Below are 942,430 nucleotides of genomic sequence, written 5' to 3'. Positions count from 1 at the left end.
AAAAAAATTGTGCTTTTGGGCTTAGCGCAGTGGCTCATACCTGTCATCCCAGCACTTTGGGTGGCTGAGGCAGGTGGATCACCTGAGGTCAGGAGTTACAGAGCAGCCTGGCCAACTTGGTAAAATTCCATCTCTACGAAAAATACCGAAAAAAAAAAAAAAAATTAGCCAGGCATGGTGGCGCACGCCTGTAATCCTAGCTACTTGGGAAGCTGAGGGAGGAGAATTGCTTAAACCTGGGAGGTGGAGGTTGCAGTGAACTGAGATCGTGCCACTGCACTCCATCCTGGGTGACAGAGCAAGACTCCGGCTCAAACAAAACAAAACAAGACAATGCAAAACAAAAATTGTGCTATTGGAATACAGGAAAAAACGAAAGTTCTAGGACTCTCATGGAGAGCTGATGTGTTAAATATTGCTAATCCTTTTGTTTTCAGAGTCAAGAGAACTTATTTCTTCAGAGCTATTTGAAACTTTTAACAAGTGAGTAAAATATACTCCTATGAACAAAATTTGGAGCATATTTGTTTCTCTCTACCTGATTTTTCCAGAATTTGGAAACTGAGTATTCTCAATTTATGGCATTATAGTTATTTGCGTAAGTGCAATAAGAATCTGTTTTCTGCTGGGCACGGTGGCTCACGCCTATAATCCTAGCACTTTGGGAGGCTGAGGCGGGCGGATCACCTGAGGTCAGGAGTTCAAGACCAGCCTGACCAACATGAAGAAATCCCGTCTCTACTAAAAATACAAAATTAGCTTGGTGTGGAGGCGTATGCCTATAATCCCAGCTTCTCAGGAGGCTGAGGCAGGAGAATCGCTTGAACCCGGGAGGCGGAGGTTGCGGTGAGCCGAGGTCGCGCCATTGCACTCCAGCCTGGGCAACAAGAGCAAAAACTGCGTCTCAAAGAAAAAAAAGCATCTGTTTTCTTTTGTAACAGGACACAATTGGGGAAACTGGTTGTTCTACCCAGGCTTTGACTTGAATGTCATGCTTTCTTTAACAAATCAAAGTTGACTTAAAGAGCCAACAAAAACCCCTTGGGAAATCTGGCCTCACCTTGTCTACACAGTCCCTGTACAAGGTTCCTGACTGGTGGTAAGTAAAGAATGTCACTTTCTAACAGGCCCAGGAACACCGAGTTATCTTGGGACCTCAAGAGGACAGGAACTTACCCAACTCACAGGTATTTAGGGTACAAACCCATGGCTGGGATAGGCTTTATTTTATTTTATTTTATTTTATTTATTTTTTGAGATGGAGTCTTGCTCTGTTGCTCAGGCTGGAGTGCAGTGGCACGATCTTGGGTCACTGCAACTCCCACCTCCTGGGTTCAAACGATTCTCATACCTTGGCCTCTCAAATAGCTGGGATTACAGGCATGTGCCACCAAAAAAAAAAAACATTGTTTTTGGATTTTTAGTAGAGATGGGGTTTCACCATGTTGGCCACGCTGGTCCCCAACTCCTGACTTCAGGTGATCTGCCCGCCTTAGCCTCCCAAATTGCTGAGATTACAGGCATGAGCCACCATGCCCGGCCTGGGATTGGCTTTAAAAATGTTTTATCGGCCTAGTGAGATGGCTCACGCCTGTAATCCCAGCACTTTGGGAGGCCGAGGCAGGCGGATCACGAGGTCAGGAGATTGAGACCATCTTGGCTAACACGGTGAAACACCGTCTCTACTAAAAATACAAAACATTAGCCAGGTGTGGTGGCGGGCGCCTGTAGTCCCAGCTACTCAGGAGGCTGAGGCAGGAGAACGGTGTGAACCTGGGAGGCGGAGCTTGCAGTGAGCTGAGATCGTGCCACTGCACTGCAGCCTGGGTGACAGAGCAAGACTCTGTCTCAAAAAAAAAAAAATGTTTTATCTGAGATTCCTTATGGAACAGAGTTCCATCAAAACCAATTTAAAAAACCTACGTGAAAAATAACTATTCTTGCTGCACTTTATGCAAATAATCAGGCCAAGTACAGTAAGACTAAAGTTTATTTTATAAACAAATCAGTTCTATCATGATTTGTTTTTAATAAAAATGGGGACTGGAGAGTGAAAAATTATGCTTCAAAAGAAAAACTATAGTGCACCTGTTGTTAGTTGTTCTTGAGTTTTTTTCTGAAGTTTGGACTAAATCCTAGATTCTTTGTGGCCTGCAAGTCCCCAATCTAATACTTTCAAATCTTTACTTTTAAATCTGGGAATTGCCCTCCTTACCGTAGTACTCATTATTTACCATTATAGTACGTTGTTGCCTTAAATATGTTACCACAAGTATAGATGACAATGCTAACGCCTTTGCCATGCCAGCCTTGGAACCCCAGCCAGTACTGCATGAGTACACTCAGTTACAAAGAGGTTCCACTCCTTTCACCTTGGGGTCAACACCTACCCCACTACGCCCTGATCAGCAGGAAGAAGTTAGAGCAAGCTTCACCCTTTTTCCATCTTCATTAGCCAACTCCTTAAGATTAACATGTTATAAAACCCAAAGGGAGGGATTGAAACCACCATTGCAAAATTGTAATTGAGACAAGTGAAAGAGATCTGACCTCTAACCAACTCCATCTTGCTTCTAACCACCAAGCTGTCCTTGCTCACTCCTGGATGTAGGCCAGACTACCTTTGGGAGGAACTTAGTTTATAGTTTAGTTTTCAAACAAAGATGATAAGACAGCCCTTTCCCAAAACAAACCCCCTTCCTGTCTGGGGACTAGACTGCCTTTGCAGGACTAACAAATTAGCCACAAGATTAGAAATAATGGTTTAGGAGTTATGCGGCTGAAGGCTACAAGATTCTAAACCTCCCCAAATTGCTCCTGGGGATGACATCACTATTGTAAAAACTAAGATCAATGCTTGAGATATTTTGCAGACCCTGCACTCAGTGGATCACCTGGCACCACCCAGATCAATAAACTGGCTCATCTGATCTTGTGGCCCCCACCCAGGAACTTACTCAGAACAACAAGACAGCTTCGACTCCCTATGATTTCATCTCTGACCTGATCAGTCAGCACTCTCGGCTCACTGGCTTCCCCCCACCCACCAAGCTGTCCTTAAAAACTCTGATCCCCGAATGCTCGGGGAGACTGATTTGAGTAATAATAAAATTCTGGTCTTCCACACAGCCAATTCTGTGTGAATTACTCTTTCTCTATTGTAATTTCCCTGTGTTGATAAATGGGCTGTCTAGGCAGCGGGCAAGGTGAACCCACTGGATGGGTACATGGTGGTGAGATATATATACGGTAAATATCTCCACTCATCCTGACTTATCTTTTCACCCTCCTAATGTGCCCTTTGAGAAACGCAGTACTTAGTTTTAATGTAGTCCAATTTATCCACTATTTTTTCTTTTTTCTTTTATTTTGGTTTAGTTTTTTCTTTTTGTCTTTTTACCTGTAATGACATATTTTTTCTTTTATGGTCCGCACTTTATGTGTCAAGATTAAGAAATCTTTGCCTACCCCAAGGTTTTGTATTTTCCTAAGCTTTTCTCTTAGAAAAATTTAGTGTCATTTGATTTATATTTAGGTCTATGATGATCTATATGGAATTCTTTTCTTCTTTTTTTTCTATGTGTCTTTTGTTTTTTCCTTTTTGTGAAGAATGAAGTGGAATTGTTTTTCTCTTAGCCAAAGTTCATGTATTTATTTAGTTACTTATTTTGCGGAGACAGGGACCTATTATGTTGCCCATGGTGATCTCAAACTCATGCTCAAGCAATCCTCCCGTCTCGGCTTCACAGCCCACAGTCAGCTTTGGCTTTCGCTACACCAGTAATTGTCAAACTTGAATGTGCAGGAATCACCTGTAAGAATCTTGCTAAAATATAGATTTTGATTTAGAAGTTCTGGGGTGGGACCTGAACTGCATTTTGTGTGTGTGTGTTTTTCAGACAGGGTCTCCCTGTGTCACCCAGGCTGGAGCGCAGTAGCGCGATCACAGCTCACGGTAACCTTGACTTTCTGGGCTCAAGTGATCCTCCCACCTCAGCTACCCAAGTAGCTGGGACTACAAGCACATGCCACCATGACCAGCTAACTTTTTGTGTTTTTTTTTTGTAGAGACGGGGTCTCCCTATGTTGCCCAGGCTGGTCTCCAACCCCTGGACTCAAGCAATCCGCCTGCCTTGGGCTCCCAAAATGCTGGGATTACAGGCATGAGCCACTGTGCCGGCCTGAGCTTCATTTCTTATAAATTCCCAGATGATGCCATGGCTCCTGGTTTGCAGATCACATTTTGAGTAGCAAAGGGTTGGAAACAGCTGTTAAAAATCACAGCATTCGTCGGGCATGGTGACTCACGCCTGTAATCCCAGCACTTTGGGAGGCCTAGGCAGGCGGATCACCTGAGGTTGGGAGTTCAAGACCAGCCTGACCAACGTGGAAACACCCCGTCTCTAGTAAAAATACAAAATTAGCCAGGCGTGGTGGCGCATACCTATAGTCCCAGCTACTCAGGAGGCTGAGGCAGGAGAATCGCTTGAACCCAGGAGGTGGAGGTTGCGGTAAGCCAAGATCGTGCCACTGGACTCCAGCCTGGGCAACAAGGCAAGACTCCGTCTTAAAAAAACAAACAAAAAAACCCCCAAAAAAACAGCATTTGGTCCGGCGCGGTGGCTCATGCCTGTAATCTTAGCACTTTGGGAGGCTGAGGCGGACAGATCACTTGAGGTCAGGAGTTTGAGACCAGCCTGGCCAACATGGCAAAACCCCGCCTCTACTAAAAATACAAAAATTAACCGGGCGCGGTGGTTCACACCTGTAATCCCAGCTACTTGGGAGGCCGAGGCAGGAGACTCGCTTGAACCCGGGAAGTGGAGGTTGCAGTCAACTGAGATTGTGCTGCTGCACTCCAGTGTGGGCGACAGAGTGAGACTCCCTCTAAAAAACAAAAAACAAAAAAACACTGCATTCAGTTTTGATTCCTTCTCAGCAAGTTCTGCTATAAGTAAATGGTTCTTATTTTGCAATGTATCAAGATCTTCATTCTCAAAGAAATCAGTAAATAAAATTTCTACTAAAAGCTCCTGTTCAATGACACAGATGAAATGAAACCTCTTTCAACTCAGGACCTCCCCTCTCCATTGCCTTTTACCTAGGATTGTGCCAGAGTTCCAGGGTGCTCACGTGCTCGTGTAGTGCTCTCCCATATTGCATCAGAATTGGCCTGTGTAACTAATAGAATACAGGGGATGTGACTGTGTTGTGAATGTTTTGGGAGAGGGTAATGAAAATGTTCTAAAATTGTGGCAATGGTTGCACAACTCTGTGAAAATACTAAAGACTTTTGAATTATGTACTTTAGATAGGTGAATTATAACACGCAAGTATATACAAAATATATAAATTATAGCACATTACTTGAATTTAATAAAGATGTTATTAAAAAACAAATTCATTTATGTTGTTAAAGATGAGAATAGGGGCTGGGCGTGGTGGCTTATGCCTGTAATCCCAGCATTTTGGGAGGGCGAGCCTGGTGGACCATCTGAGGTCAAGAGTTCGAGACCAGCCCGGCCAACATGGTGAAACACTGTCTCTACTAAAAATACAAAAATTAACCCGGATGTGGTGGCAGGCACCTGTAATCTCAGCTCCTCAGGAGGCTCAGATATGAGAATCGCTGGCACCCAGGAGGTGGAGGTTGCAGTGAGCCGAGATCCCGCCACTGTACTCCAGCCTGTGTGGTAGAGCCAGACTCTGTCTCCCCCACCAAAAAAAAAAAAAAAAAAAGAGAAATCAGAATAGGAATTTTCTCTGGAGTAAGGGGTGATTGGTTCAGAAAGGCTACAAGAGAAACTTTGGGGTGCTGGAAATGTTTTATAACTTGATTTTGGTGGTGATTACATAGTTATATACCTATGAGAAAATAATCAAGATGTACACTTAAGATTTGTTCACTTTTATATAGGAATACTATGCCTCAATCCTTTTTTGTTTTTTGAGACAGGGTTTCACTCCCGTCTCCCAGGCTGGAGTGCAATGGTGCTATCTCGGCTTACTGTAATTTCTGCTTCCCGGGATCAAGCGATTCTCCTGCCTCAGCCTCCCAAGTAGCTGGGACTAAAGGCGCACACCACGGTGCCCGGCTAATTTTTTTTTTTTTTTTTTTCGTAGAGACAGGTTTTTGTCATGTTGTCATGGCTGGTCTCAAACTCCTGGGCTCAAGCAATCTGCCCACCTTAGCCTCCCAGAGTGTTGAGATTACAGCCTGGGCGACAGAGTGAGACTCCATCTCAAAAAAAAAAAAAAAAAAAAAGAAGAAGAAGACAAAGATGTTTTTTGCCCAAAACAAACCCGAGAGAATTAGTTACCCGCAGTCTTGAACCATAAGAATTATTTACAGGGGTTGTCCAGGCTGAAGGAAACTGATAGGAAGCATGCAACTACAAAAAGGAATGAAGAGTGTAAGAATGGATAAGTAATGTGGAGGAAAAGAAACAAATATTAGGCTGGGCATGGTGGCTCACACCTGTAATCCCAGCACTTTGGGAGGCCGAGGCAGGCAGATCACTTGAGGCCGGGAGTTTGAGACCAGCCTGGCCAAGATGGTGAAACCCTGTCTCCACTAAAAATACAAAAATTAGCTGGGTGTGGTGGTGTGCACCTGTAATCCCAGCTACAGGGGAGGTTGAGGCCAGAGAATCGCTTCAACCCAGGAGGTGGAGGTTGCAGTGAGCCAAGATTGGGCCACTGCACTCCAGCCTGTTGGCAGAGTGAGACATTATCTCAAAAAAAAAATTATATATATATATATATATATATATATATATATATATATATATATATATAAAAGCTGGGCATGGTGGCTCACGCCTATAATCCCTAGCACTTTGGGAGGTTAAGGTGGGAGAATTGCTTGAGTCCAGGAGTTTGAGATCAGCTGGGCAACAAAATGAGACTCCATCTCTACAAAAAATTTAAAAATTAGCTGGGTGTGGTGGTGCATGCCTGTGGTCCCAGGTATTCCAGAGGCTGAGGAAGGAGTGAGGTAGGAGGCAGGACTCCACTCCAAAGGTGGGGACTTGGACACCGGACCAATTTGAGGACACCTAAAACAGGGACAGGATGGAAGCGGCTTTCCAAAAGACATGCCTACCAGTGTGCCATGTCAGTTTACCATTGCCATGGCAACACCTGGGAGTTACTGCCCCTTTCCATAGCAATGACCTGATTACCCCAAAGTTACTATCCCTTCGCTAGAAATTTCTGCATAAACTTCCCCTTATTTTCTATGTAATTGAAAATAGGTATGAATGTTACCACAGAACTTCCCTGAGCTTCTGCTTCCAGCACACGGCCTATGGGGTAGCCCTGCTCTGCAGGAGCCGTTGTGGAGCTACAACACTGCCCAAGTTGCAACACTGCTGCTTCGATAAAGCTGTTTTCTTCTACCCTAGCACTGGCTCGCCCCAGAGAAGCCAAGAGCCCTGCGGGCTAAGCCTGACTTTGGGGCTCACTTTTCCTGCATCAGCAGGATTGCTTGAGCCCAGGAGTTTGAGACCAGCCTGGGCAACAAAGCGAGATCTTCCTTCTCTACAAAAAAAACTTTTTGTTAATTGGCTGGGACTACTTGGCAAAATAAAACCACAATGAAATAACACTTCACAATTACTAGAATGGTTAAAATTAAAAAGGCAATACTAAATGTTGCCAAGGAAGTACAACAACTGGAACTCTCACACGCTGCTGGAGGATGTTAACAATACCTTTGGAGAACTGTTTATAACATTAAATGAACATCTACCCTGTGACTCAGCAATTTTGTTCCTAGATATTTATACAAGAGAAATGAAGGCTGGGTGTGGTGGCTCACACCTGTAATCCCAGCAATTTAGGAGGCCGAGGCAGGCAGATCACCTGAGGTCAGGAGTTCCAGACCAGCCTGGCCAGCATGGTGAAAACCCATCTCTTAAAAATACAAAAATTAGCCAGGCGTGGTGGTGTGCACTTGTAATCTCAGCTACTTGGGAGGCTGAGGCAGGAGAATCGCTTGAACCTGGGAGGCAGAGGTTGCAGTAGACCAAGATTGCACCACTGCACTTTAGCCTGGGTGACAGAGCGAGACTCCATCTCAAAATAAAAAAAAAAAAAAAAAAAAGAGAAAGTATATGTCCACATCCACACAATGATGTATACAAAAATGTTTATGGCAACTTTATTTAAAAAGCCCCAAATGGGAAAAGAAAAAGAAAAAAATAAATAAAATTTTTAAAAAGCCCCAAATGGGAAATAACCCAAATGTTCATCAAAAGGAGAATGGGTAAACAAACAAATCATGGTATATGCATACAATTTAATATCACCTAACAATCAAAAAGAATGAGCTACTGATACACTCATCCACATTTTTAAAAGAACCCATTACGTTAATGAAAGAAGAAGGCCTAATGAGTACTTACTGTGTGTCTCCATTTATATGAAACTCAAAGACAGACAAAATTGTTCTATGGTGATGGAAATCAGAAAGTGGAGACAGAAGAGGGAAATTAGCCCAGAAAATAAATGATACACTGTTTATAAGAGCACATTCTAAATATATACACTGAAAAGTTGAAAATAAAAGTTTAGGTAAAGATACACCATGTAGATACTAACCAAAAGGAAGCTGATGTGGTTATATTAACACAAGAAGTATTGCAAGAGATAGAAGAGGGATGTTTCTGTTAGGAGTGGTGGCTCAAGCCTGTAATCCCAGTACTTTAGGAGGCTGATGTTGCAGATAGCTTGAGATCAGGAATTTGAGACCAGTCAAATACAGACCTTTTTCAGGCATTTTGCTTCCCAAAATAAAATTGTAGTTCTATTCCTGAAAAGTAGATACTGTAGGAGAATGGGTATTGTGCAGGCAATTATCATTCACTGTTAGAAAGTTCAGAATGCAAAGAAATAGACACCAGATACTGTACACCTCCTGACACAATGCAATAGAATTCATAGTACCACCTATTAAACAGTCTTTTAAAAATTAAATCTCAATTTAATTAAGACTTCAGATATTTCTTTCATACCACAGAAATATGGGGATAGAGGAACAAGTTAAATGACACCGTGAGGAAACAGCCAGCCAAATCCTCTAGAGAGTAGGACATTTTACCAGACAACTGATCTCATTTCTTCAACAAATCAATGACAAGATAAAAAAGAGGAGGCAGGGCTGGTTGTGGTGGTTCATGCCTATAATTCTAGCACTTTGGGAGGTCGAGGCAGGTAGATGACTTGAGGTCAGGAGTTCGAGACCAGCCTGGCCAACATGGCAAAACCCTGTCTCTACTAATAATACAAAAATTAGCTGGGCATGATGGCATGCACCTGTAGTCCCAGCTACTCAGGAGGCTGAGAGAGAAGAATCGCTTGAACCCAGGAGGTGGGGGCTGTAGTGAGCTGAGATTGTGCCACTGCACTCTGGTGTGGGTGACAGAGTGAGACTGTCTCAAAAAAAGAAAAAAAAAAAAAGGAGGAGGCTATACTTTAAATTGAAAGGGACTTAAAATATGCTTCAATGGTAGAACAACCTAATATAATAAGACCTATTTAAATTCTGATTTGAACAAACTAACTATAGAAATATACTTTCTACTATCTCAGGGGCATTAGAATATGGACTAGGTTTTATGAATGACATTAAGGAATTTAATTTTGCTAGACTGCTAAATAATAGTTGTTTATCAAATGTTCTTATTTTAAAGATGCAGCCTTAGGTTTTGTGGGGAGGAGTGAAAAGATATACTGTCTGGGATTTATTTTAAAATACTCTAGCCAAGAAAAAGTGGGGGAGAGGCATAGGGAGTGTTAGATGAAACAAGTATAGTGAAATATTGATGGTTGTTTAAGCTGGATGATAGATATTGTTTTCCCAATAAGTTGAAAGAAAAATAATAAAAGGAGGGTTTGTAACTATATGTTCTTGTTTTGTTTTTTAGAGACAAGATCTCACTATGTTGCCCAGGCTATTCTTGAACTCCTGGGCTCAAGTGATACTCCTGCCTCAGCTTACTGAGTATTTGGACTACAGGCATGCGCCACCATGCCCAGCTAATTTTAAAAAAACCTTTTCTTTGTGTGGAAACAGGGTCTTACTATGTTATTCGGACTGATCTCAAACTCCTGACCTCAAGTGATCCTCCTGCCTCAGCCTCCCAAAGTGCTGGGACTACAGGCATGAGCCATTGTGCCCAGCCGCTATATAGTCTTTATCTTCTACTCAGGATCACCATTATGTAATAACCAGATGTCACCCCTACTGGAGTCTCAGCTGTCCATTTGGTGAGGTCTGCTCTGTGAGTCATCTTACAGTCTGAGCTGAACCTGACACTCTCCCATCTTTTCAGGAGATGTATTCATTTGTGAGGGCTGCCATAACAAAGTCTTGCAAACTGAGAGGCTCAGAACAACAGAAATTTATTTGTCTCAAAATTCTGGAGCCTAGAAGTTCAAAATCAAGGTGTTGGCAGGGCCATGCTCCCTCTGTAACTGTAGGGAGAGGATCCTTTCTTGCCTCTCCCTGGCTTCAGGTGGTTTGCTGGGAATCTTGGGATTCCTTAGCTTGTGAGTGCTTTGCTCCAATCCCTTCTTCACATCATAGCTGTCTTCCTTCTATGTGTCTGCCCCGTATCCAAATTTCTGTTTGTTTTTTTTTGTTTTGCTTCTGAGACCATGCATTCTGAATTCAGTCGAATTCAGAATGCATTCATAAGGACCTATGTAATAATCTCATTTTAACTTGATTATCTCTGTAAAGACCCTATTACCAAATAAGGTCACATTGCAGGTTCAGGCTCTTTAATATATCTTTTTTTGGGAAGTTGGGGGAGGACACAATTCAACTGAGAAAAGAAAAACAGCTCAGGCTGGTTTGAGCTTTATGAGGTTTGCAACATTCATCAGGCCCAGAGAGACCTGAGTACTGGACTTCAGCCGGGATCCTCCCCTCCTCCCTTCCTCTCACTAATGCCCGGGGGCAGTTGTTTAAAGGCATTCTGTTCCTGAGCAGCTGCCTCGTGCATTATCTTCATTCATATTCCTGAGGTTTGAGATACAAAGAACAAGGAATAGGCAGTGGATAGTTTATGTTGGCTGGCCCCGGTGGCTCACACCTGTAATCTCTGCACTTTGGAAGCTGAAGCGGGAGGATTGCTTGAGGCCAAGAGTTTGAGACCAGCCCAGGCAACATGGTGAAACCACGTCTCTACAAAAAATACAAAAAATTAGCTGGGCGTGGTGGCACTCACCTGTAATCCCAGCTACTCAGAAGGCTGAGATGGGAGGATTGCTTGAGCCCAGGAAATCAAGGCTGCAGTGAGCCGTGATTGCATCACTGCACTCCAGCCTAGGCAACAGAGCAAGACCCTGTCTTTAAAAAAAAGTTTGTCATTTTAATGTTTTGTTTTGTTTTGTTTTTTTGAGACGGAGTCTCGCTCTGTTGCCCAGGCTGGAGTGCAGTGGCGCGATCTCGGCTCACTGCAAGCTCCGCCACCCGGGTTCATGCCATTCTCCTGCCTCAGCCTCCCAAGTAGCTGGGACTACAGGCGCCCGCCACCATGCCTGGCTAATTTTTTTTGTATTTTTTTTAGTAGAGACGGGGTTTCACCGTGTTAGCCAGGATGGTCTCGATCTCCTGACCTCGTGATCCGCCTGCCTCAGCCTCCCAAAGTACTGGGATTACAGGCGTGAGCCACCGCACCTGGCCAGTTTGTCATTTTAATGTAAATTATTGGTAAACAACTTAGGAACTGACCCTCTTTTCCTTCAAACACCTACTTGTAGGCCCAGCATGGTGGCTGACACCTGTAATCCCAGCACTTTGGGAGGTCGAGGTGGGTTGATCACTTGAGGTCAGGCGTTCGAGACCAGCCTGGCCAACATGGTGAAACCCCATCTCTACCTGAAAATACGAAAATTAGCCAGGTGTGGTGGCACGTGTCTGTAATCCCAGGTACTAGTTACCTGGAAGGCTGAGGCAGGAGAATCACTTGAATCTGGGAGGCGGAGATTGCAGTGAGCTGAGATCACGCCACTGCACTCCAGCCTGGGCAACAGAGTGAGACTCCATCTCAAACAAACAAACAAACAAACAAACAAACAAAAAAGCAATGCCTACTTGTAACTGCTGCTAATCAGAGTGAATGTTCAGGGCAGCGTGAATCTACGCTTCCAGGTTACAGCCCTCAAACTTGACCCAAATAACCTTTCTACTTATACTGATTTTGCTTTTTTTCCTTTAGGTTGACAGCACAAAAGTTTATCCTCATTGCACTCTGTGGATGCTTCTCCCATTTGACATGTTCACTTCCTCTTATAACCCAAGAGGACTGACAAGGATGGTGTTTAGTTCTGACTTTCCTTTCTCCTTTGGGGCACTGAGCTGTAAACTCCTTCTATTTTCTAACGAAATGTTATGAAGACGCGACCAAACAAATTTTTCTTTTTTTTTTGAGACAGAGTCTTGCTCTGTTGCCCAGGCTGGAGTGTGGTGGCATGATCTTGGCTCACTGCAACCTCCACCTCCTGGGTTCATGCAATTCTCATGCCTAAGCCTCCAAAGTAGCTAGGACTACAGGCATGCACCACCATGCCTGGATAATTTTTTGTATTTTTTGGTAGAGATGGCGTTTCACCATGTTACCCAGGCTGGTCTCAAACTTCTGGACTCAAGTTATCTGCCCCCCTCAGCCTCCCAAACTACTGGGATTACAGGCATGAGCCACCGTGCCCAGCCACAAACAAAAATTCTAACAACACAGAGAAAAAAGGAGACAGAAGGGTACGTCATGCTTTTGCACCTGCCTTTTATAACTTAGGTTATTTCCTGGGGATGGAACATCTTGAGCTAGCAGTGCCGTGCTCTTCTGGTGGCAGCTTGTGGAGTCTGTCTGCCCCTACGATAAGGAAGCAAATGGCCAAGGAGTCCCCTCTCCTGCTCTGCAGGTTAAGACTCCCCTGACTCCATATGCCTTGGTCACATGTATCAGCCAAAGTCCCTGTAGGAAGTGGACAGCATGTTTAAATTTGGATGAATGGGCTGGGTGCAGTGCCTCACACCTGTAATCCCAGCACTTTGGGAGGCTGAGGTGGGTGGATTACGAGGTCAAGAGATCGAGACCATCCTGGCCAACATGGTGAAACCCCGTCTCTACTAAAAATACAAAAATTAGCTTGTCATGGTGGCGTGTGCCTATAGTCCCAGCTACTCGCGAGGCTGAGGCAGGAGAATCACTTGAAGCCGGAAGGCAGAGGTTGCAGTGAGCCGAGATTGCACCACTGCACTCCAGCCTAGCGACAGAGCGAGACTCTGTCTCAAATAATAATAATAATAATAATAATAATAATAATAATAATAATTTGAATGAATGGAAGAAAACCTGATAAGGGGACTAGCTACAAAGGTGTGAGTCAGGTGTAGGGAAAACAGAAGTGTGATGCCTGTGACTAGTGACAGAAGCAGTTGACGCAGGATTTTTTTTGGTGCTGCTTTGCCAGCCAGAGACCTCTGCAGCCAGCGACACTTCTACACGGGTGGGAGGCACCCCGCCCACTCAGCTTTGTGGGCTGCACTTGACTTGCACCCCAGCCTGGATCCCGCACTCACTGTGGGATCTGTGCTTAGCCTGCAGCTGGACTGGGTGTCCCATGACCCTGCTTCTGCCTTGGGCATCAGTATTTGGATGAGGGGAACACAGTGGCACCCGAAAGCTTTGGTGATGCCAGCAACTGTGGAACCCCAAAGAGGCTGTTACAGCAAGTTACAGCTCTGGCTTGGGGAAACCCCAAGGTCTGGGGCCCCAGAAGGGTCCTGGCTCTTCTCTCCTTCCTACCACCTGCAGCACAGCGCATGAGGTTGGGGACAGAGCATGTCTGAGCCCATTTGTGTTACAGCTCGTTCAGTCCCACCGACCCACACTGGACTGCAGCTCCTGGGCTGACCCAGCACTGCTTCTGCTTCCCATCATGTGAGGTGGCCTTCCGGCACCAGCAGAAGGCAGAGAGCTACAGTGTTACAACTCTTTTTGTACTTGCATTTGGTGGGTCCCAGGTTCTTGTCCTGCATCCAAGAAGAATGAGGTTATGCTGACAACTGGAGGGTGAGTAAGATGGAGATGAATTTTATTGAGCAATGACACAGCTCTCAGCAGAGAGGGGACCCAAAGTGGGCAGCCCCTACCCAAAAGTGAGTAGTCCCCCACCCAAAGGTGAATAGTCCCAAAGTGTGGCTGAGTCTGGGGTTTTTATGGGCTCAGAATTGGGGGGGTGTGTGCTGATTGGGTTGTGAGTATGCAAAAAAGACTAAAAAAAAGGCACCACTCAAAGATGGGCATGACAGTGTAAAAAACCAATTAGGGAAGAGTAGGTATATATAAAATGGGTGAAGGATGGGGACAATGAGGGGAAAGTGCACCAAACGGGAAGAGAGTTTCTCAATTCAGTTCGTGGATTTATCAGAGACTTGTAGGTTGGTTTTCAGGCTTTAAACTCTCTTTGGCTTGAAGTTTGGGTTTCACCAGGGACCCGCCCCTATCTACCTAAGAATCTGTCACCCTTCTGCCACTATCACTGTTACCATTCCCATAGCTAAGGGCATGCAGTGAACAGTTATGTGAGTCATGTAGAGAGGAAGCCTTGATGGGTCAAGACCCAGCCAGCTCAAGGTGACCTGGGGAGGAAACTGGGGAGATAGATACCCCCACCTTAATCTCATTCCTCCCTCCACTCCCCTCTCAGTTCTTACCTTCGACTGAACACCACTGGAAGGCAGAGGGCATGGAAGTCTTTAATGAGGACCATGGAGGTCAGTCTCCAAGGGCTGCAGAGAGTAGCAGGGGAGGGTGGAGAGTGGATCTGCGGGGGAAGATGGAAGACATTAGGCCCATCTTCTCTCTCCTGGAAAACTGCAGTCCCCTCCTCTGTGCTCTTTCTAACTCCATAGCTGACTCCCCCTTCCCAAGCCATCTTCTACTCAGGCACCAGAGTGTTCTTTCTGAAAAGCAGATCACATCAAATCACAGCCTCTTTAAAAAGAGCACTCCACCACCTGTTTTTGGATGAAGACTCCTTAGCCTACCATCAAGGCTCTTTCCAACATGGGCCTGCTAACCTTTGGAGAGGCCATGTGCTTCCTAGGAGGCAGGCGCTGGGCCCAGCACCAAGGAGTGGATAAAGATCATTCCAAACTAGTCATGGTGGTTTGATTCCCTCAATTATGACTCAGGCATGGGCAGATAACACACTCCTGGCCAATGGAACACAAGGGGAAGTCTGCTGGGGGCTTCTGAGAAAGGTTTCCTTGTTGGTAGAAAAAGATGCCATTTCTTCTTCATTTGGAAGTTATCACACATGGAATTGAAGGAGGTATCTTACAACCATGAGGACAGCTAAGACATGTGGCAGTGGACAGAGTAAAGACATGAAGAGAACCTGAGTCCTTAATGGTATCACAGAGTTGCTAACTTAACCAGTCTGGACACCATCTACCTCTCCTTATCTTGTTATGAGATCTACTAAATTGTCTTTACTGTTTAATCCAGTTCAGTTGAAAATATCCTAATTTAATCAGTATGCCAGGCACTTTCAATTTTTGTGCCTTTGGATAGACTGGTGTCCTTTGACTAGAATGCCTTTATTGTGCTTAATGCACGAACTCCTATGCATCCATCAGAACCCCTCTCCATTGTCATCTTGCCTGTAGAACCGTATTTTCTTCCTTTGGGGGTTTAATTACTGCCTCCTTTGTAACTCCTATGTGCACCTGTGACACTAGAAATTGGCTTTTTCTAGTTTTCTTTTTTCCCTTTTTCCTACTTCAAGAGAGCAACCAAGTCACTGCAATCTGAAGGCTGGGGTTTATCTTGTCCCAAGGACAATTAACTGGCTTAAAAAAAGTTTTTATGGAGGAAATTTTGAACATATACAAAAGTAAAGAGAATAGTAAAATGACTATTGGATCTATCACCCAGCCTTAATAATGATCAATATTTTGTCAGTCTTATTTCCTCTATCCCCACACTTTAAAAAAAAATATAGAGTATTTTAAAGCATATCTTAGGCTTCATATAATTTCACCTATTAATACTTCAGAATACATTTTTAAATAATAAGTTGAGGTTAAAAACAAACCTTGATGATTGGAGCTTTTGCTTTTTAAGGCTTAACGTAATGGTTTATTAACGTATTTAAAAAATATTTACAAGCTCCCACTGGGTGCCAGGCCCTTTCTTGGCTCTGCTGGTATTGTGGCAAACAAGGAAGAGAAAACCCACATTTTCTTGGAGCTATACAAGGAAACACACTATGAACAAGATAATTTCAGAGAGTGATCAACAAAATGAGGAAATAAGACAGGGTCAGTCATGTGCCCATGACTGGGGCACGGAGGATATTTGTCTTTCTGTGCTTGGCTTATTTCACTTAGCGTAATGTCCTCCAGTTACTTGCTTCTTCCGTGCTAAAAAGTACCTGCTTCCAAGGGCCCTGGGAAGGAAGAAATGGTTGAACAGATCTGGAGTACTGGTTACGGATCCAGGCACCCAGTAAGAGCTACATGTGGGAAGGAAAAAGCAAAACCTTTCTGAGGAGGCAACTTTTGAGCTGAAACCTGAATGAGGAGAAGGAATAGCTCTTTGAAGATCTGCAAAGAGCCTTGGAGTAGCGAAACGCAGGAGAAAAGGCCCTGAGGCAGAGCTGAAGAGACCAGAATGAGAAGAACCAAGCCACAGTTTTTTTTTTTTCCTTTTTTCCACAGGTTCTAAAAAGCCACAGTTGTTTTTGTTTTTGTTTTTGTTTGAGGAAGGGTCTCACTCAGTTGCCTGCGCTGGAGTGCAATGGCACGAACTTGGCTCAATGCAACCTCTGCCTCCCGGGTTCAAGCGATTCTCCTGCCTTAGCCTCCTGAGTAGCTGGGATTACAGGCACACACCATCACACCCAGCTAATTTTTCATAGTTTTAGTAGAGATGCGGTTTCACTACGTTGGCCAGGCTGGTCTTGAACTCCTGCTCTCAAGTGATCTGCCTGCCTCAGTCTCCCAAAGTGCTGGGATTGCAGGCATGAGCCACCACGCCCGGCCCAAGCCACAGTTTTATATGACTGAAAGTCAACACAGTCTTAAAGATGACTGAAGTTAATTATTGTGAATTGTCTGTCTCAGGGTTTTGTTCATAGAGTTGTCATTTTCGAAGATTAAAATGATACATAATGTATAAATAATTGAGTATTTATTCTATTAAATTTATTTTTCTTGCTATCTTGTCAGAAACATTATTATGTTAAGTCAAGTTATTCACCTAATTTGTGTCCTATTGACAGTAATGATCATAGAGTTAAAAATTATATTTAAAGTACGTAAAATGTGAATCTATTTTCATTAAGTGTAATTAAAGTAAATGTGAAATATTAAAATTTAAAAGTTGTTTATTTGTTTTCCCAAAAGTTATTTCTCTTCTAAAATATGCAAAATTAGCTGGGCTACAAAAACAACTTAAAATATGCAAAATTATTAAAATTAAAAGGCAAATAGAATTATAATAAATGAATGTTAAATTTCAAAATTAAAGTTTAAAAAACAAATCTGAATTTATTTTTTGAAAGTTTAATTAAATATCATTAGTGCTTTTTCTTTTTGCTTTTGAGACAGGGTCTTGCTCTGTCACCCAGGCTGGGGTGCAGTGGTACAAACACAGTTCGCTGCAGCCTCAAACTCGTCGACTCAAGAGATCCTCCTGCCTCAGCCTCCCAAGTAGCTGAGACCACAGGTACATGCCACCACATTCAGCTAATTTTTAATTTTTTTGTAGAGATAGGGTCTCTCTGTGTTGCTGAGGCTGGCCTCAAACTCCTGGCCCCAAGCGATCCTCCTGCCTTGGCCTCCCAAAGAGCTGGGATTACAAGCATGAGTTACTGCACCTGGCCTTCCTTTCTCTTTTTTTAGAGAACGGAATCTCACTAAATTGCTCAGTCTGGAGTGCAGTGGCTATTTATAGGCACAATCATAGCACACTGCTGCTTCTAAGTCCTGGATTCAGGGGATCCTCTCGCCTCAGCCTCCTGTGAGTAGCTGGGACTATGGGCATGCACCACTGCACCCAGCTAAATAGTTTTAGAAACCTAAAACCATTTGCAATTATACTTGCAATGCCAGTGCCCATCTAGCTGCCAATGTAAATAACCGGTATCACGTTTCACTCACATTATATCTAGACGAACTGGTACGCAAAGTTAAGAGTAATAACATTCTCAATATTGCAAAATATTCCTCAGTTACCATGTGTAATGCTTGTGAGTATAGAGCTAATTTGTGAGTACTTCTGGAACCACAAATTGGAATATAGAGAGCAGTGAGAATTGTACTTCTGACACAACTGGGGAAAATGCTTCATTGTGCAAGAGTCTACTCGAAGAACAGAAAACCAAATACCACATGTCCGCACTTACACTGAGCACACATGGTCACAAAGAAGAGAACAACAGGCTGGGCATGGTGGCTCACACCTGTAATCCCAGCACTTTGGGAGACTGAGGTGGGTGGATCACCTGAGGCCAGGAGTTTGAGACCAGCCTGGCCAACATGGTGAAACCCCCATCTCTACTAAAAATACAAAAAAATTAGCCAGGCATGGTGGCCTGCACCTGTAGTCTCAGCTACTCGGGAGGCTGAGGCAGGAGAATTGCTGAAACCCGGGATGCGGAGGTTGCACTCCAGCCTGGGTGACAGAGTGAGACTTCGTCTCAAAAAAATAAATAAATAAAATAAAAAGAAAAGAAAAAAGAAAAAATAAGAGAACAATAGATATTGGGGCCTATTTGAGGGTGGAGGGTGGGAGGAGGGTGAGGATTGAAAAATTACCAATGGATATTATTATGCTGATTACCTGGGTGACAAAATTACCTGTACACCAAACCGCTGTGACATGCAATTTACTTGTGTAACAAATGTGCACCTGTACCCCTTGAACCTAAAAATGAAAGTTGGAAAGAAATAAACTTATTGCGTTTATTCTTTCTGAAGGGATGGATTTGGCAAATTTTTAATTCATATGTCTTCTCTCTTATCCAAGTGATTCCACCACTCAAATCCTCCCCATACCCTAAAACAGTGTCTGTCTTGAATGTAAGCAATGGCACAACCAACTGAAAGGCATTTGAATGCAGTCATCTTTTCCTTTTCTTTCTTTCTTTCTTTTTTTTTTTTTTTTGTTGTTGTTTTTTAGAGACAGGGTCTCACTCTGTTCCCCAGTCTGGAGTGTAGTGGCACAATCATGGCTTGCTGGGACATCAACCTCCTGGACTCAAGCAAGCCCCCCACCTCAGCCCCCCTCGTAGCTGGGACTACATGTGTGCACCACCACACCTGGCTAGTTTTTGTATTTTCGTAGAGATGGGGATTCACCATGTTGCCCAGGCTGGTCTCAAACTCCTGGGCTCAAGCCATCTGCCTGCCTCGATCTCCCAAAGTACCAGGATTACAGGTGTGAGCCACCATCCCCAACCTTGTCTTTAGAGATGTAGATAAGCATTTCCCTGGGGCCTGAATGGGGTTGGTCCTGAGAGTGGATATTTAGGGTTATGGGTTGAATGGTGCCAGTGCTGAGCACCAGATCACAAATGACAGAAGTGGCTTTACATAAATTTCACATATGTGTTTGTGAGATATGGAGCCCTCTAGAGCAGGAGCCAAGAGCAAGGGTCCCTCTCTCCTTGTTCTAAGGAGGTACTGCCATGTAGGAGTACCAGGCAAAGGCTGGAAGGAAGGAAGGCAGCCCAGAGTCTAGTGTAAGGAGCAGCGATTAGTCCACAACCTCAGATCTGGGGTACAGGAAGGCCGTATGTAGCAGAAGTCACTGCTCCTGGGAAACCCTCAAAGACCAGCAGGTGTCATTGAGGCATGTTTTCCTCATGAGTACTAATCCTACCATTGGGAGATTTCAACACAGTAAACACACACATTTCAACATAATTTGGGAGCAACTGAATGCTGGCGTTGTCAACGGTTTGTTAATCAATCGACTAATTAAGCAAGCACGTATGCAGTGCCTCTATGCGCACTATTCGCACTATGTAGGGCCTGGAAGGGAGCATTGCACAAGGTTAGGGAGTTCCTTGTTCATAGTCCTGCAGGCAAGGCACACAACAAATCCAGTGGGTAGACTTCCCAGGAAGAGCAGTTTGAGTCATATAGGAATGGATGGTTCTTCTGAAATCTCATCCACAGCAAATGTGGAGTAGGAGGCTGAGTTCCCCAGTGGATATCTCTCTCAGGACAGCTTCCTGAATCAGGGAGGGAATTAACTCTCCAGCCAGATTGATTTATGTTCTCAAGTTAATATTGCTAAATGGCATCCCCAGAGACAGTCTGCTGGAATTTCATTTGTATTGCTAATCAAGGGACTGTCTGGTGTACTACTTAATAACAAGCTCCACTCTGATAATTTCTGACCTCAAGATGGATGTTTTAGGCCCAGTTGATGCCCAGAAAATTACTTTCCTGATCCTCAAGTCCAATCCTTACAAATAACTGGGATGAGGAGAATGGAGGCAGAATGGCTCAAAGAAAAGAGCAGGGACTTTAGAGTCAGGCAGACCTGGAAGTGCTGGGCTTCTAGGCTGTGTGACCTTGAACAAGGCACTTCTATTCTCTGAGCTTCAGTTTCCTCATCTGTAAAATGGGGACCTTGGCATCTGTATCAGGCCATTCTTGCATTGCTATAAATACCTGAGACTGGTAATCTATAAAGAAAAGAGGTTTACTTGGCTCACAGTTCTGCAGGCTTTATAGGAAGCAGGTGCTGGTACCTGCTTAGCTTCTAGGGAAGCCTCAGGAAGCTTACAATCATGGAGAAGGCAAAGGGGGAGCAGGCACGTCACATGGTAAAAGCAGGAGAGATAGAGAGAGAGAGAGAGTGTGTTGGGGGCAGGGGGGGGTGCCACCCACTTTTAAATGACCAGATCTTTATCTGGTCACTATTATGAAGACAGCACCAACCCATGATGCATGTGCCTCCATGATCCAAACACCTCCCACCAGGCCCCACCTCCAGGATTGAGGATTACAATTCAACATGAGATTTGGGTAGGGACAAATATCCAGACTAAATCAGCATCTATTTCACTGGGTCAGTGAAAGGACTAAAGGCAACAATGCATTGTAAAGACCCAACATGAGGCAGGCAAAAACAGATGTTTCAGCCTGGCGTGCTGGCTCACACTTGTGATCGCAGCACTTTGAGAGGCCAAGGCAGGCGGATCATCTGAGGTAAGGAGTTTGAGACCAGTCTGGCCATTATGGTGAAACCTTGTCTCTACTAAAAATACAAAAATTAGCCGGGCGTAGTGGCAGGTGCCTATAATTCCAGCGAGTCGGGAGGCTGAGGTGGAAGAATCTCTTGAACCCGGGAGGCAGAGGTTGCAGTGAGCTGAGAGCACGCCATTGCACTCCATCCTGGGTGACAGAGTAAGACTCTGTTTCAAAACAAAACACCCCCCATCCCCCCCCCCCACACAAATGTTATTTTGTTCTTTCCTTCTGGCACAAAATGACAAAAAGAGTTAGGCTTTCTAAATAGGTTGGGTTTCTTGCTAGAGGTAATGCCTGGAATGTTAGTTAGAAAGGCAGGGATTCTTGAGACAGATTTGTTAAAAATAAATGAGGCCGGGCGTGGTGGCTCATGCCTGTAATCCCAGCACTTTGGGAGGCCGAGGCGGGAGGATCATGAGGTCAGGAGATCGAGGCCATCCTGGCTAACACGGTGAAACCCCGTCTCTACTAAAAATACAAAAAAACAATTAGCTGGGCGTGGTGGCAGGCACCTGTAGTCCCAGCTACTCGGGAGTCTGAGGCAGGAGAATTGCTTGAACCCGGGAGACAGAGCTTGCAGTGAGCCGAGATTGCACCACTGCACTCCAGCCTGGGTGACAGAGCGAGACTCCGTCTCAAAAAAAAAAAAAAAAAAACAGTCCTGTTTTATTTTAATTACAAAGGTAATACTGGGTGGGCACAGTGGCTCACTCCTGCAATACCAGTGCTTTGAGAGGTTGAGGTGGGAGGATCGCTTGAGGCCAGAAGTTACAGACCAGCCTGGGCAACATAGCAAGACCTTGTCTCTACAAAATAAATAAATAAAATTAGCAGGGTGTGGTGGTGTGCACCTGTAGTCTCAGCTACTAAGGAGGCTGAGGTGGGAGGATCACTTGAGCCCAGGAGTCGAAGGCCGCAGTGAGCTATGATGGCCCACTGCACTTCAGTCTGGGTGACACCCTGTCTCTAAGAAAAGAAAAAAAAATCTAATACTGAATTTCAGTCAGTATGGTGGACTGAATTGGTGACAAAATATCCTTTCTTTAGGTTTATACTCACAAAAATGTTTGGAAATATTACAAATGTTACTTGCAAAGTCATTTCCACCTCCTACCTGTCCTTTCTTTACACTGGGAGGGCTCACCCCCTCTATAGAGATGGGAAAATGCCAGGACTCACTTTCCCAGCACCTCTTGGGATCCCATCTGGAGGGGATGTAGGCAGCTTCCCCCATTCTGGCCATTGAGACCTCACGGAAAGTTTGCAAAGGGACTTCTGGGAAAAGTTTCCCTCAGTAATAAAAGAGATACATGGGAAGAAATGCCCCCCTCCTTTTCCCTCAGGTTGGCCATATCTGCCACAGCCATCTTGTGACCACGATGAAGAATATTGCAGGTAGACTGCAGAGTGAAAGATGGAAAGTTCTTGGGTCCTTGAGGTCATGATTGAGTCACAAAGTTAACCTGAGAATCCTAAATCTTTGCTACACGTACAGATACAAGGACAGTCAGAATCCATTACCCCACATTAGGATAAGCATCCCAAGTGAAGAAATAATCTTAAAAGATGTTCTAGAATTGGTGATACCCATCAGGTCCTGATAGATAAATTGTGAAATATCTCTGCAGAATATTTCTATAATCCAGGGCACATAGATTCCTGTGGGAAGGAGGCTTTGCTGAAGATAATCTTACAGTCAAAATTATTAAGCACACAAGGAAAGGAATGATTATTGGGGACATTCTACAAATGTCACAGATGAGCACATTTTTATCCCAACAACTAGAAATTTAAAATCTGAGAGAGGCTTTATAAATATGTTTAGAATGTTCAAAGAGCTAAAGGAGGTCAGGCGTGCTGGCTCACACCTATAATCCCAGCACTTTGGGAGGCTGAGGCAGGTGGATCACGTAAGGTCAGGAGTTGGAGACCAGCCTAGCCAACATGGTGAAATCCTGTCTCTACTAAAAATACAAAAAATTAGCCGGGCGTGTTGGCAGGCACCTGTAGTCCCAGCTACTCGGGAGGCTGAGGCAGGAGAATCGTTTGAACCTGGGAGGCGGAGGTTGCAGTGAGCCAAGATTTTGCCACTGTACTCCAGCCTGGGTGACAAGAGCAAGGCTCTGTCTCGAAAAAAAAAAAAAAATTAAATTAAGAGCTAAAGAAGACATAGAAATCATGGGCTAAAACAGAATGACATGAAAGAAAAACAGGTGGGAGAGACAACCAAATACAGTTAACCCACGAACAGTGCAGGGGTTGGGGCATTGACATAGCAACACAGTCAAAAATCTGCCTATAACTTTTTTTTTTTTTTTAAGAGACAGGGCCTCACTCTGTCACCCAGGCTAGAGTGTAGTGACATCATCATAGTTCTCTGCAGCCTTGAACTCCTGAGCTTAATAGACCCTCCTGCACCAGCCTCCTGAGTAGCTACGACTACAGGTGCACACCACCATGCCCAGCGAATTATTTTTAAAAGTCTTTTGTAGAGATGGGGGGTCTCACTATGTTGTCCAGGCTGGTCTTAAACTCCTGGCCTCAAGCGAATCTCCCATCTCAGCTTTCCAAAGCACTGGGATTATAGGCATGAGCCACTGTGCCCAGGCTGTTATGCTTATTATGTACTGTATTCTTACAATAAAGTAAGCTAGAGAAGAGAAAATGTTATTAAGAAAATCATAAGGAAGAGAAAATATATTTACTATTCATTAAGTGGAAGTGGATCATTGATATGGTTTGGCTGTGCCCCCACCCAAATCTCATGTTGAATTGTAGCTCCCATAATTCCCACGTGTTGTGGGAGGGACCCGGTGGGAGATAATTGAATCATGGGGTCAGTTTCCCCCATACTGTTCTCATGGTAGTGAATACGTCTCACAGGATCTGATGATTTTATAAGGGGAAACTCCTTTAGCTTGGCTCTCATTCTCTCTTGTCTGCCGCCATGTAAGACATGCCTTTCGCCTTCTGCCATGATTGTGAGGCCTCCCCAGCCACATGGAACTGTGAGTCTATTAAACCTCTTTTTCTTTTATTTTCTTTTTTTTTTTTTTGAGATGGAGTCTAGCTCTGTCGCCCAGGCTGGAGTGCAGTGGCACAATCTCGGCTCACTGCAACCTCCACCTCCTGGCTTCAAGCGATTCCTGGTTTAGCCTCCCGAGTAGCTGGGATTACAGGCGCCCACAACCATGCCCAGCTATTTTTTTTTTTTTTGTATTTTTAGTAGAGGCAGGGATTCACTGTGTTGGCCAGGCTGGTCTTGAACTCCTGACCTCATGATCCGCCCACCTTAGCCTCCCAAAGTGCTGAGATTACAAGCGTCAGCCACCATGCCCGGCCTTTTTTTTTTTTTTTTTTTTTTTTGAGACAGAGTCTCACTCTGTCACCCAGGCTGGAGTGCAATGGCGTGGTCTCGGCTCACTGCAACCTCCTGGGTTCAAGTGATTCTCCCACCTCAGCCTCCCGAGTAGCTGGGACTACAGGTGCATGCCACCACACGCTGCTAATTTTTGTATTTTTGGTAGAGATAGGGTTTCACTATGTTGGCCAGGCTAGTCTTGAACTCCTGACCTCGTGATCTACCTGCCTTGGCCTCCCAAAGTGCTGGGATTACAGGCGTGAGCCACTGCGCCTGGCCTAAACCTCTTTTTCTTTATAAATTACCCCAGTCCTGGCTGGGCGCGGTGGCTCACACCCATAATCCCAGCACTTTGGGAGGCTGAGGCGGGTGGATCACGAGGTCAGGAGTTCAAGACCAGCCTGGCCAAGATGGTGAAACCTCGTGTCTACTAAAAATACAAAAATTAGCCGAGCATGGAGGCAGGCGCCTGTAATCCCAACTACTCAGGAGGCTGAGGCAGAGAATTTCTTGAACCCCAGAGGCAGAGGTTGCAGTGAACCGAGATCCTGCCACTGCACTCCAGCCTGGGCAACAGAGTGATACCCCATCTCTAAATAAATAAATAACTCAGTCCTGGCTATGTCTTTACCAGCAGTGTGAAAACGGACTAATACAATCATCATAAAGATCTTCATCCTTTTTTTTTTTTTGAGACAGAGTCTCGCTCTGTCCCCCAGGCTGGAGTGCAGTGGCGCCATCTCGGCTCACTGCAAGCTCCGCCTCCCAGGTTAAAGCCATTCTCCTGCCTCAGCCTCCCGAGTAACTGGGATTACAGGCAGCTGCCAACATGCCCTGCTAATTCTTCGTATTTTTAGTAGAGAAGGGGTTTAGCTGTGTTAGCCAGGATGGTCTAGATCTCCTGACCTCGTGATCTGCCCGCCTCGGCCTCCCAAAGTGCTGAGATTACAGGCGTGAGCCACCGCACCCAGCCTCATCCTTGTTGTTTTTTTATTGAGAAGGCTAAGGAGGAGGAGGAAGAAGAAGGATTGGTCTTGATGTCTCAGAAGTGGCAGAGGCAGAAGAAAATCCACATATAAGTGGACTCACACAGTTCAAATTTGTCTTGTTCAAAGGTCAACTGTAGAAATTCTACAAGTGAAAAAATGTAATCACTGAAGTAAAATTTCATTGACCTAGGCATGATGCTGTACACTTGTAGTCCCAGCCACTCAGGAGGCTGAGGGAGGAGGATCACTGGAGCCCAGGAGTTTGAGGCAACAGTGTGTTATGATTGTGTCTGTGAATAGCCACTGCACTCCAGACTGGGCAACACAGTGAGACCCCGTCTTTATAATAAAATAAATAAATAAAATAATTAACATACCCGGACATGGTGGTGCATGCCTGTAATCCCAGCACTTTGGGAGGCTGAGGCGGGTGGGTCACCTGAGGTCAGGAGTTTGAGACCAGCCTTGCTGACATGTTGAAACCCTGTCTCTACTAAAAATACAAAAATTAATCGGGCATGGTAGCACATGCCTGTAATTCCAGATATTTGGGAGGCTGAGGCAGGAGAATGGCTTGAATCTGGGAGGGGGAGGTTGTAGTGAGCTGAGATTGCACCATTGTACTGCAGCCTGGGTGACAGAGCGAAACTCTTGTCTCAAAAAAAAAAGTCAATAGAACAATGAAAACAAAAGTTCACCGAATGAGTTATACAGACTAAATGTAGCTGATGAAGGCCAAGCATGGTGGCTCACGCCTGTAATCCCAGCACTTTGGGAGGCTGAGGTGGGAGAATCACTTGCGCCCATGATTTTGAGACTAGCCTGGGCCACAGAGTGAGATCTCATCTCTATTTTTATTTTATGTATGTATGTATGTATTTATTTATTTTTTGAGATGGCGTCTCACTCTGTTGCCCAGGTTGGAGTGCAGTGGCAAGATCTCGGCTCACTGCAATCTCTGCCTCCTGGGTTCAAGTGATTCTCCTGCCTTAGTCTCCCGAGTAGCTGGGATTACAGGCATATACCACCATATCTGGCCAATTGTTTTTTCTTTTTTTTTTTTAAAGACGGAGTTTCGCTCTTGTTGCCCAGGCTGGAGTGCAATGGCATGATCTCGGCTCACTGCGACCTCTGCCTCCTGGGTTCAAGCGATTCTCCTGTCTCAGGCTCCCGAGTAGTTGGGATTACAGGCATGCACCACCACACACAGCTAATTTTGCATTTTTAGTAGAGATGGGGTTTCTCCATGTTGGTTGGGCTGGTCTCAAACTCCCAACCTCAGGTGATCCACCTGCCTCAGCCTCCCAAAGTACTGGGATTACAGGCGTGAGCCACTGCGCTCAGCATTTTTTTTGGTATTTTTAGTAGAGACAGGGTCTCACCATGTCGGCCAGCCTGGTCTAACTCCTGACCTCAGGTGATCTGCCTGTCTCGGCCTCCCAAAATGCTGGGATTACCGGCATGAGCCACTGCTCCTGGCCCCATCTCTATATTTAAAAATAAATTTTAAGAACTATAGGTAAAGGAAACAATAATCAATTTGAAGATGGGTCTGAACGAATTATCTAGAATGTAGCCTAGAGAGATATAGAACAGAGTTAGTAGTTAGGAGATGTGAAGAACTGAATAAGAAGGTCCATTATGCATATAATAGGAGCTCTAGAAGGAAAGAATAAAAAGAATGAGGGAGGAGAAGAAGCCAAGAGGGTTAACTATTTAAAGGTCCTTGCTGAAAGACATACTTCAAAATTAAGAAAGAAGAAAATTTAAACCCAAGTGATGAGTAGAATATGAGAATAAAAAATTAATAAATATTTTGTAAATCTAGCCAGGTGTGGTGGCTCATGTCTGTAATACCAGTGCTTTGGAAGGCCATGGCAGGAGGATCGCTTGAGCCCAGGAGTTTGAGACCAGCCTGGCCAACATAGCAAGACCCCATCCCTGAAAAAAATACATTTTAACTTATAGAATTCAGCCCTGGCAACATAGTGAGAGCTTGTCACTACTAAAAATTATAAAAATTAGCTAGGCAGGCATGGTGGTACATGCCTGTAGTCCAAGCTACTCAGGAGGCTGAGGTGGGAGGATCGCTTGGCCCTGGGAGGTTTAGGCTTCAGTGAGCAGACACAAATGCCATAAGTTGTATGACATAATTTATAAGAAATATCTAGAATACGTAAATCCATAGAAACAGAAAGAAAATTTTTAAGTTGCTAATCCTGGGGGGAGAAAGAAATGAGGATTGACTGTTTAATAGGTATGGGTTTTTGGGAGGGTGGTGATGAAAATACTTTGGAACTAGATTTAGGTGGTGGTTGCACATTTTGTATGTGATTGAAATTGCATGTGCAATGACTATGACAGTGAGAGAAGCCTAGCATGGCTAACTCCATCTCACGTCTAGCCTCACAGGATTTGTGACTTCCCCAGTTGTGCTTATAGATAACATCACTATTATAGAACCTAAGATTGGTCTTTTGAGATGTTTTTCAGATTTTTATATTCTGGCAACTAACTGACCCCATCTAGACCTGTGACTCATGACTCAGTTGGTCCTATGGACCCACCCACCAGAGGCAGACTCAGCACATGGGGACTGTTTTCCACATCCCTATGATTTTATCCCCAACCAGTCAGCAGCACCCATTCCCTAGCCCCCGCCTGCCAAATTATCCATAAAAATCCTAGCTTCTGAGTTCTCTGGAAGACTGATTTGAGTGATAACTTTAGTCCTTTTGCTCAGCTGTCTTGCATTAATTAATCTCTTTCTCTACTGCAATACCAGGGTCTCAGTGAATTGGTTTTGTCTGTGCAGCAGGCAGGAAGAAATCATTGGGCGATTACATGCTGAATACCCCTGAATTGTACACTTTAAATTGTTGATTTTGCTATGTGATATAATCTAAATTTTTTAAAAGATAAAGAACCAAAAAGGGGACACCCCTACACATCCTAAAAGCATTAAAAGGAAAATAAGGGAATATTACCAAGAAACATATGGCTGTAAACTTGACAACTTAGATAAAGCAGACAAATTCCTTAAAAGACACAAACTGCCAAGCTCATTTAAGAAGAGATAACCTGAATTGTCCAATATCTGTAAAAGAAATTGGATTTTTTGTTGTTGAGATGGAGGTCTCACTCTGTCTCCCAGGCTGGAGTGCAGAGGCTTACTGCAGTCTCAACCTCCCTGGGCTGAGATGATCCTCCCACCTCAGCCTCCTGAGTAGCTGGGATTACAGGCATGTGCCATCATACCTGGCTAATTTTTGTGTTTTTTGTAGAGATGGGCTTTCCCCATGTTGCCCAGGCTGATCTTGAATTACTGGGCTCAAGTGATCCACCTGCCTCAGCCTCCCAAAGTGCTTGTATTACAGGCATAAGTTACTGTGCCCAGCCAGAAATTGGATTTCTAGTTTTAAAAATTCTAACTAAATAGGGTTGGGCGTGGTGGCTCACGCCTGTAATCCCAGCACTTTGGGAGGCCAAAGTGGGCAGATCACGAGGTCAGGAGATCGAGACCATCCTGGCTAACACGGTGAAACTCCATTTCTACTAAAAATAGAAAAAATTAGGTGGGCGTGGTGGCAGGCGCCTGTAGTCCTAGCTATTCGGGAGGCTGAGGCAGGAGAATGGCATGAACCCGGGAGGCGGAGCTTGCAGTGAGCCGAGATTGCGCCACTGCACTCCAGCCTGGGGGACAGAGCGAGAATCCATCTCAAAAAAAAAAAAATTCAAACAAAATAAACTGCAGGGCTAGATAGCTTCACTGCTAAATTGGTTCAGATATTTGTTTATTTCCTTTTACTATTTTTTTGCACCATAAAAAAAAAAACCAACAACCAGTCACATACTTCTTTTCCTCACATTCATATGGGTTTTAGAAAATTATTGCCTTTTCCCCTGCAGAAATAACCCACAGACAAAAAAAAAAAAGTAGTACCACATTGCAAAATCTACAAATCCCAGAAATGAGTAGTTTGAAGACAACCCTCAGGGTCAGGGAGGGAAACAACTGTAGTAAGAGACCAAGCATATAGGACAGCAAGCTGAGGAAACCATTGTGTTCAACACCACTGACCTAGAACACACAGCAGGTACCCCCTCCCTCCTGGCACCCACTGCCGCCGCCTGAAAGGTATAAGTTTTTTGTTTATGATCTGAAAAACACTTTTCCCAAAGAGTTGCTTCATTTGAGAAAAGGGGTAAAGAGAAGAGAAGAGGTGTAATGAGACGTGTTGTAAAGTATGAATAAGAATCATGCCAGGCCGGGCATGGTGGCTCATGCCTGTAATCCCAGCACTTTGGGAGGCCGAGGCGGGCGGATCACCTGAGGTTGGGAGTTTGAAACCAGCCTGACCAACATGGAGAATCCCCGTCTCTACTAAAAATACAAAATTAGTGGGCTTGGTGGTGCATGCCTGTAGTCCCAGCTACTCGAGAGGCTGGGAGAATCGCTTGAACCCGGGAGGTGGAGGTTGTGGTGAGCCGAGATTGCACCATTGCACTCCAGCCTGGGCAACAAGAGCGAAACTCCGTCTCAAAATAAATAAATAAATAAATAAAGAATCATGCCAAACTCAAAGGTCAGGGAATAACCCATGATGAAAAAGAAACCCAGGAAAGCCAACGCCTTGCTACTTTAACCAACTGCCTCCATTGGACCCAAGAAAGAATCTTAAAAACATGTCAGGGTTTAAATCAGTGCATATATCATGCCCCTACAAACCCTGCAGGGTTACCTTCCTGGCTACATGGTGATCAGCTTATGCCCTGAAGCAACAGAGACAGACAGTGAGACTGCCAAAGTTCAGAAAAGAAGGTGGAAATTGTGCTTCCTTCCAAATGAATTGGTTTCCCAACTGCCTTTTCTCCTTGTCCAGCAACTTATTTCTCCCATGCTGCTGCAGGGTATTTATTGCCTTACGCTTTAAATGAAAAGGCGAACTTTGAGGTGCAAGGACTGGGCAGTCCTGAGAGGGCAGGGGGTCTGGATGCACAGTAGTCAGCACATGCTGTGCTCCCATAATGGCTTGGCCCTCCTTTGGTGTTTTGAGAACCTACCCTGAGGTCAGCCTGAAGTTCATTTGCAAGCCTGGTGAGCACTCACTATCTCACTGGGGCAGTGTGACAGAGTGAGGTCTTCAGTATTGCACTGGGATGAAGTGTCCACGAGTCTTAGAAACAAAAGTCACAGTTGCTCTTGGGGTTGGGCTGGTTCCTCCATCCCAGTTTTAGCAGGATGTGGCTGTGGCCACAGGGATCCTGCTGAACTCTTAGACTGTCCGGTGGGTGGGCACCAGTGCCAGCACCGGGGAAGGGAATGTGCAGTAGGCATCCTGCAGGCCTGGGCTCAGTATCTGCAAATGACCTTCAGTGAAGAGCCTGCTGCCTCGCTTGGCAAGAGGGAGGCTGGGGGTGGGCGTGGAGGGTGGGATCTCAGATTCCTTCTGTAGGAGCTGGTCCATGAAGCCAAAATTGGACCAGATCATGCTCCTCCTCTGCTTGATGTAATTGAAGGTCTCCTTCAGGCAGAGCTGTCTGGTCTTCATGGGGGAAGACTTGCAGCTGGTGGGTGAATGGGAGATTCCAGCCTCACAGTGGACCAGGACCTTGCCTCCTTTTCCCCTGACACAGCCAATGAAGTCCATTGCATATATATATATATATATATATATATTTTTTTTTTTTTTTTTTTTTTTTTTTTTTTTTTTTTTTTGAGACGGAGTTTTACTCTTGTTCCCCAGGCTGGAGTGCAGTGCCGTGATTGCAGTCTCTGCCTCCCGGGTTCAAGTGATTCTTGTGCCTCAGCCTCCCCAGTAGCTGGGATTACAGGCACTCACCACCACAGCTGGCTAATTTTTGTACTTTTGTAGAGATGAGGTTTCACTACTTGGCCAGGCTGGTCTCGAACTCTTGACCTCAAGTGATCAGCCCGGCTCGGACTCCCAAACTGCTGGGATTATAGGCATGAGCCATGGTGCCCGGCCTGTCTATTCTTGAAAGTGGGAGTTAGTGTCAGCCATATGGCTGTCTTCCATGGGGATCCATTTGTAGTGAAGATGGGTCCTTTGGGTCTTGGAGGTTGGCCTGGAGACCTGTGATATGCAGGTTGGGGAGGAACTCTCCCTTGGATGCATGGTTGACCCTGCCAAAGTAGAGGGAGGGAAAATTTCAACTGGGCCACCCTGGTCATAAGCTGGCCCATAGCTGATGTACAGCACTGGTTTTCCAGACTGGCTGATGAGGGTCACTTCTTTCCTTCTTTTTTGAGACAATGTCTCACTCTGTTGCCCAGGCTGGAGTGCAGTGGCCCGATCATGGCTTCCTGCAGCCTTGAACCCCTGGGCTCAAGTGATGTCCCCGTTTCAACCTCCCGAGTAGCTGGGCCCACCAGCGCACTCTACCACACCTGGCTAAATTTTCTATTTTTTGTAGAGACAGGATCTCTCTATGTTGCCCGGGTTGGTTTCAAACTCCTGGGCTCAAGCTATCCTCCCTCCTCAGCCTCCCAAAGTGCTGGGATCACAGGCGTGAGCCAACGCGCTGGGCCGGCTCTCCTACTTCCTTTTTTTTTGAGACTGAGTCTGGCTCTCTCATCCAGGCTGGAGCGCAATGGTGCAATCTCGGCTCACTGCAACCCGCGCCTCCAGGGTTGAAGCGATTCTTCTGCCTCAGCCTCCTGAGTAGCTGGGATTACAGGCACCCTCCACCACGCCCGGCTAATTTTTGTAGTTTTAGTAGAGAGGGGGTTTCACCACGTTGGCCAGGCTGGTCTCGACCTCTGACCTCAGGTGATCCGCCCGCCTCGGCCTCTCAAAGTGCTGAGATTACAGGTCTGAGCCAATGTGCCAGGCCGGCTCTCCCACTGTCGATCTTGTGGAATAGTTTTACTTCCACGCAGCACTCGGGATATTCTGAGTAGAAGGTCCCCCTTTGAGGAAGGAGACCCGCGGGCCACGGGCAGGCTGGCAGGCAGGCGAGCAGGAGTCGAGTATGGGGCTCGCAGCTTGGGCGGGTGGCGACTGCCCTAGCCTAGATCCATCGCGGCCGCCGCCGCTGCCGCCCTTCTGCCGCAGCCCGGCGCTTTGCCCCGGGCCCGCCGTGGCGCCACCGAGTCGAAGGTGACGTTGAGCGCGCCGCGCACTCTCGGGCGGCGAAGGGCAGGCAGGTCGGGCGGGCAGTGGAGCACGCCGCCGCCTCCTTGCCAGGCATCTAGCCAGCTGGCGCCCGTCGGGCACGTGACCTTCATTCCACCGCCCAGCGCCCCAGCGCCCCCGCCCCCCGGCCCCAACAGAAGCCCTGATTCACATATTTAGAGAAGAAATAATCTCAATCCTACACCAACTCTCCCAGAACATGAAGGAGGAGGGATACTTCCCAACTCATTTTAATTTATATTTGACTTACCCTGATGCTAAAGCCAGTCTAAGACATTACAAGGTGGGTGGAGAGAGAACCTATAGAACAATATATCCTTTATTAACCAATATCCTTCATATCACAAAGTGAATTTAGCAATATATAAGAACCGTAGGCCCTGCAGTGGCTCACACCTGTAGTCCCAACACTTTGGGAGGCCCCAGGTGGGAGGATTGCTTGAGCCTGGGATTTTGAGACCAATAATAAAGAGGATAATAATTCTTAACTTGTTCCTGCTGCTACAACAAAATATCATTGAAACTGAAACCACCTTTGCAAAATTATGACTGAGACAGTGAAAGAGATCTAACTTAACTGACTCCATCTTGCTGCTAACCTCCAAGCTGTCCGTGTTCATTCCTGGACGTAGGCTGAACTAACTTTGGGAGAAACTTTTTTTTTTTTTTTTTTTTGAGACGGATCGTTGCTCGCTCTGTCGCCCAGGCTGGAGTGCAGTGGCGCGATCTCGGCTCACTGCAAGCTCCGCCTCCCGGGTTTACGCCATTCTCCTGCCTCAGCCTCCCGAGGCAGGAGACTAGAGTAGCTGGGACTACAGGCGCCCGCCACCAAGCCCGGCTAATTTTTTGTGTTTCTAGTAGAGACGGGATTTCACCATGGTCTGGATCTCCTGACCTCGTGATCCGCCCGCCTCGGCCTCCCAAAGTGCTGAGATTACAGGCGTGAGCCACCGCGCCTGCCCAGGAGAAACTTAAGTTTATAGTTTGTAGTTTAAACAAAGATGGTAACAGCCTTTTCCCAAAGCAGACCTCCTTCTCGCCTGGAGACTATATTGCCTTTGTAGGACTAACAGTAGCCACAAGATTGGAAATTATGGTTTAAGGGTCATGCAGCTGGAGGTTATAAGATTCTGACCCTCCCTGAACTGCTCCTAAGATCAGTGCTTGATTTTGCAGAGCCTGCACATGATGGATCAGCTGGCCCCACCCAGATCAATGAACTGGCTCATCTGATCTCGTGCCCCTCCTCCCCAACCCAGTAACTGACTGCGTAAGAAGACGGCTTCTACTCCCTATGATTTCATCTCTGACCAATCAGCACTCCTGATTGGCTTCCCCTCTTCCACCAAGTTATCCTTAAAAATTCTGCTCCCTGAATGCTCAAATGCTCAGAGAGGCTGATTTGAGTAATAATAAAACTCTGGTCTCCCACACAGCCGGCTCTGAGTGAATTAGTCTTTCTCTATTGCAATTGCCCTGTCTTGACGAATCTGCTCTGTCTAGGCAGCGGGCAAGGTCAGGTCAACCCCTTGGGCGGTTACAAAACCGCCTTTGCAAAAATTATAACTGAGGAAATTATGGCAGTGAAAGAGATCAGATCTAACTGACTCCATCTTGCTTCTGACCTTCAAGCTGTCCTTGTACATTCTTGGGTGGATGCCAAACTAACTTTGGGAAGGAATTCAGTTCATGATTTGACTCTGAAACAAAATTGGTAATAGCCCTTTCCCAAAAAGACACAGAGAAATTTAATATAGCAGGCTCCAACTTCCTTGTAAACTCATAAGCTAACTGCCCTTGCCAATTCCTGGGCAGGAACTCCTGGGAGGAATTTAGTTAATAATTTAACCTTAAAGCAAGGATGATAGCAGTCCCTTCCCAAATTACCCTCTCCTTGTTTGGGTACTGACATTGCCTTTGTAAAACTTATGAAAGGCCATAAGATTAGAATTATAGGTGGGTCCTGAATTCTGCGACGACCTATGCAGAGTTTAATAATAACTAGCCATTGTTTTCTAATTTGCTTACTGCTCAGAATTCATACAGCTAGTGGTCACGAGATTTATAATTTCTCTAGTTGCCCCTATAGGTAACATCACTATTGTAAAACCTAACATTGGTATTTGTGATATTTTTCAGGCATTGCATTCTGGTGGAACAACTGATGCCACCCAGACTTGTGACCCCCACCCAGGAACTGACAGAGGCACAGAGACAGTTTTGATAACCCTGTGGTTTCATCCCTGACCAAACCAATCAGTATTTCCCATTCCCTAGCTCCCTGCCTGCCAAACTATCCTTAAAACCCTAGCCTCCGCATTCTCTGGGAGGCAGATTTGAGAATTGTCTCATCTTCTCGCTTGGCTGGCCTTGCAATTAAACATGTTCTTTGCTGCAAAACCTGCTGTTCTCAGTGCATTGGCTTTTCTGGGCAGTGGGCAAGAAGAACCTCTTGGGCTGTTACAAAACCATATGATGATCTCAAAAAATGCACCCACAAGAAAGGCATTTGAAAAGAAAGTCTAGGTCAGGCGCAGTGGCTCACACCTGTAATCCCAGCACTTCGGGAGGCTGAGGTGGGTGGATCACGAGGTCAAGAGATCGAGACCATACTGGCCAACTTGGTGAAACCCCGTCTCTACTAAAAATACAAAAAAAAAATAGCCAGGTATGGTGGCGAGCACCTGTAATCCCAGCTACTCAGGAGGCTGAGGCAGGAGAATCACTTGAACCCGGGAGGTGGAGGTTGCAGTGAGCCGAGATTGCGCCACTGCACTCCAGCCTGGTGACGGAGCGAGACTCCGTCTAAAAAAGAAAAAGAAAAGAAAAGGAAGTCTAACATCATTTATGATAAAAACTGTCAGTATACTAGTAACAGAAGAGAATATCCTCAACCTGATAATTGATATCAGTAAAATACCTACATCTAATATCATATTTAATGGTAAGAGACTCAGTGCTTTTCCACTGAGAAAGAGAACAAGGTAAGGATATCTGTCCTTGTCACTCCTATTCAACATTGTAATGGAACATTACATTAAGATTATAAAAAAGCATATAGATTGAAAAGGAAGAAATAAAACTATACTAACAGATTACATAATCGTCTATATAGAAAATCTCAAAGAATCTACAAAAATGTCCTACTATAAGTAATAAGCAACTTAGCAAGGTCACAGGATATGTGGTCAATAAAAAACCAATTTTAATTCTGTACAGTGAAAATTGGGGCAAGGAGTGGTGGCTCACGCCTGCAATCCCAGCACTTTGGGAGGCCAAGACAGGCAGATCATGAGGTCAGGAGATGGAGACCATCTTGGCTAACATGGTGAAACCCTGTCTCTACTAAAAATACAAAAAAATTAGCTGGGCGTGGTGGTGGGCGCCTGTAGTCCCAGCTACTAGGGAGGCTGAGGCAGGAGAATGGTGTGAACCTGGGAAGCAGAGTTTGCAGTGAGCTGAGGTCACGCCACTGCACTCCAGCCTGGGCAACAGAGTGAGACTGTCTCAAAAAAAAAAAAAAAAAAAAAAAGAAAAGAAAAAGAAAGTTGGAACTTGAAATGTTAAAAACCGTCTGGGTATGGTGGCTCATGCCTGTAGTCCTAGCACTTTGGGAGGCCGAGGTGGGTGGATCATGAGGTTGGGAGTTCGAGACCAGCCTGGCCAACATGGTGAAACCTTGTCTCTACTAAACATACAAAAAAATTAGCTGGGTATAGTGGCGTGAGCCTGTAGTTCCAGCTACTCGGGAGGCTGAGGCAGGAGAATCACTTGAACCTGGGAGGTGGAAGTCACAGTGAGCAGAGATCGCAGTGAGCCGAGATCGTGCCACTGCACTCCAGCCTGGGCAACAGAGCAAGACTCTGTCTCAAAAAAAAAAAAAAAAAAAGACGAAGAAATGTAAAAATCATTGTGGCCAGGCGCAGTGGCTCACGCCTGTAATCCCAATCCCAGCATTTTGGGAGGCCGAGGTGGGTGGATCACGAGGTCGGGAGATCGAGACCATCCTGGCTAACACGGTGAACCCCATCTCTACTAAAAATACAAAAAATTAGCCGGACATGGTGGCGGGCGCCTGTAGTCCCAGCTATTCGGGAGGCTGAGGCAGGAGAATGGCATGAACCCGGGAGGTGGAGTGTGCCACTGCACTCCAGCCTGGGCAACAGAGCGAGACTCTGTCTCAAAAACAAAAACAAAAACAAAAAACAAACAAACAAAAAAACCATTGTAATGTGAAGTACCATTGAAATGTAAAGTACCATTGCCAGTTGCAGTGGCTCATGCCTGTAATCCTGGCACTTTGGGAGGCTGAGGTGGGTGGATTGCTTGACCCTAGGAGTTCAAGACCAGCCTGGGCAACATGGGAAAACTCAGTCTCTACAGAAAAAAATACAAAAAATATCTGGGTGTGGTGGTGCATGCCTGTAGTCCTAGCTACTTGGAGGCTTAGCTGGGAGGACCACTTGAGCCCCAGGAGGTTGAGGCTGCAGTGAGCTGTGATGGTGCTGTTGCTGGGCTTTTCCTTAGTTCAGCTAAAGATGGAGTCCTTGTCACATGGCCATGAGAATCTAGGCTTGCAGACAATTTGAAGAATGAGAAAAATGGGATTTATTGGGCCAAATGGGAAACAGAGGGAAACAGGGACTCTCAGCAGAGTGAAAGTACTGTTAGTATGTGCTTCCTGCCTCATGGATTGAATTGCAGGTTCCACCCAGGTAAAGGAGGGGCCAGGCTCCTCCCCACTGCAAACAGCAGGAACTTCTGTGTCTCCATCCCAATGTGCACTCCTCCCAGTGCACAGGCTGGTTGAAGTTTCTCTGGGGACCCCTTCCCATCTGGCTGTCTCAGTGCCATTGCACTCCAGCCTGGGTGACAGAGTGAAACTTTGTTTAAAAAAAAAAGTATCCTTTATGATAACACCAAAAGATGTGAAATAGGTATAAATCTAACAAAATGTGTGCAGCAGATTTACACAGAAAACTACAAAACCCTGATGAGAAAAATCAAAGGAGACTAAAACAAACGACAAGATATATCATGTTCATGGATAAGAAGACTCAATATTATTAAGGTGTCTTAAATTGATCTGTACATTCAGTGCAATTGGTTTTAAAGTTCTAGCAATATTTTGGTAGTCTACAAGCTGATTCTAAGAATTACGTGGAAAAGAAAAGGAACTAGAATGGTCAAAACAATTTTGAAAAAGAAGAAGAAGTCTAGGTGCGGTGGCTCATGCCTGTAATCTGAGCACTTTGGGAGCCAAGATGCATCACTTGTGGCCAGGAGTTCAAGACCAGCCTGGGTAACATAGAGACACCCCATCTCCAGAAAAACATTTTTCAAATTAGCTGGAGGCTGGGTGCGGTGGCTCACGCCTGTAATCCCAGCACTTTGGGAGGCCAAGGCGGGCAGATCACAATGTCAGGAGATCGAGACCATCCTGGCCAACACAGAGAAACTCTGTCTCTACTAAAAATACAAAAAATTAGCCAGATGTGGTGGTATGCACCTGTAGTCCCAGCTACTCAGGAGGCTGAGGCAGGAGAATCGCTTGAACCTGGGAGGTGGAGATTGCAGTGAGGAAAACAAAAGAAAATTAGCTGGGTGTGATAGTGCACACCTGTGGCCCTAGCTACTAGAGAGGCTGAGGTGAGAGAATTGCTTGAGCCCAAGAGTTAGAGACTGAAGTGAGCTAAAAACAAACAAACAACAAAAACAAACAAACAAACAAAGTTGGAGGACTCATAGTACCTGATTTCAAGTCTTACTACAAAGATAGATAATCAGGGTAAAGTAATATTGGCAAAAGGATGGACACATACATCAGTGGAACAAAACAGAGTCCAGAGAATGATCCACACACAAATACCAATTAATTTCTTTTTCTTTTGAGACAGAGTCTTGCTCTGTCACCCAGGCTGGAGTGCAGTGGTGCGATCTCAGCTCACTGCAACCTCTGCCTCCTGGGTTCAAGCGATTCTCCTGCCTCAGCCTCCCAAGTAGCTGGGATTACAGGTGTGCGCCACCACGCCTGGCTCATTTTTTGTATTTTTAATAGAGACGGGGTTTCACCATGTTGGTCAGGCTGGTCTCGAACTCCTGACCTCAGTTGATCCACCTGCCTTGGCCTTCCAAAGTACTGGGATCACAGGCGCGAGCCACCAAGCCGGCCCACCAATTGATTTTTGAAAACATTTTTATTGAGATATAATTCACATATTATAAAAATTCACCCATTTAAAGTGTACATTTCAGTGCTTTTATTATGTTCACAGAGTTGTACAACCATCATCAAAATGTAAGTTTAGAACATTTCAATTCTTCAAAAAGAAACCCCATATCCATTAGCAGTCTACTCACTCTCCTGTTCCCTCAACCCTAGGAAATCACTAATCTACTTTCTATCTGTATATATTTGCCTAATCTAGACATTTTATATGAATGGAATTATACAATATGTGGTCTTTTGTGACTGGCTTCTTCTACTTAGCATAATGTTTTCAAGGTTTATCCACATTGTAGCATGTATCAATATTTAATTCCTTTTTATTATGAAATAATATTTCATTGTATGGCTATACTACATTTTAGGTATCTAGTCAGCAGTTGAGGTGTTGGAGCTCAGGATACCCCACCTCAAAATATGACTGTAGGAGACCAGAATATGCTGCCCCAAAATATACTTCCTTGGCATATTTCAAGCTGGTTATTCTGAGAAACTGCAGACAGGAGCAGCTCTAAAAAGCTGTCCTTTTGTACAAGAAATTTGCATCTATAGAGGAAGCCTATACTAGTAAAAGTATCTGTATCAGGAAGAGGGCTGCTCAGAGACAATTTTTATTACCTGAGAGCAGGAAATGCCATAGCGAAACATGATGTTTTGGGATGCTGATTACTTTGAACCGAGGGTACTTGTGGAACGGCAGATTCAGGCAGAGGCTTTCTCTGAATTCCCCCTTATTTGCCTAAAGATGGATCCTCCAAAAGGAACTCAAAAGTCATGAAGATTAACTCCGTATCAGGAGGAGAGACTAGAGCTCTGTCTTCTCTCTATCCCACCCAGATTATCACCTGTTCTTCTGAGGGCCCATTCATCTTCCCAAAATTCATTTACTACTCCTACTCCCTAAATTGCCTACATTCCCTTTGACCTCTCCTCTAGGAAGAGGGTATATTAGCTTCTAGATCACCCTGGGTTATCGCGTATTCACTTTTCTTTCATGGGATGCCCTTTGGCATGTAATAAATTTGTATACCTTTTCTTTTATTAATCTGTCGTATGTCAACTGAATTTGTAGCCTAGCCAAAGAACAGAGCAGGGTAAAGGGAAGCCATTTTCCCCTCTTGTAACCACCCAATGGGTTCACCTTGCCTGCTGCTTAGACATAGCTTATTTGTCAAGACAAGGCAATTGCAATAGAGGAAGAGTAATTCACACAGGGCTGGCTGTACAGGAGAATGGAGTTTTATATTACTCAAATCAGTCTCCCTGAAAATTTGCAGATCAGAATTTTAATATCTTTTTAAATTTTTTAATAGTTTCTTTTTTTTTCTTTTTTTTTTTTTGATACAAGGTCTGGTTTTATTGCCCAAGCTGGAGTGCAGTGGAGCAATCTTGGCTCACTGTAACCTCTGTCTCCTGGGCTTAAACCATCCTCCCACCCTATCCTCCCGAGTAGCTGGGATTACAGTCATGCACCACCAGCTAATTTTTGTATTTTTGGTAGAGACAGGGTTTCTCCTTGTTGCCCAGGCTGGTTTCGAACTTGTGAGCTCAAGCGATCCACCTGCCTCAGCCTCCCGAAGTGCTAAGATTACAGGTGTGAGCCATTGCACTCAGCCAGGATCAGAATTTTTAAGAATAATTTTGTGGGTAGGGGGGCAGTGAGCCGGGAGTGCTGATTGGTCAAGTCAGAGATGAAATCGTAGGGAGTCAAAACTGTTCTCTTGTGCTGAGTCTGTTCCTGGGTGGGGGCCACATGACCAGATGAGCCAGTTTATCTGGGTGGTGCCAGCTGATCCACCCAGTGTAGGGTCTGCAAAATATCTCAAGCACTGATCTTAGGTTTTACAATAGTGATGTCATCCCCAGGAGCAATTTGGGGAGGGTCAGAATCTTGCAGCCTCCAGCCGCATGACTCCAAAACCATAATTTCTAATCTTTTTTTTTTTTTTTTTTTTAGGTTTACAAATAACTTTTTATTATGGAAGTTTCAAACATACTCAAAAGTAGGGAGAACAGCATAATGAGCCCTATATACCCATCACTCAGCTTCAACAATTACCAACTCTTTTTCCATCTTTTTCATGTACATTTCCTCCACCCTTCACCCCCAACATTTTACAAGTTCTAACTGTATTTTTCTTTTTCTTTTTTTTTTCCCAAGGCAGAAGAATTTTTCTTAGTACAGAACAAAATGAAAAGTCTCCCATGTCTACCTCTTTCTACACAGACACGGCAACCATCCGATTTCTCAATCTTTTCCCCACCTTTCCCCCCTTTCTATTCCACAAAACTGCCATTGTCGTCATGGCCCGTTCTCAATGAGCTGTTGGGTACACCTCCCAGACGGGGTGGTGGCCGGGCAGAGGGGCTCCTCACTTCCCAGTAGGGGCGGCCGGGCAGAGGCGCCCCTCACCTCCCGGACGGGGCGGCTGGCCAGGCGGGGGCTGACCCCCACCTCCCTCCCGGACGTGGTGGCTGCCGGGCGGAGACGCTCCTCACTTCCCAGATGGGGTGGCTGCTGGGCGGAGGGGCTCCTCACTTCTCAGACAGGGCGGCTGCCGGGCGGAGGGGCTCCTCACTTCTCAGACGGGGTGGCTGGGCAGAGACGCTTCTCACTTCCTAGATGGGATGGTGGCCGGGCAGAGACGCTCCTCACTTTCCAGACTGGGCAGCCAGGCAGAGGCGCTCCTCACATCCCAGACGGGGCGACGGGGCAGAGGCGCTCCCCACATCTCAGACGATGGGCGGCCGGGCAGAGACGCTCCTCACTTTCCAGACTGGGCAGCCGGGCAGAGGGGCTCCTCACATCCCAGAGGATAGGCGGCCAGGCAGAGACGCTCCTCACTTCCCAGACGGGGTGGCGGCCGGGCAGAGGCTGCAATCTCGGCACTTTGGGAGGCCAAGGCAGGCGGCTGGGAGATGGAGGTTGTAGCGGAGCTGAGATCACGCCACTGCACTCCAGCCTGGGCAACATTGAGTACTGAGTGAACGAGACTCCGTCTGCAATCCCGGCACCTCGGGAGGCCGAGGCTGGTGGATCACTCGCGGTTAGGAGCTGGAGACCAGCCCGGCCAACACAGCGAAACCCCGTCTCCAACCAAAAAATACGAAAACCAGTCAGGCGTGGCGGCGCGCGCCTGCAATTGCAGGCACTTGGCAGGCTGAGGCAGGAGAATCAGGCAGGGAGGTTGGGTGAGCCGAGATGGCAGCAGTACAGTCCAGCTTCGGCTGGGCATCAGAGGGAGACCGTGGAAAGAGGGGAGAGGGAGAGGGGGAGGGGGAGGGGGAGGGGGAGGGAGAGCCATAATTTCTAATCTTATGGCAAATTTGTTAGTCTTGCAAAGGCAGTCTAGTCCCCAGGCAGGAAGGAGGTTTGTTTTGGGAAAGGGCTGTTATGGTCTTTGTTTGAAAGCTAAACTATAAACTAAGTTTCTCCCAAAGATAGTTTGGCCTATGCCCAGGAATGAACAAGGACAGTTTGGAGGTTAGAAGCAAGATGGAGTGAGTTAGGTGGATCTCTTTTGCTGTAATAGTTTTCTCAGTTATGGTTTTTGCAAAGGCAGTTTCATTCTCCTACAATGAACATTTGTGTTGTTTCCACTTTTTGGCTATCATGAATAATGTTATGACCACCCATACATAAGTTTGTGCAAAGATATGTTTTTATTTCTCTTCAGGCAACCCCCAAGAGAATAGGCATTCAGTTGTCTCCAAATTAAGTTGAATTTTGTGTGCTCAGGGTGTTCAAAACTCCAAATGGTTAAGTTAGAACCAATCAGAGAATCTATCTCTGTCATCTGCTGGCTTTTGAGGGCTTCCCAGGAACAATGACTTCTGCTTCTTATTGCTTTCCTGTGCTCCAGATCTGAGGTTGTGGCCTAACCACTGTTCCAATATGCCAGGAGTAGAATTGCTGGGTCATGTTGTAGCAGGACGAGCCGTGGACAAAACCCCACAGACACCGAGATAGTGAAGGAAGTGGCTTTAATCAGCTGGAAGCATTGGCAGACTAACGTCTTAAAATCCGAGCTTGTCAGGTGCCCAATTTCTGTCCCTTTTAAGGGCTCACAACTCTGAGGGGGTCCGCGTGAGAGGGTCGTGATTGATTGAGCAAGCCAGGGGGTATGTGACAGGGGCTGCAAGCACTGGTGGTCAGAGTGAAACAGAACAGAAAGGGAGGTTTCACAATGTCCTTCCATACAACATCTGGAATCTATAGATAACATCAGTTGCTAGGTCAGGGGTGGAATTTTAACTACCAGGCTTAGGTCAGGCAGGCCCAGGCCTGGTTTTGGGTCTGGTTCCTTGGTTTCGGGTCTGGTTCCTAGGCGCCGGGCTACCTGCCTTTTGTGTCACTTTTCTTTCCTTTTCTGAGTATAAATCAATATAAAACAATATGAGAGAGTCTGCCTCTCTTCTCTCAATGTTGTAACATTATGTTTAACATTTTTAGAAACTTCCAAATTTTCCAAATTGTTTTTCATTTCTTTTTCTTTTCTTTTCTTTTTTTTCTTTTTTCTTTTTTTTTTTTTTTTGACACAACATCACGTTCTGTCACCCAGGCTGGAGTATAGTGGTGTGATCTTGACTCACTGCAACCTCTGTCCCCCAGGCTCAAGCAATCCTCCTACCTCAACCTCTCAAGTAGCTGGGACTACAGGCATGTAGGCATGGCTGGATAATTTTTTGTATTTTTTTGTAGAGAAGGAGTTTTGCCATGTTGCCCAGGCTGGTCTCGAACTCCTGGACTCAAGCAATCTGCCTGCCTCAGCCTTCCAAAGTGCTGGGATTACAGGTGTGAGCCATCATGCCTAGCCCAAATTGTTTTTCAGGGCAGCAACTTCATTTTACATTCTCACCAGCAATATACGAAGGTTCTGATTTCTCCACATCCTTACTAACAGTTGGTATTATCTGTCTTTTTTATGTTATCCACTAATAGTTGTGAAGAGGTATCTCAATGTGATTTTTGACAAAGATGCAAAGGCTATTCCATGGAAAAAGGATCGTTTTTCAACAAAGGGTGCTAGAATAATCAGATATCTATGCACATTAATTGACCCTTGATCCTAACCTTTCATCACAAACAGAAATTAACTCAAAATAGATAATAGATTTACATGTAAAGGGTAAACCTATAAAACTTCTGAAGGAAAACATAAAGAAAAAGCTTTGTCATCTAGGTCAAGCAAAAAATTCTTGGCTATTATATTAAAAATATAACAAAAGAAAAAATGGGCTGGGTGCAGTGGCTCACAACTGTAATCCCAACACTTTGGGTGGCTGAGGCAGGCAGATTGCTTCAGCCGAGGAGTTCGACACCAGCCTGGGCAACATGGCAAAACCCTGTCTCTTTAAAAAATATACAAAAAATTAGCTGGGCATGGTGGCACACACCAGTCCCAGCTACTTGGGAAGCTGAAGTGGGAGAATCACCTGAGCCCAGGAAGTCAATGCTGCAGTGAGCTATGGTTGAGCCACTGCACTCTAGCCTGGGTGACAGAGTGAGATCCTATCTCAAAAAAAAAAAAAAAAAACCAAAAAAAAAAAAAAAAACAGAGAAAGAAAGAAACAAAAAATGATAAATTGGACTTTATCAAAAATAAGAACTTTCACTCTTCAAAAGACACTGTTAATAGAGTGAAAAGGGCTGGGCGCGGTGGCTCATGCCTGTAATCCCAGCACTTTGGGAGGCCAAGGCAGGCGGATCACGAGGTCAGGAGATCGAGACCATCCTGGCTAACACGGTGAAACCCCATTTCTACTAAAAATACAAAAAAATTAGCCGGGCATGGTGGCGGGAGCCTGTAGTCCCAGCTACTCGGGAGGCTGAGGCAGGAGAATGGCGTGAACCCAGGAGGCGGAGCTTGCTGTGAGCCAAGACTGAGCCACTGCACCCCGGCCTGGGTGAAAGTGAGACTCCATCTCAAAAAAAAAAAAAAAAAAAAATAGAGTGAAAAGATGAGCCACAAATTTGGACAAAATATTTGCAAAACACATATAAGGCAAAGGGAAAACTTCCCCTTTGCTTTCTGAATGCTCACTGAAATCAACTGATTGATTCCTTTCCTTCTTTCTTTCACAGAGTTCCGCTCTTGATGCCCAGGCTGGACTGCAATGGTGCAATCTTGGCTCACTGCAACCTCTGCCTCCTGGGTTCAAGTGATTCTCCTGCCTCAGCCTTCCAAGTAGCTGGGATTACAGGCAAGTACACAATGCCCGGCTAATTTTGTACTTTTAGTAGAGATGGGGTTTTGCCATGTTGGTCAGGCTGGTCTCGAACTCCTGACCTCAGGTGATCTGCCCACCTCGGCCTCCCAAAATGATGGGATTATAGGCACAAGCCACTGTGCCTGGCCCCACATGTTTTTAATCTATTGGGAGACTGCCTTTCCTTGGCACTGGTCGCAACCAATTATTATTTTAGAGAGAGAGTTTAACAATCACCTGTCCATCATCTGATGGTCACTTGATATGCCTGTAATCCCTGCACTTCAGGAGTCCATGATGGGAGGATTGCTTGAGGACAGGAGTTCGAGACCAGCTTGGTCAACATAGCAAGACCCGATCTTTAAAAAAAAGAATTGAAGGCTGGGTGCTGTGGCTCACGACTGTAATCCCAGCACTCTGGGAGGCCGAGGCGGGCGGATCACGACGTCAGGAGTTCGAGACCATCCTCGCTAACACGGTGAAACCCCGTCTCTATTAAAAAATACAAAAAATTAGCGGGGCGTGGTGGTGGGCACCTGTAGTCCCAGCTACTCCGGAGGCTGAGGCAGGAGAATGTCGTGAACCTGGGAGGCGGAGCTTGCAGTGAGCCAAGATCATGCCACTGCACTCCAGCCTGGGTGACAGGGCGAGACTCCGTCTCAAAAAAAAAAAAAAAAAAAAAAAAGAATTGAAATAAAATAAAATAAAAAGAAATACATCTCACGCTCATGGATTGGGAGAATCAGTATCATGAAAATGATCATACGGCCCAAAGCAACCTATATGTTCAATGCAATTCCTATCAAACTACCAACATTGCTTTTCACAAAATTGGAAAAAAAAATCCTAAATTTTATGTGGAACTGAAAAAGAGCCCAAATAACCAAAGCAATCCTAAGCAAAAAAACAGATCTGGAGGCATCACATAACCTGAGTTCAACTTATACTACAAGGCTATAGTAACCAAAACAGCATGATATTGATATAAAAGTAGATACATAGACCAATAGAACAGAACAGGAAGGAACCCAGAAATAAAGCCAAATACTCACAACTAACTGATCTTTGACAAAGCATACAAAAACATAAACTGGGGGAAAGGATACACCGCTTAATAAATGGTGCTGAAAAAACTGGATAGACACCTGTAGAAGAATGAAACTAGACCCCTATCTCTCATTATATACAAAAATCAACTCGAGATGGATTAAAGACTTAAATCTAAAACGTGAAACCATAAAAGTTCTAAAAGAAAATGTAGGAAAAATTCTTCTGGACTTTGGTCTAGGCAAATAACTTATAAATAAGACCCTGAAAGCAAATGCAGCAAAAACAAATGTAAATAAATGGGGGCTGGGCACGGTGGCTCACGCCTGTACTCCCAGCACTTTGGGAGGCCAAGGCAGGCTGATCAGTTGAGGACAGGAGTTCAAGACCAACCTGGCAAACATGGTGAAACCCTGTCTCTACTAAAAATACAAAAATTAGCTGGGCATGGTGGCATGCACCTGTAGTCCCAGCTACTCGGGAGGCTGAGCCAGTATAATCGCTTGAACCCAGGAGGTGGAGGTTACAGTGAGCTGAGATTGCACCATTGCACTCAAACCTGGGCAACAGAGTGAGTTAGACTCCATCTTAAATAAATAAATATATAAATAAATGGGACCTAATTAGACACTTCTGTGCAGCAAAATAAATAATCATCAGAGTAAACAGACAACCCATAGGATGGGAGAAAATATTTTCAAACTATACATCCAGCAAAGAACTAATATCCAGAATCTACAAGGAACTCAAGCAAATCAGCAAGAAAAGGACGAATAATCCCATCAAATGTGGCAAATGACTTGAATAGACATTTCTCAAAAGAAAATATACAAATGGCCAACAAATATGAAAAAATGCTCAACACCACTAATCATCAGGGAAATGTAAATTAAAACCATCATGAGATACCATGTTACCCCAGCCAGAATGGTCATTACTAAAAAGTCAGAAAACAATAGATATTGGCATGGATGTGGTGAAAAGGAAACATTTATACACTATTGGTGGGAATGTAAATTAGTACAACCTCTGTGGAAAAAAGTATGGAGATTTCCCAATAATTCTCTCTCTCTTTTTCTTTTTTTGAGATGGAGTCTTGCTCTGTTGCCCAGGCTGGAGTGCAGTGGCATGTTTTCAGCTCACTGCAACCTCTGCCTCCCCGGTTCAAGCAATTCTCCTGCCTCAGCCTCCCAAGTAGCTGGGATACACGCGCCCACCCCCATGCCTGGCTGATTTTTGTATTTTTTTAGTAGAGATGGGATTTCACCATGTTGGCCAGGCTGGTCTCAAACTCCTGACCTCAAGTGATCCGCCTGCGTCGGCCTCCCAAAGTGCTGGGATTACAGGCATGAGCCACTGCACCTGCAGTGCTTATTCTCAGAGAATGAAAAGTAGGTTTACCATTCAATCCAGCAATCCGAATACTAGGTATTTCCCAAAGGAAAAAAGTCATTAAGCCAAAAAACACCAGCACTTTGGCCAGGCGTGGTGGCTCATGCCTGTAATCCCAGCACTTTGAGAGGCCAAGGCAGGCAAATCACATGAGGCCAGGAGTTTGAGACCAGCCTGGCCAACATGGTGAAACCCCGTCTCTACTAAAAATGCAAAAATTAACCAGGTGTGGTGGCGCATGTCGGTAATCCCAACTACTGGAGAGGCTGAGGCAGGAGAATTACTTGAACCCCTAGAGACAGAGGTTGCAATGAGCCAAGATCGCACCACAGCCTGGTGACAGAGTGAGACTGTCTCAAAAAAATAATAAAAATAAAAAGGAAATAATGTATTTTGCAGAAACCTGGATGGAGCTGGAGGCCATTATTCTAAGTGAATTAACTGAAGAATGGAAAACCAAATACTGTATGTCCTCACTTATAAGTGAAAGCTAAACTATGGGTACACAAAAGCATACAGAGGGGTATAGTGGACACTGCATACTCAGAAGGGGGAGGCTGAGAGGTGGATGTGTGATTAAAAACTACATATTGGGCCGGGCACGGTGGCTCACGCCTGTAATCCCAGCACTTTGGGAGGCTGAGGCAGGCGGATCACCTGAGGTCAGGAGTTCAAGACCAGCCTGACCAACATGGAGAAACCCTATCTCTACTAAAAATACAAAATTAACCGGTCATGGTGGCACATGCCTGTAATCCCAGCTACTCAGGAGGCTGAGGCAGGAGAATTGCTTGAACCCGGGAGGTGGATTGCAGTGAGCTGAAATCGGGCCATTGCACTCCAGCCTGGGCAACAAGAGCGAAACTCTGTCTCAAAACAAACAAACAAACAAACAAACAAACAAACAAAATACATATTGGGTACAATGTACATTACTTAGGTGACAGGTGTGCTAAAATCTCAGACTTCATCACTATACAATTCATTGATGTAACCAAAAACCACTTGTACTCCTAAAGCTATTGAAATTTTTAAAAAGTCAAGTTCTCTCACAGTACAAAGTAATCCCTGGTACCCTCTGAGAAAAGAAAAATAGCACAGAGTACTTTGAGCTATGTGAGGTATGCAAAATTTATTAGTCCCGGAGAGATATGAGTAAGGGACTTCAGTCATGCCCTCTGCACCCATGTAATTATTTACAGTCATTTTGTTCCTGACTAGGTGTCTTACCTATTATCTTCATGTTCCTGGAATTTTTAGTACAATGAACAATGTATAGCAAATCAATGGCTTCAGTTATTTTCACGTAAATTCTTTTTTTTTTTTTTTTTTTTTTGAGACGGAGTGTTGCTCTGTCTCCCAGACTGGAGTGCAGTGGCAGGATCTCGGCTCACTGCAACCTCCGCCTCCTGGGTTCCAGCAATTCTCCTGCCTCAGCCTCCCGAGTACCTAGGATTACAGGCACATGCCACCACGCCCAGCTAATTTTTTGTATTTTTAGTAGAGATGGGTTTCACCATGTTGGCCAGACTGATCTTGAACTCCTGACCTCAAGTGATCCACCCGCCTTGGCCTCCTCCCAAAGGGCTGGGATTACAGGTGTGAGCCACCTGGCCTGGCCTTCATGTAAATTCTTGATAAATGACTTAGGAACTGCCTCTTCTTTTTCCCTTTAACATCCACTTGTAACTGCTGCTGATTGGAGCATAGATTCAGGGTACTTGGAGTTGCAATCCTCAGACTTGCTCCAAATAAACTCTGTACTTATATTAATATTGTATCTGTTTTTTTTTTTCCTGTAGGTCCACACCCAGAAAGCCAAATAGATGAGAGTGAAACCATCCTTATAAACCTTATAAAATTAGCCAGGGAAGAAGGAAGAGGGAGAAAGGAAAATAAGTCAAGCTTGCAGCACACTCAGCATTAATCATTAGGTCACTTTGCTCTCTGACCTTCTTCCTGGTAGTTGTGTAGTTGAGCTAGAATCATGTCAACCCTAATAGTTCCTCTCAACTGTTTACAGGTAACAACTTGAACACTATGAAACATTAAGTTTTACCTTTGAGACATTCCTTAAGATCCTGCTTACTGATGAAACTACTGGCTCAGCTGGTCTGAAAGATCCTACCGACTCAAGCTGATCTGAAGGACTCCATGGATGCCAGCTGGTCTGAAGGACCCCACAAGGAGCTAACTCATGAAAGAATGCAGTTTCCACATCCTGGTGATTTCCTCTCCCTTGCCCCGATCAACCAACAACCCCAATTTTCCAACCCTTTACCTTCCACGATCCCCTTAAAAGCCCCAGCCCAGAACTCCTTGGTGAGATGGATTTGAGGGTCTCCTCTTGTGTCCTCACTTGGTGTGCTGTGATTATGAAACTTTCTCTGCTGCAAATCCTGCTGTCTCACAGTAATTGGTATGTTATTGCACAGTGGGGATACAAACCAGTTGGTCCTATAACAAATGTTGGCAATCCAGCCAGGAGCCCCTTGTGGGCCTGCACCTTGGTGACCCCTCGTTATTGGTTTGGAACCAGAGACAAGCCCAAGTGGCCGTTCAGTTTCACTGAATGAAGGGCTGTCTCCAGTGCCTTGCATGTTGAAAGGGCAGTGTCAACCTGTGGTGCACAAATTTCTTGCAGCAAATGAACGGTTTTTTTTCTGTTTGTTTTGTTTTTTTGAGACGGAGTCTTGCTCTGTCACCCAGGCTAGAGTGCAGTGGCACGATCTTGGCTCACTGCAAGCTCCGCCTCCCGGGTTCACACCAATTCTTCTGTCTCAGCCTCCTGAGTAGCTGGGACTACAGGCGCACGCCGCCACGCCCGGCTAATTTTTTTGTATTTTTAGTAGGGACGGGGTTTCACTGTGTTAGCCAGGATGGTCTCGATCTCCTGACCTTGTGATCCACCCGCCTCGGCCTCCCAAAGTGCTGGGATTACAGGCGTGAGCCACCATGCCCGGCCTGGTTTTTGGTTTTGAAAGATGTCTTTGGTAACTTTTCTCTGTGCAACTGGCACCACTTTTCCCGTCTCCTGATTTGCTGTCCTCCTTGGAGGTCTTATGACCTCTTTGGAAGTTGTGTTGAACCTCTCTAGTAATAGGAAAGGCCTTGTTTGAAGGAATTTCTCCTAAATTGGAAATTGAATAAAAGGCATGGCTAGGGAAAAATACTCTTGATTTCTAAAATTTGAAACTTTATTTTGGAAGGCCTTCTTGTTTGTCTTTGTCCTGTTATATATGTTTATGTTTGTGGAAGGGATCCCCTGGAGGAAATACTAGTGGAAGCTCAGCAGCCCTAACTCAGGAAACTCTTTGTTTGTCTGGCTAGTTGCAATCAGTGAACCCTGAAGGAATTGCTAATGAAATCTCAGCAGGCCTAACTCAGTGTGACTGGCCACTTTTCCACCTTTCCCAGAGACCGTCTGCTGCACTCCTGGTTGAAAATTAGTCCTCTCCACCTTGAGTGAATCAAAGGCACCAAGGGCCAACAGGGGCAATTTTGAGCTTTGCCAGGTCAAACTTGGGCACGGAGCAGAGCGATTAGTGTCTGTATTTTGGTGTATGTGCATCATCTCAGCTGGAGTTGGAAATGTTAATTTGGTTTCCTCAAGCACCCCGGTGGGCTGTATCCTGTAAAATTAAGATGCTTTGTCTATGATTCCATGAAGCAAAAAAAATAATTTTCATTTATACTTCAGCCTGGCCCCAACACTTGCTGGATTCAGGAAAATAGTGACCATCAAATGGCTCCCTTAATTATAATACTCTCCTGCAGCTAGACTTGTTCTGAAACAGGAAGGGAAATGAGATGAGATCCCCTATGTACAATGTTGTATGCAGCTTTGGCAAAACACATCAATGCAAAAGAAATGCAAAATCATGGTTCAACAAGGGAAAAGGCCTGTTTTGACTGACCCCCAACAAAAAGGTGTTTATGTTTTGGTGGTTCCACTAAGTGAGCCTATGGCTCCCCCAGCACCTTAAAGGGGAGCTGCAGCTGCTCTGCTGGCCTCTGAGCTGGAGTTCTCACCCTGAGAAGTAAGGAGTCAGGGGCAACAGGAATGGTCTCTCCTTCTCATACCTGACAGGGAACTCAATTCGTTAGGGTGCCATTTGGCTCTGGGAGGGCAATTGCTCTTATGCCAACTACCCAGAGGAAGCGTTAATGCTGCCACAGGCCAACCTATGGGATTTGCTGGGTCCACTCTCCATTTTCCATCTCTGACTTGTTTAACTAGAAAAATAAGCCCACCTATTAGGAAGATCCAAAGTGGATGGAAAATCTGTTCTCCTCTATGTTAGCTACCCACAACCCCATCTGGGCAGACATCCAAAATTTGCTCAGCACTGTATTAATTTCAGAGGAGTGGAGAATGGTTTTAAATAAAGGCAAGGAGAAAGCTGATCAAATGCATGCAGACTTTTCTGGCAACCCATACGAGCAGTTCCTCAAGTTGCAGTGCCCACCATTGACCCAGGATGAAATATAAACACTGGAGATAGACATAAGTTTGAACACTACCAGGATTGCACTTTGGCTGGTCTCTGCAAGGGAGTGTCCAAGCAAAGAAGCCTCAATCAGGTCTAGGAAGTTAGACAGAAACCTAATGAGATCCCCTCAGAGTTCTTAGAGTGGATTTTCAAGGCCTTCAGACAGTACATGAACAATAATTCAGAAGCCCCACACAATTTAATGTCATCTCAATTTGTAGAGACTTTCTTTCTCTGTTTCTTTCTTTTTTTTTTTTTTTTTTGAGACAGAGTCTCGCTCTGCCACCCAGGCTGAAGACATTCCTAAAGGCCCATCCACCTTTTGCAGATTTTCCCAAATATCTGGAGCACTTTAACTAATAAACATCATGTTTACTATTTTGAATGGGAAGACCCAGATACCAAAGCCCAACTACAGTACTGTTGGACAGTGCTCCCTCAGGGTTTCAAATACTCTCCAGCTATCTTTAGGGAAATACTTGCCAAAGTCCACCAGGACCTCCAACTAAAAGGCAAGACTTTGTTATAATATGTCAGTGGCATATTAGTAGCCAGTACCGCTGTGACAGGCTCTGACCAGAATACTATACTGACTTCAAATTTCCTGGCAGAATAGGGATACAGTGTATCCAGGAAAGAGGCATAGATCTCACAGCCCTCAGTCAAATAAATATGCTCCTGAACCAGAGGGAAGCTCTTGCCAGGGTGTCCAGACCCACCACACAGCAGAAGCTGCAAGGGTTTTTGGGTTTGGCTGGGTTTTGCTGCATTTGGATTAGTAATTTTCGACTTACAGCCAAACTTCTATATAAATCTTTAAAATGAATAGATATCAAGCCCCTAAAATGGACTGGGGATTGTCAAAAAGCCTTTCTGACCATTAAAGAAAGGTTATTAACAGCTCCAGCCTTGGGACTTTCAGATATAAGAAAGCTAGTCAGTTTGTTCCTGCGTGGGAGACAAGGGATGGCTCAAGGGGTGCTAACCCAAGACCTGGCAAGCATGAGACCTGCAGCCCACTTTTCAAAACAGCTAGACATTGTCACAAGGGGTTGGCCCTTTTGCCTCCAAGCAGTTGCTGCCACCTGCGGCCTTCTCCAGGAGGCAGAAAAGTTCACTTTGGGACAACCTACCACAGTGCACACCCCTCACTGTGTGCTCTCTCTATTAGAACAGAAAGGGGGGTACTGATTGAGTTCTGGAAGATTAGGTAGACATCAGGACATCCTCCTAGATTGCCAAAATGTAGCTTTGAAAGCAGTCTCCACTCTAAAACCTGCCACCTTGCTTCCTCAAAGCACAGCTGACCCTGTACACGAATGCTTACAAGTTACTGAACAAGTTTACTCTAGCTGACCAGGCTTGGCTAATATCCCCATGGCAGATCCAGACTTAAAAGTGTTCACTGAGGGGAGCAGCTTTATAGATCAAAGACAACGGAAAGCTGGGCATGCCGTGGTAACACTCTGACAGATTCTGGAAGCAGAGGCACTCCCTTCTGGTACATTGGCACAAAAGGCAGAACTCATAGCCCTATCTGGGACATTCCAACTAGGTAAAGACTCCTGGATAACCATTTATACAGATTCCAGATTTTCCTTTTCTTTTGTTCACGCTTACAAGGCCATCTGGAGAGAAAGGGGGACTCTTAACCTCTGGTAATGAACAAATGAAACATTCTATAGAAATCCTAGCCTTACTATTAGTAACATTGGTCTTAGAGCCCAAAGAAATAGCTATAATACATTGCCCTGGACACCAATGGACAGATAACTTGGAGGCAAAAGGTAATTTTTTTTTTTCTGAGACAGAATCTCACACTCTCCTCCAGGCTGGAGTGCAGTGGTGCAGTCATAGCTCACTGCAGCCTCAACTTCCTGGCCCCAAGTGATCCTCCTCTCTCAGCCTCCTGAGTAGCTGGGACCACAGGCATGTGCCACTGTGCCTAGCTAATTAAAACTTTTTTTGTAGAGATAAGGTCTCACTATGTTGCCCAGGCTAGTCTCAAACTCCTGAGCTCAAGCAATCCTTCCGTCTTGGCCTCCCACAGTGCTGGAATTATAGGCATGAGCTACCACACTTGGTAAAAGGCAATATTTGAGCAGACCAGGCTGCTAGGGAAATGGCATTAAAAAAATACCCCAAAAGTTCTGCTAATGCCATTAGTATCTGAAACAGACCTCATCATAGAATCCCTTAAACAGTCAGAAGATTTAAAAATAACACTTAATTGAGGCTTTGACCTCAGTCAAAAAACCCAGGACAGATGAATCTATAATAAAGAAGAAAAAAATCCTGGCACCTAAACATCTTATGATAGATGTTATCAAACATGTACATGACACCACGTACTATGGCAGAGATGTCGCTCTCCAATGGATCCAAAATTACATCATTGGGCCATAATTAAAGAGGACTATCCAAAAGGTAATAGATTGCTACTTGGTAATAACGAATACATTTTTTTTTTGAGATGGTGTCTTGCACTGTCGCCTGGGCCGGAGTGCAATGGTGCAATCTCTGCTCACTGCAACCTCTGCCTCCGGGGTTCAAGCGATTCTCCTGCCTCAGCCTCCCGAGTAGCTGGGATTACAGGCTTGTGCCACCAGGCCCGGCTAATTTTTTGTATTTTTAGTAGAGACGGGGTTTCACCATGTTGGCCAGGCTGGTCTCAAACTCCTGACCTCGTGATCTGCTCGTCTTGGCCTCCCAAAGTGCTGGGATTACAGGCTTGAGCCACCGTGCCCGGCCCACAGATTTTTTTAAAAAAGAAAAATGTAATAGAAAAATGGCTTCTCTGCACCAAAAATGATCCTAAGACTGGTCCTCCACCCCCCACTATTAGGGGTTCAAGCAAGAGGTGAAGGGCCAATGGGGGACTGGCAAATTGACTTCACCATGATGCTGAGGGCAGCAAGACATTTTAAATATTTGCTTGTTTTCATAAATACTTTTTCAGGACGAGTTGAAGCATATTACGGCAAGACCGAATGGACATCTAAAGTTGTTAAGGCTCTGTTAAAGGAAATCATCCTGCGGTTCAGATTGCCCGTCTGCATTCAGAGTGACAATGGTGCACCCTTTGTGACAATGGTGCAGCCAAGTTACAGAGGATGTGTCCCAGGCCCTCGGCATAACCTGGAATCTCCATATGGCCTGTAGACCACAGTCTACTGGAAAAAACTGAAAAGATAAATACTGTAAAAAGAACCATAGTTGGCCCGGCGCAGTGGCTCACGCCTGTAATCCCAGCACTTTGGGAGACCGAGGCAGGTGGATCACGAGGTCAGGAATTCGAGACCAGCCTGGCAAACATGGTGAAACCCTGTCTCTACTAAAAATACAAAAATTAGCCGGGCGTGTTGCGCACCTGTAATCCCAGCTACTCAGGAGGCTGAGGCAGGAGAATTGCTTGAACCCAGGAGGCGGAGCTTACACTGAGCTGAGATTGCGCCATTGCACTCCAGCCTGGGTGACAGAGCAAGCCTGCGTCTCAAAAAAAGAAAAAAAAAACATACTATAAAAAGAACATTAGCTAAAATTTGTCAGGAAATTAACCTGACCTGGGATAAAGCTTTGCCTATTGCCTTACTCACAGTAAAAGTAGCCTGTAGAAGTGGGCTTAAGTCAAGGACTTCTGAAATCTTATATGGGAGACCAATTCTCTGTCTGCCTTCTAAACTAAAAGATCCCCATTATATCCATATAAAAATTAGATATTATATTTATTTATTTATTTGAGACTGGGTCTCACTCTGTCCCCCAGGCTGGCGTGCAGTGGCGTGATCATGGCTCACTGTAGCCTTGACCTCCCAGCCTAAGTGATCCTTCCACCTCAGTCACCCAAGTAGCTGGGACTACAGGCGTGTGCCACCACTCCCAGCTAACTTTTTGTATTTTCTACGGAGATAGGGGTTAACCCTATGTTGCCCAGGCTGGTCCTGAACTCCTGGACTCAAGTAATCCACTGCATCTTGGCCACCTAAAGTGCTGGCATTACAGGAGTGAGCCACCATGCCTGGCCAAGAATTAGATATTATTAAATATGTACAATCCTTAGGTCTGGCTTTAATTACTATTCATGAGTTTACTTCCAGCAGGTTGTGGTTTCCAACAGACATTCCTTTACATTGCATTTGACTTGGAGACTACTCCAAACCCCAAAGAATCTGCATTCTAATGACCAGCTGAAACCCCAATGGAAGGGGCCATATGAAGTACTACTGATGACCCTTCTTCTATTAGATTTTCAGGAACAAGGTCTTGGTTTCTCCATAGCCGTATAAAACCAGTCCTACCAGACTTTTAGCCTAGCAAAAAACATCAGGAGGCCATTTCAACTCCAGAGCCCATCTTGACCCTGCCTGAATGGACAAGTGAGCCTTTGAGCAACCTTAAATACTTCTTTAAGAAAAAACTAGATAAGTAACTGTTTTAACAGAATTAAATAAAAATTCGTGTCCTTTTGACCATAATTCATTATTGCTGTTGCTTTATGCAAAAAGGTGGGATATCCTTCTACTGTTTTCTTTTCTTTTTTTTTTTTTTTTTGAGACAGTCTTGCTCTGTCACCCAGGCTGGAGTGCAGTGGCATGATCTCTGCTCACTGCAAACTCTGCCTCCTGGGTTCAAGAGATTCTCATGCCTCAGCCTCGTGAGTACAGGCATGCGCTACCACACCTGGCTAATTTTTGTATCTTTAGTAGAGATGGGGTTTCTCCATGTTGGCCAAGCCGGTCTCAAATTCCTGACCTCAGGTGATCTACCTGCCTCAGTCTCCTAAAGTGCTGGCATTACAGGGATGAGCCACGGTGCCCGGTCCCTCCTACTGTTTTCTACCTTATTAGATGCTTAATCCATGTTAAGGAGGAGGAAGGATCACAAGAGCCCAGGGGGTTCATAGTTGCTTTGGTCATTGCTATTCCTGGAATTATATGTATTTTCTTTTTTCCTTCTTTTTTCTTTTTTTGGAGACGGAGTCTTGCTCTGTCGCCTAGGCTGGAGTGCAGTGGCATGATCTTGGCTCACTGAAACCTCTGCCTCCCGAGTTCAAGCGATTCTCCTGCTTCAGCCTCCCAAGCAGCTGGGGTTACAGGCACTCGCCACCACACCCAGCTACATTTTGTATTTTTAGTAGAGATGGGATTTTGCCATGTTGGTCAGGCTGGTATCGAACTCCTGACCTTAGGTGATCCACCCACCTCGGCCTCCCAAAGTGCTGGGATTACAGGCATGAGCCACTGCGCCTGGCCAGAATTATATGTATTTTCAAAATCCTGTGCCATATTAAAGTAGTTCCTTGCGTCCCTTTTATTTAGACAGTCCTGAATTTGTAAAATGCCCTCCCTTACTCTTTAAACTCCAGTCGTCCTTTTGTTCCTATTTTCATTATTGCAATTTTTAGGATAGCACAATACTGTAGTTAAACTGTCTAAGAGTGTTGCTACGGGAGGAAACCTATCAGATTGTTGGACCCCAAGACCATTCAATGTAAACATTTTTCATTAGTGCTACCCGTCACTGACTTTTCAGATGTCCCAAATGCTACTACATATCTGGACCAACCACTGTCCATGTTCACCTTCTGGGTCCAGTTGATTGTACACCAGGAAATTCCTACCCCTTTTTACAACTTGTCTCAGCCTATCATAATTAAAAAATCATTCTACAGCACAGGTCCTCCCAGGTCCATGACTTACTGAGTAGATAAATGTAGCCAATACATGAGAAATCAAGTTAAAAACCTGTCCCTGCTGGGCCAGCAGTATCTATAGCTGGGGTACTACATAAGTGGATTCTGGGGAGCTTATTTAAAAAAAAGACCCATGGCTCAATCCATCTTGTCAATGCTCCCCATGAGTAAGTCCATCAATGAATGCACCATTGGGGGTGTCACTTATGTGCACCCAGGGTACATATTTGTTTGTGGCATAGGATCAGACCCTCCACTGTTGGGATGGGCCCACTGATGTCTTGATAGCTTACATATCAAAGGCTTCTATTTGCTAGGACATTTGGTGACTCCCTTTTCAATCCATCCTACCTGTGAAAGATTCTGTCCTTTATCCCATAAGTTAAAGAGAGGCTGGGTGCAGTCGCTAACACCTGTAATCCCAGCACTTTGGGAGGCTGAGGAGGAAGGATCACTTGAGCCCACGGGGTTGAGACCAGCCTGGGCAACATAGGAAGACCTCATCTCTTAAAAAAATTTAAAAATTAGCTAGGCATGGTGCCATGAACCTGTAGTCCCAGCTACTTGGGAGGCTGAGATGGAAGGATTGCTTGACCCCAGGAAGTCGAAGTCGCAGTGAGCTATGATCATGCCACTGCTCTCCAGCCTGGGCGATGGAGTGAGACTCTGTCTCAAAAAAGCAAAAACAAAAAACAAAACAAAACAAAAAACCTGCTGGGTAGATATCGGGGCTCCTGATGGCAGTCTTTTGGGTGTCATCGTTTCTAATTATGGAGTCTATGCTAACAGGGATACGATCAAAAACTTATCTGCTACCATAGAGACCATTACAAAAGAGACAACTAAAAACCTTAAAACACAACACAAATCTCAAAATTCCCTTGCTCAGGTAGTTCTTGATAATTGGGCTGTGCTTTATTTCCTTTTGGCCAAACAGGGAGGGGTCTGTGCTTAGAGCTACTTGTTGCAGCTATATGGATACTTTGGGTGAAACAGAGACCTGAATAGAAAAGATCATCCAACAAGCTATCTGGCTACAACACGCTCCTACTACAGATGCTATGTCTGACTGGTTCTCTGAGCTTTTCACATGGATACTTCAAGGTTTTCAGTCCGTTTTATAAGGACTTTTGAAATTTGGGCTTGCATTTCTGACAATAGGACTTATAATTTATCTTATGGTCTGGTGTACCATTAAATGTTATGCTAAGATGGTAGACAGGTGCACTAATGTGTGCATGCTGCTCCCTCGAAATTCCTGACCTGCAACTTGTAAGTACTTAGGGTTTACTCTCAGGCAGTTTCATTACTCTAATACTGACTCTTACCCCAGCTACACCTCTTGCCAACAGGAAGAAGCTGGAGTGGTCTTTGACTGATATCGCCATATTAGCTGTCACCTCAGGATTCAGAGGTGATCAAGCCCAGGGAGACTGAAACTGTCCTTATAAGCTTTATAAAATTAATCCGGGAGGAAGAGAGGGGGGCGGAAATGAAACTAAACCAGGCTCGCAGCACTCTCAGCATTAATCGTTAGGTCAGCTTGCTCTCTGACCTGCTTCGTCATAGGTGTTTGGTGCCTATTGTCCTAACATCACATAGACCCTAGATTATGGTTCCCTCTAACTCTTCTATAGATAACAACTTGAACATTATGAAACATTAAGTTTTACCTTTGAGATATTCCTTCAGGTCCTGCATACTGATGAAACTACTGACTCACCTGGTCTGAAGGACCTCACTAATGCCAGCACATCTGAAGGACCCTATGAGGAGCTGACTCACCAAAGAATTCAGTTTCCACGTCCTCATGATTTCATCCTTCTTGTTCTGACCAATCAATGACCCCAATTTTCTGGCCCCCTCATCCTCCACAATCCCCTTAAACATTTCAGCCCAGAACACCTTGGGGAGATGGATTTGAGGGTTTCTTTCTATCTCCTTGTTCAACGCCCTGTGATTATTAAACTCTTTCTCTGCTGCAGACCCTGCTGTCTCTGTGTAATTCGTCTGTTACTGTACAGTGGGCTTAGGAACCTGTTGACTATAATAAGGGTACTCAATGCAAAAGAGTGCAGAGCTTTAGACCTGGGAGGAATCTGCCCATGACTCTTGGGGCTCCGTGAGGAAGACAGGGCACCCAAAAAGAGGTCAGTGACACCTTGATTGTATTCCTCAAGGGGTCTTAGAGTTGCTAGAAGTCTCCTCTAGGTATCTTCCTGTGGAATCTAAGGTGGCAAAAAGGAAGGTGGAGTAGAAGTGAATAGGAATGGAAGATTAAGTCTTAAAGGAGCCAGTTTGGAGATATGTTTAGCTTTCCAAAAGGCCAATGAAATTTTACAATTCTCTCGCAAAAATCATGCCAACAAGAAAGGAAGCAAACAGAGAGACAAAACCTGTAATTAAAAAGAGGCTTCAGTCAACTGAAAAAAATTCCCACAAACAAGATCCACAAGAGAAAAAGCAGAAAGGTCTTTCCCCCTACAAAATTGTAGGCTGAATATTAGCTTTTTTTTTTCGAGATGGAGTCTTGCTCTGTCACCCAGGCTGGAGGGCAGTGGCATGATCTTGGCTCACTGCAACCTCTGCCTCCCAGGTTCAAGCAATTCTCTGCCTCAGCCTCTCAAGTAGCTGGGATTACAGGTGCCTGCCACCACGCCTGGATAATTTTTTTGTATTTTTAGTAGAGAAGGGGTTTCACCATCTTGGCCAGGCTGGTCTTGAACCCCTGACCTTGTGATCTACCTGCCTCGGCCTCCCAAAGTGCTGGGATTACAGGCGTGAGCCACCGCGCCCATCCAAGAATATCAGCTTTTAATTAAGCTGACTTCTGACTGTAGAGCTCTTTAAAAAATCCTTTCAAGTCTCATATTATCAGATTTTAGCCAGGACAAACAGCCAATATTCCTGGCTTCTGAAGTTTTCTCAATCCAAAGGTATTTTCCAAATGACTCACCAAAACCAATAAGCCTTAACTAAGGTTATGACTTAATCAAGGACACATAAGACATCTCCCAAGAGGTGCAAAGCAGTCCTCACAAATTCCAGAATCACCTCAAAAAACAGCTCAAAGAAAGGAAAGTTTCACTACCTGCAAATGGGGTACAACCCATGTATTTTTTTTTTTTTTTTTTGAAACGGAGTCTCGCTCCATTGCCAAGGCTAGAATGCAGTGCAATCTCAGCTAACTGCAGGCTCCACCTCCTGGGTTCACGCCATTCTCCTGCCTCAGCCTCCTGAGTAGCTGGGACTACAGGGGACTGCCACCACACCCAGCTAATTTTTTGTATTTTTAGTAGAGACGGGGTTTCACTGTGTTAGCCAGGATGGTCTCAATCTCCCGACCTCGTGATCCATCTGCCTTGGCCTCCCAAAGTGCTGGGATTACAGGCTTAAGCCACCGGGTACCACCCATATTTTTATCCAGCCATATTTCCTAGAGTCTTAGCTTCTCATCTGACCATCTGCACATAAGGACCCAAAAGCCCTATGTGCAGACAGAGAGAAGAAGACAGGAAATCCAAAGCTGTCTATGGAAGGGAAAAGTATCAATAACATATGAATATCCCCCGAAGTCAAAAGTCACACACATATCAAACCAATTTTTTAATAAATGTTTCTTCTCCTGAGTTAAATAACTTACATTTCCAAAGAATTGTTTTCCTGACCAGGAATTGATTCCAGATTGCAGTGGTGAAAGCATAGATATCCTAAACACTAGACTACAGGATGAAGCACTTTTTAAAAAAAATAAATCCTGTAAGGGAATCCAAAAGAGGTACTTGAGTATTTAAAAGATTTTAACTTTAATTTTGTCAAGAGAATTTCTAAGGCTAGCTATGACACTATTATGTGTCTTTTTTTTTTCAAATAGATCTTTCCGTGAGTAAAAATCAGGCAATTGTTTAGAATGAGAGACCCTAAAATCCTTTTCAAATATAAGAGCCTTTTTAATTTAAATGATGCATCTTTTAGATACTGACAATTAAAATTTCCAATACTGTACTTGGTCCGATAGCAGCTTGATCCAATAAGCCTCTTCATGGAAAGCCCAGGAGATAACTTTCCAGATTTAGAATAAGTTTTTACCATTTAAGCAAGAGATGTTCCTGGAGAGGGCAGAGAAAAAGCATTCTCCGTGATCCCCAAGAAATTTACTCCTGGGAATGGGCTAAGATACTGGAATACTGTTGTTGCCACTGACAGTTAAGAATGGTGTTTGAGGCCAGGAGTGGTGGCTCACGCCTGTAATCCCTTCCCACTTTGGGAGTCTGAGGCAGATGGATCACCCAAGGTCAGGAGTTCAAGACCAGCCTGGCCAAGATGCTGAAACTCTGTCTCTACTAAAAATACAAAAATTAGCTGGGCATGGTGGCATATGCCTATAGTCCCAGGTACTCGGGAGGCTGAGGCATGAGAATCTCTTGAACCCGGGAGGCAGAGGCTGCAGGGAGCCGAGATCATGCTGCTGCACTCCAGCCTGGGTAACAGAGCAAGACTCTGTCTCAAAAAAAAAAAAAAAAAAAAAAGAATTTCTTACCCTTCTGCTGGCTTGTTAGGTCCTAGGCTTCCTTGACTATGACCCCCAGAAGAGCAGAATGGCTTTGGTAACCGGCTCACAGTGCCAAAACTGGGATTCTCCTTAACCCCCTGCATGTTAATAAATTTGTATGCCTTTCCTCCTATTAATCTGTCTTTTGTCAGTTGATTTTCAGTGAACCTTCAGAGAATGAAGAGTTTGCCCTTTGCTCCTGTGCACATATCTGATAAAGGACGTGTGTCCATAATATACAAAGAACTCTTAAAACTTCACAATAAGATAACCAAGAAACCAATATGAAATGAGCAAAAAATTTGAACAGACACTTCACCAACGAAGCAAATAAACACTTGAAAAGAGACTCAGCATCATTAGTCATCAGGGAAATGCAAATTAAAACCTGAGGGAGAGACCCACTCAAATGACTCCAGTTTATTTATTTATTTATTTATTTATTTATTCATTTTTTTTATTGATCATTCTTGGGTGTTTCTCGCATAGGGGGATTTGGCAGGGTCATAGGACAATAGTGGAGGGAAGGTCAGCAGATAAACAAGTGAACAAAGGTCTCTGGTTTTCCTAGGCAGAGGACCCTGCGGCCTTCCTCAGTGTTTGTGTCCCTGGGTACTTGAGATTAGGGAGTGGTGATGATTCTTAACAAGCATGCTGCCTTCAAGCATCTGTTTAACAAAGCACATCTTGCACCGCCCTTAATCCATTTAACCCTGAGTGGACACAGCACATGTTTCAGAGAGCACCGGGTTGGGGGTAAGGTCATAGATCAACAGCATCCCAAGGCAGAAGAATTTTTCTTAGTACAGAACAAAATGGAGTCTCCTATGTCTACTTCTTTCTACACAGACACAGCAACAATCTGATTTCTCTATCTTTTCACCACATTTCCCCCTTTTCTATTCCACAAAACTGCCATCGTCATCATGGCCCATTCTCAATGAGCTGTTGGGTACACCTCCCAGATGGGGTGGCGGCCGGGCAGAGGGGCTCCTCACTTCCCAGAAGGGGCGGCCGGGCAGAGGGGCCCCCCACCTCCCTCCCGGACGGGGCGGCTGCGGGGCAGAGGGGCTCCTCACTTCTCAGACGGGGCGGCTGGGCAGAGACGCTCCTCACATCCCAGACGGGGCGGCCGGGCAGAGGCGCTCCCCACATCTCAGACGATGGGCGGCCGGGCAGAGATGCTCCTCAATTCCTAGACGGGATGGCGGCCGGGAAGAGGCGCTCCTCACTTTCTAGACTGGGCAGCCAGGCAGAGAGGCTCCTCACATCCCAGACGATGGGCGGCCAGGCAGAGACTCTCCTCACTTCCCAGACGGGGTGGCGGCCGGGCAGAGGCTGCAATCTCAGCACTTTGGGAGGCCAAGGCAGGCGGCTGGGAGGTGGAGGTTGTAGCGAGCCGAGATCACGCCACTGCACTCCAGCCTGGGCACCATTGAGCACTGAGTGAACCAGACTCCGTCTGCAATCCCGGCACCTCAGGAGGCCGAGGCTGGCGGATCACTCGCGGTTAGGAGCTGGAGACCAGCCCGGCCAACACAGCGAAACCCCGTCTCCACCAAAAAAATACGAAAACCAGGCACTCGGCAGGCTGAGGCAGGAGAATCAGGCAGGGAGGTTGCAGTGAGCCGAGATGGCCCCAGTACAGTCCAGCTTCAGCTCGGCATCAGAGGGAGACCGTGGAAAGAGAGGGAGAGGGAGACCGTGGGGAGCGGGAGCGGGAGCGGGAGCGGGAGAGGTATTTATTTATTTTTTTTAAAGACCGAGTCCCAGTGAGGATGTGGAGCAACTGGAACACTTATACATTGTTGGTGGGAATGCAAAATGGCACAACCACTCTGGAAAACTATTTGGCAGTTTCTCCTAAAGTTAAATATATGCTTACCACATGACTCAGCAATCTCACTCCTGGGTATTTACCCCAGAGAAATGACAACTTACATTTTTACAAAAACCTATAGAGGGTTTACAGTAGCTTTATTTATACTTGTCAAAAGCTGGAAACAACCCAAATACCCCCAAGTGTCTCCCTCAGATGGTGAATGGACAAGCAAACTGTGGTTCATCCATACAATGAATTACTATTCAGCAATTAAAAGAGACCAACTACTGATACCAACAACATGGTTGAATTACAAATGTGTTATGCCAAGTGAAAGAAGCCAGATTCAAGAGGGTACATGTTGTATGATTCTATTTATGTGCCATTGTTGAAAAGGCAAAACCCACAGGGATAGAAAAGAAGCAAACGGTTGCCCAGGGCTTTAGGTAGGGTGAGTAGCCAACAAGAAAGGGACAGCAGGAAATTTGGGGGATGATGGACCTCTTCTGTATCTTAATTTTGGTAGTGGTTTATACTGGTGGTAATACTGAGCCATTTGGTGATGGTTCAGCTTGTCAGTACTGAAAAGGGTGAATTTTTCTCTGCATAAATTATACCTCAATGAACCTGACTTTAAAAAGTTACACTTTGGGGGACTTTAAATAGAAGATGGAACTAAAAATGCATAGGCAACAATAACAATGAAAATAGAAGAGTACGATTCTAAGTTAAAATATTCTAAGATCCATTTCTGTGCAGGAGGAGTATAGAGACCTTGATTTACTTTAAGGGTAAAGTAAATAAGGGTAAGGGTAAAGGCCAGGCAGAGTGGCTCACACCTGTAATCCCAGTGCTTTGGCAGGCTGAGATGGGAGGATCGCTTGAGGAATTTAAGACTAGCTTGGGCAACAAAGGCAAGGCTTGGTCTCTACAAAGAATTTTTTAAAAAGTAAAATAAGTAAAATGTAAGGCTAACTAATAAGGTGTAGAAATACAATACAGATATCTCTTGCTTAACATCAGTAATCTGTGTTAGAAATCAGAAGTTTTGTGTGAAAACATACAACAGGCAGAAGCCTAGTCCCCATTATTTTAAATTAGCTGGGTGTGGTGGCAGCACCTGTGGTCCCAGCTACTTGGGAGGCCAAGGCACGAGAATTGCTTGAACCCGGGAGGCGGATGTTGCATTGAGCCGAGATTGCACCACTGCACTTCAGCCTGGGTAACAGAGTGAGATTCCATCCAAAAAAAAAAAAAAAAGTAGATTCCAGAAATAAACCCTCATGGATATGGTCAGTTGGTTTTCGACAAGAGAGCCAAGACCATTCATTAAGGAAATGACAGTCTTTTCATTCATGGTGCTGGGAAACCTGGATATCCATTTGGAAAAGAATGAAGTTGGACCCTTACCTTATACCATGTACAAAAATTAATTTATATGGATCATAGATTTAAATGTAAGAGCTAAAAGTATAAAACTCTTACAAGAAAAGATAAGGGGAAAAGTATTATGACAACTGGATTTGGCAATGATTTCTTGGATACAACACCAAAAGCACAGACAACAAAAGAAAAAGCAGATAAATTATACTTCATTCAAAATTAAAAATATTTGTGTATCGAAGGACACTATTAAGAGAATGAAGGGAAAAGAATGAGAATAGACGTTTCTTAGACTTTTTTTTTTTTTTTTTGAGAAGGAGTCTCCCTTTGTCACCCAGGCTGGGTGCAACCTCAGCTCACTGCAACCTCTGTCTCCCAGGTTCAAGCAATTCTCCTACCTCAGCCTCCTGATTAGCTGGGATTACAGGTGCCTGTCACCATGCCTGGCTAATTTTTGTATTTTTAGTTGAGACAGGGTTTTGCCATGTTGGCCAGGCTGGCCTCAAACTCCTGACCTCAAGTGATCCACCCACCTCGGCCTCCCAAAGTGTTGGGATTACAGGCGTGAGCCACCGAGCCCGGCTGAGAAGAGACATTTCTCCAAAGAAGGCATACAAATGGTCAATAAATACATGAAAAGATGTACATCTCTAGTTATTAGGAAAATCAAAACCACAATGAAATACCACTTCATACCAAATTGATGCCTATTGTAAAAAACAAACAAGTAAAAAACTGGAAAATAACAAGTGTTGACAAAGACATGGAGAAACTTGTACATTGCTGGTAGGAATGTAAAATGTGGCAGCTACTGTGGAAAACAATTTTGCAGTTCCTCAAAAAGTTAAACATAAAATTACCATATAATCCAGCATTTAATTTCTAGGTATATACCTAAAATAATTGAAAGCAGGAACTCAAACAAATATTTGTACACCAGTGTTCATAACAGTGTTATTCACAATAGCCAAAAGGTGGAAACAACACAAATGTCCATCAATGGATGAGGATAGGCAAAATGTGGTATATACATACAATAGAATATCATTCAGCCTTAACAAGAATGAAATTCTAATACACGCTACAAAGGGATGAACCCTGAAGAAATTATGCTAAGTGAATAAGCCAGATACAAAAGGACAAATACTCTATGATTCCACCAACATGAGGGGCTTGGAATAGGCAAATTCATAGAGAAAAAGTAGAATAGAGGTTATCTGGGGCTGAGGGAGAGGGAAATAGGAAGTTATTTTTTAATGAGTACACAGTTTCTGCTTAGGATAAAAACATTTTGGAAATGAACAGTGGTGATGGTCACTCAACATTGTGAATGTACTTAATGCTAATGAATTGTATATTTAATAATGGTTAAAAGGGTAAATTTTATGTTATGTATATTTTACCATGCACACACAAATCAAAACCAAAAATCATTGTTTCCCAATCCCAAATGAATAATACAGCTGTTAGCGAACAATTGCTTTATATGCAATAACATGATATTGCGATGACTCTCTTAGTATCAACAGTGACTGAGGTTCATACCCTCTTTGTTGACTTGGGAGAATGCTTTTTAAAAAAAATTTTTATAGAGGGAGTCGCCCTCTGTCACTCAGACTGGAGTGCAGTGGCTCAATCATAGCTCGCTGCAATCTCGAATTCCTGGACTCAAGTGACTCTCCTGCCTTGGCCTCCCAAAATGCTGCGATTACAGGTATGAGCCACGTTGCCTGGCCCGGGAACCCTTTTCAAAGAATACTTGATTCTGATATTCTACCAATAGTAGTTGGAATGTATCTTAAGATATGTTGGCCGGGCGCGGTGGCTCATGCCTGTAATCCCAGCATTTTGGGAGGCCAAGGCGGGCGGATCACGAGGTCAGGAGATCGAGACCATCCTGGCTAACATGGTGAAACCCCGTCTCTACTAAAAATACAAAAACAAAAAAAAAATTAGCCAGGTGTGGTGGCGGGCGCCTGTAGTCCCAGCTACTCGGGAGGCTGAGGCAGGAGAATGGCATGAACCTGGGAGGTGGAGCTTGCAGTAAGCCGAGATCGCGCCACTGCACTCCAGCCTGGGCAACAGAGCAAGACTCTGTCTCAAAAAAAAAAAAAAAGATATTTCATGCACTGAGTTTTGTTTAAAATGTTTTACTGAGTTTTGGGGACATAAGTATAAAATTTTGTCATATAAATATTGGTCAAAAAACATTGTGTTGAAAGATAGGCAGTTTGTGTAAAGCTCTGGTCTTGAAAACCAGGAGAAAAATGCTAAATGGGGAAAGGTCCCACAAGGTATAAATTACAGATTTCCAAACAAGCAGATGGAAAACCAAGAATAAAGAAAATGTGAACAATGAAATGAAGGCTGAAAAGGTGGGAAAAATGCATAGAAAAAACATAGTAAATGTAAAACACAAAATCAGATGGTAGAAATAAATTTCAATTGATCGATAATCACAATAAATGTAAACAGATTAATTTTACCTATTATAAGACAGAGACTTTTATATTGGATTTCTCTATTTCATTTTTACAAAAAGCATGTCAAAAACACATGACACAGAAAGGTTAAAGGTGAAGGAATATACACCGGAGAAATACTAGCCAAAATAATCCTATTTTGAAGCTAACAACTTAGTCTAAACATATGTAGCAAAATTTGATAGACTCACTGGAGAAACTGGAAAATCAGCAATCACAATGGGAGATTTTTTTCCCCAACATTTTAAAATGAAAAATTTCAAATATATCGGAAGTTGAAATAATTTTACAGTGTAAAAGAAAAAGTGAAAAAAAAGAAAAAATAAGTTAAATAAGAAAGAATCTTACAGTGTACAGCCATGTACTCATTGCCTAAATTCTACCAATAACATTTTGCCATATCTTTATCACATATCTCTTCATCTCTTCATCTTTCTATGTATTAATTCATTTTATTTTTTATGCATTTCAAAGTAAATTGAAGAATCAGAACTCTTCTCCTTTAGGCTTCACTAACAAAGTTGAATATCTGATTGCAATTTTTTCTTTTGAAATAAATTTTATAGAAAGTGAAATGCACAAATATTATGTACATATTTGCTAAGTTTTGACAAATGTATATGCCCACATAACCTAAATCCTTGTTAAGATATAGGACATTACCATAACCCCATAAAATTCCTTCATATCAATTCTCTATTGTCCAGTCAATCATAATGGGAGATCTTAATACATCTTTCTTAGAAACTGATGGATCAAGCAGACAAAAAAATTAGTAATGATCTACAAAATGTAAACAACAAATTAACAGGCTTGAGCTAATAGACATACAAAAAACTTTCTTCCATTAACAGAGAATGCACATTATTTTGTTTTATTTTACTTTTATGTATTTATTTAGATAGGGTCTCACTCTGTCACCTGGGTTAGAGTGTAGTTGGCTCGATCACAGCTCATTGCAGCCTCAAACTTCTGGGCTCAAGTGATCCTCCTGTCTCAGCCTCCCAAGTAGCTGGGACTACAGGTGGGAGCCACTGTGCCCAAATCATTTTTTTTCTTTTTTCTTTTCTTTTCTTTTCTTTGTAGAGATGAGGTCTCACTATGTTGCTCAGGCTGGTTTCAAACTCCTGGCCTCAAGTGATGCTACAGCCTTGGCCTCCCAAAGTGTTGAGATTATAGGTATGAGCCACTGGGCCTGGCTCACATTATTTTGAAGCACACAAGGAACATTTGTGAGGATAGACCATATACTAGGCCTCAAAGGGATACTCACAAATTCCGAAATATGAATATCACACAGCCAACATTCTCTGACCACGATGCTAGCAAAGCCCTATTGCCATGGCTTGGGAGGATCTTGCCTGAGCAAGCAGAGAACCATGGACAGGAAAGCAGGATCCATGGGAAGAGAATAATTTCACAACCCTATCACGTGAGCAACTGGATCCTGCAGGAACCTATTTCTGCTAATGTCAGTTTTCATCAGGTCTGTGTCACCTGCACCCCAAGAGTCCCGAATGAGGCAGATGCTTACAAGTAAAGACATGGTACAGTTGTGCAGGCATCTTGCTAGTGTATGACTAATTCCTGACATTTTCCTTTTTCTTAAAGTATAAAGCACTTAGCTCGGCATGGTGGTGTGCACCTATGGTCCCAGCTACTCAGGAGCCTGAGGTGGGAGGATCACTTGAGCCAAGGAGGCAGAGATTGCAGTGAGCCAAGATCGCACCACTGCACTCCAGCTTGGGCAACAGAACGAGACCTTGTCTCAAAAGAAAAGAAAAAAAAAGTACCCTGTCTCAACAAAAAATTTTTTAAATTAAAAAAGTATAAAGCACATTGTTTTATTTAATCATCCATAAAATAGTATTTTTTTTGCAATAGCCTCTTTGCAGATGAAGCAACTGAGATTCAGAAAGTAAGTTTAGGTGATTCATTTAAGATCTCAGCTCCAGTTGGCCCATTCAAATGGTGCTCAAAATCTCGGAGTCACCCTCTGACATTCTAACTATGCTCCATCTGTTCCCTTGTTCTTCTATTATACAGTATGCTCCTCAAAGGCACGGACTAGGTCTTATTCATCTTTGTGTCCCCAGTGCCTGGCATAGGGCCTGTTACACATAAGGTAGCACTGACATTTATTGATGTAGGCATAAAATAGTGTCTACCTGTATTAGTCTGCTGGGGCTGCCATAACTACAGACCATGTGGCTTTACACAACAGAACTAATTTTCTTTTCTTTTTTATTTTCTTTTTTTCTTTTTTTTAATTTTTGAGACAGAGTGTCTCTGTCGCCCAGGCTAGAGTGCAGTAGTGCGATCTCGGCTCACTGCAGGCTCTGCCTCCTGGGTTCACGCCATTCTCCTGCCTCAGCCTCCCAAAGTGCTGGAATTATAGGCGTAAGCCACCACGCCTGGCCAGAAATTAATTTTCTCACAGTTCTGGAGGCTAGAAGTTCAAGTATTGGCAAATTGTGTTTCTTCTGAGGGCTCTCTTCTTGGCTTGTGACTGAAGGAATAAATGACTTGGTCCCCAAGTCAAAGAGAAAGAGATAATGTGTGGGATTGAGGGAGGAAAGAGAAAAATACAGCACTAGCTAGGACTGCCAGGAACATGACCCAGAAAGCTAATTCAAACCATTATTTGAAAGGGCGGTTTCAAATTAAAAAGAGAGATCTAAGCAAATCATTGAAAGCCAGGGGTAATTTTGGAAAGCCAGGTACAGTTTTGACCACAGTATCTCAAACAGCATTAAGAATCTCTCCATCAGCTGGGCACAGTGGCTTGCACCTATAGTTCCAACTTCTCAGGAGGCTGAGGTGGGAGGATTGCTTGAGCCCGGGAGTCCAAGACCAGCCTGGGCAACACAGCAAGACCCCGTCTCAAAAATTAAAAAAAAAAAAATCTTCCATCTGTCAACCCAGCTTCTGAACACATGTTGACCTTATTCTCTTACTCTCAGGCTCTGCCACAGAATTGTGGGCATGACCATCTGCAACCTAAAGTCAGCATCTTTACAATGTATGATTTAAGGAATGAAAAACTGAGCCCATCTCTCTCTCTCTCTCTCTCTCTCTTTCTCTCTTTCTCTCTCTCTCTCTGTCTTTCCTCTTCCCCCAGGGAAGATGCTGATTGATTAGGATGGGCTCAGTTGTCCATCCTGAGGCCAAAGTATTAAAGCCAGGTGGGGCAGGGCAGTATGATTAGCTGAACTGGAACACACATCTACTGCTATGACCCCAAGAGGGCAAGAGGGGCTATTATCAGAAAAAAAGGAGAGAGTACTGGGTAGAAGAAATCCAGCCAGGCGTGGTGACTCATGCCTGTAATCCCAGCAATTTGGGAAGCTGAGGCAAGAGGATTTCTTTAGCCCTGGAGCTCGAGGCCAGCCTAGGCAACATATGGAGGCCCAGTCTCTAAAATAATAATAACGGCCGGGCGCGGTGGCTCATGCCTGTAATCCCAGCACTTTGGGAGGCCGAGGCGGGCGGATCACGAGGTCAGGAGATCGAGACCATCCTGGCTAACATGGTGAAACCCTGTCTCTACTAAAAATACAAAAAAATTAGCCGGGCATGGGAGTGGGCGCCTGTAGTCCCAGCTACTTGGGAGGCTGAGGCAGGAAAATGGTGTGAACCTGGGAGGCAGAGCTTGCAGTGAGCTGAGATCACGCCCCTGCACTCCAGCCTGGGAGCCTGAGAGCGAGACTCCGCCTCAAAAAAAAAAAAAAGTAATAATCATAATAACAATAGACAAATCCTACAGGTTTTCCATTTCAGCATATACTGATGGTTTCATACACACATTTAATTTAAAGACTGATACCTTGAGAGATGACTATCCTGTTTATCTTTATCTTCACAAGCACTAATTTATCTATTTTATGTATTAATGCTTTGTAGACTTTATAAAGAACCTATAAAGAGCAAATTCTATAGGTAAATATGAATCGTTTAGAATTTTCCATCTCTCCCATATTTTCAGAGGAATAATGATATTTTAAAGGCAGAATAGTTGAATGTTTCCACATCCTCAAATAGACGTTCTTGTTTCTTTCTTTAGTCTCTCTCAGTTTTCTCCAACTTTAGTACCTATGAAGTACAAGATGGGATAATATACATGAAACCTTGGTTATTGTATTTTTGGGCAATTAAGGAATTTTTCAAGGATAATTTATATGATACACCTCCCCAGTTGCATTTGTCTTTAGGACCTAACCTCCTACAGAAGATAAAATCCTCTGTGCTAGTGTTAACTAGAGCATCTACTGTGTGACCAGCTCCTTATGTATTTTACCATGTGAGGTTAAGCAGTTGTAGGTTCAATTTTGTAAGTAAGAAGAATGAGGTTCAGATAATTTACATAAACTGATACAAGAGGAATGATAGACAATGAAGAGTCAGAAGGGCGAGGGGGTGGGAGGGGGAGGATGATGAGAAATTACTTAATGGGTACAATGTACATTATTTGGGTGAGGAGTACCCTAAAAACTCTGACTTTACCACAACACAATCTATGCATGAAACAAAATTGCACTTGTACTCCATACGTTTAATTTTTTTTTTTTTTTTTTTTGAGGCAGAATCTCACTGTGTTGCCCAGGCTGGAGTGCAGTGGTGTGATCTCGGCTCACCACAACCTCTGCCTCCCGGATTCAAGCGATTCTCATGACTCAGCCTCCTGATTAGCTGGGAATACAGGTGCACACCACCATGCCTGGGTAATTTTTTTTGAATTTTTTAGTAGAGACAGAGTTTCACCATGTTGGTCAGGCTGGTCTTGAACTCCTGACCTCAATTGATCCACCTACCTCGGCCTCCCAAAGTGCTGAGATTACAGGTGTGAGCCACCACACCTGGCCTGTACGCCATAAATTTATACATTTTTTTTAAACAACAACAACAAGCCAAGCTCACAAAAACTCTTAGGTATCAGGGTTAGAATACAAATATCTGTTTATCTGACTTTAGGATAGCTCTGATTCCTACCCTTAGGGGCTTAGGAACTTCGGAAAGTTTGATGTAAGGGATGCATGCATGAGGTGTGGGTGAAAACACACACAGGTTTCAATCCTGGAATGCCCACTTTCTAGCTATACAATATATATATATTTTTTTCTCACCTCCCGGACGGGGCGGCTGGCCGGGCAGAGGGGCTCCTCACTTCCCAGTAGGGGCGGCCGGGCAGAGGCGCCCCTCACCTCCCAGACGGGGCAGCTGGCCGGGCGGGGGGCTGACCCCCACCTCCCTCCCGGACGGGCTGGCTGCCGGGCAGAGGCGCTCCTCACTTCCCAGACGGGGCGACGGGGCAGAGGCGCTCCCCACATCTCAGACGATGGGTGGCCGGGCAGAGACGCTCCTCACTTTCCAGACTGGGCAGCCAGGCAGAGGGGCTCCTCACGTCCCAGAGGATGGGCGGCCAGGCAGAGACGCTCCTCACTTCCCAGATGGGATGGCGGCCGGGAAGAGGTGCTCCTCACTTCCTAGATGGGATGGCGGCCGGGCAGAGGCGCTCCTCACTTCCCAGACGGGGTGACGGGGCAGAGGCGCTCCCCACATCTCAGACGATGGGCGGCCGGGCAGAGACGCTCCTCACTTTCCAGACTGGGCAGCCAGGCAGAGGGGCTCCTCACATCCCAGAGGATGGGCGGCCAGGCAGAGACGCTCCTCACTTCCCAGACAGGGTGGCGGCCGGGCAGAGGCTGCAATCTCGGCACTTTGGGAGGCCAAGGCAGGCGGCTGGGAGGTGGAGGTTGTAGCGAGCCGAGATCACGCCACTGCACTCCAGCCTGGGCACCATTGAGCACTGAGTGAACCAGACTCCGTCTGCAATCCCGGCACCTCGGGAGGCCGAGGCTGGCGGATCACTAGCGGTTAGGAGCTGGAGACCAGCCCGGCCAACACAGCGAAACCCCGTCTCCAACCAAAAAATACGAAAACCAGTCAGGCGTGGCGGCACGCGCCTGCAATCGCAGGCACTCGGCAGGCTGAGGCAGGAGAATCAGGCAGGGAGGTTGCAGTGAGCCGAGATGGCAGCAGTACAGTCCAGCTTCGGCTCAGCATGAGAGGGAGACCGTGGAAAGAGAGGGAGAGGGAGACCGTGGGGAGAGGGAGAGGGGGGGAGAGGGAGAGGGAGAGGGAGAGCTATACAATATTAATGGCAAACAGCTTTTGAATGTTTTCTAAGTGCTCAGCACTTTGCATGCACAATATCTCATTCAATCTTCTTGAAAACTTTTGGAAGAAGACACTACTATTGTTATTCCCACTTTAAAGATGAGGAAACTGACACTTAAAAGCAGTTAATAAGGTGCAGAAATGGAACTCAGATGGTCTGATGCCAGTGCATGTATTTGTAACCAAATGATATGGATATAAAAAGGAAATGAGCAGTTGTAAAGAATTGAATCATAGGCCGGGCGGGCCTGGTGGTTCATGCCTGTAATCCCAACACTTTGGGAGGTTGAAGCTGGTGGATCACTTGAGGCCAGGAATTCGAGACCAGCTTGGCCAACACGGTGAAACCCCCATCTCTAGTAAAAATAGAAAAATTAGGCATGGTAGCACGCACCTGTAATTCCAGCTACTTGGGAGGCTGAGGCAGGAGAAACGCTTGAACCCGGGAGGCAGAGTTTGCAGTGAGCCAAGATCACGCCATTGCACTGCAGCCTGGGTGACAGAGCAAGACAGCGTTTCAAAAAAAAAAAAAAAAAAAAAAGAATCCACTCTTGAGAATGGTTTATATGACATGGCAATTAAGAATGTGGGCTTTGGAGCAGATTGCTTGGGGACGAACCCCAGCTCTTCTACTTGCTAGAGGTGTGACTTTGGGTAAATCAAAGAACCTCAGTGTCCTCATCTGTAAAATGGGCATACAGTAGTGCCTACCTATATTAGTTTGCTAGGGCTGCCATAACAAAATATTACAGCCTGTGTGACTTGAACAACAGAAATTAATTTTCTCACAGTTTTGGAGGCTAGAAGTCTAAACATTGGCAAATGTTTCTTCTGAGGCTTCTTTCCTTGGCTTATAAGTGGCTGCCTTCTTGCCGTGTCCTCGCACAGTTATCCTTGGTCTCTGTGTTGTCCATGTCTTAATCTCTTTTTATAAAGATTCCAGGCATTTTGGATTAGGGCCCACCCGTATGACCTCTTCTTATCTTCATCATCTCTTTAAAGGTCCTATCTCAAAATACAGTCACATTCTAAGGTACTGGGCAATTGGACTTTAACATATGAATTTTGTAGGGGACAGAATTCAGCCATAACACTACCTCACAGAGTTATTGTGAAGATTAAATGAGACAATACATGTAAGGCAATGAACAGGGGACCTAGAATGCAGTGAGAGCTACCAGCAAGTTGCAAATCATTCCTCAGCAGGATACTGGCTGGAAGTACCCAGGGCTTCTCTTCTTATCCAAATGCAGTCCAGCATCATCCTTGCTTAAGATCTACAGTCCCCATTTGAATCGCACAAGTCTTCCATTCTGGTCTGGCCCCTCCCTGGGGTCGATAAGATGTTCTTCCTGTAGAGAACTCTCAGATTTTCTTTCCGTAACTGCTCCAAGTTTAGTCTTTAAAATGAGAACACGTCCTGTCCCAGCTCCTCATGGCTCAGCAAGGGCATTTCCAATACTACTGCTCTTTCAACTCTTTGGACAAGTCATTTATTATTAAACTTTAATGATAATCACTTACATTTATAGCCTCTTTCAGTTTACAAAGCTCTTTTCCTATCCATTATCTCTTTTAATCCTTACAACATCTGTGGGAAGGAATTACGTTCTTCTCCATTTGACAAATGAAGAAAACACGGCTCTGAAGAGTACCATCGTCTTCCCAGGTTACACAGTTAACATGTGGCAGAGATGGGCTTCAAATTCTGGTCTTTTACTTTCAGTCTATCAGGAGTAGCTCACCCATCAAGGCATCTTTCTTTCTTTTCTTCCTTCCTTTCTTTCTTTCTTTCTTTCTTTCTTTCTTTCTTTCTTTCTTTCTTTCTTTCTCTTTCTCTCTTCCTCTCTCTCTTTCTTTCTTTCTTTCTTTCTTTCTTTCTTTCTTTCTTTCTTTCTTTCTTTCCTTCTTTCTCCGTCCTTCCTTCCTTCCTCTCTTGCTCTCTCTTTCTTTCTTTCTCTCTTTTTTTTTTTTTTCAGAGTTTCACTGTTGTCACCCAGGCTGGAGTGCAATGGTGCAATCTCGGCTCACTGCAACCTCCGCCCCCATGTTCAAGCACTTCTCTTGCCTCAGACTCCCGAGTATCTGGGATTACAGGCACAAGCCACCACACCTGGCTGATTTTTGTATTTTTAGTAGAGACAGGTTTCGCCATGTTGGCCAGGCTGGTCTTGAACTCCTGACCTCAGGTGATCCACCCGCCTTGGCCTCCCAAAGTGCTAGGATTACAGGTGTGAGCCACCATGCTTGGCCCAGGCACTTTTCTACAAAAGTGATATACTAGACAAATAATGCCCCTGCTCTCTCTCTTTCAGAGGAATGTAGGTAAGTTATTAAGGTTAGTTATTTTGATTGGAAGTGATTAAAAACTAACTCAAACTGACTTAAGCAAAAATTGAATTTATTGGGTAACCTTAAGAAAACAATTCAGAAGTAGATTTTCAGGCACAGATGGATGCAGATGCTCTAACTATGTCACCAGAATGCTCTCTCCATTTCTTCTTTCTTTCTTTCTTTCTTTCTTTCTTTCTTTCTTTCTTTCTTTCTCTCTCTCTCTTTCTTTCTTTCTCTCTCTCTCTCCCTCTTTCTTTCTTTTCTTTTCTTTCTTTTTCTTTTTGAGAGGAGTCTCATTCTGTTGCCCAGGCTGCAGTGCAGTGGTGGGATCTCAGCTCACTGCAACCTCTGCCTCCTGGGTTGAAGTGATTCTCCTGCCTCAGCCTCCCAAGTAGCTGGGATTACAGGTGCCCACTACCATGCCCAGCTAATTTTTGTATTTTTAGTAGAGATGGGGTTTTGCCATGTTGGCCAGGCTGGACTCAAACTCCTGATCTCAAGTGATCCGCCTGCCTCGGCCTCCCGAACTGCTGGGATTACAGGTGTGAGCCACCGTGCCTGGCCTCCCTCTCCATTTCATAGCTTCCCTTTGTGTCGACCTTATTCTTAGACAAGCTCTCTGCTGAAGCTCTGTCTCCACTAGCTTCAGCTCACAATTCCCTCAGTTCAACACACTCAATAGAAAGAGAACACCCCTTTTCTGTAAACGGCAATGCATGAGCTGGATATCATTCTCAACTCTTTGACTTGGGTTATGGGCCCACTCATGAACCAGTCACTGTGTCCAGGACAATGGAGTATTCTCATTGTCCAGGCCTGATCATTTGCCCCCTCTGGAGTGAAGTATGGAGTGTGTGTGTGTGTGTGTGTGTGTGACAGAGAGAGAGAGAAAGAGAGAGAGAGAGAGACCCACTAAGGGATCAAGTGAGGAGAAAGAAGATTCTTCAAATAAAAAGCACTGTTGTCAGAAGTGAGTGGGTGGTAGGTGGATCTCTACAGGGTGTCTTTGCTCTGCAGAGCAACCACAGAGGAACTGGGGGTCCATCTTAGCAAGAAGTCTCACTTCTTGCCTTGAGGAAGAGTAATAAGTGGACTTTTATGATTTTTTCCCAGGACTGCTTAGCTTGGCTCAGCAGGCTAGACAATAAGGCAATAATTCAAGCAGAGTATGGAGTAAAGAGTAATGAATAACCTGGTATGTTCAGGGCAGGACCCAAACCAGGAGCAGCCCCAGAGGGGACTCTGAGATGCTCTTTGATGATGGCCACCTCCCTGCTCCCTGCCCTCAGCATCTTCCATCTCCCTGTGAAGCTGTGAGCTCCATGAGAGCTCACCGGCAGGGACCACGTCTGTTTTACTGACCACCTTCTCCCCAGTGCTTAGCCTGGTAACTGTGCCTGGCACATGACAGGGGCCTCACACATTTATAGGATGATTGAATAAATTAATGAACCAGGTTGATCAGTCTGACTGGCAGGATCTATCTACCTCTCTGGATAAGTCAACCCCCTTCTTTGACCTCTGTTCCCCATCTGTAAAGTGGGAGAAGGTATAGAAAGAAACACTCTCCACAGACCCTGCAGCTCATGATTCCAGGATCACAGGGTTCTCAGGAAACAGCCAAGATGCGTCTCAAGAAGCCAAATGGAAGGGGAAATCAAATTTATTGAGCACCTCATGTTCAAGCGCTGAATGAGACTAATTCACGTGGTTCCCAGGTCTCCAAATTGTGGGATTTTATGGATCCATAACTTTAATAAAATTTGGGATTGAAATAGGCTATCTACTTTTTATTTTGGCAAATAAAGACATTTAAAAAACCTCCCGTTAACTATCACCACTATTTCTTAAAAGAAGTGAATTTTTTTTTTGCAAGAAGCAAGTAGGAAATACATAATCTCAAAACAAAAAGAGCAGTCCGACTTCCCCACTGGAAAAAAGACAGTTGGCAATCTTACATGATTTTTTTTTTTTTTTTTTTTTGCAGATAAAATTGCATTTCTTGTTGAAATTTCTTTTAGAGACGAGGTCTGTCTCTGTAGCGCAGGCTGGAGTGCAGTGGCACGATCATAGCCCACAGCAGCCTTGAACTCCTGGCCTCAAATGGTCCCCCCACCTTACCCTCCCTAGTAGCTGGGATGACAGGCACAAGACACTGTGCCCAGCTCCAGATACACATTTTGAGATTGACCCGTGTATGGGGTCCAGTATTTGAGACCTGCTAACATGGATTGCTTTTTGCCACCCCACCCCACTTACATGCCTGTGAAGTGTGACTTAAGCTGCCCACTTTACAGATGAGGAAACAGAGGTTTAGACAGAGTGGTAGTGCAAGGTCACAGAGACAGTTTTAGACTCAGTTTGTCTGGGTTCAAACCCACATCATCTTGACAGATCCTAAGCCAAAGGCTATTTTCCAGCAGGGAAAGAAATGAACCACGCCGGCTCCCCCTTGGGGTGCGCCTGGGGTGTTCTGTGACCTAACCCTGTGCCTGGCCTTTGATGCTTTTTCCTTAACACATCTTTATGGTGTGCCTACTTCATGCCAGGCGCTGAGCTGGGGGCAGGGGAGAGTGTAGGGAGGGAAACCAAAAATGTCCCAGCCCCTTTCTCTCCTGTCCCCTAGTACTCACTCCGGGTCTGGTTCCCCAGGCCTCGCTCCTTGCCCTGGCAGCCAACGAATCCCCATCGCAGGCGTGGGCTGCTACCAGTTTAAGGGGTTCCCTCTCCCAGGGGTGTTGGCAGTTTCCTAGGAGACTCTGGGAACCTTCAACGCCTCCAAGACCCAAAGGACTGAAAGCGTAATGGTGCAACTTCAGGCACTGTGATAGGTTCCAGGGGAGGTAATTGGGAGTAAGAGATCCGTTCAAATCCTGTCAAATAATACCCCCTCCAGCTCCTTCCCCACTCCCATAGGCTTTGTGGGGCCTCACAGCCCCTTAGCTCAGGCTGGAAGAAGGGAGTCCCCTACATCGGGGGCCCTACTGTGGAGGTGTGCTTGCTGCCCCGGCTGGGGGACCCCAGGTATCGTGGCCACCCTTCCCCCCAACTGCCAGAACCAGGAGCACCCTTCCCCGGTTCCGCCCCGCCCCGTCCCGCACGCCCGCTCGGGAGCGCGCCTCCGCCGGGCCGCGCCGGTGCACGAGAGCGCGCGCCTCGGCGCGGGAGCGCGCCCCGGGGAGAACCCGAGCAAGATGGAGGCCGCGCAGAGGCCGCCGCCTGGGCCGAGGCAGCCGCTGCTGGGAGCGCCGAGCCGCGGCGCCTAGGCCGTGCCAGTCCCGGATCCGCTGCCTCCGGCCGTGCCCAGGTTGGTCTCCCCGCACCCTTTCCCCGCGGCCGCAGCCTCGCGCGCGTCCGGCCTGGGCGCGGGGCAGCCGCCCCCCCAACCCCGGCCCTACTCGGGCCCGGCCGCTCCCCAGCCCCCCGGGGACAGCCCCTGCCCACCGCCTGCTCCTCGCGGGCCCCGCTGCTCACCGGCCCCGGTCTTTCGTTCCTTTGGCCTGGAAACCCCCTCTCTCCAACCCTGGCCCGCCAATCCTAGGCTCCCTCCAGCCTACCTCCAGCCCTGGCTTCTGAGGACAGCCCCCCCTTCCTCGCCCCGTGTCCAGCAGTCCCAGCCCCCGATCCCGCTCTAGCTGTATCCTAATTCTGCCACTTTGCCCTCTTAGACCCTCATACCAGCCCCCATTCCCCGTCCCAGCCCCCATATTACCTTCCCAACCACCCAGTCCCAGCCTCTTAAATTCCCTCTTCCCCCATCCTAGAAGCGCCCACCACCGCCTCATAGTCCCTTGCTAGACACCCAATACCAGACCTCCTTCTACCCCTTAATACCAGTCCCCAAATTCCCTTCTGAGCTCCCTAAATTCAGCCCCTCTGCTAGTCCTCCAACACCAGTCTCCAGCCTCCATTCCACCTCCCCTTGTCCCCTCCTACTCCCGTAATACCAGCTCTCAAACCCCCTCCCCAACTCCCCCATGGCCACTTTCAAGCACCTCCCCCCGCACTTCCAGGTCTCATATCCCCATCCTAGGCGCCCCCCAACTTTCTCATGGCCCCCTCCTAGGCCCCCCAGTAGGAGACCTTTGCCAGTCCCCCTAGACACGGCCTCAACACTCTCATGACCCCTTCCTCTCTCCCTTAGCAGCTCCCAGACGCCCCCAGCTCTGCCCCAGGCCCCGCCCTCGCGGGTTCCTTGACTCAGGGCCGCTTCTCGCGTGCGTCCCCAGCTCCCGCCCGGCAGCCCGGCGCTCCGTCCCGGGCCGGCGGCCCCCGCCAGCCGCCGCCGCCGCCGGCCCCGCCTCCGGGCACCATGCTGCCCTCGCAGGAGGCCTCCAAGCTCTACCACGAGCACTACATGCGGAACTCGCGGGCCATCGGCGTGCTGTGGGCCATCTTCACCATCTGCTTCGCCATCATCAACGTGGTGGTCTTCATCCAGCCCTACTGGGTGGGCGACAGCGTGAGCACCCCCAAGCCTGGCTACTTCGGCCTCTTCCACTACTGCGTGGGCAGCGGGCTGGCGGGCCGCGAGCTCACCTGCCGGGGCTCCTTCACCGACTTCAGCACCATCCCGTCCAGCGCCTTCAAGGCGGCCGCCTTCTTCGTGCTGCTCTCCATGGTGCTGATCCTCGGCTGCATCACCTGCTTTTCGCTTTTCTTCTTCTGCAACACGGCTACGGTCTACAAGATCTGCGCCTGGATGCAGCTCTTGGCAGGTAGGGGAGGGGGTGGACGGAACTCCCAGAACAAGCGCCAGGGACGGGGCTCCTTCCTGCCAGGTCCCCTTCCTGAAGGAGTCGGATAGATTCTGCTTCTCTGTGTTAAGACACTCACCTCTTTGGCTGACGGACCCTCAGTGGGTATTGGGGAGGGGGTACGCTGCAGAGAGACACCTTAGGGCAGGGGACAGAGCCTTGGGACTGGGTGGGTGGGTCTGTATGCTTGGGTATGGGTACGCTGCATTTATTGCTCGGTTAGCATTAAGTTAGTGTCTCTAAGGGTCTCTGTTGGCTGTCTTGGGGGAAATATTTATCTGAGTGAGGGGTTACTGTAGGTATGATCAATTTCTGTTATGTTGAAAAAAAGCATGAAATGGTGAATCAAGAGATCTGGCTTGGACTTTTAATTTGTTGACACTATCAACTTGGGTGTTTCACTTTACTTCTCTGAGGCTCGGTTTCCTCATCTGTAAAACAGGGGAGAAGATTCCAAAAGGACAAATGAAAGAGTGTTTTGTAACCTTTAAAATGCTGTGATAAGGGGGAGAGGCTGTCTATTGTGCTTATCCACTGTTTGAGATGTGAGTGGTTGAAAGCATTGGGTGATATGGGTCTCTGGAGGGCAGGTCTCCATCCCCACTCCCACCCCTGCACCATGCAAGAAAGTTCTGGTGCCATGCCCAATGGGAGTGAGTCCCTGAGACCCTCCGAAATGTTTGACCAAGACAGTCATCTTACCCTAAGAACCAGAGAAGGGCTTTTTGGGAATGAGAAATGCTGAGACAGTTTTCCAGGATCCATTAGAGTCCCCCACTTCCACCCACCTTTCGATCAGAGATAGATTTTGAAGACTCAGCAACTTGGGCTTTTGCCTAATTGCTGGCAGGGAAGAGAGTTGGACTGGGGAAAGTGGGGCCAGGGGATGGGAGGGGTGGGGGAGGAGAGCTAGTGAAGGGAAAAGTTTGGAGTCTTCCAGGGATGAGAAAGAGAAGGGGGAAATGTGATTATCATGCAGCAGAGATGGTTTTTTAAAATAAGCACCTCAGGACATTCAACAAGTGACTGCCATTCCAAAAGAGACCCCCTGGAGGAGGCATTATATCACTTGCTGATGATTCCATTGTTCAGAGCATTGCAGGGAATTAGCTTTGGAGCATGGGGTGTAATCACTTGAATATCTTCATTGAGGAGAAACCTCTATCTTTTAAAGGAGGAATGTAACTTTTGGAAATGGCTGGAAGTCACTCCAGATCAAGTATAGAGAATACGATGGGTCATCAAATTGATAATTGTCACTTGGAATGACAGCCAAGGTGTGAGGACAAAGTCATGAGGCTGGTCTGTTTCCACAAGAGGACTTTTACAAATCCAGGGAGGAATTACTGCCTCATTGGAAGAATTGCCCAAACTCCTAAAAGGACTATTTTGAAGAAGGCAGATGTGGACATTCTAATGGGCTTGTTTCAAATTCATCTCACCCAACTCAATTTAGATGTGGATCTTTGAAGAGGGTGGGAAAGGTGAACTATAGGATATGGGGGATATGGCTCCATACTTCTCTGTGGTACCCAGGGAGGTGATATTATGTATTTCTATTCTATTTCTCCTGCAAAGGCAAGCTGGAATCCTCAACTCATCAACCTTAATTTGGAGTCTGCAGATGGGTTGCTGACCTCTTGGCTTTCAAATTCTCTGTAATCTGTGTGGGTTTAATCCTGGGGATTTGATGAATTGTCCAACAACCCCCATATAATAATAGAATTTCAGGCACCTTAGAGATCAGCTCCTTCAAATCCCACCTTCCCCTCCCCCTGTTTTAGAGAGAGGAAACTGAGTATAGAGATGGGAAGGGCTTACTTGAGGTCACACAGCTGTTAAGGGAGGAAGCTAGTTCTACAGCCGGGGGTCCTTGACTTCTGGCCCAGGGCACTTTTGCTTGCATTACTGCCCCACCCATGTGGGCTGAGGGGGCAGTTGGCAGAGTTGAGCAGTTTATTCCATTTTGTTCAGAGATTTCTGAGTTCTCTGGGTGAGTGACTGATTCACTTTGCTTAATAAAGTGACACCAGGCCAGAAGCCAGACCACTGGACTACGAGTCTTGGGGTGGGGGTTCTTGGCTGACTTGGGTCTGTGACTCACCATGCAGTGTTAAGTAAGCCTTTTAGTTTAAATCTCAATTTCCCATTTGTACAATAGGGGACTGGGAGCAGGTAGATAAGGTGATTTAAAGTATCTCTTGGCCAGGCATGGTGGCTCATGCCTATAATCCCAGCACTTTGGGAGGCTGAGGTGGGAAGATTGCTTGAGGCCAGGAGTTGGAGATTAGCCTGGCCAACATAGCAAGACCCTGTCTCTGCAAAAAATAACATAAAATAAGTAAAAAATAAAGTATCTCTTTCAGCCCTGTGGGGATCCTGGGACAACTCTTTCATCAAGATCATTCCATTCAGAAAGTGATAAATCAGTCATCCTCAGAGGAACTGTGGAGAATCAAAGGGCTCTGTTTTTGTCAGATAAGAATTAAAGTGCCTCTCATATGATTTTGTACCTGTTAACTTTTTTTTTAAATTTTGAGACGGAGTTTCACTCTTGTTGCCCAGGCTGGAGTGCAATGGCATGATCTTGGCTCACTGCAAGCTCCGCCTTCTGGGTTCAAGTGATTCTCCTGCCTCAGCCTCCTGAGTAGCTGGGATCACAGGTGCCTGCCACAACGCCTGGCTAATTTTTTGTATTTTTAGTAGAGATGGGGTTTCGCCATGTTGGCCAGGCTAGTCTCAAACTCCTGACCTCAGGTGATCCACCCGCCTCAGCCTCCCAAAATGCTGGGATTACAGGCATGAGCCACCATGCCTGGCCTGTTCCTGTTAACTTTTATTCAAGTATTTTAGGGTCTTCTGAGTGCAGAGCATGGGGGCATTGGGAAAATACAAAAAGATATTTATTCTTTTGTTTGTTCTTCACCAGCTCTATAACCATCCCTATGCTTAGTCCTGTAATACTGAGATGCATAAGACATCATCCCTGTCTCCAAGGATCTTAGGTCTATAAAATGCAATTCCTGCTCTCAGGGAGCATACTGTCTAGTTACGTCACTATATTAGTCAGCAGTTTTTCAGTGGCAAATGACAGAAACCCAACTCGAGCTGGCTTAAATAAATTAGAAAAAAATAAAGAGGCTAGGGTTTATCGGCTCACTTAATTTGAAAGTCAGGAGTATTTGGCTTCGGGCATGGACAGATCCAGATGTTCAAATCACGCCATGAAGAATCTGTCTCTCTCCATTTCTTGGTTCCTCTGTGCTCGCTCATTTTAAATCCACTTCTGTCTTCAAGGTGACAAATAAGGCTACTAGTAGATCTAATTTACATTGTTTCAGCTTAGCAGTGCTTGTGGAAAAAGAATAATTCCAGCAAACGTTCCAGGGCTGAGCCAGATTGGCCCAGCTTGGTCAAGTGTCCACCTCTTAATTAATCATGGTGACTCTGTCTAAGGCCCGAGCCACATGCCTATCCCTGGAACCACACATGGACTGATAGTGGAGAAAGGCCAATTCCCTCAAAGATAAATCAAGTGTGAGCACTGGAAGAGGGGTAGCATGGGCAAGACAAGCGCCAACAGAAGTTTTCCCCTGGGCAGTCTGAGCACTAATATGTGCGGGCTGGAAATGCCATGGAAACCCGGAGCAGCAGAGGGGGCTGCCAGCTTAGTTGGGAAGCGAGGCTTGAGCTGGGCAGGGTGTTACCAGGTGGGAGGTATGAGAGAGCATCCTGAATGGAGAGGAAGATCATGGGCAAAGACACAGCGGTGAGAAAGACACATCTGGCTTGAGTGTGGCATCCACATAGGGGAGCAGCATGAGGAGAGGAGAGGAAGGAATTATGGGGGCCACAGTATGCTGGGTCAAAGAATTTCGACTTTAATCAGCAGCAGTTGGATACTGCTATGACTGTTATCATTATTACAGAAAAATAGCTAACATTTTACATGCATTATATAATTTGATACTCACAACAATCTTGTGGAGTAGGTACCATTATTCATATTGTATAGGTGAGATCAAGCTGAGCTTCAAAGAGGAAAAAGTCATTTGTCCAAGGTCATACAGTTGGTAAGTGGTGGAGCCCGAATTGTAACTCCATATGTCTGACTCTAAAACCGGAGATCAGCCAGGCTCGGTGGCTCATGCCTGTAATCTCAGCACTTTGGGAGGCTGAAGCAGGCTGATCACTTGAGCTCAGGAGTACAAGACAAGCCTGGGCAACATGGTGAAACCCTGTCTCTACAAATAATACAAAAATTAGCCAGTTGTGATGGCATGTGCCTGTAGTCCCAGCTACTCAGGAGGGTGAGGCGGGAGGATCGCTTGAGCCTGGGAGGCGGAGGTTGCAGTGAGCCATGATCATGCCACTGCACTCCAGCCTGGATGACAGAGTGAGACCCTGTCTCAATAAAAGAAAACAAAACAAAACAAAACAAAACAAAGAACAAAAATCTCCGAGATCTTGGTTAAAGGAGGATTAATTGTGGGGATAGCAACAGCATGTTTTTGCCAGAAGAGTCAACTGCTAACTAAGTAGAGAGGCAGGATATCTCTGCTACGTTTTTTACCCGGTTGTTCCCATTTACTAAGAATATCCAATGTGCCAGCTTCTATGCTAGACGTTTTCACACTCGTTGTCATTTAATCCTCATCTGTTGAAATAACTTGCTCCAAGGTCACACATTTAGTGAAAGGTGGAGCTAAAACTCAACGCAAGTCTAATACAGATCTAGAACCTGTTTGTATCACTGAACTGGAACCCAGGAAGTGAATACACAAATTACAGAGCTATAATCTCCATGGACTAAATGTTACCTGTGGGCCCGGTGTAGTTAGCCGGGGGACACTCCCAACTGGGTTTGAGATTCAAGGTGAAGTGTGGTTAAGGGTCGGGGGTGCCAGGATAAGTATGTGCTAGTCGTGTAAGACCACAGGACTTATGGCCAGGCACAGTGGCCCAGGCCTGTAATCTCAGCATTTTCGAAGGCTGAGGCAGAAGGGTTGCTTGAGTCTAGGAGTTTGAGACCAGCCTGGGCAACATAGTGAGACCCCATCTCTACAAATAATTTAAAAATTAGCCGGATGTGGTGGCACTCGCCTGTGGTCCCGGCTACTCAGGAGGCTGAGGTGGGAGGATTACTTGAGCTCAGGAGGTTGAGGCTGCAGTGAGCCATGATCATGCCGCTGCACTCTAGCCTGGGCAACAGAGCCAGACCGTGTCTCAAAAATAAAACAAAACGAACCAAGAATAGAGGACTTAGAATCCCTGCTCTTCCACTTTCCAACTGTGGGCCTTGGAGAAATGGGTTTGCCTCTCTGAATCTCAGTTTCTCCATCTATAAAAATAGAAATTATCATTGCACCTGCTTTGGAAATGAAGGTAGTAAAATGCTGAGTGTGGTCCTGGTGTATGAGAAGCATTCAATACATAGTCGCTGTTACTCTTGTGACATAGTCCGAGGGAAGAGCAGTTTGTGAGGGATCTTTGACACTTAGAGTTTGGACTTGCTGGGATGACCAAAGGGCTTAAGAAGGCATAAACTGTCAGCTGGAAAGAGTCTTATCAATCCACTTCCCCAACTCCCTCATTTTAAAGATGTAAGGACTGGGTCTGAGTCTCAGAGAGAAGGGACAAGTTCATGGTGACAGAGTGAGACTTGTACCCAGACCTATCCTCATTCCATGGAAGGGAGGTGGTTCTGACCACATTCATTCAATACTAAGTGCTTATTGTGTGCCAGGCACCACCCTGGTACCTGGACCGCAGCAGAGAATAGAATGTGTAGAATGGAATGGAAGCTGGTGGACCCTGGAGGTGGGAGGAGGCAGGTAGAGGGGTTTGGGGGATCTAGAAGTGAGTACCTTTCAGCCTTCCAGTTGTGTGTTCTTTTTTTCTTTTTCTTTTTTTTTTTTTTCAGACCGAGTCTCCCTCTGTCACCTAGGCTGGAGTGCAGTGGTGCGATCTCAGCTCACTGCAATCTCTGTCTCCCGGGTTCAAGCGATTCTTCTGTCTCAGCCTACTGAGTAGCTGGGATTACAGGCACGTGCCACCACACCTGGCTAATTTTTTGTATTTTTAGTAGAGACAGGGTTTCACCATGTTGGCCAGGCTGGTCTCGAACTGCTGACCTCAAGTGATCCGCTGGCCTCGGCCTCCCAAAGTACTGGGATTACAGGTGTGAGCCACTGCACCTGGCCCAGATGTGTGTTCTTAATTATCAGGGTCTCTGGGCTAGGAACCTCAACCAGGAACTCCCATCACTATGGCATAGAATATTCATCTACATTTCTCTCCATTTCTTTCTTTCTTTTCTTTTATTTGAAACTGAGTCTGGCTCTGTTGTCCAGGCTGGAGTGCAGTGGTGCGATCATGGCTTACTGTAACCCTGGGCTCCCGGGCTTAAGAAATCCTCCCACCTCAGCTCCCTCAGTAGCTAGAACTACAGGCACACACCACCATGCCTTGTTAATTATTTTATTTTATTTTATTTTATCTTATTTATTTATTTATTTTGAGATGGAGTCTCACTCTGTTGCCCAGGCTGGAGTGCAATGGCATGATCTTGGCTCACTGCAACCTCCACCTCCTGGGTTCAAACAATTTCTAGCTAATTTTTGTATTTTTTAGTAGAGATGGGGTTTCACCATGTTGGCCAGGCTGGTCTTGAACTCCTGACCTCAGGTGATCTGCTCACCTTGGCCTTTATTCTATTTTTTGTAGAGACAGGGTCTCACTATGTTTCCCAGACTGTTCAACTCTTGGCCTTAAGTGATCCTCCCACCTTGGCCTCCCAAAGTGCTGGAATTACCGGCCTGAGCCACCATGCCCAGCACATTGCCCTGGGTCTTGTTTCAGATTTGATTTGGAATTTTATTCTTCCACTGTCTTTGTTGTATGTGCGTGATACTGATAAACACATTGAGAGAATTTCTTTCCGCTTTCCCTCCTCCTCTCCCTCTTTCCTCTGTTCCTCCCTCATTTCTTTCTTCCTCCCCCAATTCTCCCTTCCTTCCTCTCTCTTTTTTAGTACTTTTGAGTCACTGTTTTACCTTCTTTCCTCTCTTCTGTTCTCCTTTCCTTCCCTCCCTTTACTTTTGCCTCACTTCCCTCTCCCCACCCCTCTTCTTGTGTTTCTCACATCAACCCTTTACTGACCGTGTCGTGTGTGTGTGTCAGGCACTGTGCTAGCCTCTAGAAATCCTGAGTAAGAATCCTTGCTCCCAGGGAGCTCATAGTCTGATGGGAGAGGCAGGAACAAAAACAGATCATCACAATATGGTACAATACATGAAATGGGAGATTCATGTACAGGGTATTCTGAGGGCAGGGAGGGGACTTCCAACACAGTTAAAGAGAGCCAGGGAAGTCTTCCCAAAAGGGTAACATTTGAGCTGAGTCTTAAAGGATGGGTAGGAAAGAGGAACAGGATGATCACAGGCATGGAGGTGGGAATAGTAGCTGTATCTGGGGACTCTAAGCAACTAGGCCAGGAAAGGTAAGAGTTGAGACTGGGGAAGTGGGCCAGAGCTGGATTGTAGAGACCTTCTAAGTCATGGTAAGGAGTTTAGACTTTATTTGTTTTTGTTTGTTTGTTTGTTTGTTTTGAGATAGAGTCTCACTCTATGGCCTGGTCTGGAGTGCAGTGGTCTGATCTCGGCTCACTGCAACCTCTGCCTCCCGGGTTCACGCAATTCTCCTGCTTCAGCCTCCCGAGTAGCTGGGAGTACAGGTGCCCACCACCATGCCTAGCTAATTTTTGTATTTTTAGTAGAGACGGGGTTTCACCATGTTGGCCAGGCTGGTCTTGAACTCCTGACCTTGGGTGATCCACCTACCTCGACCTCCCAAAGTACTGGGATACAGGCATGAGCCACCATGCCTGACCCCAGACTTTACTTGTAGACAGCAGTTCATTGTTAAAGGGTTTTTTTTTTTTAATTTTTATTGTAATTATTTCCAGACTTTTGACTCTTTGGAAAAGTAATACATGTACAAGAGACAAAATTTGGAAGGTAAAAAGGGTACACAGGCAGACATAAGTCTCCTTTCCATCCTCTCCCCCACCTGTTTCTCCCAGAGACAACCCCCATTACCAGTTTCTTGAGTACCCTTTCCAAGAAATTTCTTAAATATGCAAGCAAATGCAAATGGTGTTTTTACATAATTAGAGTATTATTTATCTATAGCTGCATAACAAATTACCCCAGGCTGGGTGCACTGGCACTCATCTGTAATCCTAGCACTTTGGGAGGCTGAGGTGGGCTGATCACTTGAGCCCAGGAGTTTGAGACCAGCCTGGGCAACATGGTGAAACCCCATCTCTACAAAAACTAGCTGGGCATGGTGGCACACGCCTGTAATTCCACCTACTCAGGAGATTGAGATGGAAGGGTCACCTGAGCCCAGAGAGGTCAAGGCCGCACTGAGCCGTGATTGTGCCACTGCACTCCAGCCTGGGTGACAGAGTGAGATGTTGACTCAAAAAAAAAAAAAAAAAAACCAAAACCAAAAACAAACAAATCACCCCAAAACGTAGTCGCCTGAGTCAACAAGCATTTATGATATTTGTTTCTATAAAGTCAGAGTACTTTGGGAGCAGCTTAGATGGGCAGGTAGCTATGACTCAGGGTCTCTCATGAAGTTGCAACCAAGACCTCAGCTGGGGCTACAGTCATCCTAAGGATAACTGGGCTAGAGGACCCACTTTTTTTTTCTTTTTTTTTTGTTTTGAGACAGAATCTCATTCTGTTGCCCAGGCTGGAGTGCAGTGGTGCGATCTCGGCTCACTGCAAGCTCCGCCTCCTGGGTTCTGCGATTCTCCTTCCTCAGCCTCCCGAGTAGCTAGGTCTACAGGCGCCCGCCACCACGCCCAGCTAATTTTTTGTATTTTTAGTAGAGACGGGGTTTCACCATGTTAGCCAGGATGGTCTCGATCTCCTGACCTCGTGATCCGCCCACCTCGGCCTCCCACAGTGCTGGGATTACAGGCGTGAGCCACCATGCCCGGCCGAGGACCCACTTTTAAGTTCATTCATGTGGGTGCCGGCAGGAGACCTGAGAATGAGTGCTCCGAGAGAGAAAAAGGAAGAAGCCACACTGCCCACCCCCTTTTTGTGGTATCAGTTGTATTGAGATATAATTCATATGTCATATAATTCACCCATATCAAGTGAACTATTACATGGTTTTTAATACATTCATGGAGTTATGCAACCATGACCACAACCAGTTTTAGGATATTTTTCATTATCTCAGAAAGAAACCTCATGCACTTTAGCTATCACCCATTAACCCCTGACCCTCCTTCCTTCTCAGCCCTAAGCAACCACTAATTTATTTTCTGTCTCTATGTATTAGCCTATTCTAGACACTTCATATAAATGGGATCATATAACATGTGACTTTTTTTTTTTTTTTTTTTTGAGATAGGGCCTTGCTCTGTTACCCAGGCTGGAGTACAGTGTTGCAATCATAGCTCACTGCAGCCTCAGTCTCGGGCTCAAGCGATCCTTTCATCTCAGCCTCCCAAGTAGCTGGGACTACTGGCACGTGTCACCATGCCCGGCTAATTTTTTTAAAACTTTGGTAGAAACGAGGTCTCTCTATGTTGCCCAGGCTGGTCTTGAACTCTTGAACTCAAGCAATCCTTCCACCTCGATCTCCCAAAGTGATGGGATTACAGGTGTGAGCCACCATGTCAGGGCACTATATAGTCTTTTGTGACTGACTTTTTTCACTTAGCATAACATTTTCAAAGTTCATTCATGTTAGAGCACATATCAATATTTCATTTCTTTTTATGGCTGAATAATATCCCCTTGAATGGGCATACCATGTTTTGTTTATCCATTCATCAGCTGATGGACATTTGGGTTGTTCCACCTTTTGGCTATTATGAAGAATGCTATAAACATTTGTATACAAATTTCTTTTTTTTCTTTTTGAGACAGAGTCTCGCTCTGGTGCCCAGGCTGGAGTGCAGTGGTGGGATCTCAGCTCACTGTAAGCTCCACCACCTGGGTTCAAGCGATTCTTGTGCCTCAGCCTCCCAAGTAGCTGGGATTACAGGCAGATGCCACCACACTTGGCTAATTTTTGTAGTTTTAGTAGAGATGGGGTTTCACCATGTTGGCCAGGCTGGTCTCGATCTCTCGACCTCAGGTGATCCTCCCTCCTTGGCCTCCCAAAATGCTGGGATTACAGGCATGAGTCACCACGCCTGGCCTTGTGTACAAGTTTCTAGGTAGACACATGCCTTCATTTCTCTTGGGTACTTACCTAGAAGTAGAATTGCCTGGACAAATGAGAACTCTGTATTTAAAATTTTGAGAAACTGACAGATGTTCCCAAAGTGGCTTGCCAAATCCAAGATTGCAAAGATTTACCCCTGTTTTCCTCTAAAGGTTTTGTCGTTTTGGCTCTTACATTTAGGTCTTTGATCCATTTTTTTTTTCTTTGAGGCGAAATTTTGCTCTGTCACCCACGCTGGAGTGCAGTGGTGCGATCTCGACTCATTGCAACCTCTGCCCTCCAGGTTCAAGTGATTATCCTGCCCCGGCCTCCCTATTAGATGGGATTACAGGCACACGCCACCACACTTGGCTAATTTCTGCATTATTAGTAGAGACAGGTTTTCACCATGTTGGCCAGGCTGGTCTCAAACTCCTGACCTCATGTGATCCACCCGCCTTGGCCTCCCAAAGTGCTGGGATTACAGGCGCGAGCCATGGTGCCCAGCCTTTGATCCACTTTGAGTTAATATTTGTATACGGTGTGACATACAGGGTCCAACATCATTCTTTTGCATGTGGCTATTCAGTTTCCCAGCACCAAGGTTGTTCTTTTTCCACTGAATGGTTCTGGTACCCTTGTCAAATGTCAATTGACTATAGATACATAGATTGCTTTCTAGACTCTCAATTCTATTCCATTGGTCTATATGTCTATCCTTATGCCAGACCAGACTGTCTTTTAAAAATTTTTATTTTGCCGGGTGCGGTGGCTCACGCCTGTAACCCCAGCACTTTGGGAGGCCAAGGTGGGTGGATCATGAGGCCAGGAGTTCGAGACCAGCCTAACCAACATGGTGAAACCCCGTCTCTACTAAAAATACAAAAAATATTAGCTGGGTGTGCTGGCACACACCTGTAATCCCAGCTACTCAGGGAGGCTGAGGCAGGAGAATCGCTTGAACCCAGGAGGCAGAGGTTGCAGTGAGCTGAGATCATGCCATTGCACTCCAGCCTGGGTGACAGAGTGAGACTCCATCTCAAAAAAAAAAATTATTTTATTTTTAAAATTTATTTTCATTTCTTATTTTTTATTATTATTTTTTTTTGAGACAGGGTCCCACTCTGTCGCCCAGGCTGGAGTGCAGTGGTGTGATCACGGCTCACTGTAGCCTTACTCAACTGATCCTCCCACCTCAGCCTCCCCAGTAGCTGGGACCACAGGCATACACCACCATGCCTCATTAATTTTTTTTTTTTTTAAATTTTTGAAAAGACAGATTCTTGCTATGTTGCCCAGGCTGGTCTCAACTTCCTGAGCTCAAGCAGTCCTCCCTCTTAGCCTCTCAAATTGCTGGGATGACAGGCATGAGCCACTATGACCAACCCAGGCTGTCTTGATTACTGTCACTTTCTAGTCAGTTTGAAATCAGAAAGTGTGAGTCCTCCAACTTTGTTCTTCATTTTCAAGGTTGTTCTGGCTATCACACTGCCTTTTATGTCCTGATAGCAGACATCACACACCATCACTTCTGCCACACTCTATTACAAGAAGTAAGTTCCTAAATCCAGCCCACATTCTAGAAGAGGAGAATTAGGATCCTTCTCTTGAAGGGAGGAATATCAAAGAATTTGTGGACATATTTCCAAGCCACTGCTAATGGTAATATACTAAACATTTGGTTCTGTGGCTTGCTTTTTCACTCAACAATACATCTTGGAGATAGTTCCATATCAGTGTATAAAGAGCCACCTTTTTCTTAACAGCCACGTAATAAACTTTTCTATAGGTGCATCACAATTTAAATAATATTTATTTACAATATTTTGCTATAATAATGCTTCAGTTAATAATGTTATATGTAAATAATCTAATACATATGTAAGTATAAGGATAAAGCCCTAGAAGGGGAATTGCTGGTTAAGTGGTATATACATTTACAATTTGACAGATCTATCAACAGTGTCCTTCACAGACGTTGTACAAAGTTACACTCCCACCAGCGATGTATGATAGTACCTGTTCCTCCATGTCCTTGTTAACTGAGTGTGTTATCAAATATTTCATTTTTTTCCACCCTGATAGAAAACACTCTCTTATTGTGGTAATTTGCCTTTCTATTATTATGAATGAGATTGAATACCTCTTTTATATATGTAATTGTTATATTATATATATATTTTTAAACTGTCATTTCTTAAATTTTGAAAATCAATGTAATGGCATTTTTCCACTTTGATTTGTAAGAGCTCTTTATCTACTAAGAAAGGTAGCCTTCTGTGTGTGAGATGAGTTACAAATATTGCTTCTCAGTTTATCTTTTGACTTTGTCTATGGATTTTTCCCCCATGGGGAAATTATTTTCTTTTTACTATAAGCAAATTCCCTCTTTTATGGTTGCTGGGTTTAGTGTTATACCTAGAAAGGCTCTGAAGTGTTTCAAGTCTGAGGGGAACATGATCGGATCTGGTTGTTGGTGGAGAGGATGGATTGGAGGTATCAGGAGGACAAGGGTTGAACTATTCCTTTTTTTTTTTTTTTTTTGAGACGAAGTTTCACTCTATTGCCCAGGCTGGGGTGCAGTGGTGCAATCTCGGCTCATTGCAAGCTCCACCTCCTGGGTTCAAACAATTCTCCTGCCTCAGCCTCCCAAGTAGCTGGGACTACAGGCGCCCACCACCGTGCCCAGCTAATTTTTGTATTTTTTAGTCGAGATGGAGTTTTGCCATGTTGACCAGGCTGGTCTGGAATTCCTGACCTCAAGTGATCCACTCACCTCAGCCTCCCAAAGTGCTGGATTACAGGTGTGAGCCACCATGCCCAGCCCCAGAGGAATTTAATGCATTATGAGTGCCCTGGATCAGGAATCTGTACCTGGCATATAGGTGCTTAATTAATGTCTATTGAATGAATTAATGATGATATCTGATTTAAGTCTCAGCTCTGCCACCCATTCCTTTGGAGGCAGCACAGTTTAGTGGTCAGAAAACCTGAATTTGGGCCAGGTGTGGTGGCTCACATCTATAATCCCAGCACTTTGAGAGGCCAAGGTGGGCAGATCACCTGAGGTCAGGGGTTCAAGACCAGCCTGGCCAATGTGGTGAAATCCCATCTCCACCAAAAATACAAAAAATTAGCCGGGCGTGGTGGTGCATGCCTGTAATCCCAGCTACTCAGGAGGCTGAGACAGGAGAATCCCTTGAACCAGGGAGGCGGAGGTTGCAGTGAGCCAAGATTGCGCCATTGCACTCCAGCCTGGGTGACAGAGCAAGACTCTGTCTAAAAAAAAAAAAAAAGAAAGAAAACCTGAATTTAAATTCTGACTGTGGTGTTACCAACTAAGTGCTCTCAGGAATATTACCTGATTTCTGAGTCTCGGTTTACTCACCTATAAAATGGGGACAATAATAATAACTGCCTCATGGCGCTGTTGAAGGATTGATTGTGAATTTGCGTGCACACCATGGCACAAACAAAACACTTAATAAACGTTAGCAATTATTATTTGTTGTTGTGTGACCGGAATCAAATCACTTTGGCTTCAGCTTTCCAACATTCCATGGCCTGTGCTAGAACAAGGGAGAAAGGGTTGAAAAGTGGGAACAGTTGGGAGAGGAGCCTGGAGAAGTAGTTAGGGCTGGCTTATGGAGGGCCTTGACAGTGGCTTTGGAGTTCGGGTCTTATTCCTAGATGATGGACAATCACTTTCAGGCATGGGAGTGACCAGGGTCAGATGTGGGTTTAGAAAGATGACTTGGGAGGCTGCTGCGGAGAATGGACCAGTTGGAGGCTTGATGGGAGGAGGGAGCCCGGGAAGAAGGCGATCCAGGTGAGAGATGCCAAGGATGGCGGATGGAGAGGAGGAGAAAGATTGGAGACCTATTTAGAAGACCAATGGGTGTGTTGGTTTTGAGGACAAGGCAGTTGTTACAATGACTCCAAGTTTCTTACAGATAATTGGGTCTGTGGAGTGACATTCACAAAGGACATAGGATGAAGATCAGACCTAGGGTGGAGGAAGAGAAGGTCTATTTGGGAAACACTGATTTTGAGGTTCTTATGGGATGTGCAAGGGGAAAGGTCCAATGAGTGTTACTGAGGTCTGGGGATGAGGAGAAGGTCTCAGCTGTGGATGGCGATTTGAGGCATCATTGTATGAATCTGAGCATAGATGAAATTGCCCAAGGAGAACGTATGGAGGGAGAAGAGACAGCCTAGGGAACAGCAACCTTAAGGGGCGGGCGGAGGAGGAAGAGCCAGAAAAACTAACTGTGAGACAGGAGTCAGAGCAGGAGGAGGCAAATTAGCAATTGAGGGGCTGAGGAAGATAGGCTCGAGGAAGGCCACATGTCTGCAGGAGAAGGTGGACTTGGAAGGGATGGAGAGAGCAGTGGGAGGCTTTTCACCAAATCCTAGAGGTGGATGTGGCAGAGCCAGCCTAGGACAATAGGGGTACCCTGAGGAGGGACAGATGCCAAGGTTATTAACAGGCTGTGGACTCCTTGCAGGCTGGGCCTAGGGTGGCAGATGAGAGTAAATGCTGTTACCAAATAATTACTGCACAAAGTGATGGGGTTCCATCTCTCCACAAGTCATCTGTGATGCCAGATGCCATTATTTGTGTTCCCAACAGTACCCCCCTCCAAAACTGTGAGCCCCTCAAGGTCTGGAACCACGAGTTGAGACTGAATGACTTAGAGAAAGAGTGTCCCAGGAAGAGAGGATGAATTTGACACGTTTTCAGGAACAGAAAGGAGGGCAGTGTGGCCAGAGTGCAAGCGAGAAGCTGAATGGCACCAGAGGAAATGGAGGGAGGCTGGGGCCTGGAAGCCACGGTCAGCTGTTGGCAGGATTTTATTCTGAATGCCATGAAGAGAGAGTTAAGTAGGAGAGCTGGTTTCTTTCTTTTTTTTGAGACAGGGTCTTGCTCTGTTGCCCAGGCTGCAGTACAGTGGCACGATCATAGCTCACTGTAGCCTCAAATTCCTGGGCTCAAGTGATCCTCCCATCTCAGCCTCCTGAGTAGCTGGGACTGCAGGCGCGCACTACCACACCCGGCTGAATTTTTTTTTTTTTTTTTGAGACAGAGTCTCGCTCTGTCACCCAGGCTGGAATGCAGTGGCGCGATCTCAGCTCACTGCAAGCTCTGCCTCTCAGGTTCACGCCATTCTCCTGCCTCAGCCTCCTGCTAATTTTTTTTTTAGAGATAGGGTCTCACTATGTTGCACAGGCTGATCTCGAACTCCTGGCCTCAAGCAATCCTCCCATTTCACTCTTCCAAAGTGCTAGGATTACAGGCATGAGCCACTGTGCCCAGCCATGATACCATTTGTTTTTGAATGTTCATTCTGGATGCTGAATGTGGAACAGGTGATGGTGGAGCAAGGGTAGAAGCAGAGAAACTAGTTTGAAGGTGACTGTGGTAATCAGGGAGGAAGGTCATGGGGCTTGGAGCAAGGTGGTAGCTAGCAGTGGAGATGGAGAGAAGGGGTCTGGTGCTGGACATTTTTTGGAGGTTGAGTTAGTCAGCCTTGCAAATGGATTGGGTGTAGGAGGTGAGAGAAAGGGAGGATCTAGGATACCTCCCAGGCTGGCCTCAGCATCTAGGTTGTTGGATGGGACAGGAGTCACCTCCTAGGAGCTGATAGGGGCATTAAGATTGGGCCTGGATGTCTCAGATTTTAAAAGGAGAAGCTCAGTCTCCCTTGTAAGATAAGCCCCTGCCCTGGATGGGCAGGAACAGAGCTGAGTGCTCAGACCTGGTAGGGAGGGCCTGTGGACAGGCATCTCCAACCCACTTCCCGAACTTCCTTCTCCTGGGGGATCTCCCTGTGAGACAGTTGTCACCACGGCCCCCTTGTGTCCTGGGGAAGCCATTCCCTTTGAAAGCTGTGGCCCCCCTGGCCAGACCTGGTGGCTCACGCTTGTAATCCCAGCACTTTGGGTGAGGTGGGCAGATCACCTGAAGTCAGGAGTTCAAAACCAGCCTGGGCAACATGATGAAACCCCCTCTCTAAAAAAATACAAAAATTAGCTGAGCGTGGTGGTGCGTGGCTGTAGTCTCAGCTATTCAGGAGGCTGAGGCAGGAGAATCGCTTGAACCTGGTAGGCAGAGGTTGCAGTGAGCCAAGATCATGCTACTGCACTCCAGCCTGGGCAACAAGAGTGAGACCCTATCTCAAAAAGAAATTATAATGAAAATAAAAATATAGGAAAGCAAGCAAGCGAGCAAGCAAGCTGTGGCCCCAATGTGGACAGAAATCATTCACTGGACTCCCCTCAGTCTCAAACCTAGCCAGGTCCTTCTGGAAAAACCTTCCTAAATTGAAGGAGGGACTGTCAGCGGACACAAACAGCTGGCTGTGTATTCTGTGCTACAGTGATTCTTTGTATATCTCACCTTTTCTAAGAGTTTTATTGCTTTTTAAAAATTATCATTGTTCTTTGTGGAAAAATTGGAGAATATATTTTGAGCAGAATTACACCCGTAGTCTTAGTGTCTCAGCAATAGTCATTCTTCACTGCATAGTCTATACTCATAACAGTATAGAGTGCTGGTTAGAAGCAGGCTGTCTGGGTCCAAATCCTGCAACTTACCAGTTGTGTGACCCTGGATAACTTGGATAACCTCAAACGTCTTGCACCTCAGTGTCCTCATCTGTAAAAAGAAGATAATAACAGTATCTATTCCATAGAGTTGTAGAGATTAAATGAACTAGCATGTGTAAAGTACTTATTATAGTGCCTGGCATGGTAAATTCTATATAACTATTTGCTGTCACTGTGTGAACATTTTTCCCAAAAAGAAATTATGTTGTGTGTTATTTTTAAAAGCCTTTTGAGACCTAACACATCATGAGTATTTCTTATATATCATTAAACCTTCCTCAGTATACTTTTAGTAGCTGAGTAGTACTCTGTGGTATGAAAGAGCTATATTCCTGTATCGATATAGTAGGAGTTTTTGTCTTTCCTCCCTTCCTTCATTATTTCTCCTCCTTCTCCTCCCCTTGCTCTTATACTCTTCCTCCTCATCTTTTTCGTCTTCCCCTCCCTCTTTCTTTTATAAACAGCAACGTGATGAACATCCTCACAGTTAAATCTTAGAGGACATCTGTGAACATTTTCTTCGATAAATTCCTGTAAATTGGCAAGCTCAGTCAAAAGAGGTTTAAACGTTTCATTTTTCTGTTTTTGAGATTAATCCATGATTTCTATAAGTTACATTTGACCTCTGCATTGCCTTTCTTTGCTGCTTTAATTATTTCATTCCAAGTGAATGAAAATCTCTGGTAATAGTCATTTACTAGCAGTCAAACCCCACCCACTTTATGGTTTCTGTCGGTAATTTATTTACCCGGCTTCAAATTCAAAAGGTGCAACAGGTTATCAGAGAAAAATCTGCTCCTCCAGCTACCCAATGCCCCTCTTTAGAAGGAGCCAAGGTTGTCAGTGTCTTATAAATATGTCTGAAAATATTTTATGTACCTGCAAGAAAATATACCCCCACATACATATGATTTCCTGCCTCTTTGCAATGGGAACATTGTGCAGTATTTGTTACCATGAGCCTTGCCTTTCACTTAGCAGGGTATCCAGAGATCATTCCACACCAGCACATAAGGAGCTTCCTCATTCTCTTTAATGACTGATTATATTATTGAATGCTACTGCAAAGGGGCACTATACCTAATCAGTTACCTATCGGTGGGCATTTAAGTTATTTCCAATGTTTACTTATTACACATCATGGTATGCAACCCCCCTACTTTTTTTTTTTTTAAGAAAAGGTCTTGCTCTGTCACCCAGGCTGGAGTGCAGTGGGACAATCTCAGGTCACTGCAACCTCTGCATCCCAGGTTCAAATGATTCTCCTGCCTCCCAAATAGCGGGGACTACTGCATGGTGGCATGCACCACCATGCCTGGCTAATTTTTTGGTATTTTTTGTAGAGACGGGGTTTCGCCACGTTGCCCAGGCTGGTCTCAAACCCCTGGACTCCAGCAATCCACCTGCCTCAGCCTCCCAGAGTGCTGGAATTACAGGCATGAGCCACTGTGTCCGACCCTATGCAACCTTTTTTTTTTTAAAGTCATAAATCTACAGCCCAAAGAAAATCACAAAGTGAACATGACTATGAAAAAAGCACCTAGGTCATAAACCTCATTCCCCCTTCCAGTCACTCCTCCAAAGGTAATCCTGACTTTATTTTTTTTTGAGACAGAGTCTTGCTCTGTTGCCCAGGCTGGAGTGCAGTGGCACAATCTCAGCTCACTGCAAGCTCCGCTTCCCAGGTTCATGCCATTCTCCCGACTCAGCCTCCTGAGCAGCTGGGACTACAGGCGCCCGCCACCACACCCAGCTAATTTTGTGTATTTTTAGTAGAGACGGGGTTTCATCATGTTAGCCAGGATGGTCTCGATCTCCTGACCTCGTGATCCGCCCACCTTGGCCTCGCAAAGTGTTGGGATTACAGGCGTGAGCCACCGCACCCGGCCTGACTTTTAATCCTATAGACTGATTTTGCCTGTTTTTGAAATGTATATAAATGGAATCACACTTTTGCTTCACATGAAGATTCATCCAGGTTGTTGCAGGTAACCACAGTTTGTCCGTCTTCACTGCTGTATACTATTTTGTTGGAGTAAACTGCACAATTTATTTATCCATTACATTGTTAATAGACATTTGTGTTGTTTCCAATTTGGGATTGTGAGTAAAGCTCCTACGAACCTTCTAGCACATATGTTTTGGTGAACTCATCTACACAGTTCAGCTGGGGACAGCCTGAAAAGAGGGGTCTGGGTCTAGGGGATGGTTCAGTGGGTTCAGCCCCAGCAGATGCTACAGCAAGCAGCTTTTGGAGACTGTAATACCTGGTGCTGGATCACCTTCCAGTGCCTGCCCCCTTTGAACTTGTAGACATTTTCCTTCTCTTGCTGAGGAGGGTCCTAGCACACAGGGGACATGTGGCGTGGGGTGGGCAGGTGAAAGCTCCTTTGGCAGCTTCTGCAGCCCCGCACTGTCCTCCAGGGCCCCTGCAGCAGCAGAATCTTCTGCCCCCACTGAGGCCTGTTTCTTCCCTATAGCTGAACTTCCATCTGCAGGGCCTGGGGGACAGGGACCCAGGTGAAAAAGTGGTAGGTGGCAGATCAGAGAGGCCACATCAAGGGAGAAGGGAGTGGGGCCTCTGGAGAGTCTGTTCAAGGACAGAAGACCCTGAGCACACCCAGCCTGATCCCCTATAACAGGTGGCAGCTGTGTTGAGTCATGCACAGAGGGGCAACTGAACACAAAAAAGGCCTCCCTAAAAGAGGATGGTGTAACCGTGTTCTAATGAAACCCTATTAAAAAGATAAGCATAGGCCAGGCGCGGTGCCTCATGCATGTAACCCCAGCACTTTGGGAGGCCAAGGAGGGAGGCTTGAGGCCAAGAGTTTGAGACAAGCCCAGAAAGAGAGTGAGACTCCATTTCTACAAAAAAATAAAAATTAGCTGGGTGTGGTGGCTTGTGCCTCTAGTCCCAGCTACTGGGGAGGCTGAGGCAGGAGGATCACTTGAGACCAGTTGTTTGAGGCTGCAGTGAGCTATGATCACACCACTGTACTCCGGCCTGGGTGACAGAGCAAGACCTTATCTCTAAAGTATAATAATAATAACAATAACTCAAGGCCGGGCACGGTGGCTCATGCCTGTAATCCCAGCACTTTGTGAGGCCAAGGCGGGCAGATCACCTAAGGTCAGGAGTTCGAGACCAGCCTGGCCAACATGGTGAAATCCCGTCTCTATTAAAAATATTTAGAAAATTAGCTGGGTGTAGTGGTGCACACCTGTAATCCCAGCTACTCGGGAGGCTGTGGAGCAAGAATTGCTTGAACCTGGGAGGCAGAGGTTGCAGTGAGCCGCGATTGTGCCACTGTACTCCAGCCTGGGTGACAGAGTGAGACTCCATCTCAAAACCACAACAACTAAAAAGCAATAGCTCAGCATAAAATGCATTATGAAAAGGCTTTACATAAAAGTACATCGATAGCACAAGCTTTAAAGAAAACAAGCACCTGAGTATAAAGTATATGTTCTCTTATTCTTTACCTCTTCTTAGGCTCATCCTAATTTTATTCCCTAAACTCAAGTAATCTTCCTTTGAACTCTCCTTTAGTTTTTTAGTCTTTTCTTTTCTTTTCTTTTCTTTTCTTTCTGAGATGGAGTCTCGCTCTGTTACCCAGGCTGGAGTGCAGTGGCCCATCTTGGCTCACTGCAGCCTCCCGTTCCCGGGTTCAAACAATTCTCCTGCCTCAGTCTCCCAAGTAGCTGTGATTACAGGTGCGCACCACACACCTGGCTAATGTTTGTATTTTTAGTAGAGACGGGGTTTCACCACGTTGGCCAGGCTGGTCTCGAATTGTTATTTCAGATGATCCACCCGCCTCGGCCTCCCAAATGCTGGGATTACAGGCATGATCCACCATGCCCAGCTGAGTTTCTTATTTCTTAAAAGCTCTCCTTCCCTGCCTCCTTCCCTCTCTCCCCCAGGCTACTTCTCAGAGGTAACCGTCATTAAGCTGCTTCTGTATCCTTCCAGACATGCTTATAGATACTCAAGCGTATATGCAGGCATACCTCGTTTTATTGTGCTTTGCTTTATTGTGCTTTACAGATATTGTATTTTTAATATATTGAAGGTTTGTGGCACCCTGAGTCAATCAAGTCTGTCGGAACTATTTTCCCTGCAGCACGTGCCCACTTCGTGGCTCTGTGTCACATTTTTGAAATTTTCACAATATCTCAAACCTTTCTATTATGATTATATCTTTTATGGTGATCTGTGATCAGTGATCTTTGATGTTACTATTGTCATTGTTTTGGGGCACCATGAACTGCGCCCATGTAAGACAGCAAGCTTCATAAATAAATGTGCGTATTTTGATTGCTACACCTGCTGGCTGTTCCCCTGTCTCTCTCCCTCCTTTGGCTTTCCTATTCCCTGAGACACAACAGTTTTGAAATTAGGCCAGTTAATAACCCTGTTATGGCCTCTAAGTGTTCAAGTGAAAGGAAGAATCATACATCTCTCACGTTAAATCAAAAGATTGAAATGTGGGCTGGGCCTGGTGGCTCACGCTTGTTATCCCAGCACTTTGCAGGAGGCTGAGGCAGGAGGATTTCTTGAGATCAGAAGTTCAAGACCAGCCTGGGCAACATAGTAAGACTCTGTCTCTAAAAAATAAGTAAATAAATAAATATTTAAAAACAAAAGCTGTTAATGATGAAGTAGTGAGGAAGGTGTGTCAAAACTGAGATAAGCCAAAAGTGAGGGCTCTTGTGCAAGTTGGCCAAGTTGTGAATGCAAAGGAAAAGTTCTTGAATGAAATAAAGTGCTGCTCCGGTGAGCACATGAATGATGAGAAAGAAAACAGCCTTATTTCAGATATGGAGAAAGCTTTAGCAGTCTGGATAGAAGATCAAACCAGCACAGCATTCCTTTAAGCCAAAGCCTAATCCAGAGCAAGGCCCTAACTCTGTTCCATTCTGTGAAGATTGAGAGAGGTGAGGAAGCTGCAGAAGAAAAGTTGGAAGCTAGCAGAGGTTGGTTCATGTGGTTTAATAAAATAAGCCATTTCCATAGCATAAAAGTGCAAAGTAAAGCAGCAGGTGGTGATGTAGAAGCTACAGCAAGTCACTAGAAGATCTGGCTAAGGTCATTGATGAAGATGGGTAGACTAAACAACAGATTTTCAGTGTAGATGAAACAGCCTTCTGTTGGAAGAAGATGCCATCTAGGTCTTTTATAGCTAGAGAGGAGAAGTCAATGCCTGGCTTTAAAGCTTCGAAGGACAGGCTGACTCTCACATTAGGGACCCATGCAGCTGGTGACTTTAAGTTGAAGCCAGTGCTCATTTACCACGTGAAAATTCTAGGGCCCTTAAGAATTATGCTAACTCTATTCCACCTATGCTCTATAAATGGAAAAAGCCTGAATGACAGCACATGTGTTTACAGCATGGTTTACTCAATATTTTAAGTCCACTGTTGAGACCTATTGCTCAGGATAGGAAAAAAAAAAAAAGAGCCAGGCACAGTGGCTCATGCCTGTAATCCCAGCACTTTGGGAGGCTGAGGTGGGTGGATCAGAAGGTCAGGAGTTCAAGACCAGCATGGCCAAGATGGTGAAACCCCATCTCTACTAAAAATACAAAAATTAGCCAGGTGTGGTGGCAGGCGCCTGTAATCCCAGCTGTCAGGAGCCTGAGGCAGAGACTTGCTTGAACCCGGGAGGTAGAAGTTGCAGTAAGCCGAGATCACGCCACTGCACTCCAGCCTGGGTGAAAGAATGAGCCTCCATCTCAAAAAAAAATAAATAAATAAAATAAAAGATTCCTTTCAAAATATTAGTGCTCATTTATAATGCACCTGGTCACACAAGCGCTCTCAGGAAGATGTACAAGGAGGTTAATGCTGTTTTCATGCCTGCTAACACAATATCCATTCTGTAGCCCATGAGTCAAGGAGTAATTTTGACTTTCAAGTCTTAATATTTAAGAAATACATTTTGAAAGGCTATAGCTGCCATAGATAAGTTGTTCCTCTGTTGGATCTGGGCAATGCAAATTGAAAGCCTTCTGGAAAGAATTTACCACTCTAGATATGCCATTAAGAACATTGGTGATTCATGGCCGGGCGCGGTGGCTCGCATCTGTAATCCCAGCACTTTGGGAGGCCAAGGTGGGTGGATCACAAGATCAGGAGTTCGAGACCAGCCTGGCCAACATGGTGAAACCCCGTCTCTACTAAAAATACAAAAATTAGCTGGGTGTGGTGGCACGCACCTGTAGTCCCAGCTACTTGGGAGGCTGAGGCAGAAGAATCGCTTGAACCTGGGAGGCAGAGGTTGTAGTGAGCTGAGATAGTGCCACTGCACTCCAGCCTGGGTGACAGAGTGAGACTCCATCTAAAAAAAAAAAAGAACATTGGTGATTTTCCTAAACCCGGGAGGTGGAGGTTGCAGTGAGCCAAGATCGTGCTACTGCACTCCAGCCTGGGCCACACAGTGAGATTCCATCTCAAAAAAAAAAAAAAGTTGGGGGGCTGGGTGCAGTGGCTTATGCCTGTAATCCCAGCACTTTGGGAGGTCAAGGTGAGCAGATCACCTGAGGTCAGGAGTTCAAGACGAGCCTGGCTAACACGGTGAAACCCCATCTCTACTAAAAATACAAAAATTAGCCAGTGTGGTGGCACACGCCTGTAATCCCAGCTACTTGGGAGGTAGAGGCAGGAGAATTGCTTGAACCCGGGAGACAGAGGTTGCAGTGAGCTGAGATTGCGCCACTGCATTACAGCCTGGGCGACAGAGCAAGACTCCGTCTCAAAAAATAATAATAATAATAAATGGAACATTGGTGATTCATGAGAGAAGGTCAAAATGTCAACATGAACAGGAGTTTGAAAGAGGTTAATTCCAGCCCTCATGGATGACTTTGAGGAGCTGAATACTTCAGTGGAGGAAGTAACTGAAGGTGTGGCGAAAATAGAAAGAGAACTAGCATTAGAAGTGGAGCCTGAAGATGGGACTGAATTGCTGCAATCTCATGATCAGACTTGAATGGATGAGGAGTTGCTTCTTATGGATGAGCAGACAGTGGTTTCTTGAGATGGAATCTACTCCTGGTGAAGATGCTGTGAGCACTGTTGAAATGCCCACAAAAGATTTAAAATATTACATAAACTTAGTTGATAAAGCAGGAGTAGCATTTAAGAGGATTGATTCCAATGTTGAAAGAAGTTCTGTAGATAAAATGCTATCAAATAGCATCATATGCTACTGAGTAAACTTTTGTGAAAGAAAAGTCAATCGATGTGGCAAACTTCGTTGTTATCTTATTTTCAGAAATTGCTACAGCTACTCAAACCTTCATTGCAACTTGCTGAAGGCTGGCTCAGATGATAATTTAGCAATAAAGTATTTTAAAACTAAGGTATACACATTGGGTTTTTTTTAGACATATGCTATTGCACACTATTAGTATATAGTGTAAACATGACTTTATATGCATTGGGAAACCAAATAATTTGTGTGACTTGCTTTATTGCAATATTTGTTTTATTACGGTGGTCTGGAACCAAACTCGCAATATCCCCAGGGTATGCCTCTGTGTGTGTGTGTGTGTGTGTGTGTGTGTGTGTGTGTGTGTTTGTATTTGAAAAATTAATTTGTACAATTATTGGTTTTCTGGGTTTTTAAAAAAATTATTCCGCCACACTAGTCTACTGTATATGGGTTTTGTTTTTGTTTTTCAGACAACATCTGGCTCTGTTGCCCAGGCTGCAGTGCAGTGGCATGATCTTGGCTCACTGCAACCTCTGCCTTCTGACCTCAAGCAATCCTCCCACCTCAGCCTTCCAAATAGCTGAGACTACAGGCGCTTGTACCATGCCTGACTAATTTTTTGTAGAGATGGGGTTTCACCATGTTGCCCAGGCTGATTTTGACTCCTGGGCTCAAGCAATCGTCCCACCTCAGCACTCCCAAATAAGTGAGACTACAGGCATGCACCACGATGCCCACTAACTTTTTGTATTATTATTATTTTTTTTAGTAGTGTCAGAGTTTTGCCATGTTGCCCAGGCTAGTCTCAAACTCCTGAGCTCAAGTGGTCCACCTGCCTTGGCCTCCCAAAGTGTTGGGATTACAGGCATGAGCCACGATGCCTGGTCAAAATTATGTTTTTAAATTTCACAAGTAATATATGAATATACCCACTCTGTAAAAAGCTGAAATATTACAAAAAGACTAAAGTCCCCACCCAAGCCCCACCCAGAGGCCACCACTCTTATAAACTTCATTTCTATCTTCCCTGATCTTTTTCTGCACATTTACATATATATCCATAAGGAAACTATATCATGTCATCTTCTGTGTACCCCTGCTTACTTCTTTCTCCCTTCCCTTTCCTTTCCTTCCTTCTGTCTCCTTCCCTCCCTCCTTCTCTTCCTTCCTTCCTTTCAGTGAAATACATGTACATGAAATTTACCATTTTAACCTTTTTTTTTCTTTTTTTCTTAAAACAACAAAAATTTATTCTTGTTCTGGAGGCTAAGAAGTCCAATATCAAAGTGTGGGCAGGGCCTCATGCCCCCTGCAGACTCTGGGAGGGAAGCTTCCCTGATCTCATCTCCCTTCTTTTGGCTGTCAGCCTTCCTTTGTGTTCTTGACTTACAGCAGCATCACTCCAATCTCTGGTCTTCACGTGTGTGTGTGTTTCTCTTCTCTTCCTATAAGGACACCAGTGATTGGACTTAGAGCCCACCCTAATGACCTTATTTTGTCTTGTGTCTTAATTATATCTGCAGGTACCCTGTTTCCAAATGAGATCACATTCACAGGTACCAGGGATTAGGACTTGAACATATCTTTTTGAGGGAACGCAATTAAACTCATTACATTCACCATCATTTTAAGAGATGCTTGAAGGAGGGAGATGATATGAGGGATGTTAGACCACAGCCGACTACAATTGTGAGCAAAATAAAGACAGTTATTCAAACTATTGTCAGATTTGTACGGGGACATTCTTTTTTCCCGCATTTTCTTATTGTGGTAAAATACACATGACATAAAATTTATCATTTTTACTGTCTTTTGGTGCACAATTCTCTAGCATCAAGTACATTCACATTATTGCTCAGTCATTACCACCATCCATCTCCAGAACTCTTTTAATCTTGCAAAACTGAAACTTTGTGCCCATTAAACACTAACTCCGCATTCCTCCCTCCCCCGAGCCCTGGCAGCTACCATTTCACCTTCTGTCTCTGTGAATTTGATTACTCTAGGTAGCTCATATAAATGGAATCATACAGTGTTTGTCCTTTCATGACTGGCTTATTTATATACCTAGCAAAGTGTCTTCAGGATTCCTCCATGTTGTATCATGTGTCAGAATTTCTTTCCTTTTTAAGGTTCAATATATTTCATTGTATGTATATACCATCCCCTACTTTTTTTAAAACTAAAGGGATCATGCCTACGTATGGTCTTTCTACCTGCTCAATATGTCAGAAAAAGAGAGGTAGTTAAGAGCATGGACTCAGGCCCCAGGAAGGCTAGGTCAGACTCATCATTTAACCTTTCTGTGCCTGTTTCATAACATATAAAAATGAGGTAACAATGAATTAATACACATAAAACAGTTAAAACAGTGTCTGGCATGTTTCCCATTTTTTCCCATTTTTTCAAACGTATAAGCACGTTGGATTTTTTTTAAAATTATGATTGCTTTTTTTCAGATGACGTTGTGTCAAAGAAATCTTGCTCTTTCAGTCCTTAAAGTGCTACCCATTCTTTCTCATTGTTGCAATGCATTTCATAGTATGCATATCCTTTTTATAAAAAACACAGATGAGTGGACTTCTGGTTTCTGGTCAGGGATGTAAGAAGCTTGGAAGCTGCTACTCCATCCTAACAGCAAGTAAAAAGCCAAACAAACTGAAAAATAAACACTCTTGCTAGATCCATGAGAGACGTAAGGTCACAGGGCAAACTGCTGCCCCCAAAATTGGAGCGACAGACAGGTGAGTGCAGAGAATCACAACTTACAGGAGCAGAAGGAACCCATGAGCAGAAACCTTTATGGGAACCAATGCCCAGGCAAGGGAAAACTGAATTGTAATTGACAAATTGCTGGAGGCTGTGTGGACAAGTGTGAGACATTAAAAACTCCCAGGGGACCCAGTCATTAGGGGGGCTCCCACACTTTTGTAAGTTTTACTTCCTGAAGCTCTACCAAGTTCTTACGGTGAATATTGAAGAAAAATCCCCTCATGGTTCTGGCAAGAGCAGGGAAAAAGGAACAATTCTGATGTATGCCAGGCCTGTCCTTGGGAGAAACTAGGTGACTAGAGCCTAACCTGCTGGGATTATCAGAGAGAGGCTAACTGATCTTGGGGGAAGGAAACTCCATCTGCCTCTAGCCATGCTGTCCCACCTAAGGAGGGCAAGAAAAAAACAGCAACAACTTAGAAGCATTTGTGAAATTAACAGTCCAGGGCAAAGGCTCACTAAAAGACGGAGACCTCTTTGTAGGACTATAGAATGCTTCCCCTCTTCCCACATCTTACCACCACATCACTAAAAGCCTACTTACAGCAGTTTCTTTTACCCAGTACATTATTTCCAGCTATCAAGAAAAAAATTACAAGGGATACTAAAAGGCAAAAACACAGTTTGAAGAGACAGAGCAAATATGTGAACCCGGCTCAATTATGGCAGGCATGTTGGAATTATCAGACCAGGAATTTACACATATAACTATAATTAATATTGCAATGGCTCTGACAAATAAATTAGCATGCAAGAACAGATGGGCAACGTAAGCAGAGAGATGGAAATACTAAGAGAGGACCAAAAATAAATGCTAGAGATAAAAAACACTGTAACAGAAAGGAAGAATGCCTTTGACGGGCTTTTAGTAGACTGGCCATGGCTGAGGAAAGAATCTCTGAATTCAAAGATATGTCAGTAGAAACCTCTAAAAACAAAAAGTAAAGGGAAAAAGACTAAAACAAACTAACAAACAAACTTGAATATCCAAGAACTATATGATGGCTACAAAAGTTGTAACATTTACATATTTAGAATAACAGAAAGAGAAAAAAGAAAGGAACAGAAGAACTTTTGGAATAATAATGACTGAAAATGTCCCCAAATTATTGTTAGACACCAAACCATACATCCAAGAAGCTCAGAGAACACCATGCAGGATATGCCAAAAAAAAAAAGCAAACAAACAAACAAACAAAAAACCCTACACCTAGACATATACTCAAACTAGAAAAAATCAAGCATAATGAAAAAATTCTGAAACAAGCCAGAAGGAAAACAAGAAACAAACCAACAAAAAACAACAAAAAACAAACATCTTACCTATAGAAAAGCAAAGATAAGAATTACATCTGACTCAAAAACTGTGCAAGCAAGAAGAGAATGGAGTGAAATATTTAAAGTGTTGGGGGGGGGGGAAATACTAGCCTAGAATTGTGTACTCTCTGAAATTATCTTTCAAAAGTGAAGGAGAAATAAAGACTTTCTCAGACAAACAAAAGTTGAGAGAATTTGTTACCAGTAGACCTGCTTTGCAAGAAGTGTTCAAAGAAGTTCTTTAGAGAAAAAAATGGGAAACAGTATAGGTTAGAAGCTCAGATGTATACAAGTAAGGGAAGAATATTGAAGAAGGAATAAGTTAAGGTAAAATAAAAACTTTTCTCACTTTGGGAGGCTGAGGTGGGTAGATTACCTGAGGTCAGGAGTTCGAGATCAGCCTGGCCAACATGGTAAAACCCCGTCTATACTAAAAATACAAAAATTAGCTGGGCATGGTGGCACACGCCTGTAATCCCAGCTACTCGGGAGGCTGGGGCAGGAGAATTGCTTGAGCCAGGGAGGCGGAGGTTGCAGTGAGCTGAAATCGCACCACTGCATTCCAGCCTGGCGGACAGAGTGAGACTCTGTCTCAAAATAAATAAATAAATAAATAAATAAATAAATAAATAAAGACTCTGTCTCAAAACAAACAAACAGACTTTTCTTTTTCTTTTTCTTTTTTTTTTTCTTTTTCTTTTTTTGAGACGAAGTCTCACTCTGTCTCCCAAGCTACAGTCCAGTGGCGCGATCTCCACTCACTGCAACCTCCGCCTCCCAGGTTCAAGCGATTCTCCTGCCTCAGCCTCCCGAGTAGCTGGGACTACAGCCATGCCCACCACGCCCGGCTAATTTTTGTATTTTTAGTAGAGACTCTTGACCTTGTGATCTACCCGCCTCAGCCTCCCAAAGTGCTGGGATTACAGGCATGAGCCACCATGCCTGGCTCGCTTGCTTGCTTGCTTGCTTGCTTGCTTTCTCTCTCTCTCTCTCTTTCTTTCTTTCTTCCTTTTCTTTCTTTCTTTCTTTTTTTTTTTTTTTTTTGAGACGGAGTCTCGCTCTGTTGCCCAGGCTGAAGTGCAGTGGCACGATCTCGGCTCACTGCAAGCTCCGCCTCCCTGGTTCACACCATTCTCCTGCCTCAGCCTCCCTAGTAGCTGGGACTACATGCACCCACCACCACGCCAGGCTAATTTTTTGTATTTTTAGTAGAGACGGGGTTTCACTGTGTTAGCCAGGATGGTCTCAATCTCCTGACCTCGTGATCCACCCACCTTGTCCTCCCAAAGTGCTGGGATTACAGGGGTGAGCCACCATGCCTGGCCTTTTTCTTTTTTTTTTGAGACAGAGTTCCTCTCTTGTTGCTCAGGCTGGAGTGCAATGGCACAATCTCGGCTCACTGCAGCCTCCACCTCCTGGGTTCAAGCGGTTCTCCTGCCTCTCAGCCTCCCGAGTAGCTGGGATTACAGGCGCGCGCCACCATGCCTGGCTAATTTTTGCTTTTTTTAGTAGAAACAAGGCTTCATCATGTTGGCCAGCCTGGTCTCGAACTCCTGACCTTAGGTGATCTGCCCGCCTTGGCCTCCCAAAGTGCTGGGATTACAGGCATGAGCCACCACGCCCAGCCAAAAACTTTTCTTATGCATAATTGATCTAACAGATAACAGTTTGTTTAAAATAGAGCAACAGTGTTTTCAATTATACACATACACACACGCACGCTTATTTATGCTTAAAGTGAATGAATGACAACAGTCATACATAGGATTATTCTGTTATTATAAGGTACTTGGCCGGGCACAGTGGCTCACGCCTGTAATCCCAACACTTTGGGAGGCCAAGGCGGGCAGATCACGAGGTCAAGAGATCGAGACCATCCTGGCCAACATGGTGAAAACCTTTCTCTACTAAAAAATAATAACAATAATAATAAGGTACTTGTACTGCCTGTGAAGTGGTATAGTGTTATTTGAAAATGGATTTGCATTAGTTGGAAATGTATATTGCAAACTTTAGGGCAACTACTTAAAAATTTTTTTAAGTATAACTGATATTCTAAGAAAGGAGAGAAAAATGGAATCATTTAAAATGTTCAATTAAAACCACAAAAGACAGGAAAATAGAAAATAAAAAAGAGATAGGTCAACAAATATAAAATAGTAACAAATATGGTAGATGTTAATCCACCTATAGCAATAATCATTTTGAATATAATGGTCTAAATCCACCAATTAAAAGAGATTATCAGAATAGATTTTAAAAAAAGACTCAGTTATATGTTGTCTTTTAAGAAACCCACTTAAATATAAAGACACATATTGATTAAAAGTAAATGAATGGAGAAAGTTATACCATGTTAATACTAATAAAAAAAAAAGTGGAGGCTGGGCGTGGTGGCTCATGCCTGTAATCCCAGCACTTTGGGAGGCCAAGGCAGGCAGATCACAAAGTCAGGAGATCGAGATCATCCTGGCTAACATGGCGAAACCCTGTCTTTACTAAAAAAGTACAAAAAAATTAGCCGGGCGTGGTGGCGGGCCCCTGTAGTCCCAACTACTTGGGAGGCTGAGGCAGGAGAATGGCGTGAAGCTGGAGGTGGAGCTTGCAGTGAGCTGAGATCGTGCCACTGCACTCCAGCCCCAGCAGCAGAGTGAGACTCCGTCTAATAAAAAAAAAAAAAAGTAGAAAAAAAATTAGCCAAGCATGGTGGTGCACACCAGTAGTTCCAGCTACTCAGGAGGCTGAAGTGGGAGGATCACTTGACCCCAAGAAGTCAAGGCTGCAGTGAGCTATGATCGTACCACTGCACTCCAGCCTGGGCAACAGAGCCACACTGTCAAAAAAAAAAAAAAGAAGAAGAAGAAAAGGAAAAGGAAATGAGAGTGGCTATATTAATTTAAGACAAAGCAAACTTCATGGCAAAGAAAGTTATCAAGGATAAAGAGAGTCATTACCAAATGATAAGACATAATGATTCTTAACATGCACGTGCCTAACAACAGAGCATCAAAATACATGAGGCAAACTGATAGAAGTGCAAAGAGAAATAGATGCATCTACTCTTGTAGTTGGAGACTTCGAGACCTCTCTATCAGAAATGGAAAAATCCAGGCAGAAAAATCAGTAAGGACATAGCTGAACTCAACACCACCATTAATTAAATGCATATAATGGATATCTGTAAACTACTTCATGTGACAGCAGCAGGATACACATTCTTCTCAAGTTCACATGGGACATTCACCAAGACAGGGTCTGGACCAAAAAACACACCTTAACAAATGTAAGAACCAGAAATTATACAATGTCTGCTTTCAGAACACATTGGAGTTAAAATATAAATCAATAACAGAACGATAGCTGGAAAATACCAAAATACTTGGAGATTAAACAACACACTTCTCAATAACACATGGATCAAATAAAAAATCTCAAGATAGAGGCCGGGCAGGGTGGCTCACACCTGTAATTTCAGCACTTTGAGTGGCCGAGGCAGGCGGATCAGGAGTTCAAGACAAACCTGGCTAGCATGGTGAAACCTCACCTCTACTAAAAATACAAAAATTAGCTGGGCGTGGTGGCACGTGCCTGTAATCCCAGCTACTTGGGAGGCTGAGACAGGAGAATCTCTTGAACTCGGGAAGCAGAGGTTGTAGTGAGCCGAGATTGCACCACTGCACTCCAGCCTGGGTAACAGAGCAAGACTCCATCTCAAAACAAACAAACAACAACAACAACAACAAAAAACCTCAAGATAAACTTTAAAATATTCTACTTATTTATTTATTTAAATTAGTGATGGAGTCACACTATGTTGCCCAGTCTTGCGTCAAATTCCTAGGCTCAAGTGAACTTTCTGCCTCAGCCTCTCAAAGTGCCAGGGTTACAATTGTGAGCCCTACCATGCAGCCAAATATTTTGAATTAAATGAAAATGAAAACACAACTTACAAAAACTTGAGGGATGACATGATAGCAGTGTTCAGAGGGAAATTTATAGCATAGAATGCATATATTAGAAAAGAAGAAAGATCTAAACTCAATCATTTAAGCTTCCAAATTAGGAAGCTAGAAAAAGAAGAGCAAATTAAATTCAAAGTAAACAGAAGAAAATAAATAATAAAAATCAACCAGGATGGTGACTCACACCTACAATCTCAGCACTTTGGGAGGCCAAAGTAGGAGGATCACTTGAGCCCAGGAGTTCAAGACCAGCCTGGGCAATATAGTGAAGCCCTTCTCTGCAAAGAAATAAAAAATTAGCCAGCTTATACTCAGGCTGAGGCAGAAGGATTCCTTGAGCTCAGGAATTGAGAACAACCTGGGCACCATAGGGAGACCTCATCTCTAACGAAAAAAATTAGCCAGGCATGGTGGCACATGCCTGTAGTCCTAGCTGCTCAGGAGGATGAGGTGGAAGGATTGCTTGAGCCCAGGAGTCTGAAGCTGCAGTAAGCCATGATCATGCCACTGCACTACAACCTGTTGATGAAGTAAGATTCTGTCTCAAAAAAAGAGAGAAAGAACGAGAGAGAAAGCAGAGAAACAAAAGTTAGAGCATCAGGTGAATTGAAAACAAGAAATCAATAAAGAAAATCGACAAAACCAAAGTTATTTTTTTGAAAAGATCAACAAAATCAATAGTCCTCTACCCAGGTTAACTATGAGAGAGAGAGAAACTCAAATTGGTAACATCAGAAATGAATAAAGAGGCCAGGTGTGGTGGCTCATGCCTGTAATTCCAGTAATTTGGGAGGCTGAGGCGGGTGGATCACCTAAGGTCAGGAGTTGGAGACCAGCCTGGCCAATATGGTGAAACCCCATCTCTAGTAAAAATACAAAAATTAGGTTGGGTGCGGTGGCTCATGCCTGTAATCCCAGCACTTTGGGAGGCTGAGGCAGGAGGATTGCCTGAGGTCAGGAGTTCGAGACCAGCCTGGGCAACATGGAGAAGCCCCATCTCTACTAAAAATACAAAGAATTAGACGGGCATGGTGGCATGCGCCTGTAATCCCAGCTACTCAGGAGGCTGAGACACGAGAATTGCTTGAACCCAGGAGGCAGAGGTTGTAGTGAGCTGACATCGTGCCACTGAACTCCAGCTTGGGCAACAGAGAGAGAGACTCTGTCTCTAAATAAATAAATAAATAAATAAATAAACAAAAATTAGCCAATGTGGTGGTGCACGCCTGTAATCCCACCTACTTGGGAGGCTGAGGTATGAGAATCACTTGAACCCAAGAGGCAGAGGTTGCAGTGAGCCATTGTACTCCAGCCTAGGTGACAGAGTGAGACTCTGTTTCAAAGAAAAAAAAAAAAAAAGAAATGAACAAAAAAACATCACTACAGATCTTGTGGACATAAAAGGGATAATAAAGAAATGCTTTTTTAAACAACTCTGTGAACACAAATTTGATAACCTAGATGAAATGGACCAATTCCTAGAAAGACATAATCTGCCAAAATTCACACAAGAAGAAATAGGCAACATAAATAAACCTATATCTATTGAATTAGTAATCAATAACCTTCCAAAAGAGAAAGCACCAGGCCCTGATGGGTTCACTGGTGAATTCTGCCAAACATTAAAGGAAGAAATTACAAGAATTCTCTACATTCTCTTTCAGAAAATAGGAACAGAGAGAAAACTTCCTAACTCATTTTTATGAGGCCAGCATTACACTAATACTATAACTAGAGAAAGACATTACAAGGAAAAATAACCTATAGACCAATATCTCTCATGAACATAGATCCAAAATCATCAACAAATTATTAGCAAGTCAAATCAATAATCTATAAAAAGAATGGTACACCATGACCAATTGGGATTTATTCCAAGTATGCCAACCTGGTTTAGCATTAAAAAACAATTAATGTAATCGATCACATAAACAGACTAAGGAAGGAAAATCACATGATTTTATCAGTAATCACAGAAGAAAAGCATTTGTTGAAATTTAACACCTATTCACAATAAAAACTCTCAATGAACTAGGAATGGGGGAAATTTTCTCAAGTTGCCAAAAAAACCTACAACAGACATTATATTTAATGGTAAGAAACTAGATGTTTTCCCACTAAGATCAAGAACAAGGCAAGGGTGTCCCCTCACTACTGCTTTTTGAAATCATGCTGAAAGTCCTTAATGCAATAAGAAAAGAAAAGGAAATAAAAGGAATACAGATTGGGAAGGAAGAAGTAAAACTATCTTTGTTTGTAGATGATATGATCATCTATGTAGAAAATCCCAGAGAATCAAGCAAAAAAAAAAAAACAAAAAACAAAAAAACCCAACCTCCTATAGCAAGATTGCAGAATATAACGTCAATATAGAAAAGTTAATCATTTTCCTATGTACCAGAAATGAACAAGTGGATTTTTTTTTTTTTTTTTTTTGAGACAGAGTCTAGCTCTGTCGCCCTGTCTGGAGTGTAACGGCTCAATCATAGCTTACTGTGGCCTGGGCTCAACCAATCTTCCCACCTTAGCCCCCTGAGTAGCTGGGAACATGCCACCACACCTGGCTAAATTTTTTCATTTTTGGTACAGACAGGGTCTCTGTCTGTTTCTCAGACTGGAAAAAGTGAAATGAAAAACACAATATTATTCTAATTACCACCCCCAAAATGAAATATTTAGGTATAAATCTAATAAAATATTTACAAGATTTATATGAAAAAAAATACCAAACTCTAGTGAAAGAAATAGAAGAAGAGCTAAAATAAAGGGAAATATATACCATGTTCATGGGTAGGAAGACTCATTATTTTCAAGATGTTTGTTCTTGCCAACATGATCTTTAGATTCAATGCAATCTCAATCACAATCCTGGCAAGTTATTCTGTCCATATTAGCAAACTGATTTTAAAGTTTATATGGAGAGGCAAAAGACCCAGAATAGCCATACAATATTCAAGGAGAACAAAATCAGAGGATTGATACTACCCCCACTTCAAGACTTACCAAGACTTACTATAAAGCTATAGTAATTAAAAGTGTGTGAGCTGGGCATGGTGCCTCATGCCTGTAATCCCAGCACTTTGGGAGGGTGAGGCAGGCGGATCACCTGAGGTCAGGAGTTCAAGACCAACCTGGGCAACATGGCGAAACCCTGTCTCTACTAAAAATATAAAAAATCAGCCCGGCGTGGTGGCGGGCTCCCCTAATCCCAGCTACTCGGGAGGCTGAGGCAGGAGAATCACTTGAACCCAGGTGGTGGAGGTGGAAGTAAGCCAAGATTGAGCTACTGCACTCCAGCCTGGGAGCAAGACTCCCATCTCAAAAAAAAAAAAAAAAAAAAAGATTGTGTGGCTGGGCGCAATGGCTCACGCCTGTAATCCCAGCACTTTGAGAGGCCGAGGTGGGTGGATCACCTGAGGTCAGGAGTTCGAGACCAGCCTAGCCAACATGGTGAAACCCCGTCTCTACTAAAATTACAAAAATTAGCCAGGCTTGGTGGTGTGTGCCTGTAGTCTCAGCTACTCAGGAGGCTGAGGCTGGAGAACTGCTTGAACCTGGGAGGTAGGGGTTGCAGTGAGCCTAGATCGTGCCACTGTACTCTAACCTGGGCAACAGAGTGAGACTCCAACGTCTCAAGAGAAAAAAAAAAAGACAGTGTGGTACTGGTGAAAGAACGGGCAAATTGATTGATAGGACAGAATGGAGAGCCCAGAAACAGACCCACATAAATACAGTCAGTTGATCTTTGACAAAGGCTCAAAGGCAACACAATGGGGAAGAGATGGTCTCTCCAACAAATGCTGCTGGAACAACTGAATATCCACATGCAAGATAATAATAATAATAATATGGACATAGACCTTACACTCTTCAAAATGTTTCACAGACATAAATGTGAAACCTGTGAAACTCATAGAAAATAATATAGGCTAAAAAAAGCTAGATTACCTTGGGTTTGGCAATGACTTTTTAGATACAACACTGAAGGCCCAATTGTTGGTAAGCTGGACTTCATTAAAGTTAAAAAGTTCTGCTGTCAGAGACACAGTCAAGAGAATGAAAAGACAAGCCACATACTGGGAGAAAATCTTTGCAAAAGACATATCTGGGCCGGGTGCCATGGTTCACGCCTATAGTCCCTGCACTTTGGGAGGCTGAGGTGGGTGGATCACTTGAGGCCAGGAGTTTGAGAGTAGCCTGGCCAACATGGCAAAACCCCATCTTTACTAAAAATACAAAAATTAGCCAGGTCTGGTGGCATGTGCCTGTAGTCCCAGCTACATGGGAGGCTGAGGCAGAGAATTGCTTGAACCCAGGAGGTAGAGGTTGCAGTGAGCCGAGATCATCCCACTCCAGCCTGGGTGACAGAGGGAGACTCCCTCTCAAAAGAAAAAAAAAAAAAGACATATCTGATAAAGGACTGTTATCTAAAATATACAAATAACTCTTGAGGCGGGATGTGGTAATTCACACCTGTAATCCCAGCACTTTGGGAGGCCGAGGCAGTCAGATCACCTGTGGTCAAGTTCGAGACCAGCCTGGCCAACATGGTAAAACCCCATCTCTACTAAAAATACAGAAATGAGCCAGGTGTGGTAGAGCATGCCTGTAGTCCCAGTTACTTGGGAAGCTGAGGCAGGAGAATTGCTTGAACCCGAAAGGCAGAGGTTGCAGTGAGCTGAGACTGCACCCCTGAACTTCAGCCTGGGCAACAGAGCGAGACTCCGTCTCAAAAAAATTAAAAAAAGAACTCTTAAAACTCAAAAATAAGAAAAGAAACAACCTAATTAAACATTGGGCAAAAGACCTTAGCAGACACCCCAAGGAAGATATACAGATGGCATGTTAGCATATGAGAAGACGTTCCACATCATATGCATCTGGGAAATACAGTTTCAAACAACAATGAGATAGCACTACATACTTATTAGAATGGCCAACATCCAGAACACTGACACCAAATGCTGGTAGGACGTGGAGCAACAGTAACTCTCATTCCTTGCTGGTGGGAATGCAAAATGCTATAGTCATTTGGAAGGCATGTTGGCAGTTTCTTATAAAAATAAATGTACTCTTACTATATGACCCAGCAATCATACACCTTGGTATTTACCCAAAGGAATAAAAAACTCATGTCTACACCAAAACCTCCACATAGATATTTACATCAGCTTTATTCATAACTGCCAAAATTTGGAAGCAAACAAGATATTCTTCAGTAGGTGAATGTATAAATAAACTATGGCATATCCAGAATATAGAATATTATTGAGCACTAAAAAGAAATGAACTATGAAGCCATGAGGAGATATGGAGGAACCTTAAATGCATATTACTAAGTCCAAGTCTGAAAAGGCTACATACAGTATGATTACAATTACATGACATTCTGGAAAAGGCAAAAGTATGGAGGTAGTGAAACAATCAGTGTGGTTGCCCACGGTTGGGAGGAGGAAGGGATGAATAGGCAGAGCACAGAGGATTTTTTAGGGCAGTGAAAATACTCTGTATGATATGCTACAATGGTACATAAACGTCATTACACATTTGTCAAAACTCATAGAACGTACAACACCAGGAGTAATCCTTAATGTGAGCTATGATCTTTGGGTGATAATGTGTCAATGTTGTCTCATCTGTTGTAGCAAATATGCCACCCTGGTGGGGGATGTCGATAGTGAGGGAGGCTGTGCATGTGTAGGGTCAGGGAGTGGATGGGAAATCTTTGAATATTTTACTCAATTTTGCTGTGAACCTAAAACTACTCTTAAAAAAAGCCTATTTAAAAATTGATGGGATTATACTATATACAGTATTCTGTACCTTGACTGCCTTTATTTTTTAATTTTTTTGTGGAAACAAGAGTCTTGCTATGCTGGTCTTGAACTTCTGGGCTCAAGTGCTTCTCCCACCTCATCCTCCCAAAGTACTGGGATTACAGGCATGAGCCACCACTACTAACCTTCTTTTTATTTATTAATATATCTTAGAAGATCATGACAACATATACAACTGTACCCTATTCAATCAAATGGATTAATACTATGCCATGGCATAGATACCACCGTAAGTTATATAGCCAGATGCCTCTTAGTAGACATGTTTTTGGTCCCTTGTTATAGATGGTGGTGCAGCGAACACCCTTGTATTCATCCTTTGTGTATAATCAAGGATATAGCCATAGGATAAAGTTGAGTCAAGGAGTAAGTACATTTACAAGAGTGCACGTGCCACCCTCACACCCCAAAACCAATGGAGATGTCCTACCATTACAGTCGATGATGGTGACCACTCAGTCTACCTTGTGACCTTGAGAAGCAGGTATCACCAAGAGGTGAAGGGACTTGCCCAGTGACGCACAGTTAAATGATTTTTCCCAATAAATACACATGATACAAAATTCAAAAAGAATACAACATTATGCCAGTTAGGACTAGGTTCGACTGCATGTGAAATGAAAAACCAAAATAATTGCAGTTTAATGACCCAAGGCTGGGTGCAATAATTTACATCTGTAATCCCAGCAATTTGGGAGGCCAAGGTGGGAGGATCATTTGAGGCCAGGAGTTCGAGACCAGCCTGGGCAACATAGCAAGACCCTGTCTTTACCAAAATAATTTTTAATTAGCTGAGCATGGTGGCACATACCTGTGGTCCCAGCTACTTGGGAAGCTGAGGTGGGAGAAGCACCTGAACCCAGGAGTTCGAGGACGCAGTGAGCCATGATCCCACCACTGCACTCCAGCCTTGGTGACAGAGCAAGACAAAACAAGTGACAGAGCAAGACCTGTCGCAAAAACAAAACAAAATAAAATAAAATAAATGACCCAAGGTTATTATCTCTTATATAAAACAAATGTCCAGGCCGGGCGCGGTGGCTCACGCCTCTAATCCCAGCACTTTCGGAGGCCGAGACAGGCGGATCACGAGGTCAAGAGATCGAGACCATCCTGGTTAACACGGTGAAACCCCGTCTCTACTAAAAATACAAAAAAATTAGCCGGGAGTAGTGGCGGGCGCCTGTAATCCCAGCTACTCGGGAGGCTGAGGCAGGAGAATGGCGTGAATCCAGGAGGCGGAGCTTGCAGTGAGCCGAGATCGCGGCCACTGCACTCCAGCCTGGGCGACTGAGTGAGACTCCGTCTCCAAAAAACAAACAAACAAACAAACAAACAAAAAAATGTCCTAGAGTGAGGCAGTCCAGAGCTGGTATGCTAGCCCCTGAAGTCATTAGAAACTTCCTGCTTTATGCTCACCACTCCTGGGGTATAGCCCCTATCTTTATTGTCAGAGATGCCTGCTGGATTCCTGACCATCACATCTGCATTCCAGGCAGCTGAATGGAGAGATGGATGAAGACAAATGGGACAAAGAGTACCCGGTAGCATCCTTATGAATCTGTTTATATAAAGTTGTTTCCTTAACGCCACAGAACACATCTACATGTATTTTGCTTAGTCATATGGTCACATCTGACTGCAAGAGAGGTTGGAAAATGCAGTCTTTATTCTCTACAGTCAAGGTCTTAGCTAAAAATTGAGGGTTCTAAATACTAAGGAAGAAGGGATGAATAGATATTGTGGCAAGATATTTGTCTCTGTCATGGTTAAATTGCAAAAAAATAAACTTACCTCCTTCCCCAGGCAGCCATTGTTAACATTTTTTGAATATCTAGAAAAAGTCCTTTGTTCAGGATTATTTTCCCACTCTGCCAAGAGTCACCATGACCTGCTCACACGCCACCCTTATGAAACTGCCGCGCCACTTCTCAGCTCCCATTTGATTCTCACAGAAGCTCTACGAAATGGGTTGGGCAAATGTCATGATCCTCATTTCACAGGGGAAGAAACTGAGGCCCAGAGGGGGAAACTGACTACCTAAAATTGCCATGTAGGCCGGCGCGGTGGCTCACGCCTGTAATCCCAGCACTGTGGGAGGCCAAGGCGGGTGGATCACGAGGTCAGGAGATCGAGACCATCCTGGCTAACACTTGAAACCCCGTCTCTACTAAAAATACAAATAATTAGCCAGGTGTGGTGGCGGGCGCCTGTAGTCCCAGCTATTCGGCAGGCTGAGGAAGGCGAATGGTGTGAACCTGGGAGGCGGAACTTGCGGTGAGCCGAGATTGCGCCACTGCACTCCAGCCTGGGCGACAGAGCCAGATTCCGTCTAAAAAAAAAAAAAAAAACAGTCGCCATGTAAAGGATGCAGCCAAGCCTCCTGTGGAGGCAGGACAAATTGGGGTGTGTTTCCCAAACACCAGACACATGCAAGATGCATCCGGCAGCCAGTGGCGAGCACATGGTTCCATTTCCAATTTCTTCCATAACTTTAAGGAGAAAGTTTCAGTTTGGTGCTAATGCATCTTTAACTCCTCTCACACTTACTAATAGGTCTTTTAAACAAAGAGAAATCGGCCCTCAGGCTCAGAGCACTAGGCAGGCAAAAGTATCTAGCTAGATTCTAAGAACATTGTTTTGATTTCATTATACCTACATTTATAGTGTTTTTCTATTTATGGCAAATGATCCTGGTTTCCTTCTCTTTGAAAGTAATTTAAGTTTACTTTTCAAGTAAATGCATCGAAGTTAAAATGTGAGTTTATTCAAAGAAAAACATGCAGTAAGGAACTATCTGTGCTTGAATACAGATTCCCCCACTTACAAGCTATGTGACATTGGATAAGACACCTGGTGCCTCTGAGCCTCAGTTTCCTCATTCGTATAATGAGGGTGGTATTTTTTCCCACCTCATGGCATTTTTTTTTTTTTTGAGATGGAGTCTAGCTCTGTCGCCCAGGCTGGAGTGCAGTGGCATGATCCCCGCTCACTGCAAGCTCCATCTCCTGGGTTCACACCATTCTCCTGCCTCAGCCTCCCGAGTAGCTGGGACTACAGGCACCCGCCACCACGCGTGGCTAATTTTTTGTATTTTTAGTAGAGATGGGTTTTCACTGTGTTAGACAAGATGGTCTCGAACTCCTGACCTCGTGATCCACCTGCCTCGGCCTCCCAAAGTCCTGGGATTACAAGTGTGAACCACCATGCCAGGCTGAATTTTTTAAATTAATAATAGGATTAAATGAGATAATGAAAGTCAGAAACTTAGCACTCTGGCACATAGTTAAGCACTCATCACTGCTTATTTATTTATTTATTTATTTATTTATTTATTTATTTATTTTTGAGATGGAGTCTTGCTCTGTCACCCAGGGTGGAGTGCAGTGGTGCAATCTTGGCTCACTGCAACCTCCGCCTCCTGGGTTCAAGGAATTCTCCTGCCTCAGCCTCCTGAGTAGCTGGGATTACAGGCATGTGCCACCAAGCCCAGCTAATTTTTGTATTTTTAGTAGAGATGGGGTTTCACCATGTTGACCAGGCTGGTCTCGAACTCCTGACCTCAGGTGATCCACTCGTCTTGGCCTCACAGAGTGCTGGGATTACAGGCATGAGCCATCGCGCCGGGCCACTCAACACTATTTTTAACAATAGTATCACAATATTAAAAATATTAACATTGTTCATCTTAATTTTGTCATAACACCTCCTGGCTGCTTGGAGCAGAGAAAGTCAGTAGGACCATGGGGTAGCTGGATAGAGATATCCCATCCTAGAGCCTCTGCCCCTACACCAGTGGTTTTCAGCCAGGGATAATCCCCTACATTAGGGCCTTTTTTTTTTTTTTTTGAAACCATGTCTTGCTCTGATGCCTAGGCTGTAGTGCAATGGTGCAATTTTGGCTCACAGCAGCCTTGATCTTCCGGCTCAAGCGATCCTCCCACCTCAGCCTCCTGAGGAGCTGGGACTACGAGTACATGCCACCATGTACTTGTGCTTTTCACCGTGTTTTCACCATGTTGCCCCAGGCTGGTCTTAAACTCCTGGCCTCAAGTGATCCTCCCACCTCGGCCTCCCAAAGTACTGGGACTACAGGCATGAGCCACCCATGCCCAACTGACATTTTTTAATCAGTATGACTGGGTTTGGTGGTGCCCCTGGCATCTGGTGGGTAGAGGCCACCGATGATGCTAAGTATCCCACAGTGCATTGGTTGGCCCCTCATGAAGAATCATCTAGCTTGAATGTCAAAAGCATTGAGGCTGAGAAAGCTTGTGCCATCCTGCACCCGTGTATGTGCCTAGCAGCAGCTGGGTCTTCAGCCAGCCCATTATTCCAAAAGAGACTCGAGCTTGGAGCACAAAAGCCTCAGCCTCAGTTTCTTCATCCAGCAAATGGGAACACTGAACCCTGCCTTATCTGCAGTCATTCCATCTCCTGATGGTTGGCCCTCTTGGGCACTTCCTTGGCCTAGGCTATCTCTACTGGTCCCTTTCTATCTTTCCCCTAGGTGCAAGGAACCCATCTAATTGGCTTTTCATTTGTTTGACTTCTGATATTTCCCATTCCCGGAGTGGCCTCTGGGGCCCCACAGCCACCATCTGAAACCCTGCAGCGTGAGTGCCCCAGCCATCTCTGAGTACCCCTGTTATTGTGGGTGGCAGCTGCTAGTCTTTTTCCTTTGAAGCACACCTTGACATGTGTAACTCTTCTATTTATGTGTTGACTTGTTGGCTGTATTCCTTCCCACACGCCTCTGCCCTGAAGACAGACACCCAGCCTGCTGTCCCCGGCACACTGCACAGTGCCTGGCACATAGTGGGCATGCAGGACTGTATTTGTGGGATCTATGAAGTGAGAGGCAAAAAGAGAGGATAAGGGGAGGGGATAGATATAGAGAAGCGAGAAAAGAAATAGAGAGGAGGAGGGAGTTGAATGAATGTTAAGTGCTGAAAGATCTAAATAAAGGGGAAAGCGGGAGGGGCGGGGGTCCAGACTGAGACTTGAGCACTAGGTAGACAAGCCAGAGAGAGAGAGAGGGGGGTGCGAAGAAAGATGAAAAGGGTGGGGAAGAGAAAGGAATGGAGACACAGAATGAAAGAGAGAGACAGAGGCAGAAAAAACGTGCAGGCGGAAAGCAAAAGGAAGAAAACCTCCCTGAGGCCTCAGTGCTCAGGTTGCGGAGGGGAGGAGGACCGCCCGCAGGAGCCAGCGCTGCGCAGCTGGGAGCGCCGGGATGCAGGCCCGGTTTCCACGGAGACGGGGATGCTCCTGGCGGGAGCCACCGACTACTGCAGGACCCGCGCCTCTGGCACCACGGGAATGGACGACCAGAGAGGTGGCAAAGGGACGGTGTGGGTTTGCCCCCTTCTTGGGCTCGTTCCCACTCCTGCCTCTTGCTGGAGATTTAGAGTCCGGGAATAGGGAGGCAGGAGCGCACCCGCCTGGGAAAGGGCTCTGGGGACTCCGAGGGCGGGGGAAGGACTGGGGCTGAGACCACTCCTCCCCCTGCCCCGTTGCCTTCCTTGGCGTTTGACCCTCCTTTCCTTTCAGATAGGGTCCTGGAGGGTCTGGCAAAGTGCAGCGCTATGTGGAGAGATGACGGCCAGGCCTTCTCCGCAGGCCCCTCTTCCTCCTCCTGCCCTGTTAATGCTGGAGCACCAGGGCTCAGTCCTAAGCCTTCTCTTCAGTTTCCACCATGTCCAGTCCTCGAGATTTAAATACCTAAAGTGCCCAGAGTCCCCAGATTTGCATGTCTAGCCCCGGTTTTCCCCTGAGCTCTGGCCTGTTCAAAGTTGCTAATTCTTTAACTCATCCAGCTTGTTCCCGCCGCAGGACTTTGCTTTTGCCATTCCCTTTGGCTGCAACTCTTTTCCCAGCCCTTAGGTGGTGAGTTCCACTGGAGTGGATAATTGACTTGGAGGAGGAGCATTGGTGGGGGGAGGAGCCCTGCTGCAGTGTCTGTTCGATCATAGTATTGTGGGGGGAGCCTGCATCTGGAAGAGGAGCACGTGTTGGGGAGAGGAGGAGGACTGGCTGGAATCTGGCAGTGCCACGATGAGAAGGAGGGCCCACTCCGTTGGAAGCCGGAAGAGGCTGGGGCCTGGGAGCATTCCCTCCATGGTAGATGTGGGAGGGAGCTGGCACAGCCAAGGGCCCCTTCCCACCCTGGGGACTAGATGGGCCAGGTGGACAGTGGGCAGAGCTGACCATCACCCCCACTTTACATTGCTGTCATCTAAAACCCAGGCTAAGCACCCTGTGGACCTGGTGCAGGCTCAAGGTCCCCACGGTTCCAAACAGAGCCCTCTGGAACCTTTGGGTCTCAGATACAGTAACCCAAATGTTGGCAGGACTGGCAATACGAGGGCCCCATCAAGCCGGTGATGCAGAGCTGGTGGAGGGGAAGACCCCATCTCTACAGTGGCCTGCTGAATCTGGGGGTTCTGACTGCCCTGTGACGCAGGAGGTGCCACTCTCCAAGCCAGTCACTCTTACCAGAGGAGTGCAATGTGCTGATCAGCTCAGGCTTGGGTCTCATCCACTAGGCTAAGTGCTGGCCAAGGGCCCACCTGGGCGGGGATTGGGACAGGTGGGTTGCTAAATCCAAAGCAGGTGGATGCTAGCTAGGGAACCATTGCCAAGGCCCTTCTGAGCCTGCCCCTTCTCTTCCTCTTTGCCTTTGTCCTCCTCACCTGAAACCAACTCTCCGAATTACTTTCTTATTTGTGTAATTATTACTTTTGGCATTATGACTGGTTTTGATAACAGCTAAGATTTACCCAGAACTTACTGTGCCAGGCACTTTACACTTTGCTGCCTTCCATAATCTTTACAACCACTTGAGGATACCATCATTATCCCCATTGTACAGATGAAGAAACTGAGGCTTAAAGATGAAGGAACTTGCTCAGTGTGGCATATCTAGAAAATAGCTGAGCCAGGATTTGAGACCCAGCCTTCTTAATCGCTTTGCTATTACGTACCTCTCTCCACACTACATTGCAAGCTCCATGCAGCTAAAATCCAAGTCTCCCCACCCCGCAGGCCTGGTCTAGTGCCTGGCATATGGTAGGCCCTGGATAAATGCTACCTGAGTGCCTGGCACCGTGCTAAGTGTTTTGCACGCATTACTTCATTTAATCCTCCTAATCGCCCTTGAGGTAAGTACAATGGTATTGACTGAAACAGGCCTGTTCAGGTTCAGCGGCATCTGCCAAGGTCATACAGCCAAGTTAGGGGAAGAACTAGGCTAAGTCCTATCATTGGCACTCCATAGTCTGTGCTCTTAGCAAAGTGCTCAACTGCATGAATGAAAGTATATTCTAGCATCGTGAATAAAAGGAAAATGGTGCCCAATAAACATTTGATGGGTGAAGGACAAGAATTTAAAAAATAACAATGAGGGCGGGTGTGGTGGCTCACTCCTATAATCCCAACACTTTGGGAGGCTGAGGTGGGCAGATCACTTGAGGTTAGGAGTTCGAGACCAGCCTGGCCAACATGGTGAAACCTCATCTCTACTAAAAATACAAAAATGAGCCGGACATGGTGGGAGGCACCTGTAGTCTCAGCTACTCAGGAGGCTGAGGCAGGAGAATTGCTTGAGCCCGGGAGGTGGAGGTTACAGTGAGCCGAGATCACGCCATTGCACTCCACCCTGGGCAACAGAGCGAGACTCCGTCTCAAACAACAACAACGACAACAATAATAATAATAATGAGGATGGGAGAGATGGGAGAGGGAGTTGGTCCCGATGCTAGAGGAAGTTGAAGGAGGTGGCTGTGGGTGGCTATGTTCTCATATTCCCAGAATGCTTCCTGGAGGAGGAGTTGATCTCATGGGGAAGGGAGAGGGCATTGCGGGTTCCAGAAAGTTTCTGCTACCCATCGTAGACCTCTTTCTCTCTCTCTTTTCCCTGCCCCTGCCCTCTCTTTCTCCCTCTGTGGAAGTGGGTAACAAGCACGTGGTTGGGTTGATGTGCCCTCAATAGGGTGGGGCCCAGACTGCGGACACTAGCGAGTAATGGTCTTTTCTCTTCCTTCCTGACCGTGGTGGTGGGCCCGGTGCTCTGCCCCTCAGCTCTGTGCCTCGTCCTGGGCTGCATGATCTTTCCTGATGGCTGGGATGCCGAGACCATCCGGGACATGTGTGGGGCCAAGACGGGGAAGTACTCCCTGGGGGACTGTTCAGTGCGCTGGGCATACATCCTGGCCATCATCGGCATCCTCAACGCCCTCATCCTCTCCTTCCTCGCCTTCGTGCTGGGCAACCGGCAAACAGACCTGCTGCAGGAGGAGCTCAAGCCGGAGAACAAAGGCGAGTGTGCTGTGGGCTGGGGGGCAGCGGCGGGAGCCAGGCCTGGTCCTGGGAGGCAGGATAATTTCAAATAAAAGGAGTAAGAGGGTTGCATGAATTGGAAACCCTGGCTGGGCGTGGTGGCTCACGCCTATAATCCCAGCACTTTGGGAAGCCAAGGCAGGTAGATCGCTTGAGCCCAGGAGTTCAAGAGTAGCCTGGTCAACATGGTGAAATCCCCTCCCTAAAAAAATACAAAAACTGGGCTGGGCACGGTGGCTCACGCCTGTAATCCCAGCACTTTGGGAGGCCGAGGCGGGTGGATCCTGAGGTCAGAAGATCCAGACCATCCTGGCTAACACGGTGAAACCCTGTCTCTACTAAAAATACAAAAAAATTAGCCGGACTTGGGAGGCTGAGGCAGGAGAATGGCATGAACCCGGGAGGTGGAGCTTGCAGTGAGCTGAGATTGCGCCACTGCACTCCAGCCTGGGAGACAGCGAGACTCTGTCTCAAAAACAAAAAAACAAAAAAACAAAAAAAAACAAAAACTAGCTGGATGTGGTGGCAAGTGCCTGTGGTCCCAGCTACTCAGGAGGCTGAGGTGGGAGGATCACCTGAGCCTGAGAAGGTTGAGGCTGCAGTGAGCTGTGATTGTGCCACTGCACTCCAGCCTGGACTACAGAGTGAGAGCCTATCTCAAAAAAAAAAAAGAAAGAAAAGAAAAGAAAAAAAGAAACCTGCCTGACAGTACAACCACCTTTTAAATGATTTGATGTTCTGCCTCAGATCTGATCATTTGCCTGTGACCCAGCAAACCCACCTCGGGTACAAACCCATGAGAAGCGTTCAAGGGCGCTGGTGGCTGCAGCTTCACTGTAGCAAACAGCTATAAACAGCCCAATGGCCATGGACAGGAGGCCGGATAAATACACGTGACATGTTCACATCACAGAGCAGCTCACAGCTGTGAAAATGTCACACTTCAGTTATATGTACCACAGTGGATGTATCTCAGTAATATAATGTTGAGAGAGGGGGAAAAAAAAAAACAAGTTCCAGAAGATGACAGAGTGATATATTTATTGAGCTCGAAAGTAAGCAAAACTAAGCAATGTATTGTTTAAACACACATGTATTTGTGGCAGTATTTTTTTTTTTTTGAGATGGAGTCTCACTCAGTCACCCAGGCTGGAGTGCAGTGGCGCGATCTCCACTCACTGCAAGCTCCACCTCCCGGGTTCACACCATTCTACTGCCTCAGCCTCCTGAGTAGCTAGGACTACAGGCACCCGCCACCACGCCCGGCTAAGTTTTTGTATTTTTAGTGGAGATGGGGTTTCACCGTGTTAGCCAGGATGGTCTCGATCTTCTGACCTCGTGATCCGCCTGCCTTGGCCTCCCAAAGTGCTGGGATTACAGGTGTGAGCCACCGTGCCCAGCTGTGGCAGTATATTTTTTTAAAAAGCAAAGAAATAATAAATATGAAAGGTAGGATGATGGTCATCTGTGGTTATGATGGAAGGGGAGGAAGTCAAGTATATGAGCTGGAGCGTGGAGGTATATGCAAATTATGGGTAGCGTTAGAGTCCTTTTTTTTTTTTTTCCTTGAGACAGTGTCTTGCTCAGTTGCCCAGGGTGGAGTGCAGTGGCACGGTCTCGGCTCACTGCAGCCTCCAGCTCCTGGGTTCAAGTAATCCTCGTGCCTCAGCCTCTTGCTCTTGAGTACCTGGGATTACAGGCATGTTGCCACCACACCCAGCTAACTGTTGTATTCTTAGTAGAGATGGGGTTTCACCATGTTGGCCAGGCTGGTCTCAAACTCCTGGCCTCAAGTGATCTGCCTGCCTCAGCTTCCCAAAGTGTTGGGATTACAGGCATGAGCCAGCACACCCGGCTGAGTTATAGTTATTGAATGGTGAGCTCACCAGTGTTGATTATTGTATTTTTTTAAGAGATTGGGGGAGGGGGCCTCACTCTGCTGCTCAGGCTGGAGTGCAGTGGTGCAATCATAGCTCACTGCAGCCTCAAACTCCTGGGCTTAAGCGATTCTCCTGCCTCAGCCTCCTGAGTGGCTGGGACTACAGGCATGCGCCACCACGCCTGACTAATTTTTGTATTTTTTGTAGAGACGAGGTTTCCCCATGTTGCCCAGGCTGGTCTTGAACTCCTGGCTTCAAGCAATCCTTCCGCCTTGGCCTCCCAAAGTGCTGAGATTACAGGTGTGAGCCACCTTACCTGGCACATTGTATGCTTTATAATTAGTGTATTGCATATAAACTTTCATATATATCAAGTAGCATTAAAATACAATAAAGAAAAAAGGCCAGGTTCAGAGAACTCCAGAGCTCCAGTAATTTGCCCAAAGTCACTTAAGTGGTGAAGGCAGAATCTGAACCCAGGTCCAAGTCCAAAGTCCAAGCTCTTCCCCCCTGTCTCAACCTGGTGAAGCCAGAGATTTCCTGCACGGCTTTGGGAGCTCTCCTGGGATGCTGATCTGCTAACCTGTACTCAGAGGCAGGTTCTAAATACCTGATGCAGTCCCTCAGACCCCGGGATTACTGTGGTTTTGGTGTGAAGTCAAGGCCTGCCCTCTGGCGGCAGCTTTCAGAAGTGCAAGACAGACTGAGATCTGGCCTTTCTCAAGAAGGGGTGTGGGGATGTGACTGATGTGAAGTGGGCCCCCTCGGTGTCCTTCTCCTCCCTTCCCAAAGCCCCCTAACAACTCAGTGTTAAAAATCAATGTAAAGGAGCCCCAGTTTTCCTCCCTTCAGTGTCCAGGGAGTCTCCGTCCCTCACTGGGAGTTCAAGATGAGTGAGCCTCCCACTTCAGTTTTAACCCAAAGACCTCCGAGCCAAAAGCCATGGCGCGCACCTGTGGTCCCAGCTACAGGCTGAGGCAGGAGGATCGCTTGAGCCCACACGTTCAAGACCAGTCTGGGCGATGTAACAAAACCCAGTTTCTATTAAAAAGAAAGAAATATATATATATATTTAAAGAAGACCTCTGGAACCAAAGAAAAAATAGATAAATAAATTGCTTCCATTTCCAGCATATTCTATGACCAAACACTGCCAAGTCCTTGGCTGTCATTATTTGTCTCTTTTTGACCCTTCGGAATTACCCTGTGAGGTAGGCTATGATCCTTATTTTGCAGATGAGAAAATCGGGGCTCAGAGAGGTTAAATGGCTTGCTCAAGGCCATCCTGCTGGTCAGGTGAGGCTAGGATTTCAGCGCTTGTGCAGTCTGCCCCTCTGCCCCTCTGACCTTTTTTTTTTTTTTGAGATGGAGTTTCACACTTTTTGCCTAGGCTGGAGTGCAGTGGTGCAATTTTGGCTCACTGCAATCTCTGCCTCCTGGGTTCAAGCGATTCTCCTGCCTCAGCCTCCCAAGTAGCTGGAATTACAGGCATGCACCACCATGCCCGGCTAATTTTTTGTATTTTTGGTAAAGACAGGGTTGTGCCATGTTGATCAGGCTGGTCTTGAACTCCTGACCTCAAGTGATCCACCCGCCTCAGCCTCCCAAAGTGCTGGGATTACAGGCGTCAGCCACCGCGCCCGGCCCCTCTGCCCACTTGTGCCCTGGGGAATGTGCAAGGAAAGCCTGAATGCCCAGGCAGCCTCTGACTTTCTCTAATTCTCTCTCCTTCTCTCTCTCTCTCTCTCTCTTAGATTTTGTGGGCTCTACAGTAAGCTCCGTGTTGCGGCCCGGGGGTGATGTCTCTGGATGGGGAGTCCTTCCCTGCCCCGTGGCTCACTCACAGGGACCCTGAAAGGCCAGGATCACAGCCCAGTAATTGGCCTGACCTCAGCTTGTCCTGCCTTCTGCCCTCTCGTCACTCCATTCAAGCTCTGAGGGAAGACCCTGATCTCAGACTTACTTCTCACCGACTACCCTGCAAGCTCCAGGCTTTGAGGAGAGGAAAGCCTGGATGTGGCCTGGGGGAGAGGAGAGGCCCTCCAAACCTTGGGAGGGTCTAATTCTTGCTCCTCCCTCAATTTGACCTAAGGGAGCCTGCATCTGCGTAGGCCCTTGGGCTTCTCCTCTCCTCTCTAGACTGGCCTGGAGGTCCCTGCAGATCCCCAGGGAGAGCGGAGCTGTAGTTCCAGCTCCCCAGGCCCCCTCAGTCTGGAGGGCTGCCGCCTGGCTGTATCCGCACCTCTTCTGGTCCCTGCCTCTTCAAGAAATTTATTCTAGATACTGCTCCAGGGTGGGCTGGACTCTTTCCTACTTTTTTTTTTTTTCTTTTTTGGCTGATGTTGGTTCCACCACATCTGCCACAAAGCTCCAGGTGCCACCAGTCTCCCCTGGGACCTCCTCTGCTCCATTCCGGCCTGCTCCCAGCTCACCCTGAGGGAGAGCTGCACCGAGGGATGCACAGGGCCCTGCTGTCAGCTGCAGACCGGGGCCCTGATCAGCCCAGAGTCAGAAAAGACTTTCAGGCTCTGGAGGTAGCGGGAGGGGGTACGTGGCCTCGGCAGTTGGAGCTTAGAAGCTGCTCAGCCCGGGCTGGCCTGGCCTCCTCTTCCTCTCTGCTGGAACATCTCACTGATGACTGAGCCCTTGACCTTGGCCTCTTTTGCCCAGGCCTCCTCTCTGCTGGGATGTCTCACCAATGACTGGACCCTTGACCCTGGCCTGTTTTGTACAGCACAGACTTCTTGGCCCTGTTGTCAGGGTTGGGGGTGTGGAGGGGACCCCAGAGGTGGGGAGTTGGGGGATGCATTACCCCTTCTGCCCCTTTTCATGCCCTCCATACCCCAGGCGTCTACCAAGGGCAGAGACTGTCTTGTCTCTTTGATACTTTTCTGCATAACTTGAACTTGCAGGTCATCTCTGAACAGGGTACCCCTGTCCCCCTTCCTAAGCCTTGTTACCCTGTCCCAGCCTCTTCCTCCTCCTGGCCCACCTCTCGCCTTGCGATATGCCCAGGGTCTGCACCTATGGGCAGTGCTTGGAGCCGAGGCATGAGTGTATGTGTATGTGGGTGAAATGTGTGTGCGTGTGTGTGCGCGTGTGAGCGTGTGTGTGTGTGTGTGTGTTGGGGGACAGGTGAGAAGTTTCTCCCCCCTCCACCCACTGTGGGGGCGTCTCCCTTCCCCTTGGCAGGGAGCAGGTGAGGGAGACTCCTGGTATTTTTTGAACACCCGTCATTCCCCTGTGGGTCTGGCGGCAGAGCCATCTCTCCCGGGGAGCCTCCCTGCCCTGGGGCCTGGACAGCTCCCTCAGCACTAGTTGCTGGTGCAGACCGGCTTCGTCCAGCGCCCCCTCCTGGCGGCCTGGACCTGCAGGGAAGGGGCGGTGCCCTGCAGGATGCCAGGGGAAGCCGCCTCGGGCCTCGGCGGAGGGGAGAGGGTCGCTTGAGCGCCATGTGTTTGCCAACCTTGTGTTCATTTCCACAGGACTTGGACCTGAGAGTTAGGGTTTCCAAGAAAGACCCTAGAAGTCCCCTGCCTGTCTCCCCACTCTGGACCCTAGCCGGAATCAGATGTTGGGACCTAGTGGGTTCCTGCCACCTGGAACTTACCAAGTCCCGACTTCACTCCTCCACTTACTCCTCCCGGGCAAAGCCTCCCCGCAGTGCTCTGGTCCCAGCGCTGGGCTCCCCTTCCCCGCCGGCGCCTTCCCGGACAGTCCAGTCGGCCTGGGGTAGGGGCGCTGCGGGACAGAGGGTCCGAGTTAAATGCGGGAGGATGCGGGAGCCCCGTGGGAGGGAGTTGGGGTAGGAGGGAGTTCCTCAAAGATGCAAACCAAGCCCAGCGTTGGAGGGGGAGAGCAGAGTTAGGAGAGAGTGAGGGGAGGGGCGCAGCAAGCGACTGGGAATGGGAGAAGACACTGGGGTGAGGAGAAGAGGGGTGCAGAGACAGGGAGATGAGAGATGATTGGAGAAGGAGCGAGGGGGACGCACAGGCACAGAGAAACAGCGCGAGGAGGAGAGATCGAGAGAGACGGGGCAGAGGTGGAGAGAGATGAGAGACCAGCTGAGAGGCTGCCCGAGAGCTTGGGGTGGGGGAGGGGAAATGGATGAAAAGGCGGAAAAAGGACTCGGGAGCGGGGAAGAGGTAAATGGAGATGTGGGTTGGGGGCAAGAATGGGATGCAGAGGAAGGAGAGGAGGATGAAGGAGCCAGGATGCGGGGCAGTGGGGAGGGGGTTGCTATCTGGGCACTGGGTGAGGGGAGAGCTTGTTCCCCCAAGGACGCCTGCCACCAGGTGTCCTTGCCACACCTTGTTCCCCAAGGACACCCACCAAACCTGTGCCCTGGTGCGGGGGATAGAACTGACCTTTCAGAGGCTGGAGGCCCGGGGCACAGGCAGCCAAGGCCGCATCCTTTTGGGAAGAACTGGAGTGAAGGAAGCCACTTCAGAGGACGTAGTGGGTCCAGCTGACTTAGGAGTGGGTCAGCGCCGGGTGGAGAGGAGGGAGGCTAGTTCCCTGGTGGGGTAGCCTGGCAACATTCCCATTCCACCGCACCTGGCCAGCTGCCATCTTGGCAGAGCCAGGGGGAGATGCACCAGGGAGTTTGGAGTCAGGAAGGCAGAGTTGTGTGGGCTGAAGTCTGCGGGAACCCCAGGGTGACACAGGCAAGGGGTAGAAGTCAGAGTGGGGACCAAACCATAGACTGGGGCCCTGGGTTCTGCAGAGGTGTGGATGGGGCAGGTGGCAGGTGCTCCAGTGGGGGCCCCAGGTGAGGCCCTGATGGCCCTCCTGGGGCAATAAAGACATCATGGGAAGGGGGCTTTGTGGTTTGCCTCTGCTCTCGTCGGGCGATCTGGCTTTAGCCTTCAGGAGGAGGTAAGCAGAGGAGATCAGTGCCTGTTTCTGACCCCAGGAGGGCCTTGTTGGGCTCCAACCTAGAGCCTTCCGGCTTCAGGTCCCAAGAGAAGTCCCCCCCTAACTGTGACCCCCCTAACTGTGATCAGGGGTCTGCCATTGCCCGCTTTTCTCTGCCTGATCTGGGGACTCAGGAGAGGCCACGGCAGCCACAGCCTAGGGGTGGTTCAGTCCCTGGCCCACAGTCTGGTCAGTTGAGTCCTTCTGGGAACCGGGGCTATGAAAACTTTCGTCTTTGGGGACCGGTACCCATGAAGGAAAACTTTCCTGAGGGGGTGAGGACCAAAGAATCAAGATCCTTTTCAGGCCTGATAGCCAAGATGATGAGAACTTTTAGATAAGGCTGTGGGGAGAGTCCCTGGCCTTTTGAGCATCCTGCTTGGGCACACGGGGAATAACCTTTCTCCAGCTTCCAGTGTGAACTGAGAAAGAGAAAGGGAAACCCTGTCTTTGGAGAAGCTGGGATGTTCCCAGCACCAGAAACTTCTGCAGGCCCCTGCCTGGCCCACGGCTAACCTTTGGGTGGGACTGGAGTTTCCTGAACAGGGAACAAGGGAGCCTTCCGCAGAGCTCTGATGGGCAGGCCTCCGAGGGCCTGTGCTGTGTGCTGTTAGGATAGCTTGGTGTTGTCTATACCCCATTAGTAAGTTTTGTCTGAGTGTGTCCTCGCTGTTCATTGTCTAATTTGGTAACATTTATTTTGGTCCTGACCCCTTCTGCTGCTGCTGGGTTTAAGCTTCAGTGCAGGTGGAATGACATTCAAATAAAGAAACACTTTCTATCACCCACGCTGGCTGCCACTTCTCTGAGTCACTGGGATCAAGAGGGGTAAGATTCCAACCCTATGGATCAGGTTTGTCTGGTATTAACAGAACCCTACTACTGTGGCTTAACAAGATAGTTTATTTTACCATCACATTAAAAAAAAAAAAAAAAAAAAAAAAAGCCTGGAGGTGGGTAGATCACGGCTGATATGGCTCTCAGTGTTATCCAGAACCCAGGCTCCTATCTTTCTGCACTGCCATTTTCAATCCTGGCTACATCCTCAAGAACACCTCATGGCCCAACGTGGGCTGCTGGAGCTCCAGTCACCTGGTCCACATTTCATTTGAAGACTTCTGGAAATTCCATAGGACTGTGTCACTTGGGCCACATAACAGTAAAGGAGGCTGAAAAAGTGTGGTCTGTTATCTCGGCGCATTGCCAGCCCAAATAAAACTGGGGTTCTTGGCCGGGCAAGGTGGCTCATGCCTGTAATCCCAGCATTTTCAGAGGCTGAGGTGGGTGGATCACCTGAGGTCAGGAGTTTGAGACCAGCCTGGTCAACATGGCAAAACCCTGTCTCTACTAAAAATACAAAAATTAGCCAGGCATGGTGGTGCGTGCCTGTAATCCCAGATACTCAGGAGGCTGAGGCAGGAGAATTGCTTGAACCCAGGAGGCGGAGGTCGCAGGGAGGTGGGATGGCGCCATTGCACTCCAGCCTGGGCAACAGAGCAAGACTCCGTCTCAAAAAAAAAAAAAAATAGGGTTCTGATACAAAGGAGAAAGGAGTGAATAGAGAGAGGGATACAGTAATCTCTGCACACCTCTGACAGCACAGGCACGACTTGTCCAAGTCCATACAGGCAGAAAAGAGTAGAGCCTCATCTGCTCTAGCCAGAGTGCTCAGTCCAGTCACTTTGCCTCTCTCTAAAGCCCCATTGAATAAATAGAGAAAACAATAGTGACTCCCCCAAGGGAAGCTGTAAGCAACATACCAGGGAATATATGCACTTTGCTCTGCAGGGTATCTGGCACGCTGTAATGTGCGCAGTACCAGGTAGCTACATTGAAGACTTGGAAATGGAGTCCTCTTCCAACACATTTTAAGCACTTAGTGTATGCTAAGCACTTAAGCTAGAAAAAAAATGAGCAAAACAGAGATGCTGTCTTAAGCATAATTCTGGTTGGGGAGATGAACATGTGAAAATAACGCATGACTTGCCACATGCAGGGTATTGTGGGTATCCTAGGCAGGAATACTTTAAATGGCTTTTGGTGACGTGGGCAGCGTAGGAGGAGGTCTTGCTGTAGGATGAGAAGTTAGGCAGGAGGGGTCAGGAAGGTCAAAGAGAAGGCAGCTTGAGGAAAAAGACTGAGGTAGGCAGCAGAACTGTGTATGGAGGACGAAAAGCAACTTAGTTTGAAATGTGAAGTACGAGGCAGGGAGGAGTCAGAGATGAGTCTAGAGAGACAGGCGAGGGCCAGACCATGAGAAAGCTTGGGGGCCATGGACAGGAGTTTGGACTTAAGAGCAATGGGGAACCACTGAAGGATTTGAAGCAGAAGGAAAAATGACTCAATTTGCATTTTAGAAAGAGCACTCTGGTGGTAGCATTAGGGGGCTGGATTAGGGGTAGACTGTTAGCCCATTTCTGCATTGTTATAAAGCCATACCTGAGACTGCATCATTTGTTTTATTTATTTATTTTGAGATGGAGTCTCCCTCTGTTGCCCAGGCTGCAGTGCAGTGGCACAATCTCAGCTCACTGCAACCTCAGCCTCCCTGATTCAAGTGATTCTCCTGCCTCAGCCTCCTGAGTAGCTGAGATTACAGGTGTGCACCACCACACCCGGCTAATTTTTGTATTTTTAGTAGACATGGGATTTCACCATGTTGGCCAGGCTGGTCTCAAACTCCGGGTCTCAAGTGATCCACCCGCCTCAGCCTCCCAAAGTGCTGGGATTGCAGGCATAAGCCACTGCACCTGGCCTGCATAATTTATTTTTATTTTTTTGAGACAGGGTCTTGCTCTGTCACCCAGGCTGGAGTGCAGTGGTGAGATCACAGTTCACTGTAGCCTCAACTCCCAGGCTCAAGCAATCCTCCCACCTCATTCTCCCAGGTAGCTGGGACCATAGGCACCACCATGCCTGGCTATCTCTTTTTTTTTTTGAGATGGAGTCTCACTCTGTTGCCAGGCTGGAGTGCAGTGGCATGATCTCAGCTCACTGCAACCTTTGTCTCCCGGGTTCATGCAATTCTCCTGTCTCAGCCTCCCAAGTAGCTGAGACTACACACGTGCACCACCACGCCCAGCTAATTTTTGTATTTTTAGTAGAGATGGGGTTTCACCATGTTGGCCAAGATGGTCTCGATCTCTTGACCTCGTGATCCACCCACCTTGGCCTCCCAAAGTGCTGGGATTATAGGCGTGAGCCACTGCTCCCGGCCTTATTATTATAATTTTTTATAGAAACGGGGTCTTGTTATGTTACCCAGGCTGGTCTCAAACTCCTGGGCTCAAGCAATCTTCCTGTCTCAGTCTCCCAAAGTGCTGGGATTGCAGGCATGAGCCACTGCACCTGGCCAAACTGGGCAATTTATAAAGAAAAGAGATTTATTTTGGCGCATGGCTCTGCAAACTGTACAGGTAGCATGTTGCTGGCATTTGCTTCTAGTGAGGCTTCAGGAAGCTTACAATCATGGTGCAAGGTTAGGGGAAGCCAGCGTGTCACACGGCAAGGGCAGGAGCAAGACAGAGAGAAGAGGGCAGTCCCAGGCTCTTAAACAACCAGATCTCATGTGTGTGAATTAACTGTGCGAGAACTCACCCATCACCAAGGGGATGACACTAAACCATTCATGAGGGACCCACCCCCATGATCCACTCACCTCCCACCAGGCCCCACCGCCAACACTGGGGATGACATTTCAACATGAGGTTTGGTGGGGACAAACAGCGAAACCATATCAGAGACCACTTCAGTAAAAGAGAAACCAGAAGCCTGGCCTGAAACAAGGAGGTCGCAGTGGGTCTAAGAGAAGTAAGAAGTTCCATCTTCAGGAAGTAGAAGGGAACCAACTGACTATGGGAATAACACACAGGCTGGCAAAAAGAGGGTTAAAGTTTTTGCTTGGGGACTAGAAAGATCTGCCAGTATAGCAGGGGAGCAAGATGATCAGTTCCGTTTGAGATGTGCTAAGTTTAAGATGCATGTGAGATGCCTTGGTGGAGTTGTCCAGCAGTCAGCTGACATATGGATTTGGGAGCTCAAGAGAAAAATCTGGGTCAGAAGCATCGGTATCCAGGTAGTGGTGGAAACTGGAAGCATAGAGGAGCCTGCTCTGGGCGACTGTGTGGTGTGGAGAGAGCATGGAGCTCTGGAATGCTGGAGAGCACTGCAGGATAAAGCACTGTCAGAGGAACAGATGTCCACAAAGGAGAGGGGTCAGGAGGAGAATCATGAGTGTGGCTTTATAGAAACCAAGGATGTAGAGTTTAAGGGGAAAGTCAGCTGGTCAAGTCGAGCACAGAGGTCCTGTATAAGAGACTGAAAAATGTGTCCATTGGATTTGGGGACAAGGAGGCCACCCCTGAAACTTGATAAGAGCATGTTCAGGAGTGTGGGGAGAGCCAAACTGAGGTCTGTTCAGGGAGAGAGTGGGAGGCGACGGGTTGAAGATTACTATTTAGAGAAGTGTGGATAAGAAGGGGAAATGAGTGACTGGAATTCATTCAGGCAGGAGCAATTACACTCCGTGAACCAGCAGTGGGCAAGGAACAGCATTACCTGGAGCGGGTGTGGAACCTCTCTTTACTTATGTGGCATTCCCAATGCTCACTGGTCATGGCAAGTAAGAGGATAATGATAAAGAAGAGAGGATGACTAAAGGAACAGGGTCTCCAGGGAGGTGAACGTAAGGCAGCCCAGGGTATGGAAGTTGGTCTTGAAGATAAAAGAGATATCCTATTCAGAAACACTGGAGAAGAGGTGAGGGACTGAAAAGACGTACGTCTCTTTCGGGGTGGAGGGCAGGGCAAAAGTTCAGTGCGTTCTTGCCCGATAGCATCCATCTTCTCAGTGAAGCAGGAAACAAGGTTGTTTACTGAAAGAGAAAAGGGGGCTCGGCTGGGCGCGGTGGCTCACGCCTGTAATCCCAGCACTTAGGGAGGCTGAGGTGGGCCGATCACTTGAGGTCAGGAGTTACCAGCCTGGCCAACATGATGAAACCCCGTCTCTACAAAAAATACAAAAATTAGCCGGGCGTGGTGGCATGTGCCTGTAATCCCAGCAACTAGGGAGTCCAAGGCAAGAGAATCGCTTGAGCCCGGGAGGCAGAGGTTGCAGTGAGCCAGGATCACCAAGATCACACCACTGTGCTCCAGCCTAGGTGACAGAACAAGACTCCGTCTCAAAAAAAAAAAAAAAAAAAAAAAAAAAAAGAAGAGGGGTTTTGAGAAGGGTGGTGAAATCTTGGAACTGTTCCTAAAGGAGCTAAGGCTAAATAAAAGGAATGACAGACAATCATGAATCTGTCATGGCATGAGAAGACAGGAGGGTACACACAGAGAAGGTAGATTGTAGAAAACAGATGCAAGGTGAGTTGAGTGTCCTGAGTGTTTGAGATCCACCATGAGATCTAGGCTGGGTGTTGAACATGGGGAGCTCTGGATGGAGTCAGTAAGTGGAGAATATATTAGGATCAAGGGACTGAAGTTTCTGTGAAAGAGCTGGGAGGACAGGTGATTGTGGGTAGAGAGCTGAGTGTTTGATTTGAATATTCCAAGTAGATCTTGAAGAAGACTTCGAGATGACAGGAACCCTGGTTAGGATGTCCATCCAAATGGTGGGGAAAATGTCAGAAATTAGGGTGGAGGGGCAGACTAGTCAAAGTTATCTAAGAATCAGAGAGGGGTTGGAAGATTAAAAGATAATAGCAATGAAGAGATATAGGCTGGGCACGGTGGCTCACGCCTGTAATCCCAGCACTTTGGGAGGCTGAGGTGGGCAGATCACTTGGGGTCAGAAGTTTGAGGCCAGCCTGGCCAACATGGGGCAACCACATCTCTACTAAAAATATAAAAATCAGCTGGGCATGGTGGCATACGCCTGTAATCCCAGCTACTCAGGAGGCTGAGGCAGGAGAATTGCTGGAACCCAGGAGGCAGAAGTTGCAGTGACATTGCGCCATTGTACTCCAGGCTGGGGGTCAGAGCGAGACTCCATCTCAAAAAAAAAAAAAAAAAAAAAAAAAGGATAAAATCACTGATGGTGGGAGCATTGGTAGAGGAGGAGTTTTTAATCTGAGGGACAAGATGTATGTGTCTGGACAAACGTAGGGAGAACCTCTGTGCAACAAGGTATAAAAGATCCAGCAGCCTCCACTTCAATGGGCTACAAGGTAGGCAATGTCCTAAGGAAAGGCCACAATTCAGCAAGGGCCAAGAGATTAGATGGAGGGAAGTAGTGTTTTCTGCCAAGGAAAAGCGAAGATGTCCTGAATACACAGCAGAGAGCTTGGGAGAGAAAGACGGACAGGGAGAAGAGAACTGCTTTGTAGGAGTAGAGTGTCAGGAGGCCAGAGGACACAGAACACGCTCTTGTTGAAAGGGATGGGGGACAGAGGGTGAGGTTGGTGGAGTTTACCAGACGCACTTCCAAACAGAGCCCTAGTTTGAAACTCCCTTCCAGTCCACTTAGGCAGAGCTTAAGTGTGTGGGGTGCCCACACAGATCCATCCAGCGGCACTGGAAAGCTCCGTGAGGTGCCAAAACGGGTGTGGGAATGGGTTGGAGGCTTCTTCAAACTCATGTACTCACCCCACAAAACATTTATTGAATAACTTACCCTGGTCAGGTACTGCTAGGCTCTAGGCATATAGAAATAAATCAGACATGAGCTCAACAAATTACCTCCGGCCTCTTAGTAGCAGAGCTGTTCGCCAGTTTATAGTGGCCAGGTCAGATTCTGTTTGTTTTCTTAAACATAACACACAGAGAATAAAACAAATGTACAGCTTAATTATAACATACCCTTCTAACTGCTACCAAGGAGATGGGACTCTGCCAGCTACTCCAGAGCCCTTCATGTTTCCTATAAACTCCATCTCTTCCCTCCCTCCTAAGAATAACCGTTATCTTTTTACTGTAATCATTCCCCAACTTTTATTTTTTCACCCAAGTGAGCATCTTTAAACAATACAGCTTAACCTTAATTTTTTAGTTTTTTTTTTTTTGAGATGGAGCCTTGCTCTTTCTCCTAGGATGGAGTGCAGTGGCAGGATCTCAGCTCACTGCAACCTCCACCTCCCAGGTTCCAGTGATTCTCCCGCCTCAGCCTCCTAAGTAGCTGGGATTACAGGGATGCACTACCACACCCAGCTATTTTTTTTCTTTTAGTAGAGTCAGGTTTTTACCACGTTAGCCAGGCAGGTCTCTAACTCCTGACCTCAAGTGATCCACCCCCATCAGCCTCCCAAAGTGTTGGATTACAGACGTGAGCCACCGTGCCTGGCCAGATTTTTTTTTTTTTAGAGGTGAGGTCTTGCTATGTTGCCCAGGCAGGCTGGCCTCAGCCTCCCAAGAAGCTGGCACTACAGGTGCATGCCACTGTGCTGGGTTGCCACTTCTTTTTTCTTCATGTCTTTCCCCACTTAATCTCTTTTTCTCCTTTGCAATTTACTGCTGAAGAAACCAGACCATTTGTTACGTAGTGTTCTGCCACTGGAATTTTGCTGGCTTCATTCTTGTGGGATAGTTCAGTAAGTTCTTCTGTTCTCCTCTGTATTTTCAGCAAATTGATAATTGGATCTAGATACTTAACCAGATTCAGGAGTGTATGTTCTCACATTTTAATAACTTTTTTTTTTTTGGTCAAGAGACACTTAACATCGAGTTGTTTTTGTTTTTGTGTTGCTAGTTGCTGTTAATCTTCAATGCTTACATCTTTAATTCATTAGGAGCTGCAAAATAGTGATGTTCCAATTCTATCACTCTTTATTTACTTGTGGAAATACTTCTATAAAGAGAAACTTACCATCATTTGCTATGTAGTTACTCAGTGGTACAACTCAAACAGGAAAGGCAAGATAAATGCTGCGGCCTTTCAAAATATATAAATATATATATTTTTCAAAAATACAAAGTTAGTTCCTTAACATCCTTCAGAATGAACAATTTTATTTTGGTACCACTATGAACTCATGGATTTAAATATGTTCGATTTGATTATGTTGTAATGTATTATCATAATTAATGCTCAAATGTTCCATCTTTGGTCAGGAGAATTCTCTTTAAGTTGCAACACAATTCTCTTTAAAGCTAACCCTAATTATCTTTGATAGTATCCTTGATGACTGGTATGACAAGATGATCCAGGCTAATCTTAGACATTTCTTCTCCTAAACCTGGAATCAGCCATTTCTCTAAGAAGCCCTGTTTCTATGCCTTTCCAGTTGACAGGGCAAAGATACATACACGATAGATGATACATAGATAGACACATGGGATCTCTCTGTACCTATGGTAAAATGCCTCATGAGTTAATATTAATACTTAGGGTTTTGGCTAAACTTCTTTAACAGCTATACCTCCTTTCCCCCAACACTGGGAAATATTGGTTCTGAAGGACGCTGTATTTATTTATCACACGTTAAAGCACTCAGATAGACTACTGCCAGTATGATTATTTAACACATTCTCTCCTGCTTATTTATCTAAAGTTGTACTCTATCTATATTGTGCAGGTCACGTAAACCATTTTGTAGTATATACTCTCCTTATATCTCTCATTCAGTCTATTCTGCATGTAAGTATATATAAGTAATACTATCAGGCTTTTTGTTGTTTGAAGCTCAGTTTTTTTTTTTTTTTTTTTTTTTTTGTTGAGATGGAGTCTCGCTCTGTCGCCCAGGCTGGAGTGTAGTGGCCTGATCTCACCTCACGGCAACCTCCGTCTCCCAGGTTCAAGAAATTCTCTGCCTCAGCCTCCCGAGTAGCTGGAATTACAGGCACCTGCCTCCATGCTCAGTAATTTTTGTATGTTTGGTAGAGATAGGGTTTCACCATCTTGGCCAGGCTGGTCTTGAACTCCTGACCTCGTGATCCACCCACCTCGGCCTCCCAAAGTGCTGGGATTACAGGCGTGAGCCACCGTGCCCGGCCTTGAAGCTCAGTTTCCAATAGATCCCTAAGGAAGAATTCATGAAAATAAAATTCCCAAAGTTTTTGCATGATAATGATGACAATTTGTGGCTACTACCCTGGAAAGTAAGTTCAGTTCGTACAAAATTCTTGGCTTGTCTCTTTCCTTATCTTAAATTATCCCATTAGCTTTTGCCTTTTTTTTTGTTTTGAGACGCAATCTCACTCTGTCGCCCAGGCTGGAGTGCAGTAGCGTGATCTTGGCTCACTGCAAACTCCGCCCTACAAGTTCAAGCGATTCTCCTGCCTCAGCCTCCCGAGTAGCTGGAATTACAGGCGCCCGCCTCCACATTCACTTATTTTTGTATTTTTAGTAGAGACGGGGTTTCACCATCTTGGCCAGGCTGGTCTTCAACTCCTGACCTCGTGATCCACCCGCCTCATCCTCCCAAAGTGCTGGGATTACAGGTGTGAGCCACTGCACCTGGCCTCTTTTGCCATTTAAGTGTTGCTGTCAAAAAGTCTGATACAGCCTAATTTTCTTTGCCTTATAAGTAACAAATACACACACACACACACCCACACATGTCATGAACTGCATGCTTCCCTCCATGATGGACTGCATAGTGGTCCCATAAGATTATAATGCGGTATTTTTACTGTACCTCTTCCATGTTTTGATATGTTTAGAAACACAAATACTTATATTGTGTTACAATTGCCTACAGTATTCAGGACAGTAACATGCTGTACAGGTTTGAGCCTAGAAGCAATAGGCTATGCCGTATAGCCTAGGTGTGAGGTAGGCTACACCATCTAGATTTGTGTAAGTGCACTCCATGATATTCATATAGCAATGAAATCACCTAAAGATGTACTTTCTAGAATGTATTCCTATTGACATGATTGTGTGTGTGTAAATATGTGTGTGTATTTGCCTAAGATTTTTTTGTTTTTAAAATCTAACAATTTTACTGTAATATCTCATTATTTATCATTCTGGATTGAATTTACTAGGTATGCAATATGCTCTTTCACTTTGTAGTTTAAAATATTTCAGGAAACTTTCCTTAAATTATAGCTTTTATTTTTATTTTGAGACAGGGTCTTGCTCTGTCACCCAGGCTGCAGTGGTGCAAACTTGGCTCACTGCAACCTCCGCCTCCTGGGTTCAATAGATTCTCCCACTTCAGCCTCCCGAGTGTCTGGGACTACAGGTGCACACCACCATGCCTAGGTAATTTTTGTATTTTTTGGTAGAGATGGGGTTCAACCATCTTGGCCAGGCTGGTCTTCAACTCCTGATCTCAAGTGATCCATATCTGCCTTGGCCTTCCAAAGTGCTGGTATTAAGGGTATGAGCCACTGCACCTTGCCAAATTATAGCTTTTGATATTTGTTCTGTTACCTTACTTTTACTTTTTTGGGAACTCCTATTATACATATGGTGCCTCTTCTTTGCCTGTCTTCTGTTTGTCCCTTTTTTTAGACTTTACTTTTCCTTCTTTTTAAACAATTAAATTAAAATTAAAAAAAAATAGAGACAGGGTCTCATGTTGCCTAGGCTGGTCTTGAACTCCTGGTCTCAGCCGGGCATGGTGGCTCACGCCTGTAATCCCAGCACTTTGGGAGGCTGAGGTGGGTGGATCACGAGGTCAGGAGATCGAGACCATCCTGGCTAACATGGTGAAACTCCATCTCTACTAAAAAAAAATACAAAACATTAGCCGGGCGTGGTGGTGGGTGCCTGTAGTCCCAGCTACTCAGGAGGCTGAGGCAGGAGAATGGTGTGAACCTGGGAGGCGGAGCTGGCAGTGAGCCAAGATCGTGCCACTGCACTCTAGCCTGGGTGACAGAGTGAGATTCCATCTCAAAAAAAAAAAAAAAAAAAATGAACTCCTGGTCTCAAGTGATCCTCCAGCCTTGGCCTGCCAAAGTTTAGAGATTACAGGTGGGAACTACTGCACCTGGCCTTAAATAGACTTCATTTTTTCGAACAGTTTTTTTGGTTTTTTTTTGAGATGAAGTCTCACTCTGTCACCCAGACTGGAATGCAATGGCGCCATCTTGGTTCACTGCAACCTCTGCCTCTCAGGTTCAAGTGATTCTCCTGCCTCAGCCTCTCAAGTAGCTGGGATTACAGGCATGCACCACCACGCCTGGCTAATTTTGTATTTTTAGTAGAGGCAGGGTTTCACCATGTTGGTCAGGCTGGTCTCGAACCTAAGGTCAGGAGACCTCAGGTGATCCACCCGCCTCGGCCTCCCAAAGTGTTGGGATTACAGGTGTGAACCACTGCTCCCACCCAAGAACAGTTTTAAGTTAACAGCAAAATTTAGTGGAAAGTACAGAGTCCCAATATATCTCTTTCCTCCCACACACCCACAGCCTCCCCCTACATCAATATTCCCCACCAGAGTGGTACATTTTTACAACTGATGAACCTGCATTAGCATATCATTTTCACTCAAAGTCCATAGTTTACATTATGGTTCACTCTTGTTGTACATTCTGAGTTTTGACAAATGTATAATGGCATGTTTAGCCACCATTATAGTACCATACCGAACAGTTTCACTGCCCTAAAATCCATTGGTGCTCTACCTGTTCATCCTTCCCTCTCCCCTAACCTCAGGCAAGCACTGATCTTTTTGCTGCATCCTTATCTTTGCCTTTTCCGTAATGTCATGTAGTTGGAATAATATAGTATGTAGCCTTTTCAGATTGGCTTCTTTCATATAGTAATATGCATGTTAGGTTCCTCCATGTTTTTTTCATGGCTTGATAGCTCATTTCTCCGTCCCATTCCAGCTTTATTGAGGTACAGTTGATAACAAAAAAACGGTATATCAAGGTGTACAATATGATGTTTTGACATATATATACATTGTGAAACGATTACAATTGTGAAATGATTACAATTAAGTTTACATATCTGTCACCTAACATTGTTACCTTTTTTTCTGGTGAGAATGCTTTTTATTTTTAATTTTTTGAGACAGAGACTTGCTCTGTTGCCCAGGCTGGAGTGCAGTGGCATGATCACAGCGCACTGCAACCTCACCTCTCTGGCTCAAGAAATCCTCCTGCTTCAACCCCCCAAGGAGCTGAGACTACAGGCACATGCCACCATGCCCAGCTCATTGTTTTGTATTTTTTGTAGAGAGGGGATTTTGCCATGTTGCCCATGCTGGTCTTGAACTCCTGAGCTCAAGTGATCTGCCCACCTTGGCCTCCCAGAATGCTGGGATTACAGGTGTGAGCCATCACGGTCAGCCGAGAATACTTAAGATCTATTCTTCCAGCAAATTTCAAGTATACAACATATTTTATTAACTACAATTACCATACTGCACATTGGTTCTCCAGAATGCACCCATAACGGTAAGCTTGTACTATTTGACCAACATATCCCTGTTAATCCCCATCCCTTGACCCGTGGTAATTACTCTTCTACTCTGTTTCTATGAGTCTGACTTTTTTAGGTTCCACATACAAGTGAGATGCAGTATTTGTTTTTCAGTGTCTGGCTTGTTTCACTTAGTATAATGTCCTCCAGGCTCATCCATGTTGTTGTTGCAAATGGCAAGATTTTCTCTTTAAAGGCCAAATAATGTTACTGTGTGTGTGCATATATATATAATACATATATATGTGCAGTGGAATAAAATAATGTACTATGTGTGGGCATATATATACCTATATATAGATAGGCATGCACACACATATCTAACAGGTATGAGGTGATATCTCATTGTGGTTTTTGGCTTGCATTCCCCTGATAATTGGTGATAGTGATGGTGAGCACCTTTACATTTTTGTATATATAATGCATCTCCAACATTTTCTTTATCCATTCATCCATCGATGGACAGTTAGGTTGTTTTCATATCTTGACTACTGTGAATAATACTGCAATGAAAATGGTAGATGGCTCATTGAGATAGTGAGACAGCGAGATAGCCTATAGTTGGGATTTGTTTTTTATCCATTTAGCCACTCTGTCTTCTGATTGGAGAATTCAGTCCATTTACATTCAAGGGAATTATTGACAGGCAAGGACTTACTATTGTCATTTTGTTCAGTGTTTTCTGTTTTTGTAAATTTTTTGTTCCCTTCTTCCCCTTTTGCTGTCTTCCTTTGTGAAGTGATGAATTTTTACAGTGGAATGGTTTGATTCCTTACCCGTTATCTTTTGTGTATCTAGTATAGACTTTTGCCCTGTGGTTACCATGAGGCTTACATAAAACATCTTAAAACAGTCATCTATTTTAAGCTAATCACTTCCATACAAAAACTGTATACTTTTACTTTCTCCCATTTATATCTTTAAAGTAATGACTTACATATTTTTATACTGTATATCCATTAACAGATTATTGTAGTATAGTTAAATATTTGTCTTTTAACCTTCATACTAGAGTTTATATTAAGTGATTTATACACCATTATAGTATAGGATAGCTCATTTCTTTTTAACACTGAATAATATTCCATTGGATGTATCACCATTTACTTATCCATTCACCTACTGAAGGACATCTTGGTTGCTTCCAAGTTTTTGCAATTATGAATAAAGCTGTGATAAATGTTCACATGCTGGTTTTTATGTGGACCTGTTTTCAATTCTGGGGAAATACGCAAGAGTGCAACAGCCAAATTGTATGTTTACTTTTTAAAGAAACTGCTGAAGTGTATTCCAAAGTGACTGTACCATCTTGCATTCCCACCAACAATGAATGAAGAGTACCTGTTACACATCCTTGTCAGCATTTGGTTTCATTAAGTGTTTTAGATTTACCATTCTAGTAGGTGTATGATGGTATCTCATTGTAGCACTAATCTGCAATTACTGGATGATTTATGATGTTGGGAGTCTTTTCATACAATTACTTGTCATTTGTATATGAGGTGTCTGTTTAGATCTTTTGCCCATTTTTAAATTGGGTTTTTATTTTTCTTTTGTTGAGTTTTCAGAGTTCTTTGTATTGAATAGTCCTTTATCAGGTATGTTTTTTACAAATCTTTTCTCCTACTCTGTGGCTTATCTTCTCAATCTCTTGACAGTGTCTTTTGCAGAGCGATGTTTTAACTTTAATGAAGTCCAGCTTACCAATTGCTTTTTTCATGGATCATCCTTTTGGTGTTGTACCTAAAAAGTCAGTCAATTCCAAGGTTATCTGGATTTTCTCCAATGTTCATTATTTTAGGAATTTAATAGTTTTACATTTAGGTCTGTGTTCCATTTTAATTTTTATGAAGGATGTAAGATGTGTATAGATTCATATATATACACACACACACACACACACACACACACACACACACACATATATATATATAGCACGTGGATGTCTGGTTGTTCCTGCACCATCCATTACGGACTCTATCGTTTTGCTTTTGCTTCTTTGCCAAAGATCAGATGATTCTATTTGTGTGGGTCTACTTCTGGACTCTTTATTGTGTTCCAGTAATCTATTTGCCTAATCTTTTGCTGATATCACACTGTCTTGATTACTGCAGCTTTATGATGTGTTGAGGTAGTGTTAGTTTAAAACTTTAGAATTAGCCGGACACAGTGGCTCATGTCTGTAATCCCAGCAATTTGGGAGGCTGAGGCAGGCAGATCACTTGAGGTCAGGAGTTCGAGACCAGCCTGGCCAATGTGGTGAGACCATCTCTACTAAAACTACAAAAATTAGCCGGGCATAGGGGTGCACACCTGTAATCCCAGCTACTCAGAAGGCTGAGGCAGGAGAATCACTTCAACCTGGGAGGTAGGGATTGCAATGAGCTAAGATCATGCCACTGCACTCCAGCCTACATAACAGCACAAGACCCTGCCTTAAAAAACAAAACAAAACAGACAAACCCCCTTTAGAATCAGCTTGTTGATATCTACAAAATAACTAGCTGGTATTTGGGTTGGGATTGCATTGAATTTATAGATCATGTTTAGAAGAACTGATATCTTCACAATACTAGTCTTCCTATTCATGAACACCTCTATTTATTTAGATCTTTGATTTTTTTCATTAGTTTTATAGTTTTCGTCATGCAGGTCTTATACGTATCTTGTTGGAATTACACCTAAGTATTTCATTTTAGGGTACTAATTTATTTTAATTTTATTTATTTATTTATTTATTTATTTATTTATGCATTTATTTATTTATTTTTGAGACGGAGTCTCGCTCTGTTGCCCAGGCTGGAGTGTAGTGGCGTGATCTCAGCTCACTGCAATCTCTGTCTGCTGGGTTCAAGTGATTCTCCTGCTTCGGCCTCCTGAGTAGTTGGGATTACAGGCGTCCTCCACCACGCCCGGCTAATTTTTGTATTTTTAGTAGAGACGGAGTTTCACCATGTTGGCCAGGCTGGTCTCGAACTCCTGACCTCAGGTGCTCTGCCTGCCTCAGCCTCTTGAAGTGCTGGGATTATAGGCGTGAGCCACTGCGCCTGGCCTTTGGGCACTAATTTAAATGGTCTTGTGTTTATTTTTTAGTATCAGAGTGTTGCTCTGTCATCCAGGCTGGAGTGCAGTGGTACGATCATGGCTTACTGCAGCCTTGAACTCCTGGGCTCAAGTGATCCTCCCACCTCAGCCTTCCAAGTAGCTGGGACTACAGGTGTGCACTACCATGCCTGGCTTTGTTTTAAATTTCAAATTCCATTTTTCATTGCTAATATACAGAAATGTGATTAACTTCTGCACAACAATCTTGTATCCTATAGTCTTGCTATAATTGCTTAATTAGTTCCAGAGGTCTTGGAGGGCTATTTAGGGTTCTTTTGGATTTTCTACATCAACAATCATGTCATCTGTGAATATGAAGTTTTATTTCTTCCTTCTCAATATATACCCCTTTTAGTTCCCTTTCTTGTCCTATTGCATTGGTTAGGACTTCCAGTACAATATTAAAAAGGAGTGATAAGAGGGGACATCCTTGCCTTGTTCCTGACCTTATCAAGAAAAGCATCTAGGTTTTTGTAAATGTTCTAATTGAGTAAGTTCCTCTCTACTTCTGGTTTCCTGAGATATTTGTTACTTTTGAAAATAAAGAATTTTTTTTTTTGAGATGGGTCTCACTCTGTTGCCCAGGCTGGAGTGCAGTGGTGTGATCTCAGCTCACTGCAACCTCTACCTCCCAGGTTCAAACGATTCTCATGCCCCAGCCTCCCGAATAGCTGCGATTATAGACGTGCACCACCATGCCTGGCTAATTCCATGCCGGGCTAATTTTTGTATTTTTAGTAGAGATGGGGTTTCACCATGTTGGCCAAGCTGGTCTCAAACTACTGACCTCAAGTGATCCAACTACCTTGGCCTCTCAAAGTGCTGGGATTATAGGTGTGAGCCACCATGCCCTGCCATTTGTTACTTTTTAATGTTTTACCTGCATGTCTTTGGCATACTTTGATTGTCTCTATAGATGTTATTCTGCTCATTTTTACTTGTAGCTTTTTAAGACTTGCGTTTTTCTGTTATCCATTTTTATATGAAATTAGTGATTTTGCACTTTTAAAAAACAGGCATGACTTATGATAGTTTTTCATTTCATGGTTGTATTCTCATTTTTGGTGTGTATGTGAAATATTGAAATATGGACTGTGTGAACCATAGCTATTTAAATTCAACAATTCAACACAGAATATGCTTGCAACTTTATGAACAATTGTTTCTCTCAGGAGTTAAAGAACAAGTTATTTAATATCTTTATATTATTTCTGTAAGGATAGTACATTCTGAATTTTATGGGATAATCATAATTTTATTTTTCAAAATACTTCATTTAATCTAATAAATTTAATCCCTCCACACCCCCTTCCTTCATTTTGCATGTCCTGTTCAGTTTGGATTCTAACAAGGAATTTTGGTGTGGGGCATTGTCCTGTAAGGGCTTTGAATTAAGTTTCTTAGGTCCAGACCACTCCAGCCCTTTCAGGCCTAATCAAGCATCCTTTGTACTCACTGCAAACGCCACCTAGTTTCAGCTGCTGTTCTCAAATTGGCTTGGTGAGCTTTCAAGTGAGTTTTTTTTTTTTTTTTGAGACAGAGTCTCGCTCTGTCACCCAGGCTGGAGTGCAGTGGCGCAATCTTGGCTCACTGCAAGCTCCGCCTCCCGGGTTCACGCCATTCTCCTGCCTCAGCCTCCTGCCACCACGCCCGGCTAATTTTTTGTATTTTTAGTAGAGATGGGGTTTCACCGTGTTAGCCAGGATGGTCTTGATCTCCTGACCTCGTGATCCGCCCGCCTTGGCCTCCCAAAGTGCTGGGATTACAGGCGTGAGCCACCACTCCCGGCCTCAAGTGAGTACTTGTTATTTTGAAGTTCTGAGATCCATCAGATGTGCCATTGCTTCCACTAGAACAGATGGTGATACCATGCTGGTCTTGTGGCTATTAGTGGTTTATCTCTACCCGTTTTTTGTTTGGGGGTTTCTGGGGATACCTAGTTTTGCTGTCAAGTTGTCCAAGGTTTCCAGGTTTCCTATCATGGCTGCTTTGTGGTGCTTTAACGGGTAATTTGAGAAATAGTAAAACCATGATTTCAGAATCCCTGCCAGTTAATTTTTTAATGCAGGAGCAGGTAAAAGTTACAAGAGCACCATCTCCTTCAATGACTATGCTCTCCTCCAAACTGTTTCCATCATCTATCTTTAGAACTGACCATTTTAAGAACCCCTGGCAGGCCAGGTGTGGCGGCTCATGCCTGTAATCCCAGCACTTTAGAGGCTGAGGCAGGAGGATCGTTTGAGCCCAGCCTGGGCAATATGGCAAGACCCTGTCTTTACAAAAAAATAATTAGCTGGGCGTGGTGGTGCAGGAGAATTGCTTGAGCCCTGGAGGGTTAAGGCTGCAGTGAGCTACGATTATGCCACTGCGTTCCAGCCCGGGTGACAGAGTGAGACCCTGTCTCTTAAAATAAAAACAGAACGAACCCTCGGTCAACTCCTTTCTCTGAGCCTCACAGCAGATTATGCGGGTTGTCATCAGTGCAGTTTAAAAGCAAAGGGCCTGCTTCGTTTGGACAACTGCATTTTTTTTTTTTCTTCATGGTAACCTCTGCTAAACAGAGAACCCTACACTGTCAAACTGACACCTGGGGGGCAAAAGGGCCAGACTGCTGTTTTTAAGACAGTAAAGGGTACCATATACTTTTTCAGCTAGGTAAGTGATTTCTGGTCATAGTGTCACAGCATCTCTAGCTGTTTCTATTTGTTTTCTGGGTTAACTGCAAAATTTCCAAAACTGTTGGTTTGGGTCTGCCACTTAAAAGAGAGAAATCTTGAATAAGTTGTATCTTCTGAACTTATACCTACCTTGCACATTGTTACATGTAAATGAGGTAGCTGATGACTTAAGTGGAGTCCAGGAAAGTGTAAAGTGACATAGAAGGTGCCACTGTTGCACTGGCCTCTTTAATTAATATTGTCTAGCTTCTATTTACACCAAGCTTGTCCAACCCACAGACCACGGGCTGCACGTGGCCCAGGATGGCTTTGAATGCGGCCTAACACAATCATAACTTTCTTAAAATATATATATATTTTTAAGCTCATTAGCTATTGTTAGTGTATTTTACATGTTGAATAATTCTTCCAGTGTGGCCCCGGGAAGCCAAGAAGATTGGACACCTCTGATTTACACCATATCAAAAGCAAAGTCCCTAGCAACACAGTAAGTACTTGAAAAGAATAGCAAATAGGTTAACTCTGAATGGGCAGTTGACTGTCTTACCTTGATATTCTCAGCACCTCAGATATAGCCTAGCACACAGTAGGTGTTCAGCCAATGGTCATGGAACAGAACCTTCCAATTATGGCAGAAATCAGTTAGTTTTATTCATTATCAGAAGCCCAGTGCTATAGCTGAAACACTGTACTAGGTCTCAATTTCTCATCTTTAACTTCTGGCATTTGGCTTGCTTTCTTCACAGAATTATGAGTCAAAATAAGACACTGTATATGGAAACACTTTCTAAAGATCATGCACACTATTCTCTTCCTAACCCAGGTAGAATCAGGTTGTGGTTGGTGGTAGGTTACCTAGGTATTCCTAGGGCATTTTGGAGGGATCTTCTAATAAAACAAGTGGTTTTGTTATGTTTCCACTTTCTATTTTCTTTTGAGACGGAGTCTCGCTCTGTCGCCCAGGCTGGAGTGTAGTGGCACGATCTCGGCTCACTGCAACCTCTGCCTCCTGGGTTCAAGCGATTCTCCTGCCCCAGCCTCCCAAGGAGCTGGGATTACAGGCACGCACCACCACGCCCGGCTAATTTTTGTATTTTTAGTAGAGACAGGGTTTCACCATGTTGTTCAGGCTGGTCTCAAACTCCTGATCTTGTGATCCGCCTGCCTTGGCCCCCCAAAGTGCTGGGATTACAGGCATGAGCCACCACGCCCAGCCTTCCATTTCTAAACTCCTTCAACTAATAAATAGCATCTTCATCTTTGAATCCCTTATGTGCTTTGCAAACTGCAGTCTACCTTAGTTACTCAGTAAACATTTGTCAAACAAATGTTAGAATACTGCCAATTCAATCCATTGGCAAGTTCTGCTGTGTACTTGCAAAACATATCCTGACTCCAATCACTTCTTATCCCCATCATTACCGTCTTAATAGAAGCCACCACTGCATTGTTGCTTGCCTGAACAACTGCTCTACCTTCCACACCAGTTTCTCAGCTCCTATTCATCTCTTCACCAACAGGATCAAAACAATCAGAGTAATTTTTAAAAATCAACCAAATATAAATTAGACAATGTCACTTCTCTCCTTAAAATCCTGCAATGACTCCTCCACTGTACTTACTGAATGCAGATTATTTAAATTATACCTACAAGGTTCTACATTAGAGACCAGCAAACTACAGCCTGCAAACCAAATCCAACTTGCCACTTGTTTCCTGTAAATAAAGTTTTATTGGAACATAGCCACATACTGTCTATGCCTGCTTTTGCACTGCAATGGAAGAGCTGAATAGTTGTTTTTTTTTTTTTTTTTTTTTTTTTTTTTGAGACAGAGTCTCGCTCCATCACCCAGGCTGGAGTGCAGTGGAGTGACCTTGGTTCACTATAACCTCCTCCTCCCAGGTTCAAGAGATTCTCCTGCCTCAGCCTCCTGAGTAGCTGGGATTACAGGTGCGCACCACCACACCTGGTTAATTTTTGTATTTTTAGTAGACAGGGTTTTGCCATGTTGGCCAGGCTGGTCTCGAACTTCTGACCTCAAGTGATCTGCTCTCTTGGGCCTCCCAAAGTGCTGGAATTACAGGCATGATTCGCACCCAGCCAAAGGGCTGAATAGTTATGACAGAGACCATACATGGCTTGCAAAGTCTAAATATTTACTATCTGGCCCTTTATAGAAAGAGTTTGCCGACTCCTGCTCTACATGATCTGTCCCCTATCTCCCTCTTACAGGATCTTCTATCCTCTTTCCCAGCCCCATCCATTTATTACATCTTAACCAAGCTTTTTCTACCACAGAGTCTGCAACGTTCAAGAATGAATTTCACTCACATCGTCCCAGGACTGCCTCCTTGTCACTGAAGTCTCAGTTTAAATGTCAACTCCTCAGAGACTTTTCTTGACCAACCAATCTAGAGTGGCTCCTTCAACTGTCTTAGTCACATATCTGCTATGAAACAATTAACATGGCAATGACTATTTAAAATTATATACTAGTTTAGTTCTCTCCTCCACTAGAATGTAAACTCCATGAAAGAAGAGACCTTACTTTGCCCACCCCCAATCAGCATTCTAATCACCATAAGCCCAGCACCAAAAACAATGTCCAGCATTGTTTTTGAATGAAAAAGACCAATAAATAGTTGCTGAATGAATGAGGCCAAGGTCAGGAACACCACTCAAGTTCAAGGCAGTTTTTAATGTTCACTTGCCCTGCTGCAGGTTTGCCTTCACACTGTCCTGACTGCAATCATAAAAAGCGAAGGAAGATCAGACAGTATTCCTGGCCCCATTATCATGGGCAAAACAACTCCACCAAGGGCACATTCTCCTCAGATAAAAATGGCATTAGGAAAACCAGGCAAGGCAGGGCCACAAAATTGGACAAAGAAGTTCTCAACTTTATGATTATTATGGTTAAGAATTTTATTATCAAAATTATTACATCTCTTGTGAAAGTTCAAATGTTACAGCAAGGTGTAAACACTCCACTTGAGAAAGAAGTGATACTTCTTCCCTTCCAAGAGTTCCCCCCACCCCCCCGCCCCTACCCCCCCAAGAGGTCTGGTCTTGACAGCACCCTGCCCACACAGAGTGGCTGGGGTCTCTGCACGTGCCAGGCAGGGTGAGGGCCGCCTGCCCGCTGGCCTCTCCCCTTGGTTAAATAGCCAAGGGGAGAATGCAAACCCCAGCCCAAATGGAGAGACATTTACATACGTTTTATATAATATACAAAGAAACCAGCATCCCAGGCAACATGATTTCCACTCCCAATGCTCTCCCAGACTGATGGGTTTGTGGGGGAAACAACAAAAAGAAAAGTACTCTGCTGAGGTCTCAGCATTTAAAAAAAAAAAAAAAAAAAAAATCTCCCCTCATTTGAGCAAACACCTGATTTCGATTTTGAAAAGTGAAATTTTGTAACAGTCACACACAAAGAGAGAAGACTGTGCATATGATAGTTGTAGGACAGGGTAGAAAAGAAGGGGATGCAAGAGGCTGGGGAAAAAAGGAAAACAAATTAGAGGGAAGGAAGGAGGGAAACTCACAGTATTATCTTGTCCAAAAGAAAAGAAGGTCCACTGCAGCACCAGGGATTACACCTGTCATATATTCACTACCCCTACCATGGTTATAACTGAATACAAAATTAGATAAATAAAAACACGCCAGATATTACAGTAAACAAGTGAAAGAAATAAGCTGGCAACCATATGGAATTTAAAAAGATTGTGTACCCCACCTGGGCTGGCTCCAGGGCTCCTCCAGGGGTGTACAACAGGCACAATGCACTGATGGGGAGAAGCCGGTCTGCTCTCATCTCTCATCCAGAACAGTGTTAGGGGTGTGGGTGGCTTGGTAACTCTTTCACTGGGCCCACTCTCACATAAGCATCCCCCAGAGAAATGTGGGGCAGGCCCACACACAATCACAGTCCTGTCGGTGCCACTCCACAAACCTATCTTCCCACTCTTACCCTGCAGTCACAAGTGCATGCTCCCCAATCATGGAGGCGGTCCTGCTCATGGGATCATCAACTCCTGATTAATTGGGAGTAGAAAAAATAAAATTCGAAGCATTCCCAAACCACTCGGTATCCTTCCTAATGAAATTTATTGCCAAAAGCTGGTAAGTAGCAATGCAATTGGCCTATATCATGTCTCATTCCTCCTTTTCTTGTCTACTTACTTCATGGGTTACTGAGCTGTGAAATAGCTTGGGAAGGGGGAGTAGGATGGTAACAGTTGGAGGCTCAGACAATCTACTCAAATAATCTGCTCCCGAATAATCAAGAGCTGACCATGAGCTTTTCTTCAAAGAGCCAGGCACCCTCCAGTTGGTGCAGGTTCCAAGCTTTACTATCCTTGCCTATTTCTTGGTGATCTTAAGACAAAGATAAACAGTATTCTTGGTGGACACACATTGGCCAGATACCTGCTTTTGGAATGGTTGTCTTAGGATGAACATTTACATACCTACCTTTTTTCTTAAGTGCATAAAACCCTAACAGTACTCAGATGGCTTGGGGCTTTGAGATTGGCTCTTTTAACTTTTTTTCCTTTGAAAACTTTTTTTTTTTTTTTTTTTAAATTTAAAAAGATGTCCTCACTGCACAAGTGACTACGGGCTACAGGCAAGGATGGGAGACGGAGGCTTCAACACAACTCATTGCACTTAGAACCGTTACTAACCGAAACACCATTTGCTTGTCAACAATGTACCCTTGACAGCAGGGAGAAACTTCTTTATAGTCTCTGCTTCAGACAAGATTTACAGCTTTCTCCAAGGCCAGAGGCCAATTGTGACCACAAGTCTTGTTTCTTGTCCACCAGACCCAATCCTCTGGCACCTTGTACCCCCCGTTCCTCAGCAATATGCTCGGCCTAGGTTCCAGAGGCAGCTGGAAGGAAGCAGCTATGGGCTCATTCAGTTCTGTTTGCCCAAATCCAGAAGCCCTAGGAAAGTCCCGTCTGAGTCTTGACTCCTGACCCTTGCAGTGGCTGGAGTCGGTACTGGTGCACACCCCCACTCCCACGGTGTGGGTAGTGCTGTGAATTGGAAACCGCAGATACCCTGGAGGCCTGGTAGACAGCTGACTGCCCAGCACTGGGCAGACTGATAGTCCGTAAGTCTGATGGCAATGACGACCTAGAGTTCTGAGGAAAGGAGGTGGAACTCAGAGTTCCTGTGCTGGACTGAGAAACTGAATCTGAGGTTGGCGAGTCTGAGGGTCCCTGCAGGGTAGGGCTAGCAGCACTAGAAGGGCAGCTCCTCCTTGGAAGATTGCTGCCAGTGCTGTTTCCAGAATGTGGCTGGCTGCTAAAATACCCTGGTGTCCCCGTAAATGGGGCCAACGAGTCTGTGGACACAGGGTGGGCGGGGCTGGAATAGGACGTGGAAGAGAGGGATGATTCTGAAGAACCGTGAGAGGGGGGGTTTCCAGGTCTCAGTGCAGTAGTTCGATAACTGTATCCTGGAGACTGTGTAGGATGTCCTCTGAAGGGGGAGGAACTCTGCTGAAGGAGGCTTTGTGATTCTGTCCGAGGACTATCACACTGCAGGAGCTAGACAAAGTTGGGAGGAAACGAATAAGGACGCGAACAAGTCCCTTAAATGGCTGGTGAACATTTATAATACCCTACATTCTTTTTTCTTCATCTTTTAACCATGTATTCTTTTTAGGAAACCAAAGGCAGTAAAATGTCTGTCTTTGATCACCGTATTCATCTTCTGGCATAATTTATTACCTGAGGACAAGCAGATGATGACTTATTTCCAAGGCTGCTGAAACTATATGCAAAGACAGCATCTCAATGGCAAAGGATGACCAGGACAATTTGGGACCCAGAACACACTCCTATGGCTAGAGACCAGCAATTTCTCATCTCACCTGGTAGCTGTATCTGGAAGGGCTGTAAACTGTTGCTCCTTTAGAGAGTGCTGAGCTTAATGTCTCTGGGCCTTCTCCATCTGCAGGGTCTGGAAGGTAACATATATAAAAAAAAATCAACTTGGCTTCTTAGAATAAGTAAGAAAGAGCCATTTTTCATTTAAATCACCAGTGCCATCACCAACCCGTACTGCTCTCTTTGTGACAAATTGGGTGAGTGCAGCATGCCAGAAGGGCAAAATGAGTGGTTAATTATGGGCTATGTTCTAAATGCCTGATGTGATTCCCGTCTTCTTTCTCTTCATCCTTCATCGAGGTAGATTTCCAGGACTTTGGAGAGATGAGAGTTACAGAAAGGTATTCCTTGGGGAAAAAAGAGCAGACAGAGAGCAAGCAATGCTAGATCTTACAAATGTGGTAGCCCAAATGAGCATAAGTGGGCTGGAACCTAGCATGCGGTGGAGCCCAACTGCATCAGAAACTGACTCACCTCAACTCAGCACTAGGCATGAACTGTACAGGACTCGGCTCATGTGTCCCTGAATGTGGTGGCAGCAGAAGGCCATGGGCTCACCTGAGTCTTTCTCTGTGATGTTACTCTCCCATGTGGGAGAGGGCTCTCCCTTTTGGGCCACCCTCACGCTGCTTCGGAGGACCTTGGGGATGCTCCCTCCTTCTCGGAGTCGTTCTACTGATGTGGGAACCATCCTGTAAAGGCAACAGGGTGCAAGTTCAAGCCACAGGACTTAACCAAAACAAATGAAGCCCTAACCAGTGCACAGTGTATTTTCTTAAAACATCCTCTTAAACATTACTTTCTTCAGAACCAATTTAAAACAACGTATTTCCTCTGCCTCCAACTATGTCAGGCACAAAAGAGAAACATCAACAACAACCACTTTTAAAGAAAAAGAAATCAAGGAAAAAGTGGGTTAAAGATGTTAACTTCCCTTAACCCCCATTTAAAATGTTAAAATTTCTCCTTTAGGAAATCATGTGCCTGATACACAGTACTGGTTTAATAAAGGTTTCATAGATTAATGAACATGAAACATTTGAGCCAGGACTGTTCTTTCCCAGACTTATTTTTTTCAGTTCAAGATCCCTGAACTCCTGTGCTTCATTCTCTATTTCACACATTTGATCCTCAGTATTTGCCACCAGTATTATTCATTTTTAAATTTGTGGTCTCCCCTAAACCAGACAAATCCTTTCAGAATGTCTTTTTGCTCTGTATATGCTAGCTGTGTGGAAGAGAGACATCTGTTGTTAATTCATGTGGAACTTGGCTGGATTCTTGACTCACCTTTCATGTGAAATGAGAAATAGGAAAGGCAGTGTTAGTGCCCACCAAATGAAAGAGCTCATCTGCATCCATAACTACATGTCATCCAAAGCACTGCTCCACAGGCATGTTGGTAATTCTTAATTCTGCAAAGCTGGGGGGTTGCAGCTGACATTATTAAATCAGCTGAACAGGACAGATGGTACTGTTGGCTGGCTGTCTCAGATGTTCCCATCAAGTGTTCCCATAGATTTTAGGTAAAACTGGGAATGATCTTAGATATATACTCCCCCCCACCCCCAATTTAACTATAAAACATCAAATATAAACTTACCACCTACTGCTGATATTCTCTTGAGGTCTGCAGTGAGATGAAGAAGTGCCTCTGGAATCTGATGGGCTTACCGCCTCCAAATGGGACATAGAGGAATGAGATGGGGAGAATTTTTTGTGAGGGGAAGATGGAGTTCGGGCTGAGGATCCCTGCACACCATGGGCACCAGTGTCGGAAACGGAGTTACTGCTGCCTTGCCCAGCTCCTGCAGACTTGCTTTTGCTCTGTGCAGAGTCACCTCCCCCACCAGCAGAATTTTCCTTAGCTTCTTGTTTCCGTTTTCGGTACTCCAGCAGGGATACCTAGAAAGGAAAAAACAAACAAACAAAAAACGGTACTCTATCTGGATATCATTAGTGGATCACCAGCAACAGGGAAAGAAGGAAAGATGGTACCTTAGTAAACCACTAGCCAAGCCACGCAAACAAAGCAGACACCAACCCTGATAACTTTTTTTGGGGAGTATGAAAGAGATCTGAGCACAGCTACATATTTAAGGCAGCTGGAAATTGGTAAGAGGAAGATAATAAACTAGGAGGCAAGTCTCTAAAGAATGTTTGCCAATTAGACCACCATCTTTTTTTCTGCCTTCAGAAAAACTTGTGAGGTTACCATTACACAGTAACAGAAGCATGCTATCACAGTTATTTGCAACAATGGAAGTACCTAGAGAAGGGAGAATTGGAAGCTTGTATAGTTTAAAAAGCCTCCCAGGTGACTGATGGCTGTTCTGTACTCCTTGGGAACCCCTAGAGTTAGCTGTTTGAGAGAAAGAAGCAGGGAGAGGAGAAGGAGATGGAGGAGAGGGAGGTGGGGAGAGGTAGGTGGAGAGAGAGAGGGAGAGAGAGAAGGAAAAACAAAACAAAACAGAAGAAAAACCCAATGCTCCAGGATACTTAAATATGTTCAAATTTTCAAGATATAAATAGGAATTTATTACTGTTTCTGTCTTACACATAGATGTAATTAATGTAAAAAGAGAGGAAATTATTATTTCCAGTTTATAATTTTAGCAAGCTAGCTCTAGAAAACAACTTGGTAACTTCTCCCTAACTTCCCCTTCATCTCCCTAATGCTTGCTCATTCTTTCCTGACAGCAGACCTCCCATCCCACCCTGCCCACCATAATCCGTGCCCTGCCTAGTACACCTTCTCTTTGTTGTTCTGGCACATTGCTTACACAGGCCGTAGAACCTATTACCATGCCTTGATTGCTCCCTGACTAAACTATAAGTTCTAGGAAGGCAAAGGCCAAGTTTATCTGGCTTTTTATCTTTAACATCCAGCACAGAATTTGGCATATGCTTAAATTTATGCTTAAATGTGCCCAATAAATTTCAGAAGTGTTTCTGAAATAAAATATCATAATTTCTATGACTTTTGCACATAGTAAATATTATAAAACCAGAAATCCAAAGATTGTTTTCATGTTTGTTTCTGGTAGTCAATGCTGTTCACGCAACAATCTTCGAAATCAATTATTATCTTAATCCAAATTATCTGCCAATGTTTCCTCCTCCTTCTATCCCCTTAGGGTTCTCATTTTTCTGTCCAAATGGAACAAAAATATAGACAGTTTTGCATATGCATTTTCTAGAAATAATTTTGGAAAGAAGTTAATAAATTCTGGTAATATCATTATAATGAAAATATAAAAAAACCACTAGGTTTCATTTCAATGAGGATACTACAGATGTTTGGCCATTACATGGGACTGTCCCCTATACAGGACATTCAGCATCCCTGGCCCTGCTCAATAAATGCAAGTCACTGGGACAATTCAAAACACTCCTACTCATTCTCAAACACCCCTAGTTGAGAACCACTTATACAAAAGCATATTTTTGGCTTTGTGACTTCTTGATCAGGCATTACTTGGAAGTGGAGTCCCAACCCATTAGCAAGCTCTCTATGGCCTGGCCCAGCCCAGCACTCTCTGCACTTTCCTCCTGGCTCCCCCGGCCTTCCACCTGATACAACAACATCCAACTGTTTGCACCATACTGCATGCCTGCTGCCTGGCCAATGGAGTGCCACCTAATTACCTGTTCTACTCCCTCTACTGTAACATACCTCACCCTCAATTGTTGGTTGGCTGACTCCTACTTATTGTTTGAGATTCAGTTAAATCAGTAACCTGCTGCCTCTCACTCCAGCCTTCTCTCTCAAACTGGGTAGTATCCTGGTCCTTCCATTTACTAGCTGTGTGACCACGGGAAAGTTACTCAACTTGCCTTAGTTTCCTCATGTGCAAAATAGAAAATTGCCTATCTTATAGGCTTACTGTGAGGATAAAACACATTTAAAGAGCTTAATACAGTGCCTCGAACTTGGGACACACTAAATAATAGGTAAAATTTCTTTTTCACTGTTCTAACCTCTCAATTGCCTAGCAAGTATATGGCACATACAGGCATTTACATTTGCTGAATATTTACAACATTCACCAAGTTGTACTAAAACAGCCTGTCTTTCACTGGATTTGGCAGAGACTATGTCTCACTTGTCTGAGAGTAGTGCGGAACACATAGCAGAAACTTATGAATATCTACTAAACTACTTGGTTAACATTCTTGAAAAGTTCGCCGATATAACATGAAACACTTACTTTTTTCCTCTGTGGTGGGTTCTGGGGGGCAGATGGGACTCCTTCACAGGCCCTTTCACCACCAGGTGACAAGGATCCACGAGAGAGGTCTTTCATTAAGCCATGTTCATATCTGCTGGAAAATCCTTCTGCAGGGGAACAATATCCCCCATCCAAATGTAAAGGCTTCCTATCCCCCACTAGAGGAGATCCTCGATACAGTCCATCTGCTCGAGGCATAGCATTCAAAGGGGAGTAGGCATACATCAAGTTGAACTCTGTCCGAAATGCCTGGTCTGAGTTTCTCACGAGGGTCTGATGTCCATCTCCACTTCTGCTTGGGAAACCAGTCTCAGAAGTGGGTCCGAGGGAGGGATGAGGAGCCAGGTCAGAATGACCTGAGTTGAGTAGGGAAGGTCTATCAGCACAGCTGTTAGTGTTGGAGTCAAGGTATCCTACTTTTGCCAAATCCAGGTCTTTTCGGTGACAAAGCTGAAAGAATAAAAATCAACGGAGACATGGGGTAGGGGAGAAAGGAAAAAGTCAAAGGGCAGAAAGGAGGGGAGAGGGACACAGGTGAACAGGGAAAGATAAGAGGGACGGAAGTAGAGCAGATAAAGCCATTATATTCTGTAAAAGTCCCACGTAGCAACAGTGTACATGGGCCAGAGTACTAAAGAATCCTGGCCTTTCCAAAATTGCTTTCAAGTCTTTCTGGATGGGAAATACTGGGAAAGTTAGAATTAGGTAATTGGCTAAATGTGACTATTTTGCCTGCTTAGCCTTTCATCAGGTTGCTGAGTCACCTTGTACTACACTAAGGGACAAGTGGTATAATTAGGAATTTACCTTAGCCCCATGCACAAAACAAAGATGAGACTGGTGTCTTAAGATAACTGGCTTCCGGGGTTATCAATTTCTAAATTAATATTGATGGAAGGTGGGGGGAAGGGAAAAAGGTGGAGGAAGGAGAAGGTAGACGGAAAGGCAAGTACTTAAGTTACTGGTTCAGTAAAGGAGGATGGCATTAAAGACATCAACCAACCAGTTCTTCACTCACTTTCACTGTTAAAGAAGCTGTGTTTCTCATACAACTTTCTGGCCACTCAATTCTTCTTTATCCTCTAATGTACGTCAACATACCACAAGACCACTAATGCTCATCACTGCAGATTCTGAAATGCTGAAATGTACCAAAAATAAACCCCACCTACTATTTGGTTATCATAACCTCCAAACTTCCAACACTAGGTCAACTACAGCTAACCGACAAAGAATGGTACCAGAAAACCAGATACCATACCATATCAGTCTTCAAATTACGTTATCTTAGAATCTTTAACAACTGAGGAGAGAGAGCTTTACTTTCCTAACAAGCTAGAGTCAAAACACCAAGAAAATCTCTAATATACTAGTGGAATAAAACCTTTTTCAGTTTCATATTAACCTGTGAACTACTACTGATTCAGAACTTAGTAGACTGTCACTGAATTATGCCCTAATTTTTTATTGGAAGGGGATAGGGTTAAAGTTCAGTTGACTATTTCTGAGAGACTCTAACTTTCTCTTCAAGAGAAAAAAGGTCCCATGTATTAATAGATTCAGAGTTAATGTTACTAAATCTGAAAGCTTATAATAGAAACTCTAGCACTAAAATCTGAGTTTGACATATCCACAGCAGTAGGGTTTGTGAGAAAACCACTCTACTGATATCCTAAAGAGATAACACTTGTATAGCAACCATATCCTAACCATTGCAGAATGGTGGCCTGTGACAGAAAGCCAGGGACTCACTTGGTTTCCTTGTGCACCCAGTAAGGAGCTGCAGAGAAAATGTAGGAAAGCTGAAAGACAGAATGACTTTCCCTTCCTGAAGAAGCTGCTCAATCTATCAACCAAAGGTCAAAACATCTGGTTTACAGAGCTGTTAGATTAACCCTAGAACAAGGCATAAGTCACCACCCAACTCAAAAAACAGCTCTTACAACTTTTGACTCAACTTTCCTGATTTATTAGCCTTTCTTTAACAAGGCTCCTACCACATATCAGCATCTTGACTTCTAGATTCTATTCTTTAATAGAACTCCAGCCACCCCCTCCCCCAAACGGCAAAAACCAACCCCACCAAACACACACACAACACACACACACACAAACACACACGCTCCTACCTTCATTTTCCTCCATCTACATTGACAGTCCTGTGTAGTCACAGTCACACAGGAAGACTCATTCAACTTACTGTGACTGAGTGGCCGCCCTCCAGCCCATCACCCCACTGACTCAGATCCCCAGCCCTCCCCACACACTCAGGAACACATTCATGAACACTCACTCTCAGCCTCCAAGTGTGATTGAGATGGTGTGATAACTACCTCGGGTGACAGGGACTCGGGCCTATGCGCAGGGGAACTCTCAGGGGAGGATATGTTCTAGAGGAGGGAAAAGCATCTTGTTATTATTCATCTACTCGAAGTCAAGAAGCAAAACAAAACAAAAAATAAAAGCAAGCATAGATGTTAGCCATAACTTTTTTCGGGGGCGGGGAAGTTGAATAAGAATGCATAGGGGAAATATTTAACTGCAGAACTCATCTCAATGGACAGAATGACTTGTTAAAATGCTTCCTGGTATCTCTGAAAGCATTTAAGGATAAATTGGTTATAATGTTTCATGCTGTAAGTAAACATCTCAAGCACATACAAGGAAAGAGTTAGACTGGTGAAATTTTAGTGTTATACGTCTTTGTATTTTAGATGAGAGTTTAGCAACCTACAGTATTTGTTATTGAGGGGCACCCTACCCCTTATTCCTCCTTACATGGACCTTGTTCCTTCATCCAATGCCTCTTCTGCTTGTCACATTTCTTTATTCTCTTATATGCCTCAGGCCCTCCCAGTGCTATCCAGGGGGAGACATTAGTGTGCTGGGGGCTGACATGGTTAGGGAGATGGCCAGTTCCTCTTGAATGACAGTTACAGGAAATGTGATTGATGGAATCCCTAGCTCACAGGCTAGAGTTGGTTCTTGGCATAATCTAATTAGACCTGAGCCACCCCTATTAATGTTATTTTGTAAAATCCATTGTACTTTTGGCAACAGAGCAGAAAAAGCATGTATGTGTATACTTAGGTCCCTGTATCCTACAGAGGGTAGGACTTTACCTTGGGACTTTCAGGTGAGGCAGCAGTCCCATAACAGAGACTGAGCAGTGAGTGCTTAATGGAAAGATGTAAATGGGAACACGTGAAGAGAGTGAAGGTGGTAGTGTGACAATGACTCAGGGGTGCTAGGGCTGAGGTAAGGAGAGGGTGCCTAATGTAGACTCTGAATAACTGTGGCCTAGGTGGCAGGCACATGCTGAGGTAGGGGAAATGAGGCTGCTTCAGCAAAGCAGGGTTTTGGCTGTGAATTTTACTTGGCATGGACAGTGGGTGGTGTACATCTAGGTGCACGTATGTGTGAAATGGCGGGTGGAGTATGGCTCTCAGGGCAAGAATAGGAGGGGAGGGTTATTCTGGTAGAAAGGAGAGGCTAACTAAGCTTGTCCTCCCAATGTTGCTTCCACTCTTCTTTCTAGATGCTTTCCCCTCCTGAAGATCTTGTTCTCTTCCACTGTTTATCTTCTTACCTTCTTCCCCTTAGCACTTAAGACTTCTCACCATTTTCCTGAATGCTTTTTTCCTTCTCAAAAATATCCTTCCCCAAACTAATCTAGTAAGGTTGTTTTTTTTTTTTTTTTTTTTTTTTTGAGAGAGAGTCTCCCTCTGTTGCCCAGGCTGGAATGTGGAATGCAGTGGCGCAGTCTTGGCTCCCTGCAACCTCCCAGGCTCAAGCAATTCCTTTGCCTTGGCCTCCCGAGTAGCTGGGATTACAGGTGTGTGCCACTGTACCTGGCCTAAGCTGGTCTTTAAATTATTTTTAGAGATGGGATCTCACTGTTGCCCAGGCTGGCATGTAGTGGCACAATAATGGCTCACTGCAGTCTTAAACTCCTGGTCTTAAGTGATCTTCCTGCTTCAGCCTCCCAAGTAGCTGGGACTACAGGTATATGCCACTACACCTGGCTAAGTTTTGTATTTTATTTTTGCAGAAATGTGGTCTCACGATGTTACCCAGGCTGGTCTCAAACCCCTGGCCTCAAGCAATCCTCCTGCCTCAGCCTTCCAAAGCACTGTGATTACAGGTGTGAGCCACCATGCCCAGCCTAAGCTGGTCTTTATACGTGACACCTTTTTGATATTTCACAATGTGTCACAGCCTTTGCTACAAAAAAGGCTCCCCACCTCTCTGTACTAGAATACAGCAAAGAGTATGGCCATTAAAATGGTGATTAGAATGGGTCAGGGTGGTGAAATCTGTTCTATTATTGATGAGAAAGGTAAAATTTCCTTAAATTGCAAGTGAAACCATGCCTTGGACCTTTTACTATTTAATATTTTCCTTCCCTCCTGGTATTCTAACATTATGCATGGACTGTATTATTAAAATGATCACCAATTAAAAAAAACAAAACAAAACAAAACCAAAACCACTTTATATTTGCAGTGTTTAATAGTTATCCCAAATGCTACAAGGGATAAGGAACACACTGAGTACTGAACCCGCTTGTTTTGCAAAGTGACTTACCTTCTGATTTTCTTTTTTTTTTTTTTTTTTTTTTGAGACGGAGTCTTGCTCTGTTGCCCAGGCTGGAGTGCAATGGCGCGATCTCGGCTCACTGCAAGCTCCGCCTCCCGGGTTCACGCCATTCTCCTGCCTCAGCCTCCCGAGTAGCTGGGACTACAGGCGCCCACTACCACGCCCGGCTAATATTTTGTATTTTTAGTAGAGACGGGGTTTCACCACGTTAGCCAGGATGGTCTTGATCTACTGACCTCGTGATCCGCCTGCCTCAGCCTCCCAAAGTGATGGGATTATAGGTGTGAGCCACTGCGCCCGGCCTCCTTCTAATTTTCATAATTCCACATTTATAATAAAACCTGTATTGATAAAGTATGACACTCTATTCCTATAATCTTATGCCCTCCAGGGAGAATTCCTCTCATGATACCTTACTATAAAGCTCTAGGTGCAAACTGCAAAGTCAATTGCAAGTAGACAAAGTCAAGTTAGAAAGGCCTGAATCAGCTGCTTTATTATCTGGCTGAAAGAATTTCATAAATAATCTGGTAAAGAGTAATTTCCCTAGATAACTGATATGTAACCAGGAGGTTTTTTCCCTCACCCAGAAAGAGGTCTGCTCCAAAAGTAGAGGTCTAGGGTAAGAAAGAATACAGTTCTGCTTTCAATGTTGCTAGCTGCCTCTTAGTTACTCATAAAAGCTAAGTATTCTGAATCCTCATACTTGGAAAAGCTGAATAGGAAACGTAAGATTGGTTAAAATGTTCACCTTTCTCAAAAAACACATCTGGAGAAGTGCAAACAAGGGGGCAGAGCAGCAGAGTGTGTTTAGTGGTCAGAACAAATTTTTCTGAGAAGGAAAAAAGAGACAGTGTCCATTTTAATTACAAATCAAAGTAACATGCAATAGATGAAGTGTTTTAAAAAAGTATACATGGATTCTATTGAAACCTGCTGTCACCCAAACCTGAACACTAAAGTGATTCAAGATTACTTTTTGAAACAGCTGAGGCAGACATTTCTAACTTAATCCAACAGTGAAGGTAATAAATTTGTCTCATGAATACATGTTGCTAGCCTCTTGTCTACTTCTGATTCCTAAGACATTATAACAAAGAGGGAAAGTAACCTGGAGTGGAAAAAACCCACATTCGCCATAAGCCATACCCCAATGTTTTCTAAATCTCTGCTAAGGCCACAATGAAAATACCAAACAACCTGGGAAAGACACTTCACTTATTTAAAGGCCTAGAAACGAAGACACAATCAATCAATATCATCTGTGCTCTCAGGCTAGTGTTACTAACAGATACTACAGGCAGCTAGAGGCCTATTTTGACCAAAGTATACAGTAAAGATAACGATGGAGATCTAGCATGCTTACTACCTAAACTTATGGAGATTGATGGACTGCATGCAAAAGATACATGAATGGGATTTGTGGTAGCAGTATGCCTATTTTGGGAAGCATAGGGGCTGCCAAGATGAGAGGCTACCAGGTAACAGGCCACAATGACCCTGAGGTTTCCCATTCTCTTACTGAGATGGGGAAGAAAGATAGTAAAGAAACATTTGGAATGGTATTATATTTGAAATGAGAAGGTACAAATGATGATTTTCATATCCAGCACTCCCAGCAACCAAACCCAAATCACCTCAAACTGTAGAGGAGTGTTGCAGCGACTAGCAGTAGTAAGAGATGTGACTGGTGAAAACATGAGGCTGTATCCATTTCGACACTCCTCTTCTCCTGGGTGAGATGAGCCAGGTGTGGCCAGCTGGGGACTCTTTGAGCCTGAATTGGGAGGGGGTGGTGTGACTGGAGACAGAGGCCGAAGTAACTTGGTGACATTCTGCTCCATCAGATAGCGAGACTTCCATTTCTTTAATGGGCTCAACAAGTCTGTGAAACACAAAGCTTGGATGAGAGTTTGAAACCACAGATTAATTTAAGGCTCTACAGTAAAGCCATTAATCTGTAATCTACAATGGCTCTTAACTGTTTTCTGCCTCATCCCATTAAGTTATCTCCTCCAATCCAACCAAAATCCCAAAGAAACTCTTTAATTACCATGCTTAAAATAACTCTGAAAACATTCTATCTCCCAAACTCCAGGTAAATCAAATGTGACTGATCTCTAATTTAATTTCTACCAGTGCAAAATATAAAATTCTTTCATTTATTCATTTATTTATTTATGAGACAGAGCCTTGCTCTGTCGCTAAGGCTGGAGTGCAATGGCATTTACTTAGCTCACTGCAACCTCCGTCTCCCGGGTTCAAGTGATTCACCTGCCTCAGCCTCCCGAGTAGCTGGGATTACAGGCATGCACCACTACACCTGGCTAATTTTTGTATTTTTAGTAGAGATGGCATTTCACCACGTTTGCCAGGCTGGTCTTCAACTCCTGACTTCAGGTGATCTGCCCGCCTTAGACGCCCCAAGTGTTGGGATTACAGGCGTGAGCCACTGCTACAGTTCTTTCTTTTACATTGAGTTTCTGAAAAGTCTTTGTTACTGTGTTACAGTTACCCTCTACTAAACTGCTATATCACCAACTAAAGGTACTGGGATGCTAAATCCAAATTCCTTTCACCATCTCTTATATATGTGTGTCCCTTTTCAGAAGCTCTTTCTATTCTTATATGATTCCTTGATCCATGTCTAGCCCCTTTTCTACCTAAAAAGCATGAAATGATTTCTACAAAAACTTCTCCCAACCATTAAAAAATTAGGTTCACATTCTTTTTGACTAGAATAATCCTATTTTCTGTACTTCTTAGATCCACTTAAAAAGCAAGTCACTACACTAAATATTTTAGTGACCATTTAGGTCAAAGCACCTTTCTCACTTGATTCTCAGAATAAAAATACAGTTTTATTCATTTACAGTTAAAAGTATATATATTTAATACCTACTGATTACTGAACTAGGTATGAAGGGAAAAATGGTCATCATACATTCTATTTTCAAGAGGCTTAAAATTTGTAAGAAATAGAAACAGGGCCAGGTGTGGTGGCTCATGCCTATAATCCCAGCACTTTGGGAGGCTGAGGCAGGCAGATCACTTAAGCCAGGAGTTTGAGACCAGCCTGGCCAATATGGCAAAACCCTGTCTCTACTAAATACACAAAAAAGATTAAGCAGGAGTGGTGGTGCATGCCTGCAGTTCCAGTTACTCAGGAGGTGGAGGCACAAGAATCACTTGAACCCAGGAGGCAGAGGTTGCAGCGAGTTGAGACTGCACCACTGTACTCTAGCCTGGGTGACAGAGGGAGGAGACTGTCTCAAAACAAAACAAAACGACACAACAAAAAAAGTGAACACATTAGTATTAGCATGATCAAGAAAGGTGATCATATTGCTATGTGTTAGTTAAAAAAAAAAAAAAGCTGTATTTTCTAAATGATGATTATATACCACAGACTATGCCATGTGCTTTATTGTGAAATATCTAATTTTAACAACTCTATAAATCAAGCACTATTATTATCATCCCCATATTAAAGGTGAGAAACTTGATGTGTGGAGAGAGACAAAACAGGTATTCTTGCTCCCATATATCTACATTCTTAATTTTTGTATTTTTAGTAGAGACAGGGTTTCACCATGTTGGCCTTGAATTCCTGACCTCAAGTGATCCACCCACCTGAGCCTCCCAAAGTGTTGGGATTACAGCCATGAGCCACCACGCCTGGCCCCATCTATCTATATTCTTTTTTTCTTTTTTTTTTTTTTTGAGACGGACTCTTGCTCTGTCACCTAGGCTGGAGTGCAGCGGCACGATCTCGGCTCACTGCAAGGTCCGCCTCCCAGGTTCACACCATTCTCCTGCCTCAGCCTCCCGAGTAGCTGGGACTACAGGTGCTCGCTACCACACCCGGCTAATTTTTTGTATTTTTAGTAGAGACGGGGTTTCACCATGTTGGCCAGGATGGTCTTGATCTCTTGACCTCGTGATCCACCCGCCTCGGCCTCCCAAAGTGCTGGGATTACAGGCGTGAGCCACCGCGCCTGGCTCCATCTATCTATATTCTTAATCAATAGGTTAAAGTATATCCCCAAGGCTTGGTGGATGGAAGGAGTGACATTTATTCCAGGCCTTCAAGGAAAATTTTTGGGCCAGGAAGATTATCTGGAAGCAATGGTCAGTATGAGACTAGTAACTGGGAAACCATCTGGAGTTAACACAGTAGTTAGCAAAGAATTATGAGGCACTAAACTAGGGTAGGAGATGTTTAGATGAAGAGGGAAGAATAAATGCAAAAAATTATTGAAGATGCATATTTTTCCTTTCTGATATCTCAGGATTTTTAATATTCCTAGATTGGAAGTATATTCACATCTTCCTTTTGTTCCAGATACTAAATTTTCTTTCCTCCTTTTAAAAAGTGCCTAGGTATAAAACAGAAACAAACATGTAATTCATGGCTTATATTCGGAATAACTTTTATATATTTAATATTTCAAGGGTCTTAAACAATGGAATCTTACAGATCTCTGTACTGCTAGGTCCAACACTATAACTATCAAAGTCAATTATGTTAAGTGATGAAGTTAGTTGTAGAAAGGAGTTATAAGATACAGGTGAAATCTGCCACGTGCAAATCAATGTACAAGGCATTCATTCAACATATATTTACTGAGTACTTATTATGATACTGTATTCAACAAGAGACCTGATGTCTGCCCTTAAGAAGTTTACAGGCCAAAGAAAGCCAAGTCATTTGCCTACTTTTTCTCTTTTTCCTGCATATATAGTTTCCAAATTTTATGTGGTCAAATCTATCCATCTTTTATTATTATTATTTTTCACCTTTACTCAAAAAATTACCAAGGTTATACAGCACATACACAACCTGAAAATCATATCCACAAATAAACGCATGCTAATATCCTGGTAAATTTTTATCGAGACATTGCTTCACTGACTCTTGCCTTACCTAAACTACTCAGTAACTATTTTCACTCAGAAATACATGGTCAACATTTTATGACAATGAATAGAAATCTACAGTTCAGGTTTAATGACTGCACAACATTAGTATTATCAAAATTTAACCAACTTTTTTTTCATTTTTTGCTATTAGAACAAATGGCTACATGTAGGATTATTAAATCAAAAGAATATCTATATATGTGTAGTTTATATTTAGTCCTGTGAGAACTGCTGGCTCATGTTCTTCAGCCTGCATTCTACTGAGGTGTTGGGGTCTTTTTCTTCATCTGTAAGGGCTCTTTAAATAGTAAGAATGTTGACCCCTTGTCAATAAAATTACAAATGTATTTTCCCAGTTTACTGATTGCCTTCAATTTTATTTACAAGTCTCTGCTATATGTTTTGTTTCTATTTAGTCAAACGGATCACTTTATTTTCTGCTTCTGATATCATGTCTTTGCTAACCCACCCTGACACTGTAAAAATGCCAGCCTATTTTCCTTTTGTCTCCATGTTTAATTTTTAATTTAGATTTTAATTAAAAAAGAACATTTTATTTCACACTGACAAACTGCCATTACAAAAAAGGAAAAAAGAACATACTTAAATATGGGGTAGCAATTAATCCATCCTTTCCCCATAACAAATAGCCAGCACCTTCTTCCAAAATCTTCTGTAAATGTAGAATAACTATAATTTCCCTATTAATTTGAAATATATTTATCTTATTAGATTCTTACATATACTGGGCTTATCTTCTGAATGTTTATTTCCGAATGTTATTCTTTCCACTTATTGTCCAATACTGAATCAACACCAGCATACTTTTTATTAAAATTGTTAGGGAAATTCCAGTTATTCTGTTCTAGTTCTCCAAAATATTTTAGCTATTCTAGCAATGAACTATAGAAGTCATTCAATGACCATGCTCATACTATTAAAAAAAAAAAAAAAAGTTAGGATTTTGATTGGTGTTAGATGAAATTCAGGAGTAATTTGAGAAGCATTCTTACCCAGGAACATGGCATAATCTTTGTTATTCACATATTATGTCCCTCTTCATCTATATATACCACATGTCTAATTAAGTTTACTCTCCAGAGTTCTTTAGTTTTTTTTTTTTACTACTATGAATAAAACGTATCTCTCCCTTTGTTATCTAAATGTTATTAACATTTAAAAAGTTTACATACTTATTTTTTATCCAGTTACCCTATTAATCTCTACCAGTTTTTCAATTAACTCTCTAGGTAGATAATAGTATTTGTACATGATAACACATTAACCCTCTTTACCAGTACTTATATCTCTTATGTTGATTTTTTTTGTGGGGGGGAGGGGGTTGGTGTAATTACTTTGGCTAACAATTACTTAGACTATATTAAATAATAATGGTAATAGTGGGATAATTTGATAGCCTATTTTGATGTTTAACTAGTTTTCATGATGCATGACAACTGGCAATTTTTCAGCTAGATATTAAAAGATCATAGTATGTTATTTTATCATTAAATTGATAAAAGTCACTGTGTTATGACTTCTCCTCCCCCATTTGACCTGCTAACAAATGACGATTATTAAATTTTCAAATATTAACTCATCCTTACATTCCTAGAAGGAACCTTAGTCATCGTATATTCTTCTTTTAATATTCTTTTTTTTTTTTTTTTTTGATGGAGTCTCGCTGTCGCCCAGGCTGGAGTGCAGTGGCGAGTAGCTGGGATTACAGGCGCCTGCCACTATGCCCGGTTTTTTTTTTTGTTGTTGTTGTTGTATTTTTAGTAGAGACGGGGTTTCGCCGTGTTAGCCAGGATGGTCTGGATCTCCTGACCTCGTGATCCGCCTGCCTCGGCCTCCCAAAGTGCTGGGATTACAGGCGTGAGCCACCACACCTGGCTATTCTTTTAATATTCTTACAAATTCAAGGTGCTAGGTAAGATCACAAATCTAATTCAAAAGTGGTACTACGCTGTTTTTGGGGGTAGAGGGAGTTAATTTGATAAAATGAATCAAAAATAAGATTTTCAATAAATAGTATATGATACTCCATTACAAGTATGTGCACAAGCAGATAAAATTACAAATTCTACCATTCCTGGGGTTGGAATTCAGATTATTTTTAACCTATAGTTTTTGCAATTGTTAATAACTAAGAATTAATTATTCTAATAAACAATTCATTCAACTTCTGAAGCTGCTGAACAAATTTGACTACAGAGTTTCGTCTCACCCGCCATGTTCACCTGACCTCTCGCCAACCAGGTACCACTTCAAGCATCTGACAACTTTTTACAGGGAAGGTGCTTCCACAACCAGCAGGATGCAGAAAATATTTTCCAAGAGTTTGTCGAATCCTGAAGCATAGATTTTTAGGCTACAGGAATAAACAAACTTATTTCTCAGTGGCAAAAATGTGTTGATTGCAGTGGTTCCTATTTTGATTAATAAAGATGTGTCTGAGTCTAGTTACAGTGATTTAAAATTAATGGTCCAAAAACGCAATTACTTTTGCACCAACCTTATATATAAATTTTGGTTTCTTTGTCTATTTCTGTAGGAAAGATACCAAGCAGAACAAATGAACGACTACTAGGTTAAGGATTATGAATATTTTTAATGCACATGATAAATTTTATCAGATTGCTAGCAGGGATATTACTCCCCGGCAGTTTTACTGCAAATCCTTTCCCCAATGTACTAATCCTCTATTAATACAGAGGCAGTATAGACACAAAAACATGGTTAATACAGTTTGAATTATTTATTTTATTATTTTTAGAGACAGATGTCTTGCTGTCATTCAGGCTGGAACGCAGTGGCATTATCACAGCTCACTGCAGCCTCAAATTCTTGGGCTCAAGTCATCCTCCTACTTCAGCCTCCTTAAGGCTACAGGCAACCCACCATCATGCCTGGCTAATTTTTATTTTTTGTAGAGATGTGGGTCTCTCTCTGCTGCCCAGGCTGGTCTCAAATTCCTGGCCTCAAGTGATCCTTCTGCCTTGGCATCCCAAAGAGCTGGAAATTGCAGGTGAGAGTCACCATGCCAGGCCCAAGTTTGAATTAAAAAAATATATATATTTGAATGTGCCTAGAATTTTCTTTGGCAAAGGACCTAGTAGTTCTTTTGAAGACAAGGTCTTGCTGTGTTGCGCAGGTTGAACTTGACTCCTGGGCTTGAGTGATCCTCCTACCTCAGCCTCCCAAGTAGTTGAGAGTTACAGGCACGTGCCACCGTGTCCAGCTAGATTCTAATTCTTTTTCAATCTCCTAACTAAAAATTCCATGACAATTTACCAACTTTTACATTTATATTTAGGCCTATTCTGACTATTTTGTTCCATATATACATCCATTCTTGCATCAATATTATACTAAATTTAACTATTAGCTTCATACTAGAAGCTCGTCTTACACCTCAAGAGAAAGTACTTCATTATTATTTTTTCAATTTTTTTCTTATTTTTTTAAAGGTAGACTTCAGAATCATTTAATCAAATTCCAAAAACAAGGCAGTTTCATGGGAACTATATAAAGACAGAGAGAAAGAGAAAGAAATATATATATACACATATATATATTCTTTCCATAATGAACATGAAATTTATCAAAGGCTCACGTATGATTCATGAAAAAAAAAAAAAGAAAAAGAAATTTCCATTTCCTCAGACTTTAAAAATATTTCTCAGTAACAGTTTACTCCATATACCCAACTAAGGTTATTCCTAGGCAGTTTCTTAGTTTTGTTAAGTTTGGGAACAAAAAAAATTGGTATTCATTTACTTTCTTGGTATATAAATGATTTTTTAAAATATATTTACACTTTTTATATATTTATCCTTCTATCCAGTGATATTAATAAACTCTTATTATTATTATTAGTATATATATATATTTTTTGAGACAGAGTCTCACTCTATTGCCCAGGCAGGAGTGCAGTGGCGCGATCTCAGCTCACTGCAACCTCCGCCTCCTGGGTTCATGCTATTTTCCTGCCTCAGCCCCCCGAGTAGCGGGACTACAAGTGCCCACCACCACGCACAGCTAATTTTTTGTATTTTTAGTAGAGATGGGGTTTCACTGTGTTAGCAAGGATGGTCTCGATCTCCTGACCTTGTGATCCACCCATCTCGGCCTCCCAAAGTGCTGGGATTACAGGCGTGAGCCACCACGCCTGGCCTAAACTCTTATTATTAATTCTAAGTTTTTCAGCTGATTACTTAGGCTCTTCTAAGAATAGACCCACATCATTTACAAATAATGAACATCATGCCCCTGCCCTACTTTGATAATAACTTTTATTTCTATAAAGTTTCAGCTTTTAGGAACTTAAAATATTTAGTGTATTTCTTTCTTCTTTTCTTTTCTCTTTTCTTTCTTCCCTCCCTCTCTTTCTTTCTTTCTTTCTTTTTGAGACGGAGTCTCACTCTATTGCCAGGCTGGAGTGCAGTGGCGTGACCTTGGCTCACTGCAACTTCTGCCTCCCAGGTTCAAGCAATCCTCCTGCCTCAGCCTCCTGAGTAGCTGGGACTACAGGTGCATGCCACCATGCCCAGCTAATTTTTTTTGTATTTTTAGTAGAGATGGGATTTCACCATGTTGGCCAGGATGGTCTCAATCTTTTCACCTCGTGATCTGCCCGCCTCAGCCTCCCAAAGTGCTGGGATTACAGGCGTGAGCCATCACACCCAGCCAGAATCTTTAATGTATTTATTAATCCACAAATACTCTACAAGAAAGAGTATTCTGTGTAGAATAATGACCGTATAATAATTACTCTTATGGGCCTGATACTATATTGAGAACTTTATATACATTATTCATTCTAATGTTAGCTCTATAAAGCAGGTATTGCTATTCCCATTTTACAAATGAGGCTCAGAGACTTGTTTTTTTTTTTTTTTTTAAGTTTTAAAGACAGAATCTCCCTCCGTCACCCAGGCTGGAGTGGAGTGGCGCAATCTCGTCTCACTGCAACCTCCACCTCCAGGTTCAAGCAATTCTCCTGCCTCAGCCTCCCAAATAGCTGGGATTACAGGTACGTGACCAGGCCCAGCTAATTTTTGTATTTTTAGTAGAGACAGGGTTTCACCATGTTGGCCAGGCTGGTCTTGAACTCCTGACCTCAGATGATCCGCCCACCTTGGCCTCCCAAAGTGCTGGGATTACAGGTGTGAGCCACCAACGCCTAGCCTCAGAGACTTCTAGTAACATCATATAGTTAGTAAAGGGGACAGCTGGTTTTCAAGTAAAGGTCTGTTTGATTTTTTCTATTATAGAAATCCTTTCCCCTTTCTTAATGTCTCTTTGGTATTCTTGAAAAAAACAAAAGAGAGCCAACAAATAAAAGTAATTCCTCAGAATTTATGCTAATTTTGTAGCAATATAACTTGCGCATTTGACTGCTGCTTGATTTTTAAAATCAAATATTTTCCTACATTGCTTTTTAAGGGCAAGGTGTGTCCTGTGAGTGTTTCTCACTGTTAGACTAGGGCAGAAGCTCAACAATAACAAAAAAGGCTGGTGACTAGGAATCCTAATTTCCTTCCAACCAGGGCATGTGATAACAAAGACACTTTTCCTATAATCCTTTGCTAGTCAGGATGTGAACTGCTATGCAATCTCCTGTTCCCAACCTTAACTATACACATGCATTAACACACACACCAGATAGATACACAAACATGATAGTCTATTTCAGCTAAGTTATATTCTTACTAACACCTTAAAAGCTGTTAAAAAAGAAATAATACAAATGGAAATCTGGTACCAAGATTTCTTTATACTATTCATATTTGACTAAATATCCCTAATTTTTGGTGAATACTAGAAGAAAATATTTTAAATAAACAGTATAATTTATCTTTCAGATAACTGGAATTTTATTATCCTGAGGTATATAGGTGGTAACTTATGAGGTATAATCTAATCTAGAGACAAAAGAATAAACTAAATCCATAATTTAAAAAATGGCAATTCACAGCCAGGCATGGTGGCTCATGCCTGTAATCCCAGCACTTTGGGAAGCCGAGGTGGGCGGATCTCCTGAGGTCAGGAGTTCGAGACTAGCCTGGCCAACATGGTGAAACCCCGTCTCTACTCAAAATATAAAAATTTGCCGGGTGAGGTGGCGGGCGCCTGTAATCCCAGTTACTCGGGAGGCTGAGGCAGGGAGAATCGCTTGATTCTCCATTTCAAAAAAAAAAAAAAAAAAAAAAGAAAAAAAGAAAAAAAGGCAATTCACGTTTTCTGAAATAAAATCTAAAAAGAAGTAAAATCCAAATGAAGTAAGAACTTTAAGAAAAGTTCTGATTTTAGTTGCAATATCTGCTACTAAAAATTTATCTAATTAAATTCAAGTTCATTACATTTATTCAGCAAGTTGGTAAACAGGAACAATGAAGTGGGTTTTTTATGAAAATGTGAAATATTCTGTTTGTTGCAACCTGAAAGGTTGCTTTAGCATCTAATTTACTTTGGTATTTTGATTGTCTAATATTTAAAAAACTGATTTAGAGAAAAGTTATGAAAATCACAAAGAACTTTTCAATTAAGCTGATATTTGCAGGAGAAACTGGTAAAAAGATTGTCACAAAATACATTAAGATATCACAAGTGCTTTCAATTACATCCTTTGCAAGTCACTGTCAAAACCAATGGAACAGATGATTTTTCATTGACATCTAGTTTAAAAATGCACAAAGACTTTAGATTTAAAGCTGTCTTAAAAAATTTGTTTTTTTTTTTTTTTTTTTTTTTTTTTTGAGACGGAGTTTCATTCTTGTCGCCCAGGCTGGAGTGCAGTGGCGTGATCTTGGCTCACTGTAACCTCCACCTCCCGGGTTCAAGTGATTCTCCACTGCCTCAGCCTCCTGTTTAGGGAGGGATTACAGGCACCTGCCACCACACCCAGCTAATTTTTGCATTTTTGGTAGAGACAGGGTTTCACCATGTTGGCCACGTTGGTCTCGAACTCCTGACCTCAGGTGATCCACCCACCTTGGCTTCCCAAAGTGCTGGGATTACAGGTGCGAGCCACAGCGCCCGGCTGTTCTTTTAAAAATTGTATGCTAATTATACAAGCCCCTTTGAAAACAATCAATTGATAATAATTTTTCACTTATTTCATTCATCCCCTGCTCCCTCAACCATGTCCCACCCAACTTAATCACTCAGAATTTTAATTCTTTCCTGAATATTAGTGTTCCACCACTTTCTTGCCCTTGCCCCATCTTATAAATATGAATATAAATTTCCTAAACTTACTACTTTAAATGTATCTAACCTTTTTTATAACCATTTCTGCTGTTATCTGTACACTGTCTAGTCCTTCTTTGTCGTCCTGGGAAAACTGATCCCTGACTTGAGATCTCTCTCTTCCTCTGTAAAGACAGATGTAAAGTAACTATTTAGAAAACACGCCATTTCTTTTTGTATCAGAAATACTCATACTTAAATTTTTTATGCAGACCTGAAACAATCATTGGTCATATAATCAGAAAGGTTTTAGATACGTACCTGCATTGTCTTTGCAGATACTAGAAGAGCTACTATTCTCATTGCTTTGGTATAGGTGCTGAGTTCTAGTCTCTTGGGGTACAGATGATGTTTGAGTCATCCCTTCTTCTAAGGCTTGTTTTATCCAGCGCTATAATTGAAAAGAACCAGAGAATTATCAATAATTATCTAAAACTATTTAGTGCACCTGTTTTAAATGTACATCAACTGGTGAGTGATACAATTCAACACACTAATTCAGTTACACAGTCAAGCATTTTATTGTCTTGTGTCTCAGCATATTGGAACATTGTCCTATCAATTCCTTTTAACTGAAAAACTTGAGGAAATCTGGATTACATATAATGAGATCCCATCAAAAGACAAAAACCAATAAAAAATGACTGCTATTCAACTTTTCATACCATTTGGGATGGTGTAAAATGGCAAGACTGAGGAAGAAATCTTAACATTTATTTAGGAGAGACTGTGATCGTATAGAATAAAACTAATATATAAAATAAGCGCCTAGAAGGAAGATAAAGATCTCTTAAAAGTTGTCTGCCCCGTGCTAGAGACGTGTGAAGAGGTAATAAAAAAGATTCATTGGAAGATTTTGGATGAGGATTAATAGCTCTTCACTACAGGTACCAAAAGCGTTTCCAAAAGGTTTATTTCAAATGAAATAACCTATGGGACTCCCCCCTCCAACAAGTAGTTTGGTTAAATTATGCATGAGTAATGCAAATCACGAAATGAGCTTCAGTAGAAATCAAAAAAAAGGGAAAAAGTCAAAAAGAAGACCTATCAGTCACAAGTTTTTGGTAGTAAAGATTAGAATAATAAACTGACAAGAAATAAATTTAGGCCAGATAGTAAACCTGCAAAGATTAGGATAATAAGATTATGTATCCTGTGGAAGACAGAAAATTTCTTACCTGTAATTGTGTTCTCTTAAGATATACAGTTGTAGGTTGCTCACCACTCTGTGGCTCTCCTGCCCTGACATAAGACAGATCGAATTTTGATAAACATCAATTTCTGAGTAAGACCCTCCCCCAATAGGAAGAGCAAAGGTGAATTATTATAATTTATACCTTTAGAGAACATGTATTACAGGTAAGTAAATACTCTCTTCACCAGAGAGCAATTCTCATAGATTTTCCCTCTTAGAAACCTAGGAAACAATCCACAAAAATTTTACCAAAAAAAAAAAAAAAAAAAAAAAAATCTTACATCATACAAATGTCATTGTGGCTGGCCAAATGAAAGCAAAACTGAAACTGTAAACCTGTAAACACTTGGAAGGAAGAGTGAACAAGGATATAAAAAAGAGCTCTCAATGGTAATTTGAATCACGTAAACATTTTAGGATACAACCAGGTCTCTGAAAAGCAAACACAAAAACAAAATAAAAAATCCGAAGAATGAACTATCTTAGATACAGAATAATGATGTAAAGATGAATTGTCAGAACCATACATATAGCCTTAAAGCTTAGAAGAGAACTTAGAAGTCATCTTGTCCAAAGCACTCATTTTATAAATGGAAAAATTAGGCTCAGGAGTGAAAAATCTTTTGTTATGGCCACCTTTAAGTTTTTCTTTTCAAAGCAGAAAACACTCATTTGGGGTCACTAAGCTTTCCTATCTGAGTAATTTTTTAATATTTCCAGGGTCTAGTAGATGTACTTGTAAAATAATTTACATTCTGGATCTGATGACTACAAAAAGGGAACATAAAATCAGAACAGGAGTATTCTAGAAGAAAGATGCTACCATGGTTAGCTATGAGGTGAAACACAGCAAATACAATCAAACCTACTCCTCCAGGTTCTGTTGTATAATTTTACAATATTTCAGGACTCATATAAAAAAGGAACATGGACATTTGTTTGTATCTAACAAGATACAATTAACCTCATGGATAATAAGTTAATTTTAGATGCACCTACTCAGCAAGTTGTTAAAATCAAAAGAACATTTCTCCCTTCTCTGAACCTCTATTAAAATATATTGCAAAGGAGTTTTCTGGGAGGCTCAAAGATGGATAAATATTTTAAAGGTCTCGCTATTATGGCGAAAGAGCAAGGAAGCAATACAGGTTTTGGAGTCCAGAAGCCCTGGCTTGACACTTGGCTGTGAGGCTGGGCTCAGTAGCTCGTATCTGTAATCCCAGCAGAATGTGAGGCCAAGGTGGGCAGACTCCTTGCACTCAGGAGTTTGAGATCAGCCTAGGAAACACAGCAAAACCCTGTCGCTACAAAAAATATGAATATTAGCCAGGCGTGGTGGTGTGCCTGTGGTCCCAGCTACACGAGAGGTTGAGGTAGGAGGACCATTTGAGCCCAGGAGGTCAAGGCTGCAGTGAGCCTGTGATGATGCCACTGCACTCCAGCCTGGACAACAGTGAGACCCTGTGAACCCCTACTATCCCCCACCAGAAGAAATCTGGCTGTGTCACTTATTAGCTGCTTCACTTTGGACAAGTTACCAAACATTTCTGAGACAAAGCTTCTGGATATATAAATTTAGGACAATGATCCCAATTTCATGCATGGTAAGTGAGATAATGTATGTGAAGAAAGCTTATAGTACAGTACTGAACACTGAGCAGATTTTCACCGAGTCCCGGTTCAACTAAATTTCAATGCTATGTTTGGAGATTTACAGATAATGCTCCAGTGTATAAAATGAAATATTAATTATCAATGCAAAGCACACTGTTTCATTATCAGTCAGACTGGTTTTTCTAAGAAGTCTGGAGACCAAATGCCCTATACACATTGTGTTTAGAAGAGGAGTTTAGAGAGAACAAGGTGAAACACTACTGAGAGCCTTGTTGGCCACTTATAAATGTTTTTAAAATACCAACTGAGGAACTAAAAAATGCAAAATGCTTCTTAAAAACTATGATTCAATTTAGAAACTCTAGGGATATCATAAAATGTTCTGTCAAATACCTGAACTCCTCTTCTTTTCAGAAGTTGCAGAATAATAATGATAAAAATAAAAATAAATAGCATAAGAATCTGAGTACAACTATACAGATACAACTTTAATTTGTCCTATACTGGTAAGTTTTTAACTTACAAGGCCAGGCCCTTACCTCTTTAGTGAGATATGAAACAGTGAGCCTATTAGAAATATACATTGTTCTAAATAATCCCATGGAGGGTTTTCTTATCTATCTGATTAACTTATACTCTGAGGGATTTTCAGAATTTTATTACAATTTTGTTGAATAATGAAAATGTTCTTAGGTTCTGCATTAGGTAAGTCCTTTCTAACCAATATTAGGAGATATTAGAAGAAGACCAATATTAGAAGAAGAACTCTTCTTCACTGCTATAAAGCCAAATTCTATTCTAGCTAAAACATTCCATTTCATTTTATTTTGCCTCATAAAAAGCTGTATTTTAAAAAATAGAATCTTGATATGTGAACAGCACACAATAAAGCAATGACTTAAACAGTTTTTAAAGATCCTATTTAAATAGTCTTGTTATGATAATCCTGTGTATGCAGCCTAAACTCTTCCTAAAGACTAACCATGACACATAGATAAAAGTGCTTGAGTAGAGCCTGTATAAATGAGATTAAGGATAGTCAGATACACTTGGAGAATATAACAGGGACTTGTGTTAAATGGAATTTCTATCTGTTGCCCGTAGAAATTTAAGGATGTGCTATAGATACAAGTATAAAAGCAGAACCAAGTTAAAAAAGCTTAAAGAAATGCATTTTCTACCAGATCTGAAGTTACAGTCCTAGACACGTTTTTGGTTTTCGTTAAGTCTCTGCTAGTTGGAAAAGATGGAAACAGAAAGACTGCAACCCAGCATTAGAATTATCAAGAAGGAATTTCAATTCAAGAGCCTAGTTCATATTATTTGCAGCTCAGACTTCATTACTTATCTGTAATAAATAATTGCCTACACTCCTTAAAGGACCAAAATAGGAGATTGTACGACCTGGCTTGATAAGATGCTTCAACAGTTAACATCCTTAGAAATGGTCAAATTTCTCTTTAGGAATTCTACGAGCGTTTCCCCGAACAAACCAATGAGTGATTCCAATGTTTAGGTAAGATGTGCAATTAGGAAAAGACTTTCTGCAATGTGCTGCTCATTCAGCAGTAGTGTCCTTCCTTTTTGCAGATTCCTATTGCCCTCCTCCCCTCCATATCCCACACCACTTTGGCTCATCTTTCATGCCCCCCTCCCCCGGAGAAATAACTTCTGTTCTTTGGGGAAAGAGAAAAGCTTTTAAGTTTGGAGGAGTCAGGGAAGACCTGCCTGGAGTTGGAGACTTCATCACATCAAATAATCTACATGCAGCATCCTCATGTACGTGATGCCAGTGGAGGAGGGCAATGGCAGACACTGAGGAAGGCAGCCTGAATCCAGATCTGAGGATAAGAGAAAAGGGTGTTCCAGGGAACAGACTCTACCTCAAAGGAAGACCAAATGAAAGGGTGTCCTATACTTCTAGAAACATGGAAAACGACATCATAGATCTGAGGGAGTGATCTATTCCTAAGAGACACCTTTGGAAAATATGCAGGGCTTCTGGGAATTAAGAAAGAGCATTCCAAAAACACCACCAAACGCTACTGCCACTAGATCCAAAAACAGTAAGTAACTGGAAAGAGGAGAAAGAGGCAGAAACAGAGAGGGAAAGAGAGTCTTTTAGGGTAGATTCTGTATTCTCTTGGAATAAACAGTCCGACTTGTCATTTGATCAAGGAACAGGAATTATGCCAATTACAATAGGATTTTTCCTCTAATTTCCTTCAAGTGATGATAGTGGATAATAACGGTTGAATTGATTCAAAACAATTTAATTTTTTTCATTTATGCAACAGTGTTCTAGAGGACCCAGGGCCTAATCTCACACAATAATCATAAATGGACATGTTAACCCATATCACAAGAGCACACACAAAACATATCCGTCTCTACCCAGTCATCCACTGCTGTGTGCTCTCACTCAGGAACCTCAAGGGTTCTCAGAAGAGACATCAGTGACCAGTCACAAATCTGAGCACTAAAAATGCAGTACATTCATTCCACCACAGTCTCACAGACTCTTGATGAATCAGTATTTATGGCTGAACAACTAACTCATTATAAACTCACATGGGCAGAGTGGCTATCTAGAGAACATTTTATTTATGTCATGATGATAGGAATCTTAGGCTTAAAAAAATAAAGCACACACACATAAACACAACACACACACAAAAACACAGACATACCTTCTTACAGGAGCTGAATGTGCCATCAGGCAGAAGGGGCCTTCGACGTCTCTCAGGGATAAAGGGTGAGCCAAAGCGAATGTAGTGTTTGGGGGTGGTGCAAATTAACGGGGAATGGATAAGACCTGGTAACATGTTTAGGGTCGTTGCCAGTACAGTTGGATCCGTTGTGATACGTAAAGGGCACTCAACAGGGCACTCTTGCTTCTCTGCTTTGTCATTCAACCATTCTGTAACTAGATACTAAGGTAAAAAAGAGATCATTAGTTTATAAATCAAGAGGTAGCAGTGTAGTTCATAAAGACAAACGTCATCTAGAAACTAGGACAGGAGGAGATGCAGCAGCTGCAGTAAGAATGAATTGAGCAACTAGAACACAAGGATATCTTCCTTCACCCTCTCCACGCCCACTAAGAGAGGAATAATTTCAGCTATCAGTGATTTAAGCTGACTAAAAATAAGGAAACAGGTAGCAGGATGACTCCAGCCTTTTGTGTCAAAGCATTTTAGAACTTTCAATCTAGTAATATTGAGATTAGTTTCTTCTAGGGATTATAGGTCCTCTCATTTCACTAAGACAGCCCTTGCCAGACTGGACTTATAAAGGATGCATTTGTGACTTACCTTTTTGGTTTTGGGGTATTTAGATGCAGCACGGTTGACATGGGATCCAGTAATTGACACCACAGTTGGGTCAGACCCTGTTAATGGCCTGTTTTCTCCTGAACTGTCTAGACTTCCAGCTTCAGTAGGAGTTACTAAACTGTTACTTCCTCCCTCTTCCAAGGCAGCTTGTGACAATTCTGCCTGCTGTGCATTGGCCTGCTTCTGACGCTTTAGTCTTTGGGCTGAACTGGTCCTGTACCGAGAAATTCGACTCTTCGGCCGGGGCCTAGAAGGCTTTGCTGGAGGTGGCTTGGGGACTAGTTTTTCTGCAGCAATATCCTGTAGCAATAGTAGGGTCAGATGCTTACCAGAAATGTTTTATCAGCAAACAGTCTAATTTCCTATTCACTTTAAGCATTCAGAATGTCTACTGATGAAAAATATAAGGATTAGAAACACTAATTTAAAATCTAATTTTTAAATACAAAAATGTATACACTTAAATGAGCTAAAGAGGCTAGCGACAAATGTTTGCGTTATTTCTAATAAGCATTTATAAAATAGGCCAATGAAATGGTTCCAGTTAAACAGTTAATGGCCTTATTTATTGTGATATGGAGCAAAGCTGAAAACACTGATTTTAAAAATTCCAAAAGTTAGGTATTGACATTAGCAAAGGTGAGGATGTCTAAGTGCTGAAGTCTTTTCAACTCTTACCCCTGCTTGGGAAGACCTCCGGGTATTCACACCAACACTCTGTGGGGTGCTTGGGATGGTAACATTTGAAACAGAGTTGCTAACTTCAGATTCAGGGGCTTCAGTTTTTGTCTCTTCACCAACAGGAGTCTCTGAGGTGGTTGTAGTAATCTCTACATCAGAGTTGCTCTGTTCCAAGGGCTGATCCCGCCGCTTCTTTCTTTTCTCTAAGTTTTCAAAAGCATGCATGATGGCTTCTACCTTTCTATCTTCCCTGGTCTAGAAAGAGATAGTACTGGTGTAGAAGGAAGCTTCAAATGAGGACGAGTGGATAGCTTTTATAAAAGTATTTTTAATGGAAATTTACAGAAATTCATTTAACTACCAGTAAGATGACACATATAACTTGGAAAACAGAAGATTAAAAATAAAATATTTCATTTTAAATGTGGGGAATAGTTGTAAATAAAGGCAAGGTCAAACATAAACTTTTCAAAAAGGGTCAGTTATTTTGAAACTTTAATATGAAAGAAAAACAGGATGGGTGCAGTGGCTCACGCCTGTAATCCCAGTACTTTGGGAGGCTGAGGTGGGAAGATCATGAGGTCGGGAGATTGAGACCGTCGTGGCCAACATGGTGAAACTCCGTCTCTACTAAAATACAAAAAATTACCCAGGCATGGTGGCGCATGCTTGTAATGCCAGCTACTTGGGAGGCTAAGGAAGGGGAATTGCTTGAACCCGGGAGGCAGAGATTGTGGTGAGTTGAGATTGCGCCACTGCACTCCAGCCTGGTGACAGAGCAAGAGTCGGTCTCAAAAAGAAAAAAAAAAAAGTCATCAAATCAGGGTCATAAACACACAGGATTGGTTTCAGCATAAAAGTAGAAAATTTTAGTTCATATGACTAAAAGGGTTTAAAAAAACTTCAGAACTCACAAAAACCTAGAAAATTCCTAATTCAGAGCAAACCAACTATAATACATTTTGATTCTGACCAGCCAGTTTTTCGGAAACCAGATTTTTTTTTTTTTTTTTTTTTTGAGATGGAGTCTCGCTCTTTTGCCCAGGCCGGAGTGCAGTGGCGCTATCTCCACTCACTGCAAGCTCTGCCTCCCAGGTTCATGCCATTCTCCTGCCTTAGCCTCCCGAGTAGCTGGGACTACAGGCACCCGCCACCGCGCCCGGCTAATTTTTTGTATTTTTAGTAGAGACAAGGTTTCACCGTGTTAGCGAGGATGGTCTCGATCTCCTGACCTCGTGATCCGCCCACCTCGCCCTCCCAAAGTGCTGGGATTACAGGCGTGAGCCACCGCGCCCAGCGGAAACCAGATTGTTAGTAAAAAAAAAAAAAAAAAAAAAAACAACCTCTTCAAACCATCACTAGATAATAATCACTACAAAACTACTGTGTGTATAGAGAAAAATAAATAAAAAAATTATAATAAAATCTTTATTACGGAAAAAGCCCAAATTATAACCTTCAGGTCAAATCAATGAGATGATACAAAGTCAAGAGAACAGAAGAGGTTCACATGATGGAGGTAGCAGGAATGAGAAGGAGCAAAGTAATGTCAGACAGTACTCACCCTCCTGCTATGAGCTAGGTTCTCCTGGTCATCTATAACCTCTTCTTTCTCTTCTTCTGGTTTTTCTTCTGGATTGTCTACTTCCTTTAAGATAGAGGCAATATTCAGCTGTACTCAAGCTCTGAGAAAAAATCAATCTGTTTTATTCTGGTAGCTTAAAACTCTCTATAACAATCTCTAGTGCTTTAAACTGTTAACTCATGTGAGGCCACATGGTAAACACAGATGATAACTAACCCCTATTCTCTGGTGCAAAACCAGCAAAGGATGTTTTTGACTTTGTAAAACAGAAAGAAATGTATGAACACAATAAACCCACATTGATATAAAGGGCACTAAGTGTTACTATAGCTCCCCTACTTAAACCATGCGGCAACCCGGGTTCCTCTTCCTTTGGAGGATTGATGCCATAGCATCATCATTTGACCAGGGGCGATTACCTCATGATCACTGGATACAGTTACTTTTTCTGGAACTTCTTGTGATTGCTGGTCATTATTCTCCTCTGAAGCCTCATTCTGCTGCTCCATCTCTAGCTCTTTCCGTCGTGCTTTTCTACGTCTAGTCTCTGCTCCAATGGTGGGTAGGCTTGGAGGAGGTGGTAGGAGTGGCAGTTCTGTAGCATTAGGATTCCTTTTTTGTATAGGACAATTCCGGTTTCCCTTGTGACAGGCACAGTCCACTTTATAATTACTGCTCCAAAGAAACAACCAAAATGCCTGTCTCAGTACCCTTGAAATTCAGTTACATTATCCATTCACCCTCTTAAAATATCAGTACAGTAACTTCCTCTGATATTGTCTCTGAATAAGTTAAACAGAGACATTAGAGAGTCCTATAAATACTTTTGTTTTTCTTTTTATTGGAGACGGAATCTCGCTCTGTCATCTAGGCTGGAGTGCAGTGGTGCATCACAGCTCTCGGTAATCTCTGTTTCCTGGGCTCAAGTGATCCTCCTACCTCAGCCTCCTGAGTAGCTGGGACTACACGCCCAGCTAATTTTTTTATTTTCGGCAGAGACGGGGTTTTGCCATGTTGTCTAGGCTGGTCTTGAACTCCTGGGCTCAAGTGATCCTCCAGCCTTAGCCTCCCAAAGTGCTGGGATTACAGGCGTCAGTCACCGCGCCTGACGTAACACTTTCAATATTCTGTCTTTCTTTGTGTAACCCCAATTCTACTCCATGGTCAGTGGGAAAAAAAAAAGAAAGCCCTCCCTAAATTCAATCCCCCCAGTGGTTTATTGGCTATTTAGCAGGCAGTTTATCAATGATAAAGTCTGATGTGGCCATACTCATCTTGTGCCCACGATTACCATGTCCTCACTTTTACCTACTAATTCCCTACTTCTTAAAACCTTTTATAACCTTCTTAAAACCTTTTTTATTTTCCTTGATGAATTAAGCAGAACATCTTTTTTCCTTATACCTGGGCCAAACATCACTTTACCACATAACCTCTATTTTGCCCCAAATGACCAAAGAACAAAAAGCATATACTTTAAAAAATCCCACATATTCATCTATGAATTGCCCTTTATGGTTTTCTGCACTGTCATATACAGCTAGATAACATGGTTTCTGTGGACAGGGTGGATCTTTAAATCTCACCCCTAGCTTTATAAGGGTATAATTGACAAATTAAAAGTAGAGGTAACATATTAAATTCTCTCTCTTTTTTTTTAAGACAGAGTCTCCCTCTGTTGCCAGGCTGGAGTGCAGTGGCGTGATCTTGGCTTACTGCAGCCTCAGCCTCTCAGGTTCGAGTGATTCTCCTGCCTCAGCCTCTCAAGTGGCTGGGACTACAGGCGTGTGCCGCCACGCCCAGCTAATTTTTGTGTTTTTAGTAGAGACAGGGTTTCATCATTGGCCAGGATGGTCTCGATCTCCTGACCTCGTGATCCGCCCGCCTCAGCCTTCCAAAGTGTTGAGATTACAGGCCTGTGAGCCACTGCGCCTGGCCTAAATTCTCATTCTATATGGTCCCTGACATAAGTACTCTGTGCATAACAACAGGATGCTATTGTAATTTCCAGGAGTGTCTCATACATACATATATATCCATTTTGCTATTCTTGCTAAAAAGGCATAAGCGAAAACACTTCTGTCAGGAAATTTGTGAGCAGTATCATACAAGGTATCCGTATCTCTAAAAAAAATCTTGCCTGTCTTTTCCTTTACAATTTCTAGGCAGAAAATTCATTAGTCATGAAAAGATTAAGTAAACAAAGGAAAAGGCAAGAAACAAGAGCAGACTTTAAATAGAGTGAATAGCTTAATATGTAAGACATGGATATTCCTGTTAGGAAAGGTTTCTGAGGTCTTACCAGTTACTATACTCATAATCAAATGCTATGGTGACCTCAGCATCCTTGGTGATGGCAGACACAGCATAGATGCACAGGTGAATCATCCCATCTGCAATCATGTGTCGCACCTGTGTGAAAAGGCTTCTGGTTGGATTTTTCATAAAGACCATGAACTTTCCGTAAGAGAGAAAAAAACCATACTTTCTCTCCATTTGGAGTTATGGTAATCTATTATTTATTTAAGGAGTTATGGTAATCTGTTATTTAACCCCTTCATTTCATCTGAAACTATTATACTGCACTGGCTTGAAAATTTATAATACTTTCTTAAATATGTGGAGAAACCTTGAGATGTTAGAAATCAGGGTAAAATCTCTACTTTCACATCTTTTTTTTGAGATACAGTCTTGCTCTGTCGCTCAGGCTGGAGTGGAGTGGCGTGATCTCGGCTCACGGCAACCTCTGCCTCCCGGGTTCAAGCAATTCTCCTGTCTCAGCCTCCTGAGTACCTGGGAATACAGGCACACGCCACAATGCCTGGCTAAGTTTTCTATTTTTTTTTAGTAGAGACGGGGTTTCACCATGTTGGCCAGGCTGGTCTCGAACTCCTGACCTTGTTATCTGCCCACCTCAGCCTTCCGAAGTGCTGGGATTACAGGCATGAGCCACTGCGCCCAGCCGCTTTCACATCTTATAGCTGTTTCCAGCTCCACCAGAGAATTAAAATTCCTTAGCCAGTAAGTAAAGCTCTGTGGATTTTCTTGCTTTATTTGATGTGGTTGCTCTGAGTAATGAATTCTAGAAATGTCTAGATCCTCTCATAAAACATTACTCACTAAAATCTAAAAAAACTGCAACCAAATAGCTTAGTTAGGCCTAACAACATCTACTTCCACCGTATGGCAATCTCTTTAATATAACTACACTTGATTTTCTTATCCAGTCTAGCTTTTTCTCCTTAGCAAATGCTAACTTGCTCTTTTCTATTTCTGCCTTCTCTAAAGAAAACTCTTTCCTTGCGCCCATTTTGTCGTATAAAAGCACCATTACTTTTGTTTTTCACCTCCCACGATGAAATATCACGACTATTATCTACAGACCTTTATCTGAGTGAAGTTTTCACACTGCTTCTTCAGTAAGCTTGTCATTTGATGGTTCCAGTCAAAGGGAAGTTGCTACAGATATCTTACCTCTGCATTTGGTGTACATGATCTTCTGATGAACCGAGCATCATTACCGAAAGTACGGGCATCCACACACATCTCTACACCATTGAATTTTGAGTAGAAGAGCACAAAGGGGTATGGTCTAGGGATACAATTAAAATTCCTGTAATTCTCAACACAAATAAGAAGGCCACCCCATGACTCCAAATATGAAGCATATGCTGAGAGAAGCAGCAGCAGTCTTTTGCAACGCCTAAACTTGGGAAAGCATCACGTTTGTCTGCTTTTGATTAAAGAACAAGCACAAAGCAAGGAATGCTTGGCTTGGAAAGGAGGTGTCACCATTTTATACATTGAACAATTTGAAGATTTACTTGCACTTCTCTACAAATAGCAGACAGGTGTGAGCTTATCTGAGTTGTGATTTTTTTCTCCCAAGAGCGTCTTATCAAACAGAATGATTTTTACAACAACACTGGTCAACCAGGTCCACCTTAGCCCTCACTGCTCAATGAATGACGTTCTTACTTTTTGAAGAAATGCCCATTGACCTCAAATTGCTGTCGTAACATGACTTTCCCACGATACTCTATTATAAGAGTGTCCAAAGCCAAATCTCTTGCAGCCCTCAGGATCTTCCGGTGCTTTTGAACACGAGTGACTCTTCCCAGCTGTAACTGAATAAAACCAGAGCAATAACATTAAACAACAGCAAGAACACCTTAGTAGACACTCAAATTACTTCATAATTAAGGAAAACATGCTAATATTTTCAGGTTTTATCTGTACATGTTATTTAGATCAATGATGAGAAATTTTAAAATGTGATGAAAGCTCAATTTTTCTAAGAGACATGCTACATCTAGTGAAATTGCCTCCCCAGAAACGGCAAGAAAATATTAAAAAAAAAAAAAAAATACATGATTAAGACTTCAGTGACTCTATCTCTAAAATAAAGATGAGAAAGAACATGCTTAACTTTCTATAAATATTACATAATTCCTACCTAGGGTATATAGAATTTCCCATACTAAGTCATCTCTCTCTCTGTTTTTTAAATAGAGCCAGGGTCTCACTCTTTCATTCAGGCTGGAGTGCAGTGGTGCAATCATAGCTTACTATAACCTCAAATTCATTCAAGTGATCCTTCCACCTCAGCCTCCCCAGTAGCTGGGACTTACAGGTGTGTATCATCACAACGGCTTTTAATTTTTTTTTTTTGTAAAGAGAGGGTCTCACTATGTTGTACAGGCTGGTCTTGAACTGCTGGCCTCAAGCAATCCTTCCACCTTGGCTTCTTGCCAAAGTGTTGTATTATAGGAGTGAGCCACTGCACTGCACACAGCCTCAATTCATCTATTTTTTTATTAATAAAGGTAGTTTAAAAATATGTATCCAGGTAGTTTCCAGTTAATATAACCTACTTTTGGTTACATATGATCAACACCTGGCTAATCTGTTATTCCATGGCCTTGTACATTTGGAAGGAACAGTAATTCCAATCCATTACCCTCTTCCTGGGTTCTTAAAATTTCAGCTACTTAGAGAGTCCTCAACCCTTTGGTGCTTACCTGCATTTGGGAACCAATAACTGTGTTATTACAGGCCAATTCAGTCTTATTAATAGTGTCTAAAATAGTAGGTTTGCCCACAAATTCCTTGCTAGAATGTAGGTGTTGTTCAAGCGCGTTCTGTACATCTGCACTGTACTGATTAGTGAAAGCTTCTTCATACTGGTCAGTCCATAGTCTTATCCGATTTTCCCAGCCCTCAGTTGTATTCTCATCTAAATTCTGTGCTTCAGAGGGAGAATTCTGTAGAAAACAAATTCAGGGAGGTTAGTAAAGTCCATGCATAAATAGAGGGTTGGGAATGGGGGTGGGACAAGCTGGGGTTCCAGAGAAAATTTATCACTTGGCAATTGATGTGGCATAAAAGAGTAATGGACTGGGAGTCAGAGGATCTGGTTTCTATCATGCTTTTGTTACCAATGAGAGGTGAGACCTTGAATAACTTCTTTAAATGGGGAAGCTCAGTTTCTCCATTTATAAAGTAAGAAATTAATCTGGATCATAGTTTCATCCCATCACTGTGATTTTATGACCATTTTAAAGTCATAAAAATCAATTTTCTAATCAAAGGACTGACATCAAGTTCATAAGAAAATCTTCATACAAATGAACAGTAGAGACCTCAAATTTATCACTGCTTAAATTTTTCATACTCACTGAATATCTGTGTTAAGTGTTAGCCCAAACTGGTTTTTTGACTATTCTCCAGGAGAATGCATGTTTTTGTATCACTTATTATTTTCATAATACATGTTCATTCTAAACCTAGATGTGATCTTAATCAATCAATCTCATTAATCCAATCCCAATCTTACTACCCATATAAAAAGTTATTATTTGAGTATATCTTTCTAACACTCTATTTTCAACAATTTAAATTACCACATTCTAAATAATCTGAAGAGGTGAAGTGAGGGGAGAGGAGTAGGTAGGGAGAATATAGAAAATGTCTAGGAGGTACTTTGCTATACTCCTCTAGGAAAACCATTGCCCTCTATGGTGACAGTATTGAGAAAAGATTACTACAACTCAGGAACAGCTTCCTAGGCAGACAGTGCCTGAGCTACAGAGACAAAGCATAAGCCCAATACATGTTCTCCTCCACGGTGTTCAAGACTTAAGTGCCATCAGAAAACAAAACAAACACTGACAGTGATGATGTCATGCTAGTGATGATTAGAAGGAAAAGACACTGTAGTACCAAAGCTACTTGAAAATCCATGTCCACATTAAACTTGCAAACAGGTACAATAAAATTAAATATACTTTCTATGAATGGCACAGAAAACACTGATGCTTATCATAACACTTTCTTTTACCACTTTTGCATCACTGTTGCTGACTGATTATTGTCTACTATCCTTTCTGCAAGGAACAGGAGTATAGAAGAAAAAAAATCAACACTATTGTCTCCACATTTCTTACTAGAGTCCAAAAGACTGAACAATAAACAAAGGGATCTAAAGAAACACCTAAAGCCAACATACTGACAATCAGAGTATCGCCTGCTTGACATCAGTAGCAGTTGCGCAAAAGAATAGTGCAAAACCTTAGGCTTAATGGAGCTTACAGACTAGGGGGACTGGCAGTGTCCAAACAATATTCCCAGCTTTAAGTGGCAATTGTTAAACTTACACTTGATAAGTGTACTGTATTCTGGAAGCCTCTGTCACAGTATTAGCCATTGTTCGCTAATCTCACTGTGTGTTTACTCTGCTGTCCCATCCTTCAAGGCATTAGAGACTCTACCTCAGTTGGGTTTAGAGTAGTGGTTCTCAATTGAGGGAAATTTTGCACCCAGGTGACATTTGGTAATATCTGAAGACATTTTTGATAATCTCAACTGAGTGTATGAGTGTTACCGGCATCTAGTGGGTAGACACCAGGGATCCTGTTCACATCTTGAAAGCACAGAACAGTCCCTTCCACAACAAAGAATTATCTGGTCCAAACTGTCAACAGTGTCAAGACTGAGAAACCCTGATTTACAATTAAGTCTTCAGTAGGGAAGCTGCTCTTGACACTGGGATTAAAAATCCAAATGATAATTTTTTCTAATTCTTATGGCTCCCACCTGGATCACTGGAGGAGTTTTAAACTAGTAATTCTGAGCATAAAATTTATAACTCAATTTAGAATTAAAAGAATCAAAATGACTAGTAATTTTTTTTTCTAAATTTTAACACACCTGTGAGGCTGTCAACCTCCCAAAACTGTAAGCAAAATATGGGGTTTATGTGCAGTTTTCTGGTAGAGCCAGTTTATAGCTTTTGAAAGGTTTCGAGCTTCTGGAGATAAGTTATGATAGTTGCTTGATAAGAGAAAAGCATTTAGTAGCCAGGATTAGGGCTATTATCTGCCTCCAAAGTCTATTTAAAAGGCCCCTCTCTAAGCAAATGAGACAAAAATAAAGGGGAAGCTAAAGCAAACTTGGCCACTTGCAAGAGACGGATCCAGCAAAGGCATGATTGATTTGTCTTCCAAGACACATCCCAGGCCTCTGATGCTCTGTAGCTCTGAGTCCTCTCCCAACTCTTTCACAGGTATGTGCAAGTCTGTTTAAAGATAGATACTAAGTGGGGCCTTCAAACTTTAGGTAAAGTGCTACCTGTAATCTTTGCTAACACCAGTCACACTGGTGCTGCACATAAAGCAATCCTAAAAAGCTTATCCTTACTGAATTTTTTTTTTTTTTTGAGATGGAGTCTTGCTCTGTTGCCCAGGCTGGAGTGCAGTGGCGTGATCTCGGCTCACTACAACCACTGCCTCCTGGGTTCAAGCGATTCTCCTGCCTCAGCCTCCCAAGCAGCTGGGACTACAGGTGCCTGCCACCACGCCTGGCTAATTTTGGTATTTTTAGTAGAGATGGGGTTTCACCATGTTGGCCAGGCTGGTCTTGAATTCCTGACCTCAGGTGATCCACTTGCCTTGGTCTTCCAAAGTGCTAGGATTACAGGCGTGAGCTACTGCGCCTGGCCTTACTAAAGATTTTAATATTTATGCCCTATAACTCTCAATAGGAAAGATCCTGCTTTTGTATCATTTAGGAATATGAATACTCATAAACTTGAATTTAATTCTATTTAAATGCTTTGAAGCCCCCAGTAATAATTTGAGAGGCATGTTTTCCTCATATATATATATTTATACACACACACACACACACACACACACACGTAAAGGAGGATACCAGACAGCATAATCAAATCTCCTTTTGGCAAGCTATTTTTAATCAACCAGCACCTTACACTTCTTTTAAACCATTCCACATACTTGCTCTATTCTCCAAGTTCTTTACAAAATCATACTTCATAAACTCTTTTATTTGATATCTTAAGAAACATGCTAGCATTACCTAAGTTTTTTCCACCAAACAGATATGCTAAGAGAAAACAGTAATTCTTATCAATAATACAAGCGTCCTGCAATTAAAGCCCACACAGTGCTAGGGTAGATGCACAAGAGATCCTGTATCATTACCAGAAAAACTCCACTCCTAAGGTTGAGTTCAATCACAGTGACAGAACACACTAGCCTCATTTTGTTTGGAAAAATGTCACTTACCCCCTAGGAAAGCAATGAATGAAAAACCAATCAATGAAGGCTGATTACAGAAAGGGAAAATATTTCAGAAAATGGCCAAGAAAATCTACTTTGGAGAAAAGCTCTATGAAAACTGAATGGCAACAACTACAAACTAATGAAAAGCAGAGTCCAAGATTCCCAGACCATCAATGTCAGGAAAGAAGCTGACCAAAATGCAAGATCACAGTGAAGTAAAACACAGCATCAGCGAAGATTACCCCTTACCTTCATCCGCAAGGACTTCCGGGATCCCTCTCGAAATGCCTATCCCAAGGAGGAAAACAAGTAGAACAAACAAAACTTGGTACCAAGAATGACAGTTATACCTATCTGAGACTAAAACTAAGGCACAAACTAGTGTTCTATTCTGTCCCCCTTTCTCTAGGTAAAAAATACAATGGAATTCCCCAAACTATTACCAAGAATAGGGGTAGCTCAAGGCCAATGAACTCTGAGACTAATTTTAATACTTTCTACTGTGAAGCTAGGTAATTAACAGGGAAGAGCATGCATCTCTTAAATCCTATATGCACCTCTGATACTAAGAGAAAAAGTAAATAAAAAAAAACTTTAAAGTTGCAGATTTACCAGTTTTGAAACTAAGAAGGAAACAAAGACCAATCCCCTTAACAAGGGATGAACAAGTCACCTAGAAGCAACAAAGTTGCTGTGATGGGGAAGAAAGAACACAAACCAGAAGAAGTTTCTCCCGTAGACATTTTAGCTGAGAATACAGGAAAGTGACCATGACACTGAGGAAACCTAGACCATACAAGAGATGTTTCCTGATTTTTATTTTTTTTGAAACAAGGAAAAACAATCAACCCAAAGACATGAGGCATGTAACCAGGACAAGAATTTCAGACTGTACTTTGGGGTTGAGAGGTGGGGAGATACTGTAAGGATAGTGGAAGCCTAGACTTGAGGCTGCAACACATACGGGATTGTGCCAGGTAGGGCTGGAATTTCATACCTGGGATGGGGACTGGAGTAGAAGAAACTTTGAGCCAGTGGTGATGATATGGTGTGGCAGAAGAGAGGTTGGTCTACATGTACATAACACAGATTAGCTGATTTTTGCAAGTAGAACAAAAGTGGCCCTTCAAACACCTGGATCAAACTTCTTAAAAGAATTTTGGTGCATTCTTGCTCCAAAATTTAAGCTATTTCAGACAATTTCTATTTAAGATATTTTTACCCTGCATACCTTGATTTTCTTCGTCTTTGGTGCTGCACGACCCTTTTCTGGACTCTTTTTCCGCTTCTTGGGTTTGGTTCTTCTAACAGTTAAGGTGATGCTTGTAGGTGTGTGCTGTGTTGCTGTATACAACACAGTGGAAGGAGAAAGCTCCTCATCCCAGCTTTCTGTTGCACTGCTATCCCCACCTGAAAAATGATGATTTCATAGTTCAGGTACTAATAGCCTCAAAAGTACATTAAAAGTAGCTTATTCTTTTAGGTGTGCCCCACATGCAGTAAGCCATTACTTCCACTATTAACTCTTATCATCTGTAAAGCAACGTTAAATACTCATCTTCCTTAAGAAAACAAGATTCTATGTCATTGGCATTAAGCATATAAACCCTGTTCCTCATGGTATTTATTTCTCCCCTTGTATTCAGTCCCTAAGCTTCGCTGACTCAATCTATAACAATTTGAGACTGGCTAATTTTTAAAACAGGAATCCATATTTTTTGTGTTCACAAGGAATACTTTGCTACAGGACTAAACTGTTCTCAACACATTTCGTTTACAATGAGAGAACTATACAGTGGTCTTGAGAGGACTTCTATCTCTTTCTGTGAAAAGAGCTGGCTGGGGGACCATGGGAACTTGTAAGAGGGGTTCTTTTTTTTTTTTTTTTTTTTTTGAGAGGGAGTTTTGCTCTTGTTGCCCAGGCTGGAGTGCACTGGCGCAATCTCAGCTCATGGCAACTTCCGCCTCCCGGGTTCAAGCGATTCTCCTGCCTCAGCCTCCCAAGTAGCTGGGATTACAGGCATGCGCCACCACACCTGGCTATTTTGGATTTTCAGTAGAGATGGGGTTTCTCCATGTTGGTCAGGCTGGTCTCAAACTCCCGACCTCAGGTGATCCGCCCGCTTTGGCCTCCCTAAGTGGTGAGATTACAGGCGTAAGCCACTGCGCCTGGCCAAGAGGGGTTCTTAAAATGAACATTCAGATCACAGAATATTTTTATGTCAAATTGTGGACCTAACCCATCTTCCGCTCACCTGATATGTTGTCCTGCTTCCGCCGATGAAGTCTAATAACCTTCCCCCTGCTCATTCCCCTAAAGAGGGAAAATAAACTTAAAGTAGTCCTTCCAACAGCATGCATCACATCATAGCACACATGGGCGAAGTGTCTCTGCATATGCTACCCCCTCCCTCCCACCTACCAAATGTTTCCAGGACATTAAATTTCATATCAAATTCAATAGCTTTAACATCAATCTCTCATTCCTTGTTGTCAGCAATTCTCACCTAGTGCAGAGAATTCGAGCCAAGGAGCACTAAGGAATCATCTACATTAACAAACACAAGAAAGAATACTTTGAGCTTTTCCCTACTTGTAAGAAACCCTAATCCCAGCAACCCAGACTTAAATTTAGATGGAACAGGATCTTACCTGCACTTGTCACAGTTGAGAAGGAAGCCATCCTGAGAAAGACCACAAGGACACCAGGTAGGTACAGTTTCTCCTTCAGAGTTCGGGCTGTCTCCACAGCGTTCCTCTACAGGCGACGGCAGGCCATTCAGGTCAGAACGAGGGATGATCGTCTGGACAGGGGGAGAAGCAGGAGGTGTCGGAGGAGGAGGGGCTCCGTAATTATGATCCTGAAAATAAGATTTTTTAAATCAACAGTGTCCAAACACTGGCCCCTCTCTCCCCTAAAGTATGGTACATATGGAAAGAAAGAAGAAAGTAGTACCCTTTGTTTTTTGGCTTCAACCAGGAAAGTGATAAAACAAAATGCCAAGGTCAACTGGGACATAAAAACAAGAACAATGATGCAGGGCTAGACGTCCGCTGGAGTCAGGGAAGTGCAAAAGGGGCAACTTCGTCATGCTGCATATAAACATTTCAAGAAAGTCACAATGTATAAGAATGGATTACACTCCAGGAAGATCACTGTTCTGGAGAGAAACAAATGCATACTCACAGCATAAGGCAGTCCTCGACACCCATGCCTCTGAGTGGTCCCATAATTATGAGTGGAATACACGCTCTTCTCATTAACTGCTGGACTAGCCTCCACAGATTCAGGGCTGCACAAAGGCGAAAAGCAATGCATGATAGCATAACACCTAATCTTCCCTTAAACTAACACTTCATTTCCCATTCTAACCCCTCCTCTTTCCACAACCACTAGCCACTAGGATAAGAGAAAGAACTCGGTGAAACAATCTTATTAACATAACTAAGCCTATAAATAACAGTAGGAGTGTTATTAAATGTGGATTTGTGTGTAACATGAAGCCAGTACAGGCAGATGTCTGAAGGCAGGCACCTGAGATACAAGGTGTCCCTAATGACAAACACAAACGTACCAGCTGAGCGGGGAGTTTCCCCTAGAGAAGCCACTCTGGGCTGGTTTAGACTCAGAACTATTCTTCTTAATTGGATCTCTTAATACTTCCATGAAACCTCACATGACATTTGCAGTGAGTGAGATGATCAAAGTGCCTTCTGCACTGCCCCAGGGACCAGGCCCTCTTCCATTCACTACCAAGACAGGATACCCTGAAGAAAGTACAGGTAAAAACAATGGCATCTTATATTTATCATACCTCTCATCTTGATGAACCCCCAACACCTTTCAAATATTAGAGTAATAATTTCTCATCCACCAATGACATGCAAGCATATTAAGGACAAAATTATTTATCAGCTGCATGATAATACCATAGAACTTCAAAATAAAAACTAAACTGTAAAGTTATGTTAGTCTACTGACAAATAATAACAACAGTAATGGCTACCATTGTGAACTGCCCAATATTTGTTAGGTGCTTTAAATACATATTAATTCATTTAATTTCAGCAACCACTAAACATGGTATATACTCCATTTTTACAGAGTGGGAAGATGTGGTGGTGAGATTACATGACTTCCCCAAGGTTACACACTGACACAGCTAAGATTTGAAACAAAGTCTGTCTGACTCCAAAGTCTATGCTCTTTCCACTACAGAAATGAGAATGACATTCAGTCCTTTAAAGAAAATTATTTGAGACCTTTATTAACCAGGCTTAGTGAGAAGCTTGGTTTAGTATCTTTTTGTACCCTTTGTGAGTAGAAAATAAACTATTCAAGCGCAATGTATTATTGTAGAATTATACATGTATTCAAACTTAGAAAATTAATATAAGCCTTTACAATAAAAAGGCTTTGATGGCAAAGGATAAAAATCAGGTTTATGGGAAGAAAGAACTTCAACTCTGATTGTTACCTGGTTAGGTTTTAGGGAATACTGAAGGGTAATTCAAAAATATAAAGTTTGTATGGCTTTGCAGAATAGAATAGTAATTTGTAATTTATATTAATTAGAACACAGATTCACAAATTAGAAACTCCGATGATTGGTATAACTCTAACTTAGAGATTAATGGGTCTTTCAGGGAGTCAAATAATGCATATTGTTCGCTTGAAATAACAAGTCATTTTTTCCTGCTTAAAGATATACAATATATAGTACAGCAGGAATAAGTGTGCAGTTCAATGTGGTGCAATGTCAATTGAGAAGTGAGGGATCAAAGAAAATTCTGAGATATGTATCCAACTCACCCAGTTATATGCTCCAAAACTGTGAGAAAGGATCTTATTAATAACAGCAAAGGAAATTTCTAAGTGAAGAACTTTAGACAGAGGAAAGTATTCTCTGTTAGTGAGGTGCATGCATTTTATTACTTAAAAGTGTCTGCAAGATGGGAACGGGGGAGGGGTACATCAAGAATGCAGGTCAGTATTCTTGAGAAAAAGATGATCTGAACATGGCTCACTGAGAGGCAATCATCTCTGAGTATTAGGAAACAGGTGGGGTTTCCTAAATGAAACCAAAGGCAGACAAGCATTAATAAAATGAAGGTATAATTTAGTTTCTATGATGGACAGTTAAAAGAAAGTAATAAATTTATACAACATTGTTAATTTACTAGGTACATTACTAGATAAACAAGTATTCCAAAGAGCTGTACATATTTTATATAGGTTTTGTACCACTGAACACATGGAGTGAAACATGATAGCTGTTTATTAGGAATGGATTTTTTTTTGGTGGGAGGGGGACAGGAAAAAGGAAAGTTGCATGAAATCAAAGATGGCCATGGAGATGGAGCTATGCTGGTTGTATCTTACCCATCTCCAAACGGGTAAATATGAACATATGCACTTCATGTGCAAGTCTAGGGAATAAAAATAAAATGTATATTGTGGAGGTTAAAAGGCCATCACACTGCACAATACTTTCTAGTTAAGCACAGCATTTAATATATTGCTGTGCATGCCAAATATAAAATTTAAACTCATATCTTCTGATGAAGAAACTCTGCAATTTCCATATTGGTTACTGATTGAATACACAGTTAGACACTTACAGGTAACTACAAGATTTCCTAAAATATTCCTTGATATATATACTAGTTTTTATATTTTAAAATATGAATTAAAAGTTTGGAATAATGGAATTACATCTCTTTAGCAGCCAACCACTTTATGCAAATGTAATTACAGGCTTTCTTCTCCTATCACTGAATTGGACACATACACAGAAACCAGGCTCACAACAGATATACTCCATCAACAGTGTTCTAAGTACAACATGCAACCCAGCTGCTATCATGCCATTTCTTGGAAAATGCCTGAAATTCTGTTATGGTAGAGTTGGAAATTCAGAAAAATCTTTGTTTTGCTTGTTACATCTACAAATTTTCCTACAAACACACACAAAAATAAATGCGTATTGCATATAGTTGCCATCAGATTTAAAATTCTATGAAGTGAAGTCTACATCTAGTTGAGTATGCTGCACTTAATACCAGGTTTAATCTTAAAGTGCCCAGAACAGCGAAATAGGCATGATGAAACATTAATAAATATCATTAATAATTTAACAGAATGGTATGTAGCTAGTTACTGACATTCTTTCCCTTTGCAGAAATGCATAACTATGTAGCTAGTTATGACCACAGTATCACAAATCTGTCTGGAGATCATGAATGAAAATGTTTCAGGAAATCCTAGGATATGTTGGTGTTAACAGAGACAGCGCAGTCACATTTGTAGACCAGAAGTATTTTTATTTCTGGAATTAGTCCTAGACTCCCCAGCAGTATTTACGGGCAGTCATGTCTATACTTTGGGGAAAACACCAATTGTAAGATTAACTGCTCTGGGTCTTTTATCCAGCAATTCCAAACGTATTGGTTTAACCTCTTTGTTGAAATTTCTCACAAATGTTAATGCTATCTATCTATACAGTTAGACAATCTACATAGTACCAGGTTAGTAGCTGACTTTATAAAAACCTATAAACACAATACAAACTGGCTACCTACTAATGCAGGGAGAGTTTTAAGTACTTTATTTGGGGAAAGAGTTGTAAAATGGTTAAGTAAGTCTCAGTTACTGACATAACTAAATACCTTTTGCATGCAAACAAAACAAAACAAACAAAAACAAAAGAAGAAAAAAGCTCTAGAAGAAACAAAATCAACCCTTCCCCACCCCCAACCCTCCTTTCTCCTTTTTATATGGGAATAAGCCCAAACACTGCTTTTCATTTTAGACTACCCCAGAATATTATATACTATTTCTCAGGGTAGCTTTAAGTCTTCCTCTTTAAGGAACTCAGTAAACAGGTAAGTTATATTAGGTGGCTTTATGAAGAAATATACATGCTCTTTAATAATATTCTGTTTTAAGGAAGAAAACCACTTATTAATCAGGGATGTCATTCAACCCAGAAATCTGGTACAGTTGCTTTGCTTTGCTGAAGGGGGAAGAATCCCCAGGGACTGTGAAAATGGCAAGAGAAACAGGGGAATTAGAGCAACACCCACCTCACTCAAGAAGTGGCTGTGGGATCAAGAGTCTGAACTGGACCTGAACATATTCAAAACACCAGGATTTTTCCAGCCCAGACCCTAATCCCTGGTACTGCCTGGAATAGACTTGGCTTCTGGGGGTGTGCTGCCCCCTAGGCCCCTTGGGTCTCTTTCGCTGGACTTTCACATCCTGGTGTAGTGCCACTTCGTCTTGAAAGGTAGGGGGCTTCCACTTCCTTTCTGTAAGCAAGGAAGATTGGGTACAAGGGAGGTAAAAGGACAAGAGGGGGAATCTGTGAGCAGGGGGAATCTCGGACAACTTAAAAGAGAAGGGATACAAAAGACTAAAAATTTTAAAACTGTGAATAATATATATAAAGTTGTATAATGAAGGCCTACCTTCATTGTCATTTGGCATTTACATTCTTCAAGAATTGAGAGTATAATTTTAGGGATTGGGCCTTTGGACAAACTCTGAATTCCTAAAGCTGCTCTTAGCTGAAAAAAAAGTTTGGTACCACTGATTTTGAAGGTCCTCTTTCTAGGCAACGAATATTATAAAAAAACAGATGACGCTGTTCTCCATGTTTTCTACCCCAGATGTCAGAAGGTCTAGGCAACCTGCCCATATAGTTTCGGCCCCTTTACTCTAGAACAATGGGAAGTACATAGGAAGAGGACTTCAAGGAAAATCAGTTGGAAAGAACACCTTCTTATCTCCCTCCATCAGAATCATTAACTCTACAGAAGCAGGTAGTAACACCTACTTTATTCCAATTTTCTCCACCCATTAAAACAAATGAAAATGAATTCCTACTTTGCAACTTTGGTTCTATTAATTATTTGCCCAGAAATACCCCTCTGAAAACTCTTCCTTCCCCTTCTAATTCCTTTTTTCCACCACCTTCAATGGGGGTAAAGGGAAAGGTCTAATGTTAATTACAGTGGAATAGGATCTGGTTAAGAAAATACTACATATTATCCTATTAGCTATCCATAAGAAGGCTGTCTCCACACAGACTGATAATGTACCTACTACCTAGAAAGTAGCACTTACTCTGATCCAGCAGCCATATCTGAGTAGGATGTATCTGATGTGGTGACTCCCAGAGGGATTGCAATGCTCATGACGTCCAACACAGCAGAGATTGGAAATCACGGGGTCCAATTAATGGAGACTGACCACTCTGAGAGTGGGGGTGAGCTGCAGAGCCTCATCCAACATGTTATGGACATGAGGAATCCTGTAACAGAAAAGGAAAATATCTAGTAAAATAAATACCTAGTTATCAGATAGTTCTTCAAGTTTATCTTAAATGTTACTGAATATTTTTCTGCATTCTTGAATAAGGCTTTTAAGGGATAATTATAAAATAAATACAGCCACAGTGTCCCATGTTTACTATGCATTTCATTAATGTTTCACAAAGTAGGGGGCAAAAAGTTATGTTTACTTTTGTTTTTCTTTTCAGTTGAAGGGAAAGGAAGAGTCTGCCTATCTCACTAACCAACACATTCTCCCCATTCTAAAACTGCCCAAACAAAATTTTCTGGCAGCCTAGGATATAGCAAACAAGTTTTAAGATAAAGGATGGTTATTAAAAATATCCCAGTTTACCTAAACTCTTTAAAAATTCAAGATCTTCATTTAAGTTTTTTTCCTAGGCCACAAATAAATGCAGTTTCACAAGCAGTCAATAATGTTATTTCTTCCAAATTAAAAGAGATCAATTTGTTGTTTATACTTGATTGGAAACAGCTGTTTCTTAGTGCCTTCTTTTGTCATTGAACACTCTCTTCCTTCTTTTAAATCATCTTAACTATAATTTTGGGAGAAGATGCAATCATCTTAGCAACTTTATTTGTGGGGTAATAATACGCTGCTAGATATGAACAAAAATATAAACCAGGAGGAGGCTATGCATGCGTGGGTGCAGAGGGTGCATGGGAAATCTCTGTATCTCCTGATGAATTTTCCTGTGAACCTAAAACTGCTCTAAAAAAGTTGACTACTTTTTAAAAACAACAAAAAAACCCCCGAAATCACGAAGAGTACAGTTTCATGATAAAGACTAAACAACTGTGTATGAAAAAGCGGTGAGGATAGCTTGACATGGTGACCATAAACCAGTGAAAGCTGGGAACAGAAAGACTCAGAAATTACTGAAGTATAAAAAAATGCAAAAATAGATTAAGAGATTTGGAGGTATGGTGCAGAGGGAAACAAGTGTTCTTTGTGTGACTTTACATTAGTAGTTTTACAGTAGTGTAAAAAACATTGAAAGGATGAAACAAAAAGCATTTTATTTGGGGGGGAATAAAGTCAATGTGAATGTCAAAGACCCATGTTAACAAGGACTTTTGCAAAAAAGACTACAAAGAGAGTCATGACTGATACACTGATTCATAATAAGACATTAGAACAATTATTAATACTAAAAAAACTAAAGGAATGAAAAGTACATGATACCGACTGAGTCAACCCAGGGGGTTAATGTAAATTTTATTTTTATTTTTTGAGACAGTTTCACTTTTGTTGCCCAGACTGAAGTGTAATGGCGCAATCTTGGCTCACTACAACCTCCGCCTCCTGGCTTCAAGAGATTCTCCTGCCTCAGCTTCCCAAGTAGTTAGGATTACAGGCGCCTGCCACCATGTCTGGCTAATTTTTGTACTTTTAGTAGAGATGAAGTTTCACTATGTTGGCCAGGCGGTCTTGAACTCCTGACCTCCGGTGATCCACTCACACCTCAGCCTCTCAAAGTGCTAGGACTATAGGCGTGAGCCACCGTGCCTGGCCGGTTAATGTAAATTGTAAATGGTAGATGGTCTGAGATGCTCCAATCTTACTTTGATATTAATGCAAATAAAAAAAATTGTGGGCTGGGTGCAGTGGTTCACAACTGTAATACCAACACTTTAGGAGGCCAAGGTGGAAGGATCACTTGAGTCCAGGAATTTGAGACCAGCTGAGACAACATAGTGAGACCCCAACTCTACAAAAATAGTAAAAAAATATCAGCCAGCCATGGTGATGTGTGCCTGTGGTCCCAGCTACTTGGGAGCTGAGGTGGGAGGATCACCTGAGCACAGGAGGTAGAGGCTGAGGTGAGCCATAATCATGCACTGCACTCCAGCCTAGATGATGAAGTGAGACCTCTGGGTATGACAATACGCCTGTTCCTACACCCAATTGGAGGTGACATATAGCTGGGCTGGGAAATGACTGGGCCAGATGAAGTGGCTCATTCCTGTCATCCCAGCACTTTGGGAGGCTGAGGCAGGTGGATTGCTTGAGCTTGGGAGTTCGAGACCAGCCTGGGAAACATGGCGAGATCCTGTCTCTACTAAAAATACAAAATTTACCTGGTGTGCGCCAGGCGCGGTGGCTCACACCTGTAATCCCAGCATTTTGGGAGGCCAAGGTGGGTGGATCACTTGAGGTCAGGAATTCGAGACCAGCCTGGCCAATGTGGTGAAACCCCTTCTCTACTAAAAACACAAAAATTAGCTGTAGTGGCACACGCTGGTAATCCCAGCTACTCAGGAGGCTGAGGCAGGAGAATCTCTTGAACCCAGGAGGTGGAGGTTGCAGTGAGCCGAGATCACGCCACTGCACTCCAGCTTGGGCGACAGAGTGAGACTCCATCTCAAAAAAAAAAAATAAATCTGGTGTGGTGGCATGCACCTGTAGTCCCAGCTAACTCAAGAGGCTGAGGTGGGAGGATTGCTTGAGCCTGGGAGGTGGAGGTTGCAGTGAGCTGAGATCATGCCACTGCACTCAGCCTGGGCAACAAAGTGAGTCCCTGTTGCCAAAAAAAAAAAAAAAAAAAAAAAAAAAAAAAAAAAAAAAGGGACTGATGAACTTTTTTGCCTTTAGGCCAGTCTTACACATGTATGTTTCCTTTCCCTAACAGTATATCCAAACAGAGACCTTGGCAGTACATCTTCTAAGCCTTTGGGAAATTGAAGTAAAATCTGTAAATGATAAAACAAGAACACTCATCAAGTAAACCCAAAAGACAGTTAAATACTGGGGGCTGTTGGTCACTACTCTTTCTATTAGTCTTACTGTATAATTCAGATTAAAAGAAAAGCCCCAAAGCTGTCTGACCAGATAATCATATGAAAGTCTGATTATCACCGTACCTCCCCTGATCAGCAAAGGGAATCTGAATTGTTTTATATTTTCAGTAAAAGACTTAAACCAAAAACCGTACTTAATATCATTAAAAACCCTTTGTTGTAGCCATTACGACTGTACACCCATTTAAAAAATGCATGGTTTCACGGTGAAACCCTATCTCTACTAAAAATACAAAAATTAGCTGGGCATGTTGGCATATGCCTGTGATCCCAGCTACTTGGGAGGCTGAGGCACGAGAATCGTTTGAATCTGGGAAGCAGAGACTGCAGTGAGCTGAGACAGGGCCACTGCACTCCAGCCTGAGCAAAAGTGAAACTCTTTCTCCAAAAAAAAAAAAAAAAAAAGTACAGTTTCTAGATAAAAGACAAGTTATAAACCCAAGATGATAGTTGATATTTTTCCTAGAGCAATTTTTAAAAGATATACTAAAAGGAAAAGATGGAAAAGTTACTTCAGATAACATCTTAATGAGTGAATAAATGATTGCTACATTCACTAATGAAACACCAACCCAGCTATTTTGGATAGTTGATGAATCCTTAAGAAACATTAAGTCAGCCCGGTGCAGTGGCTCACGCTTGTAATTCCAACACTTTGGGAGGCTGAGGTGGGCGGATCACCTGAGGTCAGGAGTTTAAGACCAGCCTGGCTAACACGGTGAAACCCTGTCTCTACTAAAAATACAAAAAAATTAGCCGGGCACGATGGCGGACGCCTGTAATCCCAGCTACTTGGGAGGCTGAGGCAAGAGAATCGCTTGAACCCGGGAGCCGGAGGTTGCAGTGAGTCAAGACTGTACCATTGCACTTCAACATGGACAACAAGAATGATACTCTGTCTCAAAAAAAAAAAAAAAAAAAAAAAGAAACATTGTCGGTAACTATAAATTTCTATTTCATAAAAATTATTCCATTTTCCTTGTGTCTAGTTTAACATGACTGTTTCATTCTTCTGATGAAAGCAACCATAATAGGTTAGCTTGACCATCTCATTCTAACTAATGCTTTAATAATGATGAGGCTTCTTAATTCAAATTCTGTTAATAATCCCAAATTTCTCAAATATTACCCTAAGAATAGTTCCTTCCCTAAGTAACTCTGTAAAATGTAGCTATTAAAATGTTAACCGAGGAACATTTAACAGATCATCTAAATGCAGTATTTTCTTATTATAATTTGTTTGTTTTTTCCTACCAGAATATAAACTCTATGAGAACAGGGATTTTTATCCACTGCTGTAGTTTCAATGGCCAAAACAATAACTGACACGTAGAGAAGTTCCAGAAATATCTGCTAAGTAAATTATAATCACAATTTACTACAACATGATTCCAGCAGTCATTAAAATGCAAAAAATAAAACAGAAATTAAAAGGATTTACTTGGGTCAGTCACCTTTATATAGACTTCTGAATATGAAGTCCCCCCAAATTATCTGCTAGTAGTTCTGAAGACCTAGAAAAAGTTGAGACAAAAATTAGTACAGAAAGAAATAACATTGATGAACACACAGAATGGAATTCTACAGCTATATTATGTTTCTGTATACTGTCTTGTTTATCATCCTACATCTATACTATCTCGTTTACCACCCTACGTCCATCCGGCACTGAATTTTTTGCCCTTTAATTTTTTATTTTTCCATAAAGCCAGAAACGAGATGGTAGAGAAGGAAATTATTTGACTTAAATGGTAAATACTTATGTCACTGGCTAATTTTTCCTCTTCCTTCAAATTAGAATTATCTCATTTTCCAAGGGATCCCTTCTTTTTCTCTCTCCTAAAAGGTGCTTCCCTTCTTCACTGAACACTTCTCAAATTCAGAGTTCTTTCTTTAACCCGATGTCCGACAACTGTCCAGCCAGACAAGGGGCCATCATCACCCATTAAATTACAAGTCCATATTTATTACTCCTTTCTTTCCCTTCATTCCACACCATCTAGTTTCTTGTCCTACTATAAAAAAGAGTGATAAAAAGGAGTCAGTTCTATTTGCGGTCAAATGGAAACATGCTTAAAAAATGGCGCTTAAATTAATTTTCTACCTTCCAAAAAGGAAGGGAAAATGATCAGTATCCTTTAAGTCTCTGGTGTTTTTTCCTAAAAGTCAAATTTAACGCTAGCCAGAGTTATTAACACCTTAAAGATTAACATATCATAAACATGAAAAGAGCTATTCATAGGATTCCAGTTACCAAGCATTAGAACGCATGCATTTCATTTATGTTGATGTTTTATGATTTCTAATTTTAAAAAACTGGAAAATAAACTATTTTTTAGAAACGATTTAAAATAGTACACCCAGAATTAGAGAAATAAAAGTATCAAAGTAACAGTAAAAGGAAGGAAGAAATAAAGTAAATCAAGGAAGAAGCAATAGCAAATAAGAAAGAAAAAAAGGAAAGGAGGAAAACAGCGAAATAGATGTGAGTGTACAGTAGGGGGTAAATGAATGCATCACAGTTTCAATTTATTATTAATTTAACTATTTCCAGAACAATCCATCAGAATCCACAGGAACACTAGTAAGTTCTTGGATTCAGAAACAGACACAGCCTGTATCTTCCAGTAGTACCGAGTACTCTCTTTAGGAGGTGCCATTTACATACAGTTTCTAGGGAAAAGGATGTTAAATAGAACATGCCAGAAATGTTTCTTAATTACCCCATCTTTTTAATTGGTTTCAGAAATGGCCAACAGTCTCTGTATCATCATTCTGACAGTCTCTTCTCTATATGACTTGCTGAAAGCACAAGACCTGTATGATCTCCCTGGTCACTCACAGAGAAGACAAACAAAAAGTGTTTTATGAACAATTCCAACAGATTTCAGAAGAAGAAATTGCATCAGACAGGTGAGGCGGAAGCAGCTGGCAGACAAAAGTCCAATAAACAACCAATCCAACGAAAGAAATTCAGAACAAGTCTGCTTCAGTAATCCTGTGAAGAGGACTGGCAGGAAGAGGAGTGCCGCTTCAGAAAGAGAACAGGCCTCATATGCTTCAGACAGTCTTTGTATTGAGGCTGTGGACCTTGGCCATTCTCCCAGAAATGATGCAATCCTGATGAACAAGATCTGCTGCCAGAGAAACAATTGTTAACAGCCTATGCAGACAGCAACTCAGCCAAGGAGCAATCTCTGATCAACTCTCTCCATAAACCAACAGAACGCCAAAATCTCTCTTCCTCAATTTCAGTGTCTGACAAAACATAAAGTGAACACAGTATATATTAAGATACATAAGAACAAGCCATTTTCTCAAAGGGTCCTTTTTCTTTTAATTCCTTAGGCTGTACAATATCCATTATTAAATTTCAGATAAAATACTGAACATTTTTTACTTTTATAAATACAATTATCCAAGCACATCAATAGTAATAACATAAATATGAAAATTTATACTTATTTTCCTCATTCTCATAAGAAAACCTTTTTGGGAGGCAGTGGCTTCCCTAAGCATAAAAACTGCTCTGAAATCTATCATCCAGCTATAACATTTCAAGTAAACACAAATATACATACACTCTAATTCAGAGACAGAAAGTATATTTCATAGATATTTTTGAAAGTAGATAAAAGTCAATGTTAAATATTGGCATCTATCAGAGAAAAGAGAAAATCTAATCTTGCTTAGGCTGACATATAAGGTATGCTGATAACAACCACTTTTTTGCAGGGCAACAATATTACTTCAGATCTTACTAAAGGATCAGATTATTTTCATCTTATTAGCCACGATTTACTAATTTAGAATCTAACTTAAAAATATCCTCAATTTAATAATCTTCCCTAGAATCCTCATCTCCTAGGCCTGGTTTCTTTTTCAGAAGTTTTGGTATCAGGTTTTTCACACAGTATTATAAAATTATAAAAAGTTATTTTTTTCTCACTAAATAAAAGATCCTGTATAAAGCACTTCTCTAAACTTCAACTAGCCAAAAGTCATGACTAACCAAATTTCTTCCTTTTGAAAGCAATAACCCTTAAACTGGGATTCATGAAAAAACACAAATATCTAAGATATATCCTGAAATAAATCTATTCAGCCCAATCTATTACTTCTATATACTACTAAATAACGAAAATGAACAGATATACAGAATAGCTCTGAAGCACTAAAAAAATCTTTAATAGGTCAATAAATGAATAAATTTAACTCAGGAAGAGAAAACACTTTTTGGGAATATTTCAAAAGGGTTAAAGTAGCTAATAAGTTTTTAAAAATCCAATTTCTGAACTTGATTATTCAAAATTTTGTTGTTACATATAGGCTGAATTTCTTCTTAAATACATCTATAGTTCTTCGATTTATCTTTTGAATGACTTTACCTTGTATGAGAATGAATGTGGCAGCTGCATTATATACTTATCTTCATCTCCATCTCAAAGTCAAATATCTCAAGTAAAATCACCGTAGCTGTACCATGACAAACAGCCTTTTACCTTAGGAGAAGAAAAGTATGCTAGGAAAAAGCACTCTTAGAGGCCAGGTGCGGTGGCTTGCACCTGTAATCCTAGCACTTTGGGAGGCTGAGGCAGGAGGATTGCTTGAGCCCAGGAGTTTAAGACCAGCCTGGGCAACATAGTGAGACCCATCTCCTAAAAAAATAAAAAAAGAAAAGAAAAAAAAGGCACTATATTAGGAGTTAGGAGACTTGAGTTCTAGCCTACAACATAATTAGTGACCTCAGAAAAATCACTTTACATAGATGAACCCTAAATTCCTCAAAGTAAAATCTTCATTGTGTTGTCTTCCTGCTCCAAATTTCTATGAATCCTGGCACTGCTGCCAACTAGCTCAGGCAATTCATAGAATGTCTCAAAGTCTCAGTTTTCTCATCTGTACAATAAAAAAAAAAAAAATACCTGTTGTGCTGACTCATAGGAGCACATGGAACAGCATTTGTAGCAAGTAAGAGCTTAAATAACTTTCTGGTCCCTTTAAGTATATGTGAAGAAAGAGGAGCTGCTGCTAATAACCTGAATATGGCTAAACACTGTTTTTACTCTTCTCCAAAAGCATATATTTCAAGTTTGCTACAGCAGATAATGTGGAAAGAAAAAATGTGAGAAACATGAAAAAAAAAAATGAGAGAGAAGTGTTAAGCATAAGAAGAAACAAATATGAGTTACTGGAAAACAAAGAGATGAACTCTAAAAGAGCACTTGGAGATACAGTGAAAAGTTCATGTATTTGGAACAGTAAAATTAGGCTTATAATCTGAAGCAAGTTAATGCAAGCAAAGAATTTTAGGGGTTCGGGACTGAAAGGAAAAAAGAAAAGAGAGAAACACTGATTGGGGTAAGCACTGAGAGACAGGAAACATCATGATTTAGTAATTTAAAGCAAAAATAAAAATTTCCTTTTCTCCCATCTCTTCTACAATACCAGTTTATTCCTTGATTCCTTTGCCTAAATTTATACTCCCTCTAGGAGCTACTGAGCTCGGCACAATAAACCGATGTCTATAAGAAATCTAAGTTTACTAGAATAAAAGGCCATTAAAAGACAACTGAAAAAAAATCCTAGTCTATATTAAGAATTTCCTTCTCCGTAAAAAACTTCATAATTAGTGCGTATTATAGAGACCAAGTCATACTTAGTAGTATGTGGAGCAGAAGAGGGGAGTGGCAGTAGGATAAGACTACATATCATAAATAACAGAATTATTATTATTATTATCTAAATATTGTGATCATAAATTATTTTAACACTGAAGAAAAATATTTTATTTACAACCCATTTAACAATGATAAAAAGGTATTTACTGCTCAACTAACCAACAATACACAGACTCTTTGTAACCTTAACAACAATCAGGAAGATTTTAGACTTCTAAGTACCAAATAAAGATGATGCCCTCAAATAATTTAGACTGACTAAACCTCTTTAAAGAGTTATACTCTCAACACTTTCTGAAGGTTCTGTTCTACTGTGTTCTGAGGCTCAGAACATGTGTTAGAGACCAATGTACCAAAGTAGAGTAGGAAAAGAACTTCTCATATCTCTACACGTGCCTCCTCTCTGTGAATTCAGATCTTCTTCATTTTCAAACCCCAAAATGGGAGCCACTTTTACTTACTATAGATGAAGTGGGTTGTGCACATTTATGAGCCATTAATATCTGTATTTTTACTTTCATTAATTTAAGCAAAATTTCTCCAACCGATGAACAAACAGAAATGAAGAAATAGAGCTACAAAAAGATTAACTTGTATGAAGTTCACTACACACCTACAGTAGTAAAGTTCAGAGGAAAGAAAATTAAGATGTTAATATATAGCTTGTTTATTATAGTAATTACTACTTACCTTAGATAGCAACATCTGAGTTATAACTAATTGTTTTTATTTTTATTTTTGAGACAGGGTCTGTCACTCAGGTTGGAGTGCTTTGGTGCAATCACAGCTCACCGCAACCTCAACCTCCTGGGCTCAAGCGATCCTCTCACCTTAGCCTCCCAAGTAGCTGGGACCACAGACGCATACTGCCATGCCCAGCCTTGTTTTTATTAAGTACCAATTGGTGCTATGTAAGACAATTAGGTCCAGATAAAATTCCTGGCTGTCTTGGGATTTATATTATGTAGATTTGCTACTTTTTTCATTCATTCATTCAACAAACATGAAGTAACTACTATTAATATACATATATTACTATGTTAAGTGCTATTTTAAGAGGTTTATTTTATCCAAAGTAGAAAAGGGTAGGCAACTTGCAAACTGTTCAGGTTTGCCTATGTGCCAAGTACTGCATTTATACAACCATGAAGGGGGAGAAAAATCCTGTAAGTGGGCCGGGTGTGGTGGCTCATGCCTGCAATCCCAGCACTTTGGGAGGCCAAGGCGGGTGGATCACCTGAGGTCAGGAGTTTGAGACCAGCCTGGCCAAGATGATGAAACCCCGTCTCTACTAAAAATACAAAAATCAGCCAGGCATAGTGGTGGACACCTGTAATCCCAGCTACTTGGGAGGCTGAGGCAGGAGAATCGCTTGAATCCAGGAGGTGGAGGTTGCAGTGAGCCAAGATTACACCACTGCGCTCTAGAAACCCTAAAATGAAAGTTATCTGCAAATTCCCAATGTTTATGTATGTGATTCACATTTTTTTTTTTTTGAGACGGAGTTTCGCTCTTGTTGCTCAGGCTGGAGTGCAATGGCAGGATCTCAGCTCACTGCAACCTCCACCTCCCGGGTTCAAGCAATTCTCTTGTCTCAGCCTCCTGAGTAGCTGGGATTATAGGTGCCCACCACCACACCCAGCTGATTATTGTATTTTTAGTAGAGACGGGGTTTCACCATGTTGGCCAGGGTGGTCTTGAACTCCTGGGCTCAGGTGATCTGCCTGCTTCAGCCTATGTGATTCACTTTTAAGACTACTACTGACTGGATGTCCTGTAAAGTTCTTACACACTAAATATTAGATCTTAGTTGCATTTCTACAAATTTGGGCTAGGAGCTTCAAAATAAACCCTAGCTGAAGCAATATTCAGAACCAAAGTACTTTCTTATAGTTGTCCTTTGACATAACCTTTAATTCTTTTAATAGACCGCACTAAGCTCTAAATTTCTTCTTTCTGTAATGAAAAAAACTTATGCTAGCCATCTGTAATCTAGCTGGCATCTGTAGAGGTCTGACTGCAAATGCAAATAAACTAGAAGATTTGAGTGCTTCGTTTCAAACAAATTATCAAAACTCTGTTCTAGCACTTTGGGAAGCCGAGGCGGGAGGATCACAAGGTCAGGAGATCGAGACCATCGTGGCTAACACGGTGAAACTCCGTCTCTACTAAAAATACAAAAAAAAAAAAAATTAGCCGGGAGCGGTGGCAGGCGCCTGTAGTCCCAGCTATTCGGGAGGCTGAGGCAGGAGAATGGCGTGAACCCGGGAGGCGGAGCCTGCAGTGAGCCGAGATCGCGCCACTGCACTCCAGCCTGTGCGACAGAGCAAGACTCCGTCTCAAAAAAAAAAAAAAAACAAAACTCTTGTTCTAGCAGTTCTGCCTCAGAAGTTTAAAATATGATGCTTCATTTTTAATCACCTTTGGAAAGAAACCTAGACACTGTAAGAGACTTATTTTAGAATATGTGGGGAAAAAAATAAAGAATAAAATAATTAAAAAAAAAAAAAGACTTGGCCAGGCGCAGTGGATCCCGCCTATAATCCCAGCACTTTGGGAGGCCGAGGCGGGCGGATCACGAGGTCAGGAGATCGAGACCATCCTGGCTAACATGGTGAAACCCCGTCTCTACTAAAAATACGAAAAATTAGCTGGGCATGGTGGTGGGCGCCTGTAGTCTCAGCTACTTGGGAGGCTGAGGCAGGAGAATGGCGTGAACCCGGGAGGCGGAGCTCGCAGTGAGTGGAGATCACGCCACTGCACTCCAGCCTGGGCGATAGAGCGAGACTCCGTCTCGGGGGGAAAAAAAAAAAAAAGACTTATCTATACTGATTTACTAAAAGACAGGAGACAAAATATGGACTTCACTTTCATCATAGGAACAAAATCACTTGGTATACTCCATTATGACACCCACATGGTCCAAATCCATGCCCTGGCCAAATGAGGGAAAAAACCCTCTTTTTTGTTGTGCTGGCACTAGCACCTGACTGAAGAGCTATTCTCCTTTGAAATTTTTGGAGACTTTTAGCAAACCACATCAGTCGCCTCCCTATGATTTCAAGGTAGCATTATATAATAGCAGTGAACTGGTCTCACTACCTCTGGGGTGTGAACCCTCCAATCTACTCTATATTCTTCCATGATGTTATCCCTTCTAGAGCATAACTTTGGTTACTATCATTGCATTATCTGAAATCTACAAATAATGGTTTCCTTAATGCTTATTGGGCTAGTCCAAACTCCTGTGCCTGAATGGAACAAGAACATTTTTGTTAATTAGCTACTAACCTGTTTCCTTCTCCTTCAAAACTTTGTTTACACTATTCATGCTTTTATTTTTTATCTTAAAAAAAAAAAACTTTATGGTGAAAAACTTCAAATAAATATAAAACCAGAGAAAACCCAATGTTCCCTACCCAGCTTTAATCAACAATCAATTCATGGCCAATCTTATTTTATCTATAACCTCTCTTCCTTCCAGGATTAGTCTACAGCAAAATCCCCAAAATACCAGTTGTGTCTATGACATCTGGTGGGTGGAGCTATCCCTTGTTTATCCTTATAATGGGTATAAGGATACATAAGAGGGGCATGTTTATCATAATGATAGGTCATGGTGATAAGAAATCAAAGGTCATAATTCTTTAGCAAAAGTTCCAATGAACAAGAAGCTTATGCAATTCAACAATTGCTAGATTTGCTGAGTAATGCTTAGGTTTTACAATTATACACTTGTGGTTATTAAAAAAAGTCTTAATCATTGAAATATTTTAAGAAAAAAATCACTGTAAACTATTTTTATGACACGAGTTTGTTGATAAATTTCTTGCATTCTTGGGAGCAAGAGCTAACTGCAAGTACATACATGACCCACAGCTGCGACACAGCATTCCTATATTTGCTATATGCCAATATACAAAAATGAATGACACAGGAGAAACACCCCAAAGCAGGCAGACAGTGAGTGTGATATTCCATAAATCTGTGTACTAAAGATAAGGACTGATTATATCACAAAAGTGACGGCTCACATTTGAGGTAGATGGCCAGCTGTTCTTATTTTTAGTGAGCAATCTCTTAGAGTACTTGGAGTCTTAGAGTGCTGACAGAAGACTGAGGGCAAAAAGGCTCACCCACTCTGAGGCACACCTTCCAATGGAAAAATGAGTCAATAATAACACTGAGTGTCACAAACCAAAAATATTTTGGATGCACGTGGAAGATTCCTATTTGAACCACAAAAAAATTACAAAGAAAGTAGCCAGGCATGGTGGTGCACACCTATAGTCCCAGCTACTCAGGAGGCTGAGGTGGGAGGATGGCTTGAGCTCGGTGGGTGGCTTGCAGTGAACTGAGATTGCGCTGCTGCACTCCAGCCTGGGCAACAGAACCAGAGCCTGTCTTTAAAAAAAAAAAAAAGTTCAACAGCAATGGGGCTGGGCAGGGTGGCTCACACCTGTATCCTAGCGCTTTGGGAGGCTGACTTAGGAGAATCACTTGAGGCCAGGAGTTTTGAGGCCACCCTGGGCAACACAATAAGACAGCCAGGAGTGGTGGTGCATACCTGTAGTCCAAGCTATTTAAGAGGCTGAGGTGGGAGGATCCCGATCCCTTGAGCCTAATTAAGAGTTGAGACTGCAGTGAGCTATGACTGTGCCACTGCACTCCAGCCTGGGTGACAAGGAGATCCTGTCTCTAAAATTAAAAAAATAATAATAATAAAATAACAGCAATGGAAGACAACGACCAACTCAAACAAACACTAATATATGTCTAGTAGGTTACTGAGCAAAATAAAATCTTTGAAATGGTAAGCACATTTGTCTTCCTAGAAGCCCATGGGGCCAAATGTCTTTGGATCAGCTAGCTAGTGGCTTGTTATGAGATCCAGGACCTTCAACAGTTCCTGTCATCTAAAGCATTAAAAATATTTAACTTATATATTACAAAAACTTTCTCTGGAAATCTTAATATGAAAAATGATTTTAAAGCCTTGACACATATGCTCATCTTTGATCCAGTTTCAATGAACATTTCAACTGTATTTGGGCCAAAATGCTCATGTCATTAATTAACTTATAATAAATTAGTCCCAGGAAACTGATAAAATAGTACTTTTTAGTTAGGAATACAACTGGTATAAACTGCTTTCTTATACAAAATATAATTAAAACCATATACCATATTTAAACTTTCCCATTTATGTTACTGTCTCTTTTAATCATCTGTTAGTTTTCCTGTCATATCAGAGTTTGACCCCAAACAAAGTCCAGAATTCTAGCACTAAACAGAGTGAAGCAAAACACAGACTATCTCAGATTTCCATAAATTTGCTATTTTCCTTTTCATTAAAATGTCTATTTATAAACTTATTTTTTCCTGAGTAAAATAGTTCCAAATCCTGAACATTACTGTTTTTGAATACTGTATTTCCTTTTCCAATACTCAGTAACCAATAACAAAAAAATTAAAAAAAAAAAATCCATGCTCCAGATTTTTAACAAATCCATTGAAGACCTCCATTAATAACTTAAAAGCAGTGGTTCTCAATCTTTTGGAGAAAAACACTTGTTTTTTCTTCTAAGTTTAAAAATTTTCCATCTGTTGATGAGGAGAATACAGTAAAAAAATACACTACGGAGAACTAGTAATTCTTCTGCACAATATCCTTCCATTTTATGTCCTTAAGGACCATTACCTATTTAGCCAAGACAGGACTAAACAATGTATATCCTGGTAAATACATGGAATGATACTACTAGGTGGGAAAAAGGGAAACCAAGATCCCTGCTCTAGAAAGGCCCTTTCACCTGTTGTGCCAAGCAGCAAACTATCATTAAGTTGCCTTGTAGAAGCAATGATAGCCTCATACTCATCCCCGAATTCTTAACAACAACAACACACACACACACTCCCCAAAAAACACACACGACCAATGGCTCTTCAATGAATTAAGAATTTCTTAAGAATTTACTGAGATTCAAGACTGCTTTTCACATTTTGAATTCCAACTCTTCCTACATCTGAATATGAAAGTAAAAAGGAAATCTAGTAGGAATCCATTTGTTCTAGTACCAATATTCAAAAACATCCTAGGCATAACTACTTTGTGACTGTTTTTCTAGAATATTTCAGACTTAATACTTAGCTATTATTTGAGCACATATACTCATTCCTCAGAAAACTGCAGAGACAAAATTTGACGTAAAACTTCTAGGTCTTGGCCAGGAGCCGTGGCTCACACCTGTAATTCCAGCACTTTGGGAGGCCAAGGTGGCAGATCACGAGGTCAAGAGTTGGAAACCATCCTGGCCAAAATGGTGAAACCCCATCTCTACTAAAAATACAAAAATTAGCTGGGCGTGGTGGCGCGCGCCTGCAGTCCCAGCTACTTGGGAGGCTGAGGTAGGAAAATTGCTTGAACCCGGGAGGCAGAGGTTGCAGTGAGAAGAGATCACACCATTGCACTCCAGCCTGGGTGACAGAGCCAGACTCCGTCTCAAAAACAAAACAAAACAAAACAAAAACAAACAAAAAATGAAACTTCTAGGTCTCTGCTGTATACTCTTTGCTGGAAGAGGCCAATTAACTTAAAAAAATAAATAAATAATACACACACACACACACACACACACACACACACACACCCCGCCTCCCCCCACCCGAAGAAGCTAGAATTTACAAATTACTCCCATAAGGGATAACATCTGAAAAACATTCATCCTCTTCCTTCATCCGTGTTCCAGATCCAGAAGGCCCATGGCAATTCTAGGCAAAGAATCCTAGAGAAAAAAGATCAAAACTACAGATGGGCAGCAATAAAGTCAGGGGGAGAGAGAAGGGCAGATTTTATCAGTAGAGGTGGAAGTCTCCTTAAATATGGTCTGATATTTATAAGATACCTTTTCAGAAATTCAACCATATCATAAAATGTTACCTATTGCACACTGAACACACTATTACATTAATTAATCCATTTGCTTCCTCAATCTTCTCTTCAGGAATGCTCTCCAGAATCTGTATAGACTTCTTTATAATATTAAAATTTCCCTCTTAGTATAAACTCATTATATATGTAGGCTACTCTATTTTTTCTGTTGATTGGAAATAGCAGGCGATGATCAGGAGAGGAAATGGGCTCAGAGGGCAAGCAGTATCAACAGGGAAAGACTGAAACATCTGATTATGTTCACTAGTCTACTTTACCAGGATCCATGATAGCCAAGTCTATGAATACTTTTATTTTAAAATTTAAAACTTTCTATTATGGGCTGGGCATGGTGGTTCATGCCTGTAATCCCAAAGCTCTGGGAGGCTGAGGCATGAGAATCTCTTGAGGCCAGGAGTTCAAGGCCAGCTGGGCAACATAGCAAGACCTTGTTTCAAATAAAGTATGAAAGTAAAATGGTATAAAGAAGTCCATTTATTCATTATCTAGTATCGACAATGACCAACTAATAAGTTGATTGTTTCATCTATTATCTCCTCTCTATCTAAAGCAAACCCCAGATAACATTTCATTTCATCCATAAATATTTCAGCATGTATCTCCAAAAGATAAAGACTTGTTTAAAAAACAAAATGTGGGCTGGGCCTGATGGCTTATGCCTGTAAACCCAGAGCTTTGGGAGGCTGAGGTATGAGACCACTTGAGGCCAGGAGTTCAATCAAGACCAGCCTGGGCAACACAGTGAGACCCCCACCTGTACAAGATATTTTTTAAAAAATTAGCTGGGTGTGGTAGCACATACCTGTAGTCCTAGCTACACTGGAGGTTGAGGTGGGAGGACTGCTTGAGCCCAGTGGTTCAAGGTTACAATGAACAATGATTGTGCTACTGCACTCTAGCCTGGGCGACAGAGTAGGACCTTGTCTCTTTAAAAAAAAAAAAAAAAAAAAAAAAAAAAAACCCAAAACTGTGCACTGTAGTTTGCTCCTTATTTTTTTGGTGGTGGGGGAAAAGGGAAGATAACTTTAGTGTACCATTTTGTCCTTTCCTAGAATGCCCATATCTAAAATACTATCTTCTAATAGGAATTCCTTATAGCACTCTACAACCTCACTCCAACCCCAGAGTATTAAAAAGAAAAACAAAAAACAACAACAAAAAAATCAAACCTGAACTAATGAACAATCTGGTGTTATATAACTTACTTTGAGGGCATGTAAAGACAAATGTATCTCAAAATTCTAGTGTTAAACAAACAAAAAAACCACCTGTGACTCTGGTCAGCATACACAATACCCTAAAGCCACAACAAATAATACAATTTCAGGATCCAGTGTTTGTAAAGGACCCTGGATCCTGAAAAGGAGACTTACTTCCTTAAAACTTTCTTTATTAAATTTTTAAATGTGATTATATTTATATAGTAAGCACTGGTATACTTGTGAAGTCAGAGGCCTCAAATTTTAACTAGATACCAATTATTCCTTTGTTAACAGTTGGTTCTTTTCATATAACCAATGAAGTATTGAAAATCAGGTGTTATTTACAGCATATGAACATTACTAATTCTAAGTAAAGTTCAGACAGAGTTTAGAGAACTGATCAAATACTCGTAACAATAACCACTTCCAAAATAAAGGCAGCATTTACTGGATGCTTATGTTGCACCAGCCACTGTTCCTTTAACCACTTTTCATGCATTAACTCAAATAATGCTCATAATGTTTAGGAGAAAAGTATTATTCCTATTAGACCAAAGAATTAAACTCATCTTGGCCAAAGCCAAAGCAAGAAAACCACAGCTAGAATCCTCACATTCTTAATCACTATTTCTTCACCTTTGGTATATCTTGATTTAGTATTTTTAAAGACTATATTAGTCATTAGAAAGTGACGTATTGCTGAAATGTGATAACTTTAAGATACTGTAATTAGGAAGGATAAAACATTTAACAGGTACAAGACTTTTAAAGTTTTAATATTTTATTTAAAACACATAAAATCAAATAACTTGGATTTTAAATGACAAAGTTAAAAAATATATGACATCCTTTCTAAATAACATACATTTCAGGTCTAAGGGCAAACCATTCAAGAAATGTTAACTGATGAGCTCTCTACACTTCAAGTAGCACCAGTGTCCCAAGTGTACCTGAAATTCCCAGAGACAAACATGGTCTGGCATTTCAAGAGAGAGAATTTTGGCCAGGTGCGGTGGCTCACCTGAAGTTAGGAGTTCAAGACCAGCCTGAACAACAAGGTGAAACCCTGTCTCTACTAAAAATATAAAAATTAGCTGGGCGTGGTGGCAGGCACCTGTAGTCCCAGCTACTTGGGAGGCTGAGACAGGAGAATTGCTTCAACCTGGGACGCCTAGGTTGCAGTGAGCTGAGATCATGCCACTGCACTCCAGCCTGCGAAACAGAGCGAGACTCCATCTCAAAAAAAAGAAAAAAAAGAAAAAAAAAAAGAGAATTTTTACTGGAGAAAGTTTCTTATCTCAAACTGCTTGTATTAAGCCAAGAAATTCTGGTTCCAAAAAAGAAAGAACAGAAATTTCCACATTCCTCTTCTACAGTGTAAAAATATTAGTTAGTGAAAAATCTAGAAGGAAATAGTTTTAGTAAATGAACTAACCTAAATGCTTCTTCTGCTAAAAGGGGAAGTATCGACAAAACATCACTCTGAAAATTCATGATGACTCTGTTGAGTCTAACATACAGGGACAGGGAGAGAACCAGCTGGAAGACACTAGGATAGAAGCTCAATTTTTCTGATTATACCCAGCTTCGTAAATTTCACTTATTAACCATTTAAGTATTTTACATAATCATAAAACAAAACCTAATCCCTGAAAAATCTGAAAGTAAAATGTAACAAATTAACCTCACTGTGTATCAAACTGGTGGCACAACCATAGAGAACTATTCTAAGGGGGATTTCAAAATACTGTAATCTGACTATATATGGTCATGTGCCACATAACGACATTTCAGTCAAGGATGGACCACATATGATAATGATCCCATAAGACTGTAATGGAGCTGCCCTACAAAGGTGTACCATTTTTTATCTTTTATACCGTATGTTTACTTTATCTTTTCCATTTTCAGATACACAAATGCTTACCACTGTGTTACAACTGCGTATAGTATCCAGTGGTCACATGCTGCACAGATTTGTAGCCTAAGAGCAATGGGCTATACCATATAGCTTAGGTGTACCATCTAGGTTTATGTTAGTACATTCTAGATGTTCACACAATGACGAAATCACCTGACAACACATTTCTCAGAAAATATCCTCATCAAGTGAGGCATGACTATCTCTATCTCTAAAGGGATATACCCTAAGGGCAAAAAGACATGAGAAAACAAAACAAAAAGCCACTTTCCAGTAATCATATTGTTCTGTCACACTAAAACTGTAGTGTGTGTATTGTGGCACAAAACAAAGAGAAATTACATTGGTGTTAGTGAAAACTGAGATTTTGGGCATGGGGAAAGGGAGAAAGATTAGGTTTACGTAAACATCATGTAGCACTGAGTTTGAAATGCAGCTTTTAAAATACCAAGTGATATTTTTAAAAAGAAATAAAATACTTTTAAACTTTGTTCATTGAAAAATCTAGAAACAAGGCCCAAACCAAGAGCAATGAACACTCCTACCATCCATACTGTGGTTTCTAAGTACCATTTTTCATTAAAAGAATGAAGAGGTTTCTGCAGAAATGGCTGATTCCAGGTTTGGGGCAAAAAATGTACAAAATTATCCTAGAACATCTAGTAATAGTAGGAAGCAAGGAAACAAGTGAGGAAAGTATTAAGAATGAATCAAAAGAATTTAGTAGCCAACAGACAAAGGTAGGACAACCTGAATGTCAAAAATAGTAACTGCCAGAGACTGTAACATATCAAACATGTTTAAAACCATGAGTACACAATAATAATACTTCATTCACGTCTTTAGATGTTGCTAAGTTACCAACCCATTATTTTGAAAACTAGTAAATAAGGGGGTAAAAAACCCAAGTGCTTATCTTACCTTCTGTATATAAACTATCTTAGTATAGCCAAATAAAAATAAGGGTGAGTATTCCGGACAATAAATGAAGAAGTAAGAAAATATCATCTAATATGAAGTAAATCATGAATATAGGCCAGTGATTCTCAAAAAGGGTGGTGTGAGAATGCCTGAAGTCCTCTAGATTCTGTCAGAGGGTTATATGAGGTCTTCCATTTTCCAACCAATTATCTGTACAAGGCCAGATTTTCTTCAGTCTTCAACCAAAACAACTTATCACAAGAAATTAAATGCAGAAGGAGTTATGAGAAAGCAGCTGTCTTCTATTAAGTCAGACATTAAAGAGATTTGCAAAAATGTCAAACGACACTTATAAAATTAAAAATGTTATTTTTATTAAAAAATCACATTACTTGTATTAGCAGGCTTTATTACTGTTATTTTAATATTAATAAATAACTTAAAATTTTTCTCAGTTTTAGTTTCTAATATGGTAAATCTTGACATAATTCACACAAACAAAAGCTCTTCCAGGTCTTCAATTTTTAAGACCACAAAGTTTGATCTAGGCAATGAATAACAACAGCTGCTTAACATTACACAGACAAGCAGAAATTATGTAACTCTTAATGGAAATACACAGTACTATTATAAAATATGCTTACAATCTATCTAAGCAGTAATTTACATGAAATACAGGTGGGGGGAGGTTGTTTAATAGAGGAATGTGTTAAATGATTATCCAACCTTCAAAATCCAGAGTACGAACTCCACAAAATAATGAATTTCTTTAACAAGAATCCTACATGGAAAAAACAGAATCTATAAAGACTCAAACTTACCAATCAAGGTATGGACCTTATCCTGATCAAATGGAACCTTTTAAACTAACAGTTTAATAAACTCCAAAGTATTTTTCTATTTTGTAGTAATTGGAGTTTTTAATAATAAAAAATTAAAAAATTAATCAAATCTATACCTACTCCTTCCCTTACTACCACCTAATGGGAAAAGAAAAAAGACATTCGAAAAACTGCTCATTTGGAAATGGGGGTTCAGAGAGGTCAACAGATAAATCGCAGCACAGGAGACTCCAGAATAAGAAGAGCTCTATCAAGAAAAACTAGGTTGCTAGGTAGCGACTAAAAGTCTCACAATCCTCTACAATTATGGTAAGCGTATAATTTATGATCCAAATTGAGACATTTTTGAGAGTGAAACGGGTGCTATTACTAATTACGCTAGGATAGCAGGTATAAACCAGGACTGTCCCAAGGAAAGTAAAACGTGGTCACTATCTACACAAGATTAATTTTTTTTTTTTGAGACATAGTTTTGCTCTTGTTGCCCAGGCTGGAATACAATGGCGCAATCTCAGCTCACTGCAATTTCTGCCACCTGGGTTCGAGCGATTCTCCTGCCTCAGCCTCCCGAGTAGCTGGGATTATAGGCATGCGCCACCACGCCCAGCTAATTTTCTATTTTCAGTAGAGATGGGGTTTCTCCATGTTGGTCAGGCTGCTCTCGAACTCCAGACCTCAGGTGATCTGCCCACCTTGGCATCCCAAAGTGTTGGGTTTACAGGCATGAGCCACCGCACCCAGCCAAAAGATTAATTTTAAAATTAATTTTCACAAGAGATATTTGACATAATCCTTTGGGGGTAACTATTTGCCACAGAAACATATTCCTAGTATTAAAGTGTTTTTAAAAAAATGAGGTGTACTATAAAAAAAATTGTTTTTCATCTCCCTTGGCTGGCATAGTCATTTCATGAAGTGGGATATGTTTATTTCTCTTGTTGCTCGGTGTACTACTGCAAACTTCCAGCCATTCCTTTTCATACTAACTGTTCATGATAAACTGTAAGAGGAAGGTTACACCTACCTAGAGCCTTCCTTCTCTAAAAATACATGTCTTCCCCTGGGACTCCACACATGGCCTAGGGTTTAAGTAAGAGTGGCATCTACAGTAACTTCTTTATTTTTTATTTATTTGAGACACAGTCTTGCTCTGTCTCCCAGGCTGGAATGCAGTGGCACGATCTTGGCTCACTGCAACCTCTGCCTCCCAGGGTCAAGCAATTCTTATGCCTCAGCCTCCCAAGTAGCTGGGATTACAAGCTCGCACCACCATGCCCGGGTAATTTTTGTATTTTTAGTAGAAATGGCATTTCACCATGTTGGTCAGGCTGGTCTCAAACACCTGACCTAAGGTGATCCACCCGCCTTGGCCTCACAAAGTGCTGGGATTACAAGTGTGAGCCGCCACGCCTGGCTGGCTACAGCAACTTCTGAGATCTGTATATGATGTTAGCATAATTTTCATATTTTTGGATTAACACTAAATATCTGGCTTTAGTACACTTACATAATATGCCACCAATAAGGTGACTACCTGATTTATCTGTGAATATTTTATGTCACTTTGTTTTTAAAGGTTTCTAAATATTGGGTAAACTTTTTCAATAAAAGCCCCAATATTAAAATGTGTAACAATTTGGTATGCAGACATTATAATTTTTAGCTCCATCCTAAAATGTGCAGGGACATGTAAACCCACCCTTATTTTGTTCTATTACTAAATTACGACATTAAAGTTCTATTTGCCACAAATAACACTAAATTTGTCTAGGAAAAAATAGCATTTCAAAAAGGACTTCAAAATTTTAGACTTGCTCTTACATTTTCCTCAGATCTATTCTTTTTTTTTTTTTTGAGACAGAGTCTCGCTCTGTCGCCCAGGCTGGAGTGCAGTGGCGGGATCTCGGCTCACTGCAGGCTCCGCCTCCCGGGTTCACGCCATTCTCCTGCCTCAGCCTCCCAAGTAGCTGGGATTACAGGCGTGAGCCACCGCGCCCGGCCAGATTTATTCTTTTTTAAGGCATTCCACCGAATATATTTCAGGCTGTGGGCATAAACACATACTTCCATGGGCATAGTAGTTTGTACCATAGAAATTGAGAAAATAAAAATTTATGCTTTCATACAACATTCTAATGCTACATTCAGCATATAATCAATCATACTGCTTCAAAGGCCCTTCTCTTTGTTCTGTTTTAGGTTAAACTCTTTTGTCTTTAGAACTAAAAGTTTTTTTAAAAATATGCCCTTTAGATTCTACCCCAAATGTTACCATAATAAACACATTTATTTTTAAAATAACTCTATCTGATTGGGGGTCTTCTCTGTCAATCTGGTTTCTCTTATAAAACAAGTCAACTCTCAACAGCCTACGTTAATAAGGGAAAATGTAAAATAAACGCAGAAGTAGTCTAATTGCCAACAGGTCCTTCCAGGTTCTTCCTTCTAAGTAAAACCTTCCTTGGATACCAAGAATGCCCAAACAGTTGATTATTAACTGCAGATCATCCTACTTCACAGAAACTGTGAAAGTACAAATTGTATGTGTTGTGGCATGTACAGAGGTTGGTGGTAGGAAACAGAATTTTTGAAACATAAGCCAAAGAACATAACAGGACACAGAGATGGGGAAGAAAATCCAACAACAAAAACCCCCTTCATACAAAACGACAAACAAGGGGCACAAATAGAAAGCAAGGAGATCCACCTGGGCATGTATTAAAATTAACATATCAACAGTATTAAATATGCTAACATGATACTGGAAACCAGATTCAAACTAGATCATAATATCTAAGAATGATGAAACAATCATCTTACTACATTCAGCAACGCATATACCTTATTAGATTACTCAGTTTTATTTGAGTCTTCACATTTCAGGAGTGGGGTGGCGAAAATCTCACCATTGAAAGACAATAAAAATGATAAAAAATAAAATTTCCCCCTTTGTGGGGGTGGTATGGGATAAAAATGGCTTGAAGAACATAAATTATGCAGCTTGAAAAAAGAACTCTAAGACATGAAAAATTTATGTTCAAAGAGCTAATTAATTTCACCCCCACTAAGGTAATAGGGTAAACATACATAGAGGTCTAATTTTTAACCTTATTTTAGTCATAAATCAGATTTATACAAATTAGTATTTTCCAAAACAAATTGCAGATATTATGTACAGAAGAGAGCCCACCTTTCTTCAAGCTAATAATACAGTGGCATCTGGTGGTAATAATGACTGTGAACGGCCAACGAAAATTAAGTATGCTTAAAACCTTTCTTTCTGTAAGGCTGAGAATCTGAAATGGTTTATCAAGAAAGAAAGTAGAAGATACAGAAGTTACAAAATCTCTATCACTAAAGACTTTTAAGAATGGGGCAAATTAGCTTTGTATTTAAGTACATATAAACAAGCCCACAACCTAGCATAATAAAAATCACATTAGCCCATCCAATTTTCCCCCTTTGTCCTAGTTTCTTTTTGATGGGAGGAGGCGTTGTGAGATAATAATAGCAGGAAATAAGGTGGAGCAGCTGCACAGGCAAGATGAGGTACAGTGCTTGTGTTTCACCTCCATTCCAGCCCTCTGCTGGCTAAGTCTTGGTGAAAATGAGATTAGCTGTTTGGGGAGCCCTAACAGTTATCAAAACCTTTGGAATCAAAATGTGGTCCCTTACTGTCTCACTTTTACCAGGAACTTCTTAGAGCCTCTAGCAAGATCCAGGTAATAGGAGCAATGGAAGCTACCCTGAAGAGATTTCTAATTATCTGGGAAGGGGGAGGGTGTAAAGGATGTTTAATACTGGCAATGTGGGTCATAGCACATGCAGAGAAAACTGTCTGGTATGGAGACTGGTGCTTGACTAGATGGCTTCTATTTTAGTCCCACAAATTTATGGAAATAATCCATGTGAATAAATTATAAAGAAAGAAATGACTACCCTAAATTTCTGTAGTAATATAAAATATAGCTCACTAGATTTTGTGTTAATGCTGTTGCTATTTTACTGATGAGAAACTTCCAACTAATTACAATAATAATTAATTACTCAAAATTTCTTTTGGTCGAAATATTATATCATTACTGCCAAGACCATTAAATAACAATATAATGTTAAGTAGTAACACATCCAGTTTTCTTTAACAGAGAGAAATAACACAAAACTTGGTCAGGCTTGCTTAATATTACGTGTACGAAAGGCAGTTTTTTGGTTATTAATCGGTTAAAACATCTCCTCTGCTAATCCATAAATGGAAATTAACATTCCAGTTCCCTTTATTGTTGCATGCAGTATAGACAGAAGGGAAAACTTTAAGGCTAGTTTAGTAACATTGCAATATAGGTGGTACCTCAACCCAAGCAACAAATGTGCTCTTGGAAAACTGTTCAAACCAATTATTTCTAAAAATTAAAGTCTTTTAAAATATATTAAGCATTTTGAAAAACCTTGTCATATATTCCTTCATAAAAGAGAAATCCTATCACAATTCAAATAATTGCCAGCTAATTTGCCTATAAATGAAATTCTTTATTTTTAAAAAAAGAACTGACGCAAAACATTTATTTTAAAAGTAACTAAAAATGTTGTTCAGAACACCGATCCTTTAACATTTTAATGAAAACTTCAATAGGGACCCAAATTTCAAAATATTTCATTATGATTTTGGTTTAAAGGACCAGATAACCAACAGATCTTTTCCAACTCTATGATTCATACTAAGTCTTAATAAACTGGATGCAACTATCCCACTTGTATGCGAGCTGAACACAAATGTATCAAAAGAGGTTGCCTAAACTAAAAGGTGGGGGAGGGAGTAATCTCCAGGAAATATCAGGTTCTCCAGGAACTAAGGATGAGGCTGAAATTAAAAAGTAGCCTTTCTTCAGTTAGCATTTTACATATGGCAACCCAACACATGAAAGCTGTAATGTGCTACCTATCTTAATGAAATAAAATTGTAGACAACTACGAGCAACTATTTCATAAAGGGAAACAAATTATTCTACATGTTCAGGTCCAATCCCAACCCAAATAAACACATTGTATTACAATGTGTTTTTATTCAGATAGAGTATTCTTTTCCATTTCTTAATGAGAATTCAGCTCTAGAACGGGTCTCCTCGGGAGGTGACTTGCACCTAGGAGGGTGCAGAGTGTGGGATTTATTTTATTTTAACCTATACAGAGCTTTATTTATTTTTTTATTTTTCCTTGGCGAGAATGGATCCCTACAAGATATTCTGAAATGTATCAAATTTGGGGTTAATAGTATGTGGTTGGCAAAAATTCAATGCTTGAGTGGGAACTAAAAATGATTTCTTTAATTGTATGCCAAACTGAATAATCTCCCAGGGAAAAGAACCTCCTCCTCTTGCCTTTCCTACCTCCTGCCCCTCCCCCACCAACATTGCCTCCCTGCTGTGCAAAGAGCCCTTTGTCCTGCCCCGCACTTATCTAGCTGTTTGGCCATATTGACAGGCCTACTGGAGGCATAATAAGGGAGTCAGTCTGACATAAGCAGCTGGCAATTTGAAACAAAAATCTTCCTTTTCTACTTAGACCAAATCCTGCTGCAGAGGTCTCTGGCTCCTCCCATGCTTCCATCTATTTCTCAAACAGAGCAGCAAGAAATTCAGCATTTTCCCCTCCATTAGGTAGCACAAATCAAAAACTTGATTCCCCAGACAGAAATCTATTTTGTATACATTCCTATAGCTACCGCTTTTTGTGATTCATAACATAGGCCAAAAGTATACATGTAACTAACATGGCTAAGGCAATGCTTCTCATTACTTCATACTGCCATGAAAGCTGTGGGAATCCTTATACCACAACGAACCCATAAGAACACAGAAGAGAAAGCAGCAGCCCAACCAAAGCAACAGACATGAGCATCAGGCAAAACTGGCCTGATGTAAAAACTTAAGTGTTTTAAAAATACTAAGACATTACTCCAAGAAGCAGAAAATTCCTTTCCCTGTCTTCATATCAAACATACTTAATGTGACCTTACATTAAGTAAGGTATTCCCTCAGGTACTCAGCAAACAAAATCAATATGATGGTATAAACGAATGAGGCACGATGCGATTACAAATTCCTTGCTCAGTGAGGGCACATATAAAGCAGACTGAGCTTACCTTCATTGTTTATTTTATCCCATAGTTCCCTTCGCTAAGTATTAAAGACAGAATGCATTTTGTCCCAGGGTAGGGGAATTCTCTCCAATGTAATGCTTTCTAACAGCACCTCCCCCCAAAGTTACTGGGTATCTTTTACGCAATTCATAATTAAAGATACAATAAAACAGTTTTCCTAAGACTTATTTAACAAAATGTATATAGACAAGTGAAGGAAACTATATTCTCTCCACCTTTCATGAACTTCCCAGAATCCCACCCACAAGATAAATCAATCATTTTGCCACATATTTTGGAATTTTTGGCAGTAAGGAATGGTACCAATCCCTGCCCATCACGGGTACACTACATTACTTTCTAAAGAGTGCCTTTGAAAGAATACTTTAAATTACAAATGACTACCAGTTATATCACTAAATATACGATGCACATTTTGCAAAGTTTGATGCCTCAAACAAAATATACTGGTCAAGAAGTTTCAGTTTTCAACACTTGAAATACAATTTTTATAAATAAAATTCACTGCTAGACCTTCTGACTTCAAATTAAACTGATGAATCACCAGAGTTCAGCCAAAAATTATTTTTAAAATTTTATTTTATTCATGATCCAGTTCCCCTCTGATAAAATGTATCCAATAGTCATTGACTGCTGTTAACTATGGCCTAATTTTTCATAAGTTATTTCAACATGGAGAGGATAAAGCAAAAGTAATTATCTGCAAATCTGTACTTTGCACTTTATTATTTCCCCATTCAAAGGTAAAAATGAAATAGTCATTCTCCCCAGAAAAGCCAGAATAATTTCAGAAAGTCAGTTCCTGGACACAAAACAGTATCAAAAGATATAAAAAAGTTTTCAAGGGTATAACTTAAGTAAATCCTTCTATGAAAAGGGCCTGTATGATCCTCTAAAAAATGATAATATCAAGAGCACAAAAGGTTCCAAACAACAGGAAATTCGAGTGTAAAAGCAATTATTTTATATAGCAACTTAAGCCACAGAGTAAAAAACTACAAACATTTTTATCTTAAACCCTAAGTATGTCAAACAGCCAGTATACATGAAATCATATTTATCTGCTATTGCATCTTATCTATGTGATAGTAATAAGAATTGGAACCTCCTAAAATAGTATCCATTAAAGGTTCTGTTTCATTGGTCTGCTTTTATTACTGGGAAAACAATGTGAGCCACATTTGTGAATGACAAAACTCATTTCCATTCTTTTTGGTTCTCTGCCACAAATGCCAGAGTGATACTACAAATTATAGATGTTTGTGAGATTTAAGTACATTTACACGAAAATGAACAAATCAAAATTCTGAGAGAAAAAAGTATAGGATACACGAGTCTTGGGGAAGAAAAACAGCACACAGGAATATGTCCAGTATTGCATATAATTGGTGGTGGTGGTTCTCCTTCAAGTTTTTCCACGCTCAGACTGTTTTGCTTAATCAGAGATCATCCTAATGTTCAGGAGTTGTGGGGGAGGGGAGATCACCTAAGGGGCTCAGAGGCCATCTTCTCAGTATCCTGAACTAGACTTATTCGATTTCTGCATATTTCTTCTGGTCTGTCCTACATTTCAGATGGATTATGGCCAAAGACATATATTTGTGATGTCAGAAGGCTATATCCAACATGTATATAATGAATCAATCTTATAAGTCAAACTCCAAAGAAAATATCTAATCTGGAGAAGTTTATTACTAATATACAAATTAAAAATATTTATTTAGAAACCACTCCAAAATGGCACCTTTTTAGAGTTTAAGAGTTCAAGCTTAGTAAAATGTTTAGCAAATCGTCTATAAGGTAAATGTGGTCTAATCGAAAGGATGGAGACACATAACAAAATAATAAGAATTGATTCTATGATTAAAGAGATGGAGGAAGGCATGATATGTGAGCTGCAGGAAAAAATTCCTGTTATTTTCTTCCTATTGTGGTTATCAGAAAGATTCTTAAAATTATTACTTGGGTTTTTAAACTGATTGAAAAATTAAAACTCTAATGGAACTTTTAGTCCTATCCAAGCACAAATGTCTAGATAAAAAACAAAAATCTGCCAAAAAACAAAAATCAAATCAAACAAACAAAAAAAGAAAGGCTTTAACCATGATCCAGTTTCCAGATGCCAATATCCATAAATGGGTAGGAGATTATGAATTACTAATTCCCATCTCCCCACCAATAAAAAGCAAACCAGCTCAGCAGTGAAAATTCCCAGAAAAGCAAGGTTTCTTCTTAGTCCTGAAGCAGCCATCGCCTAAGTGCTGCTCCCTGCAGCCAGCAGCATTAATGGACGCTGCACTGCTGTCCTTCCCTGGAGACAGCAGCCAGCACTACTCAAGCTTCTCACGTAGCAACCAGAGCTCCAGAGCCAGCAGCTGCTGCTGCCTTGTATACTCACCCCTGTGATCCAACCCAAAGGAACAACCTTCTCTTTACCCCACCCCCACTCCTTACACACACTTTTTTTTTTTTTTTTTGGACCAGTGCTCCATGCCAGAAGGGCTGGAATTATGCTTTTAAGAAAGAAACAATCCTAAGGTCACCCTTTTAAACCAAGGCCTTTTATTAGAAAAATCAACATTTACCAAATTCTAAATATCCATTTTAATTAAGCCAGCAGTTTAGGAGTGAAGATTAAGCTTTGGTCTTTTGAAAGCCAATTTCCCAAGCACTCTACAATCTAATTTAAATTTGCAGCTAGAAACAGAGCCTTGTGTCATGTCCTACCAAAGGGCATAATTCATTTTTCTACACATAATGACAGTCTGAGTAAACCTTAAAGACTCTAATCCCATAACAGGCCAGAATTTTTGGCTACAGAAGAGAACTAATGATCCTGAGAAAACTGGAAGAAATCCAATAGAAAAAAAAAAGCCCTACGTCCTCTATGGAGCCCAGAAACCTCTGATTACGTGGGTATTCTCTGCTTTAGTCCTAGCTCAGATCCCACACATCTAAAATTACCACTTAGAACTTTCTGTGACCTAAAAACATTAATAATATAAAATTAACAACCAAAAAATAATTTCAAATAGGGAGTACACACTCTCCTAAAAAGCTCAGCACACTCCACTCAGCTGGATCCTCCCCAATCACAAGTATAGCTATGTAACATCTGTCCAACAAAGAAATGTAAATATGACCTTGGTCACAAATATGTCATCTAAAAACTTGTTTAGTCAACTGATGAAGGTAATTAGCACAGAACTTGGGGATTCGTTCAGTACCTATGTGCAGGAAGGAAACTGGAGAAATGAACTTAAATATAGACAAAGCCCAGTGGAACCCAGAGGTCTGGGAAAGAAATGAGTTACCGGTGAATACATTGCACAAGTAACATGAGAAAGCAGAAAATGCAGGTCATACACGCACCCCTGACCCAGACCAGCAGAGCTGACTGCAGCATCCATATCCAAGAGAAAGACCACTGACGCCCAAGAAGTGAGACAAGCAAGGACTCTATAGAATCAATTAGCATAGAAGGGGCTTTCCCAACAGTTTAACTTTCCCTCTCATGCGATTTACCTACTTGAACCAGGGCTCTTTCCTACACTCCTCTTCACATTCCCGACTTACACGCAGAGGGAAAGAGAATTCATAAAGGGAATATTTTTCTGCCTTTGAAGATATTCTCACAAGATCGTTCTCCACGCCCAAGGCAAGTAAAACGACACAATCTGGCTCAACTCCAGGCTCGAACCCTACACATTCAACGAGGCTATCTCAGACACGCTGTGGCACACGCCACGGGGAGCCAGAGAACGTGTGGTGGGGGTGGCGAAGGTAATGCCTTTGGGAAGCAGCCATCTGAGGTGGGAAGCCAGAAAACGAGAGGGAAGGCGTCCAGGAAGATTACGGAGGGGAGATCGCGGCCCCCAGAGCGATCAGAGTTGTCTGTCACAAGGCCGCGAGAACGGGGGTAGGGAGTGGGGGATCGGGGAGAGAAAAAAAGTATGCCTGTGTATTTCGAGCGGAGGGCAGCAAGAGGCCTCTCCTCAAGGGAAAGGTAAACGTGGAGTAGGCAGTTCCCAGGAAAGGGGGTGAAGAGGCGTTGGGGGAGGGGAAGCGTCCTGACCCAGGAAAAACATGAAAGGGGGAGTTGGGTCGCCTAGATTAGAGGGGGATCTCTCTCCCTGGGAAAATGGGGTGTTGCAACGGTGTGTGCAAGGCGGCGAGGGGGGTGAGAAGTGGCAGCATCCTCCTAAGAGCTTGGGGAGGGCCAGGCCCACGACCCAAGGAGAGCGAGCGCGGGGAGACGGAGGAGGTGACCCTTCCCTCCCCTGGGGCCCGATCGTGAGGTTCGGTCTCTTTTCTGTCGGACCCTTACCTTGTCCCAGGCGCTGCCGGGGCCTGGGCCCGGGCTGCGGCGCACGGCACTCCCGGGAGGCGGCAGGACTCGAGTTAGGCCCAACGCGGCGCCACGGCGTTTCCTGGCCGGGAATGGCCCGTACCCGTGAGGTGGGGGTGGGGGGCAGAAAGGCGGAGCGAGCCAAAGGCGGGGAGGGGGGGCAGGGCCAGGGAAAGAGGGGGGCCGGCACTACTGTGTTGGCGGACTGGCGGGACTGGGGCTGCGTGAGTCTCTGAGCGCAGGCGGGCGGCGGCCGCCCCTCCCCCGGCAGCGGCGGCGGCGGCGGCGGCGGCGGCGGCGGCGGCAGCTCACTCAGCCCGCTGCCCGAGCGGAAACGCCACTGACCGCACGGGGATTCCCAGCGCCGGCGCCAGGGGCACCCGGGACACGCCCCCTCCCGCCGCGCCATTGGCCTCTCCGCCCACCGCCCCGCACCCATTGGCCCACTCGCCGCCAATCAGCGGAAGCCGCCGGGGCCGCCTAGAGAAGAGGCTGTGCTTCGGCGCTCCGGCTCCTCAGAGAGCCTCGGCTAGGTAGGGGAGCGGAACTCTGGTGGGAGGGGAGGTGCGGTACACTGGGGGGATGGGTGGCTAGGGGGGCCGTCTGGTGGCTTGCGGGGGTTGCCTTTCCCGTGGGAAGTCGGGAACATAATGTTTGTTACGTTGGGAGGGAAAGGGGTGGCTGGATGCAGGCGGGAGGGAGGCCCGCCCTGCGGCAACCGGAGGGGGAGGGAGAAGGGAGCGGAAAATGCTCGAAACCGGACGGAGCCATTGCTCTCGCAGAGGGAGGAGCGCTTCCGGCTAGCCTCTTGTCGCCGATTGGCCGTTTCTCCTCCCGCCGTGTGTGAAAACACAAATGGCGTATTCTGGTTGGAGTAAAGCTCCTGTCAGTTACGCCGTCGGGAGTACGCAGCCGCTTAGCGACTCTCGCGTTGCCCCCTGGGTGGGGCGGGTAGGTAGGTGGGGTGTAGAGATGCTGGGTGTGCGGGCGCGGCCGGCCTCCTGCGGCGGGAGGGGAGGGTCAGTGAAATCGGCTCTGGCGCGGGCGTCCTCCCACCCTCCCCTTCCTTCGGGGGAGTCGGTTTACCCGCCGCCTGCTTGTCTTCGACACCTGATTGGCTGTCGAAGCTGTGGGACCGGGCCCTTGCTACTGGCTCGAGTCTCACATGAGCGAAACCACTGCGCGGGGCGCGGGGGTGGCGGGGAGGCGGGCGTTGGTACGGTCCTCCCCGAGGCCGAGCGCCGCAGTGTCTGGCCCCGCGCCCCTGCGCAACGTGGCAGGAAGCGCGCGCTGGAGGCGGGGGCGGGCTGCCGGCCGAGACTTCTGGATGGCGGCGGCCGCGGCTCCGCCCCGGGTTCCCACCGCCTGAAGGGCGAGACAAGCCCGACCTGCTACAGGCACTCGTGGGGGTGGGGGAGGAGCGGGGGTCGGTCCGGCTGGTTTGTGGGTGGGAGGCGCTTGTTCTCCAAAAACCGGCGCGAGCTGCAATCCTGAGGGAGCTGCGGTGGAGGAGGTGGAGAGAAGGCCGCACCCTTCTGGGCAGGGGGAGGGGAGTGCCGCAATACCTTTATGGGAGTTCTCTGCTGCCTCCCGTCTTGTAAGGACCGCCCTGGGCCTGGAAGAAGCCCTCCCTCCTTTCCTCCTCGCGTGATCTCGTCATCGCCTCCATGTCGAGTCGCTTCTCGATTATGGGCGGGATTCTTTTGCCTAGGCTTAAGGGGCTAACTTGGTCCCTGGGCGTTGCCCTGCAGGGGAGTGAGCAGCTGTAAGATTTGAGGGGCGACTCCGATTAGTTTATCTTCCCACGGACTAGAGTTGGTGTCGAGGTTATTGTAATAAGGGTGGGGTAGGGAAATGGAGCTTAGTCATTCACCTGGGGCTGATTTTATGCAACGAGACTGCGGATTATCACTACTTATCATTTTTGGAGCATTTTTCTAGAGACAGACATAAAGCATGATCACCTGAGTTTTATACCATTTGAGACCCTTGCTGCACCACCAAAGTGTAGCATCAGGTTAAATCTTAATAGAAAAATTTTAGCTTTTGCTTGAGAAACCAGTGCTTCCCTCCCTCACCCTCTCTCCCCAGGCTCTCTACCCCTTTGCATCCCTACCAGGCATCTTAGCAACTCTCACTCATACTTGATCCCATTTTCCATTTGTTGTACTTGCTCCTCTAGTATTCAGACATAGCACTAGCTTTCTCCCTCTCTTGATCTTGGGTAGCCTGGTGTCTCGCGAAACCAGACAGATTGGTTCCACCACAAATTAAGGCTTGAGCTGGGGCTTGACTCTTACCCAGCAGTGCTTTTATTCCTCCCTAGTTCACGTTCTTAAATGTTTATCTTGATTTTCATTTTATCCTTTTTCCTTAGCTGGGATTCTGTCCCTGACCGTCTTCACAGTCCAGGTGATCTTGACTACTGCTTTACAGAGAATTGGATCTGAGGTTAGGCAACATCTCCCTTTTTCTTCCTCTAAATACCTCTCATTTCTGTTCTTACCAGTTAGTAACTGATCTCAGATGCCTGTGTGATAGCTTCCAAATTGCTGTCTCTGTCTTTAGTGTTATCTTTTGATCCATCTTACATCTTGTTAGGATGATTGTCCTAAAGGAAGATAGAGCATGAAAATGACAGGTGAAACTCCATTACTGGCTTGTACTGTTTACAGCAAGTTGTCTAACCCGCGGGCCGCATGGGACCCAGGACAGCTTTGAATGCGACCCAACACAAATTCGTAAACTTTCTTAAAGTTTTAGGAGTTTTTTTTGCGGGGTGTTTTTTTTGTTGTTGTTGTCTGTTTTTTTTTTTTGCTCATCAGCTGTCCTTTATATGTGGCCCAAGACAGTTCTTGCAGTGTGGCCCAGGGAAGCCGAAAGATTGGACACCCCTGGTTTACAGGATGAATTCTGTTCTCGTGAATGTGATGCATAAGGTCCCTGGATAGACTTTCCTCAATTTAACAGCTTTTTCATTTTTCACTATTTTCCACATACTACACACACAAATATGACCTCTCTCCTGAAGTCACATGGAATGAATTGCAGTTACCCAAATCATAGAGACGTCATATATCTTTGTGGGGTGGTTCTTTTTGGAATGCTACCCTTGCTGCTTTTAATCCTGCAGATTCAAATGTCATCTCCCCTTTGGTCATGCCTTCCATGGTCTGTTGTTCTATGACCCAAACTGCCCTTTTAAAAAAGCAGTTTTCTTCTGACTCCTGAGCAGTTTGTACTGCGTGGGTCATAGTAATTCTGGGGTTGTTGTCATTGCTGATTTAAATTACCTTAACTATTCTGAGCTTTTTGAAGGAATAGTGTCTTGTACTCCTGAGCTCCTAGTATACTCTGATGTCTAGCCAACTTTAAGTAAATGGAGTGAGCGACATGTAAATGTCTTTATGGTTTGACATTTTATTAATCTTGAGCATTGGAAAAGTGGCTGGTATGACTAAAGAACTGAATTTTTATTTTTTATCTAATTTGAATTGCAACTGTGGACAGTATAGCTGTAGCCCCGGACTTGTTCTGTGGATTACAGAATACGTGGACATTGATGGTTTTCTCTTTTTACTGAGCAGTAAGGAAATAAAAGCTGAAGCTCTCTGGCCCATTACATTTCATTTAACTGCTTGTTTTGTTTTATTTATTATATATTTAGCTGAAAGCTAAGTCCAACAAACCATTTTTAAAGATGTGCCTGCCTTGGACAACAGTGAAAGCAAGCGTTAATGAGTTTGGATTTCAAAAAAAAATGCATAATGAATTTTAGGGAGGTGAGATTCCATTAAACTGTTACAGGAGCTACATAGTTAAATATATCAGAACTTGAATGAAGAATAGGTCTGTGTGATACAAATGAACCCAGCCTAAATTTCTGTCCTACAAGTTTTCACTTCCTGGAAACACTTGATTGGAGGAGCTCTAAGCATCATATCTTGAGTTATAGAAAACAATCACAAAGTAAGTTTTATCCTGAGGAATTATAATACCAACATTTTAACACCAAATGCTTTTTATATTGCTAATACAGTATCTTACACATTTTAATTATCTTTTTTTTTTTTTTGAGACGGAGTCTTAGTGTCACATACTGGATTGCAATGGCATGATCATGGCTCACGCAGCCTTGACTTCCTGGGCTCAAGTGATCCTCCTGCCTCAGCCTCCTGAGTAGCTGGAACTACAGGCACACGCTTCCATGCCCAGCTAATTTTTTTGTGTTTTTTTTTTTGTAGAGATGGGTTTTTGCTGTGCTGCACAGGTTAGAACTCCTGGGCTCAAGTGATCTTCCTGCCCTAAGCTTCCCAAAGTCCTGGGATTACAGGTGTGAGCCACCGCCCTAGGCCATTAAATATACTTTTTAAAAAGACCCTTATGTCAGCGATCTTCAGGCCTCCTGTGTGTGGAGACAGTTGTCTTAATGTAGATTCTCAGATCACCCAAAAATTCTGAATTCTTTTGGGGAAGGTGGAACCCCACAGGGCAGGCAGTATAACTCAGTATCTTCAAGTTCATTTGCTGACTCGGATATGCCTATTTACCTGCCAAAAATGATTACAGTTTCAGAGAAACTCTTCTCAATTGTATAGTATGTGACCCTCAATTTTTCCTCAAATGAACTGTTTTTTCCTCCTCCTAAAAAATAACAGAATGGGAATTTTGAGAGGCAAAGAGGAATAGTAATTAATATTTTTGGAAACTTGCAGGTCAGGTTTTCCTTTTAAAAGGAATGTTGAAATATATTCTTTCGAACAAGAGAAGTTCACCTTATTTGTGTTTCTCCTGCTTAATTGCAATCCTTAAGGAAAGTGATTTTTCAGTGCCTAAGCACAGAGCTGGAAGCTCAATAAATGTTAGTTTTGTTGGTTTATACGTGAAATTGATTCTCAAGTAATAGTTAAGCTCAGAAAACATATAAACAAGGCTTTTTGGGAGAGACTTCAGGGTCCCATTTAACCTACATCTCCTAATATTCTATTCATAGAGGAAACTGATGCCTCATGGTCTCTGAGTACATCTATCCCACCATTCAGTTCTTCTTTGGGTTTCCTGTACTAATCATTGCAGTTATCCTTTTCCTGCACCTTACTTCCTTGGGCTTTTTGTTTAAATTAACCAGCTACCTATCTCCTTTTCAAGTAGTTACATACTATTTCTTACCCTTATAAGACAAATTTATTAAGTATATTACACGCTTGTACTTGGATGAGAAAGCTGGTGAAACTTTTGTCAGGGCTAGTGTGTGTGTGAGATTTGCAAAATGTAAACTTAGGTTACTTCCATATATTTTTTGTGAGTGGAGGTTTGGCATAATTACATAATTCTCTTTTACAACACTCTGGTTTGACTGTTAGGTTAATTGTAGAGCACCTTGTTAGGTCACAAATCCAGAAGTCTGGTACTGGACTTTGCAGGTTGCTTTCTTAGTGGCATATTAGTTTATATTAGAGCACATACTTCTCAAGAAGCCTTTTTTTTCTTATCTGTGACTCTCTCTTCTTGAGATGGGATAATGTATTGGATTATTAGAGAAGTGTGAGTATTGAATCAGATAGTTTTATTTTATCTAGAGCAGGGTTAAACCTGATGAATTGTTTCTGCTCTCTCATGGAGTATATCTTCTTGGTGACAAAGACTTTTCTGTCTCTGATTTTTATCTTAGTCGTGGTTACATTTAATAATCCTGCTTTCCAGCTTTTCCTAGAGATCAGTCATCAGTGACCTTTTGTCTTGATACTTTGTCACCTTTTGTTTTCTGGTTTTGGGTTTTTTTTTTCTTTTTTAAACATATGTAACATTGGCTTTTCCTGCTGACAACAGTAACAGAGTTTCAGATCATGTTTATAGAATGGTTATTTCATCACCTAACTAATCTCACCTCTAGTGTATGGATTCTGGTAAAGTCAGTCAACAGTCTTCACAGCCTTTTCTATTTTTACTGACCTTGATTTAAAATCTAATCTTAGACCTTGAGGTATTGCTTACGAATAGTGTAATAATGAGGTACTACTTATAACAAATAATGGTAACATACTCTAGTGCGTACTATAGGCAAAAGCTAATGGAAACATAGGTAGAAGAAATGAAGTAATAGTTATTGAATGCTTTTTGTGTACTGCAGGTGTGGAAACAGGAAGAGAACTAGAACTGGAAGTAAAGCATTGAAGATGTGACTGAATTGCTGCAATCTCATGATCAAATTTGAATGGATGAGGAGTTGCTTTTTAGGGATGAGCAAAGAAAGTGGTTTCTCGAGATGGAATCTACTGGTGAAGTTGCTGTGAACATTGTTAAAATGCCAATAAAGGATTTAGGAATTACAGAAACCTGGTTGATAAAGCAGTGCCAGGGTGTGAGAGAGTTGACTTCAATTTTGAAATAAGTTCCACTGGCTGGGTGTGGTGGCTCACACCTGCAATCCCAGTACTTTAGGAGGCCGAGACTGGTAGATCATTTGAGGTCAGGAGTTCAAGACCAGCCTTGCCAACATGGTGAAACCCCACCTCTACCAAATTAGCCAGGTGTGGTGCACACCTGTAGTCCCAGCTACTTGGGAAGCTGAGGCAGGAGAATCTCTTGAACCAGGGAGGAGGAGGTTGCAGTAAGCCGAGATGGCGCCCCTGCACTCCAGCCTGGGTGACAGAGTGAGACCTTGCGTTTAAAAAAAAAAAAAAAGGAAAAGGAAAAAAAAGTTCTACTGTGGGTAAAATGCTATCATGCTATCAAACAGCATCACATGCTACAGAGAAGTCTTGTGAAAGGATGTCAGTGTGGCAAACTTCATTGTCTTTTAAGAAATTGCCACAGCTATCGTAATCTTCAACCACCACCACCCTGATGAGTCAGTAGCCATCGTTAACGTTGGCGTAAGACCCTCCACCAGCAAAAAGATTGTTAGCATTTTTTTAGCAGTGATGTATTTATCAATTATACATAATGCTATTGTACACTTCTTAATAGACTATGGTATAGTGTAACCATAATTTATGCACTGGGAAACCAACAAATTCATGAGATTCGCTTTATTGTAGTGCTCTGGAATTGAGCCTGCCGTGTTTCTGAGGTATACCTGTGTATTTAGTATGTTCCTTGTATATAAAACCCCATTTTATAGGGTAGGAAACTAAGGCTTAGAGTTTGAGCAATTTTCCCATAGATAACACCAATAAATTGAGGGCTGCAGAGACCACTTAAGTGGTTCTCTTAACAGTAGTCTAGACATGACGTAATGAGATTTGGCTTAGGAGTGACAATGGTAAGGAAGTTAAAGGATTCAGGAACCAAATACCAGTTATTGAGAAGAAAGAATGGCCTCAAAACATCACTTCTCAAGGAAGCCTTGATACCCTCACCCTTACTACACTGTATCCTCCATTTGAATGTTGTCAAGAGCTCTTCTCACAATTGTAAATAATAATTGTGTAATTTTGTTTTTTTTTTCCTACTTTAGGTTGCTCCTTGAGGGCAGGACAGTTCTTATGGCTTTATCCGTTGCGTAAGCACAGAGAGGTCTGCGAGGTCAAAACTATTGTCATGATAGCAAGATGCCTGTCTTTTTCATTTATTCTCACGGTGTGCAGAGGCTACATGATGTGTGATGACATCCTCATTGATGTTAATGAATGGTGCTATACTTGAATTTTCTAAGGTGTCATTAGGTAGGTTTAGGTATGCATACTTGTTTTTAGAAATTATTTTTTTCCTTTTTCCCATTTTTAGAAATCAACTCATTTTTTAGGTTATGCCTTCAGTAATCTTTGCAACCTCAATATTGTGTAATGGTTACTTTAAAATACTGTAGTTTTCTTTGTGCCTAAGTATAAACATAAGTACATTTTGTTGTTTTGTTTGCAATAGTGGTTTAAATATTTTCCCAAAATATCCAAATTTAAAAATTCTACAACTTTAGAATTTAATAAATTTATTCTAAAATATTTATATATTTTTTCATTTAAGAATGGATCGGCTTAAAAAGACTGCTTCTCATTTACTTACTGGCTATACCATCTGTATACTAATAAAAAACAAGATTTGATTTGGAAGGACTGACTCAAACTAACGAAAATATGAAACCTGTCTTTCTGCTTTGGAGATATTTACCTAATCATGTTCTGCAGTAGAATAATTTAGTTCTTTTGTCTTTTTTTGGAGATGAGGTCTTGCTGTGTTGCCCAGGCTATTCACAGCTGCCATCATAGTGAACTACAGCCTGAAACTCCTGGGTTCAAGAGATCCTTCTGCCTCAGCCTCCTGAGTAGCTGGAACTATAGGCATGCGCCACCAAGCCTGGGCTTTTAAAAAAATTTTAAAAAGAATTTTGAGACAGGATCTTGCCATGTTGCTCAGGCTAGTCTTCAACTCCTAGCCCTGAGTGATCTTGCTTTGGGCCTCTCAAAATGTTGAGTTAATAGGCGTGAGCCACCATACCCAGCCAAAAATTTTTTTAGAGATGGGAATGGAATGATCTTGAATAGTGTTGGTGCCACCTATGTTGTGGCATCATTTTGAAACCAATCATTCAGAGTGCTTTTTTTGGTAAGGCATTATTTTTTAATGCAGGTATGCCACTACTGGGAAAAAAAAAAAAACAGGTTTTAAAGCTAGAAATGAAAAGCTACTTAAGTATCTTAAAGGATAAGTTACTTTATTATACACTAGAAACATACACAATAGCTGAAAAACTTAAAAAATCTCACACTGCTGAATGTCTCTGCTGGCTGAAGTGTAAGTAAAAGATCATAGTAGTGCCGCTGTTGAGTGATAAAGCAACTTGTCATTAAAGATGTGTGTGCAGACATGGATTCTGAGTTAATATCTCATCTGTAGAAGTATATATTTGTCCCTTGCTTTGGGATTGGTTTCTGGACAGCACTCCCCCACCCTTGCTGGCCATTTGCCAAGGACACCAAAACCCAAGGATGTTGAATTCCCTTTTATAAAATGGCGCTGTATCTGCATACAACTTACACACATCCTCCCATATACTTTAAATCATTTCCAGATTTCTTATACTTCATACAATGTGAATGCTATATAAATAGTTGTTACATTGTGTACTTATATTTGTACTATTGTATTAAATATTCTCAAATATTTTCAAGCACATTTGGTTGAATCTGCAGATGCAGAACCTGAGGATATGGAGGGCTGACTGTGCTAATACGTTATCAATGGATGCGTGCATAAACATGGCTGGACTTGTTACTTGGCTTGTATTTGCCAGGCATCAGCACCAACTAGTTAAAGATACTCTTACGTGAAAGCTTGGCAACAAACACATGTCCTGAAATAATGCAAGTGTAGAATAACTTTTTAAAATCTCATGGTTTATGCTAAACTATATGTTGACATAAGAGTGGTGATAAGGCAACAGTAGGTAAAAGTAAAATTTCAGGCACCTTGGCACAAACTGTGGCAGTGGCATCAAACTCTAAGTTATTTTTCACTGCCATGCATTTGTGGTGTGAACCCCCACAAAAGAAAAAAACCAGTTTCACTCAAGAATGTCCTTGTGAAAGCAGTGACATTTTGTTAAATCTTAAACCCTACAGTACATAACTTTTTGAAATGGTTGTCTCAAGAAAAAGCACTCATGTAAGCTGAATTATCTGCTATTTCCTTGGAGCCTAACAACTGACAGCAATTGTTTTCAATGATAAAATCCAAACGTTGAGTCAAAATCAGAATTTCGGGAAAACTTGTGTCTAATATCAGGAACTTGACAGCTTCCCAATACTTCATGAGATAGTGATATTGAAAATAATTTTTTTTTTTTTTTGGGACATCTGGCTGACTGCAACCTCTGTCTCCTGGGTTCAAGCAATTCTCCTGCCTCAGCCTCCTGCATAACTGGGACTACAGGTGTGTACCACTGTACCCGGCTAATTTTTGTATTTTTAGTAGAGATGGGGTTTCACCATGTTGGCCAGGGTGGTCTTGAACTCCTGACCTCAGGTGATCCACCTTGGCCTCCCAAAGTGCTAGGATTACAGGTTTAAGCCACTGTGCCCGGCCAATGATATTTTAGGTAGTATACAGTAAAATGGGCCAACATTTGGGAGATTGACATAACTCAGTGAAGCTATATTTTCCTAATGACTAATACGTGAGATTATAGAAAACTGCTAGTAACATTGTAACCAATTGAATGCAAAAGAAACAATTCAGTTGTCTTCTATTTAAGTCAGACATTTAGGGAAACAATTGCCAAAATGTAAAACAATGCACCTATTTTTTTAAAAATATGCATTTGTTGCTATAATATTTAAATATTTTACTTTCTAATATGGTAAGATACTAGTAAAGTGATTTGGGGCCCTCAATCTTTAAGAATGTGAAGGGATTCTCTGAGGCCACAAAGTTTAAGAAATGGCTACTCTAGCACAAACGCACATAGTAAATACTCAAGTACCTGTTGAATGACTTCATGGAGTTAAAGTGACTCCTGGTATTAAATCTGTATGGCTGGGATAATGGGCATGCTAGGACAGGAAGCAGATTTCCTTAACTTCACCACTGTAACTCATTAACAAACATGTTAGCCTGAGACAGAAGTATTAAGGGGCGACAGGAAAGCCTTTCATAAGCAATGTGATGCTTTTTTTCACATTATTCAACATGGTTTAAAATTTGGTATACAGGCCTATGGTGTTTGTCCTGAACTTTTGCCAGAGTAGAATGGTTCATGTTTTTCCTCATAGATTTTCACTCCTCACTAAACTTCATGACATCTAACATGAACTTATTAGAAAAGGCTATGCTTGAGAATAAGGATATCTTTTTTCTATGCCTATGTTGTTAATGAGTATGAAGCACTTACAGGCTTTTATGTACTTGAGGTTCCAAAGACATTTCCAAATTTTCCCATTTTCAGTCTTCAACTTAACATTTTGGTCCTTGCAGTGGAGACCTGAGTCCTATCTGACATTGGGACTACAGTTAGGGCAGAATTTCCTAAACTGCCATTTTTTAAAGAAATAAGGGTAACCAAATGTTCCCCTTAAAAGCACTCTGGTACCCTCTAGTATTGGGAGATAACTATCTTCCCCTAATTAGATTTGTAAAATCTTTCTCAATATTTATTTACATTTTTTTCCCCTCAAATATATTGACTTTTTCATTCCCAGTAACAATATGTCTGGTCTGTAACTAAGTCATTCCATGTTCAGATTACAGATTTATTTCCCCATCTTTTCACATTCTTTTAGTCCAGGAGACCCACTTTGAAGGTTAAAACCAAGGTCACACAATGAATAGGTGGCAGTGTCACATATAACTCAGCTCCAGGCCTTATGAATCCTGCTTATAGCCCACTGCCTATTCTAGTCACCAGATTGAAAAACACCATACTAGGGAAGAAGACGGCAAACTATTGCCCACTACATATTTGTATCAGTCTTGTCAAATTTTTATTGTAGTATGTAATAGAATTAAAGCTATGATGAATCAAGTAAAAAATGATTTCCTTAAAAACTAAGCTAATAGGCGAAAATACTCGCTTGTTCAACAAATACCCAGTCTGGCAGATACAATACCCTGCCCTTAGTGGGGGGTGGAGTGGGGGGTGGGGGGGTGGGGAAAGACATCGTGGTGAAAACAGACATGGTCCTTGAACTTCCTGGTTCTGTGGGTTGCTTAATTTGAGGTTTAAATGGTTTCTCCCATCAGGTGAAAAGTTTTGTGTTCGGCCCATAAACAAAGCAGCTGTGAATTCTGATAGTGGTAAAAAGGCCAGTCTAGGATATAAAACCTTCATAAACATCTTATTTCCCATTCATTATGAAGTGTGGGGTAGGAGATCAGAGAAACCAGATGAGGATTGCTGGCTGTGCTGCTAATGTGAACTCTTCTTTCAAAAGTATTGTGTCCTTTTATTCTCAATGGAGACATCAGAAAGTATTAAGAGGAGTACTATTATAATACTAATAGGATACTGAAAATCTATACTGATTGCAGCCAGAGGCTCCAAAATAAACAATACTATGATGAGTTCCACAAAAAAACCTCAACTACTCTTTGTTCCAGGGAAGCACCATTTTCCACAAAACTCTCAAGAAGGACTTGTTGCAACTGGAAAAGCAATTAAATGTGAATCGTGATCCAGGAGAAAGTAACAACTCACATAACTCCCAAATTAAAAGTTTTCCAAAGATATATCATTTTTTTTCTCTTGGCCTTTTAAGAAACTAGCCAACAAATACTCTTGACAGGTTTGTGTTTGGTTTTGAAAACACACACCTTAGTGTACTGAAAGAAAAACAATTTCTTTTAATTTGGTTTGTTGGTCCCACACCCCATCTATCAATGTATGTGCTATTTACAAATAAGTTCTATACAGTATTTTTGCAGTACCTTTGATAATTCCTAGACCTCTATTTTCATTCTGTGTATTAATGTGAATAACAGATGGATATTTTAATATTTAAGGCAGATGGTAAACTTTCCTATAGGTCTTGTGAGACTTCGTCTTATAGGCTGAACACCATTCACAAAATGTAATAATGCTTCATTCCTTCAGGTTGAGGTAAAGAACTTGAGCAACTGGATTAGCAAAGCTGCAAAGAATGAAATGTGGCCTAAGATGTAATTATGTTCTCTGCCCTTCCTTTGGGCCAGGGTAGTTTTGCACTTGACACAATGGAAAATAGGCCATAAAGCCTGAAAATAAAATGTTCTAAACCCCAATCTCACAGCACTTTAGTAGGCTTTTCACTAGGCATCTTTAAAGTATTTTCAACAAAATACTAATTAAGCTACCACTTCAAAAGAGCTTCAAGGAAAAGCTCTGCTTTCTTATAAAATCTTTTTGAGACAGAGTTTCGCTCTTGTCGCACAGGCTGGAGTGCAATGGCGTGATCTCGACTCACCGCAACCTCCGCCTGCTGGGTTCAAGTGATTCTCTAGCCTCAGCCTCCTGAGTAGTTGGGATTACAGGCGCCCGCCACCACACCTGGCTAATTTTTGTATTTCTAGTAGAGACAGGGTTTCACCATGTTGGCCAGGCTGGTCTCCGGACCTCAGGTGATCTGCACACTTCGGCTTCCTAAACTGCTGGAATTACAGTCGTGAGCCACTGTGCCTGGTCTCATAAAACTTTTAAATTCCATCACATTACATTCACACCTTTTGCTAACCAGGATGAAGAGCCTTAAACAGGTTTAAAGAGTGCAGACTGCAGTTTTGTTAATACTTTTTTCCTCTCCAAGTTCTTTTATGCTAACATTTCCAGTGGTGGGAAGTACAAGTACTATTAGTCATCTTCATTCTTTGCATTGCCAAAGAGTTCCTCTTTCTCCGTCTTGTTCTGAAGGATGAACAAAAGCTTGAGGTGTACGTATCAGAACGTAAACTGCAGCACGAAGACCACCAACGTTCACCCAGACTGTATCCACCTTTCGCCATACGTGTCGCATTCCAGATAACGCCTGTGTACACACAAAAAAAATAACAATTAGGTTGACAATCTACTTTTACATCAACTAGGATTCTTAACTGCCAAGATAGGAAACCTCAGGGGAAGAGAAAACAAATCTTATCCAAACAAACATCCCCAAATCTCAAAAAGATCCCAAAGTTGCCACAGGCTGCGATTTTGAGCTAATGTGTATAGCACCTTGGTAAAGCATTTTGTGTCTTGAGTAAGTAGTACAGCTCGGCCTGTGGTAGGTGTGCAGACACGGCTCATCTCCCGTAGGCAAGCTGGATAAAGGTTCCAGTTTCTCTTCTTGGATCCCATCCTATAATAGAAGGTCTCATGAGTCAAACACTTGCAAAAGATACAAAATAGAAGGACTATATGAAACAAAAACAGTTTCATGCATCCTGAGGCATGAAAAATAGCTGTAGTTTTAGAAACCAGACCTTTGCCATTACATGTCTATGAAATAAGTTGAGTTAGTAAACTGCTTAGAATTCTGAATCAAAAAAATTTTTTTTAGACAACTGTGTTAGTTATATGACTTGTCCTCTTAGTATAATAAGCAGTCAAACTGTATAAACCAAACAAGTGATTAGAAATCATTTAGGCCAGGTGTTTTGGTGGCTCATGCCTGTAATCCCAGCAGTTTGGGAGGCTGAGGCGGGCAGATCACCTGAAGTCAGGAGTTTGAGACCAGCCTGGCCAATATGGTGAAACCCTGTCTTTTAAAAATACAAAAATAAGCTGGGCATGATGGCATGTGCCTGAAATCCGAGCTACTCAGGAGGGTGAGGCAGGAGAATCGCTTGAACCCGGGAGGCAGAGGTTACAGTGAGCCGAGATCATACCACTGCACTCCAGCCTGGGCAACAGAGCAGGGCTCTGTCTCCAAAAAAAAAAAAAGAATCATTTATGCTGAGAAACAGAATGAGAACCAAGTCTTCTACCACCTTTTTGTGTAGGATATATAATTCAAGAATGGGCTAGAAAGTGAATTACAGGTAATTTAAAAATGAACCTCCCATGATGGTCAGGATTCCAAATGTAGTTAATACATTCCTGAGTTCTCGGAAGAAACATAATGGGTGAATCCATCATGTTGTTAAGTGAAAAACAGCTCTGCTAAGTCTGCTAAAATTCAAGATTTTTTTCCTGACTTAGAATAAACGCAAGGAAAATAATGACATATTTAGAAGACAAGCAGGTACTAGTATTTCTCACCTTTTTCCAAATGGCAAATCTGTTACAATAATATCCACAGAGCCAGTTCTCAATGGCAGATTGCAGATATCCCACTGAACAGCATCTATGGGCAAGCCCCAGGAGGGTTTGCTGTGGGGACAAAGGAAAGGTGCTTCAACATACTGTGAAGCATAAAGTTATTACAACAATTTTTGTTTCTGAAGAGAGACTGCTACAGCAAAACATAAACTGCTAAGGATATCAGTGATAATATCAACCTATTCAAAATTTAAGAAATGGCACAAAGGTAAAAAATAGGTCAGGCTGGGCATGGTAGCTTGTGCCTATAATCAGCACTTTCAGGGGCTGAGGTGGGAGGATCACTGGACTCCAGGAATTTGAGACCAGCTGAGCAACACTGTGAGACCTTGTCTCTAAAATACTTTTTTAAGAAGTTAGCAGGGCATGATGGCACACACCTATAGTCCCAGCTACTCAGGAGGCTGAGGTGGGAGGATCACTTGAGTCCAGGAGTTGAAAGATGCAGTGAGCTAGGATTGTGCCGCTTTACTCCAGCCTGGGTGACAGAGCAAGACCCCCGTCTCAGAAAAAAGGGAAACAAACTGAAAACATGATTGTAATGCAGAGAACTGCAAAAGACAACTTTAAAAACAATGCTGAAGCAGTAAATTACATAACCGATGATACAAAAATTTAAGTTGCTGATAAAACATACACTGGAGAAAAACAATACTAAAGAATAGATAATGGGGTGATGTATCTGAAGAATAAAGTTTGTAAAACTAGTAATAACAGGAGGCCTAAAAGAAAAACAGATAGTAAAATTGGCAAATATATAGGTAATTGTTTCAAGATGAAAAACCAAAAGGAAAATATGTGCCATGCTATATAAAACAAGACTAAGAAAAAAGTTAAGATAAAAAATATAGATGACAGAAGACAGAATGAATAATAATAAATACAAAGGATTTAAATCCTCCTCATTAAGGCAAAGCAACTGGTTTAAGAAACAAAATAATGCACAGGCTAAGAACTGAAGATAAGTCAAAGGTTATCAGCAGAAATTAAGGATTTAATTGACATTTAATGAAGAATTTAAGAAAAAAATGCAATAAAAGCAATCATTACATAATTTTTAAAAGTACACATAAAATATGTATTATAACCGCATACCAATAACTGCACAAAACAAAAGGCAAAAAATATTAAAAACCAAAGTAAAATGGATAGAAATGTACAGGTTGAGGCCGGGCACAGTGGCTCATGCCTGTAATCCCAGCACTTTGGGAGGCCAAGGTGGGCAGATCATGAGGTCAGGAGATTGAGACCATCCTGGCTAACATGGTGAAAACCCGTCTCTACTAAAAATACAAAAAAAAAATAAGCCGGGCATGGTGGCGGGTGCCTGTAGTCCCAGCTACTTGGGAGGCTGAGGCAGGAGAATGGCGTGAACCCGGGAGGCGGAGCTTGCAGTGAGCCGAGATCAAGCCACTGCACTCCAGCCTGGGCGACAGAGTGAGACTCCGTCTCAAAAAAAAAAAAAAAAAAAAAAAAAAAAAAAAAAAAAAAAAGTACGGGTTGAACAGACAGTGTAGGTACAAACAAGATAAAATATTCAGAAGCTAGAAAGGTACGTTTGTTTAAATGTTTATCAGTTTTAATTAAAAAAAAAAAAGACTGGCCATATACTAGGCTCATTAAAAAAAACCCTCAATAAATATGAAACAACCATTCAAAATTAATTCATCACAATAAATCAGTATTTAAGAAAATTGAAGCCTTCCAACTACTTGTCTTAATACACGTAAAAGGATTTAATGTTGATACATAGACCAGCAGCATCAGCATTGTCCTGGAGTTTCCTGGAAAATGCAGACTCTTAGGTCCCATCCCAAACTACTAAATCAGATCTGTGTTAACAGTACTCCTAGGTGATTCACATGTACATTAATGTTTGAGAAGCACTGTCCTAAAAAATTAGATCAGAGAGACAATGAAATATATAACCAATGACTTAGTAATAAAATAGAGGCGAGGCTATATAAACTGCAGTATTTCTATACGATGGAATTTATGTAGTGACTTTAAAGACTATGGTCCAGGTGTGGTGACTCGTCTCTAATCCCAGCAATTTGGAAGGCTGAAGCGGCAGAATCTCTTGAGGCCAGGAGTTTGACACCAGCCTGGACAAAACAGCAAGACCCCCATCTCTACGAAGATTTTAAAAAATTAGCTGGGCATGGTGGCACATGCCTGTATTCCTAGCTACTAGGGAGGCCAAGGCAGGAGGATTGCTTGAGCTCAGTAGGTTGAGGCTACAGTGAGCCATGATCATGTCACTGCACTCCAGCCTGGGTGACAAAATGAGACCCTGTACCCAAAGCAAAAAAGAAGCCTATGTAAAAATATACTGTTTAAAATTTTGTGAAATTAAAATGAGTCTATAAAATATTCTTCCAATATGTAGGGGAAAAGACATATGAATAAGACAAATGAAAAATTGCATATGGTGGGGAAATTATCGCTAAAATAATATTTTAAAAATATAACTTATTTTCAATAAACTTTAAAAATGTAAATGGAGTCTCATAGTATATTCATTTTGGTTACAATGACGTCACAATGCACTGGGAGTTTTAATTCATAAAGTCAATATAAAAAGTGATTCTCTAACTCTAAAAGATGCTAAGAAATCTTTTAAATTTTTACCCTTCTTTAATTTGGCTCTTGGTCAATAAAGATGCAATGTTATTTGCTGCTCTATTCACAGCCAGTGGATTATTATCACCAGCAATATGGAAACAGTCAGACCATTCAGTGGCCCCCTAAAAGATAAGAGTGTATGTTAAAACAAAAGTAGCAAACTGTAAAATATGATTAAATTGTCAACAAACAAAGAAAATCCAGTGCTTTTCTAGAGTGGCAAAACATTGCATGTTGTCAACTGTGCTATTTCCCTGGCTGAAAATGCCCTCTTATTCTTTCTCTGCTTGCTGAACCTCTACCCATCTCTTAAGACCCAGCTCAAACCTCATGCCCTTTCAACATCAACCTTAACTCTCCAAGCAGTCTTATGTGCCCCTCCCAAAAACACTTTGTATGTACGTACCTCTGCCACTGCACTTGTCCCACGGTTAATTATTTCTTCCCCTTTATGCCTCTCAACTAACCTGGGAGCTCTCTGAGGTCAGGTCTAGTATTTTATTCAGTTCCTCATCCAGCAGTGTCTGGCACACTAAATTCTAAGTTAATGCGGTTTGAAAATATTTGAGATTTGTGGTTGTGGGAGTTTACATAATCTGATATATTTGAAAATTGCAAAATAAAATGCTATTTCCGGCCGGGCATGGTGGCTCACACCTGAAATCCCAGCACTTTGGGAAGCTGAGGCAGGAGGATTTCTTGAGCCCAGGAGTTTGAGACCAGCCTGGGAACATGGTGAAAGCCCATCTCTACAAAAACACAAAAATCAGCTGGGTGTGATGGTGTGCACCTGAGTCTCAGCTACTCGAGAGGCTGAGGTGGGAGAATGGCTTAAGACAGGGAGGCAGAGGTTGCAGGGAGCTGAGATTACACCACTGCACTCCAGCCTGGCTGACAGAGCAAGACCCCAGGTCAAAAAAATAATAGTAAAATGCAATTTCCTTTGTATGATAGGCTTTTGAATGGTAACCACCATATCACTGGAAGGATTTTGTAATTATAAATAAAAAACCTGTCAGCAGAACATAAATACCAAGCTGTCACATGTCATTTGTGGAATGAGGTGACGTGACCCTAGGCCTGAACAATGTTCTATGCAGATTAACAGAAGGTTTCTGACACGAAAGCCGGGAAAGGTCTGCCTCTGCTTAGGGGTGAGTAGCAAACACCTTTGTGTTCCTTTGTGAACAGTAACATACTTCTCATCCATGAGTGCAGTGTTTCATAACTTTTTCTTTTGCCCAGACACTTGAGGGTGATAACATACCCTGTCTACAATCCTACGATGACATCAAACAAAAGGGAAGTTGAAGTATCCCAGAATTTTGGGTGGGTGGGGATGTAGAGGGGACCTAGAGTTTGAGGAAGGCTCTCAGTGATTCCGATTCCCAAATATTCTTTTTTTTTTTTCCTAAACCTATTTGGATTTTCAGCATTGGAAAGAATTGGGTTTTATAGCATAACACTTCTAAATTAAAAAAAAAAATTATTCTAGATCAAGTATTTTATACTTTGGTGAACAAATCTTTATATATACCTTGTCAATTTATTCATAATTTTATTCATTTTGATCATATATCGGCTTAGGTTTTTCTACATTGACATCTGCATGTCTACTCTTACATGGAAATGGCTCAAACTTCATGTTTTAATTTTTTTCGGCCTTTATTTTTACTCGGAGCTCTGTTGTGTATTTCTTGACATGCGGTGACCTTACCTGCTATTTCATACACATATCATGATTTCATACTAGAAAACAACACTCTGCTTTCTTCCCAGAATCCTTCTTGGCCACAAGAAGGACTGGGTTTTTACTGTGCAGTCTCTTTAAGCCACAGTAATTTCTCTAGCTTTCACGGAACACAGTCACATGTAGACTTCTATGATTTCAGTCTTGGATTTTAACTCCCAGAACAGATACCATTTTCTAATTACAGTTTGGATTATTTCTCCCCTTGTGGGCTTGCTTTGGACTTGCTCATCTGTCCAGTTTCTACCCAATCATATAATCTGCTGTGTCTCCCTGCAGTTTATTCAAATTGGCTGTCAGTATACTATATGGAAGAACTACTATGTTTCACACAAACTTCAGTGATTTTACTGGGAGCTCCCTCTTCTAAATTCTTTAAAAACATATAGATGATACTGATTATTCAAGGGGAATCTACTGTGAAATATTCTCCATTTAGAAAATGCCTTTCCATTTCTTGCTTTGCTTTACACAGTTTTTATGAGTCCTCTCAATATCATGGTAATTTTGAAAACTAAGAGCATTTGGTATTAAGCTTGTTAGACTTCCTAAAAAATCCAAGTAATGTTCATAAGTTTCCCCTTTTTACAACTATACTTATTCCCTCTAGGAACTTAAGTGGATTACAGAGAAGAAAATTGCCTTCCTCCAGTTTATGCTTATGCCTTCAATTATCTTTTCCCATTCAAGTCTACCAGCTTGTCTGTTACACAAAGAGGACTCATCGGCAGTTTGTAATTCTCAGCTTCCTCTGTAATCTAGTGAATAGATGTCACTAACAATGTATCTAGGCCAGTGGCACATGGCTCTTTGAAATAAGTAGTTACATTCTTTACAAAAAAGTTCCACTTTCTATTGTTAATTGTTTTAAAACTCTTGGGTCCACTGATCCAACCATGGAGATTTCATTATGTCTAATTTGCCCATTAGGTCTAGAATATTCTGGATGTATCACTCTTATCTAAAAGCTAAAGAAATATGATTACCTCTATTGGTATTGCCCCAGTTCCACACATTGGATCGACTATTATATCATAAGGTAGAGGATCACAGAGCCTAGAGAAAAGAAAACAGCCTATGTGAAGACTCACTCAAAAGCTGAGGCTTCTATACTGATGATTCCTGAAGCTTTAAGATTGAGGACCTACCACACTAGCCCGAAGGAACACCAATCTACACATATTTTAGAAATCAATTTGTGGCCGCGCACGGTGACTCACGCCTGTAATCCCAGCACTTTGGGAGGCTGAGATGGGTGGATCGCTTGAGGTCAGGAATTCAAGACCAGCCTGGCCAACATGGCGAAACCCCGTCTCCACTAAAAATACAAAAAATTAGCTGGGCGTGGTGGTGGGTGCCTGTAATCCCAGCTAGTACAAAGGCTGAGACTCGAGAATTGCTTGAACCCAGAAGGCGGGGATTGCAGTGAGCCAAGATCATGTAAGATGCAGCCTGGGTGACAGAGCAAGACTCCGTCTCAAAAATAAATAAATAAATAAATAAAATCAATTTATAATGATATGTTGACTGTATATTCCATTACTTGGGGAAAAAAAATCCTTATAACTAAATCTCCTTTGACTATCTTCCAAAATCCCATTTCACTCTCAGATGAAATTTAGTTTGCAGACATCTTAAAGTACACATGTGTACACACACACACACACACACGCTCATGCATACTTTTTGACAACAGTGTTGTTTTCAACAGAAACCTGTATTACATTAAAAAGACTCAAAAATGTCTCAAGTCAAACATGCATCAATATAAGGTTACTGGCAATGAGACATTCAGTATTCCTTTCCTTCTGAATTTAAAGCTAATCTTGATATAAAAAAATTGCTCTGTGGGACTAGGTAATAAAAAAAGGAAAAAAAAATGCTTTACTTTGAGCACTTAGTATTTCCTGGGCATGGACTTAAGCTCTTTCCATGCATTATCTCACAGAATCCTCAGTAAGGACCCTGTTAGATAATTATCATTATTCTCATTTTAAAGGTAAGCTGATGCAAGGAAACATGAAGTTACCTGCCCAGGGACACAAAACTAGTAGGTAACAGATTCAAGATTAGAGGCATTACTGTTAGTGGCTTAACTGTTATCCTCTTTATGAAGCATCCCACCCTGAAACAGGTCAGTAGGTTTCTTCCCTTCTCTTGTTCTTCTAATCTTTTCATGTGCTGGTGTGGGACTTATCGCATGTATGATAACTATTTATCTCCCTCACAAGACAGATTCTTGGGGGTTAATAGTGGGTTCTTATTGTAACATTGGTCCTGCTCTATCTCCTTGCTCCTACTCCTCAACACATGGCAATAGAATCCTTGGCAACCCTCTTGAGGGGGTAAGCACCCTGTACTCCAAGCCATTCCTGATGGTCAGGGGTGAATATCTGACCAAAACAATGTCCATCAGATCCTCTCTTCCAGGAATTTGGAACAAAGAGCTAAAAGCCCTAGGCAGTGTGGGTTGGTCGTTTGGAATTGGAAATACATAAATTTAGATGAGAAAGCATGTAGATGAGAAGAGACAAGAGTCCACAGGCTCTAAGGGGAGATAAAAATGGCTGCCTACATTTCTGGTGGTTTTCCAAGATGTGGTTCCTACCCTTCTTGAGAACCAACATTCAGTTTTTCTGTAGAATCCCCAAGATTTCTCTTTATCTTTCCAATAAACCCCTCTCTGGCACAATTATCACTTTTTTATCCTAAACTTGATTACTTAGGTTTTAAATATTTGCACCCAAAATAACACCCTCTCTGTATCCCTGGTTTCTACCATATGCCTGGCAGTAGATAATGCATATTTGTTAAATTAATGAAGACTAGAAGATTTTCCTTTATCAAATGGGCCCAATTTTCTATTATCGTCATTGAATTAATATGTTAGGAAGATAAAAGATTGGAAGAGAAGGAATACAGTCGTGTACTGCATGACAATCTTCCAATCAATGGTGGACCAAATATATGAATGCAGTAATTATAATACCATATTTTGCCCTATCCTTTCTATGTTTAGATACACAAATACCACTGCGTTACAACTGACTACAATATTCAGTACAATAACATGCTGTACAGGTTTGTAGCCTAGGAGCAATAGGAGATACCACATAGCCCAGGTGTGTAGTAGGCTACACCATCTAGATTTGTGTAGGTACACTCCATGAGGTTCGCACAATGATGAAATTGCGTGATGACACATTTTTCAGAATGTATCCCTGTCATTAAGTGATGCATGACTGGACTTAACTACCAGGACATACCAGGCACTGTATATAATAGGTATTTTGCATATGCTTCAGCATTTAATCCTCACTAATAATCCTTTAAGTCTCACATCAAATCCATTTTGCCATCTGGAAAACAGAAGCTTTAGAGAAAATAAACATTTTCAAGTGGTGGAAAGAAGCACCCAATAAAAGAGAGAAGGGCAAAGGAGAAGGAAAGATAGGTCGTGTACTCTGAAAAGCAAAAAATTCTAGGATGATTCCTGAGTTGCTGTGAGTATAAAGCTTAAAAATATAAGTAAAAGCTCTTTCTGTTCATTTACACGTTATACACATAAAAATCTCTGCTTTCATCTTTTTCACTGCACAGAAATGAAACAGCAAAATTTACTCTTATCTCCCAACACACATATCCTTGCTAAACAGAAATGTGGTAACCTCATTCAAGAGGCAGGTGAAAACTATTACTCTCATTTTAAAATCAAGAAAACCGGGCGCGGTGGCTTACACCTGTAATCCCAGCACTTTGGGAGGCCGAGGCGGGTGGATCACCTGAGGTCAGGTATTTGAGACCAGCCTCGCCAACATAGTGAAATGTCGTCTCTATTAAAAAAATACAAAAATTATCTGGGCGTGGTGGCAGGCACCTGTAATCCCAGCTATTCGGCTGAGACAGGAGAATCGCTTGAACCCGGGAGGCAGAGGTTACAGTGAGCTGAGATCTCGCCACTGCAGTCCAGTCTGGGCGACAGAGTGAGACTTTGTCTCAAAAAAAGAAATAAAGAAAACTGAGCCACCTATTAAGCAGTATTTTCAGATCACAAGGAGTCAATATTGGATAGAAGGGAAAGAAATAGATCATTAGCTTTCCATTCTATTCTTTATCCACTCTATTCCAACACAGTACCTCAAACACACATACACACAAATCAGTATTTTGAAGGGAACATTCAAACCAAGGTGCCACTTTAAGCTGGATGGCAAACTCATTTTCTTACCTGAGCATCCCATAGGCAAGAGTTGATCTAAGAGTTGTAGGTCCAAAATGTGTTATATTTCTTCGGTGGAGACTCTCTTCAGTCAATGCAATGCCCACAATGACTTCATTATCATGGATGTTCAAAAGAACCTATAGCAAAGTGGAACAAGACAAAATAGTTTTAGGATTGTTCAAACTGCGCTTAGTAATAAGACTTTTCTGACCTGGGCCGGTTCACCCCTCCTTAGGCAACCTGTTGGTCCCCTACTCCTGGGAGGTCACCATATTGATGCCAAACTTAGTGCAGACACCTGATTGGCATAGCGCACCACAGCCCAGAACTGTCTAAAAAGTTAAGACATTTAAAAAATACATATTAAAAAACCTCTAAGCCTTCAAAATATGTTTGTGTTATAAAAATTGGGGTGAAATCTGGTTGTAGCCAATAAACATAGTGAATTAAAAGAAAATAATAGATATTAAAATGAACGAAAAAAACTATATACTATATGATTTCATTTATATGAAGTTCAAAAATTGGCAAAACGAATTTTTGGTGGTAGCAGTCAGATTAGTGATTGCCTTGAGTGGGTACTGACTGGGAAAGGGCAAGGGGAGCCCGAGGTACTGGAAATAGTTTGTATCTCTATCTGGATGCTGTTTACACATCGTGTATATAAGTAAAAACTTACTGAAAACTTAAGATTTGTGTACTTAAGGGGTGCAAAGTGTATCTCAACAAAAAAGTTTTAAAAATTGGTAAAGTCTCAAATAAAAAGTCTTATTACACTGAGTGCAGTGGCACAGGCCCACAGTCCCAGCTACTCGGGAGGCTGAGGTGGGAGGACAGCCTGAGCCTGGGAGGTCAAGGCTTTAGTGAGCCATGATTGCACCACTGCACTCCAGTCTGGGTGATACAGCGAGACCCTGTCTCAAAAGTGAACTAAACTAAACCAAAATGTTCCCCAATCTTTCACTGAAAGACTTCCTGAGCTTAACCACAGCAGAAGCACAGCTGATACTCATACAGCACTTCCTAATGCAAAGCACTATTCTACACATTTTACATACATGGCCTCATCTCATATTCACATCCCCTAAGCTAGGTATTATTCCCTTTATAAATGAGGATACTGAGGCACAAAGACAGCTCCTCAGGAATTCCCTTTTTGAGACAGGGTCTCACTCTGTCGCCCAGGATTGAGTGCAGTGGCATGATCACAGATCACTGTGGCCTGGACTTCCTGGGCTCAAGCAATCTCTTACTTCAGCCTCCCAAGTACCTGGGACTATAGGTGTCTGTCATCATACTCAGCTAATTTTTTTTTTATTTTTTGTAGAGACAGGGTCTCCCTATGTCGCCTAGGCTGGTCTAGAACTCCTGGCCTGAAACAATCCTCCAATCTTGACCTCCCAAAGTGCTGGGATTACAGGTGTGTGTCACCACACCCAGCCTCCTCTGGGATTTAAACCAATGCAGCACGGCTCCAGAAACTCCTCTGAATCACCTTGCTAACTTTTAGACATCACTGTTCTGGTTAACCTATTCATTTTATTTTTTAAAATATTTATTTTATTTTTAGTGGAGACAGGGTCTCACTATTTTGCCCAGGCTGGTCTCAAATTCTTGGGCTCAAGCGATCTGCCTGCCAAGGCCTCCCAAAGTACTGGAATTACAGGTGTGAGCCACGTATTCATTTGCAAGGCAGTGTATGAGGAAAAAAAGGAATGGGGAATTAGACTCCTGATTTGACATGCACAAAAAAGTTAGAATCAGTGACTTGCCCCAGATTCAAGTGTCCCAAAAGCAACGGAAATTGACTCTTTGGTAAATATATCAGCTGCTAGAGATGTTTTAAGGTGTCAGAGACTTAAATACTTTAGTTCCTATGGTTCACATGTCAATCACCCAGATAAAAGAGGATTAAGACCAAGGAAAGTAAATATACTAAAATGAGGTACCTGGCTTTGGAAATCTAGCAGAATTTAAGAAAGAGGAGAGCTGACTCTAGGATGAGTATTAGCAATGATGTCCTGGTTTGAGAAGGTCAGGGTTTGTTTAAAAAATGCACTTTTTTTTTTTTTGGAGATGGAGTCTTGCTCTGTCACCCACGCTGAAGTGCAGTGGCATGATCTTGGCTCACTGCAACCTCCACCTCCCTGGTTCAAGTGATTCTCCTGCCTCAGCCTCCCCAGTAGCTGGGACCACAGGAGTGTGCCATCATGACGGGCCAATTTTTGTATTTTTAGTAGAGACAGGGTTTCACCATATTGGCCACGCTGGTCTCAAATTCCTGACCTCAAGTGATCCACCTGCCTCGGCCTCCCTCCCAAAGTGCTGGGATTACAGGCGTGAGCCACTGCGCCCAGCCTTATTTTATTTTTTCAGTAGCAAAGCTCTGCAACCAAGACACACAAAAACAAAATAACTATTTTAATTCTGGTTGAATTTTATAATATGAAAGTCCATATAATATAGTAAAAGAGTAGTCTATTAGAAATCAGGCCAGGTGCAGCTATAATCCCAGCACTTTGGGAGGCCAAGACAGGCAGATCACTACAGGAGTTTGAGACCAGCCTGGCCAACAGGGTGAAACCCCATGTCTATTAAAAAATACAAAAATTAGCCAGGTGTGGTGGCATGTGCCTGTAGCCCCAGCTACTTGGGAGGCTGAGCACAAGAATCACTTGAACCAGGAAGGTGGAGGCTGCAGTGAGCTGAGATCGTACCACTGCACTCTAGCCTGGGTGACAGAGCAAGACTCTGTCTCGAAAAAGAAAAAGAAAACAGACAACTCAACCTTGATGGCTTCCATCTATGGAGCACTTAGTGTATGCAAGGTATTGCACCAAATATTTTAAATGTACCTCATTTATCCTTCAGGATAACCTTAAAGGTACATAATATTATTGGCTCCATTTGAAACAGAGGCTCAGAGACTATCTAGTCCAAAGTTATACAGTTGTGGAGTTAAAATTTGGATCTAAATCTGTCTCCATAGCCTATGCTCTTCTTAACCACACCCTACTATTTCCTCAGTTTAATTGTGCATAACATTGGGTTAGTCTGGAAATTCTACAAATCTGTGACAGCATTCTTCAATCACCACAGTCAGAGCCTATACCTACCTCCACATCAAAGTTGGTCATGTCGGCCTTCCACTTAAAATAATCTTGAACAGCACCCCCAAAATCTCTTGCAGCCTCATTTGAGGTAAAGCAATGTTTCTCTCCTGCCCTGTTGCATGTGACTCTAAACTTCAGCACTTGAGGCTCAGTTTCTTCTTTTGAGCTTTCATCAGTCTCATCTTTGCAAGATGCCAAATCATCACCTATTAATGTTGATACATCCTCTTTGATGGCTGGATTTTCATAATAATCTAAGATATGAGAATCTAAAGCATGGCTAGTGAACTCTTTTTTAACATTTCTCTGATCGATTTTGACTTCTTGTCCATTATTAATCTTCTCTTTACTTGAATTCTGATTTATCTTTTTGCGCTTTGCTTTTTTCTTTTTAAAACTGGCATTAATTTTCCACACTTTTAAGGGGTTTGACCATGGGAGTTTTCCAGCCAAGTCTTCAAAATCCTTTAGAACTTCTTCCTGTAAAGGACAGAGAAAGAAATTCATTCATTTCTCACCACTATAATCAAACAAATAAACCTCTACTTTGCTTATGGACAGTTGGTATCCGTGGGGGACACTGGTTCCAGGACCGCCAAAGACACCAAAACCCAAAGATGCTCAAAAGTCCCTCATATAAAATGGTATAGTGTCTACATATGACCTACACACATCCTCTCAAGAGTAACTTAAATCATCTCTATCTTACCTATGATACCTGATACAATGTAAATGCTATGGAAATAGTTGTTATACTGTATTGTTTGGGAAATAATGACAAGAAAAAAAGTCTGGGCTGGATATGGTGGCTCATGCCTGTAATCCCAGCACTTTAGGAAGCTGAAGCAAGTGGATCACTTGAACTTAGGAGTTTGAGACCAGACTGGGCAACATGGCAAAACTCTGTCTCCACAAAAAAATACAAAAATTAACTGGGCATGGTGGCACGTGCCTGTAGTCCCAGCTACTCAGGAAGCTGAGATGGGAGGACTGCTTGAGCCTGGGAGGTCAAGGCTCCAATGAGCTATGATCACGCCAATGCACTCCAGCTTAGACAACAGAGCAAGATCTTGTCTAAAAAAATAAATCTTTTACAAAAGAGAATGAACACTGACTACAATATTCTTAAGGAAAGAAAGCCTAACTCCAAATTTTATACCCAAACTATCAGCCAAATATAAAGGTGAAAGACAAACATTTCTGAACTCATGCCATTCAACAGATACAAATTATAACAAAAGGACAAATAATGTGCCTATAATCTATTTAATTATATCACTAAAATGAAAACAAGTGTAGGGATTGTGATTATAAAGCAGAAGGTAAATGTTACAAACTGGCATGTAAATGGGCATACTGATACCCTCATCTCTTACACCCAGAGGTCAAAGGATAGAAGTTAAAGCTGATAAATAAAATGTAAGTATATTTAAAAGTTTAAGGGTGAACACTAAGAAAAATAACTGAAAAATAAAGGAAAAAAGTATAAATATGCCAATTTCATCATTGCTTTTAGCAGGGATTCAAAAAATACCGTGTATATATGGTAGATAAGGTAGATAATATCAAATTGTAGTTATAAAGGTAACAGCTAGAACACACACACATAAACCTTCCAAACTATTAGAAAACACAGGCATATGAAAAAAGTAAAGACATAATGTAAAGATTTTTCAAATTAAGAAAAAACAAAAAGTATGAGCATGACAAAACTAAGACTAAACAGTTGTCATTATCAATAAGTATCAATGGGATAAACACAAAGATGACACTCAGTTTGAATATGTACAAGAATTTACATAGTGTATTTGTTGCACCACTGTAATAGCAAAAGAATGTGAAAAACCCTCATGCCCTAAAATGGGACTGGTTAAATTATTATACAGCCAAACAATGGAGTATACGCAGCCAATTCCAGCAATGATACTGCCAGGATCTCCAACATATAGGTTGAACATTCCTAATCTCAAAGTCCAAAATCCAAAACCTAAAATTTTTTTGAAGTGCCAACATGATGCCACACAGGTAGCTGAGATAGTGACACCTTTGCTTTCTGATGGTTCAGTGTACACAAACTTTGTTTCATGTATAAATTATTTTAAAAATCATATAAAATTACCGTCAAGCTATACGTATAACGTATATATGAAACAAATGAATCTTGGATTTATTTATACATAGGTTCCACCCTCAGAGTATTTCTTTCTTTTTTTTTTTTTTTTTTTTTTTTGAGACGGAGTCTTGCTCTGTTGCCCAGACTAGAGTGCAGTGGCGTGATCTCGGCTCACTGCAACTTCTGCCTCCCGGGTTCAAGTGATTCTCCTGCCTCAGCCTCCCGAGTAGCTGGAATTACAGAAGCCCGCCACCGCACCCGGCTAATTTTTGTATTTTTAGTAGAGATGGTGTTTCACCACCTTGGCCATGCTGCTCTCAAACTCCTGACCTCATGATTCACCTGCTTTGGCTTCCCAAAGTGCTGGGATTACAGGTGTGAGCCACCATGCCCAACCCAGAATATTTCAAAAAACAAACAAACAAAAATCCAAAACATTTCTGGTCCCGAGTATTTCAGATAAGGGATACTCAACTTGTATATGAAAAAAAAGCATAGCGCAGAAAAGTATGTATGCTATGCTTTCATTTGTGTAAATAAAATACATTTATTCGTAAAATATCTCCAGAATAATACCCAAGAAATTGCTAACAGTTGTTGCCTCCAGGGAGGGAGCTGCATAGCATGAGGATATAGGAACAAAGACTTACTTTTCACTCTATATCCATTCAGTCTTTACAAGTTTGCTCCAAATACATGTATTAACTAGTCTTTAAAAACCCATATAAATCACAGATTTGTTCATACTTTTAAAAAGGCAGATGGAGGCCAGGCGCGGTGGCTTACGCCTGTAACCCCAGCACTTTGAGAGGCCAAGACAGGTGGATCACGAGGTCAGGAGTTCAAGACCAGCCTGGCCAAGATGCTGAAACCCCGTCTCTACTAAAAATACAAAAATTAGCCGGGCATGGTGGCATATGCCTATAGTCCCAGCTACTCGGGAGGCTGAGGCAGGAGAATCGCTTGAACCCAGGTGGCAGAGGTTGCAGTAGGCTGAGATTGTGCCACTGCACTCCAGCCTAGGCAACAGAGCAAGACTCTGTCTCAAAAAAAAAAAAAAAAAAAATATGCGCGGGTGGAGGTGGGGAATGGGGGCCAGGTGCAATGGCTTACACCTGTAATCCCAGCACTTTGGGAGGCTTAAGTGGGAGGATCACTTGAGCCCAGAAGTTTGAGACCAGCCTGGGCAACATAGTGAGACCCCATCTCAATATTTTTTAAAAGAGGGGGGTGGGGACTAATAAATTCATGATTATCATCTGAATACTTAAGAGAACTCATTAGAATTGCTTTAAGCTTTTCTAAAAGTTAGATTTTTACTTAATACAATTTTTATCTATTTTCAGTCTGACTTTTTTTTTTGAGATGGAGTCTCGCTCTGTCGCCCAGGCTGGAGTGCAGTGGTGTGATCTCTGCTCACTGCCAGCTCCGCCTCCCGGGTTCACGCCATTCTCCTGCCTCAGCCTCCTGAGTAGCTGGGACTACAGGCGCCCACCACTACGCCCGGCTAATTTTTTATATTTTTAGTAGAGACGGGGTTTCACCGTGTTAGCCAGGATGGTCTCGATCTCCTGACCTCATGATCCACCCGCCTCGGCCTCCCAAAGTGCTGGGATTACAGGTGTGAGCCACCACGCCAGGCCCTTAAGTCTGACTTCTTTTAGGTCTGGTCTTATTGTTTTCTAGGCTGAGGGTTCATACAACTTTGACTCGTTTTTGAATAACGTTTTGGAAATCAACATGCTTGCCAATAAATAAAAGTTAGACAATTAGGTAGCGTATCACAGTTGTTTTTAAAAAGATTATTTCTAAGATACGTAAAACTGATAGAAAAATGTTTTTAAGCGGTTAACTCTAGAAACCTAACCAAAAAGCAGTGTGGAAAAAACCTAAAGCCTTGCTGCAATCTATTTTCAACCTTCAGCTTAGGCAGCAGCTGAATATTTAGGATTCAGATGCTAAATACATATTGGAGACAAAGCTGTTGTCCTAACAACTGAAGGAGTATTTAGATGTTATTTTGGCTTTATTTCAAAAAATGAAGAAAGAGAAGAAAGCAGAGCAAAAGCAGGATGGTGAGGAAGTGTTATTTGTAGAAGACACAAACTGTCACTTGTTCTTTGGTTCATGTTCTGGAAGCAATTCTCTTTTGGAACTAAATATATGTAAAAGCAAAGCAAATCTAAGGTTTATATCTCTTACAAGTAAAACAAGGTGTTTTCTTCTTTCTTATAAACTTTAATGGTTTTCAATACTAATTTTCAAAAAACATCTTTTGGGATAGACTGTCAGCAAAACTCTAGATTTTACTGTAAAAGCCTCCCAGTATTCTCTATTACAAAGACTACAGTAATGCTAAACTTTCACAGACTATGAAAAATGGAAATAATCTCTTTGTGGAAGACAGCCAAAAATCAGCCACCATGTTTAGGATAGCTCACCTTTGTTTGTTTGAACTGGTAATCTTGAAACTCCTGAACCACCACAAATAAGTTATCAACTGATCTCAGACAATGAACCTGGGTGAAAAAAAAAGAAACACATTTCTGAGAAAGCTTTTGAACAGCACAAGCTATCAACAATTAAGTATTTAAAAAATTAGGAATGATAGTTTTAAAGCAGCTACTAACTATATTTTGTATTTTTAAAATGTCCCATCTCCCTAGTTTCTCATCTCTTTGGTTACTAATCAGCTTTCCCCTAGAGAAAGGGAAAAAGGGCAGATGGAAAGAGAGAAGCATGAAGTGTTTTGTGGGCAACACGTCTTTTGTGGGAGAAGAGAAAGGTGAAGCCACTCAGGTGGGCTGTATCATATTTCCTCGATGACTTTCTAGGGTACACTGTATGCTGCAATGGTTAAAAGCAGGGGATTTGAGCTCCAGTTCTGTGATTACTAGCTGAGTGGCCCTGGGGAAATTATTTATGTGTCCTAAGCCTAATGATTAATGAGGATAATAATAGTGCCTATCTTCACAAAGCTGCTGAGGGTATTGGCTAAAATATTGGATGGAAAACATTTGCTTACCAATTCATCCCACAGATATTTTCTGGGTACCTACTATATGCCAGACACTAAGAGCGTGGGATATATTGGTGGAAAAAAAAATAGACAACAATCCTTGCCCTCTCACTGCTTATGTGGTAATGAGATATATCAGCTTTATGATAGTGAGATTGCAGTTTTCTGACCTTCACTTTTTACCTTGAGTGAGTCCTAATTACTTCTGAGCAAGAATTTTTGATGCAAATTAAAAGGAAAATCTCTTTTATGTTTCATCACCAAAGGTTAAACATCTGCTATATGCTGAAGTAAATAAATACTGAGATACTTAGAGAATTTCTTAAGTTGAACAGTATTCTTTCTGGTGAATTCAATCCTCAAGAAATACTAGATCACCTCTAAAAATGTAGCAATCCTACTACAGGTTGAGCAGCCCACATCTAAAAATCTGAAACTTTTTGAGCCCCAACACAATGCTGAAAGGAAATGCTCAGTGCAGCATTTCGGATTTTCAGATTAGAAATGCTCAACTGGCAGGCCGAGCGCAGTGGCTCAGGCCTGTAATCCCAGCACTTTGGGAGGTCGAGGCGGGTGGATCACGGGGTTAGGAGTTCGAGACCAGCCTGGCCAGGATGGTGAAACCCCGTTTCTACTAAATATACAAAAATTAGCCAGATGCGGTGGCGGGCGCCTGTAGTCCCAGCTACTGGGGAGGCTGAGGCAGGAGAATTGCTTGAACCTGGGAGGCGGAGGTTGCAGTGAGCCAAGATCGCGCCATTGCACTCCAGCCTGATGACAGAGCAAGACTCTGTCTCAAAGAAAAAGAAAAAAAAAAGAAATGCTCAACTGGCAAGTATAATGCAAATATTCCAAAACTCCCCCCACCCCCCTCCAAAAATCTGAAACACTTTTGGTCCTAAGGGATACTGAAACTACAGTCAAAATTACAAATCAGTACTCAATAGAAAATGCAGTAACTTTAAAATCACCTGATTTGGGGCAGAGCAATGAAAATCAGAAAGGATTCCAGAAGGGTCTATAAAATGAAAAGTAACCATAAAATGATCAACTTAGAAAACTATTTTAAATATTGCTCCATTCAAACCTGTGCCAGACTTTCCACTGAAATGACAAAATATATCTTGCCACGGTCTCTGCTGATTTTGCATGATGACCCAAGTTTCTCTCTGACTTCATCTGCAGCTGTTTGCTCAAAGCCAGTAGGTACAGTGGCTCCAATAGTGACTAGAAGCTCAGATTCACTTCCGAGGTCACTTTCTGTCACTTGTACAGACTTCTGGTTCTCATGAAGGTTCACATCTAGGAGTTGGTTAGTGGCTTCTTCAATGTCACACATGTTGGCTGTGCTTCCAAGATCCCTAACACTGTCTCTTTAAAAGCAGTACTGTCCTTTAAAAGAAAAAGAAATAAAGCCCAAATATTATCATCTCATATTTCAGTTATAATTAAAAACATGGGCTCTGGAGGGCAGGAAGAACAAGGCAACACATCTGATAAACAGTCACCAAAGTAAAAAGGGTTGAATAAACATGGGCACAGAGTGCAGGCTGTAAAACATGATGTTATTATTAAAGAAGCAATACAGATACCATGGGAGAAAAAGAGACAAGAAGTATTTCCATAGCATGCAATGTTTGCTTTGGGGTAACCCATGTTGACAAAAGCCATTTCATAACTACGACAGAAACTGCAGATCACATTCAAATCCATTTCTGCATCTAGATGTTAAGAACATGGTTAGTTAAGAATATAGGGCTTGGCTGGGCGTGGTGGCTCACACCTGTAATCCCAGCACTTTGGGAGGCCGAGGCGGGCAGATTGCCTGAGGTCAGGAGTTCAAGACCAGCCTGGCCCACATGGTGAAACCCCGTCTCTACTAAAAATACAAACATTAGCCAGGTGTGGTGGTGGGAGCCTGTAATCCCAGCTACTTGGGAGGCTGAGGGAGGAGAATTGCTTGAATCCGGGAGGTGGAGATTGCAGTGAGCTGAGATCATGCCACTGCACTCCGGCTGGGGTAACAGAACAAGACTCTGTCTCAAAAAAATAAATAAATAAATAAAATAAATAATAATAATAATAATAATATGGGGCTTTTGGAGTTTCAGATAGATACAGGTTTGAATTCTTGCCTCCACCATCATAGGTTGAATGACTTATGGCAAATTAATTCTCCCAAACCTTCAAATGTAATTAAGTAATTAGTAATACCTCTTTCCTAGAGTCGTTAGGAGACAAGTGAGAGTAGTACCTGGTTAGGCCAATAATTAAAACTTATTAATAGGCTATCTATCTTCTTCCCTCCTGTGAAATAGCATTTCATGCATTTAAAAATGATTAACTGGGCTGGGCACACTGGCTCATGCCTGTAATCCCAGCACTTTAGGGAGCTGAGGTGAGTAGATTGCTTGAGGCCAAGAGTTCGAGACCAATCTGCGTAAGATGGCAAAATCTCATCTCTACCAAAAACACAAAAAATAGCTGGGCGTGGTGGTGGGCGCCTGGAGTCCAGCTACTTGGGAGGCTGAGGTGGGAGGACTGCACTCCAGCCTGGGTGACACAGTGAGGCCCTGTCTCAAAAAAAAAAAAAAAAAAAAAGAAAAAATTAAAAATAAAAATGGTTAACTGAATACTTACTATCTAATGATTACAAATGTTCAAACGCCTACTACTTGCCAGACTCTGGGATCCATAGATGGGCATCAGGAGAGAGATCTTGGAAGTAATCCGAAATAGTAAAACAAATTTCCTATGCATAAGCTTTTGTGTGTGCTTGGGGTGGGGGCCGGGGGAAGTATTAGAGAGGTGGAGGGGCCATAGCTTACACGAGATTTTCAAAAGGTCTGTGACTCAAAATAACTTAATTGAGTACAGAATACCTATAATGTCCTTGTGCTGTGCCAGCGATACACGACAGTGTTTAACACTACGTCAGTTCCCGCCGTTAAAAAGCTGACAGTCACTGTGAATACAATCTCCATCTTCTAAAAAATGCAGCTGAGGTCAGCTAAAGGACGCGTTCCGCACAAGGTCAGAGAGCCAATGAGAGGCGCAGAATGAAAGAGAACTCACGTCTCCCAACTCCCACCTACAGGGCCCGGGAATCCTAGGGAGCGGGTAAAGGCCTGGGAGAGGGAGCAAGATGGGCTCCGCCACGAGATCCGCCTGAAGTCCGGCTCGGCGCCGGCCTCAACTGCAAGAGGAAGGCCACCCCTCTCTCCCCAAGCTGAAACACCAGAAGAGCCACACTCGGCCGTTCCCAACCGCCGCCAGTTACCGGCCGCCAGCGAAGACCCTTTCAGCTCCCACACTCCATTGGCCTCTTGCGGTCAGGTCACGCCGCCGGAAGCCGCCCCCGGAAACGGAAGTCAGGCTACGAGTCACGGTGGCTCCGCGCTGGCGGCGGGTTCCCCCACAAGGTCTTGGGGAAAGGAGCATGCGCTGGAAGCTGTGTGCTGTTGGTTTTGAGGATCTTCAGTAAGCTGAAAGCGGAGAGTCAGGGGCCTTGTGTCCTACCATGGTATTTGCTAACGTTTAGAGAGTGCTTCCCCTTGCCGAGCACTGGGTAAGCGCTTCACATGCGTCATCTCATTTGGAACAAGTCTCTTTTGTTCTAGCACCTATGAAGTGGCAGAGACTGATTTCTGTTTTAAAGCTGGAGACACCGAGTCTCTCCAGCTTATTTAAATATCTTTCTCAAAATGTCATGCCACTAGTTCCTGATTTCTGTATTGCCATCACTATTTTAGCACTGTTTACTTCATATTTTTCTTTAGTTTAAAAAAAATAGAAATAGTGGGGCTCACTATGTTGCCTAAGCTGGTCTCGAACATCTGGGTTCAAGTGATTCTTCTGTCTAGCCCTCCTAAAGTGCTGGGATTACAGGCATGAGCCACTGTGCCCAATCAGATGAACTTTATTTCTCATAAAGGGTTGAACCTGGCCGGGCACAGTGGCTCATGCCTGTAATCCCAGCACTTTGGGAGGCTGAGGCGGGTGGATCACTTGAGGTCAGGAGTTTGAGGCCAGGCTGGCCAACATGGTGAAACTCCATCTCTACTAAAAATACAAAAGTTAGCTGGATGTGGTGGCCTGCACCTGTAGTCCTAGCTACTTGGGAAGATGAAGCAGAAGAGTTGCTTACCCAGGAGGCAGAGGTTGCAGAGAGCCAAGATTGTGCCACTGCACTCCAGTCTGGGAGCAAGACATCATCTCAAAAAAAAAAAAAAAAAAAAAAAAAAAGAGTTGAACCTGCATGGTAGCCATTTTGACAGACTGGGAAGCCTAGCTTCCAGTCAGAAGCCAAAAACAGGCACTTCCAGGGTTGGAAGAATAAGACAGGGATTTATGCTAAACACAGTGGCCAAATATACATGTTAAATAAACTGTAAGAGGGGTCACGAATATTTATGAAAGGAGCAATTTGTGCATGTGCAGTTGAGCTTCATGCCTCTCTGTGGATCCCATGTTTAAAAAATGGTGGCCTTAGCATGATCCAAGGGTAGAGTTTTCTACCGCTTGACTTCAAAAGGTGAAGCAGGGGATGTGAAAACCCTCACTGCACGTCCTCTGTCGACTGGCCAGAACCACTCCCTGGATGGTGGGTGATCTCTTATCAGGAAGGAATGCTAGTCGGTTGTTCTATTGAAACTGCAAATGGGAGGGTCAGCATCAGGCTGGTGGAGTGAGTCTTTCAAAAGGGCTGGTTTCTGTTTAACCCTTAGGAAAGAAAATCTAATGGCGATTATAGAGGGAGGGGTTATAAAGAGGTGTGTCCGACTTCCCATCCTGTCATGAGTAGGAACTCAGCTTCCAAGTTTTTTCTAGGGTCTCCTTGGCCAAGAGAGGGCCTGTTCAGTCAGTTGGGGGGCATAGAATTTTATTTTTATTTTTCAGTTGACAAAAGTTAACTTATTGTGAAAGGAACCCAACAACAAAAAGATAAACCGAATTTAAAACAAAACAAAACCAAAAAGAACACAATTTATAAATGTGCAAAGGGGCTGGGAGTGGTGGTTCATGCCTGTAGTCCCAGCGCTTTGGGAGGCTGAGGTGAGTGGCTCGCTTGAGCTCAGAGTTTGAGACTAGCTCTGGCAACATGGCAAAACTCTGTCGCTACAAAAAAATGACAAAAATTAGCTAGGCATGGTGACACTCACCTGTAGTCCCAGCTACTCGGGAGGCTGAGACAGGAGAATAGCTTGAGCTGGGGAGGTTGAGGCTGTAATGAGTTATGATCACATCACTGCACTTCAGCCCAGGTGACAGAGTGAGACCTTGTCTCAAAAATAAAATGAAAAATATGTAAAGGGCTTGAATAGATATTTCTCCAAAAGATGGACAAATGGCCAATAAGCACATGAAAAGATGCTGAACATCATTAGTCATTAGGGAATTGCAAATTAATCACAATGGGATACTCATCAAAATGACTAAAAGTAAAAAACAAAAAATCAACAGTTCCAAGTTCTAATGAGTATGTGGGGCAATGGAGCACTTATACATTGCTGATGAAAATACAAAATGATATATGCCCTGGTATGTTTTAGCTCTGTGACTCCACCTAAATTTCATCTTGAAGTATACTCCCATAATTCCCATATATTGTGGGAGGGACCCAGTGGGAGATGATTGAATCATGGGGGTGATTCCCTGCATACTGTTCTTGTGGTAGTGAATAAGTCTCACAAGATCTGATGGTTTGATAAGAGGTTTCCACTTCCGCTTCTCCCATTCTCTTTCTTGCTGCCGCCATGTAAGAAGTGCCTTTCACCTTCCACCATGATTGTGAGGCCTCCGTAGCCACATGGAACTGTAAATCCATTAAACCTCTTTCTTTTGCAAATTGCCCAGTCTTGGGTATGTCTCTATCAGCAGTGTGAAAATGGACTAATACACGTCCATTGGAAAACAATTTAGCCTTTCGTCAAAAAATTAAACATAGAACACATTACTCACCAATTCCACTACAGATGCTTTCTGACTTAGGATGGTTTGACTTACAATTTTTTGACTTTACAATGGGCTGATGGGTTATAATGCATTTTTAACTTACACTATTTTCTGCGTATGGTGGGTTTATTGGGATATAATCCCATTGTAAGTCAAGGAACATCTGTAATAGCTTTATACCCAAGAAGACTGAAAACAAGTGTTCAAACAAAAACTTGTACACAAACTGGGCATGCTGGCTCATGCCTGTAATTCTAGCAATTTGGGAGGCAGAGGCGGGAAGATTGCTTGAGCCCAAGAGTTTGAGACCAGCCTGGACAACATAGGGAGACCTGTCTCTACAAAAAATTTAGAAAGTAGCTGGGTGTGGTGGCACTCATCTGTGGTACCAGACACTGAAGAGGCTGACATGGGAGGATTGCTTGGGCCCAGGAGTTCGAGTCTGTAGTGAACTATGATTGCACCACTGTACTCCAGCCTGGGCAACAGAGAGCGTTCCCATCTCTAAACAACAAAAACAACAACTTGTACACAAATGTGCCTAGCGGCCTTATTGATTTAGTCAAAAAGTAGAAACAACCCAAATGTTCATCAGCTAATGAATAGACAAACAAGTGTGTTATATCTATAGAGTAGAATATTATTTGGTCATAAAAAGGAATGGAATACTGTGATATGATACATTGGTTTTCATCCACAGTTCCTAGCTCATAACTTTCCTAGCCCATTTTGCAGTAAACAGAATCTCTTTCTCTGACCTTCTCTTGCCCTCCTTTCACCTGCCTACTTGGCAAGACTCTAATCTGATTGTGGTCGTAAGGCATCTATTCCAGAGAGGGCCCTACCCCATATCCTGGAGGAAGGAATGCTGCACAGAGAGGCCAAGAGGCATCTGAATAGACAGACCTTGCTGGGTTTAGAGCATGTATTTTTTTGTCCAATCACTTTTTGATATGGTTGTCCATGCCTCAATCATGAGCATGGTTGTCCATGCTTCAATCATGAGCAACCAATGAAGTCTTCATGAAAGGTCAGAGGGAGTGCAGGGAATTTTATCCCAAAATATGGCTCCCTGGTATAATGAGGATTTTGAGTTAAAAACTCTTAGGTATCAAGTTGGAAGAGACTTTTTCCCTATCTACATAAAGATAGTATGGACCCTCCAAGGAGAACAGTTGCTCCCCTCCTTGTCTCATTATCCATTACAGGAAAGAAGACCAAGAATGTACCTGAACGGACCCTTTTATAAGATCATGACTGTCCCTGAGGATCATTTAAGTTCCAAAGAGAACTATTAATGAATTAATTTCTGTTCCCCATCCAATCATTCTCCCTAGTAACCATTTATTGCCCCTAAATAGAATTTATATCCCCCCACCATAATCTGTTTTGCCAGGATCCAAGTCCGTGTTCTTTCTGTAACCTCAAGATGGTGTTAAGCTTCTGAACCCCATTGGGATATTGGGCAATCACTCTGTGATTCTCCCTGTGTACATGGTTTAATAAATTTGTATACCTCTTCTTTTATTAATCTGCCTTCTTGTGAGTAGATTTTTCAGTAAACCTTCAGAGGGCCAAGGGCCCTCTGATGGGTGTCCTTTCCCCTATCCCTTGCCCTATGCATCTCTTCATCTGTATCCTTTGTAATATCTTTTGTAATAAACCAGAAAATATGTGTTACACTGGGTTCTGTGAGCCGCTCCAGCAAATCAATTGAACCCAAAGAGGGGGTCATGGAAACCCCAACTTAAAGCCTGTTGGTCAGAAGTTCTGGAGACCCAAACTTGCAACTGATATCTGAGGTGGGGATAGTCTTGGAGACTGAACCCTTAACCTGTAGGATCTGACATTATGTCTAGGTAGATAGTGTTGAAATTGAGTTGGAGAACACACAGCTGGTGTCCGCTGCAGAACTGATTGCTTGCCTGCTGGCTGATGAGGAGAAATCCCCACATATTTTGGGGTCCCAGAAGTCTTGACTGTTTTTGTGTTGGTGTGAGAGCAGAGGAGAAGCATGGTTTGAGAGTTTTTCCAAAGTACAGATATATTCTACAATATGGATGGACTTTTGAAACACTATGCTGAGATGCCAGACACAAAAGACCATGTGTTATACAGGCATACATGATTTTATTCATATGAAATATTCAAAATAGGTAAATATATAGAGACAGAAAGCAGGTTAATGGTTGCTTAGGGCTGGGGGAAGTAGGGGGTTGGCAGGTGATAGCTAAAGGGGGTAGAGTTTCTTATGGAAGTGATGAGAATGTTCTGGAATTAGGTAGTAAAGATGGTCACACATTGTTATGAATATACTAAGAAACACTGAATTTTACAGTTTAAAATATTTCAGAGTTTGAGACCAGCCTGGCCAACATGGTGAAAGCCCGTCTCTACTAAAAATACAAAAACTAGCTGGGTGTGGTGGCGTGCATCTCTAATCCCAGCTACTCGAGTGGCTGAGGCAGGAGAATCATTTGAACCTGGGAAGCAGAGGTTGCAATGAGCCGGGATTGTGCCACTGCATTCCAGTCTGGGAGACAGAGTGAGACTCCATCTCAAAAAAGAAAAAAAAAAAAATTTCAAATGGGGAATTTTGTGTTATGTGAACTTTTATAAAGGAAAAAGGAAACTTTGGTCATATGGGTAACTCATCATTTCCCTCCTAGACTTATATTGGGAGACTTAAATGTGATTAACACATTACCAGGCAAATAATGAAAATAAATAGTATCCTTAAGAATAAATACAATGAAAACAAAGCAAAGTTATTAAATTCTGGTCAGACACTGTTCCTTGCAAAGGCTCTTAGGCTCTAATGTAAGGCCCATTTTATACTCTTTTTTTTTTTTTTTCTTTTACATACTCCCCAGAAGAGTAACATTCTCTATTCCTTAAGGATAAATTATCAAGCCAGGTATGGTGGTGTGTGCCTGTAATCTCAGCTAATTGGGAGGCAGAAGTGGGAGGATCACTTGAGCCTAGGAGTTTAAGACCATCAGATGCATGCTACAATATGGATGGACTTTTGAAATATTATGCTAAGATGCCAGACACGAAAGACCACATGTCTTTCGTTGTTGAGAAATACCTACATGAAATACCTACATGATTTCATTTACATGAAATACCCAGAATAGGCAAATATATAGAGACAGAAAGCATAGTGAGATCCCATTATCAATTAAAAAAAATGTATATATATTTTGAGATGAGGTCTCACTCTGTTGCCCAGGCTGGAGTGCAGTGGTGCGATCTCAGCTCACTGCAGCCTCTGGCTCCCAGGCTCAAGCGACTCTCCCACCTCAGCCTCTGGCTCACACCACCATGCTTGGCTAATTTTTGTACTTTTAGTAGAGATGGGGTTTTGCCATGTTGCCCAGGCTGGTCTTGAACTCCTGAGCTCAAGTGATCTGCCTGCCTTGGCCTTGCAAAGTGCTGGAATTACAGGCATGAGCCACCACACCCACCCCCCAAAATAAAATAATATAAAAAAATACAAATTACAAATATTAGAGACAAACTAGCAATAATGAGATTTTCTTGACATAATGAGAGAGATTAAGTCATCAAAAGAAAATATTCTCTTGACCTGATTTGGTGTTATTTAATGCCTATCTTTGTACTATCTAAAATCATGTCCCAGGCTGGGCACAGTGGCTCATGGCTGTAATCCCAGCACTTTAGGAGGCCGAGGCAGGTGGGTTGCTTGAGCTCAGGAGTTTGAGACCAACCTGGGCAACATGGCAAAACCTCATCTCTACAAAAAATACAAAAATTGGCTGAGCGTGGTGGCTCACGCCTGTAATCCTAGCACTGTGGGAGGCTGAGGCGGGCGGATCACGAGGTCAGGAGATCGAGACCATCCTGGCTAACACGGTGAAACCCCATCTCTACTAAAAATACAAAAAAATTAGCCGGATGTGGTGGCGGGCGCCTGTAGTCCCAGCTACGCAGGAGGCTGAGGCAGGAGGATGGCATGAACCCGGGAGGCAGCACTTTCAGTGAGCCCAGTTTGCGCCACTGCACTCCAGCCTGGGCGATAGAGCGGGACTCTGTCTCAAAAAAAAAAAAAAAAAAAAAAAAAAAAAAAATTAGCTGGCCATGATAGTGCATACCTGTGGTCCCAGCTACTTAGGAGGGTGAGGTGGGAGGATTGCTTGAGCCTGGGAGGTGGAGGTTGCAGTGAGCCAAGATCGTGCCATGGTATTCCAGCCTGGGTGACAGTGAGATCCTGTCTCAAAAAAAAAAAAAAAAAAAGAAAAAAAAGTCCCATAAACAGGTCTCACGGTTCAGGAAATATCTCTCTATCCCATGTTGTTCACCGGTAGTATGTTACTGTGGTTTGAATGTGTGCCACCAAAGTTCATGTGTTTGAAACTTAAGCCCCATTGGAACAGTGTTGAGAAGTGGGATCTTTAAGCTGTGATTAGATCATGAGGGCTCTACCTAGATGAATGAATTAATGCTGTTATCATGGAAGTAGGTTAATTATTGCAGGAGTGGATTCCAGATAAAAGGATGAGTTTTGCTCCCTTCTCCCTCTCATGTGTGTTCTCTTTCCCTTCTGCCTTCTGCCGTGGGGTGACATAGCAAGAAGGCCCTCACCAGATGCCAGCACCTTGACATTGGACTTTCCAGCCTCCAGAAATGTGAGAAATAAATGTCTTTACTTTATAAATTACTTGTGTTCTAATGGAAGAAACAGATAATACAGAAAATATATACATCACATTTCTGTGGTAATAAGCATTAGGGAGAAAAATTAAGCAAGGTGGTTGGTGGACGGTGCTGGAGAGGTGGAGGAATATGTCTATTGTATGTCAGGTGGTCAGGTAAAGCCTCTTTGATAAGGTGACAAAGTAGACCCTGAATGAAACAACAGAGCAAGCTATTTAGATAGCCAGGAGGGGAGCATCCCAGGCAGAAGGCCTCAGCATATTCAGCAGGGCCTAGGAATAGCCAGGTGGCCAGTGAGGCTGCAGAGGAGTGAGCAGGATAGAGGTGGAAGAGAGATGGGATGGATACATCGTAGAAGTCAGTGTCTCACAAATTATCACCGTGCCTGACCAAAACAAACGAACAAACAGACAATCACTCTGGCTGCTGCCTGGACAATGTTAGGGAGCAGGAATGGAAGCAGTTACTAGGTGATTTCATTGGTCCAAGTGAGAGATGATGATATCTCAAACTAGGATATTAGGGGTGGGTGTGGTGAGAACTGTCAAATTCTGGGGTGTTTTGAAGGATGGGCTGTCATTGCTGGTGTTTTAGATTTGGGTTTGAAAAGAAAGGAGAGGAAGTTTGAGGGTCAGACTTAGCAGATTTGCTGGTTTAGAGTAACCATGTCCTGCTGACAGATGCATGGCCAAGAACGAGGCTAAACTGTCACAAAGTAAGTACAAGTGGGCACATATGCTCTTTATGGTTCTGGTTTATTACAAAGAAAAATGGTATGTTCGTTTATATCAGAAAGAACCAGATGACCTCCTTGGAAAATATTGACTAAAATGGATCTTGCTAGAAAATGCCAGTTTGAGACAGGTAACATTACATGTAGAAATTGAAGCCACTCATTTCTTTCTAACTGGAAGTAGTGGTTATATTAAACTAAAGAGTAAACAAGCATATGATTAAGTGTGATGATTCATATCAGATATAGTGACACAAATGAGGAGGAGCTCAGTGGTGCTTGTTCCCACAAACCTGGATATCTTTTTTACCTTAATGTCTTCCTATCCTTGCCTATTCTTTTTTTTTTTTTTTTTTTTGAGATGGAGTCTCGCTCTGTCACCCCGGCTGGAGTGCAGTGGCGCAATCTCGGCTCACTGCAAGCTCCGCCTCCCGGGTTCACACCATTCTTCTGCCTCAGCCTCCTCAGTAGCTGGGAGTACAGGCGCCTGCCACCATGTCCGGCTAATTTTTTTTGTGTTTTTTAGTAGAGACCGGGTTTCACCGTGTTAGCCAGGATGGTTTCGATCTCCTAACCTCGTGATCCACCCGCCTCGGCCTCCCAAAGTGCTGGGATTACAGGCATGAGCCACCGCGCCCGGCCTCCTTGCCTATTCTTAAAGTAAAACAAGGTCCTGGGTAGAAAGTCAGATAGCACAGCCACTCCCTTGCCCACCTTCTTCCTCTCCTGCAGAGAGAGGCAAGGACTGTTAGCCACTTCTGCTTTTCGTTTCTATGGTGATTACCTTCATGGCTCTAAAAGACACGTTTGTAGTGCCATTTCTTGCTTTTTCAATTTTTGCTATTATCTGCGGACTTTGTTATGGTACTTGAAGTTTAGCCTATTAACATTACCACCATCCTGTCGCCCCCTTCCTTCTTCTGCCATTATAGCTACAACCCAATGTAGTTTGTTCCTCTACATTAAATTTACCTTTTAAGTGTAAGGGATATATTAGTATTAAACATCTTCTTGTTCTGTCAGTTATGCACAGCATCTCTTGATCCCCCGCACTGTGAGACAAGGGTTTCATTGGCACTCCTGGCCTTTACCTCTCCTCCCTTCCTTGTACTCCCCAATCTATTTTGTTAAAAGAAGATCCCACTTGGCCAGTTGGATTCCTGTGGGGATGTAATTGAAAGAAGGATGCCCCTACACCTGCTTTTCATTCAGTACACTACTGAAATTCCATCTCCCCCAAGAAAACCTTTTGGGACCTCATTGAGAGATAAGAGATGTATCTATTAATATAATCTTATTAATGAAATAATAGCCTAGGAGTCCATGAACCTTTAACCCGAAGGACCTTTGTCCTGTCAGGTGTTAACAACTAGAGGGAAATACAATCAGCTTTGGCTGTGCTCTAAGCAAGCAGAGGCTTATTTACTTTTCCCGTGCCCTTTCAAGCCAAGGGCTATAAAACCGCTTTAGTAACATAACCCCTGTGAGAGCTTGTTGGTGGACTTAGTGCCATCACAGTAAATTTTCAAGAGAATGTATATGAAATTTATTCTTCTCCTTGAATTTCATGTTGATAAGTAAGTTGATTTAAAAGCAGCTCATTCGTTTGGAAAGGAACTGTATCCTTATAACTGAGATTACTGGAAGAAGGTCATGAGCTGGGGAATGCAGCACCCCTGCCACCTAGTGGTTCCTCCTGCTGAAACACTGCTTTTGCAAAGCACAGAAAACACAAATTGAGTTAGTATAGGAGTCAAATACAGCGAATGTCCTGAATCTGGGAAACTTCCATTCTCTCCTCCCTGTGTGATATCAGAGGAACGAAAAGAGCACTGACAAGGGAGAATGTTGTAGGTAAACATGGATAGCCATCAGGTCTCCTGCACAAAGGGGCAGCTGCAGGAAGCAGGAAGTGCAACAAATGAGCAAAGAAAGGGACAGGATCCCTCAGCAGTGGTCACTGCAGCAGCAACACGGTGCCAAAGGCAAAGCAGAATCACCAGCAAGATCAGCAGGGACAATGATGATAAAGCCACATAGGCTCAGCATCAACAACAGCCCTAGAGACTGTGGCCTTGGGACTGTAGTACTGCTTGATTCATGGTAAACCAATCAGGACACTCAGGGAACAACAACAGAAATCAGCATTTACAGAGCACATACTCAGTTGAGGCAGAGTTTTACCTGTATATCACATAATAGTCTATGGGGGTAGATATTCTTATTAGCCGTGTTATACAGGTGATGAAATTGAGGCTAACTAACTGGCCTAAAGTCACAGAGTTGATGAGACTTAGAGCCAAGATTCAAACGCACACCAAGGTGGCCTGACCCCAGCTGCAGAGCTCTTAACTACAGACATGCATTGCTAAAAGAAGGGGATATGATCCGAGAAATGTGCTGTTAGGTGATTTTGTCATTGTGTGAACCCATAGCCAGCTACACACTGTTAACAAAAGACCATGAGGCCAGGCATGGTGGCTCACGCCAGTAATCCCAGCACTTTGGGAGGCCGAGGTGGGTGGATCACCTGAGGTCAGGAGTTTGAGACCAGCCTGGTCAACATGGTGAAACCCTATCTCTACTAATAATACAAAAATTAGCCAGGCGTAGTGATGCGTGCCTGTAATCCCAGCAACTCAGGAGGCTGAGGCAGGAGAATCACTTGAAGCTGGGAGGTGGAGGCAGCAGTGAGCTGAGATCGTGCCACTGTGCTTCAGCCTGGGTGACAGAGTGAGACTCCATCTCAAAAAAAAAAAAAAAAAAAATGTCCATAACATCTGTGGAGGAAAAGGGGAGAGTTTTATTTTCTGTAAAAAACAATCTGCAGATTGGGGAAATGCAGCTTCAGGTGTAAAACAGAAGTGGGCTCTAAGCAGGGTGGAAAGTTAGAGATTATAAAGGCAAAAACTGCAGGACAGGGGAGGGTAATCAGGGGAGTCAGAAACAGAGTGTCGATTAGATGGCCTTAAAGCCCCAAATCACCAGTCTCTCTTAATTGGCTGGTTCCAGGTTGTCTGTTGGCAGGAGGTGGTCTTGTGGTGGTCAACTGGGGAATTCCCAGCTGCCGTTGTTTCCAGGAACTCTTCTTTGACTTGGTTGCAGAAAAACAGGTTTTGCAGCATTCTCTAAGGACACGAAGAGCTTGACTGCTCCCTCACCCTTCCATGGCCCCTTGGGTCTGTTTTTACTTTTGAGCCACAGAGAATCCATTTTGTCTGTTAACTGGGGGTATAATTTGACAACACCTAGGCTGTTTGATACAGCCTGTTGCTCCTAGGCTACAAACCTGACAGTATGTTACTGTATTGGATACTGTAGGCAATTGTAACACAATGGTAAGTATATGTGTATCTAAACATAAAAAAGGTACAGGAAAAATAGAGTATTATAATCTTATGGGACCACTTTTGTATATGCGGTCCATGCATTCACTAAAACTTTGTTACGCAGCACATGACTGTTCCAGGCTCTTCTTCTTCCCTCAGGGAGGAGGGAATATGGGGTTCAATCCCTCTAACTCTACTGACCTTATTGAGGGATGCTTGTGAATTGGGATCCCTTATTGAAGGATGCTTGTGAATTGGAACTCTAACGCGATTAAGATTGGTCCTAGATCTTCCACCAACTTGCAAAAGGATATTTAGCCTTTCAGGAACATTTTCTTTGACTGGAAAATAGGGATACAATGGTGACTATCTCATAAATTGCTGGGAAGTTTCACTGAGATAAGGTAAAATTTCTGGCACATGGCAAATGAAGTAGATTGCCTACAAAGGTTTTTCAACAATTCTTCTCATGGTTATAAGTACCACTATTGCTTTCTAGAAAAGGTGGTATCTCGGCTGGGTTTATGATTTACTTTGACCCCCTAGAATGTGGCAGATGTGTCACTGGCTAATTCCAAGTCTAGGTTGCAAGAGCCTCCTTTTTTCCTCTCTTGGACTGCTCTTGCCTCTATGTAAAGAAGCCCAGCCTGAACTCTTGCATGTTGAAAGACCACATGAAAAAAGAGGCATGAGGGAGCCAGCATCCTAGCAGAGCCCACCATCTGACTACAGTCACATGAGCAAGCCTAGGTGAGCCCAGAACTCACCTGCCAACCCCCGGGATGACAAGAAATAATAAATCACTGTGGTAAACTACTAAGTTTTGGGGTAGTTTGTTATGTAGCAAATAATAAGTTCTCAGTTAATGGTATCTATTAATATTATGGTTGGTGCTGGTGAGAAATTCAGCCAGCTAGCTGGCTCATCATTAGGCCACTGATTTTTTTTCCCTTTCACCAGAGTAGCTGGAAGAAAGAAGAGTTACATGTGCAAGTGAACACTGCTTATTACAGATGTGTCTGATCTCTTTATTAAAACAGAAAGACTATTCAGAAAGTCTATTCAGAAAGACTTTGTTAGCACCTCAAATTACCATCTACATTTGAAATAATGTGGAAGCATATTTCTTCAAACATAGTTACAACTCAGACTTTTCACTAAACCCATTGTACTGGGACCCTCCTAGCCATCATGTTGAAGAGTCTGAGGCATGGACAGGGACTTATCCATTTCATCCAGCATCTCAAAGCCCTGAAGATGATGCTTTACTCTAACCTTCTTCTCCTTTGCATTCCCCTCCCTAAATTATCTTTTTCTGTCCATACATATCCTTTCCCTCTCTCCTTGCCTTTCCTATCTCTTTTCTTTGTTGTGATGATTAAATAAGACCTTCCCTACTGAAATGTAAGCTCCAAGAAGGAGATTTTCATCTGTTTTGTTCTCTACAAAAATATTCTTTGCTTAGAAAAGTGCCTGGCACACACAAGGTGTGCAGTGAATATGTGTTGACTGAATTAAATTGTGCACGTAAAGCACTTAGGACAGTGTCTGACATAGAGTAGATGGCACTCAATAAATATAACCTATGGCAACTCAGGACTATAATAAATGAAATTATTCACATTTGTCTTTTTTTTTTTACAGATCACTCCTTTATTGTACAGATCAGGAAAAAGGATTTAGTACTGCTATGCTCAAATGAACACTGGGCCCATGTGTCAGGGCCAAGCAACTAGAACATGATTCAGAAATCAGTCAGAGAGAGACACACTTGGACAAGACCAAGAGGCATTTCATTGTCACGAAACAAGGTGGGGGAGGGATTCCAAAACACACAGCAGGAAGTACTTCTAACCCTCAGAGGTCAAGGAGCTTATTCCATGTTGGTATGAGGAATGGCTTATTTTCTGATGACCACATGTGGGACTATTTCAACTGCCACGAGAAATCCCAGAAGGATTATTGTTTTGTATTATTTATATATACTATACCTTTTTAAAAAAATAAAATAAATGTAACACATAAACTAAATTCAGGATTGATCCCAACCTTCTGGAGCCAGCTTCTCTGGGGTCAGGGAAGAAACAGTTGTCATATCACCATAGAGGTTATATTCATCTTCCACTGGAATGAATAGAGCCCCCAGGCAGTGGCTTAACAGGCTGTCTTGCTTCATTGGTCATGGCTTGGCATGGTTCCTCCCCACAAATCCTTAGTAAACAAAGCACTTGTGAAAACCCAGGTCACTACCTTTAAACTCTGTTGGACAAGAGGAGCTTTCCACAGCTTGGGCTGAGAAGCCTTGCCCTAGAAGTGCTGTTCTGACTAGATTGTATGAAGGGAGTGGGTGCAGGAGACAAAATGGCTAAAATGAAAATGGGAGCCACTGGTGCCCATCTGCAGCTACAGCTCAAGATGCCTACAGATGTGGTCAGTGTGACATGTGCAGGAGGGAGGGGCAGGGGGACGCGATGGGCAGGGAGGGTGCTCCTGGGGACAGTAGCCTGCCCGCTGGCCTTTACTTCTTGGCCTTACCCTGGGCAGCCACAGCTTCCATGGCTTTACGCATGGTCTCTTCATCCCCCAGGAACTGTATGGGTTTCAAGTTCTTGTCCAATTCATAGACAACGGGAATACCAGTGGGCAGGTTCAGCTCCATGATAGCCTCTTCAGAGAGGCCCTCCAGATGCTTGACAATGCCCGGGGGGCTGTTGCCATGGGCTGCAATTAGTACCTGCTTCCCCTCCTTGATCTGGGGAACTATTTCTTCATTCCAAAAGGGCAGAGCCTTGGCAATAGTGTCCTTCAGACTCTCACAGGAGGGTAGCTGATCTTCAGTGAGGTTTGCAAACCTGCGATCCTTACTGATGTTGTAGAAAGGATGGTCGGGCTCCATTAGAGGTGGTGGGACATCATAGGAGTGCCTCCAGATCTTCACCTGGGCCTCACCATGCTTTGCAGCAGTTTCTGCTTTATTGAGACCGATCAGACCCCCAGAGTGCTGCTCATTGAGGCACCAATCCTCACTACTGGCAGCCACGTCTGATCAATGGCATCTAGCACTGTCCAGAGGGTCTGGATCACTCTCTTCTGCACTGAGGTGAAGCAGATGTCAAACTCAGCCGGCTTCTCACAGCACCTGCCTGCCACACTTCGCCTCCTTATGGCCCGCTGGGCTCAGGTCGGTGTTGTACCAGCTGCTGAAGCGGTTCTCCGGATTCCACATGCTCTCGCCATGCTGGATCAACACCAATTTGTAGGCAGCCATGGTGGCGGGCTGGGGATGCGACGCTGACTGGGGTTCGCGGATTCTGGAGGCACATTTGTCTTTTTAAATGTTTGATTACTTTTAGTCTTTCTCCCTTTTCTTTCCACTCTTCTTTTCACTCTTTGTCTCTTTCTTGTTTTCTCTCTTCCTTAGTCATTGCATATTCTCTGCTACCCTTACTGTGGTCTGCCAGGGACTCTCATAGATGTCATTTCACCTACCACAGAGAATGTGCAGAGAAAAGGTTTTGGAGCTTTGTCTTGGATGAAATGTAACTATTTGTGATTCATAGCTGACTTAGTACTGCACATAAAATTCTACTGTTGCGGTGAACCCAATTTTGGTGCTACTGAATAATGAGGAGCCTAGATGATTGAAAATGGCAAGCTCATTAGGTTGTAGCCTAACAAATGCCTGGCAGTACATGTCTGTGAGTGTGTGGGTGTTTCTAGTGCCTGTTGGTGAGTAACCATGCTACTCTTGGCAGTAGAAATGTGAGCAAAATCAAGTTGTACTGATTTAGCCAATTTTCTCTTCTCTTCCTCCATACGGGAATGGAAATGTATTACTCAGTAGATCAGTTCTTTCTCAGGCTGGTAACATTACAGAATCCCTGTCGAAGTGCAAGTTGGGCTGGTGGAAATCAGATTTCCACATCCTTTTGTAAGCTTTGTTTGTCAAGGTAAATCCCATACATTTTAAAAGCATGACTTCCTAGGGCTAGATGGGAAAATAAGAAGCTTTGAACCTGTCACCAGAATCAATTGTACAGATGTCTCCATTTCCTTGGATAGTAACTTATATAGGAAGATCTGTCTCCTCTTTTCTGCTAGTCTTTCATATTCTAATAAAGAGTATGAATCTGCAGGTCAGTGGCTGAGTAGCTTGGGCCGAGCACAGAGCAGTGTTAATGTAGTTCTCAACACAGCCTTGTTTATGCTTAGATTAGGCTCATCGGTAGCTCAGACCTCGTAGCCCTGCTGATATTTAACAGAGTCCTGCATATATTCTTCTGTAATGTAAGATCAGTGTTTGAAAAACTGAAAGTTGCCCTGTCTCTACAAATTAAAAAAAATTATCATTTAAAAAATTATACATAGATGTATGCCTACTCACCAGCCAGGCATGGTGGTGCATGCCTGTGGTCCCAGCAACTTTGGAGGCTGAATCTCTCGCCTAAATCCGAAAGATTGAGGTTGCAGTGAGCCATGATCACGCCACTGCACTCCTGCCTGGGCAGCAGAGCAATACCCTGTCTCAAAAACAAAGAAACAAAAAAAGCAACAGAGTTGGGAGGGGAGTGAGTCTTTGAGCCTCCCTGTCATCTTTCCTCAAAATTGCTTTTAGTTGGCTGGGCACGGTGGCTCATGCCTATAATCCCAGCACTTTGGGAGGGCGAGGTGGGCGGATCACCTGAGGTAAGGAGTTCGAGACTAGCCTGGGCGGATCACCTGAGGTAAGGAGTTCGAGACTAGCCTGGCCAACATGGTAAAACCCCATCTCTACTAAAAATACAAAAACTAGCCAGGTGTGGTGGCAGGCGCCTGTAATCCCAGCTACTTGGGAGGCTGAGGCAGGAGAATTGCTTGAACCCAGGAGGCAGAGGTTGCAGTGAGCCAGGATCGCGCCATTGCACTTCAGCCTCAGGGGAGAAGAGTGAGACTTTGTCTCAAAAAAAAAAAAAAAAAAGAAAAAATTGCTTTTAGTTGCTCTATTCTTGTTCCTCCCTTGAAACATCTGATCATCTTATAGTCAGTAACTTACCAGCTCTCCTTAGGAGTTAGCCAATGTAGTAAATCTAGGAAACAAACCTAGACTCAGGGTGGGGAGATTTGGAGGCATCTAGACCATCAGTTCTTGAACATGCTCACTTAATTGGGTCAAAAGACCCCAAGATATACCTACCCTAAATTCATTTCACTTCTGGTGGGGAGTAATTTGGTGAAATTAAAAATGAAAGAGGAACAAAATAACAACCAAAAATGGCAACATCATAGCATGTTTAATGAACAAAATGATTAAAAATAGAAAAACAAGTCTGGCATGCTGGCAAGTGCCTATAGTCCTAGCTACTTGGGAGGCTGAGATGGCGGAACACTTGAGCCCAGGAGTTCAAGGTGCAGTGAGCTATGATTTCACCACTGCACTCCAGCCTGGGTGACAGAGCAAGACCCAATCTCTAAAAAATATAAAAAATAAAAAAATTTAAAGATAGAAAAACAACATTACACTTTAACATACTAAAAAAAAAAATCCTTGAAAATTGTGGAAACTCCAGCAACCTGTGTTTTCACATGTGCAGTAAGAAATTTGCATCATTGCCAAACTTTCTGTGAAGAGCAAAGTTTTCAATACTTGGCACTACTGCACGTTTTTTGTGAATATAAAATTTTAATTACAGTTAATAATGAACAAAGGAAGCTATTAAGGACTTAAGTCATATGTAAAAATGAAAGTCCTTGGGCTGGCATTTGCTGTAAGAATTAAAGAACTTGGATTTAAAAATCTCTTCTTGGTTCATCCAGAAGACTAATGGGCCATACTGTGCTTGGAGGCACTATGGCCTAGATTACTATGACAGTCTTGTTTCTGGGCCTTCTCTGCTCTTCTGTTCTCTCTCTCTTTCTTTTTTCTTTTCTTTTTTTTTTTTTTTTTTTGAGTTGGAGTCTTGCTCTGTCACCCAGGCTGGAGTGCAGTGGTGCAATGTTGGCTTACTGCAACCTCCATCTCCCGTGTTCAAGTGATTCTCCTGCCTCAGCCTCCCAGGTAGCTGGGATTACAGGTGCCTGCCACCATGCCCGGCTAATTTTTTTGCATTTTTAGTAGAGACGGGGTTTCACCATGTTGGCTATGGCTGGTTTTAAACTCCTGGCCTCAAGTGATCCACCTTCCTCGGCCTCCCAAAGTGCTAGGATTACAAGCGTTAGCCACCGCACCTGGCCTCTTTTTTCTTTTTTTTTTGAGATGGGGTCTTGCTCTGTTACCCAGGCTGGAGTGCAGTGGTGTGTTTATGGCTCACTGTAGCCTTCACTTCCTGGTGGGCTCAAGCAATACCCTCACCTCAGCCTCCAGAGTAGCTGGGACTACCACCCCTGGCTGTTTATTTTTATTTTTGCAGGGACAGGTGTCTCCCTGTTTTGTCCAGGCTGGTCTCAAACTCCTGGCCTCAGGCAATTTTCCTGCCTGGGCCTCCCGAATTGCTGAGATTACATGTGTGAGCCATCATGCCTGGCCTGCTTTTCTGTTCTTGAACCTGCAACAGTTCTCCCAGTCTTTGAGTCACAATCTGGCTTGTACATTAAAATGATCATTCTACTGGTAGAAGTATTGGATAAGACCTTTCTGGGAGAGTATTTGGCAACAGGTTTAGAGTCTTAAATATGTAGCCTCCTTGGCTTTTTTTTTTTGAGACGGAGTCTCGCTCTGTCACCAGGCTGGAGTGCAGTGGTGCAATCTCAGCTCACTGCAACCTCTGTCTCCCAGGTTCAAGTGATTCTCCTGCCTCAGCCTCCTGAGTAGCTGGGACTACAGGCGCACGCCACCACACCCAGCTAATTTTTGTATTTTTAGTAGAGACAGGGTTTTTCACCATGTTGGCCAGGATGGTCTTGATTTCCTGACCTCGTGATCCACCCGCCTAGGCCTCCCAAAGTGCTGGGATTACAGGCATGAGCCACCACGCTTGGCCAATATTTTTTTAATATTAGGAAATATAGAAAGGTAGTAGGGGGTTGGTTAAACAAATGATGCTATTTCCATTGGATAAAATCTCCTGTTTTCTTTCTTTCTTTTTTTTTGTTTTTTGTTTTTGAGACGGAGTCTGACTTTGTCACCTAGGCTGGAGTGCAGTGGTGTGATCTCGGCTCACTGCAACCTCCGCCTCCCGGCTCCAAGCAATTCTCCTGCCTCAGTCTTCTGAGTAACTGGGGATTATAGGTGCCTGCCGTCACACCTGGCTAATTTTTGTATTGTTTTTATTTTTGGTTTTTTTTGAGACGGAGTCTCTGTTGCCCAGGCTAGAGTCCGGTGGCACGATCTCAGCTCATTGCAACCTCTGCCTCCCAGGTTCAAGCGATTCTCCTGCCTCAGCCTCCTGAATAGCTGGAATTACAGGCACCCACCACAATGCCCAGCTAATTTTTGTATTTTTAGTAGAGACGGATTTTCACCATGTTGGCCAGGCTGATCTCCAACTTCTGACCTCAGGTGATCCGCCCGCCTCGGCCTCCCAAAGTTCTGGGATTACAGGCGTGAGCCACCGTGCCCAGCCAATTTTTGTATTTTTAGTAGAGATCGGCTTTCACCACGTTGGCCAGGCTGGTCTCCAACTCCTGACCTCAGGTGATCTGCCCGTCTTGGCCTCCCAAAGTGCTGGGATTACAGGTGTGAGACACCGTGCCCACGCTATTTTCATTATAAAAATGATAATGAGTGTTACTGATACAGAAAAATTGTTCCCAAGACTAATTTTTAATTATAATTTTTAAAAGTAGGGCAGGCTGTGTGTGGTGGCTCATGCCTGTAATCCTAGAACTTTAGGCAGATTAGAAGTTCGAGGCCAGCCTGGGCAACATGGCAAAACCCTGTCCCTACAAAAAATACAAAAATTAGCTGGGCATGATACTGTGCGCTGTAGTCCTGCTCCTCGGGATGCTGAGGTCGGAGGATAGCTTGAGACTGGGAGGTCAAGGCTGCAGTGAGCCATTATTGTGTGTCTGCACTCTAGCCTGGGTGACAGAGAAAGACCCTGTCTCAAAAAATTTAAAAGTAGAGCATATAAGAGTATGCATAATATAATCTTTTTAATATAAAGATGTATGCCTATTCATAGAAAATGGCTAGAAGTATATATAATACAATGCTACTAGTAATTGTGTTTTTGTACTATTAAGGATTTTTCTGAAATGTCTACAATAAACATATATGACTTCTATAAAAAAGAAAAAAGTATTTACAAATACTTGAAACAAAAGATTACTTTGGCAGCATTTATGAGAATGTGAATGAGAGAGACTGGATGAGAGATTGTTGTAGTAGTTCGGGAAAAAGGCAATGTAAGTAAGAACCAAGGTCATGGTGTGGATGGAGAAGGAAAAGCTGATTTAAGACATATTCAACAGCCCTACGAGGACTATAAACACATACCACACCTTCAAGTCAATAATAAAATTGGTCTTTCAAAGAGCCAGCATGATTCTTCCATATCCTTAAAGTATCTTCAAATACGCATTTGAAGAAACTTGGGGTTTTGGCTTTCCAGCTTGTTTAGCTACGTTAATGGACATACAGTTGAGCAAAAAGGAGAATATGAGAGGAGGATCAGACTGTGGAAGAAGACAATAAATTTAATTTTGCATGTGTGCAGTTTGAAGGGCTTGTGGGAGATGTACTAAGAGCTGAGCAGGGGATGCCAGGGGACAAGGAGTCCAGTGAGAAGATCGAAGAGGCATGGTGGGCCCGGACAGCCCAGAATGGGCTAGTCTGGGTTGAAAGCCTGGCAAGAATGACCAGTTGGACAAGTTCGAGGTTGCTTTCATTTCAGCTTTCTGTGAAACCTGCAAGTAATCAGAACAGGCACAGGAAATGAGAATAATAAAAGCGAATGAGTACACTCTGGAGGTTCTTCTGCCTCCTCATGGAGTTGTAACCAAAGTTCAAGGGTGAGTGAAGCCATTCTCAAATCTGATCTTCAATTCACTGTTTTTCAGGTAGGGAAAGCCCTCAAGAGTCTAAGTAAAGGCACTGAAGGCCACTTTATTCCTTGCTGTGCCATAGGCACATGTTGATGTGTTTTCTTTTCTTACTACCTCTTCACTGGCATCAGGCCCACCCATGGTATAACAAGATGGTCAGAGAGACCAGAGGAAGAAGTCAAAGGAAGAGAGAATATCAGGGAAGAAATTGTCAACAATGGCAGCTGCCAGAGAAGTCAAGAAATATAAGTACTGAAAAGTTCCGGTGACACTTGGCAAGGTGCAGGCTATTTGCAGCCATGTATGTAGAGTACCACCAAGCTCAGATTCCCGTGAAAGTCATTTTGATTCTCATGAAATACAATCAAAATGATTTTTTGCTTTCCTTTTTTTTTTTTTGAGATGGAGTCTTGATTTGTCTCCCAGGCTGGAGTACAGTGGCGCAATCTCAGCTCACTGCAACCTCTGCCTCCCGGGTTCAAGCGATTCTTCTGCCTCAGCCTCCCGATTAGCTGGGACTATAGGCATGCGCCACCACGCCCAGGTAATTTTTGTATTTTTAGTAGAGATGGGGTTTTGCCATGTTGGCCAGACTCGTCTCCAACTCCTGGCCTCAGGTGATTCGCCTGCCTCGGCTTCCCGAAGTGCTGGGATTACAGGTGTGAGCCATCACCCCCGGCCTGATTTTTAGCTTTCCTATTTGACTTTTAATTGAAACTTCGGCAAAAGTTACTGTTGTTAGCAAAGTGTTAGTAAAGCCTGTATCTAGATTCTCAAGCAGTTTGGGATAAGATGATTCTATGAGTCAGTGATCTGTAGGGTGTTAGGAGAACGCCGGTAGCACAAATGTCTCTTGGCCTTACCGACTGGTGAAGACAAATGTGACATTTACAGCCATACTTCAATCCATGTCTACCAGAAAGCCTAGTCAGTCTAGAAATCAGTGGCCCAGGCCCGGTGCGGTGGCTCACACCTGTAATCTCAACACTTTGGGAGGCCGAGGTGGGTGGATTGCTTGAGGTCAGGAGTTCAAGACCAGCCTGGCCAACATGGTGAAGCCCCATCTCTATAACGCAAACAAACAAACAAACAAATGTAGCAATCAGTGGCCCAAGTAGTTGACCAAGTTGTCTGCCAGCCTCCTTTGGGTGCTGACCTGCACCCTGCTCAGGTAGGGACCACAGCACAGCCTGTGTTGCTGCTGACCTCTTCTCCCAACACTTTCCCCCCAGAATACTGATCTCCAGTATTCTTCCACAGCTGTAAGCAGCTGGGAAATATTTTCCTTCTCCTGGGTATTTATTTCAGGGGAGGCTCCTATAGCTGAGCTCTTGAGCCCTAGGGACACATTCTTTTCTTCGTGCTTTAAGCATCTCTTTCCCAGAGCAAAGGAGCACTTGAGTGTGGAGGGTAGGGAAGAAAATCCTACTGGACTGGGGGATAATCAGGCAACTGTTCTAGGAACCTTCAGTGTCCACATCGTGCTGCTCTCTCTAGCCCACTGCTATGGACTGAATTGTGTTCCTCTCCCCTCCTCAAATTAATATGCCGAAGCCCTAACCTGCTATGTGACTCTATCTGGAGCGAGGGTGTTTAGGAAGTAATTAGGGTTATATGAGGTATTAAGAGTGGTGTCCTAATCACATAGGACTCTGGCTTTATAAGAAGAGGAAGATTCCCATTCTCTCTTTCTGTCTCAATCTGTTATGTGAGGACACTTTCTGCGAGACAGGAAGAAGGCCCTCACCAAAACCCAGCCATACTGGCTCCTTGATCTTGGACTTCCAGCCTCTAGAATTGTGAGAAAATAAATTTCTGTTGCTTAAATTACTTAGTCTATGGCATTTCGTTATAGCAGCCCAGGATGCCAGACTCCTTCATTCACGGTGATTTTCTTTTAGTGGCCCCATTGTCTCTTCTAATAGTCTAGCCTTTTCTTAGAGCAACTCCCAGTCCGTCATACAGGGTTGTATATCTCAATTGTGGGCAGAGTCCAACATCTCTTCCACAGGGCTCTTGTACACATCAAGAAATGGGGCTGGGTACTCATTTTATTGTTTCTAGATCTTCCCAGCAAGTAAAAAAACTACTGGATGTTGGTTTTCCCAGAGCATATGATGGACTTCTGGGATGACTCAGGTCTATCAGGGTCATCTCTGACTCATGGAATCCTGTTACCCTTCTATGGCTGGACAAGAGAAACACATTAAAGGAGGGCATGTGAGTCTCTAGCACAATTATAATTACTGGGGTTTATAAAGCCAGGTGAATGTCAGAGTTAATAATGCTTAGACTCTTCTGGAAGGGGTGAGGCAGCTCCATTCTAGTAGTCTATTGGAGAAGCTTCATTTGGGGCCTTAAACCAAAGTAATACAAATCTTTTTACATCTGTCACTGTTTATTATTTAGTTTTCCATCTGGCCTGCTCTGAAGCAGGAGGGGGAAGAGAGCACAGAGGGAAATCATGAGCTCTTTGGAGGAATAGTGCCAGATATTAAATCTATAAACAAAATAGATTGAACTGGAAAGAATGAGTCAGAGACAAAGGAAGCAGTAGAAGCAGTGAATATCACCTTGGGAAATATCACCTGAAAGTGCTGGCAGAATCTTTCTGGTGTATTTGTGATCGTCCCTGTGGTAGATACCTTTAAATCCAATCAGCACAATTTGGTGCCTGAACTGCTTGTGCTTCACTCCTCTCTGTTGGGGTCCCTTTTCATTGTTTCCTCCTGTCTAGCCCTATATTCATTTCTATAATGCAAGCTGATGACCCATGGTGAGATTTTTCTTTCCTCTGGTGATAATGATCCTGTCACTCCAGGTTCCTGTTTCAGCAGAGCATGAAGAGAGTTATGCTGATTGATTGAGACCAAGCTGGAGTGAAATAAGGATTTTACCTGAGGGTCCATTAGCCTTCCTGCATCATGCCCCAGAGAGTACTGAAAACTGGGAGTTATCCAAGTGCCTTGCCTTCTTGGGGTTAGCTTGTATAGAGGTTGCAAACTGGCAGCCCCTAGGTTAGGTGTATTTTATTTGGCCCACCCAGGGTTTGAAATTAGTTGTCAACATTTAAATATAGGGATATTTCCTGCTTCTCTTTAAAGACTGGGAGAACACTTAATCTGCATCCCCTTCTGGAAACAATCAGCCGATGCTGACTGGGTCTCTACCCTTTAATGAAGTCGTGAGCTCTCCATATCACATTGCCACAGTCACATATCACATTGCCACTGCTGCACATGTTTATGTTGGCCACCATAGGCACTTGAGTTTGTGTCCTCTGATCTATAGGAAAGAAAGGAACTAGTGTTTATTGAGTCCCTTTTATGCATGAACCACTGTACCTTGTAATTTGCATACATCATTTGATTTTTTTAAAAACCCAGTAAGATTTAAGCTCCCTGCCTTTAGGGACCATGCCTGCTTCTTTTGCCACTGTGAGAGTGCTCAAGACTTGGTATAGTCGTAAGTGGGAGCTGAACAGTATTTGCTGAATGAAGGTATGTATGAATGCATAAACAAATGAATAAGGTATTTTTTATCACATTTTTGTAGGTGAGAAAACCAAGGCCCAGGGCAGTTAAGTAACCGGTTCAGAATCATAATCATATGGCCCATAGGGCTGACAGGATTCAAATATGGGACTGTGCAACTCCAGAGGTCCAGTGTGGAGAAGGGAAAAGACCATGGGTCATTTCAGGGCTAAGTACACGAAGACTCTTTGTAAGTCCCTGCAGAATTGATTGACAGTGCACAAACATATTTTCGTAAGTACTAGCTTCCAGAAGAATGCACGTTTTTTAGCTTATGAAATTTGTCTAAAACCTACTGTGTATGGATACCTTCAGCTTTGGGATTGTATAATATTGAGGCTCTGCAGTAGAGGGTACGTGCCATTGGTTTGGCATGTAATGAGAGCAGAATATTTCTGTCTACAGTTGACTTGTGTTCTGTAAATGTGGTAACATTCCAAAGTTAATTTTCCTTGTATATCTAAGGAACTCCTTCCAGGGCTTATTTTCGTTAACTTCTTGCTGATGGTGCATGGTTAACACTATTCAGTGCAGAGCTGCATTCAGGAATGACTATAATTAAAAGTGCTTCTTTGTGAGGCTTATCAAGAAGACCTGAGGCTGATTGAGGAAGCATGCCTCTGAAAATGAAGCCACTTGCAAAGAGAAGGGATTGGTCTGGCTGAGGGAAATGGGAAGGAGAGTAAGAGTTTAATCCTATGACTTAGTTTCCATCCCAATGCTGGTGATTTCCAAATTCATCTATAATTTTGACATCCTTCACACAAGCCTCATAATTCCAAAATTGGCTAGATATTTCTTACAGACCTCTTTCTACCATGATTCTAAACCGAACATATCAATAACTGAACACATCACATTTTGCCCCTGAACCAGCCTTTCCTTTGGTGGCTATTTAGTCTTTCACCTACCAAGCTCCAAACTGTGGAGGTTTCTACTACTCTTTTTTTATTTAGAATCTATATATGCAAGCACTTTTCCATAAAATGGCTCATTATCTTCCTTTTCTGCCCCATTCCCCCCCAAGTGCAAGCCTCTATCACTTCAGACCTGGATTGCTAAAGTAGCTTCCTAGCAGGGCTCTAGCTTCTAGGCTGTTTCTGCTTTAATATCACTGCACACGACTTCAAATTTATCTTACTAAAATCCTGTTTTCATGTCCCTTTCCACATTCCAAATCCATATTATCTTCTACTGGCTTAGAGTAGCTTTTCCCAAAGTATGTTATGTGAAACTTTAGTTCCATGGGAGATTAATAGGTGTTAAGTAAAAACTGGCATTGTAATCAAATGCCAGAATTGACAAAATTATAAACCATTTCTTTCCTGCAGGATGATTCATAACTTTGATGTGTTAATATGCCTTAGTATGTATTGTTTTCCAAGACATGTATTTTCACAGAGCCTCTTTTGGTGGAGTATTTAATTGGCCTAGGTCTTCATAAACTACATTTTGTGTCTTAGTCTATTTTGGGTTGCTGTAACAGAATACCACAAACTGGGTAACTTGTAAATAATTGAAATTTATTTGACTCAACAGTTCTTGAGGCTGGAAAGTCCAAGAGCATGGCACTGGCATCTGGTGAGGGCCTTCCTGTTGCATTATCCCATGGCAGAAGGGGGAATGGTAAGCAAGCCTGCAAGACACAGAGAGAAAATTGGGCCAAACTTATCCTTTTTTATCAGGAACCCAATCCAGTAGTAACAGCATTAATCTATTCATGAGGGATTCTCTAATCACCTGTTTATCATCCTACCTCTTAATCTCATCAAAATGGCAATTAAATTTCAACATGACTTTTGGAGGGGACATTTGAATCATAGCATTTGGGAAATGCTAGTCCACAGATAATAAGTCCATATTTCCTGTGATGATAAATTTTGTGTGTCAAATTGACTAGGCCATGGTTACCCAGATATTTGGTCAAACATTATTCTGGGTGTTTTTGTGAAGGTATTTTTCAGATGATATTAGCATTTAAATTGGTAGACTGAGTAAAGCATGTTGCTCTTTTCATGTGGGTGGGCCTCATAAAACCAGTTGAAGGCCTGAGTAGAACACAAAGGCTAAGAGTAACTTTGCCTGCCTGACTGACTTTGAACTGGGACATCAGCTTTTTCCTGCCTTTTTGCAAGGGCTCACCTGGGTCTCCAGCTTGCCAGTTTACCTTGCAGATCTTAGAAATTGTCAGCCAGCCAGACTCATGCCTGTAATCCTAGCACCTTGGGAGTGAAAGGTGGGAGGATTGCTTGAGGCCAGGAGTTCGAGACCAGCCTAGGCAACATAGTGAGACTCCATCTATATTAAAAAATAAAAGAGAGAGAGAGAAATTGGCAGCCTCTATAATTACATGAGCCCATTCATGTATAGATATATCTCCATTTTATTGGTTCTGTTTCTCTGGAGAACTCTAACATACTCTCTGTTGTCTTCTTCAAGGCTGTTTAAAGTAAGACTCTTATTCCACCTATCTGAGTTTATTTACTTCCATTTCTCAACACATATCTTCTGCCCCAGCTAAGATGGTCTCCTCACTCTCTAAATACCCCTTGCAGAATTCACCTCCAGGCTTTGCTCAAGTTGTTTCTTTTGTTCAGAATGTGGCCCTCCCTTTTCTTATATATTCACATTCTACCCATCGTGCTCTCTTTTTCTCCTTCCCTCTCCCAACAACATTTCTTTAAAATTAGAAAATAAACTTCAGCCAGGCATGGTGTCTCATGCCTGTAATCCTAACAACTTGAGAGTCTGAGGTGGGATGATGACTTGAGGCCAGGAGTTTGAGACCAACCTGTGCAATATAGCAAGACCCCATCTCTACAAAAAATAAAAATTTAATCAGGCACAGTGGTGTGTGCATATAGTCCCAGCTACTCAGGAGGCTGAGGAAGGAGGATCCTTCTCTCCAGGAGTTTGAGGTTACAGTGAGCTATGATCACACCACTGAACTATAGTCTGGGTTACAGAATGAGACTCGAGAGGGAGAGGGAGAGAGAAGAGAGGGAGGGGGAGGGGGAGAGGGCTTCCAAAAGACAAGTTCTGAAAAGCATTGAATTACATTCATTCCTGTGCACTGTGCTTTGTGGGGATGACCAAAATACTGGTATATTTGAAGTTCAAGGAAGGAAGACCTAGGGGAAGCCTCCGTTACAAATGAATAGAGAAAAAAGTGAGTTTATTTCCTAATGTTCTAATTCCCCAGTGTTTTTCCCCAGAGATAGGTAGAGTCTCAACCATCTTCTTTTTTCCCCTAGTTTCAAGGTCCAAGTGAAGTCCCATGGCTGCAAATTAGAGTCATTTAAAAATTCTAAAGGCTGGATAAGCAAGAGACTGACTAAAAAAAATAATAATAAGAAAACGAAGAAAAATCCTAAAGTCCAGGCTGCATCCCAGACCATTTAAATCTTAATCTCTGTGGCTGGTACCTTGGCATTGATATTTTATAAACTTCTCCAGGTGATTTCAGTGCATAGCTAGGATTGAGAACCAGTGTGAAGTCTTCCCGATACCTGAGTTTCATCCACAGAGTATAAGAATCAGTAGGTCTGGGGTGGGGCTCAATAATGTGCATTTCTAACAAATTCAGAGGTGATGCTGATGCTACTGGTGTGGGGAACCTCACTTTGAGAACTACTGTCCAAAAGGACCAGGACTAAGGAAGAGAGCCCAAATGAGCCTGATATGGCTCCCTGTGATTGAGGAAAACCTAATAGAATGGACAGAAAAGTAAGGACCAGCTGGAAACATTACTTGGAGGTTACTAATTGATGGCCCAAGCCCCAAATCTCCTAGTCCATAGATATGTTTTGTAGAGTCACATGATGTTTTCCATTTAAAAAAATTAGTTAATATTTCAAAATCAAAGATTTATACACACATATAAATTCACTCACACGTACAAATCTTTTGACTTTTCAAGAAAAATAGGCTGGCAACAAGGAGCCCAATTTCCTACATGGCAACATTCAACATTAGCAACAAGTACTAGCGGCCCTGCTATCCCAAATGAGCCCAGCCCCCAGGCAATCTTTCAAATCAATGGGACCATATGAGTGAGCCCAGGCAAAACCAGCAGAAAAACTGCTGAGAAAACCCACAAAATAGTGAAAAGTAATATACATTGTTAATGTAAGCCACTAAGTTGTGGGATGATTTGTTATGCAAGAATAGCTAACTGATACAATTGGCAGAGTTCCCATAGGCCTGCTTTGCTCAGTTTTGTTACCTCCCTGGCCCCTGTAGGCAGGTACATTTCCAGCCTGGCTCTTACCCTGAAGACACTGGACAGATTTCAAAGCCTTTTCCACACCCGTTATCCCAACAACCTTGCATGGTCAGCTGGTATTAAATCCCCATTTTGCAGATGAGGAATCTAAGAACCAGAGGGCTAAGGGACATTCCTAGAGCCACGTAGTAGCAGAGCACGATTTCTCATCCTATCACTTTTCACTTTTGGTTCAGTGCTTTTTTCTTTCCATTTGGGTAGTTGACTGTCAGTCTCCTGAGGCCATTAGACCTGGCAGTCACCAAGGCCAAACTCTGTAAACTAATGGAGTGGGATGTTTTCAAGAAGGGGGACCCTCCATCTTGTCTTTGTTTATGAGAATATTATCTGCAAAGTGCCTAATATAGTGACTAGTACATAAAGGGCCTTAATGAGAGATGATTACTCATGTTATTACCCACTCTGTTTCCATAGTATCCATTGATGTTTCTTTCCTTCTTTCCCTCCCTCCATACCCTGGTTGGATTAGTTAATCTCTTATCTAAGATTGGATACATTTTCTGTATATCTAGTACAACACATATCACATTGTATTATATTTTTCGTGTGTCTCTCTACTGCCTCAGCCCTTGGGTGCTCTAGTTTCAGGAATCATGGATTTCCTGTTTATTTCCAATCTCTCTAGCACAGGACCTGGCTGAATAAATGATGATTGAATACCATTGAAATTGAATTACACAGTTGCAAGATACGTTCAATCACATTCTTGTTTAAATTTTTTTAAAAAAACTTTATTTTGAAATAATTATATATTCATAGGAAGTTGCAAAAACAAAATAAATCAACATTCACACACACATTCTAGTTTGACTCTTACAGCAATCATCCTGTGAAGTATTATTGTTAATATCATGTTAAATGATATTAATATTAATATTAAAATATTAAAATATGAGGAAACAGAGGCTCAGTATCCTGAGAATTTCTTTGCAGTTGGTGATGCTAAAGGGGTGTTTATGAGGTGATTGCTATTCCTTGCATTTCTTTACCATTTCTGCCATGTTTTCTTCTTGATGGCAGAGCCCAAGTCTTATGTTGACCTCTATCCCCAGCATGAGGCATAGCAGGTGGGAGACTCTCAGTAATTGTTGATTTGAATTTAATTTTCACTTGTATATGTTAGAAGTTATGTCTAGTACCACTCTAGGGAAATGTTTAAAAATTGCCTATGATTAAGTCTACCAAATTGTACCCTCATTCTTTTATCGCAGATCAGATGCTTACAGAGAGAGAGGGAGAGAGACTGGGAGAAAGAAAGAAAGGGAAAGAGAGAAATCTTTGAGAAAAGAAAGACATGGGAAATTGCTAGGTAACCCAACCCTGTCTGAAGAAATAATTGTTTCTTTGTGCCACCACCGGAGAAATGCAGGACTGTTATGTGAGGAACAATTTTGCTTTTTGTGTATCAGGTAAGGCAGAAAGGAGCGGAGTAAGGTTCAAGACAAGGAGGAATTAGAAGGGGCCAAGCGATTGAAATCAACAAAGGGAACAGACCAAGAAATATGAGAAATGGAGAGGAAGGAAAGGCTGAGTGGGTGTAATGTTGATAGCATTTAAAAGGGAGTAGGGAATGCAAAGTGACCTGCTGTGAAGGAGCCCTAAGATATCATCTGAATTATTTTTCCTGTGAGATACTTTCTCTTGAAAAGAATTCTTGTCATCCAACCCTAAACACCACTACAGTATTTTTTGGGTGTAGTTGCTTTTAACAAGTTACATAGCTTTATACCAGTGAGTCTGATGGCTTTATTATTGTTTGCATTCTTCCTTTCCGAGAGTAATAACAAGCTTTAAAAAGTAGACTATAATTTTAATTTAATAATTTGATTAATCTGTGATAATATTCTGGTTTTTATAAAACTAAAATATGCTAAGTCATTCTGTCAAGAAGCTAGCGTATTTTTTCCCCCTGCCATTGTGGTTGCGAATGTTGTTAAGGAATGACCTATATGCAAGAAACATCTCTTGGTATAGTGGGTTCCATATCATGCTTTGAGCTAATATGATTTTCTAGTGTGGAGCCATTTGAGTCTGAATAAAAGTGACAGCTACGGGAACAAATTGTCATATTCTCCTTGCAGCAAGTTCCGTTGCTCACGAGTCTATTATTATTGAAGAAGCATTTAGTTGTAGGTAAATGACCCTTGCCTTCTGTCTTTAATTGAAACTCAGCCTGCCACAGTTAATATGTTTTATGAGTCAGTAAAGCTTGGAAGAAAATCCTAATGTGTTTTTAAAAGCAAAGGAAAAAAATTAATTGGTTTCAGCACACGTTTTCCTATGCAAACAATTCTTTTCTTTTATATAGAAAAAAACTCTCTTGACATTCTTTTTTTTGCGTAATCTTCTGCACTGTCTCATCAGTATCTGTTCAGTTGCACATAGTTGTGTTTTGAAAAGAAGAAACCTTTGGTCCATTTGGAAGGGAGTGTGAGACCTATAATCACTCTCTGACCATGGAATTTGGGCTTGATCTGTGAACTAGGAGAGGAGATACAAGATAACCTCACTGGGCTGGGTGTGGTGGCTCATGCCTGTAACCCCAGCACTTTGGAAGGCCAAGGCAGGTGGATCACTTGAGGTTGGGAGTTCAAGATCAGCCTGGCCAACATGGTGAAACCCTGTCCCTACTAAAAATACAAAAATTAGTTGGGTGTGGTGGTGCACACCTGTAATCCCAGCTATTCAGGAGGCTGAGGCATGAAAATTGTTTGAACCTGGGAGGCGAGTTTGCAGTGAGCCAAGATGGCACCACTGCACTCCAGCCTGTGTGACAGAGTGAGACTCCATCTCAAAATAATAATAATAATAATAACCTCAATGAAAGGGCTTGTACCACATTGAATAACTTTAATATTTCTTCGTAGCATTGGCCCAGCATAGGCACCTCAATGACTTGAGATCTTCTTTCACTTTGTAAATTGAAGTTGTATCAGTTAGCTATTGCTCTATAACAAATAATCCCACAACTTAGTGGCTTAATTAACAACAGTATATTACTTTTCACTATTTTATGGGTTTTCTGGGTAGTTTTTCTGCTAATTTTGTCTGGGCTCACTTATATGGGTTAATTCATTTGGAAGGTTGTTGGCTGGAGGCTGGGTTCGTTTGTTATAACAGGAATGTCTAGGCCTCTCTCCATGTGGTATTTCATTTTAGGCTTGTTTACACCATGGTGGTCTTGGACAGGGGTTCTGAGAATATGAGAGTGAAATCTGCAAGTCCTCTGCAACTTATGCAATGTCATTTCTGCCCTATTCTGTCAGTCAAAGCAAGTCTCAAGGCCAACTCAGATTTGAGGAATGGGGAATATACCTCTTGAAAGAAGGAGCTCCAAAACCTTGTGGCCAAGTCTTTTTAGTCTACCATGTGGCTAGTTATCGAGGAGAGAATTATTAGGACATATGGGGCTGGGGTGGGTGGTCATATCTGGGTTTTGAGTCTCACATAGTTGCCATCTGAGCCAGCCAGCTCAGCTGAGTCTTTATGTATTTATGAGGGTAGCTGGTTCTGTGCATGCATGCATGCATATGTAATTGCATTCCAAAGTCAGTCCCCATCATATGGCCCCAAGCTTCATCTCTTCATCTTTAAAGTAGGAATAATAATAGTGCCTCTTACATAAATTGTGAGGATTAAATGAGAGAGGGAATGTGTGGAAAGTGCTTTGCAGTTCCTGGCACGTGGTAGGTATTCAAATGAATGATAGCTAATTTTACTTTTAAATTTTCTTATTTTAAATTCTTAGCTATTTGTGTGTGTTTGTTTTATAAGCAATCCACATTCTTTGCAGAAAAATTGGAAAATATGGAAAAGCAAAAAGAGAAAAAAAGCTAATTTCAAGTTACTCAGTATCTTACTGCCCAGATTTAGTTACTGTCAATCTTTTGGTGAAATCCATTTATAGTTGTTAAAGCAAACTAAATATGGTCTGAGAAGGACTCTGTACTTCTATATTTGAGTCCTTTTGGATGAACTGTAACCTAGTTTAATAGTCAGACAAAAACCTAACTTAGTAGTATGCGTCTGTAATAATAGCTGAGTGTTGGCCAATCCCAGCAGCCATAATTTAACCACTCATTGACTGCTGAATCTTCAAACTCCATTCAAATAAGGCAAATGCTGAGCTGTAATCAATCTCACTGTTTCTGTACCTCACTTCTGATTCCTGTACGTCACTTTACCTTTTTTGTCTATAAATTTGTTCTGACCACAAGCTACCCATGGAGTCTCTGTGGGTCTGCTGTGATTCTGGGGGCTGCCTGATTCACAAATCATTCATTGCTCAATTAAACTCCTTTAAATTTAATTTGACTGAAGTTTTTCTTTTATCAGATGATGTCAGAAGTGGGATCCGAAGTGGAGCTTCTGGTGACGCCCAGGAGTGCTGAGTGAACACGCAAGGTACCTGCAGGACCCGTTTGTGTCCATTGATCTCTCAGAGTGGCTGGGGATCGTGGGTGCTAAGCTCCCTTTCGGATTTTGGAGCTCTACGGATTTGTGTTTTAAGCTCTCCAAGTTTCTTTGAGCAAATTTCTGATCCAAACTGGGTTTGGAGTTGCAACAGAAACTGGACTGGGTCCAGGGATGGATTTGATCTGGGAATTAACTGGCTTGGATCCAGTTAGAGGACTCTCATATCTGACTGGGTCATAAAGGAACTGGTAGTAAGCAGTAATATTGCAGGGATTATAAAATATGGCTTTTGGAAATTCACAGGGATTATTGTGTTCTGCCTCTTTGTTTCATTTTTCTTGCACACTTAGGAAAAATCATTGGCTAAGTTATTCAGGAAAACCTGAATAAAGTCAATATTTTAGGTAGAAATGTGATCCTTAATTTCTGGAAAACTGAGTTCCTTCTGGCTTATGCATTAGGCCTGGGAGGCAGCGAAGTCTTATAGAAATGGCAAAATCTTACTAAAGATAACTTGCAGTGGAACATTCCAAATGAACAATAATGCATTGAAGTACTTTTAAAAATGAGGGCTCTTGGTAAAGTCCCTTTTGGCTAAGAACGGGTTTGGCACTGTGGGATGTCAACTGCTCTTCTGTTTGGAATAATCTGCCTTGCACTCTTTGCTGATGGCTGTGGGTGACAGGATTAGGCATGTACAGGATCGTGGGACATGGGGAGCTTTTTCCTCCCACCCAAAAAAGGGGAAACTTGAGAGCTGATGGGACTGCTGGAAAAGATCCCTTTGCTGCTAACAAGTGGCCACCTGAACTTTTCAGTGTTGCTGAAACGAATGGGTCTTGCTCTGGCCTCCCTGAGCTCTTCACCTTCCGCACCCTGCCATAGGCAATACTTGCTCTTTTCTTCTTTTCCTTTCCTATCTTTTCTGTTATTCAGGGTGACCATCTTACCCAGACACCATGTGTTGAAATTTCTAGTCGGAGGTTGGGTTAAAGATGAGGGGCCCATCTGAGGGCAAATGTAAGCCTTGCTGGTTTGATATTGGGTGCTAAGCAGAGTAGCTAATGTCTGTGTTTTATCACACGTATTTTGCTATGGCCAGAACAAAAAAAGATCATTTTTCCTTTATGATGCAGCTTGGCCCCCAGTGTGATGGTGCAGCAAGCTGGGTCACTGGGGCCCCTCAGGGAAAGGAAACCCAGAAGCCTGGCATGCCGGCAAAAGGGCAAGAATTTCTTACCAGTCAGATTTCTGGCTTCTCTCTTTCTGTGCGAATGGTTGAATGAATGGTAAAAATCACTGTTTTTCTCCTCTGTAAAGTTTTGATTATGCAAAAGAAGAATTCTGAGGCTAGTCTTAAGCTGATGTATTTTGTGCGATGAATTCATTTTTCTGTGTCGCGGAGTACCTTAGGATAAAACGTGGGGTTAGGACCCCATAAACTCGTGCTCAGGATGGCCCAACAAGCTGTTCCATAACAAACTGCTGCAGGTCCCTGAAACAAACAAAAAAAACTGGATGGGGTCTCCATCTTGTTTTATGTCCTTGGGAGCTTGACCTTGTAAGCTTGTGGCAGTACTTTCTCTTGGTCTCCGCCTTCCAGAGAACAGGAATTTTAGGGTTTATGTCATAGTTAGCTCTAAAAATTATCTTGAGTAGTTAAAAGCCTTTGCAAGTTCAAAATTAACTACTCTAGATTCCTTCTGGGAAGAGCAGTGGAGACTACCCCACGCTGTAGCTCGGTAGCTAAGGTTCTGCCCTTTCACACTGGTGGTTGGGGTTGGAGTCCCTGGTTGGGAAGTAAGTCCTTTCTGGTTTAACATCTGCATGACCTTGTCTATTCTCTTCTCTTCCACAGACTATTTTAAATTTTCCTTTCTCTGAGCAACTATTTTAAATTTTCCTTTCTCTGAGCACCTGGGAGGTTACCTTTGGTAAAGTTCAGAAGCCAGAAATATCAGCCGTTTGGCCTGGCTAAAATTGGATAATAAGAAGTTTTAAAAGGACTTTATTAAAGAGTGCTATGGTTAAAAAGTCAGCTTAATTAAAAGTGGATATTCAAGCTCCAACAGCCTGGACTCCTTGGGAAAAACAGGAGGCACTACAGACCCCTTTCCTGGCCCTGCTCTTCCAAGGACTCCACCATAAAGCCTATAACCAATTAAGAAACTTAAAATGTGGCAAATGAAAAATCGTACAACTACTGTAGTAATCTTCTTCTGTCTGTCTGTGTAATTATATATGTGTTGTGTGTAATGTTTATATAAAAGAGCTCTAATTAATTGGCTTAAAAGTAAGTGCTTAAATCAAGTATTTTGAAAGCAAAATAAAAACTGTAATGCCTTTAGTTCATGTAACTTTAGTAACCTTTGGGAAATAAAAACAGCTTTAAAGATTATTGATAAAATAAAGACATTTTATCTAAATTATGCAGGGCAGATATTAGGTTTTTTAAATGCTTTAAGGTCATAAACTGCTTTGACTTTTGAAAATTGTTCAATTTATTTTGGAGACCTTAAATTCTAAATAAGGTCTGGGGATATATGGAATTAACCATACCCAGTAACTATGCAAAGAAGGTTATGAAGAAAAGAGATCTTATATAAAAAGGATGTTGTATGGTAAATTCCTGTCCCGAAGTAAAATGACTGGTTGTTTGAATTTAGGGCAAGTCAGAAAGTCTAAACATGTCATACATGGTCTGTGTAAGTCATGAAAGAATTTATGAAATGGAATTTATGCCAGAAATATACAACTGAAAGGTAATTAGGCCTCCTAAATGCTTCATAAAATGCTACTATGACTTTTAACTGTACAGCTTGCCTGCTTTACAGCTAGGTAAGGCCTGGGACATGTGGAGTTAGATGCTGGAAAGAGTCAGACCTTATCTGCATTTCTGTCTGGGTCCTAGGCTTCACACCTAGTGCATAATTAAAATCCTATACTTACCAAGATTTTCACCAAAAGTAAAAGTTGCTAAGAGTTAACATTGTAATATGTAGTTGAGACTACTGAAAAAATAGGTTTACATGCAAGGTGTGTAAAGAGAATGAAATGTGTTATTTGTAAGGGATTATAAGAAGGTATGGAAATGTAAATTTTTGCCTAGGTTAGAGGGTTAAAGGATTGTTAAATAAAGCTAAAGATTTGAACAAGTTACGGAAGGTTTATAGAACATTAATTGTAAGAGATTCTGTGTGTGAACATGTTGGCTAAAGTTAAAATGGTGTTATTCAGTTTTTTCCATAAATTGCACATTGGAATAAAAGTACAACAGAGTTTTCTTAGAACATTGTTCTACTCAGAGAAAAAAATTGTAAAGGGTTATAAGAGGTTTATAAAAATCTTACCTTACGGTAAAACTGATTAAAACTGAATAGATTATAAAATGTTATTAAAAACTAGCTTTAACATTAAAAATACACTAATGGAAACATAAAATTTGGTTTTCTCTTTTAAAAATGATTTTTATGTAATATTAAACAATAATGAAAGGTTTTTATTTACCTTTTAAGTAAACTACAAAAGAAAAAGCGGGGAAGGGAAAGAAAGGAGACAGAGTCAGTTGGCCTCATGCTATCTTCATTGGGTCTTGTTTGGAGAGCTGAGTCTCCTCTGTATCAGACTAATGTTTCTTCCTTTAGAAAATTTTTGACTTATCATTTTGGTGAAATGAATGACTTATGGTAACGTGAGATTCTATTTTGTAATATCCAATGTTTTAAACCTTTGGTATTTTAACAGATTTTTCAAAATCAAGCTCTAGATTATCATGCTAAACCAGCCAATACTAAAATTGTTTAAATATACAATTTAAATGAACTCCATGGTCTTAAGTCAAATTACCTGTGATAACTCAGTAGTTATCACTGCTGTGCACCTAAATTGGAGAAGCAACTGGCATTCGAGAGGACATAAGTTCAGTGTTAAGCATGGACTCATGAAGAACCAGGACAGCCACCTTATCCTTCCCAAGTCCTTAAAGCTTTTGTTATTAAAGGTTCTGCATTCCATGACTCGCCATGGAAAAGATAAAATAATCCAAACTGAATATATTGATGTGGTGACTTATACATTGTGGAAATAGTTTAAAACCAATGTTTGGTTCCATATACCTGGGAAGACAGTCAAAACTTTAGGTACATTTGAGTACCTGATGGTCCATTTAAACATTTATAAAGGGATTTCATTCAATTGTCATTTTCAGTGCATGTTTTCTGGTTGTATAAAAGCTTTCCCATGCAAGAGGGCTGTTGTTATAACAGTAGATTATTATGCTATAGTGTATTTTCACCAGGTAAATAAAGCTTTTTATGGTTCACTGATAACAATCCCTTTACAATCTAGAACCCAAAGATTGGATCTTCTGAGAACATCAGAGAAAGACTGTCCTTACCATCCACACCACAGCAAAACTTTGGAGCCTTGAACATTGGGTTCATAATCTCACAGCTGAGAAAGGTCCCTCCACACTCCTGGAACTGTACACCTATTGGAACCCTTAAGGTAAAACTAACCAGGAAAGTTTCTCCCCAGAAGGAGATGGCATCCTTGTTGTGAACAGCTTTTCCCCACAAGAATGGATCAAGACTTCTGCTATCATGAGATTCTTATCCTTGAATATTTTTTCTCTGTTTATGCCTCTATGAACAATAGAAATGAAAAAGGGGTCTATTATGTACACTTATAGGGTATAGTTTTATTTGTGAATGATTTTGCAGCCAGCCTTATACATGAATAACTTTATACTTTAATAGATAAAAGATGAAGGCCCAATGTAGGTGAGAAACCTTAGTGGTACATACGTTGCCTCATAATCAGTCAAAACACCTCTTAACCCACATCATGGATTAAAGAGAATATTGCCAGGAGGCCTTCACTCGTCTAGAAGGACATCATTTGTTAGGCCCTTTTCCCAGGATTTAGGATGAAAGAGGCAATAATTAGAAATGTCTCCTTCATAATAGCCTCCACAGCAAATTCTACTTTAAAGGCCATCATACATAACAGACTTTAAATTCTTATGTGAAAGTTATGCTAAATAATAGAATTGACTAAACAGAAAAGTACATGTGCAGCTGCTGACACTTGTGGCCTATGGAGAAATACATCAAATGTAGATTATAAAAATTCAGTTTTATGGGATTAATGAAAAGACCACTCAGTCAAGTGAATAGACTCTTTATCTAGCTCATTCTTTAATCTATTTAACTTTATGTGGTTTGGTTTATGGGGACCCTGGGTAAGGAGCATACTCCAAACTCTTGGTATTATCCTCCCGATAGTCATAACAATAGCCTCCTTAGTGCTCTCTGTTCTCTAAAAGGTTTTAAATGTTTGCATGCAGCCATCTCTAGAACGTCAAGTAGTCTCTCTTCAAGTGGAATGACAAAAACTGAAAGAAATGTGCGACCATGAGGACATTGTACCCTATGAATGACATGCTGGGACTGGAAACCCAAAATGACGGTAACTGAGAGTGGTGCTAAGGCCCTAAGTTTTGGTTACACTCTCACCTAAGTGAGAACCTGGCCAAAAAGGGGGAATTTTTTTTTTTTTGAGATGGAGTCTGGCTCTGTCGCCCAGGCTGGAGTGCAGTGGCGCGATCTCGGCTCACTGCAAGCTCCGCCTCCCGGGTTCATGCCATTTTCCTGCCTCAGCCTCCCAAGTAGCTGGGACTACAGGTGCCTGCCACCTCGCCCAGTTAATTTTTTGTATTTTTAGTAGACACGGAGTTTCACCGTGTTAGCCAGGATGGTCTCGATCTCCTGACCTCGTGATCTGCCCACCTTGGCCTCTCAAAGTGCTGGAGATGACAGGCGTGAGCCACTGCACCCAGCCCAAAAGGGGGAATTTTTCTAAACAAAATTATGAGAGGCCATTATTTTGCACTGAGCTCATGCACTAGGCCCCGACAAACGAAACCAAACTAAAATGAAGTCACTCGTGTTAAATGTGACATAATCAAACTAAGGCTTTAAAGAAACATAGATCCTAGAACAGATCAGGTTTTGTTTTTGTCCTGTAAACAGGATGTTCCAGCATAGGGAGGTAGCTTCTACTCAGTCTTTATTCTTTCCTTGGAAAACCCACTGCTCTTCTGTTTCCCAGTGGGTTTCAAAACCATGTAAGTACATTTACAATAGTGATAGTAGTTATCAATTAATGAGGTTTTGGTCAATCTCTCAAAATTGAGAAAATGACCAAAAGGGGGGAATTGTTAAAGCAAACTAAATGTGGCCTTAGAAGGACTCTGTATTTCTATGTTTGAGTCCTTGTGGATGAACTGTAACCTAGCTTAATAGTCAGACAAAATTGAAAACCTAACTTAGTAGTATGCGCCTGAAACAATAGCTGAGTGTTGGCCAATCCCAGTGACCATACTTCAACCACTCATAGACTGCTGAATGTTCAAACTCCATTCAAATAAGGCAAACTCTGAGCTGTAACCAACCTCACTGTTTCAGTACCTCACTTCTGATTCCTGTACGTCACTTTACCTTTTTTGTCTATAAATTTATTCTGACCATGAGGCACCCCTGGAGTCTTTGTGAATCTGTTGTGATTCTGGGGGCTGCCCAATTCGCAAATCGTTCATTGCTCAAACTCTTTTAAATTTAATTCCGCTGAAGTTTTTCTTTTATCATAATTTAAACCTTTTTTTCAGTGGTATGCATATATGAATAAGTGTGTGTGTGTGTGTGTGTGTGTGTGTGTTAGATACACAGGGAGAGACATTTGTGTGTATTTGTACTTAGATACATTATTCATAAAATTTAATAAAGAAGAAAACCAGAACTGGTCATTACTTTTTATCATCTGTACCTTCTCATCCCAGAATTTGTTTAGGGCACAGAGACTGCATTGTTAAGTAGTATCTGATTCACAGCCTACCATTTTAGTTTTCCTTGGATCCCAGAGATCAAGACACCAGCTCATACCTGCTACTAGACCTGAATCTTCCAGAGTGAGTCTAGAAAACTCTAGGCCTTCGAGATGTTCTGAGAAAGAAGAGTTCCTTGTCAAATAAATTAGAGAAACGCTGCATATTCCCTGCCAGTCTTTGAGAATCATAGATACCAAATGGTATATTCAAGGCTCTGATATGTCCTGTGATAAAGATTCTTATTTCACTTTAACACAGTATTTTCCAAATTTACATGAAGTCTTCCTTTTATTTTGAAAAGTAATACACAGTAAAATTAACTTTTTTTGGTATATAGTTCCATAAAATTGCACACATACACAGATTCATGTAATCATCACCACAGTCAAGATACAGAACAGTTTCATCCCACCCCAAAACTCCCTGTGCTGTCCCTTTATAGTCAGCACCCCTCCCTGTCCACCTCTGGCAACTATGAATCTGTTTTCCACCACAGTAGTTTTCTTTTTTTCCAAGAATGTCATATTTTGGACATACAGATGGAATCATACACCATGTAGCCTTTGTAACTGTCTTTTTTCACTCAGGGAATGCCTCTGGGACATATCTGTGTTATATGTATGAATAGTTAGGTCTTTTTTGTTGCTGAGTCATATTCCATAGTGTGAATATACCAAAATTTGCTTATCCTGTTGAAGGATATTTCTAGGCTTTGGTGAGTATGAATAGAGCTGCTAGAAACATTCACGTACAGGTGTTTGTGTGAACTTAAATTTTCACTTTCTTGAGGAATGGGATTGCTGGGCCGTATGGTAAGTGTATGTAAACAATTTTTTACTTGTTTTAATCTATTAAGATGGCAGTCCCCAACCTTTTTGGTACCAGGGACTCGTTTTGTGGAAGACAATTTCCATGGACGGTGGGGGGTGATGGGGGGATGGTCTCAGGATGAAGCTGTTCCACCCCAGATCATCAGGCATTGGATTCTCATAAGGAGCATGCAACCTACATCCCTTGCATGTGCAGTTCACAATAGGGTTCACAGTCCTGTGAGAATCTAATGCCACGCCGATGCAACAGGAGGTGGAGCTCAGGTGGTAATGCTCCCTTGCCCACCACTCACCTCCTGCTGTGCAGCCCTGTTCCTAATAGGCCACGGGGACTGGCACCAGTCCACGGCCCAGGGGTTGGGGACCCCTGTATTAAGATCCCACATCACCAGGGTTTCATAGAACATGCTATTAACATCCTACAGACCTAGTCTTTCATGGAACCCACTTTGGGAAGGCCTTGTGTGCTGCCACTTAACGCACTTGGAAAGTCCAATCCACCTTAAATCCATCTCACGTACCCAAATCTTGCTGAGGTTCGGCCACAACTCCCACCACACTCCCCTTTGTTGAGTGCCTACTGCCAGACATTGGTATCATTATCTCATTTAATTGAACTCACACCACAATCTACGATTTTACAGCTGAGGAAACTGAGGCCCAGAGAGGCTAAATGAGTAGCCTAAGTTTCCATAGCTGGTAAGTAGCTAAGATTTGAACCCTGGTATCTTATCTCCAAGATCAGTGCTTCCTCTCCTATCCTACTTACTTGCCTTTTTCTTCCTTTCCTTCTTTAAACATTTATTATTATTATTATTATTATTTTTTAAGTTGTATTTCAGGTTCAGTGGTATGTGTGCAGTTTTGTTACATAGGTAAGCTTGTGTTACAGAGGTTTGTTGTGCAGATTATTTTGTCACCTAGGTACTAAGCCTAGTACCCAAAAATTTTTTCTGATCCTCTCCCTCCTCTCACCCTCCACCCTCTGATAGGCCCCAGTGGGTATTATTCCCCTCTATGTGTCCATGTGTTCTCCTCATTTAGCTCCCACTTATAAGGTATTGGGTTTTCTGTTCCTGTGTTAGTTTGCTGAGGATAATGGCCACCAGCTCCATCCGTGTTCCCGTAAAAGACATGATCTGATTCTTTTTCGTGGCTGCATAGTATCTTTGAACATTTTTATCTGGGTTTGTGGTTGGTTGTAGACCAGCACCAACAAATGACAAACCCGACTGCTGTCACTTCCCACTTCTATGCTCATGGCAGACATCATTAACTGAATTTCATCTTCTCTTTTTCACTCAGTCCTGATGCATCCTTCTCCAGACAACTATCGGTTGGTCAGAGTTAGCACTTGAGCTAATTACCATTCACTGTTTTGTCCTTGTATTAGTTATCTATTGCTATATAACAAACTACCTCAAAACACAGTGGCTTAAAAATAGTAAAAATCACTTATGATCACTCATGATTTCTATGGGTCAGGAATTCAGACAGCAGAGCAGAATGGCCATCCCTGTTCCACCATGCCTGGGGTCATGTTCACTGGAAGACTTGAAGGCTGGGGCTGAAGTCCTCTGAAGGCTTGTCCACTCTCTTGTCTGGTGGCTGATTCTGACTGTTGGCTGAGGGCTAGCTGGGGCTGTTGTCTGAACACCCACATGTGTTTTCTCCATGTGACTTGGGCTTCCTTGTCATATGACACCTTGGTTCCAAAAGCTGGCATCTCAGGAGAGTGAGAGGCAAGTAGAAGTAACAAAGCATTACTTCCACCACGTTCTATTTTTTAGAAGTAAGTCACTAAGTCTGGCTCATTTTCAAAGGGCAGTAATTAGATTCTACTTTAAAAAATGTATATATTACATATACTGTCTGTATATACACACTATATATATATAATGTGAACATATTTTCATTATTCAGAGTAAATTTTTATGTATAGTGCATTAGCAAGGTCTCTTTCAGAAAGTGACAGATACTCAAAAAGGGAATTTATTGGTTTACTTAACTGAGAAGTTCAAGGTGATCAATTTGTCATGACTGGATCCAGGGCCTCAAGGAGTGTTGTTAGGATACAGTCTCTCACTCTCGGTCTCTGTATTAGTCTGTTCTTGCACTGCTATAAAGAAATACCTAAGACTGTGTAATTTGTAAATAAAAGAGGTTTAATTGGCTCATGGTTCTGCAGGCTGTACAGGAAGCATAGCAGCTTCTGCTGCTGAGGAGACCTCAGGAAGCTTCCAATCATGGCGGAAAGCAAAGGGGGAGCGAGTCGTCTCACATGGCAGGAGCAGGAGCAAGAGAGAGAGGTGGGGGAGGTGCTGCACACTTTTAAACAGCCAGATCTCAGAATAACTCACTCACTATCACAAGAACCAGCACCAAGGGGATAGTGTTAAACCATTCATGAGAAATCCACCTCCATGATCCAACCACCTCCCACCAGGCCCCACCTCCAACATTGGGTACTGCAGTTTGACATTGAGATTTGGTGGGGAACACAGATCCAAACCATATATATCAGTTTTCCTCTATATTTTAGCCCTACTTCCTTCTCTGTTGGCTTTATTCTCAGGGAAGCTCTACCTGGGAGATGGTCCGGATGGACATGCCAGCTCCAAGTTTACTTACCAGGTTAACAAGCCCAGAGGGCCATGTCTCCTCTTTTTCCATAGCTCCAGGAAAGCACCAAGATTGGCACTGATTAGCCTGCATTGGGTCACACACTCACCCCTGAGCCAATCCATGTGACAGGGAATCCAGACCCAGCCAGTTGGCATGAACTAGGTTGGGGGAATTTGTTCCTCAAAAGGATGAGACCAGCTTTGTTCTCAGAAGAAGGCTGCTAGACAAAAACAAAAGATGTTCCCTGTGCACGGTGACATGCTTTTGACTCGGGGCTTTCTCTGCTCCCTGCTCCCCTGAGCCTGTCCTGGCTTTGCACTTCTTACTCTCACAGTCATGTTCCTGCTCAACCGCAGACACTCTGAGTCTCTGCCCCAGGAGGACAACTAAAGGGCAAACACACCCTTTCTAGTATAAGGTCTAGCTCTTGACTGCCAATACTTTGATTTACTTCCATAACTCCCTGGATTCCTGACTCCTAATCTAGTGAGAATTTGAGGGATTCAGATCGCTTTGGTTTTGGAGTTAATTTTCTGCACTCCTTACCTGTCTCTCATAGTCAGGAAATGATTACTCCTTGACCTGCGACCTTGACTTTGAACCTCTTGACTTCTTAGTCCCTGGTGTTTACATACCTGTTAACTTTTACTTTCCTTGAATCCCGTCTCTTGGTTTTTTTCCTCTGCCTGTTACCACCCATTCTGGCCCTTGCTGTCATCTGCTGTGCAGTTGTCAGTTGAGGACTGATTTCTATGCCTTGTGTCCACATCTTGAATTAATAGTATCTCTTGGCCCAAATGATTTCCTAACACACATCCCCTGATGAGTATTCTGGGTCATACCTTCTGCACTGACAGGCCTCCCTCTGTCCCTTTCTCTTTTGGAGGACAAGCTAAGGTACAAAGGAATGAGCCTTGAATTCAGAACCAGCATCGCTGGGTTTGGCATTATGTGACTTTAGGCAAGGCTTTTTAATCTCTCTGAGCCTGTTTTCTTATTTGTAAAATGGAGTGAATGACATCTACTTCACAGGATTGCCTTGAAGATTAAACAGGAGAATGCAGGCATTGCAAGATAATAATTCTAAAATACTAATATGTGTGTGTATGTATTTAAAATGAATGTATTTTTTCCCCTTTTAAGCATCTCCCTTTATTCAGTTTTGTCCCCTCAAGCAGGCAAGCCATTCTGTGCTTATTGACTCAGGGAAGAAAATGGCAGATCAGAAAAAACAAAATAAGGATCTTCCTGGCTTTGATTTTCTTTCTTTCTTTTCTTTTCTTTCTTTTTTTTCTTGAGATGCGGTCTCAGTCTGTCACCCAGGCTGGAGTGCAGGTGTGTGATCACAGGTCACTGCAGCCTCGACCTCCCAGGCTCAAGCGATCCCCCCATCTCAGCCTCCTAAGTAGCTACAACTACAGGCACATGCTGCTATGCCTGGCTATTTAAATTTTTTTTTTTTTTGTACAGATGGGGTCTTGCTATGTTACTGAGGCTTGTCTTAAACTCCTGGGCTCAAGTGATCCTCTGCCTCAGCCTCTCAAAGTGCTGGGATTACAGGTATGAGCCACGGCACCTGGCCCTGGCTTGATTTTCAAAAGCTTTAAGTTCTCAGGGGACTATTGAGGGCACCTGCATGTGGCCAAAATAAGTGAGGGCAAGGGGGTTGAAGAGAGTCCCCCTCAGACTAGCAAACATTCCACTGCTCTGGGCAGAGAAGCGGGGTAGGTAGCAGGGGGAAGGAGGAAAGAGGAGGTGTGATGAAAGCAGATATACAGCCAGCCCCAGAGAGAGGGGCCCTGTGCCCTGCTTTCTGTGTGGAGCCCTGTGGAGCAGAAAGGACATGGCTGGGTAGTAAGCCGGTAGATTCTGGGTTCCCAGTGTGGCCCAGAAAGGGTGCTGGGCTGGAGGTGAGGGACATGTCGGTGGTGATGAGTGAGGACTGGTGCCTATGGGCCAGACAAGGTGATGAAATTGTCTGACAATTTCAACAGACAACTGCATGGATAGACAACAGCAAGGACCAGAATGCACCACTCTCCCTCCCATGATTCTCCATAAACACCGAGAACCTGGAGGCATTCCCTGAAAGTGGGAAGAAGATTTCAAATTAGCGGAGGTTATATATTTGCCACTCTAGTCGGATAGGGGCTAAAAATGAAATTGAAATGTTATATTTTGTGTACAACTGTGCAGTAGATTAAGAACCATAACCAGCACCTGTAGAAAGCATGTAGCCTGTATCCATAGGTGGGTACCACAATATGTTTACTGAGTCTGAATCCAGATGTTGTTGAGCCTTTGAATATGTCCAATGTCTTGCTTGATGTGTGAGGCCTGATGGAGTCACTCCCCGTATCAGTGGTTTTCAAGTGTGGTCCCTGGACCAGCAGCATCAGCATCAGAGGGCACTTGTTAGAAATGCACATTCTCAGGCCTTGTCCTGGAGTGACTGAATTGGAAAGTCTCTCAGGTCTTTCTGATGCATACTAGAGTTTGAGAACCTCCCTTCTACATCACTTCTGTTTTCTCTTCTTACACTCTCAGTTTCTCAGACTTATTCTTAGATTTAAATAGCCAACTTACTGATTGACACTTGACCAGCTTTAGCTTTGGGCCAGCCACACATTTTAAGCTTTTACTCTGAAGACAGGAGAGAGCTTCTGATTTTACCCAGAGCTTTTGGCATAGCTATCCCAGTTTCATTGAGGATCTAGTTTCTGGAAGGAAAACAGTGAGATGGGGAGAAGACCCTTTAGTAAATGAGAAGGAATTGCAGGCAAACATGATCTTAAAAACCTTTACCAAATCTTCATGGAGCCGGTGAACTTCACAGGGAACGATTTTGTAGCCAGGCCAGCTCCTAGGGAAATTTACGGCCGAAATATTTCCCTGTTTCTGGGTCAGGAAGTGATAGCACACAGATGGAATTTACAATGGGAGCGTGAATGGAGTCTACGTTAGCTGGTGGCCCCTCCAAGGCTGCAGAGCAAAGGCGCTTTTCACTGGCTCTATTCACATATAATGAGTGCTCCCCAGGCTCTCGGAAGAACGCGGCTGCTGGCTGGCCCCTTTTTCTTTTTCCTCGACTGCTTTCACTTTTCAGAGGGTTGCCCTGTTGCGGTCCACTTGGGATTGGTGTGAGCCTTGATTTGGCAGGAGAAAGGAAGAAGTACACGGTGGCCTACAGAATTGAATTCTCTGCCTCTCTGGCCCCTTTCCTTGAATAATAGGCCTTTGTGCTTTGAAATGCAGGGAAGTCCCAGTTTCTCAGGCTTTAAAAAAACTCAGACCTTCCTCTAACCTCCTCTCCCGCCTTCAGATGCTTAGCAGGGAGTAGTTAAGGGGGCAGAACAATTATCAAATCAAGTATTTCTTTAATGTTAGAAATTGCTTGGATAGTTGATTTCTAAACAATATATGTGATGCATTCCTTCAGATGGACAAAAATATTGGCTTAACTTAAAAATTCAGCTTAAAAAATTATATGAGATTGCTATATTAATTTTTTTTTGTTTTTGAGATGGAGTCTCTGTCACCAGGCTGGAGTGCAGTGGTGCGATCTCAGCTCACTGCAACCTCCGCCTCCTGGGTTCAAGCCATTCTCCTGCCTCAGCCTCCCGAGTAGCTGGGACTGCAAGGCATGCGCCACCATGCCCAGCTAATTTTTTTGTATTTTTAGTAGAGACGGGGTTTCACCATGTTGGCCAGGATGGTCTCAATCTCCTGACATTGGGATCCACCCGCCTCGGCCTCCCAAAGTGCTGGGATTACAGGCGTGAGCCACCGCGCCTGGCCTATTAATTTTTTTTTTTTTAACCAAGAAGGCTGAGTGTGGTGGCTCACACCTGTAATCCCAGCACTTTGGGAGGCCAAGGCAGGTGGTTCTCTTGAGGCCAGCAGTTCAAGACCAGCCTGGACAACATGGTGAAACCCGGTCTCCACTGAAAATACAAAAATTAGCCAGGTGTGGTGGTGTGTGCCTGTTATCCCAGCAACTTGGATGGCTGAGGCATAAGAACCTCTTGAATCCAAGAGGCGGAGGTTGCAATGAGCTGAGATCGTGCCACTGCACTCCAGCCTGGGTGACAGAGGGACACTCTGTCTCAAAAAAAATAAATACAATAAAATATTAAAATATTCAACAAAACCAAGCACTGTTTGACTCTAACCTGTGATCCACTTTCGTGAAGTATTTGACAGAGCAAAATTACATTGCCAAAGAGGAATTCAGCCTTTGCAGTCTATTGAGATGGGTTTTTATAATAAATATAGTTTAAGTAATTCATCTCTGTTTTCCCTTCCCTAATTTTATGCTGCAGTTTCTTTTAAAGGTGTGTGTTAATAGCATTGCATTCTTTTTTTTAATCTTGAAAGCAAATTTTGTAGAAAAATCATTATCATCATTTAGGCGCTCACATTTTCAGTGGTTTAAGCATATTTTGTACATCTTTAATTTTTATTTCACTGTAAAACATATGATTTCACTACATGTATTTGAATTTTGTACAGTGTGGCAGAAGATGGAAAACATTCTTCCATCAAGGACTATTATTGAACTGTTTGGCTGAGTTACTCAAGGTCTTGCTTTAGAACTATAAACTTCACGTAAGAGGTTATTGTCTCCCATCCCCAGCAGCCATTACCCTTCCTTTCGTTTCAAGCCCAGATTTGTGTTTTCTCCTTGTCTCAGTCCACGTGCTCTCTGTGAGGTTCCACTCACAGCTCCAGGACTGGAAGACATGACCCTCACCTGGCCAATCAAATGATCAAATCCTCTTCCCAGGATGGGGAAGGGAGGCTAGAGTGATTGGTTTAAGGAGGGGGTTGTGGTCCAGCCATAGCCTGTGAAATGCAGTGGGACTTTTCTGGGATTGGTGGGAGAGAGGCAGGGGCCCTCTTTCCACCCAAGCTTCAATCTGGGAAAAGGTTGGGTGGGAGGTGCAGCAGCCCAGTTGAAAGCCTTAAGCTGCTGGCAGAGGTTGGGAGCCTTGGAAGAGCCTGGGGCTGAATGAAGCCAACCCAGCTGAAGATAGACTGGAGAGGTGGAAACATAGTCCCGATGATGTCATTTGAACCCTGGTGTGAGGCCAGCCCTACCAGACCAGCCTGACCAGTATAGTTTTTTGAGCCAATAAATCTTCATAGTGCTTATGCCAGTTTAGTTGGGTTTCCTGTTACTTTCAATGGAAGAGGCTTTTTGATAACACTGGTCATGCCAAGGCTGGTCTGGAGTTCAAATGTGCTGGGAATTTGCCAAGATGAGGCTCCAGGCACTGAGAATGAAGCTGAAGTCTGGTTATCAGAACCCGGGCTCCAGTGCCAGGTCCCCTCCCTGGCCTCTGCCCAGAGAAGGAGAATCCCTATGCTGGTTTCTGTAGAGGGGCACTGAAGCTACCTACAGCCTTACTTTCCCGGGTCAAGTCTGTTCTGAGAGCTGAGAGCAGGACTGGACTTGGAGGTGGGGGATCACAGCCCTCCAGCACTGGGGAGAGGAGGGCAGGGTGGAGAGAGGAGGGCAGGGTGGGGAGAGGAGGGCAGGCTGGACACATATTGTGAGGGGGCTATAGTAAGACAAAAAACTCACCCAGTATTACATCTCTTTCATTGCAGGGACTTTTCCCTGCTCTGTTTCTCAGTGTGCCCATGAGAGCAGGGAATGTGTCTACTTTGGGTCTCTGTCCCGAACATTCTTTTCTTCTTCTTCCCCTTCTCCTTCTCCTTCCTTCTTTCTTCTTTCTTCTTCCTCCTGTCTCCCTTCTGTCTTCTCTCTTCTTTATTCTTCGAGATAGGGTCTCCCTGTGTTGCCCAGGCTGGTCTCGAACTCCCAGGCTCAAGTGATACTCTCAGCTTGGCTTCCCAAAGTGTTGGAATTACAGGCATGAGCCACCACACCTGCCCTGGAACATCTTCTCACCCTGTTGTGGTCTGCCTAACTTCCACAACTGGATTAGACATCTCTCCTCAGTATTCTCCTACATGCCTTTACTTAATGATCATCACATTTCTTGTCCCGTATTTTTATTCATTCATTCAATAGCTATTTATCAAGTGCTATTCCAGGCACTGGTGGTACAGCAGTGAACAAGACAGACAAAAGTTCTGCCCTGAAGGAGTTATGTTCTAATAGGCAGAGATATACAAAAAACAAAATAAATTATAAGCTATTTTCTTTTTCTTTTTAGACGGAGTCTCACTCTGTCATCTAGCCTGGAGTGCAGTGGCACGATCTCGGCTCACTGCAACCTCTGCCTCCGGGTTCAAGCGATTCTCCCACCTCAACCTTCCAAGTAGCTGGGACTGCAGGCGCATGCCACCACACCCGGCTAATTTTTGTATTTTAGTAGAGATGGGGTTTCGCCCTATTGGCCAGGCTGGTCTCGAACTCCTGATCTCAGGTGATCTGTCCATCTCGGCCTCCCAGAATGCTGGGATTACAGGCGTGAGCCACCATACTGGCCAATTATGAGCTATTTTCTTTTTTCTTTTTTTTTTTAAGACATAGAGTCTTGCTCTGTCACCCAGGCTGGAGTGCAGTGGTGCAATCTTGGCTCACTGCAACCTCTGCCTCCCAGGTTCAAGCAATTCTCCTGCCTCAGTCTCTTAAGTACCTGGGATTACAGGTGTGGCTGATTTTTTGTATTTTTTAGTAGAGATGGAGTTTCGCTATGTTGGCCAGGCTGGTCTCGAACTCCTGACCTCAAGTCATCTGCCTGTCTCAGCCTCCCAAAGTGCTGGGATTACAGGTGTGGGCCACCATGCCTGGCCAATTATGAGCTACCTTTCAAAGTAGATAAATGTGAAGGGGAAAAACAGAGAGGATAGGAACTGACAGGGAAAGGGCTTGTAATTTTTAATGGACTTGGAAGTGAAGACTTCATTGAGAAAGTGGCAGTTGAGCAAGACTTGAAGAAGCTGAGTGAACGTGCCATGTGGGTATCTAGGGAGGGAGAAAGCTTTCCAGGTGAATGCAACAGCAAGTGCAAAGGCTCTTAGGCGGGGGCTTAGTGTTTGAGCAAGGAAGCCAGTTTGGGAGGAGTGGAGTAAGCACTTGGGAGAGGAGTGTGGCTGGGAACATGGGTAGATTGCAGATCACCCCCAGCCTTGTAGATGGGGAGCAATGGGGGCTTTTCAGGAGAGGAGGAAGATGACGTTTGTTTTTTGTTTTATTTATTTATTTTTAGAGACAAAGTCTCGCTCTGTCACCCAGGCCGTAGTGCAGTGGCACAAACATAGCTCACTGTAACCTTGAACTCCCGGGCTCAAGTGATCCCCCTGCCTCAGTCTCCTTAATAGCTAGGACTGCATGTGGGCACCACCACACCTGGCTAATTTTTTAAATTTTAATTTTTTGAAGAGACAGGGTCTCGCTATGTTGCCCAGGCTGGTCTCCAACTTCCAGCCTCCAGCATTCCCCCCAACTCAGCCTCCCAAAAGGCTGGGATTACAGGTGTGAATCACTGCGCCCAGCCTTGTCTATTTTAAAAGAACCTTTGGCTACTCAGCTGAGGATGGACTGTTAAATAACCTCTCTCCCATGCTCATCAGTTCATTTCATAACAGCAGAGACTCTAATTGTGTCGTTCATGACTGCTTCCAGTGACCTACCCAATGTCTGGCTCTTTGAGCTTGTTGAATGAACAAAAGAAGGCCTGAGCATGTGGCTAGACAGAGATATTCGCTGTTCATTGCATGACACATGTCAAAAATTGAATCTCGGCCAGGTGCGGTGGCTCACGCCTGTAATCCCAGCACTTTGGGTGGCCGAGGCGGGCAGATCACTTGAGGTCAGGAGTTTGAGACCAGCCTGGCCAACATGGTGAAACTCCGTCTCTACTAAAAATACAAAAAAATTAGCCGGGCGTGGTGGTGGGTGCCTGTAGTCCCAGCTACCTGGGAGGCTGAGGTGGGAGAATCACTTGAACCCAGGAGGCAGAGGTTGCACTGAGCCAAGATTGCACCATTGCACTCCAGGCTGGGCGACAGAGCAAGACTCCATCTCAAAAAACAACAACAATAACAACAACAACAAAAAACAACATAAACAAAAATTGAATCTCAGCTAATTGTCAGTTTTTCAGAGTAATGAAAGAAAACTGTGGTTCCTGTGGCCCACATGCACAGACGATTGTGCAGATTAGATATAAAAATTATAACATTTGCTCAACTTTCATTTACTAGTCCAGCTGAACTCTATGCATTGGCAAGTGGATGCATTAGCACTCATGTAAATTACTTTAGAAATAGTGGAGTGTTACAGTTACTTTCTGTTCAATCCTATCAGCAGAGATTTGACACAGAAAATATTTCTAGTATTACAGCAGGGTAAGTAATGGCAATGCATGAGTGCTCCCTGACCCTACCCCCACCTCCTCCAACCCCAGCATCATTAATTTTAGGAAACCCTTTATAGCAGAGGAAGACAACCTGTGGTCTGCAGGCCAAACGCAGCCTGTGGCCTGTTTTCATACAGCCTGTAAGTTCTAAGAAGGGCTTTTACATATTTGAATAGTTGAAAAAAAGTCGAAGGAAGAATAACATTTTGTGACATGTGAAAATGATACAGAATTCAGATTTTAGTGTCCATAAATACAGTTGTATTTGGGTGCAGCCACACGCATTCATTGGTATATTGATGTGGCTGCTTTTGTACTGCACCTGCAGAGCTGAGTGGTTGCGACAGACTTGATGGATTGTAAAGCTCAAAATATTTACTAGCTGGCTCTTTGCAGAAAAAGTTGGCTGACCTCTATTTTACAGTAATGCCAAAGTTTCCTTCCCAAGTTGTCCTGAATAGTTTGTATTTTATGAGTGTGCACTTTTTCCTGAAGTACGTTACCTTGCACTTTACGTGTATTGAAATGTATCAGCCTCTTTTCTGCATATTCTTGCCTCTTCGCGATTATCTTCCTAGAGTTTATTACAATTAACTATTAACCATCTGGAAATTCAGGTGTCCTTTGTAAACCTGGAAGTGTCGGTGTATGTATCTTTTTTTTTTTTTTGAGCTGGAGTCTTGCTCTATCGCCCAGGCTGGAGTGCAGTGACGCAACCTGGGCTCACTGCAACCTCCACCTCCTGGGTTCAAGAGATTCTCCCACCTCAGCCTTCCGAGTAGCTGGGATTACAGGCACCCACCACCACACCCAGCTAATTTTTGTATTTTTAGTAGAGATGGGGTTTCACTATGTTGGCCAGGTTGGTCTTAAACTCCTGACTTCAAGTGATCTGCCCACCTCAGCCTCCCAAAGTGCTGGGATTACAGGTGTGAGCCACAGCACCTGGCCGACTGTATATATTATTCAGGAATCTTTAGATTGCAGGTAACAAAAACCTCATTCAAGCAGCTTAAAGAGTCAAGGGAATTATCACCTTCTATAATTGAAAAGTTAGGTTTAGGACTAGTTTCAGGTGAGGTTTGAGTTGACCTCTCAAATAATGTCCCTAAAGACCTAGTTTGATCCTTCTTTCTTCTCAGCAGTCAGCTGGTTTTCACTCTCTGGCCCTGCATGATGATTCCAGGTTCTTTTCTTGAGGTATCAACTGGTTATAGCAGTTCCAGACCTTGTAACCTTATATCACACCTTAGTGAAGAGGGGAATGTCTCTTTCACTAGCTCATGCAGAAGCACCTCTTCCCAGAAGCACTGGCAAACATCTCCTGGAGTGCCATTGGCCCTGATCGGGTTGCAGGCCCACACCTAAGCCAGTCTCTGTGGTCAAAGATGGGATACACTGATGAGCTTATGGTAACCAAGATCCACCTCTGCAGCTAGAGGTGGGTTATTCCTACCCAAACTGTGTGGCTGAAGACAACAGATAGGGATACTGTTGGCAGGAGAAGAGAGGAGTGGATGCTAGGAAAAGCACCAATAAGCATCCACTAGATTGGACATTCTACCTTTGTGCTTATACACAGCTCTGACCTTGGGGCCACTCCAATATTTACCCATGTTCATCCTGGGAAGTGTCTGTTTATTTCTACCTGTTCTTTGTGATGAAAAGGAAACCTGGTCCTGACTTGGCTCTGCTACCGATTAGCTTAATGAGCTCAGAGAAGTAACTTACTTTTCTCGTCCTCGGTTTTCTTTTCTGTATAACAAGAAAGGGATCAAACATGCTATGGTGAGTATTAATTCCACCAGTTTGTTAGGTGAGACTCAATGAGTAGATGTCAGGGTCCTCTCTAGGATGTTCTTAATGACTGTAACACCTTGTGCCCAGTACTTATTAGATGCTCAGTAAATATTTATTGCATGAATAAGTGAATGATCATGTTGGTGGACTAGCAGTTCCTTGTGGTTTTATCTCTTTTTTTTGAGACAGGGTCTCACTCTGTCACCCAGGCTGGAGTGCAGTGGTGATCATGGCTCCCTGCAGCCTCGACCTCCCATGTTCAAGCAGTCCTCCCACCACAGCCTTCTGAGTAGCTGGGACTACAGGTCTGTGCCCTCACATCTGTCTGATTTTCAAATTTTTGTAGAGATGGGGTCTCACTATGTTGCCAGGCTGGTCTGGAATGCCTAGGCTCAAGTGATCCTCCTGCCTTGGCCTCCCAAAGTGTTGGGATTACAGCCCTGAGCCACCACACCTGGCTAGCCTGTGGCTTTATCTTGATTCCTTTCAAATTTAGGTGAATGACATTGATCCTAATTTCCTGGATTCTCCCTGAAAGCGCAGGGTTGGAGGCTACTCTCTAAAGCAGTGTAATGTTAAGGAGGTGTCCTGGGTATGGCAATCAAACCGAGCAGGAAGGGGTATTATTGTCAAGGTTAACTAAAGTGCATAGAGGAAAGGAGGAAAGAGGGTAGTGAAGGTTACAGGGAAATAGGGATCAGAGGCTACTTCAGTATTAACTGCTGCCTAAGGAGACACTCCAAAAGTTAGTAGCTTAATACAACACTCTGTTGTTCCTCTTAGTTCTGTCATTTGACTAGGCAATTCTGCTGGTCTCACCCAAGGTCCCTCATGGGGTGCTCAGCCAGGATGCTAGGAGGGCTGGGTCTCACCCCACATGGTTTCTCATCATTCAGTTGTCTTGCCTGGTCTTACACAGCAAGTGAGTCCCCAAAAGGAGCATCCTGAGGGGACAAGCCTGAATGTGGAAGCACTTATCTAGCCTCTGTTTGAACCATACTTGGTAATGTTCCATTGGCCAAAGCAAAGTCATATGGCCAAGCCCAGAATCAGTGTGGGAGAGAACGACATATGAGGATGTGAATATCAGGATGCCTGGTTCACTGGGAAGCATCCAGAGAGGCTCAGGGATCCTGGTTTCTAAACCCATTGAAAGAGTGGGGCAAGGGTGTACATGATCGATGGGCTGTGGGGTTGGGATGGGGTGGAGGAGAGGCCAGGTCAAGAATGTTGACCACATTCCTGTTGACTAGCTTCATCCCTTGGTAGAGCCAAGGAATCACCGAGGAGACTATAATTCCCCATCATTTCCATCAGCCTCTGCTTCCTTTTATAGAAATACTTGGTGTCATTGCAGTCTTATTTAAGGTGCTGTGCAAACATGGCTTCAGCATAAGTTCCCAAGCTGAATATCCAACTAGACTGCTGCCTGTAAGTTCCACCTATATACACATTTTGGAATTACCACTGACCCTGTAAACAAGAGGAAATGAGATTTAGTGAATCACATGGGCCCTCAGTGATAATTGCTACCTTTGTTAAATGCTCATAAAAAGATCTGGCAGGCCCTCTTCTCTGAACTGCAGTTCTCCTTCTAGCTCTTTATTGTCCTTGGCCTTGGGAGTCATTTCAGTGCCCTTCTGATTATTTTGTTTTTCAAAGTGAAAACTTTACACACTGTTTTTCTTGGCTTTATAAATGTTATATGCTTTTTAAAACACCCAAACAACACAGACCAATATAAAGAAGAGTGTAAAATCCTCTTGAAAGTTCACCACCCAGAGGGTACCACTGTTGATGTGTTCATGAACATGCTTCAGTTGTCCCTCAGTGAACATACGTGCACACATGCAACAAATGGGATGGTGCTGTGGCCTGTTTTTTGAGACAGAGTCTAGCTCTGTCGACCAAACTGGAGTGCAGTGGCATGATCTCAGCTCACTGTAACTTATGCCTCCCGGGTTCAAGTGATTCTCCTGCCTCAGCCTCCCAAGTAGCTGGGATTACAGGCATGCACCACCACGTCCAGCTAATTTTTGTATTTTTAGTAGAGACGGGGTTTCGCCATATTGGCCAGGCTTGTCTCGAACTCCTGACCTTAAGTGATCCGCCCGCTTTGGCCTCCCAAAGTGCTGGGATTACAGGTGTGAGCTGCCACGCCCAGCCTGTGGCCTAACTTTTTAAACCCCATTTTATGAATGTGCAAATTTGTTCAATCCCACATTTATGGATACATGGGTTGTTTCTAACTTTTGCAATTCTGATTAAGTAATTTTTGATTCTCTGATTTTAAATATGCCCCTGAGGTTTTCCTTTCTCTGTCTGGAATCTATTCCTATTTTGCCAAAGATGCCATCTGTGTAGGCTTTCTTTTCTTTTGTCTCAGCAGCTTTCATCATGGACATACATTTTGTTTAGGACCTTTAATAGTACTCCTTTTATAAATGGTTTTCAAGTAATGTGTAATAGACTTTTAAAAGCTTGTTTTAATCTTCTCTTTAAATAGAGTATGCATTTTGGTTGACTAAACATTCACCTGTATAGCTGGGTCGTAGGTTCATGGGCTGCTCTCCCTCCCATTGTTCAGTCACATTGTGTGTAACCACGGTTACCAGGCTTGGTGTCATTACTTCCTTAAGGTGATTTCATGCCATCAGCATTTCCAGCCCCCAGGACCCCTGGCTGTTCACAGGCTAAACTCCTTCCAGAGGTTTGATGCCCTGGCGGTGCTGGAGTGGGGCAGGCAGTGACAGATCCTAACTGGGGGCTGGGCACAGTGGCTCATGCCTGTAATCCCAGCACTTTGGGAGGCTGAGGTGGGTGGATTGCTTGAGGCCAGGAGTTCAAGACCAGCCTGGCCAACATGGTGAAACCCCATCTCTACTAAAAACACAAAAAATAAGCCAGGCGTGATGGCACGTGCCTCTAGTCCCAACTACTCGGGAGGCTGTGGCAGGAGGACTGCTTGAGCCTGGGAGGCTGAGGCTACAGTAAGCCATGATTGCACCACTGTACTTCAGCCTGGGTAACAGAGCAAGACCCTATCTCAAAAAAGAAAAAAAAGTCATACAAGTGTGTAAAGAGCCGTGTATAATGATTACACATAAATATTTGAAAAACAAACATCTCGCTTATGAACGTATTTGAAAAACAAACATCTCTCTTAAGTCTCTAAGTTAAAAAAATACTTTATAGAATGACATGTATAATAGGTTGTCATTTTTGTGACTTTTTTTTGTGGCAGCCAGGAGATTGTGCTGCTCAGGTCAGGTTTAAGAGAGGACCTCCTCCTCAGAAATAGCACCACACATCTACAACCATCTGATCTTTGACAAACCTGACAAAAACAAGAAATGGGGAAGGGATTTCCTATTTAATAAATGGTGCTGGGAAAACTGGCTAGCCATAGGTAGAAAGCTGAAACTGGATCCCTTCCTTAACACCTTATACAAAAATTAATTCAAGATGGATTAAAGACTTAAATGTTATACCTAAAACCATAAAAACCCTAGAAGAAAACCTAGGCAATACCATTCAGGACATAGGCATGGGCAAGGACTTCAATGACTAAAACACCAAAAGCAAGGGCAACAAAAGCCAAAATAGACAAATGGGATCTAATTAAACTAAAGAGCTTCTGCATGGCAAAAGAAAGTACCATCAGAGTGAACAGGCAACCTACAGAATGGGAGAAAATTTTTGCAATCTACCCATCTGACAAAGGGCTAATATCCAGAGTCTACAAAGAACTTAAACAAATTTACAGAAAAAAATCAAACAACCCCATCAAAAAGTGGGCAAAGGATATGAACAGACGCTTCTCAAAAGAAGACATTTATGCAGCCAAAAAACACATGAAAAAATGCTCGTCATCACTGGTCATCAGAGAAATGCAGATCAAAACCACAATGAGATGCCATCTCACGCCATTTGGAATGGAGATCATTAAAAATTCAAGAAACAACAGATGATGGAGAGGATGTGGAGAAGAAATAGGAACACTTTTACATTGTTGGTGGGAGTGTAAATTAGTTCAACCATTGTGGAAGACAGTGTGGTGATTCCTCAAGGATCTAGAACTGGAAATACCATTTGACTTAGCAAACCCATTGCTGGGTATATACCCAAAGGATTATAAATCATGCCACTATAAAGACACATGCACACGTATGTTTATTGCGGCACTATTCACAATAGCAAAGACTTGGAACCAGCCCAAATGTCTATCAATGATAGACTGGATTAAGGAAATGTGGCACATATACACCATGGAATACTATGCAGCCCTAAAAACGGATGAGTTCATGTCCTTTGCAGGGACATGGATGAAACTGGAAACCATCATTCTCAGCAAACTATCACAAGGACAGAAAACCAAACACTGCATGTTCTCACTTATAGGTGGGAATTGAACAATGAGAACACCTGGACACAGGGTGGGGAACATCACACACTGGGGCCTGTCGGGGGGTGGGAGACTGGGGGACGGATAGCATTAGGAGAAATATCTAATGTAAATGACAAGTTGATGGGTGCAGCAAACCAACATGGCACATGTATACCTATGTACCAAACCTGCACATTGTGCACATGTACCCTAGAACTTAAAGTATAATAAAAAAATAAAAATAAAAAACAGCAACAAAAAAAATCTAAAAAAAAAAAAAAAAAAAAAGAGAGGACCTCCTGTGAGGGCTGTGGGTAGCTTCAGCCCCTCCCTGTTACACCGCAGCGTTCGCGTGGAGGTCACACTCTTCTTGAGCTGCCCTCACCAGTGACTGAGCACCAGGAGGACACTACAGTCCCGAAGCCTGAGGCTCTTCCTGCCCAATCCTTCCTCCCCTTCTCTCTTCTTTGGTGGCAGACCTGCAGCAGGGTCTGAGACTTTCTGGGCCTGCTCCTATTCCCTCACTCCTTTATCCTTCTTAGATGTTTCTTCCAATTAGTCTTTTGTATGTCTAATTTTGTCTTAGCGTCAGCTTCCTGGAAGGCCCAACCTGACATTTCTTTGTTCTCAGGACCCTGACATAATGGAGATGGAACAACCTCTGAAGGTTGTTGTGAGGATTAAATGAGGTATTGTTGAGAAAGGCTTAGCAGAAGGCCAGCACAGAGGAGGAGCTTAGTGATATTATTCCCCAGGTGAGCAGGTGGAGAATGGTATCTGTCAGATGTCAGTTTCATTAGCTGTTGCAACCCAGTGGACTGTCCCTGAATACCTGTCCCCTGGGAGTTTCTTCAGGAATAAGGGACTCAAAATTGGAAATGGGAAGCCCTGGGAAGATGCATCCCAGGCCCTCAGGGAGTGAGCATACGACCTCTGGAAGAAACTCCTGGTTTTGGGGAGGTCCTAGTGCGGAGGGGGAGAAGCCCAAATGGGAGGCTTTGAGCTTTATCCCTCACTGACAACAGCACCGGCCACTCGCTGTAGCTTGGAGGAGAGAGCCAAGGGCAGCAGAACATGGTGAACCTGGGCGTCAGAGTAAAATCCCAGCTCTGCCATTTACTACCTACCCACCAGGGCTGCTGTTAGATTTAAGATGCTAAAGATAGAATGCTGAGCACAGAGTGAATGTCTAAGACCTACTAGTTCCACTCCCCTCCCCGATACCATTTTCATTCTACCGTTCTTGTAACTACTCTGGGTTTGAGAATTATGGCAGGAGACTGTGCTAAGGAGCCAAAGTCTAATCTCTGGATTGCTGAGAATAAAAGGAAGGTCTGGGGAAAGAAAGGAGGGAGGGCAAGTGGGCATGAAGAAGAACAGAGCTTTCATTAGGCAAGTGTTTATGGGCAACCCCCACGTGCCAGGCTCTCTGCTGGGTGTTGGGTTATGCAGGTGATTAGGACACAGGCACTGTTCTTAAGGAGCTCAGGTGCTGAAGGGGAAGTTACTGTTGTGGACTAACTGGTCTGTAAGTCGTACATGGGGTCCCGTACCACAGGCAGGCACAGAGCTTGGCAGCAGTGCGACCCTGGACAGAATTGTTTGTGAAACGTCTCCCCTTCCAGACGAAGTTATTATAGCTCTTGTGATTTTGTGTGGTGCCTAGATTTCCCCCGTTGTACACTCAGTTCAGGAGTACTTACTCAAGTCTCACTCAAGGGCATGGGGACCCCAAACACCTTGTTCATGTGCACCCCAGGGCCCAGCACACTGTAGGCAGATGTGTGTTGACTGAGTGGTCTTCAGTTTCCTTATTTTAAGATGAAGATAATGTTGATCTTAACAGGCTGTTGTGTGGATTAAATGAAGTAATGTTTATCAAGTGTAAATCGCCTTCCAAATGTTATTATTGTAGACTTTTCAAATTGGTGCAGTCTCTTGTGGATTAAGCCAGTGACTTGAGCAGTCATTCTATACCTTCCTCATGGCTATTTTGAAGATTAAATAAATTAATATAAATAAAATGCTTAGAACAAGGCTTATCACATCACAAACACTCAAAAAGTGTTAGCTAAATCAACAAGGATAAAATTTCAGGTATGCAAGATGATTAAGTTTTAGAGATCTCTATATAGGTGTAGTATATAGTTAATACTGCTGTATTGTGTACTGGAAAATCCATTAAGAGGGTAGGTCTTATGTTAAGTGTTCTTTTTTTTTTTTTTTTGAGATGGAGTCTCACTCTGTCGCCCAGGCTGGAGTGCAGTGGTGCGATCTCAGCTTGCTGCAACCTCCACCTCCCGGGTTCAAGCAATTCTCCTGCTTCAGCCTCCTCAGTAGCTGGGACTACAGGCATGCGCCACCATGCCCAGCTAATTTGCGTACTTTTAGTAGAGATGGGGTTTTACCATGTTGGCCAGGCTGGTCTTGAACTCCTGGCCTCAAGTAATCTGCCCGCCTAGGCCTCCCAAAGTGCTGGGATTACAGACATGAGCCACCGCGCCTGGCACGTGTTCTTGCCACAATTAAAAACAAACAAACAAACAAACAAACAAATGTAAAGGAAAAAATATAAGTAAGAAAAAATCGAGGCAGTGTTACAGCTTGTCAGAGTGCTCAGAACAAATGCTGTATAACTTCTAGAATTTATCATCTACATTGGTTTATAACCATTTACTATTTCAAAAGTGGTGACAAAAGGTGGTGGTGGGAGATATTAGGTACTTTAAGTATTATCTTCGTTGCCATTCTTCGGTGTCATTTTACCCATTCGAATTCTGAGGTTCAGAGAACTGAAGCCCCTTGCTCGGATTGCAGAGCCTCTCCCCCTTGTACCCGGGAGACTGTTCCTAGTGGCTGTTCTGGGACATTCTCAGAGCGGTTCGCCAGGTGGCGCTCTTCCCCCGGGATAGGATCCGGCCAAGACCCACCCCGCGGCAGACGCTAGCCCTTCCTCACTGCAAGAACCTGGCGTTCTACAGCCAGCAGGGGTTTTGAGCGTGTCTAAGCTCTCATTTTAGAGGGAGAGAAATAAAGCTCTGCGAGAGTATGTCCCTGGGCTCAGAGCCACCCACAGGCTCCAGGTGGTGCTGGGGCGGAGTCCCAGTTTATCCAGTGACGAATCCCATTTGCCTCTTACCTCCCTGCGGCATCCTGACCTAGCTCCCCACGCCCACCTGAGCCCCTTCCTTGCAGACACCATGTCATGCCTGGCTGCAGCTGGGCAGAGCGAAGTGCTTCTCTGCCGAGCTGTCGCAAAGCTCCACTATCTAGGAGTAGAGCGAGTGTTTGGGAGCAGGGCAAGCGTTTAGGCAGGCTGGGGAGGGGTGAGGGGGATACCCAGGGACGCACCCTCCCGTTTCTCATTCGTCTCTAGCTGCAGTCAGAAGCAGTGTATGCACTGCTAAGGCCAGGGCCCCTGGAGTCAAACTGCCTTCGCGGAAACCCTTGGCCTCCCCTTACCCAGCAGTGGGCCCTGGGGGCTCACTAAGTTTCCCATCTCTAAAATGGGAATAGTAATACTTACCTCATTGGGTCACCGTGGGGACTCGGTGAACGTACATAAGGCACTGAGGACGGTTGTAAGCACATGATAAGCACAATAAAAATGTTAGCTCTCGGCAAGACGACTCACCAGCACCCTACCTGGATAGAAGAGTTTAGGTGAGAATTTCAGGATGATTCATCATACTCCTCGCCTATTCACTCACCCCACAATATCCTTTCAGAGTAACAACTGCCGTTTATTGGCAGTTATGCCAGGCAGTATGCGAAACCTGTGATTTCCATGATCTCAATTAATCCGCAGATCAACCCTGTGAAGTAGGTACTATTATTGTTCCTCTCTCATGGTTGAGGCTTACACAAGATTAAGTCATTTATCCCAGGTCACGCAGTTAATGACAGAAGTGCGTCCCACGCTCATTCCTGTCTGGTGCCAAAGATGAAGCTTTTTACTACTACTCAATATTCTACCTCCTCTTGAAGCCAGTTAAAAACAACAAACACAGCCCCTCAACAAACACAGGCTCCCAAAGGAGCCACAGGCATCAGCCGTGCTCACTGTAATTCTACAGGACCCACCCCTTACAGAAACCATGGTCTGTAGAGTGAGATTTCTTTCTGCTCTTACGTGGCACAAAAGAGAGAATTTTACAGATGTCTCCCTGCTCCCCTGCAAAGTGCTTTGACTGACACAGAGGCCTCTACACATTAAAGCTAAGTTAGCCATGGAGCCTTTAAGGGCCACCTTCCCCTCTTCCTGTTTCTTCTGAACCTCAAGGCCACCCATCTGGGCAGGCGGGGGACCTGCATCTCAGGCATGTGCGTTAACTTAACTTCTGGGCCATCCCGGATGTAATGCAAGGGCTCAGTGACTCAGGCCAGTCTATCTGGGATTTGTCCTCTCTTGGCATGTGAGAGTCTGTGCAGCATTGACATCTTTTGGCCATGAATGAAACAACAGGAACCAACCTACAAATGCAGAATCCCAGAAAGTCAGGGCCGGAAGAGGCTGTAGGAAGTTAAAAAACGAAACTTCACCAAGGGAAGGGTCTTGATGAGGATCACATTGAGAGGAAGGAAGGTGACCAGATTTAAGCCCTTTTTTAACTTCCATACCTTCCTGGTACCCTCTGCTCCCAGAGGTGCTGAGCTGGGAGGGGTGGGAGTGGGCAGCCAGGTTGCTAAGCTTGTGCATTCAGTCAGGTGTCTCTTTCTTCCCCTCCCCAGCATGTGATTATCCTCTAAAACAAGACTTCTCAACCTCAGCATAGCCCAGACATTTAGGGTTGGATCATTCCTTGTTGTGGCAGCGGTCCTGTGCATTGTCTGATGCTGAGCACAATATTTGTCCACTACCCACCACCCACTGGTTTCCAGTAACACTTCCTTCTCCCACTCTGTTGCATGACAACCAAAAATGTCTTCAAACATCATGAAATATCTCCTGGGGGACAAAATTTCTCCCCTCTCTCCCTTCTGTTGAGAACCACTACTCCAAAAGCAGACTCCTTCCTCCTTCCCTTCCTGGAACACATCTTAAGAGCTTGGTATATGCCATGCTTTGCTGGCTCATGAATCAAGCCCTGGCTCTGTCCTTAAACAATTCAGAGTCTAGCTGAGGAGACAAGGCCCACACAGGTGGCAAAGATGGGAAGCCTCTCCACAGAGACAAGGGCGAGGTGCCCAAAGGAGCACAGGGGCAGATGCCTCACTGTCTGGGGAGATGTGAGGAAGCGTCACAGAAGGACAGATGGCAATTTCTCAGGCAGGCAAGGTGGGTAAAGGACATTCCAGGCAGAAGAAATGGAATGTACAAAGGTAAAGAGTTGTGAAGTGTGAAGTTTTGGGGAAAAATATTTTAGTATGACTGTACTCCAGAGTGCACATGAGGAGAGATTAAGGAAAGGGGCTGGAGAGTCAGGCAGCACAAGTTGATGATAGTGTTGTTGGTGGTGGTGATGATGGTGGTGATGATGAAGATGATGATGGTGGTGGTGACGATGGTGGCTAACACATATAGAGCACTTAGCGTATGCCAGACATTGTTCCAAGTATTTCTCATACATTATCTCTTAATTTTCATGGCAATCCTTTGAGGAAGGTGCTATCATTACCTCAGTTTACATATGGGAAAAATGTTGCAGAGAGATGAAGTAACATGCCAAAGTCACATAGCTTGTGAAGGTTCCTTGTGAGCCCTGAGAAATTTGGCTATGGAGAGCTAAGGGTGTTTGTTTGTTTTTGAGATAGAGTCTCACTCTGTCGCCCAGGCTAGAGTGCACTGGTGTGATGTTGGCTCACCGCAACCTCCGCCTCCCAGGTTCAATCTCCTGCCTCAGCCTCCTGAGTAGCAGGGATTACAGGTGTGTGCCACCATGCCTGGCTAATTTTTGTATTTTTAGTGGAGATGGGGTTTCACCATGTTGGCCAGGCTGGTCTCGAACTCCTAAGCTCAGATGATCCACCTGCCTCAGCCTCCCAAAGTGCTGGGATTACAGGCGTGAGCCACCTCACCTGGCCGAGCCAAGGATCTTAAGTAGAGCAGCAACATGATCAGTGTTTCAGTTATTTTTAGCTGTATAATAAACCACCAAAAACGTACTTGCCTACCACCAGCGTTTTATGATAGCTCATGATTCTGTGGGTTGGCTGGGGCTCAGCTGGGTTGTTCTTCCACTAGTCTGGCTTTTGCAGTGGCAGTAACATGGTGGATGGGGATGCTAGTTGGGGCTGGATGTCTACTATCTTGAAGTTTCTTTTCTTTTCTTTTCTTTTTTTTTTTTTTTTTGGGACGGAGTCTCGCTCTGCCACCAGGCTGGAGTGCAGTGGCGCGATCTTGGCTCACTGCAGTCTCCGCCTCTCGAGTTCAAGCAATTCTCCTGCCTCAGACTCCCGTGTAGCTGGGACTACAGGCATGCACCAGCATGCCCAGCTAATTTTTTGTATTTTAGTAGAGACAGGGTTTCACTGTGTTGGCCAGGATGATCTTGATCTCCTGACCTCGTGATCCATCCGGCTCGGCCTCCCAAAGTGCTGTGATTACAGGTGTGAGCCACCATGCCCAGCCATCTATTTTCTTTTTTTTTTTTTTTTTTTGAGATGGAGTCTCACTCTGTCACCCAGGCTGGAGTGCAGTGGCATGATCTCAGCTTACTGCAACTTCTGCCTCCCTGGTTCAAGCGATTCTCCCACTTCAGCCTCCCGAGTAGCCAGGATTACAGGTACCCACCACCACGCCCGGCTAATTTTTCTATTTTTAGTAGAGATGGGGTTTCACCATGTTGGCCAGGCTGGTCTCAAACTCCTGGCCTCAAGTGATCTGCCTGCCTCGGCCTCCCAAAATGCTGAGATTACAGGCATGAGCCATGCCACCTGGCCTTAATGTTTTTTCATGTGGCTGCTATTTCTCTCTCTATCTAAATCCTTCTAGGTCTTTCCCTGTGACCACTCTCTCCAGCAGAGTAGCCCGTCCTTGGTGGCTCAAGCTGCCAGGCCTTCTTAATGCCTAAACCTGAAAGTCCCAGGACATCATTTCCTCTGCATTGTACTGGTCAAATGGTTACAAGATTTATGGAAAGGGTACATAGGATCCATTTCTGGTAGAAGGAGGGGCATGTGCATACAGGGAGGGGTGGAATTGTTTGGCCATCTTTGGATACTAGCTATCACAGCCAGATTTTTATAGGGAAGAATGTTCTGGCAGCATTATGTAGGGTGTTTTGAAGAGAGCAAGACTAAAGACATGATGATGAATTATGAAGTCATGGATAATTCTAGTTGAGTTAGTCAGCTAGCTTCTCTTTTTCCTTCTGTTACTGTGGAAAGACCAGAGTAATTATGTTTTAATAGTAATAATAATAAAACAATAATCCTACTAACCTACATTTCTTGAGCACATACTGTGTGCCAAGCACTATGGTAAGTACATTTCTCCACAATTTAATACAGTTATCTCACGAGATATATATATTCCTATTTTATCTTTCAGAAAACTGAGGTCAAGTGTATTAGTGTGCTAAGGCTGCCATAACTGTAAGTACTACTGACTAGGTGGTGTAAGCAACAGACATTAATTTTCTCACAATTCTGGATGCTAAAAGTCCAAGATCAAGGTGTCAGCAGGGTTGGTGTCTTCTGAGGCTTATCTCCTTGGCGTGTAGGTGGCCTTCTTATTCCTTGGTCTTCACATAGTCTTCCTTCAATGCACATCTATGTCCTAATTTTCATACTCTCTTTCTCTTTTTTTTTTTTTGAGACTGAGTCTCACTCTGTTGCCCAGGCTAGAGTGCAGTAGTGCCATCTTGGCTCACTGCAACCTCTGCCTCCTGGGTTCTAGCGATTCTCGTGCCTCAGCCTCCTGAGTAGCTGGGACTACAGGCACACGCCACAATGCCCAGCTAATTTTTGCATTTTTAGTAGAGATGGGGTTTCACCACGTTGGCCAGGCTGGTCTCGAACTCCTGACCTCAAGTGATCCATCTGCCTCGGGCTCCCAAAGTGCTGGGATTATAGGCGTGGGTCACCGTGCCTGGCCCTAATTTTCTCTTTTTTTTAAGGAAACAGGTCATGTTGGATTAGGGTCCACCTGAATGACCTTATTTTAATTATCTTGTTAAAAGACTCTGTCTCCAAATTTAGTCACATTCTGAGGTACTAGGAGTTAGGATTTCAACATGTGCATTTTGGAGACACACAATTCAGCCTATAATATTATGTAATTAGTTTATCCTCATGTAGATAATAGGTGGGAAGTCAGACTTTAACCCAAATTTGCCTGACTTCAAGCTCCTGCTATTAACTACCCTGTATATTATTCTTACCCACAAGTGTCTTTAGTTTTTGCCCCAAGCAGGAAAATAGCAAGGTGGAGGAGGACACTGGGCCTGCATAGCTTTGTATTTAGGACATAGCTCTTTCTAACCTGAGGAACAGGGCTTGGATTCCAGTTATGTGTTCTGTGTCTGTTAACCCGTAACTCAATCATAATGATCTTTTTGGAAGGACAGTGAAAGGCAGCAGGGATTTGCTTGAACCCAGGAGTTCAAGACCACCCTGGGAAACATAGTGAGACCTTGTTTCTACAAAAAATAAAGAAATTAGCTGGGTGCGGTGGTGCACACCTGTAGTCCCAGCTACCTTGGAGGCTGAGGTAGGAGGATCACTTGAGTCTGGGAGGTTGAGTCTGCAGTAAGCTGTGATTGCACCACTGTACGCTAGCCTGGGTGACAGAGCAAGACCCTGTCTCAAAAAACAAAAACAAAAACAAAACTAAAGGTGGTAGAGGTGGCATATCCTGATGGATATGGTTCCATAATAGGGGATGATAATAATCACTAATACTTCAGGGATGTGTGCTGTGTGCTAGGCACAATGTTAAGTGCTTTACACATGTTATTCTCACAATAAATCTATTTGGTAGTATTATGTTTCCTATTTTACATATGGGGAAACTGAGGCAGGGTGGTGAGTTAACCTGCCCAAATTCATTCTGCTGATAAGAAGTGGCAGAGCCAAGCTGAGCATTCAGGCAATCTGAATCCAGAACCTGTACTCTTAACTATTATGCTTCCACACTGCCTCTGGGGACCCAGTGAAGAATGAATATGTACCATTTCTACAAAAAGAATCTAAGTCAGAGAAGACTCATTAGGCTTCCCTTACTCTGCCAAGATGGCTACCATTCCTCCATCTGTTTTCCATCTTCTAGAAATGAATGGGATAAATGGCCAATAAGCACATGAAAAGATGTTCAACATTACTAATCCCTAGGGAAATGCAAACTGAAGACACAGTGAGACACCACCAACATCCATTAGGATGACTATTATCAAAAACAGAAAACAATAAGCATTGGCCTGTGTGTGGAGAAACTGGAACCCTTGCGCATTGCTGTTGGGGATGTAAAATGGTACAGCCATTATGGAAAACAGTATGATTGTTCCTCAAAAAATTAGATATAAAATCACCACATGATCCAGTAATTTGACTTCTGGGTATGTACACAAAAGAACTGAAAGTATGAACTTGAACAAATATTTAGATACTAATGTTCATAGCAGCATTCTTTGCAATAACCAAAAAGTGGAAACAGCACCAGACATCCATCAGTGGATGAATGGATAAAGAAAATGTGCTCTAAGTATACAATGAATATTATTCAGCCTCAAAAGGAAGGAATTCTGATAAATACAGCAAGTTGGATGAACCTTGAAGACATGATGTTAATTGAAATAAGCCAGGTACAAAAGGGTATATGTATATGATTCCTCTTACATGAAGTGTCTAGATTAGTCAAATACATAGAGAAAGTGGAATAGAGGTTACCAGAGGCTGGGGAAGAGGAGAATGGGGAGTTCGTGTTTAATGGGTACAGAGTTTCAGTTTGGGATGATGAAAATCTCCATTCTGGAGATGGATGGTAGTGATAGTTGCACAATGATATGAATATACTTAATGTCATTGAACTGTACACTTAAAAATGGTTAAAATGGTAAAATTTATGTTATGTGTATTTTACCACGATAGAAAAAAAGAGCTAAAAAATGGAAATCTCTTGCCCATTGTGACATTATTTTCCATTTTCCTTGTCTGTATGTCTTTTTATGCCTTTGCTGTCATTTTAGTGGGCTCTCAGGATGAAGAAATAAATGTGTGTGGTTAATCCACCAATCACAACGAATTCCCCTGAAATGTATTTTGCATGCCTGCTACCTGGATGGCACGATGCTAGAGTGTAGAGATATGGTAGGTTTTCATGTTGAGGAGAGGAAGAAAAACAGCAGGCACAACACTTCTTCAAAACTTCCATGCTGTAAAACAGTTTTGGTTCTGAGGTCACTAAAGAATGAAGAGAATAGATTTGCAGCAATATTTAATATATTTGCTGTCATCTTGTACTACAGTCCTAAGTTGCCATAGCAACAGACCAGAGCAGAAACTTCATTAGAGGAAGAGCTCCTTGGATTTTAACCCTGTTATTCAATCAGGCATGAGTGATGGGGAAGGCCATCAGATGGCACCCATAAGATCTTTTACTTTGATAAGCTGTATAATTAGCTAAATCTAATAAGCCTTTGTAACAAGTAAAACAACAACCCCAAACCTCACTTTTTGCATCTTTTCCAGAGTCAACAAGTAGCCAAAAGATTTCCTAGGAGTTTCCTTCGTGGAACTATTCAAAGCAATGCTAGCAATAATATTGGAGCATCCCATTCATCAACGAAGGGCAGGAAGGAACACTAACAGATTGATGATAGATAATAGCTTATTTTATTGGCATTTGGCATTTGGAAGAAGATGCCTGGCATAAGCAGGTCATCAAATAAAGAGATTACTGTGTAATAGTCAAGTCTGTGTCACAGGTGGGGGGAGCTGTTTCTTTGGAGAGGAGAAGGATGCCCTCCCAAACACACACACACACACACACACACACACACACACACACACACACACGAAAGCTTCAATAGCAATTTCAATGCAACATGCAGTGAGTTCATATTGCTAAGGGAATTTAGAATAAAATGTGGTCCGAATCAAGCAGGTGTGGGTGGTGGTCATTCCCACCAAGGATGGCTTGCAAGAATTGGTGTTTTTTTTTGTTTGTTTGTTTGTTTTTTTACTTTTATTTTAAGTTCCAGGATACATGTGCAGGTTTGCTACATAGGTAAATGTGTGTCATGGGAGTTTGTTTTATGGTTATTTCATCACTCAAGTATTAAGCCTAGTACCTATTAGTTATTTTTCTTGATCCTCTCCCTCCTCCCACCATCCACCATCTGATAGGCCCCAGTGTGTGCTGTTTCCCTCTATGTGACCATGTGTTCTCATCATTTAGCTCCCACTTGTAAGTGAGAACATGCAGTATTTGGTTTTCTGTTTCTGCACTAGTTTGCTAAGGATAATGGCCTCCAGCTCCATCCATGTCCCTGCAAAGGACATGATCTCATTCTTTTTTTGGCTGCATAGTATTCTATGGTGTGTATGGATCTCATTCTTTTTTATGGCTGCATAGTATTCCATGGTGTATACCACATTTTCTTTACCCAGTCTATCATTGATGGGCATTTACGTTGATTCCATGTCTTTGCTATTGGAATAATGCTGCAACAAATGTATGTGTGCATGTGTATTTATAAGAGAATGATTTATATTCCTTTGGGTATATAACCGGTAATGGGATTGTTGGGTTGAATGGTGTTTCTTTCTTTAGGTCTTTGAGGAATTGCTACACTGTCTTCTACAATGGTTGGGCTAATTTACATTCCCACCAACAGTGTGTGTTTCTTTTTCTCCATAACCTCTCCAGCATCTGTTATTTTTTGAATTTTTAATAGTAGCCATTCTGACTGATGTGAGATGATATCTCATTGTGGTTTTGATTTGCATTTCTCTAATGATCAATGCTGCTGAGATTTTTTTTCGTATGTTTGTTGGCTGCATGTATGTCTTCTTTTGAGAAGTGTCTGTTCATGTCCTTTGCCCACTTTTTAATGGGGTTGTTTGTTTTTTCTTGTAAATTTGTTACGTTCCTTATAGATGCTGGATATTAAACCTTTGTCGGATGCATGGTTTGCAAAAATTTTCTTCCATTCTTTAAGTCTGTTTACTCTGTTGATAGTTTCTTTTGTTGTGCAGAAGGTCTTTAGTTTAATTAGATCAGGACAGCAGTTTTAAGCAGAGTTTTGGAAAAAGAAAGAGTCACGTATTCTCGAGGAAGACAGATATTTCTGAGTCATTAAGATCTTACCATCAGTCCACATCCTCAGTTTGTCCGTTTGTGATTAAGTTGTACTCATTTCAAACATTTCCCCTTTACCAGCCTTCCAGGAGGCACCAGTCAGAGCAATCAAATGGAATCATCTCCTGGTGAAGTTACCCAGGCAAGTGGATATTTTCAGGTCTCTTTACCAACCCTGGAAAGGCCATTGTTTTGTTGACTCATTTTCCTCCCACAAAGGGTAACTTTGGAATTTAACTCTCCTATTTACAATACAGGTCTGTTTTACTGCAAATATTCTTTTATTGTGTTGCTCTCCCCTGGATGCAATTGTGATATAGTCAAACATATTTGAAATCAGCAGTGGGTGGGTTTTTTTTTTCATTTTCTTTTTTCTTTCTTTCTTTCTTTCTTTTTTTTTTCAGCTGCTAAATCTAAAGCCCTGAGCAAGGTACTGTACAGTTTACAAAGAAGAGTCAGATGCAGCCCCATTGTACTCTTAAGGGACAACAATAGAAGAAATGACAGAAGACAATCAGAGATTAATGACCAGATGAATGATATATACCAGGTGGTCCCAACCTGAGCTCCCAGGCTCCCAAGGGTCTTAGAGAGCAGTAATGGGGGGAGAAGGAAGGGGTGCTTATGAGCTATTTGCAGTACTTCAAAAAGACTAATCCAAAGAGCTCATATTTGCTAGATATTAGATGCACAGGCTAATTAAAAGAAAACATCAGGTTTCTTTGCTCGGGGCTAGAAACACCAGTTACCCCATGCTGACTGGAAGATCTGATTGGCAGTTACCGTTGTCTTTGATTAATAAAACATGAGAAAATGAATTAATTATTACTTGATAAATGTCTTTTATTTGATAGACAAAAAACATTTCAAAGCATGGGATTTGTGAAATGAGAATAATAAAATGTTTGCTTTGAGTGAAAAGAATAGGAATCAATGAGATGGACAATAAGTGACTATTTTGGAAGTGTAAGGTGGATAGAGAAGGCAGAGAAGGCTTCATGGAGGGCAGAAAAGGAAGGACTCACCCAAGCAGGGTTTTGAACGATGTATAGGATTGATCTATGCAGTGGTTCTCAACGTGTGGTCTCAATCAACAGCATCAGCCCCATCTGGGAACTCGTTAGAAATACAAATTCTTGGGCTTTGCCTACTGAGTCAGAAACTCAAAGGATGAGGCACAGCCATCTGTGTTCTAACGGGCCCTCTGGGGGATTCTGATGCACGCTACAGTTTGAGAACCAAAGATCTATGTCATTGTTTCTCAAAGTCTGAGATGCGAATGCAACAGTAGGTGATTCCAAGAGGTATCTGTTCAGCCTAAAAACAAAACAGAATCACTACCAAGAAAGTTATTTCCTTTTCCAATCTCTTATGCCTTCTGTTAACATCATGGGAAAACACTCAGTTTGATCCTAGTAGGGCTTTAATGAGAAACAGCCACATCTCTTTTTCTTTTGGACAAAGAGAAGAGGCTCTATTTAGTTTCTGGGCTTTGGCTGGCAATAGAACTTAAGTTGAGTGTGATAATTTGGCTCACTCTGTCTTACATTTATTTTTACAGTTGCCTTCTTTTTTTTGGCAAGTGAAACTAATTTTCCATTTGCTGAAAGGGTATAAACTATTTTTTATGAAAATCTTATTTATATAAAAATCTGATTCGATTTAAAGAAGAAAGGTAAATAGTAGTGCCAGAGGTATGTAGAAATGGAAAACATAATAAAGACACTGAGTGAATGAAATTTGTGAAATATATTTAAGACAACAAATGTGTGTGCGTGTGTGTGTGTGTGTGTGTGTGTGTGTGTGTGGTGTTGATGCATGAATGGATGCATTTGTATTTGTCCTTGCTTATTGATTGTTTTTTGGGAGAATAGACCATAGATATATACACCATTGCAGCAAATACAAGAGCAAGGAAAAAAGTATCCAAATAAAATGTATTCCAGGCTACAACCTGTGACCCGTTGGTGGAAGCAGTGCTCAGTATAACGAAATCCTGTACAGCAAAGGGACTCACATGGTACTTTGTGCCAGTTGTGCCAGGATTTTGTGATACCTTATCTCCTTAAATACAGGGCTGCTGAGATGTAATGAGAGCGGGAACACAGGTTTTGTAATCTCTTCAGGCAAATAAGAAAACGCTTGTGGAATAGGTGACAATTCGCAGCATGCTTTCACCATACCATGTTCATTGAGATGCTTTTCATCACTTTACTTTGAGTCAGAAAGTGCCGAGATGAATTGATCATGTATACACATCAATGTGAGCCTGCATGCTACAGGAAGGAGTTATTCAGGGGGGAATTTTATTGCACTCCTTTTCCTCTTAATATTTTATTTATCGGTAAAGTGTGATTAAAAAGAATATAAAGGGCATCCTCCAAGGCAATGCCTCTCTTTTTTGACCTCAGCACATAAAACACATTTTATAGCTTAGCCCAGAACACACGTACACACACACACCATCACCACTACCACCACAACAAAAGTTTTGTGAAATAATACACATCCTTATAGCAAGATATATACTCTGAGAGTTTTCATTCTATTTTAGCTCATTAAAAATGATTTCCCATCTTGCTAGTGGTCTCATTAGCTGTTAGGAAAGCATTGCTCTGACTCACGGCTCTGGGAGTTTAGTGTGCATAAGGTTTACTTGCAAGCTTGTTAAAATTGTGGGTCTTGAGAATTCCCCCCTTCTAACACTCACTCCCTAGGGATACTGATTCAGTAGGTTTGGGGTATAGCTTGGATCTGCAAGTTTTGATAAGTGAGTTAGAGGATTCTGAAGAGGGTAGAGCTTGGACCACACTTTGAGAAACACTACTTGAAAGGAAACAATAATATAAAAAACTTTATGAACCTTGTGATCTGAATTTGGAAGTCCCTCCATTACCTACTGGATAAGGTTCGAATGTCAAATGACATTTAGGGCCCCTCATTGCCTAGTCCCTACTGAGCTTTTCAGGTGCATCTCCAGCTCCAATCTTGCTGTCCCCCCACACACCTGTCCTATGTAACCAAACAACATCAGACCATTCATCATTTACATAGCACATACTTTGATGTGGACTTTCATTTCTTGCAGTATGGCAGAAAAGATACCTTGACTTATCCTCCTGTTGTAAACAACTAAAAATTCTGGATAACATTTAAAACCATTAAAAATATGTTAGTGAGCTAGCAAGTTATGAAGAAATACTCAGAGGCCAAAAATGAAGAAAGGTAAGCAGGGCCCCAAACTGGCTTGTGTTTGCTTCATAGACACTTGCTGAACTGGGTGATGGTGGTTTTTTTTTTAAGACCGAGTCTTGCTCTGTCGCCCAGGCTGGAGTGCAGTGGCACAATCTCAGCTCGCTGCAACCCCTGCCTCCTGAGTTCAAGCGATTCTCCTGTCTCAGCCTCCTGAGTAGCTGGGACTACAGTTGTTTACCATGACACCCGGCTAATTTTTGTATTTTTAGTAGAGACAGGGTTTCTTCACCATGTTGGCCAGGCTGGTCTCAAACTCCTGACCTCAAGTGATCTGCCTGCCTCAGCCTCCCAAAGTGCTGGTATTACAGGCATGAGCCACCATTCCCAGCCTGAACTGGGTGAGTTTTGAGCTTTGGTTTTTTTCATTGTCTCAGTTACGGGAGACAGAAGATGAAGCCCAGAACCTGTCCAAGGTAAGGGTCTAATAGGACCCCTCCCATAAAGTTATGTCCTTAAATAGCCAAGTGTAATGGTAATTTAGTGTGAGGGTGATTTGGAAATAAATCTGTCACCTAAAGGATAAAAACAATTGTCTGTCTTGAACATCGGGGCTGGTTGTAGGGCCCCCCCAAAAAAAATCTCTGAGAATTTGTAACTACAAGTAAACTGTTACGAGGATCTATAACATGAATTCACACAACCAAAGTGATGTTAGACTAGTAGTGTTCTTAAGATGCCTAGCAGAAACAAATGCATATCCCATAGAAGAACTTGTCTTTTCCCAGATCTCAAGGAATTCATTTTGATGAAGTTTTAAGAGATTTCAATTCATGGTGAAAAATTACAGGGAAGCAAGGCAACAAGTATTGAGCCAGCAGAAACAACAGATAGCAGAATCAGATCCATGGAGACTGCAGATGGTATAATTATCAGTCACAGAATATAAAAGAAGTATTCGAATATGTTAAAAGAAATCAGAAATAAAATTGTGAATAAAGAATTAAACTAGGTAAACTAGGCCAGGCATGCTGGCTCACGCCTGTAATCCCAGCGCTTTGGGAGGCTGAGGTGGGTGGATCACTTGAGGTCAGGGGTTCTAGACTACCATGATCAACGTGGTAAAACCCCATCTCTACTAAAAAATACAAAAAATTAGCCAGGCTTGATGGCGCATGCCTGTAGTCCCGGCTACTTGGGAGGCTGAGGCAGGAGAATCGCTTGAATCCAGGAGGTGGAGGTTGCAGTTAGCCAAGATCACGCCACTGAACTCCACCTTGGGTGACAGAGCGAGACTCCATCTGAAAAAAAGAAAGAATTAAACTGGAAAAATGACAATGTGTGGCCAGGCATAGTGGCTCATACCTGTAATCCCAGCACTTTGGGAGGCTGAGGTAAGAGAATCACTTGAGCCCAGGAGTTCAAGACCAGCCTGGGCAAAATAGTGGAACCCCTGTCTCTACAAAAAATTTAAAAAATTAGCTGGGTGTGGTGACATGCACTATAGTCCCAACTACTTGGGAGGCTGAGACAGGAGGATTACTTGAGCCCAGGAGTTGGAGGCTGCAGTAAGCTCTGATCACACACTGTACTCCAGCCTGGGTGACAGAGTGAGAACTTGTCTAAAAAAAAAAAAAAGACAAAGTGAATTTTATAAAAATAACTTCTACAAATGAAAAATTATAGATTCCACAGTTAATTAGACAAGTTGAGAAGAGAATTAGTAACCTAGGGGAGAGTTCTGGAACAATATCTAGAGCTCTGGAAGATAGAATGAAACAAGGCTGGATGTGGTGGCTCATGCCTGCAATCCCAGCACTTTGGGAGGCTGAGGTGGGCAGATCATCCGAGATCAGGAGTTTGAGACTAGACTGGCTAACATGGTGAAACCCGTCTCTACTAAAAATATGAAAATTAGCCAGGTGTGGTGGTGTGTGCCTGTAATCCTAGCTACTTGGGAGGCTGAGGCAGGATAATCACTTGAACCTGGGAGGCAGAGGTTGCAGTGAGCCGAGGCTGCGCTATTGCACTCCAGTCTAGGCAACAAGAAGTGAAACTCTGTCTCCAAAGAAAAAAAAAAAAAAAAAACAAAGATAGAATGAAACAATTCAATATTGCTTTATTGAATATTGAAATGTATAATTAGTATTCCATAAGAAGAGGAGACAAAGAATGTGGAGATAATATTTGAACAGGTAGTGGTTAAGAATTTTTCAGTACTGGTGAAAGATACCTGTCCATACATTCAGGAAGCCCAGTAAATCTCAAGTAAGATAGATTAAAAAAAAATTCACACCTACATACATCACAAATGAAACTTCAGAACATCAAGACAAAGAAAAGATCTTAAAGCAATCAGAGTGAAAGACAGATGACCTCTAAAGAACGATGATTATTCTGACAGTTGTCTTCTCAATGGCAATAATACAAACCACTAATGAGTCTTAAAAAAATTAAAATTTTCATGTATTTAGGGGGTACAAGTGCAGGTTTCTTGCATATATGTATTGTATAATGTTGAAGTCTGGGCTTTTAGTGTACCCATCACTCGAATAGTGAACATTGTACCCAATACACAGTTTTTCAACGCTTACTGCACCTCACCCTCCTGCCTTTTATAGGCTCCACTGCCTATTATTTCACTCTGTGAGTTCATGTGTGGCCATTGTTTAGCTCCCACTTCTAAGTGAGAACATGGGAGAAACCACTAAAATATCTTACATATGCTAAGGGAAAATCACTGTGAATGTAGGATTATATATGCAACAAAAATATTATTCACCAGGAAGTGGAAAAACATTTTCAGGCAAAATCTGAGAGAACTCGTCACCAGTAGACTCTTTCCAAGGGAAATTCTAAAGAATATACTTTAAGCAGAAGGAGGACTAAAATGCAAGAAGAAATGAGGATCAAAAGAGTGTTAATGTGCTGGGGTGTGGTGGTTCACGCCTGTCATCCCAGCAGTTCACGAGGGTGAGGTGGGAGGATCGCTTGAGCCAAGGTGTTCAAGACCAGCCTGGGCAACATGGTGAAACCCTGTCTCTACTAAAACTACAAAAATTAGCCAGGCATGGTGGCACCTGCCTGTAGTCCCAACTAATCAGGAGGCTGAGGTAGGAAGATTGCTTGAGCCCAGGAGGTCGAGGCTGCAGTGAGCCATAAATGCAGTACTCCAATCCAGCCTGGGTGACAGAGCTAGACCCTGTCCCAAAAAAAAAAAAAAAAAAAAAAAGAGTGTCAGTGTGTGGACAAGGCAAACGAGTATTACCTCTAGAAGATAATAACGATGTCCTGAAAGATTAAAAAAACACAAGATAGCCTAGGGGCGGTGGCTCACGCCTGTAATCCCAGCACTTTGGGAGGCTGAGGCAGGCAGATCATGAGGTCAGGAGATCGAGACCATCCTGGCTAACACAGTGAGACCCCGTCTCTACTAAAAATACGAAAAATTAGCCGGGTGTGGTGGCGGGCGCCTGTAGTCCCAGCTACTCAGGAGGCTGAGGCAGGAGAATGGCGGGAACCCGGGAGGCGAAGCTTGTAGTGAGCCGAGATCGCGCCACTGCACTCCAGCCTGGGCGACAGAGCGAGACTCCGTCTCAAAAACAACAACAACAACAACGACAAAAACAAAATAAATAAAGTGACTAAAGTTAGGAGTCATAGTCTTTATTTTTCATGGGGTTATTTTTAAGGTACTGATCAATCTTGGATTTAAAAAAAAATAGAGATGGGGTCTTGCTGTGTTGCCCAGGCTGGTCTGGAACTCCTGGTCTCAAGTGATCCTCCCACCTCAGCCTCCCAAAGTTCAGGGATTATAGGTGTGAGCCACCGTGCCCAGCCAACCTTGGATTTTGGTATGTATCCATGTTAACATTTCTAAAATAGTGTGTGTTGGGGGGCATGCTGGAAGAAATCTTTCCTCACCCATTACCAGGTTCAAGGTTGAGGCCTCTATAACAAAAGACAGATAAACGAGAAGAAAGTATACAGATCTATTCATTATAAGTGTTGTGTGACACAGGAGCCTTCAGAAATGAAGACCAAGACACAGATAAATGTGTGTGTGTGTGTGTGTGTGTGTGTGTGTGTGTGTGTGTGTGTGTGTTTGAGATAGGGTCTCGCTTTGTCACCCAGGCTGGAGTGCAGTGGCATGATCACAGCTCACTGCAGCCATGATCTCCCAGGCTCAGGCAGTCTACTCACTTCAGCCTCCCAGCAGCTGGGACTACAGGTGCACGTCACTAAGCTGAGCTAATTTTTAAACTTTGTTTTTAGTAGAGAAGAGATCTCACTGTATTGCCCAGGCTGGTCTCTTGGGATTGAGTTTAATCGATCCTCCCACCTCAGCCTCCCAAAATGCTGGGATTACAGGAGTGAGCTATTGCACCTGGCCAACTTCTGTATTTTAATGCTTAGGTTTGTTTTTCATTTAACTTTTTTTTTTTTTTTTGAGGTGGGGCGTCACTATGTTGCCCAGGCTGGACTTTGAATAACTCCTAGGCTCAAGTAATCTGCCTGCCTCAGCTTCCTGAGTAGTTGGGACTACAGGCACATGCCACCACAACTGGTTTTATGCTTAGGTTTGATGAAGAGTGGACAGATACGGACAAGTATGGTTGTGGAACAAGTAAGTGTGAGATCTAATGGTAATAAACTGGGGGAAACTTAGCAAGGCCTGTTTGTTCAGATTCTTTTCTGCATCCCTGTGTCTTCAGAGATGAGGACATTTTTTTTCCTCCAGGTATAGGGAGGATACCTCTCAAATATGAGTCTCCTCACAGGTAGGTTGGAGAATTCTTTTATGGCCTGCTTTAGAAGAGAAAAGCGGGGTCAGAGAGACCTTCCTGCTTCTGCTGTTTTCTCAAATGCCAAGGTGTCATATTTTAGAGCAGCAAGTTCTGAGCCCCATCATTAATCACTAAAACAATAGAATGGTGGCCATCTCTTCGCTACACAGCCTGCCACTCTAACGTCAGTGGACCCTGGTGCTTCGGTCTGTGCTTCTGGACAGTAGGATGGTCTGCCCACATAGGGAGAAGTATTTTAGCCCTGGTTTTGTTGGGAATTGCCAGTATGTGATAACAATGAAAGCATATAAACTTCTAGTGGATTTTGTCCTCTTCACTCCCCTAACTCTTGCACTGTTCCTAGATTTTCACTGATTACTTTTCCCTTTCCAAGTAGTGATCCCTGTGAGGTCTGGTTATTCAGTTTGCAGATATCTGGCTCTTAGCTTCTTTTGCTTAATCTTCTTCAGGTCATTTCCTTAATCAACAGCATTACCTTAGGGCAGTGGTTCTAAAAGTATGTGCCACAGACCCCTGGAGTTCCCCAAGGTCCTGTCGAGGTCCTCAAGATCAGACCCATTTTTTTTTTTTTTTTTTTTGAGGCAGACTCTCATTCTATTGCCCAGGCTGGAGTGCAGTGGTGTGATCTTGGCTCACTGCAGCCTCAACTTCTCAGGCTCAAGTGATCCTCCTGTGTCAGTCTCCCGAGTAGCTGGGACTACTACAGGTGCATGACACCATGCCCAGATAATTTTTGTATTTTTTGTAGTGATGGGATTTTATCACGTTGTTCAGGCTGGTCTCAAACTCCTGAGCTCAAATAATCCATCCGATCAGCCTTCTAAAATGTTGGGATTACAGGCATGTACCACCACACCCAGCCCAGAACTATTTTTATATTAATACTAAGACCATTACTTGCCATTTCACTGTGTTGACTTTCGCACGAATGGTGCAAAAGCAATGGTAGCTAAAGCTTCTGGCACCTTAGACAGCAAGGTGGTGACACCAAACTTTACTAGTAGTCATTGTATTCTTTGCCACACACACGTGGTAAAACAAAACAAAAACCTAGTTTCACCTAAGAATGTCCTTGACAAAGCAGTACACATTATTAATTTATTAAATCTCAACTTTTAGGCACACATCTTTTACACATCTTTTTGGTATTTTATGTCATGAGATAAGAAATACACATAAAGCACTTGTGTGGCATACCGAAGTAGGATGGTTGTTTCAGGAAGAGCACTTGTGTGACTGTTGAGTTGTGAGCTCAACTACCAGCTTTTTTTTTTTATTAAACACCATTTTTTTTTAACTCGGGAGAATGAGTGACATACAACTCTAAGAGAAGATTTGTGCTTCGAAGGAAAACTGCATTGTTTGTTGCACATCCTTAGTTGATTCTGATTCTATGGGAGCTATTTTACAACTCTGTTAAGTTGTAGATAACTGATGGCAATGCAAAATAATTCTTGTCTATAAATGTTAGGCAAATGAATTCTGCCTGGTGGAGGGACAGCCCTTCTCCATCCAGTAAAAAAGCCAGTCTTGTGTCCATGTGTACTATCGTTTTAACATTTCAAAATTCCTTAAGAATTTGTGCTTGTTTGGTTTCTCCTTTGAACTGGTTTAAATATCTGCCTGGTTCCCTCATTATGAGTTTTAAAAAACTTTAACATGTGTTCATTTTGTGTCAGTATAAGAGTCATGGTTTTACCTTTTTTTCTTTTTTTTAAAAAAATTATCTTTTAACAAAGACCGTAATTGCTCTAGCTTGGGTATTTAGCAGAAAATTTCTCAAAAATAATTAAAATGAGCCTGTCAAGGAAAACAACTGACAGTATTTGTTACCAAAGATCCCATTCAAGCTTTCAAATGAAAATTAGAATATCTGCTGCCCTGAGCCTGACAGCTTCCCAATACTTAAAGACTTAAATTATGAGATTGGTGGTGATGTTAGTGAATGTGATGTTGGATAATAAAATGTGACAGTGTTTGGAAGATCTGCATAATTCAGTGAGCCAATATTTTCCAATATCATCCAATGCATGATGTTACAAAATCATGCATAAGAAAAAATCCATTCAAAGTACATGATAGGCCAATAGATTTTAATGTTAACGGAGTATGAAAAGTTCACTGATATGGTTTCAGATTCTACATGCAACTAGTCTTTAAGAAACTACCAGCCTGGTGCGGTGGCTCATGCCTGTAATCCCAGCACTTTGGGAGGCCGAGGGGGGGTGGATCACCTGAGGTCAGGGGTTCAAGACCAGCCTGGGCAACATGGAGAAACCCCGTCTCTACAACAATAGAAAAAACTAGCCAGGTATAATGGCGGGTGCCTCTAATCCCAGCTACTTGGGAGGCTGAGGCGGGAGAATCGCTTGAACCCAGGAGGCAGACAGAGATTGCAGTGAACCGAGATCCTGCCATTGCACTCCAGCCTGAGTGACAGGGTGAGACTCCTTCTCAAAACAAACAAAAAAAAGAAACTACCACTTGCTGAATTTTGGCATAGTGTCAAAGTAGAAAATTCACAATTATCTGAAAAGACTATTACAATATTCCTTCCCTTTCCAACTATATTTATCTGTGTGAGATCATATTTTCTTCATACCCTTATTCAATCAAAACAATATATCATGGCTGGGCACAGTGACTCACTCCTGTAATCCCAGCACTTTGGGAGGCTGAGGTGGGCGAATCACTTGAGGTCAGGAGTTCGAGACCAGCTTGGCCAAACCCTGTCTCTACTAAAAATACAAAAATTAGCCAGGCATGGTAGTGGGCACCTGTAATCCCAGCTACTTGGGAGGCTGAGGCAGGAGAATCGCTTGAACCTGGGAGGCAGAGGTTGCAGTGAGCTGAGATCTCACCACTGCACTCCAGCCTGGGCGACAGAGTAAGACTCTGTCCCAAAAGAAAACAAAAACAAAAACAAAAACAAATATATCATAACAGCTTGAATGGAGAAGCAGAAATGAGAATAAAGCTCTCCTCTATTAAGCCAGACATTAAAGAGATTTGCATAAATGTAAAACAATGCTATGCTTCTTATTAAATATACATTTCCTTAAATTTTGGAAGATACTTATATTTTATAAAATATGTAATGTTCACATGTAATGAGTTAATTGTTATCTTAAAGTAAACTAATAAGTAGTTTTAAAAGTCTTAGTTTTAATTTTTAATTTGGTAACTATTGATAGATAAAACCTCATAAACAAAATCTTTTTGGGAGTCTTCAATAATATTTAAGTGTTGAAGTCCTGAGATCAAAATGTTTGAGAACCATGACCTTAGTGGAAAAGATTGTTAAATTTGAGCTGGTTGAATGGTCGGTTTATGTCAGAAGACAGGGTTTGGAAAGAGGTAGGATTATGGATTAAGGTAAAGTTGAATTCCCTTCTGTATTGTGCAGAAGTCATTGGCTTTGCCATTAATAATAATAACATTATCAGGTTGAGCACAGTGGCTCATGCCTGTAGTCCCAGCACTTTGGGAGGTTGAGGTGGGCGGGTCACTTGAGGTTTGAGACCAGCCTGGCCAACATAGCGAAACCCTGTCTCTACTAAAAATACAAAAACTAGCCAGGCGTGGTGGTGCATGCCTGTAGTCCCAACTACTTGGGAGACTGAGGCATGAGAATCGCTTGAACCCGGATGGTGGAGGTTGCAGTGAGCCCAGATCATGCCACTGCTCTCCAGCCTGGGCAACAGAGCAAGACCCTGTCTCAAACAAACAAACAAACAAACAAAAGTATCTACTAATTGGGGCGCGTATTGTGCGCTAATTACACTACATAAATTACTTTGTTTATTCTTACACCAACATTAAAAGGTTTGCCTTTTCATAATAATAGTAATAATAATAATAATAATAAAAGTAAGTACATCTAGGTCCAAAATAAACCCAGATTCAAAGAAGTTGAGTGACTTGCCCAGAGTCTAACAACCAAGAGGGGATCCTTATTTTGTTCTTCTCCATAGCCAGTAGCCTTAACCAGGAGTCCACATTATCTCCTGATTCTGAGTGGCCATGGTCAAGTCTAATTTTCATGAGTCTGTTTTCCGATCTGTAAAACAAATGGGATCAGAGAGAGTTTCACCTACCACGGGCCAAGTCCTCAGCCCTGTATGCAGAGCATATTGCACATTCCCTTGCCTTCAGGAAGCTCCCAGTAGGATGTTCTTTAAAAGCTGGCCATGCTGCCTGATACTGTAATTTTCATAACCCATATTCTTAATGCTATCACTGTGAGTCCTGGGATTTCAGTGGCTTTGTGGTTGGAGAGTGAAGAAACCTAAGTAGAGAATGCAGAGGCTGCCAGTTTATTAGTGTGGAGAGGCGAGATAGCAATCCAGTAATTTATTTATTTTGCCACTGAATCCTAGAGGCCGGGAACTAGAAACCTAAGCATAAAGCCTCCACTGCTGGAAGACTCCCACCACCCCCAACAATTCAGGAATTGCTTTCAGCCAACATTACCTCTGCTTTCTGAGCACAAGCCAGGCTATTGTGCTGGAAATAATCGGTGTTAGTCTTATTGGAGTGGCTTGCGTTGCCATAGTTACTATTTGGGTTCTGTGCACCTAAAATTTCAAGTATTTAACAGGCAAAAAGAGTTAGCTTATTTTTTTCTTTTTGCCTTTGGAAAATCAGATTGGAGAGAAAGCAGATTCTGCATCCTATTAAATGTCTGTGTCGAGTGGGTACTGTCATATCCGGCATTGCAGAGTCATAGTTAACTCTCAAGCAGTGAAAAGCAGCTTGGCCGTGGCCTTGAAAAAAGGGGTTATCAGCATCCTGCTGAGGACCCACCGTTACTGCCTCCTGATGGATGGAAATGCAGATTGTCATTGCTGGTTGTGCAGCTAAAGAAATTGGGCGAGGCAGCTGGTTATTTATGACGGAGCAACACAGAGCTGGTCAGTAGTTTCCCCAGTTGCCACCACGCTGTACATGGCAACCTGCCCCCCAGCTCTGAAGGCTGGGACAGAAGTTTGCAAAGAGATGGGAAGGGGAGGTGGGCACAAACTGGTGTGTGCGTGGGGGCGGCAGCACAGCAGTAGCAGAAAGGGAGCAAACTTGGCCACTCAGCACCTTGAGTGTGCAACACATGAAGACTCTGCTTTCGAAGCTATCATGTTTATTCGTGCTGTCTGTTTGCCTGTCTGGTTCACAGGCTCTGAATCGGCCCACAGTGGTGCCTAGAAATAGTCCCCTTTGCTTGGTCGCCATGAGTCAGACTGGTCTTTATGTGGCTGTCTCCTAGGAACCCAAAGCTATGCCACATGGCTGGAAGCTGTGTTTACAAGCTTTTCATCCGTCTTCCTTAACTTGTGGTCGCTATGGTTTCCTTTGCCTGCTGGGCTGGCCCTTTAAGGGGGACAAGCTGTCCACTCAACCAAATGCCAGAGGCACTGGCTCCAATAGCTTGGGTCTTTTGGCTATGGGCTTAACCATATCTCATCACCTGCTCATTCTGAGCCCCAAACTTCTCCCCTGGTGAGGCTGACCTTGACCTTTGCCCTGTCATGTGTCCATTGTGGGGTCTGCCACCTTACTGCCTGTCCTGGCACCCTCTGCATTTGCCACGATCAGGGTGTTTGTGGTCGGGTGCAGTGGCTCACCCCTGTAATCCCAGCACTTTGGGAGGCCGAGGCGGGTGGATCATGAGGTCAGGAGTTTGAGACCAGCTTGGTCAAGATGGTGAAACCCCGTCTCTACTAAAAACAAAGAAAATTAGCTGGGTGTGGTGGTGGGCACCTGTAATCCCAGGTACTCGGGAGGCTGAGGCAGGAGAATTGCTTGAACCCGGGAGGTTGAGGTGGCTGTGAGCCGAGATTGCGCCACTGCACTCCAGCCTGGGCAACAGAGTGAGACTCCATCTCAAAAAAAAAAAAAAAAAAAAAATCAGGGTATTCGTTTTGCTTCCCGTTGGACTGACTTCTTAGTAGCTTGGATTTTGCTCAGACAGAGAGCCCTGTCTCCTCTGCCATGGTCATAATGACTTACTTAGACACAGGGCTCATGTTCACTTGGAGGTGCCATCCTATCCTCTGTCACTTTGTCATGGACACCTGTTTATCCCCTTTTCAGGTAATAGCACTTTGTGTTTTGGGGATCTGCCCCATTCTCAGCTTATAGGTGTTTCTAGAGGGGCTTATCCCACCCCTCTTCGATGACTGATGCAGGGATGAACACATAATGCAAGCCAGGCCAATGACAATTAATCCTGGAACTTTTGCTAGGAGAAAGAAGTTTTTTTCTCTGTGGTTGTTTAGGGTATTGGATATATCCCCCCCTTTTTTTTTCCCTGTTGCCCAGGTTGGAGTGCAATGGCGCAGTCTTGGCCTCCCAGGCTCAAGCGATTCTTGTGTCTCAGCCTCCCAAGTAGTTAGGATTACAGATGTGCACCACCACGCCCGGCCAGGGTATTGGATGTAATCCTGATGTGCTGGGTGATGTGGAGGTGGGGGCTACTATTTAAAAGAGAATCAATCAACACACAGGAGAACAGAGCTAAGAGATCAAAAGACAGCCTGTGACTTGACATTGTTCACATGCCTCAACTATAGTCCAGATACCTGAGTCAGAACAAACTCCCTTTTAATGCCAATGCCTATTCAGGTTGGGCTTTCTGTCACTTGCAACTGAAAGAGTCTGGTACATCCCCATTCACGAGGACACCAAGGTTCAGAGAAGTGAGGTAATCTACCCAGGATACCCGGCTGCTGTGATTTGACCCTGTTTCTCTTGGCTCCCATGACTGTGTCTCTCCCACTATGCCTACTTTAAATAGTAATCTTACGTTTGTGACACATTTCACAAGACACAAAGCACTTTCTCGTGACATACACCACCACAACAAATTCTACTGCTTTCATTGTGTGCTTCCAGCACAGGGCTGTTATTATTATTACTAGACACACAATATTATCAATCTCATTTTCCAGATGAGGGCATTGAGAGTTGGTCACATGCACACTTGGCTGGTGAGTGGCAAGTGGGACTCTCTGCTTCAAGGTTGACTTAATATTCTTGCCATTTCCCTACATCACTTCCTGGGTATGCCATGGAGAGTAATTGCCTCAGCTGGTGGCCTCTTGTCCCTTGCTTTTCCCCCAGGGAGTCTTGACCCGTGCATATCTTGGAGGTAGTTGCTTTTGGAGGAGGCCTGACACAATGGAAAGGGCCTGAGGCCTGGTGATCAAACAGACTCAAGTTTAGATCTTGCTTCCCCCACTTACTGGCTTTGTAACTGACTTAGTCCACTCAGACTGCTATAAGAAAATACCATAAACTGGGTGGCTAATAAACAACAACCATGTATTTCTCATAGCTCCTTAGGCTGGGAAGTCCAAGACCAAGATGCCTGCAGATTCCGTGTCTGGTGAGGGTCTGCTTTCCGGTTCATAGATGGCATCTTCCAGCTGTGTCCTCACATGGTGGAAGGGACAAGACAGCTTGGGCCTCTTTTATAAAGGCACTAATCCCATTCATGAGGGCTTCACCCCCTTGAGCTAATCTTTTCCCCAAAGGTCCTATCTCCTAATACTATCATCTTATTAGGAGTGTTGGGATTTCAACATACACATTTTGGAGGGGACACAAATATTTATTTATTTTTATTTTTATGTTTGACACAGAGTCTTACTCTGTCACCCAGGCTGCAGTGTAGTGGCGCCATCTCAACTCACTGCAACCTTCACATTCCCAGGCTCAAGCAATTCTCCTGCCTTGGCCTTTCAAGTAGCTGGGATTACAGGTGTGTGCCACCACACCTGGCTAATTTTTTTTTTTTTTTTTTTTTTTGAGATGGCTTCTCACTCTGTCATCCAGGCTAGAGTGCAGTGGTGTGATCTCGGTTCACTGCAACCTCCGCCTCCCGGGTTCAAGCAATTCTCCTGCCTCAGCCTCCCAAGTAGCTGGGATTACAGTAGCATACCACTATGCCCAGCTAATTTTTGTATTTTTTTTTTTTTAGTAGAGATGGGGACTTGCCATGTTGGCCAAGCTGGTCTCCAACTCCTGACCTCAAGTGATCTGCTCGCCTTGGCCTCCCAAACTGCTGGGATTACAGGCGTAAGCCACCATGCCCGGCCTGGTATACAAATATTTAGAACATAGCAGTAACCGTGGGCAAATCACTTGCTTTATCTGAACTCTTATTTCCTCTTCTGTAAAACCTATGAGTCAGAGAGAATAATGTCTTGCAAGGTTTTTGTGAGCATTAAATGAAGACAATGCATGTGAGTTGGAATAACATCCACAATTAATATTAGTTGAGCATTTATGACATGTATTGACTCACTTAACCCTCAAGATAATCTTTTATAATAGGTATTATTCTTATCTCCATATGCTATATGAGAAAATGAGGCACACAGAGGTTAAGTGACTTGCCCAAGGCCACATTTCTTGTGAATGGCTGAGCAGTATTCAACCCAAACGTGCTGGTTAAGAGCTCTGAATCACAGCATTGTGACGCACCTAGCTCAGTGCTGAGCGCAGGGTAAGTGCTCAGATAATGGGAGACCCTTTCTCCATTCCAATTCCATTTCTTTGGAGACCTTAGCATCCAGTATTTAGGATAGAATTGAAGCAGTGGAACTAGTGTTGAAGAGGGCCACATTTGATGGTACAGATTAGAGCAGGGCTGGAAGCCCAATCAGGGAGGTAATAATGGTAAAAATTCGGCTGGATGCGGTGGCTTACGCCTGTAATTCTAGCACTTTGGGAGGCCAAGGTGGGCGGATCACAAAGTCAGGAGTTCAAGACCAGTCTGGTCAACATAGTGAAACCCTGTCTCTACTAAAAATACAAAAAATTAGCCAGGTGTGGTGGTGTGTGCCTATAATCCCAGCTACTCAGGAGGCTGAGGCAGGAGAATCGAGTGAACCTTGGAGGCAGAGGTTGCAGTGAGCCGAGATTGCGCCATTGCACTTCAGCCTGGGCGACAGTGGGAGACTCCATCTCAAAAAAAAAAAAAAACAAACAGTCAAAAATCTATGTAGATCAGAGATCAGGAAGACAGTCAGGGTCTGGATGCCAATGAAGGAGGGTCCAGCAAGACAGGTGGGCTCAGGAATTAAAGACTCACAGGAACAGGAAAAGCTAACTAGGGGACCCCTTAGTCACCAGAGGCTTTTTATCTCAGCCCCAGAGCTTTGCTGTGGTTTCTGTTAAGCCAGGAACCCATTAAAGAGTGGCTGACCTGGGCTCTGCAGAAGAAGGGGTTAGGATTAAGGGAGGCTATGGCTTCTGGTGAGCATCTGTGTTTTGACATTGACTAAGTCTTGATGGTGATAATCTTGATTCATTCATTCAATACATGTTTATAACCCAGTGGAGATCCTTCCTTCCTTCCTTCCGACTTTTTTTTTGTACAGACAGGGTCTTGCTATGTTGCCCAGGCTTGTCTCAAACTCCTGGCTCCAGGTGATCCCCCTGCCTCAGCCTCTGGTAGTGTTGGGATTACAGGTGTGAGCCACCATGACTGGCTGAGAAACTTATTTTTTTAGCAGTAGATTCTACCCTCCCTTAGTATCTGCCTCACCTTTCAGGAGACCTGTGGAGGTGGGTTGTATTAGTTTGTTTTCATGCTGCTGATAAAGACATACCTGAAACTGGGTAATTTTTAAAGAAAAAGAGGTTGAATGGACTCACAGTTCCACGTGATGGGGTAGGCCTCACAATCATGACAGAGGGCAAAAGGCACATCTTACATGGCAGCAGGTAAGAGAGAATGAGAGCCAAGTGAAAGGGGAAAGAAACCCCTTATAAAACCATCACATGTCGTGAGCCTTATTTACTACCAGGAGGACAGTATGGGGGAAACTGCCCCCATGATTCAATTATCTCCCACCACATCCCTCCCACAACATATGGGAATTATGGGAGCTACAATTCAAGGTGAGATTTGGGTGGGGACACAGCCAAACCATATCATGGGTGAACATTTGGATCTACTGCTTGGGTAAGAATGAGTGTGAGCATTAGGTTTGAAGAGCAGTGGATAGATGGTTGTACTCCATTAACCAGACACCAGGCTCTTATTTGGCTGAGTGGGTTGGCACTCTGAGGCTGAAAATGGAATAGTTTTGAGACAGTAGAACATATTTTTTAGAGGCTGAGATAGAGAGACAGGAAGAGAAGGAGGAAAAACAAAGTAGCTGGCAGAGAGAGGACTTTGAGGGAAAAGAAGATAAATATTTAAAGGAAGTTTTATGAAGTTTTCCCATGTTATGCACAATGTAAACTTTCTTTCTTGTCTCCCCAAGAATTTTTCAGTAAAATAGACATTTCTTGTTAATGTTGATAGGGAGAAGAGGCAGGGAAACTCTGGGCAGAAGAGGGCAGGTCCCTGGTGAGGGTTCCACCCTCAAGCCTGGAACCTTGGCTCAAAGTGAGAACTTACATCCCTGTTTTCCTGCTTGAATGTTGCCTTTTCCAAAACCACCCATGGCCTGTCTCACCCCTCCATCCTGTGCCCATAAAATCCCCAGGCTCAGCTGGCAGAGAGAGGAGAAGCAGCTGGATGTCAGAGACTATGGCTGGACATTGGAGAGAAGTGGCTTGACTTCAGAGGGACAGCTTGATGATGTAGCTTTGGAGAAAAGTTCAGCTGGGAATGGCCAGATTTCAGGGGAAGATTACCTTCCCACTCTGTCACCTTTTCAGCTCCCCTTCCCATTGAAAGCCACTTTCATCAGCAATAAAATCCCCCTCATTTACTACCTTCAATTTGTTTGTGCAACCTCATTCCTCCTGGATGCCAGACAAGAAATTGGGTGCAGGTGTAAAAGGCTGTCACACTGACCCTCCACCGAGCTGTTAACACTTAAGCTGTCCTCAGACGACAAAGCTAAAAGGGCACTGTAACGCTCCTTCTGGGGCTTCAGGGGTCACAGGCACTTCCCCCTAGATGCTGCTGTGGGGCCACATGAAGTTTTGCTTCTGCTGGTGCCCAAAAGTACTCGCCCTGGCTCCTGCACCCACTCACCTGCATGCTCCCCCTCCCATGATGGGTGAAGCCCAGCAGGTCTGAGTGAGTGGAATTCACTCCTGTCAGTGCTGAAGCAGCTGGCTAGTTCCACTGCCCCTGAACTCCAGTTCCCACTTGTGAAGGGGTCAGGGAAATATTCTGCTTCAATGTGTTGTAGAGTTTAATTTCTTTTGAGGACACCTTGAAATACTTAGTGGGATTGGAATGAACACAAAGTCACCCACCAGGATTTTGCCACATTGGGTCACATATTTTTGGGGCACCTCCTATGTACCAGACATGATGCCAGGTACTGAGGTGACAAAGATAGCTAGGACATGGTCTCTGCTCTCAAGAAGTGTAAAGTCTTTTGGGAGAGCAGGTGTGGAAACAGATTAGAGTGGAAGACCTTTAATCTAGAAGGCTGAACATCAGAGTTATTCTAAAAGGATATTAAAAATGATCACTTGCATAAAGACAGACATATAGACCAATGGAATACAATTGAGAGCCCAGAAATAAGCACACACGTATATGGTCTAATGATTTTTAACAAGGGTGCCAAGAACATTCAGTGGAGACAGAATAATCTTTTAACAAATGGTTTTGGAAAAACTGGACATCCACATGCAAAAAAAAAAAAAATGAAGTTGAACCCTTACCTTACACTATATACAAAAATTAACTCCAAATAGTTCAAAGACTTCAATGTAAGACCTAAAACGATAAAGCTCTTAGAGAAAAGTAGGGGAAGCCTTCATGACATTGGATTTTGCAGTGATTTCTTGGCTATGACACCAAAAGCACAGACAGCAAAAGAAAAAATAAATCGGACTACATCAAAATTTAAAACTTTTGTGCATCAAAGGACATAATCAGAGTGAAAAGGCAATCATGGAGTGGGGAAGATATTTGCAAATCTTATGTCTGAGAGGGGTTAATATCTGGCTTATATAAAGAACTCCTAAAACTCAGCAATGACAAAAACAAACGACTGGATCAAAAATTTGGCAAAGGACTTGGATAGACATTTTTTGAAAGAAGATACATAAATGTCCAATAAGCACATGAAAAGATGCTCAACATCACAAATTAATAGGGAAATGAAAATTAAAACCACAATAAGACAGGGTTCTCTAACCCCTGTTAGGAACTGGGCCGCAGAGCAGAAGGTGACTGGCTGGTGAGTGAGCATTACCACCCAAGCTCCACCTCCTATCAGATCAGCCATGGCATCAGATTCTCATAGGAGCGCAAACCCTATTGTGAACTGCACATGTGAGGGATCCAGGTTGCGTGCCCCTTATCAGAATCTAACTAATACCTGATGATCTGAGGTGGAACAGTTTAATCCCAAAACCATCTCCTTGCAACCTCGTCCTTGGAAAAGTTGTCTTCCGTGAAACCCGTCCCTGGTGCCAAAAAGGTTGGGAACCACTGCAATAAGATACAACCTTACACCCATTAGGATGGGTACTATCCAAAACAAACAAATAGACACTCCCCTGCCCCCAAAATAATAAGTGTTAGTGAGGAAGTGGAGAAATTGAAACTCTTGTGTATTGTTAGTGTGAATATAAAATGGAGCAGCTACTGTGGAAAAAAGTACTTAAGTTCCTAAAAAAAAAATAAACAGAATTATTATATGATCCAGTAATTTCACTTCTAGGTATATACAAAAAATAATTAAAAGCAGAGACTCCAACAAATAGTTATACCAATATTCATAGCAGTATTACTCATAATAGCCAAAAGGTAAAAGCAACTCAAGTGTCCATTGATGTATCAAATTTTGTTTTAAAACTTGATACATATATACATTAGAATATTATTCATCCTTAAAGAGGAAGGAAACTCTGACCCATGCTACCACATGGATGAACCTTATGAACATTGTGCTGAGTGAAATAAGCGAGTCACAAAAAGACGAATACTGTAAGATTCCATACTTGTATGAAATACCTAGAGTAGTCAAATTCATGGAAACAGAAAGTAGAATGGAGGCTACCAGGAGCTGGGGTAGGAAGGATGGGAAGTTTAGGGGATCCAGAGTTTCAGTTTGGGATGATGAAAAAGTTCCTGAGATGGATGGTGGTGCTGGCTGCACAACAATGTGAATGGCTTAATGCCAAAGACCTGTACACTTAAAAATGATTGAGATGGTAGATCTTGTGTGTATTTTACCACAAGTTTTAGAAATTTAAAAAACTTTAAAAAGTGATTACTCACTTAAAAATCACACCACCGTAACGACTGACAACATTTTCTACTACGAAGGGATGGTGCAATCCAGGGGGCTGTGAATGACCTGTGGGTAAGGTCCTAGCTGCCCAGTAAAGGCAGGTTGTAGTGGACAATGTCCAAACATTGCAACAGATTTGTAGCAACTGAAGTTGTAACCGGTTTTGGACATTCATCTGTTTTGGCAGGTCATATGACTTTAGTTTGATCGTTGTGGTCTTTTGTTATTAAGATAGCCATATTCCAGAACGACTATAATTCCAGAATGGAGCAGGTCTCAGACCTTCCATGCACATTATCTTCTGTTGTGATGACAATGTGAGAAATGCCATAAAAGATAGAGATAGGTGCAGGGTACCTATTTGTTCATTCATTCTTGAGACAGGACAGAGGTGTAAATTACTGCTTCTTTGCTACATCCTCTGCCACGCTGTGCTTTTTTCTTAGTGCATCATGCTTTGGCTGTAGGGTTTTTCATCTTATTAATGGGGCACTTTATGTTCAATGGGGAAGCTAATTTTCCTAAGTTGGGTTCCCTGGAGAACAGACCCCAAAGTGGAGATCTGTGCACAGGTTTATGAGACACCTCTCAGCAACAACAACTGTGAGGGAGTGAGGGTGGCAGGCTTGGAAGAGGCCTCAGCCAATCCCATGGGAAGTTCTGAAACCGGGAGGGTCCTTCTGAATTATCCACAGGGAGGTAAGGGGGTGGGATCCTCTGCCCCATGGTCTCGGACATAGGCTGTCCTGGGGAGGGAGAATGATCTGGGGTGAGATAATGCTCCTTGGCTCAGGACAGTGCTTGAGGAGTGTTTTAGCCATGAGACCTCAATAGCCAACACTTTATTTATTTATTTTTTTGAGACAGGGTCTCGCTCTATTGCCCAGGCTGGAGTGCGGTGGTGTGATCTTGGCTCACTGCAACCTCTGCCTCCCTGGTTCAAGCGATTCTTGTGCCTCAGCCTCCCAGGTAGCTGGGATTACAGGCGCATGCCACCAGGCCTGGCTAAGTTTTGTACTTTCAGGTAGAAACGGGGTTTTGCCATGTTTTCCAGGCTGTCTTGAACTCCTGGCCTCAAGTGATCTGCCCGCCTTGGCCTCCCAAAGTGTTGGGATTACAGTCACGAGCCACTGGGCCCGGCTGATAGCCAACACTTTAGGCATTTGAGGGAGTGTGAGCCTTAGTCCAAAAGCCCAGGCAATGAAAGAAAAACAAAACAAAAATCCTCTGCAGGGGGATCTGGGCAGCACAGCATACACATACATGCTGTACCAGTCTTCTGCTTTTGTCTTCAGCGGTTATTGGTACCAGAGGTAAGGCATTTCCGGGAAAGGCAGCACAGAACAGTACCAGAAGCATAAACAGGAATTGACTTAAAAAAAAAAATCTCTTGCTTAAATAATAACAGTAAAAATGGAAAAAAGAAGGATGAAACTCCCACCTCCCTTCTGAATTACTTGTTTTCACTTGCTGTGTTATTGTCTGGTCAATATCCATCTGTACTCATCAATTTTACACACTTATGATTATAGGTATTGTGTATATGTGTGTATATAATATTTGTATTATGTGTATGTATATAAAAGTGATACTTCTTTTGCTGATCACAGTGAGTTTTTTTAAATGAGTTAAATTTGATAGAGAGAAACAGGGATATTAAATGCACAAGTCGATTAGTTTTGATAAGCGTATGCACTTGGGTAACTACCACCCCAGTCAAGGTAAACATTTCCATTACTCCAGATGGTTCCCTTGGGACCCTTTCTGGTCAATCTCCACCCCCATAGGCCACTATTGTTCTGATTTCTATCGCCATGGATTAGTGTTGTCTGTTTTTGAATTTTACATTAAAGGAAGCAGAGAGGATTGACTCTTTTGATACACATATATGTAAAGATTGACTTTTTTCTTTCCATAATACTACTAATGTGTTTTTTCTAATTATAAAATATGTATACTTTTATTATCAATATTACACAATACAGATTAATATTATGCAGCCTTCAAAACAACTGTGCTCAGACCCATTTCCTATAGGTGTCCACTGAATTTTGGTATATTTTCTTACAGTGGTTCTCAAAGTCTAGTCTCCAGACTAGCAATGTCAGCAGAACCCAGAAAGCAAAATTTTCAGCCCCACCCCAGATCTACTAAATCAGAAACTCTGGGGGTGTAGACTAGCCATGTGGTTTAAGAAGCCCTCCAGATGTTCCTGACACATCAGTATTTGAGAACCGTTTCCTTATGATTTCCTCCCTCCCTCCCTTCCTCCTTCCTTCCTTCCTTCCTTTTCCCTTCCTCCCTCTGTCCCTCCCTTTCTTCCTTCCTTGCCACATTTTTGTATTCTACTTTTTCATATGACACCTTATTAGAAACATTACTATGCCATGACAGGTAATGAGTTAATTTATTCAGACTAGGAAAAACTGGTGTGGTATTTAAGTGTAGAAATCAGGGTAGATATGGCCTGATTGGCCTTTTGCCCTCTCTTGGGATAACTGTTTCCCAGCCTGACCACATTTGTGAAAGGCCTCCTTACTCCCTCTCATCCCCACACAGCATGAGGATGCTGGAAATGTTTCTGGGTGGAGAGGTTCAATTGTATCTGGGAAGACTTACAAATAAACCTTGTCTCATTTATAGCAGGTGAATAAGAACTTTGTCCAGGCAAATAACACAGAAGGCTGGCACTTGTGGTTCCCAAATAAGAATTGGTCTTGAGGAGTCTAGGTGGGTGGACATGGATGTGCCAGTTTCAGGGGAGACATCCTGAAGGAAAGATCACTATGTGGCTCTGCAGGAGACACTGTCTGGGTCCTTGGTTGTGGTAGAACAAGGACCCCTTCTCTTGCCTCATAATACAGCACTGCCGGGGAGCACTGTGTCCACTAGTGGACTCCAGACTGGCAGGCCTGACTTTGGTCCTCCTTGGGAAGTGCCTATTGACTCTTCTTGTTTTCAGATGACATTTGTTAGGCTGAAAGAGGAGAAGGGACTTTATCCACAATCATCCCCAGAGTATAGCCTTCCACACAAAGGCTTTCTATTCATCCTGCAAGAAATGACCTTTCAAGATATGACCTGTGAGCACCCAGAGATTGGGGAAGTGACTTGCCCAAGGTCACACAGTGGGCGTGTTCCGGCCAACACTGAGATTCCAATCCTAATCACCTAACTCCAAATTCTGCCGTCTTTCCACTCTGTGGTGCTGCCTCCTGGAGCAGGCAAGGTTTTGTTCTTCTTCACAGTGGACAGGGCAGTAGGAAAAGGGACAGCGTTGGATGTCTCAGGGAGCAAGAGGCACCTATATCAGAACTTCTGGGGAAAAGGAAGGAAGAGAACATGAAATGCAGTGTGACGTAGTGCAAAAATGAGTGGGTTCTGGGGCCAGTGTGACCTGATTTACAATCAGAGCTGAGGTTCTTACGGGTCGTGTGATGTATCAGTTATTGATTGCTGTGTACCAAATTACCCTTAAACTTAGCAGCTTGAAAAAACCCACACATTTGTTATCTCAGAGTTTTTGTGGATCAGGAATCCAGGTTTGCCTTACCTGGGTCCTCGGCTTGTGGGTCTCTTACAAGACTGCTTTTGATGTGTTGGCTGGTGCCTGGTGCTGAGGTCTCATATGAAGGCTTAACTAGAATGATGCTGTCTTAGTCTCCCCAGGCTTCTAAAACAAGATGCCATAGACTGGGTGGCTTAAACAGCAGACATTTCTTTTGTTACAACTTTGGAGCCTCTCAGTCGGAATTTAGAGGCCAGCTAGGTTCTGGTGAAGGCTGTCTCTTCCTGGTTTATAGACAATTGCCTCCTTACTGTGTCCTCATATGGCAGAGAGAAGAGAGAGGGGGGAAGAGAGAGAGAGAAAGAGAGAGAGAGAGAGAGAGAGAGAGACTCTTCTCTCTGGTCTCTTCTTATAAGGGCACTAATCCCATCCTGAGGCTCCAACCTCATGACCTCATCTAACCCTAATTATCTCCCAGAGGCCCTATCTCCAAATACCATCACATTGGGGGTTATGGCTTCAACATGTGAATCTGGGGAGGACACAGCTCTGTCCATGGCAGATCTGCTTCCAGGCTGACTCACATGGTTGGTGGCAGGATTCAGTTTCTCCTGGGTTGTTGGATGAGGGCCTCGGGTCCTTGCTTCCTGTTGGTCTGAGGCCATCCTTGCTTCCTTCCACAGGGGTCTCCCCAGCATGGCAGATGATTTAACTCTTCTGAATCCCTTCAACCCTTTTAACATGTAAAACAGCAATAGCTGTAGCTATCTTAGAGTTGTCATAGGGATTCCCTGAGATAATGTAGAAAATGGCCTTGCACAGAAAACGGCACCTTGTTGGGGCTTCCTAAATTGCAACTGTTATTCCCATTATTATAATTTTTAGGGTACCTGATACTCAGAAGCTTGGCTGTTGTCCAGACAGCATATGGAGATATACCCCTGTCCCCTGCTATAACACAAAGACTTCCCCAGGTGAAGGACAATTTCTAAGTACCAGAGAAAATACATCTGAGACTACGTGACTGGCAGTTCCCAGAGGTGTGACCTGGGAAATACAATGGTCGCATTTATTGTCCCTTCATGATAAAAACAGGACTCAGCTTCTCAGAGTAGGCCCCAGAGTGTTCTTCACATCCTTGGGAACAAACCCAACTGCAACCGCTGCCTGCGGAACAGCCTCAACTGCACCCACAACATCCAGAACAGACCCCAGCTGCCCCCACGGCATCCAGAACAGACCCCAACTGAAACCACTGCATGTGGCACAGCATGAACTCTCTAGGAAGTTTAACTTGAGCCACTTTTGTAGTTGATCTCATCTCTCAACCATCATTTCTGGTTTTTATCCCATATTTGTTAATATCTGAAAGCATCTCTGTCTGCTGTTTTCCCAGCCAATCCTGGGCACAATTAACAAGGTGTTTTCCAGAGGCCTTGGGAGCTATATCTTTCTCAGTCATCATTTGGGGCCATTACAGGGGGAAGTAGAAGTCTTATTGCTGTGGGATACCATAGATGTCCTAAATCCTCGCTGGGTAGAAACAAGACCAGACTGAATGTCTGTTCTGAATTATCTTTCTCTGCTTAAATGGAGTCCAGGAGGAACCCTTACTTGCAAAATATATATTATTCAGCCCGATGCTGCGTTCATTTCCTAAAAGAGATTGGGTCCAAATAACACTTTAATTGAATTCAGTTTCTTGACCTAACACTGACTTGGTTCTCCCTCCTGTGTCTTCCAACATTAGACAGAGGAGGAGGAGGAGGAGGAATAGACAAAGCGATTCACATGGATTTATAGGCCAAGCCACTCACTTCCACATTCCATAAAGCCCAAATGACTGTATAGGAAACAGCTGCAGTATTTATTGGGGCCTGGTAAGGCCTCATTACCATCCCACCTCCTCACAGGGGGTATTGCCTCCAAATGGAGTGCAGTGGAGGGAGTAATTGACTCTGCTGCCCTGGCACCTGGTGTTTCTGCCAAATGCCTAAGGTCAGTGCTGCAAAAAAAAACCCAAAAACCAAAACCAAACCAAAACAAAACAAAAAAACCGGATGGAAGGAGGCCTCCAGTGAGAGTGGGGAGTGGAGCCGAGAGATGATCAGAAGGGATTTCATTTGTTTGTATTTTTCTTCCCTCACATAAGGAATGTTTATTGATCACCTATTATATGTCAGGCATAGTTGTAGGCACTGGGGATACAAGAACAGACATGGCTCCTGCTGTCTTAGAACAGACACTCTAGGTGGCTCTGCCTAAACAATGATCCCCTGCCACATGTGGCTATTTAGATTTTTTTTTTTTAATTATTATACTTTAAGTTCTGGGATACATGTGCAGAACATGCAGGTTTGTTATGTAGGTACACATGTGCCATGGTGGTTTGCTGCACCTGTCAACCTGTCATCTACATTAGGTATTTCTCCTAATGCTATCCCTTTCCTTGCCCCCCATGCCATGACAGGCCCCAGCATGTGATGTTCCTCTCCCTGTGTCCATATGTTCTCATTGTTCAACTCCCACTTATGAGTGAGAACATGTGGTGTTTGCTTTTCTGTTCCTGTGTTAGTTTGCTGAGAATGATGGTTTCCAGCTTCATCCATGTCCCTGCAAAGGACATGAACTCATTCTTTTTTATGGCTGCATAGTATTCTGTGGTGTATATGTGCTACATTTTCTTTATCCAGTCTATCATTGATGAGCATTTGGGTTGGTTCCAAGTCTTTGCTATCGTGAATAGTGCCTCAATAAATATACGTGTGCATGTGTCTTTATCGTGGAATGATTTATAATCCTTTGGGTATATACCCAGTAATGAGATTGCTGGGTTAAATGGTATTTCTGGATCTAGATCCTTGAGGAATCGCCACACTGTCTTCCACAATGGTTGAACTAATTTACACTCCCACCAACAGTGTAAAAGTGTTCTTATTTCTCCACATCCTCTCCAGCATCTGTTGTTTCCTGACTTTTTAATGATCCCCATTCTAACTGGTGTGAGATGGTATCTCATTGTGGTTTTGATTTGCATTTCTCTAATGACCAGTGATGATGAGTTTTTTTTTTCATATGTTTGTAGGCCGCATAAATGTCTTCTTTTGAGAAGTGTCTGTTCATATCCTTCGCCCACTTTTTGATGGGGTTTTTTTTTCTTGTAAATTTGCTTAAGTTCCTTGTAGATTCTGGATATTAGCCCTTTGTCAGATGAGTAGATTGCAAACATTTTCTCCCATTCTGTAGGTTGCCTGTTCACTCTGATGGTAGTCTCTTTTGCCGTGCAGAAGCTCTTTAGTTTAATTAGACCCCATTTGTCAATTTTGGCTTTTGTTGTAATTGCTTTTGGTGTTTTAGTCATGAAGTCTTTGCCCATGCCTATGTCCTGAATAGTATTGCCTAGGTTTTCTTGTAGAGTTTTTATGGTTTTATGTCTTACATTTAAGTCTTTAATCCATCTTGAGTTAATTTTTGTATAAGGTGTAAGGAAGGGGTCCAGTTTCCGTTTTCTGCATATGGCTAGCCAGTTTTTCCAACACCATTTATTAAATAGGGAATCCTTTCCCCATTTCTTGTTTTTGTCAGGTTTGTCAAAGATCAGATGGTTGTAGATGTGTGGTGTTATTTCTGAGGCCTCTGTTCTGTTCCATTGGTCTATATATCTGTTTTGATACCAGTACCATGCTGTTTTGGTTACTGTAGCCTTGTAGTATAATTTGAAGTCAGGTAGCGTGATGCCTCCAGCTTTGTTCTTTTTGCTTAGGATTGTCTTGGCTATACCAGCTCTTTTTTTGGTTTCATATGAAATTTAAAGTAGTTTTTTTCTAATTCTGTGAAGAAAGTCAATGGTAGCTTGATGGGAATAGCACTGAATCTATAAATTACTTTGGGCAGTATGGCCATTTTCATGATATTCATTCTTCCTATCCATGAGCATGGAATGTTTTTTCATTTGTTTGTGTCCTCTCTTATTTCCTTGAGCAGTGCTCTGTAGTTCTCCTTGAAGAGGTCTTTCACACCCCTCGTAAGTTGTATTTTTAGGTATTTTATTCCCTTTGTAGCAATTGTGAATGGGAGTTCACTCATGATTTGGTTCTTTGTTTGTCTGTTATTGGTGTATAGGAATGCTTGTGATTTTTGCACATGGATTTTGTAACCTGAGACTTTGCTGAAGTTGCTTATCAGCTTACAGAGTTTTTGGGCTGAGATGATGGGATTTTCTAAATATACAATCATGTCATCTGCAAACAGAGACAATTTGACTTCCTCTCTTCCTATTTGAATACTTTTTATTTCTTTCTCTTGCCTGATTGCCCTGGCCAGATTTTCCAATACTATGTTTAATAGGAGTGGTGAGAGAGGGCATCCTTGTCTTGTGCCAGTTTTCAAAGGGAATGCTTCCGGCTTTTGCCCATTCAGTATGATACTGGCTGTGGGTTTGTCATAAATAGCTCTTATTATTTTGAGATATGGTCCATCAATACCTAGTTTATTGAGTGTTTTTAGCATGAAGGGGTGTTGAATTTTATCGAAGACCTTTTCTGCATCTATTGAGATAATCATGTGGTTTTTGTCATTGGTTCTGTTTATGTGATGGATTATGTTTATTGATTTGCTTATGTTGAACCAGCCTTGCATCCCAGGAATGAAGCCATCTTGATTGTGGTGGATAAGCTTTAGAACGTGCTGCTGGATTCGGTTTGCCAATATTTTATTGAGGATTTTTGCATCTATATTCATCAGGGATATTGGCCTGAAATTTTCTCTTTTTGTTGTGTCTCTGCCAGGTTTTAGTATCAGGATGATGCTGGCTTCATAACATGAGTTAGGGAGGAGTCCCTCTTTTTCTATTGTTTGGAATAGTTTCAGAAGAAATGGTACCAGCTCCTCTTTGTACCTCTGGTAGAATTCAGCTGTGAATCTCTCTGGTCCTGGGCTTTTTTTGTTGGTAGGTTATTAATTATGCTTCAATTTCAGAACTTGTTATTGGTCTCTTCAGGGATTCAAGTTTTTCCTGGTTGAGGCTTGGGAGGGTGTATGTGTCCAGGAATGTATCCATTACTTCTAGATTTTCTAGTTTATTTGCATAGAGGTGTTTATAGTATTCTCTGATGGTAGTTTGTATTTCTGTGGGATCAGTGGTGATATCCCCGTTATCATTTTTTCTTGTGTCTATTTGATTCATCTCTCTTTTCTTGTTTATTAGCCTGGCTAGCAGTCTATCTATTTTGTTAATTTTTTCAAAAAAGCTAGCTCCTGGATTCATTGATTTTTTTTTGAAGGGTTTTTCATGTCTCTGTCTCCTTCTGTTCTGCTCTGATCTTAGTTATTTCTCGTCTTCTGGTAGCTTTTGAATTTGTTTGTTCTTGCTTCTCTAGTTCTTTTAATTGTGATGTTAGGGTATCGATTTTAGATCTTTCCTGCTTTCTTCTGAGGGCATTTAGTGCTATAAATTTCCCTTTAAGCACTGCTTTAGCTGTGTCCCAGAGATTCTGGTACTTCGTATCTTTGTTCTCATTGGTTTCAAAGAACTTATTTATTTTTGCCTTAATTTCGTTATTTACCCAATAATCATTCAGGAGCAGGTTGTTCAGTTTCCATGTAGTTGTGTGGTTTTGAATGAACTTCTTAATCCTGAGTTCTAATTTGATTGCACTGTGGTCTGAGAGACTGTTATGATTTCCATTCTTTTGCATTTGCTGAGGAGTGTTTTACTTCCAATTATGTGGTCAATTTTAGAATAAGTGCTATTTGGTGCAGAGAAGAATGTATACTCTGTTGATTTGGGGTGGAGAGTTCTGTAGATGTCTATTAGGCCCACTTGGTCCAAAGCTGAGTTCAAGTCCTGAATATCCTTGTTAATTTTCTGTTTTGTTGATCTGTCTAATATTGACAGTGGGGTGTTAAAGTCTCCCACTATTATTGTGTGGGAGTCTAAGTCTCTTTGTAGGTCTCTAAGAACTTGCTTTATGAATCTGGGTTCTCCTGTATTGGGTGCATATATATTTAGGATAATTAGCTCTTCTTGTGCATTGATCCCTTTACCATTATGTAATGCCCTTCTTTTTCTTTTTTGATATTTGTTGGTTTGAAGTCTATTTTATCAGAGACTAGGATTGCAACCACTGCTTTTTTTTTTTTTTTTTTTTTTGCTTTCCATTTGCTTGGTAAATCTTCCTCCATCCCTTTATTTTGAGCCTATGTGTGTCTTTGCACGTGAGATGGGTCTCCTGAATACAGCACACCGATGGGTCTTGACTTTATTCAATTTGCCAGTCTATGTCTTTTAATTGGGGCATTTAATCCATTTACATTTAAAGTTAATATTGTTATGTGTGAATTTGATCCTGTCATTATGATGCTAGCTGGTTATTTTGCGTATTAGTTGATGCAGTTTCTTCATAGTGTTGTGGTCTTTACATTTTGGTATGTTTTTGCAGTGGCTGGTACCAGTTTTTCCTTTCCATATTTAGTGTTTTCTTCAGGAACTCTTGTAAGGCAGCCCTGGTGGTGACAAAATCTCTCAGCATTTGCTTGTCTGTAAAGGATTTTATTTCTCCTTCTCTTATGAAGCTTAGTTTGGCTGGATATGAAATTCTGGGTTGAAAATTCTTTTCTTTAAAAATGTTGAATATGGGCCCCCACTCTGTTCTGGCTTGTAGGGTTTCTGCAGAGAGATCCACTGTTAGTCTGATGGGCTTCCCTTTGTAGGTAACCCGACCTTTCTCTCTGGCTGCCCTAAACATTTTTTCCTGCATTTCAACCTTGGTGAATCTGAGGATTATGTGTCTTTTTTTTTTTTTTTTTTTAAATATATGAGGAGTATCTTTGTGGTGTTCTCTGTATTTCCTGAATTTGAATGTTGACCTGTCTTGCTAGGTTGGGGAAGTTCTCCTGGATAATATCCTGAAGTGTGTTTTCCAGCTTGGTTCCATTCTCCCTGTCACTTTCAGGTACACCAATCAAACGTAGGTTTGGTCTTTTCACATAGTCTCATATTTCTTGGGGGCTTTATTCGTTCCTTTTCATTCTTTTTTCTCTAATCTTGTCTTCATGCTTATTTCATTAAGTTCATCTTCAATGTCTGATATCCTTTCTTCTGCTTGATTGATTTGGCTATTGATACTTGTGTATGCTTCACGAAGTTCTTGTGCTGTGTTTTTCAGTTCCATCAGGTCATTTATGTTCTTTTCTAAACTGGTTATTCTAGTTAGCAGTTCCTGTAACCTTTTATCAAGGTTCTTAGTTTCCTTGCATTTAGTTAGAACATGCTTCTTTAGCTCAGAGGAGTTTGTTATTACCCACCTTCTGAAGCCTACTTCTGTTAATTTGTCAAACTCATTCCCCATCCAGCTTTGTTCCCTTGCTTGTGAGGAGTTTTGATCCTTTGGAGGAGAAGAGGCATTCTGGTTTTTGGAATTTTCAGCCTTTTTGCTTCGGTTTTTCCTCATCTTCATGGCTTTATCTACCTTTGGCCTTTGATGTTGGTGACCTTTGGATGGAGCTTTTGCGTGGACGTCCTTTTTGTTGATGTTGATGCTATTGCTTTCTGTTTGTTAGCTTTCCTTCTAACAGGCCCCTCTTCTGCAGGTCTGCTGGAGTTTGCTGGAGGTCCACTCCAGATCCTGTTTGCCTGGGTATCACCAGTGGAGACTGCAGAACAGCAAAGATTGCTGCCTGCTTCTTCCTCTGGAAGCTTTGTCCCAGAGGGGCACCCGCCAGATGCCAGCTGGAGCACTCCTGTATAAGGTGTCTGTCAACCCCTGCTGGGAGGTGTCTCCCCGTCAGGAGGCACGGGGGTCAGGGATCCGCTTGAGGATGCAGTCTGTCCCTTAGCAGAGCTCAAGCACTGTGCTGGGAGAACCACTGCTCTCTTCAGAGAGATTTCTCTGTGATTTCTTCACTTCAGAGCTGTGAATCTTCACTTCAGAGCTGGCAGGCAGGAACGTTTAAGTCTGTTGAAGCTGCGCCCACAGTTGCCCCTTCCCCCAGGTTCTCTGTCCCAGGGAGATGGGAATTGTATCTATAAGCCGCTGACTGGGGCTGCTGCCTTTCTTTCAGAGATGCCCTGCCCAGAGAGGAGGAATCTAGAGAGGCAGTCTGGCTACAGTGGCGATGCCACGCCGCAGTGGGTTCCGCATCGTTTGAACTTCCCAGTGGCTTTATTTACATTATAAGGGGAAAACAACCTACTCAAGCCTCCTTAATGGCGGACGCCCCTCCCCACACCAAGCTCAGCATCGCAGGTCGACTTTAGAGTGCTGTGCTGGCAGCGATAATTTCAAGACAGTGAATCTTAGCTTGCTGGACTCCATGGGGGTGGGGTCCACTTAGCACAATCACTCGGCTCCCTGTCTTCAGCCCCCTTTCCATGGGAGTGAACGGTTCTATCTCTCTGGCATTCCAGGCACCACTGGGGTACGAAAAAAACTCCTGCAGCTAGCTCAGTGTCTGCCCAAATTGCCACCCATTTTTGTGCTTGAAACCCAGGGCCCTGGTGGTGTAGGCACCCGAGGGAATCTCCTGGTCGGTGGGTTGCGAAGACAATGGGAAAAGCATAGTATCTGGGCTGGATAGCACTGTCCCTCACGGCACAGTTCCTCACGACTTCCCTTGGCTAGGGAAGGGGGTTCCCTGACTCCTTGTGCTTCCCAGGTAAGGCGACGCCCCACCCTGCTTCTGCTTGCCCTCTGTGGGCTGTACCCACTGTCTAACCAGGCCCAATGAGATGAGGTGGGTACCTCAGTTGGAAATGCAGAAGTCACCCGTCTTCTTGGTCTCGCTGGGAGCTGCAGATCAGAGCTGTTCCTGTTTGGCCATCTTGCCAGCCCCACCCCTGGCCCCCAGCTATTTAGATTTAAACTCATTAAATGAAGCCAACCTAAAAATTGAATTCTGCAGTCACACTTGCCACATTTTAAGTGCTCAATGGCCACCTGGGACTAGTGACAATCGTATTGGACAGTGCAGGTACAGAAAATTTTCACCGATGCAGAATATTCTCTTAGACATGTTGGTCTAGTGGAGGTGGGGTGTGGAGAGTCCAGAAATAGTCATTAAGTGAACAAACAAATATGTAGCTGGGTGCAGTGGCTCATGCCTGTAATCCCAACATTTTGGAGGCCGAGGCAGGAAGATCCTTTGAGCCCAGGTCTTTGAGGCCAGCCTCAGCAATACAGTGAGACCACCACCATCTCTACAAAAAAATAAAAAAATTAGCTGGGCACCTGGTGTTTCAGGTCACACCTGGTGTTTCAGTATGATCTGTAGTCCCAGCTACTTGGGAGGCTGAAAGGGGAGGATCGCTTGAGCCCAGGAAGTCCAGGCTGCAGAAGTCTGTGATCATGTCATTTCACTCTAGCCTGGGTGACAGGGCATGACCCTCTCTCTAAAAAAAAAGAAAAAATTACCCACTCCCCACCAAAGTAGGTAAATAAGATAACTTCAAATGTGGTAGCCATATGAAAAAAAAGAAACAGGGAAATGTGCTGGAGTAGTCGTTTGGTTAGGGTGGTCTGGGTGGGCCTGTGTGAGAAGGCGACGCAGGAGCCAGGACCCGGGGAGGATCTGAATGAATAGCAAGTGCTGGGAGCACTGCAGAAATATAAGAAGGCCAAGCATGGCCCGGAGTAGGGAGCAAGAGGGAGAGAAGCAAGAGATGGGCTTAGGAGCGAGGCGGATGCCCAATCCCGTGGGCTCATGGGGAGGAGCGTGCATTCAACTCTTAAGTGCGAGGAGGACATCGCAGGCTGCCCACGGGAAATTATTATGATCTGATTCACACGTGAAAAGCTCACTCGGGTTCCAGGGTTGATCGCAAATAGGAGGGAGGCACGATCAGAGACAGAGGGACCAGCAGGGAGCTCTAAAGCTGTTCAGGTGGGAGAAATTGAGGCCTTGGGATCACGGAGAAAGGGCAGTAGCTAACCCTAGAGGGAGGCAGTATTCGTGTTGTAGCTCAATTCTGCATCCGAAAATACAGGGGGCAATGATAGCACCTGGTATGTGGTGCCACTGATAAGAGGATGCAGAGAGCTAGTGTCTATAAAGTCGCCAGTATTTTCAGTATGATGGTACGTGGCATCATCTTGTCTAACCCATCTTTGTCTCTCAAAATATTTTCTAGCTCCTTGTCTTGCCTGTTCTAGTCTGGTTTCCACACTGCCACTAGAGTCACCTTCCTCAAAGGCCAATCTGATGTCAGTTCCCTTCAGGGCTCCTGGGGGAACCCAGATGAAACTCCGAGCTTGTTAATACAGCCTAGGAAGCTTCTCACACTCCAGCCCATGTCTCTGTCCAGCATCACCTCTCCCACTCTCTGCCTGGCACTCTGCTCCAGCTATACCAATTGTCCCCTTGGCTCATGCAGTTCCCTTAGCTGGGAATACTTTCCCTCCCCTACTTGGGTGGGTTCTCTCCAGCTGTTTGTCTTTCTAAGCTCAGCTTAGAAATTTTCGCCTCCAAGAAACCGCTTCTGTGTTTCCAAGTCTAGGTCAAGTGCCCTTACATGAGATCCCATGGGACCCTGTGCTTCTCCATAATGTTGAATTACAATTGCCTGTTTACCAGTCTCTTCCATTAAACTGAGGTCTTCACAACAGTAGGAACTATCTCTGTCCAGTTCATGATTGTGCATATCTCAATGCCTAGACTATATCGAGTGCTTAAGATATATTTTGTTTAGGCCAAGTGTGGTGGCTTATGCCTATAATCCCAGCACTTTGGGAGACCAAGGCAGGTGGATCACAAGGTCAGGAGTTCGAGACCAGCCTCACCAAGATGGTGAAACCCCGTCTCTACTAAAAATACAAAAATTAGCCAGGCGCGGTCGTGGGTGCCTGTAATCCCAGCTACTCAGGAGGCTGAGGCAGGAGAATTGCTTGAACCTAGGAGGCAGAGGTTGCAGTGAGCCAAGATCATGCTACTGTGCTCCAGCCTGGACGACAGAGTGAGACTGTCTCAAAAAAAAAAAAAAAAAAAAAAAAAAGGAGCTATTTTGTTTAATGAGTGAGTAAATGAATTCGTAAAAATCATCTATTTATAGCATTTGGTAGACCACTCTCTTTTCCTATGCCCTTCTTTTGCACATTGTTATTATTATTTTTTTCAAACAACCATTATTTAGGCTTCCTAACCTGAATGTGTTAGCTTAGGGTGCCATAAAGAAATACCATATACTTGGGGGCTTAAAAATCAGACATGTATTTTCTCACAGTTCTGGAGGGTGGAAATCTGAGATTAGGGTGCCAGCATGGTCAGGTTCTGGAGCAGTCTCTTTTCCTGGCTTTCAGATGACCATCTTCTCAATGTGTCCTCATAGGGCAGAGAGAAAGAGAGAGAGTTCGCTTTGGTGTCTTCCTTCAAAGGGCACTAATCCCATCATAAGGGCCCCATCCTCATGACCTCATTTAACCCTAATTACCTCCCACAAAACCATTTCCAAATAGCATCACATCGAGAGTAAGAATTTCAACCCATGAATTTTAAGGGGACACAAGCATTCAATCCATTGCATACCCCATGCTTTAGAATTAAAAAAATATAAGGTGTAAATTATTTTGTGTTGGGCTTTCATAGGGGCAATATATAACACCTTTCTTTCCCATTTAGGTTCTGAACTAACTGAGGAATAGATAAAGAATGTAGACAGATGGAGATTTTAACAGATGCTTATGTGGCACTTACTGGGTGCCAGCTAACAACTTGCCCAAGGTCACACAGCTTATCAGTGGTGGAGCCAGGGTTTAAACTCAGCTCTAGAATCTATTCTTGTTATTCTGTTTCTTAAAGTGTAAGCTTTAAGCTAGATTGCAGGACATGGTAGGTATGTGTCCACCAGGCCAGTTAACTCTCCATCACCGACTTAGACTCTCCCAGGCAGTTGCAGAACCAGAGGTCTCCTCCACAGGGGCAGAATGCAGGCGGAGCTGAAAAGAGAAGATTAATGTGTGAACTTAGTCTCTCTCAAATTCACCAATCAGCTAAGTCACTTTTCCTCCCCTGGGGAGGAGTGGATGAGGGATGGGGAGTGGATGGCTGGAAATGTGCATCAGACTAAGGTCTCATCAAGGGAACAAGCATTCCCTCAAACCCAGTGGAAGCCATGCTGCAAATATCAGCTCTAGAAACTGTTCTTGTTACTCTGCTTCTCAAAGTGTAAGCTTTAAGCTAGATTGCAGGACATGGTTTAGGTGCATATCCACAGGGCCAGCTAACTCTCCATCAGGGACCTAGACTCTCCTAGGCAGTTGCAGAGCCAGAGGTCTCCTCTACAGTGGGAGATATTTAAAGCCTTTCCTGTCATCACTGGAAATGAGCAAACTTTGCTAGCAATGTAGTCAAGGGCTTGGGTGTTTGAAGTCTTTACTTCTGTTCTTCCAGAATTAGGATCTGGGGCTCAGCTGTGAATTGCTGTCACTGAAGCTGTCCAGTCCTTGGACACACACGCAGACATGTGGGCTGAGTAATGGGAATGTTCTTAGAAAGCCAGAGGACCTTGGCAGCATTGCCCAGCAGCTCCGTGACAGGTCCTGATGGCTGAGAGACTGATTTCCCATCCTTTCCTAAGGAAGCGGGGACTGGTGAACAGAGCATGTGTGAGGCCTGTGAGGTTCCTGTGTGCATTGCAGGGTCTCTCGGTAGAGCCTGGTACCTGGGTGGATGGGAGAACAAACACCAGATGCAGGGTCAGGTGACTTGATTTCTTGCCCAGCTCTCCCATTTGTTGTGAGCCATGGGATGCTGGGAAAGTCATTCAGCCTCCCTGTGCCTTCATTTGCTCAACTGTAAAATGGGAAAAATATAACCTATCTCAAAGGACTGTGTGAGGATCATGATACTAAATGAGAAGATGCTTTATAAGTATCAAGGCTGGATAATTTCAAGCTATTACTCCATCTTCCTTCTTTCCTGCATTGTTTTCGTTAGCAGACACACGTTGACTTTGCCCAACCTCCTCTTTCTGGAATAGCACCCTGATCCTCCTTTGGGAGCTCCTGGGGCTCACCTCTTGGGGCCATGTGGATTGTTCGGGACTGACTCCATCCCAAAGTGCCAGGGCAAGCCCACTCTACAGGCCTGGCCAAGCAGAACACCCCTGGCTCCAGCGATTGGTTCAGGGATAGCCAGGGGCCCCAGCAGGGGCCAGCTGACCATTCCAAAACTTTTGCTGGAACTCCTGGGAGAGACTTTGCCTTCCTTGCCAGGATTGCCAACCTGTGAGAATGTAAGCTTGGGGGTTTTGGGGGCCATCTTTGCCATCTTACAGGGAGAGCCTGCCACCATACAGAGGCAGAATGGAGAGCAGGAGGAAGACACAGTGTCCTGTGGGCATTGTTAGAGCCCGTGTTTCCAGTCATGCCTGACTTGTGTTCATTATGAGTGAGGTGGGCTAACATTTCATGTGTATTTCCCTTTCTGTGAGCTGCTGTTTATATCTATATCTTTAATTGACTTTTCTACTGGGTGGTTGGCATTATTCTCATAGATTTGTGGAAACTTTCTTTTCTTTTAGTAGTTATTCTTTGTTGAGGTCAAATTCACATAACATAAAATTTACCATTTTAAAGTGTACAATTCAGTGGCATTTAGCCCATTCACAATGTTGTACAACTGTCACCTCTGTCTAGTTCCAAAATCTACCTTTCTTTCTTCCTTTCTTTCTCTTTCTTTTTCCTTCCTTCCTTCCCCTTTCTTTCTTTTTCTTTTTCTTTCCCCTTTCTTTCTTTTCTCTTTCTTTCTTTCTTTCTTTTTCTTTCTCTCTCTCTTTCCCCTCCCTTCCTTCCTTCCTTTCTTTTCTTTCTCTCTCTCTTTCTCTCTCTCTCTTTCCTTCCCTCCCTCCCTCCCTTCGTTCCTCTCTCTCTCTCTCTTTTTCTTTCTTTCTTTTTTTCAGAGCCTTGCTCTGTTGCCCAGGCTGGAGTGCAGTGGTGCAATTGCAGTCACAGCTCACTGCACCCTCCACCTCTTGGGTGCAAGTGATTCTCCCACCTCAACCTCCCAAGTAGCTGGGACCACAAGCATGGACCACCACGCTTGGCTAATTTTTGTTTATTTTTTGTAGAGAAGAGGTCTCTCTATGATGCCTAGACTGGTCTCGAACTCCTGAGCTCAAGCGATCCTCCTGCCTTTGCCCCACAAAATACTGGGATTACAGGCATGAGCCACTGCTCCTGTCCCAAAACATTTTAATGATCACCAAAGAAACTTGGTACTTCCTATTAAGCAGCTACTGCCTGTCCTCGCTCTTTCTAGCCCCTGACAACCACTCTTCTGTGACCATAGAGATGGAATTTCCTATGGATATATCTATTCTGGATATTTCATATAAATGGACTCATATAATCTGTGTATTTCTTTGACTTAGCATAATATTTTTAAGGTTCCTCCATACTGTAGCATGTATTGGTACTTCATTTCTCTTTATGGCTGAGTAATATTCCATCATATGGATATGCCATTTTTTGTTTATCCATTCATTCAAACAACATTTGGGTTGTTTCTATCTTTTGGTTGTTGTGAATTGGGCTCCTACGAATATTCATGTATGAGTATTTGTTTGAATTGATATTAGAAAAATTATTCTTTGGCCTATGATAGGTGTTGCAACTATTGTTTCTGAGCTTGCCATTGGTCTTTGACTTTGCTTTTGTCAAGCAGAATTTTGTAAGTATTGTTCTGTGGTTGAATTTGTCAGCTTTTCCAGCTAATGGGTTTTGTGACACAGTTGGAAAGGTCATCCTTATAACTTGAGGTTATAAAACAACTGTACCATCAAAACCTCTGCTTATCCACGTATTTCCTTACCAATGAAACAGGTATTGAAAACAGCCCTACTTGCCATTCCGTCCCCTCCCAGGGTTATTGTGAGGACCACATACGACAAATGATATGAAAGAGCCTTACAAAATATAAAGCAATATATACACATTAGGCATGTTGTCATCATCACTATTAATTCTATTAAAATCTGCCATCAACTAGCTGAGTTCTGCTTGTTGCTTTCATTTTGCAGAGCAGGGCTTGAAGGGCAGAATTATTCACTGAGCTGCCCAAGGATGTATTTGCTGGTAGCAACGTGGAGAATGTTACAAAATTAGTCATCTCGGCGAGGGGGAGGTGTTCATATTCGACCAGAAAAATAAAAGTACTTTCAACCAAAAACTATTCTGGCCACTTTTCCTTCAGATGAAGCCTTTTTTCTTTCTACCAGGAAAAGAAACCGGTTCAGTGAGTTTTGCATTGTTTAGCTGTTATTGTAATTTATGCCTCACTAGTGGTCACTTGTGACATGTTTTCCTTATATTTTTAACCCCAAATTCTTTTTTTAAATGGAAAACTTTACGTTGAACTCCGTATTGAAACAATGTAATTATAGGGAATGAAAAAATGGGTTATTACTTGATAGCAATTATTCCTATGCTGATTCCTCCGGGATAGAATCGTGCACTGTTTAAGTCCTTGGGCTCCGCTATGAGCCATACCTGGGCTTCAGTGCAATTAAGTTACTAGCTAGCTTTGTGATCTTGGGTAACTTGCTTCACTGCTCTTGGCCTCCGTTTACCCAACTTCAAAACAAGGATGATTTACATCACTGGACTCATGGGGCTGTAGCAAAAAATCAGTGATAAAATCTACATAGAGTGCTTGGCCCTGTGCTTGTGTGCAGGGAGAACTTGGTAAATACTAGCTATCAGTATAATTTAGGAAAATCTAAAAGAATTCAGGAGATGAGCCCCAAGGAAATGGAATAAACACTTCCAGGGGCTTTTCTGGTCCTTAGTGGGTGGCATAGATCAAATCACATGGTAGAGGCCCTCCCCTCACACCTACCACATTTATTTGGAGACAAATCTGGTTTCTGTTACTACCATGTGAAGGGTAAACATTGGGAATAGCAGTTGGTTCTCAGACAGCAAGGAAAAAGTGGGCTCACAGAGGAGGAGTCACAGGAGGGCAGCGGGAGGGCTGGGGTGGGCTGTGGGGAGGACTGGAAGGGTGAGGACCTGGTGCTGGGGGCCTGCCCAGGTCACACCCACATCTTCTTGGGGATAGAAGATTCCAGATGATGTGGGTTTATTGTGTGTGGTGATGGATTTTTCAGGGGACACAGACCTTTTCCTCTTTTTTTTCCTCTCTTCCTTTTCCCAATCTGGGTATCTGTGGAGACCAAGCTCTAGTCCTAGGTCTGGCTTGGCTGGGCCCTGTATTAGTCCATTTTGCATTGCTGTAAAGGAATACCTGGGGCTGGGTAATTAAAGAAAAAAGTTTTATTTGGTTGGGTGTGGTGGCTCACTCTGCAATCCCAGTACTTCGGGAGGCTGAGGTGGGAGAATTGCTTGAGACCAGCCTGCCCAACATGGTGAGACCCCCATCTTGAGAAAAAAAAAAGTTTTATTTGGCTCATGGTTCTGCAGGCTATACCAGCATAACACCAGCATCTGCTTGGCTTCTGATGAGGCCTCAGGAAGCTTCCAATCATGGTGGAAGGTGCAGGCATATCACATGGTGAGTGAGGAAGCAAGGAAGAGGAGCGAGGTCCCAGACTCTTCATCAACCAGATCTCTTGTGAACCCATTACCGTGGGGTGGACACCAAGCCATTCCTGAGGGATCCATCCCCATGATCCAAACACTGCCCACCAGATCCCACCTCCAACGTTGAAGAACACATTTCCACAGCTCTAAAAAAGAAATTATGTCTGTGAGACTTCTGCTCTATGCCAGGCACTTTAAATCCATGATCGTGTTGGATCCTGTGCCATGGGTGGATCACTACCCTATGACAGATGAGGAAACCAAGACTCAGAGAAGGTGTATTCCTCCATGAGCCCCACACACAGCTGGTGCACAGCAGAGCCAGAAGGTAAACCACCATCTGACTTACTCCAAAACCCAGCCTCTGCCAGGTGTCAGCTCAGAGCGCTATACCATCTTTGGCCTTGGTTTTGTATGGCTTTTTGTGACATTTTTGTGACATTTCCATGGCTCAGCACCCTACACATAGGTCTCCTAGAACTATTTGTGGATTTAAAATTTTAATAATGGTGAAAATAGCTGACATTTACTGAGTTCCTGCCACCAGTGGGCACACAAGCAGGTTGAGCCACTTGCTCAAGTTCTCATGAGCTCAAGGCTCGTGGCAGAGCCAGGAGAGGATCCAGTCTGTCGTACTCCAAGGTGTATGGTTTTAACTTTCATTTTTCTTGAAGAATCTAGACTTGCAGCAGGGATGTTAATCTCTGTGCCCATCTTTCTCAGGTAACGTGGGGCTTTTGTGGGTTTGAACTAGTTAGAAGAGGACAGCAAAGGGCCTGAACATGTCCAGGGGAGGCGTGAGGCAGTGGGGTGATGGCAAGGGCTGCGGGCCAGTGGCATCTATTTCTGAACTGGTGACCTCCTGCCTCCGGGTACAAGGCTATAATAAGCCCCATGATTCACCAGTTGGACTTCTCCCTGTCGTTGCTCCAAGCAGGTCTTGTGCTTTGCCACCTGTGGGCCCCAGCTCATGCTGTGTGCTCCAGGAGAACATCCTGCCCCGCCTCACTCCCTTTGCCATACTTGCCTGGGGACGCCCACTGCAGCTGCCATGTCCTCTAGGAAGCCTTGATGGACTAGCATGGATAACCTATTCATTTCTGAGTCCAAACAGAATCATTTATTATAGACTCAGAAAAAGGCAAATGGAAGACTATACCTATTTTGAGAAATTTGGGAACATTTATCTCAGGGGACAGTCAGGGGCCAATACACATTAGTGACAATCTTAGCATATGAAATTCCAGTGATCAGCGACTCTTTAGTGCTTGACTCAGTTTTTACAGAATGAATCTTATTCTACCTTAATTCCACATGAAATGGGTTTGGTCTCCCTTGTAGAATGCAGGAGACTTTGAGCCTGGGTTGGAAGGCTGGTGACCTTGGGTAAGTCACTTCCCATATCTGAGCCTCTGCTCCTTTGTCTGTGAAAGAGTGGTGCTTATACCTATGTTGTTAGGTTGTTGGGGGATATAAAAGGGTAATAACAGTTGCTACTGTTTATTGAGTGCTTGCTATGCACCAGAGACTGTGCTAAGCTTAGCTTTGCATTTTTCTTTGATCTTTTCAAGAGCTCCTCTCATTCCCGATGTTCCTTACCCTGCAATATTTTTTCCCATAGCACTTTACATTTTGTATGATATTATATAATATACTTACTGTGCTTATTTTTGGTCTTCCTCTCCCAGGGCCTCTTGCCTCGTACAACTCCAGGGGGCACCATTCACAATGCTTTCTACTCCAGGGGTGCTTTTTACTAAGAATATTAGCATGAATGGTGGAAACTGCTGGAGTTGTGTGATGTGGAGCCCCGGGAGCTTCAGAAGGTCAGGGATTTTTGTGTGTGCCAGTTCTGATCATTGCTGTATCCCTGTACCCAGAACGGTGCTAGACCTATAGTAAGCATTCAGTAAATATCTGTTGAAAGAATGAATAACATAGCCTCCAAAGAGAGCTGATTTTACTATCTAGGAAACTGAGGCTCAGTCTGACTTATGAATTTGCCCAGAGCCCCACAAGCCAATGACCCACCCAGCTGTTCTGCCTCCAGTGTGCCTGCTCTGCGTGGCTTTGCTAAGCTGCATGCCTTTAACTCCTCGCATCGTCTCTGCCACCAAGTAACTGCTCAACAAATATTGATGCTTTTCCCTACATGGGTCAGGCCCTCTGCTAGACTATCCCAGTAGAGTGACAAACCATCATATAGCTGTTGATTCCAGAAACTGAATTAAATTGCACAGTGCAAAAAAAGGGAGGATCTTAAGTTTTTGGAAGAAAAATCCCTAACCCAAGTGCTAATGTTTGGAGTTTGCAGAAGCCTCTCAAGACTTACCAACCCGATTACTTTTCCTGCTGCCTTCCCTTTTGTGAGCGTTTCTTCCCCTTTTTGCTTGCAGTGAGTTCTGCTCTCCTGTAGGCTACAATGTGTCAGTTGTTATAAAATCCGGGAGGCGGAGTCTAGTGACGTGAGCAGTGGGGGAGAGCTCAGCCAGCCCTGCAGGGCGAGCAGTCCAGCCTTGTGTTCACCGGAGCTTAAGCGTTGCAGCAGGAAAACTTCCATCTCGCTCTCCTGGCTTTGATCCTCACTGGACATCAGACCAGAGGCACCGAAGGGAGGGAGGATGCGAGATGACCGGCCCTTTGGCAACCTGACCATCGACTTAGCAGAGCCTTCAAAAGCAAGCCAGGGGCTGGCTGCACGACCAAAGAGGCGCCGCGCCTCTCGTGGATGTGTGTGTGTGAGTGATCCAGCGAGTGTGTGTGCGTGTGAGGGTGTGTGTGTGTATGCCTGTGTGCACAGCACAACTGTGTGCGTGTCCCGGTGAGTGTGCCTGTGCATGCGTGAGTGTGTGTACGTGTGCATGTGTGTGTGAGTGCGCTTGGTTATTACTATTATTATTATTTTTGGAAGAAAAATCTTTGAAAATCTGGGGCAGGTTACTGTGCTCCTAGGGTGATTCTTCTTTTGCAAGAGGAGCTGACCAGGGCAAGCTACTAGAGCCATTTCTCGGCAAGTAAAGAGATTTTTCCTTCCAGAAGGAGAAGGATTTTTCTCCCTGCTCTGCAGCCAAGTGAAAGAGATTAGTCCCTAAACCTGTGAAATCGACCAGAGCTGTGTGATTACCAGGGCTTGAGAGAGGACTCGAAAAGAAAAGGAGAAATAAATCAAACAGCCTGTCAGTTCCTTTGGCCACGTCAGAAGATGTCATCTCAAACTAAGTTCAAGAAAGACAAAGAGATCATTGCTGAATATGAAGCCCAAATAAAAGGTGAGATGCGGGCTGGGAGAGTTTTCCTTCTCCTCCCCTTTCGTTTTTCTCTTGTTCTGGTTCCCATCCCCCGCTGCCCCCCGTTTTCCTCTCTGCCATTATGAAATGTTATGCATCAATAATCTTTTTGTGAGGAGTAACAGTGGCAGCCGCACAAGTCCGGACTGGTTTCAACTGCAGATAGCGCTGGGGCTGGGAGTGTGGATTATGGAATGGGCAGCAGTCTCTGCATTGCAGGTGTGTGAGGAGGATCCTATGCCTGACTTTAGGAGTGTCGCTGATACCCCATCATCTTGGCGGTGACATGTCACTCTAAGGCCATTTTGATAGTCACTACCTCCACCCCTTCCCTGCCATGGTAAAAGCCCTTTAATATTGGGGTATTTTTTTACCATCTGCTCTTTTTTTCCTCCCCCTTTTTGGTTTCTGTTGGTGGTGGTGGTTTTGCCTCCGCCTCTTTCTCTGGGCCGGAATTCACATGCATGTGCACAGCGAGGCAGCATCCCTGGGCGGCACTTCTTTGTCGGTGTCTCTGGGCTGGCCTGGGTTGCCATGGATTAACTGTTATGGGGCATATTGATCCAGACTAATGCAGGCATTTGGGCATAAAAAGGGAGCTTGGTGCAGAAAATGTATTATCTCGCAGTGTGCAGCCCAATCACTCTGTGCCCTGGCGTTTAGGTTCATCAGCTTTCATTCAAAGCCAACACCTCGGCATGCCGTTTGGGCTGGTCAGCGCTGCCTGGCTTCCGGGGTTCCAGGAGAAGCCTGCCGGGAGGGCGAGATGACCTCTGGCTGCTGGTTGCACCTTCTGTGCCACCGGGTGTATACTTCTTTCAGAAGCCGCTCCCTAAATCCACGCTAGCCAGGCGAAATAGGAAAGGGAACACAATTGCATGGCTAAATGCGGGCTTGCCGCATCCTCATTCAGGCCAGACTGGGGCTTCTCCCACCCCTACACGTTCTAGGCTCAGCTTTGGCAAGGAAAATCTAAAAGCTCCATCCAGCAGGCTCCTCCTTTCTCTGAGGATGTGCCCTGTGGGAAGCCTGGGCTCGTGCCTCTTGGCGTCCGCTTTCTTTCTGGTCATGGTTCTCCTTGCTGCGACACAGGGTGTGTTGTGGCCTCTCCTAGAAAGAGTAAAGACAAAATGCATCTTCAGCGGACCTTGAGGCCTATCTTTGAGGTTATGCACAGGCTGTTGAGCAAGTTGGGTATTTGGGGCTCAAGCAACCTGAGGTTGCCACACCTGCTTCTGGGCGCTGCTGCAACTGAAGACCCAATGACCCAGGGAGCTGGGTGGCCTCCTTAAAAGCAGCGGGAAGGCTGGGCACCGCAGCTGCCATACACGCTTCAGATGCTTGGGAAACTTTGGGAGTGGAGCAGCCACGGGGGGAGGGATCTGTTTTTTTTCCAGTCTCACCAACAGTCTTTTTGCCTTTTAGTCCTGGTCAAAAGCCCAGCGTGCTCATCACCTCTGGGCATATCCTAGGGCAAGAGGAGCAGAAAACCCTGCTCTTCCCTGGTCTCCTGTCTTTGGTTTTTCAGTTCAATGTGGAAAACAGTGACTTACGATGTCTCAGCCTTGCTGAAAATTTAGAAATAAGCGCTTTATTGGTCAGAGATTTTAATTCACCCAACTGCTCAATACAAAAGCCTAGTTTCAATCTTTGAATAGACTCTTTTTAGGGAGTTTATGTTTTATAAAATGAATTTGGCCAATTATTATTATTTTATAAAAATTAAGGTTGCCATGAAAATGCCTTGAGAGAGAAGGGGATGTTGAGTTTTGGACAGTTCAGGTTTTATGATATTTTCTTGGTAGGAAATGTGCTTATCTCATTTTGGAAGGATTGCTACTACTGGGCCAGTGAACTTTTCTTCAGGGCCAGTTAGGCATTAATTGCCCTGGCTGATCCTTTTGCTTTTTACCTTTCATCTTTTATTTTAACAACTAAGCAGCGAGTACCCTGAGTTTTATCAGAAATACACCAATTACCAGGCATTCATCAGGAAATGTGTCCAAATGATCTTGTCTCTTCCAAATACTAAATTTCCTTGCATTCTGGCTAAAGGAGTTACATCTTATTCCTTTAGAATTGACACCCACAAGGTCAGGTCAGGATATGGCTGTCCCTGAAACCCTCTGGAATCTTTTCTTTTAAAATTCTGTGTGTTAATCACCATCATAATTATTGATGTGTGTCTAGGGCCCTGCATTTTCTATGGCTAACTCCCAGACATCACTTACTCTTGGCCCACACAATGTACAGTAGGGTTAGTGTGAACTCAGTTTCAGAGACAAGGAAACTGAGGCCCAGTTAATGTTAAATGACTTGCCCAAGGTCACAAGGCCGATTTTCTCCCAGGCTTGTGTTCCCTGACACATTGTTTGCCCGAAGCTGCCCCTTGAAGGATTGATGTCAGCAGCAGATGGCAGTTTTGTGGGGGGACTGGCAGCCTCTTGATGGAGTTCCATTGTTTACCCTCTTACTTTCATCCCGTTGCCTTTGTTGCATGCCTCTGAAGAACATTTGACCAGTCACCAAAAACAGTGCCCGAGGCCAATTACCTTTCTCCCTGGGAATCATCTGGCCAGTGGGATGCAAAAAGTCCACCTAGTCAGACAGATTTTGTGCTTTGTGAATTTTGTGAAGGGAACTTTTGATTTTTAAAAACAGTGCTGAGTTCTTTGTTGACTTGTTCCCTTTTATGTCTTTTTCAAGAATTTATAGACCTAACACAAAGGAATGTTTTAGAACAGTATTTTTTCTATTGTAAAATAGAAGGATTCATGCCTTCTCTTGCCTCATCAGATACTTGAAGCCTTTTGATTATGAAGCAGTAGTAAACCATATGCTTGCACATTTCTAGTGATGGGGAACTCACTACCTCCCAAGCCCACGTAGTCTATCATCTTTGGACAGCTCTGGCTCTTGTAAGCATTTTTTCTTTTTTCTTTTGTGACAGAGTCTCTCTGTGTCGTCCAGGCTGGAATGTAGTGATGTCATCTTGACTCACTGCAATCTCCGCCTCTTGGGTTCAAGAGATTCTCCTCCCTCAGCCTCCCGAGTAGCTGGCATTACAGGCACGTGCCACCACATGTGGCCAATTTTTGTATTTTTAGTAGAGACGGGGTTTCACCATGTTGGCCAGGCTGATCTCAAACTCCTAGCTTCAAGTGATCCACCCGCCTTGGCCTCCCAAAGTGCTACGATCATAGGTGTGAGCCACCGTGCCTGACCCTTGTAAGCATTTTTTCTTATGTTGCATTGAATATGTCTCTCATCTACTTATTGGTTCTATAGTTCCTTTCCCTTTGGACTTCACAAAATAAGACAGATGTGTCTTCCCTTGGACTGCCCACTGGGTGTGTGGAGCCTGGGAATATAACCCCTGACAATGATTATCCTCATATAATAGGATGGTTCGCTACCACTTACCATCTCCACTCTCCTCTGTCTCTACTGCATCCTGGGTTGCAAACCTCAGTGTCATTGGGTGCTTGGCAGATAGAATAAATGGATAAAGTTGGCCACGTGAAACAATTTGTGGCAGCTGGCCTACCACCTCAGTGCAGGCAGTAGAAGGGTGGTGGTGGTGATTGTGACGGACTTCAGAGTACATGTTCTGTCTAAATGGGCAGTCACTACTTAGGTTCAACCAATTATTGCTGTTTAGGAATGTAGGCCCAGACAGATTTTTCAATTTTTCAACAGATGCCAGAAATCTGGATGAGAGCTTTATGTTTTTAAAGAGATTTTGCCAAAAGGACCTCCAAAAGATTATATTATCAGTATCCTATTTCAAGAGTGGCACTGAGTTCTAAATGTGGTTCTCTAGATGTGGCCAAAGACAGAAAACAACTATCACCTCCTTTCTGCTGTCTGCAATACTACTATTAACATAGCCCAAGGATTGAATTAGCCTTTGGTGCTGCTCACCCCCTCAGTGCACCATGTATATTAAGTCTGCTGTGTTTCTCCAATACACTAGCCTAGGAGCCTTGTCAGAGAGAAGAAAATGAAATGCATTTAACATGACTTGTTCTTGGTGACCCCATGCTGGTGCCAAATGGACATTACTTCCTGTCCTAGGTGCTCATAAGTGTCCTTAACAAATCTGTTTAAGAACCTTGCCGGGAGTGATATCATATTATCTAGTCTGGAACTGGCAAACCATAACATTTTTCCCCTTTTGAAAATCAGAACATTTGCCAGGCTCCAGCTTTTTGGCACCTATCCTATTCTCTACAATTCCCTCAAAGATCACTGATGATATTTGGTGATCTTATCTGCAGGCTTTCTCAGTATCCTGGGGCTCTAATTCATCTTGCTGCCAGACATGATGGTTAGTTCTGCATCTATTCAGAGTTCCTATTTCCATTGCAACCTGATAGAAAATTGAAATAGAAATGCAATGATTGACTTTGGTGCTTTTTTTTTTGTTACATATTCATCCATCTTCTTAGTAGCAAAAGTCTAGAGGTTTGAGGAAGAAGGGCAGGTATGGAGGATGACCACAGAGGGGCATGTATTTATTCATTCATTTCTGCACTAATTCAACAAAAGTTGATTATCTACATTGTACCTAGTCTTGTGCTGAGTGTTGTGAGAGACACAAAGTATATGATACATTCTTTGCTTTCTAAGAGTTTTCTTGGAATATGGTGATAAAAATGAGAGAAAGAAATAAAAAAATCCCAAACACAAAAACTTCGAGAGCCAGAACGAACTGAATCTTAGAGCGTATATCATGCAGTGATTAGAAGATCACCTTAGGAATGCTCGCTGGTTTCAACAGGATAAAATGAAGAAAGCAGGCTGGGCTGGGCAAACAGAGGGGAGTAGTGGGGGCTGTGGCCAAGTGGGGAGTTCCTCTAGAGAAGGCAGATGCTGCTCCAGCCTGCTCTTCCTAGGCAGGAATGTGAGCCCAGAAAGGTCAGTTCCTTCAGTGTTTCAAGGGAATCTGGATTTTTAAGCAAAATCTCTTGATTTTTAAATGGTGGCTTAAAAATTTAAAAACACTATGCTTCCTGAACAAACATGTCGGTAGAACAGTTTTAGCCTGTTGGGCCACCAGTTTGCAAAATCTGGTCTACAAGTTGAAGTCCGCACGAAGCCTTGGTGAGGGGCCTCAGCCAATTTTCCTATTTCATCTTCAGTCATTTTCTCTGTGATAGGCTTGTGCTCTTATAAACGCAAAAAACCAGTCCCTTTTCTCTCTCTCTCTCTCTCTTTTTTTTTTTTTTTAAGACAGAGTCTCTCTCTGTCACCCAGGCTGGAGTGCAGTGGCACAATCTTGGCTCACTATAACCTCTGCCTCCCGAGTTCAAGCAATTCTTGTGCCTCAGCCTCCCAAGTAGCTGAGATTACAGGCATGCGCCACTATGCCTGGCTAATTTTTGTATTTTCAGTAGAGACGGGGTTTCACCATGTTGGCCAGACTGGTCTTGAACTCCTGACCTCAAGTGATCCGCCTGCCTCGGCCTCCCAAAATGCTGGGATTACAGACGTGAGCCACCATGCCTGGCGACCAATCCCTTTTCTCTAAATCCTCCATACCCTTCCCCTCCTCCAGGTCTTTCCCATTTGTGCCTTTACTCTCCTTACCCCCTGCCTCCCACTCCTATTTGCCTCAAATACTTCTGATCGCCCTTCAATGTCTACTCAAATGATGCCTTCTTCCACGATGCCTTCCAAACTCTTCTAGGCAGAATTAGTGGTCCCCTCATATCTCCCCCTCTGTTCCAAACCTTATAATCCTTAATTGAAATTTTATGTTTAGGTCTTTGGCCACGAACTCTTGAGGGCAGAGAGGCTTATGGTCATCTTTGTTTCTCCAAAGTGCTTGGCATGTGATTGGTTGAAGGAGTGGCTGATAAGTTACTAAAATAAGTTTAGGCTGGGCTCAGTGGTTCATGTCTGTAGTCCCAGCACTTTGGGAGGCCAAGATGGGTGGATCACTTGAGCCCAGGAGTTTGAGACTAGCCTGGGCAACATGGCAAAATCCTGTCTCTACAAAAAATACAAAAATTAGCCAGGTGTGGTGATACATGCCTGTAATCCCAGCTACTCAGGAAGTTGAGGTGGGAGGATTGCTTGAGCCCAGGAGTTCAAGGCTGCAGTCAGCCATGATCATACCACTGTACTCCGGCTTGGGTGACAGAATGAGGCTGTCTCAAAAAAAGAAAAAGTTTTAATCTTATAACTCATAGCTCAGTGTTTTTGTTTTGTTTTGTTTTGTTTTGTTTAGATGGAGTCTTGCTCTGTCTTCCAGCCTGGAGTGCAGTGGCACGATCTTGGCTCACTGCAACCTCCACCTTCTGGGTTCAAGCAATTCTCCCGCCTCAGCCTACCGAGTAGCTGGGACTACAGGCACTCGCCACCATGCCCAGCTAATTTTTGTATTTTCGGTAGAGATGGAGTTTCACCATGTTGCCCAGGCTGGTCTCAAACTCCTAACCTCAGGTGATCCACCCGCCTCGGCCTCCCAAAATGCTGGGATTTCAGGCGTGAGCCGCTGTGCGGCTTCAGCTTTTTTCTTTGATATCCTTCTTAGTTGGCTTGGGCTGCTATAACAAAACACCATAGCCCGGATGGCTTTTATTTACTTCTCAGAATTCTGGAGGCTGGGAAGTCCAAGATCAAGGTGTTGGCAAGTTCAGTTCCTGGTGACGGCCTGCTTCCTGGCTTGTAGACAGCTGCCTTTAGCCATGTGCTCATCTGGCCTTTCCTTAGTGTATGCTTATGGAGAGAGAGAAATCTCTCCCTTTCGCTCCTTCCTCTTTTTTTTTTTTTTTTTTTTTTGAATTAGGGTGTCATTCTGTCAGCCAGGCTGGAGTGCAGTGGTGTGATCTCAGCTCACTGTAACCTCCACCCCCTGGGCTCAAGTGATCCTCCCACCTCAGCCTCCCGAGTAGCTGGGACTATAGGCGCACACCACCATGCCTGGCTCTTTTTTTGTATTTTTGGTAGGGATGGGGTCTCACCATGTTACCCAGGCTTGTCTTGAACTCCTGAGCTCAAGCAATCCACCCGTCTTGGCCTCCCAAAGAGCATTATTACAGGAGTGAGCCACTTTGCCTGGTTGGCTTTCTTCCTCTTCTTATAAGGGCACTAATACCATCAGGAGGGACCCATCTTCATGATCTTATCTAACCTTAATCACCTCCCCAAGGCTCCACCTGCAAATACCATCACACTGGGGGTTAGGGCTTCAACATATGCATTTTTGGGGGACATAAACATTCAACTCATAATAACATCCACGCTTCCTATTCTATTGAAAGTAGAGGTTTCACTGGGAGAGGAAATATTCTTAATGGTTTGCTCGATTTCCTTGCATTTCCTTGGTAGATGAGATGTTTCTTAGTGGAGATTTGGTGAAGGCTGTTATGTTGACAGCCGTCTCAGTGGGGTGTGGTCTAGGGAGCACTTCCTTCCAGGCCCCTCCCAGTCTGGGGAAATTAATGGATCTGAGAGTTCATATTAGCCATTTCTGGAGTTTTTACTACTAGAGTTTATATGTTGGAGATGACATTTCCTTTCCAGAAACTCCTATTATTCATTCATTCAGTGACTTTGTAAGCCATGCTTCAGGCTGTATAGCTTTATTTAGCAGTGGGAGGTAATTCATTTTTTTTTTAGCTTCTATGTCTCAGTCATATATGGAGTATCTAATTTTGTGATCCCTGTAACTCTGTGAGGTAGTCATTATTATTTTCATTTTATAGATTAAAGTCTGAAGTTCAGAGAAATAAAACAAATTGCACTGGATTGCACAGTGAACAGTGGCAGAGCTAGGTTTAATTCAGCATCTTCCTCACTTTCCGGGGTGCACGAAAGCAACATGCATGCCAAGGCAACAAGGGGTTCCTTCAGTGGGGGAAGTGTGGGGTGGGTCTTAACCTTTGACTTCCTTCCCTTCCTGACACTTCCACACTCCTGCTAATCCAGCCTCTCCTAGTTTGCACTTGATGCCACCGCGGTGTGTCAGATCCCTTCAATCCCACCCCAGGAAGTCACCTTTGGGAAAGTGTCCACTGCAAAACTGCCCGCACGGCTGTGATGCAGGCTGCCAGAGCTACCTCTCACCAGCCAGCCCAGTCCACCACCAACCTGGAAATACGGAACCAGAAATTTTAGGTGTCTTCTAGTCCAACTCTATTTGTTTTTCAGATGTGGAAATTGATGATTGGAGAGGGGCTGTGGCTTTCAGATTACTTTTAGACTGTCTCTCCATGACGGTGGAAGGTTTATCTGCTTGGTTCATTGCTGTAGCGTAGTGCCCACCATCTAGTTGGTGATCAATACATATTACTGAGTTGAATTGTTCTGGTGTGTGATGGTTGCCTGGGGAGGCAGAGCTGAGTAGTACCTTGGAAAGAAAGATGAGGCAAGGGTGTCTAGCCGGGTAAGGATTGGTGAGGTCAGGAGGGGGTGAGTTTGGGCTGCCTCCTGAAATTGAGTCCTTTCCTTCACAGCTATTAGGAAGGGACGGGGTTGACTTTTTAAAGGTGCTGAGCTTGAGAACTTCTGGCTTAATACAGGGCCCAGGAAGCTGTCTTGGGCTTGATTTCACTTGGAAAATATTCATTCCTGATGGCTTGTTGGTGTTCATAAAACATCTTGGCTGGCAAATAATGGCACTTTAACTCTATTCCCTCAGTTTGTTGAATCATTATGCTAGTTTATGTTTGGGATAATGTTCCCTAAGAGTATTCCTTTAAATTGGTTGTAAAGAGGTGTTGGGTGAAAAAAAAGTAGTTGTGTGCTCTAATAGATTTTGGAAGTTCTAGAATAAACAGTGTGAAATAGGCCTGCTTCCCCCAGGACTTCTGGGAATCTTGCTTGTGTTAAGTGTGAATCGCTCAGTAGGGCCCATGGAGTTTCCTCAAACTTACTTGATTGTGTAGATATTTTTCATGGACTGGGTCACAAGACTCTGTTTTCTGAGTTACATTTTAGAATATGTCAGGCTGCACAATTCATGGATCATCTGGGTGCTTTTTCTTTTTGCCTCTGGCTCAGTTCCCTAATGTTTTATACTTGTCTCAGAGAGCAGTTTGAAGAGGGAAAGAAGTAAAACAAATGCACATCTAGTTGAGCTGAGTGATATCAATGTAGTGCTTTGAGTTCACCTAGGAAATGTGGATTTTGACATTTCCAATTACAGAGTGCTCAACCATTGATTTAAATGGTAATTTGGAAACAGTGCAGCCCTAATCAATATGCATTGCGTGTGCCCATCTGTGCGTGATGGTAATGGGGTGCACACTGCTGCAGCAGAGTGTTCCAGGTTCCTTGAATGGACCTGGCTCTTCCCCCTGGGATTGCATAGCCAGTGCTAGGTGATAATGGCACAGATGAACACAGAGAAGCCCATGTTCCCTTGTGCCTCAGAGTGAACAAATCTCAGCTACAAACCCAGGTGCACAAGAAATATATTTTTCTTTCTTTCTTGGTGACTCAGTCTCCATTTCACATCTCTATCTTTTGTTTTTTTGAGACAGAGTCTTGCTCTGTTGCCCAGACTGGAATGCAGTGGTGCAACCTTGGCTCACTGCAACCTATGCCTGTTGGATTTAAGTGATTCTTCTGCCTCAGCCTCCCAAGTAGCTGGGATTACAGGTGCCAGCCACTACGTCCAGCTAATTTTTGTATTTTTAGTAGAGACAGGGTATCACCATGTTGGCCAGGCTGGTTTAGAACTCCTGACCTCAAGTGATCCTCCCACCTTGGCCTCCCAAAATGCTGGGATTATAGGTGTGAGCCACTGCGGCCGGCCTCACATCTTTATTCTGCTGGGGGTGACAGAAATAAGTATAAGTCAATTTGGGGTTTCCCTCCAGGGTTGTGCTCCAAGATCCAGGGGGACTTAGGCAGCACCAAGGCCCTTGTGAGGACATCTGTTGTGGTTTATCATCAATCTACTTTGGCAGCTACTGGGACATCCTCTTTCTTATTGAGTCTTTGGTGGTTGGTCTGTGTCAGCAATCCTTCTTTGTTCCTCATGTGTCCCCCTCTCCTTGGTTCCTTCCATGCAATTTGCTGGCACCAGAGGCGATTCTGCTGCTCACACACCACACTGGGCCATGAGGGACCCTGGATATTTGCCTCAGGCCTGTCTTGGCCACACTCAACACTTGCTTCTCCCCTGGTGCCTCCCTAGGGCTCTGCCTGGGGAAGGGATCCGGCTTCTCTCCACTCTTAGATTCTGTGAATCTGTTTGGTGGTTGCCTCATCATCTCCCTCCCCGGGCTTGTTCGGGATGAGTTGGGCAGGGTGCAGATTTTTTTCTTATAGATCCCTGTACCTACATATACTTTGCTTTACTGATTTACTCTCCACTTTGGTCTAGGAAATCTTTACCCATATGCTCGTGTGGTGGGGCGGGGAACAAGGGTGGTATCCTGGCTTTGTCATCAGACATTCTGTCAAAGCTGTTTTCCATAAATCTCACGTTCTTTCTCTCCTCCCTAAGGACTTTTGAAAAAATGCCAAGAATTGACTCTTTTTCTGCATTATCCCTGAGGCAATGAACACAGAATGCCCTCCCTGACTGAGGAGGGACCAAGGGGGTCAAGAAAATTTGGAGAAAAGCATTCAATATTTCAAAGTATTAACTACAGTGAATTTCCTTCCTTCTCCATCTCCTCCATCCTGGCCTAGCCTGCCATTACCTCTTGCTGGGACCAGTGCAACCCAAAGTTTCTCAGGGTCTCCTGACTCAGAGCTTCTCACCCACAGTTGGCATTTTGGGCTGGATCATTTGTGGTTGAAGGTGCTGTTCTGTATAACATAGGATGTTTAGCAGCATTCCTGACCTGTACCCACTAGATGCCAGTAGCATCCCTGCTCCCAGTTGTGACAATCAAAAATGTCTCCAGACATAGCCAAATGTCCCCTGGGGACAAAATCACTCCTAGTTGAGAACCACAGTTCTAAGCGGTCTCCCTGCTTCTTTTCTTGTCCCATAGTCTACTCTCCCCACAGCAGCCAGCAGTAATCTGTACACCATTTAAATCTGGCCATGTCACTTCCCTGTTTAAAACCCTTCAGTAGCATCTCATTGCATGAGACTAGAATCCAAGCCCCTCAACTGCACTTAGAAAGCCACGCTGTGCTCACCTCTTTCCCTCCCCTGGTCACTCTCCCCTTGTCATTCTATCCAGTCATGCTGGCCTGTACTGGTTTCTGGACTTCTCCAAGCTTGTACTTGCTTTGGGCCTTTGCACTTAGATTTTCCATCTTTCTGGAATGCTCTTGCCCTGGATTGCCACTTGATTGGCTCCTTCTTGGTATTCTGCTTTGAGGTTGCATGCCACCTGCAGACTAACCCATCTTAAGTAGCCGAACAGCAACTCTCTATTGGATCAGCTGACCTGAATTCTTAGCAGAGCACTAAAAGCTATATGATATTTTTCACGCTTTCTTTGTTTCTTCTCTTCACCAGGACTGAAACTCAATAAGAGCTTTGATTTCTCTTGTTCATTAGTGTTTTTTGGCACCTAGAACACAGTGTAGGATGTTTAGCAGCATTCCTGACCTGTACTCACTAGATGCCAGTAGCATCCCCGCTCCCAGTTGTGACAATCAAAAATGTCTCCAGACATAGCCAAATGTCCCCTGGGGGCAATGGGTGTTCTAGGTGCCAATGGTCACAATTTTTGTTGAACGAATGAATGATTATAGGTGTTCTTGTGATGGACTTTGCATACAAGAACACATAGATATTACGTTTTGGGGTGCATACTGAAGCAGATCCAGTCTTTCCCCAAACCCTGATTGAGACGTAATGCAGGAAGATGAAAAATCCAGAGATGGGATAATTGTATCCATGCAGAGCCACCCAATGGATGACTTAGAAGGAAGTGAAGTGAACAGGTGGCCGATTGCAGGAATACTGCAGGGAATCTGGCATATATTCTATTAATTGAGTTCCTAGTATGTGTCTGAGATGGGGACACAAAAATAGTTTCATAGTTTTATGAAACTTAAGTCTTATCAAAGATAAGAATGGGAACTATATTTCACCAATTTTTGCATCCCCATCTCAGACACATAGTTCTATGAAAAGACAGTGTTAATCTCTTCTTTCACTGCTATAAAGAAACACCTGAGACTGGGTACTTTATAAAGAAAAGAGGTTTAATTGGCTCACAGTTCCACAGGCTGTACGGGAAGCATGATGCTGACATCTACTTGGGTTCTGGGGAGACCTCAGGATACTTACAATCATGGCAGAAGGTGAAGGGGAAGCAGGCACATCTTACATGGCAGGAGTAGGAAGAAGAGGGGGGGGGAAGTGCCACACACTTTTAAACAACCAGATCTCCTGAGAACTCACTCACCATCATGAGAACAGCACCAAAGTGATGGTGCTAAACCATTCATGAAGGATCCATCCCCCTGATCCAATCACCTCCCACCAGCCCCCACCTCCAACACTGGGGATTACAATTTGACATGAGATTTGGGCGGGGACACAACCAAACTATCAGACCGTTATAAAAATAGGTTAATAAATTATGACACAGTGTAGTAAGTACTGGGACAGTGGTAGAACCAGGCACTGTGGAAACTTACAATGAAGTTTCAACTTTACCAGGGAGAGCTGGAGAAACTCTTATAGAAGAAGGATCTTTTAAGCAGGATTTTGAAGGATGAATAGAAGCTCTCCAGGTGGTGAAAGGCATTACCTGAAGAGAAGACAGCATGTGCAAAGGTATGGGGGTCACAAAAGGGTCAGGGTACTTGAGAAATGGTGAGGAGTTTGAGGTGGCTAAAATCCTGAGTAGGTGGAACAAAATGGTGGTGGGAGATGAGGCTGGAAAGGAGAAGAGCTTGAAGTTCCTGTCTGATCATCAGATCCTGTAAGTCTTTGACCTTGAAGATGGTATGGATGAGAGTCGTATTTATTTGTTGTGGTAAAATACACAAACACAAAGTTTACCGTCTTACCCATTTTTAATTGTGCAGCTTAGTGGTATTAAATGCATTCACATTAAATGCCACCCATCTTCATAACTTTTTTCATCTTGTGAAATGCAACTCTGTACCCATTAAACAATAGCTCCTTGGCCGGGCGCGGTGGCTCGTGCTTGTAATCCCAGCACTTTGGGAGGCTGAGGCGGGCAGATCACGGGGTCAGGAGATCGAGACCATCCTGGCTAACACGGTGAAACACTGTCTCTACTGAAAATACAAAAAAATTAGCCAGCTGCAGTGGCGGGCGCCTGTAGTCCCAGCTAATCGGGAGGCTGAGGCAGGAGAATGGCGTGAATCCGGCAGGTGGAGCTTGCAGTGAGCCGAGATCATGCCACTGCACTCCAGCCTGGGTGACAGAGCGAGACTCCATCTCAAAAAAAAAAAAAAAAAAGAAAAAGAAAAAAAATAGCTACTCGTTTCCTCCTCGTTCCCAACCCCTGGCAGCCACCATGCTACTCTTTGTGTGAATTTGACTCCTTTAAGGAAAATATAAGAATCTAGAAGCCCCTACCTGAAATAACCACTATAAACATTCAATGTATTTCCTTCCAGACTTCACGTCTCTATCAATCACATTTGTTTTATATCTGTGTATAATAAAAATGGGATCATAGATCTTTAAGGCAGAGTTATAAAAATAAAGCTGATAGGAAAATAATCATAGGCCTATAGGCTGAGGACTTGAAATAGAGTATGGCCTAAAAATAAACAGTTTGTCAAGTAAGAACATCAATATGCGTGACCTCCTACGTCCGTTTTAATGGTCCTTTAGGGAGGGGACACCACTCTCTTGTGGCGCCTGGCTTGTGTTGGTCACTTCTGTCTCAGGTCTTTGTGATTTGGGTAAAACTGGGGGGAACTGAGCTAACTCATCAAGAACTTCCCTCACTGCCACATTTGTCCCAGCCACTTTCAGCTAGAATTTCCCCCTTCCCATCCCTGACAGTCTTATTTCCCTGTTGGTCCTAGGCAGCAGTTTCTGTCTTTGGCAGCAAGTGCTAAAGGGAGAGGCTTGTCTAGGGCAAAGGATTCATCTTCAGCAGCTGGAGACCCTCCCTGCTGGTACCTGTTCCCTGGTCTACCTTTCCTTTCCTCCTTGTTGCTCTCTGCTGGATTTCCTGGCCATTGTGATACTTTTTGGATTCCGGATTGCTTGTCTGCTCCTGGCAGATGTAGCCTGCCATCCCCTTGCTTCCGATTGCTGGTGAGAGCATTTTCAAAATACAGTTAATGTAGATCAGTAAGTTTTCCAACCATTTGTCAAATAGAAAGACCTGGATTTCTGTAGGCGGGTAGAGTTCTCGCTGAGAGATTCAAGCTTGGCAGGATGAGACAGTTCCTTAGGGGACCTTCTATAGCTTATAGTGCCTTAAGAGGGTCAGAGAAATGACATGAGAAGACTCTTACCAATGAAACATCTCAGCCACCTTCAGGGACACAAAAGAATGGATGTCATGTCTGTGATTTAATTTGTACTAAAGAATGTGAACTGGCCAAGCGACATGGCTGTTCTCCAACTCAGTGTCTCGGTAGGACACTTCCAAGCAGAGTTGGCAGTCACAATGTCTTTACTTTGATCAGTGGCCTCTCCAGACAGGATGTTTTGGGTCTCCCAAAGATCTATTACCTTGGGGAAACTGAGGCAGAACAACAGTCACTCTCTGGCTTCTGACGTCTTATAGTTGATTACTCCTTGACCTCTTGCTCCGATCTTCTGGACCCTTGATCATTTGCCTGGTTGTGGTTGTTTGAATTTATTTGTCCCGTGACCCTCAGCTAATCTAGGGCTCCATCCTTGGCCTGATCCTCCAGGTTCAGGCCCCACCCTGAGCATCTCTGTCTTGCTGGATCTCGTACTTGGCATAATATCACCATTGAAACTCTGCTCCAAAAATGGCAGAGGCTCTACTGCTGTCTGCCAGAAACATAGAATTATGTTACTGGGAATTGTGTGAAAGAAATGCTGAGAATGTGGTGGGCCAGTTCACATAGATTTAGCTTAACAAATATTTATTGAGCTCCTACTATGTTCCCTGCCCGCACAGACTTTATAATTCTGTGGGGAAGACAAAGGATAATTTGTAATTACAAAAGTGTTGAGTGTTATGGAAGGAGTGGTGCAGTGTGCATGGGGGAATCTATAGCAAATGGATCTAAAGGGCTGAAAATGCTGTGGGTGATTTACTGATACTGATTTGTAAAGCTGAGTTGTATTGACTAAGCTTACCTCACCATCATTGTTTCCTGAGCTCTTTAGGATCTAGACAGAACCATCTTTCCATTTAGAGAAGGGTCAGAAGTCATCAAAATATTTAAGGGGTCAGAAAGATCAGTGCTTCTAAGAGAAACACACAACTCCAGGTGTAAAAGATAAAAGTGGTTCCAGAAAGGGGATTTTATAATAGCTCTATTCAGGATGGTAAATACCATCGTGGGATGAGTGCTTTTAAGGTGAAATTAAAGCCAGGAATCAGCTGAAGAAGATTGAAACCCACCTTCTCTTGATAGAATTAAGCTAAAGTCACAGAGATAGATGAGACAAGAAAGTGGAATGTAACGTGGAAGGAGGCAGCTGTGATGCCCTGGGTGGAGTCACCCAGACCGGGGTTCAATCACGGCTCATGGTGAATCAGCTGAATGACCTTGGATGAAAGTCATTAACTTTTCTGAGTTCCAGTTTCCTCATGTGAAAGAGGGACATAATAACACCTCACTGTGTGTGTGGGTAATTAATTGAAATAACATAAGTCAGAATTTCCAGCACAGTGCTTGGCACACAGTAGCATTAATTAAACACTAGAAATGTCGGCTAAGCCAGTAAGTGGGGCACCAGCATTCAGAGTCCTGGACAGTGATTCTGAACCAACAGCTGAAGCCATTAGTAAGTGCACCTGGTTGGGAAGGAGAGTAAGGTGGGGCAGTACTAAAAGACATCAGGAGACGTGGAGTTGGCAGCATGGGTAGCTGGGAAAAGAAAATACTAGTAAGTTGTAGACAGGCATGACACTTTCTTTGCCTGTTATGTGTGTGTTTCTCCCAGTGTGGTTCCTGGACCACCTGCAGCAGAATCACCTTGGAGGAACTTGTAACAAATTCAAGGAACTTGAATTCTAGGAACCACCCCAGACCTACTGAATCAGAATCTCTGTTGGGGGGCAGTGGGTGGACCCTGGGAATCTGCATTTTACAAGTGCCTCAGATTTCATGAACTTAACATAATTGGCCCTGGTCTATAGTAAACTCACCAGTTTGGCTGTGTATCTTTTTTTTGAAAGCAAAAGAACATTTAATAATTAGGTAGACTATTGCTGAGTGAGGTGGGAAAAATAACACCCAAAGTGTGTGTGTGTATGTGTGTCTGTGTGTGTATGTATTACAGTTTTAAAAATAAAAACCCTATGTCCTTATATATTTAGATATGTATAAAAAGAGTCTTTGGTTTTTGACGATTGGTAATGAGGTTTACCCTTGGGGACGAGGGGTGGAATAGGGTGGTAGTGTCAGGGGACAGGGGAAAGAAGACCTTTTCATCTTTATACTGTTCAATTTTGATTGGCTTCTGAAAAAAATGAGCATGTATTCCTTTTCTGATTTAAAATTCCACGAAGTTGACAGTAAGTAAGGACTTTGTTGGCAAAATTCCTGCTAGAGAGGATGCTCAGACATCAGCTGAACTGTAAAAGAAAGAAAGTGACACCTGCAAGAGCTATTTAAATTATGCTGAACTTACTGTGGTGCTCATTATGTAGTGTAAGGATGATTGCTGAAATGAAACGTAATATTTTACCGAATTATTCCCCCACGCAGTGAGGAAGTTTTTCCATACTCTTTCAAAACTTTGAAATATGGGTAGAAGAGTGGAAAAGTTCAGCTTAACCTTTTAATTTACCGAGTTTCAGTCAGGAGCCATCGTGATGCAGTGGCCAGAGTCTGGGGTTTAGACTCATAAGACCCGATTTTCCATCTCTGGTCTGTCTTTTGAGCGAGTCACGTCTGCATTCTTCATTCTGCATCTTGGCTTCCTCATCTGTGAAATGAGGGCATTATCAACCTTAAAGGGTGGTTGCTGTGAGGATCAAATGAGGTGGTGTGTGAGAAAGTAAACTCTCGAGTGCTGCGGAAATGTTCATTATTTCTATTTTTTGTCCCACTCCTACCCTGGACATGCTGCTATTACAGTGGGGTTGTTTATGTGTCTGTCCCTCTGTGAGCTCATTGAGTGCAGAAGCCTTGTTTTATTCATTCCCGAATTCTTGTGCTTAGGGCCTGCCACACAGGAGGCATTCAAAGCAACTTCTGGAATAGCTATCAAGGAGAGAAAAATACACACACAGTTCGGTGTTGGCCTATAAAAATATTAAGATAGTCTTCCAGAAAACATTATCTTCCATTTCTATTTAAAGGAATTAAAAAACATTTATCCAAATCCACAACAGAAATTATATTGCTAGGAGAAAATAAAGAACTTCATTAAAGAAAATTTAATTGCCCAGTTTTCTAAAGAGACAGAACCGCATCCTTCCATCCTCATTACTGCCAAATGGGTGACGGCCGTTTCCAAGGGAGGCAAGATGAATGACAAGGGATTGTGAGAAGGCAAATCCTGATACTCTAGGAGAAAAGTCTCCCAAGAAACGGGAATGCCCCCCCAGATCACCAGTTACACTATTGTTTGTCAGAGCTGTGGAAGAAGCCTTCTCTGAGCTCCTTGGACAAAAGCCCTTTTTGGCTTCCACCCCAGACCTTGGCCGATAAACCACAAAGTCCCTATTTCCCCTGGAAGTGGGAAAACTTCCAGTGGCTCGACAAAGCTGGAAGGATTATCTGAGATTCAATTTGGGGGCTGTGGTACCTCCAAGACCCTGATAATTATCATCTGAATGGGCAGGGGGAGGATTGAAGCCAAATCTAGTAACAGAGCCCTGGGGTAGACCTGCAGTTAGAAGACAGGGGACCGATCTCAGCTTTGGCCCCTTTTCATGTCCTGCTACGAGTCTGCTCTTTTTTCTTTTCTTTTCTTTTCTTTTTTTTTTTTTTTGAGATAGGGTCTTACTCAGGCTGGAATGCAGTGGCGCCATCATAACTCACCGCAGCCTTGAACTGCTTAAGCAATCCTGCCTCAGACTCCTGCGTAGCTGGGACTATAGGTGCATGCCACCATGCCTGGCTAATTTTAAAAAAAAATTTTGTAGAGACAGCGTCTTGCTATTTTGCCCAGGCTATCTTAAACTCCTAGGCACAAGCGATCCTCCTGCCTTATCCTTCCAAAGTGCTGCGATTCCAGGCATGAGCCACTGTGCCTGCCCAAATCCATGCTTTCTTTTTCCCTCTCCCACACCAGTTCCCAAGCACAGACCAATCAGGTAGCACCATTAGATGAGTTCATAACTGTTTGAAGATGTGATTCTGGCATGGGGGTACGATTGTCATCCTAGGTGAAGTCTCCAGTGGCATGCCAAAAGGCTGTCTCCTGTTCAGTGTTTTAATTACCTGGATGAGGATGTGAGCATGCCCATCCAGTTTGAGAATGTCAGGAAACCAAGGAAGGCAGGCTTAGTAATTGGGAACACAGTTGTTGGTATTGAACTGACCAGGGTTTGCAACCTTTTAGCCACTTTCTAGCCGTGTGACTTTGGGCAAGTGTTTTCATCTCTTTGAGCCTCACTGTCATCATCTGTAATAATAATAATCCAACCTCAAACAGTTATTGAGCCAGTTAGATGAGATAATGTGTGTAAAACCCTTAGCACAGTGCCTGGCACTCAGTCAGCGTCACCGATTGTTATTAATAAATCACAACTGTAAGAGCCGCGCTGCAGGCTCTGGAGTCTGGGTTTAAATTCTAGTGCTGTCAGTGAATGAGTTGCTTAACTTCTCTGAGGCTCAGCTTCTTCCTCTGTAAAATAAGGACAGTAATACTTACCTTGGGAGTTGCTGTAAATAAAGCATTCAGGCCAGAATAGACACATAGCAGATACTCAATAAACCGAGGTTACCATTCAGAGAAACAGCGAATCCTGTGGCAGAGAGAACCAGGAAGCAGAGCGCTTAGCAGGAGGGGATGAGGAATTGACTCTAAAAATGCGAAGTTTAATAGTATCTTTAAGAGAAAAACCACCCACTCATTGAAAGAAGCTACATTGTTTTGGATCTTGAGCCCTGAGAAGAATTTATCCTATAAATAGATAGAAATATGAATGGGGTAGGGACCAACTGGCATTTGGTTAGGATGCCAGACCTCAGGCCCTGACCCCATCCTGTCCCTTGTCCAGTGGCTTTTGGCCCCTCCCCAAGAGATTCTAGCGAGATATGTGTGACACAGGCCGCTGGCTAGGAAATGAAATCTTATCTCAAAGCTGTGGCTGAACACAGAATTCTGGTGAGCTGTTCTCCACGTGGAGAACGCCTTTGGCCTAGGGAGGTTGCCATGCCGGCCTCTGTCCGGGCCCACACCTGAATCTCAGCTCTATTGCTCCAGGGTAGAGGAAGCTGATCTGGAGTGGGTCAGCCTTGGGGGACAGCTGGAGTATCTGACCCCTTTCCTATAGGGACCAGCTAGACGACTGCTCCTGCTTCTCTCCCAGATGTGACCAGGCCTACCTAGCCACAGAAAGAAGAATGTCAAAAGTCTGGACCCACCCAGACTGAACCTTTGAGCTTCTTAGAAGTGCAATGTCTGGGAATTTTGGTTCATGACTGTATCGTAGAACCTAGCTAGTCCATAATATCACCTTTCCTTCCAGTGGGTGGACTACTATGCCCTTAATAATAACCCTGATTTGGGGAGGAGTAAGTAGAGTTGACTTTTTTTTTTTTTTTTTTTTTTGAGACGGAGTCTCGCTCTGTCGCCCAGGCCGGACTGCGGACTGCAGTGGCGCAATCTCGGCTCACTGCAAGCTCCGCTTCCCGGGTTCACGCCATTCTCCTGCCTCAGCCTCCCGAGTAGCTGGGACTACAGGCGCCCGCCACCGCGCCCGGCTAATTTTTTGTATTTTTAGTAGAGACGGGGTTTCACCATGTTAGCCAGGATGGTCTCGATCTCCTGACCTCATGATCCACCCGCCTCGGCCTCCCAAAGTGCTGGGATTACAGGCGTGAGCCCACCGCGCCCGGCCTAGAGTTGACTTTTAGCTTGCTAGGTGTCAACATCACCCTCCTTCTTCTACCTTGTTGATCTTTCTTCTGTTGCCCCCAAGAACTTAGCAGCCAAACCTATGATCAACTTAGGATGTGGCTGTTAGCTGTCTCCTACTGCAGAAGAAATCAATGAAGTCCAGGCTGCATCCCCAGCACCCCTCCATAGGGTGCCTGCCGTGCATCCAGGAGCTGGCTAGTGTAACCCCCAAGGATTTAGGAAGGCCTCTCTGGCTTCCCTCCTCTTCTCTGGATGTTTGAAGCAGTTCAGGACTCAACAGGAGAAAAATTCAACTTACTTTTTTTTCTGGACCAACCCTGAGCACTAGGCAGGAAGTGGTCTGGCTGTGCATTTGCTAGCATTGGCCAGTGGTGCATTTACTTGAGATGCACAACAAAATTGGGCAACTTCATTTAAATATCTGCATTTCTGACTTTTTAAAAGCAAATTGCATGATCTGGCGGCACTGGGTGCCTGTTCTCATGCAGTAACCAATCAGCCAGAGCTGACTGGCGGCTGCCTTTTTTAGACAAGGTATGTGCTCTTGAGCCCCTACACCTCCCTATCCCAGAAGCTCTTGGGTCCCCACGACACCCTTCTCTTACACCTGCTGCTGCTTGTCATTGGCCTAACCTGCCTGGTTTCTACATGTGTTTGAGTTTGCCACCTTTGGATTAGGCCAAGAAGTTATGCTTTATTTTCTGTCTCAAACTATGATCATCAGATTGGGTTGTACAATGAGAATTGCATGACAGCATAACAAACCATTCTATGTCTGTGATGGAAAACTGCCTCCGACTTACCATCATCCTTTCAAACTTCACCATGGAGACTCCCTGTCATTACTTCCAGTAAAACCTTTGTCATCTCCTTAAGGATGAGTTTGAAGTTTTACTCAAGGGCAGGATACTCTCCCCCAACAAGAAGTGCTGCTGTATTTGTCTCTGACTGCCCCCCAACCCCTGAGGGGAATGAGGGAGGGGCATTCAGGTGCTAGAGGCCACTGAAGACCCAGTGATGCATTAGATGGTGTCCTTAGTCATTCCTATCGTAGCCACCGTAATGCATTTTTAGTAGTTAAAAACATCGCAATGTAATTTGATAATTTTAACACCAAAGCACAATTCACAAGAAGTAATTCTGCCCAAACAGTGTGGTCCAAGGACTCTGCATTGGACTGGGAAGCCAGACAGATCTAGGACTGAATCCCAACATTGTCACTTACTAATTGCTTGACCTTGGGCAAGGCATCTCCCCTCTCTATGCCTCAGTTTCTTCCTCTTTCAAATGGGCACCCATTGGACTCTTGCAAGGATTAAATGACATAACCCATGCTTACCCAATGTCTGGAATGTGGGCCACACTCAATAAGTGCGCTCTGTTATTACTCTTACCCAGATTTTGAGGGGTCGATTCAATCCAAGAGTGAAATTTACAACATTCATGGCAGAACGGATGGCTTGCAGGCAAAGTTAGACCCACTAGCATGTTTTGTTTGGCCTTTGCAGGATTTACAAAAATGAATTCATCATTTCCAACACTTAAAAATGAAGAGAGTTAAAAAAAATCAGGGGAGTTCATGTAAAAATCCAGACTTCTGGCAGCTCTTAGAAAATGGGAAGATCTAGGAACACTGGGCCCTCATTCTCAGAGGCAAAAATTGGCTGTTCCCTTCCAATGGGACAGGGGCTCGGACTTGTGCCAGTGCCCACCTGGCCCACTTTGCTCATTTCTGTTGCCTGCTTGGCTCCTGTGGGCAGGTGGGTTTTTTTGACCTGGAGGAATGGATCCACCTTGAGCCAATCCTCCATAAATATCATTTCCTGCAGACGGGGTTTGGAGAAGGTGAATAGCAGGTTGCATTTCCTGGCAGGTGCTCATGGTGCCATCTGTGTTATCGATGAAATGAAGAGCCATCAGCTTCAACAATTTGAGGGGCAGAGATGGGGTCATGGTCCTCTGAAAACAATCTGAGAAATTAACAGATTTGTAGCTGTGAATGGATGGCCATCTCATCACCCCATGTAGGTGGGCTGAAATTTAATGAGGAAAAAGTGTAAAGTCTTGCCCTTATGTCTGAAAACCAGTCTGTAGACTGGGGAGAGGTGTGCTTAGCAGCAGCACTTGTGAAAAAGACTTAAGGTTCTCGTTGACAGTGAGTTTTGCTGTGAGTCACTGTGAGGCAGTTGCCAAAAAACCTAATCTGATTCTGGGCTGCGTTTATAGAAGTCTAGTGTCTGGAAGACCTTTCTAACAATTAGAGCTGTCTTGAAGGAACAGGCAGGCAGTCTCCTAAGCCTTGATCTCCCAGGCGTAGGAGGTGCTCGAGGCTGGGTGATGAATCCCTGGAAGAGATTGTCAAGAGTGGGGATTTAGGCATCAGAGGGAGATTTGTTCTAGGTGACTTAGAAGGTCTCTGCCAATCTGAGATTTTCTGCTTTCTGCAGCCCAGTAGAGGAAAATAATTTCCATAACAAAAGTAAAACTCTTTCTGATAGAGGAAAGCAGGACTCCCTGAAGAGGCTCAAAATGGAAATGTAAACTTCCAGTTCTTACCAAGTAATGTGGGCAAAAGATATCACTGCCTCTACCCCACCCCTGACCCCCTGCCTTATTTCTCAGAGATAGGGGTCGGGGGTTGGGGTTGCGGGGCAGGATCTGCTCTGCACATTACTGGTAATTTTTTTTTAAAGCTGAACTTTTATGCAGAGCTTGCAGACTGACAGCACATGGGCCCGATCCAGCCTCAGGTGTGTTTTATTTGGCCTGTACTGTGTCTTTTAAAAATGTGAGTTAGATGCCAACTTGTAAAAATGAGGAGATTTTGTATAAAATATGGACTTCCCAGCAGCTTTTATAAAAGTCAGAAGGTCTGGCAGCGCTGGGCTTTTGTTCTGGGGATGAGCACCGATTGCCCTTCTGTGGCAGGACTTGAGCTCTCCCTTGGTCATGGTCCTAAACTCCCTACCTGGCCTGCGTCACCTGTTTACCCGGCCTGCCTGGCCCCAATAGGTGTTGGAGTTTGCCATCCCTGGTGTCATGGCTTGTTTTAAAGGCCCTGCGCTGTTGTGACCTTAAGGTGCCATTGTGGACTCTGCTTGGTCATCCCCTAGCAGAAGGGCGGGCAGCTGGGAGTTTGCCAGGGGATGGGGTTGGGGTAGAGGGAGTGGGAGCAGAAATGCTTTTATAGCTGCTTTTAAAAAGTACCTGTGGCTCACACACAGTCAGCCTCCAATTCTTTCATCTCAGTAAACACCCCCAGCTGTTCTATTGTATGGCTCCAAGGCCCCCAGTGGTTTTCCTTATAATGACCCAAGTCTTCAACCTGGTAACTTCCACACTGTGGGCCTGTTCTGGAGCTGTTCAGGACAGTGGCTTCCTCTTCCTCAGCAAAGCCTGCTAGACATTTGCAGACAGTAGTCTCCTCTCTCCTGGAAGCTGCTGACCATCCTTGCCCTGAGAAGGTGGTGTTGGGTGCAGAGAGACCAGATGGATTTCCTGGAAGTGGCTGAGACAGAGCTGCTTTCAGGTGGGTCCTGAGCTGGGCAGTTTCTGCTTGGAAGCCCTGAGTGTCACGTGAAGCACTGTTCTCTCCAAAGGCCCCTCACTCCAGGCTCAGAACCTCTCTGTCATCTGCTGGTGAGAGACAGAGAACTGAATCTTTTTATGAAGTTTGGGGATTTGGTGGTAGAAACTGCAGGCACTTTACCCAGAAGCAGGAATCTTCAAGGACTGTTAGCTCTAATCTGTTGGCTGCTACGAGTTGAGGGGAGTGAGGCCTGCCTGTAGACCTCTTGATTGCCCTGCTCTGCAATAGAATTTGCTAGACTTCCACGCTGTTTGACTCTGTCTCTCTGCTTTTTGGTTCTCAGGCTGAAATTGTCCATCCTAGACCTTCACAACCTATAGGACACCCTCCAACACCACTTCCCTGCACAGCCAGCCCCTCCCTGTGTGGTTCTGCAGGCTTCTCACTTAGGAGATGCCCTGCTGTTCTGAGTTATTTCTAGTGTAGACATAGGAGCTTGTCTGGCCATCCATGGTACAGCCATCTGGTGGCAGTTTCGTGTTTTCACTGTGGTTGCCTCAGTGTATTCTTTTATTGAGTCATCCTTTGAGTTTCCCTTTTACTTTTCCCTTATCTCTCTGTTTAAGGACTCGCCCTTTCTTGGGGCCTTTCTCCCACAGATATGAAGGTATTTGTGAATTGTGGCAATTTTGGGAAGGCGGTATTTCTTGGGAATGGCAGGGTGCTCCACGATTACTCGACATTTGGAAGATGCTGGAGTCTGCATGGGGGGAGAAGATGGGCAGGCACCCTCTGACCTGCCTGAACAGGGTTAAGTGTGCAGGGTGGAGGAGGGGTGCGTGGTGTTCCCACACGTCCATCTCCCTTCACACTTTCCTCCCTCTATTCCCTTTTCCACACCACTTGTAAATGGCATGACATTTCAACACGAATGTCATGGCTGCTACCTAGTTTGGGGTCCTGACCGGCTCAGCCTTCCCTGGGGGCTTCCAGAGGTCTGAGTCAGAAACAGCCAAGTCTCATGTCTAAATGAGTTGTTCTATTAACTTGGCTTGGGTAGCACTCGGTGACGAAACCTGACTGTTGCTGTAGGTATCATGTGGAAGGGCTGCGGGCATGGTGTATGCATGTGTTTGTTGCAGGCGTGTTTGGAGAGGAGGGTCAGGCCTTCTCTTCTGCAGGGGCGTCTGTTTTCCTTCAGAGCCCCGTGGCTTGTGAAATGGCATTGCACAAGGAAATGATCTATCTGGAGCCGATTTCACTCCTGTGTAGTGCTGGGAGCTAATTGAAACTTCGAGAGGAGAAGTGCCTGTCTTCCATCCAGAATCAAGATTAATTGATGTTCTTTAATGGAAACAAATCGAATCTCACAGCAACCCTTCCCATTAACCTTACAGTCATGCACTTTTCTATGAAGGCTGGGATGGTTCTTCAGAATCAGCAGGTTCTTGGAAACAGTTGATGCCTTGAAGCCATTTGTGTCTGTCCTCATAATGGCTGGTGGGAAACGGGGATAAAATGCCTTTGGAACACCTGATGAGTGGCTGGGATGAAGGGGTGATTCTTGTTTGCCTTGTGGCTTGCATGGCACACTCATGTTGCATTGCATTTGATCTCCCTAGCAACCCCGTGATGCAGGTGGAGTTGGACTGAGTATCTTTAATGTATCATGAGGAACTCCTCCTGACTTTGGAGCACCAGTCCCTCAAGATGTGTGCTGAGCAAAGGGCTCTGTGTTCAAATAAGTGTAGAAAACATTCTACTGCATCCCCTTCCTAAAGATTCATAGCTCACTTCTATGTATTAAAGACTCTGATAAGTCCTGTAGAAAAATCTATTTAATTCATTATTTCCTGAACTTATTAACCTAGGTACTCTTTTTCTTTACAGTGTAATTATTGGCATCTTCTAGACCTACTGACATGTCCTGTAAAAACCAGGTGATAAACATTTTAGGCTTTGTGGGCCATATGGTCTTTGTTGTAACCAATCAGCCCTCCCTTTGTAGTGCAAAAACATCCACAGACAATAGAGAAATAAGTGGATGTGGCTATGTTCCAATAACACTTTATTTCCAAACATAGGCTGTAGGCCAGATTTGACTCATGGGCTGTAGTTTGCTGACCTCTGTTCTGGAAAAGCATCCTGCGGTATATCTTTTTGGGAGATGATTCTTTAAGTGTCCAGTGAGTCTCACACAAGGACTGCACTCTCAGCCCCTAGCACTGGTGGCATAGTGGCAATGTCTTGTGGAGTGTGGCTCAGAGGCTGAATATCTTGCTCAGGGTATGTGACTGTTAAGTGCTATCACAGAGATATCACCCAAGCTGTTGACTATAAAATTGATTTATTTTTCATTATTCTCTTCTCTTTTGGAGTACAAGAAGCGGAAGGGGCAAAATGCTCTTGGGAAGGGGGCAAAATGCTCTGAGTGTCTGCTATGTAGAATCACAGTGATATGCATGCTAGGTGCACGTGGGCATTTATGTACAAGTTGGTATCAGTGCGACCATGATATTTGTGTTAGGAAACACAAATGTGGTTGATGGATAAGTTAGCCAGTTAGAGGCCTTTGTTTCAAAGCACTTAACAGAAGATGCTAAAAAGAAGATTCAAAGTGCAATTTGAATTGAGATCTGTGGTGATAAATCATTAATAGAATCAGCAACGTGCAGGAGTTTACTAAACACCTAACATGTTCCCTTGCTTTAATCAGAACTTTGAATTGTAAGCAACAGAAATCACCTAAAGCTGGTGGTAGTAGAAATACATGGATTTTATTATAAAGATGCAGGGTGTCTTGTGGAATCCAGGTGGGGAAATGCAGTTGGCCCCAGGCTGGCCTGGGACCAGGAAGGAGGGCCAGGGAGCCCTGGTTTGTTCTACGAATCGGTAGTACACTTCCTCTCATTTTGTCTTCTCACTGCACATCTGCTTCATCCTTCCTTCTCAGGAAGCCAGTCATTTCTGGTACTTCAACTACATGACAGGTACACAGTGGTTGCCCATTGCTCCCAGCTGTGTGTTTCAGGTGGAGGTAAACATATGGAAAGACTGTTGGCTGTCTCTCTCACTCATATTCTCTCTCTCATTTGTCTGTGATGCCTCCTCCCTAACTCTGAAGGGATCAACCTAGGCCATTCCTGAACCAGTCACTGTGGCCAGTGGGATGGGATTGACAAGAGATCTAGGTCAGCCAGACCCTACTCCTGTGGATGGGGCAGGCGGTTTCCAAAGGAGAGGGGCTACTACAGTCCTGCCCTGGCCAGGCGCTGAGCAGGCACAGAGTTAAGAAGAATCCTTTGATCCCCCGACATTTATAAATGAGTTGGGAAATAAAACCAATACATAGTAGTAATGACAATGTCACATGTGCTAAGTTGTTTCATTAGACAGTGGAAAAGATACTAAATAAGGCGCCAGTTTGGCTGCATAGACGTTGAGCACCAAAAGATGGAGTCAGGAGAGGGTGTGTGGACTGACCTTGTCAGGAAGGGCTGGCTTTCTGCAGCACATAGACATTCTCTGAGGGTGAGTGGGAAGCAGAGTTCTGACTGGGAGATCAGCATGGACAGAGCCAGAATTGTAATGTAAATGCAGTCTGGGTGGGAGTGTTAAACTGGGAGGCTCTTTACCAAGAGCAGGGAAATAACTTTATTTAAAAAATTTTTTCATATTAAAATTTTGTCTTTAAAAGATAGGGCCTTGCTCTGTTGCCCAGGCTGGAGTATGGTGGTGCCCTCATAGCTCACTGCAGTCTTGAACTCCAAGGGTCAAGCATTCCTCCTGTCTCAGCCTCCTGAGTAGCTGGGACTACAGGCGTGCACCACCACCAGGCCTGGCTAACTTTTAAAAATGTTTTTGTAGAAACAGGGTCGTGCTCTGCTGCCCAGGTTGGTCTCAAATACCTGGCCTCAAGTGATCCTCCTGCCTCAGCCTCCCAAAGGGCTGGAATGACAAGCATGAGCATGCCTGGCCGGAGATAACTTTAGAAAGCAGTGGGAAATGTGTTGAGGGAAAGCAGGAAGCTTTGCTGAAGACCCAGTCCCCAGTGGTCTCTTAATTGTACCAGGAGGGGCTGGAAGTTGGAACTGCTGTTCCTGGGGGAAGGGGCAGTGCTGGGGAAAGACCCTCAGCTCTACACAGGCAAGAGGAAGTCCAGGCTGGCAGATGCATGTCCTGGCCATGGGGCTGGGATACTCAGGAATAAGACTCAGGCACTGGGGACTAAGGCAGATGCTGTCACCAGCGGGGTGGGACAGAGGTGGGACCTGAGAGGATGGGAGGTGGGGTCTGCCCTGGGCTGTGAGGCAGCAGCAGGACTAGCAATGTGGATGGAGTTGCTTTGCCTTTCCTCAAGCCATCCTCTTCCCTGTCCTCTCATTAAAACTTTCCTGTGTGTGTCCCATTTGCTTGGGACCTCAAGGCCAATGATGAGCTAATCATCTAGGGAGCCAGTGATCAATGTGGCTTTAGGTGCTACCCAATTTTAGTGACATTTGCATTGGGACAGATGCCTTAAATGCCTTGATCCAAAAGAATGATAGTGCCTGAGATTTGGGGACAAAGACACTAAGCCCAATGTCAAGGATCCCATCTGTGTCCCTTTGTGGAGAGTACTCTTGTTTGGAGATATAATGATCAAACAAGATGCCTGCTGTCCAGCAGTATGGAAGCTGAGCCCTGTGCCTGAAACTTTTGGAGCAGCAGCTGTTGGGCCATTGCATGATAATCTGGGCAGCATTTTTAGGGAGGAAAGAGCAGGCAGCAGAGGCACATCTGAGGACCCAGGAGCTGCAGAGGAGGCTTCATCTTGATGTTTGCAGCCTCTCCTGGAGGTGAGTGGACTACATGCAGGACTTCGAATGATCTGGATATGAATTCTTTTTTAAAAAATTGCTTTAATTGATGCATAATAATTGCACATGTTTATGGGGTACATGTGGTATTCTGATACATGCATACAATATGGAGTGATCAAATCAGGATGTTGAGGATTCCTATGACGTCAAACTTTTATAATTTCTTTGTGTTGGGAACATTTGAAATCTTCTCTCCTAGCTACTATGAAATAGCCAATATCTTGTTTTGAACCATAGTCACCCTATTGTGCTTTTGAACACCAGAACTTACTCCTTCTATCTAAATATATGTTTGTACCCATTAACCAACCTCTCTTCCTCCCCGCCCCACCCTACCTTCCCAGCCTCTGGTAATGATCAGTCTACCTTCTACCTCCATGAGATCAACATTTTTAGCTCCCACATATGAATGAGAACATGTAATATTTATCTTTTTGTGCCTGGCTTATTTCACTTAACATAATGACCTCCAGTTCCATCCATGTTGCTGCAAATGACAGGATTTCATTCTTTCTTTCTTTATTTTTTTGTACTCTGTCGCCCAGGCTGGAGTTCAGTGGTGCGATCTTGGCTCACTGCAAGCTCCACCTCCCGGGTTCACACCATTCTCCTGCCTCAACCTCATGAGTAGCTGGGACTACAGGTGCCCACCACCATGCCTGGCTAATTTTTTTGTGTTTTTAGTAGAGACGGGGTTTCACCATGCTAGCCAGGATGCTCTTGATCTCCTGACCCCGTGATCCACCCGCCTTGGCCTCCCAAAGTGCTGGGATACAGGTGTGAGCCACTGCCCCTGGCCAGGATTTCATTCTTTTTAAATGGTTGGATGGTATTCCATTCTGTAGATAGGAATTCTTGATCTTCTGCTTCCTCATGGGGTAAAGTTACTCAAGCCCCCTCATCTGTAAATAGAGGTGATAACCTGTGTGCCTGTTCCTGCCACATGTTATGGCTTAGTACATACCTGATTACACTGAACCTCAAGAATCACAGCATACGTCCTAACTCTCACCTGATGCAGAGTCCTCGACAACCATGAGGCTTCTGATTGGAACTTCCTGCAGTAAGGGGCTGACCACCTCAGAAATGAGACTATTTGCATTGTTGGAAAGTCTTGCTAGGAAAGTCTTTCTTGAGTGGAACTGCAAGATGCCTCTCTCCTTTAGAACAATACAGACTAAAATCTAAGCTGGCTGCCTCATGGTAGCTGTTTCGTCATTTGAAGACAGCTTTTGGCCAGGCATGATGGTTCACACCTGTGATCCCAGCACTTTGGGAGGCCTAGGTGGGAGGACCACTTGAGGCCAGGAATTCAAGACCAGCCTGGGGAACATAGTGAGACCCTGTCTCTATTTAAATAAAATAAAATAAAAATAAAATAAGATAAGATAAAATAGGCTGGGCGCAGTGGCTCACGCCTGTAATCCCAACACTTTGGGAGGCCGAGGTGGGTGGATCACCTGAGGTCAGGAGTTTGAGACCAGCCTGGCCAACATGGTGAAACCCCATCTCTACTAAAAATACAAAAATTAGCCAGGTGTGGTGGTTCACACCTGTATTCCCAGCTACTAGAGAGGCTGAGGTGGGAGGATCACTTGAATCCGGGAGGTTGAGGTTGCAGTGAGCCAAGCAGAGATTACAACACTACACTCCAGCCTGGGCAACAGAGTGAGACTCCATCTCAAAAAGTAAATAAATAAATAAAAATAATAAATAATAAAAAGTAAAATTAAAAGATAAAAAATTCAATAAAATGAAATAAAATAAAGACAGCTTTTATGTACTCCTAAATCAGCGGTGGGAAATAGTTTCTACCTGATGTGCCAACTGTGCTGGATTGCAGTGACAGCTGGCGGTCTGTGTTGAGAAGTATTCTGAGGCTGTGTCAGGGTCAGCAGGAGAGTATCAGATCTGCCCTGGGCTTGGGGCTGGGCATGGTGTATATGGACGGTGTGTTTATTTTCTCTGCTAAGCGTTTATGCTTAGATTCTGCCATCATGCTTTAGGTGACTTATTCCCTCATTCTCTGGTCTCTTTTTCTGGCCACACTTCAGCTTATCAACATTTAAAAAGCCATCTGGCTGCCATCTCTTCTCCCTAATTCATTTCTAGGGTGGATTTGACCAATCTGGCTGGCCCAGCTGTGGTCTCTCCTAGAGCATTGTTTCCTGCAATATCTTCCCAAATAGAGGAGGACCATTTTTGGATCTGCAGTCTGCTAATAAACCTTCCAAATTATTAACGGGTCTCTTAAAATCTGGAGCCCAAGCTAAGTAAGCACTGTCTTTCAGAAGTACTCTCAATGGTTCGGAGGCTAGCAGGACTAATAATACATCCCTTGATCCTGTTAATGCGGCTTAAAGGTTGTGTTAGCTTTTTCCCTGTGTTTGTAAAGCCGAAGCTGTAGTGTACCCCCTGCTGCGGATGGTGAGGGCAGGAGAGCCAGATGCAGTGGGGGCAAGATCTCCTCCTGTCCCCTCCCTGCCTCTGTGACTCTTGGTGGCTTGGGGGGCCTGGGGCCTGCAGGGGTGACATATGGCCCCACCGAGGTCCAAAGGCCACAGGTCTCATTCTGTCACAATGAAGTTGTCTGCCCTAAAGGTCCCTGGATCACTGTCAGTCTTGACACTGGAGCAACCTGAAAAAAATAAGGACAATGTAGACATTTTCTCATAAACCTAATGGCACACAATTCAAGACCTGCTCTTTATTACACAAATGATGGTCTTCATTTCCTGCGTGTGGTGTGGTGTGGTGTGTGTGTATGTGTGTGTCAGAAATTATCCTTTCTTAAACAATTGAGGTAGTTCTTCTCCCTGCCCCGAATACCCTTTGAAAAGTTGGCCACCCTCTGTAGATCCCCTTCCTTTTGCGGGGAGGAGGGAGTCTTACCAGGCTGTGAAAGCTGGTCTAAAAACCCCAGCCTTGTCCAAGGTGAGGCCCATCAGAATTTGACGTGCCCCCTTGGAGGGTCTTGAAGAAGCAATCTGGCATCTCAATGAGGCCCCTGTGGCACAGGATTGGGCCATTAATAGTTAAAGTAGTTAAATTTCTCACAGCCCAATGTATTGGAAAGGCAGCAATGTTTTCATTTAGACCTTAGGGCTGGGGTATAATTTAAGGAGAGTGGATTTTGATTTAGGAACTCAGTTAACGAGTGCCAGCCTTGTCAATTTTTTTTTATTGTGTCGAAAAGCACATCACATAAAATTTACTATCTTAACCGTTTTAAATGCACAGTTCAATGACGTTAAATACATTGATAATGTTGTGCAACCGTCACCACCATCCATCTCCAGAACACTTTTCATCTTGTAGGACTGGAACTGCACCCAGTGAACAGGAACTCCCTGTTCCTCCCCCATTCCCTGGCAATCACCAGTCTACTTTCTGTTTCCGTGGTTTTGGCTCCTCTAGGCATCTCGTGTGAGCGGACTCATACAATATTTGTCCTCTGTGTCTGCTGTAGTTTAGTTAGCGTAATGCTTCAGGGTTCATCCGTGTTGAGGCGTGTGTCAGAATTCCCTTCCTTTTTAAGGCGGAGTAATATCCCATTGTATGCGTAGAGGCCGCATCACGTTCATCCGCTCCTCTGGGGAGGGACACTTGGGTGGCTTCCGTGGTGTGGCTCATGTGCTGCGGTCTTGTCAGTTTTTAGCCATGGCTCGGGAAAGTGACTTGGCCCCTCAGTACCTCCGTTTCCTCATCCATTACATCGGAGCCTGTCCTCTACGTGGGACTGAAGTAAGAATCGTTGTTTGTGACAGTGCGTAACTGCAACAGTCCATCGAGTTGAAGTTATTTCTGAGAGCACTGGGCTAGCATTTCTTAGGGTATCTGCTCTGTGGCCATTCAGCTTTGCCAGCCTGAAGTGTAGGAGGAAGGTGGGAGACGGTTCAGAGAAACGATACGGAGAGGACCGGGCTGTGGCTGCTCCACAGGGTGTTTTGGGTGGGGCAGTTCTTCACTGTGGGGACTGTCCCTTATATTGCAGATGCTTAGTACCTTGACCCCTGCCCGTTAAATGCTGGTAGTACTCTCCAGTCATTGTGTTGACTTAAAACGTATGCCCATAATTTTGTATTCCCCTTGTGGGGGATGGTCCTGCCTCCAGGTGAGAGGCAGGGCCTGAGTGTTCTAGAAGGGTCTGTGGAAGTAAGAAGATGAAGCACAGAAGAGGGAAAGCATAAGAGAATGACCTGGTGGGCTGATACATCTGCAGTGTGCATACTAACAGTTGGTGCTCAGGCCCTCTGAGTGTGCATTAGTCAGGGGCCTCCAGATAGAACCAGCTGGAGAGTATATATACATATATATATGTATACATGTGTGTATGTGTATGTGTGTATATGCCTATCTATCTGTGTGTCTATCTGTCTGAGGGGAGTTATTAGGGGGATTGGCTCACATCATAATGGAGGTTGGGAAGTCCCATGCTAGGCCATCTACAAGCTGGAGATCCAGGGAATCCAGGAGCGTTGGCCAGTGTAAGTCTGAAAGTCTCAGAACCAGAGAAGCCAATGGTGCAGCTTTCAGTCTAAGGCCAAAGGCCTGAAAACTGAGGGGAGGCCGCTGGTTCAAGTCCTAGAGTCCAAAGGCTGGGGGACCTGAGTTCTGATGTCTAAGGGCAGGAGAAGAAGGATGCCCCAGCTCCAGGAAAGAGAGAGAAGCAGTGTGCCTTTCCTCTGCCTTTGTGTTCTATTCAGGGCCTCAGCTGATTGGCTGGTGCCAACCCACATGAGTGATCTTCCTTACTGGGTCCACTGGTTCACATGCCAGTGCCTTCCAGAAGCACCCTCACAGACAGACCTAGAAATAATGCTTTACCAGAGATCTGGGTGTCCCTGATTCCAGTCAAGTTGATACCTAAAATGAAGCATCAGCATTGAGCAGAGAGGAGCTTGGGTCACAGAAGGACCACAGCTCTGGGAGGGAGGCAGAGGTCTGTGTTCAAATACCAAGCTTCCTCCTAACTAGTGAGGGAGGCTTGAGAAAATCTCCCACCTCTGGGCCCCATCTGTAAAGTGAGGGCTTTGGAAAAGGTGGTCTTTTTCAACTCTGTGGCTCCAGGATTTGAAGGCCGAACAGCGTAGATTTCAGTGAGCCGAAAGTAAGGGCTGCTCGCCTTTGGGATTGGGTGGAAAAAGGTAAAATCTAACAAGGAGGCTGGAGTGGGAAGAGCTGACCTGCTGAAATTGCTTCCTAGACCTTCTCATTCTCTTTCTTTTGATCGTTTGTTGAAATACAGTTCATTTTTGAATATGTAAAATAGACACACAGTATCATATTCAAAACATAAAAGATATTATAAGTAGAGTAAAAAGTAAATTTCCCCCTCCACCACTTAGCTCTCCTTCCTCAAAGGCCACCTCACTTTATCCTCCCAGGAATACTGGACTCTCATTTTCTTTGAACCAGGACTCAGAAGATTGTTTCAAATGCAGCTTGCTTGTTGTGCCTTTGACTTTCTGGTCTGAAGGGTGAGAAATTTGATCCATCCTCCTGTAGCGTGTGGTTAGTTTCCTACAATGAATTTTCCTTATTAGTCATAGTTTCTTTTTGCAACTCTTGGATAGAGATACTGCCTTTTTCATCACTCTTTTTATTTCTCTTACCCCCAAATTCCTGGTCCTTCATCTGAATCAAAGGATGCCATAAGCACAGATCAAAACCGAGATAGGACATCTGGATGCCTTCCAGCTTCTCCATCCATGGATTTCAGAGGGGCTCATTTTACATAATTGTCTATTTCAGTGATTTCTAAAATGGTTTCATAGCTTCCTATTTTCTTTTGTCTTGGAGTTTAACTTAGTCCTGCAAGTAACTGCTTTGCTGTTTATCTGGTGTTTAAAAGTTTTTGTTCAGTGACTGGGAAGCACTGTTGGATGTTAACAGTAAACCGAGGGAGGAACCCTGGACTCGGAGGCAGAAAGCCTGGGTTTGTGCAAAGCAGGCTTCTTTATTACTGTGTGACCTTCGGCAAGCTCCTTGGGCTTTCTGAATCACTGCTTCCTCATCTGTAAATAAGGGTTATGCTACCTGCCCCATATGACTGTTTCTATTGTTAAATAAGGCAATGAATATGAGTATTCTTTGCAAACTGTTAAGGGTCTTGCAATTATAATTATTGTAATTCCTTCAGAAAATATTTATTAAGCTTCTGTTGTGTTCTGGTTACCAGTGATCGTGTGGGAAATGAGCTTATATTCTTGTGTGTGTGTGTGCATGTGTGTGTGTGTGTGTGTGTGTGTTGGAGGTGGGTAGGGGTGACAGAAGACAGGGAGGCTGTCAATAAAAGGGTTAAGTAACAAATAGGACGGATTCAGATAATGGTAACCATTACAAAGAAAATAAAACAGAGCAATGAAATAGAGAATGAGTGGAGGGGAATGGTTCCTGATGAGAAATCAGGAAACGTCTGTAAGCTGATATTGAAATGTCATGTGAAAAGCAGGTAAAGAGAATCCAGGCCTGGGAAGCAGCAAGTGCAAAGTCCCTGGGGTGGGAACAACAAGCTTAGGGAATTGGAAAAGAGAAAGGGCAGAGGAAACTACAAGAAAGTATGTGCATCGGGAATGAACTGAGAACGAGGCAGAGAATGTCACAAGAAGTGGGAGAGGTTGGCCAGATCATGGTCATGGAGGGCCTTGTGGGCCCTGTTAAGAGTTCGTATTTTATTCTATGTGCAATTGGAGATTTTAACAGGGAGGTGATGGGACCAATTTTCTGGTTTAGAAAGATCTCTCCTCCTAGAGTGTGGAGAACAGCTTGTTAGGCAAGGGGAAGCGTGAAACCAGTTGGGGGCTATTGCAGTAGCCTAAGCAAGGGAAGATGCCTGCACACCAGAAACAGCACAGATGAAACCACTCTTAGGGCATGTGGCGTGAAGCTCAGGGAGCTGCTTTTGTATGAAAAGGGCAGTCTTCTGGTGTAAAGGAGGATGCCTTGTGTTTCCCCTTTGCTCTTCTGGTTTCTTGCTCTGAGGAGTGTGGAGGGAGTTGAGGAAGTGGGCAGGGGCAAATGTTGCATTTTTTTTTTTTCAGATGATGCAGGTTTTGGACTGCAGGTGCCTATGATGAATCAACAAGCATTTATTGACTAGAGAAGGGTTTTTATAGGCCTTTGGTTTCCACTTCAGACCAGTCTTTTCTGTGGACAAACTGGGCATCCTTCCAGAAGCCCAACAGGGAATAGACTCCATTATTTGTGTCTCCAGTGTGCACAGGAGCAGCCGTGATCCCAGAGAGGGCTACCCGTGTGGCTATGGAGGTTGTCCCCTACAGAAGGACACCAGGTCGAGAAGTGGGGCCCCAAATCCAGGGGAAGTTTTTCTCACCAAGCAATTTGCCCCGGCATGGAGCTGCATCAGCAGGGGGAAATGGGAATCTTTTCCAGTGGGCTCCAAGTCACCATCTGGGCTGGCAGTAGCCCTTCCCAGGCCCTGGAGATTTCTGCTTTGTAGCCTGGTTTCCCGGGAGGCTCTGTCTTCACCTACTTTATTCCAGTCAGTCAACATTTATTTTAGCAAATATTTATTGAGTAGCCACTGTATGCCCAGCAGTGGATTTACACTGATGAACAGGAGGACACACGTTCTGCCCTCATGAACTTATAGTCTAGCAGAAGTCATTCCAGCTTTCTTTCTTTCTTTTTTTGAGACGGAGTCTCTCTCTGTCACCAGGTGGGAGTGCAGTGGCTTGATCTTGGCTCACTGCAACCTCTGACTCCCTGGTTCAAGTGATTCTCCTGCCTTAGCCTCCCGAGTAGCTGGGATTACAGGCACCCGCCACCACACCCAGCTAATTTTTGTATTTTTAGTAGAGGTTTCACCATGTTGGCCAGGATGGTATCGATCTCCTGACCTCGTGATCCGCCTGCCTCAGCCTCCCAAAGTGCTGGGATTACAGGCATGAGCCACTGTGCCTGGCCCCAGCTTGCTTTCTTCATGGCAACTGGAGGGAGATGTCTTTCTAGGGAAGCCTGAGCTGATCTCAGCCCCTGTTCTTTGAGACATTAGCTATTACCACCTGACTTGTGAGCACCTCTTGGGGTTGGGAAACAATGACCATCATCCACTATGCACACATATACCTTTGTCTAGAGTTTAGGGGAGCTGGGACCAGCGTGGTTTATGGACTGTTAATAGCTTAACTCCTTCATCCTCTACTTGGGAGCAGCATAAACTCACACGCAAAGTGACACTGAGGTTTCCATTGGAAAAGGGGAAAATTAATTATTGTGCCTTGAGTCTTCATAAAAACCCTCCTTTAACTAAGTATACTTTTCTGTATACCTAGTTTTCTATATTGCACTTCAACAAAAAGTTAAGAAAACACCACTTAAGTTTGTCGAACTGCCAGGGTCTGAGCTCAGAGAAATTAAGACAGAGCTGAGGCCGGGAGTGGTGGCTCACACCTATAATCTCAGCACTTGGGGAGACTGAGGTAGGAAAATCACTTGAGGCCAGGAGTTTGAGACCAGCCAGGGCAACATAGCGAGACCTTATCTCTACAAAGAATAAAAAAATTAGCTGGGCATGTTGATGAGCACCTGTAGTCCCAGCTACTCAGGATGCTGATGTGAGAGGAAGGCTTAAGCCCAGGAGGTTGAGGCTGTGAGGCTGCAGTGAGTCATGACTGTGCCACTGCACTCCAGCCTGGGTGACAGAGCAAGAACTTGTCTCAAAAAAAAAAAAAAAAAAAAGAAAAGAAAGATGGGTCAGGCACATCCATCAGGTCTTCCTGTTGTCTCTGCATCTTGATGGGATCCTCAGGTCCTTGGCCTATTTTTCAGCTTAACTGAGTAATCAGATTATTTTATCAGACTTTGAGGAATCCATAAGAAATTGCATTATAAACTGTGATGTCCCTAGATACAACAAACACTGAGGTTAACACTGGGGGATATCCCTCTCTAGGGCCCTCTTTCTCCCCAGCTTCAAGGTGGTTGGGGAATAGAATTAGTCATAGCTTGTTTGGGAAGCTTGGAATGAGAGAAAGAAAGACAGAACTTGGTGGTTTTCAGATGTTTTTTTTCCAGGCTGCGGTGGAGCTGGGAGAATGAGAGATTCCATACATCTTGTGACCAGATGTGGTATCTTCAGCTGGGACTAGGCTGTATCAACAAAACAGAGTCAATTTTCAACCTTCCCTCTTTATTTACCTGTTTATTTTACTATTACATTCTGTGTGTGTATCTTTAATTATAAAAATAATGCCCACTTCTCCCCCCTCAACACCTTACTAAGAAAATGTTCAAACGTGTAGCAAAAATACCTAATTAAGAAAATCAGACCTACTGGAAGGGAACCACAAAGAAAGTGAAAGTTTCTGATAACCCTATCTTCTGGAGAGAACATTGTCATTACTTGTTTGTTATATAATCCTCCGGATTTTTTTGTTTTTAGTACGTACTAATGTATACTATTATGATTGCTTTAACAATCAGATATTATTTATACTATTTTGCTTCTTTAAAAAAATTTAACAGTTTATCCTGGACACCTTTGCATGTGAGAATTTATTTATTATTATTTTTTTGAGACAGAGTCTCGCTCTGTGACCCAGGCTGGAGTGCAGTGGCTCCATCTCGGCTCACTGCAACCTCTACCTCTTGTGTTCAAGAGATTCTCCTGGCTCTGCTTCCCAAGTAGTTGGGACTATAGGCATGCGCCACCACCCCTGGCTAATTTATTTTTTGTATTTTTAGAAGAGATGGGGTTTCACCATGTTGGCCAGGATGGTCTCCAGCTCCTGACCTCATGTGATCTGCCCGCCTCAGCCTCCCAAAGTGCTGGGATTATAGGTGTCAGCCATTGTGCCCAGCCCATCATGTGAGAATTTATTGATCTACATTATTCTATTTTTTAAATTTTTATTGTTAGAGACAGAGTCTCACTGTGTCACCTAGGCTGGAGTGCAGTGGTACGATTATAGCTCACTGCAGCCTCAAATTCCTCGGCTCAAGCGATACTCCAGCCTTGGCCTTCCAAATGCTGGGATTGTAGGCATGAGCCACCACACCTGGCTATTCTATTTTTAAAAGTTGTTCTACTGAAATGTGAATTATGTACCACAAAATTCACCCATTTTAAGTGTACTGTTCATTGACTTTGGTAAATATTCAGAATTGTGCAGCTAACACCATAGTCCAATTTTAGAACATCTCCATCACCCCTAAAAGATTCCTTCTGCTCATTTGCAGTCACTCCGTGTTCTCATCCTTATCTCTAGGCAACCACAGTCTATTTTCTGCCTCTATAGATTTGCCTTTTATGGGCATTGCATATAAATGGAATCACACAACGTCTGTTTTTTTTTTTTGTGTGTCTAGCTTCTTTTAATAAGCATAATGTTTTTTGAAGTTCATCTATGTGGTAACATAGATCCATACTTTGTTCCTTTTCATTGCTGACTAATATTCCATTTTAGGATATAGCACATTTGGTTTATCGCACATTTGTCAGTTGGTAGACATTTGGATTGTTTCCAGTTTTTGGCTATTGTGAATAATGCTGCTGTGGACATTTATGTGCAAATCTCTATGTGTACATAGGCTTCATTCTTTTTGAGTGCCTAGCTACAGTTCCAGTGTATGGCTCTACCATTATGCATTTAGCCAAACTCCATTGGTGGCAATTTACTTGGTTTTCAACTTTTTGGGATGATATAAATAATGCTTTATCAGCCATCTTTGTACATACATCTTTGTATATATGAGGGACTGTTTTTGAAGGATATGTATTTAGAAGGGAAGGTTCTGCATCAGTGGCTATAAACCTTTGAAATTTCAATAGCTAGCATCAAAGTGGTCTTCTAAGAGAAGTTGCCCCTAATTTATGCCACCACTGTCCTCACACACTTGTCAATATGGGCCGGAATTAATAGTCTAATCTCATAAGTGAAAAATCTCTCATAGTCATTTGAATGGGAATGTCTCTCATTATTAGAAAGGTTATTGACCATTTGTAAGTCCTTTTCTTAATTTTGTATTGGGTTGTTGATCTTTTCCTATGGCTTTGAAATAACTATATTTTAGGAAATTGGCTCTTTGCTTATAAGATGTACTGTGAATTTTTTTATTTGTCAGTTTATCTTTTATTCCTCCAAAACCGTGTTCATGGCTGTTGTGCTGTACAGATGTTTTACATTTTTAAGTAATCATATGTGTTAGGAGAGAAACCCCTGTGAACATTTTACAGTATCACTTAGCTATTTATAATATCCCCAGAAGGAGGTGAGGAAGGTAAAATATTGGTGGGGAGAAACCTGAGGAATGTTATATGTGCTCCATCTACCAAACATCTGGATGATTAGGAGACATTTTTTAACCTCTTATTTAGTCATTTTTGTGTCCTATAAGCCCAGTCTCCATGTATTAGTGTGAAATCTGAGAAGTGAGTCTGGATTTTTTGGGGCCTTCTGGCCCCTTGCTGGTAATAATACTGACAGACATTGATTGAATGCATGCTGTAGGCCATTTGCTCCAGTTAATGCTTGCAATAACGCTGGAGATAGGCAGTTCTTTCCCCATGGAAAATGACACTGGACTTTGACAGCAACTTGCTCAACATCATACAGCAGATGCTGGAGATGGGATTCAAACTCACATTAGCCTGACACCCGAGCCCTGTGCTGAACTAGGACTCCCTCCATCCTCCCTTCCTGAAGCATTGGATGAGTTGGCCTAGCACTGACCAATAAGGGGATATTTCAACAGGGCTTTAGAAAAGGACAAGATCCCCAGCAAGGTACATGTATGGTGAGAAGGCCACTGACTTGAGCATGGCTGGCAAGATCTGTGGGTCCTAGTCTTACCTGCTGCCCAAACTCTTTTCTTGTAATGAGAGACAAGGCATGTGATTGCAACAGAGTCCGGGGAGTGAAAGCAGGAAAAGTGGATGGGTTCCTAAGACCTTTGTGGGTTTTCTGTTTGCTACATGGCAGGAATTAGCTGACTCTTGGCAGTTGGATCTCGGTCTGGTGGAGAGACAACTGGGGCAGTGGGAGAAGAGAGGGGTTTCAGGCTCCAGCTCCAAAGTCAAAGTGGTTTCTAGATTCATATTGCTCTGCCTGCGATGTTTTGACACTGGGAGATGCTGTAGGGGGGTTGGCTAGACTGACTAGGACTGGAGATATGGAAGGCCTAGAAAGGATATGGTCAAAACCCATAAACATCTCGGGGGTCTGGGAAAGGGTGGACATACTCTTGCTCATTCACTGCTTCCTCAGGAAGGCTACGGTGCCCAGTGCAACTGTGGGAGGGGGCCACACAAAGATGAATCATTTGCGGGCCCTGCACTCAAAGGACTCACTGTCTGGATAGGGAGATGGGATCTGTTCAGACGTTGCTGGAAGTAAGGTTGAAGTGATAACACAAGAGGTTCAGGTAACAGAGCAGAAGGAGCTCAGACTCCGCAGTGAGACAGGCCTGGCCTGGAATTATGTTCCATAAGAGCAACAACAACAATATCCCTCATGTGTTGCATGGTGTGGTGGACACAGAGTTCCCTCGTCAGGATTGAAGGACATATCCCCAGGTCCGGGAAGTTACTGTGAGATGATAGCTCTCAGCCGCCTGCCCTCTTGGAGAATTGCTTCTGCTGAAGAGAGCTGCCTCACCCAAGATCACATCCCCTTCCCAAAGGCCCGGCTACCTCACCACAACCTGGGACAACTCCAAAGGGCCAACCTCAGCTTCAGTGCTTCCCCGTGGAGTCTGCTGAGGCCTTTACTGGACCTGTAGTGTGGCCTGGCTTCTTGCTCAGCTCAATCCTTCTTCCTTCTCCTCCCTCCCGCGGGTTTTGAAACTAACAGCACATCCTAATACACTTCCTGTATGGTAGTCTACATCTCCGAGTTTGCTTCCCAGGGAGCCCAATCTATAATACATAGATGATCATGATAGACCTCTGAGTTGGGATTACTTGCTTGATTTTGCAGCTAAAGCACTTGAGATTTAGGACTCAATGGCTTGCCCAGAGTCAGTGGATAGCAGATCTCAGGTTCAACCCAAATCTAGTTCTTCCCAAAGCACTCTCTTTCTTTGTTGCCACTGTCTAGGTGTGTGACTCTAAACAGTAGAAACCATGGGGTTATAAAACCGGCTTGCAGGAACTGAACTCAAAGTTCATTTGGTTACAGCTCCTGTTCTTTAATCTCTGGATCTGAGTTTCCTCCTCTGCAAAATAGGGACAACGGTACTTAAAGCAAGGTGTTAGAAGGATGGAGTGCCCAACTCATCCTGATTTGCCTGGGACTTTCCTAATTTCCCCACTGAAAACCTTATATCCTAGGAACCCCCTCCATCCCTGAGCCTTGATGGTTGGTCACCCTATGTGAAGATCAGCTGAAGTTGATCCATTGAGTCATTCATTCAGCAAATCTTTACTGAGCATCTACTATGTGCCAGGTGCCATTTTAGGGTCTAGGGATACTGCATGAACAAAGCAAAGTCCCTGCCCTCCTGGAGTTACCTCAGGAGCGGGAGGCAGACTGTCATGAAATAGACAAATAAGGACATACTATGATGTTAAGCACTGATAGGTGCGATGAAGGAGACTGAAGAGACTAGGGGGATGCGGTGTGCTGGGCTGGAGGCTGGAGAGAATGTCCTGTTTTAGGGAGAGGGGACAAAGGAGGCCTCTGGGGTGAGGGGATCTTTGTGCTAAGACCTGAATGAAGGGTGAGCTGGCCATGCAGATCTCAGTGGAAGTGTTTTGCAGGTGGGAGAAACAGCATGTGCCATGGCCCTGGGCATTTTTAGCAGGTTTAAGAAAGATTCAGGAGGCTGCTGTGGCAGGAGCACCATCAGCCAAGGGAGAGAAATAGAAGATGAGGTCAGAGAGGCATCGAGGGGCCATAACCATGCAGGACAGTGGCACAGTCAGGGGGATTTGTGACTGTTGTGCTGAGAATAGATGATGAGTCTATTTGAGGATCAGAGAAGTTTCATGTGGGAAGCCATATTGAAAACATGGGCTCGGGAATCAGACTCCCTGAGCTTCCGCACCAGTCAGCTGTGGAACCATGAATTATTCGCTTACTGTGTTTAAGCCTTGGCTTCCTCAGTAGTAAAGCAGGGATAATACAGTACCTGTTTTATGGAGTAGGTTTGTTGTGAGGGTTAAATGCAATAATGCACGTAGAGGTTAGCACAGAGCCTGCATTTTTTTTACAGCTTTTCTTTTTGTTGTGATAAAATTTACTTCATTTTAAATATTTATTTACAATATACTGAAGATAAAATGTACAGTTTTCACCATTTTTAAGTGTATGTTCATTGGGATTGAGTTCATTCACATTGTCATGCAACCGTCACCACTATTCATCTCAGAACTTTTTCATCTTCCCCAAATGAAACTCTGCACCCATTAAATACTAGTTCCCCTTCTCCTCCCCAACCCCCTAGCAACTCCTATTCTACTTCTGTCTTTGTGAATCTGACTACTCTAGGTACCCCGTATGAGTAGAATCATACACTGTTTGACCTTTCGTGACTGGTTTATTTCACTTGCATAATGTCCTCGAGGTTCATCCACGTTATAGAATGTGTCAGAATTTCCTTTCTTTTTAAGGTTGAATAATATCCTATTGTATGGCTAGACCACATTTGTTTATCTGTTTATCTATGATGGGCATTTGGGTTGCTTCCATCTCTTGGCTATCTGTTGAATAATGCACCTGCATTCTGTAAGCACTGGACTTACTTTTGCCATAGTTTTTATCCTGGTTTGCTTGAGCACAGGGAAATGATAGGCACATAGGACCAGGAGGCAGGAGATGTAGGTTCTAGATTTGGGTGGGGCTGACTCATTTATTGAGTCTCAGCTCTGTCCTCTGTGTGGTGATGCAAATGCTTACTTCAGGAGGCTTGTTTTAAAGACCAATTAGATATATTCTGTAAACGTGATAGTTGTACCATCCAACATGGTAGCCACCAAGCCACATGTGGCTATTGAGCATTTGAAATGTGGTTAGTCCCGTGTGAGACGTGCTGCAAGGGCAAAATCCACGATGGATTCTGAGAACTTAATACAAATAAAAAGAATAGAAAATATCTTGTTAATAATTTTTTATATTGATTACACGTTAAAGTAATACTATTTTGGACATATTGTATTAAAGAAAATATATCTTAACATTAATTTTACCCCTTTTTAATTTTTTAGTGTGGCTACTAGGAAATTTAAAATTACACTTGTGACTTTGTGTTTTGATTGGACAGCGCTGGTGTAGTGTTCACTGCGCATTTTCGAATCATAATCAGCAACTTTCTGGGTGCCCCTTCCTGGGTCTGGGATCCGAAGGGAGATTGTCTCTCCCAGAGCTCCAGGCTGACAAGTGATTTACATCACCAAGGTGCTGTAGTCTAAATGGTGATCAATGTTTATGGCCCATGGAAGCTTAAACAAGCCAAGAGTAGAATAGGCCTGGGCATTGCTGCCAGTAACGTCCAGCCTTTAACGTGCAGTTCTTGGCTGCCTCCACAAAGGGCGGTTTTCAGCGTCACCGCTCTGCTGGGATTTGTGATTTAGCTCCGTGCTCCCCAGCGACAATAGATTTCTTCATTTCAAAGCCTAACTCCTACGAAGGCTGGGGCTGGGGGTAGGGAGGGCCTGTGATTGCCCGGCTTACGCCTTCTGTGTATCGCTAATTGTATTACCACAGTTTCTTTAGGGAAAAATCATGCATTCACTTAGGACTTAAAAAAAAAAAAGACCTTAGGGAGAGTTGGTACCTCGTTTGGGTGTAGAATGTTTTCCCCCTCTGGGGCAGAGGAGAAAAGAATTTCTGTTTTGCAGCTAGGAGAAAGCTGTTGTGTACACACCCTCCCTCCTCCATTTTATCTCCCAACGGATAAGATCTGCAGGGAGCTGAGACAGCCAGTGTTTGTCACAGAAACAGAGATCAGTTCAGAGCCCAAGGCCGTGGGGGCAAAGGCATGTCTAGCCCAGGCCCAGGAGTGAGCGGGGTGGCAGTCAGGGAGGCCTGGGGAGTGGCCTGGTGACCTCCGAACTCTCTTCATGCTCTGTCAACGCCACTGCTTCCTGGCTAAGGCTCTGTCCAGGGCTGTGTGTCCAGGCCCTGAGGCTGTCACTTCTGTGGCCTTTCTGGCAGGCCCTCTGCCTTCTCCAGCTTTTCTGAGGGTCACACAGGGCCCTACTCCCTTGGAATTTTGTCACAAGAAGTATTCTAACTTGGGGTCTAAGTAGTTTCCAAGATGGGTTCCCGGTGTTTGATGGTTTCATTCATTCACTGCTGAGGTGTTGGTCCCTGAATAATGGAAGCCACAGGGCTAGGGGTGGTGGTGGTGGAGACAAGTGCTTCCTAGGGTGTCAAACTGTAGCGGTAATATCTACATCCTCCTCTCATGTTTTGGTGGGGCGTGGGGGAATGGGCCAGAGATGCTGCCTTAGCAGGCCAGAGACCAGGCCCCATCAGTGAGTGAACCACTTAGGGCAGGGAAAATGGTTCCTGCCCTGCCTACTCTACAAGGTTGTTATGAGGATCAAATGAAATCCCGGGTATGAAAGCCATTTGCACGTTGTAAAGGGCTATGTGAACACAGTATTACCTTTGCTTTTTCTGTAGCACCTAGCTTTATTACTTAATTAGTTCCCAAATAGTTTTGAACCTTTACCATGTTCCAGGCTCTGAGGTGGGCACAGGGGCATACAATATTGAATAAACACATTCCATCCCCTTATAGCTCAGGGGCCAATATAAGGGAAAGACAAAAAGCAGACAATTGCAATTTAGAGGGTAGCAGCTGCAGTAAGGGTGTGGGCAGAGGGTGCAGGAGCACAGAAGAGTTCTCGATCTCTCCTTTGAGGGCTGTAGAGGGCTTCCTGGAGGAAGTGACATCTAGGCTAGGGTCTGAGGGATGGAAACAAACATGTGGTCGGTTCTCAGTTAATATTTGATAAATGAACAAGATAGTTGTAAATGTCTGTGAACTCTCAGGATAACTGTCCCAGTGTTTAGTTATCAATGTATAGATAGGAAATTGATTCAGAGAGGTTAAGTGGTTTCCCAGGGTGCCCAGCACCTAAGTGGCAGAGTTAGCACTAGAATCCAAGTTCAAGGCTCAGGGTGATTCTCCTGAGCTTGGGAGAGGGGGTGATTGTTTTGGTCATAGTGACAAGCTGCAGCTGCAGGGACATAGCTGGTGGGGGCATGGGATATGGTGCCCTCCAGTTTGAAGAGGACAAAAATGTCTTTATGAGACCCGATTCCCGAGAAACAGACTGGGAGTCAGAGACTTCTGTGCAATAAGTTCCCTGAGGATTACTCTCAGGATCGGTGTCTATGGAGGAGGGCAGAGGAGAAGATGAACTGGGCTGGAAAGCCTCAGCTGATCCCACAAGGGTTGCTGAAGCTAGGGTGACTTTTGGAGTTGGCCTGGCTTGGGGAGAAGTGGCTGAATTTTATGCCCTCCCATCAACCAGTCACTGCAGTTGGTTTTCCCACAAAAGGAAAGGAAGGAGGCTTACTTCAGCCTAGAGCATGTTCTGGAGAGGGGCTCCGCTGGGAGCTGTCAGCCACTGTGGGCAGCTGGGGAAATGGTCTTGCCCTCCTGGCATGGGGCATGGACTCCAGCAGGGACAACACTAGAAGCCTCAGCTGCGAGGCACAGAGTCCCAGGCCTGCGGGAGATTCAGGCCCAGCATCAGCTCAGGGGTTCCCACAGAGTGGACAGAGGGTTTCCAGGGGGTGAGCAGAGATGGGGCAGGAATCCAGGAGGGGGCTCGAGGGTGGGGCAGGCAGGCAGTTTCCATGTGGAGGTCTGTGCCTTGGCAGGGAAACCTCTGCTCCAGACAAGAGTTCACTTTAGAGTGCAGGTCTTTGCTGGAGCAGGGCAGGCTAGTGAACATCAGAGTGGTATCCTGTGCAGGAGCTGCCCCAGGAGGGTTTTCAGCTCCCTGGAGTTGGGGCTTAGAGGGTGACGAAGGCTTAGCTTCATGGAAAGCTTGGTGTCTGGATAGGCTGTGTCTTGGGAGGGGGCTGAGCTTTCAGCTGGTCCAGCTATGGGGACAGAAGAGGCCAAGGCTGGCAGATAACGTGGGCACTAATACCACTCTTCCTTCATCAAGGAAGAGTCTCCAGAGTCCCCAGTCCAACTGCCTCAAGGGCGAGCTAATTTGGCTGCTGCTCCCGCCATAGCTGTTTCTATGGATACATTTCAAGACTTAGTCTGGTCATCTTCAAAAGCATCAAAGGCAGCAAACCCCATCCATGCATAATCTTTTGTTATAGCCCCACAAATAGCTTTTGTTATAACCCTTCCCCCGCCTCCCTTCCCCCCATCCTCCAAACCAAAGAAACCGGCTTCACTGTGGCACAGTCCTCTAGCAAAAGAAGCATTCGACTTTTTTCTGGAAGTTGAAAGGCCTGAGTTTGAAGCCTATCCTTGCCATTCGTAAAATGCAAATAGTAACACCCAACGCACAGAGTTGTTGTAAGGATTCAATGAGATACATGGATCTGAAAATGCACAGCACATTGCCTGGCCCATAGTAGGTCTTCATGAAATGTTGGTGTCTTTCCTTTCTCTTTATTTATCAGTTAGGCAACTTAAGAATTACATCCCTCCAGTAGCACTCAAGTCTCTGTAACGTGTCTCCTTGAGTGTTACATGCACTTGATACAGAATAAGCTCTCCTTGATGTCAGTGTACTCTCCCTGATGACAAACGCCAAGTCATTGGTGATTGGAGCCTCATAAGGCGTCTCTTGACTGTTCTTCCTGCTGACTCCCTAGTTAGGAAGGAACCGGTTATAGGGTCCTGAAGGCAAGTGGACTGGTCTTTTCCTCTCTTGTCAAGGCCAAGCCTTTGCTGGGAGCAGGCAGAGGCACACAGGGCGGGGACGCTCCTTGCCTCTGGAGAGTCTGTTCCAGCAGATGGCTCTGCTGCAGTTCTGCTTAGGAGGTTAATGGACACCAGATGTCTCAGCAGGCAAGTTTTCATTTTCTCCTGGAACCACTTAATTTGGCTGAACATCTGCCTTGGCTTCCAGGCTTTTCTATCACCTGGGCTTCAACACTGGGTCAGTGGCCAGTGGATGTCGGAGGAGCTTACAGTCCCTTTTCCTCACCTGAGGTCTTGGGGGCTGGGGGTGCCAGCCTGATTTGTGGGTTAAAGGTGGTGGTTGAGAGGGCAAGTGTGGGGCATGGTTGGCTTCCGTCACCGTCCTTCATGTCTGGTCTGTTGTCACCGAGCCTTCCTATTAGAAAACCAATATTAAGCCAACAAAATGGTGTGTGCCTGAATGGGGAATATATCCATCTGGACCAGGATTGGCTGATTGTCAAGAGCAGAGGGAGGCCTCTGGAATTGGCTTGAGGGAGGTGCCAACATGCTGACCCTCCTCTGCTCCAGGGCCTCCCTCGGTGCATTTCCAAACCACTGGCAGCTGATCATCTCTGGGTAGTCATGACTTGAGTTTTGTTTGGAAAGTGCCATTCTGTTACTGGTACTGCTGGTTTTTAAATGAGAGTGTGTGTCAGCCTGGCCTAAGGACCTTAGTAAGCTGTAGATTGCTGGGCCCCACCACGGGATTCAATACGTCTATGGTGGAGCCCGGGAATCTGCATTTGAAGCAAGCACCCCAGGTAATATTGATGTACGTGGTCTTTGGACTGCGCAGAACAATTCTGCCTGGAACCCTGTCTTTTTGGGATCTGGAAATTTCTTCTGCTTTCTATCCCAGGGAGGCACACACTCCTTCATGGTCTTCCTTCTTTGCCTGGGAAACTACTCATCCAGTAAGACCCAGGTCAAAACTGGCTTCAGCTGTGAGACCTTTTCAGCCCACGCCTTTTTGGGGGCAGAATTACTTGCTTTCTCCTTATTGCTTCCATAACATTTTGCAGGTGCTTTTGTAGGATGGCACTACTCACATTTACTATGGTCTTTTGTGTGTTCCTTTTTGGCTGGGAGCTTGTCTTTTTCATCTTTCTATTTGTGCTAGAATATAGCAAAATAGCATGTCATAGGCACCAACAAATACATATTGAGTGAATGAAAGAATCCTTGTCCAACCCCCTAAATATTAATAACATATTCTTACTGTATATAGGTTCTTTCTAAAGTTTATACAAATGAAACAATTTTAGTTTTGATAATATAGCTTATTTATCTTAAAAACAAAGTATATTGGTGACATATAAAGGACACATACTTTTTCTTTTTACAGCTCATGGTATGAGTCCTCATGGGACACAGTTTACCTTCTTGGCTGTAGCTATGCTCCCCTCCAAGCACACAGGCGATGCCTTGCATACAGCCACCATATTGTCAGCCTCTCCTTTAATCAACTTGCATTTAAATGCCATTTTCCTGGTTACTAGCCAACCTACGGCCTGACAGTGTGACTTGCAATTCATAAGGCCTTTCTGAAGGCTTGATTTTTTTCTTAAGCATTTATACTGGTTTTTCATTTCTTTTTTGTCATTGTTCCTTTATTTAAGAGCTCAATGGTGTCTGTCTCAATGGCACATTTCCAGGGGACAGAGACCATGTGTTTGTAAATCTTTTTGGATGGGGCTTGGTATGTCGAGAAAGAATGAATAATTGTAGAGTGCTCATATAGTTTATAAAGCACTTTCCCATCAGCCATGCTTTGAGTTAGAGAATACGATTGCTTCCCCTTTAGGGACTCAATAACTAGGAAGAGACACAGCCAAAAACTGAATGCAGTTCTTTAAATCCCATGCTCTCGAAAATGATCATTGTAGCACTATTTATAATAAAAAACAAACAAAAGCAGAACCTATTTAATAATGTTACAACTCTTTGATGGAATATTATACAGCCATTAGAAATGAGGCCTCTGGAGGTGATAGAGCCACATGGAAAGTATTGTCACAGCAGTCATATAAAGTGAACAAAGAAAAAAACAAAGGACATTGGAAACCATTTGATTGGTGGTGGGAGGTAAAATGCCATGGCTTAAAAAAAAATCTCAGTCAGCGTTGCTAGCACATTGGTGTGATTGAAAAACGGGAAAACAAAACCGAACCCTCCACCCTGACTTCTGCCGGTACACATTTGCATTTATGAATGCTTCTGAGGTGCTGATGAAGTGAGAAGAACTTTCAGCTGGAGCAGAGAGGTAGCGCGTGTGAGTGAGTCGCGGGAGTGTGCTCTGATGCAGATGATTAAGCCCATTGCAAATGCAGAATTAAGTAACTCTGATAACGGAGCCCTTGAGCATCCTTCTTGGAGATTAAACCTTTCAGGCTTTTAGCAGCTGAGAGGTGCTGGGGATTGGAGATAGCTGGCTTAAAAAGGATGGGAAGGGGGGGCAGATATTGGATGGGGACAGGAAGGAAAATGCGCCACATTCAGGTCAGGATTCTGTTCTGAAATTGGCTGTCGCTGCGAGAAGTGCTGGAAAATGTCCCATTATCTGGAGAGAGAGGACAGTGTGTCTGCTTGCTGCCCGTCTTTTCTTGCTTGTCTTTCTACAGGCTGGGGTTTTAATTTTCTGTGCTGGCCGATTCCTCCAGTTTGTGTATGAGTTTTCATTCTTGTTTGGTGCCTGGGCCTGTTTTACATGTGAATGCCCTTTAGAAGAAAGGACAGTCCTAGCCCCGTTTGCTGGGGAGAGAAAGGACAAGGCCTCTGGGCCCTGCAACCTCTTCCTTGCACCTATTGACGTATTCATCCTGTGCTAGACACAATGCCAGGTGCTGGGAGTAGACAGACATGGTCTTTGCCTTCATGGAGCTTACAATTAAACAGTGGTTGCTCAGGACTGGATACCTAATTTGGAGGGCCCTGTACAAATGAAAAGGTAAAGCCCCTTTTCAAAAATTAAGAGTTTCAAGACAGTACTGGCACAGCACCAAACCAAGCACTGGCTACTGAATGCTAGGTAGATTGTAAGTCCAGGAAGCTGGCCCCGTGGTTTCTTCCCAGAACCTTGTATAAGGAGAGGGAGTTATTCCTTCCTTATTACCCCAGTCTTCCTCATCACTGCATGTGGGAATTGAACAGCCTCTGAAGAAGAAGATGTCTTCCTTGACTCAGTGGGCCTATGTAGAGAAATAATAAAACACAGATAAAAGGCACGACAAACATTAAATAAATACTGGTTGCCCGAGACATGTAGCTAAGGCCATGTAGACATATAAAGAATGTTCAACTTTTTTGGAAACATCTGAACATAAATCAGATGTAATGACAGAAAGCCTTGTCATCCAGTGTTCCTTGGAGCAAATAGGCTGTGACCAGTCTAATTGTTACAGACTTGAAAGACAGTCTCTATAGAAAGGCCTGTGCCCTGTATGATAACACAGTTTACTAGTTTCTATAAAGCAACAGACAACCTACCTGCAAGTCATAATATAATGAAGAATAACTACAATAGGATAGTTTTTGTATTTCCCAAATATTCTCTGGAATATTATTTTTAAGAAAGAGATTCTACCTAAATTGGGTAATTTGACAAATAAGTTTTGGAAAGGCTCATATTCTATTCCCTCTTGGAGATACACAATTCATATTAAAGTCCCATGGCTGTGAAGGAAGCCCTTTAAACTTTTAACACAATGTTATTTGATTATGACACCTCTTTTAGAAAGTAATAACTAATAACAATGTAGTTAGAGAACAGGGATTCTGAAGCATATGCTTTGGAAAATGCCGGTGATGTACTTCTAAACTTCTGAGATGCATGATCTGGGATCACAGGATCTGGGTTTCAGAGCCACTCACAACTATAGACAAGTTACATGGTCTTCTGGAGTCTGTCACCCAATCTGTTAAATAATAATACCCATATGACACAGTTGTGTGGTTTAAATGAGACACTACAAAATGAGAAGAAACATTTTGCAAACTGTGAAGTTGTCAAGCGTTTAGTGATTATTTAACTGATATTGAAATAAACAGGAACTATTATCTCTGTTTGAAAGTGGGTAAACCGAGACCTGGAGCGATTAAGAAAGGAGGCTGGAGATCCACAGCCATTTCATGGCAGAGCCAATCTCCCAATTCACAGTTCTCAGCAGGATGACTTTTAAACCAACTTTGCTTGTAGATTTTAGTTTGGAAAACGGGCCACCTCTTTGACAGGCATGTCCTGTGGAACAGCTAGAGGCAGAGGCTGGCATGAAAATGCCAACTTTTCTTTCCTTTCTAGCATTGACATCTGATGTTAGCAGAATGATGAATTCAGGGGTGACAGATTTCTAGAGGATTTGTGTCCTCTTTAGGCCAGTACACCCTGTCATCTATACGAATCCCTTTTCTACCCTGAAAACCATCGTTGAGGCTGATTTAAAAGGGAAGGTGGCTTTTCTTGTCGTGAGTGAAAAAGAACCTGGTATGTTCTCTGTTGTGCATCTTTGAATGGGGAGGACGAAAACTTTGGAGAGGTGTGTTTTAGAAAAGAATATGTTGTTTTTCTTCCTTCTTTAAAATGGAAATCATGCCAGAGTGGAAAATGTAGAAACGGGAATTAGAAGACCTGGGTTTTAATCCTGTTTCTGCACCTAACTGGCTGCCTGACCTTTGGCTGTTCCCTTACTTTATCTGGGTGCAACTTTGCTATCTTAAAATAAGAGTATTGGACTAGTTTGCAAAATTTAGGGTTTTTGTCTCTTATCTTTGCATTTTTCCATGTTTATGTCACCTTTATTATTTTCTGCATATTTTTCTTGAAACTGATCCATCTATTCTGTACAAATTGTTTTGGAGGGAAATGTTACAAACTTCTGCAAATAAAAAGTCAGCATTGATGCTGTATATTGGAGGTAACTCTAAGACAAAAGATAGGCTGGTTCAGAGGGCACATTTTTTGTTATGTATATTTTGTCTCAATTAAAAAATTAAAAACAAAGAAAAAGCAAAAATAAGAGCAAAGAAAACATAAAACACAACTATTAAAACAAATATACTGTATTTACTCTTTTACAACTGAAAGCTTTCATCCATCAGTGGCAGTAAATGATCCAAAGACGACCTTCTGGCTCCAAAGGTTTTGGTACAGATGATGTTTCTAGTGCAAACTAGCACACCATACTGCCCTTGCCAGAGAGCCACACATCTTTCTTAATCACACCGTAGCCATGGAAACGCCCCCTCCTCCAACTTTGGCAGTCCTTAATGGGTGGTCCCCAGGGCTCATGGCTTGTCTCTAGGAAAACCCCGCCCCGCTGGGCAGACGGACTTGTCAAATGCATGGTTGTTGGTTTCACCTGGATTAAACTGCTCTCTCCGTCTGGAGGGTTCCTGGCTTTCATTTCCAAATCAAAATCCTACCCACTCTTTGGATCCCACCTCCTGCAGAAAGCTTCCTGGGATTCCTCCAAAGCCACAATGATCTTTTCTAAATTTTCTCCCTAAATTTTCACTCTGTACAAGTATTTTCGATTGGGTTCTTTTCTTTTTTGTTGTTTTTTTTGGAGACAGGGTCTTGCTCTATCACCCAGGTTGGAGTGCAATGGTGTGATCATGGCTCACTGTAGCCTCAAACTCTTGGGCTCAAGTGATCCTCCTGCCTCAGCCTCATGATTAGCGAGGACTGCAGGCGCACACCAGCACTCCTGGCTAATTTTTTTATTTTTTGTAGAGATGGCGTCTTGCTGTGTTGCTTGGGCTGGTCTTGAACTCCTGGGCTCAAGTGATCCTCCCACCTTGACCTTCCAACGTGCTGAGATTACAGGTGTGAGCCAGTGTGCATGGCTTAGGTTGAGTTTTTTAGAAATAGAGCCTGAGACGGGGCCTTGGGTGCATGCTGTTTATTGGTGTGCCTTTCTGGAAATACCTGTAAGGAGGTGGCAACAGAAGGATGGGGAGGGGGAGGAGCTGAGGGAGGAAGTGGCTTCAGGTAATCCTAGTCTGGGCCTGATCCATGGGAGCTCTGCTATTAATCACACCACAAGTTGTTCCTCACCCCTAGATGAGATGAACAGCCAGCTTTTTGTATCCTCATGTCATCAGTCACTGGCCTCAGGCTGGCAGGGTGGGAGTGGGGGTAAACCAGTGTTGTGTTGGACCTGACCCTTACGAGCTTGTGGTGGTCACGTTTTTAGGAACGTTGTGAGCCACTATTAACAATTAAATCATGTAAAGTTATAATTAAGTAAATAATGCTGAAACAATGGAAATACATATTCAAAAGTCATCACTTCCTAATTATTTTACTACAGTTTTAAAAATCTGTGCACTTGCAGTTATTTTTGGTTATTGGATCTTTATGGTGGAAACACTATGTGATGGAGAGCTATGTGCATCTCTCCACAACTCCACCTTCGGTGATGTCTTGCTGGGAGCTTGGAGTCGGCCATGGTGGGAATATTTACACCAGGGAAAGTGGCAAATACTCAAGCCAGGGCTCCTCCTACCCCACCAGAAAGTGGCTGCTAAACATTTGCCAACACAGCACTGGGTATAATCTCCCTCATCAGCTGGGTGTGGGGACGGTGGGGGTGGCAATTCTCCAGAGGACAGGGCAGCTGTGAGCCACTGGTAGCCACCACCCAAAGCAGCCAAGGGATGGTACATGGCCTGGGAACAGGGATCTGGACAGGGCACAGTGTTCTCTATGGCAAGTTATTTGAAATTTTATTCACGTCCTGACTTGTGGCATCCTGTCATTAGGTTTTTATTGGAGGGGAAAGAACAATAGAAGCCTGGAGCCCTGGGTTCTAGTGTTGACTTTGGCACTATCTTGCTGTTGACTTTGGGAGAAGGTTGTTTTACATCTCTGTTTTCTCACCCATGAAAATAGGGGATCAGATGACCTCTCAGGAGGCTTTCAGCCCTGCACAGCCTCAGACTATCCTCTCAGCTGTTGCCACCTAAGTTAGGAGCATGAGTACAGAAACCATGTCTCACTGTATTACCTGCAGAACCCAGCATGTGAAACTTTCCTCCTTAATCTCCAGACTTAGAGACTCAATCGTAAAAATAGATAACATTTATTGAGCACCTACTGAATAGAAGACATTTTAGATCTTAGCTCATCTAATCTGTTTATCAACGTTATGACATAGGTTTTTTTTTTTCTATTTTACAGATGAGAAAAATCGAGGCCCAGAAATATGAAATTACTTGTCCAGTCACACAGCTAGTAAATGGCCCATTTGGGATTCCAGCCCCACTTGGCTTGTGCTTTCAACTATTTTCCATATTACCCTATTGGAAAAGGATTTAAAAGAGGCTCTTGCTACATCAGGGTCCCCATTTGGGATCTAGAGATTGCTTGGTTTCATCTCCCCTTCCACCTATTCTCTGTCTTGCTCAGTCTCAGTTCTCTTTCTTCTGGGTGGAATGGGTTGTAAGCCCCTTTGCAACTCAGGCCTTTGTAACTGTTGAATAGGCAAATGAAGGAGGAAGGCTCCGAGGATGGAAGCCAGCTGTGCACTTCGCTGATGATCTGGGATGCACAGAGGTGGGATGGGGCGGGTGAGCAATGGAAGGCTGCTAATGAGCGTTTCCCAGTGTTGCCTCCGAGGGCGGCTGCAGCCTCTGCGCTGCTGTTTGGGGTTGTTGGAGCCATCACAGCACAGCCAGGATTTGCCCTTAGGCTTGGTGACAGGTTGGATCACCTTCACTCAGAAGGCCTGGCCACTCTTTGCCATGTCTGATCTGTGGTGTGGATGACGGCAGCTGACATGGACTCCTCGCCACCTGGAAATGCATAAAGTGCAGCTTAGCCCCAGGCCAAGGGGAGACGTTCTGTGCAGCCCCCAGAGCCTTTGTTTCTCATGATTTCCTTCAACCCTGCCCCCAACTCCAACCCAGTGTCACAGGGATCTTAGTCCCACCTCCCCAGGGTCTGGCCCAGGATCCCCATCTCCCGCCAGCACTTGGTGTTTGAAACCTCCTCGCATAGCTGTGGTTTATTTAGGCCCCTGCCACCCACCTGGGCACCTCCTCTGCATGGCTCCCCATTTCACAGAAGGTGCTGATGCCTTTCTTGTGATTCTGCCAGCAGAGAAATTGAGGTCAGGGAGATCAGCCAAGCACACTTTTCGGTGGCTTTTAAGGAGGAGCAATCAGTTAGTGATCACTGTGGGCAGAGGGCTAAGGGGATGGCTTCAAGGAGAGAAAAAAGAGCAATCGGATGGTTCCTGAATTGTAGAAATGAACACAGTGAAAGTACCAGGCTGGGCTTGGGGGTCAGAACCTCCCTCAAGCCCCTGAACATCAGCTTCCCCACTCAGGATTTCTCACTTCAGTGACTGACTTCATCATCCCTCCAATTGCCCAGGCCAGAAATCTGGGAGTCGTCCTTGACTTGTCTCCCTCACCCCACAGTCTAATTGGCTGGCAAGTCTTGTTGTATCTATTTTCTGTCTCTTGAGTTTAGTCCTTTGCCGTGGCCACTGCCCACTACCAAGGGCCCACCAGCTCTTACCTGGACTGGTTCAGCCATCTCTTTCCAGGCCATGGTCTTCCTGCTTCAGCTCTCCTCCCTCAGCTCCCCCATCCATTCCCCTCTGCAGTCGGAAGTCTTCTAGAGGTGTACATTTGACCTTATCATGTCAGCTCCAGGTTAGAGCCTGGAGTTACTATAACGATTACCTCCAGGGCGAAGTTCAGACTCATTAGCCTTCCAGGAAAAGCAGCTCTTCTTGCCCTGCCCCTGTTTGACTCTCTGTGATGGGGGTCCCAAAACTACCTTAGGTTTGATAATTCACTTGAGGGACTCACAAAAATTAGAAAAGCTGATATACTCATGGTTATGGTTCATTGCAGCAAAAGGAGACAGGTTAAAATCATCCAAGGAAAAAGGTGCATAGGTCGGAGTCCAGGAAGACACCAGGCATAAATTTCCAGTTGTCCTCTCCCGGGGGAGTCACTTGGATAGCACTGAACTCTCCCAGCAATGATGTGTGACAAAACATAGCAGGGAAACCCAACTGCCCCTTGGTGTCCAGGGTTTTTGTTAGGAGAAGGGAGTCAGTCACGGAGGTATGAGTCACCCACGTGACTGACCTTGGCTACTCAGTCTCTATGCAACCCCTGCATGCCTGGAATCAAACCGATACAGCATGGGCTGGGACTCCAGGTAAACAAAAACAGGCCTTTATCATGAATTACACTGTTAGCATAAACTATGTGGGGTGGCCCAAAGCCCCAGCGATACAAAGATACTCTATTCCATCAGGCACGATATTCCAAGGGCTCAGAGGTTATTTCCCGGGGGCTGGTCAAGGGCCAGTTCTTTCTTTGGAAGGTGCAGAGTTTGAGGACCCCAAGCTAGTGGAGTTAACCTTTTATTGCATACCTCACATCCACGATTCTCTCCAGTATTAGGCCATTCTTGCATTGCTATAAAGGAATACCTGAGACTGGGTGATTTATAAAGAAAAGAGATTTAATTCGCTCATGGTTCTGCAGGCTTTACAGGAAATGAGGTGCCAACATCTTCTGGGGAGGCCTCAGGAAACTTACGATCATGGTGGAACCTGAAAGGGGAGTAGGCATATCACATGGCAAAAACAGGAGTGAGAGAAAGTGAGGGGGGAGATGCTACACACTTTTAAATAACCAGAACTCACAAGAACTCACTGTGGTGAAAACAGTACCAAGGGGGATGGTGCTAATCATTCATGAGAAATCTGCCCCCATGATCCAGTCACCTCTTACCAGGGCTCACCTCCAACACTGTGGATTATCGTTCAATGTGAGATTTGAACGGGGACACCCATCCAAATGATATCATCTCCCATATCTCCCACATTCCAGCCATATTATTTAGCTTGCACATTCATGACTCTGCCTTTGACCATACTGTTCCTTCTGCCTTGAATTCCCTTCTGCCTCATCTTCCCTAGTCTAACTGGAGAGCTCTCACTCATCCTGTCCTGTGTGGAGCCTTCCCTGATGCCCCAGGCAGGCTGAGTTTCCTCCTTCCCATGTACATAGGCACTGTCAATGCGTGCCGTAATTTGTGGATTCTTCAGCATCCTGTGGATGGGTTCAGGTCTGTTTTCCACACAATAGGAAACACCATTAGCTCCTTTAGCGTGAGAAATGTGCAGTCCATTAAAATGTTTATTTTATGTTTTTCCAATGATAAAAGCAATACTTGCTCATGGTAGAGAAATTTGGGCAGCATATTCCTTTTCAGCTTTTTCTCTCCAATGTTTTCCGTGTGTGAATCATTATAATCCGGGAGACCATAGTGCCTGGGCCTGGGCTTGCCTCCACAGGGCTGCTGATGTTGTTCCAGTCTCTCTAAAGTGGTGAATGAGGGCGACTCCACACCTATGCTCTCCCAGTCTCCAGAGACTTGTGGGATGGGCTGGGAACTGAGGACAGAGTGTGGAGGAGGGGGACGAGAAACTTCTTTTTTTTTCTGTAGGAAGAAGAGGTGGGGTAGGGATGGAGTAAGGGAAGACTTCCCAAAGAAGTCGACACTTGGGCCAGAACTTGAAGGAACTTTAGGATTTTGCTCAGGGATGGGAGGGAAGAACTTTGCAGGCCAAGGTCGTGGAACAAAGGGGTGACTGGCTGAGCTCAAGGCAGTGGGGCTCCCCTCCCCTAAGGGTCCCCAGCCCTGGGATGTGACATACCACTTGACTTTCCTTTGATCCTACACAGGAGTTGTTTCCAGGGGGCCACCCTTACTGAGCTGCTGACCCCAAGTTCTGTTTTAGTCACAGGGCTTCTTTTGTTTGTTTTGTCATTTGGCTCTGGATGTGTGTGAAATCCTAATTCAGGCCCCAGATAGCTGACCGACTAAAACCTAATGAAACAAAAAGATGGAGGAAATGTGCCCTAAAACAGTTGTTGAGTAACCCCAGGTAGCTTCAGTGCATGCCAGCTTTAAGCCTATAAATACATCGATGGGCGCCTCTTTCTCTTCTGAAACAGCAAGCCCCGAGGATTGGAGCCAGCCAGTGATATTCCGTTATACTACATTTTCAGTTTCAGGGAATCTTTTGAGCAAAACTGGACCTTTTGGGACCAACCTGTCATACTCGAGACCATGGCGAAACCTATCTGTTCATGCCAAGAGCTCAGCGTCCTACCTGAGTCCTGCTGAATTGCCTGTTCTCATCTCCTGCCTTCTAAATCACTCACTGGTGCTTCCTGTCATGGTAACTAGGACTTTCCACTCCTTATTCTGCAGCCTTTGACATCACCAGGGCTGAAAAGATCACTGGGCCTTCATGGGGTATTTTTCCAATGCGAATTGACTTTGTATGTGTTGGTGTAATTACCAGAATCTTCCACCGATTGTGTGAGGATGTTTCTAGACCCAGTTCTGTTCTATTCTTGCCGTGTGTCAATCCCTACTTTGTCACTTACTGGTCCTGGGATATTGGATGGGTTACTTGACCACTCTTGTGTGTCAATTTCACCCGTTAAGCGGGGATGATTATTTCTCAGTGTTCTGGCAGGATTAAATGCGAATATACATGAAAAGCACTTAGGATAGTACTTGGCACATAGTAAGCATTTAGAAATGGTTATAGTATTATGACTGTACTCTTAGATCCATCTCCTGTCTTAAACTCTGGATTATAGGAAAATAAGAGATTCAGGGAGAGCTGGGTTCTTTTTATCAATTTACTCTGTGATGCTGGGTGTCAGTTCTTCCTTTAAGGCCTTAATTTGGCCACAGTGAAAATGACAGGGGTGGACTCAATCAGGAATGACAGAGATGTGAAGGACATGAAACTTCTGGATTTTCTCACCCATTTCCTACTGATCCCAGACATGCTCTCAGACTATTCTGAATATAGCCCTCCTGGCAGCCATTGTAAATGGATTAGAAGGCACTTGAGCTGAAATCTGTTTTCTGTCCCTGGATTACAGGAAGTGTAGGGAATATGGGGTGCATGGGAGATGATACAGTTTGGATGTGTGTCCCTGCCCAAATCTTGTATTGATCTAATAATCTATGATCTTGAATAAAGGGATTGGAGGAGTCCAATTTTCAGGCTCCACAGATACTTCATCCCCTTCCCATACAGCTCTGCCCATTAAATATGACAATAGATAAAAACTGACTTCCAGAAGGGACTCGGGACAAACGATTTGATGGAGAATAAGCAGGGGCTTGCCTTACCAGCTGAAACATTTCCTAACCTTCAGTTTGTCCAGTTCTCTCTGCATAATATTCAAGACAGTTTTACGGAAGGTCTGAACACATCTCATCCCCGGCTTTGGATTTGTTTTTAATTTGATTTAGCCAAGGAGCAGAAAGGAGACAAGATTGACTGGAGCTCAGGGTTTGTAGGATAAAATCCTGAGTGGACAGGACCAAATTATGGTGGCTCCTTCTTGACTGTGATGATATGTCCTCCTCTGAATGGCAGAAATCTAGACAAGTGTTTTGTCTTCAGTGGAACCTACAAAAAAAGGACAAAGACCCTGTAGCAGTCACTGGTCTGATTCTTTTAGCTTCTGTTCTTTCTTTCTACCATCCTTCAATGAATCCAGTGCTCTGCTTAGGAATACCACCCTTTCTCAAGTTTACTCAAATTCTTTCTTTAATAATGTAAAGAGAATTCCCAATGTGGAGAGAATGGGCAGGGGAGCAGGGAGCAGTAGTTCTTAGGCCAACTTTGCATCTTTCCCTATTTGCATTTATTATCATGCACTAATTATTCACAGAGAGCCTTGCCCTTTGTGGGTTCGCATTAATTTAGATTGCTTTTGAAAAGCAATCAAGGAGGGAATGAAGTGATCACACATCAAAGGGAAAAAGATATGGCACCAAAGAGAGGCAATATGCTTTGCACAACTGGCCATGTCAGGTTGCTCTGAGCTTTCTCCAGCACAAGAAATATCAGAAAGTCCATCTGAGCTCTCCTAGCCCTGGTGTGGCCCCATTCATCTTTCTTCGTGTCCATTCTGTCAGTGGATAAGAAGGTGGAGAAGGCATATGTGGCAGATGATTGCTGGGTGGAGACAGGACTCTTCCTCACTCAGCCTCAGTTTCCTCATCTAGAAAATGAAAAGGTGGATTAGATTATCTTTCATGCCCTTCTCTCTAGGTCTACAACTCTCTGCCAAAGTTGTTTTGAAGACCTATAATTGTGTAACATAACAAATGGACACACTAATTACCTGCTTCTAATCCATAAGGTTCTCCTTGCTCAGTCTTCCCTTGGGTATTATTAGGAACAGAAAGGTGAACTAATATTTCTGTATCTCTCTCCTGCTTCAATTATCCGTGCTATTAATTTTGGTCATGGATTTTTCAGTTGTCAGCCTTTTGTTTTATTTGGGTTCTTACAAAAATCTGTGTTATTGAAGTATAATGTACACATAGAAAAATGCACGTTTGGTAAGGGTACAGCTAGATCCTTGCTTTTTGTGATCACTGTCTTGTATTCTTTCTCCCCTCACCCCCTCATCCTACTTCCTTCTAATTTGGGATGGGCACAGAAAGGGTCTAGGACCAGAGTCCCATTCCAAATCTATTGTTCCCATAGGCTTCTGGCAGAGGGTTGTTTGCTAAATGAGTTTGGGGGATTTGTTGTGAACCTGGTTTCTGTTTCTGTAGTCACTGTCAAGGGTGAATATGAAGGATTGCAGGTGTTCTGAGGGCGTCTCTGACGGGTATAAGTCACGTCGTACACGGCCTTGCATGGGACATCCAGTGAGCGAGCGTTCGGTGAAATGAGATCGAGCCTGAGGGTAAGACCCTGGTGGATTGAAGAGGTTGTGAGGGAAAAAGGAGGCAGGGCAGGAGAGAGAGGCAGAGCATGCCCTGTCAGCAAGAAGCAACACAGATGAAGCTGTGGCAGGGTCTAGATTTATATAAGCCAAGGGGGCTGGTGGTGTGCACAAAGGGGCAGCCAGTAAGAGACAGTGGCTGACTTCTTAAGCTATTCTTCCCGGGGGAAGAGGCCCAGGGCTGGGTAAGACTGCTCGATTTGTGATTAGGAGGTTGGTGAAGACTGTGCTTCCTTGAAGAGGTGAAAGGTGCTGTGTGGAGAGAGAAAGGATGTGGAGCACTCAGCACAGCGTCTGGGCGTGGGCTGGTACAGTTCTCCCCGACTTGCCCTCAATCACTGGACAGCAGTGATGAAATACCACTCTGCCCCTTCCTCAGTTAGTCCACTGACTGTACCCCCTCTCTGCAACTTTTCACCTTGGAGGCACATTGCCTTTTAGAAAGATCGCCATTAAAACTTTTTGCTGAGGGACAAACTAACACAAGAACAGAAAACCAAACACCGCATGTTCTCACTCATAAGAGGGAGTTGAACGATGAGAACACATGGACACAGGGAGGGGAACATCACACACCAGGGCCTGTCGGGGGGTGGGGGGCTGGGGGAGGGATAGCATTAGGAGAAATACCTAATGTAGATGACGGGTTGACGGGTGCAGCAACGCATCATGGCACGTGTATACCTATGTAACAAACCTGCATGTTCTGCACATGTGTCCCAGAATTTAAAGTATAATAAAAAAAATTTTAAAAACAAAAAACTTTTTGCTGAAGGAAAAGTAAGAACGTGGGGAGACTTCAGTGCCCACTGGCTATAGAAAGGGCTAATTAACCTTGCTTTGGTGCTGCTGAAATGACAAGCTGTTCCTCTGTAGAATAGCAGATGCCCCCGATGTTTATTCAAGAGCAGCTTATTGATTGGTGGACTCAAATTGAGTAGATTTCAATAACTGGAAATAAACATCCACCTTAGACCGCCTAAGGACACAGCATGATTATTCCTGGGGTCAGTCGTACATGGCAGGGTTTGGGGAGGGCGGGAGTTGACCTGCTCAAGCTGGTTCATTCCTTCATCTCACGGTTAGCTGAGGTTCTCTGAAGGTCAGGTTCCCTATCTACAAGATGGGCGAAGTAATACTTCACTGGTGAATTACATGAGGATTAAACAAGTTTCTGTTTCTCAAGTACTTATGGTAGTCCTTAGCATGTGGTAGGTATTTCATAAGAGATGATATTGATAATACTACCAGCAAGCATTTATTGAGCGTCCCAGGTGCTGTTATAGAATAAATAATACAGAACCCCTATTCTTAAGGAGCCGACAATGTAACAATAAAGAAAGATTTATATTACTCAGGAAGTAGTCACAAGACAGTGTGATAAATATTGTAATAGAGAGACACTCAGGGTACTATGAGAACATAGAACGTCAGATTCTCTTTGGGAGAGAAGGACAAGGCTTCCCTGGAGGTTAAGTTAGATCTTGAAGGCAGAAGGGCAGAGAAAAGCCTTCCAGGCCCACAAGACTCCAGGTTCAAAGGCGACAAGGTTTGAGACAATGTGGTGCTCTTTAAGCTAGCATAACTAGTGTGATGTACCATGAGCAAAAAGGGCTTTAGCAAGTATTTATAACAGTTTGTGGGTTTGAAGGGGTGACACGGTTGGAGAATGCTGAGTTGCTGGGTTTGGTTGGAAAGTGGAACTTTCCCAACACTTAGCTAGGTTATCCTTGCTAACCCTGTGTGCCTGCCCACTCCTGGCCGCTCAACTGAATCCTCCTGGGAGCATTTGGGGAACAATCAATCTTGGCATCCAAAGCTCATTACAGTCTGTTTCTAATCTTTCTTTCCTCTAATCTCGTACATCAAGACATCTCAATCAGGTGCAGTGGCTCATGCCTGTAATCACAGCACTTTGGGAAGCCGAGGTGGGAGGATCACTTACGCCCAGGAGTTTGAGACCAGCCTGAGCAACATAGTAAGACCCTGTCTCAAAAAAAAAATTAGTCAGGCCTTAGTGCTACTTGAGTGACACACGCCTATAGTCCCAGCTACTTAGGGAGCTGAAGAAGGAGGATTGATTGAGTCTGGGAGATTGAGGCTGCCATGTGCTATAATCTTGCCACTGCACTCCAGCCTGGGTGACAGAGTGAGACCTTGTCTCTAAAAAAAAAAAGAAATAAGGAAGGAAAGAAAAAAACGACTTCTCAACATTTATCCAGTGCAGTGCCCCCCCACCCCAACAAAGGGGTGCCATTGATATGCCTCCCTTCCACAGTCAGCCCAGTTCACAGATGGCTCCTTCTTCCTCTGAAACCCCTCTTTGACCACTCCAGTCATGATCCTCCCTGCCCCGTCTTGGTGCTCAGGGTAGCTAGTGTGAGGGGCTGGAATCTGGCCTCGCCAGGTAGGTAAGGGATAGAGAGGCTCAGTGTGGAAGAGGCCTTGCATGGTGTCCAAGGGCATGCAGCCTGTCCATGGGAGGTTGGAATCCAGGCAGGCAAAGAGGTCAGTAGTGATTGTGAAACCACAAATGCCCCAGTCAGTGGATGGAATACTGCCAAGGGGACTCTAGGGCCTATGACCCTTGGGAATCATGTGGGAAGACCGAAGACTCTAATAATGTGGGAAGACCCTAATTTTTTATAGTTTTAGAGATGGGGTTTCACCATGTTGGCCAGGCTGGTCTTGAACTAGTCTGGGGAGGGAGGATGGGAAGAACAAGGTATACTAGGGAGATGACCAATACAACAGCCAGCCCAGGGCTTGGGAACAAGGTGGGATCCTTGCTGTTGCACTGAGGTTTACATTGTGGAAGCCACAGGGTGGGGTCCAAGCTGATTTATACCTTCTGAGCTGATTTATACCTGAAAGGGATGGTTCTGGAGCTGGGGGAGGGAGGCTCTTGGGAGGAGGGGTGCAAGGATAAGGAGCCAGGCTGGACTGGATAACCTCCCTCTTCTCATCTCTCCTGTAAAGCACCTAGTTCGTTCTTTACCATTTGTTTGACCCTTAGCCTCCGAATGCCTTTTACACTGTGGCCATGTCCTCATGGAACTTCCGAGTGGCTCTGCCTAATTCCCATTCTAGGCTATAAATACCTTGAAGGCAGGATCTGTGTCTGCATTTCTAATAATAATAATGACATTAACAACACCCATTTACTGAGCATTTCCTTTGGATGCTAAGAGATTACGTGGATGGTTGATTCCATCCTCCTGTTAAAACCTTGAGGTCTACTTATCCCTGTTTTAAAACCTTGAGGTCTACTTATCCCTGTTTGACAGATGAAGAAACTGACGCTCAAAAGACCTTAACACCTGGTGTTGAAGGTCCCACAGCTAGTAGCTGTGGCAGTTCAGATTCAAATTCAGTCTGATGCAAAGTCTCTATGTCTAATCCCCTTGCTGTGCTGTGAAACAAAATCATTCTAACTCACTGAAGCAGGTTTTGTTAAAGGTCATGACTGTGCCGGGCAGCACCATGCTCCTTCCTTGCCATGGCCTCTGGCTTCACCTTGCCCAATATTAATTAATTGATTGAAATGGGAGGAAGTCGAGGGTGTGGGCAATGCAGAGACACCTGGCTTGGTGCCCTTTGCTTCCTTAAGCCCCTTTACAGAGGGGACTCCTGAGAGCAGATGGAAATGTCTGCAGGGAGTATTTTTTTCAAAGGGCCCCCGAAAGCATTCTGCCTAGCAACAAAGAGCCTTTCAGAATGCAGCTCCAAGAGGAGGCGAGGAGCTTGCAAGCTGAGAACCGGGAAGGGCTGGAGTCGCTGCTACAACTGGCTCCACAAAAGAGGCAAGCCGCAGAGGATTGAGTTTCATCTCGGGGTACAGCTGTGGGGGCTGAGGGGCCGGGGCTGGGGGTTAAGGCTAGGGAGACTGAGAAGGTCTTTAGGTGAACATTACAGTGTGTGTGTGTGTGTGTGTGTGTGTGTGTGTTAGCAAATTTGTGTTTTAGTACTATATATAACACAACCATGTGGAAGGACATGTTCAACTAGTTTCCTAGGGAGCCGTGTGTTCTTAATTAAGAATAGTTTTAATTATAAAAGCAATGCATGCTTGTTATAAAATTAAAATATTCTAGAGGTATGTAAAGTAAAAATTGAAAGCCTTTGCCATCTGCCCCAAGTAAGCACTGTTAACATTGTGCTGTGTATTCTCCCAGACTTGTGTGTGTGTGTACAATGTTTTATACGTACATAATTAAACATCTGTATAATAGATATGCAATTATAATGACTAGGTTTTCTTGAATGCTTACTATATGCCAGGCTCTCTAGTAAGTAAGTGCCAGGTATTCCATGTTTTCATGACCTCATTTAATTCTTGCATCTCTGTGAAGTTAGATATTGTATACATTTATAATCTGCTTTCAAGGGAGAGGGATGTGAGACTCAGTAAGGTGCAAAGAGGTAGAAGCAGAGTTTGACCCAGGCGCCGTGGCTGCACTGTGCACACTCTTCCCTGCCAGCACTGTGCCTGCTATTTAAAACAATGTGGCATCAGTTCAGCTGTTTTTGCAACTTGGCCATTTTCCTGGTCCCTTCCTGGGCCTCCTCCTCTCTCAGATTCCCAGTTGATGGCTCTTTCCTCTGTTCAATGGGTCTGAGAATGCCAAAGCATCGGGGACTGATAGTCACTGGGTGAGTTTGGGTGACAGAAGAATGTTTCCCCAGAGATCCTGTGAACCTGTGAATGTTATTTCACACAACAAAAAGGACTTTGCAGATATAATTAAAATCTTTGGGCTGGTCACGGTGGCTCTCGCCTGTACTCCCAGCACTTTGGGAGGCTGAGGTGGGAGGATCACTTGAGGCCAGGAGTTCAAGACCAGCCTGGGCAACACAGTGAGACCTCCATCTCTATAAAATTTTTTAAAAAAATTAACCAGGCATGGTGGCACATGGCTGTAGTCCCAGCTACTTGGGAGGCTGAGGCAGGAGCATCACTTGAGCCCAAGAGTTCACGGCTGCAGTGAGCTGTGATTGTGCCACTGTACTCCAGCCTGGGTGATAGAGCAAGACCCTGTCTCTATAAAACAAACAAATAAATAAAAATTAAAAAAATTTTAAAATAAATATTTGTATTAGTGTCCCAGGAGTGCTGTAACACAGCATCAAAAACTGGGTGGCTTAACACCCACAGAAATGTATTGTCTCATGGTTTTGGAGGGTGGATGTCTGAAATCACTCTATCAGGAAGGCCTCGCTCTCCCTGTTGGCTCTGGGGGAAAATCCTTCCTGGTCTTTTCTGGCTTCTGGTGTGCCTTGGCTTGTAGATGCCTCGCTTTGGTTCCATGGCTGTGTCCCCACTGTGTATCTTCCCGTCACCTTCCCTCTGTGCCTCTGTCCAAATTTCCCCTTTTTACAAGGATATCAGTCATATTGGATCAGGACATGCCCTGATGACCTCATTTTAACTCTATGACCTCTATAAGAGCCTTTTCATTTTTTATTTTATTTAATTAATTTATGCCCCCAAATTAGTAGATGCTTTTTTGTGTTTTTTTTTTTTTTTTTTTTTTTTTTGAGACAGAGTCTTGCTCTGTCATCCAGGCTGGAGTACAATGGCACAATCTTGGGTCACTGCAACCTCTGCCTCCTGGGTTCAAGTGATTCTTGTGCCTCAGCCTCCCGAGTAGATGGGACTAGAGGCATGTGCCACCACATGCAGCTAATTTTTTCTATTTTTAGTAGAGATGGGATTTCACCATGTTGGTCAGGCTGGTCTTGAACTCCTGGCCTCAAGTAATCCACCCACCTTGGCCTCCCAAAGTGTTGGGATTACAGGCGTGAGCCACCGTCCCCAGCCCATGTAAGACCCTTTTTAAAATTAAGGTCACATTTCGAGTTATTGGGATGAGGACTCCAGTCCACCTCTTTGGAGAGTTAGAGTTCAACCTGTAACAATTTTAAAAGATGGAGATTATCCTGGATTATCTAGCGGTCCCTATCTAATCACGTGGGCCTTTAAAAAATGATAACTTTCTCTGGCTGGAGCCAGAAGAGCGGGGGCACCAGAAGGGAAAATCAGAAGGTTATGATGCGTTGTACCCTCCCTGGCTCTGAGATGTTTGGGCCCAGGCACAGAGACCGGAGAGGCCTGAGGAGCAGAGGGCATCCCTTGCGGGCAGCTAGCCAGGAAACCTCAGTCCTACAACTGCAAGGAATTTGATTCTGCCACAGCCACCATTCATGAAGAAGCAGATTTTTCCGAGAATCTTCCAATAAGAGCTCAGCCTGATAAGACTCTAAGCAAAAAACCCCCTGAGTCAACCTGGACTTCTGAGCTACAGAACGGTGAGATAATAAACTTGTGTTGTGTTAAGTAGCTAAGTTTGTGGAAATTTGTTTCACCAGCAAGAGAAAACGATTACCATTACCTTCCCATTTGGCTGGCCCTTCAATGCCTTAAACCAAAGAAATGGCCTATGCTGGAAATTTCTTTGGGTCTCAAGTTTACCTTCTTGAGTCTTTGAATAATGCCACCCACCTGTGCAGCACGTGACACTTCCCGGTACATTTCACACATAATTTCATTCAATTCTCTCAGCAGCCCTGAGAAGTATAGGTATATTATGCTTCTTATTTTACAAAGGAGGAAACTGAAATTTAAAGAAGTGATTTTGCTTGAGGCTTCACAGAACTGGGGTTGCAAGCCAGGTTTCCTGCTTCCAAATCACATGCACTTTTTTGCCACTGCCCCCGGCTGCCTCCGTGTCTCCAGACATCTGTTGTCTGAACACAGTTTCTCCTATCCAGTGGGCTGGACTTTCTGGTGAGACTGTGAGCTTCCTGTTGCTGAGAAATGACTGAGTGAAGCCGGCGGATGGTGTACTTGGGATGCTGAGGAGAGACTCGCTGGCATTTGCAGGAGGTGCTGGCGGGTGCCTCCTGATGCCATGTTCAACTCAGGATCTACAGTGGGAACTGGGATCTGCTCTCGGGGCTGCATTCAGACAGGGTAAAGCTCTCTGGGAATTGCCCTGGCCAGGAGACAGATTCGCGGAGCAGATGAGGTCTGAGTGAGGGTTTGAAGAACACGTAGGACTTAGAGAGGATGCTTGTGTTTGGGTTTCTCGTGTGATTGCAGGGTATGGCTTTTGCCCACGCCTTCCACTCCAGTTGCTTTGGTGAAACTTGCCTGTAGGAACTGGACCAGACTTGAAGTCAGCCTCTGGGCCTGTCCTCCCCGCCCTGCTCCCCGAGTTCATCTTGGTGGTTGAGGGTACACGATGTGGTCGCCTGCTTCTGCAGCCAAAAGAAAAGTGGTGGGACAAGAGAGGGTAAGGGGAATACACAGGCTGAGAATAACTTCCTCCTAGCCTCACTTCCTGTGGCTTCCCGCTCACCCTGCTGTAACTCTTATTAACTCTCCGTGTCTTTCTGTGGGTGGGAACCAAACAGCCTGTCTTGAGGGCAGCTGTCTGCCTACTAAAAGTTCCCTAGCAATGGCCACTTGTCCTTCCTGAGCCTTGGGTGTTCCCTCCTCAATCTTGTTCCCTGCACTGCCGAGGTGACTGACAATGTGTCCTCCCCAGGCCACACCTCTCTTGGCAGCTGTGAAAGGTGGTAGAAGCCATTCTGTCCCTCCCTTTCTCTTGAATGTCTTGGAGTGCTGTTCAATTCAGGAGTTCCTTCTAACACATCATGTGTTCCTGCACTGTGCCGAGTGCAATGGGGATGCCCCAGAAGTGTTGGCCTCGCAGGCTGCAGCCTGGAAGGCAGTGTGGCTCTGTAGAGAAAGAGAACTTGAGTATTGACCGGGCATCTGGCCCTGTGCTGGACCTCAGGGACACAACACTGAACAGGACAGCCCAAAGTGGGTGTGCAAGCCTTGATTCTCCCACTTGGTAGCTATGTGGCCTTGGGCTAGTCGCTTGACCTCTACGTCTTCACAGTCAGGTCTTATGAAGGCCAACATGGCACCTTGGAAGTGTGTTGCAAACTGTAACACTCTGTGGAGATGACGTTGTTAGTTATTATGCCCTCGGTTGATTCTCTCAGTTTCCTTGTGACAGAGGCCTGGAAGAGCTGTTATACCCATTGTACAGATGAGAAAGCAAAGCCTTCAGGAGAGTGAAGAGCAGGAGCAGGAATGAGAACTAAATAGTTGACTTCTTGTTGTGACCTTACTCTTATTTTATCATGTGGCTATAGCCACCAGGCATCCATTGGTGATGGCATCTGATGACATTTTCAACATCAGCAGCATCAATAACTAACATTTGCCAGGTGCTTACTAAGTGCCAAGAACTAAGTTAAACCTTTTGATGCCTATTATTACCTCTACTTTCCAGATGAAAAAAATGGAGACTCAGCAAGGATAAGTAACTTGCCCAAGGTTGCTTTTCTAGGAAGAGGCAGAGCCAGGCTTCAAACTTAGGTATGCCTGATTCCAGAGCCTAGACTGGTAGCCTTGATGGTACCTGCGCATCTCATCCAGTTGTGCATCTCGACCTAACATATTGAAACAACTAGAAATTACACAAGGCAGTAGGAAGGGGATACGCTGGCAGGAGTCAGTCCTCCTCCCAACCCCCAGAGGAGTGATCCAGGCAGCTGGGACTGTGTGCATCAAGAAGAGATGGTGTCCTGAAGCCTTGGTGTATGGTGTCCTGAAGTTACTGGGTGGATGGATCTTGTTCGATGGGCAGGATCGGAAACTCAGAAGGACAGAGGCTGGTATGAACAGGGGACATGGGGGAGAATGGGGTCAGGTAAGATGGGCAGGGCCTCAGAGGGCTGTCAGTACAGCAAAGGAGGTGAAGTTGGTTTGGGCAACCGTTGCAGCTGTGGCCTGAGGGTTAGCTGAGCTGCCCACGTCCTGGCCACAGAAGGAAATTAGTACCCAGAGACATCTCCGGGTCTAGGGCGGAACAAAGATCCTGCCCTATTTGTTTTTCTTTCTGGGGCCTTGAGGTTAGAAGAGGGGCACAGCTTCTCCCTAGGGACTGGGAGGAGGAGGTAGGAGAAGGGAGGGATCCAGGCCATGGGAGGCATTGGGAGCATCCGTCATGCCGTCAGCCTGCTGCAGGAGCACTGGCCTGGGAGTCTACAGGCCCAGGTGCTGTGCTGCTGTCTGGCTTTGTGAAGTTGGATGATTGATTCCTCTCTGGATCTCAGTTTTTTAAACTGTGACTGGAGAGATCTATCAGTGAAAACTGTTGGTTGCAAGTGTCAAAAACACAATTCAGACTGGCTGGAATCAGGCATTTATTGGCTCATGTGATTGGAAAATCCAGGGAGAGTTGTGATTATAGGAAGGCCTAGGTCCAGAGGTTCACACGGTACCATCAGGGGTCTGTCTCTTTCCATTTCTCAGTGCCAGTTTCCTCAGTGATGCCTTCTGTCACAGGTAGCCTCAGTCTTTGAAATCTCAAGGTGACTGCCAGCTGCCCCAGGCTTATCTTATTTATTTTTATTTTTATTTTTTTTGAGACAGGGTCTGGCTCGTTACCCAGGCTGGAGTGCAGTGGCATGATCTCAGCTCACTGCAACCTGTGCCTCCCAGGCTCAAGTGATCCTCCCACCGCATCCTCCCTAGTAGCTGAGACTACAGGCATGCGCCACCATGCCCTGCTTATTTTTGCATTTTTAGTAGAGACAGGGTTTCACCATGTTTCCTAGGCTGATCTCGAACTCCTGGGCTCAAGCAATCTGCCCATCTTGGCCTCCCAAAGTGCTAGGATTACAGGTGTGAGCCACCACGCCCAGCCCCAGGCTTACCTTCTTCAGGCATATCAACCTGCAGAAGGAAAGCAGCTCCTAGTAGTTCCTGCAGAGGTCCTGGGGCAGGTGCTTGCTGGTCCTGCTTGGTTGTGTGTCCATCTCTGGGTCTATCCCTATGGCCAGGAGATGCCCTTCTTCTCTTGGCCAGACCAGGGTCACATGGTCTTCCCTAGAGTAGGAGTTAAAGTTAATTCCACAGAACCCACAAGGAGTAAGAATGGGAGGTGGTGATTTCCCCTAAAGAAACACTCAAGTGTTGATGCCAGAAAAGAGAGAGTAAATATTGTACAGACAAAAACCACAGATGCTGTCCTTGGCACCCAGTGGCTGGTCTGACTGTCTTCAAATGAAGCCAGGGACTTGGGCCCCTGACAGTGGAGCTCCTCTCAACTGTATTAAGATCATGGAGACCTTTGAGTATACATGAAAGCCACGGACCTCCTTCCTAGAAAGGCACATGGGTCAGACTCCGTGGCATGGTCTCTGAGGGGCTGCACCATCTCTCCTGCCTCCTCCAGGTCCCCCAGCCAGTTCCACCGGCCTCCTCGCTGCTCCTTGTACTCACCATTCCTCCTTCCAAAGGGCCTTGAACTTGCTGCTCCCTCTGACCTAGTTAATGCCTCCTTTACATATGGTCAAATTGCACCGTAAACCTCTTCATCGCAATTTCAACTGAAGTTGTAAATTTCTTATAGGATTATTTGGTCAGTATCTGTCTCTCTCACCAGAATGGAGACTCCGTAACAGGAGGGACCTGGCTTTGCTTCCTTTTGTGTCCACATCACCCAGTAGAGTGTCTGGCACATAGCTGGTGCCCAGTAGTTGGTGAGTGAATGTGTGCCCTTGAACACACGATTTTTCCTGAAGTTTTAGTTGCATACACTTCCCTAGAGCCAGTCTCTGAACTTCAGGTTAAGAACCTCAGGATAGAAAAAATAGGAAAATCAAGGCATTAGCAGCAAGGTCATGCAAATGAGGACCTCCCAGGCCAGCTCTCCTGATAACCTTGCTGCTATTGACTTAGGTTTCTGTCTTTTAAGTGGAGTTGATACAGTCTGGATATTTGTCCCTGCCCAAATCTCATGTTGAAATGTGATCCCCACTGTTGGGGTAGGGCCTGGTGGGAGGAGTTTGGGTCAGGGTAGAGGAGGAATCCCTCTTGAATGGCTTAGCCCATCTCCTTGGTGATGAGTGAGTGAGTTCTTGAGAGATACAGCTGTTTAAAAGTGTGTGGTTCCTCCCCGCCCCCCACTTGCTTCTGCTTTTACAGTGTGATGCACCTGCTCCTACTTTGACTTCCACCATGATTGGAAGCCTCCTGAGGCCTCCCCAGAAGCAGGTGCCACCATGCTTCCTGTACAGCCTGCAGAACCATGAGCCAATTAAACCTCTTTTCTTATATATTACCCAACCTCAGACATTTCTTTATAGCAGTGCAATAATGGACTAACACAGGAGTCCCATGGATGATTACTTGTGGGTAAAATCTGTGGTCAAATAAATCTGAGGAACACTGTCTAATCTGTGCTCCTTTTGGAGAGTCACAACATATACTAATAACAGTAATATTTATTTCTTATGATCATTAGTGTAACTGCCATTTATGAAGGGCTTCCTACATGGTAGGTACCCTATGAGGCCCTTCATATGCATTTTCATGCCATCTCATCATAGCCTTGTGTGACAGATGCCATCATCACCCTGTGTTACAGAAGAGAAATGAACATGTGGAGGGATTAAGAATCCCAAGCTAGGCTGGTTGTGGTTGCTCACGCCTGTAATCCCAGCACTTTAGGAGGCCGAGGCGGGTGGATTATGAGGTCTGGAGTTTGAGACCAGCCTGGCCAACATAACGAAACCCTATCTCTACTAAAAATACAAAAATTAGCCGGGCATGGTGGCACGTGCCTGTAGTCCCAGCTACTCTGGAGGCTGAGGTGGGAGAATCGCTTGAACCCAGGAGGCGGAGTTTGCAGTGAGCCGAGACTGCGCCATCGCACTCCAGCCTGGGTGACAGAGTGAGGCTCCATATCAAAAGAAAAAAAGAATCCCAAGCTACCTTCTAGGAAACAGAAGATTTGGTGCTCAACCCCTGCCAGTCTGATATGTGTCTATGCACTTTAATCCCTCAAGAGGTGGGAAATCACCTTTGCTGATAACGGAGCCCTTTTTCTCTCTAAACATGTAGAAGCATCCCAAGGACCACACCTGGTTTGGGACATGCTGGTAAAGTGTTGATTTCCGTTGATGGTCTAGAACAGAAAGAATGTAGACCTGGCACAGGCTCAACTCCACAAATATTTCCTGTACCAGGCGTGGTGCTAGGAGTGCCAGGAATGCGGCACAAAGCTGCATCCTCATTGCCTGGGGGTACCCAGAGTCCCAGCTTTTCCCCATAGCAGACCAGCCTTTCCCTGAGCTGCCCCACCTTGAGGGCTCCCCGTGCTGGGTCCTTCTGGGACCATCCAGCTGTGTCTTCCCTCAGGGGAATAGGGCTCTGTGTCATGTTCATGATGAGTTCACAGCAAAATGCACATTCATTCTGTAAATGTTTATCCAGGACTTTCTGTGGCCCTGGCTTGTGCTAGGAATTGGGGATACAGAGGCAAACAAAATGCTCTCTTTTCGTAGGACACCCGTCGTCTAGTAGGGGAGACAGAGCAGTGCAGAAGAAACCATAAGAAACCAAAGTATAAGACAGGTGAAGTGCCCTGTTAGAGATAGAAACCAGCCTGCTGTGGGAGTTCTGAGATATGGATGAGTTCTTTCTTTCTTTTTTTAATTAACGGAATTATTTTGGCTTGGGATTTAAGCTCATGCTTAAATGATGTTGGAACATCTGGCTGACAAACAAACCATTGTCAGCCTCCTAGGTGTTTGGCTGACAGGGCCTGTGTTCCTAAGCATCCCGGGGAGTTTCGGATGTAGGGGGACTGTGGGAATGAGGCCCAGCAGTGCCTGCATGCACTGAGTGCTATCACCCCCACTCCTGCACACAGTCCTCCCAGTCCACGGAATGACGCCTCCCTGGTGTCTTCCTTTGCTGAGCTGCTCCCATTTCTCACATGGGCCTCAGTCACTCCCATGAGCCTCAGGAACAAGCCTACACTTGCTTTCTGCTGCCCTCAGTTTCCTCCTCTGTCAGCTGCGAGTACTGATTCCTCCTCGGGAGGATCAAATGAGATGAAAAACATGGGGAGAACTTTGCAAATGGGAGTCCCCCTGGAGGAGAAGTAGCAGATTCCAGCCCCCTCACTCCCGTCTGGGTGCGACTTCCCTCTGGTGAGAACGGGCAAGGTCAGGCGAGGCTGGAATTCTTTCATGGGTCCTGAAACCTTAGGTGAACTCCCGCCTGTGCGTCTTTGCTGGTACATTCAGTGAGATGATCAATATGACGCCTTCAGTGCAGCACCTGCCATGAAGTCGGTGCTTACTAAGTAGTGGTGGTGGTGGTTTTTCTCCCTTCATTCTGCCCGCAGTCTCCTGCTCTCCTTCCCTACTCCCTCCACCTTGCTTTCTCCCTCCGTTTCCTTTCTTCCTTCCTCCCATCTTCACTTCCTCATTTACTCATTTGTTAAACACTTCCACCCTTTAAAAATTATTTTAATTGTGATAAAAAACACATAGCAGAAAATGTACCATCTTAACCATTTTACAACGTACAGTTCAGTGGCATTAGATATATCACATTGCTGTGCAGCCATCACCACCATCTGTCTCCAGAACTCTTTTCAACCTGAAAAACTGAAACTGTACAAACTAAACAATAACTCCTCATTCCCTCCTTCCTCTAGTCCCTGTCTGTGAATCTGACTCCTCTAGGTACCTCATATAAGTGGATTCTTACACGATTTGTCCTTTTGTGACTGGCTTATTTCACTTAGCATACTGTCCCCAAGGTCCATCCATTCTCTTCCTTTTGAAGGCTGAGTTGTGCCCCACTGTGTGCCTAGACCGCATCTGGTTGACCCATCCATCCGTCGATGGACACATTATGAATGGTGCTCCTGTGAACACTGTGTACCAATAAGTGCTTTTTGAGCATGATCACGTGCCTGGCATTGTGCTGGGCTGCAGTGGGAAATGAACTTGGTTCCCATGCTCTGGGGGTAATGTTAAGAAGCAAACACCAATAGATGTTTACTAAGAGACTGCAATATGTCCCGTGATGGGAAAGAGCAGTGTTCGGGGAGAGAATTATGGCAGGGGTGGAGGTGGGTGGCTGGGACAATGGTCAGGTCTCAGGAAGTGGCCTGAAGAATGGGGAGGAGAGGTGGGCAGGGGTGGGGAGGGTCCAGGCAGAAGTAACAACATGTGTGAAGCCACTGGATTGCGACAGAGTTGCCCGTTGGAGGGATTGATGCTTAGATTTCTGCTTCAGTGTCTTCTCCAGCAAGCATCCTATCAGCCTCCAGGCCCACCTCTCCCCATCATCTTCTCCTCTCTGCTCTTATTCTAGTTCATTCAAACTGCCTCTTTGCTCAGCTATTTCTCCCACTGTCCAGTGAGCGGCTTGAGTGCAGGAACTGTTTTATTTTATGTTTGCGCCTTCTTTTCATATCTTAGTAGGTGTCAGTGACTCTCAAACAGATACTCTCCTGAAGGAGGGTAGTGCTTTCACTGGCAATGACCCAAGACCATCATCTGGGGCCTGCCAGAGTCAGGCACAGCCCCGGCATTAGAACTTTGGGCTGTAAGCCTGTCCTCTGTGCTTATGTGGGTGGTGCACAAAGCACTTGCAAACATCTGTGTGCAGTGCTGCTCCATTCGGCCTGCTGAAGCTTTCCTGCCCTGTTGCCGCTGAAGCAGGGAGTGTGGGAAGCGCCCAGCTCAGAGCTGGGCCAGATGTGGCCATACCTCCCAGCAGTGCAAGCAGCATCACTGCGCCAGGCCAGCTGACTCGGCTGGCCCTGGTGCACAGTGCTTAGGGGCTTGTGGCCACGAGCCATGCCCCACCACCTCTCCTGTTTGCCTTGGTAGCTTCCCAGCTTCCTCTCACATGACTGTTTCTGTTTACTTCTCCCTCTGGCCTTCCTGCCTGCGGCGTCCCTGTGCCACCTAGAGTCTCATCTACCGCACTAGACATAGCCTCTGCAATGGCCCCGCACCAGGGCCTCCTTCCAGGGCATATCCCGTCTCTGTCTCACCCTTCTAGTCTGCGCTTGCCCTTCTCACTCCCCAGCTCTCTCTGTTACTGTCAGTGGAGGGTCTGTGCACTTTGTCGTTTTGATCCTATGACGTTGTATCTGTGGCTCTTCCTTCAAGTGCCCAGGAGAGGCCCAGCTCCTGGGGCCAGAAAGGGGTTAGTCTTGAAGTCTTGGGTTGGACATTTCACCATGGCCAGCCCAGAGCTCGGCTGGAAACAGATGAGAGACAACATGTGAGGAGGCAGACAGGAGCTGGGGATCCAGGCTCTGAGCACCTGAGAGGTTTGGGGGAAGGTATTGGTAATGGATTGGATTGTGTCCCCCAACAAAAGATTTTCAAGTCCTAACCCCTGTACAGGTGAATGTGACCTTATTTGGAAATAGCGTCTTTACAGAGGTAATCAAGTTAAAATGAGGTCATTTGGGCAGGTGCAGTGGTTCATGCCTGTAATCCCAGCACTTTAGGAGGCTGAGGTGGGTAGATCACTTGAGTCCAGGAGTTCAAGACCAGCCTGGGAAACATGGTAAGACCCTGTCTCTACAAAAAATACAAAAAAATTAGCCATTAGCTGGGCATGGTGGCATGTGCCTGTAGTCCCAGTTACTCAGGAGGCCGAAGTGGGAGGACTGCTTGAGCCCAGGAGGTGGAGGTTGCAGTGAGTGGAGACTGCACCACTGCATTCCAGCCTAGGCAACAGAGCGAGACCCTGTCTCAAAAAAAAAAAAAAAAAAGAAAAGAAAAAGTCATTTGGAAAGGCCCTAATCCATTCTAACTAATAAAAAGGGAGAATTGGGACATAGAGACAGACATACACAAGGAGAAGGCCATGGGAGCATGAATCCAGAGATACGGCAGGAGACGAGAAATGCCACATTGCAGGCAGCCCCCAGAAGCCAGGACAGAGGCATAGAACAGATTCACCCTCACAGCCTTGGAAGGAACCAACCCCACCGACAAGCACCGTGTCCTCTTCCGGCCCCCAGAACCGAGGCAATACATTTCGGCTGCTTAAGTCACTCAGTCCGAGATGCTATTGGGCCAGCTCCCAGAAATGAATATAGTATTTGGATCCCATCAGAGCCTCTCACCTCTGAGTATGGGTTGGTGTACTTTAGCTATCTGGTTCCTTCACATCATATTTAGTTTGGGCACACAGGGGCTATTTTGAAGCATCCAGGCAAAGATTTTAATAATAATAAAAAAACTTTTAATAAGACTTTAATAAGAATTTTAATAAGGTTCTGATGAGAAACTCTTGGATGTCCTTCCAAGTCATGTAGAACCATGCGAGGGATAATAAGACTCATAATCCCACTTATTTTTATAGGGCTTCAGTTCACAAAAAAAGTCCTTCTCATTTATTATCCCACTTGACCCTCAGGGCAATCCTGTGCTGTTAGCACTGTGGGCATTCCCATTTTGGAGAGGAGAGAACTGAGGCGCACAGATGTTCCAGAATTGTCTTAAGTGGCAGAGTGGGGATTTAAATGCAGGGCTCTGACCCAGCCTCACCCTCTTCCCATGCGCTGGAGGCTGCCTCTGAACTTGGAGCAGATTGGATGTTTCGAGGGCAGCTTGGCCTCTGCCTGGGGCCCAAGGAGTAACACGTTGTCTTAATTCTTTTCCAGTAGTGAGGGAGAGGGGACCTCAGGTTTCCAGGACTTTTTCAGGTTCTCATGGGGCTCTGTGGAGGCTGCTGGGGCCTCAGGGGTTCTTGGGTTTCTCTTCCACAATATTCTGTTGTGGGGCCCAGGCCCTGAAGGGTCAGGCCATCTATAGCAGGGCACAGCTGGCGGAAGCTGACTGCCCAAGGCCAGGATCAGCACTCCTCAGATGCGTGCGCTGTCCTGCTGCTGAGGGACAGAACAGGCCTGAATCCCATGGCCTTGCTCTGCCAGCAGGCTGGAGCGTGAGGACACTGTGTGACCCAGGCCTCTTCATGGCTCCCCCAGCGCTGAGACAGTGCTCATTACACACCAGCAAGTGAAGGGCTTGGGGGAGAGGAGCAGTGCTGAGCTGTGGCGTCCGAGGCCTGAGGGCAGGTATCTGTGGTGTGTGACCTGGGCATGTGCCCTCACCTCCTTGGGCCTCAGACCCACGCTTGTGAAGTAGCTCCATAAGAGCATCTGCCTCGCTGGGCGAAGGTGCAGAGGAAAGGGTATGCTGGGAGTATTTTGCAATGGTTGATTTCAGCATCATTCACAATCAGAACCACCGGGAATGTCCATGAGTCTTCAGGGACTGTGTGCTAAAACCTTCTCCCCATTTGGAGCCATGAAGACCATTTGAGTGCGACTTCCTAAAAAGCAGCCCACCTCTGCTCAGGTCGCCTCTCTTCTGTTGTGTGAGAGTGTGAGTCACATTCTTTTGCTGCTGGAGAGTTTCTTTCCCCTGGAACCCTCTTGCCCCCACCCCGCTGCTCCCCGCACTACTACTCCGAGGCTGTCATGTGAGTGTTTTCCACGTAAAAAAACACAGAAAGTTCATTCAAGCCAAATACTAAGACAATGTTACCAAGTCTCAAGTGTATGGAGTTCATTGCACTGACGTGATGCAGGGCTTCGGCAGGCTCAAAAACTTCCCAAGTGTCAAAGAGTTTTGGTTTGTAGATTTGAGAGGTGTGAGACTGGGGGCGGTTTCTTCTACGGACATTCACCCACACATCCCACACACCAGCACTGTCTAAACGGCAGTGATCAAATCTTCTATCATTTCATCTGTGCTTCCTGTGGGGCGGTGTCAGGTGCTTTACATAGATTAAATCTTCATTTTGTCCTCTTAACAAATGTCAACACAGGCTTGTCTGACTTTAAAGTCCAGGCTGTAAGCAGTTAGGTGTACTGTCTCCCAGTTGGAAGAAACTCCAACCCAGCCCCCTTCATTTTACAGGAGAGGAAACTGAGGCTCAGGAAAGGGGACCATGACTTGCCTAGAAAGTGGGGCAGGAACCCAGGAACCCTGACTTCCAAGGCTTTTCCCCCCTAACCCATCCTCCCCTTCAGAAAGCACTGATCCCCTTCCTTCTGTACCAGAGGGAACTCCAATTTAGTGATTCTCTAGCAAGCAATAACATTCCAGGTCCTGGAGTAACCTGAGAAATGTGGTATTGGTTAATTCAAAGCCATTGTCAACTTCACAAGGTGTTGGCCTAATTGATGCCAAGTATGGCTACTTTGAGTTTCCCAAGTGTTGAGACTCATAAGTTTGGCACTGGAGGGAATTATTTACTCACTTATTGTGCATTTCAGCTTAGCAGAAATTCATAATTAGTAGTTAATAGTGTGGGAACTTCTCACTGTTCCTGGAACATGCAATGACATGTAACTCCTCTACCTTTGTACATACTGTTCTCAAAGCCTTGAATAGTCTTCCTCCCACGCCCACCTTTTCTTTGCTGCTTGAATTCCTACTCACCCATCAAGAGCAGTTTTCTCACTCATGTCCTGCTACCCCACCTCCAACCCTGGACATAAACAGATATAATGTTTTTACAATCTGCCTCTCCCACCAGACTGTCAACTCCACAAGGGCAGGGGCTATGTCTCATATATAATGATTATAATCATACTTACAAAGTGCTTCTTTGCAGTCAGGTTCTGTGCTAAGCACTTCCTGTGCATTATTTTATTTCATGCTCCCCAATATTGTAAGATAGATACTATTACTATCCTCATTTCCTAGATGAACAGATAGATCCACAGAGAGGCTCAGAAACTTGCCCAGGGTTACACAATAGCTGAACGAGCCGGGATTGAAATCAGTGCTACCATGTACAGTTGTGCTGGCCATGCACTGCACAAGGGTCCACAAGGGTGGAAGGATCAGTTGAGTCTGAAATCTTGCTCTCACCTGGGTGCAGAGCTGTGACTGTTGGGAGGAAGGGACACCTTTCTCTAACTCCTGGAGAGGCACCACAGGGTCTGGCTCCAGGGTTCATGCTCCTAACCACTGTAACATATCAGAATATAAATATGCATATTCATGTTGCCACTCTGTGCCAGTCTGGCTGAGTAGGGGCCCAAAAAATGAATGAATGAGAGATTATGAATCAATAGGTTTTTCCTTTTTCTCCCTTCTCTCTTTCCTCATATCTGCAGGACCAGTTTGTTACTTAACAGCTTACTTGGTTTAAGAAACACATCTTTTAGTTGGCTTGCCTCCAAGCACGTACGAAAAGATGGCTGAAAACCCAGAAAGAGGTCTCCATTTGGAATGTCTTTTATTCTAAGTAATTTCATTCTGCCACCTTTGGGCTTTTGAAAGTTGTTAAGCGGATGTTAAAAAGCGCAGGTGAATGGAAACAAAGGATTCATTCTGAAACCAGCTGCAGGAACTGCACATCCTGCTCATGCGTGATGTGCTGGGCCTTGGTTTCAGTGAGGGAGGGCACACGTGCACTAGATTCTCCTGCAGGGCCTCAGCTCCAGTCCTGAGCGGGGTGGGGTTGCTTCTGACCAATCAGGTGACTTCTGAGCACACTTGGAGCAGTTGCTAACAGCAGAGACGATGGTTGGGCTCCTGCCACTGGCAAAAATGGGGCTTTAGGATGAAATGTCTGAGTTTGTCCAGATCCAAGCAAAGGACTGGAGAGGGCCTGGGGCCAGGCTGTCTTTGATGGGCTATTGGGCTAAGTCAAGACTGCATTTTAGACCTCACTTCTGACTTCGTTGCACTCCTGTTGACAAAGACATGCTGCCACTTGCTAGTTATACCCTTGGATGTGTCTCTTAACCTCTCCGGGTTTCCTTTTACTGCCCTGCAGAAGTGGGGAGAGTGTCACCTACCGCATAGACTTGTGGTGGGGAATCAAGGAGCTAATGTCTGTGAAAAAAGCACTTTGTGAATTGGAAATGGCTGTACAAATGCTATAGCTACCATTATTTGTCATTAGGTGGATTTAGTTCCCTGGAGGTATTTTCTGCTTCTGCATGCACCATGGAGTGCGCTTGGAGGCAGTCTTGAGGGAGGAGTAGGGTGGGAAGAAAACAGCGAGGCATGCTGAGGACTGAAAGATATCTAGGCTGGGCTCTTGTGTAGAAGTAGAGAAAATAGCTTTTGCTTTCAATCTGAAGTGGGATGAGTTGATGGCCTTCAGCAGATGCTGCAGAGTAGAGTTTAGGAGCTGGATTCTCCTCCTTCCTGAAGTTGCACCCTGGACATCTGGGGATGTTTCTTAAAACCAGCACATCCCAAGGACAGAGCTGGCCAAAAGCTAGGGGCTTGGGAAAGGAATGCGGTCCCAACTTCCTGCTCCCCCCCTAGGCGTTGACAGCAGGGAATTCAGCTCCCAGAATTTAGGAGCAAGGTCAGTGGATGGGCCATGGATGTGGGCATGTCAGCATGTGTGCAAAGTGAGGCATAGGCCTGGGGAGGGTTGCTGCAGGGGAACATAGGTAGAGAAGAGGAAGATAAATGACTCCTGGGAAGCAGCAAATGTCAAATGTGTAAGTACAGAAGGGAACTAGCAATGGAGAATGAGAGAGAGAGTGAAGAGGCAGTGAGGGGAAACCAGCAGGATGAGTCAGGGCCTCTGTGTCTTGATCCAAATTGGAATTGTGGGGAGAGTGAGCAGTCAAGGCAAGGCTATAGTGAGGGCAGGTAGGATGGAGGCTGAAAAAGCCACTGCAGGACCACCCTCAGCCCTGGAGGATCAATCCTCCCCCTTTCTCCTGCCCAGGAGAATTGCTGTCACAGGTGAGCTTCTGCTGATGGTGGGAGAGCATCATGTCTCTCAAGGCTGCTGGTTCGCAGAAGGATTAAGAGCCCGAGGACTAGGGGTCTCCAGGAGGCTGAAGAACAGGGATAGTTGAGTCAGGTAGAAACAGAGGGATGAGAAGTTGTAGCTAGAAAGAGGGGGTTTCTAGTTGAGGATTTCAGAGGTAGGGCAGTTCCTGGGAGTTGACAAGGTCAGGGTGGGGCCATATGAGTAAGTTCTAAGAAGGGATGGAATGGAAGACAGTTTGATTAGTGAGGATGAAGAAATGAAGTCAGGGTGATAACTGGTCATCAGCATGGATATTTCTGTGGCCCTGGATGACTGCAAGAGTGGAAGTCATGAGGAAGGCTGTGTGCTGGCAGCCAAGTTTACATTTGCTGTGGCTTGGAGGTCTGTAAATAACGAGGTGTTAGTTAGAATAGAGACACCCCAAAGTACTATGCTTGAATAAGATAGAAGTCAATTTCTCTCTGGCTTAAGCTGTCTTGGAGGCTCTGCTCCATGAGGTCATTCAGGGTCCTCGTTCCTTCTACATTGTTGCTCTGCCATTTTCTAGGATGTTTCATTCATCTGCATGTTGAGGCTGGGTCACCGTCACATCCACTCACATTCCACTGGAAAACTCTTAGTCACATGGGCATCCTTAGTTGCAAGGGAAGCTGGGAAATTTTTTTCCTGGGGGCAGTGGTGAGCCCAGCTAAAATTCTATCTTTGTGAACAAAGAGGATAACCAAATTTGTGGGACCATCTAGCAGTGTGGCCCAGATAGCTTTAAAGATGAGAAGTCATTCATTCAATAAACATTCACAGAACACTTCTATGTTAGGTACTGGGGTTACAGAGGTGAAGGAAATGGGCATGATGCCTGCCTTCCTGGAGCTCAGACCTAGTGGGGAAGGATTAACTGAAGGATGTGGTCTTCCAAGGAGGAAGAAAGGTTATAGACTAGACACATGAGAGCAGGCAGATGGAGATTCTTCACAGGCAAAGGCTGTGATGGGAATGGTGGTGTCAGGGAAGGCTTGGGTTTGGGGAGTAGGGTAGAAGATTCATTCATTCACTACTCACTCATTATTGTGTATTCAACAAGTATTGATTGATGGCGATACAGTGATAAGTGAAAACAGATACAGTGCCCCCTCACATGGGGTTTTCTTCCTCATTAATCAGATAATCACATATATAAGATGTATGATTACAACCTGAGATAAGGCTCTGAAGGAGCAGAATTCAGATCTGTGAAAGCATTTCACAAGGCATCTGACCTAGCTGAGGGTTCAAGGAAGGACAAATGGTGATAGGGAGCTGAATGGGTGTTAGCCAGGTTAAAGGAGCGCTGCAGACCAAGGCAACCGTGCATGCAAAGGCTCTGGGGATGGAAAGACTGAAGAACACAGGTGTGGCTGAGCAGGGTGGAGGTGGCAAGGAGGAGGAGGATTGAGAGGTAATCGGGACAAGCATGCAGGCCTTGTGGGTTCTGCTGAGGATTTTGGCATTTATCCTAAGAACTAAGAGAATTCACAGATGGGTTTTAAGCAGGAGGGGTGACGTGATCAGAACCCTGGAAAGAGCTAAGCCTGTGAGGCAGTATCTTTGCAGTAGAGCAGAAGAAACAGAAAGATCAGAAAGGAATCGGAAAGTCTGAGAGAACCAGGAGGAAGGAATGATGCCTTGGTGGGGTTTGTGGCTCACAGGGATGATGAAGGAGGGGGTTAGGAGCAGAGAAGAGGGACAGGGAAGGGACTCATGCACTTCAGGTTTCTCTCCAGAGCAGGACATGAGGCTTGTGCTGGGGCCTTCCCTGGGAAGGGCCCCATGGCTGCCTGACTTGCTGGCCAACATGGTGGGCATCTCGCTCCAGCATGGCTCTTTCCCAGACCCAGGTAGCATGACCCTCCCTTCCTGGTAGGAGAAGATGGCAGGAAGATAGGCCTCCACTGGGGGGCCCCCTTTTTTCCTCTGAATGTGGCACTGGAGACTGCCAGCAGACCCAGGCCCTGGGGCATCCTCCTGGCTCAAAGGCCTGACCTTCGACCCTAGCTAAGCCCAGCCTGCCTCTGCATCCCCCAAGGGGAACCACAGGGCAGGTGCTGGCTCCAAAATGTATGGGATCATGGGACTCCACTCACCTGGAGACCCAGAGACGGAGCAGGGAAACAGACTGGGCTGGCACTGGGTTGGTAGCCACAGGAACCTTCCTACTGGCTTATTTACCAAGCATGACTTTACCTGTTTTCTTATCTGTAAAAGGAGGATTTCTCTGTGGATCAAAGGGAAGATCACCTAACCTCAAGGTGTGGTATGAACACTGTAGACGCCGACAGTAGTAGAGGCTATCTGAAGTACTGAGTGGCCATGATATTTACCTGAAATACCTATATTGTTTGGCAAGGAAGATGATATGTGTTCAACCAGCAAGGAGATGCTTAGCATGTGATATCAGATGCCTCTGAGCTGTTTTTCAGAAAAACTGTGTGCATCTGTGAGTGTGTGTAAATTTTGTAAAATAGTCTGGGTGGGGCTGGGTGCGGTGGCTCACACCTATAATCCCAGCACTTTGGGAGGCTGAGGTGAGTAGATCACTTGAGGTCAGGAGTTCGAGACCAGCCTGGCAAACATGGTGAAACCCTGTCTCTCCCAAAAGTACAAAAATTAGCGGGACATGGTTGTACATGCCTGTAGTCCCAGCTACTCTGGAGGCTGAGGCACAAGAATCGCTTGAACCCAGGAGGTGGAGTTGCAGTGAGCTGAGATCACACCATTGCACTCCTGCCTGGGGAATGGAGTGAGACTCCATCTCAAAATAAATAAATAAATAAATAAATAAATAAAATAGTCTGGGTGTCAGGAGATTTGGGGTCCAAGCTCAGCATCAGCAGTAGTTGCTGAGTGACATTGAGCCTGACCAACATGGAGAAACCCCGTCTATACTGAAAATACAGAATTAGCCAGGCGTGGTTGCACATGCCTGTAATCCCAGCTACTTGGGAGGCTGAGGCAGGAGAATTGCTTGAACCTGGGAGGCGGAGGTTGCAGTGAGCCGAAATTGCGCCATTGCACTCCAGCCTGGGCAACAAGAGTGAAACTCTGTCTCAAAAAAAAAAAAAAAAAAAAAAAAAAAAGAATAGTAGTTGCTGGGAGCATTAAAGGAGATGCTACATCTGAGGAGCTTCATACGGTGCCTGGAATAGTGGGTGCGCATTCAATGGAAACAATGGGTACTAAGTCCCAACTTCCTCATCTGCAAGGAGTTGAGCTGAGTCTACCCCAGTGGTGACAATGACAAGGGTTTCCACTGGGAGTGTCAGTGTTTCCTATAGGGATGTTTCCCACCGGTGGGATCCCAGGGTCTCTGACTCACCCCAGCCCTGACTGTGCAGAGGCCTTATTTCTACAACCTGTTGCAGCTAGGAGTATGGAGCAGAGATCCTTGCAGTGGTTCAGGCCAGGCCGATCCCAACATCTGGAAGCCCTTTGGGGTCTGCCACCTTTTTCCTGTGTACCCCACCTCCCCTGCCCCCTCTGCTTTGACAGCGGCAGCCTTCTAGCTGGGCCTGAGTGGCCGCATGGCTTAAATTTAGCCCCACTTCAGTGATGAGCCACAGGCCAAGACCTAGGGGAAGGCCAAGGGGCAGCCACATTCAAAACGCCTTCGGTCAATACCAAAAGCCGAGCAAATGTCAGGCCGGTGAAGGGAGCCGCACCGTCTGCTTGTTTTTGAGGGAAGACTGGAAAACAGTCTTATTTCCTTCTTTTCTGCTTCCTTCGCTGGTTGAACCGCCCTGGAGGAGGCCCCAGGCCCTGCCGCCTTAGCTTGGAGCCGCAGGTTGGAAGTGATCTCTCCCACGAGAGTGGGCGCTGATGCCTGTGTTGGGTTTGGCCCGGACAGACTGGCTCCTCTCATGTGGCTCCATCCCTCTTGATCTCAGCCAGGGCAGCCTGGACAGACTGAGGCCTGGGCCAGATGATGTTAACAGCGATTGTTCATGTTTATTGAACACTGACTGTGTCCCAGGAATTGTTCTACCTGTATCAGCCCACATAGTCTTCATAATCACCTAAGAAGCAGGTACGGTGACCTCCCTCTTTTTATGGATGCAGAAAGTGAAGCACAGACAGGGTAAATAACTTTCTCAAAATCACAGAGCTGATAAGTGGCAGAGCTGAGACTGAAATTCAGCCTGCCTCCAAATCCCGACCTTCATCCACTGCCAGACACTGCCTCTGCTGTACTGGCTTGCCCCTTTTGGAGTCATTTACACTATTTCAACTAAACCTCAAAACACCCTACAAGGTAAGTACTCCCATTGTTGTTTCCATTTCACAGATGTGGAAGCTGAGACTCAGTGAGGTTAATCACTTGCCCAGGGTCCAGCCATGCTGCTGGGCTCTAAGAGCTCATGCTCCTTAGCCTTGCCCACCCTTGGTGCTTCACCCATGGCCAGCTCCCCACGCTGTGTGTGCCCCCACCTGCCAGGTCATCCTTTTCCCTGTGTTGGAGGTGTTGCCCTCACTGTGGTTTATCTGGCGGGGCTTAATCCCAGGGGCCTGCAAGTGGACCAGAAGGAGCAGGGATCACTCAGGATTCAAAATTGTTGGCAGCAAGTTCCACAGGCAGATGTTGCTCCCAGAGCCCCAAATATTAGGATTGAAATCGCCCATGTACTCCTCAGGGAGGAGGATTCTTTGCAGTTATCTTGGGGGGAGGTGTGTAAAGGGGGCATCTTAATATCCCATTCCCTATTTTTGCTTCATCTTTGCATATACTGAGGTTATTTTTATTTGCTGAATTGTGGCAAAATAGACATAACATAAAATTTGGCATTTTAACCATTTTTAAGTGTGTAGTTCAGTGGCATTAAGTACATTCAAATTCTTGTGCAACTGTCACCTACATCCATCTCCAGAACTTTTTTTTCTTCCGCAACTGAAACCCACTCCCCATTTCTCTCAGTCCCTGGCACCCAGCACTCCTCTCTCTGTCTCTATGAACTTGACAACTCTAGGTCTCTCATGTAAGTAGAGTCATACAGTATTTGTCTTTTGTGACTGGCTTATTTCACTTAGCATGTCTTCAAGTTCATTCATGTTGTGGCATATGACAGGATTTCCTGTCTCTGAAGGATGAAGACTATTCCACTATGTGGATATAGCACACCTTGTTCATCCAGTCCATCTACCCATGGACACTTGGATTGCTTCTACCTTTTGGCTGTTGTGAATGATGCTACATTGAGGTTTTGACAAAGGTTTGCTTGAAAAAAAATTTGGCTGCTTAAAAGAAGTTTGAAAGCTACTGGCCTGGTCTAAAGTTGGGGCAGATGGAGACCCAGCCAGCATGAGTGAGATCCCTGTGCATGAGGAGCAAAGCTGAAACTGCAACCTTTGGATTCGACATCTAGCACTTTTCTCCCTCCTATTGTTGGTACTGATATTTATCAAAGGAAAGGAGAATGCAACTCTGTCCTGGGCAACTACCCTGGTTTCCGAGAAACCTCCTGGAGCTGCAGAAAGGACTCAATTCAGCATTTATTGAGTGCCCAAGGGAGCCAGTCCAATGTGGAGATAGAGCAGGGTTTATATCCTATCTCTGCCTCTTCCAGCCCACGTGACCTTGGGCAAGTTGTTTCACTTCTCAGAGCTTAGAGGCAATGTGAAGATCCAATGAGATGACACGTGTCTTGTGCTTTTTGGTGCAGTGTCTGGCACACAGCACCCAGGAACCAGGAGCTGCCCCTGCATATGAACCACTGTTGGGGATAAAGCGATGAGCAAGAGAGGCACTGGCCCATGGGAGTTCTTTTCAGTGGAGCATATCAGCAGTCATGTGATGTTGATTTGTCCCATTACTGGTGATACTGACATTTATCAGTTGATTAAGGTGGTATCTGCCAGGTTTCTCCGTTGCAAAGTTAATTAACAAGTATTTTGTTCTCATTAATTAATTAGTATTTAATAAGCATTTTGTAGGCACTCCTTTGAGACTGCATAAATATTCAATTCCTCGTCAAACATTCACCCTCTAGTTTTAGCATGTTTTGTCAAATGGTGATTTTTATAATTCCATCATTCCTTCTACCATTATATTTGGAATTCTGCTGCAAGATAGAGCTTTTACCTCTCCTTTATGTGTTTGTTTATTCTTTCATTTATTCATTTATATCAGCATGGACTCATTATTTTCTATTTTATTCAATGGTTTATATCCATTACAATCATTATTTATTTTGGTGCTCAAGTTGTATTTTTCTAAATTTTAAAATGTGTGATAAACTTGGGGAATAGTACATAGCCTAGTATTATTATTATAAAATAATATTAAGCACTTTGTGTAAGCCAGAAACTGTTCCAAGTCTCTATTAACCCTTTACGTATATCAATTCTTCACATATGTAATATTTATTGCTGTGAAATAAATTATTCCAAAATGTACCAGTTTAAAACAAACACTTCTCATATGACACAGTTTCCATGGGTCAAGAATCAGGAATGGCTTAGTTGGATGGTTCTGGCTCAGGGTTTCCCATGAGCTTACAGTCAAGATCTTGCTAGTGCTGCAGTCAGCTAAAGGCTTAACTGGGACTGGAGGATCAGCTTCCACAGTGGCCGACTACATGGCTGTTGGCTGGAGGCCTGAGTTCCTCGCCACGTGGACCTCTCTATAGGGCTGCTTGAGCATCCTCAGCATGGCAGCTGGCTTCCAGGTTGAATGCTCCCTCAGAGAAAAAATAAGGAGGAGTCCACAATGCCTTGTATGACCTAGGCTTGGAAGTCATACACCATCAACTCTGCCATATTCTATTCATTTGGAAGCAAGTCACTAAATATGTCCCACACTTAGGGGGAGGTGAAGGATGCTCTTAGGTCTCTTTTAAAGAGAGAAGGTCAAAGAATTTATGGTAGTATTATAAAACCACCACAACATATATTAACTCTTATTCACTCTTTAATCTGCACCATAACCCTGTGAGGTAGGTATTACTCTGAGCAATTAAATGACTTGCCCAAGGCCACAGGTAGCCAGTGGTAACACTGGGATTTGAACCCAGGCAGCCTGGCTCCAGAGCTTACATTCTCAACCACTACCTGATCTGACAGGGCCTTGAATAGTTTTTTGGAAAGCATCCTGAGGCAGGCTGGATGATGATGGGAGAGATGAGTGTCCATTCCTTCTCAGGTGGGCCTTACAGGCAGACTCCCTCTTCCTTCTTCCATCTTCTGCTTTCCATATTCTCATTTTGCAGTGTATATCATCATTTAAAAAAATAACGGGCAGGGTGACAGTATTGGCCTCTTCTGGCAAGCACTGGGGAAAGGCTCCATGTGGCGCACTTATAGTTGGGGGAGGCAAAGTGGGACAAGTGTGAGATGTGGTTCTTACTCTCAGGGGCATATTGTCTACTTGGAAGGCAAGAATATAAACACAACATTATTATGATTTTAACTTTTATTTTAGGATCAGGGGTATACGTGCAGGTTTGTTATATGGGTAAACTGTGTGTCATGGGATAAACACAAAATTGTTTAAAACCCAGGTTATGTGTCTTTAACTGTTGAGTGGTTATGTAGCCCAGGATCGTGTCTTTGTTGCCCTTATCTCTCTCACTGATGTGGCGGCAGGGGGCCCTGTCACGCTTGCTGATTATTTGTTAAGTGAAAGACAAATAGATCCAATGATGGTGTCCTACAGTGGCCCAGGTGGCAGAGATAAGAAGGAGGTGGGTGGTGAGGCCAGGCGAGCTGGCCGGGGGAGGTAAGTGATTTGAAGCATTGGCCCCAGAAGGCAGGTCCCGTCAGGACAGTCAGCAGATGTGAAAAGCGAGAGGACATATCATCAGGGATCTACACAGACTGACAAGCACCAAGAAATGGGCCGAGGCTGGGAATATACCAACAGGAGTCTGGTGGGATGGTGGGTGGTGGGGAGGGTTCTTGGGATAGGCAGGTGTTAGCACCTTGGTTCTAGGTGGGCAGGCAAAGAGAGTGATGGCCCGAGGACCCCAGTACAGAACACGAGTTGGAACCTGGAACAGAGGCCCTTTGACCTTTGGTGCCCTTTGACCTTGTTTGGGCCAGAACTGGTATCAGAGGAGCTCCATCTCAGGCATGTGAGCAGCGCAGAGACTAGGGTGAGTAGGGGAGACTCTTCCTCCTCTGGCTGCCGATGGGCTCTGTCAGAGAGGCTTGGAGAGTGGGAGGGCATTTCATTTGGGTCAGCCCACGGCTATGTTTCCTGCAGGCAGCTGAGGCCTTCCCATGCCTGAGTTGTGGGTCATGGTGCAGGTTAGAGTGAGAGCTTACCTGTTGTCAAGGGATTTGTAGTGTTGAGTCCCACAGGAGAGACTCAGACCTGCACTGCAAATGGGATCTGAGGAACGGAACAACTGCGTTAGTCTGTCTGAGATTCTGTGCTTTCCCTACTGTGCAAAGAGAGAGAATAGCTTCTTAAATTTCTCTGCAGAGGTGGTTTAAGTGAGTGATTTGAGCCCCAGCTTTGCCACTTTCTGCCTGTGGGACCTGCAGGTGATATGGGATAATTTCCCACCTGGAACATGGGGATAATGAATGAATACCGGGGGTATTTTTGAGAATCAGTTCAATCACACAATCGAACATGATTGTTCAAACAGCAAAGTGCTATGTGAACCTCAGGGAATATGACTGTGAAATAAACTCCACTGGTGACAGCTGAAAGGCCTTAATATTGACAGTGGACCTATATGTCTAGTCACATTAACAGGGGGCTGCATGTGAATGAGCAACTGCCCTTCTCTGGCGTTTGAGCAAAACCTCAAGGAGAACCTGGCTAATAAGACCTCCAATCTGACTAGAATCCCTCCCCACCCCACCTCCTTGTAAAGAACCAGCTTCTGTAATAGTATCCTACAGAACCCTCCCAGGTTTGAGCGGACAGGAGAGCCGGAGAGAAGCCCTGATTTGGTCACATGGTCCTACCTCAGTAGGAAGCAGCTTTGCTCTTTTACAATTTGTTACAGGCCCGAGCAGGCTCCTGGAGCACAGCCTTGGGGTTGTCCTGACAGTCCTGGTGGGCTCAGCCAGGGGCAGTACTTCTTGATAATACCTGGAAGGGTTATTTTAGGTGGACTTTCAGAGACTACAAAAAGGATTAGGTGAAAATAACAACAGCTGTTATTCACTGAGTAGTAAAAGAGAAACTTGTGGGTCTGAGTCTCCCCTTGAAGAATCTTCCCTCGAGCTGAAAACTTTTCCTGTAGGATTACTTCCTGTGTCACATCATTAGTTGTCCCCCTGACTGTAGCAGTTTGTATTTTAACAGTGTGACATATACATATGTGTGGGTTATAGATGTATAAGTTGTCCTCAACTGTTTAGCCTGGGTTTCATTTTCCTCTTAGGATTCTCTTTAATTCCTGGTATCCCCCAGCATAATTTAGAGAAGGTCAGTGGTATAGTGGCCAAGAGTAGGGACTCTGGGGACAGACTCTATCATTACTCTGCCGTTACCAACTGTGGGCCTTGGGCAAGCTACCATTTCCTTTCCATAAAATAAGGACAACAGCATCCTGTTTTAAGGCTAAAACTTGCTAATGTGTGTAAAGTGCTTAGACAGTACCTAGTGTATAGTGAACACTCAACAAATACATGTTATTGTTATTATCTTTAAGTTGCTCTTATGGTATTTGATATGGTTTGGCTCTGTGTCCCCACCCTAATCTCACGTGGAATTGTAATTCCCAGTGTTGGAGGGGGACCTGGTGGGAGGTGATTGGATCATGGGGGTGGATTTCCCCCTTGCTGTTCTTGTGATAGTGAGTTCTCATGAGATCTGGGATGTTTGGAAGAGTGTAGCACATCCCCCTTTACTCTTTCTCTGCTGCCACCATGTGAAGACGTGCTTGCTTCCCCTTCGCCCTTCTGCCGTGATTATAAGTTTCTGGAGGCCTCCCAGTCACGCCTCCTGTATAGCCTGTGCAACTGCGAGTCAATTATAAATTTTCTTTATAAATTACCCAGTCTCAGGTTGTTCTTTTTAGCGGTGTGAGAACAGACTAATACAGTATTCATTATGCTCAAGAAACATACCCCACTACAAATAGAAACATCTTGAAAGGTTCAGATCAACCCATGGATCTATACTTGGAATATTAAAGAAAACTAGGGTGCTTAGGGGCACAGAGTAGGGTCTTAATAAATATTTTTACTTATTTGGGAATGAAGGGTACAGGGGATGCCCCTTTGAGGTCTAGGCCCTGCTCTGCTTGGCTGCCTCCTGTCTGTTGAAATACACACTCAGGCTTTTCCTCACTGCTGTCACCCTCCCAGAACTAGTCCAAGTCCCTTGGGAAATACGTTACTAGATCTTGCTTCCCTGCCAGTGCAGTTCTTCCCTACTCCTGGGCCAAAGCCTCAATGCTTTAGTGACAAGACCAAATGATAGCTTCCCTGGAATACATTAAGGGAAAGCAAATGGGTCTTAAAGTGCCCCTTGACAGGCAGAGTCCCAAACCAGGCTTATTACTTGAAATTTGGGGTGAGACTTGGGCTCCCTGACCTGGGAAAGGAGGTTAGAAAGAAAGCTTCTCTGGATTGATGTCTAAGGCTATGGCAGAGTAATATACCAACACATCCTTGTAGACAGTACCTGGCTAAGCCACCCAGCAGCTCATTGTCAAGACCTGCAATGTCCCCAATATCACCATGGGATTTAAGCCCGGAGCTGCCACAGGGTCTGGTTCTGCACTGGGAACTCTGCTGGGCCAAGACAAGCCAATTGCAAAATGGCAGAGGGCAAGAGAGCAGAGAGTGAGATTGAGAGAGAATGCAACAAACACAAAACAAACCTCCCATTCAACAGAGCAAGACCCTGTCTCAAAACAAACAAAACACACACAAAAACCCTCCTGACACCCTCCCAAACTCACTTCTGATGATAAGAAATAAGCAAAAGCTAATAATGACTTCAAAGCCTGTATACTGAGGATCCTGCAGGGGCTGAAGAAAGGAATAGCATTGGCCAGGCGTGGTGGCTCACGCCTGTAATCCCAGCACTTTGGGAGGCCGAGGCGGGTGGATCACGAGGTCAGGAGATGGAGACCATCCTGGCTAACATGGTGAAACCCCATCTCTACTAAAAATACAAAAAATTAGCGGGGCGTGGTGGCGGGTGCCTGTAGTCCCAGCTACTCGGGAGGCTGAGGCAGGAGAATGGCGTGAACCCGGGAGGTGGAGCTTGCAGTGAGCCAAGATCGCACCACTGCACTCCAGCCTGGGCGACAGAGCGAGACTCCGTCTCAAGAAAAAGAAAGCAATAGCATCTATAAAAAAGAATAAGTAATAATAAAATAAAAAGCAGGCAGAAACCAAACAAGAACACCGGATATAAAAAGAATCAACTAGAAATCAGGAAATACAGAATATAGTTTTAGATTTATTACTAAAACCTCAATAGATGACATTGACTTGATACTGGACATAATTGAAGAATTAGTGAATTAAAAGCCAGTGCTGAGGAATTCATGAGAGACCCAACCCGGGGCAATGAATAAAAATTATGAAAGATTAGTTAAGAGACACAGGAAGTAGATGGAAAGATTCCAGTATATGCCAAGCAGAGTTCCAGAAGAAGAGAATGGAGGGAATGAAGGAGAAGCAATATTTGCTAAGATATTGAATGCAGATTTTCCCATAATTGAAGAAAGACATGAGTTCTGGGATTGAAAAATCACCATGAGTGACAAAAATAAATCCACACCCAGACAGATTGTAGTGCAACTTCAAAATGCAAACCTCCAAAGAGAGACTCTCAAAGCCTCCAGAGAGAAAAGACAAATTACCTACAAAGGGACAACGGCTAGCCTGACATTCCCATCAGCAACAGCCAGCTGCCAAAAGGCCATTAGGAAGAATCCTGAAAATGCTGAGGGAGTCTAACTGTCAGCCAGAACTCCACGCTCAGCTAAACTAGCACTCGGGAGTGAGGATGCTATAAAGGCACTTTCAAATATACAAAAAGAAGACACTTTAATACACACCGAGGCCTGCTGAAAGAAATACTAAAGGATCAACTTCATCTAGAAGAAAAGTGAATATTGAGATTAAAAAACAGGATGCAAAAAAAAAACAAAAAACAAAAAACATAAAACAAACCACCTCTGAGCCTGGAGATTGATGAAATATGTTGGTTGCAAATTTATATAACCATTGATTATAAAGAGAACAAAGCAAAAAAGCAAAGCTAAACCTTTGTGCAAAAAAAAAAAAAAGTTCTAGAGAGGGCAGTTTCTACTCCCTTTCATTGTTGCATTGTGGGAAGGAAGTTTGGTGTTTCTAGATCACTGGTTTTTTCAAGATAATCCAGAAAGCCAGTTTTATGTGGAATGTCCTGACTTTTGAGAGCTTGCAACAAAAAATTTTAGCACCCTGAGCTCTGCAACACTTGATATGTTAAATAAAACTTCAGTTGGCCGCTCAGCCCGCAGTTGGTGATACTTCATGTTCCTTGGGCTCTCTGGTTTCTATCACGTGAACAGGAAAGTCTTCACGGAGGAGTTGGTGCTTATACTGGGAATTGAAGGAAGGATGGAATTTAAGTAACTGGAGAGGAGTGGGGTGGGGCCTTGAGACGTAGAGGTAGGAATGAAGCTGCAATGTCTTGGGAAATGGTGAACTTGATGGGGGGTGGGGCTGAGCAGGGGGAGGCGAGGTGGACTGGGGCTGAGATATTTGAGTCTCATCCTGTATCCTCAGGCCCTCTCTCCTGTAAGAGCTGGAAGCCAGTCTATTTTGAGTTACGTTGTTTAGCGTCTTACCTCATTCCCCAGGGGCGGCGGTGGTGAAGAAATGAACACTGTTTGGTGATGAGGGTGAGAATGCCAATGAAAAAGGCAAGGAGGAGAAACCCAGGGACATCTGGGAGAGTGTGTGGTGTGATGGGATGCTTCCCAAGGAGCTACGTCATGTGTCAGCCAGGGCTTTAATTAGAAACAGTGATCTGGAAAGCGGGGCTGCAGTGGGGTAATTCACGTGGATTTCTCAAGAGCTTGGGTCTCAGCTCTTGAATTTTCCTAAATGGCAGTGCTTCAGTGCTCAGAGCTGGCTTGGTTTTGTTGAACTCAAACCAGATAAACAAGTGGAGGGGACGTGGGTGGGAGTGGTGGGGGGAAGCTGGATCGTGAGTCAGGAGCCCCGGACTGCTGCCCTGTTCTTGCTGTCAGCTTCTTCAGAGGCAGATCCCATCTTACAGGGGTTTCAATTCCAAAGTCAGCCTGTCGGGCCACAGTCCCTAAAATTGCCCTTAGAATATAATGCACATGATTTAGTGCATACAACACTATACGATAACATATGTATATGTATAATGTATACAATAATATGTCATAATTAGAGTACATATAGCAAGATGTATTATTTAAAAGATCTTTTTGTCACTCTCTTTCCCTCCATGTGTATATTTTGATTATGTCTGTGTTAAATGTTCCTATGTTACCACTGCATTGCATGACTTTGAACATTAAATTAAAAAGTCATCCCTTTGGGTCTTAACAAAATAAAATGACTAACCTAGATGAATACAGGCCCCCATCCAGCTCAAAATCATTGACTCTTTCTTTGGCATTGTAGTTGAGTGTCCTTGTTGGAGGAGATGGGGTAGAATGTGGGTAAGGATATGTTGAGTGGATTGGGTTTTCATAACTGTGTGACTCTGAGACGGTATGCCTCAGGTTTTTTTCTCTATAAATCTGTAAAATGGAGATAATAGTATTTGCCTCTCAAGGATGCTGTGAGGATTAAATGATCCTTGTAAAATGCTAGGCAAATGCCTAGCACATAGTATTTGCTCAGTAAATGTTACCTATTATTATTATTGTTATTATTTGCAAAGCACTGTAGTAAGTGCTCTTGGGAAATGCAAAAGAAGGAGTCATTGCAATTAAAATGGATTTTGCAAAAACTGTACCATCAGTCCAATCAAGACTCACTCATACTGGGTGAGGTAACAAGAGTTTATTGTAAGGATATAAAACGCAACGTTACAGCTGTCACAGGTGGGGTTCCATGCTCCCTGGAAGGTGCTAAGATAGAAATGAGCATGTGGGGCATTTACTGGAGAGTTTGATTGGGATCAACGACTGTGGAAGCCAGGCAAAGGCAGCAGGACTGGGCAGAGCGAGAAGCTGAGCTCTGATATAGTCCTAATGAAGGCCTCAGCTGACTCCACGGGGCACTGTGGGACTTGGAGAGGCCCTTCAGAGTTGTCCCAAGTTATACCCTCATGTTGATCAGTCGTGGATGTGGGCTGCCTCTGGAAGGCAATCTTTATAGAAGGCTGACAGCCAAGGACAGTCTTCTAGTACCTGTCCCAGCAACTGAGGAATAAGGCCTTCCTTCCTGAAGGGGAATCTGGTGGCCCATCACAGAGACCACCACAATGTCCAGGGACTGAGAACAAAGTTCGGCCTCTCCTCCTGGTGATGGAACTGGAAGCTTGGGAATGGAGGCCACACTGCTCGTCTCTCAGGGGCTATGCCAGGTTTGTCTCTGCTTCTGTCTGCTCCACTCTCCAGCCTCTGTCTCTGCAGACTGGCTTCCTCCCCCTGCTCACTTTGCACTTGGCCCAAGGTGGCCGTCAGCTGGGCCTGCGTGGCTTTAGGGCTTGTACCTATCATAACTGCCCTCAACTCTTGTGTCTTGGTTCAAATGTTAGAGAGACAGAGAGAGAGAGACACAGAGAGAGAGAGAAATATTGGCTGGCTGAGGCCAGCCTATGAGTGGACACCCTCTCCCATCTCCACCTTGGATCACTATCCATTCCTGGTCCAGTCGCTGGAGGGAGAGGGCTGGATCATGTTATGCCAACATGGCTGGCTACCCATACTTCCCCTTTCTAGAGGTTGTGGCCAAGTCAGGCACATGTGGATGGGACATTTAATAAGGATTTAACAAGGACATTTAACAAGGATTGAGCACCTATGATGAGCCAGGCAATGTTCTAGGTACAGGGGATACAGCAGTGAATCAAACAGACAATGATCCCTGCCCTCATGGAGAGTACATTCTACTCAGGGAGGCCCAGCTGTGCAGAAATAAATAAGACACCATTAAGGCAGAGGTTGGGGATCTAGAACAGCATTTCCATAGGACACATGGATGATGTGGGGAGGAGCAGGAGGGGCTCTGCCCAGGAACCCGGTTCTATCCTTGTCTTCTCTCTCCCTTGCAGCTTCGACAGTTCCTTTCCAACTGGATTCCCGTTGCCTGCTTCTGCTTATCTCTGACCCTGTCCTGGGCTCTCTGGGCTTTCAAAGGCAGCAATACCTTTCCTTACTTCGGCTCTCCCTTGAGCTCCTTGCTGGCCACCCCTAGACAATTCAACCCTACCATGTCTGACAGCCACTTCCCTCCAACCTGCTGACCCTGTTGCTGGGAACTTCACAGTCATCCTTGCAGACTTGAAATGTTGGGATGCCCCTTGGCTCTGCTGTTTCCATCCAGCCAGTTATCCAGTTGTTTAGAGTGTGTTCCTCACATCTGTCTCTTCTTCTCTGACCAGTTCTGGCAGGTCTTCTTAATTGCTCCTCTTGGCTTCATTCTCTCCTTTCCAACCCATCTCGTTAGTCGGCCAGATTAATATTCCTAAAATGCATCCCTGATGTCACATCCTCTGACTCATCATTGTCTTCAGGACAAAGTTCAACCTCTTCTCTGGGCATCTCGGGACCTTCTTGGTCTGGCTCCAGGCTGCCTCTCCAGCTGCCCTTCCACGTTCTCCACATTGTTGATGGCTGCATGCCAAACATCCCGAACGAGCCTCCAGTAAGTTCTGGGCTCCCCACCTCCGTGCCCTTGGGCTGCTTCCTTCCCCCGTATGCTCTTCCCCCATTCTCCTCAGTCCTTGACTCATCTTTCTAGAAGCCTTGCCTGATGTGCTCAGCCAGATATGGCCCATCTTGCCTTCTTCTGGACCCCCTGGACTCCATTTGAATCTCTTTGCCACCCCACCACTAGCTGACTGTACTGCATGGCATTCTGTACCCTCACCTCCTCAAGCCATCCCAGGTAAAGACATAATCTAAGTGGAAATAGAGTCTCATTCTTCTCAACCAGCCTCAAGACAATTTCCCTAGTGTCTGCTTCCAAAAGATTGCCACCTCTAAGCTCTGCTTATGTAGAAAGTCTGGAGTTGACCCAGTTTCTTCTAGACTGGAAGGTCTTTGAGGAAAGGACTGAGGTTCAGCCATCATTCAGTCCTCCATAGCATGTGATCTGGGGCTTGCAAGATGTGGTCCATTAGGGAGTTCTTGGCTGAATGAATGAATGGATAAATGAATGAATGCCACAACACACAGCCTCCGTTGAGATGTTCTTTTTCCCTTTTTTTTTCCTTCATAGAGGCGGAGCATACTTTTGTTTGCCTCTGATGGGCTGCTGTAGCCCAGGGCTGTAGATTTTAGTAGTAAACCTTCAATTCCTGTCTCAGTCCCTGTATGAGAAACAGCAGAGAACCTGCAGCTTTAGGTGGGTGGCAGATGTTCCTTACAGTGGGGCCCACTGTCTAGGGCTTCTCTTGCTGCCCTCAGAGGCTGTCCTGGGCCCTGCCCTTCTGAGTGTACACTGAAAGTGTTCTGTGGCCTTTGCCTTCCTTTCTCCATCTGTGCATGGAAGAAGTTTCTATGATCTCTTCCGGGTTTAACTTGGCCTTGAAAATAAACATGGAAAAAGTGCCTGGGATGAAGATTGGGTCTTCTCGGTGCTGGCCTCTCCAGGCTCCCTTTTCCTCTCCCACCTTCTTACTTCTGGGCTCCAGCCAGATGGTCACTTGCCTCCTCCAGCCTTTGCCCAGGGTGTCTTCTGCTGGGGACATTCTCCCTGACCCTCCTCTCCTCACCCCATAGCTCTTTCCCTGGCCCACTCCTCTTCAGCCTTTAGATTTCAGCTGAGATGCCATTACTTTCGGGACCCCCTCTTGATCTCCCTGGCACCCCCTCATCTCATTAGGCTCACCTCCCTGTATCCACCCTGTGCCCTGCACTTGCCCTATCCCAGTGTTCATCTCACTGGATTACAGTTGCTTGTCAGTCCTCCTTCGTGGTCTGTTTACTCCATGAAGAAAGGGGCAGGTGTGTTCTTTGCCCACCACTGTTTCCCCAGCACCTGCACGGTATTGGACACGTCGGGGGCACTCAACAAACCCATGGTGAATGAATGGATGGAGCCATGGCTGGCTGGATGGGGTGCATGAATAGATGGGGGAAACAGGTGCTAGGTGGTTTGAGCCTGTTAGCTACTGCCGTAGAATTGTGCGTGACAACCATATCACCTTGGTGACATCAGTAACAGGTATTTATTGCTCACATGTCTGGAGTTATCTGGAGGTCAGCTAGGCAGTTCTGTTGAACTTGGCTGGGATTACTTGCATGTCTGAGGTTGGCTGTTTGGCTAAGGTGACTAGGGCAGTGCAGCGCCACTGCTTTTTCCCTCACCCTCCTGCAGGCCAGCCCAGACATGTGCTGCTGGTGATGGCAGGGGTGCAAGAGCAAACAGAGACACTCAAGGCATCTTGGAGCCCGACTGTAGCTGGAGTAGCACATTCTACTGGGCAAAGCAAGTCACAGGGCAGCTCTGTTTCAAGGAGTGGGGAACTAGATTTTGCCCCTTTAGTGAGAAAGGAATTGTAGACACATGGCAACGATTATGGATACAAGGAGAGACTGAAGAAGTGGGGCTATTAATGCAATTAACCTGCCTCATGGGACATCAAAAGTCCTGGGTCATAGCTTAGGATTAGGAAACTGAGGTGCAGTTAATGAACTTGGCCAGCTCTCAACTAACTGGGACCTAGGGGAAGACACATGTGCCAGATGGGCTCTCTAGCTTCAGGTTTCTTTTTTTCTTTTCTTTTTTTTTTTTTTTTTTGAGACGGAGTCTTGCACTGTCACCTGGGCTGGAGTGCAGTGGCGCGATCTCGGCTCACTGCAACCTCCGCCTCCCGGCTTCAAGCGATTCTCCTGCATCAGCCTCCTGAGTAGCTGGGATTACAGGCGCCTGCCACCACGCTCGGCTAATTTTTTGTATTTTAGTAGAGATGGGGTTTTACTATGTTGGCCAGGCTCGTCTCGAACTCCCGACCTTGTGATCTGCCTGCCTCAGCCTCCCAAAGTGCTGGTATTACAGGAGTGAGCCCCCATACCCAGTCTCCAGTTTCATTCCCTAGAAATAAGGGAATGATGTTGATGCTGCTCAACTCACATAATTCCAAGGAATCCATTCTTTCTTCAGCCCACTCTCAGGTTTGGGGAAGGATTACAAACTGTAAAGTGCTGTGTCATGGGAAGCAGAATTGCTCTTCCAGAAGCACTTGGCCCCCAGAACTGGGGAGGAGCATGGGGTAGTGGAGAAAGGATGGACTATGAGATGAGGAACCTGTCTGTAGGCCCCATGTCCCAGGCCCCACGTCCCAGGCTTCTGATATCTCAGGTTCTCCATTGTAAATTGGAGGCCCCGTGGGGTCAAATAAATAATGGATGCAAATGGATTTCAAAAAAATATCAAACACTCTGTGGTTGTAAGGTATTATTGGAAATGGGGGTACCCTGTTTCAAATAATTGCCAAAGTAGCTATTTGACAAGTCTGGCTTCACCCCATGGCACTTCCTCTGTCTCCCCAGATGAGATGGTTGGGAGTAAACTGTTCTGAAAAGATGCTTCCAGAGTCCAAGAAAATGACAAACAAGACTTCCTAGATGTTCTTTTCCTGCATGACACCATGAGGCACTGCCCCCAAAATTGCTGGTGCTTGTAGCACACATTCCTCTGCTTGTTTTCTGCCTAGCACAGAGAAATGCTGGGGTTGATGGTTTTTCTAGGGCGTTTTCTTCTTCCAGTCCCTGAAATAAAAGCCGGCGTTTCTGGAGGAGAGGCAGGCATCTCCGCCCTCATCCCTTTATCCTCCTCCTCCTCCTGCTCCTCCTTCTCCCTCCCTGAAGTTGATGCCCTTGGTGATTAGCGTTGTCCTCCCTGAGATGCTAATGGAGGTTCTCTTGGACACTTAAGCTAAACTGGATCCGTGGGTATTTCTCTCACTGGCTTTGGAGGAAGAAAACCAACAAAACAGCCCCTCCCTGGCTCTGGAGACAATCTCAGGCGTGGGAGGTGAGGCTTAATGCCTTTTATTCCCAAACTTTGCAGAGGGGCTTCTGAAAGATGGGAGGGAGAGGCCAGAGTGTGGTGACACCATCTGAGGGTCTGGGCCCCATCACAGCCCTGGTGGACCCTGGCCTGCCCATGTCATCTGCTTTAGTGGCTCTGGCACAGGCTGCATTCCTTTCTCCTGGAGGCTTCACCTCTCTCCAGAGGCCACCACTCTGGACGGCTGTGTGGAAACACCTGGGCCAGAATGCATCCAATTCCCGCAGAGCAAAAGGAAGCGCTTGGATGCTTCTTGCTGCGAGCACATTGTTATTTTTCTTTCCTCTCTCATGAATCATTCTGCCTGGAATCTTCCCTGGAAGGGCTCATCTGGCTAATGATTCTGTGCCCAGAATCAGGGATTTTGATGCACTGATGAGTGACAAGCTGAGGTGGCTGAGATTTAGGGGCAGGGAGCCTTCAGTCTGGGCTCACCTAGTCCGGGGCTCAGGTTGTGGCTACAGCACCTGACAGCCGAGTTCATTAACTCAACCACCGTTTCCCAGTCCTAGGCTGCTGTAGGTTTGTGGTCAGTGTTAAATGAGATCAGGTGTGTGAAACTGCCTCGCACAGATGGGTTTTGAATCTGACTGGAGTATGATCAACCCTTGAGCCTACTGACCCCTTACCCCACTTCTCTGGTGGCTGCCACAACCCCATATTCTTGTCCTCTACAGTAGAAGAAATCAAGGTGGGGGCCTGGCAGGCTCTGACTTCCAGAAAGCATTCCTCTTGTTTTGTGTTTACTTCTGCAAAAGTAAGAAGTAAAAATGGGGGTGTGTCCTTGGGCAAGTTATTTAATCTCCCTGAACTTCAGCCTCCTCATCTTGACAATGGGAATGGTATTGTCTGTGTTGTAGGGAAAGTTTTAGAAGTAACAGATGTAGAGTTGGGTATAGATTCAGTACTTGGTAAGTGCTAGCTGGATTAATTTCACATCCCACACGTCTCTGGTCTTACCAAACTGCAGGTGTGCGTGGAGGGGGTCCATTTCTGCCACTCATAGCCTACATTGCATCACAGCAGGCTGCCACCGCTGGGCGTCAGGTCTCCAGAGGCATCTCACGTGTACATGAACAATTCTGCTCATGCTGTGGTTGACCTCTGCTTCCTGCCAAGCACCCAAGAGGGACGCATCGTCCTCGCGCCCTGCAGGGTGTACCTTGTGGGGTTCCCGCTCCTCTTCTAGCACCTGGTCCTGGTGCTCTCTGTCTGCATACCTTCAGATGCCCCTGTGTTCCCATCAGTCTGTGTTGCTCTAGAACCATCCCTGTGCTAAGCCAAGGTGTGGAAGAAGCCCTTCCCTTAACTCTGCCAAGCTTTCTCATGAAATCTCATCATCTCCCATGAGACATCTGAATTGGGCCTTGAAGTATGAGTAGGAGTTCACCAGGTGAGGGGTAAATGTAAACTTATATTTCACTTAGAGGCCACTTCTTCTCCCAGACTGGCTTCCTTTTCATTAATTTTTGAAATCAGTTATAGAAATTGATGCTGGGGTTACCTGTCTGCACCTCTGGTTTCGCTTGGGGCTATAAAGTCCCTGCTATTATAGCAGCAGCTTCACATCACTGCCACTCTTATCACCAACTACAGGTGGAGCGGGACTCTAAACTGGGCAGTCTAAGGGAAATGCTGTGTGTGAACTCTACTACAAGAACCTTTGCATTTGAGATGGGCCCTGTGGCACTCCACGCATGGGGTTCTTGTACAAGTTAGCAAACCAGGATTTGTCAGTCAACACGTGGAATACCTGCTTGATGGAAGGAGCTCGATTGATAAGTCTTAGTTGAGTCTCCCTGTCCCTAATTGTAGTATGGCAGTAGCCTTCTAACTAGTCTCTTCTACCGATTCACTTGCCTCTATGCTGCCACCAGGTTTTCTGTAACATTGACTGTGGGGTAAGGCCTAAGCCCCTGAACATGGCCTTCAAGGCTATTCACCATATGGCTACAAGGAGCCCTTTCTGCCTGAGCTTCTTCCATGCCCTGCTAAACTTCTTAACTTTTAGCCTTGTTGAACCCCTCGCCAGTCCCTGAACAGGTCACATACTTCCAGACCTCAGGGCCTTTGCCCACTCACCATATCCCTCATGCCTTCTCTCTCCTCACCTGGTGAACTCCTATCCAACCTTTGAGGCCAGGCATGCATGCCCAGTGAAACCTCCCTGGCCCTTTTAGTTCCTACCATCTCCCCTACTTCCTGAGTTCCTTTCCTTCTTGATGTTCTTCTTTTGTGTGTACCCCTGTTTTAGCTCATTGTAATGTTGTGATTTTTTGTATTTGTTAGTGTCTGCCGAATTCCTCAAGGGAAGCTCCTGAGTCTCTCCCAGGGTTGTACATTCTTTTCCTAGCACAGAGCCTGGCAGATGCTAATAAATGTTGTATGAATCTGTAAATGAATGATTGAATATGGAAATAGGGAGTTCAATATGAACTAGGTTAGCCATGTCTTAGGAGGAAAGGGGATTTTGAGTATTTGAGTCAAACATAAAAACTTATATTAAAAACTTACATAAAACAGAGAGAAAGGAAAGAGAAAGAGAAAGCCAGGCGCAGTGGCTCGTGCCTATAATCCCAGCACTTTGGGAGGCCAAGGTAAGTGGACCACCTGAGGTCAGGAGTTCGAGAACAGCCTGGCCAACATGGCGAAACCCCGTCTCTACCACAACTACAAAAATTAGCTGGGCATGGTGGCATGCGCCTGTAATCCCAGCTACTTGGGAGGCTGAGGTAGGAGAATCGCTTGAACCTGGGAGGTGGAGGTTGCAGTGAGCCAAGATCACGCCACTGCACTCCATCCTGGATGACGGAGTGAGACCTTGTCTGAAAATAAATAAATAAATAAATAAACAACAGAGAGAAAGGAAAGTATCCCTGAGATTTTACTTGCTAGAGTAGAAGATAAAGTTACTAACTTAGAGAAAAGAGAGAGAAAGATTATATGGGCATGAATAACAATGAATTTTCAGATTTAAACATTTATAATGCACATGTAACCTTCATTGAATACTCAGGCACTGTGCCAAGCACTTTACATGCATTATCTCATTTAATGCTCTTAGCAAAACCATAGGGTAGTTACTCAATTTCCCCAAACGTGAGTATACCACAGTTGAGATAAATAGGAGTTAGACAGGTGTATTAGTCTGTTTTCACGCTGCTGAAAAGACATACCTGAGACTGGGAAGAAAAAGATGTTTGATTGAACTTACAGTTCCACATGGCTGGGGAGGCCTCAGAATCATGGTGGGAGGTGAAAGGCACTTCTTACATGGTGGCGGCAAGAGAAAATGAGGAAGAAGCAAAAAGCAGAAAACCCTGATAAACCCATCAGACCTCATGGGACTCACGTACCATTACGAGAACAGCATGGGAAAGATAGGCCCCCATGATTCAACTACCTCCTCCTGGGTCCCTCCCACAACATGTGGGAATTCTGGGAGATACAATCTAAGTTGAGATTTGGGTGGAGACACAGCCAAACCATATCAATAGGAGAGGGGCTGAGGTGGAGAGGAGAAGGGCATTCCAGGCAGAGGAATCTGCATCAGTACAAAGGCCCTGAGGCAGAAAAGAACTTGGTATGTTGAAGGGGAAGAGAGAAGGCTAGGGGACTGAAAGATAGGGCACAAAGAGCAAATGGGACAAGATGGAGCTATGGAGAGAGGTGGAGACCACACCACGTAGGTCTTACAGGCCACATAAAGGACTTGATCTGTTATCCTAAAAGCACATTAAGGTTTTGGTCTTTATCCTAAAAGCAACCATGATCCATTGAAGAGGTTTAGGCTAGAGGTAGAGAGGGAGGAGAATAGGAACTTGCTAGTGGTAGCATGAATTTGATTTTTGCGTTCTAAAGAAGAATTGATCTGAAAATATTGGAAGGGGGGAAAAGTGATGTGGGGGCTAGTTTAGGAGGAGGCTGTTGTGGTTGTTCAAGTCAGAGACAATGAGGATTTTTAACTAGGATGATGGCAGTGGAGATGGAGAGGAATTTGTGAATTTAGAAGAAGTGTTGGGCTGGTAGAACGGATAGGACACAGTGATGGGGAGGGATGGAGCATGGGGGAAGGCAAGGTCAGGGTGATGGCCAGTTTCTAGCTTGAATAGCAGGAAAATCAAGGTGTTGTCTCCTCAGGGAAAACTGGGGCAGTGGTGGAGTTTCACCGTGGGAATGGGGGTAACTCATGGGGACAGGGCTCTGTAGAAGCCTGCCATCATGTACACTTCCTATGGGGGAGGGTGCTGTGGGCTCACACCTTGTCATGATCATGGTTTTGACAGTGCACCCCAACCTTTCAAACACAGACAATGAAAGGAATCAGCATCACTGGCATTTGTGCCTCTCTTATATTCCTTGTTGATATTTTTATATATTCTATTATGGAGTACTTTCAGGATCCAAAAGGCTTGGTCCTGGAAACTGCAATGCAAAATTCAGTGGCATTTTATCCATTTGTTTCCCTGATAAGCCAATCTACATCAGCCTCCTTCATTCAGAAGGGAGAACATAAGAGAGTCAAAGCGAAGGGAACAGGCAGTGCAGTGGAAGTTAGAATCTGTTAAGTTGTGTTCTTGCCAGAGCAGACTGCACTAGGCAACCCACTTTGGTGCTGGGGAGAAATGTCTGGAGGTTGAGGGAAGAGGAATGCGGAAGGCCTGAAGGCTGGAGTTCATCTCCCTGTGATCTGGATAGGTAGTGGGCACCTTGGCCCAGAGGTGATTCCTATGGGACTGTTGAGCATATAACCTGATTTTTGGCAAAACAGGGAACAGAGGTATGTTAGATTAAGCTATTGAGGCTAAGCATGGTGGCTCATGACTGTAATCCCAGCAGTTTGGGAGACTGAGGCAGGAGGATCGCTTGAGCCCTGGAGTTCTCGACCAGCCTGGGCCACATAGTGAGACTGCATCTCTACCAAAAAATGAACAAAATTAGCCGGGTGTGGTGGTGCATGCCTATAGTCCCAGCTACTTGAAAGGCTGAAGTGGGAGGATCACTTGAGCCTGAAAGGTCAAGGCTGCAGTGAGCCGAGATCACGCCACTATACTCCAGGCTGGGTGACAGAGAGAGACCCTGTCTTATCAAAAAAAAAAAAAAAAAAAAAAAGGAAATTGCCCACCAACTTGGTTGACACGCAGTAGGCTCTTAGTCCTGGAATGGACCTCGATCCAACTACCTTGCTTTCTGCAGAATTTAAGTCCCAGGGCTTGGCCCATAGTGGGACCACAAAGGCAATCCACTGACCGACTGACCTAGAGTAGTGAAGAGACTTGCCCCACGTCTCACAAAGAATTATTGCCAGAGCAGGGAACAGAAAGAACCCACTACATTATGCTGCCAAGTGACAAGCTAATAAACATGAGGTGTTTTTCCTCTTTGGTAACAGGACCCAAGACATGAAATATGAGCTTGGCAGAGAGTTTCACATTGCATTAAAAGGACAAATAGATTTATATAGGGGTAGTAAGTGCTCACTCTGAGCCGAAGTGTGAATGATTGGATTCCAGCCTGACTATTGAAATTTGCTACGACATTGGGAGATGTGTCTACAAAGGGAGATATAAGCTTTTTCATGTTTGGTTGATCTTGTGTGAATATTACAGTTAGTGAATGTGTGAGCAAGATTTTTTGCTAATTCTCAGGCAGCAGAGTCTTATATAGTAATAATAATCATACCAAGGAAAAAAATCATGCCCATTTGCGTAACTTTTTACTGCTTACAGAGCTCTTTCATATGTATGTATTAATATTACCTAATTTGAATTTACCACAATTCTTAGGTAGGTTCCATTAATCCCAGTTTACGAATGAGGAAACAGATGAGGTTAATGCCTTGAGGCAGGGCTGGAACTAACCCAGAACTCGTTTTTTCAAGTTGGAATTTGAGTATGAAATAGCCTTACTGGATCGAGGGTATGTGCATATTCCAACATTATCTGCTTTCAGGCTTGCAATCCATTATTAAGCCATTAGGCAACGATAATGATTTTGTATTTTTTTCTGAGGCTTTTCCTAAAAGTTTGCTGGACTCAGCATTTGAGAAGGTACTTGGCTGGAGCCCTTTTCTTATGTCTTGCCAGCCTCCATCTATCCTCAAAGGCAGAGAGGGTCTCCTGAAGAGTTTATTTGGAAACTTGACCAGCTGACAACAGGAATTGATAGTGATGACCGAAAGGGGTTGCTTGATGTGCACCATAAAAATGAAGCTCATTCAAACAACCAGGCCCTGCTGGCTGACCTCCTGGAAAATCTAATCTCAGTCCCTGTTGTGGAATGGATTGAAATTTGCTTTGAAAATCTTTGCAGAGTCTTACAAGGTTAAAAAGAAAAGAACACACACACACACACACACACACACACACACACACACACACACACACACCCCTGAAGTCAGATCCTTCTTGTTTCTTTCTCTCTTTTCCAAAAATCAATTGGCAAGAATTTGCAAAGTTGCCAGGATGAGGTCATGGGTAATAACTTACGTGGTTTTCAGAAACATAAATCACTCAGCCTGATGTAGTGGCTTTCCATCCCATGCAGTAGCCGCAATGTGCATAAAATATTTGGGCGGCATGGTGGCCTTAGATATTCTTCCATGTGGCATTCTCATCAGAAGGTCAAGGGAATTCATCCTGCACCCTATTAATGTCAGGTGAATGCACACATGGCCAGAGGCACCCTCTCAATGAAGATTAGTGGCTCTGTCCCTGGCTGGTCATTTCAGTGTGAGTTAATGGGGTCAAAGTGGAGACAGCTATGGCAGAGTGGGGGCTGGCCTGCTCTGGGTTTGAATCCAGCAGGGCCAGCAGTAACTAAAGTGAGATTTTCTGGGAAGGTTTCCAGAGTCATAAGCTGGAGGCGATATGGTTATTATTTAGTATTAACATGAAAAAATGAATCTGGATATATTTTGTCAGATCTTGTGTTCTTCATATTGTTTTACACTGGGTCTCTAATCACATTTTTGCAACCTTCCTATGCCTGCCTAACCCCTGGGGAGAAATGGGATTGCCACAACTAGAGGACATCTCACTGTGGTATGATCCAATAATTACTTTCCCAGGGCCAATAGATATTGAGTGTCTTAAAAAAGTTTACTGCCTCTCCCCTTATTAGAGGAGTAATGCCTATTATGTAGAGTATTTGGAAAATATAGAAAAACACAGTGATTACTTAGTAGAGGAGTTGGCAACCTATGGCCCACAGGCCAACCTAGCCCATTACCTGTTTTTGTAAAGTTTTATTGGAACAGTTGTGTGCATTCCTCTGTATATGTATTCTATGACTACTCTTGTTGGGTAACGATAGGGTTGAGTAGTTGTAATAGAGATGATATGGCCTGCAAATGCTAAAATATTTACTATCTGGCCCCTTGTGGAAAAAGTCTGCTAAGCCTTGGCTTAGCACATAGGTGTTCAGTGGATATTTACTGATGAAATTAATTTATCTGTAATCCTACCACCTCAAAATAACCATGATTAACATTTTGGTGTATATTCTTCTATCTTTTCTCTGTGTGTAGGTAGCTATAATTATGTTTTGGGAGGACTAAACCCTACATCCTATTTTTGTAACCTACTTTTGTCATTTAACAATATATTATGGGCATTTTCCAAGGCTATTTGTATGCAACGTGAATCTTACACCACATAGGAGTTTATTGCGTGAATGTGCCAGAATTATTTAACCAATCCTCTGCTGCTCCATAGTTATGCCGTATCCAAGTTTTCACTTCTATAGACAATGCTGTGATAAGTCTCCCTGCACATACATTTGTGTATGTATGTGTGTGTGTGTGTGTGTGTGTGTGTGTATGCCTCTGAGCCTAGAAGGAGAATTATTCCATTTCATACTGCTAATTATTTTTTCACTTAAGCATGCCGTACCATTGCACTACATTGGGATTTCCTTGAGGGAAAGTATGCTGTTGCATATGTATTTTTATCACTCTTGCTGCCCTCTAACACAGACATAGTAGGTGATCATTAAATGCTTGATGTGGTGGTGTATGATAGAATACCCCTGTCCTTCTCTCTGCTGGTCTAGATCATGCAAATCTTGCTTCATGAGGCCTCAGCTGACTCCTCTACAACACATTGTCCTTCCTTCTTCTGGTCATCTTATATTCAATACCATTCCCCTTTTAGACGATACTCTATATTCTTCAGAGCTTTAGACTGTACTCTGTAATTCTTCAGAGATTTCAGAGTGGCGCAATGCACATTATACTAGTTTCCGATAGCTGCTGTAGCAAATTGCCACATACTTGCTGACTTAAAACAACACGCATTTATTCTCTCACAGTTCTGGAAGCAAGGAGTCTGCAATCAGCTTCACCAATCCAAAATCAAGGTGTGGCCAGAGCCACACTCCCTCCAGCGGCTCTAGGGGAGAACCTGTCCCTTGTCTCTTCCAGTTTCTGGTGGCTACCAGCATTCCTTGGCTTGTGGTTGCATCACTGCAATCTCTGCCTCTATGGTCACACTGCCTCCTCCTCTTCTGTGACAAATCTTCTTTTTTTTCCCCTCTCTCTCCTGTAAGGACACTTGTAATTGCATTAGGGTCCACCCAGATGATCCAGGATAATCTCCTCAAGATCCTTAATTTTAATCACATCTGCAACGTCCTTTTTTGCCATTGAAGGTAACATTCCCAGGTTCCAGGGATTAGGAACTGGATGTCTCTTGGGGGTCATTATTCAGCCTAACACATACAACATTTCATTTATTCATTTAAAAAGATTTGTGAGGAACCAACTTGGTGGCAGGCACTGGTGCTGTGCTAGCTGCCTTTTGTAACAACAGGGCAGAAAGGATTTGCAAATGAAGAACTATGGACAAAAGGGTTGAGCACTGGCCAAGCAGCTGGGAGACACAGGTGCTGGTACAGCTTTGGGGTGTGGGTCTCTGTTCCTCAGTTTCTCCTCTTGTGAATTAAGAGGTTGGGCCAATCACTGTTTCTTGAAGATGAGGCATGAGCACTACTGTTGGTACAGGTTGAGTATTCCTTATCTGAAATGCTTGGGACCAGAAGTGTTTCAAATTTTGGAGTTTTTGGATTTTGTAATATTTGCCCATTCATAATAAGACATCTTGGAGATGGGGCCCAAGTCTAAACATGAAATTCATTTGTTTCATATACACCTTTTACACATAGCCTGAAGGTAATTTCATGCAATCTTTTAAATAAACTGTGCGTTGTGTATCTAAGTTTTGACCGTGACCTGTCCTGTGAGGTCACGTGTGGGATTTTCCACTTGTGGCATCATGTGAGTGCTCAAAAAGTTTGGATTTTGGATTTCAGATTTTCGGATCAGGGATGTTCAATCTGTATATATACAGGATGATTTTAGGTGGTCCGCAGAGACAGAACTAAGTAACATAACTCATGACAACAGATAGTTATTTTCTTTTTAGTCCTCCTTCAACCCTTCCTGCCTTCAACCTTTTTGATTACCTCAATGAGAAAGTTGCTCTTAGGTGCTAGCATGTCTTCAACCCTTGCTTGAATACTTACTTGCTAAACTCCTTTTATATTAAAAAATCAGGTCTCAGACTACAGAATCTAGGTATAATTTAATAACATTATTTTGTGTTCATTGTGTTTATTTTTATAGTTACATTCCATTAGTGGCACATTTTTTGTGTGGGGGGGGTTCCATTTATGGTGGTACCATAAAGCATCCCAGGTAAAAAGTAAGATGATTTAAAGAAATATATTAGACAAATATACAGCAGGTAGTTTTTAGAAGGGGCACATTGTAAAGATGGCTGTGAAGTTTGGGAAAGATTTAGATGTTTCCAGCAGGCCCCCAGTTCTCTGACTTCTATTTTAGCTCTGGGAGGAAAGTATGATTAAAAACATAAAGATAAACATCATCAGTCAGAGGACGCAGCTGGAAATTCAGCATTAATGAATCCTGATCTCTTCTCATTTAAATGGATCTGATTCTTCAGGGACCATTGGGCAGCAAAACCGTGAATATTAATCTCGTGTTGAAATTGATCACACCCAGCCAGCTTTAACTCAGTCTCTGGTAGGAGGAGGCGTGGCCTCACTCTGGCTGTTCTTTGCATTTCACTGAACATCTGGAAGGTGTGGAGGCAGCTTCTGTCTGACTTCTTCATGGGAAGGAATGGCTATTATTTGGACACAGCACAGATGCTATGGGAAAACCCTCTCTCCCTCCCATTCTGCTTTCTGCTGCCTGCTTCCTATTCAGGGGCACTGGTTTAGCACTCTAGGTAGGGGTGGTCAGGGGGCTGCAGAGCTGGATTTCTGCTTTCAGACCACTGTGGGAAGTGGGACTCCTTTCTTTAATTTCTTCAGCCGTGCATGTATATCCAATGCTAATTCCCTAGTGTGTTGGGGACCTTATCATTTCCTCTTACATAGAAGAAAATTTTCCTGGTTGATAGCATCATCATTATTAAATAACTCTTATTTTTTTCAAAGTACTAGCCAATATACTGTGCTTCCTTTTTGGAGGAGCTGGTAGTGGTGAGAATCAGTGTGGGAGATGCCAGTCACTTCACCCAGCACTGCCTTCCCAGCATATGTGTTCCCCCATCCCCTAGAAAGCTGCAAGCAGATAAAATTTGCTTCAGGGAAGCCTTCGGAGTTGATATGCTTTGATTCTCTGTTCTAAGCCTGGCCTTTACTACCCTGAATAATCGTGAGGTGGCGAAAGACAGAGCGTAAAAACCTGGCTCACTTGGTATAGTACATATGGCAGGCACTCATCTCTCTGGCAACGTGGTATAAGATTTGGGGCCAACAGATTTCTTAATATTTACATGAAATTAGGCATGTCATTTCACCTCTCTGTGGCTCAGTCTCCTCCTCTGCAAAACGGGATAATAGTAGTAACTTCCTCCTAAGGCTGTAGCATAGGTTCAAGGAGACAATTCGGGGAAGCACACAGCTCCAAAATGTCTGCTCTTACTTCCTCCATCCTGCAGATGGGAAAACCAAGGCCCAGAGAGGTTGACTGACTTGCTGAAGGTCACACAGCTAGCCAGCGTCAAGGTCAGGCTCTGAACTCAGCCAAGTCTGATCCCAGATCCAGCTTTTGGCACTGCAGAACCCAAAAGGCCTATTGATGAGGGGCAGACTCCGCAGGAACCGTGGGGATCAGGGATAGACCCAGGAAGCTCCTGGCGGAGTCTCCGGTGGACTCTGGCATCAGGCAGGCCCAGGTTCCAATCCTGTGATTCAGGCAGCCCCTTTCCCTTCTCTTGGGCCTCAATTTCCTCATCTGTAAAAGGGCGGGACACCCACTGCCTCCTCTAACGTGGTATTATTTAATAATTGAGGATGGCCGCTGACCGGCCTGGCTTGATAAAGGTTAATAAAGAATGGCCTGATGTCGGTCGTTGGCCGAATACAGGAAGGGGAGAGGGAGAGACTACAGGGTGCCAGGAGCTTGCTCGCGTCTGCGAAGAAGGAATCCGAAGAGATGGCTTAGGAGCCCGCTTTCAGCCACCCCGGCTGCTGCACGTGGCGCGCGGGGCGGGGCGGGGCGGTCGGGGGGGGGGGGGGTCCCAGCGACGGTTGCCGTGGCAACGGCGCGCGGCGGCTGACCCCGGCCCGGCATCTGCTGCCTCCAGCCCCGGCGCTGGGCGCACGGATCCTGCGGACCCTCGGGGCCGTCCCGGAAGCCGCCTCTCGGTGTACAGGAGGCTAGGAGAAGGGCGGCAATGGGGAGCCCGTGTCCGGGCAGCGCACGAGTCTTTTGTGCAGGGCCTAGAGAAGGAGCGAAACGTGGGCCAGGCCTGCGAGGAGGGCGGGCGGGGAAGGGGAACCAGCACAGAGAGGCTGGAAGAAGGTGGCTGGTGACACAGCCCTCCTTGTGGGACTGTGGACGCGGGGCGCGAGATGGCGCCTGGGAAACACTTAGCTCGGTGCCCAGCGTGCCTGGTGCTCACGGTCCATGACTACAGCAGCCGCCATGGCTCATTTCTTGCGTCCCTGCAGTGCCCCAGGCACCACGCGCATACCACCCCTCACCCTTTTAACAACCCCAGGGGGGAAGGTATTATTCCCTATTTTACAGATGAGAAAACAGAGACCAGGCTGAAGCCACTTCCCCAAAGTGGAGAAAACCAGATTTGGAGCCTAGGCTGACTGTCCTCAGAACTTGTGAGCTTGTGAGTGCATGCCCTTCCGCTGCGCCATGCCACCTCTGTATAGATGCTATTCGCCGAGGGTCCACCAGGTGCCTGGCACATCATGTGCATTATTTCCAGTCTGATCCTGGCAACAACCCTGCAAGATAAGAATACTTACTTGCCTTTTACAAATCCGAAGACAGCTCAGAGAAGATACTGAGTTGACTGCCCAAGGCTTCACAGTGCAGATCCGGCAGAGACAATAATCAACCCTGTGAGAGTGGCTCCAGAGTCCAGGCTCTGCTGGGTCTATCCACTGGGCCACATCATCTCCGCTAGGGCTGGAGTTGGAGGGCAAGGGACCCCACCAGGATGCTGGGTTTTGGGCTGGGAGCAAGGAGAGTGAGTCTCCATCATCATGTTTTCTTGAGGGGAGGGTTTGGAAGACTCCATTACACTGCTCTTGTTGGAGAGGTCGTGCGCAAATTCGGAGTAATAAAACATAGTGCCATCCCTGCCTTTCAGGACCATATTTTCCATTTAAGGAGATGAGAAATGGCCACAGAAAGAAGTTATAATAAATGATAATCATAGCTTAACTTTATAAAGCCTCTGACGCAGTGCTGTCCAATGGAAGTTTCTGCAATGATGGAAATATTCTGCACTGTCCAGGATGGTTTAACACGTGAAATGTGGCAAGTGCAACAGAGGAATGAGTTTTTTATTTTAATTAAATGCAAATAGCCACATGTGGCTAGTGGCGACTGTGTTGGACAATATGGTACCAATATATGGAAAGCACTATGCCAGGAACTTCCTTTGCATTAACACATACCATTCTCACAACAATATGAGGTAGAGATTATTATCATCCCCATTTGACAGAGGAAACTGAGTCTCAGGTTGCCCACCTGAGCATGTGGCAGGGCCAGGATTTGAACCACCGGGCAGGTGAACCCAGAGCCCGCTACATTGTGCTATGAAGCTGAGATTTCTCTCCTCAGAGGAGGGCCTGAGGTCAGGGTCAGGATGCACTGGGATGCATATAATGACAGCCAGACTGGTGCTCTGTGTGGATGGCACAAAGATGACCACTGAGAGTGGAGACAGGAGGTACAACAGGACATGATCCTTGAAAGAGGAGGCAGCAGGACTGCCACAGAAAGTTCCCTGACCTGGGCATTGGGTGATGTTAGTTCCTGTCTGCCCTTTACTCTCGGTTTCAGCCCTGGCTTTGCCACTTTCTTGGTGGTCTTGGGCAAGCCATTTCCCCTCCCTGAATCTCAATTGCTTCATCCGTAGAAGAGGAGTGGCAATACTACCAGCCTCATAGGATGTCATGATAATCAGATGTGATTGTGCGTAGATGTGATGAGATGTTGTTGGCTGTAACATACCAGGTGGTTCATCTTTATCGGCTCCTAAAAATTTACACTGGGAAGGTACCAGCTGCCCCTGTGGAGCAGAGGGGGCAAGTGCTCCCTTGATCTTGGTTTTCAGGATGTATGCAGACTGTGAGTGGTGCCTCTCCATCCCAGGAGGTGCCAGAACAGTTACTGTGTTTTCAGGACAGGGTCCAAAGATTGGAATTGGGTGGGGTCTGGGAAGCTACATTTAAAATTGCTCTTTGCTGTCATACTCTGGCCCCTCTTACTAACCCAGGAAAGCCATCTGCAGGCAAGGGGCAGAGGCCTCCAAGGGTGCAGGCAAGGGGCAGAGGCCTCCAAGGGCAAGTTGCTGGCGTTCCTAATGGGTCAGACCTGTTAACCAGAGGTGCAGGATTTGCATTGGCTTTATCTGCTTTTTCTCCCTTTTTTATGATGAAAAATTTCAAACATTCCAAAAGTAGAGAGAATAGTATAATAAGCCCCTTCCTGATACCTAGCGCTAAACTAAACTTTAATGATTAACTCAAGGCCAGTCTTATTTTACTTAAAACCCTACCACTCCCCGTCTCCAAACCTAAGGCTATTTTGGAGCAAATCCCAGCATGTCTGCTTCTAAATAGTTCCTGCTTTGTCCTAAAGTTTTCATCGTAGTATAAACTGGTAAAATTTCAGGAGAGGGCAGTTTAGCAGTCTTGATATCCTTATGTGATGTTGCTTTAAGAACTTATTATATAGATGATATTCCTGCACATGTGCAGAATGAAGCCTGTGTATGATTATTCATTCCAGCATTGTTGATGATAGTAAAAGATTATAAACAACCTAAATGTTCAGCAAAAGAGACTGGCTAAAAAAAACTTACAGTGGAATTCTAGTGTGCTGTAAAAGGAATGAGGAAGTTCTTTATATAATGATTTGGACTGATCTCCATGATGTATTATTATTACTTTTTTTTAGATAGAGTCTTGCTCTGTTGCCCAGGCTGGAGTGCAGTGGCACAATCTCAGCTCACTGCAACCTCCACCTCCCAGATTCAAGCAATTCTCCCGCTTCAGCCTAACAGTTAGCTGGGATTACAGGTGTGCGCCACCATGCCCAGATAAGTTTTTGTATTTTCTAGTAGAGACAGGGTATCGCTGTGTTGGCCAGGCTGGTCTCAAACTCCTGACCTCAAGTGATCCACCTGCTTCGGCCTCCCAAAGTGTTGGGATTACAGGCATGAGCCACTGTGCCCGGCCTCCAGGATGTATTATTAAAAGAAAAAGATAAGGTACAGAACACTGTGAATGATATGCTCTAACATGTATAAAAACAGAGGAAATAATATATTTAACATTCTATATATGTAAATTCTATATATAGATATTCTCTCTTATATATAGATCTATATAATATATCATATAATATAAATAATATGATCTATATAACATATATGTTTTATATATATGCCATTATTTCTGGAATGATGCACACGATCATGGTAGTTTGGTTGTTTTGCGAGAGGGGAACTAGGTGGTTGATAGAGGTGGGAGTAAAACTTTATATACCCTTTCTACCTTTTCAGTTGTGTATGTAATATTAAAAAAAACCCTATATTTCCTATTTAAAAATGTAATTCCTTTTTTTCAGTAAGCCTAAAACTGCTATAAAAATAAAGTCTATTGATTTCAAAAAGGATATTTACCCAAATGAGTTGAAAACATGTCCACACAAAAACCTGCATACAGATGTTCATAACAGCTTTATTCATAATTAGCAACCAACATGTCTTTAAATAGGGGAATGAATAAACAGTCTGTCAACATTATTCCGTAGCACAGAATATTATTTGGTGATAAAAAGGAGCTACAAAGCCACAAAAAGACATGGAAGAACCCTACATGCATATTGCTAGGTGAAAGAAGCCACTCTAAAAAGTCTATATACTTTATGATTCCAGCTGTATAACATGCTGGGAAAGGCAAAACTATAGAGACAGTAAGAAGATTAGGGTTTGCCAAGGGTTGGGGTAAGTGAGAGGGAAGAATAAGGGGCGAAATAGGTGGAGCACGAGGATTTTTAGGGTGGCAACACTATTCTGTATGATACTGTAATGGTGGACACATGACATTAGACGTTTGTCAAAACCCAGAGAATGTACAACACAAAGGGTGAGCCGTAATGTAAGTGACAGACTTTGGTGTGTCAGTATTGGCTCTTCAATTGCAATAAATGCACGATGGAATGCAAGATGTTAATAATCGGAGAAACTGTGCAGTGGAGAGGGGATATATGGGAACTCTCTGTACTTTCTGGTCAATTTTTTGGTAAACCTAAAATGGCTCTAAAAATAGCCCATTAATTAAAAAAAAAGACTGATCTGAAGAATCTTCCTACTATTGCTGGTGAGGTTGTGGTTGTGAGGAGCAGTGGGGAGTATGAGGAATCTTGCTCTCCATACGGTGGGTCACACGGGCTGTTTGCCATAGGTGGCAGCCTGGGTGCATGCAAAGTGATCTTTAGTAAGACTGTTGCTTGGAGAGTGAGCAGGAGTGTTATGGGGATGGGTAGGCAGGCTGTGCATTCTTGGACTTTGAATGTCAGAGGAGTTTGGCTTTGATCCTATAAGCAATGGGGAACCATGGAGAATTTTATCAGGAGGGTGACACAGGGAGATTGGTGCTTTAGGAGACCTGGATTGAAGAATTAGTTCTTACGGCCGGGTGCAGTGGCTTATGCCTGTAATCCCAGCACTTTGGGAGGCCGAGGCGGGTGGATTACTTGAGGTCAGGGGTTCAAGACCATCCTGGCCAACATGGTGAAACCCCGTTTCTACTAAAAATACAAAAATATTAGCTGGGCGTGGTGGTGTGCACCTGTAGTCCCCAGCTACTTGGGAAGCTGAGGTGGGAGAATCACTTGAACTGGGAAGGCAGAGGTTGCAGTGAGCTGAGATCGCACCACTGCACTCCAGCCTGGGTGACAGAGTGAGACTCCATCTCAAAAAAAAAAAAAAAAAAAAAAAGAATTAGATCTTCCCCTTCTCTGGGCCTCATGCCCCTGTCTATAAAACCAAGAGACTGCACCATGCAGTGAGGTCATCTTCAGCTTTCAGGTGTTGAGTTCAAAGCCTGTCCCTCTTTCCAACCCCTTTCCCTCCTTGCCACATCCCCCTTTTAATTTTTCTGCCACTCAGCTCTGTGTTATGGCTGGAACTGTCCCCCGGGGGGGAAACGTCTGCTGAATGAAGTCTGTGCCTTGGGAACAATTCTGTTTTATTTTATTTTATTTTTCTCTCTTTGAAATCTTCAAGGAGAAAACCCAAATCTGTGCCAGCTCGTAGGCTCCTAGCAGCAACTTGGATGGGAATTAGAAATAATGAGATGGGTAATCAAATGCCCTCAGGGTTCCAGATCAGGGCAGGCTGCAGAGGATGCTCTGCCAGGGCCATTTCCTGCAAGAAGGACTTGATTTTGAGCCCGGCAAACTGCTGGAGGGTTCCATGCACAGCCCAGCCTGGGAGGCTCCAGCTGGTTGTGTGAACTGGGGGAGGTTGCTCTGCTCTTTCCAAATCGTCTGCTGTCATCACGATGTGATTTATGAGCTTTTCCTCTAAAATATGAGAATGTCATCTCCTGATAATGCTCTGTAATGAGGAAGGCTGTGGCTGCAGCTTTTCTAATAAATAATATCTCTTTAGATCACCATCTTGCTACAAAAAGAATGCAAGAGGTTGAATACAGAGGGATTAAAAGTGTCTTTTGTGTTTGTTTTGTTTTAATATGGAAAACAAGGATAATTCATGGAATGCAGACCAAGAAGTTCCTGTAGGGGCCTCGGTCTAGCATCATGTCAAGGGCATTATGGTAAGCTTCTGAGGGACCTGGGTTTGATTGCTGGCTCTGCTCTGAACCAGCTGTTAGGAGCACAGGCTAGCGACTTCCTCCTGAGCTGCTACTTCCTTGTCTATGGGGAAAAAGTGGAGAAACACTAGTAGCACTCACTGCATAGTTATATTTTTATGACTGTGTGTTGATATGACAAGGTTTGGTCTTGTGGGAGTGAGGCACCTCAATACAGTTCAGTTCAACAGGTAGACCATCTAAGAGGGGACCTGTGTAGTTTGTTAGAGTTCAGAGAACGACGTGTGACCTTGGATGAGTCCCTGATCTTGGTTTACGTAAAGCCTTGGTTTCTTCATTATTATACATCCACGTTGAATGTATGTATGTGTGGGGGGTGAGTGGTGTTGTGTGTGGTATGTGTTGTGTGTTTTGTATGTATTTGTGGCGTGAATGTGTGTGCCATATGTTTGTTTGTGTGTGTGTGAGCTGAGGCTTCCATAATCACAACACTTAATGTACTTGGTAAAAAGCGCTTGCTAAAGGGAAATAGTAGGCTGGGCGTGGTGGCTCATGCTTGTAATCCCAGCACTTTGGGAGGCCGAGGTGGGCAGATCACCTGAGGTCGGGAGTTCGACACCAGCCTGGCTAACATGGTAAAACCCTGTCTCTACTAAAAATACAAAAATTATTCAGGTGTGGTGGCCGGTGCCTATAATCCCAGCTACTTGGGAGGCTGAAGAAGGACAATCCCTTGAACCTGGGAGATGGAGGTTGCAGTGAGTTGAGATGGCGCCACTGCACTCCAGCCTGGGCGACAGAGCAAGACTCTGTCTCAAAAAAAAAAAAGGGAAATAGTAATTTGCTATACAGATATTGATATCCTGATGACCTATTATGTGCTGGGAGAATCTGCCCTCAGAGCTTAAATTTCATTTGAGGAGATGAGGCAGAGATGGCATGCATGAAAGAATGAAAACTAACAAACAAAAAAACCCAAACAGCGCTAGGCAATCTGAGATTTGCTGTACGTGCCATGGGAGTTCAAAAGAGGGTCACCAGGCTGGCAGCCCAGGCCTTCCTGGGAGGAGCAGTGCTTTATGTGGGCTCTGAAGCAGTGGTTTTCAACTTTTTTTTTTTTTTTTTTTGCTTACCTACCCTCTACATGAACTTTGGAAAGAAAAATATCTCTTCTGCTTCACACATTTTAAGTTGACATCTAAAATGTCTCATTCTTTAATTTGCACTAAATAAAATAAAATATTTTATTCTAAGTTTGATTAGTTACAAAGGATATAATTTTGGCCATGTTTTAAATATTCACATTTTAGAGTAACATTATGTATAATACCACTCTCTTAAAACTGTATCAAAATGTTGTGGGGAGGGATGGGTGGGGTGGCTTACCTCTTTAGTCCCAGCTACTTAGAAGGCCAAGGCAGGAGGATTGCTTGAGCCCAAGAGTTGAAGACCAGCCTGGGTAACATAAAGAGGCCTGTCTCTACAAAAAATTTTTAAAAATGTGTCAAATAGAAACTAACATAGCAATTTTAAATTTTGTCTTTTTATTGAAGCCTCACTTTGATGTAGTAGAATGCACAGATCTTAAGTGAGCAGCTCAGTTAATTTTTATCAGTGTCCCTTCCACCCTCACCAAGGTGTGGAACATCTCCAGTATTCAGAAGCCATGCTTGTTCCCTCTCTCCATCAATACCCGTCAAACGTGACCACTTTTCCGACCTCTATCACCATAAACTAGTTTTGCACAACCTCATTCGTTCTGGCTTCTTTCAATAAACACAAGATCTGTGGATTTCAAACATGTTGCTGTTGGGAGCAGTAGCATTCCTTTTTCATTATTGTATATCATTCCACTCAATGAATATCTCACATTCAAAAAATCCATTCTATTCTTACTAGACATTTTGGGTTATTTCTAATATTTGGCTATAAAGATACTAAAAGTATTCTTGTATATATTTTTTGGTGATCATAAGCACTGATTTCTTTTGTGTATGTATCCATCAGTGAAATTGCCCGGTCATAGGATAAATACCATAATACATTGGTTTCTACAATCATCCATCAAAGTTACCTGAACAAGTCAAATGTTTTACACTGCTCCTTTCTTTACCTTCTTGAACTCCTAATTCCCTTTCACTTGCTTCATAAAATTTAATCTTAACATATTTTATGCTTGAAAGTTTTTTAAGATTATCATCTTTTTTAAAACTCTACTTATGTAAGCTGAAATGGACATTTTAATTTTTTCCTTTGAACTCTAAGGATCTTCCTTTTATATTGATTTATGTATCATTGCAGTGATCAGTAATACACAATTTATCAAAATAACATTATTTTACACATTTGATAAATCATTAAAGCATAACTTTGTATGGGAAATGCTTCTCATAATGAGATGGGCGGGATGGTTGATGGCAGTGCTTATCAAACTTTAAGGTGTACAAGGGCCACCTTGGGAGATCTTGATAAAATGCAGATTCTGATTTGGATGGTATGGGCTGGGGCCTGAGACTTTATTCTGAATTTTTTTTTTTTAGCTTTTTTAAGGTATAATTGAAATGCCCCAAAAATGAGCACATTTAATTTATGCATCTTGATGAGTTTGGATGATTCTGTATTTCTTCTCCTTCCCCTCCCCTCCCCTCCCCTCCTCTCTCCTCACCTGTTCTTTTCTTTTCTTTTCTTTTCATTACAGGAGTTCCCTCTAAGCATCATGGTATGGTCATGGCTCACTGAAGCTTTGAACTCCTGGGCTAAAGCAATCCTCCCACCTCAGCCTCCCAAGTAGCTGGGACTAGAGGCATGTGCCACCATGCCCAGCTAATTACTTTTTAAAATTTTTACTAGGCCGGGTGCAGTGGCTCACACCTGTAATCCCAGCACTTTGGGAGGCCAAGGCGGGTGGATCACGAGGTCAAGAGATCAAGACCATCCTGGCCAACATAATGAAACCTCGTCTCTACTAAAAATACAAAAAACTAGCTGGGTGTGGTGGTGCGCACCTGTCGTCCCAGCTACTCTAGAGACCGAGGCAGGAGGATCGCTTGAACCCAGGAGGCGGAGGTTGCAGTGAGTGGAGATCGGGCCGCTGCACTCCAGCCTGGCGACAGAGCGAGACTCCGTCTCAAAACACAAAACAAACAATAAAATTTTACTAGGCATGAGGTCTTGTTATATTGCCTAGGCCTCTGTATTTCTAACAAGCCCATTGGTGGTGCTGATGCTGCTGGTCTGTGGACCACATTTTAATGTTTTTGAGACAGAGTCTTGCTTTGTCATATAGGCTGGAGTGCAGTTTCACAATCATAGCTCACTGCAGCCTGGACCTCCTGGGCTCAAGCAATACTTCTGCCTCAGCCTCCTGAGTAGCTGGGAACACAAGCCCATGCCACCACACCTGGCTAATTTAAAACTTTTTTTTTTTTTAAGTTTTTATGGAGACGAGGTCTCCCTATGTTTCCCAGGCTGGTCTTGAGCCCCTGGCCTCAAGTGATTCTCCTGCCTCAGCCTCTCAAAGTGCTGTGATGACAGACGTGGTCTCATGGACCACACTTTGAGTAGCAAGGGTTTGTGATCCCTTGATTAGAGGAAGATTTCCAAATATCAACTTTTTAAAAACACTTTTTATTATTTGAAGAGAATATAACTTTGTACATGTATTTATTTACGTATAAATTTATGGAGTACAAGTGTAATTTTGTTACATGCATAGATTGTGTGGTGGTGAAGCCAGGGCTTCTTGGGTACCCATGACACAAATAATGTACATTACACCCATTAAGTAATTTCTCATTATCCACCTCCCTCCCACCCCCTCACCCTTCTGAGTCTCTGTTCTCTAGCATTCCACACTGTACATCCAAGTGCACACATTATTTAGGTCCCACTTATAACTGAGAACATGTGTAACATGAACATTTTACATTATTTATTTATTTATTTATTTAGTTAGTTAGTTAGTTAGTTAGTTAGTTTTTGAGACAGGGTCTTGCTCTGTCGCCCAGGCTGGAGTGCAATGGCGTGCAACCTCCACCTTCTGGGTTCAAGTGATTCTCCTGCCCCAGCCTCCAGAGTAGCTGGGACTCCAGGCGCCTGCCACTATGCCTGGCTAATTTTTGTATTTTTAGTAGAGACAGGGTTTCACTGTGTCAGCCAGGATGGTCTCCACCTCCTGACCTCGTGATCCACCCGCCTCGGCCTCCCAAAGTGCTGGGATTAAAGGCATGAGCCACCATGCCTGGCCAACATGAACATTTTAAATGGTCTATTTTTCCTTTTGACACCCAGATGTCTCGACATTTTGGGACACTGCATCATAGATTCTGGACGAGTGAGCAGTTGCTCTTTTTCCTGTAAAGAGAGAACAGGACCATTGTGAGGAGGGGAGGTAGGAAAGGAGAGGGGCCGTGCATCTAGACTGAGGCACGTTGTCAGGCAGTGGGAATGGATGTGGAGGATCTCAGGTTGATTCCCTTCTACCTCAGCTTGCATACCCTGTGGGGTGTCTTTGTGTACCCCAGAGTAGTTCTGCCCCAGTTTGAAGTCCACTTCTCTGAAGGATGCTGAAATGACGCTGGCCACCATTTCAGACGGGGCACACATTTAGGCAGGTGAGATCTGATATTCCAAGGACTGGCTTGAATGGTTTGGAGAGTCCATTGGGGTAAAGTCCTGAGAAATGAAATTTGGGACTGCTTGGTGGATGGTCTTGAATGTCATGCTGAGGAGTTGGACCTAATACTCAGGCAGAGGGGAGCCGTGGGGTATTTCTGAGCACGTTGCTGGTGTGAGCAGAGTGCTTTGGAGGCTGATCTGTTGAGCAGCTCTTGGGATGGCCTGGAAAGAATCTATGCCTGGGGGCAGTGGCGGTGACAACCCTACAGGCTTGAAGACAAGAATGGATGTGGTTATTGGCATTCAGCTGTGATTTTTAACTCCAGCTTCCAGCTTTTGAATTGTTGCCCTGGTTGCGTAGATCTGGTTTGAGCAATCAGTATTTTCTGAAGTGTGATATCTGAGAGGTTCATACATGGAATTCAAGGTGATTTAAAGCAGGACACAGATGTGGCCTTAAATAACACTGAAACCCACGAGGGAAAAGCATGCCCTTCTCAGCCCTCTCTCAGTCCTGACTACACATGGAGAAAGTCACACTGCCGTTTTCCTTTGGTTGATAAAGAGCCAGCAGCTTAGGCTTAGAGCCTTTGGTAAACAATTGTCTCTAGATAGAATTTTACAATACTTTTGTTTTCATTGAATTATTTCCTACGTCCCAGGCTGCAAGGGGTCCTAGTGTTTCACTTTACTGTATTGATAGAAACCTTTGCATTTTAAGCAAGATCATCTCCGTAAGAAAGGTGAGTCAATTTACTAGATCATGTGGAAGAAATAAGAATGCTTGGGGCCTGTGAATATGGCAAAAATCGTGGTGGTGACATGCAGTGATTCAAGTTTTGGAAACTTTTGGTTAGATCAATGGCAAAAACGAGCAAGAGAGAAATCTTTGTGCCAATGCTCTGCCAAGCAAGGTCTGAGCTCTGGCTGGGCTCAGAGAGGCTCTGGATGGTGTTAGGAGGGAGCTGCCTGAATTGCAGGGCCCAGGCCAGCAGCAGAGCGGGCCCCAGTGCCCCCGTCCCCACCACCAGTCTCATGCTCCTACCCTTGTGTGCCCGCAGAGATCCGCACGCAGCTGGTGGAGCAGTTCAAATGTCTGGAGCAGCAATCAGAGTCGCGACTGCAGCTGCTTCAAGACCTCCAGGAGTTTTTCCGCCGGAAAGCTGAGATTGAGCTCGAGTACTCCCGCAGCCTGGAGAAGCTGGCTGAGCGCTTCTCCTCCAAAATCCGCAGCTCCCGGGAGCACCAGTTCAAGTAAGAAGTTGGGTATGGGTGCACAGAGATGGGAGGCAGCACTGGGGTGGGCGGACAGTTGGTGGCAAAGCAGAAAGGAGGCCAGCCAGCTTCATTGGAGGCAGAGGGTGTGCCTTCAGGGCCCTGGCTCTGCAGGTTACTTACACCTCCAAGCCTCAGTCTTCCTCATGTGTAAAGGGAAGCTAGAAAGAGTTCCTCTGCAGAAGTTTCCTGAAGGGAATAAATGAACAACCCAAGAAGAGTGTTTGTCACAGACAATAGGTGCTCAATCAATTGTTGCTGTTATTATTATGCTACCAAGCACCGGCACTGAGCTAGCCTCCATTTGTGCCCTGGTGAGACCCCTACCTCCCTTCAGGACATCCTGTCCCGATCCAGTTGTCCTTTATTTGGGTGTCAGCCAGCCTTCTTCTGAATTTTGTTAGCTCAGTGAATTTCTTCTCCATGGAATTGATGCTCAAACATTCCTCTTCCTTGCTCTCCTGGAGGACCTCAGTGCCCCGGCTCTTTCCCTGCCTTATTTACTTATTTTCGATGCACAAACTGTCATGTGTCCTGATTTCTCATATCCCAAGCTCTGAGATCATGGAGGCTCCATCTGCTTGGGCATTGACTTGGCAGGTCCTGAATCCTCCAGCTACAAAACCTTCTGTGCTTAGAACTCCCTGGCTTCAGCTCATTAAATACAGGCAGGCAGGAAGCAGCAAATCTCACTTGGACTGTGTCAACCATGCAGGGCTCCACTTGGCAGGTCCCCCGGCCAGCACTGTCTCTCCTTCAGCCATGCTTCCTGGACTCTCCCTTCTCCTTGGGTCATCTCTCCAGCTGGTGGCCCTCAACACCAGGAGATCAGCGACTTGCTTTATCTCACCTGACCTGATCCTGATCCCCCTTCCCCTGGGTCCTGTCCTGTTTCTCTCTCTCTCTCTCTCTCTCTGTGTATACACACACATACATATATACACACATACACACACACACACACACACACATATATACATATATATATATATATATTTTGAGACAGAGTCTCACTCTGTCACCCAGGTTGGAGTGCAGTGGCATGATCTCAGCTCACTGCAATCTCCAACTCCCGGGTTCAAGAGATTCTCCTGCCTCAGCCTCCTGAGTAGCTGAGATTCCACGTGCACCACCACGCCCAACTAATCTTTGTATTTTTAGTAGAGATGGGGTTTCACCATGTTGGCCAGGCTGGTCTTGAACTCCTGACATCAAGTGATCCACCTGCTTCAGCCTCCCAAAGTGCTGGGATTACAGATGTGAGCCACCATACCCGGCCTCTCCATGTATGTGTATGTATGTGTATTGTGTATGTATATATATATATATATTTTTTAATTGTGACAAAGCACACATAATATAAAATTTACCATTTTCATCATTTTTAAATGAACAGTTCAGTGGCACTAAACACATTCACAATGTTATGCAACCATCGCCACCATCCAACTCCAGTGCTTTTTACATCTTCCTCCACTGAAATTCTATCCCCATTAAACACTAACTCCCCATTCCCTGCCACGCCTTCCAGCTGCCGGCAACTACCATTCTACTTTATGTCTTTATGAATTCGACTGCTGTAGATATGTCATATAAGTGCAATTATACAATATTTGTCTCTTTGTGACTGGCTAGTTTCACTTAGCATAATGCCTCAAAGTTCATCCCTGTGGTAGCATGTGTCAGAATGTTCTTCCTTTTTCAGGCTGAATAATATGGTGCAGATAGACCACATTTTGTTTGTTTGGTCATCTGTTGGTGGACACTTGGGTCGCGTCCACCTTCCTGTCCACATTTTTTGCATTCCACTCTGGCCAGGGAGCTCTCTGCCTTTAAACTCCTCTAAACACTTCCTTGAGTCTGTGCCACAGCATTTGAACACTCACTTATGTGCCTTCTCTTGGCATTTGGGGATAAGAAATTGGTGCATTACACATTTGCAAATACCGTGCTTCTTTTTCTACCCTATCTTCTCCCTTTTTTTTTTTTTTTTTTGAGACGGAGTCTTGCTCTGCCACCCAGGCTGGAATGCAGTGGTGCGATCTCGGCTCACTGCAAGCTCCGCCTCCCAGGTTCAAGCAATTCTCCTGCCTCAGCCTCCCAAGTAGCTGGGACTACAGGTGCCCGCCACGATGCCCAGCTAATTTTTTGTATTTTTAGTAGAGACGGGGTTTCACCATGTTAGCCAGGATGGTCTCCATCTCCTGACCTCATGATCCGCCCGCCTCGGCCTCCCAAAGTGCTGGGATTAAAGGTGTGAGCCACCGCGCCCAGCCACCCAGTCTCTTCTCTTCAAACTTCTGCTGCAGGAGGAAGCCTCTATTAATAACATTCACTCAGGCACAGTCTAGACCCTTTCACACATATAATCTCATATTTTTTTGGAGAAAAATTGTGTTTTTTCAAACAACAAAGGTAAAATGCTCATTGTATACAATTTAGAAAGTACAGAAAAGAGAAAAATATCATTCATAGTCCCACTGCTCACAACCACTGCTCACATTTTGGAATCATTTCTCCCTTGTCTTTTAAGAATAAAAACAAAGATAATGTATCGAACCGAGCACTTACTTTGGTGCCAGGTGGGTATTACTACCCCATCGTAAAGATGAGGATGGTGAAGCTCTGAGAAAGCAGCTTGTCCAAACATGTCTGTGAACCCGCAATTGGAAAGAGACAGAATTGAACCTTTGTCTCTTCTCTGCCTCCTTGGCCTGGGATAAGAAAGGGCCTAGGTGCAGCTTGAGAGTAGCCATGACATCTGGACCCTCCCTGGAACCACAGGCACAGCAGACATAGGCTCAGAACCCCACAACTCTGGCTGAATGGCCACTGGAGCCAGCAAGTCTTGGGCTCTCCCTAGCTGCAGACAGGGCCATGTGGTAGGGCTGGAGCATCTCTCCTGTCCGCTCCTTCCCCTTGATTAGGAATCAGCTCTCTTCCCATTCTCAGTGTGCACATAGGGAGAGGAGAAAGGCAGGGATTGTGGATATGGGGGGGCACCCTATTCCCTTGTATCACCTATAATGAGCTCGGCCAGCCCCTCATGGGTTCATTAACTGAGGCCACCAGACGGAACGGGAGCCCCAGCTGGCAGCCCGGCCATGCAGGCTGCCTGACGCACTATGAAAGTCTAATTAGGGTGCCGGCCCAGGCCAGTGCAGCTGGAGGGGGCCCTCTGCACGATGCTAATGTGATGGCAGAGCCGTCTCCGCTTCTGGAAGTGGAGTCTCTAGGGGCAGGCTGGACTCACCCTTTGACCCCAGGGCACTGACTGGCCTCGGGCTGCCTATTCCTTGGAGCCCAGCACACAGGACCTGTGTTGCTCTCTGCTCCCTTCATCTGGGCTGTTCCGAGAAGCCTTGTCTCACCGTCGTAAAGATTCTTGGTTTAATAATGTCCATCTACCTGCCAAGTAGCCCCTCAGTGCCTTAAGGGCAGAGCCCAGGACTTGTCATTTTATTCCCATTGCAGTGGGTCAGGTGCTTGGCAGAGCTGGGGTGCGTGTGCATGGGTGGGAGGGAGGAAGGAGGGAAGAAGACAGGAAGGAAGGAAGGGAGAGGATTGACTTGGTCTATCTAGTCCACTTTGGCTGAGAGATTTGCCTCAGAGATGGAACTGATTTGCCCAAGATTTTACAGTAAATTAGGAGCAGAACTGGGATGGAGACTCAGTTCCCTTGGCTCCGAGTCTATTGCTCCTCCTTGTGCTCCATGGGCCGTGTCTCCCTAAGGCCCCAGCCATTCCCTCCCCACCTGGGCAATTGAAGAATGTGCTGCTGCCCAGGAATACGCACTGTGCTGTGTTCAGGGCTAGACTCACCTGGGCTGAGTTCCCTGTGACACGTGATCCAAAGAAAGGCCCACGTGATGGTTCTGAAGGTTTCCCTGGGACAGGTTAACATTTAGAGAAAAATATCATCATATTTCTTTTCTACAACACATATCCAATTCTAACAAACCTCTTTCAAAGCACTCTGACATCCTTGCTCTCTTATAAACCTGATGACAACCCAGGGAAGTGGAGAGGGAATCAGTGGTTTTATGTCAAGCAAACTGAGCAACAGAAAAGCTGAGCTGCTTACTTTAACGAGGACCCAATGAGCTGTCGAGCATGAAAACCCAGGGTTCTTGACTTCCAACTCAGGCTTCTCTCTCCAAGAAGCCATGTGGGACTTCATTTGTTTGAAATGTGTGCATTGAAGACCTCATATTTTCCTGGACTGTGCTCAGTGCCGAAGACACAAAGATAAATGAGGTGCGATTTCTGCTGCCAGATACTGAGAGACAAGAACATGGCTTGGGGAGGCCTGGTAGTTGGTATGGCTGAGGAGGCCCCAATCCCATGGCTGTGCCCTTTGAGCCCTGCACCTGCGTGCCATCAGCCTGCAGCACTGAGATGTCACTTCTATTGAAAAGCTTCCTTGATTCCCACCTGGTGCCTCCCTCTGTGTGCCCGTCGTACTCTGATGTACTTATTTGCTTATTCCACCAATATTTATTGAGCACCTACCATGTGCCAGACCCTGGGTTTACAGTGGTGAACAAGATAGACTTGGTTCCTGCTGTGGTGAAATTTACCATGAAGAATAAAACATTAAAAAGCAGCTAAAAGAAAGACCAGCTATAATCCAATGATTGCTATGATGGAAATAAATACACTATGGAGTATTCTGATTATCTCTCCCGTATAACTGCAATGCCCCCAAAGTTAGTGTACCTTGTGATTTAATGGATCAAAGATTTGGACAGGGCTCAGCTGGGTGATTTTTCTGCTGTATGTGGCATTGATGGCTCAGTGATATTCAGCTAGCAGAGGGCCTGGTCTGGACAGTCCCAGAGAGCTTTACTCGCATGCCTGGTTCCTCCATGGGGACGGCTAGTAGGCCGGGCCCTGCTGGGCTGTCTCCCTCTCCATGTAGTGTCAGGGCCTCCTGCTTCAGCCGGGCATCAGACTTCTGACAGTAGCTCGGGGCTTCTAGAGAGCAGGACAGCAGCTGCAGTCCTCTTAACTGCTAGGCCTGGAGCTGGAATAGCATCACTCCCCACCCAGATGCTATTTGCCAAAGCTGTCTCAGCCCTAGCTCAGCTTCAGGAAAGGGGAAATAAAGCCCTCCTATCATTGGAGGAGTGTCAAAGGGTTGGCAGCCCACACCAAGCTAGGACCACGATCAGGAAGGTGTCTGGAGGAAGCGTGGTTTAAGCTGAGGCCTGAGAAATGAGAAGGAGCAACGTGCAGCAGTGGAGGGGGATGGAAGCCAAGTGGCTGGAACTGGTGAGTGTGGGAGTGGGAAGAAGGGAGTTGCATGATGTGATTTATATGTTTAAAAGACCACCTGGGTTGGAGGGTGGAGCCGAGGAGCCCACTCATGGGCATGTGGGTATAGCTCTCCAGGCAGGGACAGTGATGGCCTGGGTGGGAACAGAGCAGATGAGAGAAGCCATCAGATGCCAGGAAACCTCTCAGAGAGGAATGGAGGAAAAGAGAGGCAACAAGGATGTCTCCTGTTTCTGCCTTGAGATGGGAAGGACTTGGGGAAGAGGGTGAGGTAAGAGCTACAGCCCTGTATTGTCATCGTCTGTTTACTTGTCTGTCCTCCTTTGGACAACCACTGGGCTGCAAGCTCCGAGATGGCAGAGAGGGTGACTCTTGACCCGGGGTCCCTAGCACCTCTCACAGGGCTGGCACCTGGTTGTTACTGAATGTCATTGATTAATGAACTAATGAATGAAAGGCAAGTGATAATTAGATTTGCATAGGGAGGACAGGGAAAGGGGGCATGTTTGTCTTCTGGCTGCCTTAGCTCAGTGAGGCCATCTGGGTGAAGTGTCACTCGCTCATGTGCCTGTCACGGGTCCTGTATTGCTGAAAGGACAGAGTGTGGACTGTGCCATGGTCTCCCTGTTTGGGGAATGGGAGCAGCGGCATTGGCATCACATGAGGACCTGCTAGAAATGCAAGATCTGGGGTATTTCCTGAGACCTGCTGGATCAGAACTTCTTGGGGGGGGGGCCTGGCAATCTGCATTTAACAAGCCCCCTGGGGGAGTCTGTTGGCAGTTCACTTTGAAGAGCCAGTCTGATGTTTTTCTGGGGAATAAATGGTTTTCAACTCACTTTTGGGCTGTGCTGGCCTTCCCTCCTCTTCACCAGCGTCAAATCCATAATCCACTGCCCTCTCCAAGCTAGGCCTAACCTGAGTTTGGCTTTTCCTTTGGAAGGCCTGGAGCTGAGCCCTTCCTGAGCAGGACTCTGGTGTAGCAGGCAGCACATATGGGGCCCCCAAACCTGCCTCTTGGGGTAGGTGGATGGTCTTGTCCAAATGAATTTGGCAGCTCCATGAACACAGATGTTTCCTGGGAATGAGACTTTTTCTTCCTCCAGGAAAATGTCTCTAAAACACCAATACTTTGAGATGTTTGAATGGGAGAGAGAGAGAGGAAGAGGAGGAGGAGAAGGAGGATACGAAAGACTGATTTTTGTAATAATTAAGCCTGTTGACTTCTTTCTGAAAGCTATTTGACCACAGGATTCCCTCTCCCTATTTATTTATTTACATATTTACTTATTTTTGAGACAGAGTCTCACCCTGTCGCCCAAGCTGGAATGTAGTGGTGTGATCACAGCTCACTGCAGTCTCAAACTTCTGGGCTCAAGTGATCCTCCTGCCTCAGCCTCCCAAGTAACCGGGACTACAGGTACATGCCACCACATCTGAAATTTAAAAAAAAAAATGAATTATTTTTTTGTAGAGGCAGGGGTCTTGCTATGTTGTCCAGGCTGGACTTAAACTTCTGGACTCAAGCAATTCTCTTACCTTAGCCACCCAAAACACTGCGATTATAGGCAGAACCACCGCACCTGGCTCTCCCCATGATATTTACTAGTATTTCACAAACTAGCACTTCTTGAGACCTAGTTTGAAAATCTCTGTTCTAGACAAATGCTGGGGTTACCCTCTGTAGTAGTGACACTCCATGCAAGTAGTGCCCTGTGTTTGGGGTGACAGAGTCCCCTTCTATTCTAGCTTTCTCAGTTTTTGATACCCCTCACCTTCCAGGAGCTGTACCTGATGAAAATGCTCCATGCAGAGGGTTAAGTGCTGGTTGCTGCTAGTTTAACTGCTGTGAAAAAAAGCAGCAGGGAGTTCTATTTAAATATGATTTAAACATTTGGGAAAAGCCAGAATTTGGGAAGTGCTGGGAGGCACTTGGCTAGTTAGGGAATAATATTCTATGCAGATATCCTGTGCAAAGGAGGTTTGGAGCATCTTTCAGCTTCACAGAGCAGTTGGGAGAGAGGATTCCTGTGAACAACTAACTTCATTTCCAAGAAAACACTTCTTAGCGGGGATAAAGCATCACAGGATTTTTTTCACAGATGTAGCAATTCTCTAAAGAGATGCTATAATTTAGACTTAGCCTTCCAGGCTATTCCTAAACAGAGAATCACTTTTGTAGCATATAAATTGAGCATATAAATGTGAAAAGGAGTCAGAATTAAAATGTTTGCTTAGAATGAGATGGAGATGGAGAAAGCCCTCCAGTAGGGCTTGTGTCTCCATTCACAGCTATTACTATTACTGCGATTGGTATCAAGCTAGTAATGGCTTTCTGGGGTCCTACTTTCCAGACCTGCTGTTCTCTCAGCACCGTGTGCCAGCTGGATCTTTCCTGATTGTTTGGTGCCTGTGCTGTGCAGGTCGTTTACTCTTCCAAGCACCCCACACATCCACATCACCGTGGACCAAGTGCTGTACTGGATGTCTGATAGGCATCATCTCATTGCACCTTCATGGGAAATGTGGTCTGTGAAGAAGGGGCTGTCTTTATCTTTCTAGGTGAAGACACTGAGTTTTCGAGAAATTAAGTAATTTGCCCAGAGGGACATAGCTAGCACAGGTGAGTGGCAGAGCTAGGATTCCAATCTTTGTTTACCTGACTCCAAAATGCAAAACTGCATCTAGCTGCTGACTTTGTTCCCTCATCTTTCTGGGCTGGCTTTGAGCTTCTTGAGAATTACCCATGCATGTCGACCATATCCTCCTTGGATGAGCATCAGGGGTTTGCTATTATCCTCCTGGTCAACTCCTACACAGAGGCCAGCTTAGGGCTTGCCTTCTTGGTGAAGCCCCTGCTGTTGGTTGATCCCAAGTCTACAGTCAGCTGCTCCTCTCGCCTCCCATGTGAGTTGTGTGGGGCTTGCATCAGATTATCAAGGAGTGATCCAGTTCCTATATCTGGTTCTCTCACTTCAGTCGGCCAGCTGCCTGAAGGCAAGGGACCATTTCTAGTCTCCCTCTCTCTGGTATATAATTGATGCTTTATCAAAGTTTTTTCAGTGAATGGCTGAATTAACCAAGACACTACCAAATGCTTTCTTTAAATATATTTAACAAATAGACTTATTTTGTGTGGCTGCGAAAGGAGATAAATGATGTCCGAGGATAGCATTTTCAGAGAAGCAAACTTCAATTCAACCTTAAGGACGTTCCAGTAGCCACAGCTGTCCATCAGTGAAAGGGCTGCCTGGGGAGGTAGTGAGTTCTCAATGCACAGAGGTATACACACAAAGGCTGGGTATTTTAAGGGTGTCATTTCGGTAATATGGATGATCAAAATGAAAGGGGATTCTTGATAACACAGGAACCATAAATATTGAATTATCTTCTCAATTCTCTTTCAAGGTTTCTGGTAGCCTGGAGGAGAAAGTCTCAGTTTGGTCCTAGTGTATTGTTAATGTCCTCCAATCTCCTTTTTAGCAAATAGAGAACAGACCTCAAGATTGAATATACTGTTTGGTTTTTGTTGAATTTAGTTTTTTGGTTACCTTCTATTTATAACAAACCATCCTGTTTTTTTTAAAGCTGAAACTAGGGAAGTTCTTTGTAAATAAATTTAAGTTAAAAAAAGACATCAACAGGGAGATATTAAGTGTGGTGGTGTGCAGGAATGGCAAAAATCCTGAAGCCAGCATCAAATCACTCTAAGTCCCATTCCAGTTTCTCCTGCAAAGTGAGCATCTTTCATCTTTACCTTCTTTATCCTCCACAATTTTTTTTTTAAATGAGGGGAAAGGATTTTAACATAGGAGGCTCAGCCTGAAGAGTGGATTTTGCAATGGCTGTAGCTCCTTTATCTCTTTCCAATGTTTCCATCTGGCTCTTTCCCAGGTCCCACACCAAATTCCCTGGAATCCTCAGAGACTCTAATCAGCAACTACCAAAGCATTAACTAGGACGTGATTTCTTTATGCATGCATATACTTTGATATGCATATATACATTTCTATCATTTAATTTTTATACTAGAAATGAAAAATAGATGTAAAAATTAGATTTTCACAAACAGTAATATGTACGGGTTTAGTTTTGATGCTATTCTATTAGGCAAATAGGATAATAATAACCTTCAAAGACTATATAGCACCTTACACTTTGCAAACTCCTTCCTCAGCCCTTAGCTGCTTAAATCCTCCCAAGAACCCTGGTGAGAGTTGAAGGAGTCAAGGAAGGTGTTGTCATCCCCAACTGATAGGCAAGGGACCAACTGATAGGCAAGGCAGGGTGAACCCTAACTTCAGACCCACAGCTGACCCGTGAAAGAACTGACCCAGTTTTGCATTTTGGAGTCAGGTAAACCCAGATTGGAATGCTAGTCTGCCACTTACCTGTGCTAGCCGTGTCCATCTGGGCAAATGACTTAATTTCTTGAAAACTCAGTGTCTTCACCTAGAAAGATAAAGACAGCCCCTTCTTCACAGACCACATTTCCCATGAAGGTGCAATGAGATGATGCCTATCAGACATCCAGTAGAGCACTTGGTTCACGGTGATGTGGATGTGTGGGGTGCTTAGAAGATTAAATGACCTGCACAGCACAGGCACCAAACAATCAGGAAGCCATGGATCGGGGTCTTTTCCTCTGCCTAGTGCTACACATGCCACACGGTGCCACCCATTCTGTGGGCAGATAAACCAAGGCAAAGGGGCTTGCAAGGAAAGAGTTGAGGTTGACCAGGCATTGCCTATGAGGCAGAGTTTTTTGCTCTGATACCAAGAATCCATCCAGAAAGTCAAAGGGGAGCTCAGAGGTGCTGCTGGACACCAGACACCAACGTGTACCCTCATGCTGCAGTGTGAGGAATGGGATCACAGAGGAAGCAGTGAGCCCGTGAATCATTCTGCCCTGGGATGAAGGGGGAGTCACAGGGACATTTGCACTGAGCATTGAAGTTCACATAACAGTCTGCAGAAGGAGAAAGTAGTAATGGAGGAGAAAAACCAATAGTTTTAGAACACTTATCATAGGCTGTTTGTCTATGTACATCAGGCCTTAGATCTTCCCAACAACTTATTGAGGTGCTAGTGGTAATAATGGTAATGACAATAAAAAGTACTATTATGTGCAGGGTTTGACACCAAGAGAATAGCATGGGTTGTGTCATTTAGTCCTCCAGGCACCACTATGAGGTAGTCGTCACTTCGTTTCACAGATAAGGAAAGAGAAGGTTTAACTATAATAACTTTCCAAGTTCACTTTGTTGGTGAGGGACAGAATTGGCATTTGAACCCCAGCCTCTTGACTCAATAGCACCCCAACTGATAAGCAAAGCCTGCTTTGGCCAGGGGACTCAATGGATGGAATTAGTCCCCTTCAGGATGACTCTGTCTCCGGGCTGCCAAATAGTGCCAGAGCTAGGCCCTGAACTGCGCTCTCTGGCTCCCAGCATGGCAGCCTCACACTCCTCGGGGGACTCCTGGTGGGTGGGGGATAATAAAGTAAATATTTATAAAGTAATTTATAAAGAAAAGGGGTTTAATGGACTCACAATTTCGCATGGCTGGGGAGGCCTCAGGAAACTTACAATCATGATGGGAGGCACCTCTTCACAGGGCAGCAGGGGAGAGAAAGAGTGCCCAGTGAAGGGGGAACCCCCTTATAAAACCATCAGATCTTGTGAGAACTCATTCACTATCATGAGAACAGCATGGGGGAACCGTCCCCCATGATTCAGTTATCTCCACCTGGTCCCACCCATGACACGTGGGGATTATACTACAATTCAAGATGAGATTTGGGTGGGGACACAGCCAAACCATATCAGGGTGGAACTGTGTCCCCTCAAAATTCCTATGCTGATGTCCTAAACTCCAGTACCTCAAAATGTGACCTTATTTGGAAACAGGGTCTTTATAGAAGTAATCAGATAAAAATGAGGTCATTGGGAAGGGCCCTAATCCGACATGACTGGTGTGTATCTTTACAAAAAAAGGAACTTTGGGCACAGAGACCAACACACAGGGAGAATGCCTTGGAAAGGTGAAGGCAAAGATTGGGGTGCTGTGTCTACACCAAGGACACCAAAGATCTCCAGCAACCTACCAGGAGCCAGGAGAGAGGCCTGGGACAGATCCTCCTTCACAGTCCTTGGAAGGAACCAACCCTGCCGACACCTTGATCTCGGACTTCCAGCCTCCAGGACTGTGAGACAACACATACCTGTTGTCTGAGCCACTCTATGGTCCTGTGTGACAGCACCTACAAAACTAGTACGCAGCCCCATGCACGTCTTGTCCTTCAGGGCCCTGGCTGTGCTACATGTTCAGTCTTGTCTGACCCTCATCCAGTCCCTGTCTGCCCTCTGGCCACACTCACTTTCTGTCAGTTCTAGATGATGCCCGTGCCCATGAGGGCTTCATGCTTATTTCTGGGAATGCTCTTCTTTATCACTGTGCTGTGTTAAAACCTACCCATCCTTCTAGTCTGAGCTCAGGGGGCACTTTTCACCTACTCACAAATATTTTCTGAGAGTGCCTGTGTGCCCAGGTTGGCCTGGGCACCAGAGAAGCACTGATGAGTAGGACAGACATAAGCTAGAGAGGGGACAAAGACCAGAAGCAAAAAGGAAAAGAACACAACAAGCATCAGGTGTGGAGTGCTGTAATGACAATGACATAGTGTGACATAGGGTGTGTGGGTGGCCAGGGAGGCATCCAGGAGGAGAAATAGCTCAGCTCAGGTCTCAGTGATGAGAAGGACCCCAGGGTCCCCTGATGCTCCCTCCCCTCCGCCTTCCCCAGGAGAGGGCAGCCCCCTGTTAAAGACTCTCCAGGCTCCATGTATTTCTCCTTCAGAGCCCTTCTTCCCGCTGCCATTTTCTATTGATTTTTGTGATTATCTGATTGTTATCTGAGACCCCCACTAGACTGTAAGCTCCACGAAGTGGGAAGTGTGGCTCATTTTGCTTACCATTGCCTGGCACAGAACAGGCACACACTTACTATTGGCTGAATTAATGATTCATGCTACAAGCAAGTGCAATGAATGCTGAATCCTGCTTGGGGCAGCTTAGGTAGCAGGAGGTTAAATGCACCTTTCTGGCCACAGAACTGATTGAGTTAGCATTTCTCGGACGCAAGCCCAGTGTGAGGCCTGAGAAGGTCCTGGAACGGGGCAGGAAGCCCAAGCAGGAGCTTGCCTTCCTCCCAGAGGGACCCTGATCCCAGGGCAGTGGCTTTGGATTCATCTGGAACATGGGACTCTGCAAGCTTGGAAATGGGTTTTGTTTGCTAAGCGGAATTTTCCGGCCCTCAGCCGAGAAGCTGGAGAAACTGGCTCACTGCTAATTTCATTTTCCCAACTCACTAGCTTGGCAAGGCCTGGCTCCCCTAGCTGCAGTCTCCTGGAACCTCATATCCAGATCCCCTAGCCAAAGAAAGAAAGCTGTGACTCACCAGAAATGTTCATTGCTATTTTCTGGCCATAAAAAAAGAAAATAGATACATACATATGCAAAATTTCTAACGTGATGTCTTAGTTCAGCAGCTTCTGCTTGCTGGGTCGACGCTTGCATGAAAGATTGGAGAAGCGGAAGGGTCACTCTGAGTGCCTTGGCCGAGGGCACTGGCCCTCATTCATTCTGATGTCTTCCAAAAATGAGGCTGCAGAAGACAAAAGTGGCTGCTGGCACAGAGAGCTGGATCTCAGGTCAAAGGGGTTCCACTTTCCAAAGGGGCAAACAACCCCAGGAACAGGGAAGGCAGAGGCTCAAGTTTTCTGCAGCCTGGCGTCTGGCTCTGCGGTCTGCGGCCCTCGTGCTTCCTCCCTCCTGCAGTCCCATTGTGAGCCAGATGGGGGCAGGATGGAGTGTGTGAGACCCTGCAGGCCCCTCCAGCCTCACTCTTCACCCTCTTCCTCCTCTGCCTTGCCTCCCACTCCAGCCAGGCTGTTCTTTACTTAGTTCCTTAAATGCACCAGGCTCTCCGCCCTGAGGCGCCTTTGCCCATTCTGTTCCCTCTGCCTAGAGCCTTCTCCCGCCAGCCCACCTGCCCAGCCCCTTTCACTAGCGCCCTCCAACTCTTCCTTTGGAGCACAGCTTAATGACCTCTTCCTTGGGGACACTTTAGTGACCCACAAATCAGGCCAGCCCCCTTATTACAGGCACTCATGGCACAGGCTCCCCTCTGTTCCAGCACATTCTGCACTTCTAACTCTACCCACATTCGTGGGCTCATGGTAGGTGTCTGTCTCTTCACCAGACTGTCTGCTCCATGAAGGCAGGAACTGTGTCTGTTGGGCTCAAGGTTGTGTCCCTGGGGTCTGATCTATACAAAATATTCAACAAAAATGTATGGAATGCATGAACTGCTGAAGAATGACTGCAGAGCTCTCTTCTGGCATTTAAGCCCAGAGTGACTCCATGGTGTGAGTGGCCAGGCTACAGGGAATAGGTGGCCTGCCCGGAGTCCACAGCTAGCATGGCAGACGCCGGTGAACACCCATGCCCACGTCCAGGTGGCTTTCTGTTCTCTACTGCTGTGCTGAGTCCCACCTGTGGGCCTTCTTCTTTCAGATGTGGTAGAGCCTGCCTGGTACCATTGTGGCCAAGGCCACACATGCTAGCTTTCTACAGAGCAGCTCTTGACCCTGGCTGTGGACAGTTCACCCCAGCCTTTTAGACTACAAATGACCTGCCCCACAGGAGGGAGCCAGGGCTGGGAGAAGGTGGGGGTGCAGACCCAGCAGTTTCCCATGCTGGGATGGACCTAGAGAATGGGCCGCTGATCGGACGGCAGGCCTGGGACAGCATCTCAGAGGAGGCCAGGCTGCACATTGCCCCATCTTGCCCTCTTTTAGGGAAGCAGGAGGGGAGGCGCCACCGCGGCTTGGCCCTGCCCCAGCCCTCCGGCCACAGCCTTGCCATGCTTCCCGGGGATTGACCTCTTCTGCCATGTGGCCACAGCATTTGTAAAGCCTTCCTTGTTGTTCTGTGGTTTTAAATAGCATCCAACTCCTTGCTGCTGGCTTCCATGTTTGTCTCTCCAGCCCAGATAGCTCCATCTGGATGCCCCACAGCCTTTTAGACTCGTCGTGTTCGACTCGAACTCATCATCCTCCCTCCCCGCCCCACCCTTGACCTGCTCCTCTTCATCTCCACAGAGGCTCCTTCTACTCCCCCAGGTGCCCAAACCAAAAACTGGAGAGTCATCCTGGACATCTTTTGCTCTCTCTCAACTTCCAGCCCTAACTCCATCCCGTCAATCTCCCTGTCCAGTCAATTTCCTACCTAAGCCTTTCTTGAATCCCTCAGTTTCTCTCCCGGCCCCTGGCTCTGTACAGCAGCCAGAGTGAGAGTTTGAAAGTGCAGTTTTACCCTTTCACTCCCCTTCTGTAAACCCTTCAAGGTCTGCCTGCTGACCTCAGGACGGAGCTTGAACTCTAATGAGAGTTAAAGGCCCTTTCCCAAGTGGCCCCTGCCTCAGTCTCCATGTTCACCTGCTGTCCTCACTCTCCTACCCCAAAACACCATGCTTGGGCCCCCTCCCTACCTGCTCCTCCCTCTCCTGCTCCTCCCTGGGCCTTTGCTCATCACATTTCTCCCCTTTGAAGGCTCCTCCCTGTGAAACTCCAGTCCGGCTTTTAGTTCTCAGTCTAGAAAGCGTTTCCTCCAGGAAGCCATGCATGACCAACCTCACCACCAGATCTGGGGAAGGAGGCTCCTCTCTGCTCCATAGCCTCCTTCCCATGACTGCACTGATGAGGCTGCCTCATCACTTTCTGTTCCTTGTGAATCTCCTTACTCAAGTGGAAGACTTGCAGGGCAGGGTCTTGCAGCCTTGGTTGCTCCTGCACTCGCAGCACCTAGTCCTGCCCAGCACAGACACACAAACGCAAGGAGTGAACGAGGGCTGGAAGGAATCTTCACAGCAGCTGCTCACTTCAACTTGAGTCTTTGGCTGCTTTCGGGTAACATCCTCCTCCTTGCCTTGGCTCGCTCTGCCTCCTGCAATTCTGTCTTATACCGCACTGCCTCCTGGCTTGCAGCTTCTGATAAGGACAGCGCTGTGCTCTCTGCCCTTCCTCTCATCTCATCTCTCTGGCTAGATGACCTAGTTAATGGTCCCCAAACTGTCCCAGCAATTCCCCATCAGTTCCAGATCAGTTGTCTTTTTCCTTCCCTCTGAAACTCACCTTCTGGCTGTGGCTTCCATAATTTTGCACAATTTAATTCCCTGGTGCTGTTCACTTCTTGCCTCCCAGGTTCAGCTAAGCCCCTGAAGTAATTTAGGTAACAGCTCAATTATCTCATCTCTCCTTTAATCTTTCCATTTCCATCACCACCTAGGAAGCAGTGAAAATGAGATAAGCAATGCATTTTCTGTCCAAACCTACTGCTCCCCTTGCAGTTCTTATCTCAGTTCATGTCATCAGCATCTACCCAGTCGCCTAAGATCTGAGCCTCGGAATCACTGTCTGCTCCTTCCTCCTCTTTCTGCTGTTTTCCAGGAAGTTTCCAAGAGGATCTGCTCTCCTGTTGAGAAATCTCTCAAGTCCATCCTTCGCTGGCTACAAGACCACACCCAGGCCTCACTATTTCTCTTTTGAACTAAGATTACCTCCTGCCTGGTCCTCTTACCAAAAGCCCCATATCCCTGCTCATCCACCCACCCACCTACCCATCCATCCCTTCATCCTCCAATCTGCCTTCCATGATCATGCCAAAACACATGTTGGTTATATCCTACCTCTGCTGAAATAACTTCCATGACTCCCCACTGCCCATAGCAGACATTCTTATTTATTTTAGAAACTGGGTCTTGCCTATTACTCAGGCTGGAGTGCAGTGGCATGATCATAGCTCACTGCAGCTTCCACCTCCCGGGCTCCAGTGATCCTCCCACCTCAGTCTCCCAAGTAACTAGGACTACGGGTGTGTGCCACTATGCCCAGCTAATTTTTAAATTTTTTGTAGAGACGGAGTCTTGCTATGTTGCCCAGGCTGGTCTTGAACTCCTGGACTCAAGTGATCCTCCTACCTCAGCCTCCCAAAGCCCTGGGACTCAGGCACGAGCCACTGCACCCGGCCTAAAGCAGGCATTCTTAACCCTGGCTGCACATTAGAATCTTCTAGAGAGTATAAAAATATGAGTACCACGCGCTACCCCCAGAGATTCTGATTTTGTCTTGGATGGGTCCTGGGTCTTGGTGTTTTTTTAAAAGCTCCCCAGTTGATTCTAGTGTACAGGACAGGTTGAGAACTATGTGGTCTAGAAGATAAGGGGTCCCACCCCCTTAGTCTGGCAGTCTCCCCCAACATTGGGCCTTTAATCTGTATCCCCAGCCTCATGTCCTACAGTCCTCCACTAACACACTCAGAATTCCAGCTCTTCTGAGCTACTTCACTATATTTGTACCCACTGGTCCTTCTACCCACAATTCCATCCTCTCTCTGACTTCTGACCATTTGGAAAACTCCTACCCATCCTTCAAGACCCAGCACAAATGCAGTCTTTTTTCATGGGTCTCTCTTCCATAGCATCTGCTACATGGCAGGCACATTGCTGGGTGCTGGACGTGATGACACAATAGAAGTGATCCCTGCTCTCAAAGAGCTCACAGTAGGGTGAGGGGGAGGGATGGAAACTCCTTAAGGTAGAAGTTCTGTAACTTGAGTATGCATCCAAATCACCTTGAGAGTTTGTTAAAACACAGATTCTGGGCCCAGCCCTAGGGCTTCTGAGTACACGTAGTCTGGGGCTGCCCTGAGAACTTGTATTTTCAAGTTCCTAAGTGATGCTGCTGCTGCTGGTTCAGGGGCCACACTGAGAACCACTGCCTTAGCGTGTGGTCAACGGGGTGTTCTCTAGGGAGGTATCATCTAAGCTGAACCTACAGTAATAGAAACAGGCATTCATGAGAAGAGCAGGGACTGTGGTATTCCAGGCAGAGGGAAAAGCGTCCAGGCCCCAGTGGGAATAGAAGAGGCCGCGTGCCTGGTACCCAGAACACACTGGAGGAGAACGATGCCTTCTGCAGCTTCTCCAGCAGAACTGATGCTCTGCGTATGTCTCTGTTATAGACTGGAACCACCTTCCTCTCTAATTCTTTTTTTCTGATGCAGCCACTCAGCAGTGAGCCCCTCCAAGGCAGAGTGTGCATCACGGCCACCTTTGGGTGCCCAGAACCCACCCAAGACCTGACACAGTAGATGCTGAGGGATTCTAGTTGGGGTCTAATTGTAGTGTCCTGGCTTTTACTCTAGGCTATAAGCCAAGGAGAAATCTGGTTGTTTCACAGCAGTGTTGTAAATGCTTCATCATCCTCCCTTTTCCTTAGATAGTTCCCATCCTTTATCTAAATCTAATTATCTTCTCACAAATTTCTGCTGCCTAGATAGATTTTTAGCACATTTGGTGAGAGAAAGAAAAATTCCTTGAAGTCAAGGTAGCCCTGCCCCACCTACCTTCCCAAGCCCCAGGAGATAGGGAGAGGTGGGGTGGTGGGGGTGGGGTGGGGACAGCAGTTCAGGGGTCCTTCTGCTTGGCTTTGGGGAGGTGGATGTGGTCATAGTGGGAGTCAGCAGAATTGCTGTATTAGTCCATTTTCACACTGCTGATAAACACATACCCAAGAGTGGGAAGAAAAAGAAGTTTAATTGGACTCACTGTCCCACATGGCTAGGGAAGCCTCAGAATCATGGTGGGAGGTGAAAGGCACTTCTTATATGGTGGTGGCAAGAGAAAATGAGGAGGAAGCAAAAGCAGAAACCCCTGATAAGCCCATCAGATCTTATGAAACGTATTCACTATCACGAGAATAGCACGGGAAAGACTGGCCCCCAAGACCATTCCCACAACATGTGGGAATTCTGGGAGATACAATTCAAGTTGAGATTTGGGTGGGGACAAAACCAAACTATATCAATTGCCTTCCTCAAAAAACGCTAATAGTGGGAGGCTGTGTTTTCTAAGAACAGAACCTTGGCCAGCTCCTGGAGGTGGTCCACACTCAGGACAGGGGTGGGACAAGGCAGGCCTGGGGGAACCCTGGAGCTGCCACCTCAGGTGGTGGAAGGGCCTCTCCCCTCACATCCTGCCTTTCCAACATCTCTCTCCACACTGGAAAGGAGTCAGGGAGATACCCTGGGTCAGAGGGCAAGAGCTTTAGCATAGGTGCCCTGCGTGGCAGGAAAGGGTTATTGGTTTGGTTTTGCTTTTGAATTGACCTTTCTCTTCCTTCCTGGATAACAGGGTGTATCCACCCTTTCCTGAGGCTCACAGAGGGGTCTTTGGCAAATACAGATGGTCCTTAATTTAACTATGGGTTGACTTATAATTTTGAGAATTTACAGTGTTGTGAAAGTGATACACATTCAGTATAAACCGTATTTCAAGTACACATAAAACCATTCTGTTTTTCACTTTCAGGATAGCATTCAACTAATTACATGAGATATTCAACAGTTTATTAGAAAATAGGCTTTGTGTGCAATGATTTTGCCCATCCGTAGGCTAATGTGTTCTGAGCACGTTTAAGGTAGGGTAGGCTAAACTATGATGTTCCGTAGTTTGGGCTTACTAAATGCATTTTCAACTTAGGATATCTTCAACTTGTGAGGGGTTTATTGGGATGTAGCCCTGTAGTAAGTTGAGGAGCATCTGCAGAGCCAAGAGACAGATTTTCTCTGGTCTCATTAGCATCCTGAGCTTTGGGAAACAATAGTATAAGGATCTGTGGTTCTCAGACTTGAGTGAGTATCCGAATCCCCTGGAGGGCTTGGTAAAGCCCAGATTGCAGGCCCACCCCCAGAGTGTGTGACTCAGCAGGTCTGGAGTGGGACTGGAGAGTCTGCATTTCTAACCAGTCCCCAGGTCATGCTCTTGCTGCTGGTCTGGGAGCACACTTTAAGAACCCCTGCTTCAGCATCACACCCAGCTAGAGAGTGCTAATAACCTATCAGTCATTGCAGGACAAAGGGTTATTTGTCTTGTAGGTACTTGCATTTTCCTTAACCCTTCCTCCTGAACACAGAATCTGAGCCCTCCTAGCCCCTTTCCCAACAGCTCCGTGGAGGGGCAAAGGCATGTGTTTCCAAGAGGCCAAGAGACAGAAGCCAATCCCTGGGGAAGAACAAAGAAGTTAAGAGCCCAAGAAAATTACAGGGGTTGAGGCAGGCAGAATGGGGGAGTGGAAGTATCTACTTTTTGTTCTTTCTATTGCATAGTTCCAGAAATCATACAAGTATAATATTTAAAAAACAATTGGTTTAGTATTTCTTAGCCCCAGGGGAGGTAGCTTCTTCCCAGAAGGTAGAGGTACCTGGAGCAAGCACCACATTCAGTGCTAGAGTAGAACCGCATAGGCGTCAAAGACCTGGGTTCTGGCCCCAGTGCTGGTCTGTGACCTTGGAGGATCCCTTCAGCTGTTGTAGCCTGTTTCCCCAACTGTATAAGGTGTAACAACAAGACTGACCTTGAAGGGGCACCGTGGAGGTTAAAAGAGCTGAAGTGGGTGACAGCATAAACCACTGTTGGATGACAGTTCCAATGTAGCCAACCTGAGCTTTCTTGGTTTCCACAGGAAGGACCAGTACCTCCTCTCGCCTGTGAACTGTTGGTATCTGGTTCTGCATCAGACCCGGCGGGAGAGCCGAGACCATGCCACCCTCAATGACATCTTCATGAACAATGTCATCGTCCGCCTCTCCCAGATCAGTGAGGATGTCATCAGACTCTTCAAAAAGGTAGGCAAGTGGGCTGCTCTACGTGTCCCAGGTCTTTGCCCCAAGCTGGCCCATGGTAACAGTATACCAGCCAGGGTGGGATGTGGTTTGGAGACAAGGGACCAGGAGGGGCAGGTGCATTGAAGGATGCAAGTGGCTGAGGGCTGGACTTGGGACCCCAGCCCATTTGAACCCTGGATGTGCCTTTTAAAGAGTGTGTAGTCTTAGCCACTTTAGCAACCACTGCCACAAAAATGAAAACCTTTGCATGGCTAGGTAAGTAGTACATATTCATTGTAGAAAATTTTAAAGAATGACGATGAGCACACACACAAAAATTAAAATCACCTGAAATGGCATTGTTTGGAGATAATCACTTTGATATCCTAGGAATTTCTCGTGTACAAACGCAAATGCATTTTCTGAGAGTGCTTAGATTTGTATATTTTCTAGTGTACACATGCATTTTTTCTAAATCAGATCATAATGCATATATGATTTTACTACCTGCTTATGTCACCTAACAAATTACGTAACACTCTATTACATTTTCCCACATCAATAGTATATTTCTATAACATTTTGAATGATTACACAGTATTTCATTATATAGATGTACTCTATTTAATCTCTTATTGTTGAGCACTTAGTTTATTTCTGTTATTTTACTCTTATAAATAACACTGCCGTGAGCTTCTTTGTCACATTCGCTGTTACTTTCTTAGGATCAGTTTCTGCAGTGGGAATTTTAGAGTCGAAAGTATGCTCATTTTTAATGCTTTTGACAGTGTACCTTATTGCCTTCAGAAAGGTTTTACCCATATAAACATCCAGAAGCTGAGTGTGGAAGGAGCACTGAGGTCTCTGTATCCCACGTTCCTTGCACAGTGCCTGGCATGTACAAGGTGCTGTGCAAATGTTTGTAGAACTAAACTCACTTTTGTGAATTTCAGTTTCCTTGTCTGTAAAATGGGTAAGTTATTTAGCCTCTGTGAAACTCATCCTCTTTGTCTATCCTGCAGGGTTAAGATCAGCTACTTCCCAGGAGGGTGAGCGTTAAACAAATGGTGTGCGGGGAGAGTGGCATTATTGCAAAGTGGTTTGGGATGTGGCCTCTGGGTCCAGAATTCTTAAATTCTTGGGTTCATAATCCTGGTTCCATGATTTATTAGCTGTGTATCTTCGGGCTTGTTACTTCAATGCTCTGTGCCTCAGTTTCCTCATTTGTGAAATGGTGATGGAGATAAATACCCATGGGCAGATGGAAGGATTAACAGGCTTGTTGTTCCTGTGTACAGCATGGAGAGCATCACTTGGCACTTAGTAGGTGCTCATGAAAGCTGACTATTATTATGCGAATTTAAGAGACTATTATTACCAAAAGAATCTAGCTCATCTCTTCTTGCCAGGTGCCAGTTTCAGGGGTTTGGTGATCTGAGATTGCTAGAAGCACAAAGAAGGGGACAAGTTGATTGAAAATATAATCATCTCTCCATGGTCTGTGTTTGGATTGTCCACTTTGAGGATTACTTCTATAGCAAAAGTGTAATCGCAGGCTAATTTTCTCCTGCCACACAATATGCTTCTGGTCTCCTTCTGGGGTTGTGTTTATGAAATGTGGGCTAAGTTTCATATTGCATAAGCAAACACAATTAGGAAGGTAAATACGGTGCAAAGAAAAAAAAATTACACAGTGCTTTGCAAAGCCAAACTGAAGTGATCCAGACGTCTGCAAGTTTGGACTGTTGGTCCCATTCCCAGCCCCCGCCTGCTGCTGCTGTCACATCTTTTTTCCTTGGTGGGAGTGACTCACAGAGAAAGGGTCATCAAGGCCTTTAGGAAATGAAGGGTCTTTTTTCCTGAGCTGAGCCCTGGGACAAGTGAGATAAATCTTTTCAGTTCTCATTTAGGCTGACAGCAGCCTGACTTGTGATGGAGGTTAACAGGGTGGAAAATAATGAAAAAAATGTCTACAGCTGAGCTCCTGGCTGCCTTGTTACCAGGCCTGTGCCTGTGGAACAAAGGAAACAACCCAGCCCACAGGGGCTTTGGAGAGAGGCGCGGACGGAGCCTGGCTGGCTGACTTTGCACAGCACGGCCCCTTTGTGTTGCATCAGTTACACCTAATTTCGGAATGGAGGCCGGCACTCTTTACATAATAATAGTTCCCGCAGACCTCAAAGCAACTATGGAGGCTGCTCTCTGGTCAGACTGGGGATCCTCACTCACCTCATTTTACAGGTGAGGAAGTAAAGCGTTGGGAGGCTGCAAGGAGAACCCAGACTTGGTTGCTTTGGGCCCCTTGTCATTACCAGCAGGAGGCGGAGTGGCTGGGCTTTTGGAGTTTGTCTCAGAACTGCCTATCACTGCACCCTGGGCAAGTCTCTCTGAGTCTCAGTTTTGTCATCTGGGAAATGGAGCTGGTAACAATGCCAACTTCACAGGGGGCCGCTTTAATATGCAGAGGTGAGCCAAGTGTCCAGCCCAGGCCTGGTATCCAGTAGGTGCTTATTAAATGGTAGCTTGCCAGTGATCCCTAAGAATAGAAACCACTCCCCATGTCTGAGCTGGGGTCCTAGGGCTCTACCAAGCCACAGTCTGGCAGTGAGGCTGCGGGAGATGGGAGCGGCTTCTAGGCCAGGTGTCTGTCCTGTGCCTATCTTCTGGCTTGGGCCTGGGCAGCTGCCCTGCCTGCCAGCTTCTCACTGATGCGGGAGGTGGTTTGACTTAATAACTTACCTTTTCATGATTCTCCATTTCCCCTTTTGCAGTGGAGTCTGTTCTTATGACTAGAGGAGCACTTCAAATTCCAGAAGCCCCTGCACGTGGCCCTTGCTTTAAGTGTGAGATGTGGATCAGCCCTAGCAAAATTAAACTGAATGAGATCCAGGAGGCCATCGTTAGTGATCAGGACTCTTATGGTGGCAGACAGCAGAAATGCAGCTTGCCCCTCTTTAAGAGAAAAAGGGACCTTACTAGTTATAAGCCTGGCTTCGGGCATGCGGGGCTTCAGAGGAACAAAGGATGTTACTAGAACTCTGTCTTTCTGCAACTCTTTCGGCAACTCTGCTCCAGTTTTCTCTGTTTCCCGTTTTTTGTGGGGAGGCGAGGGGCTCTTTTACAGTCAGCCCCACCCGCTGGCCGTGTGATAACCAGAGGGCCCCTGGCATCTCCAGACCTACATCCTCTCTGCTTCAAGTCCCTTTTCCCAGAATGGGATATTTTGGTCTGTGATTGGTCCAGCACGGGTCACGTGAGCACACCGGGTGCTGCGTCTGTGGCTGGGGCGCTGCAGGGCTCTGCCTCGCCAGGCCGGGACACATACCCATCCCTGAAGCCAGATGCACACTCAGTTCCACCTGACCCATGGGACTGAGAATGGGTGAGGGGTGGTTCCCCAAGAAAAGTAGGGGTGCCTTTACAAGAAGAAGGGAGAAATAAAACAGGAGATGGCCACTGGACTCTCTTTTCCAGCCCTTTTATCATCCTCTACAGCAGCTGTACGCCTCTGCTAGATGTCCCTCAATAAAGAACGCTCCTTACCTCTCAGGATAGCTCATTCCATGTGGGAACATCCGTGATCAATAGAAAATTCTCCCGAATGCCGAAATGGAATCTTGTAGTGTTTTCACTCACAGGTCCTGATCATCCCTAGAGGGCCAAACAGATCAAACCTGTCACATGGAAACCTGTCAGTTGCTTGAAGGCAGAAATCGTGACCATCCACTGGTCCTTCCTGCCTATGGGCAGATGTCCCAGGTTCCTTCCATCGTCCTCCTGGAATTTGGCTTTGTGTTTCTGTCCCCATATCAGTCGCCCTGCCTGGGTCATGCTTCAGGTCTTCTCTGACCTACAGAAGTTACTATTCAGAACCAGTCGGAATACTCTAGGAAGGTCTGAGCAGCTCAGGGCAGAGCAGGGCTGTCCAGACACTTTATTTCTCATAAGACCCGTGATGGTGTTTGCCGCTTTGATGATTGTTTTACCACATGATTGACACAGTGAACTCTCAGTCAGCAAAAAGTCCCTTGTATTTTTGTACCAATTGTTTTTTAATGCAGCCTTTGACTTCTGCTTTTGTGTTTCTTCATATTTACCCTTCTAAAACTTCATTTTGTTAGATTCTGGTCAAATGGGATCGGTGTCCTTATTTGAGTGATTTTTCAAGCAGCAGGAGGGTAACTGCCAAGAGGTCCTAATTCCTCCTCTGTGGGAAAAGGCTGTTTTGTAACTTCTCCATGTCTTCCTCCTCGGTGTCACCTTCTGTGTGTCAATTCTTTGGCCTCCTGTTTGCTTCTTCTCTGTCTTCTTAGTGAGAGGTGGAAAGTGGGGCAAAGAGTTGAGAATAAATTCACAGTGGAAGTGCCCCTGGAGTTGGGTGTTGACGGATGAATAAGAGCCTGCTGAATGGGGAAAGGAGGTTGGGAGTTCAGGGTCTGGAGAAAGGTAAGAGCCAGTGGGTAGAGTTTATGGTGATGGAGGTCGAAGGAAAAAACTCAGAACAGAGGCTGAAAAATGGCAGTGCACAACTGAGTTTGGCTCTGACGTATAATCTTCTTGGCCCTTACTATGTTAAGAAAGATTAAGTTGACATTTAAACATTTAAAGATTTCTCCCAAAATCACGATTTTGTGTTTCTCTTGCAAAATCAGAAGCTTTGACTATACCAGCCCCACATGGACTCACACGTGGCATCAGCTAGCGGTAGCTGAGTGGCTGCCAGCCCCGTCAGCCTAGGCACGCTGTCTCTGCCACTCCACTGACCCTGCTGGCGTATTTTACCTTACTTGGCTCCTTGATTTTGCCTCTCTGGCCCTTTGTGCATTTGAGTATTTGGCCTTGTCTTTAAACATTACCTCACTGCGGTTCTTAAAATCTAGCATGCATCAGGATCACCTGGAGGCTTTATTAAATGCAGACTGCTGGGCCCCAGCCCCACAGTTTCCGATTCAGTAGGTTTAAGGTGGGGCCTGAGAACCTGCATTTCTAGCATATTCCCAGGTGATACTCATGCTTCTGGTCTGGGGACCATACATGGAGAATGACTCCTAGTCCAACCTCCTCATTTCACAGATGAGGAAACTGAGGCTCATGTTTGGCAAATGCAGAGTCTGGCTCCAAACTCAGGTTTTCACCTCCAGCTCCAGGACTAAAGCCACTATCCCATGTGCTGCACCAGGTGGGAGGGTCAGTCTGCATCCCACTTGCTCTCCTGCTCCCCGCTAACCGTTTCTGAAACTGGGTATTGAAGCCCATTCCATTTCCAGCCTCATTCTGTTTTCTTCAGCTTCCTTAACAATAGCCATCCATTATTCTATGCTCTGATGCCTGTGGAATTTAATTACTTGCCCCGGCCGTGATGTGAATTTGATGGTTGGAAGCTGTGGTGTTGGGAGGAAGCACTAATGAGGAAAGACTCTTTGCAGAGAAGCGAGGCCATGTGGGGGGCTTGTGTTTGAAAGCAGCCATTCACTGTGTGGCAACAAGGACTTGGTCTTGAGTGAGTTTTCTCGTTCCCGCCTCGAAGATGTCCATCGCATTTTATAAATAAATCAGGGCTTTTTGTGTTCAATAATTGCCTTGCTTTGTAACCGAGATCAAAAGCACCCACTGGCCTTGGATTCAAAGCCAAGTTTATTTTTTATTTTTTGGTTGCATGAGAGAGTGGAGTGAGTGTTTGCATGCTGGAGGGTCCAGCTATGAGGCCTGCATGGGGAAGGAGGAGGGAGAGAGCAGAGTGGGCACCCTGCCAAGGGATGAGGCGCCTTCAGCCAATCTCCACCGTCTCCCAGGGAGATGAAGTCGCGAACGGTCACTCTGCCAGTAGAGCCTGCTAAGCCGGTCATCATCAGGCACTCCCAACTCATTTAATAAACATATATTAGCACTAGCATGACAGTAGGTAAACAATAATTATAGATAACAAACAGTGAGCAAACGCCTGCAGTGTGCCAGGCTCTGGGCTAAGCATTCTATACACATTTAACTCTTCAAACCTAAGATGAAGATGCTGCCATTATCCCATTTTACAGATGAGGAAACTGATGCCAAGAAAGGTGAGGTTAGGGTTTGAATCCAGATGTGTCCAATCCCAGAGCCCATACTCAGTGGTAAAGGCAGGTGCCAAAGAAGATAGAGTCAGGTGCAGTGGCTCACACCTGTGATCCCAGCACTTTGGGAGGTTGAGGGGGAGGATCGCTTGAGCTCAGATGTTTGAGACCAGCCTGGAAAACAGGGACACCTTGTCTCTACAAAAGGTAAATTATCCAGGCGTGGTGGCATTTGCCTGTGGTCCCAGCTACTCGGGAGGTTGAGGCAGGAGGATCATTTGAGTCCAGGAAGTTGAAGCTGCTGTGAGCTGTGATCACTGCATTGCACTGGGTGACAGAGTGAGACCTTGTCTCAAAAAAATTAATTAAAACAAAGTGAAGTAGTTAGATAAACGACTCAGACACAATGTCCTCCTCTCCCTCAAGGAGCTTCCAGTGCAGTCTGAAAGCAGAGACAGGTGTGAAGCGGTAACTCATTCAGATACAGCAGAGAGGGATGGTTATCACCACAGAAGTTTGTTCAGAGGGAGAACTTCTAACCTGGGAGGGGGAGGTTTGGGTAAGGTTAGAGGTGGGGGAAGCAGCATTTGAAGCGAGCCTCAAATAATTAGGATCTATCACCAGGGTTCCCTGGGAAGCCAGCTCTGAGACTGTATTTCGGTGCAGGGGTGTATCAGGGAGGATACTTGGGATTCCCTCCTGCAGAAAAAAAGGGAGGAAAGTAGGAGTTAGCAAACCGAGAAGTCGGACTGTGGTGCAGTCTTAAGGATGCTGGGGAGCTGGGATGGCCCTTCAGAGTTGTCCTGAGCTACAGCGAGGAGGCTGAGCCTTTAAACCCTCCTGTTGGGTAGTCATTGGATGTGGGCTCCCTCTAAAAGAGGCTGTGGGCTTGAGCAGATGATGCCTGTGCAGCCAAGGCAGTTCCAAAGCAGCTGACATCTGAGGGAGTCCATTGGCAGCACTTTCCTGCAGCTGGGGGAATACGTTCCCCAGGCCCGAAGGGGATCTGAGTGGTGCGTCACAGCGTCCACAACAGATGTGCAGAGATTTGGGGAAGGTGGGAGACGGAATCCACACCAAAGCAGAGGCCAGTGGGAGGAAAGTCTGGGTCCTGGATCACGAAGAGGTGGGTAGTCTAGTGCAGTGGCCAAGGCTGGGGCCGGACTCTGATTTCATCTCTGTTTTGCCACTTTCCTGCTGTGTGAGCTCCACCTAATCCCTTAAACTCTCTCAGTTTTGTCATTTTCAAAGTGGAGCTAATAATAGCCTCCATCAAAAGGTTGTTGTAAGGACTAAAAAATGATATGAAATGTCTACCTGGTACACAATAAACAATCTATAAATAATATTATAGCGATTAGGCCAGGCATGGTGGCTCACATCTGTAACCCCAGAGCTTTGGGAGGCCAAGGTGGAAGGATTGCTTGAGGCCAGGAGCTTGAGACCAGCTTGGGCAGCATAGCAATACCGCATCTCTACAGAAAAATTAAAAATTAGCCAGGTGTGGTGGTTCATGCCTGTAGTCCAAGCTACTTGCAAGGCTGAGGCTGGAGGATTGCTTAAGCCTGGGATTTTGGGGCTGCAGTGCGCCAAGATTGTACCACTGTACTCCAGCCTGGACAATAGAGAGAGACCCTGTCTCTAATATATATATATGTGTGTGTATGTGTATATATATATATATATATATATATATATATATATATATATATACAAAATAATGTAAAAAATATATAATTAGCTATTATATATAATATATAATAATATATTATATATTAGCTATTATTAGGATGATTATTTGGACTTTGAGAAGAAATTTAATGAGAATGAGATTGGAGATGGGATGAAGGAAGAATTTTTTCAGGGCATACAGGTTAAACAAAGGATCAGAAATAAGAAAATATGCTCAGGAACCACTCACTGATTAGTTCTAAATGATGGTGGTCTTGTCTCTTCTTTTATAACCTCTAATTTCTTTTTCTTGCCTTATTGTCTTGGCTAGGACCTTCATCCAGTGCCGTGTGGAGGGAAGTGGCACCCTTGACTCTTAAAAGGCATGCTTCTGATTTTTCATCATTTAAGACAAAAACTCTTAGCAAATTAGGAATAAATAGGAACTCCGCCTGATAAAAGGTATTATCAAAGCCAAGAGCAAGTCACACTTGCTGCTGAAGAGAGTTCAGCAAGATGGCTGCTTAAAGATTAATATACAGAAGTTAATAATGCTTCTGTGTGCCAGCCACATCCAATTAGAAAATGTCATTGAAATGCATACATTAGAAAACGAGAATAATTGAAAATTGATGCCATTGAGGCTACAAATTAGCTGCATCCCAGAAGTTTTGATAAGTGATGCTGTCATTGTCATTCATATATAAATATTTCATAATTTTCATTATGATTTCTTTGACTACAAATTATTCAGAATTAGGTTTGGGTTTTTAAAAAAATAATTTCAAAGGTTTTTTTCTAAAGCCTTCTTATTTTTAGTTTCTGAATTTATTGGATCATAATAAGAAAATTAAGACAATAAAGATTTATTTTTGTTTTTTGTGTTTTGTTTTGTTTGTTTGTTTTTTTGAGATGGGTTTCACTCTGTTGCCCAGGCTGGAGTGCAGTGGTGTGATCATAGCTCACTGCAGCCTCGAACTCCTGGGCTCAAGAAATCCTCTTGCCTTAGCCTGCTGAGTAGCTGGGACTGCAGGAGTATGCCACCACACCCTGCAATTTTTTTTTTCCAGTTTTTGTACAGACAGGGTCTCACTTTGTTGCCCAGGCTGGTTTTGAACTCCTGGCCTCAAGCAATCCTCCCATCTCAGCCTCCCAAAGTGCTGGAATTATAGGCATGAGCCACTGTACCTCGCAAGGTTATACATTTTTTGGTATTTGTTGGAGGATTGGCCTTATCAGATATCAAGGCTTCCTCTGGAGTGATAGTCAGACATTACTAGAGCAGGGCTAGACAAACTGATCAATTGGACAGAAGAGAGCCCAGAAAGAGAGCCCTCCATAAATGGAAACTTGGTAAACGACAGTGGTGCATTACAGATCAAAGGGAAAAGGATGACTACTTAGTAAATGGGGCTGATTCAACTGATTGTCCTTTTCTTATTATTTGTAAGAGCTAATTTTATATATACATAAACATATACTTTCCTCATATGGAAAAATATAAGGCCTTTACCTTAGTTTACAGAAATTTATTCTGGAAAGCTTAAGGTGCTAAAGGTAAAAAGCAACACTTCAAGACTTTGGAAAGACAATGTAGATTACATTTAATATTTAAAACCTTGGTGTAGGAAAAGGCTGCTTAAAGAAAACATTAGAAAGCACAAACCATAAAAGAAAATATTGATTAATTTCATATATAAAAATAAAAAATCTTCCATACAACAATAAATAAATAGAAAATATGGCCAAGACAAGGAGAAGATATTTGGCATACACAGAATCAATAAAAGGTTAACACCCAGAATATAAAATCAGCTCTTACAAATTAATAAGAAAAGGAAAAACAACCCAGTAGAAACAGGTAAGTGATAAAAATTGATAAGCCACAGAAAGTGAAATTTAGGCCGGATATGGTCTGGGATTACAGGTGCGGCTCACACCTGTAATCTCAGCACTTCGGGAGGCTGAGGTGGGAGGATTGCTTGAGGCCAGGAGTTGAAGACAAGCCTGGGCAATATAGGGAGACCCCAACTCTACAGATAATAATGTTAAAAAAATTAGCCAGGTGTGGTGGTGTGTGCTTGTGGTCTCAGCTACTCAGGAGGCTGAGGTGGGAGGATCTCCTGAGCCCAGGAGGTTGAGGCTGCAGTGAGCTATGATTACACTACTGCACTCCAGCCTGGGCAACCGAGCAAGACCCTGCCTAAGAAAAAAAATTAAAAAGTGAAACTTCAATGGTCAGTGATATAAGAAAAGATGCTCACAATTACTGGTAATCAGGAAAAGGTAAAATAAAACAAAATGAGATACAATCTGACTCCCAGTTGGTAGGTAAAACAATCCTAAGTGCTGGCAAGAATGTGGAGCCTCAGGACCCTCATGCGTTCCCAGGAAACATGTAAATAAGTCCAGCTCCTTGAGAGAACAATCAGGCAGTATCTAGTAACAGTGCTGGAAGGGGTATGGACCTTTTGACCCAACAATTTTACTTCTAAATATAACCCAAAGATATTCTAGCGTATCTGCTCACACACAAAACTGTATGAGAATGTTTGCTGCAGTGGTGTTTCTAATAGAGAAACAGAGAAATAACCTAAATGTCCATCGCTAGGGAAATGGTTAAATAGGTTGTGGGTAGTTGCACCATGGAATCTTATACAATAGTGAAGAGGAGCTAGATCTACAAGTATCAATGTGAATAAAGCTTGAAAACTTAATGTTGGGTGAAAAAAGTAAGGTACAGTATGATATTTTTATAAAACTTGGAACACAGATGAATAGTTTATATGGTTCATATGGTTAGACACCTGGCTGAAATAAAGCTATGCAAATGTAGAATGTGTAAGAATACACAGCAGTGTCAGAATTATAATTGAGGAAAGAGGGAGGAAGGAAGGAGACCAAGAACATTTCTAGTGTATCTATAACATTTTGCTTCCTAAAAATAATTTTGAAGCAAAAATAACAAAATTTTGTTATCTAATTTGAGTGATGTGTTCCTGGGTGTTTGTTATTGTTCGCTCTCCTTTTCTGCATGTTTTAGATGTTGGAAAATGGAAATTAAAGGTAAAAATAAGGAAAGTCAGGTTGGAGACAGGTCAAGGAAGCCTTTGGGTGTCAGAGTGAGAAGCTGGGATTTATTTTCTAGACATTAGAGATCCATTGAAGGTTCTTGAATGGGGAGTGAAATGAGCAGAGACAAGTTGAAGGATGATTAATTTGATATGGTATGTTTAATGGCTTTGAAAAGAGATTTTGGATGGACGGTGCATGTTATTATACATATACACTTGTATACATATTAGTGGTGAAAGATAATGGGGACTGGATCAGGGAGATTGATAAAGGAATGGGAAGGAAGGAAAGGAAAGATGGATGAATGGATGAGTGGGTTGATGGATGGATGGATGGATGAATGGATGGATGAGTGGATGAGTGGGTTGATGGGTATATGGATGGATGAATGAACGGATGGATGAGTGGATGAGTGGGTTGATGGGTAGATGGATGGATGAAAGAAAGGATGGATGAATGCATGGGTAGGTTGATGGATAGATGGGTGGATGGATAAATGGATGGGTGGGTGAGTATATGAGTGGATGGGCAAATGGGTGGAGAGGTGGATAGATGGGTGAATACATAGGTAGAGACATTTTTGAAATGCCAATGCAAACCTCATTTACATCCTGTCCACAAATAATTCAAGTGAAACAGAAGATCAGGTTATAAAATGACAAAGAGGTTAAAGTGATGTCTCAAGTCAGTGATTCAGCAGTAATAAGTGATCAATAATGTTTTGAAACCAACAAATAAGCCTAACAACATCCATAGTCATCCTGAAGATAATGTAGAGAGGGAGAAAGCCTCTCAAAACTGAGCAGCTTCAGGTTTTCATAGATACTGGCTTTTCAGGAAGACAGCCCTGTCACTTCCCATGACATGCATGCAGGCTCTCATCTTACCCTCAACCATAGTTCCTGATCTGTGAGTGACTCTTAGAGAGAGAGAGAGAGAGAGAATATGTATATAAAACATCGACATCAGGGACACAATCAAGAAAGATTACTCCTGAGTATGTGAATATGTTCTGGGCCCACAGAGATTCAGCCCAACTTTCCACACCATCCCCAGCTACCTCGACTTGGAAGCCAGGGTGGGACAGGATTGAGTAACAGATGACAGGAGATTCTGCAAAATGGCACGGGGCACTGTATGTTATCTGACATTTATGATGATCTAAAGCAGAGCCTTGTAAATATCAATATGCTTTCTATACTAAGGCAGAAGAGTTTTCATGTTTTAGAATTATTTTTAGATGTTTAGGGAAAGAAGACCTTAAAGGTGCTTAGAGAGCTAACTTTCCCAGTGGAGGCAGCTTGGTTGAGAATATCACATTCACTAGCTCTATGGCCTTGGGCAAATTACTCACCCTTCCTGAGCCTCTGTGTTCTAATCTTCAAAATAGGTTCAACAATAGTGCCTCGAATAAAGGGCTGATCTTAGGCTTACATGAGGTATTGTCTCATAAAGCAGTTAGCATTGTGCTTGGCACGTGCTAAGACATCAAGAAACAATAACTATTATTGTTATTATCCACAATGGTATGTATTATAAGCACATAGTATTAGTAGTAATTGTACTAAGACTTATTATTAATAAGTATTACCATTATTAATAATATTTAGTATTATCCGTAGAGATCCAGAAACTCCTAGCCTGACCATGTCAGGTCACTTTTCATAACCATTCCGAGGTATCCTTGGACTTCCTCAGGCCTGTTACGTAAAGCAGTTCTGAAAGTGAAGCTTTCAGCATAAACAGGGTCCCAAAGTAAGCCTGGGAGTAATTGCAGGGAAAGGAAATGCTGGCCACGGTGCTAGACTCACTGCCTCCGTGCATGCCTGGGCTCCCGGGTGTGCATGAGTGAGGCTCACCACTGCCAAGAACGTCCAGGTGGTTCCAAGGCCTTCCTGCTTCTTTGCAGTCCAATATACCAGCCCTGGCAACAGTAGGAAGACCTAAGGACTCGAATCTGCATTCTTGAAAAATGAGTAGATGACAACATTTGGAGTTCAGCAACAGGAGGCATAAATTAGTGTGGGAAGGGAAAGAGAACAGGGATGAGTTCAGGAGCAGGGAAAGGAAGAAAATGGGAGGCAGAGGGGAAGAATAACAAGGATCAGGATAGAGGGTGGGCAGGAACCCGGCTAAGGAGGATGTTTGAAAGCAGAGGTTGGCGCCGGGATGGAGAGCCGATAGCCCGGTTATTGGCAACCAAAGTCCTGGCTAGGAATGGGAGTGAGCCGTTAACTGTTGGAGCTGCTGTGTTCAGGGGTACGTGGACCTTCCAGCACAGGCTGGAGAAGCCTGATCCTCTGAGACATGCCTTTTAAGCCTTTGTTTTGGAAATAAAAACACAATCACTTTGGGAGATGGCCCGTGCTTACATACATCATGTATTTAAATAGGGAACATCTGTGGGTCTCAAGTTTTGTGATTTGATGAGAAAACAAGCCAGAGTGTGGAGAAGAAGTGGGTAGGATCTGTCGGCATTTAGGACTGAAAGAGACAAAGGATTTTGTTGTTGTTGTTGTTGTTGTTGAGTTGTATTTGTTTCCTGTTGTTGTTTTTGAATCCCAGAATTAGGAAAATCATGAAATGTCCCTAAGAGTAACCCAACATGAGAACATCTACTCAAGCAAAGAGTGAGAAAAGAGAGACAGGGGGCTGGCTGACGCAGGGTTTGATGAGACAGGAGAAGAGAGGCCCAGCACGGATAACTGAGAGTTAACAAAGGCCACCTGTCTTACTCCTGCATTACAATTTTCTAAAAGATTGTTTAGGATGGTGTCATTGGGAGAAATGAAAGGGCGTATGTGTGTGTGTATGTGTGTGTGTGTGAGAGGTCTTGTTCTTAAAACTCAACATTTTAAGATGGTATTTTTTTTTTAGACATAGAGAATGACATTAGCTCTGGAAATGACCCGTCTTTGAGTTATTTTGAGGGAGATAGACACACGCCCTTTAAAAACAGAGCTTTTCAGGCTGGGCATGGTGGCTCATGCCTGTAATCCCAGCTCTTTGGGAGGTTGAGGCGGGTGGATCACCTGAGGTCAGGAGTTCAAGACCAGCCTGGCCAACATGGTGAAAACCTGTCTCTACTAAAAATACAAAAATTAGCTAGGTGTGGTGGTGCATGCCAGTAATCCCAGCTACTTGGGAGGCTGAGGCAGGAGAATCCCTTGAACCCAAGAGATGGAGGTTGCAGTGAGCTGAGATTGCACCACTGCACTCCAGCCTGGGTGACAAAGCAAGACACCATCTCACAAAAACAACAACAAAAGAAATAGAGCTTTTCAAATGTAACTCATAAAGTCTTAGGACCTACTGTGAGGTTTTTGAGAGTTTTCCCTAAAAAGCATGATGATCCCTGCATTGAAAACAAAATCAAATCATACAGAGCAAGATTTTCATGGCAAAGGAAATGATTTAATTCAGAGCTGTGTATGTCAAGAACTTCATCAGCTGATTTCATCTTGACATGAATTAATGTTCACTTGATTTTTTTTTTTTGTGCAAAGAAATAAGGGTTATGGGTGACCATCCTTTACTCCTCTCTAGTTTCCTACTGCTCTGCACAATGCTGAGCTCATCCACAGGCATTTACAGAGCTCCTTTTGTATGCAGGTCTTCGTAATCGGCATTGTGGGAAACTCTTTAAAGCCAGGGATCTGGTCTTTAGGGTGCGTGTGCTCTAATTGTTGGGAAATTAGTCCTTTTGCAGGAACTCTTTGAAAGCTGATGCTTGGTGGAGCGTTTTCAGAAGGCCGTCTCATTCAGTGGTCATTTCGGTATCTACAGACTGACATAAGCATGGATTACGTTAGTATTTTTTCAAATAAGCAAAAATGAAAATGTATGGGATCCTGTAAACTGATGAAGTCCAGAGGTGAATCTTGTTTAGGCACCACTAGATCTAGGGACGGAAAGGCTCTGGCTGTCTGCCGTAGTGGGCCTGGTACTGCAGGCAGTGCAAGACTCCTGAAGACCCTTTTAGCAACCCCCGGGGAGAAATGATCTGAGAGTGTGGTTATGAGAAACGTCCCAAAGAAGATTCTTCATTGGCTTAGCCTGGAACACGTGTTTGTCTCTGATCTGATCACTGAAGGCAAGGAGCTGGAGCCTGGTCAGACCCTGCCCCTGCCTGATGATCTTGTGTGGCCAGGCAAACAGGAGCCTGTTCCACCAACATCTCATCTTCTGTTAGTAGAAGGAGGAAGGGAGAAGCAAGACATGACCATGTCTGGTTTATTCCTAGCAGAGCAGGTGTAGCTAAAGAGGATGAGATCTGCTTGTAAGTTGGGGCAAGGCCCAGAGATGCAGATTTCTGCACAGGTGATAAGAAAGTGCATTGGACAGGTAGGTGGTGTCTGGAGGGCAGGGCCTCCTTTGTACTTTCCTTGTGGTCTGGACTCATCTCCATTACAGCATTGTGATGACTTTTTTTCACTGTGTGTCTGCATCTTGAACTAGGTCCTAAGGAAGCAGATTATAGTAAGTTGCTATGAGTGCCAACTTTGGAGTCAGACCAATCAAAAAGATGAATCTTGGCTCTGCCACTTTCTAGCTGTGCAACCTTGGGGAAGTTGCTCAGCCATTCTGAGCCTCCAGCCCCCCCCCCCCCCCCGCCCACCCCACTTATCTGTCAAGTGGGAATACTTATAGCAGTTCCTGTAAATATTTAAATTAGATAACACATGGGAGTGACTTTGGATAGTATTCAACAAATGGGGCCAGGCACCGTGACTCATACCTGTAATCCCAGCACTTTGGGAGGCTTGAGAGCAGGGACCGTGTCTCATTCAGCTTTGTGTCGTTAGTGCCTAGTTTAGGCTGGTATATACTGGGTAGTCAATAAACACCCGTGTAAATGGAATCAAAGCTAGTGAAACATGGACCACAGAGGGATAAGAGGCCACCCCTTTCCTGAGAGACCTCACCAGTGTCTGGTCATAAACTAAAATACATCTGTGGGCTGTACGGAGGACATGGCTGGGTGGAGGGAGAAGCTGGGCACTGTGGTCACCTGGACCAGCAGTAGCACAAGCCCGTACCGAAGGGGCCACCGTACTTGAAACAGGGGCTCGGCATTGCTGGATCTTCTAGAATTACCAGAGACGCTGAAAATCAGGACTTGTGCAGGAAATTTCCTGAGTTTTCAACACTGGGAAAGCATCCAGATGCTCTGAAAGCACTGAATGGCCAAACAAAACATGTCTGCAGGCCAGAGAAGCTGCCACTTGGAAGCCTTGTTCCAAGGTACTATTTCTCAATTGGGCAGGAGAGGGGGAGTTTTATCCCCCAGGGAACACCTGGCAATGTCTGGAGGTAATTTTGGTTGTCACACTGGGGGTTGGGGGTAGGGAATGCTACTGGCCTCTCACGGGTGGAGGCCAGTGATGCTCCTAAACATCCTATACACAGGACAGAGAATGCCTGGCCCTAAGGGAGCTGAACTGGCTTTAGCTACAGGCAAAGAGGCAAAGGAACCAGGCAGGGCTGGGGTTCCCTGCATTCATGATGGCTGGCTCTTGAGATTGGTCAGCCTCATTTTACTGGCTTATTTGAGCGTGAAAGACAGGGCTGTGCTCCGTCAATCTGGAGGAGCCATAGCTGCCATGGCTGAGCCCTCCTTGGCCCCATGTCACCGTTTTCCACTGTCCACACACTCCCTGTGCATGAAGGAAGCAGCCTGCCACCCTGACCCCTGCAGGCATGAAAGTAGTGTGGAAAATGTGGGCAGTGAGAGCGAATACATTATCACTTAGGTTCCTAAGGGCTGGGTATGGTGTCGCTGGAGATCACAGGGTTTGGGTTTCCTGTTCCTGGTGAAAAGTTTGGTTTGAGTTCCTCATTCAGTAGTTTCTGGAACCATAGTTGAGAATATTTCCCTTCCCAATCAACCCCAGCCAAAAATAGAAAGAACGCCTTTGAGTCTTGTGCAATTGAGTATTTGCTGAGCATTTACTCTGTGGCCAGTCCAGGGCTTGATACTGGGGAGTTGGTGAGCAGAGAGGCCTGGGCTGGTTCCCTCTGGCGGCTTACAGTCCTGGGGAAGAGATACAAGAACCCGATCTCCAGCTCCTCCCATTCATCCCACCCTCCATTCACTGGTGTCTTCACCTTCCTGAAGCGTAGCCCTGGTCATCTTAAACTTCTGCTCAACAACCCTCAGTAGTTCCCAGTCCTGCTCTGAAGGAAGCCTGTACTCTATCCGCCTCTGTGATCTGACCCAACCTCTGTCTCAGGCTTATCTCCTGCTCACCTGTGGCCGAGCTTCTCTCTTCATGAACCAGTCTTTTCACCATCCCCAGTCTCCGTGCCTCCTGCCTAGAAGGCTGTCTCCAGCCATTCATGCAAGCTAAGAAGGCCTTGGAAGTATCCCCTTAATCCTCTTCATCACTTCATCTCACATCACACCATCCTTTACTCTTGTATGGCCCTTTCCGCCTCCTGCCTTAGAATTGTGTTCTTGACTCTACCCCAGCAAACTGGGAGATTCTTAAGGGAAAAGTTACTAAAAAATTTGATTTTATATTCCCTTCTCTGGGCAACTTCCTAGCCTTGTCCTTGGCATCTCGTGGGTGTTGATTCAGCCTGTACTGCTATTTCCCCGGGACTTCATCTGTGCCTCATATGGTGCTAGGTGCTGCCATGTGTGTTATCTCTTTTCATGCTCACAGGGACTCCATGAGACCCATGACATCATCTCACTTTTACAGATAAGGAAACTAAGTCTTAGAGGAACTGTCACTTCATTCGTTCATAGATTCATTCAGCAAACACATATATATACACACACACATATAAATATATATACACACATATATACACATATACATATAATGTGTATTTTATATGTATATGTATGTTACATATGCATACATAATATACGTATATGTATATTTACTCTTGTATGGCCCTTTCCGCCTCCTGCCTTAGAATTGTGTTCTTGACTCTACCCCAGCAAACTGGGAGATTCTTAAGGGAAGAGTTACTAAAAAATTCAATTTTATATTCCCTTCTCTGGGCAACTTCCTAGCCTTGTCCATAATATACATATGTGTATAGTATGTATACATATGTACTATACCTATATGTATATGTATATTATATGTATATGTAATACATATATACATATAAAATACATATTATATGTATATGTAATACATATATACATATAAAATACATATTATATGTATATGTGTAGATGTGTGTGTATATATGTATACATATATAATATACAGATACATATAATATGTATTTCATATATGTATATGTGGGTGTATATATGTGTATATTTATGTAGATATGTGTGTACCTATATATATACACACACACATATACACACCCACATATATACACACATACGTATATATGGTTTTTTTTTTTTTTTTTTTTTGAAACAGTCTCATTCTGTCACCCAGGCTGGAATGCAGTGGCACAATCTCAGCTCCCTGCAACCCCTACCTACCAGGCTTAAATGATCTTCCCAACTCAGCCTCCCTTGGGACTACAGGTGTGTGCCACCACACTTGGCTAATTTTTTGTATGTTTGATAGAGACAGGGTTTCACCATGTTGCCCAGGCTGGTCTCGAATCCTGGGCTCAGGTCATCTGCCTGCCTCAGTCTCTCAAAGTGCTGGGATTACAGGTGCGAGCCACCATGCCTGGCCAAGCAAACATATTTAATGAGCACGTACTCTGTGGCAGACTCTGTTGCATTGCAGAAATGCAGGAATAGGGAAATAAGATATTGCAGATTGGGTCCCCCAGGAAGCAGACCCTGGGACATCTGAATTTAGCTTCTAGGGGAACGATGAAGGAGTGTTCTCTGGATCAGCCACTTGGGAAGGCAGGTGAGGCAGCAGGGTAAGGTCGAGCTGTGATGCAGGCTGCCTTACTAGAAGTCCTAGCCAGCCTGGTGGGGAGCTTTTTTAAAATTTTTATTTTCAGTTCAGAGGTACATGTACAGGATGTACAGGTTTGTTACATAGGTAAACGTGTGTCATGGGAGTTTGTTATACCAATTATTTTATCATCTAGGTTTTTAGCCTTGTATCCATTAGTTATATTTCCTGATCCTCTCCCTCCTCCCACCATCCATCCTCCGATAGGCCCCAGTGTGTGTTTTTCCCTGTATGTATCAATGTGTTTTCATTATTTAGCTCCCACTTATAAGTAAGAATATGTGGTATTTGGTTTTCTGTTACTGTGTTAGTTTGCTAAGTATAATGGCTTCCAGCTTCATTCATATCTGTAAAGGACATGATTTCATTCTTTTTTATGGCTGCATAGTATTCCATGGTATATATGTACCATATTTTCTTTTTCTAATCTATCATTGATCGGTATTTGGGTTGATTCCAAGTCTTTGCTATTGTGAATAGTGATGCAATGAACATACACATGCATGTGTCTTTATAGTAGAACAATTTATATTTCCTTTGGGTATATACCCAGTAATGGGATTGCTGGGTCAAATGGTATTTTTCACTTTAGATCTTTGAGGAATTGCCACACTGTCTTCCACAATGGTTGAACTAATTTACACTCCCACCAACAGTGTAGAAGCAGGGAGTTCTGAAGATGGAATGACTCCTCAGAGCTGTCTGAGTTGAGACAGGAAGAGGCTGACCTCTCTGCCCCACAATGATCAGTCTTTGGGCAAGGACTACACTGAGAAGGAGGTGTATACTTGGTGTCATTGTGTCCTCTGAGGCCATCCCTGTAGGGTGCTCTCAGCTGAGGGCTGTCTGCCTGAGCATTCATTGCCAGAGAGAAAGTCTCTTTGCCCTCATGGGGCTGACATTGAAGCAAGGGAAGCAAATGATAAATGAATGAACAAATAAACAAACAAGATCATTTACAAGTGCAGAGAAGACATAACAAGGTGCTCATTTTACAGTCAGGAAAGCTAAGATGCCAATAGGTTGAATGACTGAAAGCCCTGCCTCCAAACCAGGTCTCTGTGGCCCCCAAAGTCATCCCCTCTGCTGCCCAACAGGCCTGTGCTAGTCGTGTAGAGTTAGCTTGACTCAAAATTCAAGCTAAGGAACTGGGGCTTGATTCTGTAGACAATGAGGAGGCTTTGGAGGAATAGGATAAGTCCATTTCCAGGAAATTTCACTGGCACAGGCCTGCAGAATGGACTGTAAACTCAAAGACACAAGAGCTAAGGATTTTGGTAAGAGGTGCCTCTTAACAAAGTGAATCTGGGTCTGTGGTGATGATATGCTTGCTACGGGAACTGGTAGTGGAAAATAGGACTGAATCCCTTAGGATGCTTTTGGCTGCAAGTAACAGAAAACCCCAGCTGAAAGTGACTTGATCAATAAAGCTACAGAAGTGGAAGTTCACTGGGAGGCAGGCTGTGGGTCTTCAGTCCAATCAATTGTCCAGAAGGTCATTAATCCTAAGTCTGCTTCCTCTTTTGGTTCTAAGATGCCTGCTGGTAGCAACTGGGCTACATGCATTTCTTTCTTTTTTCTTTTTTTGCCAGCACTCAGTAGAAAAGCTAAAACTTTCCATTTGACCACAGAAGTCTTTCTCTTCCATCCAGTTAAGTCACATACTCACCTCTGGACTAATAACACACACCAGAATCCACCGTCTTGAGTTGGGATGGCCTCCAGCTTCCCTTGAAGAACTCTCCTGGAGGAATGAATTCCTGGGCAAATTCATGGCTCTCTTAGGAAATAGGAAGGGCAAGAATGGATATTGGGAGGTGGGGGAGGCCAGCTTGCCTGCTACTCACAACAAATAATTGGAAAGTTTGCAGGCAGGACCCAGTAACAGATTGGATTGAGAAAGACAGATTAAACAAAGTATCAAATAGAACTCCTAGGTATCCAGTTGACAAGCCCAGGAAGATACTATCGCATTGACCAAAATTGAAGGGATGGGGGAACAGTTCACCTTTGGATAATTTGAGTTTGCGGGGATGAGGGGACATCTAGACCATACTGTTTTGCAGCAGCTAAGGATACAGGTCTTTGAGCTTGGGCTGAAGGTCTCCTGGGCAGGACAGAACCCAGGAGAGAGGCCTGGGAGATGATGACATGGCTTCTGGTCACCAAGAAGTGGGAACTGGAGTCAGGAGCGTGTGAGGGAGCCAGCTGCAGCAGGGACCAAGAAGGGAAGGCTGGAGGGAATTCTGAAGACAGGACTCTTCCCAGCAGAACTGCCTCTAGGATGGGGTCCCTGCCCATATGCACAGTGACAGCACACAAGGATGTTCACAGCATCAATGTTTGAGATAATAAGATGCTGGAGGCAATGTAAATATCCATCCCTAAGGAGCTGGCTAAATTAATTATGATGCCTCTGGTATATGGAATCCCAAGCAGCTGTGCAAAAAAGGGGATATAAAAGTTACATGATGGAAAAATTTCTCAGAGATATCGTTAAGTGAAAAGATGCAAAGGTGTGTATGATATGCTCCCATTTGTGTTAAGAGAGAACATATGATATGCAAATATATGTTTGTTTATTCATAGATTATTTCTGGAAAGTATCAGAAGAAATTTTTTGTAGCAGTTGCCTCTGGACAAGGAGGAGCCTTGGGAGACTTATTCTTTCCATTTTACCTGCTGGCTGTTAGAATTTCTTTAACCATGTGCCTTTATTACCTATGTAAAAAGATCATAAAAATAAACACATAAGAAATAGGGTCTTGGGTGTCAAAGGTGTTGGGGAGTTTGAGGACCAAGAGGAGGCCACTGGAGAGTGTCAGAGAATCTGGAGTCAGCAGTGATGGGGAAACATCAGGGGGAGGGGCCACAGGGGAAACTGAGGCACTGATTGTTCACTTGAGAGAGTCATGGAGAATAGGAAATGGGGATAGCTAATTGGGTTCATAGAGCACCAGTACAGAAATCACAGGACACTGTTGAAGGTCCCCAGTGAGCTCTGCACAGAAGGTTCTCCACACCCTCTCGAAGCTGGAGGGAGGTGTAAATAGGTCTCTGGAATTGCCTCCGAGGTTTCTGCTGTCTGTTAAGGGGTCTGGCACAAGCAGAGACCACCTTCAGAGGGGTGATTCTTGGCAAGCCAGGCCCGGAAGCTGAGAGAAAGGGCTGTGGGGGGTGAGGAGAAGGAGCCTGAGAAGGCATCATTCTGATATTAAGCCTTCATGAGCTACCACTGGATTCAGAGGCTTCTCACCTCTGCAAGGGTGAGAGGAAGGCTGTTCTTTGCCCATTAGCAGCTGGTCCAGCTATGAGGCTGAAGGAACTGGGAGGAAGAGCAGGAGGCTGCAGCTGCTCAGGGAGCCAAGATCACGGCTCCCATTTTCGATACAGAAACTCAACACGATGGTCTTGGCAAACAGGGAGAATGTCTTGGTCCTTTTAGGTGTCTATAACAAAATACCGTAGACTGGGTGACTTATAAACAACAGAAATGTATTTCTCACAGTTCTAGAGGCTGGGAAGTCTAAGAGCAAGACACTGACAGATTTGATGTCTGGTGAGAGCTTGCTTCCTGGTTCATAGAGGGCAATCTCTTGCTGTGTCTTCACATGGTGGAAGGGGCAAGGTAGCTGTCTTGGGTCTCTTTAAGGGCATTGTATTAGTCTGTTCTTACATTGCTGTAAAGGAATACCTGAGGCCGGGTAATTTGTAAAGAAAAGAGGTTTAATTGGCTCACAGTTCTGCAGGCTGTACAGGAAGCATAGCACAGGCATCTGCTCCTGGTGAGATCTCAGGAAGCTTCCAATCATGGTAGAAGGTGAGGGTGGAGCAGGCATTTCACAAGGCAGGAGTGGGAGCAACAGAGAGAGAGTGAGAGGCGCAGGTGCCACACACTTCAGAATACACCAAGGGGATGTCACTGAGCCGTTCACCCCCATGATGCAAACATCTCCTGCCAGGCTCTGCCTCCAATGCTGAGAATTACATTTCAGCATGAGATTTGGCAGGAACAGAGGTTCAAACCATATCAGGCACTAATCCCATTCCTGAGGGCTCCACCCTTATGACCTAATCACCTCCCAAAGACGTCACCTCCTAATACCATCACATTGGGGGTTAGGATTTCAAAATAGGAATTTTGAGGGAGACACAAACATTCAGATTATAGCAGAGAATATTTACCAAAATCATAATCACAATCATAAATAAAATAACAAAGAATTCTAGACTCTTCAAGCTGCATGGAACCTAGAGATAATTTTCTCATTGTTTTCTGAATTGTGTCCTTAAATATCATGAAAGCCACTTCATGGAAATAGGACTGTGGTCAATGAAACTACAGACTATACCTCCTTCTTAGAAAGTCTCCATGCAAGGAAGGACATGAAAGGCACTGAGAAGTCCTGCATTAAGAAAACTTGTCTACCTTTGTTCAATTAGCTTTTTCTCAAATGCATGTAGTCTTAGAAGCCCCTGCTCCCCCTTTTTAGCATAGCATCTAGCAGTGATCTTCAGACCATGCTTTGGAAAGTATTGTTTTAGTTTAAGCTTTTTATTTGATAGGTGAGGTAGCTGAGGCTCAAAGGGGGAAGTGATTCTCCAAGGCCACACAGCCAACAGTGGAAATGAGAAGCTAGATCTTTTGCCTTGTGCCCCAGAGGCCTTTCTGCCAACCTGTACTTCTCCTGTTCCTCATTGGAAGAGACATCTTGAGAGTGTGGACTTGCGACTGTGTCAGGATCTAGGCAATGGTAAGATGAGATTAGGCAGACCAGGGGACCAGCACTGGGGAGGGCTGAGCTGAAATTTGGAGTCAAACTAAGGTTAGGGCATCTGTTGTAACCAGTCCTTGAAAGCTAGGAAGGCGATGTCCAAGTGGGTGCCAGCTGCTGATTCTCAGTCAAGGAAGACAAGCCTTCAGGAAACATCTTCTGGAGCAGTGGTCCCCAACCTTTTTTGCACCAGGGACCAGTTTTGTGGAAGACAATTTTTCCATGGACCAGGGTGGGGCGATGGTTTCGGGATGATTGAAGCACATTATATTTATTGTGTATTTCATTTCTGTATTATTGCATTGTAATATATAATGAAATAATTATGCAACTCACTGTAATGTAGAATCAGTTTGAGCCCTGAGCCCTGAGCTTGTTTTCCTGCAACTACATGGTTTCATCTGGGGGTGATGGGAGACAGTGACAGATCATCCTGCATTAGATTTTCATAAGGAGCGTGCAACCTAGATCCCCCACATGCGCAGTTCACACCAGGGTTCGAGGACGTATGAGAATCTAATGCCACCACTGATCTGACAGGAGCTCAGATGGTAATGCCCGCTCACCCACCGCTCACCTCCTGCTGTGTGGCCTGGTTCTTAGTGGGCCATGGACTGATCTGTGGCCTGGAGGCTGGGGACTCATATTCTGGAGGACCTGAGATTTTTCCTGGAGGACTTGAGAATTATCATTTACTCTCAAGAGGAATTGGGATGCCAAATCATTGTTTCTCAAAGTGTGTTCTATGGAACCCCACTCTGTAGCCATTCATGAGGATTGTGCAAGGAGCTCAGACCCTGGTCATACCAGCTTAGTACACGTAGAATTAAAGAAAAATTCTGTGGGGCTTCCCCACATCTTTAATATGCTACTGTCACTGTGAGTCACTGTGGTAGGGAAATGATGTGTAGGGTTCTCCAACTCATATGATCAGGGAATCCCATCTGCAAGGAACCTCTCTCTGTGGGTTTGTTTCATGGACATAGTTGAGGAATTTATGTTGTTGTAGATCAATGAAATTTATGCTGATTTCTGTACCCCTTCTGACCCCACCCGAAACATTCCTGACCTTTCGCTTTTGAAAAGAGATTGGTAAATGTAGCCAGCAAACTTCTCCCCCGCTGACATTTGTTCTTCCACATTCCAGAGCAAGGAGATTGGCCTGCAGATGCACGAGGAGCTCCTGAAGGTGACCAATGAGCTCTACACAGTAAGTTCTGCCCAGGCTCACTGCTGTTTTGGGATTGGGTCTCTGTCTTCATCACCAGAGCTGGAGGGAAGCAAAACAGAGGTCTGGAATGACCCCAGGCCTTTTTTGCTGCGTTTTATGCTGAGTGACAGTGGGTCATCGTGTCAGGATGTAATGACTCACAGCCCCAGCTTCTGATTCTGTACATCTGGGGCAGGGCCTGGGCTTGTCTAGTTTGTCAAAATTCACGAGAGATTCAAACGACCTGCCGCTGTGGGGCGTGTTACCTGCAAGAACAGAGGGCACAAAGTCAAGGCCGGGGGAGTGTGAGTGTGAAGGCTCCTGAAGGCAGGGATGTGAGTTTTGGAGTGAGGCAGCACAGGCTCCAGCAGAGGCCCCTCCTTACCAACTGTAGGACCATAGGCAGGTGGGCAGTTTGTCTGGGTCTCAGTCTGTGCATCTGCAAAATGGAGCACGGTTCCGAGGATCACGGGAGGTCATGGGGTGAGCCTGCATTGCCATCTCCAAGGCATAGTTTCATAACATCACAGTGTGGTCCACGGCTGACTTTGTTACCTGCTTGGAGTCAACATCTAACTGTGCTTGAGATGAGTTTTAGAATCCAAGAAGGTGAGCAAATGGGGACACAAACACATGAGGTGATGATGCAGGAACTTTCAGACTGTGCTTTGAGGAGCCTACGGCTTCCTCAAGAGGAATGTGGGGACCCCATGGAGAGATATGGGGAGTGGGGTGGGTAGACCCAGCAGGTAGAGCTCCAGGCCCCTCAATCCTACCCAATCAGAACAGAGAAGAATGGTTATGTTTTAAATAGATAGGTGCCCTATATAGCATTTCATGAAAAGTGTGTTTGTTTGTGTGTTGGGGAGAATCTGCTGGTAAAATTGTATTTGAAAATCCCTGGTATGAGGGGAAAGAACAGCAGTCTGTGAGAAGCCCCTTCTGTTTGGTTTTATTATCTTTCTGTGTTTATATCCTGTGTGGCCAGCAGGTGGTAAATTCCTCAGAGGCACTGAGAGCCTTTGCGGGAGGGCCTGGACCTCAGGTCAGAAAGCCTGCCTCAGATCCCAACAAGCTACGGAACTCTAGGCAAGGCATTTTTTTTCCTGGGCCTCAGTCTCCCAATCAGTAAAACGGGGCTGAGAGTTCTTAGATAAAAGTTGAAACTTTTAATTCTGTGATTCCAAATTAAGAAGCAAAACTTGAGTTGTGGGTAGTTTTTAGTTGAGTCATTCTTAGGGTAAAGGAAGAATTGCTGCTTGAGAATGCATATTGCTTTGCATCAGCTGGTCACTGGGGGGCAGAACAGCCTGCTGGGTTAAGGCACAGATTTTGAAGCCAGAGATCTGGGTTCAAATCCAGGTGTTAAGTAGAAATACTAGTACCTGCTTAGTGCACGTCCCTGTGAGAATTCGAGGAGATCCTGTATGCAATGGATGCTTAGAACATAGAGAAAAAAAGAGCATTCTGTACCAGAAGTTCTGAGTGTCACTATCATCATCATCACTATCATTGGCTCCTCCTTGATGGGTGTGAGGTAGGCTGTTGTACATACTCACGGTGGGGGGAAGGGTGGTGATAAATAATGCAAGCCTGGTAAACCGAATGGGATTGTCGTGCTCAGAATTCTGCAGCGAGTTTGGCTAGACCAGGTGCTCCCCAGTCTAGGTCCTTTTTATGTTCCTCAGGCTCCACTTTGAATGGATCACTTTCCTCCACAGTGTCAAAACAACTTAGCCCCAATGTCCTGGGACCCCCCCATTCATTCCCACCTAGGTCTCTTACTTTTGCTGTGACCTCCAGCGGGGCTCCTCTTCTTGGTGCCCTCTATTTACACCAAATACCTTCCCCCTCTGCTGCTTTTTCCCTGCAATCCCTGCTGTCTATACCTACCTGTTAGTGTCATGCTCATTTTTCAAACTCAGACCAAACCTCGCCACCTTCAGAATGTTATTACCTCTCGGCTTCAAGTTCCTATGGCAGATGTACCAAAATCTCTTGTATCTTTATTGTCTATATCCCGTCTCCCAACATGTTGGAGTATAAACTCCCTGGGAGTCAGGTCTTGGCTGAGAAACACTGCATGAAAGGCCCAAAGGCTCCATTTGAACCCAGCTGTGTGGCCTTGGGCAAGTCCCTTCACTTGTCAGTTTCACCTGTGACAAACAGGGATGGTCACCTTTCTGTGGTTTGTAGACTGGACAAGGCCAGGTGATGGTCAGAGATCAGGAGGACAGTGGCATCTCTCTGTGTCCTTCAAGGTCCCAGTGCCCAGCACAGTGGCCTGAATCCAGCAGGTGCTCCATGCACACCTCCCTGTGCTGGCTGCAGGGCAGGATGGCTGGACAGAAATGCCGCTGGTATTGGAGACACAGGCCAGGCAGGGTGGCTGAGGCCCCAACAGGACAAGCCATGCCTTGCCATTTCCACAGCAGCCTGGTGAGGGTCACCAGAAGCTAGTGGAGGAAGAAGGGTCCTAGCTCTCTCCTTTGGAAGAGTGGGATCCTCATGGTGCCAGCACACCCCTTGTGAAGATCATTTGTTGACTGCACACTGAGTCTTCAGTAGTTACTCAGAAACTCAGTTAAATTCGATCATTTGTTGCCTGCACACTGAGTCTTTAGTAGTTACTCAGAAACTCAGTTAAATTCAAGCATTTGGGGCCACATGCTGTGGGCCCAGAGCTGCAGTAGGGCACAGTGGGGGATCATGAATATTCAGAGTCTGTCTCTGTCAGAGTCTTGTACATCCTTGGTGCTTCCAGGGTGCTCACTGAAGCAAAGGAGGGAGGAGGGAGGGATGAATACATGAAAGAAACTGGTCTTACTCCTAAGGAGTTTGGAATCTGGGCAGAGAGATAAGAGTAGTGTGTGAACCACTGGGGCTTGTCGGAGGGGGAGGGGGTGGGGGACTGGGGGAGCGATAGCATTACGAGATATACCTAATGTAAATGACGAGTTGATGGGTGCAGCAAACCAACATGGCACATGTATACCTACGTAACAAACCTGCACGTTGTGCATATGTACCCTAGAATTTAAAGTATAATAATAATAATAATATAAAAAGAGTAGTGTGTGAACTGTTGCTACAACACAAGTCAGAGCCTAGTATGTGCTGGACATGTGGGCTCACAGAGGAGGTACCTCTGGGCTTGGCTGTGTAACTCGCCTGTGAGCTCTGTGGGGCTGGACTTTGTTCCCCACAGTGTGCCCAGAGCCCCTGGCCAACCATGCACACACATAGGAGGAGATGGGTGTGTATTAGTTGAGGGAGATGCACATGTGTGAGAGATGGGTTGAGAGGAGGAGGGAGGGAGGGAGGGAGAACAAGAAGGAAAAAGATTCAGAAAAGTGGGCTACTGTGTTCCAGGGTGAGCTTTGAGCTTGGTGCCTTTGGATGGGTAGGAATTAAAGAAGCAGAGGGAATGAGAGGAAGAGAGAAGGAGTTCTCAACAGGGAAGGCAATGCAGGATCACAGCAGTGCACACTGATCACAGACAGATCTGGATTTGAATTCCTGCTGCACCACTTACGAGCTTGGCCAAATCAATTAACCTCGTTGGCTCTCCTCTTTGTTGCCAAACAGGGATGATCCTAACATCTGTAGCCACTTCATGAGTGCTTATGATGCATCTCACTCTGTATTAGGTATTTTATATATATTATTTAATTAACACTCTTACATTTTTACAGATAAAGAAATGGAGGCACAGAGAAGTGACTTATTTAAAGCCTTTGTTTCAGCTATCAGTTGCTGTGTAACAAACTACCTCGAAACTCTGTGACTTAGAACAACCACAATTTTCTGTGCTCGTGATTCTGTGGGTCAGCAATTTGGGCAGGGTTCAACTGGGGCCACTCCTGTGGCTGCAGTTTTCTGGTCAATTAAAAAAAGAAAAAGAGCCCAAAGTGAGCAAATCCCAATGTGCAAGCACTTTTCAAGCTTCTGCTTGTGTCATATTTGCTAATATCCCATTGGCCAAAGCAAGTTACACAGCCAAGCCCAGAGTCCTGGGTTAGAAAAGCAAGGCCCCCTCCCCTTACAGAGTCACAATGCAAAGGGCCATGCCTGCAGCCATGCCAGTAATGATCACAATCCTCTTTGCAAACAGTTCACTCCAGCCACCCAGCTGCTGGCGGCACTATGTGCCCCAAATTCATGCTTCATTGCTAGGGATTTCTTTTGAGCACTTTCTAGTTACCATGCCTGGTTATACAAGTCTACAGTCCCCCTCCTCCCTCAGCCCTAGGGTCATTACCACAGTCACTGAGGAACAAATAATGCAGAGAAAGGATTTTCCAGTAAACTCCACTTTTTTTCTTCTTAAAGTTCTGTAAGGGAGGTGGTGGTGGTCTGTTCCGGGGGTCCTACAGGGTATAATGATGGTGGAGATAAATGCTAAAGGCCACCCATCACTTGCTTTAGAGAAAAGGCTTGTCTCTATCTGGGGCTAGGAAGGATGCAGAGGAGACTGCAAGGCCAGGCATTTTGTTCATTCATTTATTCATTCACTCACTCAATAAGCCTAGTCCTTATCACCCAGTCCTTATCTGCTCAGCCCTTAGCACCTTGAGGCACCCTCCTCTTTAAAACATGCTAGCATGGGTGTTTATGCACATATGTGCGCGCGCACACACACACACACACTTGCATACATGCATGTGCAGTTTGACATGCACCACACACTAGCACATATGCACATTCACGTGCTTGTATGTACATACACATATATGCAAGCGTGCGCACACATATATCCCACTCCACTTCTTTTCCCTCGAACTCCCATCAGCCCAACACAATATAGTTCTTGTTCATGTATTGGCCTGGGAGAAAAAAAGGGCAGAGGTAAAGAACGTGGACCAGTATGGCAATCCTTCTAGAAGAGGCAAATCAAAACAAAACAACTCACAAACTGTAAGCCCCACTGTGTTTTCACTGTTCGGCTAAAAATGTGTTCAGATTTTCAATATATTTCTATATTATGAAATGCATGTGTGTCAGTAACTAGTGAACGTCCAGTGTCCCCCCACCTGTCTCTTCCTCTGTGTTCAGCAGCTCTGCTCCAAACTGTGGGCTGGCCTTCCAAGCCCAGGGCTGCAGGAGAGGCCCAGTGACTTTGTTCTTTGCCATGTGGGGAGGGCCTGAGGAGTGTCCATTCATACCCAGTAGCAGCTGGTCACAGGTAGACCCTAACTGGAGCCATGAATCACTCTACCTTTGACTTGTTCAAGCCTTGATTGATTGTGTATGGGCTCAGGGATGTGACATCAACTCTGGGCCAACAGGCAAATCTTGGCAAAGGTGTCTCCCTCCTCATGACTTCCCTCAGAGATGGGGATGGTGGAGAGAGCTGAGACTGGGAGCCCAGGAGCCTGAGTTCTGGTCCCAGCTCCACCCTGGGCTCACTGCGTGTCTTTCTAGGATGACATTCAGGTACAGCCCCACAGCTTCATCCTATCTTTGGGCCCTCTGTCATTTACTGAATATTTTTCTTTAAGTTGACCTCCCCTCCCTTTTTAAGTTCCCCCAGTGTTAGTTAATTAGTGGAAAGCAGCCCTGCGTGCTGGAAGAGCACAGGTTTTAGAGTCAGCTGGACCTAACTTGAAGGCCCTGCCACACAAACTCCCTGAGCCCAGTCCCTCCCTGGAACATGGGGCTGCTGCCAGTTCATTTGTCTGGATTATTCTGGGGAGAGTGATTGTCATAGAGTATAGCCCAGTGCCTAGCAAACCTGAGTCCTGAGTCATTGTGTCTTTTATGAAAGAATGAGGCATAAATATTTTTCCTACATAGTTTGGAATCTTTCTTCTCCATTCCCCATCTCCACTGGGCCAGCCAGAGCCCTAAGAATGTTTCGCTGGAAAACGTGCAGCCACCTCCTCCTTCGTTTCCCATTCTCCGGGCCTGCTCTCTGTGATGCTGGCTCCATACTTGAGCTGGATGACTTTCCTTTAAAAAAATTGTTTAATATTTAAATTTAGAAATAGAAGATACATACACTTGGTTAAAAAAATAAGACAGTAATTAAACAATAAAAGAAGGTACCCAGGAAGAAGCATGTCTCCTGACTCTTTCTCCATCCCCGTATAATCTCAGTTACTAGGTTATTAGTGTCCAGTTAGCCATGTCTCCTTCCAGAGACCTTTTAGCCATCAATCAGCACACACGTTTGGGCATATCCCACACATTCCTGTTTTATGCAAGTGGTGACAACTGTACTTACTATTCTGCATCTTGCTTTGCGTTCATAGGTATATTTTGGAGATTGTTTCATCTCAAGAATAACTAGAGCCTCCAATCATGTACAGTGCTTGTTGAAGGCCAGGGGCTGGTCTAAATGCTTTACATGTACCGATCCATTTCATCCTCATCGTAACCCTTTGAGGTAGGTGGCATTATGACCACGCCCGTCTTAGGGATGAGAAATCTGAGGCACAGAGAGCCCAGGTGGCCAGCTCAGGGTTGCCCAGAGGGGAAACAGCAGAACCTGCTCCAGACTCCGAGTGCTTAAGCGCTCCCCTACACTAGTGATATAAATACATTAAACTATTTATATGACTATATAGAAACTACTTATCTGGGCTGGGCTTGGCTCACGCCTGTAATCCCGGCACTTTGGGAGGCCAAGTCAGGCAGATCGCTTGAGCCTAGGAGTTCAAGACCAGCCTGGGCAACGTGGCAAAACCCTCTCTCTACAAAAAATACAAAAAATTAGCAAGGCATGTTAGCGGGTACCTATAGTCGCAGCTACCCGGGAGGTTGAGGTGGGAGGATTACCTGAGCTTGGGAGGTGAAGACTGCAGTGAGCTGTGATTGCACCACTGCACTCCAGCCTGGGGGACAGAGTAAGACCCCGTCTTAAAAAGAATTAAAATTTAAAGTTAAAAAATAAACTACGAACCTGCATTTATTGTGGAAGGAAATGATACTTCACATTAGCAGATGAAACACAGTTTGGTATAAATAGAAGCGTTCTGTTAGTTAAGTGAAAATCAAGCAGTGTTGTATATTCAAGCTTGTGCCTGCCAGAGCAGCAGGCGAGAAGCTTTGAAGATGTGTGGGCACGACTGTTTTTTCCTCCTGATGTAATCAAAGGATCCTCAGAGAGCTGAAAGGGGTGAAGAACAGTACAGTAAACAATGCAAGAAGATACACAGAGAGAAGCATATCTCCTGACTCTTCCTCCAGCCCTATGTCACCTCGGTTGCTGTGTTACTAGTGTCCAGTTTGGCAGTGTTTCCTTCCCATGACACCGAAAGTCACCTTGCTAACACAAGTGGCAACACTGACCCAGTGCCAGATAGTGGGGCTCTGACACTCGGTTTCCCCCGTCTGTGGGATGAAGGTGTGGAGTTTGAGGAATACTGAGGCTCCTGCCGGGCATTGATCTTCATGCCACTGTGCCCTGGAAGGGAGACCAGGGTCCTGGCTCAGACTTAGGGCAGGGCAGCTCTGCGGGGCTGTCACAGCCTGCCAGCCAGGGTGTGTGCACAGTGTCATCCAGGGACGGAACTGGTCCTAAGCAGAATGGAAGAGGTTTCCCTCTAGGTAACCTTCCCTTCTCTTTCTGCTGTCCTGCCCAGACACCCATTCACTAAGAATACATGTATTGATCATCAGCATATCCAGACCACGAGATGTGGCTGCACACTATGACAGGTGCCTTAGTGGGGATATGACAGTGTGTGGGAACATGGAAGAGGGGGTGATGAAATCTACTGAGTATCAGGAAGGTGCCAGAGAAGAGATGGTATCTGATCGACAGTGGACAGTTCCTGGGTGCAGAGAGGGGCAGAAGGAGCAGCACTTAGCGCGGTGGGAAGCAGCACCCGGGATGCTGGAGGGAGCCTCCGCCCAGTCAGCACTGCTCCTGAGTCACTGCACTGAGCCTGGCCGGTTGGGATCAGGACTGATATGGGTAGTTGGGGAGGCTGAAAGGGAAGGAAGTCTGCCTTTTGCAATTTGTTTAGTGGCAAGGGACTGGAATCTGGTGCAAACTGGCTTAGATAAAAATGACACTCTGTTGAATCACATGAACATGTAGCTCAGGTCTAACTGGATCCAGGGGCTCACACACTGATTTGTCTGTCTCACCAGTACGGCGTGTACTCTGTGAGGCCAGAGACCCCAACTGTCTTCTATACTGTATTTTGACTGTAGTGCATTTGGTATAGTACCTGACACATAAATAAATATTTGATAATTGAAGGTGTAGCTGTTCTCCCCGCCAATATACTCACTAGATCAGAGGCAGTAGAACTATGCCTCCCCCATTTTACCCTTTTCCCTCCTTCCTTCTCTTCCTACCTTCCTTCCCCACTCTTTCCAATCCATCCATCCATCCATCCATCCATCCATCCATCCATCCATCCATCCATCCACCTTTGAGAATCAGTCTCTCTCCCACTTCTGGTTTGTTTTCCTCTGTGTGGACTTCATGATCTGGCAGGCTTCTCCCATGTGGTGACAAAAATGGTCCCTAGCACTGCAAATTCTCCTCCCATTAGCCTCTCCCCACCCTCCAGTGGAAAGAAAACACTCCCTTCCCAGTGTTTCCAGTGAAGCCCTAGGGTAGCATCTAATTGGCCTAGCTGAGCTTCCTATGGCCAGATGAACATAAGTTTACGGATTGGCCAGGCCAGGGTCTCATGCCCACCCCAGGATTGTGGGGTGATGTCAAACTCCCATGAACCACGTGTACTGAGAATAGTGGAGGGGAATTTGGGGGATTTCCTCAAAATAAAATTAGGGGGCTATTCCCAAAGAAAGAAGACTGGATGAGTCTGGGCAGAGAAAAACAACAGGTGTCCACTGAGGAGGAGTCCCTTGGGGAGAATGAGGAAGTGGTTCCATTGGCTGGTGCTCCTGATGTTCATACCTGACATACCTGATGTTCTTCCACCTTTCAGCTGCTCCCCAGTCCTGTTTGCCTCCTGCTCCCCTGGGCTAATGCTCACTCTGCTCCCTTTGTCTGGGACACTCCACCCCCATCCCAAGCCCTGCTCACCCAGCTAACAGCTACTCTTCCTGCAGTGTTCAGTTTAGATGTCACTTCCTCCGGGAAGCCTTCCTATGGTGCCTAGTACGTCCTTCATCATTGTACTTATCCCACCATGTGATCATCACTTGTGTAATTGCCTGTATCTCTACTACAGTTTGGATCCTATGAGGGCGGCGACCTGCATGTCTTCCACACTGTAGTATTGCCTAGCATAGTACCTGGCACATAATGAACTGCTCAATAAATATTTAATGATTGATGGTACAGCAATCTCCCTACTTCCAAGTATGCTCAGCAGAACACAGGCAATAGAACTGTACCTCCCTCATTTTACCCTCTCTCCCTGCCTTCTTCTCTTCCTTTCTCCCATCTATCTACCCATCCCTGCATTTATCCACCCACCCACCCATCTGTTCATCTGTCCATCCATCCATCTACCCATCCATTCAGCCATATTCACTGATCCACTGATCTTTTGATCTGTTGATCCAGCCAGCCCAGCCAGTCATTCATTCATGCAAATATGTGTTGATACTTGCTGGGTACCAGGCTCTGCTCTGGTACAGAGAATACTATCACGAACAAGACCCTGGCCTCAGGACTTTGCTTCTCTTTTCCTTCAAGGAGGTCTCAGTCATGCACTGGCCTAGGGTTTCACCCATACACAAATGCTGGAAGCAGTGAGCCACTGTGCCCAGGGACAGCCCTGTCTGCAGGGTGGAGGAAGCACACAGGGACTGCATCATTGAGAAGCTGTTTTCTAACAACTGATCCTTATCCTGCTTCAGGTGTCCCTTTATGGATGCTGTCAACTTCCAGATTCTGTTTGCCTTCTTTTGCATTTAAATGAGGGGCTGAAAGATGGTACAGATAACACTTTGCTGTTTTCAGAATCTGAGGATCAGGGAAGAGGCAAAAGGCAATGTGTGCAAAGCAAAAGGCAGTGTGATGACCAGAAGAGGCAATGCTTAGCGGTAAACAGACCTGGCCTGCAGTCCCAGCTCTGCCTGGCTTTTTGTGTGACATTGGACAGCACTCTTGCTATTTCTTTTCTTTCTTTCTTTCTTTTTTTTTGAGATGGAGTCTCGCTCTGTCGCCCAGGCTGGAGTGCAGTGGCACAATCTCGGCTCACTGCAACCTCTGCCTCCTGGGTTCAAGCTATTCTCCTGCCTCAGCCTCCTGAGTAGCTAGGAGTACAGGGGCCCACCACCACGCCTGGCTGATTTTTGTATTTTTAGTAGAGACAGGGTTTCACTATGTTGGCCAGGCTGGTCTCAAACTCCTGATCTTGTGATCTGCCCGCCTTGGCCTCCCAAAGGGCTGGGATTACAGGCATGAGCCACCGCGCCCAGCCCGCTCTTGCTACTTTTGAGCCTCCATCTCCTCAAGTGAGGGGCTAGGACACCAAGATTTATGGAGGACCTTTTATTCTGAGAACACATGCAACTGAACTTGGTCCAAGAACAGTGGTCTTAACTGACACATCCCTACGAAGTCCTTCCCTAGACTCCCTGAATAGAGTCTGGAGGGCTGGAAAGTGAATCCCTTCCCTGGCATCAAGTGGATGGGTACCTCTGAGGGGCCCTTCAGACATCCCCAGTTCAGGAACTTGGCCTCAGCTGAGCTCCTGCATCCACCTCTGCCCCTTCCCAGCCCTGGGCACACTGCTGCTGGCAGTTGGTCACTTGATAATTTGCAGTTGACAGCACTTTCCCCATCTACCCCCTTCTGATCTTCACCAGGCGGACACGGAGAGGACACACCTCTCCACAGCTACCCAGCAAGTAGTGGGAGGGCTGAGTCTCAAAACCAAGTCTCCCGAATTCCAGTGGGCTGGAGGAGCCTTTCACCCCTGTTTTACAGTTGAGAAAGGGGTACAAGGAAAGCAAAACAACCATGTGTTCAGTAGGCCCAGGCTCTGGGGTCAGCCACCTTGGCTTTGAACCCTGACTCCACTTACCAGCTTTTCACCTAGAGAAACTTACTGACCTATTCTGGGCCATGGTTTTCTCATCTGTAAAGCAGGGATCATAGGATGCCTATCTCATAGGGTTTTTTTGAGAAATAAATGAGTTAATATAGGTAAAGTGCATAAAGCAAGGCCTGGCAAGTAGTAAGTGCTCAATAGATGCTAGCTGCTATCATTGTTGTTACTGTCATCACACTACCTCCCAGGATTAGGGAAAGGACTCATTGAAATGCTCCTTTACTAGAAGGGCTCCTGGAAGGAGGTTTGCAAACTTTGAAGCAATAGATAAGGTTAAATATTATTTAATGCATCCTGGACTAGCAATATTGAGCTAACTGTTCTAGTCTATTGAGCTAAGGACCATTCATGCTGAAGCCCATGTATCAGGTAATTAAATAAAAGAAACATCTAGAGGATTCTGGGTACAAATAGAGTCATTTTGGAGAAACTTCCAGGTGAACTCTTTGGTGGCAGCTGTCTGTCATAAGTCACCCTCGGCAGTGGAGTTCACTGTTATTCTTGGAATCAGGAATCGAGTAGATCACAGGGAGTTTGGCCCCAGGGTACTTGGGTTGTCTTCTCCAAGCATGGGATTTTTGGAATGAAGTTTAGAGGCTGTCTGGGAAGTTTGGCCTGTCGGAGGGCAGGAAGAGTACTCTGTGGCTCAAGAAGAGTAGAAAATGATGTAAAGGGAGAGAAAATAAAAAAAGAAAACTAGGCAAAGGATATGTGGGAATTGAGAACACCCAGCTGGGCTGTTGACCTTGAGAGAGTGGATGGATGCATGGTGATTGGACAGGAAGATCTAGCTGTAAATAGAAAGGCTCTCTTTTCCCCTGAACTACCCAGCACAGATGACAGATTCGTGGCGAGGCAAGCAGACTCAGAAGCCAAAATAGAAAAAGGAGATGTAGCAGGAATCATTGAACGCAGACGGGGATGGGATCCAGACATGAAAAACACCAGCAATATGGTGGTGAGGCAAAGAACCCAGGGTTGTCTGTGGATGTGGAGGGACATGTCGAGAAGGGGGAAGGTGGGGTCCTGGAGACAGCCGCAGCAGGCGTTCTCACACTTTAGCCACACCTATTTTATTTTATTTCTTCTTTACATTCCATCCATTTTTGCTCATTTGTAATCTCCCTAAAACTCCTAGAAACCCCCTTCTTGCTGATTTCATCCTCTCTGTATGCCAGTTCCACCAAGACCATATCCAAATAACTCAATGGACTCATTTATTTTATTTTTATTTTAAGTTCCAGGATACATGTGCAGGACACGCAGGTTTGTTACATAGGTAAACGTGTGCCATCGTGGTTTGCTGCACCTATAGGCCCATCACCTAGGCATTAAGCCCCACATGCGTTAGCTATTTATCCTGATGCTCTCCCTCCCGCCGCCTCCCCTGACAGGCCCCAGTGTCCTTTTAACCAAGGCATGAAGATCATCAAAATAGGCGCCTGCTTTGATTATCTGCAAGTCTGCAGTCACCCCTTTTGGCCACTAGATGTCGAGAACGCATCAATATGGCACATATTCTGGTCCATTGAGTTATTTGGATGTGATCTTGGTGGAACTGGCATACACAGAGGATGAAATCAGCAAGAAGGGGGTTTTTTGGAGTCTTAGGGAGATCGCAAATGAGCAAAAATGGACGGAACGCAGAGAAGCCGTCTTTCCACCAAGACCCATGAAGAAAAGTTGACTGCATTTTAAATCCATGTATTGTTTTCCAAGTTTGGGGGATTTTTAGGATGAAGGAAGAAGGGAGAAACATGGCATAAAAATATATTTTTTTTCACATTAGTTAATGTTCTCCAGAGCTTGTAAGCATTTCCAAGTGAGCATGTTTCAGGTTCTTAAACCCTGAGCCCAAATCAGGGATAATAATGATGATGATGGTGGTGGTGGTGGTGGTAGCATCTGATAGATACCTCCATGGCTCTTACTATGTGGAAGGTATTGTTCTCAGCACTTTACAGAAATTAACTCATTTAGTGCTCATAACAAGCATAGGAAGTAAATTTTTATCCCATTTTTACAGACGAGGAAGCAGAGGTCAGAGAGGTTGTGTGACTTGTCCAAGGTCACACAGCTAAGGAGTGGGACCATCAGGATTCAGCCCAGACACTTGTCCATATTCTTACCTTCCATGATCTACAATATATGTTGCCACATTGACTCCTGGCCAGTGGCAAAGGCAACTTTCTGAACAATGAATCAATGCTGTGATTTAATGATAAAAGTCACAGAGCCTGGGCGTGGTGGCTCACGCCTGTAATCTTAACACTTTGGGAGGTCAAGGCGGGAGGATCACCTGAGGTCAGGAGATCAAGACCAGATTGACCAACACGGTGAAACCCCATCTCTACTAAAATATAAACATTAGCCGGGCATTGTGGCGGGTGCCTGTAATCTCAGCTACTCAGGAGGCTGAGGCAGGAGAATCACTTGAACCCAGGAGGTGGAGGTTGCAGTGAGCCAAGATCATGCTACTGCACTCCAGCCTGGGCAACAAGAGTGAAACTCTGTCTCAAAAAGAAAAAATAAAGTCACAGAATTCCTCATTCTAATAAACGCACTTCACAGCACTTCAAATGACAAGGAATAAGATTTTAGGGTTGGCCAGGAATTCATTCTGAGTTCTCTGACTTACAGGGCTTGGTTAGATAGGAGCACGTTTCATTCCTGGGGGAAGCCTTGGCTCTGTTAGCTGTTACAGTAATCCAAGCCACAGAAGAGAATGAACAAGGCCCAGGAGCCATGGATTCCAGAAGTTTCTTTGTTTCTTAGCATAGAAAGATGATCATACACTTGGCATTGCAGAAGAAAAGTACATTTCTGGTTGGGGACCAGTAAAAATGCTGTTGGTATGGAGCAGCCCAGCCAGTGTTCAGGCTACTAAAAGTATGCCTGCTCAGAAAATGGTAATGAATTAAAAAAATTCATTAAGGGCTGGGTGTGGTGGTTCACACCTATAATACCAGCACTTTGGGAGGCTGAGGCAGGAGGATCACTTGAGCCCAGGAGTTTGAGACGAGCTTGGACAACATGGCAAAACCCCGTCTCTATTTATGAAAAAATGATACAGACAATCTAGGATGATCTGGTAGAAAAAGTGGTGGATTAAAAGTGAGAGGCCAGATTTCCAATATGATTAAATATATATTTACCATATGACCCTCCATCCCACGCCTGGGTATTTACCTAAGAAAAATCAAAATACATGTCCACACAAAGAAATGTACATAAGTATTCATAGCAGCCTTATTCAAAAATAGCTAAAAACTATAAACATCTCAAGTAGCTGTGGACATATGACTAAGTAAACAGATTGTGGCATAGCCATACAATGGAATACTTAGCCATAAAAAAGAAGTTCTGATATGTACGGCACCATCAGTGAATCTCAGAAAAGTTATGCTGAATGAAAAGAGGGCTGATCCAAAGGAGTTTATATTGTATGATTCCATGGAACTGGATTCTAGAACACACAAAACCAATCTACAGTGACAGAAGGCAAATCTATGATTGGGGCTGGGGTGGGGTCAGGGATTGGCTGCAAAGGGCCATGAGGGATCTTTCTGGTGCAGTGGAAGTTCTATATTTTGCTTGTGGTCCTGGATACATGGATGTAAAGTCTGGCATCTCTGCACTGATACTTTGCACCTCCGAGCCTCAGTTTCCCTGTTTGTCAAACTAGAAGGTTGTTGGATTAGATGATGTCTAGAATTTCTTCTGGCTCAGAAATTTCCCCTGTAATAACAATATCCATTTTTTTTATTATGGAAGTAGAGTAGCAAAGTGCAATTTGCTTTATAGGAATTGTTTTTATAGGCAAGGATGAATTTATTCCAGAGAGCATAGAATATCTATTGGGTTACTTAATATTACTCATTTTGGGTACAGAGCCATTTGCAGCCCATTGTACTTCAGGAAACAGCTGAGAAAATGATTTGTGTGTAAGAAGGATGTTTCCCATTCAATTCCCATGGGTGTGGGAGGAGGGGCTTTCCCCGCGGCACTGGGAGGAGACGGAGGGATGCCACAGTCACTACTGGCAGGGCTAGAGAGGACAGCTGAGCAAGGGCCAGGCTTGCCTTGTCACGTCTGACAGTCCCCAGATGCTTGGAGCTACGGTTACCCTTTTAAATTTCCTCCTTATTTATTTATTTATTTATTTATTTATTATTATTTTTTAATTTCCTCTTTACTAGCCCATGCCTGGCTCTTAGTTAGGGCTTAATGATGTTGTTGTTGATGATGATGGTGATGGTAATGACCATCATCATCATATCCAGTCCTCAGAGAGTCTGTGCAAAAGTAAAGGAAGGCAGGTGCCCAGAGTGTGTTTTGGGACCAGGGCAGTGGCCAGCTAGAGTGTAGAACTTGGTATGGAGCCAGGAGTAACAGGGAGGGCCGTGCTGGGCCATAGCTGGCTGCTGATTTCCCCTACTTGTGCACCCCCAGGTCATGAAAACCTACCACATGTACCATGCAGAGAGCATCAGTGCGGAAAGCAAGCTGAAGGAGGCTGAGAAGCAGGAGGAGAAGCAGTTCAATAAGTCAGGAGACCTCAGCATGAACCTGCTCCGGCACGAGGACCGGCCCCAGCGCCGCAGCTCTGTGAAGAAGATTGAGAAGATGAAGGAGAAGGTGAGTGGGGGCCCTGGGCTGGGAGCGATTGGGGACAGGGCACAAAGGGGAGGGCCATGGTCTTGGCGGACAGCCTTAGCCTTCCCCCTTATTCCCCTGCATCCCAGTGGGGTGGTGGTGGGTAGGGGGGATGGGACAATGTAGCCAGCATCTCCTCTTTTGGAGATCGGTGTCCTAGTGGAAGCGGAGCCAGGCATGCCCGTGCTAACACTGGTTAGGCCTGGCTTAGTGCTAAGGTCAGCAGGCAGACGAGGTGCTCAACTCACAAGAAAGCTGAACTGTGACGAGATTCACACCCAGCAAGCACCTTCTCAGATGAGCTGGAATCACAAGGCATTAGCGGGAGCAGGGGCTTGTTCCAGAGGCCAATTTGATGGCCAAGGGTAGGGGCGGGGGGTGAGGTGGGAACTGATTGCTGAATGTGTCTCAACAAGAGGGACCAGCACCTGGAAAGCTGGTGAAGGGCTCATTCCAAAATTGCCATTGCCAATTCAAAGATGAGAGAGTTAGAATCCCTGTGTATTGATTCTGGAAAAGTCCTTTAGTAGGGTGTGGTGGGAGGAATTCTAGCTTTGGAGTCAAATGAGCTGGGTTTTGAAAATGCCACGTTTACAACACCTCTCTGAGCTGCAGTTTTCAAATCTGATAGGAGTGGCAAATTCGTCTCATCTCTCATGTCAACTCTGATCAATTGCCCAGAGCACTGGGCTGAGAATTGTGAAACTCGAAACAGATTTAGTTAAAAACAGTGCTGTAGGGCTGGCCACAGTGGCTCATGCCTGTAATATCAGCACTTTGGGAGGCCAAGGCGGGAGGATCGTTTGAGCCCAGGAGTTCGAGACCAGCCTGGGTAAAATGGCAAAATTCCATCTCTATTTATGAAAAAAAAAAGGCAAAGAATTTGAATAGATGTTGCTCTTAAAAAAACATGTATGAGTGGCCAATAAGTACATGAAAAGATTGTCTGGGCCAGGCATGGTGGTTCACACCTGTAATCCTAACACTTTGGGAGGCCAAGGTGGTCAGATAGTTTGAGCCCAGGAGTTCGAGACCAGGTTGGGCAACATGGCAGAACCCTATCTCTACAAAAAATAGAAAAATTAGGCAGGTGTGGTGGCATGTGCCTGTAGTCCCAGCCACTTGGGAGGCTGAGGTAGGAGGATTACCTGAGGGAGGTCAAGGCTGCAGTGAGCCATGATCACATCACTGCACTCCAGCCTGGGCAACAGAGTAAGACCCTGTCTCAAAAAAAAAAAAAAAAAAAAAAAAAAGATTGTCTCTATTATTAGTGATTAAAGAAATGCAAATCAAACTCAGTGAACTATCACTTCATACCCACAGGGATAGCTAGAATTAAAAAGGCAGACTATAGGAAGTATTGGTGAGAATGTGGATAAATTGGAATCTTCACACACTACTAAAGGGAATGTACAGTGATTCTATCACTTTGGAAAGCAGTCTAAATGTTAAACATAGACTAAGTTACCATGTGACTCAACAATTTTATTCCTAGGTATCCACCCAAGAAAAATAAAAACATATGTCCATTCAAAGACTTGTACATGAATAGCAGCATTATTCTTAATAGCCAAAAGATGGAAATGACTCAGATGTTCATCTGCTGATGGATGGTTGAATAAAATGTGGTATATCCATGTGATGGAATATTATTCAGCCATGAAAAGGAATGAAGTACTGACAAATGCTGCAACATGGATGAACCTTGAAAACAGTATGCTAAATGAAAGAAGTCAGTCACGGAAGACCACATATTGTGCAACTACATTTATGAAATGTCCAGCATAGACAAATCTATGGAAATAGAAAATAGATGATTGGTTTCCAGGGGCTAAAGAAGAGGAAAATGGGGAGTGACTGTGAATGGGTGCAGCATTTCTTTCTGGGGTGATGAAAATATTCTAAAGTTAGATAATGATGATGGTTGTGTGACTCTGTGAATACAGTAAAAATAAATAAAAATAAAATAAAATAACCAAGCAGGGAATGATAGGACTACAACATAGGGAGAAGGAGAGAGGTAGAGTGAGTGCTGACTGGAAGTCCAGAGGCCGATTTTTAGTTCAGAGTTGTATTTTTGGTTCGATTAGCTACTTGGCTCTTGGGCAAGCCACTTCTCTCCAGTTCTCATTTCCTCATCTATAAAATAGATGAGTTTAATGAAAATACCTTTAACATCCTTTCTAGGTATAACATTTTATGAGTCTATGAAGGGCTAAAAAATGGTCTCAGGGTCATGGTCATAGTTGTCCACTGGAAATAGGCCAAGAATATCAAAACTCTCTGTGGGGGGTCAGGTGCATGGCTGGCGTAGGATGTAACTGCCAGGACCCTGGGGAAAAGTTAGAGATCTCTGAAGAGAATTAAAAGGATGAGAACTCACTGTGGAATAGGAAGGTGTAAGAATGTCTAGGCAAAGGAGAAAAACCATTTATTTACAGAGACCTGACTTTTTACACAGCAATGGGACTCATCAGTCTGAAAGGAGCAGGGGACAGCTCTCCAGCCCACTTCCTCTTTCCTGCTCCATTCCCAGGCTGGCTTAGCCAGGAGCAGCTCCCTGGGGGGCAATTGGGTCCCTGCTGAGATGGGCGGCTCTGGCTGCCCCACCCCACCTCTCCCATCCAGTCATCCTCCCTCCCTCCTGTCCTCCAGTCACTGAAAATGACTGAAAATGACCTTGTGCAGGGACAGTTCTGGGCGCTCCAGACCTAGCAATGAACAAAGCAGATCAAGTCCCTAACCCCACTTATTTTCTAATGGGAGATCACTGACAATCAACAAGTAAATAAAAGGGTAGAAAAAAATACAGTTTCAGGTGGTGGAAGTGCTTATTAAGAAAAGAGCCGGGCAGGGGTGGGCAGAGGGAGTGGGAGAGGTAGATGAGCTTGTCATCGAAAGCCAATCTGGCCTTGAGACCTTGGGCCAAGGCTGAGGGAACCATGAGTTTGAGGGCCTTGAGACAGGAATGAATTTTGCCTCTTAAAGGATGGACCAAGGAGGCTGAGCAAATGAGGGGGAGCCTGGGGGAAGGTGGAGCTTGAGAAGTGGATGGGACAAGGCCATGGAGGGCTTCTCAGGTGCGAGCAGCAGTTTGAGACATCACTGGAGGGTGCTGGGTAGGGGTCTTATTGATTGATTGATTGAGACGGAGTCTCCCTCTGTCACCTAGACCTGGAGTGCAGTGGTGCAATCTCTGCTTACTGCAACCTCTGCCTCCTGGGTTCAAATGATTCTCCCATCTCAGCCTTCCAAGTAGCTGGGACTATAGGTGCATGCCACCACACCCAGCTAATTTTTGTATTTTTAGTAGAGATGGGGTTTTGCCCTGTTGGCCAGGCTGGTCTTGCTCTCCTAACCTCAGGTGATATGCCTGCCTCAGCCTCCCAAAGTGTTGGGATTACAGGCCAACGCTCCTGGCCAGGGATCTTATTTACACCCCACCCTAGCAAGGACCGTCAGAGGCTGCTGCTCATCTAGTGTCCTCATCGGCTGTGCAGGTGCAAGGTGCAGGTGTAAGGGGAGCTGCCTGAGTCCAGGTCCAGCCCTTACTCATCTAGCAGATGGAGGTCTTCCATAGGTGTGGCTGTGCAGGGCTTGGGTGGCAGGCAGCTACTATAAAGAAAAAAAAAACCACTGGGCCGGGCATGGTGGCTCACGCCTATAATCCCAACACTTGGGAGGCTAAGGTGGGAGGATGGCTTGAGGCCAGGAGTTCCAGATCAGCCTGGGCAACATAGTGAGACCCCACCATCTCTAAAAAACTTGAAAAACAAAAACAAAAACTAGCCAGGTGTGATGGCATGCATCTATAGTCCCAGCTACTCGGGAGGCTGAGGTGGGAGGATTGCTTGAGTCCAGGAGTTAAGGCTGAAGTGAGCTATGATCACACCACTGCACTCTCACCTGGGTGACAGAGCAACACCCTGTCTCAAAAAAAAAAAAAAAAGGAATAGAAAATCACAAACCCCGTCCTCTTAAATGGCTTGCTCTTACATCTACTCTTTTCTTCTTCCAGAGGCAGGCCAAGTACTCTGAGAACAAGCTGAAATGCACAAAGGCCCGGAATGACTACTTGCTCAATCTGGCAGCCACCAACGCAGCTATAAGCAAATACTACATCCATGATGTCTCTGATCTGATCGATGTGAGCTCCCTGGGGAGTCTGGGACTGAGCAGGGCCCACACCAGGGCTGGCACATGTCACTGGCTGAAGGAGGGGCTGGTCTTTGTCTTTACCTGACATTCTCGGGTAGCCACAGCTCTTTTGAGCCCTGCTGGAGGGGAAGGGCAGTGATTTGGGGAGGTGGAAAATGAATGTTACCTCGTGGTGTCTATTTTCACGAGTGGGACATGGGCCTCTGGTGGCCCCAGTGCAGTTGGCTTGGGCAGTTGTATATCCAATGGCAACTTCCCAAGTACCCTCCTGGACACCAGGTCCTTTGCTGGGTTTGAGGGGTTCAGGGGGGAACCATACACAGTTCATGCCTTGGGGGATTTCCCAGTGTGGTAAAGGAGATGTTATTAGTAAAATGTTTGGCGCCCCTAGGGCCACTCAGCCAGACACGTGTACATGCGAAAGAAAGTAGCGAATGAGACAGACTTAATTATACAGATCAGCTTTGTGTGGGGAAGTTATCTCGGGAGAAATCGGGCAGCTTAAGCAAATGGAGAACGGAACACTGACTCCCGAGTACCCGCTGTGCAGGACACGCCACAGGGACAAGCAGACTGGGAGAAAGAACACTGTGAGCGGTGGTGCTGGGGAGGGCTTCTGTGTCATCTAAGTAGGAGCCAGGACTGTTTCTCTCATGTCCTCCTTCCTGCACCGATGGGGGAGCTGGCCCTGTCCATGTTTAGTAAAGGCTTGGTATGGTCGATGGACTCTTTTCCTGGTGTATCCTGTCGGGAAGTCAGGGGGCTCCTGCTTTTCCCGTGGCTCCAGAGGGGGCCCCATTGTCAGCATCGCAAGGAGAGGGAGCTCCCAAATGGCCCAAGGCCAGACCTTCCTCTTTCCTGCTTTTCGCTTTCTTTTTTTGCCCTTTCAGCCCCTTTATTCATTCATTTACCATATATTAATTGAGCACCTGCTGTTGTCTGGAACTTGAGGAGCAGGAGCAGTGGGTTGGCCCTCGGGGAGCTTACCTCGCCAAGGACATGTTGATAGGTGATTTTAATACTAAGTGGCAGGGGTCACAGTGAGAGAGGTAGAGGGAAATGTGGACCCCTGGAGGAGGATCACCTGACCAGCTCTGAGTGGGGAGAACATCAAGGAAGCTTTCCTGGAGGAAGTGACCTCTAAACTGAATTCCGAAAGAAGGGTATTCCAGGCAGAGGGGATGCATGCACACCACCCTAAAGAAGAGAAAGATGGGCTCACGCTTGTAATCTGAGCACTTTGGGAGGCCGAGGCGGGTAGATCACAATGTCACGAGTTCGAGACCAGTCTGGCCAACACAGTAAATCCCTGTCTCTGTTAAAAATACAAAAATTAGCTGGGCTTGGTGGTGGGCACCTGTAATCTCAGCTACTCGGGAGGCTGAGGCAGGAGAATCGATTGAACCCGGGAGGCGGAGGTAGCAGTGAGCCGAGATCGTGCCACTGCACTCCAGCCTAAGTGACAGAGCTAGACTCCGTCTCAAAAAAAAAAAAAAAAAAAAAAAGAGAGAGAGAAAGATGGTGAATATAGGGAACCTAGTTCTGCTATTGCCCAAATCTCAACCGCAACTCCCCTTGAGGGGCGCCGTGAGGTTTGTGCAGTAGGATTCCAAAGTGCCTTGGGGCCTCCGGGATGGAAGATTCGGCTGTGGAAAGGGAGGTAATTGTAAGTCACTGTGGTGGCCAGTGACCGCCCCTCCACATCCTGGCTGTCACCCATAACCTTCCGTTGTTGCCTCTCCCCAAGTGCTGTGATTTGGGCTTCCATGCCAGCCTGGCCCGCACCTTCCGGACCTATCTCTCAGCTGAATACAACCTGGAGACCTCTCGCCACGAAGGGCTGGATGTCATTGAGAATGCAGTGGACAACCTGGATTCCCGAAGTGACAAGCACACAGTCATGGACATGTGCAATCAAGTCTTCTGCCCTCCACTCAAGTTCGAGTTCCAGCCCCACATGGGGGATGAGGTAGGCTTCCTCCTGGAGCCCGGGCTTGGGGCTGCTTCCCTCTGTTCCCCCATGTGCTCCAGTACATCATCCCTGGTTGCACGTACAGAAAGTTTCTATCCGACGCCTGGGGTCAAGCTCCTGGTTCATGGGCTTCCCCAGCTGAGGAGTTTACCACTAATACCCTCATCTTGCTGTCTCAGGTGCCCCCCGTGCAGAATTACAGGACCTTGGCTTCCCTTATAACCCCTCCCAGCTATGTCTAGAAGACTCCAAGGGAGCCCCAGTCTGCACACAGGCTCATGTTCTAACCCCACATGTGCGGGTGAGGTCCACGGGAAGCCTGGGCCTCACTGTAGCCTCAACACAGCCATTCAGGCTGGTGCATTCCACCAGGGCGCTCCCTTCCTCCAACACTGCAAGCCTTTGATACACCAGACGATCGAGTTTCCTTCAGTGCTTGTGCTGCTCAGATCCTTGTTATATTCTGAATAAAACAAACGAAAAACAAATGGAAAGAAGGCCCTTGTCACTGGCCCCAACACAGCCCTACTCGTTACCCAAGGCTTACAAAATCCCTTATGCAAATAGTTCCCTGAGCTTGTCTGTGTCACTGCTCCCTCGGGGCATTGGGGGAACCCACTCCAACAGTGTCCCAGACCCAGCCAGCCTCTGGGTCCCAGTGAGGCTCAGCTGGGCCACCCGTGGCACCTGCTGGGAGGGGAGGGGCAAGGAGGCATCCGAGAAGATGGCATTTGCTAGACCCTCTGCATGGCTCTGCCCACTTACTTCTGCAGGGCTGCACTGCTGTGTCTGCCCCATCCCTCTCAGTCCTCCCGATCCATCACCTGGACCTGAAAATGCTGGCCTCATGGTGACCACTGGTGACCGTAAACTTTGGGTTGTGCAATTAGTAGCAAATAACTAGTACAGTCCACAGAGCGCTACTGTCCCTTGTGATCCTAGCTGTGTTCCTGGAAGGGGTGAGGTGCACATGCCTGCCAGCAGCCCAGCCCACAGGTAATACTGGAGTCCCACATGAAAGGTGGAAGGCGGTGGCTCACGTCTGTAATCCCAGCACTTGGGAGGCCGAGATGGGTGGATCACTTGAGGTCAGGAGTTCAAGACCAGCCTGGCCAACATGGTGAAACCCTGTCTCTGTTAAAAAACAACGACAACAACAACAACAAAAAACAAACAAACAAACAGCAAATAAACAAAAAATAGCTGGGCATGGTGGCAGGTGCCTGTAGTCCCAGCTACTCGGGAGACTGAGGCAGGAAAATTGCTTGAACCTGGGAGGTGGAGGTTGCAGTGAGCCGTGATGGCACCACTGCATTCCAGCCTGGGTGACAGAGTGAGACCCTGTCTCAAAAAAAGAAGGCAGAGGGAGAACAGCATTTCTCTGGGTGCTTCCCCTCCTCCAGCCCTCGGCCCAGTCAATTGCTGGGGGACGAAGAGCTATGAGCTGTGAGAGCACATTGTCTCACAGCTGCCCTGCTGCAGTGTCATTCTGCGGCACAATGGGAGTGCGCCCCTGATTGTTTCCCATTCAGGTTTTTTCCCATTGGCTTCTCTTAGGTGGTTGCTTTCTTGCCACAATTTCTTGCCTTGAAATTAACCAGTTAGTTTTGCTTAATAAGATTAAATTAAGGCTCTTTGTAAACCTTCACATGCTTCCCAAATGTAGATCATGACTGAAAGGCCACACCTGGCAGTGGCAAGAGTGCGGACTTTGAGTAGGAAGACCCCGGTTCTCATCTGGCATTGGTTGCCACGGCCACTTATGAGCTCTGTGACCTTGAGCAGGTCACTCAACCTTTCCGAGCCCCTGTTTCCTGGACTGTGATTGGGATGTTAATGGTAGCCCCTGCCCTAGCTCCACACAGGTGAGGAGGGCACAGGGCAACCACAGATGGTGGCTGTTATTCCTGCAGGTCTGCCAGGTCAGCGCTCAGCAGCCCGTCCAGACAGAACTGCTCATGCGTTATCACCAGCTGCAGTCCAGACTGGCCACCCTCAAGATAGAGAATGAGGAGGTGAGTGAGCCCCTCTGCCCTATAAGGGATTTTCTTTGGAAGGCCTGGCTTGTCCCAGGGAGTCCACTTGTGCCACGAAGTGCATAAGAAATGATAGTTCCACTTATAAGATGGAATAGTACACGATCATTAAAACCACACACACCAAGAATCATTAATAGCCTGGAGGAACATTTATAAGATGTTAAATTGAAGAAAAACAAAAGGTGGGAGGCTGAGGTAAGAGAATTGCTTGAACCTGGGAGGCAGACGTTTCAGTGAGCTGAGATCACGCCACTGCACTCTAGCCTGGATGACAGAGTGAGGTTCCATCTCAAAACAAACAAACAAACAAACAAACAAACAAAACACAAAAGGAAATAGGACTCTATGTTCAGTATTGCCATAACTGGAGTAAACTAAAGCATATGTATATTCCTAGGCATAGAAAAAAGACTGGAGGGAAATGCTTAAATGTTATTAGTTGCTATGTTTGGGTTGTGGGGTGATAGGTGCTTTCTGTTTACTTCTTTGTGCTTTCTTCTATTTTCTGCAATGAATTTCTGTTTTATCATTAGAAATAACAGTAGGTATTTTAAATTACACAATGAAATAAACAACCTAGGGCACACTAAATTTGTCATGGATTCTGAGCTCCAAGGAACAGGTCAGCCTTACCAGGCCCAGCCTCCCTCCCCTGCAGCTGTGGGGCATAGGATTCTCAGCAAGTGGGTACAGATGGAAATACCAGTGCAGTGGCTCTATTCTGATGTGGACTGAAGAGGCCAGATGGGAAACATCCTATTCCAACCTGGACTCTTCCTGCAAGGAGGATGCCAACCAACTGGAGGCCCCTGGAGAAAGGACACCAGGATGGAGGGAGTGACACTCGAGGTCATGGGCAGGTTTATTCTTTAAAGTGCAGTCATGGGGGAGGTGGGAAGACACAGTCTTGATCTTCAAATCTCAAGAGTTCTATCCTGGGCAGAGACAGCAACTTTGCTTTTCATCTCCACAAAGGACAGACCTAGGACAAATGTGAGACAGATTGGAGCTCAGGATGATAGCAAATCAGTGCAGTCCCCAGGGGGAGGTTGTATGGAGACAAATTATATATTTGTTTTTCAAACCTGGAAAGAGACAGGAGATGAACAGAGTGTTTTCTTTATTTATTTATGCCCTACATCTTCCCCCAAAGGATTTTAAATTGTTTACACGGAATAGTATGTGGATCATAATGTTAATGGAATTTAAATTGGAAATCAGGGCCAAAGAAAGGAGAATGAAGCCAATGTTCTTCTGTATGAGCTGCTAACGGGCTTGAATGTGCTTAATTTTGAACCTGAGCTTCCTGTCATGCTGCGTTAGAAAGAAGAATTGATTTGTGTATTCATTCAACAATATTTATTCAAGTATTTATAGAGCACATACTATGTGCCAAACATTGTTCTAGATATAGAGTAAAGTGACCAAACACAACGCACCATAGCACCTCCTCTCCGGGAGGGAATATTCTAGTGAGAAAAGACAAATAATACTTGAAACTGTTGACAAAGAGAGTCAAACTCTGTAAAATACTTGAAGAGATTTATTCTGAGCCAAATATGAGTGAACAATGGCCTGTAATACAGCCCTCAGGAGATCCTGAAAACATGTACCCAAGGTGGTTGGGCCACAACTTGGTTTTATACATTTTAGGGAGATGTAAGGCATCAGTCAATACATGTAAGTTGTATTTGGTTTGGTCTGGAAAGGTGGGACAACTGGAAGCAGGGGCTTTCAGGTCATAGGCAGATTCAAAGATTTTCTGATTGACAGTTGGTTGAAAGAGTTAAGTTATTGTCTAAAGAAAGGAATGTCTGGGTTAAGATAAGGGGTTGTGCAGACTAAGGTTTTATCATAGAGATGAAGCCTCCCGGTTGTAGGCTTCAGAGGATAGGCTGTAAATGTTTCTATCAGACTTAAAGAGTCTGTTCTAACAGTAATTCCAAAAAGGAGGAGGGTATAATGAAGTAGGTTTGCCGCCCCCTTCCCATCATGGCCTGAACTAGTTTTTCAGGTTAACTTTGGAATGCCCCTGACTGAGAGGAGAGGTCCATTCAGATGGCTGGGGGCTTAGAATTTTATTTTTCATTTATGAAACACAAAAAGAAGCCAAGAAATGAATGAGCTTGGAAAATATTAGACAGTAATAGGCACTGAGTGAAGATATCGGGGGGACCAATGTCACCAGGAGGTGACATTTAAGCTGAGGTCTGAGTGAAAAGAAACAGACTTTGAGTGACAATAATTTTATAACAAACACTGGAGGCAGTTTTTCCAGGGACTGTTTTTGGAACCAGCCTCCAGAGCAAAGAATCTGCCTTTTAGGCACAGTTCAGCAAAGGGGTGTTGTAAGGTCAGGGCCCGTGGGCCCTGCTTGTGCAGGCTTCTGGTGGTCCCACGAAATTCCAGAAGAAAAAACTGGAGTCCTAGCTGAACAATGTGTGCCTCAGCAACTGTCTTCCTGGAGTTTTCCTTTTCTCAGCTGGGCTTTTGATAGGAGTCCAGTAGCAGATACCTGGAGAGTTTGTTGCACGAAGAATGGCTGCCCACCATTGTCAACTTTGTCTCTATCCTTCTCTGAATGAAGAGAACTAGAGCACATCTAATGTTGTCCCTACTCAACTGACCACCTTGCATTGGAGGAACTTGTTTTGAGTTACATAATTAGGCTAAGAGAAACAAACCTAGAAACCTGGGTTCCTCATTTGTTGCAACATTCCTCAAGGTTCTCTCTGGCAGAAGCCATACGATAAAATATCTTTAAATTGGGCAACCTGGCTTTTCATCCCAGCCAGCTGTGTGATTTTGGGTTGGTGACTAATTTGTGTTTTCCACATTAATACAGTGAGAAGGATTATTTTTGTTCTGCCTATATCCTAGGGACTTCATATGGAAGAAGTAAAGTGACAGCTGGGAAAGGGACTTTAGGTGTCAACGGCAGTATGAGAATACAGGATTTTTGTCAATCTGCTGTGTTTCCCCAGGTTAGGAAAACCCTGGATGCCACCATGCAGACATTACAGGACATGCTGACTGTGGAGGACTTTGATGTCTCCGATGCCTTCCAACACAGTCGATCGACAGAGTCCGTCAAGTCGGCTGCCTCTGAGACCTACATGAGCAAGATCAACATTGCCAAGAGGAGAGCCAACCAGCAGGAAACAGAAATGTTTTATTTTACAGTAAGTGGCATCCTGGGCCCAGAACCACACTGTCGGCCAAGCCACTGGCAGTGACTTTTCAGGAGCAACCCAAGCTACTGAGAACCAGAGAAACCACATGGGTCAATTGGATCTAAGACTCCATCACCATGCTTTTAAAATTAAGTTGCCTGGCTTGGTTTTCTGAAATGCAGAAAGTGAATTCCCAATGGGTAGCATTGGCATTGATCTTGGGTGATGATTATTGAAATTTTCTTGCTCTAGAAAAAAACCAGAGACAGTTTTATTCAGTGGGGTGATAAGAAAATGGCTGACAGAGTCAGGTACAAGTCCCAAGGAACAACCTTGAAATTATGTATATAGATTATCATGTTGAATTGTCTTAAATTTAGGTGTGAGCTTTGGAAAAAATGCCCTCAAAAATCCAAGCAAATTGCTCTTGAGTTGCTAGCCCTTCATGTAAAATCCCATGTTAATTATCTTTCATTTGGACAGGGACTGGGAGGAGAAAGGAGACGGGGACTGGGGCTTTAGTTCAACATGTGTTTACTGAACATAGAATATTAGGTTTGTAAGGGACCTTAAATCTTCCATGGGATGCTTGAGTCAGTTCAGCCACATCCCTGACCAGGGGCCATCCTGACTCTGCCTGATTGCTCCCAAGATTAAAATCTCCCTTTTTCCCCAGACAGCCCTTTTGTTTGCATTGTGCCTGGCTTTTGGTATTACCATGTTTTCCTTTATCTTTGCTATCTTCAAAAACCTACCTCACTAGGATTTCTTGGTTCTGTTCTCTGGGGCCACCCAGAGTGGAGGCTAATTCTACATGGCAGTGTTTCACATGGTTGCAGGGAGCTGGGATTTCATTTCTCTAGGCTAAATGTATTTGATTCTTTCAGTCTTGCCTTATAAGCTTTTGTTTTGAGTAGCCTCAGTATCCTAGTGACTCTCTCCTGAACATGTTCCATGTGCTGATGCCTCTTCTAAGGTGAGACTCCGAGCAGTGGTATGCCCAACACAGAACTGAGCAAAATTGGCCGGGCACCGTGGCTTACGCCTGTAATCCGAGCACTTTGGGAGGCCAAGGCAGGCAGATTGCCTGAGCTCAGGAGTTCTAGACCAGCCTGGGCAACACGGTGAAAACCCGTCTCTACTAAAATACAAAAAATTAGCTGGGTGTGGTGGCGTGCACCTGTAGTCCCAGCTACTTGGGAGGCTGAGGCAGGAGAATTGCTTGAACCTGGGAAGTGGAGGTTGCAGTGAGCCAAGATCGTGCCACTGCCTCCAGCCTGGGTGACAGAGCGAGACTTCATCTCAAAAAAAAAAAAAAAAAAAAAGAATTGAGCAAAATTTTCACCCCTTCTATACCGGGTACTATGCTCCTATTCATATGTTCTAAGATCATATTCTTTTATTATTATTTTAAGGCTAAGTTATTATCAGTTATAGCTGTCTTCCCTACATGCTGCCATTAACCAGGCCTCACTCTTCCTAAGGCTTTGTAGGGGATATCTTGGGCAGGTCTTCTGTTTATCACCAGTTAGTTTTCCTCTTGATGAATTCAATTCATGGTTTTAGTCAACATCCTGATCCAGTTACTCAGCATACGTGCTGTCTCCTCAAACCTGTGTCACCTGCAGATTCAGTAAGCATGGCTTCCAAACTTTAATCAATTTAAAGACTAATGGGTATACCAAGGCCAAGGCCAAAGACAGAGTTGTTAAAAATATGCAGCTAGGGCCAGGTGCCATGGCTCATGCCTAAAATCCTAGCACTTTGGGAGGCCGAGTAGGAGGATCCCTTTAGCCCAGGAGTTTGAGACCAGCTTCGGCAACATAGGACGACTCCATTTCTACAAAGAAAAATACAAGTGCATATCTATGGTCCCAGCTATTCAGGAGGGTGAGGTGGAAGGATTACTTGAGCCTGGGAGGTTGAGACTGCAGTGAACTGTGATTGTACCACTGCACTCCAGGCTGGGTGACAGAGTGAGACTGTCTCAAAAAAAAAAAAAAAAAAAAAAAAAAAAAGCAATGAGGCTAATATTGATTGGATTGTAGTCATTTAACCCATCACAAACCCACCCAATTCTAACTTCCACCTCCATCTTATAACTGCCTTTGTCAAATCCCTTGTCAAAAACCAGTAGTCGATACACACTACATTTTCTCCAACACTCTTTGACCCTGTCAAGGAAGAAAACAAAGCGGAGCTTAGCAAAGCAGCCCACGCTGATTGCTGGTATTCACCACTTCCATGGAGCCTACGGTGTTCACAAAGAGAATTTGTGGTTACAACATGCACATGAAGATTAATTCACTTTGGCAGTAGAAGCAAAGAATTCTGGGGAACAGAATTCAAGAAGGGAGTTTGGCCTACTCGAAGTTAGGAGAATTCTCCAGTATCTATGACTAATGGTCATCAGATGTTATAGTTTATTCTTAATACTTAGTTTGCTAACCTGGTTTCCTAGTATACCTTCTCATGACTCATTATTTTAGGTCTTTTTAAGGACATCGTAATCCTTTCAATGCAAACATCAATGCAATTTGATGGCATTCTTTATTTTGCGGACATTCGTTGTTCTTCAGGTGGTTGAAGCTTAAATGAGGCGGACAGAGATGAGCTACAGAGCCCCAGGCTGTAATTTGCGCTAACCAGTGGATGACCTGCCAAGGCATGAGTTAGGCATTTGGGATTACATCTTCAACTTCTTGGAGCAGTGAGACACGGTGGACAGAATATCAGCTTACCCCTCAGCTCTGCTTTTTTGGGGAATTCTTGGACAGGAGATAAAATGAGAGGACATTATTGCTGGAAGCATCTATAGAGAGCCTCTAGGACAGTAGTTACCAAACTGAAGTGTGCATTTGAACCATCTGGGAAGCTTGTTAAAAATGCAGGTTCTCAGCCAGGCGCAGTGGCTCATGCCTGTAATCCCAACACTTTGGGAACCGAGGTGTGCAGATTGCTTGAGCTCGTGAGTTCATGACCAGCGTGGGCAACATGGCAAAACCCCATCTCTACAAGAAATACAAAAATTAGCTGGCCATGGTGGTGTGTGGCTGTAGTCCCAGCTACTTGGGAGGCTGAGGTCCCAGCTACTTGGGAGGCTGAGGTCCCAGCTACTTGGCTGGCGTGTGCCTGTAGTCCCAGCTACTTGGGAGCATGGCTTGAGCCTGGGAGGCAGAGATTGCAGTGAGCCAACATCGTACTACTGCACTCCAGCCTGGGCAATAGAGCCAGACCTTACCTAAAAAAAAAAAAAAAGTAGGTTCTCAGACCACCACTCTCCCAAGATGGGCAACTGGAATTGTGAACACTTCTGGGCCTCACTGGTTCCTCCTCCAGTGTCAAATGAAGGGTTAGACTCGAGTTATTCTAGAACAGGAATTTGCGTGTTGACAGTCTCCCCAGCTGGTTACAAGCCCCTGGCCCTCTGCCCCACACTTGGAGAAACACTGAGTCTACTCTCAGTTTACACTGGGGAGGACAGGGAGGCTCAGAAATGCTCGGTAATCTGCCCGAGGTACCCAGTGAGTGACCACAGTTCTGAGCTTCTGTTTCCTTCTGGGTAGAAGGGGCCTGATGATGTTTTCCCCATTTGCCATCCAAGACTCTGATGAGGCTTAAACGTACGTGTGTGAAAACTGTCAAGTGCTCTGTGGATACAAGTCGAGTGACTCTTAATGGCCAATAGGCCAGGTCCTGGGAGCCTAGGACCATGGAAAAGGAGAGAGGACACCACAACCTCCCACCAGCCCAGTCGTTCCAGAAACCCATCAAGGTGGGCCAGTGTGAGGTGACCCCAGTCTTATTTGTGTATGTGTCAGCCCCTACCCCAGTGGGTCTTTCCCCCATAGCTGTCAATGGGAAGGTGGTGATGTTAGAGGCCCTCCTCTATAGTTGACTTGGGGGTGTCTGAGCCTCTGCAGCTCACTTTTCTCTGCCCCCTTTTTAGTGTGCTGGCTGGGACAATAGAGTGGGTTTCTCTTTGAGAAACTAGCAGGTGGATTTGGGGCAGGCACATCTACCTCCTTCACTTTATTCTCAGGGCTGTTGCAATTACTGTACCCCTTGCTTGTAAACCTCCTTCCCGCAGGTCCCCATGTGGCCCCCTTTCTACCTCCTTCAGGCCTTGGCTCAAATGTCCACTTTGCAGTGAGGTCTTCTAGACTTCCAGTCCACTGTTCCCACTTTATTTGATTTATTTATTTTTTTGTGGAGATAGGGTCTCACTCTGTTGCTTAGGATGGAGTGCAGTGGCATGAACATAGCTCACTACAGCCTCAACCTCCTGGGCTCAAGTGATTCTCTCACCTTGGCCTCCTGAGTAGCTGGCACCACAGCACACACCCCCAGGCCTAGCTAGTTTTTTAAACTTATTTTTTTAGAGACTTGGTCTTGCTATGTTGCCCAGGCTTGTCTTGAACTTCAGGCCTTCAGCAATCCTCTCACCTCAGCCTCCTGAGCAGCTGGAATTACAGGTGTGAGTCACCGTGCTCAGCTCTGCTTTCTTTTTATCCGTAGCATTCACCACCGCCTGACTGAGTGGTATTTTATTTACCTTTTTTGTTCGTTTATTGTCTCCCTCCCCAGCCCACCACGTAAGCTTCAAGAGGGAGGGATCCAGTGAAATTTCTCAGCACCTACTCTAAGCCAGTCACAGCTTTAGGCACTGGGGAGCTGGAGATGAGCTGGGCTTGGAGCCCACCCTCTAGCAGCTGGCCATGCAGCAGAGGCATGCCCAGTGGGGCTCTGTGACAGTGCAGGTGGGGGAAGCTGGCACCTGTGTAGAGGTGGCTAAGGCCCACTGAGTTCCAGGCAGGTAGGTGTGTTTCTGTCCTGGCCTATTCTCTGTCCCTCAGTACTGCTCTGAGGTGCACTGCTCTGGGCCAGAGCCCTGAACTAGGAAGCAGGCTGGGGTTAGGCCTGGCCCATGGCTGACTTTCCGTGGGACCTTGGACAAATCACTTCCTGGTGCAAGCTTCATTTTTCTCATCTGTACAAAGAAGAAAATCTTATCACCCCCTGCAGTTTGGGTTATTTTAATGGGAAAGCCTCTCAGGGGCCTGCAAGCCCCTCCTCCTTCAAAGTGGGGCCAGATGAAAGGAAGACTCGTTCCGAGGCTCCTCTCTGACAGATCCGATAAAGCTCCCTAGCTTCGGCTGCGTGGCCCCTGGGACGGCTCCCATTTTTATTGCTCTTGGCGCAGAAGCACAGTGGAGCTTTGATGACTAAAGAGGCCCTTTGCTTTGTCTCCCCGTGGCCCTTACCTGACAAAGGCAGCTTTCACTGCTGCCATTCTCCCCTGGTTTGCTTTGTGTTCCTAACCCCCGACCTGAAAGGCCTGGAGCCCTCCAAGGGCCTGGCCTCCGCCTGTCAGCGCTGGGGTTCTAGATGGAGGAAAGCAAAGACGCAGATGCAGAGGCCTCTCTGTTCCCTGCGCCGGGGTCCCTGCGGGTGACGTGATCTCTGTTCGGCTTCCGTGTCCCAGAGGTCAGTTGCAGAGGCAGAGATCCCATTACTCGGCCTTGCAATCTATAACTTCCTTGTGCCTTGTGTCTTACAGAAATTTAAAGAGTATGTGAATGGCAGTAACCTCATCACCAAGCTGCAGGCCAAGCACGATTTACTCAAGCAGACCCTGGGCGAAGGTGAGTGGGCTGGTGGAGGCCCTCTGGGAGGTGCTGCGTTCCCCACTGGCTCTCACTGTGGCCCCCTGACGTGTTGAGCTGTTCAGGCTTGAGACAGCAGGCACCTGGCAGAATGAACCTGGACTTACCAGGACTGGGCAGGCTGGGAAAATCACCTTGGTACAGATGCCTTGTGGGGTCCAATCTGGCTATAGAAAATAGAGGGTGTGAGTTGCTTTTTGATTAATAGAAAGAAAAAAAATAAAATAAAGAAAATAGAGGCTGGGCACGGTGGCTCACGCCTGTAATCCCAGCACTTTGGGATGCTGAGGTGGGCGGATCACGAGGTCAGGAGATCGAGACCATCCTGGCTAATACGGTGAAACCCCGTCTCTACTAAAAAAATACAAAAAATTAGCCGGGCGTGGTGGCGGGCGCCTGTAGTCCCAGCTACTCGGGAGGCTGAGGCAGGAGAATGGCGTGAACCCAGGAGGCAGAGCTTGCAGTGAGCCGAGATCATGCCACTGCACTCCAGCCTGGGCGACAGAGCGAGACTCCATCTCCAAAAAAAAAAAGAAAAGAAAAGAAAATAGAGGCCAACCACAAGTCTTAGTTTAGGTTGGCAGGGACAGTCCAAGGCAAAGTGATAGAGGGGCATCCATCAGGTAGGGAGTGGGAATCCAGGGCCTCAGAGGCTGGCACTGACATTTTTCAGCAGACACTATTTGCAAGGAATACTACTGGAGTGTCTGGCTAGGGTTCTAGGTCCAGAGAAGGAAAATCCATACATGTAAGTCAGGGTTTGGCCCTCGAGGGACCTGACAACTAGGCTTAAAGCCACTCAATGCATTCCAGTGGCAGTTGGAATAAAATCCCAGCTGCTGTCACGGCACATGAGGCCTTATACCACTTAGCTTCTGCCTGCTTCCCTGACCTCATCAGTCATTCTCCCTTTCCTTACTGTGCCGCAGCCATGCTGAGCAAATTTCTGCCCTTCAGGACTCACCAAGCTTATTCCTGCCCCAGGGCCTTTGCATCTGCATGGGCAACCACCACCCAAATCAGGGGGTAGAGCATTTCAGTCACCCTCAAAAATTCCCTCGTGCTCCTTTGCAGTCAGCACCCCACACTCTACTCTGATCTGATTTCTGTCACTGCAGATTAGTTTTGTGTGTTCTAGGTAGTAAGGGCTGGGGAACTTTGGGGGCTGACGGAAATAAAAGCTCCATATCCTGCTTTGAGTGGTGGTTATACTTGGGGGTAGACATTTGTTAAAACTCATTGACTAGGGGGTAGGAGGGGGGAAGACTCAGTTGCAGTGAGCTTTTTCTTCATTCTTTCCCTCTAAATTTTACCCATCCCGACATTTCAGTATTGGGCCAGCGGGTAAAGGGGGTGTGGAGGAGTTTGGGTAGCAAAGAGGGAAGAAAAACAGTGAGAATGGAGGAGAAAGGGAGAGAGTCCAAGAGTGGAGCTCAGGGTGTGGGTGCCATGGGGGCAGCTTCTAAGACTAGCATTAAAGAGGAGGGTTGGTATTTATAGGCACAGGGCAGGGGGCTATTCCTCATGAGCCAGTTAACCAAAAGGTAGGACCATATGAGTTGGTGGCTACTTGCATTTTTGAAATTAGATGCTGAATTTGGAAAACTAGATCTTCTTTTAAAAAATACGATCCTGGGCCTGGTGCAGTGGCCTGCCCACGCCTTCTTGGTGCAGAAGCATAGTGGAGCTTTGATGAATAAAGAGGCCCTTTGCTTTGTCTTCCTGCGGCCCTTATCTGACAAAGGCAGCTTTCATTGCCGCCATTCTCCGGGGGGGCTTGCTTTGTGTTCCCAACTCAAATGATGATGATTGATGATGACGGTCATCATCAATCATCATCATCATCATCATCATCATCATTATCACCATACTTAGTTTTGGCATAACTCCTGGTCCATTTGGTCCTCCAAGTTTATTTAGCCTTCAACTACGCCTTGCTCTAAGATTGCTCTACCAGTCTCTCTTCTGAGTTTTGAGCTGATTAGCAATAAAAAAAAACCTCCCGGAAAATGCATTTTCAGAAGTAGAGGGGCAGCTAAGAAAAAGCCAACTGGAAGAGTCTCCGTAATCCTGTGTTTCAGTAAGCTGGCCGTGGAGAGGCTCACTGCGCTTCCTTTGACAAATGGATGGTTCTTGATAGACTGGTCAGTTCTACAGAAGTTTTTTTTTTTTTTTTTTAAAGTAAACTTTCTCTTTTAAAACAGTTTTAGAGCTACAGAAAAGTTGGGAAGATAGTATAAAGTTTTCATATACTCCACATCTAGTTTGTCCTGTTATTAACATTTTACATTAGTATGCTATATTTGTCAGCATTAATGAATATGGTACATTATTATTAACTGAAGTTAACAAATTACTGAATAACTGAAAAAGATGGACCCTGAATAAATTGAGACCAAATCTCCAGTCATTTTTATATAGCCACTACACGATAAAGATACAGGTAGATTCTTAGGGCACTGGGTGAAAAGGGAGAATTTCCACTGACCTAATTGATAAATTGATCAATTGGAAATTGCCCATTGGGTGAAGGAAGAAGGGAAAAAATTCAGCAGGCCAAAGAGAGCTCAGAATCTTAGCAAATTCATCCTTCTTAGTGTCAACTGGTGATTCACCTTTTCCTGAGCGTTTTGGTTCTTCTATTCAGTAGGATTCTCTTCTAAGAGTAGGGTAGCGTTACAGCTGCGTCAGTGGCCTTTTTATGCCGTATGAGGGCTATTTTGTAGTATCATGTCTAGTGCCTCAGTTTCTGTAAAGTACAGTAGCCCTTCTTTATTTGTGGTTTCGCTTTCCATGGTTTCAGTTTCTTGTGGTTATCTGTGGCCTGAAAATATGAAATGGAAAATTCCCGAAATAAACAATTCATACGTTTTAAATTTCTCGCTGTTCTGAGTAGCATGATGAGCACGCTGAGCAAATTTCTTTGCTGAGCAAAAATCTTACGCCATCGCGGCTCCATCTCTGCCAGGATGTGATTCCTCCCTTTGTCCTGCATATCCACTCTGGATATGGTACCCGCCCACTGGCCACTTAGTAGCTGCCTTGGTTATCAGATTGAAAAAACAGAGGACATGTAGGATTTGGTACTATCCACAGTTTCAGGCATCCACTGGGGGTCTTGGAACATATTCCCCACAGATAAGCGTGGACTGCTGTACTCTTTTGACAGGATGGCTCAAGGAAACTACAAGTTAGATGAAACCCAAGGTCTTTTGGGTCAGCTTTACTTAAAAGTGGATTTGAGAACATGATTGACCCCAGACATGCAAGTCAAAAAGCTTCCAGGTGCTTGGCAAATGGCATTCCCTGTTACAAAGGATGTCACTGGCGCTTCTCGGGAGCAAGAGCACATACCTTGGCTGTTGCTATGCCATTTTATTGGCCAGAGAATTCTCAGTTTATCATCATCTCTGAGTCTTAGACTTATAACCTTTTTATTGCTCTGGGGTGTGGGTATTCTGTAAGCTCCAGGGTTTACACTCAAGATGCGGTTGGTTTTTGAATTTTTGAAAGTCCCTCAAGCATGAATGAACAGTGTGCCACCTATAAAAGGGAAGGAGCATGACCTTTTCATGCCAACTTTAATTGCCCATCACAGAGCAAAATGGCCACCAGGACCAGGCCATCTGACTTTCTAGAAAATTACTGAACCACCAACTATAAAATATATTTTTAAAATCCCAACAGGTCTCAGAAGGTAAAGGATAGGCAAGTTTTGATTTCCCATATTTGTGAGACAGTCACCCTGTTTCTAAAGATGCTGGTTGTGGGATTCTTGAGAGCTGGAATGTGAGTCTGAAGCTGAAAGACAGCATATTAGATTCCACGTCAGAGAAAAGTTTTCCTTCAGTGTGTTCTGACATTCCACTCCACATCCTAAAACCTTTGATTTCTACCTGCCCCCTTCTGTTCACCCATCTATCCAAGAGCGCAGGCATTTTGTTTGGCCAGGCCTGGGGAGATAGTGGTACACGAGAAAGGTAAGGTCCCTGCCCTCATGGAAAAGAGAGACCTCAAACGGTAAACAAACTACTAAGTAAACAATGATAATTGAGCCCGGTGTGGTGGTGGCCCTGTAATCCCAGCTACTCAGGAGGCTGAGGCAGGAGAATCACTTGAGGCCAGGCAGTGGAGGCTGCAGTGAGCCAAGATCACGCCACTGCTTTCCAGCCTGGGCGACAGAGCAAGTCTCTGTCTCTTAAAAAACAGCTGGGGGTGGGAATTATAATTGTGTTAAGTGCCATGAATGAAAACTTTGGGCTGAGATAGAGAACAATGGTGTGTGTGTTTGGGAGAGATGGGGGGGACCTGCTTTAGATAGGGTGATCAGAGAGGCTTCCTAGGGGAGTTGCTGTTTCAGCTGAAACTAAAGGATGAGAAGACATCAGCCAAGTGAAAAACCAGGGAAAGAGTTTTTGGGGAAGAGGGGACAACATTTGCAAATGCGGGAAAGGATGTGGTGAGTCAGAAGAATTGAGAGAAGGGTATTGTAACTTGTTGAGTACACAGAAGAGTGGACGGTTTGGGAACCCAGAGGAGGGGGAACAGGAAATCAACACTCCTTGTTCACTACAATCCCAGGCCATCGCCTGACCACTTTCATGGGCTGCCATCAGCTCTAACAGGAGGGCTTGTGTCTACCTGAAAATTTTATCCAAACTGGTGTCTGGTAGGAATTTGCCCTTGACTCCAGACACACAGTCAAATCAAACAGGACAAATTTGCCTGTTTTACCGAACTTTTCTCCTTTCCTGCTTTGGTCTTTGGTTCCAATTCCACCAACTGCAGCCACCCATGTAACTGCTTGTGGCTTTGCTCAGGAATTAAGGAGTTGCCTGTTGATTTGCCCCAAGTTCTATTTTCAGACCCAGATTACTCTCTTCCTCTCCTTATTTCCCTCCCTGGCCCTATTCTGCCTTTTTTTTTTTTTTCTGTAAATAAAATGCTCGATTCTTTCTTCTAAAAGTCTTTTAATGTTAGTGCTAGGTGGGATTCCAGAGTTGAGAGCTGTGCTGTCCAGTATGGTGGCCACTAGCCATGTGTGCCTGATGAACACTTGAAACATGGCTAGTCTGAATTGGGATGTGCAAAATGAACACCAGATTTTGAAGAGTTAGTACACACATACACACAAAATAGAAAATATCTTATTGATTTTCTATATTGACACATATCAAAATTATAATCTTTTTGATATTAGGTCAAATGTAATATGTCATGAAAATTAATCTCACTTATTTCTCTCTCTCTCTTTTTTTTTTTTTTTTGAGATGGCGTCTAGCTCTGGGGGTCCCAGGCTGGAGTGCAGTGGCACAATCTCAGCTTATTGTAACCTCCAACTCCTGGGTTCAAGCGATTCTTGTGTCTTAGCCTCCCGAGTAGCCGGGATTACAGGTGTCCGCCACCACGCCCAGCTGATTTTTCTGTTTTTAGTAGAGATGGGGTTTCACCATGTTGGCCAGGCTGGTCTCAAACTCCTGACCTCAAGTGATTCACCCACGTCGGCCTCCGAAAGTGCTGGGATTACGGGCACGAGTCACCACTCCCAGCCTCATCTGTTTCTCTTAACGTTTTGTAATGTGGCTACCAGAAATTGTGGCTTGTATAAATTTCTACTAGATGGCACTGGTTTCAGAGATTCTGAACTGGAAGCAGTTCTTGAGAATATTAGGAAACGGAGAGCATTTTTGGAGCCATGACTGGGGACAGTACTGCTGGTAGTTGGTGAGTGAGATCTAGGGATGTCAGCATCTGCAAAGTACTAGACAGGCAATGAAGAATTTAAACTGAGGATATGGAGGCCCAAAGAAAGGAAGTGGCTTGTCCAAGCTCACGCAGTGAGTTGATAAAAGAGTTAAACAGTAGGACTCAGACCTCTTTGTTTTCAGTACAGTTTTGGTAGGAGAAGGAAAAGATATTATTTAATCTCTTCATTTTGAGTGCCATACCCTTGCCAAGGCAGCTGTCCTCTAATGTGTGGCATCCCTGAAGAGGGGATATTATAAGAAGCCAAATGCTGCCTTCAGGGAGTCCCTGGGTCGGAGGCATATACTGCTGGGGACATCTGTTCTCCCTCACCTTGTGTTTGTGGAGGTGGAACCAGCTTCCCTGGGTAAACTTAGACTTGAAGTTAGGCAACCTGGATTGGAATCCAGACTCTACACTTAGCAGGGACTTGGGAAAGTCACTCCATATCTCCAAGTCCATTTGCTCATCTGTTGTGACAGGAATGACACCCTGTGTACAATTGTGCTGCAGCACTTATTACACTATCGTGTAATCTGCTTATTGACTCATTTGGTACTAAGCTTCTTGCAGATAGAGCACTTGTTCATTCATTCACTCATTCTACAAATATTTGTTGAGCATATACTTTGTGCCAAACACTGCCCAAGACCTTGGTGTCAGCGCAGTTTTAAGAACTGACAAGATTCCTTCTCTCACAGAACACAGTATTTTCCAATGGAGATAGACTGGCAGTGGACAAGTAAACAAATAATAAGTAAGAAAAATATTAATGATAAGCTACATGTATTGATAATTTAAATAGAGAAACGTGATATAAAGAGACAAGTGTGTGCTTTAGATAGAGGAAGAAGCCTGGGCAACATAGTAAGACCTCATCTCTACTAGAAAAAAATAGCTGGGTGTGGTGGTATGTGCCTGTGGTCCCAGCTACTCAAGAGGCTGAGGCAGGAGGATTGCTTGAGCCCAGGAGACTGAGGTTGCAGTGAGCTGTGATTGCACCACTGCACTCCAGCCTGAGCGGACAACAGAGTCTAAAATAAATAAAATAATATAAAATAGAATAGAATAGAATAAAAATAAAATAAATAATAAAGATAGAGGAAGCTTGTCTCTGGACACAGCTTTTAAGTTGAGACCCAAAAGACAAGGTGAAATGAGCCATGCAAGTGTTGGGAGCAAGAGAATTCCAGGCAGCAAATGCAAACGCCTACTTGAGGACCACACAGAGGCCTCTGCATCTGTAGCAGAGCACACAAAGGAGAAAGCAGCCTGAGGAGATGGAGTAGCATTTTGAAGGGTCTACTCTGACCTCAAAGGGTTTATAAAACAGAGTAAGAGGTCTGGATTTTGTCCCTTGTGCGATGAGAGGTTATTGGAGGGTTCTAAGCAAGGGAAGGACATGATCTGATTTACAGTTTAAAGAGATTGCTTGGCTGCTGAGGCAAGAATGGATGGTAGTGGAATAGGAGACCCAGTTAAAAAGAAAGTCGTCCAGGTAAGAGACAAGCATGGCATGGACTAAGAAGATAGTGTTAAGTGGAGAGAAGTGGACAAATTTAATTTATGAAGGAAAGACAGTTTTCAAGGAGAGCACCTGTTAGACTTCTGGCTTAAAGAAGAGGGGAGGTGGATATCCACTTATTGAGATATTGAAGACTTGGGTGAAAGTAGGTTTGGGGCATAGAAAGAAAGAGTGCTATGGGAAACATTTAAGGTTTGAGATAAAAGAAGGCAATTTGTGTTGAGTGGATAAAGAAAATGTGGTCTGTGCATATGATGGAATATTACCAAGTCATATGAAGAAATGAATTACTAAACCGTACTATATGGATAGACCTCAAAAGCTTTATGCTAAGTGAAAGAAGCCAGATGCAGAAGACCACATCTTGTATAATTCCATCTATATAAAATGTCTCGACTACGCAAATCTGTAGAGACAGAGAGTAGATTAGGGTTGCCAGGGGCCGGAGGCAGGAACAGGGAGTGACTATTAGTGGGCATGAAAGATCTTTTTCTGGGGATGGAAATATTTTCAAACTGAATTCTGGTGAGGGTTGCATAACTTTGAATAGTCACTAAAAATCACTGAATTATACACTCCAAATGGGTAAATTTTATGATATATAAATTATACCTCAGTTATGCTATTTTTATAAAAGATTGCAGTGCATCTGAGTTTGGAATTCTAGGGAAGCGTAAGATCTGGACATAGAGTAGGGAGTCCTTGGTAAGCACTTGCGGTCACTTAGAGAGGATGTGTAGAAAAGGAAAGCAGCCCTGGGTCTGTGTCCTGATGGCACTCCAACATTTTGAGGTTTGAGGTTGGGCAGAATGAGGAGGAGACAGGAGAAACTGAGGAACTTGTAGGGCAGGAAGAACACCTGGAAAGTGTGGAGTCATGAAAGTGAAGAGTAGAGAGCTTTGTAAGAAGGGAGTCGTGAACTGAGCAGCATGGTGCGGAGAGGTCAGGTACGATAAGGACAGAGAAGACCATTGGATTCAGCCTCAAGGAGATCCTTGTTGCCCTTAAGTGTTGACCTTGACAAGAGCAGTGTCAGCCCAGGGATGAGGACAGAAGCCTAGCTGCAAAGAGGTGAGGAGGGAATAGCAGGGGAGGAAGCAGTAGTGCCTCCAGACATCTCCTTCAGGGAATTGTGCTGTAAAGAAGAGCAGAGAAATGAGGATGTAGCTGGAAGGAGAAATGGGGTCAACAGAAGGGTTAAAAGCTAGGTCATGCATATCCAGAACATGTTGATATGCTGTTGGAAATGGTCCAGAAGAGAGGAGATTGGTGATGCTAGCGAGAGGGGAGATACCTGCAGAAACTAAGGCCCCCAGAAGGACAGAGGGGATGGAACCAGGGCATAAGGAGAAGGTCTGGGCTTTGTCTGGCAGGTAGGTGGGAGGGCCTCGTGGAGGCATGCACATGGAGAACCCATAGTACTTGATTTTCTTTTCCAGTAAAGAAAATGAGAAGATCTTCAGCTGGGAATGAAGGCAGAGGCAGGGCAGCAGGGTGGAGGAGCACCAGCCTTACGGCTGGTATCCTTCAGTGCCAGGCATACAACAGGGGCTCGGTCAATCTTTGTTGCCATTAAACATTGCAGGAGTTTTTGAACTTTGGGAGGCATAGAAGTGATCACCAGGGGTGGTAGTTAAAATGCAGATTTCTGGGTTTTTATCTCAGAGATTCTGATTCAGAAGACCCATGAGACAGCCAAGAAATCTGCATCTTTAACAAGACCCCCAGATGTTTCTGATGCAAGTGGTCAGCGGGCTGTAGTTTGAGAATCACTGAAAATATGTCTGTGAACAATAATGTGTGTGTGAACACAGCCCTACAAACAGGAGGCTTTTAATGAAGAATTAATAAGACGCAGTTCTTTTCAACAGACCGCACCTTAGGCATAATTAGATTTCATATTTCATAAATAATTAAGACTCATTGTATTTTGTTTTTAGAAAAAGATGAATGTTCTTTGGATTAAAAAGAAAAGGCAATTAAACATTCATGTATACTTTTCTTTGCAGGGGAAAGAGCAGAATGCGGCACCACCAGGTGAGAGTGGGAGAGTTGTGTTTTCTTTCATCTGCTGCCCGAGGTGGGAGTGGGATGGGGCTGGGGAGGCACTGCCAGGAGCTGGAGAAGCAGGGATGGCTTCTTCACCAATGTCCCCAAGGGCCGGTGTGGGTGTGCCCAGGTGAGGCACAGTTGCTGCTTTGCTTGTTCTAGCATTAGACTGACAAAGCCACGCCCCTCCAGGCTGGCGATGGAAGGGGCGCTTTTGGGGCTGCTGTGTGGCAGTGGGGCACCCTCCCTTTGCGCTGGCCATCGGGTGAGACAGTATTGTCTACTCAGAGTGGCTGAGGGCAGCCTGTAGGGGCCAGAGGCTGTGGGGTGGCTGTTGACCTCTCTTCCCACCTGCTACACCATGCTGAGCAAACTGCCCAGCCATGCTGCGAGGCCCAGCCTGAGGTCCCCATGTACCAAGGCTTTGGGCCAGGCTCAGATTGCGCGCAGCTGGGCACACGCATGTGCATAGGCGTGCACAGACTCTCCTGCCGTCCACACCCTAGCTTGGACCTCACGGGCACTTGGATGAGCTGACGGAAAGTAACACACGGGCAACTTCTGCTTTCTCTTCAGCTTGTTCAACATTCCCTTTTGCGCTTTTTCCTGAGCAGACCAGAGCCAGTGAACACTTTCCACTCAGCAGCTGATAGCCCAGGGGCTGACTTTACTTCCCTTTCAGAGAGCTTAGATCCATAAGTGGCTCTGTCACTGGCCAGGTTGTTTGCTTAGAGCCTATTTCATTTCTATGTTCCTATTAAGAGATATTGCACTGCCTAGCTGGAATTCAGCCAGTGGCCCAGAGGCCTGCACTTTTCCATCACACGGCAGTAGAGCGCTACTTTTTGCCTCACTTTCTGGGCCCAGGGACCTGAGGGCATTCTTTCTTTTCCCACAAATGCTTTCCAGTGGCCCCAAATCCTGGGAAGCCCTCATGTTTGGCAAGAGCAAAGATGAACTCCCAACTCTCTCCTGCTCCTTGGGAAGGGAGTTGGGCAAAGTCTTGGCAACCTCTGGGGTTTTCAGTTTCCTGGGCTCAGGATGGGGAGACGGAGGGCTTGGCAGAAGTTCAGCCCGTACAGCTGTTCCTCTGGGCTCTGGCAATTTGGAAACATCAGGATGATTCACACCAGGCAAGGCCCTTCCAGCACACGGGGCGGCAGATGTGCAGGGTCACTTTCGAAGAACCTTTTAGAAACGAACCCATTATAATTTTTTTTTCTTTTCTGGCGAGAGAATGTTGTCATAGTCTCAAAACAACAGAAGCTGTATTTTACACCAAATTCTGCAAATAGTGAAACAGATGGGGGATGAATTGAGCTGTCCCTCACTTCCTCCTAATTCCTAGAACTCACGCAGAGAAGTTTGTTCCAGCAGAGTGTGGGAGAGGAGATCTGTAATCAAACACTTGGCCAGGTCTCAGGGTCTTCCCTCAGGGGAAAGTTGAGGGTTTGTGTGTTTTGTTTTGTTTTGTTTTGTTTTGTTTTGTGTTTTAAATAAAGCCCTCTGAAGTGTTGTCTTCCACACCCTCCTTGACCTAGGGCCTGGGAAATCCAAGCTGAGTTTATCAGACCTCCCACTTAGACACCCTGCATTCAACTGCAGCTACCCTGCGTTCAATTGCAGACATAGCCCTGTGTACTCTGGTTCCTGGTCAAGGTCAAAGACAACTTTGTTAGTAAACTAAAAGTCTCCCCTTACCTCCAAAATCATGATTTAACTTGTGGAAATTGTTGCTAACAATGTCTCTGTCCTATGGCTCTCTCTGTATCTTCCATGGACTCCCACACGAGGTGGATATCATTTCTGGATGGTTATTTGAGCAGGATCCCCTCAGCTAAGTTGCTGTTGACCTTGTATAGAGGAACTGGTGTTGCATATGGGCTGCAGCATGTTATATTTTTCTCACACTTCAGAACCTTATCTTAGAATAGACCAAATTCATAATAACCCTGTAATTCAGGATGGCCAGATGTGATAATGCACTTAAGTTTAAAAGCGTATTGCAAATGTCAAAGCAAGATGCAAATATAAGGTTTGATTATTGTGATTCAAATGAATGTCTGGCTCCCCTTACCCAGGTTGACATGCCCTCGTGGTCTGGATTAGAGGTGAAATCACTTGAGATCTTGTTCAGGCAGATGCAACGCAGTACACAGCCCATGAATAGCCTCCAAGGGCCCGACTGGCATTGCCCTACAGCATTGCCACCATTTGGGATGTTGACCTCCAAGTCTATTAGGTTATCTAGGGGAATTTTTCATCACATCCCTTTAGTTGCAGGATAATTTTGAGGCTATTTCCTGTGTTGCCAACGTGTGTTAATTTTCATCTTGATTAAAAGGCAGAAAGGGGACATTGGTCTCTGGTTTCTCTTTCTTCCTCTCTGTGGCTTTCTCTGTTCCTGTTTTCCCTGCCTCTCTTTCTTTCTTTCTTTCCTTTTTGCTCTGCATCTGAGCAGCAGAAGAGATGGAAGGCTTAGGCTGCCCCACTTTCCTTGGCCGAGCTGCCCCCCTGCTCCCCACTTTGTGCCCCACCCAGCACTTCAGTAAGTCGATATAGATTTGATATTGTGCAAAGTTGGGATAGCTACGTTTCCTTGTCAGAGATTCCAGACAGTGCACAGAGCACCACACAAAGAAAGAAATCCTCGTGTGATTCACACAGTCCTTTGCTTTCTGGATTGGGCAGGAAAAATGGGAAAACATATGCTATTTCCCCTTTTTTCCACTTTGTAGAATTTAAGAAAAAACAAAAAACACTTAGGACTTTCTTTTAAGGAAACCCTCCAGTTGGGCACCGTAGGTTTTTTGATATTGAGTGTCCAACACCTGCTTTTAGAGTCTCCGCTCTTCCTGGCCATGAGAATTTAACAGATAATTTAATGTTACTTCTGGATGTTCTATGATAAAATCACTTTCATACTCACACTAGATCCTTGAGAGTAGGAAGAGCTGAATTTTACCACCAGCCTCAATCACATTTTATTTGTGTGACCTTAGGCAAGTTTCTTCATCTTTTGTGGGCTCACTGGCCTTGTATGTAAAGTGAATTGAATATTCTTTCCCAGCCTCACAGGGTTGTTGTGAGGTTGTCATGCAATGTGATAAGGAAATGATCTGGGAATGTTCAAAAACAAGCCAAACACTATGAAAACAGGGTGACAATGTTGCTATCATCAAGTTATTTCTAATCCCCAAACTTAAAACCTTTGGCCTTGTGTCACATTTTTGACACTCTCTTTTGCCTTTGGTATTTGAAAATTTAAGAGCAGCTCTTGTAAGAAATCCCACCCCACATACATACATCCTCAAAAAAAAATAAGTAATTTTTGAAAAATAAATGACATGGACTTAGCTAACCAAATTGACATAGATCCAAGATGGGCTTGAAAGAATCTTGCCTGTTGTTTCTTTTCAAAATTTTGATCTGTGCTGTTATTTTGTTTCCATTGTTTGGGTGGCATGATATTTGGATTCACCTGGTTTTTGCCCATGCATGTACTGGAGCTAGCAGCATTTGCTCAATACTCAAACACCTAGGAGAAGTTGGTTAGAGGTCCCTGGGGATGGCTGGCTTACCGAAGGAGACAGGTACCACAAGCCCAGTCAGCAGAGGCAGCATGAATCTCATTAATCCTGATTGGCTGCATAGTCTGGAAGATTTCTTGCCCGCTCACAGAAATCAATCAAGACTTGGGGGACCAGGTCTTTGCTTGTCATGTGTGGACATTATCTGTGCCTGGCTGAGTCCCCACTTGTTGCTACCCAAATTTTGAACCAAGCCATTTGAAAATGAACTGCCTCTCTTGGTTAGGGGCCCTCTTCTTAACCTTCAAAAGGCCTTTGCCCCAGAAGGCTGGCACCATTGAGTCAGGCCAACTTGTGTGGTGAAATGAGCAAATAAGCCAACACAGGTATATGCATGGTGAGCAATTCTGGAAACGGGTCCAGTGTTTGTGGCTGTTTCTCTGGTGAACTGTGGTGTGGTTACCCCTCCCTGTGGCCAAGAGTGGAGCACACTTTAGGAATGGAAATCCTAAAGTAAAGCAAGACACTTTCAACCTGATCCCATGGCAAAGGTTACTGGGGTAGATGAGTCCTTGGCTGGAAATAAAAAAGTGCCCTAAGGCTCCATGATGGTGGCCTGGTAGGAAAAGCCCTGAACTTGGAGCCAAAGAGTCCTGGGTTTGGGCTCCAGCTCTGTCAGTTCTCCTTCACAGGAGGCTTCAGTCTCTGCCTCTGTAAAATGGGGCCACATGCACAGGGTTGAGATGGTATTAAGTATAATAATGGATTTGAAAGTGCTTTAATTGAAAATGTACTTGAGGCTGGGTAAGGAGGCTCATGCCTGTAATCTCAGCACTTTGGGAGGCCAAGGCGGGCAGATCACGACGTCAGGAGTTCAAGACCAGCCTGGCCAACATGGTGAAACCCTGTCTCTACTAAAGATACAAAAAATTAGCTGGGTGTCGTGGTACATGCCTGTAATCCCAGCTACTCGGGAGGCTGAGGCAGGAGAATCGCTTGAACCTGGGAGGCAGAGGTTGCGGTCAGCTGAGATCATGCCATTGCACCCCAGCCTGGGCGACAGGGCAAGACTCCGTCTCAAAGAAAAAGGAAAAAAAAAAAAAAGAAAGAAAAGAAAGTGTACTTGACTAAAGAGCAGGATATTACCATTATCCTGGGGTCACCCAGGGACCCCAAAGAAGTTGCAGCCTCCCTCATGGCATCAGTTTCTTCATCTCTGAAATGAGAATAGTAATTGCCTGGCTCTTAGATCAATGAAGTAAAGATCAGTCAAGTGCATTTGAAATGCCAAGAGGCATTAGGAAGATCAGTGCCCTGGTACATTGGGAGTTGAGACTTGGTGATAAATTTAAACCAAAATAATGAAAATTAACCCTCACAATCATTTTTGAAAGTCTCTTGCTTTCTCGGGCTACAGATTACATCTCTCTCCCCTGATTCCCCCTCCATCTGGTCAGCTTTGCAGGATGACAGCCTCTGATTGGAGTTTCAGTGGTTTCTTGCACATGTACTATATTCCCCCTAAGATTTAGAATGCATTTGAGTTATGTAAGAGTTGCTCCTGCTTGGCATTGTGGGTAAATTAAGGTCCCCTAAAACATCCAAAGGCCTTCAGATGGAACATTGGAAACCAATGTCTTGGCGGGGGGTCAGGGGCTTCCATTTACATTTTGTGTTCCCCTTTAGTCGTGGGTTTTAAGAGCATCTTTCCCAGTTGTATGTTTATGTTGGTTGCTTTCTTGATTTCTTTTGTTCCGTTTTCCCCTAGGCCCCCCTGTCTTCCCCCTAAACCACAGAAAATGAGGAGACCTAGGCCTCTCTCAGTGTATAGCCATAAACTCTTTAACGGCAGTATGGAAGCATTCATTAAGGTACTTGCTGGGGAGCCGTGGAGTCCGCGAATGCACCCAATGTAATGGCAGCCTCTGTCCGCCCGCCTCCCTGCCAGCAGACAGCCCTGTCCTTGGCCAGGCCCTGTGGAGCTAGTTCCTCACTGCAGCCTGCTCTTAGCTTCAGCAAGGACTTTTCACGGGAGCTGCCGTGGCTTCTAACCATTTGCTCCTAAGTGCCCTGCGCAATTCTCAGCCCTGGGGGTAGGGATTCAGATCATGAAAGAACTCAGGGAAGTCCAAGTATGGCTGAAATGCCACACTTCATTCACGCTTCATTGCTTCAGCAACTGCAGTCCTAACACCTGAGGGACAGTCAGAGAAACCCCATTCCCTCACTTCACACCTACATCTCCCAAGAGGAGCTAGATTGAAAGCAACACAGAGGAAATCCCTGTGGGTATCAGTGTGTTTTTATACACGTGAATTTTTTTTTTAGTTGCATATATACCAGCAAAGGAAACACATACATTTTTTATAAGAGAAAATCCTCCCACCTAGTTTTGCTTCCTGTTAGGTGGTCTGGGAGAAGGGAGAAAAGTTGAGGTTGTCCCTTTTGAATTCTAGGTTAATCCTTTGTACCTTAAACTAAAAATTGAAGTAGTTTAGCTAGGCGAGTTTCTCTTTTCTTTTCTCTTTGGTGTAAAGGGTATGAGATTAAGCCATATCAGATATAATGGCTCAAGGGAAATTAAGAAGATGGAGAAGCGAAGAGCAGCAGCTGGGGAGATACTTGAGGAAGGGGAGAAGCACTCTTAACATTACTTAGAGGAAGCAGGGAAGTCCCTGCAACTGATTTGAGAGCCCACTACCTTCTAATGAAGACACTTTCTTCAGAGAAGATGATAGATATCAATCAGGAGAAAAAACAAAGGCTCCTGGGCTTTGCCAATGATTTGGGGGTTTTGGAGGCTGCTCGTGCTCCAGCTGTCTACTTGTGATCCTCAGACAGGGTCCAGCACAAGACTTGCAGGACAGCAAAAGACTGGATATATGAGTTTGGCCTTAGGCAGGGGAGGGGGTAAGCAGGACCAGCCTGGGTCCCAGGACTGTCTCTGCCTGTGGGCTGAGTTCTGGGGAAGGGAGAGTGGGGAAAAGGGCAAGTGGAAGACCAGGGCCCAAGTTGGGACTGCCCAGGGTCGAAGGATGTCAGGGGCTGCTGTAGGATGCCTAAGAAGACCAAAGCGTAGAGGATTCCCAAAAGGAAGGGCCCATGGATGCATCAGGAAGGAAGATCAGGAGGTGACCCAGAGGGAGTGGTTTACTGGGTCATGGGAGGGCAGGGCTGTACCAAAGGAATCCTCTGTCTCCATCCTCCCTCCTCTCTCCTCCAAGACTTTCTTCTTTCATCCTTGCCCATAAAAGAGCCATGGTCCATGGCCAAGAAGGGGCTAGTTACTCTCCCTTCCCTCAAGGAGTCAGTAGTGGAGCTTGGGCAATTTTAAACACAAAAGGCAGAAAGTGGAAGGTGATTTAGGATGAGCACCTGGTGAGTTATCCCCACAGAAACAAGTTTAGGATAGGCGCAGTGGCTCACACTTGTAATCCTAGAACTTTGGGAGGCTGAGGTGGGAGGATGGCTTGAGCCTGGTAGATCAAGGCTGCAGTGATCTACAGTCATGCCACTCCAGCCTCGGTGACAGAGCAAGATCCTGTCTCAAAAATAAACAACAAAAAAAAAGAAGTTCAGAGCAAGAAGAGCTATGAGCTCAAGCACAGTAGGCTTCTGGAGGGGCTTTGAGAGAAAGATGGGAATACAGAGGAGAATGAAAGGACAGAAGGAATTATTGAAAGGAAGAACAGAAGGAATGAAGGCTCAGAGACAGGGACATCCTCAGTTTGCTTAGGTCTTTGGAAATGGGTGATCAGTCAGGATACTTGGAAGGAATCAACTCTTATCTGACAGTACTTGACAAGTAGATATTCTGTTGAGTTAAGTATTTTCGTAATAGAGGGGTCCTATATATAAGATGTGACTATAAAGTTATCTGACTTTATTCCTTCTGACCAACACATCATAACCTAGTCAACCACATGAGTGTTTGCCCCTTTGAGACAGTCACCTTGGGAAGCCACCTTCTTACCTGAATGTGTTGGCATTGCTGCAGCTGCTTTGGTCAATCTTCTTTAGAGCCTGGAGCATGGCCTTTACCAGTGGGGCCAAGACTATGTATTCAAATGGACACCTTGTCTTTGGAATAGAAAGCTCCGTTTGAAGCTGAGCTTTGCGATGCCATTGGAGGTGCAAAATGGCAAGAGGAATATGCTACAGTGGGGCTGTTCCACTGGCTCTGAAAAGAGCACCCCAGCAGCGACAGCCCAGAGCACTTGAGCAGTGGCAGCGCTGTTGGAATAAGTGCATCACCTCCTAAGGGGAAAAGTTGGAGGAATAATACTCATTTGACTGGGAAAAAAGGTGTGTTTGTTAAATACTATTTCATTCATTCATTCATTCATTCATTCATTCATTCATTCATTTATTGAGGCAGTCTTGCTGTGTCGCCCAGGCTGGAGTACAGTGGCACAATCACGGCTCACTGCAGCCTTGACCTCTTGGGCTCAAGTGATCCTCCCACCTCAGCCTCCCGAGTAGCTGGGGCTATACGCATGCACCACCATGCTTGGCTGATTAAAAAATAATTTTTTTTTTTTTTGTAGAGACAGGATCTTACCATGTTGTTCAGGCTGGTCTTGAACTCCTGGGCCCAAGGGATCCTTCCCAAGGGCCTCCCAAAGTCCTGGGATTACAGGCATGCGCCACTGCACTTGGCCTTACTATTGCGTTGCTTTATAGTCACACTGTACTCATCACATACCATCAGCACAGTTCAATAAACTCATACTGTGCACCTACTATGAGCTAAGTGGTCAATGTTTTACAGCACAGTTTTACTGTGAAAGATTATTAACTTTCAGAGAATGAAAAGGCAGTATAATGTATTCAATCCTTCAACTATTGAGAATGGAATTTAATTTTCTATTATAATTCACATGCCTTCTGAAAGAACATTGAACTAAGAGTCCCCAGCTTTGAAAAACCACACCTGTGAAAAGTTTTTTTAATAAAATAACATCACTGGGACTTCACAATTATGGTGGTCTAGAGGGACAAGGAAGCATCCCCTGGGTTCATAATCATAAGTAAATGTTGCTGGAGTTTGTTTTATACATTTCTTGGACCCTACCTGAATAAACAAACCCCTTTCAAAATCCTTGATGTTTTTTCCTCCTCCTCTCAGGCAAAAGGAGAACTCATTTTTATAAGAGCCAATTTTGAAGCCCAGGAGGTTCACCTCTGGGACAAGGGGAGAATCCTCTTCTTGTTTCTGTAAAATAAGCATGACAATTACCTACTTCATGAGTTTGTGAGGAAGATTAAATGAGCCACTATATGTTATGTTTCTAGAGCACTGGATGGCACATAGTAAGCACTATGTATTACCTATGATTATTAGCATTAATGTTAGCATATTGCTCATACAGCCTGTTCGACCAGGCTGTTTGCTCAGTTCTGGGATTCTGGTAGATTTAGTCAGCATGTCAGGTAGCAGACAATTCCAGCTGTCGAGATGCTGAGAACTGGACAGATGACTCTAGCTAGAAGGCACACATCCTCCAGGAGCCTGGATGGGACAAGTGCTCACCCCAGAGATGGACCTGCTGCACAGGTGGAAAGAGCCGATGGCGCTCCCCTGAAAATGGGCATCATCAGTGGCTTTTAGTGAAAGTAAAGGCCCCAGTTCTGCCCCCAAGCTCATGAAGGCATTCTGACTCAACTTCCCTTTCTCCTCCAGGCCTTCCTCAGCTTTTGTATTCCTTAATGCCAGTGTAAGGGTCAAGAGGGGAGGAAGGAGAGCAAAGCCAAGTGGATACCCAAGAAAAGCAACTTAGGGTGTACGGCAGGGAAACATGGGAAGCTGTTTGGAATTTGGCATCAGGTGGAAACCTATGGGCATCTATCCAGAGGGTACCTTGTAGACATGATCTTGTTAGAACTGAACTTTTCACCAAGAATGTTTCTTGAGCTGAATTCCAGAGACATTGTTCCAGTGGACATAAAGGTGTATTTCTCTCCTTTTTGTGGGCAGCTGGGAATAACTTATGGGGTCGTAGGTAGCTTTTGTCCATGGGTGCATAAACAGTCCCTTTTGTTGAAGAGAAGCTAGGTACAGGGATGGGAATGGGTCCAGTCCACACAGTTGCTGCTCTTTCACAAGGACTGAAAGAGGCCCCCATGTCAGCTGGTGTCTGGGAGGGCAGCTAAGGCAGCCACATGGGAAGGCTGGCTGGGTGGCTTCCAGAAGTCCCATGAAGCTTCCAGGCTTGAGGGTGGCTCTCCCCACAGGCCGGCTGTTTGGCAGGCTCCCCAGGACCTTGGCTGGCTGCCATTGCATTTCGGCGTTCACGGACTCTGAAGGATCTGCTTACTCTAACTGATCTTATTCCTGCATAATCTTTTCTTTTTCTCCTGCTCTGCTGCCTGTTTATTTTTTGTTATCAGAGGAAGAAGAAATGCTCGAACCAGGAACCAGGTATTTACTAGAAAGGCCCATTAGCCCCATTCACCGTGATGGAAACTGTCTTTAGTGCTGACTTCCAGAACAGAGCCCACCTTGCCTGTTGCTGATGGGTCCATATTCTTGTCCTGTCCCTGGGCACAGTCAATCAAGGAAAGAATTCACAGGTGGGGTGTGGAGGAGCCAAGAACATATCCAAATCCATGCTGTCTTCACAAGAGCATATTACATGTGCCTCATGGTTTACTCACGTTGTGAGGAGGCTAGGCCTTTGATTTGGCCCCTTTTAAAGAAAGTTTAAAAGAATTTGATGCTCTTTAAGTGACCTGGAATAACAGAGAGGTCAACAAATAATGGAATCCAAAAGAAAATGTTTCCCCTCCGCCATAATCATTTGTGGCTGTAGACCAGTCTAGGAAGATGTCATTGAAAATACATTCACATCCCAGGTGCCTGTGTTGAGAATTGCATCTTTTTCAGCCTTTTAGAGTAAGGTTGGCCCCTGGATGGCCAATGGCTGACATCGGCTGCCTCTAGAGCTTTTCCCTGTGACATGTTTACTGTTAAATGCAGTATGCATCTGGGTGTTTACTTGTGACTTCATGAGTAGAACTGGTCTTCTTTTCTTAGAGCTCAAAATTTCCACCAGGGGCCAGCCTTGCTTCCCCCCTGGTGTGCCCTTAATTCTGACATCAGGTACTGCAGTAATAGGATGAGGACTTGATCCTTGAGCACTGAGAAAATAGTGTTGAGTTGGGACAAAATGGAGGGGGAGGCAGAGAACTCTTCAAGGCCAGACTCCAGCACCCCCCCGAGGTGGTTCCCTCTCCACTGCCCAAGTGGGCCTGCCAGGCCTCCTGAGCCCAGGTTCCTTTCCAGTTGGGTAAGAAGAAGAGCATTTCTTTAAAATAATCATAGCTATGCCTTTTTGTGCATACAGTTGAAGACTCTCTATTGTAACTGTCCGTGGAGACTTTAGGATTAGCAGTTCCTTGCTTGTTTTCCTACTAATCTGATGGTACTAATATTCTGGCTTGAGTCTGTAATCGGTGTTTGCAATGTCTTTTTCCTGTGGTGGTTGTCAAGCCCCATAAAACTCACAATTTTTCTTTTCTCAAGGATTCAGGACAAGCTATACCGCTTGTAGTCGAGAGCTGCATCCGTTACATCAATTTATATGGTAAGCTGGATCTTGGGCCAGTGTTTTCAGCAATCTGCAGAACAGGTGCTAGGCTGTTCTGATAGGAAATGAGATTCTAATTTGTCCTGGAAGACTTCCCGTCACAGCTCTGCTTTGGAGGGGGAAAGTACTGCACACAGCAGCTGCTCTTCTGAGTGCTGCTTTTGAGCCTGTGTGTTGAGGGATGGAGATCATGGTGAGAGGATCCAAGACCTAGGAAAACTGGAGAGTAGAAAGGGCATGGACAAGAGAACTCAACCCTATAGCTCTGTGCTTTGAGCACTGAATGGAGTTTGCCAGTAAATCAGCTAATACGGCTAGATTATAAGCTCCATGAAGGTATTAGGTTGATGCCAAAGTAATTGTGGCTTTTGCTATTACTTTTGAATGGCAAAAACCGCAATTACTTTTGCACCAACCTAATAATGATGTCTGGGATTTGTTAACCATGGTGTCACCAGAACATAACTGGTGCTTATCCACTCGTTCATTCCTCCAAAACTATATTTATTGAGTGCATAATAGGCACTGCTTTGGAGAGTGGGAATACAGGCATGAACAAGACAGGTGCAATGCCTGCCCTGCATAGCTTACACTTCCAATGAAAAGGGCAAGGAAATTATCAAGTGGAAAAATAAATAATATCATTTGAGATAGTGCAAATGCCATGAAACTAATTTAAAGAGGATAGAGAATGGCTGGAAAGGAGAGGAGGTGCTTTGGCTAAGGCGGTGAGGAGAGATTTCTCCGAGGGGGTGATGTTTGAACTAAGTAATACCGAGTAGAAGCAGCCAGCTATGCAGTCCAGGTGGAGAGAATGGAGGATGGCGAGTGGAAAGGCCTAGCATGGGGAGGAAGGTCAGTGTGGCTGGGTGGTAAGGAGCCAGGAAGATGGGATCAGAGACTTGGGTGGCAGAAGTTCAATATTGTTTAAGTAAAGAGATGAAGAAGCATTTATTGAGGATATACTATATACAAACCAAACTTTGACCAAAGCCTGCCTTTTGAGAGTAAATACTTCCTAAATTATAATGTGGAAAATTGTTTTATATAGAAAAACAGAGATAGGGAAAGGATCACAGGCTCCCCCATTAATTCTCATTAAGATGAAACAGACCTTTTAATTCCTTCAGTTGTACAGGCTGCTGTTATGTCATTACTGTCATGTCATGTATAAGGGTCTCCTCTTTGTTAAGGTCTTGTAGAAACATGTAAAAAAAAGGGATAGTTTTACTTTAATGATTTAACTTCTCTCAAGTCCCAGCCAGAATATACTCTGGAGTCTAGCTCTTCTTGAAGGCAGAACATGTCTGTGTACAGGGAAGGAAAGGTATTGATACAAACTTCTTGAGGCCTTTTCCTTTAAGCTCAAACAGAAGATCACAAGTGTTTGAAGCAGATGTGTCCAAGGATTTTGGCCAGCTGTACTTTACCGTGAAGGCCATTTCTGGAGACATTCATAGGGAACGACTCTGTTATAAAGGATCGGGGGAGAAAGAGACAAGCAATGGGGAGAGTCACTGATATTCCCGGTAGTCTAATGAACTCAAGGTCTCGTGGATTTACTATTTCTTTTTCTGTATGTTTCTTTTTTAGGACTCCAGCAGCAGGGGATCTTCAGAGTGCCAGGATCTCAGGTGGAAGTCAATGACATCAAAAATTCCTTTGAGAGAGGTGGGTGCAGAGCGACCATCTTAGGCTTGTGGCCAGGGGAAGCCAGGGTGAATATTCACGTGTGTCTCAGAGCCAGTGGTGTGCAGAAGCCAGCCTGCAGTGGTTTGCAGGAGCTGATTGTGCACATCTCTTCCCAACTTCACATGCAGTGCCTTTGTCCTGGTACTTGGAATAAGCCATGGCTGGCGTGTTTACACCAGAGAAATTGGCTAACACTAAGTTCTAATTGTTACCTGCCAAAGAGTTAACTGTTCAACATTTACCTACCACCAGCACCAGCACCAGCACCAGCACCACCACCACTGTTACTACTACTATGACTACTACTGCTATTACTACTATTACTGCTTTTGGGTGGTTTCTCCAGGGGACTGCACAGTGGTTGCTGGGAAAGGGCACCTTGTAAAGAGCTCTGGAATATTCATATGAATCTGTAAATGATGCTACATTTTAGAATTGGAAGAACATAGAAAATACTGAGTGGCTTTTAGGATATCCTAATTTTTAATTTTTTATGCAGTGTTTTTGGCAAGCCACACATTGCGGGGAAGAGATTATACACTCCCTCCAACCCTGGAGAGGTGACCTAGTTCCCATTTTGATTTAAACAAGGATATGAAAGCTTATTAGAAATGAGGTGGACCACTAGACCAGGACACATATGATACATTTGGTGTAGCCTCTCTGGGCCTCAGAATCCCTGATAGGAACAGATGGCCAGTGACAGTGTCCAAGCCAAGTAAGGACTCACTGGGTCAGGAAACACTCAATTTTTCTTACACCTCTGCTTTTGAATATTCAGTGCTTATCTCACTGCTGCACTGAAATGGAAAATCCATGCAGTTTCATTCGAGGAAATATTTTCAATCCTGCTCCCTGATTCTAGAACAAAACCTAGCATTAACAAGACCATAACCTCATCCCAGGGGAGGAAAGAAGAGTTGGAATATCAGTATCCCAAATAATATCTCTGCCTGCAGTTTTCCAATATTTGAAAAGGTCATGTCTCCATAGTCCATGCCTTCTCAACTCTGATTTACTGCCTTCTTCTCTGAGTGGTTCTGGTGCTGAAGACCCCAACCCCATACCCCTTTACTTGCAGTACATAACATCCCAAAAGGTATGGTTTACCCCTGTTGGCTGTACTCTGAGCAGACCTCTCTGTGTGTTTCCACCCATAGAATTCTTCCTACTTATTACCTAGCTCCCCTACCACCCCAAAGGAGCTGCCTCTTGAGCAAATTCTCTGCCTCTCGGTCATCTCCATTCCATCCTGCGGTGGAGGAAGCATTCTGCAGCCCCAAGCAGTACTGCCACGGCCCCCAGGCACAGACCCTCTGTGGATGTAGGTGCTCTGGCTTGGAACCATCTGTAGACAATGAGATTTGGCTGCATGTCATGCTCAGTGGCCTTCTGGGGTCTAGGGGAGCTTCGTTTCTGGAGCCTCCTCAAGGATCTCGGGTGCTTAGAACCAGGGAGCCCCAGGACCTCCTTGCTCCAAGCTCCTACTTAGTCATGTATTCATTCACTAAACAAGCATGCACTGAGCCCTATACCATACAAGGTAATGGACAAGGGCCTGGAAATGCAATATGAACAAAACACAGTCACTACTAGTGGGGGAGCCAGTTTAGTCAACAGCCAGTATAATCAGTGCAATGATAGAGTAGGCATTGGGGAGCATAGGAGGCCCTAGCCCAGCCTGGATGGAGTGGGGAGGAACAGCAAAGCCAGGGAAGGTTTCCTTGGGAAAAAATGCCTAAGCTGAGGCTTGAAGAGTAAGAGCCAGGGGAAACAGGGGCAAAGAAAGGGCATTCCAAGCCAAGAGAACAGCATGTGCAAAGGTCAGAAAGCAAGAGGTCTCTCCCATCTGCGTCCATGATGCAAGTATCATTTGTCATTGCTCTGAGCCTCTCTTGGCAGCACTGGACAGTCCAACCCATAATGTTGTTTCTTCATTTTCCCCAGCTCCTTACATCCCTGCTGCCTTGTCTTCATTTACAATGAACAGAACCATAGTCTGGAACCTTTGCTGGTTGCCTCCTCCTGGGCTCATCCCATTATACAGAATGCCTTGTCACCCTGCCTTGAATCTCGTGGGCAAACTCACTGCATGGTGCCTCCAGCCTGGCAACCACTTTGCCTGGCATTTCCCTGCCTCTCCATATTCTGTATGTAACCTTGTTGCCACGGGCAACCCCACCCTTTCCCTACTCTGGTAGCACTGCTTTTTACCTTCTTGAATGTGATTTTCTAAGGTCAGCACCTCCTGTCACTTGCTTTGGTGCTTTGCAGGGGTGATGTGCAATTTAAAAGAATTCTCTGCTCCTAACAAGCCTTGGGTTGCCTCAGGCAGAGCCCAGCTGGGCAGAGAATGTCTGAACTAAATCTCAGCTGCAAAAAATATTTTTTCCTTTTTCTTTTCCTCACGGATGCAGTTGGCCTCACTCCCTCTTCCCATCGTTCCAAAACGAATCTCATTCTCTCGCCAGCCTGGTCCTTCTGCTCCACCTGAGTTGACAATGGAGCATGCTTTCTTCTGAAAGAATCGTTCTAGTATGTCTCTTTTATAAAAATCCTTTCCTGGATTTTCTGGGTTGGCCGCTGCCAGATTTCTCACTTACTCTTTTCTGTTCCTTGATATTCACCAAGCATATGCCCTGGGTTTGGCTCCTAACCTGGCTGACACTCAGGGCCGCTTCCTCCCACCCCTCCCCAGACTAAGGTCTTCCCTCTTCCTGGCCGTCAGCCTGCTTATCTCTGTGTTTCCCTGGCGACGGGGTGGCCCAAATCTGGGCCCAGCTCAATATTTCTCTTCTCGCCCACTCTTCACATCCCACATGGTTTAACTCGTGACTAAATTTCCTCTCCAAACCAGTATGCCATGTTTTTCCTTTCTTCCTGTATTTTATTTATTTATTTAGTTAGTTAGTTGGGATGGAGTCTCGCTCTGTCACCAGGCTGGAGTGCGGTGGCGGAATCTCGGCTCACTGCAACCTCCGCCTCCCAGGTTCAAGTGATTCTCCTGCCTCAGCCTCCTGAGTAGCTGGGACTACAGGCGTGTGCCACCTTGCCCGGCTAATTTTTTACATTTTTGGTAGAGACAGGGTTTCACCATGTTGGCCAGGATGGTCTCCATCTCCTGACCTCGTGATCCACCCACCTCAGCCTCCGAAAGTGCTGGGATTATAGGCGTGAGCCACTGCGCCTGGCCAGTTTATTTAGTTTTTGAGACAGGGTCTCTGCCTCCTCCGGTTCAGGTGATCCTCCCACTTCAGCACCCTTCCATCCACCAAGTAGCTGGGATTACAGGTGTGTGCCATCATGCCTGGATAATTTTTGTGTTTTCTGTAGAGATGGGCTTTCGCCATTGAACTCCTGGGCTCAAAGCGACGCACCCGCCTCAACCTCCAGAATTGCTGGGATTCCAGGCGTGAGCCACTGCCCCCAGCCTTTTCCTTTTATTTTTAAAATTTAAATCCTCTAATTCCTGCAGGGTGCCCATTCTTCACCAGTTGTTAAAAGGGATTTGGGTCTTGTTCTTCCTTGGCTCTGTTTTTCCCTTCTCCTGAGTAGAGGTCTTCCCAGAGTTCCTTGCTTAAGGCTGTTGAAAGGAGCATGGTTTTCTTTTCCTTGAGCTCCTGAAAAGTGATAACATGTTGGAAATCCACTCCTGGCTTATTATTCCTAAATCTACTTTTTTTTTTCCTTCTCATATGAGTCAACCAGAGTTTTAGTTGGAATTCTTTTTGTTGTTGTCGTCAGTAAATCTTAAACTCACTGCTCAAGTTTTGAGCTCTCCCTATAAATCTTCTGGCAAAATGAAGGAGAGAGAGAAAAAAAAACACATCATGAAAAGGCAAGAATTAGCTACTGAGCTGTGGTTTGCTCTTGTCTCCCAGAGGGTCCCCCACAAACCTCTCTAGGTGCCCTCTTTGTATGCACAGATGGGAGTGCTGAGGTCTCTCCTTATGTGGAGGGGGTGCCTTGCCAAGGAGGCAATGGCTCTCTCCCGCTGTGCATATCTACGCAGGGTTTGGATGTGGGGCTAAAGCCATGCCACGTAGGCTCTAGCACACTCTTGACTCTGGATCTGCCCCTTCTGAGACCTGTGTCCTGCCTCAAGAAGAGGGATGGAACCTGGAGATGCTGGGCGGGGTTGTCATGTCGAGGGGCTCGAGGACCTGTGGCCAGAGAGAACTGCCCTCATGAGAGAGACTGACTCCAAGCTTCCAGCAGCAGGTCTGACAGAGCCTTTAAGCACACACTGTGTGCTCAGTCTCTGCCCTGGGCACAGCCCTGTCTTAAAGCCTTTGGCAACGCCCAGGTGATCTGGGTAAAAGTAAGCTCCAGGCAGGGCAATTCAGTAACAATGCCACCTCCCCAGGACATTAGCTAGCTAAGTGTGAACATGTCTTTCCTTCAGATTTGCCTGGAATTTTAGCTCTAATTCTCCTCCTGGAGAAAGCCGTCATTCACAGGAACCATCCAGCTCGTCTCCAGCTCTGGGATTCCATTCTCAGAGCCAAAACTGACTAGCTTGCAGAGAGCCAAAGGCCTGGGCTAATTGAAAAGAATGTTTGGGCAGTTCAATTTATGGACTGAGAGCCTTGCAGGAGGAATGGCAAGAACTAATGGCGTGTGTATGTGTATGTGTGCGTATGTAAAGTCAATATGCGAATCATGCTTAACAACGGGAACTAGTACTAGGCAACATGGAGGAAAATATCCATGTGTTTTTGAATTATGAGACCACAGGAATGATGTGTGGAGCTAATAGGGAAACAGCTTAATATGGTACAGTTTTTGAATTCCTTAGGCTGCTACAGGGATAGAGAGGGAGGCTGAGGAGGTAAGGCTTGGACATCCCCCACCCCAGTTCAACTAAGACAGCCTTGTTCTATAAGTTGGGATTTCACAGGAATTTTTTACTGAGAAAAAAAAAAGGTTGAGATTCTACTGTAAAGGATGAAAGGAAGGAAGGAAGGAAAGTAGGTAAATATATACCTACCTACATAAGCAGGCATAGATGCAGACAGACAGATCAAAAAATCACAGGTAGAAGAAAGTGTATCTCTCAGGGATTATGAGACCTTGGAGCTGCCAGTATCTGTTGTTGACTTTGTGATTATGGGCACACTGCTTCATCTGCCAGGGCCTCAGCTCTCTCACAGGAGAGAATGGTGGTATTGGAACCATGTCTCCCTTAGTGACATGCAATGCTGTTGTAAGGGTTAGGAGAGTTCGTATGTACAAATGTGCTTCTCACTTGAGAAGTGCTGTGTGAATACAGGTGATTTTTTTGGTGTGTTTATTTTCTCTCTTCCTTCCCTACAAAGAAGTCTTATGGAGGCAGCATTCTCACGTCCTCCAGTGGGAACATTTGAGAGATTGACCTATTTGATACCTGTGTCTGGGCCACCATGCATGATTGTTCACTCTGGGCACTGCACAAGGCTGCCCAGCCAAGAGAACAGATGGGAACTGAACTCTGGCTCATGCTCTGTACACTGCAAGCCTTGGTGCAGGAAGGCAGGGGGACCGTTCTCTAATTCATACTGAAGCATGTTGGGGCTAGGGAGGCTCTGGCAGTGACATGTATTCACTTTCCACAGAAGCAGAGTAAAAAGATCCAAGGATGAGTTTCCAGTTCTGCTTTTCATTGCTTGCCAGCTCTAGAGGTGCTCTTCGCTGTTCAGGAGGAGGAGCAGCCCATTGTGTGGATGTCTCTGAACATCAAAACAGCAGAAGGCTCGCTGCTGCCTTTCACCTCCCCCATGGAAATTCACAGTGGTGAACCTGCCCAGCAGCTCTGATTAAATTGAAAAGTGCTACTCCCCTGAGATAACATTTTCCCTTGTCCAACTGGCAAAAATTCAAAACACTGATGATATGCCAGGGGCAGGGCTGTGGAAAACAACATTCTTGAGATGGTGTTGCTGGTAGGAATATAAAATGGCATAGCCCCAGTGAAGAATTCGACTATGTCTGAAAAAACTGCATATATGTCTACCCTATGACCCAGCCATCCCTCTTCTGGGAACTGATCACAGAAATCTGCCTCTGTGCATACAAAAACACAAGACTATTCACTGTGGCAATATTTATAATAACAAAATAGTGGAAAGAAGTCAAATGTTGACCCCTAAGAGATTGATTGTATAAATTACGGTCTGTCCATGAAGTAGAGTACTTTGCAGCCTTTAAAAAAATAATAAATAGAGGAAGATCTCTGTGAACTAATGTGGAGGGATTTCCAGGATTTCTTGTTAAGTGAAGAAAGAAGTTTATTTAGAAGTATACTACATTCTGTGTAAGAAATAAGAAGATATTAAAAATAGGCCTATGTATTTGCTCACACAGCAAGACAAACCAGAAACGAATGAAAATGGTTAAAAGGTGTGGAGGAGAGAAGGATAAGAGTAGGGCTTTTCTGAGTGCAACTTTTGACTTTTGGACCCTATAAATGCTTTGTGCATTCAAAACTGTAAATTTAAAAAAAGTATTTCTAAAAAAAATTACTACCTAAAATACGAAGAAAACCAAGTGTGCCACTTACCAAATTGATAACTACAGAGAGTAACTTTTGAACATGTACTCCGATCATACATTTTTAGCAGCTTTATTGAGTTGCACACCATAAGGTTCACCCATTTTTTGAAGTATACATTTCATGCAAATCAAAACCACAAATATCATGTCACCCCAGTTAGAATGGCTATTATTAAAAAGGCAGACAATAACAGATGCTGACGAGGATGCAGGGAAAAGGGAACTCTTATATACTGTGGGTGGGAATGTAAATTAATACAGCCACTATGGAAAACAGCATGGAGATTTCTCAAAAAACTAAAAATAGAACTACCATACCATTCAGCAATCCCACTACTGGGTATTTATCTAGAGGAGAATAAATTAATGTATCAAAAGGATACCTGCACTCCCACGTTTACTGCAGCACTATTCACAATAGCAAAGATACGGAAGCAACCTACGTGGCCACCAATGCATGAATGGAAAAAGAAAATGTAGTGTATAATATATAGTAGAATACTATCCAGCCATAAAGAAGAATGAAATCATGTCATTTGCAGCAACATGTATGGAACTGGAGGACATTATGTTAAGTGAAATAAGCCAGCCTCAGAAAGAAGATTTCTGAATGTTCTCACTCCTGTGTGGGAACTAGAACACTTTATCTCATGGACACAGAGGATAGAGTGATAGGTGCCAGAAGGAAGGGTGAGTGGGAGTGGAGAATGAAAAGAGGTTGGTTAGTGGGTACAGACATAGAATTAGATAGAAGAAATAAGTTCTAGGGTTTGGTAGTAGAATAGGGTGACGATACTTAGCAACACTATTTCGTATATTTCAAAGTAACTAGAAGAGAGGACTTGAAATGATACCAACACATAGAAATGACAGATATTCAAGGTGATGGATACCTCAAATACCCTGACTTGATCATTATACATTCTATGCATCTAACAGTTACATGTACACCATAAATATTTAAAATGTTATATATCAGTAAAAGAAAAAATGCATTTCAATGGTTTCTATTATATTTACAGAGTTAGGCAATCATCATCATAACGTTACTTCAGAACTTTTTCATCCTCCCCAAAAGGAATCTTGTACCCATTTGCAAGTCCCTCCCAATATCCTCCATACCCTGGCCACCAGCCCTAGGCAACCACTGATCTACTTTCTGTCTTCTGACCATATATCTCTTGAGTGGGATACATTTTGAAGATAAAAATACTAAACAATAACATAAACAAAAGCCCTGGAAAGAAATCTCAAGTTGTGTGTAGCAGGTTTATTGTTAGTGGTAATATTGCTATTAAAACTGTTACACCATTGATTGTGTATTATAGGATAAAGCAGATGAATGTAATTATTACTAATATTATTCAGAACCAATATTTTTATGGTAAGAAAAAAATGTACAAATACAAAATAAGTGAAGGTAATGAAAACCTTATTGTATGAATAAGAAACATCAGTATGAACTCATGAAAAAAAATTCTAGTTCTATCCACTGAAAGGATCTGGAAGGTCTTTATGACTCTTCTGTAGCAATGAGCACACCTAATACCTAGATCTTGGTGTCTCGATATGAGACACCATATTTGTTTCCTACAAAAAGCAAACAGAGCCCGCTGGAGAAATGTTTGATTCAAGATCTGGATCAAGGAAAGTAAAAAGTAATTGGGGATTTTTTTTGGTCCAGAAAACAAGGAAGTGCTCAATGGAGGTCACATTAAAAGGACACAAGAAAGTATGCTCCCTGGCCAAATTTGGGACAATTTAAGTATTCTAAAAAATAGTGATGGTAATGGGTAATCACAATTCAGTTAAAAATTACAAAAACAAGTTCGTATAAATGTTAATAAAGGGTGAGAGTGGGGGACAGGAAGACAGCTCTTCTTTACAAAAGAATGCCTGCTGATACACAGAGAAGAAATGACATAATTAGAAAGTCACCGTTTTGCAACCCCAGTGGAACAATTAATTTGGGCAAAAATCATCACTGGATGCTAAAACCATTGGGTGAAACATGTTGGGCACTACATGCACACGGTCGTCTCAGAGTATCATCTTGACACTTCGAGTATCATTTCACAGATCATACTTATTACAAAGTAGGGGGAAAATACCTTTATAATGTAGAGATCTGGAGGCCAACACCTTGACCCAGTGATCAAGGTTGGCATCACCAGCAGCAGGACAGCCTGACGTACGTGCCTTCTAATGGGATGCATTAAGGTGTCCATAACATCACCCATGTAGTGTTCTTGCCAAAAATATTTAATTGGAGTCTAATCATGAGAAAACAGACAAATCCAGAGTGTGAGGCATTCTACAAGACAACTGGCCAGGGCTCTTCAGAAAGAGCCGAGATTGTAAAAAACAAACTAGCAAACAAAAATATCGGGGCATATTTTACATTTAAAGGACTCAAGAAAAATAACCACCAAATGAATTGTGTGAATGTTGATTAGATCTTGGCTTTTGAAAAAAAGTCTATAAAAGACACCATGGGACAACTGGGGATGTCTGAATGTGGGCTGTATATGAGATGTTCTTTTTGAATGGTTAATTTTCTTAGGTGTAATAATGTTGTGGTTACATACAAGAATATCCTTATTCTTAGGAGAAGTGTGTTGAAGTAGTTAGCGGTGGTGTGTTTTGATGTCTACAAAATAATCTCAAATAGTGGAGCAACAATAAATATAAATACAGAAAGAGCGAGAAATCAAATGTGGCAAGATGAGTTGTAAGCGAAGGGTGATGGGCGTTCATTATTTTATTTTTACAACTTTTCTATAGATTTAAACATTTTCAAATAAGTTGCAGGGAGAACTTTAAACTTGCTGAAGTGGGGGGCCTCATATGTGGGGGAGACTTTTCCCATCTGCCTTTCCTGTGGTTCAGGCTGGACCAGGTCATCTCTTCGGCCATCTGCACGTTCTCTGACTCCTTCCCAAGCTGAAATATCATCTCGTCTCTTGTTTCCACTCAGGTGAAGACCCCCTTGTGGACGATCAAAATGAACGAGATATCAATTCAGTCGCTGGTGTTTTAAAACTGTATTTCCGAGGACTGGAAAACCCACTCTTTCCTAAGGAAAGGTTTCAAGATTTGATATCTACTATTAGTAAGTATTTCCCAGGTGAAATGATCAGTTTTTTGACAAATCATTGTTGGAGTTGAGCTACAGGCTTACTGCTGTGCTAGGCATAGAGGAGGGACATTATGAAAGGCGAAGTGTGACGTGCATCCTCGTAGAACTGAAAGCGGAAATAACAAGATGGTTTATAATGAAAGGGCTAATGGGCATGTCACACCCCCTGGGTAGAGAAGGAGCTCAGAGGAGAACCAGAGGAAGACTTGGTTTCGCAGATCAGAGCCAAGAGAGAGTGCTGGGAGCAGAGTGTTCCAGGAGGAATGAGCACGGGGGATCCTGGGAAGCGCAAGGGACATAGACCCAGTGGGACCAGCCAAGAGGGTGTCCCAGCCTGTGCATGGTGCAAGAGGTTGGAAGGGGAAAATGGAGCAAAAGGGGGAAGACCTTGAATGCCTTGCAGACATTCCAGAGCTTTTCCCCTTGGGTGATGGGGAGACGTGGAAGGTCTAGAGGTCAGGTCAGCAGCATGACCAGCAAGGGAAATGCTGAAAGTAAGTTGTCTGGGGATTTTTCTCTGACATTGCTAGTTAGTTGTGAGAAACTATTATGTTTCTGTGGATAAAATCAGGAGGAACCCAGTCTAGGGAGCTGATGTCATGGCACCCTGACTCTGAGGTACCCAAATCCAAGGTAACCTTTTGGAAATTTTTTTAAAAAATAAGCTTTCAACTTTAGAATATTAGAATTTTAGTCATTTAGAATAAACTTTTAAATTTGATTCACAGAAAAGTTGCCCCATACCCAGTTTCATTTGGGGTGTTTCTCACAGTACTCTGAGAGATATTTGCAGCCAGGAAAGTGTCCCAGGAGATGGCAAGAGAAGAGGGAGGTTTGAGCTCTTTTTTATTGTGTGTGTAAAAGACCCTTCTGTTCCTCTCTTCCCTCCACACTATTCCCTGCTCATCTTTCCAGACCTCCATACTACAAGCTGTATTCTAGACTGCAGAGGTCTGACCCTGTCTGAGCCCTGTATCACTTGCTCAGCCAGTGTTTCCAGAACCCCAAAAATCCTGTTCCTGTACAGGGCCCTGAGCCAATTTCAGGTCTAGGATGACCTGGAAACAGGGGTCAGAGATGAGATCCCAAGCATCTGCCAGACTTTGGCTGATAGGTAGCTTGAGAAGTGGTGATTTATTCGATGTTCATTTCCTGAGCAACCACTATGTGTCAGGCCTGTGCTGCAGCTGGTGTTTGTAAAGAGTTTAATAAAACATCGTCCCTGCCTGTGTCTGTCAGGACTCATAAGTAACAGAAACCCAGCTTAAACCTGCTTACTTCATAAAAGGGAATGCACTGTTCGGGAACCTGGAAAACTTAGGTCCAGCTGGACTCAGACCTTCACACGGCATCAGCAGATATATGCCCCGTCCGGCTCTATGCCAGCTTCACTCTTAGGTGGGATCCTCCTCTCAGGGGCCCCCACTGTGCTCCAGGCTTCCCTCTACCCAGGTCCAAGAGGGCATCTCCCTGTGGGTTTCTCACAACCAAGTCCGGAGAGTCGACTCTGATTGGTTCTTGATTAGGCCACACCTCCAGCCCCTCCCTGTAGCTAGGGAGATGGATGCTCTGATTGGCCAGGCCAGGATCACCTGTGATCCCTGGAATCAAGAGTAGAGCTGGCTCCCCCATCCACGTGGGTTGATATAGGAGATGTGGCGAGCGAATGTTTGTTGCTTTGCTCTCTGAGGATGAAAGGCACGCTGAAAGGCCCCTTTATGTTACAGAACTGGAGAACCCAGCCGAGAGGGTGCACCAGATCCAACAAATCCTCGTCACCCTTCCCCGCGTGGTCATTGTGGTCATGAGATACCTCTTCGCTTTCCTCAACCAGTGAGTGTCTGGCCAAGGGGCCCCTTTTTGACTCAGGCCTGGCCTCTTTTGGGAGGGGGTATCTTGAGGCTTTTGCAGATGCTGTTTTTAAAGGAGAACATGGAACCCTCCTGGATTTGAATAGGGTCCCCCAAAAGAAAAAAAACACAGGGGGAGGACTTGCCTTTCCCAGATGACTTGTGGGTAACTCCTCTCTCCTAGCCTCTCCCAGTATAGCGACGAGAACATGATGGATCCCTACAACCTGGCCATCTGCTTCGGGCCTACCCTCATGCACATCCCTGATGGGCAGGACCCTGTGTCCTGCCAGGCACACATCAATGAAGTCATCAAAACCATCATCATCCATCATGAAGCCATCTTCCCCAGCCCCCGGGAGCTAGAGGGACCTGTGTATGAAAAATGCATGGCTGGAGGGGAAGAATATTGGTAAGATGCCATTCCTCTTAATATTATTATCATCGTCATTGTTATTGCCATTGAATAGGAACAATAAGAAACCCTTCAGTTTTCTTACTGCTTGATAGTCGGTGCTTCCATATACATTTTCTCATCTGAGCTTCACAGCAGCTTCACATGAGAGATAGGTACATCAGTTAGGATTCTCTTGGTTACAAGGGACAGACATACAACTCAAATGGCCTTTAACCAAATGGGACTTTATTGATTTACTTAAGTAAAAAGTCTGGGGATATATCTTCAGGTATAGCTTGATCCAGGGGCTCAACTATTACCACAAGGACTTGGTCCTGCAGTCTCCATTCCTTGGCCCTGCTTGATTCTGTGTTGGCTTCATTCTTGGATAGCCATTTCCTTGGTGGTCGCAAGCAGGCAACCAGCAACTCAAGATCTGTAACTCACTCTCTTAGCATCTTCAATAGAAAAAGACCCTTTCCTTCCCAAATGTTCCAACACAAGCTCAAGAATTGTGTTTCATTGCTGAGGTTTGGGCCTGGTGAAGTAATCACCTTGGTAAGGAGATGCAATGCTTTAACTGGCCATGTGAGTCACAAGCCCATCTCAGGAAGCAGGGGAGTGACTAGTCCCCACCTCAACTTCATGAACTGACTGTGACACTTCCTACCCTTGTCTCCTCTCACCTAGGAGTTCTCTTTTCCAGACAAAGTGAGCTCAGTTTCTTTGCGTGTCCAACACCATGTCAACAATCACTAGTTTGGGACCTCTGTGTGCCTGGTATACCTGGTACTACACTAGGTCTTAGGAGAAAGATTTTAGAACCTTTTCAAAGTCAGGGCTTTAAAAGCTTCCCCAGGCTAAGACCTTAAAATGTGAAGACAGGAAAAAAATCTTTAAATGTGGTGAAGACAGGAAATTCAGGACACTCAATGACAGAGACCAAAGCATTTCTACTATTTCTTTATTTCCAATTCAGGAGAGCACACAGCTATATATTTAGGTATTACCCACACTGCCTTCAGCCAGGTGCCTACAGGGGAGTTTGTTTTTTGATTGTCAAAGCATTCCTGGACTTTTGAATTGCCTTAGTACTGTGAGCATATTTGGGCAGCTGCTTCAAAGAAGGAAGGTGTTCCAGCCTTTGTGTTTCCTTCCCACATGCCTCCCTGCATAGAAATACTGGGTCATAGTGGTGTCTGATCACAGCTCTCTAATCTCGTTTGAGGCACTAGGGAGCAAGTCCATCCCTGTTCTGTAACAGAAACATTAAACAGCTGGCAAGCATAATTTCTGGACAAAGAGAATTTTCACACAGTTTTTGCAACCATTACCAGTTCTCTTTTCTTGCTGCAATATATGTAATTAGTGTTCTGGGAAGGGACCCACAGATCTTCGTGTACTTATCAAAGAACAATATACAATAACCACACTTTTCTTAATCCTATTTGTTTCCCACGAGACTGTAAAACTATTAATTACATGGTAATTTTGGAGTCTTCAAAACCAAAAAAGGAGACTTGGCTGAGGGTCTCAGCACAGTAGACAACATTCATTCATTCAACAAATGGTTACCAATCATCTGTTGTGGGCTGGATTCTGTGCTGGGAGTCAGAGATGTAACCAAACAAGGTTGACCCCTGGTGCAGGAGCTCTGATGGAACAGGAAACAAATGGCTCCAGAAGTGGGGCTCCCTGAGCCGATCTAGGGAAATCAGGAAGGGCTTCCTGGGGGAAGTGCAGACTGAGCTGAGACTGCAGAATGAACAGGAGCCAACCCAGTGAGGAGTGGGAAGACCTGGAGCATTCAGTAGAATGAAAAGCAGTTCAGTGTGGTCAGAGCATAGCATGTGTGACAGGGGAATGGTGAAGGATGAGGCTCCACAGGTTGGGTAGAGCCAGGCTGTGAAAAATCTTGGAAGCCATTGAGTTTGGTCCTGATTCAGGTGACAGTGGAGAATTTTTCGTAATAAAATGCATATTCCTTTAAATGGCATTGCAAATGTCAACTCCTTTGAGAAGCCTTCTCTGTCCACTCTTTATAGGTCCCCTCTGCTCTTCTTGTCTCTGCCCATTTATTTCCTGCATAACACTACATAACATAACTTGCAACTGTCTTATTTAATGGCCTATTTACTTCGGTTTTTTTTCTTGTCCCTCTCCCTACAATGTAAGCAACATGAAGCCAGGAACCTTGTCCGCCTTATCTATCATTGCATCCCTCCTACCAGCACACTGCCTGGCATATTAGAACTCACTCAATGGCTCTATAAAAAAAAAACTGGCTGATTATGTGAATTAACCCTTGCCTCAAGAAGCTTATAATCTAGTGAGGGGGTAGTAGCTGGTGAAATTATACCAGCACATTAACAATTAAATCTGATGGACTGGATTACTCAGCCACTATGCCCATCATGGTTGCCAGTCTACTCTCAGTGCCTGCATCAGTCGGGGCTTTTGCATGCAGAAAGACAGGGCAGCCCTTGTTAGCTTCATCTTACCTCCTGGGATATGTCACCTCAGCTATAAGACAAGAGAGTCAGGCCAGATGAAATAACTCATGGTACTTCAAAGGGTTCTTTTTGTTCTGGCCTGTGGTCCTTCTGATTATAAATGCTGGGGTTTTACCACTGCCCTCTGGATCTTACAGAACACGTAAGCATTGACAGACTTCACCAAGAAGACAGCTCAGCAAATTCCAGGGCTAGGAGGGCACTGGGGGAGATATTTGGGAAGCTTCGCAAGGAGGAGGCTGGGAGTAGTTTTCTGATTAGGAAGGTCCCCGGAGTGGTCACATGGAAAAGATAGGATGGTATAGGCCTGCATCTGAGCTGCGGGAGGGCCCAGAGGCCAACTGGACTGGCATGAGAGGCTGAAGGTGCTGTGAGGGTAGATAACCCCCCGCAGTGAGTCCCATTCCCGTGTTTCCTTGCAGTGACAGCCCACACAGCGAGCCAGGGGCCATCGATGAAGTTGACCATGACAATGGCACTGAGCCTCATACCAGCGATGAAGGTGAGTGAGGGGGATCCTGGGGACAAGGGATTCTTCCTGGGGCCTCTCACACTGACTTTTGTCAGCCCAACCACAGGGCTGGCCCACATAGACCTCTTCAGCTTTCCAAGTCAGCCATCTGTCCTTCAGAATAGACGAAGACCCCGAAAAACCTTCATGGCATGCCCCAAGTCCTGGCATGGGCCTGACACAGAGCAGATCCTCATAGGCTCACGCTGTGTTCACGACACCCCACACCTAGCCCACTTCATTCCTTAATGTGTCCTGCCTGGCCCAGGTACAAATCCTAAGAGACATGAGTTCCCTAAGTAGAAAGCAAGCTCTGTTCCTCCATCCTTCCCCTTTGAGGGTCTGCTCTGTGCCAAGCCTGTGCTGGGACTTGGGCACAGGGATGAACAAGACGTCGGTCCTTGAGGAACTCCCAGTCTGTCACCAGATCTTGACAGGTTGGAAGTAGCTTCTCATGGTGCAAAGCGATAATGCCAGATTACAGGTGTGTCTGGTGCATTGGGCACCCTGGAGATGAAATCAAAGGGTGATGATCCTGGGAAATGTGTGGTGAGAGAGAGAGAGAGAAAGGCCAGTCAAGACCTTTCTCCAGATTCCTCCACCCCTTCCAGACAAGGAGAAGAGAGTCGGACTAGTCTCTAGGGAAACTGGACTGTGTAGACAAGCAATCTGAACCATATGCCAACTTATCCGTCAGGCAGAGTAGGCATAGTGCCAAGGGCCCATGGTACTTGTAGAGGTCCACTAAAATGTTTTAATTTCTTTTAAAATCAGAAAAAAAATGAACACAATATCCAGTCTGGATTATATTTGTCTTTATACTAATGCAGTTGTAAAATATAATTTTTAACTTTTTTTTTGAATGGAGGAAGGGACCCATGCAGGCAAAAGGGCCTAGGACCCTTGAAAGTTAGAATACGGCCCAGGATGCACCAAGCACCTGGGATAGTTTTCCTTTTTAAACATCATGGCTTAGCAGTTCTCTTACTTGTCCTTTGTGTTTCTTTTGTGGGACCAGGACACGTTGGCCACCACATTTGTCAGGAGAGCAGGGCAGGCATTCAGGTGACAGTTCTGGGAACTGGTAAAAGAGACAAGACTGACAGATGGGTTTTCACATTCTAGTAGGACTATTTCAGTTGCTAATGACAGAACCCCCAACTCAAATCAACTTAAGCTTAAGAGAGAGTAAGTTCCTATACCTGAAAAGTCCCAGGGTTGGGATGGCTTCAGGCACAGCTGGATCCAGGAGCAAGGGTGATTTTTGTCAGCACTTTGTCTCTGTCTTCTTGTTCTGCTTCCCTCTGTGCTGGTTTCATTCTCGTGTAGGATCTTCCGGTGCAGTGGTCTCTGGCAATTCCAGGCTTTCACCATCATCTTACCCAAACTCTCAGTGGAAAAGGGCTTCCTTTCTATAATGGTTCCAAGAGAGGTCCTGGGGTGGAGTCTCATTGGACTGCCTTGAGTCATGCACCCAGTCATGATCCAGTCCCCATGGCCTGAGAGGGAGCTAATGGGTCAGACCCGGGTCACAGGAACAGAAAAGCAAATCCAGATGTCACGTTCAGCTTGATCAGACTCCTGAGAGGCTAAAGTCATCCTGAACTGAGGAATGTGTCCTGCAGAGGCTTTGTTTGGAGATGTGAAGGCCGCCACCTTCTGCTTATTCCTGGTGATTTGCTTTTCTCTTTCCTCCTTTTTTTCTTCTGCCGACCACCTCCAGTTCTCCCCTCCCTCTATCCCTTTTAACAGCCCTCACCCTGTCCTCTCCATCTGTTGCTCTTTTTATTTCTGGATCTCCTTCTGTCCATCTCTTTATCTCTCCCTGTAGCTTGCTCTCTCTCTCTCTCTCTCTCCTACTCCTGTCATTTCCTCTCCTTTGTCTTGACCGAAGCACCTGCCTTCCTGGGGGCTGAGGTCCCTGTCAGTCCCTTTGCTGGTTTTTCCACAGCTCCTCGGGCTGATGGGCAGAAGGCTTCTCTGGACACCAGGACTGAAGATGAGGAGGGACAGAGAGAATAGGGCTTGCTGGGTCAGCGAAGAAGCAGCCATGGGACTCACCCAGTGGGGCTTCCTCCCCATAAGAACCACCCCCCAGAAAGTGCTGCCTCCCACTTCTCAGGGTAAAGGTTCACAGTGGCCCCCAGAATGCATGAGTCAGAGCTTTGGGTCCCCCTCCGAGATGATCCTTCTTCTTTTTGTTCTTTGTAAGGCTGCTGGTTTCTGGGAATGACAAAGGCAGGAAAAATCATTCTGGGAAGGAAGAAGCCACAGTCTGGGAGAGCCAGTTTCATGTTCCCTGAAGGCTCTCAAAGTATCCTGTGTGTATTAGTGGGGGGTATTGAATCAGGGGCACTCTTTGGTGGAAAATCAATTGCATTTTCTAAATGTTACATTCTTGCCATCCCTGGCCAAACAGTGGCAGAATAGTGAGCTGCAGAGACAGTCAAGGGGTCACTGTGCTCAGAAAAAAGAGACCTGGAGTTGAAGCACAGAGGGAGTCCTTATGGTCATGTAATCTGAGGCAAGCCACATCACCTCTGGCCTCTATTTCCTTATCTATAAAATGGGAATGACAGCACCAAGCAAATTATGGCATGGGTTAAAATGAGGTGACATATGTGAAGGAGCCTAGCACAGTGCCTGGGACAGGGAGGTGGATAAGAAACATCAATGGACTCTGTATCAAACAGACATCCTTCCTAATCCTGATAGAAAAACTGAGTCCTGGAGAATTTTCTTGACCTAACTGGCATTGGCAGTTACTGGTCATTGGCAACCAGAACCTCCTGATTTGTTTACCTGTTTCCTCTTAGACATTTCATTTAGGGGATCATCAATATCTGTCTTCTTTGCTCTTGACAGCACCCGGTATGAATGGAATCCAGCAGGCCTCAAAGGTCAAATCAGGCAGAGAACCATGAGTCCAGGTCTTTGCCATGCATGAATCAGCCAATGAATGCCAAATTGCAGGAACAATTTAGTTGTTTGTGTATCTGTTGCCTTTCTTGTCTCAAAGATTCTGTACCAACTGGGCGTGGTGGCTCACACCTGTAACCCCAACACTTTGGGAAGTTGAGGTGGGCAGATCACTTGAGCCCAGGAATTCGAGACCAGCCTGGGCAACATGGTGAAACTCCGTCTCTACAAAAAAAACCAAAATACAAAAATTAGCCAGGCATGGTGGCATATGCCTGTGGTCCCAGCAACTCAGGAGGCTGAAGTGGGAGAATTACTTAAGCCCAGGGAGGTTGAGGCTGCAGTGAGCCATGATTGTGCCACTGTACTCCAGCCTGAGTGACAGAACAAGGTCCTGTCTCAAAAAAAAAAAAAAAAAAAAAAAAGATTCTATACCCAACTGATGCCTAGTCTCCTGTCTTGAGTCTGATAAGTCTGGAAATTCCATAGTGCTTGCTCTTTGGTCTCCAAGAGTTATATAAAGAAACCATGGTTAGGCCAAGGATCCTTGACTAAATGAAAAAATGAAGGCAGCCTGTCACTAACAACTTTATTAATTGGAAGCTAAATGAGAAACAAGATTATTAGATTATAAAACCACTAAAATCAGTGACAGAGGCATGTTCATATGGGTGATATGTCCATTTTCAATTATAATTGTGCCACCATTCTCTTACTGATATTTTCCTGAAATTTTTGAGGTTACCTTTGACTCCTCCCCCTGTTGGTCTGTTTACAATTTCATATAAATGGTATTGTACAGAATACAGTTGTTTGGCTCTGTCCTCTTTCACTCTGCATAATATTCTGAGATTCATCCATGTCGTTGTGTATTAAGGTGAGGTTTTTGATGGTATTAAAATGACATTAGTTGATTTATGCACAAACACCCCAGTTGTGGAGTCATAGCCACTCCTTTTCTTTTCTTTTTTTTTTTTTTTTGAGACAGAGTCTCGCTCTGTTGCCAGGCTGTAGTAAAGTGGTGTGATCTCGGCTCACTGCAGCCTCCGACTCCCTGGTTCAAGCGATTCTCCTGCCTCAGCCTCCGGAGTAGCTGGGATTAGAGGCATGTACCACCATGCCCGGCTAATTTTTGTATTTTTTAGTAGAGACGGGGTTTCACCATGTTGGCCAGGCAGGTCTCAATCTCCTGACCTCGTGATCTGCTTGCCTCAGCCTCCCAAAGTGCTGGGATTACAGGTGTGAGACACCACGCCCAGCCCACTCCTTTTCATAAGAAATTAAGAACAATAGAAAAAAAGAACAGTGGCCAATTTCTTATACTTGGTGTATGCTCCTAATCCCTAGTAATAAACATGGTAAACTGGCTTGCGGCATTTGGCTCAGGCCTTATACCTACGAAGGACCCTGCCTTCTTCTTAAAACCACTTTATTGAGTTATAGATCACACACCACACAATTTACCCTTTTAAAGTGTTCAGCTGAGTGATTTTTTTGTGTATTCACAGATATGTGCAACCATCACCATGGTCAATTTGAGAACATTTTCATCATCTTGAAAAGAAGCCCTGTACCCTTTAGCTATCACTCCTTACGCCCTCCCATCCCTACCCCCCACATTTCTCCCAGCCCTAGTCAATGCAACTGTAAGTCTACCCACTGTCTCTATGGATTTGTCTATTCTGGACATTTTATATAAATGGAATTATATAACATGTGGCCTTTCTCTTAGCACAGTTTTCTAGGTTCAGCCATGCTGTAGCATGAATTAGTACTTAATTTTTGATGGCTGAATAATATTCCATCACATGAAAATGCCAGACTTTGTTTATCCATTTGTCAATTGATGGACATTTGGGTTGTTTCTACTTTTCAGCTATGATATAATACTGCTGCAAACATGTGTGTGCAAGTTTTTGTATAGACAGAATTTTTCATTTCTCTTGAGTATATACCCAGGAGTGGAATTGCTGGGTCATATGCTAACTCTATGTCAGTCATTTAAGGAACTGCCAGACTGTTTTCCAAAATGACCGCACCATTTTGCAATATCATCATCAGTGTATGAGGATTCCAATTTATCCATATCCTTGCTAGCACTTGTTACTATCTGACTTTTTGATTCTTGCCATCCTAGTGGATGTGAAGTTGCATCTTATTGAGGTTTGGATTTGAATTTCTCTGATGACTGATAATGTTCATCATCTTTTCATGTGCTTTTTGGTCACTTGTATATTTTTCTTCAGATCCTTTGCCCATTTTTAAATTTGGTTATTTGTGTTTTTATTATTGAGTTGTAACAGCTCTTTATGTATTCTAGATCATAACAGCTCTTTATATATTCTAGATCTAAGTCCCTTATCAGATATACAATTTCCAAATATTTTCTCCCATTCTGTGGCTTGCCTTTTTATTGGTGATACCCTTTGAAGCACAAAAGTATTTCATTTTGACTGAGTTCCATTCATCTATTTTTTCTTTTGTTGCGCATGCTTTTGGTGTTATATCTAAGAGGCCTTTGCCGAATCCAAGTTCATGAGGATGTATTCCTGTATTTTCTTTTAAGAGTTTTAGAGTTTTAGGTCTTACATTTAGATCTTTGATCTATTTTGAGTTAATTTTGGCATAAGGTAATGGTCAAACTTTATTCCTTTGTATGTGGCTCTCCAGTTGTCCCAGCACGATTAGTTGAACAAAATTATTCTTTTCCACATTGAATGGTCTTAGCACCCTTGTTAAAAAAAGTCCTTTGACTACAGGTGTATGGGTTTATTTTTGAACTTGCAATGCTATTCCACTGACCAATATGTCTATCTCTGTGTTGGTACTATACTGTCTTCATTACTGTTGCTTTGTAGTAAGCTTTGAAATTGGGATGTTTAAGTCCTCCAACTTTGTCCTTCGTTTTCAAGATTGTTTTGGCTATTCTGGGTTTCTTGTGATTACATATGAATTTTAGAATCAGCTTGTCAATTTCTACAAAGAAGTTAGGCAGGATTCTGATAGGGATTGCATTAAATCTATAGGTCAGTTGGAAATATCACCCTCTTAGTAGTGTTAAGTCTTCTGATCCATAAACACAGGATGTTTTGCCAATTATTTAGATCTTTAATTTTTTTCAACAATGATTTGTAGTTGCCAGAGTGGCAACTACAGAGTGCCTTTTATCCTTTTGTCTTGAAAGGATATTAGATTTTGTCAGTGCTTTATTCCTCTGTATTTTATTCTTTTTATGCTAATGTAAGTGAAATTGTTTCCTTAATTTCACTTTTGAATTGTTCATTATGAGTGTATGGAAATATAATTGATTTTACTATACTGCTCTTGTATCCTGCAACCTTGCTGAACTTATTCATGCAGTCAAATAGTTTTTAGTGATTTCCTTATTTTTTTAATATATAAGATTATATTGTCTATGAATAGATATATTTTTACTTCTTTTCCAGTTTGGATACCTTTTATTTCTTTTTCTTGCCCAATTGGCCCAGCTAGAATCTCCAGTACAACACTGAAGTGATGAGAGTGAACATCCTTGTCTAAGTCCTGATCTTATGGGGAAAGCATCCAGTATTTCACTGTTACGTATGATGTTAGCTGTGGGTTTTTCATAGATGCCATTTGTCAGGTTGAGGAAGTTCCCTTCTATTCCTAGTTTGTTGAGTGTTTTATCTTGAAAGGATATTAGATTTTGTCAGTGCTTTTTCTTCATCTATTAAGATGATTGTGTGATTTTTGTTTTTTATTTTACTGATAAGATGCATTACATTAATTATTTTTAGATGTTAAACCAATTTGGCAGTCCTGGGATAAATTCCACTTGTGCATGGAGGATAGTTCTTTTTATGCTACTGCATTTGGCTCGCTAGTGATTTTTTTGTTTGTTTGTTTGTTTGTTTGTTTTGAGATGGAATCTCACTCTGTCACCCAGGCTGTAGTGCAGTGGCACAATCTTGGCTCACTGCAACCTCTGCCTCCTGGGTTCAAGTGATTCTCCTGCCTCAGCCTCCAGAGTAACTGATATTACAGGTGCCCGATACCATACCAGGCTAATTTTTTGTATTTTCAGTAGAGACAGGATTTTGCCATATTGCAGGCTGATCTCAAACTCCTGACCTCAAGTTATCCGCCCAGCTCTGCCTCCCAAAGTGCTGAGATTACAGGCATGAGCCACCGTGCCTGGCCGGGTTTGCTGGCATTTTGTAGAGGATATTTGTATCCATATTCATAAGAAATACTGGTCTGTAGTTTTCTTGTGATACCTTTGTCTGGTTTTGGTATCAGGGTAATACTTGCCTGGTGAAATTAGTTGAGCAGTGTTCCCTTCTCTTCTAGTTTTTGGAAGACTTTATAAGGAATTATTACTAATTCTTTTTTAAATGTTTGGTAGAATTCAACAATGTAGCCATCTGGGCCTGGGCATTTATTTGTGGGTAGTTTTTTGATGATTGATTCAATCTCTTGTTATAAGTGTATTCATTTTTTTTTCTTCTTAAGTCAGTTTCAATAGTTTGTTTCTTTCTAGGAATTTATTAATTTCATCTAAGATATCCAACTTGTTGGCATATAATTGTTCATAGTACTTCTTTATGATCCTTTTTCTCCTGTAAAATAATGGTAGTAACGTCCCCTCTTTCATATCTGATTCTAATCATTTGAATCCTCTCTCATGTTTTCTTGGTTTATTTAGCTAATGGCTTGTCAATTTCATTGATCTTTTCAAAGAACCAGCTTTTGGTTTCATGATTTTCTCTATTGTTTTTCTGTTCTCTATTTTATTAATTTCTGCTCTAATCTTTATTATTTCCTTCCTTCTGCTAGCTCTAGGTTTAGTTTGCACTTTTTTTTCCAGTGTCTTAAGGTGGAAGTTTAGGTTATTGATTTGAGGTTTGGGTTTTTTTCCCTAATATAGGCATTTACAGTCATACATTTCCTTCTAAGCACTGCTTTAGCTGCATCCCATAAGTTTTGATATGTTGTATCTTCATTTTCATTCATCTCAAAGATTTCTCTTTTGATTTTTTTCTTCAACCACTAGTTATTTAGCAGTATGCTGTATAATTTTTGCCTATTTGTCAGTTTCCCAGTTTTTTTCCTGCTATTGATTCCTACTTTAGAAGAAACTTCTTCTATAGAAGAAATCAATAATTTTATCCTACTGTGGTAGAAGAACACATTTTGTATTATTTGTATGATTTTGAATTATTGAGGTTTGTTTTATGGACTAGCATAGGGCATACCCAAGAGAACGTTCCATGTGCAGTTAGAAAGAATGTATAGTCTCTTGCTGAGTGGTGTGTTCTATACATGCCTGTTAGGTCTAGTTGGTTTATAGTGTTGTTTAAGTCTTCTATTTCCTCTTTGATCTTCTGTCTAGTTGTTCTTTCCGTTATTGAGAATGGGGTATTGAAGTCTCTAACAATTATTTTTGAATTTTCTATTTCTTTCTTTGTTTTTGTCCATTTTTGCTTCATGTATTTTGCTGCTCTTTTATTAGGTACATTTTGTTTATAATTGTTTTTATCTTGATAGATCAAAATTTTTATCATTATGAAATGCTGCCATTTATCTCTAGCAGTATTTTTAGTTTTAAAGTCTATTTTATCGATATTAGTATAGTCATTCTAGCTTTCCTGTGGTTCCAGTTTGTATAATACATTTTTCCATCCTTTCACTTTCACTCTAATTGTATCTTTGAATCTAAAGTGTGTCTTTTAAATTATTTTATTTTATCCAGTCTGTTAATCTCTGCATTTTAATTGGATTGTTTAATCCATTCACATTTGATATTACCACTTATATAGTTGGATTTTTGTCTGCCATTTTACTTCTTGTTTTCTGTGTGTCTCATATCTTTTTTGTTCCTCTATTCCTTCTTTACCGATTTCTTTTGCATATTTTCTAACATAGCATTTAGTGGATATTTTCTAATATAGCATTTAAACTTCTTTAATGATGTTTTCACTATATTTTTGAGTTATTTTTAGAAGTTTTATTTAATTTTTGATGGACAGATAATTGGACATATTTATTGGATACAATGTGATATTGCAATACATGCATACGTTGTGTAATGATTAGATCCGGGTAAGCAGTATATTCATCATGTTGTAAATATATTGTTTCTTTGTGGTGTGAACATTCAACATCTCCTCTATTCCAGCTATTTTGGAACATACAATACATTATTGTTAACTATAGTCAACCTACTGTAAAATAGAACACCAGAACTTATTTATCCTAACTAACTCTAACATTGTACCTGTTGAGCAATTGCTCCCCATATCCCCTCCCCTTCCTTCCTAGCCTCTGACAAGCAGTATTCTGCTCTTACTATTTTTGAGTTATTTTTTAGCAGTTTCTCTAAGGTTTACCATATACATCTTATTTGAATGAGCTTCTATTTATACTAGCTTAATTTCAGTGACATATGGAAATACTGCTCTGTGGGATGACAGTGGTTTTGGTAGGGTTCTCCTTCCCTGAGATGCCAGTGGGTTTGGTAGAAGTCTCTTTCCCGGATCCTTTCCGGCTGTTAATCTCTACTAATTGCTGGATGATTGCTATTCTTTCAGCAGTGCCCTTGGTCCTAAATTGCTCTACAGATTAATGCAGTCAAATTCTGTCCCCATTATAGGGATAGTTTCTGAAGTCAATGTTTGATATTTGTTCTGATCCCAGGAGTTCTCCTGGCTGTCTTATTCCCTGGTTCTCCTCTGCTAACTATCTGGGTTATAGTCTAGCTTCTATATTCGTTAAATTCATGAACCATCACTGGATTGCCCTTCAACACGACCTCCACTGTTCTTGAGAGTCCCCTTCGACTTGAACTTCTCCAAGCTCTGTTGCAACTGAAGTCAATTCCTTTGGGATAAGATTAGGATCTGTCTGTTTTACGGGATGGTTCTCCCCCATGGGAAAATCTCTGAGCCAGGACTCTGAGACTGGGGATGGAGACAATGGCATCTTCTGAGTGATGTCCCCACTGAGTGCTTTGTGGAGGGGCAGCCAGAGATCCTCTTAACTTCCCTCTCCTGCCATGCAACCACCACCTCACAAGCTGGGGCAAGGTTGATAGAACCCCCACATTTTCAGTGGTGCCATGCCCAAAGTACAGCCACCATTCCATGAGTAGGGGTTGTGTGAAAGAATGAAGCCCTGGTCTCTCCACTCCACTCACCTGGGACTTAGCCTCAGCAACAGGTAGTGGGAGCAGGATGAGAATCACTGAGCTCCTGCTCCTTCCAGGAAGAAAGCCCTGTGACTAGAAGATGGTAAAGGGAGAGGAAGCCCTGTGTGCTTGACTGCAGTCATCTGGGTTGGAGCCTCCATCTCCCCAAGCTTGGAGCAGGAGTAGAGGGAGGGAGCAGTCTTGGTTCAAGTAACAGAGATTTTCACCTTTCTCACTAAATTTTTATAGATTTTCTTGAATAGATGTTTCTTCATTTGCTTTTTGCCCTTAGGACCATTTCCAGGGGCTTGAAATATTTCTTTTTCTTTTTCTTTTTATATTTTTTCTCGAGTTTCCCTGGGGAGCTCTTCATGCTGTCATCCCAGAAGTCGGTCTCACTCCTTTCCTTTTAAATTAAATCTAAATCTCAATATCAGCTGGTGCCACCACCGAATGCAAAGAAAGAACCCAAGGTCATGAGTGAGAAGGGGAGAAAAGAGGGACCCTGTAAACAGGCCCTGGCTTCTGTCATTACTCTCATCACAGGGAAGATGACGGAGAAGAGAAGGTACACCCACATTCTCAGCCTTTGATACAGTGACTTGGCCTCTAGTAAACTGGTTGCATGAGATTAGTGTTCTCACTTCTGGGGATGAAGTAGGGGGTGGGGTAGGCAGAGGGACATAAGTGGTATTGAGAGGAATGGAGCCATCCCCTCTTTCATGCAGGCAGGACTCATGACCTATAACAGAGTTCTCTGGAATGGCATGGCTAGAGGGAGGGATTTGATGGGTAGAGAAGCATAAATGTCCAACCTTCAGATTCTGAAATAAAAGCAAAGCTTCAACATGTCTTTTCATCTCCGGAAAAGCCCATGTCTAGCCCATGCTAGTTCAGAGGCCGCACCAGTGTAGCCGTCTCTGAACCACTGCTGCCTCCAGCCTCTCCCCTCCAATCCCTCCACTGCTCTGCTTTGCCACTGGAGTGATTTTCCTAAAATGTGACTCCAGCCAGGCCCCTACTGAGACAGTCTCAACCTCTCCTGTAGCTCAGGGGCTGGGCTGTTCATCTCTTCCCTCACTGTAGAGCCCACAGGGTTTTTACCTGGTACAATTAGCCTCTCAATACACAGGAGTTGAATTGCATCAAACACAGAGCATTGTATATCTATATAGTCAATTTACACTGTACAGATGCAAAGACCTTGTGGCAGGAATAAGCTTAGCACAATTCAAAAACATCTAGAAGCCTCTATTAATGATGTCTGGGACCTGAGCTCAGATGTTAGCTCATCACTGTATCTACTGGTGTGACCCAACCCTAGGCCCATCATTCAACCCAGCTTCAGTTCCCTCATCTATGAAATGAGGGTAGTGCCTCAAATGTTGTTATGGGATTAAATGTGATAATGTAAGTAGAACACCTGGTACCAGTAAAAGCTTAATTTGTTCATGCAAGCAATAAATATGTATTGAGTGCCTGTTTGTCCTAGGGTCTGTTCTAGGAGTCAGAATACAGTAGGAAAGAAAAGAAAATCTCTGTCCTAATGGTACCCACACTTTGGTAGGAAAGATTGATAGTAAAGTTTCAAAATTATATGTGTGTATATATACACATATGTGTATGTATATGTGTGTGTATATATACATATATATAGTATATATATACACACACACCCATACCACAAACACATAAATACACACATCATACACACACACATAAATTTCAGGTTGTGATAAGTGCCATGAAGAGAAATAAAGCAAGAGAAGGTGTTAGAAAGTGATTTGGCAGTTGGGGCTCTTGCAGTTGGGAGCGGCTGGGAAAGGCCTTGGTAAGGCAATGACATTTGAGTACAGACCTGAATGAAATTAGCAAACGGCACATAGCATTAATACATATTTGTTGAGTGTGGATGAATGCAAAGATCTGGGAGAAAGGCATCCCAGGGAGAAGCAATAGGAAGTACAAAGGCCCTGTAAAGGGAAGACACTTGTCTGTTTTAAAAGCATCAAGAAGGCTCTGTAGCTGGGGGTGGTGGCTCACGCCTGTAATCCCAGCACTTTGGGAGGCCAAGGCAGGAGGATCACTCGAGTCCAGAAGTTCGAGACCAGCCTGGTCCCCCAGGCTGTAGTGAGACCCCCGTTGCTACAAAAACTTAAAAAATTAGCTGGGCATGGCGGCATGTGCCTGTGGTCCCAGCTACTCAGGAGGCTGAGGTGGAAGAATTGCTTGATCCTCAGGAGGTTCAAGTTGCAGTGAGTCATGATTGCACCACTGCACTCCAGCCTGGGTGACAGAGTGAGACCCTGTCTCAAGAAAAAGAAAAAAAAAAACCTCTATGAATATTTATGCTGAAGTGTTTAGAGATAAAGTATACTGATGTTTATAACTTAATTTAAAAATCATTAAAAAATAAGACGGATAGAAGGGTGGATAGATATATGATAAATCTAGCATCGTAAAATGTGCATAGCGGAATTTAGTTGTGTTCCATGCATGTTCACTGTGAAATTCTTTCAATTTTACTTTGTGTTTAAAAAATGTCATACTAGGATGTTGGAGGAAAAACATCAAGAAGCTTAGTGAGGCAAGAGCAGATTGAGCTAGTGAAGGAGAGAGAGAGACAGAGAAGATGAGGTCTCAGAGGTCTCTGCGATTGGGATCCTGGAGGGCCTTATGAGCAGTGGGAAGACACTGGGATTTTGTTCCAGCCTCCATGGGAAGCCTTCTGAGGATTTTGAACAGGGGAGTTTCATGATGTGATTGTATGATTGTAAAGGACCCTCTAGGCTGCTGTGGGGAGAAGCGGCTCTACCTAAGCAAGTATGGAAGTGAAGAGGGTGGCATGGGAGGTGGTGAGCCATGGTCAGATCCAGGGGACACTCTGAAGGAGTCGCTAATGGATGAGGTGTGCAGAGCCATGCCAGGGCATTGGCCTGGGTGAGCAGGTAGACAGCAGTTCTGTTTCCTGAGATGGGGAAGATGAGGGAATGAAGTAAGCTTGGGTAACAGAGTGTGGGAGAGTGATGAGGGGGAGAAACATATTCTGTTTCAGGCACGAGAAGCCCAAATAACAGACTTAGTAATCAATGGGAGCTGTTATTACTGTTTCCACCACACACACTTATGTAACGACGTCTGCAAACACACGTGCTTTCTCTGAGCTGGAGGTTCGCCCTGTTCCTCCTGTTTTCTTTCCCTCACATTGTCTGCTCCCCCTGCTGCCCCACTCTTTCAACTTCAGGCTGCTGTCCAGTGACTGCTGGAGGCTCTGGTGATGGTAAAGGCAGAAACCGGAGGCAGCCCCTCTGTGCCCCTCTGAGTATCAGAAAACCTCTGCTTAGGTCAGCGCCTTTCTTAGTTTGGGGAATCTGGGTCAGAGGAAGTCCCTGGGCGAACCCAGGAGCACGCAGCTGTCTGGGCTCAGCTCCTGCCCTTGCAAACCCTCCGGCCTTTCTGACTCTTGTAACGAGGCAGGCAGATGGGCTAGCAGGCAGTTCCAGCACACGGCCGGATGTGAGATTCAAAGATGCTGCAGAGAGAGGGACCAAGATCTCTGTTTGTTTTACTGAGAATGTGACTCTGAGTCAAGATCTGAGTTAGTCTGACCCATTTAGTGGTGCTGTCATTTCCCCACCTCCTTCCCTCCTTCCTTCTCTCCCAACACCCAGGTTAGAATAGCATTTAAAGACATTTGTCGGGTAGCTAGCTGGGGAAGCTGACTTGACTGTTTGAGGCCTGCTCCCTGCAGAAGGCTGCCTCAGTCACTAAGAGCTAAATACATCCCAAAGCCACTGCATCTCATGGGGACACAAGCATGGTCTTCTTGAGCCAGTTGCTTCCAGAGGGGAGCCCTGGTGCATGTGTGTGGTGGGGAGTGATGGGGAGTGAACAAGGGAGTTTCCTCCTCCTGCTCTTTGATTTTTCCATGCCATCCGTGGCCCTTAGAAGTGCACCAGCCTCTGGTAACAACATGTGTGTAACTCTTATAGGGTACTATGTGCCAGACACTGTTGCAAGCACTTCATGTATATTCACTCACTTAATCCTTCTAATAACCCTGTAAGATAGGTTCTATTTATTACCATTTCCATTTAACAGATGAGGAAACTGAGGCACAGAAAGAAAAACTAAGTATCCCAAGGTCACACAACTAAAAAATGGTAAAGCCAAATGTTCTGAGCTTAACTGTGTGATGGACAGGTGGATGAATAGATCGATGAAGACGAGATTGTCCACAGTGAATGGAGCAGATAGAGAGCCCCAAGAAAGCTCAGCATGGAGAAGCTATCTACAGGCTAGAGAGAGGGCAGGGGTTGCTTTTGTTACTCTTCTGTTCTATTAAAATAAAAAAAAGTAAGAATTATAATGTTAAACCTCTTTGTGCTTACTTTAAAATATTAAAACATTAATACCTATACAAAATCAGTTTTCTACCACATATGGACACTTCTTAGGGTAGAAACTATAAAACAGGTGGAATAAACTGTAGGCACAATCCCCTGCTCCCCAAAACGTCTCTTCCCCAAATATCACTAGTTGTATGGTCCTTAAACCATGCAGTTTAAAACACTTAAACTCTCTGCAGTTCAACGTCTCTTCTCTGGACGCATCCCATAGGCCAAATCCATTAATAATTATAATCACAGTCATGACAGCTGCTGTCAACCGAATACCTCATGAGTATCTGTACTAAGCTATGCCCTTTTGTACAAGAACTTTTGTTTGTTTGTTTTGAGACAGGGTCTTGCTCTGTCACCCAAGCTGGAGTACAGTGGCATGATCATGGCTCACTGCAGCCTCAACCTCCCAGGCTCAAGTGATCTTCCTGCCTCGGGCCCTAGAGTAGCTGGCACCACAGGCACGTGCTACCACGCCCAGCTAATTAAAAAAAAATTTTTTTTTGGAAATGAGGTCTCACTATATTGCCCAGGCTGGTCTCAAACTCCTGGACTCAAGCGATCCTCCTGCCTCAGCCTCCCGAAGTGTTGGGCTTATAGGCATAAGCTACCACGCCCAGCCTCTGCTCCTCTTATAAAGACACCAGCACTAGGATTATGACCCCACCATTATGACCTCATTTAACTTTAATCACCTCATTTACATTAATTAAAGCCTCTAAAATACAGTCACGTTGTGGGTGAGGGCTTCAACATATAGATTTGAGGCAGACACAGTTCAGTCCTTAACAATGAGCTTTGAAGGGTCTGGGTACCCTTAAAATCCTGTATCGGATTTTGCAGATTAGAGTCTGCATACATGATGTGGCCTCTCAAAAGATTAAAAATTACTAAAAGTATTATAAATGACAAAGAGGAAAAGGGTGCATAGAAAAATAGAAATATTAATAGAACTTGTGTTAAGGGGTGGAAGAAAACGAAAATTCTACAATATTGTCTTAATGAGCATTAAAAAGTAGAGAACAAGAAGGGCAGTGGAAAAGGAGCATGTATCAGCTCCCTCTTTACATTTTGAGGGTTTGATGGTTTTCCTGAGGTTGCAGGGTGGAGAGTGGATCTGAGGCTAGGACCCCAGGGTCCTGAGCCCCAGCCCACCAGGCGTTCTGTCCATGTTCTCACCAGCTGTGCAGTCTATCCTTCCCCAGAGAAGCCAGGGCCATCTGAGTGAGGCTCCTGAGCTGCCACTTTGCTGACCTCAGAGACGCTTTTTCCCTTGATTTCCTTCCAGAAGTGGAGCAGATCGAGGCTATTGCCAAGTTTGACTACATGGGGCGGTCCCCGCGTGAGCTATCCTTCAAGAAGGGGGCCTCGCTGCTCCTGTACCACCGCGCCTCGGAGGACTGGTGGGAGGGCCGGCACAACGGCGTGGATGGACTCATCCCCCATCAGTACATAGTTGTACAGGACATGTGAGTGGAGTCGAGAATTCTGTGAAGAATGCCGAAATAGATTAGTGATGTCTGGGATGGGCACCGTAGGGGAGTGCTAGCTTGTATGCCAGCAATTTGCTCTCCTTGATATCATACGCTTGTTCTTCTCTAACAATGGGTAATATCTAACTTCCCTTTAAATGGTGATCCACTTAACGGATATCCAAATTCCTCCTTCTGAGCACACAGAAACGGTGTTGGGTGCCTCTGGCCTACATCCTGATGCAGCTGACAGCCCCCAGGGAGTGCCATCACCCACCAGGGCTCTCAGTATCCAGGGGATCCTGCCATGTGCCTCCACCTCCTAGGCCTCCCCTGCCTACGGTTCTACACTCCAGAGGTAGCTCTCTTAGGGGATGGGCAGAAACATGCCCTTGTTTCTGATTAATAGGGTACTATTTTTTAAAAAATAATTTCAGGGGTTAATGAAAAAGAGCCCTGCATCCCAAATGCCTAGTCCTACCACAAAAAGTCTGCACTTTCCATTCCTTTGAAAGCCATGGAAGCTTCCAGTGCACACCTTCCTTGGGAGCTCTGGTCAGGCTCGGCAGAACAGATTTACCATAGAGGCAGCCACCAAGCTGAGCCTCAAGGGAAGGGGATCAACAGCCCACATTGTGATGGGAGAGAGGGGGTCTCAGCCAGAGAAAAGGCCAGGGCCAAGCAGACTGCCAGAGGAATGCCATAGTGGAGGGCCCTTGGCAGCCTCCCGAAGTCCCCAGACCTCTGAGATCAGGGACAAGTCACCACAGCAGAGGGCCGTGGAAGGAGGCCGGCAGGGCACCCCAACAAGCTTGGGAGCCACCTCACAGTAGCCCAAGCCCTGGGTGGGGAGGTGAGGGGCAGAGGCAGCTTCTTCCTCCCTTGCTTAGCCAGAAGCCATTTCTCATGAAGTCACACAGAGACTCAGCACTCAGCCCTCGGTGCTCAGCCTGCGGACTCCATCCCCCCATTTCTCCAACACACCCTGCAGCATTTAGCTTGTCCTAGCCTGGAGCTGCCTGGGAATGAACAAGCTAGAAGAGAAAAAAGGAGGAGGTAGGTGTGGGACAGAAGAGGGTCCCAGCTGCGGAAACTGACCAGGAGTGTTGCAATGGGCATGCGTGGTGGGAAGGCACCCAGTGGGCAGTGGCCTAGCAAGCGCTGTGGGCACAAAGTAACCATAAGTTGTGTTAATTCAGCCCCTCAGACACATATCAGGGAGCTCTGTATATGCTGGGTTCTTTGGGGGAAGGTGCCTCCAATTCATGTCTGTCTTCTCCCCAGGGATGATGCCTTCTCCGACAGCCTGAGCCAGAAGGCTGACAGCGAGGCCAGCAGTGGGCCATTGCTGGATGACAAGGCCTCTTCCAAAAACGACCTCCAGTCCCCCACGGAGCACATCTCGGATTACGGCTTTGGGGGGGTGATGGGCCGGTAGGATATGCGGATTCATTTTTTCCCTGCTGGTGTCAATCCTGTTCATGTCTGATTTGGGAGAAGCACAAGGGCAGAGAGGAGAGAAGGAGCCTACTGCAGCCCCTTGTTCCCCACAAAATGAAATGGGCACACTGGGCGGGCTGGCTGGCATTGGCCCAAGAAGGCCAGGTATAGAACCATCCAGCCTGTGTTGCAGGGAGGAGGAGGAGGAAAGACATGTGTTGGGAACCCAGTGCTTTTTTATTTAAAATAATAATAATGTGTGAGAGAGATACAAATTGGCAAGTATTTTTCCTACCTGTGTCCAGTTCCTGCACCTCCTTCCAGCTTTCTGTTGTAGAACTGAGTTGTTATATTTAAAAATGTAAAGCTCACATATTCCCTGAAACGCGCTACATAAACAGAAAACTCACACCTACTCATGTGTTGAAGGAAATTGACACTCGACTCCACCCACTTATTTGGAGGGAGCAGTATTACCAATTTCTTCGCTCCCTATGTGTGGGCCAGGCTGTGTCACATAACCTTTCTACCAGGCAAGGAGCTGTGCATGTCCTTCTGAGAACAGGTATAATCCAAAGTATGTGGTTATTTTTTAAAAAATTAATGAGGAAATAAGAAGAAAAGAAAAGAAAAGCTGACAGTTTCTCACTGCCTTTTTAGTCACACTCTCAAAATGTCATATTCTATGTTTTTTCCAGTGGAGGGGTCATGTGGTCAGCCCACACATGTAGGTATTTGCAGATAGACCCCAAAAAAATCAGTCACAGTGGGAACACACAATTTATGAATTTATTTCAGCAAAAATCCTGATGCCTCTTTTCTGCAAATTCCATTCAGTTCAGCAGATAGCTCGGGGCACTGTGGTGGAATTGAGAAGGTCAGGGAAGTGGAAGGCTGGCGTAGGTAGACAAAGAAGTTATGGTCCCCTGACTTCTAGGAGGACCATATCTTCTGCCTCTCTTTTCCTCTCCCTTGTCCCCCGCCCTCACCTCCTTTGTTCTTGTTCTTTCTTTCTAAGTACTGCTTCCTTTCCAATACCTATGCTTTGGTCCTGCTGGGGCACCCACAAGCACTGCTTAGCTTGGCTGGTGGCACTAGGATCTGAATCACTGGTGGTCCCTAGTCATAATCCATTCCCAACACACGGTCCCTCTCCCTCTCCCCTCACCACTTCTAGCCCTTCAGACTCTTGGTGACCTCTGTAGGATGCAGCCAAATCTCCTGTGTATAGAACCTCTTATCTTCAAGGTGCTTTCAAACCCACTTGAAGCAAAGGTAAAGGGTGGGCAAAGGATCTTGCTTAAACCCGCTTCACAGATTAATAAAGTGGGCTTGAGAGAGGACACAGGAAAGCACGCGGCAGACACAGGGCAAGAACTCACCTTCCTGAAACACAACCTAATCCCCTTTTCACCACACCAGAGCCTCCCTGAAGTGGGAAAGGTACCAAATGCACAAAAGGGCTGTCCAGCCATGCAGTGTTTACTCTTGAATGACTAGTTTTCCAAGATCCAAAAAAGCCTCGCAGAAGGAGCCCTCTTCTGGGGAGATTGGGGGTTGGGTGGCAACGTTAGAGTGTCTTCAGTTCCCAGGGGACCCCAACTGTGCTTGCAGGGTGCTGGTAACTTTGGTACAGTCAAGCCTCAAAGCTTCAGACCAATTAGAAGCCCCTCAGAATCATGGAAAAGTCTGAACTGCTTCAGAGGGTATCATGAGCCCAACTAACCATCACCAAAGCGTTTCCAGGGTTGGAATCCTGTAGGCCTTGACTTAGCATGTAGACCAGATGCATTTTGCGGTTGGCGGCACAGCTGTCTGTGGCCTGGAAGCACCGTGCTCCAAATGCTTTCATGTTTACAGATTAGACCTCCCCCTGCTGCTGAGCTGTGTGCTGAGCCAGCTCTTTCATTATGGAATTGTAGGGTCTGGCTGAATGAGGCTTTACTGTACCCGCTCCTTAGACTAGCGTGTAGTGTGTGGCATGGGGTTGACTCACCCATTCTGAGACTTGCCAGGCTTGACCTCTGCCCCATGCCCCTCGCCCCCTGGCTCCTTTGCAGAGTGCGGTTACGATCTGATGGAGCAGCCATCCCCAGACGCCGAAGCGGGGGCGACACACACAGCCCGCCCCGGGGCCTGGGCCCCAGCATAGACACACCACCCCGGGCTGCTGCCTGCCCCAGCAGCCCCCACAAAATCCCCCTCACCCGGGGGAGGATCGAGAGCCCTGAGAAGCGGAGGATGGCGACGTTCGGGAGCGCTGGCAGCATCAACTACCCTGACAAGAAGGCGCTCTCCGAAGGGCACTCGATGAGGTCGACCTGCGGTTCCACCAGGCACAGCAGCCTAGGGGACCACAAGTCCCTGGAGGCCGAGGCCCTGGCAGAAGTAAGGGCCAGCGGGAAGGCAGGCTGGGCAGCCAAAAGCCCCAGAGGGCAGCGGGTGGGAATCCGTGGAGCGGGGAGCCACCTTGGCCTTTATGCCAGGCTCATGGCTAAGCCAGAGAACAGGAGAGTGAGTGGCCTCCCCGTCCCTTGCTGGGCTTCCCGTGGGAGTGGAGACTGGTTGGGAGCAGCCACTGCTAGGGTTCCGATAGAGGCTGAACACCCCCAGTGTCCAGGGCTGGAGAGGGCATTGGCCAGATTATGGGGCTGGGGTAATGGCAGGTCACTACACAAAATGATACGATTCAGTTTTTGACTCATTCATTCACTCATTCATTCATTTCTCTCTTCATTCATCAATTCATTCACTGGCAAATATTGATTGAGCATCTATCATGTGGCCGTCACCATGCTAGCCACCAACAGTAAAATGGAGATCTAAAATGGACTCAGGCCCTGCCCACATGGAGCTTACAGTTTAGAGAAGAAAGAGACATCAACAAACACACACACACAGTTGTGAAATAGTTGTTTGGTTGGGTGCCTTTAAGGAATGGTCCAAAGTATTTTGAGAGCCTAAAATGTGAGGATTGCACCTAGGCAGGGAGAGACTTCTCTGGAGAGGACTTGACCTGAGACCCAAAGGGTGGGCAGAGCTAAATAGCCGAAGCTGCAAGAGAAGAATGTTCCAGGTTCTTCTCAAGTGCTTAGAGGGTTGGCTTTTGTTTGTTTGTTTTGTATTTGGATGAAAAATCTATATGATTTTTACATTTGCCAAATGAATAGAACTGTGATTTGTTTAACAGTTTGCATAGCCGGTTTCATGGGTTTTTTGACAGTTCTATCATATTTTGAGAAGTTTCCATTTTTTTTGTCTCTGGAATTTGGTGTGGGGGCCCATTATGTACCCTCTCCCTAGTGTTCTCTCCCACATAAGGTAACAGAGACAATCAGAACCTTCTGGTCTGTGAGAATTTTACTGTGGAGAGTAGCCTTTGAATCGCTGTTCAAAAGGAGAAGGAAGAAGGGCAGGGAGTCATGAGCTGTGTTCTAGAGGAGGCCAGGCAGGGTTCCCAGGGAATACACAACACAGAAACAGCTCACCTAGCAATGAGTACTCCTGTTCACACCAGCAGGCTCTAGTTTGGCCCCATGCCCATTCCCAGGGGTCCCTGAAGATCAGTGCCTTCCGAGGAGGCATGCCAGCTGCTGGTCCCCCCCATACTTGAGGAAACATCACCCTAGCACCCACCATCATCTGGAAACTCTACCAGTCTAGAAAGTTCTACCAGTTATGATAGAGGATGGCCTGAGGCCTGCCCCAGGGCCCTTTACATTTATAAAGAATCAAATGCAGTCTAGAAAACTGTTTCTAAAAGTAGCTCTCACAGCAGATTAGTCCCACAGGATGCTAGGGAGTGGGTAGGGAATACATGTTCTGTGGTCAGCAAGGTTTGGGGAATGCTGCTCTGACAAAGTTGAGTGGCTTCTCTGTAAGACTTATAAAACCTTTAAAGCAGGCACCCCCAGCCCCCGGGCCATGGATGGATCTGTGGCCTGTTAGGAACCAGGCTGCACAGTAGGAGGTGAGCAGCGGGAGCCAGCATTATTGCGTGAGCTCTGCCTCCTGTCAGATCAGCGGGGGCATTAGATCTTCACAGGCCGTGAACCCTGTTGTGAACTGCGCATGTGAGGGATCTAGGTAGTGCTCTCCTGAGGAGAATCTAATGCCTGATCTGAAGTGGAGCAGTTTCATCCGAAAGCATCCTCCTGACCCCCCATCTGTGGAAAAATTGTCTTCCACGTAAACGGTCCCTGGTGCCAAAAAGGTTGGGGACTGCTGCTTTAAAAGATGTGCACTGTGAATCTCCAAGAAAGAAAACAGGGCATGCCCCATATCCCAGACTTCTGTGACCTTTATTCATGGAGCGTTTTGCACGACCTGCCCCTGGAATGCACTTGGGGCCTGCTGCATGTGTTCTCAGTTTGCAGATGGATCTGCACCCTGTCTAGTTTGACAGCTGCCATCCAAGACCCCCTTTCACTAACAGAGGTCAAATAGGGAATTGTAGTAAATGATATGTAAGTAACCCACTGCCACTGGAGAGTTTCCAGCCTCAGCATTGGCTCTGATGAGCCCTTGACTTTGCAGGCTGCAAAGGGGAGTGGCAGCTGAAGAACCCCAGGTAGTAGGCCGAGTGACCCAAATTTCTTTGGTCTCAAAATGTCCCTTAGGATTTAGATGTGAACCCACTTAAAGAGGCTGTTTGGGGAACTTGCAACATGACCATCCAAAGTGGGAAGATCGAATTGGGGAGGAGATGAAAAGCAATCACGGTCCCCACTCTGTCTCCCAGGGCCTCTCTGCCGCTCAGCTCTGGAGACTCACAGCGCCACCTCTCGGACTAATGCAAGGCTGCAGCCTAAACAACTCAGCTGATCTTTCTCTGAACTTCCTGTCTTTCTGCTTACTCTGCTGGGGTAGAGTGGTGGGGCGGGTGGGGATGGTGGTAGAGGGGCAGTAATTACATTTTATGTGTTAAAGTTTCACCATGCAGCTCATGCTGGACTAGAGCAAATAGAGAGTAGTGAGGTCAATAGGGGGCTTCCTTCAAGCGGAGTGGTTGATGATAGGGCGGCTCGGCTCCAGGAAAGCCGGCTGTGTCACTGCAGGGCTGGCACATGGCAGAGATGGGGAGAGGTCTGCCTTCCCTCCCTTCCTGCAGAAAATTGCCCCCACAGCGCCTCCTTTTGGATAAGGCACAAAACACCCTTTCTTAAAGTTGCCGGTGTTCTGGGGCAACGGATGAAACATCCTGGAGAAGCGTACAAGCTAATATTAGCCATTAGCCAGACATCCATAGTCCCCTAACAAAAAGGACAGGCTGTGACAATGCGGGGAGCAAGAGCTCTGGGCCCTGACCCCAGCCAGATTGAAGCCTGCCATGTGGCCTAGGGCAGGCAGGAAGCCACCTGCAGACAGGGGAGGGAGAGAATGTAAAAGACCAGGGTGCAGAAAGGGGCCGGCCCCAGCATCTCCAGGCTCCAACCCCACCATCTGTTTCACCAGACTCATACTTTTTATTTATTTTTTTTAGGATTTGCAATAAAGCAAGCCTGTCTTAATAGTCATCATTCCTCCATGAGGTTATGCACGGCACCTACCAGTGGTGGCTTAGGCAGTATCCCTCATGGTGCCCTCGATGGCCAAGCCAGCTGGGCTGTGGCTCAGCTGAGCCTGAGCAGGTCCTCTCATGTCTGTCGGATGCGGAGGCATCCCAGTCAACAGTCATGGGAACCCATGGGGCTCTTGGGCTAGAAGGATTTTGAAAACCACCACCTGGCAGTTTACAAAGCTTCATCACATCCATTATCTCACCCCATATTCACAGTAAATGTCTGGGATTGTAATAGATGAACAAAATATGGTGCAGAGTGATTGAGATTTGCTCAGGGTCACACGGCCAGCAACTGGCCACAGATTCTTTTTACTCAAAAGTCCGGGGCCCTGTGGCCTGTCCCAGGGCTCTTGGGTTAAATGCTGCCTTCCAGCTACAGCACCACCTTGGGCATGAGGGGACGGGAGCTGAGGGAAGCTGCCCTGTGGCATGGTGAGCCCGGGCTGCCCTGGGTGGCAGGGGGCTCGCTCTCTCTGAGTCCTTCAGAGTGCTCAATCAGAGTGCTCTCCTCCTGATGAGCTCTCAGATATTATAACATCCTCGGGAATTATGTAGGCAGAAGAAGATTTTTCTGGCCTGTTAAAATTTCCACTTTTTAAAAAAATTTTCTGATTATAATACAGAGAAGAGAGTAGCAGTCCCTCTATTCTGGGATGTGCGCTGTGAACATTCTGATACATAATCTCCAAGAAATTTTTCTGTGAGCAAGGATTTTTAAAAAAATACTGAACTGACTGGGTTCAGACTTGGGCTATGCTGCTAATTAGCTGTGTGACCTTGGGCAAGTTACTTAACCAGTCTGAGCTTCAGTTTCCTCCTGTGTGACATGAGCATAAAGGTAGTTCCTACCTTAGAAGTGTGAGGATTAAATGAATTATTAGGGGGCAGGGTTTGGATTGGTGCTCAGTGTTAGCTATTATTGCTATTGCTATTGTCATTCGTATTTTTGAGTGCTTACTCTGTGCCAGGGGTCAGGCCAGGCTCTTCACAGGGACTGTATCATTTAATGCACTCATCAACTCCCTGAGGTCCATATTATAATTATCTGCCATTTACAAATGAGGATTCTGGGGGCTCAGAGGGATGAGGGAACTTGCATAAGGTCACATAGCAAGGAAGTGGCAGAGCCAGGATTTGAATCCGTGTCTGTCTGACTCCAGAGCCTGCCCTCTTTATCAGTAGTCTGACCTGCCCTTATGAAATCTATTTCCTGTGCAAGGCAGCATGCAGGGGATATCCACATTGGTTCTCCCATGTGGTTATAAGACATCCTGAGGACTTAATCTCCATCCCTGCCGCGAGGCTTCTGGGGAACCTGCCTACGAAGGGAAGCTGCTTAGCAGACAGGAAGGACCTGACTCCAGGTCTCCAGACTGTGCTGACCCCAGCTCCCTCTGTCCCCAGGACATCGAGAAGACCATGAGCACGGCTCTGCACGAGTTGCGGGAACTCGAGAGGCAGAACACGGTCAAGCAGGCGCCAGATGTGGTGCTGGACACCCTGGAGCCCCTGAAGAACCCGCCAGGCCCCGTCAGCTCGGAGCCCGCCAGTCCCCTTCACACCATCGTCATCCGCGACCCCGATGCCGCCATGCGCCGCAGCAGCAGCTCCTCCACCGAGATGATGACCACCTTCAAGCCAGCCCTGTCCGCCCGCCTGGCTGGCGCCCAGCTCCGCCCGCCCCCCATGCGGCCCGTGCGGCCGGTGGTCCAGCACCGGTCCAGCAGCAGCAGCAGCTCGGGCGTGGGCAGCCCGGCCGTGACGCCCACCGAGAAGATGTTCCCCAACAGCTCAGCGGACAAGTCGGGCACCATGTGACCTGCAGGATGGGCCGCGCCGCCGTGGCCCGCTGTGGCTCACCACGGCCCAGGGTGGCCTTGGTGGCTTCCACGTGCTTCCCAGTGACCCTGGCCTTGGAGGGCAGAGGTCCGTCTGGGAGGGTGTGTCTGTGCAGAGCTGAGGCCCGGGCGCTGGCTGCAGCTCACGTCCAGCCATGGGAATCCCACGGACCTCTCGCGTGTCAACAGACGACCAGAGGAGTGCTGGAGCTCCAGCAGCCCCAACCACAGCATTCCCTAACATGGAGGCAAAATACCACATGGCTTCTCCCGCATATCGTCACTGGAAACTTCCTCTCTCGACATTCTCTCTACATACGTATATGTGTGTGTATATCGATGTGTGCATATATACACATGTATACGTATGTACGTGTCTGTAGGTGTGTGTATATATATATATATTTATGCATCTATATACATATACTAGATCTGGACACACGCATACTAAGTGTATATAGTATCTCCTTTTTCTTTTTATGAAACTTAGATTTACCTCAGATCCATGCCACCAAACATCTCCCACCGAGTTATTTGGTGGGATTTGCAGGGACTTTTCTGGGAGAACTTAAAGGCCCATAGTAACTGCGAATGAAGCAATATACCACTAACCTGCAGAAAAACACAAACAAAAACAGACTCCCACTGTCTCCAGAAGTCGTGGCCTTCCAGAACAGTCTGCCCCTCAAGGAAGGGTGGGGCAGGCAGTACCCCCAAGCAGGCTGCTCCCAGAGGTGGGGAACCCTTCATAGGAAATCCCCACCCCCGTCCACCCCAGAGACCCTGCCCTTCCACCCGGAGGCCAAAGGCCAACTGTACTCCCAAAGGCATGGGAGAAGGTTGGCGAGAAGACCCCTGACTACCACATCCTTGTGTTTGTGTGTAGAGACGGGGGATAGTGAGAACCTAAGCCCCATCGTAGCACAGTATTACATGTGGTTGGGAAAAATAAAAATACAGTGGTGTGGAATACTCCAAAACCTAGAAATGCTGTAGGAATAAATCTGTGGTAACTATAGAGGTTTAACTTATATCATTTTCAAACTATTTAATTTTTTCTTTTCCTGGTTCTACTAATTATACTGTGTCAGATTTGGAACTAAACAGGCAAGGAGGCTTTGAGTCACATCGTTTTCATTTTAAATCAGGCTGTGATGCACTGTGGCTGGTGCCGTCTTGCATGAAACGCATGAGCCGTGAGCGCCCAGTTCAGACTGGGGCCAGGGAGGGGCAGTCCTTGGCACTTTCTGTCCTAGAGGACACTGTCAGTTGAGTTAATACAAGTGACATAGCTTCCCTTCCCTCCCCCTTCACCCACTCCCTCCAGAACATTTAGTGTAGATGAAAATGTGGTGATAGAAATGGGTGCATGATCTTCACGTGTGACAGCCAGGCCTTTGCCTCTTGGCCAAGTAAAGCCCTTCCGGGTCGCTCTCCTTCGATTCCATTTTACCTCCTCTTCTGATCACTTCCAGAGATGAGCTGTTTCTGGATAATGGCACACGGGCAAATCTGTGTGCCCTGTGGGCCGCTGTTACTTACCCTCTCCTGCGAGACCCAGGGGCTTTTCCCTACTGTTCCCACGCTTCCTCTCTCTCGAGGCCACTGAAGTTTGGAGTCAAAAGGCCCAGAGTCTGAGTCCCAGCCCTGAGCACTTAGGAGCCTTCTGACTTAGGGTTTGTCACTCCACCTCATTGAGCCTGACTGTTCTGCTCCATAAAATAGGGTAATAAAGGTCAAACATCAGTGAGCAAGCTGTGTACACTGGAAAACACTGAATCAATACAATGCGTTTGTGATTATCATTAGTAAGGTAAGTCTTAGATCAGAGCCCTCCAGCCCTTCTTTTTGAAACCTCCCAATGGCATTTCAGAAGTGAGCAGTGGAATTTTCCTGCCATCCTAATAAGAGCCCTGGATTCCATCATTAACATTTCAGCCCATTGGATGAAGTGGTGCCCTCTCCTCTGGTCCCCCGCGAAAAGGTAAATACACCCAAAGGGAGGGACCTAGTTAAGTCACTGGCACCTAGATAAGTTAGGAGGGTAAAGCCACTACCTCGTCTGAAGGACTGGACTTGACACCCCACAGTGGAAGGGAGCATCAGGAGAGGAACAAAAAAAGGGATCTCAGGGAGAGGCCAGTGTCAAACTTGACCTCCCTTGTTTGGCCTAGAATGAACCCTTCTCTTTAGCTCCTGGATATGAAAGGCCATCTGCTTGGAGCACAGAAAGATATTGCCATTTTACAGCTTAAGAGAGTAAGGCCTTGGGCTGTGCTGTGACCTGCCCAAGATTTGACACTGGCTAGGAGCAGAGGCTGCGTCAGGCTCTTAAAGTCATGTGTTTGCATGCTGGATGCTATACTGTCCAGCCAGGACACAAGACTTCTGATTTCTACCCTCAAGATACTCCCAGATCCTAAATCCAGTAGCCTCCCAGGCAAAATATAGCAATCTGCCACAACTGCCAGATGAAAAGCAACAATCAGAGTAGAAAAATCTGTTGCCTGATATACATAACACCAATCAGACCGTGTGGATTTTTCTCTGAATTGACTGATTTTGTTTTTTTCTTACTGAAAATGGACCTGCCTTTCACTGAATTTTCTGAGGGCAGAGTCTTAGCTGTTTTCTTTAAGCACCTTTTTTTTTTTTTTCCATTGGGAAATGGCTGATGAGTTCACATTTAGGGATGTACACACACAGATGGCAGACGTCTCCCCACTCATCCAGCCCCAGATCTGAGCCTTGACGCAGGCCAAGTGGAAAAATACTTTCCCGCCCCCCTCCCCTGTTCCCACTTCCTCATCTGGCACTATGCATGTCTCACTCACCCTCCACAGCACTCAGTCCCATCGACGTTCACTGAACATTGGCTTTCTCTTTCTGACTCCTGCCTGTTTTAGTCCACTATATATTGCTGTATTTGCTTAAATGCTGGAAAGTAACTGTTAAAATGTGAAATTGTAATTTTTAAAAAGGCTACAATTAAATTTTAGCCAATGCCACTCACCAAATCTTTGCACCTAGTAGATAGATCAATGTAAAAACAAATACCTAACTGTACAGTGAGTGTGGGGGAAATGTAGTAACCTAGTTAGTAGTCTTCAATATAACCAATTGTACAAGGGGAAGTGGTGTTTACCTACTTGTTCATCACCATTATTGAAAGCCGTACTGATCAGTTAGTTGACAACGGGCATTTTTTTTTCTTTGCTTCATGGAATGATTTCTTTTCTTAACCTTCGACTTATCCTGAGGTCAAGCCTTTTGTCTTTATGTGTAACCGACGTTCAGTCTATTCTAGGAATGAACCAGCAAGTTGTTCATTTAAAACTGACCAAAGACAATTAATTCCTGGTCTAGTTTCCTGGGCCTTGTGGCTCAGCTGCCACTAAAGAGCTTTTTGGATAAAATTGAGAACAAGCTGTGCTTCCTACCCCACTCTCCCCGTCCCCTTTTATTCCCTTTTCCTCTTAAAGAGCTGCTCTGAGCTGTGGGATTCTATGAAAAATTCTTGCCTTTCCTTGTTTCAGTGCTAACGATTTCTCACCTCGAAGCGCCTTTTGAACCCCGGACAGAGTGCACAATCGGAGGGAATTGCGAGCTTGGGAATTAGACTTTGGAGTCTTTTCTCTGAAGTCACCAGGCCAGGGGTCAGGAGAGAGATGGATTCCCAAGGGATGAAAGGTTTCTATTCAATGAAGAAATCGGAGTGGGAAGAGACACAGGGAAATTGAGCCATATTTTGGCTATCGGCTGGAACCAGCAGTTCAGAGATCTGCCTTATAAACATTTAAAACCGGTTTGTGGTACACAAAGAGGAACCAGTGTGGGAAGGGGCCTTTATGTGGGGCTTTCTTCTCTGTTGGAGTCCCTTGGAGTGCCTTGTTGGGTATATTTCTCTGTCATTCAGGAGGCACGAATGTGGAGGACTTCTCGTGACCTGGTCGTGATGTGGCATTCAGTGCATGTCCACAGCTAATGGAAAAACACGAGGACTCGGGTAATGGTTCTTCCTCTCAGTCTTTCTATTCCTAACTTTTCACACATCCAGATGGTTCCACACTAGTGCAAATGCCTCACTCTCCTGAGAAACCCAGAAAGAAGAGTGGCTGGCTCACAACCATGGGGTTAGCCCCTGCTGGGCTGGGAGTCGGGGTGGCGGCCAGGAGGAAAGGCAGAAAGGGGTGAGCCGAGGTGTTGCCTAGCTGATTTTCTGCTGTGCAGAGCTAATGCTGACATTTCATGTCAACTTCCCCGGTTCTCTGGGGTCTCCTCTCCTCTGAGCAGCCACATAGAACATTCCCCACATATCCAAAGCTGCCCAGGGGAGCCGAGAGAAGGGACTTTGCTGTCAGGTCCAAGCCCTCCTGACCTCCCTGAGATTGATCTGCCAGTGTCCTGCTGTCCCTCTGGGACTGGCCACATGGCCATCGCTGCCCCTTGTTGACACCTCCTTTCTGTGTGAGTTGTCCCCGGCCAATAACAAAGCTGTTCCTTGAACCAGAACAACCAGAGTGCACTTTTCCTTCCTTAGACGGAAGTAGATCCTGGCTAGGGTTTCTGCCCAGGCCCTTGTTCCCGGCAGTGTGACTGTTTACATGGTTTGGCAATAGGTTTGATTCTGATTGCTTCAGAGTGGCTGGTCTATTTTGTTTCCTTTGGTTTCCTTCCTCCCCAAATTGTGACAGGAAAAACAGACCAAAACCACCCTAGGAAATTGCTGGTTGCCTGTCCCCACGTGATGATAAATGTTGCCCTCTTCTGGATATCGTTTCTCTACCTTACGACCAAACGCCCGTCCTATAGAGTGTCTGATTGGATCCTCTGTCGCGTATTCTGATGGTGCCTGCTGGTTTGACGTGGAGCTATCCTGTGAAATAAAACAGCTTAACTTTTCTCAAACATGCTCCAGTGGTTTTTGAAAGGGCGAGGTGGCACATCAGGGGTGGAGAGGTCCTGGGGGGAGTCCCCATCCTCCAGTCCACACTGTCTGCCTGCTTCCCCCAGGAAACACCTTTGAAATGTCCATTAGCTCAGATCCAACAAGATGAAGGTAAGGTTACAAGGAGGACCACTTCCATTGTAGAGCTAACTGAAGAAGGTAACTAACTGTAGGATGACTGCTGGGGAAAGAGGGTTTGGAAATGTCAAAGCAAAGGCAAGTTGGGAGTAGTAGCTGTCATCTGCAGAAAGTGTCTTCAAAAGTTTAAGATAAATTATCAGAGGCCACTGGGTACTGATACATCAAGGCACATGCAACATTTTGATGTTCATTGTCTACAAACGTCATATAACCTCTTGGACTTTTGTTTTTACCTGTGTGTGTTTGTGAACTGTTTATTGACCACTTATTTCTGTCCCAGCCACTAGATTAAACCCTTTACCTGTATTTTCTCATTTAATTCTCAATACACCATTGAAGGTAAGTATCATTATTATACTCTGTCCTGCAGATGAGGAAACTGAGGCTCTGAGAGGCTAAACAGCTTGCCCAAGGTTAGGCTAGGAAGTAGAGAAGCCAGAATTTGAATTCAGTCCGCCTAACTCCAAACCCATGCTCTTTATAAGTTTGTCATACTGCCTCTGATTTGAGCATTGTACTCATTACAGCAGGATTAGGGGCAGGATTTCATGATGAAGGTAGCTTGCTGCTTGCTGCAGTCAAGAAATACTCCAGGGCCTTTATATCCCACCAAGACTTTGTATCAGGGAAGAATACAAGTTGCCCAAAGGAGATTGTGGGGCTGCCCATGAAAAATAATAAATGGTGATGATTTTCAGTCTCTCTTTCTGATTAAACCTCTGCTGGATCTTCATGGAAGGGCCTCCTTGCAGCCTCAGTGACTCATTCCCACCAAAAATGCTCATCACTCAATGATGGTCTCTTGCGAATTCCAGACTCCTCTGCTATGAAAATGTCTTAGTCTATTTTCTGTTGCTGTAACAGAATAGAACAGACTGGGTAATTCATAAAGAAAAACAGCTTATTTGGCTCATGGTTCTGGAGGCTGGAAAGTCCAAGAACATGACACTAGCATCTGGCTAGGGCCATCTCATGGTGGAAGGCAGAAGGGCAAAAGAGACAGTGTGAGGGGCAGACTCTTTTATAACCTTCTGTCATGATAACAATCCCATGCCCATGGCAATGACATTAATTGATTCATGAGGGTGGAGCCCTCATGAACCAGTCACCTCTTATTAGGTGCCCTCTCCCAAGATTATTGCATTGGGTATTAAGTTTCCAACACATAAATTTGGGGGACACATTCAAACTACTAACCTTCTAAGAGGCTAAACTTTGTATGTGTTCCATAATCTGTTTACTTGCTCATAGCAACAGTACACATTTGAAAGCTTCAAATCAGGAGCCTCTCATTCATTCAACAAGCGTGTATGAAGCACCTTAGCACCTTTTTATGCAACTTGCCTCAAGTTAGCTGCTGGGGACACAGAATGATGAGCCCCAGTTCCTTTCCTCAAGTTGCATACAGTCTAATTGCACAAAATGATCACTCTAGAATTCTAAGATCGACTTTTACTCAATGATAAATAGAACAGTGTCTCTAACCCACAGAGGCACAAAGGGCAGATTTTAGCAACTTGACTATTTTGTCAGCCACAAAGCATAGACCATTGCTGGATTGTCCATTGCACATCTGTTTAGGAATTTTTTGTTTGCAAACGACAAACTATTCAACCCAAACAGCCCTAAGCAAAAGAGAATTTATTGGCTCACATGGGTGGAAACTCCAGTCTAGAAATGGCTTCAAACCCAGGATGATGTGACGATGTGAGTGTTGTCTCCGGGGTGCAGTTCTCTTCTTTCAGGTTGGCTCTGCTCAGCTCTCTGGGTTGACTTTATGCTCAGACAGCTTGTCTGATATTTTGTGGTTGCCCAGTGGCTGCTGAAGCTTCCACTACCTGCACCTCCTCAGCTTCAGTAGTCTTGGGTCTGATTCTCACTGACCAGAATTAAGCCACAGGTTTATCCCAAAAGCAGACCAAGGGGATGGAATAGAAAAATGGCCTTAAGCAACCTGTATTTTGAAGGGTGGTGTCAACCCCACCAAGACTTTGCATCAGGGAAGAATACAAGTTGCCCAAAGGAGATTTTGGGGCTGCCCATGAAAAATAATAAATGGTGATGGTTTTCAGTCTCTCAGTTTTAGGGTAGTTAGCTATGCAGCAATAGCTAACTGATACACTAGAAAAATGCTCACGCAAATATGTAGAATTTTGTCCTTGTCCATGGACTGTACATTGACTTCACAATAATAAAGTTAACATCCATCAAGTGCATTCTGTATGTTGACACATTACCAAGCACTTCACATGCCTTGCCTCATTGAATTCTTACAAACAACTTGTGGGAGTAGATTCTGCTAGCACCCCCAGTTAATAAATGAGAAGACTGATCCTCAGGGAGTTCAAAATGCAGGGACTTAAAGCACTTTCAGGCCAGCAAGAATTCCATGGCCCCCAAATGCCTAGCTGCAGGGAGGTCTGCTTGCCTTGACAACCACCTTAGGAGTAAGGTCTATCTCAGCTTCTCTCAGGAACCTATGATAGCTCTGTTACTCATCCATTTCTTTTAAGCCCTAACATTGAGAATACTTACTATCGATTCCTTGCATTAGTGCCACATGTGTCTTTACTGTTGTTGAGAACATTTTCTATTTTCCCCTTTTTCTACTCCAACTCTCCCAAGAACATATAAATTATATTAGATGGGATGTTCATTTTACAGATGGGGAAACTGAGGAACAGAGAAGATCCAGGGCTTGTCCCAAGTCCCAGGATCACATTGAGGGAGAGAAAGGGTCTCTGGCTTTCCTGGACCCTGGCCCATGCTCCCTAGACCCCAGCCACTCTCCCTCCACCCACCCCAAGCATCTCCCACTCCCATGCTTCACACTGGCTGGGTGATTTGGACGAGCTTCAGTCATGGGTGTAAGTGCAAAGGCTCTGGATTCAGACAGATCTGAGTGTGGATCCCAGCACCGGCTTGTATCAGCTGGTTGACTTTAGCAAGTGACAAAACCTCCTGGAGCCTCCATTTCCTCAGGAACACAGGGCTAAGAAGGCTCTGCTCCACAGGGTTGTTTGCGGTCTGGAGTGGATGATCTACGTAACATCCCTGGACCATCCAGGCAATCAGCAAAGGCTGCTGTGTTCATCCATGGTTGCTTCTGCTCCTTAAAGAGTTTCTGCTTCATCTCCATGCTCTGCAGACAGAAAGAGCAGGTTGTTGGGCATCTGATGAGTGACTGAACCGAAGGAGCTCTAAGGAAAAAGCTTCAGTGGGATTCTGCCATTCATTGGCTACCAGATTTGGGGAATGTCTCTTCCCCTGTCTGGGCCTCAGTATCCTCATCTGTAAAACAAGGGGGTTGGGGAAGCTGACCTTGATTATTTCCTCCAGCTCTGAGGGCTCACTCAGTGCCTTGGCTGAAGGCTGCAGAAGCACACATAGGGGAGGGCCACCAGCCCCACCACATCCCCTCTGCTTTCTAAAGGGAACTCCCTTAACGACCATGTTTGATATTGTGCTACCCTACCCCCTGACTCCATTGGATTGAGCCAAGGATGGCAGCTGATGCAACAGCAGTTGATGGTAGATTGGTTAGTCACCATGGCCCTTGGCAAAGCTGGACCTGCAGATGACCTTTCTTGGGAAGCTTGACCCAGAAGTAACAAAATGACAGGCCCTGTAAGCAGGAGACCAGAAGATGAGAGCCCACAACAACGAGGAGGTCGGAGGCAGAGAGGTGGCCCTTCTGCACCATAGGGAGGCTGACGTCACTAGGGATGAGACTCTGAGAGCACAGTGACAAAACCAATGGGCAAAGCCAATGGCAGAGATCACAGGCTTCGAGAGCAAAGCCATCCAGTCCCTAGAGAGAGCCAGAACCCCCGGTTGAGTACCTGCCCCAGTGCCTATTCCTCACTGGGAGACCTTACATTCAAGCCCTCCTTACCTGGTGTAACTTGAGTGCGATTTCTGCTTCTTGCAATTAAAACAAAAAAGGGGCTCACGCCTGTAATCCCAGCACTTTGGGAGGCTGAGGCAGGGGGATTGTTTGAGGTCAGGAGCTCAAGACCAGCCTGGCCAACATGGAGAAACCCCGTCTCTACAAAAAATAGAAAACTTAGCTAGGTGTGGTGGTGCATGCCTGTAGTCCCAGCTACTTAGGAGACTGAGGCAGGAGAATCACTTGAACCAAGTGGGTGGAGGTTGCAGTGAGCTGAGATTGTGCCACTGCACTCCAGCCTGGGCAACAGGGCGAGACTCTGTCTCAAAAAAAAAAGGAAAAAGTAGACAGAATGATAATAGCCAACCTGTTAGAGCACTTACTGTGTTCTAAGCCCCTTCACATATAAAGGCCAACTCATTAGTCCTCTCAACCACCCTTTAAAGCAGATACTAATGTTACTCCAGCTTAACCTACGAGGAAATAGTACAGACAGGCTAAGTAACTTGCCATGGGACACACTACTTAGGCATCACGGAGTTGGGGTTCAGAACTAGGCAGTCTCACTCTGGAGCTGGGTCTCCATTCTCTCTCTTAGGCCTGAGGATGAGGCAGGACACTGGGTGTGATCTGAAACAGACAGCTTCACCAAACTGGGAGTGTTTGACCCAAGATACCTCACCCAGAGGGAGTTTGCGCCCCCTTGGCATGGGGGGTGCTGTGGTGGGGTGGGTGGTCATCGGCTGCTCACACAGCCCCCAAAGAAGGAGCAAGGATGGATACAGGGTTTCACCAGGCCATCCTGCCCCAGGCTGCAGCCAAGGGTCAGATCCTGCCTCTAACACGAGGGAGCATTTTATGTTGGGAAATTCCCTAGAGAAAGAGCTGTGCGGGGGTTGGGGAAAGGCCTCCTAGGAACAGCCTGCCAGACAATTGCCTCCACACCTAAGCAGGGAAGTCTAGAAAGGACCCCACTGCTGCCTCAGTGCAAGCAGCGAGGCATGGCCTTGGAGTAGCCTGAAGAGGAGCTTTTGCAGTGGAGGGTTGTGGAGAAGGATGGGGGTGAGGCGGGAGTAAGAGACCCCCCCGCCCAGAACCCCCCAACCCCCAACACCTTACATCCTCCTCAACACGCCCCCACTGCTGCCCCTGGAAGCAGCAGAAGTGGCAGTTTTCTTTTGGGCAGTGAGTGGAGGTTTGTGTTTAAATAAAGGGATGCCAAGAAGAGGCAGAGAGAGGACAAGAACTTCCCAGGCCTTTTCAGCCACCCCAGAAAGCAGGTCAGCCTCACACTGGAGGCCCGGGGCCGGCTCCATACTGGACTCCAGGCTGGGATTTGTGGGGTGGCTAAAAAGGCCTGGGACCTTCCTCTGATACCCAGAGAACCTAGTATCAGGTCTCCCAACCACTCCTCACTGCCTCAGAGACACCTCCCCTGACCTCCTTGCTTAAAGCAGTCACCATGAGGTTAATATGTTTTATTTTCTTCATTGCCCTTATCATCATTGGAATTGATTTGTTTCTTTATGTGTAGTCTGTCTCCCTCAATCCAGAATGTAAGCTCCAGAAAATCTGGGGTTTTGTCTATCTTGTCCATACTGTCTCGAGATGGTAGTAGGGTGTCTAGCACATAGTAGGTACTCAATAATTATTTATGGATGAAATGAATCTTCACCTACAACTGGGGGGAAAGTGCCATTTCTGAGTGAGGTGGGCTTGGTAGCTAAACAAAGTCATATCTTTGGTGGTCATTCCCTCATTTAACAAACAGTTCTTGAAACTTACTGTGTGCCAAGTGTTATTCTGGGATGCAGCTTTGAACCAAGCAGACCAAGATCCCAATGGAGCTTATGGCCAAATGCTGGCGACAGATAATGACAACCACAAAGCCAGAAACACCCAGGGCATGGGGAGGAAGAATACTAGAATCTGCTTTAGACTGAGAGGTTGGGCCGGCCTCTCTGAGGAGGGGAGTTTAAACTGGGAAAAGCCTGAGAAGGAGACCACCATGCCAAGGGGTGACCAGGCAGGCACATGAAGAGAAAGAGATTGGCACAGGAGGAGAATGGAGAAGGCCATGTGGCTGGAGCTGAGGGGGTGAGAGATGTGAGAACAGCTGTCGAGAAGAACACAGGCAGGGCCTTTTGCGCCATGGTATCCATTTTGAAGTTATTCTAAGAACAATGAGAAGCCCTTGGAAGGTTGCAATAGGGGCATTACTTGATTCTACTTATTATTGTTAAAAAATTAATGGCTGGGTGTGGTGGCTCATGCCTGTAATCCCAGCACTTTGGGAGACCAAGCCGGGAGGATCTCTTGAGGCCAGGAGTTTGAGACCAGCCTGGGCAACAGAATGAGATCTTATCTCTACTAAAAAAATAAAAATAAAAAATTAGCTAGGTGTGGTAGTGCACGCCTGTAGTCCCAGCTACTTAAGAGGCAGAGGCAAGAAGATCACTTGAGCCCAGGAATTTAAGGCTGCCGTGAGCCAGTATTGTGCCACTGCCCTCCAGCCTGGGTGACAGAATGAGACATTGTCTAATAATAATAATAATAGTAATAATTCATCATCTCTGGCTCTGGACCACAGCCACTTTTTAACAACGGAGGGCTTGCATGATAATTGAGGATTAAAGTGCTGCAGGGGCCACGATGCTATGTCATGAATCCCAGATTACAGTGAACCTGCTTCTCTTTATCTGAGGGCCGATGCAAGAGGAAGAGTATTATTATTATTATTATCATTATTATTATTTTTCGAGATGAAGTCTTGCTTTGTCACCCAGGCTAGAGTGCAGTGGCGCAGTCTTGGCTCACTGCAACCTCTGCCTCCCGGGCTCAAGCAATTCTTCTGTCCCAGCCTCCCAAGTAGCTGGGATTACAGGCGACCATCCCCGTGCCTGGCTAATTGTTTGTATTTTTAATAGAGATGAGTTTTCACCATGTTGGCCAGGCTGGTCCCGAACTCCTGACCTCAAGTGATCTACCCGCCTCGGCCTCCCAAAGTGCTGGGATTACAGGTGTGAGCCACCGGGCCTGGCCAGGAGGAAGTATTATTATTAGTGTTTCGGAGCCTTGAGTGCCCCCATTCAGTGATGTTTCCGGACTTCCAGCTCTGCTTCCCTTCTCCATCCAGACATCCACACATGGTCCGTCTGACCCACTGAGAGATTGATTCAAATTCCTCCTAACATGGAGATCAATGGCCCCTGCATGTCACAGAGCTGCAGACTTCCCTTCCCGGGCAACTCAGAGTCCAGTCATCCGTGGAACAAGATTTTCCTTCTTCATTTGCCAGTTATTGTAACTGGACATAAACTAGTGCTTAGAGGTCTTTAATCTTCTGATAAATAGCATGACCCTTTTTGCTTTATACCATGCTGTCGAGAAATGTATTAAGGACTTGGTTGGTTACCAGTGACAACAACCCAACTTAGCCTGGTTTGTATCACAAGGCATGCTTTTTGCCCCCATCTGTATGAAAAGTCCAGAGATAAAAATGGATTTAAGCAGGCTGGGCCCAAGTATTCCAAGGATGTCAACAGGATTGGGTCTCTCCACTTCTCAGCCCTGCGTTCCTTCACACTGTACTCTCAGGCTGATTCTTCTCAAGTGATGGCAAAGATGGCCCAAAGCAGTTCTAGACTTGCGTCCTAGCATTTAGCTACCCCAGTAGAAAAAACTGTCTCTCTTTCCCAGTGAATGAGTCAGAGTCCCAGGATTGCCTCTGATTGGCCTAGCTTGAGTCACATGCTTACCATGAACCAATCACTCAGTGGAGGGTGGGTCTTACTGTCATTGACCAGATCTGGCTACTTGCCCAGTCTTGAGCTAGATTTGGGATTAGCCTTGCCTGACCACATGGTTGAGAGTAGATTAAGGGCTGTTTCCCAAAATGAATAGATGAGTTCTATTATTGGAAGGATGATGCTGGGGCCAGGTGTGGTGGCTCAATCCTGTAATCCCAGCACTTTGGGAGGTAGGGAGGGAGGTTCACTTGAGGGTAGGAGTTTGAGACCAACCTGGGTAACATAGTGAGACTCTGTCACTACAGACACACACACACACACACACACACACACACACACACACACACACACACACACACAATGAGGCAGGCATGGTGGCGTGAGCCTGTAATTCCTGCTACTTGGGAGGCTGAGGTAGGAGGATCTCACTTGAGCCCAGGAGTTTGAGGCTGCAGTGAGCTGTGATCACACCACTGCCCTCTAGTCTGGGCAACAGAGTGCGATCCTGCCTCTTGAAAGAAAGAACAAAGATGCTGAGCAGGCAAAGCCCAGAGAGCTTATCAAGAGCTCCAGTCTCCAGAGGACACTCTTGAGAAACACATTCATAGCATGGACATTCTCGCATCCCTTCCCCAGGTCCACAGGCCCCTGTCGACTGCAGGATCACACCCCTGTCTCCAGGTAAATGCTTTGTCTTTCCACAGCACCCATCCCCAAAAAGGAGTACAGCCACCCTGGTGGATATGAATGAGGACTCCAAGGCTAGGCTGCCTGGGTTTAAATCCCAGCTTCCCTCCTTTCTCACTGAAAGACCTCGGGAAAGTGAACACTTCAGTTCTCATTTCTAAAGTAGGGACAGTAACAGCCCTGCCTTGTAGGCTTGCTGTTGGGACAGCATCTGACACAGAGAAACCCCCAATAAATGTAGCTGCTATAGTTGTGATCTTGCCTTTTGGAGAGTCTTGATTCCAGTGCCCCAGTCCCAAAGCTGCATTCACCATTTTCTCCATATAGACAGGTAAATATGTTCATCTTGAGCACTTACTATGTGCTAGGCACTGTTTTAAGCAATTTTTCATAGACAGTCTCATTCTCTTGCAACAGACAGCTATAAGATATAAACTATTATTAGTCCTGTGAGGTTCAGAGAGGTAAAGTAATTTTCCCAAGATCACAGTAGTAAGTGGTAAACCCCAATGCATGCAGATCAACTCACACAACATGAGTGGCCAGCTACCTCCATTCCCCACATTAATTTCTTTGTTTCCAACATGTCTGGCCAAGGTCTCCATTTCCAGTGATGCCAAACACAGAGATACCTGTGTTTCTGGTAGACCCAGCAGGACAGAGGTTCCTGGTCACCATCCCTTCCTTGGCCTCCAGATACAGACATAATATATGTGGCTGCAGGATCCCAGATCGGGTGAATTCGACATTTTGTCCCCTATAGGCCCAGCACAGGCCCCTGCACATAGTGCTTACTAAATGATGGGTTAGAAGAAAAGATGAGAAGTAAATAAATTACGCATGAGTGGGATGATCGCCTATCTGCATTTCCCTCTCAAAGCGCGAGCCCACATCCAGCCTGATACTCTGCTGCCCTCATGTGGTCATTTGTAAGATGGCAGGCAGGGTAAGCAGCCTCTAATTTTTGTTATCAAAATTTTCAGATTTACAGAATGCAGAGAATAGCACAGTTAACCCATTATGTCTATCATCTAGTTTTAAAAATTATTCACATTTTTATGAGTTTGCTTTACCTCTGTTTTTGAATTTCAAAAAAATCGCTAACACCATGACATTTTACCCTGAAACATATCAGTATATGTCTCTAAAAATGACATTTTCCTGCATAATGATGACAATCTCATGATCACACTGAATAAAACTAATGACAATTTCTCAATAACATGTTACCTAATCCATATTCCATTTTCCTTGATTGTTCCAAAAATGTCATTTAAAAGTTGCTTTGTTCAAATCAGCATCCCGTCTAATGAGTATTGTCTCTTAATTTTTCTAGAGTATGCCCCGTCATGACTGGCTGAGCTTGTTTTCTGGTGAAATGCCCCACAACCAGCATTTGCCTGACTGCTTCCTTGAGTTGTCAGTTCACTGGTTGCTGTCCTCCCCTGTATGTTTTTTTATTTTATTCTATTTATTTTTTTGAGATAGGGTGTCATTCCATCGCCCAGGCTGGAGTGCAGTGGTGCAATCACGGCTCAATGCAACCTTGCCTTTCTGGACTTAGATGATTTTCCCACCTCAGCCTCCTGAGTAGCCAGGACTACAGGTGTGCACCACCATCCCTGATTAATTTTTTGTATTTTTTTTTTTTCTTTTGGTAGAGACTGGGGTGGGGGCTGAATCTCACTACGTTGCCCAGGCTGGTCTCAAACTCCTGGGATCATACTTGGCCTTCCAAAGTGCTGAGATTACAGGCGTGAGCCACCCTGCCTGATCCTACTCTGTATGTCTTTTAAATGGCAAGTTGGATCTACACCTTTGATTAGATTCAGTTTCACCATTTTTGGAGAGTACACTTCCTAGGTGACGTGCACTTCATATTACATCACATCAGGAGGTACCCACTGCTTGGTGCCCACTTTTAGGATCAAAAAACTTGATGAATAAGTTCAGGTGGGTTCATCCTCATCTTTCTCTGTGAGTAACAAGTGAACTTGTTGGCCTGATAATTTGGGGACCTGATACATATCCAGTTCCCCAAGAACCACTCTCAGAACTGTTTTATCACCCATTGGTGATCATTGCTTGAAACAATAATATTTCATTAGAATCTGCAAAATGGTGAGTTTCTAATTTTATCATTTCCTCTATATGTTTTAGCTACTAATTGAATACTTATCCACAAGAGCTAGTATTTCTCTAAACATAGCTTATTCTGAAAAGGAGGAATAAATGCTTAATTCTTTTCTATTATTCATCAACTTTCAGAGTAAGAAGCTGATACAATGACAACCCCCAGTGGCAGTAAATGAAGGCTTTCCTTTGTTTTGCTGAGATTAATTATAACTTTCTCGATGTAAAAATATCCAGTGCATTTCAATCCATTGCAATTGATGTTCTTTTTATTGCTTAAGTGCGTAGAAGCAAGTTCAAGCTGCCTCTTACATCCACTAGTTTTCAACTTCTTTACTGGGGGCACAATAAGATGTTCTAGGCTCATCTTGTACCTGCCCTGCCCCAGACCTAAAACCAAACATTTCTCCAAGAAACACTGTTTCCTTTTAGTGGGGATGGTATTTAGAGACCACACTCCACACACGGCAAGTGGGAGAGCTGAGATTTGGACCCAGGCAGTCTGACTTCAGAGTTGGCGCTCTTAACCTTTGTACCCTCTGGTCAACATATTTATTAGTGATGATAACAGTAATAATTACAACTGTAACTCCCACTGCCATACGCAGCCGTTCACCATGTGACAGGTGCTCTGCTAGGTGATTTCCAGCCTTTTTAAAAGAGCTAATCCTTATAACAGCCCTCTAAGTCAGTCATTATTATTTCAATCTTACAGAAGAGGAAAATAAGGCTCAGAGAAATGAGTGTCTTATCCGAGACCAGATGGTAAGTGACAGAGCATGGATTCAGATTTCTGTCTGTGTGACTCTACATCATGTTCCCTTCGTTGCTGTAAACTATATCAATTGGTGACAATTCTGTCTCCTTTCAACGGTTCTTTGCTTGGCTCCCTGAGCCCTGGCACTCCTATGTCCCAGGGCCCCAGGCTCAGGCATGTGTTTGGTGTCTTTCTGGGTAACTCACCCAGAGAACATTTGTTGGGTCCCCGCTACATTTGTGGGGTCTATCCAGGTCACTCACAGCTGTGCTAGGGCACAGAGGAGTTGGGAAGAGAAAGGCTGGTTCTGTCTCCTCCAGGAACCCATGGTTTAGTGAGGGAGACTAAACAGTTGCTATTAGTGTGTTTGTGCTATAACATGAGGTGTAACCTGCTTTCACTCTCCCAGAGGAGCAGTCAGCTCTCCTCTGGGGCTCTGGGAAACCAAATAAGCTTTAACAACCAAAAAAGTAGGGCGTCCAGATGCCATGACAGATGGTGGGAGAGATTTTCTGGTACAGGACTCAGCCACACACCTTTCAAATGGTTGCAGGTTGGTGGCTGCCTCTTTGTAAGGAAGAATGGCTAGGAGCCTATGGAGGCAGGAGGAGTTGCACGGGCCAGCCCCTGGCACCCGTAATCGGAATTATGCACCAGAATGGAAGCAGAGCAGAGACAGGCACAGGGGTCTAACAGAGCAGGAGAGGATGCTGGGAGTTGGCTATGGGAAAGATGAAGGACCAGCAGGACTGGGGCTCCAGCCACTCTGTATCTGGGGGCTCCTGAGCCAGGCTCCGGGCAAGTGGAAGACTCCTGTACAGGGTCACCATGGTTTTTAATCATTGCATCAGTAAACCATTGCTGTGGAACAACCCATGCCCACAGTTAGAGGCTTAAGAGAATAAACATTTATTATTTGCCATGATCCCGTGGGTATGTTGAGCAGTTTTCTGGTCAGGGCTGGCTGAGCTGATCTCTGCAGTAAGCAGGTGCTTTGGCTGGGGCTGGATAGTCTAGGATGACCTCACTTATGTATTGTAGGTGGTTTGATGTTGGCTGGGGTGGCAAGGTAACTTGGCTGTCTGTCTCTGATCACCCAGGAGGATCACAAGCTGGGGCTTATTCACATGGTGGCTATTAGTGCACAAGCCTCTGCTTGGGTCACCTTTGTTAATGTCCTGTTGGCCAAAGCAAATCACAAGATCAACCCCAGATTCAAGGAGTGGAGCCACAGACCCACCTGTTGCTGGAAGGAGTCCCATGGAAACAAAGTGTGGATAGGCAGGGGAAAAATTTATAAGCATTTTTGCAACCTGCTTACTTGCAGGCGCCCATTCCCTCTTTTTCTGTATGTCACACCCTGTTGTTCATTTGGGGCATCACTCCCACTCCCAAACTCACACTTAGATAATCTGAGGCACAGCGATTGGTTCAAGGATGGGCATGTGACCCAATTCTGGCCAGTGAGACTTGCTCCTGGTACTTTTGCTGAGAACTGTTGGGAATGAGGTCCGTCCTTTCTGCTGAGGCAGCTGTGCTAATAGAATGCAGGCCTGGAGCTTCTGGAGCCATGTTTGCCTCTCATGGGGGGAGCCTGCATGAGCGTTAAGTCGACAGTGAGGGAAGAAGATATAAGGCATTAAGAAAGAGTGATTATGGCCAGGCGCGGTGGCTCACGCCTGTAATCCCAGCACTTTGGAAGGCTGAGGCTGGGAGTTCACGAGGTCAGGAGTTCAAGACCAGCCTAACCAATATGGTGAAACCCCGTCTCTACTAAAAATACACAAGAATTAGTTGGGCATGGTGGCACACGCCTGTTGTCCCAGTAGGGAGGCTGAAGCAGGATAATCGCTTGAACCCAGGAGACAGAGGTTGCAGTGAGCTGAGATTACACCACTGCACTCCAGCATGGGCGACACAGTTAGACTCCGTCTCAAAAAAAAAAAAAAAAAAAGAAGAAAGAGTAATTGAGAGGGAAGAAGAGAGACCACCTGGATCAAGCCATACCTGAATACCTACCTCAGGTCTTTTCAGTTACATGAGCTAACACACTGCCTTTCTTGCTTAGGCCATTTTGAGTTAGCTTTCTAATTCAGCACTTTGAACCAAAAAGTCCTAATACAGTTCCCTCCCTTAAAAGTTCTTCCTGTCTGATCTCAAAGCTCTTCCCATCTGCAGACCTTGACTTGGACTGGGCATTCCTCTGTCTAGTGTACTTGTCACCTCTGCTTGGGCATATAGTAGGTGCTCAGCAAACACTTGTTTGAAGGATCAATAGGAGGGGTTGGGACTCCTCCTAAGAAGAGGCTTTGGTGACAGACAGGTAGCTGGCCTCAGTGAGAAGCTCCCAGAGGTGATGGTGGTCTGACAGGCAGGTGGACGGGGTAATGGGCACAGTCTGTAAGTGTAAACAAGACCTAGCTGTCCCAGGGCTGGGAGGGAGAGAATAAGGCAGGGTCCATGTCTGGGAGGAGTCAAGATAGGGGCCTGGTCACAAGGACACAGCAGGGCCTGCTTCCTAGAACTGGGGTCCACAGTAAGTGTGAGGTCCACAGCACTTTTACCTCACCCGGACTGTGCCACCAAGGTTCAGTCCCTGTCACCTTCTTCTACTGTACACTTTCCACTTTGATCCCTTCTTCACCCAGCAGCTAGAATGACCTTTGGAAAATGTAAATTACACCCCTGCCTAAAGCCTCTAAGGACTTCCCCCCTGTGCTTATAGCAACATAATATTAATGACAGCTGACACTCACACAGGGCTTAGTAGTTGCCAGGCACCCTTCTAGGCATTAAACCTAGAATAACTCCTTTAATTATCCCTACAAGGCAAATACTAATATTATCCCCATTTTGCAGATGAGAAAATTGAGGCACAGAGAGGTCAACAACTTACCCAAGTTAACATGGATTAAAATCTGAACTTTTTACTAAGGCATGGAACTCTCCACTTCTGGGGTCTTTGGGTCTTTGCATGGCTGCCTCTCTCTATCAGTTGGGTCTCTGCCCATATATCACTTCCTCAGAGGGAGCCTCCCAGATCATACAATTTACAGTGTCCCCTCCTCTGTCCATTTTATCACCCTTTTTTATTGTTTTTACATCAGTTACTGTTTTATGCAATTATCTTACTCATTTTTTTACAAACTCTCTTTTTTTTTATCCTGGCTCCATGCTCACCCCCAGGCTGCCAGCTCCTGGAGAACAGAGGCCATATCTGTCTTACTCACCTCTGTATTCTAGCACCTGGTACAAGTGGAGAGTGGCTCAATAAACATTTGTTAAAATGAATGGAGGAAGGGAGAGATGGAGGCAGGGAGGAAGGAAGAAAAAAAATAAGGAAGGAAGGAAGGAAAGAAGGAACGAAGGAAGGGAGGAAGAAAGGAAGGAAGGAAAGGGAGGGAGGGAGCTCCTTTAATATCCCCTCTCCCATAACTAGAATGAGGAAGATGGGGCCTAGAGGAAGAGAGAGTGCTGGGCAGAGAGGAACAGGATGAAGAGAACCTGGAAAGGAGCTCAGGGGCCACAGGACATCCCCAGGTTAATCCAGGGCAGGCCCCACACTCAGTTGGGAGAATGCTTCTCTAATTAGGGTTGTCAGATTTGGCAAATAAAAATACAGGATGCCCAGTTAAATATTTGAATTTCTGGTTAAACAACAAATAATTGGTTAATAGGTTGTGTGCAATATTTGGGGCAGGTTTACACTAAAATGTTGTGTGCGGTTCATCTGAAATTCAGATTTACTGGGCAACTTGTATTTTATCTGGCCATCCTATTCTGGCTTCTCGCTGTGTGCTATGTGCCACAGAAGATTCCACTAAACACTAGCCTGCTTTTATTTTACATGGAACATTTTGTTTTTAGTCCTGAATAAGGAAGTACAATCTCTTTATTGATCTAACAGAAGGAGAAAGTCCATACAAACAGCAGCTTGTTAAGAGGAGAATGGCTCCCAGGGTTAGATAAACACCCAAGACAAACGCCTTTTCCTGAGCTCAAAGTGCGCTTGTTCTTGAACTTTCCTTCCTGGGCCTAGAGGTGGGCTTGATGGGATCTATCACCCTGGTGCTGCTGAAGATGGCAGGAAGAGAAATGCTCAGCCTGGGAGGAAAAGATTTATGGGAATGTGGGCTTAGTCGGTGATTCATCCATTCATTCAGCCTCACCCACCAGCTATTGGCAGACACTCAGAGATGAATGGCACCGCATCCTGTCCTGGAGGCTCTCCATAGATAGGGAAATGTATTTTGGCCCCAGGACTAACAAGTACTGCCTCCTTCCAAATCTGTCTCCATGGTTGAATGCAAAAAGTACATTCCTGTCCCTGTCTTTTCTCTCTCTCCCTTTCTCCTTACCCATTCTTTCTCTTTTTTCTCATCTCCTCTCTCTTCCTCTCTCACCTTCCCAGCCATTTGTCACCTTAAACCTAATTACCTTGTCCAACTAGTAGTGTGAAAAAAACAATTACTGGTTCACTCAGGCCACGGACCTGGTCTTAAATGCTTTTCCTTTGTCTCTCCAAGACCCCACTTCCTCCACATCCAGAACTATCCGACATTTTCCAGCTCAGCCTGGCATTCATTTGCGTTCATTTGCATGCCGTTCTATGATTGGCTGATACAAAGTGGGGGGCGGGGGTGGACACCGTAAACCTCCATTCCTCATGCATTTAATATAACATGTATGAAAAAAAGTATCTATATTTATATCTCGTTTAAGAAAAAAATTGTTCAATGATACTTGTTAAAGCACAATAAGGAAGACTTAATCAGGACAATTCAAGTAGGTATAGAGACCACTGGAACTGTGTCTTGCAATTGGTGAAAACTGGGCTCAACTCTGAATACAACATGGGCAAATGGAAATTTATAGCCAGGAAGCAGGGTGGGGAGCAGTGCATGAAAAATTACTAAGAGGAAACATCAGAGGTAACAGTAGATTCTTGCTGAAGAGGCCAGGGTGATCAGACATCAACTGGGGGATGGTGGAGGATGAGGAACACATCAGATATCAAGAGTGATCACATATCAAAGGTGGGGATTCTTGGTAACTTGATTTAGCAGGGTTTTTTGCTAAAACTGGATTTTTACAGGAAGTACACAGATTGGCCTAGGAGAAGGTTCAGGAGCCTGACTAAAGTTTGCTCAAGCAAAGAATCTTCGTCAATCTGCATAGGAAATATCTAGAAGGCTATATGCCAAAGTTAATGGTGCTTCTCTCCGAAGAAAAAGAAAAACCGTGCATTAAAATTTTAATATGAATAAAAGCAACAGCTCCCATTTAAAGCCCAGAGGTCCTGTTTGGAATCTGACTCGAAACTCTATCCACTTTTTCGGGCGTAGGCTTCTCTTGTGTAAACTGACAATGATAACATCTACCTCCCAGTGTTGTGATACGGGAGACATAAAGTAATGGATATAAAAACTTCTGTTCAGAGCAAGGACGGATAGTCACTGCGATTAGGGTGGGCGACCCGGAGGGGGGTCATGAGCCTGGACCTTGACAGATCTGGTGAGGTCTGGATTTGGTTTGATTCCTGGCTATCTTTTCTTAATATTCAACTGGCTCTACGCTTTTTAACCATTCACTTTCTTCAAGGTAAGTGCGGCAGAAGCCTGGCGCATGCGCAGTACAAGCCCTTAAGCGGCGCCCCGCCCACATACTACTACAACTTCCGGCAGGCTCCGCGCCCGCCTCTGGCGCGTCGCGGGCTGCTGACGTAATGCGGTAGCGCGGGGAATTTCGAGTGGTGTTGGAGCGCCGGAGGCTAGTGGGTGGCTGACCCCCAGCATCCTCGGGAGCGACCATGGACTCCCTGGCCGAGTCTCGGTGGCCTCCGGGCCTGGCAGTCATGAAGGTGAGTGCTTCGGGGAGTTTGGGAGCTCCCGGGTGTCTGCGGGGGGAGGTCCCTCCCTTTGAGGAGGATGTCCTCGCCTTAAGGAGAAAGGATGAGGCGCGAGCGTCGCACTGGGCCCGGGTATCCGGCTCTGCCCTGCCACTAGCCGACCGCGTGGCTCTGGGTCTCAGTTTACTCCTCTGATAAGTGACAAGGACAAGCCTGGTGAGCTGAGGTTGGCAGTCTTATGGCACCAGCTATTCTGCGATCCAATCCCAACAATAACATGGAGAAAAACAGTTATTCCAAACAATGACATCGACAGCTGTTCTTTACTGAAAGCTTACTTTGTGTCAAGCACTAAACAGTGACACCGGACATGATTTTGGGTGGACACTTTATCAGATAACATGTATGTAATCACGTAGCCAAGCAGGTAGTCTCCTTTACAGGCTCTTTCATTTCTTCTGATTATTCTCAATAAACGTAGTGCTCGTTTGTTCTGACATACTGCCCCAACTCCTCTCTAACACACCTTCACTCTTCTCTAACAATTGCTCATGTCTCTTAAACAGAGATCAGGACTCAGGCTCAGCGCTGATCTTGCATTGCGTCTGATTATTTCACTTAAATAACATTTATTTTTGTGGCCACTTTCTGTTTTGGCAAGGCATACCAGTTTCCATTTACAGTAGTGGTGGGCCCTGGATTTGCTCAAGAGCAGATGCACTTTGCTGTGCTGGATAAAGATCAGTTGCTTGGTGTTTCTTCTTGCTCTGTGATTATTTCCGTTTCTCACAGTGGCTAAGATAGCCTTCTTCTCCCTCAGTTTTGTAGACTTGGGGATTATAATACCTGTCCCACTGACTCATAAATTTGACTTTAGAATTAAGTGAAGGCTAAAGTAAGTAGAAGGCCTTGTTCTTCCTGCTGTCATCAGTGACGTCTAGAGTGCTTGGGGACTTGAGATATCTGCATGATGAGAAGCTGACATTGTGAAATGATCCAGGAAAGCTGTAGTTTTGGAGTTGTGGGCTTGGCACCAGGATGCAGTGGAGAAGAGCACAGATTTGAGTTCCAGTGGTCCTGGGTGAAATCTCCTGTCTGCCTCTTGACTGTATGACCTTCGGTTAGTAACTTAACCTCTCTGAGCCTGAATTTCTTCAACTATAAATTAGAGACAAAAATAACAGTTCATAGGATTGATTAAATAAATTAGTTGATGTATGTGGGCACAGATTCTGCTGTGTATTCACTGTGCTTACTGCAGTGCCTGACACCAAGTGGGTGCTCAAATATTATTTGCTGCTTGATTGAAAGTATCTGGAATGTAGTAAGCATTCAATGAATATATTTTATTATTATTAGCACTGTGTTAAGTGCTTCTTTCCCCTTTTAATTTGTTGTCATGAAGCTTGACTTGGATAAGGAAAGTAAAAGAGCTCTGTAACCTGTAAAGCTCCTGCTTTGTAGATTTAAGCACACTTTACATATTCCCACAATTTCAGTGTTCTTTAGAGGCGGGTTCCATGTCTTCTCTGACTTTGGTATCTCACCACAGCACTGAATGTAGAGTTTGGCACCACAGAGCGTTCAGTGAGTGTTCAACCAGAGAGTTGATTGAGCCCGTATTTTTTTGCTCACATTGGAATCATGGAATCTTAAGGTTAGAAAACCAGCCCCTTTCAGTATTTTAATCTCCTTTATAACACATCTGCCAATTTCTCACCTAATTTTTGCTTGAACTCTTCCAGGCACAAAGAACTATCAGATCCCAGAAGCAGATCTGACTGAAGTTACTTCTTTTATTGAATAGAAGTCTGACTCAGAATCCATGGTTGCTAACTTAGGATTCACAGAAAGACTTTGGAGTCTCAAGTTATTTGTAAAATTTTTGCATGTATGTTTTTCTGAGCAGAGAGTCCATAGTTGTCATCCATTTTTCAAAGGGATCTGTAACCCCAAAAACTTAAGAGTATTTTTGTAATTATTACGTTTTTCCACCCATTTTCTACTTCTCCCTTTCACTTTCTCTCTCTCTAAACTAAAGAAATTTTGGGGAGTCTGCTGACCACTCTCTATTCAGGCATCATTTTTTGTTTAGTTGGTTGAGGCGCATGTGATATGCATGTTACTGTCTTGGAGTGACATGACAAGAAATTTGAACCAGAAATGGCTCATCTGATGTAGTGTCAACTTCCACAATTGTGCTCTGCAGATCTTTCAGAATCATTCCTCCACCAGAAGAGGATGGCATAGATAAGAAAGTGTGATATAATAGACTGGTTCTGGCTTCTGGGCCTGCCTCTGCTCTTAATTGATCTTGAACATAACCCTTTAGATTTTTGTGTCTGTGACAGCTTACCATCCACAATAATGGAAGATTTTGGCATTTTATTATTTCCCTGGTTTTACTTTAACAAAAATTTACTGTTTTTGGCATATTGTAAATGTAATATGTGTACACGGTAGAAAAAAATTAAAATTCAGAATAAGATAAAGGAGAAAAATAAAACCATCCATAATTCTACCACCCAGAGAACCAGTGTTTAACATTTTACCTTATTTTCCTTTGGTTTTTGTGCATTTAAAATTTGGGATCACTGTGGAGTCAACTTCTTGGGTTTGATCCAGCCAACTTAGGAACTCTGTAGACTTTATTTTTAAAATTGGGATACTGATGCTGTGGACTTCATAAGATTGCTATGAAGATTAAACTACAGAGTTGTTATTATTATGTATTATTGGCATAGGTTTGTTTTCTGATTTTTATTTTCCTAGGGCATTAATTATTCTTTGAAAGCATGTTTTTTAATGGCTGCATAATATTTCATCATATGGACCATTAGCGACATTAGTCCTTTTTTGTTTACATTTTTAAAATTCAGGTAATAGGTTCACATGGTTCAAAATACACATAAAATAAAAAGTAAAAGTCTCCTTCTTACCATGTTCCTGGCCCTGATCATTATTTATGACTTCTTGTTTATCTTCTCATTATTTACATTTACAATGAAAATAGAATGCATTCTTTTTTCCTTTTTTTCTTTTTTGAGATAGGGTCTCACTGTCGCCCAGACTGGAATGCAGTGGCAATCACGGCTCACTGCAGCCTTGAACTCCTGGGCTAAAGCAATCCTTCCGCCTCAGCCTCCTGAGTAGCTGGGACTACAGGCATGCGCCACTACTCCCAACGAATTTTTAAATTTTTTATAGACATGGATTTTTGTTATTTTGCCAGGCTGGTCTCAAACTCCTGGACTCAAGCAGTTCTCCTGCCTTGGCCTCCCAAAGTGCTAGGATTACAGAGCCACCATGCTAGGCCTATTAGAATACATTCTTACTCACCTCTTCCTTTTAAACAAACCGTAGCATAGTATATGTACTGTCTATACCTTATTTCCTTTTTTCACTTATCTTGGCAATCTTTTCATATCAGTATGATGGAGAGCTTCCTCTTTTTTTTTTTTTTTTTTGAGACAGTTTCACTCGGTCATGCAGGCTGGAGTATAGTGGTGCGATGTGGGCTCACTGCAACCTACGCCTCCTGGACTCAAGCGATCCTCCCGTCGAGAGCTTCCTCCTTTTAAAAAATATTTCTGTTGAATGGAATAATATTTTATTTTAAACAATTTGAAAGATTTTAGGTTGCCAGAGTAGTTCCGTTCCTGTTTGGATTGCATTCCAGGTTGGCACACATCTCTCTTTCCAAGTTGTCCACTTTCCCTTCCTCTGCTTTCACTGCCCCAGCTCTTTCCAGGCTTCCTCATTTGGCTGCATGTGTAGTACCATGCCGAAAGCACTGGACTGCCAGACGGGAGACAGGAATTTTGGTCTTGGCTTGACTGATGCCTACTATTGTGTGCCTGCTTTTGATACCAGTTTCCTCTTTTGACTAGACAGTTTCTGGAGTTTGGCTTTAACATTCTTTGATTTGATTCTTAACTTGTGTGGTGGCAATGGCCACCTTTCACCCAATAGTGACTATAGGCTAGGTGTTGGAGTCTGAAGAGGAGGAGGCTTGGAGTAAGAGCTGGAAGCGCATTAGAAGTGGAACAGAAGTACAGTAGCCCTTATGTGAAGGGATGACAATATGGCACAAGAATCGGTGTGCCATCATCTTTAGCTGTCTAAAGCAATTTGGGCAACCTGAGACTGAATGTATAAGAGTCATATGAGAGAAGTTTTTATTTATTTGTCAAGATCCCTTGCAGTTTATCTGGAGTTAGCTTTTGAATTTGTGTATTTGACAAAGAGTTTGATTTTTTTTTTAGGGGATAGAGAAAAAGTTTTGTGACAGGACTTCCAATTTTGATGTCTTTCTGATATGTATATATGCATATTTGCATTTCAGACAATAGATGATTTGCTGCGGTGTGGAATTTGCTTCGAGTATTTCAACATTGCAATGATAATACCTCAGTGTTCACATAACTGTAAGTATGTTTTGTTCCTGTGAGTTAGTAAATTGCGATTTTTACATGAGGTAGTGTTAATTTAACACCAAAGATATGTGCACATATTTATGTTTCACCTTTAGCTCTTCTATCTTGTAGTTTTTCAGAAGGTCTTTTTCACTGCCTTCCTCTTGAATATTGAAGGTTTTTACAAGGCTTCTATATTTTCTACCTCGTTCCTCTTTGATATTTTTATGATTCTTATAGCATTTATGGCAGTAAAATTTTTGGTCACAATAAGTGGTTCTTTATTTGCCAAGTGTTTTTTGACGTTAAGTTTCAGAATTTTTGTTTTTAACAGGATAACAGATAGGTGGTTCCACCAAGTAGTACTTGATATAGAATTTCAAAGTTTAAAAATCTGTAACAATAAGAATATTGCCCCAGTGGGAGAATTCTACCACTGACTTTATTACAGACAGTTTTATACCTTAACTGCTATGTGACGCTGGAAAGACTCATGTTGGAATTTGTTTGTACTTCTCTTTAAGAGTCTAGTATATAAGCATTTAAAAATATCGTACCTTAAGATATTTAGTGCATAGGGGTTACCCTATCATTGTTGAGGAGCTAGACATACAGTTTATGGGTTATTCAGGTTCATGATCTTTCTTGTCCTCTATTTTCAAGTTGATTTATCTTGGAAAGTTAAAAACAGTCAACTTAGGCCTAAGAAATTGGTTTTAGTTGGTAGTAGCTTTGGTGGAAAAGTTTCTGTGGAGAAGACATAGTAAGAGGGTAGCAGTGACGGCAGCACGGGCATTGCAGATGCCCTTGGGCTTGACTCTTGAAAATCGGGTGAGAATTTACTACTTTAGAAAATGTTTGTGAGAATTAAATGTGCAGAACTCACTGTCCGGCACATTATGAGTCCTTAACAATGTTAGTTTTCTTCCAGACAAGATTCACATTAAAAACCAAGATAAGTTTTGGAGATTGTTTTAAAATATATTTTAACATCATCTTTATTTGGGTGTAATTTACATACAATAAAATACATCCATTTTAAGTGCACATTAAGGTATAAAAGTGTTCATGAATTTTGACAAATGTGTATGCTGTGTTACTACTGCAATTAAGATACTGAACATTTTCATTATCTGATAAATTTCTCCCCATCTCAGTCAGTATGACCTCAGCTAGCCATCTGTAGTCTATTTCTGGACTCTTCTATTCCATTGATCTTAGAAACTTAGTAGTTTTTCACCAAAACTACTGCCCACTAAAACCAATTGTTTAGGCCTAAGTTTACTGTTGCTTTAGCTTTCCAAGATAAATCAACTTGAAAATAGAGAACAGGAAAGAGCATGAACCTAAATAATCTGTAAACTGTTTGTCTAACTCCTGAACAATGATAGGATAACCCCTATTGCAGTAAATACCTCAAGGTACAATATTTTAAAATGCTTATATGCTAGACTCATATATGTCTATCCTTGTGCCAGTACCACACTATCTTGATTACTGTGGCTTTGTAGTAAGTCTTGAAGTCAGGCATTGTAAGTCCTCCAACTTTTTTTTCTTCGTTTTTTTTAGGATCGTTGCATTTTAAATGCATTTCCATGTATAACTTAAAATCAGGTTGTCAATTTCTACCAAAAGCCTGCTGGGATGTTCACTGGAATTGTATTGAATCTAGAGATCAATTTGGGAGAATTGACATCTTAACAATGCCGAGTCTTCAGTGTATGAATATGATACACTTCTCTATCTTTATTTCTCTCAACAGTGTTGTTTGATTTTCATTGCACAGACCTTGCACAAAGAAATATAACTTATATTGACCTTTCGTCTTCTGACTGCAGTAAATTCACTTTAATTCCAGCATCTTTTTTGTTGATTCCTTAGAAATTTTTGCATACACAATCATGTCATTTGTGGATAAAGACAGTTTTACTCATTCCTTTCTGATCTATATGCCTTTATGTTTCTTTTTGTTACACAGGCTGGTACCTCAACTACAGTGTTGAAAGTGGTGTGGAGGGACATCCTGTCCTTACTCTTAATTTTTTGGGGAAAGCATTCAGTCTTTTACCATTAAGTATGATGTTAGCTGTAAGTTTTTTTTATATTCTTAATATGTTTTCATAAACCTACCAAGTTGAGGCACTTCTCTACCCCTGGTTAGGCGAGAGGATTTTTTTTTTTAAATCATGAATGGGTGTTGAATTTTGTCAAGTATTTTCTGCAGTTATGGAGATGCTCATATGATTTTCTTCCTTTATTTTGTGACATAGCTAATAACGTTGTTTTTGTTTTGTTTTGTTTGGGAGACAGGGCCTCACTCCCTCACAGTGGCTTTGTTACAGACTGGCTTTGTACTGTAGTCCCCCCTTATCTGTGATTTCAGTTACCTGTGGTCAACTGCATTCTGAAAATACTAAATGGGAAATTCTGGAAATAAATAATTCATAAGTTTTAAATTGCACTCTGTTCTAAGTAAAGCACTGATGAAATCTTGTGCCGTCCTGCCCAGGATGGGAATCATCCCTTTGTCAAGTGTGTTGATGTTACATATGCTATCTACCGTTAATCGTTTAGTGACCATCCTGGTTACCAGATTGACTGTTGCAGCATGGCAGTAATTGTCACTGTGTTGCAGAACACAGTAATTGTGTCAAGTAGCGCTTATTTTACTTAATAGTAGCCCCAAAGCACAAGAGTAATGATGCTGGCAATTCGGATATGACAAAGAGAAACCATAAAATGCTTCCTTTAAGTGAAAAGGTGAAAGTTCTTAACAAGGAAAGGAAAGAAAATTGTATGCTGAGGTTGCTAAGATCTACAGTACCATCTACAGTACAGCACAAGATATTTTGAGAGAAAGACCACATTTACATAACTTTTGTTATAGTATATTGTTTTAATTCTATGTTATTGTTATTGTTCCTAATCTCTTACTGTGTCTTATTAATAAATTAAACTTTATCATAGGTAAGTATGTATAGGAAAAAACATAGTATAAATAGGATTCAGTACTACCTGTGGTTTTAGGCATCCACTGCGCTTTATGGAATGTCTCGCCTGTGTATAAGGGGGCACTACCATATAGAGAAAGATCTTTACTAGTCAGCTTGACTGCAGATTCTAGGGGCTTCGTAAGCCTTTTCTGTGGATGTGTCTTCCCTGGACTTGTGATTATAAATTTCCAAGCCGAGAGATTTGGTCAGTTTTTTCATTAGCTGCTGTTTTTCTCTCTCATGTGTCTGTCCATGGTATTGCAGGTTCTCCAGAGTTGCTGTAAGCCATCAGCCTCTTTTTTTGTTTTCAGCTGCCCTCAAGCATCTAAAGTATGCTGATCCAAAGCACCCCAAGTTGAGTGAGACAGAAACCATTCCCTTAGGCAGTCCTTTGAAAAGTTCAAATGTTGGTCACACACTCCACTATTCTCTCCCAGCCTCCCCTCCCAAGATAAGCCGCAGAGCTATATCAGCCTCTGTCTGCTCTATGGGTCCTGTGGATCAGTAGCAAGCAACCCAGCTTTTTTTTATTCTTAGCAGTCCCCAGTCACCTAGAACATGCAGGGTTCATGCTTAGTGGGGTGAGACAGAAGCCAGTCCTCTGGCCAGCTCTTGGAAAAGCTAGAACATTGGACCGTGTTTCCCTTCTTTCTCTCCCCAGGCAGAAAGTTGGGGGTTTCTCTTCCTTGCTGAGCCTGGGGGAGGCACACTGGCCAGTGAGTGTGGTACTAGTCCAGACCTTTGCTTTTGTTCTCAGTGGCCCTCAACCTGGTTCCCTTTTCTGTCAGTGTATAGATTCAGGCAGCTCAGAAACCAGTTTCTCAAGTAGCCCCCGCAATGTAAGTGCTAGTCTTCTGTTTCTCTCCCTAGGGATACATGTTGTTTGCTCACTTCTTCATGACTTATAGCTGTCACTTATGCCATTCTTTAAGAGGAAGTCAGTGGAGGGAAGTTTCAGTAATGATGATTTTTTATTTTATGAGCACTTTTTTTTCACTTGTGAAGTCTCAGTATTCAGTAGGCCTCTTCTACTAAACACCAGTTGTCACAAGTCCCGTCATGTCTAAAATTTGCTCTGGGTCTTTAGTGTTTTAATGACACAAAACCCCCAGGGCTGTAGTGGAAGCCAGGTCTGTCATGTTCTGGTATCATCTTGGATTGACTAGAATTGGTGATCCAGAATCCTAGGTATTTATTGTTGCTTCTTAGATTTTTCATGATTTATCATTTTTAAATCACTTTATTTTGTTTTGTTCTGTTTAGGTTTTTGGATATGAGTAATAAACACTACATTTGTAGTTCTGCAGGTACAAAGGTGTGAGTGGGGTGCCTTGGCAGAATGCAGGTCAATTAAATTGATCCAAATTTGTGCTATTAAAGAGTATTTTGGGGGCGAGAGGGAGCAGACTTACTCCAACCCATAAAACACCATTAAGTGAGAAATGGTCTTGCTAATAGACTAATATGCCCAAGTGCCAATTTTCTTTGCACTTGCTATAATTTTTCTCACTTCATAATGGAAGATGATCAAAATATTTAGCAATTGGCTGGCTTTCAAACATCAAAAGAGTCTAGCATCTTAATAGTAAAAAGGAAATTTCTAAAACTTAAATGAATCCTTGTCATGTGAAATCTTAAGGACTTTATGAAAGAAGGAACTTTTTAGAAAGAAACATCTAAAGTGTCCAGTTAAAAGCAAAAACCAGTGTGAAAAGAACAGGAGGTCCAAGAAAGCTGAAAAGGTTGGCATCTGCCTCCAGTTCTAATGTTAAGGGACAGTTAGTTGGTAAGAGAATAACATCCCTCCAACTAAAGACTAGCATTTCAGAATTTCCAGAAGTGCAGCTCTGCATAATTATATCTCCCTTTTGTGTGTGTAGCTATTTCTCTTCTCCTCTGCCTTGTTTCACAGTGCTACTTCATGAGAATATAAAAGAAGATAAACACGTTTATTATTTGCCTAATAGAATCTTATGTTGTCTCTTGAATTAGCAAAGGTTTCGTAAGGGGAACATTTCATATTTCAGTTTGTTTTAAAAAATGAAATAAAATTGCTTTTTACTTCTACACAAGCTTTGATTAATTTTTTTTGAGTCAAAATCCACAAAAGGAAAAAAAAAAAAGATTGCTGGCCAAGCTTTAAAATAGTGGTAATTTATCAGTGTCCACAAGCCAATTATTTTATCTAGGATCTTGCTTGGGATTAGAGATGCCCCCTCTCCCAAGGCTTGGATATTTCTGTGAAACTACTCTTTAATTCATTGTTGTTATTGTACCTTCCTCCACTCTGCCCACACATCTTTTTTGGGCTCTCTTGGATGGAAAGACAAATTTCATAGGTGATTTAAATGAAGCCCTCTGGGAATACATGAATTCAAAACTCTTCAGCTGTTCTTCTTTGAATGGAAGGGTTGTCATAGTTGCCCACTAGAGAATAAATTATGCTGGTCTGCAGCTTACCAGTACATATTTGGTAGTAGTCTAGTAGAGTGAAATTAAGCCTAGGGCTTGATCTACTTAGGACTCCATATCTGGTTCTCCTCATTTCAAAAGAAAAGAAGAGGAAAGATATACAAGATTATGCAGAAGAGAAAGCAGTAGCCTTATTATAAATACTAATTTAAAAGGTACATGTGACCTTATTAATTAAATGTTATTTATTGATGTATACATAATATATATAATGTATACTTATATAGGTACAATTACATATATAATAATGTATACACTATATTGTATAAGTATACATTATATAACTATACATAGTACATATTTATATAAGTATACATTATAGTATAAATGTACAGTATATATTTATTATAAACAAATGTTTATAGATATAGTCAGTCCCTGACTTACCATGATTTGACTTAGGATTTTTCAACTTTACGATGGTGTGAAAGCGATACACATTCAGTAGAAACCATACTTTGAATTTTGAATTTTGATCTTTTCCCAGGCTAGAGATAGGTATATTAAATACATTTTGGCTTATGATATTTTCAATTTATGATGGGTTTATCGGGATGTAATCCCATGTTAAGTCAAGGAGCATCTGTAATTTTTAATAATTAATATATTAAGAGTCTGGACTCTGGTGCTTTCCTTTGCCACATATTAGTTCCATTATCTTTGGCAAGTTGGCTGAGCCCTGTGCTTCATTTTTCTTCTTGTCAAATGTGACTAACATTGGTACCAACCTCAGGGTTGCTGTGAGGATCGAAAGAGTTAATACATGTAAAGTGCTTAGAACAGAGCACATACTAAGTGCAGTGTTTATTTGAACCACATGAAATTGCCAATATTTGTCCATTTTTGACTTAACCAAAAATGTCAGTTTCATATAATTCAACTTAATAGTGACAACTTATTAATTTTTTAAAAATTGTTGCCATTGTTGAATCAATATTACATATTAAGAATGTGATTTACTGACCAAAATCCATTGAATCACTATGACTGGGGATACAGCCTGGGAAACTAAGTTAAAACCAGCATAAATCTCCCTAGGTGACTGAGCTGAGCAGCTAGGTTTTAGGATTTCTTGACTTACAGTATTGCTCAGGAGACTTCTTATAGTATAAAGAGAACAGCATTGATAATTAAGAGAATGAGTCTGGACAGGAATTTTTGCCTCAGGATGATTCATACCTTGAGTCTCATCCATATCTGATTTAGGTGATATTTAGATGAGACTTTAGATTTTAGACTTTAGAGTTGGTACTGGAATAAGTTAAGACTTTTGGGGCTGTTGAGATGGGATGGATGTATTTTGCATTTGAGAAGAACATGAATTTGGGAGGTTAAAGGTGGAATGCCTGGAGTGAATTTTATCCCCCCTAAAGTCCTATGTCGAAGCCCCAACCCCAATGTGTTGGTGTTTGAAGATGAGGCCTTTGGGAGATAATTAGGTTTAAATTAGGTCCTGACAGTGGAGCCCTAGTGATGGGATTAGTGTCCGTATGAGAAGAGATACCGGAGCTTATGGTCACTCCTCACCCCCTCATGGGAGGACGCAGTGAGCAGGTGGTTGTCTATAGGCCAGAAAGAGAGCTTTCAGCATAAACTTACCATATTGGCACCTTGATCTTGGACTTTTAGCCTCCAGAACCATGAGAAAACAATTTCTGTTGTTTAACCTGCCCAGTCTGTGGTATTTTGTTATGGCAGCTCAAGCTAAGAAATGCTTTCCTGTAGTCTTTTGTACCATTGCTGTCATTCATTTCACTTATGCATAAGCATTCATAAGCGTGCATTTTTATACGCATATACATAATAAGCATCTATAATTGAATACTTCGTTATTATTTTTGTACAAAGTGTTATCTGTTAAATTAACAAGAAAAAGTTTTTATTACAGTTTCACATATTCCTTCTCCAGTACTCTTCCTTTCTTTACGTAGATTGGAGTTTCTGACCTAAATTATTTTCCTCCTCTCTGAAGAATTTCTTTTAGCATTTCTTGCAAGGGAAGTCTACTGAAAACAGATTCCTTCAATTTGTGTTTGTCTGAGAAAGTCCTTATTTCTCTTTCACTTTTGAGGGATAATTTCTCAGGATATAGTTTTAGGTTGGTGATGATTTTCTCTCAACACTAAATATTTCGGTGCACTCTCTGTGGTTTGTGAGAAGTCAGGTGTCATTCTTTGCTTCTCTGTAGGTAAGGCCCCCACTACAGCTTCTTTCAATATTTTTTCGTTATCTTTGATTTTATGTAGTTTCAATATGATTGGCTGAGGTGTCTATTTGTTTTGTTTTTGCATTTATCCTGGTTAGTGTTCTCCGATCTTCCAGGATAAGTAGTTTAGTGTTTAACATTAATTTGGAGAAATTCTTAGCCATTATTATTTCTTCTGCTCCTTTCATTCTTCCCTTTCTGGTATTCCCATTATGTGTATGTTACATCTTTTGTAGTCATCCTGCAGTTCTTGGTTATTCTATTCCATTTTTCCTGTCTTTTTTTCTCTTTGCTTTTCAGTTTTGGAGGTTTCCATTGACATGTCCTAAAGCTCAGAGATTCCTCAGCCGTGTTCAATCTATTAATGAACCTATCAAAGGCATTCTGTTATAGCGGTTCTTTTTATCGCTAGCATTCCTTTTTGATTCTTCCTTAGAATTTCCACCTCTCTGCTTATGTTCCCATCTGTTCTTGCATGTTGTCTACTTTTTCCATTAGAGCCCTTAGCATATAATTTTTAAAAATTGCTGGTCCGATAATTTCAACATTTCTGGTATATCTGACTTTGGTTCTGATGCTTGCTCAGTTTCTTCAAACTGTGTGTTTTTCCTTGTGGTTTTTTTGTTAATAACTGGAAATGATGTCCTGGGTAAAAGGAACTGCAGTAAATAGGCCTTTAGGTATGGGCAGAGGGGACACATTCTATAGTCCTATGATTAGGTCTTTTAGCGAACTTTGCCCCTGGACTGTGAATGTTACTAACGCTCCTCAGTTTTCCCCTCCTTAGATGGGACAGGATGGCTAGAGGGCTAGAGTTGTGTATTTCCTTTTTCCAGAGTCAGCTGGGCTCTGATAAAACTCCAGTAGATTAGGCTCTGTAAAATAGTTTCTTCTGAGGGAGGGCTTTGTTGAGAACAGACTACTCTGGGCCAGTGCAGTGGCTCAGACCTGTAATCCCAGCCCTCTGGGAGGCCGAGGTGGGCGGTCACCTATGGTCAGGAGTTTGAGACCAGCCTGGCCAATATGGCGAAACCCCATCTCTACTAAAAATACAAAAATTAGCTGGGTGTGGTGTGGTGGCGCACACCTGTAATCCCAGCTACTCGGGAGGCTGAGGCGGGAGAATCACTTGAACCCAGGAGGCGGAGGTTGCATTGAGCCGAGATTGCGCCACTGTACTCCAGCCTGGGTGACAGAATTAGACTCCATCTTGAAGGGGAAAAAACAAAACAAAACAAAAAAAACAGACTACTCTGGCTTATTTAGAAATGGTTACTTTTACCCTCCTACTCCTGGAAGGACTGGGGGGTTTTTCTCCAATATTCACTGTGAGAACTTTGAAGAACTCCTGGAACTAAAACTCACAGAAGTGTGAGGACATCCTCTCCATGCCTGCAATGACAGGGTTCCCTGGAGTTTTTGACTCTCAGACTTGCCCACACTGAGCCGCCAGCAATTCGTCAATTACAGCTCAGGTTCTCCCACCCCAGCACTGGTTCCAGCACAGGTTTCTCCTCTGGTTCCCATGGAGGTTTCTGTTTGTGGGTTTCTGTTCCAGTAAGTTGTGATTGTCTGTATTACCCCCCTCTCTCTCTCCAGTTCGGGGAGAGCAGTTTGCCCTGTGACCCTGCTTTTCTGCTGGATCTACGAAAAGTTGTTGGTTTTTCAGTTTGTTCAGCTTTTTACTTGTTAGGACAGAGTGGTGACTTCCAAGCCCCTTACATGCTGAATCGGTCCCCTGTATTCATCTTTGCTTCCTAAAAGAACTCAACCTGTTGTCTGTTTTATCCTTTTCATAATATGTTTCTTTGTTTTTCCTCCTGGGGTGCTCTTACTTAGGCTGGCAAGACTTGCTTATTTCCTGGATATCCATACCATTGAAATTATGCTGTCTCCTCCTCAACTAAACGAATCCTGAATTTATACAGTGTACTGAAATTGTACTGTCTCCTCCTCAACTAAACAGAATCCAGCTGAATTTGGGCTACTAGTAAATTAGCTTAGGTAATTAGTAAGGTACCATTCTGTTAGTCACATCTGCTTTGTCTTTGACTGGGAGAACATTTACACTGCCTTGAGTGTGGTGAATTTAGTTTGTGCCCATTTCCTGCTTAAATTGTTAGGATATATTATGCGGAATTATGCTGTAATTGCTTCACTATTTTATTAGCTCCTTGAGGTCAAGAACCTTCCTTTATATATATTGTTCTTAGTGCCTGCCACAAAAGTGCTTGTTAAATGTGGGACAGAGGACATTATTTACAGAATTAAGATATAGAAGTCCCTAATGTGATAACCTGGATATATATTTTTTCTTAATATGTGTATATATATTATTTCAAAATTTATATTTTCAAATGATAAGCAGTAGAGATATCTGGCAGGTTTATACAGTACCCAGCCCAAGTGTATGTTTCCTGTGTTTTGCAGATGGAGGACACAGAGTGATGTATGTTGCTTGTGTAGTTGTGGTATCCTAAAGACTTACAATATTTATGTTTTCCTTTCCTTAAAATGCTGTTTAATCACATGTGTAAGTGTGCATAGAGTAGAGGTACTAGAAATTTAAGCTTATGATGATATACCTTAGATGACGGAAATAGTCTAGGGCTTAAGATTTTGTTAGAAGTCATATTCCTGTATTATTAATATAGCTTAATTAACATTATGTTGCACTTTGTGTTTTGCAGACTGCTCTCTCTGTATAAGAAAATTTCTGTCCTATAAAACTCAGTGTCCAACTTGCTGTGTGGTGAGTTTTTGTTTCCTTTTTTTAAAACTTACTGACTGCTGCAAATATTTCTGCTTTGTGTATACGTAAAAGCCTGTGTATATATAGGGTGATGTGTAGTTACTGAATTAAGCTATATGAAAGACATTTTCAGAAAGGACCTCTAAAGTACATGTAAGAAGAGCTGGGCTTTGTTCAGTTTTTTTGTTAAGATTTCTGAAAACCTAAATGTATTTTAGGAAGTAGCACTCTTTAATTCTTATGACCCATGTTTTTATGGCTTCTCATTTTTAATAATTTCTCACTTTGGTAGAAACTCTGGTGGTATGATTATTCATTTGCAAAGAACTGTCTAAGTATTTGTGCAGAAGGTAAATATGCATGGCTGTTGGGCTTAATCCGGCCTATCTGTTCCCTTACATCTTTCCCCTACCAGAGCTTCAGGGAAAACCCTAGAAAGTTTGTTGTTATTGTTTCTGAAACTTTTCAAGTAGTGGGAACAGGTGGAAAAGTAGACTAAAAGGGTAATTAAACATAAGTGGGAATAAAGAAAGAAGAGACAAGTGAGGTCTGACAGAGCCGACACTAGGACTAGGTAAGGAGTTTGGTTAGTTTTGCCTCTCTGGTAGGTATGTGGTGTCAGGGTGTCACTGAACATTTCGAACTATTTCTCTATGTAAGAAATTTTGTGATTTGGCTCTTAAGTCTAAGATCTTTACGATATGTTACACTGCTTTTGACAAGATGGTCTCATCGCTGAGATAAACTGTGTACCATTCATGCCAAATAAGTACTGGGTTTGTCACTTTTCTCTTGCATTCCTGAAAACCAATCTTACTTTAAAATTCTCCTTGAACACTTAGTGCCTCTCCCAGTGTTAGAACTTAAAAGAACATTTCTCTTCTGTTTTTCCGGAGAAATTTCTGAGAAAGCTGAGTGCTGGCATTTTGAAGAAAGATTCTTGCTTATATTAGGTTTGATTGTAGTCAGTACAGAGTATATATGATTATAAGAGAAGCTCTGGAGAGCTTTTATCAGACTTCCAGTCAGCAGATACTGATTCACTGTTTTAAAATTTCATATTAGCATGAGATAAATGAACTTTATTTTGAGGCTGCCTTAGAAGACTTAGTGGGATGGAGAACCTCAGGAGGATGGGTCAGACATTTTCAAAAACAAGATTATGACAAGTTGATTATTGTTTTTGACCTTTTTCCATCTGTTGTTTGTTTTTTCTAGACTGTCACAGAGCCGGATCTGAAAAATAACCGCATATTAGATGAACTGGTAAAAAGCTTGAATTTTGCACGGTATGATTTAATTTTGTGACTAACCTCTAACTACTTTTGCCTTTTATATGTGTTCTCTCTTTACTTTGTGCACCTTTGGATTAGGGAATGCAGGGTTGCATATTTTATAGTCAAAGAAGGGAAGTAACAGTCATTATTCACACATGGAAAATTTACTAGAGTAAGATTTTCTTCCTTTACTTAACAGAAATTCTCCTGTAGTATAGAATAATTAAGAGTTAAAACGCAGATTTGAGGACTTCCTTACTTTTGGGTGCTCTGAAGATACTCCTTTTCCTGCCCAAGCCCTAGAATCAGCCATTTCTCCAAGGAGCTCCTCTTCTTGGAGAATAGTATTTAGAGACCAGGATCTGGTGCTGGGTATGCTTGTTGCTACTGGGGTGTCATTGCTTCTAGGCCCTCTCAATGGACAGAGCTAAGTAATATATGTATGTTATATATATGTATGTACTAACTCATGTATATACACATATCTATAATTGATTCTGTCTGCTATATATTAATCTGTTAATTCTTAATCGGATTTATTCAGCATGTATTAAATGGTATGGCATTTGAAATATGTAATTGCTTGTACTTTATAAAGCTCAGATATGCAACTTTACTTCCTGTCAAATGCATGAATGTGTGAAAGTGAGTTTGGTCACCCAAAGGGATATGAAAAGGCATGTTTCAATATCTTGGATTACTTTTAGTTTTAATCATGCAAGTCAAACAAGAATTTTTATGAAGGACGTACTGGTTTAGATAGTGGTCAGGTGCCCCTGTAGTTAAGTGTAATCATGTGTTGCTTAACAGGGATGTGTTCTGAGAAATGTGTCATTAGGCAATTTGGTTGCTGTGTGAACATCATACGGTGTACTTACACAAACCAACATGGTATAGCCTACTACACTCCTATTCTATATGGCAGGGCCTATTGCTCCTTGGTAACAAAACCTGTACAGCATGTTACTATAGCTAATACGGTAGGCAGTTGCAACACAATGGTACCTATTAGTGTATCTAAACATAGAAAAAGTACAGGGAAAATATGGTATAAAAGATAAAAAATGGTACATCTTTATAGGGCATTTACTATGAATGGAGCTTTCAGGACTGAAAGTTACTCTTGATGAGTCAATGAGTGAGTGATAAGTGAATGTGAAGGCCTAAGGCCCTTACCATACACTACTGTAGACTTTATAAACACTGTACACTTAGACTACACACTAAATTTATAAAAAAGTTTCTTCAATAATTAACCTTACTGTAACTTTTACACTTTGTAAACTTTTATATTTTTTTAACTTTTTGACTCTTTTGTAATAACACTTAGCTTAAAACACAAACACATCGTATAGCTGTATAAGCATCTTTCTTTATATCCTTATTCTGTGAGGTTTTTTCTGTTTTTAAAAATTGTTATTATTTTTTCCTTTTTAAACTTTTTCTTAAAAATGAAGATGGAGGCCGGGCTTGGTGGCTGACGCCTGTAATCCCAGCACTTTCGGAGGCCGAGGTGGGTGGATCACGAGGTCAGGAGATCGAGACCATCCTGGCCAACATGGTGAAACCCTGTCTCTACTAAAAATACAAAAATTAGCTGGGCATGGTGGCACACACCTGTAATCCCAGCTACTTGGGAGGCTGAGGCAGGAGAATCGCTTGAACCAGGGAGTTGGAGGTTGCAGTGAGCCGAGATCACGCCACTGCACTCCAGCCTGGCGACAGAGTAAGACTCCGTCTCAAAAAAAAAAAAAAAAAAAAAAGAAGATGGAAACACACACATTAGCCTAGGCCCACACAGGGTTAGGATTATCAAGATGTCACTTAGCAATGGGAATTTTTCAGCTCCATTATCGTCTAATGAAACCACCACTGTGTATTTGGTCTCTTGTTGAACAAAGCATGTTGGAACATTCTATGAGGTACCTTATGTTGCTTTTAAAAATATAAACAGATTTCTTTCAATAGAATTACACATTTCTTTATTGGTTTGCATTCTAAAAACGATCAAATTTAGTACAGTTGTCTCTCAGTAAAGGGGATTGGTCCCAGGACCCCTGAGAATACCAAAATCTGTGGATGCTGAAGTCCCTGACATAAAATGGCATAGTATTTGCATATGCACATCCTCCCTTATACTTTAAATCACCTCTAGGTTACTTATAGTCCTAATACAATGCTATATAAATCGTTGTCATACTGTGTTTTTAAAATTTATATTATTTTTCATTGTTGTATTGTTACTTTTATTATTTTTTGAACATTTTTGCTCTGTGATTAGTTGAATCCACAGATGCAGAGCTGGTGGATGGGAAGGGCCGACTACAGTTTATTGTTTAGCCAAATGGTTCTAGACTGCTGTTTACATGTTTCTGATCAGAACAAGCATTGCAGGACTTTAGTTACAGAAGTCCATGGAATTGATTGCATAGATTTAATGGCTGCCCATGTCTACCCAAAGGCCTATTTTGACTCTTGATTCTTAGCCCCATTCTGAAGAGGTAAGGTTATTGTATAGTTAACAGATGGACAAGACTTTTCCTTCCTTCCTTCCTTCCTCCCTCCCTCCCTCCCTCTCTGCTTTCCTTTCTTCCTCCCTCCTTTCCTTTCTCCCTCCCTCCTCCTTTCTCCTTCCCCTCTCTATTCCTCCCTCCCCCGTCTATTCCTCCCTCCCTTTCCTTCCCTTCCTCCCTTTCCTCTCTTCTTCTTGCTCTGTTGCCCAGACTGCAGTGCAGTGGCATGATCATGGTTCACTGTAACCTCGAACTCTTGGGCTCAAGGGATCCTCCTGCCTCTGCCTCCCAATTAGCTAGGACTATGGGTATGTGCCACCATGTCCACACTGAAGAAATAAACAAAGCTTCCTTAAATATGTGGTAGAATTTACCAGTGAAGCCATCTGGGCTTGGAGTTTTCTTTGTGGAAAAGTTTTAAATTATAGCTTCTGTTTCTTTAACAGATAATAAGGGCTCTTCAGGTTTTCTGTTTCTTTGTCAGTTTTGATGAATAGTGCTTTTCAAAGAATTTGTCCATTTTATCTAAAATTTAAAATTTGTTGTTTTAAAGTGTTCATAATATCCTCTAATTATCTTCTTTATAGGATTTGTAACGAGGTCTTCTTTTAATTCTTTGTTTTGGTAATTTGTATTTTCTCTCATTTATTTCTTGTTCAGTCTTAGTAGGGATTAACAGTTTTGTTAATTTTTTCAAAGAACCAATGTTTGGCTTTGCTTGTTTTCTCTTGTTATCTCTTCTATTTCACTAGTATCTGTTATTAGTTTCTCTCTTCTTTGGGTTTAGTTTGCTGTTCATTTCCTAACCTTTTAAGTTGGAAGCTTAGAGTGGTGGTTTTTACTTTTTCTATTTTCAATAATTTTCCCTCCAGGGACAGTTTTGGCAACCCTTCATGCTATCGTTCAGTTTAGAATATTTTTCTAGTTTTCATTGTGATTTGACATGCGGGGTTATTTAGAAGTGTGGTGCTTTATTTCTTAACATTTGGAGATTTTCTAGTTATTTTTCTGTTGTTGCGTTTCATGTAAATTCGGTAGTGGTGGAATCTATGGGTTGATTTTTTTTTTCTATCAGATTTGAAAATTCTCAGCCATTGGTTTTTCTAGTATTGCTGATTTCCCATTCTTTCTTTCTGTTCCTTCTGGGCTTTTAATTATGCCCAATATCTCATACTTTTTTGTGTTTGTCTTTTTCATTCATTTTTCTCTCTGTGCTTGGTTTGGATATTTTCTATTGACCTGCCTTCAAGTTTGTATTGTGTGTTGTTATACTCATCCAATTTAGATATGGTATTTTGCAGTTGTAGAATGTTCATTTTATTCTTTTTTATGGATTTTATTTCTCATAATACACTATCTTTTTATCCCTTTTCTTTTTTTTTCTTTAACATGTTTATCATAGTTTGAAGTCCTTACCTAGAGATGCTATTCTTTGGATTACCTCTGGGTCTGCTTCTATTGAATATTTTATCTCTTGATTAGTGGCTACTTTTTCTTGCTTCTTTGCATGTTCAATAATTTTAAAATATGTGCTGAACATTGTGGTTGAAACGTTGTAGAAGCTGTGAATTGTCTTCTTTTGAAAGATGTCACATTTTGTTCTAAGAGGCAGTTAAATTATCAGCTCTTCATCTTTGTTCTGTCAAGGCCTGGTATAATGTTTTCTTAGGTTAGGTCTGTTTGAGCTTTGTTTATATTTCTTCAGTGTGGTCCATTTTTCTAAGGTGTGGTCTTTGTGGGGTGTCACTTGAATGTCCATGATCTTACCAAGATTTCTCAGCTTTGGCTGGGCTCCAATGCGAACAACTAACTTTCCAGCACTGACGTTTGGGATTTTAATTTACCAGTATCAGCTTCCTAGTGGGTCTCCTGTGTTTTTGTCTAATCATGTGCAGCCCTGGAAATGAGCAGGAATGGATGTGAATTTCTAAGCAGACTGGTGGGGTTCCCTTTCAGTAGCTACCACGTGTCAAAGCACTCTGACCCCTCAATCCTGGCCAGTTTTGTTCAGAACTCTGATCTCTTATTTTCTCTAACAAGTAAGATCAATGTTTCCTGTTTAGACTTCACTTTAGTACCCATTCCTAGAAAATGCTCCCAGGGTAAAGTAAGTCTTGGGGGAAATGTTGGACTACTTCATGTTTTCTTCTTTTTCAGGGATTGCAGCCTTGTGTTGATTTCAGTCCAGTGCCTACAAAGAGTTGTTTTTTATGCAAGTTAGGCCATTCTTACATTGCTATAAAGTAAACTTGAGGCTGGGTAATTTACAAAGAAAAGAGGTTTAATTGGCTCATGGTTCTGCAGCTGTACAAGCCATCTGCTCGGCTTCTAGTGAGGTCTTGGGCTGCTTACAGTCACAGTGGAAAACAAAAGACGGGCAGCATGTCATGTGGTGAGAGTGGGAGCAAGAGAGACAGAGTGGGAGGTGCCACACCCTTTTAAAACAGATCTCATGAGAACTCACTCACTGTTACAAGGACAGCACTAAGGGAATGGTGCTAAACCATTCATGAGAAATTCGCCCTCATGATCCAGTCACCTTCCACCAGGTCCCACCTCCAACACTGGGAATCACATTTCAGTGTGAGATTTGGTGGAGACGACATCCAGACTATATCAGTATATTTTGTTCGGATTTTAAAGTTACTTATGGTTGGAGATTAGGTCTCATATAAGCTGTTCTCTGTGGCCTAAAGCTGATTTCCTTTCATTTTGTTTTATTGACACATTAACTGCCTTTTACGTTAGATTTATTGCTTTGAGTTATACTAGAAGAAACTTTGGTTTGGTTGTCATTATAGTATAGGTCCTGTATTTCAGAAAACAAGGTTAATTGGGAAAACAGCTTATGTCAGTTAATTTATGATGTAAAATTGGATCTCTTAATTGTCTGTTGTGTTCTTTGTGCTTCAAGGAATCATCTGCTGCAGTTTGCTTTAGAGTCACCAGCCAAATCTCCTGCTTCTTCCTCTTCAAAGAATCTTGCTGTCAAAGTATATACTCCTGTAGCCTCCAGACAGTCTTTAAAGCAGGGGAGCAGGTTAATGGATAATTTCTTGATCAGAGAAATGAGTGGTTCTACATCAGAGTTGTTGATAAAAGAAAATAAAAGCAAATTCAGCCCTCAAAAAGAGGCGAGCCCTGCTGCAAAGACCAAAGAGACACGTTCTGTAGAAGAGATCGCTCCAGATCCCTCAGAGGCTAAGCGTCCTGAGCCACCCTCGACATCCACTTTGAAACAAGTTACTAAAGGTAGGAAGTTATTTTCATATGTGGAAATATGGACATCTTTTCATCCACATGACATAAGAATAAATAGGCAGCATCTTTGAGGGGGAAGGAATGGTAAAGGACAAACCAGATTTTACCATATCACAAACCTCAGACATTGTTGTAGATATGTTTGTTCTCTTTCTCTCTCAGAAACAGGAATTCAGGCTGACTGCTACAAAAAGGAAACAATTTTAATTAGTTCAGCCTTCAAGTATGGCAGTAGCTTTCTGTTTTCAGCTTTTAATCTTTCTTCCCCTCATTCAACATATCAGTTCCCATTTAATCTTGAAAAGCTCTTTTTATCTTATTTTACCACCACTTGAATGCCTCCTCACTGTTCTGCCTGCCATATAAAGCCTGTGACAATTTGAGGCCTAACCTAGTCATCCCGCCTTATTGCTCACCTCTCTGTCTCAGAAGTCCTGCTCTAGCCTCCCCACTGTTCCTCCAGTACACTGAGGAATTGGCAAACTACAACTGGCAGATCTAATCTGGCTTGCCACCTGTTTTTGTAAATAAAAGTTCACATACCCACCCTATTCTCTGTGACTGCTTTCATTCTACAGTGGCAGAGTTGCATGGTTGTGACAGAGGCCATAGGATCCGTAAAGTCTAAATTCTACCTGGCCCTTCACTAAGAATGTTTGCCGGCCCCTGTTCTATACCTTTCCAGACTCTATCCAGATCCTCACTATTCATTTGTTATGTTAGAAAACACTGTCTCACATCACAAAAGTGCTATAGCACTTGTTTTCTGGACTGTTTTGTATCCCATTTGCTTAACTGTTTGATGAATATGTCAGCTTGTTTAACTTTTTGTTTCTGTATCTTCTTTCCAGTGAAGTTTAGAGCACCTTTTAGGCAGAAACTCTTAGACATCTTTGGTATACCCATACCACACGTAGTGCAGAGATGTGAGTGTGTATTAAACTTAGATTGAAATTAGTTTATTAGTACTTAACGTGTTTACATCTTTTAAAGATATATAAATTTCACTTATATTTTCTACTATGTCTATCCTTAGTCTTTTTACCAATTGACAGTTCTTATTGTAGTATTTTTTAGCTTGATGGTTAACTGTTTTTCCCCTAGCGGAACCTTTTTTCCCAAATGAAATTTTACGATAAACCATAACGTATAAAATAGATAAAACAGATTGTTCTGTTCCACCTGACCTCCTTCTGCCTATTATCCATGGTGGTCTGTAGGCCCCGAGATACCCCCACAGATCCCTGCAACTTTATGAAATAGTTTGAGAATGACTGTGTTCCTTAATTTTAACATTATATATGGAATCATCAGTGAGAGCTAAATTAACAAATTTGTAACCATTGACAAAATTGAACTCAATAAATTATTAAACTACCTTTCCTTCACTCGGCCCTTGGGCCAGGTGTGTCTTACTTAAGTCGTTACTATTGCTTCTGGGCTAAACATGGATAGCTCCTAAGGGTTGGGAAAATTTAAGATGAGTTCTATAGTTTGGTCATACCTTGGTAGAAAAGATGTAACCGAAACATTTTTAATAAATGAACTTTCAAGCTTATTTGCAGTCTCTTTCTCTGGGACCAGGACTTCAATTTTGTGACTTCCCACAATTTAGCCATTACCCAGTAACCAGTCTGTCCCACTCCTGTTGTCCCGATGGGCCATTCTTTTTCTTTTCTGCTTTTCTAAGTGCATGTTAAGTTGGGATTCTTTTTTACTTTACTTGCTGAAAAGATGCCAGTTTACATACTTTTGCCCCTTCTACAATTAATAAAGTCTCTCTTTTTCTTTTTAAAAAATACAGTGGATTGTCCTGTTTGCGGGGTTAACATTCCAGAAAGTCACATTAATAAGCATTTAGACAGCTGTTTATCACGCGAAGAGAAGAAGGAAAGCCTCAGAAGGTAAGGAAGTTGAGCAGAACCATTGAGCTACTTTAGCTGGGTGCCTCTTGTGCTTACTTGGGGGAAAATTACAGTATTCCTTTTATCCTGGTGACCGTATTTCCTGCTCTTACTTGCTTTCTTCTTTACTCCTGTTGGCCACTTCTTCCAATCCCTCTCCTCTGTTCTTTCTTCAACTCCCACTTTGCCAAATATGATTAGCTATATTGAATATTTGAACTGCTACTAAATTTTGACTTAATAAGAAATTAGTGACTTCAAATTCAATTCTTTTTAAACTTGTTTTTTTCTCTTAGATTTTAAAAACTACCAAAAAGCCTCTTGGCCAAAGAAAGCAAGGTTAGACTCTGAATATAAGATATAAAAAACCTTTCTCTGATCTTTAGGATGCTCAGAAGTTTTAAAATTTAAAATTGAATTTTTCAAAAAATTTTGACTAGGAAATTATATAAATATATATGATATAAAAAGGTACAAAAATGCATATATGAAATGTAATGTCATACCCCACACCACCCCCCCATCCTCCAGGTATTGTAGCTAATAAATTGTCAGCTCAGTATTTACATCTAAACAACTGTGCTGTTCTACCTCCCTTGTACATGAAAATAACTGTAATTTCTCATGCTAGTCCACTATTGTTACACATATAAGTTGTTCAGGAATGAAATACTAGTCAAACTTAAATTGCAAGGCATTACGGAATCAGTGGATAATAAGCAGAAGACACAATTTAGATGAGTCTGGTGATGAAGGGAGAAAGATGAGATGGTAGTTTGGAGAAGCAGTGAGTGGCATAAAGATCAAGGGTTGTTCTTTTTAAAAATAGGAGTTTAAGCCTTCAGTCTCTTTCCTTCCACTATTTCCAGGGAGAGAGCAGAGGATAAATGGAAGAAAGTGAGGAGCACAAGAGCCCAGTAATGAGGTTATCCTTGACATGCAGAAAGGACCCTTCTGAAACAGGAGGCAAGGGCAAGATAATAGGTGATAATTCAGAGAGATTTGGAAAAGAAGAGGAGGGAAGCTGAAGAAATTAATGGTATCTGAGAAGTGGGGATGAAAGAATGATTTGCTTCTATGTTCAGTCTGTTTTGAAGGACTTTGAAGAGTATTTTCCAAAAACCATGTTAATAAGACAGAGCCATAGTATTATTTTTTGTGATTAAAGAAAATACATCACTTAATTTTTATGAGTAAATTTGGAGTGAATGCAGATTCTGAGGGTCAGATTCATACTGTTACAACTTACAAAAGCTAACATATAAGACACAATGGTGCTTTATTAAGGTAGACATACTTGAGTCCAAACCTGGGGCAGTTTTACATGCACAGTACTCCCACCTAGTGGGTAAGTTTGTTAATGAGAATAAAATTTAGATTTTTAGGTTGCTTAGTGGTGATTTGGAGTAAATGAATAGTCCTAAGGATTATTTCCCATAAGCCACGAGAGTTTGATGAACTGCTTTTCTCTTTAGAAATGCATGAGTTGGGAATATAGAAGCTGAGTATATTCTTTTGGAAGAGTAAGGAATCTGCACTGATTATCTTGCATGGACTCCCCTTTTTCTAGATCCATCCATCAGTTCGAATACATTTCTGATACATCATTTCTGATGCTGTCAGTTTGTTTGAAGACATACTCGTCCATGTGTAATTAAGTTCTAATAGTGGTTTAAATTCCTGCTTCAAAGAACACTATAGTCCTGCCAGTGCTCTGTAGTGAACTTATAAGCACTACCTCCTGGATCCCCCTCTTAGTGTGTTAAAGGCTTTGAGAAGTCCTACATTAAGGGTTACTGTTAGGTTTTGTTTAATTTAGTAATCCTAAATTTATTTGACCGCCAAGCCTTTCTGTTCTCATCACTTCCATCTTACAAAACTGGTGTTTGTGGAGATTCTGAAGACAACACTGGGCCATGTTCTTCTTTAGTTGTATCTTGGCCACGGAGTCAGGTCATAGAGAAAAGGCCCTGTGAGTTTTCCTGTCTCCTCCACAATATTCTGACAGGCCATCTGCTGAATGTGAGTGGCAGCCCTTAACCCTTCTATATAAAACCATGTCAGAACTGCCTCAGATTCTGAGGCCCCTTAAATGTATTACTCAGTTCCACTAAATCATGGAAGAAAAATCAATGTCATTTTCGTGTTTGGGGAAACATTTATCAGGTTTCATGTTTTAAAATTCCTGATAGAAATTGTTGATCTCTGGTGGTGCTTTTTATTGTAAATGCCAGTGAACAGTACAGTTCTTCACTGGAATTTCACAGTCACAGTTTAATCATCTGTCCTTGATAAAACAAATATTTTAGATACAGACGTAATGAATCATCTCTCCCTGTGTGCTTCTGTAAACACAAAATGATTCAGCTGTTGCTACCTACTGAGATTTCATTTTGCCATAATTTTATCAACCTTGTAGAGTCAGATGGGTTGTCATTGTAAGAAGAGCAATTTTCAGAAAAATATAATCTATTGAGAGTTTGCAGGTCTTTTCACAGTTAATTAGTTATTTCTGGCTTTTAGACTTTGTTAATACAGCATAAAAGACATAATTTATTTGGGGAATGGCTCTGTTGGTTAATAGAGAAATTTTTGATTGTTTTCAGTCTATACCTGACTGTAATATTTCTCTGTTTGATTATTGGACCGTTTATATCAGATTTACTCTGGAGAACCTTGTTGAAAATAGAGATTTTAGAGCTCCACTTCAGACCTGAACCCTAATTGGTGGATGGTGTGGAGAAGGGGATGGAGAATCTGCGTTTTAAATAAACTCTTTAGGTGCTTCTTAGGTACACTAACGTTTGGGACAGCCTTGTGTGAGCTAGTTATATGCAAATCCTTTGTAAAAACTTGTTTTTTGGATAAACCTATTATTTCAAGTTTCTGTTAATTTTCACCTGAATCTTTGCTATTCTTATTTTGAAATGATAGCAAGTGTAATGACCTCCTTGAGCACATTTTTGTTAAGCATCTAATTGCCATAAAGCTGAGCCAGGTAGAGAACCTGCTATAATCAGGTGAAATGAATTAAAACTCACTAAGAAGTTCCTGTTTATGGAATTGCTTAAGTCATTGGTACTTTTATGTAGCTTGAATTTTAGCCCACTAGAATTTCTAGCATGCTTTAAAGAGGTGGAAAATTGAATAGGTCTATGTAAGTGTGATTCTAAGTGAAGTCCTCACAGCATATTCCACAAGCGTTACATATATGTCTTCTAAGTGTGCCTCTTTAGGTCTGACCTCTTTTTGAGACCCAAGTCTCTCACTTCTGGTGCCACCTAGGCCCCTGTGTCTGAATGTCTTACCAGCACCTCAGATACATCATGTCAGACACTCAACTTTATCCACAAACTTGATTTTTCTCTCCCCTTTTTAATCTAATGGTTCTACTATTTTCCCGGTCACCCAGGTGTTGAATCAGAATTTATTTGCCATTTTACATGAAAAGCATTTGATAATTCACAATAATCATCAGGTATCTTCCCCCCTTTTCAGTTCTGTTCACAAAAGGAAGCCGCTGCCCAAAACTGTATATAATTTGCTCTCTGATCGTGATTTAAAGAAAAAGCTAAAAGAGCATGGATTATCTATTCAAGGAAATAAACAACAGCTCATTAAAAGGCACCAAGAATTTGTACACATGTACAATGCCCAATGCGATGCTTTGCATCCTAAATCAGGTAAAGTAATAAAACAGTGAGTTATGCTTACTTTCTGGATAAAGCAATTTTGTGTAGCTCAGAAATTATAAACCATAGAAAAATATTGTAAATAAATACATTTTTGATAGATAAGACGTGCAAATGTGTTCCTTCAAAAGGTACCTAGAGTATGCTATGATAAGCCAGCCTTCCTCTCAGCCTGCCTTCCAATCCCCAGATCCCTTCTCAGAGGCACCCCATTGCCAGTTTCTCATGTGCCTATCTAGGGAGAATGTGGTGGGGAAGAGTGGATCTGGAGAGCCTGGGTTACAGTGCCCGTTTTTCAGCTTTGTGGCTTGGTGACTGTGGGCACGTTACTTGATATCTCTGTACCTCAGTTTTCTCCTTCATAAAATAAGGGTTATAATAACTACCCACTTCATAATGTTGAGTGAAATAAATGATAAAAGGCATGAAAAGTGCCTAACACAGTACCTTAGCAAGTAGTTAGCTTTCAGTAAATGTTGCCATTATGATTATTGTACACAAACATATATCCTTTTCATTACTGTTTTTACAAAATGATAGTATTCTGTGTAGTGCACTATTTAGTGGTTGGTTCTTTTCATTAAACCACACACATACATTGGAGTTCTTTCTATTAACATATAGAATTGCCTAATTTTTAAAAACTTGGAGAATAACATGCAAACATTAAAACACACAAATTATAAGTGTATTGTTTGGTGAATTATCACAAACTAAATTTCATAAAGTGAAATGTCATTGTAGCCAGTACTGAGATCACTACCAGCGTCCCAAAAGCCCTATCTGCCCCCTCCCATTCACTCCTTCATTCTCACATTTGACCACTGTCTTGACTTCTAACCCCATATGTTCATTTTGCCTATGTTTGATCTTTAAATAAAGGGCCAATAGCTTATGTATTCTTTTGTGCCTGCCCTCATTTGTGCAACATTATAAGATTCATTCATGTTTTTTTATATGGTCATGTTTTTTTCATTTTTGTTGCTATATGGTATTCCATTGTATAAACGTATCATCTTATCCATTCAGTGTTTAATAAACATTTCATTTTGTTCCCACTTTTCCTCTATTAATAATGCTGCTACAAATAATCTTTTATATATCTTGTGGTGCACATAGGTGCATGTTGCTGTTGGATATATATATACAGGAATGGAATTGGTGTTATATATTTGCAGATATTCAGCTTTCATGGATACAGCCCCAAATTCAGTAGTCATGTACACTTTCATCAGGAGGGTGTGAGGGTGTCAGTTGTTCTGCACCCTTGACAACATCACCACTGTTAACTCTCCATTTTAGCCATTCTAGTGGGTCCATGGTAGTACCTTGTTATTTTAATTTGCATTTCCTTAATGACTTATAAATTTTATATGCTTGTTGGCCATCTGGATGTCCTCTGTAGTGAAATACCTGTTTAAATCTATGTCCAATTCTTCTGTTCTGTGGGCCTATTTTTATTCTTATTTGTGGGAGTAATTGAAATTTCCTGGATAAAAATCTTTTGCTGGATGTATGTACATTTCTAATTTCACCTTTTCACTCTCTTAATGGCATCATTGAAGAGTAGAAGTTCCTAAAATAGTCCAATTCATTACATTTTTCCTTTTGATCAGTGCTTTGCCTTAGCCTACTTCAAGATCATGTGGATCTTCTCTTGTTTTCTTTTAAAACTTTATTGTTCTTGCTCCTAAATTTTGATGTACGGTTTATCTGGAATTGATTTTAGCATATGTTGTGAGGTAGAGGACAAGATTGTCTTGTTTTCTTTCCATATGAATAACCAATTGATGCAGCACCACTCATTGAAATGCCATCCCTTCTCCCACTGAATTGCCAGAAGTCTTGGCTGAGAATCAGCTAATTGTACATGTGTAGGCCTGGACATTGTTTTGTTCCATTGGGCTATTATTTACCGTTGAGCAGGATAAATAATGTGTGTCTTAAGTACTTTATGAGTAATTTATAATAGGTCTTGCTGTCTGGTAATATAGTTCTTCCAGTTTTGTTTATTGAGGTTGACTTGTTTTTTCTAGGCCTTTTGTATTTCCATATAAGTTTTTAAATTGGGATTACATTGAATTTATAGATCAATTTTGAGATAGTTGATATCTGTATAGTATTTGAGTCTTCCAATTCATGAATATGGTTTGTCCCCTTTTTTGTCTTTGATTTTTGTCAGTAATGTTTTGCAATTTTCAGTGTGAAGGTCTCACACATCTTTTTAAAGAGTTATTCTCTGATATTTTTGATGCAGTGGTACACGATGTTTTATTCTAAAATGTCAATTTTTATTAGTTGCTTGTACACAAAAATACAACTGGTTTTTCTATAGTTTCCTTATATCCAATGGCTTGTCGCTTTTTGTATGTGCCCTTTTTATTGATGTATAACTTACTCACATGTAATACATCCTTTGAAAGTGTATAGTTAGATGAATTTAGGCAAATGTATATTGTCATTTAGCCATTGCTCTAACTGAAATGTAGAACATTTCCTTCATCAGCAAAAGTTCCAGTGCCCCTTTGCTGTATATTCCCTCTCTTTTACTCTAAGACCTCAGGAAACACTGATCTCTTTTTTTGTCCCTATAATTTTACCTTTTCTAGACTGTCACATAAGTGGAATTACACAAATTGTATAGTATGTAGCATTTTACATATGGTATCTGTCACTTAGCATAATACTTTTGAGATTTTTCCATGTTGTTGCTTTTACCAGTAGTGCATTTATTTTTTATTTTATTTTATTTATTTATTTATTTTTGAGACAGAGTCTCTCTCTGTCGGCCAGGCTGGAGTGCAATGGCGCGATCTCGGCTCACTGTAACCTCCGTCTCCCAGGTTGAAGCGATTCTCCTGCCTCAGCCTCCCGAGTAGCTGGGACTACAGGTGCCTGCCAGCACGCCCGGCTAATTTTTGTATTTTTAGTAGAGATGGGGTTTCACCATATTGGCCAGGCTAGTCTTGAATTCCTGACCTTGTGATCTGCCCGCCTCTGCCTCCCAAAATGCTGGGATTACAGGCATGAGCCCCCGTGCCCAGCCAGTGCATTTATTTTTTATTGCCAAGCAGTGTTCTGCTTTATAGCCATGCCACAATTTGTATATCCCTTCACCTGTTGATGGACAACTGGACTGTGTCCAGTTTTTTTATTATCAGTAAAGCTGTTATGAACATGGGTTCACAGGTCTTTATGTAACCATATGTTTTCATTTCTCTTGGGTGGAGTGGAATTGCTGGTCATATGGTAAATGTAACTATAAGAACCTGCCATACAGTTTTTCAAATGACTGAATCATTTTGCATTGTGAGAGAGTCCCACTTTTGCCACACCCTTGCTAACACTTGGTATTTTCATTCTTCTTAATTTTAGCCATTCTAGTCAATGTGTAGTAGTGGTATCTCATGATGGTTTTAATTTGCATTTTCCTGTGACTAGTGGTGTCTGCTGTCTTTTGATAGTTTTATTTGCTATTTGTATATTTTCTTTGATAAAGGCTTGGTTGAAATATTCTGCCCCTTAACTCTTTTTATTGATTTGTAAGTTATTTATATATTCTGGATACTGAATTTTTAAAATATATGTGTTGTGAATATTTTATCTTTGTATGTGGCTTACCTTGTCATTTTCTTAATGATGTCTTTGAAGAGCAGAGAGTTTTAATTTTGACGAAATTTAATTTACTTTTTTTATGATTTATGCTTCTTGTGTATCATTTCATGATTTTTTATGTATACAATTGTGTTGCATGTCAACAAAATATTTGCTTATCCTAAGATCACAAAAAATTTCTCCTGTGTTATTTTCTAGGAGTTTTATAATTTTCGCTTTTATATTTAAATCTATGATCCATTTTCATTTAGTTTTTCTGTATGGTGGAAGGTAAATGTCAAATGTCAAAGTTTATTTAAAAAATATGTATATCTAGTTTTTCAGCACCATTTGTTAAAAAGACTATCCTTTCCCCATTGAATTACTTTGCCCTCATTGTCAAATCCTAACGGCCATGTATATAGCATGTGAATCTATCTAGAATCTATTCTGTTCCACTGATCTATATATCTGTCCTTTCACTCATGACACACTCTTGATTTCTGTAACTTTATAGTAAGTCTTAAAATTATCAGGTAGTATAAGTCCTTCAACTGTGTTCTCAAAATTGTTCTAGGTCCTTTGCAATCCCACATAAATGTTAGACTCAGTTTTGTTGTTGTTGTTCCCCTAAGAAATGTCAGGCTATTATCCATTCTTGTTGTTCAGTGTTTTCTGAACACTGAGTGTAGAAATAGCCACTTTCACTTCGCCCCGATGTTACAGGCATAGCAGAGCATCTGCATCTGTGCAGCTGGCAGGTCCAGGACAGCATCTGCAGGGCAGTCAGTTTATTAGTGTGTACCTTTTGGGATTTTGAGTGAGATTACATAGATCAGCTTAGAAATGATATCTTAACAATATTAAGACTTTTAATGCACAGTCGTGGTATGGCTCTTTAGGCCTCCTTTACTTTCTCTCAGTAGTGCTGTCTACTTTTTTATGTGTGTGTGTTCCATGTATTTTGTTAAATGTATCCTTAAATATTTCATGTCTTTTGGTGCTATTGTGAGTAGTTTTAAAATTTTTATTTCTCATTGTTTATTACTATTTTAAAGAGTCATTTTGACATTTATTTTTGTATATTTACTTGTATACTATTAACTAGTGAAACTCATTTCTAATTGCTTTTTTATAGATTTCATAGGATTTTTATATACACAATCAAGTTACATGCCAATAAAAACAGTTTTATTTATTTATTTTTTTCAGTCGATATGCCTTTTATTTATCTTTCTACCCTTGGTTAGTTGCATTGGTTAGAACCTCCAGTGTGATGTGGAATAAAAGTGGTGTGGGCAAACATCCTTTCCTTTCTCCAATCTTTTTTTTAAATGAATTTCTTAAGAAAGGATCTCTGACTTTCATCTGATTTTTCAAGGGTCTGTCTCCCCAGAAGGAAGAATAATTGCCTTCAAAAATCATTTGAGTGACAGTACTATTGCATCAATATATGTTCTTTTAATTCTGGAATACCCCAACTTATAGGTAAAACATTTAGTCTTTCACTATTAAGTGTGATAGGTTTTCATAGATGCCTTTTATGAGGTTGAGGACATTTCTTCCCTTCCTAGTTTATTATTATGAAGGCGTGTTGAATTGTCATTTCCTTATTCTACATCTATTGAGATTATTATATTTTTATTTATTTTGTGATATGATTTATAACATTGAGTATTAATCAGTTTATTGAAATATAATTCATATAATACTGAGATATAATTCATACCCACCTGAAGTGTACATACAGTTCAGTGGTTTTCAGTATATTCACAGAGTTGTACAACTATCATATTAAATTTTAGAACATTTTGTTACCCTGAAAAGAGCCCAGTATCCATTAGCATCATTATCTACCAACCCTTCCAGCCCTAGATAGCCACTAATTTACTTCTGTCTCTATAGAGTTGTCTATTCTGGATATTCCATTTAAGTGGAACCATATAGCATGTGGCCTTTTATAAACTAACTTCTTTCACTTAGTATAATGTTTTCAAGGTTTATCTGTGGTCAATACTCACTTATTTTTCATTGCCAAATAATATTCCATTGTATGAATATGTCACATCTTTGTGTCTGTTCATTAGTTCAAATCTGACATTTTTCCACTTTTTGGCTATTATAAATAATGCTGTTATGAACATTTATGTACAAATTTTTATGTCGACATATGTTTTCATTTCTATTGTGTCTTTACCTAAGAGTAGAATTGCTGAGTAGTATGGTAATTCTATTTTAACATTTTGAGGAATTGCTAGACTATTGTCCAAAGTGGCTACACCATTTTACATCCTACTAGCAGTGTATAAGAGTTCCAGCTGTGCCGGGCGCAGTGGCTCATGCCTGTAATCCCAGCACTTTGTTTGGGAGGCCGAGGCAGGTGGATCACCTGAGGTCAGGATTTGGAGACCAGCCTGGCCAACAGGGTGAAACCCCGTCTCTACTTAAAATACAAAAAATTAGCTGGGCGTGGTGGCAGGCGCCTGTAATCCCAGCTACTCAGGAGGCTGAGACAGGAGAATTGGGTGAACCCAGGAGGCGGAGGTTGCAGTGAGCTGAGATCGTGCCATTGCACTACAGTCTGGGCAACAGAGTGAGACTCCGTCTCAAAAAAAAAAAAAAAATTAATTCCAGTTGCTCCATGTCCTTGCCAACACCTGTTAGTCTGTCTTTTTCCTAGTGGGTGTGGTATTGATTTACATTACAGTGATTAATTTTTGAATATTAAACTAACCATTCATCTTTAGCAAGGAATGTGTTCATTTCATCTAAGTTGTTGAATCTATAGCCAGAGGGTTCTTTTTGTTTTTGTTTTTTTAAGTAACATTTTCTTGTTAACCTTTTAATATCTATGGGGTTTGTGGTGATTTACTGTCTTTCATTTTCTATACTGAAAATGTGTCTTCTTTTTTCCTGATTGTTCTACCTATAAGTTATTAATTTTTCTCGTTTTTCTAAAGAATCATCCTTCAGCTTCATTTTTCTCAAATTGCTTTTTCTCAGTTTTTGTCTGTTTTCCTATTTCATTGAATTCCAGTCTTTTATGATTTCCTTCTTTCTACTTACTTTAGGTTTAATTTGCTCTTCTTTTTTTAGCTTATTATGGTGGAAGTTTAGATAATTTCAGATTGTTCTCGATGTATTTAAAATACAGATTTTTGTCTAAGTGCTATTTTACCTCTATTCACAGACATTGATAGGTTGTATTTACCTTCCCATCCAGTTAAAATATTTTCTAATTTTTGTTGTGTATTCTTCTTTGATTCATATGTTAAATAGAAGTATTGTTTAATTTTTAAAGATTTTGGTTATTTCTTAGATACCTTTTTATTATTCATTTCTAATTTAATTCAATGTTGGCCAAAGAACCTGTTCTGTATCATTTCAGACCTTTCACATTTACTGAGACATGCTTCATAACTTAGGTGTTAGGTCTTCCTGGTGAATATTGCATAAATACTTGAAAAGTTTGCTTTTTTGTGCAGTGATCTGTAAATGCTATGTAAATTTACTTGATAGTATATTCAAGTCTTCAGCATCCTTGCTGATATTCTGTTTACTGATTCTATCAATTACTGAGAAGCTTTTTGAAATATCCAACTATATTTATAGATTTTTCATTTTCCCTGTCAATATTTTCAGTTTTGTTATATTTTGAATCTCTTAGTATTATTATGTATCTTCTTGATTAGTTAGCCTGTTTATTATTATGGCATATATGTCTTTGTCTCTGGTAATATTCCTTGCCTCAAAAATCTATCTGATATGAGTATAGCAGCTACTTTATTTCATTTTTCTTTAAACCTATTATACCATTATGTTTAAGCTGTGTTTTATTGTAAGCCGTATATGGTTTGGATTTTATTTTATAATTTAATTTGACAAGCTCTACCATTAAATTGTAGGGTTTAAACTATTTTAATTTCATTTATTCTATTTGGTTGGGTTTATATCTGCCATCTTGCTTGTTTGCTGTTCTATCATTCTTTTGTTTTTTCTTCATTTCCTGCTTTTTTTTGGATTAACTGAGTATTTTTTAGTTTTTTATGTTATCTTCATTTTACGAGCTATACTTCTTTTTGTTTTTTTGTAGGGGTGATTGTTCTAGTTTACTATATGCATTTTTAACTTATCTCAGTCTACCTTCAATGAATAGTACACTACTTCATGTATAATGGAAGGACCTTAAGACTTTCATTCTTTTTTTTTTTTTTTTTTAAGTTTTAGGGTACATGTGCACAACGTGCAGGTTTGTTACATATGTATACATGTGCCATGTTGGTGTGCTGCCCCCACTAACTCGTCATTTACATTAGGTATATCTCCTAATGCTATCCCTCCCCACTCCCCCCACCCCAAAACAGGCCCCAGTGTGTGATGTTCCTCTTCCTGTGTCCAAGTGTTGTCATTGTTCAGTTCCCACCTATGAGTGAGAACATGCGGTGTTTGGCTTTCTGTCCTTGCGACAGTTTGCTGAGAATGATGGTTTCCAGCTTCATCCATGTCCCTACAAAGGACATGAACTCATCATTTTTTATGGCTGCATAGTATTCCATGGTATATACGTGCCACATTTTCTTAACCCAGTCTATCATTGTTGGACATTTGGGTTGGTTCCTAGTCTTTGCCATTGTGAATAGTGCCACAATAAACATATGTGTGCATGTGTCTTAATAGCAGCATGGTTTATAATCCTTTGGGTATATACCCAGTAATGGGATGGCTGGGTCAAATGGTATTTCTAGCTGTAGATCCCTGAGGAATTGCCACACTGACTTCTACAATGGTTGAACTAGTTTACAGTCCCACCAACAGTGTAAAAGTGTTCCTATTTCTCCACATCCTCTCCAGCACCTGTTGTTTCCTGACTTTTTAATGACTGCCATTCTAACTGGTGTGAGATGGTATCTCATTGTGGTTTTGATTTGCATTTCTCTGATGGCCAGTGATGGTGAGCATTTTTTCATGTGTCTTTTGGCTGCATAAATGTCTTCTTTTGAGAAGTGTCTGTTCGTATCCTTCACCCACTTTTTGATGGGTTTGTTTGTGTTTTTCTTGTAAATTTGTTGGAGTTCATTGTAGATTCTGGATATTAGCCCTTTGTCAGATGAGTAGATTGCAAAAATTTTCTCCCATTCTGTAGGTTGCCTGCTCACTCTGATGGTAGTTTCTTTTGCTGTGCAGAAGCTCTTTAGTTTAATTAGATCCCATTTGTCATTTTTGGCTTTTGTTGCCATTGCTTTTGGTGTTTTAGACATGAAGTCCTTGCCCATGCCTATGTCCTGAATGGTATTGCCTAGGTTTTCTTCTAGGGTTTTTATGGTTATAGGTCTAACATTTAAGTCTTTAATCCATCTTGAATTAATTTTTGTATAAGGTATAAGGAAGGGATCCAGTTTCAGCTTTCTACATATGGCTAGCCAGTTTTCCCAGCACCATTTATTAAATAGGGAATCCTTTCCCCATTTCTTGTTTTTGTCAGGTTTGTCAAAGATCAGATAGTCGTAGATATGCGGCATTATTTCTGAGGGCTCTGTTCTGTTCCATTGGTCTATATCTCTGTTTTGGTACCAGTACCATGCTGTTTTGGTTACTGTAGCCTTGTAGTATAGTTTGAAGTCAAGTAGCATGATGCCTCCAGCTTTGTTCTCTTGGCTTAGGATTGACTTGGCAATGCGGGTTCCTTTTTGATTCCATATGAACTTTAAAGTAGTTTTTTCCAATTCTGTGAAGAAAGTCATTGGTAGCTTAATGGGGATGGCATAGAATCTATAAATTACCTTGGGCAGTATGGCCATTTTCATGATATTGATTCTTCCTACCCATAAGCATGGAATGTTCTTCCATTTGTTTGTATCCTGTTTTATTTCATTGAGCAATGGTTTGTAGTTCTCCTTGAAGAGGTCCTTCACATCCTTTGTAAGTTGGGTTCCTAGGTATTTTATTCTCTTTGAAGCAATTGTGAATGGGAGTTCACTCATGATTTGGCTCTCTGTCTGTTATTGGTGTATAAGAATGCTTGTGATTTTTGCACATTGATTTTGTATCCTGAGTCTTTGCTGAAGTTGCTTATCAGCTTAAGGAGATTTTGGGCTGAGACGATGGGGTTTTCTAGATATACAGTCATGTCATCTGCAAACAGGGACAATTTGACTTCCTCTTTTCCTAATTGAATACCCTTTATTTCCTTCTCCTGCCTAATTGCCCTGGCCAGAACTTCCAACACTATGTTGAATAGGAGTGGTGAGAGAGGGCATCCCTGTCTTGTGCCAGTTTTCAAAGGGAATGCTTCCAGTTTTTGCCCATTCAGTATGATATTGGCTGTGGGTTTGTCATAAATAGCTCTTCTTATTTTGAGGTACGTCCCATGAATACCTAATTTATTGAGAGTTTTTAGCATGAAGGGCTGTTGAATTTTGTCAAATGCCTTTTCTGCATCTATTGAGATAATCATGTGGTTTTTGTCATTGGTTCTGTTTATATGCTGGATTACATTTATTGATTTGCATATGTTGAACCAGCCTTGCATCCCAGGGATGAAGCCCACTTGATCATGGTGGATAAGCTTTTTGATGTGCTGCTGGATTCGGTTTGCCAATATTTTATTGAGGATTTTTGCATCGATGTTCATCAGGGGTATTGGTCTAAAATTCTCTTTTTTTGTTGTGTCTTTGCCAGGCTTTGGTATCAGGATGATGCTGGTCTCATAAAATGAGTTAGGGAGGATTCTCTTTTTTTCTATTGATTGGAATAGTTTCAGAAGGAATGGTACCAGCTCCTCCTTGTACCTCTGGTGGAATTCGGCTGTGAATCTGTCTGGTCCTGGACTTTTTTTGGTTGGTAGGCTATTAATTATTGCCTCAATTTCAGAGCCTGTTATTGGTTTATTCAGAGATTCAACTTCTTCCTGGTTTAGTCTTGGGAGTGTGTATGTGTCGAGGAATTTATCCATTTCTTCTAGATTTTCTAGTTTATTTGTGTAGAGGTGTTTATAGTATTCTCTGATGGTAATTTGTATTTCTGTGGGATCGGTGGTGATATCCCCTTTATCATTTTTTATTGCGTCTATTTGATTCTTCTCTCTTTTCTTCTTTATTAGTCTTGCTAGCAGTCTATTAATTTTCTTGATTTTTTCAAAAAACCAGCTCCTGGATTCATTGATTTTTTGAAGGGTTTTTTGTGTCTCTATTTCCTTCAGTTCTGCTCTGATCTTAGTTATTTCTTGCCTTCTGCTAGCTTTTGAATGTGTTTGCTCTTGCTTCTCTAGTTCTTTTAATTGTGATGTTAGGATGTCAATTTTAGATCTTTCCTGCTTTCTCTTGTGGGCATTTAGTGCTATAAATTTCCCCCTACACACTGCTTTAAATGTGTCCCAGAGATTCTGGTATGTTGTGTCTTTGTTCTCATTGGTTTCAAAGAACATCTTTATTTCTGCCTTCATTTCGTTATGTACCCAGTAGTCATTCAGGAGCAGGTTGTTCAGTTTCCATGTAGTTGAGCGGTTTTGAGTGAGTTTCTTAATCCTGAGTTCTAGTTTGATTGCACTGTGGTCTGAGAGATAGTTTGTTATAATTTCTGTTCTTTTACATTTGCTGAAGAGTGCTTTACTTCCAACTATGGTCAATTTTGGAATAAGTGTGATGTGGTGCTGAGAAGAGTGTATATTCTGTTGATTTGGGGTGGAGAGTTCTGTAGATGTCTATTAGGTCTGCTTGGTGCAGAGCTGAGTTCAATTCCTGGATATCCTTGTTAACTTTCTGTCTCGTTGATCTGTCTAATGTTGACAGTGGGGTGTTAAAGTCTCCCATTATTATTGTGTGGGAGTCTAAGTCTCTTTGTAGGTCTCTAAGGACTTGCTTTATGAATCTGGGTGCTCCTGTATTGGGTGCATATATATTTAGGATAGTTAGCTCTTCTTGTTGAATTGATCCCTTTACCATTATGTAATGGCCTACTTTGTCTCTTTTGATCTTTGTGGGTTTAAAGTCTGTTTTATCAGAGACTAGGATTGCAACCCCTGCCTTTTTTTGTTTTCCATTTGCTTGGTAGATCTTCCTCCATCCCTTTATTTTGAGCCTATGTGTGTCTCTGCATGTGAGATGAGTTTCCTGAATACAGCACACTGATGGGTCTTGACTCTTTATCCAATTTGCCAGTCTGTGTCTTTTAATTGGAGCATTTAGCCCATTTACATTTAAAGTTAATATTATGTGTGAATTTGATTCTGTCATTATGATGTTAGCTGGTTATTTTGCTTGTTAGTTGATGCAGTTTCTTCCTAGCCTTGATGGTCTTTACAATTTGGCATGTTTTTGCAGTGGCTGGTACTGGTTGTTCCTTTCCACGTTTAGTGCTTCCTTCAGGAGCTCTTTTAGGGCAGGCCTGGTGGTAACAGAATCTCCCAGCATTTGCTTGTCTGTAAAGTATTTTATTTCTCCTTCACTTACGAAGCTTAGTTTGGCTGGATATGAAATTCTGGGTTGAAAATTCTTTTCTTTAAGAATGCTGAATATTGGCCCCCACTTTCTTCTGGCTTGTAAAGTTTCTGCCAGGAGATCAGCTGTTAGTCTGATGGGCTTCCCTTTGTGGGTAACCCGACCTTTCTCTCTGGCTGCCCTTAACGTTTTTTCCTTCATTTCAACTTTGGTGAATCTGTCAATTATGTGTCTTGGAGTTGCTCTTCTCGAGGAGTATCTCTGTGGCGTTCTCTGTATTTCCTGAATGTGAATGTTGGGCTGCCTTGCTAGACTGGGGAAGTTCTCCTGGATAATATCCTGCAGAGTGTTTTCCAACTTGGTTCCATTCTCCCCGTCACTTTCAGGTACACCAGTGAGACGTAGATTTGGTCTTTTCATATAGTGCCATATTTCTTGGAGGCTTTGTTCATTTCTTTTTATTCTTTGTTCTCTAAACTTCTCTTCTTGCTTCATTTCATTCATTTGATCTTCCATCACTGATACCCTTTCTTCCAATTGATCGAATCGGCTACTGAGGCTTGTGCATTCGTCACGTAGTTTTTGTGCCATGGTTTTCAGCTCCATCAGGTCATTTAAGGACTTCTCTGCATTGGTTATTCTAGTTAGCCATTCGTCTAATCTTTTTTCAAGGTTCTTAACTTCTTTGCCATGGGTTTGAACTTCCTCCTTTAGCTCGGGGAAGTTTGATCATCTGAAGCGTTCTTCTCTCAACTCGTCGAAGTCATTCTCTGTCCAGCTGTGTTCTGTTGCTGGTGAGGAGCTGCATTCCTTTGGAGGAAGAGAGGCGCTCTGATTTTTAGAATTTTCAGCTTTTCTGCTGTTTTTTCCCCATCTTTGTGGTTTTATCTACCTTTTGTCTTTGATGATGGTGACGTACAGATGGGGTTTTGGTGTGGATGACCTTTCTGTTTGTTAGTTTTCCTTCTAACAGTCAGGACCCTCAGCTGCAGGTCTGTTGGAGTTTGCCAGAGGTCCACTCCAGACCCTGTTTGCCTGGGTATCACCAGCGGAGGCTGCAGAACAGCAAATATTGGTGAACAGCAAATGTTGCTGCCTGATTGTTCCTCTGGAAGTTTTGTTTCAGAGGGGTACCTGGCCGTGTGAGGTGTCAGTCTGCCCCTACTGGGAGGTGCCTCCCAGTTAGGCTACTTGGGGTTCAGGGACCCACTTGAAGAGGCAGTCTGTCCATTCTCAGATCTAAAGCTGCATGCTGGAAGAACCACTGCTGTCTTCCAAGCTGTCAGACAGGGACATTTAAGCCTGCAGAGGTTTCTGCTGCCTTTTGTTTGGCTATGCCCTGCCCCCAGAGGTGGAGTCTACAGAGGCAGGCAGGCCTCCTTGAGCTGTGGTGGGCTCCACCCAGTTTGAGCTTCCCAGCCTCCAGCAATGGCAGGCACCCCTCCCCCAGCCTCACTGCCACCTTGCAGTTTGATCTCAGACTGCTGTGCTAGCAATGAGCGAGGCTCTGTGGGCGTAGGACCCTCCGAGCCAGGCACGGGATATAATCTCCTGGTGCGCTGTTTGCTAAGACCGTTGGAGAAGTGCAGTAGTAGGGTGGGAGTGACCCAATTTTCCAGGTGCCATCTGTCATCCCTTTCCTTGGCTAGGAAAGGGAATTCCCTGACCCCTTGTGCTTCCCCGGTGAGGCGATGCCTCGCCCTGCTTCAGCTCACTCCCGGTGCACCGCTCCCACTGTCCTGCACCCACTGTCCGAAAATCCCCAGTGAGATGAACCTGGTACCTCAGTTGGAAATGCAGAAATCATCCGTCTTCTGCGTCGCTCATGCTGAGAGCTGTAGACTGGAGCTGTTCCTATTCGGCCATCTTGGAACTGCCCCTGACTTTCATTCTTTGTACTATTTTTGTCATAGATTTTTCTTCTATGTATTTTAAACACTCTATAATACCTTGTTACTATTTTTGCTTTAAACTAAATAAAAATGGAAAAGATAAATAAAAAATGGAAAAGAAGGTCTGTGTTTACCTACACATTTACCATTTTCAGCATTCTTTGTTTCTTTGTGTAGATCTGGGTGTTCATCTGGTGTCATTTTCTTTTGCCTGAAAAAACTTCATTTTTTCCTGGATTTCCACAGTGTTTGGACATTTCCTGAAAAACTTTATTTGTTCATTCTGTCTTGTTTTTTTTTAAAGATAGGGTCTTGCTCTGTCACCCAGGTTGGAGTGCAGTGGCGCAATGATAGTTCACCGCAGCCTCGGACTCCAGGAATCCTCCTGTTTCAGCCTGCCAGGTAGCTAGGACTACAAGCGCATGCCCAGCTAATTTTTGTTTGTTTGTTTTGTAGAGACAGGGTCTCACTGTGTTGCCCAGGCTGATGTTGAACTCCTAGCCTCAAGAGATTCCCCTGCTTTAGCCCCCCAAAGTGCAGGGATTACAGGCATGAACATTGTGCCTGGATTATTCAATATTTCTTGTAGTGCAGATGTGCTGTTGAGACAGATTCTCTCAGCTTCTGTTTGTCTGAAAAAGTCTTAATTTTGCATTCTTTTAAAAAACTTTTTATTTGGAAGTTTATAGGAAAGTTGAAAGACTATCATAGTGAATGCATAGACTGTACCCTTTGTACAGATCCACCTATTGTTAGCATTTTGCCTCATTTGCTTTATGAATTACTCTGTTCCTCTTTCTCTCTTTTTCTGTGAATGTGTGTATGTGTCCATATAATTACACACATATTTTCTTCTTTAACTGCCTGAAAATAAGTTATATAGTGTTTACCCTTTACCCCTAAATATGTCCTTGTATTATTTCTTAAGAAAAAAAGATTCTCTTTTATTGCCACTGTAGTTAGTACTTGTAGTAGATTTAACTTTGTTATAATACTTTTATTCATCTATCCAGTTTTGTTAGTGGACCCAATAATAACCTTTGTAGATTTTTTTTCCTGCAGTACATGATCCAGTTTTGGATCACATATTGCATTTCGTGGTAATATCTTTTCAATCTCTTTCAATCTAGAATAATTCCTCAGCCTTTCTTTGTCTTTTATGACACTGGCCTTTTAAAAGAATACAGTCTTTGTTGTGTGTGTGTGTTTTTCAAGTAAAATCTTCTCATTCTGGCAGAAAATTCAGATTATGCCTTCCTGGCCAGAATACTATATAAGTGATGTTTTGTCTTCGGAATATTACATCTAGAGCCATTTGACATCTGTGTACCCCTCATTTGTGATATCAGGCCTGATCACCTGGCCAGTTTCTCTCTGGTTTATACTTTACATCCGCTGCCTTGCTACTAATAAGAAGTCTGCAGAGACACTTCAACACTATGTAGCTATTCTATACCTCATTAAGATTTCACCCCTATATTTAGCATCCTTTGGTAATTTTTCTCTAAACTATTCTTTTCTGTGATAGTTGCAAAATGATGATTTTTCAACTTTAGCATTGGTTTCACAGTTGCTAATTGATACTTGGCATGATTCTGAAAACAAGAGCCCTTCCCTCTGCCTTATTATTATTTTCTTTTTCTTTTTTTTTTTTTTTTTTTTGAGACGGAGTCTCGCTCTGTCGTCCAGGCTGGAGTGCAGTGGCACGATCTCGGCTCACTGCAAGCTCCGCCTCCCAGGTTCACGCCATTCTCCTGCCTCAGCCTCCCGAGTAGCTGGGACTACAGGCGCATGCCATGCCTGGCTAATGTTTTGTATTTTTAGTAAAGATGGCATTTCACCGTGTTAGCCAGGAAGGTCTCAATCTCCTGACCTCGTGATCTGTCTGCCTTGGCCTCCCAAAGTGCTGGGATTACAGGCGTGAGCCACTGCGCCCGGCCTGCCTTGTTATTTTCTTATTTGTCTCTTATGAATATGGATTCACAGATTTTTAACTCATTACTTCTCTTAATTATTTTCGTGTTTGTATTTTTCCACATTTGGCCAGCAGGAGTGTCTTCATTCTAATTCCTGTCCTCATGACATACACCCCCATTATTTTCATTACCGTCTTCTTATTTCTAACATAACAAGATATTGCAGACTTTTCTTGCTCTTCCATGCCCCAGCCCTGAAATCAGCCATTTCTTTGAGGAGCGCTGGTCCTTTTTATTGGTGAAACCAAGATATGGCTACCAGCTATGCTCATTGCTACTTGGTGTCTTTGCTTCTAGGCTATTTGAGCAGATGAAGCTGGGAAATATATGCATATATGTGCATATATATACATACGCACACGTGGATACATATATACATACACATGCATGTATGCATATATATACATGTAAATCCATGTACACTTACATGTTTCAAGGCTCTCAAAAGTATTTCATACTGTAGCAGTTTTGTTTTGTCTCCAGAGCATTAATTGCCTGTTGGATCATTTTTATGATGGTAGCTTTAAAATTCTTGTCAGATAATTCCAGCAACTGGGTTGTCTCAGGTATTGGCATCTTGTCTTTTTTCATTCGAGTCGTGATTTTCCTGGTTCTTAATATGTCAAGTTTTTTTTTAAATTGTATTCTGAGTATTTTTTATATTCTAATGACATTCTAGGTTCTATTTAAATATTCTAATTTAGCAGGAAGTCATCTTGTTTAAGTTTAGCATGCAGATCCTGGCCTATTTTTGTAGGCTGTGGTTCTAATGATGATTTAGTTCCCAGATCCCTTGAAATGTTATTTTGGTCTACTTTATTTAATTGCTACCTAGAGACTGTTGTGAATACCTGATATTCCACACTGTGGTTCAGTTTTCAAACCTTTTGGCATATTAATTGTAAACAATTTCACATGTTGGTCGGGGATGCCCTGCACAGGCTGAAGGAATTCTTTTCTCCAGTTTCCTTCTCTTTGATATTCTCTTCTCAGTTATTAGTTGAGAGGGTGCAGTTGTCAGCTGCCATCATTGGATGGGGTGTAGAAGTCTGAGCTCCTCACTAGGCTTCCACTGACATTGTTGCTATGGGAGGACATCCTGCACTAGGACCCCTTCCACCTCTGGTTGATGGGTAGAAGTCCATGCTCCCCACTTGCTCTCTGATAATACTGCACAGGGCAGGGAGCATCAGCAGTGTTTTGCTTGGGTAGGTCAAGTATTATCAAGGTTTCTGGGTACCCTCTTTTTCAGTCCTTTGCTTATAAAGAGTAGATTTTTCTTGAGGCTTTTTTGTCTGTTTCTCTTGATGGCTCTGGACTTCTCCAGAGCATAGTCTATAAGATACAGAATACAAAGACACCCCAGGGTGACACACAGTGTCATTCCTCACATGCTGAGATCTTAGCCAGTCCATCTTCCTCTTTCTACTTTCCAGAGTTCTCTTATAGTTGTCTGTTATATATCAGGGTTTTTAGTTGTACTTAGCGGAGAAATGAGTCTAATCCATCTTGTTTGGAAGAAGAAATACTTTTTAATGTATTTTAAATTTCTGTTTTAGGGGCAAACACATTTAAGATTATGTCTTCTTGGTAAATTGACCCTTTTATCACGATATAATTTCCCTTTTTTTTTTTTTTTTTTTTTTGAGATGGAGTTTCACTCTAGTTGCCCAGGCTGGAGTGCAATGGCACCATCTCAGCTCACTACAACCTCCTCCTCCTGGATTCAAGCGATTCTCCTGCCTCAGCCTCCCAAGTAGCTGGGACTACAGGCATGAGCCACCATGCCGTGCTAATTTTTGTATTTTCAGTAGGGACGGGATTTCACCATGTTGGTCAGGCTGGTCTCGAACTCCTGACCTCAGGTGATCCACTCGCCTCGGCCTCCCAAAGTGCTGGGATTACAGGCATGACCCACTGCGCCCGGCCCCTAATTTCACTCTTTATCCCTGATAACATTCATTGTTCTGGAGCCTATTGCGCCTCATATTAATAAAGCTCCTCCAGGTTTCTTTTCATGACTGTTTACATGAGACATCTCTTTCCATACTTTTATTTTTAACCTATCTTTTTATTTAAAATGGGTTATTTTTGATAGTATATAGTTTGGTCTTGCTTTTTTATCCAATCTGACATCCTCTGTCTCTTAATTGGTGTTTTAAAACCCTTTCTTTAATGTAAATACTGGTGCAGTTGGCTTTGAATTTAATATCTTGCTGTTTTTTCCTTTGTTCCGTCTCCTTTTTGTTATCTTTTTTTGCTGTTTTTTGGATTGAGCATTTTTATTATTATATTTTATTTCTATTATTGTCTTATTACTTTACCTCTTTTTCAAAAAATTTTAGTGTTCTCTCTAGGGTTTGCAGTGTACATCTTTCATTAGTTACAGTCAAGTAATTATACAGCCTCACTTGTAAGAAACTTTTAACAGCATACTCCCAACTCCTAATTCTTTGTATTGTTATTGTCATGAATTCCTTTTACATATACTGTTAAACCATTACATTGCTATTGTTTGTCCATTAAACAGTTATCTTTTAGAGTAGTTAAAAACGAGAAAAAAGTATATTTTATACTTATCTTCATGTTTACCATTTTCACCAGTTTTCATTTCTTCTTAGGTAAGTTTCTCTCTGGTTCTTCTAATTGAAGAACTTGTTTTAATACTTTTTGTAATGGAGGGCTGCTAATAATACTTTCTCTCAGCTTATGATTTCCTCAGAAAGTTTTTGTGTTTCACTTTTGAAAGATATTTTTATTAGAATTCTGGATTGGCGGGCTTTTTTCTAATGCTTTAAAGATGTCACTCTATTGTTATCTGGCTTGAATAATTTCTGATGAGAAGTGTAATGTAATTCTTGATTTTTCTTTATATAATGTGTCTTTTTCCTCTGATGGCCACATGATTTTGTCTTTGTGTCTATATGCATGTTGTTGTCATTTTGGGTTTGTTTTTATATCTGTGTTGCTTGATCTTTGAAATTCTTGCATTTGTGGTTTGGTGTCTTTCTTATATTTGGCAAATTCTAGACAGTTCTTCAACGATTTCTTCTCCTCCCTTTTTTCTTCTTCTGTGATTTCTATTATGTGTATATTTCTTGATATTGTCCCATAGCTCTTAGAGGCTCTGTTCTGTTACAATTTTTTTTCTTTTTCCTTTTTTTCTCTCTCTGTGTTTCAGATTGGATAATACCAATCCAATTTTAGGTTCACTGATTCTTTCCTTAGCTGAGTCAAGTTATCTGTTACTGTGTTGGTTTTATGTGTCTATATCTATATATCTAACATTTCTATTTTATTCTTTCTAAAAAAAAGTATTTCCATTGAAGTAATTTCTACAGAAATGCCCCATCTGTTCATGTATGTTGTTCATCTTTTCTACTAGATCCTGTATCATCTTAATCATAATTTGCTGCTTTTTCATGTTTAAGTTTTGATTGAAAGCCAGACAGTGTAGGTAAGAGTCTGAGGTGCCAGACTTTTTTTTAAAATGTAGCTATATATCACTCACAACTTAGGTTTTCCCTATGAGCCTGTGCCTCAGAGAGGGTCTCTCTCCATGTTCATTTCTCTCCTAGAAGTAGATTGCTGTTACGTATCACTTGGATCATGCTAGGTTTGTGGCAGGCAGAAAAGGAGGGTTCTCTGTTACTCTGATTTAGCTTCAGTCTTAGGCAGGTCTTTCAATCCTGCATCTCAGAGCTGGGGCTTTTTCAGCGATCCTGCCCCTCTCTCACTGCCAGGGGCAGGGGTCCTCTATGGGTCAGGGCCCAGAATGGTTTCCTGATCCTCCTGAAGGGTAGAGGGGGTTTTTTGTTTGTTTTTGTTTACTTCCCTCAGCAACCGATGCTCTGGGGATAACATTTTTGCTGACCTTTCGTCAGTGGCTTAATGCTTTTTTTCTTCAGGGATAAAGATGTGATTGGGGCTTCATGTCCATCCTGCAGTGGGGGTGGTTCTCTTTTGCCAGGAATGGATCTGGAGGAAGATCTTTTCTAATTTGCTGCCCTTCCCCAGTGAGCTACAGAGAGACTGAGGACTCTTGTGGGTGCCCACTGAGGTCTGTAGAAAATAGCCTGCAAGGCCAGGTGCGGTGGCTCACGCCTGTAATCCCAGCACTTTGGGAGGCCGAGGCGGGTGGATCACGAGGTCAGGAGATCGAGACCATCCTGGCTAACATGGTGAAACCCTGTCTCTACTAAAAATACAGAAAATTAGCTGAGCGTGGTGGCAGGCACCTGTAGTCCCAGCTACTCGGGAGGCTGAGGCAGGAGAATGGCGTGAACCCGGAAGGCAGAGCTTGCAGTGAGCCGAGATCGCGCCACTGCACTCCGTCCTGGGTGACAGAGCGAGACTCAGTCTCAAAAAAAAAAAAAAAAGGAAAATAGCCTGCAAATGGATGTGATGCCCGCTGTGTCCAAGCCACCCAAAATTTTTATATTTTCATGGTAGCTCACCCTTGGTCTTTTGCAGTTCATCAAAAAGTTTAGCTGAGATCTTACCCAGAGATAGGGTGGTACCAATTTTTCTCTGGTGTACTGTCCTATGTCAACCAGTGCTCATGATCCCTCTCTCTTCTAAGGCACTCATCTTTGTTTAGGTTTCAGGCTAGTTGATTGCCCTCTTACTTTAGCTCTGATGGATTCAAGAAAAATTATAGTTTTATAAGTTATCCCGCTTTTTCTCGTCATTAGGGTGAGAGTGACATTATTTATAGCTCTCTACAACCTAAACAGAATCAGAAATCTCCCTGAAGAAGATTTAAGCCACTAAATTCTACCCAATCCTAATATAGTTTTCTTTTTTTTTTTTTTTTTGAGACGGAGTCTCGCTTTGTCGCTGGGCTGGAGTGCAGTGGTGCCATCTCAGTTCACTGCAAGCTCCGCCTCCCGGGTTCACGCCATTCTCCTGCCTCAGCCTCCCAGGTAGCTGGGACTATAGGCGCCCCCCACCACACCCGGCTAATTTTAAAAAATTTTTTTTTATTTTTAGTGGAGACGGGGTTTCATCGTGTTAGCCAGGATGGTCTCGATCTCCTGACCTCGTGATCCACCCGCTTCGGCCTCTCAAAGTGCTGGGATTAGAGGCGTGAGCCACTGCGCCTGGCCTAGTTTTCTTAATATCTTACAAGAGGACATGCCAGATGTTCTCTGTCTTTAGTGATACTTGTATTAATGGATTGGATAGAATGCAAATGGTCCCTGTGTTTTTCATGTTATTCCATGACTCATTTTGGAAAGGAGAGAACCACTAGCTGGTCATCTTCACAGAGAGATTGTTTACATTGTTTCTACTGATTTTACAATATCAAGGAGGCAAAAGGTACCTCTCAGTGCTCAGAAAACGTAAACTTTGTATTGAGACAGTTGCATTCTTAAATGATCGTCATAAGGTCTGTGGTTTAAAAAAAATAAAACTTTAATGGGGATTATTTCAAACATATACAGAAATAGAGAAAAGAGTTTACTGATTTCCCCATATGCCTACTACCCAGCTTAAACAATTATCACACTGTCTGAATGTTGTTTTATCTACCATTTACACCCCTTTTTCTTCCATGGATTATTTTGAAGCAAATTCCAGATATAATTTTTAAGTATAAATGAGGGTTAGGGATTGTAGATTTTTATTTCCTACCATATGCATTTCAGTTTTAATGTATTGACTTTGGATGCAGAAAGATAGCATTTGCAAATTCTGTGCTGTTTGCATTCAAAGGCATTTAATGTTTGACAGGGTGTATTCCAGATCTCTTTTATGTATGTAATTGGATTGGTAACATACCTACAGACAAAGGTTCTGGAGGCAAGGACATTTTTCCTGGTATTTGTAGACCTTTTTCTCTCCTTGAACAGTAGCCTGTTGTACTGCATTTAGTACATTGGAATTTGAGCAGACATCCCCTAATAATTGAACTCACACTAAAAAATTAATTTTCATATTTCACTGAGACTTCTGTTTAGACCTGTATATTCAAAGGAGAAAGCAAAATGACTTGACTCTTGTGGTTATACGTTGAACAGCATGTGCATGTGTAAGAGTTCAGTGTTTTAACTCCATGTTATTTTTTTAACCTTTTGTTTTGAAATGGTAATTGATTCACAGAAAAATTGTAAAAATAGATCAGGGAGTTCACATATACCCATCACCCATCTTCTTCTAATGTTAACAACTTAAATAATTATTGTACAGTGATTAAAAAAGACATGTGATTAACCTAGTGGTTATTTTCTTATTTTAACAGCTGCTGAAATAGTTCGAGAAATCGAAAATATAGAGAAGACTAGGATGCGTCTTGAAGCTAGTAAACTCAATGAAAGTGTATGTTAATGGGCTATTTCAGTATATGGATAGAAATGAAGAAAGTTTAATACCCTACAAAAATTAAAGCAAGCCATTATTAAATTTATTCATTTACTAACACATTTCCACTTAGTGTATTATGATTTACTTGCAACTCATTTTAGGACAATATTTGATTGTACTTAGCAGTCTTCTAGCACAAAATGCAATCCAAAGTAGAGTTTGTTCATGAGCTAGAGTTCTATAGAAAATGCCTGTGCCTGTGCATCAGGCAGCTTTGATATTGGTCCTTTCTCTGCTGGTTGTGTTTGATAAGCTACCTCTAAGGACCTCTAAGCTACTGCTAGGGACCTCTATGATCCCTTTTTAGCTCTGGCATTCTGCAATTCTATGATTATACTTATGGAAATGTTAAGTAATTATAAGAGGATAAATTAAGTAATTTGAGGATGGAATATTCTCTTGAGCTTTGGAGGGAATCAGAGACCTAAAATTCTTCACTGTTGCCTTCCACTAGCTTGATGCCCCAAACTTGAAGACAGGATACCAGTGAAGAAAATAGTCATTGTGTCCTGTGACACTGGAGAAAGTGTTTTGGTCTCTTCCAAGTAGACTTTTTTTTTTTCTAGGCCATTTGTAGTGTGTTTGTAAGGAGAAAGCAATGGTTACCTTAAGAAAGTAAGTTTGTAACCAAATAAGTAGGAAAAAAATGGGATTTACATTGACCCTATTATTACCTGTGTGCTAACTGTAAGATGGGAACTGCAGTGAATCATGGAAGCAGATTTCTGATCTTTTAAGTCTGAGGTTTAAAAAGTGGACCTAGAGGCTTAACTTACTGTGTTTTGTATTATTGCATTTTCTATACATACTGCTTTTCTATAATGACCTGGAGAAGTTAGATTGGAAAGGAGAGAAGGCAGACAAGAAGATCAGCCTTACTAATAGTCAGCTAAGTGTCGTTAGTCTTCTGGTTTCAAATATTGCCTGTTGTATTAATGAATGTGGGATATTAAATATTGAAAATAGAAAATTTATTATTTTGTTAATATATAATTGAATCATGTTGCATTTTCTACTGATGAGAAAAAATAATGAGTAAAATGTATACCATTTCTGGTATTTAAGGGAAGTACATAGGAATGATTCTTCCTAGGTCTATATAAAACAGATGAGAGATCATTTTCCTCTATTTTAAACACTCACATTTGAGATTTGAAGGTTTGTAATATTTCCCTTTTTGTCATTTTGGGGAGATTTTTATTAAGGTCTTTTTTTGATTATTTTAGGTAATGGTTTTTACAAAGGACCAAACAGAAAAGGAAATAGATGAAATCCACAGTAAATATCGTAAGTTGCACGACTTTATTTAATTTGTAAAGAGCTTCAGTTGCTGTTTTTCATCTTAAGTAATTTTTCAGAATAATGTTTTATATTAAGGTTCAATTCAAACTTTTGTTAACATTACTTAAGAGATTGAATTTTAATTGGGTGTTTACTTAGTGACTTTTTTTGTATTTTATATGCCTGCTTTTTGATTTTTATGACTAGCATTCTACTTTGAGCTTATCACTAAGCACTTTGCAAATATTAATTAGCTGCTCTCAAAGCATTTCTGTGAAAAGAAGCTGGGATTAAAATGGAAACATTCGGGACTCTATCCTGTCCTCAGGCCACTCAGTAACAATACTTCTGTATAGGATTTCAATGCTTCTATAGCTTGCAAATTTGTGCCAAAAATAGTTTTCATTTTATTGCTTGTTAGCAACCTCCCAACTTTATCACTTCCTTTTCCTTAAATGGTCTTCGTGTATATCTTTCCCAGGGCTAACACATTACTGTTTTGTCAGATAGCTGTTACTCTTTGTGTGGTGGTTGGATTTTAGTTTAAATTTAAGTGCCTGACGAACAGTAGATAGTTAATAGATGTTCATTGAATCAGTATTCCCAGGCATGGTATGTTTTAATTGAGGTAAGATAATTTTTTTCTCTCTTCATTTCTTAAACTCTGAAGGGCCAGGTTCTGTAGTGATGTATTGTGGGAGGGAGGATGAAGCACACCTGCGCTGGATGTAGGTGTGATTGCCTGTGCCTTGCTAGAGTAGGAAAAGGACCCTAGAGGAGTCTTGGATTATGGACTGAACAACAAAAGTCACCATTGTTCTGTTGCTGGACAGATAAGTATGATGTGAACCTCTTTGATCAACTTGTAGGATGTCAGAGTGATTTTTCTTTAGAAAGGAGAACAAAAGAGAATATCAAATGATCAGTGAATTGGCCTGGAAAAATAAGGATCACTAAGGCCTGTGAAAATAAGGAAACCAGAAAACTTGCATTGGGAGAAAGTAATTTAAATAACTGAAAGGGTGGTATCTAATAATCCTCCCATATTAAGAAAAATTTGGACTATATTCAGTCAAGTAAATATTCATTGCCCACCATTTAGATATCTAAAAAGTGTAACTTTACTAAATAGGTGGTATTAATTTATTTAGCCTTAAAATAAACCTCAAAAGTCAAGTGCTTCACAAAGCTTAGATGCTTAGCCTTTTAGTTTATTCATACATTTTGATTTAGTGTCAGGTTCTAACTATACTATTGATATATCTTCATCTTTAAACATTTTATTAATGTTTTACATGTAGTTTTTAAAAAATCATTTACTTTTTATGAGCCTTATCATATAAAAGAGCAGTCTCTTGCATCCTCCAACAACCTGCCTCTATTCCCATTCCCTAGAGGTAACAACTATCAAGCCATTTGGTGCTACTTTTGGTAATTACCTTACAATTTATAAAAAAGTATTTTTTCTGCTACTTCTTGAAGTTTTTCAATTTCACATTAACTATTGATGTGCTAATATGAAAGATGGAGATTTAGCTCATTTATATATCCTGAGCCCTACCTTTGCTTCCCTTCCATCCTTTAAATATTATGTCATAAGTTTTTGTAAGCTCAGTATTTAGTTAGATACATTGTTTATGGCTCAAGCCAGACAATTTGCATAAGATGGTTATAATTCCTTTCATCAAAACATTCTGTTGTTCTTTTTTTTTTTTTTGAGATGGAGGCTCGCTCTGTCCAGGAGTGCAGTGGCGCTATCTTGGCTCACTGCAAGCTCTGCCTCCTGGGTTCACGCCATTCTCCTGCCTCAGCCTCCTGAGTAGCTGGCGCCTCCTGAGTACAGGCGCCTGCCACCACGCCTGGCTAGTTTTTTGTATTTTTAGTAGAGACGGGGTTTCACCGTGTTAGCCAGGATGGTCTCGATCTCCTGACCTCGTGATCCGCCCGCCTCAGCCTCCCAAAGTGCTGGGATTACAGGCGTGAGCCACTGCACCTGGCCTTGTTTTTCTTATAACTAATAATTCTCTTTTGTTTGTTTAACTATTTACCTAGTACTAATATATCTCTAAACCTTCCAACAGAAGTGTAAATCACTTTCCAATACATTTACACACATTGATTATAACTCATTATTTTCTCAAGAACGTCTCTCCTAGGGCCACCCCTAGCCTCTGTTGTCCTGTTCCAGTCTACTATGCTTGTCCTTTTTGCCTTCTGTTAATACATGGCTGCTCTTCTGGAATTTCTTGTCACCAACTTTCTGGGAATTCTGCTCTCCTCCTTCCTGTGTTGGTTCACTTCTTCCAAGTTCCAAGTCTCCCTCTTCTCTTGCCTTGTTTTGGTAGAATACATTTGCCAGGAAACTTCCTGAGAAACGGTGTATGCAAGCTTGTCTAAACTGCGGCCTAGGATGGCCTTTGAATGCAGCCCAAAACGAATTTGTAAACTTTATTAAACATTATGATAATTTTTTTTCTCTCATCAGCTATTGTTAGTGTTAGTGTATTTTATGTGTGGCCCAAGACAATTCTTCTTCCAGTGTGGCCCAGGGAAGCCAAAAGATTGGACACCCCTGGTATAGAGGAATTTCTTGAGATATATAACATTCCATACATAACAGGAAATAACCCGTTTATTATTGATTGATAATTTGGCTGTTTGTAGAACTTTAGGTTAAAAAGATACTTTTCTCCAAATTTTCAAAGGTATTCTTCCGCTGTTTTCTACTTTCCATCACTGTTGCTAATAACTAGCTTGCCATTCTGATTCTTTATCTTTCATTTGTTACTTTTTTTTTTTATCTGCCCATGTTCAGTTCACCACCAAGTTCTGTCAGTCTCTATCTTCTAAATATCCCCCGAGTCCGTACACTTCTTATGTATCACTTTGCTCTCTAGTCATCCCCCATCTACTCTTGCCCCTTCCTAATACTCAGAAGCCAAAACTGTCTTCCAAAACTGCTGAGTCTTCACATCATGCCATTTCTGCCTTGCTGCCCTCCTGCCATTGTAAAGAACTCTTCAGTGGGCTTTCGATTTCTCTTAAGCTACAGTTTGTAAAGTCTGTTATTTCCTGTATCTGGACCTGCCTACCTCTCTAGCCTTGCCTCTTCTCCTCCCCTTACTCCTTGTATTCCAATCACTCTGGTTATCTTTTACCTACTTTACCAAGTCCTTCACTGTTTTAGGGCATTTGTTACCCTCTTCTCTCTTTGTCTGGAACTATCTCTTTCTCTAATTGCCTCTGACCCCCCTATCTATACTCCCCACTCTCAACCAGCTCAACTGTAGTTTCCCTGGGAAACCCATTGTGATCTCTAGGACAAGGTAAGATTTTCTTTCTATGTGCACTTACATTATCTTGTGTTTTTTCGTAGTACTATTCCATTCATTCAGCCATCACAAGTTTGTCAAGTACTTAGCACGTGCCAGACACTGTGCTCGGAGCTGGGGATATAGGAATGAACAAGACAGACAAGAAGCCTACTCTGTTGGAGTTTATATCTTTCTAGTATTTTAGGAAGTGATAAGTGAAAAAATAAAGCAAGGAAGAGTATAATGGTCATAATCATTATTTATTGTGCAATTAATTACTTATTTCTAATTAATTTCTAATTATGTGTTTTTATTAGTGTGCTAGGGTTGCCAAAACAAAATACTGCATGCAGACCGCATGGCTTAAATAACAAATTTATTGTCTTGTGGTTCTGGAAGCTAGAAGTCCAAGATCAAGATGTCAGCAGGGTTCTGGAGGCTAGAAGTCTAAGATCAAGGTGTCCCGAGCTTCTCAGGGCCATGCAGGAAGGATCTGTTCTAGGTCTCTCTTCTTGGCTATAGATGGCCATCTTCTCCCTATGTCTCTTGACATCGTCTTCCCTCTATGTTGTCTCTGTGTCCAAATTTCCCCCTTTTATAAACATATCAGTCATATTGGATTAGGGCTCATCCTAATGACCTCAGGGGTGGCTCCTCTGTCATTTCCCTATTATAAGCAGAGTCCTGAGGTAGGAAAAAAACTCTCTCACTTAGAAAAGAAAAAAAAAAATGCTTAAAGTGAATAGTTGGGGGTTGGGGGCCTGGGGGAAGAGCCTCTTGCTCTCTGGAAATGGGTTCCTTTAATCACTCTATGTCTACCTCAATTCAGATCAGCTAGACCTCCATGAAGGGAAACAGAACCAACATTCCTTTAACCCAAAGGAAAGAGAGAGGTGGCAGGGTCTTGGAAAAGAGACGGATCCAACAATTCCACATTTTAACTCACCCTTTGTCATATCCTGGATGAGCCCCCGTATTATGGGATAGTTCCCTGGACCTTGACCCCCTTTGTGGGTGGGAACTGGAGTAGATCCTTTCACTCAGCGCACTGCTGGCCACTCCTTGCAAGAGGGAACGAATGCTGGAACCAGCCAGATGCTCCTCTCTGGTGGGAGCAGGCTCTGTGCAGGCCCCGTAGCAGTGTCCTAGCCCCTGCCCTTTCAGCATGTGGGTTCTTGTCCAGCGTCTTAGAAAATTGAGGTTGCACAAACCGATAGTGGGTAGTGTATGTGGAGGATTTTATTGGGTGATGGCTGGCAGCGGATGGGAGTTGGAAAGGGGATGATGCGGGAAGAAGGTGATCTTTCCCTGAAGCTGCACCATCTGAAGTTAGCTGCATCTGTCTGTAGTCTCTGATGCTCAGCTGCTTGTATCCCTGACGCTCAGCAGCTTGCATCCCTGACCGCTTGCATCAGCCGCTTGTGTTGCTCTGCCAGCTGAAGTGTTTTTATGGGCAAAGGATAGGGGCATGGCAGACCAAAAAGGCAATATTTGGGCGGTGAGATGGGGTCAGCTGTTTTCACTTAGGGCCAAGGTCCCAGGTTAAGGGTGGAGTTTAGCCAGGAGCCCAGCCATTCTGTATCTCAAGGACACCAAAGAGCCTTTGTTTATGTGGGTCATATCTGTTGATATGTATCACATTATCAATTAAAACTTAGAGGGTGTCTGTTTCCAGCCATGGAATAACTTCATTTATTCTCCTACCTAAAACAAGCAAAATGAATGTACAAAACATATGAAATAGCAATTTTCAAGATACTGGCCACAAAGGACAGGGATCCTTGAGAGGTAAGCAAAAAATGCGATGAGCCTTATAATACAGTTTCCTGGCTGTAGTATGGGCAAGTGGGTATTCCAGGCAAAGCCTGGAGACTCTAAGTTAAGGAGAAAGAGCTGAGAGATCAGAGGAACCAAAGGAGTTAGAGTTTGCAGGACATAGTACTGGAAGGAGAAACCCAGTGATCTGCAGAGAGTTCACCTTGAGTATTCATTTGGCATGCAAAATACGTTCTCTGACCACAGTGAAATTAAATTAGAAATCAGTAACAAAGCCCTTGGGAAAGTCACCAAATATTTGGAAATTAAATAATCCATTTCGAAATAACCCATAGGTCAAAGAAGAAATTAAAACCAAGAAATTTCAAAAATATTAACAATAAACCCATTACATGTTAGCATAAATAACATATTTTGATTAAAAAAAAAAAAACTGTTTCCCCCTCTCCAAAAAATAGAAATAGAGATTTCTATTAGCCCAGATGGAATAACAGAGACTATATTTACTCTCCTCCATGAAAAAAAAAAAAATCTAGAAAACGAGGTGAATGTTGAATGGTTTTTCAGATAATGGGAAACAGGTAGCACAGGACTGTGATCTCTGAGATAGAGAGAAAACAAATCATGACTTAGGCCAAACGTTGCTGTGAACAGACAACATTACATTTCACAGAGATAGAAGGGAACAGGAGTTTCACAGCTTGGAAGCAGCAAACCTTGACAAGACCAGCCTTATTAGAGAGGTCAGAAGTGTTTAGAGTTGATTGAGACCAAATTGGAGGTGAGGAAATGAGACCATTAAGGTAGACAACTTTTCGGGGGAGGTTTTACTGTGTTAAGGAGAGCAAAAAAATAGGGTCATAGCTGGAGGGGGGTGTTGGGTCAAGGGAGGGTTTTGTTTGCTTGTTTTTTAAAGTTTGTTATTTAAATTGGGAGATATTTAACTCAGTGGCTTTCTGACCTTTTTGACTACAACCCACAGTGAGAGATAAATTTTATATTACTACTAACTGTATACATACACATGACTGAAACAAAAGCTTCACAAAATGGTATTTACCTTTTCCATTTTTAACGCATTCTGATACTTTCTATTCTCTTTATTATTTCATTAAGAAAAAAATGCTGGTCTGGATTTACTGAGTTATTTTCATAATTCACACTCTAGGTTCAAAGGCACAGTCTCTCTGTTCACAGCTTCATGATGGAATCCTGAGCATAAGTTAGAGGTTAGCCTTTAATTATAGCAAGGACAGTTGTTTCATGGTAAGAACAAGGGAAATAGATCATAAGTGCACAGACAAGGTATATTGGTGCTTGGAAGATGACAGAGTTTCTGTTAGAATGATTCTATATTTTTCAAAGTAGTGTGAGGCCAACTAAGAGGGGCCACATGGGGAGTGTCGAATATTTGAATGAAGAGAAGAAAGTGTGAGATAGATATTTTGGAGAATAGTAGAGCAAACTTTACTAGAGAAAGGTGCAAGAGTTTTATAGCAGTATTGAATGCCCATTTGAGAATTATGATCATGAAATTAAAGTGTCACTAGTCAGTTCAGGGCTAGATGAATAAGCCTGTAGTGAACATTAGCCATAACTGTTAAACTCTGTTCTTCATCCACATTTAGCTGGTTGGCTATCATAGGTGATATGATGGTGAAAGAAATATATGGGATTTTACTTTGGAAAACACTGACTCCAAACTCATTTCTTGATTTAAAGTAGAAGAAGTATCTCAGTGGCATCACTGTAGAAGGGTGTGAGTCTTTTCTACTCTTGAGAGAGCCTGTTTTTAGTCTTTTGTACCACTGGGTTCTGGGTTCTTGGGCAGACCCAGAGACACTCTGACTGTAAGGGCTGGTCTAAAGAAGAGTAGTTAAAGTGATCAGGGAGTAAAGGGCTTGATTTCGTTCTAAAAAAGATTACATTTAAACTTAGAGAGGCACAAAGGATGGTATGATTCAGGTATTCAAAATCTGGAAGAAAATGAGTTGATTGAACGTGTACTTAGTCATGGACACTCCCACGACTAGCTGAGCCACTTAAAACTTTTAAGAGGAAAATCCAGGACACATGCCCACCAGAACTGAGATTTTAAACTCTGCAGTATTCCTTGCCAAATGGCAGATCTTCTAAAATGAAGTAAAGAAGTAAGTGGGAACAATGTTACTAGTCTTGATCTGTTGACATTTTTCATTTTCTGAGTAGGGGTTATTGGAATTCTCTGGCTAAAGCCAGAGTAGTGGCTGCCATTTACTTTTGGTTTCCAGCCTAGCTGTGGGGTAATTAGATTTAAATCTGGGATTTTATTACTTCAGAAGATAATAAGTCATTAAGTCTCCTTAACTGTTAATGTGATTACTTTAGCAAATTTCTTGACTAATTCTTAAATCTCCAGTCTTTATGTGTACAGTGGAATGGCCTTAGTAGGAAAATAGCTTAGACCTGGTCTAACTAAATTATGTAGATCCCATAGTACTGTGTCACCCTCGCCTAATAGAAACTACATAATGATGATGGTAGTGTTAGCCCATTGATTCTAAGCAGCCAGAGAAATACAAGATAATTATCCTCAAGTGCGTAGAGTGAAATAGGACCTCAAAGAAATCACCTAGCTTGTGTCCTAGATAGGATCTCACTTGTTTGTAAAGAGTTAGTTTTTTCCAGTGATCTTTACGGCCAGCATATATTTCTTTTGCTGACACTTTAATTGGTCTTTTATTTAAAATATGCCATACATTTTATAGCCCAACATTAGTTTCACTAGAAGTTTTCATACATGTACCATACACATAAAAATATTGTAATTAGGAGCATTCTTTCCTGAATGTCTTTGCTGTGCCTGTCAATATTCATGTATAGGAATCCAACTATTTTCTTCCTTGTGCGTCACAATTTAGTGTTTTCTCTTTTTGCGTTAAAAGATAATTTTCAAAAACAACTAACATCATTCTCATATGGATGTAAAATGAACATGTGTTTTTATTAAAGATTTAAACTCATTAGTAGAGAGAAGACTGATATTATGAGGTGATCAAAGAAGGAGCCAAAGAATCATCACATTTACAGATGAGGAACATTGAAATGAATGTATAATGAGCAAAAAACTGGCTTCTTCCACATTGGAGGAGGAAAGTCAATTGAACCTCCACCCAACAGGATTTTGCATATCTATAGACAAGAATTATTTTCCATTGCTCTCAGTTATCTACAACATACAGAGTTATACCATAGCTCAAAGGCAGTGAATGGCTGGAATCTTGGGAGAGTAGATTTAGACAATGCCATAGTTCAACTGAAGCACAATTTTTTCCCTACACCCAGTAAATTCCCTATGCCTTAGTATTATGCTAAGGAAAATGGAAGAAACCAAGTGATAACAAGTACATTGTTGATTTTTGTATGAAAACAGTGTCAAAATTTTGTTTTAACCATTTGTAGTATGGTTCTCCCTAAAAATTTTATAGGATTTATGACATTACTTTGGACTGTGGCCTAAGTATTTAACGTTGCTAGATAAGTAAACTGTGACCTCAGCTGCATGGTTCAGAATCACAAATACATGCCCTAAAGTCCATACAGTAATGATGACTGGCTGCTCTTTATTGAACAGATTGGTACATTAATAATGATGATCTTGAGGTCAGGGTTAATTATATTCAAAGGTGTTAAAATGGTAGTAAATAAAGATTAGAGTTAGTATAGTATCGTAAGATAAGGTAGAATTGGTTGGGAGAGATCTTAGAATCTTAAAGGGGCTCTACTGGGAAACCGGCCGGAAATGTGAAGAAAAAAAGGAGAGCTGGAGTAGACGGACATTCCTTTGTTATGATGATTCAACTTTCCTAGAAGCTTCTATTTTAGATTCAGCAAATACTCTTAGTTCTCTTGTATCTTGGAAGTTAGAATGGTATCATTTGTATATATTTAAGAAAGCGGGCATCTTTCATGCTCTTATGATTATGTAAAAGCCTTTCTAGAGAATGGAGTTTGGGAAGAAACCTAGAGTAGCTAACTAGGAATATCATGTTTCCATATTTGTATTTGAGGAAGGGAGAAGATAAAAAGAAGGTTCCATGACACTCCAGCCCTTTGTATTCTTATGCTTGGCAGCTTTTAAATTTATTGCAAGTGATTCCTAAGGATGCTGTTCTTGAGCAAGCTTGTACACCTCTGTTTTTTGTTTTTTGTTTTTTTTTTTTGAGACAGAGTCTTGCCCTGTTGCCCAGGCTGGAGTGCAGTGGTGCAATCTCGGGTCACTGAAACCTCTGCCTCCCAGGTTCAAGTGACTCTTGTGCCTCAGCCTCCTAAGTAGCTGGGATTATAGGCACACAATACCACACCTGGCTAATTTTTTTGTACTTTTAGTAGAGATAGGGTTTCACCATGTTGGCCAGGCTGGTCTCGAACTCCTGACAAATGGTCCACCTACTTCGGCCTCCCAAAGTGCTGGGATTACAGGCATGTGATACCACACCTGGCTAATTTTTTTTGTATTTTTAGTAGAGATGGGGTTTCACCATGCTGGCCACGCTGGTTTCGAACTCCTGACAAGTGATCCATTCACTTCAGGCTCCTGAAGTGCTGGGATTACAGGCGTAAGCCACCATGCCCATCCCTTGTACACCTCTTGATATTCAGTTTGTCAGTTGTAGATGGTTAACTTTCATAGTCCTAGCTTTACTGAGAAGATCTTTTGAATTTCAGGTAAAAAACATAAGAGTGAATTTCAGCTTCTGGTGGATCAGGCTAGAAAAGGATACAAGAAAATTGCTGGAATGTCACAAAAAACAGTAACAATAACAAAAGAAGATGAATCTACAGAAAAGCTATCTTCTGTATGCATGGGTAAGAGACTATAATTAAAAACAGACATATGTCGAATTTCATTATTTACTTTTAATATGAAAAAATTAAACCAAAGAAATTTACTTTGGAGTTCTTAGTTCTTTGAAATGAGAAAAAGTATTTTTAGACAAACTTCATGTAGCAGTTTGTAAACTAGATTTATTACTATGGGGAAAGTGGTTGGAAGAATGTCCTGAAGAAACAATCTCTTTTTGTCTATCGTCCTTTCAGTTAATGATAAATCATAAATTTCTTTGTTATTTAAGCTTCAGGATGTTTTCTAGATATAGAATTTATTGGTGGAGATCCTGTAAAGAGAGTGAATTATTTTTGTGATAGAACACTGGTGTTTACTTTGGATGAAATGTTCTGCCAAACAGTCTAAAGTTAACATACCTGGTAGGCTAATACAGAGCACGTTCCTTAACTTTGATCCATTTTAAAATTTGAAATTGATATTTTAATTCTATTGCCTGGGCTTTGGACCAGTGAACAAAAAAGAATCATAATGGGGGAAAGTGCGCAAGAAAATTGCTTATTATGTTTTTCTATATTGTGGTAAAATATACATAACACAATGTTTATCTTTTTAACCCTTCATAAATGTACAAGTCATTGGCATTAAGTACATTCACAATATTGTGTAACTATCACCACTGTCTATATCCAAAACATTTTCATCATTCCCAGCACAAACTTTGCACTCATGAAATAGCAACTCTTCCGTCCCCTCTGCCTCATAGCCCTGGTAATAACAATTCCACTTTCTGTGTCTATGAGTTTGCCCATTCCAGGTACCTCATATAAATGGAATTGTATAATATTTGTCTTTGTGTGTTGGCTTCTTTCTCTAAGCATAATGTTTTCAGAGTCCTTCAATGTTGTAGCACATTTTAAAATTTTAAAATATTTTAAAATTTTTGATTAAACAGTATTCCATAGTATGTATATGTCATATTTTGTTTATCCATTTATCTGCTATGGTTATTTCCACCTTTTGGTTCTTATAAATAATGCTGCTATGAGCATTGGTGGTCAGATATTTAAGTTTCAGCTTAGAGTGCGATTTCTGATTCATATGCTGGTTCTATGTTTAGAACCTTTTGAGGAATCGTTAAACTTTTCCATAGTGGCTGCATTATCTTACATTCCCACCAGCGAAGCATGAGGGTTCCAATTTCTTCACATCCTCATCAATGCTTGTTATTTTCTGATTTTTAAATTTTTTAAAAATTGTAGATGTGAAGTGGTATGTCATTGTGGTTTTGATTTGCATTTCCCTAGTGACTAATAAACAATTTGTGCATAAAGTGCTGCCTCAGTATGTAACTCATGGTCATTGAACAACTCGAACTTGTTCATGCAGTTGTTAAAGGATATTTCTAGAAACTAGTTTAGCACTTGAGAAAATCTGACTGAATATTTCCCATTAAGAAAAGTTTTTTTAATTAGTTGAACCTCTCTTGAATATCATTGATGGCTTGTATGTATTTATGAACATCAATATTACTCTTTCCGGGGTTCAGAGGTGATTGCTGCTTTTAGATTGCTGTGCATGAATGAGATGTCTGAGAGGGTAAGGTATGTGAGAGAGATGAAGACAGACACAGACTGACTGAAAAGATGGATTTTGTATAGCATCATACAACCAATATAATTGTTGCTCTTTAGAACATTGAAGTGCTCATGTAAGTGAACAAGTTGCATATTCTCTCAAGTGAAAACTTAGCCTGTTTTTGTTGTGTGTCTCTGGGGAGCTCTGATGTCTGAGCCTCACTCTTCGGGGCTCTATTTTGGAGTCCTGCATTCTGAGATCTAAGGGCAAGTAGGAAGGATAACTTATTTTTTATGCCCACAGATTATTGAATGCTGTTTGTTCCCAAGAGGGAATATATCTTCTAGAAGTGTATGTAAGAGTGGAAGAAGTAAGAAAAGAATACAGACAATGTGCAAAAATAAAAGATTGTTTTAAGTTGAATTCCTGTTCCCTGGTTTGCTAGCTTGCTTGCATGCACCTCACTAGTTGAGTAATATAGTCCCTGGGTGAACCGAGTTGACTGGGGGATTGGCTCCTCTTAATGTGATTCTGGTATCTGTTTACAAGAGGAGTTCCTAGAGGTTCAGGATGGTCATCCTGGCTAAATTCTTTTTCCCTTTTCCAGATATACATTAGAGGGTGCTGTTTTGTTTTGCTAATGATAGTTTATTGACAGCCAGATGACATTAGGAGCATATTTTTAGGAATTACACTCTTGTGAAGTATGCTGTTCTCTCAGTGTAACAAAAACTTAGAACTATTTCTGAAAAAAATTTAACTGTATGAACTTGGCAAGGTTTTTTGAAGAATTTGTTATGTTCTTTCCCCATAAATTCTCTCTGTATAATCAAACCTTGACAATTGTATTTTTAGTGTGCTTTGTTGAAGACCACTTGCCTCTACAAGTGCTTGATGAGTGATGTGTGAAAGCTCTGTTTCTCTGTGAGGAAACACATGAAAGGAGCTCTGTAGTATTATTAGCACATGTAGCTTGCATGTGAGGTACCTCCTCAGTTCCTGAAAGTTAAGGACAGCACAGATGAAAATCCCAGCAGCGTTCATGATGAGTGGGAGAATCCTGGGCACTAAAGAATCTTTCACAGATATTCTTCCACTCATATTTGTAGAAAATTGGCCATACCCATATGCCACATTTTTGTAAACACTGCATCCTTCCAGCTTTTTGGGGTCTTTATTTTTATCTGCAATAAGAGACCTTGAAATCTGAGAATATGACAAAGAATGCACGGAAATGTGATGTGTATTGGATCAAATGGAAATATTCCTTATGTCTGTTTAGTTGTCCTTTTCCATAGAGAATAATTAGATTCTAGTTAACCTAGAAAAATGTTTAGAAAAATGTCCAGATAGATTCACTATCATATAATAGTAGCAAATATTGTGGTTGTCTTATTAGTTGAATCTGTAGTCTTTTTTTGGTTATACTTCTTATGTTGGTTTGTCAGTGTTCTCTGATCTATGAAATATGCAAGAATTCCTTAGTGATATGTTAATAGAGGCCTCATTAGAATTACAAGATTCTTCCTGCTTCTGGTTTTAAAATAAATTTTATTTTTAAACTAATTAATCTTGGAAAAACATGGGCTGGACAGTATAATTAGATAGCACCATTGTAGTGTTAATTCTTGCTCTCTGGCTGTCACTAGAGTTCTGGAATCTATGTGACATATACTTCAACTTTACTAAGTGCACATGGCAGTATTAAGTGTTGCAGAAGTAATAGGCATACAGAAGTTGTAGATTTTAAGGTACTCTTAAATTTATTTTTTCCTAGGACAGGAAGATAATATGACCTCAGTAACAAACCACTTTTCTCAATCAAAGCTGGACTCCCCAGAGGAATTGGAACCTGACAGAGAAGAGGATTCTTCTAGCTGTATTGATATTCAAGAAGTTCTTTCTTCATCAGAATCAGATTCATGCAATAGGTAAGAAACATGCAGTAGTTGATTATTTTAAATATCTACTTCATATGCACATGTAGATAGATAGGCAGAAATAATTAGAATGTAGCTTTGAGGCATGGCATGGTGTGTCACTCTTACATTTCAGTCCCCTTTTACTGCTGGGTCTTCTTCACAGTGATAACAAGGCAGGATTTGGGAAGGTAGTGCAGGGATCACAGGGTGAGTTTGGTCTCTACTCTATAGCCTTTATGTAGATACTTTTCCTACCGTTGGAAAAGAAAGCATGATAGACAGTGAAATTTTTGTCAAGACGATGAGTAAAGGAGATAAAAACAACTATATTGGAAAACAGAAATGATCAGAAAGACATGGCGCATAGGAGGGTTAAGAAATGAAAAATTTAACTGAGTAAATAGAATAGATGGGGAAACTTTAAAAATGAGAAGTTTGGTAATGAGTCATTTTGAAAAGATATTTTAAAAAATATATAGGGTTTATTTTACACACACACACACACACACACACACACACACGCATGCACACACACATACCAGTTTTTGTTCCGGTCTTTCACTTAATGTTATGTCATAAATGTTACGTTTCTATAGGTTGGCACAAAAGTAATTGAAACCACAGTTACTTTTGCACCAACATAATAGCTTATGTTTATAATTGTTATTTTTTAATGAGTACAGTATTCTGTTATGTCTCTGCGCTATAATTTACCAGACCCTTCAGTTTCTGTTAGAGCTCTACATTTTTCCCAGTGTTCTACTTATGTACCTGATGCTATGGTAAAGCTCTTCCTTTGTTTCTATTGAATACTTTTTTTTTCATTTTTTTGAGACGGAGTCTCACTCTGTTGCCCAGCCTGGAGTGCGGTGGTGCGATTTCGGCTCACTGCAACCTCCACCTCCCAGGTTCAAGCATTTCTCCTACCTCAGCTTCCCAAGTGGCTGGGATTACAGGCCTGTGCCACCACGCCTGGCTAATTTTTTTTTTTGTACATTTAGTAGAGACAGGGTTTCACCGTGTTGGCCAGGCTGGTCTCAAACTCCTGACCTCAAGTGATCCACCCACCTCGGCCTCCCAAAGTGCTGGAATTACAGGCATGAGCCACCGTACCTGGCCACTTATCTTTATTATTCTGATATGTAGGCATTGCCCTCTGAATGAATTGTACTGATTTAAAATGCCTACCTATCAGAATCATTGCTTATTGCCAGTGTTATTTAATGACGCTGAAACTTAGTCAAGAGAGACACCCATTTGATTCTGGTAACTGATACCATAGAAATCAGGAAAAGATTCAAACTTAGAAGGGACTACCAGTCAAGACCAAATTCCTTTAGTAGCATCATACTATGTGGTATTTATTTATCTGGTCCAACTGGGCGTTCTCAGGGTGGGGTTAATGAGTATATTACATAGATTTGGCCTTGCTGTGCTGAAGACATGCCAGTCTTGTCACCAGCTTCATACTCAACCCCTCAGATTCTGTTATCAAGGACGCTTGTAATCAAATTGAAGCTTAAGTGGTAGAGGAAATTTTCATTTTGGGGATGTTCCTTGTCTTTCACTTCATTTTTCCTTGTGGGGTTCAGTGTTGTAAGCGATTTCTATTATCCCCCTACATTTTATTATTTGATTTTTATTTGTGTCAGTCATTTATACTGCTGACAGTTGAAAGAATAAAAACAGAATGAAGCATCCTTATTTTGTTTCCCTGCCCATTTAACTTCAGAGTTTGGTTTAGTGTCTAGTTGTAGCAGTGGATATTTTGCTAATTAAAAAAAAGAATTTCCTTTGCATTAGACTCTCAGAGAGGATAATCTTTTGTTTCTTAAGCTTGTAAGTTAAATGTAAGCACAAATGTTTAATTCTTTTTTGAACTTGAATTTTTGTAGACATCCATGAGAACTCCAATATTTGGAACTAACCTAATGTTCTTATTTTTTTTTTCCTTAAAAAAATACAGCAGTTTACTTTTTATAAGAATTTAAAGTGATTGACTAAAAGGAATGTATTCTTTCTCTCTCTTTTTCTTCTATCTTTAATACAATGTTTCCTAACCCTTTTCTTCAGCACACATAGCAAATGATAGTATTTCTGTGGCATGCCAGGATAAAGAGATGATGCCGCCATGGGTTTCAGCCACCCTGCGTCTCACTGTGGGCTAGGGATTAATGCCTAGTGTACAACTACCCCGTGGGTGAGGGAGAGAACACACCAAATAGGAAGCTTAGCTTTTATTATATGAATACACCGTTGAACAGTTGAATAGGTGGGACATACATGGACAAATAGGCTCATGGTGCTTCTGTGGTAGAAAGGACAGCAAGAGCATTTGAAGCGCCCCTGTTTTGGGGCAGGTAAGGCAATGATTGAGTCAGTCGAAAAAGAAATTAAGTGACTTAATCTCATGATCCTAATGAATGGTAAAGCCAGTTTTCTGAATTCAGATATAATGCTTTCTTCTGCTTTTTTTTGCTGTTCTCCAAATCTCAGAAGGCACTGAAGCCAGATTAAAAGTTAAATGAACAGGTGACATATTAAAGTTACAGGTTTATGAGTTTCCCCACTCCACTGTTTTCATGTAGCTCCAGAACCTTAGAGGATAATGGAAGACAGATTCAGTCCAATGCTGTTTTTCAGAGTAGAATCTATCATGTTTTTAAAGTTAAAAATTATCAGTGTACATATTAAATACAAGTTTTTCAGATTTAGAATTTGTTCTTCTGAAAATAAGAGTCCTGAATGTCTCCTGGACAGAAAACCCTGGTTCTGGGGGTTTTAGGATCCAGAAGACAGCATGCCCAGATGGGCTTGGGTTAGTTCACTTGATTTGCACGTGAAAGATGTGAGGGTACAGGAACTGTGTGGGTTGGGGTGGTCAGAAAAGAGGGAACAGATATGGCTATAGCAAGAGAGAATTTTTGCAGGTTGTTTTTTAGGACTAGATCTAAACATTTTAAAATCAGCATTTCAACTAGGATTCCTGGATAATGGGAAAGTCCAGTGTTCGGAACAGCATGTATAGCATGTGACCTCTTTTCTAAAAGGGGGAGGAATACTTATATTTGTTTGGTTTTGCATAAAGAAACACTAGAAGACTACACAACAAACTAATGAAAGTGATTGCATGTTGGAGATGAGAAAACAGGTTGGATGGGAACAAAGGAGGAAGTGGGCCAACTCAGTATACATCTTTTATGTCATTTGATTTTGAACCATGTAAATATATCAATCTACTTTAAACAAACAAACAAAAAAAAAAGAGAGCAAGTACTGTTTAAACCTTACTCTTTATAAAGTTTTGGAAATCATCTCATCAGTGTTAATCGTCATCATAAATTGGTTAATAAAGTTTGGTGGTGTAGACAGTAAGGAAGACAAATATATTAATGAAACTTTGTAATTTAGAGGGTATTGGAATTATTAGAAAAACTACTAAGTAAGTGTTTATGTTTCTGGTCAAATTGAGAGAAAAAACATCAAACTAGTGGAACAATATCCTAAGTTGGAAGTGAAGTATCTTACTGTAAGTCAATGATGGCTTTGTATTTTTTAAAATCTTCATAATTGCTGTTGGAAAGTTGACATTATATTTCATTTTATAACTTAAATGTGACATTCGATGAATGTAATGTTGCCACAAAATCTTTTTCTACTAAACCTCATTACTGTGTGTATTTTATTATAGCCTTTTTTGTGGGAATATTTATGAACTTTAGAATACCCTGAAAGCTAAATGGTTCATTCTGTTTCAGGTGGTGAGTTTTTTTTTTTGGAACTTTCTAGAGAAAATGTGAGAACATGAAACAGTTCTTCAGTATCTTTTCCATTTTTGAAAGAGCTTCGGCCGGACACAGTGGCTCACACCTGTAATCCCAGCACTTTGGGAGGCCAAGGCAGGTGGATCACCTGAAGTCAGGAAGACCAGCCTGGCCACATGGTGAAACCTGGCCTTTACTAAAAATATAAAAATTAGCCAGGCGCAGTAGCATGTGCCTGTAATCCCAGCTACTCGGGAGGCTGAGGCAGCAGAATTGCTTGAACGTGGGAGGCGGAGGTTGCTGTGAGCCGATATCGCGCCACTGCACTCCAGCCTGGGTGACAAAGCGAGACTCCATCTCAAAAAAAAAAAAAAAAAAAGCGCTTAAACTGGGTGTGGTGCATGAGGCAGACCATCTTTTGGATGAATGGAACATTTGTTTTAGGGGAATGTATCTTTGTCCAAGATACTGTGACATCAAGTCCTTGAAATGTGTATGACTCCTTGAGATCCATGTACCTAGCAGTCAGTCTTCCTTGTTTCATTGTGGGAGGTCAGCTCAGCCATTGGCTTTATGACTCTGGAAAGGTGCCTGGCACATGGAATTTTAAATTAATCTCCCAGAGTTTCAGTTTCCTCATTGAAAAAAATGGAATAATAGCTTTTTTTGTTTGTTTGTCCCTCTAACTTCCCTGGATGAGTCTACAAAGCAAATTAGATGATCATATATTGTGAATGCTTTGTAAATAGAACGTAAACTTATTGTTGCTTGGTTTCATCTCTTGTTAAGGATTTTGCATATATTAGTAAGTTATTTTTATTATTTTCTCTTAAGCTCTCTTCATTTTATCTTTCTTTAGTTCTAGTGGAGAGCAGTGAAACTCTTAGCCTTGTTTTTTCCAGAACTGTGTTGATGTTTGTGCGACAAAAACCTTATTGATAAGTAGGCAGGAGAGCGTATTCTTAACTCTGGTAAAATCAATAGCATTTGATTTTTCTGCTACCACTATTGAAGCAGCACAATGTGGCAAAACAAGATGAGTTTTGCATTCCCATTCCTGTTTTTCTACTTACTTTAATTTCTCTCAGCCTTTGTCAAGTGGGGAGAAAACTTAGGGTGCTTCTGTGAATTAAAGCTAATGTGAAGGCTGGATGTGGTGGCTCACACCTGTAATCCCAGCACTTTGAGAAGCCAAGCAAGGCGGGAGGATCACTTGAGCCTGGGAGTTTGAAACCAGCCTGGGCAACATAGGGAGATGCCATCTCTACAAAATATTTAAAAATTAGCCAGACATGGTGGTATGCACCTATAACTACTCAGGAGATGTGGTGGGAGGATTCCTTGAGCACAGGAGGTTGAGGCTGCAGTAGCTGTGATTGTACCACTGCACTCCAGCCTGAGTGACAGAGCAACACCCTGTCTCAAAAAAAAAAAAAAAAAAAAAATTAAAAAAGCTAATGTGTACAAAGTAATTATCACTGTGGCCTGTAGAGGTAGTTGCTCAGAACATGATAATTTTCGTCATTGTCATAATTGAATGAGTTTTTTGGAACCTGGAACTTTACTATTCTAATACGTTAGCCAACTGCTAAAATATTTGGCATATAAGCTATTGTTTGTCTTACAGATTACTAAAAATAGGGGTTTGAGGGAAGATTCATGGTAGCTGACAGAATTTATTTAAGTACCATTGTCTGGTAGGCATGTTGTCCTGCATTGATCCTCCAGTGATCTACCCTTGAAGAGTTATTGTTTTAAATTGGATATACTCAACCACGTTCAAATTAGTGCCACAATTAAGGGAAGAAATATGGGCAGGTAACTACTAGATGCTAGAAAAATTCCACTTGTAGGTAATCCTTAATCCTCAGGATTTTTATAGCAGATGTTTGCGTTTTTTCCTACCCCGCAGTACCCTGTGTACCTGCCATGCTGGTTCTGATGAATTTACACCCTGGTGTCATAGAAACAGTGGAAATCAAAGATTAAAATAGAGCACATAGTAATCAGGTTTTCTCGGGCAAATTGGAGCATGGTGCTGAGGCAATTATTCAGATAATTCAGACCCAAATCTGTTTTATGAAAATGGAACTGACATTTGTTGAACATTTACTGCGTACCAAGCTCTATGCTAAATATTTAATGTGTTATATTGAATAAGCTTTTAAAAAGCCCTAAGGAATACATGTATCATTATCCTGATTTTATATGTGAGGATATTGACACAGAGGAAAGTTAAGTAACTGGCCCAAAATTACACAGTAAGTAACAGAAATGGGACCTCAACTTAACTTTGTCTGACACCGAAATCTGAGGGTTTTTTCTCTAACTAACATTACCAGTCATACATTTGCCGTAGGTATTTGACATCTTACTTTTCAGCTTCAGTAGTAAATTCTTTACTAGTAGAATGAAATAAGATGCTACAAAAGGAATATGCGAAGATAGTGTTTTACTTTGCTGAAGAAGCTGTGCTACTTTCCGTCAGAGAATGACAAGAGTGAGATATTACAGAAAAACCAGCTTGGCCAAGGTGTGCATGTGTGTGTGCATGCACACACACAGAATTAGCTTACATTTCTGCAACTTTGACCTGAAAATAAGGCTAAAAGCTGACTAAAAGGTGTGAAAAATAAATTGCAGGTGTTCTAAATAAGCCTATTAATATCTTCCTGGACCAAGGTTGGGAATTCCATCGAATTCAAGATTCGATTTTGAATCTTTGCCAGTGAGTCTTTCTCACGTGTAATCTATATATTAATATCCACTGTAGCCTGGACCAGTAGGGACATCAGAGAGGGCCATTTGAATGCCCTTCCATAGGGGAGCTGTAACGTTCATGTACCAAACCTTACATTCATCCAGCTTCTTGAAGCGTGGTCTTCCAGAATGTTTCAAGACCAAATAGTAGACAAGCTGAAAAAGTTCCTCGTTCTAGACTTTAAAGCTGCAGTTGTGTAGGCTTGTATATGCTCTGACCCCAGAAATATCAGAATGAGTAATTAATTTTCTCCTTTGGAAGATTTTTTAAATGTCTTGAAAGAATGTTAAAGGAATTTTTGATCCTCAAGGCATATTAAAATGACTAAGACTTCAAAAATATTAATTGCTTTTATCCCCAGGGAAGCGATCTGAGTGATAATTTTAGTAACACTGACTGCTATACCTAAGTGTCTTTTTGTAAAATCCTATTTGTGAAACTATGTTTAATTTTAGGAATGTGGTTTTTGAGCAGATATGGTAATAAGCACATTACTTGAAAAAGGAATGAGCAGTTCTGTCTGGTATTTTAATTGTATTAGCATCAACTGTGTTTTTCAGTGGTGACTAGAATTGGAACAGCAGATATAGCAGATAATCCTGAAACTTCATTTTAGATAAAATTCTGAACCTCCCAAATTTTGTATCAGTCCATTTAGTGATTTGGTTATCATTCAGGTGAGTGCCTGAGGTGGGGCAGAAGGAAAGATAATGGGAATTGAAGACACCAGGGAGCTGTGCAGCCTGGCTGGGCAGTGACATTGAAGTCACAGAGGAAGAGGAGATTGCAGGCAACTTCTGAGATGTGTTTTTTGTTAACCACCTCTAACATCTGTTTTCACTGAGGTAGCATAGCAAAAACCTCTTAGATTTATGTCATTAGTGTACTGCAAATGTTTTCCTTTAACAAATCAGTGATTTGTGCTGGTGATTTGAAAGCCCCTAGGTAAATTGATCACAGACTCTACTAGGTTAGTTGACAGGCTTGGCCATCCTCCTTTCTTAGCTAGAATAGTAGAGATGCTTTGTAACCTTCCTGTTTAAAAAAAAAATTGTGTGTGTTGTGGAGCACAGGGGGGTGTTGGCAAGAAGCTTACTTTACTCTTTCTCCAACTCTGTGACCCCTGCCAGGCCCCAGAACTACGTGATCCTCCGCAGCTCCCATTTCCCTAGCTCGTGGGTTTTCAGTAGGAGCAGTATCACCCCCAAAGGGTGGAATTTTGTTTTTCGTGGGGGTGGGAAGTGGGTAAAAAGGTTACTGTGTGTATGCATAAAACACAGATATATATATATATATATATATTTTATATATATATGCTTTATACATGTGCGTGTATGTGTATCTCAACACATGAACAAACAGACATCATATTTGTGGTATTAAAATTTCATGGGATTGGGGGAAAAGTGTAAAAAGGCTGCTTAGGAAGATGATAGTTTTAAAAGCTTGAGAAACAGTACCTTAAGCACATCAGGTAAAGAAGAATGGATGACACTGGAGTAGAGAGAAGGGAATGAAAAGGTTGGGTTAAAACAGCTTCAGCTTTGTTTAAATTGGAGTAGTTCTCTCCAAGGTAAGGAGTAGCAGGAGCTGGGGTCTTGTGAATAGAAGGGTTTAGAACAACTTCTGTTGAAGTAGGGGTGGCAGGGAATCTCAGCCTCCCTGGCTAGTGGAAAATACTAAAGATGGTAAAATCTGCCTCAGTGTTTTTCAGCGCCTTTGGCCTTTGCTCCTCCTCTCCTAATGGAAACTACATTTGGCTCTCTCTTTCCTTGCCCACCCCCACTCTCCCTCCTTCCTCTTACTGGTAACCACTGGTTTGCTTTCTGTCACTATAGACTCATTTGTTTTTTTCTAGAATTTTATATAAATGGGACGATACAGTCTTCTTGTTGTCTGTCAATACTGATGTACATATCCTTTTAGTTCCAGTTCAGACATCATAAGAGATCTTTTAGAAGAAGAGGAAGCCTGGGAAGCATCACATAAGTGAGTTCTCATAATCATGAAATAAGCATGCACTTTGACCTGAGAAATTATACTTCTATGCAGCTGATTTTCAAACAAAATTATATTTTTGCTTTCTGGTTTAAAGAAGTAGTAATCCTCATGCAAGGTAAAGATTTTCAGTTTACTACTTGTTTCTATATATTTCTGCTAAGAAATGGAATCCTATGTAATAACTGTAGTTATGTATCAGATGTTATTTCTGTATGGATAAATTGTTCTTATGGGCAATTAATACAGTCATGCATCACTTAACAATGGGGATACGTCCTGAGAAATGTGATTTCATTGTTGTGGGAACATCAGAGTATACTTACCTAGATGGTATAGCCCACCACACAGCTGGGCTCTAGGGTATAGCATATTGCTGCTAGGCTACAAACCTGTACAGCATTTTACAGTTAGGCATTTGTAACACAATGGTACCTGTTAGTGTATCTAAACCTGGAAAAGGTACAGTAAAAACATGGTATTATAATCTTACGTAATTGCCATAATGCAGCTAGAGCGATCTTTTCAAAATGCAAATCTGATCACTGTTACTCATCCCTCTGCTCTAAAAATCTTGAATGGCTTCTTGTTCCTTTTAGGTTCAAGAAGGGACTCTTTAATATGCGTAAAAGGTCCTAAATGATTGGATCTCTTTCTCCAGACTCATCTCTTATTATTTACTTCATATTCTCTCTGCTTCATCATATAGATGTCTTAGGTCCTCCTGCATGAAAAGCTCTCTCCCACCACAGAGCCTTTGAACTTGTCCCTCTACCCAGAATGTTCTTTATTTTTTCATCTAGTTTACACCCCTACTCAGCAGCTCAAGTTCTTCCTGGATCCAGTCCTCCTACAGTAGGCGCTTACAGCACTGTGTCCATCTCTTTCCAGCACATTTATATGATTATTTGTTTGTCCATCACTCCCACTGGCTTATAAGTTAGGCATTTTAACCCCACTGTCAACATGAGCCTAACTCATAGTAAATACATGTGTGATCTCATTTAAATATAACATTATGATGTTCTATTATCCCTGTTTTACAGTGAGGAAACTGAGGCTCAAAGGGGTAAGTCTCCAGCCCAAGGTCATATAGCAATAAGTAATAAGTGATGGAGATGAGATTCTAACCTAATTGTCAAAAGTCAGCACCCTCAACCATTAAACTCTACTATCTTTCCAAAGGTGGAGAGGCTTGCTGTGCAGTTGACATTTTGTAGTTTCATAGCTGAATCACTGGGAGAGTGGAAAAGTATGGTGTATCCAGGGCACACATGGTTTTATTATGAGATATTTGGTGGTTCAAGCAGTAGCATTTTATGTAAGTTTGAGATTTTGGCTGCATTACTGTCTCTCACCTAAGCATTATTTAACTTTGAGTTCTGGAAGAGGAGGAGACTCCTTAGCTAACTACTTTCCTCTTGTACCTCTTCATACTGAACTAACCCTGACACCAGTGACTATGAGCCCAGAGTTCCTGAGCCCAAGCCTGCTCTTGATAATGATAACTTCTTAAAGTGATTACTACCAGAAAGCACTTAGAAAACAAATCCTATCATTTCAGTTTTTAAAGCGAGAAAGATACAAGAGCTCATCTAGCCCAACCCATTTGTTTTATAGAGAAGGAAGCTCGGCTCCAGAGAGGTAAACTGACCCTTGGTCAAGGTCCGAGGACTAGTTAGTGATACCTCCAGGATCAGAATCCAGGCCTCCTGATTTCAGCAGAATATAGAATAGTTTAAACAGCCGCAGTTCCTTCTAAGGAAGAACTTCTGCTGTGATGTAGTTTTAAAAGCAGAATCAGGAAAAGCCTCCAGAGCTTTACTTTTCAACAAAATGTTGCAGTTCTACAAATACCCATCTTAAGCTTATAGGCATTTTTTTGTAGTACCACAAGTGGCATATTTGAGATGTTAGTCTTAGAACATACCATATCAGTTCCGACACATTCTCTTAATTCCACAAATGATTTAGAGGTTTCGTTAGCAACACATGGCTCCATATAAAGCAGGGTTTTTGTAAGCAGCAGGAAACTTATTTTCTGCAGACTGGTCTTGGGGTCTTCTATCTACATTTTGTATTCTTTTATGAGATGATTAGTCAGTGTGGCCACGAGACACAGGAGAGGCTCAGGAAAACTTGTTTCATTATACTCACAGGTCCTAGAGACAGGGCATGGCACACCGTGCAGGTCCACAAGGGAAAGACGCTAGCGTGGTCAGGAGGCAGAAGACAGGAACAAGGGAAGTGCTTTAGGCTAGAACCCTGATTGGGGTTTTCTCAGGAAAGGCAAGGCAGGGTGGGGTGAACAGTGCAGGACTGGCTAGTTTGAATAATTTCAGTGGCTCCAAGCTATAGGAGTGGTCCCTAGTTACCTAGAACCTGGCCCTGGCATGATTAAGGCAGAGGGCTATTGCCTTTTAGGGTGTTGGGGCCAGATAGAGGAGTTGTGACTCTGGATTGGTTAGTTTGCATGTCACAGGCATACTCCTGGCTGGGCCCGTTGCTGTCTCTGAGAATTGACCAGCCTCTCCTTATGCCAGCAGGGGCAATCTCTCCCCAGCTAGAAAGGCTATATATTATGATGTCAAAGCATCATAATATATAGGAAACACACCCACACAATTTTTACTTAGCCTGTCTGATGGTTCCCTGAAGACTCTACTTGCAAGACTTTTACTTTACTTGACTTGGAGCTTGCTCAATTCAAAAAGCCTTTTCTCTAAGGGTGTTTGTTGAAAGTAATGAGAGGCATTTGACTAGCTTTGCAGCTGTCTGAGGTGGCGGATAACAGTTGGGGCAAATGATACGCCAACCAAAAAGCAACAACAACAAGCTACAAGATATATTTACATTGAACAGAATGAAAATAGAAAATGGTCCTGGTGTTACTTCACATTTTGGGGTCTCAGTTTCTTTACACATAAATGTGAGTAAAATATATATGCTTCAGTGAGTCTAAGCCCTTTGCTCCAGATCTGCGTCTCCTCCAGTGTCCCCTCTTCTCAGTGAATGGTAGGATCATAGTCCTCCCCACTGTTCAAGCCAGAACCTAGCAATTATTTTAAACTTCTCACTCTCCCTTACCACTCACCTGCAGTCACTTGCAAAGTCCTATAAATAAGTGGTTCACAGACTTAAAATCACCTGGAGGACTTGTTAGACTACAGATTAGTGAACTCCACCCCTAGAGATTCTGATTCAGTAGATTTAGGAAGGGGCTTAATGATTGGCATTTTAACAAGCTCCTAGGTATAGCTGGGGCAGCTTCTGTACTGTCTCAATCCCTTTGTGCCACTGCTTACTCCTGCAGGCCCTTTACTTTCCAGCTTGCAGCAACCACTGTCTAGCTGTCTCTCTGCCTTGGTCTGTTACCAGTTCATTTTGCCAGTGAAACGTAACATACAGGTATTTTCCCCCTTAGACTTTAAAGTAGCTCTCCACCATCCAAGGCTTTTCGTGTTCTGGCCCCAGCCTACCTGGCTGGCTCATGGAATTTTATTCCCTCACTTCCCTACCCCACAACTGTGGCTTTGGCCAAGCTGCCAAGCTGCACCACTCACAGTTGCCTCATGAGTTACACCGCCTTGCCTCTGGCCTTTGCACACGCCGCTGCTTCTGTCCAAATTGCCCTTTCCCCTTTATTCATCTAGATAGCAGTTGACATTCCTTTCTTCATACTCTGTTCAGAAGCCCCTGATTTTGCTCCAGCAGCACTCTCACCCTTTCTAGTGAGTAAGTACACTGGATTTTAAATCCCTAGCACCTAGCACTGTGCCTGGGCAGCCCAGCATAGGCACTCAATAAATATGTGAATGAATGAATGTGTCTGTCTGTCAGTCAGTCAGTCAGTGTTTATGGGATCTGAGTGTATTCACTAGTAGATTCTATGTTCTTACTTGGCTTCAAGAACCTGTGAATGAATAAGGATCACCACTGTAAACTAAAAACAAAATTTTAAGCCATCAGCTGACTGAAGAGACTCCCCTATTGGCCAAGGGGACCCATAGAAACCTTAAAAACAGTCCCTGGCCATGACAGCACAGGAGGTCAGACATGCCTCATTATACCTCCTCCCTTTTGCAGTGTAGACATAACAACTGGCCAACATTAATGTTAGAATAGAGATCATAGGACTGACAGAACAGATTTTTTTGTGGCAATAAAATACCAAATTATAGACAAGACCTAAGGCCTTGCCAGGCAAGGGTTAAGTAAATCACCCCACACTTAAAGAGTAATTATGTTCTAATTGCCACAAGGTTTTTCTTTTTCTCTAGCAGCTAAACAAGCACTGGCCTTGAGATAAACAATGTTAAAACAATTGTAGCACATCTATACAACTGCCAGATGCTGACTAACTGACCCACCCTTTTCCACAAGCTATAACTACAGCATTGGTTTGACAAGAGACTGATTTCAATAACTTTCTCCTGATAAGAGACCACTGACCATGGACTGGTTCTGGCTAGTTTTATAGTGGCTGAGCAGTTGGGTGCCTTTATGTCCTAGAAAGACCTTTTGACATGTAAGGCCTAACTGTAATATATTTAAATGTTAAGTCTCCACCCCAGAATGAACATGGGTTGTGTGAAACATGCATGCATGCATTAGGACATGCATTAGGATCCCCCTTTATGAATAATCATAGCTCCTCCTGTAACCTGTTGAATATGTATGTTTGGTCCACACATTCACCCTAAATCCCTTTTCCCTCTTCCCTCCCTTACAGTGCCTGTCTTTTGGGCTCTGCCAGAGTTAACACTTCTCAGCCTTGTCAGAGTGGTCACCTTTCTGGCTGTAATCATTTATAAGAAATAAAGGCTCCTTTCCAAAGTTGTAAATTTGATTTTTAAGCTAACACCACTTAAAAATCTTGCTAACTCTTTGTCTCTATCTCATAGTGCCTTTAAAAGAAAATTTTAGAAAATAACTTTCTCTAATCTTATAAAATCGGAAAAGGAAGAATCATTTTCTCTATTAATAGTCTACATTTCATCTTAAACCCATAAGAAGTTGTTTGCATGCACTTATGAGCCTGTCATGTTTGTTAAATGATACAATTACTGTAATTGAAAGTACTTGCAGCAAGAAAACAGTGAATCCCATCTTTAAAAAAATGAATAAAAGGAAACTCAGGCCTGTTTACAGTGGTCCTTGATCTGACCACTGTCTCTTTAATCAACATGAGGCAAGGAGAGCCACACACCAAGAGATTCTTTCTATGGGCCTACCAAGAAGGAAAGTAGGTCATCCTGGAAATAATGTGTATTGGAAGCAGGCTGATGATGAATGGCCAGATCTCCTAAGGCATGTTTTTGCATTCAGTAGATTCAACACTTTAACAGTAGATAGATGCCTCACTGTGGCCCTCCCCAGGAATATCCTCCCATCTGGCTAACATGCTATTGTCAAATTTTACTAAAAGAAATTCATTAGTAATACCTGCTGGAGACCAAGAATTTAAAAACCTGCTGTACCTGTGAGATCTTATGAAGTGTTATTCCAGTAAGTCAATGTGTTACATGCATGGAAAAAAATGTGGGCTGGGTTATTCTATTAGGATTCTTGCATCTTAGGGGATGAGGTGTTTTAGAGAATTGTTCTGGGAGAACCGCTGAGATCCTTGCCAGGAACTCCCCTGCTAAGGAAGTGGAAGAAGTATAGATGACTTCTTGCACTACCTCAATAGCTGTGTCTGTTGCCAGCTATCATAAAGGCAAATCAAAGAGGGGAAACATGGAAAGAAAAATTACTGAAAATTGTTAAAGGATTATTAAAAACAAGGTATGAGAATAGAGAGTGATAAAATAGAAGTTAAAAGTAAGGAGGAACATCCCACTAAAACTTAAGCCTTAAAAAGAGTCAGAAGTCAAATAAGTAAAGATGATAAAACATTAAGATAAAAAATTTGACATGGTGAAAGTTGAGAGATTTTAAGAACATAAACTAAAACATGAAAAAAAAGTAAAAATGATAAGAGTGATAGCAAAAATGGTGGAAATTCTCTGCTCCATAAAAGCAATAACAAAACTGCAAAAATTGTCAGAATCAACTTTTAGGAAAACTCTGAAAATTAACCAAAAGCAGCAGCAATTTAGGTAGGGGTCATTTATTCAAGAAAAATGTCTGAATCTCAGTGAGAACAGTGAGCTTTGTGGTGATTCGACTGGCTTTGTTCTCATCCTTCTCTCTCCAGTTCCTCTATGGCCTTGGGAGCCAACAGTCTGCAGTCATGGTGAGGACCAGCAGGCTGACAGTCCCCAGAGAAGGCAGAGCGGGGTTGGAGCCCCTTTAAAGCCACATTCCCAGAGAATTTTTACTTAGCCTGTCTAATGGTTCCCTGGAAGACTCTACTTGCAAGACTATCTTTACTTTATTTTTACTTAGCCTGTCTAATGGTTCCCTGGAAGACTCTACTTGCAAGACTATCTTTACTTTACCTGACTTGGAGCTTGCTGAATTCAAAAAGCCTTTTATCTAAGGGTGTTTGTTGAAAGCAATTAGAGGCATTTGACTAGCTTTGCAGCTGTCTGAGGTGGTAGATAACAGTTGGGGTAAATGATATGCTAACCAAAAAGCCTAATGGTAAAAGCTGAAGAATAAGATTTCCATGGGGGTTTTGAACAGCTATAAAATATTCCTGGGAATCTAGAGGGTCACTCTCATTCATAGAGCTTCCGTGCATGCTTAGGAAAGACCTAAGGAAGCGCTAAACTTTCACCTCTGGTTAACCATGAGGCTGTGTGCAAGCAGGAAGTAAAGGCTAAGGCAGAGTTGTCCACTGAGTGTTGAGTGAATGTTGATTGCATGCCCCAGCACAGACACAGAACCCACCAGCAAAGACTGGTTTTGCTGAGTTTCTGTATGATATTGGTTCCAGATGTCTAAGGAACTGTTCAATCATTAGTGGACTACAAAGCTAATCAAGCAGACACTTTTAGTTGCCATATACAACAAAGAATACATATTTATAGGATTGGTTTAGAAAAGTCACTAAACAATAATAGCAAACAGCAACAACAACAAATCCTGGAGAGATCTTGTTTGTTGGTTGTTTATTTTTGGTATTTCTCATGACTGGGGTTCTTTGACCAACTTTGATCTTGATTTGAAGTGTTTCAACGTTTTTAGAAAATCCACAGCCATATATATTTACATATTTATTATCCATAGTTCTTTCTCTCCTTTCTTCCAGGTATTACAGTTATACACATGTTATGCCATTTTTATTGTCCCACAGCTCTTGGCTGCTCTATTCTATGTGCACCCCCTCACATACTCCTTTTTCTCTTTGTATCTTAATCTGGTTTTTATTGACATACCTTCAAGTTCACTAAGTCTTTTTATCAACTTTGTGTATTGCACTTAAAGCCTATTGAAGGAATTTCCATCTCGAAATGGGTTTTTCCCTTGCTTCATTGTGTATCATACTTTTTGAATGCGGGCCATGCAGTGAAGGACCATAGGGACTGAGGTCGATAGTGTTTGTGCCTAGAAATGCACATCCTTCTACTGGGTCATTAGTGTGGGGAGTTGAGCTGGGTAATTCAGAGTTGACCTGGATTGGAGTTTCCTAGTGACTAATGTGACCTTCAGTGCATCCACTTCAAGTTACTCTAGCAGGTGGCTGCTTTGACTTCTGCTTAGTGTTGGGGCTGGATTGCCAGAGGGTTTTTCTCATTGATTTTGCTCCCATTTTCCTTTCAGCCATGCTTGCTTTCCTGCACCAAATAGGGGCATATCTTCACCATGTCTGTGTCTCTCCCTCAGCCATTTCCTGCTCCTGCTTATTGCTTGTTGCTAGGCTGATGGTGGGAAACAGCCGGGGTTCACTGTTATCTCAGTCTAGCCTGAGTCTTAGGTAGGCCCTGTGTGCCTGAGTCTCAGGGGTGGGCCTTTCTCAGCACTTCCACCTCCTCCCATGGTATCTGGCTACTTGACCAAACCTCTGCGTGGTGTCAGTGTAAGGTCATCAGCTGGAGATGATTTACTGCCCCTCCTGTAAGGTAGAGGTTTTAGTTTCTACCATTCCCCCTGCAGCAGTGAATCTTTGCCTGCGTTCCTGCAAATGAGGTCATATGCCTCCCCTTGAGGCAGACTGATTTCACCTCTGTTCCTTCCCCAGAGGCCATAGGTCTTTGCTAGAGCCCCAGGGGGAGTTTCCTGTGTTTCCCTCAGCAACTGAAAAGCTTATGCTTCATGGGAGAGAAGCATTCAGGAGAGCAGGCAGGACTTGACTTCTTCCTGTCCCCCGTAGCCACTGAAGTGGCCCCTCTCCATTCACCTGTCCTGCTCCCAGTCTTTCTTGTGAGCACCTGACGGAGGCTCGTGGAAAAGAGCTGGCAAGTGTGTGCAGACTCTCCTTGTGTCAGGGGCCTGCAATACTAGCCTGTATTTAAGAAATTAGGAAAATCTTAGCTGATTCTTCTTACCTGTTTGTATGGCAGCCACCTCGTTCTCCAACACTCTGCCAAAAGTGAGAGAAGTGTGGCCCATCTTTGGAGGGGCATATTTTTCTTTGGAATTTTACTTTCTTAGTTCCTTTAAAACCTCAGGTCTCTGAAGGATCAAACAGAGTTAAGATTTTGTTAGACTGTCTGGCTTTTTCTTGTTAGGATGGGAGCAGCTTTTTGTTTGCCGTTTTTTCCCAGCCCTCTACATGCTAAACAGAAGCATAAAACTCCTAAATTTTAATTCAGAAAAAGGGGTTCAGAGCTCATTTACTATCTGTGATCTTTGCTAACTCACTAATTCATAAAGTGGAAATACTAATAATAACAATTATGAATTCATCAACAGAATAGAGGATTATTTCGAGGTTTTAATGAAATAATATGTGTGAAAACACTTGTAAACTAGAAACTGCTGTACAATAATCATTACTTTCCAAGATGTCATTTCCTTTTTCTGTCTTCAGAAACGATCTTCAAGACACAGAAATAAGTCCAAGACAGAATCGCCGCACAAGAGCCGCTGAAAGTGCTGAGATTGAACCAAGAAACAAGCGTAATAGGAATTAATGTGGGCTTTTGCTGACTTTTCAAATGCATTGATTAGAATACCGTACTTTTGGTTGCCACAGATAGATTTTCTATTTATAAATGCCCAAGGAAAGATGCTAAATTCTAAATATTACGGTTAGCTGATATTCATTCTTTTCTGCTTTTCCAGAGGGGAAAAATGTTACAAAATATCCTTACTTGGTCAGTTGCCTCCTGCCTCTAAAACATCTCTCTCTAAAAATACTGACATTTCACACAGGTACCAGCTTTGCAGAGGAGGTAGACTCTTTGGCACTTTGGCACAGGGATTTGGTTTGGTTTGGTTTGGTTTGATAATTAAATTTCAGAATGTCCTTAGGCCATTCTCCTTCTCTTCCATGGAGAATCCAGCCTCACAAAAGGATTCTTTCAACTTCTTTATTGCAAGAAACAGTTGAGTTAAATGTTTGTTTTTGGAAAGGCGGGATGTCAGTTCACATCCTTGGTGTGTGTAAGTACCGATGCACGCCACCACCATGCCTGTGTTACAGCAGCTCCATGATGGTTGTTGCCCGAGGTTAATGTAGTTGTTTGTTAGACCTGTGTCTTACACATTTCTCAGAGTAGGATATTAGTATTATAATTTAAAGCTACGACAGTCACAAAGTCACAATAACTTAGAAACATTGCGCATATTCTTCTGAAATAGCACTTAAAAATGATTAGTGTCAGTATTTTTTCACTTGGGTCAATCAAATCTGTAACACTGAATCCAAGCTATTAAACAAAAAGTATGCAATGAATGAATTTTGTAAATGAATAGAGAGTATCAGTTTACAATAATGTTCTTAAAACAGTATCCTCTGGATAGTTGAGTATGGGTTAGAAATCATTGAAATGGATTGGTCAGAAATTGCTATCTGTGTAAAATGTCTACCAGTAGCCAGATGCTTCCAGAGTTCTTAATGCCTCTCTGGCATTTCAGAGCCAGCATCCCCCAACTCCCACCCCTCTGCCATCACCCAACCCAAACACATCAGCTTTCAAATGAGATGATAGTAAATGCGGCAATGTTAAGACAAGAAATTTATGATTTGCCAGATTCAACATTTATGACCTCCCCTTCCAAAGACTGTCTCCGTTGACCTTGTCTTTTTGGTATGCCTTGGGGTTTCTGATAATGTGTGGAGTCTCATTATGGCTGAGAGTTTAGTGTTTTCACAGTGAAGTGCAGACATTTGATTTCTTTATGAGTTCCCTGTGTTAGAAATGGCTATAGAAAAATTTGTCATAATAATTTCATTTGCATGAAATCCTGAGGGGTGCATTAAGGAAACTAAAAGCACCACTTACCAAATCTATCGGCAGAACTGATGTGAGGTAAGTGAGCATGTCAAACAAAATAGGAGCTCACATGGATATATTTATGTCACTGAGTTGTCAGAAATTATGTCAAAATGAAAACTGTTTGTTTCATGACAAATTATATAGTCTATAAATTAAACTGGAAGTAATTATTACTTTAATTGCAGCAAAAGGAGTTTGTGAGGGAGCGGTGAGACCCAAGATTGGGAAAGTAGGCACATGAGTTCATTCAGCAAATATTTGGTTATCTATGTCTGTCACTGTGCTGACACTGGGAATACAAAGGTGGCCAAAGATCATCTAGAACAATGGTTCCCAGTGGGGTGGGCAGAAAGATTTTGCCCCCCAGGAGACAGCTGGCAATGTGTGGAGACACTTTTGGAGGTGGAGGGTGGTGAGGGGTACTACCAGTATCAATGGGTGGAGGCCAGGGATGAGGCTAAACACCCAACCCTCATGGATTAGTTTGCCAGGGCTGCCGTCACAAGATACTGCAGACGGGGAAGCTTACACAACAGAAATGTGTATTCTCAGAATTCTGGAGGCTGGAAGTCCAAGATCAGTAGGGTTTCTTCTTCGGCCTCTCTCCTTGGCTTCCACTCATGGTGTCCTTGCATGGTCTTTTCTCTGTGTGCACATGACTGTGCAGGACTGGTGTCCCGATTTCTTGTAGGGACAGCAGTCATTGGATCAGGGCCCATGCGTATGGCCTCATTTTACTTCAGTTACCTCTTTTTTAGATAGAGGGCCCTATCTCTAAATACTGTCACATTCTGAGATACCGGCAGTTAAGACTTCCAACATATTTAGTGGTAGGGGTTAAGGGGCACGCTTTAGACTACAACACTCCACAGTAAAGAATTATCCAGTCTAACATGTCAGTTGTGCCAAGACTGAGAAACCTGTAATGTAAAGGAACTCCCAAGTCTACCTGAAAAGTAAGGTCTAAAGAGCATTTATTGAGCACTATCTGTTAGCACTTAGCATATGTTTAATATTCATACATTGAAAGAAATGTATGTTCATATCCATCTGACAAAGATTAAGGAACTTAGAGTAAGTAATAGATCCAAAATTGAAACTGATAAACTTCTGGTTCTAAAATTCACCTTTTAGTGAAAATACAGTTTCTCACCAAACTTACAGTAATTCAGAGTTATTAACTCTTTCTACCTCCTCACTCCCCTCAAAGTTATAACATCTCCCATCAACATCAGCTCAGAATGGCAGTGATGCTTATGGTTTGTGGGGGTGCAGGTGAGCTGCTGGATGCACTTTAGATGGCCTAGTATGCCAGGCCGTCCTTTCATCCTCTACTCTCGTCTTTCTTTTTCGACCTCATGTTGAGGATTACTGGTCTAGTTGAAAAAAGAATTCATACACATAAGACCATGTATATAATAGAGGGAGGTATGCCTTTAAAAACAAAATTACATGGTAAAGACTGATGTGTCAACAGGGATAGACAACATAGAGAAGGCTAGAACTGTTTCTGGAAAAAAACCCAAAAACAATGGATTTCAAACTTCTTAGCATCCGATAAAAGAAAGTAGCAATTATTCAAATGAGAAACACTTCTGTCTGTTATGTACATATTATGAAAGTATGAACATAAGAGGGAAAACCACAACCATTACATTTTTTACCATTTCAGTAATTTTTTTTTGGTTTTTAGTCTGTTTTTAGACATCCTTAAGAACAACTATCTGAGGCTGTAAACAAGTATTTACATTAACACCCATGATACTGACTTTATACTCCCTACCTGCATTGAGACCTTAAAGGGGGCATTTCTCCATTCCTTCTGTGTATTTCTGGGTATCCCCAGGTTCAGATATTCAGAATACAGATACAAGTCCATGCTTGCATATGTTGCTGCTCCCCCCGACAGACTTCTACCAGCATCTGCCCTCCTCACCGCTGCTCTGTCACGTGCACTGCGGCTGGCCCTGCTGGAAAGTCCTACCTTGCCTAGGACGCCATCCCCGATATAGCCCCAAGATGCAAACCTGCCAAGTGCTAGGGCAGCCCTGCCTTCCTGTCCATTTCAGTCTCTTGGCCTTGCTGTGTTCCAAGTGGAAATGGGAGTGTGCTTTCCTGGTTTGCTAGTGTACTATCACCCGGACCACAGCGTCCTGTGCAAAAATTTGCTTCCTCTCTCTTCCCCTTTCACTCTTTCTCTTTTCTCTTCCCCACCCCCTTTTTTTTCTCTTTCCCCTTACCTTTCTTTCCTTTCCACTCTTCCTGTCCTTCCTTCCTTCAACTATTAGGACTATATGTCAAGTAATGTGCAAAACAAAGACAGTTCCTGCCCTGATGGAGCTTGTAGATCAGAAGGGAAGATGAGCATTAAGTAATTATATAGATTAATGTACAACTGTGATGAGTGCAACAAAAGAGAGGTTCATGGCACTATCAAACATGCAATGGACGGATTTTGTTTTTGCCTATAAACTCTTGCCATAGAAAGCTTGAAAATCAGTCCAGGGGGACAGCATTAATCACCATGTTCTTTCCTTATCCCTGTCTTCCCCAAAATTCATGTGTTGAAACTTAACAAGAGGTGGGAACTTTAGGATGTGATTAAGTCGTGAGGGCACAGCTCTTATAGATGGGGTCACGGTCCTTCTAAAAGGGCTTGAGGGAGTGGTTTTGTTTCCTTCCATCCCTTCCGCCACATGAGGACACAGTCTTCGTTCCCTCTGGAGGACTCAGCAACAACACACCATCTTGGAAGCAGAGAGCAGTCCTCACCAGACACGGAATCTGCCAGTGCCTTGATCTTGGACTTACCAGCCTCCATACCTGTGAGAAATAAATTTCTATTGTCTATAAGTTACCCAGACTGTGGTATTTTCTTCTGGCAGCACAAATGGACACCCAGAAACTGATGCATGCATCTTCTGACTCCTTTGATTCCAAAATACAAAATATTAGAATAAAGTTATGGAAGTCAGCTTATGCTAGTAAGTGCCTGTGTGTCTGCCAACTTCCCAATAGTATCAAGAGAAGCTGGACAAGTCAGAATTTCATATCACCTATCCAGGATCACCTCCATAAACACACAAACACACACACACACACTCACACACACACACATACACATACACACACACAGTGCTTTCATTTGTCACAGAAAGATTCCACAGTGCATTAACAATACTATTTAATGATTGTATAACAATCCATCTGGATCGTGTGCCATTTTGCACAGACATTCTACGCTTGGACACTTACGTTACTTCCAGCTTTTTCCAATTACAAATAATTTAGAAGGCATCATGGTGCATATAGTTTTTTCCATATATATGATTACTTCCTTAGATTACATTCTCGGAAATGGAATTATTGGGACCTTAGCTTTTAATAAAATATATGGCCAGGTTTTCAAAACGGGACACCAAAGTATTCTAAAGGAATTTTTTTCTCTGGGTCTTAATGGGTTTTAAGAATCACATTGGAGTTCATCAGTGTCAATGTCACAGCAAATGCAAGGCTTTCATTTCTGTTAACTATCAAAGCTGAGAGTCCAAAATTGAAAGGGACTAAAACAAAACAATTCTATGGAGTTACAAGCAAACAAAGACCAACAATACTTTTCATGTTCTAATGTAATAGAAAGTTAGATAGGTTCTAATTATCCCTAGTTTCAAATTAGAGATATACAATAGGTTGCGTATCCTTAATTTGAAAATCTGAAATTGGAAATACTCTGAAATTGGAAACTTTTTGAGTGCTGATATGACACTCAAACCCTCACTGGAGCATTTTGGATTTCAGATTTTTTGGATTAGGGATGCTTAACTGGTAAGTATGATGCAAATATTCCAAAATGCAAAATCTGAAACACTTCTGGTCCCAAGCATTTTAGATAAGGGATACTCAACTTGTATTTAAGATCTCTGAGGAGAATGGCTAAGAAATACTTTTATAGTGTTTCACACCCAGTCTTTGGATAGCAGCTGGATACATTTTCTGGCAAGATTCTAGAGCTGCTCTTACTCTAGTGCTTTCCAAAGAAGCCAGCTGGCTTGGTGTCAAATGAATAGACAGCAAGGCTGACATGCTATTGTAAATGTCTTTTCTTGAATGGGGTTCAGGTAGGCAGCAAGCAGGGAGTTTTTTTTGGTCCCCATAATATAACTTTGGAATTACAAGCACACAATTGAAACCCCAGGATTCCACATGATGTTTATTTCCATTTGGGTCACATAAGAACTGCATCACAGTCTTAAAAGAATTGTATCATATCTTTTATGTAATAGCTGATTTTGAGCAGCCCTGACTCTCATGCCTAATAAGTCTTCACTGCAAAATGCACTTTCTAGGGAACATTATTGAATGAGCTATTTTAATATAACTATTTGAATTTTAAAGAGTATCTACTGAAAACATTTTGGCAACATAAATATTGAATTTCTGAAAGCATGACATCTACATAGAATCATTTGTTTTCTATTTGCAATACGTGGTATTGTGTTACTTAGGTTAAAAACCTAAAGAAGGGGGTGGGGCTAAGAGAACCTATGGTGGCACAATGTAAGGCCCAAATCTGATTGTCAAGAGACTGACCTTACCCACTTTGTCACAGTTTTGTAGAAATACAGGCTTCATGGAAGCATATTTGTCTAAATGTATTTGGGGACCATTGCTGATTTCTATCCAGAAAGGGAAAATAGTTGAACAAATGCTAAAAGTCATAACCTGGTCAGGGGCTGGTTTTTGTTTTTTTTCTAGCAAAGTAAAAGAATATCGTAGTGATGAACTGTGGGATAGTTCTGTTTTAAACCAGCTAAGCTCGTCCTTCATGCAAGATATAGTCAGAGATCCAGACTTCTGTTTGTTAAGTTGTGATGGGCAAAAGTACTTACTAAAGGGTGCTCTTTAGTAAGAATGGAATGGAACCCAGAAGAAAGGGGTGGTATACAAAAAGCAGTGGTGAGCAAATATGTTGGTAAACACACTGGCAAGTTTTAAGTAAATATAGATTTAGGGGTGGAGAGTGGAGAGTGGTTAAAACAAGGTGGAAATAAAATAGTAGATAATCATGTGGGACATGGGAGATCAGAATATCAAGGCATTCTGAAGCTCTTGGTATTAGTATTGTTTGGGAGGCATCGACCTACTTTGAACTCTTAAGAATCCATTTTAAGGTTTTAAAGGCAACTCTTAGTGAACACCTGTTTCCAGAAAATGGGTTTCAGGAAAACTTGGTAAAGCCACGGAGGCAGAAAAGATTAGAAAAACAAGGAAAAGCACAGTGAATAGAAAATATGAAATAAGATGGTCCAATAACCCCAACTATATCAATAATCACTATCCCTATAAATGATTACACTGAACTCTTAAGAGTAGCTAGTATTAATTAAGTGTGTAGTACATGCCAGGGCTAAGGGCTTAGCCAGTGTTAACTCAGTCATTGCAACAACCCTGTTTTACAGATAAGGAAACCAGGACAAAGGTTAAGACATGTTCCCACAATAATATGTGACAGTTTCTTAGGTTGGATTTTTAGGAAACAATCTAGCTTTATGCAGTTTACAAGAAACAATCATACAGAAAGCAAAAAGGTAGGAAAAGATACCAGACAAAGCTAATTAAGTGTAGCAATGGTTGTAAGAAATTCACCATGTGTATATTTTTTTCATTTTGCTCTGGATTCGTGGAAACTTGTTATGAGAAATTGGGACTTGGATTAGCTTTTAAGAAGAGATGCAGTTTGCATTTTAGCAGAAGGGAGTACAGAGAATGCCGGAGATATAAAATGACGGTCAGGGTGAGGTGAGGAACAGTCATTGCTGGAGGGCACTAAGGGCTGCCCATATAGGAATGTGGTGTGCTGCCACCTTCCCCTTCTCTTTCCTATTTTCCTCTTGGTGTGCTCCTTTCACCAAATGCCGTCCTTCAACTGAAGGAGCCAAAGCTCCTCTAATATGCCTTTCTCTCGCCCCATTTTCACCAAAATCTCCACTCCGTAACAATGTAATTACGTGGATATTCATTTAATGAATACTGTGTTAGAATGTAATAATAAAGAATCTACAAGAAGGAAGCATTCCCTGTCCAGAGAGCTGCCTCTCTGACTAATCCAGTTCTAGGAGTGGGTCACTTTCCCTCCCCCTGGCCCTTGCTTCCTCATGTTGATATAAAATAGGGCATTTGAACTAGACTCTAGACTACCAAGAGCTGGAGGGAACCTCATCTATCATCTAGCTCAATCCCCTCATTTAACAAGTTGGAAAACAGATTCAGTGGGCGCCTAAGACATAGGGTGTCTTCTGGCTATAATGTTTCAATCTAAGGCTCAGGTGGAAGTTCTGGCCAAGACTCTCCTGCGTCGGGTGGAGGGAGTAGTGGCCCTCTCCGTGTGCTCTGCCCACAAATAAGACCTGCACTTAGAGGGTGGCACAGAAGGCAGCAGGGGAAACCCACTGCTCCAGCTGAGCGGACAGGAAAGCAGCACTTGGATGTTTCTATGTGGTGTCTTTGAATACTCCTGAGACTAGAGATCCAGGGAAATCAAGGCCCAGCCGTCTGCTAGCTCTGGTGACTCTGCTCACTCCCTGGGTTGAGGGTCCAGGAACCTAGCGGCAGCCTCACGGAAGACAGGACTGTGCCCTCTCTTGCTTCTAAGGAGAGTCCATCCAGGCCTTGGGTTTCAGACAGGAAGTGTTGAGGGCAACTGACCAGCTTCAAACTCCTCAAGCCCTCTTAGGTGAAAAAGGATAATCCTTGTAAGGGGTGAGAAAGAGGGGTTTGTATCTCCAGGCCTCTCTATCCAATGGATTCTTTAACCATTCACCACCGACCCCTTCCAAACCCAGGCCACCTGATTGTCCATCACTTTTTTTTTAAGAGGCGGTATCTCACTATGTTGCCCAGGCTGCAGAGCAGTGGCGATTGACAGGTGCCATCACAGTGTACTGCAGTCTCGAACTCCTGGGCTCTAGTGATCCTCCTGCCTCAGCCTCCTAAGTAGCTAGGACTGCAGGCAGGGGCCACCATGTGCAGCTCTTTGATCACCTCTAACAGATTCTTTCCCCATCACACCTCTGCACTGGCCCCCAGTCATGCTCTTGCCCTCTTGTACCACCACTGAATCCCTGCCTCAGGTTTCCCGCTCTGACCTCCTATTCATAGCTGTCCCCACACCAACAATTCTTTGACCCCCCTAGTGACCTTCATTCCTGTAACCTTGCTACTTTTCACTGTTCATCATCCCGGGCTCCACATACATGTCCTTACATCCATATTATCCAGTTCAGATTCCATGGTCCCTCACAACCATTCCCTTGCCTCTCCCCTCCACCACTTTTGCCTGGTGCTCTTGGTTTTCCTGCCACCTGTCTAGTTACCCTTGCTCAGTCTCCTCTGCTCAAACCTCATTCTCTGTTTGACTTCTAGCCATGAATGAGAAGTGCCCCAGAGACTAGTCTCTGGCTGTCTTCTCTAGCTATGTCTTCTCCCTAGTTGGTATCATCTGGTCACGTGGCTTTAAATTCTATCTCTAGGCTAATGATTCTCAAAAGCATTCCTCTCTGTCTTTGACCTCTCACTTTCCTGTAAAGCCTGCTTCCCACTTCCTAGTCATTCATTCTCCCTAATGCTTTACTGCTCTGCAAAATAATTGTCTACATTCCTCATCTTCCCCTCCACTCTTCTATGAAAATGAGTATTTTTTTAAAAAAGTATTCCTCTCCCCTGAGTTTCAGACTGATTTACCTGACATGTCCACTTGGCTTAGAGGCACCCCAACCTAACATGTCCAAAGGAGAACTCCTGAGCTCCTTCCCTACCCCAAGCCTGCTTTTCCCAAATCTTCCTATTTCAGTCCATCACACCCTCATTCACATAGTTGCTCAGGCCAAAAACTAAGTAATGAGTTGTTGAACAAACATTTGGGGTTTAATTAGGAAGTAACTATTTTTATCTCCTCATAGCCCTTCAAAATGTATTCAGAGGGTTGTCTACCCCAGGATGGAAATTCCTGTGGTCCCATGACTTTTGTGATCACTCTTAGGTAATAATAAACAACAACAACAACAACAAAAACCTATAGTCCAAAGTTAAAATACCTGGTCTCATGTAGTGATAAAAGTCTGACCTTGATTTATAGTTACGTCTTCTCCCTACCCTAGCCGGAGCTTGCTGTAATCTGGCTTCTTGCAGTGGATGTGGCTGGCCAGTGGTCAGGGGCTTGTGCACTTCTCTCCCTACCCTACCCTACGTCATGCTTTCACCTACCCTCCAGCATCTGGCAGTTGGTTCAGGGAGTGGAGAGAGAGAGGAGAAGCAGGGGAGCAGGGAAGCTCTTTTCTGAAAGGTACTATCATAAGATGGCTCACCCACTGGGCCCAGCAGGTAGTTAAAGTTGGCTCTCATGGTTCCAGCCCCACTGAGCAAGGTCTGCCACAGAGCTTATAACTCACGCGGGAATTTTCCTCCAAGTGGCAGCTCTTTTCTTCAATCTGTGGTTTTCTCTGGTCAATTCTACACAGACTCTGAGGATCCCACTGCTTCTCCGGCCAGTCTTCCTGATGATTTACAATGACCTTACTGTTTTCCACAGAAGCTGTACTATTTACATTCCCATCAACAGTGCACAAGGGTTCCAATTTCTTCACATCCTCACCAACACTTGTTATTTTCTGGGTTTTATTTATTTATGTATTTATTTATTTATTTATTTAATAGTGGCCATTCTAATAGTGTGAGGTGATACCTCATTGTGGTTTTGATTTGCATTTCTCTAATGATTAGCAATATTAAGCATCTTTTAATATGCTTGTTGGCCATTTGTATATCTTCTTTGGAGAAATATCTCCTCAAGTCCTTTGCCCATTTTTTAATCGGGTTTTCTTTTCATGTTGTTTTAGAACTCATCTTTGATCTCTTGTCTTTACCCAATACATCCTACCATCACCAGGATTCTTCTTGGTGCACCCTTCAGAATGTATCGTCTATCTCTCCACTCCTTAGGCCCTCCACCGCTACCATGTTTATTTCAGCCACCATCATCTTTCAGTGATGCTGCTGTTCTAGCTTGCTAATTGGTTTCTCTCATAATCCACATTTATCCCGCCATAGCTGATTCTTCCCCAACAGCCATCTTTTAGAAATGTAGATCAGGCCGAGCGCGGTGGCTCACGCCTGTAGTCCCAGCACTTTGGGAGGCCGAGGCGGGTGGCTCACAAGGTCAGAAGATCGAGACCATCCTGGCTAACACGGTGAAACCCCGTCTATACTAAAAAATACAAAAAATTAGCCAGGCGTGGTGGCGGGCCCCCTTAGTCCCAGCTACTCGGGAGGCTGAGGCGGGAGAATGGCGTGAACCCGGGAGGCGGAGCTTGCAGTGAGCCAAGATCGCGCCACTGCACTCCAGCCTGGGCGACAGAGCGAGACTCCGTCTCAAAAAAGAAAAGAAAAGAAAAGAAAAGAAATGTAGATCAAATATTATTCTCCTCCTTCAAGTCCTCCAATGACCACCCAATGTATTTCAACTCAACCAAATTTCTTACTATGATGTAAATGTCCTGGATGGCCCGGGCTTCATCCACCTCGCTGGCCTGTGCCCTTCCACTCTTTTGCTGTTTTCTGGGCTACAGCCACACAGCCCTTCTTACGGTTGCTAAACATGCTAGGCTTGCTCCTGTTTCAGGGCTTCACTCTCATGCTTCCTCGGTGTGGAATCGTCTTCTCTGGGATCCTCCCACGGCTGGCTGCTTCTCATCATTTGAGAGCTGCACAAATGTCACCTTCTCATTAAAGCCTTCCTGGACCTCTCTTTCTAAAAGACCTCCTCGCTCCTCCACATCAGTATCTGTTCCAGACTCTGTTTTCTTTTCTTCATAATATGCACTGTCCAGAGTTATTTATTTGCCTGCTTGTTTGTTGCTTTTCTTTCCCTACTGGAATGTAAGCCCTGTGGCAGGAGGGACTCTGCCATGTTTGCTACTGTCTGCCAGGCCTAGAATAGTGTCTGGTACACAGTAGGCATTCAAAAACTATTTGTGAAAAGAAAAAACCAAAAGACTAATGGTTGACTGAATGTCTTCTCTCCCTGGAATGTGATGTCTGTGAGATCAGGGACCTTGCTTGGGTGGTGTTCACCTCTGCATTCCAGTGCTCTGAACAACATCTGAGCGTATTAGGTGAGCAGCAAATCAGTGTGGAATGAATCATCTCTGAGCAAAGAGATCTGATCAAGTGAGTCAGGGACCCATTGAAGCAATCTCTTCCTTTCTTCAGTTTCTGCTCTTCTCAGCTGTCCCTGAAATGCTTGGCTCAACCGGATGAAACTAACACCAACTGTTTTATTTATGTGAACTACTCACTTTTTTCTCCAATTCCTATGACTCAATGTATGCATGTGTCTTCACTGAAGTGTACAATAATCTTTATTTTAGGCTTATTGGACACAACACTAAATGCTTTGTCTGGATGAAATTTGTTACTTTTCTAGTGTGGACATGCTCTCCCAACTAACAAATTGTTACAGGGACCATCAATAAGGACCTAAACTATGGGAATAATTTTCTGTTTTCATTTAATACTTATCTTTTGTCTTATTTCTTAGGGCCTAAACTTAATTTTGCTTTGGACCTTTGCTTTGAACCTCTGTGTCAGATGCACAACATCTTTAAATCTTCATTTGAAGATGACTAAGAGACTCAGTAATTAAAAGCTATCACTCCATCTTCCTGTGTACCTTCAAGGGTTTTATTAATAGCTTTCCTTTCTGTTGAACAGATTATCCTGCATCTCTGTGTCTTATTGAAATGCTCAGCACTCACATCCCTTTTCTCGGGAGTTTTTACAACAAGAAGAGCAGAGGTTTTTGTTACGGATACAAAGCTCTGCTTTTGTGAGCATGTTGATTCATTCTCATCAGGGAACAGATGAGGGGTTGTGTGAAGGATTGGGGCAAATTGTTATCACGAAAAAAAAAAGAAGCCTGAAATATTGTTTTACCTTTCTTGACCTAAAGTTCAAGATGTCATAAAATCAACCTTAAAGCTTACCTAGTCCAATGTTATTATTATATAGATGAGGACACTTAGTTCAGGGAGGAAAAGGGGTTCTCCCAAGGCCACACAATTGAAACACAAAAGTCAGAGTCAAACTGAATTCCATCTGGATTTGTGAAGGGCTGATTACCAAAGTACAGTTAAAACTGTTAATGGCTCACCGTGGGATCTTGAGTGAGTCCTCTCACCTTTCCATTTATGTTTTTAAATCTGTAAAATGGGCCTATCTGGAGAAAAGTCCAGATGCGTATTATAGTTATCACCAGATTATTTTTATTAGGTGTTCAATTGCATTTTGGCTGTTTTACAGCAACTGCAATAATATCATCATAATACCTTTACTTTGTTTATTTACATTATAAAATATTTTATTTTTAAGCAGTATATTATCATGGTTTATTATTCATAAGGCACAAAAGAATATACAGCAAAAAGTCTTCCTGCCGCCACAACTTTCCAGCCATTGAGTTCTTGGAGGCAACCAGTTTCTACCAATTCTTAGTGAAGCTTTCTAGAGATGTCTTATGCACATGCAAGAAAATATGCAGTCCTCTTTTTTTTTTTTTTTTTACAGAAATGGTAGCATACTAGATACATTGTTCTGTACTTTGCTTTTCTCTTTTAACATTATATCTTTTTATATATTATTGTTTCCTTTTTGTTTTTAAGGCTGAATAGGATTGTTCTGTATGGTTGCACATTGTTTGAACCAGTTTCCTACTGAGATATTTTTAGATTTCCAATCTTTTTCTATTATAAATATAGCTAAAATATACATATGTATATATATGTATGCACATTGTGTGTGTGTGTGTGTGTGTGTGTGTGTGTGTCTTTCTGTGTGTGTGAATCTGTAAGACAAATTCTTAAAAGTGAACTTAGTGGGCCAAAGATTTTGATAGCGTGGCCACTTTAATGCCTTGGATTTAGATACTGCTTTCAACTTTCCCTTTTTGAATGATTATTCCATAGGCTCTGTCCTTTTGAATCAGAGGCTTAGGATCTGAGATAACAAAAACAGGTCTGAATATGTATCTGCAGAATAAAAACAAGGGACAGAGAGTTCCAAGATCCACAACTTGGAAGGCTCTTCAGAAGAGAATAGGTTTTAAGGTGCTTGGAAGCCTTTGGGCAGCTCATGCTGTCACTGAAGGCAGTCGTTGCTTCTGGAACGCCCACTTCCTGAGCCTCTAGAGGACTGGCAACTGCAGAGGATGCCCTGCAGACCCAAGCTGGACTGTAAAACCCTTGATCTGGGTTGTCTATAAATGCCAAGGGAGGGTATAATAAAATTAGTACAAAAGCAGTAAATATTTGTTGCATGAACGAGTCTATTCTTAGGTACCTTCCTCTTAGAATCTTGGAACATCAGGGCTAGAAGAGTCCGTGGAGACCCTCTAGTCTACCATTTGAGAGGGTGGGAGTGGTGCAGCTCTTACATCTAGTATTGGAACTATTGAACTTTGCCCCTACCACTCTATTTATGTGGAATTGTGTATTTGGTTGTGAGTGCCACATTTTAGGGGGGAATGTAGTTGAAAAGGATCCTGTCCAGCATGTGGGGAATAAATGAAAGACCCATATGTGTTAGGCTTGGGAGGGGAGAGGGAACTTTAGAAAGGATATATACGTGGCACTTGTCTTCATAGCCTCACAGTGAAGAAAATATTCTAAGCACTTCAAGAACTATAACTAGAGCCAGTGGATGGAAGCTATAGGGGTACGGATTCAGCTTAGTATGGAAAATCTTTCTAGTAATCAAAACCACGTGAACTCCTGGTGACGTGGCCACATCCCAGTGGTAGCAGTGTTTAGGCAGAGGCCTCATGGCCACCGTGGAGAGATGAAGTTCAGGGGAAGGCCACGCTGGGGGAGATCAGACCACCTATCATCAGATCACCACCAATTCATATTCTGTGCTTGGATTAACATCCAAATGGAGCTTTGCTTTAGTGTACACCTCCTTTATTATACTTTATCAAATATATTTCTTCGTGTTCTTATTACACATGCTCCTTGACTTATGATGGGGCTATGACCCAATAAACCCATGGTAAGTTGAAACTGCGTCTAATACACCTAACCCCTCAAATGTTTTAGCTTAGCCTAGCCTGCGTTGAATGTGCTCAGAACCCTGAGCAGTGCCATTTTGGCAGAAGGTAATCAGGTACAGGGACATTATTGTCTTCGTTTTCTGTAACTGCTCTAACAAATTACCGCAAGCTTAGCGGCTTAAAGCAACACCTATTTATTACGTAGAGCTCCATGAGTTATGAGTCCAACATGAGTCTCACTGTGCTAAAATCGAGGTGTGGGCAGGGCTGCATTCCCTCTGGAGGCTCTAGGGGAGAATCTCATTTCCTTGCTTTTTCTAGCTGCTAGGGGCTGCTCATATCCCTAAGCTGTAGCTCTTCCTTCATCTGCACAGCCAGCAACAACTGGCTGAGTCCTCATATCACCTCTCTCTGACCTCCTCTTCTGCCTCTCTCTTCCACTTTAAGGATCTTGTGATGAAAATGGGGCCACCCAGATAATCTAGGATAACCTTCCTATTCCATCTGCAGCCTTAATTCTTCTTTGCCGTGCAACCTAATGTAATCATAGGTTCTGGGAATTAGGGTGTGGCCCCCCTTTGGGGGTCATCATTCTGCCCACCTTAGTTATGCATTTGGTCTGTTATTTCCCTGCCCAGACACAGGGATATGGGAGCATCATCTGCACTTGGATTGCACCTCTTAGTGGCTCGCCCTTGGCTGTGATCATTTAGGAAACTGGACCTGCCTTTTTGACAGAATTTCTAGGGTCATGTTGGGTTTTTCTTAACCTTGGTCCTCTGTTGCTTCTAGGTTTGCCTTATGAATGTATGTGCTCCGTTTTAGCACCCACTTCTTTGAATATTTGGGTTAGCACAGAACTTCACTGGACCCTGCCCTCACCAGTCCTGAGGGCATGTGCTACCAGTAAGAGGGTGGCACAAGTGGGCTGTGCTGTGTGAGCTCCCATTAATCAACACAGAAAAAATGAAACAGAACTACACACACACACACACACACACACACATGCACACACATGCACACACGCACACACACACATGCGCACACACACACACACACGTGCACGCACACACATACACATGTACACACACATATACACACACAGGCATTTCTGTATGATCATTACACATACAGACCATAAAATCACAGCTACCAAAAAAATTGTTTATGTGTTTTGCTGGACTCTCCTTTCAACACCCCCTCCTGCCCCAGGTGTGGGTTTTGGGGTACTGTGGTGCAACCCCAGACATGGCCATTCTTCTAAATATTTCAGGCTGGGTGCGGTGGCTCATGTCTGTAATCTCAGCACTTTGGGAGGCTGAGGTGGGCAGATCACTTGAGGCCAGGAATTCAAGACCAGCCTGGCTAACATGGTGAAACCCCGTCTGTACTAAAAATGCAAAAATTAGCCAGTCGTGGTGGTGTGAGCCTGTAATCTCAGCTACTGGGGAGGCTGAGGCAGGAGAACTGCTTGAACCCGGGAGGCAGAGGTTGCAGTGAGCCAAGATTGCTCCACTGCACTCCAGCCTGGGTGACAGCCAGACTGTGTCTCGAAAAATAAAAATAAATTAAAAAAATAAACATTTCTACTCTGACAAAATAAAGTCTAAAATGTGGACATTGAAAATTAAGGCCAAAACAAAAGAAAAGAGACAAAGGAAAATCAGTAACTAGGCACTTAAACTGTGACTGAAGTTTTAGGTTTCCCTGTAGCTAAGGCAAACTGGGAGCTGGGTAGGAATACCTCGTTCTCACTGGCTAACTCTCCGCTGAGGTTTCGGTTTTAAGTTTCCAGTTTTCTGTAGACATTACGTATGTAGTATCTCATTCTAGTTAAAGCCATGGGATTTGATGGTCACAAATGAGTGGTTCTGTCCCTGGGCTCTGTCTTTCAAGCCTGTCCCCTGTCACAGAACAGCTAATATTGGAAAGTGCCCCCTGCGGGAGGAATAGGTGTGCCCACATTCTTACCTCCACCCTCCGGTCACACGCTGCAGGTCCTGACTCTGGCCTCGCTGGTGGTAGCCCCTCCTGACCCTCCTGTCAGCTGCTCACCCTCCCAAGGCAAGGGTTTCATCCCTGAGGTCCCTTTTATGCCCCTCTTTTCGGAAAGGATGAACTTGAGTTGGAGTGACATGGCAGTCATTTGGATTCAGTTTCCAGTTTCACTTCTCCAATCTCCTAATTGCTGCTTGGTTGTGGGCCGGGGCTTTTAGAATTGATTGGGCAACATGGCGTGGAATTGCCTCCGTGTATGTGCCATCCACTCTGTGGTTCAGGGAGCTCCTGTGAGTTCCTTAAGGGAACTAATTACCAGCTAGCACTTCTTATCGTTAGCGTTTTCTCCCATCTGCCAGCCAAACTCACTTCTTTTACACCTTAGATAATGTAGTGTGTTTTAAAATCCAGCCCAGATGTCCCACTTTCTAACCATTTCAAACTGATGAGGAAGCCAAGTGTCACAGCCAGGAATGGGAAAGTCAGGACTTTTTGGGCAGAGCCGCCTCCCCCTGCCCTCCTTCGTGAATACCCCCAGCCATCACCCCCAGCCCCTCTGCCACCCTCTATATCAGTCCCAGTTCTTCCAGAGGTAGATGCCAAGATGGAATTAGACTGGCCAGAGATTTATTGAGAGAACATCTGTGTCGGACAAAAAGGAGAGGGAGCAGGAAAAGGTGGGGAGAGACTTCCAACCACTTTTGCACCCCTGTGGAGAGAGAGGGGGAAGGGAGAGTCATACATAGGAGGACCCTCGGGCGGTGGTGCAGCACCGAGACAGCCTTGGCCAGACGGATGGGGAGTCTGGCAGTTACAGGGGCCCTTCCTTTCCTAGGTGCAAATTGCCTGTCCAGCAGCTTTATCTTCAGATGGGCTGGCACTGTCACTTCACACCTTATTGCTTCTCTGTTATCACCAACCAAACCCCCACAGAAGGGGAGGCCAAAACCATGTGGGAACAGATGCTACATCCTAACAGCAAGCCTGTTCTATATGTGTTTTGCTGGACTCTCCTTTCAACACCCTCTCCTGCCCCAGGGGTGGGTTTGGGGGTACTATGGTGCAACCCCAGATATGGCCATTCTTCTAAATATTTCAGGCCAGGCATGGTGCAGTCATTCCCCAGTCCTCTCCCATGGGCCTGTAGCTCTGCTCAGCCAGGGAACTGACAGTAGAATAGAAAGAGCCCTGGGTGTGGACAGAGTGAGAGCAGGGTTTGGACTCTAGCTCTGCCATTTGGTCCAGCACATTCATCCGGGGCTCCCACAGGCTGTGCCCTTTTCTAACACTAGGAATTCAAGGACAGCTCAAGCACAGCCCTGGCCCATGAGGAGCTCAGTCTGGAAGGGAGACCAGCAGCCTTGCAACAAACACAAGGAGAGCAATGTGATGAGGACACTGATGGACACACTACGTGTTCTTGCTGTGTATGCTCACTATGATGTGAGCACATCCTGGTATCTCTTGTCTATGTTAAGTATAAGTGGGGCCCCTAAATCAAGAAAAATGTTTTCAGTGCCTGGCACCAAAGCAGAGGGAGGCAGCTGCTTCAGAACAAAAGGGCACACCATCATGGGGGTCTTCCCCCCTTAGACTTGCCCTTGAAGCCTGAAGAGACCTAACATGGTCCCCGTGGACAGCCTCTTGGGAGCCTCCACTGGCCCCTGTGCACAATCAGAGGTCTCGAGAGGAGAATGACTGCTCCTCACATCTTGGCCCTGCTCTCCTGGCCTGGGGAGTCTCTGCTTTTCTTGTTCTGATCTGGGGCAGGAAGGGAAAGAACAAGGAAGGGGCCCTTCCTCTGATAGAGGAGGACCCTGGCCCATGTGGGCGTCTGAGGGAGGTGGACCACTGGACTGTGTGGGCGTCTGAGGGAGGTGGAAGGCAGCCCCCGCGTCCATTCTGTCCATGTTGGTAGCGCGGCTGTCCTAAGCCCAGAAATGAGATCTTTGCTCTACTTCCTCCGCAAGGGGTTGGTTAACTCATCTCAGGCTGGAGGGAACATGCCCACTTTGGAGGCAGGAGTCGCAGTGCCTTGCGGAAGTAGATTTGCTGAGGGAGAACTTAAGCGACTGTCACTCAGTCATTCAAGGCCTGAGCTTCCCCAGTCATAAAAGAAGGGTGAGTTGAGGGCTTCCTGGGTTCCTTTGAGGTCAGCCATCTAATGTCCTCATCTGGTCTAGCACTGCTCTAGGCTGGAGGCTGGGTAAAGGTGGTGGTCAGGGCCTCCAGAAGGGCTCTCTGAGCTGGAACCTGCTACAGGCTTCTCTGTTGCTAGCATCACTGGCTTCCTGTATGTGCCTCCCTTGTGAAATGAGAGCTGGGGTCCAGCCCAGTTTCCAGCTGCGAGGGCTCCTGGGAGTCTCTGAGTACACCATCACACATGGAAGAAGAGGAGCTCCCTCCCACTCGGCTGTCAGCCGGGAAGGGAACAGGCTCCAGGTGTTTCAGAGGCTAGACTGGAAACACGGTCTCTGAGGCTGGGCAGCTCAAAGGTGGGGAAGAGCCTCCTGAACCTTAAGAGAGATAAATAGTAGTGGGGCTGGGTCAATAAATTTAAATTAAAGTCTCGCACTGTTGCCCGGGCTGGAGTGCAATGGCGCGATCTCAGCTCACTGCAACCTCTGCCTCCCAGGTTCACACAATTCTCCTGCCTCAGCCTCCCGAGTATCTGAGATAACAGGCGCACACCACCACTCCCGGCTAATTTTTTTATTTTTAGTAGAAACAGGGTTTCACTATATTGGCCAGACTTGTCTCGAACTCCTGACCTCATGATCCACCTGCCTCGGTCTCCCAAAGTGCTGGGATTACAGGCGTGAGCCACCACGCCTGGCCCAATAATTTTTTATTGGGTGCCAGCCGTTGTGAATTTTACCTTGTCAGTAGCTGAATGTTTTGTATTCTTATAAATAATCTTGATCTTTGTTCTAGGGCATAGTTGAGTTATTCAGAAACAATTTGAATCTTTAGAGTCTTGTTTTTAAGATTTTTTGGAGTCTACAACAAGGATCAGTTTAGGGCTAATTATACCCCACCATGGAGGCATGACCTTCCCAAATACTCTACTGAGTGCCCAGTGAATGGTGAGTTTTTGCGGTCTGGCTGGTGGGAACAGGCTGTGTCCAGCTGTGGGAATGACCAGTTTCCAGCTGTGTGTAAATACTAGACACTGTTACCTCTAATCCTTTCAAATGGTTCTTTTCCCTGCCTCCAGTAGTATTCCTACACATCCTAATAAGTATTCTCCTGAAGACCCAAGAGATACCTTCTGCTGGTCTCCAGGTTTTGCTTTCTCTGGGGAAATCTCCCCTCTGGTCTCTCTCCTATCTCTCTAGCTGCCACGGTCTCTCTGAACTCTAAGCTGCATTTCCTCAACAGAGTTTGCCAAGCTCTGCCTGGGTTCCCATCCCTAAGTCGTGACCTGGAGACTGTCTCAAGACAGTGGGCTGGGCAGTTGTAGGGCTGGCTCACCTTACTGGTTTCTTTTCTCTTAGGGATCTGTCCTTCCTTTCCTGATGACCAGTTTCTTGAAAATTTCTGTTGCACAAATTTTGAATAGTTTAAAAACTTTTTTTCCAGGTGGGAGAGTTTATTAGTCAGGGTTCTCCAGAGAAATGGAACAAATAGGATAGATGGATGGATGGATGCATAGATAGATAGATAGGTAGATGATAGACAGATAGATAGAGAGATAGATAGATAGACAGACAGACAGATAGATAGTTAGATGCTGAGATTCATTATAAGGAATTGGCTTGCTTGATTATGGGGGCTGAGAAGTCCCGTAATCTACCATTTGCAAGCTGGAGACTCAGGAAAGCTGGTGTTATAAATTCCAGGCTGAGCCTGAAGATCTGAGAACCAGGGGAGCTGATGATGTAAGTCCCAGGCCAAGGGCAGGAAAAGACCAATGTCTCAGCTCTCACCACTGGGTAGAGATAGAATTCAACTCTCCTCCACCCTTTTGTTGTATTTGAGGTCTGAACAGATTGGATGATGTCCACCCATACTGGGGAGAGCAATCTGCTTTACTCAGTTTACCAAGTCAAATGTTAATCTCTTCCAGAGACACCTTAACAGATACACCTAGAAATAATATGTAACCAGGTATCTGGCCCAGTAGAGTTGACACATAAAATGAACCTGCATGAATCTATCCTTTGTCAACTTGGCACCCATAAGCACCTCCTTAAACCATACTTAATCTCCAGATAAAGACAAGAACAAGTTCATAATTCCACCTAACGTGATGCAACTCTCCTGCATTCAATAAAAAATACACTAGCCCCTTTCCTAGAAATAAGGTAAAATCCTTGATATCTTTTTCCTTGATATTACCTAACTAAAAATACTATGATGTAAAATTAACAATGCTTAAATACTATGATATTTAGTCAAAATTTCTTACGTTGCATGCTAAGGGAATAAGAGAAGAAATAAAACAAAGCTATTTATATATAATTAATTAATATAAATAATAAATATAATGCACACATATTCATAACAAAGGAAGGAGGAAGTACTCATGATAATTACAATTCTTGTGTCTGTAACTGGTCACAGGGCCGTAGCAGGTATTTATAACTACCTTCTTCCACTACTCTCTCTGAATTCTCTTTGCCTTCAGCAAGCATCCCAGTTGGTCATATGTATTTACCTGGGAGAGTGACCCAACTCTTCATTCCTGAAGAATCTAGGCTGTTCATAGCCCTGCCTGGATTGGGTTGTTGTAGTTATTCATTGACCTTAATCACAGGGCATGGTAATACTAAAACACGCCGTAAGGGATCTCCTGTATTCCAGACAGTCTTCTTTACCTCCATTGTGGAGTAGTAGTCCAATTTGTCCTTGATAGTCTGGAACAACCATCCCAACTATCACTATACCTCCCTCCTCACCTGTTCATTCATGGGCATGACGGGCCCAAAGTGGCAAGGTGGCAGTCTTAACTTCCAATTCAGTGGAATCATTGTTGTGATTCCTGGTGGAAGCATTCTCCCTCTGAAACTAAAACTTCTAGGAGAGTAGAGTATAAAGTCACAGGTACAGGAAGTAAAACCTTTGCTAGTGGATTGCTAAGGGTAATAGTGAGTGGTGCCACCCCCATTTCCACCTCTTGGTTTCTGGATCCTTGAATCCTAGCTATGGGAGAAAGAGCACCATATGCTGGATGCAGACTCAGAGCTATACAGGCTTCTGGAGAACCTTGCCCCCACCCTATAAGGTATTGCAACGTAGCTGATGCTGTAAATTAGTCTGCAAAAGGCCATCACACTGTTCTACATATGCCACCTGCTTTAGGATGGTGGGGAATATGGTAACTTCAGTAAATTCCATGAACGCAGGCCCAGTGCTGTACTTCTTTTGCTGTGAAGTGAGTTCCTTGGACAGAAGCAAATGCTATGTAGAATACCATGACAGTGGATAAGCATTCTGTAATTCCATGGGTGGTAGTTTCAGCAAAAGTGTTGTGTGCAAGGAAGGCAAACCCATAACCAGAGTAAATGTCTATTCCACCAAGAACAAAACGCTGCCCCTTCCATGATAGAAGTGGTCCAATGTAATCAACCTGCCTCTAGGTAGCTGGCTGATCACCTCCAGGGAACTGTGCCATACTGGGAATTCAGTGTTGGTTTCTGCTCCTGTCAGATTGGACACTCAGTGGTGTCCATAGCCAGATCAGCCTTGGAGAGTGGAAGTCCATGTTGCTGGGTCCATGTATAGCCTTCATCCCTTCCATGAGGGCTGTTTATTTAATGAGCCCATTGGGCAGTGACAGAGTTATCTGAAAAAAGAGGTTGACTAAGCCGGGCGCAGTGGCTCATGCCTGTAATCCTAGCACTGTGGGAGGCTGAGGCAGGCGGATCACTTGAGGTCAGGAGTTCGAGACCAGCTTGGCCAACATGGTGAGACTCTGTCACTACCAAAAAGTGCAAAAAAATTAGCTGGGTGTGGTGGCATGCACCTGTAATCCCAGCTACTTGGGAGACTGAGGCGAGAGAATTGCTTGAACCCAGGAAGTGGAGGTTGCAGTGAGCCGAGATCACACCATTGCACTCCAGCCTGGGTGACAGAGTGAGACCCTGTATCAAAAAAAAAAAAAAAAAAAAAAGTTGACTAATATCTATAGAATGAGTCACCCTATTCACTTGATTATTAAAATTTGCCTCTGCTGATATCACCCTTTGGTGAGCATTCACATGGGACACAAATCTCTTAATCTTTTGCACATTCAGAGAGGTTTATCCATATACCTCTTCCCCAGATTTCCTTGTCACCAGTTTTCCCATCATGTTCTTTCCAAGTCCCTGATCATCCAGCCAAATCATCGGCTACAGCCCATGAATCAGTATATTATCACATGTCTGGCCATCGGTCCTGCCAAGCAAAGTGCACGACCAGGTGCACTGGCTGAAGTTCTGCCCACTGGGAAGATTTCCTTCACCACAGTCCTTCAGGGATGTCCTAGAAAGGGGCTACAGTGCTACAGCATCCACTTTTGGGTCGTGCCTGCATATCCTGCAGAACCCTCTGTAAACCAGGCCTGAGTCTTCTCATCCTCTGTCAGCTGATCTGGGGAACTCCCCATGAAGCCACAGGTGCAGGCTGGGAGAGAGAAGGCAACATAGCAGGGTTAGGAACCGTGGGCATTTGGGTCACTTCTTCATGTAACTTACTTGTGCCTTCGGAACCTGCTCGGGCCTGATCACAGATACACCACTTCCATTTGATGATGGAGTCTTGCTTTGTCCACCCAACTTTATGGTGTGGTGGGTCAGATAACACCCAGCTTATGACAGGCAGCTCAAGTTGCATGATAATGTCATGGCCCATGTCAAGCGTTCAGTCTCTGCTGAGGCCCGCTAGTAGGCCAAGAGCTGTTTCTCAGAAGGGGAGTAGTTATCTGCAAATGACAGCAGGCTCTTGCCATGAAATCTTATACTCTCCACTGTGATTCACCTATAGGGGCCTGCCAAAGCCTCCAAGCAGCATCGCTACCTGCCACTGACACTTTAAGCGCCACTGGATCTGCTGGGTCATGTGGCGCAAGGGGCAGAGCAGCTTGCACAGCAGCCTGGACCTATTGCAGAACCTTATCTTATTCTGGGCTTCACTCAAAACTAGCAGCTTTGGGAGTTACTCAGTAAAGGGGAGAAACACACCCAAATGAAGAATATGTTGCCTCCAAAATCCAAAGAAGCCCATTGGGCTTATTTTGGTTGTAGAAATGGCCAGATGCAAAATCATATCCTTCACCTAGAAGGGCTATTTTGACATACCCCATACCACTGGATGCTAGAAATTTCACTGAGGTAGAGGCCTATGAATTTTAATCAGATTTGTTTTCCACCCTCTGACACACAAATGTTTTACTAATAAGTCTAGAGTAGTTGCTACTTCTTGCTCACTAGCATAATGTCATTGGTGTAATGGATCAGTGTGGTACCTTGTGGAAGGGAAAGGCAAACGAGATCCCTGCAAGCTAACTAATGGACATAGGGCTGGAGAGTTACTGTATCCCTGCTGCAAAATAACCGAAGGTACATTTCTGGCCTTGCCAGCTGAAAGCAAACTGCTTCTGGTGGGTCTTATTAACAGGGGTGGAGAGAAGGCATTTGCCAGATCAATAGCTACATACCAGGTACCAGGGGCTGTGGTAATTTGCTCAAGAAATGAAACCACACCTGATACAGCAGCTGCAATTAGAGTTATTACCTGCTTACAATAATCCACTGTCATTCTCCAAGATCTATCTGCCTTCTGCACAGGCCAAATAATAAGTGAATTGAATGCAGATGTGGTAGGAATCACCACCCCGTGTCCTTTATGTCCTTGATGGTGGCATCAGTCTCTACACTCTGTCAAGGTATGGCTCTTGGTTTACTATTTTCCTAAGTAGAGGCAGTCCTGCTGGCTTCTACTTGACTTTTCTCAACATAATAGTTCTCATTCCACAGGTCAGGGAACTAATGTGGGGATTCTGCCAGTTACCAAGTATGTCTATTCGAATTTTGCATTCCAGAAAAGGAGAAGCAACCACAGGATGAGTTCAGGGACCCACTGGACTCACTGTGAGATGGAATTGAACTAAAACTCCATGGATCAGCTGACCTCCACAAGCCTCTCCTCTAACTCCTGGACCACAGTGACATTTTGGGTCTCCTGGAATCAGTGAGAGTTCAGAGCCAGTGTCTACTAGTGCCTGAAAGTTCTGATTATTTCTTTTTTCTCAATGCATAGTTAATGCTGTAAAAGGCTATATGTAGGTCCCTTTGGGGAAGGCTAGGGGAACATTAACAGGATAAATTTCGGGTAGTACACCAGAGTGGTTCCTCAACGGGGCCCATCTTCCCCTTTATCCAAGGGGTTTCGAGGCTGTAGGCTGGCTCAAGTCTGGGAATTGATTGAGGGGCTATGACTCTCTGCTTCTACAATTCACGTTAGATTTTTGTTCACTTAACCTAGAATTTTCCACTTGTACACATCAAGTAAGAATTTGGTTGGCTTCCTATCTATTTCACTTCTAGGAACACCATGGTCAGCTAGCCAACACCATATACATGCGCGTGCACCCCCCCACACACACGCACACACACATCCCCGGCACCAGGCCAGGAATTTTTAATTCTGAAGGAACATCTCCCTCAGCTGTTTCTGCCAGTCTGAGGTGAGCAGTGGGCATGGGGCTGGGGAGGGAGGGGCCAAGGCGTGCATCTGCGTTACTGCAGACGTCCACGTTACTGCATGTGTCCACATTACTGCAGGTGCAGGTTGGAGCCCCCACCCAGACCCGCACCAGCTGCTGCCATCTCTCATGCTCAGTCCCAGGACAGTTATTCTCAGCTTTCCCGGACACCTCCCTGTTCCCACTAGATGCAACAGCACAGCTAGTTCCTGCTGCATGGTGCTCCCAGCTTCTGAGTCTTTAAAGATTTGTTTTTAGAGATGAGGTCTTGCCATGTTGCCCAGGCTAGTCTTGAACTCCTGGCTTCCAGTCACTGGGGTCAGGCCCTGCAGGAAATTGGTACTGCTCGGATGGGAGGCAGGAATTGGTACAGCTAGGATGGGGCAGGCAAGGCAAGTCCCATTCGATAGACTGTGGCCCACCGAGTGTATGCTCTGCACTTGGAATCCGGAATGATGAGGGGGCTAAGGACCATGACATAAACTGGAAATATTTAACCTAGAAAGACTGTTCTTAGAGACATTGTTATGTTTGAGTAATAAAAGCTAGTACTTACTGGGCTCTAAGTTTGTGCCAGGCATAGTGCTAAGTGTATTATGTGCTTAAAAAAATTCTCAAAGGCCCCATTTTACAGATGTGGAAATCGAAGCACAGGGAAGTGGAAAATCACGGTTACTCTACCACAGTATGAATTCCCATGGGCAGGATCCCCCAATGGATGCTGAAGTGAATGGGCAGAGCTAACTCAGAGAGCTAGGGGTGGCAGGGCTAACATCTGAGCTCAGGTTTTTCTGATTCCAATTTTTTAACTGCCACATGTGGGGAATTAGATTTTTTTTTCTTTTTTTACTACACCTCATGGTAAAATTTGGATCCATAGGTGGCAGCTACAGGGAGATGTATTTCACCTCAGTATAAACAATATCTTTCTATTTCCACCATTCAAAAATGGAGTAGGCAGGCAGCTTTAACAGGTAGTGAGTTCACCATCAATGGTGGCAAACAAACTGAGCATGTATCGGGGACACTACAGAGGGATCCAGCACTGATTAGACAATCAGGATTGCAGAGTGACCTTTTTGGGGTCATTTAGAAAATGTGTGAGTGGAAGAAGGGAGGAAGGTACCAGCCAAGGGAGACTCTAAAATCTGCGAGCAGAATGGCAAACTGTGATTGCTGAAACGTTATGGCCACAGCCAAGGACTCTAGGCACTGCCAGAGATGGGGGGCTGTAAGGAGGCAGCATGTGACAGGGTGAAGAGTGGGCAGTTTTGGGATCAAGATCCCAAGGGGCACAACGTCTTTGTAAATCCTCCACAAAAGGCCTTCCACAGAAACTTTGTACTTCAAAATTCCAGCCCTGGTAGGTCATTCCCTTGGCTTCAGACTTTTTTCTTTGTTGAGATGGAAGTTGATTGGGGCTGAGTCAACTTAGCTAAGTGGGAGCTACATTTCCCACAGTTGCCTTCCCAATATGCTTCCATTTAGGGTTGGCTATAAAGAGGAATATACATGAGATTCGGAAGGTGAAATGAAGAAACAGCAATTTTCAAGCTCTGAAGCCCAGCGTAAGATGCCAAACACTGTGACTGGTCATGGCTGTTGCGGTCCTGCTGCCTGGCCTCATTGACATGGGCAGCACCCAAGCCCATATCTCCTGCAGCTCCCTCCAGCCCTGCTACTCAGACTTCACCTAGTCCTGGGCCAGATGCGAGCGCAGCTCCGTGGTGAAGTGCTCCAGTGTCTCTTGTATCGTCCAGGTTGGATGTAGTTCAAGACAGCTGTGGCTCCAGCCAGTGGGCAGCTTGTGGGCTCAGCCACAATTGTCCTCTCGGGTTGCAGGGCACCTATTGGGTCCCTGTTTGTCTTACTCTCCTCCACCTCACACCTTGATTTCCCTCCTGATTGCCAGCCTGGCCAACCTGTAATGCCTACAGGCCCAACACCAGAAGTAAGGACCACAGTTTTGCCCAGACTTCTCTTCTTTACATTTGTTTTTAGAGATGAGGTCTTGCCATGTTGCCCAGGGTAGTTTTGAACTCCTGGCCTCAAGTGATTCTCCCACTGAAGCCTCCCCTACATAGTCTTCTTAACCGGGTCTTACAATTGCATAAGGCCTAATCCTTTTGTCAAATGCCTTATTCTGTATCACTCATAACAGTTCCGCTTCTCTGACTGAACTCTTTCCTAACTCACACGTAGCTGTCTTCCTCCACACACTGCCAATCTTATCATTCTATTCTACCCTGGCATGTTACTGACTTTTATTAGTGCCTTGCCATTACCTAGAAAATCAAGTCCACATCCCTAAGGGTGGCATTCAAAGCCCTCCATCAGCTTTACCAAAGCCTATCCTCTTAGCTGCTACACTGAACTGCTTTCCAGAAGGCCTGGGAATGAATCTGCCTCTGCCTCCTATTAGCTATGAAGCCTCGGGCTAGTCAATTTCCACTGAACGTCAGTTTTCACATCTATAAAATGGCAAAACCATCCTGCAAGACTGATGTTCTGCCCACACCACAGTTGTTTACTGCCTGTGTGTTCTTTGATGGGTTGGTTCCCATTTCTTGCCAGTTCTTGGATATTTTGAATAGCACCCCGAATTATTTTTCTGTTGCTGCATAACAAATTGCCACAAACACAGTGGTTTCACAATCCTTTATTATTTCGCAGTTTCTATAGTTCAGAGTCTGGGCACAGCAGAGCTGGATTGCCCGTTCAGGGTCTCACAAAGCAACATCAAGGCGTTGGCTGGGGCCCCATGGTGATCTAGAGGATAGGGTCCTCCTCTGAGCTCATTCGGGATGTGGGCAGAATTCAGTTCCTTTTGTCTATGGGGCAGAGTCCCTGTATTCTTGCTGGCTCTCAGCTGGAGGTTGATCTCAGCCCCTAGAGGCCATGCTCAAGTCCTAGCCATGTGGGCCTCTTCCAGCACGGCTACTCACATCTGCAAAGCCAGCAGGAGAATCTCTCTCCAGCCTGCTAGGACAGAGTCTTACATAACACAACCCAGTCAGGGAAGTGACTCCCCATCATGTTCCCAGGGCCTGACCGCTGGGGAGGACCCAATGGGAGGAGATTTTACAGAGCATGTGCATCGGGAGCTGGGAATCTTGGGGCTACCTTAGAATTCTGTCCAGCACAAACCCCGTTACCTCTCAGCACTGTGAGTTGAAAAAAAAACAAAAGGGCTTAGCATAGGGCCTGGCCTGCTGTTTGTCTTTTATATATATTCATTAAATCTCTTTCTCTGACTTATTCATGATTACTGGAGGGCAAAGGATCCCACCTTGTTGTTTTCTCTGTATCTCCAGCACCTGGCATATGGCACGCCCAGGACCCATGGTCCCCTGCGAGTGGAAGGATAGATACAAATGGAGACAGGTAAGGGGCTTCAGGAGGAGCCAAGGAGCAGGGTGGGGGCTGGAGGGCAGGCTCAGATATAAGCAGGCAGAGGGTATCTGTGGTGACGGAAGGCACGTTTTGCCTCCCTCCGCTGTCTCAGATCCCATGCTATGTCACCCTCAGCCTTGGTTGCTGCTGCTACTAACAAATGAGCTGTTCATGCCACCCCCACAAGAGTCTCTGTAGAGGATCCTGGAAGAGCTGCTCCAGAAAGGAAGGGAGGCACCGGGCACCTGCCCAATTAGCTTGGTGACCTCTCTGGTGCAGAGGCTGTCTTCTCTCATCCTGCTCTTTCCCCCAGAGGGGCCCAGTGGGACAGTCCTGAAAATGCAATGTAGAAATCCCAGCTGAGGTGCCCTCCAGAATCCAGGGCTCCAGCTGTGAATACTTCAGCAAGAAGGAGCCTTGTGCCAGGGAAGGTGGCGGAGGGCGGGGTGGAAGAATTGACAGGGCTGGTGTGAGGAATTAGGGCGCTTGGATAACCAGGTGCAAAGGGAGTTCTGCACCCATGCCTTTGCTTATGTCCTTCCCCCAGAGCCCAGTCCTTGCCCACCTCCTTCATGGTGCTTTCCTCCAACACCCCTGAATGAAAGCAGCTGGCTCTTGTTGTTCATGGGCAGTGGGTTTCAGTGAAGGTCTCTGGAGCAGAGTTCAGGACCCCCTAGGTCCTACTTTGTCTAGTAACATGCTATGCAGATGGGGCATGTCAGTTACTTCCTCTAGGAATCAAATTTTTGTACCCTTTAAATGAAGGATCTGGAGCCCAGGACCTCTAGGGTGTCTGTCAGTTTCACATTTGGAAACGCTTCAATTCCAAAGACCTATCTTATCTTATTCTGGTATCTTGCTTTTGTCCCTTCTCCTGCTGGCCTTGAGCTAGGGCTGTGCATGGCCTCGAGCTAGGGCTGTGCATGGCCTCAGTGCTTCCATGTGGGCTGAATTTCATACCACAGATGTTTGCTGAATGAACATCATGCCTGGGACTACTGGTTCTATTTTTAGGAGCGTGCTGGAATTTCTAACCAGACTGTGAGCTTCCTGAGGTTAGGGTTTGGAGTGTGCCGCACCTCAGAACCCAGAGGAGACTGAGAAAGGACCCAGGGAACACTGGGGATGAAAACTTTCTATACTCTCTCCATCTACATAACAAACAGAACTCATTCCTGTATTTTGGAAAACACAGACATCTGCACTTTGTCCCCAGAGATCCTGATTTAATTGGCCTATGGTTGGACCTGGGAGGTGATGTTATCCGGAAGCTACCCTAGATGATTGAGCTGGGGTGAGAAGCCCTGGGCTCAGTTAATACCTGAGAGCAGTTCCACCTCTGCCATTCTGTGACTCCTGCACTCCCCATACGTGCTGTTGGTACAGGGCAGAGGAGCCCTATGTGTGAAAACTACTTAGGGCTTTACATTTTTTACTGGTAATAGGAGTTGTGAATCTTCTTGATGAAGCTCATATTTTATGCTTGGTTCTTTGTAGACATTCTCTTTTAATTGAGTCTTCATAGCAACTCTGTGAGATCAATTTCATGATTGCCATTTTAGAGATGAGGACTCGGGAGCTCAGAGAGGGGACTTGATCTGCACAAGGTCACACAACGAGCTAATCAGTGGCTGAGCTGGGATTTGACCCCATATCTGTCTGACTTCAAACTCCATGCTCTTTTCAAACTGGAAAGCTCAAGATAAGTAGCCATTTAGGTAGTTTTTTGGAAATATGCAATTTGGAGCTACTTTAGTACCTAACCAGGGAAAGGGAAGTCTCCCTCTTTTCTGTTTTGGTTATACATTATCCCTAAAGCATCTGGTTCTGCTGCCTTTGACAAAGATGCTCTCTTCTTGAACCAAACTTTAGTCCGGCTCCTCTGAACCTGCTTCTCAACTAGGCCTGGACATTTGTGCTTTTGCGTTTGTCTCTATATTGCCTTGAATGGTTAAAAAAAAGCGCGGCTGGGCGTGGTGGCTCATGCCTGTAATCCCAGCACTTTGGGAGGCTGAGGTGGGCAGATCACGAGGTCAGGAGTTTGAGACCAGCTTGAGCCACATGGTGAAACCCCATCTCTACTAAAAATAACAAATTAGCCAGGTGTGGTGGCATGTGCCTGTAATATCAGATACTCAGGAGGCTGAGGCAGGAGAATCGCTTGAACCCAGGAGGCAGAGGTTGCAGTGAGCCGAGGCCACAGCACTCCAGCCTGGGCGACAGAGCAAGACTCTGTCTCAAAAAGAAAGAAAGAGAAAGAAAGAAAGAGAAGGAAGGAAGAAAGGAAGGAAGGAAGGGAGGGAGGGAGGGAGGGAAAGTGTGGCATATATGCACAATGGAATATACTATTCAGGCTTAAGAGAGAAGGAAATCAATCCTGTTGTTTTCAACAGCATGGATGAACCTGGAAGACACTATGCTAAGTGAAATAAGCCAGTCACAGAAACACAAATACTGCAAGACCCTGTTTATATGTGGAACCTAGAAAAGTTGAACTCATAAAAGCAGAGAGTAGAATATTGGTCACCAGAGGATGGAAGAGTGGGTGGTTGAGGAATGGGGAGATATTGATCAAGGGGTGTGCAGTTTCAGTGAGATAAGAGAAATGAGTTTTGCTGATCTATTACACAGAGTAGTGACTATAGTTAATAATAATGTATTGTGTATTTCAAAATTGCTACAAGAAGGCCAAGGCAGGAGGATTGCTTGAGGCCAGGAGTTTGAGACCAGCCTGGGCAACATAGCAAGACCCCCAGCTCTACCAAAAAAAAAAAAAAAAGTTAGCCAGGTATGGTGGCTCATGCCTGTAGTCCTAGCTACTCAGGGTGCTGAGGTGAGAGGATCACTTGAGCCCAGGAGTCTGAAGTTAGAGTGAGCTATGATCATGCCACTGCACTCCAGCATGGGTGACATAGTGAGACTGTCTCAAAAAAAAAAAAAAAAAGCTAAATGAGTAGATTTTAAGTAATTTCATAACCCAAAAAATGTTAAGTATGTGAGGTGATGGATATGTTAATTAGCTTGATGGAATCATTCTGCAATGTAAACATATATCAAAACATCAAGCTTGACCCACATAGGAAGACCCCATCTCTCCAAAGGAAAAAAAAAAATGCTGGTTGTGGTGGCACACGCCTGTGGTCCCAGCTACATGAGTGACTGAGGTGGGAGGATCACTGGGGCCCAAGAGATCGAGGCAGCAGTGAGCTGAGATTGTGCTGCTGCACTGCAGCTGGGTGACAGAGCGAGATCCTGTCTCAAAAAAAATAAATAAATAAAGATAAAAACACCACACTGTACCCTATAAATATATACAATTATTGTTTGTCAATTAAAAACAAAATTTCAGAAATCTTACTAAGTCAGTTTAGTGAGAATTCCTCATACTTGGTATCTGATCAAATTCTTTATCCTTCACCCTCAGAATCTGATCATCCTGGCCTACCTTCAGTGAGATGTTGAGTAGGTTTAGCCAGAATCCACTCCTACCCCTGATGTTTCCTTTCACTGACCGTCCCGCCACGACCACTCCTGGGCTGTAAATCCTCACTTGTCCTTGCTGTATTTGGAATGGAGTCCAGTTCTAAGGTTCAAGAGTTCTAAGAGTCCTGAGGGCTCATTTCTCCTATTGAAATAGTTCCTGAGTAAAATCTGCTTTTATGGCTCTAATTACTGTCTGGCTCTGGTTTTCTTTAACACTTATATTTGTAGAATGTTGACAAGCTAGAACGTTTTTGAATGAGTGAGGTCAGCCAGGAGACTGAGAGGATCCTGCTGTCACGTGGAGAACCATGGAGGTGTTACAGGCTTTAGTGCAGAAGCAGAGACAGGGAGGCAAGAGAGCTGTCTTCACATGCATCTGGCTGTGCAAGAAGAGAGAGGAGTTCTAAAGCAAAGGATCTGGGCATCCTGAATACTGTTAGGACAGCTCTTACTAAGTAGGAGTGAACAGGAACTGGTTTATACTTAGTTTTAAAGATGAAGTCAGTGCTAAGGAATGGGCCCCTTTCCTGCATGCTCTATATGTTTCTGGGACATTTGCTGTCGGATGACTCTGGCCCTCTTCCAGTGGGAGGACTGGGGGAAACGCTGCAGGGGATGCTCACTGTGGCCCACGTGACCCATGGTGCTGCTCAGTAACATGTCAAGGATGCAGATTCTTTCTGCGCATGCTTGAAACTAGAAGGCAAATGGAGTGCACAGCCTCCCACCTAGCTAGGCACACATTTCATGTTTCCTTAAACTGTTTGTTGGGTGTGCTAGATGGGTACTTGGATCTCACTTGGTGTAAAAAACTCTGGTGGTTTCAAGTAAACAAATACAGAGCACCTATCGGGTGCTAGCTAGAGAGCCAGATGCTGGGAACTGGAACAGGAACTGGGCATATTGGCTGTCCCATAGAAGCTCACAGTCTTGTTTTGGGAAGATGAAAAACACACAATTGACTAAAAGAGGAGACTGACAATGGCAAGTGTGACAGTGATATGGGACACAGGACAGGATGGGGTCCTGACTGAGGAAGGAGTTCCCAGTGAGCTTCACAGACGTGGTGATGTTCCCCAAGTAAGACCCACCTAACGAGAATTTCTTCTGCCTGCATAGACTGGAAAACAGGCTCATTAAAAAGAGACTGTCATTCAGTTGGGGTAAGTGCTAAAGATCTAGAAGTGGTAGAGGTAAGGGATGTGGTTTTTGTTGTAGGGGAAGGGAGTAATGTCAAGGTATGGGGTACCTAGGTGTAGCAATGCTTTCATTAATACCATATATTCCCCTCTGCCTTTCTGATAGAACTCTGCTTCCATTTGGTTAATCTACCCTTCACACGGTCATGCCCTTCATGACAGCATGGCAATTTCATTCCCTTTGGCAGTAACTGGTTTAGGCATGACCATTCAGTAGAACTATGGTCATGGAGATGTGAGAAGTGTTCTAGTGGGCTTCTGGGAAAGGCTTCCTTATTGTCAAAAGGAGACAAACTCAAGGATGGAAAGTCTGTTCTTTTTCTGGACATCATTGTGTCTGGATGTGATGCTGCCAAGGGGGCAACCATCTTACCACCTTGAAGGGAGTGAGTCCAAGGGCAGAGCCTCAGACTAAAGATGGCAGAGCACAAAGATGGAGAGAATTCACGTCCTTGAAGATGGCATTGAGCAGCTGAATTTGCCCATCTGGCTCTGGAATTCATATGTTAAATAATATATGTCTTTAATGTTATTTTGAGATGGGGTTGTCTATTACATGCAGCTGAGAGCATCATACCCTAAACAAAGGAAACCGAGAGAGGACATTCAGAGGAGTATCACACACCCGGGACTTTTACTGAGTGTGAACGTCCCTCCTCAAAATGGATCCCTGCTAGTGGGACAGTCGGCCATCTTCTTCTGCCCTCAAATGTTTTCTAGCCTATGTCCAGATCGGGGCAATCAACTGGGAACCTCTCTATTTTAGACAAATTCCTTTTTTTCTAAGACCAGCTGGAATTGCACAGGAGAATTATTAACTACCACTTAATGTATTAAAATCTGCCGCTACTCAGCCCGAGGTCTTGCTACACAGAGCTGGCCAAGTGAGGAGCTGCTCTGTTAGCAACCAACACCTACAGGCAAAGTGTCTGCCTTTGAGACTTTAGGTTTCATGTTGACTTTTGAAAGCCCTCTGTCTCTTCCAGTGAACAGCACACAAGCCTGTCATTGTAGCTTAGTTTTAGTTGGAAGATAACCATCTATCTTTTCTGGAAGATAACCACCTATATTTTCCAGTTCCCTCTGGGACCTCCAAGAGTGAATTCTGGGTAAATCAAGGAGCCTATATTTAATGTTGGGCCAGCTAACATACCCTTCACATTTACTTTAAATTCATCAAGCACTTAAAAAAAATACACTGTGGTTAAAAGACAAACTTACTTTTATTTAGAGGTATCTGGATGCTCAGAATTTCACCTTGAGAAATCATTTCCTCCCACGCAGGACCTGGCTCTCAGAGGAGCCTTGAATATTTGTGTACTCTGTTTGCATGTCAATATCTCGACCACGCTTAAATGCAGCCAATGGAGATCTTGTTTATTTTTAATTACTCACATTATTACAATCATTAATTATTTAACATTACAGAATTTTGGGAAATTGAAAAATAAAGTCAGTCTTAATCACTTCATCTGATGCATCAATGAATTAATTTCATCCTGATCTTCCACTGTTATCCACATACAAGTATATTTGTATGCTGCAATTCTAGCACGCATACATTTTTGTCTCTTAATTTTTTTATCTTATTAAATTAAAAGACTATCCATGTTGCCACAATGTTTTTATAATAATTTTAATACTTGCATAATAGGATCAGCAAATAGATGGAATGGAATAATCTAACTTTGTAAAAACACTGGTAGTAGTTTAGGGAACTGTTGTTTCTCTCCTCCCCCTTCTCTTTTGTTTTGTTGCCCATCTCTCCACTGGGAGCAAGAATTCAGGAATGAGTGAGCCCATCCCCAGCTCCAGGGGCAAGTCCTGACTGGTCTGAGCCCATCATGGTGGTTCCATTCCCCTTGCTGGAGATTGGTTTAGGCATCTGCATGTGTTGCTAGTCTGCCAAGGGACATGAGGGGGACTTCTGGGAAAAGCTTTTATCCTTGTAAAAAGAAACATGTTGGAAGAGATGTTCCCTCCTTCCACTGGACACCATTGCGTCGGCATGCAGTGCCTGTAAATGTGGCAGGCAAATGTTACCCAACCGAATCAACTTTCTCTCCTGTTGATAAACATTAAAGCCTATTGTAGGCTGTAGCTATAAAGCCTATTATTAGAAAAACCTCACTTTCTTGGCATTTGGGGTGCTGAGACCTGGAACTTCTTCCTGGACAGTAGGATTTCTCACCTTAGCAAAAGTGAGACACCAAACTCTGAGACACTTCCCCAGGGTTTTACCATAAATGTCCCATTTGTCATTGATATGAAAGGATGGGGAACAAAGCAGGTCAGCCAAGTTGCTATTTTTTTCTGTTGTCCCAAGTGAGTCAGGGCACAAACAGTCTGATCATTGGGAATGAGCTGACAAGTGTGACTCAGAGCCAGAGACATGGAAAGACACAGGATGCTGGGTCCCTAAGATGCCCTAGGAAAGCGCTTCATCCTGAAGGGCCAAAAGCCATAGGAGATAATCCTCCTTAGTCTTCTGAGATGAGGAACACTTACTCCAGACCTAGGCTGCAGACTTGCCCTCCTGTTTTTCTTTAGTGGACCCAACTTTTGGATAGGCTCCATTCAGACTCAGTTCACAGCCCTTAGGCTCTTGTAAGACTATAAGATTTAGGCTAAGAGGACCTGGATTAAGATTCTAATTCTATTATTGGAGCCATCTCAGGATAATTGTAATTTTGGGCTACCTTTTCTGATTTTCAATTTGTATAACTATAAAATGACGTTGGTGGAAATACCTCTATCATAGAATTGTTGAGAATGTTAAGTGACAGAATATGTATGAAATTGAGTGTAGCAACAGCAATTTTTGGGCCACTTACTATGTGTTAGCCTCTGTGAATAAAAAGATAAATCAGAATTCTTTCTTGTTCTTAACAAGCTTACAGTCCAATGGAGAAAGCAGTTTATAAAGTATTGGCTATTATCACTACTACCCAGGATCCACATATTTGAAGGTCAAGTAAGGATTTTCTTGGCATATGATTGTCTTAGTCAGTTTGTGCTGCTGTAACAAAATACCATAGAAAACACAAAATTTCTATGCGCAATAGACATTTATTCCTCTCAGTTGTGGAAGCCCTAGGTCAAGGTGCTGTCAGGTTTGTTATCTGGTGAAGGAAGCTCTCTGCTTCCAACACGACGTCTTTTTGTTGCATCCTCTGGAGAGGACGAAGACTGTGTTCTCACATGGTGAAAGGTAGAAGGGATAAAAGGGGATGAGGGCTGTGTGAAGCCTCTTATAAGGGCCTTAATCCCGTTCACAAGGGAAGAGTCCTCATGACCTAATCATCTCCTAATGGCCCCACCTCTTAATACTGTTGCATTGGAGATTAAGTTTTAACATGAATTTTGGAGGGGATACAAACATTCAAAGCATAAGTTACCTATTGCTGTCCTGTCAGGACAAACAAGAATTCATAACTGCAAGAATGCAGATTGCAAGACCTCCGTGGGCTAGGACCTTATCTGCAGGGTTGCGTGGGCATTTCTTTCATGACTTTCTTTTTTAATGGCTAAGCTTTGGGCAGTTTTACTTCTGAGCTGAGGAGTGATGACATCCTATTTCTTATTCCCAAAGCTTCATATCTGGATTGACAAGAGCAGGAACTGATGAGGTTGCAGGAGTCTGGGGTGGATGGAGAGAGGTCTCAGGTCCGTCCCTTCATGGGCTGCATAGATTCTGAAGGGATATGTGGCACCAAAGGGAAGCATCCTTCTGGATGACACCCTAGGTGTCAGCTCCTCTTCTTCCCAGCAGCTGGAGACAAGCCCTCCCCCTTGATAAAGGAAGTATCAAGATTTATTTGTTTAGCAAAATGATCTAGTTAGGTTGTTTCAAAGTATTTTTTTGAAAAAAGCAAAGTCCATTTTTTCAATGGAAAGACCTGGACATGGAATATGTAAAATGGATAACCATGGAGTGCTCTTGGTTGATGCTAGTTTTGGGGGCAGGGTATCCTGCCCATTTAACCCACCCTCTCCACGAAGACCCTTCTCTCCATGGAGATCCTTCAGGCATCTTGGTGGAAGCCACAGGGCTCTGAAGAACACAGCTTGACTAACTTCAGCAAGATGGTGTAGGTACGGTCCCTGTGTATATCACACCTAGTATGAATTGAGAACTGTTGAGGTTTCCTAGCCCTAAGGAATCTCCCTTGCCAGCCACCTATCAGGTGCCTGAAATTCTATCTCTTGGGGGCTTTAGAGTTTTTTGCTCTTCACAAAAATGCCCTCATAGAGATGTAAGCATTTCTGGAAAAACTACAACAAGCCCATGACCAATTTCTACTCACATTCACTCATCCATTCATTATATTCAATGAATATTTACTGAGCATCTACTAAGTGCCAGGTATTATTCTACATATTGGAGATATGGTTCTGAGCAAAACAGACAAAAGACCTACCCTCTTGAAGTCTGCATTCCAGTAGAAGGACAGTCACTGACGGCTGGGCCCTAGGGGACTGGAGTACAATGCTGGAGGTAGACTGTGCCCAGAATATGTTGCAGACATGCTGTGCTCACCTCCGTGCTGCTGGCCCTACTCAGCTGGAGCTAAACAGCGTTCTGAGTTGAACCAGCTTGGCAGGACATTTTGGACAAACACTGGGGTCAGTTCGTTTGTACACTGTCTTGAAGTCCTTTGGGTTTGGTTGTAATGACTCAGGGGCCACCTGGGGCACAGAAGAGAAGAGGTGGGAGGGGTAAGGAGAGGCCACCGGGGACCTCACTTGGATCTAGCTAAGGGCTTCTCACACTTCGCTGCACGTTACAGCATCTTGGGAGTTCTCAGAAATCCAGATGCTCAGCTGACCCCAGGAGTTTTTGGCGCTACTGAGGCCCAGGACCCACTACCACAGAACCTGATGTAATAGGTCCTGTGGTGGTGGGCCCTGGGCCTCAGTAGGGCCAAAAACTCCTCGGGTGAGTACAGTGCACAGCCAAGATTAAGAACCCCTGAACTAACTTGTATAATAGGTCTATGTAAAATTCTTCTCTCGCTGAATATTCTCCTGGGCTATAAACACATTTGGACAGTGATTAGTCCATTCTCATGCTGCTATAAAGAACTGCCCAAGTGTGAGTAATTTATAAAGAAAAGAGCTTTAATTGATTCACAGTTCTGCATGACTGGGGAGGCCTCAGGGAACTTACAATCATGGCAGAAGGTACCTCTTCACAGGGTGGCAGGAGAGAGAATGAGAGCCAAACGAAGGGGGAGGCCCCTTATAAAACCATCAGATCTCATGAGAACTCACTCACTATCACGAGAACAGCATGGGGGAAACCACCCCCATGGTTCAATTATCTCCCCCTGGTCCCACACTCGACACGCGGGGATTATTACAATTCAAGGTGAGATTTGGGTGGGGACACAGAGCTAAACCATATCAGACAGTGTTCTCTATCTTTGGGCTGTATTGGACTCATCTGGGGGAATTTGGTGAAAACAGGCAGGCCAAGCCTCTCTCTCCTACATCAATGAGCCGAGGCCTCTGAGTTCTTTATCTGCTCTCCAGGGGATTCAGGTACACATGAAAGTTGGAGAACCACTGGGTAAGAGAATGTCTGACAGCAGGGAGTATAAGGATCACTGGCCAGAGGCAGCTCACTAATCTGTGACCTTTTGGGCCTAGAGCCAGGAAGGAAAACAGGTATTCATATATAGGTTTCACTGTTGTGAAACTCTACATCCTACATTACTGCATTGGAACATAACGCCTTGTAAGGTATTATTGTCCCCATTTTACAGATGAGAAAACTGAGGCACAAAGATAGAAAGCAACTTGCCTAAGGCCACATGGGATTCAAACTCTGATGTGTCTGACTTCAGATCCTGGGGAGACTGAGTTCTGATTTCTCTTCTGTGACCTGGAATCTGTTACAAGGAGCACTAGAGAATTCTGTTATCTCTTAGCTCAGGTGATGCTCTCATTGTTCTTTAGAAGTGCCGCCAGAAGTTCATGCTCGGAGACTATTTTGTGTTCACAGGAAACTGCTCTTTCATTCATGCCCCTTTTGTTCTCCCGAGTCAGGGATCTCAGCTCCCTCTTTTCTCCTGGAACCCTCTAATTAGCCTAACTGTAAATCGAATAAGCAGATTTTTCAGTGACATAATGCAGTTTGGAACTATATACCTCTTATGGGCTGCATCTATTTTCCCTTTCCAGTACCTCTGCAACTACAAAAATCTTATGTTGACAATAGAGATCATGTCATGTTTCCTTTGGTTTGAGATTCTGTGTGACCTGAGTACTTTAGGCAATTATCTATGAACATCTAAACTAAGAAAAGAGCAAAAAGGGCAAAAGAGTGCAAGATTGTTCCCATTCCCATTAAAGAAGACATTCTCTTCTGTGTTTAACATGGGCAAAATAAAAGTCTGTTTATTAGACTTCAAACACGTATTTTCACAACACATTTATTGTGTGCAGCAAAGTTCAACTCTATTTTGTGCCTGTACATATAAGTATCAAAGGAAGCGCCTTCATTCCTAGTTGCTGACAAATATGAAGTTGCTTTCAAGAAAACACATGCAAAAGCAATTACGATTATGAATGGCTTTGGCAGCCACCATCTTACATTATTAATTTTGTAATACAGTCCACCTCCTCTTCATTCATGTTTGATAGGAAGCCTGTGTGGTCAATAAGGAAGCCCAGTGCAGGATTTATGAAGTTGTTTGTAAGGTTTCAAGACCCTGGTGGTGCTCGTTCTGCATTCAGGGTTGTGCTTTTCCTGCCCTCCATGACCTTGCTTGCCTTTGAGATAGCAACTGCTCTTTTGGAATTCATCAACAGGTATGATCAGTAACCAGCAGGATGTTATCTAAAGGAAACAAAATAAGCTTTGAGCATCATTTGGAATTGGCCACATTTCCTCTGCAGTGGCAAGGTGCTGGGAGTACAGAGTATTTGTGGGAAAGGGTCTCTGCAATAACCTCTGATGAGAAGGAAACACATTAGCCGCAATATCCAGCATTTATATCAAGCTCAAGCTCAAGCTTGATACCATTCGCAAGGTGTTTCCAAACCTGTAGTCCATTTGAATGCATGATAATCCTTAAGGTGGACAGAATAGCTATGATTAGATACCTTTTCCCAATGGAGAAAAGAACCTCAGGTTAAATGACATTTAGTCTTTTCTAGCCTCGTCTACACAATAATCCCCTCACTCCCTTGCCCCCTGCTTACTCCCACAAGCAGCCCTTCTCCTGCCCTGTTCCACAGGTCCCTACCCCATATTGTATTTTTAAAGGCCCTTGCATTTTGCCTGCTGCTGGCTGGCACCTACCAATGCATAACTTTGCAGTTCCTAGCTATGCTGAGGTGCCCAGGGTGCTGTTGTGAACTCACAGGAGTCCGGCGAGGTATTTTAAATTTTTGAGGGAAGCAAAGCAATGCCTGACGTCTATCCAACCCCACGTGACAGGGGTAAACAGATCACTCTACATTCCTTCAGATTATGTCATATCTTTGCAAAGCTAGGTTTTCAGTGATTACAAGGATGAAAAAAAGTACTACTGAAAATCAGCGTGGGACAGGAGTTGAGGGTGGCAGTGTCCAATCTGATTGCAGGGCTTGAGAATTCTGCAGTGCCCAACAGAGACACATGTTTTGTTAGGAAGTAATTGTGTCTCTTTAGGAGTGAAATAAAATAATATTTTTCTTTTAACTTATGTATATTATTTTCTGTTAATAAGGACACATTTATTAAGTTGCTTATACATAACTACTTGATAAATGGAATTGTTAGGTATTTCTTTTGGCCTAAGGGTATCCTGAGATACCAAGGGCACCATGAACCTAGCTTCTGGTGTAATGAAAATCCCTAAAGGTGTTGCTTTTCTTGCTTTTTTTTTTTTTTTTCTTCAGAGGACTTTACATTTGAAAGCCTTTTAAACTCCAAGACTGAACAACTGCCAGAGGGATTTTGCTGCTGTGACCAGACACTTTCAGCTGGAGAGACACTTTCAGGTGGGGGTTTTCCTAGCTCTTCTGAGCCACAGTTGGTTGTCCATGACTGGATTTGTCCCTGAATGTACACAGGTTGGCCTGAAACAATAGGACCATGAGTCACCCAAGAGTGGATAGTGAGTGAATCGGGTGTCCGTTATCTCCAGGCATCCAGGGGACAAAATGAAAAGCCATGTAGTCCATCTGTCTCCGACAGAGAAGACAAAGCACCAACCTCTGTTCAGTCCTTTTACTCAAAAATATTTCTTCAGTGTCCCTCTACACACCTTGCCTCCAAGAAAAAATATGGGCAGCCTGGAATAGTGGGTGGGACCTGGAATCTGTGTCAAATGTTGGCTGAGCTCCTCAATGACGCAAACTTAGCTCCTTCCCGTTTCCTGGTGCTGCCCGACTCCAGAGATGCTCTGGCGTCCCTCCTTACTGGTTGCCATGCTGAGATGATGGGGATCACGGGTGCTGACCAATGTTAAAGATAGGTATGAGGTAAAAAGCATTCAGGGAAGTCTTAAGTGTCTGCCATTTCCACATTTCCACCTAAGGAAGCAACCCCAGGGCGATTCCTTGGCATTGGTTGCCAGGCTGTGAGTGTTGGCTGATCCTGGTGCCCTAGCCACCACTGGGGGACTCGTGATTACCCAGTTACTCCCTGCAAATGCTGGGTGGGACTAGAACCAACCACTTGCAGTGACATTGAGATTTAGAATCAGATATTCCTGGTTCAAATCCTGCCTCTACCTTGTACTAGCTGTGTGACTTTGGGAAAGTCATTTAACCTATCTAATATTTGTTTTCCTCACTTGGAAAATGGAAATAATAATAAGCCACCTGTGACAATTCATTGGAAGTACTTGGTGTGGTGTCTAAACTAAGCCTTCTTTATATGGTAGCAATTGATCATCATCATCATCACCATCTTAATGGAAACAACCAACATGTGAAGTAGGATGAAGAGAGGTTCATCCTAATCCCCATTCTGCAGATGTGGAAACTGAGGCTCAGAGAGGTTAAATCTGACTTGCTTTGGGTTACATACACAAGTACAGCTGGAACTTCAAACCTGGGTGTTCATTAACCTGGCACCTCCTTGATTGCATCCTGTTGACCCCCACTTCATGGGCCTCTCCTTCCCATCTCCTGGCCCACTCCGACTGTGGAGGTCATAGGTAACCCTTACTAAGTTTATGTGTATGTCCTGCTGCTCTCGCTTCCTGGATCCTGCACAGCAGACAGCCAAGTGTAGGCTGGGACAGCTCCAAGCAGGAAAGGGGATGTTGGCTGGATGCAGTGGCTCACGCCTATAATCCCAGCACTCTGAGATGCCAAGGCAGAGGATTGCCTAAGCCCAGGAGTTCAAGACCAGCCTGGGGCAACATAGTGAGACCCTGTCTCTACAAAAAATAGAAAATTAGCCACATGCCTCTAGTCCCAGCTACTTGGAAGGCTGAGGTGGGAGGATCGCTTGAGGTCAGGAGGTCAAGGCTACAGTGAGCCATGACCACATCACTGCACTCCAGTCTAGGCGACAAAGCAAGAACCTGTCTGAAAAAGAAAAACAAATGGGAATGCCTTCTTGGCTTGGGTGTGTCTCCTGAGCCCATACATACTTGCCTACCTGTTTTTGTGACCCTTGGCCCTCCTGGAAAAATTGGTTTTGTTTTCAGCGACTCGGCAGCCAGCATCCTGAGGAGTGAGACACATTTGTCCCTGTGTAACCCCATTGCCACTGTCATCACCATGCATAGCATCAGCCAGTAGTAATGAGCAGCTATTTTGAGGCTGGGGGACAGCTGTTTCCCCTAAGCTTTCAGAGGGCTGGGATTCTGCGTGCAGAGACTTCCCTCCCCATCTGTCTGTCACCTGACAGAATAGGCTGTGACTTGGTAATACCTTCTCGCCACCCCAAAATTGTCCTACTTTCACCCCTCACTCCACCAGGAGGGAGATGGAACATGCCTGGGACCAGTCAGAGGCCAGTTTTGGGTCATCTTCTGCATCCATCTTTGCTGTGTAACAGACCACTCCCAAACTCAGTGGCTTGAAACATCAATGATTTATTTCTCACCATTCTGCAGGTTGGTTGGATGGTGTTTCTGGTCCTCACTGGTTTGGCTGGGACTGGATGGTCTGGAGTCCCTCACTCACATGTCTGAGTCCTCAGCTGGGACAGTGTATTCATCATGCCTTTTTATTTTCTGTATTTTTGATTATTTGACATCTTGGGGTCTTCCTGACCCTGGAGAGACTGGTCCGTCTAGGGTGAGCCAATTCCTACAGATGGTAAATGACTCTCCCTTCCATATGCAAACTGAACAAGACAGAGCCCATAGCCCCAGCCACTCTGTTACAGAGCTCTGATACCCTGTGCCATTATTTTCCTACCCCAATCACCTTACAGCCAAGTACCAGACAACTAGAGACAGCCCTTATACCTCAGAGCCAAATGAAATTATCCAAACTAGCCCATCTTAAACCTGCTTACCCTTCCTCACCTGTTCCTTCCCAGGAAACCAAAATAGAGGTTCTTGCCCCATTTTCCTCTCACTCCCTCTGCCCCTGGATGGACCCTGGTGCTTCCCCATTTGGTCCCCTGCAATGTGGGATGCTCCATCTTTTAGGATCTGTGGGTAACAAGCCATTTTTTTCCAATGGCAGTCATCTCCTGATCTGATACCCTCATCATCCCTGAGTAATAATACAGCCAACATTTAAAACAGACAGCAGCTGGGATGGCTGCATCTTTCTCTCCACGTGGCCTCTCATGCTCCAGGGAGCTAACCTGGGCTTCTCCCTATGTGATCTCCACGTTCCCAGCTCAAGAGAGGGCAAACCTCAATGTGTCAGCACTTTCAAAACTTCTGCCTGAGTCACACTTGCTAATGTCCTATGGGGCAGAGTATATCACATGGCTGAGCCCAGATTCAAAGAATGGAAAGCTATAGACTCCTCATCTTAATGAGAGGAACGGCAAAGTCCCATCAAAGGGATGTGCATATAGATGGGAAGAATTTGTTGTCATTTCATAAAGTCTACCATATGCTGTGCTCACTGTGCCTTTGGGCAAGTGGCTTCCTATTCCTTAACCTCATTTTCAGCAGCTTCATAATGGAAAGATAATCCCTGATCCTCACAGGGCTGCTGAGAGGGTCAAAACACCAAAACACCACAGTCCAGAGAGTGCCATGGTAATGTAAAGGTTTGCTGTTATCTGACATTCATACCATAGATGTCACATTTTGAGTTAAGAAAGATCCAGGCGTTTGGATCTTAAAAAATGATTTTTTCCAGCCTGGGCAACATGGCAAAACCTTGTCTCTACAAAAAATACAAAAATGAGCAGGGCATAGTGGCACGTGCCAGCTACTCAGGAGGCTGAGGCAAGTGGATTGATTGAGCCGGGGAGGTCAAGGCTGCAGTGAGCTGTGATCGTGCCATGGTACTCCAGCCTGGGAGACAGAAAGAGACCCTGTTTAAAAAAAAAAGAAAAGAAAAAGAAAAATATTTTTGTTATCAAAATCATATAGCTTAGTTTCTTAAAATTTAGGTTGGAGAGATCCTCACAAGTGCTTGACAAGATGTCACCCATCTTTATAAGAATGTGTTCTAGATAAGAACACATATACTTATGGTATTAGTTGAGGTTCTTGATCCTATCAGTGTCCCACTTCTAGATCCTGGGAAAGAAAATCTGGATGGCCAAGTTTGAAGCAAGTGGATAAACCTGGTCAAACCATGCCAATCAAAGGGGCATGCCATGGGTACCAAATATTGTTTTAAGTCTGTATTGACTCTACTCCTTTAAGCCAGCTGGACACGCTCATAATCATGCAACCAACAGACCATAAAAGCAAGTGGTCAATACCCACTCACTGTCTTCTTGCCCCAGACCTTTCTTGCTGCGTTCTGACTTGCTCTGACTTCCCTCCAGGTCCTGTCTAATTCCTGACCCCTGGCTCTCTTGCATTTGTTACCTTGCCCTTGTACCCTCCCACTTGGTGTTTTTCCTCTGGAATTTCCAGAAGGCTTTTTGCTTACAGACACCTTCTAGCTCTTTTGGATTTGCTTGAGATTCGGAAAGGCTGCTTGGGACTTCACCTGCAGCCTTTGTCCTCCCACTCCACTACGAGATGCAGGGAGTTAGACTACCTATGTGTCTGTTTCTCTGATTAGACTAAAATCCCCTTGAGAGCAGGAACCATCTCTCTAAATAACCAGATATTACTTGTCACTTTGTTCCTTCATACAGAACTAAGGGAATCAAGTGAAACATAGAACCAAGATATTCTAGATTTGTGCTGGAATTGCTAATAGATGTGTGTTGTTTTGTGGCTCCCAGCTTTCCAAACTCCCGTTTTTCAGGAATCCTTTGTTGGCGACAGGCACAGTCCTGTCTCCCTCTTCAGAGGGCTAAGGGGGCCAGACATTCCCTTTTCTCAGCCCCTGGCCTCTTGGCCATATGGGACCTATGCTTGGCCAACCAGATGCTCCCAACTTGAACTTTGAATCTTAAGGGAGTCTCACAGGGACAAGGGCCACGTGAGAAATTCAGTGGTTATATGTGATTCATGCAGGAGCAGCGGGTAAGCAGAAGGCTCAGCACAGGTCTCTAGCAGCAGCTGTGCCAGCATAAGTGATCTAACCCAGCTATTTCAGTGGCCCCACCTGGGGAGTGTTTTGCCACCTGGCCTCCTAGTTTCCTGACTACTTTTTGAGCGTGGTTCTCCATTATTCTGATAGATTCAGAGACCAGTGCAATATCCTATTAATAAATGCCATCTTTCGGTGCAGCAAGTCAGAGTAAATTTCTGTTTTTTGTCTTTGTTTTTGTTTTTTGCAACCGAGAACCTGATTGATGCAGGCCACAAATAATAATAAACGCTTGCTTCCACTCACCATGGACATATCACATGCCACATGGAGCACTGAGTACTTCGTATTGATGATATTTAATCCTCACCACAGTCCTGGGTGGGAATTATTACTCTTCTCAGTTTGCAAATTAGACTCAGAGAGGCTTTTATGAATAATGTTGCTGTGAGTATTCTTGCATATGTCTCCCTGGCATTCATGTGAATGCATTTCTGTTGGGCGTATATTTAGGAATGGAACTCCCGAGTCATAAAGTACTGATATGTTTATCTTCATTAGCTAATGTTCAACTGTTTTCTAAAGTTTTTATTCCCACCAGCACTTGCGTGAGATTCTGGTTTCAGTAGATGAATGGATCTTGGCCAATTCGATATTTTCTTTTTACTATTAGTCCCCATGGCAGGCATTTAGTGGTATTTCGTTATAGCTTAATTTGTATTTCCATCATGCCCAATGAGGTTGAACATCTTTAAAAATTTATTTACGCTGGGCACAGTGGCTCACGCCTGTAATCCCAGCACTTTGGGAGGCTGAGACGGGTGGATCACCTGAGATCAAGAGTTCGAGACCAGCCTGGCCAACATGACGAAACCCCGTCTCTACTAAAAATACAAAAATTATCTCGGCATGGTGGCCTGCACCTGGAATCCCAGTTACTCGGGAAGCTGAGGCAGGAACCCAGGAGGCAGATGTTGTAGTGAGCCGAGATCACACCATTGCACTCCAGCCTGGGTAACAGAGCGAGACTCTGTCTCAAAAAAAAAAAAAAAATTATTAAAAAAAATATTTAACACATAGTACAGAGAATTCCCATATACCCTCTCCCTCACACAACACAGTTTTTCCTATAACTAACATCTTGCATTGGTGTGGTACATTTGTTATAACTAATGAACCAATACTGATACATTACTATTAACTAAAGTTCACTATGTATATTAAGGTTCACTCTTCGTGAACCTTAATTTGTATAATTCTATGGGTTTTACCAATGCATAATGTCATGTATTCACCATTATAACATCATGCGGAGTAGTTTTACCATTCTAAAAATCTGTGCATAACCTATCCATACCTTTTCACATCCCCCAAATCTTTGGGAACCAGTGATCTTTTTTTCAGTCTATAGTTTTGCCTTCTTGGGAATGTCATATAGTTGGACTCATACAGTAAGTAGACTTTTCAGATTGGCTTCTTTCACTTAGTAATATGCACTTAAGTTTCCTCCATGTTTTTTTTTGTGTGACTCGATAGTTAATTTGTTTTTATCACTTTTTTATCATTTTTTAATAGTCTATCATTTGGGTTAATATTCCACAGTTTGTTTTTCCATTCACATATTGAAGAACATCTTGTTTGCTTCCACTTTTTGGCAATTATGGGTAAAGCTGCTATAAACATTCATGTGCAGGTTTTTGTGTGGATGTAAGTTCTCATCTCATTTGGGTAAATACCAGGAAGGGTCATTGTGGGGTCGTATGGTAAGAACATGAACACTTTTTTGAGAAACTGCCAAACTGTCTTCCAAAGTGGCTGTACTATTTTTTCATTCCTATCAGCAATGAATGAGACTTCCTGGTACTGTCAGTTTGGGGATTTTAGCCATTATAACATGTGGTAGTGTATCTGATTGCTTTCATTTGAAGTTCTCCAAGAGCATAAAAATTTGAGCATCTTTTTATATGCTTATTTGCCATCTGTATATCTTCACTGATGAATTGTTTGTTTAGATCTTTCTCTACTTTAAAATTGGGTTGTTTTCTTATTGTTGAGTTCAAGAGTTCTTTCTATATTTTGAATAGAAGTCTTTTATCTGATATATCTTTTGCAATTCTTTTATTTCCCCAGTCTGTGGCTTGTCTTTTCATTCACTTAACAGCAGCTTTTATAAAGCAGAAGTTTTTAATTTTAATGAATTCCTACTTACAGATTTTTCTCCATAGATCTTACTTTTGATGTTGTATCTAAAACCCCATCATCAAGCTTAGATTTTCTCCTATGTTATCTTTTAGAAATTTTATAGTTTTGCATTTTATGTTTAGGTTTATGATTCATTTTGGGTTAAGTTTTGTGCAGGGCATAGGTCTGCATTTAGATTTACTTTTTTTTTATATTTGCATAGGGATGTCCAGCTGTTCCAGCACTGTTTATTGAAACGTTATCCTTTCTTCATTAGAATTGCCTTTGCTCCTTTGTCAAAGATCAGTTGACTCTGTTTGTGTGGGTCTATTCCTTGGCTCTCTATTCTGTCGCATTGATCTATTTTTCTATTTTTTTTTTCCACCAAATACTACACTTTTTCTTTTCTTTTCTTTTTTTTTTTCTTGAGACAAGGTCTGTCTCTGTCACCCAGGCTGAATGCAGTGGCATAATCTCAGCTCACTGCAATCTCTACCTCCCAGACGTAAACCATCCTCCCACCTCAGCCTCCCAAGTAGCTGGGACTACAGGCATGCACCACCACACCTGGCTAATTTTTGTAGAGACGGAGTTTCACCATATTGCCCAGGCTGTTCTCAAACTCAAGCAATCTGCCAGCCTCTGCCTCCCAAAGTTCTGGGATTATAGGCGTGAGTCACTGCACCCAGCCCGCGCTGTCTTGATTACTGTATCTCTATACTAAATCTTGAAGCCAGGCCATGTCAGTCCTCTCCTTCTCCTTCAACGTTGTGTTGGCTATTTTGGGTCTTGAGCTTTTCCATATAAACTTTAGAATCCAGTTTGTCAGTGCCCACAATATACCTTGCCAGGATTTTGATTGGGAATGCATTGAATCTATAGATTAATTTGGAAGAATTGGCATTGCTGAGCACTTTTTGATTTATTTGCCATTTGGGTGTTCTTTTTTTGGGGTGCTGTGACATACCTATTCCAACCTCTTGACCATTTTAATTTTTCTTATTGATTTGTATACATTCTTTGTATATTCTGCAAAAGAGTCGTTTGTTCTTATATATGTTACAAATATCTTCTTTCATTCTGTGGTTTGCCTTTTCAGTCTTCTGAATAATGTCTTTTGAAAAATAGAAGTTCTTAATTTAAGCTTTGTTCAATTCATCTTCCCGATTATATTTCATGACCTGGTCAAGATCCCAAGATTACAAATAAATTCTCCCTGTTATCTTCTAGAGTCGAGGTCTGCAAACTTTCACTGAAAAGGGTAAGATAGTAAATATTTTAGGCTTTGTGGGTCATATGATCTCTCTCACAACTTCTCAACTCTGCCATTGTAGTGTAAAAGTAGCCATAAACAACAAGTGAATGAATGGGTATGCGTGTATTCCAATAAAACTTTATTTATCAAAACATCCGGTGGGCCATAGTTTGCTGAACCCTGTTTTAGATTGCTGCTCTCCAATATAACTTTCTGTGATGATGGAAAGGTTCTGTGTGTGTGGTAGCTAAGAGCCACATGTGGCTATTGTGTACTTGAAATGTCACTAGTGCAACTGAGAAACTGCGCAACTTTTAACTGAGAAAATTTTAATTGTATTTAGTTTTGATTAATCTAAAAACTTAAATAGCTACATATGACTAGTGGCTACTATATAGGATAGTGCAGTTCTAGAAGCTTATTGCTTTATCTTTTCTTTAGAGCTATCATCCACTTGGAATTGATTTTCATGGATGGTGGGAAGTAGGGAATAGGTGGCTATCCAGTTTACCCAAAACCATTTAATTTAAACACTGTCTTTTCCCCATAGCTCATCGGTGCCACCTTTGTCCCATATTAAGTATCTTACATGACTCATTATCTATGTGTATTTATCTATCCTTGCACCAATATCATAGTGTCTTAAATACTGAAGCTCAATCATGAGGAAGACTGGATGTCTGGTAGATTTAATCCTCCATTTTTTTTTCTTCTTCAAGAATATCTTAGCATTTTAAAATTGTTTTCATTTACATATAAATTTTATAATTAGCTTGTCAGTTTCCACACACACACACACACACACACACACACACACACACACACACACACATGCACCCCTGCTTGAATTTTTATTGGAATTACATTGAACTTATAGATCAAATTGAAGAAATTAAATGCCATAGAAAAATGCCATAGATATTGGATATATCTATAGCAGTTAATTTTCTAATCCATGTACTTGATATAACAAATCTCCTTTAATTAATTAATTAATTAGTTAATTGCTTTTTGAGACAGGGTCTTGCTCTGTTGTGGTGCAGAGTCATGATCACGGCTCGCTTGCAGCCTTGACCTGGGCCCAAGCGATCCTCCCACCTCAGCCTCCAGAGTAGTTGGGACTACAGGCATGTGCCACCATGCTCTGTCAATTTTTATTTTTATTTTTTTTTTGTAGAGATAATGTCTCACTATGTTGCCCAGGCTGGTCTCAAACTCCTGGGCTCAAAGATTCTCCTGCCTTTGCCTCCTAAACTGCTGGGATTATGGGTGTAAGCCACTGCATCTGGTCAGTCTTCTTTAATTTCTGTCAATAACATTTTATAGTTTTTAGTGCAGACATCTTCTGTATCTTTCTGTAGATTTATTCTTAGGTATTAAATACTTTTTGATGCTATTGTAAGTGATAGCTTTAAAAATATTTTCTAATTGTTTGTGGCTGCTATATAAATACACACTTGATTTTGACTGTTGACCCATGTCCAAACCTTGCTCAATTGACTATTAATGGTAATCGTAATAGTTTATGCATAAAAATATATAATTTTTATATGTTTTTTCTTTTCTTTCTTTTTTTTTTGGAAACAGGGTCTCATTATGTTGTCTAGGCTGGAGTGCAGTTGTCTAGGCTGGAACCTCTGCCTCCCAGGTTCCAGCGATTCTTGTGCCTCAGCCTCCTGAGTAGCTGGGACTACAGGCATGTGCCACCATGCCTGGCTAATTTTTTTTTTTTTTTGTATTTTTAGTAGAGATGGGGTCTCGCCGTGTTGCCCAGGCTGGTCTCAATCTCCTGAGCTCAGGCAATCCACCTGCCTTGGCCTCCCAAAGTGCTAGGATTATAGTCATGAGCTACTGCACCTGGCCCATTGATATTTCTTTTATCCTGTTTTTTTCCTTCTCTGTATTTCCTTTTGTTGCATTGGCAAGAACCCCCAGCGAATGTTGAACAGAAGTGGTGATAGATAGCAGAGCCAACACTCTTATTTCACGTTCAGTCTCAGAGGGGAAACTTTCATCATGTTTGTTCCAGGTTACCCTCTATCAGTACATTTTAACTTATTGCTTTTCTAGCATTAACCAAACTTGCATTGCTGTAGCACCCAACTTGATTGTGTAGCATTTTTCCTGATTCTTACTATTCTCACTGGATTAATTTTGCTAATACTTTGACTGTGATTTTGCATCTATATTAATAAACAAGATTGGCCTGTAATTTTCCTTTCTCATATCTTTGTTGATTTTGGACTCAAAGTGATGCAGGTCCCATAAAACTAGCTAGGAAGAATTTCTTCTTTTCCTGTTTTCTGGTAGAGTTCTTGTAATATCTGGCATTATTTCTTTCTTTAGTATTTGGCATAATTTACTCATAATTTTAGGATTCTTCAGAATTTCTACTTCATCTTGAGTCAGCTTTTATAAGTTATATTTTTCTGTACTGTGTCCATTTTATCTAAGTTTTGAAATTTATTGTGATAAAGTTATTAATACTATCTTTATGATTCTCAAGTGTCTGATGAATCTGTAGTGATGATCACTTTCATGTTCTCTAAATTATCTACTTATGTATTCTCTCTTTTCCTTAATTAGTTTCTCTGGGTTTTTCTTCAAAGAACCAACTTTGGCCTGTTGATTTTCTATATTGTGCATTTGTTTTCTAATTTATTAAGTTCTTCTCTTATCTTATTTTCTTCCTTCTACTTTGCATTTAATTTTTTACGTATTTATTGAAGTGTAGTATACCATAAAGATAAAAAGGCACAAATAGTAAGTATACAATTAATGCATTTTCAGAAAATGAACATATCTACTTAAGAAATAGAACTTAACAATACAAGCCCCTCATTATTCTCTGCAGCCATTGACCCCTTTCTGTCTGGAAGATAACCACTATCCTGCCTTCTAATACTATAGATTAGTTTTACCTATTTTTGAAACTTATACAAACGCAATCATGTAGGTATTCATTTGTGTCTTGCTTCTTTCCCTGAACATTATTTTTATGAGATTAGCCCATTATGTTGTACATAGCTAATATTTATTTTAATTCTGCAAAGAATGCCATTGTGTAAATATAACATAATTGGTTTGTGTCTTCTATTATTGATGGACATTTAGGTTGATTCCAGTTTGAGGATATTATGCATAATGCTGCTATGAACATTGTTGTACACACTTTTTGAGTGCACAAATGTACACAGTACTATTGGGTACATAGCTAGGAGTAGAATTGCTGGATCCTAGGGTATACGTGTGTTCACTGCCAAATGGTTTTCCAGAATGGGTGTAAAAACCTTTCCTTAGTAGCAGTATATGAGTGTTCATTTCTCCATGTCCTTGGCCAATACTTGGTATTGTCAATCTTTAATTTTAACCATTCTGGTGGGAGAATAATGGTACCTCATTATAGTTTTAGTTAGCTTTATTTTAATGACTAATGAGATAGAGCATCTTTTCATATGTTTATCGGACATTTGGATATCTTCTTTTGTGAAGTTCAAGTCCATTGCCTATTTTTCCCCCGATGGGTTGTCTGTTTCTCGTGATTTGTATAGGTTCTTTATACACTTTAGATAAGAGTCTTCTAATTTTTATATGAGTTGGAAATATCTTCTGCTCTTGCCCTTTTCTTCCCTTTTTGGTGATTTTTGAACAGAAAATTTTAATTTTAATATAGTTTACTCGATGAATCTTTTTCTTCATTGTTGATGCTTTTGGTGTCCTTTTTCATCAATCTTTACCTATCCTGAGGTCAAACATATATTTCCTGTGTTATCGTCTAAAAGCCTTTTTGCTTTACCTTTCCCATTTTGATCTACAGATGACCTTCAACTTAGGATGGGGCTACATCTTGATAAACCCATCCTAAGTTGAAAATATAAGTAAAAAATGCATTTAATACATCTAACTTACTGGACATCATAGCCTAGCCTAGCCTACCTTAAATGTGCTCAGAACACTTACATTAGCCCACAGTTGGGAAAAAATCATTTAACACAAAGCCTACTTTGTGTTGAATATCTATTTGTTTTGTTGAATATCTCATGTCATTTATTAAACACTGTACTGAAAGTGAAAAACAGAATGGTTGCATGGGTACTCAAAGTATACAATTTCTACTGAATACGTGCCACTCTCACACCATTGTAAAGTCAGAAAATCCTAACTCAAACCAGACCCACATCAGGGACCATCTGCACTATGGATGTTCCACTGATGGAGCTGATTAGCATAGGGTTTCTCAGTCTCTGCACCATGGACATTTCTGAGTGAGTAATTCTTTGTTGTGGGGGCTGTCCTGTGCATTGTTGGATATTTAGTGGCATCCCTAGCTTCTGCCCGCTAGATGCCAGTTATGTCAATAAAATTGTCCCTAGAATTGCCAAATGTTCCCTTATGGGGGTTGGGGAGGGGTTGCAAAATTCCTTTCAGTTGAGAATCAGTAATTTAACATATAGTGTAGAGGTCAAGTTTCATTTATTTTCTCATATGTTGCTCAACTGAAATTTTTTTTTTTTTTTTTTTGAGATGGGGTTCTGCCATATTGGCCAGCCTGGTCTCTAAATCCTGACCTCAGCTGATCCACCCACCTGGGCCTCCCAAAGTTCTGGAATTACAGGCATGAGCCACCACGCCTGGCCTGCTCAACTGATTTTATTTCTTCCTTTATCATCTTTATACCTTTTATTTATTTTTCTTTATTGCACTGGCTTGAACCTCAAGTACAATGTTGAATAGAAATGATGATCAGGGGAAAACTCCATCTTTCATCATAAATTTAATTTTTTTTACAGTGGGCTTGCTGAAAATATCCATTATCTCATTCAGAAAGTTATCTTCTATTCCTCATTTGTTAGGAGTTTTTTTTTTTAACTAACTAATTGTTGATTTTTTAAAAAATGCTTTTTCTGTATCTATGCAGATAATCACATGAATTCCCCTTAATTAAGTTAATGTTGTATTGAAAAAATATGTTATATTAATTGATTTTCCAACATAAACCCAATAACTAAGGTCTTGGATTATATTATCTTCTTCCTCCGGGGAAGTCCACCTGACTCACAAAAGTGTCAAGAGCACTGTTTGGACTCTCAGACTGTCAGCCTCCTCTTCTAGAATTAACAAATTACCTGGGGGGAAAGTAGCCTCAAATTCTTGGATTATATCTTCTTTTAAAGCATGACCTGGTTATCCTTTCTGCTTTATTCATCCTCTGAAGGCTTCAAACATTTTCTTTATTAAAATATTTATTTAAAAATAATTATTATTGTTGTCATTATTATTGTGTTTAGCTTTTGTAGCTGTTCTCAGTGGAGAGGTTGGTCTCAATGATCTGATCAGTCATTACTAGAAATAGAAGTTTCTTTTCTTAGAGAAATAAATATCAAGTATACAAAGTACACAAAGAAAAAGAAAACATATATATATATATCCATCTGTACTATAATGTGTTATTATATATTATAATCAAACAACCTATGCATCACCACGTAGGTTAAGAATAAAACATTTAATGGCATGAACCCGGGAGGCGGAGCTTCCAGTGAGCCAAGATTGCACCACTGCACTCCAGCCTGGGCGACAGAGTGAGACTCCGTCTCAAAAAAAAATAAAAATAAAAAAAATTTAAAAAAAAAATAAAACATTTAAAATTTTGTTATTATCATTTCAAAATTGTTTTTATTTAAGAAAGAAAATTATCACTTCTTCTAAGAAGAAACCTCTATGTGTCCCGCTCTGATTACATTTTTCTCTCTCTGCCATCACTAACTTTTAGCTTCATTTTTGTGTTCAGCTTTCCTTGCTCTTCTTTACAGTTTTAGAACCTGTACTTTATTCCCAATTATATTGTTTAGTTTTGTCTGTTTTGGAGCAGTACATAAATGACATCTTCTAAGTGTATGCTTTTGTGTCTCCATTTTTTTTGCTCAAGGTTATGTTTTTTAAGTTTATCCAAGATGATGTTTATTTTCCCTGCTCCATAGTTTTCCACTGATATTCAGTGTATTTTTCCATTTTACTGTAGATGGACATTTGTATTTTTTCTGGTTTTCATGTATTATAAACTATAGATACATATAATATAAACAATATAGTAGTGAATGTTCTTCTACACATTTCTTGGTGTGCAAGAAGGGTTATAGGATATACATATCTTCAATTTTACTTAGTCATACAAACTCTTTTCCAAAGTGATTGTACCAATTTACAATCTCAAAGCAGTGTGTGACTTTCTATTGTGCTATAATATTGCTATCACTTGGTATTGACTTTGCCAAAATGGTGAGCATGAAATAATTTACGTTGTGTATATCTCTGATGTCTGTTGAGGGTTGAGGTTGCATATTTCTTCGTATGGGACCAAAAGCCTTTACTTTTCTCTGAAATACTTGTTCTTTTATCTTGCTCATTTTTTTTTGACCGGGCTATGTATTAGTCAGGGTTCTCCAGAGAAACAGAACAAATAGGAGATACATAGGGAGAGATTTATTGTGAGGAATTGGCTCACATGTTTACAGAGACTGAAATGTCCCATGATCTGCTGTCCACAAGCTGAAGACCCAGGAAAGCTGGTGGTGTAATTCCATTCTGAGTCCAAAGGCCTGAGTACTAGGAGAGCTGATAGTTTTATACTAGTCTATGGGCAGGAGAAGGCAGTTGTCTCAGCTCAGTCAAAGACATTAAGCAAAAATTCCTCCTTCCTCTGCCTTTTTTGTTTATCTAGGCTCTCAATGGGTTGAATGATGCCCACCAACATTGAGGAGGCAATCTACTTTACTGGGTCCACTGATTCAAATACTAATCTTATCTTGGAAAACCCTCACAGACACACTCAGAAGCAGTGTTTGGTCTGGGCACCCCATGGTGCAGTCAAGTTGATACATAAAATTAACCATTGTGGGCTATTTGCTTTTTTTCTTAGTGATTTCTAGGAGCTGTTCTATATTCTAGATAAGGGCTTCTCAACAGAACTTTCTGTGATGATAGAAATGTTCTCTGTCTGCACTGTCCAATATGGTAGCCACTAGCCACATGCTACTGAGCATTTGAAACTAGTGCAGCAGAGGAACTAAATTTTCAATATTATTTTTAGTGTGTTTATTTATTTATGTATTTATTTTGAGATGGAGTTTTGCTCTTGTTGCCCAGGCTGGAGTGTAGTGGCGCGATCTTGGCTCACTGCAACTTCTGTCTCTCAGGTTCAAGTGATTCACCTGCCTCAGCCTCCCAAGAAGCTGGATTACAGAGGCATGTACCACGACACCCAGCTAATTTTTTTATTTTTGGTAGATATGGGGTTTCACCATGTTGGTGAGGCTGGTCTCAAAATCCTGACCTCAGGTGATCCACCCACCTTGGCCTCCCAAAGTGCTGGTATTACAGGCGTGAGCCACTGTGCCCAGTCTATTTTTAGTTTTAATAGCCATATATCTAATAGCTGCCATCTTGGACAGCAGAGGTCTAAGTAACAATTATTTGTTGGCTTTAAGTTTTGCAAATGTCTTCTCCAAGTTTGTGAACTGTCTTTTCACTCCTTTCAAGTTGCTTTTGATGAACAGAAGTCCTTAATTTTAATGTATTGAATATTATTAACCTGTTCCTTTACAGTTGGTGTATTTATATATCTTGTTTATAAAATCCTTTCTCATACTTTCTTATCTTAGTATATTTTCTTATACTGAGGTCTGAGGAACTGATTTTTGTGTTTATAATTTTCTTCCCTCATGAGTCATCAGTTTTCCTAGCACAGTTTACTGAATGAGCCTTCTTTTCCTCACCAATCTGCAGGACTGCCTGTATCAATCAGGGTACTGGCGAGAAACAGAAGGCACACTCAAACATTAACATTAAAGAGAGTTTAAAAAAGGCAGTATTTACAAAGGAGAGGCTGAGGTAAGGGAAACTAATAGGTGATGAAGCACCTATTAGTGAAGCATCACTAATAGGTGATGAAGCAGTTTCAACTGGCAAGAGCTGAAACCCTTACCACTTCTAACCTTGAGAGTCAAGGAAAGGCAGGAGTTACTGGACCCAGAGGGAGGAGTGGAGGAAGACCTCCAAATAGAAGGGGAGACTTCCACAGAGAAACATACCAATCACCTTGACCCAGGAGAGACAGAGTTGGCCAGAGGACTAAACACCTGTCTGCTCAACCTCATGCTGTCCCTCCTGTAGATTTGGTGGTAAATCCACCATAACCCAGCTGGAAGCCAGAGGGCAGGGAACCCACCAATGCAGGCCACAGAGGTCTGCTCTGGAGTACAGAACTGAGTGGAGCAGGTTGGAGACTGCATCTGGGTGAACAAATAAACCATCAAGCACACCTGCATGGTTATAAATCTATTTTCCATAAATGCATGGGTAGGTACAAGATCTCTCTCCATACTGTGCCACTGATCTATTTGCAGCACTCCACGCTGCTTTAAGTATTAAAGCTTTAAATATATTTTCATATTTGAGAGGGCAAGAATCATCACCTTGTTTTTCCTCTTCAGGAATGTCTTGGCCATTCCCTGCCTTTTGTTCTTCCATTTATATTTCAGAATCAGCTTGCCAGTATTCATGAAGAACTCTGTTGGAATTGTGACGGGAGTTGCAATGAGTCTCTAGATCAATTGGAAGAGAGCTGACATATTTACAATTCCTTCCACGGATAGGGTTTATGTCTCCACATACTTAGGTCTTATTTAATATATTTCTTAATAAGGTTTTATCATACTCTCTATAAAGAGCTTCCTTTTTTTGTTATTTTTTTTCTAGGTACCTATTTTTGTTGCTATGGTAAATATCTTTTTTTTTTAAATAAAAAAGTCACTTTTTGCCTGATGCTTGTATATAAAAATGAAATTATTTTTGTCTATTTTGGACTGAGCAACCTTACTAAATTATCTTAGTAATTCTAATGATTTACCTGAGAGTTCTTTGGAGTTTTCTTTGCAGACAGACGTATTATCTGCAAATAATGATAGTGTTGTTTCTTCCTTTACAATCCATATATCTTTACTTTTTAATCTTCTGTACCATTTAGGACTTCTAGTTAAGTGTAGAATAGAAGTTGATATTAGCATACATCCTTAACTTTCAGGCTCCTGATTTTCAGGGGAATGCTTTCAATATTTCAACATTAATTATAATGCCCTCTGTAACTTCTTGTAGAAGCACTTTATCACGTTAATCAAATGCCCCCTACTATTTCTAGGTTAAGTGTTTTTGTTTTTAACATGAAAGTAAGTCGAATTTTATTAAATGCTCTTACTGCATTAATTGGGGTTATCATAGGAGTTTTCTTCCAACCGCATTTGGAATAGTCCAATTTCTAATTGCTAAATTCCTACCCAGTTTTCAAGGGTAGGATCATTCCCCACTCCCCATCATAAGGCATCCCTTTTCCTCTCCCTTTATTTCATAGTCCCTTTGTAGAAGGAAATCATATATTCACTTATGCATCCCCCAATGCCCAGCACACAAGCACATAGTAAATGCTAACAAAATGTCGGTTGAATTATGGAGCGAGTCATTCTTGTGGCACTTTATAGCTTTGATTTTATACTTTCATATCCACGTTTCTTTTCTCGCCTCTGGACTGGAAGCTTTAGAGGACAGAGTCCACATCTGATGATTCTCGTTATTCCTCTAGGACACAATCCAGGGACTGATTCAGAACCTTGTTCACCAATAGATGATTCCTTGCTTTCCTTGGTAAACTCCATCATCAAAACCATCCAACCAGTCTTCCAGGAGTAGCCAATCTCTCTTCATAGTCCGCTCTGCAGAGAGAGAGGTTTATTTCACTCTCACCCTCAGGGAACCAGGCCAGTTCTGATGACTAAGGGCAAAATAATTTGCTCCTTTGCTGAGATTAATTTCTAAAAAATGATTTTGCAATAGCCTGGGCTTGACTGGCCAGGGGTGAAGGAAGGAGAAAGAAGCCATAAAGAGCATTTCTTCCCTCTAATGAAACTGAACCAAGGACAGGACAATAAGCCAGGGAGTCAGCCATTGATGGGTCTTTACTCAGCCCTTACTTTGTTCCCGGCCCTATTGCTAGGCATTGTAGAAGTGGGAGAGACATGCTGGCCTCTTTCCTGAATGCTTGGAATTTATTTTTCACCTTGGAAACAGAAATTTCACATTTGACAAGTTAAACAATACGACAAGGCCGTCTGTTTACTCATTCATCCATTTATTCTTCCGTTCATTTATTCATATAGTGTTAAACAATACGACAAGGCCATCTGTTTACTCGTTCATCCATTTATTCTTCCATTCATTTATTCATGTAGTATTTCAAAGCCTCTGCCATGTGGTAGGTATTGTGCTAAGCACTGGGGAATTCAGGGTTGAAGAGATGCCTCCCCTGGCCTTAGGCTGAATAAGGGAGTTGGTTAATTAAACAGCTCCAGTACCGTGTGATATATGTGGTGGTCAAGGTATGTTTTCAAGCACTGAATTGGGGAACAACAGGATACAGGGACTCTCAGAGGGAGTAATGAATGGATTATCAGAGGACATGAATTTGGTGTAGAAGTTTATTATCAGGATAAGAGAGAAGGATATATGAAAAGTTGGGGCGACATGGAGAGCACAGGAAGTTTGGAAGATGATGACTGGCATGACTAGAGTTCAGGGACAGGATGGAGGATGAGAAGGAAGAAGGCCAGGAAGGCAGGCAGGGACCAGGCCCTTAACTCACAGTGAGAAGTTGTGGGAGCCTTCACCTCAGGGCATCAGAAGTCATTTAAACATTTCAGCAGGGAGTAATGTGATCTGATTCGTGTTTTAGGTTCCAAAAGGTCAGAGCAGAGAGAATGGATAGGGAGAGCGGAAACTGGAATGAGGAAGGCAAATGAAGAAGAGTGTTTGAGCTGGGACTTGAAGGATGCACAGGATTGACTGAGTAAGGATGAGAGGGTGTGGCATCCCAGGCAAAAGGGATGGCAAAACTTCCAGTATAGAAATTGGGAAGCAGTGGGAGGTCAAGGTACCAGTGAAGAGATCAGGCTGATTAGAATCCAAGGAAGGTCATAAAGTTTGGAAGTGGGTGGCACGCATTAGGGGGACATCTGGGGGCTCAGAAGCCTGTAGAACCAAGTGAAAAGGGGTCCAGCAAAGATTCCAAAATCTTAGAAATTGGAGATAAAGCAGTGGGTAGTGGGAAGAGATTAGCTGGAGATGAAAAAACCTAGATTCTAGACTCAGCTCTGTCACTAACTTGCTACATGAGTTTGAGCAAATTATTTCTCCTCTCTAGGTCTCGGTTTTCTCACTTATAAAATGAAAGTGCTGGCCTAGATCTCTTCTAGCACTGGTGATTTAGGATGCCAAGCACTAGCCTCTATCCTTCCATTCCCAAGTGTGTTTGCATTTGCCCCAGGCCATCTCAGACCGTGCTCACTGCCTCACTGCAGCCTGCCAAGCTGCATCTCAGCCAGAGGAAGCAGAATTAGTGGATGAGACAAAACAAGACAAAAATACGCATAATATAAACCCTCAAAGAAGGAAGGAAGGCTGTTAAAGCATGAGGCAGGGAGAACCAGTGATGAAGATAATTAGGAAAACCTAATTATTGGAATAACAGACTCAATATATAGGTTGCACAACAGAAAGGAAAAGCTGAAGAATAGTATATCTGTTAGCTTTTGCTGTGTAACAAACCACTGCTAAACTTACTGGCCATTTATTACTGCTCATTGTTCACATGTCACATAAGCACTGCTGTTGAGCTGGTCAGACACAGTTGATCTCAGCCTTGCTCATGCATTTGTGGCTGGCTGGAAGGTCTGCTGGGGGCTAGCTGGTTTGGGATCATCTCATTCACGTGTCTGACAATTGTCTGGATGTCAGCTGGGACAAAGGAGCTGACTGGGTCACATGTCTTTTAAGATTATTCAGTATGCACACCAGGGCTTGTCTACATGGTGCTATGTTTGAATGTGTCCCCTCCAAAATTCATGTTGAAATTTGATCCCCGTTGTGGTGGTCTTATGAGGTGGGGCCTTTGGAAGTTGATTAGACCATTAAGGCCCCACTCTCATGAATGGGTTAATGACCTTAGGAAAGAAGGTTTTAGAGAGTTTGCCTTCCACCAGATGAGGACAAACAAAAAGGTACCATCTTGAAAGCAGAGAGCAGCTCTCACCAGACACCAATGGGAGCACCTTGGTCTTGGACTTCCAGCTTCCAGAACTGTGAGACATAAATTTCTATTGTTTCTAAACTACTGAGTCTGTGGTATTTTATCATAGCAGCTTGAACAACTAAGACATATGGTGGTATCAGGATTCTAAGAGAGAGACTGGAAGTGTACAAATGGTCAGAATATGTCACAAGGCCAGCCAAGAGTCAAGGATGGGGAAATAGATTCCATTGATGATGCAGAGTAGCACTACAAAATGGCATAGACAGAGGAAGGAATGAGGGATTGTGGAAATTTTTTCCCCAATTTATTAAATTGAATTCTCTGGCCGGAGTTATTCACATTCTTCCCAAATGCAAATATACCTACTCCCATTCCAGTACCCCACAAAATTCTCACTGAACTATGACATCAAACTTGGAGTCAAGCTTGGATCTCATGATCTCTCTCAGTTTCCAATGAGACTTTTCAAATGTGGCTCCTCTTCACTTGAAGACCCCTGAATGAAGAAGATAAGTGACTTGACCCACACCTCACTAAAACACATTGGTGAGACAGGTAAAGTGTAGATGTAATGAAAACTTTTATTCAGAAGGGGGAAATAAGAAGCAAATAACACTCACTGGTCTATAGCACTACTGAAATCCAGCTGGGCTAATATTAACAGGTTTTCCTACTGAAGAGGAGGAAATATTCCTTGATTAGACCTAAACTCTGCTCCGTGGGAGTGACTTCTCAGTCTGTTTTTTACCTCTGTCTTTTGAGGCCACTTTTTGGGATTACCAAGACTGGCCTCATTTGCAGCTGGGTAGCTTTCTCAATTTGATTCCTTTCTGTAGAAAGTTGGGGACCAGAAGCCCTCTTATATTTGAGCCACCTTAGATTTCAGTCCACATCTTAATGTAGGCTGGTAGCACTTTTACATATTCAGCTCCATTAAAAACCATGTGGGTTTCCTATAAATCTGATTCAAGTCCAACCTATTTGACAAAAGTCATGCCAATTTTCTTTGAGATATGACCCTCTCTTTAGACTTATTCACAGCTACTTTGGGTTTGTCCAGACAGCTATAAGATGATGTCCTTAAAGTTCCTAGAATTTTTTTTTGTCTAGAATAAAGGGTCTACTTAAGATGCAGTAACTTAATTCTGTTGATTTTAACAAAGGATGTCTGTAGGGAAAATTGCACAAAGCTTCCCCGGGCTTGAAAACTACCTGCCTGGATCATGACAGTTCCTTTGGCCATTACTAAGGAGCCATGGTGTTCAAAGCAGGCTCTTCCTACGGACAGGCAGTATAAGTATTGCCTATGAAGTGTGCTAAGAGAGGAACCAGGAAGATTCCACCTCAGACTCAAAAATCTTTTTTATTTCTCCCATTCCTTAAGTTCCTTCAATGTAGATGGATTGCTTTTGGTCAATTGCATCAATTGCATTAATCTGTCACAGAGGGTCTATCATGCATGGCCATTGTCATGGATAAAGTACCTTAATTACTTTGCTCAGTGCCTTGCCCTTAGAAAGTGCTCAGGATATCTTAGTTCCCTCCTCCCAGTTCATTCCTACTTTTCCTGAGGCTTCCGTCTTGCAATTTACGTTACACCACAGGAGGGAATAGAGTAAGGGTCTATCACCTCCATGTAAGTGAGTTTGTTGGTTGGTTCCTTGAACAAATATTTATGGAGTGACTACCCTGTGCCAGGCACTGGGACTATGTTCCTGAATGAAGTCCCTGCCTTTATGGAGCTTACAACAACGTAGGGGACAGAGAGACAGAAAATAAGTCAACAACCCATAAAATAATCACAGACTGTGATAACACTAGGATGGAAACAAGGTGGGGGGCTGAGACTGGGCAGCTGGGGAACCCTGTATGACTGATGATAGCTGCGAATGAGGAGGAGGGAAGGGAAGGCTGGAGAGGAATGAGAAAAGGAGGCTGAGGACAAACAGGCTTCCTGTGCCTCCTCCACGATTTTGCCCCATGACTGTGGAAAGGACACTTTAGTTCAAGTAAACACATAAATCTGGAGAAATATGATCTGTCATAGCAAATGCAACACATTTAGTCAGGATTCCCTCAAGGATTGGAGCAATAGACTTGGGTGTCAGGAGCCCTCAGTTTTAATGCTAGCATAGCCCCCTATTCCCTGTGTGTCTTTGAGAGAGTCCCCTCCCTTCTCTGGACTCCTGGATCCTGGAGTCTATACTGAGTGGGTGGGACTCAGTGCTGTCTGACCACCTACGGCTTGATGAAATGACCAGCACCTTCCATGGGAGTTTTAGCATAGCTCCAGAAGGCTTATGGCTCTGTCATTGCTGCCCATAGCTGTTAGAATTCCTCCTTCTCTGCCCGGTTGTGCAATTCTCTGCCTCACTTCATTGGGTTCCAGCTCTAGGCCATCTTTTCTTTTAAGTGTTTAGTCAGAGCCCAGACAGTTGGCAATTCACAGTGCCCCTGGTGCAATGATGATTTGGCCTGGATGCTGTTCCAGAAAGTCATTGATAACTCTTAGTTCAATCAGAATGCTTGAGGAGTACCATGTTCTGTGCATTTAAAACATTCTTCTCCAAGAATAAGAACAAGCAATCAAAATACACATCAAAACAAAAGCCACCATTTATTTAGTGCCTACTATGTGTCAATGAGCTAAGATCAGTGCATTTCATTCTTGCATCAGTCACAGGAAATTGCCACAATTTCATAGATTAGAAACTTAAGCTCAGAGACTTTAAACCAGCCAGGGGTGGAGGCATGATCCTGATCCATGAACATCCAACTCTGGAAGTCCAGTCTCTACCATCATGCTGTTTTACAATTCTTTTCACCAGCTGCATGGAAGAACAGCAGGAAGGCCAGGTAAGGGTGGGATCTGCCTCTGCCTGACTCTCCTTGTCTGAATCTTCCCTTTTTGCTGGGCTCCACCAGCAAAGGAGTGTTGCTATTTTGAGGTGACTTTCTCAAGCTCACCTAGCAAGCACTCCTGGGAAAGTATTACTCAACCGTATCTGTGGTCACAACCTCGAAGCTGATATCTCCTTTCCACTTTCCTAAAACCATCGAGTAAAGTAGAGACCCTGCTCTTCACATAACTTCCTATAAGTTGGTGACATAATTCATTTGAACTTCAAATACAGACCCTTAGATGGCACCATGGCCATGGGATGCAAGAAGTGAGAACCAACATGACAGGTGTGATTGTGCCGGGTCCCTTTAGGAATAAACCTCCCAAGAGCAGGGATGTTCAACCATCAGCCATCAGCCATCTCAATGATATATAATTCAAGCAACACTGTTACATTTATCTCTGCCTCTAGACCTTCGATCAATCATCTGTATACGTCATGGGGACAGGGCTTCCCAAGATATAGCCCTTTCAGCTGATAAGAATTGGATGTTGGGATATTTCAGTGACACAGAACTGCACTAGAGGAAGTTGAGGGGCACGACAGGGCTTGGGATTTGCTCTTCTAACAGCAGAATCATGTCTTCCAGCTCCGGAATCATTCCACGTCTCCATTCTCTTAACCCAATGTCAGCTGCATCCAAGGCTGGTTTTGCTCTCGGTCAGAGGACAGCGGCCAATGGCAGCAGGGGCTGTACTCTTAGACGAAAGACTGTTTTTCAAGGTTTTATATTAAGAGACTTAGAAATCCCCCAGGAAGCTTTTCCTTGGACTTCATTGACCAGAAGATTAATAGACTCTCCATTGTGGTTTACAGCAGTCAAAGCCCACACATCTTCCCTGAGTCACTCATGAGTGATATTGAGAGGTTAAGACCTGAACACATTCAGGCTTCGGTAAGGATGGAGTAAGATGGCTGCCAAGAGGCAGCCAACAGCGTCCACAGTTCAATTCCCTGCTGGTCTAGTTATAGAAACTCCAAATTCCTGAACTTAGATTCTTTGGACCCGCACATGAGCTTATTAATTAACCTGTGATTCTGTGGTGTGCAGTAGCTTGTTCTGAAATTTGGGTACAGGGTGTGAGGGTCAGTTCACCATAGCCCAGGCAGATAGAGAGGAAATGACGTGGTGAGCTGGGGCTTGGGACAATATCCAGAAGGGCAGGACAGGCACTTGGACACATTTTTCTCAAAGCTTAGGTCTTAGTTCCTCTGAATTAGAATCACATGACTGTGGGGGGGAGTGAGATGGGGTGGGACAGACCTTACAACATAGATTCATAGACCTTTTGTTCAGACTCTCTGGGGCGAGGGTCCAGGAAGTTGCATGATTGACAGGCTCTCTGGGTGATTCTTAAGCACCCTGGAGCAGAGCTTATGCTGAGCTGTAGAGACTGACTCTGGAAATATAACTAAGAGGGTAAGTCCAGGGCAGGAGTCTTCATCACAATTCATCAAATAGTTGGTATTTGGGGTCCAAGGTGAGGGAATTGGTCCCAATATAGTGACAAAGAATTTAAGCTGGGTTGAATTGTCCTGGGTCAGGCCAGGCAGTGAGCGATGATATTTATTCATTGCATTTTTCAACCAACATTTATTCAAGCCCCTTACATGATAATCCCTGAAGATACAGATCAAAAAGTCCCTGTTTCAAAGAGTCCCAGTGCAGTGTGTTGGGGAGATGCAGACAAGTGGACAGGTATTCACATTACATGACAAGGGTCATGGTGACACACAGGGGCTCTGGAAGCACTCAGGAGAGGCCTAGTCCAGTCTAGTGGGGTGGATTAACTTCCTGGGCCTGCAAATTAACAAGCTATTACAGACCTGGTGGCATAAAATCACAGAAATTTATTCTTACACTTTTGGAGCCCAGAATCTGAAATCAGTTTCACTGGGTCAAAATCAAGGTGTCAGGCCTCCCTCCAGAGGCTCCAGGGGAGGATTTATTCCTTGGTCTTCCAGCTTCTGGTGGCAGCCAGCACTCCTTGGCTTATGGCTGCATCACTCCAGTCTCTGCCTCTATGGTCACATTGCCCCCGCCTCTTCTGTGTCTACTCTTTTCCACCTTCCTCTTACGTGAATACATGTAATTGCATTTAGGTCCCAAGTGGGTAACCCAGGATAATCTCCCCGTCACAAGATCCTTAATCACATCTGTAAAGCTATTTTTGCCCTTTAAGGTGACATTTACAGGTTCATGGATCAGGAACTAGATATCTTTGGGGGATGTTATTTAGTCTACCACTGGGGGCAAGGGGAAAGGAGGCTCTTGACATGAGTCAATAAGGAGAAGTAAGAGGTAGCCCCATGCAGTAGATAAGAAAGAACATTCTAGAAAGAGCTAGAGCATGCACATAAGCGCCCAGATCTGGGAACTGCGAATAGGTTTTATGAATGGAGGCTCACAGCACAGAGGAAGGGTGCTGAGGTGCGAGAAGAGGTGGAGGAGGTGGGCTAGGGTCAAAGGATGGAGCTCCTGGGGCGTGGGCTATGGTCCACAGCTCATGGGGAGTCATCAAAGGTGTGTGAGCACATGAGTGACAGCAGCAGACTTGCATTCTGCCTGTGCTGTGGAGAATGGATTCCAGGGGGACCATTCAGTAGGATATTGCAGTGGTGCTAGGTGGAATATAGTTAGACCTGAACAAAGCAGGTGAATCGAGACAAGTGGAAGGATCTGATTGGTGGGGAGAATCAACACAAGACTCCCAGGTGTCTGACATCCATGGATAAAAAGGGGCCCCTGAGGGAGCATCTGGGAGAGGAGGGGACGGATGAAGCCTTGCCCAATGGACATGTTGATTTGAGGTGTTCATTATGGGTCGCCAGGTGTCTGGGAAGCAGAGGAATGTATGGGCCTGGAAACAAGGAGAGGAATCTGGGCTGGAGACTTGGATTCGGATGCCCACACATGTAGGTGGTAGGTAAAGCTGTGGCTGTGAATGTTGTCATCTCAGAAGACAAGGAGTAAGGGGATGGATTGACAAAAAAGGCCTTCACAAGGGAGACTGGAAAGATACAGCTGTGGAGGCAGGAGAAGTCTCAGAACTTAGGGCTTAATACAGCGTGCATGGCTGGGATCTTTGCATTTTAAAGAGAGATTGGGGAAAGGATAGTGCTAACACCAATAGCGCTAGGTTTGTAATGGTGAAATCTGGGGGCTCTGTGGGAGGAATATAGGGTAACTGCCTATACACATGACTTAAATTGTGTATACAGGCAGTTACCCTGTCTGTTTGCTGGCCCAGCCAGTTGTCAGCTTGTTGGCAGCCTCTGTGATACCTGAGTGCCTGTTTGGGACTCAGGGAGGCCCCAGTAGCATCAGGAAGCCAGCTGCACTTGTTGTTGACTCTTAGCACGCATTATACACCAACAGCATGGCTGAAGTAGAATCCAGGGTTGCAGGATGGGCAAAGAGAGAGCCATCTATGCTTCTCAAATGTCTTGTGGCTATTGGACCTGTGAAGTAAGCCTCTTCCCAGAGTCCTTTTCTGTTTCTGCTCCTCCTTATCTCACAGGAATGTTGAGGAATTCAGAGTTTCAGATTGCTAAAGCAGGTACTTAGGTGAGCAATCTGAGATCCAGAGGGTGGAAGTTCTTTCTTTCAGAGGAGCTGGTACTGATTATGTGACAGCCTTGAGTCCCCCCATCAGAGCCCACTGGTGTCTTCTTCAGGGTCTGGTCTCTGGTACTGAGATGATGATCACAATTATTAACAATGACATACTTGCTTTCAGTTTTTTTTTTTTTTTTTTTTTTTTTTGATGGAGTCTCGCTCTGTCGCCCAGGCTGGAGTGCAGTGGCCCGAACTCAGCTCACTGCAAGCTCCGCCTCCCAGGTTCACGCCATTCTCCTGCCTCAACCTCCTGAGTAGCTGGGACTACAGGAGCCCGCCACCACGCCTGGCTAATTTTTTGTATTTTTTAGTAGAGACAGGGTTTCACCATGTTAGCCAGGATGGTCGCGATCTCCTGACTTCGTGATCTGCCCGCCTCGGCCTCCCAAAGTGCTGGGATCACAGGCGTGAGCCACCTCACCAGGCCAACAATAACATACTTTCTTACCATCTTAGGAGGGTCTTTATACCTTCATATTTGCTCAATCTCCAAACCCATCTGATAAGTATGAAAAATGCTGTTTATAGCTGAAGAATCAGGCTCAGGATCAGGGATTTGTCTAAGACCCAGGCCCAGAACACAGGTCCTCTTGACTCTAAATCCCGCGATCCTCCCCATCCCTGTGCAGCTCTACCACAGGGTTGCAGGGCTCCGGGTTGCAAGGCCCAGTGCTGATGACACCTGGATGGCTTGCTGGAGACTCCAGGACCATGCTACAGGCTGTTGAGAACTGCTGGGCACCTGCCAGGTGGCTCTATCAGAAAGTGGGGAAGCCCCACAGAAAGGCAGGGAGGGGCCACAAACACAGACGACTTCCCACCTTTGTTTTGGACCAACTCTGGGCTATCTGACAGAGCAGAATGCTTTGCTGCAGCTGAGAACATGTTTCTCGGCCTTAAGAAATAAGCTCTTAAGCTTTCAGCTTTTAAAAATGTAAAGCAAGTAATGCATTCAACAGACATCACCCCATCACTGAGGTCTTCCCTGTCATCCGTCCCTAAGTCTCAAACCATCCATCTTTGAGCCTCCGTGGAGCCTGACCATTGCTTGCCCAAATCCGGAGCCTCAGCCTGGCACATACATAAACCCTTCCCTTACCCCTACCCAAAGATGAAGGCTCACTCTTCTTGTACCTTGCCCATTCTTCACCACAGACCTGATCTGTCCCTACCAAATCTTGAGCCTCATCCCAGCCTTGACACTAACTGCATCCCTTACCCAAATACTCACCTTCAGTCCATATCAGACCCCATCTCATCCCTCACCCCATACCCAAATCTACCACCATGCCTCACACCAACAATCCGTCCCTTACCCAAACCCCAAGACCTAACTGTACCCCCATTACACCTTAATTTCATTCTTGAGCCTCGGTGCTAGGGGTGAAGGGGGTTATTGCACACATCACCAGGAAATTTCAGAAATGCCCAAAGGTTAATCATTTCTTTTTGAGGCTCTCAAAATAAGTGTGGCTATCACTTTGTCCAAGAGTCAAAGTGGCTGCATTAAAACAACACTGCCCAAAACTGAGGCCAAGGTGTGAGAAGACACTGTGCAATCTCCCTCTGCAGTCCTGTTGTTCTCAGATCAGAAGGAGAGAGTTGTTTTGCGTTCAGTAAATTCAGTCACCATGTGAGTACTACGAATGGAGCCTGAGACAAGTGCAGTCATTATTTTGTGTAATGACATGGTGTTGGAGCCACCGCTGAGAAGGAAAATGCAGGCACAAACCATCCATCTTTTCAAGCAAATGAGAAAGGTTCATTTTTCAGATCTGCTACTGTTCCTTAGGAACTTGGTATTTTCTATCCTTCCAATTGCTCATTGGATTGTCTTCCCTATGCCTTTCTAAATGATTGACTTTCCAAAGTGCTTTGGCTCCCTGAAAAATGAAAGGGGTCTGGAAATATCAGGTGTGTTATAATTACCTCTGGCAGCACCATTGGGTAGGCCAGGCGACTCTCATCTCAACGTGTCTGCATTAACTCTAGCCATCTTTCTTTGGAAAAATGTCAGCATGATTAGCAATGGCTCCCACAATGAATTGGAGGGAAAAAAATCACCAGTCATTATATTTTTTTAAATGAATTTTTCTTTTTTTGTATCAGCCCCAAGTTAGAATTTTAATTTGCAGAAACTCCCAAGAAATTTCAGTCAGTGTTGTAGTTAGACCAAAGCTTGATTTAGGTTGGCACATTAAAACTCACTCCTGCTTTTAAAGTGCTGTACACTTTCCAGAATAATGATGCTATCCATCCCTCACAATATCCCTGTATGGAAGGCACTGTTACCTGCTTTTCACAGATGAGGGAATGGAGGCTCAGGGGCTTCAGTGACTTGTCCAGATAGGGGAGGGTTTCTGGTGCCCCATCTCCTGAGCACGGACCTGCACTCTTGCCAGCATGGTGCTGACTGCCCTGGGGAGGGCAGCTAAAGCCCACGAAGGCCTGGGTGACATGTCAGGTATGACTGCCCTGGAAGAGGCAGTGTAGATATCAGCCAGGACATGATGACAAACTTAGAAATTCAGTTCACTTTGCTATTACCAAATATCTAGAGGCTTCATGTGATGCCAACTGAATATCCAGATTTTTGACCCACTTGTTTTTTGTCTGGGTCATTGTTAATATGTGATCTTTTGTAACAGAAAGAGCCCCATGCTCGATCTCCATGATCTTGTTTAATTCTTGCAATAACACTTTGAGAGATAGATACAATTATCCTCATTTTACTAATAAGAAGTTAAATAACTTGCCTGAGATTGCACAACTTCGGGGCAGAGTCAAGATTTGAACCAAGATCTGGATTACTCTTACCCACTACAGTAAACCTATTCTCTGTAGGTCAGAAGAAAATGGAATTCTAGTTTGAGCTTTTTCTTTTTAGTTCTGTGTCCTCAGATGAGTTAACAAATTCATTGAATATTTATTGAGTATATGTTGTTTTTTTTTTTGTTTTGTTTTATTTTTGTTTTTTGTTTTGAAACAGGGTCTTACTCTGTTGCTCAGCTTGGAGTGCAATGGCGTGATCTCAGTTCACAGCAGTCTCCACCTCCTGGGTTCAAGCGATCTCATGTCTCAGCCTCCTGAGGGCTGGGACTAGAGGTGCAAGCCACCATTCCTGGCTAATTTTTGTATTTTTTGGTAGAGACAGGTTTCACTATGTTGGCCAGGCTGGTCTTGAACTCCTGACCTCAAATGAGTCCACCTCGGCCTCCCAAAGTACTGGGACTACAGGTGTGAGCCACCATGTCTGGCTGAGAATACATTTTTAAACAACTGATGAGCAAGCAACTCAGTTGCAATGACTGACAAACAAGTAAATTCCTTCATCTCATGGATGAGAATCCATCCATAAACAAGTGAGTTGGGCAAGTTTTTCTCAAAGGTTCTTTCTAGAGCTCATATAGTATGAGTCTGTGATGTTGACAGTTTAGATTTGCAACAGAGTCGTGCCCAAATCTCTCAGATGTGCATCTCGGTTTTCACAATGTCAAAGGTGATCTCTCCCACACTTCAGAGAGATTCCCTGAATTCAGCACCTGTGAGAAGTTATTTATCTCCTCTATGTACTATTTTTATACAGCTACCTGATTTAATCCCTAACACCAAAAACTCGAGCTGTGTTATTATCATCTTAAAAATGAGAAAATGGAGACTTGGTGATTATAGCCACTTGCACAATGTCATAGAACTAATACAAGACAAAGCTGGGTCTTGACGTTAGAAGAATCAACACAACAGCTGCTGCAACCTAGCATGCACTGTGGGAGTAGCTCAGGCCCCTGGAGAAGCTGGCTTAGCCTGAGAATGCATCAAGCTCATTCACCCAAGCTTCTAGAAGCACCATTCAGAGACGTTTGGTGGGGTCACAGGTCACCTGCCTCCCCACAGACCATCTGACATTTGTCACACTAGATCTTTTTTATTCTCCTTGCGACCTTGTCTGTGAGTCAGCCCTTGTCATATGGTAAGACAGACTAGCAAGAAATGGAGCTGTCCAGGTGATCTTTTAGAACCTCTGAGATTCCTGCTGCATGACACAAGGATACTCAGTCTCCCTGAAGCCCACCTGTCTCGGGCTAAGAAATGAATGCAGCCTTCAGGAAACAAATGTCCCCACTACTTGAATGATGTCACTTGTATTTCCTGAAGTGTGACAGCCTCTCGCTCCTGACAGGTGGTCATTATGCCTCATCCTGGGCTACATCACTGTCCTTGTAAAGAAATGAGGTTGAAGCAAGTTTCTTCATTTCCACAGCTAAAGAGCTTCTGGATAATATCTCTGCCATGACTAAAACCATGCAGGGGAACAAAATAAGAGTTGATTTATCAAACATTCAGTAACTGAAAAAACAGAGTTGGAGAATCTATCAAATGACTACGTGGTAACCAATTCTAGCTAGTAGTTTAAGGTGGCTTTGTTTTCTGTTTGTAGCTAGAGGCCCAGAGGGAGGACCCTGAGCTCAGGAAGTGAGGATGCTGGTAACATAGCATCACACAGAAAAGAATGGAAAGGCCAGGCATTATTATTACGGCTGACCCCTTTCATTCTTTCTTTTACTTTCCAACTTCTTTCTGCCTGACTTCCCCAGGAAAGTCTTCCCATTTTCCTTCACTGTGAATCAAGAAGCAATTGTAATCATGGTCAGCACATACTATAATCATCAGGGTACAGACACTTATCAAGACAAGGGACGTGGCCATTTCACTTTGAAATCAAAGTGAAATCAGGTAATTCCTGAAAGTTCCCAGACTTTCCTCTTAGAAATATTGCCAAAAAAACTTCCTACTCATCCTGCTTTAATTACACACAACACAGTTCTTCATCAAGTGTCAATATTCATAAGTAGAAAATGAAGTCTTTTTCAACATTATTATGTTTCCAATGGATTTAGTTTCTACTGTGGTAAGAGCATTACTTTGCAAACATATTTGAACAAAATCCTATAGTATTTTGATGACCTTCTTCCTTCTAGCTTTTGTGGGCTAGCCTGGGCATCTGATGGACATTTAGGACATTACTTCCTGTGGACACTGGGTTCTGCATTCAACCAGCCAATTTACAAATGATTCTTTGGAATATAGCTTATCTGCTGTTGTGTGTAGAAAAATAAAATTGTCATCTCAGTTTCTCGATGTGGAAATTAAGAAATAAAATCTGGAGTGTTGGAGCTCTTGTACCAATGCAGTGGCAGCTATTCCTTTTCCCTTCTTTCTCTGAACACCAACAGGGAGAAGCCACCTGCCCATCTTTGCTGGTCTTCTCGGCCAGTTCTTGTGTCTTCACTGAGAAGGAGCTGTGACTGGAGGCAGAGGCCAGGCCCATTCACTGTTTTTAAATGGAAATATAACTTACATACAGCAAATCATATACAACTGAAATGTACAGCTCAATGAAATTTTGCAAATTTATACAGCTATGTAACACAATCTACATCAAAATGTAGAATAACACAGCATGGCAGCAGGTTTCCTCCTCAATCCCGTGCCAGTCAATACCCTCCGCCCCAGTGGTAGCCCGCTATTCTGACTTCTTTTAACATAGATTAGTTTTTGGTCCACTTACTTAGAAAACTTTCTTAGGTTGAGGTATAATTGAGAAACAGTAAATTGTACAGATCTTAACTGTTAACTTTAATGAGTTGTGACAACATATACCTGTGTAACCAGTGCCCAGAACAAAATGTAGAACATCTCCATCACCATTGGCAATTCCCAATGCTCCTTCCAATAAATCCTCATCCCTTTTTGTTTTGACAGGGTCTCACTCTGTCACCCAGGCTGGAGTGCAGTGGCATGATCTTGGCTCACTGCAACCTCCACTTCCTGGGTTCAAGTGATTCTTGTGCCTTAGCCTCCTGAGTAGCTGGGATTATAGGCACCCACCACCACACCTGGGTCTTTTTTTTTTTTTTTTTTTGTATTTTTTGTTTTCTTCGTAGAGATGGGGTTTCACTATGTTGGCCAGGCTGGTCTCGAACTCCTGACCTCAAATGATCCACCCACCTCGGGCCTCCCAAAGTGCTGGGATTACAGGCGTGAGCTCTTCCTTTCCTTAGCAACTACTTCCTGATTTCAAACACTGTATAGTAGTTGGGCTTGTTCTCCGATTTCACATAAATAGAATCATCCAGCATGTGCTCTTTAGGGTCTGGCTTCATTCACTTGACATATAGACATATACGTATTTTTAGCTTCACCTACAGTGTTGCATGTATCAGTAGTTAATTCTTTTTTCCCACTAAGGAAAGTTTTTTTGGCTCCATTTCTTAGATTCAGAAGCTAACACCACAATAACAAAAATGTCAAATACATATAATTTGACCCCAATTGTTTAAAAAAAGCTCAAATATACACTTATACCACTGAGACAGGAAAAGATAAATACTGTGTACTAAAAAGTGCTCCTGGTAAACTCTAGACAGTGAGAGATTATGGATGATTGCTCTTCTTCTTTTTATTTTCTGAGTATTTCAGTTTCTACATTAGCATTTTTTTGCATTTTTAATTGTGGTAAAATACACATTTCAAGGATGTAATGTATAGTGCCTATTTCCGGACTTGCTAGTCTTTTCTATTGATTTATTTACCTATCCTTACACCAACATCACCCTATCTTGATTATTGAAGTTTTATAATGAGTCTTAAAATCAGGTAGTCAAAAGGCTTCCAAATTTGTTCTTCATTTTCAAAATTGTTTTGGCTATTTTAGATGACTTGCATGTCCACATACATTTTAGAACTAGTTTATCTATTTCTTCAAAAGAGATTGCTTATATGTGATATGGATTATGTTAAATCTATACATTAATTTAGGGAGGATGGAAATCTTAAACAATATTGAGTTTCCAATTTACGGACGTGCTATATCTCTCCACTTAGGAATATTTTAATTTTGCAAAGCAATATTTTATAATTTTCAGTTTATAGATCTCACATACCTTTCATTAGATTTATTCCTGGGTATTTTATTTTGGCTAGTGTTTTGATGCTATTGTCAGTGGTATTTGTTTTGTAATATAATTTTCCAATTCTTACTAGAATATTGAAATGTAATTTATTTTTGTACATTGATGTTACATCCTGAAACCTTGCTAAATTCACTTATTCTAGTAATTGTTTAATAGACTCTATATGATTTCTAAAACAGCTTGATTGAGACATAATTGACATACCATTTAATTCACCCATTTAAAGTGTGTTCTTATTATATTCCCAGAGCTGTGTGACTATCTCCACAATCCAGTTTTAGAACATTCTCATCACCCCCACAAGAAACCCTGTGTGATGAGGAGCAGTTAGGTCTCATCCTCCTCTCATCTCCACCTCACAGCCCTAGACAATCACCAATCTACTCTTTGTCTCTATGGATTTCTCTCTTCTGAACATTTCATATAAGAGCAATGATACAACATGTAGTCTTTTGGGGCATAATGTTTTCAAGGTTCCTACATGTTGTAGCATGTATCATTCATTTTTATGGCAGAATAACATTCCGTTGTATAGATGGAACAGATTTTATTTATGTATACATCAGTTGATGAGGATTTGGGTTGTTTCCACATTTTGGGTATTATGAATACTGTTGAATGAACATGCGTGTGCAAGTTTTTCTGTGGACATGTTTTTGCTTGCCTCATTTTTATCCTTTGAGGAACTGCCAGACTATTTTTCAAAGCAGCCATACTGTTTTGCATTCTCATTAGCAGTGTATGAGGTTCCAAATTTCTCCACATTCTTGCCAACACTTGTTATTATCTGTCTTTTTTTACTATATTATCTGTCTTTTTTTACTTTTTTTACTATATTATCTGTCTTTTTTTTACTACTTTTTTACCAGTAGAACCACCAGTTCTACTGGTGGGTGTGAAGAGGCTTTCACTGTGCTTTTGAATTACATTTCCTTGGTAGGTAATGACATTGAGAATCCTCTCATGTACTTTTTGGTCATTTGTATATTTTTTGTAGAAATGTCTACTCATATGTTTTGCTCATTTTTAAACTAGGTTATTTGCCTACTTATTATTGAGTTGTAAAAATTTTATTTTTTAAGAAGTATTCTGAAAGTTTCTTATCAGATATATGACTTGCAAATATAGTCTGTGGGTTGCCTTTTTACTTTCTTGATGACGCTCTTTGAAGCACAAAACTTTTAAATTTTGATGAAGTTCAATTTATCTATTTTTCTTGTTTGTGCTTTTGGTGTCATGCCTCAGAACCAGAGTTTTATACATATACAATCTTGTTGTCTATGAATAAGGCAGTTTTACTTATTTTCCCAATACTTATACCTCTTATTTATTTTTCTTGCTCACTTTCACTGGCTAGGACCTCTACTACAATGTAGAATAAAATCAATCAGAGCATATTCTTGCCTTATTACCAATCTTAGGGGAAAATACTTCAATATTTTATTATTAAGTCTGATGCTAGCTGTGTGTCCTCTATCATATTGAGGAAGTTCCCTTCTAGTCTGGCTTGCTGAATTTTCTTTTCTTTTCTTTTTAAATAGACTTTATCTTTTTAAAGATCAGTTTTAGTTTCACAGCAAAATTAAGAGAAATTTACACAATTTCCCATATGTTCTTGCCTTGACACATTCATAGTCGCCCGCATTTTCAACATCCCCCACCAGAGTGGTGCATTTGCTACAACTGATGACTCTATATTGACACATCATGATCATATCCAAAGACTATAGTTGGCATTAGGAATCACTCTTGGAGTTGTACATTTTATGGATTTGTATAAATGAATAATAACATGTGTCCACTATTACAGTATCATTGAGGGTAGTTTTTCTGCCCTAAATCGTCTATGATCTACCTGTTTGTCCCTTCCTCCCTCTAACCTCTGGCAACTACTGATCTTTTTACTGTCTCCATAGTCTTGACGTTTCCAGAATGTCATATTCGAATCTTACAGAATGTAGCTTGGAGCTTCATTCATGTGGTAATATGCATCTACGTTTCCTATATGTTTTTTTTATTCCTTTTTAGTGCTAAATAATATTTCACTATCTGGATATATCACATTTTATTTACCTATTCACTTACTGAAGAATATCTTGGTTGCTTTCAAGTTTTTGCAGTAATGAATAAGGTGCTATAAACACCTATGTGCAGGTTTTTGTGAGGACATCTTTTCAACTTCTTAAAGTAAATACTATGGAGCATGATTGCTGGATCATATGGTTAGAGTATGTTTAGTTTTGTAAGAAACTGCCAAACTGTCTTACAAAGTAGTTGTACCATTTTGCTTTCCCACCAGCAATGGATGAGACTTTCTTTTGCTCCACATCCTCACCAGCATTTGGTGTTTTCAGTGTTTTGGATTTTGGCCATTCTAATAGGTGTGTAATGACATGTCATTATTTTAATTTGCATTATTTTGATTTGCATTTAATTTGCATCGATGATATATGATGTTGAGCATCTTTTCAAATGCTTATTTGCCATCTGTATATCTTCTTTGGTGAAGTGTCTGCTAAGATCTTTGGCCCATTTTTTAATTGAGTTGTTTGTTTTTTTATTGTTCACTTTTAAGAGTTCTTTGTGTATTCTGGACAACAGTCCTTTATCAGTTATGTCTTTTGCAAATATTTTCTCTCAGTCTGTGGATTGCCTTTTTGTTCTCTTGATAGTGTCTTTTGCAGAGCAGAAATATTAAATTTTAATAAAGTCTAGGTTATCAATTATTTCTTTCATGGATTATACTTTTGGTGTCATATATAAAAAGTCATTGCCAAACCCAGGATCAACTAGATTATCTCCTATGTTATCTTCTGGGGTTTTATAGTTTTGCATTTACATATTTGGAGTTAATTTTTGTGAAGGATATAAGGTCTGCATTTAGATTCTTTTTTTTTTTTTTTTTTTTTTGCTTGTGGATGTCCAGTTGTTCCAGCACCATTTGTTGAACAACTATCTTTTCTCCATTCTCTTGCCTTTTCTCTTTTGTCAAAGATTAGTTGGCTATATTTATGTGGGCCTATTTCTGGGCATTCTGTTCTGTTCTATTGATCTATTTGTCTATTTTTTCATAATACCATGCTGTCTTGATGACTGTAGCTTTATAATAAGTCTTGAAATTGGGTAATATCAGTCCTATAAATGTATTCTTTTGAGTTTTCTTTTTTTCAGTGTAGTATAACCAGATTTTTGTTTATTGACCTTATTTACACTGATTATATAGAGACTGAAATTCTACTCAAACAAATATATTAAAAGCTCTAGGTTTTTAGGGTATAGGAGATGTATTTTTTTCTGTAAACCCAAATTTCAAAAGAAAAAGAAAAACCAGCAGTCTATGAAGTTACTGAAATATCAGATTCTATTTTTGGCATGAGGACTATTCCTTACTAGAGGTAAAGCAGAAAAGAAATGGGAGAAAATTTTTGCAACCTACTCATCTGACAAAGGGCTAATATCCAGAATCTACAATGAACTCAGACAAATTTACAAGAAAAAAACAACCCCATCAAAAAGTTGAGTTTTCTTTTTAAACCAGAATGGTGTTGAGTTGCGTCAAATGTTATTTTGCATCTATTAAGATGATATTGATATTTTGGGCTATATAACTCTCTGATGAAAGGGGGTTGTCCTGTGCATTATAGAATGCTTAGTTTCATGCTTGACCTCTATCACTAGATGCCAGTAGTAATCCAATTGTGACAACCAAAAATATTCTGACATTGCTAAATTCCCCTGCAGGGCAAAATCACCCGTGGTTGAGAATCATTGCTTTAATACATCACTATGAAGTTTAAAAAGTATGTTTCAATCTATTTTATACTCCTCCTTCATTAGTTGGAGCTTAATTGCTCTGTCTTGAGTGTGGACTGGCTTAGTAACTACCTCTAGTTGGTAGAGTGTGGTGGAAGTAACTGTGTGACACTTCCAAGACTAAATTATAAAGGGCATTATGGTTTTCTCCTAGCTATCACTCCGGGGGAAGCCAGGTGCCATCTTGTAAGTACACTCAAGTTGTCCTAAGGACAGATCCACATGGTGAGGAATGAAGGCCTGCTGCCAGTAACTAGCACTGACCTGCCAGGTGTGTGAGTGAGCCATCCTGTAAGCAGATCTTCCAAGCACAGTCAAGCATTAAGATAACTACAGCCTCTAACATTATCTTGACTGCAATGTCGTGAGAGATGCTGAGCCAGAATCATCCAGTTAAGCTACTCCTAAATCCTGACCCATAGAAACTGTGTGAGATGATAAATATTCATTGTTGTAAGCCACGAAAGGTTTGGAGTAATATGTTGTGCAGCAGTAGATAACTAATACACTTACACTGACTGATTGTCAAATATTAAACCAACTTTGCATTACTGGGACAAACCCCACTCAGTCATGGTGGGAGTTTTAATCCTTTTGTACAAAAAGGATTAAATATATGTGTATGTATATGTATATGTATATGTATATTATGATATATAGTTGATTTTAAGTCTCCTATATTGGTATTTATTTTCTTTTTGCCTTATTTATTCTGCTTTCCTCTATTTTTTCCCTTCCTTCCTTTGGGCAAATTGTGTGTGTGTGTGTGTGTGTGTGTGTGTGTGTGTGTGTGTGTGTGTGTCTTGTATTTGATTTTATCTCCTATATTGACATTTTAGCTGTACCTGATTTTATCTCCTATATTGACATTTTAGTTGTACCTGTTTATGTTCTTTTTAATGGCTGTTCTAGAGATTATAATACTTATCTTTAAGTTAGCACAGGTTACTTGCAAACAGTGATGTAGAAAATTACAACAGTATAATTTTATTTATGCCCCTCCTGCTATTCGTGCTCATATTATCTTATATTTTACTTTCATACATGGCTCAAATCCTATAACATATTGTTATTATTTTTGCTTTAAAAATGATATCCTTTTAAAGAAAAAATATAATATAAACAAGTCTTTTATACCTATCCAGATACTGACCACTTCTAGTGTTCTTTTATTCCTGCCAATCTAGTTCAATCTTGTATCATATCCTTTCAGTGTAAAAACCTTCTTTTGGCATTTGCAGCTTTAAATGTATCTGCTGGGGATGAAGTCTCTCAACTTATGACTACTAAGAAGTCTTTATTTTCCCTTGCTATTTGATGTATATTTTCACTGGATATGAAATTGTAGGTCAATGGCTTTTCAACCTGTTGTTCTTTTGTTTAAAGATCTCATTCTGTCGTCTTCTGGCCCCCATTTCCTGCTAGGTCAGCCGTCATTGGATTGTTGCTCCTCTGTATGTAATGTGTCTTTCTGCTCTGCATGTTTTAAAGATTTGCCTTTTATCTTTGGTTTTCAGCAATTTGCATATGATGTACCTAGAGGTGATTTTATTTGTATTTGTACTGCTTGGGTTTTAGTAAGAATTTTTGGCTTTGTGGGATTGATGGCTTCATCAGTTTTGGAAAGTTCATGGCCATTATCGCTTCAAATATTTATTCTGCTTTTTTTTCTCCTCTCCTCCTGGACTCCAGTGATATGTATTTTGGACATTTCATATTCTCCTTTGGATTCCATTTGCTTTATTCTGTCTTTTAATTTCACTCTTTTTCTCTTTGTGTTTCAGCTTTTATACTTTCTACTGCTCCATCTTCAAGTTCATGATAATTTCTTGTGCTGTGTTCAATCCATTGTTAGGTTCATCTAATGAATTACTTATTTCTAATTTTACAGGTTTCATTTCTAGCACATGCATTTGATTCTTCTTTGTTTTTTTTTCAAGAGTCTGCTAAAATTTCCCATTTATTCTCATATGCTACCCATCTTTTCCACTACATCTTTTAGCATCGTTTTCACAGCTATTTTAATGTCCCTATTTGATCATTTAATCGTCTGGGTCATCTTTAGTTCTGCTTCTATTGACCATTTCCCCTCTTGACCATAAATCACATTTATTGCTTTTTCATATGTCTTGTTATCTTCAGTTATAGAAAAAGCATTTTGTATTAAAGAACTTAGAGATTAAAAAAATACTATTTCTGTTAGGCTGCTAGTGTGGGGGCTGACTTAATTGGATTTGAAATTAAGCAGGGTTTGGGCTGTGTTATAGCCTTCCCTTGATTTAGTTCACTATTGGCTTCAAATTATTTGAGGGCAAGATCATTAATTTCCTTTCAGCATAGGTTAAATCATTGGCCATGTGCTTGAATTCAATCTCCAGCCCTCATCCTTCTCCAGAGGTCAGGCTGGCCCAAAGTTCTGACCCTCTTTGTGGTGACCAGCCACTAACTTGAAGCTATCTAGGAGCCTACCGGGAGTCAATTCAGTAGCATTCCAAAGACAGCTCTATCACTGAGAAATACCTAGGGTTTTTGAAACTCTGCCAAGAAGCCAGGCCAAAGACCTGATATATTCTCCATTGCACTACAAATTTTCTCTCAGCTTTCCTGCTCATACCTGCCCTTCTGAGGGGGACTTGCACTAGGGGAGCGATCCCGGCCTCATGTACCTTATTATAGACCCCTCTTTGCTCTTCTCTGGCCTCATTCACTGTTTTGGGTGTGTTACCCCCAACACTTGCTGAAGACTCACAGGGTAGGAGATAGTGAGTGAGTATACATTCACTCTGTAAGTAGTGCTCTTCAGGTTTCTAATCAGTCATGCCAGTCCAAACACCGGTGTTATAAGTTTGTTAAAAGTTCAGCTGATTTCTCCTTACTTATTTCTATGGAAGATTACTTTTTCCTTCACAGTTCCACCAACTATGGAGGAACTCTGTGTTTTTTCTCTCCTGTGAAGGGCTCATCACTTTCCAGAGTTTAGTTCATTTACATTTCTTTGTGTTCATGCTCTCTGTTGAGTTTTTTAAAACTAAGATATTTTAGCTTTTATTATATATACACACACGTGCTGTATATATGTGCCACACACACACACACACACACACACACACAGAGGCTCGGGGAAGTTTGTTAGTAATGGTCTTTTGATAACTTTCCACATCTGAACACAGCCTGTTCACTTTTACAAGGAATAAACTAGGAGTAGTTAATTTTTTTTTTTTTTTTTTAGGCAGAGTCTTGCTCTGTCACCCAGGCTGGAGTGCAGTGGCGCAATCTCGGCTCACTGCAAGCCCGGCCTCCCAGGTTCACGCCATTCTCCTGCCTCAGCCTCCCGAGTAGCTGGGACTACAGGCGCCCACCGCACCTGGCTAATTTTTTGTATTTTTAGTAGAGACTGGGTTTCACCATGTTAGCCAGGATGGTCTCGATCTCCTGATCTCATGATCCTCCCATCTTTGGCCTCCCAAAGTGCTGGGAATTACAGGCATAAGCCACCGCGCCCGGCCAAAAATTTTTTAAGTGGAAATTGCATTTATTTTAACTTTATTTTATTCAATACATGATAAGGCCTCTTTTGAGTAGCTCTTAACTCTTTAGAGACCCCTTTAATGGCTCCCTTCTTTGGATCTCTATACACACCATTCATTTTGTCTCAGCAATAGCAAACATCAGGCATGCAATTTGCATTCTGGCACTGTAGACTACCGCTATCCACACACACACACACACACACACACACACACACACACACACACACGGCAGCCAGGGCAGAAATTGCTAATCCATCTGTAAGCATTCTTTCTTGTTGAGACTGGATGAGTCCTCCCTATCCTCAACACAATGTACCAGGCAATAAATTTGATTTGGTCCATAGGAGTAGATGTATTTGTCACCCTGGTTTCAACTCAGAGATGGTTTTCCCCCAAGTTGAGTACTTGGGTGTGCTCCAAGAAAAGGTTTGTAATGTGGGGCATCCATAGGTTGTAGGTTACTTTCACAACTAGACATTTCAAAGAGGATCAGTGGATATGGAGTTCAAAACAAAATGAAAATGAATTTGTAGACACTAGGGTGAAATGATCTGAGAGGAGTTTGTGCTGGTATCATGAAATGCACGTTGAGAGCTGGAGAATATGAGCCTAATCTTGGCCTTTCAGGTTGTAGTATTCTTATCTGCACAGTTAGTGGGTGGGAATGGGAGCAGCAAGACCCCTTATGCTACATATCTCTAGGTCCTTCCTGGCACTTGCATCAAATAATGGAGAACACTGTAATAAGATGACATTGCTAAGCTTCATTTTATTCCACTCTGTTAACCCCTATTCTCCCCATCACCATTCAAGCAGCAGCAAAGGTTTTGCATATATACTTCTCTATGAGACAAAGAAAATAGAGTCAAATTCTTGTAAATCTTCACTTATTAGCTGGAATGCTCCTGTAAAGAGAAGCTTTCTCTCACCTGCTATCTGGTCAGAGCTAGAGCTGTTACGGAAAAGACAGGATAAAAATGCTGAATTCTTTCCTTCTATTTAAAATGCTTGATTCTTTCTATTTGCCAGTTTTCAAAGTAACAAGTTGATTGCATCTCTAGCATCTTCCTACAGTTGTTACTTTTTTTTAAAGCTTCATTGTGAACTTCTGAATTTTAACGCATTCAATTTTTATATGTGGATATAAAAATATGGATGTAGCCGGGTGCAGTGGCTTGTAGCCGGGTGCAGTGGCTCAGACCTTTAATCCCAGCACTTTGGGAGGCTGAGGTGGGCGGATTGCAAGGTCAGGAGTTCTAGACCAGCCTGGCCAATATGGTGAAACCCATCTCCAGTAGAAATACAAAAATTAGCCAGGCATGGTGGTGGGCGCCTGTAGTCCCAGCTACTCAGGAGGCTGAGACAGGAGAATTGCTTGAACCCGGGAGGCAGAAGTTGTAGTGAGCCAAGATCATGCCACTGCACTCCAGCCTGGGTGACAGAGCGAGACTGTGTCTCAAAAAAAAAAAAAAAAAAAAGGATGTACTTGATATTTCTATGGGTTCTTAGATCTCAAATACTAATTGTCAAGTAAAAACTCTCAATGCAAATTGATTTTTCTCTACTATCTAACACTAATAATAGCTACTGTTTACTGAATATTTTCTGTGGGTCAAGACCTATATGAAGATCTTTTTATGCATCATGTTATTTCATCTTTCTAAAAATCCTATGAGCTACAAATATTACTACTATTACTACAACTTGTTTTAAAGAGGAAGAAATGAAGGTTGAAGAGGATAAATCACCTGCCCAAGATCACAAGCAAATTGAAGTTGAACTGGAATTTTTAACTCTAAAACCAGATGTCTTAATCACAATTTAAGTTTCCAAGTCACTTGGTTGATGGCGAATTAGGGAATGATGGAGTTTGGATGAGAAATGTACCAATTGCTATATTAAGCTGACCATGGTGAGAAGGATACCTGGGAGCCAAGATGGAAAGGGGTGGGGGCTCAGCAGGGTTAGGCAGAAATGAGGATGAGGAGGACAGACCTGGTGCCAGTTCCAGGAGGTGAAGAAGGCTTGAGGCTGGGAGTGAGCTCATGGCTCTGAGGAGAGAGCTCGATGGGGCCGTTCCAATGAGACCTGGCAGTCCCGGCTCCAGTCCTCTCTGTCTGTCATGTACCTGCTGCATGGACCTTGGCAAATCTCCTGCATCTTTGAGCTTGTATCTTAAAAAATTTTTTTTTTATTTCCGTAGGGTTTTGGGGAAGAGGTGGTATTTAGTTACATGAATAAGTTCTTTAGCGGTGATTTGTGAGATTTTGGTGCACGCAGCACTCAAGCAGTATACACTGAACCCAATTTGTAGTCTTTTATCCCTCATCCCTTTCCCACCCTTTCCCCCCAAGTCTCAAAGGAATTGTATCTTTCTTATGCCTTTACATCCTCATAGCTTAGCTTCCACTTATGAGTGAGAACTACGATGTTTGATTTTCCATTCCTGAGTCACTTCACTTAGAATAATGTCTCTGATCTCATCTGGATTGCTGCAAATGCCATTAATTCATTCCTTTTTATGGCTGAGTAGTATTCCTTTGTGTGTGTGTGTGTGTGTGTGTGTGTGTGTGTGTGTGTATGTGTGTGTGTATATATATATATATATATATATATATATATATATATATATATATATATATATCACAGTTTCTTTATCCACTCATTGATTGATGGGCATTTGGGCTGGTTCCACATTTTTGCAGTTGTGAATTGTGCTGCTATAAATGTGTGTGAAAGTACCTTTTTCATATGCCTTGTTTTCCTCAGGTAGATACCCAGTGGTGGCATTGCTGGATCAATTGGTAGTTCCACTTTTTGTTCTTTAAGGAATCTCCACACCGAGCTTGTATCTTTATCCCTGCTTTACCTTCCCTGAAGTTGTTATGAGGGACAAATGAGGAATTGATGTGGCCAGGACCCACGACTCAATCATTTTACCTGTTGGAAATTATTACATGAAGATAAGAGAAGGGGAGAAGCTATGTGCTGATCAGTTTGGTTTCTCACCCACAGAGAGCTTTTTCATATCACTTTATGTCTCCTACTCTCACCTCAAGCCTCCCTAACACATCCCCCTCCACGCTGGCTACTGGCCAGCAGATGAACTCACCTTGTTCTTCACTGAGAAAATAGAGCTGATCCAGACAGAAACTGTCCCCTCCCCTATCCAATCCACCTGCATCTGTGCCTGTGCTCTGTGCCTGCCCGCCTAGTCTTGCTCCTATCAGAGGCCACCCCTCACCTGAGTTCTGGGTCCTGTTCCCTTCCTCCTCAAGGCCTTCTCTCCTGCAGTCACCCCACTCTGCTGGAGCATCCTAAGAATATTCAAACATGCTCTAGAACCTTCCATCTTGAGAAAGAGCCACAAAGGAGACTCAACCGACCACTCTCTCTGTCCCCATGGAAAGCATTCTCCTCCCATGCTCTCACACTATCTCATTCTGCTGGTTTTCTTCCCACCTGGCTGCGTGCGTCTATGCACTCTCCTCGGCTCCCTCTCTGCTACCTGCCCCCTAAATGATGAGGTGCCAGGGCCCTGGCCTGAACCTCCCTCTCTACCAACCTTCTCTTCATGGATGTAAGTGTTTTCTTTCTGCTCATAACATCTTGAGTGCACACCTTCCCTGGAGTTTCAGACCATTCACCTGGTGAACTCTATGAAATCTCCGCTCAGATGTTTAATAGGCCTCTGAAAATACACATGTCAAAAATATGACCCTCTGTTTTTCTGCCTTCCTGCCGCCAGTCAAACCTGTGCTTCCTCATCTCAGTGAGTGACATTGGGCAATCACTATTCATAGGGTTGCTCAGGCCAGAGTCTTGGAAATAATCTCTGATTCCTCCCATGTGTTCCTCCACCACATCCCATTGATTGGCAAGTTGTATTGGTTCAACTTCAAAGACATCTGCAGTCAGTCCATTCCTGCCATGCCCCCTTCACCCATCACCATCCAAGTCACCACCATCTCTCGCCGGTGTCCTGCTCCCAGCCTTGCCCTTTTTACCATCGTTTTCCCACCCAGCAGCCAGAGACATCTGTTAAAAATATAAGCCGGCTCCTGGAAGCTGGCTGCTGTGGAAGGCAGCTTGGGTGAGAGCACTGAATGATGAGAGGCCACAAGCAGGGGCACCGAAGTGCATTCCCCCAATGAAAAGCTGACACTGACACCCCAGACCTGTGAGTGAGTCCATTGTGGATCCTGCACTCCTGTCGACCCTCCCCAGCTGACAACTGGTGGAGCTGAGATGAACCGTCCCACTGGGATCTGCTTGGATCCCTGACCCAGGGAGTCATGAACAACCAAATGGCTGCTGCTTCAGGCCACAGAGAAAAGTGTACAATAGATCCTGACCCTTTGCTCGTTATCCCTCATGAGTGATTTCCTGATGCACTTGTGTTAAAATCCTAATTCCATGCCATGCCTTGTAGGCCTTTGATAGTTCCTGCCTGCTGCTTTCCTCTTTTGCTCCATGCTGTGGTCATACAGCTGCTTTCTGTTCCTCGGTCTTGCCGCCTGCGTGCCTATCTCAGGGCCTTTGAACCTCCCCTTCTCTCAGCCTTTCTTGCAGCTCTTGGCATGTCTGGATTCTTTTTATTTTTCAAGACCCCACTCAGAGGCCATTTCTTCGAGAGGCTTTCTCTGATCACCCTAAACACTCAGAAACATCACCCTGTCTATTTTCTTCATAACACTTCCTACAGTCTGGAGCAATCTTATCTGTAGAATGCATGTGTTATCTGTCTCTCCCCTGCTCTCTTTGAGAGCAGGATTTGGTCTGTCTTGCACCTGCATCTTTGGGGGTCAACAGCTTGACATAATGTAGACCTCTAACAAACTGCAATAAACGTGTTATTGGGAAACAACTTAATAGGCAAATGATTATGTGTATTAGGGCAGCGCTTAAACTTCAGTAAGAATGTAGATTACCTGACAACCTCATTAAAATACAGATTCTGATTCTGTAATTCTGGGAGCTCTAGGGTGGGCCTGAGACTCTGCATTGCTCACAAGCACCCAAGTGATGCCAGTGCAGCTGGCCCATGGAGTACACTTTGAGCAAGCAAGGCAAGGCTGTTCGACCTTTGTATACCCACGGTGCTATTTAACAGTTGCACAAACGTATTTGTTTCAGCAGGAAGGGAAAATAACGACAGAATCCTTATCCTCTGTTCAAGTATCATTTCCAGGTATTTGCAATTGGTACCTTTATGACATCCAGGGATGTCTTTGGGGGCCACCTGTTTTTTTTTTAATTTTTAATTTTTATTTATTTATTTATTTGAGATGGAGTCTCGCTCTGTCGCCCAGGCTGGAGTGCAGTGGCGTGATCTCGGCTCACTGCAAGCTCCACCTCCCAGGTTCACGCCATTCTCCTGCCTCAGCCTCCGGAGTAGTTGGGACTATGGGCGCCTGCCACCACGCCCGGCTAATTTTTTTGTAGTAGAGACGGGATTTTACCGTGTTAGCCAGGATGGTCTCGATCTCCTGACTTCATGATTTGCCCGCCTCAGTCTCCCATAGTGCTGGGATTACAGGCGTCAGCCACCGCGCTCGGCCGGGGCCACCTGTTTTTTAAGTGTGTTGCATCTGTCTTTAAAAGCTAAGGCTGCTTATCCGAATTCAATCTCTGACTGCTTTCTGTGCCTTCAGGGATGGCTGCAGCTGCCCACTGAGTGGCCTGGAGCTTGCCGTGACACAGGGAAGGGACCATGCCTGCCTGAGGATCTGACTGATGTCCAGGGTTGATGTTAGCCTGGCGTGGGGGATCCCAGTCACTGATGGCCTGCAGTCATGTTCATGATTAGCTAATGTCTGTAAGACTTTGAGTCACCACTCACGGTGATTCAGAGTCCATTGTGTCCATCGGGTTTCCTCAAGCAGCGTTGCCATCTGGCCTCTGTCTGGGGATAATTTCTCTGTCCCTTGGTGCCAGAATTAGCCTGTCTCTTCCCTATAGGCAAGCAGAGTGATGCCCAGTGCATCCCAGGCATCGTGCCTTCCTTCGCCTCCTGGGTTGGACACCGTGACTTCGGCCGTCTCTCTGCCTCTAGCCTTAGCGTTCATGCATGCTCACTAGAACTGGAGGGGATGGCTGGCTCCCCAAATGAGGCCTCAGAAACAGGAGCTCAGGGTCATAGAGACGCTGAGAAGGCTGTCTTTGCTAGGGGCATGTTCTAGGGCTTGTTATCCCCAAATGCAACTCTGACACTCCCTCAACCAGCTCAGGTCTTGAGCTGGAAAATTTCTCATCAATTGTCTCCCCACATCCTTCCAACAGTGATGGCAAGATGGCCTTCCTGACACAGGAAGATGTAGCCAAGAGAGGTGGGTGGCTTGCTGAGGGCCCTGCAGCTGCTGAGTGGCTGAGCCAAGACTGCAGGGCATTGTCTGACCCACACTGCAGTCCAAAGCTGCTGTGGCTGCTTTATGGCAGATACCATCACAGAGGGTCCCTTAGGGAAGAAGGAACTGAGGCTCTTCTGCCGATCCTGGGCTTACTCAGGGGTTGGGGGAGATGGAGAGGGAAAGGCCAGCAGGATCAGGGAGGAGGCTTCTTTCTGGGGGAAGCACAGGATGCATTCTGTTGTGAGAGTTGCTCCTGCCCAGGTCAGCATTTTTCTTGGAGTGCTCTGTGGCCAGCCTCCCTAGACATTCTCCCATGGCATGGCCTTATACAGAGGTTCTGATTCGCACACTAGGAAATCCCACCTTTTCCCCAGTCTCTCTCCAAATTCACCTCAATGCTCCTTTCTGTTGGGTAAGCAGTTTCTGCATCTGTAGGTCTTGCTCACTTGAAATTATATGTAGATGTTAAATTTATAGCATCTCTACACGAATGCCTTGATCAGACCATTTCTGAGAGAGGCTGCCTTGGTCACTGTGGAAGGTGGAAGGTGAAGAAGGAGGGATGTTGTTCCTGAGTTGTCATTCCCCTAAGGGCAAGGCTGATGAAGGCAGAAGAAAAGGGGCAATGTTCAGAGAAAATCAGGAGGTTGGCAGCTGGGCAAGGGCCCAACCCATGCCTCAAACAGAATGAGGAGCAAAGTAAAGTGAACATTTATTTATAGAGTTCTTACCACTTGCCCGGCACCATGCTGAGCACCTAGAATTTATTATTTCATCAATTTCTCAAAATGATACAGTGCAGAGGCTCAGAGAAGCTGGGAGACTTGGTCTCACAGCCAGTAAGTCTCAGAGCTGTGGTTCCATCTACTCAAAGCCCCACTGCCTTCATGGGAAGGAAGCCAAGGGGCAGAGTGAGGGAGGCCCAGTGATGAGAATAGGGCCTGAGGAGCCAGTTCTGGAGCTTTGGGTATAGATCTCAACCTTTGTTAGTGCCTGGCCCTCATGCTTTGCTGAATGGAAGACAGACTCTTTCTTTCTTCCTTCCTTCCTCCCTTCCATTCCTTCATTCATTCAACTAACATATTGCCTACATGTTTACCAGTCCAGACAGTGCTGAAATGTATAAAGCAAAATGCTGTAGTTCCCTCACCTAACACCAGTCTAGCTGTTGGAGGTAACTCACCACTGTTAACAATGTGATATCTTCTCTATGATCATATAAGTAAATACCATTCGAAAACATTTTTTGTTTTTTTTTAAATTAAATTAAATTAAATTTTTAGAGATGGAGTCTTGCTCTGTCGCCCAGGCTGGAGTGCAATGGCACAATCTCGGCTCACTGCAACCTCTGCCTCCCAGGTTCAAGCGATTCTCCTGCCTCAGCCTCCCGAGAAGCCAGGACTAGAGGCGCACGCCACCACGCCTGGCTAACTTTTGTATTTTTAGTAGAGATGGAGTTTCACCATGTTGGCCAGGCTGGTCTTGAACTCCTGACTCAGGTGATCCACCTGCTTTGGCCTTCCATAGTGTTGGGATTACCGGTGTGAGCCACCATGCCCAGCTGATTTTTTGTTTTTGAAAAAAAAAAAAAAAAAGCCATACCGTACTCTCTATGCCATTTTTCAATGTGCTTTTCCCCATCACTATGGAGCATTTCCCATTCAGCCATAAGAATCCCTAAGGGGTAAACTCCTAAGGGGCAAGGCACAGCTGGATTGTCTGAGAGTCCTGGGAAAATGTGGAGAAAGTATCAAGGAAGCAAGGTTGAGGGGCACCAGGACTAGTTTCTATCCACCCAGGAAGGTGCCAGGACATCCTTGCATTTGGCAGTATCCCTGCCAGGCAAGTGCTGGTGGAGAGTCACCCTGTGGTCTCACCTTGGGGTTCTTCTTCCCCAGTTGTCACACCCAATTCCCTTCCTCTTCACCATTAGTCCAAAGCGTCATTCTCTCTCTAGCTGTGGTAGCTCTTAGCTGGTTACTCTGCTTACACTCTTGACCTGTGTGTAGATTGCAAATCATCCTAATTTTTTTTTTCACTATTGCCTGTCTTCTCATCCTTTGCAAGCATTTTTCAGCTGTCACGAAAAGGATGGAATGTATATCCCTACCCCTCAATTTTGTGTTTGATCATGTGACTTGTGCAAGAATTTGTGGCTCACTTTGACCAATGTAACAAGGCATATCCTTAAAATATTTGTTTTTCCTTAACCTCTGAAGCTTCTGCTGTCACCAGAAGAAGGACATGTCTACACACTAGCCTGCTGGTCCAAGGAAAAGGATCCAGCCAGGCTCAGCTTAGAGCAGTCCACCCTCAGCTAATTCACACATGCATAAGCTAAATAAATGCTTATTATTGCAGTGGTTCTCCAAGAATGGACTACAGACACCTTTCAAGGGGTCTGTGAGGTCAAAACTATTTTTAAACAATATAAATACATATAGGTCTTTTTCATAATGTTGACAAATACACTGATATTTAAAAAGCAATTGTGAACTGGATAAAAAAGATCCAACTACATGTTGTTTTCAAGAGACACACTTTAGATTCAAAGATAAAAGGTTGAAGGGAAAATGATGTAAAAAATATATCATGCAAATAGCAACCATGAGAAAGCCAGAGTGGCTATATTAATATCAGACAAATATATATATTTTTCAGAGATAAGGTTTACCTCTGTCATCCAGGCTGGAGTACAGTGGCATGATCATAGCTTACTGCAGCCTCTAACTCCTGGGCTCAAGCATTCCTCCACTTCAGTCTCCCGTAGCTGGGACTATAGGTATTTGACACCATGCCTGGTTAATTTTTTCATTTTTAAAGAAATGGGGCCTTGCTGTGTTGCCCTGGATGGTCTTGAATGCCTGGCCTCAAGAGATCTTTTTGCTTCAGCCTCCTGAGTTGCTAGGATTATAAGTGTAAGCCACTGCTCCTGGCTAACACAAATAGATTTTAAAACAAAAAATTATTAGAGATAGTGAGAGACATTTATAATGATGAAAGCGTAAATTCATCAGGAAAATATAACGATTATAAACATATATGCATCTAATAACAAAGCCCCAAAATAAATGAAACAAATTGAAGAGACAAATAGACAATTCAACAATTATAGTTGATGACTTTAATATCCCAGTTTGAACAACTAGGCAGAAGATCAATAAAGAGACAGAAGACTTGAACAACATTATAAACAAACTAGACCTAATAGGTATCTATAGAACACTCTACCCACCAGCAGAAGAATACACATTCTTCTCAAATGCACATGGAGCATTCTCCAAGATAGATCGTATGTTAGGTCATAAAACAAGTCTCAATAACTTTAAAAGGATGGAAATGACACAAAGTGTGTTCTGTGGACATAAGAGAGTAAAATTAGAAATCAATAGAGAAGAACATTTGGAAAATTCACAAATATGTGGAAACTTAAGAATATACTCCTAAATAGCCAATGGACCAAATAAAGAAATCCTAAAGATGAATCAAAAATACTTTGAAATGAACGAAAATGAAGACAAAAACATGTCATAATTTATGGGATGCAGACAAAGCAGTACTTAGAGGAAAATTTATAGTTGTAAATATGTATATTATAAAGAAAGACCTCAAATCAATAACATGTCCTTCCACCTTAAGATACTAGAAAAAGAAGAGTAAACTAAAACCAAGCAAGCTAAATAAAGGAAATAATAAAGATTAGAGTAGAAATTTATAAAATAGGGAATAAAATTCATAGAGAAAAATAAACAGAACCAAAAGTTAGGTTACTTGAAAAGATCAACAAAATTGACAAAACTTTAATTCGATTGACCAAGTTGAAAAGAAAGAGAAGTCTCAAATTATTAAAATCAGGAATAAAAGACTTCACAGACCTACTGACAGAAATTAAAAGGATCATAAGGGAATATGATGAACAACTGTATGACAATTAAGTTCAAAAAGTTAGATGAAATGAAAAAATTTCTAGAAGGACAAAAACTACCAAAACTGACTTAGAAGAAATAGAACATCTGAATAGACCTATAACAAATAAAGATATTAAATTAGTAAAAAAAATTTTAGTCAAAACTACTCACAAGGAGCTCAGTCCCAGAGGGCTTAACTGGTGAACATTTAAAGAATAATTAATATTGATTTTCCACAAACTTTTCCAAAAATAGAAGAGGAAAGAATACTTCCCAACAAATTCTATGAGGCCAACATTACTCTGATACTCAAACCAGACAAAGGTATCATATTAGAAGAAAATTACAGACCAATACCTCTCATAGGCAAAAATTCCTCCAGAAAATACTAACAAACTGAGTCCACAAACATAAAAAGCATTACATACCATGTTAAGTGGGATTTATTCCAGGAATGCAAGGTTTGTTTAACATCAGAAAATTAAACATTATAACATACCAACCCTATCAAGACATTTGACAAATTCAAAATCCTTTTATGATAAATATTCAACAAACTAGGAATATAGGGAACTTTCTTAATCTGATTAAGGGCATCTATAAAACACACACACACACGCGCGCACACACACACACACACCACACAAGCCACAGCTAACCTCATATTAATGGTGAATGATTGAATGCTTTCTTTCCTAAGATTGGGAACAAGATAAGGATATCTGCTCTTGCCACTTATATTCAATATTGTACTGGGAATTCTAGTCAGGGCAATTAGGCAGTAAAAAAAAAAAAGGGCATAAGACTGGAAAAAAAATAAAACTATCTCTATTTGAATGTGACATTATTTTGATATAGAAAATCCTAAGAAATTTACTAAAAATCTATTAGAATAAAAAAGTTAGTCAAGGTTACAGAACATAAGATCAATACATTAAATCAATTATATTTCTATATGCTTGCAATGAATAATCAGAAAATAAAAATAAGAAAACAATTCCTTTTCCATTAGCATCAAAAGAATGAAATACATAGGATTAATTTTTCCAAAAGAAGTGAAAAACTTGTATTCTGAAACATGTATAACATTGTTGAAATAAACTAAAGACCTAAATAATGAAAATACATCCATTTTGATAGATCAGAAGACTAACTATTGCTACGATGGGAATACTTCCCAAATTGATCTACAGATTTAATGCAATCTCTATCAAAATTCCAGCTGGCTTATTTTTCTGAAATTGACAAGCTGATTCTAAACTTCACATAAAAATGTAAAGCACCCAGGATAGCCAAAACAGTCTTAAGCAAAGTTGGAGGGCTCACACTTTCCAACTTCAAAACTAACTACAAAGCTACAGTAATCAAGACAATGTGATACTGGCATAAGAACAGACACATAGATCAATGAAATAGAATTGAGAGCCCAGAAATAAACCATGATAATTATGGTCAGTTGATTTTCTGCAAGGGTTTCAAGACCATTCAATGGAAAAAGAAGAATCCTTTCATCAAATGATGCTGGGAAAACTGGATATCCACATGCCAAAGAATGAATTTAAATCCCTACCTCATACCATATACAAAAAATTAACTGAAAATGCACCAAAAATCTAACTGTAAAAACAAAAACTATAAAACTCTTAAAAGAAATATGGTCATAAATCCTTGTTACTTTGGATCTGGCAATAGTTTTTTAGGTATGACACCAAAGGCACAAGCAACCAAAGGAAAAATAAATAAATTGAACTTTATTAAAATTAAAAACTTTTGTGCTTTAAAGAATACCATCAATAAAGTGAAAGGATAACCCACAAAATGGAAGAAAATATTAACAAGTCATATATCTGAAAGGGGCTTGTATTCAGAATATATAAAGAACTTTTACAATCCAATAATAAAAAGACAGACAACCCAATTAAAAAATGGGCAAAGGATGAATAGACATTTATTCAGAGAAGATATACAAATGGCCAATAAACACATAAAAGATGCTCAACATCATGAGCCATCAGGAAAATAAAAATCAAAACCACAATGAGATATCACTTCACATCCACTAAGATGGCTGTAATCAAAAAAGACAAGCGTCCACAAGGAGGTCGAGAAACTGAAACCCTTATACACTGTTAGGAGAAATGTAAAATGGTGCAGCCACTTTGCCAGTTCTTCAAAAGGTAAGACATAGAATTATCATATGACCCAATAGTACCGCTCTTAGGTATACACTCAATAAAAATAAAAGTATGTGTCCATCTACATAATGTATAAAATATATGTCCATATACATATTTTATGAAAGCTTGTTCATGAATGTTCATAGTAGCAGTATTCATTATAACCAAAAAGTGGAAATAGCCCAAATATCCACCAATTGATGAATGGATAAATAAAATATTATATATCCATGCAGTTGGATAGTGTTTGGCAATAAAAAGAAATGGAATCCTGACACATGGTACAACATGGATGAACTTTGAAAGCCTTATGCTTATGAAAAAGGCAGACACAAAAGGCCACATATTGTCTGATCCCATTTATATGAAATGCCCAGAATAGGCAAATCCATAAGAGACAGAAAGTAGATTAGTAGTTGCCTAGAGCTGAGAGGTTTGGAGAGAAATGGGGAGTGGTTGCTAATGGATATGAGGTTTCACCGTGAAGTGATAAAAATGTTCTAAAGTTGATCAACACAATGTTGATTGTGTTGATGGTTAGTGTATTAGTTTCACTCATGTGATGGCTTGAAATAACATAAATTTATTGTCTTATAGTTCTGAAATTGGAAATGCGTCTCACTGGGCTAAAATCAAGGTTTTGACAGAACTGCTTCCTTTTAGAGGCTCTGGGGGAAAATTTGTTTCCTTTCAGCTTCTAGGACTGTGCATTTCTTGGCTTGTGACTTGGCTTCCTCCATCTTCAAAGCCTGCAGTGTAGTACCTTCAGATCTCTCTGACTCCTTCACTGACTGCACTCCCACCCCCCTTTCAATTATAAGGATCCTTGTGATTACATGGGTCCCACCTATATAATCCAGGAAAATCTCTACCTGAGGTCAGGAGTTCGAGATCAGCCTGGACAACATGGTGAAACTGTATCTCTACAAAAAAAAAATACAAAAAATTAGCCACCACGCCCGGCTAATTTTTTGTATTTTTTTTTTTAGTAGAGATGGGGTTTCACCTTGTTGGCCAGGCTGATCTTGAACTCCTGACCTCAGGTAATCCACCCACCTCAGCCTCCCAAAGTGCTGGGATTATAGGTGTAAGTCACCATGCCCAGCTGACTCTGGTATTTTCTAGCTGTGTAAACTGAAACAAATTATTTAACTTTCCCCAGCCTCTGACTTCTTATCTATAGAATGAGGATAATAATAAAATTTATTTCCCAGAATTTAACTGAGATAGTTCGTGCAAAGGTCTCTGCACACAGTGAGCACTCAGTAATGATTGCCATGCTGCTACTGTTGGTAATTATTCCCTGAGTCTCAGTTTCCTTTCCTCAAGAATGGGGATAATGATTCCGCCTATGGACTTCATGGGGTTGTTTTTGAAGCTCTAACAAGCTAATAGACTGGAATGTGCTCTGAGGAGGAACAACAGCAGGACAAATGCAGGAGGTTGTTATGATTTGGCCTTCTTTTTAAAGGATGTTTGGCTTCCTGCAGACTCTGAATTATGCAGGCTCAGAGGAGCTTGGCACTGACTCTCAGTTCCCTGCTGCCTGGGGCCTCATTTGGATGTTAGTGGTGTCCATCCCTTCTCTAGACACACTGGGCAGCTGTTTGTGGGGACTACACAATGCCCAGCTGCCTTTAGGCCAGAGAGGCCCCTGGCACTGCAAACCCAGCCTGAGAGGGCAAGTCAAAGGTAAGGCTGGACAGGAAGGTCAGCAGCAGTCTTTGTGCTGCTTTCTGTCCCTGTGGAAGCCCTGGCAGGGAGAGGCTGTGCTGCTTCTGTTTCAGTTGGCCAGGCCACTTAATCATCTTTTAATTGAGTCTGAACTTGCTTTTCAGGAGCAAGGGCAATGTCTGTGGCAGCTCTGTGCATATGGGCAAGGTGGGTGTCTACCCGCTTCTCTTGATGCTAACAGTTAGTTAATTTAGATTAAAATCAAGATTCAGGATAAACCTAATTTAGGCCAAAATTAGTTCATTTATGTTAAGCATTCTCCCCGAAAGGCAATCTGGCATAGAAGAATGTCCTGGGTTTGGAACTAGCTGCACCTGGTTTTGAACCACCCCCTCTCCCACCTGCCTGGCCTAGGAATATTTTGCAGCCCAAGGTAGTCCCAGAGGTCCCTCTATCATTTCCCTCAGGAAAGAGAAATGCATTAAATCTTTAATAAGACAGTAGAAATAAATTAAGAATTTCTTTCCAGAATCCCAGATTCCAGGACAAGGGATGGGAAGAGAGAAGGGCTCCCTTGATTTCCCCCATCACATACTTCCCACTGTCCCTTCAAAAACATCTCATAGACATTTATTGAACATCTCTCTAGTGCGAAGTGCTTTTTATACACAATCTCAGTTAATCTTCACAACATCTGTTCAAGGAACATAGTCTCATCTTCTTGTTGCAGTTGATGGGATGGTTGGACATATTGTCGGTCCTCGGATTTTTGAGTACGTGGCAGGCATTGGTTCATTAGCTAACTCATTCACCATATGAATGGTGCACACACAATGTGCTCAGCATGGAGAATATGGTGAATACAATTAGACACAGCTTCCGCCCTTGGTGGCAGGCATTAATCAAAACTCCACACAAACATATGTAAAATCACACATTTGGAAGGTGCTAAGGAGAGGTCTATAGTATTACAAGAGACCCTGAAGGAGCTTGGAGGATGTGGTAGATTTGCTGGGATATGAGATATGATCAAGCCATAACTTGCCCATGGTTGTGTGGGCAGTGGCTGAAGCTTGGAGAACTTGAAGTGTGGTGTAAATAAAGGTCACCTGATCATATGGGACTGGCCCATGGACCATGTTAAAGCATTTGACCTTTACCCCCGGGGCAGGGAGAGGACATTAAACTACTTCCAACAGAAGGTGATGTTAGCACATGTGCCATTTTCAAAGGTAACCGGCTGCTGTGTGGAGAGAAGGAGGGAGACCAGAAGGGTTGCAGCTGTCCAGGGAGTGTATGTGGGTGGCAGCTTAGACTGCAGCAGTGACATGGAGATGGAGGGAGCAGATGACTTCAAGCAACATCTAGGATGTGAAATGGATAGTTCTTGAGGTGGGATAGATGGTGAGAAGAAAGCTCCTGGGCAGGATGGCTTCATGTAACCTGTGCATAGCATGGAGGCCACACTCAGAGGTCCCATGCTTGGTTTAATGCTCTTCCTCCCCTCTAGCTTTATTGAGATAAAATTTATAATTTATTGAGATATAATTGACAAAAAATTGTATATATTTAAGTTGTACAATGTGATGATTTGATGTGCATATATAATGAAATGATTATCACAATCAAGTTAATAACAAATCAATGACCTCACAGTTAACATTTTTTTGCATGTGGTAAGAATACTTAAGATCTATTCGTAGCAAATATCAAGTATGCAATACAGTATTATTAACTATAGTCACTATGCTATACATTAGATCTCCAGAACTCATTTGTCTTACAACTGAAAATGTACACTTTGACCAACCTCTCTCTATTGTCTCCCACTCTCACTCCCATGCCCTGGTAATCACCGTTCTACTGTCTGTTTCTATGAGTTTGCCTTTCTTCAATTTCACATATAAGAGAGTTCATACAGTATTTCTCTCTCTGTGCCTGGCTTATTTCACTTAGCATAATGTCTCCAGGTTCATCCATATTGTTGCAGGTGGCAGGATTTCCTTATTTTTTATGGCTGAATAATATTTATTGTATATATACACACCACATTTTCTTTATCCATTTACCCATTGATGGACACTTAGGTTGCTTCCATATCTTGGTTATTGCAAATAATATAGTAATAAACATGGGAGTGCAGATACCAAGATGCTGATTACCCAGAAGTGGGATTGCTGGATCATATAGCAGTTCTATTTTTAATTTTTTTGGGAACCTCCATTATGTTTTTCATAAGAGTTGTACCAACTTACATTTCCACCAACAGTGTACAGGGGTTCTCTTTTCTCTACATCCTTGCCAATACTTGTTATTGCTTGTCTTTTTGATAATAGCCATCCCAGCAGGTGTGAGGTGGTATCTCATTGTGGTTTTAATTTGCATTTTCCTGATGATTAGTGATGTTGAGAACCTTTTCATATACCTGTTGGTTATATGTATCTCTTTTTTTGGAAAAATGTCTATTCATGCCCTTTCCCCATTTTTAAATTGTGTGTGTGTGTGTGTGTGTGTGTGTGTGTGTGTGTTTGCTATTGAGTTGTAGGAGTTCCTTATATATTTAGGATGCTAACCCCTTATTATATATATGGCTTGGAAATATTTTCTCCTATTATGTAGGTTGCCTTTTCAATTTGTTGATTTTCTTTGCTGTGTGGAAGATTTTTTTAATTTGATGTAGTCCCACTTGTTTAGTTTTGCTTTTGTTGCCTGTGCTTTTAATGTCATATCCAAAAAAATCATTGTTCTGGTCAATATCAAGGAGCTTTTCTCCTATGATTTCTTCTGGCAATATATAGTTTCAAGTCTTTCATTTAAATCTTTAATCCATTTTGAGTTAATTTTTCTGCACAGTGTAAGGGTCAAATTTCATACTTTTGCATGTGGATATCCAGTTTTCCCAACACCATTTATTGGAAAGATTGTTTTTTCCACATTGTGTATTCTTGGTATCTTTATCAAAGATTAATTGAACATATATGTGTGAGCTCATTTCTGGGCTATCTATTCTGTTCCATTGGTCTATGTATTTTTTTAATGCAAGTACCATGTTTTTATGCCTGTTTTAATTACTAAAGCTTTGTGATATAGTTTGAAGTCATAAAGTGCAAAGCCTCTAGCTTCGTCTTTACTCAAGATTGTTTTGGCCATTTGGAGTCTTTTCTGACCCCATATGAATTTCAGAATTGTTTTTTCTGTTTCTGTTAAAATGCCTTTAGAATTTTGATAAGGATTGCTTTGAATCTGAGATCACTTTAGGTAATATAGGCATTTTAACAATATTAATTCGGATCTTTAATCTCCTTGGTTAAATTTATTCCTAAGTATTTTATTATTTTCAATGCTATTGTAAATGTTATTGTTTTCTTAATTTCTTTTTCTGATGGCTTGTTTTTAGTATATAGAAATGCAACTGATTTTTTGTATGTTGATTTTGTATCTGGCAACCTGACTGAATTCATTTATTAGTTCTAAAGGTTTTTTTTGGTGGTGCATTTGGGATTTTCTATATATAAGATCATGTCATATATAAAGAGATGATTTCACCCCTTCCTTTCTTACTTGGATGCCTTTTATTATTTCGTCTTGCCTGGTTGCTCCGGCAAGATCTTTTTTCTTCATGTATGCATATATATATATACAAACAAACTATATATATATTATTATATATGTATCTGTGTATTTATATATATACACACAAAGTATATATATCTCATTATATATGTATATCTCATTATATATGTGTAAGTATATTTGTATACAAACTATATATGTATATCTCATTATGTATAAGTACATATGTATACAAACTATATGTATATATAGTTTGCTTGTTTTTTGCTATTAACTTCCCTCTGAGAGCTGCTTTTCTTGCACTTCATAAGTTTTGGTATATTGTGTTTCTATGTTCATTTGTTCATTTGTCTCAAGATTTTTAAATATCTTTTTTGATTTATTATTTGACTCATCGGTTGTTTAGAAGTATGGTATTGGTTTCCATATATTTGCAAATTTTCCAATTTTCCTCCTGTTATCGATTTCTAGTTTTGTAGCATTATGGTCATAAAAGATACTTGATATAATTTCAACCTTCTTAAATTTGTTAAGACTTGTTTTGTGGACTAGTACATGGAGAATGTTTTTTTGTGTGCTTGAGAAAAATGTGTATTCTGCTGCTGTTGGATGGAATGCTCTGATGGTCCCAATGTGTCTATTAGGTCCGTTTGATCTATAGTTTTATTCAACTATGCTATTTCCTTATTAATTGTCTGTCTGTGTGATATATCCATGAATAAAACCGGGATATTGAAGTTCTCTCCTATTATTATATTGCTATTTTTCCCTTCACAGTTCTGTTAATATTTTCTCTATATATTTAGGTGCTCCAAGATTGAGTGCATATATATTTACAATTGCTATATTCTCTTGATGAACTGATCCCTTTGTAATTATATAGTTACTTTCCTTGTCTCTTGTAACTACATGACTGTTTTTGGTGAGATACAAGACATCTGACCCTCTCTTTCTGGAAGCTGCATTGTGTTTCCACTGGCCCTGCAGTTTGCAGAAGTTTCTGTTCTCATTTCTAGGCTATTTGCTCAGTACTTTCTGTCTTGCTTAGGACCAACACCCTTGGCTCCTAATCTGGAACATTGGGTAATACTGCTGGGGTGTGATGGATGTGTGGGCTTAGGGGCACATGGGGAAAACTCTCACTACCATGGATTTCTAGTGCTTTTGTCATTGGCACCCTGGTTCACTCAAATTGGGGTGGCTATGAGTGGACCTCAAGCTTTTTTGCTTGGGGTATAGAGAACAGACTCCAGCTTGGTCTACTGGGCCTGGTCATTTGATTCTAACCTATGGCCCCTGTACTCTTAGGCATTCTTATAGGCAGCTACATAATAGCTAGTATTTGTATAGGTACCCACTATGTGCCAGGCATCATGCATTGAATCAACTTGAACAACTGAGTGACATGGTATAATCATGTATTTTCCAAAATGGCACAACAATACTTTTGGTCTCAGATGCCTCCAATATCTTGCTTTTTTTCTCTCCAAGAGGCAGGGTCTATTTCTCCTCTTCCTGAAAACTGGTGGGTCTTTGTAACTGCTTTATTGAATAGAATATGGCAGAAGTAATGCAATATGACTTCTGAGGTTGTTACAAAAGGTGATATGGCTTTTTCTTGCCTCTTTCTTTCTCCCCATTTCTGTTTCTCTCTGTGTCTCCCTGTCTCTGACTTTCTCTGTCTTGGACTCTATCTCTTTCTCCCTCTCTCTCAATGCTTGCTTTTGAAAACCAGCCACTGTTTCCTGAGGGAGCCTAGGAACCCATGCCTAGGCATCTGACCCACAGCCCCAGCTAAGCTTCCAGTGACAGCCAGAATTGGCAGCTGACCCATTGCCCCAGCTAAGTTCCCAGTGACAGCCAGAGTTGACTGTGATCTATGTGGGATATCAGGCCTCACAATCTATAAGATGATTCGAGCCCTTGCCTTTCCATCGTTCCAGCTAATGTCTACTGGAGCACAGATGAGCTGTCCCTGCCAAGCCCTGCCCCAACTCACAGTTTCATGAGCAAAATAAGTTTGAAAACACTACACTTTAGGGCAACTTGCTATGTAGCCACAGTAACTGAAAACATGGGTATTACACAAATGGGAAACTCATTCCCATTTGTGAGTCAGGTTAATTGAGGCACAGTGAGATTGGCGCTGTCACTCAAGGTAATACTGTTAGTATGTGGTGGCATCCAGATTTAAATCCAAGTCTGCATGACTCCCCCATACAACGTTGATTCCAGGGCCTGTACATTTACCTGTGGTGAGCCTGCATGAGTCAATGCATCAACTCCTCCTCTGCTATCCTTGAACTTTAAGGGGTTCCACAAGGTAGGAATAAGGAGTCCCTAAGAAAAGCCAAGGCTTCAGGAATCAACCACTTCAAAGGAAGCAGAGAGAATGTCCACTCTCTAGCACCCTATTCCAGAGTTCCAGAAAGCACGGTTCTCAGAAAAAAAGCAACAGGCTAGGAGGAAAGGATAGGAGGGAGTCAGAGATCTGGCTGATCCCAGTTAGCCATGCAATCTTAGCAAATCTTGAGCCTCAGTTTCTCCATCTGTAAAGTGGACAAGGTATGAAATTTGATAGTTAGGGGGACAAGCTGGGGTGGGGATATCATTCCTAGTAGGGGGAATGGGCTGAGTGTGGGTGTGGAGATGGTGTGCACAGGAGTGTTGGGGTACCTGCTTGGGGAGCCAAGCCTGGTACAGGAAGATCAGCGTGGGTGGAAAGGAGGCAGATAGGGTGGGCCAGGGCCACAGAAGCAGCTGTGCAGTGGAATTGAGAAGAGTCTGCTAAGGACTGGGAGTACGGGTTTGTGCTGTGTTGGAGAGGCAGCTCAGTCACTGGGAGCTGAGTCAGCACCCTGAGGCTGCATTCATCCCAGAATCATCAAGTGTGAGATGAATCTTGTGTCCGTGTTCCTCGTGGTCCTAGTGTTTTAGCATGCTAGGGTCCCTGTCCTTCAGGTAGGGTGACAAGGTGTGCCTCGATCCCTTGGGAATCCTGGGCCAGCTCTTGGATGTCATGCACACAGGGAAGGTCTCCTCCACTTGTGACCATCCCAAGCACACCAGCTCTGGAGCCTTTGGCTGTTCTTTCCTTCTTTGGTGCATCTTTCCTGCAAGGAATTGTTGTTGGAGCTGGGCACCTTTAAGAAACTTTATGAAATGTCACAAACACCTTAAATGTGGAGAGAAAGTGCTGTGTACGAGGCAACCACAGGAAGAGCTGGGGGTATGAAAGCAACAGTTCTCTTGGTGGCCTTCGGATGTGGCTGCTCTGCTTACACCAGGACCCCAAAGAGCCGGTCCATCCTTCACGGGTGGGAAGCCTCCTCCTGGCTGGCTGTACATCTCGATTATCAAAGCTGTTATTTGTAAACACTCCAGCCAGCTGGTTGAAAACTCTGACAACACTTGAAGGGAATGCTCCCACTTCCCCAGCACCCTGGGGTGGCGTTGGGAGGCACATGCTCCACAGCTAAGAAAGAGCAAGAGGTGGAGGCTGGAGATACCCAGGCTGGTCTGTGGAGGCTTTCTGGAAACATACTCCTACTATCTAGAGATAATTGCTGTTAATTTGTTTGTAACATCCTTTTGAGACCATTCTCTGTGGGTGGATTTATAAATGGCATCATTCTATATACCCTGTTCTGTAGCCGCTTCCTCCTTCTTCTCTCTCTCTCTCTCACACACACAGACACACATACTTTCCTAGGTCAATTAGCAAAGATCCACCTTCTCATTTTTAATCTCTACCCAGTTTTTCGCGGGATGCACATAATAAACACTCCTGTTCTGCTTGTTCTACAATGTTTAACAGCCATCTGTATACATACCTCTTTGCATTTTTGCCCAATCATTTCCTCAAGTTACATCATTAGAAGGGTTAATTACTGTGTCAAAAGGCATGCACATTTTAAAGGCAATTTATATATATTGTTAAATTTCTTCCTTTGAAGGAGGCTACTCCAAAATGCATTCTTACCAGAAGTGTTTGAGAGCTTCAGATTCCTCCGGGGTATTCTCTTTTTCCATTTTCTCCAGTCTGTTAGGTGAAAAATGACATTTCAGTTGTTTAAAACTCACTCTTGGCAGAGTGCTTCTGCCTTTCCTGTACAGTGCATACTCATTCTTTCTCCTTGTATTTATTGAGTACCTACGATGTGCTGTACTGTGGTCAGCACTGGGGATGCTTCATCAGATGGTCCTTTCTGCTCTTATTGCTTTGCAGTGTGTGTTTTGCCTTCCAGACTTAGAGCATTATAGAAGGTTAGAGCTGTAAATGATCTTAGAGATTGTCTAATAACCTCATTTTAAGGAGGGGAAACTGAGGCCCAGGGAGATGTGGGGATTTGCCCATGGTCACACAGGGCGGCACATTCATGGTGGAATTCTAACTCCGAAGGCAGGGATTTGGGGCTTTCTACTTGTTTTGATTTTCTCACCCAGCATGGGAGCACTTGTTGGTCAAATTCAACTCTGAGCTAATAGCACAGCCTCCCTGTGCTACAATTCAGGGGACATTCCAATGGGCACAGAGTAGGTGCTTTAGAACTTATTTATTGAAAGAATGTTGGTGCATAACAGAACAGAAGAAATAGTACATTCTGTTAAATTGTGCTGAATATTCCAGGAAGAAAGGCAGGCTTCTGTGGGGTGCCCTTCTGGGATGAAATGCCTTTTTTTTTTTTTAAATGAAAAAGAAAAATGAGTGGGCTGTTGGAATTGGTGGAGGAGGAGAGATGGGCTGCCTAAGGCTTGAGACAATGTGTTTGGAGCCGTCAGGTCACTGGAATTTCCCTTAGGTGCCTTTCTCCTACCAGAGATGGCCTGATAGAAATGGGGCAGGAGCTAACGGGAGAAGAGAGCTTTGTTTTCTCTGAGCGTTCCTATCTGAACCTAGCCTGAACTCTTGAGTAATTCCCAGGGACTGTCTCATGCCATTGTTATTGTCTCTGCTCAGCTAGCTCCCTCTTTCCTTCTACTTCATCAAAAAGTCTTTCTAGCTTGTCTCTTGAGAACATTTTCAATGCTGCCCTGGCCTTTTATGACGCAGGAGGTAGCTGAGTCAATGGAAAGACCAGAGTTTGGTTCTGGCTTCACTTCTGATCACAGTGGGACCTTGGGCAAATCTCCTGTCTTTGCCATGTCGACCCTGGCACCACCCAATTCACACTTGTGCCCCTCTCCCCGGGTGCCCACAACAGCCTTTTTTTTTTTTTTGAGATGGGATCTTGCTCTGTTGCCCAGGCTGGAGGGCAGTGGCACAGTCTCGGCTCACTGCAACCTCCACCTATTGGGTTTGAGAGATTCTCCTGCCTCAGCCTCCCAAGTAGCTGGGACTACAGGCACGCACCACCACGCCCAGCTAAGTTTTGTATTTTTAGTAGAGATGGGGTTTCACCATGTTGGCCAGGATGGTCTCGATCTCCTGACCTCGTGATCCACCAACCTCAGCCTCCCAAAGTGCTGGGATTACAGGCATGAGCCACCATGCTGGCTCAACAGCCTTTTAATCCATCTCTTTGCAACTGCTTGCCTCCCTCCAATCTGTGCCCCTGCTAGTGCGAATGCATTATCACTCCTTCACTTAAAACCCCTCATGCCTCCCAGCCCTCTTAGAAGAGAGAGCAAAGTCCCTTACACTTCCACCAGATCCGTGTGGCCTGTCCCTGCTCCTCTTGTGCTTTGCTCCAGCCACGCTGACCTCCTTTACCAGCTGTGTGGCCTTGGGCAAATGCCTTCCCCTCTCTGAACCTCGGTTTCCTCATCTGTAAAACAGGCATTGTAATAATCCCAATCATTCTGTTTGTTATGAAGCTAACAACCACTTTTAAATGACTCTCAACTCTTTCAGGCTCTACTTCTCCAAAAGACGTTACATATTCCAAGGATCCTGCGTCTCAACAAACCCTTTCTTCTGCAAAAGAACAGCCTGCTTTTATTCCAAGCTCTGAGATTCCTTATAGGAAGCTGTTTCTCTCCAGTTATGCCATGTTATGCCTTAACCTGGGCCAACAGTGCCTACACACGGAGAATGCAATGGTTGAGGCCAATTCATTAACAGGGATTGTTTAGCCACATCCGTTGTTAATTGACAACATGTCTATGGAATTAGAAGCCTCGTGTTTATCTCTGTCATCGCTTTCTCTCGGGGAGAATGGCACACAGGGATCAACAACATCCTTTCTCACAAAGAGCCCTCCTTCAACTTGATTTTCATAAAAATACCATTCTAGGAAGCAGGGGTCTGAGTCTGGTGACTCATTTGCTAAGGGGTGTTCTTGGGTAATCCATCAGCCATTTTCTCAACACATTTTCATTCATAGGCATGCATGATAGGAAAATGATGGGCAAATATAGAAAGGACTGTGATATATGGGACTAATTCTAGGCACTTATAACTGGATTGGGAAGACTGAGCACATTCATACTGTAAATATAGTTTTTGGTCATGCTAGAGAGGTTCAGAAAATAATGATTTCTCAGTGGGCCAGGGTGGTCAGGAAAGGCCTCCCTGAAAGGTAAAGAGTCAGTATCCCCATCTCACCAGTTAGGGTTCAAAGGAGTTACTTTCCTTGCCTGGCACAGTGACATTCCCCCTACCTTCCAAGATGCAGTTTGTCTGATTAAATTGAAAATATTATGAACTCCATCCAGAAAGACTAATAAGATGGAGGTTGATTGGATCAGACACTATTTTCATGGAGTGGTCCTGGGGTCAGGATTGTCAGCATGGGAATAAAGATTTGATTGTATAGTTCTCTGCTGTTTGTGAAGCACTCTTCATGTGCATTAAGTTTGGTTTATACACACAGCCTCATGTGATCAGCACCTGGGGAAACCAAGTCTCAGAGAAGTTCAGTACCTTAGCCACGCTGACAAAACGTGGTAAAATCCAGATGCTAGCAAGCACTTACTGCTGCAGATTCAGAGCTCTCTCCAATAGGAAAGCACATTTTTCTCTCTTTCTCCACCCTGCATGGAACACAGGAATGAAAACAAAGGCTGGGAAGTCCAAAATCACACAGGCTAGAAGGAATCCGTGCAAGTTCTACCTATAAGCAGTGGCCTCCTGACACAGCATCCTGGCACGGCCTCAGGAACTTCCCAGGTCAGCCCATGTGCCCTGATGTGCCTGCATCCGCACAGAGCTATAAATGTAAGAAGATCAAGTGTGCCAGCAGCAGGCTGATTGCTACAATGTGTTCTCAGCCTTTATGCCTGAGAGCATGTCACTGACCCCCCTCCTGGAGCTAGGAGCCCAAGCAGAGGCTGAGAAGTTATTTGGGGGCAGGCTGGGGAGGCGGTGATGTTAGGGAGGGGGTAGGTTGGATGTGTTTATAGCTCATTTCCACTCTGACAATAGAGCAAAGGCCGCTTGGGCTTGGATCCATGTTGAAATAAATGTGCCAGGGCTGGAAAATTCCCAAGATGCTAAAACTCAGACCCAGTTCCCAGAGGCAGAAGTGGGTACAGGACAGGTCATTCTCTGGGCAGGATACCTTCCCCAGAGGGCCTGGTTCTGCCCATGGAGATGTTTATTTCTTCCCTCCTTTCCCCCTTCCTTTTATCCTTCTGTATTTAACAAATACCTGAAAGGTGCCTATTCTATAGTGACCTAGGCCTTTCGAAGTACAGGTATAGACAATATTGGCCCCACCTTTAAGATGCTTGGATACAAGAAAAAAACAACCCCATTAAAAAGTGGGCAAAGGACGTGAACAGACACTTCTCAAAAGAAGACATTTATGTGGCCAACAAACGTATGAAAGAAAGGTCAACATCACTGATCATTAGAGAAATGCAAATAAAAACCACAATAAGATACCATCTCATGCCAGTCAGAATGGTGATTATTAAGAAGTCAAGAAACAACTGATGCTGTAAAGGATCTGGAGAAATAGGAATGTTTTTACACTATTGGTGGTAATGCAAATTAGTTCAACCATTGTGGAAGATGGAGTGGCAATTCCTCAAAGACCTAGAACCAGAAAGACCATTTTACCCAGCAATCTCATTACTGGGTATATACCCAAAGGAATATAAATCATTCTATTGTAAAGATACCTGCACATGTATGTTCACTGCAGCACTATTCACTATAGCAAAGACATGAAATCAACCCAAATGCCCATCAATGATAGACTGGATAAAGAAAAAAATGTGAGATATATATATATATATCTATATCTATATAATCTATATATAGATATATATAGATTATATAGATATAGATATATATAGATTATATATATATAGATTATATAGATATATATAGATTATATAGATATAGATATATATAGATTATATATATATAGATATATATAGATTATATATATATAGATATATATAGATTATATATATATAGATATATATAGATATATATATATATAGATATATATAGATATATATGCCATGGAATACTATGCAGCCATAAAAAGGAACAAGATCATGTCCTTTGCAGGATGGATGGAGCTGGAAGCCATTAACCTCAGCAAACTAATACAGGAACAGAAAACCAAACACCACATGTTCTGACTTATAAGTGGGAGCTGAATGATGAGAACACAGACACAGGGAGGGGAACAATACACACTGGGGCCTGTCACGGGGGCAGAGGGAGGGAGAGCATCAGGAAAAATAGCTAATATGTGCTAAGCTTAATACCTAGGTGATGGGTTGATAGGTGCAGCAAACCACCATGGCACACATTTACCTATGTAACAAACCTGCACATACTGCACATGAACTCCAGAACTTAAAATAAAAAAAAAAAAAAGATGCCCGGATACTCAGACAGATGAAGACATTTGTAAATCAGGGATTGCTGAATCTCTGTCTGTGATGGTTCATTTTGTGTGTCAGCTTGGCTGGGCCATGGTGCCCAGATATTTGGTCAAATATTATTCGGGATGTTTCTGTGAGGGTATTTTTGGATGAGATTAACATCTGGAACAAAGTAGATCACCCACCATAACGTTGGTGGGCTTATCCAATCAGTTGAAGGTCTATATGGAACAAAAGACTGACCTCCCTGAGCAAGAAGGAATTCCGCAGCAGAGGACCTTTGGACTTGACCTGCAAAATCAGCTCTTCCCTGGGTCTCCAGCCTGTCAGCTCACTCTGAAGATTTTGGACTTGCCAGCCTCCATAACACATGAACCAATTCCTTAAATGAATCTCTTTCTCTACATATATACATCCCAATGGTTCTGTTTCTTTGGAAGACCGAAAGACACCCTGTAATGTCACATCTTTTGTCCATGCCTACAGCATCTCTTGCCTGGATCTCCAAGGCCTTCATAATGCCAGTATCTCCTTTCCCATCTTCCCTGTGGCTACCAGCATTCTCTCACCAAGCACAGATTTGAGTACGTTGTTTTGCTTGCAGTCCTTCCAGGCACCCCACCTTCCCCACCAATGCCTTCTAACCTCAGTCATCTTTACACTAGCACCTTCATGATTTTTGTTATATCAGACTTTCTCTTTGCTGACGTCAAAAGTAAGCAGAACTGAGAACTGAATTTCCTCCCTGTTATTCAGTATCACTCAATATTAAATTCACATTTAACACTATCAGAAAGTATTCCATCCCATATTTTGGGGAATGTTGGGTTACAGAATAAAACCCATTCTCCTTTACATGGCCTTGAAGTTCCTTTAGCATCAATAAGTACAGTTATCTCTTGGTATCCATGGGGGATTGGTTCCGGGAGCCTTCAAGGTACACAAATCCCTGATATAAAATGAAGCAGTATTTGCATATAACACGTGCATATCCTCTCACATACTTTAAGTCATCTCAAGATTACTTGTAACACCTAATGCAATGTCACTCGTCACTGCATTTGTGTGCATTCAGTGTTGTAGGTGGCACATGACAAATTCAATTTTTGCTTTTTGGAACTTTGAGGATTTTTTTTCCTGAATATTTTCAATCCATGATTGTTTGAATCCACTGAACTCACAGATACAGGGATATAGAGGGCCAACTGTATGTATTAAGTGCTGGCAATGTGCTAGGCACCAAGCAATTCATCTTTAGTCCTTCCTCCAAAACGCCAAAGTGATTCCCCTGCACCACTCTCTGAGAAGTATGCCTTTTTTCTTTGCTTCCTGGAGAACTCATTCTGGAGCTCTGAAATCCAGCTACCTCTTTGTAAAACGATCTCCCAAGTATTACCTCAGCCCCCAGCAGTCCTCACTTCTGTAACATCATTTATTGTTGTCACACTGCAAATATTAGGTTGATGCAAAAGTAATTGCAGTTTTTGCCATTATTTTTAATAGCAAAAACCACAATTACTTTTGCACCAATCTAATATGTGTTTTTCTCCCTGGCCGAAGCTCAAAGGTGAAGGAGCATGTCTTATTCATTGTTAGGAGTTTTCAAGGGGACCTCTCTATTTCCTGCCTGGTTTCTGCACACAATGAGAAATAAAACAAAAGACAGGAAATGGGGATCACACTATTACTGTTGTTGTTATTGTTGTTGTTTAGATTAAAACTAAGTTAGAGAATTTACCTTTTGCATGAGACTAAATAGCCCTGTTAGGTGAATCCAGAATTAGGCTGTCTCACGGGCTACGCGAGGACCACACAGGTAGGCAGGCTTCCCTACAAAGGGTAGAAGAGTCTGTCCTTGGTGAAGTGGCTCAGTAAACTTGCTCCCTAGAAAGCAGCTGTCTTCCAGGAGAAAGAAGGGCAGGCTTGGTTCTACAGGCCAGTGTTTTCCTTCTCACATTCACCGGTCAGGGGCTCATAGGGAAAAATCTGCCTTCATCCAGCCGTGGAGTGAGGCAGGGGTGTTTTACCTGCTAGGATTGAACCCTCAGATTGCACAGATTATACAGTTTCAGAAAACCAGAGGGACAGGACCTCAGACATTAGCTATCTTGACCAGTGCTCTCATTTTACATATGAGGAGACTGAGGCCCAAAGAGAAGGGGCTTGCCCAAGGTCACTTCATTCTCACCTGAGTCGTCTGTAACTTTAATCTGTAATTTTCGAGGCCGATAGGTACTATTGACTAATATTGATTAATACTGCCTGCCACCCCTTGGCAATGCTGTCAAGATTCCCAGCCCCATTCTGGAATGATTACTCAGCTAGAACCCTGGGATCCAGGTGCTGTAAGGTTGGCCCCTGGGATATCTCGGCATGGGGCTGTAATTGTGGATTAAGGAAACCCAGTCCTTGGCTAACTCAAGTCTCTCCACATAATAAAAAGACGGAGAAGTGAAATGTCAGGAGGAAATACACATTTAATGCATTTTAAAGAGCCCTGTTTATTTTTGAATCCTGGCCTTTTTTTCTGACTTAATTCTTGGCCACTGTAAATTACTTCAAAAAATGATTTTAGAATAGAGAAGGGGCAGGGAGGCTGAGAAGCTGTCTTTAACATTTTATCTTCCTTTGGCATCATTTAGAATTTTAATTCCGAAGCGCGACAAGGAGGCAGAAACGGCTCTTGGGCGCAGACAAGCAGAATCACTTTAAATGAAGACAGTGTTGTGCTTCAGAATTTCCTCTAAAACTACCGAAAAAATAACGCCTCTCCCAGCACTGCTTAGAATAGAGGCCATTTCTAATTCCTCATTAACGGGAATAGGAACAAAAGTATTCCAAAGCAAAGACTTATTTGAGTTCACTGCTAAAGCCGCTACATCAAGCTGGAGGTGTGGGGGGAGAGAAAAGCCTGAAAATTAACATCATTTTTGGGAAATAATCAGTTTAAATGCTTTTGTAACTTCATCACTATCTACCCGGGGAAGAACATTATTATTCAAGCCTCCTATGTGTCTCGGAGTCAAGAGCTTCTAAACCAAGAAAGGAAGAAACGGGCGGGTTATTGACGAGTTCCCTCCCTCTCGCAGTTTTAAACCACTGCAAAATAAACCCATTTGTTAAGGCTCTGGGACCAACGCTGGGCGAACCAGCTCCGCTCCGGAGGGGTCTGCGCGGCTGGCCTCGCCCGCCCCCTAGCGGACCCGTGCGATAGTGCAGCCTCAGCCCCAGCGCACAGCGCCGCATCCAGACGCTGTCCGCGCGCGCAGCCTGGGAGGCGCTCCTCGCTCGCCTCCTGTACCCATCCAGCGACCAGCCAGGCTGCGGCGAGGGGATTCCAACCGAGGCTCCAGTGAGAGACCTCAGCTTAGCATCACATTAGGTGCAGCCGGCAGGCCATCCCAACTCGGGCCGGGAGCGCACGCGTCACTGGGGCCGTCAGTCGCCGTGCAACTTCCCCGGGGGGAGTCAACTTTAGGTTCGCCTGCGGACTCGGTGCAGGTAGCTGGGTGCTAAGCAGGGGTGGACGGGATGGCTAGGGCCGGTGGAGCCATCGGGACCCGAGTGGAGGTGGTGGGGTGCCTCGCACTCCTTGTTCCTGGAGGAGCTCGGGGTGTTCCGAGAGATTGTAAAGTGACTTCTCGGGATTGAGACTCAGAGTCCTTGATTATCTGGGTCCAAAGCGCAAGTCAGGGGTTCCAGAACTTTCGAGGCTGCCGGGCTGGGGAGGAGCCCCGCGGGAGGTGTCTATGCCAGGGTCTGGGAACAGCGCTTGGGCATCTTGGGCTTTGAGGCAGGGGTTCCCCCAGCAGGGACTGCAGAACCGGGTTTCCACCGAAGCAGGTGCTGTGGAAGTTCAGGGAGTGACGGCCGACCGTCTTAGAAAAGGGGGTTAGACGGGGAAGGACCAGAGCTGGGGTTTCCCAGGCAAGTGGCTATTTGGGGATTTCCGGAGGAAGTACTTGAATTAATGTTTACTAGGAGAGGGGCTGGTTTGGGGGTCCCGCGGCAGGTGGATATGCTGAGGGTCGGAGCCTGGGGCGAGTAGGTAGTTTGGAGATTCCCTCGGGGAGGTGATTTGGTTTTAGATTCCCACTCCCGGAGGAACGTTGCTGATTTTGACCCTCCCTTCTCCCCCAGTGGAAGCCGCTGAACATCCCGAGGAACTGGCACGCTGGGGGCTCTGGGCTTGTGGCCGGTAGAGGATTCCCGCTCATTTGCAGTGGCTCAGAGGAGGTACCTCCAACGGGGATTTCTGGGGTGGCGGCTGAGCAACCCGAGGCCGGCGGTTGTGCCCTGTTGTTTCAGATGAGTTGGGTTCCTGGGAATGGGACAAGCACGCCCTACCCGCGTCGGAAGAGAAACGCGGCGGTCTCCTCACGGCCCTCCCGGTTTGTTTCAGGGTGGACCCAGCAGATCCGTCCGTGGAGTCTCCAGGAGTGGAGCCCCGGGCGCCCCTACACCCTCCGACACGCCGGATCCGGCCCAGCCGCGCCAAGCCGTAAAGGGCTCGAAGGCCGGGGCGCACCGCTGCCGCCAGGGTCATGGAGGGCGCGCTCGCAGCCAACTGGAGCGCCGAGGCAGCCAACGCCAGCGCCGCGCCGCCGGGGGCCGAGGGCAACCGCACCGCCGGACCCCCGCGGCGCAACGAGGCCCTGGCGCGCGTGGAGGTGGCGGTGCTGTGTCTCATCCTGCTCCTGGCGCTGAGCGGGAACGCGTGTGTGCTGCTGGCGCTGCGCACCACACGCCAGAAGCACTCGCGCCTCTTCTTCTTCATGAAGCACCTAAGCATCGCCGACCTGGTGGTGGCAGTGTTTCAGGTGCTGCCGCAGTTGCTGTGGGACATCACCTTCCGCTTCTACGGGCCCGACCTGCTGTGCCGCCTGGTCAAGTACTTGCAGGTGGTGGGCATGTTCGCCTCCACCTACCTGCTGCTGCTCATGTCCCTGGACCGCTGCCTGGCCATCTGCCAGCCGCTGCGCTCGCTGCGCCGCCGCACCGACCGCCTGGCAGTGCTCGCCACGTGGCTCGGCTGCCTGGTGGCCAGCGCGCCGCAGGTGCACATCTTCTCTCTGCGCGAGGTGGCTGACGGCGTCTTCGACTGCTGGGCCGTCTTCATCCAGCCCTGGGGACCCAAGGCCTACATCACATGGATCACGCTAGCTGTCTACATCGTGCCGGTCATCGTGCTCGCTGCCTGCTACGGCCTTATCAGCTTCAAGATCTGGCAGAACTTGCGGCTCAAGACCGCTGCAGCGGCGGCGGCCGAGGCGCCAGAGGGCGCGGCGGCTGGCGATGGGGGGCGCGTGGCCCTGGCGCGTGTCAGCAGCGTCAAGCTCATCTCCAAGGCCAAGATCCGCACGGTCAAGATGACTTTCATCATCGTGCTGGCCTTCATCGTGTGCTGGACGCCTTTCTTCTTCGTGCAGATGTGGAGCGTCTGGGATGCCAACGCGCCCAAGGAAGGTAGCCAGGGCTGGGAGACCCAGGAGGAGGGAGCCTGGTGGCTGGGGGAGGCCCTTATCTTGCTGCCTCAGAATGTCCAGGGGTCTGTGGACTTCCTGGGGGATAAGCGGGTTTGAAATCCCACAGAGTCACTGCTCTGTCATCCCTTGACCAAGTGACTTAGGGCAATTAACCTCCCTGAGCCTCCACTTTCTCTTCTGTAAGGTGGCAATAAGGATAAAAGTACCAACTGTCACCAGGCATAGGGGAATGCCACGAGAAAATGCAGTTAAAGTCCTTAGCACAGTCCTTGGGCTGCATATGGGCTGTATGGTTTACTGTGGTGGTGGAAACAGGTTCAAGGGACTCCATCTGCTTTCCCACGTGGTTAGGAGGAGGTGGTGGAGGTAAGTTTGGAACCCCTGGCCAAGCTCAAGCTCCTTCAACTTTAAGTTCACGTTAAGATGAACTTCCACTTTAAGTTCAAGAAATCCAGCTGAAGCCAAGAAGTCTGGTTTGGACAAGGACAGCCTTGCAGGAGTGGCAATTTGTCCAACCAAGCACCTAGTAGTTGAAGGGGGTGTTGGGGGGCAGAGGAGTCCAAGGGAGAGGTGAAGACAAATCCCTGAACTCCTCATCGAGTGGAGGTGATGAGTCTCCATGCAGAGAGGTGAGTACTGCAAGGAGTGGTGGGCAGGCTTAGGGAGGAGAGCGCCCAGGACTGAGACTTCACTTCCACTTGGAGGAAAGAGAAGAAAGCCTTGAGGGGGACATTCAAGTTTGAGGGGGAGGCTGGGTGATTTCTGTAGGTGGGGAATGTGCCTTCCAGGTAGGAGGACTGCTGAGGACAAGGCTGAAGGTGGGGCAATTGTCCATTCTTGGCCTGTGCCAGAAAGCTAAGAGGAGGGCATAGAAGAGGGCGACCTAGGGAGAAAGCTTGGAGGAACAGAGGCACCCTAGGGCTCTGGGGTTTGTGGCTGGTGCTGGGTGGCTGTCCCCAAGGCACAGAGCACCAGGCAGCTTCCTGTCACTCCCTGCCCCCCAACCCCTTTCCAGTAGCTCATTTGGAAAGACCAGGAGGGGGTGATTGCTGGTGGTGAATGATTTATAAGTTTTTGTTTGAAGGCAATCCCATAACGCGTGCTGGATGCTGGGGACTTCAAATGTTTGTAAAGAAAGACCAAAGGATTTGCTTTCACCCTTTCTGCACTCCAGACACTGCAAATGTCCCATTTCTGTGTGCAGTTACTACTGCTCCCAATAGTCTCAAATACATGCATCCTGGGAAGCCGAAATCTCAGTGCCAGCTGCTTTCATTCAGTTTGGTAACTTTGCTTTGGTCCTTTCTGAAAATCACAGACTCCAGGCTTTATGGAACCCTCCCAGTTAGCTCAGTGTTTGCTTTAGTGGCCAAGACACTGGTTATTCAATATTTACCGAACACCTGTGGCCCCTGGTAACAACTTACAGAGAGGGTTCTAGGGCCCCGAGAGGGGAAGGCACTTGCACCAGGTCACACAGCAAGTCAGAGGCACAGCTGACGTTTCCTATGCCAGGGTTCTTATGAAGGACACATGATGAGGGAGTGGGGTTGGGCAAAAGCCAGTAGTGGAAGTCTCTAAGTAAGGCCTTAGGCCTCACCTGTTTCCTGGGCAGATCTGAAGAAACCAGATCCAGGTCTTGAGGAGCTCGAACACCAACTATCAAGAAAGTGAAACCAGCACCCTTTGGAGTAGATACTGGAGAGATGTGGGGTCTAGTCCTCCTCCAGCCCTTACTAGCTTTGGGATGTTAGATGAGAGATCTCTTTATTCCCCTTGAGCCTTAGTCTTGCTTTTAGAATGAGGACATTTCAGCATTCAGTTAATTCATTCAACAGACATTCCACTCCTCTCTCCTTGGGGTCCCCTCGCCTCTCCCATTCATGTCTTGAGTCTCTGGTGATTTTTCTCCTTCCCTTTCCTCCCAGCTCCCTCCTCTATGGCTTCCTGCTTTTCAGCCCCCTCACTTGCACTCCTCTTCTCACTGTGTGTCCTCCCTAAAGAAGGAGAGTGTGTGGTCAACACGTCACACGTACCGTGAAGCGAAGTTTAGATCTTTTCTACACTTTAAAAGCACGTCAACAATTGATTTCTTTGTCTTAGAAGCAAAAGAGAGAGGAAAAAACAGACACACACAGATCCTGGCCAGAGTGGAGGTCATAGGCCTCTTGAGTGTTTGTGGTCCTCTGAGGATTTTCCTGGGGACCAGACCTTCAGTAGAGACGGGCTCCTGCTGAAGCCCAAGGGGCAGGGAAAGAAGAGGACTTTAAGAATTTCAGGTCCTACTTCCCTTTGCTTCTTTAGGAATTCACAGGGAAGGGTGGGTGTTGCATGAAAAACCCAGGGCTTCTCTTGGTCCTCCTCAGCATTCTGTCTCAGGTACTGAGAAGAATCCAAACACAGACCGGCAGGGATTCATGATGCTGCTGCAGCCGGGACCTCCCCGCTGCCCCAAGCACACAGCCAGGAGCAGGAGCCCAGTCCAGATGTGAGCACCTCATCAAACACAGAGGTGATGACGTGGACTCTGGCCACCACCAGCCTGGCCACATCATGCCTAGGCCTCGGGGATGCAGGGGTCAGAGTGGCTGTGAGCTCAGTTAGAACACCAGCCGTGTGTCCACTTGGCCTTAATTTGGATAATTGCAACTGGCAGGTGGAAATGGTGTCTGCATCACTTTGGAGATACCTCTCAATCCAGAGGCTACCAGCAAGTGTTAAGGAAGGAATAAAAGAGAACCACACTTGAGCTACTCAAGAGGTTATTATCGGAAAAGTGGAATTAATGCACAGCCCCACTTTCCTCTCCAAGAGGACAGAATTTAGATGCGGAAATATCTAGACCAGGGCCCCTTACTCCACTCATCACCTGAGGAGCCAGTACTGAAGCCTGTGGCTAACAGTGTGATGCCATCCAGGGATGCTTGCAGGTGGAGCAGGCTCACAGGGAGGCAGGAGAGGTGGGGCACACATGGGTCTGTTCCTGCTTTATCATGAAAACCCCAGGGAGGTAGGGGAGCTTAGCCAATGGCCACCCATCAAGGCTGCCAGAGTGGGTGGGGAATGTCACGCTTCTGGTGGCTGTAGATGTGGTGGCCCAGGGACCCGAAGTCCCTCTCTGCTTCAGCATTTGCTCTCTCTTTTCCATCTCTCCCTTGAGCAACTTCATTCCCTCATATGCCTTCACAAATACCAAGGGCTGCCTTTGTGGGTTTAAAGCTCACCTTGTTCCAAAAGTAATGTGCAGTGGTGGCCAAAAATTTAGGTGCCTCAACAAGATAAAATAGATATAAGGAAACTGGGATAAAGCAGGCAGTAGGGAGAAGAAAAGGAAAAAAAACTATTACAATAATAGTAATAATACTATTAATAATAATAGTCTCTCTGTGTATAGACAAGCTCTACACCTGGTTAGTTGTTATAAGAACCAAAGAGGAAAACTTTAAGTTTAAATATTTCCATGATTCCGAAGAAAGAGCCAATGGGAGCATCTGGGTAATTTGATGAGATCCATTCTTCAAAGCAGCCGGATGCCGTCGGGTGCTGACTTGGTGAGGCTGGTGAGACTGGATGCCCCATGCAGGGTTTGACAAGCCCTTTATATATCTTTCAGAATTAAATTCCAAAGCCAAAGATTCGGCACCAGCCTTTTCCCTTGAACCCAGTGGCATTTTCTATGCTGATTGCAGGGGCTCTGACCCTGGGGCAGTTCTGAGGGAGGAGATGAGGATGAGGAGGGAGTTTGGTAGAGTGGGGCTGTTTGCATTTCTAGGGTTGGTTGATGTTGATTGGGTGCGGTGGACAGGATTTGGGGTCTCTGTCTCTAGTCTTCTCCTTCCAGCCTCTCCCTGGTAAAACGCCCAGTCCAGTGTCCTTAAGCCAGTTGCTTTACCTGCTCTGAGCCTCCACCTCCTCCTCCATGTAATAAGGATAGCACGGCTCACTGCCTGGGGTTGATGTGAGGATTAAATGGTGTGACCTATGGCCCCTTCCTGATGGACAAGATGGGGATTCTTGTCTTGAGCCTGGGTGGAGGGAATGGGAGTGGACAGCAGGTGATGTGTCCGGGGAGGCTGGGAGGTGGGAGAGAAGCTTGTTAAGGCCGGAGAGGTGGACTATGAGCCCTATCACAGCAGGGACGCTGCTTGTCCTGTTCCCTACTTGTTAAGCCCAAGTCCAATGTGTGGGCTGTTTTGTGGCACAACTCCAGGGGATGCCTTTTACCCCAGGGGATGCCTGGCACAAGGCTGCACAGTCATTGATAGCTCAACCAGTGCTTGCCAAATACGTGGAAAATGGGAGCAGAGAGGTGAGTGAGACGGGGCAGGGATGGCCATGAAGAGCTGGACTCAGGAGGAATAGGGACTTTCTAAGCAGCTGTCTGAAACAGAACTGGCAACCTGGAAAAGAAAGGAGCGCCCCATCACTGGGGCAACCAAACATCTGTCAGGAGCGTTGGACTGGGAGGAAGGCTGACAGGCACAGGAGGCCTGGTTTGAACTGTTTCCCCATCTGTAGAATGAGCTTCCCAGCCCCTCCCTGTTTCTGTGGGACTGAGGATCCTCGGGCATGTCCCGTACACCTTTCCTTTCCATGAATGCTGTGCCCGAGGTGTGGGGGACCAGGCCCCTTGGAGGGGCTTTTTCTTGAGGTGACCCAGTGATGTGGAGAGCATGGTGGGCCGGCAGGAGAAGCTTGGACAGGATATTCACTCTGGGCCATGAAGAGTGCACAAGCTCGGCCCTTCTGGGTACAAATCACAATTAGATGGACAGTTAACTTCAGACACTTATATGATTAAGTAATTGTGTGTTCTTTTATGTTCTTAGCTAATGTTAATGTTTTCCCTTAGGGTTTCTGCCCTGTGGTGATTTCACTTCTTTTCCCCCCAAAGGTTTGATAAATAACAGCTAAAAAGACAAAAATCCAAAATCAAAAAACTCAAAAGCTAACCCCAAACCAGCCTCTTGGGTGAGGCCCTGCTACATCATGTTTCCATTTGATGGCTGTCTGTGTGGGTTTCGGGAGGGGTGAGGAGGGGAAGAGGGGTTGTGGAGGGCCTCGGATCAGGAGGAGATTAGCAGGTGCCCTGGCTGCATCACACTGTCTGTGGAGGCTGGGTGAGGTCTGTGGCCCCGGGCTGGCGTGTCTGGGTGTGACCTGAGGCACTGGCCCACCTGCTGACCTTACCACCTTGCCCTGGCAACTTTTGGAAGCAAAGGCAACCCCACAGGGCTCCCTCCCAGGGGCTGAAGCCGGACCCTGTACACCTGAGCCCACCTGCCAGAGCCCCCAGCCCCAGGAGACAGTAGTGGGAAGTAGCCAGTCCCCTTCTGGGACCTGGTCTTGTTGCCATCTGTGTCATTTGGGGCAATGTCTCTTGATGGCCTCTGGACCTCTGCCATTCCCATCTGAGCAATGGGGATAACGGCTCATAATGGAGCTTTGACACCCTCTCTGGACCTCAGCTTTGGTGAAGGGAGGAGTGGGATCAGTTGGTAACAGCAGCCACCACTGGCTGAGTGCCCACTGTGAGCAAGGCCTGTGCCCAGGCCATTTCTGCTCCTCACCCTAATGCAGCAAGGAAGGGGCCCATCATGGCTTTTCTACAGATGATGAAACTGAGGCTTAGAGAGGTGTGACCTGCCCACGATCACTGCTGAGTAAGTGATGGAGCTGGGATTGGAACCCAGCCATCTTACACTAGAGACTGACACACTGCATGACGACCCCAACCCCTGCCGCCCCAGGCCAGCAGTTTTCCCGATGATCTACACCTTCGACTTGGGGATCTCCTGGGCGCTTGTTAGATCGCTGGACCTGCCTCAGATCCATGGAAGCTGAACCCTCCCCCACTATCTGGCCCCAAGGTCCTGACATCTTGGGCTCTTCCTGCAACACCTACACACACACACACCGAGGTACACATCCGCTGATGGCACTGCCCTCCCAGCATTCTGGGTTCAGTGCCATGCCCCTCTCATCCTCCCTGTGTCCACCAGTTCTATAATCTCAGCTGTACCACATGCCTCAGGTTGGCACTTTGTTTCTCTTTCCATTTTCACCTTCTTGGTTTAGAGCACGATTTTTTCAACTTTGGCACTATTGACATTTTAGGCTGAACAGTCTTTGGCGTGTGTGTATGTGTGTCAGGGAGGAGCTGTTCTGTGCATGGTAGGATATTTAACAGCATTCCCGTCCTCCACGTGCTACGTGCCATTAGCAACCTCCCTGCCAGCTGTGGCCACCAAAACTGTCTCCAGACATTGCCAAAAGTTCACTAAGGGGCAAAGTCATCCCTGGTTAAGAACTGCTGGCTTAGACCCCTTGTTCTGCTTTTTAAACTAATACCTGGCAGTGAGTACTCTCTTGTTGCCCTGGTCTCTGGCCAGCCTGCCTTGTGTACCCCCAGCCAGGCCCGATGATTTGCCGCTTTCCACAAGTTCCTATGGCCTTGCTGTCTTTGCACCTTTGCTAATACTGTTCCTGCCATGGGAACGCCCACCCCAGTTTCTTCCACGGATTCCCATCCTTTGAAGCCCAAGTCCATTGTGTGGGCTGCTTTGTGGCACAACTCCAGGGGATGCCTTTTACCTCATGGTCTATGAACAGGGTGTTCCTAGGAGCTTTGCAGTGCACAGCCTGAACAGCTGAACATGGCAGCCTCATCCAGTGCCCCTTTCAGGAAACCATCCCTGTTTTCCCAGTTTGCGGGGCTTCTTCCTCTGAATGCTAAGTCATTCACTCCAAAAAACAGTTACTGATGCCTCTGCAGGCTCCTGTCCACACAACCTCTGCTTTCATCTGTCAACCCCCAAGTGAAGAGAGTTGGCAAGGGGCCCTCCCAAGCCCTCGCCCTCCTGCGGCCAGCTGCTGACATGCATAAATGTGGGACCGTGTGGTCAAGGTTGATCACAGAGTTCTGGGTACACCCACAGACCTCTGGGAGGGACACCCACAGTTTCTGCTGGGTTAGTGTCAGATGGAGCGGCAGTGCTGACTTCGGGTGTGGGGCTGAGCCTGCCCACAACTCAGGTTTCTGGGGTTCAGAATCTCAGGTTTCTGAAGTTCAGAATAGGACTTAGGTTGTATACAGGGTGGAATATCCTGCTGGTGCAAGTCAGTGTAGCTGATGGAGTGGGAGTCATTTTGGGTACAGGCCTAGCATTTTAGCAAAGGGGCTGCAGGTCCAGTTGGCGCATGGTGGCAAGTCCAAGGATGCTGGGAACAAGAGTATTGAAAGAGAAACAACTGTCTCACCTGGAGGAGGCGGGAGGCCAGTTGGAAGGTTCTAGCTCTGGTTTAGAGGTACCCTAGGCTGGGTCTTGTCTAAGGTATGGGTGGGAGAGAGGTGTAACCAGGTGGTGTCCAGTGTCCCAGCCCCAAGGCCCAAATCCTTACTCCTGATTCCTGCACTGAGGGGCAGCCTCTGCCAGTATCTCCTTTTGTGCTCAGCCGGGAGCTAAGGCTTCCTGCCCTTTAGTCAGATGCTTTGAGACTGTGGGCTTCTGCCCTCCCGGCCCATGTCTCCCACCCCAACGGCACTCTTGCACATTCTGTTTCTCTCCCTTTCTCTCCACCTGACCATATCTGAGGGCGAACTTAATTTTCCCAGAGGGAATTGCATTTGAGTCCAGTCACCTTACTGGGAGGCCATATCCTGTGGTTGAGCAGGGAAATTATTTGTAGCCCTTCCAACATACTGACAGCGGTGGCTGATTTATCAGGACCTCTTGCCTGCTAATTTCATGCTTCAGTCCAATTCAGCTCCTTATTGAACTCTTCCTATTTTCCAGTAGCTGTTAGCAGCCTAAGGACGGAGCTACCAATAAGACACAGTCCCCAGCCAAAGAGTGTCAGAAAATAATGACAATATGATGGGGTGATGCTGTTATAGAGCTATTTATTTACCAAGTACTGCAAATACCCTGAGAAGGCATTAGTTGATCTGTCTCCCTGGGAAGAAATCAGGAGGGTTTCAGAGGGGAAGTGTCATTTGAAAAGGGTTTTTGAGGGGTGAGTAGGAGCTTACTATGCAAAGAAGCAGATGCACATTCCACATTGAGATCAAGAACGGTGGACAGTTACTTTATTCATTTCTTCTTTCCTATCTATACGATTTGAGCTAGTTGGAAGGAAGCTGCTCAAACTTTAATGCGTATTTTGTTAAAATGCAGATTCTGACTCAGTAGGTCTGGGGTGGGGCCCCAAGAGTTTGCAGTTTTGACAAGGAAACAGGTGGCGCCTATCAGATGCCCTGTAGCCAGCCATTGGCTACACTTTGAGCAGCAAAGCTTTAACATATGACCTTTTACCAACACTCACTGTTTGCCTTTACACGTGTGGCCCAGATTGGATGGAGGGCCTTGTCATTCCTTGAAGGGTAGCGAAGGGCTGGTCGTTTGCAGGAAGGCCCTGGCTTGTCTTCTTCCAGAATGTGGTTATTCTCAGGCCCAGCCCAGTGAGTCCAGCACACCTACCAGATTGGAGCAGTGCTGTCAGAGAAACCCATTTTCAACTCTGTAGCCCGCCCGTTTGGCTCTTCACCCAGACCTTGCACTACACGGGGTGATCACACATCTGTGATTTTTAGGAAAATCACAGTTGTAAAACGATGGTCTTTTCTAAGAAGGCACCCTGTAGTGTATATTGAGACTCAATCTTTCTATAAGCATACATTCAAAAATCATTTTCTTAAGAAAGGGCCTTCCATAGTTTTGTTCCCAGATGCCCGCACAGTCCTGTAGGAATGAGGGACTTACATCTGAATTCCTGGTACTCTGGGGAGGCCTTGTGGCAAATGATTGGTTTCTCAAGTGCGGGCCTTTTGTGAAGTTGATGGGCTTGCTTTGACTCAGCCGATCTTGGCCACATGTCTTTGAGTCATATGAAACGTGCCGGTAGCCTCAGGAACAGCACAGCCCGGAGAGGCGGTGGCCAGCTGCCCGTCAGCTGTTCTGGGCTAATTTGGGGTTTCAGTGCTGGGGTGGAGAGAGTGCCGGGAAATCCTAACAGGGGAGTTCTTGGGGCTTGAGGAAAGCCAGGCTGGGAAGGATGGAACGTGGACCTCTGCCTCCCACCCCTCCATGAATCATGGTGCCAAGTAGAAATGCAGAGTTGATTCTCCCAGGGACAGAATTGCCCAGCAGGGGATGTTGGCGTTTGGTGTGTGGCTGTTTCTGCTCATGTCCCCCGCTTGGCACACAAGAGACTGCACTTGAAAACCACCCCTAGTCCCCAGCTCTTGTGCCCAGCAGCCCCTTCCCCAAATGCTTTACCCCCTGTTCAATATTCTGCTGGTCTTTTAAGTCTCTCTTTCTCATCCTGAGTCTGGAAATCACTTGAGGGCAGGGACTCCACTTAGATCCTCGCACCTACTCAGTGCATGGCATGGAGGGGAGGCAGAATGAAAGGATGGACGTCTGACCTCTTCCTCCTCCGAGAAATGCCGTAAGTGTGAGGCCAGCGGCCCCCGCGGAGTCCGGGTGGACAGCCTCTCCTCTGCATCCTCCCTTCCTGGCAAGGATGGGAGAGAGTAAGTTTGCAGTCTGGCACACGCTCAGGACTCGATCGTGGGGCAAGATGTGATTTTTATGGCAGGAAAGTGGGAGACACATGATTAGAACTGGCTCTTCCAGCGGAGACCCTAAGATCCTGCTCCTGCCCACAGTTGCAGCAACCTTCCCTTTTGGATTTCTAGGTCGCTGGTAGAATAAGTTTTCCAGAATGGACTGTCTAGAGTTCCTTTCTTGCCAAGTGATTCAACCTGAGGGCTCTGGGGTTTGATTTTTTTTGTTTTTTGTTTTTTTTTTTAACTTTTGAGAAGTGTTGGGAAAATGGGCTAAGGAGAATTTCTTTAATTGTTCTGGGATTGGGAGTCTTCAAACTTGGATTTTAAAGAATTGCTATAGTTGGTCATACCTCACATACATTAATATTAATATTAATACTAATATTAATACTAATGTTAATGATAATTACTTGAATAAACACTTTGCCAGTCACAAAGCCCTTTTACACGATCTTTAATTTTTTTTTCATTTTCTCAATAGCCTTATGAGTGCCGCCTCCATGCTACAGATAAGGAAACTGAGGCTCAGGCAGTAGTTCACTCAGATGTAGTTCAGAGAGTGATTAGGTGGGAGGGGGATCCAGGCCCCAGGACTTTGCATCTGGATCCTGAGTTCCTGGGTTCTCCTCCCTGCCTCTCAGCCAGTGTTTCTGTGGGCCAGGGGGCGCCCACTGTGAACAGCTTCCTTTCCTGAGGGACCCCGGAGAAGGTGCTCGCTGCATAGCAGACCTTTCTGAGTCAGGCCCATGAGGACTTGTAGGTCCTCCTCTCTGCGCTGACATCATTGTGGCTGCATTGTGTGGAAATGCGGAGGGAGGCCAGTCTCACCGGGAGCTTGGGAGTGGCCATGGCCCTTCAGAGAAGCCCGGATGAAGGCATGGGGCCTGGCCTTTGCACATTTGCACTAAGCAGTCATTGGGTGTGGTGGCAGCTCCTTTTGGCCAAAGGCAATGCCCAGAGAGGAGCTCAGCTGTGAGCATTTGGCAGGCAGCTCTTGGGCAGCTAGAGGAATGGGTACTCAGGGGGCACCACAGCATCCACAGCGTCAAAAATGGGGAATGGGCACTGCTTACTGTCAGTGGTGGACCACATTTGTTTTGGGAACAGGGAAGTTGCTCTCTGTCCCTCAAATCATAACATTAGGCAAACTGCCTAACCAGCTTCTGTCTTGGCTTTGGGACTGACAGGATTCACTAATTGGAACCAACCTGACCTGTGAGGATGCTAACCTGTTTTTAAAAGGAATCAGTCTTCATTACTTTTATGTATGAACACAGGGTGACTTGCTGTGTGCCCTTGGGGAAGTGACTCTCCTTCTCTGAGTTTTACTTTCCTCATCTATAAAATGAGGATAAGGCTACTTTGAAAACTGTACTCTCCTGGGCGGGCTCGAGCAGTGATTTTGATGGTCAGCATTGTCACATCCTCACATGGAAGTAACATTGTGAAATGTAAGGACAATATTTTCCATGCTTTTTTCTGTTCCAAGTCCTCTGTAATCCTGTGAAGCCTTTCTAGCCATCAGAAAGGGGAATGCTATGGCCTATACAAGATACAATAAGTGCAGAAAGCAGGTTGAAGTGGAATCCGTAGTCGCTCACCTGCTCAGTAACCATCAGTGGCTCCCTATTGCCCATACAGTAAAGTGGGCAGACTCTGTCTGGATTTAAGATCCTCCTGTCTGGTTCCAAACCATCTTTCCAAACTCTTCTCTTGTGAAACTCCCCTTTTCCCTTCTTGCCTCCCGGGAAGTCCCTGAGTGATCTTGGCTGTTCTCAACCATGGGCCTTTATTCCTGCTGCCTCAGCCCTTTGAAATATGCTCCATAGTCCCTGCTTTGTGTTCCAAATAGATCTCCCCCTGATGGTAGAGCTTTGAAGTGCTGTTCCTGGAAACTTAACGACTTTGGGTGACTAGGATATTGACAAATTAAGAACAGCCAAATGTGCCCTTAGTGTTAGTAACTTGACATGAGCAGGTTCAGCTTAGAGAGGGCCCTTCATCCCCTGAGGACCCACTTGAGGTCACTCGTGTCTGTGGCCACCAGGTGGGATCAGAGGCACTGGCCAGACTTCTCCCACCCAGACCAGCCTCTTGGAGGCGGAAGGATTGGTGGCTACTTAGGAATTCATTAACTATTTTCTTCTTTGTTGTTGATGTTTCTGTAGTTTTTTAAAAAATAGGATAAAAAAGTTGAAAGATCCAAAGAGTAAAGAGTGAGACCAATAGCTTAAATGAACAGATAAGATTGTGCCAAATAACTGTATCCAACTAGGCAAAACAGTGTCTTTCTGTGAACTTCATCCCTGATGCTTCCTCCTACCTCATTGCAAAGCTTTATACACCTATGTCCTTCCCTTTGTGGCTGGTAGGTTGTAAATATTGACTTTTGCACGTTGATTTTTGCCTCTTTCATTATTTCTAAGACATTCTGGTTTTAGTCTTGTGGGCGAACCTTCCCTTTGTGGCTGGTAGGTTGTAAATATTGACTTTTGCACGTTGATTTTTGCCTCTTTCATTATTTCTGAGACATTCTGTTTTTAGTCTTGTGGGTGAATTTCAATTTTGTTGGTGAAATATTCCATCAGAGTTTCTAAACTTAAATTCATCTTCTTATCCATCCAAATCAAAGCAAATTTCTTAACAAAATATTTTTTGTTAAAACCAGTGAATTTAGTAATATTGATCATTTTTCTTTCATTTTTCCTCCTTTCTATTCTTTATTATTTTAATACTAAGAGTTAAATTTCCATTCTTTGCTTTCTAAAAACTCTCTTTTGCAAGAATTTTGTTTTCTGTCTATCGTAGCTTGCTCTTGTTCCAACAGGTGCACCAATTAATTAGACTAGTGGTTCTTAACCTTGAGGGTGCATTAGAATTACAACATTCCTGAGCCCTACCTCCAGAGGGTAATTCTGGGGTGGGGCCTGAGAATGTGCATTTCCAGCAAGTTCCCATGTGATGTGTCGCTCTGGGAGGGGGGCCTACTTTGAGAGCCACTCATGTAGACTTACCAACAACCAACTGCCTTTCTTCCCTTGGTGCTTGAAGACTTCGCTGACAAACATCTCTGTTCTCTTCATCAGTGGCCACATCTAGATTTTGCACCTCTTGAGCATCCCCAGTGAAGAGTCCTTCCCTGGATTTAGCTCTGAACTCTAGAGTTATTTGTCAAAAAATTTTGCAGAGCAGACAGAAGGAAGACTAGTGGATTTTCCCAGCCTTCTTGCAGTTGCCTTCACACACAAGGAGGTGGCTGAACAGAATTCTTAGTTGTTTTCCTTGTGGGTTTCTGGAGATGTTGCCTGGCCTTGTCTGTCATCAGGAGATGTCTGGTTGTTCAGATTTAAGGCCATTGAAAGAAGGCAGATTTTTATCCCCGTGCTTGGAAGTACCTAGAATTAGGATTTTTTTCTTCCCTCTTGAAGTTTCAGTTTGTGACAAGCAATGTCTTGAAGCTGATTTCTGATCATTAACTTTGCCTGCACCTCCATGAGTCCTCAGTATAATAGCCTTTACAGAGTACTTCAGATAACTTCCATGTCACTTTCTTTTTCCTGCATGAGTCTTATTGTCATGCTGAAGCAGTGCTCTTAGGCACAGCTTCATGGAGATGCTTTCAGTTGGTCAGCCATGAAGATGTCATACAGTTTCTCGCTGCCACGCCTTTGCTGGGGCCATTCCTTCTGCCTGGAGCACATTTCTTCCCTGCTCTGCCTGGAAAAACCATAGGCATCTTTGGGAATCAGCTCACATGCCCCGTTTGTGGGGCCAGCCATGACTCTCAGAGTGGCACCCCCTTCCGGTGCCTACCTAAACCACAAGATGTCTGCATCGTGGTGTTTCTCATTTTATTTGATTTGCCCGGCACATGGTCGTGATAGCAGCCATCATTTATTGGGCACCCACTGTGTACCAGGCACTCTTTAATCCTTGCAGCAGTCCCCAGAGGTTTGGGCACTCTCCTTATGCCCATTTAAAGATTAGGAAACCGAAGCTTCTTAGGGACTTCAAGTAACTAGGCGCTGGTGAGGCTAGCATGCAAACTAGGTGTGGCAGCTTTTGGGTACTGTGCTTGCAGACACTCGAAGTTGTAGGCACTCAACATTCATTGGGTGAGTGATGCATGAAAAGGTGGCTGTGATGGATTCAGCTTCTGCTGAGGGAGGTAGGCAGTGGGAAAGCTGCTGGTGAGAGAAAGGCAGAGACAGTTCCAAGCCTGGGCTAAGCCTGGTGGGGAGGGTTTGGAGGACAGCCTGAGGGCATGTCCAGGACAAGGAGGGAGAAGGAAGACAAACTTTGCCTCTTTAGTACCTCATCTTGTGATTCAGGATGTAGTACTTGGACAAGGCTGTCGCTCAGGAAATGATGTTTAAGTCAGATAGGTCTGGAAGTGGCTCCAGTGTTAATTAATGCCCTTTTCTCCTTTCTCCTGCCCCCACCCCCTCAGCCTCGGCCTTCATCATCGTCATGCTCCTGGCCAGCCTCAACAGCTGCTGCAACCCCTGGATCTACATGCTGTTCACGGGCCACCTCTTCCACGAACTCGTGCAGCGCTTCCTGTGCTGCTCCGCCAGCTACCTGAAGGGCAGACGCCTGGGAGAGACGAGTGCCAGCAAAAAGAGCAACTCGTCCTCCTTTGTCCTGAGCCATCGCAGCTCCAGCCAGAGGAGCTGCTCCCAGCCATCCACGGCGTGACCCACCAGCCAGGGCCAGGGCTGCAGCCTGAGGCTCAGGCTGTGCTGGCATAAGTGCTCTGCTCCTAGGTGATGGCGTATGTTTGTGTATAAGGTACCTATCAGTTTGTATCCCTCCCCTCCTTGGGGTGGCTTCAGTGGGGTGGAGAGTGGCCTCCATGATGGAAGATGATAGGGGACTCAGCCATCAGACAACACCCTGGCCTCCTACACGTACTTCTACCACCCTGAACCCACTGCTGCCCTGGGCAGTGAGTGGCTTGTTTTTTCTCCTGGACTTGTAATTTCACTCCAGTATATTTTTACTTCTTCATTCTGGGATATTGTGAAAAGCGGTAAATATAGGATTGGTGACCAATTGGGTCAGGAAGTCCAGTGTTCTGGACTTGGGGTAAGCAGTGGGGTTGGGACCTCAGATGGGAAGGGTGGTGCTAAGATCCTCCTGACCTCAAAGTGTATTTGCCTTTAAGCGAACAAATGCTGGGGTCCTTGGGGACCAGCTTGTCAGAGGGTAGCCCTAAGAGAAGGGGATTACCTTGTAAGACCATCTGGCGCAGTGGACCTATTAGAACTTGGGTTAAAAATGTTTAAGAAGCTAATGTTTAAGAAGCATTTGGGAAAGAAAAAGAAATAAATGTATCCAGATAGGAAAAGAAGAAGTAAAACTATTTGCAGATGACACAGTTTTGTATATAGAAAATCCTAAGGAACTCACACACACACACACACACACACACGCACACAGCTATTAGAACTAATAAGCAAGTTCCGCAAGGTTTCAAGATACAAGATCAATATACAAAAATGAATTGTATTTCTTTATACTAGCAACAAACAATATGAAAACGAAGTTAAATAATTCCATTTATAATACCATCAGAAAGAATAAAATAGGAATCAACTTAACAAAACAAGTGCAAGACTGAAAACTACAAAATTGGAAAGAAATTAAAGAAGGCTTAAATAAATGGAAAGACATCCTGTGTTCATGGATCAGACTTAGTATTGTTAAGATGGCAATACTATCCTAACTGACATGCAGATTCAGTGCAATCCTTATGAAAATCATAGCTGGCTTCTTTACAGAAATTGATAAGCTAGTCCCAAAATTCATAAAGAAATGCAAGGGACCCAGAATATCCAAATAAGCCTTGAAAAAGAACAAAGTTGGTGGATTCACACTTCCTGATTTCATAATTTACGATAAAGGTAATCAGCTCAGTGTGTTACTGGTTTAAGGATAGACATACGGAGCAGAATAAAGAGTACAGATATGAACACTTATACTTACGGTCAATTGATTTTTGACAAGGTTCCCAAGACAATTCAATAGAGAAAGGAGAGTCTTTTCAACAAATGGCACCGAGACAATGATATGCAAGTGCAAAAGAATGAGGTTGGACCTTTACTCACACTATGTGCAAAAATCAACTCAAAACGCATCCAAGATCTAAATATAAGAGCTGAAACTATAAAATCTTAGAAAGAAACATAGGCATAGATCTTTGTAACCTTGAATTAGGCAGTGGTTTCTTAGATATGATACCAAAGACACAAGCAACCAATGGAAAAATAGGTAAATTGGACTTAATCAAGATTTGAAGCTTTTGTGATTGAAAAGACCCTATCAAGAAGGTGAAAAGATAACCTGCAGAATGGGAGAAAATATTTGCGAGTCATATATATGATAAGGGGCTTGTATCTGGAATATATAAATAACTCTTATAACACAACAATAAGGAGAAAAATAAATCAATTTAAAAAATGGGCTAACGGTTTGAATAGACATTTCTCCAAAGAAGATATGCAAATGGCTACTAAGCACATGAAAAAATACTCAACATTATTATTCATTAGGGAAATGCAAGTCAAAATCACAATGAGATTCCAGTTTACAATCACTAGGATGGCTACAATAAAAAGATGGACAAGAACGAGTGTCGGTGAGGATGTAGAGAAACTGGTAGAAATTTAAATTGTTGGTGGGAATGTAAATGGTGCACCTGCTTTGAAAAACAGTTTGGCAGTACCTCAAAAAGTTAAACGTAGAGTGACCATATGACCCAGGAATGCCACTCCTAGGTATTTACCCAAGAGAAATGAAAACGTACATACACACAAAAACTTGTACACCAATGTTCATAGCAACATTATTTGTAATAGCCAAAAAGTGGAAACAACCCAAATGTCTACCAACTGATGAATGGGAAATAAAATGTGGTCTGTCCACGCAATGGAACATTATTAGACTCTAAAAAGAAATGAAGTACTCACACATGCCACAACATGGATGAGCCTTGAAAACTTGCTAAGTGAAAGAAGCCAGGTGCAAAAGCCCACATATTGTCTGACTGCATTGAAATGCAATGTCTAAAATGGACGAATCTATATAGAGTGAATATAGATTAGCGTTTGCCAGGGCCTGGAGGCTGTGAGAGATGAGGCATGACTACTAAGGGTTTGGGGTTTCTTTTTCGGGTGATGAAAATGTTCTGAAATTAGTGGTGATTGTGCACGATTTTGAGAATGTACTAAAAACCAATGAACTTTAAAAAATAAAAATAAACAAAAAAAATTCAACAGATGAATTCAGAGAAGGCCAGCTTGATGGATGAATTCCTTGGAATCTCTTGCCTCTCAGCACTTTTGTTTCTCTATGTGGCTCACTGCTTGAGAGGGATCTCATCATTTTCTTACTCAGTTTTACTGCAAGAGATGATGTCTCTATTTGGCAAAAAGTAACAGCAGTGAAAATATATCCCTACTTTGTAAAGGCACAAGTGATGCCTTGTAGCTGCAGGTTGTTATGTTTTATTTAAAATAGAAATTCACTAGAGGTGTCAGAGGTTTTTCTTACCTAGTGAACATGTTCTCAAATGTCCTCTCAGCCTTGAGGTTAGGACATGACCACGTCTAAGAAATACCTTTAGTCACTAAATACAGGACACTACTGATCAGAGGTTTACTGTCAGGGACTGGCCAGCTGAGTGCATGGTGGGGCACCTTTTAAGTTTCCAGGCACATTTTTGTACTTACTGAGATACAGCAGGAGCACTCTCAAAGGCCACAGATCCACTCTGTCTCTTTATAACACACTTTATTCTTCCTCCATGCTGCAGTAGCCACATAGCCACACACACGCGCATACACACACAATAGAATGAGCTAGCATTGTCTAGAGGTTCTGGGAGAAGAGAGGCTTGCACTGAAATGTCCACGTTCAAAGTCTAAGGATTTAGCACAAGGTCTTCAGTACTACCCGGAGACTGAAGATAGTATCGTCTTTGGACTGCAAAGCATTGCTCAGTGTTGCTGGGACATGCACGAAGAGGGTCAACACCAGCCAGTCCTTGCTCTTTGGGAAGCTAACAGGATGCAGTTCTGGGGCCTCTGTGCACATGTACTGGAGCACTGGTGAGCTCTGGGTGCAAATGCAGCAGCAGTGGGGTCTGTTAGCATTCATGCCTCGCTGCCCACCAGCCAGAGATGCCCCAGGACTCTGCTGTTCCCAGGGAAGTTGCCATCCTAGGAGCCAACAGAGGCCACTGGGGATCAAAGGGACAGCAACTCACAGTAGATTTTCTGACCAGGAGCACAGCCTTCCTGGGAACCCTGGAGTTATAAGACTCTTGGGCATCAGAACCAAGTGGGATGCTTTGTCACTCTCTTCGTGTGAAAGCTCTGGCGGGTACATTGGGTCTTATTATGGCGCAGGAGTCTGTTTTATGGCAAATAAGTGACATTCAATTTCAATAGCCCCACTGGATATACACCCCGACCCCCACCCATCTCCTTGAGAGCATTTTCACCATTTCTTAGTCTTTCCCCAACTAAAGCCTAGAAGAATGAGCGCAGGGGTTCAGAACGCTACCTTGGGTTCAGTTGTTTCTGGCCTCCTCCCCAGACCCCATGCCTGAGGTCTGCCAACCACCTTTCCCTACAGTTTCAGACTTGTTTACAACCATATGCATGGCCGGGGTTGCCAGGAAGTGGGAGCTGCAGATTGTCTTCTGCAATGTATCATGGCTCTGATCATCAAAAGTGAACGTGGAAACTCTGAGGCTTATTTCTTTAAGCGCTGGAAAAAAAAATCTGACACATACTTTGGTCTTCTTTTGGCTTGAGTCTATGTGTTGCCACTTCAGGAAATGTAAGGGGACAATGCAGGCTGTCTTTTAAGAAAATCCTGGTTTCAAAGTGTTTAACACTTTTTGTATTCAATAGCAATGAAACGCCACTTAAGGCAAAATGTGAACACCTTGATTTTGTTCTACTGTGGTGACCTGCTCTGGCACCCCTCTGTAACTGTGCCAGTTGGTGAATGACATGGCTGATCATAAGTTGTCTGCTTCATTAGCTGCTTGATAGAGAGTGCACTAGATAAACATTTGTTTCCATACATTGCTTTGCCCCCGTTCTTCCTCCCAAGAACGGTGACTGGAACTGGTGGCTTGTAGACCCCAGATCCCTGCAGGGCTTCAGAGTTATTGGCCTGATTACGGCACAGATGCATGGGCTGTGACAGGGTGTGGAAGGGGGCCCTGGTCCCATTCTCTGGAATCACAGGTGCACTCAGTTATCAGAGTTCTGTGGGAAGATGCTCTAAGATTCAGGAACAAACATCATGTATGATGTCCCTGAATCTGCTCTGAACCACAGTGGAACTCTGGGGATGATAGGATTCTAGACTGTTACCTTGAAGGAACCCTAACAAATATTTCTTAAAAGTGGATTTGGGAGCCATCTGTAGCATCACAAATGAGTTTGTGTTAACATGCTGATTCCTGGGCCCCACTACTGAATCAAACACTGTAGCTAGAGCCTTGGAACCTGCATTTCAAACAGGAGTCCCTGGTGGTCCCCTATGTATCTTATGAGAGGGAATGGAACTCCATCCTCCTGCCTCAGGCCCATTCTCATCATAACCCCAATGTGATTTTCTGCCTGCTACTTCTCAAGGAGATTCCTGGAGGGAGAACTCCTTGGACACCCATGCATCTCAGATGTGTGTCCTGTCTCTAGTTCTGTGAACTTTGTGGCTAATTAAGCACCGACCATAGTCTGCCCTTAGAGAAAGACAGTGAGCTTGAAAAATTGGAGTCATTGTCAAATCCAGTTATAGCAAATACCAAGATGGCAAATTCTCTACATAACCCAAGATTCCAAGTCTGAAATGGATGGCCTCGTGATTTCAAGAGACGTTTGAAAGGGCAGGCCCTTTGAGGAGGACATAAGTAACATCAGCCTTAGTCCTTTTCAGCAGGGAGGAGCCTGGGCCTGCTGAGCCCCCCGACAATGTGGAAGAGCCCCAAGGGAGAGCACAGGCAGCAGGCTGGAGCCACAGTGATAGTGCTGGCTAGGTGGGTGCCTTTTGGCAAGGTTCCTGACTTCTCTGGACTGTAACTTTCTCATCTGCAGAAACAAGGGCTAAATGATGAAGTGTTTAGGGGTAAAATGTGCTGATCTCTACAACGTATTTAAACATGCGTAAAGATGAGATTGGTGGGATGGATAGAGGGGTGGATAGATGAATAGGGATGTAAGAAAGCTGGGGTAGAAAAACGTTAATGATAGAGCCAAGATGGGTATGTAGCTGTTCAACTTTTCTGTGTTTGAAATTTACATACAATGTTAGGAGAAAACCAAAATTGGGTAAAATTTTGGAGCCAAAATGCACATTAGAGATCAATTTGTGGGTGATAAAATTGAGGCAGAAAAGGCAACTAGGAGCGGAAGCAGGACTAGAACCAAGGCTGCCTGCGTCCTAGTTCCCAAGCTGTGTGTGGTCCACTTCACCACACTGCCTCCCAAGACCACTGGGCTCGTGGCCAGGCATGAATAATGTCTCCGAAAACCTGACAAGTGCTGTGGAACTTTAATTATATGAGACTTAAATGGGCGTTGCATGAAAAGAAAAAAAGAAAAAAAAAAGGTCAGATAGGATTGGGGGGATACTGGTTTAAACAGGTTTATCTACTGCAGGACATGTCAGAGCCTTTAATGTGCCAAAGTCTATTGAAAATCTCTGAGAGAAATATACAGCATTTCTGAAAGAACCGGACCACAGATGCTAACACCCATCCCCATCCTTTCTTTTTTAATGGCTAAGTTCTGGATAGCACACTCGGAAAAGACAGCCCTAAAGAAGATAAGGGCACTGTGTGTGTGTGTGTGTGTGAGAGAGAGAGAGAGTGTGAGGAGGGAGGAAGTGATACATGCTCTTTCTACTGCATTTTATTTCCATAGTGAGTCCACACACGCACAAATTAGACCTTGTTCCTTCGTCACATCTCCTGAGGGCGAAGGTACCCTCATGTCAAATGGCAGTACTGGGCATTTCAGGGGCTCGGTTAGCCAAAGGGGAGGTTCCGGGAGGCTTGAACCCAGGCCCTTCCCTCAGTGGTACCCTGGAAGGGTCACTGCCCCTGCCAGCCCAAGGGTCATTTTCCTCCATTGGTGCCCATTTTTGTGCTCAGGCAACAGGAGTCACTTAAACATGATCTTCCAAGGAACGTGTACGGTTCCAGCAAACAATAGAATCCGAAGAAGAAAAAGACTCTGTTCTTCACTTACATTTGGCCAAGTGAAGAGACAACCAACTCTCCCTGTGTCTGTTTTTCAGGGCAGTGAAGTATATTTTTGGAGCTGGTCAGGACACAAACCAATCTTACAGGCACGAACAAAATGCAGCATTCCCCAAATGCAGCCAAAACCCTTTACTGGAGCCACCTTCCTAACGCCAGTGGTCACTGGTCACTTTCCTGAGTGCGCGTGGAGAGGTTGGCCCCGGGTGGGAACCGCGTGCTGGTTTATGTTGTTACAGTACAAGTGAACGCAAAGACTTGCAGTAGCTGCCTCTTGGCAAATGATCTTCCCCCACGCCCAGGCATGGGGGCATCATGGTGGGGCTGGGGGAGAGCGAAGGGCCATTGTGCTTCTGTGGCTGGGCCGTCTTTTCTTTCTGGCTTCCCTACACCGTGTGCTCCATCATGGGGTATGGAGCAGTCCCTAAAGAGAAAGAGCTCGCCAGCAGCCCCTGTGAAGAAGTCCCCCGGGGACCAGTCTGGCCCACCACCCCCTGCCCTGCCACCGCTGTTGCCCCACCTGGCTTTAGACCTCCTTCCGCAGCACCACCTTGATGCTGCTGCAGACCTGGCCCAGGGCCGCGAAGAGTGGGTTGCAGAAGGTGCGGATGCAGAGTGAGTAGATGTGGCTGATGCACTGGATCTCGATCAGGTAGCTCTTAATGCATGGCACCACCGCCCAGATGTGGCAGAAGGAGATGCAGGCGAACAGGAAGCCCCAGAGCAGGGCCAGTGGGACGCCCAGCAGCGTGGACAACAGACGGTAGCACCAGTACTTGGAGACAGTGAAGGTGGTGTAGCTCACCTTCCACACGCCGTCAAAGCTGTAGGTGCCCACAGGCTCTGCGATCACGTCTTCAAAATCCACCTGCAGGGGTGGCAAGGGGAAGCCTCAACTCACAGAAGCCACCCGCTTCTCAAGCTTTTGGGTGTGTGCGTGCATGTGTCAGAATCCCCTAGAGGTCAGGTTAACCTTGGTGGCTGGACCCTACCTGTATTAGGCTATTCTTGCATTGCTTTAAAGACATACCTGAGGCTGGGTAATTGATAAAGAAAGGAGGTTTAATTGGCCCATGGGTCTGTGATCTGTGCAGGAATCATGGTGCTGGCATCTGCTTGGCTTCAGGTGAGGCCGCAGGGAGCTTTCAACCATGGCTAGAGAAGGGAGAGCAGGCGTCTCCCCTGGTGAGAGTGGGAGCAAGAGAGAGAGCTGGGCAGGGGGTGGAGTGCCACACTTTACAACAACCAGATCTTATGAGAACTCTCCCACTATTGTGAGGACAGCACTAAGCCACGAGGGATCTGCCTCTGTGATCCGATCACCTCCCACCCGGCCCCACCTCCAATATTGGAGATTATGTTTCACCATGAGGTTTAGAGGGGACACAGATCCAGACCATATCATCGCCCCAGGGATTCCGACTCCCCAAGTCTGGAGTGGGGCCTAAGGCTCTGTATTTCTAACAAGCTCCCTGTTGAGCCCAAGCTGCTGCTGTTCCTAGGCACCGCTGACCAACACAACACGCTCGTTCAACCCCCTCAAGGTGAGCGACTTGCTTAAAGCCAACAGTGACTTAGTGGCAGTGCTATAGTCGCAGCTCTCAAATTCTATTGTTTTATGATCTGAAGGGTGTTGGACGGTCGTATGCATCCTACAGCAATTTACTGAGCACCTGTGGATTGGATGGTGAACAGGCAGAGGTTCCTCACATCGCTTACCTAAGCTCTCTCGAGCCCTGCTATGCATGAAGCACCTTCCTAGCTGCCTACACATGGGTGATGTCACTTAGCATCACTAAGCCTCAGCTGTCTTGTCTGTAAGATGGAGTCAATGAACGTCTTCCAGTGGTATCATGAGGATGAAAGGATGGGAGGCTGTAAAATCCACTGGTCCACAGTGAAACCCTGTCTCTACTAAAAATACAAAAAAAAAAAAAAAAAAAAAAAATTAGCCGGGTATGGCAGCGGGTGTCTGTAGTCCCAGCTACTTGGGAGGCTGAGGAAGGAGAACGGCATAAACCCGGGAGGCGGGGCTTGCAGTGAGCCGAGATTGTGCCACTGCACTCCAGCCTGGGTGACAGAGCGAGACTCCATCTCAAAAAAAAAAAAAAAAAAAAATTCCACTGGTCAATTAAACAGCAGTGAACCAAATTAGCTGCTTCATGACTGGTCTCCCCATGGTTGTTACCAGTACAGCCCGCCAAGTGGGAGGTTGCAGAGCTGTTTGCTAATGCCTGAAACTGTTCTGAGATGTTTTCTTTCTAGCAGTGCTCCTGGGCCATTCAAATTAAAAGGGGGTGGATGCAGGTACAGACTAATCAGATCAACAGGAGGGGCCTGTGTGGTGGCCTGCAGGGCTGAGGCTCCAACTTCAATCTTCCTGGTTAGTTAGTCCCTTTCCCGCCTTGGTTATGGGGAGGGGATCCTCTCCTCTATTGCATCACCAATATTAAAATTACTTTCATTATAAAAAAAATGGCCATATCACAGAGAATTAACAGAATAGAAAAAAGAAAAGAGTCTTGGGTTTGTACTTCTCTATTACTAAAGATATGATTGTTTTGGTGCATTTCTTTCCAGTACAATATTTTCTGGGGAAAGAAGTGACTAGAACCATGTTGCTCAGACAGTGTTGGGCCCTCTTTTCTCATGTGACTTTAGCTTCTGAGCTCCTGCACCCCACCTCAGGTCCCTGATCCCCCTGTGCTCTGAGGCTGGGGATCCCTGAGGATGAGGCCTCACTCGGGGTGGTGTGTCAGCAGGCAGCACAGTTTACAGGGTGAGACTCTGGGCTGCAGGAGAAATGGAAAAGCTGACCTCCCAGGACCTTCCTTGTATAATCTTGGCCCCCAGCTTTCTCTGCTGCAGGTTTCATCAGAGATGACTTAATCTCTTATGCAACCCTGTGGATGGGAGGAGAGGAAGAAAATGGGCCTCATCTTCTCAGGAAGGATGTTACTTCTTCTTGGAGGGCTTCCAGGAGGTGGTGGCTGGCTGGGAATTTAGGGGACTTCGGGATTGGAACAGGGATGGAAAAGTCATATTCACTCCCCATGTTTATGGAGGTTCTAGTCAAACCCCCAGGGCCTGGATCCTGCTGACTGAGATCATTTTTCTTTCATGTATTCATCCATACATCCACAACCCACTGAGATGGTTAGGATGTTTGTCCCGTCCAAATCTCATGTTGAAATGTGATCCCCAGTGTTGAAGATGGGGCCTGGTGGGAGGTGTTTGGGTCATGGGGGCGGACCCTTCACCATGGCTTGGTGCCCTCCCTGTGGTCATGAGTGAGTTCTTGCTCGTTAGTTCACATGAGACCTGGTTGTTTAAAAGAACCCGGCAGCTCTCTTGCTCCCTCTCTCGCCATGTGATATGCCAGCTCCCCCTTTGCCTTCTGCTATGATTGGAAGCTTCCTTAGGCCTCACCAGCTGCAGATGCCTGCACCATGCTTCTTATACAGCCTGTAGAACCATGAACCAAAATAAATCTCTTTTCTTTATAAATTACCCAGTCTCAGGTATTCCTTTATAGCAATGAAAAACAGACTGACACTCACCATCTATCCACTCATTCATCTATCCATCTATCCACCTATCTGCCTGCTCATCTATCATCCATCTATCCATCCATCCTTTCATCCATCCATCCATCCACCCACCCACACATCCAAATAAATACTGATTGATTACCCACTTTGCCCAGGCACACTACCTCTTGAGCAGTGCTTAGCACAATGCCTGGCTATTGTGATGGTAATATTGCTCAGTGATGGTAATTATTCCTTCAGGTGCTCTGAAGATTCCTCGAAAATACATCTGAGAAATTCTTTTGACATCCCGGATTATTCTCCAGCCTACTTAGTTATAAATGAGTCTGCGTGTGTCTCAGTCTGTGCTGATAAGACGGATGGAGTCCTCCTTTCCTTACAGTAGTAAGTACAGTACTTACAGTAATAATCCTACCGCCAATGGCTTCTGTATGTGTCTTTTAATTATCTTTCTTCTTCTTCTTCTTCTTTTTTTTTTTTTTGGTGTTTGCAGAAGCCATTGGTGCTAACATTTGAATTATTTCCAGGGATTGCCTTTGGGTGCTGTGTGTGGGGCAAGTGCTCTATTTTCTGTGAATCTCAGAAAACATGCTCTCAGAGGGCTGGGCTGGGCTTGGAGGAGGCAGCTGTTCCCCTAGCTCAGATTTGAGCATTGAGAGAGCTTTGGCCACAGCATGCTAGTTTGGGGAGATATTTATAAGGCCCGGCTCAGGCAGCTCTAGGCAGCTGTACCATGCAGCACAAGCATACGGTGACTTCATTTCTTAATTCCTTTCCAGAAGAGAGGAGATGGCTTTTTCTTGGAGGGTGGTGGGCTGAAAGCCTGCATCTGCGTGCTGAGGCTCAGGACACTGTGTGCAGTTGGAGAGAGGGGCTGGAGGGTGAGGAAGGGGGAACGATGGTGCACATTCTGTCGGTGTCCCCTTCTGTGGCATATTTATTTTTGGAACAGCAAGAGACCCAGTTGATTAATTGAAACCAGCCAGCGCAGTCCCCGCAGTCTCTGAGAGGGCGGGGAAGGTGTAGGATAGCAGGGCGGGGGATTGCTTGAGGATGCGGGGGAGGACAACAGTCACCCGGGGTCGAAAATACCTCCCCCAGAGTCCTGCATGACTCAGTCCGTAGGCATCCAGGACCTTGGACAATTCAAATAGGATATCTGTGGGTGGGGAAATAGCTCTTAGCAGGGTGGGGAGGTATATGGTCCCAGTATCCACTGGCCATTGAGTTACTGTATGATTTGGGGCATGGTACTTTCCCTCTCTGAGATCCTAGGTTTTTTGTTTGTTTGTTTTCTTTTTTCAACTCTACACAGAGACGATTGGGCCAAGATCTGTAATGACACGGAGTTAGCTTCAGAGTCAGAAAACCCAAGTGAGAGGCTTAGCTTTTGCCAGATCCCAGCTTCCTCCCCTATTACCTTGCTACTTAAAAGGCAGTTCACAATCAGTGTGTCCTGTCTCCCAACAAGGTAATTATAGAAGTTGAGAGTGCTTAGAAATATTCATAGAAATTTGATGCAGTAATTTTATGTTTATTGAATCTAACAATAAACATTGGTGCTTGTAACTGTACGGCTGTTTTCATTTCATTTTTCCAGTGATTAATTTTTGTTGCGTTTTGCAAAAGTATAGCTGTGCAGTGGATTAGAATAATAATATTAAAACTGGTCCTTCACTCAGTTTTAGAGGCACTGGCCTACAAAGTAGGAAGTAAAATGAGGTGATAGCTGCAAAAACTGTAAAAATGACAAAGCTCTGCATCTTTTGTTATAAAAGGTAGCAACAAAAGAATACAACTGTGTACAATCTGGGATAACCATGGTAACACCCACGATGTATATGGCCCTTTATGCATGTCAGTTTGGGGCCATGTATCTTACATGTGTTATTTCACATGGCACGTAAGGGACTGGCAGAGTGACGCTCAGGTCAGCCTGACAGCAGGGTGATTGAAGGGGCCAGATACCCCAGCAGGGCCTGAGGCCAGAACACAGCATAGGCTGGCTCTGATGGGTGGAGGAGGTGGCCAGGCATCATCTGGAGCTTGGAGTTGAGAACATCTGTGACTCCTCCTTCAGGAGGGTGCTCTAGGAGTTGAGAGCATCCTAGGTAGGACCATATATCTACCCCCATCCTAGTTCCCTCCAGCCTCTCTTTTCAGCTCCAGGTCTACCTTAAGGGACCTAGGACACCTGGGCTGGGGCATAACAGGACTTGGTTTTATGTAAAGGAGCTGGGAAGAGACTGAGATAACAGAGGGCTGCAAGGAGAGAGACAGAGAGAGAAGAACCTGCCAGAAGAAGCTCCTCAGCAATCCACTAAGCCCTGATCTTTGCCTCACTGCCTGTCCCTTCCCATCCGCTCTTCTGCTCTCTCAATCTCTGCCTTCAAGAAATTTGGTGCATATTGGAATAGGGAGGAATAGAAGTACCCTGGGTGGAGCTCTGGGCTTGGCTGTGCACGAGCTTTCAGTGGGTGGTTTGCTGGTCTCCAAAGATGACCCTCCATTAGTCATGCTTCTCGGTGTTTGTCCTCAGGTAGTCTCATCCCATCTTGAGTCTGGGCTTGCCCTGTGACTCACTTTAACCACAAGAATGTGGCAGAAAGGATGTTGTGCCAGTTCTAGAACTAAGCCTTCAGAAAGCCTAGCACCTTCTGCTTTTAGGAGCACTGAGCCCCCATGTTAGAAGTCCACTTTTATACTCTGCTCTGGAGACTAGCAGAATTAGAAATGCACTGCTGAATGCTGCTCGAGAGACTAATGGAGAGGCCATGTGAATAAGGAGGCCTGAAACTACATGGAGATAGAGGGCCAGCCACCCCAGCACCACAGCTCAGCTGTGCCTCCCAGCCATCTCTGCCAGTCCTCCAGGGCTATGAGTGAACCATCTTGGATGTTCTAGCTCGGTGGAGCCCCCAGGTGATTGCAGCCTCAGCCACCATCTGACTGTAGCTGCATGAGAGGCCCCCAGTGGGACCAGCAGGACTGCCAAGCTGAGCCCTGCCCACCCACAGAACTGTGAGAAATAAAAAAATGGTTGTTTCCTTAAGCCATTAAGTTTTGGAATGATTTGTTACTCACAATTGATAACTGATACAGTCTGTCTTTAGGGAAAACAAGGGATAACTCTGGGCTCCAGGTGTCTTCTATAGGATGAATGGGACTTGGTTGCTGACAAGCTGACAAGTTTGAGCGTGAAACTCTTTTTTTTTTTTTTTGGAGAAGGAATTTTGCTCTTGTTATCCAGGCTGGAATACAGTGGTGCGATCTCGGCTCATGGCAACCTCTGCCTCCTGGGTTCAAGCAATTCTCCTGCCTCAGCCTCCTGAGTAGCTGGGATTACAGGCACCCACCACTACACCTGGCTCTTTTTTTTTTTTGTATTTTTAGTAGAGACAGGTTTTCATCATGTTGGCCTGGTCAGGTTTTGAACTCCTGACCTCAGGTGATCCACCTGCCTTGGCCTCCTAAAATGCTGGGATTACAGGTGTGAGCCACCGTGCCTGGCCTGAGCATGAAACTTTTATGCTCAAACATTAAAGTGTAAACATTCACCAGCTCAGCTGAATAAGAACTTCTGGGGGCAAGGCCAAGGAATCTGCAGTTTAGTAAGTGCCCCCACCACTGGACCCTGGGAAAGTGGACTGCATTTTGAAAAACTCTAGATCAGTTGATACCCAGGAGTCCTCATAACACTAAGTTGTAATACCTCAGTGTGAATTAGTCTGATGCAGCTCTTCTTAGAGGTCATTGACAGAGGGCAAGACATTTCCAAAAGGAAGGAATTGCCAATATGGAATGACAGGTGGATTGGATGACCCTCTATTATTTAGTTTCAACCTGCCCTTCCTGCCTTCTCTCCCACAAATTCCCTTTCAGATCCTCTGTCCTAATCCTCTTCGATAGTTCATTATTCTTCTGCAGACAGAGCAGCGAAGTGTTATCTGTTGTACCCACTATGACTAGCTGATGGTGCATGGCTTCCATGGAGCAGTGCTGTGATCCATTAGTCATGGAGCAGTGCTGTGATCCATTGTCATGTCTGCCATGAACACTGGAAGGGGCAGTGGTAATGACAGCCTCTTACGTTTGCCAACTCTGCCCAACATTCTTCCCAGTGTTGGGAAAGCCTTTGCTTATTCCATTTCTTCTTGGAAAGCTTTGTTCCTCCATTTCACATTTTTAATTTTTCTCATTTTTATGATGCACCATGGATACCACCTGTCCATATAGCTGGCTTCTGATTTTTCCAGATGAAAGTAATTCTTCCTCTCCTAACCTCCCATGACACCTAACCTGGCACTCATTTACGGTGTTCAGCTCCTTCTCCTGTATGTTCTCATTGTTCTCCTCTCATCTTCTCCCCAGGAATGGATTCCCCGCCAAGGGAGGTACCAGGTCAGTTTCTTCTTTGTGCAACAGGGTGTCCCTGATGAGCACAAACCTGGAACAAGTGTTTGTAGGGCTGGTGGGCATCTGGTTCCTCTGGGTGTTGTGTAGCCTGAGCCGGGGGGCAAATGGGTGTTTGTTTTTCTGAAGAAGGCAGGCGTTCTGTGGCAGATGTGGGTGGAGGGGGTTGGGGAGTAGTATCATGGAGAGGCTGGGATCCTATCTATCTCCTTCCCCTGCTTGAAGGGCAACTTGGGAGAAGCTCAAGAGGGAGGAGTTGACTGCAGAAGCTGGGATACCTGCATAACTCTCAGGTTCAAGCATCACTGCTTTAGGGCCCTGGGGGCCTATGTGTGAGTCAAGAAAGGGAGATAGAGAGAGAAGAGAGAGAGAGGAGAGAGAGAGAGAGAGAAGACAGAGGAGAGAGAGAGAGAGAAGAAAGAGGAGAGAGAGAGAAGAGAGAGCAGAGAGAGAGAGCATGCTGTCAGTGAGGTGGCCCTAAGCCCTCTTGGAAATAACTTGGAGGCACTGTGGGGTGGCTCTGAGGTGCTGAGGTATACCTGTAGTGGGGCTAGGACCTTTCCAACCTGGGTCTGAAGGTTGAGGCAACCTTGGGTGTACCTGCTGGTGAGCTGAGAGCCCTGGGGACCTTTGGCAGACATTCCCACCCCTGCAGCCTGGAGGGTTTGCATGCAGTGAGGCTGTCCTGCTCATCACTACGTCCTCTGGGACAGCACATTGCCTGTGCTGAACAGGCATTCAGTTGCGATTTGTGGAATCAGTGTTGGTGAGGAGGGCAAGTGGCAACAGAAATGGGGGTGTGCTCCCCCCAGTTCCTCAGCTACAATCTCCATGACCTTCTACACTGCCCTGGGCCCAGTCCCGAGCCTTGGAGACCACAGCTGAAGTCTGTTGGAGTATACAGGGCTCTTCCTCTGTTCTTGGCTGCCTGGGTTTAAAGGCAGGGCCAAAAAGGGGTGCCTCCCCTCTACTGGGGGTCAAATCCATGGATGTAGTATGCCTATCTCCTACTCTTCATCCTTGGCTTTTTTAAATGTGAAACGGCCGTGACTGGTGGCACCAGGGACTTGGGACCAGAGAGGGCAAAGGATTTCCTCAGAGTCACACAGCAAGTTACTGTCAGGTCTTGGACCAGAACTTGAGTCTGTAGCCAGGTCCTATTCCAGCATTCTTTCCGTGTCACTCATCCTAGCCCATGAGAAACCTGCTACCACCTGTGAGGCCACCCTGCCACCTGCCACCTGGGGCACTGCCAGGGCCTCCTGCACCTTCCTCTCAGTCTCTGTCCAGTTTCTCCATCTCTCTCTGTCTCCCTCATTCCCTTTTCCTTCCCATCTCTCTTTTCCTCCATCGATGGCAAAACCCGGGCAGTTGAGAGGCTGAACAGTCTGGCTTCATCCCTCCTAGCCACAGTCCCCTCTCTCCTTCTTTCTTTTCTTTATTCTTTAACAGACTGTAACAGAGACCTGAAATCTACCTAAACCTGTTTGTGATCTATATCTGAGTCTGCTTTATGATCCTTGTTCTGCATTAACTTTTTTCATTTCTCACTCACTAAAAATAAAAGAAAGAAAAAGTCAAACAAATCCCTAAAGCAGAGAATGTCCAAAACATACCAAATAACCACCTCCTCTGGACAAAATTATTTGCGGCATCCTTTCTTAGCCTTTGCTATTTTTGCTAGGGCTCAGGGCCTCCAGGAGAGGACAGCTCTCAGCCCCAGGAGGGCTGCGTAAAGCCGCTGCACCTGTGCCGCCGCCCCCGCCGCTCCCTCTGCGTCATAATCCAGGCCTGCGGCTTGGAGCTGGCTCCCTCCTGGCTCAGAGGGATCCAAGGGCTCCCTCTGTACTTACCAGCCATTGTGGGTGCCCTTTAGAAACCATGTTCTCCCGTGGGATCCTCTTTCCCATCTCCCTGCAGCCCACCTGGGTGTACCAGATGGCTACCTGGGCATGACGCAGGCTCCTGGCTTAGCTCTCTTGCCCTCTAGACTGCAAGCTCTTTGAGACCCTTCTTTGACTCACACTGTCTCATCCTTGCTGGGTGCCAGGGACTGTGATAGACACTTTCAAACCCTTCATCTCATTCAATCCTCATGCTATATTTCTAACGCACAGTGCTGCTTTGAGATTCGTTTACCTGGTGGAGGTAAATTGGGAAATGATATTATTCCCACTTTACAGGGGAAACTGAGTCTCAGAAAACCTAGTTGGTTTGTCCAGTGTTATCATTTTTAGGTAAAATGGACTGGATTTGAAATCAAGTCTATTAAAGTCAAGTCCAGGACTATTCCTGCTAGATGACACTGATGGAAACCATAACTAATAATATTTTACAGGTACAATTTTATTTACATGTATATAGTGCTTTACAGTTTGTGAAATTTGTTTCCTAATTTTCCTCATTTCAGCTTTCACACTGTGCTATACTGTATACTCTATCTCCATCACTAACGATGTATAGAAATATAATATCCAGTATAAGAAGAGCTGTGGTGGAGGAATGCCCTGAGTGAAGCAGGGGGACAGAAGTGGGAGCAACTAATTGCCTGGAGGAGTCAGGGAAGGCTTTCTGGAGGAGGTTGCATTTGAGTTGGGCCTTGAAGGCTGAGTGAGGCATTCACCACCTGGAGAAGAGAGGACAGGCACTTCTGGCAATGGCACAGGAATGTACTCTGGTGGGTGGGCTGGCAGGTGGGAGCCAACCAGGCAGAAGAAGCAGGTTGGGGCCAGATTGTGTTGGGTTTGGACAGCCACGTGGAGAGGCTAGGCTTCTCCAGCATGGGAGGTGCCCCACTGAAAGACCGCAATACAGGCCTGTCTGATCCAGTGGCCAGGAGCTTTGAGCGCTTGAAATGTGGCTAGTGAAACTGAAGAATTCTAGATTTTGTTTAACTTTAATTAAAATGTAAACCCCGATTTCATTATTGAAAAATTTTTGCAGAATGTTTGAAACAGTACAGGCATGCGAATCGATTTTCACATGTACATTTTATGAAATCTAAATGCAGAACAAGCATTTCGGATGAAAATGTGGGGTCTGAACTGAAATATACTGTGGGTATAGGAAGCACACTGGATTTCAAACTTGAAGACTGTACAATAGCTCATTGATAATTGTTTTATATTGCTTACATGTTGAAATAATACTATTTTAGATATATAGGGTTAAGTAAGAAATATCAGGAACATTAATTTCACCTGTTTGCTTTCGCATTTTAAAATGTGGCTGCTAGAAAATTTTAAATTCCTTGTGGTAACAGTATCCCTATTGGACAGCACTGGCCTGAGATTCCAATGCTTTCAGTAGGATCTGAGAGGCCTCAGACACTGGCCTCTTAACAGCCCCTCCAGTGACTCAGATGCTGGTGGCTGGGGACCCTTCTTGGAGGAATTCTGCTTTAGAAAGGTACCTCTGAGCCAGTTGTGGAGTCTTGCACCTGTAATCCCAGCACTTTGGGAGGCAGGAGGATCACTTGAGCCCAAGAGTTTGATACCAGCTTGGTCAACATAATGAAACCCAGTCTCTACTAAAAATACAAAAATTAGCTGGGCATGGTGGCACTCGCCTGTGGTCCCAGCTAATCAGGAGGTGGAGGAGGGAGAATCACTTGAGCCTGGGAGGTTGAGGCTGCAGTGAGGCGTGAGTGTGCGACTGCACTCCAGCCTTGGGGACAGAGAGAGACTGTCTCAAAAAGAAAAAAGAAAGATCCCTCTGGGTACTGGCTGGAAGTTGGATTGAAGGTGTGGGCCTGGAGGCAGCAGGGCCGCTAGTGTCACCAGGAGGCGAGGGAAGAGGCCCAACTTCAGACGCTGAGAGACTCCCTGAGGGCTAGACAACCCCGAGCTTTCTCTTCGAGGGTCCCGGGTGCCGTCTGCCCTGTCCTGGCCACTAGACCTGGGGTGAGGGGGTAGCTAGGGGAGGGCTGGGCATGGCCCTCGGCCTTGGGGACAGATATTGGGCAGTGCTCTGGGGGAGTGAGTGTACCTCGAGGGGCTGCCGGCCCTGCTGGAAGCTGCCCTCTGGGGATTAACCCTGCACCCACTGGAGAGACCGCAGAAATGCCCCTTGGCACAGAAAGGAGCCCAACTTGGCCGCCCGTTCCTGTTCCTCCCAGGGTGAGAGCCAGGAGTGAGTGGCAGGAGCGTCACAGTAGTAAGGAGGGATTTTCTTTGTGACTCGCTCCTCCTGCCCTGATTAGCACTTAGGTCATGGAGATGAGGCTAATTTTTTGCTCTTGATTTTGCTAAAGATCCTTCGGTGATTTAGAAGCCTTTTTTTGGGGGTGGGGTGGGGTTGGGGGGGTGATACAGAGACAACAGAGCAACAAGTCTCTTTTCAGGGAAACTGTGTCTGCAGCAGATACCCTCCCCTGCCAAGCGCCCACGTCTCGCAAACCTGACACTCTCCGCCCGCCGAGGCAGGCCTGCAGAGCCTACCTTGACTATGTCCTCGTTAATGTTCTTGGGGTCTCGGTTCACCAGGTCAATCTCCTTGCAGTGGATATCCTTGACGATCTGGGCCTCGAGATCTGTGTGCTCTTCTGCCATCATCGCAGAGCTGGGGGGATCCACAGGAGGAGATCCGAGCTGTGTGGCCGGCTGGGGCTGAAAATACTTGGGGCAGAGAGACCAATTCAGTGTCCCCAGACTTATGTCCCTGCCAGCTAAATAGGCCCCACCCAGCATGCCGGCTGACAGCTGTCCCACATAACTTCAGCCTGCCTCTCTCTAAAGCCTCCTGTGGCAGGCCTCCAAGCTAAAATTAAGACTGGAGCTCTTCTGGAAGGCCGATCGCTCCTTAAAGGGGGCTGCCTCAGGGCACTGGGCCTCAGGAGAGGGTGCAGAGGGCCTAGCGTTTCCTATGCATCGTGTGGCTGTGGCCAACTCGGCGGTCGCTCCGGGGCCCCTGGAATTTGCCCCACTGCTGTCAGCATTTTGGCTCCTTTGGGGTGCACTGCCCGTGGAGGGAAGTGGGGTTAGTCCCTCCTCTGCCTCTGGCTGGCTGTGTGACCTTTGGCACACTTCACCTCTCTAGGCCACTCTGTCCCCATCTGTAAAATGGAGAGATGATAATAACAATCAGGGCTCTCCTACCCAGGGAATGGCTTCAGGAGCTGGAATGCGATGTAGTGGGGCTTCTCGTTGGATTGCCAGTGCCTGGCCCTGCTGCTTGGTGACCTGGAGCAGGTCCGAGCTTTGTGGGTTTCTGAGGTTTCCACCTGGAGCAGGAGTTGATGGACTGTGGTGTGGGGCCAGGCTGGGGATGAAACAGGGAGAGGAAGCTGCTGTGGGGCTGCCCCTCGTCTGCCGTCTGGAGCCTGCACTGGGATATGCCCGGTGGGGGGAACATGAAGTCCATGTTCGTGCTACCCTTCACCCTGCCCTAGTGACAGCTTCCAGGATTTTCTTGGGTCCCAGACACTCCACATGCATCAGTGGGGTGCACCTCTCTTAGATACCTGCTCGGTTTTTCTGTGCCCTCTTCTAACTCAGCCTTCCCCTGGGCTCCAGCAGCATGAAGGATGGCAACTCTGAATCCTCAGGGGTCAGGGTCTGTGCTTCCATTTACCTGTCTATTCACTCCTTCATTCAGGATTTGCTAATAGCTGGGGATAAACAGACCAACAAGGCTCTGTCCGCCTTGAAGTGCTCCCAGTCAAGGTGGGGAGACTAATTAAAACAATAAGTGATTATAATACTGTGCGGTAAGTGCCACAGATCAGAGATATTTTACAAAGAGCTGGTCTTAGAAGTCCATAGGAGTCAGTAACTTACTCTGAGGACACCGGGGAAGACTTCCTGTGGGAGGTGGCTTTGCAGATAGGTATCGAATGACAAGCAGGAGCTCAGCACCTAGAACACTTCAAGTTACAGGATTGTGGATATTGAGGAGTGGTATAGACAGGAATGTTGAAAAGTGTGGAGTGGCTGGAGCACAGGGTGTCTGGGGTTGAGGCAGGAGATACAGCTCAGCTCAGGCCTGGGTGTGCAGCATCCCAAATGTCATACTAAAGAATGTGGATTTTGTCTAGGGGTGCTGGAAAGCCATTGAAGGCTTCAAAGCAGGACAGGGTCGGTATCAGATTTGTGTGTGAGGAAGCTCCCTGGTGGCCAGGTGGAGGGTGGATTGGAGCTGGGTGAAGTTTGAGGTAGGAGGGGGAAAACCAGAGGTGATTTAGGCTTTATCAATAATTACACCTGGCTAGTAACACAAAGGATGCAAAAGTAATAGTGACTTGAATAAGGTAGGAACTTTTTTTCTCACTTAACACAAGTAGTTCAGAAATATTATAGTGGCTCCATGATGTCTTCAGACATCTGGACTCCCATCCTTCTGTTCTGCTAGCCCGAAAGCCACCTCATAGGCACAAGATGTCTACTGCTCCTCCAATCATCATCTCTGAGTCTGGATAAGAAGAAAGAGGAAGGGGCAGGGACAAGAAACGACATCTGCGAACTGAGTCGGCTCTGTTATAAAGCTTTGTTAGAAGTCCAACCCAACTACTTCTGTTTATATCTCATTGGTCACTCCTGTCTTGGCAAACGATGATGGAACTGTAGGTTTTTTAGCTTGAGCACATTTTCGGCACCCCCACAGTGTTACTAGGGATAAATGGTGGGCAACCAGAAAACTGTCCCTAAGTCGCTTAGGATTAAGAGGTAACTTTTTTTGTTGCTTTTCCATTCCCTTGCCTGGGTCCCCAGGTCCCCCTGGTCCCAGGTACATGAATATTCTGCAAAGAGATTGTAACAAAAAAAAAGAACATTGCTGCTTGTATTCACAAGGGACGTGGCAGGGATCTAAGCCTGAGCTTAAGCTTTGTGCACCGTAGAACCAGATATGTCTGGTGAAAGGTGGGCCAGCTAATGGCAGTCTTGTCGCCAGGGATGGAAGAGCCACCTAGAAGAACTCATCATCCTAAAGGGGAAGTAATAATAACGACATAGTAATAATGATTATGGAAGGCCATCTTTTCCAAAGATGATGAGATTGACACTCCTTCCACCAAGAGGGAGGGTCTGTGTTCCCTCCCTGGCTGGCTTCCTGGCTCTCTCCTCTCAGGATTCTTGCTCTTGGACCTCAGTCACCACGCTGGGAGGAAGTCCACACCAGCCTATGTGGGAAAACCACATAGAGAGGAGCTGAGGCTCCAGCTGTCAACCAACATCAGCATCAGGCATGAGGGTGAACAAAGTTTTGGATGTTCCCAGTCGCCAGTCTTCAAGTCATCCCCAACCTTCCTGTCTTCCAGCTGAAGCCTCAGACACCATGAAACAGAGAAACTGTCTTCTCTGTGTCCTGTTTGAATATCTAAACCACACAGTTCATGATCATAATCATTTTTTTATGTCACTGGAATTTGGGGGAGCTTGTTTCACAACCATAGTCACTGGATCAATGAGCGCTAATGGCAATAGCAACTACTGTTTGTTGAGAATCATTATGTGCTTGGCTTCCTTCCTAGGCATCCTTGGTGTGTGTAAGGAGGCTCATTTGTTATCTGAAAGGGTCAGTGCCCCTAGCTGGTGATCGGTGCTGAGGGCCAAGGGAGTGGAGCAACTAACACACATTGTGGATTTCACAGGAAGGAAGTGTACTTCAGCTGGGCCAGAAGGATGAGTGGACTCAGAGAGGCAGAGAGGAAAGGGCCAGATGCCAGAGGCAGAGAAAGGGTCATCTCTCACTTTCTTATGACAATTGTATTTCTAAAAACCTCACTGGTGAAAAGAGCACTGAAGCCGGGAACCATTAGTTGTTTCTTGGCCCTATCGTGAAGCAACTCTGAGCCCCCTCTCTGAGGCCTGGGGTCCTTGTCAAGTTTGGATGGTAAAACCTGCCTGTATTCCCCACGCATGAGTCTGTGCCCCCGCACTCAGTGGGAAAACCTAATGGGGCACCAGAGGGGCTGTGTACTCACAGAAAAAATGTTACGAAGAGAACGTACTGACAGATGAAACTTTCAAGTCAACCCTGGGGTGATGCAGCTAACAAGAGAAAGCAATTAAGGAGAGAGAGTGGCTTTCCGGAGCCCATTTTGTATCTGGGGTTTTATAGAGGACACAGCGTTCTTATTTCAAAGGATTTTTGTCGTTGTTGTTGTTATTTGGCTTGCCAGGGAAAAGAGAGAGAAAAGAATTTTGAAAATGGGATGTGCAGGAAGACACATTTGTGGAGGGTCCAAAGGGGAAGTAATGGGAAAGGGAAAGATTTACATGAGCTGAGTCACTAAGAAAGTAATGGTACCATGGACTGAAAACTCAGTGAGCTAACAAGTCTAGGGCTACTGTTAACAAGCAAGATTGATCACTCATGCAAATGTTTCCAAGGCTAGTAACTCTAGAATGATCAGCAGGAAAGGAAGCTTTTTTTTGTTTTTCCTACAAGTTTTAGATCTGGATTGAGAGCTTCTGTTTTCTTCATGACTTGGCTTTTGGGGTCTGCATTTAGAAAACAAATCACAGTATGCTCGAGCTCGAAGAGACCCAGCTTTTCCATTTTACAGATGTAGAAACCGAGGGCCCAAAAATCTCAGTTGGTGGACTGGAGAGCTTGGGATTTGGAGACAGAACTGCTATATGTCCATGAGCAGGCCACTCCCTCCCAAACTTTGGTTTACTCACCTATATAATGAGCATAACGGACCATCTTTTCCTACCATGAGGGATCTGGGAGATTTTTGGAATGGGTTCCAAAATAGACAGAGTGATCTTAGGATGCATCAATAGAGATGAACACTCTAGAATAATGGAGGTGACTGTCCTACTCAACTGTGCACTGGTCAGACTACGCTTGGAGGTCTAGTGGGGCTCCATGCTTGAAGAGGGGTGTTGGGAAACTAGATCATCTCTATAGAGGAAGGAAGCTCCTTTAAGAAAGAGCTTGAAACATGTCTTGTGAGAAACAGACAATTTTGGGTTCTAAAGAGAAGACTCAGAGAGAGGGACGGAAGAACTTTCCTCAAATCTCTGAAGGCATAAGGGATGAGATTTATTCTGGGAGGTCCCAAGGACTGGTGAGTAAGTGGCAGACTTTCGCTTGACTCAACCCAGGGCCTGGGTCATCGTTGGCCCCACTGATAATGATAGCTGATATAGTTCTCGGTAAGGGTACCAGGAAGGACTGCCTCAAAGTTTCCCAGAGATATAATAGACTGCTTCCGAAAGGGGCTGGCTTCCTGGGTCCAGAAACATTAAGGTAGAAGAGTGAAAGGGAACCAAGAGCTAAAAAAGGAGAAGAACAGGGCAAACTGTAGGACCATATAGTAAATCTTTCAGGCAGGACTGGCTATATAAGTTGAGGGGTCCAGAGAAAAACAAAAATTCAGCTCTTGTTTAAAAATGATTAAAAATTTCAACATGGTGAAATCAAGCTGTGGCATCTCCCAAGCATGGGGCCCTATGGGTTGCACTGCCCTGGTTTCAGATTTCGTGGGCCATGTGGTCTCTGTCGCGACTACTCACCTCTGCCCTTGTAGCTCAAAAGCTGCTGTAGAAAATGCGTAAATGAAGGGGCTATGGTTGTGTCTCAGTAAAACTTTATTTACAAAAATAAGTGGCAGCCAGATTGTAAAAACACGATTTTGGCTCATGGGCTGTATGCAGTTTGCAGACCCTGTGTAGAGTCCTGGGTCATCAGAGCCGTCTTGGGCTGGTGCTGTCCCGAGCCATGTCTGGACGGCCTCGGTTTCACGTTCGAGCCAGTACAGACTCGCTCTCCTTACCTACTTCTCCCACCTGGGGGAAAATAGCTCTGAGTTGAGTCCCATATCTAACTGGGATTCCTTCCACCCGACTTGATTATCCATCAGACAATGAGAATGAGTAAGTGAACCCCAAGTTGCCATACTCCCCTCCAAGAGCAGATGCCAGGACAGGGGAGACTGGCCCTTGCCATACTCAGGTAGAACCTGCTTTGCTTCCCAGGTGAAAGAAAAGAGATGGAAAATTTTCCAGCCTTCAGGACCAACAGTGAAAACTCCCTGTTCAGAGACCATGCTGGAGCAGGCTCTGGGGAAGGGGCGTGTATTCTTGTGGGTGGGAACAGCGTTTGCTGTTTACTTTCAGCAAGGCCCAGGGTGGGCCTCAGTCTCTGAGAATATCAGGTGCTTTGGCATTCAGAACGTCTTCATGAATTCACAGAGTCCTGACACTTGGGCGGGGCTCTCTGGGCTGGGGTTTCTGCATGTCTCTTTGAGCTCTGTGATGTATACCCCAGACCAAATGGATGTTCCAGAGACTGGGTGCCCTGAAGATGAGCCCTTGGTTCTGTCTGCAACCTCATTCTGCAGAATTCTTGAGGGGTGAGGATGAGAGATAAGTCATCATTTCTCCTTGTCTCTGTCTACTTAGCCTCCCAGAGGATCTTGGTTTGAGTCAAAAAGAGCTGGCTTCAATTTCATCTGGCCTAAGCCTCAGATGTGAGCCACACACGCTGCCCTAGAGATTCAGAGCACGCCCCACCTCATACACCACACTGCCTTTTTTGAAAACAGGTTGAACTCAACTCTTCTGCATTGAGGGAAGCTTTCCAGGGGCTATATTTTCATTCAACACATAGTGACTTCATGCTGGTGTTTTTCCTAGGCTCAGTGGATGGGAAACAAAGATGAATAATGCATGATTTCAACAAACGCTTACTGGGTGTGCAGCACATAGCAGATGCTGAGGATAAAACAGTGAAGAAGACTTGAACCCTGACCTGGTAGATTGCACAGTTCTGCTGGGGAGGCAGACAAGAAAAAACAGTGATGAACAGAGGGCCTGGCACGCTGCCTGCTGGGGTAGGCAGGTGGCAAACACTGGGAGGAAGCCCTAGGATCACGGACGGACATGGCTCCTGCCTGGGAGGATTTCCCAGTCTCGTAGGGAATGAGGGAGGCCCTTGAGCACCCCCAGATCCCTGCAGCGTGTGCTGAAGTTCCATCGAGTCAGTGGGGGAGGTGAACACTGCCCCAGAGCACTGGGTGTTGGCCTCTGGGGAACAGAGAGAGGGAGCTTGGGGAACAGACAGAGGAAGTTGGAGGGTCATTTTCTTGCAGGGAAATAATTATTGCCCTCCTTCCCTGCGATTTGTAGAGGAGGGCAGCTTTTAGGAATAATGGTGTGTTAGGGGTTGAACTGTATTCCCTCAAAAGCTGTAGAAGTCCTGACCTCCAGTACCTGTGAATAGGACCTTATTTGGAAATAGGATCTCTGCAGATGATCAGAGTTAAGATGAAGCTATTAAGTCATTGAGGTTGGCTGGAATCCAATATGACTGGTAATATTAGATTCCAGCCAATATAATATTCTTATAAAATGGGGAAATTTGAATATATAGACACATACACACACACAAACACACACACACACACACACACACACACACACAAAACACAATGTGAAGATTGGAGTTCTGCTGCCACAAGCCAGGGAACTACCAGCAGCTCAGAGAGAGGCCTAGAATCGAGCCTACCCTGGCGCCCTCAGAGGCAGCATGACTGCCCACCTTGATCTCGGATGTCCAGCCTCCAGAACTGTGGGACAATCCATTTCTGCTATGTAAGCCCCGAGTCGGTGGTCATGGCAACCCTAGCAAACTAATACATGCTAGAAGGACCCAAACTTCTAACTGTATTCGTTTCCTATTGCTCCTGTAATAACCATAAATGTATCTTAAAATAACACAGATCTATTATCTTACAGTTCTACAGGTCATGAGTCCTCAAATCAAGGCATCAGCAGGGCTGCATTCCTTCTGGAGGTTCTAGGGGAGAATCTATGGCCTTACCTTTTCTAGCTTTCAGAGGTCACCTGTGTTCCTTCTTCCATCTCCAAAGGGCATCCTTTCAACCTCTGCTCCAAATCAGGAGCTGTGATCCAGGTTCTCACCTCCTCTCTGCCTTTTCTGTTCCCCGTCAATCCCACACTTTTGGTCAACCAGGGGTTCCTGTGCTTCTTGCCTGTTGGCTGTGAGTTCCTTGATTCCTTTCCAGCCCACAGCCACTGGCTCCGTGGAAATCCTGGGGCCCCATCTCTAGGGCTGTCCATCCAGATAGTGAAGACACTGCTGGTCCCCAGCTGAGCAGAACCTGCTGGTCAGCCAACATGCAGCTGGCGCCCAAACTCACTTTCCCTCCCTCTCTTTCTATGTGTGTGTCATGTTTGCAGCTGAGAAGCAGATGGGGGGCTTTATTTAAGGGGGAATTTCCAACTGCCAGTGCTCTCTGGGAATAGTACAGGGTAGGGTCCTAGGGTAGCTCACTTGAAGAGGGCAGGATCCTGTAGATCTTAAGAGCTTGGGCTTTTGATTCAATTGACCTGAGAGAATCTGCTAGTCATAAGGTGTATGACCTTGAGCCTCAGTTTACTTGCCTGTAAAATAGGAATGATAATAATAGGATGATGTGAGGACCATGTCAGGCTCACAAACTGAAATGCCCTCAAGGTAAATGAATGACACAGGCCAGGCGGAAGACACCCACAGCCTCATTGATCATCTCTTTTTTGATAGACATGGCGATGAGAAACACACCTTTCTTTTGAGCTATAGGAAAACCGACAGGGCAATCATTACCATAAGAATCAGGGGCTGGGCACGGTGGCTCATGCCTGTAATCCTTGCACTTTGGGAGACAGAGGCAGGCGAATCACCTGAGATCAGGAGTTCAAGGCCAGCCTGGCCAATATGGTGAAACCCTGTCTCTACTAAAAATACAAAAATTAGCCGGGCGTGGTGGCGCATGCCTGTAGTCCCAGCTACTCGGGAGGCTGAGGCAGGAGAATCGCTTGAACCTGGGAGACAGAGGTTGCAGTGAGCTGAGATTGTGCCACTGGCCACTGCACTCCAGCCTGGGTGACACAGCAAGACTCCGTCTCAAAAAAAAAAAAAAAAAAAAAAAATTCAGGGATGCCCAGCCTCAGTGTGGGGAGACAACAAGGAGAAGTGGGGACTGTGGAAAATCGGAGATCACATGCCCAGCTCACTCCAAGAGGAGTGGGGGTTGCAAATCCAGGGATGGGGCAGAATGGCCCAGCCTGAGAGGGGACCTGTAGTCTGGGGCTGTGACCTCATGGGCTTTAAAGAATTTCAATGCCCAGGCCACACCCCAGACCAGTGATAGCAGAATGTCTGGGTTAGAACCCGGGCACCTGTAATTTTTAAAGCTCCCCTCCAGTGATTTCCTAGTTTTAGAACCACTGTCTGGCAGTGGGGAGGAGGCGGTCAGACCATGGGGCTCCCAGGTGGTTGGGCCAGGGAGAGACTGAGGGAAAGAAGGAGTTGTTGGTGGGATTTGGGGGTGGAGCACCATCTGTCTGCCCTGCAGTGCGACTCCTCACCATCTTCATAAAAGCTTCACAAGTTCAACATGCCTGTTGTCATTGGATTCTGGAAAAGGGGCTGAGTTTAGCATCAAATGATGGGGGAGGGAGGCTGGAACAGCTACTGTGAATAAGAAGAGCGGCTGCTTCGGGGGGAGGAGAAGGCTGATATTCTTGTGGCATTGCCTAGTTGTGGTGGGTCTTTCACGGGGAAAAACACAACCTTTTTCAAAATCCAGGCAAGAAAAGTTTACAGAATGTGCATCTACACAGTGTGGGGCTTGCAATGCCACACTGAATCCTGGTGGATTGAAAATTAGAAAGACAGAGCCTTTGGGAGTTACAGAGTAAGCAACTGACATTAGGAGCAAATGTGCAGGGTTAGCTGCCAAGGACCTGAAATGAAATAAAATGCCTCAACCACCTCCAGCTTGGTCAACTCTAGCTTAAAGTTCAACCCTGCCTCAAAGGAGATGAAGATAATGGCATGTGTAGAAAATGACTGTCAGAAGTTTAATAGAATGTTTAAACAAATGGGATCTTGGTCACCTCAAGGAAAAGCTGTGAGACATTCAATCGGATCATTAAATAGAGGCAGTGAAGGAGAATGACTCATTAGGTTGCATATATCTGATGAACTTGGCACCTCTGCCAGGTAAATAAAAATTACTCTCATGGAAACAAAACTTTTGTGGTTTGCTATTGGTCTTTATTTTGTTTTGCTCAGATATGTGAGGCTCTCCCCGTAATATTTCATTTCCACATGCTGTAGGGTTGGTGTGGGGTTTAAGAGAAGTTTTAATTTTTGTCAGCTTGCATATTTACCTCCATTGTTTATTTGTGTGTGGTAATGTAGGAGGCATTCATTTTATTAGGGAAAATGCAATGTCACTTTTTTTTTTTTGAGACAGGGTCTTGCTCTGTCGCCCAGGCTGGAGTGCAGTGGTGCACTCATGGCTCACTGTAGCCTTGACCTCCTGGGCTTGAATGATCCTCCCACCCCAGCCTCCCAAGTAGTTGGGACCATGGGCGCATACCACCATACTCAGCTAATTTCTTTTTTTTCTTCTTTTTTTTTTTCAATCTTTTTGTAGAGAGGAGGTCTTGCCATGTTGCCCAGGTCGGTCTTGAACCCCTGGGCTCAAGTGATTTTCCTGCCTTGGCCTCCCAATGTGCTGGGATTACAGATGGGAGCCACTGTGCCTGGCTGCAATGTCATTTTAATAGACCTTAATTTTATCTTTGTTTAGTGGACCAGGTAGAATGGTCCTGCTGTGTGGTTTCCTGCAGCCAAGGGGGCTGGGGAAGGAGGTGGTAGGGTTGGGGAAAAGAAGCAGGAAGTAGGCGTCTGGCTCTGCAGAGGTGAGGAGGAGAAAGTGGCTCTGCGGTTGGTGCATGGAGACCAATGGAAATGGAAGAAAGCTTGCAAACTGAGCAAGGAGGGTAGAGCCAGAATAAAGGAAGCAACATGGAGGGAGAAGCAAAGCCTCATAACCCACCCCAGGCAGGCTTGCTGGAGTGCCATGGATTTAACTAATGGGTTGGGACAGGACAATCTTTTCTTTAATAGAGCTAGGTTAACTGGGAATAATTGAGCCCATGGAATTTTCAAGGTTTCTGACCATATGTTCTGAAGATTTCACTGTACGAACCCCTCCAGAGACCAAAAGGAACTTGTGGAAGACACTCATTCCTAGGAAATGAATAAGAATTAGGAATAAGTTGTTGTTGTGAATTTAGCTTTTGGAACAGGGCCTGGCACCCAGTAGAGACTCTATAGATACTTGTTGATTGACTGCATGAAGGTAAGGTCACACTGATTCATATATGGAGTGAATAAATGGAGATAATTTCACACTGATTCATATCTGGAAAGAAAATTAGAGCAGAAGTGCTCAACCGAGAAATTCTGTGAATGAAGAATGTTGGAAAAAATTGTGCCTTGTTGTATGTGTTCATGCGAGCTATTCAGGTTTGAACCCCTGGCATCTCTGCATTTGTTTCTCATGGAGAGAAGAAGACAAGGATTGTGAATGTGGGCCTGGCTCCAATCAAGGTGAATGTCTGCTCCAAGAGCAGGGAGGTGGCTGACAGCCAATCCGCTTTGCATGTGCTGCCTCTTGGTTCTTCCAAAGCTGGGGTGGCTATTCCTATGCATATGTAATGACTCGTGTCACAGGGGAGTCAAGAAGTCCCGGCAGCTTTCAGCTGGATTCTGAATACTTTTGAATTGATATTTAAGGCCATCATATTTACATTAAACACAGAAAATCTTGAGATTTGTGTTTTTGAAAAGATGAGGTATACATTGGGTCGTATAAATTTGGATTCCTCCTAGCTTTTACTTACTCAGTGTGACTTCAGGCAAGTTACTTAATCTCACCATGTGTCACTTTCCTCCTCTGTAAAATGGGGTGATTGTTTCCCAAGTCACAGGATTAAGGGAGTAACCCCATGAGTTAACGAATGTAAAGTACTTATAACAGTGGCGGGGAGTCCAGGTATTAGTTAGTATTGTTATTAGTTGGTTCTTGCACTGCTGTAAAGAAATACCGGAGACTGGGTAATTTATAAAGAAAAGAGGTTTAATTGGCCCATGGTTCTGCAGGCTGTACAGGAAGCATAGCAGCAGCAGCTTCTGGGGAGGCCTCAAGGAACTTACAATCATGGTGGAAGGCAAAGGGGGAGCAGACGTCTTACATGGCAGGAGCAGGAGGAAGAGAGAGAAGAAGGGGAGGTGCCACACACTTTTTAACAAGCAGATATCACGAGAACTCACTCACTATCTCAACACAGCACCAAGGGGAAAATCTGACCCCCGTGATCCAATCACCTCCCACCAGGCCCTACCTCCAACATTGCAATGGGATTACATTTCTATGTGAGATTACATTATGTGAGATTACATGTAATCTATGTGAGATTAAACGTAATGGGATTACATTTCTATATGGGTGGGGACACAGATCCAAACCATATGAGTATTGTTGTTCTGTTTTTTTTTTTGTTTTTTTGTTTTTTTGTTTTTTTTTTCTTTTATTAGTATACTTTAAGTTTTAGGGTACATGTGCACATTGTGCAGGTTAGTTACATATGTATACATGTGCCATGCTGGTACGCTGCACCCACTAACTCGTCATCTAGCATTAGGTATATCTCCCAATGCTATCCCTCCCCCCTCCCCCCACCCCACAACAGTCCCCAGAGTGTGATGTTCCCCTTCCCGTGTCCATGTGTTCTTATTGTTCAATTACCACCTATGAGTGAGAATATGCGGTGTTTGGTTTTTTGTTCTTGTGATAGTTTACTGAGAATGATGATTTCCAATTTCATCCATGTCCCTACAAAGGACATGAACTCATCATTTTTTATGGCTGCATAGTATTCCATGGTGTATATGTGCCACATTTTCTTAATCCAGTCTATCATTGTTGGACATTTGAGTTGGTTCCAAGTCTTTGCTATTGTGAATAGTGCCGCAATAAACATACGTGTGCATGTGTCTTTATAGCAGCATGATTTATAGTCCTTTGGGTATATACCCAGTAATGGGATGGCTGGGTCAAATGGTATTTCTAGTTCTAGATCCCTGAGGAATCGCCACACTGACTTCCACAATGGTTGAACTAGTTTACAGTCCCACCAACAGTGTAAAAGTGTTCCTATTTCTCCACATCCTCTCCAGCACCTGTTGTTTCCTGACTTTTTAATGATTGCCATGCTAACTGGTGTGAGATGGTATCTCATTGTGGTTTTGATTTGCATTTCTCTGATGGCCAGTGATGGTGAGCATTTTTTCATGTGTTTTTTGGCTGCATAAATGTCTTCTTTTGAGAAGTGTCTGTCCATGTCCTTTGCCCACTTTTTGATGGGGTTGTTTGTTTTTTTCTTGTAAATTTGTTGGAGTTCATTGTAGATTCTGGATATTAGCCCTTTGTCAGATGAGTAGGTTGCGAAAATTTTCTCCCATTTTGTGGGTTGCCTGTTCACTCTGATGGTAGTTTCTTTTGCTGTACAGAAGCTCTTTAGTTTAATTAGATCCCATTTGTCAATTTTGTCTTTTGTTGCCATTGCTTTTGGTGTTTTAGACATGAAGTCCTTGCCCATGCCTGTGTCCTGAATGGTATTGCCTAGGTTTTCTTCTAGGGTTTTTATGGTTTTAGGTCTAACGTTTAAGTCTTTAATCCATCTTGAATTGATTTTTGTATAAGGTGTAAGGAAGGGATCCAGTTTCAGCTTTCTACATATGGCTAGCCAGTTTTCCCAGCACCATTTATTAAATAGGGAATCCTTTCCCCATTGCTTGTTTTTCTCAGGTTTGTCAAAGATCAGACAGTTGTAGATATGTGGCATTATTTCTGAGGGCTCTGTTCTGTTCCATTGATCTATATCTCTGTTTTGGTCCCAGTACCATGCTGTTTTGGTTACTGTAGCCTTGTAGTATAGTTTGAAGTCAGGTAGTGTGATGCCTCCAGCTTTGTTCTTTTGGCTTAGGATTGACTTGGCGATGCGGGCTCTTTTTTGGTTCCATATGAACTTTAAAGTAGTTTTTTCCAATTCTGTGAAGAAAGTCATTGGTAGCTTGATGGGGATGGCATTGACTCTGTAAATTACCTTGGGCAGTATGGCCATTTTCACGATATTGATTCTTCCTACCCATGAGCATGGAATGTTCTTCCATTTGTTTGTATCCTCTTTTATTTCCTTGAGCAGTGGTTTGTAGTTCTCCTTGAAGAGGTCCTTCACATCCCTTGTAAGTTGGATTGCTAGGTATTTTATTCTCTTTGAAGCAATTGTGAATGGGAGTTCACTCATGATTTGGCTCTCTGTTTGTCTGTTGCTGGTGTATAGGAATGCTTATGATTTTTGTACATTGATTATATATCCTGAGACTTTGCTGAAGTTGCTTATCAGCTTAAGGAGATTTTGGGCTGAGACAATGGGGTTTTCTAGATATACAATCATGTCATCTGCAAAGAGGGACAATTTGACTTCCTCTTTTCCTAATGAATACCCTTTATTTCCTTCTCCTGCCTAATTGCCCTGGCCAGAACTTCAACACTATGTTGAATAGGAGTGGTGAGAGAAGGCATCCCTGTCTTGTGCCAGTTTTCAAAGGGAATGCTTCCAGTTTTTGCCCATTCAGTATGATATTGGCTGTGGGTTTGTCATAGATAGCTCTTATTATTTTGAAATACGTCCCATCAATACCTAATTTATTGAGAGTTTTTAGCATGAAGGGTTGTTGAATTTTGTCAAAGGCCTTTTCTGCATCTATTGAGATAATCATGTGGTTTTTGTCTTTGGCTCTGTTTATATGCTGGATTACATTTATTGATTTGCGTATATTGAACCAGCCTTGCATCCCAGGGATGAAGCCCACTTGATCATGGTGGATAAGCTTTTTGATGTGCTGCTGGATTCGTTTTGCCAATATTTTATTGAGGATTTTTGCATCAACGTTCATCAAGGATATTGGTCTAAAATTCTCTTTTTTGGTTGTGTCTCTGCCAGCCTTTGGTATCAGGATGATGCTGGCCTCATAAAATGAGTTAGGGAGGATTCCCTCTTTTTCTATTGATTGGAATAGTTGTAGAAGGAATGGTACCAGTTCCTCCTTGTACCTCTGGTAGAATTCGGCTGTGAATCCATCTGGTCCTGGACTCTTTTTGGTTGGTAAGCTATTGATTATTGCCACAATTTCAGAGCCTGTTATTGGTCTATTCAGAGATTCAACTTCTTCCTGGTTTAGTCTTGGGAGAGTGTATGTGTCAAGGAATTTATCCATTTCCTCTAGATTTTCTAGTTTATTTGCGTAGAGGTGTTTGTAGTATTCTCTGATGGTAGTTTGTATTTCTGTGGGATCAGTGGTGATATCCCCTTTATCATTTTTTATTGCGTCTATTTGATTCTTCTCTCTTTTTTTCTTTATTAGTCTTGCTGGTGGTCTATTTTGTTGATCCTTTCAAAAAACCAGCTCCTGGATTCATTAATTTTTTGAAGGGTTTTTGTGTCTCTATTTCCTTCAGTTCTGCTCTGATTTTAGTTATTTCTTGCCTTCTGCTAGCTTTTGAATGTGTTTGCTCTTGCTTTTCTAGTTCTTTTAATTGTGATGTTAGGGTGTCAATTTTGGATCTTTCCTGCTTTCTCTTGTGGGCATTTAGTGCTATAAATTTCCCTCTACACGCTGCTTTGAATGCGTCCCAGAGATTCTGGTATGTTGTGTCTTTGTTCTCATTGGTTTCAAAGAACATCTTTATTTCTGCCTTCATTTTGTTATGTACCCAGTAGTCATTCAGGAGCAGGTTGTTCAGTTTCCATGTAGTTGAGTGGTTTTGAGTGAGATTCTTAATCCTGAGTTCTAGTTTGATTGCACTGTCGTCTGAGAGATAGTTTGTTATAATTTCTGTTCTTTTACATTTGCTGAGGAGAGCTTTACTTCCAAGTATGCGGTCAATTTTGGAATAGGTGTGGTGTGGTGCTGAAAAAAATGTATATTCTGTTGATTTGGGGTGGAGAGTTCTGTAGATGTCTATTAGGTCTGCTTGGTGCAGAGCTGAGTTAATTCCTGGGTATCCTTGTTGACTTTGTGTCTCATTGATCTGTCTAATGTTGACAGTGGGGTGTTAAAGTCTCCCATTATTAATGTGTGGGAGTCTAAGTCTCTTTGTAGGTCACTCAGGACTTCCTTTACGAATCTGGGTGCTCCTGTGTTGGGTGCATATATATTTAGGATAGTTAGCTCTTCTTGTTGAATTGATCCCTTTACCATTATGTAATGGCCTTCTTTGTCTCTTTTGATCTTTGTTGGTTTAAAGTCTGTTTTATCAGAGACTAGGATTGCAACCCCTGCCTTTTGTTGTTTTCCATTTGCTTGGTAGATCTCCTTCCATCCTTTTATTTTGAGCCTATGTGTGTCTCTGCATGTGAGATGAGTTTCCTGAATACAGCACACTGATTGGTCTTGACTCTTTATCCAATTTGCCAGTCTGTGTCTTTTAATTGGAGCATTTAGTCCATTTACATTTAAAGTTAATATTGTTATGTGTGAATTTGGTCCTGTCATGATGATGTTAGCTGGTTATTTTGCTCGTTAGTTGATGCAGTTTCTTCCTAGTCTCGATAGTCTTTACATTTTGGCATGATTTTGCAGTGGCTGGTACTGGTTGTTCCTTTCCATGTTTAGCGCTTCCTTCAGGAGCTCTTTTAGGGCAGGCCTGGTGGTGACAAAATCTCTCAGCATTTGCTTGTCTGTAAAGTATTTTATTTCTCCTTCACTTATGAAGCTTAGTTTGGCTGGATATGAAATTCTGGGTTGAAAATTCTTTCCTTTAAGAATGTTGAATATTGGCCCCCACTCTCTTCTGGCCTGTAGGGTTTCTGCCAAGAGATCTGCTGTTAGTCTGATGGGCTTCCCTTTGAGGGTAATCCGACCTTTCTCTCTGGCTGCCCTTAACATTTTTTCCTTCATTTCAACTTTGGTGAATCTGACAATTATGTGTCTTGGAGTTGCTCTTCTCGAGGAGTATCTTTGTGGCGTTCTCTGTATTTCCTGAATCTGAACATTGGTCTGCCTTGCTAGATTGGGGAAGTTCTGGACGATATCCTGCAGAGTGTTTTCCAACTTAGTTCCATTCTCCCCGTCACTTTCAGGTACACCAATGAGACGTAGATTTGGTCTTTTCACATAGTCCCATATTTCTTGGAGGCTTTGCTTATTTCTTTTTATTCTTTTTTCTCTAAACTTCCCTTCCCACTTCATTTCATTCATTTCATCTTCCATTGCTGATACCCTTTCTTCCAGTTGATGGCATCGGCTCCTGAGGCTACTGCATTCTTTACGTAGTTCTCGAGCCTTGGTTTTCAGCTCCATCAGCTCCTTTAAGCACTTCTCCGTATTGGTTATTCTAGTTATACATTCTTCTAAATTTTTTTCAAAGTTTTCAACTTCTTTGCCTTTGGTTTGAATGTCCTCCCGTAGCTCAGAGTAATTTGATCATCTGAAGCCTTCTTCTCTCAGCTCGTCAAAGTCATTCCCCCTCCAGCTTTGTTCCGTTGCTGGTGAGGAACTGCGTTCCTTTGGAGGAGGAGAGGCGCTCTGCTTTTTAGAGTTTCCAGTTCTTCTGTTCTGTTTTTTCCCCATCTTTGTGGTTTTATCTACTTTTGGTCTTTGATGATGGTGATGTACAGATGGGTTTTTGGTGTGGATGTCCTTTCTGGTTGTTAGTTTTCCTTCTAACAGACAGGACCCTCAGCTGCAGGTCTGTTGGAGTACCCTGCCGTGTGAGGTGTCAGTGTGCCCCTGTTGGCAGGTGCCTCCCAGTTAGGCTGCTCGGGGGTCAGGGGTCAGGGACCCACTTGAGGAGGCAGTCTGCCTGTTCTCAGATCTCCAGCTGGGTGCTGGGAGAACCACTGCTCTCTTCAAAGCTGTCAGACAGGGACATTTAAGTCTGCAGAGGTTACTGCTGTCTTTTTGTTTGTCTGTGCCCTGCTCCCAGAGGTGGAGCCTACAGAGGCAGGCAGGCCTCCTTGAGCTGTGGTGGGCTCCACCCAGTTGGAGCTTCCCGGCTGCTTTGTTTACCTAATCAAGCCTGGGCAATGGCGGGCCCCCCTCCCCCAGCCTCGCTGCCGCCTTGCAGTTTGATCTCAGACTGCTGTGCTAGCAATCAGCGAGATTCCGTGGGGTAGGACCCTCCGAGCCAGGTGCGGGATATAATCTCGCGGTGCGCCGTTTTTTAAGCCCGTCGGAAAAGCACAGTATTCGGGTGGGAGTGACCCGATTTTCCAGGTGCCGTCCGTCACCCCTTTCTTTGACTCGGAAAGGGAACTCCCTGACCCCTTGTGCTTCCCGAGTGAGGCAATGCCTCACCCTGCTTCGGCTCGCGCAAGGTGCGCGCACCCGCTGACCTGCGCCCACTGTCTGGCACTCCCTAGTGAGATGAACCCGGTACCTCAGATGGAAATGCAGAAATCACCCGTCTTCTGCGTCGCTCACGCTGGGAGCTGTAGACCGGAGCTGTTCCTATTCGGCCATCTTGGCTCCTCCCCCCGTTTTTTTGGTTTTTTTTGAGACAGAGTCTCACTCTGTTGCCCAGGCTGGAATACAGTAGCATGATATTGGCTCACTGCAGCCTCTGCCTCCTGGGTTGAAGCAATACTCCCACTTCAACCTCCTAAGTCGCTCCTAAGTAGGCATGCACTAACATGCCTGTCTAATTAAAATTTTTTTTTTTTTGTAGACGGTCTCACTCTGTTGCTCACTGACGCTGGTCTTGATCTTCTGGGCTCAAGCAGTCTTCTCACCTCAGCCTCCCAAAGTGCTGGGATCACAGACGTGAGCTACCGATCCCAGCTACCATTGTTCTTAATCAATGGTATCAATGTTTTTTTAAATGGAGGAAGAGGTAACATTTGCCAGTTATATCTTTGTTGAATGCACGGGCTCTGAGGATTAGACACCAGGCATTGTGCTAAACACATCGTATCCGCTGTCACTGGATCGCCACCATGACTCTCAGAAGAAGGTGGGTGCTACTGAGGTTCAGAGAGGTGCAGTACTGTGCCTGCTGGAACACAGCTGCTAAGCAGTGGTGCTGGAATTTGATTGCAGTGAGGCCAAGGCTTTTCCTTAGGCCTCAGGGTGGTTCTGAAAGGGATCAGGATGACCTGTGGTTTACAACTGAGACGACCTTTGGGTGGGGAGTAGGGATCAGCCTGTGGGAGTGGGGATCCATGTGCTGGATTCCTCTTGGGTGGAGGGGCCTCACTTGGAGTGTGAGATTGGGGATCATGGCTTTAATTGGGCAAGCAGTCTCTAGACTGTCACCTTGGTAAGTCAGTTCCTCCTGGTGGAGAGGGGGCAGCTCTTGGAGCTGCAGCCAGGAGGAAAGTTGCTTGGGTGAGGTCCAGGTGGGCAGAGCTGAAACCAATGTGGTCAGGAGCCCAGAAGGCAGAGCATCAAAGGAGCCCAGGGCATCAAAGCTGCCATGTGTGGGACTAGGGCCGGCAAGAGGGCACAGTGGTGGAAGCGGCAGCAGTGGCCACCAGTGTCTGGGGTCAAATTTAAAACAATCATCAAAAACACCAACCCCTGAAGCCCTCAGGTGTTGGTTGATGGTAAGATATTTTTGAACCCAGGTGAGATTCCCTTGGGGGAGTCCTGGAAATTGGGACGCAGGTCCCGGTGGAGGGAGGGCCTACATTCAGCAAAACCAGGCAGTAGCAGAGAAACATGGTAGGTATCTTTTCCCCATTTCACAGATCAAGAAATAAAGGCCCGGAGAATTGTAGCAACCTGCTCAAGGTTGATCTGGTAGACAGTGGAAGAACTTGCTCATTAATTCAAGCACCACATGTTTTCCATCTTTTGAATTGGCCATTAATCCATTCAGCAGGATTGTAGACTCAGAGTAATACGCGGATCTAAGCAGGATAGAGTGGCAGGGTAGAGGGGTAGGGACACGAATGTAGATGCAGGATTAAAATGCAAAATGCTGTTGTGATCTGAATTGCTTCTTCAGGAAGGCACCCTGGGCTTCAACAGGGTTAGGGAACTGGAATCTGCAGCCAGGAGGCTGTGGGTCTGTATCTTCCACCCTCCCTCTCCAAAGGTGGGCGAGGATAGGAGTGGATGTGGCTCCCTCTCAGAGAGGCGTGGCTTCGATGTTGGGCAGTGCTTCTCTGGGAAGACTGAGAAGTTCGGTAACAGTGCCTGGGACTGAGGGTGGGCTGAGGGAGGGGAGCATCTTGGGGGGATAGCAGGAACTGTGGGTGCCTTGTCCCTATCCCCTCACCCTTACGGTGTCCAGGTGACCCGATGGCCTGATTCCCTGTGCCTGACACTCAATGTTTCCCTGCCGAGGGCTTTCCTTGGGCCCTGGAGCCTGCTTTGGGGAATTACTGCCCTGTGGGAGAAGCCAGCAACCACTGACTGTTGGGAATTGGTGTATTATAAATATATACACCCGAGCTCCCTCACCCTTGGAAGCCTGGGGAGATGAGTCTGAGGCATGTGCTTGACACTGCCGCCTAGAGGCCCCCAGCAGGGTCACAGGCCAGTCACCTCCAGGGGCGGTTAGCTTGATCAACCTTTATTTTCCTATATCAGTTCCCTACCCCCTCTCAGTCTTCCTTGCGCCTTTCATATAAGCTACTTTTTCTGGAACCCTTGTCTGAAGGTCTCCTCCTGGGATACCCAAATTAAGAAACTCTCTATTCTAAGACCTGGCCACTGATTCCCCTTTAAATGCTCCGTTGGTACTTTTGTCCTCTCCTTGTGACAGTAGACCTGTTGGAATATATCCTCACTGTTGACTTGGGAACTTGGATTATTTCTTCCTGGGCAACCCTGCCACCAGGCCATCCCAGTTCCCTCTGGCAGCCCAGCACACAGGGCATTGACCATGCATTTAGAACAGTGGATCTCAACCAGGAGCAATCTGGGGACATTTGGCAAAGGCTGGAGACACTTGATTGTCATAGAGGTGCTCCTGATATCTGGTAAATAGAGGCTGGGATGCTGCTGGACATTCTATTCTGCACAAGACAGCCCCCCACAACAAAGGATTATCCAGTCCCACAGTCAGTGGTGCAGAAATGGAGAAACCCTGTTTTAGACGATGGAAGCCTGTATCCCTGGCCTGATTCTTGGGAGTCCCATGCTCCAGGACAGACCATCAACAACAGAAGCAGCCCTGGAGACTCACCCAATGGCACCCAGCGAGGTAGCTGGGGATGGAGGAGACCCATTTCTTGCTGAGAATGTGCCAGCATCTTTGAGGTGCTAAGGAATCAGCTGGGAGGAATCTCAGAGAAGTAGCACCACAACCAGATAAGTTTTAGCTGCCTGATTGTACAGGTGTGAGTGGCAAACTCAAGATATTACAAGTTATGTAAAGGAAATAGCGCATTTTCATCTGCAATGGAAAAACGGAAGCTGCCTGATGGAGCAGCTGTGGCTGTAGCAGCCACCACCAGCCCCAGGCTTGGCTACTGTGGGAGGCTCCACTATTTGCATTTTTATGAATCTGGAGTTAAAGTGGCTGTGAAGATCAACCAGGACAACAGGCCAGAAGGGAGGGGGTACAGTGAAAGCCCATAGAGCTAGAGAGAAGAGACAGTGGTTTCTGCAGGAGCTGGGCTCTGATTTGGCTTTGTTTTCTCTCCCACCATGGCTTCAAGCTCCTCTCCACCCCTTGTTGACCTTCTGGGCTGAGCCTCCAGCCTTCGGTTCTCGTTGGAGAATTGGAACAGACTCAATTTCAGGCTTAATTAAGAAAACCCACCATAGGGCATCCAGCAGGAAGGGCCCCCAGGGGCTGCCTGGGGAGGTGGAGGTATGGTAAATATCTGGGTGCCAGCTGCTTGGGTGTGTCCGTATGTGGGCATTTCTGCAGCTGTTCATGTGTTACACCAGCACTTCTCAAACGTTTGTGGGCTTGTGACTCACCAGAGGTTCTTGTTAAAATGCAGATGGTAGGGCCTGAGACTGCATTTCTTCCAGGCTCTCTGGCGATGCTCCATTTCAGATCACGCTTTGGACAGCAAAGTGTCACACTTCAATTAAAAAAAAAAGAAAGAAAGCCCAGCCCATTACAACTTTAATTTAATTTCATTTTCAGCACCAAGCAATCTCCTCTCCTCAGGTGAGGCTGCCCCTGCTGGGAACTGAAGCGGGGAGGGCTGTGGTCTCATCATTCAAGTTGCAGCTTCTTTTTTTTTTTTTTTTCTGCCATGGCGTCCTGGAAGAGGCCGAAAGATGTTTTCACACAGCCAGTGCTGTCTGGGACTGCTCTTTGTGGGTGGACAAATGGCTGACACCCCAACCCAAGCTCCCCTTGGAGAATGCTCTATAAGGACCTCTGTCCAACCCTCCCCAAATGCACTCTTGGTCTAATTGTTGGTCCTGGCCCAGGCTACACACCCCTGGGACTCCCAGAGTCTGGCAGGCTGCCCTCCACAGAGTACTGGTGCCTGGGAATAGGCACATACCCTGGGTGTCTTAGTCTGCTCAGGCTGCCATAACAAAATACCCTAGACTGCATGGGCTTAAACAACAGAAATTCTATTTCTCACTGTGCTGGAGGCTGAAGGGCCAAGATTATCCAGGAGCTGGCCAGGTGGTTTAAGGTGAGGGCTCCATTCCTGGCTTGCAAACAACCACCTTCTCATTGTATCCTCAGGTGGCAGGGAGAGCAAGTGAGCTCTCAGGTGCCTCTTATAAAGACACGAATTCTATTGGATCAGATTCCCAATTTTGTGGCTTTAATTCAAACACAGTCACACTGAGAGTTAGGGCTTCAACATAAGAATTTGGGGGAGATGCAATTTAGCCCCTAGCATTGGGCACGTCACACTAGCAGGCTGCTCTCCTGGCTCTGCCGTTGTAGGCGGCTCCTGCCAGCCACCAGCCTTAGGCTTACCTTGCATGACCCCATGCCCCACCCCCACCCCCCCAATTCCTGGACACTAATATTAGGCACCATCAAGAACTCCATGAACTTTGTTGACACTTGGGGTGGCCTTTGGGAATCTGCAGCTCAGTAGAAATCCGGCAAGGGAGAGGACGGCTACGTCCTCATCCTGCAAGCCCTCGCCACCAGCCTACCCAAATAGTTATCCTGGGCTTCCCCTCACTTGGCTTGGGAGGCAGAGGAACGACCCCCTCTTCTCGCACCCATAGGGAAATGCTGTGGTACTTGCTACCGGAGCAAATTCCCTCCAAAAATCTCTAGCCTTCCCTTACAGAGGTAATGGCAGGTGATGGGTTTGACAGTTAAGTATCCCATTTGACTATCTTTTAAATAAATAAGCACTTACATAGCACTTGCTAAATGCCAAAAGTTGTTCTAGGTGCTTTACATCTTATTTAATCCTCATGGTACTCCTGTCTGATAGCTATGATTATTAACCTTATTTTACAGATGAGGAAACTGAGGCTCAGGGAGGTTAGGTAACTTGCAAAAGTCACACAGCTTGCACATGGCAGAGTGAGGATCTGAATCCCAGCAGTCAGGCCTGCAATCACTGCTCTCTGTAGCCTCTCAGAGGCTGGGATGTAGGTGTTAGCATCTCTCTCAGAAGAGAGGAAAATGAGGCTTAACAGGGGAAATAATGTTGCTGAGTTTACATAGCTCCGAAGTGGCAGAGGCCAAATTCTAACTTGGGCCGATGACTCAAAATCCACTGCTCCTCGCTCCAGGGTTATATGTTAAACGTGTCTTTCTCACCTACTTCCCCCACCATTTGGACTTTTGAAAACTTTGAAGCACAATCAGACATAGAGAACAGAACTACTTCCCAACAGACTGTAATGTGCGTTCCTTAGGATGGAGGTCTCTGGGGATCTGGGAATGAATTCCTTGGATAGGTTTCCAGAGGAACTATCCCTTTAGAGTCCTAGAACAAGGATGAGCAGGGATTTGTCCTTCACACACTTCTCTGGAGCTCTTGTCAGAGTGAGAATTTTCAGAAGCCTGGAGCACCCAGGCCACCCAAGCCCCCATCTTTCCTGTGCTCTCTACTGCCTAGCACCCTACTCTCACACCCCTGATACTCACACCTTCCATCCTTAGACTTGACTCTTGACAAAAGGACTCTGGCTTTCCAGAGTCTCAGATTTTACAGACAACTCTGAACCATGCCGTCCTCTGTGACAAGCCCTCCTAACAGTAATAACAACACCAGCTGCTAACAAATAGCATTAAAGTCTCAGCTCACCAGACCTGTAATTCAGCTCCCTGCTTCTTTACTCTGTTGATCATTCTAAATTAAAATAAGACAGGCCGATTGCCAATTTAAACCTTCTAAAGCATTAGCTCATGACCATTTAAAGGTGTGACATCACCTGGCCCCTGGTAGAGGCTCTGTAAATATTTGTGGAACTAATGGGTAAATGGACTTACGAAGGACATTTGAACAGAGGATCCTGAAAGACGCCAAAGCCTTCCCTAGAATTCATCTCCGGTGGTGGCATGACAGCCACTGTGGTTCAGGGAGCTGGCGGAAGTTCAGCAACCTCACCTCCCCACCCCAGGCCCCTCTCCCACCTTGCAGGCTGAGGCAGCTTTTGAATGATATAATAAGTAGAAGTGCTTAGCTTTATGCTGGGCTGTGACAGCTGCCACAGATGGCCACCTGCTTCCTCGGTTCATGGGCCTCCCTGCCCACAGGAGGTGCATGACATGTCCTCAGTCCCCTGACACCATAGTCAACACATCCAAAGCCCTTCTGCTAATTTCTGGCTGAAATCCAGATGGCCAGCCCACTCATCTGGCCATTGTGGACTGTCTGTCCCAGCCTATCCCCACATGACACCCAATCCGTCACCTCAATTTGCACACCACCAACTCACTAGCACTGAGTACTCATCACCCTAATTACTGTCATGGAAGTTGTTGGTGGAGTCGCTGAAGGGGTTACTTCGCCAAACCCATGCCTTCCTCCCATCTGCTCGATCCTCTTTTCTCATTTTACTTCCCTTTGGGGAGCAGAAGGATGCATTTCCTCCTTGGTTTCCACGTGGAATCATTTCTTCCCTTCTGCCCCAAGTACAACTTTAACATCAAGCATTTATCAAGACTTTCCAACCAGGCCTTCTCAAAGTGTGGTCCCCAGACCAGCAGCATGAGCATCTCCTGGAAGCCGGTCAGACATGCAAGTTCTCAGGCCTCACCCCAGACCTACTGACTTGGGAGCTCTGCAATGGGGACTGGCATCTGTTTTAATGTCCTGCAGGGGATTCTGACTGATGCTCAAGTTTGAAAAGCTTTGGTCCAGACAGCAAGTATGCTTTCCCTTGGGAGATTTCTGGCGAATCAAAACGTCTTCTTGTTAAGAAAGTTTCAAGGGGAGTTGGGCTTTGTGGGAGGCAGCTCAGCTTCTTCCTATTCAGCCAACAGAGCGTGGACTTCGGAGTCATCCTGCCTGGATTTTGGTCTTGCTGTCTGCGTCTTATAGCCTGTTCAGCACTGGGGAGGGTGGTTTACCTCGCTGGGCCTAATTTTCTTTCTCAAATGAGTCTTCATTTTACCTTTTCTCAGGACTCTTGTGAGTCTCAGGGGAGATTGAAGACATGGAGGTCCTTTATAAACCAGAAACCTGGGGGTGGGGGTAGGGGCTACCGCATGATCTTTAGGCACGTCCCAAGGTGGGGGCACCAGTGGTGTCTCTCTCTCTCTCTTCCTCTGCACAATCTCTGGGTGCTGAAAGCCTGGGTCTTCTGTTGACGAAAAAAGGAGTTGGGTGTGGGGTGCAGGGCCTGTTGGGAAACTGGGTTTGAAGACAGTGAGAGGCATGCTGAGCATGGGCCAGAAGTCTCCCTCCACACCTGACCTCAGGCTCCCTGGGCAGCTGCCCTGACCCTGCAGGTCACACTGTCTAGGAACCCTGAGCTGAAGGGAGAAGCAAAGAAGAGTGTAACGTGGCACTGTGCAGCATTCTTCCCATATATTACCTCATTCATAACCCAGATTGCAGGAAAAGGAGAGAGGGGAGAAAGGAGAGGGTAGAGGGGAGGGAGGAGAGGGATAATACACTGCTCCAGATTGCTTGATGCAGAAACTGAGGCTGAAAATTACCCACTCTCCATTAGCCTAGCAAGGTACAGCACTTTTCATTATCCTGAGCTCCTTTTATTGTTGCACTCCTGCATATATAAATTTTCCATAATTATAATCCCAACCTCTATAGGCTTTTCTTTTTTGAACTAAGCATATTAAAAACATTCTCTAAGATGCTACATAATCTTCAAAATTACCATTTTAGATGACTCTCAAATATTTCATTAGGTGGACATATTATAATTTGTTGAACTATTTTCATACTGTGGACATTTAGATTGTTTTTGTAACTTTTTTTGGTGCCGTCAAATTATGTTGCAGTGCCAATGTCTTTGGGCATTTAGCTTTTAAAGTCTTTTAGAAGAAATACTTTGGAGTGTGATCATTGTTGGGTTATAGGGTATCAGTCATTTTATGGTTCAAGAAACTTACTTTCCAAAATACCCTGCCACTAGCATTATTTGAACTTACCAGCTTTGCTGCAACCTTGCCAGCATTGGGCATTATTGTTATTCATTGGTTTTGCTAATTTATAGCTACTATGTGTCACATCACTTGCATTTCTTTAGTACTTAGTGATGGCAAACATTTTTTTTCTGTTATTTTCTTATTTTTATTCCCTCCTGGGGAAATCTTCACCTCCTGTCTTTTGCATATTGTCTTAACATTATGATTGTTTGGATAAGCTCTTTATGTAGATATTGGCTCTTTGATGGGTTTGTTTGCTTATTTGTGGTAATATTCTTCCCTCAGCTCAACCTAGTTTTTAAACCAAGAGCTGTAATCACATAACTCTGTGTACCTCTAACTTATGATGCTTGATAAACTCATGGCATTGCCAGAGGCTGAGCACTTGGAGTATTGGAAGTTTAATTTGCAATGAAAAGAATTGGCAATCTGGACAGGGGTGCATTTCTGAGTGCCTGATGTCTTAAGTGCAGTACCAACTGTGGCAGTTTGGCATTCTCCCCTCCTATGCCCTGAGTTTCCCTTTTCTTCTCCTTTCTTCTAACTCTAGCTGGGGATGAATCCAAACAGGCATCCCGCAAATAAATAGCAAGCTCTGTTGCTGCCATAGGTCACTGCAAAAGAAACGACTGTTGGAATCTAACTTCCTTTACTACCTTTTGGGACACCCTCCTACACCCCTCGGTATCTTTTGGGTTCCCTGGGACCCAGGTAAAGCTGACTCTCTCTACTCATGACTGCCTATTTGGTCAAGGAGTCCACTGAGTCAGACGGTTTCAGGGAGGCTAAGAAAGGCAATCTGAATGGGAGTGTTAGTGCAAGCTTCCACCCCACATTTTATGTGATGACTTTGATGTCAATATTCCCAGAGCAACTCACAGAACACAACCATTGTAGTCATTGATTACTGGCAACTTTATAACTCCTATAACTTTAGTCTGCATCAGAAGCAAGGGACTTTGTGAGCCCATATGCCCAGGAACGGATGGGGAATAGCTTGCAGGAACCAAGGCCCCAGAGACCAGAGCAGGGGTTTGGTGGTACCAGGATGCTCTCTGTGTCACTCCCCATCTCCCTAGTTGTCTGCTAATCTCCAAAGGGCTCCATTTCTTCCTGCTGCCAACAGGCTATCTCTACGCAGCAGGAAAAATGGCCTGTCAGGTCTTAGCTTCCAGTTCTTCTGACACCAAGGCAAGGCTCCGGTCCCAGATCACCACAAGCATCATCTCAATACGCACTCAGGGACTCCTCCTAGAAACTTCCAGCAGCCCAGAGAGGACCCACCTGGAACATCACTGGGTGACTAAAACCCTGAACCATAAGTTTAATCTATGCTAGAGTAATACAGTTTTTTTCTCAAAGAAATTTTAAAAAGGTTCCTTGTGAAGAGGATGAAATATCCAACCTCCTCAAATGGACAGTGTCAATTAAAATGCCCAAGTCTTCAGCCCTGGCCTCCCTGCTCTGAGCCTTCTTTCCCTCCCTAGAGCCACCATCGCACCCACAAAGTCTCTGAAGTAAAGAAAGTTTGGTCTAAATCTAATCTTTGCCATTCAGTTGCCTTGGTTAGCCAGTTCCATACCCGCTTCGGACCTCAGTTTTCTCATCCAACCAGTCTTCAGGTGATGCACTGAAACAGAGATGGGGCGACATTCATGAGTGACCTCTGCTAGGATCAAAGTAAAACTCACCCCAGTGGGTCACACTGGATTTAACATAAACCAAGTGAAAATCGCACCCAGCATTTACAAGGACTACATCTCTCTGAAAAATAAAATCAAAACTGTAAAATGAATATGTCATATTGTAAAAATTGCTCAGCAAAAAATATAACTGCAGACTGTCTATTGTGATAGAGTAACCTGCCAGTGTCTGTTTTGTTGCCAAGTTTTCCTTTTGCTCTGTTTTAGAACAAAAGCTGCTCCAGCATCGATTTGTCACTGAGCAATCTTCCTGGATAGTCCCGCGGGCAGGCTCGATGATTACGTGCAATATGGAGCATTGTCTTGTTTTTGTGAGCCAGCGAGTCTAGTCTTTTCCCCTCTGTTGTGCTCAACTGTCCACACAACAATAACAGTTTCTAAAACTCCCTGACGTTTAACAAATTTAACCACTGAGACTGCCCATGAGGCAGGTAAGATAGGGACTCTAATCCTTACTTGGTGGCTGAGTGGACTGGGGTTTAGAGGGTTAAGAAGCTTATCCAAATTAGGATGCAGGTAGAGTCCAAGACTGGCTGAGGAGCCAGAGTCCTTCATATAGCCCAGTCACTACTGTCTGAGCTCCAGGCCACAGGGGTGTGTGGTTGGTCAGCTTGAGTTCTCACGCACCCCTCCCTCTGATTGGTCCACTCGAGCTCCCAGATGCTCCTCTGGGACTGCCCCAGGCCTTTGGCACCTCTGAACTTATGAAGCAGAGGAGGTGGGAAAAGGATCAGTGGCTGGGGACTTAGTGACGTGTTCCTCATCCTGCCTTTATGTTACTTTGTTGTGTGACCTCAGGGGCAGGTCATCTCACCCCTCAGAGGCTTGGGCAGGTGAGATCCAGCTCAGTCTTAAGCTAGATGAAGTTGTGCAGAGGATCACTTGTGGCCCTCAACCATTTCATCATTTCTTTCTGCCTTGTCCTCTTGAAGATGATGCCTCTGTTAGAACTGGCCTCAGCTTGCTGTGGTTTAGAATCTTTTAGATGCTTTATGTAGCGTTTTCATTTCTTTTCTCATTGTTAACCACCACTTCTTGTTACTATCATCTGCCTCCAAAACTTCTGTCCCCTCTTAATTCGTTATATCTAATCTGCTGTGATTTGGAATATCAGATAACTAATCTTGTTAAAATTTTGTCTCAAATGTGAGTTACGGCTATGAATGAAGGCTTTGGTGATTGCGCTGTGTGATGACAATAACTTTGACTTTTTCAAAGCCTTTTTTGGCTTTTTTCAACATGCTGAGTAATGAAGGATGAAATTCCCACATCAGTTTTGACATTTGACCATAGGAGGGGAAGTGTGAAAAGCATGGCTCTGAGGGTGGAAGTAATGGTAGGTGAGATGTGTCATTGCAGGTTGCCCTGTGTTCAGGGGCAGTGTGATGGGCAGGAGATGCATGTCCCTGGAGGCTGATCCAGACTCTCTTCCATGCATCACCAGGCCCAGGTGATTTCTCCTTTCATGTTTGCAAACAGCTAAAAACCTTGACCCCATGGAGTTTCACTTCAAGCCTTGGACTTAGACAGCTGGCACTTGGTGGTGGATTACTAAGAAGTAATAGCCACTGTAGCTGAAGTCATAGATCATGAGTTGAATTGAAATGTGATTAACTCTAGGGCCAGGGACTTTAAAAGAGAGATCTTCCAATCATCTGAGGCTCACATGTGCTAAAAAAAAATCCAAATTTAAATTATCTAAAAAAGATCATCATGGTTATTTATAATGGCAAAAAATCAGAAATTAATTAAGGTGTACATATATCTGTAATAGAATGCCAAACAATAATCATACTATTTTAAAAGTATTTCTAATATTGTAGGAAACAGCTGATGATATAAAGTCAGGTGAAAATTGTTAATATAAGATGATGTCACATGTGAAAAGTTATTTGTATAGGCAAAGGACAGGAAAGATATACTCAGTCATTATAACCCCTTTGATGACTATAGGAGCCAGTGGTTAGTGACTTGGACCAGTTGTAATACAATAGGGAATGGTGGAGACCGAGACAAATTGGAGAGAACATACCCTCTGAAAAAAAGACTCCTGGCCAACTTTTGCTGCCTATCTCTAGCTCTTCAAGTTTCTTAATGGAGGTTAGAAATCCTGATATTTATGTGAAATTCCCTAAATATTGGTAATAGTTTACACTTTTAAAAGCACTGTATTGGCCAAATAAAAATTATGTGGTTTGGCTTTGGCCTTTGGTCTACCAATCTACTGCCTTTGAAATACACAAAGATGTTGACGCCAGCTGCCTCTGGGAAGTGTGCTTACTGGAAAATCTAATTTTTCTTTATCATAGCTTTAACAATTTTCTAGTTTTATAGGATAATATATAGTATTTCTACAATTGAAGAAAAAAATGAATGACCCTAACCTCAGGTGATTGAGATGTGTGTGCGCGTGGTGTGTGGTGGGCATGTGAGTGCTGAGGGAAAGGTATCTAAGAATTCTGAGCACCTCCCAGAACTTTCTGGAGCCTCAGTTTCCTCATTTGTAAAGTGCAGAGAGCAATTCTACTCTGCTTACCATACAAGATTGAGAAGCAAAGGAGATGGCTAACTTGAGAGGACTTTGCAAATAATGAGGTGCACTGGGGATGAGCATGAAGTAGGTGCCCAAAAAATATTTATCAGGTAAATGTGGGGACAGAGGAATGAGGAAGGCTGGTCTCTGCAGTACTGAGAAGCACATGGCATTGGGTGCCCGATGCGTGTGCTCAAAACACCCTGGCTCTGCCCCCCACTAGCTGTGACACCTTGGTGAGTAATCCTAAGTATAATTACAACGTGTTGCACGGTCACTGTACGCTAACACTTGGTTAAGCACTTGTGTGCATTATACCTTTCTGAGTTGAATTCTGTGGAAAATCACAGTACAGGTATTTATTTCAAAGTGTCACTTTGAGGATTCATTCAGACAATCCAAATGCCGTGCTTGTGACAGAACTCGATAAACAGCACTTCCCTTTCAATTCTGGGCCTGGTTTCATCATTGGTAGAACCTCGTTAATTTCACCTGCTCCCACGAATTCCATGAAAGTAAACGGCCTGTAGGTATGAGTGCGATAGATTACATATTCAAAATATGTGATTTCCCCTTTCCAACACTTATTCAAAATATGTATTTTTTTCCCCCTTTATTCGTTTCTTACAGAAGGGATGCTCATTCCACCCACTGAGATGGCTTTCAAATCGACAGTAGAATCCAGCACATATTCTGTCTTTGGAAAATTGCTCCAGGTGTATCCTCAGAACAATCCAGCCCCGTCGTCACTTTCCACAGCCACTGCTTGGCACCTGCGGTAGCTCTGAGAGGCTCCGTTATGCGTGTGGCATCAGCCTTTTTTTCTAGCAGCCTTGGGTGAGTAAGCACTTTCATATAAATGACCTTGTTAGATTATATATATATTTCAGTAAACGGTTAGTGTAATTTATTTCTTAGGGTGGAGGGTATTTTAAATGCTGAACTCTAATTTAGGCACTTTGTATACATCAGCTCTTTAACTCTCACAGCAACCATGTAAGATGGGGACTGACTTTTGTGAAATTGAGTTTAATTTTTTTGTGGTTGCTATGACCAAGTATCGAAAGCAATTATCTTGAGGACATCTTTTTGACCTCTCCCGTGAGTGCCCGACACTGCCTCCTAGAGGGCCCCAGCAGGATCACAAGCCAGTCACCCACAATGGCAGCTGGTTTGATCAGCCTTTATTGGCACCTTCTTTTTCCTGTACCAATTCCTAACCCCTGCCAGTTTTCTTTGCACTTTTCATATAAGGTACTTGTTCTTGAATCTTTGCCAAAGAGAAATCAGAATAAGGGCCCACACCTCTGCCTTTAGGTTCCCTTGAGCTGTGGGAGACATCAGATCATAGGCTGACACTGCCTGTGTCTAGGGAGATAAACAAGAGTTGTGATTCATTGGTCCTAAGAATGACTGGATTCTGGGGACTGCTGCCTCCAAGGCCATCAGTGACACTGTTCATCACCCTAAGAGCGCAACTTGACCTCTTGTCACTGCTGTGGCCTCCCTTCTTCTCTTGGGATGCTGTTTGCTGACTATGGCAGCAAATACCCCCTTCCCTTAAGTCTCCAAGGTTCACATCAATTTTTACCCCCTGCGATGTGGATCGTAATATCCGGGGGGGAGAGGGGAGGAGATATTACTCTATTACTCCTGCGATCTTTTCTCTACTGCCACACTGGTTTAACACCCTGGGACACTGTTTTCCATATTCTAGCAAGATGCCACTACTAAAATCACAGGGGGGTATACACCCTGCGATATTATTCGTAGTATTGTAGGGGAATGTTAATCCTGATGTCAAAGGACTCTACCCACTGTAGCCTAGTAGGTAGTGGGAGACCCACTGTCTCCCAGTAGCCTAGCGGGACATTAGTAAGTATGTCACAATGTGTGTGCAACTTGTGGTGTTATTCTTAATCTCCTAAGGGGAAGTTACTTTTATTGTCACACGGGGTATGTTCCTTTTGATATTATTCATAATATCCTAGAGGGATGTCACTCCTTATGTCACAGGGTTTGTACACCTTGTCAAATTACTCGCATGATCCTTATCAGATGTCACTTCTCGTATCACAGAGGATGTACGCTCTGTGATATCATCGGCATATTCTAGGGAAATGTTACTTTTAATGTCACAGAGGGTGTACACCTTGGGAAAGTATTCATTATACTTTTGTGGGATGTTAACCCTAATGTCACACGGGATGTACACACAGTGATACTACGTGCAATATTCTATCGAAATGTTACTCGTAAATCACGGGTCCTGTACATCCTTTAATATTCTTCATAATATTCTAGGAAAACGTTCCTACTAATGTCACAGGGCATGTAGACCCCGTCATAAGATTCGTAATATCCTAGTGGGAGTTCACTACTAATTTCACAATGCGGGTACACCCTTTGATATTATTGATATTTTCCTGAAGAGATGTTACTACTGATGTCCAAGGCAGGTGCATTCTCTGATATTATTCGTTATATCCCCAGGGATGTAACTTCTAATGTCACACGGGGTGTACTCCCTGTGTTCTATTTCATAATATCCCAGGGCAATTTTACTTTTAATGACACAGGGGGTGTACACATAGTGATATTATTAGTGATATTCTAGAAAGATGTTACTCCTAATGTCACAGGGGTGTACACCCTGTGATAGTATTCATAATTTCCCAGGGGTCTATACTCCTATTGTCACAGAAGATAACACCCTGTGACATTATTCGTAATATTCTGGCGAGATGATACTCCTAATTTCACAGGGGGTGTACACCCCGTGATATTATTATTACTATTCTAGGGAGATGTTACTCCTAATGTCGCAGGTGTGTTCCTTCTGTGATATTCTTCAAAATATGCCAGCAGGAAATTACTACTAATGTCACAATGCATGTACACCTTGTGATATTATTAGTAATATTCAGGGGTTTTTCACTCCTAACACTACAGGGGTGTACACCGTGTGATATTGTTCCCAATATTGTAGGGGGATGTTTCTCCTAATGTCACAGGGGGTGAACACCCTTCGATATTATTTGTAATCTGATAGGGAGATGTTACTTTAAATACCACAGTGGATGTACACACATGGGGTACACCCACTGGGATATTATTTGTAATATCTTTGAGAGATATAACTCCTAATATCACAGAGGGTGTACCCCATGTGTGTACACCCTGTGACATTCTTTGTAATATCCATGGTAAACATTACTTCTAGTAACCCACCGGAGGGTACACCCTGTGATATTTTTCATAATATCATAGGGAGTTATTGCTGCTAATAACACAGTGGGTGTACGCCACGTGTGTACACTCTGTGATATGATAGCTTATATCCTAGGGAGATAGTCCTTCTAATATCACCGTGAGTTTACACCCTGTGATATCATTCATAATATCCTAGAAAGATGTTGCTGCTAATATCACAGAGGGTGTGCCCCCAGTGACATTATTTGTAATATCCTAGGGAGATGTTACTCCTAATGTCACAGGGGATGTACACCCTGTTATATTATTCATAATATTCTAGGGGGGTGTTACTTTTAAAGTCACAGGAGTGTACACCCTGTGATGTTATTCGTAATATCCTAGGAAGAGGTTACTCCTAATATCACATGGGTTATCCTAGGAAGAGATTACTCCTCATATCACGCTCCTAATATCACACCCTGTGATAACATTCAGAATCTCCAAAAGGGATGTTACTCTTAATGTCACATGGGGTGTACACCGTTTGATATTATTCATAAGATCCCAGGGACATATTACTTCAACTATCACGTTGGGTGTACACACATGGTGTACACATTATGTGTGAACACCTTCTGTGATATTATTCATAATATCCTTGGAAAATGGGATGCCTAATGTCACAGTGAGTGTACACACTGTGATATTATTAGTAATATCCTAGGGGAATATTACTCCTAAACAAAGGCGTGTGTACCCCCTATGATATTATTCGTAATACTCTAGGGAGATGTTACTCCTAATGTAATATCACAGGGGTGTACACCCTGTGATATTATTCACAGTATATGAGAGGGATATTAGCACTGAAGTCACAATGTGTGTACACCTTCTGATATTATTCATAATATCCTAGGGGGACGTTACTCCTATTGTCACGGGTTGTGTTCGCTACGATAGTATTCGTAGTCTCCTAGACGGATGTGACACCTAATGTCACAGGTTGTGTACATCTTGTTATATTATTCGTGATATCCTAAAAAGACATTACTCCTCATGTCACAGGGGCTGTATACCCTATGACATTATTCGTAATATCCTAGCGAGATGTTACTTTTAATGTCACAGAGGGTGTACGCCTTTTGAAAATATTCATCACAGTTTCGTGGGATGTTACTCGTAATGTCACACGGGGTGCACACCGAAGGATATTACTTGAAATATTCTATAGAAATGTTACTCATAAATCACAGGTGTTCTACACCCTGTAATGTTATGGGTCATATTCTAGGGGAATGTGACATAAATTCATGTCACCCGGCGTGTACACCTTGTGATATTATTCGTGATGTCCCAGCGGGATGTTACTACTAATGTCACAATACGTGTACACCCTCTGATATTATTCATTATATCCTCACGGGTTATTCCTCCTATGTCACACGGGGTGTACTCCCTGTGATATTATTCGGAATATCTTAGGGGGATTTTACTTTTAATGTCACAAAGTGTGTACACATTGTGATATTACTCGTGATGTTCTAGAAAGATATTACTCCTAATGTCACAGGGGGTGTACACCCTGTGATATTACACAGGCTAACCCCCTGGGGCATTATTCGTAATACTTTAGTGGGATGATACACCTGAAGTCACAGGAGGTGTACGCCCTGTGATATTATTCGGAATATTCCAGGGGGATGTTACTCCTAAAGTCACAGGTGTGTATACCCTGTGATAGTATTCACAATATACTAGCGGGATATTACCACTAATGTCACCGTGTGTGTACACCTCCTGATATTATTGGTAGTATCCTGGGAGGTTGTTACTCCTAACGTCACAGGGGTGTACACCCTGTGTTATTATTAGTACTATTCTAGGGGGATTTTACTTTTAAAAATCACAGGGGGTGTCAAGCCTGGGATCTTATTCGTAATATCCTAGGAAGGTGTTACTCGTAATGTCACATGGGGTGTACAACCTTGGATATTATTTCGAATATCCTAAAGGGATGTTATCTTAATGTCATAGGGTGTGTACACCCCTTGATATTATTCGTAATATCCTAAGGAGATATTACTTTAAAAATCACAGTGGGTGTGCACACATGGTGTACACCCTGTGATATTATTCACAATATCTGAGGGAGGTATAACTTTTAATATCACAGTGGGTGTACACACTGTGATATTATTCATCATATTGTAGAAGTATATTATTCCTATTGTCACAGGGGTTTAACATCCTGTGAAATTATTTCTAGTCATCCAGGGGGATGATTACCCTAAAGTCGCAGGGTGTGTACACCCTGTGATATTATTCGTAATATTCTAGGGGGATGTTACTCCTAATGTCGCAAAGGTGTGCATGCTGTGATATTATTCAGAATCTATTAGCTGGATATTGTTACTAATGTCACAATGCGTGTACACCTTGTGATATTATTGGTAATATCCTAAGGGGATGTTACTCCTATTGTCACAGGGGGCGTGCTTTCGGTGCTATGATTCGTAGTATCCCAGAGGGATGTTACTCCTACCATACAAATTGTGTGCACTTTGTTATATTATTCGTAATATCCTAGAGTGATGTTACTCCTCATGTCATGGGGCTGTACATCCTGTGATGTTATTCTTCACATTCTAGAAATATGTTAATTCCTAATATCACAGAAGGTGTACGATCTGTGAAGCTATTCATAATCGTTTCGGGGGATGTTACTCCCAATGTCACACGTGGTGTACAAACCGTGATATTATTCGTAAAGTTTTTTTGGATATGTTACTCCTAATATCACAGGGGCTGTGCACCCTGTCATATTATTCGTAATATCCTAAAGAAATGTTACCACTAGTGTCACAGGCGGTGTACACCTTGTGGTATTATTCCCAATATTGTAGGGTGATGTTACTCCTAATGTCACGGAAGGTGTTCACACTCTGATAATATTCGTAATACCCTAAAGTGATGTTACTAAGGATGTCACAACGCAGGTACACAAACTGCTATTGTTTCTTAGATCCTCGGGCGATGTGACTTCTAATGTCACAGGGGGTGTACATTTTGCGATATTATTTGTAATATTTTAGAAAGATGTTATTCCTAATGTCACAGAGGGTGTACACCCTGTGAAGTTATTCATGATAGTTTTGGGGTCCGCTACTCCTAATGTCTCCCGTGGTGTACAAACAGTGATATGATTCCTAATATTTTATGGAAATGTTACTCCTAATATCACAGGGGCTGTACACCTTGTAATATTATTCATAATATCCTAAGGAAATGTTACCTCTAATGTCACAGGGGGTGTACACCGTGTGATATGGTTCCCAATATTGTAGGGGGATGTTACTCCTAATATCACAGGGGGTATTCACATTGTGGTAATATTCGTAATATCCTAAATGGATGTTACTGCTAATGTCACAACACGTGTGCATCCTCTGTATTTGTTCCTTATATCCTTGGGTGAGGTTACTCCTACTGTCACACAGGGTGTACTCCCTGTGATATTATTCATAATATCCTAGGTGGATGTTACTCCTCGTGTCACAGGGGCCATGTGTCTTGTGATGTTATTCACAATATCCTAGAAAGATGTTACTCCTCAGGTCACAGGGGATGTACACCCTGTGATATTATTCGTACTATCCTAGGGGATGTTACTCCAAATGTCACAGAAGGTGTACACTCTGTGATATTACTCGTAATGTGTCAGGGAAATGTACTCCTAACGCCACAGGGCATGTGCACCATGTGTGCCCAGCCCCTGTGATGTTGTTTGTAATATTCTGGAGGGATATTAATCCTAATATTCCATATGGTGTTAACCATGTGTGAACACCTTTGTGGTATTATTCCTAACATACTAGAAGGGTGTAACTCTTAACATCACATCGGGTATACACCATGTGTGTACACATTCTGTGATATTATTCATAACATCGTAGGGAGATGCTACTCTTAATTTTACAAGGTGTGTACATTATATGTGTACTCCCCCTCTGATGTTGTTCATAATATTCTAGGGGAATGTTGCTGCTAATGTCACAGGGAGAGTACACCATGTGTATGCAACCCTGGTAATATTATTTCTAAAATCTTGGGGTGATGTTGCTCCTAATGTCACCTGGAGTGTCCACCATGTGTGTACACCTTCTGTGATATTATTCGCAAATCACAGAAGAAGATTACGCCTAATGTAACAGGGTGTGCACACCGTGTGCGTCAACCGCCTTTGGTATTATTCATAACATACTAGGGGGTTGTGACTTTTAATGTCACAAAGGGTGTACAAAATGTCACAGGGTGGGTATGCCTTATGATATTATTCCCAATATCCAGAAGGATGTTACTCCTAAGGTCACAGGGGGTGTACACCCTTCGATACTATTTGTAGTCTTATACGGAGATATTACTGTAAATCTCACAGTGGGTGTACACTATGTACACTAAATGTACACTCACTGTGATATTATTTGTAATATCTCAGAGATATTACAGAGTTATTGCTCTCTGTGTTATATTAGAGAGTTATATCTCTCTAAGACAGTACAAATAATACCACAGTGGGTATACCTCGTGTGTGTACAACCTGTGATATTATTTGTAATATCCATGTTAAACATTACATCTATTATCACAGAGAGTGTACTCCCTTTGATATGTCTCATACTATCAGAGTTAGATATTGCTTCTAATATCACAGTGGGTGTACACCTTATATCCTAGGGAGATATCTCTCCGAATATCACAGTGTGTGTACACCTTGTGATATTATTCATAATGTCTTAGAAGGATTTACTCCTAATATGGCAGAGGGTGTACACCCAGTGATATTCTTCGTAATATCCTAGGGAGATGTTACTCCTAATGTCACACGGGGTGTACACCCATGATATTATTTGTAATATTCTAGGGGGATGTTACTTGAAAAGTCACAGGGGGCGTACACCCTGTGATGTCGTTCATAACATCCTAAGAAGATGTTACCCTTAATGTCACATGGGGTGTACACCCTGTGATATTACTCGGAATATCTTATGGGGATGCTACTCCTAATGTCACAGGCTGTGTACACTCTGTGATATTATTTGGAATATCCACAGAGATGTTACCTTTGATGTCACAGACGGGGTCCATGCTTTGATATTGTTTTTCATATCTTAGGGAGATATTACTTCAAATATCACAGTGGGTGCACCCACTGTGATTGTATTCGCAATACCCTAGGGAGATATAACTTTTAATATCACAGTAGGTGTACACACTATTTATGTACACCTACTGTGATACTATACCTAATATCCTAAAAATTAATAGGACTCCTAATATCACAGTTGGTGTACACACTGCGATATTATTCATAATATTCCAGCGGGATGTCACTCCTCAGGTCACAGGGGGTTAATACCCTGGGACAGTATTCGTCATAATCCAGGGCGGTGGTACTCCTAAAGTCACAGGATGTGTACCCTCTGTGATATTATTCATCCTATTCTAGGGGGATGTTACCCCTAATGTCATAGGGATGTATACCCTGTGATATTATTCATAGTATACCAGAGGGATATTAGTACTAAAGTCACAATGCATGTACACCTTGTGATATGATTCGTAATATCCTAATGTCACAGGGGGTGTGTTCCCTGTGATATTATTCCTAAAATCCTAGAAGAACATTGCTCCTAATGTCACAGGGTGTGTACACCTTGTCACATCATTCATAATGTCCTAAAACTACGTTATTCCTCAGGTCACAGGGGGTGTTCACCCTGTGATATTATTCATCATAGTTTTCTGGGATGTTTCTCCTAATGTCACACGGGGTGTACACAGAGTCACACAGTGATATGACTTGTGATATTCTATAGAAATATTACTCATAAATCACAGGGGCTGTACCTCCTGTGATATTATTCGTAATATTCTAGGGGAATGTTACTACTATTGTCATAGGGGGTGTATACCCTGTGATATGACTCATCGTATTCCAGCGGGATGTTACTACTAATGTCACAGTGCGTGTACACCCTGTGATATTATTTGTAATATCCTGAAGAGTTGTTACTACTAAGGTCACAATGCACTTACAAACTCTGATGTTATTCGTTATATCCTTGGGGGATGTTACTCCTAATGTCACACGGCGTGTACTCCCTGTCATATTATTCATAATATCCAAGGGGGATGTTATTTTTAATGTCACCGGGGGTGTATATCATGTGTATTCAATGCCTGTGATACTATTCCTAATATTCTAGGGGCATGCTTTTCCTAATGTCACATGGGGTGTACACCATGTGTGTACACCTGCTGTGATATTATTCATAATATCCTAGGGGAATGTCACTCCTGATGACACAGGCCGTGTACACCATGTGTGTACCCCGCCCTGGTTATTATTCATATCCCCCAGGATATCTAGCGGGATGTTTCTTTTAATGTCACAAAGAGTGTACAAAATGTCACAGAAGTTGTACACCTTGTGACGTTATCTGTAATACCCTAGAAGGATGTTACTCCTAATATGTCACAGGGGTGTACACCCTTTGATATGATTTGTAATCTCATAGAGAGATATGACTTCAAATATCACAGTGGAGGTACGCACATAGTGATACCCTGTGATATTATTAATAATATCCTAGGGAGATACAACTCCTGATACAGGTGATGGTTGTGGAGCCCACAGGACTGCAACCTCACACTGCAGGGCTGGAGGCACAGACTGAGTATTTACTATTCTATGGCCCGGGGGGCTCAAGGCACAGAGCTCCTCATTAGCCAGAGTCGCCCAAGTTCCCCTTGCTCTCAGGATTTCCTCATCATCATGCAAGAAGAAGAAGAGAAAAGTGAGTGTCCATAGAAGCTCTGGGGCTCTTCCTCTCATCAGGAGAGAGCTTGTGTGTATTATTCGCTTCTTTCTTTTCTTTTACAAGATCCAAGTGCTTTAATTTTCATCTTTTATTATGGGAAGATATACCACGTATAAATATTAAAAATCACAAATATAGATTATTTCATATAGAATGGCCAGTATAAACATTTACAATTTCCACTAGTTTTCAGTTTACAGTTTAATCACATTAGGTACATTCACATTGTTTAGCAACCATCACCGCCATCATCTCCAGAACAGTTTTATCCTTGAAAATGGAAATTGCACCCATTAACCAAACTCCATTCCACTCTCTCTCGCCCACCCCTGGGGGCCACCATTCTGTTTTGCAACTCTGTAAGTTTAACTACTGTAGACACGTGATATAAGTGGAATCATACCGTGTTTAATTTTTTTGGTTTGTTTGTTATGGAGACAGAGTCTTTCTCTGTCGCCCAGGCTGGAGTGCAGTGGCATGGTCTCAGCTGACTGCAACCTCCACATCGTGGGTTCACGCGATTCTTGTGTCTCAGTCTCCCGAGTAGCTGGGATTACAGGCGTGCGCCACCACGCCCAGCTAATCGTTGTATTTTTAATAGAGACGAGCTTTCACCATATTGGCCAGGCTGGTCTCAAACTCCTGACCTTAAGTGATCCGCCTGCCTCAGCCTCCCAAAGTGCTGGGGTTACAGGTGCGATCCACTGAGCCTGGTCGTGTTTATCCTTTTGGGATTTATTTATTTCACTGATGAGAATGTCTTCAAGGTTCACCCGTGTTACAGCCTGTGTCAGAAGTGCCTGTCTGGTTGTTTGCGTGTTTTTTTTTTTTTTTTTTTGGTTTTGTTTTGTTTTGTGATTACATGGAGTCTCACTCTGTCGCACAGGCTGGAGTGCAGTGACACAATCTGGGCTCACTGCAACCTCCGCCTCCCAGGTTCCAGCAATTCTTGTGCCTCAGCCTCACCAGTAGCTGGGACTATAGGCACACACCACCACGCTCGTCTAATGTTCTGCATTTTCAGCAGAGACAGGATTTCACCAAGTCCATGGCCAGGCTGGTCTTGAATTCCTGACCTCAGGTGATCCGCCCACCTCGGTCTTCCAAGATGCTGGGATTACAGGCATGAGCCACCGCACCGGCCAGAAGTGCCTGCCTTTTTAAGGCTGAATAGTCTTCCATCGCATGAATGAACTGCAGTGTGCTTTTTCATTCATCTGTCCACGAACCCTTGGGTTGCTTCCACATGTTGGCTGTTGTGAATAATGCTGCTATGAATTTGGGTGTACAAATCTCTCTTCCACTCCTGGCTTCTAATTCTTTTTGGAGGGTACCCACAAGTGCAACTGCGGGAACATCTGGTAATCCTGTTTCTACTTTTTCCAGTACACGCCATTCTATTTTCCCTGTTCCTTCACGGTTTTACATTCCCTCCAATCAGTTTCGAGCATTCCTACTTCCCTCTAGTTTCACCAATGCTCGTTTGTTTATCACATCCATCCAAATGTGTGGTATCACATTCTTGGTTGGATTTGCGCTTCCCTATGATGAGTGATTTTGAACATCATTTTAGATGCTTATTGGCCATTGCTGTATCTTCTTTAGGGACATGTCTACTCGAGTCTTCTGACCATTGTTAATGGGATGCTTTGGGTTTCTTGTTGTTCAGTTCTAGCTGTTCTTTGTATATGATGCATATCAGCCTCTTTTCAGAGATATGATTTGCAAATCTTTTTCCTAATCCATGGGTTATCTTTTCACTCAGTTCACAGTGTTTGCTGATGTACAAAAGTGTCTGTCATTTAGATGTCATCCAAGGGATCTAATTTTCTTTTGTTGCCTATGCTTTTGGTGTCATATCCCAGAAAGCATTGCCCAATCTGATGTCATGAAAGTGTGGCCAATGTTTTCTTTTAGGCATATTATACTTTCAGCAGTTGGGGTTAGGTCTTTGATCCAGTTTGTGTTCATTTTTGCACCTGGTGTGACATAGAGTCCACCTTCATTCTTCTGCATGTGGAAATCAAGTTTCTCCAACACCATTTCTTGAAAAGGCTGCTTTTCCACCAATGGACTTTCTTAGCACTCATGTGAAAAATCATTTGAACATATAGGTGAGAAGTTATTTCTGGGCTCAAAAACAAACAACAGACAACAGATAAGGATGCAGCATGGGCCGGGCGCCGTTGCTCACGCCTGTAATCCAAGCACTTTGGGAGGCCGAGGCGGGCGGATCACCTGAGGTCAGGAGTTCAAGACCAGCCTGACAGACAGGAAGAAACCCCCATCTCTACTACAAACACAACATTAGCTGGGCATGCTGGGGCATGCCTGTAATCCCAGCTGCTTGGGAGATGGAGGCAGGAGAATCGCTTGAACCCAGGAGGCAGAGGTTGCGGTGAGCCAAGATTGCACCATTACACTCCAGCCTGGGCAACAAGAGTGAAACTCTGTCTGAAAACAAAAAACCAAAAACAAAAAATCCAGCATGATTTCGAGAGCAGAAAGAGAATAGCTGAAAAACCAGCATAATGAGAAAGTTAGGAAGCTTCTTACCAAAGCATCTGGAAATATGCCAGAAATTCTTGTGAACTAAAATTTTCATACTGTACTAT

General features: G+C 43.7%; 7 protein-coding genes, 8 long non-coding RNA genes, 1 other non-coding gene and 2 pseudogenes across 106 annotated transcripts, besides 36 other annotated features; 8 read left to right on the top strand and 10 right to left on the bottom strand.

The window, feature by feature from the left end:
* Positions 30,694-31,912, bottom strand: DUSP5P2 (dual specificity phosphatase 5 pseudogene 2; annotated as a pseudogene).
* On the top strand, positions 32,915-35,181 carry LOC105376949 (uncharacterized). The gene is made up of 3 exons (XR_940586.1): positions 32,915-33,082; positions 33,976-34,069; positions 34,939-35,181. It is a non-coding gene; the product is annotated as an uncharacterized LOC105376949 (long non-coding RNA).
* A 44,598-nt stretch (positions 35,182-79,779) lies between these two features.
* Positions 79,780-135,241, top strand: LHFPL4 (LHFPL tetraspan subfamily member 4). 2 transcript variants are annotated; one of them, NM_198560.3, is made up of 4 exons: positions 79,780-79,917; positions 80,755-81,328; positions 127,399-127,635; positions 131,291-135,241. In NM_198560.3, the coding sequence occupies exons 2-4, from the start codon at positions 80,923-80,925 to the stop codon at positions 131,389-131,391; spliced, it is 744 nt and encodes a 247-aa protein (NP_940962.1). In that variant the 5' UTR covers positions 79,780-79,917; positions 80,755-80,922; the 3' UTR covers positions 131,392-135,241. The 2 variants fall into 2 exon arrangements, with proteins under 2 accessions (NP_940962.1, XP_016861849.1); XM_017006360.2 differs by lacking the exons at positions 79,780-79,917; positions 127,399-127,635; positions 131,291-135,241 and adding an exon at positions 82,542-83,744.
* Positions 130,063-130,357: a silencer, noted in NCBI's record as "tiled region #15302; HepG2 Repressive DNase unmatched - State 12:CtcfO". NCBI's record gives its function as "represses a minimal TATA promoter and a strong SV40 promoter by Sharpr-MPRA in HepG2 cells {active_cell/tissue: HepG2}" and the evidence as "EXISTENCE:reporter gene assay evidence [ECO:0000049][PMID:27701403]".
* Positions 131,551-132,276: an enhancer, noted in NCBI's record as "H3K4me1 hESC enhancer chr3:9543010-9543735 (GRCh37/hg19 assembly coordinates)". NCBI's record gives its function as "activates a minimal SCP1, AML or CMV promoter by ChIP-STARR-seq in primed H9 embryonic stem cells {active_cell/tissue: H9 hESC(primed)}" and the evidence as "EXISTENCE:reporter gene assay evidence [ECO:0000049][PMID:30033119]".
* Positions 150,171-150,371: a silencer, noted in NCBI's record as "peak4533 fragment used in MPRA reporter construct". NCBI's record gives its function as "represses an SCP1 promoter by STARR-seq MPRAs in K562 erythroleukemia cells {active_cell/tissue: K562}" and the evidence as "EXISTENCE:reporter gene assay evidence [ECO:0000049][PMID:32103011]".
* On the bottom strand, positions 155,448-235,987 carry SETD5 (SET domain containing 5). 52 transcript variants are annotated; one of them, XM_047448468.1, is made up of 26 exons: positions 235,625-235,987; positions 209,063-210,879; positions 204,593-204,779; positions 200,040-203,775; positions 199,652-199,757; positions 199,117-199,325; positions 198,720-198,778; positions 197,696-197,874; positions 196,714-196,752; positions 192,904-193,146; positions 191,861-192,009; positions 191,357-191,474; positions 190,185-190,294; positions 188,302-188,554; positions 187,862-187,945; positions 186,295-186,552; positions 185,596-185,916; positions 184,972-185,214; positions 179,734-179,863; positions 168,930-169,177; positions 165,027-165,083; positions 162,673-163,143; positions 160,065-160,366; positions 159,020-159,153; positions 158,446-158,534; positions 155,448-158,119 (listed from the first exon to the last, which is right to left on the bottom strand). In XM_047448468.1, the coding sequence occupies exons 4-26, from the start codon at positions 200,129-200,131 to the stop codon at positions 157,511-157,513; spliced, it is 4,503 nt and encodes a 1,500-aa protein (XP_047304424.1). In that variant the 5' UTR covers positions 200,132-203,775; positions 204,593-204,779; positions 209,063-210,879; positions 235,625-235,987; the 3' UTR covers positions 155,448-157,510. The 52 variants fall into 52 exon arrangements, with proteins under 52 accessions (XP_047304424.1, XP_047304429.1, XP_047304426.1 ...); XM_047448473.1 differs by lacking the exon at positions 200,040-203,775 and having other exon boundaries at positions 209,076-209,135; positions 210,345-210,879; XM_047448470.1 differs by lacking the exon at positions 235,625-235,987 and having other exon boundaries at positions 200,040-201,894; positions 203,551-203,775; positions 209,063-210,483.
* Positions 229,863-230,157: a silencer, noted in NCBI's record as "tiled region #11896; HepG2 Repressive non-DNase unmatched - State 6:EnhF". NCBI's record gives its function as "represses a minimal TATA promoter and a strong SV40 promoter by Sharpr-MPRA in HepG2 cells {active_cell/tissue: HepG2}" and the evidence as "EXISTENCE:reporter gene assay evidence [ECO:0000049][PMID:27701403]".
* Positions 230,249-230,749: an enhancer, noted in NCBI's record as "NANOG-H3K27ac hESC enhancer chr3:9444537-9445037 (GRCh37/hg19 assembly coordinates)". NCBI's record gives its function as "activates a minimal SCP1, AML or CMV promoter by ChIP-STARR-seq in naive H9 embryonic stem cells {active_cell/tissue: H9 hESC(naive)}" and the evidence as "EXISTENCE:reporter gene assay evidence [ECO:0000049][PMID:30033119]".
* Positions 235,120-235,169: an enhancer, noted in NCBI's record as "active region_19403". NCBI's record gives its function as "activates an Ori minimal core promoter by ATAC-STARR-seq in GM12878 lymphoblastoid cells {active_cell/tissue: GM12878}" and the evidence as "EXISTENCE:reporter gene assay evidence [ECO:0000049][PMID:35858748]".
* Positions 235,780-237,089: a silencer, noted in NCBI's record as "silent region_14033". NCBI's record gives its function as "represses an Ori minimal core promoter by ATAC-STARR-seq in GM12878 lymphoblastoid cells {active_cell/tissue: GM12878}" and the evidence as "EXISTENCE:reporter gene assay evidence [ECO:0000049][PMID:35858748]".
* THUMPD3-AS1 (THUMPD3 antisense RNA 1) lies at positions 236,108-248,338 on the top strand. 3 transcript variants are annotated; one of them, NR_132780.1, is made up of 4 exons: positions 236,108-236,178; positions 238,023-238,096; positions 241,776-241,923; positions 243,105-244,757. It is a non-coding gene; the product is annotated as a THUMPD3 antisense RNA 1 (long non-coding RNA). The 3 variants fall into 3 exon arrangements; NR_132781.1 differs by lacking the exons at positions 236,108-236,178; positions 238,023-238,096; positions 241,776-241,923 and adding exons at positions 236,979-237,042; positions 245,475-245,515; positions 247,679-248,338 and having other exon boundaries at positions 243,105-243,312; NR_027007.3 differs by lacking the exon at positions 238,023-238,096.
* THUMPD3 (THUMP domain 3 tRNA guanosine methyltransferase) lies at positions 246,811-270,548 on the bottom strand. 12 transcript variants are annotated; one of them, XM_011533570.3, is made up of 10 exons: positions 269,409-270,548; positions 268,282-268,586; positions 266,617-266,694; positions 262,066-262,542; positions 258,956-259,086; positions 255,714-255,783; positions 252,984-253,099; positions 250,293-250,403; positions 249,267-249,390; positions 246,811-249,078 (listed from the first exon to the last, which is right to left on the bottom strand). In XM_011533570.3, the coding sequence occupies exons 2-10, from the start codon at positions 268,531-268,533 to the stop codon at positions 248,914-248,916; spliced, it is 1,524 nt and encodes a 507-aa protein (XP_011531872.1). In that variant the 5' UTR covers positions 268,534-268,586; positions 269,409-270,548; the 3' UTR covers positions 246,811-248,913. The 12 variants fall into 12 exon arrangements, with proteins under 12 accessions (XP_011531872.1, XP_006713149.1, XP_005265079.1 ...); XM_006713086.4 differs by having other exon boundaries at positions 269,835-270,548; XM_005265022.5 differs by having other exon boundaries at positions 269,874-270,548.
* Positions 270,099-270,158: an enhancer, noted in NCBI's record as "active region_19402". NCBI's record gives its function as "activates an Ori minimal core promoter by ATAC-STARR-seq in GM12878 lymphoblastoid cells {active_cell/tissue: GM12878}" and the evidence as "EXISTENCE:reporter gene assay evidence [ECO:0000049][PMID:35858748]".
* Positions 270,179-270,258: an enhancer, noted in NCBI's record as "active region_19401". NCBI's record gives its function as "activates an Ori minimal core promoter by ATAC-STARR-seq in GM12878 lymphoblastoid cells {active_cell/tissue: GM12878}" and the evidence as "EXISTENCE:reporter gene assay evidence [ECO:0000049][PMID:35858748]".
* Positions 270,329-270,388: an enhancer, noted in NCBI's record as "active region_19400". NCBI's record gives its function as "activates an Ori minimal core promoter by ATAC-STARR-seq in GM12878 lymphoblastoid cells {active_cell/tissue: GM12878}" and the evidence as "EXISTENCE:reporter gene assay evidence [ECO:0000049][PMID:35858748]".
* On the top strand, positions 270,575-653,011 carry SRGAP3 (SLIT-ROBO Rho GTPase activating protein 3). Of its 16 annotated transcripts, XM_024453843.2 has the most exons (25): positions 270,575-270,762; positions 303,006-303,074; positions 307,434-307,592; positions 508,685-508,877; positions 528,760-528,922; positions 553,515-553,577; positions 569,021-569,206; positions 573,243-573,371; positions 575,130-575,351; positions 577,268-577,369; positions 580,378-580,575; positions 586,127-586,211; positions 595,512-595,539; positions 598,013-598,099; positions 605,472-605,502; positions 606,607-606,667; positions 608,264-608,341; positions 617,871-618,005; positions 619,760-619,865; positions 620,067-620,294; positions 623,215-623,294; positions 639,079-639,259; positions 640,547-640,696; positions 642,763-643,090; positions 647,670-653,011. In XM_024453843.2, exons 5-25 carry the CDS (start codon positions 528,860-528,862, stop codon positions 648,081-648,083), a joined length of 2,955 nt encoding a protein of 984 aa, XP_024309611.1. In that variant the 5' UTR covers positions 270,575-270,762; positions 303,006-303,074; positions 307,434-307,592; positions 508,685-508,877; positions 528,760-528,859; the 3' UTR covers positions 648,084-653,011. The 16 variants fall into 16 exon arrangements, with proteins under 16 accessions (XP_024309611.1, XP_011532597.1, XP_024309610.1 ...); XM_011534295.3 differs by lacking the exons at positions 270,575-270,762; positions 303,006-303,074; positions 307,434-307,592 and adding an exon at positions 383,956-384,717; XM_011534296.3 differs by lacking the exons at positions 270,575-270,762; positions 303,006-303,074; positions 307,434-307,592 and adding an exon at positions 397,328-397,444.
* Positions 270,609-270,818: an enhancer, noted in NCBI's record as "active region_19399". NCBI's record gives its function as "activates an Ori minimal core promoter by ATAC-STARR-seq in GM12878 lymphoblastoid cells {active_cell/tissue: GM12878}" and the evidence as "EXISTENCE:reporter gene assay evidence [ECO:0000049][PMID:35858748]".
* Positions 284,213-285,208, bottom strand: PGAM1P4 (phosphoglycerate mutase 1 pseudogene 4; annotated as a pseudogene).
* Positions 330,742-330,851: a silencer, noted in NCBI's record as "silent region_14032". NCBI's record gives its function as "represses an Ori minimal core promoter by ATAC-STARR-seq in GM12878 lymphoblastoid cells {active_cell/tissue: GM12878}" and the evidence as "EXISTENCE:reporter gene assay evidence [ECO:0000049][PMID:35858748]".
* On the bottom strand, positions 376,095-383,846 carry SRGAP3-AS4 (SRGAP3 antisense RNA 4). Its single transcript, NR_146969.1, has 3 exons — positions 383,781-383,846; positions 376,602-376,843; positions 376,095-376,229 (listed from the first exon to the last, which is right to left on the bottom strand). It is a non-coding gene; the product is annotated as an SRGAP3 antisense RNA 4 (long non-coding RNA).
* Positions 383,938-384,177: an enhancer, noted in NCBI's record as "active region_19398". NCBI's record gives its function as "activates an Ori minimal core promoter by ATAC-STARR-seq in GM12878 lymphoblastoid cells {active_cell/tissue: GM12878}" and the evidence as "EXISTENCE:reporter gene assay evidence [ECO:0000049][PMID:35858748]".
* Positions 408,947-409,206: an enhancer, noted in NCBI's record as "active region_19397". NCBI's record gives its function as "activates an Ori minimal core promoter by ATAC-STARR-seq in GM12878 lymphoblastoid cells {active_cell/tissue: GM12878}" and the evidence as "EXISTENCE:reporter gene assay evidence [ECO:0000049][PMID:35858748]".
* Positions 414,094-416,707, bottom strand: SRGAP3-AS3 (SRGAP3 antisense RNA 3). Its single transcript, NR_103443.1, has 5 exons — positions 416,613-416,707; positions 416,126-416,240; positions 415,049-415,871; positions 414,246-414,393; positions 414,094-414,135 (listed from the first exon to the last, which is right to left on the bottom strand). It is a non-coding gene; the product is annotated as an SRGAP3 antisense RNA 3 (long non-coding RNA).
* Positions 429,205-429,709: an enhancer, noted in NCBI's record as "H3K4me1 hESC enhancer chr3:9245577-9246081 (GRCh37/hg19 assembly coordinates)". NCBI's record gives its function as "activates a minimal SCP1, AML or CMV promoter by ChIP-STARR-seq in naive and primed H9 embryonic stem cells {active_cell/tissue: H9 hESC(naive and primed)}" and the evidence as "EXISTENCE:reporter gene assay evidence [ECO:0000049][PMID:30033119]".
* Positions 430,381-430,881: an enhancer, noted in NCBI's record as "H3K4me1 hESC enhancer chr3:9244405-9244905 (GRCh37/hg19 assembly coordinates)". NCBI's record gives its function as "activates a minimal SCP1, AML or CMV promoter by ChIP-STARR-seq in primed H9 embryonic stem cells {active_cell/tissue: H9 hESC(primed)}" and the evidence as "EXISTENCE:reporter gene assay evidence [ECO:0000049][PMID:30033119]".
* Positions 430,882-431,382: an enhancer, noted in NCBI's record as "H3K4me1 hESC enhancer chr3:9243904-9244404 (GRCh37/hg19 assembly coordinates)". NCBI's record gives its function as "activates a minimal SCP1, AML or CMV promoter by ChIP-STARR-seq in primed H9 embryonic stem cells {active_cell/tissue: H9 hESC(primed)}" and the evidence as "EXISTENCE:reporter gene assay evidence [ECO:0000049][PMID:30033119]".
* Positions 439,149-441,109, bottom strand: SRGAP3-AS2 (SRGAP3 antisense RNA 2). 2 transcript variants are annotated; one of them, NR_121663.1, is made up of 3 exons: positions 440,607-441,109; positions 440,112-440,173; positions 439,149-439,876 (listed from the first exon to the last, which is right to left on the bottom strand). It is a non-coding gene; the product is annotated as an SRGAP3 antisense RNA 2 (long non-coding RNA). The 2 variants fall into 2 exon arrangements; NR_121664.1 differs by lacking the exon at positions 440,112-440,173.
* Positions 453,035-453,134: a silencer, noted in NCBI's record as "silent region_14031". NCBI's record gives its function as "represses an Ori minimal core promoter by ATAC-STARR-seq in GM12878 lymphoblastoid cells {active_cell/tissue: GM12878}" and the evidence as "EXISTENCE:reporter gene assay evidence [ECO:0000049][PMID:35858748]".
* Positions 453,205-453,254: a silencer, noted in NCBI's record as "silent region_14030". NCBI's record gives its function as "represses an Ori minimal core promoter by ATAC-STARR-seq in GM12878 lymphoblastoid cells {active_cell/tissue: GM12878}" and the evidence as "EXISTENCE:reporter gene assay evidence [ECO:0000049][PMID:35858748]".
* Positions 453,512-454,012: an enhancer, noted in NCBI's record as "H3K27ac hESC enhancer chr3:9221274-9221774 (GRCh37/hg19 assembly coordinates)". NCBI's record gives its function as "activates a minimal SCP1, AML or CMV promoter by ChIP-STARR-seq in primed H9 embryonic stem cells {active_cell/tissue: H9 hESC(primed)}" and the evidence as "EXISTENCE:reporter gene assay evidence [ECO:0000049][PMID:30033119]".
* Positions 465,485-465,534: an enhancer, noted in NCBI's record as "active region_19396". NCBI's record gives its function as "activates an Ori minimal core promoter by ATAC-STARR-seq in GM12878 lymphoblastoid cells {active_cell/tissue: GM12878}" and the evidence as "EXISTENCE:reporter gene assay evidence [ECO:0000049][PMID:35858748]".
* On the bottom strand, positions 506,618-509,371 carry LOC124909343 (uncharacterized). Its single transcript, XR_007095815.1, has 2 exons — positions 508,669-509,371; positions 506,618-507,359 (listed from the first exon to the last, which is right to left on the bottom strand). It is a non-coding gene; the product is annotated as an uncharacterized LOC124909343 (long non-coding RNA).
* Positions 527,605-528,361: an enhancer, noted in NCBI's record as "H3K27ac hESC enhancer chr3:9146925-9147681 (GRCh37/hg19 assembly coordinates)". NCBI's record gives its function as "activates a minimal SCP1, AML or CMV promoter by ChIP-STARR-seq in primed H9 embryonic stem cells {active_cell/tissue: H9 hESC(primed)}" and the evidence as "EXISTENCE:reporter gene assay evidence [ECO:0000049][PMID:30033119]".
* Positions 555,419-555,919: an enhancer, noted in NCBI's record as "H3K4me1 hESC enhancer chr3:9119367-9119867 (GRCh37/hg19 assembly coordinates)". NCBI's record gives its function as "activates a minimal SCP1, AML or CMV promoter by ChIP-STARR-seq in primed H9 embryonic stem cells {active_cell/tissue: H9 hESC(primed)}" and the evidence as "EXISTENCE:reporter gene assay evidence [ECO:0000049][PMID:30033119]".
* Positions 636,334-636,833: an enhancer, noted in NCBI's record as "H3K4me1 hESC enhancer chr3:9038453-9038952 (GRCh37/hg19 assembly coordinates)". NCBI's record gives its function as "activates a minimal SCP1, AML or CMV promoter by ChIP-STARR-seq in primed H9 embryonic stem cells {active_cell/tissue: H9 hESC(primed)}" and the evidence as "EXISTENCE:reporter gene assay evidence [ECO:0000049][PMID:30033119]".
* Positions 645,557-646,057: an enhancer, noted in NCBI's record as "H3K4me1 hESC enhancer chr3:9029229-9029729 (GRCh37/hg19 assembly coordinates)". NCBI's record gives its function as "activates a minimal SCP1, AML or CMV promoter by ChIP-STARR-seq in naive H9 embryonic stem cells {active_cell/tissue: H9 hESC(naive)}" and the evidence as "EXISTENCE:reporter gene assay evidence [ECO:0000049][PMID:30033119]".
* Positions 646,058-646,558: an enhancer, noted in NCBI's record as "H3K4me1 hESC enhancer chr3:9028728-9029228 (GRCh37/hg19 assembly coordinates)". NCBI's record gives its function as "activates a minimal SCP1, AML or CMV promoter by ChIP-STARR-seq in naive H9 embryonic stem cells {active_cell/tissue: H9 hESC(naive)}" and the evidence as "EXISTENCE:reporter gene assay evidence [ECO:0000049][PMID:30033119]".
* Positions 662,303-662,597: a silencer, noted in NCBI's record as "tiled region #3594; HepG2 Repressive DNase matched - State 12:CtcfO". NCBI's record gives its function as "represses a minimal TATA promoter and a strong SV40 promoter by Sharpr-MPRA in HepG2 cells {active_cell/tissue: HepG2}" and the evidence as "EXISTENCE:reporter gene assay evidence [ECO:0000049][PMID:27701403]".
* Positions 670,113-670,282: an enhancer, noted in NCBI's record as "active region_19395". NCBI's record gives its function as "activates an Ori minimal core promoter by ATAC-STARR-seq in GM12878 lymphoblastoid cells {active_cell/tissue: GM12878}" and the evidence as "EXISTENCE:reporter gene assay evidence [ECO:0000049][PMID:35858748]".
* RAD18 (RAD18 E3 ubiquitin protein ligase) lies at positions 670,130-756,527 on the top strand. Of its 2 annotated transcripts, NM_020165.4 has the most exons (13): positions 670,130-670,267; positions 674,601-674,682; positions 685,032-685,093; positions 686,312-686,382; positions 691,798-692,135; positions 693,949-694,048; positions 697,547-697,731; positions 719,882-719,958; positions 721,230-721,290; positions 731,082-731,222; positions 734,555-734,708; positions 743,151-743,213; positions 752,143-756,527. In NM_020165.4, the coding sequence occupies exons 1-13, from the start codon at positions 670,217-670,219 to the stop codon at positions 752,243-752,245; spliced, it is 1,488 nt and encodes a 495-aa protein (NP_064550.3). In that variant the 5' UTR covers positions 670,130-670,216; the 3' UTR covers positions 752,246-756,527. The 2 variants fall into 2 exon arrangements, with proteins under 2 accessions (NP_064550.3, XP_016862362.1); XM_017006873.2 differs by lacking the exons at positions 670,130-670,267; positions 674,601-674,682 and having other exon boundaries at positions 685,079-685,093; positions 686,312-686,359.
* Positions 677,963-678,257: a silencer, noted in NCBI's record as "tiled region #4351; HepG2 Repressive non-DNase unmatched - State 15:Elon". NCBI's record gives its function as "represses a minimal TATA promoter and a strong SV40 promoter by Sharpr-MPRA in HepG2 cells {active_cell/tissue: HepG2}" and the evidence as "EXISTENCE:reporter gene assay evidence [ECO:0000049][PMID:27701403]".
* On the bottom strand, positions 701,970-702,107 carry LOC124900561 (small nucleolar RNA SNORA43). The gene has a single exon (XR_007096310.1). It is a non-coding gene; the product is annotated as a small nucleolar RNA SNORA43 (small nucleolar RNA).
* Positions 763,053-764,252: an enhancer, noted in NCBI's record as "P300/CBP strongly-dependent group 1 enhancer chr3:8911034-8912233 (GRCh37/hg19 assembly coordinates)". NCBI's record gives its function as "activates an origin of replication core promoter dependent on BRD2, BRD4, P300/CBP, MED14 and CDK7 cofactors, with strong dependence on P300/CBP, by STARR-seq in HCT116 cells {active_cell/tissue: HCT116}" and the evidence as "EXISTENCE:reporter gene assay evidence [ECO:0000049][PMID:35650434]".
* On the top strand, positions 772,357-798,194 carry LOC107984112 (uncharacterized). Of its 3 annotated transcripts, none has more exons than XR_001740594.2 (3): positions 772,357-779,290; positions 780,654-780,723; positions 792,063-798,194. It is a non-coding gene; the product is annotated as an uncharacterized LOC107984112 (long non-coding RNA). The 3 variants fall into 3 exon arrangements; XR_001740593.2 differs by having other exon boundaries at positions 772,357-780,723; positions 792,063-792,230; positions 793,305-798,194; XR_007095814.1 differs by having other exon boundaries at positions 772,357-780,723; positions 793,305-798,194.
* Positions 807,084-825,271, top strand: LOC107986061 (uncharacterized). Its single transcript, XR_001740592.2, has 2 exons — positions 807,084-809,333; positions 809,370-825,271. It is a non-coding gene; the product is annotated as an uncharacterized LOC107986061 (long non-coding RNA).
* Positions 863,825-863,874: an enhancer, noted in NCBI's record as "active region_19394". NCBI's record gives its function as "activates an Ori minimal core promoter by ATAC-STARR-seq in GM12878 lymphoblastoid cells {active_cell/tissue: GM12878}" and the evidence as "EXISTENCE:reporter gene assay evidence [ECO:0000049][PMID:35858748]".
* OXTR (oxytocin receptor) lies at positions 863,989-892,333 on the top strand. 6 transcript variants are annotated; one of them, XR_007095681.1, is made up of 5 exons: positions 863,989-864,371; positions 865,011-865,106; positions 865,273-866,336; positions 880,378-880,718; positions 891,000-892,333. XR_007095681.1 is itself a non-coding variant. In NM_001354653.2 (5 exons), exons 4-5 carry the CDS (start codon positions 865,415-865,417, stop codon positions 880,623-880,625), a joined length of 1,170 nt encoding a protein of 389 aa, NP_001341582.1. In that variant the 5' UTR covers positions 863,989-864,178; positions 864,259-864,371; positions 865,011-865,106; positions 865,273-865,414; the 3' UTR covers positions 880,626-883,221. The 6 variants fall into 6 exon arrangements, 5 of the variants coding, with proteins under 5 accessions (NP_001341582.1, NP_001341583.1, NP_000907.2 ...); NM_001354653.2 differs by lacking the exon at positions 891,000-892,333 and having other exon boundaries at positions 863,989-864,178; positions 864,259-864,371; positions 880,378-883,221; NM_001354654.2 differs by lacking the exon at positions 891,000-892,333 and having other exon boundaries at positions 863,989-864,348; positions 880,378-883,221.
* Positions 864,522-865,193: an enhancer, noted in NCBI's record as "H3K27ac-H3K4me1 hESC enhancer chr3:8810095-8810766 (GRCh37/hg19 assembly coordinates)". NCBI's record gives its function as "activates a minimal SCP1, AML or CMV promoter by ChIP-STARR-seq in naive H9 embryonic stem cells {active_cell/tissue: H9 hESC(naive)}" and the evidence as "EXISTENCE:reporter gene assay evidence [ECO:0000049][PMID:30033119]".
* Positions 865,485-865,544: a silencer, noted in NCBI's record as "silent region_14029". NCBI's record gives its function as "represses an Ori minimal core promoter by ATAC-STARR-seq in GM12878 lymphoblastoid cells {active_cell/tissue: GM12878}" and the evidence as "EXISTENCE:reporter gene assay evidence [ECO:0000049][PMID:35858748]".
* Positions 865,866-866,537: an enhancer, noted in NCBI's record as "H3K27ac-H3K4me1 hESC enhancer chr3:8808751-8809422 (GRCh37/hg19 assembly coordinates)". NCBI's record gives its function as "activates a minimal SCP1, AML or CMV promoter by ChIP-STARR-seq in primed H9 embryonic stem cells {active_cell/tissue: H9 hESC(primed)}" and the evidence as "EXISTENCE:reporter gene assay evidence [ECO:0000049][PMID:30033119]".
* On the bottom strand, positions 886,844-899,800 carry CAV3 (caveolin 3). Of its 2 annotated transcripts, NM_001234.5 has the most exons (3): positions 899,612-899,800; positions 887,729-888,076; positions 886,844-887,632 (listed from the first exon to the last, which is right to left on the bottom strand). In NM_001234.5, the coding sequence occupies exons 1-2, from the start codon at positions 899,723-899,725 to the stop codon at positions 887,735-887,737; spliced, it is 456 nt and encodes a 151-aa protein (NP_001225.1). In that variant the 5' UTR covers positions 899,726-899,800; the 3' UTR covers positions 886,844-887,632; positions 887,729-887,734. The 2 variants fall into 2 exon arrangements, with proteins under 2 accessions (NP_001225.1, NP_203123.1); NM_033337.3 differs by having other exon boundaries at positions 886,844-888,076.
* Positions 909,460-909,961: an enhancer, noted in NCBI's record as "NANOG hESC enhancer chr3:8765327-8765828 (GRCh37/hg19 assembly coordinates)". NCBI's record gives its function as "activates a minimal SCP1, AML or CMV promoter by ChIP-STARR-seq in primed H9 embryonic stem cells {active_cell/tissue: H9 hESC(primed)}" and the evidence as "EXISTENCE:reporter gene assay evidence [ECO:0000049][PMID:30033119]".
* Positions 917,573-917,773: a silencer, noted in NCBI's record as "peak4531 fragment used in MPRA reporter construct". NCBI's record gives its function as "represses an SCP1 promoter by STARR-seq MPRAs in K562 erythroleukemia cells {active_cell/tissue: K562}" and the evidence as "EXISTENCE:reporter gene assay evidence [ECO:0000049][PMID:32103011]".

This window comes from Homo sapiens, chromosome 3 (assembly GCF_000001405.40).
Source record: "Homo sapiens chromosome 3, GRCh38.p14 Primary Assembly".
Taxonomy (NCBI): domain Eukaryota; kingdom Metazoa; phylum Chordata; class Mammalia; order Primates; family Hominidae; genus Homo; species Homo sapiens.
This window is presented reverse-complemented; position numbering and strand designations above follow the sequence as displayed.

Bases quoted from the DNA above. Each gene is read 5' to 3' on its own strand.
- LHFPL4 (NM_198560.3), top strand. From the start codon at position 80,923: ATGCTGCCCTCGCAGGAGGCCTCCAAGCTCTACCACGAGCACTACATG. The intron at 81,329-127,398 runs GTAGGGGAGGGG...TCTGCCCCTCAG, and splicing joins CTGGATGCAGCTCTTGGCAG to CTCTGTGCCTCGTCCTGGGC. The intron at 127,636-131,290 runs GCGAGTGTGCTG...TCTCTCTCTTAG, and splicing joins GCTCAAGCCGGAGAACAAAG to ATTTTGTGGGCTCTACAGTA.
- CAV3 (NM_033337.3), bottom strand. From the start codon at position 899,725: ATGATGGCAGAAGAGCACACAGATCTCGAGGCCCAGATCGTCAAGGAT. The intron at 888,077-899,611 runs GTAGGCTCTGCA...CCACCCCTGCAG, and splicing joins TTAACGAGGACATAGTCAAG to GTGGATTTTGAAGACGTGAT.
- SRGAP3 (XM_017007574.2), top strand. From the start codon at position 452,741: ATGCTGAGGAGAGACTCGCTGGCATTTGCAGGAGGTGCTGGCGGGTGC. The intron at 553,578-569,020 runs GTAAGTTCTGCC...GTGCACCCCCAG, and splicing joins TGACCAATGAGCTCTACACA to GTCATGAAAACCTACCACAT. The intron at 619,866-620,066 runs GTGAGTGTCTGG...CCTCTCTCCTAG, and splicing joins CTCTTCGCTTTCCTCAACCA to CCTCTCCCAGTATAGCGACG.
- OXTR (NM_001354653.2), top strand. From the start codon at position 865,415: ATGGAGGGCGCGCTCGCAGCCAACTGGAGCGCCGAGGCAGCCAACGCC. The intron at 866,337-880,377 runs GTAGCCAGGGCT...CCACCCCCTCAG, and splicing joins TGCCAACGCGCCCAAGGAAG to CCTCGGCCTTCATCATCGTC.
- THUMPD3 (XM_011533570.3), bottom strand. From the start codon at position 268,533: ATGTGTGACATTGAAGAAGCCACTAACCAACTCCTAGATGTGAACCTT. The intron at 259,087-262,065 runs GTAGGTATAGGC...ACTTTGCTATAG, and splicing joins TGACCAACTTTGATGTGGAG to GTTCTTTTGAACATCCATGA. The intron at 249,079-249,266 runs GTGCTATACACA...GTGTGTACACAG, and splicing joins ACACAAAATGCTTTACCAAG to GCGTTATCTGGAATGCGACA.
- RAD18 (NM_020165.4), top strand. From the start codon at position 670,217: ATGGACTCCCTGGCCGAGTCTCGGTGGCCTCCGGGCCTGGCAGTCATG. The intron at 674,683-685,031 runs GTAAGTATGTTT...TGTGTTTTGCAG, and splicing joins ACCTCAGTGTTCACATAACT to ACTGCTCTCTCTGTATAAGA. The intron at 731,223-734,554 runs GTAAGAGACTAT...ATTTTTTCCTAG, and splicing joins GCTATCTTCTGTATGCATGG to GACAGGAAGATAATATGACC.
- SETD5 (XM_047448468.1), bottom strand. From the start codon at position 200,131: ATGGAAGTATTAAGAGATCCAATTAAGAAGAATAGTTCTGAGTCTAAA. The intron at 196,753-197,695 runs GTATGCAGGGTA...TCCTTGGGATAG, and splicing joins CAAAGACGAAGAAAATCAAG to GCATTTCGAGAGGGATCCCG. The intron at 185,215-185,595 runs GTAAGTCACAAA...TTTTTACCTTAG, and splicing joins AATACCCCAAAACCAAAAAG to TATCTAGTTACAGAATGGTT.